Source organism: Choloepus didactylus, chromosome 12, assembly GCF_015220235.1.
Source record: "Choloepus didactylus isolate mChoDid1 chromosome 12, mChoDid1.pri, whole genome shotgun sequence".
NCBI lineage: Eukaryota > Metazoa > Chordata > Mammalia > Pilosa > Megalonychidae > Choloepus > Choloepus didactylus.
The window spans coordinates 33,600,074-34,599,274 of record NC_051318.1 but is presented as its reverse complement, the minus strand read 5'-3'; the positions used below and the strand labels follow the sequence as shown (position 1 = coordinate 34,599,274).

At 36.2% G+C, this 999,201-nt stretch overlaps 2 protein-coding genes and 1 non-coding gene across 4 annotated transcripts; 2 read left to right on the top strand and 1 right to left on the bottom strand.

Moving 5' to 3' along the window:
- The first annotated feature begins 32,747 nt into the window (after positions 1-32,747).
- Positions 32,748-285,540, top strand: ITGBL1 (integrin subunit beta like 1). The gene is made up of 11 exons (XM_037800214.1): positions 32,748-32,874; positions 33,864-34,081; positions 151,314-151,460; positions 159,216-159,338; positions 163,034-163,174; positions 170,074-170,214; positions 179,864-180,010; positions 254,567-254,683; positions 275,418-275,564; positions 282,913-283,026; positions 284,092-285,540. Exons 1-11 carry the CDS (start codon positions 32,777-32,779, stop codon positions 284,181-284,183), a joined length of 1,485 nt encoding a protein of 494 aa, XP_037656142.1. The 5' UTR covers positions 32,748-32,776; the 3' UTR covers positions 284,184-285,540.
- Positions 285,541-290,282: 4,742 nt separating this feature from the next.
- Positions 290,283-977,121, bottom strand: FGF14 (fibroblast growth factor 14). Of its 2 annotated transcripts, none has more exons than XM_037800215.1 (5): positions 976,142-977,121; positions 436,660-436,770; positions 430,705-430,808; positions 294,767-294,965; positions 290,283-291,420 (listed from the first exon to the last, which is right to left on the bottom strand). In XM_037800215.1, exons 1-5 carry the CDS (start codon positions 976,347-976,349, stop codon positions 291,284-291,286), a joined length of 759 nt encoding a protein of 252 aa, XP_037656143.1. In that variant the 5' UTR covers positions 976,350-977,121; the 3' UTR covers positions 290,283-291,283. The 2 variants fall into 2 exon arrangements, with proteins under 2 accessions (XP_037656143.1, XP_037656144.1); XM_037800216.1 differs by lacking the exon at positions 976,142-977,121 and adding an exon at positions 482,290-482,723.
- Positions 977,122-992,411: 15,290 nt separating this feature from the next.
- On the top strand, positions 992,412-992,517 carry LOC119507504. The gene has a single exon (XR_005211262.1). It is a non-coding gene; the product is annotated as a U6 spliceosomal RNA (small nuclear RNA).
- The last annotated feature ends 6,684 nt before the right edge of the window (positions 992,518-999,201 follow it).

Genomic DNA, 999,201 nt, shown 5'->3' with positions numbered 1-999,201 from the left:
AAATATTTTTAAAATACCCTTCTGTTTTTCAATACTGTCACACAGAACTGTGCTTCTTCATTTCCAAATACAAGATGATTTTTTTCTTTTAGCATTTTGTTATTTATTGCTAGCTTAATTTTACTGGTGCCAGAGAACATGCTCTAGAGGATTTCAGTCCTTTGAAATTTATTGAGACATGCTTTATGGTCCAGGATAGGATCAATTTATAAACTGTTTCATGTAATCTAAGAAGAATGTGTACGGTTCACTGTTCAGATTTTTCAGTGCAGTATCCTATATATAGCAATTAGGTTAATATTATTAAGCATATAGTTTTATATTCTACAACTTTACTCAATTTTTGTTTGCTTGATCTATTGGTATCTGAAAGAGTTGTGTTAAAATCCCCCAGTATAATTGAGGGTTTGTTTATTTTTCTTTGTAGTTCTGCCAAATTTGCCTTATATAAACTGAGGCTATGCTATACAGTGCATACAGATTTAAAATTGGTATATTTCCTAGTGAAATTAAACTCTTTTAATTCTAAAGGGACTTTATATCTAGTCCTACTCTTTGCTTCAAAGTGATGTTAATGTAGCTATACCAGTTCTATTCTGCTATATATTTTTCATTATTTTACTTTCTTTTCTTTTATTTTATAAAAGTACTCAACTTTATACTTTTTTTTTACTTTCAACCTGTCTGTATCTTTTTTTAAAATTAGAGGAGTTGTAGGTTTACAGAAAAATTGTGCAGAAAATAGAATTCCTATAGAGATCCCCTCACCCCTTCTCTATTATTAACTCTTTACATTAGTGTGATACCTTTGTTATGAATGATGAAACCATATTATTAAATTATACTATTAACTATAGTCCATAGTTTACACTAGAATTCACTGTGTTGTACAGTCCTATGGTTTTTTTTTTAATTAAATTCAGTTTTATTAAGATATATTCACATACCATACAATCATCCATGGTGTACAATCAACTGTTCACAGTACCATCATATAGTTATGCATTTATCGCCCCAATCTATTTTGAACATTTTCCTTACACCAGAAAGAATCAGAATAAGAACAAAAAATAAAAATAAAAAAGAACACCCAAATCATCCCCCTCATCTAACCCTATTTTTCATTTAGTTTTTGTCCCCATTTTTCTACTCATCCATCCATACACTGGATAAAGGGAGTGTGATCCACAACGTTTTCACCATCACACTGCCACCCCTTGTAAGCTACACTGTTTTACAATCATCTTCAAGAGTCAAGGCTAGTAGGTTGTAGTTTGATAATTTCAGGTATTTACTTCTAGCTATTCCAATACATTAAAACCTAAAAAGTGTTATCTATATAGTGCATAAGAGTGTCCACCAGAGTGACCTCTTGACTCCATTTGAAATCTCTCAGCCACTGAAGCTTCACTTCGTTTCATCTCACATCTCCCTTTAGGTCAAGAATATGTTCTCAATCCCATGATACTGGGTTCAGACTCATCCCTGGGAGTCATAGCCTGCATTGCCAGGGAGATTTCCACCCCTGGGAGTCAGGTCCCACGTTGGGGGAGGGCAGTGAGTTCACCTGCCGCAGTGGTTTAGCTAGAGAGAGAAGGCCACCTCTGAGCAACAGAGGTACTCAGGGGGAGACCCTTAGGCACAATTTTAAGCAGGTTTAGCCTTTTCTTTGCAGTAATGAGCTTCATAAGGGCAGGCCCCAAGATAGAGGGCTTGGCATACCAAACTGTCAGTCCTCAATGTTTGTGAGAACATCAGCAACAATCCAGGTGAGGAAACCCAACACCTCTGCATTTTCCCCCAGCTCCTCAGGGGGGCCCTGTATATATATTTTTATTCTCTGTCCAAATTACTTTGGGATGTGTTGCTATTTCACTCTAACCTATACAAACCTACCATGTCTCACTTCCTATTCAAAGTTCCATGTAATTGTGGTGTTTGAACAAACTAACTGTAAAAGTTATATTGTTTAGAAAACATAGATCCCACACCAAATAAACGTCTTTTCCCTTGGTCTCACATGGAAGTTGAAGTTTTAACACACAGTCAGTTTCGGCCTTTACCCTTTGGCCCTATTTGCCCTAGTCTTAACCAGGTCTACTTCATTCATATCTCTAATTAAAGTCTGGGCTCTTTTTCAGCCTTTTTTTTTTTTTTTTTTTTTTTTTAACAGTTGCTGTATGCATTAATTCTGACATTCATATCTGCCAAGCTCTAGCTCTGAGTTTCAGATGTCACCCAGATGTTCCAGAGACAAATCAGGTTATACACAAAGGGATCCGCATCTCAGAGTTTGGACATAGCAATTACAATTCAGGAATAGATTTGACTGCTATAAGAGCTTACAATCTAGGGACCATTACAATAATTGTTTCCCTGTTAGACTGTGCTCTAAGATTCAATTCTGAGTTTACACATTGTAGTTAGTCCATATTGGTGAGGCATTATAGTGTTTGCCTTTGTTTCTGGTGTACTTCACTCAGAATGCTTTCTGCAGGATCCATTCATCTATTTGTGTGTCTCACAGCTTCACTCCTTCTCGTAGTTGTTCAATATTCCATTGTATGCATACACCATAGTTCACCATTGTGTTCCTCAGCTGATGTACCCTTAGGCCACCTCTACCCATTGCAAAATATGAATAGTCCATAGTTTACACTAGAATTCACTAGTATGCAAAGGTCCATTCATGTCTGTGCTCTAGGATCTTCCAAGTACATACCCCATAATAAGGTTGCAGGACCTTATGGCTCCCATATACTTAGCTTCTTGTAGAAACCCACGCTGACCTCCAGAAAGGCTACACCATTCTGCCTCCTCATCAACATAATTAGGTATATCCCTCTCCATGTTATCTCCAGCACTTTTATCCCTATTTATATTTTTTCTTACAATTTTGTAGAGATATATCCTCATACCATACAATTATCCACAGTATACAGTCAGTTGTTCATGGTATATAGTTGAACATTTATCACCACCGTCAGCACTTGAACATGTTGATTACTACAAAAATTTTTTTTAGCAAATATTAAAGATAATAAAAAGAAAAATAAAATGTCATGCAATACAATATAATAGTAAGGACAGAAAACACCACCACTACCAAGAATCCCATATCCTTCCCTTATATCCCCCTCTCACATACAATTAGCTTTGGTATATTGCCTTTGTTACATTTAATGGAAGCACATTACAATGTTACTGTTGACCATAGACTCCAGTTTGCTTTGATTATGTTTTTTCCCAAATACCATCTCTTTTTCAACACTCTGCATGGTTGACATTCGTTTGTTCTCCCACATGTAAAAACATTTTTATATTTGCACATTTAGTAACAGTCATTGGCCACTCAAGTTTTTGCAAAGTTATACAGTCCAAGTCTTTATCATCTATCTTTATCTCTGATGTCATACATTGCCCTATCCCACCTCTTTCAGCTTTAATCACAGACATCTTTGTTCAGTGTACTTACAATATTGTGCTACCATCACACAGTATTATGCTATCTGTTTCTGGATGTATACAATCAATCCTGCTGAACATTCTGTAGTCCTTCAGCATCAAATGCCTGATCTCTACCCCCTTTCTATCGCCTGGTAGGCTGTGTTATCAGCTTTTAACTCTCAAAGTTTGCTCATTAATGTTAGTTCATATTAGTGGGGCCATACAGTATTTGTCCTTTTGTTTCTGGCTAACTTCACTCAATATAATGTCCTCAAGGTTCATCCACGTTATTATAGGCTCCATGTCTTTGTTCTGTCTTACAGCTGCATAATATTCCATCATGTGTATATACCACAGTTTGTTTATCCACTCCTCCATGGATGGACATTTGGGCTGTTTCCATCTCTTGGCAATTGTGAATAACGCCGCAGTAAACATCAGTTTACAAATGTCTGTTTGTGTCTTAACTTTCAGTTCCTTTGAGTATATATATATATACTTAGCAATGGAATAGCTGGGCCATATGGCAATTCTGTACTTAGCTTCCTGAGGAAACTTCACACTGTCTTCCAGAGTGGTTGCACCATTCCACATTCCCACCAACAATGAATAAGTGTGCCTCTTTCTTCACATCCTCTTCATCACTTGTAATTTTCTGTATTTTGGATAGTGGCCATTCTGGTAGGTATGAGATGATATCTCATTGTGGTTTTGATTTGCATTTCCCTAATAACCAGTGGAGTTGAGCATTTTTACATATTTTTTTGAGCCTTTTGTATTTCCTCTTCAGAATGGTGTCTGTCAATGTCTTTTGCCCATTTTTAAATTGGGTTGTTTGTCTTTCTGTTGTTGAGTTGTAGGATTGCTTTATGGTTGGGATATTAAACCTTTATTTGTATGTGTTTTCAAATATTGTCTCCCATTGTGTCAGCTGCCTTTTTACTTTTCTAGCAAAGCACTTTGATGTACAAAAGTGTTTGATTTTGAGGAGATCCCATTTGTCTATTTGTTCTTTGGTTGCTCGTGCTTTGGGTGTAAGGTCCAGGAAACCACCTCCTATCACAAGATCTTTAACAAATTGCCCTACATTTTCTTCTAAGAGTCTTATGGTCTTAGCACTAATGTTTAGGTCTTTGAACCATTTTGAGTTAATTTTTGTATAAGGTGTGAGAGAGGGGTGCTCTTTCATTCTTTTGGAAATGGATATCCAGTTCTCCAAATACCATTTATTGAAGAGGCTGCACTGTCCCAGTTGCTTTGACTTGACTGCCTTATCAAAGATCAATTGTTTGTAGATGTGAGAGTCTATTTCTAAACACTCAATTTGATTCCATTGGTCGGTATCTCTATCTTTATGCCAGTACCATGCTGTTTTGAGCACTGTAGCTTTGTAATGTGCTTCAAAGTCAGGTAGTTTGAGACCTCCCACTTTATTCCTCTTTCTCAAGATATTTTTTGGCACCTTGCCCTTCCAAATAAATTTGGTTATTGGTTTTTCTATTTCTGCAAAGTAAGTTGTTGGGATTTTAATTGGTATTGCATTGAATCTATAAGTCAGTTTAGGTAGAGTTGACATCTTAATTATATTTAGTCTTCCAACCCATGAACATGGTATGTTCTTCCATTTTTTCAGGTCCTGTTTGATTTCTTTCAGCAGTTTCTTGTAGTTTTCTTTGTATAGGTCTTTTGTGGCCTTCATTAAGTTTATTCCTAAATACTTGAATCTTTTCATTGCTATTGTAAATGGAATTTTTTTTTATTTCTTCCTCTTGTTGCACATTGCTCGTGTATAAGAACACTACAGGTTTTTGCATGTTAATCTTGTAGCCTGCCACTTTGCTGTATTCATTGATTAGCTCTAATAGCTTTGCTATAGATTTTTTCTGGATTTTCTACATATAGAATCATGTCATCTGCAAACAGTGAAAGTTTTACTTCTTCCTTTCCAATTTGGATGCCTTTTATTTCTTTTTCTTGCCTAATTGCTCTAGTTAGAACTTCCAGCACAATGTTGAATAACAATGGTGACAGTGGGCATCCCTGTCTTGCTCCTGATCTTAGAGGGAAAGTTTTCAGTCTCTCCCCATTGAGTACGATGTTAGCTGTGGGTTTTTCATATTTTGCCTATATCACACAGAGAAAATTCCCTTCTGTCCTATCCTTTGAAGTGTTTTCATCAAGAAAGGATGCTGAATTTTGTCAAATGCCTTTTCTGCATCGATTGAGATGATCATGGGGTTCTTCTGCTTTGATTTATTGATGTGGTGTATTACCTTAATTGTTTTTCTTGTGTTGAACCAGCCTTGCATACCTGGAATAAACCCCACCTGGTCATGGTGTATAATTCTTTTAATGTGCTGCTGGATTTGATTTGCAAGTATTTTGTTGGGAATTTTTGCACCTCTATTCATTAAAAAGATTGGTCTATAATTTTCTTTTTTGTAGTATCTTTGTCTGATTTTGGTATTAGGGTGATGTTGGCTTCATAGAATGAGTTGGGTAGCTTTCCCTTGTCTTCAATTTTTTTGAAGAGTTTGAGCAGGATTGGTATTAATTCTTTTTTTGAATGCTTGGTAGAATTCACATGTGAAGCCATCTGGTCCTGGGGTTTTCTTTTTTGAGAGCTTTTTGATGACTGACTCTATCTCTTTACTTGTGATTGATTTGTTGAGGTCATCTATTTCTTCTCTGGTCAATGTTGGTTGTTTATGCTTTTCTAGGAAGTTGTCCATTTTGTGTAAGTTACCCAGTTTATCAGAGTATAGTTGCTCATAGTATCTTCTCATTATCTCTTTTATTTCTGCAGGGTCAGTAGTTATGTTTCCTTCCCTGTTTCTGATTGCATTTATTTGCATCCTTGTTCTCTCTCTCTCTCTCTCTCATTAGCCTAGCTAGAAGTACATCAATTTTGTTGATTTTCTCAAAGAATCAGCTTCTGCTTTTGTTGATTCTCTCTATTGTTTTCTTGTTCTCAGTTTCATTTATTTCTGCTCTAATCTTTGTTATTTCTTTCCTTCTGTTTGCTTTGGGATTAGTTTTCTATTCTTTCTCTAGTTCCTCCAGATAGACAGTTAATTCCTCAATTTTTGCTCTCTCTTCTCTTTTAATATAGGCATTTGTGGCAATAAATTTCCCCCTCAGCACCACCTTTGCTGCATCCCGTAAGTTTTGATATATTGTGTTTTCATTGTCATTTGCCTTGAGGTATTTACTAATTTCTCTTTTAATTTCTTCCTTTACCCATTGGTTTCCTAAGAAGTGTGTTGTTTAGTCTCCATATACTTGTGAATTTTACAATTTTCTGCTGGGTATTTATTTCCAACTTCATTCTGTTATGATCTGAGAAAGTGTTTTTTATAATATCAATGTTTTTAAATTTGTTGAGGCTTGCTTTGTGACCCATCATGTGGTCTATCCTAGAGATGTTCCATGAGCACTTGAGAAAAATGTGTATCCTGCTGTTGTGTAGTGTTCTATAAATGTCTGTCAAGTCTAGTTCATTTATCATACGATTCAACATCTCTGCTTCCTTATCAGTCTTCCTCTGTCTGGATGTTCTATCCATTGATGAGAGCAGTGTATTGAAGTCTCCAACTATTATTGTAGAGTTATCTACTTCTCCTTTCAGTGTTCTCAGTGTTTACCTCATGAATTTTGGGGCACCCTGGCTTGGTGCATAAATACTTATGATTTTTGTGTTTTCTTGATGAATTGACACTTTTATTAATATATAGTGTCTTTCTTTGTCTCTTTTAATTGTTTTACTTTTGAAGTCTAATTTGTCTGATATTGATACAGCTACTCCCACTTTTTTCTGGTTGCTGCTCGCATGAAGTATCTTTTTCCAACATTTCACTTTCAGCCTATTTTTGTCCTGTTGTCTAAAGTGGGTTTTTTGTAGACAGGATATAGATGGGTCCTGTTTTTTTAATCCGTTCTGTTAGTCTGTGTCTTTTTATTAGGAGTTTAATCCGTTAACATTTAATGTTATTACTGTAAGGGCAGTACTTTTTTCTACCATTTTGTCTTTTGGATTTTATATGTCATGTCTTATTTTTTCCTCTCTCTTTTTACCCTTCCTGATAATCTTCATTCCTACACTCTTCTCCAAACCTCTTTCTCCTGTATTTTCCTATCAGCCTTTAGCACTCCCTTTAGTATTTCTTGTAGCACTGGTCTCTTATTCACGAACTGTCTCAGTGTCTGTTTGTCTGGAAATATTTTAATCTCTCCCTCATTTTTGAAGGACAGTTTTGCCGGATATAGAATTCTTGGTTAGCAGTTCTTCTCTTTCAGTGTCTTAAATATATCATACCACTGTCTTCTTGCCTCCATGGTTTCTGTGGAGAAATTTGAATATAGTCTTATCGAGCTTCCCTTGTATGTGATGGATTCTTCTTCTCTTACTGCTTTCAGAATTCTCGCTTTGTCTTTGACATTGGACAATCTGATCAATAAGTGAGGGTCTGTTCTGTTTGGGGTGTGCTGTACTTCTTGAATCTGTAATTTTCTGTCTTTCATAAGAGTTGGGAAATTTTCAGTGATTATTTCTTCTGTTATTCTTTCTGCCCCCTTTCCCCTCTCTTCTCCCTCTGGGACACCCGTAACATGTATATTTGTGTGCTTCCTGTTCTCACTCAGCTCCCTAAGACCCTGCTCATATTTTTCCATTCTTCTCACTCTCTGTTCTTTTGTGTGTATGAATGCAAATGTCTGGTCTTCCAATTCACTGCTCCTTTCTTCTGCCTGTTCAAATCTACTGTTGTATCCCTCCATTGTCTTTTTCATCTCTTCCATTATGCCCTTCATTCCCATAAGTTCTGCCATTTGTTTTTTCAAGTTTATTACTTCTTTATGTTTATCCAGTGTCTTCATTATATCCTTCATCTCTTTGCTATATCTTTCCTCCGTTCATTGACTTGATTTTTATTTCATTTAGATTTGTTTGAACATCTTTAATTAGTTCTTTCTTTAGTTTATTGAATTGGTTTGGTATTAGTTGCCTCAACTCCTGTATCTTGGTTGAACTATTAGTTTGTTCCTTTGGCTGTCCATATTTTCAGGTCCCCTGGTATGGCTCATTATCTTAAGCTGTTTAGGCATCTGACTTTCTTGATTAGTTTATTCTGGGGCTTTTTTTTCTCTCTTACCTAGGTTTTTCTTGTTGGTTGGCTTTGTTCTCTAACCTTTGGTGTTTAATTCAGTTTATTCTAGGCCTCCAACTTAGGTTCTATTTAGTTGAACAGAGTTTTTCACCTCTGTTTTTCTGTTTCTTTCCCTGCCTCTATGTAGCATTTTTTGTGTGACAGTCCCCTCAGGTATGGTCAACCCCAGTCAGCTTTTCCCAGTTCAGAGAGGCCCAGGTCTCAGGATGAGGATATGGAGTTTCCTTGAGAATAAGACCCTCCTTTGAGGCCTTTAGACTCTGTGCATTTCCTATGCTGTCCAGCAGGTGGTGCTTGCCAACCTGCAGCTCCCCCACCAGTGTGAGGAGGCTGGGAGCCTTTGGTTTTCCCTGTGACCCTGACCCTGTTGGGTCGTGGCTGACTGAAGCTGGTTTCTGAGTTCCCCCAAGGTGGGCTGCCACTGGAGCTGGGCCACACCCCCTTTTTCTTGGGAAGTTATGGTCTTTAACAAATTTTCTCTGCCACTAGACTTACTGCTTTGTCTCTCAGAGCTATCTTAGCTCTGTTCTTGCTGGGGCCCAAATTGCAAATCTTTGAGGCTTTCTGTAATGGGCTTCTTAGATTCTTAGAATAGTTATTTAAAAAAAGAAGAGAAAAAGATTAAAAGACAAAGAGAGAGAGAGAGAGAGAGAGAGAGAGAGAGAGAGAGAGAGAGAGAGAGAGAGAAAGAGACCCAGTGTAGACTATTTGCAGTCCTTGCAGTTCTGATGGGCTATTGAGATGCAAAAAGACACAGAAAAAGGGCTAATAATGAACAATCAAGAAAACAGAAAAAAAAGCTTTTCAAAGAAGGGCCCTGGCCCCCTGGGTTTGCACATGTGCCTGATTCTTTTTGAGCCCGACCTTTCTCCATATTATGTTTACCCCAACTCCAGAAGTCTCTTTATTGATTGATTGATTGATTGATTGATTGATTGCTGTTTTTGCTAGTCCTATCTCCTCTCTGTTGAGCTAAGTGCTCCCAGATTTTCCGGTGTCTGGTCTCAGTTTATCTATGGTTGGGGTTTTTGTTCTGGAGTCTGAGTTTGTTAATCAGTGCTGCAACTGCAGTTCTTCCTCCTGGTTTCCAGCACTGACGGCCCCTCCTCCCACGGGACTGTGCTGGCAGGGAGGGGCACAGGTCCCCTGGCTGTGAGAACTTACAGATTTTGCTGATCTCAGCTGGTCCACACGTCCATGACTGTTGTATGAAGTATGTCCAATCTCAAATTCCTCTGTGGTGTCTGGTCCACGCAGTTCCTGGTTATCTACCAACTGCCCCAGACGAGTAACTAAAACACATACCTCACTACTCCACCATCTTGACCTGCCCCGCAGTTCTATGGTTTGTTTTTTTGTTTTTATTCTACTAATATTCATACAACCTAAAATTTCCCCTTTCAATCACATTCAAATATATAATCAGCAGTGTTAAACACATTCACAATGTTGTTACCATTACCACTATCCAGTACCAAAACTTTTCCACCACCCCAAGCAGAAACTCTATTGTTTGTAAATAAATTTGTCTTTTAACTAGAGTTATTTTAACCATTTATAGTCTGCCTGAATTCCCTTTAGTGACAGTCTGCTGATAGTAAACAATCTCATATTTTGTTTGCTTGAAAATGTCATTAATTACTAACTCTTCAAAGTTATTGCTATGCTTATATACTGAATTCTAGATTAGACATCTCCTTTATCTCAGCACACTGAATAGTCCATTATCTTAACACCTTTTTTCTTCAAAGTTAAATCTTCTGATTAGGTAATTAATAGTCATTATCAGATAGGGTTGTTTCAGCAGTCATCCGAAACAAAGCATTTTTCAGGGAAAACAAAGTAGTTTAGGGTTCTCAGAAAACATTAAAAAATATGTAGTTTTGTTATGTAGCACTTTCAGGCCACCCTATATAATATAGCTTAAAAGCTGTGACTTCAAAAAGCCCTGAAAACATCATCACAGAACTTGAAATCAGGACATCTGGCTTCTGCTCTTGACTCTGAAGTACTAATTATTCTGATTTTGTGATTAGGAAAGCATGTGTGTTTTTGCACATTAGTGTCTTAAGGTTGAAATCATCTTCTAATTAAAAGTGTTGATTCCTTTCAAACCTAGTTTATCATTTGCAGCCAAATATGTGTTCAAATGATTTACTATACTTCCCTGCACAGTCAGTGAGGAGCTGGCACGAGGACAATGCCTCTCATGCACCAAGTACTGCGTTAGCAGTTTCATTAGGGCACCAGAGAGAGTGCTCTGATCCCTGCTTTCAAAGGTCTTCTAAACTCTACTCTGGTGACCTCAAAAGGGTTGGTCATTGACATAGTGCCTTGTTGTTGTTGTTGTTTTGTTTCTGTAAAGATAATTTTTTAAAGAAATGTGGAAACAAATGACAGGTGATAAATTATGAAAATAATCACTAGGGCTGCAAAATAGAGGATAAATAGGAATGATTTTAATAAGCCTTGTTATACTCCTTGTTTTACTCTACAGGAATATCAGTTACTGCTGTTACTGATCAAGGACTACTTACTTAACAAAATGATGGCTGTGCCATTCAATTATATGTTTTAAATGCAATGTAATTTTAAACATGATTTCTTAGTTGTACAGGCTACTTTGGGTAACCAAATCTTTTGGGAAAATGAATTGAATTTCTCTATAAGCCAATTTTTTACATTTTCTTATTGCTAAAGCAAATACCATGCAATGGATTGACTTAAACAATGAGAATTTCTTGGCTCATGATTTTGAGGTGAGGAGAAAGCCATACCAAGGCATCATCAAGATTATGCTTCCTTCTTGAAGACTGGCATTCTGGAGCTGGTTGCCAGTGATCCTTGGTCCTTGGCTCTGCAAGACACACGGTGGCCTCTCCTGGCCTCTCCCTTCTCTTCCTGGTTCTGTCAACCTTCAGCTTCTTGCTTCCCATGGCTTTCTCTCTATCTGTCTGAATTTCATTCTGCTTATAAAGGATTCCAGTAATAGGATTAAGATCCATCCTGATTGAGAAAGATAAAGACAGGGACTGTGTAACTTGGTGAAATCTAGCTTGTTGAACAACTGTGATAAAATGTACAAATATGTTCTTTTGTGAGGGAGAACAAGCAAATATCAACCTTGCAAGGTGTTAAAAATGGGGAGGCATTGGGGGAGGGATGCAATCAGCATAAACTAGAGACTGTAACTAACAGAATCATTGTATTATGCTTCATTTAATGTAACAAATGCAATATAACAAGATAAATGCAGATAAGAGGGTGGGATAGAGGAGGCATGTTAGACAACTTGACATTGGTAGTGTTGTCTGACTCTTTACTCTACTTTGATTTAAGGTTATTTTTCCTTTTGCTACTTCCTAGCTGTCATTTTTTTTCCTCTTTCTTTTGCCTCTCTACCTTCTTTGACTCTCCCTCCTGCCTTGTGGAAGAAATGTAGATGCCGTTATATAGTGATGAAGGTGGTGAACACATAAAGATGTGACCATACAGAGAACCATCAATTGTTTATTTAGAATTGAATGTATGCTGTGTGAACAAAACGATCTTAAAAAGAAAAAACGGGTTGATGACAAAACCTCGAGGGCAATATACTGAGTGAAATATGCCAGACACACAATGACAAATATTGCAGGGTCCCACTGATAGGAACTAATTATAATATGTAAACTCATAGACATGAAATATAAGGTACCAAGATATAGGACAAGGCTTAAGAATGGGGAGCGGTTGCTTAGTATGAGACAATGTTCAACTAGGATGAACTTAAATGTTTGGAAATGAGCAGAGGTGTCAGTAGCAAGATGTGAGAATAACTAACAGCGCTGAATGGTGTGTGAATGAGGTGGAAAGGGGAAGCTCAGAGTCATATATGTCACCAGAAGGAAAGTTGGAGGTCAAAATATGGGAATGTAAAAAACTGAATCTTATGGTGGGCAATGTCCATGATTAACTGTACAAATATTAGAAATCTCTTTCATGAACCAGAACAAATGTATGACAATACAATTAGAAGTTAATAATAGAGGGGCATATAGGGAAGAAATATATACCTATTGCAAACTATATACTACAGTTAGTAGTATTTCAACGTTGTTTCATAAACAGTAACAAATGTACTATACCAACACTACTAGTCAACAATTGAGGGAGGTTGGTTAGGGATATGGGAGGATTCGAGTTTCCTTTTCTTTTTTTCTTTTCATCTTTCACTTTATTTCCTGTCTGGAGTAATGAAAAGTTTCTAAAAATTGAACAAAAATTAAGTGTGGTGATGGATGCACAGCTGTAAGAGGGTATCAGGGGCAACTGATTGTACACTTGGGATCTTTGGATGATTGTATGGTATCTGAACAGGCCCAATAAAAATTAAAAAGGAAAAAAAAAGATCCGTCCTGATTGAGTTGGATCACACCTTAATTGAAGTAACCTCATCAAATGGTCCTACTTACAAAGGGTTCACACCCAGAGGAATGGATTAAGTTTAAGAACATGTTTTTCTAGGGTTCATAGCTTCAAATCACCACACCAATGAATTGGAAAAGAATGAACTACTGTTACATACAACACATGGATAAATCTCACAAATACACTGAGTAACAGAAGCCTTATATAAAAGAGTAAATACTGTATGATTTCATTATATAAATTTTTAGATTAGGAAGATGTAATATATGGTGGAAAAATCAGAGTAATTCTTACTTCTGGGAGTAGAAGGAATTGATTGGGAAAGAGCCTGAGGGTAGTTTTGGGGATGACAGTGTTTGGGTTGACTGTTCTACGTTTTTAAAAGGTCCATTATTTTGTGCAAATTTTATATAGAAAGAAAAGACCCTAAAATAAATTGAACCCTAGTTGCTATACATGCTGAATTATTTAGGGGGAAGTGTATGGATGTCATGATTGATTTTGAAATACATCAAAAAATAAGATAGATTGGTGCATGGATGAAGGAAAGGTGAGATGAATAGGCACATGATAGAAAAAATAGAATAAACTGTTAATGGTAGCATTAAGGTGGTGGGTTTACAGGAGTACACTGTAAAATTCTATCAATTTTTAGGTTTGAAAATTTTCAGAATAAGTTCTTGGGAAAAATATAACTAGAGTTTGAATACTTTTTTCCATCTGAATTTTACCAGCTCTTGCCAGGATTATTTCTATAGCTTCTTAACTGGTCTCCTACTTCTGCTCCCCTCTACTCCCAGTATCTAGTCCAGAACAGCCACTAGAACAATAAAGAAATTTGATCATGGCAAACCTCCTCTCAAAACGCTGGGAGAGCTTTCCCATCACACACATGGTAAAATTCAATGTCCTCACTCCTACTTGCGATGACTTAATGATGTTGCTCACCTCCTATCCCCATTACTTCTCTGACCTCACCTCCCACTGCTCTCCCCTTCATTAATTCTACTCCAGCACACTCACCTACGTCTCTTTCTTGACCACACTAGACATGCTCCCTGCTCAGGGACTCTGCACTTGCCATTTCCTCTGTCTGGAATACTCTTCTCTCAGAAATCTGCTTGGCTTACTCAGTCCTTCAGTTCAAATGTATCATCTTTTCAGTGAGACCTTACTAATCTACCTTATCTAAAATGTTATTCACCCCAATCTTTTTTATTGACCTTTTTTTTTGTTACGCTTTATTCTTTTACATACATGTTGAATATTTAACTTATTTATCTTACTCACTGTCTGCACCAATGGGATGTAAGCTCCATAACAGCAGGGATTTTGTCTGTTTTTATTAACATATCCCCAGCACCTAGATCAGCATTTAGCACATACTAGTCACACAATAAATATCTGTTAAAGAAATAAAAGAATGTATGCAGTCTTGCATCCTTTTTATGAGAAATAAAATAGCACAGTTGATTATAGAAATACACATGATTGATTCAGTAAAACTGAACAATTATGAAAATTTTGGAATAGAAAATTTGAATTAGAATTAAAGACTAATGCTTTGCTAAGTTTGGGGTCTGGTAATTATAAGCTTTTGTGTTGGCAACCAACCAGGTCAGTTGGAGGAGAGATTGTAACTTGCATCAGAGGAATGAAATATAAATGGCATGCAATGTGTTATTTCCAAGGACTACTCCTACAGCCTTACTTTTAAAATCTAAAACCCTCCTTGAAGAAAGCGTTTACTGTTGGTTTAGTTGCTTACTTTATCTCCAACCTCAAGAAGAGCTTGATATGGTAAATGCTCAATATTTATTTGTTGAATAAATGAAATTATGCATATTTATATTACTGTGATATAGTTCTTGAATAGGCTTTTCACATGGCTTACTGAGCAAATGCTTTTCTGAAATGGTCAGGAGAAGGCCATGCTTTAGCTATGTATCAAGATGAGCAACCTGGAATTATATCTTCAAAGAGCAATATGTACAGAGAAGGGTATCAGTGCAAAAAATGCTGCTGAAATAAATATCCTTATGGATATGTGTCTCTGACTAACTCCCAGGACAATTCAGAATAATTCCCTATAAGTCACTTATTGTCATAAAAGGTATAGACTGTGCATATTTTAGACGGAGCCACCAGTAGTCCATATGATACTTTTGTGCAAAGAAAAAGGCACCCCTTTTGATGGGTTGACTCAAGCATATCAGGGATCACAACTTGGTGCAAAATTCAGAGAGTTATGAATTTCAGTCTCTACTCTTCTGTTTGACCAGGCACAGCCTGCACAATCAGATGTGGTGGCCTTATGTGCAGATTGTTTCCAGGAATATGTCAGGTTACATACCCACCAGCAGTGCACGGAAGCCTGCCCTCCCCGGCATTATTGTTTACAAAGCCTTATCCAAACCAAATGGTGGAAAGTCATATCTCATTGTTTTACTGTTTTTGCATTTCTTGGTTCACTTATGAACTTGAACTTTTAAACTACATTTTTATTTATTTCTTATTTTTATGACTTGTTTTTTCCTATTATTTGCTTATTTTTATTGAGGATTTAATATTTTTCTGACCAATTTGTATGAGTTTCTTTTAAAATGAGGATTATTAATTTTTTGCATAAATTTAAAAAATATCTCCCCAGTTTTGTATGATTTTTACTTTGTTTTTTGATGTATACAAAGTGCAATAAACTTTACCGGCTTTTTCTTTGTGATTTTATTTTTATTTTTTTCCTTACGATTTTTATCTTAACCTAGCTCCAGAAACAGTAGTATTACTAAATGTGGTCCTTTGGAATGAAGGCTACATGTTGTCTAAATATATATCTGTCTTTATCCCACCTAAAATTCAGTTAGTGTTTGGTATCAGGTAGCCCTATGTAGTTTTGTTTTATTTTGAAATATGGTTGGCTAATTATTCCATTACCACCTTTAAAATTTATTGAATTTAGAATATTAGGCCTGATTTTGAGCTACCAAGTCTGTGGTATGATGTAAATGTCTACTCTTGCACAAAATCTATTCCATTGTAAGTATTTTACCTGTGAAACATACTTAATTAGTTGGAAGGAAAGTCCACTTTCCACTCTCATTATTGCAGTTCTTTTCTATTTTCTCTTAGCTATACTATAATTATTTCTGCAAATTAATTTCAGAATCATTTTATGCTGTCCAAAAAGTAATACATTAAGACTTTGAGTGACATTCCATTAAGCATTAAGTTACTTTGAAAATAGCTGACATTTTAGTAGTACTCAATCATTCCATCCAGAAAGATAGCACAGCTCTTTTCACTGATGTCCCTGAATTTCCCTAGTCTAGTATTTTTTGCCAAATAAGGTGCTCAATCATTATTTATTAAATGAATTAACTAAATACCGATTAGTTCACATAATTGTTCCAGACTTAAATACTTTATTTGAATAATTCTCCCATTGATACAATGGCATTCTTACTGAGACAAAGATGTTTATATTAAGAGTTGAAGAATTTCCATTCTCAGACCAGAAATCAATCTCAATCACAGCCGTGATAACGTCTAATTATTAAACCACCAGGGAACTGAAGCTTCCTATTTTAGTGTGAAAGTAAAATAGAAGATGATGCTAAGAAATAGGACTAGAAAATGCCTTAAGAACCATCATCCACTTTTGGTAGGGTGAGAACTAATTTTTTTCAGAAGCATTATTGCTTTTCTTCTGTAAAAATCTTCAGTGAACTGGGTTTTTATACACCGCAGATGGAGGGGGCCCTACCACTGAGCAAAAAAGAGGGATCAAGCAAACTGTGCAGATTTCCCACGCTGATAAGAAGCTCTGACTACTTATTCTAGGTTTTGGGTTCAAGGTATGGTCAGGCCGTTTCATTTTTGGGTAGCTTGTTTTTCATGGGTGAGATCTAATGTCAACCCCAGGCTGAAATGGAAACATACTGGAGCATCTGCCTAGGGACTAGAGGAAACTGAACAGGCCTGTGGAAGGCCTCAAACTAAAGTAGGTCTTTACAAATGTGGAAGATTTAATTGTGTGGCAGAGAAGAGAAAGAGCATTTCAAGTGGGCTAATATGCAAGATGTGTACAGAAGGTTTATTAGGAGTAAACACCTGTGAAAGCAAAAGAGAGGAAGCAAGATTGGGCAGGATGGGGGATGGAGGAGGGGGGATAGGTGGTGGGGGTGAGGAGCCATCAGAACTACTATGTGGACCTGACTTAATCACTGTGCCAACAGGCCTGCCATCATTTGGGGTATTTTCACTTGCATCTCAAACTTGGTGTGATTCTTGAGAGCACTTAATAGATGACAACAATTTTTTTTTAGTAAGTAACTGAGTGATTCTGGCAGTTGCTTATTGCTAAAGGAAGTGTATGGAGATAATCCAATGCTTTGAGCGGAATCAAAGAAAGCTGGGTTACCCGAGAACAAGGGACAGGAAAGAAGTAACTGAAATGGAAGGTGGAGGAATGCAGGAATTTTTGCTTTCTTCACCATTTAACCTTTTTCTGTTCCAAAAGAAGAAATTGACTTTGTATACAAATCCCTCACTGTAATTGACTAACAGTCTTAGCTTGTTTTATTTGCCTGGATTTTGTGAGCAATATATTTCCAACTTGTGAAGTTCTTTGAAGAACTAAATAAGGTAGAATATCACATATTGCTGATTCTAAGAGGCAAATATTTTGCACACATTTTTGATGAATCTGAGCTCTGACCAATAACAATTCATGGAATTTTGCAGTCTTTGTTGGCCACAGCAGTCATGATGATGCTGAAACAACCAAAGTTCCAACCTTGAAATGTGCAAAAGTGCTGTCGACAGCATGGAAGAAAATCTCAGAGATGGTAGCAGAGCAATCTTGGAACCAAATGGGTGTGGTTGAGTGGATGTGAATGATAGTGAATCCAATGATGTACCAGTTTGTATATATTACATCCCCCAGAAAAAGCCATGTTCTTTGGTGCGATCTTGTGGGGGCAGACATATTAGTGGGGATTAAGTTGGAACATTTGGATTACGTTTCCATGGAAATGCATCCCACCCAACTGTGGGTGATAACGCTGATTGGATAGTTTCCATGGAGGTGTGGCCTCACCCATTCAGCATGGACCTTGATTAGTTTACTAGAGCACTATATAAGCTCAGACAGAGGGGGTGAGCTTGCTACAGCCAAGAGGGACGCTTTGAAGAATGCACAGGAGCTGAGAGAGACGCTGCAGATGAGAAACAGTTTGAAGACAGCTGTTGAAAGCAGACTTTTGCTCCGAAAGCTAAGAGAGAACAAACACCTCAAGAGCAACTGAGAGTGACATTTTGGAGAGAAGCTGAAGCCTAGAGAGGAACATCCTGGGAGAAAGCCATTTTGAAACCAGGACTCCGGAGCAGTCACCAGCCTCATGCCTTCCCAGCTAACAGAGGTTTTCCAGATGCCATTGGCCATCCTGCAGTGAAGGTACCCCCTAATCTTGGACACTTTATGGCCTTAAGACTGTAACTTTGTAACCAAATAAACCCCCTTTATAAAAGCCAATGCATTTCTGGTGTTTTGCATTCTGGCAGCATTAGCAAACTAGAACAGACGAGTTTAGTAAAATTCTAGATATTGGAATCAAAAGCTTTACAAATATGCAAAGAACTCGGCACCAAAGAGGTTTTGCTTTTTGTTTTTCCCCTAAATAGGTTGTTTAAATAAAACTGCTTCATCAACACTTAATGACACGGAGGTTGATATTGTATGAAAAACACAGACACATCATTCTGAGTTGAAATATAAACAGTCGGACTCTGAAAAGAAGTTTTAGTAATATATTAACCAATTTACTTCATTTATTTTCCCTTTTATTTATATAACACAGATATGAAAAATACATACTTCTAAGTAAACCCATAAGATTTTTCAATAAATGTAAAATAGAAACTCTAGTAGGAACAGTTGTCAGTTTAGCTGGCACATTTTTTTTCTTTCTCAGAGGTATATAAAATAATAAATCATACAATGAATGGTGTCCTGTATTTGATGAAATATAGTATGGAAACTTACTGACACATTGAAGACTCAGAATGAAAGTGAATGAGCCTGATTTGGAATTTCTGGCATTTAAGTCATTGAAAACAATGCTTTGGAAGAATGAAGACAATGAAAATAAAACCTATACAAATTAAATTATTTAATTAATATCTCATTCCATTTTACAATTTTATGTTTAATGAAAAGGTTATCTTCTTATACCAATCAATTACAAATAATCCCAGGGAGAGAGTTATTTAAAATTATGATGACAATTAAAAAACAATGGACTGGATTTTCTCTGTGTGTTAAATAGCTTTTCAGTATACCAGGACAGTGCTAAGAATATTTACGTTTTCAAGCTTAATTTGACTGTAGAATGCCAAAGTGACTTATATGGGAACTGAAACAAGTTGTTTGACCATTTCAACCTGAGCTTGAAAGGCAAGTGTGATTTATGCTGTTGCAGGGGTCAAAAGGAAAGGAAAAAGTGAAAAGAAAAGTGGTCATTAACTGAGCTACCCAGAGATGAGATAATGAGCTGCAGTCTCTTCAAGAACTGGTATTGTCATTGCAGTTCTCACTCAGTTACACAGGTTTTCCTCTTTCTGGTTATTGGCCCATTCCCTCACTTACTTCCTCTCCCTTTCTTTAAGGCGATTTAACTTATATCACATCCTTAGTAAGTTATTCAGCTTGGTTACTAGACTTCCATCAAATAAAATTTTCTGTGGTATTAAATTTCTTCACTGTTTATGAAAATAAAAAGTCTTGCTGGCAACTTGCATTACAATAAAAAATGTTTATGGCAAGTTGCCTAGTGGAACAATTACATCAAACCGTATAATTTCTATTATATCTGTAATTTTATTTTTATAAGTTGCTTATTATTATGGGAAAATGTTCAGCACTGATGTGGGCTCTTATACTGTTATTACTAGTCCCATTAGGCTCATCAGTTGCTCAGATGATGCTTGAGGACAAGGCCTGTTGACCCAGTCATTAGCACACCACTTGCCAAATGTCTCTTTGCCTAGATAACCTCTCTTCTGACTGTTTCTTCTGAGTTATGGAGAATGAATCCTACTCATAGTTGGAATAATATTAAATGTAGTGGAAATAGTACCAAACAGACTTTTTAAAACAGCAGTCTATGGTACACACTGCACAAAAACAAAAAATCTGAGAACTGCTGCAACAGGGAGGAAGCTGAGTGGTCCCTGGTTCCTTGAGTGCAGCTTTAGGAGACCAGGCTGTGTAATAAAAAAACACCTGATGCAGAGGTCAAATAAAAAAGTACTTGAATGAAATATGTTTTTAACTTTCATAAATGTTTGCTACATAAAATTGCTTTCTATATAAATGCCTGTTAGCAAGAGACTGAATGTGAGATTCCAGCATTTCCGTCTCTAATAAATATACTTATATAGGTTTAAAAATATATATTATATGTACATATTCCCTTTATTACTTCAGGTAGATATCCAAAAAATATATAATGATAGAAATTAAGAATTGGAAGGAACCAATGCTCATTTCAGGCATGCCATTTTGGAAACTGAAATTCAGCAGGTTAAGTGACACCAGCCAAGATCATGCAGCTATTGGATGGTAGAGTCAGCACCAGAACCCACCTCTGAACAAACAGTTCAGTGTTCTGTCCTCCAAGTTCACTTGTCTACTCCTGATTGTGTCCTCCCTGTTGTTATTAATTGATTAACAGCTGAGCACCACTTTAAGGATTAAAAGTCTATCGAGTGGGATTAAATAATATTGAAGTAATCAATTTCTTTTCCTCTGAAGTCAGTGAAAATGACTTCTAGACTTTTTCCCTGAAATATCCCTTCGGCATCAACCAGAACTGCAAAAATATTCAGGCAAGTGAAAGAATATTTCTCGTCCTAGAGACTCCTAATATTTCCAGGTGTTCTTACTATGTGGGAGGGAAAAAAATGCCCTCTGGTTCTGTGCTAATGTCTGGAAAAGATGTTAACTAGACACCTTTTTCATTCCATGGCTATGGCCCAGCTGAATAGTTCTTCTTTTTCTTGGAAATGTAAACTTATTTTTATTGCTGCCTGGGAATATGTAGCCTTCCTGAAAGCCTTGGTGTACCTTTTTCTAATTGAAAACTTGGACAGTGCCTTAAGTTGAAAATATTATCCAAATGAGTGTTGAGTGAAACTGACATTATTTTCTTACTTCAGACTTGATTCCAAGTGATTGAAACAACTAGATTCAGTGTCACACATATACAGATGGTTCAGTAAGTGCTGTTGATTATCTGACCTAAGGTTAGCCTTATTTTCATGACAAATATAAATCATTTTATTACTGTTTTTTTTATATTTTAGTTCCCCGAGTCCATCTCATTACTGTTTGTTAGTGCTTTCTTTACATTAAACTTGAAATGATTTTGTCCTTTTGTTCAAATTGCTGAACTCATCCAGGAGTAGCAAACATAAAAAAAGTCGCCCATTCATTTATTCATACATTCTTCTTCTCAGCCAATGCTTGTTGAGATCCTTTTCTGTGTCAGGCACTATTTTAGGCACTGGAATTACAGCAAAGAACAAGCAAGAAAACATCTTGCTCTCATTGAACTTACAGCTGAATGTGGAGTGGTAGATTGTTCGTAAGTAAATAACTAAATGGAAAAAGTAATTTTAGATCCTGGTAAGTGCTACAAGAAAATAAAACAAGGTAATGGGATAAAGAGTACTAGGGGTTCAGGTGGGTGTGTGGCTCTAGACTGCTGGTCAAGGATGGCTTCTCTGAGGAGGTGACATTCCGGGAGAATCCAGTCAGGCCATGATCTGAGGGAAGCAGGATCCTGGCACAAAGAGCACAGATGCAAAGACCTTGAATTGGGTGCAAACTAGAAATAGAAAGGAGAGTGATGGTTGGAGGGCAGTGAGTGAGGAGAAAGTGATGTGAGGTGAGGTTAGAGAGGCAGACAGAATCCAGGTCGTGCTGGGCTTTGTATCACTTAGGATGTAAACAATCAACAGGAATTTGAAGAAAAGGAAAAGTAGGAATAAAGATGGATGAGAAGGAGGGAGGCAGGGAAGAAGGGAAACCTGTGAAGATATGGCCCTTAATTCTGCAGAGAAACCACAAGGCAATAACTGGAACTGAATTGCCTTTTCTAAGGCTAGTTCTAGCCAGAGCAGAGTGTATCCAGGCTGGAGGAGATGTTGGTAATAAAATAGGTGAGGGGGCGTTTGGAAAACAGAAACAACTGCACAAAAGGGGAAATATATATGTTTGAAACTGCTTTAAACCATAGTACATTGTATTTGCGGTGATTTATTTTGAATTGCTTCAGTGTGTATAGTGTATGTGTGTGAACACATTAATCTTTACTGGCATCATAATTTAGAGGTGCTTTCTTAGCAGAATGAAAAATACAAGTTATTTAAAATTGGGTGGAATTTGTGGTGTTTAAGGTAAGCAGTTGGATGGCAGTGATGCTTTTATGTGAATAAAGTGTAAACACCATTCAGCCCAGCAGGTAAGCCTCAAGTTCACAGGTTCTGAGTCTCATCACTAAGGACCGTAACCTGAAGAGAAGATTTGGCAATCTTTTGGGTGGTAAGATGCCACTGAATATGCTTCAGAGGATTCATGGGGAAGCTTATACACAAAGCTCAGGTTTGCGTACCTGAGGGCAGAGAGAGAGAGAGAGAAGAGGGAGGACACATTTCCAAATAGACAGATTATAGGACCATTCTTGTGTACTTGTTGATAAATTCCCACACTTCTGGCTCTATGAGGTCTGAGGGTTGCTTTCATTGGGTCAAAGCACTGGACAGCAGGTTTACAGAACACAGACTCACAGCCTTCCCTTTCCCCTTTGTATGAAACCATCAGATGCTGCTGCTATCACCAAAACATCCTTGTGAATGATCAAATTCGTTTGAGGTGGTCAGCTAAGCCAGTGTTAAAAAATTAAGAGAAGGATTATGTATGATTATTTAAGATCTTTTCCGAGGCCTGGGGAAATCTTTATCCACACCCACTTTTGGGTGGACAATGAGAACTGCTGTCAGTTTTGTTGACATTTGCCTTACTATGACCTCAGAATAGTTCTTGGAGAAGGCCAGAAAGAGGCCACCTGCCACATTCTCCTAGAGAATTAACACAATAAATCTCAATATATTGTCATGACAACACCAACACTCACAATCGAACGTATCTCCAAAGCTTGGCAGTAAAGAAAAGAAAGGGGAGATTAAGGCTAAATAAGTCATCATTAGAGAAAGAGTTTAGCCTAGAGTTTTGATCTATTATGATGATGAACAGAAACACATGACTGCAGAAGTGAAGAAACAGAGAGGGGATTTAGAAATCTAGAATTGTAATGATTGCCTGTCCAAATCTTGGAGAAACTTGCCACCTTCTGCATAAATGTCAGTCCCTATAAAACGGGGATATTTGAACAGTGAGTCCATTAATTGCTGTCTACTGATGAGAGACCTTTAGGTGGTATAAAAAGAAGAGTCAACCTAGAGCAAAGGCAGGGTTGTGGTCCTGCCCCACGCAATGCTGACGTTAGTGAATTGAAGCTACTTGACCTAAGAAATGGTTCGCTGATCACACTGTGGCCTTGGGGCACATGTTATTCATTGCTTTTTAAGCGTGTTTAATGAGTAGGATCTTTGCAAATAGTTTTAAAAGCCAAATGGCGCATGACCTAAGCCAAACTGTTCTTATGTTGAATCCCCTATCTTATACCACAGAATCCCCAGCATGGCTACCCTGAGGCAAGAGCTTTCAATTCTATAAGCTCTTTTTTCTGGCACTTACAGTCATGTTTCTAAATTTGTGTTTGTACTGCTTGTAATCAATTTATGGCAGGGAAGGATATAAATCTCTTGCATTACCAACCCACTTCCCCTATTCCCCAGGTTCCCAGTTCATTTATATTACAAATTTTAGCTAAATCATATTAATATATAATTATTTTGGCAACGTAAATATTATTAATGATTAGCCCAAGATGTGCTATGATCATAGTTCAACTTTTTGTGTTTTCTAGATTTTTTTTTCCATTTGCTTTGTTTTCTATGAACATATGGCTAAATTTTCCTATTATCCCAATGCTTTTACTAGGTCAAATATGTTCAGTCCCTTTTTTTCTTCAAAACCTGCTTCCTAAAGCCCTCTTTCCACAGTAATCTGGACAGGTTGTTCTGCAACTTAGCTCCTACATTAGGCTTTCCTCTTGCCATTTTCCTTTGGATGTATTTTTACCTCTCTCCTAATTGTCTCCTGTGTCCTGGATCCAATATTTTCTTTTCCTTGGTTTCCAACCTCATTATGGTAAACCACATCAACTTCCCAAGGAAGGGGACCTGTGATGGATTTTTTTTTTTTTTTTGCAAACCAACATATCTGAAATTGTTTGTTTCACACATAAGTTGGAAATAGAATTCTGGGTTGAAAAGTATTCAGAATTTTTAAAAAATGCTTCCAATGTTGCTGTTAAAACATCTAATACCATTCATGTTTTGGGTTCATATACGTGATCATTTTCCCCTCATTCTGGAAGCTTTTAGGAATTTCTCTATCTTAGTTTTCTGAAAATTTACCAGAATTTTTATTCAGTTTCTTTGGCATTAAGTGGTACTTTTCAATATGGTGCCTCATGTCCCTTCGTTCTGGGAAGTTTCCTTGATTTTTTTTTTTTTTTTTTAAATAATTCTGCCTCCTTCATTTGTTTCTTTCTTATTCCCTTTCCAGAACTCCTATTGGTCAGACGTTGTTAGAACAGCATCTAATTATCTAATTTCTTATCTTTATTCATCCCTCTTTTTTTCCACCTTAATTTTTAGGAGACTTCCCCTCAACTTTATTTTTCAACCTTTTTACTTATTTTTTTCCAGTGATCATATGTTGAATTTTTAAGGGCAGTTTATTTCTTTTTGTTTTTTCTATTTTTAGAGCAGCATATTTTTGCAGAAGGAGATCTTCTTAAATCTCTGAGGAGAGGGATTGTAATTTTTTTCAAGATTTCTCTGTTGTCTTCATTGCCTATTTCCTCTCAGTCCCCTTATCCATGTGCTTGTTTGTTTAGCTGCTCATTTGTTTTGGTTTCTGCCATTTATTTTGGATATCTGTCTAGTGATCCTTAGTCATCTTTAGATTAGTGAGGTGCTGAAATTCTGTGTGTAAATTCAGAGTATATTAACAGGACCTGGTGTGGGTGGAATTTAATATAATTGGGGTTTTCTTTATGGGGTCTTCAAATATCCACATCTAAAAAAACTAATCATTTAATTAACAGCCTGAGGGGAATAAAACTAGCATAGGCCAGGCAGAGGAGATGCTAATTGTCACTGTTCAAAGGGTCTGTTTCACCTCATCCCTGTTTTCTTCCATGATGGCCTACTGCTGTGTCCAGAGTCTTTCTAATTAATTTACCCAGTGGGGATGGGAGAGAGGTAGCTCCTAGCTGAATAGGGTATAGGCAGAGACCTGAAGGTCAAAGTGCTCTTGTAGAATTTTTAAGCAATCTTCTTGTTTCACCTCTGAACCTCACTCATCTTGTTGCTCTCAGTTTTTCAGTCATTCCTGTATTAATGACATGCAACACAATGATGGCCTGGTCCAGCTCTACAATATCCATATAGGAGGGAATTGAGGATGCACTACTGCTGGAAGAAAGGATTAGGGGAATGTCTTGAATCTGAGGGATCAGCCTTGTGTGTGTGTGTGTGTGTGGGGGGGTGTCTGTTTCCTAATGCATTGGCCAATTCCCAGTGAGGAGTGCAGCCATGAAGCATCAGCAGTCAATATTCCCAGCAGCTAGGGAATGGGTACATGGGCTCTGAAGAGTGGACCACAGTGTCCACTATGGAGACAATCAGAGTGCAAACAAAAAACACCTTGTAGGAAATAACAGAGTATTTGAGCTTTATTCAATAAGCAATGGTGTGCTCTTAAACTATTTTTAAGCAAGGAATGGATGTGATTAAATTTGTGTGTTCAAAACATCTCTAGGGAATGAGATAAGGTAGACACAAAAGTATGAGTCTGGATGCAGTGAGACTGGTTGGGAGGCTCCTGCAATGGTGTAATAAGTGAAAGGTATATATCTGAAGTAAATAACTTGTAGTGGGAGGTTAGATTATTAGAAGATGGAATCAGTGAGATCAAGAATATAGTGGATAATCCAGGCAAGTTTTAGAGAGGAACTAAAGATAATTCTCAAATTATAGCTATAGAAATTAGGAAAAAATGATGTAATTAATTAAAAATATAGGAGAAGATTTGAATCTATGGTGAGGTCAGGAGGATACTAAACCTCACAAATGTCATCTGACAAATGTTCCAGAATCCACTATATCACCTGTGTCCTTTTACTGCCAAGTTTATTATTCATATGCATAATTTTAAATTAATTTAATCATGACATGAATATGTATGAGTCCATAATATAGAGTGGGCACTGTTTTAGGTGCTGTCAGAAAAGGTGTGATTAGTAAGGAAGGCAACCAAAGGAATCTTTCATAATATTCTTGTGAACAAAATGAAGAAATAAGCTGATCCTGGAAACTCAGTACACTTGTAACCGGTTTAATTATCTCTTCAATACATATTGATTAAGCATCTGCTACTATCTTGAAGCAAGGTCTCATCTAAGCTGGGCCCTTAGCTTAATTTATTTTGACTGAATTATCAGTTGCTTGGATAAAAATACAGAAGGGTGCTCACCATTTTATTCACGGAAGCCGGAAGGGTCAGAGAAAAAAAATAAGAAAGCAGGAGCCATAACGATTTTAACTCTCTGGATAAAAGTGCCGAGTGTAGATGAAATTTGTGCCAGTTTGAATGTATTGTGTCCCCCCAATCGCCGTTATCTCTGATGCAATCTTGTGTGGGCAGACCTATCAGTGTTAATTACATTGTAGTTCTTTGAGTGTTTCCCTGGAGATGCGCCCCACCCAACTGTAGGTGATGACTCTGATTGGATAATTTCCATGGAGGTGTTGGCCCACCCATTGGGTAGGTCTGAATTAAATTACTGGCCCACTATAGAAGATCAGACAGAAGGAGCAAGCTTGCTACAGCCAAGAAGGACACTTTGAAGAAAGCACAGGAGCTGCAGATGAGAGACAGTTTGAAGATGGCCATTGAAAGCAGACTCTTGCTCCAGAGAAGCTGAGAGAGGACAAATATCCCAAGTGCAACTAAGAGTGACATTTTTGAGGAACCGCAGCCTAGAGAGGAACGTCCTGGGAGAAAGCCATTTTGAAACCAGAACTTTGGAGGAGACACCAGCCACATGCCTTCCCAGCTAACGGAGGTTTCCCGGACACCATTGGCCATCCTCCAGTGAAGGTACCTGATTGCTGATGCGTTACGTTGGACACTTTATGGCTTTAAGACTGTAACTGTGTAACCAAATAAACCCCCTTCTATAAAAGCCAATCCATCTCTGGTGTTTTGCATTCTGGCAGCATTAGCAAACTAGGACAGATTTTAGTACCAGAAAAGTGGGGTGCTTTTGCTGTTGCATTTGCAAATACCAAACATGTTGGAATGGCTTTTTAAATGGCTAAAAAGGGGAAGATTCTGGAAGAATTGTGAGGAGCTTGATAGAAAAGGCCTAAACTGCTTTGAAGAGACTGTTTGTGGAAATATGGACTCTAAAGATACTTCTGATGAGGCTTGAACAGAAATGATGAATGTGTTCTTGTGAACTGGAAGAAAGGTGATCCTTGTTTTAAAGTGGCAGAGAATTTGGAAAAATTGAGTCCTGGTGTCAGATGGAGGGAAGAATTTGAAAGCAACAACCTGGAGTACTTAGCTGAGGAGATCTCCTGACTACGTGTGGAGGGTGTATCCTGGCTTCTCATTGCAGCTTACAGTAAAATGCGAGCAGAGGGAGATAAACTTAGAACTGAACTCTTGGGTTCAAAGAAACCAGAAGCTGATTGCTTGGAAAATTACAGGCTTCCAGGGGGTGGAATCCCAGAAGCTACAGCCCAACATGAGGATGTAACCAAACATGGAACCCAGCCACCATTTCAGTACAAGCCAAGATTGGAAAAGGAGTTAAGCAGAAAGGATTTGTGGAAAGTCCTATTGTCTGATGGCTTTGACCCCTGTGTGCTTCATCTAAAACCAACAGAAGTTTTGTGAGATCTTTATAGACAGAGCTGTTGCCGGTCTGGACTGGAGGAGACAGACAAGGAACAAATTGAAGGAAAAATTTCTTCAAAGACAGAACCATGGAGGTTGAGGCCTGGAGTCAAGAGGCTTTGGGCTGGGAGAGCAGAGTGGCCCACAAGCATGGAAAGGGTGAGTTTGCTCTGGAGGTCGAGGGTTGGCATTCTGCCTTGATGCTCTGGAAGAGTTTTGCCACCCCAGGTCCCAAAGAGGGTGGAGCGCATTCCCAGGGAATTGGGGGAGCCTGGCTGCCACCCCACTGTTCAGAAGGGGTTGAGTGTGTGCCCTGGAGATGGAAGGGAATCTGGGTGCTGCCCTGATGATTGAGGAGAGTGGAGTTGAGAAGGTGGTCTCCCCAGTGTGTGGATATGTTGGAGCACTCAACCCAGTGTTTGGAGAGGAAAAGGCTGCTGAAAAGGCCCTTAGAAGGGTTAGACTCCTGCTCTCTCAAGCCCCACGATGCAAAGTCATTCTGTTAATGACTCTCAGACTTTGAAATCTAATGGAGTTTGCCCTGCAGGTTTTAGGAACTGTTTTGGTCCTGTTAACCCTGTTTGCCTTACTGTTTCCCCTTATGGCAATGGGAATGTTCATCCTATGAATGTCCCTCCTTTGTATATTGGATGCATATAACTTGTTCTAAGTTCACAGATCCACAGTTAAAGGAAAATTATGCCTTAGGACTGACCATGCCTATAATTTGATTATGATGGAATTTTGTACTTAGCTATTGTAACTGAAATGATTTAAGTTTCTGTGATATTGTGGGATGAATGTATTTTGTATATGGAAAGATAATGTCATTTTGGGGTCTAGGGGGTGGAATGTGCCAGTTTGACTGTATTGTGTCCCCCCCAAACGCCATTATCTTTGATGAAATCTTGTGTGGGCAGACCTATCAGTGTTAATTACATTGTAGTTCTTTGCGTGTTTCCATGGAGATGCGCCCCATCCAACTGTGGGTGATGACTCTGATTGGATAATTTCCATGGAGGTGTTGGCCCGCCCATTGGGTGGGTCTGAATTAAATTACTGGCCCACTATATAAGATCAGACAGAAGGAGCGAGCTTGCTACAGCCAAGAGGGACACTTTGAAGAAAGCACAGGAGCTGCAGATGAGAGACAGTTTGAAAACAGCTGTTGAAAGCAGACTCTTGCTCCAGAGAAGCTGAGAGGACAAAGATCCCAGATGCAACTAAGAGTGACATTTTTGAGGAACTGTAGCCTAGAGAGGAACGTCCTGGGAGAAAGCCATTTTGAAACCAGAAATTTGGAGCAGATGCCAGCCACGTGCCTTCCCAACTAACAGAGGTTTTCCGGACAGTATTGGCCGTCCTCCAGTGAAGGTACCTGATTGTTGATGTGTTACCTTGGACACTTTATGGCCTTAAGACTGTAACTGTGTAACCAAATAAACCCCTTTTTATAAAAGCCAATCCATCTCTGGTGTTTTGCATTCCAGCAGCATTAGCAAACTAGAACAAAATTCAAAAAAGATAAATATCAAGCTTGTGTTTGAGGAAAAACTACAGTGGTAGAAGAACACAATTGGTATGTGACATTCAAAGAAGCTAATGTGATCTTCAGTTTTATTAGCAGAAGCACAGTATATAAGACAAGAATGATGAAAGTATTGAATTGTTCTACACGTTAGAACACACCTACTTTAACGGTCTCATTTGTGTATGTTTCATGTTACAGAAGGCCTCCAACCCAGACAAAGGAAAAAGACTGACGAAATCAGGGTTAGTCTTGAAGGCTTGAGCTTATAATAGTAGGGAGAGAGGTAAAGGAAATGATTATGCTTATCTTGAAGAAGTGTAGAATTATTTGGGGAGGGGGGATGTATGTGGACAGGTAATGGGACCAGGGAATACACACACTGTATTTTCAAATATTTGAAGCAAGGCTAGTTGTCAGGATATAATTTTAAATGATCCAGTGGAGTAGACCTGGCAGCAAGAGGAGAAAAATTTAAAGCAGCTCTCAGAAAGGAGGATTTAAAATTAGATCCAGACATCTGTGGCCACAGCCTTAGGCCCTGTGCTTTGAAGGCTATGGTAGCTTGAATTATGTACCCCCTAAAACATGTCCTAGGTCTCAGCCTATGTTCCTGTGGGTATGAGCCCATTGTAAATGGGATCACTTTAAGATGTTGTTTTTGTTAGGGTGTGGTCCAACTGAGTGAGACTGAGCCTTAATCTGATTACTGCTTGCTAAGCAGAAGAAACTCAGACATAGTGAGAGAAAACCTTGAGAAGAGTCAGAAGCTGGAAGTCAATGGAAACTGGAAGAGAAAGAAGAAGACATTGTCACATGATGGGAAAGCCAAAGAACACAAGGAATGCTGTCCAGCCAGAATGCTACTGACCATGAGAGGAAGCAAGCTTTCTAGCTTATGAAACTGTAAGCCAATACATTCTTGTTGTTTAAGCCAAAACCAGTTTGTGGTAGGTGATCACAGGCTGGAAAAACTAAGACAACAGGCTTCTTAAACTATGATGTCCCAGTAGATCACCTGGGATCTTGTTAAAATGCACACTCGGATTTGTAGTTAGTGTTGGGATCTGAGAACTAGCATTTCTGACAAGTCCCTAGGAGGTGCTAATGTTACTGGTCTAAGAACCACACTTTGAGAACCACTAGTTTAGTGACATTCTTTCTGGACTTCCTCCAGCCCCATCCCTTTCCACAGGATGAGAAGTTCGTGGGACCCAGGGTAACTGCCAACACAGAGCTTATGTCCGTCCTTCTAAAACATACTCTGGGTACCCAAGATCCCAGAATTCTCTGCCTAGACATCCTGCAACAGCCCTCCCAGGCCTATGCATTCCCCTCCCCAGTCTCTTTTCCATGGCCATCTGGGTTCTAGGGTTGACAAAGGGTCAACCATTTGAGTAAGCTTATCTGTATCAGGTGGGATTGCCACACAGATGTACTCCACATAAAACCCCTCCTAGTACAGATGGAGACTAGTGTGGGAAGTGAAAAGTGTTAAAATATGTTCGGAAGACCTTCATTTGCCCTCTTGTCCAACAGGCAAATGGTTGGGGTGGTCTTCCCTTATACATGTTCTTGTAAATGGTGGGGAGAAATTCCATTCTGTTAGAACTCATCCTTGATTTTAAGGCCACAGAATCTCTGGACTATACACATCTGATCACAGTTTGGGTGCTGTATTTCATGAGGAACCAATTCACCTAAAGTGTTCCGTAAACTCTCCATATACTTGTCCCAGATGAACACACAATGTAGTGTGTGGTCTTGGAATTGCATGAATTTAAGCTGAAATCCCACTTTGACCTCCTGTATAAATTTGAGCAATCAGTTGACCTCTCTGACCCTAGTTTGTTTATCTTTAAAATGGGAATAAGAATGCTTCTCCCTGTCTTCCACCTCACCCTCCCCATTTCCACCTAATTCTCTTCTATTCATCCTTCAGCTGTTAACTCAAATGCCATGTCTCTATCTGATCTGGAAGTAATTGCAGTCCCTTTTCATTGTATTTATAATAGTTTTTCCTTTTATGTTGGTGTATTTATTTTGATTAATGTCTTCCTAGCCCACCGGACTCTGAGAAGGCAGGAATCATGTCTTCTCAGCTCCCTATGTATCTCCTCTCTCTGACACAGAGCCTGGCACCTGGTGGACACTCAACCCACATTTGTTAAATGAATAAATGAACATGTGGTCAATTAGAGGCAAAATATACTAAGTATCTAGTGGATACTGGGTACTTATTAATGACACTAATTATTTTTCACTGCAATTTGCACGGTAAACAGACATCTGATTTTAATATAAAATCCTACCTCTTTCTTCATATTTGATACATGGGAGAGAGTGGCTGAATTTGGGACAACTACAATTTAAACTGTCCAAGTCAAGAAAAATGTGGTATGATAAGCTACTGGCCCAGACAACTAGAAGCTTGACAAACTTTTTAAAGACTTAAGAAAGGAATGACCCACAGTTTAAAGCAAAGGATAAAAAGTACAAGAAAAAGTTTGCATTTTCTAGTTTTGCCTGCCCTCCACAACTCATACCCTATATAGTGCAACTTCTTAAAAAGCATGTGGTGAAACTGATTCCCTACTTAATATCTTCTCTGGCCGCGATGGCCGGCCCCCTTCCCTTTCACATTTTAGGGATTATTTAATGGTCCCTTTAGTATCAGCCAGCATAAATATTCTCTTGTCGAATACTGGGGCCTATACTTGAAGAAAGGAATGATTTTTTCAAATCTGTGAACAGGACACTTTTTTTTTTTAATGTCAAAATAAACCATCTGCTTGTACAACTGTTTCTAATTACTTCTCTGCCTAGACTCTACACTTGAGGGGTTTGGCACCAGCACCCCGCCCAGAGCGGTGCCGCTGCCCAAATCCTCGCAGGCAGCTCTTCAAAGCATTTGCAGCTCCTAGGAAAGCTCCGGACCTGCAAGCCTGGGCATCCGTCGGTCTGTCTGCCTGGCCATCTGCTGGTGCACCCCTCCTCCCGCAGCCTCTCTCATCCAGCCCCACCCTGCAGAAGCGCAGCTCGCCCTCCACAGCCCAAGAGCTCAGCATGCATCCCCCAGGCTTCAGGAACTTCTTGCTGCTGGCATCCTCCCTTCTCTTCGCGGGGCTGTCAGCTGTTCCTCAAAGTTTCTCGCCATCTCTGAGGTAAGCTGGGGTTGTTATTCTTTAAGACAGACCTGCCGGAGTGTTGCTTTGTGTGGTAGGGCTCAAGCTTGCAGGATGGCTGCCGTAAGCCAAAAGCAGTTAGGAAGTTGGACGCGGGATAAAGTGTTTTCAACCTGTTCCTCTTCCCTTTCTATCCTCATTATGGGTTGCTTAACCTCTGTCCTTTTACTTTTTTTTGTGTGTGTCAGGTAAATACAATCATTGAAAAAATATGTAATGTCTTCTCATGCACTTGTGAGGAGTAATTTCTGCATGAGTTATGGGTAGTCCTAACGGTATAACTGTAAGTTGTTATAGCCTGTATGACAGTATTATTTCTGTTTTCCACCAGCATCAACATAGGGTCTGTATTATGTTTTGAAAGAGAACTTGAGGGGCTTCGCAATAGCTACACTTTATAAAAGAAAGGTTTGTAAGGAATTCTTCATGCAGATTTTTAAAAATGCCCTATGCTACTAAGATATGTATAGGTATTTCATACATTCATCGCTCTCTCTCTCTCTTTTTTTTTTTTTTTTTTTTTTTTAATAATATATCTGCACCCTAGCTAGCAAGTAGGAAACTGAAAAGAAAAATCAGCCAAGTGTCACACTTTGGATGTATTTGTGTTTAATCTAACTGCGCATATAAGATTCAGTGACAAACTGCCAAGGGGCCGGGATGGATCACCTTCGCCCACTTAAGAGACGGTCTTATTCGCTGGCAGGCAGGTCGCTGCTCAGGCATTTTGGATCATGGTCATTTCTCAGGTGTCAGCTGCTGAGTGGTACCTGCTTGCCTGGGAAAACACAGTCTTCTCCAGGGAAGAGCTTGGACCCCGGAGAAATGTGGGGCCTCGGCTTCCTTTCCGTGGGGTTGTAAGCCTCCAGTTGGGGTGGACATTAAGGAGGAGTGGTGGGCTCCGAGCTGGGAGGGCAGCGCCTATGCCTCCACCAAGGCCTGAGTGTGGTGTTTGTCGCCCCGCGCAGGAGCTGGTCTGGCGCCGCCTGCAGGCTGTCCCGGGCCGAGTCGGAGCGCCGGTGCCGCGCACCTGGGCAGCCCACGGGGGGCGCTTTGTGTCACGGCCATGGCCAGTGTGACTGTGGAGTCTGCATCTGTCACGTGACGGAGCCAGGCATGTTCTTCGGGCCCCTGTGTGAGTGCCACGAGTGGGTGTGCGAGGCCTACGACGGGAAGACCTGTGCAGGTAAGGGGAGCCACCTCCCTTCCCGTAGCACAGGCGGACAGGTATAAACCAGCACCTATGGGAATGAGGCAAGCACTCAGTTTCCAGGATTCCTGCCATTTCACTGGGAGTGGACGGTGGGGACGGACCTCTCTGTAGCTGGTTATCAACTAAGTTATTGCCATCGGTGGAACGTCTTACTTTCCCCAGTCAATCCTGGAGTACTGTATTATAGTACTTCTCTTTTTCCTAGGGTCTAAACATAAGTGGATACTATTTGTAGGATTATTTTTTCACTTAATTATAAATCTTTCTTGCCTCTAATTTCCTTCTTATAGACTAAATTTCCCAAGTTCCTCACAAATGGCATTACTTTGCTGGGCTCTCATACCCAGATCAAGAATGTTAGTCATAATATTTGCAGATCATAAGCCTGTATTTTATTTCTACTTAGGAAACACAGGGGATATTATTTTCCTAAATTTCAGGGTGGCTGGTTGTGTCTTTGAATTCTGATTTTCCCTCTCATACTTAGGACATGGTTGACAGATAGGCGCCCGTATCAGAGAAATGTAACAAGGACAAAATACACGAGCATGTATTTACTTAGAAAGCGATTGTTTTTGTATTGTTTTAGCTGAATTTTTGAGCTGCAGTGAAACTTGGTATTTTGTTAGCAGTTGGGGTGGAGTGAAAATAAATTCATTTCCCTTGCACATTTTTAAGGAGTGATTTGGGCTCTGATATTGGAAAGGGCCACACTATTTCTTCCTAGGGAACATCCCTGATCTCTTTACCAATTTCACATAAACATGTCATTTACTTGAGGCCAAGAGCTTCAATTAGTTCATTGTGAACCATACAGGAACTCCATGAGTAAAAGGATAACACATGCATTCGAATCAGGGTTTGGCAAATTCGTAGGAAAAAAAATAGCAACTTCTTTTACCCAGGATGTAACTAGAATAAGACATCCAACACTAATACAAGAGAGATCAAGAATGAGTTTTACAAAAAATGTTTTTTCCTTGGCAACTAGGACCAAGGAGTGCCCAGTGAGAGTACCTAAGATGCAGGCTCAATATTGGAAAAAATAGCCGTAGACATAAACTGGAGAAGCACAGGTGCTTTTATGTGGTTTGTTAACCCTGTGAAAGCTGCAGCTCAACCCTTTAAAATTCCTGAGTACCACAATTGTTATTTTAACTTAGCTCCAGAAACTGTAGTATTACTAAGTGTGGTCCTTTGGAATGAAAGCTACATGTTGTCTAATATTTCATTCCAAATCCAACTGTTATCTGGCTTCTCTGGCTTTTATTGCCTCTGGCAAGGCCTCTTCACTGTCACGAGGCCTTTTCCAAGATTTTTTGTATTGTCATTTCATTGGAAATGTAAGAGCTGAGAAGCAGTCTTCAACCGGCGAAACTAATTGTGAGTGCCATCAGATAAATCTCCCCTATTGAAAAATGGTAGCTGGTTCCTTTCTCTAGAACAGCAATGCTATGACATATGTTGATTTTTTTTTCCTCCCATAGAAAGAGTTTGTTGTTTACTCATAACATCCTAGTCTCTACATTCTTTCCTCCTTGATACACAGTGCAGCACTGACTCAGTCTGGGTTTTATTTGGTTATGCGTGCATTTCTATAGAAAAATGAAATGTTACTCTTTATTTTGAGGCTGGATGAAATAATTATGCTCATTCTCCATTCTCATACTGCCAAACTCTGCCTTTTGGGGCCCATTCTATGGGGCCTTGTGCAGAACTCTGCCCTGCGAATGCTCTGACCATGCCGTCTGCCACACCAACGAGGAAATCCATCACACACAGCATGAGGCACTGCACTGCCAGCTTGTCTGCATGGCTCTGCTTCAAGTTTAGCTTCTCAGTTCCATTTTCAAGAAATAGTTCCAATTTCATAGCAACTAAGATGTGATATAATAGGTTGTCTTATTTTTACATCCATGAAGGAAAATACCTGAGTCTTCTCTTGTATGATAAGCCTCTGTAGGTCCTTTACTGGAGAGTAACTTCCACAGACATCCCCCTGTAAAGAAAACAAAATCATGCTCTGCTAGAGTGGGTAAGAGCATGATCTCTGGTAGAAAATTTCCAGGGTTCAAATTCCAGCCCCACTACTTAATAGCTGTGAGAAATTGGGTAGTTACTTAAACAGTCTGAGCCTTGATTTCTTCATCTGTAAAATGGGAATAAAAACAGAACCTACCTTACAGAGTTGTTATATGCACCATATTATTATTATAGTGGTCCATAAGTGATTATATATATATATGGATAGATGGATGGATAGATGGATGGATATATAGATAGATGAGAGAGAGAGAGAGAGAGAGAGTACCTGGCTTTGAATTTGTTGGGCATTTGATGCAGTAAAAGTTTAGTTTCCTTAATATAGCGTGGGCTTGTTATTGATTCAGGACCCAAAAGGTCAAACAAGGACAGTTATTTTGGCCCAGCCTTAGAGCAGCTGTATTAGACACTCTATGCCTTTGTAAAATCCATTGGAATTCTTGTACTGTGAATCATAAGAAACATTCTTATTTTACTTTGAAATGGTTGAAAGTAATTATGTTCACACTATCAAGTGGTCTAATTCTTCCAGTATCTGCTTGGTTACGGCACATGAATCTTCCTCAGACTTTTATAGCATAAAGTTCTGGCCTGGTTATTGTTCCTAAGGGTGTGATGTTCTAACAAGGAGTAAGCTAAAACTTTAAACATTTTATTTTGAAATGCTTTCAAATTTACAGGACAGGGCAAAAATAGTACAAATCCCATATAGAGAACTCCAACATACCACTATCCCCCAGATATCCAGATCTACCAATGTTAACATTTTGCCACATTTACTGATCATCCCATCTATCGATATTTCATCTATCATTCCATTTTCTGGACACTTGAGTGTAGATTGTATGCATCATGCTTCTTGAACACTTGATAATGCTTGGATATTCACTTATTTATCTACTTTAAGTGTAGTTATCAAGTTCAAGAAACTTAACATTGATATGAAGTTTACAGTCTATACTCTAATTTTCAAATGTGCCAATAATGTTCCTTTGAGTTTCTTCTCATCCCTTGCTATATCCCAACCAAGGTCATGTATTGCAATTAATTGTCATTGTCTCTTTAATTGCTCTTTTTTTTAAAAAAATTTTTTGACAACATATAAACAACCTAAACTTTCTCGTCGCAACCACTCCCAAGCTTACCATTCAGTGGATTAATCACATTCACAAAATTGTGGTATCTTTACTTCTTTCCATTACTAAAACTTTCCCATCTCCTCAAACAGAAACTCTTTACCCATTATGCATTAACTTCTCATTCCCCCTCCTCTCTGATCCCTGGCAACCTGCACTCTAATTTTTGATGCTATGAGCTTGCATATACTGTGATATTTTCTTTGTAGTTTCCATGGGGCTTAAATTTAGCATCCTAAATCTTTAAAAATCTCGTTTGCTTTGATACCAACTTAACTGCAATACAATATACAAACTATCTTCCTATACCCATCTGTCCCCCCACCTTTATGTAGCTCTTGTCACAGATTACACATTTATATATTGTAAGTCCCAAACCAATGATTTCTCATTAAATTTTATGCATTTGCCCTTTAGATCCGGCAGGAAGTAAAACATGGATTTACAAAAAAACAAATACAAAAATATAGCTTTGGTTTTTATATTTACCCATACTGTTACCCTCACCAGAGAGCTTTATTTCTTCATGTGGCTTTGATCTATTTTCTATTGTCCTTTCCTTTCAATCTACAGAAACTTTTTTAGCATCTCTTATAGGGCCAATCTAGTGGTGATTAATTCCCTCAGCTTTTGTTTACCCCAGAATGTCTTAATCTATCCCTCAGTTTTGAAAGACAGTTTTGCTGGATATAGAATCCTTGGTTGGCAATTTTTTGTATTCAACATTTTAAAAATGTCATCCCACTGCCTTCTTTCTTGCCTCCATGATTTCTGATGGGAAATCAACACCTAATCTTATTCAGGCTCCCTTGTATGTAACATACTGCTTCTTTCTTCCAGCTTTCAGAATTCTCTTTATCTTTGGCATTGACAGTTTGTTTATAATATGCCATGGTGTGAGTGTATTTGGGTTTATTCTGTTTGGAATTCTTTGAGCATCTTGTATGTGTATGTTCATGTCTTTCATTAATTTGGGAAGCTTTCAGCCATTATTTCTTTGAATGTCCTCTTTGCCCTCTTCTCTCTTCTTCTGTGATTTCAACATTATGTACATTGGTATGCTTGATGGTTTTCCACAGGTTCCTCAGTTTCTGCTCATATTTTTTTCATTCTTTCTTCTTTCTGCTCAGCAGACTGGATGATTTCAATTGTCTTTTCTCAAAGTTCACTGATTTTTTTTTCTGCCAACTCCAATCTTCTGTTGAACCCTTCTAGGGAATTTTTAGTATCTGTTACTGTGGTCTTCAGCTCTGCTTGGCTCCTTTTCATAACTTCCATCTCTCTATTGATATTTTCTTTGTGGTCATCTATTGTTATTCTGATTTCCTTTAGTTCATTGTCCATGTTTTCCTTTAACTGTTTAGGACCATTTAAAAAAATATCTTTGTCTGGTGTGTCCCAGTTCTGGCCCTCCTCATTGATGGTTTCTAATGCTTTAATCTTCTCATTGCCCATTCCATCATTTCTTGTTTCTCTGTGTGTTTCATAATCTTTTGTTGAAACCTGGACATTTTGATATTTTCATGTGTTATTCATGGAATTGAGACTCTGAGGCATAGGTTCTTTAAGCTTGTATACAGCTAGTACTATGACAGAGAGTTCCTTGATTGCTAGGAGCTAACAAAAAAGTGAAGACAAAAGAAAAAAGAAAATACATTTCCTGCTCTTTACAGAATGATCTGTACAAGTGCTGTCCTTCAGGGCTTATCCATACAATCAGGTTAAGGAATAGCTCCAGGTCAAAGCTTAGGAGCCTCCCTGATACTTCCAGCTTATGTGTTGGGCATGTGCATGTGGCCCTTGGAATTCCCATGTTTTCATGATTCTGAAAGTTCCCTCTTCCCTAGGAAGCAGTTTCTTCAGGGTCCTGGGCATGGTACTGTATATCCTACAGATGGCAATACCTTGCCCCACGCAGCAGAACTTGACTTCTCTCCGATGGAGTCCTGTAAGAGAGTTCTGTGAGCTGTTTTCTACACTCTGGGCAAGTTCTGGGATGGAGAGTCCCTCAGGTCACTGCCAGACAGATTGGGCCAGACATACATGCTCCCGGTATGTGCAGGAGGCTTCCTCTGGACCTGGAATTAGGGATCCACCCTTGGAGCATAAACCAACTCCCTGCTGACCCAGTGAGGCATTGGGGGGTGGGGGGGAGCCAGCCAGGGCTCTAGGAGATCCTACTGCATTTGAGTTGGCTCTTGCCTGGTTACTGCACTCTATGACTTTTCTGGAGATTTGAGAAAGATGCTTCTGCTAGTTCTTGTTGGTTGTTCAAAGCTTCTGTGGGGGAACAGAGCCCTAAAGCATCTCACTCCACCATATTGGGTTGCATGGAAACAAATTTTCAGTTACTATTTCCAAGGCATCCCTGGATAACCTCTTAAACAGCTACGACTGCACTAAGTAAAACATTTCCTAAAAATCTTTTCTAATTATTTTTGAAATATATCACTCAAAGAGATTCTGTTTTGGTAATTGGGAAGAGTTAATTGAATTCAAGAGTTAATTGACCTTAGCAAACACTTATAAGGTATGGTTTATTTGGTAGACTCTCAGCCTGCTGTTGAGGGATGTGTGAAAATAAGAAAAATACGGCAACTCAGAATTGAGTAGGTAGGTTAAGAAAATAATTTTCACAAATTCTCACTAATTTCTACAATGGTTCTATTGATGCAGGAATTAAATATCATGATTAAAAGTTCTTGATGAAGAGGTAGCATTTGACATTAGTCTTTGTGTATAGGGTTTTTTTTTTAATCCAAAGTGGATTGTTGGAATTCTGAGTGATGAAAAACTCAAGCAAAGATTTAGAGGCAGAAAAGGTTTAGAGGCAGAAAAGCATGTGAGTGTGTTTGGGGAACATTGAGGGATACAGGAATTGGCTTGGCTGGATCTTAGGGCTGTTGGAAAGTAGAAGATATGCTGAGATTATAGTTGGGCATACTGTGGAATCTGAATGGGAGGTTTGTGCTCAGTTACACCATGTGTAGGAGCCATGAAGCATTTTGAACATGGGATGGATGGTTATTACTCTGATTCATCAACAGTAATGCGGTGCCTGAGGGCATGGTGGGTTGGAGTAGTCAGATTCGTTGGGGAGGAACTAGTTTAGAGAGGAGAGTTAAGAAGGACAGAATGATGTTGAATGTTAGAAGTAAAATTATGAGGAATTTTAAATGTTAAACCACTATGATTTACATTTACATCATACTCAAAGCATGAATACAATGATAAATTGAAACTGATGCTGAGTTTATAAGTTTGGGTAATTGGGAGCAAGATAGAATTGCTGAAGGAATACGGAAGTCAGGTCAAAAAAGTCCAGATAACTCCTAATCAATGATGTAAAGTCATTACTAAATTAAAACAATTATTTTTATCAAAAAATGCTGTAAAATGAAAAATATTAGTTGAAGAATGAGAGTCTATACTTACTGGAGGACAGATTTGGGACTGGGTGGGCATCTCATATGTATTTTTGACTTGAGGTGAGATCTTGATCCAGTCATTTACTTTTTCTGAAACTTAGTGTCTTTTCCTGGAACAATTCCCTTATGAATGTCAAGAGCCTGGCAGAGAGACTGGGATTATTCTGAATAATTTATATAAAATATGTTTAATGTTCATAAAAGTTAAATACTTGTATATTTTATAATTTATATATTTTTCAGAATATATATAATGTTTTATAAACATTTGCACATATATATAAATACAAACAATACAAAACAATTAAAATACATTAAAATGTCCCTAATATATAAATCATGATAATTTGTTTCTTGAAAATATTTCTGACATTTACACTAAGTTGAAGGTATTGCCATTAAATACAATTTTTCATGAGAACTCGACTTTCTGGTTCTTTGTACTCTGTCTTAGGACTGTTTGTTCTGATTTTTCTCCACCTTTGCATTTTTCTTAGTTGAATAATTTCCCTCCAACCATATTTCGTGGAATTACTCTCTATTTTTTTTCCTTTCTTAGTCATTTTCTAATTTCCCCCTCCGTTTCCTTCCCTAAAATCTTATCCTCCTCTTATTATTTACCATCCTTTTTTTTTTTTTTTTTTTTTAACGTTCTCTTTGTGCCCTTGAATCAGGGGCACAAAGAACATAAGAACATTTCTGTTCTTGAATCCCTTTCTCAGTAAACTATTGCATCAGACAGACAGATTCTTGTTTCCACGTTGCTTCCTTGAATGTGATTTCCTCATAGGCTTAACATCTGTTGCTGTTTTGGACATCTCTACTACCAGCTCACCCACTTCACGTGGGCATCTTTTTTGAACTCTAAATTCTATGGTTTCTTAAATTCATCCACTTTGGGCAAATGCATCTTACCTCAAATTACACATAAAGCTAAAGGTTTCTCGTCCTCCAAAATGAATGTCAGACCCAGGCATCATTTTCCCTCAAATTTTCTGTGTCATTTTGACACAGCTCTGCAGCTCTACCTTAGAGACTGAAATACCTTGGCCTTGGGCCATGTCATCTTAGCACCTTGATAAGCCAGAAGAGCGTATTTATAACATTACAGTGTTTAGATCAAATATTGTAAGTGTGACAAATTCAGCAGTTATATTTTGAATAAAATTTCCCCAGAAAGAGAAGGGAACTGTTCCAACTTGCTAGTGCTGCCTTAAGCAAAATACCAGAAATGAGTTGGCTTTTATAAAGGGGGTTTATTAGGTTACAAATTTACAGTTCTAAGGCCATAAAAGTTTCCAAATTAAGGCATCAACAAGAAAATACCTTCACTGAAGAATGGCCGATGGTGTCCGGAAAACCTGTTAGCTGGGAAGGCCTGTGGCTGGTGTCCCCTCCAGGGTTCTGGTTTCAAAATGGCTTTCTCCATAGTGTTTCTGGGTTTGTCTCTCTTAGCTTCTCCAGAGCAAACTCTCGGCTAGCAACTCCAAAGTGTCAGCATCAGCCTGGGCCTGTGATGGCTCTTTTTAAAGGGCTCCAGTAAACTAATCAAGAACCATGCCAAATGGCCACACCTCCATGGAAATAATCTACTCAAAAGTATCACCTACAGTTGGGGGAGTCACATCTCCATGGAAACATTCTAATCCAAATATCCCACAAGTTTGGATTAAAAGATTGTGGCTTTGTGGGGGACATAATATATTCCAACCAGCACAGGAACATTTGGGAAATTTTTGTGTCCCAAGTTTTAAATTTGTAAATCCTAAACCTCCTCCATTGGATTGTTAAAAAACAATATATTTTGAGGCATCGAGCTAAAAGTTGATGTATCATGTCTCTTGGTATCAGAATCCTCAAAGAAGCTGTTGTATTCTCTGAGCCTCAGACACAGACTGTTAAACCTGACCTTGTGATCCACGATTTTCAGGGCCTTGAGCTGGGTGAGCAGATTCCCCAGTGTGGCTCTTTTTCTGAGGAGTTCCCTGTCTGAGGAGTTACGAAGTAAGGCAAAGCATTGTCCTAAGTTTTATATCCTGCATTGTATTTTGACTTTGCCTTTTCTGCTTAAACAGCACAAAGGTATTATCTTACAGTTCTGTAGGCTGGAAGTATGATGCCGGGCTCCTTGGGCTAAGATGCCGGCAGGCTCTGCTCCTTTCTGGAAGTTCTAAGAGAGAATCCCTTTCCTGCTCATTTATTATTGACTGAATTCAGTTGCATGCAGTTGTAGGACAGAGGCCCCTGTTTCCTTGCTGACAGTCAGCTGTGGGCCTTACTTAGCTCCTGAGGTACCTCTTCAGTCCTTGCATATAGTTTCCTTCATCTCAGAACCAGCAATAGGATGCCAGATCTTTCTCATGCTGCCGTCTCTCTGACTTTCTTCTGTCATCACATTTCTCTCACCACAACCTGGAAAGAGGCTCACTTTTAAGAACTCATATGAATAGAGTGGACCCACCAAGATAATCCAGGATAATCTCATCTCAGTGTCCCTTACCTTTATCATACCTGCAAGTCTCTTTTGCCGTGTGAGGTAACATATTTACTAGTTCCAGGGAATAAGGACATTTTGGGGGGGGGGGGGCATTATTCTGACTACCTTGCCACCTGCCTATAAAGTGCCAGAGGAGTGCCATGATGTGTGAATGGGGAGGGAGTGAGGATTCAACTCCATTATACATACTTATTCTATCCAGAATGCAGAGGCTGAGTCCTTTCCTTCTTTTCAAAGGTTATCTACATGATCTAATTCCATTAAGCCCAGTCTTTTCCACCTCATTCCTGATTAGGAGTATCGGGTTTCTATTCCAGATCATGAGTTGAGTTATTTACAGCCCAGCAATTGAATTGCCTGGGTCCAACTCCTGACATCATTACTTGGCAACTGTGAAGCTAAGGGCAAGTTACTCAAACACTTGCAACTTCTGTTTCTTTATCTGCAAAATGGGAACAATAATAGTACTACATGGGGATAAAAATAATGTCAAACACAAATACATGCTTAATAAATCATTATAATTACTATGTGTACTTATGCCAGAAATCCCTCTCCTAGCCTTTACTTCTGAAAGAGACTTTTCATTCCAAGTTATATTTTCTTCTGGGATCAAATCCCATGTCTCATATTTCCTCCTTTGATGTTCAGAGTGTCTTTTGAACTACTTCCTTCAGATAAGATGTCTCTCCATAATGTCAAGGCTGGTTGAGTTTTCATCCCTGGCCAGCTTGAGGAGACTGAGTGACCATGTGCCAATTCAATGGACATCTGAGTCTCTGGCTCTGGTTTCATCTTTGTCTTAGGAGCCCGACTTTTGTGTTCCTGTCCCTGCGATCTTCACCCTGATTTACACCATAATAATTGGTTGGATGGTACCGGGGTCTTTCCTTCAATATTGTTTGATTAGTCTTAATCTGGAATTTCAGTTCTTTTCCCACTGGAAATCCCAAGATTTCAGTGAATTCCCTGGACTTACCTCCACTGACATGGCTGTATTTCTAAGTTGTTTTTTTATCTCCTCCAAAGCGCTGATCTCAATGTATAATACAATCCACTTTCTCAATTTACAAAAGTTCAAAAAGGAGCACAATACAAAAACAAAAAACTAGAATAACTTTCACAGAGTTTTTAAGCATAAAGAATATTTTACTGAATGTTTTGGGAGACGTTGGCTGTGAGGATATTTAATCACAGGGATGCAAACAACTTAAGATTGAATAGCTATTCTTGGTCTTAAAACTTGCAGTTTCCCTACAAAGCGCTTCCTCTCCCCCCTCTTATCTTTGAATCCCTCTTTCTTGTCACTATTCCTCTCTTTTATTTCATTCCTGAATTCTGTTCAGTTTTGTCAGAAAAGTTTAACTATTGTTTCTGTCATCTTGTCTCTTGCCAATATATGATTTCTGAAGTCTTGTCTTCTGCTCCAAGGGCTGATTTCCTCAAGCTGTTAATGATATAAAATAACATATATATATATATATATATACACACACATACATATGTATACTTTCACACCCAGCTTCATGATTTGTATGTACACATAAATAATAAGTGCTGAGGAGGTTCTCTTTATACATATATATTCTTATTGTCTATACAGGCACACATATGTATGTACATCTACACATATATACCCATATCTATAAAGCATATACACATATGCATATGTTTCCTGCCTTAATATTTTACATGCATAGCAAATATATGAATACATAATGTGTGCCTTCATATATGTATATGACATAAATGTTATACCCAGAGACACATATAATCTAACTTTTCTGGAATCACCTGCTGTCTACTTTATCTGCAGAGGGAAGTCCAGCCTACTTTCAAATCTTTATAATAATAATCTTGATATAATAGGCTCATGGGAATGTTGCTGTATGTGTCAACCCTCTACAAATCAGGATCTCACTGCGTAATTCTGTGACTGTCTCTTCAATAAATACCCTCAAGTTGGTGAGAAATTATTCAGGTGACTTCTAATTCGCTTGTCTTACTCTTATTCATTGTTCAATCAATAAATATCATTAGGTGCTGAAAGTCACATTTGAACCACAGTTAAAATTTGGGGAAGAGATTTTCTTTTTATAAGGCAAAAACTGTTCAAAGACTGAAAAAGAGGAACAGCTTCTTTTCTGATTCTTTACAAATAATACAGCTATTGTCACTAACATTTTTATGCTACAAACATTTCATGGAGAATTTGTAAACTCCTCAAAACCCAATGTTGCATACTAAATCCTTGATTCTAGAGCTGGAGGCAAAATCACTCCCAGTTTTCTTATAGCTAGTCTCTGGAGACATGGTCTTACAAATAAAGAACTTATGATAAATTGTCTATATCCTCAAGGCTATAATCTCTTCTCATATTGTTTTGCACATGGCAATAAATTCTACTGAAATTTTATTCTTTCCTAAGCTTCTCTGAATCATCTAGTAACACCTCAGCAGGAATTATAAAAGGAACTGAATAAGGTATTGCGATAAATCCGCTTTAGATCTGTCAGGATTTCAGAACTTCTAAATTAAGGAGCAGCTTTCATTAATGGAAAGACAACTGGATTAGGAGACAGAGGAAATAGGCCCTATTATCCTATTATACACTTTTCCACTTACCTATTATATGAATTTGGCCAAAAAAAACCCACAAAAAACAAAAAAAAAAACCCAAAATATCCATCTAAGCCTCCATTTTCCAGTTTAATTTTGCATAATAATTATTACCCTGATTTTTCCAAAGGAATTCAGGAATGTAAAAGAGTAATTGGCATATTTAGGGACTCAGTAAATATTTGTTGAGTGGATTAATAAGATTCAGCTTACCTAAATTACTATTATTTTCCCAGCAGCATGCTTATGGCATAAATGTTTATGTAAAGGAATCTGTACAAATTAATATTCAAGGATGGCGGTGATGGTGTAGAGGGTAGGTGGTGAAGACCATCATATTTTAAGAGAAGGAATAGAGATGTTGCTGGCAAACATTTAACACACTGAAAAGATGAAAATATGGTCAAAAAGTCTAAGAATATTTGGAGGAGTTCGCATTCATCTATTCATCTATTGAAACCACAGTCAAGGTTGACTTGTCCTTTGTATTCAGTCTCATATCCTGATAATGTTTTCGTTTGATTTTCTGTTAAATCAAATTCTATTGCCACTATCCTAACCCAGCCTTCATCTCCCCCAACTTGCGTATTACCACTTGGTAGATCCTACATTAATGACATTTTGCCAAGTATCAACATTTTTACAGATCTCCTCAAAGATGATTTTGTTCTTCATTTTAAATTCACTTCACTAACATATATTGAGGGCATATACTATGGATATTGAATCTAAACTTTGGCCTAAAATCTACTTGATTGTAAGAGCCTCTGGATTCTAGATCTTTAAGATCATGCCCTTTCTTGGCAGGCTCACCTGATTTTGCACTCCTGCCCCACACCCTCCTCTCTGGTCTGACCTTAGTCTCAGGATCACTTAATATAATTTATGCCACACAAGTTGTCACTCTGTTTCATGTGTTGCTTGCTCACAAGTACCTTGAAACCTCTTTGAATGCTGGCACGGTATCATATATTTCACTGGAAATTTTGAAAGTATTTAGCACAGTGCTGAGCAAATAGTAGAAAACAAGTTTATTGATGGGTTGAGGCTCTATATGAAATCTATGGCTGGTCAATTTCTCTGGTACCTTTAAGATAACCCTGGTTCGGGGTTATACTAAGCCTAGAAGAAGGATTGCATATAGTGGCAGCTAAAAAAGTGTTTGCTGAATGGATGAATATAGTTGTTGAATAAGATTTTTCTTATCTTTTCAGTTACACATCTATGACAGAATACAACTGTTCTGGTTATAGCACTTGGGAAATTTTATAACAGAAGTTGGGAGTAAGTTTACTAAATGGCAGTTAAAGCACAACAATAGCTTATTCTACTAGTTCCTTATCAGATATATGATTCACAAGTATTTTCTCCCATTCTATGGATTGTTTTTTCACTTTTTTGGTAATGTCATTTAAGGATAATATTCTTTTGTATATTTATGAACTCCAATCTATCTATGTTTTATTCTGTTGCTTGTGCATTAGCAATCATATCTAAGAAAACATTGCTTAATCCAAGTATAGGAAGATTTACAACTATGATTTCTTCTAAGGGGTTTTATGCTTTACAACTTACATTTAGGTCCCTGATTTTGAGCTTTTTTCTGTATATGGTATAGGTAGGATCCAACTTCATTCTTTTGCATGTGGATATCCAGTTTTCCCTGTACCATTTATTGAAAGACTATTCTTTACTCATTGAATGGTCTTGGCACCCTTGTCAAAAACTCAATTGACCATGGATTAATAGGCTTATTTCTGGACTCTCAATTCTGTTCCATTGATCTATTTGCTATCTTTGTGCCAGTGCCACACTGACTTTATTACTCTGGCTTTGTGGTAAGTTTTGAATTAGGAAGAATGAGTCCCTGAGTTTGTTCTTTTTTAAATTTGTTTTGGCTATTTTGGGTCCCTTATGTTTCATATGAATTTTAAAATCAGATTTTCTGATTTCTGAACAAAATGCCAAATGGGATATTATGAGGATTGTATAGAATCTGTACAACAATTTGGGTAATAGTACCATTTTAACAATATGAAGTCATCTAATCCTTGAACATGAAATATCTTTCTATTTATTAAAAGCTTCTTTAATTTTTTCAACAAAGTTTTATAGTTTCAGTGTGCAAGTCTTACACATCTTTATTCCTAAGTATTTAATGCTATTGTAAATAGAATTTTCTCTTAAATTCATTTTCAGACTCTTCATTGCTTTATCTAGAAATAATCTGGTTTTTATATATTTGACTGGTATCCTACAACCTTGCTGAACTCATTTATTATTCTATTTTTTTCCTGTGGATTCCTTAGGGTTTTCTATATACAATATCATGGCATCTTCAAATAGGTATACTTTTAGTTCTTCCTTTCCAGTTTAGATGCCTTCTATTTCATTTTATTGCCTAATTGCCCTGGTGCCTCCAGGTAACAGTAACAACATACTGGTACCTCCATCATGAGGTTGAATAATGACAGTGAGAGAAAACATCCTTGCTTTTTTCCTGATTATAGGAAAGATTATAGGGAGAAATCTTTCAGACTTTCACCATCAGGCATGATGTTGGATGTTGGATGTGGGATTTTGTATATGACCTTTTTCAGATTGAAGAAATTCCTTTCTATTCCTAGTTTTTTAAGTGGTTTTATCATGAAAGTTGTTAGAGTTTGCCAAATATTTTTTCCGTGTTTATTGAGGTGATCATCTTGTTTTTGTCCTTCATTCTATTAATATGGTGTTACATTTATTGATTTTCCTATGCTGAACCACTCTTTCATTCCTGGGATAAATCCCACTTTCTCATAATATATAATTCTTTTATATGGTGTTGGATAGAGCTTGCAGAATTTTGTTGAAGAGTTGTGAATCTATATTCATAAGTAATAACAGTTGGTAGTTTTTTGTTTCTTATGATGTCTTTGATTTTGGTATCAGAGTAATACTGGCATCATAGAACAAGTTAGGAAATGTTCCCTCCTTTTCTGGTTTTTGGAACTATTTTTTAAGGGGATTGCTGTAATTTTTCTTTAAACATTTGATAGAAATCACCAATGATGCATCTGGTCCTGGGCTTTAAAAAAATGCTACCTCAATCTCCATACTTGTCATGGATCTCTTCAGATGTTTTGTCTTGAAACAGTTTGGTAGTTTGTAGTCTCTCTTGGAAGTTCTCCATTTCATCCAGGTTATCTAATTCATTGGCATACAGCAGTCATAGTACTCTTTTGTATTTCTTGTTTTTGAAAAGTCAGTAGTATAGCAATTTGAGTCTTCTTGCTTTTTTTCTTGGTCAGTCCTGCTAAAAACTGTTTTTGTTTTTTTAAATTTTGTTGATCTTTTCAAAAAACCAACTTTTGGTTTCATTGATTTCTCTATTGTTTAACTATTATTTATTTCATTTTCTGCTCTAATCTTTATTAATTCTTTCATTCTGCTTGCTGTAATTTTAATTGCTCTTTATTTCTCTAACTTCTTTAACTGAAAGATTAGGTTATTTATTTGTGATCTTTCTTCTCTTTTAATATAGACATTTACAGCTATAGATTTTCCACTATGCACTGCTTTTGCTGAATCCTGTAAGTTTTTGTATGCTGCATTTTCACTTTCATTCACCTCAAAGTACTTTATAATTTCCATATTGATTTCTTATTTGATCAATTCATTATTTAAAATTGCGTTGTTTAATAGCCCCATATTTGTGAATTTCTCAAATTTCTATTTGTTATTGATTTCTAATTTCATTTCATTTTGGTCAAAGAACAAACTTGGTATTTCAATCCTTTTAAGTTTATTGACACCTATTTAAATCCTAACATATGGTCTACCCTGAAAAATGCTCCATGTGCACTCAAGAAGAATGTGTATTCTGCTGTTGTGGGGTAGAGTGTTCTATGCATGTCTATTATGTCTAATTGGTTTACAGTTTTCTTCAAATCTTTTGTTTTCTTCTTGATCTTTTGCCTAAATTTTTCCATCCATTATTAAAATGGATTATTGAAGTCTCTAATTATTATTGTTGAATTATCTATTTTTCCCTTCAGTACTTCAATTCTGCCAGTATTTGCTCTAAGTATTTTTAGACTATGTTGTTAGATGTATATGCTTCAAGTATTTTTAGACTATGTTGTTAGATGCATGTATGTTTATAATTATTATATATTCTTCATAAGCTAACCCTTTTGTCACTATAAATATGTCCTTTCTGTTTAGTAACATTTTAATTTAAAGTCTATTTTGTTTGCTATTATTCTAGCCACACCAGCTCTCCTTTGGTTACTGTTTGTATGATATATATTTTTTCCTTACTTTACTTTCAATCCATTTGTGTCTTTGATTCTAAATTTGGCCCCTTATAGACAGCATACAGTTGGATCGTGCTTTTCTTTCCACTCTGCCAATCTCTGCATTTCAATTGGGAAGTTAAATCCATTTACATTTAGTGTGATTACTGATGAGTTAGAATGCATGCCTGCCATTTTGCTATTTATTTGCTATATGTCTTATGTATTTTTGTTCCTCATTTTTTTCATTATTACCTTCTTTTGTGTTAAATGGATATTACCTAGTGTAACATTTTAATTCCCTTATTGCTTTTTTTGCTATTTATTTTTGAATTGTAGTGGTTGCTTTGGGTTTGAAAGGTAACATCTTAAATTATTACAATCCAAATTGGATTAATACAAACTTAATTTCTGTAGTATACAAAAAATGTTCTCTTATATACCTCTTTAACCTTCTTGTGCTATTGTCATACAGATTACGTCTTTTTACCTTGCGTAATTAATGCAGATCTAACACTATTGTTTTATGCAGTTGTATTTTAAATCTCATAGGAGAAAAGAAAAATTACAAAAATACAATTATACTGTCCTTTATATTTATCTATGTAGTTACTTTTATTAGTGCTTTTATTTATTCATATGAACTTGAGTTACTCTCTAGTATCATTTTATGTTGCCTGGAGGACTCCCTTTAGTATTTCTTGTAGGAAAGGTCTACAAGTGTTGAGTTCTTTTAGATCTGTTTATCTTCTTAATTTCTACTTTCTTTTTGAAGAATAGTTTTGCTGCACATAGAAGTTTTGGTACTCAGAGCACCTGCAACCCAGCACTTTGAATATGTTAACCCCTTGCCTTCTGGTCACCATGGCTTCTCATGAGAAATCAGCTGTTAATCTTTTTGAGGCTTCTTTGTATGTTGTGATCTCTTTTGCCACATCCAGGATTTTTCTTTGTCTTTGTCTTTTGACAGTTTGATTGCAATATGCTAGATATGGTTCCCTTTGCCTTTTTCCTGCTTGAAAGTTTATTGAGCTTGAAGTTCATTGAGCTTCTTGGATGTGTAGATTAAGTTTTTTTTTTTTCATCCAATTTGGTGTGATTATGGCCATTATTTCTGCATTTATTGTTTCTGCCCCCTTTCTGTTTCTCCTCTCCTTCTGGGACTCCTGTTACATATAAGTTGATACATTTGATAGTGTTCCACAGGTCTCAGATGCTCTGTTCATTTTTCTTCATCCTTTTATAATTTCTGCTCCTCAGATTGAACAACCTCTAATGACCTAAATTTTCTCATTCTTTCTTCTGCTTGCTCAAACCTGTCGTTTTGTTCCTGTAATGGACTTTTCATTCCAGTTCTGTATTTCCAACTGCAGAATTTCTATTTGGTTTTGTTTTTTTTTTTTAAAAAAATAGTTTCTAAATATTTATTGATAATTTGGTGAGGCATTGTTCCCATACGTTTTCTTCAGGCATGGTTTCTTTTAGTTCTTTAAATGCAGTTTAAATAGCTGATTAAGTCTTAGTCTAGTCAGTTCAACATCTGAGCTTCCTCAGTAAAAGTTTATTTCAGTTGCTCTTTTTATAGTATAATAGCCATCCTTTCTTGTTTCTTTCCATGTCATCATTTTTTGTTATAATGTGGCAATTCTGGAACTCAGTTTCTGTCCCTCCCCAGTGTTTATTGTTGTTACTACTTTTTGTAGCATTTATTTATTGTTTGTTTGTTTAGTGAATATTCTGAGCTAAGTCTGAAAAGTCTGTACTCTTTGTCATGTGTGGCCACTGAAATCTTTGTCTGGTTACCTTAGTAGCTTAGTTAACTTAGTAACTTAGCTAATTAATGGAAAGAGTTTTCCTTAAATGCACAGAACCAGTAAGTCTTCCAGCCTTTGCCTAGGAGCTTTCTGTGGGTATAGAGGCATGCCTTCAACCTTAGGCTAGGATGTTTCAACTCTGGCTTAAGCTTGAAGCCTCAATGTGAGGCTTAAGCTGCCTCAATGTGAGGGAGAGCTGAGAGCTTATGACTTATTTTTTTTTCCCTGAGAATTCTCAGAGCACTAGGACATAAACACCAGAAACCTCAGCCCACTGAGGTAACATCCCTTTCACTTCCCCCAAGTCACACCCATGTAGAAATGACAGAATTTCTACACTATTAAAATTATTATTTCTCCTTTCTTTCTGCCAGATATATGCCTTATGTGCATAAACATAGATAATTGAATTAAAATAAGTTAAATATGTGTGCTTTGACTCCTTTATAGTTTTGTTGTTAATCAAAGCCTCTGGAGTTAGTCAATATTAAATTTAGGATGTATAACTTTGTATTTTCACATGCTCATATAAATATAAGCATTATTTATATAATCATGTTAAAAACCAAGCATACACACATACAGAGGTCTCTATTTTTTTTCTATTGCTTGTTTTTTTTCATTAAGAATATATAATACTAGTTTAACAATATATGAGACTAATTAGAATGTTCTGTAGTATAGATGTATTACTTTATTAAATTGTTTGCCTATTAGCAGGCATTGCAGTTGTTTCCAGTTTTGTTATTGTGTGTTTTGTTTTCTCAGTATAGGAGAAATTTAAACAGTTTTCCAAACACCTTTTTAAAATTTACATACACATATGAACACACATTCACATCACATCTTTACATGTAACTCTCTAGCATACCGGCTCTTGCAAGTGCATGTAGAAATTTCCACATAGTGAGTTAAGTTCCAAAGGACAGTAGAGGGAGTCATTAGCCACACAGAGGTATTAATAACAATGTCTTCATACATTGCTGATCTTGGCAAAGGGAAACTTCAAATCAGCTGGAACTGGGAGATCCAAAGCATTTGTCCTTTGGGAAATTGCTATTCCAAGCCTGGTCTGGAATTCAAGGACAAGAATCTTGTCTGAGAAGGTGGAAAAATCTACTACTACTGGAACTGAGGGTACTGGGGGATTTACCAGAACATTTTTTAGTCCCCTGTGTGGGTAAATCCTTAGGCTATTTTCCATTAACTCTTAAATTGATAAAGACAGAGAGCTGCAAGAAAGTTGCAAATGTCATTTTCTTTGTTTCAAGAATAACATTTCTTGGCAAATAGGAAACTATATTTTGTAATAGAACTCATTCTTCTGTCTACTCTAAATCATGTTACTTAAGGCTGGGTGGAAGAATGATGGCTTTATAAAGAGAAAGGAAAAATAAGTTCTTTCCAGGGGTGCTGACTGACTTGACCCTGTATCACCCCAGTTCTAGGTTATGCCGTTTAACAAGTTCCTATGTCAACAGTCCTATCATCCTAATTGCTAGCACACAGTCACTAGTTCAAACACTAAATTATTCCAACTGAAGTTTCCTACCCTAGTTTCATGTTCTATTATTTTATCTGGATATTTTCTAGAGGAAAGGCAGGGTAATTTTTTGTGTTTAATGAGGTTAATGTATTTTTGGTATTGCTTAGAAACTTCTCTTATGGAAAGGCACTTATTGTAAGTTTGTGATTTAGTCAATGGTAGAAGAGTAAGGAGCCAAAATCAGAAAATCAAAACCTTGTAAATGTATTTCCTAATTGGTCATTACTGCTCTTTCCAAGATATCATTTTCTGCTGTGCAAAATAGTTAGAAAAAGCTAGTTATTTTCCTAAACAAAATGCCTTGGCCATTTAAGCCTTTTCCTCTCCAAAATACAAAAGACAATTTACAGACTATTTTTTCCCCCTTTCTTGGGCAACACTGTAAGTTATATAAGCTCCAAGAACACTGGTGAAATGAAGATAACCCACTTGTTTTAAGAAAGAAAATATTTGATTTGTTAGCTATGTACTGGACAGATTTCTCTCAGTTGCCTTCTTGGATAGATTTGAATCTTAAAATTAATGCTGCATTAGTAATACAAAGGAATAATGTAAAAATATCTACTACTGGTATTTGTGATTTGCTGGAAAATGTTTTCATAAATATGAATTCATTGAATTCTCATAATAATTTTAAGAGGTGGGCAAAATTATATTCTCCAACTACCATATTAAGTATCTGTAAAAATCTGCCCCCAAATCAATAGGAGGCTTCTCTTCAAGCATAATATTAAAGTTGTCCTCAACTGTGTATTTAGAGAAAATATTTTCATGAATTTGGAGTAAAGAAATGAGAACATAATTTTCAGGAACTGCATTTTTACATTTTAAAATAGAATATCTGTTGATTTTATCTTAAGAAAATCAACTTTTGAGTCTAATTTCTGTCTTCTTTCCGAGTTAGTGCACATGAAAGCCCAAATCCTGGGCAAAATAACCCCATACTCATTTATTGTCAAAAGAAGTCCAGTTAGGAGCAATTACTGGGGAAAAATTACTAGTCATACCAAGAAAGAGTGGTTTGCTCAGTACTAATTGATGTTAGAGCAATCACAATCTTACCATCAACTGGTATCCAAATAAGAAGAGTCATCTTGAATCACAGAAAACTTCCTATTTTCCTTATCTGTAAAAGTGAAAAGAAAGGTGGGTAGGAGAGTTAAATTTGCATAATTGTTATTTTCATGGACATTAACAATGCTGTTTTGTGTTTTATATATTTTGCCTACTGTGAATAAGTCACATTAGAAGTTCTTTTTTGCTCTTATATATAATTAAAGTATTTAAATGATGAAATCCAGAAATTCAAATATATGTAATTTTTAAAATATAGCTGTTTTTAGATCAAAGCAATGAGTACCAACAGAAACACATAGTGAGGGAAGAAAGACATTTATAGAAAATTGAAAAATCTTCTATTGGAACATCGCAAGGTTAACTTTATGCCTTGGAAATGCATGTGTTACCTTTGGATTATGGTATGAAGGCTTCTGGGGAGATCCTGTACATGTCACTCATCAATTTGCCAGGGATGTCTGAAATTCTACTCCTTCTATATTTCAAATATCCCTGCTGAGGTACTGGATGTAGAGTTTTAAGACCTATGAGAAGTAACACATTGACCTAATGTTAATATAATGTTTATTGAATTTAGTAATCTTTCTCTTAGGAAAGCTAAGTGAGCAGATTTGGAAAAGATTGAAATGTTCAAGCAGACTTATCTGGAAATTGTTTGGTAATTAGAATAAAAAAACCCAACATTTTGCTTTTTCTCCACTATTGTCATTTACTATGTGACCTGACCTTGGGCAAATCACTTAACTTCTTTGAGCCCCCAATTATGTTAAATTCACAAGTATTTATTAGACATCTCCAGAAGGATGTCTAAAAGAGGACAGGGTCTTATGACTGGGTCTGAGCTTGAGCAGGGAAACTTGAGTCATCAGAAGGCAGCAGGACTAAATTCAGTGACTGCAAGATTAAGAAGTGGGTGGAAAGAATTTGCTTTTCTATGGGAGACCACTGAAGAGAAAAGTCCTGTTACCTTCAGGTTACTCTGAAAGCTTACTTTCTTTGAGTATTTTAAGAATTATTATTAATTGTGTGCTGAATGTTTGCATGGTATTATAATATAGGTATTAATATTCTAAAATAGACTTGGCATTTGTCCTTAATTTCTAAATTATCTGTACACTAGCCTATTAAAGTCTAGTAAAATAATTTTTGTGTGCACTTCAAAATTCATCCCGAGTGTGTAGTTAACAAAAATATAATTGTCTCTGCTGCCCTCTATATGGAAGAATCACCTAATTGACCTAGCAAGAGAACCACGAGTTTACAGGACAACTGAGATATTATGTAAGCAGTAGTACTTGGAGGAGAATAGCAATAGTCTAGGAAACAAATTCGTTTACTATGAAGTGCTCTAGACCTTCAAGAAACATGTAGTAAGTGCTCAATAGCAGCTACTCATTAATGTTATCAATAGTATTATTATTATGAGGCCATTCCCATAACACTCCATTTATATTCTTCAGGGGCAGAAATGATATCTATTTTCTTTAATATTCTCTCTTAGGGCATTTTTGTGATTGCTGTAAGAATGCTGCATTATGCTCCATCCCCAAATTCAGTGGCTTAAAACAAACAAAACAAATATTTATTCCTTACTCATGGGTGTGCAGTTCAGCTACAACTCAGCAGTGCAAGGCTGGATTTCACTTTATCCTTATGCCAGCGGCTACCTGGGATTTGCTTTTGTCATGGCAGATCAAAGGAGAACAAGATGATGAGAGGAAACACTTACTATCTCTTAAGACTTTGACTCAGAACTAGTAATTTGTACTTTATGTCCACATATCATTGCCCAAAGGAGTCACTTTAGCCAAACCTGGTAACAGTGCCGTGGAAAAATATTCTCTCCTCTCCGTGTATCCTACAGGATGGCATGGCAGGAGTGAGTGAAGAGCTAACAGTGGTATTCCATCCACCACAGGATTGAGAATAGGTATTTGAATATTATGGATCATCTGTGAAATTAGTTGATTGATGTGTTGTAAACATCTAACTGATATTTACATATAAATTGGAAGTAAATATGTTTCATTTTTGTTTTGTTTAGTTTACCTATATTAACTACATAGTAAAGAATATTGGCATCTTAAGAATTTTTATGAAGGGTTAAGGAATTTTTTTAAAAGCAAGAATATATCCAGAAGCTAATATACAATGAGGGCATTCATATCAATCTCATAAAATATATTTCCATAATATAGAACTAATTATCAGTAAGTCAAAAGGGAAATGCACTTTTTCATGACACTTAACATCCACTATATGCATCATTTTATAGCATCTTCAACTGATCTTAGTGCGAATGCATGCTACAAATCCCATAAAGCATGGTGATTAAAGTAAAACTATAGATACATGTCATGAGACAAGTCCAATAGTTATCTGTTTCCTTGTGCATATTCAGTACACCATTTATCTATCTTTTATTAAGTTACTCTGTTTAGTGTTCATACTTTTCCTACCTTAAAAGAATATTTTGTGTAGTATGATATTTTGGCTTCTTGAATAATCTATTTTTGGAATTTCTTTTACCTTTTGAGAACTTCAAAAAAGTCTCAGTATAAGTCAACATATTTAGTATTCTTCAGATTTTTTTTTCAGGTTTTTTTGACAATAGAATTCAATTTGCTTAAGGGGAAAGAAAAATGTAAGTAGTTTTAAATTGCATTAGCTGTTGACAAAACCACTGGTTGGCCAGTCAACCATTGCAAATTAATTGACAACACTGTTCTGCTGTTCATTAATCTAATGCAGAATATGGTTTTCTGTCTTTAATTAGGAACTGTAGGTCTTTTAGGGACTAGTTTTTCCATACAGTTTGATTGATATTGAAAATCAAAATACTTATAGTTTGATCAGAAGTGCACAAGTATAAATATTGTTGCCAAAAATATATTTGTAATTATGAGAAAGGTTATCCTTACAAAATAGTCACTGTGTTTAAGAGTTGAAATTCTGAACATGGAATGGTTCCTCATTTACAAAGAGCCAAGGATTTATATATAGATATAAAGGAAGTGTTGTATATGAAAATGATGCATGTATATAATTATTATGTTGTTTGTTCAATTAATAGTTATTTATTGTTATTAATTTACTAATAACTTATACTATGGATAAAACCCTGTGTTGGCAACTGTAGGAGTAATAAAGATTAAGATATGATACTTGCCCTTGAGAAATGTAGTAGTACAAACATTTCTCATACATACTATGTGCTACTACTACATAGTATATAGTAGTCAAAGGGTACAAAGTGCCTTATAAATGAGGAGTTTAAGCTCAGTTTTGAAGATGAGTGTGATATTAACCAGTGAGTTTGGGAGGAATGGCATTCCAGCAAGAGGGAGAAAATGAGCAGAGTTCCAACGTAGAATAGCCTGGATACTAGTCTTGTTTATTTATGTCAGTGGGCTCTTTCATTGGGGTTATCAGAGAGAAACTTGCAGAAATAAGTAGGAATAGCCCATAGGGAGACTTTCAATGCCAAACAGTGTCTGTGGACTTGCTTCTGGTCAACAAAGATGGCAGTTTAAGACACTCTAGAATGCTAATCCCTCACAAAATCTTAGAACTAGCAAAATCTGGCAGAACAATTTTCCTCAGAAGTTCAGAAAATAGTAAAAAGGTCACAGTAACTGGGTAAGTGCCAAATTGAGAAAATGTAGCTTTATAAAATAGTAGGAGAAGCTATATGGTTCACTTGCTGAGCCCTGCCTCAGACCCACAAAAATGCAGTGCAGAGCCAGCCTATGCTACTGTTGTGTGTCCCTGGCCCTGTTCTGAAGGGTGCAGAGTAAATGCTGTGTGCATACAGCAGTGCCTGTATGTTGGTGTCAGTCTTTCTGGTGGATGCCTGAAAGCCTGAACCAGAAAACTCCTCTCTGGCTATGATTCCAGAATGTGCCCTGCTGATAAAAGCAGTTTGCTGTGTAAAGAACAATTAAGTCAAAGTAGTCTGGGACAAAGAGTTACTAGCATTAAGTCATATAATTGGCAACTGGAAGGGGTAGAAAATCTATTATATAGGGCACAGAGAGGGGCATTCTAATTCCTGTAAATAAGGTCATGAGGAATTACAAGTCTGTAACAAGACCCAGGCTCAGAAAGGATAGAGGAGCCTGTATTTCACTTTTGCCTCCAGTCGACTTTCTTGACAAGAGGGCTAAGCTCTGAGGGACCTTACCAGCCAACTCAGAGCCAATTTACAGAAGAGAGTGAAAGGTGTATTTACAAAAGAGAGTGAAATTTGTGTGCAGGTGTGTTTGTTTTTGTTAACTCCAGGCACTCAGGGATAGCTCTGCATATCACTAGCTGGATAAAAATTTAAGGGACAGACAGTTTAGACACTAAATCCTAGAGTTAGCACTTCTGAATATTAAATGTACAGTGTATAACAAAAGATTAAAAGACAAACAAAGAAGCAGGAAATGATGGCCCATCCAAAGGAACAAGATAATCCAGGAACCATCAGTGGAGAAGACCAGACTTTGGACATGCCAGGCAAAGAGTTATAAAAAATGATCTTTAATATGCTCAAGGATATAAGGAAAACATGGAGAAGGAACTAAAGGATGTCAGGAAAATGATGAATGAAACTACATGAGAATCTCAATAAGAGATAGAAATTTCAAAAAATACTGAACAGAAATATTGGAGTTGAAGACCACAATAACTGAAATAAAAAATTCCCTAGAGGGTTTCAACAGCATATTGGAGCTCACAGAAGAAACAATTGGTGAATTTGAAGACAAGATAATTGAAATGATTCAGGCTTAGGAGCAGAAAGAAAAATGAATGAAAAAATTTGAACAGGGCCTAAGAGACTGGGGGATACCATCATGTGCATTATGGGAGTTCTAGGAGAAGAGAGAAAGGGGCAGAAAAAATACTCAAAGAAGTAATGGAAGCAAACCCCCCACATTTAAGACATAAATATGCACAAGCAAGAATCCCAATGAACCCCAAACAGGATAAATTCAAAGAGAAGTGTGCCCACACTCATGGTAGTCAAACCTGTCTAATGTCAGGGTCAAGGGCAGACTTCTGAAAGCTGCAAGAGAAAAGCAACGTGCAATATACAATAAGATTAAATGCTGATTTCTCATCAGAATCCATGGAGTCAAGAAGGCAAATTATTTAAAGTTCTTAAGGAAAACAATTTCCAACCAAGAATTTTATGTCTGGCAGGACTCTCTTTCAAAAATGAAGGTGAGATTAAGACATTGCCAGATAAACAAAAGCTGGGGGAGTGAGTCTCCACTAGACCTGTCCTGCGAACGTTGATAGAGGGAGTACTTTGGACTGAAAGGAAAGGCCACCAGAGTGGATCCAAGTGGCATAAAGAAATAAATAGAGACCTCTGTTAAAGGTAACCATATGGGTAATTGTAAATGCCAGTACTATTTTATTATAGTTTTTGATATGTAACACCACTTTTTAGTTCTTACAGTTTCTAAGATGAAGATGCATTAAAAAAGAGTAAATAGATCTAGGGTGTTTGAATACAATGTATAAAGATATAATTTGTAGCAATTACAGCAAAAAAGTAGAGGAACAGAGGGGTATAGAAACAGTGTATGTGTATGGTATCTAAGTTTAGTTGGTACCAAATCAAATATGATTCATAGATTTAGTATGTTAACTTTAAGTCCTCATAACCACAAAGAAAATATATTAAGAATATACATGGAAAGAAAAGAGATGAGATTCAAAATAGTACACTACAAAAAAAAAAAAAACAAAAAAAAAAACACAAATAGGAATATAGGCACTAATGGGGGAATTGAGGGACAAAAATATTTAAGACTTACAAAGTCACAATAGTAAAATGGTAGAATATCTTGCATTATCAGTAGTTACTTTAAATGTAAAGGGATTAAACTATCCAGTCAAAAGGCAGAGAATGGCTGAATGGACAAGAAAGCTGACCCAAATATTAGCTGTTTACAAGAGACTTACTTTAAATTTAAATATATAAGTAAGTTGAATGTGAAAGTGTGGAAAAATATATATGCGATGTAAATAGTAACCAAACGAAAGCTGGGGTAGCTGCATTAATATCAGATAAAATAGACTTTAAGTTGAAAAGTGTTATAAGGGACAGAGAAGGTCACTGTATACTGAATACGGTATCAATTCAACAAGAAAAAATAACAACTATAAATACATATATGCACTTAACAGCAGAGCCTCTGAATATATATAGCAAATATTGACAGATATTTTTAAGACAGCAGTATTTCTATACACTAGTAATGAACAATCTGAAGAGGAAATTAAGAAAACTACAAAATATTCCTAAAATAAATTAAGGAAGTTCTAAATAAATAGGAGGGCATTCCATGTTCATGTTGGAAGACTGAATATTGTTAAGATGTCAGTTCTACCCAAGATGACATATAGACGCAACAAAATTACAATCAAAATTCCAACTTCCTTCATCGCAGAAATTGAAAAGCTAATCATGAAATTTATATGGAAGTGTAAGTATAGCCAAAACCATCTTGAAAAGGAAGAATGAAGTTGGAGGACTCTCACTTCCCAATTTTAAAACTTATTATGAAGCTACAATAATCAAAACACCATGGTACTGGCACAAGGGCAGACAGTATCGACCAGTGAAATTGAATGGAGAGTTTAGAAATAAATCCTCTTATCAATGGCCAATTAATTCTTGAGAGGTTGCCAAGTCTACTCATTGTGGGAAAAATAGTCTCTTCTACAAATGGTGGCGGGAAAACTGTGTATCCACATGCAAAAGAATGAGGGAGGATCACCATCTCACATCATATATAAAAATTAACTCAAAATATATCAAAGACCTTAAATATAAGAAAACAGGATTATAAAACTCTTAGAAGAAAACATAGGGAAGCATCTTCAGGACCTTGCGGTAGGCAATAGTTGCTTAAACTTTATACCAAAGGCACGTGCAGCAAAAGGAAAAATAGATAAATGGGACTTCATCAAAATGAAAATCTCTTGTGCATCATCATGAAAGTAAAAAACAACCTAGATAATAGGAGAAAATATTTGGAGCCCACATATTGGATAGGAGTTCATGACCAGAATGTATAAAGAAATCCTATAACTCAAGAACAAAAAGACAAACAACCCAGTCAAAAAAAATGGGCAAGAGACTTGAACAGACATTTCCCCAAAGAAGATATACGAATGGACAAAAAGCCCATGAGAAGATGGGAAATGCAAATCCAATTTAAAACCACAATAAGACATGATTTCACACCCACTAGAATTGTCACTATTAAAAAAAAACAAAAACTAACAAGTATTGAAGGAGCTGAACAAACAGGAATAATCTCTCATTGTTGGTGGAAATGTATAATTGTGCAGCCACTGTGGAAAACACTGACAGTTCTTCAGAAAATCAAATATAGAATTACCATATGACCTGCAATACCACTTCTAGTTATGTACCTCAAATAATTGAAAGCAGGAACTTGATATATTTTGTGTGTTGATGTTCATAGCAGCATTATTCACAATAGCCAAAAGATGGAAGCAACCCGTATGTCCATCAACAACTGGGTAACCAATATGTGATATATACACATAATGGAATGTTATTCAGCCATGAAAATGAAGTTCTGATACATGCAATAAGAGTGAACCCTGAAGACATCATGTTGATTGAAATAAGCCAGGATAAAAGGACAAATGTATAATCTCACTAATATGAAATAATTAGCAAATTCATTGAGTCAGAAACTAGAATACAGGAGCTGGGGAGAGGTTAGAGAGTGGGGAGTTAATGCTTAATTGGTTCAGAATTTCTGTTTGAGGTGATGGAAAAATTTCTGTAATGAAAGATAGTGATAGTAGCACAACATCGTGAATGTAATTAAACCTGGTGAGTTACATATGTGAATGCAGTTAAATGGGGGAAATTATAAGTTTTTTTATATGTTACTAGAATAAAAATTAAAAAAAAAACTAACATAGGCTTATACAACACAAATAGGCAACCCTAATGTAAACTATGGACTATAGTTAATAGTACTATTATTATAACATTCTTTCATCAATTGTAACAAAGGTGACACACTAATGGAGTGTTAAGAAAGGAGGCGGGTAGATGGGAACTCTGTACTTTCTGCGTGATTTGTTTGTAAACCTGCAACTTCTCTACAAAAAAAAAAAAATCTAAGCCCCTTCCAGCTTAGATGCTATTTAAATGTCATATTTAGTATTGCAAAATAAGGCTAATTTTAATCACTAATGCCAATTGCCATTGTCTATGGCTATATTACTATTCATTTATTCACTCAATGAATATTTGTTTAGCAGTGTAAGGGACATAAGCACACATCCAATATCCACAAGAAATTATTACACCTAAAAAAATGACTGTACTGTAGATTTCAAATGTTACCTTTTTTTTTAATGCTTTCTAAATAGCATCAGCCAAATGGGGAAACAAATAAGAATATGTAAAGAACTACCTAATAGGTTCTTAAGGTCACTTTTTTATAATAATAAAATGTCCTTTATAACATTTCTACATAAACCTTGAATTTCTTTTATTGCTTTTACATACTCAGAGTGATGACTGATAACATCTTATTTATTCTTACTAGATCTTTATTAGGTAAAAATGCCCAGGTTTAGCATATTCCCCAAGCATATTAAATTTCATACGAGAGTTGTGTGGTCATGGCTTGAAGGCAGGTGGTGTGATCCTGTCAAATTGCGTAAGCTAATTTTAAGCCATATCAGGTCTGTTGCCGGGAGACATTTGAGGAGCACAGGAAATTATATGGAGCTGTTGATAACATCTTGTCCTTGTACTGTGACCTAAAATAACATTGTACCTTCTCCAACCATGCTACATTGTAAACCCTCAAAATATAAGGCCTATTTTGGAGGCTTGCAGCAGTCAATAAAGAAAATTACAATGATTTAAAAATATGGTTGTGATTGTTGAAAGGCCAGTAGTGAACACTTAGATAAAATTGGCAATTTTAATCATGTTTGAAAGAATAATTCTTTCAATATAAATATATTTGATGTTAAATTCATAGTTAAATTATTTTAAGCATAGAATTGTCATCTGATGGCCAAAAGCAGTAGCAGTGTTTTCCAAATCATAAAGAATAACCTGTGGTTTTTTTTTGAAAAACCATTTCCTAAGGCCCTTCTCTGGAGAAGTTGATTCCACAAATGTGTATATTTAACAAGTATCCCAGGTGGTTCTCATGCTTAGCCTTATTGCTACAGCACTACCATAAAGTAAGTAATTCTTATTTTTTTCAAGGACCTGAATGTGAGGAACTTATAGGAATATATCCCATCTCTGCTTATATTTTTTCATTTTCTTTTCTCTTTATAGTTCATTAGGGTCAGAAGGAAGGGTTAACCTTTCTAGCTCAAATGGTACCTAAGAAGACAGGAAGGGTCAACTAGGTTTATGCTTGGTATGAAGCTGGCACAGAAAGAATGGCTGCAAAAAGGTTGAGGTCGAGGGGGTGGAGATAATAAAAACCTGTGGTCAGAAGAGGTGCTCCAGTGGGCCTCGGTTGTGATGGGAGAGTGGATGCAGGAGATGTAATTGATTGGAACCTGCGATAGAGATACCATATTTGTATTTCCCTAAATATATGTGAATTTCACAATCCTTATATTTCAAACCAAGGAGGCAGCCTCAGCATTTACATTTGGGGGAATGCACAAATCCAAATGAGGCTGGAGTCAAATGAACAATATATATTTAGCATTTGAAAGCATGAACTTTTCAGAGCAATCTGTTCTTTATTGTCATTTTAAAGGGAGTATAGTTTTTAGCTTGACCTATCCATTCAACTAACTCTATAACCTGACATGAAAGAGAAGATGGCATTTCAGAGTCCATTCCTTTACTTTTAAGTAGTTAAGGACACATGCCCTTCAGTTTTCCAATGACCATTGTTTTAAGGGGAATGAAATTAGAATGCCCTGAGGAATTGATGCTGAAAGAGTTTGGGGGCCACAGGCTTTCTAACCAGCCCCCTAAGCTGTGTTTTAGCTCCGTCTGGTGTGGGCTGTGTCAGGTGTAAAAGTTATTTAACCTGCTTGAGCCTCAGTTTCCCTGTCTGCAATGAAGAATGGGCTTTTGAATTGAAATTGCTAAGTATTGATCACGTACTACATGTCCAGACATGGTGCTAGGTGCCAGGATACATTATTCATGCGTCTGCACTTTGGAGATGAATGTTACTTTGTTCTCAACAATAGCAATAACAATGCATGTTCCTCCTGGAATTTATTTATGAGCAACCCTGAGATTAGTGACATTAAATGCCATGCTAATATTAGGCCTAAAAGAAAGTGATTTGCATTCTTTTCCTCTGACTCGTGATTTTCTTTTACATCTTTTGGTGTTTTAAGGAAGTCATTTTGCCAGAACCCCCTAAGGTGGCCCAGCTGCAGGTGCTAATGGCTGTTTTTTAAAAGGAGATAATATGCAGTGCATTAAAGAAACTGGGACTGTGGTTATGTCCTCTGTGAGAGATATCCCTCAGGGCTAACATCTCAAAAGCCCGAATGCTGATTCGTCACCTCTGAACTTGTTTTTGAGTAGAGAACCCATCATGACAGGCTATAGCACTACTCCCATTTAAAAATGTGTCACAAGAAAATGTTTGACTTGTAGGATGAAAGATCCCATACATTTAATAAGAACAGATGAGATGTTGAGGGTAATCTTAGTGATATGGGAATGCTCAGGGATGACTATGGTTCGTTAATTTTGGGGGGATAAGGTAGGGGCATATTGGAAGCAATGTTGTTATTTTAGGATATTTGTTTTTCTTATTCCTTTGTTTTGTTTTGTTTGAAATTTTTTTTTAATTTTTCAATAAATGAAGTTTAAAAATAAAAGATCCCATATTTAAAAGAAAGGTTGCTGAAATTGTGGACAGGGGAACTCTTATACATGAAAATCTAAATTTGCACAATACATCGACAGGAAGTAGAAGAAGAGATTAGTGCTTTACCAAAACCAAAAACCAAAACAGAACAAAAATGATGTGCACATCTTCCTTAATGTTTTTATATATATTCTCATTTGATTAAAAGCAACAAAAACTGGTGTATATATTGTACTGGAGGGAGTATCATGTAATGGGTAAGAATGTGACATTGGGAACCAGAAGACTGGGTTAGAATTGTGACTCTTCATCTTTTAGCTTAGAGACTTTGAGCAAGTATGTAACCCTATATACCTTGCAGGTTTATTATAAACATTCAATTATTTAGTATTTGTTGTATTTTTGCATACTAAGTGATAAATAAGTGTTTGTTGAATAATTGTAAGTTTACTGGGGCCCAGAATACATTTTAACTGTGGGCTTATATTTACTATTGATATTTGTAGGTATTAGTAATAACTTGTATTGCCTTGATTTTCTATCACTTATTTTTTTTTTTAATATTTGGATAGCACACTTATAAAACATACTCTAGAATGTTAGTCTGCTTTGAAAGTCCCCACTTCCTGTCTTATTCTTTACTTTTTCCTTGGGTGATATAAACTTTCACATTCTTCAGGTTATGAAGTTATGGTGTCACCCCCTGATGCAAACACAGTAATCCAACATAATACATTTTCCAAGGTCTTAGTTATTAAGTCTTAAATAATAACCTTTGCAGGTCAACAGTAGCGCAATCCAGGTAGAGGTTTCATGCTCTGTTGTAGTTTTATTTCATTTTGTAATAGTTGTTGCTCAGGTACATACTGAAGATTAAGTCTCCTCTTTTTTTCTTCATTTTAATTTTTTCAGAAATCCATGCCTTCAGTTAATGCTCAAATGCATGTCCACTAGAAAAGCAATAGTTTGCAGCCTATTCCATATAAAGAAAAAAAAGATTTTTCTGACAAACTCAACCAGTGAACCAAACACATAAATACAAAGAAAAACAGCATGTTACATACCAGCTTGTATTTAACTGCATACAGTGACTTAACAAAGAGAACGCTTACCTTCTGTTATATTCCAAGAAAATAAATAAATAAAGTAAAGTATAGATGGATGGATGAACACAGAGATAGATGGAGAGATGGCTGGTACATGGCTAAAGCAGAAATCAAATTCCATTTTGAGACATAAACTTTCTACAGCTTTGAAATTATAGCTTTTTTTCCAACTCCCACTGATTAAATCTATGGAACTCCTTCATCTATTGACACATGTCATATAGAAGGTGCTCAATATATTTTACTTCCCCTTCAAAGCTTTGGCATGGGATTTGGAAAGACCAAATATTTGGAATATATATGGGATTCAAGTTTAGACATATATATTGGATAGATAGAATTCTGTCTGCTTGGGATTGAATGATATTAAACAAATTATTTATCCTTTTCTCACTGGAAAAATGGGAATGACCTCATATTACCCCTATGAAGATTAAGTGAAATAAGGTAATGTGACCTATCATAGGGAATGACAAAAATTGGATATTTTAAATGAAATATTAATTGAATGACAATGTGCAAAATAATTATTTTGTAAATGCAAGCCTATATCATAGCATTTATAGCCAAAAAAAATTAGTTTTCTGCAAAGTATGAATGCAAATGACATCAGAGCATCATGTTTTGAGTAACGTTTGATAAGATATTCTAAAAGAAGGAAGTTAGTAAACTTTGTTTTATTTATTTTCACACTAGTGGCAAAATTCCGAATGTCCTCCTAGCGATGAGGTCACTGACATGAAAGGACACTGAGATACTGATGAAAATTGATAAAATAGCATTCACTTTGTCTGACTCATTGGAGAAAAAATAGAAAGCATAGAGAGGTGGACTAAAGGTCCTTGTGTGTGAATTACTAGGTTTTAAAAGTGAAAAACAAAATGTTATTTTAGACTGCTTCAAGATCTTACATGCAGTGATGGGAACATTCAATATGGATAAACAGTGTTTTTCATCCAATTAAGTTAACACTTCATGAGCAGCTACCTTGTACAGAGTCCTCTTAAGCAATAACGCACAGTCTAACCCTGAGGCAATGAAGGCAAAACTGATTAAAATAATGCTAAACAGAGGTGTGAGCCAGAGGCTGTCCATACACAAGGAGAGAAGCCATTCATTTTGCCTGAGATTAGCATGGGGGAAGTGCCTTTTGAGCTGGGTCTTGAAGAATGAGAGGGATTTTATAGCTTCAAAGGGGAAATGGGTACAGCAAAGAGGCTAAAATATAAATGAATGTGTTAACAAAATATGCCAAGCCTAAAAAATATAGGCAAAGCCAAATGCAATAGCTCTGACTGTTTATCTCCTTGCTTCAGATTTTAGTCTAACAGATTTATAGAGAGAGAGAGAGAGAGAAAGAGAGAGCACACCAGCAAACAGAGTTTCTTGGTCATTAGAGAAATCATCATTGCAAAATAGGTTTTTCTGTTGATGAGCTTGGAATCTCCTAGTGTATCAGTGTTGGCCAAAAGCCAAAGACATTTATTGACATTTACTAAGGAATATCTAAAATATCTTCTTCATACTTGCTCCATTGTTAATAAGTGGCATGCTAGCCTATTGCATGTGTAAGATATCTCTAAATTTCTGGTGGATTACTTGGTTGAAGAGTCTATAGGAATGATTCCTTTAAAGGTTCTAATGACTTTTATGCTACAATTTGTAGGTCTTTACATATATCTGTGGTAGTTTGAATTATGTACCCCAACAAACACATCTTAATCTTAATCCATGCTCCTGTGGTTGTGAACACATAGATAGGACCTCTTGAAGATGCTATTTTTAAAGTGTGGCCCAGCTGAATGAGGGTGGGTCTTGATCTGGATTCCTGGAGGCCTTATGAAGATAAAGCCATAGGAAGGAGCTGGAAGCCAAAAGTCTGCAGGAACCTGGAAGAGAAAGGAGAGAGAACATTGCCATGTGATGGGAAAGCAAAAGAATCCTGAGGATTACAGGAAGCTAGCACCCGAACGCTGCAGTCTTTGGGAAGAAAGCCAGCCGTGGCTGATATCTAGATATTGTACTTCTTCTAGCCTCAAAACAATCAGCCAAAAAAATTCTCATTGTTTAAGCAAACCAATTGTATGGTGTTTGTGATAGCAGCTCTGGCAAACTAAGACAGTCTCCAATTTATAACTGTAATTTACGGTGAGTTGTTTGGTCATTAATGAAACTTGTTCCCTGTTTCTGATTAAAGATTGTGAATAATGTGTTGGGTTCCTTTGAAGCCTCATTTTCTTATTTCACATCATTGGGTGGAGTTCATCAGGACCAAGTTCTACATCTTCTACTTCAGACTCTCTCCTTAGAACATTTCACCAATGCCTGTCTCTGCAACCACCTACCTTACAAAGCTTCTGAATTAACCCACTTTTTTGCTTTCCAATCATGAGAAAGTTTACATAGCAGGGATAAGCAATGAATATTTTTACAGTTGAAGGTATCTTAACATTAGACCAATTGTGGTAGATTCTCAGCACTAATTCTAACAACTGTTCCCATTTTCTTATATCCCACATTCCTTTGATGACTTTAAATATTTCATTTTGTTTTAAAGTGATTTATAAGATGCCAAATCTGAGTCACCTTTATGAATAGTGTTTTCTTACAGGAGAATCTGGAATGTATGCAGCTCCTTCCTTTTGAAATTCAAATACTTCAAATATATGGCTCTATTTGTGTCCATGCCTCAGTAGTTACTCATTTAGGAGGCAATTTGCTATTTTTGAAGAAAAGGGAAATGGAATATATATGTAGTGGATTTTAGAGCCCAGAAATCCATTTAGTTCAATGGAACTGACATTTTCTATTGCAGTTTTTGAAGGTCTCTTTGTAATTTCCAGTGGATACTAATTTATTGTTCAGTTTTCCTCTGGCAGCTCCTACTGAGTCAGGAAGGAGGCGAGACTGGGCAGTGTTATGTGGAACAAAGCCTGGAGGGGTGATCAGGATTCACTTCAGCAGATCTATCTCCTCTGCCTTTCCATCTCTGTTTCCCCCTTCCTTTGCATTTCTTTTCCAGAATTGCTCAGAACTTGACACAATGAGATTTTATTTTACTTCTCCATCCTGGCTTCCTGGGAATTCCATTTTGTAGAACACTATGATTTAATTATCCAATCTTAGCTGTTGATATATTAAGTGGTATCCACGAAAGGAAGATATGTGGTAGAGTCTGACTTCAAGGATATTGCCGTGCTGTACAATCCTCTTTTGGCTATCAGAAGCTGAATTTTAACTCTTTCTCTTTGCATTGCTTCTTTAATAATCCTGAACTTCCTCCCTCCATCTCACCCTTCACGCTCTAACGGAGAAGCCCCCAGCTGCCTAAGGGTAAAGAAGACAAGGACCTCTTTACACAGGCATTTTCTGGTAATAAATCAGAACGTTGTCCTTTGCTAAACACATAGAGATGTTTCATAAAGTTTATTGTGTGAGTAAATAAATGAATTAATAGATGAAGAAAGAAATTGCAGATTTATTGGAACAAGCATATTTCAAACCATTCTTAGAATTTTCAAAGTTTTACCCATCAGAGTTGATATTTAGAGCTAAGAAACCATGTTGTAGTTTATAAGGGGTCAGCTGAAGTCTCTGGTCTCCCCTGCAAGTGGAAACAGAGCGCTTGTCATTTTATCTTTTATCCTCCATCCCAAAGATTTGTTAAAGGATGATGAATCTAAAGAAGGATGAGAAATCTTTAAGAAGTTACCTACAGTTTCACTTACTTTTTGGGGAACAAAAGCTATTTCCCTTTAAATAATTCTAATATTTTTATATCTGTTATGTAATGTACTCTTTATTATGATTCTGAATATTGCAGTCAATTTCTGTTTTTAGATTCTTTGACTAAAACTTACTTTTTGCAATTGCTTTACATGGTCTGGAGTGATTTTGATCTATGGTGGGGAAACAACATTGGCATCAAGATCTGCTTTGTCTAGGAAAGGTTTCTGAGCTCACCACAACTCTCCTCTCCAGTGATATGTGACTTCACCTCCTATCACCTGTTCATCTTGCCAATATATTTTCTACTTCTCTCCTCCCATTTGCCTGAAGATTTATTCTACATGCCTGATGGCAAAATGTCCTTGTGCCTGGGGGACCAAATCCTGAAGAACATCCATCTCATTTTCTTTCATTTGACACAAGTCCATTAGCTTCATCTGTTCTAAGGACAATCCCAGCTCAGAGCCTATCTGATTTGTCCTCTTTTGGGACCTTTCAGAATTTCAAGGTTATAGAAAAATTGGCTTTGTACAAAGCATGTTGCCATCTGTTGCTAGTTTCTGATTTCAGATCCATTTAAGGGATTTGCCAGACTAGATTTATATACACATTTTAACTAATTATATTTCTTTGTACTTAACCCAAGAGCACATATTTAGATTTGTCCTTTCAATATCATTTACCTAAATACATTTACCTAAATAACTACAACCATTTGGGGAGGCTCATTATTTGCTTGTCATCTATAAAAATAAGACAATAGTGTGCATCTATTTTGGTAGTCTTAAAATAATAATGCATACCAAAGGTTTGCCTTAAAGCAAAAAATAGGGGATTTAGAGATTCCCTGTTTTTTTCTTTTTTTAATGAGAAAACTGAAACCCAGAAAGATAATGTGTCTTCCTTAATACCTCAAAATTTGTTCATATTTCAGATGAAATTTGCTTTCAAGTTCTATATCAACTATAATACTGAAGTTCTGGTGAACATACATTCTTTCTTCACATTTCGTTTATAATTCCATGATTAATAAACTATCCCTTTGAAAAGTTATGAAAATCATTTTATAGTAGAAATTTGGAAGCAGCTAAATATATAACACTCCAGTAAGAACAAAGAAGTAAACAACACTCTCTCTTTCTATATCTATATATAGATAGATAAATAGACACATACATACATATACATACATACTGCTATAAAAATAATTATAATATTACATATTATATATAACACTATGTTTTGTATTAATATATTACATATGTTTCATATTCATTTTTCCACATACAAAGTTCTAACCTTAGTGCCCATAAGACCTCTCCTATAAATGTATCCTAAGGAAATAATCCTGAAGAAGGAAAACATTATACACATGAAGATGTTGCATGTTATATAAAAATGTTGTAGGCAATTTTTACCCAATAGTATAAAATAAATTATGTCACATTAACTTAGTGTGATAACTTAGTCATTAAAATAAGTATAAAGATTTAGTGTATGAAATATGATATAAAATCAAGTTTAAAAAGTAACAAACACTATTGTATGTCAGCTTTAATTTCAGTTATGGAAAAGTATGTATGCATGTAGACAAAATTATAATGTTAAGATGTTGAAATTATAAGTGCTTTTTCTACTTCTGAAACTTTCTGTAATTTAATTTTGTTTTTATAATACAACACAGGAATGGTATGTTACATAATAACAGAAAATAGGAATATACATTAGTTATAAAGGGATAACAATCACTTCATTCTAGTGCTACAGCTCTCTTCTCTTTCACTCATTAATGATATTCCTAACCTATCAGGGAGGGGTTTTGAGTCCTTCTCAATAGAGCCTTTGAGTTCATAAGGGGACCAGTGACAGCACTGAAGTTGCCAACTATTTTCAGTTCCTACAGTGAAGCTAACTATACACTCCAAATAAATATATATAATTTTTAAGGAGGACCTTCAATTTTAGAGGGGCTCCACAATATATAAATAGCAGGGATGATGACTGAGCCAAAAACCTCCAGTATCCTATTACTTTGAAGTGATGGAAATGTTAGGAATTAAGTAGCCTTGGCATAACTATGAAATAACCTACATTTTCCCAGCCCCCACACAAAATGCTGTAGCTCTATCCCAAGAGACAAAAAAATTGTCACCTCTTTGCCAGGCATTCTTCATACTCTCTGGCATCAGAACTCCCCGCTAGGATAAAGGATGGGGGATGCTAGAGTGGAGGAATTTTCTATTCCTGTCCTATCCTCTTTGTTTCTGTCATTGAACATCCCTGCCTAGGTCCCATCCTTTCAAGGTTTGGCTTTCTACCTCACTAACAGTCAGGACGTAGTCCAGGTAAGAGGTGCTGTCCTTCAACAAAGATATGGCTCTTTGTGTAGAAATCCTCTGAGTAGAGGCTTTTTTGACCAAAGAGGTAACTGGAAGAGGGAAGATTTTTCAAGCTAATGGTTTTCAGTATTTCTCAAATCATATTGTATAAAGGGCCTACCTCACAGAAGCATAGGCCTGTGTAGGGAAGGTAGAAGAGGATTGCAAAGAGCTCTTGACTTGGAGTTATAGGGCACTGTGTGAGATTACATAATGCCTGCCCAGGACATGATTAGGAATAAACCTGACAATTTGGGTAGGTAAATTTATACAATTTAGATAACTAGCTTTGCATTCCTTTACCTCAAGACAGGAAAATGAATGATTCTAAGAAAAATCAATTCATTGATAGTTTTAAAAAGATAAAAATTAGTATCTTATAACTTCTATTGCTTTTTCATATAGACATTTGCAAAAGCTTTGTCTCTTATCAATTTTCTTAATACTCTTTAAAAATCTCCCACCAGCTTCCAGATCTGTATTTTTCAGTGTGTATTACTCCACAGTTATTATTTCTCACAGAATATTGCCATCTGAATGATTTGTTAATGCAGTATCTGAAAATTAACATTTTTAAATTAGGGTTCAAAACCCATTTCTGTTGCACAGCAGATAGTTCTCAGTTTAGAATTTCACACTCAATCAAATCCAGTTTTCCACAAAGGTAGGTAAGCTCCTTGGCACACTGGTTGCCAGCAGGGACTGAGATCTGGGCTGGAAATTCGGAGACCTAGGTTGTAGTTCATTCTGCCACTGCACAGCAATGCGATCCAGTAAAACATTTAACTTCTTGTGTTTCAAACTCTTTCTATAAAAGGAGTGGTTTCTACTAGATGATCTCCGAAGCCTCTTTAAGCTTGAATATTCTGATTCCATGATTTTAATATTTAACAATGCATATAATTGTGCTTATGCTACTTGATAATTAGGCATGTGTGGTAAGTGGCTGACAATAAATGGCTGCAATTAGTTTCCCTCCTACAGAGAACAAATCTATTTTTAAGTCTTTCCTCTTCTTTTATGGGTTTTTCAATATTGATAATCCCTTGAAACCTTGAATCCTTTTATCATTCCCATCCTCACTTTTCTTCTCTCCAAAATTCTCATATTGTGATAGTTGTCATAATCACAGATAGACACATCTGCTAAAGACTATTTTGTTAAATATTAATTCTCACACAACTGAATTCTACAGTCTTCTGACTCCGAGGTGGGGTGCTATTCTCCAGTATGCTCTACCCTGTCCGATGAAGATACTTGAGCAGCAAGTTTCCTGCCCTGTCCTGACCAAGGATGTTCTTAAAAACCCACAGATGGGCATGGAGGGATTAAGAAAGCAGGATCTGTGAAACAGGAGCCTGCGGATGCCTGGGGTTTTGAGTATAAGCATCTGGATAACCATGGGGCAGGAGAGGTGTCGAGAGAGGCGGGGTAGCCCTGGTAGCATGGCAGAGGGGCCAGCGCACAGTGAGAATGGCTCCAGAGCTCGCCTTCCCAATGGGGAGTTCTGATGCCAGAGAGTAAAAAGAGGGCGATGTGGCATTAAAGGATGGGATTCACCAGACTGGAGGCCGTCTAAAGTAGACTTCTGGCTCTGTAAGTAAATTTCTCTGCCAACTAAGTGGTAATATTCATTACTAAGGCATTGACTCTCTGAAAAGTTCTATGTAACTGAAAGAAACACTTTGATTCAGTGTGGTGTGCTTTAATTTAAATTGGACTCATATAAGTCCTGAGCCAAGAGGCTTCTGCCCCTGCCCAGCCTGGTGCTCGTCCTCCTGAGCTGGAACCCAGTGCTGCTCCACTCCCCTTGTAACCGTGAAGCATTCCTTAAGGGCAGCCTTTCTGGATTGTGTCCAAGCGGTCTCTCGAAAAGATCACCTTGAAATGCAGTCAGATACTCAGGAGTCTTTGATTGTAATGTTATTCATCTCTTTTTTTTCTAAGTAATTCGGCTGATATAATTTTTTCTTTCAGACAGGTTCAAAGTTCCCTATTGTAGGGTTCAAAGATATGTGTTCCTTATGTAGTGTTTAATATAGCCACAGTTTGGTAGAGGTGAGGGATCTTAATGCCAATTTGTGTTTGGAATGTTTTCCTAATAGCACTGTCTGCTTCTGTGGTAAGATTTCAGTCAGTCATGCTTTCCGTTCAGTCATTAGATTTAGTTGGATTCCTGGTATCCACATCTTAATTTAATATATTTGACCCTTCACTTAAAAATTTTTGTAAGAGTATTTCTCTTTTAATTGGGTGAGGAATAATATGTTCTCTACCTGATATCTCATGTGGCTTACATTGGGAGCTGTCTCTACTTGCATCTTTCATTTCATTTGAAATTCTGCTTCTCACCTTTAGTTTCCACATGAGCTGAGAAGGCTCTAGTATAAAATGCTTGGGTCATTATATTACCTTTGCAGATGTGAACAGGCTTTTTACTTGTTAACTTCTCAAATATGATGCATGTCCAAGACTGTTAAAGTAATCTGTAATGGTATGTCTTAGGGTAGAAATTCATGACTTTTTTTTATATAAAGATACATATTACAATTATTCTTCTGCATATTATTTAATATATGTCAGATACCTTTATAAATTGTTTTGGTTGCCCAGGACATTTTGCAAGGGGCACTATTACCTAGAGACCCACAGTGAAGGATTCAGTGGAATTCATTCAGCAATTTTGGTTCAAGAACTTTTCTTAAGATTTTAGAAAAATAAAGATTATTTGAGAAGAGGTGTAACATCATTCAGTTTGAGAAGTGTGCAGAAGACCTAAATAATGTATTTAATTGGATACATGTATTCCTGAGTATAATATATGGGTCAGTTTATTAAACCACCAATCCCACATTCCTGAGCCTAGTAGCATGAATGGCTCCAGCTCTGAATCTCACCGTGGTCCTGAATGTCCTCTACAAACACAGTCTGGCTTTGCTTGTCTGTCTTTAACTTCATGCTGGTCATTCCTTACCTGCAAAAGGAACTTCAGTCTACTTCTGCATATTGCTGCTTTGGTTTCTACTTTTCTTTTAACTCTGAAATCCCTAGCCCATGTCTTCACATTTGAAAATAGACAGAGGCATTTGATGCAAAAGATATTGGAAAGATGACATAGATCACTGCAGTAGTGATGGCTTAACAGAGAAAGGCACTATAGTTTTTGCTTTTTGTCTTTTTTTCTTTTAAGTGGCTTTATATGGGGAAAGAAAGAAAACTGCTTACTAGCACTCAAATATCCTTTTCTTTTTTAATTTCCCTTCTGATTTCTACTGTAAAATGCTCCAAATCAATTTTGGAACTAGATCAATGAGAACAAGAGGAGTGGTCTAGAGTTGCCACTTCTGCCTTGGACAATATATTTTTCTTGTTTTTCCCATCCTCTAATATGGGTCACATATAATGAATAGACTTTGGCAGTTGTCCCCAATTGCCCCTAATTTTAATCAAGTTCCCCCTTAGTGATCATGAATGGATAACCCTGACTTTAAAAAAGAAAAAGATTTATGTATGTTTAGAAAATTTTCATAACAGTAATTGGGAAAAAGAGAAAAAGAAATGGGAAGTGGCTCAGGGCTTGGATGCCCATGTCTCCTAATTTGCTCCTCAGATGGGATTGTGTATCTGAAATGCTATCCAACCTTCTACTGTTCCAGCTTTCCTCCATTGGCTCTTAAGCTTCTGTGATGCTTGGGTTCATGTGTCAACTTGGCCAGGTGATGGTGCCTAGTTGTCTGGTCAAGCAAGCACTGGCTGAACCATTACTGCAAAGACATTTTGTGGCTAGTTAATAAACAAGAACACAGGTTTATTAAATCATCAGTCAACTATTGCCATCTGTGGCTGATTACATCTACAATCAACTATGGGAGTGTCTTCCACAATGAGAGAATCAGTTGGATTTAATCCAATCAGCTGAAGACTTTTAAGGGAGAAGAGAGAACTTTCATTTCTTCTTCAGCCAGCCAGCCTCTCCTGAGGAGTTCATCAAGGACCTTCATCAGAGTTGCCTGCTTGGCAGCCTACCCTAAGGAATTTGTACTCATATATCCTGTCCCACAGAATTTGTACTCTTGCATCTCCACAGCTGTGTGAGACACTTTTATAAATCTCATATTTACATATGTGTCCTGTTGGTTCTGTTTCCCTAGAGAACCCTGACTAATACAGCCTCCTTCCCTTTGGTTTAGTTTTCCTGGTGTGGCCACTGGCTGACCTGTCACTTTCCCCTCCTTAGATGCCATCTCCTACTGCCTCTGTAGATTAAGGGTTAATCCCAGTTTTTAAAAGGTTTATGCCCAGTTTGGTAAACAGCACCAGTACTGCTTACCAAAAATGGCTCCCAAGGCACTTGCATTCTCTGTGGTCTCTCAGGCTACAGCAATACAAATAAAGACAGTAAATTCAAAATAGTCTTTATCTGATTCATCAGTTGGGATAATTTTCAAACATTGCCCACAAGCTTTAACTAGCTAGTATAAAGTCTGATAAAATGAATTATACAGTATCTCTTTATACATTGTTTTTTTGAATAAACAGAGTCCATTGGATTCCTACTTATAACAGTGAGTTTAGTGTAGTGTAATTTCTGCTGACCAATATTGGAAATGAAAGTTTCATTTACAGGGACCAAGTTCAAGTATTGTCACATTAAAATATGTTGCTCTTTGTCGGTGAGTTTCATTATGTTATATTATTATATTTCTATGACTCTTTTCTTTAAAGGAACTTAATGTTCTCTCTAAATATTAACCAACTGCCACAAAATCCTTGTGAGATTATTATTCTTACAATTTACATAGAATTTTAAAATAATTTATTAATTAATCCTCCTGAAACTCTTAGAAGTGTGTAGAACACAAACAGCTTCATCCATTGGAAAAGGGAGCCTCCCTTTTCCCGGTTTAGGGTCAGTTCATAGTCACCAGTTGTGTTTTCCCCATAACTTACCTTTTATGTAAATCAGTGGGAAGAATCAAGAGAGCATCTTGGTAGGGGATAACATTTTACAGCCTTAAAATGGGTCATTTTCCAAACAAATAATAATCAAAATTACTTGGGTTCAAGTGTATGTCCTCTGTCAATCTTGCATCTATCAGAGGGTCATAATCCATTCTAATACCCAGGCTGGCAGTGCCCTGGACTCTTTCAGGACAGAAGACAAATAAAGCTTGGAATCCTAACCCAACTCCCTTAGCCAGTTGAAATCACACACAATTTATCTAATTGAATTGCTCTTCTAGCTTCCTCTTGGCAGTAAATAAAATAAACGAAAAGTTATTTCTAGATAGCAAAGTGATCTATATCTTAATGGTTATTATTGAGGGTGTCCTGCTCTGTCTCTCGGGGGTTACAAAATTTGGCTTGACTTGGGGCTTACCTCTTGCCTCCTGCTCTTTGGCTTGCTGCTTTAGCCCTCTTCAGTCCCCTGCAGTCAGGATTCTGGAGACGAGATTGCCAATTGCTCAGCTTGTTCAGCTGTGTTAGTTTCCTAGAGACCCTGTAACAAATTATCATAAACTTGGTGGCTTAAAACAATAGAACTTTATTCTGTCTCAGTTGTGGAGGATAGAAGTCCAAAATCAAGGTGTTGGCAGGCCCATGCTTCCTCTGAAACCTGTTTAGGCAGGAACCCTTCCTTGCCATGTCCTCACTTCTGGCAGTTTGCAGGCAATCCTTGGCGTTCCTTGGCTGGCAGCTGCAGCACTTCAATCTCTGCCTCCGTCCCCACATGACGTTCACCAGTCATGTGTCTATATCTTCTCTCCTTCTTATAAGGACACCAGTCATATTGGATTAAGGGCCCCCATACTCCAGTATGACCTCATCTTAACTTATTAACTTAATTTATAACTTAACTAATTCCATATGCAACAACTCTGTTTCCAAATAAAGTCACATTCTGAGGTACTGGCAATAGAGGTGGGATTAAGAGTTAAGAATATCTTTATGGCAGACATAGGTCAACCCATTACACCAACATAACTGCCCATGGACTGTGTGGCCTATGTTGTGGGTCCTAGAAACTGTTCTAGGAAGAATTCAAATACCCTAGATTAGACTGCTCTTTAGAATTACTCTTCTGGGGAGGTGGTGGAAAGCCCTTCTATAATTCCTAGTCTTTCTGTGGCAGCTGAGCCTTCTGGGGACTCCTGAATCATACTTCTCTACTGAACACTCACAGTAAGAGTTGACAGTGGCGTGATGACTTGTCAGGCTAGCCTTCCCATCTGCTGCTAGTGCTGCCAGCCTTACTTTGCCAGCTTATCCTTTAGTTCTCAGCATCCTGATGGCCCGTGAAACTCTTCTTGTGATTCAGTTTCTAGGCAAACTGGGGAAGAGCTTTCCTGTTGAGAGTCCAACTGTCTGACACTAGCATCCTCACTTGAAATACATTGATTGCATTAGAACAAAATGAAATCATATGAAAAGAAAAATGGCTGTTAGATATTACCCAGCCAGAAAACCAGTGTTCCAGAGAGTCTTAATGCCTAACAATATCCCTTCAAGTCCCTCACCCCTTACAATTTCTAGTGGAAAGATCTATAAAGGCCGTTTGATCTTAGGTTCCAGTGGGGTCAGTTTCTTCTACAAAACACATTGCAGCATTCACTGCTGTGAGTTGTTTCATGACTCGAGATTTCATCCAAGGGCTGTCCTGTTGAGAAGCTTTTGGACAAGTTATGAGCAAGCAGTGGGACACATGCTGCCTGACCAGCTTCCTGTTGCAGCCTAGGATCTGATTTTTGGAAATTCCTTATCATATAAACAGGAAAGCTGACGACAAGAGGGTTAAATGAAAGCCAGTTACATTCAACTTACTCTGTACGTATCCCTCACCCCAAGGACTTCAGTGATCTGCAACACCTGAAAGGCTAATTGGGTTTACCTCTAAATGACTTGCAAAAACAAATGGGATATAGACAAAACCAAATGAGAATATGCACTAGACCCTAAGGAGACACCCTATCTGAATTGAACAGATTCATAGATGTAAGTAAACATTTTTGGTAGCCAATGCTTTTTGACAGCTTAAACTGTTAACATTCTTTTATTCTTTTGGAAAATTAATATTTTTATAATCAAATTAAAAGATTTAGCTCCATGTTATAAAATAAAACATGGATTAAGAAAATCATATAAAACCCCATGTGGCATTTTGAGTGATTTGGTTAAACACTTGTACTCATCACTCAGGCCAAGAAATAGAACACTGTGAGCCATGCTGGAGGGCATCCCATGTAAACTTTCCCTATTTTGAGCCCTCTCCCCCTTCAACAGTGACCATTATTTTGGTGCCCATTTACGTATTCACTTATTTGACATACATTTATGGGGTGCCTGGTATATACAAGCCTTTTCTCTTCCATCTGAAACATTTAGATTGGCATCTCCGGTATCCAGAACATAGTCCTAAATAACTTTGACTCTCTTGGGTTCCAAATGCATTCTCATAAAAATGCTGTTTGTTATGGCTGTTTTGGTTACTTGGGTATAGTCTGGGATACATTTACTATTAAATAAATTTTTATTGATGACTTTTAATATTCAATGCTTTGTGTTAGCAATTATGAGAGAGACAAATATGAATAAATCACAGTCTTTGTTTCTACAGTGTTCATACTCTGGTATGGGCAGCAGAAATAATGAGGAAATGTTACTAGTGAAATGTCACAGGCTCTTTTTCCCCTAAAATCTTAAATGCCTGGTTAAAGACTATGTATGTGTGAGGTAGAAGAAAAAAATGACTGGGGAGATTTCTTTTTTCCACCAGCCATTTCCCTGGAGAGTAGAGAGAAAGGGGTAAGATGAATTAGATTGTTCTTCAGTCTTTTTCCATTATACCTCTCCATCTACAGATTGTGTCCTCTAACAATTCCCTCCCACTAATTCATATGCAGTGCTCCTGGGAATTTATTTTATGTGTACACAATGAAACAGCATAATGTGATAGTAGATTGTTCAAACTGGCAAGAAATTTGACATGAGTGCTATTTTCAACCAACCAGATGTCATATTTTATAAAAGAAATATGGGACAATCAATTTTAAAATCTCCTGGGTTTTACTATACCATGAAATTCAGGAAGGTAAGAATCAGGATTCAGGAAGAGGGATACAGAAAACCAGAAGAAATATCATCATGCACCCAGCCACTTGCAATTTTCTAAATATATGAACCTACTTTTAAAAAAAGACAATTTGTTATCAGGGTTTGGGTTGAGTCTATCATCTGCATGACCACTTCAGATGCTCTGGGATACAATAGAGGTTCACCATGTGTCTACTTCCTGGAAGGGGCTCCTGGACATTATGGAAGAAATGGTGACAAGAATTTGAGCTGATAGTCAAGCTTCAGGGAACAGGAAATCTCATTTGGAAATCAGGAAGGAAAACACACCATATTCCTGCCTTGGGGTCTGGGATCTAGGAAGGACTTCCAGATGGGTCAGGAACCCACCTTTCTGCAGGATCAGTGCAATAATGTTTGTTAGTAGAGAGTTTGCCTTTGAATGTGACACAGATGCCATCTCTGAAATAGCCCTCAATATGGCCTCCAGGGGATGCACCTCAAATTTCTCAAGAAATGTGGGACCCTTAAAAACTGAGAGAACTGGTTTACTGAAGGGCTTAGCTCTTGGTAGGAAAAATTCTCCCTTAGCCTCAACAGCTAAAGCCATTGGGAAGTGATAAATGTCTAGGATGGGTGCAGAAACTGTCCTCTTTTTGCTGTTAAAGGTGAAAGAATAGACTCTTTGGGTATCAGAACAACCAATAACTGAACAGCAGCACATTATCTACAGGAGTGGGCAGTCACTGGGGAAAAGGGGGCTATTCAAGTATGGGTATCCATAAATGCTCCTGAAATTATTACTCTAGCCTTGCTGATCATTTTAGGCTAATGTGACCTGGTAAAGCAAGGCTTGTATGATAAATTCAGATGGTGACTGAAACATTATGTTCTACAATCTGCAAAAGATAAAGGTAATTTTCTTAAACTGACCTTAAAAGAAAACATATCTTTGCTAGATGTTGGAACAATTATTAAAAATATTTTGCTTTATAGAGATATATTACCAGGAGGGCTGTCAAAAGCTTTGTCATTCAGATGATCCATTTTTTAATATAAAAAGATCTATTTTTGTTATAAAACTGCTCATCCCTTCAGTGTTTTCACTGTGTTGTTGGAGACACAAAAATGGATAGAAAGGAGTTCTGCACTCTCATAGAGACACATTCCAGTAAGGTCTTCACAAATGGCAAGCTCTTAAGTATTATTCTACATCTCAGTTTTGTTTTGAAGATTAAGTAAGATACTAAGAATTCACTGTAACATTATACACAAGTAAAATACCATTAGCTAATAAATCAAAGGTGCTATGCATTCCCTAAAATATCTGTGTCAAAGTTTTCATCAAGACTATCAAAATGCTATTATCCTTACATCATTACTGTTAACAATCAACATGTTCATATTCATTTTATAAATATATAAATTTGAACACACCCTGTTATATGTATTTTGAGTTACCAAAGTAATACTAAAATAACTACTGAAATCAGAAATGTTGCATGAGCATTCTACATTGGCCAGAGCCTTTTGTACCTATTTTACAGAAAGACAATTTAAAGAAGCCAAAATACTCATGGCACATGATAGCAGGCTAGCTGACTCATTGATTTAACTTGCTTTGGTAGTTGCTTCCTCTGTCTTATCTATGTTTAAGGGTAAAATATACCTGGAAATTTTCTCTCATGTGCATTGTACTATACTTGGAAAAAATGACATCGTCACATAATGTCAAAGGAAAATGGAATCACACAGCTTTTTGTGCAAATTAGGGATAATTCTCCCTAAGTGGAAGAAGGTGAGGGCAAAATAGAATGTTCAGCAAGTCATCTCTCCATGAAGTGTTTAATACTGAGGCATTTTGTGTGTCCATGCTGTGATTTAAGCTGTTACCAACTTTCAAGCTGGCCTACTTATTTATTATAAACATTTAAACCTGAGACCTTCACAAAAGGCCAACATTAACACGGAGTACATTCACACAAAGAAAATTTATTTGAATGAGATTTCTCTACTGTTAAATGGATTGTCAATAGAATTGTCTAAAAGGATATTTGTGCTTCTCTCCAAGTCATTTGGCATTGACAAGAACACAAATATTCCTGTAGTAGAAGTGTGCACGTAATTGACATTTTTAGCAGTTTCATTAACACTTTTTGAGTGCCTACTATGTACTAGGTGCTATACTTTGAAAAGTTCAGGGTCTAGCATAAGATATAAGTAAGCAAATAAAGATTTACAGTGCGATCAAATAGTTAAGAAAAGTAGTCCTGTGGGCCCTGGATACACTAAATAGATTGTGGCTTAATGTGCCTGGAGAGGATTTACTGAAGAATTCACATAGCATCCAAAGAATTCATTATTTCATTCAGTCTTTATTGAGTGCCTTAATATGTCAGGCACTTATCTGGTGCTGGGAATACAGTGGTGACAAAACTTAGTATCAGTAACTGTGAAGGTCTGGGATTTTTATCTACCCTGTAAACTGACAAATTAGCCTGCCAGTTTCCTGGATACTGACAGAAGACATGATATTCCTGGGTCAGAAAAAAGGGACTTTATTACTGATGCCATAGCAAGCAGCATAAACGTCATCTCATATTAATTCTTTTTGCTCCCCAAGTCCTATGGGGACATTGCACCCAGGTGGCCCAGATGGATGCTGTACACACAGTGAAGAACACTGAGTTTAGGAAACCCCTATATTATGAGAGGGCTGCTAGCAAACCTGTTTGAACTTTCCCCTGGACAGAGATATTATCTTTATTATCTTGGGCAAAAAACAAATGTCCCCTCTATCTTCCAACGCTATACAAACATTCCTAAAAAAACAGTCCAGAATAAAAGCTGACACAGATGCGCAAAATGCCATGAAAATTATCCCCCAAAGGTCACAGTCCTTTCTCTCATGAAGTTTAAAACTCTAATGGGAAAGATGAGTAATAATCAATACATCATCCCAATAAATACAAAATTGTAATTGGGTTAAATGTTAACAAATGTGTCCTATTAAAACATTTGATAGGAAAAATTGACTGAAGCAGGAAGGCCAGAGGAAACTTATTTCCAATAGAGCCAGAGAGATTTGAGCTGATAGGTGAAAGTAGAGTAAGAGTATGTGGGTGAATGATAGAGGTAGAATTGGGAGGGCATTCAAGGGGAAGGAAAGCAGAGGAAAACACCCTGTGCAGACCGCAGAGTCTGCTGAATTCCTTGACTAGCAGGTAGGGCTAGATAAGAAAAAGGAAGCATGAGTTTAGGTTAAGAAGATAGGCAGGGGCCAGACCACGCAGAGCCTTTAAGCTATTGGAGAAATATAGGTCTTTAAGACCAAAGCTATGGGAAGCAGGGAAATAGCATAGTCAGCTTTTAGTTGAGCTCTCCTGCTTCCCTGGGGGTGGGAAATGGAAAGAGGCAGATATGGGGAGATGTAGGGATACGGAGAGATGAGATAGTGCATTGTTGCAATAGTCCAGGTTGGAGATTTGTAGAGTCTAGATTAGGATGGGAACAGTGGAAGTGGAGAGAGGTAGACATTCTATATGTCAAGAGGGACAGCTGTTGATGGACTGGATTAGAGGATGAGGGAGAAGGAGGTATCGGGATAAATTCTGGGTTTTGTAAGTGTTATCTTGAAAAATGAGAAGTAGAATCGAGGAAAACAAGGCAGAGGCCTGAAAAAGAGCATGATGCAATCCAGAAGTCATGAAGATTTTGGATTGCTGTGGCATGCCTGGCTCTGTGGTCAGAAATGAGATGAGACAGAGCAAGACCACATTGAGAAGGGTTTTGTGTACTACACCAGGACTTAGTTTATTCAGTTCTGTTTTATTGTATTAATTTCCATGTTGATTTGTCTGTCTGATTTCTAATAATAGGTTTCCTGGCTTTCTTTGTTTTGCCTTGGTGACTCTTTGAAGGGAGAAATGTGGATATAAGAAATAAGTCTTGCTTTGCTGGTCTTTTGCTCCAGATTGCCATTTTCCTTTAATCCTCAAACAACGAGAAAATCATCTCATCAATTAATTCCTAAGTGGATGTTCTATAGATGTCCTTTTTACCTTGTCTCCTATTTAATCCTGATTCCTATGTACCTATGTACGTGTGTATGTTATGAACAGATAGCTCTGCACCCTGCTTTTTTACACAATAATTGTGGAGTGAGTTGCTCTATGGTGCATCTTGGGAACACAGGCTCAAGCACAGCAGAAACATTCAGCAAATGACTGCTTTATTACTTACAACACAGAGGGTCCAAAAGAGCAGGTCCCTTCCAAGAACCTAAGCAGACTGCTATGCCATTAGAGACGACCCATAAGTCAGTAAACAGGTACATGGTGGCGCTTGGTTTGAGTGTTTCAGAGCTAAGAGGACTGCTCACAGTTCAACCCATTGGGAACTTTTTCCAGTGCCAGATGTGGTATATAGTCTGTCTGAGGCCAGAGAAACAGTGGTTGCTGCCCAGTGGATGCCAAATGGCTTCAGCTTGGCCGGTTCATCAGTGAACTGGCACTGAGCATCTGGTGGGCATCCCTGAGCTGTGGCCCTCAGGATGCCAAGGCAGGGAGGGAAGGGCCTTCTTGTGGTATTGCAACAAGATCATTGCTGAGGGGGCCTCCTCATGCAGGTGTGTCACTCCCTAGGGGCCTGGATGAGCATGGTTTTAAGATATCATCTCCATTTGATGGTATTCTGTTGCTGGGCATTGGCTGGGTGGGGGTTCTGATTACCCAGGACCCAGGATGTCACGGGGATTTCTGGCCTCAGGATGACCTGAGAGCTCTCCGTGATCCTTTCCATTTCCACCAAGGCCCAATACACACCAGAGTTGCCTCTTGAAAGGGGAGTAGCTCCGGGGTGCATCTGGGAACATCTTGGCCCAAACGTCCTGGGGTCTATGAATTCCTAGTTGCTCCTTCCTTCTGCCAGAAGGGACAGTTGACATGAGTCCAGGTGGTAGAAACCTGTTGCCTGAATGGAGATCCAGGCTGTAAAGATCCCTTGAGGCAGGACGGTGGCTGGTCTGCCGAAGTAGCCACTTTTGCCTCCTGTAAGGCTTGTTCCTCCTCCATTATCCGGTGGAAAGTATCTGCTTTCAGTGTCACCCAACACAGGGGATCAAGGTGGACACCGAGATGAGGAATATGCTGGCATCATATGCAAATAGCACAATGTCTGGGACCCGTGAGTGCCACAGAGGCACACTCCTGCATTCAATCCCAGTAGTCTGTACTCAGCCATCATGTTCCATTTGCCTTTTTCCCTGGCCACGCCGGGCTATTATAAGCAGAGGTAGTGGAGTGGAGGGCACCCGCAGACAGAAGGTTCAGTAATGTTCAGTAATGTTCTTTTCTTTAGCAGGGAGATGGTATTGCTTCTGCTGGACAATGTGGCAGAGATGGGAGCACTAGGGGTGTCTGGTCTGTCACTTGCCATAGAATTCACTTTAGTGGGAGAGTGTATTCTCAGTTGCTGCTGCAAACTGGTATCAATTCCTATAATGCATTCCCCATTGATAAACACAACAACAGGGGTGGCTAAAGGGTCATGGGGACCAACCCACAGGTTAGTGGTAGTCTCCCATCCTATTTGCCACTGCCTCCCCTCTGTGTCTCCTGGAATGAAGGTGAACTAGGTGCCTTTCCCCAAAGTGCCATAAAAGTTTGCTCAGTGCCCCCAAATTGTACATGCACTGAGGCATGTGGCCTTCAGTCCCCAGGGGGTAGTTAGGGCCCTGGGCTCCACCCCTAGTCCATTTTCAATCTAGTCAAGTCAGGGTATAAACGTCCCTCCCAGGGGCCAGACTCCTCAGTTGGGGATGAAGGGAGAGGTGGGAGATCTTCAGGATCCCCCTCCTCCTCTACCTCTGGGGATTGTGGGAAGGAGGTCGGGCAGGGGCAGCTCCTCATACCCTACTTCACGTCAGAGAGGAGAGAACAAATCTGGGATGCCTGAGAATGGGGTATTTATACAATCCAGACAGACGGGACCCTGCCACTGAGATTTCCCGCCCTGATAAGCAGCTAAGGCTGCTTGTCTCCAGTTTCTGTGTTTAAGGTATGGTCAGGCTGTTTCATTAGATCTGACATCTCCCCTGGGCTGTGGAACAGAAACATCTGCTCACAGTAGAAAAGGAGGCAGGTGAGGGAAGGAAGGTGAGGGCTGGGAGATGGCTGCTAAGTGTGTTTGTGACTTCCACAGCAATGATATATTATTTTCATGTTCATTTTCCATGATCGTTTATATTATGGCTGTGTTATAATTTGGTATTTGTGCTGTTTTCTTTCTTTTCTTAAATTATAAATGACTATATGATGAAAATCTTGCATGTCTTTTTTTTGGGGGTCCACATTTTTAAAGCTTTCCTTATGATATAGAGTTAAAAGTTTTATTACTGGATATAATGTATAATCAATGGTAAGACTCTACATTAGTGGTTTTAAACCTTAACATTAAAATCACCTGGGGTGATTTAAAAATCCAAAGGCCTAGCCCATACCCCAGATGAATGAGTATTTCTGGGGGTGGATCATAGGAATTTGGATTTTTTAAATATCTCCAAGTGATTTCAGTGTGAATCCAAGGCTGAGAACCATTGCTCTAGATGCATTATCAACTTCCCTTCCATGGAGCTTGCATGAGCTTGCTTTCACTCTCAGCAGCACTGAGTATTACAGTTTGCTTTACCCTTTCTTAATGTGCTAGGTGAAGAAGGACATCTAATATTTTACTTTAATTTTCAGTTTTTTGCTTAATTGGGAGGTTGAATATTTTCCACATGCTGGTTTTTAATGGCCCCATAATTTTTAAATTTTCAGTTTTATAAACTAAAGTTCATATTTTAAACTTAGCTATAAAGTTTTCATATAGGTCAAGCCCCTTGTTATTTTCCTCTGCTTAATTTCTAGTGTATTGTTTTGAATGCCATGGTGTTTAAATTTCTGTTCTGCATCTGTTGTGATGACTGCACATACACACATCTTATTGGATCTAATAGAGTCATTTATTTTTTTAAACATTGCATTCTGGAGATAAAACATTTTTAAATAAATATCCTGGAGTTTTAATTTTTCTTTTGTTAGATTTCAAAAATTGTATTATTGAATTTATTAATCAATTTTATTAATTTTAGGCAATCTATTTCTTGTCTATGTATTTTCTATGATTTCATAGCTTTGTTTTTTTTTCTTGTTCTATTGTATGTCACAAGGTATTTATGAAATATCCAGCACACATTTATATACCCAAAGAGAGAAGCTTTGTCCTTTGTGTGATTAAGATGACATTTCCATCCTGCTCTTTGCCCTAATAACTAGACTTTGGTGATCAGGGAAAAATGATACTACTTCTTTGCCGAGAGAGGAGATTTTCAGTAAAAGATGGTGACATATTTTACTTATGTAGTACACAAGTACATAATTTGCTTATGTAGTCAATTAAAAAAATCTAATGCATAAAATATCTTATTCATATATTTTATTTTAAATATACAACAAATGAATAATTCTTATAAAATAAAATATAATAGTATTCAAAGGAAAAAAAGTGCCCCTGTGTCCTCAGACTCAGAGTGGTAACCAATGTTGACAATACTCTTAATTCCCCATTACCTACCGTGACAGTGTTTGATGCCAACAAAAGTTATGACCATGGGCCTTTCTCTCAGCCTAAAGAACCATCAAGTGCTGAGTTTACCATTCTATTCCGGCTTAACACTCACAGAAGAAATGATCACACTGTCTACCCCAACCATGGAATGAGTAGACAAGGCAATTTCTGGTGGCAGCTTAATCATTCTTCAGAAACTATTAAAGTGACAACAGAAAGGGAACTAGAATTGCTGGGACGAAGACTATAGATTTGAAGGTTGCTTTAGGAGCAGAGCATTAGCGTCTGAGTTCCCTTTTCTGGCTGCTTGTCAGTTCCAGGGTGACAGTGCAGTAGTGAAATGAGAGGGGGCTCTATTAGCAAGAGACTCCACTACTTCCAAAGAGGTAGGTTTTCCCACCAAGTGAATATTCTTTGATGATAGGCCTACTGCAATGAGCACAACATGGAACTAACCTAAGGACATGGGAGAATACTTCAGATGTCCTAAAATTTGATAACATGCTGCTAAGCTAAACAAGACATTCCTGACGTTTTGAATTTCAGTCCTTGGTTTGATTTCAACAAAATTACCAGGAGGCATATCTTTTCACTTTTGTAGCATCTGTGACATTGAAGTTACAGTAAAATGTTAAACTTGTTTGGTGGTTAAAGACAAAATAAAAATATGTCAATGACAATGCCATCTTTTCTTCATTTTTTTCACTCTGAAATACATTTCTAGAATCATATGTATATAAGAATAGTAAGGGGGTTTTGATGGCATTTTCCCCCTAGAAACTATGAATGATCATATGCAGCAAGGCACTGAAATACTGAGAAGAGTTGCCACATGCTCCAGTGTAGTTGCAGGCTCACAAATGGGCAAGAAGGGCAGGTTCAGATAGGCAGGGTTAGGATGTGCCCCTCCTCTGCCTCCATGCCTTCTAACACCCGCTCCCTGCGGGCTCCACAAGACCTCTCTAACTGGAATGGCTCCTGACTCCCCAGCAAACATAAAAGGGATCTTATGACTGAGAAGCCATTTGCCTCAGTTTCATGGTCTCCCTCCCGTCCCTGCCCCTCTTCCTCCTTCCTCCTCGTCCTCTTCTTTTTCTTCTTCTCCCTCTTCCTCTTCTTCTTCTTACCTCTGATTTGCATTTGCTTTCTGCTTCCCCTTGAATTATGTGATGTGTAAGATCCTCATCTCCTGAGATCGCTCTTGACTCTGCATTGATAGTGATTTTCCAGTGTGACGTGGAACAACAATTTGCCTCTGGATTCTAAGGATTGGGGATTTTAAAGAGTCGTTTGTTCAGTAGAGGTAATGGGTCTGAAGATGTAGTTGGAAGAGCTAAGCTTCTTTGCATAAGGAAGAGATATATAGGACACTGGGAAAGATTTGGAGAGGGAGGAGACTTCTGAGCTGGGGAGGAGGAAACGAAGGAAGCCTGTTTGCTGGGCTAAAGAGGACATCTGAGGAAAGAAGGGAGAGTTAAGCAGGTGCTCCCCCCTTCACACCCCTCCACACCCCAGTAATGTCTTCCCACATAAGGCAAAATGTTAACCCTTTTGCTTATAACTTCATGAAATCTTATGAAGATACTGGTTTCTCATGAAGTCAGAGGTATCTTGGGATATTTTTATTTTATGCTTTTTCCACCAAAAGTTTTATCCCAAAGGAGCATGACCTGTTTCATTCTCTGCTTTAACCCTAACACCAAAGACAGCTTGGCACAGAGTGGACACCCAGAAAATGCTTATTTAACAAATAAATGAGTCTTTCCTTACTATATCATCCCACCTCAAATAGCATTTTCATTTTCCCAATAATAAAAACCAGAAAATATAATTCGGTATTTTAAAAATACAGAAAAATGTTAGGTAGAGAAATTGCCTGCAATTTCATCTACCTTAGAAAACTATCAGTTCTTTTGCATACTTCTTTCTAGTCTTCTTTATATAAGGTTTTATATAGCAGTTATATTGTACCATCATTCCTACAATTTAGTGTAGCTAACATTTTAAGAAAAAAATGGGAATAAATGGTTGTGGAACCACTGGCAGAACTGAAGGAAGAGATTCTGGAATGAGGTTTTGGAAATAACTTCACATTGATCCTATTTTGCTTGGTTAAACAGGTCATCTGTAGAGGTCATATTGGTTGGAAGTTGTATTAGTTAGGGTTCTCTAGGGAAACAGAACCAATGAGAGATATCTATGAATATAAGATTTATACAAGTGGCTCACGCAACTGTTGGTATGCACAAGTCCAAATTCCACAGGGCAGTCAGCAAACTGGCAACTCCAATGAAGATGTTTGATGAACTCAGGAAACGAACTGGCAACTTCAAGGAACTCCTCAGGAAACGCTTCACTGGGCAGCTGAAGAAGAAGTGAAGGTCCTCTATCTGTATTGCTTAAAAGTCTTCAACTGATTGATTGGATTAAATCCAGCCAACTGCATTCTTTCATTGTGGAAGACATGCCCTTCGTTGAGTCATCAGTCACAGCTGCAGCCAATTGACTGATGATTTAATAAACCAGCCTGTTGGTTTATCAACCAGCCACAAACATCCTCACAGCAATGGTTAGGCAAGTGCTTGCCTGACCAGACAGCTGGGTACTATCACCTGGCCAAGTTGACAAACAAACCTAGCCATCACACAAGGGAATCTGGGAAATGTAGTTTTTTTTATTTGTTTTATTTTTTAATTCAATTTTATTGAGATATATTCACATACCATACGATCATCCAAAGTGTACAGTTGTTCACATTACCATCATACAGTTGTACATTCATCACCCCAATCTATTTTTGAACATTTTCCTTATACCAGAAAAAGTAAAAATAATAATAAAAAGTAAAAAAAAAAAAACACCCAAATCACCCCCCCACCCTATTTTTCATTTAGTTTTTTGTCCCCATTTTTCTACTCATCCATCCATACACTGGATAAAGGTGTGATCCATAAGACTTTCATAATCACACTGTCACCCCTTGTAAGCTACATTGTTATGCAATTGTCTTTAAAAGTCAAGGCTACTGGGTTGGAGTTTGATAGTTTCAGGTATTTACTTCTAGCTATCCCAATACATTAAAACCTAAAAACGGTTATCTATATAGTGCATAAGAATGCCCACCAGAGTGACCTCTCGGCTCCATTTGGAATCTCCCAGCCACTAAAACGTCATTTCGTTTCATTTAACATCCCCCTTTTGGTCAAGAAGATATTCTCAATTCCATGATATTGGGTCCAGATTCATCCCTGGGAGTCATATCCCACGTTGCCAGGGAGATTTACATCTCTGGGAGTCAGATCCCATGGAGGGGGTAGGGCACTGAGTTCACCTACCAAGTTGGCTTAGCTAGAGAGAGAGGGCCACATCTGAGCAGCAAAGAGGTACTCAGGGGGAGACTCTTAGGCACAATTATAAGCAGGTTTAGCCTCTCCTTTGCAGTAATGAGCTTCATAAGGGCAAGTCCCATTATAGAGGGCTTGGCACATCAAAATGCCAGTCCTCAATATTTGTGAGAACATCAGCAGCAATCCAGGTGAGGAAGCCCAGTACCTCTACATTTTCCCCCAGGTCCTCAGGGGGGCCCTGCCTATATATTTTTACTCTCTGTCCAAATTACTTTGGGATGTGTCGCTATGGGAAATGTAGCTTTAACATCTCAAACTCTTTTCTGACTATTGCTCTTTGTACTTTTCATTTTCTGTTGTCTGGAATGCTTTTCCTGCAGCTTTTCACACAACTGACTTATTCAGTTCAAAAGTCACCTATGTAAAGAGGCTTTGCCTGATTGCTGACTCAGACGTGGCTTTCTTCAGTTACTGTATCCCAACATCAGTTTATTTGTAGCGTTGCTGACAATCTCTATTTGTTTATGCCTCTTGGTTGTCTTTGTCACTAGAATGTAAGCTCCATGAGGACAAGAAGTTTGTTTCATTCATGACTGTATCCATAATACCTAGCTTGGTGCCAGGATTTTACATATTTTACACATATTTGTTATGTGATTAATTCCTCAAAAGTTCTACATTTAATCTCTTTCTGATTTGTCAGTATAAGAACTTCAATGAGCCCCAAAATCTTTGTCAACATAACTGATCATTTCCTTGAGACAGATTAATAAAAGAGGGTATGGAACATCTTACATATTGCCAAACTGCTTTATAAGAATACTGTTCTAGGTTCTTCTCCTGACAGCAATGTGTAGGACTTCCATCTTACAACATCATCACTGGAAATGAATATTTTCATGTCAAGATCTTTGCTAATCTTATCCCATTATGAATATTTGTCTAGTTTTAATCTTAGTATGTTATGGCTATTCCTTCTTGGTCTTATTTTTTGAAAAATAATGAAATCATTGCATTCTCTTTTAAATTTTTATGGAGTAAAATCTATTGATTCTTTCCTTTGTGGTTTATTTCATTGTCAAAGAAGTCTTTCTCCAGAGGTCAAATGAGTTTCTATTTTTAATACTCTGGTTTTTTCCAATATTTAAATTCGAGACACAATCTTTATCAAATTTATTTTAATAAGCTGTGTTTTTAAGGGTTTTTAAAAAATTTATTCTCTTCTTTATCAAATTTGAAACTGGGCCATATTAGTAGGTAATAGAAACTGGCTAAAGAACCAAACATCAATCACAGGCAACAAAAGAAAGAACATAAAACTAAAGCTTTTATACCTTACCTTATCTGTCTATCCCTTCACCAGCATTATCAAGTCATAAAATCCCATTCAAACACTCAGCTCTCATTTTAGTTGTATTCACAAACATAAATGCATACGGTACCCATGTTTTAAATGGAATGATGCCATCAGCCTTGGTTTGCCAAGCATAATGTGGTTCCTTCAACATTAATTATTATTAGATGTATTATTATTATTAGATGGTTGGGTTTGTAGCAAGGACCTAATTGGAGGTTTGACAATGATCACAGTAACTGTTGATTGCCAAGGATGCAGGAGGGAAATTTGGGTTTAGTTATGTATAAAACCTATCACCCTCAGCCTATGATTCTAGAGTGAATGAAAATAACACACACCCCTGTAAGCTGTTTTAAGTGCTAACCAATCAACTGAAGCCTTTCAAGTTAATCCCTTTGAAAACACTTATCTTCAAATTTCATGTTAACTTCAGGCCAAAATTCAAATCAGCAATGTTTTATAACTGTGATTTGTTACTCTAAAAATTAATTTAGTTAAACAATGTGCCTGCCTAGGCACAGATTATGCAGTGACCTTGGGAAAATAAAAAATCATAGAACAATTAAATCAGCCCTAGGCTGATTTCTTAGTTTTCTTCATTTATTGGTCTTTTGTTAGAATAATCATTCTCTTATTTTTTGAAAAAAATTATAGAAATATAATAAGAGATGATACTAATTTTCAGAAATAATGGGTCCATCTCTTTGGCATTATAATTGAGAACTCCAGAAAGAAAAATAATTGACTGAAGACTGGTATGGTAGGCACACCCTACCCTTTGAGTGGAACCTGGGACTTGCCTCTAACCAATATAATATGGCAAAGGTGATGGATGTCATTACAGTGATTTTAACTTACCTGGCAAAAGTGAAGGGATTTTGAAGATATAATTAGTCCCTAGTCAGCTGTGTTGGAGCTAATAAAAAGGGACAGTTTCCTGGGCCGACCTGACCTCCTCAGAATGAACCCTTTAATGGAGGGTCCAGCCTCCTCTCTCTCCCTCCTCTGCTGGCTTTGAAGAGAAAGATGCCATAAATTCCTCACCTGCAAGGAAACGGATGATGCCAACAATCTAAGGGAGCTTGGAAGTGGAGCTTTCTTTATTCCAGCATCCAGATGAGAATGCTCAAACATACATACACCTTGGCGTCAGCCCTGTGATACCCTGAGCGGAGAACCCAACTAACATTTGTCTGGATGTCTGACCTGCAGAACCTGAGATAATAAATGGGTGCTGTTTTAAGCCTCTAAGCCTGTGGTAACTTCTATGCCACAATAGAAAACTAATACAAGTGGTCTCCTTGATGGCAGCAAGTAAGGGAACTGGACTTCCTTCTCTCAGACACATCAAAATGTGAAATTCCTCTCTCAGTTTGAGGATTATTTTTAATGTTGTCATTCTAATTTGAAATTATGTTCATGCAACTGGTGTGGTACCCCTACTTCTTTCTTTTTGGACTATTTTTGTTAAAGGACATTGATTAAAAAAAAAGCCAGAGGGACATTTCTTGAAATAATACCCTCTTCTGACTAATAAGACTTATTCTTGTGAGCTTCTCTGAAATTCTACCACTCTTCTTATTTTGTTTATTCTCATTTAAGTCCTTTTAGTTCCAAGTCAACATGGACACTCCTCTTCCATTTGCCACTGCATTTGTTTATCTGATCTCTTCTTCCACATGTTCAGTGTACCTTGCCTTGGCTCAGGAGAATCTGTACTTCTCGCCTCACTTCTGTGTTATCAGGGTTGCTTCTTCCAGTTTACATTTCCTTTCCATTCCCATGCTGCCCCTGCATCTCTGTGTCCTTCCCCTTGCCGCACGGCATTCAAGAAATCCCGGTCTCTCCTCTTTCTCCTAAAGATATGCTTTCACTGAAAAAATTTCCATGTTAAACTTGTACAGTTTCAAATTTAGAGATGTGGAGATTAGTCCTATTCTTTTGTGAGATTCGTGTTTCATGTTTATTTTCCTTGAGAAGAAGTCGGCAAATTGATACGAAACTTTGAGCATGGGGTTTTTACAAATCACTGGATACAGATCATATATAAAACATTTCCTCTGAGCTCTTGGATTGTGGGAGTATTACTCCTAGATCATGAGTATTCATGAGAACCGCCCCAGTGGCTATACCAGCCTTTAGTTTGAGAGCCAGAGACATGTTCCTCTGACAGAGGGCCTCTTCTCTGCTCGGAGTGCTACAGCATTCCTGGTTTCTCATCTGGGATCTCCTGCCGAGGCCTCCCCCAGGTTCTGCCTCTGTGCCTCATTTCCGAAGCTGGCTTTCAGAATATATTAGAAAGATTGCTTTGGTGTTTGCTGCACCAGGACATAGCGGTGGCTTGGTGTCATGCCTATTTGTGTGGCAGGAAATACTTTTGTTTTATGGCAATGAATTGGTTTTGTCTGGGATTTTCTTCACCAAAAATCATGCATTCTTACATTTAACAAGCACTTTGGATACATTTAACAAGATACTTTGGAGTATCTGGTAATAGCTAGAAAATAATTCTGTAATTGAGTTTTGTACTACGTATGAATCATTCCTCATCTATAATGTGCCCCCAACTCAGCTTCATTTTCCAAGACCTTTATGCAGAATAAAGGTTTTCATTGTTAGGTGCAGATTTGTGCATGGTATGTTTTATTTTTTGATTTTTCAAATGAATGTTCTGAATTTAAACTTTGAACGTAAATGGGGAAAAGCAAACAAACAAAACAAGCACTTAGTGAATGTTTATGATACTCCAAGGAGTAGAGGGCTGTGGAGAGTATAGGGATGAAAAAGAGTTGCTTTCTCCTCCCAATATAACTAATGTAAATTATACTGTGAGGGTAACACTGTTGAGTTTGATGGATAAACGAGCATTAGTGGGATAAGATAGGTACATGGCAAGACTTAGTAAATCAAAATTTTTGGGTATAGAGCCTGGGGATCCAATAAGCTTCCCAGATGATTCTTGTGTATGCTAGAGTTTGAGAACACTATTACCTGGTACCAAAACTGTGATTGTTCCCCCCAATTTCTTATTATATCTTTAAGATAACATTGCAATTTTAAAAGATAAATCACATACTCCTCAAAATTACTTTCATTAATTGGAAGTAGCATTTGGATTATGGTTAGAATTCCTGTGCCTTTATAATACTCTTGTAAATTGAAAGCTTTGAATATGGTCATTCATAATTATACTTCAGATTGATGGAGAACCGTTGACCCTGTGAAATCAATTCTGAAATTGACCTACAAGTAATGAATTCTTAATAAAGATTTATTATTCACACCTGCAGTAATTATTTTGGACTAATAATATTCTAGATTAAAATGGATTTGGAAAATATCCTACATGTAAGACTTCCTGATCTCAAAGCACAACTTAAGAATGAGCAGTGCGAAATCACTTTTCTTTTTTTTTCAGTAACTGGGAAGGAGGGACTGCCTTATACATATATAGCTATGCATTCATTTGCCTTATATAGTTTGAAGTCAGTAACATGAAATTAATACCCTGAATTGCAATACTTTCTGCATTATTAATTACTGCTTTGTATTGTGATATTAAAAATGTATAACATTTTGCACATGTACTGTGCTTTCATGCGATAATATATAAATGAGGACACATTTGAAAACTAGAGGTAAAATAGCCTATATCTAAGTATTCCATCCTATGCATCCCAATCTTCTTGCATTGTGTGAGGAAGAGGGTTGATTGGCTTTTGCAAACAATAAATAAGTATACATTTATTGCTGGCTTGAAGATAAAGGGAAACCTATACCAAAAGTCAAACTGTTGGCTTTTGTTAAAAACTTGCTACGTTTTATCATTTAAATTACCATGACTTGTAATCCTCCAGTGAATACGTCTCCCTTGGAAATACCTAATCTCTTTAAGAAGTGCTTTAAATCTCACAGGCCACCACGGTGTTATTTAATAATCTATTACAGCTATAATTTTTTAATTAGAAATCATTTTTAGGTGTTAATTTATTTCCTAATCTCTCATTTCTTAGTCTGACATCATTTGTGTAGTGAGAGATATTAAGAAATTAAATATTTATAAATTGTAAGTATAAAAATAATTTAGTTATATTTGTTAATAATTATGTTTCTTAATATTATGAAATTCAATGTTCTACTGTTGTCAAAATCACCCCCATTTTTATATCTGAATTACAGTAGCTTCAGTGTACCTTTGATACAGAAGTTTAACCTTGAGCCTGAAATGGCCACTGAAAATATTTGCTTTAAAAACTGGAAGACATGTGAGTGTGGTATGTGCACCCACTCATTTTTCTGAATTCCAACAACTTCAGTTTTTTCCATCCACCTTTGCTATTGATGCCCCTAGGTGAGGGGAATTTGGGTTGCACGAAAGAGCGCTATAATATTGACCACCAGAGGGCTCCCATATTCCTTCCATCTTAGTATTAAAATACAATGTGCAACTAACAAAAAGTTCACCATCAAATAAAAAGTATTGTAGGAATTTATGATATAGTACCTATAGGAGAAAAATGTTCCAAACCCACTTGTGTCCCCATACAAAATTCTTTGGACTAGTAAACTAGAGAAATTAAACACTTGCATTAAAACCAAGAAATATAGATTATGTGGTTGATTTTGTCTTTGTTTCTGAAGGTTATGGTGCAGATTCATAAAATTTAAATTTATAAAATATTGACTTTAGCTAAGTTGAATATGCATCCATTATCTATTTATGATTGATGTAAAATATAACTGATTCTAGTCCTTTTAGTGCAGTTTTTGATCACAAGCTTGCTATAAAGATAATCCTGGAATAAAATCCTGGGTGGTTCTGCTAGCCCAGCTTTTGATATTACACAAAACTTCATAGAACAAGATGATAAGGTTTCTTTAGGTGGGTGTGGTGGTAGGAAGGATAAGGCCATAAGCTGTGGATAGTTCCACTGGTGAGGAATGGAAGAGTTTTATCCTTTGTGACTCTTTCCATCAGTTCTTATGGAGTTAAGTTAGCTGAAAACCAATCTCAGGAGTTGAGGCAAGCCAGAGTCACTCTAAGGGTTTCTAGAAGCAGTACAGGTATCCACCATTTTCCTCTTTACTATCATTGATGGTAATTTGCTTTGACAACCCAGGTGATGTCCACATGGTTTATGTATGCAATCATTTTTCTGTCATTAGATAGAGGGTAGGGTCAGCAGTTAATGGAAATCTGATCATTTTAAGCAGAATGAGCTTTGAAAACAAGTATCTTTGGGAACTCTTTGAATCCAGACAAAACACTTCAAATGAGTCATCAGTTGATCTTCTCTGGGATTTGCTTTAAACCACGATTCATTTATTATCAGTAACTGAAAATGATATTTAACTATTACACCTTTTTTCTAGAATACATTACTTATTATTTCTGCACTTAAATGTGCATCAAAGAGAATAACAACATGGAGGGACTGATTAACTCAATTATACCACCCACACCCAGAAGCTGTCTTTTTGACTGTAAGACCGAAATATTGTGTTACAGAAGAAAATAAAACAATCTGTTCCCTCTTTTATTCATTATGTTCTTCTGGTCTGAGAATTACTGTGCTTTCACTTTAGAGAAAGGGAGTAAAAATAGAACTAATTTTTGTGTATCTTGTAATTATTGAAATAGTTTTAAAGCAATATTATGGATTCTGTTTTAATCTGTGCTTTTAAAATGATATTTCTCGATGCAGGTTCCCTCCTCTTTTGAATCCTATTCTAACCCAACCATTACTTTCTCTCCATAAAATAGTGGTGGTTAACAAAACACTCTAATCTGTAGCCCTGGAATACCATGTCTAAAGTGAAATTTCATATGAAATTATCAGAATTTAAAATCTATTTTGGCAGTTCAGTGAGATTTGGGTTGGGGGGAGGGTGAGGGGTTGAATGATCAGACTTAACCCTGATGTTGACCAAATATGACTTCAAGTGGCCACTACAACTTGTGTGGAATCTGTACAGTTCCTGGTTCTGGTATTTTCAGCAAATATCTATTAGATACCTACCATGTGCCAGACGATCTTCTAAATTTCTCTATATTCAGAACAAAATAGTAACTCATCTCGTTCAGCTATCACCCATGATTCACTGGGAGTTAGATTTGACAATGTTCATTAGGCATTTGCAATCCATTTCTGCTCGAGGAAATCCACAGGTGTTGCAACCATAATTAACTGTGTTTTAGCACCATCTCTAACCTCTAGTTCAAGATATGTGTAAGCAAAAGAAAATATTAAAAAAAAAAATTGATAGTGTCTGGTTATCACCATAGTCTGCAAGCTAACTGCAATATGTTTTATGTTCTCCATGGAGGTTTTTGAATTAAAAATCAAGGAACATTTTCTGGGTTAGATAGATTTCATTTGGGAAGGTCTCTGCTAATTGTCATAGTATTTTTCAGTTTATATCATTTAGGAATAAAAATATCCATAATTATTTTAATTAATATGTTCAAACAATTCAATGTAAAGTTATTTGGCCTCCCAGGATTCCTAAATAATTACTTCAATCCTGAAATTCAGTATTTTTAGATACTTTTCCAGTTGTATGTATTTACCATTTAGAAAGAAAGTTTGTTCCTATCTAGTCCATGGAAATCAAATTGAACTTTGGCTCAAAAGCTTTTTCTGACATTTATTTGCAAGGTTTCTATGGCCAATATTCCTGAAGCTGCGGAGACATTAAGCCTTTTTGGTCATTGGGGAGAAATGTAGCTTTCTCTTCACTCATTCTGAGTGTGAGAAAAACGGAACTACTTGAGGATATGCCAACCTTGCTTTGCCTCTTTTTGCCCCTAGACATACATGATATTTACATTTCAGGCAAAAGACCCAAACTGAATTTCCAGTATAGTGAGTCAGTGATCAGGGAGAGAGCTTACATCACCCAGCTGTTAAAAACTGTAAAACTGTAAGTACCAATTCCTAAAGACACTGGTACTTTCCAAAGAACTTGCTTTTTCAAGTTGTTGTTCCATATCAAGTTTTTACTTTTATTTTCAGGATTTTAGGACCTCTTTAGTCATTAACAAAAATAATATATATGTATATATAATATAATATAATAATAATATAATATACAAACTTTATTTTAGAATACTGGTTCTCTATCTTGGCTGCATGTTACCAGTCATCTGAGGTAGGTGCTTTTAAATTCCTAATGCTCAGGTTTCATCACAGACCAGTTAAGTCAGAATCTCTGGGAACCCTGCATCAGTAGTTTTTAAAGCTCCCCAGATGACTATAATGTGGAACCAAGTTCGAGAACCAGTGTCTTTGTAAACAACATTGCCAAATGATATCAAAAGCACCCATATCTTCTTAATATATATGGTGGATGAGAATCTTAGTCCACAGATCCAAATATACAAGAAACACAGGCTATTTTTTTTTTTATATAACCTAACTGAATTTGATTATGAGTCCCCCACTCCAACTTCCCTAATTTAGCCAGTTGGAGAGTTCACCTTAGCCAGTTCAGGGTTCCTTCTTTCCCTATGATTGCATGTGCTTCCCAACAAGCTTACATAGTACCAAAGTGTTTGGGGTGGGGCTGGAGGAGGCTTTCTGGCCGAGGGTGCTATTTATCTTTGGCATCTGTACCGTGGCTGGTCAGGGGTCCACTTGGGTCCCCGCTGCCCTCCATCCCACCGGCAGGGCCCTTTTCCTACTTCCATGCCACATCTTGGTGTGCAGCACTGAGATGGGAAGGCATGCGTCTGTCTTGCAGTACCTCTCAACATTTTCCCCTCTCTGGTCTTTCCCACATTTGGACAAATGACTATACATTTGCTGTTTCTAAGAGATTTAGTGTGATGTGTAAGAAAAATGTTAAGAAAGAAATTGATCCAACTGAGGCTTCTGGTCAGCAAAACCCATCTCTCTTTTTAGGCCCAAGTCAGTAAATTCCTTTTTGATTTATGATGCAACAAAATTATCTCTCTTGTCCTGAAGTAACTTTTTGAGCATGAGAGCATTTGGGTGAAAATTAACATTATAAAGTATATTAACAAATACTTAACTCCAAATTGTTTCAGTGGATAAATCTAATTTGTCTCTGTCTCCCTCAGGTACTTTTGTCATCTCTCTCAACAGTATGAGTCACATTTAAAAATTGGGTCAGCTGGTAACACTTCTACTGTGACAGGGTAGACTTTTATCAATTCTGTTAGTGCTGCCTCCCTTGTCATTCAGAACCACTTCTCAATTATTGATTTGGATTAATTACTTCATTTTAGAGAACATTTGAGGCCAGTTCAAGGGGAGAAGAACAGTTTATTGATTAATAACATAACTGAATAAATTTGCTCAGCTTCTCTAACTCACACAGGGATCCTCCAGATCTGTGTGAAGTGGGCTTAAAAAATATGATTCTAACTTACAAAATCAGAATAGTTGTTTCCTATTGTAGTATATATTACTATATTAGCATTATTAATAATTATATTAGTAGTAATTATAGCATTGATATTTATAATACTATATGACCATTATAACTATTGCTGTTATTAATTATAACAATTTAAATTAATTGTGTGCTTATTATGTGCCAGACACTTCATTAGTAGTGTACAAGCATTGCCTTATTAATTCTCTAAACCTGTGGGGTATTTACTATTGTATCTCCATTTTACAGATGAGGAAATTGCTCAAATCACTTGTCCACGTTCACTCAGCTAGTTAGTGGCAATTAGGACTCGCACCATGCTCTCCACCATTACACTTCGTCATGCAATTTAAGGGAGTGCTTGATGGTGAAACCAATTGTTGGAAGCATACACACACATACCACACACAATAAAATACTCCTTTTCTTAATAGTTAGTAAAGTTAGGAAGTAAAATTAGGGGTATGCACTAAAAAAGAAATATGTTCGTCATAATGGAATATTAAAAGAAGCTTGAAAATATTTTGGAAATCAACCTTTTGAGTTAATTGTGATAGCTGGCACCTAGGACTCCCCAAAATTCTTCTTGACACCCATGTCTGATACAGGGTACTGTGCTAAGGGGACCATGGTCTAACCCTGTGCTGCCCGATAGGACTAGATTTGGTGATGGAAATGCTCTTTAACTGTGCTGTCCAATATGGACTCTATTGGACACCTTTAATCCCTTAAAATAAGGCTGATGCAAATGAGGAACTGAATTTTAAATTTTATTTAAATTTTATTAATTTAAATTTAAATAAGCACATGTGGTAGTGGCTTTGGTAATGGATGGTGCAGGCTAATCTGCCCTGTGCTGGTGAGGCTAACTCAGAAAAAGTGAGTTTTTCTTTCCTGAAGGGAAACTGTAGCTAATAACACCTACTTACTTGGTTATTCTGCAGATCAATGAAATGACTTAGGTAAGATATCTGGTAGAGTTTCTGGTTTAAATGACAAGTGGTTGTTAATGATTATGATGATGATGATGATGATAGCAGTTTGTCTATTCAGTAAATAAGGTGAAAGGAGGCCCTCCTTTCTTTGTCACAATGTCTCCTGTGTTAAGTCATGTATTTATTCACTAACGTAGCAATATTTCACGTGCTGTTAATCATGCCACATGCACATGTAGTAGTTTATGATGAAGGATCAATTTCTCACTCATGGGCACATGCATATACTTTTTGAGGGTTGAAATATTAGGCTCATATTACTAGTGATAAAGCAAAACCTAGAGAGAGAAAGGGATTTGCTGCAAATAACACAGAATTTCCATTCACATTCATGTCTCCTGTTTCTGTCTCTTCTTTCTGCAATATCATATTGCTTTCCAAAAAATATGAAAGGGCCCTAGGATTCTATTAAAAATATAAATATTTGTGGTATTTCATTAAAACTTTTTAATATGAAATAAAGAAATAATATATTAGAATCGGTTGGATAGTGGTTTAGTATGCCAGATGAAATTACTTTTCAGTGACTTACTTTTCAGTAACATGCTTTCTTTTTTAATAGGCCATTAACAGTACTTTTTAGAGGGCAGCAATTTATTTTGCTTGATCTTGCAATTAGAAAACTTTAACTCGAGGCCCTAAAATGGTAATAGTAGCAGCACATGATAGAGGAAATCCAATCTAGTATTCTTAGGGGATAAAAATTAAAGAAGTATTCTTTTTTGCCAGGAAGCATGCCAAACCATGTGTCGACTTCCATCTTTCACCATTTTCATGGCTCAGTGAAGGAGATGGCATCTTATCCTGTTATTAAAAGATAACCGCTGTTCTATTCAGGGCTTACGGCTGACTCCATGGGGAATGCTAGCAGGGTGTGAGAGACAGCACATGGCTGACCGGTTGGAATCAAGGGATTTAGCAAATGGCAGGGGAGGAGAGAAAGTTTCAGATGAGAATGCAAGTGATTTGCTGGGATGCCTAAGGAAGAGTGAACCTAAAGGATGGCTGGGAACAAAACAAGTCCATGGGGATGAGGGAGGGAATGTAACACATTACAGGCCAAACTATGCTCCCAACCAAACCCATTTGTAGCCAGGGCATGAGAGGGAAGTGCTCAACTCAGTTTTTTCAGACCGCTAGGGCATAATCCTTTTGTGGCTAACTCCTGTCTTAAATCAAAATGCCACTTGAGAGACAGAAAGAAAATAAGAAAGGGTTATCCAATGGAGGGATGATCAAAGCTTCCTCCAAGGTACTGCGATGGAAAAATATGCGGCACTTTTACAAATTTGGGTGGACACATAAAAGGAAAATTTTGCAAATGTAGGAGCTGTGTTTGGTAACATATAGTTTGAAATAATATTGGAAAGATAGCTCTCATTCTTTCATTCTCTCATTCATTCTATAATTTGTTCATTCATCTCCAGGCACTGTGCTAGAATCCGGGGATAAAGCAGCAAATAAAATTGGTAAATATCTCTGCTGTCATGCAGCTTTCATTCTAATAAGGGAACTAGACACCAAATAAGAAAATAAACAAAAAATGAAATATGTTAGATGGTGATAAATACTACAGAAAATTAGATGGAGAATGGGTTGAGAAGGGCTGCAATTTTAAATAGAGTGGCCAGGAAAGGCACCACTGAGAAGATCGCATTTGAGTGATATGTTATATTTCATAAGAAATAATAAGGAAATAACTGAAACTGTGGGACTGAAACTCATAATACTTGTTAAATTGCACCTGGAAAGTTATCACTTCTAAGTATACATTTTATATTCTACAATACAAAAAGTATAAAAAATTAAAAAAAGATGGATGACCAGTAGAGGAACTTTCATGTAGAAGAAACTGTAAATGCAAAGGACCTTGCCTTTGTCTGAAGGAAAAGAATGGAGACCAGTGTGGTTGGAATGGAGGGAGTGAGGGGGAGAGTAGTAGGATATGAAGTCAGGGAAGTAATGGATGGAATGGGGGAGCAGATGATGTAGTCGAGTCTCATAGAAACAATCAGAAGGCCCAGAAAGAAGATGCTTGCTCCTCCAACCATGGCAGCAGAGAGCACAGAAGAGCAGACCCGTCACTTTTCTTGACATTATCCATCCATGATGATCTCCAGTGAAATCACAACCAAAACATTGCTCTGACTACATCATCCCTTCTAGACTAGTTTTGCTTACTTTTCAGGCAGCAAAACTATACTAAAAAAGGGGAAAACCCCACCCCAATATTTTTAGTATTCCATCCCAGCCTTGAAGGTCATGGTTTCTGTTATTTCTAACATGTATCATGGAACTTGAGTTCAACAGTGAGGAACCACTGGAGCCTTGTGAGCCACGATACGGCTTGATCAGTCCATGATTTAGGAAGATAAACAGACAATTGCTTTGTGAAAGACAGGCAGAGATTAGGAGTGAGGACAATAGTCAACTGGTTTTTAGGGTGCTCAATGAAAAAAGGTGATGTGGTTCTTAAGAGGGTCGCATACAAATGTTTATTGAATCAGCAAATATTTATTGAGTATCTACAATGTGCTAGTATCTACTATGTCCATCTGCACAGTTCTAAGTGTCTGGAATAAGCCTGGACTCCTCTCACATAATATTTAATGAAAATAGTGAAAACCAGATATGATTGACTTTAAACCTGGACACAGGAAGATGTTTTTCGATCTAGGAAGACAGGTGACAGACAGCAAGAGTAAAGAGTAGAAATGGCATAGAGAAGGTCTTAGAGTTGGAAAGTTAGCAAGGTCTTAAAAGGGAAGAGAGTGATTGGTTATCCAGCTACAGTCAAAATAGTGCTATTGTACAGCTATCCCTACATACTCCCTTCTCATCCAGAGGTTTCACCTCGGATCATTCTGAGATGCTTTCTCTTTTTGTGTAAATTCGAAATGTACACTGCATGGAAATAATGCTACTTTATGAAAATTCACTCTTTATCCACTTTTCCCAGAATATATCTGTTCTATGAAACAAAAGTTGTTACCCATTCTAGCTCCTTTGTCCTTGAAATAAAGAATTGGTCCTGGATCTGAGATTTCTTAGGAAGTTGATTTTATTGCTGGAAGGGTTTCAGTAATCAGAGAATGACCCCAAACTACCTGTTTCTAAGAGGAGAAAGGCCAGGCTGCATGGCAAACAATGTAGACTTTCATTCTCTCCAAGGTTTCCTCTCCTTGGCAAAACACCCCCCAGCTCTCTGTCTCTTTGGCCAATGAAGTTGGCTTAAAAGATGTCCTGGAGTGTGCAACTTACCACCCACTACATTGGGAGCTGAAAGTGTTTTTGTTAGCTGAATGACAAATTAATGAGGTTTTACTATCCAGATATCATATTTTGACAAAAATACTATGTATCTTTATTGACAGTGAAAACTTCTGGTTTTTATTAAAGCCAATCCTATCCTGCATGTTTTTCGTGTTAGAAAACCATAGACTTGTTATCAATGCAGGTGACATCCAAAATGTCAAAACCAAATACTTGGCTTATTTACAAGAGGCACACATTTTGTTCACATTTAGGGTCGTTTACTTTTATTCTTTTGAAAACACTTTGTGCTTAAAATTGATGCACACCAGACAGTTTTTAGAATGTCTGTGACTGTAAAAATAAAGAAAAGAATGTGCTCATGTGTTGCTCCATCATAGTAATCCTGAATTCTGTCCCAGAACAAGTGTGGGTCACTTCTTATGATTCAGGACGAGCTTGTGGGAGGGACAGTCATTTCACATTGTCATGAGCAGTTGGTGCATGGACCTTGGTGAACTTTCCCAAAAGCTTTACTCATTGCTCTTCAGACCAAGTCAGTTGTGGTAGAGGCAAAACGTGATGGCCCAGAGAATTATGGGCAGTGGCCAAATGAGTTCTCACTCCTGGGTCTAATGTGGGCGAGAGAGAAGTAGGGACAGAACAATTTTTACTGTATTTAAATGTGATTAATCTATGCTTTCTTAATGAGACTAAGGGAAAAAACACAACCATCTTCCTTTTTTTATTCCAGCTCTGTTCTACACTGTAAGATAAACAACATGTTCTGTGGAAGTTTTATAGATGGGAACAATTGCTCCCTTGATGGAAATTCTTTTAATTAAAAGCATAGCCTGCCTTCCAAAAACAATTAATCTCTTTGATGATATGCCTAGGAGTATATATAATGAATTCATATTGCTTCTATCATGATTTACTTTATAAAGCAAAGAATGCAATTTTTATTTTGGTGAGAGTTAGATTGTAGAACTCAATGTATTTTCACTCTCCCTTTTTGCAGTTGTCCTTGGGGGAAAAAAAGGCTTAAAATTGTCCTTGGGGAAAAAAAAAGGCTTAAACTATGACACCAGAGTTTGATACCTACAGTAGAGATTGTCCAAAACAATGAACCTGCCCCATATTTGGAAAGGATATTGATGGTCAGTTGTCTTATTTAAATAGCTATACCCACTGATGTAATGTTAAATTTGTTTGTGTGATGACATGATTAATATCTGTCTCCTCTACCAGAGCATAAGGTGTATGAAGATAGAGGTCACAAATTGTTGAGTTCATCACTCCTTTTGTAGTACCTAATACAAACTGTGGCACGGAGTAGGCTTTATGTTTGAGCATCTGCTGAGTTTAAGAATGAATGAATGAATGAACCACCTACAACTAGAGTTTTGCTACAATTTATTTTTAAAGTGGTTGTCCAATATTTTTGAACACCTTTGACAACAGAGAAAATCTTTCTCTGTTGGTGCCCAATGCATTTCTAAAAATTTTGACTATTAAGAAAGTTTTTCCTTTTATGGAGCTGAAATATGTCCATGTATGAACTTTACTATATAGGAAATATATTCAAATATAAGAACGTTATATAGTTTAGAGCAAAATGACTGATACTAAGAGACAATCTTCTTTATGTAAGTAATGTCCTAATCAATAGATTTTTATTGTTTGGTGCTCACCTTTCATTCAAGTACAGTTCCCAGTGCTTAACTAGTTATTAATTACAGTTGGCTAAAGCTGTGTATATGTGTGTGTGTGTACTTCAAATGTGGTAATTTACACTTTGAAAAATATATTCCTTAATTTGATTGCTTCATATAAGGTATTCTTCTTCACTCTTTTCTTTGAATTGTTCTTCTTCCAACCGTAATAATTTTATTGGAAATTCTGGTGGCAAGTACTCTGGGGCCAAAGGATTGTTTCTGAGGCTCTTTTGATTTTGAAATATGGAAAATCAGCAATGGTGTCATATATATATTTGAAAGCCTGAATGCAAGGGATTATCAAAATTACTCCCGGTCTTTTTTGATACACTGGAGTAGGTTCATGATGTCGTGAAGGGTTGAGAATCTATGACCAAAGATAAAAAGGGCTACAGAAATTGCCATGCTTGGCCAACAGGGAAGCCAAGAGAAATGTGACATCATGAACTCAACCCACACTTACAGATCACAGGGAAAGATCAAATCAAATATAACTCACAGATGATATCACTTTCCCTGAAGTTTCCTAATTGTTGCTTTGTTGGATACATTTTTTCTGCTTCAGGAGGGTTTAGGATTCTCCTTGATCCTTTGTTTCCTTTATTCTTGTGTTACACTTTTCCTACACTTTATTTCCTTGAATATTTTATACATACTGTTCCACTGTTTTCTAACATTGAATGTTGCTGTTAAGAAGTTGAGTACTACTCAATTTTCTTTTCATCAGAAGTGAATTTGTCTTTTTGTCTGTATTCCTAAAGAATCCTATGATTATTTTTAATTCCAATACTTTTTTGAAGATATATCTTAGTGTTGACCAGTATGGGTCTGTTTAAGTCATAATTCAAACATTTTCTGAAATTATATTTTAAGTATTTGTTCACTTCCATTGTTGTGGCTTTCCTCTTTACTATCTTCAAGTGTCCTTCTAGCATTTTCCCTTTGACTTTTTTTCATTTTCTCTTTTGAAAATTTCTGTTTCATTTCATTTCATTTCTGTTTTCTATGACTGTGCCCCTTGTTATTTTTTCAACATTTTAGAACATTTTAAATATATACAGAATAATTAAAAGAGAAGTATGATAAACCCTCATTTATTTAGCTCTAGAATTCAACAATTGCTAGCATTCTCCTGCATGTGGCTATGTATCTGTTTATCTGTATTTCATCAATCTATGTATTTTCTGAATCATTTGAAATTAAGCTGCAGACATTATGCCACTCTGCCTAAATACATTAGTTTGTATCTATTAAAATCTAGAACCATTCCTGTACATAATCACACCTGTGCCGGTTTGGATATATTACATCCCCCAAAACACCATGTTCTTCAGTGCAATCTTGTGTGGGCAGACATATTAGTATTGATTAGGTTGGAACCTTTTGATTTAGTGTTTCCATGGAGATATGAACCACCCAACTGTGAGTGACACCTTTGATTAGGGTGTGACCTCTTGATTGAATGGTTCCATGGAAATATGGACCCTGCCCATTCAGGGTGGGTCTTGATTTAATCACTGGAGTCCTATAAAAAGAGCTCACAAACAGAAGGACCAGAGAGTAGCTGAGAGAGATATTTTGGAGACAGCCCTTGAAAGCAGAATTTTGCTAGCCCAGAGTTTGCCTGGGAGAATCTAAGAGAGGACCCCCAGATGCCTAGAGAGGGATGTCCTGGGAGAAGGCCATTTTGAAACCAGAATCCCAGAGCAGACACCAGCCACGTGCCTGTGCCTTCCCAGCTGACAAGGGTTTTTCAGACACTGTCGGTGTGCTTCAGTGAAGGTAGCCTATTGTTGATGCCTTTGTTTGGACACTTTCATGGCCTTAGGACTATAACTTTGTAATCAGATAAACCCCTTTTATAAAAGCCAATTCATTTCTGGTATTTTGCATAATGGCAGCATTAGCAAACTAGAACAAAACCTAAGAAAAATAACAATAATTCCCTAATGTCATTTATTGTGCCTTCTAAATTAAAATTTCCCCATTGTTCCTAAAATGTTTTAAACCTAGTTCCTTTTTTGAGCTGATGTCAATGGTGATACACACACTGCATTGAGTGATGTCTCTTTATTTCTTAAAAATCAGTTTTATTGAGACAATTTGCATTCATTAAATTGCACCTACTGAATTTACACACTTCCACAAATTTTGATGAAGTATGCACTATGAAGCCACAATCACAATCAAGATACAAAACAATTGCATTGTCCCCAAATGTTTCCTCACACCCCTTTGCTATCAATATCTCCTTCTACCATTAGGCCACAAGGGACCACAGAGCTACTTCTGTCACTAAAGAGAGTTTGAATTTTCTAGAATTTTTATAAACAAAATCATGTAATTTGTTCTCTATTGTGTGCGACTTTTATTTTACTGTGTATGTTTTCGAGATTCATCCATGTTGTTCACATATTATTATGTTATGGAATTGTCACTATTTGTTTCTCCAGTCGACAATAAAGTTTTGATATACAATCATATATGTGCCAGTTTGAATGTATTATGTCCCCCCAAATACCATTATCTTTGATTTAATCTCATGTGGACAGACTTATCAGTGTTAATTAGATTGTAATTCTTTGAGTGTTTCCATGGAGATGTGCCCCACCCAACTGTGAGTGAAGACTCTGATTGTATAATTTCCATGGAGGTGTTGGCCTGCTCATTCAGGGTGGGTCTAAATTAAATTACTGGAGCACTATATAAGATCAGACAGAAGGAGCAAGCAGCTACAGCCAAGAAGGACACTTTGAAGGAAGCACAGGAGCTGCAGATGAGAGACAGTTTGAAGATGGCCGTTGAAAGCAGACTCTTGCTCCGGAGAAGCTAAGAGAGGACAAATATCCCAAGTGCAACTAAGAGTGACATTTTTGAGGAACTGCAGCCTAGAGAGGAACGTCCTGGGAGAAGGCCATTTTGAAACCAGAACTTTGGAGCAGACACCAGCCACTTGCCTTCCCAGCTAACAGAGGTTTTCCGGATACCATTGGCCATCCTTCGGTGAAGGTACCTGATTGCTGATATGTTACCTTGGACACTTTATGGCCTTAAGACTATAACTGTATGACCAAATAAACCCCCTTTTATAAAAGTCAATTCATGTCTCATGTTTTGCATTCCGGCAGCATTAGGAAACTAGAACAATATACAAGTCTGCATCTGGGCATATGTTTTTATTTCTTGAGTAAATGGTTAGGTATATGTCTAACTTTATAGGAAAGTGCCAGTTTTCCAAAGTGGTTGGATCATTTTATGTGCCCACCAACAGTGTATGAAAGTTCCAGTTACTCTACATCTTTCTCAACACTTGGTTTGTCAGACTTTTTAATTTTAGCCATTCTAATGATGTGTAGTGGTATCAAATTTCACTAATAACTATATTACTAAGCATTTTATGTACTTTTTAATGTACTTACTTCATGTTTGTATCTATTCATTTGGAAAGTGAATGTCTGAATATTTTTCTTTTTAATTAGAGTTTTGTCTCCACATTCAGTTTTTCTTAATGCAATTTTGTTGAGATATATTCACATACCATACAATCATCCAAAGTGAGCAATCGTTGTTCATAGTATCATCACACAGTATCATCAGGTAGTTGTGCATTCATCACCAGAATCATTTTTTTTGCACATTTTCATTACTCCAAAAAATAAGAATAAGGATTAAAAAAAAAAAGTAAAAAAGAACACCCAAAACATCTCATACTCTTTTTTTCCTCCCTATTATTCATTACCTTTTTGTCCCCCCTTTTTCTATTCATTTGTCCATATACTGGATAAAGGGAGTGTGACCCACAAGGTTTTCACAATCACACAGTCACGCCATATGAGCTATATAGTTATATGATTGTCTTCAAGAATCAAGGATGTTGGATTGCTGTTCAACAGTTTCAAGTATTTCCTTCTAGTTATTCTAGCACACTAAAAACTAAAAAGGATATCTATATGATGCATAAGAATAATCTTCAAAATGACCTCTCAACTCCATTTGAGATCTCTCAGCCACTGAAACTTAATTTTGTTTCATTTCTCTTCCCCATTTTGGTCAAGAAGGCTTTCTCAGTTCCTTGATGCCAGGTACAGGTTCATCCCTGGGAGTCATGTCCCATGTAGTTGGGGAGGGCAGTGATTTTACCTGCCAAGTGGGCTTAGAGAGAGGCCACATCTGAACAACAAAAAAGTTTCTCTGGGGTGACTCTTAGGCACCATTATAAGTAGATTTAGCCTCTCCTTTGCAGTAACAAGCTTCATAAAGGCAAGCCCCAAGATAAAGGACTCGGCCTACTACAATGGTAGTCTCCAATACTTGCAAGAATATCAGGAATTCCTCAGGTGGGGAAGTTTAATGCTTCCACATTTTTCCCCAGGCCCTCAAGGGGGCTCTGCAACTACTCCTTACAATCTGCCCAAATTACTCTGGGATGTATTGGGGTTTCACACTAACCTGTACAAACCAACCAGTTTTCACCCCCTATTCAAGGTTCCATGTAATTATGGTGTTTGGTTATTATATAGTGTGCTACAGAAAATACAGATTTTGCACCAAATGAACATCTCTTCCTTTGGTCTTACAAAGAAGTTAAGGTTTAAAAGCACAGTCAGTATCATCCTTTACCCTTTAGTCTGGTTTACCTTAGTTCTAATCAAGTCCATTTCGTTCACATATCTAATTGAAGTCTGATCTCTTTTTCAGCTTGTTTAACATTTGCTGTATGGGGTAATGCTGACATTCACAGCTGCTGAACTGTGGCTCTGAGTCTCAGGTGTCATGCAGATACCCGAAGTTAGGGGAACCGAACAGGTTATACAGAAAACAGCTCAGCATCTCAGAATTTAGAGATAACCACTACAACTCATGAATAGATGTGATTACTGTAAGAGCTTACAATCTAGGAAACTTTACCATAAGCCTTCCCTGATAACCTGTGATTTCAGATTCAATTCTCAGAGTTTGCGCTTTATAATTAATCCATGTTAGTGAGACATTATAATGTCTGTCTTTTTGATTCTGGCTTATTTCACTCAACATACTGACCTCAAGTTCCATTCACCTAGGTGTATACCTCACAACTTCATTTCTTCTCACTGCCACTCGGTATTCCATTGTATGTATACACCACAGTTTACCATTCTGTTTATCAGCTGATATACCCTTAGGCCACCTCCATCCATTGTGAATTACGAATGTGGTTGCTATAAACACTAGTGCGCAATGTCCACTCATGTCCCTGCTCTCAGTTCTTCCAAGTACATACCCAATAACGGGGTTGCAGGACTGTATGGCAACCCCATAGTTAGCTTCCTGTGGAACCACTACACTGCCCTCCAGCTGGGTTGGCCATTCTACTTCCCTACCAAAAGGGAATAGGTACATCCCTCTCTTTACATTTTCTCCAGCATTTGTATCCCTCTGTCCATTTTTTAAGTTTTATTTACATGCCATACAATCCACTGTAAGTAAACAATCATGATGCATAGTATAATCACATAATTATGCATTCAACACCACAATCTAAAGAGGACTTTTCCATCTGCTCCCTAAAGAAAGAGGAAACGGAGGAAAAAAATGAAGAATAAAAATACAAACAGTTGAAGAAAAATATAAATAAAAAGCAATGAAGAGGTCAGACAACATCACCACCACTAAGAATCCCATATCACTCCCTTATATCCCCCTCTTATATACATTTAGCTTTGGTATATTGCCTTTGTTACAACTAATGGGAGCATCTTAAAATATTACCATTAACTATAGACTCTAGTTTGCATTGATTGTATTTTTCTGCTATACCATCTAATTTTCAGCACCTTGCAATGCTGACATTCATTTGTTTTCCCTCATTTAAAAACATTCTTTTATTTCTACATTTAGTCACCCTCATTGACCACTCTAGGTTTCTCTAAGTTTTACAATTCCCAACTTTATCTTCTATCTTTCCTTCTGATGTCATATATGCCCTCAGCCTTCCTCTTTCAACTGTATGCATACTCATCTTTGTTCAGAGTACTTACAATATTGTGTTACCATCACATGTATTATGCTATCCATTCCATTTCTGGATCTATACAAAAACAGAATGTTTAACTTTCTGTACTCCTTCAGCATCAAATGCCTAGTCTCCAACCTCTTTCTATCTCCTGATAACCTGTGTTGTCAACTCTCAAATTTTGCCATCATTGTTAGTCCATATTAGTGAGACCATATACTATCTGTTCTTTTGTTTCTGGCTAATTTCAGTTAATGAAATGTCTACTGTCTACAATTTTGTCTTTTCAATTTTATATGTCATATCTTCTTTTATTTTTATTTTTTCCTTTTCTCTCCCTTTTTACCCTTACTGATACTCTTCATTTTTACACTCTTCTTCAAACCTCTCTCTTGTCTTTTCCTATCTGCCTGTAGTGCTCCCTTTAGTATTTCTTGAAGAGCAGGTATCTTGTTCACAAATTCTCTCGGTGTCTGTTTGTCTAAAAATATTTTAAACTCTCCCTCATTTTTTGTAGGACAGTTTTGCCAGGTGTAGAATTCCTGGTTGGCAGTTTTTATTTGCAGTATCTTAAATATATCATACCACTGCCTTCTCACCTCCATGGTTTCTACTGAGAAATCTGCACAGAGTGTTATCGAGCTTCCTTTGAATGTGATGGATCACTTTTCTCTTGTTGCTTTCAGAATTCTCTCTGTGTCTTTGACATTTGATAATCTGATTATTAAGTGTCTTGGAGTCAATATACTCAGAACTATTCTGTTTGGGGTATGCTGCACTTGTTGGATCTGTAATTTTATGTGTTTCATAACAGATGGGAAATCTTCAGTGATTATTTCCTCCATTATTCTTTCTGCCCCTTTCCCATTCTCTTCTCCTTCCGGGACAATTATGACACATATATTCATGTGTTTCATGTTGTTCAGTTCCCTGAGACCCTGTTCATATTTTTCCATTATTTTCCCTATCTGTTTTTTTGTTTGTAGGATTTCAGATGTAATTTTCTCCAGTCCTTGAATTCTTTCTTCTGCCTCCTCAAATCTGCTGTTGAATGTCTCCTTTGGGTTTTTCATTTCTTCTTTTGTGCCTTTCATTCCCATAAGTTCTGCCAATTGTTTTTTCAAACTTTCAAGTTCTTCCTTATGTTTGCCCAACATCTTCTTTATATCCTTCATATCTTTTGTCATATCTTCCCTCAACTTATTGATTTGATTTCTGAATTGATTTAGGAGATTTGTTTGGTTAACGATCAGCAGTTTCAGTTCCTGTATCTCAGCTGAAGTGCAAGTTTGTTCCTTTGACAAAGGAACAAAGAGCAAAGGCTCTTCCTAGTGTGATCTGTAATTTTTTGTTGTCTAGGCATCTGGCTTCCTTGATTAACCCAATCAGATTTTCCCAAACCAGATGGGCCAGGTCTCAGGAGGAGGCTGTATTCAGTATCAGGTTTCCCTGATGGTGAGACTAGCAGATGGCTGGACTTTCCTGTGAGGCCTCTAGACTCTGTACTTTTCCTATCCTGCCCTGCAGGTGGTGCTTGTCAGCACAGAGCTCTCCACCAGTGTAAAGAAATGCAGTGTATTTGATTCCTAGTGGATCCTGTTCTGGCCAGAGACTGAGGATGTCAGAAGCTTAAGCTATTTCTGTTTGCTTTATTTTTTCTTCCCCTGCAGGCCTTGGGGTCAGAGTTTTATGAGGGAGGACCAGCACTTAACCTGGCCCCTGCCCCCCTTTTCTTAGGGAAAATAAGGCCTTTAGGGAATTGTCTTCTACACTTGAGTTTTTCTTTGACTCTCTATCTTAACTCCACGCTTGCCTGGATCAGTGCTGACAATTGAAAATGCCTGAGGCTTTCTCTAATGAACTACTCATAATGAAAGAGAGAGAAAAATGGAGAAAAGCAAGAAGTCCACTTTTCAGAGCCAGTCCCCAGCCAGGAGTTGGTACCTGGTTCTGCGTGCCTGTTTTCTTGGCACACAGCCCTCAGTGGACTCCAAAAGCCTCTGTATTTATTTATTTATGCTTTTTTTTCATCAGCCCTGCCTCCTCTCTGTCAGGATAAATCTCTGGGTTCATTCCCTGCTTGCTTCAGGTTTATCTGTGCTCATAGCATGTATCCAGTAGCCTAATTTTGTTAATTAAAGCTGCAATTGGAGCTTGGTTGTGCTACATTCCCTTTCTCCTGGCAGGGACTCCTTTCTCTCACAGCAAAGTTTTACAACTCAACCTACCATGCCAGATGGGGAGGGGCACCAGCTCCGCAGGTTGGGGAGCTTTACTTACAGTTCTATGCTGAATTCTCAGCTGTTCCACCCATTCCTGACTGCTGTACGATGATGTCTGGTAATTGATGTCCCCCATCAGTTATTCAGACTATTTTCTACTTGTTCCTGGCTATATACTGGTTGCTCTAAGGGGGCTAAATAAATTCCACACCTCCCTATGCTGCCATCTTACCCTGTCTCCTTCCTCATTCAGTTTTAAGAGCATTTATACAGTTTGTGTAAAAGTCCTTTGTCAGAGATACATATAAATTATTTCTTCCATTCTATGGTTTACCTTTTAGATTTCTTATTGTAAGATCAAAAGTTTTTTGGTTTGATGAAATCCAATTTATAATTTTTTCTGTAATGGTTAATGTTTTTTGTGTGCTATCTTAGAAATCTTTGCCTGGTCCAAATTCTTAGTGATTTTCTCCTATGTTTTCTTTCAGAAGTCACTTAGTTTTAGCTCATAAATTTAGTTTTTTATACAGCTCAATTTAATTTTTGCATATGGTATAAATTAAAGGTCAATGTTCATGTTTATCTTCCAAGTGAATATGCAATTGTCCAGGCACCATTTGTTGAAAATACTTCACTTTCCCCATTGAACTGCCCTGGCACCTTTGTCCAAAATCAATTGACCATATTTGTTAGGATCTTTTCTGGAATTTATTTTTCTTCATTGACCTATATATATTTTTTTCCTTTCACCATTTCCTTTTCCATTGATTTATGTTTCTTTCATTTCATACTGTTTCTTTAATATAGCTTTATCATAAATACTGAAATTCTGTAATTTCATTTATTCTGACAATATTTTGTAGCTTTCAGCTTCCAGGTATTTAGTATTTCATGGTTTTGGATAATTTTATGAATAGAATAATATTAGTGATTTTATTTCCAATATGTTTTGGTAGTACAGAAACATATCTGATTTTTGTGCATTGACCATATATCCTGCAAACATTCTCAACTTACTAACAGTTCTAGCTTTTTTTTTTTAAATTGAAAATTTCTTAGGATGTACTACATAAACATTCATGTTATCTGCAAAATAAAAAATTCATTTTTATTTTCCCATCTAAGTGTTTTTTATTTCCTTTTTGTGTCTTATTGTACTAGCTAGGACCCACAGTAAAATGATGAACTAAAGTAGTGAGGGGAAATCCTTGACTTGTTCCTGATCTTAGATGAAAAACATTCACCATTCACCATCATGCATTATGGTACCTGCAGGTTTCTGTAGATGGCCTTTATCAGGTTGAGGAAGAAGAAGTTCCCTCTGTTCCTATTTTCTTGATAATTTTTATCATGAGTATGTGTTGCATTTTGTCAAATGATCATATTGAGATGATCATCCATTTTTTCCTTTATTCTGTTATATGGAAAATTACCTATTTTTTAATATTAAATTACATTGCATTCCTTTGATAAACCTCAGTTGGTCTTGATATATTACCCTCTTAAAATGTTTATGTATTTATTTGCTAACATTTTCTTGTGAAAGATATTAGTTTGTTGGTTTTTTTTTCTTGTAGTATAATTGGTATTGATTTCAGTGTTATTAGCCTTGTAAAATGAGTTCGTAAGTGCTTCTTCTCTATATTCTGAAAGAATTTTTGAAGAATTCTTATTTCTTTCATACATCCTTCTCAGAATTCACCAATGAAGCCATTGAGTCCTTTTGGAGATTTTTAATTAAAAATGTAATGTCTTTAACATATGAGAGGTTTATTTTATTTCTTTTGTCAGTTTTTGAAATTATTGTCTTTCAAAAAACTGCCCATTTCATTTAAGTTTTCAAATTATTGGCATAGAATTGTTCATAATATTGCCTTATTGTCCTCTTAATAAATGAGGACCCTGTAATGGTGCTCACTCTAATTCCTGATGCTGGTAATCTGCATATTTTCTTTGTCATTCCTTATCAGCATACATTGTTGTTTATCAATTTCACTGATGTTTCCAAAGGATCAGCTTTTGGTTTTATTGATGTTTCTCTATGATTTGTTTCTTTTTTCTTCAATTTTTTTTTGGCTCTTATTTTTATTAATTTCTTTGTGCTAGTTATTTTGTGCTTTTGTTTTTCTTGCTTCGTAAGGGATACTCTTAGATCATTGATTTTAGAACTTTCTCCTTTGTGTTTTTATTATGATTCAGTTCAAAATATTTACTAATTTCTTTATGAATTCTCACACCATGAACATTTCCAATACCATTAGCAGTTCTTGAAATGAAAGCAACTGAAGAGGGAGCTCTGTGAAAGTAGAAAAAATACCTTGAACCTATATGTTCTGGAAAAACTGATTTTCTGTAAAACTAAGCGGTAGGAAAATATTGAGCCTAAATCCAAAAGTAGGACAACAGAGAATGAAAGAGGCAAATAACATCCTTAGCGATGATATAAACAGGCCAAAAAGAACAAATCAGAATTGAAACCTTCTGTTTCAAAATAATGCCAGACCTGGAATAATGTCATAACAAAGAATTAGAATAACTTAAAAATTAGGTGCCAGAACATAGGGAAGGAATAGAAATGAAAGAAAAAATCATTTAAAAATATGAAGACCAAAATTGAAATATCACAAGAGCAAATAAGCATGTGGATACTGCCTTAAGGTGAAAGGTGGGATAATTATGAAATTGAGAAAGAAATGAAAAAAATAGGTAAAGGGGAATTGAGAGAAAGTGACATACTGAAGATGGGCAAAGAAGTTCTGACCTACAAATAATGAGCCCCTGAAGAAGAAAATCAAAGCCAGGGCAGAACATTGACTAACAACTATAATTCAAGGAAACATCTTTGCAGATGTAATTAAGGTAAGGATTGAGATGAGATATGGTAATTAGGGTGCACCATAACCTATGAGAGTGTCTTTCTAAGAGACATGAAAGGACACACAGAGATGAAGCAGGGAAGACCATGTGAAGAGAGAGCAGAGGTGAATGATGCATTAGTAAGCCAAGGGACACCAAAGGTTGCTGACGGCCACCAGAAACTAGGAGAGAGACGTGGGGCAGATTCTCCCTCACAGCATCCAGAGAAACCCACCGCTGTTGACACCTTGGTTTCAGACTTCTGGCCCACTGTCCTGTGAGAGAATGAATTTCTGTTGTTTTAAGCCACTGAATTTGTGGTAATTTGTTATGATAGCCCTAGGAGATTAATACAAAGTACCTGATAATGTTGACCTAGAACCAACTAAGACCAAGATGAGTTTTAGTAAAACTACTGAACTCTCAGGAATTAAAAAAAATCCTTTGGGCATCTAAGAAAAACAGTAAGTGATATATAATTCAAAGAAAATTAGATTATCATCAGAATTTTTGGCAACATTGCTTTATTCCAGAAGAAAATAAAGCAACATCGTTAAAACAATCAAGGATAGAAAATGCTGGATAATAATTTTATATCCAATAAAACTGACTTTTCAATGTAAAAGACACAGAGCAATGATTATCTGCATGCAAGACTCAGGGAATATTGTTCTCATGAAAACTTCTTGAGGAATCATGTAAACAATAAGCCTCAGACAACCAAAAGGACTAGAGAGAAATTTGACATCAGTACTGACATGAGCATTATACATAGAGTTACTTGTATCCGACTAGTCTTATTGTAGAACTAAGTCTAGACTAAACAAGTCTTAGCATAGAACTATGACTAAATGAAGGTCAAAAGGAAAGAGTATGGTATGTACTGGCTATATATTTAGACAATATATGTCTAAAGAATCAAATGGCACTTACAATTATTTTGCAGAATATAATATAGTAATGACTACTAGTACCTCTTATGCTTAATAGCAATTGCAAGGATATTAGTAATTGTTTGTCTTTCTGCTTAAGTGCTAAGCATAGTTAAGCTTAGGGATGACCCTTCTCCCTATGCCTCTGTTTCCACACAGAGTTGTACGTGAATAGGCTCCTAAAATTGCCTCTGCCACTGTTTCTTAGTTTCCTGACTGTCCCTTATTTTTTTTCCTTAAGAAATAGTTCTGAGTGTGTTGAGCAAAAGGAATCATCAGTGCAATTTATTACAGTACAATCATTTTTAATGCCTCTTCTCTTTTTATGGAGGATATATGGAATCAGGACTGAAGGTAAAATTCGTTAATACTACTGTGTACTATTTTCCTGTAATAGAAATTAGTATTATCTTGATTCCTATCCTGATTTTTAAATTTTATTTACAATTGTCTGAATATGTTTTTGTAATTTCCATATATATCTCTCAGTCTACAAAAATTTTACACAGCGCTGGCATCTAGTATAGCCTCTAAATTTAGTCTACATATTAGCATACATGATGAATATTCAAGATGAGTTGCTTGATTTCACTAAGATTTTGGGGAAATTCTTTGGAAAGTTAAGTATGGGTCAATGGATTCTGCTGATGTGATTCTGACTCCTTAGGATTGTCATAGACCTGAAGCCACATTTTTGGAATTTGTTGTGTCTGAGCAGTAATTATTCTCTGTTAACTCATCTTGAACCAATCATTGACTTGAACTTCTTGAAGGGGAAACTACACAGCAGCTTGGTGTCATGTTGGGCCTGGGATAATGTCAAAAATGACCAAGAAAAGTGCAGTCACATGTTTGAAAGTGTCTTGGCAATTTTTTTTTTTTTTTTCTGTTTAAAAGGAGTTACAACTCATTTTAGGAAGACACATTACAGGAAAGTTCTGCTGATTTGTCAAAATGTTTGGAGACATACGGGATATGCGAAGTTCATTAAATTCATCAGAAAATTGCAAATTATATACCTAGCTTTAATTGTTGGTTTTTAAATCTTATACTAGTTGGTTCAAATCAGAGTTCTTCAATATTACTTTATATTGTTTTATATTTTCCTGAAGAGGAAAAACATACAACAACTTATGTGGTATGATTTCAGGGCTCTGATATTTCTGCTCCTCCACGGTTGGTTTGAGATTTCTTCTTGCACCTTAATGTTTTGGTTTATGCTTTTGATGGTTATTAATATTCATTTGCTAATTTAGTCTTTAAGTATTTATACAGGTACTCCTACTTTTCGTAGATAAGATATCGTGCTATTTTAAAGAAAGACTGTGTGAGAGATTAAAATTAGCCATTAACAATATAATGTGAAATCAGGAGCAGTGAGCAAGTTTTCTCAGACTCAAAAGATGCATATGCAGTGAAAAGTGGGAACTGATATTGTCTGGAAATTGTCATATCCATTTACTTCATAATTATTGAGAATATATCTTATCTATTAAGTTAAGAATTTGCTAGACATTTGGACATTTCTGGAAAGTTTCTTAAATTTAAATTTTCTCTCAAACATTCAAGACAAATAAGGTGTATGTTTTAAAATAAGGTGTACATCTCTATTTAAAGAACTAAATTATTTCCAAATTATTCCCAGAGAGTAGGTTGTTTATTTGACGAGGCACTATTTTTTTTTAATGATTTGGGTACAGCTGAGTGCATTTTTAGCAACAAAAAGTAAATAGGTACAAAAAAATTATTTGCAGTATTTCTCTACTTATCTAAGAAGATAATTCCTATTTTAAGAACATGTGGAGCGCAAATATTCAGTACATTATCTGACAATCAGTTTGTTCACTGAAAATTAAAAATCAACAAGTTCACAATTGTTCTTCTTAATAAGTGCTTAAATGTTTCTTAGAGGATTCTAAATATATGTTAAAGTATATTTTTGGAATTCAGTATCAGCACGTTCAGATGCTAATCGCATATTAATCTTTCTTTCTCCCTGAATTCATACTCCATATAAACAGCATCACTATTGAAGAATTTCTACAGAACATTTCTCCTGGTGAAGTCCTCTCCATTCACTGGCACTGAATATAAGAAACAGGAAAAGATAGCAGTTGAACAAATGACATCCTTCTCTGAACATGAGGATATAAAGTGAGGGTGTATAAATGCAAAACAATTTTAAACCATTACCTTGCAAAATAGTTTGTTTACCATAACGTTACTTTGATAAAGTGAAAAGATTCAGTAAAGTAATGAATCTAGATAATAGCATTTCACTATCATAGAGTTGATTATAATTATCTGTGGAATCCTAGAAGCAGAACTCCTAATATTAAGTACAATTTTTATTGCATGGTTATTCAAAGACATACAATTAAGCTGCCCTAGGATTATTTGGAATAGGAAATAAAAAAAGATGAGAGTTTATTTCAATACTAGTGTGATTCAACCTATAATACATTTATTTATGCATTGTGGGATTTCTCTTAACTTCTGTTAAAAGTAAAATTAACTATACATAATTGAGGTACTATATACCCAATGACTGGGTGTTAAAATCAATATTCAGCGAGACTGAGGCCAAAGCCATATACCTTCTAGGACACGAGAATAAATCTGAAAATTTACCAAAAGTTTAATTATATTATTTTTACCATTAAAAAGTTTAGCGGTCAAATTTCAAAAGCTTGGCATCATATGCAGAAACATTAATTTCTTAACACTGTCATCTGATTGCTTCGGCAGTGACCTTGCCACACATTGTCCTTGCTGAAGTGGCACTGACTTCCAGATGAGGCCAGTGTGAGGGCACAGACCCAGCTCAGCCAGTATAGGTTACTGCTGATAGTGATGTGGCCAGGACATTACTGAGCTTCCCTTCTTCTGTCAAAGCAACTGATTTAAGTAACATTTAATCACTTAATATCCTTTACCACCTTGGATCCCAAAATAAAACTCTGTGCAGGGTTTGTAGAAGATTCTTTCTGATCTTTTTTAGAAGTAGATTTAAGATTGCTGCATGAGTTCTGACAGTTTCTGTACATGTGCTTACTGTTTTACTCGCTTGAGAAACTGTTCATAAGGCATGGAATTTTGCCTTTACGTAATGGTAAACAAATTGTTAAGTGTTTATTTGGCAGCAAAGTGATGGCTGCCAAAGCCAAACTGTAGTCAGGAAAGGAGAGCATGAGACTGCACAAAAAGTTACACAACAGGTGTAAAACAGCTCTTTCAAAAAGCTTGTCCAGTTTGTTGAGGTTTGCATTAGAAAGAGGTTCTCACTCAGACTCATCGGACCACAGAGGTATGGCATTTGAGGTAAGACGAGAATGATAAGAAGGAAACAGACGAGTAAGAATCTCAGACAGAAGGAGAGCAAGTGTAAAGGCCCAAGGTGGGAATGCCTCCAGCACGTGTGAGGAAGGCCACCATGGGAAGGTGAGTGAGGGAAGGGAATGAGGTCATCAGAGAGGAGGTGGGGACACCTCTTGTAGAACCCTGCAGGCTGCAGTTAGGTGTTTGGATTTTGGATTCTGTTCTAATTAAAATAGAAAGATGACTGCAGCTGCTGGGCACAAAAGGGACCATAGGGGCAAACTGGAGGCAGGGACGCCAGTAAGGAGGCTGTGGCTCTATCTAGACAAGACAATATGTGGCAGAAGAGATGGTGGGAAGTGAAAAAAAAAAAAAAAGAAAAGGAAAAGAAAAAAAATTAAATTAGATGTTAAAAGTAAATCTAGACAGCAAGTCAAGTCTTTTTCAAACTTCTAATGTTCTCATGCAGATTGTGGACAATATTAATCTTAGGCATAACAGGATCAATATTCAGGGATGCCAGAAACAATACTGCAGCAGGAATTTGGATATCCTGAAGCCAAGGTGCAATAAGAGTTTGGCTAAGCACCTTGGCTAAGGCCTAATGTCAGTACATTCCTAAAATGATTTATAAAACATTCTTTTCTTGTAACAAACATTCTATTTGACTTCTACTTTGGACAACTTGAAACCACAAAGATTAAAGATTCCATGAATAACCATAAGATGAGTGAATTAGGAAAGGGTCAATTGTTCAAATATTTGTTTATTTTTTAAGTTGAAAATGACAAGCTAGTAAAGCCACAAAGAAATAATTAGAGGCAGGAAAGTATTCAGGAGATTGTAGTGACAGGTAAGACAAAGATAGATACTCAAAGGAAAAAAAATTTGCCCAATGGCATAATTTTAGCAGAGTCATCATAAAAGTGCAGATTATTATCCTTTTATCTGCAACAAGATGTCACTGTACACATTGGAAAGAGAATATTCAATGCAGTAATGGGAGTAAAAGTTAGGGTAGCTTACTAATAGCTTACTAACTCTATGGATGGGGAGAAAGGAAACAAAGCAGGCATGAGCTACCCTTTTAAGAATCTTGGCCCGGAAGGGAAGGTATAAAAAGAGAATCAGGTACTTGAATCTCAGGGTTCAAAAAAGTTGTTGTTTTGCTTTGTTTTCTTTTAATTTTTGCTTTTGTCCTTTTAGAAGAGGAAATAATTGGTTATGTTTTTGAGTTGTTGGCAAAACACCAAAAGATAGGGCAGTTTGACAGTGTAGGAGAAAGATGGATCCAAATCCAGGAGGGGATGGAGGAAAATGGAATCCAAGATTCCCCGTGCACCAGTAAGCGTCAACAGGCAGCTCTCGTATCTTCTGAAGATGGAAAGGCTGTGGATTCAATCAGTACAGAGGAGGATGGTCATAAATATCATAACTAAGAAATGTTAGTTCTCAGTGGCCTCAATCCTCTTAATGAGGTCGAAAGCAAAGCAATCTATCAGGACTGAGTAGGATCAAGATTAGGAAGAGGGTGGAAAAAGTTCATAAAGGTCACAAAGGTGACAGAAGATTTTGAAGTTAAAAAATAGACAATAAAAAGTTTATTAAACAGTGATGACCTAGCAGTTTGGAGAACATGGTTTTATATCATACCAATATGTATGTATATGTGATTTTGCCAACAGTAATTATTACTCCAGGTGGAGCGGATATATTGTGAAATTGATTGAGGGTGAAATAAAGTAATCTAATGAACATCATTCTGGGGGTATTACAGCAAGGACAGATGGAGCATGTGTCAAAGATTATCGTCACCACCATGATCCATCCTGTCACTTGTCTTTATCCGGTAGCTTTGTTTATAATATTCTTCTTGCCTGTAGCAGTCTCTTTGTCCAGAAGCATCATCTTGTTTTACATCACCTAGGATTGATTTTCCTTTTCTTTTTTTTTTTTTTTTGTGCACCCCTGGGAATATACTCCTTGGATTGTGGCCAGGTGTTACTTTGCCTGCCTCCCCAAAATGATGACTTGCATTTGAGGGGTGGTCATAAGAGACTTGCAAGTGTTTTAAGGAAATATCACCACTAAATCATATAATCCTAGATGCTGGGGAGATCTCTCCAAAATGAGGCTACCCTTAGTTATCTGGGATTTTCCTGACTGTATCTTGGATGAAGCTAGACCTGTCTTTTCTTTCTCTGGTGTCATTAGGACTTAGCTGTATTGAGGGCAATCTTCTATATAATTGGTTATTGACACTAAATTAAAGTTATATCCTCATAGGAGATAATTTTTAAAATTCTAATAATTTTTTTTTCACTAATCCAAAGGAGTAAAAGCTCATTTAGTCCAGCAGAACAATAGGGAATGTATACCTTGATTATACTTAAACTTTTCCTCAAGATAATTCCCCACTCACTCTTTCAGAACTCCAGGAGGCAATTCTCTAATGGGGATGCATGGAGTTAATGATGTACCTTAGTTGCCAAATATAATGTTATTTCCCAAAGACCTTCTGGTCAAATTAGCTTAGCTTGGACTCTAAACTTCTTTCAAAACATAATTGAAGTCCTATGAAAGACATGACTGAAGAAATTTTTCTAAACTATCTTTGATTGACTAGAATCTAGAATGACTCAGCTTGTCTTCTGTGGAAACTTTATCTAAACTTTGTCTGTGTCCAGACTCCATAAAGAGAAGTTGAGAGTTCTCCAGAGCATCTAAGATCCATCCAGAACTGAAAACATGGCAACTGGAGTTGTCATAGTATTCACAAGCAGCAAAATCAACAGCAAACATGTTCCAGCCTGTCTTTTAATCTATTTGAAGACAATTGATTCCTCAAAACTCTGATACCAAAGAACTACAAAAATATTTTTCTTGCGAGATTACATTTTAATTGCCCAATTCAAAGCCCTTCTTAATAATCATACCACAAAAGTGAAACCTGAATATTTTTATATGGCTTTTTGGAACTATAAATCAAACCTGAACAATAGACTTAATTTGTGTTAGGATAGAATTTCTAAATTATATTCCTCTGGGTTAAGTCTGTATTTTAGCTTCTTCAAGATTTTCCATTTGGGCTCCGGTTTATTCCCTTGTCCTTAAACACGGATATCTTGGTAAAAGTGATGATCCTATGTTTAAAAGGACTGTGCTTGACAAATAAGCACAAAGTCAGGCTATAGTTATTTTCTTTAAGAGAATATTAAACCCCTAATATTAGGAAACCCCTAAGTTGGGTTTACTACTAGAAAAATGTTGCATATGTATGTATAATTTTTACTTCCAGAAATAAATGCAGAAAATGTCCTTTTTTTTTTTCTCTCTACCCTAAATAATCTTGGAAAGATTATTTAATATAATTTCTAAATGTACTTACTTCTAAAATATAACTAATCATGAAGGCATGTACTTTCCTGGAAATTAAGTTGGACAGGTGCAAAATTGAATCATTGTTGAAATTGAGCAGAATGTTAAAAAAGACAATATCATGGATATTGGATTTAAATCCAACTTTCTGATTTGAGACAAGTCAGTTGGTCTCTCTCAACATAAATATTGGCTTTATCCTTCCCAGCTCATGAGGTTGTAGTAAATAATTCAACATAAATATTGGCTTTATCCTTCTCAACTTATGAGGTTGTAGTAAATAATTCATTGTGCTAATGAATGTGAAAGATAGGGCCTGTCATATAATAGGTACTCAATAAATGTTTGTTTCCTCCTTTCTTATCCCTCCCCCCCTTTTTTTTTGCCTTAACTGCCTTATGAAAACTTCTGAGTAAATTGATGCAAACCCTCCATTATTCTCTTATGGTCATCTCACTAGAGAAGATAGCCTTAAACACAGAGAACAATTTCTGGTCAAATTAACTTCTCATAATCTCACATGAATTATTGTTCCCTGGAAAATATCTAGTACAGATGATATTTGTCCATATTCAAGAAATCAATAACATTAAAATTTTAATATCTAGCCTTTCTTTGCTTATGTCCTTATTGAGGTAGACATTTCCTTCTATGATGAAAATTATGTACATTTTAAAATAAATTTTTTTTCTGAACCACTTCTGGCACCTAATGGTTCTCTCCCTGCTTGTGATGACACACATTACTTGGATGGTGAATTTATACAGGTGACAATTATTAAAGTAGTACCTCCTATCACATTCCATGATCAGTCTCCTGAGATGTGTGAAATTCGTAATATTCTAATCAAGTTGAATATTGTCAGCCTTGACACAGAAAACTTATCAGCCCTGACTGCCCCAGCACCCGTCTTGACAGTCAGATGATGGCTCTTTGGGCTTTTCTTTCTCTTTATTTAGTAAAGAAGACTAAGAACAAATTCTAGGCAAGTAACTCAGGAAAAATTTAAAATAGAATACATATCTCAAGTGACAGGAATAGATTAGATGAAAATAATTTTATATGCAACTTAATCTTTAGAAAAACATGACATTTCAAAGGAAGGCTTTGAGCTCAGCTGTTAAGACTGATAATACCTAGCAATTTGGGGCTGCTATTGCTCGCAGTGTAGCTTTGGCAAAAATCAAGTTGAAATTGAAGTATAAACCTTGACCGTTAGGTGAGTCATTTCACTCAATCTATAATATGATGATAATCTCACTGAATTTTCTAGATTTGAGGTTGGTTCATTATCCTAATTAAACAAAACTATTAATTTAAAATATATTTCATAAAATTTTCCTCTCCTTACCTAGAAAATTAAAATTGTCATGGAGATCACAAACTATCCAAATGAAAATAATCAACTTGCAGGGTTTTTTTTACCTTAGAATGGACTGTAAATGTAGTCTATATCTTCATTAAAAAAGAAACTGAGCATTATATAAAATTGCATGAGGAGCAATTGAGGGTTAGTCATAATTATCTACAGTTCGTTTGTTGCAGCTTAATCAAAAAAATAATTATTCAATACTTTTATAAGGGTTTATTAATCCTATGTCAAACTTTGGTTATATACATAGAAACTATATTTGGACCAAGCTTTAAAATCTTATGTGAATTAAGACTTATTATTAATGTCTGTGCAAACTGTACAACATAATTTTGCCAGTATTAGAATGAACAGTCATTTGTAAGAGCCATTTGAAGGATAATTATAATTTTAAGAATTTAAAATGGGTTTTTGACCTAGAATTGACTCATTTAATTTATATTGATATAACTGAGGAAAGCTGTAGTGAAAAAAATAATGATTTGTAGAAAGGAGAACTAGATTCATGTTCTGCTTTTACTACTTACCAATGGTGTTCCCATGGACAAGTGATTTTTCAGTTGTATTCCTTTTATATATATTTCTTTAGCATAAAATTTTTGGCAATTACTATGTGCCAAAAAACTGGATAGGAGCCAAGGATATAAAATTAAGATAGCACAATCCCAGTCCTAAAAAAGGTAAGGGTTTAGTGGGTGAGAGCCATATAAAGAGATACTTATGGATTAGTGCAGTAATAGATATGCAAATTGTATAATGGGAGCCTGGAAGCGGTTCCTCTCCCAGTTGGGGTGGGGGTGGGGGCATTTGAAGCAGAGGGGAAAGCATAAAGAAAAGCAAGTCAGGAACATACATTGACTTACAATGTTGGTGGAAATGAAAGTTCTTATAGCCATTTTTAAGAATATTATGGCTGAATCCATTAAGTTTAGAAATTAATACTAAAATAATTGCATGGGTGTGCAATTGAATATTCACAAGAAGGCTCACTTCTCTGGCTCCCTCTCCATATTATCCTTTCAAAATCAAGTGGTCCAGGAAAAATCCCTCTCATCCAGTGATGAATAATAATTAAGAAACCAGCATGAGACCTGTGGAAATAAAATGAGAAAAAACATAGAACATGAACATAACAAACAAAACTCAACTAAAGAATCCACACCTGTAAGATCTTACTATTGAGCTGATAAAAATTATGAAGATATTTTTCATCCTATGACATTATGATGAAAGAATTATATATATATGCAAATATAAAGAAAATGAACATATTCCTTCAAGAAATAGGAGCTCAAAGGAGAGATTCAAGTACTCAAGGAGAAAATTACAAGAAAACAGGGAAATTGTTTTCTCTTTTTTTCTAAAGGATTTAACAACATTACGTATTTTTTTTTACAAGAGGCATCATTATTTTTTTAACTTTCAAAGTATGATTTAATAAGTAGTTATATAGGAAATTTCCAAAAATGTTATGGGTTACAGTACCATGGTTTCAGCTATTTCTTTATTGTGAAATATATATACAAAAGGGTTATAACTTTCAAATTACATTTTAACAAGTAGCTATAGAGCAAATTTCAAAGATTGCTATGGGTTACAGTTCCACCATTTCAATTCTTTCCTTCAAGCTATTCTAATACCCCAGCAACTAAGAAAAAGAAAATTATATAGAGATTCAGTATTCATCATCCTTTGTTAAATTCCATCTTGTCTGCAGTTACCTCTTCCTCCAGTTTAATCACTTTCCCAATCTTCAGGGATGTCTAGGCAGTGACCACCCTAATATGTTCATGTTGATAAGGGGTGTCAACTTTATGAGAAAAGGGGGCACATCTGGTTGATGTTACTGAAGAGGCTATTCCCTCTGGGTTTTGGGACTTAGAGGGCATAGAAGTTCTCTGAAGGATTTATGTTTCTGAAGAATAAACTTAGTGAGTGAAATTTTTCTGGAGTCTCAGATAGGGATCTGGGTATTCCTTAGGGTTTTGGGGATTACTGTTGACTTGGGCTTATACTGTGACCATTTGGCATATCTAGGTGAAGCTTACATACGTGTGTGTATATATATGTATACACACACATATACATATACATATACATATACGTACACATACACACATATACAATGGAATACTATGCAGCAGTAAGAAGGTACAGGGTCCTGAAACATATGGCAACATGGATGAACCCTGAAGACAGAATGCTGAGTGAAATAACTCAATGTGGTTATGATTTGCATTTCCCTAATATCTAGTGAAGATGAACATTTTTTCAAGTTTTTTTGCCATTTGTATTTCTTCTTTGGAAAAATGTCTTTTTATATCTTTTGCTCATTTTATAAATGGGCTGTTTGTACTATTGTCGTAGAGTTGTAGGATTTCTTTATATATGCATGATATCAATCTCTTCAGCTATATGGTTTCCAAATATTTTCTCTCATTGAGTTGGTTGCCTCTTCACCTTTTTGACAAAGCCTTTGAGGCACAGAAGGTTTTGATTTTGTGGAGTTCCCATTTATCAATTTTTTTTCTTTTGTTGCTTGTGCTTTAGGTGTAAGGTCTAAGAAGCAACCTCCTATTACTAGGTCTTGAAGGTGTTTGTCTATATTATCCTCTAAGAGCTTTGTTGTGCTGCCTCTTGTATTGAGGTCTTTGATCCACTTTGAGTTAATGTTTGTATAGGGTGTGAAGTATGGGTCCTCTTTCATTCTTTTGGTTATGGATATCCAGTTCTCCCAGCCCCATTTGTTGAAGAGACTGTTCTGTTCCAGTTCAGTGTATTTGAAGGCCTTATCAAAAATCAGTCTACCATAGATCTGGGGGTCTCTTTCTGAACTCTCAATTTGATTCCATTGATCAATATGCCTATCTTTGTGCCAATATCATGCTGTTTGAACCACCGTGGCTTCATAGTAGGCTTTGAAGTCTGGAAATGTAAGTCCTTTCACTTCATTCTGCTTTTTTTTAGGATGTTTTTGGCAATTTGAGGCCCTTTCACCTTCCAAATAAATTTGATAACTAGCTTTTCCAAGTCTGCAAAGTAGGTTTTTGGAATTTTGATTGGAATTGCATTGAATCTGTAGATCTGTTTGGGTAGAATTAACATCTTAATGATGTTTAGCCTTCCTATCCATGAACACAGAATATCTTTCCATCTATTTAGGTCCTTTTTTATTTCTTTTAGTCCTAGGTACTTGGATATTTTTAGTTGCTATTGTGAATGGATTTTTTTTTTTTTTTTTGAATGCCTCTAGTGTATAGGACATTACTGATATATGTGCAATAATCTTGTATCCTGCCATGCTGTTGAATTTGTTTTTTAGCTCCGGTAGTTTTGTTGTCAGTTTCTCAGGATTTTCCAAATATAAGGTCATATCATCTGCAAATGACAACAGTTTCAATTCTTCCTTTCCAATTTGGATACCTTTTATTTCTTTGTCTTGGTGAATTGCTCTTAAAACTTCTAGCACAAAGTCGAATAATAGAGGTGGCAGTCGGCATCCTTGTCTCATTCCCAATCTTAGGGGGAAGGCTTTCAGAAAGCCTCTCAACCATTGAGTGCTATGCTGGCTGTGGGTTTTTCATATATGCCCTTTATCATATTGAGGAAATTTCCTTAAATTCCTAACTTCTGAAGTGTTTTTATCAAAAAGGGATGTTGAATTTTTCAAATGCTTTTCCAATCTATTGACATGATCATTTGATTTTTCCCTTTCAGTTTGTTAATGTGTTGTATTACATTGATTGACTTCCTTATGTTGAACCACCCTTGCATGCCAGGAATGGATCCCACTTGGTCGTGGTGTATAATTCTTTTAATGTGCATTTGGATTCGATTTGCAAGTATTTTATTGAGAATTCTTGCATCTATATTCATTAGGGATATTGGCTTATGGTTTTCCTTTTTGTAGTATCTTTATCTGGTTTTGGTATCAGGATGACATTAGCTTCATAAAATGAGTTGGGTAGTGTTCCTTTTTCTTCAATTTTTTGAAAGAATTTGAGCAGAAATGGTGTCAATTCTTTTTGGAAAGTTTGACAAAATTCCCTGTGAAGCCATCTGGCCCTGGGATTTTATTTGGAGGTAGATTTTTGATGGCTGATTGGATCTCTTTGCTTGTGATTGGTTTGTTGAGGTCTTCTATTTCTTGGGTCAGTCTAGGTTGTTCATGTGTTTCCAGGAAATTGTCCATTTCCTCTAAATTGTCTAGTTGTTGGCATACAGTTGTTCATAGTATCCTCTTATGATTTTTTTTTAAATTTCTTCAGATCCATAGTAATTATTCCACTCTCATTTCTGATACTATTTATTTGAGTCTTGTCTCTTTTGACTTTGTCAGTTTAGATAAGGGTCTGCCAATGTTGTTGATCTTCTTGAAGAACTAATTTTTGGTTTTATTTATTCTCTCTATTGTTTTTTTATTCTCCAGCTCATTTATTTATGTTTTTTTCATTGTTATTTCTTTTCTTCTACTTGCTTTAGGGTTAGTTTGCTGATCATTCTTTAGCCTCTTCAGTTGTTCATTTAGGTCTTTGATCTTAGGTCTTTCTTGCTTTTTAATATATGCATTTAAAGCTATAAATTTCCCTCTTCAGCACCACATTAGCCTCATCCCATAGGTTTTGATACATTGTGTTCTCATATTCATTCATCACTAGGTATTTACCTATTTCTCTTGCAATTTCTTATTTGACCCATTGGTTGTTTAGGAGTGTGCTGTTTAACCTCCATATATTTGTGAAACATCTTGTTCTTTGGGGGTTATTGATTTCTAGTTGCATTCCATTATGCTCAGAGAATGTGCATTGAATAATTTCAATCTTTTTAAATGTGTTAAGACTTATTTTGTGCCCCAGCATATGATCTATCCTGGAGAATTTTCCATGGGTGCTAGAGAAGAATGTATATCCTGGTATTTTGGGATATAATGATCTATATATGTCTGTTAAGTCTAATTCATTTATCATATGGTTTAAGTTCTCAGTTTCCTTATTGGTCCTCTGTCTAGTTGTTCTATGTATAAAAGAGAGTGGTGTATTGAAGTCTTCCACTATTATTGTAGACATGTCTATTGCTCCCTTTAGCCAGTTTGTTGCATGTACTTTGGAGCTCCTTAATTTGGTGCATAAACATTTATGATTGTTATTTCTTCTCGGTGAATTGTCCCTTTTATTAATATATAGTTTCCTTTTTGTCTCTTATGACATCTTTGCTTTTAAATTCCATTTTGCCCGATATTAGTATAGCTACCCCTGCTTTCTTTTGGTTGCAGCCTGTGTAGAGTATTTTTTTCCATCCTTTCATTTTCAGTCTCTTTTTGTCACAGGGTCTAAGATGAGTCTCTGGTTAACAGCATATTGGTGGGTCTTAACTTTTTAATCCATTCTGCCAGTCTGTATCTTTTACTTGGAGAGTTTAATCCATTCACATTCAAAGTTATTCCTGTGAAGGGAGTACTTGAACCAGCCATCTTATCCTCTGGTTTTCAGTTGTCAGACCTATTTTCTCCCTCTCTCTCCTTTTTTCCTTTAAGTTACCCTTACTAATACTCTTCAGTTATGTGCCCTTCTCCAAACCTCTCTCTCCTTTCTTTTTCTCTCAGCTAGTAGAGCTCCCTTTAGTATTTCTTGCAGGGCAGCTGTCATGTTAGCAAATTCTCTCAACATCTGTTTGTCTGTGAAAATTTTAAACTCTCCCTCAATTTTGAAGGAGAGCTTTGCTGGGTAAAGAATTCTTGGCTGGCAATTTTTCTCTTTTAGAATTGTAAAAATGTCCTACGACTTCCTTCTCACCTCCATGGTGCCCACTGAGTAGTCGGTACTTAGTCTTAATGTTGTTTCCCTTGTATGTGGTGGATCACTTCTCTCTTGCTGCCTTCAGAACTTTCTTCTCTTCAGCATTTGACAATCTGGTCAGAATATGTGTCGGAGTGGGTTTATTTGGATTTATTCTATTTGGAGTTCATTGGGCATTTTTGATTTGCATATTTATGTCACTCAGAAGTGTTGGAAAGTTTTCCCAAACTATGTCTTGAATCACTCTTCCTAGTCCTTTACTCTTTTCTTCTTCTAGGACACCAGTGATTCTTATATTTGTTTGCTTCATGTTATCCATTATTTCCCTGAGATCCGTTTCAATCTTTTTTAATTTTTTTCACCATTTGTTCTTGTGCGTATTCGCATTCTGTTGGTCTGTCCTACAGTTCACTTATTCTTTCTTCTGCCTGTTCAAATCTTCTGTTGTGTCTCAAGTCTATTTTTAATTTGATCCACAGTGACTTTTATTTCCATAAGATCTTCTGTTTTTAAATTTACTCTTTCAAATTCTTCTTTATGCTCTTCTAGAGTCTTCTTGATGTCTTTTATGTCTTTTGCCATCTCGTTGAAATTGTTTTGGAGATTTGTGTGTCCTTCTTTCATTAATTGCTCCAAATTTTGTGTCTCTTCTGGTTTTTTAATTTGTCCATTTGGCTTCCCCATATGTTCTAGATGTTTCAAATGCTTTATGATTTTCTGTTGGTTTGGGGGCTTTTTCTTGTCTTGATAAGGTTATTCTGGGTAATGCTGGATTATTTGAGCATTTATATATAATTTGGCAGAGCTACAGTTTACTGAAGAGCAGTTTCCCCGTCCTACCTACAGGTGGTGGTCTTGAGCCATCTCTTACTTCAAGCCAGCCTTCCCCAAACTTCTCCTATGTGCTGGGTGGAGTCCAAACTGGGTGTGGATCCAATCAGTGCACCAATTCTTTGTGCACTGGGGACTGTCTGCCCTGGGAGTGCAATGTGGGTCTTGTGCAGTTTGACAGGGATTCTGTTCAAGGGCACCCTCTTCCTCAAACATGCCCTGCTTCCTGCCTGCCATGTACCCACAAGCCTCTGGGGTGTGGGAGGTGCTCCTGATGCCTCCGTGTGGTACCCTCTCCTATTCCTACTTCTTGTTGGTGCACACCCCAGACTTCCATGTGGGGAGAGCAAATGCTGCCTCCTGGGTTCTGTCACAGGAGCTCCCAGATGAAGGGCTATGGAGCATCACCTCCCAAGCTAACTGCCAAGATGGGTGCATGGGAGTGGAGACCACTGCTCGCTCCCTTTCCTGGTGGCTGTCTTGCCAAATAAACTCACCCTGTCCTTCGAGGCACCATCTTTCTGCATTTTTTCCCACATCCCCACCATGTACTGTAGGGGTCCCTCTATGGCCAGTCACACCCTGAAACCACCGTCTGTGGCATTCTCTGGCCCTGCTCTAGTTTCTTTCATGGAAGAGAAGCCTGCTCTGCCTTGACCCTGCCATCTTCCCAGAAGTCCTGGAGGCATCATTTTAAGCACATTATGATTGTCATCTGATTTAATCCTCATAAAAATACTAGAATACAAACACTATTATTATTCTCATTTTACAGATGAGTATTCTGAGATATAAAGAGGGATTAAATAGCTTGCTCAAGTTTACAAAGCAAAGTGGCATAGTGGGGATTTGTTCATCAGCAGTATGATGCCAGTCTGTGCCTTTAAGATTTATGCTGTGCTGCCTCTAAAAGGAGGATGAAATAACAGTGTTTGGTTGGGAAATATAAGATAAAAATTTAAAATATCATAAGAATGAATGTAGAAGCCTTCAAATTTTGTGGAGGATTGAGTCTCTAGGCATTTGAGATGCATTTTCTCTTGAGGCAGCCAGGGAGCGTGCTACGTTCCTGCTGCTTTAAATCATAAATTGCTTTGCTACATTATTTGGAGACTCTGGCCAATATGAAGGGCTTGAGAAATTACTTGTATCTCAACACGCAAAGAGTGCATTTTTGTTATTTTGAAGTCTTCTTTTAAAGTTCAAAAAGAGTTTCAGGTATGTGTCAGAGAAGAAAACCTTTTTAAAGTCTTGCTATTTTAGTTTTAGAATGAATATAGTTGATAATCCTTTCATTTAAATTAACACTGAGGTACGTTTACCTCCCATTATGTGATTTCTATAAGCACTCTACTGAGTTGCACCCAGTTTTACTCTCTAAGAAATGAGGTAGGAGTATCCAAACTAGTAACAGTATTCTATTCTTATATATATATATATATATATTTATATGTATATATGTATTTATATATATATATGTATTTATATATATATATATATGTATTTATATATATATTGCTTGCTCTGTGGCATTATTATCAATTTGATTTTTCACTTCTGTCCAATATCTAGATTTTTTTATTTTTTTAAAAGAATCAAAAGCCATTACTTTAAAAATATATATTTATATATTTTCACCTTGCCCATGAATTACTTTTCGAATTTTAGAAAATACTTCATTAGTTACTAAAAAGTTTTTAAAATGAGCAGTAATGAGCTCAATTTAGTCTCCATGCCAACTGATGATTTATGTTTTTTCCATGACTGATTTTTATGTTGTAGAAAAAGTCATAACTTAAAGTCCTTCTACCTGCTTGAAAGAGAATGATTTCATGTTTTTCAATCAAGTAAACCAAACTGTCAACAGTGTTTATTAAATTGCCCACTTTATAACAGCTTACAGCACAGGTACCTTCAGGTAGTTAATGAGCTGGTAGAAAAAAAGAAAGTCATTGCAATTAAAGGATTTACAATAAAGTTAACTCAAAATATAAATGTTTGTTAATTTTGAACTGAGAAGGAAAGAAAAAACAAATTGTTGCCATCTGCTCCTCTTTAGTTGGGTAAGAAGAAAATAACATTTCAAAGAACTACTTGATCCTGAAATTTGTAGATCATACGGTGAGCATAGATAAATCTTTCGGTTAGCCATTGCACAGATGTATTTAAGGGACAATAAAGAAATTCTCTCTGTCTATAAAAAAGCCTACTTCTTGGGCATATTTTGCAAGCACTGTTTACAGGAGTCCTTCCACAGCCCATAGGAATTTAGTAATGCAACAAAATTAACTGAGGAGGCCTGGCATTGTTTTCAGTCAAATAATAGTTGTCTTATTTTCTAGAAACACTTTCTGGGGATGGAGGAATTGTAAGTGGAATGATTAGAAAGATATGTCATACAATCTTTTGGCCTGTTTCTCTGTGATTCTTAAGCAGTATTCTGTTATGTGTGCAATTATTACCAAGTTATTTTTATGTTTTCCTATTGAATTTAGACACAAGTAACAAAGAAAAGTATATATTTTTGTTCAGAGATTTTTGCTTCAGGATGGCCCTGTGTATACTATGTTCAACATTCAGATTTAATTATTTCCCACAAAATGCAGAGAAACTTCAGCCATCCTTTATGGAGTCATCTCCTTAACCTATGGGTTAAAATGTGTTGAATATGTCAGTAGATAGGTAGATGACGATTACTTTTTCACATCACAAATTCAGAAATGCAAAATAATATCCCTCCATTTGTCCGTAATTCCCTTTACACTGTTCACTGCTCATTGTTCAGCCAAGGCTTGCTGCTGGCTCCTAATTCCTGCTCATCTCTCATTTCTTAGACGTTGTCTTCTATCCCTGCTGCCATTTACTACGGCATCTGTATTCTCCATTCGGGCTGTGGCCAGCAGTCCTTGTACATCAAACTACTCATCCTAACCACAAGTCCTAGTCAGGTAGTGATTTTCTCTCTGCAAAAGTCCTGGATTATTCTAGTGTGTGTTGCTGGTCCTACACACTTGGTAGGCTGTGTCAGGTCATTGAAGCCTTAACAGCCATTTCTGTTCTATTGAAAGTGTTCCAGGCTGGTCCAGAGAACGTCTGCAAAGCTTCTCCAGCTTTGTGCAGGTGAATCTCCATTCTAAGCTTTCTGTCTGTTCTCCACCCTCACTGGAGGCAGAGGAAACAGGCCCTTTTGCAGAGACCCACAAAATCCACAGCCCTTCTCTGTTGCATTCATACTGGCTCAGCATATCAGCTGAATAACAGTGTCCTCCTCATTCAAATATTCTTTAACTATATTCTACCCAGCTCTTCATAGGACCTCAAGTTGTGAGGATTTACATGACCAAGTCTCTTCCCAACCCTATGTCTCCCTTGCTCATACAAGACCTTTATATGTGTGCATTATTGTATGACTATGTCAGGGCACTTTAGGTTGTAAAATCTCCTGTAACTGAAATCCCCAAACAACACCCTCTATCATTACCCCTTATAGGAATATTGCTTCTAACATACCTGTTTTTTTTTCTTTAAACAGTTTTTGAGTGAAATATTATCATAAAATGTAAAGAATAACAAAAAATGGATGTTGTATATCTACCACATAGCTTCAGAAATAGAATCTTATAACTTTATAAATCTATTGCTTAAATCATTTCCCTCAAAACTCTTTTGATTATGCATCAAAAATTGAATATAACCATATACATGCACATCATTTATAATTTATATGCATGTGTCTCATATTAATGTTGTGAACATAAAACATACAAAATAAACTTTTTAAGATAAAATAAAATAAGTAAAAATATTAATTGTAGTGTTTTTTTCTTGTGTCCCAAATATCTTCCTGTGTGCTCCCTAAGGAATGAGCACCAGAAAACTGCCAGTTTATCTCAAGACCTTTGCTTCAAAGCTGAAAAGCAAGGAGACAATAACTCCTTTACTACTTTTGTGTTCTTATTGCTTTTCCAAAGGCAGCAGATGCCAAGGTCTAATATGAATGTGAGGGGATTTTAGAGAGTCTAAAAAGAAAAATACACAAATATACACATACAAATATACATCCAAATATATACTTGTTAGCATACTGGTTATCACTTTAAAATCTTTAAACTGTTACTCTATTTGTTTGTATGTTTCCTTATCTCTTTTGGGGTTTGTAGACCTTCTCCAGGAAAATTTCATATTTCCATAACCCAGACACGCTATTAGTACTATAAGGAATTTTTCTGTGCACTAGGAGAGAGGGAGAAAGATGACTCAGAATTTGCACTTGATAACTTTTTTTCATTCTGCAAAAGTACCTCTTCACTTAGGTTTAGAATTTTGATTGACAGAGTGGCCATGTTAGAGCAACCTGTTCTCCAAATTCTTTCAATCTAGATGGCCATCGTTAACATTTATTGTGAGGCATGGTTCTAAGTGCTTTACAAGTACTAACTCATTCCATACCCATAACAACCCATTGAGATAGGCTTTATTATTGTCTGCATTGCACAGATGAAGAAGCTGAGATAATGAGACGTTAAATATGGGCACAATGCTACCCAGCCAGCAAATCAAGGAGGCAGGATTTGAACCAAGGCAATCTGTTTCTGGAAGCTACACAACAAAGCCTTGAATTATGCTGTCTCACAGAGGAGACAGAGCAGCGCCATGTTGATTCCCACTTCCTTATTGGTAGAATAGTATTAATAATATTTGTCAAATACGCACGTACAAAACATTTTGAAAATGATTTCAATACCTGGAGGGTGCTAAATACCACTGTGTCATCCACTGCTATCATTTTAGGTAACCATATTAAAAGACAAAGTTTAGAGTCTTGCTGAAATTCATATATGCATATAGTTACATAAATGAACACACATGCATTCATAAACATACATAAATATATATGCAGTTATATACACATACACATTTATTCACACATATACACACACAAGCACACATCTCCCTTTACCCAGATTTCTTGGCATGTGTTCTTATAAGTGGAGAGAAGTGGTAAGGGTGAGTGAGAAGCTTCATTTCTTCTTCAGTATAACTTAGGACATCTGACAAGATGATCTCAGCCCTTCTATACTGGTTACAATGGTCTTAGATTCTTTGATTCCAGTTGGATTTAAGTTCATTTCTACTGACAAAAGAAATATTATTTGTGGATGATAGATTTCCACAGTTTGATATCTGAAGTGGTGCCTGTCATTTGTTGCTTTGGATACCAAAAGAAATTTTTTTTAATAAAATACCCCAACAGAAGACAAAAGGAAGAAACTAAAAGGAAGTGAGGGATCTTTTTACTTCAAAAAAGAAATGAAAACATCTGTTATCAAATCCAGTGGTCTTCCCTGTCTCTTTCCTTTCTCAAGACACCCAAGGGATATAGCACCCCTCCTATTGTCATGGATTCTCAGGGAAGGGGTCACTGGCCTTTTGGGAGTTATGTGGATGAAACCGGGTGGGGATGTTAGTTCTAATAATACCTGCACTCCTTGAGAAACATCCCACATCCCTTCAGATATATTCTGTATCTCTTAAGAAATACTGAGCCCTTGTACATTTTTAATTACCATATGAAAAAAATGTGGCCAGTACAGTTAAATGATTAACAACCTGCTGATGTTCCCAAAGCTAGCTATGGCAGAATCTATATTAATACTGAACATCACTAAATACCCAAAATAGTATTTTTCTGTGTGCATATGCATGTGGGTATAAAAATATGTGTGTATGTGCGTACATATAATTATTTCACGAATTTGATATATCATTACATGTTTGATTTATGAAATCTATCACCTGAGATTCAGCCAAAATATTATGTCTTACTTTGCCCTATTTTATCCCTCAATCTCAGGTTACCAGAATTTCAAATTTTAATTTTAAATTTTAGCAATATTCAATCCTAACCTACTCAAAAATAAATATATCAAGATTATCTGGAGTATTTTAACACATACTTTAAATAACAAAGAACATTTTCACTGTTTCATGATTTTCTTTAGTAGCAAAAAGGCTTGCTATCAATTTATAATTGATGTCCCTATTTTAATATGTCAGCCATCCAGTTTGAAGAAACTATCTTGCTTTTTTATGACAAAAAAGAAAACAGGCTATGTGCTGCTTTGAATGTATTATGTCCCCCAGAAAAACCCATATTCTTTGATGCAATCTTGTGGGGGCAGACATATTAGTGGGGACTAAGTTGGAATGTTTGGATTAGGTTGTTTGCATGGAAATGCACCCCACCCAATTGTAGGTGATAACTCTGATGAGATATTTCCATGGAGGTGTGGCCCCACCCATTGAGGGTGGGCCTTGATCAGTGGAGCCATATAAATGAGCTGGCAAACAGGAACTCAGTGCAGCTGAGAGTGACATTTTGAAGAGGAGCTACAGCCAAGACGGACACCGTGAAGAATGCACAGAATCTGAGAGAGTAGCTGCAGGTGAGAGACAGTTGAAGATGGCCATTGAAGCCAGACTCTTGCTCTGGAGAAGCTAAGAGAGGACAAACACCCCAAGAGCAACTAAGAGTGACATTTTTGAGGAACTGCAGCCTAGAGAGAAACGTCCTGGGAGAAAACCATTTTGAAATCAGAATTTTGGAGGAGACACCAGCCATGTGCCTTCCCAGCTAACTGGCCATCCTCCAGTGAAGGTACCCAATTGTTGATGCCTCACCTTGGATACTTTATGGCCTTAAGACTGTAACTGTATAAGCAAATAAACCCCTTTTATAAAAGCCAATCCATCTCTGGTGTTTTGCATTCCAGCAGCATTAGCAAACTAGAACAGTCTATATCATGGAATTTTTGAAGATGAATGGAAACTTGGGGTTATTCATTCCAATCTCTTAATTGTGCAGATCAATAAACTGAAGTCCAGAGAAAGTAGGTGACCAAATTCCTGAATTCCTTCATTACCAGCTTCAGAATTATTTACTTTAAACAGTAAATTATAATCAGTTTGCTGTTAAGAGTTCCTTCACCAAGAATATGATTAATCTAATTTTGGGCATGTATGGTCCAAAAGGAAACAACAGAAAAAAAAGAACAAAAAACCTGTGCCTTCAAGCCAGAAATCCATGGACTCCATTAGAGAAATCACAAAAATATACCTGAAAAATCCCTGAATATTTGAAATTGAAACCACCCACTTCAATATAACCATAGGTCAAAGAAGAAGTCTCAGCTGATACTAAAAAAAAAATAAAATAAAATGTAACATATCAAAATGTTTGGGGGTCAGCAAAAGTAGAAGTTAGAGAGGAATTTAAAGCATTAAGTGTTTATATTACAAAAGAAGGAAGCCTTTAAATCATTAACCCATGCGTCTATCTTAAGAAACTAGGGGTGGAGGGAATTAATCTTGAAGTAAGTAGAAGGAAGAAAAATAAAAGGCTAGAACATAATAAATTAGTGAAATTGAAAAGAGAAACACAACAGAGAAAATTCATAAAACTAAAACTGAAAGCTGATTTGAAAATATCAATAAAATTGACATGTCTTCATCCAGACTGAAAACAATAGGTAAGACAAAAATTACCAATATTAGTATGAAATATTATGCATAACTGCCAACACTATAGACTTTAAAATGCTCGTAAAATTATGCTATGAGAAACTTGGTGCCCTTAAAGTCAACAACTTCAATGAAATGGACCAATTTCTTGAAAGACACTGTACCAGTTTGCAAATACTGCAGTTTCACAAAACACCAGAAATGGATTGACTTTTATAAATGGGGTTTATTTGGTTACAAAGTTACAGTCTTAAGGTCATAAGGTTTCCAAAGTAAGGCATCAGCCACAGGGTACCTTTACTGAAGGATGGCCATTGGGTGTCTGGAAAACCTCAGTTAGCTCGGAAGACACGTGGCTGGGGTCTGCTCTTGGGGCATTTTGTCCTCTTTTAGCTGCAGCTCCTCTTCAAAATGTCACTCTCAGTTGCTCTCTGGTCCTTCTGTCTGTAAATTCTTTTATATGACTCCAGTGATCCAATTAACACCCACCCTGAATGGGTGGGGTAACACCTCCTTGGAAATTATCCAAACATTTCACTCACAGTTGATTGAGTCACATCTCCATGGAAACACTCAATCAAAGAATTCCAGTCTAATCAACACCAGTAATGTCTGCCCACACAAGATTGCATCAAAGAACATGGTGTTTTGGGGGACATAATACATCCAAACTGGCACAGACACAAAGTACCAAATCATCCAAAAAAAAAAAAAAATAGATAACCAGAGTAGTACTATATTGACTAAATAAATCAAACCATATTTAAAAACTTCCAACAAAGAAAATTCCAACCTCAGATGGTTTCGTTTGCAAATTCTAACAAATATTTAAAGAAGAAATAATATGGATTCCAAACATTCTTTTCCAGAAAATTGAAAATGAGGGAACACATCCCAAATCACTTTATTAAATCAGTATTATCCTCATATTGAAATTAGACAAAAACATTACAGCAAAGAAAATGCATAACAATATCACTAAAAATGAAGATACAAAAATTATCAACAAAGTATCAGCAAATGGAATTCAGCAAAGTATTTAAAAAAAGGATAGTACTTCACAAACAAATGGGGCAAAGCACAAAATGCAAGGCTGGTACAACATTCAAAAATCAACCAATGTGTTCCAACATATTCACAGACTAAACCTAAAGAAAAAACATATGATAATCTCAAAAAATACAGAAAAAGCTTTTCATAAAATTTAACATCAGTTAATGAAAAACTCACAGCAAGAACTTCCTTAACTTGATAATGGGTTCCTACAAAAATCCTACAATTAACATCATACTTAATGGTGAAAAATGGGATGCATTTTCTCTCAGGTCAGGAAAAAGCAAAGAATGTTCTCAGGTTCTCACTCAGTACTCCTAATCAACATTATTCTGGAAGCTCTGGTCAGTGCAGTAAGACAAGGAAAAAAAAAGTCATACAGATTGAAAGGAAGAAATAAAGCTGTTTCTGCTTGTAAATGGCATGACTATCTACGTAGAAAATCCCAAAGAATCTACCAAAAAGTTCATGGAATTAATCAGTGAGTTTAGCAATGTTGTAGAATAAAAGGTCAATATACAAAAATCACTTGTATTTTTATATATAGTGTCAATGAAAAAAATGGAATTTAAAATGAAAAATATCGTCTATAATAATACCAAAACAAACAGAATACTTGGGCTTAAATCTAACGTAATATGTACAGAATTTATATGCTGAAAACTATCTGACCCTGATGAACAAAGTCAAAGAAGACATAAATGGAGAGATAAGCCAAATACATGATTGGACAAGCCAATACTTTCAGGATGGCAGTTCTCTCCAATTTCAGCTATAAATTCAATGTAATCCAAATCAATTTTATTTAAAACTTTTGTAGATGTCAATATGCTGTTTCCAAAAGCAACCAAACTGCACCAGCCAAAACAATTTTTAAAAATAAGAACAAAGTTGGAGGTCTTATATGACCTGATTTTCATGCTTACTAGAAATTGCAGTAATAAAGACAGTGTGGTATTCACAAAAAAGTAGAGCTGGAGGTAAGCAAAGTTTTTTTAGACAAGATACCAAAAGAAACATTTATATGATCTGGCAATCCTACTTCTAGGCATTTACTCAAGAGAAATGAAAACATAAAAGCTAAACTGAAATGTTTATAGCAGCTTTAATCATAATTATCAAAAACTGTGAACAACCCCCATGTCCTTCAATTTGTAATGGATAAATAAACTTACTATGTCCTCAAATGGAATACTAATTAATAATAAAAAATAATTAACAATTGATTGACTCAACATGGATGAATGTTAAATGCATTTCACTAAATGAAAGAGGTCAGATCCAAAAGGACATTAGTGGGAAAACTGGTGAAATCTGCACAAAGCCTACAATTTAGTTGACAATGTTGAACCTAGGTCAATTTTTTAGTTTTGATAATTGTAGCATGTTATGTAGGATGTTAACATTAGGGGAAGTTGGGTGAAGAATATACAAGAAGTCTGTACGATTTTTGCAACTCTTCTATAAGTATAAAATTAACTCATATTAAACTTTTAAAAGATGTGAATAACCTGTTTGTATTGGAGCCTGCTATGTAACTGGCAGTTCTTTGAATTAACTTCCAGTAAAATACAATGGACTGCCTACTTGTAGGAGACAGTGGCATAGAAAGGAGTGTAAGTTAATTAGTACCCCCAGAGCAACTAATAAACAACCAGGAACAACTAGTAAATGATCTAGAATAACCACTGAGGGACAATCGTGACTGTGCACACATCATGCAGCAACCTGGATTGGGAGGAATGCCTGAGATCGCAACATGGAATCAGTGAGTAGAAACTGCAGATGTGAGCTGGGAGCCCCCTTCCCCCATGGCAATACAAACTGCAAAGCCTCACTGTGATAGAGAGCAGCACTCTCTGAACAAGCAAATATTTCTCAGTCCAGCTCCAACTGGGATTTTAATTGGGAAGCATGGACTGCTCAATGCAAGCTGCAAATCCCCAGCAAGCAGACAGAAGCTTTCAATGATGACTCACCTTGAAGAGCTGGGGAATGTCTCTAAAACAGGAGGGGGAGCCCAGAGGACTGGGTACTATCTCAGGCTGATGGATGAAATTGGGGGCATGGACTAACCCTGAAAGGGGGCTTTCTGTCCCTTTTTCTCTCTCTCAACCTGAGCGGCTTAGTGGAGAAAGCCTCAGCCATTTTCAGCTTACAGCACTCTGACCCAGACAAGGGTGGAGCTAGCAGAGTTAGAGAGACAAAGAACCTATTTATACACAAATGAAAACTCCCTAGGGGGTGTATCTTCCCTAAGAGGAAAGAGACAGTGCCCAGATCTACTACTCTCCTTCCATTAAGAACAAGACCCCAAAGCCTGGGGCAAAACAGCCACGGGCCACACCTCCTTATACCAGTCTGGAGCTACAGGCTGACAGGCACCATCTGCTGGGTAGCTGGAGCTACAGGCTGACAGGCACCATCTGCTGGGCTGGTTAGGAAAAGCATAGCAGCTTGAGGCTTCACAGGTGCATCAGTTCTCTAGGATACACCCTCAGGGAAACTGGATACTGAATATTTCTTCCTTTTGGGACCTGAGCCTGTTCTGGTCTGGGAAAACCTGATTGGGGTGACCAAGGAAACCAGATGCCTAGACAACAGAAAACTGCAACTTACACTAAGAAAAATGAAGTTATGGCTCAAAGGAACAAATTTACACTTCAACTGAGATACAGGAAGTTAAACAACTAATGCTAAATCAATTCAAAAAATTTTGGGAAGATATGGCAAAAGAGATGAAGGCTATAAAAAAAACACTGGGTGTACATAAGGCAGAAATCAAAAGTTCCAAAAAACAACTGGCAGATTCTATGGAAATGAAAGGCACAATACAAGAGATGAAAGACACAATGGAAACATACAACAGCAGATCTCAAGAGGCAGAAGAAAACATTCAGGAACTGGAGAACAAGGCACCTGAAAGCCTACACACAAAAGAACAGATAGAGAAAAGAATGGAAAAATATGAGCAATGTCTCAGAGAATTGAATGACAACATGAAATTCAGGAACGTATGTGTCATTGGTGTCCCAGAAGGAGAAGAGAAGGGAAAGGGGGCAGAAGTTATAATAGAGGAAATAATCAATGAAAATTTCCCATCTCTTATGAAAGACATAAAATTACAGATCCAAGAAGGTCAGCATACTCCAAACAGAATAGCTCTGAATAGGCCTACACCAAGACACTTAATAATCAGATTATCAAATGTCAAAGACAAAGAGAGAATCCTGAAAGCAGCGAGAGAAAGGTGATCCATCACATACAAAAGAAGCTTGATGAGACTATGTGTGGATTTATCAGTAGCAACTATGGACACAAGAAGGAAGTGATGTGATATATTTAAGGTACTGAAAGAGAAAAACCGCCAACCAAGAGTCCTATATCCAGCAAAACTGTCCTTCAAATGTGAGGGAGAGTTCAAAATATTCTCTGACAAACAGACAATGAGAGACTTTGTGAACAAGATACCTGTTCCACAGGAAATACTAAAGGGAGCACTACAGACAGACAGGAAAAGACAGGAGTGAGAGGTAGCACAGCAATGTAAGTACACTGAACAAAGATAACTATGAATATGGTTGAAAGAGGAAGGTTAAGATCATGTGGGACAACAGAAGGAAAGAGGAAAGATAAAGACTGGGACTGTATAACTTGGAAATCTAGAGTGTTCAATTGTGATAAAATGTACAAGTATGTTTTTTCATGAGGAAGAACAGGTGAATGTAAACCTTTCCAGGTGTTAAAAATAGGGAGGTATTGGGGGAAGAACACAATCAATGTAAACTAGAGACTATAATTAACAGAAACATTGTATTATGCTTTCTTTAATGTAACAAAAGCAATATACCAAGGCTAAATGCATATGGGGGGGGAAATGGGGGAGGGGTGTGAGACTCTTGGCATTGGTGATCTTGTCTGACTCTTTATTCTACTTTAGTTTTGATGCTATCTTTCCTTTTGTTGCTTCCTAGCTGTCATGTTTTTTTTTTTTTTCTTTTTCCTTTTCCTTTTGTCTCTCTACCTTCTTTGACTCTTCTTCCTGCTTTGTGGAAGAAATGGAGATGTCCTTATATAGATAGTGGTAAGGGTGGTGAATACACTAACTATGTGACCATACAGGGAACCATCAATTGTTTACTTAGGACGGAATGTATGGTGTATGAACAAACCCATCTAAAAAAAAAATGGGTTGAGGAAGAAACCTTGGGGGCACTATATTGAGTGAAATAAGTCAGGCACATAGGGACAAATATTGCAGGGAATCACTGATATGAACAAATTATAATTTGTAAACTCAGGGATATGAAATATAAGTTACCAGGATATAGAACGAGGCTAAAGATCTTGGGATAATTGTATGATGTGTGAACAATCTCAGTAAAAAAAATACAATGGACTAAATATAGAAACATTCTCATTTGAAGCTTATTTATACAAAAGCTCAATAGTTACTGCAATAATTATTTAGATTTACCAACAAAGATTTTTTTTTCAGGAAGAAGTATTTTCACTAACATTTAAAATTACTTGTGCATGTTAACAATGAAAAACAAGTGCCTTTAATCAGTTTTATCATTGTTTTAAAATTTTTACAGGCAGTGCCCCTCCTTATTGTCTGCATCTGGTTTATTCAGGTATCACTGCCATGCCCTTGGCATGCCAAAGAAAATGTATCTGTAGCTGCTGGAATCTTGGGAGCTGTTTATTAATAAACAAGATGTCAATGGGTGTCTCCGTCTCACTTACTTTCTCTGTCTCTGATTTGTAATCTATCTGCATCTATATCTACATCTATCATCTATCTACATATATGAATTACTTTTCATCTTTTTAGGACTTCAAGAGAACTTGAAGCCACAGAAGTATAGTTAATGTAATAGGCACATTAGTTTTGACAGTTTATTTCTATGAAAAGTATCTATAGACTGGGAGGAGAGGGGTAAGTGCTGTCTCCCTCATCTTTATTTGTTCTTTTTCATATTTGGCAGGGAAAAGTACAATTAGTTTTTATTAGTATATGTGAATGTCTACTGATTTTTAAAAGTTCTTCAGTACTGATAAAGTCTTTATTTCCAATTGGAAGCAGTTTGTTTCAATTTGAAAAAAATTAAAAGCATCAAATGTTCCTCCATTGTGCACTAATGAATTTCAATTGGAGCTTATTGTCACTGACTGGGGTAGATTAGTTCCCAGGAAAGGAAAGTTATGAATTAATGGTAAATCTGCTGTTGTGTTGTTTATTTAAGAAACACAAATACCATTTTATTCTGTCTTTGTTGGCATGCCTTATTATTGGAGAGCTAGGTATTAGCCCATCTGGGAAATGCTGGAGACAGCAGTCCCAGCCTCCAAAAAAAGAGAGAATAGAATATTGGGTTTTTGCCTCCACTATGGCTTGTTTTCACCCTCCAGTGAATAGATGTGCAACTGATAACCCTGGAAAGAGTTAAAGTAGCCTTTTACTTTTTCACCCCCATTATTTTAGCTGGAGAGTTAGTTTTACTTTTCTTTGACTTTCCTTCTGTTTGTTTTCCCTTGACTCCTTGGGAACTTATTTGAAGGTCAACAGATTTATTCGTAAGCATGTTGGATTGCTTATTTTAAGACCCCATTTCCTGGTTGTGACAATTGAGTTACCTGGAGAAGAATCACAAACTAGAATGGTCTGGACAGCTAGGAATTAAAAATCCATTACTGGCTAGGATTTTGCCACACCGAGTCTGGGAAATATGGCCCTTGTCTGGGCCTCATGACTTAATGGTCCTTCACTGGCCCTTCTCTGCCATCCATTGCCACAGTGGGGAGAAAGGGTATCTGAGAAGCCAAGGAGATAGGCTTACGTGGAGCCCTGGAAACTGACACTTTGCCTCTACCAAATGCGGGTGCCTGGGACCGAGGGTTTTCCACCCTAAATGCCTCAAACTTGCTTCCAGGGCCTCCTGTGCACTCTTGCCCCGGACTCTTTGACAGCGCACACATCTCTAGGCTAGAGTGTATTATTGTGGAGGATCCAAGAGAGGCTGGAGGGGGAACCACAAAGCTGCAGAACCAAATGGGAACCTGTGCCTGGCTGTCTGCTAGAACTCTCAGGCCCCTCTCAGTGTAGGATAGAAGTGAGAAGGAGGACAGGCTTGCTGCCAGCACTAGCTGGTTTGTTTTAATATTTGTGAGAAAAAAATGCCCTCATCTTTTAAAAGAATTTGAGTTAGGAGAAAGAATAGTCAGAATCTCTTACCTACATTTGATAAATTATTTGGAAAATTGGGGTGTTTTATCAAGCCATGCTATAGACAATGCAATGGAGTTCACCCTATCAGAAATTAGCAGCCTAGTTCCTTGAGGTTTGCCAAATCTCTTTCAATATTCTGTTGGAAAATATAAAAGAGGAGTAAAAATACTCTGAGAACTATTTTCATTTTTTAAAACATAAAATAAATATTTATCTCCAAATAATGTTGCATAGGCCATTACTTAATAATTCTTGATAGTCAAAAATATATTTCTATTTACTTTCTTAGATGTGCATGCTAAATGTATCCTTAGTATTTTAATATAGATTATGAGGAAAAGGGATCCCCTAGTACGAAAATTGTATAACTTGGTCTAAATAAAGTTAAATAGTTTTATCTGAAGGTTTTATTGCGCTGATGTGTATTGTAATGCACTAAAAGCAGAATATTCTTTCTTGTGTTTATTTTACCATAAGACTCTTTATAGAGGGAGTTTCATTAAACTGGGTCTCCATAGACTCATTTTGAGGAACAGCACCCTAGAATATTCCTTCCACTGATGCATCATTAGGTTAGATTGGGTGGATGAGGCCCCCTATGTCTTCTATACATTTCCCAAGTTTTTCCCCATTTTAATTTTAAAAATCTGTGATCTTTGACAAACAAAATGTTACTCATTTGTGCTCTATGCATCTTAATTAGAGTGTAAATAGTAGTCTTGTATTCTAGATCCAGAAAATCATTACTACTCTCATTTTTTATCTTCTAAATCATTTGTGGTTTTGTTTGTTTGTTTTTGCTGATGATCTGGAACTTTTATCTCAGATTTACCCATAAGGAATAGCTTATACTCACCTTATAAAAGTGGCAATTTCATGTGGTTCAATCTAATACACTAAGGTTAATAAAGAATCAATGTAATTTCCAAGATACTTAATTTGCTGAGAGAGGCTTAGTGATTTCAAGAATTTGGCTTAATATTTTTATAAACAGACTGGATGGTTGATAGAGAGACCACTTATGCTTGTAAATGAGACCAACTTGACCGAGATGGACAATATTGTGTAGAGTCAGACAGGAATGCAAAAATGATACAATCAATTTGACAGAGTAATATGCACTGAATAAAATGAATTTCAACTAGAGCACATGCAAGGTTTTGTTTGTAAAATATAATAATTTGATAAATGCAACATGAGTAGAAGAAATGAAGAGGAGCTTTTAAAGTGTCAGCGAATCACAGGTTCATGCTCTGCCAAACAGGGTCTTATGGGCAGTCTCCAAGCCACGTAGTTTGACCCACCATCTGACCCCAGTCACGAGGAATTTGACTGCCATATTGAATGACTGTTAGCACCAAATCAATGATTCTATTCCATTGTGGTCTATGAATTTCAGGTATTAATACATAGTGTTATTTTCTTGAGGAATATAAGAGTAATTACACTTCCTGCAACCATTTTAAACTCTGCTCTACTCTCAAGGCCCACTGAAAGGTCAAGGCAGACCAGAAAGTTTGCCTTAGCCACAATTGCACTATTGGTCTCTCCCCTCTAATTTCTATAGGCCACTGACTATATTGACCAATTTAACACAAGGTCCAACAAACATTTCTGGCTGAAGGTGATAACTCCAGCTTCTTTGCGTATTAGCCTTACCTTCAAAAGTTTTAAGTTCCTTGAGGACAAGGGCCAAGTGAAAAGTGCTGTACTTCTGTCAGACTAATATGCAGTCAATGAAAACATAACCAGACTTCATCAGACAGGGTATAATAAAATTATATGATCACACACATGCCAAAAAACAAAACAGTATTGTCTAAAAGCAAAATGTTAACTTGAGAACATGAAAGAGAAATTTCTGTGGAGGTAGACACATATGGCTGTCATCCTTCTGATTCTTGAACCTAATTTCCTCAATAAGAAACAAAATAAAATACATACTTATTTTTAAATGTAATAGTCTACTAATGTGGTATTTAATATATCCATAAAATTTCATTACTTGTTTAATTCAAATGTTTGCAAGACCAATGTTTAGTTTAGTGGAATACCATGTAAGATCCCTTACTCCAGGTTTATGGTTTTATGTTGTGAAAATGGTTAAACAGATTTACTTCTACAGGGCATTTGTCTCTTAAATGCTGAAGTGCTAGGTAGATTTTTTTTAAGTGGTTTATTGGACTTCTGGTTTCTTATCTATACCAATGTCTCTATAAATTAATTTAAATTTTTAGAATGATATATCAAAAAATGATTATTGAAATAAAAGTCTCATACATTATACTGTACATAATGACATTATCTCTCAGCCATTGTAACATACAAGAGTTGAGAATTTATTATAGCTGAGTCTAGAACCAATGTCACCCTTAATAGTTGTAGTTACAATAATGGTTTCCTTTGTACATGAGTTTAACTGATTTTTGTTAAATCCTCAGGCCATGGCAAGTGTGACTGTGGCAAGTGTAAATGTGATGAAGGATGGTCTGGGGAAGCTTGCCAGTACCCAGCCAACTGTGACCTGACAAAGAAAAAAAGTAACCAAATGTGCAAGAATTCTCAAGATATCATCTGCTCTAACGCAGGTAAAAATTCTCTCTTTATATGAAAATCATTAAGAGCAATATTCAAATTTTGTTTTTCATGGAATTGTGTCAGCCTGGAGAAATGTCGAACCTCTGCGGGTACAGTTGTTAGAAATGAAATTCAGATAAATCAATAGAAAAAAATGTCTTCTTCTGAGAGTGGCAAGTCTAATACTCTCCAGCTGCTCCAAATGTCTCCTTCAAGCAGGATATTCGCTGGGAACAACACCCTGGCAAAATTTTATGTAAATTGTGAGACATGATTTTGAATGCTAGATTAAATCTTTCAAAATGGATTTATATAAACTGACTCAATTATTTTCTGTTACAGATCAAGGGTGCTTTGAATTTAAACCTTTCCATCAAACACAGCTAAAGCATTTTAATTTGTTAGAAGTTTCAGTTTCACTGGATGTGAAACTCATTGAAGAATATAGTGACAGCAAGATTTTTATTCGATCAAAATATTTTTATATTTCAAAGAAGTCATTTAAAAATATTTCTTAGAAATGTACAGAAAAGCTATTAAGATTGATTACCAAAATCATAAAGAAAACAGCAACTGAGGTTTTTTGTTTCAATGATAGTTAGCCAGTGTTACTACAATAAATCATTTCTTAACATATGGGTACATTGGGTCTCAAAATCAGTTTTTCTCAATGCTGGTTGAACACAAGACTCCCAAGGGGAGATTAATAAAATGTGAATGCTCATGCACCACATCAGAGGTTCTGATTCAATTGTTTTGGGGATGTGACCTGGAATTTAGTGTGTTTTTAAAGCTCTCTGGGTGACGCTAATGTTGAGCCACAGTTGTGAGCCATTACTCTAAATGTTGAAGGTGAGGATTTGACTATATCAATGAATATATTGCCTCCTGATTGTTGCATTATTGGTAAGGTCCTCTGCAATCATAGCTAGGACCTTTCCACAGCATCTTTGATTGCGACGAATTGTTCAGTACAGATGGAGCCCAGTAAGAACCATTCTCAAACCTAGTTGTGAGTGGATCAGTAAAGGACCATGACAAATTGTCTTAATCAGCAGTCAGGTTACTTTCCATTTCAGTGACATTTTCCTTGATTTTCTCTAGTGCTTTGGTCTTTTCTTTCCTCTCCCTGGAATTTCTCCACCTATGATTCCTATCACTCACCCTGGCAAACACACACACATACACACACACACATGCACACATACACCATCTAGCTCTTCCATCTTGAAATTTTCATTCTTTTCAAACTTCTTTCAGTAATAAGACTTGAGTTCTGTTTTGTTTATTTCTTTGTTTCCTGTTTTAGGGGGATTGGTTGATAGGTTGATTTGCAAATCAATACAGGTATTTTTTAAAAGAATGATAAATTATAACCAAAAAAGGGTTTAGTCTAGGAATCCAAACGTTTCAACATTAAGGGATTTAAACATGCAATTCATCATGTTAACGTGCTTTAAAGGAGAAATTTTACTGAATTATTTCAATAGATGATTAAAATTTGATGAAATATAAAACCCATTTCTAAGATATCTATACTTCTAGATTTTGTTTAACACTGATACTTTTATGGACTCTACCATCTGTATTCCAGTCTTTTCAATTGATCCAATAATATCCTTTAAAGCGTTTTCTTTTTTCTCTGTAAATGATCCAGTCTGGGGCCAGTGCTATGTTTACTTGTCTTGTCTCTTTAGCCTCCTTTAATTTGGACCAGTTCCATAGACTTTGTCTTTGTAATATTGACACTTCTGAGAAAATAGTCCCTAAACTTTTTTTAATTATAGTATTCCTCATTTTTGGGTTTGTCTGATATCTCCTCATGATTAGATTCATTTTATACATTTTTAGCTGAAATACTAGATAGATGATGCTGTAACCATCTGTTTTTCATTGGTAAAGTTCATTTTAATCACATGGTTCTTTTTCTCAATACTATAATTACTGATTTTACCCTTTTCACAAATGAGCAGTCTGTAAGGTAACACTTTAAAACCATATGTATATCCTGTTCCTCATCAAAATGTCCTGTAGATTTACCATCAATTGATGATGGTCGCCAGATAGAGTGTTTAAAATGATGATTGGAAAAGGATGATTTCCAAACCCCAACATTCCTTCCATACATACTTATCGGTTGGCACTCGACATTTTACCAAAAGCAAGAGTCCTCTCTCATATCCCATTTATTTAAATTTCATTTGTTTAGAGATTTATTGTCAGAATGGAATCACAGTTTCATTTCTTTGATGGTCTATTCTTCCTTATTGTACTTAATTATTCTGGTGCTCAGATTGTCCCAGATGTAGCCAATGGAGCCCCTTCAATTGGGCTTCTATGTTTTTGTGACATGTGTCCATCAGTTTTTTTGGGCAATTCTTTACTTTCAGACATAACAAGATATTCTAGGGTCATATTGTTCCTGACGTTTCCCAATTTTGGAATCAGCCATTTCTCCAAAGAGCTCTGGTTCTTCTTGTGAAGAATGATAGAATAAAAATTGTGATTCTTAGTGATACTTCCCCCCCCGCCCCTCGCCAGGTTGTATTTGCTTCTTAGCTCTTTTTGTGAACAGGCTAGCAAATATGTCCATGCATATATATTGTGTACATGGATATTCATACATGTACATGTATGCACATACACACACATGTATATATGCTTATATATGCCCATGCTTATACTTGCATATTCTTAGAAATCATGAATTCACACCAATACATACAATTCTAGTTCATCCTCACAGGGTTTTTCCTTGCTTTGCTCATTCTATATTTGTATATACCACTTTTCATAGTGAGAACCCAGGCTTCAACAACACACCCATATTTACTCATTTGCTCAATCCTTTATTTCATCTAAAATTGTTTATAGAATTTCTCCATACACCAGTTCAGGATTTGTTGATAATCTCCCCTTACCTTCACATCACTTCAATCATGTCCAAGATTGGGGTATATAGTCAAATATAGTATTCATAAATCCCTTGAATGTCTTTTTCCCCTTTTAGTGTGTTTTAGTTTCTTGGTTGGTCAAACAAATACCATGCAATGTGTTGGTTTCAGCAATGGGAATGTATTAGCTCACAGTTTTGAGACTGGAAAAAGTCCAAATTAAGGCATCATAAAGGTGATATTTTCTTTACGGAGACTGGTGTTCTGGCTCTGGTGCCAGCACCCCTTGGTCTTCAGCATCTTTGTCACTGATAACATACATGGCAGCCTTTCCTGGCCTCTCAGTTCTCTTCTGAGCCCTGTTGAATTTCACCTTCTTGCTTTCTGTGGCTTTCTTTCTCTGTGTCTGTCTGAATTTCCTTTCACTTATAAAGGACTCCAGTAATAGGATTAAAACTCATCCTGATTGAGATGGGCCACAAATATCTTAACGAGGGTAACTTCATCAAAAGGTCCTATTTACAATGGGTTCACACCCACAGGAATGGATTAAGTTAAAGAACATGTTTTTCATGGTTACATACAGCAACAAATCACCACATAGTGGTACTCGTCTCAAATACAGTTGAGCTTCTTTGTTTCAGATTGCTTTCAGGTTTAGGGTCTTTTTTTTTTCCTTCTTCCAATTCTCACTTAATTTTATTTATAGTATGTAGAATATTAACATGCTTTTGAAAGTTAGAACTATGCAAAAAATACTCAGAGAATTAATACTCTCTTCCTTGGACCTTCTGTCCTACTTCCCCTGACACTATTCAGGTAAACAACTTTACTGCTTTTTGCTTTATCTATGTATATATTTCCTTTTGTAAACATAATTAGATATATGCATAATTTACTATTTTTTATTTTTTTCCTTCACAAAAGGCAGCATGCCATATTTACTATTTTTAATTCTGCTTTTGTTCCTCAACAATATTTCCTGGAATTCACCCCATAAAAGTTCCTAGAAATTTCATCATTATTTTTTTTTTTTTTTGGATGCCTATTTGTCAGTTGTGTACATGTAACATAGCTTATTCACTTATTGCCTATGCTTAGACATTTAGGCAATTTCCAAAATTTTTAAATTAAAAATAACGATGCCATGAATGGACTGGTGTATAGATATTTTCATATTGTTGGTGGTATGTATCTTCAGGGTAAAATTACTAGAAGTGAGATTGATGGGCCAAAAGGTCAATTCATACTGTGTTACATTTAATACTTTCTTGCTCTTTTATTCTCTCCTCAATATTTAAACCTTTCAATTTTACTTTGACAATATATTTCTCATGTGTTTTCCTTTTAAATTCTACTAACCTAGTTCAAGCCCACCCCCCAATATCACATTAGCCCATGAGTTCTCTCTACTAACCTTTCTCATTTTTATCACCACATGACCTGCTGGAAGCAGCTTGGAGCAGAAGGGGATGAGGAGGTAAATGGGTTGGGGCATAAGACTGAAGAGCAGGAGGACATGGAACTGGGGACGATAGGATTCCAGAAGTTGGCCCTGTAGGGGACCCAGGAAGGCAATGCACATTGTGCAGAGCAAAGTGAGACTCAGTCACCACTGTGCAGGGGTGTGGGCTGGTGTTCAAGACAGGGAAATCATCCTAGAGAAAGACAGCTATATTAGGCAGTATAAAAGGTCAGAGCTAAAAACATTAGAGGAAAGAAGGAGACCAATCCCAGAATCTGAGTTAACTGGCAACCAAGAGAGAGAAGCACTCTGACTCAGTATGAACACCACACTGGAGTCTGGCACTTTTGCCTGGGCTTCCATATGCCATAGCTGGGAGACTCAGTTGTGAATTCTACTTGATGAGTGAAACAGGAAGTCTCTTAGCTGTTGATAAACTTCCGTCATCAGCCAGGAATGGTTCAGATGTGTGGATGAGAATAAGCCTGCCTACAGTAGATGTTAGTGAGAAGTTGTAGAATTCAGAGACAGAAGCTGTTCCTTCCCATCTTTCCTGAAAACGACTACCACATACCCAGCCTTAGCCACATTACACCCTGCTCCTGGGATTATAATAGGCAGAATCTAAAATCCTTAACCAATATTCTTGAACCCCTATTATCTATCCTCAACTTACTCTTTTTTCCCAATTAAAGCCAACTTCTTCACAGTTCTTCAATTTTCCATCCTTATTCTTTAGCCCAAAATCTTTCTTTGACACCAAAAGCCTTTTCCATATCTCTTCTTGCTGGAATCCTATCCATACATCAAGTGCCAACTAAAGAGTTTACTCCTTCTCTATGCCTTCCCTCTTCCTAGAGATAGAATGAGGTTTCTACTTTCTATATAGCATTTGTCACAAACGCGTTGCAAATGTTTTTGTGTCATCTGGTATTTTATATATACACACACACACACATTTATACACACATAAACACATTTATATATTTAAATTATATCTATCTAAATTATCTATATCTTTTGTAAATTATGCATCTTCTAACCCTTTCTTCTTTTTCCTCCTGGGCTTGTTATTTACTTAATTTTATTTAGTTTATTATCTCCTATAGCATCTAGTAATTTGTCAACAACCATATCCATATGTGGACATGTGGGTAATTAGAAGGGAGAATAAATATATATATAAAATGGAGAAAGTGTGATGATTAGAGAAAAAAATAAAATGAGAATATCACAGATTATAGCGCTAGATTTCAAATAAACTTTTATAAATTAGGATAGTTTTCAGGATAAAAAGTCCAAGATAATGAAGTTTAATGAAAGTAAAATTCATGTGAGTATTTTCATGATAGAAAAATAAATTCATATCCCAAAAATATCACCATTTTTTATGGACAGTGAGAGAGAACAGCAAATTGCAAATGGCCTGGGTAACAGATTAATGCAGAGAATATGAAACCAAGGACATTGTCAGGAGCCATAAATATGAAGTGAGTTTGGAGATGTTATTTGGGAATATGATGGATATATTCAGTATCTTAATAGGAAAAGAGGAAGAACCAAATATATTCTGAAAGTCTACAATGTACTAGATGCAGTCATTTTCAGAAAGATAACTGGGTGATATATTTATCACTTGGTCCTCACCCCAGCTCTGTGAGGTAGATATTATTTGTTGATAAGGAATCTGAGAATTAGAGATGTAAGTTATTAGCTCAAAACTCTATAGCTAGTGAGGATTAAAGCCTGGATTCAACTACAAATTTATCTTAGTTCAAAGTCCATGCTCTTTCCAGCACACCACATACAGAATTGCCAATATCCAGCAACTGAAGTCAAAGCTTGATACCATCTTTGGTTTCTCCCCATCCTTTACACTCCATACCCAATCAGCCATCCAGTACTGTCTATTTTATCTCTGGAAAATATTCTCCAAATGTATTTTCTCTTTCTAAACTGACTGCTGTCACATTGGTTCAGCCTCTATGTTCATTCCTGCAGACAAATGTAATAGCTTCTTAACTCATTTCCCCATCTTCACTTTTGCCTCATTGCAATTCATTGTCCATTTGGCAGCCAAAATACTCCTACAAAAATGCATGTCTGGTCATGTGATTTCCTTGCTAAAACATTTCTGTGATTTCTCATTATTCTTAGGTCAAAGTTGGAAATCTTTAACAGGACCTATAAGGCCTGCGTGAACTGCAGTTTTAATTGCCTTATGTAACCTCATTTCATGTCCCTTTCCATGACACTTTCTATAATCCAACCCTGCTACATTATTTTCTCTTTCACCACAGCCTTTGCTGTGGCCGTCTTACTTCACTTAACTTTTTTTTTCCTCTTTGGCTTTCAGTTCTAAGCTAAAAAAGTAACTTCCTCAGGGACTTACTGTTTGACCTCCAGATCTCAGCTAAATCCCCTTGCTGTATGATTCTGCAACACATTACACTTCTCCATTTGTTTTATCACCTTGGTTTTACTCATATAAAACCCTGAGAGCAGGAGAAAGGCTTATTTGATTCCCTGTTGGATTTCTAGAGTCTAGCGGGTTGTTTGACAAGTGGTAAAGTCTCAATTAATGTATGTTGGTTGCTGTGATGATTGTTTAAAAGTTAAAAAATAAGTGTAAAGAAGAAGTTCTTCAGGTGGAAATTCTATCTTTCAATATTATTTGGATGCTATTTTACTGTCAATGAAATCACTCTAGGAGGCTGTAGTCAAATCCTTGGACTTGCCTAGGTATGTGGCGTGTGGTAGATCAGATGACTCCGGTGCTTTTGTAGCATTTCAGGCTGCCCTGAGCTTCTGATGAGGTCCCGGGAATCTGTGCCTAAGGAAACCTCCACTCTGGTTTCACTCTTCTATGAATACGTGCCCCCGGTTAACATTGGGCATATGAAATTTGCAGGGAGCATCTAAGTTTTTCACTCATGCATTGGCTAGTGAATTAATTCCACGGATGTTTATTATATAAATAATATGCTCCAATATTGTGTAAATCATCAAATAAATACCTTTCAGGAAGGTAAGCAAGTTTGCTGCCCTTGCCAAATGCAGAATTTTCTACCGTAGTTCACTTCAGACCCAAGTGTTATCAGAAGATATTCATTCATGCATTGGATGAATAGACATGTAAAAAGTAGCTCTGCATTTAAGGAGGTCAAATTTACATTCATAAAACTATTCAAGGTAAATAACAATAGCTCTGTGCTATAAAACATAATTATAATAAACTCAAGAAAGAATATACTGTTCTCTAATCATACCCATAGACATACATAATTGGAATATTAAATTTATTGATTTTGAATTATGTACCCTCTTGAAAGAGGTAGGATAAAAATTCATTAATTATAAGTTATCTACATGTAACCAACAATCTTTCCCTTGTTTTAATGATTTAGGTACATGTCACTGTGGCAGGTGTAAGTGTGATAATTCAGATGGAAATGGACTCATTTATGGTAAATTTTGTGAGTGTGATGACAGAGAATGCATAGATGATGAAACAGAAGAAATATGTGGAGGTAGGTATATTAACTCTTCAGACATTCATAAGATGACCTGGTCTTTCACCTGGTCCATTGTGCTTTTATCACTACACAGATTTCTGCACTAGGTTTATTATATTAGTCTGGACCTATGTTTACTTGGAAAACAATTATGAGCAGTGTTAAGGCATTCAGAGGAGACTGGTACTTTTCAAATGCAAAATCAGATTGTCCCCAGAAGAGAATCAGATCATCTCGGTAATGGGCCAACCACACAGCTCTGATGTGGTCCTAGTGGCATTCCATCTTCCCTGCTCAATTTAGCTGCTTAAATTTTATCTCTTTTCTCTTAATCCCTCAATTCCTTGCTCTAATTTCATTCTCTTTCCATTTCTAAACTTTAAACATTTAGCTTGTGCCCAATCTCGTGTCCTATTTCAAACATCCAAGGCCAATAAGGATTGTTAGCCTAGAATTTGTTCCCACACTTAGATACGATTTTTCATCATCTTTTCAGTGTATCACCATTGCTCAACACATTTTTCCATTGCACCAGTTATTGCATGCTTATTAGTGCAAGTGCTGCAACAAGTACTTCACTTTCATTATGTTAAGTCTCACAACATCTCTCTAGGGTAAGAATTAATTTTTATCCACTGGACAAATGTGAAAACTGGGGCTTGAATAAATCAGATAACTCACCCAAGGATCGTTCTACAAGTTACAGATGAAGCTGATGTTTGTCTGACTCAAAAGACTGCTCCTGACCCCTCACCATTCAGAAGAACATCAGCACCCTATAGTTTACAGAGCTCCCCCAAGAGGAGACCCTCTTCACCCAGTGATTTCCTTCTCTGTAAGCCTCTTCCCAGGGTTTCACTGGGGAGGCTTGACAGACACAGAGAAAGGAAATTGGAGAGGGAAGACAATCACTTTAGTAATTGAGGTCAATTCTTCTCCATTACTGATGAACATGTAATGTCACCTTTGTCCTCTTCTCTCCCAAGCAACAATTGCTTATTTCACTTCCTCTTTGACAAAACTCCAGTTCATGGGATCCTGCCCTGCATTGGAATGGGCAATTCCAGAAGAGTATTTTCCCTGGAAAGATTGGGGACAAATGGGATCAGGAGGAACAAGAAAACCCTAGACAAAGCGTCACTAACATAAGACAAGCTTGTCTCTGTTTACATATTTCTATAGGTTTGATTCCTATGGTCACCCAGATACTCTCATTTCAGGCCTGTTTTTTTGTTGTTGTTGTTTTTTCCCCTTTCTCCGTGGTTTTCTTTCTATAGCTCAACACACAAGCAAACAAACAAACAAATGCAAAAGATTCTTCTATTCATTTTCAAGTCAGTGACCTAAGCAAGCTGCTGCTGCCCAGACAACTTTCTTAAAAGGCTCATTCCAAAAATAATTAAAACAATTAGATAAATCCACATCAAAAATTATGTTTGTCCTTTTGATATTTCACTTACAATTATTACAGATAAAAAAAGAGATGGGGAGTGCTTTAGGACCAACACACAACCAAAGCAAAGTCTACTCACATGTGTGAATATAAAAACTTAACTTGAAAGAACATAATAGGAAATGTTTAACTCTCGACCTTTCCACTTGTTATTTGCATTTGTTAGTGGCTTAGGCAATTTCATGGTGCAAAGCACTCAGTAAACATCCTCAGGGGGTGACATTGCCTAGACTGTAGATCTTTATATGTGTCATTAACATGAAACACATGTGTTGAGAGATTATTCTACGGTCCATCAGTGAAGCAACACAAAAGGAGATTGCCTTGTCTATTCATTTACACAAAGCAAAGAATTATGTTTACTGTCTGGAATATGCACTGTCCCAAAGCTTATACTTTATCTCAGTTATCCAGATGTGTCCTGTTACAATATTTTCATTTGAGTTATTTGAATATCTGTTTAATTTTCAATATCTGCATATAAATAGAGCTTTATGTAATTTTTATTTCCTTATTCACCTCTATCTCAATGACTACTTAGTAAAATCCCTTTTCCAATACCATTTCATAAACATATAAGTACTTTGGGTGTGAGGAATATAAACTTATGATCATTTGTTAATATAATCCTTACATATGTAGCACTTTAGGTATAAATTCCCTGAAATTACAGAGGAACTATATTCCACAGTTTAAGCAATTGGTCAAGTATTCCAAAACCTGATTCCTAGGAAGAGCTTTTAGCATATAGCTGTCTTTAGCTTTTTTCAAGTGTAATCCTCAAGGTCCTGAGGCTTGGGGTATGACACTGGAATATAGTTTTGCTCTGTGTGCCTGTAGAAATATCTTTAATATCATAAATAAAATGTATAGATAAAGTATTTCTATTATTGACTAAATCATTTGATAGCCTTTAACATGCTCAAGTGAACAAGTTAAAATTTCAATTTTGTTGTAGAAATGTTCATTATCTATTAAGTTAAGGAGGGTTTTTCTGTGGGTATCCTGATTATGGTTCATTTAGAAAGAAAACGTGGCATCATTTGCCTAGTCCCTAACTCTTTCTCTGTCTCTGTCTCTGGCTCTGTCTGATCTATATCTGCTTGAAGAAAGTCTCATCTGACAGACAAGAACAGCAGAGGAGACCAGAATATTCTATTTTATTCCCTGCTTCCTCTGTGACTTTCACAGGCCCTACTGATACTGTTGCCATTGGCCAGAGTTGCCACAGTGTTTGAAATGAAACCTAGTTTCACGATCAGTTTCCTATGAGTCCTCCCTAAGAGAAGAGAAGGGGAAGAACAAAGATTTAGCCATAGACTACTATGAAACACAAACAATAGAATAAAATCAAAATTCAGTGTGACCTTAGCTTTCACTATATTTTTAAAAACAGGGGCACACATTCATGCTGGGTGGCATAATTACCAATGAGAAAGGGCAGGAGGAGTGAATTTTGAGGTAAATAGAACTATTATCCTTTGGGAATTTGTAGGTTTACTAGACACAGATGCAGGAAGCAATGAAGTGACAATTCATTACAGATTGCTTGGACTGAAACTGAAAGAACATGGTAACAGTTATACAGAGTTACGAGCTGAAAGGTTGTGGTGGGATCTGGAAACAAAATGATCAGGGCCCCTTGACAAACAGAATGGGAACTTGATTGTGAGACCGAAGGTCCACACGGTGACTACCAAGTATTGATACTGGCTGAAAACCTCTTTTGCATGTGGTGGTGGGGGAACAACTTGTGGGACACAGTTGAATGAAAAAACAAAATACTTCTTCTGGTTTCAGAATTGGTTCAGTCATTAATAATGTGCATCAAAGTAAATACACATCATTGGTTTCTCAACAGTTGATTTCAAACAAAATGTTTTAATAACTGATTCAAGAAATGCCCTTACAATGTAAGCCTTGCTTACATTTGAATTTGATGCAAACATTTGAGATTGCAAAGTAATACACGTTCATGGTCATTCATGTCATTTCTTTTATTCAAATCAATTGTGTGGCTAGGACAAGTTAAAGGACACTTTTGTCTTGCTTTATTTGTATACTTATGTAGGTAAAGACACAACCATGGTGTTTTGGTGGGGGGGGGGCAAATTATGTACTGTGATTGTTTTAAGCAAGAATGTGGAGCAGTTATGTTATTTTAAAAAGAAGAAATGATCATAAAGAGGTAGAAAGTTAATTTTGCTTTTAAAAGTTGTTTTTTTCCCTCACTGTATAAAATTCATTTTGGGTAAAGGCCATGGAAAGTGTTACTGTGGAAACTGTTACTGCGAGGCTGGTTGGCATGGAGATAAATGCGAATTCCAGTGCGACATCACCCCCTGGGAAAGCAAGCGAAGATGCACATCTCCAGATGGCAAAATTTGCAGTAACAGAGGTGTGTCATTCATACTTGTTACTGTGCAATTGGGAGGAAAACAAAGTTCTTAATTGTTAGCACTCCTTTTCTCTTTTTTTTTTCCGTGTTTCCTCTAATGTGGGAGGAAGTCATCTTTTAAAATCATTTGCTTTCATGTAAACCAACATTTACTATACAAACACTATTCTCTTGTGTTATTGAGTAGAAAACACAAAGATAAGAAAGTTGCTGTAGTTCTTTTAGCTTCACTAAACAAGTAGTTAACAGAGGGACTGTAATTTCTTTGGCAGCCATCCAGAAATTGTACAATGCAGCTAAAAGGCAATTCTTGTAGATACTTCTGTTAAATGTCTCTTGACTAACAGAATCATCTACAGCATGAGCATCTAATTATCCAGAGAGCATTCAGAAAAACCCTCTTGTCTTAATTATGGGTAAACTGAAGACCTGGTTGAAATACAGTATTGATGTAGGCTCATTTGACTTCTATATTCAATCATAAAAATGTAATATTGGACACAATAAATATAGAAACTGTGTATAGAATTTAATATTTTTGCTCAATGAAGATGGCAACACAGAGTCCTATAAAATTAAGACTGACCTCAGAAAGGAGTTTAAAAATATATTAGGATTGCTAAAATATTATTTAAATCAAGTTAACTAACCATTGAGATCAAATCCAACCCTTTTAAACACACTTTTTTTCTTTTCTAATTCAGTTTTATTGAGATATATTCACATACCCTACAATCATATACAGTATACAATCATTTGTTCACAGGACCATCATATAGTTGTGCATTCATCACCAAAATCAGTTTTGAACATTTCGTTACTCCAAGAAAAAAAATAAAAACTGGAAAAAAATGCAAGTAAAGAAGAACACCCAAAGCATCTTATCCCCCCTATTGTTCATTGAATTTTTGTTCCTATTTTTCTACCCATATATCCATACACTGGATAAAGGGAGTGTGAGCCACAAGCTTATACCATGTAAGCTGCATAGTTATACAATCATTTTCAAAAATCAAGGCTACTGGGTTGCAGTTCAACAGTTTCAGGTATTTCTTTCTAGCTATTCCAATATACTAAAAACTAAAAAGGCTTATCTATATAACACATAAGAATAACCTCCAGAATGACCTCTCAACTCCATTTGAAATCTCTCAGTCACCGCAACTTCACTTTGTTTCATTTCTCTTCCTCTTTTTGGTAAAGAAGACTCTCTCAAACCCATGATGCTGGGTTCAGTCTCATCCCTGGGAGTCATGTCCCACGTTGCCAGGGAGATTTAGACCCCAGGGAGTCATGTCCCATGTGGGCGGGGGGGGGGGTGGGAGGCTGGGCAGTGAGTTTACCTGCGGAGTGGGCTCAGAGAGAGAGAGGCCACGTTTGAGAAACAAACTAAGTTCTCTGGGGAAGACTCTTTGGCACAATTGTAAGTAGTCTTAGCCTTTCCTTTGCAGTAATAAGCTTCATAAGGGCAAGCCCCAGGATTGAGGGCTTGGTCTTCTAAATTGGCAGTTCCCAATGCTTGTGAGACTATCACTAATTCCCCAGGTGGAAAAGTTTAATATTTCCACATTTTCCCCCAGTACCTCAGTGGGGCTATGCAAATACATTTTTATTCTCTGCCCAAATTACTTTGGGATGTATCAGTGTTTCACACTAATCTGTCTAAACCAGCCAGATCTCACTCCCTATTCAACGTTTCATGTAATTATGGTGTTTGAATAAACTGACTGCACAGGTTAAATTATTTAGTATGCTTCAGAAAATGTTTTGCACCAAATAAACATCTCTTCCTTTGATCTCACACAGAAGTTGTAGTTTTAAAAAACAGTCAATATTATTCTTTACCCTTTAGTCTGATTTGCCTTATTCCTAACCAGATCTGCTTCATTCATATCTCTAACTGAAGTCTGATCTCTTTAGCAGCATTTTTAACAGTTGCAGTATTAATACTGACATTCATAGCTGCCAAACTCTAGCTTTGAGTCTCAGGTGTCACACAGCTACTCAAAGTTCCAGGGACCGACCGGGTTATACACAAAGAGCTCAGCATCTCAGAATTTAGAGATAACCATTACAACTCAGGAATAGATGTGACTGCTGTAAGAACTTACAATCTAGGGGCCTTTACAATAAGCCTTCCCCTGATATCTATGCTCTAAGATTCAATTCTCAGAGTTTGCATATTATAGTTAGTCCGTATTGGTGAAGTATTATAATGTTTGTCTTCTCATTTCTGGCTTATTTCACTCAAAATGCTGTCCTCAAGATCCAATCACCTAGTTGCCTGCCTGACAACTTCTTCCTTCTTGCAGCTGCTCAGTATTCTATTGTATGCATACACCACAGTTCACCATTCTGTTCATCAGTCAATGTACCCTCAGGCCACCTTCATTTGTTATAAATTGTGAATACTGCCTCCATAAACACCAGTGTGCAAATGTCCATTCATATCCTTGCTCTCAGTTCTTCAAGTATATACCCAATAATGAGGTTGCAGGATCTTATGGCAATCCCATACTTCCTTCCAGACAAGCTGTTCCATTCTACTTCCCCATCAACAGTGATTAGGTACATCCCTCTTTCCACATTTTCTCCAGCATGTGGATCCCTGTTTATTTTTCCCCTGCAATTTTACAGAAACATATTCACATACCATACAATCATCCACAGTGTACTATCAATTGTTCACTGTCTCATCATATAGTTGTGAATTCACCACCACAATCAGCGCTTGAACACATTCATTCAAACACTTTTTAAAAATCTTGGAAAATACATGTTTTCAACATCTCCTCCTACCATTTTTCTGCTATACTGATAGATGCAGAACTTTTCTTTGCCTGTCTGGTGGCATGAGTTGTTGGCCATATTTCCTTCTATAAAATTATAAAAATCTAGATAGCTATAAAGTTGATTTTTCATTTCTATAAATGAATGATGCATTTTAGTACATAATGCTCACATGGAAAGCCTTAACATGCAAACTACTTTTATCCATTTTTAAAATTAACGTAGAAGAGTAAAAAATGCCACATTTTGGTGTATACAGAAAGGAAAGCCAAAGGCCTAAACTTGGAACAAAAATCATAGGAAAAAAGTCTTTACTTTAATGTATGCAGAGTAGATTTGACTATGTAACATAACAATTAACCTTATATTTTCCTTTAGTATATAAGTATATGTCTTCTGTTTGAGTCCTTTTTATCCATATGGTCAGTAGTCACCAGTATGATGTCAGTGTATGAAGCATGAACTGTATTACTGTGGAAAATAACCATTCAGATGCCACTGAAAAGAGAGAAGAGTGATTGGGTTATGGTTTAGGGACAAATTCTGCCCCAGAGATATGTGGGTTCAGAGAGAATGTTCTTCAGAAAGCACACTACTTGCCACTTGTCCACACTCCTGCCTTCTCCTGTCCCCACCCCTATGCTTTCCTCATGCCTCGTGCTCTCTGGGTTGCAGACTGACCAAGACAGAATAGGAAGAAGCTTGCCTAAAGGAGTCTCCTGGGTAGTAAGATTGCAGAATGTGTAAAGGCAGGTCAGGAATGGGCACCAAAATGATTCCTTTCTTTCTCAGAAGGTACCACATGTATTTACCCCCAAACTATTTATAGCTCTCCTGTAAAGGACAGAGACCCAGTCCCTGCACATGGCTACTCCAGTTTTTCAAAGCCCATCTTCAGAGACCAAGAGAACAAGGTTTCAGACTGAGCTAATCCACAGAATGCATTCCCCCATTACCCACATAGTTTATTCAAAGTTTCATATTGGGTTCACTTTCATACATGAGTTAGAAGCTATTAATCAAATCAGCATGATAGGTCACTTCCCTCTCCCCCTTTATTAATACTATTTTAAAAGCAATGTATATCCATTTTTTAACATCTGCATATGCTGAAAATTCCCTGATGCTTGGGTTTCCCAGATCTAATCTGCTCTTGAAACTCTCGGGAATTTTTCATTTCAATTATTGTGGTCTTCAACTACAGTATTTCTGTTTGTATTTTTTTTACAATTTCAGTCTCTTTATTGAAGTTTTCATATTGTCATTCATTGTTTTTCTGATATCCTTTAATTCTTTCTCTGTGTTTATCTTTATCTCTGTAAGCATGTCATGGATCATTTTTTTAAAAGTCTTCATCTATATGTCCACTGATGGTTTCTGGATTTTTATCTTGTTCCTTTGGATGGGCCATAATTTCCTATTTCTTTGTTGGTATTGTAATCTTTTGTTACAAAGCATACATTTTAATATTTGACAGTGTTCTCTGGAATTTAGTCCCAGAGCTGCGTGTTCCTTAATTTGTGTCCAGGTAGTGATATGACAGATTTCCTTGAGTGCCTGGGGCTAAGAGAAACAAACCAACTCAAAATCCCTTTCACAGCCTTTGCAAATTGGCTGTATGTTGGCTGGTGCTCTTCTGCAGAGTGTATCCCTCCTGGCAAGATAAGCCACAGGTGAATGTGAAGTACAGGGTCCTCTCTGACTTTTCTGAGCCTGTGTTTTGTCTTGGACTTTTTTGCTTTCTTGTGTCCTTAGCAATTCCCCCTCTTTGCAGGAATTTAAATGTCCTCTGTACTCTCTGTGAAATAGACTTTCTCTTTCTCTTGGGTGTTCTACCATATGACTTAAAGCAGGTAATCCTTTGCCCCAGGCTGCTTCAACTTGATTGTTTCTTATACTGCTTTAGGTGTCTGAAAGCTGTTTCTGCCTACAGGGCAAGTTCTCTGAGGCGGAGTTAGAGGGGAGTCTCTTGATTCACTCTTTCAGGCTGCCACCAGATAGATTGGCACCGATATACGGGCACCGCAGTGTGCACATAGGGGGTTCTCTGCTTCCTCTGGAACAAGGCTAGCGACCCGCAGTGTTAGTTCAGGCTGGCTCCACACCTCGCTGGGAGGGCTTGTTGGAAGGGACAGCAAGTGCACACAAGCTTGTCCTACCATTTTTAAAGCTTTGTTTTTTTGATTGGACACTCATCCATTTACTACAACCCTTTACCTATTTTCCAGAATTCTAAGGAAAATGAATCTTCCAATTTTGGTTATTTGTTAAAGACCTTGTGGTGGTACAGCACTCTTGAGCATCTTACACAACCATCTTGGTCAACCAGAGGCCCCCAAGAATTAATATTTCTTTTTTAGTACAAAATTGATTTGTACTAAACATACTGATTTTCCATTTGTTGTTTAAAAAATTTAATAATATACTTAGAATATCTTTCCATGTTTACAAAGCTAAAACTTAATTATTATTTAGCTTGGTATTGATTCCATGCATGTTCTAATTTCAGCACTAATTCCCCGTTGATTGATATTTAGGATAGTTTTAGTTTTTCAAAAACATAAATACAACCACACTTATTATTCTTGAGCATTACTTTGGAATATTTTTATCTTCCTTTGGATAAGTCATTGAAGTAGATTGGTATGGTAAATAATAACGTCCATGTAAAAAAACAAAAAATAAAAAATAAAAGAAACTAAAAAAAAAAAAAAGTACATGTAAAAAAAGTACTTATTGTGAAATTGCTACCCAGAGAGTTGTACCATTTTATACCAGACTTACAGTGTGGGAGGATACCCATTGTCTAACACCTAAATGAACTATGCATGCCAGCAATCTTTTTCACCTCCACCAATCTGACATCCAAAATAAGTCTAATTCCATATTGCTTTAAATATCCACATCCCCTCTGCTAGTAATAGTATCTTAAGTGGTGAATATTTTTCACATTTACTTGTCATCATTACTTCTCTATGGAATATCCTATTTGTGTTCTTTGCCTTTATTTGCTTTAGACATATTTATTCTATATTTATATATTGATTTGTAAATACTCTTTATATATTGTGAAAGTAGCTCTTTGTCTTTTACATATACAAGAACCAGTTGTTCCATATTTTTTGTCTTTTAATTTATGATTTTTTTTTCCTGCAAAAATTTTAGAGTTTTACATTGTTTAATCTCTTTCTTTCTTTCCTTTTAGTAATTCTTTTTTGGGGGTTTTGAATAAAAAGAATTTTTTTAAATATAATATGGTTTTATTTTAAACATGTAAATGTTTAATCTGACCGGAATTTATTTTTATATAAGAGATGAGAAAGGGATTTAATTTTGTTTTCCATCCAAACAATAAGTAGGTTGCCCTAAAAACAATTACTGATAACCCACACAAATTAAATATGATTTACAACTGGACACTCGCTACACTGACAACCAAGGTTATATCTCCCAGTCTGATCTCCAGCATTCTCTGTAACTTGGACTCATCAGCTCTAGCATACCTTTAGTTCTGAGTCTTCCTTAACACGTATCTTCTGCTGCAATTATAAGGGCTCTTTAGGATCCCACACCCTTATCCTTATTTAATTTCCTTGAGTTGTTCTACCTCCAAACTCTGCTATAACATTTCCCCCCCATATCTACATGTCCAGCCTGTGTATCCCTAATTACTCTACTGCTGATCGTCAGCCCTTCCCAAAGCTCTGACAGCATTTATGCCCTAATTTACAAAATATTAGTACTCATATTTTTATCATTTACTAATTTTTCTTTTAATAGCTTTCTTTATGTCAAATAGTTTGTAATATTGTTGAGGCTAGGATTATATCATATATTATATTTTTAAAATTATCTCTGACAGAAACCAACATGGTGCAAATGCCACATCCTATAGTCTCACATAATTATAGACACAGATAACTTTATTTATTTAGGCACCTCTACTATCAATTTTAGGTGGAGATTTTCCTTTGTAGAATAATTTTTATTTGAATATGTGTAATTTTCAAATACAAAGTGAGTAACAGAAAAGACAAAGCAACATTTAAGATGTTTTCTTTCATGATTTTTCTTGACCAGACCCATATGAAATTATTTTTCTCATTTAGGGACTTGTGTGTGTGGCGAATGTTCTTGCCACGATGTTGACCCGACTGGGGACTGGGGAGATATTCATGGGGACACCTGTGAGTGTGATGAAAGGGACTGCAGAGCTGTCTATGACAGATATTCTGACGACTTCTGTTCAGGTATGTGCTCTCCTAATGTCTGTTGTTAAATAAAATGCTCCATTCCCTTATTTGCAAGGCATTCTTATTTTCACAGAAACTGTAGAAATAACTAAATATGCATTCCAAAGCATTAAATATTTGCTATGTTCCTACTGGTACCTTGGAAAACCTTCAGAGAATTCACACATAGGGCAAAGACTAGATATGAAAGTGTACCTTCTCCCTAAAATTAGTTGAATCCCTCACTGGGGAAAACCAATAGTTCCAGGTATCTGTTGCTCAACTCTGAGAATACAAAACTAGCAGACTTTATGACAATGGACAGTGTAGCTACTAGTATGACATTTATATTAATATATTAAAAATAGGATAATTCAATACTCATGGATATTTTTCTGCATTGATTGTTTGATGGAATTTGTACTAAAATTATCCTGAAATATAGTCCAGAATTCACTATATATTAGTGGATTAAAAAACTTTATTCCATAAATATTTATGGAGCAGATACTAATTACTAGAGTCTAGTCTTCCCCTGAGTACTGGCTCCCGCAGTGAAGGAGAGAAACACAATGCTTGACTTTTGGAGCTCACGATTTAAATGCAAAGGGGAAAATACATCTACCAGAATATGAGTCAAAGGTAAAAACAAGTAGTCAGATTTATATGAAAAAGTGTCATTTAGTAAAGTTGGAGTTATGGTGTTTCAGTACAGTTATATTTGACAATACAGAAGGCAGAAACATATACACATACATCTCTTTAAGCTTGACTACTTAATTGATTGGCATATGTGACTAGATAGGAAACTCTGCTGAGCCCCTGAAAGTTTGCCAGCTAAGGGAGATAAAAGAACTGCTTTATTATTAAGACTCTGCAGCTTCAAAGGCTTCTTTGGCCTGGCACAGGGGAGCATGCTGCTAAAAGTCCACATTGCAGATGGGCTTCCCTCTTCTGATTATCCCTCGTGTTTGGGAGGATTTCCTAAATATTTTGTGAACACTACTTTCTTGACGGAATTCCCTTTTCAGATTTTCCTATTTGTTACATATCTGAGTGTTCTTCATTATCGTCATCATTAACGCAATGATAATAAAATAGCTAACGCCTATTGAGTGGGTTCTATATGCTAACCCTGTACTAAGTACTTTCAAGATTGTTGCATTTATTTATTACTTTGATGCAGGGGAAATTTTTATTCTCATTTTATGATTAAGAATATGGAAGCTACACAACTTGCTCAAGTTCCCACAGCTAAGAGATAGAAACAAAATGTTTACAAAGTCTATGAATCTGAAGACATTTGGAAGCTCTTACTTTACTGAATAAATGTCTGTTTAAAATGCAATTTAGTACAACAAACATGTATTGAGAGCCAACTAGGCCAGAGGTTCTGTGTGAGATACCAGGGTATAAAAGTGCAAGAAAAGTGTTGGCTGTGCCCTCAACAAATTTACTGTTTAATAAAGAAAACTGCTCATAGATACAAAATATTAATATAACATGATAGGAAAGATTTGCATATTTGTGCCCTTCTTTACTTATCTGATCTAGGTACTGGGTACATAGTAATGAGCACAACACAGAAAATCTGTGACCTCATGTGCCATGATGAGAGTGTAGGGCTTTTTAAATTCCAGTGGAAATCTCTGGATGGATTAGTCTAAGTTGACTTTTAATTGACATTCTAACTTTATCCATTCCTTCCATTCCATCCATTTAGCCATTTAATATGCATTAAAATGGAAATATTTTGTGCCTTCTACATTATGGGCATGGGGGATATACATAGTTTAAAACTTGATTCCTGCCCCCAAATAAATCAGTTTTGCTTCTTTCACTCTTCTTTCTTGTTCATCATCTACATGGTATGTGTGTGTGTTGTGTGGATGAGTGTGAATGTGTGTGTGTGTGAATGGGGTGTCTGTGCGCATATGTGGACTCATCCATACACAAACATGACTCATATGCATTTACACAGATACACAAATGCACATGCATGTGGCAAAGAAGATACTATTGACAAAATTAGTGTGATTAAACTGATCAGGACATGGACAGCCATCCAAAGTGTATTGCCTGCTCTCAGTATTTTACTTCAGTTCTATGAGCCGATCCACTGAATTTACTTCTTTATTTTGAAATAACTCCTTTACTCTTGATGACTGCTTATCACTCTGGTCTATTGTTGCAAATTCCATAATTGGAAAAATATAATTCAGTATGACCCTAATTTCTTTCAGCTTGTCCTGCCCTGCCTACCAAACATGATGAAGATATATATTTGGTCCTCATTTAGAATTGCATTAGTTTGGCATATTGAATCATTTGATACAACCATATTACATGGGGCAATTTGTCATTGTGGATTATCAAAGCATCAAGGGAAGAAACAAAAGGAAATTATTATATTTACTTACCATGCATTGTCTTGAAAGGAAAATCTATATAGGAATGGATTTACTTTAAAATAAAAAGTGCTAGTTAGATCCAATTAATTCCCAAAAGCTCTTCCCTATTGAAAAGATTTATTTTGGTCTTTGCATTAAGTCATGAGCTGTTACTTATATACATCCACTTGGATTCTTAAGCAGTTTTGATCATTTTAAAAGGAAAAAATATCCTCTACAGAGGAAGAGTATTTGTCTGGAATGGATGCAACTATGTTCATCCTGGATTGATGATATTTCTAGAGTTTAGAAAGCTTAACTCAAAGAAGACAATGATTAAAAAGAAAAAATAAGTTTCGGTGTCAACACCCTCTCCTATGTTGGCTTGAGAGCCTTTTTGACTCCTGCCCATGCTAAGCTGTGGGGCCACTGGCTGCCTGGTCTTGCTGTAAACCTCCCTGTCCATATGATGCAGGTTGGGCTGTGTGCCGGTTTGAATGTATTATGTCCCCCAGAAAAAGCCATATTCTTTGAAGCAGTCTTGTGGGACAGACGTTTTGGTGCTGGTTAGATTTGCTTGGAATGTGCCCCACCCAGCTGTGGGTGGTGACTTTGCTGGGATACTCCCATGGAGGCGTGACCCCACCCATTCAGGGTGGGCCTTGATCAGTGGAGCCATATAAAACATGCTGACTCAAAGAGACTGGACAGAGCGCAGCTGTGAGTGACGTTTTGAAGAGGAGCAAGCTTGCTAGAGAGGAACGTCCTGGGAGAAAGCCATTTTGAAACCAGAACTTTGGAGCAGACACCAGCCACGTGCCTTCCCAGCTAACAGAGGTTTTCCGGATGCCATTTGCCATCCTCCAGTGAAAGTACCTGATTACTGATGTGTTACCTTGGACACTTTATGGCCTTAAGACTGTAACTGTATAGCCAAATAAACCCCCTTTTTATAAAAGCCAATCCATCTCTGGTGTTTTGCATTCTGCAGCATTAGCAAACTAGGACAGATTTTGGTACCAGAGAAGTGGGGTGCTTTTGCTGCTGAGTTTGCAAATACCAACATGTTGGAACAGCTCTTCAAATGGATAAGGGGAAGATTCTGGAAGAATTGTGAGGAGCTTGATAGAAAAGGCCAAAACTGCTTTAAAGAGACTGTTTATGGAAATATGGAGTCTAAAGATAATTCTGATGAGGACTTGAGCAGAAATGATGAATGTGTTGTTGCAAACTGGAAGAAAGGCGATCCTTGTTTTAAAGTGGCAGAGAATTTGGCAAAATTGACTTCTGGTGTCAGATGGAAGGAGGAATTTGAAAGCAACAACCTGGAATACTTAGCTGAGGAGATCTCCCGACTATTGTGGAAGATGTATCCTGGCTTCTCCTTGCAGCTTATAGTAAAATGCGAGCAGAGAGAGATAAACTTAGAACTGAACTCTTGGGTTCAAAGAAACCAGAAGCTGATGGCTTGGAAAATTATGAGCTTCCAGGGGGTGGAATCCCAGAAGCTACAGCCCAACATGAGGATATAACCAAACACAGAACCCAGCCACCATTTCAGTACAAGCCAAGATTGGAGATGGAATTATCCAGAAAGGATTTGTTGAAAGTCCTATTGTCTAATGGCTTTGACCCCTGTGTGCTTCATGCAAAGCCAACAGAATTTTCGCGAGATCTTTATAGACAGAGCCATTGCCGGTCTGGACTGGAGGAGACAGACAAGGAAAAAATTAAAGGAAAAATCTCTTCAAAGACAGAGCCATGGAGGCTGAGGTCTGGAGTCAAGAGGTCTCAGGCTGGGAGAGCGGAGCAGCCCACATGCATGGAAAGGGTGAGTTTGCCCTGGAGGTCGAGGGCGGGCTTTCTGCCTCAATGCTCTGGAAGAGTTTTGCCACTCGAGGTCCCAAAGAGGGTGGAGCACATTCCCAGGTAATTGGGGAGAGCCTGGCTGCCACCACACTGTTCTGAAGGGGTTGAGCATGTGCCCCAGAGATGGAAGGGAATCCAGGAGCTGCCCCGATGTTTGAGGAGAGTGGGGCCGAGAAGGTGGTCTCCCCAATGTGTGGGTATGTTGGAGCACTCACCTAAGCATTTGGAGAGGAAATGGCTGCCGAAAAGGCCCTTAGGAAGGGTTAGGCTTCCACTCTCTCAAGCCCCAAGGATGTAACATTGTTCTGTTAATGACTCTCAGACTTTGAAATCTAATGGAGTTTGTCCTGTGGGTTTTAGGAACTGTTTTGGTCCTGTTAACCCTGTTTTCCTTACTCTTTCTCCTTATGGCAATGGAAATGTTTATCCTATGAATGTCCCTCCTTTGTATATTGGGAGCACATAACTTGTTCTAAGTCCACAGATCCAAAGCTAAAGGCAAAGTATGCCTTAGGACTGACCATGCCTATATTTGATTTTGATGGGGTCTTGTACTTAACTATTGTTACTGAAATGATTTAAGTTTTTGTGGTATTGTGGGATGAATGTATTTTGTATTTGGAAAGAATATGTTTTTCTGGGGTCCAGGGGGTGGAATGTGCCGGTTTGAATGTATTATGTACCCCAGAAAAAGCCATATTCTTTGATGCAGTCTTGTGGGACAGATGTTTTGGTGCTGGTTAGATTTGCTTGGAATGTGCCCCACCCAGGTGTGGGTGGTGACTTTGCTGGGATACTCCCATGGAGGCGTGACTCCACCCATTCAGGGTGGGCCTTGATCAGTGGAGCCATATAAAACATGCTGACTCAAAGAGACTGGACCGAGTGCAGCTGTGAGTGACGTTTTGAAGAGGAGCAAGCTTGCTAGAGAGGAACGTCCTGGGAGAAAGCCATTTTGAAACCAGAACTTTGGAGCAGATGCCAGCCACGTGCCTTCCCAGCTAACAGAGGTTTTCTGGACGCCATTTGCCATCCTCCAGAGAAGGTACCTGATTACTGATATGTTACCTTGGACACTTTATGGCCTTAAGACTGTAACTATATAGCCAAATAAACCCCCTTTTTATAAAAACCAATCCATCTCTGGTGTTTTGCATTCTGCAGCATTAGCAAACTAGGACAGGCTGCAATCACATTTACTGGTGGATGGCTCATATTGAAACTAAATGCCAAGAATTTAAGAGTATCGTTCTTCAATTTTTATGGGAGTAATTTTTAAAACTGTACCCTTCTAGGTCTCTTGAGAGCATTTCCCTTATTTGGATTATTCTGATGGTTGATATGAGGGATAAACAGTAACATTCTGCATCTTGCATCTCTACTTTGTTGATACTCTGTTTACCCAGTTTAAAATAATACTTGGTAGAGGCAGTGAAATTAACTCTTGCAGGCTTAAAATAGACATAGATTTGACAAATCAATACTGAAGCATTACATTTAAGGTAAACATGATAAGATTCATGACATCTAGTACTCTCATATTATAGATAAAGTAAATTGAGATGGTGTCTAGAAAGGTGAAATAGTGGCACATGTAGATCAAGGACACAGGTCTTTAAATTTCTTATTCTATGCCCTTTTCACTTTTAGTTTATAAAGACGTTGGTATAAGATGCTATGGCAGTCTAAAGGGTGTTTATGCTAAATTGATCTTAGTGTTTCTAAGCTATTCTTTATATATTAAAACCAAGCATTTTCATGTTCTTGATTCTATCTTTACAAATTAATTCTTCTCTCCCTCTTTGGCATAAATTTTATATTGACTTTGAGAAACTAGTGACTCCAGAAGAGAAATAACAATTTTATTGTATGATTTCTTGTCATCTCTGAAAGGCTCAACACCTGCTTAAGAATCAGGTATCAATACTTTGGATTTCTAAAGATTTTCTAAATTCACTGATTAAATATCATACAGGATTTTATAGTAAAGATTTAGTTTCCTATAAAATGGGTCTCTAGCATTCCTAAATATATTTTGACAGCCTGCAACTTCATGTTATTGAAAGATGTAAGATAAAATTTTTCATTGTAAGCAAGCAAGTTATGTTTATGTTTTGCATTCTGTCAATTAATCCCTAAAAAACTTTTAAATGAAGCCACACCTCTGTGAATAGTATTGTTCTTTGTTTTAGAATAGATGTATAAAAAACCTTTTTTCTATTACTATTATATTTACTTCTTCTGTGTAATCATTGGGATATTTGTTTGGGCATTTATACTTTCCCAAAACAATGAAACCTTCAACAAAAACATCCTATATGCCACTATTTTATCATGTAAAACTGTATATTCACTGACCTTCAGAAATTGCATTCTTTATGGGTAATTTAATTATGTCACACGTATTTTAACAACTCTTTCCTCAGCTTGAACTTTTCCAGTTGATTCTGAATCTTGATGGCATAGCATAGAAACAGATAAATGGAAATTTGAGGAAGAGACGTGGCCAACCTGAACTGGCCAAAGTCTCCCACTTTGATACTTTCCCATTTAGGGGCAGAGTTTCTTCTCACAGCTGATGACAGCAATCCCACTATCTCATAAATCCACACCAATGTGTAAGCAACTGGCTGCAGAGGTGCTGTTGAGAGGATGTTTGGGTTAGGTAAAGCAGGGGCCAGGGTACAAGGCTCAGGCAGAAAGCTCAGGAAGTTAGTTATCATCACAGACAAGACACAAGTGAGGACACACAGTTTATGTCCTTCCCAACTCTGCTTAGTAATAGCAATGCCTGCAGGTCCAGCATGAATTTATAAGAGTAATCTTTGAGAATGTTTATGATGCTGCATTAAGTGCAGAGGAAATTGGACTTTAAGATCTTATAGGTTGTAATTTTCCCCTAGTGTTTGTAAAAAAAAAAAAAAAAAATCAAAGGGATAGAAAAATAAAGCTGCAATAATAACATGATGTTGGAGAAAAGAAACTTAGAGAATAAAAAACAGAAAATGAATGGGGCCACAAAGGTTGTTCTAGTTCTAGAGCATCTGCATTTTTGTCTAAATTTATTAAGGTCTCCACAATTCATCTGACTCCCTTTGATATTAATTGGATCAGATTTTAACTCTAAACATTTCTTTAATAACTTCTGATAGGCTTCATGGATTTGTTTTATTCCACCACAAATTCTTTTAAAAATGTCGGCATGTGAATAAACCTCAGATAGACGGTGATGGCTGGGATGATCAGGTATTCCAGCTACACAACCTGAGACCCTTTCTCCCTCAGCCACTGGTATCCTTCAGGACCTACCTTTGTCCCTCTGGTTTCTGCTCCATTCCATGTCCCCAGGCACATGCTGCTGCAGGTGAATTCAGGAGCCCCCAGCCGCAGGTGGCATTCACCTTGATGGTTAGGGATTTCCTGGGACCCTTGCCTGCTGGAAGGTTTACTCGAAATTTACAGTCATTTTAAACTTTCAAGTGTAAAGCTTCTTTTTCCCTTCAATCCAACTCTGGTTTTTGTTTTGTTTTGTTCTGTTTTTTCAAATTTTGTTGTGAAAGTGTCAACCTGTCTTCCACAAATAGCAGCACATCCAGTATTTTGTCCAGTCTCCTCGTGGCAGATCTAAATGCCCCTGAAATGAAACCTCTTGTCCCCAAGGATTTCATATCTACTGTTTCCTATAAAACAGCAGAATTAAATGTGCTTTAAAAGTTAATGTTTATCTTTTTTACAACTCTTTATTTATGTATGCGTTTGCAACATAGCTCTATTTGAAAATTTTGCCCTAAATCAGATGAGGGTAGGGAAAAAGTACAGGAACTTCTTAAGCTGGAAAAATGGCAAAAAAAAAAAAAAAACACAGACACAAAACCACAGAACTGAACAATCTCTGAGTTATAATTGCCAGTAAGTATGAATTACTATAATACTCTGGCATTTCAAACCTATTTATGAATAATCATGGTTTTCTTTCCCTCTAAAACTGATGAGCAATAAGGCAGAGGGTGAATGATGACAGCTGTTTGCTGCTTTATAGACTCTGCTACATGGAAGTTACTCAATAAATGCTTGTTGAATCAAATGTAATGTTGAATGAGTGATTTGGATCAAATTATCTTGAATATCTCACCCCACTTTGACCTGCTGTGATTTTATGATTTGCTCCATAAAGAAAACACTTCAGGTTTTTCTTAACTCAGAAGATACACATCTGCCCACAGAATCCCATGGAATATTAGGACTGGATTTCACTGAAGATCGACTTTTGTAATGCAAGATGTATGTTAATGTTAGATTCCAAAGAAAAAGTAGTATGGATGTTCATCCATTAGCATTATAGTTGATTTACTTTGTAAAAAATGTAGTTCCATCTCCTTTAAAATTCTTCGTGCATTTCTCTAGCAATTGTAGAAATTCACTTTATTCTGAATCTGTAATGATAAGTATCTATATGCATGTTTAATGGATATTAAGAAAATTTCAGCTTAAATTACCATGCTTTCCTTTATATTCCTGTTTGGTTACATATGTGGGGTCAAATGACATTCATGTAGCGTTTTAAGGTATATAATTCACTTTATGATACATATGGATAGATCAAGTGTTGATGCTTTGTTTAAAAATTAGGAAACTGAACCTCAAAGAGATTATCATTTGACCAGCCTCATTTTGTAAGTAGCAGAACTAGGATTTGAATCCACTTATTTGATTGACGATCTAGGCTTTTTTTTTTTTTTTTTTTTTTTTTTTGCTATACCATACCAGTGCTCATCATATTTCTTCCAGGCTCTGTGTTCATGTGTAAAGAAATTTAATTTCTTTCATTCACAACCTCTTTTGTAGATACTAAAAGGGTCTTCTGTGATTGAGAACTCCACAAATGATACTGATTTTAGGCTATGTCTCTAGGCTAAGCATGTGATATGTAGATAAAAGCCAATGAAAATAAAGTGCAGAGAACTCTAGAAGATAAGGACCTTGCTTCTAAAACAAATTGTTTTGCATTTTCTGTGGCTCCCTTCTTTATGAATTAATTGCCAAATCCATGAAATGCCAAATGCTCCTTTTAGGCCCCAGGACACCAATAAAATGGCATGCATTGAGATTTTTAATAAGATAAGTTTATGGCCTGTATCAGTTAGGATTCTCCAATAAAACCAAAGTGATCTCTCTCTCTCTCCTTCTCTTAAAATTTTTTTTTCTTATGTGTACCTGTGGATTTTTTTTACCTGTCATTATCAATTAAAACTAAAGGTATTTAAGAATTTGAGGAAAATGTAGTTTTTGCCTTGATGTTTCATATTGTGTTAAGATCCTGACTAATTTGTGACATTCAATATTAGAATAAAAAATAATTCTGATATAGTTTTATATGTATAAATGTATTTACTACTCTCCTTGTAAAGGTCATGGACAGTGTAATTGTGGAAGATGTGACTGCAAAGTAGGCTGGTATGGGAAAAAGTGTGAGCACCCCTACTCCTGCCCTCTGTCGGCCGAGGACAGCATCAAGAAATGTCAAGGAAGCTCTAATCTGCCTTGCTCTGGAAGGGGTAAGTGAGGTCTCACGTCTCCTAATCCTGATTCAAATTAACTCAATTCACATGTATTTTATTTAAAAGAAAGAGGAAAGAGTGGCCTTTTCAGAAATAATAAATTTAATTTTTATGAGTGAAAGTAAATGGAAAAATGTAACCTCACTCTCTCTCTCTCTCTCTCTCTCTCTCTCTCACACACACACACACACACACACACACTCATGCACTCTCTCAGTCTAACTTTGAGGTCTGTTAAAATTCACTCAGTTCAATGCTATTTTTTTTTTCTTTTTTTTCCATAAAAAACAGTTTAGGTGTTTGCGCAAAGCTGTCTGAATGAGACTGTCAAATTGTCCACTGACATTTCTGAAACCTAATAACATAGTTTTGAGGAGATTGTCGGCATTTGATAAAGTGTTATATAAACAGTATGAATATGCTTTTGTTGTTTTAGAAGACATGCAGGCTCAGGTGTGCTCTTGGTACAAGACTGGTACAAATTGGAGGAAAAAGAAGAATTCACCTAGTGGAAAACTGGTTCAATTCTTTTTGATTTATCAAAATGAGAAGTACAATTTCACCTCTCAGATGAATAGAGAGAAATTAATGCAAAATATGCTTTCGGTGGAACTTGTAATTTAACTTATTACTAAAGGGGAAAGTCTAAGTTTTCCACTAAAGAGGAAAAGGAGAAAGACTTCTATGCTGGTTTGGATGTATTATGTCCCCCAAAATGCCATGTTCTTTGAGGCAATCTTGTGGGGGCAGGCGTGTTAGTGTTGATTAAGTTGGAACCTATTGATTGAGTGTTTCCATGGAGATATGACTCAATCAACTGTGGGCAACACCTTTGATTGGATAATTTCCATGGAGATGTTACCCCATTCATTCAGGATGGGTCTTAATTAAATAACTGGAGCCATATAAAAGAGCTGGCTTTGCTCAGAGATGCTTAGAGTTGTGGACCCCTGACATTGGCTACAGCCAAGAGAAATATTTTGAAGATGGCTGTTGAAAGCTGACGCTGAAATTTTGGAGAACACCATTTTTAAATACAACCTGGGAGCAAGCAGACTCCAGCCGTGTGCCTGCCCAGCTAACAGGTTTTCCAGATGCCAATGGCCTTTCTACCAGTGAAAGTACCCAATTGTTGATGCCTTACCTTAGACACTTTATGGCCTTAAGAGTGTAACTTGTAACCACATAAACCCCCTTTATAAAAGCCAATCCATTTCTTGTGTTGTGCATAATGGCTGCATTAGCAACCCGGAACAACTTTCTTTACCTGAATGTTAGGTCAGAAAATTAACTTTATATTGTAGTTTTCCTTTATAACAATTTATTATTTATTTTTTCATTGGGTTATGATTTACATATCCTAATATTCACCATTTTAAAGGGTACAATCAGTGGTTTTCAGAATAGTCACAGAATTGTACAACCATCACCACTATCTAATTCTGAAATATTTTTGTCATCACAAAAAGAAACCCCACACCCCTTAGCAGTCACTTCCCCCATGCCCTTGGCAACTACCAATCTATTTTCTGTTTCTGTTAAGTTGCCTATTCTGGACATTTCATATAAATGTAATCATATACTACGTGGTCTTCTTTTTCTGCCTTCTTTCACTTAACATAATGTTTTCAAGGTTTATCCATATTGTAGCATGTACCAGTACTTCATTCCTTTTTATGGCTTCATTCCTTTATCTGGCTTCTTTCACTTAACGTAATGTTTTCAAGGTTTATCCATATTGTAGCAGGTACCAGTACTTCATTCCTTTTTATGGGGCTATTTCGAACAATGCTGCTATGAACATTCATGTACAGTTTTTTTGTGTTTGGACATATGTTTTAATTTCTTGTGGGTATATTCCCGTGGGTAGAATATCTAGGTCATATGGTAAATCTGTGTTTAACATTTTGAGGAAGTGCACCATTTTACATGTGGCTGCACCATTTTACATCCCAACCAGCAGGTACGTATGAGGGTTCCAATTTCTAACCGTCCTTGCCATCATATGTCATTGCCTGTCTTTTTTATTATTTAACCTTCTCTTCATGTTGAAATCTCCAAGTCTCCAAAAATATTCAATTATTTTTCTCTAGTAATTCTAAATAGAAAGGTAAGATAAGGGTAGATGGAATGTTTGTCTTCTGAACTTTTTTCTGATGTGCCCCATCTCTCACCAATAGCCTAAGACAGAAAACAGTGTTCTACCTGCATTAATAAAATATTGCCATAATAGTGGTTGAGTAAACCTCACATGCTTTTAAAATAGCAAAGATTAAAAATCAGTATCCCGAAGACTATTGTATATACCCATCTTTACATCTAATGTAAAAAATAAATTATTTTATACCTATAATTTTACACTTACAAAAGGCTTTATATATATTGTTCCAGCCATGTGGGTAAAAATGGGCATAGGAAAGCTAATTAGTGTCTCTTTTTAAAAATTTACAATAGTACTGGGAAAATTCCATTCTAAATTGAAAACCTCAGGAAAGGAAGATAATTATGTTATCTCAAGATAGATTTTGGTTCTTGAGAATATATTTCCAGTTATATTTGCTTTTGGAAAGTTTAGGTATAGTGCTTTTTGCTGTTATCATAACAATGTGGTAAAATGAAGGGCAGAATGATATTAAGGAACTAACATTTTGTAAAATTATTAAAACCTCAGATGGTGATATCACCAGTAGAAATAAAAAGATTAGAACCCGACAGGGATATTGGTTATATACTTGGTATTTCAAACTGAAAACATTTGGCTAAATTTGTACTTCTTTTACAAATGCCTGTATTTTATGGGATTAAAAATAACAAATCATATAATGGAAAAAAAATAAGAAAAGAATATAAATTATATCCCAAATGTAGAAAACCAGTTTAACTGTATTGTATTTTCCACTGATTTTCTGTTTGTCTGTAAATTTTTTAATATGTAGAATAAGTACAAGAATATTATTGTTTATTTTATATGTCAGAGTTAATAAACTGTGCTTATTTTCTCTTCTTCAAATGCATATTGGTTTCTTACTATTCTAAATGTTCACTAACATATTTAGCTAGTATTTTTAAGCAATTAGGTGTATTTAGTTTATTTTATTAAAATGATGTTGAATCCAGTGTGCTATTTTATTATTTTTTTTTTTTTTAAATAATTCTTTAAGCCTCTTAAAGTACTTGACAAATAAATAAGCTTTTCTATTTTCCTGGCAGTGACATGGGAAGTATAGAGAAGTAAAGTGATTTTCCAAGGAACCATAATAAAATATAACAAATCTGAAAATGAAAACCAAAGATTTTTGACAGCCAGTCCAGTGCTTGGATCAATGATCAAATACCCTCCTGTCTCAAAATGCTACATCTGCAAACTCATTGGCACTGGATGTTTTTGAAGCAAATGCCCAATATGAAAAATTTTTAAGGATTAGTTTTGCAATTTATGAATGAAAACTGCAGCTGTGGTTACATAAGTGAGGAAAGCAATTACAAGGCCCATCAGTTCTCAAGCCTGAGAGCCTCATCAACTCACCAGCTGGTGTAAAGAAACAAAAATTTTCCTGGTGGAATAGATGAAGTTACTCAGGGGCTAGGTAAAGGCATTATTTTTCCCCCACCAAAATTTAATTAGATTATTTGTTTCTGCTAGTGATGACTAAGTGTGATCATTATGTCTTGAAGGTAGGGAATAATTCACATGATGTCTTAAATTCTCTATTAATCCTATGATTCCTTGGTTCGTATTCCTTATTCCCTAATAATATCTCTTCATTTAACTGGACACATTCTTCATAGCCAAGTTAGATGCAAAGTTATTCATCCTGATTTGTGCTTCCTGAAAAAAAATTTCTATTTTTTCATATCAATGTTCTGCTCAAAAATTTATAATGGCTTATGAGAGATTACACAACAGTGCAAACTCTTCTTGAATTAAAAATTTATTTTATTATTACAGTAGCAATATATACTGAGATTCCCCTCCTTAGCACATGGACAAAATTGGTTATACACCTTCGTTTCTGGCTTTGGCCAATTAAATGTGAGCCAAATGATAAGGGTAATTTTTTAACAGAAGCATTCAGAGGCAGTGAGAGATTTACCATTCTCTTTCCCTCTGACATGGAAATTTACAGTGTTTGAGATGGGGGCTGCTCAAGGATGATAGACAGAAACCTCCGCTGTTTCCTCAAGGGCCTAGAATATAAGTGAGAAATAAACTTTTGTTATTTTAAGCAACAGAGATTTTGAGGTTGTTTGCTATTGCAGCAGAATTCCTGACTGATATACCCTCCCTTGTACAGAATTTAGGGAAACACAAGTATGCCAAAACAAACAAAACCAAATTCACTTTTAAACCCAGAGATCAGCATATAAACAGTAGAAGGTTATAGTTACATGTGTATTTTATCAGAACCAATATCTACATCAAAATAAATATGCACATTTACATTTTACAAATGAAGTATTTATGCTACTCTGTCATTTATGAACACTAAGTTCAACAGGTAAAATGCTAACATTAATAATTTTCCAAACATACAATGAGGTAAGAAGAAGTATAATTTAACATGACAATTTGCTAAACAATAAAAAATGAACGTATTTCCTTGTTCTACAAAATTATTGAAATGGCCTCTTGGTATTCCATTATATGGTTGTAGTAAAACAATTTAACCAGGCCTCTTTTATTAGACATATATATATTGTGTCTTGTTTTCTTAAAGTTCTAAATGTCATAATTTATGTTCTTGTAACAGAATTCTTACACAAATCCTTAGCATTAATTTTAGGATGTGGAATGCATATATCTAAATGTATATAATACGTTAAAGCTTTTGTAAAAGAAATTGCCTAAACAAATTCCCTTTTCTAGAAAGATTGTATCATGAAACTCTCCTACCAGGAACATTAGAAGGTATTCCGTTCACCCATCAGTAGTGGCAACTGAAATAATTAGTCAGCTTTTCTTGATATTTTTTGTTCTTAGTGTCATAAAGTTTTACTATTTCTCAAACTCCTTTCATTGACTTCTATAATCATTAAAGCTAATGATTTATCTGAGGCATTATTATTCAGAGGTTTATGTTTACAGTGTTTGCCTTCTTTGATCCTCATCTGCCCATGAATCTAAGTCATCTTTTTGTTTGGTACTGCCAATCCCATGTACTTTTGTTGTCTTCCCTCTGTGCCCACTGGTTTTCTTTCATCAGACTTGTCTATGTGGTAATGAGATATTTTATTTCCTTAAACACATATAATCATACATGCTGACCAGAGAAGGTGTGAAACGGAGGAAAAATGATAAATTGATATTAATTATCTAATATTGAGCTTCTAGAAAATAAAAATCATGTCCTCAATTAGTCTGCTCTCATTAATGAATTAAGCAAGTTGTTTCAATTCCCTTACCCAGGAGTATACATTGAAAGAATATAGCATGCCAAATTCCCAACATCTGGAGATTTTTTTTCAATATGCCATGATTTATATGTGCCTTTTATAGGAAAAGACATCTTTAAAGTTTTTTGATTTATTGATCAGAATATTTTCCCATGATGCATATAAATTTTTACCTATGTGTTTTGTATTTTATATAAATTGACCACTAAATCATTACTTTTCTTATTCATGTTTATAGAGATGTTATTTATTTGGAATAGAGAAAAATTTTAAAAATTGGAAAGTCCTCCAAACATTTTAAATCAAGCACCACACCACATATTGTGATTTTGATTATGTTTTTTAAATCCCCTGTGGCCTAATTAAATATCTTATTTTAACTTAACTGCAGTGGAAAATCAACGAGTTTTCAGCTGGCAAGGGAACCTCAGTGTGTTTTTCCAGTAATACTTTAAGAAAGCAAGTAGGATTCAGATTTACTCTATTCTCTGTGGCCTATATTGATTCAGTGCCAGTGCTTGGGGAACCCTGGAATAGTCATGCACTAAATTATGGTATTCTAAACCTGGGTTTTATGGACCATAGCCAGAGATAAAGAAAAAACCCTGCAATATCAACTTCTTTACTTCTCCTTCTCCAGAAGGAATGGTCCTGCTTTAAGTGATGCACCAAATGGGGGAAATATAGGTGAGTTGGTAAATAATGCCAGATGCAAAAGTCTGAACTTTGTCCTAATATAGAGATTAAATGACAAGAAAGCAGCCTGTTGACTCTCAGAGAGGGCTGCATGGATCCTTGAGCACATTTTAAACCCAGGAAATTCAATATAATGACTTTATTATGCTCTTATGAATCATGGAATGATAGGAAATAGTAGGATGTTATCTAGGTAAACAGGAGCCCATTTAATATTTGCTTTCTTTGTACCCAGAAAAACTGATTTGAATATCTTTAACTGTATGTACATCCTACATATCACAAAAGCCCATGATATATAAATGTCACTTATCATGACTTCACTAAAGGTAGTGCTGAGACAGAGTGAGATATTGTGTCATCAAAGGAGAACTAAATATGATGCTTCCATCATTCTTTCTCTATGTCTTGGTGTGTTTGGACTTGATCTCTGTGTTTGGGATGTTTATGTCCATCTCATAAAGATGGGCAAGTGTTCTTGGTGCCCAGAACTGATCGCCCTGATGGTCCTGATTAAATCCAGTATTGAATCTCTCAGTCTTATGATGAAGCAATATTTAATAAACAAAGGCATAATTTGTATATATTGAAGAGAATTGCTAAAAATAAATGAAAAGAGCCATATTAAATAGAAGAGACTGTTTCATACAAGGTGATTATTTAGGATCTCCTTCTCCAGTGGGGAAATAATTATCTATGTTATTTTCCCCTCCTTTATTTTATCTTGCCATTCTTCTTGCTATTTTTTATATTAAACAGAAGAATAGAGAGGAAAGCAGGAATTCAGATGTAGAATTCTGTAATTTCTATCTTTTTGAAAAGATGGTAGAAAATAATTCAATGGAAAAAATAGCCATGTAGTATTTTTTTGAATGACCCGAGGTTTTCTAATCCATATTTCAGAAAAGTTTATCACTTCCAAGTAAGACAAAGTATTTTCACATGTTTTAGTCAATGATCTTGTTTAAATATTTTACCTATGGCAATAGAAGACTTTGGTATCAACAATAGGAATCAATCCAAGTAAATAAACACTTTTGATTGTATTTTGCATAATTGTTATGTGGTTAATTGAAAACCAGTAAATTCTTTGGCTGAGAAAACTTCCTAGTAAAAGCTGTGACAAATATTGTCAAAATCTATTTGAAACAAAAATAAGAATTTGGATGTGAATTCAATCCCAATTTCTTTAAACAAGCTTATAATAAAATATGTGACAACTATGACAACTTTGTCACTATAATTTTATATTTATTTCTATTAAGAGAGTGTAAGATGAAGGGTAGGTTGCTAGCAATTGTTTATTGGATTTTATTCAATATAAATAGGCAAACCAGATATTTTTGTAAGAAACAACCTGATCTGGCTATCAGTCACAATCCCCATGGAATCATGCATTCTATAAACTTTCTTTTTTAACAGATTATGCAAAAAAAAAAAAAAGGGAAGTCAATAAGAGTGCCGAGTTTTTGTCTAGGCTTTAGTATCATATTGTTTATTGGAATGCCATGATTCCCCTCTTCTATTCACAGATGTTATCAAAAAAATTGATAATGCTAGTCATTGTGCCTTATTTACATAATTTATTTAAATTGCATAATTTATTTACACAGTTTACATTGTACTTCATTCAATATATAATCACAGTATAGCATGTCAACTTACGCATTGTTTTTCGTTAGTGATGTTGTTTATCAAATTTAATCAGTCTGCTATTTACTGACTACCTTGCTGTATATCTCTATGCTAGGCTAGGAGTCAGAAAACTAGGACCAGCAGATTCTCATTCTTTTTTTGTAAATAAAGTTTTATTGGAAAACAGCCATGCTTGTTCTAAACAAACGTATCGTCCATGGCTGTTTTCTTGCTATAATTGAAAAGTTGAGCAGTTGCCACAGAGACTGTTTTTCCCACAGAGTCTAAAATATTTATTATCTGGCCCTTGACAGAAAAAAGTTTGCTGACTTCTGTGCTAAGCATTTGTGATACATGTGGCGAATGTGGTAGGAGAAGAGATTGAGTCTTAAGTTTCCGAGGTGGGAGATCTTAGCTGTATTTGGGTGCAGAGATGGTGTCATAAAATAAGTGAAGCTTGAATCGAGTGTATAGGGATGGGTAGCATTAGATGATAATGATTTAGAAAAGGGGCATTCCAGGTAGAGGGGGCAGAATGGGCAGAAACATCGAGTTAAGAAGTTAACAACTCGTGCAAGGAACAGGAAGAAAATTCACTTTTCATGATGCACAGAGAATAAAAAAATGATGAGGGACAACTTGGGGACAAATATTATCTCCTGCCCTTTCACCCCTCCAATGTTATGGTAAGTTTGACAGAAGAAGAAATTTCTTTGGCGAGCTCTTTTTCTCATAATTGTCTTCCAAAGTTAACTGCCAGTAAGAAGAACACACATTGTAAATCAGGATGGTAATTGGACTAAAAAATTAGGTATGACAGGTTAACTCTGCTTGATGCTCACTGCATAGCATTATTGCTAAAATAACATTTAATGCAATTCAAGTTACTAAGATCCAAATATTTCCATGAACAAGACAAATACTCTAGTGTCCTCTCATGTGCCTTTCTTCCTTCTTCTTGTACCGCAAATCATGTTTATTTATCTACTGACAGACTATGAGAAAACAAGCACAAACTTGTTTTAGTAAATAGACTATTTAGTATTGTTTTAGTAAAAAGTCATTCGCATCTTTACTGGGTATGCATGTCCCAACATGTTTTCAATGACAAAGGGACATCTTGCAATGTAGTGGGGTTAATAATTTAGAGGTGAGAAGACCTTGATTTAGTCTGGACTGAGCCACTAGCTAGGTGTGTAACCTAGCAAATCATGGGTTAACATGACATTAAAATCTTTCTCTGCGACTTGGAATTTAGCTCCCTAAACCTGCTTTCCCAATCCGTCATTCCTCCCTGGAATAGATGAACTTGACTCTGCATTCTGACTTATTTGGACCTTTAGGTTTTATATTTGCTCTCATGCCTCTCATTTCTGACTCATGTTCATTCCAGACTTCATCTGGTTTTGCAAAGCTAATGGACAGACTGAGAGCTGACGTTCTCCCATGAGAATCATGGGACTAATTGGGCCGTTCTTCTAGAGTCTGCTTTCTACCAATTTTCTGTTTGGGGTAAGGAGTAATATATGCTCCAATTATAGCATCCTTTCATTTGGAATATCACAGTTAAGATAGATGAGATTTGGGCTCTCCATAAATATTTATTTCTTATGTGATGCTTTTTATTCAGGCAAAGGAGGGAAAGCAGGATTCTTTGGCTTCTTATTTAAGTTTTTAAAGAATTTTGGCCTCTTTGCTGCTCAAGTATTCATGCCATGTGGATGCTTGTAAATAATATCATATGGTTTGGCATAGTACAGCTGTGAGTCATTTAAGCTTTGTGTGGTTCCAGGGATGAAACAGCAAATATTTTGAGGTCATGGATAAAGTCCTTTACAAGGACATTAACTCTTTTGTGGTTGTTTCTTTCTCTGGATTTCTTCCTAAGGCCTTGCATTGCACAATAGTTAACTGAAGGAGTTTAGAAGGAGTGTAAAAAATGCAAGCAAATATAGTGTATGGTGCATGGAAAGGTCTCTCACATGGCTTCACTTAATTAATTTGTTGAAATCTGGGTATGTTTAATGTTAGTGTTGAATTTTAATGGGAATGATGAGACAGATCACAGAATTTATACTTTTTTGGGGTAGTTTATTTATTGTAATTATAAAAGAGGCAGTAGCAAACCCCAAGTCCCGGTGTAATTCACGTAATCTTCTAAAGAAATCTACCATATAAAAAGATAAATTCGGAGGGATGGCAGCCTTCAGGTGGATGCTTATTATTGAATCCATATTGGATGTGCTAGGCCTGAAGTCTAGTGACTGCACAAGGAAGTGACAGGTTAGTACATGTTGACATTTTCCAACCCTGTTCATAAGTCTAACCCCCATCCCTCACTTGTATCGTCCCTGGAAAAACTATTTACAGACATCAATTTCCTGTTTGGCTGGAGGGATTCATACATGCTGCTAAAACTGTGCTTCTCCCTCAGTGTCTCCAGCCTTCTCCAGTCAGCCAATTTCTAATTGTGAGGTCATGTTCCTCTGAGGGGACAGGAATTAAAGAGGTGGCCACATGGCCTTGTGACGCCCTCATGGGTCAGAAGTCAGAATGCCTTAGTTCAGATTCTCACATCACTTTGTTTGTGTGATCCTGAAAAATATATTTTTTTAAACTTTCTGGACCCTCAGTTTTGTCATCAGAGAAGTACTATCACTGTTCTACTTCCTTTAAGACGTTATTGTGAGGATCCATTAAGAGATTATTTATGAAATTGCTTTTTTAGCTTTAAGCTAATATACAAATATAAGGGATTCCAAGGGTTAAGTATAGACGGTGACCTCAAGGACACAGAATTCAATGAAGAAAGATTAATCTCTGTTCACTCACTGATCCAGTTATCCATTCAAATATATTTACTTGGATCCTTCTATGGATCAAATATATTTATTTGGATTTTTCTTTGTGCCTACAATCCTTTTAGGTGCTGAGGATGGAATAAAAAAAAAAAGGCAACCAATGTCAGAGCTCTCACGGATCCTACATTTTAGTGGGGTGGTGGATAGAAAAGTTAAATCACAAAACAAATAATTTCATTTAGTTATAAGTGCTATGAGAAGGAAATGAAGGTCATATGGTACAGTGACTCAGTTGGAGTTTGGGGCCTGCTCCAGATACGGTGGTCAGGGAACATCTCAGAAGAGGCCATATTTGGCCAGATCAGAGTATTGAAAAAGGGTCAAATAAGAAATGAGAGAAAGTGCCTGGAAGAAACAGAAAAATGGTTTCTACACAATTTCAGATTTAAGAGATGAAGGTTTCCAGGAAAGATCAAGCCAGACAGCCTTTGTCTTTTAAAGAATTCAGAGAGGAGGTGATGACTCTTTTAGTATGTAGAAGAAGTATTTTAAAAATACGGATGCCTAATTCCCACCTGATTTAAGTTGACTGTGGTATGGCCTGGGCATAGGGAGTTTTAAAAGCTCCTTGGGTGATTTTCTGTGCACTTAAGTTAGGCACCATTGTTCTGCAGGGTTATGTAATAGGGATAGACCTGCCCGTGAAGAGTGGACACTTTTAGTTTTTGGTTTACTTCCCAGAGAGCAAAAAGGGCTTTAGGAAGAACTTAAAAATGGATGAAAATTACTCTCTCCTAGGGTCTTTTCATACTGCTCTGTTGAATACATGGGAAAGCAGTAAGGCAAGGGAGAAAGAGAGAGAGAAGCAGAAGCTAAAAACATCTCAGGCCCATTCTAACACTGACAACAAGCAAAAAAATGATTCTTGGTACTATATGGAAGACAGTTGGACTGAAATAGATTGCAATAAGAGGTCACTAAAGGGGTTGTCTCAGAAATTTATGTTGGTTTTTGACGATGAATAGGTTTTGTATTGAAGGATAACATGGAGGAATACATTTAGACATTCCGTTTTTGAACTAACCATGATAGTATTTAATAATAAAATACTGTTTGGTTCTGCCCTACTTTGTGTTGTCTTTATTTCTATACACATTATCTTATGTTTTGAAGAGGTGCTTTCCATAAGACTAGTTTTTCCTTGTTAATAAAACTAAGATTTTGTGGATTCCACTCAGTAAGACCAGTTTGGACACATCTCATAATTTCCCCTTATTTAATCAAATAATTGACCAACTGATTTGTACTAGCTGTCTGGGATCCTTTAGCTGGTCAGACTTTCCATTTGATTGGCTGTTCGGCTAACTACTTGCCTGGTTCAAAACCATGGTTTTAGTTGGGCTTTTGTAGACTCCATAGATGGGAAAATATTTAGAGGCATACACATGTTCAGGGATCATTTAGCCAGTTTGAAGTTGGCAGTAAAATAATTGCACATTGTCTAGGAAATATTGTAGAAAAAGTCTTGCTTGTCCTCAGATGCCCTCCCAGAAATGCTTTTCATGCTTCCATCTCTTTTTAAAGAGCCTCTGTCTCCCAAGTGCTCATCCCCACTCTCCTTTCTCTTATAGACACCCATCACTGGATTTAGGGCCCACCCTAAAACCAGGATGATTTTATCTCAAGATCCTTACCTCTTTACATGTGCAAAGACCCTATCTCTAAACAAGGTGACATTCTGAGGAGCCAGGTGGACATGAAATTTTGGGGACACTGTTAACCCACTATTGGGTTATCAAGCCTGCTCCCACACTGGACATTCACTCAGAAAACGAGTTTCAAATGTACTATGTGCTGGGATTTATGCTGGCTGACGGGCACTGAAGATGAATTGGACACCACATAGAAGGGAAAAGAAATAATCATTGATAATTACAATGGAATGTACTGATGAAGATTAGACTCCTGAGCTCTGGGGGTGAGGAGAAGAGAGTGACCCCTGTCTGGGGAATTTGAGGGGGTAGGAGAAGGAGGTTTTGCAGAGTGAGAGGTTTGCTCATTGGAGGTAGGGGAAATACAATTTCCAAAACAGGAAATTGTATCAGGAGGCCCAGAAATATGGAAGAATATTGTGTATTTGTTCAGGAAACTGTTTCATATCCATTCATGTTTATCTGAGGTAGGAACTGGGAACCATAATTTTTAATAGATTCCCATATGATTATGAAGCATTTGGGTAGGAATAGTAAGGATATATCTCCTTCAAAATTGTCCTTTCATGGTCCTCAATTCCTCAGAACCTGTGACCTGCTTTCACCCTTCATTACTAATTTTCTCAGATCTAATTTGTGATATATGTCCTTGACAAGAATATTTTGTATTGAATGCGGATCTTTGGAATTCTATATCCAAGGATTCTTTACCTGGAATTCATGCAAATCTGGAGGTTTATGGTTGGGTGTCAGGGAAATGTAAATCTCTTAAAATGGCACAAATATGTTGTATGTCCCTCTTTATATTTTTATAAAGAAAGGGTCTGTAGCTTCCTTTATCAGATTCTAAAGGACTCCATATTAACAACAAAAGGCAGCTGTGATTTAGGAACCACTGAATGAAATGAAACAATGTTTTTTAGATGCCACAGATTTTTTAAAAACCTATTTTGAGCTAGCTGTTCTTTAGTGACATGCTATATAGTTTAAAAAATAAATTATTAAATTATGTAAATTATAATTAAATATGGAAATATCTTTTGATATTTAGTTATTTATGTAGCTTTTGATTCTGCTTATTAAAAAAAAAAAAGCTTTTGTTCACAGGATTCAGTTTGGAATGAGAAGATTGAACCAAACCCAAAACCATTTTATTCTAAGTCTTGGGAATTTGTCACTAAAGTTTCTTATTAGGATACTTGGAAACACAAGCAAAAGTTCAAACAGGGGGAAAAAATTCCATTCCTGTTTTACTCTCAGAAGAAAATGACCTTTATTTTATAGTGCATTAGGTTTTTAGTCTTTATCTTGAGGGGTTGTTCAGATTAATGAATGCTGAAATACTGGATTCTCTTAAGAGTTCAACCTGGCATTCTAGAAATAATAGGCATATAGGAATAAAAACAGAGGATATTTAATGTGTGTGCTAATGAAGTTTCATTTGGAACTTTCTTAAAGAGACCCATCTCATTATGTAAAAATAAAGTCTTTTATTAATAATTGTAGAAATTTAACAAAGAAATACAATTTTTTTATTTTTTATTTTTTGCAATTCCTACATTCCTCTAAATTAAGATTTAACCAGTCTATAAACTTACTCCCAGTCAATATTCAGACATATTATTATTGTTGTAGTTTTGATCTGTTAATGTCCATACAAATCTTGGGAATGTGTGGGAAAGAGCTAACTTATCAAAGAAAATTGCAAGCAATGTGGCAGAGCACATAATCTGAGAAAGCAGTAGACTAAGTAGACTAGCCAGTCATTAAGCAGCAATAGCTTGGTTATTGACATATTGAATGATTCAGGGCTTTCCTCCTGGCCTTATAACTATTTTTCACCATATATTCACTCATCAATTACATTGGCAATAAAAGATGACCACGAGGATTTCCCTAATTGTTTACTTTCATGGAATAATTTGTGTAGCTGTTATTTTACCTCTATGCATATGTTGCTTATAGCTTCTCGAGAAATTCAGTGGCTTTATTTCTATTCTATAAACCAGATACACTAAGGGAAATGATGTTGAGTGATAATATTTGCTATCATTTGTTTAATGTAGGCAATAGATCTTGAAAGTGATCTATGGTTGATGCCTACCATAGATGAAAAATTCTCAGTAGCAAAAAGGTATGTCATTGCCACTATCAGGTCACACTTAGCAATTCCCACTTTGGTTCATGTAAAGAGCTTCCCTTAGTTTTCTAAGTCCTGAAGGAATTCTAGTTTTCCTGATTATGTTTTTATTCCTTTGCCATTAATGACAGTGCTGGGCATATAGCAAAATTACACAGCATCTATTTTAGATAAGGGTCTTTTGGATGCAAATGGAAGAAAACCAATTCAAACAATCTGAAACAAACACAATTGGGGCTCATAACCAAGAATAACTGGGGTAAAAAAATGACCTTTAGGATGAATGGAAGCAGGGACTTGGACAATCTCATATCATTCTCTTACTCTTTTTCTCTTTCTGTCTCACACACAGACACACATCATTCACACACACATATTTAACTGCCCTCAACACAAAAATTTCTGCTTCTTTCAGCAGTTTGGTCTTAATCTTGCCTTCTGCAGTCAGATTTTTCTCCATGAAACTTAGATTTTACCATCATCTGAGGTGATAATTTTACCATGACCTGACCAAGGAACTAGAGATTCTTCCCTTCATGGAATATATAGATATCCCAGGAAAGAACTCTCATTGGTTTAGCTGGGGAAAAAATGATGAGTTTTGAACTAATCACTGTGTCCAAGCTAAGGGGTGGTTGATGGGTCAATGCGGGGTGGTGAGTTGTAAGATTGTAAAACCTCAAAGAACCCTTCTTGGGTTGACAAAATAATTTTTAATGGACATGACTGCACTCTGATTGGTATTGCTCTTAAAAATCTGTGATTTAATGTAGAGGCTTCTTGGTATAGCAAGGATGATCTAAAGCTGATTTTCAGATTTATAGCTAAAGGACAAGGCAATCGATTAATGATTGCAGTAGGCAGAATATTGTCCCCAAAGATGTCCACTTCCTAGTCTCTAGAACTTGTGAAAATGTTAGGTTTACATAACAAAGGGGAATTAACGCTGCAGATGGAATTAAGTTCGTTAATCAGGAGATTATCTGGATTATCTGGGTGAGCACAGTATAATTACAAGGGCCCTTATAATGGGAAAAAAGAGTCAGGAAGAGGAGTCAGAACCAGTGATCCCATGTGAGGACTCTACTGCTTTCCATTGCTGATCTTGAAGATGAAGTGAGGAATGTTGCAGCTTCTAGAAGCTGATAAAGGCAAGGACACAGATTCTTCTCCAAAGCATCCAGAAGGCAGCCCTGCTGACATCTGGATTTTAGCCGGTGAAACCCATTTCCAATTTCTGGCTTCCAGAACTGTATGATAATAAATTTGTACTCTTTTAAGACATCAAATTCGTGGTAATTTGTCACAGCAGCAATAGAGACCTAATACAGTGATCTTTGAAATATTCTTTGGCATAGTCAGCAGCATATACATCAGAATCTGTTTCCGAGTGAATTATGTATTTGTGTACATTTTTAAAAAAGAAATTTAAAAAGAAATTTAACAGACAATCTGAAAAAGAGTAATGGTAAAAATGTTACTTCTTGTGCTGAGAGTCTAAGCATAGGTGTAGAGAGATTAACCAAGATATAATTAACTTGTTAACTTTTCTCCCCTTGCATTATTTTAAAATAATGGCAACCAGTTTTTAAACTCAAATTTATGCCCTACTTTTTGCACTTACATGAGATCATACAATTTATCCTACTTTGTAACATAATTTAGGAACATTGTTTTAATTTGGCTGAATATGATATAAGGTATTTTGAACAACCATAATATATACCTTAATTCCATCATTTAATGCATTATTCTATTTAGATGGCCCATGAACACACGTACAAGATTTTAACATTCTGGTCTGCATTTTTTCCCTGTTTCTTTGTTGTAATTCCATAGTATAGTTCTGAGTGGACACTTGTCTTAGTTTCCTAAGGCCACTATAACAAAGTACCCCAAACTCGGTGGCCTGAAACAAAGGAAGTTTATTGCCTCAGAGTCCTGAAGGATAGAATTCTGAAATCTAGATGTTGGAAGGGATCATGCTCCTTCTAAACCCTGGAGGAGAAAATGCTTCCTTACCTGTTCCAGCTGCTAGTGGTTTTCTGGAAATACTTGCCATTCCCTGGCTTGCAGACACAACACTTCAATTTCTGCTTCTGCTCTCACATGGCATTCTTCCTTGTGTCTTTCTGTGTTCAGATTTCCTTCTTCTTATAAGAACACCAGTCATATTGGATTAGAGCCCACCCTCCTCCAATTTGGCCACATCTTAAATAATCATACCTTCAAAGGCCCTATTTCCAAATAAGGTCACATTGATGGACTGGGGGTTAGGACTCATAACATTTCTTTTTTGGGAACACAACTTAATCTATAACAACATCATTATCTAGGGTAGATAAGGAGATCCTGGTTTTTGCAGCACCTAAATTTGGGGAGTCTTCTTTACCAAAATGAATTAAAAAATCCAGTATACAAGTAGTTAAGAAGGTTGAGGATAAGAAAAGAAATCAATATTTATTTAGGATGAGAAAAGAAATCAACACAAATTAAAAATTTTTTTAAGTAGGCAAATATCACAAACATCTCAAAATCCAGAATATGTGCTAATTACAATTTTACACATCTGTTGAGAATGGCTCTGTATATTTTAAAACTTGTTTCTTCTCAACTTCCCAAATATAAGCTGGGCATTATAGAACATATTCAATATTACTACATGATCTCTGGTCCTACACCGTCATGACCCAGATTCTTTGAAGCCATTCCTACATCTGAAAAGTCAGGAAATCTTAACTATACGTGGAAGTGACTGTATTCCACTAAGCACACAGTAAATTTTTCTCAATTCAACTTTCTTTTATCTGAAACCCCAAAGTGCCTGGAGCCATTTCTATTTCAGATGAGGAGAAGTGTGATGGAGTGCAAGTCAAGTTGAAATAGAGAGTGTTTGTACTCAATTCAGTTAAGAGTTCTTATTTTTGAAAAATTTCAATAATATTTGTGATAGATTGCCAGGGTCCTTCCCAGGGTTGTGGAAGAGAGCCCCCTACAAGTGATGAAATCTAATGATTTGTTTTCATTAGCTACGTGGTAAAGTGTCTCTGTCTCTTGACACTGAAGAACCACACTTGGAGCTGTACCCAAAGAAGTGTCAAAAGAAACTGATCAATAGTGATCAATAATCAATAATGCAGATTTATTGAAAGAGAAACTTGTCTAACAGGAAGATCTTAAACCGAAGTTAAGAGTCTCAAATGGCTATTAATTTACATTGGCTTATAAAGGCAATTAGGAGATTTCCAAGGGGAAAGTTACAGTAATTGTTTGACATTTAGGTTTCTTATTATAAAGGAGAGTTTTACAAAGCAAGGAATGATCATAGATTGGTTATTATAACATACTTGTTTATTTCTGATAGGTTATCTCCTTTGGACCAAAACCAGCTTATTTCCAATTGTTGCTTAAATTCCAGCTTTTGCAGGGTACTTTCTGGTTTTTTGGAAAACCCCACTTTTATTTTCAACTTTTGGAAAAAGTCCCTGTCACTTCTCAGAAAGGGGGTCACTACCAGCATTGCTAAGGCAGGAAGACTTCCTTTTTCTTAGGAAGAGAACAGTGAGTTTCTACATCTTGAATGTCATTGACTTTCTAAGTTTTCCTCTCAAAAAAGAACGAGTGAACCATCTGCAAAGGTGGGACAGTTACTGTGACTTCAGATCTTTATATCACTATGAATATGAAGCTCATCTGTACTTGTTTATTACGCTCCTCCAAAGTACTGTTGATACCTTTATAGCCTGGCAGCTTTCTGTTTCACAATATTAATATTGTAAACTATCTTCTGAACTATTAACAGGAAAGTATCAATTTAGATAAAGAGTTTTACACGTTAGTGCCTCTATCCTAGGCACCCTTCCATTCCTTGAGCATGTTTGAAAGTAGAAATAATTGTTACATTATCAGCTTTCAGATATATTTTTTGACCTGGAAGTATGTAGCCTATGGCCTCAGAGTTGCCTGTTTGTTGTTGTTTGTGTGTTTATTTGTTATGCACAAAGTCACTTCTCACATGAACCCTTGCTTTATCAAACCCTTAGCAAAATTTAATTATGACCTTGATTGAGCCTTAGTCTAACAGTCCATAAAAAGCTAAACTTTTGGTGATAGAAATTCAGAGGTAGAGCCTGTCTTTTATTTTTTCTTACTTAAAAAGGAATAAGGAAGATGATCCATCCCAGATTGATTTCAAGCCTAAAATGAGCTTTGCATACTCATTGAAAAGGTTTCCCACAATCTAGAGTCTTTATTCTACCCTTTAAAATGCTCTTGGCCATGTCTTTACAAGACTTTGGGGACAGGAGATTTTTAGTCTTAATGCCTTGATATGAAGGTAACACACAAAGAAAGTATTTTCTTTATTTTAACTTTCTAGACTTCTGTCAGGAAAAGACAGATCTTTTTCTTAGTCTAAAGGAAATGAGATTGGTGGCAATGACAAATTAAGGCTTGAGGGGATAATTGAAATAAGGAAGTGGAAAACTTTGTGGATTATTCCAAAAGCCCAAATCAGACAGGGAAATAAACCAGAGGTGGCACAGATTTGAGTGGAGATGGGTTCCCTCAGGTCAAGAGCTGGTGGGGCCCAGAGAAAAGAGATATAAGAGAACAAAAAGAAATGGGAGGACGTTTTTTAATACATTTAAAATAATGGTTTATATGTAAGCAGTGCCTTCACAGACAGAGGTTTTGTTTTCTATTTCTTTTGTTTCCTTTGCATGCACAGTGCCTAGGGTATGTAAGTATTTGCATGTACATGTCTAGGGTATGTAATCAATGCTTAAACATTGATAGAATTAACCTTTTCCCATGTGCAAAAATCCATCTTTATGAATAAACTTGTTTTAATATTAGATTGAAGATTTAATGAGTGATATTAGTTAACATGTAATGAGTGCTTATTATGTACTTGACATGATGCTAAATATTGATGTATCTCATTTAATTCTCTTGGCTCTCTCATGATGGTGTTATCAAGATTGTCCCAACACAGCTAATAAAACCCTCCTCTACTTCTTTAAGTAAATTCTGTTCCATTTCATTGATACTAATCTAATCAGGTTCTTCAGTGTGTCCTTCTCTGCCTGGAATATCCATTTATACCTTGTTGCCCAGGAGTGGGGGCATCAAACCTCACATGTACTGAGGTTTCCAGGGAGAGGTAATTATCTCTTTTGGATATACAATATTTTACTCTAAGTATTTGTTTATGTCAGTCCCTTTTACTGTTGGCTCCATGAATGGTGGTATTTTTCTAGTATTTCTGGAATCTAGAATCTAGTAAGTGCTTGGCACAGAATAGAGAGCAATGGTTTATCATGAAATAGATAAATACGTGAATGCATAGATGAATCTAGTGCTTCCGCTTTTGAATAAATGATCACTTCCAAGTAATTAAATAGCTGATCCTAAGCATGGGTTCCTACATGGTTGGAGATAATTTTACATATCCGTGAAAGTAATATCTTTATTTCCATTTATTCAGAGCCTCTATTCTCATGGGTTTAGTTCCAGTTTCTTAGCAGCTATCTGGAACGGAAAAAGACAGTTGAATTTGGAATGAGATTGGAGTGTGAGTGTGTGTGTATGAGTGCTTTCCTGTAGTAGTGATCTAATCCCAAAGTCAATTAGAGCTAATATGGGACTTTTCCATTATTTACGCTTCTTTTCAATAATTGAGAATATATTGTATTTACATTCTGAAGACAAACAAAATTTTTAATTCATTAATAATACATAATTTATACAAATCACTGAACACTTGTCACCATTTTTAAGATGGATTCTATCCCCCATTTGAATGGTATGTTTTAACCTTTCCTATTAAAAAATAATTCACCACAGGTATCAAGAAAACTGAAAATGAATGCAAAAATGCAATCTGTTGTTTATTAATTTAGTTTGGTCCTGTGAGAGAATGATGTAGTTTTGAGTATAGATCAACAATCTGTAAGAAATTTTCAGAGGTTACCTCTTAAGTTGTTCTAGAATAATAACTACTGTTTCCTCTAGAAGTCCAAAAAGATTATAAAATAGAGTCTCATGTTTTCATTGTACTGAAATTATTTTCTTGTTTCTACCCAAACATCTATCCTACAATTCTCTTTTATTCTCATTCCACATAGAGGAACATTATATTATTATTTTAATAAAAAGTGTATACATAATTACTCCTTCATGTATGGTTCCTACATAGTTTCCTGAAAATATGATACTACACAATTTAAAACCAAGGTCTCCTGTTGACTTTTCAATCTGAGGACCGGTAATGGATTCACCTGTGATCCATTCCAAAGATATAAAGAAATATCTTGCAATCACACTTAACCTTTACATAGCATGGATTTAAAGAGAAATGCTTGGTTTAAAAAAAGGACAATTAACATATGTTTTTTCTCATTCACATTGGATGAGATCATAAAACAATGTAGTGAGTAGTCTGATTATAGAACATTTTAAAGGAATGAAATATTATTTTTTGAGCACACACTCTAGCCTTCTGGACCCATTTTAAATCTCATTTTTAAATGTTCCATTGCATAAAACTATTAAAGGCTAATTTTTAAAAAGCATTCTTTTAGGCTGTCTTCCTGAAAATATATCTCCTGCAATCTATTAAATATCGCAATACATGCAGCCTCTTGAATTCATTTGGAATAGTGATTTGTACATGGTAACCCAGAGCCCCTCAGGATTCCTTGAGATATGCAGAGGTCGCTTTGGAGAGTGAGAAGAAAACTGTGTCAGTTGCCCACCTCCACCCTCTGCTTCAACGAGGTAAATTTCACTTAAGTGTAGTTTTTTTAGCAGAGGCCTATTGATGATTTCATTTGGGACAAAATGTCTCTTTGGGTTTCTTCTTATTGTGATTGTTGTCCAAATATGAAAATCTTTGCTTCAAAAATAGCAAACACCATTTCTTCCTAAATCACATCTCCCTGCTAGCCATGCCAGTCTACATAAACATTTATAGTCTATGCTCCAATAACTAGAATTCTTTTAATTTTCCCTGCATTGAGCCCTTAAGTGTTCACCTGCAAACATTTCAAAGTAGCCTGTAACTCCAGAAAGAAATTAAGTGTCCATGGATTGAGGTGGGGAGAGGGGGAGTGGGTGGAGTTGTACTCAGGATTACATATTTAACCTGGGGTTAGTCTTGCATTGAGAAGAAAAGATGAGCAGAGTTAGAATAAAATAAAAGGGAGAAATATTCAGTGAGCATTTGTGCTTTTTCTTCCCAAGACACCACTCTCAGCCCCTCTTCATTTTATCCCTGTGTAATCAGTGCCTTTATTGAGAGACAAGTGGGAGAACCCAACATCAAAGGTTACTCCTACCTTCAAATCCTGGTTGGAGGCAGCCTCCCTCCTGAAGCCAGCTGGAACCACCCACAGATTCCCTCTGTGGATCTGTGGTTCAGGAACGTAAGGGAAAACCTGGGTCAGTAAGCTGCAAACCAACTGAACCACGGTACAGTCCACCATGTGGCTAACATTTGCTGTCACTTTTGTAGGGGTTGGGAGAAGGTATTTTTTATAGTATTAAGGTACAATCTGTGAGTCCTGGCATCTATCAAATTAAAAGAGCTTCTGCAAGTAAAGCAGTCCATGGTGAGAAAAGACAGGTAATTATTCAGAGATAATGTTTCTGGAACAGAATGTTGTCACCACATAATAGTCCCCTGCTATTAGATAAATGCGGCAGCAAAGGCAGTATATTTATTTTTTAAAGCAAGAGACTTTTCTCTGTGACACAGTTTCAGCTATTGTGATTATTTTTCCAGTCTTACCAAATGAAATGCTACAGACTTCTTCATTGTGCCTGATGGATAGCTGGTGCCACAAAGTGTCGGAAGTTAGCCCAGTGACAATTGCCCTGCTGTGCGCAGATTGACTTAGTAAACAGTCTTGGCACATATTTTGGCCATTGAAGAACTACTTAGTTATAAATGGGTAGGTTCTTGATTACATACATTTAATAATTTTAAATCTGTTGTATTCCTACCAGTTAACATTTATGATGTCTTTATTTTGTCAGTGAAAAAATCAGCTAGACAGTAACATATGTGATGACAGATTTAATATGACTTCAGAGATGACATTGCTTCATCTATAGGTTGAAGATGACATGTGGTGTGAGATAGTTCTAGAACTGCACTGTACTGCAAAAGCAGTATATCCAACTCTGTGTGTATATTAAATAACAGTACCAGCTAACTTTATTGAGTACTTACAATGTGTTAAGACACTCTGCTAAGGACTTCACATAAATATTTTATTACTACTATAACATTTTTTTAAAATATGAGCCAGATATTCTCATTTTACCTGTGAAGAAATTAGAACTAGGGGAAATGAGTTGTGCAAGAGTACAGAGCTAAAAAATGATGGGACTTTGATTCGAGTTGGTCACCAAAACTGGTCCTCCTAACCTTTATACTTTTGCTACTCAAAGTGTGGTCCTTGGACCAGCCGTGTCAGCATCATCTAGGAGCTCCATAAAAATGCAGAATCTCAGACCCACTACAAACTACTTAATGGGACTCTGCCTCTTAACAAGATTCCCACGTGATTTGTATTCACTGTAAGTTTTCAAAAAGATGGCACTATTCCTTTGCTACCAGTTTGCCAACATATTTTGCTTCTATCTATGCAACATATGAGTAGGAGTTTTGCGTGCCTCGGTCGGTGATGATCACTCCTTTGGAAGATGGGTGGAAAATGACAGCAGTGCCCAGAGGCTGAGCCTTTTCTCTTAGCATGGTGTGGAACAGGTTTCCAGTTTCAGTGACAAGGGGGACAACAGTGGGCCCCAGGAAGTGCCTCTGTGAAATCCTTAAAGAAAATCATAAAAATACAGAAGGAAATGTTGGGGTGCTCAAGCATTCTTTAAAATAAAAATTATTTCCACTTATGGTACCACGTGAGGGCTTTTGAGTCTCTTGATCACTGCTACTTCCTGCCCAGCCTTATGCTGTATGCCTTTTGGAAACACATTTTTAAGATCATAATGAGGGCTTTACATTTAGGTATGAAGAAGCCAAATTACTGACTAAAGTGTGTGGCCCCTAAACAGTAACATTTTTACAGGAAATTGAAATCTGTAACTTAAATACATTAATGATGTACTTAACCTTTACAGTTTTGAAATGCTTTCTCAACATGAGACAAACAAAGCAAGGTTGATTTTTAAGTGTTGGACAAATTAACATTCAAAAAGGAATTTTTTTTTTTTTAATTTGAAAGGTTGCATTTATCATCAGAGAGGGAATGTACTTTGAATTGTTTGCCATCATTAGTTCATATTTCAATACAAAGTTTTAAACCAACCCTTGAAGAAACAGAAGATGGATTTAAATATTAGAGACTAAAAGCAGTGAATGCAAATCTTGAAAAATAAGGTTAATGTTTTTATGACGTTCCATAATATTACTTTTGTTAACTTGAGATATTTGAACACACAACAGAAATGAAACTGGTTTCTCAGATTCTGTGATGGATGGCAACTTTAACATCACCTTCTTAATTAAATAAATTTGATATGGTGTGTTCAATGAAATAACCACAAAGAGAAACTTTGGAAACGTTTAGAAGTGGATTGATACCAATTGCTTTACAGATGACAGTTGTCTAGAAAGGCACTGTGGTGTTCTGGAAGAGGTGCTGTAGCGTCCCAAAAAACCTAACATCTCTATTTCCTAGATTTAATTCATTCAGTTGTAAAGCCTACTGATAATTGGCAAAACTCGAATTACAAGGAGGGATAGGAAAAGGGACACTATATACAATGTTCACATTAAGAAATAAAAAATTGCATATATTTATCTGTTTTATTATCGACAACAAAATAAAAATTTAGTCTAAATCTTCTTCATGGAGAGGGTCTACACATTCTTCTGAAATTTGTTTGCTGTGTTCAAATATGTATCACTATTCTCATAGATTTTTATAGATTTTCATAATCCTTAATCCATTAGGCGCTTTGGAAATGACACTATAATTTCAAGGCACAGGAAAGAATAACAGAGTTTTGTAAGTATTTCAAGTTTTAAAAAATATATTTGTAAGTGAATAAAAATTTTCTCCAAGGTAAGCAGCTTACCTGGAAAGTTAGTTTGGGACTGATAGGTTTTAGCACTTGAGTGAAACTCCTTTTGAAAAATCAGATCACTTCTATCTCCTAGCTTTAAAATGCTATTATCTACTCCAGGAAATCGGTACTTTCTACTGCCTTTAAATGCATTGTTTTACCTTTTGCGTGTACAATAACGTTTGTGTTTCAATGCTTTGTGAAAATATTTTAAATACAAATAGGGGATTTGAATTTAAATTGAAATCCAACCTCACATATACTTATTAAAGGTAATAATTCAATTGAGGAGAAAATCTAATTTACTATATTAGACTTTCTAATAAATTTTTATTCATGTCTATTTGCATGTTTTCAGATGATGAGGGCACATCATTTTTTTAAAAGATCATTTAAAGATTCATCCTAAATTCAGAAACTTCAAAATTTGAAAAATTAATTTAGTATCAAGGAAGTGGTTAATTAAATGCTTTCCAATCTTACTTCATTCAACAGAGACGATGGGGTAATTTGAAAATAGCCCTGGAATAGGAGGCCAAAGATGTGGGTTAAAATCCTGTTTCTGCCACTTACAGGCTGTGATTTTGCACAGATTATTTAAGTTTTCTCAACTTCGTTTCTTTTGTCTGCACGTAAAGAACAATACTTTTCCGATGAAGTGAAGATTCAATCATGGAGTGTTCTATTCTGTTTCATTAATCTCTGTATCAGCTTTTTGCTTTACTTTCATTTTCACTGCTTCTCAAAGTAGAGTGTGAGTTGTAGAGTCTCTCATTTATTGGTTTGTTATTTCTTTCTAATTTTATGGTATATGATCACAGAATATAGCTGTTAGAAACCATGCTTTGGAATGTTTCAGTGCTTTTTATGTGAGCTAGTGTATAATGTATATAATCAGTTTTCATAAATGTTCTATGGATAATTTAAATAAGAGTAGGGAGCAAAGTTGACATTTAATAAATTATCTCTGTTGATTATTTTGTTCATATCCTGTGGTACCTGCTTAGATTTACTCTTTCAAAGATGGAAAGAAGGGTACTAAGTTTTCCCATAACAATAACCAATTTCTTACTTTGTTCCTAAGGTTATTTTACATCATTTGTATTGATAATGCATGATATAGACAAAAAATCATGACTTCACATAATCATTAACGTTCACATTACAAAAGAACAAAATCAAAATGGACCCTCTTGTTTAGTTTAGTTTTTGGTGTTGAAATATACTAGGTCTAAAATTTATGTTACCATCTGTGTTTTCTATTTGCTTGTTAAATCTTTGCCAATGATTTTATTCTTATTCTTTTGACTCACATTTGTCTCGTATGAGTGTCACATACTTGAATTTATGATTTTGTTTACCTTTTCATAATCTGTGAGTCATTGTTGTGAAAGGTCAGGGATTAAACTGTTTGAGTTTATCATAACTGATGTGTTTGATTTTATTCCAAATTGATAAGTTTTCCAAATATTTATTATGCCAAATTGCTTTATCCTTTCTTTGCGCCACTTTTATTTTCCATGTATTCTTTCAGTTCCTGTTTGAAATGCATATTATAGGTTTAATCGCCTGTGGTTTGCATAGATCTGTTTTTATTTATTGCTGTCTTATAATATTTTAAAACCATCATCACTATTTATTTTTATGGTTATCAAGTTCTGAAATTAAATGTTGTCATTGGCTCTCTGTCTATTTAAAATGAAAGATTTAGCATCTTTTAAATTTTCTCTCATGTCCTACTCCCTGGTAACTATTAATGCAACTGTGAATTTTTAGAACTAGATTAATCAAATTATATTAGGACTGTTTTATATTACTTCTGTTTCAAGCATTATTTTTGACAATTTCATTGAGTTGTGTAACCATATTTATAATCATCTGTTACAAATATCTACTTTAGGTTATGATTATAGTGCTTACAACCAGTTCCATTTTCCTGTTCACCCATACTTATGAAATCTTCTATTACATATTTCCCATATGCATTTTGAAGTAAATTTTTAAACATTTTATTTGGGCAATTTATTTTTCAAAACCTCAACCTGAGACTACTTTTTCTATTGCCACCAAGCATGAACACCAGTTTATTCTTGGGAATGATTAAGTTGAATGACAATATTTTATCTCTAAATGCTCCATTTTCTATTGGTTGCTCTATTATAATAAATCTGATTCTTTGTATTTATATAATTTGTATTTATTTCCAACTGCACCTATGTGTTTGTACATATAGGTATAATGTACATGCACATGCACATACATATACGTCATGTGGATCATTTGAATCACTCTCAATTGAACTTTCCATGGAACATGGAAGTTGTTTTTATCTTTGTACTGAGATCTAGTTTTAGATATAAAATATATTCTTTAAAGATTGCCTCGATATCAATTTCTACACGGTTGTGCTGGGTTCTCCTGGGAAAATCCATAATGGTTAGATTGGATAGCTATATGTGTTTAACTCTGTATCATCTTCCAATAATTTGCCTTTATTCATTTCCTCTGCATTTTTTCAAAGATTGTCAAGTTTGTATTGTGAGTCACTAATTGGATCCCCTTGTTAATTCTGTATTTTACTGTCTTTGGGAATTTAATTTTACAAATCAACTTTTGATTTCTTTGGTGTTCTCCCTTTCTTACCCTGCTTGCTTTTAACCTTATAGGGCTTTCTCTATATGGATATCTTTTTTAATAGAACTTCACCTTTTATTGCAGTCAATAAAGTCTACAAAATATTCTTTTGATGCTTCTGCTAAATAGTTTCAGAAGCATGTTTTTCCCTAATTTGACATGCTGCTTTGCTTGTTCTGTAGTTACTCTTACCCTCTAATAAGACTATCCTCCATTAAAGATATGCAAAGCCTATTAGCTTCTTAAAAGTTCTAATGCATTATGCAGTAAGGAAACCCTGTCACTCTGTCCAATCAATATCTTTTAAAGTTATTTTGATCTCAAGAATTTTCTGCCCATGAAACACCTCACAAAGCTAGTGTTTCATTAAACCATTTTTGACCATGAATAAGCCAAATATGTAACTGTAAAATCTGTGAATATCATGAGAAACCCTTTGACTACTATAATTAATCCACTAGTATTCATTTTTACCTTTTAAGTCCAATTTATTAAGATTTCATATTTAGTTACTGCTTCTTTACAAATGAAACATAATAGTGCTGTGGAGTTTCCCAATGTTTAATCTTAAGTAAAAGTAATCTGTAGATCTTATACTTATACCTTATAATTCTTTAAATGAGGAGGAAAAATTAAATGAGGTTTTTAGAGGCACATTTTCAGATACCGTTACAGATAAACTTTAGAAGAAAAAGTAAAAACACATTTGTCATACATGTACCACTATTATAGAGCACACTGAAATATTGCAAAGAGTGCTAAAAGTTGTCAAAGTGAATAGTTACAGGATTTGAAATCATATTTTTGCTAAATTTTGCTCACTGAAGAACTATGTGTATGGAAAAGGGGATACTGCAAAGTGTCAGTTACTTATTTTTGAGTATCAGAAATATTATGCTCCATTATTTGTTGATTACATAAAATATAGACAAATGTTTCCAAAAGGTAGATGAGGAAACAAAAGTGAAAGGGGCTTCTACAGCTATAGCTAGTCACAAAGGCAATGTTTTCAGCAAATGATGCTGGAACAATGGAATAAATGTATGAAAAAGAATAAATGGAAGCCTACCTAAAACCATACACAAATAAATGTAAAAGCTAAAACTACGAAGTTTCTGGAAGAAAACAGGGGACAATACTTTCGTGAAGTTGGGTTAGGCCAAGAAGCCTAAATCACCAATAAAAGAAATATTTGTAAGTTTTACTTCATCCAAATCAATTTTTATTAAAATTCATTATCAAAAGTCATTATTAAGAAAATGAAAAGGAAAGTCACAGAAGGAATAAAATATTCTCAATACATATAACTGATAGCTTGTATGAAAATATAAAAGCAAACCTTTATTAATCAACAATAAAAAGATAACTCAATTAAATAGGAAAAAGACTTGATATGACATCACAAAAGAAGACTTAATGGTTGGCCAATATCACTTGGAAAGGTACTTAATATCATTATCAGAGAAATGCAAATTAAAACCACAATATGATATGCCTGCACAGTCACTGGAAAGGCTAAAATTAGAGACTGGACACACCATGTGTTGGTGAGTATGTGAAGCAACTGGATTGTTCATAAATTGCTGTTGGGAGTATAAAATGGAACATCTGCTTTGGAAAACATATACTTATTCTGTGACCCAGAAATGACACTTAGCTATTAACCCAAGAGAAATGAATGCATATCCAGCAAAAATTACTTATGAATAAGTAAATTGTGGTATATTAATAACATGAAGTATTACTCAACCATGAAAAGGATAGATATGTGTGTATGTGTATGATATTGTGATATATATGACAATATGGATGAAATATAAAACTTTGTATTGAGTGAAAGAAGCCAGCCACAAAAGTATACATTCTGTATTATTCCATTTATATAATGTTTAAGAACAGTAAAAACTAATTTCTGGTTTAGAAATGAAAGATTTAGTATCTTTTATTAATCCTAAATGCAAATTAAATAGTAATTAATGATGCTTGAGAATACTGGGGCTGCCATTGATTGGAAGAAGGCATGAGGGTATTTCCTGGGGTGAGGAAATGTTCTCTATCTTGATTGGTTACAAGGATGTAATTGCTTATCAAACATTATTATACTTAAGATCGGTGTATTTCAGTTAATGTAAATTCTATCTCAAGACAAAAAAAAAAACGAAGGAGAAGAAAATGATGACTATTTGAGAACCTTCCATAGGGCAGTTACTACTTAGTTTACACAACCTACGTACACTCTGGTCTATGTATTATTTTCCAAAGGAGAAGTTGAGATTTAGAGAGGTACCTGACTAGATAAAAGTTATAAATCTTGAGCATCAAAATACATGGAATTCAAACTTACGTCTATCCCAACTCCAATAGACCTCTTGCAGTGTTTACTTGCTGCAAGACTAGGAACATGTACAGTTTTTCCTAGGTAAGTGTTCAGCTAGGTATGTTATCATAATTAATGCACTCAACAAATATTTCTGAGCAGTGACTCACTATGTGCCAAAGGTTATAGCATATATAACGGAGGCCAACAGAATCCTACCTTTAAGGGACTTATCTTCAAAAGTGTTTCATAATTGTTGGCTTATTTACACATTTAAAAAATTTTACCTCCATTCATCAAAATATTAACTAATATTTTGGAAGATATTATTTTCTTTCTTCACCTAAGTTTTTCCTAGTGGAGACTAACAGTTTCCAAGTTAAGAAGCAAGAACACTGCTGTTGTAAAACATTGATTCAGGAGAGAACTCTTAGTCACAAAATTTAGCCGTCTGTTTAATTTCCTCTGGTAATGTTGCTTTTATATGTTAATTGCCATCATTGCTAAAGCAGTGTTTCTTCAACCTTTGTGTACATCAGAATCACCTGTAGTTTCAGATTTAGTAGGTCTGGAGCAAATCCCAAGAATTTTCATTTCTAGTAAGCTCCTAGGTGATACTGAGGCTGCTGGTTAGGAACAGGTGAATACCTCTGGATAAGGGTCCTTCATGGGTCTGCTTCTGGTGAGTGGGAAGAGCTGAGATGAATGGCTAACTTTACAATGTATATTCCAAAGAGCACATGAATATTATAGGATGGTGAGAGTACCTGCTGAGCTCTGCCCTATTGTATCACTATCAGACTACCATTTTGAGTTCTTATTAGCCACTTCGCCTTCTTCATAATAAATGTGCAGATCTTTGGTCAAAATTTACTGTTTTCAAATATTTTTCACCTGAGGAAAAGCAATTATAAAATAGTGGAAAATGTCAGGGAGGGAGGGTTCATGTTTGTTCTGTTTTGACCTCTTAAATGATCTGGCATTAAGCTTTCCAAAAAGTGTGTATGTTATATTTATTGAAGGAAGTGGGATGATGGGGGAGATTTTATTACTGTCCCCAATTATTCCTTCAATGCATGTTGCCCTGTGACTTATAATGTAATGCTATAGGAGGAAAGGGGTTGGAAAGGTATATTTCCTCATCTGACAACAAACTTGTCTTGGCCCAGGAAAGATGCGTGGATTGTGGGTGATCTGGTTCTGAGCAGAAGATTTGAGAGCTACCCCGTGGTTTCCCAACTCCCTGGTTGTTTCCCTTCTGCCGTAAGAACAGCCAGTCACGGACACGGCTTGCTCCTTCGGCTGGAATGAGAAAACCATGTGGGAAAGAGTTGCAGCCAAATATGGAATATGAGCACAGAACAAATATTGGTTTTTGTAAGTCAATGAGATTTGAGGGCTATTATTGTAGCAAAATCTAGAGAAAATTGGTGAACACTCCATACTGCCTACTTGATGCCAGGTACTGTTTTAGGCTTATTATGTGTATTATTTTGTTTTAGTCATCACAATAATCCCATTAGTCAGATATTCTTTCTTAAATTATAGAGAAGAAAATAGGTTTAAAGAGAGTCAGCCGTACTAATTCTGGTAAGAGATTCCATCCAAATGTACCATGGTGTGGTAATGCATAAAATGATGAAATGTCAGTAAATGAGAATATGTACAATAAGAATAGTGTTTATTAAGAAATATTATTACTTTAATTCTTTTGATCTAGATATGTTAATCAATGGACAGAGTTAATGCAGCTATGGAAAATAGCAGAACTTTGAGCTCCTTCCTCACCAGAACTGGTTTTTCCATTCAAAGTCAGATATATTTATAACCACCCCAAACAAAATCTTACAGTTAAAGGTCTAATTCTGCAAAACTCCAAAAACAGTTTGATTAGATTTTTGAAGTAGATTTTGATATTTGAATGTTGAAGATGATAGACTCCAATACGGGAAGTGAATGGGAAGACAACCTCAGCCTGCCTAAGAAGTGTTTAGTCGAGTAAATCAACATCAGGGCTTGTTAGATCACTGGCAGATTGGTTATTAGTTGGGCAGTAAATAAAGTCATAAGAGAGATAATATAGGCTTTCACATCCAAGGTTTGTGCTTAGCCGGGCTTGTGTGAATAAAGCATCTAAGCTTAGGGATATGCAAATTAAGGTACTTTCCCTTTATGATCAGAAAAATTGAAATAAAGAAGTTTTATGAGGAAATATTAGAATCCACTCGATTAGTCATTTGGGATTACCTTTCTCAAATGCTTCATTCTTTAATTAATTCATCCATCCATCCATCCATACACCCATTCATCCATCATTCATTCATTCTTTAAACAAGTATATATAGTGCAGTTACTCTGTGCCGGGCACTATTCTCACGTGGATTACATGTGATGAACAGGAAATAAACCTGTTCTCAGAGATCTCTTACACTACAGTGGGTGATACAAACAATAAAAAAGGAACAACCTTTGGAAATCATAAATGCAATGCAGAAAATATAAAGGACAAGGGGATTGTGTCTATTTGTGTAATGGAGCGATATTTGCATGGGGGAAAAGGAGAGCATGGGGTGAGCAGGAAAGGGCCCTTGAAGAGTTGATGTTTAAGCTGAGCGCTGAATGAAATAAGGGAGCAAACTATGAAAAGATTTGGAGGAAGAGTGATCAAGTAGTAGTAGCAACAAATTTCCTTTGGAAATGTTTTGAAGCAGGAACAAGATGCTCATGCTCCATAATATCACCAAGGCCAATGTTTCTTACAATCAAAAGGAGGTATATAATGTTTTGTTTTCCATTGTGGGGCTCCTTTCAAACAATTAGTTCTATAGGAAAGTATGTTCAGTTTCAATTTATTTTTAAATTTTTTTTTAAATTTATGTCCTAACTGTAACAGCCTTATTAGGAATATGTTAAATTGTATCCTATATAGTCAAAATAAAATGGGAATGCTCAGTTACTTAGGAATATCATTTACACAGACTTTTTGAAAAATAATTTTGGTTGCCTAAATTATCTGGGCTGCCTCTGCAAACAAGTTTTTCAAGCTTTTGTGACACAAAATAATCTGTGGAGTCAAAGATTTAGTCACTGGGCTATTCCCACTCCCACCCTCCCACTCCCAAAAAAATCCCAACAAAAGAAAATAAAATATATTAAAAAGCTGAATAAATAAAACCAACCAAACTACAACAAAAATCCCCAAATAGCATCCATTTTAGTAGAATGAATAAGAATATGATCTCCTTGAAATAACCTCCAATTAAGTCATAAGCAAATTACTCACACTAGTCATAAAAATATTATTCCATGCCACATAAATGTATGAGGTTAAAAAAAGTCAGTCTCAAGACTTATTACAGGGAGTATACTTGTGATATTTGCTCAAAGGGTTAGAAATATATAAAAAGTGGCCCCATTTCAATTAGTACTGTTGTATAAATACATTACCAATGTCCATATTGGGAATTGAAGTCACATCCCTTAATCTGAAAGCACTCAGAGAAAAAATCAAATGTGCAGCTGTTTTTGAATTAGTCCAATAATTAATGTAAACCTGTATCATAGAGAAGGTAGTGTTTATATACGCATAGAGATGGGCATAAAAAGCCTTCAACACCATAAAGACTCCTTAGAGTAAGTTTCCACTCTCATATTGAACTAAAGAAAAATGCAGACCATAAGAAAATGCTTCACAGTTTTACATCAATTCCTTTTAGCTTAATCTGGCATAATTCAGTCAGTATCTAATAGAAGCAATTATAGTTTACCTAAGCACCCACACCAACTAACAAAATTATTTCTATTTAAAATAACATATTTTCCAACAAACTATTAGAAAATATAGAGCAGACAAAACTCTAAGAATTAACAGCTTACTCAGTGATGAGATTGAAAATGGCTTTTTCAATGGGTCAAAGACCACATTTTTAAAATTTTCCATTTTATTCTTTTATGCAAAAACACATTTCAGGATGTGTTTCTCCTTTCAGTGTGTCCCTAATGTTAGCTAAGATTCCCAATTAATTCTAGAATTATAATTTTGGGCACCATCAATCTTTTCTAGAAACTTCTTTTCAGGGAGAAAAGCAACTTTCTGATCAGGCAGTGGCAAGGATCCAGGGAGCCCATCTGCTGGTTAATCATCCAACATAGCTGTTTAGTAGAAATGTTACCTTAATTTATTATCAATTATTCTTATAATTCATTTTCAAGCTGAATGAATCAGAAACTTAGGAGACATGTTCTTTAATCAAGGATTGATAGGAGTAACTAGTATATAGCACTCTCAATAAATACAGATTCTCTGTATTTTATTGGAAGACTAGCCAAATATTTATAGGTGATCAGCTTGTATATATTACTTAGATTTCTTCAGTATTTTATAAATGGAAACCATTTCAAAAATTAATTGGAACCTTTTTAATTGACTTTCTTTAGGGATACCGAGTTCTAGTCCCAGGTTAACAGAGTATTTTTAAGTGCTTAAAATAGCTTCAGCTTGTGCTTGGCAGAGGTGGAAAGGAGAAGCTATACAAGATAATTGTTCTTCTCTTTCATTGTGTAATAAGCTGGTCACAGTGATTTTTAATGCAGCAATGTGTTCAGCATCTCTGAATTTCTAGTTTTGATATTGCTAATTTTGTGCTGGAAATATCGCATCATGGTATTTGTTTGAATGCCAAAAATTTAGTCTACTGCTTTGATAAATTTCATCCTAGTTCATCACATCCAATATGTTTTATGAAGGAATTTAATTAGATTTAATTTTATAATTGTATAATGAAATAATTACTCCACTTAGCTATGAAAGTAATTCCTCTATGAGACTAAAGATTGAATCTGATAGGTTCTAGATAATTCCATGGATATTATTTAGAAAATTTCCTTTTCATAGTCATGAAAAGTTTTATGTATTTACCAATAAAAATAACAAAATGGAAAGATGCATGAGAAGTTATTTAGAGGCATCTACAGATCAAGATGGCAGACTCAGATTCTTCAGGACTTCATCCCATGAATGAAAACTTGGAACAAACAGAAAAAACTGGGAGAAACAGCTTTCTAAAAGCTCCACAAAATGATTAAATGATTGAGTAACAGGGCGAGTGCCAAATCAAGATAAAAGGCACTTAGAAGTTGTAGAAACTCCTGGCTCCCTGGCTACCCCACTCCCACCCCCTCACCAGCCCAGCAAGGAGCAGCCCCATGCTCCCAATGTGGATAGCTGGTCCCAGTTCCGCAGGGAGCAGAGGAAGCCTCGTGCACATATTGGGAGCATATGCATCTGGCCCAATCTGGTGGTTGCCTGAGGGACTTGCTATCCCAAAACTTGTCGTGCATGTAAAAGGCAGGTCACCAAGCTCTCCTACAGGAAGTTGTGGAAAAGTTGTCACATGGCTGCCTGGAATAAGGGATTTCTGGCTGTAGGACTTAGAGTACAATGCCCAGGACCTTGAGGAAACTGTTTCCTAGAGAGCAGGGGCACATTCTTTGTGAATGGAGGAATGCCTAAGGCTGCATGCATGGGACCCAAGACAAGAGGTGCGGGAAGTCCCTATGATTTGGCCTGGAGCTGTTCTCCAAACTTGTTGTATGGATAAGCACTGAAGGAGAGCCCTCCCTCAGATCAATTGCAAAGACTGAGAAAGGTATTTTCTTTCTTCTTCTCCTCCTCTTGCTCCTCCCTTTCTCCTTCTTCCTCCTCTTCCTTCTCCTTCTCCTTTTCTCCTTCTCCTTCTCCTTCTCCTTCTCCTCCTTCTTGTTAGTTCCTGGCATTAAAGGAAGGCTCTGCGAAACACTAGCTGGTAAAAACTTAAAGAACAGACTCCTCAGAGTCAAAATTCCAGCAATAGTACACCAGAATATCAAAATGTCCAGGATTCAACAAAAGATTTCAAAACATACAATGAAACAGGAAATGATGGCTCAGGCAAAGGAGAAGATTAAAGCATTAGAAACTATCAGTGTGGAGGATCAAACCTGGGATATTCCAGACAAAGGCTTTTAAAAAATGGTATTAAATATGCTCAAAGAGCTAAAGGAAAACATGGACAAAGAACTAAAGTAAATCAGGAAAACAATTGATTAACACTGAGAGAATATCAGTTAAGAGATGGAAATTATGTAAAAGAAAACCAATGAGAGCTGAAGGCCACAGTAACAAAAATAAAAAATGTCCTATAGGGGTTCAATAGCAAATAGGAACTGGCAGAAGAAAGAATCAGCCAACTTGAAGATAAAACAATTAAAATCATCCAACCTGGAGAGCAGAAAGAGGAAAGAATGAACTAAAGTGAACAGAGATGAGGAAACTGTGGGGCACCATCAAGTGTACCAATATATGCATTGTGGGAATTCCAGAAGTAGAAGCAAGAGATAAAGGAGAAGAGAGAATATTCAAAGAAATGATGGCTGAATACTTCCCAGATTTAATGGAAGATATGAATATACACATCCAAGATGCTCAAGAAATGCCAAACAAGAAAAGCAAATAGATTCATGCAGCATCATGTTATAATCAAACTGTCAAATGCTAAAGATAGAATTCTGAAAGCTGCAAGAAAGAAGCAAGGTGTCACGTATTTAATCTCAATAAGATTAAATGTCAATTTCTCATCAGAAACCTTGGAGGCAAGAAGGTAGTGGGAAGACATAAAGTGCTGAAAGCAAAAAATTGCCAACCAAGAATTCTGTATCTGGCAATGATGTCTTTCAAACATGATGTAGGAATTAAGACATTCCCAGATAAACAAAAGCTGACGGACTTAGCACCCTTAGACCTGCCTATGAGAAATGCCAAAGGGAGTTCTGCAGGTTCAAAGGAAAGGCCACTAAATAATTGACTGAAGCCTTAAAAAATAAAGATCTCCAGTAAAGATAATGACATGGGTAGATATAAATACCAGTACTACTGTATTTCCGTTTATAACTCCACTTTTTACTTTCTACAGGATCTAGAAATATAATGATAAGTCAGTGGTTTTGGACTCATAATAATACATAATTTGTGACAAGAACTACATAAAGGTGGGGTTACAGAGGTATAGGAACATATTTTACGTATGCTATTGAAGTTAAGCTGGCGTCAAAACAAATGAGATTATTATAGATTGAGAATCTTAAATTAAGTCCCGTGGTAATCACAAGAAAATATCAGAGAATATGCAAACTCATAATGACAGAAAGTAGAGTCAGGTTACCAGGGATGGGAGGACAATTGGAAGCTAATCCAAAATGAGTCCAGGGTTTCTGTTTGGGGTGAAGAGAAAGTTATGGATGATGGTGAGGGTAATGTAACATTATGAATGTAATTAATCCCACTAAATGTATGCTTGGCAGTGGTTAGTATGGGAAGATTTATGTTGTATACATATTTCCACAAATTTTAAAAAAGAGAAACTAAAGAGATGACAATAAAATGCAATACAGAAAACAGGTTGGGATCCAAGGATGGAGGGGAGAAAGCTCAAAAGGACATTATTGGAACATGAGAAAAATTGGAATATAGACTATAAGCTTTATATCAAAGTTAAATTTCTTGAACTTGACTCTACTTAAGGTGATTCCATAATTGAATATCTTTGTTTGTAGGAAATGTACATGGAAGTATTATATGTTCAAGGAGTATGATTAGTGCAACCTGCCCTCAAATGTTCAGAAAATAGAATAGAATAGGTATATAGATTAGATAGATAGATAGATAGGTAGGTAGGTAGGTAGGTAGATAGATAGATAGATAGATAGATAGATAGATAGATAGAAGATATAGACAGATAGATGGTTGCACAGGTAGAATGATACTGCAAAGATGGCAAAATGTTAATATTGGTGGATCTCGGTATCTGGAGGGAGGGGGTATGTTGGAGTTCTTGCATGGGGTTTGTGTTGTTTTTGCAGATTTTCTCTGGGTTTGGAATTGTATCAAAATAAAGAGATGTTTTAAAAAGTTATTTAGCTATAGCAGTTAGTAAGCATGAGGAACATCAAAGGGTACTGAAAAAATGTCCAAAAAAAAGGGTAAGATGAAAAACAGCATATATAATATGATTCTACTAAAAATTAAAAAATATGCTCATTTAAACATAGAAAAAATCTATATTGAATAAATTGTTCCCAGAGGGTACGGAAATGGAAGCATGATGAAAGGAACTTTCACAAAGTTAGATTGTAATGTTCGAAATTCGTCACTTTGGATTTAATAAATGCCAACAAATTGTCATTAAAAAAAAAAGTTATTTAAAGCAGGGCTTGCTAACCTGAATTTATAATACACATAGGCATTTTCAATGACTTATAGGTGATGATATTCTCAAATAAAATAATTCAAAATTCATTTCAATTCAATGTGTAGTGTACACATACATAAAGATACTATGTAAGTATAAGTGTGCATGTTTATGGATTTGCTATGAAATCACGTCTATAGTGAGAGCTTCAAAGTAAAAATTATTGGAACTTAAGACCACAAACTATTGTTATATTTGTTGTATCACACAGACAGAAATGCTGCCATTACTGCCTACCAAATATCTCTTTTTCCTTTGTTACATGGAAATTCCATATCTGACTATAGAAAAATATATTTTCTAGAATCAGTGGTATACCTTCCCATTGTGCAATGGTGTTAGCACTTGAATTAACCTGAGGTCATTTAGCGACTCATGACTGAGTTGAGTTGATTTTATGCAACAATCCTTATATGACAACAAAAACAAAAGCTTCCTTTATTTGTGTATCATCATGTAATTATTTACTGAAAATAAATGATTATAAACTTTTACTAAAATAAAATAAAGCTCCATTTAAAGGGAACATTCCTAGCACACCACAAAATACATTACCAAATCTTAATGCAAAAACAGAAGAAATGTCTGTAATGAGAAATATATCAAATAAAGTGACATGTCGTTATACACAACTTCAGGGATGTTTTGAGAGGTTCCTGTGAAAGTGTAGTACTAATGCTTTGGAAACTCGACTCTCCCTCTTGAAAGAAATCAGTGACACTATTTCATAGAAGATTTGGTAGGAATGGAACATGTAAAACCAAAAGCATCACATTTGTAAGTGTTACATAATGTGTGTATTACAAGTCATTGCTGTCATTAAGGGACAGTATTGAAGTACAAAGGGAAGAGAATACCCTGTGACCCTTCAGCATGATTTGAGGAATGAATGAACCAGCAAGCTGTTTGGCATATATTAGGCTTCCATTATTTGTTTATATTCTTTCTCCAAAAAAAAAAAAAAAAAAAAAAAATCAGCCATGTTTGGAATAATTGCTATGAACTATGCAAGTGAGATAGAAATGAATATCTTTCATGAATTTGTTTTGAAGTAATTTTGCCTTTCACTAATGGATCGTCATGGTGTTGCATGTGTTACTTAACTGACTGCATTTATTACTAATTTCTTGAAACGTTAATAAAAGATAACAACAGACTAGGACAAAAGAGAAGGGACCTGAATGCAGTAGATGATCTGGTTTCCCACATATGGTTTGCTTTCATCTGAGCTCCCACCACCAGGAGCCCAAATCTAAATATCAACCCCTCCTGAAGTCAAGACCTAAAGTAACTTCTCTAATACAAAATTTGGTTCAAGAGCTTGAAAATGTGATATTTAAAGGTACTGATATGTGATTCACAGGAAGAATGAATACACATTTTCATTGTCACTGGGAGTTAGGTGAGCCATCTCCAAATGCTTTCATATGACATACCATCAAGTCAATTATTTAAATTACTGCCCACAGATATTCCTGAAATTGTTATTCTTTTAAACATATTTAAGATAAAGAGTTAAATGATAAAACTTTCCTTTAAGATTTATCTTAAAACAAAGTACCTTACTATATTGAATAAAGTCAAGATTTCAGCTTGGAATTTCAGGCATAAGAAGGGCTTTTCACCATTGTTTTAAGTTTGCCTTTATTTCTCTGTATTTCTTGCATAATCTTGATGCATTTCTAATTACAAGACATCGTTTTATTTGATTCTTTCAGCCATTTACAGCATTTCATCTTTGAAATATTTTGTGGTTGCCTCCTCTCTAAAGTGCACTAATGCAATTTTATTTAAACTTCAGATCATCCAATTATCAGAATAGCACTATGTAGACAACACATGAAGAAATGAGTCATTCACCCATTTTCCATCTTTTGTTTCCTCTGCTGATTGAAGGGTTCAATAAATTACTATGGTTCATAATGACTGTGAAAGTTAAACACTATTTTTATCCATTCAGCTGGGTTTTAAATGCAGCTTGTGGACCCATCTTTCTGTCATGAGCAAAAGCTCTGGGAATTCTTGACAGCTTATAATCTTTCCTGCTCATATTCTCAAGTGAAAATGACTATACTTACAAGCAGGAACTTTACACACTAATTTTTGAATCAACTTCCAGAAAGACAACAACCCCATGAAAATCAGTGCATTTCATTGCTTTTGAGAAAATTTCTTATTTCAGTGAAAAACACATTTGGTTTTTAAGGATTAAACTGATTACTTGTTTGTCATAGTTTTAAGAATAAAATACATAAAATCTAATAATTTAAGATAGAAATTTTGATTTAATTATTATTTAAATTTTCTCAGATTAAAGTTGAACCAAAGTATTAGGGAGTCCATTAGGTGGAAAATATTATTTTCACTTTAGAAGAACAGTGCAAGTTCCGGTATGAACTACACAATCTAAAGCACACCAACCCCTCTACTTTTTATTTCTTACCCTAGTATATATTTTTTCATAGGATTTTTCACTGCCTAAACTAATATCATATATTCATTTATTTACTTGGGAAGTCTTTTTCACCTGGTAGAATAGAAATTACAGATGGGTGCAGACTTTTCTTTTTACCTCTGTTGTCTCAGGCCCTAGAGTAGTACATGGCTCATCAGTTAGTTATGGTGTCCCAATAGGTATCTGATAACTGAATGAATAAAGGAATGGAAAAAAAATCCACTGTGACTTAGTTTATTTAATATTAGTGTACATTTTGCCATCAAATTCTTTTCATACCTGGGGGCTATGACTAAAAGTTTTGCAATCAGTATTGCAGAACTTCACCATGGATCTTTTTTGTCAGTCAATACATTATCTTATTCCTGTTTTCTCTGTATAATCATTCCTCAGTTGTTTCATATGTATGTATGAATCGTTTCGATTAGAATGTAAACATGCTGATGGCAAGAACTTGAAATATCTCTTTTTTATTTCTGTGATATCTGACGTAGATTAGAAGGGTATCTGTGTGCAACAAAGAAGTGTCTAACATATATATATAGGTCCATAGTAAGTGTCAAATAAGGTTGTTGAATAAATGCTTTAATTTAATAATTACCTGCCAGTTCACTAGTTAACGAACCAACTAAAACTATATATATATGCATAAAATATATATACATAATATATATATAAAATATAAATCTATATATATAACATATCTTTTTGAACATTTTCTGTGGTGAGGAGAGCACATAAACATCAAAAGGACAACAGGAAACACGAATCTTGGTGACTTGTCTGCCATAAATTGCTTTTGAGATTTTGGCAATTTCTAAGCTCCCTGTATATCACCTTCCTTGTATGTACGATAAAAGGGTTAAATTGATGATTTCTAAAGTCTCTTCAATTTGTCCATTGTCTACGTATGTCGTTTTTATTCTCAGTTCCACCACAGAGCTCCTACATAGCTTTCTTTTATGTGTATTCCTTTGTCATATTATTTAAAATCCAGTACTTTATTTTCATACATATAATTTTTAGTCACCAGAGGGAATGAGCTGCTTTCATTCCCCCAAGTTCCTGGTACAGTATAAAGGGTAGCATTTGAGAGCCAGATAGGTCTATTGTATGGACTTGGGAAAGTCACTTAACCCCCATAACTCTGTAAAACAGAGTCTTCTCACCTGAAAACAGACATTGGTGGGTAAGATGTAGGTGCAGTGAGCTTCACGAACCTTTGCAGTCACCTATGGCCCCTCACTCAGAACTGAGTTAGGTTTGATTTAATGTTCTGCTGTCACCGATTTGAAATTCTTAATAATTTTTGAACAAAGGACCTCACATTTTCCTTTCAACTGGGTCAGGCAAATTATGCATCCAGTCCTTTTGGCAGGATGCTGGAAAGATTAAATTATAAAATACTTAGAACACCATCTCATTATTCCCACTTCTTTCCATTTCCTTCTTTCTTTCCTAAAATGTACAGATATGAGCAATATTCAATAGTCCAGTGGCCAGGAGTTATGTAAACTAATAGTCATGGGATTTATATCATAATTGATTCAGTGAATTAGATAGTTTTTAAGACAGCATTCTTTTACAGTTCAGTGGAGTTCCTAGAGTTTGCAAAGGGCCACTTTTTGTCTATTGTGCAGTTTTAAAAGCCATAAGGAAGACACTAATCAGCCTTCCTTTCTTAGGATAAGAACAAGTCTTAACTATTCTCAGTTGACCATTTCTTTTAATGAGTGCTCAGAGGGAAGAACAGAACTGCTGGTTACTGCCTTCAACTATCCAATCAATTGATGTGTTTCCATTGGCTTTTACCCTGCTCGGCTTCCTTATATCCAAAATATTGTGAGCGTTAAGCACCATATTGAAGACAATATGCCCTTTGCTTCAGTGTACCAATTTCACATACATTCTACCACTCCATTAAGTTTCTCTATGAACGAAGCTCTGTTATGGTAATTGGTGCTCCCTGTATAAAGCTACTAGACATAATTTTTTCCCTTGCTGTATTTCAGTAGAAAAAAGCTTATATTGTTCTTAATATGAAAAGGCCTGAAATTGTATGACTGAGAATAAACAGCATAAAAGAATGTTTAATGAACTAAAATGAACAACTTATCCAAAGGAAAAATGTATAATCAAAATGCATGTATAAGAGTTACATTAAATTGGAAATTTAAACTTTTTCTACATATTAAATTGAAAAATGTTTCTTTATAATAATTACTATTGGTAAGGATTCACTATTAACAATATGCTTTGGTTTAAATCTTCTGTAGAGTACTTTGACAATGTGAGTTAAAGATCCTTAAAAATCTATACTCTTTGGTCCAATAGTTTTATTTCAAAGAATTTACCCAAGCAAACAATCAGAAATGCAAAGATTTGTATATCTAGAGATAGTCTTTGCAATTTGATTCATAATATTGGAGAAAAGAAAACAGCCTACTATCTAATAATAGGACTAAATGATTAAATGCATTAAAAAAAGATTCAAGGGACATTGAAAGACATGGGAAATGCTCATGGTATAATAAGTAAAATAAACAAGATTCAAAATGCTTTCCTAAGTTTTATAATATTATAAATTGTATATAATCTGTTTAAAAGAAAGAATAGAAATAAATAGGCCAAAAATGTAAAAGTGATAGACTGAGTGGTGCAACTACAAATTGCTTTTTGTCCCCAAGTTTATGCAGTGAAAATATATATTTATACAGTTATTAAAACTATAATTAATTGATCTTGCTTAGGATAATGCTTACTATTTACTGAAGTATTTGAAGCCATTTTCTAGGACAAGTGATAGCAAATATGCCACATGATCAAGAGAATAGTTCTTAGACCTGTATTTGCCATAATTAAGGAAATTGATTAGCCTTGAGCAAGTGATTCAGCAGTGATAAAAATAAGGTTACCTGAATTGATATTTTCCATTTTCAAAATCTTCTCTGATGAAAAACATAACATTTGTCTATAATTTACTTTTAATCCAGTATAAGTTTAACAAGGTAAAAAATTCACTATGAACACATTTTAAAAATTAATAAATGATTCTGTTTCTGGCTATGATTAAATAGTTTTGGTAGGCCAATGCTACTGCCAGGAACAACTAGAAAAGCTGAATAAAACATCTGAAAACAATCTATTTGAAGGCATTGGAATGCTATTCCAATGCAGTTATGGACTGAGGGCCAAGATCTCACAGAGAAGAGAAACTAATTTAGATGTGAACCTGAGATTCTGTCAAGACATTTGCTGATTTTTACCTTGTGTAGGAAAAGATGTTAAGAAGACAGCAGAAGGTTTGTATGTAAGAAGAGAGGCCATTGGGGTTTTTGGCTATGTTATAAGAATGGAGACAAAATATAGAAGGTTGAGTCTGCCAAGGATGCCAGGACTTCAAGAGTCATGAAAATGAGTCCAATATTTTGTTCTAGTTTTCTCCCTAAGTCATTTGTCACTTTGTTAACTGTATACGATTAGAAACTAATAAGGCATTAAGAAAGTGAGTGACAAACTGATTAGAACTTTGGGAAGTCTTGTGGCACTTGGGAGACAAAAATGAGTTTCAGGAGAAGCATAAATCCCACATTCTCATAGAAACCTGGAGAAGTGCTCATGAATCAGTAATAGAGCAAACTTAGTAAAGACTGCAACCTAACTGCAGTCAGCTCAGTTCCTGTTGGATTGGGGACATCTATCCCTGTTTTTGATGCCTTTTCAGAGAATAAGGTAAATTATTTCAGGAGAAATATTACACCATACAGAGTTTCTAAAATGTCCTGCATTCAATTAAATTCCAGGCAAGCAAAAAACAAAAGCAAACCAAAAAAAAAAAAAAAAAAAAAAAAAAATTTGGAATGGCTAGATAACACAGGCAATAGAAACAGAGCAACAGGTGATATAGGCATTGGAATTAAGAGATATTATTAATCTATGTTTAAGAAAGGGATAGCAAGATGGAGAAATTTAACAGAGATTTAGAATCAGTATTAAAATACAATAACTAATATTGAGAAATCAAATGGCAGGATTAACAGCAAATTGGCATAATATAAGAAAGGATTAGTCAAAAAAGATGAAAAATATTTTCTAAGAAGAAAGAGAGAGAAAAGACCCTATAGCAAGCATTATATTTAATGGTGAAGTAGTTAAAGCTTTTCCCCTGAGATCAGGTATAAGAAAAGAATGCTTGATAGTACCACTTATATTCATCATTGTATTTGCAAACCTATACACTGCAAAAAAGGCAAGAAAATTATAAAAACACAAAAGGATTAAAGAAGAAAGAAAAAAAGATATCAGTATTCACCCATGATATGGTTGTATATATAAAAATGATCCATCATCGCAGGCAAAGCATTAAAATTATTAGATAAATTGAGAAAGTTTCTAAAACACAAGACTATTTTTTAATCAGTTGTTTAACTATAATCTCAGCAACAATACTAAACAGAAAATAATACATTTACATAAATTTCAGAAAAGGTAAAACTGGTCTTTACTAGTAGAAGTCAGATTAGTGGTTACTTTTAGGGGTTGTTAGGCGGTGGTACAGGGGAGCTTCTGGAGGTGCTGGCAATGTTATATATGTTATATTTCTTCATTTGGTGTTACATGGGTCTGTTCACTTTATGAAAATCCATTGAACTATACTCTCATGATTTATTTACTTTTCTTATGTATATTATAAACAAATTACTTTAAATTTATTGCACTACAAATGAGATACCTACATAAGAATTTAAAGGTTGAAAAGAGGAATCATAATTAAAATTATGATTAACACAATTTTTTCTTAATGAAAAAGAATAATGCATATGAATCAAGAAATGGATGGCTTTAGTTTTAGAATCTCGTTGGCTTTTGAACATCTGCTCACTTTTTTTGTTCACACATTTTTAATTTTTGTTGCAATTCAAATTTGAAAACGTCTGTTTCTCTGAGGAATTTTTTTTGGTGAACTCTGAAATGAGACAATTGTTGTGAACTGATAAATCACTCAAAACACAAAGAAGCCTTCGTATGATTTATGGGGAGGAAATAAACAATAAGGTCTTGCAATCAGCAACTTGTTTTCATGGCTTGTGTACACAAGAAATTGTATTAAATATTTACTTTTTGCCTGTTTATTTCTGCTTTCACCATTAGATTATAAAATCAATATAAGTTAAGGACCCCAAGCAAATTACTGAACAATTAATGGATGAGTGGACGGGTTTCTTTTGAATTAGCAATAGATTTTTAAAAAATATTTTAACATAGTAGACCTATGGGTGATAATATTTCTTAAGGAAATTTTATACTTTTTAGATATTTTTCTTTCCAATCAAATAAGGAAATGTCTGATTCCCCAGATGCCTCTTGCATAACATTAACACAGATCATCATCTCTCACTTGTGTTAACCTAAACCTCTCACTTGGTCCACTACTCTTTTAAGCACTCCGATACATGTATTCTGCACACTGGCTGCCAGGGTAATATTGCAGAATTAGAGGGTGATTTCCTCATTCTCTAACTTAGAGTTTATCAAGTCTTTCGTACCTGTCTGAACTCCTTTCTCCTCCCACACTCACTTAGGCAAACTTCGAAGCTCACTGCCAGGGCTGGGACGGAGAGGCTGCTTTCCACAGTTACTTTTCTCATGTGCTTATCAACATATGTTGGAAGGTGCAGGCTTATTTGTGTACACTACACAGTAAAGTGTAGATATCTGGAGAGTGAGAGCAAGAGCAAGAAGGAAAGCAAGTGGCAGGCTGAAAGAAAGTGGTCTGTTTCTCTGAAAAGGCGTTTTTGTGTTCCAGTCGTGCTGCTGTCGGGTCCCCAGTGGCTCATCATACCCTTATATGCCCCAAAACTTTTTGACTAAGGTGAATGTATCTGATGCTCCATTAATGCTTTTCCGTTTTGTCAGATATACATTAATAGCAGGAGGAGATGTGCTTTATTTTCTTTTCTTTAAGAAACATTAGACTTGTTTGTTTTAAAAATGAACAAACTCATGTGCACAAATGTGTCAGCAAACAGATGATCTGGAGCTTTTTCCTGTACTCGATAGCAGACACTTGGATGTTTGTACTAGACATTTCCCCAGTAACCCGCCCAACTTGCATTGAGTGCAAGTTTTATATCACAATCCTTACTTCATTTTGAAAGGCTAAGAATAAAGTTAGGCTAACTGATAATCTTAATTACTTATCTTTGAAATTTTCCAAAATTAGGAATAAGTATAATCTAGGAATTTAGATCAATCCTGGCTCCACCATTTGCTTACTGCGTGACTTCAAGTAAGTTACTTGAATCCTCTTGTGCATGTGCTTCATCCACAGAACAAGGATAAAAACTGAACCTTCTTCATAGGGTTGTGGTGCAGAGGAAATCAAACAATGGACAGGGATCGTTTGGCACAATGCTTGGCACTTAGGAATGCTCAATAAATGAGCACAGTTCTGGAACATAATGAGTGGTCAGGAAACACTTGTTGAATTAGTGTATGAATGAATGAATTTGTTGAATAATTAATAAAGCTACTGAAACTGTCCTTTAAAAACTTCTCTAAAGCATTTTAAAAGCCGTATTTATTTCAGAAAGGAAAGAAGAATCTACCCATTTTCTCCTTTCCTTTTAGGAAAGTCTTTTATCTATTTGGGAACCTACAAGCAGAGCCATGCTAGTGCATGCAGTGATCTGGCTGTCACTAGCTCTCCTCTTTTATAGAGGATCACAAGGAAGGAAATGGGTGGAAAGGGCACACTCAGGGCAGAAAGTAGACCTGCGGTCACAGGGTATCTTCAGGAATTCCAGTCTCAGAGCACATAGGTGGAAAATCCAAATTTTGGGGGGCATGCTGGAGACGAGCAAGGTCTCAGTGCATGTCACCATGTCAGGACTTTATTACAATTATTCAAACATATTGAGTTTTATATGGGGAAAAATGGAAGAAGTTTCCGGAAGTATTCCCTCAGAAACACACAGCATGCATGAGAAGGAAATGAATATAGCAAAATTACGTCAATATACTGACCATAAAAGAATAAGGGAAATTGAGTTATTAAATAACTAAAGCCAATATCATGACAAAAAAAAAACACTATTACTATTGTAAAGACTGGAAAGTTTAACCATATGAGAGACTTCTGAATTTTTCTAGGTGGATGTCATTGACTTTCTCATTTTTTTTAGAGTAAGGAAGAAGTAAATCAGAATTCTGGAATCCAAAAAAAAAAAGAGTTGAAAAATAAATAGAAATAGTAAATATAGCACCTAAAACATTACCAAAATGAATCAATGAAAGTCAATTAGATGATTTATATTAAGCATGTACGACGTGCCAGGCACTGTCACAGACAGAGAGGCACATGCAGTGTTCAAGAGAATCTTTGACTTTAAGAAGCAAACATTTTAACTGGGGAAGGGGAGAGTGCCACAAACAAGTAAATAGGTATCAAGACAATACATAATATTGGCAACTGCTATGAAGATGGCATATGGAAGGAAATGACTATGTGGTAGAGAAGTTCTCTCAGTGATATTTGATTTAAGGAGTATGTGAGAAGGAGGGGGAAAGCATTAAAAGCAGAAGTAATATGAAACAAAAAGACTCTGAGGTTTCAGGCTAAGGAACAAAAAAGCCCATTGTGGTCAGATCATAATGCTTGAGGGTGAGGAATGGAGAAAGTTGACATCAGAGCTGGTTTGGGAAAAGACCATGGAGGATTTTGAAGTCCAAGGAAATAAGTTGGGATGTTATTCTACACTAATGAAGGCCACTGGAAGGATTGAAGAAGAGGGAAATGACATGATGTGTTGTTTGCTTTAGAAAGATCACTCTGGCTACCATGGGGTAGATAACCTCTAAGGATCCAAAACTGGCAAAAAGGGAACAACTTAAGAAGTGGAGCAATAATTCAGGTAGAGGATGATAGTAGCTTAGACTGGGGGCAGTAGGAATTGTAGAATTATTCACATTTGAGATCTAATTTACCACAAATTTGGATTTGAGATATGAGCAAAAGGAATCAAGGATGATTTTGGCCAGAACAACTGGGTGTATAGTCATGTCATTTCCAGAGGAAGGGAAGGCTCCAAAGAACAGATTAGATGGCAAAGTTAGTAAATATAGTTCTCTCTTGGTCATGTTAAATTTTATCTGCTCATTTGATATTCACTTGGCAAGTTGGATACACAAGTCAAGACGTAAGAAGGGAAGGCTGAGTTAGGTATATGAATATGGTGGTCTTCAGAATGCAGATGGGATAAGAAGCCCTGGACCTAGGTGAGATCACCCAGAGAGACAGGGTACACCACTAAAGGCAGAATGTGGGCTAAGCAATATTTATAAATCTGGTAGGAGAGCTCACAAAATAAACCAAGAAGAAATTATCAGAGTCGTCCTTAGGGGAACAGGCAGATTTCAGTTAGAGCAAGAAGATAAAAGCCACACTCAGAGAAAACTTTATAGCTACAGATGAACATGCTCATGACAGATTAAGTTCCATAGATGTTATAGCTAAGCGCAGCAGAAAGTAGGGACACAAGGGATGAGGAATGGAGCAGAATTGTGATGCATTTCCTTTAAATAGTATACGATCTGTGAGGTTTGGATTTCTGAAGATGACTGAGCTGAAAGTGATGCAAGGAGTGATGAATTTGGCTAAAAGCAAATGGTGCTTGTGGAGTGGGGATCTTGGCCAAAATGGGGAGATCATCACTTGAATCAACCTGCCATTGAAATTTTAGTCCACTGCTCTTGGGGCATGGAATAGCTGTTTGATTTATCCTATCTTTTTATTTTATTATGTGGGAGGAGTGGACATATAGCAAAAAGCACTTGCTAGACATGCATATTTAAATGTAGTGAAAAGCAAAGTGGTAGACAAGACAAATTTAGTCAAATTATTGCACTAATAATTTATCCTCAGAAAATGCAAATCCCTGCTGTAGTTTGTTTCCTATTCCTGCAAATGTAATTTAGAGCATTGATAACGCGGGGAAACCCCTGGACAGGAATTGATTGCAACCTCCTATAAAAAGAAAGAGACATTGACATTTTCATTTTCCGTTACTCTCTCCTCTGCTTCTTAATTAATGTTTCTATGTCTGCAAACCCCTCCTTTCCCTAAAGGAAATTGCTAGATATTGTATCTTTAACTTTAACTGCATTTTAAACATCCACTATTAACTCTAACATTCCTTAATTTGTTCCTCAATTGTTAAACTCACTGAGGTGCCGAGTTATGGTGCAGAGTGTCTAGTGATGGGGGGTGGTTCTTGTTATGGTGGCCATGCCTTTTCCCACCACTTGCCCCAAGTGAGAATTGCAGTTCCCTGAAGATATGCAGGGAGGCTTAATATCAAGAGAATATGATGCATTTTCATAGAGATACGTAAGGGTCACCAACTTAACACCTCTTTTCAAAATCCACTCGTGTTGTAATTTTTTGTAATAAGTGACAATATGTTCCTTTCCTCTATGGATAACTAATCCTTACCCTTCATTGAAAATTTTCTTTCAGAGTAGTTAAATATCCATCTTGCAGTTCCAAGTCTTCTAGACTTGAAATCTTGAAATCTGTTTTCATGTCATTCTTATTTACTTTTTCTTTTGGTTCAATAAAATGTATCATATGTATCAAAAAATATTTTGAGGTGGGTTTTCTTTCTGTTGATATTGGGATTCATGTTAAAGGGTAAGTTTCTCTCCCTGGGGTCATCTGTCTTCATTAACTGAACTGCTTGATTTAGATTTTAGACACTCTTCCTCTGCATTCTGTACAATACCTAGAATGCTGTCTGCAAAAAAAATTAGGAGTTGTATAACTCTTGTTTAGCTTAAATATTTGTTACTTGGACTATGTTCCAGCCTTGCTTCTAATAGAAGACCAGCCCAAATGTAAAAGGAAAGTGGCTTGACTTAGCCTTCAACATACTAAAGCTGATATAATGGGTAGTGTGTTTAAAAGTACATATAATTGCTACATTTTATTATTTTAAATCAGTGAGCTTTATTATTATGTTTAACCCAGTAGGTCTTTGGTTATTAATTCAAGTTGCATGAAATTCATTACTTTGTTTCTTAATAAAATTATTTATTGTTAATATTTCATTTATCCTCATTATTTTAAGCCTTTATTATACATCCCCTATCTGCTGATCAGATGATGTGCGCACCCCCTTTAATCATAGCACATGCACAAAGTTTATAATTCCATCTGCTTCCTCATTGCTCTTCAAACAAAAGTAAAATAAATAAAATTAAAATTAAAAAACATTCTTTTATTTTCTAACTTTCAAAGTACGATTTAACAAGTGGAAATTTCCAAGAATGTTATGGGTTACAGTACCATAGTTTCAGTTATTTCCTTATTGTGAAATAGAACATACGTACAAAAAGATGATAACATTCAAATTATAATTTAACAGTTAACTATATAGCAAATTTCAAAGAATGTTATAGGTTACAATTCTACCATTTCAATTCTTTCCTTCTAGCTATTCTAATAGCCTAGCAACTAAGAAAAAGAGAATTATATAGAGATTCAATATTCATAATCCTTTCTTAAATTCTATCTTGTCTGTTGCTACCCCTTCCTCTGGTTTCATCACTTTCTTGATCTTCAGGGATGTCTAGGCAGTGACCACCCTAACTTGTTCTTGTTGAAAAAGGGTGTTGACAATATGGGAAAAGGGGACACAGCTGGTTGATATTCTTGAAGAGGCTGTTACCTCTGGGTTTTGGGACTTTGCTGGCATAGGAGCTCTCTGGAGGACTTAAGTTTCTGAAGAAAAAACTTAGTGAGTGAAACTTTAATAAAGTCTCAGATAGGGATCCAGGTATTCCTTAGGGTATTTGGGACTGCTGTTGACTTTGGCTTATCACACTGTGGCCATTTGGCATATCTAGGTGAAGCTTGCATAGGAGTAACCCCCATGACAGCCTGACTCTATTTGAATTCTCTTAGCCACTGAAACCTTATTTTGTTGCCTTTCTTTCCCCACTTTTGATCAAAGGGCATTATTACCCCCTCGATGCCAGGGTCAGTCTCATTTCCAGAATCTGTGTCTCATGTCACCAGGGAGACTTACTCATCTTGGCGGGACCTGTCCCACATCAGGGGAAGGGTGATGAATTTATTTGCAGAGTTGGGTTTAGAGAGAGAAAGTCCACATTTGAGCAATAAAAGAAGTTCTCTGGAGGTGACTTCTAGGCATAATTACAGGTGGGCTTTGCCTCCCCTTTACAACCATATGTTTCACAGGAGCAAGCCTCAAGATCAAGGGCTTGACTTATAAAGTAGGGGGTTCCTAATTTCACATAGCATATGTTCTGTCCACGATAATCAATCAGTATCTCACATTATCATCCCTTAGTCATACAATCCTCATCACTCTCCATTTTAAACAACTCTCATGACCCAAAACAACTCATAGCTCTTTTTGGCCCTTAATTATTTGTCTGTAGTATTTGTGTGGTACTAGTAAAGTATTCCTATTAATTGTAGTCCCTAGTATGCATTAGGTAGATTTTTCCCATATACCTCTCTTTTGTCAACTGTCTGTACCTGTTTCATACCTTAGAAGTATATCATGCAAGCACCTATCTATATTTGTAGTGCTGACCTGTGGGATACATGCCTTTAAACAACACCTTTCAATCCAGCTTTCAATGCAGCGCTGATAAAATAAAAAAGCATTCTTAACCCCATTCTGCAAATTACTATTGGTCCCTTTCTTTCAGTTTGACTTCTTTGTTTTGTTATTTATGACTACCCTTACAATTGAGCTAAAGGAACCCAAACCATAATAGTGGTTATCTTTCTAGTTGCAAAATATTTTGAGGTGGGTTTTCTTTCTGTTGAAATTGGGATTCATGCTAGAGGGTAAGTTTCTCTCCCTTGAGGTCATCTGTCATCATTAGATTCAACTGCTTGATTTAGATTTTAGACACTCTTCCTCTGCATTCTGTACAATACCTAGAATGCTGTCTGCATAGATGAATATTAATGATTGTCCCTGCAAATAATAAAGCAAAGAACAAATGGTTCTCTATTAAACAATCTAGAATTAGAACAATCCTGAATGAAGGAGAACAAAGTAGAGTGTCCCTGATACTTCAACCATGCTTATCTCTTGAATAGCACACAGGACAAAGAAGTACATTTGTGAAAGTTCATGTACAATTTTTAAAAACTAGTACTGAAATACAAATTTGTTCTCCAAGAGATGGTTTACTAAGTGACTAAATCAGCAATTTCCCTCCCCAGAAGACAGTGGCCAATTAGTCCAACTTTAGGTACTTGAAATTCTGTCAACAGGAGGAATTCAACTGCATACAGCAGAAGTTTGGGCTGGCTTCAGATATATATGCTCCTTATAAGAAATAATACAAATTTGGATTAAGACCAAGCACAGTTTAGGTCATGAAATAGATTACTAGAAGAATAAGCTGAATTAAAATGATTATTTTCAAAGTGATCATAATTAAAATATTTGTTATTATTTTAGATAAAATTATATTCCAGTGTTTATCCATATATATAATAGGTGTAGAGATAAAAAACCAAAAGGAAATTCATTTGAATGTTAATAGCAATTGTCTGTGGAAAATTTAATGATGAATTTTCTGTCTTATACTTCTATATTTTCTATTTACATTGAACCTGTATTGCTTTGTGATTATTTCTGTATTGCTTTGATAATATTTTTTATCAGTTAAATCATAATTTAAAAAGTAAAAGGCAATCACCATAATTGGAGTGCATATAAACACACACATATGTATGATATAAAAGACTTCACTTTATAATCAGGGAAGTGATTTTTAAATAAGGATAAAGGGAGTATACCTTAAAAATTAAATAGTTAATCGGAGTACCAGATAATGGCATAAAAGTGCTAATGACTTGCAGAAACACTGAATGCAAGATGCAAATGACTACCCTTGACTAAAAAATTATTAAAAAAAGGGACACACTGTGAAGCACATTTTAGATTCATAAGTATTTGATAGAATAGAGTGCTGCCAGGGTTCTATCTTAAATGCCATAGTCGCCATTGAGTATGGGGGTTAAAGGGGAAACAGGCAATGCTTCTTTGAGGAAGTAAAATGATCAGTCCTAAAGATGGAGAGTAGAACTCGGCGCAATAATATTCATGGAGCTTATGTATGTGCCGAGATGTTGCTGCATGTGCATGAGTGCATATGCCATTATGTTTGGAATCAGAGGGAGGAGAAAAAACATTAGGCAACTGAGAGTCAGAGTATAAAGTTCCAGCATAATTAAATGTATCTTTATGGTTTACTTCAGTAGTTACCAGGTTTTAAAGGAAAAACATCCTCATGGATATTCAAAAACGTCTTTAAGGCTCAGGTTGATGACCTCACTATGGGAAAAGGAGCATTAACAAGTTATATGTTAACATTTTAGAGGATCAACCAGCAACAAAAATGGGTCACTTCGTATTGATGGTGATATAAATCAGACACAGTGGAGGTGATTCTGCTTCCAGCTAAAATATTTGTTATTATTTTAGATAAAATTATATTCCATTGGAGCAAATAAAAAAAAAATATGTTTGAAAGCATTTGAGAACTGGCAAGGCAATGAGGACTTAAGGGTCTAAGACCCATGAGAATGGAAGGATAGAAAGGTGAGCCTGCCTATTGCTAGTCTCTTTTTCCCCTTGGAATTTTTGCCAGTGTTCGATGCAGTATATACAGGCAGAGGCTGTAGCTAAGACATAGGGAAGCAGGTAGAATGGCAATCTCAAGCTGTTGAAGCAATTTAAGATTTCATTCCAGGAAGGATTAGAGAGCCTAAGATCACAGAGATAAGGGAAATAGAGAAAAGTGAGCTCAGCACACAGTGGTTTTTCCCACCAGGCATTTTTAAAATTCTTACACTGCTCAGGGTAGTCAGTGAAGAACTAACATAAAGCTGCTGAAAGGGAGAGCCTAGTTTTTTGGCAGTATTACAAGGTGACAAAAATTAGATTTCAGGATCTTCCAAAAAGATCCCCTCACTGAAGAAGGATCCTGGTAATCACTGCAGGCAGAAAGGGGCCAATAAGAGAAAAGTACAACACAGCCTCAGGTGAGTTCAATCACTGATTGGGCTCCGGACTTAGTGGCAGCACTGTTAACATTTTGGTCCAGACAATTCTTTGTTGTAGAGGCTGTCCTGTGCATTGTAGGATGTTTAGCAGCATCCCTGGTCTCTACCTACTAGAAGTCATAGTGCTCTCTCCTTGCGATAACCAAAAATGTCTCTAGACATTGTCTACTGTCCCTGGGAGACAAAATTGCTCCAGGTTGAGAAATACTTCTATCTACTAAGAAGAGATGGATAATTTCTGGAGAAACTATCACCCAGAGGGTCTATAATCTTTTCTTATACAAATCTGACATTCAGTCAAAGAAAAGGAACAGGACAAGAAAACAAAAATCCAACCATGGGAACTGATGCATAAAAGATCCAGTCATTGGGTGTGTGGTAAGGAATTTGAATTTCCCTCCAAAAGAGGTCTGGTCTTTGTCTTTAGCTCTTGGACATTTTCCAAGTGATTGGAGTGTCTTTGTTATTCATGGTGGACCCCCAGACCACACCTGATAGTCTAAGCTAACAAGATGACTCAGGTGAGGCTGGGCCACACAGGTAGTAAGGGGGAGACTGGCTAAGACAGAAAGACCAACCATGGGATTAGAGGGTTGGGGCTTTGGGCCACATAATATCAGCCCAACTTCGAGGGAGCAGGGGGTTCTGAAGATTGGGTTCAACTTCGTGAGCACTGAATACATTAATTATGCCTGCTGAAAGTAGCCTCAATAAAACTCTGGACACCAAGACTCAAGTGAGCTTCCCTGGTTGCAATAATCAGTGCATATTGTTACACACAGGCTGAAAAATAGTAACACCATCATGAGTATAATAAATTTCAGTGAGTTCTGTGAGCTTTTTTTTAGTGAATTATCAAACCTGAAGATGGTTTGGAGAAGCCCCTGAATTTGCAAGTGGTGTCAGAAATGAGAGTGGTCTTGTGTGGACTCTTTCTTCTAACTTATTTGGACCTAACTCCTGGCAGTTGGGGCCAGAAGTTCTTGGGACGACATAACAGTCTGGAGGATTGTGCCAGACTCTGGGTGTTGGGATCATTAGCTATAAATATTAGGATAAATACAACAAATATATTCAAGAAATAAGATGACAAGTTAGGTAGACAATATCCAGTCTGAAGCACAGAGAGTTCAAAGGATGTTTCAACTGATTTTCACTCATGGTGGTTTGTTTATTTGTACTTGTTGGTCTTTGAGTATAAGCTCATATATATTTGATCCTAAACTTTGGAAAATCTTGGAGTCAGTATTGAAGACACTTTCCTTCAGTGAAAATTTGCATTCATTTCTGACAGCATTTACTGATCTGGAACTACTTTAATTCTCTTTCCAGGGTCCCAGCATATTCAAGGATACTCAGGTTCGGTTATTCCAACTTCATAACTTAAAGTGATGATAAAGGCTTTTACCCTCATGACAACTTTAATGTGAGCTTTTGACTTACTGCTGTTGTTCTAACTCATAGGTTTTGTTTTTGTTTTTGATATCGTGGGGAATTCCCTTACCTCCTATAAGTACAGTAATGGAATGAATAAACAATTAATTTTAGGCAGAATATAATAACTAGTTGACAGTCTGCTGAATCTGCAGCTCATAAACTATATTTTACTGTATATGGTGGCTTGGAGTTATATTCCCCAGAAAAAACTTGTTCTTAAACTTGACCCATCCCTATGTGTGTGAACCCTTGTAAGTAGAACTTTTTGATGAGGTTGTTTCAGTTAAGGTGTGGTCCAGCTGAATCAGGGTAGGTCTTAACCCTGTTAATGAAGGCCTTAGGGGAAAGCCACAAAGAGAAAAAGCCTTAGAGAGCAACCTTAGGCTCTGCTGTCCACAGGTCTCAGTTCCAAGAGGAGGAGTGCTTCCACCAGGAAACTGAAACAATTTTTGGCACCAGGAGAGTGAGAGGCTATTGCAAATACTAAGAAATGTTCAGATGGCTTTGGGGTTTGGCAATGTGTTGAGGAACTTGATGGAAAATGCCTAGATTGCTTTGAATAGATTGTTAGTAGAAGTATGAACGCTAAAGGTACTTTCAGTGAGGTCTTAGAAGGAAATGATGAATGTGTTTTTGGAAACTGGAGTAAAGCTGATCTTTGCTTTAATGTGGCAGAGAACCTGGCAAAATTGAGTTCTATTGTCAGATGGAAGGCAGAACTTGAAAGCAAGGAACTTGGATATTTAGCTGAGGAGATTACCAAGCTAAGGATGGAAAATGCAGTCTGGTTTTTCCTTGGAGCATATAGTAAAATGCAAGAGGAAAGAGATAAGCTGAGAAATAAACACTTAAGCACAAAGAAACCAGAAAGTGACTGTAGAATTCTGAGCCCATCCAGATAGTACTCTTTGAGACCAGGGCCAGATGGCTCCATCAGAGATCTCCATGAGCTTCTGGAAAGCAATTCCCCAGAGAACAGGTCTCCATGTGAGGTTTTAACTGAACATGAATCGAGTCAGTCATTTTAGTAAAGTCAATACTGGAAATGCAGTTATGAAGGATCTGTGTAAAGTTCTATTGTCTGAATGTTTGGACCTCTGCTAACTGCACACAGAGCTGGCAAGTTTTCTGTGAAATTTGTGTGAACAGAGCCACTGCCAGCCTGGACTGAAAGGGGCAAGGAAGGGATGAATTGAAGGAAGAATTGCTTCAAAGGCAGAACCACAGAAATCAAGGTCTGAACCAAAGGGATCTCCAAGATAGCAGGCCCACCCAAGTGTGTGGAAAGGGCAGGATCACCCCTTCATTTGAAGGGGGCAAGCCATCTGCCCCATCCTTTGAAGGGGCAGCCTTTGTGTCCCCTTGTTCAGGGAGAGTGCTGCCACCCCAGTGCTTAGAGAGGGTGGGGCCTGTACCCAGTGTTTGAAGAGAGCCTGGTCACCATCCCGATTTTTGCCAAGGGTAAGGCCTACCCCCAGTATTCTGTGAAAACATGGCCACTGTACAAGCATCTGGAAGGAGTGGGGCTGCAGCTCCATCAGGGCTGGAGGGTAAAACCACCATTCATAGATTTCTCTTAGATCTAGAAATCTAATGGCATTTGATCTGCTGGGTTTCGGAATTATTTGTGATCCATGACCACTGTTTTCCTTCCAATTTGTCTCTTCTGGAATGGGAAAGTTTATCCTGTTCCTGTCCCTCCATTGTATATTGGAAGCTGATAACTTGTTTTCTAGGTTTCACAGGTCAACAGACAGAGGGGAATTGTGCCCCAGAATAGACCGCACCATAACCGATTTTGATGAGACTTTATGCTTAGCTTTGTTACTGAAATGACTTAAGGCTTTTGGGATGTTGTTATGGAAAGACTTGATTTTGTATGTGGGAGAAACATGTGTTTTGGAGTCCAGAGGGCAGACTGTGGTAGTTTTAAGCTACGTATTCCAAAAAAACATGTTCTTAAAATTAATCTATTCCTGTGAGTTTGAACCCATGGTAAAAAGGACCTTTTGAGGAGGGTACTTCAGTTAAGGTGTGGCCCAACTGAATGAAGATGAGTCTTAATCCTATTACTGGGGGCTTTTACAAGCAGAATGAAATTCAGACACAGAGAGAGAATGCAAGAGGAAGCAGCCAGAAGCTGGAAGTCAACGGGACCAGGAAGAGAAAAGAGAAGCCAGGAGAGGCCACCATGTGCATTGCCATGTGACAAAAAAGCCAAGGATCAGAAATCACTAGCAGCCAGGGACAGAACACTGGTCTCCTGGAAGGAAGCATCACCTTGTTGATGCCTCGATTTTGGACTTCTCCTGGCCTCAAAACTGTGAACCAATAAATTCCATTGTTTAAGCCAACCCATTGCATGCTATTTGTTTTGGCAACTAGGACACGAAAACACTATTATAAATCCTTTAAAGTGTTTAATGCTATTTCAAAATGCCAAAATTACTTAAAATTCCATTTAAAATCACATCTTCCCACCAAACAAACAAACAAACAAACAAACAAATTGAAAATTGTGTGGAGGATAAACAAAAATCTTAGACTTGGAATAGTAAGGGTTTAAAATGTTTATTAACTCAACTTCCCATAAAGCAGTTGATATTTTCTAGAAGAAAGAAAATGAAAAAGAATCTGAACATTGAAATTCCCAGTGGAATTAATGCAATGACTCATTTCATAACAGAACATGGACAAGCAGTCCATCCTTTGTGTGTGCAGACAACCAGATATATTTTAGCCAAAGATGACTCAAGACAAAAACAATCATACTTCCTCCAATATTGCTTTTGGAATGATATAAAACTTATCATTGTTTAAAACACCTAATCACTTTGCCTTTCTTTATTCTCTTTTATTACCTTCAATTCATTGCCTGAAAAGCTCTTTCAGTAGTGATGTTAACTGTTATTGTTTGGATTGATTGAATCTTCTATTTCTTTTGATAACCATCAGGTTAAAGCAAAAGTCATTTCACTTCAGAGTTGATATGGCAATTTCCTGTTACTGTAAAGAAGACAGTGCTTTTTGAACAATGGCAAACATGCTTTTGACAATTAGCATTTGCTTGTAGTTTTTAAAATTATTATTCTACATTCACTCCTTGGAATTTACTGAAAATTTGAATGAGAGAGACACATGGCACAGTTTAACTCATAATGTGAAGGGAACCAAAGTAAACTCAGGTTCTGTTTCAAGCAAATGAGACTATTTATCCTACATTTCTATAGTAAGGGAGATGTGAGGGTTTGCTTGGAGGACTTGCAATTTGAATGCCTTTAATGTCTTCCATTTTTGCATTGCTGATATAGAGACAGATAATCACATTCTTTTGTGTGCTATTTCTCTTTCAATCCCCTCCCCTTCTTCTTCTTCCCTTAATTAGAAGCAGAGTTCCCTCTTTTCCTCCATTTCCACCATGATCCCTTTGTTTTTGTTATCAAAATGGCATGTTTCTTCTTATTTGATGGAATCTGAGGAATCCACCCTTATTTACACAACCATCACTCAGGTTTTCTTTCTCAGCAATGTCTTGGCTATTTTTGTCCCTTTTTATTTCATTATACATTCTTGAATAGACTTGCAAATTTTCTCAAAATCAAAACCTGTTGCAATTTTGAGGGAGATATATATAATCTATAAGTCAATTGTTGGAGAATTGAAACCTTCACAATATCAAGTTTTCCAATTGATAAACATGGTATATCTTTCTTCCTTCCTTCTATTTGCATATTCTTTAATGTCACCTCATATTTTATAATTTTCTATATACAGGTCTTGAACATCTTTCATTAGAAGTATTCCTAACTATTTTATGCTTTTTAAAATGTTAATATAAAAGATATCATATTAAAATTTTATGTCTTAAATGTTTATTGATGTTATGTAAAAATGCAACTAAATATTTATGTTAACCACTTGTATCCAGCAACCTTGTAAAATGTACTTATTAATTTTAATACTTTAAATGTAGACTTTTCTAAGTTTTTTACATACATAAGCATGCCATGTGAATATTGAAGTGTTCTTTCTTTCTCTCTTAACACCTTTCATTTACTTTCCTTGCCTTAGGACTTTTGTGTGGTGTTAATTAGAAATGGTGACAGTGAGCATTCTTGTCTTGTTCTCAATCTTGGGAAAAAAGCTTTCAATATTTTAACTTTAAATGGGATTTTTTTTTGCTGTAGATTTATTTTAGATTCCCTTCTTGGAAATAAGGAGGTTCCCTTTATTCTTTATTTTTTCTCATGAATGATTTTGAATATTACCAAATAAATACTGTACATCTATTGATCATAAAGTTTTTTCTGTTAATATGATGTTAATAATTATTTTGGTTGATTTTAAATGTTAATCAAACCCTCCATTCTATGACAAAACCCACTTCAGTATGATGTAATATTATTTTTGCATATTGACTTTTGGAACCTCCTTGTAATTTTTAGTTTTTTTGATCAGGAAGAGAAGAGACGAAAACTTGATCAAAGGAGCTTTATTGTCCAGCCATGTGCAGGTGGGCTGAAGCCTAAGATGATGACAGCCCCAAGCAGGGGGAACAGTAGGGTTTGTATGGGGTGGTTGGTGGGAAGTTCTTTGTCCAGGGACAGGGGCTAGCAGGTCTAGCTTGGCAGTTTCTTAGTGGCTGCTTTGAGGAAGGGGGTAGCTGGCAATTTTCCATTGGCTGGTTTGAGAGTGGGAACTTGGGAGTGGAAAAGTTAAAAATTTTAAATGTTGTTGCAAACTTGCAGGATTCCTAAGGCAGGAGGAGGTGAGGGCCCAAAGCCAAAACCTAACAGTAATGTCCTTGCATGATTTTCATGTCAGATAATTCTAGCATAATAGAATTTAAATTCTATATTTACTTTAAATTTTATAAGACATTATTTTATTTCTATATTTTTTTTCCATTTATATTTACCCATGTTTTTTACTTTTTGTTTTCCTCATTGCTTTCTGCTTTGCCCTGTCTCTGTTTAGATCATTTTCATTCTATTTGAAGAACCCCTTTTCTCTAATATTTCTTTCGGTAAGGCTCTGCTGGATGCAAATTCTGTTAGTTCAAATTGCAAAGAATTTTTTTTTTTTTTTTTTTTTTTTTTGTCTAGGCATAGAATTCTAATTTGATATGGTATTTTAGAGCTCTAATTCCATTATAATCTGGATTAGAGTTTTTGTTTGAGAAGTCAATTGCCAGACCTATTGGTTTTTTGTTTTTTGTTTTGTTTTGCTTTCTTCCTTTGATGATAATGCATCTTTTTACCTCTGGCTGCTTTTAAGATTTTCTCTTTGTGTTTGGCTTTCAGCAATATGTCTATGATGTATTACAGTGTAGTTTTATTTTTATTTATTATCCTTAAGGTTCTCAGAACTACTTCAATCTGTGGCTTGAATTTCTTTGGTGCTATTGCCAATGTCTTGTCTATTCTAATATTGCTCTGTCCATTCTATATCCTCTCCTTTTGGGAACTCAATAAGATATATAAGATGCCAGTTTAGGTCAAATGTGTTTTATATGCACTCTCTTTCTCTTTATCTCTCTCTCTCTCTTTTTTAATGATTTATCTTCCAGTTTATTAATCGTCTCTTCTGTGTCTAATCTACCACCAGAACTGCTTATTGAGCTTTTTATTTCAGTTATTTTATTTTCAAGTTCAGAATTTCCATTTGATTTGTTTATAGATGTAATTTCTCCATTTAGTAGTTTAGTTTCTTGAACATATTAATCATAGGTATTTAAAATCCATGATTGATCATTCCAGTTAGCTCACCTATATCACTTTTGCATCTTTTTCTATTGTACATTTTTTCTCTTTTAGTTTTTGGTCATTTTGCCTTGTCTCTTGACTTGCCTGCTCCTGTTTTGCTTGAGTATAAACATTGTTTATAAAAAATTGCAGAATTCTGTAGGAATATTTCCAAATTGTTGTCTGGGGTATTAATCAGCACTCTCCTTCAGAAAGGTTCTTGAATTCCAACTTTTTTCTTTCCAGTAGGGGGAAAAGTCAAAAGCTTTTCTTAGTTTATTCATCTTTTAGATATTGCTTTCTGCTTGGCTTTTCAACATCTTGCCCCAAATAGTTTATGACTTGGAAAATGCCTCAAAGGAATTATTTACAGGGAAGGTAGAGCTCATTATTCTATGCTTTCCTTTTCTCTAGGATCTTGGCTGCTGAAATACTAGTTGCCTTAGGAGCCATTTATTTAATTTTATGTATCTGAGTTTGCTCATCTAACAATTATTTCTAAGGTAGAGACAAATGTAAATTGGATTTTCATGAACATGGCTGAGAAATGTCAGTATAATTTTTTTTTTAAGGAATAGCATTACTTAATGTAGAAATCATAAATTATTTGAAACATTGTTAATGGAATGGGGTGGGAAGAAAGCAGAAGTTCCTATTAGAGTGAGACATTTATTAGGTGGGAAAAATAGTATACTAATTCCAATTATGTCAAAATACCAAATTATAATATATGCGGCTACATGTAGAAGACCTTTAATCTTCAAATTAAACATTTCTTTAATTTTGTTTAATGTTTTATATACTCTGCCATAAACAAACATCATGTTGGTAATCTGGAAGCCCAAACAGTAATGCTTAAAAAGAAAAAAAAAGCAAAACTAAATTCCTACTTCAGCTGCTTTTAAGGTACTGATTAAGAATGTACTCCCAATTTTAAAATTTTAAAATAGGAATAGAGAGCTTTAGTTCTTAGATCTTTCTGACTCCAGAGCTCAAACTCTTAATCCTTATGAAAGACTCCCTCCTTGGTTTAAATAATTCTTTTTGTGATGGGGAACCTACTCTATACCACAGCAGTATATTTATTTTGGACTGATTTGACTGGTAGAATTGACTGTTATTTATTACAGTATATTAAACTCTGCTTCCCTGTAACTGTTACCTATTGATACTGATTTTGCTCCTGAGCTGTAAAATGGCAAAGTTAAAGCAAGTTTAAAGTTTGCTATGTCAGTAAACTTAAGACTTATCCACACAATTCCCTGCATATGTTTGAATAGCTTCTCCCCCCCTGCCCCCCCCCCCCGACAATATGGCTTAAATCATGAATATAATGCTAAGGAATGTTTTATAAAATTGTGTGTGCAGAATGTGGATAGGTATATGCATATTATCAATAAAACCTTATTTTTATAAAATAACATCTTGGCTATATACACAAAATTATGTTTAGAGTTTTACTTGGGTATTGATAAATTATAAATTATTTTTATTTTGACATACTTTCAAACTTAGAAGGCACAAGAATACTACAAAGAGGTGTTTTTCCCTGTAACATTTAAGAGTAATGCTCACATGATTTCTAATGATTACTAAATTCACTTGTATATATACACATCCATTCTCATGCACATGTGCACTCATATTATGCAATATTCTTTTTGATGTCTGATGATTTTGGGAAATAAATGTTGGTAGAGTCTGAGATAAAGAAAAATAAAAAATGTTGGTGGAAAATAGTACTTTACAGTGCATTTTTCCTTAGATTTTTAAGATTAACCAGTTTATGATGGAAACTAGATTATGTATTTTTCTATTGATTTCATGGCTCAATTTGTAAAATAAATTATCTAATCATCCCTTGTTTGAGAAGATAGTCCACATTTTTTTAACAAAAGTTTAATTCACACTACTGAAATGTGTATTAAAGAAGTGATACAGTTACTTGAATTTCTTAATTTTTTTCAAAGTGTTAAAAAATCAAGAATTTAAAACTAATTAGGGCCTGATTGCACCCTATCCTGTCTTTGCACAGATAATTCCTATTCACCTTTAAGCAACAGTTTCCACAACATTCTTTTCCATGGGTGAATATCGTTTGTTACTGATGATTTCCCTTTGATATTTATCCCACAGAATTGTATACAGTAAATTACAGTTTCTTGTGTTTTTATGCCCCCAAATGAAATCGAAATCACCAATACCAAGGATATGCCATGTTTTGATAGGATTTCTGTTTGCAGAAATGTGGAAATGTAAAACCTTGTTTCTGAAATAGGACACTGGCTGCTGCCCAGTCGATGGTCGATACAAACTAGAAGAAGGAGTGTCTTATTCTAATTGATGTACTTGCAGAGAGTGCCTTTATTAGAATTCTTTTTCCATGAAAAGGCACCTTTTACTACTTCTCACAAAGGCTTTTTGTAGGCTACCTGCCCATGCTCAGAAGCCCCGGCATGAGAAAGGAGTGCAGATATTTGCTGTGGAAGGTGATGGTTAAAAGAAAATTTAAAAAGAGCAGTAAGAAGCTAGGGCACATACCCAGATGGCTGTCGGTCACCATATCATTGATTTTAAATGTTCCTATCTCTCCCAACTCTTGGTCTTAAGGCCCTGCCTTCCCAGATTGGTGTCCAAAACACGCCTAAAGATTCTGCCTCTGCTATGGTATATGGTTCTTGAGAAAAGAGATCATATTGTTCTTTATATTCTTTAAATGGGTTTCATGGAGGGTTACATTGCTTCATCATCACTTAAGCTCTACCTTTCCTACATGAGTCATTCATTAGCTATTTAATATTGAACCTGTTAATTTATAAGTTACATTTGTAAGTGAGTGTGATATTACCACATATTTTATAAGAATTTTGTTAGAAAAAAATGAAGCTTTTTTGAATAATTTTAAGTGTTATTTTAGAAACTATTTTAAAGGTTGAAATAATGAGATAAACTAATTTAGAGGTCTAAATAACCTCCTTGGTGATTGTGAGTGTAATTAACAACACTGTATTATATATATAAATTTGGTTAAAAGGGGAAATTTTAGGTCATATATATGTTACTAGACTCAAAATTAAAAGATAAAGCAGAGGGCAGTACGACACAGTGAACCCTATTGTAAACGATGAAATATTTAGAGTTAGTACAATAATAAAAATATTTTTTTCATGAACTGTAACAAATGTACCACATTAGTTCAGGGTGTTAGTGGTAAAGTGATGTGGTGGTTTGAAGCCATATGCACCCCAGAAAAATATGTTCTTAAATCTAATCCATTCCTGTGGGTGTAAACCCATTGTAAGTAGTCTTTCATTGAGGCTACTTCAGTTAAGGTGTGACCCACCTCATTCAGGATGGGACTTAATCCTATTACTGGAGTCCTTTACAAATGAATGAATACAGAGAGAGAGAGGAAAAAAAAAGTCATGGAGACAAGAGGTTGAAATCAATGGAACCTGGAAGAGAAGGGAGAGACCAGCAGATGCCGCTACGCACCTTGCCAGGTGGCATAGGAGCCAAGGATCACCAGCAGTCAGTGTTTGGAGAGAATGCATCACCCTGATCATGCCTGGATTTGGACATCCTAACAGCCTCAAAACTGTAAACTAATAAATTCTCATTGTTTAAAGCCAACCCATTTCACAGTATCTGCTTTAAGCAATCTAGCAAACTAAAACACGTGGTATATTGGAAAAAAATGTGCACCCTAATGTAAGCTATGGACTGTAGTTAATAGTATAATTATAATATGCTTTCATCAGTTGTAACAAGCTACCACACTAACACAGAGTGTTGATAATTGGTGAGTGGGGTATGTGGGAATGCTGTATTTTTTGCATAGCTTTTCTGTAAATCTACAACTTTTTGAATTATAAATAAATAAATTTATAAAAAAAAGAGTTATGCCTGGCACCCCCATTTTCCATTTTCACTTTACGACATCCTGTGGCAGACAGCAGAATACTGTAATTGTACAGACTTGATTTAAATGTCTAATTTCCTCACGTCATCAATGACTGATTACTTTAGTGCCTGTGTACTCAGACAGCATAAACAGAGGGCTGACATTTATCCTTATTTTTAAAAGTCATGGACATCTCTTCTTTGGCAGCAATTGATCTGCAATGTCAATGTGTCTTGAATTATAAGAAGTTCCACTGCCCATTTTTGAGATGGAAGGTGAAAGGCACCTCTTAAGTTGCAAATATCTGAAGGAAGATTGCTTTATCTTCACAAAAAATATTTGTACTTAGATGAAATGGTGCAGAATATTATACTTCTCAAGTGCTCAATTCCTTCTCATAGAAATTTCAAAGGAACTTAAGATGCATTTGGCAGGAGCTTTTTCTAGTGCAATCAGGTTGCTATGGTAAACCTATTATTTTAAGCAAAGGAGGACTATGTTAGTAAAGTGCTAATCTTTTTTCTGTTTTATGTGAACCTCTAATTACTCTCCGACTATTGAGCATGTACTGCAAGTATGTCTTTTACCATTGTAAAACGTGAAAGAAAATAAGGTCGTAGAAAGTGTGTCTGCTGTTACCATGCTGACAGGTGCATTTGATGATACAGTGCCCTTCTTAAATAATCTCATTTTGGATCAGGAAATACACTTTTTTTTAGAGAGAGATGAAGGGATGAGGATGGCAGGGAACAAATATTATGAGAGTAATTGAAATCCCAAGCCTCCCCACATTTGTTTATCATAAAAATATAAAAAATTATAATATATAATATTTACTGATCACTGGCTATGTACCAGGCTCTGTATTATGTACTTTATATGCGTTATAACATTTGGGTGTTAAAGTAATCCAATGTTATAGGTACGATTATAATTTCTATAGTGCAACCATGATAAATGAGGTTTAATTTATCTTCCAAGGAATAAACTTTAATCACAGGTGTGCCAAGATTATAAGCTACATCTATTTGATGTCAGAGCCTATGCTTTTAGCGTGTCTGTGCCGTAAACATTGTTTCCCCTCTTCTTTACCTGACTGATATTTAAGAAATATTTTAAGACTCATCCCCGGTCGCCATTGTCAGGAAACTTCTCTGACCCTGCAGGCTGTTTATGCTCATGTCACCCTGTGCTTATTTCTGTCTTTGCATTCTTACATGCTGTATCAAAATTGTATTATATACATTTTATATTTATTTCCTCCACTATTAGAAGCTTTTAAATATCTTCATTGGCTTTGTATCTTCAATATATATCACAACGTTTAACCCATAATTCAAGTTGTCTGATGAGCCCAGTCAAACCTATTTTAAGCAAGAACAAATGTTCTCTCCAAAATGTTGCTCTTGGGGCATTTTGTCCTCTCTTAGCTGAGCTCCTCTTCAAAATGTCACTCCCAGTTGCTCTGAGATCCCTCCATTTGTGAGATCTCTTCATAGGACTCCAGTGAACTACTTGAGACCCACCATGAATGGGGGGGCCACACCTCCATGGAAACATTCAATCAAGAGGTCACACCCTAATCAAAGGTCTCACTCACAGTTGGGTGGGTCACATCTCCATGGACACACTCAATCAGAAGGTTCCAATCTAATCAACACTAATCTGTCTGCCCCCACAAGATTGCATTAAAGAATATGGCTTTTTCTGGGGGACATAATACATACAAACCAGCACATCTCCCATCTCCTTGCTCACTGAATGACGTTGAGAGACGATGTATCCATCCCCTTACCCACTGTGTGACCCTGAACAAGTCACATCTAATCTTGCTCCCAGAGCTTAATTTTCCTCATCTGTAAATCGGGGGGCTGGATGGACTTCATCGTTGTTCCTGAATTCTCCAGCTCTAACAGTCTCCAATTTTGTGAAAGAATTAAATGATTATAACTGCACTCCAGCATTGTTAGTAAGAATGAAAACTAATGAAATTACTGTATAAAGTTTTGATCTTCCAGTTTCTAAAAATACAAACTAGGTGATCTATTTTATAAATGTCTCAATGAACTCCAAGCTACTTTTTAAAATTTCATTTTATAAACTAGCTGTACTGAGTTATCCTGCAAGTAGGATGAAAGGAAGGTTCACTGAGAGGGATTTCTCTTACTATTATTGAAATAATGATACTTTGTTTATATATACCTTGCAGCAACATGAGTGGGGAAAATACTAAAAGTCATGAATGAAGGTTTCTTCCAGGTTATATCAAGTAGAATTTTAGTATCATAAAGATTTCAAGAATTTTAACTATTTTAATGAACCTAGTGACTTCCCAACAAAGTATAATTATTTCACATTTGCAGTTGATCATCGTGGAATTTACTGACATATAATTAATTTACTATTGATAATATTATTGAATATTCTGTTGTGAATGACCCATTTTTGTCTTTGGTCAATTTTTCTTTTGAGTGGTGATCATTGGTTATTTATATATGAGTTATCTATTCAGTTTGTAATGTTTACTTGTTGTCTACCTTAGTTGTGAAAATATTCCAGTTTATTGTACATATAAATTTTATTGTATATATTTCTTATTTATGTTTTTTGTTGCTTTAAATAAATTGAATATTTTATATTCAAATTTATCAATGTTTTCTTTTACATTTCTGGTTTGGTATAAGGTTTAGAATAGTCTTTTCCACCCAAGGATTATGAAGACCTCCACTCATATTTGTGTCCAGGATTTTATGTTTTAAATCTTTAAATTTAAATTTTAAAACTGTTTGAAACATATTTAATTGCAAGGAGTTAAATAAAGAGACAGGTTAATTATCTTTGTCAACATGGCTCCCCAGTTATCCCAACCTCATTTTGTGAAAAATTTATTATGCCCAGATAAATGTATAACGTAAGATAAAATGTATAGCATTATGAATTACTCTAAAGTAATCACACCTGAAACCATCACCCATGCCTAGAAATAGAATAATGCCAGTTCCTGCCTCATCCTTTCTCAATCATAGCATACTCTCTTCCTGTAAAGGTAACTATTATCCTGACTTTCGTGGTTATCAACTCTATGCCTTTCTTTGTAGTTTTTCAGCTAAGTATATATCCCCAAAGACTATGGTGTTAACACTTGCCTGTTTTGGAATTATACCATCAAACAACATGCATTGTCTGTAGCAGCTTTTTTCACTCTACATTATGTTTTTAAGATACAAGCATGATGTGGCATATACTTGTGCTTCCTACATATTCAGTGATAAACAGCATTTGATCTAAGAATATACCTGGCATATATGTAGTCTATTATTGATGAATATTTGGGACATTTCTTCTTTGAGGCTTTTAGGGATGGTACTGCTATGATTATTCTGGAACATCTCCTGGTACAAATGTGTGCACTTTTCTCTGGGGAATCTAACTGAGAGTTAAACTGCCAGTTCATAGATTATGCATGTCAACTTTACTAGATAATACCAGTCTCCCAAAATATTCTACCAGTTTACTCTTGCATCAGCTTTATAAGACATGTCCTATATTTCCAAGCCATTTCCAACATTTGTTATGGTCAGATTTGAATGTTCACTACTCTGACTGGTTTGGGGTAGAATTTCCATGTGGTTTTAGTTTCCATTTTCCATATAGTTAAATGAGGGGAAGCATCGTTTCATGTATTTACTAGCCATTTGAATTTCCAGTTTGTTGAAGTACCTGTTCAGGATTCTTGCTTGTGTTTGTAATGCACTGTGTGTATTTGTTGTTGCTGTTGTTGGAGTCCTTTATATATTCTGGATATTAGTCCATTGCCAGAAAACAGCATTGCTGGTTTTGTCACCCATTCTATAGCTCGCCTGTGCACTCTCTCTTTTTTTAATGAACCAAAGTTCCTGATTATTATTTACAAAATGTTAATGTTTACCCCAGCACCAGTTATGTGAAGGGTTATCGTTATTTTTCTGAAGTGCCCCTTGTCATACATCAAGTGTTCACATATACTTGGGTCTGTTTCTGAATTCCTTGTTCTGCTTCACTTGGTCTCACCTGCCACCAAAACTCTACTTCCTTAGTTATTATTATAACCCCACACCTAATCAAGTGCTTCACATGAAACAAATGCTTAACAAATATTTACTGAATTTCATGTAAGAAATATTTTGGAAAAAGTGAACCTGAATTTTTAAATTTAATATAGTTTTGCAGGAAATTTTACTATAAGAAAAACATATGCATATCTTTCAAAGAAGGTGTTTAGTTATCTGACTAATTTAATGAAATTTAAATTTTAAATTTAAATGATTTCAATTAATTTAAATGATTTAAATTAAGTGAGATATATTTTGTTTGTTAAAATGATTAACTCTGCATATCATTTTATACACTGTGCTATAAACTGTGCTGTCTTGTCAGTGTTTTTTAGAGTTTTTCTGTATTTTACACAAGTGTCAAATTCTAAAAGTTAATGTAAAATCTACTTTGATCAGAACATCTAGATTTTTGCTTTAATTCCTTACTTATCTTTTCTAATATAACTACCCTTAAAATGTAATTCATGGGGATTGTAATCCCCTATAAAATATCATTTGGATAGCATTTTTGCATGAGCTTAAAAATTATCTACTTTGTAAGAATGAAATAGGAGTGGACAGAGTTGTTGGAGAGTGAATTTCAGATGTTTTGCTTGGATGATATTGATGGTGTTGCCTTAATTAATTTCTTCCCACACAGTTATTTCTATCCTCTCTTTAATTGTTGCTGAATTGTCTTCTCCTTTAAAAATTACTTGGGTTATTTTTATTTCTTTGGAGATCTCTTGCATTATATTTTTCTCTTAATTTGTTATGTAAAATAGCACATAGTGGTAGATATGCAGATTTCCACTATCCTCAGTTCTTATTTATGAGAATACTAATTTGATAGTCATTTGAGTATCTACAGTTTTATATCCATAGCATTAAAACAATCATTGAAATAACAATGCCATTTAATAAATAAAGGAAGGATTGACTCAATTTCTTCTTAAAAATAAAAACAAAGTCTATAAATCTGTATGTTAGTGCCATCCTACTACATTAATGTAGTACATAATTTAATAATAATGTAGTATATAAATTAACTTTGCCGACTGCTAAGAGTATACAAATCTCACTGTCAGTGTGGATCATAACGGGTTCTCACTGTCAGTGAGGTTCTCACTGTCACTCACAGTTGAGTGTCACTCACAGTGAGGTTCTCACTGTCACTGTCAGTGTGGATCATAACAGGGTTCAGGCACGTACTTACCTAGCACAGAATTGGTGTTCTGTGCTCTACCAGTAGTGTGAACAAAGTTTTACGGGATTAGAGACAGGGAGCAATTCTGCTAGGCAAGCAAATAGGGGTGACAAGGAAGGCTTCATAAAGAAGAATAGATTTGAACTGGCATTGAACACTGGGTAAGATTTTACCAGACAGAGAAAATGGTACAGAACAAAGAAAAGAAATAGAGCACCTAAGCAAACTCACTGAAACATGAGTACGCAATGAGCACTGGGAATCTGTTTGGAAAGGCAAATTGAACCAAGTGTGGAGAATTCTGTGGAGGACTTTGATCTCTGCCTTGAAGGAAGTGTGAGGGCATCAGAAGGATTTATGCAAGGAAATTACATAATTATATGTATGTTATAAGAAAGTTGGCTTTGTGAAATTTCAATTTGAAAGGGGAAGAATAGTTAAGTAAAAGAAGAAAAAAATCAAATATGACTTGATATTTTTTAGATTTGGTGATAAAGGACGCAAGAAGAGTAGTTTTGTGACGGAAGATGATAAATTTGTTGTAGGACACATTTAATTAATGTAACTCTTGGAAATGCAAATGAAGACACTCAGGCAAATGGAAATATATTGTAACCCAAATGAGACATCCTATTCCAAATTCAGGTTCTACTATTAAAACTCATATGTGGATGTGCTAAACTATTTACATGATTATATGAATGTCATACTTTTTAATGCATTAATTCAATAAATATTAATTCAAAACCTTATAAGGATACATAAGTACAGTTAATTCTGCTATTTTTGTGAAGATAAAGAAGAAAGGTGCAAAAATCAAAGATTTACTGAAATTTACCTTGCACCTTAAAGAATGAGTGAGAATTTACTTGGCAGGCATATGTTTTAGTAGTAACTGAACTAAGTTGTGCACTGAAAGAGAAAAAAAAATGTGCTTTTTAATGGGATTGCATGCAGAATTTCCTCTTCTTTGTCTGTCTGCAATAAATTAGCCTTTCCTGCTGTAATATATTTTGCCTTTTCATCAAAAACCACTGTATCCTATAAAATACATTAAGGTTCTATCCATAAAGAGAATTCAGCTAACAGTTGCTTTAATAAGTCATCTTATTAAAAAAAATCTAATACATACATGGCCAGAAATAATAAAAATTGCTAATGGTTAATTAAAAATTTGATATTTGAAGAGGATAAGTTACAATCTATTGGGAAACAAAATATTCCTAGAACAAAACATTATCACTTTGCTATCCAAGTTTACAGGAGAATATGAGACAGAAACTGTCCACAATGAAAACAATAAAATGTAGATACCTGAACACATATGCCAATATTCAATTCATCTTTTCCAAGGAGGGACAAAAGCTGCTAATGTTTATTAAAGAAATGTGCTATCTAATAAATTTGTCACTATTAATAAATGTATGTGACTTCAAACATAAATGTTGATTTTGTCTTTGTAACCGAATGCCATATCTCTCAAGAATAATATGATTGATGTTAGTGGTTTCTCATCTCAGTCCATGAAGGATTAATTAACTGTACTGGGCCATACTGGTCCTAGATTTGGCCTCTTTTTCTTTTTTCTTCACAGCCTTCATTATTGGAAGCATTCACTCATGATGAGAGAGAGTTTTTATACACATCCAAAGGCGGCGGGCTCAGAAAATCTACCACCAACACTGCTAATGTCTGTTAGCTGACCTCAGACAAATCACTTAGCCTCAGTATGCTTGTTTCCTCATTTATTAAATAAATTGAGGGGAGTCATGGATCCTCCTGACATTTGATAAAATGTAAATGTGTGTTGGAATATTTTTCCAGGGAGAGATCTGGGGTGTACTAGTTAGGGTTTTGGATTGCAAACAACAGAAACCAATTTGACTGACTGGGGCAGAAAAGGAATTTTTTAGGGAGGTGGGTGTTAAGTTCAGAATACAAGCTTGGGCAATCCAGCTCATTTAGGAATCCAGGAAAGCAAAGCATGGCCTGGAACCAGTCCCTGCTTCCACTGCTTCTGCCACTGTGTTCTGGGCTTCACGGTGGACACTCCCTTCACGCTATCGTACTTGCCACACTGCCACAGACCTCATGACTTAGCTTTTCACCCTCAAGAATCAAAATCTTAGCTGAGAGCATCGGGTGTATCCCATTCTAGCTGCCAGGATGTGGGAAGAGGGTTAAGTGAGGGTGTGGGTGGTTTGGACCCCTGCCTCCTGCTGAACTTGGGACTACCTCCAAGTAGGAGGGGAACATTGTTGAAAGGCAAACAGAACAACCCCCTCTTTTGCCACAGCTTCTACCCGATTCTCGAAGGGACCATGACCCCACCACTTCCACCAAAAGAGATTATGAATCACTGCGTTAGATAATCTTTAATTACGGCTCTGAAATTATATGATTCTAAATACTAATTTTTCTTTCCTCTATCATCTACCAACTCAGAATTTCTTTAACAAGATACAAGTGCAGCAAATGAATGACTAACAGCATGGCAGGGTCAGCCCTGAAGCATCTGATGATCGTCTCAGTGGGTTGTGTAATTACGATGGTTGGACTAATGACAGGGAGTAACAGATGTCTCTGAGCGCTGTCATCCAGCTGAATCTCTGGCAACCTAGTACCAATCCCTCAGACGAAGGAAACTTCTTTACTTTTTCATAGAACCTCCTGATGTTTTGTTATGAAAATATTAAAATGCTGTATGGCTTAATGGTTGGGTGTACAGACTTTGAGGTTAGTGGGCATGGATATCAATTTTGAAGCTGTCCCTCACTAGTTGGGTCAGCACAGAAAGTTACTTGGCCTCACTAAGTCTCAGTTTCCTGTTCAATAATGTGGTAATCATGCTAGCCAAAGCATATATCTTAGTTTCCCAGGGTTGCCACAATAAATTACCACAAACTAGGTGGCTTAAAACAACAGAAATTTATTGTTTCACAGTTCTGGAGGCTACAAGTGTGAAATCTGTAGGACATTATCCTTCCTTGCATGTTTCTAGCTTCTGGTGGTTTGCCAGCCATCCTTGGGCATCCATCTCTGTCTCAGTTGTCACACGGCATTCTACCCTGGGTTTCCGTCTTCACATGATGTTCTCCTCTCTGTGTCTTGGTGCCAGATTTTTTTCTTCTTGGAAGGACAATAGTTGTATTGGAATAGGATCCACCCTAATCCTGTTTGGCCTCATTTTAACTTTAATTCCATCTGAAATGAAAACAAAATGATATATTGCGAGGAATTACAGTGTTTGACACATAGTTACAGCTCAAGAAATAATGATGAAAGTCACCATAATGATAATTAAGAGATTTCCAACTATGGCTCAAACTCATTCCAGAAAATGTTTACTTTTGTACTTTTAAATTTTAAGTCAATAATAATAGTCACTACTTTGACACGTCCCATGTTAATATGAGATCTAGGAATGTAAAATAGACTCTAAACAATCACAAAAATATATAACTTGAAATGTTTCAGCAAACACTTTCTCTCATGTGGCAGAGACAAGATCAAAATAATAAAAAGACCACATCATGCCAATTTATGTAAAAATACATGAAACTGAATCAGTTATGTTAACTAGTGTCATCAAAATAAGTTGAATATGAAATACCCAGAGAGTTTAATCTATGAATTTTTCTTCAAAGACAAATGAAACAAAAAATAGAGAGCTGTAAATGTGAATGACTTCTGAGGCAGCAATTGTCACTTTGATTCTTGACCTCCCTGGCATTTGTGGTTTAACTTCAGCCTACCTTAGGGAGTTAAGAAAAGTTATTTGCCCAACTATTATCAAGCACAGACTAGAACTGGTCTGGAAGCTTTGGGGTTGCTGTACACTTGTTTCCTTTGAAAGCCTCACGGATTCTGTGAATCTCATAATGAGTGTGCTCTCTCTTTATATTTTTCAGGTAAATGTGAATGTGGCAAATGCACTTGCTATCCTCCAGGAGACCGGAGGGTGTACGGCAAGATGTGTGAGTGTGATGATCGTCTCTGTGAAGATCTGGACAGCTTGGTCTGTGGAGGTAGAAACAATTTTCACAGCCTCGTGCCACTTGCATGCAACATGCTTCACCTTCCGTTCTTATTGTACTTATCCTCCTTCTTAATTTTCTGTTACAAAGAACATAAACAAAAAGCAACACACAATTAGACCTAAAAGCAATATACAATTAGGTTTGTAATGACCTTTATTTTCCTGAACTCTTGAATTAAGGGTATGTCCAAATACATAGTACAGTACTGATAAAAGATGGGTGAGTCTGAACTAAGTACTATGAAGACAGTGAAAGACTTGGCTGCATCTCAGCAGTGTAACATGATTTTTATTGTTGTGCGTATAAACATTGATGGGGAGAAAGTAAGTACCACCCAAAAATTTGAAATAAAGCAGTAAGACTGCACTCTTTTTTTTAAATTCATATTTATTGAGATATATTCACATACCATGTAGTCATACAAAACGAAGTGTACATTCAAATGTTTACTACCATTATAGAGTTGTGCATTCATCACCAAAATTAATTTTTGACATTTTCATTACCACAAACACAAAAATAATAAGGATAAAAATTAAAGTGAAAAAGAACAATTAAAGTAAAAAAGAACACCGGGTGCCTTTTTTTTTTCCTTCTTCCTCCATTTTTCTACTCATCCATCCATAAACGAGACAAAGGGGAGTGTGGTCCATATGGCTTTCCCAATCACATTGTCACCCCTCTTAAGCTACATTTTTATACAATAGTCTTCTATTGGGTTCTGGGTTGTAGTTTGATAGTTTCAGGTATTTACTGCTAGCTCTTCCAATTCATTAGAACCTAAAAAGCGTTGTTTATATTGTGCGTAAGAGTGCCCAACAGAGTGACCTCTCAGCTTCTTTTGGAATCTCTTTGCCACTGAATCTTATTTCATTTCCTTTAACATCCCCCTTTTGGTCAAGAAGATGTTCTCCATCCCATGATGCTGGGTCTACATTCCTCCCCAGGAGTCATAGTCCATGTTGCCAGGGGGAGTCACTCCTGTGGGTGTCAGATCCCAAGTAGTGGGGAGGGCAGTGATTTCACCTGCCAAGTTGGCTTAGCTAGAGAGAGAGGGCCACATCTGAGCAACAAAGAGGCATTTGGGAGGAGGTTCTTAGGCAGAATTATAGGGAGGCCTAGCCTCTCCTTTGCAGCAACAGTCTTCCAAAGGGCAAGTCCCGTGGTAGAGGGCTCAGCCCATCAAACCACCAGTCCCCTATGACTGTGAGCACATCAGCAACCATCGAGGTGGGGGAGCCCAATACCCCTGCATTCTCCACCAGCTCTTCAAGGAGGCTCTGCATACTTTTAAAATTTTTTTTTAAATAACTTTTTTTAAAATCAACTGTATCAAAAAAAAATTAAAAAAAAAACCATACAATAAAAAAAACATTTCAAACATACGAGAACAAGGCAGTCCAACATGTTCCTACTCTACCCCAAGAAAATAACCTAATATAGCAACATTTCTGTGAACTTGTTCCTACCATACTCATCAGCAATTAACAAACCATATGGGCATTCCCAGAATGTTAAATTTACCCACGATAGCTTATCTGTTCATACTGGGTTATCGTTCCCCCTTCATTAATTGCTCTCTATCGCTAGTTCCCCTGCATTCTACATTATAAACCATTTATTTTAGGACTGTGTTGTTTAACCTCCAGGTGTTTGTGAATTTTCTAAGTCTCTGATGGTTATTGACTTCTAATTGTATTCCACTGTGATCAGAGAATGTGTTTTGAATAATTTCAATTTTTTTAAATTTATTGAGGCTCATTTTATGTCCCAGCTTATGGTCTATTCTGGAGAAAGTTCCATGATCACTAGAGAAGAATGTGTATCCTGGTGATTTGGGATGTAATGTTCTATATATGTCTGTTAAATCAAATTCATCTATCCAATTGTTTAGGTTTTCAATTTCCTTAACAGTCTTCTGTCTGGTTGATCTATCTATAGGAGAGAGTGATGTGTTGAAGTCCACCACAATTATTGTGGAATGATCCATTGCTTCCTTTAGTTTTGCCAGTGTTTGTCTCATGTATTTTGCGGCACCATGATTGGGGGCATAAAGATTTATGGTTGTTATTTCTTCTTGCTGAATTGCCCCTTTTATTAGTATGTAGTGGCCTTCTTTGTCTCTCCTAACATTCTTGCATTTGAAGTCTATTTTATCTGAGATTAATATTGCTACTCTTGCTTTCTTTTGGCTGTAGCTTGCATGAAATATTTCTTCCATCCTTTCACTTTCAATTTCTTTGTGTCCCTGTGCCTAAGATGAGTCTCTTGTATGCAACATATTGATGGTTCATATTTTTTGATCCATTCTGCCAATCTATATCTTTTAATTGGGGAGTTTAATCCATTTACATTCAACGTTATTACTGTGAAGGTGTTTCTTGAATCAGCCATCCTATCCTTTGGTTTATGTTTGTCATATATATTTTTTCCCTCTCTCTCTTATTGTCCCTTAATGAACTAATATTGAATCTCTTTAGTTCTGAACTTTTCTTCATATCTCTCTCACCTTTCTTTGTTTCTCTGTTGGTAGGGCTCTCTTTAGTATCTGAAGTAGGGCAGGTCTTTTATTAGCAAAATCTCTCAGCATTTGTTTGTCTGTGAAAAATTTAAGCTCTCCCTCAAATTTGAAGGAGAGCTTTTCTGGATAAAGTATTCTTGGTTGGAAATTTTTCTCTCTCAGAATTTTAAATATGTCATGCCACTGCCTTCTTGCCTCCATGGTGGCCACTGAGTAGTCACTACTTAGTCTTATGTTGTTTCCTTTGTATGTGGTGAATTGCTTTTCTCTTGCTCCTTCTCCTTAGTATTTGACAGTCTGATCAGAATATGTCTTGGAGTGGGTTTATTTGGATTTATTCTATTTGGAGATCACTGGGCATTTATGCTTTGTGTATTATATTGTGTAGAAGGTTGGGGAAGTTTTCCCCAACAATTTCTTTGAATACTCTTTCTAGACCTTTACCCTTTTCTTCACCTTCTGGGACACCGATGAGTCTTAAATTTGGGCGTTTTATTTTATCTTTCATATCCCTGAGGTCCATTTCAATTTTTTCTATTTTTTTCCCTATTCTTTCTTTTGTTCTTTCATTTTCCATTCTGTGGCCCTCGAGGTCACTGATTTGTTGTTCAGCTTCCTCTAGTCTTGTACTATGAGTACCCAGAATCTTTTTAATTTGGTCAATAGTTTCTTTTATTTCCATAAGATCATCTATTTTTTAATTTACTCTTGTAATTTCTTCTTTATGCTCTTCTAGAGTCTTCTTCATGTCCTTTATATCCTGTGCCATGCTCTCATTGTTTATCTTTAGTTCTTTGATTAATTGCTCCAGGTACTGTGTCTCCTCTGATCTTTTGATTTGGGTGTTTGGGTTTGGGTTATCCATATCGTCTGTTTTTTTCATACGCTTTAAAATTTTCTGTTGTTTTTGGCCTCTTGGCATTTGCTTTACTTGATAGGGTTCTTTTAGGATACGTAGGATTATTCAAAGATGAATCTCTAATTTGTCAGATCTACAGCTTGGTGGAGTACACTTTCTCTAACTAACCAGCAGATGGCATCTGTGAGTCACCTAATCCCCTCAAGTCAGTTCCCCCCAACTTTATCTTTGTGGTGTGTGGGGGTCTGATTCTTGTGGGGTCCAATTGGTGCACCAAGTTTGTCTGTGTTGTTGGTGCTGTCCGCCCTGAATGTGGGGCATGTGTCTGAGTGAGAGAGAGGGAGGGCAGCTTTAATAATCAAACCTCCCAGGTGTTCCTGGAGATTTAAGGCTGTTGCAAGAGTTTAAACCTTCATTTCAGTCTCATCACAAATTATCTCTGCCACTGACCCACAAGTCTTTGGTATTGGCATATGGTCCCTGGGATTTCCAAGTGGGTCCCTCTTCCAAGCCATGCCCTTCTAGGGGCTCTGCTGAGGGAAGGTTGTGCTACATCACAAGTGCACACTGCCCCTCAAGGGAAGTTCTGGGCTGCCGGTCCATGTAGGTGCATTCCAAGCCTGCTGTAAGGATGGCTGTATGGGGCATGTTAATGTCCCCCTTTTTGCACAGCTCCACCTTCCCAGCTCTGGGACAACTAGCTGTGGGTGTGTGAAAGGCTATTGTCCATGCCTGATATTGTGGCATGTGCTTGTGTTGCTGGAAACACTTTCTGTCGCACTGGGTTTTTTGGTGCATCTCTGGGCTGTGGCTCCAGCACTGGGTAGGAGCGTTCCCAGCCTGCCGGGAAGATGGCTGCAAGGGTAGTGGTTATTTTCCCCTTTTGACTCACCTCTGCCTGCCTCGCTCCAAAACAATTAGCAGCGAGTGCACGAAAGGCTATCTTCCATGCCGGATATTGAGGGGTTTGCACAGCCCATTCCTGCCACGCTTCACTGTGTGGTTCTTGCTGCTGTATCTGTAGCCGCTTTTGGGTTTTTTTTAAAAGAACTAGTCCACCTCCAAACACCAACCCATGGTTTCCCCACACCACAGCGTGGCTGCTGGACATTCAGCAAGCTTATTCACTTGTTTCAGAATGTAGACTCTCGGTTTCACCAAGTGCACGGTCCCTGTGGATTTAGCAGACCTTGTCCAGCTGGTGCATGGCTGGAACTGGTGTTCTGGGTCACTTTCTGGCTTTTATCTAGTATTTTGCACAGAGGTGTTTTTTTACCCTGTCTCTCCTAGCCACCATCTTATGTTCTCCAAGACTGCACTCTTAAGTTTAACTACAAAATCACAGGAGATATACCCTCAGTTTCCATGATGTAACTCAGACCCAAACAAGCTCTTACTGAAACTCATAAACTGTCCAACAAAAGAGTGAGAGAGTTAAGAGATAGTCAACAAAAGTAACAGAAAATTGAGGTCCCAGGGGTTGAATGTGCCGGCAATAGACAGGAGAAGGATCTCAGTCTTGGAAAGACTTCTTATTGTAGAGACTGATGCATGCTGATCACAGCTCTTTCCAGGTTTCCAGTACAATTGAGGTGAATTGGGCATGGAATCATATTAAAAGAATGTAATTATGCCACTTCAAGAAAATTTTTATAATGCAGTTGAGTACTCTTGTTGGACAAACCAAAATGCATATACTACTTGGAAGGTTGGAGCTCCATCTCTTTCTATCATCTATCTAATACATAAGTATGTCTATCTATCTATTCTCTCTCTAACCAACTATAACACACTTTCAATTTAACCAAAAATATTTTCTCCTTTCTTTTTCCTGTGAGCCAAATTTAAAAGCCCTTTGAAATAATTCTTTGACCAAGTGCTTTATCTCAAGCAGTCTTCACAAAAGCTACCCTAAAATATTGTCCCTGTTCTCTTCATTTTATAAACAGAAAGTTTTGCAAAATTTGATGGATTTAAATAATTCATAAAATGCCTCATAGTTAAGAAGTGGAAGACCCAGGACTTGAACTGTGACTTTTAGTTCACATATGTTTCCCTGTACCACAGTTGTCTCGAGTGACATCTAAATGTCTTCATGTTATGTCAATATTGTTTTTAGTTTAGATCCCTCCTTTGCTGGTATCAGTTACCTGAAATATCTAAGCTGGCTGTAAGTCTTTTTTTGTTTGTTTGTTTGTTAAGGATATTACATTTATTAACCCATTTACTTTTCACAACAATATATAGAAAAGCCTGCTTGGCACCAAGAAATTTCCCTATATATGTCTCTGCTCTTATCATCATCATTTTCTCTCTAACATGCAGTGTTTTCCTCACATGGATCTCCTTGCCCAACTGCTTTAGTGACTTTGTTGAAATTGTTGATAATGTGTAAACCTGTTAGATCTGTATATGACCTCTTATGATGAATGCCATCCCCTTCCCCCCATCACGAATCTCTCTTTCTCTCCAGCTTTGGAGAGAAAATCAAAGATGAAACAAAATTTATGTACCTTCCTGTTAGATAATATCAAATATTAACTGGGTAGTGACCATCTCACCAAGCAACATGTTTTAGGCTAATTCTCAGTTCTGCATGTCCAGTCTCTATTTTGTCCTTCTACCCAGTGTTGTCTTCTCCTGGGAGGACTCACTTCTATTAACTAGTAAAAGGCCAATATATAATCCAGAATACCAAGTACTTGATTTATAATGAGAAATATAGCTGCCCCAGAGATCAGAACTTTTTGTAGGAAAACTTTATGGGAAATCAGATTCTGAGACAAGGATTTGGATGCAAGTAATTTATTTGAAAGTTGAAAGAAACACTGGTAAAGGAATAGAAAAGTATGCTGAGAAAGAGAAGGCAGCCAATAAAGATTGTGTTTTAAATCCAGTTACTACTAGCGTCAACTGAAGCTTCATCCCACTGGGACCACTCTGGGAGTCCATGTAAAACACACAGCTCTTACATACCGGTCAGTCACTAGTTGAGATGTTAATTCCCCTGCAACAGCCAGCATGCCTCACAGGGCAGGTGTCAGTGGCTGGAGAACACCTTTGGGCAGAGAAATCCAGGTGCTGCCAGAAGAGAGTCACCAAAATGTTAACCATGAGGGATGTTTGCAGCGCATAATGACAGCTGCTATGGCATATCTGCCAGTGGAACATGGTTTTCACTTCAGGGGATCTGGGTATCTTCTCTGGTCACTGCAGCAGACACACTGGTACATTCTTATTTTTTCAATGCTATCTAGATTTTGTAGAACCTCTAATCTAATCTTTCTTTAGAAAAAAGTAACACAGTAGATTAGACAAGATCTTTAGAAAAGCAAATACACCCTTACCTTTGTGATATAACCTTAATTATAATTTAGGAGCTCCTTAATCTCACATTTAGAAATTATTTCTTAGGTGAATCTTCTCCAATATATGTGACATCATGGAACTTCATCAGTGAGAGGATGAATGTATTTTCAAATTTAGGGAAAGCAACATTCTCAAGGAAGAGGACCATCCTGCCAGCAACAGACAAATAACAGACATATAGCTATTTGATCACTATAATTGGATTACTTCTCTCAAAGTCTACTTTTTCTTAAATGTTGATCACTAGCTCTAACAAATAATCTGTGCATATAATTTCATATTTTACATTTTGTTAAACATTTTATTGGTTCAATCTCTAAATGTTTTTCATGTATGCAAAGGAAACAGGTCTTGGAAATTTTCTTTGGAAACATTTTATATCATTATTCTTAAAATTCACTTTGATATTCAATAATGTCTTTAGCAGATATGGGGTTAGGATGGCACCACAGTTTTGAAAGACTCCTCTAGGTAACAGCATTTGTTTCATTTACATTCTCTCGTTGCCCATGAGCCTCGTGAGCTAGTCAGCCCAGATAATGGCATGGGGCCTTATGTTTTGCCACAAGTTATTCTGTGAAGGTCTATGCACACGTCTTTACACATGCCACTGACTACTTTTTTAAACAAAAATTTTTGCTTTCCTTGTCCTTCACTTCATATGAATCTTCACTTGCGATGGACAGGCTTATTGTTTGAAGACGGATAGTTCTAGGAGGAAGAGATGTCTCCAAACAATGCCCTGGTCATGTTTATCCTAAGTAATATATAGCTAGAAAAGTTACATGTAATTTACCAACCCACATAGACACTGTCTTTAAAATTCCTCAATGAGAGGAGCCCAAGATAATCAAAATATCACTGGAAAACATCACCTGCAGTCCTAAATGGCTCTACTTTGTCTTTGTACTTAGCCTCCAATTGTGATTTCTTTATTAAGACTGTTAGTAAAGGTATAGTGGTTTTAATTCCTCTGTCTTCTGATCAGTGCTTTCGTGAAAGGCATTATATGAACTTGGCTAGGATGGTCTTGAATTTCATTTATGTCTCACCTGTTCTCTATAAACACAAGAGGCATTCCATTAACCAACATTTTTGAAACCAAAGTAAATTTAGTACAAAAATATACAACATAGGAAACTAATTAACAAGGAGATCATGCATTTCCCTGCCTTTCATAAACATTTAAATGATAAATGGCAGTGTAGTACAATAGTTAAGACCAGAGATTAAAGCCAGGTTTTCCTGGTTCTGCCGCTACACCACTTACCACCTGTACCCTTCATCCATAAAATGATGATAATTTACAACTGTCTTGTAGGGTTTCTGTGATACTAAATGAGTTAACAAGTATAAAGCACTTAGGGCAGCACCTAGCTCATAAGTGCCATTCATACCTTAGATATTTTTATCATAATTATGACATACACATACAGAAAGTGACAGATACAGGCAGAACTTTCCACTGAGGACTACTGCAGTAAATTCTATTGGATATATAACAGAGCCCCATGTTTGTTTGTTAATCAATAAATTACTTTATTATAGCAGATTAATTATGTAGAATTATGGCTGTCTGTTCTCTTATTGTGGACAGAATGGATAGTTCTCTCCTCATTTCTTTCCACATGAAGCTGTCTCTTCAGAATAGAAACTGAGCTACCAAATCAAAGTGGCTGAAACCACCTTTCTCAGAAGTATTTTTAGGAACTCTTACTCAGCCATGCCTTCCATGGAGAAGCTTTCCATGGATATGCCTAAGTATGGATGAGAAAGGCACTTGCCACTAGGATTTTCTCTAACCCTTGTCACAGTTTGGGTATTTTTCAGTCTATCTAAAACTATTCATGATCATCAAAAATTCTTTCTCTCATTAATTAATATATATCAAATTATGTATGTAACATGTTATAATAACCAAATCAGCAATTATTCGTTGCATACTTACCATGTAAGGCATTTCACTGCCCCCTGGACACATGCGCCTTTAAGTATTTTGAACTCTGATGCTACTACCTCTGACTTGTGTGCTTCCATGCCTCTTTGTTCAGTCTTAAACCAATGGAAACTTGCTCTATCCCCAACCATTTCATATAATTGGCTCTCACTGAGGTTACTAATAATTTCTAGCTGCCCAAGTCATGGGTGATTTCAGTTCTCATTTACTTGGCCACTTTTTAGTATATAGTTGTAGATACTCCTCACTGCAACCCCCATAAAATTCTCTCCCTCCTGGGCTTTGGACATACCTTTTCCACTTGTTTCCTCTCTTACTTCTCCCATAATCACTTAATTTCTTTTTCTTGCTCATCTCCCAGAGTTTACCGTCAAACTTTACTATTTTTTTGGAAGTAACTTTTGGGTGTCTGTGTTACCCTCAACTCATCTCAGCCTCTTCCACTTTCATCTTTAGGTCAATGTCTCCCAAGATAATCCCAAGATAATTTCTTATCTTGGCTTTGGACTCATCTTTTCAATTTCTAATTGAATATTTCAATATGGAAATCCTTTCAAATTCTGCATGTTTGAATCTGAAGCCATCATGTATCCCTTTGTCAATTCAAAAACTATTTTTGAGCACCTACTATTTGCCAGTACTTGAGATTTTGTGGTGAGCAGGACAGGCAGAGTACCTGCTCTCTTGGATCTTACAATTCAGCTTGAAAGGCAGATCTTGACAGTGGGCTGTCAATGAGGTGAATGATTGGAAAGGAGAAGCTATGGTTCAATGGGAACATGAATAATGGGGCATTTTAACATGGGGAGGTGGGGCAAGGAAGGCTTCCCTAACATTATGCCCTTTAAATTCATATCTGTATAACAACTATACTTAATACTTAAAATTCATGCTATGTACTTTACATGTATTAACTCAGTTAAGCATCACAACAGCCATGCTTGTTAGTAATCGGATGCATAGCATTCAGGCAAGTGAAGGGGGGTGGGGATGTGGCACAGCAATTAGAGGGAACAGTGTGTGCTGAGGCCTTTGGGGGAAAGGAAGAGTGAGACGCATTCAAAGATAATTTTAGAACCTGTGAGAAACCCTCTGTGATGGGAGATTAGAAAGCAAAGGGGAGAAATGTGTGTCATGCTTTGTAAGCCATGTTCATGATTTGGGATTAGATTCAAAGGGCAATCATGAGCAACAGAAGGGGTTTAAACAAGGTGATAACACGTTCACATGTTATTTTAAAAAGGTTGACATGTGGATTGTTGGGAGGAGTATACCTTTTCGTGGGGTTAGCAGGTGAATTTGGATGTGGGAAATGACTACTGGTGAGAGATGAAGATGGTTTAGCTAAATGGAGTGCAGGAGAGATGGAGAAACTTGAATTTATTAGAAAGAATATTAGAAGCAGTGTGGGTAACAGGCTAACAAAATCCTCCATCCTGCCAGAAGAGACTCTGATCTTCTGGTAATCTCCCAGCTCCCGTTTCCTAGAAACAGATGAAGATTGTGTGTGCCAATGTTACCAGGCAATACTGCTCATGGTAAATTGACCTATTACTAATACATTCCAACAGAATCAGGAGGAATTTAAGTGAATTATAACTGGCTGATGGAGATGCCATGCTTTTGGCCTCCATGGGTGCTATGACTCTTCCAACCTTTGCAAGGTCCCTCAAAGTAAGACTTAAGGAATCATTAGAGAGATATTTGCTCCTGTGGGACTTGAGGCTCCTTTTAGCCAGAGAAGCTCCACCATCTGTGCAATATGGATCTCATCTGCATGCATCCAGGCTGTGCTACCTGGAGAGAAGATAGTCCCCAGACAATTGTATTAGTTGTTGCCCTCATGAATTGTTACAAGGACTCCTGTGGAGAGGAACACCTGATGCTGTCTTGCTGGCAGGATTTGGTTCCTGTCCCATATCCTTCTGAGGAGACTAGTGTCAGCGGACAATCTGAAAGTCTAATTGAACCTAAGTAGGTTGTCCCTGGGAATGTTAAAAGCAGCATTTAGAGAAATTCATGATCCAGTGATGTGAGTGAGGAACAGGGGCAGGATCAAGGATGGGTCCCAGGTTTCTGGTTTGGCCAATAGGATGGGTGCAGGAGATTTTACTGCACCAACTGTCTGCATTCATTGAAAAGAGAATTTTTTCTTGAGGACAATAGAGACAGAGAAGTTTGATGTATTGTAATTTTGTTCCTTTTACCTGACATTCTATTCCTTTTCTTTTCTTCTCCTTCAAAATAACCCCTCATCATTCTTCCAGATGCAACTCCAGTTAATCTCCTTTAGGAAGCCTTTCTGAAATTATTTTATACTTCCTCCAGACTGCAGCACTTTCATTATAGCATCATGACATCATACTGTAAGTGTTCTCCTGTCTCTTTTCTTCAAGTCTGTACAGTTGTCAAGAATATAAGCTATCTTTCTTTCTTTCCCTCTCTTCTTTCCTCTCTTAAATTATTGTATCCCCAAACCTAGTAAAAAGACTGATGGGATGATGCTCAAGAACTGTCTTTGAGTACATTTTAAATTAAGAGAATCACAAATAAGTTCTGAAGAGAGAGCACAATTCTATTTTTGTATTAGAGATTTCTTCAAGTTGGAGTTAGCTTTTGACTTGGGTCTTGAACAGCTAATATTTGGAAACATGGAAATTGGATATAAAGAACATTTCAGGCTTGTAAAGACTGAAAAAGGCCCAGAAGTAGAAAATATTGGACATGTTTAAGGCATATGTTCATTGCATGTGGAGTTCTTTCTCAGCTGCTCTTGAACTCATTTTCAGAAGGATTTTTTGAGTTCTCAGACTATTTACTCATCATTTATAATATATAGATTTCACCTCCATTTATTTTACTTTGCTCCACTTTATATATTAGGGCTTCATAAAATATTTTTAATTATTGTTTTCCTATTCACATAAAAATTTTTTTAAAAATATAGTATAAATCATCAAATTAAATCCATCCTCAAACAATAGTATCTGATGACATTTTATTGTATTGATTTCTAGTTTTTTTTTTAATTTTAAGAGGTAAAACTTTTTAAAACTAGATTTATGAAACTTCTTTGGCCATTTAAATAACTTATTTAGAGCAATTCCAAATTCTCTGGTATGCTCAGTTGATTTAGTGTCTGTGTGTGTTTTCCTGCATTTGTTCATACGAGATTTAAATAAATGAGAAAAAGTAGCCACTTTCTTTTGAGCTAAGTGAAGCAATGCCATGTAGCAAGATGAATGCAAATCTCAGAGACAGACAGATTGGGATTTGAATCCTGGCTCTATTTCCTACTATTTGTAGTAACTTGGATGGTTATTTGGTCGGCCCACCTTGGCTTATGTGTGTGTATAGTAAGGATATAAAGTCCACCTTTCAGCGAAGGGGTGAGAATGAGACGTAATGAATGCACTATGACTGGTACTCTATACCAGGACGGTCAATGAATGCCCTTTGTGTGGAATGGGAAATAAAAGATTGGTGCAGCCACCTCTGTAGCAGGACATCTTGAAACACTATTTACATAAAGTGTTAAGAGGGGAGTTAGAATCATGCCAATCAGCAGTTCTGCACCTAAGGAGAGGAATTGCAGATGGTTTGCTCAAAGCTTTCAGTCTCACCGTCATACAGCAGCCAGTGGTGAACTCATCATACTAACATCAGTATGTCGAACACGTTAACAACATACCTCCTGAGTGGCTTGAGAGTAGAACTAAATTGAGAATCATTAGTTAGATAATTTTCTTAGTTTACCACCAGACACTGAGCCATAGTTTCTGTGGCCTTTCACCTGGAGGGTGATGAACTGGAACTCTGTGTATCCAACATGTGGCCTGAAAGCTTAAATGTGGTCCCTAACTTCAGTGTGAGGAGTGCCTGAGAATTTTAGCAAGCAGACAAATCAGTAAACCTAAAACATCCAGAAACCTACCTAATCAGCAGACACATGTGAACTAACAGCCAATGATGTTTATCAACCTTCCTAGCAATAGAACTCAAGACAATTAAACCAATTCTGGTGGGTTGGTATAAATTAACAATTGTAGCTGAAGGTGACTGTAACTAATTGCATAATTTTAAGTAACTCAGTTTTGATTATACCAAAATTACAACTTGATAATGAGAGTCATGAAAATGACTGGAAAAAGCAAATCTGTCTGAAGCAAGGCCATTCTTCATTTAATTAACTTATTTGTGAGTCATGTTCAACAGTTACAGACCTTGTTAACAATAAAAAATTTATGTGACCTATAAATGCTTGAAATGCTTATCAAATAAGGGTTATATGACTTTAAGATTCTACATAGAACATATATTTACATTTTGACTCATGTATATTTAGTTGTTTTAGCCTAATACAAACTTAATCAGAGACATCCACCTTGTACTCCATACAGCAGTCAAGATGAGAATAAGAAACTGACTTCTTATTGCTTTTCTTCTTTCTTTTATGCTCTTAAAATAGCTGCCAATGAGTCCAATTTAAGAAACAAGAAGGGATAATGAAGAGGCACCTCTTAATTGCACAGTCAGTATACATGTATATTCAGGGAGTTCTTTAATTCATAGCTGCAATCTGAAGGAAATCATATAGCCTAAGAGTATGAATTCAATGACTCTCAGGCATTGCTGGATTTCTAATGATGAAGAAGAGTTTCAGACAACTAACCCAAGCTAAGTCTTTCTTATGGACAAATAGAGGCAGCTATTGTCCCCAAATTACCTTTTAAAATCACAGACTTCATTCCTGAGGTCTTAAGTGTACCTGTTAGGACTGTGTTTGGTGGAGCTACTGGGCACTTAAATACCAAGTCTGTAGGTTGTTGCTCCAGAGATGGATGGCAAGGTGACAACCTGGGTGTTATCAGTGTCCCAGACTCCTTTTATCTTTCATTCTGCTCTGTTCTTATGGTTGGACTTGCCAGCATTATCTTAGTTTGCCAGGGCTGCTGTATCAAAGTACCATAGACTAACTGACTTAAAAATACAAGAATGTATTGTCTCACTATTTTGAAGGATAGAAGTCCAAAACCAGGCGTTGACAGGCCATGCTTTCTCTGAAGTTGCTGGTGTTCTGGGGGTGGCTTGCCAGCGATCCGTAACTCAATCTCGGCCCCCATCACCTGGCCACCCCTCTCTGTCTCCTACTACTGTACAAATTTCTCCTGCTGATTAAGGACTCCAGGCACACTGGCCCAATCAGACCCACTCTGATTCAGTCTGGACTCATCTGAACTAACAGGATCTTTTGAAGATCCTATTTACAAGTGAGTTCACATTCACAGGACTGGGGTTTGGGACTTGAACATGTTTTCATGGGGGACATGACTCAATCCATAGCAGTCATGCTCATAGTCAACCTCTAATTGTGTCCATCTTCCGGGGAAGAAGAATGGGAAAAGAAAAGGGTAAAGGGCAAAGGATATGTGCTAGCTGAATCTATCCCATTTCCTTAAGAAAAATAATAGCTTCCCTGAAAACCCCAAACAGGAGACTTTCTCCTACATCTCATTCATTAGAGCTATGTCATATTGGCACTTCTAGATCAAAAGGAGTCTGGAAATCAAACATTTTTCTGATGGGAATATTATCATATCATATCATATTAACAGAAAAGAGGGTTCTGTTAATAAGTAGGAAGGGGAAAAGGATATCGAGTAGGCAATAAGTAGTGCGTGATACAATTAGCATCCATTCATGGGTCGGTTTACTAATTGAGGACTATGACTGAAGTGTTTAAAGGAAATGTGTCTTGGGGCCAATTAATTTACTGAAAGAGGTTATTTTCCAGGGCAACTTTAGATGTCCAGCAGAGCTTTCTGAGATGATGGGAATGCTCTATATCTACATTATTCATCACAGTAGCCACTGACCACATGTAGCTATTGAGCACAAGAAATGTGGCTAGTGTGACTAAGAAAATGAATTATTAATTTTATTTAATTTTAATAAATTTAAATTCAAATAATCATGTGGCTAGTGACTACTATATTGAACTAGAACATTCTTGTTAAATATGTTTGTGTGTGGAAGAAAGGAAGGGAACGAGAAGAAAATCACTGATGTGGAAATAGAGGCAAAAAGGTAAGATCTGGGAGAGAATGAATGGCTTGTACACCTGGAAAATTACCCAAATGTGTGAAGACTTGGGAATTCAAGTGAAGTCAAGATTTAGCATTTTTCAAATGGTTCATTTGCTGGGTCTCTATAGATGCATTCTAGAATTATCTATTGTGCACATTATATAAAGATGAGCTATTGCTGACTGTTCTAACACCAAGGAGAAAAGTTGTTCTCATCAAACGGTAAATATAGATGATTCTCCAACATTTCTGCTACCACTCAGTAGTGACAACACAGTAGGTTTAATCAGATAAAAGCTGACTGAAACCTCCCTTATTATTAATGTTTTTTTAACTCAAATTTTTAGGAATATTCCGTTCAGTGTATTTACTTTATGGAATAATTTCCTTTCTTATCTTATGGACAACACCTTTTTCTTTCTTTTCTTTTTTTCTTTCATCATTACTCTATGGTCCTACTCATCTGTCTTCTCCTCCTCTGCCCTAGCCCTAAATATTGGAATTTCCCAAGACTTATTTTTCATTCCTAAACTTCCTCCCTAGGTGGGTTCATTCAATTCCAAAGTTTTAAATGACATCTACTTTTGGAAACTCCAACATTGATAAGCCCAGCCCTAACCTGTCTTTTGAGCATCAGGCTTAAATCCAACTGCTGGCTTGATCTTTCTACTTAGTTGTCTTGAAAGTATCTTAAATGCAGGAGGCTGATTTTTCTGCCACAACCTCTCAAATCCCAGCCTCCAGAGTCAATTAAATCACGTTACTAGTCACACTTTTTATCTAGCTAGGAATCTAGTCTTTGGCTTGTTTCTTTCCTTCACTTGTCACTCCAATCCAGCACCAACTCCCAAAGACTGTCTCCAAAATATATCTCCATCCACTTCTCTCCCACTCCACTGCCACCCCATCTTCCTGGCGACTCTCGCCTTGTACATGGAACACTGCAACAGCTCTCACTTTCCCCATATCCATTTTCTCCCAACACACCTTCATCCATTCCTATCCAATTACCAAAGTGAATTTTCACATTGTAAATTATGTCACATCACTCTCTTGCTTAAATTCCTTGCCGTTTCCCATTTATACTCCTTACCAAAAGTAGTTTGCTATATTATGGTCCCTGAACAGCTCTCCAACTTTATGGTATTCTACTACTTATGCACTATGCTTCAAGCACACGAGCCTTCTCTCAGTGCCTGCAACATGCCAGCTCTTTCCTGTCTCAAGGACTTTTCATTAGCTGTTCTAGAGCTCTCTTCCTGGAGCATTGGCTATCTTCTATCCCTTGGGTACCATGGGGCCCTTCCCTGACCACTTTAGTTAACTCTTCAATCTTCCATAGTCCAAGTTTATTTTTTGGCTTGTTGCTGTTTCCTCCCCCACTAGATTGCATCATAAGTGTAAGGTTGATACATATTTCATTCACTGTTATTTCACAAGCTGCTAGAAAAGTGCCTGGCAGATAAAAGGTATTCAATAAATATTTCTTGAATGGGTGACTAAACTGTTAGAGTTTATAAAGAACAGAATATTGAAAGTTTTTTCTTAATTATTATTATAAGTAAAGAGAAGTTAGATAATTGGCACATCAAAACATTTAAATATCAATGCATTTTGGTAAGAGTCTGGGCTAGAGGCCAATTTAACTTTATGGAAGGAGGTGATAAATTAGCCAATAAATGAAAAACAATCTCCTCTGTCCTTGCATATAAATGTTGTATTAAATTACTTGCTATTGAGGAGCCAGTTATTCTCAATGACATTTGTTTTAGTTTCCTTGGCTGCTCAAGCAAATACCATGGAATGAGCTGGCTTAAACAATGGGTATTTAATGGCTCATGGTTTTGAGGTTAGGAAAAAGTCCAAATCAAGGCATCATTGAGGCAATGAGTTCTCTCCAAAGACTGGCTTTCTGGAGCTGGCTGCTGCCAATCCTTGGTCCTCAGCTTATCACATGGTAAGGCACATGGCAGCGTCTCCTAGTCTTTCCCTTCTCTTCCGGGTTCCACTGATGTTCAGCTTCTGGCTGCTCTCCTTGTGGCTTTTTTCAATCTGAATTTCCTTCTGCTCATAAAGGGCTACAGTAATAGGATTAAGAACCATCCTGACTGAGCTGGGCCACACCTTAAATGAAGTAACCTTATCAAAAGTTCCTGTTTCCAATGGGTTCACACCCACAAGAATGGAAAACTTTAAGAACATGTTTTTCTGGGGTAAATACAGTTCCAGACAGCCACAATATTATAAGTCAAAGGCAGCACTCCTTTCTCTGCATAGAGATTGCATGATTCCACATAATTTTCTTTAATTTCATTTATGTCAAATTGATTATAATTATTACTAACCCAGGATCAGTAAGAAACACAAACATTTGAAAAGTCCACAGCTTAATGCAACTGATACTAGAATAGAAGCTCTGTTTCTTTATGATTTTTGTACCCCTGCCTCCAAAATTGGCTTTTTATTGAACTCCTTGAAGAAAGCCACACTTAAATTGGGCTTTCATTTTTTTGGAGGAATTCAAAAAATGAGGCATTAAATGAGGAATTCAAAAAATGAAGTATTAAATGAGTTATAACTCATTTAATAACTATTCATTGAGTAGAAAGCTCTTGAGAGGCACCAGTTCTCTAGCTTCAATCTATCTACAGAAATAGAAATAAAACAGAGCATTCAAAACTGTCCACCATCTTTGGGCAACAAACCCTTAATCAGATGACCTATAAATGTGCCCTGCATTTATTTTTTCCCCATAACCTAGCTAATACAATTTTAGGGCTCCCACTTGGTATTTTGTAAATAAAATGGGAGGGAGATTTTGTTAAAAACAACCTTAATCTGCGATTTTTTTTTTTTTTTGGATGTACTATTTATAAGGCAGTGCGCTTGGCATTCTAGACTACCATGATGAATCATAAATGATTCCTATTCTCAAGGAATTCATAGTTAAGCAATTAATTTACTTGATAACCACATAACAGAGGGAGAAGACAAAAAGTTATACGGTAGAGATGAAAAATACAGTCGTATAGAAACTCAGAGGAGGTAAAGATGAAATCTACTTGGTGATAATAGGTCATTCTTCTCATGGGTGTATTCCTTCTCCTTGAGCTTTAAAAATTAAGCAGGACTTGGGTGTGCAAGAGTAGGTGGAGGAAATTCCTACCTTAGCAAAGGCATGAAGTCAGAAAACCATGGGAAATGTGCAGGGAATAATGAGTAGGTCCATTTGGTTAGAACAGGAAGTGTGCAAAGGGGGGAAGGATGATATCGTAGTTTCCTAGGGTTACTGTAACAAAGTGCCACAAATTGGGTGGCTTAAAACAACAGAAATGTATTGTCTCACAGTTCTGAAATCAAGGTGTCAGAAGGCCCACGCTCCTTCTGAAGTGTGTGAGAGTCTGTTCCATGTCTCCCTCCTGACTTCTGTCAGTGGCAATTTTTGGCATTCCTTGGATTGTGGTATAACTTAATCTCTGCCTTTGGTGTCACATTGTCATTTTCTCTGTCTCTGTGTGCCCCCTCCCCTTCTTATAAGGACACCAGTCACATGGGATTAAAGGTCCACTGTATTCTAGCATAGCCTCATTTTAAATTGCTTAATTCCATCTGTAATGAGTCTATTTCCTAATAAGGTAACATTTTGAGGCACTGTGGATTAGAACTTCAACATATCTTTTTGGGGTACACAGTTCAACCCATAACAGGGGAAGAGAGAATAAGGTTGGAAAAGTAGTTTAGGACTCTATTTTTTTCAGGAATCTAAAACATAAGAAGGGCTAAAATAAAACAGTTGAACCTCATCTCATAAGCATTAAGAAACCATAAAGGAATAGAGAGCAGGGTTGTTAATTGAGCTATAGGGAACTGTGAGCAAGAACGTGGGAGAAGGTTTTCAAAAGTTTAGGATGGTGATATAAGTAGATATTATAGAGGTAGCTTCAGTAAGATTTGGCAACTCTTTGAATGAGGAGACTAGAGAATTCAAATATAATTCAAAACATTTGGAACTGATTGTGTCTTTAAAAGAAATGGGTAATAAAGAAGAGTTGGTTTTAGAAAGAAAATTACCTGTAGTACTGGAAGTATTAATTTAGGGTGCTAGTAGAATAAAAACTATGGAATCACAGAAGGGAAACCTGGGAGAGATTTAGGAGCTAGAGATACAGCCTTTTGGTCATTGTGATTATATGAAATTGAGATTTGATGAATTTTTCAAGGGAGAAATTAAAAAGCTATCTTAAGAGAAGATAAGGATAAACAACAGAGGATTACTATATTTATCAGCTCAAAAAAAAAAAAAAAGGTAAAAGAATAGATAAAAAGGCAAAGGAGAAGTTTAAAATGTAAGAAGAGTCCAGTGTCATGAAAACCAATAGAGGAAAGGTTTTGAGTATTTGAGGAGAATACGCATGAATGTCAATGTGTAACTTCACATATTGCAGCAGCCGAAAAGATGGGAATTCAGACAAGGCTTCTGGTTGTTTCAAATCAATAATTATTGTTTATTTTCCAAAGTAAACTACAGAGGCAAGGTGACAGAATGGAAAAAGTGCGGCATTGAAATCAGAGGTACTGGACTCAAACCCTAATCTTTTGTGGTTGAATTATGTGATTTGGAGAAAAATCACATACGCTCTCTGACTCAAAGGGCTTTAGTGGAATTAAACACAATAAATCAGCCTATGATTGAAAAAAGCCCATTGGAAATAGATCTGTTAATATAGTCTCCTCTTGAGTTTGCCTCCCATTGGTTTTCCATTAACTCCCAGATGATCATGTGTGATGGAGAATCATTGCCTGGATTCAGGGGTGGTTGAATTAAATTAATCATAGCATTGAATTTCAGACAAACATTGGTCACTAATCCCTCCTTGTGCAGAGCTGAGTGAAGGAGGGGACTAATAGAAACGAGGTTTATTCTTGAAAGTCCCACCACAGCAAATGGTTGAGACAGAATGGTGCCAACATATGCAGAGAGGCTGCATGGTCTAAATGAAGTTTATATGTGCTCCGAGGAGAAGGGTCCGGACCACCACACCCATCATGCTTGGTTTTGTATCCCCCTGTGCCTAGAAAGATGCTGTTCATAATAGCACATATGCTGTTCATAATTACTTGCCATAAAGCTGATTTGGAGAGACCTGGCTGTATGTTATTGCACATACTAGGAAATAGAATAAAGTGTTGAGTAGAAGTAAGAAATTTAAAAAAAGGATGATGCAATGGGGTATCAGTGGCAAGTGACTAAAAAGGTTTATATGCCGATGTATAAAAATACAATGTTGTACATATACCAAAGCTGTTTTTAAGTTCTATACAGTAATAATCGAGACAATGTTGCTTATGTTTATATCTGTACTTATTAGTAAGTAGAGAAGTGCATAGGTAAAGGAATACACTCCTAGATGCCATTGGTTTAGAAGTTAACCTTTTGTTTTTATTAGGAAGTGATAGGAGCACAATCAGTAAATGCTGCAAGCAATGGTGATGTGACTGCCTTGCAAAATGTGTCTGGATGTCATGGTGCCTGTGATGAATAATGACACTAAGACTCCATATTGATAAAAATACAAATGAAGGAAAATTTTGTATCCAGAAAGGATGGTAGAATTCCACTGAAAATTATTTCAGGATTTCTTTCTCCCTTGAGTACATTTCTTATGCTAGCTTCATTCAAATTTATTAAGCTAAAGCTCTGTTTTGAAGTTCATTAAAAAAAAATTGGATGCCAAACAGACTATGCATAAAGAAGTGTGTTTGTTTGCTAGGAAATGGAATCCTGCAGTCTATCTATCTATCTATCTATCTATCCATCCATCCATCATCTATCTTTGTCTGTCTGTCTATCTTCTTAAAACAGATTCAACTGTTATTTACCCATTTCCTTACCCTGTGCCTCCTTCCCCAACTTCATTGTTGCTTCACAGGCCATGGAACCTGTTCATGTGGTCGTTGTGTTTGTGAGAGAGGATGGTTTGGAAAACTCTGTCAGCATCCACGGAAGTGTAACTTGACGGAAGAACAAAGCAACAGTTTGTGCGAATCAGCAGATGGCACACTGTGCTCAGGAAAGGGTGAGTATCTCTCCGGGAGCTTGGACTGGATACCTGCTCTGACACATGGTTTGTGTCACTGCAAGTAACAACCATCTTTTCCAGACTACACATGGCATGTACAAAAACCACTATGTCCTCTGCCTGCACCATACCTTAAGCTGGAAAATTAACCACGTAAAGTTTAGGATCTTAGAAAAAGAAATGTGTGAGATAGGTTTCATGCAAAAAGATTCTTAGCCTCTTACTGTGAGTAACATCATTATTGAATGAAATGGAATTAATGATTGTGATGGTTAGGTTCATGTGTCAACTTGGCCAGGTGACCCAGCTGTCTGGTCAAGCAAACACTGGCCTAACAATTGCTGTGAGGACATTTGAGGCTGGTTGATAAACCAACAGGCTGGTTTATTGGATCATCAGTCAATTGACTGCAGCTGTGACTGATGACTCATCAAAGGGCGTGCCTTCCACAATGAGAGAATGCAATTGGCTGGATTTGATCCAATTAATCAGTTGAAGATTTATAAGCAAGACAGATAGAGGACCTTCACTTCTTCTTCGGCTGCCCAGTGAAGCATTTCCTGAGGAGTTGGTCGAAGTTGCCGGTTCGTTTTCTGAGGAGTTCATCGAACACATTCGTTGAAGATCCCAGTTCATTTCCTGAGGAGTTCGTCGAAGTTGCCAGTTCGTTTCCTGAGGAGTTCATCGGACATCTTCCTTGGAGTTGACAGTTTGTTGACGGCTCTACAGAATTTGGACTCGTGCATACCCACAGTTGCATGAGTCATTTTTACAATTTGATAATCAGAGACACCTCTCATTGATTCTGTTTCTCTAGAGAACCCTAACTAATACAATGATTTTTAAAAAAAATTGAGAAAGGACAGCAAAATATATGGGACACCGAATGGACAAAAACCAACTGACCAAACCGAAAGGACAATTGCTGGGTTCACTTCTGAGATAACACAGCCCAGAACTGCAGAAAAGTAATCACAAGTAATAGAACTGCAACAACTATGGTGTTTGGAACTGCTAAGAAGGGGTTGGGGGACGTAAGAAAGACATAAAAGGAAGCTAAATAAATAATTTCATTTAAAAAAAAAAAAAAGGAAAGAGAAATCTTACGGCTCCCAAAATTCTGATACAATTTTCTTTGACCTAAAAATCACCTGTTGTTCCAAGCAAACATAACATGTGTAACCCAATATAAGAAAATAGACAAGAATTTAAAACAAAAAAGTATGCAAAATGGTTATAACTACAAGTTGCTTAAATAGAAGACCCCAACCCAAACATTTACCATGGAAACAGATTCAAGAAAAAACACAACCCCTCCCAATACCCTTCCCACACCCACACCTGTACCTTCAAAAAAGAAACCTTAGAGCATATTTTTCTGAGTAAAGAATCCTAATAGATTAAATTTTGGACAACTTGATTTTGATGTTTCTGTATGATATTCTTGAAGGGACTTTTAAAATCATGCTATTATGGTACATATGACATCATGTAGGATGGTGTCATGTTTCTCTTTGCTAGTGCCTAGAATAATACCAGGAGTGCATGGCATTCTCGCTAGATCACTGGGAACTGATTTGCGTGGAAGTAGATGCTATGAGACCTTCCAAATCTCCTCTTCAGCTCAGTAGCCTCCGTGCCTCCCTGCAGCATGGATTTAGCGGTGTATTCACACTGAAACACCTACCCTGGTTCAGGATTTGCATTTAAATACCTTTCTGAAAAAGACCCAGTAAGCAAAACGGAAGCAGATCCTCTGAAGAGTGTTACCAAAGAAGCTCCCATGCCACACACACGAATGGGGGGGGGGGGGCGGGGAGCAGGGAGTGTCATGGGTAATGTGCCCCTACATGGTCCCCGTCAGGGCCAACTCTATCAAACTGAGAGGAGCTTTGTGACAGAACTTCAAAGATAAAAGGAGATGAATGCTGGGGCCACTATGGAGCAAGGAGGAGGCTTTACAATCTCTCCAAATGTGCCTATTTCAATAGAAAGCCATGCCCTTAGTTTCCAGGAATTTTGTGTTTGGGACTTGTGTTTCAGTGCTCGGGAAAGAATTCTATGTCATCCTTTTATGCTCTTACAGCAATCAGGTGGTACTCAAATGAGTTTAAAGCAATCTTTTTTTTTTTTTCCGTGTTTGTTCCCTCATTATAGTAAAGCTAATTCCAAGCCCTAAACAAAACTTGCACCAATTCTATCTTCAGGGGGGCTTCAGCTCCTGGAAACACCTGCTTCTGGTTTAAGCTGTGTTGGCAGAACCCAAAAAGAGGAAGAAAGGATGAAAGGGAGATACAAAGGGTGTCAGGGATAGGAGCTGGGGAAAAAAAGATTAATGAAGAAAAGCAGGAAAGGAGGTAGGCATGGAATTAATTTGCGAGGGGGAAGTAGGAGAGAACAGGGGTAGTGCTAGAGGAGAGTGTACTGAGTGTGAAAATATGACACTGATTAGTTTTTCTGAATTAGACTGCTTTTTTTTCTAAGCAGAGATCCAAACACAGAGATTGAAAGTTGATGTCTTTTGATTGGTGTTCCCTAATGGCATTGTCATTGGAATAAGGATATAAACTTGCACAGAAACGCCACAGAATGTGAAAACCCATTCACATTAAAACATTATATTTGATTATTTTTAAAATGAGCCATTTTGTTTGCATGCTTCTATTTATGAGGCACACCATCAAACCACCAAAATTGTCCATAAGCTGGTCTTCACTAAGCCATGTTCAGTTGCCAGCCCAGGAAAAGCACAAAGCCCTGCTTACCCGTGCTGTAAATGGCAATCTGTCATTTCCTGAACTGAATTTCATACAAAAGAGGAATAGTTCTTGTGTCAAGAAATAAACATTCTTATTAAATTCATTGTATTCTGGGGAGAAATTTTCAATTTTTGGCATCATTAATGTTGAAATGCCAAAAAAAAAAAAAAAAATGGTGACTAAATATTGGCTCAAAGCCATTTCCTGGAAATAAAACAAAACCAAACAAAAATTCTCTCTACTTAATGCCTGCTCAGGTAGTTTGCTTTGGGTGGTGGAAATATATCCAGAGATCAAGGAAGGGTTGGAAAGCATATTTTTCTTAAAATATCTGTTTATCCTTCAATGAGCAGAGAGTTTTAGAGTCTTTCAACTCCAAAGGGAATGCAAAAGCTGCTTGAAGGCTGCATTATTAAGGCTGGTGTTCGTGATAGGTGTCCATAATGCTGGCAGCAGCTGGCTGTGACGACTTCCATTCTATTCTGGAGATATCAGTACCGGGTTATAGATGAAGAAAGGGACTTAGAGTGAGATCATGGAACTGTGGTCTATTGTAGGCACAGAGGGTAGCGCGGATAGCTCAGTTATTCCTGGTCCCTTTGAGGCACCACCTTCCACCTCACCCTGAGAACCACAGAGCTCATGAAATAAAGAATCATCAACATGGTGGCAGAAGAAAGACATGTTCCAAATTATTTGACTGTGGTCATGTATTTTTTTTTTTTTTTTTTTTTTGACAGATCTCATGGTCTCATTAGAATTCCCTATAAATTTTCCTAAACTTTTCAGTGAAAGCTCCCTCACCCTGATTATCACAAAGAAAATCTAGAGGGTTTTTTTTTTTTCTTTCTGATTAGGAAGTAAATACAAGCAGTGGGACTTGAAGTAACCATGGCACACATTTAGCAGATAGTACACGGCTAAGTGCGTCCACACAAAATGACATGTCTGAAATGTGCACTGCCCATGAGCTGTGAATAAAACCATCACCTCAGGAGACGATGAAGAAATAGCATTTTATTTCTTTACAAATTTTAGCCAAGACATTAAATCACTCCATAGAAAAATTTAAAACAAGATACATAGTTGTGACCTTCATAACAGATGGAGTAGTTAGTACAATAGTGAAAACTGCCTGCTGGGATGTCAGGTTGCAGCATTTTGCCAGGCTTGATGAATGAAAAAGAAATTCCAACATTATTAATAGGGCAACTAACAAAGGCGCCTTGCCCTTAGACTCAATTTTTTTCATGAATAACCAAGAGAGATGAGTCGAATGGCCAAGTCTCCCCTAAATTTAGCTCCCTTTGCTGAATATATGATCAAATACATAGGATTTTTGCTTGACTGTTTGGTGATTTATTTATGTGGCTCAAAGAGTATGCAATAACCTTTTTACCTTGATCACCTCCACCCATATCGAGATGATCACCTCCAGTACTCTTAAAGATGCTGTTGTGTGACAATGGCTATAAACATATATCATTAAAGATCTCGCCTTAGACCCTCACAATGATACTTTCTGGGTCAAACATCATCCAAATAAATCCACAGTATAACCCACCACCACCCTGGAGAAGAGAAAGGGCAAAAGTTATGCCTTGCAAGACCAGCCTTAGCCCAGTGTTCTCATTGCCTCACCCAGTGTGGCTGACTGATCTCATCTACAGGAAAAAAGCAACTCATTTGTAAAACTATATGAAAGCTTTAACTCTGAGAGGCACCCCAGATAGGTAGATACAAGAAATTGGATTGAAAGGTTACCTCTGTCGTTGTTGCCCATGTGGCTCTGGCTTATCCTCTCTGTACTTCCATTTTCTCATCTTTGAAAGCAGAAGAATTTCATTTCCCCCCTTCTTAAGAAATAAAGATGCTCTGAAGACAATGAGAAAATGTAGCTGATTCTCCAGGAATGGAAGCCAATAAAATCACAGAATGGGGCTCAATGCATTCTTAAGGGTCCTTATATTGAGGAAAAAAGTAAAAGACTAGTGGTGATGTGGTTATGGATTTACTGTCCTAGAGCTGCTGCCAGCCTTGGCCAGTGGCTTCCCAGGGCTGGACTGGGTCTAGAGGTGTGAATGGGTCCCGGCCTGCTGAGCTGAACCTCTTCGCAGTCAGGCAGCCTATGCATGTCTGACAGAATCATCTCTCTGAGCTTTCTCCTCTTCCAAGAAGGGGCTGTTTGACCCCAGTTATTGATGGAAACCGCCAGAAGTCTCTATAGGAAAGGTGGTCTCATAGATCCTAACGACTATCTCATTGTGCTGTTATTATATCCCATGCCATTCCTAGTATCACAAGCAGTAGAAGAATTTCCTGTCTCTAAGATGCACTGAGCATTGACAAACAGGAAAGAAAAAACAACACAAATGGGGGAAAAATGCTCACTGAGAAGAGTTAGTATTTCAATCCCCATTTTTCATTCCAAATATTTGTTACTTTGATTTTGGAACTGGAATTGACTTGTCAAATGATCTATCAATATATACCCTTTTAACTTTAGCTGAGCTTAATTAACAGTTTTAGGGAAATGCCAGTTTTAGGAAAACGGCTTGAAGCTAAGCATTCTAAAAGAAAGGGCAGTGATTAAAACAGTTCCAGGAACAGGAATTAAGTTTAAAGATGAAATATAAGATCTGTTCATGAATTGTGACACAATTATTAAAAAAGGATATCCTAAGTGTAATGATACATGAACAGCATGAAGTACACTAACATATAAAATCATTTACTTCTGTTGTAGAGATAATTTTTCAGAGTAATGGAGATACTATTTTAGAAACAATTTAGATCAGTCAAATTATTCTTTCTCAATCATGGAAATAAACCAGTATGGTGCCTTCTAAGGAAAGCTCTTTGATAGTGAAATGTCACAAGGTTTCTTTGTTGGTAGATATATCTGCCAACCATTTGTTAAAAAAGCAGCTAAGTGATGAAATTTTCCATGCCTAGAAATTTGTAAGAAAGTCTTTAAACTAGGATAAACAAACTTGTAAAATAAGGAACTGCTATGCCAGATGAGGCAAACCTTGCAGACTGACCTGGGAGAATAAGTTCACTTGGTCCTGGGCAACTACAAGGCTCTCTGTCACTCATCAGAGACAGTAGTTTTCTAGATTTTGCCCCAAAGCATATGCAAATTAGTCTAGACTCGAAGGAAAGTCAAGTGAAATCACGCTGTAGTTAAGCAAGAAGTCAAAAATAAATGGAAACAATTCTCAGGATATAACGTATTCTCTCTGGCTAACCTTTCTTACCTTAAGAAGTGTGGCAAGGAATGATGGATGTTTAATTTGTCCACTAGGGATTCTTGCAGCTAAAAGGCACCTACCATTTTCTATGATGTGCAATACCACATAGTGTGTAAAGCTTGGGACGTATGAACATGACTTGTTTCATGACATCCCTGATAAGTATAACTCCCTTTCTGTAATCACTTTAAGCACTCAGGTTGTTAATCAGTTTTTTATGTACTATGCTTCATACAGGCATTAATGATTGATTCTGGTCCTCCCCCACACTGTATTTTTTATTTACCAAGTCTGGAATTTTGTTAAAGACAAGGAAATATTTTTTTCTACTTCCAGTTCTCTTAGAACAATTTTGACCTGGAAGATTTAATGATAATCATATTTTAATAGAAGGAAAAAGCATTTGGAAGGTATAGCCAAACCAAGGAAACACAAGGAAAGGAAGTGTTTTTCATGCATGTGTATGTGTTCAGTTTTAACATACCAGCTTTCCTACTAGTCTGCTGCTGCAGTAGAAGTAATTTGCCATGTGAAGGTTTATAGCCTGTCATGTAAAGGATATTTAGACTGAGAGAACTTTCTTCTCTTTGTGAGACCATTTAATTCATGTATGTGCTTTGCTTTTAAAGATGTCATCAATAAAGTTGGCGAAATGGGCAAAGCCATGGGAAAGGTGGTTCAACCTGAGCCTGATAGAGAATGAGGCATTTTAGGGGGTTAGAGCTACCCTTCCTTATGGCAGGGAACCCTGAGGATGAAGTCGGATAAGTCAAATATACGTGAGTGATTGTGTGTGCATTCTTAGCCCTTCAGTTCTTCATTTAGCCACCCATTATGCAGGTATGTCCCTACTTTAAGAAAATCATACAAACACCCCTGCCCCCAATTCTAAGTACAATAATTTAGTGGGTTATTTTAATTATTAAAAGCATCCTCATTTAATAGAATTTACTATTAGATTCTGTTAAATAGCAGACACTTTTAAAACATGTTTCAATTTAAGAAAAAAGAAATCTATTTTTGAACACCTTTTTGAAAGGCTATCTGTAAGAATCAGCCACATTCTGCCCTCATTGACATTTCAACCAGACTAGGCCATGGAACATTTTCTCAAGTCTAATTGCAACTGTCTAGATCCATAATGAAGCCTTTCCTGGATAACCTTTATGAATTACAGTAAGTAAAGCTCCCCTCTGAGCCACCGGCTATTCAATAAGCTTTTACCTTGGGAAGAGAGGTTATTAGAGGCCTATTGTCAGTGCATGTTCTTTTCTAGACTGAAACTTTTAGTTATACAGTGACTGTGAGTGATTCTTTTTTTTGTGATTTCAGGTTCTTGTCACTGTGGAAAGTGCATCTGTTCCACCCAGGAATGGTATATTTCAGGGGAACTCTGTGACTGTGATGACAGGGACTGCGACAAACATGACGGGCTCATTTGTACAGGTGCAGTACAGACCCATCTCTAACCATTCTAGGCCACAGTTTGCAATAAAGCTGAACTACACCTGCCACACAATGCTTGGGATTGAAGGACAGGAGAGCTTCCATGTAATCAAGGGCCATCTGTCAATACTGTGTACGGGGAGGTGGGCATTAGGGAAGAAGCACTAAAATTCTTCCCAGGCACAGAAGGATACAAAAGAATGAAGCCAAATTCTAGGATTGTTGGGAAACTTCCACAAAGTTATCTTTCCCCCAAACTCACACCTATGCATCTATATAGTGAAAAGAGGAAAGAATTATCTGGACAACCACTTTACTTTGAGCAAGGTGTAGGGAATAGACTACCTTTAAACAGGACCTAGGTGCCAGTAATTCAGAGATGGTTGAAGTGTTGGTTGTTTTCAGGGAATGGTGTGTATGTGTGTGTGTGTGTGTGTGTCAGGAATGGGGGGAATGTTATGAAAAGACTTAGCAGTATAAATAACTACTGGTATCCTAAGTTATTGAATCCTAATAACTGGTTGTAAAATACATTCACCTGAAAAGTTATAGGGGAAGTAGAGAAATGTGTATTTGTTCTTCCTCGGTTTCTAGCTGAAGATAAAGAGGAACTTCCGTGTGGGTTACTAAGCTAGACATTCACTTTATGAACCTCCTTAATATACAATGCTTTTCTTCTAGCTGTTTACTTGGTCTGCTTCATATTATGTCAAGCAGCCTTAATGTTTTTGTTTGTTTTTTTTTTAGTATTTATTCATGTCACAAATTGCTTGCTCTCTAAGGGAAAAAAGACAATATGCCTGGAAGCCCAGCTGGAGCTATACAGGAAAGTTACTTATTGATCAATACTGTTTAGAGGGTGGTACCAAATAGATGCCATTCATTGTTTGAAAGATCATATTTCTCTTGGTTGTTTAATAAAATGTAAAGAATGCTGTACAATGAAGAAATCTGTGGAAGATGAATGAAATGGTTTTTCTTATGAACAGTTATTGTTTATAATATATTTTAACTCAGTAAACTTTGATCATAATAATGACTTTCCGGTATATACTTTTTTTTCAGGGAATGGAATATGTAGCTGTGGAAACTGTGAATGCTGGGATGGATGGAATGGAAACGCTTGTGAAATCTGGCTTGGCACAGAATACCCTTAACAAATTCATGAGATAGGACTGGATTCTGATTTCTTTTTAGGCCATTAGAACATATAAATGAAATGAAAGCCATGTATAATCACCACTAGGGCAGGTCAAAGAGACTGTTGTATGTTTTTCTATTTTTGAATGCCTGAATGAAATCTGGGTACCCATTAGAAATGAGTTAAAGCAAACTGTGATGCAAATAACACCATGAAAAAATTTTTCTCTATAATTTCTATCAGTGGTTTCCAACTAGGGCAATTTTGCTCCTCAGAGGGCATTTTGGTAATGTCTGCAGACAATTTTGACTGTCACAACTTGAGGGATGGGGGAAAGGTGTGCTGCTGGCATCTAGGAGGTAGAGGCCAGGGATGCTGCTAAACATGTTATGATGCACAGGACAGCCCCACACAATGATAAATGATCTGACTTCAGATGTCAATAGTGATGAATTTGAGAAACCCTGAATTATATGGTCGTTAGAAATGCACATCCTTACACAAAAAATAGGAAAAGATATGTCCCTATGTAACATTACTGTTCATAACTTTCCATAATTTAATATCCCTCAAACTTTCCATATAAGGGCAATGAAGGCAAATACACAGGATGTGCAATTTAGGGGCGGGGGGCGAGGCAGAAGCCAGACCATTGGTGCTTTACAAGGGAAGACTGGTTATTTTTAGCCATTAAAACATTTGTCTAGTTTCACTTTAATCTCACAAAAGACAACTCTCTTAAGATGAAGAAGTTATGAAAAATGTACAATTTAACATTTTTAATAAATAGTGACATAAGCTGTTCACACTCTGTGTCAATATATATTTACCTACTGATAATTAACAAACAGAGAAAGAAATGGATTATTATTCAGGAATATCAATTTCAGGTAACTAAAGCTAAGGGATCACAATTGTAAAATTGGGCAGGGGTTACATGTACAAGAAATCTTATTTTTCACTATTTAAATAATTCCACAGTAACCTGGCCTTTTAGAAAAGACAATACCTAATTGGGTGTATGATGGACCTGAAATATGCGTTCATTTCCCTTATAAGACTCTTTTTCTAAGCATTATTTCTTATTGGAAAAGTAGGGTGATGCAAAGATGTCAAGCAAAGATATTGTGATAAAATGGCACCAATCTCAAAATCTCACTGATACGGCTTAAATAGTAATACAAATATTCAATCAGTGGTAGAAACCAAATATTTATTTTATTAATGGTGAATTTTGCTCTGTATGAAGTTCACATTGAATTATGAAAATGTACAATAATTGGGACTTTTAGTATGTATTTACAGTTAGATCTACTTACATATATTAGTTTAGGCAACCTTTAGAGTTTTTTAAAAACCCACTTTGTTTTCTAAATGTGAATTACATTTTGTAAAATCCTAGAATAATGTAGCAAATCATTTCCATATTGTGTATGATGAAAATTTTACTTGGAAATTTTATTTTAATGTTGTAAATATTCTAGTGTCATGGCTTGATGTTATAAATCAAATCACGAAAATAAGGGAAAAAATGCATCCACTGAGTTACTTAAAAATTTAATATTGAAAATCATTTTAAGAAAAAATTTAGCTGATCTTAAATTTTATAGTACTAATAATGTTCTCATACTTTAATAGATTTATAAAATTGTATCTCTATCCTGAGATTAAGGAATGCAACCATATTAGCTTTATCTCTATTACTGAGTATTTCAGTTGATAAATTGACACATCATTTTTGTAGAATGAGGGAAATATAAGTAGTCAAGAAATAACATAGATTATATTCTTTCCTCTTCTCTATCTAAACATTTTAAACCTCAAAAAACTTACTGAAATTGTTCAGTAGCAATTATGATGACCTATTGTTGATGCACAAACATTGGATTTCATTACATTATCTAGTTGTCATAAAACAAATGACATTCAAGTTCCTCCTTTGCAGGGCTCAGCTATTAACTATAAGATACTAAATATTTTAGACTTTGTGGACCATGTTCTCTCTGTAGCAAAGTCTTCTTTGTGCATTTGATTGTTTGTTTAATACTTTAAAAATGTTAAAAAAAAAAACTCATTCTGAGTTGCCAGGCCATATAACAACTTATTGGTGACTGAATTTGGCCTGCTGTTCGACAGCTGCTTGCTAACCTCTGGCCCACTGAAACTGCCCTTATTAATATCCTAGGCCTTTTCACATAACCTCAGGGATATCTTATTTTTCTTATAATTCTCTAAGTGTTCTCATTCTTGTCATTAACAGCAACAACAAAAATGGTGCTCTTTTTATATTTTCATATAAGAAAAATGTCAAAGTTCAAAAAGAGCTTTATCCAAATTTTTGACAAAATTGAAAATCCATTACAGTCAGCTACATTCTGGGGTTTATTTTATTACAAATCATAGAACCAAAACTGGATCATAGCCTATGTCACATGGTACCTAACCCCCAATGAAGGCTTTTCCTTTTAAAACAACAGAAATTTTTCTTTTCACTTCTTCCTATAAAATTTGTGTATGTCTGTATGTGATTTTTGACTCTAGCAATGCAAGCATCAATAGATCTATTAAGAAGTGACTTAATTTACACATTTAAATTAGAAAAATAAAATAAACATAGTTACATGTAAAGACATAAATTCCATCCTTCTTAAATGTGACTTTGACTTTTGATTCCATTACTAAGGCAGAAACCCACGGTAAAAAAAAAAAAAAAAAAAAAAAGAAAAGAAACTGCAGGGCAAGAACAAGGTTGAAAGGGATGGGGGAAAAACATGCTGATGAAATTGTCATGTTAGTGTTTTTATTAAGTTACAGTGGGATTATGTCAATTGGGAAGGATGTAACAAGTTTCAGGTGCTGTTAATACTAATCCTGCTAGTTTGGCATACCATCATAGAGAAATCCTTCCACAAGGACCTCTGAATAAATTTAACTAAGGCCTCAAAGCATAGGAGGGAAGCCACATCATTATACCCCATTGTCTTTCTGGCCTTGTTGAGCTCATCTAGATTCCAGAAGCACAGTGGAAGGAATAGTCTCCGACACCTCAAATGCAAACACAATCTCTGCCAGTAGACATCAGAATTAGAACAAATAATAAAGACAACAAAGGAAAAAAAAAATCATAACTAAAATATAACTCAGCTTTGATTCAACTATCAAAACTTCTTTGGAATCCTGTTCGGTGTTCAAGAGAGTAAACAAGTCCAGTGTATCACCTTGTAAACTAAGAAACCTAAATTATGAAATGTATTTTACGCTTAAGTACCACAATTTACATCCTCAATTTTATACTTTGCATTTTGGAAAACAATTGAGCGCTTAGCTCAATAGCTTTCCCTGGATATAGCCTTATTCTGAAATAAAATTGAAAATCATTCTCAATTATTTTCTCTTTAAAACTGGATTTCTTAGTCTAGTCTCTCCTTCTTGGGGAGGTATTAATGATATTTGTGATATTAGGGAGAAAACTTTAAATGAATTGGTACATGTCTAACTTAAAGAACATGCAAACAAGAAGTTTTTTCATTTTCATTTTCATTTTTCTTTTAAGAATACCAAATCTGATACTGGTTACCCTTAAAAACAGACTACTGCTTTGGGCCTTAATTAAGCACATGGCTAAGTGTGAGAAAGAAACTGCTTACTGTCCAAGAGGCAAACACCCAGAAGGACAGGAGCAGGAGTCATTTGGGCCCATTGTGGATCTCTTTAAGCCATCCCCACAGTAAAACTCTGGATGAGGAAACAATTCACTACTGCATCTCTAAATTGTCCAGGATTTGAAATGACATGATGCTCAGTTCCATTTTACTCTTTTAAGGAAGGTAGACCATTTGCATCTCTTCTACAATTTTTTCAAATCAAGTTTTAGCAAAACGTTTTCAAAAGCAAACTAATTAGAAAACAAAAATGGGGCCATGAGATACATCAGAACAATTAATATTTCTGAGCATTGTTGAGGGACTGGGCAAAGCAATCAGCTACCAAAGGGAATCAGTAGAACTGATCCTCCCACACTAGACATGCATGCAAAAGGAAAGGGATATTATAGAGACTCAATACAATTGATGACACATGTACATGGAGGTACAAAACACATAGTCTGTAAATACAAATGAATTCCATCAGATTTACTATACAGAACATCAATAGTGACGGATTGCACTTAATAACAATAAGCTTAATTTTTGACGGAAAACAATGGTGAAGTCTTATCCCGGAAAAAAAGCGAGAGAGGTATCATCAAATAGCTAAAATTTTCTTTGGCATGGAAAAGGGGGAATTGAGTTTGCCAACTTATTTACATAACATTTCTCTATATTCGTGGGTGTTGCAATGCCATTTTGTTACATAAAATTGATTGATGTTTTTAAATATGCCTTCATATAAATATTTTATTCAATATGTTGTATTTGTGAATACAAGTGATATTAAACACAGAAACTGTACAATGCAGACAAACTCTTCACATATATGTATGTAAATTTAGTAATACATACCAACAGTTCTTGATACACAGGTTCTACTACATGCAGTTCATCAGTGTTGTCTTCTTCCCATGCAACAGATGAGACCAGACACAAAATAAATGATCTAATTAAATTACAAATAACAAGGACCCCTCTGCAATATGTCTAAACACATATTAGAAGAAAGTATTTTGACATCCGTTCGTAGGGATAAATGCCTTTTAGACGACCTATATAAAAAAACAAAACAGAGGTGCACATTTACATAAATCTCAGCCATTTACAAAAATAAATCTTAACTTAATTTTAACAAACAAAACAGACTTGCAAGGGAAAATGGAACCAGCAAGAAGACTGATTATTGCAAACAAAGAGACGGGATCATTTGATAGGGCTGTGTGTCTCTGTTTGTGTATGTGTGTGTGCATGTGCAGTATAAGCCCATCTATTTAGAATTTCAAGTTAAATTGTTCATATTTGGCCACATATTATGGGAGATATGTCTTCCCTAAATAATTGGTTAATGAAATCCATCTCATGTATTTTGACGTACCCTGCTTAAAACAATAGGCTTTAAAATGGAGTAACAAGAAATCAAGAATTGTCAAAGGAATCATTTTGTGTATTTGTCATTAAGCATTATCAATAATAAATCTACTCAAACATTATGCTAACTTTTTATTTATTAAAATGGAATCCAATATGAAAATGAAATAAGCATAAACAGTTAAGTATATACTAAATCTTTAATCAGCTAAGCAGGCCAAAATTTGTAAATGCTGGGCAAGGGCTGTCATGGAGATTTATGAAAGCAGTGACAAAATAATTTCCTGGTAAATACAGTGCAGGTGGGGAAAAGTGATGACTGGGTCATCCTTCTACATGAAAATAATAACAAGAGGCCAGTACATTGATCCCACATATAGTTTTCCATAAATGAGGTTCAGTTTGGTCTTAATTTACTCTTCTGAGAAGAAAACATTGAATTTTATTAAGTATACACAGAATTAACAAATATATTTCCCAGCAGTTTAGTATTAAATATTTTGAAACTCTTTATCTCCAAAAGTGAACATTCTGCATGGTATCTTCACTGTGTAGTCAACTATTCACGGCCTTTCTTAGTTGTCTTCACTAAGCTCAGAGGTCGGCAGTATTAAAGAGAAAATTAAGAAAGTAAATTAAAACAAAAGGAAATAAATTGAATGGACCAAATACCTGATGTTTGAATATGTTGATTTGCCTTTAAAATTTTTTTTTTAATCTATAGTAATTCAACAGACTGTTTTCTGAGATCATGGCAAGGCACCTCTAACCCAGTCACTGGGCAACAGGGGCCCCAAAGGGCTGAGTTAGCGGTATGTACTGGTGAAATACACAGTACCGGACTCAGCATGCTGAGCTAAAAAAAATACTTTTTTCCTAATATGCCCAGTTTAAAAACTTGTCATTAAACACCAAAAATATTAAAGTCTAATTTATAACTAACGTTTGCATTGCTGCTGCAGAAAAGAACACAACAGCCGCCTTGCCCATGCGCTGCTGAGTATGAGTGGAACGCAGCCAAACCAGGGATGGCATTGAGTTCAGTTCGTTAAAAACAGGAAGGAGTATGTCTGAAATGGATTTAGGTAGCACAATTCTTGTAGGTTGTGATTATTGGGTTTTCTGTCTTTTTTTTTTTTTTTTTTTTTCTCCCAAATGAGGATTAGTTGATGAAAAATGAACCTTAATCAGGCCTACAAGGCCTACAGAGTTCTTTGGACCCACTTTCCCAAAAACCAGTGGGTCTTGCTCGCTGGGCAAGGCAAATGTTACCATTACCAGTAAGCTTGTGATATGTATAAAACACACACACACAAAGAAACTTTAGGGGATGCCAAACACGTATCAGAGAGAGAGCTTCCCATGGATTGTGTTTGACCCATTTCCCACCCCAGCCATGCCAACCTTGGGCACATTATCTGCTACTGGATAAGCGTATATGTGTGTTTAATCGATAGTGTGAGCCAGAGACAACAATATTAATCTTTATAGGTGTGACTTGTAATAATAGGTTTAGAAGGCTTCCTGATTCCCTGATTGCTCTCCAACCTAAGCCAACTGCAACATTTAAGATTTAGAGGACACAATCCCTGCAAAAGGTCACAGACAGGGGAGCGAGCAGCCCTGTAAAAATGGGAAAAAGAGAAATCCATAATAGCACAGGTTTACAGCGTCTAACTAGAAATTACTCAATATTAGTTGTATGCTACAAAACTGAACTTAAACACATGGATTTCGCTGAAACAGGACTCAAAAATGATTATGGGCAACTGTCAGCAGGCAAGGTATCAAGTGTACTTGTGAAGTATGTCATTCACATGAAGTGTCACAGTCACAGAAAAGATATTAAAAAGGCATTCCATATCTGGTAGGGCATTCCATGGTCTGAGTTTAGCTGGTTATCCAGGTGTCTTCTTGTTGTGGGGGGTGCAACAGGTTGAGATTTATCCACTTGCAACAAGGAAGTTCTGAGACAGCAAAGAGCAAGCATTTGCTTACTTCCAGCTGCTCCTCAGCCACAGGAGCAGGAATGTCTGGTAAGGATAAATCACTCAACTGTGCTCAGGACGAATAAGTCACAACACCTGTGAAGATCTGGCTATGTTGTCTTACTCTTGCTCACTGGTTTGCCTCCATTCATTATTGCAGACGCACTTGTGCTTTTACTTGGGGTCACCCCAGGCTTCGGGACTGTTTCTCCAACATCGTGCAAAGATGGTTCTCGGTACATGGCAACTAGTTACAGGAAGGAAGGCGTGAAGAAAGAAGGAAAAGGAAACATTATTTGGTTAGATTCAAGAATGGCCTATCAGTACACACAGAAACATCCATAGTGTGACCATTCCTGTTTTATCTGAAATAAAGAAATTCTGTTGAGAGGGAATTCCTGTTTTAAAGCAGTAATTTCTAGCCCACAAGCAGAAAACATTACTTCCTCCACGTTCTTTGGCATATCAAGCTGATAGATTTACAAGGCTGTGCAAGATTTTGTCTAGAAGAGAGGGTTTAAATAGGAGCCATGGCCTCTCTGTGGGCTTATGATATCTAACACACAAAGACCCACCGAAGCTATATCAGAATGGCAAGTGTTTAACCAATTCCTCCTTGCACTGCAGTGAAAACTCAGACTTCCCTTCTGCTGCACACTAATATTGACACTTGAGCCACTGATTCCAATTAAACTTTTTGACTAGGTGTTCACACTGTAGATCATTAAATTATTTTTCTCTAAAGAGGTTCAAAGGCAACATGGTGACATTAGTAACAACTTCAAGGCTATCCAAAGCATACCAAAGAACTCGCTTTCCTTCAGCCAGGCCTTCTGCTGGTCACTGTTTAGATTTCCTCTCCCATAATCACGGAAAGAGACCCTTAACCCACTGAAAGCAACTGTGTGGCATTTTATATTTTTTATGCTTCGTTTTTTAATAAATCCATACAATTCTAAGAATTGATGCCATATAAGACATAAGCACAGTATAGCAAGAGGGCATCTGAGACTGATGTCTGAGTAAGCACTGAGGAGTTGTCTGAATAATACCTGGTGACATAATTAATCACAATTGTTCATGTGGCTTTTTAGAAAATGATTCTAGGAAACCCTAGGAAAGGACATTCAAGAGTGACCGATGCTTGAGGAAAACTAGCTGAGTTAAAGTCATCTGCCATATGGAATATGCATGAATTAGAGCTGCCCAACTTGCTTTTTAGGTTTTGAAAACTTAAAGATATTTTACGAAGAACCCTTATATTTAGTTAAGATGGATTATTATAAGCATTCTCTCTGATCAAAGCAATAGAATTTTACCTTTTGCATCAATGCATCCTGTGATTTTTCAGCAGTACACGTATTTGAAAATAAATATTGAAAGTGAATATGTACACAGGGCTATATTAAATTACTTAGCAAGGTAGTAAAAGGGAATAATCGATATCTATGAAGGCTATTCCAATATTGCACTCCCACTATTCATTAAATTAGAAGGAAATAGAATCAAATAACTGACCTGGATTGTCTACACTGTGAAGTTGTTTAAGAGATATGGATGCCTTAGAGCATCAATAATTAATCAATTACCTAATTTGTTGTATCATTTCCAATGATATAATTTATATTCTTTGTGAGTAGTGAAAGTTTGAAATTAAATGTCTTCTGTCAAGTATTCTATGTGCTAATCACTGTCATTAGAGTACACTTAATTGTGTTTAGAGTACTTCTATCTGCTAATTATTTGAAAACACAGTGAAAATATTGTTTCCGTCTCCTCATGCATACATACACATACATATACTACAGCTCAACGTATGACTAAAATACAAGTGATATCCTTGTACCACACCTTTAGAGTCTGAAATATACAAAATATACAGGATATCCTGTCTGCAGGATATGGAAAATAGTTGATTTCTAAACTTTGTTTCAGTCGTGTGATATAAGGTCCTGATGGTACTTTTGGTTTTCATTATTTTCATGCAGCTAAGAGTAAGGTTTTAGAAACATAGCCAATTCTTAACTGCCAATGTTCAAAATGAAAATAGAAAGTGGCAAAGAGAGTTGGCAAATAAACCAAGATCTTTGTAGAACCGCTATGTACCAAGTTTTCTTTTCAATTTTCATTTGCGTTTCAATATTGGTGGACTGTGGTCTCAAAATTTATTTATGAAGTCAAATCATGGATGTGTTATTTAGGAAGAACAAAGAAACCCTCTAATTTCTTCCTACTCTAATTTTCCTTATGACCTACCATATAATGATAATTAATCCACTCATATTTCAAACTCTGGCATAATCTATCTATTCCTACATGGATCTTGCTGGCTAATTGTTTCAATGAATTTAGCTAGAGGCAAATTTAATTAAAGTGTAAATCAACGTCATCGACATTATATAGATGGGATTAACCAACTAGTGTGGTTTTCCAAATAGACAAAGCAAGAAAAATATACACTCAGGAATAAGAATTAACTGTCCAAAACTTAACATTATCTTATTCCTATATGGAAGAATAAATAAATAATCTTATTTTAAAATAGATAACATAGATAAAATTTAAAATAAATAAAATAGATAAAATTATTTTATTCCTATATAGAAGAATATGGATGATAAAAACCAATATGTATTTTCTCTTAATGACCAAAATTTTCTTGCAGAAACAAACAAAAAAATGAAAATAGAACTGTCTGAGCTAGTTTAGATAAAAAGTTTATTCAGTTATTGTGGATTTCACTTTCTGCAACAAAGTAAACAAAAGTATTAGAATAGAAAACACTCTTGAAAGCCTCAAAATCAATTCTTTATAGTTCTCAAACAAATGTTACATAGATAAAAGTACATTACACTTCTTGAAGAATCATTGATGAGAAAGTTTTGTTTTTAATTAACAAAACTTTTCTAAACCACTCTCCAATAATCTGATCAACGTAAATGTAAACCTCCCGTGTCTACATGTGAATGCATATAAATTATTTTTAGCATAAGCAGGTAGTGCCACAACTGAATATGGCAAACAAATATGTAGGTTGGAAGGGAGGTGTGTAACATCAATAAGTTCCTTAACGGTCAAGTTATTATTCCTTCATTTCTACAGTTTTAATAATTCACAAGTATGTGAGTTATTTTCACCTGGCTAACATCAAAATAGGCAAATACTTTCAATTTTGTAATACTGAAAACTTTTTCTGATATGTCTATCATCACAGATTTGTAAATATTACCACAGGTTTTAAAAAATTTAAATTAATTACAATTATTTCAGAGCTACAGTGGTTGGGACAATGAGGATTTGAGAGCAGAGAGGAAGTTTTTTCTGTATTTAAAATCTTTTATTATATTTCATATTTAAATTTTTTAGTTTGGTCTATTTTTATTTAATCAAAACTTAATTTTAAGATATTAGACAGTAAAGTGCATAAACTGTACAAATTTTAAATGCACAGCTTAAGGAGACGCTTATGCAACCAGCACCAATCATGATAAAGGACATTTTCAGCATTCCGTGATGGTCCCTGACAAAGTTGTCTGTGTGAAAGATAAAACTTATAATAAATATGATAAATATAGAGGGCACATAACACTCACCTTCCAATGGCTTGGGTAGAAAATGAGCTGCTGGTTTTGTTTTCTTTACTCTGTTTCCTTTCATAACTTGCCCTTCCTTATTCAATCCCAAAAACCAGGCTCTACCAGATTCCTGTTGTCTGTACAGCATGGATGAGTAGATAACATAATAGTTTTCAAAAACAGATTCTTTAAACTTGCATTCAGGGGTAAAAAGTTCCTGTCAGGAGAAAAGAATGAAAAGAAAGTTAGAGGAAGGCATTAGTCTAGAAACTCATCCACTGTTGGTGAATGAACCAGGACTTTGAAAGGGATGGTCAGACATACCTCTTTCTACACACAGTGATTGTGGGTACCTTTTTTTTCATATACAGTGAACAGAGAAGAATTTGTTACTTTGGGACATATATATAGGCAAAATGTATGAATGTCCTTTAATAAGAAAATAGAGTAAATGACAAATTTTTAATAGTATTCACTTGAGTGGAATGCAATCAACTGAACTATAAAGTGTGCATTAAAGTGCTCTCTATTCGAGTTTAAAACTTTCCATAGGAATAAGTGCATGACATATTGACATTTGATACTTGTTAACTAAATCACTGATATTATAGATAAATCATTTTACCCATGAAGAACCAAACAGAAACCTCAAAGTAAAACCATGATAATCAGCGGGCTTACAGACTAGCCACTCAGAGCTACTATTGTAGAATCAGCTGAGGCCAGGCGTCATGTTAGCTGGTTGTGACAGGAACTAAAAATAATTACCTAATGCCAAGGTTGAGGGCTTATTGACAACCTGACTGTAAAGCACACAGCATTTTGGAAACAGTAAAATGTATTAGATATCATCAGACTCAATGCAGTGATCTTCATTGATTGATGAATAGCACAAAGCTTACTATTTTATGATTATTTAATAATAACGTAAGTGATCATAGATGACTTTCATGTACTTCTAAAAATTCATATTTTGGGATGGATAATACCAGGATTATTAATAAGGATAAATTCATAAGGTGCAACCTACATATGCATTTCTGTTAGCTCCTTATGAAAAAAAATCATTAGAAAACCCAACCTTCCCAGTTATAGACCATGGAAGCCCTTTAACTAGTTTTTGTGACTGTGTTAAATAAGGTCAAAACTATTCTATTCTATAGGCTTTCTATATGGATGCAAAGAGAGTTTTGTCATTGATCTTTAAAAATTCATCACTGTGCTTGCCAAAATATACCCAAATTTTCTTTTCACCTGAATAGATTTTATGACTGGAGAAAACAATTGCTTTTCTTTTTCTTGTCAGACAATTACTTACTACACACATTCTGAAAAACACGGACTCCTTAGGAGTTAAAAATTAAAATCTCTGAGAGTTGAAGTTGTGCTAACTGTAGTACGGAATGTGACATTATTGTGTGTAGAAACTTTTTTAAATATATTTTCCATATTGTGTGTTATCAAATGGTGTCTATTGTAAGACACAATTATTTATTTACTTATTTATTTAATTTTTTATAGGTTTGTAGGTTTTTAGAAAGATCATGCTGAAAACACAGAGTTCCCATATACCCACCCCTGTTTTTGCCATTTTGCTTCCCTGTGGGACTTTTGTTACAATTAATGAGGGAATACTACTATAATAGTACTATTAACTATACTCCAGAGTTTACATTAGAGTTCATTGCTTGTGTTTTACAGCCCTGTGGAATTTTTTTTAATTAATTTTTATTCTAGCAACATAAATACTACCTAAAATTTCCCCTTTTAACCACATTCAGATATATAATTCAGTGGTGTTGATTACATTCACAATATTGTGTTACCATCACACAATTTATTCAGCATGCCCCAGAAACTCTAATTCACTGAGAATTAATAGCTTTGCAAAAGGAACATGTTTTATTAGTGAGAAAGATGACAGAGATACTAGTAGGTAGTAGCTCTGAGTGGCTCGTTTCTGGGCAAGCTGATTGTCTTTACTTTGAGGTTTCAGTTTGTTTCTTCATGGGTAAAATGTATCATCTATAATATCAGTGATTAATCTGTTGAGATTAAAATAACCCCCCATGCCCCACCTTAAACTCCATGCCTCACCCTCCGCACCAAGGAATTTATTTAGAGCTGAATTTCATTTAGATGATGCTACCTCAGGTTTGCATAAGATCTCACCCAAATAAGTGCTCTGGCCTTCCTCTGTGTTTTATTTCTCCAAATGCCCCCTATTAGCTCTCCGACTAATAAATGACAGTTCTGCTAAGTCAATCTCCAGGTCATGGCTCAGAGGAAAGACTGATAAAATGGTACAGGTTCACAAATTTTTGGTGAAGATAAGGAAATGGAATTCTATCATATGACTTATCTCCAAAAAGTTTAATAAATTTAACATACTGGTTGAAACTACACCTTCTAGGACAAAGAGATAAGACGTTGGTTACTCATTATGGAGCACAGTGTAATATAAACCATAACTGAGACTTGTTGGTACACTTTCAGTCTTCTTTATTCCTGGCCAAAAATCTTAAACACCACACACACCATATACACCCACTATATTCAAAAGTGCTGTTGTCTAATACAGTTTTTTAGATTTCTCTAGACATTTCAATATCTTAATCTGCTCCTCAAATATTGGAGCCCAAAATAATCTCAGTTGTTTTAGGAGAGCAGATAGTACTAATGAGAGTTGAGGTTAATTACCACTCCTTTGGTGTCATAGTGATAACTATACTTTCGGAGTTTAAATGAAAGGCAGTGGGGCAGTGATTAAGAACCACTATCTGTGGAGCCAGACTGCTTGGGTTCAAACCCTAGTCCCATTCTTTTCTTGATGTACAACATCAGGAAAATTACTTAATCTCTCTCGGTTTCAGTTTACTCATCTCTAAAATGGGGATAAAAATAATAGGATAATGGGGCACTTGTGAGGTTTAGTGAATTAACACATGTTACAGGTGTACTAAGAGCTCTATAATCACCCTTAAAAATCCCCATTATTTATAGGGAAAAATATACCTGTGCCAGTTATTTCAGTTCTATCAAGGTTTTAACAAACCCAAATCCAGTTAAATGATATGGTCAGTGAGCATGGTTTTATATCAGATATTGGGCTAAACACAAGGTACTTAATAAGATTCACTAGAAGAATTTTGCATGTCAAAAACAATGATAGTACAATGTAATATTTATAGTAGACTTACCCTCCACATACTACAGGGATTACAAGTAGAATAAATGGCATTGTGAAGGACAAGAGGTAAGAAATGTCATGGTGCATCTGGAAAATTAGGATTAGTCTATAACTGAGATGTAGGATTTGTACGGCAGAAGTGGGGAATAAATGTGGATGGAAGGTAGGTTAAAGAAAGGTGATAAAGGGTCTTATCCACAATACTAGGGAAGTTAGACCCCTTGTAAGCAAGGGAAGATGTGGAATTCTTGAATAAGCAAGGAGATAGTGATGTAGTTTGATGTGTATTTTACAAATACAAATTTGTTGTCAATATAGAGGATGAATTTGAGAAGTTAAAACATAGACTAAATTATTTAAGCCTAATCTATTGTGAAATGGACTTGAATATTTTTATATAACATGTGAATCTGTAAACTTTAGTAATCAGTATTAATATAATAAATAGGGAATCAAGAGCACAAAAATGATTAATTTTTAAATGGGGTTCTGAACTTCCTGGCAGCCAAGACAAGAAAAGAAAGACTATATGTCACATAAATATCACTCAAGAAAGAATAGCTTTTCTTTTCCCTGGCACTAACTTCTAAAAGGCATTTTTCTTCCAAGGGATCTATTAAGCTGACATTGACCAACATAAACAAAATGTTATTAGTTGTACAATTAATAGCCATAGTTTTGTGTTTGAGCCCTATGACATACTATAAGGAGACAGATTGGATTAAAACGTCATTATCATATAATTGGAACTTGAAATAATTGGAATTAATGAGATCTCCAGGAATCATGTGTACAGCAGGGGCCACAAACTCAAATGCCTATAATGACCGGGCAGATGCAGGAGTGAAGCAGGCTGGCATAATGGTGGCACACTGAGAATACATGGTCCTTGAAAATCAGGCTCAGTGTTGGGGACAAAGACAAAAAGTGTTGGGAAATGATGGGAAAATGAGTAGCTGTTCACCACATGGTTCTTGATATAAAAGCATATCTTTATATTTGTACAATTAACCTTCGTCATCATCTACTCTAGGACTTGCTAAGGTATACAGTCCCAGTTTTTATCCTTTAGCTTTCCTTCTGGTATACATGCTCCTAGTCTCCCTCTTTCAACCATACTCACTCTCAGCTTTGTTCATTATTCTTACAATATTGTACTACTATAACATAGTATTATGTGATCCATTTCTGAACTTTTATAATCAACCTTGTTAAACATTCTGTACACCTTTTTTTAACATGAATGAGAACAAATGTATGTCACTATGACAAGGTGTTAAAATGGGATGGTATATGGGAAAAATACACATAATGCAAACTAAGGTCTATAGTTAACAGTAACACTGTAATATTCTTTTATTAGTTGCAACAAAGGCACTACACCAAAACTAAATATCAATAATAGGGAGATGTAAGGAAGGGGTATGGATTTTTCTGTTTGTTTATTTCTTTTCAGAAGAAATGGGAATGTTCTCATATAGTTTACAGTGATGAATTCATAACTATGTGATTATACCAGGAGCCACTGACTGTACACTTTGGGTGGATTGTATGGTGTGTGAATAAAACTGTTAAAAAAATAACCAGAAAACTACAAGTGCTGGAGAAAGGAAGTAGAATTGTGCAGCCCTCTGGAGGACAGTCTGGTGTTCCCCAGGAAGCTAAGTATAAAATTGCCATATGATCCAGCAATACTAGATATGTATTTGAAAGAACTGAAAGCAAGAATACAAATAGACATTTGCACAATGATGTTTATGGTGGCATTATTCACCATTGCCAATGGATGGAGGCAGCCCACTCCATTGACTAAGGGCAAACTATGGTGTATACGTACAATGGAGTATTGTGCAGCTGCAGGAAGGAAAGAAGTTGTGATGCATGAAACTATGTGAATTAACCTTGAGGACATTATGTTGAGTGAAGAAGCTGGAAACAAAAGGACAAATATTGTATGGTGTGCTGGTTTGTATCTATTATGTCCCCCACAAAAGCCATGTTCTTTAATGCAATCTTGTGGGGGAAACCTTATTAGTCTTTTGATTAGGGTGGAACCTTTGGATTGAGTTTTTCCATGGAGACGTGACTCACCCAACTATGGGTGAGACCTTGATTAAATTATTTCCATGGAAATGTGACTCCACCCATTCCAGGTGGGTCTCAGTTGGGTCACTGGAGCTTATGGAACCAAGGAGCTTAGAGAAGCTGAAAGAGACATTTGAAGAGAAGCTAAAATTTGTAATCCAGAGTTTGGCCCCGGGAGAAACTAAGAGCCAACACAGACCCAGACACTTGCATACACTGGGAGATGCAGGCAGAAGGATGTTTGGAGATGGTAAGCTAAGCAAAGAAGCCCAGAGTTCTCCCTAGAGAAGCTTAGAGGACCCCCAGATGCTTAGAGAGAAACACCCTGGGAGAACAAGCAAGGATGCACAAAGGCTGAGAGAGAGAAGCTAAGACAGACAGAAGCCCAGAGACACTTTGGAGAAAGCCACTTTGCAAAGCAACCCAGGAGCAAAGGAGCAGCAGACGCCAGCCACGTGACTTCCCAGCTGACAAAGGTGTGTGTATGCCATCGGCCTCTCTTTAGTGAAGTATTCTCTTGTTGATGCCTTAGTTTGGACACTTTCATGGCCTTAGAACTGTAACTTGTAACCTAATAAATCCCCTTTATAAATGCCAATCCATTTCTGGTATTTTGCATAATGGCAGCTCTAGCAAAACAGAATATCTGGTCTCACTATGAACTAACTATAATGAGCGAACTCTGAGAGTTAAATTTGAGAACATAGGCTATCAGGAGATAGTGAGGGCAGAGATTGGGTAATCGATGCTTAAGGTGTACAGAACATTTAATAAGGTTGATTGTAAATGTTCAGAAATGGATAGCACAATATTGTGTGATTGTAGCATAATACTGTAAGTGTAATTAACAAAGCTGAGTGTGAGTATGGTTGAAAGAAGGCGGCTAGAGGAGTGTATGTCACCAGAAGAAAAGCTAGAGGATAAAAACTGGGACTGCTTAACTTAGCAAAACCTAGCATGAACAATGATGGTCGTTAATTGTACAAATATAAGAAAGTTGTTACATTAACTAGAACAAACATACATCACTATTGCAAGGTGTCAATAATAGGGTGGTATATGGGAAAAAATACAATTAATGCAAACTAAGGTCTATTGTTAACAGTAACACTACAATATTCTTTCATCAATTGTAACAAAGGCACTTTATCAAAACTAAATGTCAGTAATAGGGGAATGTAAAACATGTGGGATTTTTTTCTTTGGAAGAAATGAAAATGTTCTCATTTTAACTGTAGTGATGAATGTATAACAATGTGATTATACCAGGAGCCATTGATTGTACACTTAGGATGGATTGAGGTGTGAGAATAAAACTGTTTTAAAAAAACAACACATATCTTTTAGATCTGATTTTTCAATGGAAATAGGAAATCTGGGTTTGTACATAGACTCTGCCTTTAATGGTAGCAACTACCTCCTGGTTGTTGTTCTTTGTTTTTGACATTTTGTAGGCCAAGGAGCCAGGATGAGACCTGTGAGCCTCTGGTTTGAGATCTCCAACATGGAGTGGCAAGAGGAGAATTTGCCCTTGGGAAGACTGTTACTGCAAAGGAGAGGCTAGGCCTGCTTATAATTGTGCCTAAGTGTCTCCTCCTGAATGCCTCTTTGTTGCTCATATGTGGCCCTCTCTCTCTAGCTAAGCCAACTTGGCAGATGAAATTACTGCCCTCCCTCCTATGTGAGATTTGACACCCAGGGGTATAAATACCCCTGGCAACGTGGAATATGACTCCTGGGGAGGAATCTGGACCCAGCATCGTGGGATGGAGAACATCTTCTTGACCAAAAGGGGGATGTGAAAGGAAATGATATAAGTTTCAGTGACTGAGAGATTCCAAAAGGAGCCAAGAGGTCACTCTGGTGGGCACCCTTACACACAATATAGATAACCTTTTTAGGTTCCAATGAACAGGAATAGCTAGCAGTAAATACCTGAAACTATGAAACTACAACCCAGAACCCTTGAATCTTGAAGACAATTGTATAAAAATGTAGCTTCTGAGGGGTGACAATGTGGGAAAGCCATGTGGATCACACTCTTTTTCCAGTGTATGCATGGATGAATAGAAAAACGGAGGCAAAAAAAAACAAAACAAAAACAAAAAAACACCCAGTGTTCTTTTTTACTTTAATTGTTCTTTTTCACTTTAATTTTTATTTGTATTACTTTTGTGTGTGTGGTAACAAAAATGTTCAAAAATTAATTTTGGTGATGAACGCAAAACTATATGGTGGTACTGTGAACAACTGATTGTATGGCTTTGTATGACTTCATGGTATGTGAATATATCTCAATAAAATTGAATTATTAAAAAAAAAAAAGAGAAGAACTAAAGAATGAACCCCAGGGAACTTCTCATTGTAGACCTAACCCAACTTGTGGATCTTATACCATTGATTACTAAGATGATTGTGGCAGTGAAACTCTCTAAAACTGGCAGTGAGAATAGGAGAATGCTTATTTAAATTTACTCTTATATAAAACTTCCCTAGAACTGCCAAAATGAAGTAGATAAGGAGTTTGAAGTGTTTTGCTCTCATCTTGTGTGTCTGTATTTAAAACCACCACCACCACCGTCACAAAATCAACAATAGTTGAATTCCAGCACAAGCTTAAATATTGGTTTGCATAAATGCAAACCTGAATCATCAAATTATAAGTAAGAAAAACTCAACAATTAAACAAAAAATTTGTATCTTCTTTTATGCTGTGGTGGTTTTTGAAATGAAAGCACCATCTGTGGTGTAGGCATTATCTTAACAGTAGCAGAATCCTTTGTTCAGGAAAATACTCTGATGGGCCATTTGCATGTACAAAGGTAGGTTTCTGGGCTCAGGATGAAAGGAGAGAGTGGAGGGAAGTGAGAACCATCGTTGCTCTGTAACTTATAACTTATGAATTAGCCATGGACCCAGATAATTCAGCAGAATCGTAAGCCAACATCTAGAAGCGACCTTGAGAATCAAGTCCATAGCAAACCATGAATGGTGGGTCACACACAGTTGCTGCTTATTTTTGTAAATAAGTTTTTATCGGCAAACAGTCTCATTCATTTATTTAAATATTATCCATATCTGCTTTCACACTACAAAGGAAGAGGTGTATAGTTGGAGATAAAGTTTACCCCACAAAGCATAAAACGTTTACCCTACTGTCCTTCACTAAAAGAAGTTTTATCCATGACCTAATCTCAATTTTGAGGGCTTTCCAACATTGATAATTGAGGGAATCGATTGGTAGCCTAATATCAAATTCTTAAGGAGCTGTGTTCCTAAGCTAACCTCAGATTGTACATATTTTCTTGTATGCAGATGTATATAATTTCCATCAGAATTTTAATCTTGGAAAGGTCTTTATGTTCTGTTTTGAGCCTGAGCTTCTGGTAAGAATATGTAAGTAGTAGCCCATAAATTCCATTTAGTTGCCAAGTCACCTTGACGTTCTCTATGACGAAATGAAAATCATGTTTGATTAATGTCTCGAGCTTTGTCACCACCACCACTACCACCACCACCACATTTCAAGGAGAAAACATACAAAGGAATATTTCAGTCAAATTTATAGCATTTCTTAGAATATAAGGCAATTTCAAAATATATTAAAAAGAGAGAATAGAGAAATGATGTTAGATATAGTAGTGAGTAGCACATAAAATATGATAAATAACTATTAATATATTATTAATCACTATATTCCAAAGTCATCAATAAACACAGTCCCTTACTCCAACAGCCTAATGAGGACTCTGACACTGGATTCAGTGAGAATTATTTCTCCTCAAGTTTAAACCGAGAGAAGGAGGACGTCCTTATTTTGAGAATAATAACAAATCCCAAAGGTTTCTTGCAAATATCAAATAAGATAATAGTCACATGAAAAATAATTTGTAAGCTATAAATTGAATTGTGAGCTAAATTTATAAACTACAAATTGAATAGAAATGTGCAACTCAAATATTAATTGCTATCATAAGGTAGTTATTTATTTATTTTTAAAAAGTTTTATATTTAAATAGACATACATTTACTGGGAATCCCAATTATCCATTTAATTTGAGTTCTTGATTAGCTTTTTCTTGCCATTTTCTATCTTTTGGAGATGCAGCCTACTAGAGAGTTTATCTTGAAGTCAGTGGATTTATCTTAACTCCTTTATCTTCTACAGTTTTAAAATCAATTGTATCCTTTAATGAGCCTGTTAACTACCCAAATCTTTAAAAAGGAATGTGCAGTACGCTGAAGAGTATACTTATAAAGGAAATAATATTCAGTACTTTTAGAAAAATTTTGCAGTTATGAAGTTTGAAAGAGAAAAGATGTGTAGTTAACACTCAAAAGCAGAAAATTAAGTTGACTAATGCATTTTATTTATCTGAAATTCTATGTAATCAGATATTTATAATATTGGACTGTGTCTAACATCCCTAGGGAGGGGAAAAACTTAGTTAATTGTTTCTGCATATACATATATGTGTAAGTGACAGCTTTTGATTTGATTATAGGACCCAGTGAAGTTATATATTTTCCCACCAACAAAGCAGTCTCTACACTTACATAGGGACAGGGCTGATACTTAAGTAGTTTCCCGGGGAATGAAATTGAAAATGAAAGCATAGATATATGTTCCCATTATGATACCAAACTAATTAATACAAAATCACAAAATTTTAGGAAATAGCAATTAAATTGGCAAAATTCGTGAAGCTTGCTACCATTTCTTAATACTAATACATTTATTAAAGTGAGAAAATAGAATAAAAAAACCTGTATAGCACATCTGTCAGAATTTTAAGATTATAAATAAAAATATGTCACAACTGGTTCTAAAATGTTAAATCTATTTTCTCTAGACTATATTCATGTGTAAATTCATAAAATAATAATGCTTGTAACATGAACAGATGGTACCAGTGTTGTAAATATTAGCAAAAAAATCACAAAAAAATACATTTAAGAAAGTATTGATATAACCATATATCATCCTCATGCATTTGTCAGCATTCAACAGTGACTGCTTCTAAATAATAATAATAATAATAATGTTAATAAATATAGGCAATACTTAAATTACAAGTACCTCTGTACCAGGCACTGTTCTAAGTACTTTAATCAACTCATTTAATCCCCACTACAATCCTATGACGATGGTACTTTTATTATTCTTTTTTAGAAATGAAGAAACTGAGACACAGAAGGGTTAAGTGACTTGTCCAAGTATGTTTATTTTTATCAATGAATACAATTATTTAGCTATTCCTACTCATTTACCATATTATTCAATTTAAAGGATTTACTTTAAATCCTGGATCTATATCCTTTACGTGTAATTTGCTGTGTCTTCCTGCTTTGAGCCCAGGTGAAAAAAGTAGGGGCTTCATAAGCACTTGTGCAATTGGATTTTCCCTCTTGCACCTCCTCCACAGCCATGAGAACATGCTTGAGCTAGTTTGCTAGAGGACAGAGACACATGGAACAGAGTGAACTTGCCCTCACTGAAGCAAGTCTAGCCCCAGTCTTGTGATTAAGTCCTGCCAAGAGCTGTAGAGCCACCTGACCAAGCTCCACTTCACCCTAGATGCACAGGCAATAAACAATGATTGCTTATCCATCATCAGGAGCTTTGGCTATTTGTCAAACAGTATCATTAAGGCAACTGATAACTAATACAGAAATTACTAATTCAACCCAACTAATTACTCAACTTATTCATTTGAAATGCAGAAAATCTGCACCTCATTTTGTTGATCTTTATCCATCTATCTATCTACCTATCTAACTATCTAGCTAATCATCTATCTAGATGGAAGATAGTAAGAAATGAAATATACTACCTGCTCTAGTTTGCCAAGGCTGCCAAAATGCAAAACACCAGAGATAGATTGGCTTTTATAAAGGGGGTTATTTGGTTACAAAGTTACAGTCTTAAGGCCATAAAGCATTCAAGGTAAGTCATCAACAATCGGGTACCTTCACTGGAGGATGGCCAATGGTGTCTGGAAAACCTCTATTAGCTGGGAAGGCAAGAGGCTGGTGTCTGCTCTGTAGTTTCTGGTTTCAGAATGGCTTTCTCCCAGGACATTCCTTTTTAGGCTGCAGTTCCTTCAAAATGTCACTCTTAGTTGCTCTTGGGGTGTTTGTCCTCTCTTAGCTTCTCCAGAGCAAGAGTCTGCTTTCAACAGCCATCTTCAAAATGTCTCTCATCTGCAGCTACTCTCTCAGCTTCTGTGTGTTCTTCAAAGTGTCCCTCTTGGCTGTAGCAAGCCCGCTTTTTCTGTCTGAGCTTACATAGTGCTCCAGTAAACTAATCAAGGCCCATGCTGAATGGGTGGGGCCACACCTCCACGGAAATTATCCAGAGTTATCACCTACAGTTGGGTGGGGCACATTTCCATGGAAACAACCTAATCCAAATGTTCCAACTTAATCTTCACTAATATGTCTGCCCCCACAAGATTGCATCAAAGAACATGGCTTTTTCTGGGGGATATAATATATACAAACCAGTACACTACCTTATTGGTGTAAGTGACACATCCCTTAGAAGAAACAAAAATAACTGTAAAGAAAAATGTAAAGAAAAAAAGGACATTCTTATAGGAGTTAATAAAAGAAACAGGAAAACATATGGGTACTCAAAATGCATCTCTCTTCCCCTTCACCCAACCTGTATACACCTTTTAATCCCCACCAATCAATTAAAAAAAAAACACTGAACAAAACAGAAATTGAGCCGGCATCCATCTGTTCCCAATTATCCCTCCAGAAAAACATGACTTGTTGCCTTCATAAATCCCCAAGGGAGGGGCTGGGATGGAACAAGGATGTCACGGTGGGTGGTATAAATTGTGAATAAAAACTGAGCTCTCAGATCAAATGTGTTCTGTTATTCCATCACACATTATACTTCCCAACAGTATATTCCTCCAACATATGTTTGGTCATATATTAACTATATAGAACTTTGCCTAAAAAGAAAATCTAGAACTGATAGTGCTTTATGTGAACAGAATCAAGAAAAAGTGCTGGCATGAGTTACTAATTTTTTTCCTGTTTCATATGAGTGAATAATATCACCAGGTAATAGATGCACACAGTGATAGGGAAAGAGTTTGTCTGACAAATACTCAGAGGCTGCATCAAAGCAGAGAAATTAGTGATGCTTCCAAATGAGATTGTCAGCATTGCCTCATCTCCATTTTAAGGATTTTTTCAGACTCAGTTAGTGATTTATACTTTTATTATAGTCACATTAAGCCAAATTATATATATATATAATATTTATAAAATTTTATAAAATATGTATTTTACCATGACAGTGTCAATGAACAATTGAACATTTTATAAATATGATTATTTACAAAATAGCAAAATAATACAATATATAATAGTAGTACTTGAAATATGGCCCCTGGACATCTGCTTGTCTGCAAATTATTTCTGATCTGCAATGAAGCAGTTACAGAAATTGAGTGTGAATGTTTATAAACTTTGATAATTAAACAAAGTATTTTTATGTCTGTTGAATCTCAAAATAAATCTCTGGGCTTGAATTTTATTACATTTTTCTAGTAATTTAATTTTATATTTTGTGAAGTATCTCTGCAAAAGTTTGAAAATTAAAAAAAAAGTCTGAGAAACAAACACTCTGTATTATACACATCAGATGCAAATATAAATCTAATTAAAAGAGAAAGAAGTGAGAATTAGTAATAATTAATAATTATTTATTTACTTATCAACATAAGCCAGCCACAATGTTAAATGTTTTTATTTCATTTTATTCATTTTAGCAGACTATGATGCTATAGTTAAGTATATTGATGAGAGTATATTATACAAGTGGCAGAGCAAGTTTTGAGCCCAGGCTGTTGAGTTGATGGCCTAAGGTCTAAATTACTAGCTATATACCACCTCTCAACCCAATGTAGTTCTAAAAGGAAATCAGGGAAAGCAATGTGGCCTAACAGCAAGGACAACCACATGGGAGAGTTAAAATAGTTCCAGAAAAAAAAAAAAGATATGGCTCCTTTAGTTAATGACCATCAAGAAAAGAGAAAGGGAAAAGTTTTCCATTTGGACATATTATTTCAAAAAGTTTATTCTTTATCCTTACTTTATTATTTTACCTAATGTCTCATGAGCATTGAGTTTGGAATAGGACTTGACCTGGTAGGGTGGTCTACCTGGTCTAGCTGTTGGACTTTACATATACAAGAAATGGAAGAATAAAAAAGGGAGATATAATTAAGAATTAAGAGTGCATAATTAAGGGATTCCAAGTCATTTGAGAAAAAAACAACCACAAAACCTGTGCTCTCGGTGATCACATAGCCAATGGGGGTGAGGGTGGGATTGAGGTATAACAAAGATATTTCTGCATAGAACATATGCTGCAGAAAATATTCAGTTCTTGCACATCCAACTAGATGAAGATATTATGACTTAGTGTGATGGTTTGAAGCTGTATGTACCTCAGAAAAACATGCTCTCAGATGTAATCCATTCCTGTGGGTGTAAACCTATTATAAGTAGGACCTTTTGATGAGGTTAGTTCAGTTAAGGTATGGCCCAGCCCAATCAGGATGGGTCTTAATCCTGTTACTGGAGTTCTTTATAAGCAGGGTGAAATTCAGACAGAGAGAAAGCCACAGGAAGTAAGTAGCTGAAATCAATGAAAGCCAGAAGAGAACAGAGAGGCGAGGAGAGGCCACCATGTATATTGCCATATGACAAGCTAAGGACCAAGTAATTGCCAGAAGCCAGCCTCCGAACACCACAAAACCGTAAGCAAATAAATCTCCATTGTTTAAGCTAGCTGATAGCATGGTACTTGCTTGAGCAGCGTAGGAAACTAAAACACTTAGAGTAGCAAATATTTTCAAGTCATGGCAGTAGAATTTTTTGTTAGCCAAAACAAGAACAGAATTTGCTGTGCAAAAGAGTTATTATTTTTAGTTAATATAGTTTGAATATATCAATTCAGTATTTAGCCGTGCCCTACCCAAACCTAGTCTGGCTGCATTATCTTTCTTTATCAATGATTTTTCGAGTACAGCTCTTTGTACTTCTCAGCCTATTCCATCTTGAATAAATGAATACAAAGTGACAAATATTTAGCTGTGACTTATACTCTGTTAGCCTCCGTGAACATGTGCTTGTTTTTATCAATCTTTGCCTCTGCATAACTCTTTGAACCATATTTCAATAAATTCCTACAAATCTATATACTTCCCTCCTCAGGACTATTTTTATATGGTTCTACAAACTTTTTCTACTTTTCTTTCTTTAAACCCCATTTTAAATTAGATCTTTCCGTAACATTTTTTTTTTTTTGTATGGTTGTGGACTTTTCCTTATAAAACATACTCAGCCAAAACCCAAAACCATTCACTTAAAGAAATGAAAAGTCAAACCAAACAAAACAAATAAATCCAAAGTACCTACTTTTCCAACTTTTAAAATACAAGCTTCCATCAAAAAATGAACTATATGCCACTTCCATGGTACTCCTAGAATACCCTATTCATTCAATAATAATTTGTACTGAGCTTTATGATTTTCAAAGACTTTTCACATATATTATTTTGTTTGATCCAACAATGCTGTTAGAAATGATTTAAGAAGACAAATAGCATTATCCCATATTTTAGATGATTTTTGAGTCTTAGAGGGCACAAATTCTAATAAGCAATGGATTAAGATTATTTTTATTTCTATCTATGCAATATTTCATTTCTTCTTTCATGCTTTACTTCTTGTTGCTACTTAGTAAATATTTATTGATAATAATAATGTTGAAAATATTAACCAAATGAAAGGGGTTAATTTCCATCCCTCACCCTCAGAGTATAAAATAAATCCTTTTATTGGGATGAGAGAAGTATGTATCTGATAAGAATTGTTAACACTCAATTGTGGAAGTAAACAGAGGAAACCCATGCCATACTAAAATCCAACCCTGAGGATTGTTTTCTCCTGATTTTTTCTTTATTATCTAGAAACATAATGGCCATGCTACCCCATATTCTGGTAACAACTTGTTCAATAATTCTAAAGGTTAAAAAAAAAGGACAAACATTGAACACTGAAGAGAGAGGCCTGGAAAACAAAAAAAGAGGTAATACCTTCCAGGGAGAAAGAGCAACTGAGAAGAGGAAAATGTCAACCTATTGGCCAAATAACTCTTAACCAGATGAAGCTGAAGCTATTAAAGTTCACTTCTGCTATGGATTTACTTGTCTCTAAATTAGCACTTTATTTTTTATTGTTATATTTGAAATTTTACAGGCATTAATGAATTATACTTTCTAGATTGTTGGTGGAGAGTGTGACAAATGGGATGAATTACATTCTTTAAAATTAGTTTTAAAAATGCATTAGAAATACTAAACTTTCTGTCCTAGATATTAGATAGTAAACTGGAAAATTTAAACATTGGGAACACATGGAAACAAGTTTCCATTTATTCTACACTTATGATGTCAAAAATTCATGCATTCATTTATCCGATAAATATTTAGTCAAGTCCTAGTATTTGCCAATCACCATTCTTGATCTGGAAATAAAACAGTGAGCAAAAAATGTATATAATCTGGCTTCTCTTAGAATATACAGTGTAACTGGAGAAAAGAGATATTTACATGACTGATCATATCATTACAAAATAAATTCTCACAAGAAACAGAATGATGTCTATGAGATCATCTAACAAACAGATCTGACCTAGCCTGGGTGAGTAAGGAACAACATTAAACCTGAGCTAAGGCCTGAAACATCGGTATGAGTTAACTAGTCTAAGAGCAGGGAGAAGAATATTCCTGCAAAAGGGGAAGTCATGTGCAAAGTCCCTGGAACAGGAGCAGGGGCAGGACATTTGAAGAACAAGAAGGGAACAGAGTGGAATGCGAGTGTAGAGGACAGGGTGATAGGAGTTGAGATTTGGGTGCTAGGCATGAGCCAAACCAGGTGATGGTGTTAAGACTTTTGGTCTTTCCCTAAAAGCAGGAGCATGTCACAATCAGATATGTACTTGGAACCGTTCTGGCCACAGTGTGAAGAATGGATTAGAAGGGAGCCAGCTGGGATATCAGAATGCTGGTTTGTCTTGCAGTACCCGGCAAGGACATCAGCAATGGAGATGAAGAGAAAAGGGCAGATTGGAGAAATATTTAGGAGGTCAGATAGTCAGTAACATGCGATTGTATACGGCAGCTAAGGGAGAAGGAGTGTCAAGCATAATGTCTAGGTTTGTGGCTTGTGAAACTAGATGACATTTGGTATGTGTTCACTGCTGCTTCTGAAAGGTCAAATATTGCAGTTTTTATTCTTGAGCAAAATAAAGCTAAAGTGTATAATGTAAGCTTATATTGTGCTTTCCTTCTTTTTTTTAGAATATTATTTCAAATATGTATAGGATACTTCTCTCTAATGTTACATGTTTAATTTTTTCCTGAAGTAGACTGCATTATTTTGTTTTGTTTTCTTCAATTCAAGATTACTTTTTTTTTCCAGATTACTTTTCAAAACTTTATATATCTCCAGAACAAAGACAAATCACAGGTGAGGACATATTGTTAGTTTGCAGAGCAAATGAAGTTGGAAGAAGAAGGACTGGAATTTTGGTGAAACTGTCTTAAATTTCTTACAGATTTTTCAGGAAAAAGTCCTCCTTGGTAAAGGAAGGGGTTGCAAGATCACCACCAAAACACAAAAGGATGGTGACCACTGCAGACTTCTGATTTGAGGGTGGAGTAATTTTTAAAAGGTTACTCTCATAAGCTTATTATGGTGTAAAATTATTCTATTCCCTGTCAGTGGATCAGTTATGTATGTAACAACATGAACCAAAAAGTTGCTAAAGGGAGTAAAATTTGTGACATGTTAAAAATTCGATTTCAGAAACACTGTGATTCTTACTGACCTCAAGAGCAAAGGGTTAGCGGTAGACTCCAAGACCCGTTTCCTTAATAGCTGTTACCCATCACTCACTAATTCATCTCTTTTAAAAATGATTTTCATTTTCACACTTTGTTATACTAAGGAAAAGGAGCCCCATCAGTGTAGTCCTCCCACTTTTCATTTATCTATAGAATTTGATCCAATACTTGCCAAATTTATATTTCCCAATTGAACTTTCAGATCTGGTTTCATAGATTACTTCTTCCATTTATTTGATCAATCCAATTTGTTGTTGTAACTTTAAAATAGCCACCTAAATGGTAGAACTTCTGAGCAGGAAAGTTGAAATAAATTTTCAAGAATTACTACATTTTGTTCAGTCTCTGTGAGACTGCATCAGGGAAACTAGGTTTTCTCCATGTTGCTACACTTTAAAGAGTGATATAAACACAAAGATAAAGAACTAAATCAATTAAGGGAACAGCAAGTGATTGGTGTTCAGAGATCAATATACATGAACATAGTTTTAATAATTCATCAAGAGAGGAAGAACAAGAGAGAAAATTACAGAGGAAATCCCAGTGATCAATGAGTATAGCAGATCTTAAGTACAGGGCAGTGGTTAAAAGTAAGGATTTGGAAAACTAGTCCTGCATTTGTTTTCATCTTGACCTCTTACTAACAATGACGTCGGGAAAAAATCAGTTAACCTCCTCTGTTAAATGCCTCCCTGGAATTGTTGAAATGTAAGAAAATGATCACAGTTTTTGGTGAAAGTGTGCACTCAACAAATGTTAGCTGTTATTATTTTTAAAAGACTAAAGATGAAGAAAATTATAATAATGTCTAGCAGAACTCCTATAATTATAAAGGCAATGGGTAGAGTGAATTCAGATCTAGTTATCAATCATGAAATTTTACAATTGGGAACAGTAAGCCTGTTGTTTAAAAAGGTAAATTTAAAGCATTTCCATTGGCTCTCCTAGAAGGCGCTACAAATGGAACATGTAAAAACCATCAAAACATTTTTATTTGTGGTTGTGTAATTCATAGTGGATTACTAAGGGAACACCAAATAAGGATGAGTCTATTCATTTGAGGATGTGGCAAAGAAGGTAACTCTCATTACTCAGTATTTTTTCTTTCCTTCACACTGGAATGTTCAAATGAAAGAAACATGGATATGATACAACAGAGCAACTTTTATTCTCTGCCTGTATTTTGGAGTTTGCTGTACTTTTTAAGAGAAAAATACTGAACATAACCAAACTGTAGATATTTTAATCACAAGCTTATAACAAGGATTTAAAGTATTCATGCTAATTTCTGAAAACTGAACCATTTTTAAATAGTATTTCCAAATCATGTATACATACATATATAACTTCATTAAACCCTTAATTATTTAAATTTAGAGCACTCTATTTTAAATATAGTATTAGCCTTAATAGAGTTTATAAATATACAGCATATGCTTCAGAAAATTAGAAAGAAAATCAGCTTTTATCTTTGCAAAGTATAAGGTGAAGGACTCTAAGGAAATGCAGCATTGCAAAGTTGGAATGATTCTGTGAATGACCAGTGCCACAAAGTTCAGTGGCTATTGAACTGCATGAGAAATAGATGATATTTGTCAACAATTCATATTTTATTAACATATTAAAAATTCACTGGAAGAATATAACCTTCTATCATTCTTTGATTAGGTGATTATGCATGATTACATGGTATACATGTTGAGAGCAGCACACTAGAACCTGGCAATAAATCCTTAAAGAATATCCTACAGATCTGATTCCAACAAGGGGCTCACCTAATTCAAGCCCGCTGTGTCACACAACTCCTGGGGGTACCCAATTCCTGACCACCCCAGTGTATGTGACATTCCACCCCTACTCCCAACTCCCTGCCCCACCTTCCAGAAATCTCTGCTAATCCTGTTTTTTTTTTTCTTTTTAGCATATTACTGTATGAAATTATCTCATTTACTCATGGTTATATGTTTCTTATTTTGGTCTCTTACTAGAATGTTTAGCTTCAGTAGTGTGTGGGACTTTGTCAGTTAGCTTCACCAGTGGCCTAGAATAATGCTTAGTAGGTGGTCAGTAATGTTTGTCAAATGAATGACTAAGCAGTTTTTAAAAAATGTTCTCTGTGAATGTCCAGGCATTTATTTGGGGAATCCAATCTAAAAGAAATAGTTTTTCAATCAAAGAGCTCATGAGTATCAGTAACATTCCTGTTTAACACATTTAAGACCTAGAACCAAAAATTACTTCGTTATGGACATTCATGCTGCTGGTGTGTCATTTTTACTGAGAACTAACACTTTACATATTTCATTTCATTGTACTATTAACCTGTGCTTCTGTATTCATTCAGTCAACAAACATTTGTTGAGTAGACACAAGATGTTTAGGATTCATCAATGATCAAAATAAGCCAGGGTCCCTGCCCTCAATGAGTTTATATTCTAGTACAGAGGAAAGTTAAGATGCCATCAACATCAAATCAACATTTGAACACTACTATGTGTACTGCACTATTACTGGAAGAGTAGAAACTACCAAAAATACAGTGTACAGGCTCAATTTATTTTTAGGGGAAATTGATATACAAAAAGTTAAAGAATTAAGAATTAAGAATTATTGATCACTCATGTCTTCTTTTGTTCATAGTATAAATTACATAGAAAAACATTTCTATGGAGGCTTTATTAAGGAGATATTGTTTTAGTTGTATACAGTTTGCAAAGACTTTGAAGAAGGTCAGATTTGGCCAGTTCATGGAATGTAAAAGCTTATGTGGAGAGAAAGGGGGAGTATATTCTGGGTGGTTCCACTGTGAGAACACAAGTATGGATGTAGATCATTGAGGACACAGTTAGGGGAAATGTGACTAAAACAGTTTGCCCAGCAGAATGTTCACAAAGTTTGCAAAGGTGAAGGTAAAGGTGGAAAAGCAGGTAGGGCCTGGACTGATTCATTGACAGCGTCCTACAAAGAAAGTGTTATTAATAAAGGGAAGATCAGGTGGAGGTGTGCAGGGTAAATGAAGGCAGAAAAGAAAGTCAAGGCATCACGTGTGGCATTTGAATGTTATAAAAATAAATTTCTTTTTAAAAACATGTTTAACAGTATTGCACTGGAGTCCTCTGGGCCCAATTCCCTCTGTGAGCACTTGATGCGTACTCTCTTCAGAATATAAGAAGAATGCCCAAATGTAGTTGGAAATTATCTGGAAAATTAATAGGTGATTTTTGTGCTATTTCTTAATTTTTCAAGTTTAGGCACTAATTCATTACCATTCATTTCAGGGACTGTGTTGTGGTAAGGGGGATATTGAGTTAAGATGGAAGCTTCTCCAAAGTAATGATTCACAAGTTAGGTAAAAGCTAAAACCTATGTCGCAGGTCACCAGGCAATATTCTCTGAATATCTACTATTTACAAGTCATAGTAGTTGCTGGAGTGTCAAAATAGATGCTATAGTCCCTGTCCTCCAAAAGTTTCACTTCCATTTTAGTGGAAGGGATCAAGCATTATATTAGCAATTACAATAAAGTGCCTTACATGCTATGCTGGAGACACTAGAGAGGGAGTCTAGAGAAGGGAACAGATATTCCTGCTTAGGAGAAAAGCAGAAGCTTTTTAAAGTGCTGCTATTTGAATTAGGTGTTGAAGGATGAATAGGAGTTTGTCAGGTGAAGAGGAAAGAGAATCATTCCATTTAGAAGGAAAAGAATTTCATTCTGGAAATTTCAAGAAGCTCTCCAAGGCTGGAGCCCTGGACAAGCGTGGTGGTGGTTGAGGTCTGTGTAGTCAGCTGTGTAGAATGCAGAAGGTGTTGGCCATTCTGTAGAGTGGTGATTTTCTAATAAGCTAAGATGAGCTCCAGGGATTTTTGGGCAAAGGGATGATATGGAAGCACATTTCTAATAAAATCTGTTATTAAAGAAGTATCAATCATTAAAGAGAAAAATAAAAATCTGTTTTTGTCTAACTAGAAAAAACATTTTTAAAAAAAGTAGGTTTATCCTTTTAATGACTGCATACAAAATGTTGACCAGAGAAATAAAAATGAAATAGAATTTGATATAAATAAAATTTTAAAATATTCAATCCAAATTTTAATCAGCTGTATAAGCTTCAAAAGGAAGATAATCATTTATATGTATAAAATATCAAATTTGTGAATATTATAGATGATAAAGAAATGATCACTGATATGAAAAACTAAAATTATTTGGTGAAGTCAGTCTCTGCATCATTTCAGAATGCTTTCCATTACAAGGAATGGTCTATCCAAATAGGGAAAGTGGCTTTAATAATAGAGATTTTATTTCACTCATATAAAAATCTCTCTGAGGTTAGTGCTTCCAGCTTTAGAGTGGTGCCTCTGATTTCAACAATGACTCATCAAACTTTCTCTGTCTTTCCCCTGTCACTCTCAGTGCGTTGTGATGTCGTCTCACACAATAGTTTCTGTAGCTTCTACCATCATATTTTCATAGAACAGCATCCCAAGTAGTTCAGAAGAGCTCAAGGGCAAAATAACACTGTCTTTGTTTTTTGAGGGAGGAAAAATTTTTCCAGAAACTGCCCAGAAAGACTTACAATTTATTTTATTGGTCAGAACTAAGATCACATACCCACACCTAGACTTATGGCTGACTAAGTAGAATAGGGTAACTATGATTGAAATAAAGCTTAAGTCTTAAAACCAAGCATTATTAAGTTCCTGAAGCATCTGGCCCACCCAAGAAAAAGTGGGATTCTGTTAGTGAGGATGAAGTGATTATTTTGGCATTGATGTAACAAGAATAATTAAACTATATTTTATCTTTCCCTTTTAAAAATGTAAATATATATGAGCAACAATATTTAATGTGATGATTTCCTTACACCTGACCCAATTTTAAACATAACTACACACAAAAGGAACTTAGTTATACCACATATTATATATATGCCAACATCCAGTCTGTAACTTGAACTGCACAAAAAGGTTGCCTTCATTCCAATGTATTTCTGCCTTCTCATTTAAAAATCTTAAAATGTTTTATTTCTACATATTGCTTTTGTTTCCTAAGATTTGGGGGCTTGCAAATTTTTATTTCTGTTGTTGAACATTTAATTTTAAAAATTTGCTTATTGGCATCTTAAAGGATGACAATTCCTGAGAAATTCTGTATAATTTGACCATATTCATCTCTTATTTGGTTACAATTCTTAGTTCTAGTCACATAAAAAAACACGAACAGGAAGGATTTTTATTTTTAAATTAAAATCAGAACCACTTGTACATTTTCAAGAAGTTTATAACAAATATTGCCCACTGCCAGAAATGAAATATATTTTCATGGTTCAAACTTATGGCCACGTACTTACTATTTTAGAAGTCTTTCCAAATAAATGGATCCTGATAGTGTATGTTATATATTACCTCAAGTGTTACATAGATCAGTAGAGGTTGATGGAGTGGAGCTCATTTAACAATAGAGATACTCATTTACTCTCATTTTCAACCAGTTCCTAGGTACACAATTTCAAAATAAACAATTTGATTAGTGCACTGGTATTAAATCGATTTTCCTCTTTCCAATATTTATTGAAAGATAATGCCATTGCGCGATACACAGAGCTCATGAGGAAAGTAGATGTTAATAGACTAAGAGATTAAAGATCTAGAACAAAAATTAGGAAAGGTCATCCAGATTAGAGTTTGGCCAATTTTTTCTGTAAAGAACCAGATAGTAAATAATTTAGGCTTCATGAACCTTCTGATCTCTGCAGGAAGGACTCAACTCTGTTGTTGCAGTGCAAAAGCAGCCATAGGCAATATGCAAATGAAGGGTGTGGCTGTATTCCAACAAAACTTTATTTATGGACATGGAATCTTACAAAATTTTCATGTGCCATAAGATATTTTTCTTCTTTAGACTTTATCCATAATTAAAAAATTTTAAAACTGTTCTTAGCTCGCAGGCTGTACAAAAATAGGAAGCAGGCCATTGTTCATACCCCACACCCTTTTTTCCAGGTATTCCATATCAAGAGAACCTTACTTTGTCAGTAATTTTGGTTTGGAATGTATGTGAGAGTCCACACATATATACAACCATCTAATGCAGAGGGAATGCTTACTGACCCCTCTCTTCACTCCTCCCACCTCCAGTATTATCTGGAGACTGTTCAGGAAAAACAAATTATTTCACTATCAATCTGAGCAAGCACAACCAGTAAATATGACCCTACCCCCTTTGTGCAGGTGATGAGTAGACATTCCAAAGCCAAATATACAAAATACATTAAGATTATTTATTGATATAATTTTCTTGTCTACATTTTTTCCTCTGCGAATCAGGAGTTGAGTGCAGATCATTAGCCCCGCAAAGGAGAATGCGAGTTCTGTTCCTGTACACAATTTAGAAAATGCAAAAGGTAGCTTACAGGAGTTGATGTAGAGGGTAAATAAGATGTATAACATCATTCTGTAGCAAAAAAACAAAGTTAAAATTTAAAAATGTTTAATGTGAATGGCAAATTTGTGGTCAAATCAAACTTGTGTTAATGGAGGGGGAAAAAAAGGAAACAACCAAGGACAATGCAGTGAGGTTTCTCCTACAGCATTCTACTTGGACATCATAATTAGTGAACAATAGTTTCATTCTCAGCTTTGTTTATGCAGACACAGAGCAAGCTAAAATGGCTTCCACTGCGCTCAAAGAAAAAGCCAAAATCCTTGCAGTGGCTTATAGGCTCTACATGATCTGGTCACCTTTCCTTGCCTTTCAGACCTCAATTCTTCCTACTCTCTTCCAGTCACACTGGCTTCAAACGCATCAGACAATGCCACACATTGGGGTACTGGCTCTAGCTGTTCCCTGCCTGGAATGTTCTTCCCCCAGGTATCTGGATGGCTTACCTGCTTTTTATGGACTGATTCATGCCCCCCACAAGGACATGTTCAAGTCCTAACCCTCATACTGCACATGTGAACCCCTTTTCAAATAAGGACCTTTGAAGATATTTAGTTAGGTGAGGCCGAGCAGAATCAGATGGGCCTTTATCCAAAATGACTGGCATCCTCAGAAGGAGAGGAGATGTGGAAACAGTAAGCAGGATACAGAAAAGACAGACAGGGAAAGAAATGACCAAGTGACAGAGGCAGAGATTGAGTTATGATTGCTGGCAAGCAACCCCAGGACACTGCCAACTTCCAAGAAAGCACGATCCTGCTGACACCTCGATTTTGGACATCTAGCCTCCAAAACTGGGAGACAATAAATTCTTGTTATCTAAGCCAACCAGTCTGTGATATTTAGTTATAGAAGTCCTGGAAAATTAAGATATTCCCTTACCTCCTTCATGTTCTTGATCACATTTCACCCCAAGTAGACCTAACTTGACCACCCTATTTAGTATCCCCACCTGCCCCTCGCTTTCCCAACATACCCCAAACCCCTTACTCTGCTCTTCTTTTTCTTTTTTCTCTCTTACAAAGTATGATTTAATTATTTTTATTATGTATTGCTTGTTTTCCCCTAGAAGGTAACCTCCATGATGGCTAGGATCTTTGTTTTACTTACTGACACACCCCAAGTCTGTAGAAAAGTTCCTGGAACATAGTAAGGGCTCAGTAAACCTCCCTCCAGATGCCAGGCAGAGAGTGTAGCAGGGAAACCTACGTTTGGAGAACATAACAAGGTAAGAGTGTGGTACCCAAATATGCCCGTATGCCTGGAATAGTCCTGAATTTGCCTTTTTCCCTAGCTAGATTACTTTTACTCTCAAGTATGTCCCAGTTTGAAGACAAATGATCACCTGATCTTAGAGATGGGTTATCATCTTCCTAGGCAGAAGCACCTCAGATGGCCAGGACCTCAGCTGGCTGCTGGGCTCACAGGCTGGTCAGGGGGCTGTCATCCGGAGGGTCAGAGTTCAGGGCAGTGCTGGGGCCCCAGGACCATCCACAGTTGTACCTCCTCCTACCTCACAGAAACAGAGAAATCCCTGCTTCTTCACTGCTCTTGATAATCATCACGGAGTTCTGCTTGGATGGTATCTTTGCTACCTTCTTTTTTAGAGTTTCTAATGCTTTTAAGCCACACAGTTAGAAGGCATCTTCAGTCTAACAATAAAAAGTAAGTTTTTGCTTTTTTTTTTTTCTTTTACAAATATAATCTGACATTGCCTGTGATTTCCATTCTGTAAATGGATAAAATGAAAATCCAAAACATTACCAATAATGAGGAGGAGGATGGTAGTTCTTCAACCTAGAGAAAACAAGTAACCTATTTTCTTTACTTAACTATTAATTTGACTAAAAATGTTAAGTGGAATAGACTTACCCGGAGAAACTGAGGCTAAGTGAAATGATACTTTCGTACATAAGTAGAGTACATAGGTAGAAATATATAAGACACAGCAATGTTGTTTAAAGAAAAACAGGTAGAAATAGTTAACTATGAATATATAAACTTACAAAAATGAGTACTACAGAAACATTATTACTTATAAGATAGAAATTATAAAAATATCTGAAAACAAATGGGTAAAATCATTTGTGTTTGAATTTGGCTCATAAAGAATTCAAAGAAGACACTCTAGTAATCTTTGGAATAGCCAAAGTTATCTACATTTTCTCACAAAGATGAATAAGATTAGAATAAAATGAGACTTGACAATTCTCACCTCACACTTCACATCCCCTTAACCCTTGTATATTTTCCCCTAGCTTCCTTTATGTATTACAATTTTCTCTTAAACTTTATTAAAAAGAAATAATCAAATGATTGACTAAAATAAATGAGTGAAGACTTAAACTCTCAAGGATCAGGAAAATTGGGGTTATTTACTTATTAAGCTGGAGAGAGAATTAGTTGAATATATGCCTGATTAACAGCTCTCTGTATGCACAGGAACTGTCATATTTCAGCAGCTGATAGACAATGAGGCATATTAGTCATATGATTAGTTTACACTTGGAGGGAAAGTCTGCCTGGCATCTTCAAGTAATTAAATTGCATATTCCTCTTCTAATTCTAAGTTGCTAAGGAGTTTACTTCCATATCATTCTTGGGCTGGGAAAGTTATTAAGAATATGTGCTTATATATAACCCATAGATAATTTTCAAGAATATCTTTCTATAGTTTTAAATTGGGAGTCACTTAATTGATGGGAAAAATACCTAATTTTAAACATAGGAATAAAGGCCCTAAGATAAATAATGCGTGGAAAAGAGAATTGTAAAAATTATAGAGTAGTTCTCACTAATCCTATATAAAAACATAATGTAATGGTACATAGACATTATTTTATTTGAGGAAACAGCAGGCTTTTTTTCTGGAAGGGAGATTTCAATTCAGCTGTGATCTGTTCCTTCAAGAATATAATGATGAGAAAACCACCCATCCTTCACAAAAAGACCTACATCCTTCTCTCCTTGTGAATTTAGATGCCAGTTAAAAACTACTTTATACTAATTCATGCCATACAAAGACTTTCTTTGTGTTTTAAAAGGCATACATTTCATTAGATAATAATATTCTTATTTATGGAAGTGGATAAAAATGAAAATTGTTTCTGAGAATCCAAGTTTAATTACTGTAGTCTCGTTTTGCATAAGGTTAACTGATTTTCGTCTTGGTAGGACAGCTATTCTGTGTTCTAGAAACACTTTTTAAAATATTCTGATAAAAGAAGAAAATATCAATACAATCTACATATGCGTCAACAGAGTGGCACTATTCTAAGTTAAGATTTTCTTTGCTGTTAAAAAATTCATTCAAAATCAAATTAGAAAAAAATCAAGTCAGCATGTAAAGCACCCAGAATAGACAAATATTACTTGCAGTATTAGTGTTGCAAAATGTCAGGATAATTTTAAATACTACAAAAGGATATTTATTGAGATGGTTTTAAAATAACATTGAGCTCTGATGTCTGAGAGAATTTAGCAGAATTCTTCTTATAACATTTACAAATATTTTACTTCTTAAATCGAAACTGTGAAAGGGAAATCAAGTCTGTTGCTCAGTATTAATTTCTTAGGATTTGATCTAAACTGAGCTGTCTGATCACAGTCTAAACATCTTGACTCTTGACTGTGTCCCTGTTCTTTGGTATCTAGAGAATCTGTTTGTCTTATTTTTAAATCACAAAATGGAACTTAACAAAATCCTACAGTTTTTCTTTCTTTTTTAAAAAAAGACAAAGACATGGTTCTGTTTTCTCACATTTTCAGTTGGTATGTTTTTTCTTTTTTTAACATTTGAGAAGAAATGGATAAATAATGGTAAAATTCAGACCTCGCATTTATTAATACAGAATTTTACTCTAAAATGCAAATGTAAATATGCCACAGCTCGGTGTTAAATGCCCCCACCAGACTGCTGGACTATTTAGAAACAGGAAATTATTCAGGTATAAATCTCCTTTCAGGCTCTTCCTCAATTTGAACAAATAACAATGATCTAAACTTGAGATGGCCGCAGAGGAAGCACTTCCATGATCTGCACTCGGGCTCAGATAAAGGTCACCCTCTAGTGGGGTTGCCACGTATTTCAATCTCAGTTCTCCCTCTCTTGGAAAAGAGATATCATTTACCATGAATTTGAGTAGCAAAAAGATTGATTCAGGAAACCAAATGCAAGTGCACGTTTTAGGGATTTTAATTGAGATGTTGAAGAGGAAGAGGTTCAGATTATTATATTTAGCTTCAAGAAATTGGCCCCCATCTGGGATTAAGAAATTTAAAGCCCCCTACTAAGCTTATTAATGCCATATTAAAGTCACTGTGAATAAGAAAAAAAATATGTTTAAATGACAGGTTTTTTTTAAAAAAAAGATAGACTGGTCCTAGTTTTTAGAATGAGGGAATAAAAAGAAACTCTCATTTCACTTGAGTACCACAATTTTACACCATCTGGATCCCTTCTATAACCTTTTTATTTAACTTTTAACATGGCTGTTTACATTATAGGCAATCTGTGGATTTGCTTGAAATTAGGCAATTACAAAATTAGAGCAGCCACAAAAAATAAATTAAGACCCAATGTTATTCTTACTGTTTATTGAAAACCTACTTTGAACTAAGCACTTAAAAAATAACTTATTTTTATGACAATAGAAAAATAATAGATAAGATAACTATGATGTGTAAATTATTATTAATTTTATATTACAGACAAGGAAACTGCAGCTTAGTGTAGTGATGTGTACTTAGTGTACTATGTGATTATGGTACATGCTCAAACTTCAGCATGTAGCAAAATCACACACAAAACTAGTTATAAGTACAGGGGAGGGCTGGTGGGGGGCAGGTGAGAATTTGCATTTCTAACAAGTTCCAAAATGATGCTGATGCTGCTTCCCTGGAGACCACACTTTGAAAAGCAAAGGACCAAGTTAGAATGCATATATGACTTTCACAATGGCAATCTCTTCAGCACAGTTGTGATGAGTGCATAATAGGAGCTTAATATGTTTCAGTTTCCTGCCCCCACTCCCATTCCCTGAGAATAAAGGCACAGTAACTAAAAAGTGCAGGGGCTTTGCACCTGGTAATCTAAAGTTAACACTTCCCCACTTCTGGAGCTAACTTTCTAGTTCTCTACCTGGTTGGCAACAAGTCAGAGGAGTTAGTGAAAAGATGTAAAACCCTGCAGGAACACTGATGTTTGGCCCTGAGTTCTCAAAATTCAGTTTGCATCTATCTCAGCCACATGGATTTTGATTTAGCAGGTTTGGTTGGGGGATGAGGTATCTGCTTTTAATAAGTGCCCTAGATGATTCTGATGGAGGTGGTATTCCAACTTGCTTTGAGAAACTCTGAATTAAAGTTTCAACAAGATGTTTGGTTGTTTTGGGCATGAGGAACCACAACAACAACAACAACACAACTGCTTTTCTATGAGTGCTCCTATTTGGAGCCAAATCTTGGTCCACTCTGCCTGAGCATACACCATCCAGGCCCTGGGACTACTTTCTTGCAATTCAGTGGTATTAACTACATTCACAATGCTGTGCTACCATCACCCTCTCCATCACCAAAATTCTGTCATCTCCCAAACAGAAACTTTGTACCCCTTAAGCAATAACTCCTCACTCCCTTCTACCCCAACATCTCATAACCTAATCTATTTTTTGTCTCTATGACTTTTCTTAATTTAGATATTTCATATAAATGGAATAGTACAATATTTATATGGTCCATTTGTGTTCATTTTGAGGTTCACCCATGTTGTAGCATGAATCAGGACTTCATTCTTTTTTATGGCTGAATAATATTCCATTGTATGTATATACCACATTTTATTTATCCATTCATCTGTCAAGGGACACTTGGGTTGTTTCCATGTTTTGGCTATTGTGAATAATACCATTATGAACATCAGTGTGCACATATATTTTTGAGTCCTTGCTTCCAATTCTTTTGGGTATATACCCAGGAGTGGAATTGCCAGTCATATGGTGTGCCAGTTTGAATGTATTGTGTCCCCCAAAACACCATGATCTTTGATGCAATCTTGATGTGGGCAGACATATTGGTGTTGATTACATTGTAGTTCTTTAATTGAGAGCTTCCGTGGAGATGCGACCCACCCAACTGTAGGTGATAACTCTGATTGGATAATTTCCATGGAGGTGCGGCCCTGATCATTCAGCATGGGCCTTGATTAGTTTACTGGAGCCCTATATAAGCTCACACAGAAGGAGAGAGCTTGCTACAGCCAAGAGGAACATTTTGAAGAATGCGCAGGAGCTGAGCGAGGAGCTACAGATGAGAGACAGTTTGAAGACAACGGTTGAAAGCAGACTTTTGCTCCAGAGAAGCCAAGAGAGGAAAAATGCCCCAAGAGCAACTAAGAGTGACATTTTTGAGGAACTGCAGCCTAGAGAGGAGCGTCCTGGGAGAAAGCCATTTTGAAACCAGAACTCTGGAGCAGACGCCAGCCATGTGCCTTCTCAGCTAACAGGTTTTCTGGACACCATTGGCCATCCTCCAGTGAAGGTACCTGATTGTTGATGACTTACCTTGGACACTTTATGGCCTTAAGACTGTAACTTTGTAACCAAATAAACCCCCTTATAAAAGCTGATCCATTTCTGGTGTTTTGCGAAAAGGTAGCATTAGCAAACTAGAACATATGGTAATTCTATATTTAATTTTTGAGGCACCCTCAACCTAACAAACACACTTTTGATGTGGGGAGAATGTGAACACAGGTGAGGTGGGGCCCCACCTCCTACCTCCATGCCCGTTCCTCCAATCGTAGAGTTAGGAATTCACACATGAAATAAGCTGGTCATCAGATGCCCTTACCTGGCATGAGGCACAAACTCAATGTTAGTGAAGCCTGGGATGGAGTAGAGATCACAATAGTGGTCCAGAGAGTGGTCACAGTGGCCAAGTCTTACTGCTTGGGGGTGAGGGACCATAATGGCATCAGTGGGAAGTGAGTGTACAGTAGAAATGCTGCCCATGGGGACATTACATGCAGACTGCTCTTGTGGCAAGCTCATGGCTGGGCTGGGTTTCTCTTGGTTCCTGGCAAAGTTTGGTCATCCAGCATTAGTATAGATTCTCTGAGCACCCAGTATCCTGCCAATACATCTCTATAATTCTTAATCTGTGATCCAGTAGCTGGAGAAGCAGGTTCACATCATTCAATGAACAGTTGTCTCACCCATTTCAATTTTAACATAGTTCCTTTCTACTGGAGTTACTTCCAGGAATATCATTTAATCTTTCAGGCCTCAGTTTGCGCAGCTATAAAATTAAGAGGGAAGACCCGATGAGCTCTAAGGCACTCCCCAGTCCTCAAGACTCTATCCTGTTTAGTCCTATAATAAATGTCATTTTGTAGGAGCTATTACTGTAAAGGAAAGAGGATCGGATTTATTATCTACCCCTTTTCTGCAGAAGTAGAAATGGAATGTAGATAAATGAGAGGATCAGCGTGGAAGTTTCAGAGGCTGCTTCCATCTCTTTTTATAAGCTAAACTGAGTGGCAGATAAATAACCTATTACACTGTAAGAGGAAAAAGGATTTCCCAACTGACAGGGAAATCTCAAACCTCTTCATCTAACACAACTCCTGAGCCTACCCGAAATAGAGGTGACTCCAATTGTTCTTTCTGCTCAGAATACAGCACTCGCAACTAAAAAGAAAATCTACTTTTTTAGACAAGATAGGGTAACTAAGTGCCCTTAGATGGAACTGTTTTTAACAGAAACAAGCCTGAATGAAGTATGAATCAGTACCTGAGAATGAAAGGCAAGACTATTATTCCTACTAAATTCTTTGGAACAGTCTCCATTCCTGGAGTATGGGAAATAAAATGTGTCTATTTAGGATTTTATGTTCACTGCCTCTTGTCTAGCTTTTACCTTCTGTTGAAAAGGCATTCATTTACTATTTCAGGTTGTTGGTCACTTATATTCAGCTTGCTTTCACCTATTGTCAAATGTTGCTTATTTGCACAATAATTTTCAGTCACAAACAGTGCCATTGGGAGAGTTAAAGTAGCAGCAAAAATCAATGAAAAGTAGGAATAAAGTGCAATTTTAAAATGGCTTTCAAATGTTTCAGCTGCTCAAAGCACTGCTCGTGCTGTTCCCGTGATCAAAAGCCATCAGTGGCTCCCTGCCACTTAATCTGCAAAATCTAAACTTCTTCTGACATGTGATTTGCTGAAATTGCCTTAAACAGCAATTGCATCCATCCATTTATTCTTTTAAATACATATTAAACAGGTAGTTGTTGGAGCATCTATTGGGTGCTAATATCCTGGCACTATTACTTTCCTCTAATTCCCTCTAACATACTTCACACTCCAACCACAGCCCATGGAACATTCCCATCACCATGCTTCCCACCACGTGAAATGCTCCCTCATCTTTTTATCCTCAACAGTTAGAATCCTTCAAGCTTCAGATCAACTGCCACCTGCTCCATGAATCCTTCCAGCATGAATAATTTTCTGTGTTTTCCCAAAAAATGGTGCTTACAATTATATTATAAGAATATGGGCCATGTTCTGAGTCAACTCATATTTACTATCACATGTTTTACCTCTGAATCTGGATTATAAACTTGTGGTTTCCAGAGAGAATATCTAGGCTTAACACAGAGTGCAAATGGTAGCTTGCGTGATCTGTTTCCTCACTAGGTATCTGGAAAAACTATTTCCATTGAGAATAAGGCAAAAACTATGTAAGCTGTAGCCCTAGAACCAATCTTGTAATTTCTCTGATTCTTATATCTCTTAAATGCACAAAATATACCTGTATCTTCTGATTTTTCTGTATCTTCAACTAAAATAAGAGTGATGGTAGAATTATAAACACAATTCCTAAAAATTCATTCAAGAAAAGTTATGACTGTTATTCATGAAAATAAAGTTAGCACATTATACTCATTGTTGAAAATAAAAACTAAAAATCTTGGTCAAGTGAAGTCAAGACTTTATTGCTTCATTTTTATTTCAAAGCAATTGTCTAAATGAACTTTAGACCCTCCCTAAAAAATTCCACTAACAATAAAGAACAAGTGACAGTAGTATGTAGAACTATTTTCTTTATATTATATTTAAATTTAATATTCTAATAATACAATTCCTAGTTTCCATACTAATAAATTCTTTGAATGTTTACTTGCTCAAAAATTTAAGATCCAGCAAATACAAGTATTTAAGTATTAATATTTTTTCTATTTTACCAGAGGGACAATTTAAACACACAATGATCTTTGTGGATCTATGGAAATCAATAGTACCATTGGAAAATTGAGATGGTTCTACATTTCAAAATAAGGGAAAATATATACTAGTGGTTTAATGTACTTTCTGAGCAAGAAAATAGAGTGGATTATTTAGGGGAATTATTTGCAAGTAAATGAAAAAAGATTCAATATTCCTAAAACCCAAAATGCCCTTACTCTAAGAAATTATTCTAGACCTTCCTAATTTCTTTTACGCAGTTTACCAGATCGTGGATAAGAATCATCAGGTAGATACAGCATATGAGACATCTGACTACCACCTAGAAATTAACAATTGCTTTCATTATCATATTTAAATAATGAATTTTCATCAACTTTGGTGGGATTTATGGGGGCCTGCCCTAAGCTTTCATCTTTGATTCAGTCTCCTTCAATGGTTTTCTTAGTGAGTATTCTCACATTTAGTAAATTGAAGATATTATGAAACTAAGAGGAATAGCACATATATTGGATAAAAGAATTAAAATCTAAAAAGACTGTTAGAGTGATAGAATAGATGTAATAAAATGAGACTCAAAGAGGATCCAAATTCACCATTCACAAGTTCCTGATGGGACACAAATGGAACAGCAGGTTTGAAAAACACTTGGAGTTCCTTTGTTGACAGAAGGCTCAGTGACTCAACAGATGTGACCGCCAATTCAAAATCATTCAGTCTTGGGTTCTACCTATGACAAGTGCTGTGGTGAGCACATTACTAAATGCTCACCAGATGACCCACTTGTGAAATAGATCCGTCACTGCAACGGTGCTGAGTCGGTCTGGCTCGCAAGTCTCAACAATACCCAAAACTATTCCTAACTCATGACTTCACAAGGCTATGATAGAGTTAAATGAGAAGAATGAAATATATATTTGCAATTAATGATGTTTGGTTTTCTAATGGGTAATTTAATTACATGTATCTTGTCAAGCTTTAGGCATATGTGAAAACGATAGTCATGTTAAATTCTTTACAAAGCAGTCTAGCCCACAACTATAGTGTTGCTTTTGATTCTTGGTTCCTCACTCTAAGAAGACTATAGATAATGTGGAATTGACATGGGTATAAGATAGAAGAGAATATTCTCAATTCAAATGGTTGCATACAGCTTCAATGACATGTGCCAATGAATAAAGCTTATCATTTATCAAATTTTGGCCTAATGCAAAGAACTTTCTGTCAGTGACAGCTGTCCAAAATAGAGCATGTATTCATGGAAGGTATGAGTTTTTCATCATTAAAAGCTATCATAGAAGTGAGAAAAATATCATGTGTCATTAATGTGCTAGAAAAGAGAAATCAAACACTGGATGGATGGTTGTTTTAGGTGATCTTTAGGCTCCCTTTTGATGATTATCATTTTAGTATAAACAGAGGCAAAAACATCCCTGATTTAACAAAAAGTAACTTTAATTTCTTTTTTTTCCACCTATATATATTTTACTTTCTTTCAAATGAATTATAATAATCCATCTTTGTGGAAACTATTATATAAGCTTGATTTTATTTCATTGCCAAAAAAAAAAAAAAATCACTCAATTCCATTTTGCCAATGATTAGTACAAGGTTATAGATGATCTGGAGCCCTGCTAATTCTCTGATCACCCTGTACCAAGTCTTCTCCTCCAGCCACATTAGCCTCCTGAGCACAAAGTTCTCCTTGATGTTCTCCCTCCATTCCATGGACTTTCCCGCTACAGGACTTTTGCATTTGCTATTTCCTCTGCCTGGAATAAACTTCCCCTAATGTCCGCAAGCCTTGCTCTTCTTCCTCACTTTATTCATGTCTCTGTTCAAATGTCCTCTTATTAAAAAGGATCTACAGAATCACCCTTTATAAAAGACATCCTTCTCTTACCCACAACTTGCCTTATTTCAGTAACATTGCTTTATTTTTCCCTTGTCAATAGGCAATGCATTATATGTGTGTGTGTGTGTGTGTGTGTGTGTGTGTATTTGTTTATTATCCGTCTCCTCCCATTATAATTTACGCTTCAAGAGGGCAGTGATTTTGTTTTATTCACTGTGGTATCTTCAGCACCTAGAACACTGCTCAGCACACAAAGGTATTCAATGAACATTTGTTGAATAAATTAACAAATATCTTCAAAAATTTTCAAAGTCAGATTATTGTCATGAAGGATAAAAAAAATATGCACTACTTCAATCAAGCCTTCAAACTCCCTAAGAATTTAGGCCTTGGATAAAATTCTAATACAGTAGTTTTACTTTGTGGACCAAAATATACATTAGGCACACAATGCATTTCCTTCTTCAATTCTATTTATTAATAAAGGTTATAAAGCCAAAGGCCTTAAGATTAGGGTCATTCATCATATAAAAATATAAAATATTGCTTTGTGCCTCTGTCTTTAATTTACATTAAAATTAACTTTTGATTTAAAAAATACATTTTCTGAGTAATCAAATAAATCACAGAACATGCAAGAGAAAACAGAAACCAATCTCCCCACTCTATATAAAAGTTAAGCATGAAGAAAAAATAAGTAATGATGTAGAGATTTTCTAGTTAGTAGGAAAATTCGAAAGAGAAAATCATACCACAATCTATGTTGTATTTGAGGGCATTTTAAAGACCTGTAGTGGATTCAATAACGCACCCCAACAAAAGACAACTTCTTAATGTTAATCCACATTCCTATGGGTGTGAATACAATTGTAAATAGGACCCTCTGAAGATGTATAATCAGTTTAAGTGTGGACTCATTTGTGCATAGGACCCTCTAAGATCCTATTTAAGTGTGGTCCAACTGAATAAGAGTGGGCCTTAATCCATACTACTAGAGTCCTTTATTAACAGAAGAAATTCAGATGCACTCAATCAGGGAAGGCCATGGGAAGATGCCAGATTTCACTGGAAACTGGAAGAGCAACACAAGGAGAGAGAGCGTGCCGTATGAAGAAGGCAGCAATGCAAGCCAAGGGACCCCAAGGATAGTGGCAAGCCAGCCCCAGAATGCTACAGACTTTGGTGAGAAGGCATGGCTTTGCGAGCACCTTGATTTTAGATTTCTGGCTTTTGAAACCTTGAGCTAGTGAATGTTTGTTGTTTAAGCCAATTCATTGTGTGGCATTTGTAACAGCTCTGGCAAAGTAAGCCAAGATCCAAGTGACTAAATTTCTATCAGTTGTTCTGCCAGAGGAGAGAGCAAACCTTGAAATCTACTTGACCATGCTACCTACCTACAAAAGGGATCTTTCTTAATGTTTTGAGTTATGCAGGAAGACAGATTGCAGACCAATGCTTATCTAGGTTTCTTGGTCATGTTCACAGGAATGAAACCCCCTCCAAATTTCCCACTGGCAGCCAAGGGGTGGGAATTCTCTGTAAGTATTCAGTTCACAATCCAGTGGCCTGAAATCACAATCAAGATTCACTGACAGAGAGAGTTCCAAGGTGTTCAAACTGGGGAGAAACCTGTTAAATCCATTCCTTCTTGATCCTGCAATTCCAGTTGACTTTATTTTGAATATGAGCTAGTACGTATTGATGACTCAATGTGGGGAGCAATACAAGGTACTGAGAATGTTACATAGCTAGAATACTATGTATACAGGGCCATTTTGTTTGATTCCTAAAAACACTCTTAAACATGATTCAAAAAAGCTTGTAGTAGGCCTACTTGGAAGGTGATTAAGTTACAGAGTAACTTAAATCTCTGCATAAATCTCTACCAGTAACGCAATATTTTGAAATAGTATACCTCAAATACCAAATTGGTGATATTTGCCTTAAGCAGGATAAATTTTTCAATGAATTCTTTAACCCAATTGTGGAAAATCCAAACATTCAGATTGAGTTTGAGATACCAAAAAATAAACTCACTAAATTCTTATACCAAAATAGTTTCATTATGGGCATTATATTCAAATAAAGCAAGCATGGGTAATGTTGTCCTTTTCACTTCATCTGTTTTAAGCTATCCAATGAAAGACTAACAGGAAATATAACCTTAGGTAATGCAGATAAATAAAATGCCAATTCAATCAGCTGTTGTTCTCATGAGTGATTATGTAACATGGATGGAGAAACAAAAATATATATATAGAAAACTAAAACATCTGGTCCTTAAGGCCTGATGTTGTAAATTTTTCCCTAGTTGAATGGATATCACCATAGTGCTGTCAACATAATTTTAAGTTTAACACCTTTCTTTACACTTCAATATTAAAAACCCTGTTGGGAACCCAAAATGTGCCAGTTTTCATTGAACTGCATGGTATTAGCAATTGTCACATTTCATTTTACCAAATCTGTATCATGTCAAATCCTACCTCCTGCCTTGTCATATTTTTTCCTCTTGCCCTAAGGAATATTTTCATGCTAGTTGGTGAGTCCTATTTTGGCAGGCTGCTGACACAGCCACAGGGAATATCCTTTCGTGCTGTGCAAAATACACACCCTGACTCCAGCCTCTAGCCTTCAGCTCCATCAAGAAAAGGTCAGGGGCTATCTTTCAGACTACCAACTGCCATTTCTCTTTCTCATCACAAGGAAAGTCAAATATAGGATATTGGATATGTTGGAAGTTTGTAAAAAGCATAGAAGTGGGAAACATTTCGACCTAATGAATGTGATAGGGCTGTACTGAAGGGCTAGAAAAACAGAGGAAATGGGACGCCCAGAATGATTGCAGCTGTTCATCCTGCGGCAAAATAAAAGACCTATCAAATTCCCTGGCCAATCACCCTTAGCAGCGGTAAAGACCAGCAGGAGGGCAGGAAGAGCTTTCTATGTCATTGATTGGTACAAACATTTGCTTAAATCTGCTGGATCCAACTCCCCACTGTGAATATTTAATCTCCTCAACCTATTGGATTTGACAATATTTTGAGGATTTAAAAAAGTATAAACTTCAGTTATAAGATTTAGAATGAGATGGAGAAAGAGCTTTGAGTGTAGAGACTTCAGATGTGGAATTCAGCTCCATATCTATTCCATACCTAATTTCAATTTGTGGTAAGGAACTTATTCTCCCAAAGCACTGGCAGACCAAGATGGGAGAGGCATTGCTAGGGTTCATCTCTATGGGGCATGGTGTTTTATCACAGTATTGCTTAGAATTGTCGGCTCAGGATGGCAAAAAAAAAAAAAAGGGGGGGGGGGCAGTGTAAATTTAGTCAGTTTTGTTATTATTTTTTAAATTCTCTACAGGCAATGCACCACTTGTTGCCTGAACCCAGGGGCTGTTCCCACTGCAGCTCCCCACTCCATCCCCTGCCTTGGCAGGACTAAGTCAAAGCTTCAGTTCTGTAATTTGCATATGCCATTCTGGTACCTGCCCCTACTACCTCACTGAATTGTGAAGATCAAAAGTGATAATGGTGAGAAAACATTTTGTAATTGTCAAGCAAATTGCAGCAGTTAAGATCTTGATCAACTGAGGTGTGGAGCAGAGTGAATGTGATAGAAAATTGAAAATCACTGGTCACCATCTAACCCCATTTTTGCTCCTATTTTAGAAGAGTTCTCCAACATATCCATTAGAGAAATGAGTGAATGACAATGAAGAAACATTGATTAGCTTTAAAGCCAGCTACTTCATTCTCCCTCCTAAAGCAGTTTGGGAACCTTGGCACTACCAACATTTTGGAATAGATAATTTTCTTTGTTGGGGGGAGGGGGGAGCAGTCCTGTGCATTGCAGGATGTTTAGCAGCATCCCTGGCCTCTACCTACTGGATGGCAGTAGGAATCCTCCCCTCTTCAGTTGTGACAACCCAAAGTATCTCCTGACATTGAGAAATCTTCCCTGTGGGGCAAAACCACACAAGTTTGAAAAAGACTGCTCTATATAAAATATGTCACTATTTAGGAACAAGATGGGCAAAAGGTAGAAGTCCTGGGAAAAAAAAGCCCCAAAGATTATTTCAAAGATTTTAATTGTTTCCAAACAATCTCTAATTTATTTGATTTCTTTAGGCAGAGAATTCTGAATTTTTAAAACTCCTGATGTGCAGTTAAACCTGAGCTTGAATGAGAATTTGTGTTCCATAACACTGAGTGATGGTGATGTGACTGGGTTCTCTGTGAAAAACCCTCAAAGGCGGTAGTTTCTCCTATCCAATTTCTCCATGTATCTGTCATAAAGTAATGCTAGGTGCACACAATAGAAAAGTGGCATTTTGTGAGCCAGTTGTTCTGCTTTGTGACTTGGGTCACATATTCTTCAACCTCTACATGAAGAGCGACAGGAAAGAGCTTAGATCAGTGTGAGTCAACTGTGGACTGCATGGTATTACGATGCTTCTGACATGTGCTTCTGGGACCATCTTCCTTGTAGTTCTTCTCTTGATTCTATTTTTTTCCTTCCTGCTTTATATTTCAGTTGTTAGAAATTTGAGTTGATATGGCAGACTACCAAAAATTCACACAAAGGGAAATAAAAAAAAAAGAAAGAATTCAAAAATGTCCTGTATATGCCAATCAAATCAGAACTTTACTTGGCCAGACCTGTAAGCCCAGGAAACTTCTAAATGACATGACCCAACAACTGAAAATATTGGTCCCTGGGACTAATGCCATAAATTAGGATAATGGTAGTAATCAGATGTTTGCTGTCACTCTTAAATTGTGCTAGAGGAAATGGATAGTTCCAGTTAAGAAATCCAGGTAAACTGCTTGGTCAGGTAGAAGTGTCAAAATTGGCTTGAGTTATACCTTCCCACTCTACCCCTGATAGAATCTTTATTCATCCAGGATAGTATTTCGCTCTACAGAGTTATAAGTTGTGAAACTAAAGATCATATAGGTGGATAGGTACATAAAACGTATCCTCTGATGCATGTAAGGAAGCCTCCTATTTCTTGAATAAATATACAGAGATTACACTTCCAAAAATAATGTGGCTCAATAATTTGAAAAGCAGGACTCAAGAGCCATTGATCCTGATCTATAGTTTTATAACTAGACACTGTACTAGCTGGCATGGTACCTTTCATGTGCAAGATATTATATATGGATAAGAAATGCCAATATTTATAAAAAGATATCTTTAAGAGGTCTACCAAGGTTATGAGAGCAAAGAGGGATTCATTTGATTTTCTCTTTCATTTTCCTGTAAAAAGATGTTATTAATAAAAAGAAGAATTTCCCTGTTTTATATACAACAGTCCTTAGTTTACTAAGCTATGAATACAATTTATCACTGTCTTGGATTTTTTTATCTGTTTATCTTCTCAATTCGTATTGACAGGAGATAAAATTATAGTAGTCCTCAAATAGCCTAAATAAACATAGGTCTTTACTTATCCTTCTTGCTCTTAAATTTTTCTAGCCACCTATATGAAGCTGAATTAATGTGGATGGAATTAATATACACTATTTATATGAGTGAATTATGAATGAATTAATATACACTATTTATAAGGGAGCAGTCTATTCTAGTGTATAGAGTGGTGGTTTGCCACTCTGTCTACATCTAAGAATCATCTGGGGATGTGTTTTAATACTGATGTCAGAATTCCAGCACCCAGACATTCTGATTTAATTGGTTTGGTGTGATATTAGGTCTTAAGTATTTTTTTTAAATTTCCCCAGGGTTTTAGCCAGGGTTGAAAACTACTGACACAGAGCAAGGTTTTATTAAAAGGAGATATGCTGAAGCAAAGAATGCTAAATGACTCCTCAGAGGCACTAAACTGATAATCCAAATAAAATCCAAGATGATCCTCTAAATTTGTGCTTATGCTTTACCGGATGTCTGTTATAAACTCATACAATTTCCCCCCCAATATGACTGCAATAGAAACTGGGAAAGTAAAAGATAATGGAACATGATCTGCATCAGAGAGAAAGCAGAATTTCATAGCTTTGAGGATAGGGCAGACTAAGGGTTGGGAATTGGGAGTGATGAATTTAAAGACAACAATAAGGGGGTGAGAATTTAAAGACAACAATAAAGCATTTTCATCATGCTACACTGTTGGGGCAACTCTCTCCAGAGTAAGCAGTCAATAGGAGAAAAAAGTAGTCATTTACGTTAACACGTGTAATCTGTCAGAAATGATTCTACTGCTTTTTTTTTTTTTAATTTTAAAACGTGGCTTTGAATTTAGTTCCTTTTTATACAAATGAAGTACTTTTGAATACACAGTTGAGAACATATTCTTAGCAGCTTGAAATAACTTCTTCATTTTCTTCTTTGATACATTTGTATTTTATTGTTTACATAATTTAGAGGAAAGTAGTTGTTGCTAAATTTGGCATTAAAGGAAACCATAATAAATTAACAACTTATAGATATTTTGTTCTCAAAAAGAAAGTCTCTACACATAAGATAAAAGGTTATTTTTAGAGCCACAAATCCATAAAAAAATTATACCCCAAAAGACTGAGTCAAGCATGAAAAATGGTGAGTATCCTCATAAAATATTAGGAAGAAAATTTTCTTAAAAGTACATTTATATTGAGGTTTTTATTTCTGTGAATTTTCCTATTTTCATTAGGGCAGAAATATTTATGAATGGTTTGGGTCTTACCATAACTTACGTTCAAACCATTAGCTGTGGACTAATGTGTGTTGATTAAAATGAGTGACATTGTTAATTTCCTCATCTTTGAGGTATATCTGTATGCTCATTGCATCACAGTGCACATTAGTAAATGTTAATATAAAGGCACTTGAATATTATAACTACAATTTTAAATATTGTTCTACAAGTGGGACTTATCAAAACAAAGATTTAGATAATACATAACAAGTTAACTTTTATTTAATTATTAATAAACTAAGTATTAGATGTTTTAAAGAGTTTCCCTGAAATGCTTATGTTAGTCCTATTAGCTAACCTCAGAGCTAAGATTACTTAAATCTTTAATCAGATAAAATACATTCCTCTAATTATTTTCTTATAAGAAGTTTCTGTAACTATAGAACAAGAAAGAAATGTAAATCATATATTGACAAGTAATTATTATTAAATTGTGTAGTCTAAAATATCAAAGTAAGAAGCTAAAATAACTAATATGGCTTGATGTAATGCTTAGATATTTAACCTGATCCTTTAAAAATATCTGTTGATTTGGAGAACATGGATAGAAAATACTGCAGTTCCAAAGAGCCTAATTAATCGTACTCAAAGATACATTGCAGTGTTCGCTATCAAATCGATGACCTAGAACTATCAAGGGACTTATTAGTGAAACGGTACAACAAACAGTAAGAGATAGACATGGATTTAAAATTACATGACAATTAAGGTAAAAGAGCACATCAATAGTATTTTCAAGCTGCCAATATAATATAATTTAATTTAATTATTTAATATAAGGAATTTTGAGGATGCTTAGATGTGCATAAGTATCATATTTATAGTGCAGAAGGATGATTTGGTGCAAATAATCAGGGATCTTCAGTCTTAACTTTTCCACATTGAAAGACTCAATTGATAAACTATCAATTGCTAGAGAAAATCTGATTTACACTTAAGTCTCTGTGGGATAAGCCTCAGTTGGTAATGTATTTCATTAAAGGTGCTTTAGCGTTCTATCTGTAAATGCACAGAGGGTTTAAGAAAGCCTCTGCAAATACACTGAGGACAGACAAATGATAAAAGGTTAATTTAGCATGCTGCAAAGCTTTAGTTCTTTAAGGTGAGAAATAATTTTCTTTTCAAGTATTGTTGAGAGAAGATTTCTTCTCATTTTGGCTAAGCTAAAAATCAGGATAAAAGCATTAGTAGATTATTATCATTGATGTAGACCAATTTTACTAAGTAGTAAGTCTATCATGCCACCAAAATGAAAACTTTGAACATGATATAGAAAGAGCTTCAGTGAAATCATATTTATTAAGAATTTGGGAATTTAGACAAATAAATATCTTGGTTTTTACTTAATCAGGGTTGTTGTCTTGAATATTTATTTGGTCCTCAATACGTAACATATAGCTTGATTCTCTGATCTGTGTATTTCGGGAATGGGCTGACATAACATCTTCAGGTAAAACACTAAAGGTTTTTAAAACTTGTGTTTAGTGGGACTCCAGGAATTCCACAAATTTGGTTGTAACTTCCATGTTGAAAATACATTTTAATAGTTTTCAAAATAAAAATATACAAAACTTAATGGGCACTGTCTTAGTTTCCTAGGGCTGGTGTAACAAAGTATCGCAAACCAGGTGGCTTAAAACAACAGATATTTTTTGTCTCAGGATTCTGGGAGACAGAGTCTGAAATTAAGGTGACTGCAGAGCCAGGCTCTCTCTGAAGTGTGTGAGGAAGAATCTGTTCCATACCTCTTCTTGCTCCTGCTCTTTTGCTGGCAATCCACAACATTCCCTCCTCTGCCTCTCTCCTACTGACTTTGTCTAAATCTCTTCTTCTTGTTAAGGACACCAGCCATTTTGGATTAGGGTAGGTCCTAATTCGGTTTGGCCTCATCTTAACTAATGGCATCTTCAAAGATCCTATTTCCCAATACGATCACATTCACTGGGATAGGGTTTAGGACTTGAACATAACTTTTGGGGAGGAGGGTACAGTTCAATCCATAACAGGAACCAACTTCAAAAAACTTCTCAAATTCTTATTACTTTTGCACATACACTTAAAAAAACAATAATGTTCTCCAACGGATGCTATTTGCTGCCTGCCTTTGATACACTTCAATAAAATACAATAAATAATCTTTTCAAATACAGCAGCTGTTCAAATTCACAAGAAAGAAAAGGCAATCGTTGAAATAGGGTGTGGTACTTATGTCATGATAAGAAAACTGGGAAAATTTCCTAGGCTAGAGGCAAACAGTCTGGCTATAGTTATGAGAAGACTAAGTTATGAGAAGAACTAAGAAATGGAAAAGTGCCAGAAGAATTTTTTGACTGAAAATTCTAAAAGCCAGTTCATTTTTTGTTAAGCCACAATTGTTTCATCTAGTTAATTCTCCAAGTCATCTTTGGAGAAATAAAATATTTCTGAAATTGCTCTACACAGACACGTGTTCTGAATAGTCCACCATTAAACCACATTATCAGTACAAAATTTTCCATATAGAAGAAATTATTCCCTACATTTGGGGTGGGTGTTCTCTTTATTTTCTCTTCCCTCAGAGGTTATAAAAGCCTTGGTTTCTATAATCACTCCCATTTTTCCCTAGTTGAAAGTGGGTAAGATTTTCTATTAATGAAATTTGAATTCTCTCTAATTGGTAACTTTAAGGCAATGACATGAATAAATTGTAGCATATATTTCAACCAAAATAGGCCTCATGAAACAGATACATTATATGACTTAATGAAGCAAGATTGGGAAAATGAACCCACAAATCACTCAAGTTCAAAGCCAAAATAATTGCAGCATTAGTTAAAGTTAGAAAATTAAGGATTCCCTTTTATTAGGGAAAATTTTGAAAGAAGACTGTGAGGGGTAACACTTGTAGAATCAAAGATAATTTTTTCAAATAGAGTAGTATTTGAAGTCCCCAAAGTATATACTAGCTCTAAAGAACTAATTTGGTTTAGTTACTTATGACTGTTTCTAAATATTAGACAAAATTAGGTAGCAGAAGAGATGAATGGAGACCTCGTGGAGTCATTGTCTTTGATGAAGGCAAGTTTTGATACACTATCATATTTCAGCTGGCCATTCTGTATGATTTTTGGACCAGTGCATGCTGATTTACTTCCTTCCACTGTTGAAGAGTGGAGATGAGGCCCATCAGCTCATATCAGTGTATGTTCTTCATTCCCTTCTTATGGCACCCAGAAGAAAAGGACTTTAAAACTCAGCATAACACTTTAAAATATATTGAATCATATAAATATTAATGCATGGAAATCCCTTAGAAATTTTCCAGCCCAGTTCCTTCATACCACAGATGAATGAGATGAATGCTATGGGAGAAGATGTTATCTGCCCAAGGAAATCCATTTTGTGACTAATACCTACATGTGTATTCTGTCTTTTACACCAAACACTTGTGAGCATTTTTGCCAGTGATATTGGTGAACACAATTTCACAGAACTTACAGTTAAACAGAAACTGAAGAAAGAGCTGGTCAACTTAAAGAGATAGTAAAATAAGAGTTGAAAGGGATATTGGCAAGTTAGAATGATGAGAAAAAAGCTGGTAAAATAAAATTTGTTAGGAATCAATGTAAAGTTTTTTTTTCTAAGGTAACTGTAGACCTTACCCAACTCTAAGGAAACATGATAGAAAAGGTGTATCTTAAGAAGGGCTCAGGCCCAAAAGCCCATCTGTCAAATAACTACTTAATTGGAACCTCATTAACACAAGTGGAGTGGTCCAGTTAAATGAAGGTAACAATCCCACCAAACTTGGTTTGGAAACAAAATTTGTGCAAAAGTTACAAATTTGGCACAGTTGTGAATCTTATCTGATTAACTTCTGTAATGATTTTTTTTCTTTTTTCAGTATATATCTTCCCTGCTAGATTATAAGAGCTACAAGGGCAGGGACCATACTTGTTTCATGTCCTCTTATATCTCAGGATTTTGTACCAGGGATGGCAGGCAGTAGGCACTCAATAAGGACTTGCTGAATAAAATATTAAGGCATGTGACTTATCCTTTCTGAGCCTTGGTTTCCACATTTATAAAATGTCGGGCTATGGGTGTAACAAGAAAGTGAATGAAGGTGCTTTGGAAACTCTAAAGTGCTATTATGAAGAACTACTATGATTACTGATAAATATTACCAGTAATGCTTAAAGGAACTGAAGCAGTTTAGCCTGGAAAAGTTGAGATTAGTGGAATACAATAGCTGTTTCCAAATATTTGAAGAAGTATTGTGTTAAAAATAGATTAGGCCCACTTTTTTTTTTTTTTTTACTTTTTTTTTTTTTTTTCATTTTTATTGAGATTGTTCAGATACCATACAATTATCCAAAGTGTACAATCACTTGCCCCGGGTACCCTCATACAGCTGTGCATCCATCACACTTAATTTTTGTTCAATTTTTAGAAACTTTTCATTACTCCAGACAAGAAATAAAGTGAAAGATGAAAACAAAACAAAACAAAACAAAACAAAAGGAAACTCTAATCCTCCCCTATTCCTAACCAAACCCCCTCAATTGTTGACTCCTAGTATTGATACAGTACATTTGTTACTGTTTATGAAAAAATGTTGAAATACTACTAACTGTAGTATATAGTTTGTAATAGGTATATAGTTCTTCCCTATATGCCCCTCTATTATTAACTTCTAATTGTATTGTCATACATTTGTTCTGGTTCATGGAAGTGATTTCTAGTATTTGTACAGTTGATCATGGACATTGCCCACCATAGGATTCAGTTTTATACATTCACATCTTTTGACCTCCAACTTTCCTTCTGGTAACATATATGACTCTGAGCTTCCCCTTTCCACCTCATTCACACACCATTCGGCGCTGTTAGTTATTCTCACATCTTGCTACCAACACCCCTGTTCATTTCCAAACATTCAAGTTCATCCTAATTGAACATTCTGCTCATACTAAGCAACCACTCCCCATTCTTAAGCCTCGTTCTATATCTTGGTACCTTATATTTCATGTCTATGAGTTTACATATTGTAATTAGTTCCTATCAGTGAGACCCTGCAATAATTATCCTAATGTGTCTGGCTTATTTCACTTCGTATATTGCCCTCGAGGTTTTGTCATCAACCCATTTTTTTTTTAATATGGTTTTGTTCACTCACCATACATTCCATCCCAAGTAAATAATCGATGGTTTTCTGCATGGTCATACATTTATGTGTTCACCACCTTCACCATTATCTATAGAAGAGCATCTACATTTCTTCCACAAGGCAGGAGGGAGAGTCAAAGAAGGTAGAGAGGCAAAAGAAAGAGGGGAAAAAAAAAAAAAAGACAGCTAGGAAGCAGCAAAAGGAAAAATAACCTTAAATCAAAGTAGAATAAAGAATCAGACACTACCACCAATGTCAAGTGTCTAACATGCCTCCCCTATTCCCCCCTCTTATCTGCATTCACCTTGGTATATCACCTTTGTTACATTAAAGGAAGCATAATACAATGATTCTATTAGTTACAGTCTCTAGTTTATGCTGATTGCATCCCTCCCCCAGTGCCTCTCCATTTTTAACACCTTGCAAAGTACACATTTGCTTGTTCTCCCTCGTAAAAGAACATATTTGTACATTTTATCACAATTGTTGAATACTCTAGATTTCACCAAGTTACACAGTCCCAGTCTTTATCTTTCCTCCTTTCTTCTGGTGTCTCACATGCTCCCCACCTTCCTTTCTCAACCGTATTCATAGTTACCTTTGTTCAGTGTACTTACATTGCTGTGCTACCATCTCCCCAAATTGTGTTCCAAACCCCTGTCTTCTATCACCGTGTAGTGCTCCCTTTAGTATTTCCTGTAGGACAGGTGTCTTGTTCACAAAGTCTCTCATTGTCTGTCAGAAAATATTTTGAGCTCTCCCTCATATTCGAAGGACAGCTTTGCTGGATACATGATTCTTGGTTGGCGGTTTTTCTCTTTCAGTATCTTAAATATATCACACCACTTCCTTCTTGCCTCCATGGTTTCTGCTGAGAGATCTGCACATAGTCTTATTAAGCTTCCTTTGTGTGTAATGGATTGCTTTTCTCTTGCTGCTTTCAGGATTCTCTCTTTGTCTTTGACATTTGATAATCTGATTATTAAGTGTCTTGGCGTAGGCCTATTCATATCTCTTCTGTTTGGAGTACGCTGTGCTTCTTGGATCTGTAATTTTATGTCTTTCATAAGAGATGGGAAATTTTCATTAATTATTTCCTCTATTATTGCTTCTGCCCCCTTTCCCTTCTCTTCTCCTTCTGGGACACCAATGATACGTACATTATTGTACTTTGTTTCATCCTTGAGTTTCCGGAGATGTTGCTCATATTTTTTCATTCTTTTCTCCATCTGCTCCTTTGCGTGTAGGCTTTCAGGTGTTTTGTTCTCCAGTTCCTTAGTGTCTTCTTCTGCCTCTTGAGATCTGCTGTTGTATGTTGCCATTGTGTCTTTCATCTCTTGTGTTGTGTCTTTCATTTCCATAGATTCTACTAGTTGTTTTTTTGAACTTTTGATTTCTGCTGTATACATGCCCAGTGCTTCCTTTACAGCCTCTATCTCTTTTGCAATATCTTCTCTAAACTTTTTGATTTGATTTAGCATTAGTCGTTTAAATTCCTGTATCTCAGTTGAAGTGTACATTTGTTCCTTTGACTGGGCCACAACTTTGTTTTTCTTAGTGTAGGTTGTAATTTTCTGTTGTCTAGGCATGGTTTCCTTGGTTATCCAAATCAGGTTTTCCCAGACCAGAACAGGCTCAGGTCCCAGAGGGAAGAAATATTCAGTATCTGGTTTCCCTGAGGGTGTGTCTTAGAAAATTGCTCCACCCTTTGATGCCTCGGGTCACTGTGCTTTTCTGCCCAGCAGGTGACACCTGTTAGCCTATAATTCTTGACTGGTGTGAGGAGGTATGGCTGTGTTCCCCCAGGCTCTGGTGTCTGGTTCTGAATGGAAAGGGCCCTACACCTTTCCTCCTAGAGAAGACAGACCCCTCAGGTGGAGGTCATTAGCATTTCAATGGTCTCTCTCTCTGCTTGTGCTGTCTCCACCCTTCTCTGCTTCACAGCCCTGAAAACTGAAAATGACTGGGGCTTTCTCCACTGAGCCAAAAAAGAAACAGATAGTCCCCCTCAGACCCAGTCCAAGGCGACCCTCCGGCTCTCCCAGGTCAGTCGTCTCCCAAAGCCTCTGGTCTGTTTTTTGGGGATGCGTACCTGTAGTGAGCAGTTCACACTCGCTACTTAAAACCCCAGTTGGAGCTCAGCTGAGCTATATTCACTTGCTGGGAGAGAGCTTCTCTCTGGCACCACGAGGCTTTGCAGCTCAGGCTATGGGGGAGGGGGTCCCACGACTTGGATCCACAGGTTTTACTTACAGATTTTATGCTGTGTTCTCGGGCATTCCTCCCAATTCAGGTTGGTGTATGATGAGTGGATGGTCTCGTTTGTCCCCCTGCAGTTATTCTGGATTATTTACTAGTTGTTTCTGGTTTTTTGTAGTTGTTCCAGGGGGACTACTTAGCTTCCACTCTTCTCTATGCCCCATCTTAAAATTATATTCTAGGCCCACTTTTGTACATTGGTCTAGAGGGGCAGCTAAGGGCTACTTGTCCAGGCAAATGTGTCTCGGTGTAAGTACAACATTGGTAATAATTAGAATATGTTCTATAATCATCTCTGTGTCACTGGAAACCAGTTGAGACTCCAGAGTTTCTACCTGGAGGTGCTTAAATGGTAGAGCACCCTGGTGGAAGAATGGGGTGGAGAGCTAAGGGATTCATCTTGAAGCTGTTTGCAGAGCAAGCTCAATGTTTTACTTAGCTTTTACATGTACTTGATGTGATCAAAGGGGCTGATGGAAATTACATTGGTTCTGAAGCCCTGTTTACCCCAAACTATCCCACCCTCCACCCCCATCCCCAGCTACCCTTTGATATCATCCTTGTTAGGAATGTTTAAACAGAGGTTGATAAGAATAAAACATTTCCCTTCTCAGAAGTAGAGAAAACAGAGTGTAAACAACAATGTATATTGGTTATTTCTACATTTCTAAAAGTCACTATATAAAATTCCACATAGGAAATAAATATAATTGTGGATTAATATATGAACATTTCAGTTTGCATTTATAATGTCTATGTATTTGCATACATTCACAAGGCACACACACATATATCTAATGCATTTACTTAGGGCATTTCTCTATTTCACATATTTTCATTTTTGCACTTTTGTGAACTTAGTTGTCAAATGCACAGAAAACTCTTAGTGATTTGATGAATCCTGAATCCATTTAGAATCCATCTCCTCTGCTAGAAAATACAGAATGTATGTTTTTAGAAAAACACTTGGCCAGAAGATGATATAAGAAAAAGCTTTTCCCATTTAAATAGCTGCTATTTTTATAAATGGAACCATATCAAAGTCTCCATAAGGAGAAAACACTCTTGTGAAGAGTTGAGAAATTCTGAGAGGCAAGGGCGGAGGAGAAGTCAGAGTTGCCAAGTAGCTTTCTCTTACATTTAAGCAACATATTTTAGGAAAGAAAACAGATGCAATTAGAGTTGTTTCCCTGTGCCTGTGTTGATTACTATAGCAAAGAGTGGAAGTCTCAAGGCAGGATGAGGGAAAAATTGCAATCATGCCCCAAAGGATTTCCTGGAAGTCAACAGGGAATATTAAATGGCATTGGAGAGGCAAAGAGCTGTTTCCCCCTCAAAGTCAGTATGTGATCTCATTTGATATTAATAGTTACTGAGCCAAGAGGGAAAAACATCTTTTCCCTTTAAAATTATTCATTGACACGAATTATAATCATGAGCTAGAATGCCCTGGCCACATGCACTGGCCTCTCAATTAGAAACGATGTACTTCCAAGAGTTGTTATAAAATATATTCATGGTAATATTTTTCCAAGAGGAAAGAAAATACATGAAAGTGTTATACAACTTTCTGAAATTAGAAACCAGCTCAGTCAATAGAGAGTACCTCATGCAGTTCCATTTCCTTATTCCCATGACACATTTATCAATTCCATTAATATAGATGAAAATTACACACAGTCATCCAGAAAAGGCGTCTCAGGTCTTCAACTGTTCCCATTACTAGGAGTGGGAATGGCAGACAGCAATTTTCTTTCTGCATCTCTCTCCAAATGGAAGCTTGTTATTTAACTGCATTTGTTGGTTAATCAGCCAGAACGTAAAAATATTAAAATTTAGAAATGTGCTCTGGAACAGTAGTTGTTCTGTGAAATGCCAAAATGAAAACTGCTTAGTGTTATTACGGCCATCTTAACTTGAAGCCATAATTATTAGGATGCATTTCTCAAGGGCAGTGTACAGGAAGCACAGATAACAATCAGATTATTTTCTTTGGAAGATTGCCATTCAAAGAGTAGGTTTTCAGTTCAGAGATAATACACTAAATCCCCTCCCAATTTATACAGATCAGTGTCAGATCTCAGCTGGTAAAAGGCAGCTTTCAAGCTGACCCTTTCAAAATGTAGAATGCAACAGCTCCAGATTCAATCATTGAGAGTGAAGAAGAACAGAAGAAAATCTCAGCCCACTGAACAAAACTAACTCTTACTCAAAAGCACATCCCTGAGTTGAAATCTGGTCACACACAACATGTTATAAAGCTATGCTTCTGGCTCCTGCTGGTAATTCCTGTACTATAAAAAGCAGCAAAGGACACGCCACCCCTATTATTGAAATATTTGTAATGAGAGACCAAATAACAAAAGCTACTAACAAAAAAGCATGCTCCAAGATCTTCCCCAATAGATCTCAATGCCCAGCTCATTGCAAATCTTTATAACCATTAAGATGAATCTAAAGGCTGCTGAGAGCAAACGTAAGAATATGCACTGTCCTTCCTCTCTGCAGAATGATGTGGAAAGTTCACCAAGCTTGGAGAAAAGGGCGGTAGAGAGAGTGAAAACAAAGTATATATTAGTTCGTGAGTCACCATATTCCACAATAATCTTAAAGCTAAGCAACAAGCTGAACAGATGATAATGCTATGGATCTCAAACACATTCAACGAATATGTTTATTCTTAAAAGGGAAGTACTTAACACAGTGTCCACTCCATTCATCTGATACTTAGAACAACCCAGCACTTCAAGCTCTCTTTTCATGGTATTTGTCTTATCTCGTCACCTAACTTTTAATTTCATTGTGAGAAGCATTATTTTTTTGCATCTTCTACCACAAATTCCTACTGATATTTCTCTGGATGGAAGTCATTGGAAACCTGCTTTATTATCAAAGGGACCTCTTCTGTTGCTGGAGTATAAAATCATTAAGAGTGGTCATTTGTTAAGATGCCCGTCTTCATTAGGCAGTCTTTGTAATATCATAATTGGCAAAATTCAGAAATTGATGTGAGACAGCATAACCATGTTATACTTCAGGGCTCGCAACAGTCAGGTTTGACATCTGAATTTAACTGACACAGTGTGCTGCCTTTGAGGCTGCCTTTCCACTGTGTATCTAACTGCAATGAGAAAGACTCCCTGAGGGAAGCCTTTGAGATCACAATTGCATAAACATCTGGGATTCAAATCTCTTTCAATTATATTAATTATTTGCTATGTGCAGGAGAGAGTTTGGAATCCGAAATAACATTAATTTAATATCAAGGTTAGAGAGTGAGATTTTAGGCTTCCTCTGAGCCCAAAAGGCACTTTAACACCCCAGAGAGGGAAAATCTATATGCATACTTTAATGAAATTGTGATTCAACATGTGCAGGGAAGCATCACCTTGAGCCACTTGGTAAAAGTAGCTGATAAATCAAATAGCTATGATTCTTGTCTAGGTAAATCAGGCAAAGGAATTTTCAGGCTGCCAAATTATTTTCTTAAGAAGTGGTTGTAATATATTATTTCACCCAATGGAAATAATCTGCTTAATTAACTCAGTGCTCAAATACAGTTAAATTCTTTTGGCCCTTCCTTTGAAATTTCACTCCTATTCTTCTAATCTCAGGATGCCCATTGCCATCAGCGAAGCCAGTCTGTTATCCACCTCCTGTCAGTACTATGCATACCATGGGAATATGATGACAACATTTCCATCATGGTTCTCCCCTATATAAACAATTCATCTATTAAAGCAAGCCTAAACTTTCATCAACTTGCCTCACCTTGTAGCCAACATTCTTTCAAACCATCCCCAGAGGCAGCCTCTTCCTAGCAGTCAGGCCAGCCTCCTTGCTGACTTGCACATACAATATGCTCATTGGCTCTGGTGTCTTTGCTTTCAACTATGCTATTTTCACTGATTGCAATGTTCTCCCCTGCTCCCCGTTATCAAATGCTACTCATCCTCAAGGCCCTGTTCTAGTTCTACACCATCTATGAGGCATTACTCTTCTGGCCCACACAAATTTCCCCCTTCTCTATAAAGTGTTTATAGAATATACAAGGAGTATTGAATATGGATGTGTATATCTGTGTCCATGTATGAATGCACGTGTATCTACATATAGATAGATAGATATACTGCGATTTCTTAAAGAAAGTGGCTTCTACTTAGCTTGTTTCTTTGAAAATAGCTGAGACCAATTTTTGAATTCCTCTGACCTGGTAAAATATGCCCAAATACCAAATTCTACATCATCTTTAATGAGGTCTTTCTATTAACAGGAATAAATGACTAAACAAAGTCATTGAAGATGTCAAAGAATCATCTTCTCTCATTTGCTTTACCTCCTTAATCTGGTGTGCCTACATTAGTTATTCAATCCTCCTTCATTTTACGTGGTATTAAAGAATCCTTCAAAAGAAATGACAGCAGATGGGACCATAAGTCAGATAGACAAAGCTGTCATTTGGACATATCAACACTAATAAAAGTCCCTTTCCAATTTATAAATGGAAACATGGTTTTACTGCAATCAAAACACAATAGCAGAGAATTTATCAAAACTAACCACTTTGTATATCAAAGGATTTTATCATGAAAATATAAAGGCAGCCTACAGATGGGAGACAATATCTGGAAACAATAAATCTGATAAGGGTTTAACCTCCACAATATAAAAGAAATCCTATAACTGAACAACAAAAAGACAAACAACCCAATTATAAAATAGGCAAAGGACTTGAATATACATTTCTCCCAAGATATACAAATGTCAAAAAATAAATAAGTAAACCCACATGAAAAGATGATCAACATCATTAACCATTAGGAAAATGCAAATCAAAACCTCAATGAAATACCATTCCACCCCCCACCAGAATGGCTACTATCTTTAAAAAAGGAAAAATAACAAGTGTTGGAGAGGATGTGGAGAAATAGGAACACTTGCTCATTGTTGGTGGGAATGTAAAATGGTGTAGCCACTGTGGAAAACAGCTTGGCAGTTCCTCAGAAAGTTACGTATAGAAGTACCATTTGACCTGGTAATCCCACTTCTAGGTATGTACCCAAAAGAACCAAAAGTGGGGACTTGAACAGATATCTGCATACTGATGTTCATGGCGGTGTTGTTCACAAGCTGGAAGCTGGAAGAAGTCCAGGTGCCCTTCAATGGATGAATGGACGAAGGAAGTGTGGTCTATACACACATGGAATATCATTCAGCCTTGGAAAGGAGTGAAGTTCTGGTATATGCTACAGCGTGGATGAACTGCAAGGACATCACGTTCAATGAAGTAGACCAGACGTGAAAGGGCAAATATTGTATGAGCTCACTAATATGGAATAATTAGAATGCACCAATTTTGGAGTTAGAAACTAGACTACAGTTAAATAGGGGCTAGATTGGGGCTAGGGAATGTGTCCTTGGTGATTGATTGGTGCAGAGTTTCTATTCGGGGTGGAGGAAAACTTGTGACAATGGAATCTGTTGACAGTAGCACAATATCACAAATATAAATAACAGCACTGAATTGCATATTTGAAAGTGGTTAAAATGGGAAATTTTAGGTTGTGTATATAGTAACAGAATAAAAATTAAAACAAAAAACCCCATAGAAATGTACAACACAGTGAACCCTAATGTAAACTATGAACTGTTGTTACTAGTATAATTATAACAATTTTGTTTGATCAATTATAACAAAGGTACCACACTAATGAAAAATGTTAATAATAGGGAAAACTGTGTGTGGAGGGGGTCAATATATAGGAGCTCTGTACTTTCTGTATGCTTTTTCTATAAACCTACAAATGCTCTAATAAAAAATTTTTTTAAAATATCACAATTGCAAATCTAATACTCAAAATCTTAAAGAGGTTCAGGTCTCTCACTGTTTTAATTAACTGTAGTGACTAACAGACCATCCAAAAAATAGTAATTGAGAGAAAAATGTGCCACAATATTATATAGGTAAAATATCTGTGTTTAAATTAATTTTAATCCCATTTTGAAATATTTCTGAAGGGGTTCTCATAAATGTAAAAAACCCCGAAAGTAATCAATGAATTTGCATGTATCTAATCTGAAGTTATAAATATTTGGGGTTTAATTTGTTGCTCTGAAGACTCCACTGAAAACTCTTCTGTCATTATTATTATCTTAATACACTCATTTAATGTCCAATGGTAATTTGGCTTCTTTAATGTATTTTAATGGTGATTTGATTTGACTGCTATACTTACAATAGGAGAAATTAACACCTTCTTTTCTCTCAAATTATGTTATGGAAGAGCAATAAGATAAACTACATGAGCTACGCATTTCTCTAATAAAATTGTTTGGGGCAAAAATTAATACTTTTTTATTTTCAATAAATCTCGTGCCCTGAAAAATCTCCCTACTCTGCCCTTCTATGGTAAGTTATTAAGAATATAGACTTTGGAGCCTGATGGACCTGAGTTCAGGTCTTGGCCCAGCTACTTATTAACTGAATGGCATTGAGTAATTCACTTAATATCCCTGAGCATCATTTTTCATATCTGAGAGGGTATGGGCAGGGATAGTAAATACCTACTATTCAAGGTTAAGATAGAGCTAAAGGAAATGATCATTAATAAACTGCTCTAATACTTTGACTGCTAGACTTACTAGTACTAGCTAAAGGGAAACAACTTGCAAAAAACTACAAACTACATGGAATTATAGAGCCGTCTTTGGTTTCACTGTTATCTTCAGTCTCTTGGAGGTAGCTGTGGTCCATGGTATCTTGGCAAGCAGGAATATTGCTACTGATTTTGTAGTTTTCCAGCAGACAGTTGTGAAGCAACATATGCTCAAATTTTCTAAGAGATTCTTGCCACATTTTTGTTGAATGGATTCATTATGTGGATGCCAATCCACAACTTAAAGTCTTTGCTACTTTTGTTCTTAAACATAAAGTCAAAGTCTCTGTCACTGACTTGTAATGACCAACATCTTTGTTGAAATAATAACTGTATATAAAGACACATGGTGGGATGCTGTTTTTATTTGCTTTTTAAAAATCTGTTCGAAGTGGGGGAGGGGAAGGTATAGAGCACTAGAAATTTGTTTTCTCCTTCTTTAAAAAACACAAACAAACAAAACTCCCCAAGCCCTTTAAAATAGTGGGGTTTTTTTTTTCCTCTTTAGACTTTGAAATACCTTTGCTGCAAAATTCACCTAGAACAGAGCTGATACACAGAACTGATATACAGATTATGGGATGGGGGAGGAAAAGGGAAGCAGAGGAAAGTACAAACAGGTTTAGCAAGCATTTCTTTAACCAAAGTTAGGTACTTTCACTTTCTCCAAAAGAGATGATGCTACCACCTTGTTCTAAAATGGTCAAGGGCTTCTAACACCCTTTGGGCAAAAAAGAAAAAAAGGTGAACCCTTTTCTACAGCTCAAAGGACTTATGTGACCTTAACCCTGCTGACAAGTCTAACTACTAACTAAACTCACACCAGTCCAGCCACATGGCCTGCCTTCTTGCTTTCTTCACATTTGCCAAACTCATCGCCACTTCAAGGACTTCTCTCATTTTGTGGACTCCTCAGGCTTCCTCCCTCCAATCTTCTCACAGCTCTCTCTTTCCTTCCCATTTCAGTTAGATCTTGTACCCGTTGAGTGTCACATCTCACATAGAACCATCCACACACAAATCTTATCATTCTCTTATCCTGCTTTATTTTTTCTTAACAGATCTTAATCGCCATCTAAAATTATATTATATTTATATTTTCAGTTTCCTTGTTTATTTTCTCCTTCTCCCACCAGTCTATAAGCTTCAAGAAGACTAGACTTCATCTTTTTTTTCTACTATAATCTCAGCATCTGGAAAAGTACTTGATCACAACAAAAGCCCAAAAGATTAAATGAATAAATGAATGGATTAGTGATATATATAAATACTGAATTTTAATGTTGCATTTTCTAATAAGGCAGGGAAGAACAGGTAACTAACATTTGCTAAATATGCCAGAGGGCTGGTGCAGTCCCTTTATCTGCATTATCACATTTAATTATCAAAAAGCATTGCAGAGTATCTATCACCCTCGCTGTATAGCTGAGGTCTCAGGCTTTCCAGTTTAAGGAACTTACCCAAGGACATACACCTGGCAGATGACTGTCAGGATTTGAAGCCTGGTGTTTCAGATTCCAAATGTGATAATTTTGTATCTACATGATTCAGGTGTAAAATAATTTTTAAAGATGCTTAGCAAGCTAGACAGACTTTATTAATTTTTAGTTAATTGACTAATATTACAAGGTAACCCTAAGTGATTCAGACTCTGGGATAGGAGAGAAGTAAATGAAAGTTTATATAAGCAGATCACCAAACCAGCAGGCAAGGGAATCAATAAAATCCATATTTTCTCATAATCTCTGACTCTTCTTTTCAACTCCTTAGAATTGGGTATCTGGTATGTGTCCTATTCATGCTATAGTTTTTCCTTTAGAGAACTCATTCTTTTTTGCAGCCTCACAACCTTAATTCTTCATTTTTATGAGTGACCTTCCAGTTGAATGCCAGTTCTCTGTCTCTTAAGGCCTACTGAACATTCTCATTTTGGGTTTTTGCCATCATGTCTCCAAGCAAGGCTCCTGTCTCCAACTGGCTCCTTGTCCTGAATTTTTTCTACCAATGGTATTATGGTAAAGGCATAAAAGATTGGTCATATTTAACAACTTTACCAAAGAATCAGCATGCCCTATTCATTCTTACTGAAATTATATCTATGCCTTGCATTCATCTCATCTCTACAATTGTCACTGCCAATATCATATTTCAAATCCATGTGGACTCACACCTGGATTATTACAATAACTTTTTAATGGAACTCTCTGTTTCCTGTGCCTCCAAGTTATAAATCATTCTTCACAGCATTGCCAAATTAAGATTCCTTAAAGTTTTCTCCAAAGGAAAATCTTTCAAATTTCAAACACTGTAGCTTGGAAATAGCTATCTACAATGCAATCCCAATATATCTTTTCACCCTAATTCCTACTATACCTTTAGTATCTTCCAGTTCAGGGAAGTCTCATGAATGTGCCCTACTCATTTTTGCTGCCAGGGCTTTGTCCATACTTTGCCCATTTTCGGGCAGGGGGCAGGGGGGATGCAATCCCTCCTTCTCTCAATTTATTTATATTCAAGTCTCAGCTTCCTGAAGCCATTTTTGACTGGGTTGCCACATTGCCCAACTCCACTAACATATTTGTGCTCTGAGGAGTATGTTTCTTGTTTACTCTTTGACATTACTCTTTCTTCTTTTAGGCTTTAATCATACTTCATTTTTAATTGATGTTGTTCTGAAGATTTTTTAATAATTTCAGTGTTTGAATTGTACCACATCCTGACATCCCATTTGTAATCTTCCCATTTCCTGTGGATTTGTCCATTCCTATGTAATCATTCCCTTTTCCCACTTGTGGTTTTCCCTGGCTTTTTTGGATCATCATGCATTTATTTAACATCCGTTGTCTGTGAAAGGAAGAGGGTTACAGTGTTGAACAAATCAGAACTTGATCTTTGCTTTGTTGTGAAATAAAGGCTCTGCTCACATTGTTGTACATTAGTATATACAATCTATGGGATGAAGTGCTGCAAGAGAGGGGCCCAAGGTAGGCTTTAACAGTGGTCTGGTTTTGGCTGGGGCTTGGACATCTATTTTTTGAACAGCTCTCAGCTTTATTCATACCATTCCCATAAAAAGAGAACATCAGACCCCACATCTGCCAAATTACATCGATTTTCCCTCACCGCCACCTGAGTCCTCTTTCTATTTATGCAGAAGGAGAAGTATGGTCATTACGTATTCCACATGAAAATACACCTCTCTCCAGAAAAAAATGTATGTGACATTGATATGTCTTTAGCTTAATTTTTTCTTTTCCTTTTTGCTATCAGTATGCTCCTAATGTTCTAATATCAACTCCATGAGAACTTGGCATTTACCATGCTTGGTAACACTAGGCTTAAGGACATAGAGCAATCACAATTTTTGCTCAAGTTTCACTCCCACATACTAGATAATTGAGCAGTGATCCTAAGGAACCTTCACCATCTGGCAAATTCCCTACGTCTATGTCCAGGAGCCTGGCTGAAACAACCAGCCACTGGATGTCACTCTTACTCTACATCAACCGAGCAGGCCTGGCTGTTAATAACCACCATCAGTGTGCGCACCACTTGTCTGACATGCTGGTAGCAAGGCATCAACTCATGGCTCAGACCATGCCTTTTACCCCATTTTATAGAATTATAAGAGCACTTGTACTAAGTGCATTTTGTATATAGTAATTAAACGGTCCTCATGAGCTGTCTATTTCTACCTTGTTACCCATTTATCTACAAGAACAGGAAGTGGACATAGGCAGAGACTTGTTTTATTTGCAATTAGAACTCTATTGATTCACAACTACAGAAAGAAAATAGTTTTCCCAATTTGTCGGATTCTTGGTTTACTCCTATTATTGCTAACTATTAAACTAAATAGCATTTTTTAATGTAATTTATTGAGATACATTCACACACCATACAATCCATCTGAAGTATACAATCAAAGTATACAATCAATGGAATCATACCCCTTATTCCTCCCTTATTGGCCCCTAGTATTGCATTCTACCCAGTTTTAAGATTTTTTACAATAAAGGTAGGTTAACTAAGACAGTTTAATATTGTCAGAGACAGATATATAGATCAGTGGAATAGAATAAACTATCCAGAAATAAATCCATACAAACACGGATGTGCCGATTTGAATGTATTGGGTCCCCCAAATGCCATTGTCTTTGTAGTTTTGTGGGACAGACGTTTTTGGTGCTGGTTGGATTTGCTTGGAATGTGCCCCACCCAGCTGTGGGAGATGATTCTGATGAGATATTCCCATGGAGGCATGGCCCCGCCCATTCAGGGTGGGCCTTGATCAGTGGAGCTATGTAAATGAGCTAACTCGGGGGGAGAAAACTGAGTGCAGCTGGGAGTGATGTTTTGAAGAGGAGTAAGCTTGCTAGAGAGGAACGTCCTGGGAGAAAGCTGTTTTGAGGCCGGAGCTTTGGAGCAGACACCAGCTGCCTTCCCAGCTAACAGAGGTTTTCTGGACACCATTGGCCATCCTCCAGTGAAGGTACCTGATTGCTAAGGTGTTACCTTGGATGCTTTGTGGCCTTAAGACTGTAACTGTGTAGTGAAATAAACCCCCGTTTTATAAAAGCCTATCCATCTCTGGTGTTTTGCATTCTACAGCATTAGCAAACTAAAACAACGGACAACTGACTTTTTTTTTTTTTTTTTTTTTTTTTTGCTACGTAGCTATACAATCATTATCAAAGATCAGGGCTACTGGATTACAGCTCAACAGTTTTCTGGTATTTCCTTTTAGCTCTTCTAATACACGAGAAACTAAAAAGAAATATCTATATAATGAGTCAGTAGTCATGATTATTTGTTAAATCCTAATTTCTCAGTTACATGTCTAATCATTCTCTCAATGTTCAGGGATATTTGGACAATGACCGTTTTAACTTTTTCGTGCTGGAAAGGGGTACTGACTGGAGGGGTAGAGGAATGAAACTGGTGGTTGTTCTGGGAGAGACTAGTACCTCTGGGTTTCAGGGCTTATCTGGCATAGGAACAATGTGGAGGGGTTAAGTTTCTGAAAAAATAAACTTACTAGGTAAAACATTTATAGAGTCTTAGGCAGAATCCAGGGTATTCTTCAGGTTTTTCAAGAATACTGTTGGATAGGGCATGGCATACTGTGGTGATTTGCAGTATCTGGCTGAAGCTTGCATAAAAGTAACCTCCCAGAATGACCTCTCAACTTCATTTGAAATCTCTTAGTCACTGAAACTTTGTTTTGTTCCATTTCTTTCCCCCCTTTTGATTAAGATGGTATTCTCAATCCCATGATGCCAGATCCAGGCTCATCCCTGGGAGTCATGTCCCATGTAGCCAGGGAGATTTACACCACTGGGAGTCATGTCCCGCATAGTGGTAGGGGAGTGAGTTTCTAAATAGCATTTTCATAGGCTGCTGGAAGGCTGATGTTGAGACTTTTAAGAAACTAAAAAAATATATTGACTATCTCCATGCTGGCCATTAAATTTTATGAAAACACAAGGAGGTCAACATTTCTGGTAACTCAAATCATGTTATTATTTGATCTTGTTCCATTTTCCAATATGCAATCTGTTTTGTGTCTCCAATCATATTGTATTATATACTGTTCAAAAAGCAGATTCCCAGGCTAATTCCACTCTTTATCCCTCAAATGATTAAGAAAAAAAAAAGCACAAAATAAGCAGTGTAGGAGTCTTGCATTACAATTCTGAAAATGTAGTATCACCCATGTTTACTAATTAATGGTGTTTCCTTTAATATATTGCCCAAGTGTATATTATAAAACTAGTTCTATAATACTTTCCCTAACTTTCTTACACTTGTACAACAAAGAAGGAATCCATATGAATGTGTTTTGAAAACCATAAAGTACTATTCAATATACTGGATAGCTGATATTACCCATTTTTGTGATTATTATTGTAGCAGTGAATGGATGACTCTATTTTTGTGGATCAAACTAATTAGTTGCCCCCCAAAACTCTCTCCACTTACATTTATTATAGTGTTTTTCATATTGTATTTTCTTTATTTTCTAATTATTTATTATTTTTTCCAAATCATCCTGTCCACCTATATTGTATTTTAATTGTAAGTTAACTCATCTGTTTTCCCACTGCGTTATAAAGTCCTGAAGGAAATGACCATGTCTTCAGCAGCTCCATTTCCTCCATGTGTAACCTACATGGCTCTCAGTAGAAACTCACTGTGCTTTCTGATTACTGGCTGTATCTCCCCGGAGCATGTCAGCCTGATTTTCATTCTAGGTAGGCAACATCTCCCTCTAATCCATCATCCTTTACAGGCAGCTCCCAGCCTCCAACCATCAGCAGTGATTGTCCAAGCACACAGTGCTCTTACATCATTACCCTATGGCGTGTGGGATTGTAATTGGGCTTGGTGTGTGTTTTTTTCCCATTGATCACCTCTGTCCACTAAGAAATTTAAGTCACACAGAAATGCCTGGCTTTTTCCAATTACCTTTTTTAATTTTTTCTAAAATCGCCAGGGCAGTTCAGCTAGCATGGCACAGACATGTAAACACACTACTGCTGGGTGTCTCTACGATTTGGAAAAACCACGCAGCTAATTGGAGGTTGCTGAAATGCCTGCCTTCTGATTTACTCCTCTAGGCTGCTGCTGTCAGACTAGAGCAATTAACTGGTAATTAGGACTCTGAATGGGAAAATTAATTTGGGGGACTGTAATCACCATCCTCCCTCCAGGAAATCTACACATGTACATAAGCACTGAAGAAAATTCTGAAATATATGCTAGTTTAATAAAAAAGCAGCAATCTTGTTACTGACTACTACATTAATTATGAACCCAAAGCAGGTTGCTGTCAGAGAGACCTAATCAATTCTTTTAATGTGATGTGGACATTACATGCTTGCCTTCCTTGCTTACTTTGAATGTGATCAAGTTCAAAACCAAGTACAAGGGAGAGGACATGTCGACATTTAATTCAATTTTTTAGAGTGCATTTCCTACATAATTCCTTATATTTTGTTTGTAATATCAACTAGCAGAATTTACTTTCCAATTCAGGAAGCATCAACAGTCCCACCTCTCTAGAATTTTGAATGTTTCTTCATCTTTTTTCCTCCTGGATACTCTCTGACTTAAAGGAAATCTTATTCTTTCATTACTCTTTGTGCTTTTTGACTACACATATTCTGACTCTATATATTCATCATAAGATCCTCTTCTTTCCTCTCACAGAAGATACCATGATTAGTATCTTCTACTAATCATTAGTACATGATTAGGTTTGTCTTCTCCCCTTATACACACCTTTCTGTTAGGGTTTATTCACTAACACAGTTTTAACCAACATGATTAACAAATAACTGTGTCCAGACTTTCCTGATTCTTTTCAACTGTGGTGTACTTGAGCATGTCCAAGAGTTTTTCCATTCTGTTTCAATAGCTGGAATTAAGTCTGGAATGGTGTGTTCTTCCTTAAGAAACCATTTCTCCTATATTTTATGCTTCCTGTCATCCACATTGGTCTTCTGAATCTCCAAGCTTGTAATTTGGGAGTTCTTTCTTTCTCCTTGCTCCTGATGTTCACAGGTCACTAAGTACCAAATACTATTTTCTTTTAATTTCTAGCATTATCAGCTTTTCAGAGTTTCACATGTTTTCATGCCCCAGTTTCTGATCTCTATTAGCTTTGTGAGACTTTTCTGTCATTTCCCACCTCATATCATAACTTGTGACTCATCTGGAAAACCACTTTCTTTACTGTCCATCAACTCAGATTCTCTCTTCCTAAAATCTTTCACAAACTCCTGTGCCATTATGAAGTTTATTCATGCAAGTATGCTAAACTTTTCTTGAGTCATTTGGATTGCTTCAAAAATTAAAGCACCACCTATCATTTACCTGATTTTCATGTGTTTTCTGATTGTAAGATTCTACTAAAATTCAAGGAATCGCAGGAACTTAAGATCCCATAGAAAACCACAATGGCCCTTGCTATAATTTTTTGATTTACTGCAAACAATATACACTGTAAGAGCTTCTTTCTCCCTGCTTTTGGTCTTCAAACAGATGTTCCATACCATTCATATTTTATGACCCTTGCACTTGGCTTCTTAGGCCCCATCTCTATCATCTCCTCAGTTTGTTCCTTTGATTAAGATCTAATTCTAACCTTTTTTCCTGTATTTTATTTTAATTGTCCCCAAATCCATTTTTACAAAGCCTTTTTTTAAAATAATAAACTCCTTTCACTCTCTGCTTATCAACCATACCTTTCTTTTCTTTTGTTTTCTCTATTTGTCCAATCAGGAGTTCCCTCATTTTTCTGATTTATACCCAGTAGGAGTTACTAGTAAATGTGCAAGAACTAAACTGCTCCTGATTGCTGCAAAGTCAACTGCACCTGAGTACAGAAAACTAGATTGGTAAGGCTATTGGCTTACCTTATTCATTTTCTTTTAAATATCCATGTCTGCTCCAAAACTAAGTATAAGTTTATAAAATATATAGATCAGCTACACCTGAATCACCTAAATTCCTAAGGTCACAAGTGAGATGAAGCATCTAACTCATTGATTTGGAGAACCCACTTGAACCTGGCTGTCTAATGACAAGCTGGATGTGTTTATATATTGGCACTTAAAAAATAAATTAACATAGTATTGACTTGTCATAGGGAATGAGTGCACTTAGTTATGGCACCCAATAAAGGTAACTAAAAATGTTATCGAAGCTTTATTTTGCCTCTTGATGAAAGAAAAAATAAACTGTAAATCAAAATGCTTAGAGTAAAAAGATCTGCAATTGTCACAAAGAGTAATATTAAAATAAAAAACAATTTTACTTACAGTGCAGAGTTTAAGAGGAATTCAGGTAGAATAAGCAAAAAAGAAAAACAGTTGGTGGGAGTGATCTAAGGGTTAACAATTACAGTGAACTGTAAGCTATTTTCCTATTGTTAGATTAAATCCTTAGACAGGAGGTAAAAAACCCTGATCCATGCCCAGACACCACTATCACTTTGTACTGCTGAGACAACAGGAGATAAAACAAAGAGGTTTCTGGTAGAAAATGACAGCTTTTCGTTTTAGTGTCATTCAGGTTGACAACTGATGCACGGGATATGTCACAACTCATCCCCGCTTATCTTGAGAATGTGAGTCTTGGAAGTTTCCAGCAAAAAATGAAAAATCTGGGCAATACAGTGTTCATCCCATTTCATGAGATAAGCTGTGATCAAGGTCATTTTGTGGAGGAAAGAAATCATAGAAAATATTTATTGATTTATGTTGAAAACACACTACCATTGCAAAAGGGCTTTAAAGATAAAACAGGCTTGTTGTTAGGTGTAAGCACAACATCATAAAACAAACATGGCTAACAAAGTTTCTTTGCCCTCATACTGTTTTTAAACCAATTGAACCAACATTTAAAAATTCTAACTCACATAAAATTGAGATTTCCAGCTTCTCTCAAAAAATCTAAAGATTTAGCAAAAGAGGCCCTGTATACTTATGACACAAAAACCAGTTGGAGCTAGGTAGAAACTGCCTCCTCCTGTTCTCCAGTACTGCCTACATTTCTGCACCCAGACTGCTTAGCTCAACCTCTGAGCCTAATCTGTGTTGCCATTTGAATTTGAAATCTGTTGCTAAATTATAAATCAAGCTGTTTTGTAATTCACTGCCTCCACAAACTACGATGAAAATGCTCAATTAACTATACATATTAGTGGGGGTCTCTGATGTTTGTTGCTCTGTTGACTTTAGGTGATGAGGTTCATGACAAAATGCATGGTGATGTATGGGAGAAAGGTAAATACACTCAGAGAGAATCGGAATGTCTCTAAAAAACTCTGGTAACACCCCAGCAACTTGAGCAGCTCGTCGTCTTGATGTTCTCTGTCTGTGGTCTTTTTTACCACTTTGCAGCCTGTCCTTGTTTTCTCTAGTTCTTCACTCTTCCGGTAAACATCTGATTAGGTGAACAGCGGGGTACCACTCAATACTAAATTTTCCTATTGGCTGATGCTTGGCCTGAAGATGGCTGCCATTGGCTTCAACATCAACTTCTTTCCAATCACAAACGGCTAAAATAAATGCTCACTTGTAAACATGGCAGTCTGTGCACAAGGAATTGCTAGCAGTTTCTTTTGCCTGGTACCAGATAGCAAGCATTTTGATATATGGGCTGATAAGTGGTAATTGACAGGGTTTCTATGTTTTTTAAGTAGGTCAAAGCCCGGAATTTCTTTTCTGCTGCACATATTTGAGCCTCTGGGGAATAGAGCCACCTAGCACCCCATTTATCTTGGTGCTCATTTTCTTTCTGGTCCTGCAGCTACTCTGCTCCAGCTAGTTTGAGAATGAGCTGTAGGTCTTGCACACTTACACTGGTTCCTTTGGGTTTCTACCATCACTGCCATTCCCCTCATACACAGACATTCCAAGCTACTGCTCCACCTTCCACATCCAGCTTAAATGGCATCTGTTCTGTTAAGTCTTCCCAAATCCTGCCCCCACCAGGCAAACTTTCTCCTCTGTAGTGCTGGACATCAGCCTTGAGTCAGAAAAACTGAATTCACCTCCCAGTTCTGCCCTTTACCATCCTTGTGACCTTTGGGTAATAGCTATCCTCATTAAATCTTAATTTTCTCATCTCTAAAATTAGAATAAAATGTCCACACCATGGTGTGAAATAGCACGTGTGAAAACACAGTTGCTCATTCTTTGCAGGTAAACCTATGATTTTCTTGATTTACACCATACTCCATGATACATATTTAACTGCCTATGGTTCTGCCTTTCCCTATATATAAGTAAAATATGGGATTTGGTAGATGTGTGTGTGTGTGTGCGCTAAACCAACGACTATGTGGAGTCAGCAGGGAGAAATTCAGTATCATCAATGACCTTAGCAAACATATAAAAAATTTTGAGCTAATTACAATTGTGGGAGTATTATTTCTTAAAATTATTTACAGTATTTTGTTATTAGACAGATGTATCATTAAGCAGGGCATAGATCACTTGACACTGAATTGTTCTGAGGCAAAGATTGCCTTGCATATATATAATAAGCATATGGAAGATATTCAGGTGAACTTTCAGTACAATGTTAGTGTACATAACCGGAATACATGTACTCAAATCTCAGTGTTATTTCAACTTTTTCTTTTACCCTAGTCTGTTGGTGGGGTTGGAGAAGTTTTTTTCCCTGTCTGCTCTTTCTTATTCAAATTCATGCTGTTCCCTCTGATATCCCTTTTGTCTTTCAAATGTGACGTTTCATAAGATATAAGAGCCCAAAGGACAGAGAAGTCACATCAGTGCCTTTGTATGACATTGATGTGATGTCTCCTAAGCCTTCTTTCTCTTCTTTTCAGACTCAGCTGTTGTTTTCTTAATAAGCTAAGTGATGCCTGCCAGTGGTGAAGTAAAATACACTGTTGAGGGAGCTCTTTTCCTGTTTTTTTGTCCCCCAAACATCCCCTCCCCCTCCAAAAAAAAAACAAAACAAAACAGATTTAAGGCCGAGAAACATGCCTTTATGTCACTTTGAATGAGCAGAAGAAACACTGAGCAGACAATTGTTTGTGGGAAAAATACTAAATATATAGTGTGTATGTATTATTCTGCAATAGTTGTTAGTTTTTCTTACTGTTCTGATTTAAGAGTTTTGGTTCTGTTCTCCCTGGTAGACCACTTTCTAGTCCCTTCCCAAAATGAACTATTCTTGGGATAATAGGAAGACTCAAAAAGCAAGAAGATTCTGGATTATCATCTTAGATTGTCATGACAGGGCAATTTGAAAACATGCAGTTCAGTTTTATCACCTGTAAGTTTCCACCTCCTCCTATAGAGATTTTGATACAGAGTCATCAGCTTGGTAGGGCATCTCTTACAACTGTAAGCAAAAGACTGAACATCCTGACCCTTCACAAATATTTACTTAATGATAAGACTCCTTGAGGACTGATAAGCTGTTTTAGAAAACCTGACATAATATCACGGTGTTCCCTTAAAGGAATTCAAAATTCTTGGTACCTGTAAATGAGTGTTTGAGTGAGGAACAGGTTGACAGAAGCTGGCTTTCAAAGAGCACACACTTGAAAGCTAGTTTAAATAACTCTATTTTTTTGTGCTCTGTTTTCATTGATGCTAAACAGAATTCTTTCCCTCACATGGCTCCTCATGACATGGTTAAAGTCTGTACAGAACACAAAGTCTGAGCTGAATACAGATCTCTGTCTACAAGGAAAATTATTAAAAGCCATGTAGAACAATGCAGCAAGGAGAACTCTGCTGTATTTGGAGCACACAATATAAAACAAATTCATTAGGTATCTATCGCATATTTAATGTTCACTTACTACTCACAACAATTTTTGTGTGAGATAGTAAATATTTTAGTCTTTGCACAACATAGTCTCTATTTTAGTCTCTGCAGCCATGCAGATTTGCTGCTCTAATGCAAAAGCAGCCATAGGGAATACATAAACAAATGAATGTGGCTATGTTCCAGTGAAACTTTATTTTACAAGAAAAGGACCATCCGTATTTGGCTTGTGGGTCATTTATTGTGTATTCCTGCTCTAATGTATTAAAGAAACAGAAAAGGGGTGGTATGATTAGAGTTGGATATTTTTGAAAGCTTGCTCTGGCTGACCTGTTCTGGGGGGTGGTAATTAGAAGAGGTGTTCTCTTCTAACCTGAGAAGGCAGATTAATGACATATTGGCAACAGAAGTCTCAGCAAGAAGAGGCGGCAACTTTAACAGATTACTGGCTGATGGCAATAGATGATAGATTTAAGAGCTATTTGGGTGGTAGAATATACAGAACTTGGAAACAGATTGACTATGTGATCTGGTAGAGGTGCCATGGATGGCACCTAGGCTTCTGGCACGAGGAACTGGGCAGATGTTGCTGCATTTATTGAGCCAGGAAACACTGGAGAAAGACCAGGTTTAGGGTAGAAGAACATGAATTCAGTTTTAGAAATACTGCATTTTGAATGCATGTTGAGACATTGATGAGGAACTTTTGAGTAGGCAGTTGAATTAATATACAAGTTTGCAGCTCAGAAGGGAGACCTAAGCTAGAAAAATAAAAGCATAAAAGCCATTGGCATTTAGATGGAAATTTCAATCATGGGAACAAATAAGTAGGATTAGAAAGGGCCTAGGACAAAGCCCTCAGGATACACAATATTTAAAATTTAATTAGAAGAGGAGACATAAAAAAAAAAAAAAAAAAAAAAAAAGTAAAAGAGCAGCCAGAAAGGGGGAGAAACAGCAAAAGTATAATACCACAGAGGTTTCAGTGGTGTTTCAGTGGGAATGAATGAACTATGCTTCAGTGCCTATTGCATTTAGCAACTTAGGGACCTTGGTGAGAACACGGTTTCTTGAGGTTGGGATGGGTAGTGAGGAGATTGTAGAAGCCCGATCAAAGTGGGCTAAGTAGACAGAAAGTGACAAAATGAATTAGAGTAAGAAAATATCTATATCAGTGATAATTAACAGGGATATCAATGTATCCTAAAGGCATTTTAGAATTTTGTAGGGGTACAGAGGGAATTGCTACTGGTATTTAGTGTGCAGGAGTCACAGATGCTGTGCTCCACAGTGGGCAAGGTAGTCTCACATAAGAAGAAGAAATTGTTATGCATTTTAAAAAATTTCTGTATGTCCCATATGACATTCATGTAGATTAAAACCTATTTATAAGTACCAACACTTAAATTACAACTCCATATCACACACACACAAACATTCAGGTGGATGAAAAACAAATTATAGTTATCTAGACTTAAACGGTAAATCCATTTCATAGATGGCTAGATAGAATGTTAGATAAATATAAATTGATAGTTTTTTGCAAGGTTTTAATCTTCCAAAATATGCAACTGCCATGTAATTAAAGGAAAGACTATCTTTTATTTTTCTCAGAATATTACCAATAGTTTAGCATTTTAGAAAATCATATTTCTGATAGTAATGTCATAAATAGTATCTGAGCACCTACTACAATATGCCTATATCAATCTGCATTTGTAATTGCATTCACAGTAATCCTACCTATGGTTGAAGCATATGTCAACACCATACTGTCTTCTTGTGTAGATGTGCTTGAGATTTCATAAGTTTAACTACATATATTTAAATTAAAAAAGCTCTCCTTTTATAGTTTCTCTATAATACAGTAAATATTAGAGATAATTTTATTATGACTATAAACAGGCTACATTGTTTAAGAATTTTATGTTAAGATAGCAAAGGGGCAATGGCAACCCAAATCCAATTCTAAAAAAATTATTGTTAAAAGGGTACATTTATCAGTTTTTATTAGTGTGTATCATATATGCATATGTATGATATATAGAATACATGTACCACTTGTGTATATAGGATATAATATATGCATGAATTAGTATGGAATATATGTATATGTAATATATATAGATGTATATTCAGAAAAAAACTCTTTAAATATATCATTTATACAGTTATTCATGGTCAGTACACAGCAATGAACAAGGTATTGCTTTTCTAACATATAAAAGCTTCATTATAGGCATTAAATCATATGGGTTATCTACATGTAATTGTGAGTAAAACTTGGACACAAATATATTTTCAAATAAGTGTATATCTGCATATATCATGATACTGGCCCTTTGTAAGATATTTTATGTAACACTTATATGCTTTCATTTAACCCCATGTGTATATACCTGCACACATAGACACACATATATTAATCTATAAATAACCCTTTTCATTCTCAGTTCAAATATGAAAAAAAATTATGGATATATTATTATTGATAATAATATTTTAGCATTAAAATATTTGATAAATGCAAGAATCAATGATGGATCATATTTTGTGAAAAAGGGACACAATTTTAAACTAATCTAGTTAAGCAGTATCGTTTGCTTGCTAAAATGTGGTAAGTAACAAAATTGTACCTTAACATCTTGAAAATGTTATTTACATTGCATATGCCAAAGTATTAAAAATAAAACCAGTCTGGACTCCTCCTTCTAACAATAAAGCACCACTAACGATACCCAAAGATAAGGACAGAAGCAAGGAGACACTCCTATGGAAAGACAGAGAAATGAATATTAGAAGATGGGTGTCATACTTTTCCAATTACAGTCCAGGATTCAAACTACTGTCAGTTAGCCTCCTGAAACCCAAAGTTAACCCACATCACTTTGGTTTAAAATCTCCAAAGGTTTCTCAGTGCTCAGAGAATGTGGATTTTACCCAACAGGCTTTGGGGAGCACCAATTGCTTTTCCTGAAATGTATCCTAAGGTTCTGTGACAGTGCAACATCTCCCCGAATTTAGTATATACAGATTTCAAACCTGCTTAGGCTAATTTTTATGCATTCTTTGGAACAAAATGCCAATTTTAGATTTCTGTGTGAGCTTATATCCAACTCAACATAGCCCACTGAATTCCAAAAGAGAAGAGGCAGAAAAAGTTGTAGAAGAAAGAAAAAGAATGGTGCCTGAAAAAGAAGAGAAGAATAAAAAGAAGAGAATGCTCCATAATCTTAATTCTGAATTCACTCCAGACAACACATCATTTTAGTGAACTAGCCATTAATGTACATAAAATCATATATTGTATCAGTTCCTAGGACATAATCACTACTCATTCCCATTCCCATTATTTAGGGGTAAAATTGTATCAATATTTTAACTTATTTCTTGAGCAAGCTCATAAACTGCCCCCCAGCTGCTAATCCTATGGAAACAGAATAATTTTCTATGTTAGTAAAAAAGTAGATTCCATGGCCTCATAACATTGTGATTTTTCCTAGAATTGGATGACAATTACTCACTTTAAATGTTCTCTCTGAAAAGCTAAGAGCTAACAAAGCAATATGATCCACATATTCATTTACTACCTCCTAGTAAGCAGTCTTATTCTTTTGTATTTCAGAATCCTCTTGATAACAGGATAAGAGGAAACAGGTCTAGATCAGAAAAATAATTATAAGAAGGTAACAGTTGAGAAAGTTGAGTTAATAGCTCTGAATAAAGTTGACCTCAGTCCTGCATTTATACATATTTAGATGACTACTGGGCTATATAAATGTTATGAAATGACTGTTATCACTGTCATTCATTTAAATATCTTCATATGTGCATTTCATTGTGCTGTGCTCTGAATGAAAGCATAATTTTTCTCCTCTAGTATTTTATAATTTGGAAAGAAAGAAAAGAAGAATGTGCTCTGGGTAAATACACAGCATTTTTAGGCCAGGTGAAATATTGCTGACTATAAAATATTTTCAAACAATAAAGATTTACTTTAAGGTATACTACATCACTTGCAAGCTAAGGAGTGAATAGAAAGGAAGTGACTGGAATTACAGATCTAAATAGGGAGTGGTTGGGAAAGATTGTTACTTGCAGCCAAGTCAGAGAGAGAATTCAATTATTTTGAACTTACAGTCTGTTTATTAATAACTCCCAACCCTCTGCTGGGTTTTACCTAGTCTAGAAATGATATTATCCTGCACAATGATGGTATAGCCCAGAAATAATCTGTGTCTTTTATCCCATTCTGAATGGAGAATGTAGTGGTCTACAAGTTTGGGAAAATAGCTGTGAATAATGGCTAATGAACAAGAAATATGTTTTATATTGTTATTCTCAACATAGTTTAATACTGTGCCTTGTATTTAGCAGGTACAATACAAATTTATAGAATGAGTTAAATAAATTAATAAAGATTTCAAATGCAACTTTCTGATATTTATAGCTCAAATAATTTGCATTATATTATAACTAATTAAATAAGCCCATGCCATTTATTATTACTAACATGAACAGGTGAGACTACTGAACATCTTTCCTTCACTGTTTCTCTTCCTTTTGTCCCTATACCCTCAGTTATCCTTTTATTTTCTTTCTTTCATCTTCCTCATTGTGACTTCTCTACCCACAATGTTTCTCCACTGATTGTTTATCATTTGGAAATTGAATAATGCGCTTATCATCTTTAATCTACTACAAAATATTGTAGTCCCATGCTTAATTTTAAAAAGCCACTAGTTTTATGTTTTCTTTATTTTTAAAAACTAAAATATGATGTTCATCTAAGATGCCTTAATGCATTATAAAAATATTGTCTCCACCCTAAATTCAGAAAAGATTAAAGCGTTTACGCCAAGAAAACCAGAAGCATAATTAGTAATGAAAATATGCTTGGGAGGGATAATTTGACATCGTGTCCTTGTTAGGATAGACATGATTCTATGGTTCTACAATACACCTACTATATTTTTGTTTTGTTTTTGTTTTCTCTCACTTTCATTTTTTTTCCCAACTCTTTCTACCAGGTAACATTAGGTTTTTGTATTGTATGACTAATAACAACAATATTGATCTATCTTTTGTGATGTCTTGTGTTATAGAAACAGATTTTTTTTCTTTTAGTTTGTTTTTTAAATGCAATTTCATTGAGATATATCCACATACCATTTAATCTATCCAAAGTATTCAAGCAATGGCTCACAGTATCATCAAATAATTGTGCATTCATCACTACAATCAATTTTAGAGCATTTTCATTACTCCCTTCCAAAATAAAAATTTTAAAAATAAAATAAAATAAAAACACCCCAAACCATCCCATACTTCTTCTTCCCCCCTATTATTTATATAGTTTTTGTCTATATTTTATTACTCATCTGCCCATATACTCTTTCCAGGGAGCAACATACCCACTATTAATTGAAAATACCTACTGAGTGGTTGGCATCCAAACAGACACTGATTGAGCTAATCTACTACTTTAGAATTTTTTCCAGGTAAAGATTTTGAGCATATCCTAAATGAGATTGGTGATGTGTGGATATGAAACAGAAAAATTTTAAGCTTGTTACTTTTTAATACTTCATTATTAATATAGAAAAAACATACTCATAAAATACTGCAGTTTAGCACATGGCCTGATTCACAATTTCTTCTTTTCATATCTCACATGAAAAATATATTTGGGTCCATGTAGACAATTAGTAGACACTCTGCTCTTCTTATTCTCTTCCATTCTAGTTATTTACCAGAATGGGTGAAGATAATGTCCGCAGAAATGCTTTAAAACACCTTGAAGTTCTTGACTTTCAATAAATTAAGAAACAGATTCAGTGCTATTTCATTTGAGTATATGTCTTATATTAAAAGGATTAGAGTGACACCAATTTTTACAGACTAAGCAAATCTTTTCACCTACTTTGTGTTTATTTAAATATTGTGAAATTTATGTCAAGATGAATTCATAAAAATGTAAATATTTAGGAAAATACTTCATGTAGAAAAAAGAACCTAATTCCAGGATTTTATTGTTGTTTCAGAAAGCATTTTAAAAATCTTTAGCTATGAGACTTTTTATTAATGACCAATAACCACTGTGGCAGTCAATAGCCTCATATCCCACCCGTAGACGTCATCGCATGACATGGATGTCCCAGGGGTAGGCTTGTTATAAAGAGCTTATAATGAACTCTAAAGGCAGCAAAATTAATGGTAGTTAAATGGGACTTTGTTTTTCTACTTTAATTCACAGGTATAGCAATTATCCTACAAATGCACACAGAAAGCTGTTACAATTGAGATGACCCAAACTAGAAGAGTTAGACAGAGGAAAAGACTGACAGGAAAGCAGTTACAAGGCAAATGTTAGCACTCTAGATTTGGGGCAAAACAAGCTGCAAGGTAAGCTAAAGGATTTAAATATAATAGAGCATGAAATGCTGATCCAAACAGATTCATCTAGAATTCTCAAGCTTTGCAGTTCCTGATGACTCTGTAGATTTTCCCATGGCTAAATGAACCAGAAAATTGATTGACAGCTGGCATCTTATAATCACGACCCAGCAACCCGAAACAGTTCTGTGGTGTTTCAGAAGAGTACCTGTCTATTCATGTAGAAAATGATTTAAAGCAGCTTCCTTGGCCTGTGGAGAATGCAGGGGTATTGGCCTGCCCCACCTCGATGGTTGCTAACATGACCACAGACATAGGGGACTGGTGGTTTGATGGGTTGAGCCGTCTACCACAGGATTTACCCTTGGGAAGACTGTTGCTGCAAAGGAGAGGCTAGGCCTCCCTATAATTGTGCCTAAGAGCCTCCTCCCGAATACCTCTTTGTTGCTCAGATGTGGCCCTGTCTCTCTAGCTAAGCCAACTTGAAAGGTGAAATCACTGCCCTCCCCACTACGTGGGATCAGACACCCAGGGGAGTGAATCTCCCTGGCAACTTGGAATATGACTCCCGGGGAGGAATGTAGACCCGGCATCATGGGATGGAGAACATCTTCTTGACCAAAAGGGGGATGTGAAAGGAAATGAAATAAGCTTCAGTGGCAGAGAGAATCCAAAAGGAGCTGAGAGGTCACTCTGGTGGGCACTCTTACGCACAATTTAGACAACCCTTTTTAGGTTCTAAAGAATTGGGGTAGCTGGTGGTAGATACCTGAAACTATCAAACTACAACCCAGAACCCATGAATCTCGAAGACATTTGTATAAAAATGTAGCTTATGAGGGGTGACAATGGGATTGGGAAAGCCATAAGGACCACACTCCCCTTTGTCTAGTTTATGGATGGATGAGTAGAAAAATAGGGGAAGGAAACAAACAAACAAACAAACAGACAAAGGCACCCAGTGTTCTTTTTTACTTTAATTGCTCTTTTTCACTTTAATTATTATTCTTGTTATTTTTGTGTGTGTGCTAATGAAGGTGTCAGGGATTCATTTAGGTGATGAATGTACAACTATGTAATGGTACTGTGAACAACTGAATGTACTATTTGTTTTGTATGACTGCGAGGTATGTGAATATATCTCAATAAAATGAAGATAAAAAAATAAATAAAGTAGCTTCCTTGATAAACAATATAGTGGTTACTTGTTCAGTGGACATTGGCTAAATTAATTTGTCTTAAGAAAATGAGTAAATTAGGGATTTTTTTGAAATGTAAATCAATCCACTGTTTAAGACGTAGTTTCAAAGATATTTTTTAAAGACTTTTTTTTTTTTTGGTCTTTCGGAACACCTTAAGAATATCTTAATTACAGGTTTTTGCCAAGACCTTGGCCAATGAGAAAGGACTGGGTAGTTTTGAAGGACTTCATCTAAAGCAGAGCCATGTGTTTAGCTGACCTTCAGGGTGTAAGCCTTGTGTGGTCAGTCCAATTTTGGCAGCTCAGCAACTCCCCTTATCATAATTGTTGGGTAAGCTAATCACCTGGTTACTTAGCTCATTTTCACTAAACTATCCAGAAATGAAGAAGCATCCTCTACTAGAAAATTCTACTTAATTAATTCTGAATCTATTGACTATTGCCCATATTCTCCCATGAAGCTAGAGGATTCCTAGAGGTGTGTTTTTCCCTCTTCTTAAATACCAAAACCAGATATAAGTCATACTGAGTCAGAATTTAGTCCTTTCTCTTGTGTCCCACATTTAGTTAGTAAGTACCTCCTAACAGACTATTTCTAGATTCAATATTAACACCCAAATTCCAACCATTATTTCTAGTCAGCCAGGCTTCTGATGGCATTGTAACTTGTTTGCCTATTTACAGACTGTTTCATTCAAATCTAGCATCCATTCTGCAGATTCTAATGCCTCCTCTATGGAATGGAGATAATAATAGCTACATTAATAAGGTCATTGTAAGGATTAAAATCAAATAACATATGTAAAGTCAATTATCACATTTTTTGGGATAAAGAAAAAACAAAATCAATGATAAGTATCAATATTACAATTCATATTATTGACCACAAAATTAAAAGTGATCTTCTAAATTGTATATAAATTTATACCAAATATTTGTATAATTGTATACCAAATTTGGGTATGTATCAAACAATGTATATGCATATTATAACATTAATTTATCAGTTAATTATGTATATTCTTTCTCTGTATAATTAAAAATAGCAATAATAGTTTATCCTTATATGATACTTGCCATGCATCATAAATTCTTCTAAAATTTTATACATAAAGATATACATTATATATAATGTATAAATGCATGTAAGTGTATATATAATTATTTAATTTGCACAACACTATAAGGTGTTTTAATTATAGCCTGTATTTTATAGGTGAAGAGACCCATAAGGTCAAAGAGCTAGTGAATCATGAATTGGTAGTTTGGATTTGACCCAGAGTTTGATCTCTGAACTACTACAGATGGTACGCTTCTTGAAAAAAGAAGTCACATTGTGTTCATTTTTGTATTCCTATAGTATTTACAAATCATAAATCCTCTGATCATTGTACACAATTGTACAAAGCCACAATTTCAAACATCCCACTTCCTCATCGTTTCCTAAGTGTCCATATTAACAGTCATAATCCATCTTTCCCAAAATTAATCTCTAGTGAATAACTGCATAATTCACAATCTTTTCAAAATCACATGCTGTTCTTTGAATTAGATGAACATGCTTACTGGGCAACCCAACACTGACGCACGCACTGTCATTCCTGGGTGATCAGGTTTAGAAATTTCCTACTTAGCTGACATCACAGGCCTGACTGCCTCTCCTTAGTGGACTTTCACATCACCTCAGCCCTCTCTCATCCTGACTCTTTTCATAGCTGAATTACAGTGTGGTTGCTTAAAGCTATAGGTACCCCAGAAAAACATGCTCTTAAATTTAACCATTCCTGTAGGTGTAGACCCATTGAAAAGCAGGAATTTTTGATGAGGCTACTTCAGTCAAGGTGTGACCCACCTCATTTAGGATGGGTCTTAGTCCTCTAACTGGAGTCCTTTATAAGAGAATGAAATTAAGACAGAGAGAGAAAGCCAGAGAAGCAAGAAGCTAAAAACAACAAAACCCAGAAGAGAAGGGAGAGACCAGCAGACACCACCATGCATCTTGCGATGTGGCACAGGAGCCAAGGATCACCGGTAGCCGGTCTTTGGGAAGAAAGCATCACCTTAATGATGCATTGATTTGGAAATTTTCCCAGACTCTAACCATAACCAAAAAAATTTACATTGTTTAAGCTGAAACATTTCATGGTATTTGCTTGAGGCAGCCTAGGAAACTAAAACATACAGCCTCTTTTCTCACATAACAAACTTGCTCAGACATTAATGAAATCACTAAACAATGCTCCAGGGAATTGTTTCTTTAAGCTAAATCACAATCCCTTCCAACAGACATGGAAGCTTATTTTACAGTCTCCAAAATATCCTGTTCTCAAATACTGCTGACCTTCTGGGATTTTCAGAAAAATCTCTAAATCCTGTCCTTTTTGCAGTGAGGTGCTTCAGGACAAAATTGGAAAAGTGTGGGCCATGTGCTAGCTCCCTGGCCTTGACCATGACACTTGATTTCTTGAAGCCTTAGTTTAACATGTGTAAAATGAAAGGATTTGCCTAAATATTTAAGTTCTGTTTTAGCACTAAAGTTTGAAGGTCCCTAATAAGTATTTATATTTATGTTTGAATTATATAGTGCAAGATGAACAAGCAAATTCCAGTTACTTAATTTCCTAAATCAAAACATGATATGGAACAAGGTTCCAGAGACTGTCAGACCTGGTTTCAGAGAATTTATCCCTAAACAGTTACATGATTTCTACTAAGCCACTTTAACTTTCTCTAAATTCTTTCATCTACTATAAAAGAGATTAGATGTCACTCATCTAAGATGGTGGCATAGAGAGGAGCGGAAGGTAGTTAGTCCCCCTGGAACAACTAATAAACAACCAGGAACAACTAGTAAATAATCTAGAATAACTGTGGGGGGACAAACGTGACTGTCCACTCATCATACATCATAATGGTATGAATGACTGAGATCATAGCATAGAACCTGTAAGTAAAAACTGCAGACCCAAGCCAGGAGCCCCTCGCCCCACGGCCCAAGCTGCAAAGCCTTGTGGTGCTAGAGACCAGCTCTCTCTGAGCAAGTGAATGCAGCTCAGCTGAGCTCCAACTGGGGTTTTAATTAATAAACATGAACTGCTCGATACAAGCTATGATACCAACAAGCAGACAGAGGCTTTGGGTGACAACTGACCTTGGAGAGCTGGAGGGTGGCTGCAGACTGGCCCTGAAGAGGGCTTTCTGTCCCTGTTTTGGCTCAGTGGAGAAAAGCCTCAGCCATTTTCAGTTCCCAGCACTCTGCCCCAGACAAGGGTGGAGACAGCACAGGCAGAGAGAGACCATTCAAATGCTAGTCACCTCTTGCTAGGGGGTCTATCTTCCCTAACAGCAAAAAGGTGGGGCCCAGCTCTACCATCCCCCTTCCAGTCAGAACCAGATCCCAGAGCCTGGGCGAAAACAGCCACGGGCCACACCTCCTTACACCAGTTTGGAGTTACAGGCTGACAGGCGCCACCTGCTGAGCAGAAAAGCACAGTCACCTGAGGCCTCACAAGCTGTACCAATTTTCTAAGACACACCCTCAGGGAAACCGGATACTGAATAGTTCTTCTTTCTGGGACTGGAGCCAACTTTGGTCTGGGAAAACCTGATTGGGGTAACCAAAGAAACCATGCCTAGACAACAGAAAACTATAACCTACACTAAGGAAAATGAGGTTATGTCCCAGTCAAAGGAACAAACTTACACTTCATCATAGATACAGGAATTGAAACAACTAATACTAAGTCAATTCAAAAAGTTTAGGGAAGATATGGCAAACAAAAATGAACTGTATAATGAAAACACTGGGGGTACATAAGGTAGAAATTGAAAGTTTGAAAAACCGACCGGCAGAAACTATGGAAATGAAAGGCACAACACAAGAGACGAAAGACACAATGGAAACATACAACAGCAGATCTCAAGAAGCAGAAGAAAACACTCAGGAACTGGAGAACAAGGGACCTGAAAGCCTACACACAAAAGAACAGATAGACAAAAGAATGGAAAAATATGAGCAATGTCTCCAGGGACTTAAGGACAAAACAAAAAGCAGGAACTTACATGTTATTGGTGTCCCAGAAGGAGAAGAAAAGAGAAAAGGGGCAAAAGCAATCATAGAGGAAATAATCAATGAAAATTTCCCATCTCTTATGAAAGACATAAAAATATGGATCAAAGAAGCGCAGCGTACCCCCAACAGAATAGATCTGAATAGGCCTATGCCAAGACACTTAATAATCAGATTATCAAACATCGAAGACAAAGAGAGAATCCTGAAAGCAGCAAGAGAAAAGCAATCCATCACATACAAAGGAAGCTTGATAAGACTATGTGTGGATTTCTCAGTAGAAACCATGGAGGCAAGAAGGAAGTAGGGTGATATATTTAAGATACTGAAAGAGAAAAACCACCAACCAAGAATCCTATATCCAGCAAAACTGTGCTTCAAATATGAGGGAGAGCGTAAAATATTCTCAGACAAACAGACAATGACAGATTTAGTGAACAAGATACCTGCTCTACAGGAAACACTAAAGAAAGCACTGCAGACAGAAAGGAAAAGACAGGAGTGAGAGGTTTGGAAAACAATTTTGTTCAATAGTAGCACAGAAATGTAAGTACACTGAACAAAGATGACTGTGAGTATGGTTGAAAGAGGAAGGTTGGGACCATGTGGGACACCAGAAGAAAAGATGAAGGATAAAGACTGGGACTATGTAACTCAGGGAAACCTAGGATGCTCAATGATTGTAATAAAAGGTATAAATATGTTTTTACATGAGGTAGAACAAATGAATGTCAACATTGCAAGGTTTTAAAAATAGGGTGGGATTGGGGGGAAAATACAGTCAATGCAAGCTAGAGACTATAATTTACAGAAACATTGTATTATGCTTCCTTTAATATAACAAAGGCAATATACCAAAGCTAAATGCATATGGGGGTGAGTGGGGAATAGGGGAAGGGTCTGGGACTCCTGGCATTGGTGATGTTGTCTGATTCTTTATTCTACTTTAGATTAATGCTATCTTTCCTTTTGTTGCTTTCTAGCTGTCATGGTTCTCTCTCTCTCTCTCTCTTTCTCTCTTTTTGTCTTTTTCTTTTTTCTCTCTCCCTTCTTTGACTCTTCCACCTTCTTTGTGGAAGAAATGGAGATGTCCTAATAGATAGTGGCAATGGTGTTGAATAAATAATTACAAGACTGTACAGGCAACCATTGATTGTTTACTTAGGATGGAATGTATGGTGTGTACAAAGTCATCTTAAAAAAAAACGGGTTGATGAAGAAACCTTGAGGGCACTATATTGAGTGAAATAAGAGCAATACATAAAGGCAAATACTGCAGGGTCTCACTGATATGAACTAATTATAATATGTAAACTCATAGACATGAAATATAAGTTACCAAGATACAGAATGAGGCTAAAGGATGGGGAGCGGTTGCTTGTTATGAGCAGAATGTTCAACTAGAATGAACTTAAACATTTGTAAATGGACAGGGGTGATGGTGGCACGTTGTGAGAATAACTAACAGTGCTGAAAAGTGAATGTGGTGGAAAGGGGAAGCTCAGAGTCACTTATGTCACCAGAAGGAAAGGTGGAGGTTAAAAGATGGGAATGTATAAAACAGTGAATCTTGTGGTGAACAATGTCCACAATTAACTATACAAATATTAGAAATCTCTCTCATGAACTAGAACAAATGTATGACACTATAACTAGAAGTTAATAATAGAGAAGCATATAGGAAAAAATTGCAAACTATATACTACAGTTAGTAATGTTTTAACATTCTTTCATCAACAGTAACAAATGTACTATACCAGAACTATGCATCAATAGTGGAGGGGGGCGTGGTTAGGGGTATGGGAGGATTTGAGGCTCCTTTTTTGTCTTTATTTCTTTTCTGGAGTAATGAAAATGTTTTAAAAATTGAAAAAAAAATTAATTGTGGTGATGGATGCACAGCTATATGATGGTACCAATGGGCAATTGATTGTATACTTTGGATCTTTGGATAGTTGTATGGTATGTGAACAATCTCAATAAAAAATACATATATATGTGTGTGTGTGTATATATATATATATATATATATATATGAGACCTTTATAGAAAAAAAAGAGATTAGATATCCTCCTCCCCAGTGGGCTGTTCTCAGGAAAATAAAAATGAAACAATATATGTGGTAAAATTCTAAATTATTTAAAGATGCTACGGGATTGAAATTTCTTCAAATTATTATTCTAATAATCAGTTAACTGCTAAACTTTAGATCTTGGAGACATTCTAGTCTAGGGGTTCTTAATCTGAGAACACAAATTCTTAAGCTGTCAGTGACTAAGATCCAAAGGATCTGCAAGCTTAAATGGGAAATAATGCATCTTTATTTTCATTAGCCTGTTACTGAACTTATACAATTCCTTCAATTATGACCATAAGCATCAATCCACCTTGGTATTATTAATACCTAAGGCTTTGTTATCAATAGAAATTATAGGTGTTTTCATATTGTATTTAGTTGTTGCAGAGATCTCAATATTTTTATGCTCATCACCACTTAGATTTGCAACTAGATATTATTTAAGGTGTAAATTTGAAAAAAAAATTATCACAACATTTTTTCTATTTTGGAAATGGGAGAGGTCCATGGCAAAAACATTTCTAGTCTACTGATGAAGAGGGTTACTGTAACATCTCCACAGTCATATATACAGGCAGCAACCAAACCTCTACCTACACCCAGATCACCTGAATTTCAGTTCAGTGTCCTTTCTACCATGTCATGCCTTCTCTCTAAGTCAACATTCACAATGTCCTTGGCCTTTGAACCTAAAACATTATTTGAGCAGGAAAAAAAGAATTTCAAATTGCATGAACATAAAGGCTTCCAGAAATAGACATATATAAAATTATAATAAAGGTTTCAGGTATTTGGAAACATCATGGGAAAGTTTATGTAGGTAAGCAGTAGGTAAGCTGCTCCTTCAGAACTGTTTGTTCTCCAAGATGTTTGTTCCTAAGATAATCTTGATACCAAGCAATCACAGAACAATGCAGCAACAAATATTTTAAAAGACAAACAACCTAGCACTAACAGAGCAAAAAAAATTATTCATTAAATATGTTCTTTCTGTATCATAAGCAGTGAGATGTATCTATGAATGTTTCAACTTACAATGGAAATCAAGTAGCCCTAAGAGGCCATGCAAATGAGACGACTAAACACTTTCTACAAAGTGTGGTCCTCCAACCAGCAGAGACGTTACCTGAGAGCTGGTAGAAATGCAGAGTCTTGGGCCCTGTGGTGGTTTGAAGCTGTAGGTACCCCAGCAAAACGTGTTCTTAAATCTGATCTATTCCTGTGGGTGTGGACCCATTGTAAATAGGACTTTTTGAAGAGGCTATTTCAGTTAAGGTGTGACCCATTTCATTCAGGATAGTTCTTAATACTCTTCCTGGAGTCCTTTATAAGAGAATGAAATTAAGACAAAGAGAGAGAAAGCCATGGAAGCAAGAAGTTGAAAGCAAAGAAACCCAGAAGAGAAGGGAGAGAGCAGCAGATGCTGCCATGTGCCTTCCCCTGTGACAGGAGTCCAGGATCACCAGCAGCCAGTCTTCAGGAAGAAAGCACCAACTTGATGATGCCTTGATTTGGGCATTTTCATGGCCTCAAAACCGTAAGCTTGTAAGCTAATAAATTCCCATTGTTTAAGCCAAACCATTTCATGGTATCTGCTTTGAGCAGACTAGGAAACTAAAACAGGCCTCAACCCAGAACTAGTGAATCAGAATTGCATTTTAACAAGATCCCCAGGTGATACATGTACACATCAGAGTCAGAGAAACAATGTCCAAAGAACAATGGAAAAGTTAGGGGGAAGGTATTTAACTGAAAAAAATTAACTGGAAATATGCAAAAACATAGTTTGTGTGACTTAATCTGCATATTTTAACAGCTTTATTGAGGCATAATTTACATACCATAAAATTTACCCTTTTAAGTGTAAAACTCAATGAGATTTAGTAGATTTATATGATCATCCAGTCATAACCACAATTCAGTTTTACATACTTCCATCATCCCTAAAATTTCCCTCATGCCTCTTTGCAGTCAATCTTCACTCCCAGCACTGCACCCTGGGAACTACTGAATTGTTTTCTGCTTGTGTTTTTTAGAAATTTCATGTAAATGGAATCATAAGATATTTAGTCTTTAGTATCTGACTTCTTTCACATGGCGTGATGCTTCTGAGGCTCATGTATGTGAATTAGTGTGTTCCTTTTCATTGCTGAGTAACAGCACTGTATGGATATACTACATTTTATTTATCTATTCACTAGTTTGTGGCTACTACGAATTATGCTGCTATGAACATGTGCATGCAAGTCTTTGTGCCTCCACAGGGGTATTGATAACTCTGATCAGTAATCTGATTTACAAGTAAGTGTGCAAATAAACTAAAATGACAACAATAAAAAAATGAAACAGATTTATCAGCCTTCTGGCATTATGTATATGTGTGTCAGAGAAGTAGGTATCATTTAATAAACAGGGACAGACCCCATGCTGTCAAGAAGAGAAAAAGAGAAAATTGTTGTGTAACTGTATAAGATGGTTAAAGGAAGACTGACTTTGCCACTAGATCTGGGTACTGATATTTGGGCTGGTAAAAAAGGAGGAAAAAATGGGAGTCAACATCAAATATCCATGTTTGTGAGAAATTCTCAAAATGGGGTGTGTTGTAGAGGAAAGCAATAGAAAGGTGGAGTGAATTATATGTCTGGTAAATACATAACAGATATTTACAAAGGACAGAGGAGGGAAGGCACTCAGGAAGTAGTTTTAAGATGAAAGGAAGGTGTAGTGAGAGTGCCCAAGTCTTAGGTCTATTAAATAAGTTAATCGATAGAACAATAGAGGACTCCCAAGGAATAATCACAGGGAACCACTAACAACTCATCAGTGCCCATCTGGAATTTTTTTTCACGAAGCTGCAGCTCCAGGGATGTGACTCTAGCTACTTGAAGTTGTCTTTAAACTTACCTGTTAAGAAGCACTAGAGGTAAGATAACAGATTGGAGATGTGTTGGCAAAAGTAATATCAATGAACTTCATTCACATTGCACGGTGATCACCTCCACTCACCAACTTAAAGGGATGTGTTTATCTGCAAATCAGCTCACCCATGAAACTAACCAGTTGAAGATGGAGGAAGAAGATAGCATAGCCCTTGAGGTAAAACTCCTTCGTGTAGATTTCCCCTATGCATTTTTCCAAGATACTAGTTGTGAGCTGGGATGAAAAAGTTCCTAATGCCTGAGTGTGCAAAAGTCAAGGACGACAGGTGGACAAACTAAGGAAGTTAAGCAAGCAAGTGGTGTTGGGTTATTAGGAAGAGAGGGATATGATCTTAGCCACTGACCACAGCAGTCGCATCTTGTTTGACACAGCTGAATTCAAACTCTTAATATTCTGACATTATTGTGAATACTATATAAAGGCATGAAGTCTAAAGAGAGATTTGAGTTTTAAAATTTTTATTATGCATTATTTACCTCTTTGACACTTAGTATTTTCTCCTCCCTTATCCCCACCATCTAACATGGTGAAAGAGAGGGATAAAACATTAACTTAAATGTGAAATGATACAATTCATTGAGAAATAATACTAATTTATTCCCTGAAATGCAATTGCATGATTCACTGTTTTAATGTCATATATCTATAGATAGACAGATGTAGAACTCTGCATCTAGATAGATCTGAAAAAAGTACAAAGCATAAATGTATTTTATTTTAAGTGGATAAAAAAATCAGTTCATCTCAGCATGATTTTTGCATATTTTAATAAAGAAAATATTCTATTTTTATACTTCATTAACCTTCTTATACCCTCAGGCATAGGTGTAATTCTATTGCATGGATGTCTGATTACAATATTCTACATTACAGCATAGGGAAATCCAACGTATTGTTTGAAACATTTATTTTCATCAGATAATAAAAGGGCATTTTCTCATATGGGAAGTGTATTTTAAAATCACCCTCATTCCTAACACACAAAGACAATCACCATTAACAATGGGGAGATTTTCTCTATTGTAATGTTAAACATAATTGTTAGTTGCTGAACTCAACTTTACAAATTTTGATGAAATGAACAGGTTTTTTAAAACATTGTAAGGAAATGTTGTCTTCTTTCAAAAGAAACCTATTTAAGGCCACATCTCATTTGCCTCTTCCTCTCATCTTCAAAGAATTCTTTCAGAGTTCTAACAGCCTTCTTTTTAGATTGTTCTGAGAATTTAAGTGGCTATTTCCAAACAGGTACATGGGTTAATGCTCTATGGTTATACTCTTTCAGGTTTATGGGGCCTGGTTTCTCAATGAGCATCTGGAATACTGACATTGTTCAGGCTGCACCCACTTCACTTTTTTACAGTCAAGTTTCTTTAGAAAGCCTCTCCCCCACTTTTTTTCTTGTTCTTCCCTTTAATAAATAAACGTGAAGTTTTTCTTCTAATTCATTAACAGAAGTGACTGAAACCGAAAGAAAAATTATAAAGCTTAACTATAAAATTTGCATTAACATGTAGACATAGGTTACTTAATTGGGACCTCCCTTCACATAAAAAATGAATCGCTATTCAGAAGAGTAACGCACAAAAGGTCAAACTATTCTTTCCTTCTGTCCATTATGTCTTCAGGGAGATGATTTCATCATTACTAATGTCAATACTAATACTAAAGTCAATATTGGTTTTGCATTATCTTCTTTGATGAGAAACTTGAATTCATCTTTCCCTTTTCATACTAATGCACCTCCTCTTTTACTGATAAGAACCTGGAGAAATAACGGGGTTATGTGAAATCTCTGAAGTTCTGGGTAAGGATGCACGCCTTTCTTTCTGTAAAAGTATTCAGCATCCTGGAAGCCAACAGGATCCACCACCACATGAGCATGAGTTAACATAAAACAGAGAAAATGATTAAAAGCTGCCTAGCAAAAGTAACAGTATGAGAAACATCTTTAGCCTTTGGTCTCACAGAAGAGTGGCAAGTATAGTCTTAGTGATTAGAGAAATTGTAAGGGTATGAGTTTCCATGCACGACTGTATGGAATTCGGGTGTTCTAAACAAACTGTAGGTCATCCTCATCATCCTTCACTCATTTGCTCATTCATTCACTCAGTTAATTTGAATATATTGAGCCTTTGCTATATACCAGGAACTGCATGCAAGGCTCTGGGGAAGCGCAATGACTAAGACACGGACCATGACTTTAAGATGCTCTGGGTTTCAGCTCCTGATGAAGGCTCTTGTCTTGGGGAAATTTTTCTCTGATACATGAAACCTTCAAATTCTCAATGAAGCCCAAATCTACCAAGAATATTGTGTATCAGAAAAACAGGAGTGAAAGATTAGTTTTTACATCTTTGTTATTTTTAAAAACTTCTTTAGATGGAAATATTCCTGGACCAAACCCAAACAACAATTCTGATAAAGAAATCATTTCCAACCACACTATACATTTTTGCTGTCAGCTCTGGTTCTTCCAAGGACTTGGCTTGGATGCCTGCCAGAGAAGATCCTCCCTCTGCTATACAGGATATTTTGGTAAATACACATGATGCTAGCTTCCGCTAATCCTCCAGGTTGCATAACAGTGAAATGCAACTGAAAAAGAAATATACATGTGTCCTACAGTCAACCCAAGCAAGCCTGAAATCCAATGGTGAGTCCCTGTTTCAACCTAATATGAGTCCGGAATCCTTTTGGTTTCTTTTGAGTATCGCAGCTATACTTTTACATGTTTGGATGGCTTTGAGTGTTTTATTAATACATATTAATTGCAATCCTGTAAGAATTTCCCAATAATTTATATTTCTAACCTTTCCAAAATGTTTTTATAGGCTTTCAGAGAGTAACACAACATAATTTAGGAAGAACAAGAGTCTGTTTTACCAAAGGAAGCACAACATGGACCTATAAAATGAAATGATACTGTTTTAGTTTCCTAGGCTGCTCAAGCAAATAACATGAAATGGGTTGGCTTAAATCATGAGAATTTATTAGGTCACAATTTTGATAGTGGGAAAAAGTCCAAATCAAGGCATCATCAAGGCAAGGCTCTCTCCCTGAAAGACTGTGGCTTTCAGGGGCTGGCTGCCACAATCCTCGGCTCCTCTGTGGCTAGCCAAGTGACAGATCAGGCATCTCCTGATCTCTCCCTTCTCTTCCCGGTTCCATGGAATCTCAGCTTCTTGCTATTGTGGCTTTTTCTCCCTCTGTCTCAATTTCATTCTGCTTGTAAAAGGACTCCAGGGATAGGATTAAGACCAATCCTGATGAAGGTGGGTGACAATATAACTGAAGTAACCTCATCAAAGTTCCTACTTACAATGGGTTCACAGCCACAGGGATGGATTAGATTTAAGAGCATGTTTTTCTAGGGTACATACAGAAAAACCATCACGGATACTTATTTAAAGCTAAGCCCATCTGATTTGGTCTTCTTCATAGGACTTCCAATCCCCTTGTCTTTTTTCCCCTCCTTCAGCTACTCTAGGCATTAGTCATCTGTTATTGCAGGTCAGAATTATTTACCCATTTCTTCAGCTCCCTTCCTGTGAAACTTAACCCCCCTCCCCAACCAGGTTATAAGCTGGTAGTCCTGAGCATTAAAAAAATGATAGCAACCATTTGTTGAGAACTTTGTATATGCGGATTATTCTCCCAAATTTAGAGAAGAGAAAATCAAAGCTTAAAGAGTTTAAGAAACTCACCTAGTTTTTACAGAGCTCTTAAAATGAGCTTTTAAATTAATTGGTGTTAAATTGTTTAGAGAAGGGCAGCATAAAAAGGAAAAAAAAAAAAAGATGAGAACAGAGAAAAGCAACCAAGATCCTTTCCTTTAGAAGACAGCTGCTTTTATTATGAAAAATCCAAATAGACTCAAAAGAAAGACCCAGAAAGTCACATAGACTAATCTAGAGGTCCATGCTATAAGAGCCATGCATAGAGGTGAGAAGTCTTGCATCTAAATTGGGTCTAAGGACACAGTGTTAAATGGAGAGAAATCTGTGTTTTAGTAATGAAATAACTATCTTTCTTTTACTATTTTCTACCTATCAATAAATTAAAAGTAAAAATAAACTGCAGATGAATAGAAAAGGAATAATATAGTATAATTTCAGTACTTAAAACAAGGAATTGAAATTGAAACTTTCACCTGCTTAATTTTATTCCTGGTATAGAAAAAGAAGGTTTCTCCTCTTTTCTAGTATAGCCCTCCAATTCTTCCCAAAGCTTTCATAACGTGGATTTTTAGAGTTTTTGTGAAGGCACATAATCGATCAACTACAGATATTATGATGTGATAGAAACATGCCTTTACATCTTCTGTCTTGGGATTTTAAATCCTCACTTTCATTCTGATGTTGAGAGTCATCTTTGATGCATGTGACTGACAATTGTTCCAGGGCATAGGAAAAAAAGAAAATAGAAAACAGAATAGTACTTGAGCCTCAACTTTACACTCATCATTTTTGTCATCTAAGATCCACAGGCTTTTGGCAAATGAGCTTTTCCTAGCTATTTCTTGGCTGACAGTAAGTGAAAAGATTTAAGATGAGAATTAATTACACTGATACACAAGCTACCAAGGGACATGCCTAGGGAGAATTGCTCATTGGCCCCATGGAATATAATATGTCAGAGATTCAGCAGCAGCAATATATCAATGAACCTAATGTTTCTGATGTTTGACAGAACACATTATAGCAATAAATTTGTTGTGTTCTGAAATGGGACCATACAAGAAGAGAAATAAAACAGTGCTACTTCTCAGCACATGCATTATTTAAAAGAATGTTTCTTCACATATAACACTGATGGCGACTAGATCAGTCCTGAATAAATTACACCATTTCAATATTTTTGCTAGTAAAAATGAGGGCAAATAGTGTAAAACAATGTAAGTATGGTTTATGAATAAAATTAAAATTGTGAAATAGGATGGAAATTAACATATCTGAGAGGAGGGTTTAAGACTTCATATTCAGTTTCTGCTTCTGAGTTGAACTATTATAGTGAAATCATAGCTAACACATAAGAAGAAAAGTTAAATTTGACAGTCATGTCTATGTGCATATAAATGTTGAAAGAATCTACAGCAATGAAAAGGGGATTATGAAAAGGGGCATTGAAAGTTCTTTTCAGGCCACATTTATTACAACCTTTTTTTTCTGTTCTATTGTGGTATAATATATCTTTACATACAGTAAAGTCTTCAAATAGTAAATGTACAACATTATCTATATTGTACATATATACAATATATGCTGAGAGAATATTATCTATCCATCTATTATTTATATCGATCTTTCTATCATCCCATCTGTCTATCAACAGGTATAGAATATTTCTAGTATGTCAGTAGACTCACTTTTGCTTCCTTCCAGTCAATAATCTTTCCCCAAAGGCACCTGCCATTCTGACTTCTATTACCATAGATTTGATTTTACTTTTTTTGAATTTCTTATATATTGAATCATTCAGCATGTACTCGTTAGTGTTTGGCTTCTTTTCTTCCCTATGTATGTCTGTGAAATCCTTCCATCATCTTGTGTGTGTCAACAGACCACTCAATTTCAATACTGTGTAATATTTTACATTACAATATATTTATTGTATGAATACATTACAATTTATGAATACATTACAATTTATTTATCCATCCCATTATTAATGGGCATTACGCTGTTTTGAATCTATTATGCACCCCACAAAAGCCATGTTCTTTTAATCCAATCACGTGGGTGCAGGCTTATTGTGGGTAGGATCTTTTGATTAGGTTGTTTCCATAGAGATGTGACCCTGTCCATTCAAAGTGGGTCTTAATTATTTTACTAGAGCTCTTAAGAGAGCTCCAGGAGGGAGAGAGAGCTCAGAGCCAACACAGACCCAGATGCTTGGAAAGGTTGAGAGAGACATTTTGGAGAGAAGCTAAGATATGTAATACAGAGTTTGCCCCCAGAAGAAGCTAACAGAGTTGCTGAGAAGAAGCCTAGAGAAATTTTGGAGAAGGCCACTGAAACCAGAAGCTAAACCTGGGAAAGAAGGTTCAGGAGAGCCAGCCATGTGCCTTCTGATGTGACAGAGGTGTTCAGGACGCCATCGGCCTTTTCCTCAGAGAAGGTATGTACCTCCTTTTGCCTTAATTTGAATATTTTCATGGCCTGAGAATTGTAAATTTGTGAACTAATAAACCCCTATTGTAAAGGTCAATCCATTTCTGGTATATGGCATTTCTGGCAGCTTTAGCAAACCAGAAGAGTCATAAATAACCAGTTTGGGGTTACTATTAATAATGCTGCTATTAAAATTCTTGTACATGTCTTTTAGTGGAAATAAGCATTCATTTCTCTTGGGCATATACCCAGGATGGAATTGCTATGCTTTAAGCAATATGCATGCTTAACATTAATAGATCTTACCAAGAGATTTTCCTAAATGGTTGCACCAGTTGAGATCCCATCAGCAATACAGGAGAGTTCTCTTTCCTCCACATCCTCCCCAACTCTAGGTATTCTCCATCAGTTTCATTTTAGTTATTATGATTGGAGTCTATCATAGGTCATAAAAAGTACTATCACTTTTTAACTCTAATTTACATTATTTTGTTGAGTAAGGATGTTGAGCACATTTTTATAAGATTATTGGCTATTTGGATATCCTTTTTTTGTAAAATGCTGTTTCATTTCATTTGCTCATTTTAAGTTCATTTGCCAGTCTTTTCCCCATTGCTTCATAGGAGTTCTTTATATATTCTGGGCATGAATACTTTGTAATATATAAATATGGCAAATATCTTCTCCTAATCTTTGTGGCTTGCTTGTCAATTTCTACAAAAACCTGCTGGGATTTTGATTTGGCTCATATTAATCTTTAGGTCAATTTGGGGAGATGTGACATCCTAACAATAAGAATTCTTCAACTTCATGAAAATAACCTATCTTTCTATTTATTTGAGTGTCCTTTAATTTCTTTCAGCAATGTTTTGTAGTTTTCATTAAAGAAGTCTAGCATATTTTGGTTACATCAATTTATAGGTATTTGATAATTTTGGTGATATTATAAATGGAATTTTCTAAAAAATTCATTATCTACTTGTTTGATGCTTTTATGTAACAAATGGAGATTACGTTTAAATGGTCACCTTGTATCTAGCAACTTTCCTAAATTTACTTATTAATTACAATAGAGTGTTTTTAGAATCTTTTGATTTTTCTGGTCACAATATCATCTGCAAAGAGTGAAAGTTTTACTTCTGCTACTAATCTTCAGGTCTTTAATTTGTCTTTCTTGCCTTTATGCATTGACTGAAACTATAAGTACAATGTTAAGTAAAAGTGGTAGTATTATATAGACTTTTCCTTTTCCAACCTCAGTGGAAATTATTGAATAGGATGTTAACTGTAGTTTTTTTTTTCTAAAATCCTTTATTGTAAGAAGAAAGTTTTCCTTTAATCCTTATGTACAGATTTGGGTTTTGTTGTTATTTTCTATTGTGTGCCTGCCTTCTCTTTCATTGATTTCTTCTCTTTATATTTTGTTTTATATTTTGCAGTTAAATAGCCATTGTAATATCTTAGGATTTTTTATAAAAGGAGCTACCTAATTTTGAAATATTTGGTTATTTAGTTATCCTTCTGTGATTGATTTTTTAATCTAATTCCACTTTGGTCCAAAAATATACTCTGATAATTTTAATCCTTTGAAATTTGTTGAGACTTATCATATGACAAACATTAACTTTTCCATATTGTGCCAATTTGAATGTATTATGGCCCACAAAATGCCATTATCTTTGATGCAGTCTTGTGTGGGCAGACCCATTAGTGTTGATTCGATTGTAATTCTTTGATTGAGTGCTTCCATGGAGATGTGACCCACCCAGTCGTAGGTGATAACTCTGATTAGATAATTTCCTTGGAGGCGTGTCCTCGCCCACTCAGCCTGGGCCTTGATTAGTTCACTGGAGCCCTATAAAAGCTCAGACAGAAGCAGCAAGCTTGCTACAGCCAAGGGGGACACTTTGAAGAATGTACCAGAGCTGAGAGAGGAGTTGCAAATGAGAGACAGTTTGAAGACAGCTGTTGAAAGCAAAAGTCTGTTGCAAGCAGACTTTTGCTCTGGAGAAGATAAGAAAGGACAAATGCCCCAAAAGCAACATTTTGGAGAATGCCATTTTGAAACACAACCTGGGAGCAAGCAGATGCCAGCCATGTGCCTTCTGAGCTAACAGAGGTTTTCCGGATGCCATTGGCCATCCTCCACTGAAGGTACCCAATTGTTGATGTGTTACCTTGGATACTTTATGGCCTGAAGACTGTAACTGTGTAACCAAATAAATCCCCTTTTATAAAAGCCAATCCATTTCTGGTGTTTTGCATTCTGGCAGCATTAGCAAAACAGAACACATGTGTACTTGCAAAAAAGGAAATACAATGAAATACATGCACACACACATACATACACACACCACAGTTCTATTCACATTAATCATGATAGGCTGGTTAATAATGCACTTCAAGAAGTCTGCGTTCTTTAATTTTTGTCTGCTTGCTCTATATGTTACAGTGAAAAGTGTGTAAAATCTCTACTTATGATTTTGAGTGTATACATATCTCCTTTTACATTTACCAAATTTTTCTTTATATATTTTAATCTGTGTTATTGGTTGCATACAGATTAAGGATTACTATATCTTTCTGTTAATTCGAATCTTTATAATTGTGAAATATCTCACTTTATCTCTAGAAATATTTCTTGCCTTAAAGCTACTTTGCTTTTAATTAAATTTACTTCACTTTGTGTAGAGTGTCTCCAATACATATCTTTTTTCCATCCTTTAAATTTCTACTTTTCCATGACCTTATATTTAAAATATTTTATTTGTAGAAAAGACATAGTTGTTTCTTATAGTATAATCTTTGCTTGCTAATCAAATTTTTTTAGTCCATTACATTTAATATAATTTCTAATGTAATTGGTATAATTGAATTTGTACCTTCTATCATGCTGTTTATTTTCTATTTGTTTCATCTGTTCTTTGTCATTTATTTGTACTTTCTTGCTTTTTCTTGGATGAATAAAGTATTTTTCATTATTTCATTTTCCTAATCTATTAGCATTTTAAATGTTATTTTATAATTATTTAGTTTTACACTAAATTTTACAATATTAACTGTTGACTCATTAGCATATATCTTAAATACATCTAGCAGCTCCTGAATGAGGCAAGAAATTTATAACAGTTTAACTGTATTTATCTTCCCCTACAATTTATGCTATAGTTGTCATATATATATATAATGCATTATTACTATTATTGTTTTTAAATAATCAATGTTCTATTATATTTATGTACACATTTACGATATTTGGTGTTCTTCATAATACTCTAGTGTTCTTCATACCTCTCTGCTGTTCTGTGCTTCCATTTGGTGATAATTTTCTTTCATATAATTTCATATAATATACCTTGTAGTATGAGTTTGCTGGTGAAGAATTCAGTGATTTATTATTTGTTTAAAAATATTTAACACATTCCATTTTTCAGGATATTTTTCCTTATTATAGAATACTAGATTGAATTTATTTTCTGTCAGCACTTTTAAGATGTCTTTCCATTTTCTTCTGGTTTTCACATTTTATTGGAAAGTCAGCCTAAGTTTAACACTGATCCTTTGTCTTTTTTTTTTTTTTTTTTCTGGCTGCTTTTAGAACATCTTTTTTGCTTTTGGTTTTTACCAGTTTGAATATGATGGGGTTATGTGTGATTTTTTTTGTACATATCTTTCGTGAAGTTACATGAGCTTCTTGTATCAAACTTCTTATATCTCATATTAAGTTTTTACATTAATCTTAGAAAATGTTCACCAATTATCTCTATAGTTATTATTTCTCCATAACATAATTGATCCTTTCTTGATATTGTTCACTAATTATTTCTGTTTGATTTTTAATTATTATGCCAACTGCCTCTATAATAAATGAATACTTTTATATTAAAATCTTAAAATAATTTTAAGATTTTAACTTAATCAGAGAATCTATAAATTTTACCAAATTTTTATGGTTACAATAGAGTCTCCTTAAATGTGCTAATAATTTTGTCTCTACCTTTCAATTTTTGATTACTATTTACAAAACTAAAATCGGTAGAGTTAACTCCTAACTCAATGAGATACTATGATATAATCCCCATCATATAATCCCCATCACTATTGTTAACTCTGCAGGCAAATTCACTCAGACCTATAGTATGTATCCTGAATCAGATTTTGAGGTGTACTTATAATCACAATGTGTTGTTTATATACTGAACCTATAGTATACAGAACAGATACTATTAAAGTACTTTGAGAAGATACGATGCAAGTTTCATGTCTATTTGTAAACTGGTCATGCACTTAACTTGAGATAGTGACATCCAAGAAATACATCACATTAGAGGTAACTCCCTGAGGACTGTAAAGAGATTGAAGTTTACAACTCCTATAATGAAGATATAATTCCAAAAATAAGGATAAGATCACATATATCCCTAAAAGGCAATACAAGGAGTCATTTGATAGTTGGTTTACGAGCATATGCCATTCAATTATTTGCAATGTCTTTATCATATATTTGTAGGAAACATCATATTTTGCAAGCCATAGTCACCAGTTTATATATATATATGCTCCCTCAATTACCTTTTGAAAGAAAGTAGAATAGAACTTATTATTTTAAAAATTAGAAATGAATTGCCTTTTCCACAATTAAAACATGTTATCCATGGATATTTGCATCTTTCAGCCTTTTCCTTTCTACTATTCTTCTCAATATTTTCAATAATTTAATACTTTTTATAACTAAATTATCCCTCTCTCACACAAGAACATCTAGTAATAAAGTTTTATCCTAAGGTGCATTCTACAGAAGTCTACTAAGCAGTATCTAATTTGATTTATTTGCCCCATCCTACTGCTAAAGATCTACACTGACATGAATTAAACCTGGAGCAGTGAGATCATAACCAGATAATTAATTAAATGTTTCTCCTATTTAAATCTCAAGTTTCTATTGGTCAACTGATATTTACTTAGGAGAATTCATCAGGTCAAACTTCCCACATCCCAACTACAAGTCTCCCAACATTTTTTCAAAAACTGTAGTCTGTGGAATGGAAATAACACAGAACGATATTATCTTTGTTTTAAATTAAAATAAAGAGAAATTTGATTTTCATATATAGTAAAATTTATTAATTGGTAGTTTTAACTCAAATGTTCCACATAATTTGATGTCAGAGACATAGGCCTGATAATTAGAGTAACTAATAATTTTTAATTATTCTAATTTAGTCTATTTTAAAATTAATTATGAAATTTTTAGGTAAGAGTCATCTGCAATTTTTTTGTAGATCTGTAACTTTAGCTTAGTGAGATTTTTATTGGCTAATTCAGAGTAGTTCTCACTGTTGAACTTTTCTGATATGTAGCACTTCAAGTTATTTAGCTTATTAAACAACCAATTGCTTCACCATTCATAGCAATAAATACTACTTAAATAAGCTCTATATATAGAAATAGCTTAATTTTGTGAAAATTTATTAAAACAATAAATCATACTTGTAAGAAAATATTTATAGGAAACGAATATTTATATGGCAATTTAAATTCTTAAGAAAATAAAAGTTTGTACTTAGAAGAAACAAGTCATTATATCCTTCTATTTTTCTGTCAATATATAAGTGAATAATATATGTGCATTTCTAAACGTTAGATGTTAACTTTTAGGGAGGTAATGTTTAGAGATGGTGGCTGGTAGATGCCATATTTTTATAAATTGGCTTTGTATAGCTCCAGAAAAAGTCCTTCTTTACATTTATAAATGCACATGGGTTGGAATATGCTGTTACAGTAATTTGACAATTAGAAATAAATCAGAATTTTCATATTTATATTTTTAAATATGTTGCATAGTTTTTATTTAAAGCCATTTAATACTTGTTTTCTATAAACTCTGTTATAAGTGCTCTCCACAACTTTTATCTTAAAAAATAATGTCTACTTATAAGACATATATATGAAAATACCTATGAAAGCATGAACTGATACTCATTATTCAAATTATTTTTGTTTGGATTATTTAGTAAGAAAAGTTGGACAATTAAAACAGTATTTTTTTAAACCTAGGCTTTTTTATAACCTAAAATGTCTATGAGTTTAAGAACAGTCACGGAAAATAAAATTATGGAATATGAAATGAATCCTCACTGCTCACTTAATTGGAGTAAAACAAAGGCACAAGTTTCACTTTACTTTCCTTGAATCAATCGTATAGATATAGGTCTTTACTACTACAAGATTTCTTCAACAACGTAAAGACATAAATGGACTAATTATAAATTAATTCAGGCAAAATATCTGCAAATTGGCCAATTATGTTTAAAACATTACATGTGGCACTATGATGTACTCACTCAAGGAATGCCAAGATGCAGATTTCAGCATCATCTGAATTATTATGAAATCTACTCTTTTCTCCCATCCCGGGTATAACTCATAAATTATGTAAACATTACAAATAAAATGCACACATATGTGATGCATATCATATATATCTATTATTCTGAATGTTTTATTCAGCATAATAGCAATGATGAGATGTTTAGCAATAGTTTCAATGCTGTAGTGGCACTACTGTCTACACATTAATTCATAAACCTCATACGTCCCAAATGACTATAATGTACTATTGCTTCTACATGACTGATTCAAACAGTACAGTAAATCATTTCCGTAAAAGCAACTTGGAAACCTTGCTCACTGAAAGTTTAATATGCTCGTTGGATCCTGCCTCTAAGCTATTTAATATGCACACACTCATCCCTGGTAAGGGTTTCTGTTGCCATATGACACTCATTATCTGTTCAACAATTCCTGGAGCCATTTCAAGAAATTTAAAAATAAATCAGACCCCCTGTGCTGGTTTAGATATATTATGTCCCCAAAAGCCATGTTCTTTAATGCAATCTTGTGAGGGCAGACATTAATCTTTGGATTGAGTGTTTCCATGGAGATGTGACTCAATCAACTGTGGATGAGACCTTTGATTTAATTATTTCCATGGAGATATGGACCCTGTCCATTTAGGATGGGTCTTAGTTAAATCACTGGAGACCTATAAGAGAGCTCACAGATAGAAGGAGCTCAGAGCAGCTGAGAGAGACATTTTGGAGAAAGCCATTTTGAAACACAACCTGGGAGCAAAGGACAGCAGACACCAGTCATGTGCCATCCCAGCTAACAGAGGTGTTCTGGATGCCATCTGTCATTCTTCAGTGAAGGTATCCTCCTGTTGATGCCTTAGTTTGGACACTTTTATGGCCTTATCACTGTAAATTTGTAACGTAATAGATACCTTTTATAGAAGACCATCCATTTCTAGTATTTTGCATAACAGCAGCTCTAGTAAACAGGAACACCCCCTTTTTGGCAAGAGGATGAGGGAAAGAATCCTCTGACTTCACCTGGTAATCAGTATGATTACACAGTTTCCAGTTGAGCACTGAAAGGATGTTTCCATCTCCTCAGTATTCAGCACAGTGCACTGAGTTCTCTGCATCCACAGGCAAACACTGAGTGTAAGTGTTGATTAGCTGAGACTAGCTCCACAATAACCCATGCTACCACTGACTGGATGGGGTTAATTCGTGGATTAATTCAATTCCTTACATTCTCTGATTTTATTCCGATTATGCTTGCTGGGTTGAGATAAAAATAACTCTGGCTTGAAACAAAGAAGCAATACATTTTAGAGAACTCTCTACTGATTTGCTTTTGTTGCATTTATTTTTACATATGAGCTCAGGAGGGGAAAGCAAAAAAAACTATCTAGCTCCACCCTACTTCTCTCATGCCTTTCCTGTCTTCTCATTAGAAACTCATTAACAGTGTCATATGGGCAATAGAAACTCCTCTCCAAAAACTAAGTCAAGGTCAGGGAAACTCATTTCATCTGTGGTTGTCATCCTTCAGGGTGTGTGAACACTGTAATAGTTCTTGATGCTTCTGAATTCAAACCTCTTGTTATTTATGGAGAGAAAGATATAATTGCCTGTGTGCAAATCGCACCCAGGAAAAAGCAGAATCAAGGAACAATACTATTCTCAACCAAAAGTCTTCACAGAAAGTAAAAATAAAGTAAGTTGGCAATAGAACCAGCTAGCTCAAAACCAGTCTGGTTATTATACATCCCTGAGGGGGAAGCACCTTTAAAATGCAAGTGTGGGAGCGGGAAGATAACAACTTTGACTGAACCTGTGTGAAATCAATTCTATGCGATGTCATAAGGTGTTATCACAGGGTTCTACTGTGTTTAATTTACAAAGAAATGCCACCCGCAATGTGATAGAGAATAGAAATTATACAATTACAAACAGTGGAAATCTGCAAATGATACTCTTAATAGTGGTTTTAAAAACTAGTGAATTATATTTCTCTTGTACCAACCGAGAGTACATAGGCCAGTCGTCATCGTCAAACACTCTTCATAGGATTGTTTCAGAATATTGGGAATAAATAAGAATACACTCTATTTAAAATCTATTTACAGCATCATACAAGAAGAAATCATGGTCTTTTAGGGAAAACAATGACCCAGGGCTAAAGTAAGCACTAGGATCCTTTTGGGTTGGCAGAATTTCAGAAATAACTGCCTTGGCTGAATAATCATATTGCCAATCCATAGTAGATTCTAGATTCTTCAGAGAATGAGATTACAAAATACATTAACAATCAGTTAATCTACACAATGAAGTAAACTTTTTAGCACATTATCCCATTTAATCCTCATAACAAATATATGAGATAGGATGATTATCTCCATTTTACATTTTCTTTAAATGAGACTCAAATTAGCTAAGTAACTTTTCCATGATCTTTCAGCTAATGAGCACTAGGGCTTAAAATCAAACCAAGACTAGAGACTTCAAAACTTTTGTTCTTTTCATTTAGCACAGGACAGTGGGTGAGTATAGTAGGTTGGTTCCACTGTTCACTCCCTGGGGAGAGATTCAGGCAAACTACTGGATTTTTTTTACATCAGTCCTCCTACCCGCAAAATTTTTATAATTATGACTATTCCTACCTACTACATAAAGTTGTGGTGTTTGAAATAAAATAATGGTTGTAACAGAAGCTAAGAAAGTAAAAATTAGCTATGGAGAAGTATAGCAGTGTCTTAGTTTCCCGGCTGTTAAATCAAATACCATACCATGGGTTGGCTTAAACGACAGGAATTTATTGGCTCATAGATTGAAGGCTAGGAGAAGTCCAAAACCAAGGCATCAGCAAGGCCATGTTTTCTCCCAGAAGACGGTAGCACTCTGAAGTTGGCTGGGTCCTTGGCTTTTCTGTCATGTGGCAATGCACATGGCAATAGCTTCTTTTTCTTCCAGGTCACATTGATTTCCATCCTCTTCTCCCCCTGTTTTTTTTCTTCCCAAAGTCTCCAGTAATAGGATTGAGGCCCAGCCTCATTCAGTTGGGCCACACCTTAACTAAAAATAACATATTCAAAGGGTCCTATTTATGATGGGTTCACACCCACAGAAATGGATTAAAATTCAGAATATGGTTTTTTCTGGGGTATGTAATTCAGTCCACCAAAAGTATCATCATTATATTTTTCCTCCACAATATCATCATCTTGGAAGAGGCTTGTGTAGGTACCTAGGGATGGGAAGGAGGCAGCAGTAGTTAAAGAAACTGTAGTGATGGCAAACAGAAGGGAAAGAGGAGTAGAAATACTATATCAGCAGCACCAAGCAGAAGTACATGGTCTATCATTTACCAAATACCTTGGTAAGTGCAGGTCTCTGGTGGTCCAGAATTTTAATGCTGTAGTAAATGGTTCCATAATGAAACAAGGGGGCCAAAATTCAGGGCATGGATTCAATCCTTGATTGTAGACAGGTAAAGTAGCAAATTTTTTTCAATTCTTGATTGTAGACAGGTCAAGAGGCAAATTTTAGGAAGTTAAAAGCATTGTCTCCAGAACCAGACAACCTGTGCTTGAATTCCAACTCCACCACTTCTTAGCTGTTTGACCCTAGGGAAGTCACTAAAATTTCTGTTTCCTAATTAGTAAAGTAGAGACAAAACAGTAGCCATCTGTATTAATTTCCTATTGCTGTTGTAACAAATTACCATCAAGTTAGTGGCTTGAAACAATAAGAATGTAGTATCTGATGGTTTTGCAAGTTAGAAGTCTGAATAAGGGTCTCACTGCCTAAAATCAAGGTATTGGCTGGGCTGTGTTCTTCTCTGGAGGCTCTACTAGAGAGTCTGTTTTCTTGCTTTTTCCAACTCCTAGAGACTGTCCTAAGGCTGTGGTGGGTCGAGTCCTTCTCACATTGCATCACTCTGAACTCCCCTTCTGCCTCCCCTTTCCACTTTTTTTTTTTTTTTCCTTTTTAATTTTTATTGGGATTGTTCAGATACCATACAATTATCCAAAGATCCAAAGTGTACAATCAGTTGCCCCTGGTACCCTCTTACAGCTGTGCATCCATCACCACACTTGATTTTTGTTCAATTTTTAGAAACTTTTCATTATTCCAGACAAGAAATAAAGCGAAAGATGAAAAAAGAAAAAGAAAAAGAAAAAAAAGAAAAGGAAACTCAAATCCTCCCATATCCCTAACTAGCCCCCCTCAATTGTTGACTCATAGTGTTGGTATAGTACATTTGTTACTGTTTATGAAAGAATGTTGAAATAATACTAACTATAGTATATAGTTTGCAATACGTATATATTTCTTCCCTATATGCCCCTCTATTATTAACTTCTAGTTGTATTGTCATACATTGGTTCATGGAAGAGATTTCTAATATTTATACAGTTAATCATGGGCATTGCCCACCATAGGATTCAGTTTTATACATTCCCATCTTTTGACCTCCAACTTTCCTTCTGTTGACATATATGACTCTGAGCTTCCCCTTTCCACCTCATTCACACACCATTCAGCACTATTAGTTATTCTCACATCTTGCTACTGACACCTCTGTTCATTTCCAAACATTTAAATTCATCCTAGTTGAACATTCTGCTCATACTAAGCAACCACTCCTCATTCTTAAGCCTTGTCCTATATCTTGGTACCTTATATTTCATGTCTATGAGTTTACATATTATAATTAGTTCTTATCAGTGAGACCCTGCAGTATTTGTCCTTGTGTGTCTGGCTCATTTCACTCAGTATATTGCCCTCAAGATTTTGTCATCAACCCATTTTTTTTTCTTTTAAGATGGTTTTGTTCACACACCATACATTCCATCCTAAGTAAACAATCAATGGTTCTCTGTATGGTCACATATTTATGTGTTCACCACCTTCACCACTATCTACATTTCTTCCACAAGGCAGGAGGGAGAGTCAAAGAAGGTAGAAAGGCAAAAGAAAGAGGAAAAAAAATGACAGCTAGGAAGCAGCAAAAGGAAAAATAACCTTAAATCAAAGTAAAGAGTCAGACAATACCACCAATGTCAAGTGTCTAACATGCCTCCCCTATCGCCCCCTCTTATCTGCATTTACCTTAGTATATTGCCTTTGTTACATTAAAGGAAGCATAATACAATGATTCTGTTAGTTACATTCTCTAGTTTATGTCAATTGCATCCCTCCCCCAATGCCTCCCCATTTTTAACACCTTGCAAGGTTGACATTTGCTTGTTCCCCCTTGTAAAAGAACATATTTGTACATTTTATCACAATTGTTGAACACTCCAGATTTCACCAAATTACACAGTCCCAGTCTTTATCTTTCCTCCTTTCTTGTGGTGTCTCACATGCTCCCAACCTTCCTCTCTCAGCCGTATTCATAGTTATCTTTGTTCAGTGTACTTACATTGTTGTGCTACCATCTCCCAAAATTGTTTTCCAAACCACGCACTCCTGTCTTCTCCTATCACTCTGTAGTGCTCCCTTTAGTATTTCCTGTAGGAAGGGTGTCTTGTTCACAAACTCTCATTGTCTGTTTGTCAGAAAATATTTTGAGCTCTCCCTCATATTTGAAGGACAGCTTTGCTGGATATAGGATTCTTGGTTTGTGGTTTTTCTCTTTCAGTATCTTAAATATATCACACCACTTCCTTCTTGCCTCCGTGGTTTCTGCTGAGAGATCTGCACATAGTCTTATTAAGCTTCCTTTGTATGTGATGGATTGCTTTTCTCTTGCTGCTTTCAGGATTCTCTCTCTGTCTTTGACATTTGATAATCTGATTATTAAGTTTCTCATCATAGGCCTATTCAGATCTATTCTGTTTGGAGTATGCTGTGCTTCTTGGTTCTGTAATTTTATGTCTTTCATAAGAGATGGGAAATTTTCATTGATTATTTCCTCTATTATTGCCTCTGTCCCTTTTCCCTTCTCTTCTCCTTCTGGGACACCAATGATATGTACATTCTTGTACTTTGTTTCATCCTTAAGTTCCCGGAGACATTGCTCATATTTTTTCATTCTTTTCTCCATCTGCTCCTTTGCGTGTAGGCTTTCAGGTGTTTTGTTCTCCAGTTCCTGAGTGTTTTCTTCTGCCTCTTGAGATTTGCTGTTGTATGTTTCCATTATGTCATTCATCTCTTGTGTTGTGTCTTTCATTTCCATAAATTCTACTAGTTGTTTTTTTTAACTTTCGGTTTCTGCCTTATGTATGCTCAGTGTTTTCTTTACAGCCTCTATCTCTTCTGTGAAACCTTCTCTAAACTTTTTGAATTGATTTAGCATTAGTTGTTTAAATTCCTGTATCTCAGTAGAAGTGTACGTTTGTCCCTTTGACTGGGCCATAACTTTGTTTTTCTTAGTGTAGGTTGTAGTTTTCTGTGGTCCAGGCCACCCCAATCAGGTTTTCCCAGATGAGAACAGGCTCAGGTCACAGAAGGAGGAAATATTCAGTATCCGGTTTCCCTAATGGTTTTTCTTAGAGGGCTGACACACTTGTGATTTCTGCCCAGCAGGTGCACCTGTCAGCCTGTCACTGGCTGGTGTAAGAGGGTGTGGCCTGTGGCTCTCCTCCCCCAGGCTTTGAGGTCTGGTTCAGGTAAGGCAGGCAGTAGAGCTGGGCCCCTCCCTTTCCTCTTGGGAAGCTATGCCCCCTCCGGAGAGGTCATCTGCATATCAATAAGTTCTTTGTTTCTCTGACTCTGCTGATCAGTGTTTTGATTTTAAAATGGCTGAGTCTTTCTTTACTGCAAAGTGCTGCATGCTGAAAATGGCTGAGGATTTCTCCACAGAAAGAGAAGGGACAGAAAGCTCCCAGATTCACCCATCAGCCAGAGATAGCACTGGATCCTTTGGGATCCCTGTCCCAAGAAAGATATGTCCCCTGACTCTCCCAAGGTCAGTTGTCACCAAAAGCTTCTGCCTGCTTGTTGGGGATTCGCTGTTTGTATTGAACAGTTAATATTAAAACCCCAGTTGGAGCTGGGCTGAGGTACACTAGCTTGTTTGGAGAGTGCTGCTCTCTAGCACCGCGAGGCTTCAGTGAGGGAGGGGCTCTCGGCTCTCAGTGTGGGTCCACAGTTTTTACTTACAGATTTTATGCTGCGATCTCGGGCATTCCTCCCAATTCAGATTGGTGGATGATGAGTCGTCAGTCATGTTTGTCTCCCCACAGTTATTCCAGGTTATTTACTAGTTTTTTGGTCATTTATGAATTGTTCCAGGGGGACTAACAGTCTTCCACTCCTCTCTATGCTGCCATCTTCTCCCCCTTCCACTTTTAAGGACCCTTGTGATTATTCTGGATCCTACAGATAATCCAGAATAACATCCTCCCCTCAAAGTCCTTAACATAACCAAATCCAAAAAGTTCCTTTGGCCATGTAAAGTAACATATTCACAGGTTCTGGGTGTTACAACATGGACATCTTGGGGGGCCATTATTCTGCCTATGTCATGTGATTTTATGAGAATTAAGTGAGATAATAGGTCAGGCATTCAGTATGAAGTCATGCTACCCAACCCCGTTTTTCATGCTTGACATGTAGGAAGCACTAGATATGTTAGCTATTATTGAATCCTCACCAGAGAGAGTTCTAGGGTATCTATTTGATTGGATCTTCCACAGAATGTTACATGAATACTTTCTGTTTTAGAAAACCCAGGCTCTGTAAAGGAAAGTCCTGGCTTCAGTTTCACCTGTGTACACATGGAGATTCTTCAGGTCCAAAACCATCTGGGGTTCTAGGCCACTGAACAGTGGATATTCCTAGAAGACATGAAATGGCTTTTGTGTCCCAGGAATTTTCCAGTCTGGGGAATTCATTCAATCTTGTACTTCTTTGGTAAGCATTTCCATATTCACTATTTCAAGCCTCCTACAAAGGAGGGTCTAGGAATCAATAATTCTAGGAATAAGAGGGTTGAGTTAGTAATAAGATATTTTAGAGATCAGCTAGACTTGGTGGAGGAACAGAGAAAACTGAGTAAACTATGGATGAGTTGACACTTTTTAACAGAAATTGAGGGCACCCAACAACCCAATGGAAGCGAGAGGAAGTAGATTTAAGGGAGTCAAGCAGCTGAGTCTGAAGTCATAGTACCCAACCGCATTTTCTGTGAACCCTAAAAATGGAACCACTCCTTCAGCCCCATGATAACGACATTATGAAGAGAAAAGTGTGTGCGATCTAAATAAACAGTACTTAGATATAGAGTTCCTCAGGGAAGGTTTTAGTTGTCGTGTGGAATGAGTTTATGCCAACAAAAACAAGATAATGAAGAAAGCTTTGAGTTGTTCATAAAAGGGGTTTGAATACATGCTTGTCAGGGACTGCCACATGTTGCTGTCCACCTGTGGTTTTTCCACAAATCCTGGTCAAGTCTCTGTAATTAAATGAACCATTATTTTTCCTATTCTCCTTTGTACCACTGCCTGAAAGGAACCATACACCAAGAAAGGCAGCAACGAATTGTTCTGGGATCACAGACCAAGCCACACAGGGATGAGTTTGTTTTCCCACCCTTGTTACGGCTGAGGATCGCTGGTCAAGGCCAGTGTGGGTTGTCAGTGGAATCCTTTCACACAGTACACAAATCTGTTTCTCACACTTTCCAAATAGCTTTGGTATTGAAACCTTATTTATTTTTAAAAGTACAAATGTAGCTATGATTCTAAATTACTCCAATACAAAAATACTTGTCAGAATGGACTTTTTTTTCTGCTATAAATGCCTATAAAGAGATACTTCACAAGACCCTTATTTTTGTGTGCATTTATTTTTAATTTTTGAGGGAAAAGAAGTAGATACATAAAAATTATTTAAGAAATATTTTCAACTGTAAAAATTGAATAGTTACTCTGGGCATGAGCAGAAGCTAGTTAATTTTGGGGGGACAGATGAAGAAATAGAGTTCCTTTTCTCCAGAAAAAAAAAATAGAGAAACTTAGTTGCTCTATAACTAGAAGACTGGAAGGCAATCTCTTGCAAACTGTTCAAGGACATGGAATGCCTGCATTTTTAATGGAATTTATAGAAATACTGCTTGAGATACACACACATGTTGTACATACATATATATATCAATATATAAGTATAAATATACACATATAAATATCTAAATGGAGATATATATATATATATATCAACGGAGGAAATCACAGACTATTTGCTGTATGTTGGTTAGTCTGCACACAGTTTAAACTGTAATTCATCTCCACTGGTTTAATTATAATTCAGCATCTTGCCAATTGCCATTAAAATTCAAAGCCTGTTGTTGTGTCTTGTTGCTTAATTGTAGACTTAGGGTAACTAAACTTGTGTGGCATGCAGAAGTTAGCAAACCTTCCAAGCTGATGAATGCACTTTGTTGTATCCTGACATAATGCAAGGAAGTTAATGGAATGTTCTACCCAAACAAGACCATAGCCCTAATTCACACATAGTGCTATTCACAAGAGAATACCACAGCTGCTTGATTTCTCAAATCAACAATATTACATTCCTCTAGAGATCATACAATTACCTCCAGGTGAGAGTACGACACAGGTTGAAAAATGTGAAACAGAATAGAACTTTAAAACGCTGAAGTGTTCCTAGAAGATATTGACCTGTAAATAGCATCTTCATTTGATAACTCTCAGATTTCACAAAATTCATTCATTCTATTTACCAATGGCATATTATCATATCATAGTGTTGCTCCCTGGGTACTTTCTACATGGGCGTCGAAGCATTAGAGTATTCTTATAATCCAAATACTGGGTAATGTATGTAACTTGAAAATGTCTCCTTTAACCAAAAGAAATGAGACATTCCAAATCAAGTAATAAATAAATCTATGGCAAATATGTAGTGACCCACCACTATAGATAAGCACAACCTGGAAGAAAAATAAGTGTTTCATTAATTCACTATTGTTTCATTAAATGAAATTCAAAGATTTCTCCAAATAGCCACTTGCATGTGCTTAGTACCAGGTAGTACATGTTATTATTTTCAGCACAAAAATAAGAAGGCTAAGTATAATTAGGTATCAAGTAGGACTTCAGTGGAAGAGCTGAAAAAAGAACTGAGTGCTTTTAAATCTCCATTCTCAACAGATCATATGGTATATAATTCTTCCTTTTCATTACAAGCAATTCAAGAGAAAAGAGGACTGGAAACATATTGAGGGCATTTAATCACTCAAAACCTCCTAGATGTCAATGATGATAAGCCATAACTAAATCAATATTAACGAGAGTCCATGGTTTAACCAGCACAGGAGTTGTATCTGTGGAATGTGTTAGGATTCTAGAATGAAACGTTTCTTACTGATCTCCATCAGACCAAAGTGAATATGCAACATTCCTGTAAATAGTACTGATTTTTATGAGCCACACATGGACTAGACGGGATATTTGTTACTTGTCTTTAAAGGGTGAGACAAAATTTAACTATGATGACAGAAATTTGGAAGCAAGAGAAAGAATTTTGTAAACATTGACAAAGAAAATGTATTGCACTTGAAATCATTACTATTAAATGTATATTCAACTTGTCTTGTTGCTTCAAAATAAGAAGCTTCAAACCTGTCCTTTAGATTAACACTTTTCTGAAGATAAGCAAACAGTGTTGCTTCCACTCACATCCCTAAGTTTTGAGTGTGTATGTGTTTATGTGTGCATTTCTCTTTTCCATATTCTCAATATTTAAACAAAGTACTTCTAAATTAACCCAGGCAGATGATTGAAATAACAAAATTTTGAACCCAAGGGAATCATAAAGCACTGAAAAACCCAACATATTAAAGCCTTCCAAGCTTATAAAAGAAAGAATCAAGATAACTATATGAAAGAAGTAAACGAAGTGTACAGCATTATTCCAGCATGTCATAAACCAGCTGCTATGGTGTTAAACTTTACAACTTTAGTTCAAATTTTCCTTTGGATTGGTATGCACCCCACACATTCAACTCTCCCACTAGATTGTAAGGGCCATGGTGTCAGTGACGTATGCCCATTCTGGTCACTGCTGTATCCTCAGCACTAAGAACAGTGTCTGGCACATTGTAGGTGCTCAATAAATATTGGATGAATTAGTGAACGAATGTGTTTCTCTGTATAAATACACCAGTTTGAACATATCAACTGAGCATTTTAATCTTCAGAAATATGTTTCAGAGGTGTTGACTCAATAAAAAAGGCAAGAACTTATTTTGACTTAACTTGCTATAATCAAGCAGATCTCTGGAAGTTTGCTTTTTTAGTTTTTTGGTATATAGATAATAGAATCGTTTTATAAAACTGTATGCAAATAAGTCTTGCCCATCCAAGTAGTCATTTATGAAGACAGTGCATTAATTCTAATCACACCATCAGTTACCTTCCCTCCCCTCCTATCACTTCCCCTTTTCCCTTCTCTTGCTCTTGTTCTCTCATATTAACACGGTCAATCCTATAATCAGTCATCCAGAGTTGACCTCTGACTGACCTTCCATTTCACATTCTCTCTGTATACAGGAGGAGATACTACTGCATTCTAAGCAGAAACATTGCCAAAATAAAACATATTTTGCAAATCCTGTGGATATGATGGTTGCCTAAATACAGGTTGATCATGATCTTGACTGTCTTAATTATCAATTAAGTTAAACATTTCTATGACAGGGAAGCAGGTCCCCAAAATAGGTATACAAAATAGCTCTTATGTAAAATATTGACAGGTTGCATTTATGGAGACTGTATGAATTTTTATGTGTTTTATAACAAATGATTGCTATATTTGAATACTATCCCATAAAACTCCAACAAACCTTATATTGTTGATCCATCATTTTCTTTATGTTAAAGATAAAATATCTGAGCCCTTCTCCTTTATCAATAAAAATGTCACACTGTATATCAAGAAATATGCAGTAAAAGTCAATACAGGTCTCTATGAGTATACTCACAGACCTTAGGAATCTTAGGAATACTCGCCAGGTATTGCCAACTGGGACCAATAAAATCTTCTAGTTTTCAAACACACATCAGCCTCACATTTCAGAAAAGTTTGGAGCAAAATGTTCAGCTCTATCCTGTCAGTGTCCTTTGTGAAAATCAAAAGTCTTGCTCTTTACCATATTTTAAAAGAAATTCATAAGATTTATTTCATCAGTATATGCCTCACAATAAATATGAACAGAAATATTATATCACTTAATCAAAATTATCATACTTAACCAACTCTCCATTTTCTTCTATATTATGTATATTAATGGGAATTGTTTAAAACACAAGGTGCTATCTAAATATTCTAATTATTTTTCTAATTCTAATAATCAGAAAGATGACCTAATTTTCAGAAAGGGGAACAAGAAAGAATAATATGCCTCCTTCACTTACCCCTCCTCTAAAAACAAAAACAAAAACTAAAAACAAGGTACATGGAAGGAAATACAAATTTTCTAATGCTGAATCAGGGATCCACATGAAATCATTCTCTTGAATTCCAAATTTCTTTATTTTGCCGAATTGTTTAAGTCACTCTCAACTATAGAATTAATCAAAAACACATTTTGAACACCTTTTATGTATAAATAGCTTTGGAGAATGCAAATATGAATTGGGCATATCTAAGTGAAAAATCACAGATTTTTGAAATGAAAATGATCTGCCACATTAAATTTCCTAATTTGGCAAGCATATAAATAGCCATATTTGAGATTTGCATAACACTCAGATTAAAGAAACTTTACACATCTCATTGCCTTATCCAAAATACAATCCCAAAACTTAGGTATTAAAAACTACCATGTTATCTATGAAGAAAGCTGAAAATGAAGACAAATAAGTCATAGAAAGAAGAAACTTGCTTTGCTAAACAATTTAGGATATTTAATCAAACTAGGAAGGCCAGATACAGAGCAAAATCAGTGTAATCAGTGATTTTTAACATTACATCACCCATACATAGACTCACTGTCCCAAAGCACTGTGTTCACTGTACTCTCAAACTGATTCAGAGACATTCATCAAAACTGGAACTTGAAAACCTTATATGAAAACATTACCTGTCATAGAAACTCTTTTGCTTTGGAGTCTTGGAGAATAAAGGTACATATTTAAAGTCCATTTTTTCATACTAGCCACGTATTTACAGGCTCTAAGCATTTTATTAGCCACATTTCATAGTTCTCTTCTCTTCCAGTATGGCTGAGTTAAATTTGTTTTTTATCCTTTGCACTATGGCAGAACAGAATCACCAATTTTATATTATATGGCACTCTGTTTCAGCGTAAGTCACACAGTTATGCTTCTCCCATTTTATAATTCCCAAACATTAAGTGATAAAATTTAATCATTACATACATTTTCAATGCATTTTCCCACAGGCTTTTGTTTTGGGAAGAATATAATTTCCCTAAATCATGTGTAGCTATTTGCTTGAGAGATATTTCCATGGAGCTTCATGTGTATACTTAGATACACCATGGCAAACCTGAAACAATTAACTGGGGGCACGGAGTTATCTCATGGGAAGTCTGGAAACTGCACTGCAAGCACCAAAGATGAACATTCTCACATCCCCTAACAATGAAGAAATTTTCAGGGTTGAATTTAAATCCAGAAAATCTTGTATTTCGTTTGATTCTCTCTAATATTTAGTAGAACAATGGTAAATCCTTATCATCTCCTTGAAATGTGAACTCCCAGCCAGCAAGAACTTGCCCTATGGGGTATTTGTCATGGCACCAGACATCTGCTAGTAGCTCATAAATGTCATGTGATGGCTGCAATAGGGAAACCACTCAGAAAATCAAAAAACAATTTATTTACCAATAAAATCCTTACACAATATTAAATATGACATTTTAGGATTTAGGGATATTTTTAAATGTCTGGGCCAAGAAAAATGATTCCGGCACTTGCAACTAATACCTTATGCCTTCATTGGTGAAAGCCATGTCTCTTTAAAAATTTAATTTTAGTTGAAATTTAGATATTTGTTTGATTTTTCAAGAATCACAACAGCTTTCACTGTCTAAGTTTGCCCTGTTAGAAACATATCCAATCCTAGACCATAAATACTTTGCTTAATAAGTAATTACACGTATAGCTCTTGCAAGGCAAAGATAACAGCTCTAATCTGATATGAAAACCTGAGAAGCAATTTCTCCAGATATAACAGCTGGATAGTGAGAATTTCCCCTGGCATGGAAAAGAACAGACTTTTAAAAGTAGCCATCTATAAAGATAAATGTAAATGTGAATGATTAACTTGAAAATTTCCAGTGGCAGAAAGAAATTATGACTTGGGGATAATGGTAAGGGGGGAAATACAGAGAGGCCACAGGGAAGAGATGCTTTGAGATACAGAAAATAAATCAAGGATAAGAGAGCAAGAGTAGGTGATGATAAAGGGTAACTTAAGAAAGAATCTGTGACTCAGTAAAAATGTCTGTGAGCAAAGAAAGAATAGGATCAGAGCCTTTAGTGAGGTACAAATAACATGCTATGTATGTTTAAAGAAGTGAAAGGATTACTCATGATGTTGGGATGTGGTGGAGGTGGTAACAAGAAATCAGGAAAGGCTCCTAGGTTAGGTTGGCGGAAAGTTTTGAGTTCCAGGGAAAGGAGTCTTCACTATTCCTTGCAGGAGTGACAGTGGTGGTAGAAGTCAGCATATAATGTTAATAAATCTGGGTAGTGAAACTATGTAGTCAAATCACCAACATTTGGGTCAGTTTACAACTATGTGGGTATTTCCAACATTTCCCCACACTGCTCTGTGTAGTTCACTTGAAATCCTGTGGACAGCAACTTTATCTAACAGGAGTTGTGTCTGATTTATATGCCAAGGGTACGCAATTCATTAATAGTGCTATAATGATACTTAACACTGAAGTGAAAATAAAAAAAAAAAAGAAAGAAAAATATACTAAAGGTAAACTATATGGTCCAGCAAGAATGAGATTTTAAAAAATGTAATCCAAAGCAGTGACTTTTTTCTCCTGTGAATTTATGATTTTTCTCCTGTGAACGCTGACATTTGCAGAAAGATCAAATATATGATAAGTGACCTCATAAAAGGTTTAGCCAGAAGGAAAATGAAAATGGGTTAAGATATCATTTTCTGTTGTTTTGCACTATTCCCCAAACTTTAAAATTTGTAGGGATTTGAGCTGAACTAAGGATATGTTTCTCCCCTTATTTTTACCCAAGACCATTTACAAAGTAAACATTAACATTACATTCAGTTTGGCAATCTGGATATCCAGAAATTTCCCTGATTTTTACACATAAATTAAAATAGGATGAAAAGAATTAAATATTCCTCTACTATGGAAAAATTATAACATTAAATGGAAAAAATACCAAAACCACTTTCACAGCTAAATATGGATGAAACATTTTTCTCATAACACATATAAATTAGCAACTTAAGTATGAGTATTTTCCTTGCAACGTCAGAAATATAATAACTTTTTAATAGATGATCACCATCAACAAGTGCCAGAAATGTACTAAAATTAAATAAATTATATTTTCAAAATCACTAATGTGCCAAAAAAAAAATATGTATTATTCCCAAGGGAGGTGATGAAATGGCATCTTAAAGATATGACATAGGGTACATATTACTCCAAGTTCAAATAAAAGTGTGACACAGTGAAGTCATTGTATCTCTTCAAAATCTTAAAAACTATAGATCTAATAAATTTACTTAATTTTCAGGTAAAAATAAAGCTATAGCAGGTTCCCCTTGGAATCATGCATAAAGTTTTTAGTTTTCTTATACTTTTATTTATACCACACGTACATTGATATAAAGCTTCAGGATATTAAAAGACCACATGAAAATTTTATCCTATGGGATCTACTCTCAGTGGACTGTTCTCAAAATCATTTTAATGACACAGTGAAAGCAATGACACTGACCAAAAGATAGTAATAACAATTTCAGGAATGAGATACAGAAACCTTGCAGCTACCAATGAAGTGAACTAAGTTGGAGACATGAAACATAAACAAAAAAGAAACAAAAGAATTTGAGCAAAAAGACCCAGATGTTCTTTTTTATGGGTTTGTTGCTTTAATAACTGTAATACTACATGAGAAAGATTATTTCATCTCTTTAAAAGTCATCAGATTTTATGAAACTTAGAAAAACTAGTAAACTATTCAATAGCATGTCAGTATATTAACAGCTACTAAAAATGCAGACATTTTCCACCTACAAAAAAATGACTCATTCTTCAGAGTAGAATGCATGCAGTTTACATTGACTGGAACCTTATCTCATTGCCTTTTTACCTACTTTTACTTAAATATCTTCCTCTTCCCCATTGGAATTTGATCTAACGGATTTCTTCTGTGAAGCTGGGGCTGAGCTGGGAATGAAAAGAGATAGCACACAGGAAGGCCTCAGTGTTCCTGATATTGATCTTATAATTCAGATTTCTCCATGACATAAATAATATTTACATAACAAGATAGAAGGGTGACTTTTTCTGAATTTGTCTTATCAAAGTCTTTAACCTTAGCTAAATCCTCTCCAATGGGATCCAGTTCAGTGTAAATTCAATGACTTCAAAGGTGTATGGGAAACACAGAGTTTCTTCAGTGGAGAATCAAAACCAGCATTAGGAGAGAATTATGTGGGAAGACTGAAGGGTTTGGAGATGTAGTCTGGAAGGCAGATTTTCTGTTTACCAACTAATTGAGGAAGAAGCTATGCAGTATACTGGAGACCTGTCTACGCCACTGAATCTCTTTTGAGAAATTCCTCAATCTTCTTAAACCTTAGAATTTTTCATCTTTGAATTGAAGAAGTTGAAACCTGTGAAGTATGATTTACCTCTCAGTTCTAAAATTCAACTCTTCTACTTTGCCAACTTTAAGACAGAAGGAAAGAAAATGGCATCCCTAAAACAGCGATACTAGAATTTTGGTTAGAATTCATGAAAAAGAAACACATGCTGGTTAATAAATTTGGTAAAACTATTCTTGTCTCCGAAGATTCTTAAAAACCTAGAGTAGTTTCATATGCTTGAGATAATTGCTTGTGATCTCTGTTATAAAGGCAGACGAATGTCCATTAAAATCTTTTCAGAAACCTTTTATTCAGACCCCTAAGTTTGTTTGTGCTAACTCTATCTTCCTCTCCAAACTGAATGATAGGACCATTTTAGATGTTAAAATAAAAGCTAAGCCCCACCGCATGAAGAAAGTGGAGTGAGACGCTTTAGCCATCCCCACACTCTACCTCAAAGCTTTAAACAACCATCAAGAACTGGCAGAAACATCTTTCTCAAAGCTCCAGAAAACAGTTAAAGGACAGTAGTAGGTGAGTGACCACTGAACCAAGAAAAAGGCCACTTAAAAGTGGCAAGATCTCCTGGTGCCCTTGATGAACCTTCTCCTACTCCCAGTGCAGATTCCTGGTCCTGGTTCCAGAGAGAGAGCAGAGAAACCCTCCTTCACATACTGGGAGCAAGTAGGTCTGGTGGTGGCCTGAGGAATTTGCCCTGTGTGTAGAAGGCGACTAACTGAGCTCTCCTACAGAACGTACTGGTAGAGTAGTCAAGTCATCTGCCTCGGGTAAGGACAGGTGGCTGTAGAACATACTTGGCAGTGCCCAGGGCTGTCAAGAATCTGTTTCCTAGGGAAGAGGGGACTTTCAGAAATGTGTGTGTGTGTGTGTGTGTGTGTGTTGAGGGTGGAATTCCTAGGGCCACAGGTGCATGCTCAAGACAAGATGCATGCACAGAAAGGATCAGGGTGGCCCCTATGAGCTATTCTCTAAATTCACTGTATAGATAAGCCCTGAAAAAAAGCACTTGCACAGGTCAATTTGCAAAAACTAAGAAAGGTGTTTTCTTTTTCCCTTCTTCTTTGTTAGTTCCTGGCAATCAAAACAAGCTCTGTCATAACACTAGCTGGATACAAGCTTAAGGAATAGAAGACTCAGAGTCTAAATTCCAGCAACAACATATCATTTAAATATCAAAACATCCAGGTTTCAAAAAAATATTACAAAACATACAAAGAAACAGGGAGTGATGGTCCAGGCAAAGGAGAAAACCTAAGCACTAGAAACCATCAATGAGGAAGACAAGACTTGGGCATACCAGACAAAGACTTTTTTTTTAAATTCTCTTACACAAGCTCAAAGAGCTAAGGGAAAAGACTGACAAAGATCTAAAGGAAATCAGGAAAATGACAGATGGACACAAAGAGAATATCAATACAGAGATGGATATTATGAAAAGAAACCGGAGCTGAAGACCACAGGAACAGAAAATTAAAAATTTCTTATTGGTGTTTAACAGCAGATTGGGGCTGCCAGAAGAAAGAATCAGAGTACTTGAAGATAATACTATTGAAATCATCCAGTCTGAGAAGCAGAAGGAAGAAAGAATGTAGAAAAGTCAACAGAGCCTGAGGAACCTATGGGACATATCAAGTGTGCCACTATTTGTATTTTGGGGGTCCCAGAAAGAGAAGATAGACAGAATGGGACAGAGAGACTATTCAAAGAAATAATGGCTGAAAACTTCCAAAATTTAATGAGATGCATGAATATAAACATCCAAGACACTCAACAAACTCCAAACAAGATAAACCCAAATAGACCTATGCTACGGTATTTTACAAACAGTCAAATGCCAAAGATAAAGAGAGAATTCTGAAAGCCACAAAAGAGAAGCAACATGTCACATTTAAGGGAGTCTTAATAAGATTAATTCCCAATTTTTCATAGTAAACTATGCAGGCAACAAGGCAGTAGGAAGAAAAATTGAAAGTGCTGAAAGCAAAAAACTGTCCACAAAGAATTCTGTATCTGGAAAAACTGTATATAGCAAAAATAAGGGAGAGATTAAGACATTCCCAGATAAACAAAAGCTGAGGGAGTTTAGACCAGTTGTGCAAGAGATGCTAAATAGAGTTCTGCAAGTTGAAAGGAAATGACAGTAGTCCACATTGTGTAAATCAAAGCTATATGAATAAATAAAAATTTCCACTAAGGACAGACACAGGGGTACATATAAATGCCTGTACTATTGTATTTTTGGTTTTAACTCAACTTTTTACTTCCTACCAGGTCTAAAAGGCAAATGCATTAAATGTAATGATAAATCAGTTTTGTTCTGTACTCATAATTGATGAACATAATTATTGTCAAGAACTACATAAAGGTGGGGGAACGAGAGGTATAGGAACAGTTTCTGTACACTATTGAAGTTAAGCTGCTATCAAAGCAAATAGGATTGTTATAGATCAAGGATATTCTATTTAAGCCCCAAGGTAACTATGAAGAAAATACTGGAGAACAATACTGGATAATATACAAGCTCATAGAGACAGAAATTAGAGTACAGGTTGCCACTGAGGGGAGAGAGGTGGCAGCTGGAATGGGGAGTTAAGGCAAAATGGGCATAAGGCTTCTGTTTGAGGAGATAGGAAAGGTTTAGTAATGGAAGATGGTGAAGGTCCAACAACATAGTGAATGTGATTAATCCCATTGAACATATGTTTCAGAGTGGTTGAAATGGGAAAGTTTATGTTGTATATATGTTTCCACAATTTAAAAAAAAAAAAGAGCAATTAAGAAGGCAATGACAGTTAAAGGAAATATGTGATCCTGAACAGGCTCTAACAAGGGAAGAGAGAAGGCTCAAAAGGGCCTTAATGGCACATGGAAAAATTGGTATATAGACTGTAAGCTTTATATCAATATTACAGTTCTTGAACTTCATAACTAAACTTAGGATGGATACATAAGTGAACATTCTTGTTTCTGTAAATGTAAATAGCAGTATTAAGTATTCAAGGAGTGTCACCTAAAAACCCACACTCAAGTGTTCAGAAAATAGATTGATGAAAATATAGACTAGATAGATAGACAGATAGACAGATAGATAGATAGAAATAGATAAGTGGATGGATTAATGGATAGATACAATGATACAGAAAAAGTAGCAAAATGTTAAAATTTGTGGATCTGGGTATTTAAAGGAAAAGGGATATGTTGGACTTTTCTGTCTGAGGTTTGTATTATTTTTGTAATTGTCCTGTAAATTTCAAAGTATTTCAAATTAAAAAGTGTATATATAAGCAAAACTGACTATTTCCTTTTCTCTGAAAGAATCAGAAATATTGTCAGTGATGGGAACAAATGTACTGTTTCAGTAAATTACTACATTTAAAAATAATACAACTGAATTTACATTTCTTTTTGCTACTAGCATGGTCATGTGTGTGTTTGTGATTAAGTGTGCCTGTGAAAACAGAAAACATGATAATTAGCCCAGTATGTCTGGGTTGAGAGATGGCAACCACGTTTTTGTTGAAAACTAAATATCCTACCTGGTGAGACAAATAAATATAAATTGCCTCCATTTCATATAAAACATCAATTCTTGTCAAAAAGTCCCCAAATTTATAAAGTTACTGAAAAACATGGCTGGCTTCACTTTAGAAGTATCTCTGCTTTAAAGAATTCCACATAGTAAAAAGCGAGATTCAATCTGACTATCTCAGACGGAATAAAACCAGGGAAGTTTAATGCCTAAATAGCATAAAGATATCTTCTAGTCACACACACACACACACTCACACACACATTGAAACGTGTAATGTTTTAAGGAAAATATTCAAGGAAATTAAATATTCAGGGATATTTAATACATATTAATTTATATTGCATCATTTGATCTTTCCAGCAACCCAGTGAATTAGACATTTTATCTCTAATACTACTCAGGAAATTGGAGTTCAGAGAAACTCAGAAATTTACAAAAAAGGGAGAAATAAAGAGTAACTAGAATTAGAATGTAACTCCATAGATTCCTATTTCAACTTTGTTTCCACTGTACTTTTATTTAACAAAATGTCAACTTCCAAAAACCAAGAAAAGTGTTATTTAATAATTATATGATGATAAGAGAGGAAGAAGGAATCTAAAGAGACTGATTCCAAAGGTAGAGATGCATTCCTTCAGTCAGAATGAGATTGTATATTTGTTGTGATGTTTTGCAATTGGAATATGGTTTGATGAATCCTGGAATTATGGATGATTTCTCTGGCAGTTGGATACAGAAAAAAGAGAGTCTACAACCAGACAGGCTGCTAGGGGCTGTAACTGTAACCAGGATAGGAAGATATAGAAATCTGGACACTATGGCACAGGTGGGAAGAAGGAGAAAATAATGGAAATGATAGAGCATCAGAGACGGTTAAATATGGACATCACCTTCTACACATCTCAAACAAAACACTCAACATAATTTTATATATGACTGGGCGTAAGAAATCAGAAAGGAGAGTAAAAAATGCCTAGGTATTAAGCTAACGTTTAGAGAAATTTAGTGGTACCAATACCAGGGACAAAAGTGTTGGGATAAGTTGAATCTAAAATAATAGTGAGACGTCCAGGCAGCCATGTCTGCTAGAATATTAAAGTGGATAGTAGCCTGGAATCCAAATGAGGAGGCAGAATTAGAGGTAATGTAGGTGATTACCAGTATGAAGGTAACAAATTAATCCCAAATAATGGATTAGGTCTCGATGGAAGAGAGAAAATTAAAGAAGGCTAGAGGTTGAGGACTAAGCTAGAACATGGAAACAGAAGGAGGAATTCAATCCAGCTGAGGAATGTTGGGAATCGAGCAGAAAAGCAGAGTGGTATCATGTTGTGGAAGCAAAGTGAAAAGTTTTAAGTAAAGAAACTTGCTATGTCAATTCTCCCTTAATTCCATTCCTCTATTTTACATACAATATATACTGAATGTGTGAATCACAAGTCTCTTTCTCTATCGTTTAAAAGTGCAAAGCCAACATCCATATATCTGGCATTTGTTAATCAAAAATTAAAATTTATCAATCAAACATGTTATTTTATTAATGCTTTCATAGTTGCTAGTGAGTTTATTTATAAACTGTGTAATTATAAGCCAGTATTTTCTGCTTTGGGAGAAAGAACCTAGCTATCAGTATTCAATAAAATGTTCTGTACTTCAGTAAAACTATAATTTATAGTATAATATAAGACCAAATATTTCATTGGGAGCTAGAGCTACCCTAGAGTCCCTTCTTAAATTGTTGAAACTTATCCTCCATATTTTTAATATCAGTTAATGTAGTTAAAACATTTTGAAAGAAAAAAGAGAAGAATCATAAATGTAAGTATCCATGAACCACTTTCTCTTCATGAGGAATACATTAAGCTAAAAATATTTTATAAATCAGGTATTTCCTTGTAAATTACCAAAAGGAAAGGAAAGAAGAGTCTTAAAATCAAAGTTAGGCCCCAAAGAAATGGAAGATCTATATGGTAGAATGTATGTAGTCACAATTTTAGACAAGAAGATTGTGAAAGATTCATCTTTGCAAAAGATATGAATTTAAGTCAGTTATGCACAATTTGAGATCGTTTCACAGGATAAACATATATGATCAATTTGTAAAACATAATTTATTGGATTCTGGATCAGGGAAAATGTCATAAAAGACATTATTGGAACAACTGGTAACAAGTGATTATTGAGTGTATATTAGATGATAGTAGTGTATCAATATTAAATTTACTAAATTTTATCATTGTAACATGGAGAATGTCCTTGAATCTAAGGAAATAGATGCTGACACATATAGGTATAAAGAGACAATATTTACACTAATTTTTAAATGGTTCTGGAAAATAATAATATAAATATATACACAGAGAAAGAGAGAGAAGAGAGAGAGAAAGAAAGAGAAGAAAAGGAGAGAGAGAGAGAAGCACTTATGAATATGGCAAAAGGTTAACAACTGTTGAACTTGAACTTGGGTAAAGGGTACACTCAAGTTCTTTGTACTACTCTTACAATTCTTTATGTTGAAAATATTTAAATATAAAAGTTAATGAATAAAGGAACATTAGTTTGACATTTAAATAAAAGGAACCCATACAGATGTTCTGCTGAATTTCAGTCTCTTTTAGTTTACACATTAACCTGTAAAAAGAAATATATTTCAGTATAGTTACACAGAATAGAATTTGTTTAATTTGCATTTTTCCTTTCACCTCCTTTCTCTCTTTTTTCTTTCTTCTGTTCCTTCCTCCCTTCATCTTTTCCTCCCTATTTCTTCAGTCCTTTTTCTAGGATTTTTCTGAAGTAATAATTATTAGATTAGAATCTGACAAAGGATACTAGTTCTGACTTTTTTCTATCCCTGTGTATATATACTCACATACTATACTTTTGAAAACTTGCAAACTTGGAGTGTTTTTCATTTGCTCCTGACATATGTCCAATCTTCTGAATGGGAAAAAGGAGCTTTTTTGAGATTAATTTTAAGGGAAGCAAAATCACCATGAATAACCTGAAATCCCAATGATTACAAATAGTGTCAAGTATTTGTATTTGAAATAATTTTTTCTTTTTAATTGGGAACTTTTTTTTTACACTACATTAATTCCCTAATTATCTCCCACTGTTTTTCAGAAAATACATTCAGACACTTAACGCATACAAATTAATCACATGCTACCTTGCACACATGAGATAGCAGCACACAGAGAGTCTGTGTTCAGTAAGAACTGATAAAAATGGTAGTCTGGCTTCTTTCACCAAGGAGAAGGGCCCTGTTATATAAGATGACACAATGTTTATGCTTAGGCAGAATCCTCATTATCTTTTAACACAAAATTTCTGAATTCATTGTGAGACATAGAGACAGGAAAAGGGATTACAAAATAATAACAAATCTGAAGCTAGAAAAAATGGTTAAGATAGATTCATTGCAGAGTGTAGTTCAGGTGGATTCTGGACAAGGTTTCCTTTTAGGGATGGTATAGCACTCTGTGTTGTGGCTGGGAGGCAATTCTGGTTTCTGGAAATATAACCAAGAGTCTCCAGTGTATTTCCAGCTCTGCCACTAATTAGCAGTATGAACTTGGGGAAATCATTCAGCTTCTCTGGGACATGACATCCTGATTCAAGACTGAAGGATGTTGGATTATGTGACCACTGAAAGCTCTGATGATCTGTGCAATATTTGAAATTAAATATATTAGTCAGAATTCTATTAATTTGGTTCACAAGCAGAGAAGGGAAACAAACCAATCTTGAGGTTCATGGGTAACGAGTATGGAAGAGGTAGAAAAGGGCCAGGCAGAAGAAAGGGTAAATCCTTTATCCAGATGCAATAAGAGCAAAATAAATTTTAATTCAAATAGACATCATTTTTTAAATGATCAAAATCTGAGATTATGGCTTGAAATATTTTAGCTCAACTTCAATGGTAAAAAAGCATTCTAATAGTTTTTCTCTTCATAATATTATACATGAAGCTTTCTAACAAAAACAGAGTTTCGTTTATTCAGTCATTTTGTTAAGCATGGCTTTGAGCCCCTGTTGTGCATAAGGTGCTGTATTTCATTTGTTAGGGTTTGGGAAGTCAAATAAGTCACCGGAACTTGAATTTAAGCAGTTTACAGTCTAGCCAAAGAACTAAGAAAAACTTGAAAATTGTATCAAGAGACATTAAATATTAACTGCTTTAGGAGAGGTTAAAATATGACAATTAAAGAGTGGGAGAGGTCAATGTAGACTTCTGCGTGAATGGAGAGGGAGGTGGCATTGTCTTCTCCTCCACCTCCTCCTCATCTTCATCACAACTAACATTTAATTCTCTCTTGCTAAGTGTCAGGCTTGGTTCTAAATACTTCACATGTTTTAACCCACACAATATTCACAACACTAATATCCTCATTTAAAACAAAAGACAACTGAAGCATAGAAAATGTAAGTAACTTCCCATGGTCACAGAGTTTCACAATGGTGGAGTCAAGACTCAGGCCAGGTAGCCAGGTAATCTGACTGTAGAGTGGCCCTCTAAAGCACCACACTCTGATTTCTCTAAGTATTCTGCTAGGATAGGAAAGACTTTCCCAAAGAGGGAATATTCAAGAGATAAGAAGCAAAATAAAATAACATTTGAAATGACATTTAAGCTACTGAAGTGTTTTTATTTTACCAAAATAATTACATCACAGGCTAGCTGCTGTATATATCAATACCACTGCAATGATAAAATACCTGGCCCTGAAAAATGTATTCAAATAAAAGCTGAAGTTAAGAAAACTTGGGTTTGTTTATGTTGACCTTATCCATAATCCTCTATTTGCCAGTTAGGGGGAGACACAAGCACTCCATCCTTTCAATAGGACATTCATAGATACCTTAATCCTAAATTACATACAAGCATGACAGTTTTTCCAGTGGTAGTATCTTCAACCAAATTTTTGGTACTGAGGAATCTGGCTTTTCTTCTTGAGCCTACTGCCAGTTTACTTATTCTTTGTGTTGAAGGTAAAAAGAGCAACCCCAAATTACTTATTGATTTGGAGTAAAAATACCTCAGACAAAAGTAAATCAAAAGACAGTGTCAACCAAGGGAGTGAATCTCCCTGGCAATGTGGAATATGACTCCTGGGGAGGAATGTAGACCCAGCATCGTGGGATGGAGAACACCTTCTTGACCAAAAGGGGGATGTGAAAGGAAATGAAATAAGCTACAGTGGCAGAGAGATTCCAAAAGGAGCCGAGAGATCACTCTGGTGGACACTCTTATGCACAATATAGACAACCCTTTTTAGGTTCTAGTGAATTGGAGTAGCTAGCAGTAAATACCTGAAACTATCAAACTACAACCCAGAACCCATGAATCCTGAAGATGATTGTATAAATATGTAGCTTATGAGGGGTGACAATGTGATTGGGAAAGCCATATGGACCACACTCCCCTTTGTCCAGTTTATGGATGAATGAGTAGAAAAATGGGGGAAAGGAAAAACCAACCAACCAACAAACAAAGGCACCCAGTGTTCTTTTTTACTTTAATTGCTCTTTCTCACTTTAATTATTATTCTTTTTATTTTTGTGTGTGTGGTAATGAAGGTGTCAGGGATTGATTTTGGTGATGAATGCACAACTATGTAATGGTACTGTGAACAATTGAACGTACGATTTGTTTTGTATGACTGCGTGGTATGTGAATATATCTCAATAAAATAAATTTAAAAAAAAGTGTCAAACAGCCACACATCATAGCCATCAGTCTTCATAGTCATAATCCATTAGCTGGATTATAGGGCAAACACTTTATATACATCATTTTTTTTTTTTTAATTTTTAGGGCAATCTCATGAAGTAGATGTGTCGAAAGGACAGGAAATCAGGGCCCAGAGAGCCCCAACAGACCTACTGTCACACAGGTGGACCCAGAATCCTTGATGCCAAAACCCTTAGTTCTTTCTACTTGCTGTACCTACTGCTCATATGGAAAGGAACCATGGTAATAAACACCTTTTTCCAACACCTCATGTAAATAGAAGCTTTGTTTAATAAATAATAATTTATATATCTTAAATCCCAGAGAGCTAAGTGCAGAGCACATCCAGGCTCTTGATTATATTCAGATGAAACTGATATTTTCATTTAGGTCACTATTTAAATAAAAGTGACTAAACAAAATCTACACAGAATAAATACCTATCGAATTCATGACTTTGGGTTAAGGAAATTAATGATTCCTTTAATGGTGTCCTACAGAATTGGGATGATATGTGGAAATGGTATATATTTTGAACATTCAGTATTCAGTGATACCTGGGTCCTGGTGTGCAAGTAATGCAATAAAAGGGATGCCTACCTTTATAGGTAGTCTCTTAGGAGTGTGTAGAAGGCAGACAGCATGGGGCACTGAGATCAAAATAGTTGTGGGAGGTTTGTTGACTACCCAGCCTTGGTGCTCTACCCTGTTTCTCCTGCTCTATTCCCAAGATGACTTTTCTGTCACCCCACTTGTATTCTCCTGATTCCTGGGGAAATGTCTGTTTTTTTCACCAGAAGAAGGCAGACAGGGTGATATCTACCTAGAGAAAACACTTTGACCAAAGCCTATAACCAGCAAAGATGCTTACCTAGTACAGGCACTGATGACAAATATATCTGATAAATGTTATATATACATTTTTAATGTGACCCCTACTACTACATACTTGGGGGAATTAAAAAATACAACTGATAATCAGATATCCATCCTGTGTATTTTAAACTTCTGTCAAAAGAAAAGCATCTAGATTAACTTTATTCCAACCTCATTGTGTGATCTCAAATTGGTTAAATTCATTGATCGCTCTATTTTGAATTCAATTTCAAACATCTCTGCACTTGCATGATAAGTGCTATTTCCTAAGAATAATTTGAATGCCAGTTATATAAGACACATTCCATCATTTAAACTGTCTACTCTCAATCACACTACTGCTGTGTTCTGGTTTGCTAATGCTGCCATTATGCAAAATACCAGAAGTGGATTGGCTTTTATAAAGGGGGTTTTTTGGTTACAAACTTACAGTTCTGTAGCCATGAAAGTGTCCAAACTAAGGCATCAACAAGAGGATACCTTCACTGAAGAAAGGCCGATAGTGTCCAGAACACCTCTGTTAGCTGGGAAGGCACATGGCTAGCATCTGCTGATCCTTTACTCCTGGGTTCTGGTTTCAAAATGGCTTTCTCCAAAATGGCTCTTGTATCTCTCTTAGCTTCTTTAGCTTCTGTGCATCTAAACATTTGTGGTCGGTCTTTTAGCTTCTCTCTCTCAGCTCCTGTGCATTCTTGCTAGTTCTCCCAGGGCATCTCTCTCTAAGCATCTGGGGGTCCTCTCTTAACATCTCTGGGGCAAACTCTTGGTTAGCATCTCCAAACATCTCCAAGAATCTCCAAGCATCAGCAAACATCTGGGTCTGTGTCAGCTCTTAGCTTCTCTCTTAAATACTCCAGTGAACTAATCAAGACCCACCCTGAATGGGTGCGGGCACACCTCCATGGTAATAACTCAAACAGAGATTCCATACTAATCAACAGACTAATCTGTCTGCCCTCAGAAGAGTGCATTAAAGAATATGGCTTTTCTGGGGGACATAATATATCCAAACCGGCACATACTGAGATACACCTCTAATGCAAACTCACACAATGTTAGAAATTATTAATTTAGCCCCCTTTACAGTTCATCTACAAATACTCAAATTATGTGAGCACTATTTTGAAAAATAATGTACTTGTATGTAATCGGTACTCTATTTAAAATTATAACAAGTGTATATATGCATAAATACACACACACACGTATACAAGCAAGTGTACACACTGATGTACGAATATAAATGTCCTTTCCAGGTATCATAATTTTAGTCTTCCCCAATTTTCTGAGTGATCCTAAAGTAGATAAAATAAAAAGAAGACTAGCACCCACACATCCCCCCTCCACCAGTGTTTCATAACTCCCCACTGCTCCTGGCACTGAGCCCACCAGGCTAACCATACAGCTCATAAAACTCTGTCTTGTTCCTAATGCGTCTACACGAGGCATGGCAATGTTTGCTGACCTAATGTAATTAATTGCCACCATTCTGTCAGACCATAACCACAATATTAAAGAAAACGTAATTGGGTATTTCATCCATTTCTTGGAAAGCATTTCAAATATCATCATATTATAAAAAGTCATTCAAAATTTCTCAAGGTTATTAAGAAGGTCCAAATGCTTAAATCAGTGCTGGTAGCATTGCCAGTTCTTGTTTAGTCTTCTGAGCTGGGTATTTTTTCCCTTTCATCGTACCTGTCTACCTATCAACCCACCCTGTAATATGCCTAAGAAATGAATTACATATCATATTCCTGAGAGGAATTAAAAAATAACAGGAGTTATGAATTATAGGTCCTGCACAATATCACTAAAGATGTATTCTATTTTCAGAGTACTTCACAAATGAGTATGCAGAAAAACACCCGATAGCTAAAAGAAAAATGCCTTCATGTATATATCACAATACAACTTCTATGTGTGTGCCCTGTACATTGTGTGAGAAAGCTTATGTCTTATTACCTTATTATCAGAGAATATTATATACATATACACACAAAGAACATACATGTTAAAATAATTCTACTTTACTCCAGTGGTAACATACCCAGGGACTCTGCTTTCACCCTTTTAGGTTGTTGCACTACCTTTAACAAACTCTCCTTGAAGTGGAATTACAGAATTATTCATTAATACATTAAAAACACTCTGGGTTTTTGGTTCCCTACATTTGCAAAACTTTGGCATTATGTTTCTTCATCTTTAACTTGTTCCTGTTACCATCACCCTCCTCAAATGTAAAATGACCTCAAGTAACCAGCACTGAAATCTACCACATTTTCCAGAGTCAAAAATTATTTTGAAGCACCAAATGCTTCTAGGTAGAACACTGGTATCAATAGAATATACGGGTAGGTATTGAATTAGGAAAAGTTAGGTCACTTTAACATTCTGCCATTGTATCAATTATTACACATGACTCATCTGAGATATGTAAAGTTTCAGAAGATCCCTCGGCAAGTCTCTTGTTAAGGAAACAACCAGAATTTTTAATCCTTGAAATTAAGTGCTACAATGTACCATATTCCATAGAAGTCTTCCCTAATCATTATTAGAAACACAAGGTCTAATGGAGTTATCATCCATAGTTTTCTTAAGTAACATGATATTTTGGTCCTGATGGTGAATGGTTTAGCATGTATGAGGAATTTCTAACTGGCCCTGAAGACCGACCATCAGGGATGAAATGGATCAAATCAGGATCATCTCTTGTGGCTCAGAGAACAAAAGCAGCTACTGAACATCCTGTGCATACTATACAATCATGTATTGCTGAATTGTTGATTTGGTTTTCTTTTCTTTTCCAGTTTTTTTATGTTGTTGTTCTTGCATGAATGATACATAAAAATTAATAAGAACTTTGCCTGCATTCAGATTCCTACAAGGTATTGTTTGATTTCTTTAGATAAACACAGGGGAACTACTGTCCAAGGTAAACCTTCTATCTACTGATTTCAATGTGCAAGTCTTCTCTTGAAATGTAATTTTAAATTAAATAAGGGCTCAGTGCTATTTTGCCTGGGTATGCATTTATCTTTGCTAAGTCTATAAGACAGTATTTCAAAAACTTCAAACTGTGTTAGGAAAATAGCTAAACCATTTATGGCACTTGTGGTACAATTTCTTAATAATTTCTTCTATTTTAATATGACATTTCACATTAGATTTTATTTCCCCATGGACAGTAAGAGGATACCTCTTACAACATCTCATGGTAAAAGTTCTCTACAGGACTTTTGAAAATTTTAAAAGTTGATTTTTCTGTTTTTGATATTGTTAGAATTGTAGAATTATAATTGATATTAGAAGAAAAACCATTCAGGGGTTAGGGATTATGGCCACCATTAAATGGTATATACAGTTATCTAAATTGCACTATATATTCATACCATATGCCAAGATGGAGAAATTTATTTAATAATGACAAGTGATTATTCTTAATAAATACACAAATTTTCATTTCTTATATTGATTATATTAATTAATGTTTGCAGGATAGTAAGCATCTTGATAAATGGCAATGTTTAAATAATTAATATAGTTGGTAGATGCCACTAATTCTTCCAAAGTTACATAATTTTTGAACCTTCATTTTACCATTTGATTTAGCAAAAATAATATGAGCCTAAGCTCTGATTACAGAGGAGGTGATTGCAAATGAATTTGCATCTTTGCAATGAGGGTTTCATATGGCTTCTATTAAAAAGTTATTTCTCATACCACAATAAATATGCAACTTTCAAAGTAATATATCCTTATGCCTCATTACCTACAAGCAAAGAAAGACACTGATTTTTTTCAGAGCTGTTTCTGCAGTCCAGCCCATGAAACCAATTGTCTTAATCATAACAAAGCATCGCTCACTATAGATATTCATTTGCTACCACAAGGTATAGATAGCAAAAACAACGCTAAAAAATGCCTGTAATTGAAAGACAGATGAGTTAATTTGGACACGTTTACTTAATAGGGAGTCACTGAGGATCAATCCTTCATCATCTACCCTCAAGTAGAGCATATGCAATTAATTGATTGCATAATACTAGGAAATGCTTCTCTTCCCATTACAAAAACCAATGGTCACCACTTTCCAGGGTAAGCTGACTCATTAGGTATTTGTTGTGCCAGCTAAAGAGTAAAGGAGAATATTTCCCATGCAACTATTTCTGAGAAATAATGTCCTGGAGCCAGGATTAATGACCAGATAAGGTATGTCCACCTTGTCAAGAGGATGAAATGTAGCTATCCTAAAACCTCACAATGACATATTGCTCTCATTCAGTCTCCACCTCTATTGGAATAGTGAAAAGCAACCTATTATAATCCCTTATAGGCTGAAACATGCCTATAAACAGGTGATTCATCTCTCATCATGTAATACAGTGATCAGATCTTAAAACCAATATTTCACTCCAAGTAAAACTCTTGGGATATGTCCTTTGCTAGGAAGTACATTGTGTACCTTTCCAAGAACTTGCATTTCAAACTGAATGAAAATTCAGTACAATCTTAAGTAGCTCAGAGCATAATAGGCCCTTCCATAATGGAGAGAAATCATTCAAAGTTAATAAGTAAGGTGCATGGAACTCACTTCTATAAAACTGTGAATTCCACGAGACCAGGGCTGTGCCTGTCTCTTTCACCATCATTTCTATAGGCTCTAGCATGTGCTGTATGGCATGCAGTAGGTAAAATTAGTATAGAAATGTGGCTAATATTTTCAGCCAAATAAATGGTCATTGTTCTTTCAATAATACTATAGATTTAAAATCAGTGGAAACAGATCATAAAGAAGAGGGCACACTAAAAATGATCATCGGAGGAAAAATTTTGCCAATTATTAGTATACAAGGTATGAAGAAGAACAGCCAATTTGTCTTTTCAGTAAATATTTTTGTTCTTTCTCTGGAACAATGGAAAACAGAGTAGATTTTCATATTTGTTCATGAGATTTTTACAAATTTTTTTTTATTATTACCCCCAAGTGGCTCTAAGAAATGGGAAGTAAATCTTTGCAACTGCTTGAGGACACTGAAAGTAACATCCCTGAACTCATGGTTCAAGGGACGCTATGCATTGTAGGTCTGTGTGATTCATGGGATTATCAGGGTCCCTAGCAGTAATTCCCACACAATCTCACTCTCAGAAGTAGGAAGAAGGTAATTCTCTAGAATTAAAATAATCAGAAAGAGAACCCATCAAGTCTTCAAGAATATAGATGGTTAGAAGAAAAAAAGGAAAAAAAAATTATGAAATACAGATATATTTATTTTATTATTGTTTTTTAATCTAAAAAGCATTTATTCTCAAACAGCCCAGATTTGTTGACATTGAAAACCTGTTCATACAGCACACCCTTGTCCTGGCTCATGCTCCTCATGCCCCATGTTGATCGGCTCAGGCAGCTTTCTCGAGTTTTACCTGATGCAGCATCAGACTACATCTCCTTTTCAGGATTTAGAACTCGCATATTGTTTGAAAACTTAATGTCTTACTTGGGTTACATTTTCCCTTTTTTCATTTTCTCAAGTCTCAGCAAAATTCTTCCCTATATTATCTTGGTGCTGAAAGGCACGTCTTTTTTATCCTGTTCGTTCACAGAGTGAGAAGAGGGCTCTAGAAATTTTCTTCATGCACTTCCTCAAAGTCCAACCCATTGGTCAAGGGGAAAGGTTAGAACCAATTTTGGACATGTCCTTTTGCTTCCTTCATAGGGCTTAAACTGAGCCACAAATTTGTAAACAATAGCAATAATAATAATAAACAAGAGTAAACAAATATAAGAGAATGCCATCACAAAGTCATGATTTCTGAGAGACTGATGTAGACCTGTGTTAATGCATGTGTGCTCCTTTAGTCACCTGCACTAGACACGCTTGGAGCACATATTCAGAATTTGGATTCTTGAAGCATACCAGACTCACCAAATTGGAATCTTGAAATCTGTTTGTGCAATGTTCTAAAATCTGGATATTCGTCATGCTTTCTGAAAGAAGTCTTATGTATCTTTAGGTTTGTGGACCATCATGAGAGAATTGGAAGGCCTATTAGTCCCTTTCCCATATTATTAGCATCATTTATGTAAAGAGATAAGTTCTGAATTTAACTCAGCTAGTTTTCTGCTTTATGTCCAGAACTCCCTCTATTGTCTGTATATACCTAAGGATCATGGAAAATATATTAGAAAGTTTTCTCAAGAAATCATGCTATTTTATATAGTTCCTTCTAATATCTAACTTCATTTCTACTGATGTATTGACCCATTTCTTTGTCTTTTTGCCCCACATTCAGAAGGGAAGTGAAAACCATCACCTTGTGTCAGAGAACAATTCTTTCTGTATCTGCACACCATTCTTAAAACAGCCCTTAGTCTGGTTTCTTCCAGGATAAATGAGCTTCCATATCCATTAGTCATTCAGTAGGATTACAATCCACCTCAGCATTGTGTGGCAAACTCAGCAAGTCCAAAGCCAAGCGCAGCCTCTTCCTCCCCTCCAGCCCTTTCTTCCTGCATTTTGCTTTCTCAAAGGAAAAAATATCACATCTTACTCAGTGAGTGCGCAAGACATCCCAATGCAAGCTGTGACTCTCACTTTTATACCCAGATAGCCAGGGTATTCTTTCACCTCTTCCTCAGAAAACACTTTCAAAAATCTCATATCCTTTCCTGTCCTTAATTCTGGGGTTGCAAACACAAAGGTCTCTAGGACCAGAAACAAAGTTAGTATTTACAAAAATAACAATTGCTTGTTACTGTGGATAAACCAGAGAGTGAATGATCCATCTAAAGGCATCACACACACACACACACACACACACACACACACACGCACGCTTGCACGCGCACACAAACACAAACACACACACTTTCTAAACAAACCAAATGTCTTGTAATTTGTAAGCCCTATTTAGTTTGCTTTCCTAATTAATTTAGGCCTTAGCATCCCTCATCTGGACTATTGCAATGGTGTTTAGACTGCCACCAGTCTCTTTTCACCAATTTTCACTGCCACAAGGTGTAATCCTTTGGAAGTTAAATGTGATCATATTGTTTCCTTGCTTAGGGAGCAACATTGGCCACATATAGTCATTATTCTGGAATTGGAGGTTAGGGGAAGGGGAAAATAGGTAAAAATGACCAAGGGGCTAGAGCACATGAAGAATTTTTGGTGTGGTCAGAAATTCTGGAATGGACTTGCAAGAGAGAGGATTTTGTTTTTTTCTGTCTATTAGTGGAAGGCTGGAGGCCGGTGCAGGGTAGATTTCCAGATAATGTGGCAGAATGAGAGGAAGACATGGCTGTTTCTCTCTGTTCTCCTTGTGGTGTTCTTTTCTTACTTTCTCTTCACTGCTGCATCCTCCCATTCTTACTCCTTTCCCTTACTTTTCTCTCTTTCCCCCGTGCTGCCTACTTTCATCTTCCTACTGATTTATTAACTCCTCTCTATTTCTCCTTCTCCTCTTCTTCCTCTCAAACATTCAGTATCTTTTCCACTCTCTACCCCAATTCCTTCTTTTATACTCCACCAAATGACACTGTGATTCTAATAGCCACAAACATAGCATTTATTTCTCTTTATTACCTGATATTAACATAAAAATAGAAAAATGAAATGTTTCATATTTTCCTTTTGCCCAAAGGCTACTTAAAATTCATTTTATATAATTTTAACATTTGCATTTGTTTCTCAATTGCTTTGTCATAGTCAATTACTTCCTATGCATTGATGTTCAGTGACCAGGGAATTATATGAATGTTGAAATAATTATTAGGAAAAAAATTAGATAAATAAGCATGCTTGCTTCCTTTTAACTATAAATGATGTTAACCAAAATACCCAGAAAGGTTAAAAACCATTTTAACATGGATGTTATATCCAATTGAGTCATAATGTGGGAGAAAACACAGGAAAATTTAATGGAAAAGATGCATGTTTAAGTATAACAAATAAAACTTTAAAGTAATATATAAATTTGTAAATTTTCATTTAACATTTCATAAATAGAAACAGAAACACCCTGACCTGAAATATAGCCAAATGAATGAAACTGTGTATAATTCAGGTACAATTCATAATTTCAATAAAACACACACAAGCACACAAATAAATACATGTTACAGATATATTCTCAAAGTGGATCAGATATTGTGGATGCAGGAAAACATGTATATAATGTCACAGATAGTTAAAATAATCATAGACCATAATATCCATCTCAAATTTAATACACTTTTTAGATAAAGAAACTGACCCACGCAGAGATGAAGGATGGGAGAATTGCCCAACTTAAAGGTAATCTCTGTGTAATCAGATGAATTTGGAATCCTTAGTTAGTTTTCTAACAAAAGGGTACTCTCCAAGCTGAGCAGTCTTCAAATGAGGAGACTGAGACTGTGAGAGATTTGGGAAACTAGCACACAGTTATTGGATGGTATATCTAAGACCCATCTGTTCTATTCCCAACCATGACTTTATCCATTGTATCATCAGACTTTTCTTCTTCCTTCCCTGCCTTCACCTCTTTCTTTTCTTATACCAAAAACCACATTTTGACTTTAACTATCCATCTCTGCCCAAATGATCAGTGATATTTTCCTTTTGTTCCAATTTTCTCTTCAATGTTCAGAATGTACATTCAAAATCTCAGCTTTCTATAAAGGATTTTCTTGGTATTTCAAAGTCACAAGTTGTTTGGGGGAAAACTTTGATGATTCCTCTCAGCAATATAATTATATTTAGTTGGTTAAAATAATTTTCTGCCTTAACCATCATTTTAAACTCTAATTCTTTAACAAAAACATTTCTTTGTCAGTCTATTTTGTGACCTTGCAACCTGCACTCTACCTTCACCCAAACAGTTTATATCTGACATGAAATCTCTTGAGATGCATCATCGAGTAACATATTACAATCATTATGACCACAAAAGAAATAACTATTGTCATACTGGAGAAAAGATTCCACTGGGAACAAGAATCTTCACCGCTGGAAGTATGATTATTTTACATCTCAATCTAGCACCTTTTGTGTCCCCATGAGTTGGAATTATCTGACACACTGAATATCTTTATTTGGATGGCAAGGGATTAAGAGATGTTTCCTGAAATACAAATGGAGGGATATGCACTTTGAATCAAATCACTGGAGGGATTTTCATTTAAAGGAATTCCTTTTGAATGATCTGATTTTTATATTGCCTACATTCTGAATTTACAGATATCAATAGTCCCTTATTAGACACTAGAATACATTGTGCAAATATTAAGCTGATTTTTTTTTTTACAGTGGAGATAAGTGTTAAACAGATTACTTCATCTCCAGAATTAAATCTTTATTAAAAGTATTCTTTACACCTGAGCTTAACTGGGGTTTTCTTTTAAAAAAAAAAATCAATTTAGTTCAAAACTTCTTAGGTTAACAATGATCATCAGGGCTTTTAAAATTTAAAACTTAAATACTAAATGTAATAATTTTCAAGAATATTATACACTCAGTATATAATGTCAAACATTTCCATGACAAATATTTTCTATCATTTTTTCCTCTTTATTCTAAGCTCTCCAAAAGAAGCATGTTTAAAAACTATGCTTCTTAATACTTGCCCTGAAATTGATTTTATTCTCTCCGTAACAATTTCCTAAAGGTTTTCATTACATCATCATGTGTTTATAACTTCTTGTTATAATAGTTACCAGACCATACTAATGCGACCATACTAATGCTTGGCATGTGGAAGCAGTACAGTGAAAGGGTTAAAAATGTAAGCTAATGAGTCAGGCTAACTACTCTCAAGCCCTACTATTTCCATCTACTAAGTGGTTGATCTTGGGAAGATTCTTAAACTCTCTATACACACATCTCCTCATTTTAATAGTATTTACTTACTATACTAGAGTTGTTATAATCAATAATAGTATTTACTTATTAAAGCTTAAAGTTGATTAAAAGAGTTAATATATGTAAAGTGCTTAGAACAGTGCCAGCAGGGTGTATAATATAAATATTAACTATTATAATTATGTAAGTATATAAGTATAGCTGATTATTATATATAGTATAATAATTTCTATATTGTGTTACACTATAGTAGTAGTATTATACCAGGCTCTCAGTAACTACCTATAGAATAAATAATTGAATGTGGAAAAACATATTTTGTACTGAAATATTTGTTTAAATTTCATTATATTGAAATAAACAGAGCCCTTTACAGAGTATTACTAAAATAACTTTTTTGAAATAGCTTTTGAATATGATCTTTCTAAGTCCCATTCCTGCAGTATGGCTGAGGATATAAAGATGTAGTCTGGGCAGAAGGAAAATAAGTGTCTCTTACCGGACCCTGGGATCAGAGCAAAAAGAAAAAAAGCAAAGACGGAAAAGGGGTAAAAATCAAGATCTTTAAATCAGAGAATCAAGCCACCAAAGGGGAGGCCCAGAAGCCACGTTACTGGAACATCAGAGAAGTAGAAAACAAAGGGTCAAATAAGCCCAAAACTGGAACTGGGACAAATCCTGGAACAACTGCTGTTGTCCACAGCTGGCTTCATGAGATGTGATGCCTGAGGGAGAAGTCACATAGGACATGCAGGGACTGGACTAGATAGTCAGTCCATTACTTATTTCTATTTGGTGCTTAGAATTCACCAAACATAACCAGTACTTTTATTGTAGGCTAAGATACGTTCTCAAGATGCAAACAACAGATATTACATTAAATTTTTAGGCCTTTCTCAAAGATTACTTGGGGAAAAAGAAACAAAAGGAATAGAACAAATGTCAAATCAATAAAATGGGCCTTGAATCTGAAATGTCATCTCTAGAAAATAATCTGTACCCATATCAGATATTTCCTAAAGGCGGGATGGGGAATTCTAGTTTGATCTTGTCCACAATATGTTGAATATTCATCAAGTGTAACACAACAGAATCTGCATAATGTAGAAACCCGTTCTAGTGCAGGGATACCCTTCAGGGAACTCAGATGACAGTTTAAGAATAAAAAGAGCCTGCATCTTTGAGCTCACTGTGAAGGGAATTCACAGCTTACATTTCATCTTTCTTTGACAGTATTTCCCATATTTGCTGAAGAAACTGTATCACATTTCATGAATCTTTCTGCCCAGGGTTTTTATGATATATATATATAGAGAGAGAGAGAGAGATACAGATACAGATATATAAACATGTGTAGTTTGCATATACTTTCTCTGATGATGATATTTAACAAAAGAGTTTAAGTAACCTGATGAAGACAACATGTAAAACCAAATAAGAGCATTTCTCTCTAAGGCATCACGAGTCTAATTGATCCAATTTTGCCCAAGGGCGAGTGGAAAGAAGCATTTTCATATAAGTCTCCATTGCTTGCACATGTGGCAGAAATGAATTCTGACCATATTGTAATATATGGATACAGCACATATGAAGGCATATTATTTGGAAATACTTAGCACATATTCCATATTATGCCATAAGGATGGAAAAGTGCTCAAATTCTAATAAATATTAACACAAAACAGAGACCCTTCCTTAGATTTCTGTGAAATACATATTTTGATATTAGAAAGTTTATTTTTTCAGTGAAATATTTACACAGTTTGAATTCTTATTTAAAATATACTCTCTTTCCTTTCCTTTTTTAATAGAATTCACATGGATTCTGTTTTTTTTCTTATAAGCATTTATAAGCAACACTCTAAGACAAATACAAAGATTATGTTAATGTCAACTCTTTCAAAATTGCTCAATTTTCTCTGAACTGAGTCATTTTCCTTAATATGGCAAATGCAAAATTTCAAAAGACAGTAATATTATTCCACCACTAGATTTACTCAAATAACCAAACACTGGTGAATCAACAGCTCCCGCTGCATTCTGGTAAAGATCAAATACTAAAGCAAAAATGGCGGACCAGATAGACACAGAACTTTGGTTTTCCCTGCTGCTATTGTTATTTCGCAAACATTGGACAAACAATCACTGCCTTTGGCATGTCACTTACTGAAGGGTAGAGGTAACCTTCTCCATTCATAGCTATATACAACCCTGTCTTCACTCCCTGGATGGCAACAACGCGCAGTCCCACCGGTATGAGGTTGAACAATGCTGCAAAGACAAAACATGGTCTGTCAAAGATGGGCGGAGCGAAGCCAAACATTGCCATAAATTATCTCCCTCATTTCTTTTAAGAAGCAACACCTTTGTTGCTACCTTCCCAGAAACTCCAACTAAGTAACTTTTATTTCTCTTGATAATTAAGAAGTTTCTATTATGGGTAAAATTAGCACCTCAGCTTCAGTTTGTAAATCTTATCAATCTTGCCTCCAGCATTTTGAAGAATTGGTGAGACAATAAACAGAATCAAGCCTCCACAATCATGATTCTAGTACCACAGTCTCTGACACATTTGGTACCCAAAGAAATCAACTCTGAAGATTCTCAAGGAACAGAATTTTAAAAATCCAAGTTGAATGTTTATTCTGGTCTTTCAAGCAGAAGGTGTGATTTATCACCACAATGTTGTATAGGCTGGTAGTTAAAAAGGTAATTTCAAAACTAAATTACTCTTGCAGAACAGCACGATATACCAACATAGGCCAGAAAAGATGTATATCTGCCAATTTGCTAAATTTAGAAAGAACTAATCAAATTGAATGGCATATAAATTTCAAAGAGGCAGTTTTCTTTATTAATATTTCATAAAACTGTGAATGAAAATTGAAATAGAAGGGGAAATGTGTTTAATTGTACCAACCTATGAGATAAAAACTCATTTGTTTCCATGTTTCATTTATTCCCTTGCTGATAAATTTTTAACTGAGTATTTTTATATATTTTTTGTATAGTGCAGAGAGCAATGCTGTATTAGATTTTTTCTGAAAAGTCTTAACATCTTTTTCATGCATTTTCATGCCAGGGTTCATAGGTTGACAGCATATTTTGTCTTCTAATACCATTCTTAGTGAAAAATTTTCAGATTTTATTATAGATACATTTTTAAGAAAACAATTAATTATCTACCATGAGGTGATTTGCTCCCACTCAAGTTCCTTCTTGACTCAAGTCTAAATCTAAACATTAAGACTACACTAGAACAGGCATCAAAAGCACTAAAATATTCATGTCAATATAAGTCAAATATCTTGAGTTTAGGCTCTCACCTGAATTCCACAAAAGGTAAATAAATCTGCTGAAAAATGTGAGCAATTTTGACTTGAGTCCATGGGTTTACTCAGTTCATATCTTTACATGAACTTTATATATTTTGTTCTACTTAATTCTAGGGACATGTTTTTTTTTCTGAACAGAGCAGAGAAATTTATGTACTTTATTCCAACTATTACAAGTTACTGTTCCCAAGATCTCAAGATGTCTGTACTACACAAATGATGACAGCAAAATGTCAGTCTATGACCACAGATAATTATCCCTGGGATGGATGTGGTTATTTGGATATTGTGCTTTCATCTGAAGCAAATTTACTTTGGCTTGTCTTCAGTAGGATTTTTGGGTCTTGTCTCAGATACACTGGTGGAGGAATGAGGTTTATTTTGCTTATTTCTATTATTTAATATTAAATTTGTGTGTGAAGGAGGTGTTGAGTACTGTGAGGTACTTGGGCTACTGTAACTTTTAGTATTTCTTTTACATGGGAAAAGGCCATCTTCACTCTTGCCTGGACATCTGAACTGCCTCATCTGCCTTATATTTGAAAGGACAGGCACCATAGGCTAATTCCCAGATTATATGCTAAAGTTTTGGGATGAAAACCCATAATTGTATGCCTGTTCATGCAAACTAGTCTAACCTAACCTATTCTAAACTATTTATTCTAATCTTTACAGTGTCATAACGGTATTTGTAGGGGCCATATACTTGATTTAGGAGTGATTCTAGAAGGTGTCATGAACTCACTAAAATTTGTGGTATGGGAAACAGAAAACATGTAGAAATAGTCTAACATGACCATACTAATCTTTTCCAGTATTTTGGTTGAAATCTGAGTTATACAATACAAGTTATAATTTACAGAATGATTACAGAAAGTGCATCCTTATAGTCACAGTAATGTAGAAACCTTTGAGAGTTGACCATGTTGGATTTGAAGTGCAAATTAAAAATCACAGAGAGCCACATTAAATGGTACATCATTATATATATTTCTGCAATAGACAAATAAATCTGTTTACATAATTATAAAGCAAGGTCACAAAGCCTAGGGGAGTAAGAACAATGAAGATGTTTATGTTTCCCAGTTTATTTTGTGGAACATTCTAGTTCTCAATATAGCAGTAAATCTCAACCCTGGCTGCATGTTAAAACTATCTGTATTCATAAAATAGGGTAGCCAGGTCCAAACCTAGACCAATTAAATCAGAATCTCTAGGGGTGAGTTTAGAGCAAAGCAATTTGTTTTTGAAGTGACCATAATAGCCAAGGAGAGAACTGCCATCCTAAAACCTGAAGGGCAGTGGTCACTGGAAGTGATTTGCAATTTTTACTCATTGAGTTACCAGGTAGGGAATTTTTTAAATGATAGGAATTTGTTTTGTGAATTCTTAACACTGCTCAAGTTATTACCATGTTGATAACTGCATAGTTCTACTCTGCTTGCAGTATCTGTTAAGTTTGGTAATGGAAACAACAAAGCTTAAGAACACAGAACCTACTCATAGCTTCCCCACAACAAAATGGAGGAAGTCACTCTCCAACAAGTTACCATAGTTTTTGGAATCCTGACATTTAACAGATGGAATGAATGCTATGGGAACTTAAAAGGAATAGACCTCTGAAAATGAGGGTGCTGGTGAAGTAAACTGTGGTGCCCACTACCTTTAGGGAAAAGATTTTTCTGGGGCATAAAGTGGCCAATGATAAACAGTCAAGTTGCCACAGTATTTTCTATACTAGGACAATTTTCTTACCATTTTTCCTTCCCAGTGATCCTTAGATCCCGGCAGATTCTTGGAGTACACACATTAGGTTTCCCTGCCTCCTGGGCCTTTTTACTTCCTCCCAACTCACCTAAGCTTAGCAGGGTGGTTGTGACTTTACCTAGTTCTAAATAATCCTGTTTTTAGTAGTAGAATAAGTGTTGAACTCACATCATGAAGATTTGAGGGTTCAAGCCTCAGTTTTGCCATTCATTTGCTGGATGACTTTTGGGTTATTCCTCATTTTTCTTATTTATGGATGACTAATGCTGGTTTTGTGTTCAGGGGATTATCAAAAAACTGAAACACCTTTATGAATTATTACATTACCCTCCCTTCCCAAACCAGAAGGGCTGTACTCTAATTAGGATCTACATGTCAGCATTTCTAATGCACATCCCCATTTTCAAAGAATACTTTTGAGTGCTAACAGTTTTCCTAAGGTTCATAAAACTACTGTAATGAACCAGAGAAAAGAAAATATATTAAAATTTGTCCTACAAAAGCTGTGGTTTTCAATTAAAGTCTGATAGTACCCAAAAGTGGAGTAATTTCCATTGCTTTTATAAATCAGCTATAATCCTGCCAAATATTATTAAAATAGTACACTTTTTATAGCCTTTGAGGGGAGAACTTTTATATCACCCTGTTTTATTCTATTCTGCTATAAATGTTCAAAGGGTAACAAAATTAACCTAACTGGGTACTCTGCACATAAAATGCAATATAACATGTAAGAAAAGAAGCTGCAGGCCAAACAGAACTTTGCTTTAGAATTTAAGTCCCTGAAATATGGGTCCTGTATTTAATTCTGGTTTGCTTTTAGCCAGGGGCTCCGGCTTCTGTTTCTTTCCCAGAACTGTTCCTCATTTAGGGAGGTCGGAAGGGATTTCAAGAGTTACCCAGAGATTCTTGCTCCTTCTGATGCAGCTACGCTAGAGGAATAAAGAAGCCCTACATAATTAGAGAATAGAAGGCTGAATATCTTTTAGTTTCTCAGCTTTCCATCTCTAGTCCTGAATATCATTCAGATAATCAGACCTAAGTTTGTGTGTGTATGTATATAATGAATGCTGACATCTGCACTTTCATGATTTAGAAAATGGTGTGCTATTTAATTCTGAAGTAATATGCTTGTCTTCCTGACACCTCTCGCTTTATATTGATTCCCATCATTAAAAATAACTAATTTGTTTGACATTATAAAAATCAGAGAAGAAGGTAGAGAAATTTTCATAAAATCTTCATTTGAAGTACATTACTCAATTTTTTTCAAATGGGTCAGCTAGGCAGCATTTGCATAGAGTTACAATTTATTTCCCATCTGGAAAACTTTTGTCATAATATAGATGGCATCCACCTAAATCTGGTAAATTCTTCAGAGTTTCATGGTTCATATAGTGATCAGAGTTATGGACACTAATTCTCATCCTTTATTAGACTCTGGCCCAAAAAATGAGAGAGCATTGAAAGATATTAGAAGTTATGAATCTCTAAACAAAATCACCCCACAACTATAAGGCATAAGAAAAAGAGAATGACTTGTCAAAGAATGGGTAAGGAGCTAGAGATACGGGGGAAAGAAAACATATATATGTATTAGCTTGAACCACAAGAAATCAGAATTTTGGTAGGTCAAAGATGGTCAAATACTGATAATATTAAAGGGTCAATAACTCAACAAGAAAACAATGTTTGAAGTAGTTCTTATGAATAAAACTACTTCTCTTTCCTCCCTGTGTCTGAATCATTTTATTTTTTTCTTTTCTAAATCAAAAGAATAAAGAAAAATAAACCAATGAACAAATATAATAGGGAAAAGTTTAAAAGTCCAAAAGGAGATATAATGGATACAAGGAGAGAAAAAAAGATTAGAAATTGAAAAGGAAAATGAAGACAAACAAATGAAAAAAGAAACTGAAAGAAAAGTTAAAATGTCCAATGTCTAAAAAATAAGTACAATGGCTAGCAGGATATGGTTATTTCACATGGCAGCATCAGATGCAAAAATAATCTATTTTATAACATTAGCTGCCCTCAGAATCAATTTTACTGACAATTTGAGTACTATAATTTAATGTAAGAAATGCTTGTATATTGACTAAGTGTATTCAAACCCTCCCTTCATTTCATGGAATGAAGTAATATACCTGAAGAATAAAAGATAACTGGATGAAAGGAATCATATCTGCTCCTGATACATTAGTAATATTTCCTGTGATTATATATTTCTAATAAAATCAGATTTTGCTTCTCACCAACTCTTCTGATCAGAAAAACTATGTTTATTTTAGAACTAATATGCTAAACAAGAATCAGATCCCAGTGTAAAATGAAAAATGGAAGAAAAACACAACATATGATAAAGAGACAGAGACAACAGAATGAGAAAACAGAAAAGTTATATGTAATAAATATTAAATTGAAGACAGACATTTATACAATGGAAGATGTATTGCTTTTTAATTAAAAAACAGACTCAATTCTATAAAGTTGTTGAACATCTTGTAAAATGTATTTAGAGGCACATAGCCTTCACGTCCTCTCTATAGAAGAAAGATGTTATATTTGCAAGAAGCAGAGAATTTGAAAAATTACATTTCTATTAATTGAAACAACTAATCCTAGCTCTTGAATTTCCACAAGAATAATTATGGACTTACAGGCCTCGGAAATTAATACATTCAAAGAAAACATGTAATCAGTTTTCATCTAAATATCTAGATTTTATGATAATGAAACTAAAAGTAATAATCATCTGCTGGATGTGATTTGTTTGAAGAAAAGGAAATAACATTAATATTTAATAAAACTTATCTTAAAATCATAGGATTCTTTTGTTGCTCAATTAATACTTTCACTCAAATAACTTAAGTAAAATTGTAAATGGCATTCTAGTGTATAACATTTATAAAAATGAACTAACATAAGCAAACATTTAAAAGTATATTTTTTAAAGTCATTTAAGTAGCACTATGTCTTCTACAGACTGTGTTAACTGATGACCTGGGGTTGTCACTTACTAGAATTAGTGCTGTCATCCTTGGTTCCATCGAGAGCTCCATCGGGCTGCATTTGCAAGTAGTAGCCTTGCCTGCAATATAACCTGGTCACTATACCCTTGAGCTGGGGATCTGAAAGGCAAACATAGTTATCATAAGCCTCACAATGTGTCACAACATAGTTTCTTTATTCTTTTGTGTTTCTTTTCTTTCTTTTTGATCAGTAAGAAGGTATCATATAGAAGTAGCATGTTTGATATTGTCTCCTTGATTCTTCTGTATTTCATCAAACTGATGCACTAATCATAGAAAGTAAAGAAAATACGAAACGGGCTATTTTGGGAACTAATGTTAAACTATTAGTTTAATATTAAACTATTAAATGTTTTTTAGTTGATTTTTCTTTTTTTCTTAATTTGACAAGTAACTCCAAATGTGAAAAACCTGTGTCTTTTAAAATTCCTTCTAATATTTTATACAAATTCTTAGAAAAAGCTCTGATGTGCAGAATGTCCCCTGGATACCTGAAGGATCAACTTAACTCGCATGGAGGCATCTGCAGAAAAAAATTTACTTCTGAACTCAGGGTGGAGCACAATAACAAACCTATGAGACAAAATCTGGATAAATTGGAAAAATTAAGTAGGGAATCCTGTTCATTATATCATTGAAAAGGAGAATAAAATTATACAATATGGTATTTGAGCCTCTGCCAACAGGGGTGAAGGGACAATGCAGCGGAAGTTTATTAAAACAAAATGGGAAATTATATGGTAAGAGACTTCTCATTTGATTATTCACTGGAAAAAAAACACTATTAATCTATTGTTTCACATAGAGTTAGTTGGACTTTTGAAAATATTTGCATGTGGCTTTTCAAAGGCCATCTCCATCACATGAATAGATTTTGATGTGGTACATCACAATCCTCACCAAGGCAACAGACATCTTTCCACAATAGCAGAATGCAGCATGCAAATTTGATCATGCTGTCAAAATAGTAGGGCAGTACAAAATGGTGAAACCTAGCAGCTTGTAGTTTATAGAAAAAATACGGACTTGCAAACAGGCAAACACAAAAATACATGTATAAAAAATTAAAGACGTCCAAAAACAGAATAACTTTAGACCTACTATGTTTAGTTCCCAAGAACTTAAAAAGAAAGATAAAATGTTTCTATGCACATATTATATAACCAATAATTTGAAAAGTGACTCCATTGGACACAAACTTTTTTCAATGATAGTATGATGTTAAGAAAAAAAAAACTTCTGGAAAATAATGCATGAACATCACAGCATCACACCATCAGTGTGATTAAACATATATATACTATATATGTTTTTTGTAAAAAAGAAACATACCTAAGTGATTATTAGGATTGTACTACATATATTCATTATTCCATAGTATGTAACTTTTAAAAGCATATAATTCTAAGAAGTCTATTGGTGAAAAAAAAAACAGAATTACTGTTGCGTCTCAGTCTGTCAATCATCCAGAAAGGCTAGACCAGGCTATCAACCCTATAACTATTGAAGACTTCTTTTTCTTGGTTTTGCTGTGTCATAGTTGTGCTACTTACTGAATAATTATCAACAAATAAGAAGAGAACAAAAGAAAAAAGGAAGGAAAGATTTCTTCATTGCCATGAAAACAGAGAATTGTACAAACTGACAATTTTTCTGCAAAACATTTATGTTCTGACTTTACCTATTTCCAAGTAATCCTTTATATTAGCTACTTTAACTTCTGAGTTTCCAGCCAAGACAGTAAAAAGATACATACACCCTTGCAGGTTTCCTCACACTTACACAAATAAAGCCCTCTTTAACCACACTCCTACACCTGGTAATGATATTGCATACTCTGAGATCTAGATAAATTTCAAGGAAACAAAACCAAGTTGAGTTTTGATTTATCTGGTTTCATATTTTTTTGGTAATTCTCTTTTTTAGAAATAATAAGAACATTGATTTCAAAATCTTCCAAGGTGCCAGGCACTGTTCTCAGTACCTTATAGACTGAATCATTGAATCTTCACCACAGTCCTACTTAATAGGAATCTCATTTTGAAGATAAGGAGTCACAGAGCAGTTAAGTAATTTGACAAAGAACACATATCAGTAAGTGCAGAGTTTGGGTTTAAACATTAATACTCAGCTCTCTGCAGCCTGCTCACTTAAAAACTATACTATGCTGCCTTTATAAATTGAACAATTAATCTAAAACATCTTAAACATCTAAAATAAATGCAAACCAATCTGGTTTTTTAAACTAGCATTTCAAAGATTAACCACAACTGCATCTAAAGCCAAACCCTGCACACTAAGAGCTGAATCTATGATATACAGCAATAGCACAAAGACTATAAAGGATCAGAATTCTTAAAAATGTCCTAAATTCCACTCCACTTTCCACAGGCTACATTCCCAATCAATCTCTGCTCCAGGAAAGTCTCACCAAAATCATAAGTTTAGTACCATATATATAAAACTTCTTCCAGTATTATTTTCAGCTCAATGAAATCATTTCTATTTAGCTCACCCCTTCAGCCAATCCTTTCCTGACTTGACTATTTATGTTAACATTATCTGCCCACTAAGATTGACACCACACTTGCCTTATTAGTCCATCTAATGAGTTGCCCAATTGGTAGAGATGCTGTCTTCATAATGTCCCTCCTTTTCCCCCCTTTCATATTTTCACTTCCAACAGCAAGTTCAGCTTCTCATTATCTCTCTTAGGCGGTCTCCCCACTCTCAGTTATCCTGTTCCAATCTATCAGACCCAGGAATATGTGCCAACTCTTCACCTCCCACTAAATCATGTACACACCCTACTGCAGTAGGCACCCTCCTGTCCACTGGCCTTGTTTACTCCTGTTCAACCCCACCACTTGGACTTAGCTTAACCAGGGTTACTGTGAGTTGCTAACAATTATTCATAATTCCCTATATTGATCCTGTTCCTTTAACCTTAGCCTGTCTGTAATATGACCTGTGTGAGGATGCCCTCTTACACATCTGCCCACACACACGCATGCACATACACAAACACATATGAACACTTCTTTGCACAGTTAATTCTTTTGCCTCCTTTCCAGTTCAGCTCCATCAGCACTTCCTCAGGATCACTTTCCTTAACACCCTCAGAAGAAATCACATTCCTCTGTTGAACTCTTTTACGGCAGTGTTCATCATAGGTTTAGTTTATTTTTTAAATGTTAAGCTTATTTAATACTGAAACTTCTAAATACAAAAAATTTACAGAAAACAATGCAACTTACAGCCAGGTACTCACAACAAGACTAAACCAGTGTTCATATTATGCCATATTTTTCTTTATAACTCATGATTAGAATTTCACATTTACTTGTGGAATTGTATTATTGACACATACCTTCAAAATTGATTTGTAAGCTTCATGAAGACAGTTGAAATATGGATATTGCTCACCATTAAATCTTTAGGGTCTAGAAGGGTCTGTTGCACAGGAAGCTGTGCAACAAATATTTGTTGCATGAATACTGACCAGGATGTAGTAAAGTAACCCATCATTTCCTATATTGCTAGAAAGACTTAAAACTGGAATAACAATATGAAAACTCAAGATGGCAATTTCATTAAAGCCTTAAAATGATCAGGTAATTGTAATTTCTGGAACTCTAACTTTCAAAAGAACCCAATAATATAAGTGCATGTAACATGAGCATGACAAGGCTTCCTAGGGAGAAAAAAAAAAAATACATGAAGGAGAATACACCAAAATGTTATATATGGCAGTCTTTTGATGTTGGTTATCAGAATATTTGTTTCCAACATTTTGTTATTTCCAAAATTGTCTATAATTATGACATGCTCATTTTAGAACAAAAAGCAGAGAGTTTGTTAAATTACTATATTAATTACTTTTGGTGAAGGATGAGCAAAAACAACATTGCATACATACATATAAATAGTATCACATGATGTTGCATACTTGCATGTAAATAAATTAAAACACATATCCCTATTGTATATTACACTGCTCACTCCAAAATTTGCCAGAATTTCATTCATTGGTTTCCTTTTTTACAAAGTCACATACCCATAAAACCTTTGCTCTGGTTCTTTACTACTTCTCATAAAATCTGTCAACATGAAATGTGGCCATTACCACATAAGGTAATTTTTTCAAATAATTTTAAACACAAAAAAAGAAACACACATACACACACACACACACGCACACACACACACATAGACACATGTAAAACCTTTCCTCAAAGGCCAAAAGTATGGAACTCAATGAATAAAGAATGAAGTTGGAAGACCCACACTTCCTAATTTTGATACTTATTTCAGAGCTACCATAATCAAAACAGCCTGGTACTGGGAAAAGGAGAGACATATAGACAAATGGAATGTATTTAAGAGTTCAGAAATCAACCCTCACATTTAAGACCAACTCATTTTTGACAAGGGTGCCAAGCCCACTCAATCAGGAAAGAACAGTCTCTTCAACACATGGTGCTAAGTAAACTGGATATCCATACGCAAAGAATGAAGGTGGACTACCTCACACCATATATGAAAATTAACTCAAAATGGATTAAACACCAAATATAAGAACCAAAACTATAAAACTCCTTGAAGAAAACATAAGGAAGCATCTTCAGGAACTTGAGTTAGGCAATGATTTCTTAGAATTTACACCAAAAGCACATGTAAAAAAGGAAAAAAGTAGACAAATGGGACTTTGTCAAAATTAAATACTTTTGTGCACCTTAGGACTTCACCATGAAAGTAAAATGATAACCTACAGAAGGAGAAAATATTTGGAAACCAGATATTCAATAAGGGGTTTAGAATCCAGAATACAAAAAAAAAAAAAAAAAAAAATCCTACAACTCAACAAAAAGATAAACATAAACAGCCCAATTAAAAATGGGCAAAAGACTTGAATAGACATTTCCCCAAAGAAGAGATATATATGCCCAAAAAAGCACATGAAAATTGTTTGACATCATTAACATTAGGGAAATGCAAATAAATACCACCATGAGATATCATTTTGCATCTACTAGAATGACTACTACTTAAAAAGTGGAAAAATAAGTGTTGGAGAAGATATGGAGAAATAAGAATACTTGTTCTTTATTGGCGGGTATGTAAAATGGCGCATCCTCTGTGGAAAACAGCTTGGTAGTTCCTCAGAAAATTAAGAACTACCATATGACCCAGGAAACCCACTTCTTGGTACGTGCCCAAAAGAATTGAAAACAGGGACTTGAACATATATCTGCGCACTGATGTTCATAGTGGCATTATTCACAATTTCCAAAAGAAGCAACCCAAGTGTCCACCAACTATTGAATGGATAAACAAAATCAGGTACATATTTACAATGGAACATTATTCAGCCATAAAAAGGAATGAAGTTCTTATGTATGTGACAAAATGGGTGAACTTGAAGACCTCATGTTGAGTGAAATATGACAGGCACAAAAGAACAAATATTGTATGATCTCACTGATATAACATAATTAGAATAAGCAAATTCATAGACTCAGATACTAAATTACAGGTTACTAGGAGCCGGGGTAAGGGTAAGAAATGGGGAATTAATGCTTAGTTGGTACAGAATTTGTCTTTGGGATGATGGAAAAGTTTTGGTCAGGGATGGTGTTGATGGTAGCACAACATATGAATGTAATTAACACCACTGAAGTAAGTATTTGAATGTGGTTAAAAAGGGAAATTTTAGGTTGTACATATATATATTAATAGAATAAAAATTTAAAACAAAAAAACAGGACTGTACAATTCAAACAGTGAACTCTAATGTAAATTGTGACTACAGATAACATGAAATTATAATTTTTTTATCAATTGTAACAACATTACCACACTAATGTAAAGTGTTAAGAGTACGGGGCATATATAGGAACTCTGCATTTTTGGCAATTTCTCAAACAACAAACAAACAAATATATAACCAACCTAATGAGAAATGACCATATATGCTTAGCAAATTAGTGTTACCAATGTGTTTTCATGGTATCTTGCTTTCAAATTTCAATATTTTTCTTCATTTCTTAGAGGTCTTTGTCCTAAAACATAAAAAGTCTTAAAAAGCATGGGGGTAAAACATTTTATTTAAAATGTTTTGAGGGTTTTCCTTATGTGGAATTCTGTACTAACTATACTCTTTGATATTAATTAAAATAGAAAATAATGAAAGCTAATGGGTATGTATATTGAGAAAAAAAGAATGTTTCATAATATATTACCCTGAGCAGGCAGAACTGAAAGAAATGCAAATCAAGCCCACTGCCTTCAGATACAGGGGAATACATACCTAACACTTTTAATTAAAACAATCACTCTCTCATAAGTGGGTCCAATGAAAGCAATCACTGTCACAAATTGTTTTCATGCAATGTGCAGACTGACAAAAGAGAAATCAGGATAATCCATCAAATAATGCATACATTTTTAATCATTATTTAAATTTAAAAATGTATAAAATGATTTAAATATTTTATAAGGTAAATATATTAATGTATATGCATCATATGTGCATGTTTTATGTACACATAAATCTGCATATCAATTGGTTATCAGTGTAGGCTCTTAAATGCCACTTTTCTGTTAGCTATGAAAAATCACACTTTTTTACAGGGTAAAAACAACTTTTGGAATATACATTTATGTGGGAAACATGTGACAGAGCTAATCAGATTTTGGCACTCCTAGTAGCAGAAAATAGTACTGTGAATAATTTACCCAACACTATAAATTATCATAAAAGTCAACCATAAAAATAAACCACACCCAAGAACTCTTCCCAAATGGCTGAGTAAAACAAAAATGGTGGAATAGGTGCACTAAGAAAAATGATAAAAGAATGAAGAGAACTGAAAATTTGCTCTATTTTTCTGTTTGTTCATTCACCAGATTGAATATCATTAGGGTGATATTCAATTTCCTCCGTGGGCTGACCCCATACTACTTCTAGAGCCCCATCCCTTATGAAAACTTGTTCCAGACATTTCAGAGTAGTTGTTGCACCCACTATTACAGCTTTTAAATTTTAACTGCTGTTTCCACAGCCTAGAATACCCTTCTCCACCACTTCTATGCCTGCTAGAATACTATGCCTGTCAGCACTAGGGATACTGTCTTGAATAAAAAACAGTTCTTGCCCTCAAAGAGCTTACAAAGAGCTTGAAGTCTATTGAAGGAAGATAGGGAGAACCCATAATATGGCTTTATATAAACTGACCACGTATTGTTAGTGGGTTTACAGGTCTTTCTTCCTTGCAAGTACATTAAAAATTCCTTGATAATTTGTATCATGCATTACTCAAAATAGGCTATTACTGTGCTTTGTACAGAGCAGGTGCTCAAATATTTATTGAGCTTAGTCACTATCTGTTTGCTTTGAAAGAATCTATGTATACGTCTGTTTTATTTTCTAATGTGCTAAAACAAAGACCATACAATGGCTTGGCTTAGCAAAAAGAATTTATTGGCTCACAGTTTCAAAAACTAGAAGACTTGCTTCCTCCCCCAGGTCACTTTCTTTTGGCTGGCCATCCACCTTTGTGGTTTCTTGGCTTTTCTGTCACAAGATGTCTTCTACCTTCCCTTCCAGGTTCCATTGACTTCCAGCTTCTGGATTCTCTCCATGTCCAATTTCTGTGCCCGATTTCTTTTGCTTATAAGGACTTCAACCATATTGGATTAACTAATAACGTCTTCAAAGGTCTTATTTATCAATGGTTTTATACCCAAAGAACTAGGTTTTGGGACCTGAACATGCCTTTTGTGGAGGCCATGGTTCAACTCCCAAGAAAGCCCTACATGGCTTTCTAGGCAAAACACATTGCGCTATGTCTTATTTAAGAGTTAGAGGAGCAGAGCATGCTTGAGATAAAGGTAAATGGAGATTTTTGAAGTGGGAACCACTAATGATTTTCAACTTCTTTCCCAAATGATTTTAGCAAAGAATTCCCTCTAGATAAAATATATTAAGAAAATGACTGTAGAAAGCCCTACTTCTCAGGGAAAATGTTAGAGGAGTTCATTAAAGGGAAAGCAAGAAGTTAGGATTCTACTTAATAGTTGACCCTAAGCACCAGGGAAGAGCCCTAACAGTGGTATCTTTAGAACCTTAATACAGGGTTTTTCATATCCAGTGTCTTGGAATATTCAATTTCTACAAGCTCCAGAAGAAAGCAAGTCTTTGGATCCGTCAGAATAGCACTACCTTCCAATATTATTTTCCAATGCGATTCTCTAATTGCAACATCCTAACATACTAGAGACACAAATAGAACCCCAATACTTCAACATAATCCAGAATTGGGTGCCATAATGGCCAAAACATTGGATCTTTTTTTCACATTACATATTCATCACAAAGGTGAATAATTGCAAGGTGAATAATTGCTTAATACAGCATTTCATCCTTTGTCCCACCAATTCATTCCTTCTAAATTGTAATTACATATATTTAAATTTTAAGTATAAATGTTAATTATATAATTGTAAAAGACAATGTTATACAAATTTCCTGTGCATGTTTAAGTAAGAAAAAATCCAACTTGTCCTTTAGTTAGTGACTAAATTCAGGATCCAAATCAACATATTATTTTTACACCGAGGGTAAGTTTTCCTGATCATAAACAGTGCCAGAGTCCCTAATTTGTGAATGACTTAATTTGCTCCTTGCCATGAGTGCATGCTTAAAGAAGTGGTCATGTTCTGTCTCATTTAATGTGCTGATGAGTCACTCTGTGTGGCATCTACAGTATTTACAGTTAAGAGCATATTATTCATGATCAGATTCTTTGTTAAGATGTCAGTGACACTAAATACTGAAAGAAACAATATAACTGAGGAACTTTTATATCTTCTTTATATAAGCATAAATATTAGGAGGAACTAGGCTGTCGGATGATTGAGAGCATAAATATTTCCTAGCTTGCAAAGCAAATCACTAGGCATTTGACTTAATTTTTCTAATTCTATTATTATGGAAAGAGTGGGACCTAAGAGATACTTTCATTTAGTTGCTATCTAAATACTATGTATTTTTAGTTCTAGATATTTATTTTGGTATTTGTGTTCTTTATTGTCATTTTCAGATAAGAACTTCCAAGGGTGTTCAAGCTGTTGGCAATATCTTGGCAATGACCATATGTTACTAAATATTCCCGGCTAAATTAACAGAATATCCCATATTTATGTAGCCAATCTCTAAGTATTTAATAACATCTTTCAATTTCCTCATTACTGGTTATTGTATTAAGAAAACCACTGTGGCAATAACTGCTGCAGACCCCTGTTAGAATGACTAATTCTAAAAGAAAACCATGCCTTCTAGAAATCCTCACAAGTTCTATGCTTAAATAGTGAAAACTTGCCACAATAGCCACAGACAGACAGACAGACAGACACAGACACATATAAAAAACAGACAAAGAGTAGGGGAAAAATAGGTTTGTCTTGCCATGTGAGTGGCCCAAACCACATACTTTAATTTTAATAGACAATCATTTCACTGTATGCTGCTCAACACAAAAGCCATTTTATACTTATTCCAATACAAATAGAACAGCATATTGTAATATTAATCATGGCTCCCATTATGTTCTTCATAAAGTTTGAAACTAATCAAATATCACCAAATGACTTCAGGAACAAAAGTTCATGGGTATTATTAACATTTTCTAATATTCTAATATTCTACAGTTGAATGTCATAACAAATTCAACACTGGAAATATGATAGGAAAAATGTGAATGTTTGTCATATATTTATATCATCTGTATGCCACAATCTGAGAGAGCTTAATCATTGTGCAGACTTTCTTTAAAAGTCTAGGAGACTTCTACTCTGGCCGCAATGGAGTTATAGGAACCAGAAGTATGCTCTTACAATTAACAAAAAAAAAATAGAGAAAATGATTTTGCAAGACACTGTACATCAATGATCCCTGAGAGATGGGAAACATGTGAGGTGATCCCTATGATTGTCTGAGTTTAAAGCCTTAAAAGAGAGTCTAGGCATGGTCCAGGGAGGGGAAACCCAGGAGGAACATGGTGGATTCTCTCTAAGTTGAGGTGATGGAGCTGAGAGGCCAGGGAAGCCAAGGCAGATAGTTTGCAAAGTACTGGAGAGGAGAGAGCTGCCAAGATAAGGAACTCTGGATATCAACAGAGGGTCCCTTCAAGTACTGATCATTATATGCATATGAGGAAATGACTCGAGGCTGGGAAAAGAACCCTCTGAAAGTAATAATGGTAACAGTGCCTGGCACATACAGGAATGAGAACATCCCTGTTCCTATTAGTCAGACTGAAAAACTTCATAATTCATGGGGAATTCAGCAGAGTACAACAAAGGGTCTTGCTTCAGTAGTGGGGAAAATTTAGACCCAGACTGAACACTACTTCAGTCTCAATCTTAAAAAGCAAAATCTAAAAAGATTATACTGTTTCTAAGTAACTTAAATGAATCCCAGTTAACATTTATAGCAATACAAAAATATCCAATATGCAACCAGGTAAAATTCAAAACACCTGGAATCTAATATAAAATTATCAAGCAGGCAAAGAAGCAAGAAAATGTAGCTCTTAGGAGGAAATAAGAAACAAATCAAAACTGACCAAGAACTGAACCAGATGTTAGAATTAGCAGACAAAAACATTAAAACATTCATTATAAATATATGTCATACATTCAAAAAGTTAAATACAGACATAGAAGATAATAATGAACTTCTAGTGACAAAAATATACAATTTAGAATATTAAAAAAATACATTGGATGGGATTAATGTCAAATGGGACACTGCAGAAGAAGAGTGTTGAACTTGAAAGCATAACAATAAGAAATATAAAAACTGAAATGCAGTGTGAAAAGTGGAGAGTAGAGAGAAGGCAAGAAAGAAAAAATACTTGAATAAATAATAACCGAAACTTTTCCAAATTAATGAAAACTATAAAACATCAGATCCAAACCATCAACAAACAAAACACAAGAATTGTGAAGAAAATTATACCAAGATACATCATAATCAATGTGCTCAAACCAATAGTAAAGAGATAATCTCTTAAAAGACATGATACAGAAGAACAAAGATAAGAAAGACAGCAGATTTCTTGTTTGAAACAACTCAAGCAAGAAGATAGTGGAGCAACATCTTAAACTTATTGAAAGAAAAAAGCAGTCACACTAAAATTCTAAACCCAGTGAAAGTATTTTTCAAAGACAAATGTAAACTAAAGATGTTTTCAGAAATAATTCATCAGCAGCAGACCTGCACTATGAGAAATATTAAAAGATGTCATTTAAGGAGAAGGAAATAATACCACACAGAAATATGAATCTAAATGAAACAAAGATCACTGGAGATGGAAACTACACATATCAATACATAAGGTTTTTTTTTGTTATTTACACTCTTTAAAAGATGATTAACTGTTTAAGCAAACATAATAATATAGCATGGGGGTTTATCATACATGTTAAAGTAAAATATATGACAAGAATAGTACAAATATTGGGAGGGAGAAATGGAAATACACTATATATATTTAAATATATACTACATATTCTATTGAAAAGGCCCCACACTTGGTTTAGTGCCCTGCTGTCACTGTCAAAATCCTTAATACTTTTGAATAAGAGCTTCTGCATTTTCATTTTGCTCTGGGCTCCTTGAACTATATGCCTTGTCCTATTCTTAGATATGGCTCTAAAGCATGATCCATTGAAGGAAACATTGGTAAGCTGCACTTCATAAAAATTGAAAGCTTCTTCTCTTCAAAGGAAACTGGTAAGAGAATATACAAACAATCTATAGACTGGGAGAAAATATTTGCATGTTTTCTATGTAACAAATGCTTGAATTCAGAAAAATATAGGTTCCTTAAAACTCAATGATAAGGAAACAAACATCCAAAAATTTTAGCATACACTTCACCTGAAAACACCAAAGAATATATAATGGAGATAAAGAAGCACATTAAAAGATGCCCAAGATCATTAATCATTAGAGAAATGAAAATTAAAACCACAATGGGATGCAAGTACATGCATGTTAGAATATCTAAAATTAAAACTAATAACAAGGATGTGGATGAACTAGAACTCTCATTGCTGGTGGGACTGTAAAATGGCATAAACACTTTGGAAAACAGTTCGGCAGTTTTTTAAAAAAATTCAACATAAACCTACCATATAATTCAGACTTGTCACTCCTAAGTATTTATCCAATAGAAATAAAAGCCTATGTCTATACAAAGACATGTACATGAATGTTCATAGCAGCTTTACTTGTAACAGCCAGAAAATGAAACAATCCAAATGCCCATTCAACCGATAAACGTATAAGCAATCTGAGGTATATACATGCAACAGAACACTACTCAGCAAAACAATGAATGAATGAATGATAGATGCAACAGAATGGATGAATTCCAAAATAATGGTGCTGAATAAAAGAAGTCAGGCAAAAAGAGAACCTAATGTATGATTCCATTTATATAATAATCTATAAAATGCAAAGTAATGTATAATGACAAGAAGACTTGGGACAGTTTGGCAATTAAGGAAGGGACAAGAGGTTGGGAGTACAAAGGGACCTAAGGAAACTTTTGGAGTGATGGGCATATTCAGAATCTTGAGTGTGGTAATGGCTCCATGGGTGCACATATGTCAAAATTTCTGAAATTGGGCATTTTAAAATGTGGAGGCTATTTATGTCAATTATACCTCAACAGAGCTGTTAGAAATAATAGTAAAAAGACAGAAAACAATACTCCATATTAACAATAATTAAACAATATTAATATTTGACAAAATGGATTTCAGAGCAAAGAATGTTACCATGGATAAAGGAAGTCATTTCTCAATGACAAAGGAGTCAATTCATCGAGAGTACACAACAATCCTAACAACAGGGCTTCAAAACCAAACAAAAAAAAAGAAGCAGCAAAAATTCATAGAACTTCAAGGAGAGAGGAAAATCCAAAATTATCATCAGAAATTTCAACTCCATTTTCAAATATCGATATAACAAGTAGACAGAAAATCAGTCATAATGATACAGGAAAAAAGTTTAACAAAGTATTGTATGTTAAATGTAACATAGTTAAATCACTATAAAGTATGATTCACTTTTTTCACAAATTAGAAATGGGATTCTCTAAATTTAAGGAATCTGAAAAACAACTACTATTTGACTCATTAACAGAATTTTCACAGCCAGTCAAACCTATAGCAAGCCATAGTAATTTGTACTCCAACTGTCATTATATTATCTGAAATTAAGGGTTAGCATGAGAAAAAGTGTATGCTGTGAACGATTCAAGGGCATCTGTTGAAATTATTGTTTAATAAAATTCAGCATCAAAAGCCTTTCAGTGAAAAGTTATATTGCAATCAGGATATATCATAAAGCATTAAAATAGAAACAATAATTGCAGTTTTATTAGCTTTCTTTAGAGAAAGTGCAGCAGAGTAAAATGGGAATTTTGCAAGAAAAAATTGCTTTTAGTTTTTAACACACAAGTGCCTAAAGGCTAGGATGCCTTTACCTAATGTATTATGCCAAGAAAATAAGCAGTATGGTAGGTGAACCTAAGAAAATAATTTCACATGACAAGGACTGATAAATACATTCCAGAGGAGAGGCACATATGTTTAAGCAAATAGTATTTCTGAGCAAGTATAAAACTCATTTTGCCTGATGATATCCTGGAACTATTCGGAGACCTCCACCTAATTGGTAGAGTTGGATGTATGAATAGCTGCAAGTGGTACCGATAAATACTTCAAGGCTGCTCCACTTCAGGAAGGGGCAGACATCTGAGGGCTGCTCTCTTTTAAGTTTGTCTCCCGGACATTTGTCTTCCAGCTACTTCTCGAAGGAGACTGAATGATAGAAAACTTTTCCTTTTCTCTCGTTTTTTTTTTCTTAAACAACATCATTCCCTAAGAACTTCCAGAACAGCAGGGTAAGGAGCGGGAGGAAAAAGTATTCAGGGGAACCTAACCATCCAAATAGACATTGACACCTTCAGCTAGAAAGCAGAAACATTCATGCAAGAGGTTACGAAAACGATAAAAAAAAAAATTCTGAAAATCATGGTGAAAGATCCATGAAGGACAACATAGAATGTGACCTTGAATTAGAATTAAGATGTGAACAGGTATATGTATATTGAAAGCAAATGTTTCCTTAGCATTTTCCAGTAGGAAGTAGTGTTTTTCCATCATTTTTAGTTTTCAGGCTTAAAATGAATCTCAGTTCATAACAATTTCCTCAAATTATCCCTAATAGCACATCAACACTAAAATTCTACCATACAACTGCAGGAATAGACCATTTCACATTGGAAAATAAGCTCAAGCCCTTTGGAGGAAGAATCCTTGCCATGTCCTGTTTAAGTGTATGTTGAAAAGCCAAGATATTAAGCTTGCTCACTGGGCAGGCATTTATTGAGCATCTCCTTCAGCCCATTCTCTTTGCTGGGAGTGGGAGGAATTTATAGCCGACATAGGTTATGTCCATTGCTCCCAGCATCAGTAATCCAATAGTAAGATGTGGCTCTTAAAATAACTAAGCTCTGCAAACAGAAAAGAAATGTAAAACTAATTATATAACAATAGTATGAATAATAGCTATTGTTTCCTAAGCATGTTCTCTGGACCAGGAACTTTAAGTGCTTTGTTTATATTGACCCATTTAATCCTCATAGCAGCTGTGTGAGGCATGTTGTATTATTAATCTTACTTTACAGAGGAAGAACCTGAGGCACAGAGAGGCTATGTGATTTGCACAAGAGTGACACAGTAAGGAAATGATGTAGCTGGTATTAGAGCCCCCGTAGTCTCGCCTCATGGCCTGTCCACACACCACTCAGCCATGCTTGGGTGATCCCCATGTGCTCAGACCACACAGGTCCAATGAAAGGACCCCGACAGACTGAGAGTGGTTAATGCTGTGGGCCGTGGGGAAACTGTATTAGAGAATGTTTAACCTGAAGAAGGTAAAAGTCAATTGTTTTAAAGTATTTGTGGGCCTTTCATGAAAAAAAGAAATTGGAATTATTTAGCTTTGCTTCAGAAGATAGAATTAGGATAACTAAGTAGACTGATATCAAGAATGAACATATATAGGAGCAGTGATTGTTATCTATTTTGTTCACTGCCTTTCAGGTAGTAGGTGATCAAAAAATAATTGCTTAATTTATTGTGGTAGATTGAATCATGTACCTCAACAACAACAACAGGAAACATATTCTTAATCTTAATCCATGTTCCTTTGGGTATGAACTCATTTGTAAATGGGACCCTTTGAAGATATATTATCAGTTCAGGTGTAGACTCATTTGTGAATAGGATCTTCAAAGAATCCATTTTGGTGAAGCCAAACCGAATTAGTTATTAAGAGGAAATCAGTGGAAACCAGAAGAGCAGATAAAAGGAAAGGGGAATCACCATGTGGCTGGAGGCAGAGATGCAAGCCAGGGAACCCAAGGATAGCTACAAGCCAGCACCTGAATGCTACAGATTTGGGAGAGAAAGCCTGGGCTTGCTTGCCCACGCCTTAACTCTGGACCTCCAGCCAATAAATGCCTGTCGTTAAGCCAACCCACTGTATGGTATTCGTCAGAGCAGCCCTGGCACACTAAAAACAATAAAAATAAATTAATCAATAAAGGAGGGAAAAATTTGCAACAATCGTAGCTGTCCAATGAAAAAACCAATTCTCCTACAAAGTAACACATGCCCTGGGTATGAAAGTGTTCTAGAAGACATTGGATGGTTTTTCTATCAAGATAATTGGGGAGAGAATTTCTACCTTTTGTACTTCAATTTTAGTCTCGTTTTAGGCTTGCTTTGAAAAAAAAAAAAAAAAAATACACCTGCAAATGCAAACCAAATATCATGAAGAAAAGCAGAAGTTAAAAAAAAGTCAAGTGGAACTCCATTATCATTTGAAAAAGACCAGTTCAGGACCTCTGCACAGCGTGGAGTATGGAAACTGCTGACCCTTTCCTCTTCTTACAGGTTGGGCTATGAAGAATTAAGAAGAGAAGAAGAGTGGAAATGGGTGAGGGAGTGAGGAGAATAAAAGGAACTATTTCTTACTAAGTTGTTAAGGGAAAACAAACAGACTCTGCTTATTAGAGTAAAGGTTTAACAATGGAAAACAACCAATGGTCAAAAGGTTGAGAATATTTTAAAAAGGTATAAAGCAAACTGTGGGGTTTGGAGCTTACATAAGCCAGGAGTATTTTAAAGAGAATTAGATCTACTCAAGTCCAGAAGAAAATTTGCATTTTATTATGCATTCAATTGTCATTCTTTGTATTTCAATTTTCCTTAGATATTACTTTAACTACATTGTACAAATATAGTCTCATAGTCAGAGTGTGCTAATTTAATAAGCAATCTAGCTGTTTGGACATGTTTTCTGGGTGCAGAGTGGGTGGGAGGAAAAGTGGGGGAGATGATTCAGAATCAGATCCTCTTTCCGTCTTCCCTCACCTCTTCCAAATGTACATTCAAGTCCTAACTCTTGATTTCCTTTGTTTAAATTAAGTTATAGTCTGGGTTTGTGGCTTTAGTATTAGATCCATACTTTTAGTTTCTGGAAAAAACCTTTCTGGGAAAGGCCATACTCAGAGAATACATTTCAACACACCCCTTTAGAAATTGCAAAACTTAACTACTTATACTTTATCCACATTTGCAATTTGTCCTCACATCCATGGCCTGCTTTGTCCAGTGAAGGAATTTGCTCTTTACCCAAAGACTTTCTGACCTATAAATGGTCTGGCATAGGCCCTAGAAAAAAAATCACAGTGCTCTGGAGAAGAAGCAAAGAAGCCAGGAAAGCCTGGAATTGCAAAGAAGGGCAAGAGCTGGGAGGTGTGCTCTCCGAACTCAGTGAACCTTGTCTCAAATGACAATGAAAGACACTAGAAAAATGAAAATCAAAACTCAGAATACACTACACTCAGAAATACATCTTTACTGCATGTATGTCAAGGCCTGCTTTACCTTTTATAATATATGCATAATACATAATTTTATATAATATATTATAATTATAATATATAACATATAATTATATATATTTTACTATAATTTTGTAGGGATTAGGAATTTTAACATTTTTACCAGTTTCAAAGTCCTAGTTCAGTTCTTTAGCATCCATATATGAAAACAAATGAAAAGCTATTCATGTAATTTGCACTCTATGCAAAACTGTGTTAAGACCAAAGTATTTTCTTTCTTATGGAGTTTACAGTCTTATGTGGACATCAAGTTGTGTTATATAGAAAACAAGTCAATACAAATAAAAGACTTAAATATTACTGTATATCAACACCACTGGCCAAAGAAGACAGCCATCCTTTATGACAAAAATACATAGTACAGACATTAACACTAACAGCAGGTCATTCTAATCCAGGTTAAAGTAGGCTTCAGAGAAAATGTGGGATTTCAGCTGAGCCTGAGAATATGGCCAGGATGTGGATGATGGAAAGAGATGAGGAGCTTTCCAAATAAAGGGGATGTCCTCAAGGAAGGGAAGTCCGGAGTGTTTTCTGAAAACCTTTAGACTGAAGGGATAATGGAAGTTAAGGCTGACAGCAGCCTGCAGGTACCTCTGGATATGCTTGAAACTGAACCTAAGGAGTGTTCTCATTAAACAATGGGGAGACAGTGTGTCCTGTTTTGTTTTGTTTTTTTCTATTAAGAAGTGACCTGACAATGGTGACATTTTAGAGCACATTATCAACTACAGATACAAGCAAACTCTTATTCTTCACATACAGAATGCTTGGTAAAATAAATTTTTAAATTTTATCCTAAAAATAAAATGTACTTAATTGTGGTTCCAAATTTCCAAGCTCTTCTATAGAGAATGTTAGCACTGGGGGTGGCGGGTGAGGGGAGTCTGGTCAAGTCTAGTTCTAAAAAATATTTTATGCTATGACATTGACTTCAAGATCACTCCTACTGAAATTTCCACAGGGTATTAATTTCAATAATATTTTAATCAAGCTTACTCTGTTGCTTCATGATGGGAAGATATTTAACAAGATGATTAATAGAAAACAACAAAGCTTTAAATCCCTACCAGCATTTTTCTGAAATGTGCTCATGAAGTTAAACAAAACAGCATCTCTCTGATCAACTCAAAGATGGATAACTTGAAGACTACTTCTTTTCAAGATTACCTTCTGATGAACAAAACAACAATGAAATTTAGAAAAAAAGTTTCTTGAAATACGTGTTTCCACTAACTTATGTATATTGGTGTGAAGATGTCAAGGGAGAATAAATTAAGAAAATTTACCTAACATGGTCAATGATTTAGAGACCACTGTGGCCTCATTTAAAAGAGTGACTGTGTAGGTATAGAAGAAAGTATTCTGAGCTAAAATTCTTCCCTCGCTACAGAACTGTTTTTTTTCATGTACTAACATGATTGGAGAAATTAATTTGACCTAAATTTTCTCTTTCAAGGTAAGCAATGTATTTTTCAGATTTTAGAGTTTAAAGTAATTACAGAACTGTTTTTATGTCCCCAAATTTTAATCATGTGATGTAGAAATAAATAGAAAGGACACAACTGAACATGTGTATAAAACCACACTTGAAGAAATCCATCCATTTTTAAATTGGAAAACAAATTGTAAACCACTGATCAAAAGCAAATTATCAAATTGATGTTTCATCAAATAAAAGAAAGGGGAAGGAGCTTTACTATATGTTTATCTGACCTAGGGACTTTCAATGGGCATTGTTTCTTTCTGTCTTTAGTACAACCTATGCAATAGATGAAGAATACTTGGATCTGAGAACATAAATAATTCGCCTATTCTTGCCCAATTAGTGAGAAATGAAGTTGACTCTCAATCCTAGATGAAAGTTGTCTTTCTTTCATGATGCTTTTGGTCTACACATAGTGTCTCGTTTTTTTTATGTTTTATACACATCTTTATTCAGACTATTTCCTCTCTTTCTCCACCTCTCCAAGGTTTGCCTTCAGTGTTCCCCTTTTTGTGAAGTGGCCCCTTATCCTCCTTGTGATAATTCATGTTCCTGGATTTGGATAATTTACCAACCCAGCTTTGTTGAGTTCTAAAACTCAGTTTAAAAAAATCAAAATACATACTGTGCCAGTTTGAATATATTGTGTCCCCCAAACGCCATTATCTTTGATGTAACCTTGTGTGGGCAGATGTTATCAGTGTTGATTAGATTGTAGTTCTTTGAGTGTTTCTTTGGAATGTGCCCCACCCAGCTGTAGGTGATGACTCTGATTGGATAATTTCCATGGAGGTGTTGCTCCACCCATTCAGGGTGGGTCTAAGTTGATCAGTGGAGTCATATGAATGAGCTGATATAACAGAAGGAACTCATTGCAGCTGTGAGTGATGTTTTGAAGAGGAGCTACAGCCAAGAGGGACACTTTGAAGAAAGCACAGGAGCTGCAGATGAGAGACAGTTTGAAGACGGCTGTTGAAAGCAGACTCTTGCTCCGGAGAAGCTGAGAGAGGACAAATATCCCAAGTGCAACTAAGAGTGACATTTTTGAGGAACTGCAGCCTAGAGAGGAACATCCTGGGAGAAAGCCATTTTGAAATGAGAACTTTGGAGCAGACACCAGTCACGTGCCTTCCCAGCTAACAGAGGTTTTCCGGACACCATTGGCCATCCTCCAGTGAAGGTAACCCAATGTGTTACCTTGGACACTTTATGGCCTTAAGACTGTAACTGTGTAACCAAATAAGCCCCCTTTTATAAAATCCAATCCATTTCTGGTGTTTTGCATTCCGGCAGCATTAGCAAACTAGAACAGACTTTGGTACCAGAGAAGTGGGGTGCTTTTGCTGCTGAGTTTGCAAGTACCAAACCTGCTGGAGTGGCTTTTTAAATGGATAAGGGGAAGATTCTGGAAGAATTGTGAAAAGCTTGATAGAAAAGGCCTAAACTTCTTCAAAGAGACTGTTTGCAGAAATACGGACTCTAAAGATACTTCTGACGAGGACTTTAACAGAGATGATGATGTGTTGTTGCGAACTGGAAGAAAGGCGATCCTTGTTTTAAAGTGGCAGAGAATTTGGCAAAATTGTGCCCTTGTGTCAGATGGAAGGAAAAATTTGAAAGCAACAACCTGGAATACTTAGCTGAGGAGATCTCCAGACTATGTGTAGAGGATGTACCCTGGCTTCTCCTTGCAGCTTATAGTAAAATGCAACAAGACAGAGATAAACTTAGAACTGAACTCTTGGGTTCAAAGAAACCAGAAACTGATGGCTTGGAAAATCCCAGGCTTCCAGGGGGTGGATCCCCAGAAGCTACAGCCCAATATGAGGATTTAACCAAACATGGAAACCAGCTGCCATTTTAGTAGAAGCCAAGACTGGAAATGGAGTTATTGAGAAAGGATTTGTGCAAAGTCCTATTGTCTGATGGCTTTGACCCCTGTGTGCTTCATGCAAAGCCAACAGAATTTTTGCAAGATCTTTATAGACACAGCCATTGCCAGTCTGGACTGGAGGAGACAGACAAGGAACAAATTGAAGGAAGAATTTCTTCAAAGACAGAGCCATGGAGGTTGAGGTCTGGAGTCAAGAGATCTCGGGCTGGGAGAGCAGAGCAGCCCACACACATGTAAAGACTGAGTTTGCCCTGGAGGTTGAGGGAGGACCTTCCGCCTCGATGCTCAGAAAATGTTCTGCCACCCCAAGCCCCAAAGAGGGTGGAGCACATTTCCAGGGATTTGGGGAGAGCCTGGCCGCCACCCCATTGTTCTGAAGGGGTTGAGCGTATACCCCAGAGATGGAAGGGAATCTGGGAGCTGCCCCGATGTTTGAGGAGGGTGGGGCCGAGAAGGTGGTCTCCCCAATGTGTGGATATGTTGGAACACTCACCCAAGCGTTGGGAGAGGAAAGGGCTGCCACAAAGGCCCTTAGGAAGTGTTAGACTCGCACTCTGTCAAGGCCCAAGGATGCAGTGTCATTCTGTAAATGCCTCTCAGACTTTGAAATCTAATGGAGTTTGTCCTGTGGGTTTTAGGAACTGTTCTGGTCCTGTTAACCCTGTTTTCCTTTCAGTTTCTCCTATGGCAATGAGAATGTTTGTCCTACGAATGTCCCTCCTTTGTATATTGGAAGCACATAAGTTGTTCTAAGTTCACAGATCCACAGCAAAAGGAAAATTATGCCTTAGGACTGACCATGCCTATAATTTTGATGGAATCTTGTACTTAACTATTGTTACTGAAATAATTTAAGTTTCTGTGATATTGTGGGATGAACGTGTTTTGTATATGGAAAGATAATGCCATTTTGGGGTGCAGGGGGTGGAATGTGCCAGTTTGAATATACTGTGTCCCCTAAATGCCATTATCTTTGATGTAATCTTGTGTGGGCAGATGGTATCAGTGTTGATTAGATTGTAATTCTTTGAGTGTTTCTTTGGAATGTGCCCCACCCACCTGTGGGTGATGACTCTGATTGAATAATTTCCATGGAAGTGTTGCTCTGCCCATTCGGGGTGGGTCTAAGTTGATCAGTGGAGCCATATAAATGAGCTAACATAACAGAAGGAACTCAGTGCATGTGAGTGATGTTTTGAAGAGGAGCCACAGCCAAGAGGGACACTTTGAAGAAAGCACAGGAGCTGCAGATGAGAGACAGTTTGAAGATGGCCATTGAAAGCAGACTCTTGCTCCGGAGAAGCTGAGAGAGGACAAATATCCCAAGTGCAACTAAGAGTGACATTTTTGAGGAACTGCAGCCTAGAGAGGAATGTCCCGGGAGAAAGTCATTTTGAAATGAGAACTTTGGAGCAGACACCGGCCACGTGCCTTCCCAGCCAACATAGAGGTTTTCTGGACACCACTGGCCATCCTCCAGTGAAGGTACTCAATTGCTGATGTGTTACCTCGGACACTTTATGGCCTTAAGAATGTAACTGTGTAACCAAATAAACCTCTTTTTATAAAAGCCAATCCATCTCTGGTGTTTTGCATTCCAGCAGCATTAGCAAACTATAACACATATATAACATGCTAGTTAAATTTCTGACATAAATTTTGACTTATGAAAAGGCCTATGCATAAGGTAAGAAATGCTAATGTGCAGGTTTCAGGGCCTTCCTTAAGAAGACATTTGGGGCATTCTTATCATAAAGGGTTTGTTTCTGTCCTCAGCAGCCCACAATTGTGGAATACCAACAAGTTGCATTTGTAAAAAGCATTTCCTGGCTCACCTGAGAAAATATTTTGCTTATGAAATGGCCTAACGATGACTGCCCCAGACTCTTATGAAAACCTTTATGTCTGCTTTGCACTACAATGTGCCAGAGAGAACCATTCATTGACTGCTATTCATCAAAGTCCCTCCATTTAAAGGAGACCTGTATTTCATATGGTCATCTCAGAAAGTCAAAACTTTAAATAAAATTGGAACTAAGAACTTTCAAATCTCTGAGAGGACACCATAAAATAGGTTACAACACCACCATGGGTTGTAGCAACAATGCTATACTCCCATACAGCCTCAAAGTTGGAAATGTTTCCCAGTGAGAAAACAGAATTTATTACTTCTGGGCATTCATGAAAGCAGACTAGATCTAAAGAGGCTCTGAGTGCTACCCTGGTGATGCCACACACAGCAAAAATTCCAAGCCCAGAGACTCACAAACTCCTGCCAGCTTTCTGCTCAACATCTGCAGGAACTGCTCTTGCCACGATGGGGTCTAGGGGAGGGAAGGCAGCAGGGTAAAAGGAAAAGAGACTGAATTTGAAGCAAAGATGGAGTCCATTTCTCCTTTTGTCAGTTCTGTGAAATGGATTAGATGCCTCACCTTTCGGGATAATGTTTCCTCATCTATGAAAAGACAAGGGGGAATAATGTCTATCCCCTAAAGGTGAGATCACTAAAGATCAGGTATACACTGGTTTGAGAGGCTAAGGAGAAGTGCATATTTTTGCCTCCTCTTTTGCCAATAATTTTCATTGCTCCCCCTATAGGAATTTAAAGCATAATTATCTCTCTCCAAATCTTTTGTGAAATTGGACACATTTATACTGTGAGGTGGGTACTTTTTCTGGGGAGACACACTACCCTCTGCCTTGTGCCACTTCCTCAACTTGTCCCCTCCAGTCACCACTCTGCAGGCACATGGCTTCTCACCTGGTACCCTCTGTGTGGGAAATAACCCAGACTCAAATGCTCCCCATCTGAAATGGGGCCCTTTGTCTCCCAGAGTTCAGATTTTAGCATCGTGGGGAAACATTTCATAAGCGTCTCCTAAAAAGCACCTGCTTGCCTAGAAATAATACCCAATGCATTCTCCTCTCTTTCCACTTTTCTGTGCAGTCCACGCAGAGAATGGCCTTCATGTTGTGTTCCTTATCTTCCAATAGGCAATGATAATGATAATTGTAATAACAATAAAAGCCATCATTTAATCATTGTTCACCATGTGGCAAGCATAATGCAAAGAACTTTATAGACATTACCTAACATCACCCTTAGAAAATCATATTAATCAATTATTACTTTAATTTTATTTATTTAAATATATATGTATAATTTGAGACTTAACCAAATAAAGAATTTGACAATGGTCACATTGTTACTAAGTGCTGAATCTGGTTTGATCCCTATTTTCAAGGGTGCTAGATGGAACTGTAAACAATTACTAAGTTTTATTTTACTTCCCAAGCCACAGATCCATGCTTCTGATGGGGTATATAAGAAATAGAGGAAGAAGATGAGGGATGAGAGTTACATTATTTGTAAGTGCAGAGAGTGTGAGTGTATATGTGTGTGTGGGAGAGACAGAGATTGGGGGAGATTGAGATACAGACGAAAGAAAAACTATCCAATGATGTGTTGGGATTTGGTCACAGAATAATTGACGCATACCATTGGCTCAGAGGCTCAGATTTAAGATATCTAGAGTTTGCACAGCAGGGAAAGAAAATAATAAGGAAATGGACAGCCTAGGCAATGTGAAGATGTAAAAGGAACAGTTTCTTTCACATGGTTCTTTTCTCTTTTTTTAATGTGTCCTTATACAAACTCTTAATTTTCCCCTAAGGCAAGTGTGTGCACCAGGTATTATATAAAGACTTTTGATACAAAATTTCCACATAAGTTCCCTTTGAAAATTCTTCAAAAAGTTTTTAGAAACAAGGGAAACTGGCTTCACCCTTACTGTTTTCCATTCGGCCACATACATTATTTGGGCATCAGGAAAAGCTTAATAAAAGCTAATTAAGATCAAGACATTCTTAGCTTGATAATTTCCTTTACAGCAGAGAGGAAGTTCTGAGGCTTTGCAACTATGTAGGCCATTGAACATGTGAAATGAAAGGAATTAAACTTGTCATGAGTCACTACTATGACCCCCAAATATCCTAAACCCAGTGTCATTTGGCTTAAGGCAAAATGAATTTGTAGAGAACAATGAGGTAATTTGTCTCTTAATCCATTCTGAAATCTCCAGGAACAAAATCTAAAGTTTGACAGTGGCCTGACTTCAGTACAGTGTGGTGGGAAAACACTGAGGTTCAGCCATTTCTAGCTGTGTGATCTTGGTAAATCACAGACTCCAAAATTTCTCTGTAAAACGGACATAAAAATACTTGGACAGAGAATGTCACATATAAATCTCATATATTATTTTAAAGGAGTGAGGAGTCATCAAGAAATGAGGCTGAAAAGGTGGGTAGATGTCCAAATCTTGGGATTTCTGTTAAATATATTAAACATTGAATTTTATCCTGAGAACCTAATAGATTATTAAATTAAAGCATGCAAGTGACAAGATCATATGCAGATGCTTAAAGTATTGCTCTGTTTGCTCAACTGGTGGGTATGATGCATGCAGTTAAAATACTGTTCTGGTGACCAGGCTACAGATGGCAGAGCCTTTCTCTGAAGTGGGAGCAGTGACAGTGACAAATACATAGCTGTGAGGACCATGTAGGAGGTAGAACTGGTAGGATGGGTTTTAATAGAGGTTTGCTCTCTGCATCGGCTGCCTGCTATGTTTAAAGCCGGCCTTTGCCTCTTTCTAAATAGCTATTTCCTATTCATCCTGTCCATTCATCACCTCACCTGTCCAGTACTTCCTCTGGTAGGGCTTTCCCGGCTCCTGCCCTTAAAGCTGCATAAGCTAAGCCTGCATTATGTTCTCACAGTACCTTATGGCAAAGTTCTGCGGTTGCATTGAAGGTGTTGTATTGTGATTATGTATCTGTTCATGAGATTGCCTTGGCACAATAATGCCCCTCCCACCCCACCCAAGATTTTCAAGCCCTAATCCCCGAAAATGTTACTTTATGTGACACAAGGAATTTTCCATATATGATTAAATTAGGGATCCTTAAATGGGAAAATTATTCTGGATAATTTGGGTGTGTCCAATATAATCACAGAGGTCTTTAAAACGCAAGTGAGAGAGAAAGAGAGTTGTCAGATGCAGCATTGCCGGCTTTGAAGATGGAGGAAGGGGCCATGGCCCAAGGACTGTGGGAAGCATTCAGAGCTGGGAAAGACAAAGAAACAGATCCTCCCCTAGAATCTCCAAAAAGAAACACAGCCCTGCCAACACCTTGATATAAGCCCAGTGAGACCCATGTCAGATTTCTCACCTATAGAACTCTAAAATAAAAATTGGTGTTGTTTTAAGGCACTAAATTTATGGTAACTTGTTACAGCATCAATAGGAAACAAATACACTTGCATTAGACCGTGAGCATTTCAAGGGCTGGGATTGTATCTTCTTTAACTCTCTACGGCAAGCAGGGAGCAGGCACTCTGTGTTTGTGAAAGGGCTTTCACTGAATTTAACACCCACTCTCAAACTTTCCTGTCCTTGTTCTAGTACCACCTCCCCTACCGTTGTAGGAATATGGAGAGATAGTTAAGAAATTATTAGTAATAACAGGCTTCTTTGCATTTGGAATAGCACTCTATAATTTTTGAGATGATTTCCTATACCTTAACTCAGTTACCTAACTCCTGTTAAGATTAGATTATTCTACATTATGATTTTATGATTAAAATAATGTCCAAAATGTACACATATGGAAGAGGATGTGGGAAAATGAAAACAGTTGTGTGAGAGTACTAGAACTTTAAAGCTGCTTTGTATGGTTGTTGCAATGATAGTTTGTATTGTACACTGGTGCTTCTAATTAAAGAAACATCACCTACATGGGTCATAGACTAACAAAATATTAGTAGCAGGTTGTATTTTAGGGATTATCTGTTACTCCAAAAAACCCCACAATTTGCAGGGAAAGTAACTAGGACTTATCCTTGTCCAAAGTTCAAGGAAGTAGGATCTGAAATACAAAGTCTTGTTTCCACACTGAGGGCTAGCATTGATAATTTGACAAAGAAATTTCCACTCTTATTTCAACCTATTACCTATGTCATGATGCTCTTTATAATACATTATATTGCTTAATGCACACCCTGTTGATAACCCTGTTATTAATCAATTCAGTATGGATATTCAGTTGTGAAATTGTGCTTCTAAAACTACCTATAGTGATTTTGGATATTTAATAAGTTGTTCTTCATGTTAAGATTTAAAAAATAAAAGAAGGAAATTGGGAGGAAGATTCTACTCAATTAGTAACAATGGTATCAATAATTGAGGTTGTCAAATATATTTACATATCTTTACTTTTGCACTAGTCACCTTTCAATTTTGCATTTCTAACAGAAAGTTTTGCAACACTGAGAATCCAGCATGGAAAGAAAAAAAACATACTCTACTGCAACTTGGGACAACAAAGTAAAACAGATGATAAAACTTTTTCTGCCCATTTAAGGACAATATAAAGAATATTAAATATAGTATAGAAATTTATTTCAAACCATTAAATCCAGGGATATGAAAACAAATTATTTCCTTAATCTTCTATAATTCAACTTTTGACACTCAGTTAATACTAATATCTGTCTTTGAATTTTCTCAAATCAAGGCATAAATGTACTTCCTTTTGCCATAATTTTGATGTAGGAATATGCGTCAGAGACCTTCACACACTATTACTCTTCTAATGACTGCTAGGGGAGGATCATTTTACTTTTTCCAAATTATGTTGTCATTTTTTAAAGAAGCTATTGAATCTTCAACAATTTGTAAAGTCTGATAATTTAATTTCCTTTCAAACCAAATGCTTTGAGATCTTTACAATGTAAAATAAGGTCATCAGTTTCATTACAGAATTCCATCAGGAAGGACTTGATGCATTTTTTATTCCCCTTTGTCTCTTCATGTTCATTCATTCGAAGTTAGTTTTGCACTATAGAAATGCTTCTATTCTCATCCTGGACATGAACACAACATGTTCTCTCAAGTTAAGCACAGAATCATTCAAAATTGTGAAGCCTTTTAAAGCTAGATGAAAAATAATTATTCTCATTAGAAAGGGCACTGAGGTACAACACAACTGTCCCAGAGAAGTAACTTTAGCAATTAAAACAAGAAGGCAAAATGGCATCAATTTGTAAAGAATTAACTTTTTATACTTTGCATCAGGAACTAGAAAGGGCAACATCTGATGTTTGATATTCAGAAGACTGAATATTGGAGAGAGGAATTTGTATATACACAAACATGGGGTGCCTAGGCTATATTCTACAGCACGATGCTCCAGTAACTCTCAAAGATTTTTATGTAAGCACTTTCAGTGGTAGAGGAAAGTAAGTGGTCATGTTCACTGATGACTCTGGGAGATGTAGCTTCAAACAGCACCAAAGAAGCAGGAATTTTCTTTGGGATATTTCATTCTACTCAATTTCGTAATTTGTATTCTTCTCAATAAAATATTTCATGTGATATAAAATATTTAAAATCATTACAATACTTAAAATCGATGCTGCAAAACACATATGTTTACCCTATGGGTTCTTATTTCTCTATTCCTCAAAGGCACCCACTTGCAAAGCATGCAGAAAAGATTTTCATCTACTTTTGAGGTGGATCAATAATGGTCTCTGATCATTCTTATCATTTTGTGTCTGTCACCAAATCAATCCTCATCTAAATATTTTGCCTATTTTCCCAATCTATCCCTTCTCCCATCCTCCTTCTGCCAGAGTACGCAGTTTAAGATGATCACTACTCACACTAAGGTGTTGGTTTTTTTAATTACCTAAATTGCTGAATTGCCAAAAGTTCAAAGTTCGGTTTTCTATTTTCACTCTATTCCACATTTCCCCTGGCTCATCTAGCACTGCTTTCCAGTCATCACACCTTTCCTCAACAATTTTGTGGATCATATTCACAGACTTTGGGTTCTAATATTCAAATCTTCTCACAGTATGAATCCACAGTGGAGAAAACCTACACTAGCTGAGAAGCAGCAAAAGATGCCAAGAAGATGATAGTGCTTTAACAGAGGGGTGTCTTAGTGGAAAGGAAGTCCATTTTTTCCTGTCACTCTGAGATGGAAGAAGAGATGAGAAATGAAGTCAGATCCTTTCTCACAGCCTGAGAATAGATGTGCTTTTCTCTATATGCATATGTGCATGTACACAGGCAGACACACATGTATATCTGAGTATGCTTTTTATCTGGAATGTTGCAATGTTCTATCATACAGCACATCAACAAAATGAAATTAGGAGAATTCTTTTTTATCTGGCTCTGACAATGACTGAGCATGGGACTATAAATAGGAGATTTCACCTATTTATTTATAAGGAAACCCCTATATTTAGTTTGGGGTTTCCTTATTTATAAAATAAGATGATTGAACTAGATGATTTTTAAAATGCCTAGGCAACCCTTGCATCATGGATTGAGAAAACTTCTTGGGCCAAAAGGGGAAGAGAAATGAAACAAAATAGTTTTGGTGGCTGAGAGATTTCAAATAGAGTCAAGAGGTCAATCTGGAGGTTAATCTTATACCTTATACATATACCCCTTTTTAATTTTTAGTGTATTAGAATAGATAGAAGGAAATACCTGAAATTGTTGAATGGTAATCCACTAGCCTTGATTCTTGAAGATGATTTTATAACTATATGGCTTTTACGGTGTGACCATGGGATTGTGAAAACCTTGAGACTGATGCTCCCTTTATCCAGTGTATAGATAAATGAGTAAGAAAATACAGACAAAAAAAATTAATAATAGGGGTGAATAACGGGTATGGGGTGTTTTGTGTGTTCTTTTTTATTTTTATTTTTATTCTTATTTTAATTTTTTATTTTGGAGCAATGAAAATGTTCAAAAATTGATTGTGGTGATAAATGCACAACTATATGATCATACTGTGAACCACTGATTGTACACTTTGTATGATTATCTGGTATGTGAATATATCTCAAAATTGCGTTTAAAAAATGCCTAGGCAAGAAATTGTAAAATATACTGTAGCCCAAATAAAGATAAGAACCAAGGGCCTATTCTCCATCCCTCCCCCCCAGCCTAGATTTCCAAACTGATTTATATTAATAGCACTAGAAATGAGATTAGAAACATAATATGCTGGGAGATGTATAGTTGTGGATGTGGGGGAGAAGGAAGTCGCTGATCAATAGATAAATGGACACATTTTGCCCAGGTCCAGGGTTTGCACCCACTTGTTATATATACCCAGAAGCTGACAATTTACAAAGCATTCTCATGTGCATTATCTCATTTGAGTCTTACTTGTGAAGAGCTAAAACAGATGCAATTATATTGACTTATTTGACCCATACGGATACTCAGGATTAGAGCAACTGAGTCACTTATTCAAAAGCAAACACTCGTAATCTGACAGAGCTCTGCAAGATGAAGACAGTCCAGGGCAGGGCCAAGGAAACACCACGATCAAAATGTACCATAGTTTTCAATTAGGAGCACTCTGATTTCTTGTCAAGACTACTCCAGTCTCTCCAGGGTGTTTTTGATTAACAATAAACCTGTTGCCCAGTGTTACAGCAGCCTGGGGAATGGGGTCTGCCATTTCATCTTTCTTGTAAACTTCAAGAGCTAAGCCAAAATTAGACCATTATATTGCTCTTATTCAGGTAAGCCCACTGCTGTTTCACATTCTGGAAGATCATGTGATAATTTACAACTTTGTTGCGTTAGCAACTGCCAGGGAATGAATTTGGAAGATTAGAAAATAACCCAATTTTTAAAACAGAACACAAAAGACTTAAAATAATTCCAGCTGGCAGTATTAGCAGTATAATAGCACAGCACATACAATATACAAAAGATGTCTATTCAGAAACAATTATTGACAAAATTATCTATCTTAGCCCAGATTTTATTAGAAATTAGAAGGGAAAATGAACTTAGTCAGTGGATAATGGTCCAAAAGATCAAAAAAAATGAAAAGCTGGCCAAAATGTTTCTTCCAATAAATCCAAATGACTTATAAGAAAATTTGGAGCTGAGAACTTGATACAAATTGTATATCATTTTGTGATATCATAACTTGTGTATCACAAAACCCCTCTCAATTCTTGTCACTATACTTGTTTTATTTTATATCCATGGAATAGTGACGAAGAAAAGGAAATGATACTTCATAACAGCCAAAAACTAAAGCAAAACTAAACAAACCCAGGTGCTTTGCAAGAAGTTCACCTTAAGCATAAGCATGCAGAAAGTGTAAAAGTAAAAGTATGAAGAAATAATTGGCATGCAAATACTTAAGCAAAGAAAGCTGGTGTAGTTATATTAATAGCTAAGACAGTAAACATTAAAGCAAAAAGCATGAAAGTATGACAAAGGAGTTACTCTACCAAGAAGATAAAGTAATAGTACATTAGCTTAAAAAAAATGAAGACAAAAATTGACAGACCTAAAAGAGATATAGACAAATTCACAGTCATAGTGGGACATTTGGAATAGAGCTCTCTCAGTAACAAATGAAAGTAGCTACAAATAAAAAAATCAATTTTATAAAAAATACAAAACTTGAACTAAATAATTAACAAACTTTATGTGATTGACCTACATAAAATGCCATCCTGGAAACTGAAAAAAATAAACTTCTTTTTCCTATTTACATGTTTCATTTCCAAAATTTTACCAGAATTATACAGAATTTGTTCTCTGATTATAGTGGATTTAACCTACAAAATTAGTGATTGTCTCTTACAAAACTATAACTAGAAAAATCCCTAAGTATTTGAAAATTAAGTCAGCACTTCTAAATAATAATGATAAAAAGAAGAAATCACAATGGAAATTAGGAAGTATTTTACTGCATGAAAAGTAAAATGTAACAGAGCTGAAGGGAACTTCATAGCCTCATATGCATGTTTAAGTTCCTTAAAGGCTGAAAATCAATGAGTTTACTATTTATCTCTCAAGAAGTTGAAAAAAAATAGCAAATTTAACCTAAAGAAAGCAGAAATAACAAATTTAAGAATAGAAATTAATAAAATGCAAAAATATACAATCGGAAAATTCAGATAAGCAAAAGTTTTTAAAAAGACAAATAAAAATTGAAAACACCATAGCAAAAGAGTTCAAGGAAAAAGAAAAAGAGAAAGTTGTTAACATCAGGGAAAGGGGGGCAACACTACAGATCCAAACATAATGTTAAGTAAAAGAAGCCAGGTACAGAAAGTACAGACTTAATGATTTCATTTACATAAAGTTTTGAAACAGGCAAAACTAACAAACACATTGTGTTAGAAGTCAGGAGAGTTTCTACCTTTAAGATTTATTGATTAGAAAAGCATAAAAGTGAGGCTTCTGGGGTTCTGGTAGTGTTCTAATTTTAATCTGGCTGGGTTTCACACAAGTGTGTTTACTTTATGAAAATTCATTGAGTTGTATATGATTTGTGTACTTTTCAATGTCCATGTTATACTTCCATAAAATATTTATTTTTAAAATTGAGATAGCATTTTGAATGTAAAACTGCTATAAAATTATTAAGTAGAATTAGACATCATACATGTCATCTTCAATATATAGTCATTTTGTAAATTCTCTGATGTGTTACATTCTAGGAATTTTGTACATCCTCAAGTGTAGTCTTACATGAAAAACATTGAGAGGACTTTCTAATCAACAGAAAACAAATGTCTTTTTTTAAAAAAAGAAAGTTAGGAACGGATAAACAAAAAGAAACATCATAACTTTTCCCAAATTAAATAGAAACATGAATGAAAAAGAAAAGGTGGTGAAAGATGAACTAAAGCCACAATTCTTAGCACTGTCCTTCCACTTCCCAAGTGGTGACCTCCAACCTGGATTACAAAGAATGTTCTTGTAACTAGCCCTGGGCATATTTTTCTTATTCATTATCAAGGTAGACTCCAGAAGAGGCAATCACATCATAATGGAGCAGCCCCTGTACTTGAAATCCAAAAAACAGGGTCTTAATCCTACTACTACTCTAATGCTCACTATATGATCAGAAAACAAATTACTTAACATCCATGAGGTTCAGTTTTTTCACTTGAAACATAAGGACAATAATGTCTACTTTAAAGGAATTGCATAAGCCTCAAAACAAATAATGATCAAGTTTAAAGAAGTAAGAAATTGGTTAGCATGTGTACTTGGAACATGTGTATCTCAGCTGCATTAGTTTATCAACACCCTTAAATTATTCAAGGCAAGAAATACTTAAAAGATGATCAGATACATGCAGCCACTCTGCCAGGGGAATAAAACAAGTGTATACAAGGTCCCAACCTCAAGAATTCTGGTTGTGGACAGCATCTTCCACATTTCTGAGGTTTCTCTCTCCCTTTATACATTATTTTTTTCCATTCTCCTATTCTGTTCTATTTTTAAATTCCTGATGTTAAATGTGTCAGTTTTAAGGTTTGTTATGGTGTCCAGAGGTAGATGAATGAAAGGAACTCATATTTCTTAAAATTAGACCCTTTTTTATTATGCAGTTTCACAACTGCAACTCAAAACGCCATTATCAGAATATGTAGTATACCGCACACTGACGTTTTCTTCTCATGAAACAAGACGCTAGCAGCCAATATTGGTACAGCCACAATTAAATCAGTATGTTTAATCAAACCACCTCTGTATAATGCACTCTTTAAATGGAATCACCTTGGATACAAATGCTAATAACCACAGAACAACCAACTCCCTGAAGCCATAAAAGAATCCTCTTGATTTATAATTATTTTCTTCACTAGGAAAATTACTATTTGCTGAGATTTTTACCAAAGGTTATTTTTCCTACTCCAAATCCCGTCACGATTTTTGAGAATCTGAAGTTTCACTGACTGACTGCTAATCAGAAGCACATTAGCCTATCATTCTTTCAAAAGCAGTACTTTTAATACAAACCAAATACCTTTTGTTCTATGTTTGACTAATTTAACTTGTTAAAATTGAGACCCTTACTTATTTCGAGGCTCTCCCTGTCTTCCAAAGAAAGCTTGCTGCCACCATGATTCTGATTATTTAATATCCAGTGGTTTTATTCATCAGGCCCATCCAATGAGGCTATCTAGATTACTTTTTTTAACAAATTTTCTGTTTGATCTTATTTTTTTTCTGTCTCTCTTGAAATGCATTCTAATTGACATAAACTAGTGAATTTAGGAACATGGTGTGCTGTTCTTGCGGAATGGTATCAGGTAGCAGGACTTCAAACTGCAGAAGCAAAATACCCAAGACGCACTTTGCCATTCATTTATGTTGCAGATGGTGGCTATGGTGTACGTGTATGTGTGCCTGTGTGCGTCCAGGTGTATGTGTGTGTGTGTATGATCATTCATTTTAGTTATACTTTTCCCAGGCTTGTCATTTTTTCCATATTTCCTCATTGAAGATTTATTTCCTTCAAATGGGTTTTACCTTGATTCTTATTATCACTGGGTCTCAAGTACCCAAACTATAAGATGAAAGAAAAAATCCTCTGCAGATGCCAACCCCAGGAGAATGTTATGACACTTGTTGGGTAAAACAAGAATCTGGTGTTTGGAAGAACTGAGTTCTATAAATACTGAGAAGCATTAAGCTGACTTTAAGTAGAGACTTTATTAGGCATCTTAATTTTTCCACCTCAATATTCACTCTATGAATAAAGGAATATTGTGGATATTATGTGCCCAAAGATGGAGGGAAGTAACTGGGACATGGACACACACACACACAAACACACACACATGCACACAGATAAGAACACCATTAGCTGCAATTGTTTAAAACCTGAGTAACAGACACAGATGGTGGGTGTTTGGATTATAAATCATAAAAGGTAGAATAACAATTAACCAAATATCTTCAGGCCATATTTAGTGAGCAGCCAAAGGAAGCTTGGAGTCAAAGTAAATCTGAAAGTGCTGGAGACAGGGAGGCAGACACTGAGAATAGACCACTGAGAGGGCAATTCTAGCTGTGGGTGGTCTTTTCATGTAGAACATAAGCCTGGTGGCAAAGAAACTTAGCTCTGTCTCTATTTTCTAAGTCCAAGCCCATGAGAGATTCTAAACAAGTGAGCTAGGGAGGAATTTAGAGTTGTTATGTGTCTTCCAAATCTTATTGTCCAACTTTCTCATTGCACAGACATTTCCACATATTGACAGAGTTTGCCCAGCTCATTAGTGGCAGAGTGAAACCCAGAGCCAGAGTCTCCTTGGCCTGAGTCCGGTGCTCTTGCCGTTATCCTAGAGTGGCGTGGGGAGTTGCTAGTTTTGTGCTGGAGCAGTGAGCAGTGTAGGGATAGCAGCAAATAACAAGAAGGCAAGTGTGTGAGGAAGCTTTGGGACTGAGATTTTACGTATTTCATATATTCACTTTTTAAAAAAATAACAATTGGCTTACCTCAAAAGACAACAATGGGCATTTCATGCGAAATTTTTTAAAAAAGCAACAGCAGTGTGAAGCCAGGCAATTATGAGGACACCTTGGTTAGTGTTAAAAAACTGTGATGTTGCAAAGTGCTGTGTTACCTTTTTAAAAAGCGTAAGGGGAAGTTTGAGTTGTATACCTGTTACTAAAAAAATTCTGTACAACACAAACAGTAAACACTAATGTAAAACTATGTACAATAGTTAATACTACAACTACAATAATAGTTTTTCATTGGGTGGAATAAAGTTACCTCCTAATGCAGGATGATAATAATGGGGGGTATGGGAGAACTCTTTTTTCTGCTTGATTTTTCTGTAAACCTAAAACTTTTCTAATAAAAAAATTTACATTAAATACAAAGAAAAGCAAATACATAGGAATACTTAAACTAGCCTACTTAGGGAAAATGTGCTGAAATAATCCCTTCGTACTAACTAACATAGGTCAAAAGAAAACCCCACACAGATAAGAAAATTTTACCTTTAGGATGATTTGTTGGTGTAGAGGTTGCCAAAAGTGCTTAATATTGTACTATGGGTCTCAGTTTCACTTGACTGTACAAAAATACCATCCAGAAAGTAAAAATGGTAACAGTTATGGGAATGTTTAGGCACCAGGGACATTTCTAATGATAAAATTTGCATCAGTTTAGCAGCAGTAGCACGAGAACATGAAACCTTTGCTCATTAATGTCATATACTCCAACACTCAACAACTTTTATAACTTTATATTTCCAAAAAGTAAAGAACATGGGCTGAAAAAATAAAAGTTGAACAATTCTGAAATACTCCAAACCTTATAAAAAATTTTCAAAATTGCCACATTGACTTTTACTCCAAAAGAAAAATATCTGAGAGATTATGAAAGGAATGCATCTGGGCTCTGCTAGTCTGTACAGCATATTGGCTTGGTGTCCCCACCATTAGACAAAAATGAAAAAGTGTAGACAGAGCTGTAACACCACTTGTATGTGAAACAGTGATCATGTCTGCATTGCCACTAATCAAAGTGACTACAGCTGCTTCCACATTCTTCTCATATGGAACTTTCAGAATAAACAGAGGCAAACCTTGTGGCCAACAGTCTTGTTCATCCCAGCAATGAATCCAGAAAGACGCTCAGTGTCACGTTGAATTTTATTATTAGTAGTATCCTATTACTTAGGATTGAGTTTATTCTAAATATGAACAACCTGCATCATCCAGACCTGGATTCAAATACTATCTCTGCCAAGTATGCATACTTGGAAAGATTACTTCACTTCCCATCATCAAAGCAAATTGGAATAATACCACCTACTTTCCTGGAGAAGTAAGAAAGATGGGGTATATAAAGGCACAAATCCTAGCAGCTGCAAGGAGCATGTTTGGTTACTTTCCCTACACTTTCCTTTAATTTGCCAGGCACAAAGTCAAGTCAGTTACTTCTGCCTTGCATAAACTCGCCTCTTCCCTCCTCCCTCCATTTTCCTCTTGCCTCCATTCAGGCCAGACCCCACCTCCAGAGGGAAGGGAGACAGCAGACGCATTAAGTTTTCTCTACATCAAGTTTGGCCTCAGCATGAAATTCTCTTCATGAAAACAGAAATCATTTCATTTGCTGGAATAAAGATGAGGCAATTATTGAACAATCTAAGCCACAGAAATGATTGAGGACCTGGTGGCATTTACTTATGCAGAAAGATTTAAAAAGTTAAACAATTGTAACTCGACCAAATGGTAAGGAGGATACAAACGCCATGAACAAATATTTGAAGGGCATAAAGTATCCAAGGCTAGGTAAGAATTATTTGCAGAAATTTAAAGACATAAAATGAGGCATGCAGTGGAATAAAAATATGTTAAGCAATGAGATTCTGAATATACTTTTCAAAATGGAGAGAACTGTTAGATTCTGAAGAAAACACACAAACGATTACCCATACAGAATTCAAGAGTTTCCTGAGAAAAGATACTATCTTTATGTAGTAGCTACTGAATCCAGTGGTTGCTTATTACCCAGGGAGAATCTAACAAGAGGAGATAATAGAACTCTATGAATCTACTCCTGTGAGCCAATTAATTGCCAACCCTTCACCGTTTCCAAAACCAACCAGAAGTTCTTTGTCATTCTAACATGAAATTTTTAAAAAAGCAAAATAACATGAATGTAAAAAGTTACTTTGACTTTGCCACCAGAGCTCATAATTTTGTATCTATATATGTCGATACAGAATATAACAGCATCACTTGAAACCCTCAGACATAATAATAAAAAGCAAATAGATCAGCCAAAAACTTGTCACACAAAGAAAGTAACCAATGTTAAAATGCCCTTACTAAGTTTATTACTCTTTCTATCTATATCCTGCTTGAATTTGAATAGTTTGGCATTTGGAAAATTAACCAATATTTTAATTCATCAATTATTATTGGCTATGCTAGCAATTAAGAAGTTTGAAAACTGGTAACTGCTTACCTACAAATCTATTTTATTTGAATATAAAGCCAAAAATTAAAAATTTGACACCCAGAAAAACAATCCTTTCAATTTTTTGCGTGGAGACAAGTCACTCAGATTCAAGACATATAGATGTGATGAAAAGAATAGTCCTCCCAAGTAAGGAAAGCGAGTATTGCCTTCTAATTATACCTGAGTCATAGCACTTGGCAGCAACCAAACATGTAACATAATGGCAACAGTTAACTAATTAACACTACTCAATTAGAAACACAGATATATCATAACTGTGAAAAGATGATCACTTGAAGGATTTGGATGGAGGAATCGATATGTTAAAAGTATTTTACCCACATCATAGTAAAATACTAGAAGTTTATTGTGAAAATTTGAGTGCAAAATGATTTTCAAGTAGGATAAGGACTGATAATATATGCTTGAGTTTGACAACTTGCAGGTCATTGGTGATTTTGACAAGAGCAGTTTTTTAGTGGGGACAAAAACCTGATTGGAAAGGGTTTAAGGGAGAATGGATGGAGAGGAATTGGAGATCTCTTTCAAGGAGTTCCGTTGTAAAAAGACAATTGGTTCCATAGCTAAAGAGGAATGGATGACCAAGAGTGGGTTCCTTTTATAAGATGACATATTTATGTGCTGACGAGACTAACACAGTAGAATGTGGAAATTTTATGATGCAGAAGAGAGAGGAGAATCACTTGATAGATGTCCCTGAGAAGAAGAGAGATCTATTGCTCAATCTCAGGAGGTCTTGACTTAAGACAGGAGCAATAACATCCACAAGTCCAATAGGAAAAGAGGATTATGTGGATAGATCTGTATATAGACTGGTAAAAGCAATTGTGAGGTATGTGAAAATTTCTTTCTGCTTATCTAGTTTCTCAGAGGAATAGAAAGTAAGAACATAGCTGAGAGTGAAGATGGGAGAGTAGATGTAAGAGGTTTGAAGAGAATGAAGGTAAGAAATATTATCTAGTTAAGTGGAATTTTTTTTTTAATGTACTAAGTGCCCACTTAAGGTTATTGACCATGAATTTAAATTATGACTAGTCCATGGGGCTGTATGTTTTCCTCCAGCTCAAATCAGCTACATAGGTGCAGGCACAAAGTGGATGGTTTTCTTAATCAGTCAGTTTTACCATAAAAATAAAGTAGTGAGAAAAGAAGAGCCAGATAATATAATTCAATAAAATATCTCCAAATAACATATAACTAGATTCTAAGACAGTACCAGACTCAAATATTAATCTGTGTGCAAGCTCAATAAAGTGCATAATGCAATTTACAAACAAGTTAGATTTGACTACATTCTGTTTCTCTAGTATCAGTTTTAAGAAAAATGTTTAAGAACTCATTAGAAAGAGCTATGAATCCAGAAGCAGCAAATACAACAGACACAGTGTCTAGATTTCTAACAGTCTGTGATTTTCATGATTAATCTGTGATCCTATAACCTTGCAGGTTTGTATCAGTATATCATCTACAATAAGGCCAGTAAGGAAAGTAATCAAAAACATCTTGTTAGAAATAAGAAATGCCTAAATATATAGTCTAGGAAAATTAATGAAAAATTAATGAAGGATTAATATGAAAATTCATTACATACTAATCAAAACACTCCAAATCAATCCTTTTCAGAATTTCAGGTCAAAGTTGCAATTCATTAAGGAGATAACACCAACATATGCCACATCCACAAAATGTTGAAAACAAAAGTTACATTCCTATGTAAAAAAAATAGCTCTGTAAAATATGGTACTTATTTTTTCTGTTACTTCCCTCTATGTCAGAGCAAACCTAACATCTGCAAGTTTAAAAAGTTAATAATACTCCGTTATGCTCATCTAATCAGCAGATTTGTCTGTTGAGCATCTACTATATGTCCTGAAGTAGCAGGACTTCCATTAATGAGGAGTTTACAATGTCATAAGGAACCAAAACAATATAGAGTAGTGGGGGAAGATAGAGGCTTTCAGGGCAGACAGACTTGTTTTTGAATTCTGGCTGCACTACTTGCTAGGTGCAAACCTTTTGGTGAAACACAAATTCTCTGAGCTTCGGTTTCCTATGCTGTCTGTAATGGTGATGAACCTAATCAACTGAGATAAGGAATATAAAATATGTGGCAATTGAAAATTATCATTGGTTCAGAGCAGGGAGTCTGGGGACAGACTAGCAACCTGGGTTTAATCCCAGCTACATTATTTTTAAGTTTTGTGAACTTGGGCAATTTACTTAAGCTGTATGTGTTTCGGATCCCTCATTTGTAAATAGATAATATTAGTGTGCCTACCATATAGGGTTGTTGTGAGGATTAAATAGTAATCAATAGTACAATGCCTAACAGAAAGTGTGTCATGTAGGTAGTTGTTAAACACAGTGTAGTCACAGCCATGTGAATTGACCTCAGCTGTCACTCTATGTCACTGCAGCTTGTTTTTTCATATATTCAACAAATACTTGCTGAGTATCAGTTATATCAGGCACTGGTGAGACCCTGACTTTTAAGTGGCTTCCCCCCATGGTCATACCATGTGGATCACTATTAAACCCAATATCAAAGAACTATAAAGCACATAGTGAAACATATTTTACAACTACTATTACTAACAATAATAGTTGTACTAAAAGAGGATTTCTCCCTGAATGACAAAGTGGTAACTATCATAAAATGGTTAGAATGAACATGTCTAGATTCCTACTACCACTCCCTATTGCTATCCTCTCATCCCCAGTAAACAGTGACGTTCATGTAGTGTGAGCTTCTTAAAATGAACGCTGGAATGATTATAAATAAAATTACTAAACTGAATGTTTTCTAGTCATGCCAACATAGTAGGATTGGCTCTAAATTTCATTAAATCCTCCTAAAATAGTCTTTTACATCTTTAAATTTAACATTATGGTGTTTTTTTACTTTTTAGCCCCTGGGTACTACAATTACAATCCTTACAAAATCATATTCACTTTGTATTATCTAAATATCATAGTCCTTTTCGGCTAAGATTTCTCACCATTTGGGAGAAATTATTATGGAGTATAGCTAGAAAGAAACCTAGAATTTCAGAACTAAATGTACAAATTAGATTGAAAACTTTTTCAAAAATGGATTGAAAAATATTTCATGTACTTCCCTTTTTTAAATTTCTGCCATATTTTAAATTAAGCAATACAATTTAGAAAACAATTTTCCTTTGAAGAGAGGGGATATTCGTGTACAGTTTGAAAATAATTATTCTAAAAATAACACTATGTATAAAGGCATTATTATCAGAATGAAAGAAATTTGGGATTACATGTGGAAGAACTATAGAACTGTAAATAATATAATATATAGAACTAACATAACATGAAATTTGTACTTGGTAATGGTAACTCCAATTGAGGGAAGTGGGAGAAATATTGTTGCCTCTGAAATCTTATATTAGGACTTGTTGAAAGAGTTTTTTCACTGGGTAGTTGACAATGTAGCATTGACTATTCTCAGTATATGAAAACTCAACTAATCTATGTATGTATCTCAACCCAAAGCAAATCATCTTACTTAATCTTACTTCCATCCTATTTAACCTACTATGCTATTTTACACTTTGCTTATTGCCTCATGAGGAGTTAGCCATTTTCAAGAATCTACAGCAAATGAAAATGTTGAAATCATAAAATTAAGCCACAGGAAAAATACATAGATAAACAAGGTATAGATGATTTTTGTCTCAACAGTTACCAATTCAGTAATATTTCCATAAGATCTCTCACCTAGAAAGTGCAATTTACAAAAATATTCCTCATTAAAAAATTAGACATTTCAATTTAGAAACTATAATTTTTATCTAATCTTAATGCAACTAACAAATATTAAAATTTTTCTCTGTTTATCAGAAAGTTAGCAACAGGTATTATCAGAAGATATTTAGGAAACTTCCAACAGTTGTGGCCTTAGGAAACTAAAAATATCAACTTGCAAAAGAAAGTATGATATTTTGGGGGGAAATGTTTTCTGGTTTTATTTTGATCTAAACAGCCAAAATAAGGATGTGGTCTTTTTAATTTTTACATGGTAGTGTCACTGAAACAGCAGCCTAGCAGCACAGAGAATGGTAGTCTTTTTTAATTACTATTTATTGTAGATTATGGTCTGAGAGGGTAGATAATTCTTTCTTTACATAGTACCTTGTAAGAGAAATGGTGAATTTTCTTTTCTCAGTATAACTGATGGTTATAATCACACAGAGAAAAGCAGTTTTGTTTATATATGTGTGTACATAATTTCTGCTTTTTATATTAGAGTGCAAGCTGAGAACAAATTTTAAGTAGCTAATTTTTCATCTCCTGTTTTCTATGTCATCCTGTAATTTATTCTAGATATTATGTGTTAGTAAGAAACCCGCCCATCTAATGATTAAACACACATGAAACATAATACCATGGCCTGTGACAGTGGATAAAAAAGTAAATTTTAAGAAACAATTGCATTAGCCATAACAAAGATTTTGAGAGGTTGTTACCTTACAAGTAATCAGGTTTTTTTTGGATTTAAAATTCATAATAATAATGTAACACCTTTAGGATAAAGTATTTATTATATATCATTGCATATTTTTTCCACTTTAGTTTTCATATTTTTTGTTAAAATTTTTCAAAAACTAAAACTATTTGCAAACTGCTTATTTCCCTTTGTTTTCCTCTTTCTTTAGTTAAATTAACAGACATTTAACTCTTATTTTTACAAATTAATTTAGCCCTAAAGTGAGGTTGGTTATACTCTTTAATTCTTATGAGTAACTTGAAATATGTAATGACCCTCTTATATCTTTAAAAGGGGATAAATTAAATGTAAGTATTTACAGAAAGTAAAAAGATATAAAAAATTGAGAAGAACCTGTACTTCTAGAATGGTTTAGGTAGAGCATGTAGTTCAAGGACACTTTTTAATCTTTGGGCCTACTGACCTTCTTTATTCCACTTCAATTCAGTGGCAGTGACTGATTGCCCAGGGCCTGGCAAACACTATCTAATTTGGAGGGTCTATGACGGTGCAGAAAACACAGACTTTGCTCCTAACCACAATCTGTTGAAAATGTGTACCCACTTAATTATCAGATATAAATAGCATAATGAGGTATAAAATCCCACAGGAGGATTACTTTTAAATTCTAAGCAATGAGGCAGGACTTCTCAGAGGAGAAGCATTTTTTTCCCACCTCTAAAAAGTGAGGATAATTTCAACAGGTAAAGATGGAAATAGGGAGAAGATTCTAGATCGAGTGTAAAACACAAAGAAAAGCACACAATTTGAAAGTTTGTGGCTAACTGGGAGAATATTGAATGATGGCCAGAGTTTAGTGTGTGAGATGGGGTAGGGTAGAAGGAGATGAGTCTGGGAAGGTGGGATAGAGTCATAAGTCACCCACCACCACCACCACTAATTGCAATGTTGCAAATTTCTATCCTTCACAAGAATGATTGAACTGCTATAAAAAAAAAAAAAAACAAAAAACAAAAAACATGCTTCTATGGAGATGGGGAAAGGAGAGGGTAGGGGTTAGGGCTCCAACTCCAAGTTCATAGGTAAATATCATTCATACTCTTTGAATTACATAAGTGACAACTTCAAAGAGTATTAAAAAGGAAAGAAAAACAACTTTTTAAGTAAATGTATATAATGTACCCTTCTCCAAAACACAAAAAGTGGAGCTGTGCTTTATTCGGTTTGCAAATATGTCAAAATGTATTCTACTTGACAGTGTACTTAAAGTTTCCACAATGATTTCACTTCTTCCAATAGGCTAAGGTTTTACCCAGGGGACCTTTTCACACACACTGTGATTGCTCCTTCAAAGTGCTCTTCAAACCTCAGCATCTTTTTCGGATGTCAGCCCTCAACCTAAAGATCTCAAGATGGGCCATCCTGACTGCTTGATGCAATGAGGTCCCTCTCTTCATCACCCTAAGCCCCTAATTCTTTATTTTAGCCATTTCCTCACTTGCTTTAGAGGATCTGAATTTTGTAATTTCTTATTATGTGTTCCTTTACAAACCTAATGGCTTTCAACCCCATGTTTGTTAGCTTCATGATGGAAGGGATTTAATTTGTTCTATTCACCACTCTGTTTAATACCTGGAACAGGGACTGACATAAGAATGCAATAAGTATTTGTCAAAGTAACAGTTTTCAAATATAAGGATATATAAAACTGTCACACTTAAAATTTATATTTTTAAATTAATAAATACAATTGTAAAAATTTACCAGGGGCACTCCTATACAAAATGTAAGTATTTGAGGAATAGGTAAATATGCTGAAAAACATTTCCTAAAAGAGTATTTAAATAATCAAATAATTACAGGTATATATTTATATTATACTAATATAGAGTCATAATTACATATATCATAATATAATTTACATGTAATAAAGTGTTAATGTTTGTTTTGCTTAAAATCAGTAATTCTAATAAATTATTTTCTGTTTGATATTCAAGAGATATATCTATAGTTTGTTCTCAATAAGGAATATATTTCTGAAATGGAGTATATAAGAAAAGACTCTGATGAAATTTCCTTTTAACCTATTTTCTTCCATTCTCCTACCAAAAAATAAGGTAATGAAAGTGACCTTAATTATATTTTTTTCTTTCAGAGAGGCATAAGTATCATTTTGAACTCACCACTACTAAGAGAGCAGTCAGGATTAAAAATGGAGAAATGGACTATTTCAATTTAGAGAGCTCAGATATCTTTCTATATCTGGAGAAAAGTATACACCCATCTTAAAATTCAGAAGTATAGAGCAAACCCTTTTTCATCACCCAATATGGCATAAATAGTCATTGTCCATATTTATAAGATAATCTATTGGTGATATATTTAAAGAATACACAGAACAAGTTTTAATCACTACTTACATTACAATAAGCTTATTTAGAAGAGAATATATTCATTAATCTACATATAAGATAAATTTGGGACATTACCTGGTGAAAACTGTATTCTTAAAGATAACCTATTTGAAGAAATAAGAGGAGATGCAAACAATTTAAGTGAATTTAAGCTTGATTCTGAGAGTAAGTACTCTCCAATTTCTCATTGTGATGTGTTCTTTTTTTATTTAGCTTTAGCCTTTTTCAAAAACAAGTATTAAAAGTTTGGTTATAAATTTGTAAATATGTCCACACACACATTCACATATATATACATGTGTAGCATATGCTCCTCTTCCTGTCTTTGAAACAACAGAGCATTTAAAACAAACACAGCTGGGTACCGAGATATAATGTGCTGGGCAAACATATACCCTTATTAACGTAAATATATTCTTTGATGTTTCCTGCCAAATCTGCTTGGTTATGAAAAGCAAGCAATACCCATTTCTAGCACAGAACACCCCACATGCTCCCAAAACAACCACCCTTAGCAACTGGATGTGGAAAGAAGCAGAGAGAAACAAAAGCTCCTGGGCTCTTTCTGCTGTGGGTGTTTTCTTCTCAGACTCTGACATTTTAAAAGCAGCAAAAGGTCATGCTGGGCACTAGTTGTTTCTCCAAAAATGCACATAGTAAGGTAACTATTCTCATCATCTTTATGTGGTAACTGCTTGTTTTGCCTCACATAATTTGCTAAGTCTTTGGATTACATTTGACACACATTGGGAATTCATACTTCACCAACCCCCCAATCAGGTAGATCTTATTCTTCTTTACTCACTGACCCTTCTCCCTCTCCAATCACAAGATTTTGACTGAGGGGCTTCAGAGCTCTCAATGCTGCTGACTAACCTGCTTTCTGGAAAATCTCATACACACCCTTCTGCTTACTTGGGCTTATACCATCCCAGGGTGGGGATCAAGCCACCTCGCCAAGGTCTAGGAGCTAAGGAGGTTTCCAGGAGACCCGGAAAGCCAAGTTAGGCCAAAGACATTCCTGACAGCTGGAAACCAGACAGGCCCAGCGAAGGAGAAGGAAGAGCCCCTGTCAGGTTTTAGGGTCAGACAGCCACCTGGTCTAAGGCTATTCACAGGGAAGCCAAGACCCTCAGAGTAGAAACAGACATTCTAGGACCCAGCCCACATGAGACTCAGAGAGCAAGAGACAGGCAGCAAGGACAGGCCAACTTGCTAGCTCCTGGCAGGGTTGAGTTTTCAGTGGCCACAGGTTGCCTGAGAGCAGGACCCAGCTCCCTGAAGAAGGCGCTCGGAGCGCTCTGAAGGGAGACTTGGAAGGGAAGAGGGAGGGGGCGGAGAAAAGACGGAGGGAGGGAAGGAAGCCCGAAGAGGCCCCAAGCAGGAATATGGGAGTGATCCGAGGGGGCACCTCCCAAACAGTTATCCCCACAGACCTTGGCGCCGCAACCTGCGCTTCTTGAGGCCGAAGATGCGCACTTTGGAGAAGATATCCACCAGGTTGCCGTTGCAGAGCCCGCGGTTCTTGCTGGGGCTGCTCCGCCTCCTGCTGGCAGACGGCCGGTCCCAGTGCTGCTCCCGCGCCTGCCGCTTCTGGCGGATCAAGCCGCTGGCGATGGCCGCAGCCATGGTGGCCCGGGGTTAGGAAGTGGGGACAGAGGGAAGGGGCGCTGGGTGACAGGAAAGGGACGGGCACAGACCGCGGCTCGCCCTCGGGGAAGCAGAGAGGGAAAAGGCAGGAGCGGTTAGGGAGAGGGGTAGGGCCGTTTAGTCCCGACTAGGACCCATCGCCCTGTCCCTGGAGCGCGAAGCCAGGCGCGCAAAGGCGCCCGGGGCGAGCCTGGGGAGCCCGAGGTCGTGTCCACCGCCACCAGTCGCGTCGGGAGCCTCCAGTCACCACGCGCCGCTGGAGCCCTCCCGGGGGGTGCGCCACCGCCACTCGTGCTGCCTTCTTGCCCGGCCCGCCTCCGGGACGACAAGTAGAGCCGGCAGCCTTCTATCCTGGGCTCGGGATGGAGGGGGAGGTCCCGTCAGTGTCTCTGCGCTTCCGCTGGCCTCTAAGTGCCCAACGGCGGGTTTCACCGCCGCGGTCGCCGCCTGCTCTCGGCTTCTGCCAGTGATTGTCAAGTGCTTGGGAAATCAGCGTCTGGAGAGAGCAATCTTCTTTCCGGAGATCTCTAATCAAAGCCCTCCATCATTCCCACTCACTATTATCCCCCCACCTAGTCCCTTTCTCATGTCTTTCTTCAGGAAAAAAAAAAAAATATATATATATATATATATATAATAATGATTTTAAAATTAAAAAAAAAAAAAAAAAAAGCTAAATGGATTGCTGGGGGCTGGGGTTGCAAAGAGGCCAAGCCAAAGAGGGTGGAACTGAATATCTGTGCGTTTTTTCTTAGAGGAAACGCGCTGGTTTCGAAGGCTTGGGTGGCTTGGCTGGAGCTTCTGGATTTTAACGTGGCTCCAGCTCCACAAAAACTCTCGGCTGCGGTTGGCGGGCGAGGTGGTTTCCGCCCTCCCCGCTAATCTCTTCAGTGCCCAAGTCCCCCCACCCCGAGAAAGAGAAGGGGGAGGAAGGGAGCCTGGGAGGGAGGAGAGTGTGTCCGGAGGAGGGAGGCGCCTCTGCTCCTCACCTAGCCCACCCAAACTTGCTGGACTCTCCCTCTGATGCCGGGAAGATTAGGTTTGTCGTTTTGAAACGGTGACAGGGAGAAAAAAGGAGGGAAGGGGGGGAAGGAGAGAAGATGTGCTAAGGTGGTATGGAATGACCCTCTCTCTAGCAGTTGGAGGAGGAGATGACAGCAGCTGTAGCTTCTGCAACAACAGCAGCTGGATAGGATGTAATGCCCAAAAGAATATTGAAAAAGTCACCATAGAAATATTAAGCGTGGAGGGTCACCGCATTCCAACGACAGAATCTTTTGGCATCCCTAAGTCTTTCTGTTTCTCTTGGAGAGAAGCTTTGCCAGGGAGCAAAGCCGTATGAACTGTGTCTGAAATTCAAATTCAACAGTCACTACCTCCCTGCCTTGATTTCCTGTCTGTGTCCCTACACTGCTTTGCTCAGATAGCTGAAAATATGAAGGTCCAAGATGAAGAGAGGGCGTACAGCACACCCGAGAAAAGGAGATTGGGAGAGAAACACTTCATGCTTGGATGAATGCAGAGCTGGTTTCTAGGATACCCTGAGTGACAGAACCAAGTGCAGCTCCTGCTTGTGCCTTCTTACTTTTTCCACTCTTTTTACACTGTTTTGGTTATCATCGCAGGTAGGTAAAGACAAAGAAATGCAAAAATTAGACTTTTCACAATCCAGAGTGAAGGACAGGAGGAAAAAGACTCATTTGGTAATCAAAAGACTTGTAAAAATCACTTCTCCAGCTACTGCTTTAGATCCGCAAAGAGGAGAGGCACTTCTACACATGCAGTCCTGGGAGCAGTTCTGAACCACCACAAACTTTCTCTCTGTCTCAGGAATAGGCACTTGTAAAGTACTACAAAGACTAACAACCAGGCAAATGGGAGAAGTGGAGCAAAGGGCTGATTACAGGGAGGCTTTCTGCTCAAAGAATTTATCACAACCTCTTTGTGTAAGCAATTACTACTCTACTGCTATTTGCTGTATTTACTCCATACTTACCAACAAGTCTCCTTTTGGGAAGAGAATTTAATCTAAAGGAGTGTCTAGATTTGTGTCCAGTGTAGAAACCATGGGCCTTAGGATCACATATATCATTTAATAGTAAATAATGTACTCTGTAAGTTCATTTCCCTTACCTTGCTATTTATCCGTATCTTCAAAATACCACAAATATTAAAAGGAATATGCAAATGTATTTTCCCCAGAAATTTGTAATCCTGAACTACCAATGATACAGGAAAAATGAGGAAAATGTGCATGCTAATTATATTTCTGAACCTTCATCACTTTATTTTCTACTTCATATGTCTTTTTCTTTCCAGTTAGTGAGCATGTATTTATGCTGTGTTGCCATGTCTCTGCTTAAAAAGAGGAGGCCAACTAGAGAGATGGATATATCTAATAGAATGACAATTAAAGTGCATCTGATTTTTTTAAATTCATTGAACTGATCCCACTGACTATGAAGAGTTGTTATATTGAAGACAGGCCTTTTAAGCATCTCAGAAATTCTAGACTGGAATTTCCAAATGATTTTAAAATTAAAGCAAGCAGTTTTACCTAAAAATTTTGTAGTGTTTTTTCCAAGAAACAAAATTTTAAGTGTAGTGATTAAATCTAGTACAATTTTCTCAACTAAAATGCCTAGTTTGCTTTTAAAGGGGTTTGTTTTTAAGCTTTATTATTTCTCAGCTACATTAATTTGAAAAGAGTGAAATCAAGCCTCTTGTTACTATAGCTGTGTTAATTATTTTCTTTCTAGACAATTTCTTATACTGCAGTCGTTTCTCCATTTCTTGAATAATTAGAAATGTCTGGTTTTGGCTTTTTCAAACTCCTCTCTTCATTGTTTAACAACCTCAGAATGAGTCTGTGTTTCAGCACCGCGGACAGGGATCCCGCCCGAGCCGTAGCTCTGCAAGCCATAGCAAGTTCCTCTGAATGTGGGGAGCGCTGGCTGGGAGGATCTGATACACTCTCTCCTTAAAAGCAGTTTTCCACCTTATTTTTTTTTTTCCAAGGTGCAAAGGAAATTAATCCTCACAGCTTCCATTGACATTAATAACATACCTGGAACACAAAGCCTTTCAGCTTTTTGATAACCGAGAAATACTCTCTACTTTTCATTCTTGATGCATTCCGATCCCAGACGCAGTGCACAGAACAGCAGACCTGTCGGTCTCAGGCTGTCTATTCAGATTGTGAATTTTACAAGCCTTAAGCGGTCGTTTCTAGGCTATGTGTCTTCCTCTTTTCAGGGTGCATGTTGTGGAGGGGGAGGGGACAGCATGGAAATAATTACGATCTTTTAGCTTAATCCCTGTGATTTTCCTTTTACCTCTCAAAAACGCTATTTGGTTGTTTACAGATAGAGGTAAGAGAAAGAAAACTCAAGAGAGCCATCTGCTGTCTTCAACTGTGATAAAAGCATGTGCAAAGCTAGGGTGAAAACCGTTGCTGCAGAGCACCAATCCATATGTTGTTAAAACTCAGAAAATAATTTCTCACTCAGAATATTCTCAGAGCTGTCAATTTCATCTTCGAATGTACTAAACTGTATTCTAAAAATCAAAAAAAAGTGAAGTACTGCCCAGGTAGTATAGCTCATGACTCAGCTGCTAGAAGTGTGAACTCTGATTTCTGTGTTGGGTCATTCCTTGACTTTTCAACTTTCTAGCTGTATGATTATCCCCAGTAAGTTGCTTTGGTTTCTCTTGGCCTCAGTTCCTTGTCTCTAAAATTGAGATAATAAAATCTCCTTTTCAACTGCTGTGAGATTAAATTTAGTAAATCAATGTCAAGATACCAACAGTATCTGGCATGTCCTAAGTGCTCAGTGAGGGACAGTTATTATTATAATCTTCTAGAATACTCATTTCTATCTTGTAAATTATTTTCCAAATCCCATGTTTTTTCAATATCAAAATATATGTATTCCAATGTATATTGCCTCACCTCATAAATGGATACACCACATGATTCAACATAATCAGAAACTTTTTAAAAATGATTTTAAGTTTTGGTGAATGACATCTGAGTTCAAGCCCCAGTTCACTTTGACTAGCTTTGTGAATTTAAACTTTTAAGCCTATTTCCTTACCAGTTGAATACTGATGATAAAAACATTTCCCTACCTCATTGGGATTATTATGAGTGCCTATGATAAAATACTTTTAAAAGTATAAAGCACTATTCAAATACTGGTTCACCGAATGATAATCATTCTGCTTTTTTGGTCCCCCAACTTTGCACATGCTTTTCTCTCTGCCTAGAACTATTTTGTTCCCTCTTTCCCATTTCCTCCCCTGATAATATAAAACAGTGGCGAAAACCACAATTGGAGTAAAGCAAACATAGGTTTGATTATGTGTCCTTGAATAATTCATTTAATCTCTCTAAGCCCACTTTCCTCTTTAATATGGTTGCTCTGAGAATCAAACTGGTATTCACTTAAGTCCTCATCAATCAGGTCTTCATAGATTCAGTAGCCAAGTATTTATTGAGTGTATATTATGTATACACCAACCCTGTAGTAGGTAAGGAAAAAGAATTTTAAATAAAAGTTAAAAATAAAGAGGGTCTTTTGCCCTGCCCTCTTGATCTTACCATCTAGTTTAGGTCTCAGCCTAGGTATCTTCTCTGGGAGAAGTTGTCAACCCCCTATTACCAGCTAAGACTGAATACGGTGCCCCTTTAAATGCCTCTTAATGCCTATACTAACACATAGCATTTGTTAAGTGAAAAGAAATCTAAATAGACATCTCTATAAGGATGTCTAATGGCATCTCAAACTTATCATGTCCAAAACTAAGCCCCTGCTCTTTCTTCCTAAGTCTGTTATTGCAATCTTCCCCAACTCTGGAATGGCAACTCCATTCTTGTTGTTTCCTAGGTCAAAAACTTTGTCATCACATTAATCTTATTTCTTTCTTTAATATCCCACATATAATTTCTCAGAAAAATCTATTCACTCTATCTTCAAAATATATACAGAATATGATTGCTTCTCACCATCTCCACTGTTATCTCCCTAGACCAAGCCGTTATCATCTTTTGTCTATATTATTGTAATAGCAACCTAATTATTCTCTTAGGATCCACAGTCACTTTTTTTTTTTTTTTTTGATATATCCACAACACTGTGGCCAGAGTGTTGAAATTATAAGTCAGATTATATCACATTCCCAGCTCAAAATCCTATACCTCAATAGAAAACAAAGTACTCACAATGACCTGTAATATCCAGTATGTCAGTGTTCCACATTGGCCTTTGTTTTCTCTCTGACATCTCTACTTTTCACTCACTTCACTTGCCCTTCCTCAAACCCCTGGCCTGCTCCTACACAGGATCGTTATACTTCCACTACTGCTAACACTCTCACCTCCTTCATACTTTTTCTCAACTTTACCTTCTCACTTGAGGTCTTTTCTTACAAATCTATAAAAACTGCAACTTCCACGTGCAGTTGATCACTTCTCCCTCCCATGTTTTGTAGATCTGCAGAGACTTACAACTTTTATTTATTAGAGACATTGTATGTTTACAGAAAAATTTTGCAGAAAATACAGAATTCCCATATACCATCTTCAGACACAATTTGCATTAGTTCAGTAACTTTCTCACAACTGAGGAAACAATATTATTATAATTGCAATATTAACCATGGTTTCCATAGTTTCCACTATTAGGGTCCACTGTGTTGTACAGGCCTAAGGATTTTATTTTAAATTTTTATTCTAGTAACATATATACAACCAAAATTTCCCCCTTTTCGCCACACTAAAATACATAACTCACTGGTATTAATCACATTCACAATGCTGTTTTACAATCACCACCATCCATTACCAAAACTCTTCCATCACCCCAAACAGAAATTCTGTACCAATTAAACATTAACTCCCAGTCCCTGCCCCTAGCCCAGCCCTCACTAGCCCATATTCTAGTTGCTGACTCTATAAATGTGCTTATACAAACAATTTGTATCAGTGAGATCATACAGTATTTTAAATTTTGATTTCTGGCTTATTTCACTCAATATGATATCGTCAAGGTTAATCCACGTTATCACATGTATCAGAACTTCATTATTTTTTATGGCTGAGTAATATTCCATTTTTAGTATATACCACATTTTGTTTATCCATTTGATGGCCTCAGGTTGTCTTCATCTTTTGGCAATTGTGAATAATGCCATGGTGAACATCAGTGTGCAGATATCTGTTTACTTCCCTGCTTTCAATTACTTGGGGTATGTACCTAGAAGTCCAATTGCCTTGTCATATGGTAAATCTGTACTTAACTTTCTGAGGAGCTGCCAAACTGTTTTCTACAGCAGGTGCACCATTTTCCATCCCTACCAGTAATGAATAAGTATTACTATTTCTCCGCATTCTCTCCAACACTTGTTACTTTCTGTTTTCCTTTAATAGTCGCTATTATAGTATGTGTGAAATGGTATCTCAATTTGGTTTTTATTTGCATTTTTCACTAATAGTTAATTATGTTGATCATCATTTCATGTCCTTATCTGCCATTTGTAAATCTACTTTTGTGAAATGTCTATTCAAGTATTTTACCCATTTTAAAATTGGGTTGTTTGTCTTTTTGTCTTTATTTTTTCTGGATATTAAACCCTTATCAGATGTGAGGTTTCCAAATATTTTCTCCCATTCTATAAATTGGCTTTTTACTTTCATTTATTAGTTTTAGTAACATTGTTACAGAATTTTTTCAAGATTTTCTATATATAAGAAATGTCATTTGCTAATAAGGAAAGATTTATTTCTTCCTTTCCAATTTGGATGCCTTTTATTTCTCTCTTTCCTGATTGCAATGGCTCTAAGCTCCAGTACAGTGTTGAATAACAGTGGTGACAGTAGTATTCTTGTCTTGTTTTTTATATTAGAGGGAAAGATTCCAGGCTATCACCATTGAGTATGATATTGGCTGTGGATTTTTCATATATGCCCTTTATCATGTTGAAGGAGTTTCTTTCCATTCTTAGTTTTTCAAGTGTATGCATCAGGAAGGGGTGTTCAATTTTGCCAAATGCATTTTTTGCATCAATTGAGATTCTTCATTCTGTTAATGTGTTGCCTTACATTAATTGATTTTCTTATGTTGAACCACCTTTGTATTACTGGGATAAATACCACCACTTGATCATGTTGTATAATTCATTTAATATGTTGTTTCTTTTGGTTTGCTAGTATTTTGTTGAGGATTTTTGCTTCTATATAAATAAGATATATTGGTCTGTAATTTTCTTTTCTTGAGGTATGTTTATCTGGCTTTGGTATTAGGGTGATGCTGAGTTAGGAAGTGTTTCTTCCTCTTCAATTTTTTGGGTGATTTGAGCAGGATTGGTAAGTGAGGATTGTTTAATTTCCATGTTTGTGAATTTTCCAGTTCTCCCTCTGTTGTAGATTTCTAGCATCATTCCATTGTGGTCGGAGAAGATACTTTGTATGATTTCAGTATTTTGGAATTTATTGGGACTGTTTTGTGACCTAATATATTATATACACCAGAGAATGATCCATATGCACTTGAGAAGAATGTGTATTCTGCTGCTTTTTGGTGAAGTGTTCCATATTTGTCTATTCCATCTAGTTGGTTTATAGTATCTCTCAAGTTTTCTATTTCCTTATTGATATTCTGTCTAGATGTTCTATCCATTATTGAAAGTGGTGTATTGAAGTCACCTATTATTTAAGTTTATTTCTTGCTTAAAATCTGTCAGTATTGCTTCATATTGTTATGTTTTCTTGTTAAAGTGACCCTTTTGTCAGTCTATAGTGTCTTTATTTATCCCTTGCAACAGTTTTTGACTTAAAGTCTATTTTATCTGATATTAGCATAGCTACCACAGGTCACTTTTCATTGTTATTTAGATGGTATATTTATTGCACACTTTCACTTTCAAACTACTTGTGTCTTTGAATTTAAGGTGAGTCCCTTGTAAACAGCATATAGTTGGTTCGTGCTTTTCAATCCATTTTCCAAATCTCTGAGTTTTAATTAGAGAATTTAATCCATTTACATTTAAAGTAACAACTGGTAATGCAGAACTTTCTACTGTCATTTTGCTATTTGGTCTTTGTAAGTTGTATACCTTTTTTTGTCCCTTAATTCTTCTATTAGCACCTACTTTCATATGTGTTGGATTTTTTTGTAGCATAACAACGTGAGTCCCTTCTCATTTCTTTCTGCATTTATTTTTCATATTTTCTCTTTGTGCTTACCATGGGGCTTACATTTAATATCCAAAGTCTATTACAATCACATTTGATCTGATTCCAACTGAACTTCCGTAGCATACACATAAACTGTTCCTATAACCCTCCATCCCCCTAACCCCTACTGTTTTGCTGTACTTGTTATAAATTATATCTTTATACATTGTCTAAAGCCATGAACTTATCATTACTTTTATGAAATTGCATTTTAGAACCTATTTGAAGTAAAAAGTGGAGTTCCATACCAAAAATACAATACAATGTTACTAATATTTATAATTACCCCTATGGTTGTTTCTTTATGCTGCCCCAATCCACTGTGTAGTGTCCTTTCCTTTTAGTCTGAAGAATTCCCTTTAGTACTGCTTATAGGGCCGGTCTATGGGGATGAAATTCATCAGGTTTTGTGTTTCCTAATCTCTTCCTTATTTTTAAAATATAGTCTTGCTGGATATGAAATTCTTAGTTGGCAATTGTTTTCTCTCAGCACTTTAAATTGTTTTCTCACAGCACTGTCTTGCATGAATGTTTTTTTATGAGAAATCAGTCCTTAATCTTATTGGAACTCCCTTGTTCTTAACACGTTTGCTTTCCTCTTGAAGCTTTCAGAACCATCTCCTCATTCTTGGCATTCAACAGTTTGAATACTACATTCCTGAGCATGGTTCTTTTTGAGGATAACCTTTTGGTAGATAACTGGGCTTCTTGTTTGTATATACTCATGTCTTTCATTAAATTTGGGGAGTTTTCTGCCATTATTTTAAAACTATTCCTTCTGCCCCTTTTGTTCTTTCTTTTCCTTCTGAGACTCCCATAATGCATTTATTGGTATGCTTCATGGTGTCCTACAGGTCTGTTAGGCTCTGATCACTTTTTTTTCACTCTTTTTTCTTTCTGTTCCTCAGACTGAAACGTTTCAATGGTCTTGTCTTTGAATTCACTGATTCTTTCTTCTGCCAGCTGCAATCTGTTGTTGAAACCCTCCTGGGAATTTTTCATTTTAGTTATTATTGTCTTCAACTCCAGTATTTCTGTCTAGTTCCTTTCTAAACTTTCTATCTCCTTATTGAGTTTCTCATATTGTTCATTCATTGTTTTCCTGATATCTTTCAGTTCTTTCTTTTTGTTTTTGTTTATCTCCTCGAGCATTTGGGGGATCATTTTTAAAAATATTTTTGGGTTGTCAATGTCTTTTCTTCTTGATTAATAGTTTCTAGATTTTTATCTTGTTCATTTGGATGGGCCATCATTTCTGTTTCTTTGTTTCTCTTGTAATCTTTTGTTGCACACTGTACATTTTAATATCTTAAAATGTTAGCACTGTAATTTGGTCCCAGAGCTGTCTGTTCTTAAGTTTATATCCTGCTATTGATATATGACAGAGATTTCCTTGAGTTCTAGGATCTAATAAAAATAAGCAATCAAATGCATAAAACTCCTTTCACAGGGTTTTCAAATTGACTCTGCCTTGGCTGGTGTTCTCCTTCAGAGTTTACCCTTCCTGTCAAAAAAATCAGCCCCCAAGCAAATGTGAAATGCATGGTCTTCTCTGTCTTTTCTGAGTCTGCATCTTGTCCTGGGCTTGGGCTTGCTCATGGCCTTAGGGATCCCCCCATTTATAGGAATTCAAATACTACCTCTACTCCCTATGAAATAGTTTTTCTCCCATTCCTGGGTGCTCAATTTTATGACTTACAGCAATTAATCCTGTACCCCATGCTACTTTGACTTAATCATTTCTTACACTGCTTTAGCTGGCTACAAGCTGCTTCTGTCTGCAAGGAAATTTCTGGGAGTGCAAGCCAGAGAAGAGTTGTTTGGTTCAGTCTTTCAGCCTGACATCTGGTAGACTGGTATCAACATAGAGGAACCCCAGTAATGTGCATAGGGCATACTATGCTCCCTCTGGAATGTGGCCAGGGACCCACAGTGAGAGTGCAGGATGGCTGCACAATGAACCAAGGAAGGAAGGTAGAGGGGCCAGCCAGAGTACCATGAACTCCTCCTACCTGTTTTTAAAAGCTGTTCTTTCTTGATTCAGCACCCACCCAGTTACTGCAACTCTTTAATTGTTTTCCAGATTTCTGAGGAAGATGGTTCTGCCAGTTTTTGCCAGTTGTCCAAAAGATTCCAGGGGAAATGGCACCCCCAAAGCACCTTATGCTGCCGTCTTGGTCACACTGCAGTGCTTACAACTTTTTAAAATTCTATATATTTTCTTTATTTATTTGGGCTCTTTTCCTCTTTGAAAATATAAACCCATGATAGTACAGATTTTGTCTGATTTGTTTATTGCTACATTCCAATGCATAAAATAGTGCTAGGGACAGAATAAGTGCTAAATAAATATTTGTTCTTTGAACAAAAGAATTGAGAAGTTAGATATAGAGACAGACAAATAGTCAATACCAAATAAGAGGAACAGGAAAATCTTGCTAATCTCAGTTTGTCCGTGATGCTTCATCTCCTTATGCACCAAAACATTTAACATTCTCTCTTTTTGGACTATACACAATCTTACTTCAATAAACAGTATATAGTGGGTACACTTCAGCCTTTGCTTGATGGTTTAAGCTCAATATAACAGAAATGCAGTTTGAGTTCTGTATTCCAACAGTGTTACCCTTGGTGCATACTGAAAGATGTGAAACTAATTCCTCTTGAATTGGAGAGGACTATAACTACTAATCTTCATGTCTCCTTCCACCCCTCACCACTTTCTTCCTTGCTTTCTGACTTCCAATTGACAAATTGACAGTTGTCCCTTTTAATATTTCCTTTATCTATTCCATAATATAATTGGAAACCAGATAAACATATTTGTTAGAATTATCTATAAATATAAATTTAAATGAATTCTGAGGGAGGAGAGATTATACAAACATGAAACAGCCCTATTGGTATTGATTTGATTACTAAAGGAGCTTTTTGCCCCTTGCCTTCTGAGTTTTTATTATGTTCTAGATCATTCTGTGACCAAGATTGAGTTCCATGGTTTTTGCATGGTTTATTAAAGCTTTTGCTTGATTTCCTAAAAAAAGTACATAGATTTTTTTCATTTCTACTTCAAATAAATACAAACATCCAAAGAGCATATTTTGTAACCTAATGCTTATATTAAATTCTACCACTTCTTAGTTTCTACCAAGTAACAGTCTATTTTTCTTTCACTTGTGACAATTTCTGACTTTCCCTTATTAATCAAATCTAAGAAACCATTGATTGTGGGGTGTACCATTATTTTAGGTACCACCTGAAGCAAAAATCAAACCATCTTAAATTATAGTATGCTGTTGATTATAAGATGCATACCAATTTCAAAGATGATTATACATAAAAAGAATATGCATTTCAGAACTGATGAAATATGGTATAATAGTACTATGTAAGTCTACAAATGGCAGTTGTACTCTTGTTAACCCTGTTACAGTCATATTTTGCTTAGACACCTCACTTTCTTTAGGTCAGAAGAAGATTTTAAGTGCTTCTGAGGCATCTGTATTCTGAATGTCTTTTTTTAATTTTTTTAATTTCCTTCCTCTCCCAGTTGCTCTGAATTGGAGAAGTGCATGGGGGCAGAAACAAATAGTACCCAATTAATCCTTGTTCACTATTTGCTCATCTCTATACAGTGAATTACTCATTCCATTTTGGTCCATGGTTTCCTTTGTGAACCCATCGCTTTTGAATATTTAAACAGTTCCTAAATTAACAATAAGTCATATGGGGCCAACATTATTTTTTCACAAACAGATTAATATAAACTAATTTAGGGTGAGCTTGAGTAGCATTAAGAAGGATATATTGAGGTTTATCCTCTCTTCTATCTTGGTTCTACTTGAAAATGCATGAGATACTTCTGGAAATGCAGTCAATATTGATGTTTCTTTTCATTTTTTAATCATTTGGAAGGACATCAGAAAATAATGATGTTAATATGCAATCGGGACAAATTCTTAACTAGTTAATTAAAATTGGATGCCTATGCACTCATTAAAGTTCAAGCTCAAAAGCATATTTTATTTTTTCTGTGATAGTATTATTGACCTTTACTATAAATTCAAGGAATAATACAAATGAAAATTAAATTGCATCAAATCAGAGTTTAAAGAAGCAATTACATCACTTTTATGACAGTCTTGTTGATTAATTTTGCTGGATATATTTACTGCTAGTAGGCAACAGATTTCCACCTATTAAAAAACCTGGAAGGAATATTATTGTGATTTAATATTTTGATTCAATAAGGAAAAAAGGGAGATATTTGTACCCAAAACTTGTGAACATTCTTCCCTATATAAGCAATACCAGATTGATACCATCAGATGGCTTGGTTTTACAAATCTAGTATGCTTTTTAAATCTGGCTAATATGATACAAAAATATTCTGTGGCTTCCAGCTTTCTATGTTAAAATGAATACAAAATGTATGTAGTATTCATTTCTGAGCTGTGAATAGTCACATCTTTCCTTATCTAAATCAGTAGTGAGAGACTATAATACCATCAAGTTTGATGATAGATAAGTGGATTGTTTTTGAAAGACCACGGAATGTCTCTATGGAAAAAATGTATGACTTGATTTAAAAAAATTAGGAAAAACCTTCATTTATAATCTCAATACAAAGACTTTTTGTGCATAAATCCTAGCTATATTTAACATCATAACCAATTTCTAGTCAGTGATTACTAGAATAGCTACTTTCATAGGAATTAAGTGTCTCGATTGATATTATGTTCTTTATATTTAGCTTAATTGGATTAAACACATATATAAGTATGTGCATCTACACACATATGTACACACATACACACAAATACACAAACACATGCCTAAATTCCTGACTCTGGCATAGATAATTATGAAGCATTGGTGATTTCTGAAGAAAAGTCACTTGCAAACTCCCTAATTCAAGACTTCTACTAAGTTGTTTGTATTACTAACTTAAAAGCATAAGCAATATCTCTCTAAATTCCCTTTTGACATCTTTCTGGATAATGGTTAAGAGGAAATTAGAAATACAGTATTGACTTAAGTCATAATTATTTCCCTATGGATAAAAAATATATCTCTCTTAATCTATAAAGCATTGGAATTATATTTGTGTAATAGTTTGGAAGACCTTTTACATGAGGGATCTCATTAAGTGTAGTGAGTGTCATGATCTCCATTAATAGAAGAGGGAATGAAGCCCCAGGGATGTTGAATGGTCCCTAAGGTTACACTAATAGGAAGTGGAAGAACTAGGCCTGAGCCATACTTTTTCTATCACCCATCTGTCACCCAGCCATCAGCTATGTGAAACAGAACTATATGTAGAAGCATCAGGTCTAGGGACTCCTTCAAGAAATCCATAGACTCCCAACAGCTTCATGGATGGATGTAGGAGTATTTGTGATCTCCCTAAAATTTAAACAAAAAGTGTTGTACAAAAGCATTTTTCTGGCAGCAGGGCTCATAGTTTTCTCCCATGTCTTAAGGAGATCTGTGACCCAGGCACAGACAGGAGCCACAGTTGTAGAGGGAGCAAAAGAAGGAATAAGAGCAGAATGTTCAATACTACATTTTCTGATTATAAAAGTAATACATGCTAATTGAAAACAAAATGGAATATAAAAGATAAAGGATAAATAAAAATCACCTCTAATTCCACCATTAAAACTTTTTGGTGTATTTTCTCTACTTTGAAAAATGATTTTATGTGAAAATTTGCTATCATAGTTTTGGCACCATTTAGTGACTAAGATGATACAACTGAAATAATTATATCACTTGGAAGTGTATATGGAACGTTATATTCTACACTCCTCCAAAACTTCTCTCTAAAGCTCCGAGATTATTTTCTAAGTCATGCTTTGCCTGGATCCAAACTATGGAACCAACCCTACCCTGATGTACCAGATTTCAGAAAGCCTAACTAAACACTAGAAGCTTTAGAGTTCTCGTAAAGTTGCTATTAATCTGCCTCCGATCTTGTAGTCTACTTCTAAAAGTTGCATGAAGTGCAATAAACTTATGAAAAGTTATCATAAATTCCTGCCATATATCTGAACCTGGTCTCTGCTTTGTTCTTAAATACTGAAAGAAAAAAGAAAGAAAAGAAAAAAAAATCTAGATCCTTAAATTATTCCACTGAATCTTTCTAAGTATGCTTCTGTGTTAGTTTCCTATTGCTGGTGTAATAAATTAGTACAAACATAGTACCTTAAAACAACACAAAATGATTCTCCTATAATTCTGGAGATCAAAAATCCAAAACCAATCTCACTGGATTTAAATCAAGGTGTTGAGGTGTTGGCTGGGCTGGTTCCTTCTGTAGGCTTTGAGGGAGAATCCATTTCCTTGCCTTTTTCAACTTCTAAAGGTCACCAGCATTTCTTGGCTCATAGCCCACTCCTCACATCACTCCAACCTCTGGCTTCCATCCCACATCTCCTAGCACTGACTCTGATCTTCCTGCTTCCCTCTTATAAGGACTCTGGCAACTGCATTTAGGGTCCTCCTTGATAATCCAGAATAATCTCTCCATCTCAGAATCCTTAATTTAAACATGTATGCAAAGTGCTTTTTACCACATAATGTAACAAATTCATTGGTTGCGAGGATTAGGATGTAGCCTTTTTTTGGCGGCAGAGTTGGGGGGTGATGGAGTTCTTTAATTCAGTCCCCCACACCTACTTTATACTTGAAAATAGAGTGTCCCAGTGTTTGGCAATTGCCCACCAAACATCACTACCATGGATAGGATAACTGCTCCAGAATGCCAGTTTTAGATTAGAGTCCTATTTACTACAAATATAATTTTTTAACACCAGCTGTTTATTTGATTGAATCTCTGACTACTGACTGCTCCTGTATGTCCCATTAGTTTACTTCCTGCTCAGAATTACATGTAATCATTTGGTGGACCTCTCTGATACCACCTGCTTACCTGAATTTCTTATAACTTTAGTGCATTTCTTAGGAAAAAATATCTAGCAATTCTCAGCTATTGTGGAAACTGTGCCATTATGTTCCCCTGTGGATCATGAGAATGCAGTTTCTCAGTCCAACATAAAACCATGAAGAATTTAATTTCTTGAGTTTATAACACACCTTTCATGATTTAGGGTCATACAATTTCGCTGAATAAAACTAAAGCTAGACTTGTGATGCTCTAAAGATGAGATTTGTGGCCTGAGGCTATCACCAAATGAAGGAAATAGATTCTGAAAGTCTTTTTTTCCCCTATTACATTTTCATTTTTATGTGGCTGTAGGGGTAGGAAATAATTGGGCTTTCCATTTAGAAATTTAGGCTAACTTCTTAGGTAAGAATTTGCCTTAACCATCTAGTTTGATACCGATTACAAATGAAAGGTATCATTTAAATCAAGAGTTTTTAAAAGAATCAGAAATATTTTTCTGAGTTTGACGTGGTCAGAGGAGTGGGAAACTCAGAAAAAGGAATAATTTCAGGCAGAACATCATGGAGATTTTTACATAAATAGATTTGAGGGTCCCAGGAGAAGCCTGATTTCTTAAATTTCTCTTTGCTAACTCTTTTGCCCCTTTTACCTATTTTAGGTTGTCACTCACCTTACCTTCTTCTGAGTCCCCACAGATATTTGGGATTGGCTTCCAGAGCTGAGAATACCGTGGGTGAAAGAAGTCTTTGACTATGAGTCAAGCACAGCAGCTATTCCACAGCAAAGGTTTTCTTTATATGTGTGTATTTAATATTTTAATGCACAAAGACACATCAGTAAATGGGTCTTTCCCCCATGAGCAGGGATTAACTGCCAAAACAGAATGTTTCCCCAAGATACCTAACTGATGCAGTCAGCTATGGAAGAAGTCAACACCCCTACCCATACCCACAACCAGTGTTCAACTCTCCATGGAATGGACTTAGTGATCCTCTTAAGAGATCTATGTCTAGCAAGAGAAGTCTCATATTAATTTATGAGAGGGATGTCATACTATGAACAAACAGGAGACAGAAATTTAACATTTTTATACTAAAAATTTACACTTTAGCCCTTAGTGCTACATTATGAGAGTCAGGGCAGATACTCAGATGCTGCTTTCTACTTTTCAAATCCAATTTTGCAGAGATAAACTAGGTTTCCTGATACCGAGCTTTGAGGGTTTTGAATTGTATCCCCCAAAACGTATGTTGAAGTCCAAATCCCCAGTTCCTTAGAATGTGACCTTATATGGAATAGGGTAAATATAGATTTAAGCAACTTAAAATGAGGTCATACTATAACAGAGTGGCCCATTATTCCAATATGACTGATGTGCTTCTAAGAACGAGAGACTCAGACAGACAGACAGACCCAGGGGAGAAGGTCATGTGAAATGAGGCAGAGATTGAAGTCCAAAGATTACCAGCAAACCTCCTGAAGCTAGGAAGAGGCAAGAAAGAATTCTCCTACGCAAATTTTGGACTTCTAACTGCCAGAGCTGTGAGGCAATACATTTCAGTCGTTTTAAGCCATCTACTTTGTGGTACTTTGATCTGGCAGCCCTGGAAAACTAAGACACAGTCCTTTGTCATAACTTCAATTTTCATGACTGAAGTTTCCCTTTATTTCCCCTTTGATGGGTTGCTCAGTCGACCTCAGTAAATCATGCCCACCAGGTTCCAGCTTCTCAGGCTCTCTGGGGATCTTCTCTTCAACCCCCAAACCCTCCCAGCATCCTGAATGCAGAGCTTAACAAAGGGGCTCCTCCTTCTCAGGGCCTCCCACAGTCCCTGGCACACAATAGATACTCAGCAATGTTTGTTGAAGGGAAGAAAGGGATAAGAGAGGAACAACCTGGTGTGCCGAACTTCTGATCTTTATAATTCTCTACTCAAGGGTAAAACGAACTGGTCCTTGGTCCCATTCCACTCTCTCATTCCACATAACACTGTAACTTTTCAAAGGGCCTAAAAACTAAAGCCTTCTCTAAAAGAAGCTTCTGTTCCTCTAAAAGCACTAAAAGCAGTCTGAAGGGTTGGGGCTTGTGGAGGTTCTCAGACCATGAGTTGGGGGGCTCTGTGTGTATGGAAGGAAGTGGAGACAATGCTGCCTAATGGATTTTCCTAACATTTTCATAAAGGGGGAGGATATTCATAAAAAGGAAAAAGTAATGCTAAATTCAAGCTCACTCCTTCATTGATAATAAGGGAATCAAAAAAAAATCATATTTTAGTACTTATTTATTAACATAATAATCTAGGGCCATTTCATTCCATTTAAATTACAGAAAACTAATAAAATTTGCAAATGTTAGTATCATAATTAAAACATTCTAAAATTGCTTGTGTGTGCATACATACGTATATACACATGTACACACATTATATATTCACATCTGTTTCTATTTATCTTATTTTCGATCATTCTAATAAACAGGGTTAATCACTAATATGTGCACCAGAATCATACTTTCTATCTCATTTCTAATAACTTATTCATCTGAACTGAAATCTTAATAATATAATCTTACATTATATTATTATTCCTTACCTTAAAAATTTAGAACAAGAACTAACCTTAGAGAGAATCTAATCCAATAACTCCAATTTACTGATAATAAACTCACGCCCAAGGAGGTTAATTAATTTCCTAAGGTCACACAGCTAACCAGAAGCAGCTCCAGGCTTGGACTCCCTCCACGTCTGATGTTGTGTGCCTGTCTCTCCATTATACCTCTTGGCTTGTTAGAAGATCTTGGCGACACTGGAGAAAAGTGGCCATTATATTTTCTCAAGAGCATTTCTGGGGCCCCACCATCCTCTGTCTTGTTAATCATAGCCCATTATTTTTTCTATACAGATATACATAATGTTTTTAAATACCATTATGAGGTGCCTATGAATTACTGAGTCTGACATTTTGCAAAATAGGCCCCCCTTGGTCAATAAATTCATGAAAATACAATTTCATAAAAGTATATATCCTTGATTACATTCAGTCATTCATCAAATTTATTGATTCACTCGATTAATACATATCTATTCAGCATTATCTGTCTGTCACCATGTTTGACCCAGTATTCAGACATTAATAGTGTCTCTACCCTCAAGCAGCTCAGAGTGTAATAGGGGAGACAGATGCATAAGTATGTGTGGCTAAATGTTATAGATGCTGTGTGTAAAACACATGCATAGAACAATGGAAGGAGGAATCAGATTTATCTCGTATGGGTCAGGAGAGGTCTCATGGAAATGTAACACTCTGATTTAAAAGTGGGAGGTAGACAAGATGGCCATGGGCTGGAATGGCAGAGGAGAGAAAACCTAAGGATAGACATAGCTTAATGTGTGAACGTAAGTGGAAGTGGTTCAGTACTCCTAGAGCACCCAATCCAAGCTGGGGAGGAATGGGTTACAAAGAGCCTTGGCTGGTGGCAAAATCAGAAGTCATGTGTCATTCAGAAGAACTTGCACGAGCTGAAGAAACTGTTAAGCAAATAAATATTATATAATAATTCATGACAAAATATGTTTTTCCATATATCAGTTTGCAATATGAACCAATTGCTTAATTAGATATTTTCCCCCATCATCTTACTATTCTCATGCTGTCCTTTCCCCATATTTTTCTGTTAAGATCATAGATATGATCACTGGATTTAAAATATACATGAGATATGATATGTGTGTGTTTGTATATATGCTATGTATCATTAAATATATATACACACATAAAAAGAGACTGAAGGGAAATATAAATAGCTGTTGTAAGTGGGTGATGGGTTATACCTATATATTTTTATTCTTTGCACTTTTTCCCTGATTTTTCCCAGTGAGCATTTATGATCTGCTTAATCATAAAAGATTGATTTTTTTTAACAGAGATGATGACCTAGAAGAAGTAGAAGGAGGGCAACTGGTATATAAAGAGGGAGAAAGTCTTTATGTCTAACTGAGGAGCTAGCTGTGGATACCCATTAGCTGATTAGACTGCTTTTTCCTCCTCATTTTATGTAATCCTATGACAGCTTTTAATGTGACAGTATATTCTATTTTCATGGTATCAAAAACCTTGCATTTATAATTCTTAGGCATCAAAATCTTTCCCTTGTTCTTTCTGCTTCTAAGTATTTAAAATAATGCTATTCCAATAAGATCATACTATTAAAAAAAAAAAAAAACATACAATAAATCCAACAACAAAAAAGTCATTTTCTTTGAAAAAGGGTTGCAAACTTTAAGGTAACATTCAATACACACACACACATATACACACAGAGTTAAACCAATATTGCTAAACCCTCTGGGACTGTTAAAGAAAAGATAAAACACCTGCTTCCACATGAAGTTCAAGAGACTAGTTTGTTAAATTCACATTTACTCTTCTCAGAATCTCAATAAGAAGGTACCTTATAAATCATCAATTCCTGCTTTGATCTAACAACCCTGTTAAGAGATTGGTTTTTTCCACTTAAACAATCAGTGATTTAGGACTGACCAACTAAGAGTTGGTCTCCTTTTACACTGGCTTGACTTTTACAATGTCCTTCCTAGCATTGGGTCCAAAGCCTAATTTTTAAAATGTCCAGCCATGGCTCAGCTTGTTTTGCCACTGGAAAACCAAATATTTTCCCTCTTCCACATGGAACTCCTTTAAATATTTGATTACAACATGTGCTGTCTCTGTAGTTTCAGAACATTTCAGTGACTCTGAGCCACCCACGAGCCAATGTTGAGGTCACACAAAACCCCATAGGCATTTTCTATTTGCCTCTAGAACTCACATGGACACTTTCACTCTTGTCTTCTTTGTTCCTCCTTGTCCTTGGCTTCCTAGATCTTTACATGCCGCCCCGACACTGTCTCAGTTCAAAGTCTTAATGCCTATTTTGTATCTAGGTCTTTTGCAATTTTATTCATAATTTACACTTACTTTCCTTGACACTCCTTCAAAACACACATTTTTAATATGCTGCTTGGGCCAGAACACTGGGAGACTTCAAAATGAGCTGCACTTTTTTTTTAATTCTCTTAAGATCTTTGGACTTATTACTCCACGCTCTCATTCTCCACCACATTTGACAGATGGGGGAGATTTTCAGCTTCACTACTTCAGGGACATTTTATTTTTTCTTCTCTGCTCTTATAAGACACACCCAGAATGTAGTCCACAGAACTGATTTAATGAATATTTGTTGAATAATGTTGACAGGTTTCCTCTGGGGGAGATGGGTAGGATATTGACGGCCAAGTTAAAGCCTCATACCGTAATTGAACACTGCAGAGACAAATAGGACTCTTCCCTCATGGGAAGTGGCTAAAGAACACTGTTAATTCACCTTGACCTTGACCCATTGCATTCTTAAGTCTTCTTCACATCCTTTCCTATTATAAATGAATTATGTGTATGTGTGTGTGGTGTGTGTGTTTTACAAGGATACCATAGAGCAGAAAGCAAAATTTAATTTAAAAATTAATGTCTTTTGGATTGTGCTTGTCCACAGAGCATGAAACTATAAACTCTCATACCTAACTTGGGTTAATATTCTCTAGTGACCACTTTTCTAATAACAAAGAAATAATGAAAATAAGAAACATTTTAAAGTACTTGCTACTTTTAGACTTTTGATTTGATGCATAACCAAGGCAAAGGAGAAGACCTTATGAATAAGTCAGTAATCCACAGAGTGTGAGCCTTGATTTGGTAAATAAATGTGGTTGTTGGAAAATATAAAAACACTCACTAAGCTTCAATGGTATATGATGGCAGCTCTTTCTTCAAAGCACAGCAAAAGAAAACACCCCAAATATCCATCAACAGGCAGAAGAAAAAGTGAGCTGTGATATATTCATACATTGTAATACTTCTTGGAGTAAAAAAGACAAAATCACTGGTAGACACAATAACAAGAAGATACCTCAAAAACACTTTCTGAGCAGTGAAAGAAGCCAGACACAAAAGAGCAAACTTAAGATTCCATTTAAAATTTTTTAAATTCCATTTAAAAAATGGAATTTTATGTCTCTTAGACATCTTAAGAGTCTTTGCATCTGAGGTGGGGTAATTGACTGGAAAGGACAAAAGGAACTTTCCAGGATGCTGGAAATATTATACCGTGATCTGGGTAACATTTACAAGGATGTATACATTTGCCAAAATTCATCTAGCTGTGAACCTAAGTTTTGTGCATATTTATGTCTGTAATTTATACTTCAATAAAGTACTACTGAAAACAAATAACAGTAGGAAAAGCATCAACTCAATTGATTAGTAGCCCTGAGCACAACTGCAGCAAATGGAGATTCTCTGGAAATCTGTACTGCTCAACACTACACACTGCCAATTCCACTATCTTTACACAATGACCCTCTGAGTGTTGGTGGAGTTGGGGAGAATATAATGTTTTCTTGCCACAGACTATTGGGTGGTTGGGTAGTTCCAATGTCCAAACTGCTAGAGAAAGAAATTCAATTCAAGTTTTTGTGTTAGGTCCACAGAAACAGAAAAGGAGATTATGGAGCTATAGAAACACTATGTTGAAGTCAAAGGAAAGAAAAGAAAAGGCAAGTATTACCAATAATACATTCTAATAAAATATTTCCTACTAAAGTTGAAATAATATAGGGAAGCTCATCACATTCTAAAACTAGGCTTGGGGGACAAATTGTGATCGCGTTGATGTGAGACCAGCACCCTCCCTTCTACCCGTCCAGGGCTGTGTCAAGCAGCATCTGTAGCCCCTCAGCCCCACTGTTGGATGTACACTGACCGGGCGGGGCCTTTGATTCCAGTCTCCCAGATACAAAGCTCACATTCTACCAACAGACCTGCCAAGTGCTTCTTGTTTCTGATTCTCAGGCTGACTCATTCCCCTAACCACAACACCCGACACCCACATACACAGGAAACAAAACCCATACACATTCTGCCCGGACAATTGTCTCTTTTCCCCACAGGACTTTGTAGTTGTCATCTGGTTACTGTGACCAATTAATCACACAACTTATTAAAGGTTTTCATACTTTTTTTCTACTCAAGTAAGATGCTTTAATTCTTAATAAGACATTTTTTACATAGTGTATAATCTCAAAAGAATAAGTTATTGGTGGTCCCGTGGCAGGTCACTGGAGGGGGCAGTTTGGAAGACTGGGTGGTGGGCAATGGAAGGGTCGTCCCAGGCTCTCAAACATCATGAATACACGAATGTTTATCTAATTCCAGGTATAGTAGCAGGCTCTTAACATGTATTATCTCATTTAATCCCTGAAACAACCTTGTTAAGAAGATATTCTCCTTTCCATTCCCCAGATAAGGAAAGTGGGTATGTTACAGGGTCATTGAATTTATAGTTCCCTGAGGTCAGATCACAGCAGTTTTTAAGGTATCCAGCTAAACCCATGCAAGTTGCAGGCATTTATGTGGCAAAGAAATGAAAACATCACCGTGCATTTGTTCGGGAGGATATTTTTAGCAGTGATATACTGAGAAGAGTTGAGTTTTAAGGGAAGCACAAATCCTGACATTTGCCTCAAAAGCCCCTGAAGGCCATGCTTCAGGCCATGCCCAATCCTCTTACACAATGTTGAATTACAGTCACGATGATTTCCAGAGCCCACGTCAGGGACACCAGTCCTCAGCATCACACTTCTAAATGTGAAAGGCAGGCTATTTTGTATAGTAAAATACTGACATTTCTGGGAAAGTTCAATAGTATGAGTGGTTAATTGCATAAAATATTTTAATTAGTGTCTGACCCAAAAGATCCAGAATGTAGAGCCATCATGCCAAATATGCTATAGAAATATATCCACCTGTAGTTGTCCTGTTGTATTTCCCCTGTCTTCCAGAGAAAAATGACTTATGTTGTTTGTTCTCCACTGTCTTCCCAATACTTAGCACATGCAGTATATAATGAATCATATTTGCTGGAGCAATAAATGTATGGTTGAACAAATGAAAGCCTATGTGCAGAACACAAGATTTAATCAGTTGCTACAAAGTCTTGATTTATCCTACAAAAGAGTGTTTGCAAATTTATGTTTGTTTTCTAGATAGGAAGATTAGTGAGCATATAGGAGCAAATCAGCTCAAATGGTCAGATAAAAGGGTCAAGGATAGGGGTTCCTGAAGTACTAGCAGAGCAAAGACAGTGCTTCACATGACCTGCATAGCTTTGAAATACTCATAAACTCCATTTTTAATTTGTCACAGCACCTCCAAGCCTGCCTCATCTCTGAAAGACATGGTGAAGATTTGAAAACCGCTCTCACTGTGGATAAAATTCTCTTTGCATCTATCTCCAGTATGGATTCAAGGAACTAATTGAGGATAATGCATTTACTGGAACAATTCATTTTTACAACATTAAGATGCAAACTGATTTAAAAGTAATTCACTCTTCTGTTAAAAAAAGAAAACAAAACACTGACATCTACAAGCCCAGCCTTCACACTGTGACACTGCTTAGACAAGAGATTGCTGTATACAGACTTTCAGACGAGGTGTCACAAAGGCCAGATTGTTAAATAGTTCTGCCAGCAATGCATTGCTGTGTTGACATAAATGGATGTATGAACAGCAACTCATCAAGCTTTCCTTTGTTACTTTGCAGCCTGGTTTGAAATCTGAATCCATTTGTGAATATAAAGCACCATCTCCTTGCAGGCAGAGATCATTTTCAGCCATTTGCTTAATACCCAACATTGACATAGAGAGAAATTCATTGACATACATAGAAGCTCGTCATGTGTATTTGCTAGGAATGATTTCCCTTAATCAAACACTGTTAAAATTAATTATGATGACATCCGGTGAAGAATATCTTCACGAAATTAATGTTACAGTTATTCCCTCTGCTTTTATCACCTGGATTAATATTAAATATGAACAAGGGATGAGGATTTATTTAGTTCCTAATAAAAACTGCCATTAAAATACCATCATAGCTCATGTCTCTCAAGAAAGTTTGAGTCAAAAAGAAAATTTCACTCATATAAAATTGTTATTTTTCTTTTAAGCAGTATCACTTATTTTATTTAAATTGGCCCATCAGAATCTCAACGCTAAATGTATTCTTAAAATGTAATTGCCATCCTCAGCCTAAATTTCTGATATGTTTCTTTCTTTCATCACTATATTCCATTTAATCTTCAGTCTGTAAATTAACAAATGTACCAAACCATGCCTGCCGTAAGCTTCCTCAAATCCTTTTCTAGAATTACTAGGGCATAAATAATAAACAAGGATTATCTTCCTGAAAAAAAGGATTACCTTCACCATAGAGCAGTGGTTCTCTACTGGGGAATAATTTTGCTCTCCCAGGACTATTTGGCAAGTCTGGAGACATTTTTAATTGTCACAACTGGGGGTGAGGGTTACTTCTGGCGGCTAGTGTCTGACATCCTAAAATGCACAAGACAGCCCCCAGAACACAGAATTAACTTCCTGAAAATGTCAGTAGTGCCAAGGTCAAGCAACCCCTTGATAGAGCAAGCACATTTACACCATTACAGCAGTTTGTTAAGGCCAGGGCTGGACATTGAATGTTTGATGAATGAATAAATCCTGAAGTGTTGTATGTTCTATATAGCATTCAATATCATTCTATGCCTTTCACAAGTGTTCTGGCCTTGGCCTCTTTTTCTTTGAGTATCAGTGGCATGGCTTTTCCAGTCCTCCTGAAATGCTTTAGTTATTAATAGCATCTTGCACATATTCATTTGAATGATGATTGGAATATAGCTTGAAGCTGTAGCCAGTTTACTAAATAATCTCACTCCATTCCCTCTACTTTTGTCTGAAGGGTGAGATCCCAAGAGTGAAAGCTCTTCCTTTCTGTACATTATTCCTGAGTGTAAGCCCAATATCCACCTTGAGTAAGGCAGGGTGAAGTAGTTAGATGCGGGCCAGCAAGGCCCCAGGGAGTTGTCTGATGCAGGACCCTAAAATGCATCACGGCCATAGTTAAATTTGCATCTTGGGTAATAAAGCTTTGTAAAAATCTCCTCAATATGCATTGGTGATACACATTCTTCTTCCTTCTCCCTTGCTCCTGATTCATAGACTGTAAATGCCAATCTGTTCTGTATAACTGCATTGTCTATTTGAAATGGTCTCAGCATTAGGATTCAATGCATGTGAAACCTGCTTTTATTTAACCTTGTCTATATAAATTTTAAAAAAACAAACTATTGGAACTAAAGACACCAAAAACTTCTGCTAAATGGCGATGGGGCAAAGAAGTGGCATCCTTTGGAAGGACATGGTATGAATGGAAGGGTCAGAAAGTGAAATAACCATGAGATTCAAGAAAAAAAAATGAAATAAAGCTGATTCAGGGAGAGAAATAGAAGTTTGCAGAAAGATATATTTTAGCATAAAAACAACGTAATACAAAAAGTTCTGGAATGGGATGAAGAATTCCCGTGTTCCTTTCATCCTTAAATTGGCAAAATGACCTTAGCCAAGTCACTTAACTTCTCTAGGCTTGTAAAACAGAGCACTTATGCTAAATGATCTTGGTTAAAGTTCTAAGCAGCATGCATCTAGCTCTGCCTATGGCTTGGATTGGCTGGCAAGAAACTCAGAGCTCAGGGTGACTCACTAGGCAGGGTTTCAAACATCAAATAAAGTGAAGAAGAGTGATTTAAAAGAGGAATTGGACAAACTAGGTCACCTCTTCTCACCTTTCTGGAAATATGGAGGGAGACAGTGGTTAAGGAAAGGGCATGAGAGGCACAGGCATTCAATGGAGCCATAATTACTTATTGAAAGATGAGAAAAATATTCCCTGTGTTCACCTGTCCTTTGCAAGGTGAAATGGAAAACAGTACAGAGAGATACAGTGGCCTAATTTCTATTCCTCAAACATGCAAAGCTTGTGCTTGCCTTGAGGCTTCTGAACAAACTTTTTTTTCCACCTGAAATGCTTGGCATGACTGGCTTTTTCCTATGATTCAGTTTTCACTCAAATTTCGCCTCCTCATAGAGGCCTTACCTGCCCATCCAGTCTAAAGTAACTACCTGCACTCTTTAGACTTCATGTTATTTCCTTTCTCTGTTCTTCTCGATATGGTATCTTTTCTTGACTTTTGTCTTTATTTGTGTGTTGATTTTTCTCCGCCCATTAGAATGTAAGCTCCATGACAGCACGCACCTCACAGGTCTTATTCACTGCTTTGTTCCCTGTGACAAATAAATATTTGTTGAATGAATGCATAAGAAAATTTGCAAATAAAATTTGCATGTGGAAAGACCTGGAAGAGAGAAAATGGGAACCGAATATGGTAAGAACAGCCAAAGTCATCAGGAAGATAAGACTCCCACTAAGTGACACGTCCGAGACTTAGCAAGGGAACAAAACCGGATCATGCAGGTCAAGGGAAGAGCTGAAGAGTCTTTATCTGAATTGAACTGAACTGAACTGAAAGCAGTGAAAAGATGGAGAGATTTATGTTGTCAGTCTACCCTGTCCTGGTGCCTAGGGACCTACGGCTCCAAATCTCTGATAATCAGATTCATCAAAAAGCAAGCACAACCAGGGCAGAAATAGGATGGCAACATTTTCATATAATGTAATAATCTTCATCAGTATGTCTTCAAGTATGGTGTATGCTCCCTCTCATAACTGTAGTTACCCAATAAAGCTAACAAATACTGAAATTCTATAGAAGCTACTTACCTAGTCACAGTAGATTTCTAAACTTAAAATAATTGCTGTTTGTTGATTTTCATAAAATAAACCAAGTTATGATCATTTTATCCATACATCTTAATGCTCTTTTTTCCTATAGCAAAGAAACTATAGCTCTTACCAATTACAAATACAAATTTTAAGGAGAAATTTAGAAGAGAAGCAAACTGTTCTCAGCTTCAGCGAATCTCCTGACAGTTAAAAGTTGTTGGGCCCTCTGCTGCCTATTTCAGGAACCGAAATTCAAGAAGCCTTTGTCAAGTACATAGGAATCTTGGAAAAGAAGTCATTTCTAGTGAGGTTTTTGCTCAACTTGAATAAATTAAATTTTTGGATTACAAAAATGTGATCCAAACATTTAACAAACTGAAATATCCTTAAATATTTTGAATAAAGAAAAAAATCATGTTCCAATAGTCTTACCCTTCCTCTTTAAATCTATAATGAATGTATTGAAAAGACTAAACACAAGTAAAGTTTCAGTGAAGTATTTTTTTAAATAATCAAAAAAATTCAGTTGCATCCATGCAAAATGATTATTGATTTTGCTTACTTGACAAAAGTGATACAAACTTCTTTGTGTAAAATTTAATTTTCTATCTCTTTACACCTCAATTATTTTAAAATAGTAATTTTAAAATAAAAATATTTTTATTATGCTGTATTCTTAGATTTATAGAGACAAATTGATTGTTTATAAAGTACTAGCTGATTACTACACAAACATAAAACTAATTTTTTTAAAATCAAAATGATGTCCTTTGAGGGTATATGCTTTCAAAACCCTTACCTGACATTGTACCTGGTGAAAGTAAAATGTTTTTTCTAACATAGAATAACTGTGAAAAATATGGTGCAATTATCTGATTTGCCAGCAGTGGACACTGTTACTCTAGTTATCACCATAGAGTGACTAGGAAAAAGCCTGCCTAATATCTCAGAAAATGCCTGCTCTTTTTTCCTTAACTAGAGCAAGAATCAGTAACGTAGGGGACTATTCTGGGAAAATAATAAAGTGAATCTTAGAAAAATTTTCAGCACTATTCTTGTTCACCCAAAGATTATCAAGAAATAAATATTTACATTTAATATATAGTACTTAGTTGATTTTGTTTTTTAATTTGTGGAAAATATGTATTAGCTGCAGAATGTCCAATCATCATCACTCTCCAGTGTATTTTATGCATCTATAAAAGATGTCAATCCTAGAACATGTTGGCAATTGGTTTTAGAAATGCACAGAACTGACAGTCAGGTGACCTGGGGCTCCGTCCTGACCTCCACAAATCAGCTCCGCAGCCCTGGGCAGGTCATCAGTCTTCCCTGGGTCTTGGTCATCTCCTGTCTGGAAAGGAGCTAGACCATCACCAAGATGTGTGATCCTCCACTATGCCTGCATTTCTGTGACTCTGTCAGGATAGACTAGTGTTAAAAGCCTTTGCCAGACTTGTATAATCAGGTAAGGTGTTGTTTACTCTTCATCCGGAAAATATCCATATTAAACAGCCATTCTATCCTTAATGAGGACAGAACTGTAAGTTTCAGTCCTCAGGGCAGGCATAATGGAAATCAACCTGCAGAGCTAATGAAAATCAAGTCACAGGCTCAAAATAGAAAGCTTCTTCCTCTCCACTTCTACATTGCACAGCAGGAGAACTCAGCTTGCCACGGTCAGAGTAGGAAACAAAGCAGGTGTTCACTTTGTGTCAAGTAGGTATTATTATGATTCCCATTTGATAAATGAGAAAACTGAGGTAGAGAAAATTAATAACTGGACCATGGATAATAGCTAGTAATTGCTGAATCCAAATCTTCAGTCTAGGCAATCTTGCTGGAGAGCCTAAGCTCTTAAGACTGCTAGGTTTTACTCTTTTGGATTCCATATTGACTGATAATACAATATTTTACTATTTTAAATGTAATTATGCATATCTGCTGCTATCTACTAGATTGTGAATTACCTGAAGGCAGAAAATTCAAGTATAATAGTGGAAAAGGCATGGGTATAGACTGAACTGAGGGTGACACCCCCTCTTCCCCCACCAGGGGACATTTGGCCAAGTCTTGAAACATTGTTGATTGTCACAACTGGGTCGGGGGGTGGAGATAGGGTCCTGCTAATGCCATCTAGTGTGCAGAGGCCAGGGATTCTGCTAAACCTCCTGTAATGCACAATATAGTTCTCCATAATAAATTATCCAGCTCAAAATGCCAACAGCGCCAAGAAAGAGCAGAGGCTTTGGAGTCAAAGGAGCTTGAGTTCTTAAACTCTCCAAGACCAGTTTTCTTCATCAGTAAGAAATGGGAATTTTTACCCTATACGGTTTTCCTCAGAATTAAATGAGGTACTGCAAAGATCTGCTCACAGTGTCTGGTATATGGCACTTTATAAAAAGGATTATTCCCAATTTGCAGGAAGGAAAAAACCCTGAAAAAGTCTAAGAGCGCTTGTGTTCTAGGCATATGACAGGTCAGGTGTGCAGTAAGGCAAATGGAGGTTTGTGGGAGGGCACAGTGGGGGGCCCCGGGTGGGTGCTTGCTAAGCTGAACCAAGGTGGTTCCTCTAGAGCCAGCGGGAGGCCCCAGTCTGCTCTCCGGAGAACGGGCTTCCTGCTCGAGGACATCACTTAATTACAAGGAATAAAATAAAAAAAGTACAGTATACAGGGTAATACCATAAGGAGGGAATTTAGATTACACTGACACCATTTAGCATCTTGCTATAAAAAGTTACTTAAAACTATCTTTTGCATATAAATGGAGAACGATTAGGATATTTGGTCAACTGGAAACATTGCTAGGCACGTGTCTGCACAGCGCCGGGGCGGGCAGGGCAGGTGGGCCAGGCCCTGATGCGGGGGGAGTGGCAGGGACGACGGGCCCTATCTTTTATCTACCTAGCATGCAAACCCCACGTTCCACAAACTACATTCCTTCCTTTCCAAGCAAACTCCAGTTTTGTTCAGTTACACACCCTTAGCTCAGTGCCTTGAAATAGCCCCACCTCTCAGCCAAAGGCAAGTGCCTTGAAATAGCCCCACCCTCTCAGCCAGAGGCAAGACTCCATTGAATTGATTGAGGTCAATCTAACGCCCTTGCAAGTCACAAAATTAGAATCAGAGAGGTGAAGTAGCCAATAAACACAGGAGACTTCTGAGAATAGGGAGTTATTTCCAAGACAGAATCCTAAGAAGAGATGATCTTATTTTTCCTCTGGATGGTGCTGCTAATGTAAATGGTAACTGGAACTGCCATAGTAATTTTGCTTCTAGCCTGAGGAGGAAACAAACTCCACAGATGGCAGAACAGGAAATGAGAAGATCTGAAGGATGATGTTTGAGAACATAGTTGAATTAATTAATCATGGAGACTGTATTCCATAGGACTTATTGCAATGTTCAGTAATAAATTTTCTTATGGGTAAGCAACTTTGAATCAGGGTTTCTGTTATATGCAGTTAAAAACAACAACAATAAAACAACTTTGAAACTGATACTAGTGGAGCCAGGGATTCTGCCTCTGTGTCCCAATCTACCGGCATCACTGCCAAGGTATAAGCTTCCCTGGTCTCCTGCAAAAATTCTGTGTGCCTAACAGTCAAATAAAATAGATCTGGAGTACAGCAATAGCTAGTTTTAACATGACAATCAAGTTTATAATCATTAATTTTTTCCATATTTAATTGTCTAAACCAAGGGTGAGCACACTATGGCCCTCAGGTCAAATTTGGCCTGCCATCTGTTTATATAAATAAAGTTTTATTGGAACACAGTCTTGCCCATTTGTTTATACATTGTCTAAGTCTGCTCTCACATCACAACGGCAGATTTGAGTAGTTGTGACAGATATTTACTCCCTGGTCTTTTACACAAAATTTTGTGAATCCCAATCTAAGTGATATTTGATCGACAAGATTGAAAGAGTTCATTTTTTTAAAATGCAAATCTTCCTCTATCAATCTGCTTTATAAACTTCAATAGTTTCCAATCACCTACAAAGATGAAGCCAAAGTTCCTTGGAATTCCATTTATTAACATTCATGACCTCGTCCCTAGCTGCCTCTCCCCCTGTCATTCCAAGCAACACCAATGGTCCTTTACTCAATCTCGAGGTCATTACTGCCTCAAGAGAAGCTTTCCATAACTCCCAATGTCATGCTTACCCCAAACTAGTTGTAGAGTCAATGTTTACTGAATAAATTAAAGAATTAATATACTTTTTACCATACCACAGCTGCCTCTTGGAGAGCGGACAGGATTTTTGTTTTGTTTTTTGGGTATTTTTATTTTTTATTTTTTTACCTTTTCACTCCTTTGGTCTGTGAATGATTGTCTATGACTATTGAGGGTGCCAAATGGAAAGTGTATTAATATGATTAGGAATTGCTGACGGATTTGCTCATTCTTAGAGTCTCTCAAATTCAAAAGACTTAAAATGAGTTTTTTAGAGACTGTCAGAATACGTACTTTTGATAATTAGTTGACATTTTAATTTATGTATTTTAAAGTCATATGTTCTCAATATAAGTAATTAGCATCATACAGAGTTCTTGCTCTATTTTGAATTCCATTCATTGCCCTGAAAAGCAAACTGCTGCACAATGTTAGAAATAGGACTTGATAGCATATCATGACAACATAGCGTGATTGCAATATATTTAAATTTTTTCAACATAATTTAACTTTGGAAAATGAAACACTGTCATATTCATATGAAATAGAGTTCTGATAAGAAGCTTTTTTATGTATCACATTCAGTAAACCACAGGATATCATTTATGGTTCTTAATACTACTATATTAGCTAGGGAGTTAAATTTTATAAGTAAACTTCTATATTAAATCTAGTGAGATAATAGAATATAGTATATTTAGAGGAAGAACTCTAGTGTCCAGATTTTTTTTTAATTCACTTAATGCTGAGATTCTCTGATAAAGCAGCTCTAGAGATAAATCTTCCCTTAAAATGATTGTTTCCAAAAGTAAATAGTATGTAAAAGGGAATAATCTGGTAATTTGACAATGGAGTAAAGACCTTTTAAAATGGGGCTTCTTCCAGGGATATTAAAGATTATTCATTCAAATAAAATTTTAAATCTTCATTTTTTAAAGAAAGGATATCTTTGTTGGGACACAACAGGTGTCTAAGTAAATCATTTGCATGCAATTCCAACATCAATTGCTCTTTAGCCAACTCAGACTTGCATTCATGAGGTCCTTTATGTATGCTAACATTTAGCAGTGATGTATAGTAAAAGTCGAGACGAAGCAAAGACATCATATCTTTGAAACAGGCATATTAATATAGTACTATTGAGGTTCACTTTTTAAAATTGGTAGTTAATTTACTTATCATCATAATGAATTTTAAAATATCTTGGGTTTCAGTGCTAAATATATAGCAGTCACATTGTGAATTTGTTGTGAAATAATTCTATAGGAACTACTGAGAGACACAGAGGGAAGGGAGAACAGATGTGCTTGATATAGCTTCATAACATTTCCACTATCAAAGGGCAAACTTCTAGACTTCCCTAACAAAGTCAGCTCAATCATAAACACAGATACTAAAATAAGCTTATTAGCAATAATATTAAATGAGTTCCCAATGCTCAAGTCTCGTTAAGAATGACAAGTAGAGTTAGTGGGGTTTTATATTCTTTTTAAAGAAATTCTGGCAAAGTATTTTCACATTGCACAAGTTTTTAAAGCCCATATAATCATCAAACACTAGATTAAATTACATCCCAACTCTAGTTTGCCTTAAATTTGAAATAGAAACATGATTTTACTTCAATTTTACAATAACTTCTTTTGACCTCAGTGTTCAGTATATTACATCCAATTCCAGTGTTGGTCTCATTTGCAGGAATTTGAGGACATGTACAAGAGAGGAGACTGATTTCCTCTCCTTTCCATTTGTGTATGGGGTGAGGGGAAGACCCGAATTATATGATGAATTTCAGGACAGTGGCATCTATTTTCACTAGTGGTTTTGCTAGTTACATTTAGATTAGTATTTCTTGCCTCAGTTTCTCCTCTATGAAATGATGTGGATATTTCTCCCCAGAAACCTTGATGAAATAATCTGCATATTTAATAAGACAAAACCTGTGTTGAGGAGAATGAATTCTGGCCATAAATTGATAAGATGGACCAACATTTTTCTCTTCCAGGAAACTTTCCTAGTAATAATCCAAAACTCTGCCTTACTCCCTACTGCAATCACTGCCCAGTGAGTCTGATGGTGCACTTCTGATGATTGCTGATTGGCAGTCCTATCTGTCTACAAAGTTTCTTTCCTATTCTTCCCAAGTGCTGGTACAGCTGCTCATCCTGTGGGCTTCCAGAAACCTGAGGGACTGAGCTAATAGCTCTTTTGGGCCACCAGGGTACTATTTAGCAAATGAATGCCACTTACAGATACTATTAATTCGGCAAGTGCTGAAAAGTCACCAGAAAAGAAATTCAGTAAAGGCACAATGGAACTTAGAAATGCATGCCTGTTAGTTATTGGACAATCAGAATTTAAAAGAGCTCATACATTTCCCCAAATGTCTAAATTTCCCCCCAGAAAGATGTTAACTCATCTAAATGATCTAAAGGAGAGTTAGTAAAGGATTTTGAATTGTTTCATGTAAGAGATACTAAGTTTTCACGGAATAGCATTCCACCCATTTTTTCCTAAAGAACCCTGATTTTGTTCACTACAGCACAGGCTCAATCCCAGGGAATGAAACACAGTTGCTAGTTATGGCTAGCACACATTCCTTTTCTAGAAAGTCATTTTCCCACTTTTCTTTACAGATATGTGCAGCCATGGGACTCAGTTTTTGGCCAAAGTGACATGAAGGGAAATCTAGGGGGAGACAGGGATCTTGGGGTATTTTTCTTCTTCCTCCTTGATAAAATGACAATCTATTTCTCCCCAGCCCTTCTTTTCTGATTGGGACATTGGTATAAGTAAGAGATGCTTGGAGCTTTGGAAGTCATCTTGTGGCAGTGATGGTGGCCAATAAGAATGGGAAAAGCATGAATTTCTAAATCAGTAATGAGTCAGTGAACAAATCTGTAATCACTTCCCCCCAGACATTCCAAAATTTAAAAATACATATATTTATGAATCATGTTACTACTAGTTGGGTATTCAGTTGCTTGCAGGTAAATGCATGCTAGCTAATAAACTTAGGGATTTTCTAGGTGCAAATAAAAATGTAAGGTAGCAACATTAGTTACCCTTAAAGCAGCTTAATTCAGGACCTCAAGAGACAGGAGTGCTGTACTTACTTGTGTTGATTTGTGTCATTTTATTCTTTTCCATTAGTCAGTGAAGTCTTTAGTGGCAGAAAGCAATGTCTTTTGCAATCTTAAAATCTCCTGTCTCTTAACAACTCAAGTACAGTGAGTGCCTTGAGAAACGTGCAATTAAAATTTGAGTGACTGTCAACTCAATAATCCCAAACAATTTAGGAACACTGAATCTATACTTTCATAGCTATTTTTTATGCAGTTACAACTTCAAAATATCTTTTAGTTCAAAACGAAAATTAGTTAAGCAATGTCTTTGCTATCAGCAGATTTCGCTTTTAATTGTCTGATTTAATTTAAAAAACATGATCAATTATTATATTAACTAGATAGAGTTCTTGCCTGTAAGGAGTTTTCAAGTTAATGGAAGAACATGTCTGTATAGCTAGAAAGAAAATGGTGGGCTAAATAGCCAACTCCCCCACTCCCACCCCCCCAAAATAATGGCATGATAGTAGAAGGAGAAAGGGATTATTCCTACAGGAATGTTCACATAGTCTTTAAAGAAGAGAAAAGGGTTGAGCTATGCTTTGAAGGTTAAGTAGGTTTTCAAGATATAAAACATATGCACTGAGCTAAAAGTGGGAATGAAGAACAAGGATTCTAAATTAAGAGAACAGCTAGAGCAAGAGTGGAGATATGAATATGTACGTGGATTTTTGAGAAATGCATGCTGCAAAGGTAGTGTAACACAATAAAGAGCTATCTGAGGTTATATCACAGAAGATCTTATAGCTCAAGCTAAGAAAATTGTTCTTCATTATGAAAAAACTTCAAAATCATTTAAGACTTGTGGCCAAAGAAGTATGTTAATCTGACCTGATGAATGTTTTACAATATATTTATACTAGTAAAAGAGACATTATTAGCAATATGGGGTGGAAGTTAAGAGGCTTTACAATATAAGAGGACAGTGAAAAAAGACTAAACATGGGCTAGGTCAGTGGAAATAGGAAAAGGAAGAACTTAATTCCATTTTCTCAATTTTCCCAGTACCCAATTAAAATCTGTAAACTGGACCATCTTAGAAATTACATTAATAAGAAAATCACTATTTTCATGTATTAAATGGATTCTACAAGCTTGAAAATTTTAGAAAACAGGGTAGAAGCATTAGAATCGTTGACATATTTCCCAAGAAGATTAATATCTCTCATTTCTTTAAAAGAGATGTGTCGGAATATTTACTCATCTTTTTATGAATATTCAGGCTCGTTGGTCCTCAAACTAGTCAAACTTCAAGGCTTCACATTTTATCATTATACAATTTGACATCCTCTTCAAATAAGAAGGGATTTAAGAAGAATTCTAAATTGTCATTCAGCTGATAATTATGTGGCCATGTCTTCATAGCAACATAGTAAGTGCATCATCGTTATTATTATTATCATTATTCTTTTGATAACATTAATAACCCAGACTATTCTAGACCTTTTCAATCTTTCTTAAAATTTTTCAATATTTCAAGAAAAAATGTCAGATTAAATTACTTGGAATCCCCTATAAAATATTTGACAATGGCGAATATATCAAGCCTACTGCTTACATAATAGACTTTTCCAATTAATATGAATAAAACTACTGTGTTTTGTTTGATAACTTGTACTTCACAAATTTGATACAATTTATTTAATTAAATCCAGTCAACATTTATTAGATGTTGTCACAGCCCAAGGGGCTTTTGCAGCCAAAGGATAAAGAAAGCACTGGACACGTTCTGAGACAGGAGCTTTTGTTTTGGGTCTTACCTACAGGGTGAGAATTCAGTCACTCTGCCCTGAATTCAGGAGCTGCTCTGAATGACAGCAGGTTCAGAGCTCAATGTGAAGATACTCTGCAGAAGCAGTGGGTGCCAGGGAGTGATTTATAAGGGTTAAGACAAAGACATTCCAATGAGTATGAGAGTATAAGTGTGGGAGTGGGGGTCTTGTGACAAAGGGAGGGATTGATTGTAGTCAGCAGGGAAGAGGGGAGGATTATAGGTTATCTTGCAGATAATAGTATCTCAGGGAGTTTCAGGGAGGAGGCAAGCTATAGATTATATTTAGTGCTGGAGGACTGATCCTACAAGGAGAGTACGTCAAATCTTAACTGTTCGAGGTCAAACAAGCTTCTGTGTGAATTGGCTTCAAGGCCCTTGTGGAAGGCCCTGGGCCTGGGGCTCCCACAGATGTCTACAATGTTAAATGCTGGAGAAAATTTTATGCATCTTCTCTCATTTTATCCTTCAAATAAGCATCTGATTTATGTGTTATTTTTACATTTAATAAATGAGAAAATTAAGGATGAGAGTATAACTTATGCACAATCTTACAGTAGTAAGTACTAGAGTAGAGACAGGTTCTCAAGTTTTTCACTATAAATTCAATGATCATTTGTTTGTTTGATTTTTTGTCTGCCATGCCATATGATCATCAGACGTTTCCCTTTGTTTTACATTCTAAAGTTAGATTTTAAAGGCAGGGTCTTTCTCCATCCTTCTTGAATACAACTCTTTTCCTGTTCTCATAACTCATCTCCTGTCTTCTTTTGTTACTCTCCTTTCTTTTCTGCCAGCATCATCTGAAAGAATAAAAGCACCAAGCAAAACAATGATGTTTACCCTAGATAAGTTAGTCTGTGGTATAAAAATAACAAATTGGAATGATGAGTTGGCACAATTGCCAAAAGATAACTTTTCCACGGCTGTTTCCATAGATAGTTAAGGGTGTCGTGTGGAGCTCCTGCCTGCAGGAAGCTCTCAGTGTTTTTATTTATTTTTTACCGTTGTGTCAAAAAACATCCAGGCTTCTTGCAATGGACAGAAATCACATGGTGTCTTACAGAATTTAGTCCCTGAGATTATGAGAATGCAGACAAACATAAAGTTCACATTGGAGTAGATTGAAATATCTTAATTAACACATGCAACAGAACCACTATAAAGCTGTTTGGTTGATAAAAGTTTAGAATTCACCAAAACAGCACTTTTATCTCACTATTTGTATGTTTTATAACAGTGACCCTTTAAAATTTCATTGAAATCTATCTTTTATAATGAATGGGTAACTGTTTTTTGCTTTTAATTAAATGAAGAATAAAGCATAGTTTTATAGAAAACCATGCCTGAGTATAGGAGTATGCTTACACCCTCTCAGCTGCCAAACCTGGGGTAGAGACTAATCAGGGAGCCCTCCTGTCTCCACCAGGCATCAGTGCTCAAAGGGAATAAGAGCCTCCAAGTAAATTCAATCTTATTACATGATACAAATGATGCCTGTAAAAGAATCCTGGGAAAAAAAAATAAATGTTACCTAGGCTATTCGTAAACCCTTTCTAATGAGTGAGTCAAAATAAAACAAGAAGTATATCTTGGGATGCTGTGTGGTTAACTCACTTTGCAACCACCCTGTATTTCCTTGCCAGTGTTGCTTTATTATTTAACAATCTATAAAGTGTCAATAGCATTCTGTGTCATTTTGAGATGTTAGTCATCATCTCAGATCCCCCTTTCCTACTTTCACCTGTTATGTGTCCAAAGATTGAAAACCATCTTTTTTTTCAGATTCATCTGTGCACAAGCACTTTCATAATCTCCTGGGGTTTTTTTTTCCATTTATCTTTTTGATTCATCCTACCATCTACATACAGTTGTCAACTTTCTCTGCTTGGGCAGGATGATCAACCAAGCACCCCTGAGTGTCTGTTTGACAGCAGGAAATCTGAGTTCTGTCCTGGTCAAACAGGGATGAATGAACATGACAGCAAAGTAGCAAGTGATTCTTGACTCCTGAACTCATCAGTGATGTCACACTCAGTCCTGGATCCCTCTAAAGGCTCTATCCACTGCTCTAGATGTCATGAGATGTTGCTTGGCTAACAGCTATATTACTAGATGTTTACCCGCCTATTACTATATGTTTTAGATCAAGGCATTCATCAATGTCTGCCTATGTCTTGACCCAAAAAGACTATCAGAGTTTGAGTGAGTAACTGGAGATTAATGTGGTAATTTCTTGAGTCTAAATTTCTTTTTACTCTAGTACAATGGACGTGTTAGAAGATAGGCCCTCTTCTAGCTTCTTGAAGAAGCAAGTGAGAGCAATGCTGAATTAGGTTTTGCTGCTCAATTTTCAGTGCTGAGAGCATCCCCATAGAACTGAATGTTTCACTCTATTCATTAGGGAGACAGATGATGTCAGACCTAATCTCTCTGTAACAAGGAAAAACCTAGCCAGGCCTGGGCTTGACTTGTTCTTCTTAGTAAAGTTAAATACAAAGCACTAACAATGGATAAGGCACTGGGGAGGGGTTGGTGTAGAAAAATGCTTGTGTTACAATTTCTCCTTACAAGAAACTAAAAATGAGGAAATGAGATGCATCAATGGTTTTCATACTTTTATTAGCTATAGAATATTTCCTTCAAATAAAAGGTTATGTGGGAATCTAATATATTAAACAGAGATAGACTGATTTGTGGCCCTACAGCCCCTGAGGGGACTCAGTAAAGCAAGGTTTAAAATTCACTGAGAGTATACATAGGTGTGTGTATGTGTGTGTGCAAAGCACGTGTTTGCACATGCATAGCCTATAAGACAAGCGGGCATATTAGAGGTAACCAAACAGTGGTATAAATTACAACTGCTATGGAAGTTTGGAGGTTGGAGGGAATTGGTATTAGAAGGGGCAACTAGGCTTCTCAGCTATGTTGGATTTGGCCTGAGTATGAAAAAACACACAGGATTCAGATCGATTTAGACCTGGAGGAAAGAGGCGTAGGTAGTCAGGAAGATTAGAGTCAGGTAACCTGGTCTCTATTTGCTAATCAACGCCCCCCCCCCCACCACACACACACACACACACACACACACACACACACACGCAACCACACTCCCTAAGTTATATGTGAAGGAAGGACTGTTTCCAAAGTAAAATTAGAGAGACACTCTTGCTATGGCTTTCACCAAGCATTGGATTAACATTTCTTGGTTCCTTCATTTGAACAGAACTGCTACTTGTCCTGAGGCCTCTTACTTTTAGGTAGTGCTAATTGAGGCATCCTCAGTTTGAGGATGTAGGTAGATCTACCAAACCAGAATTAGCAATCACAGTGCTTTCTGCATCCTGATCAATTTCATTTTAGGTGTCTGAAAATTACAGCAATGCTACAAAGCTGCTGTCTACATGGAACTCACATTTCAGGCATGTCCTTGAACCGGTAGGCAACTGTGTAGAAACCATTTTAAACTGCAATTGAGTTTAGCTTCAAAAATGCTAATCAAACGTGGCTTCAATTATCTTCACAGTCAGTGGGCCCACGACCTTCTTGGTGACTGTGACTGCTTTGTGGCTTTACCCTCTCAGCCATGGAGAAGCATGTTCTTGCTAAACTTCAAAGGGATATAATTCTTGAGGCCAGGGAACAAATTTATTAAGACATGAAAATTAGCTTTCAAAGTGATTCATTCTACTGCTTCGTATCAACAAAATGGGGAAAAGTTATACAAAATGTATATGTACTTAAGCATCACATTTCTGTGTCTTAATCCTAGATGGTATTGGATGTGCATCACACACTGCCTTGTAGTTCCAGACTCCTGAGGAGAAGGGTGAGACATAAGTGTCTAACATAAACAGAATCTATGTGAAGAACTCATTTCATATTATAGACTTTAGTAAAAATTACTTTAATGGCAATTTCTGAAGTGATTGCCGCAGATTCAATGTCTTTTGCCAAAAAAATAATTGGCACAGATTTGAGTAAGAAATACTTGCACAGATATGAGATTGAGCAATTTGCCCTCAAAGTCAACTTTAATTCATTAACTGAATCTTTGCAGAAAAATAAACCTCAGATTAGCATTTAAACCCAGGATGGCTGCTGCCTGCATCTAACTTTACGAACCACATGGGGCTGAGAAGAAAGTCTCGTGTTTTTGTTTTTGCTTTTGATTTTCATTTGAGTGTGTGGCAAACAAGTTCATAAAGAATTAGACTGCCATCAGTGAAGACCTGGAGGGAAATACAAGGAAGAAATTGAGTAGTCTGAAAAGATATTGTAACTTTATCTCAAACTGCTTCATCTCCCCCATGCAGCCACTACAACTCCCCGGAGGAACAAATCAATTCCACCAGTTTCCCAGACATACTGGAAAGGCCACATGAAAAATCTCTACCCAGGTAAAGCAAATGTCCTTCTGGTTCACAAATCTACATGATAAATGTTACTGTGTTAATATGAATGTTGAACCTCAGCTGTATACACACACACACATACATACTTTAAGGTATTATTTACCTTAAGGTGCATATTAAGATGGATATATGTGTCTGTATGTGTATATATATTATCTAATAGCTATATTATAAAGCAACATTCTGAGATGTGGAATGCACAAGGCCTGGGATTTATTGGGAGACTGGCAGGTTATTGCTGACTTCTCCACTCAGCAACTATATTCCCCTGAAGAATTCACCTTGGCACTGTGCTTCAATTTTTTTATAAAATACAAACCACAATAAGGCCTAACCTATATTTCTGCTAGAATTGATGAGGTGAAATGTATAATGTCCCCAAGAGCTATTTAAATAGGAAAACACCATATAAAGTAACCATTATTTGATTTGCAAAAGGAGCCACAGAGGGTAGTCTTTAAACGCAAAGATTCTTGACACACTTCACATATTACTCAGTTTACAAAGCAACACAAAAACAAAACTTCAACACCAAACTTCAAGTCTGTAAAGAAACATGCTGCTGAGATACTCCCAGAAAAGCAGATGGTATGTTCCTCCTTAGTTCTTTCTTTCTCTCTCTTTCTCTCATAGATTTCATTATTTCATCTTGGAGGTACAAAATTAAACTCTTGCCATAATGACTCATTTAATTGGGTGAATCATGAGGCTATAGCTAAATGTAATCAATATAATCAAGTTAATCAAGATATATGTAGCAATATAATCAAGAATCTGATTCATGAATGTGCATGGTTTCCAGGCTTAAGAAGATAATAGCCCCCAAAGAGCGTCCATATGTTCTGTGTTTCCTTTTCAGGTACTCTAAATCGCATTTAGATATGAGAAGTATAATGCAAAACAAATATAAACAAGAGAGAAACAAATCAATATTCCTTGGATGCTACACCTACTTGTCTCTTAAAACTAGGCTTGTTTTAAATGAAGTATAAAAGTAAATGAATTTACTAAGACTATTCTGTTTGAGCCAAGAAAGCAGAGGTAAGCATGAAAGAAAGGAACAAAGAGAGACCATATATGTTAGATGAAGGTAGGGCAAATGAGAAAAAAAAAAAAAGAAGAAGAAATTACTGAACCTTAGGGGAAATTGATTGAGATGTCACAGAATATTAGTCAACAAAGTGTTGACTTAGTCTTACTATGCAAAGTGAAATTTTCAGACCAGCAGTGACAGCATCACTTAGCAACTTGTTAGAAAAGCAAAACCTCAGCACTGTCTGACCTTCCAAATCAGAATCGACATTTTAACAAGATTTCCAGGTGATTCATATGTACATAAATATTTAAGAATCACTAGACCAGAGCCATGATTTTGGCCTGTTATGATTTAGAGCTCAGACTTTCCCTCCATCCCATTTTCTCATAACCGGATAAGCATTCTACATAGGCAATCTTTAACCATTACACAGGCCAAATATTTATTTATATGCAAGCACATATGAAAGTCACCTACAGAGTAGGACATGCAACATGGTTTAAAGAAACCACTCTCTCTCTCTTAACCCATACCAAGTATGACCACATGTGTGTTCCAGAGGGGTTATTTCTTCTCCATCCAACTGACCAGGGGGAGAAATAAAAGGCAAATGACATGGAATTAAAGTGCTGAAAGGGCCAAAAACTGTAAATTAAAATATAATAAATAAAACTCTGTTTATGGTAAACCTGTTAACATACAAAAACAACTATCACTGAAAACCCACTATGAGAAAAAATGCCTTCATTCTATTCAGCTCTCAGGAAAACTGAGGATATTAGAGTTTCCCCCAAGCATATTCTGCTTCTGTAAGGTTGGCAGTATGTAAAACAAGGTATTTCTATTGCTTCAAAAGTGATTCTCTGAACGAACATAGCTTACAGAGGTGAATTTAAAAGGACCCATAATTGGGAGCTCCTAATGTTGGCAGGAAATTGTAAGAGGCTAAGTGCTGAGGAGTGCCAGCTCCTGGCAAAATTGGGAAGTCATATCCCTCACCCTCTTTTCTGATTCCAAGACCCTTGTACATCCTGCTGAACTCCAAGAATCTGTTGTACACTCAGTCTAGTTCAGGCCTCCTTACTTCTTGCTGAGACTATTGCAACTGGTCTCCCTGCCCTAATTCTCTTCATTCTTAACTTTCTGCTCTGCATGGCCCGATATGGTGGGAGTAATAAATCCTTAGCTCAAAAGTCTTCTGTAACTCCTGCTACCTATAGAATGTTATTATAAGTCTTGAGAAAGAAAAAAAGAGTGCCCCTGGCATTCGTCAACCAGCCTAGAACTCACACCTAGACCATCATATTCCTATTATGCATAAACAATTGCACAGAATCCAATCTCAGACAAGGTTACTTTAACAGCATAATAAAATGAGATAAGCAAAAGAACTTCATAATTTTGCCTAAGTACAGGCAAAAACAAAGTCACCATCCCACCCAAAAAACACTGAACACCCCCTCTTATGATCAAAATGAATGATTGCTACTGCTTTGCCAATGACAGCCTTATCCTCCTTCTAGTCAGCCCATGATTCTCCACGGTGTGTGCTCTTCTTCATTGCAACAAGGAATAACCCAACTTGTTCAATGACAGGTGTGCCCTGGTGGCCTGTGGCTGGAGGTCATTGACAGCTGTAGTGTGGGATTGAATGCCTACTCTGACCTGGTTTTATAGTATATTTCCAGTCTCACATCCATCTCATTAGATTACTTGCTTGTCCCTGAACATGCACTATATTTTCACATTTCTGTATATGCTGAACTGTTACAACAACTTGGTGTTTCCTTCCTCTAACTCCAGACTACAGAAACTCTAGTTATCTTTCAAAGCTCCCGTTAAATTCTACAAGCAAGTTTATCTGATTCCTTCAGTCAAAATCAATCACTTTCTTCTCAGTGTTTTGTTTACACTTCATTTTGACATTTACTCTATTTTACCTTGCACTATACTTATTTATGTAATTCTCCTCTTTTCCACTAGATTTGGAAGCTCCTTGAGCATTCCAATTATGTCCCATCCATCTCCTTTTTTCCTTTGTGACTGCCCATCTATTTGCCTGGTGTATAATAACATTTTAATAAGTATTTGTTGAATTGGATTTGTGATTCAAGTTTATGAGTTAAAGCTGAAAGTTCTGAGAGGTATATTTAGATCAACTTAAGATTCTCAGTTTACCTGTTTGTACCTTTTAATCTGTTATAGCAACTAACTAAAATAGTGATGAAAACCAAAGTAATTGTATGATAAATCAGAAAAAGAAGTGACTACTGTAAGATAGGAAGACAGGAAAAATTGATCATAAATCAATTCAGGAAAAAAATGAGGCCCATTTTTTCTTAAAAGAGGAAAATAAGTCATGCAGACTTTTCAAATAACTTTTCAAATAACTTCAGAAAATTTTCCATATTTTGAATATAAAATGTGTGATGACTTCATGATCAAAATTGTATGTAACAGATATGTTTGTTTCCTAATGTATTGTTTGTCCTTCTGCAATTTTCTGGAGAGGCTGTATAGCATAGTAGTTTGGAGGACTAGACCCAGACTCCTGGGTTTGAATTAGACTGTGTAAGCTTGGGCAAGATATTTAATATCTCTTTGCGTCAGTTTCCTTATCTGAAAATTGGTGATAACAACAATACCTGTTTCATTTACTATGAGGATTAAAGTAATATAGGTAAATCATTTGCAATAGTGCCTAGGAAGTATAATATTATTCTTAGCTGTTACTATACCTCATCTTCCTTGGCACTGCCATAATTTCCTTCCTGACTTGATTACTTCAGATATGATCATGTTTCTCCATGTTTAAAACTGTTTGAAGTTTCTCTATTACCAGCTAGATCAAATCCAATGGCATTCTCATGTCATGCAACCCCATTTACCATTTGGATTCTGTCAACTGTTCTCCCCCAACTCCTGACACTTTTGTATGAACAACCCATGCTCAAGCCAATCTAGATCCTTTGACAATAGTTTTATACCCCCATGTCTTTGCACTTATGATTCCTCTCTCTGAAGAGAGAGAAATCCCTTCTTTGTTCAAATTTCAGTTGTTCTTAACTGTATTTTCTGGCCCCACCAGATACAGTAGATTACCCTATTTCCTTCATTCTCCACCCTCTTCAGCTCTGCAAATCTTCCCTCTGATTCTCACCTCTTCAGGTTACTCATCTCCTGTTTTCTTTTTCTGTCTCCAGCTTTAATGCTCATTTCCATCTTGTAACTGGTTTCTCCTCTGCCTTAAGTTTCTTTATTTTTGTATGAAGATACAATAAAAAATATTCAATCTCTCCATCTTCTGCACAAAATGCACTAGCTCCTTACCATGGCATTCAAGGACATCCACAGTATGGATATATTTATTTCCCTTCACCCTCCTATATGAAGAAACTTGTTTTTAGCCATGTTAATTTCTATAGAGTTATCAAAATCCATTCTGTGCTCATAATTAAGTACATCATCGCTATCCAACAAAGCTTTAAATAATATCTTCTACATTCCATACACTGTGAAAGTCACTGGAAATAGAAACTTCCAATTATAAGAAATTGGAGATTATAAGGGATCTTATGGTTAGCGCATAAAACCAAGGTCTTTGGAATCTGAGAGGCATATATCAAAATCCTTGCCCTGATTTTTACCTGCTATTTTCCTTAGGCAGTAATTTTGCCTTTCCGTATGGTAATACAGGGATGATATTTCTTACCTCGGATTATAGATGTGAGGCCTAACTGGGATAATGGGACGTAATGAGATTATGCTAATAAAGACTGTATAACCATGCCTGGAGCATAAATGAGATATCTATATCTGTATCATCTACTTCTATAATTATAACTTCATCTATATAACTTTCTAGTCCAACCCTCAACTTTGACAAAGAAATTGAGATTCATTTATGAATACGAGTGGTAAGCAAAATTCTAAGATGACCCCTGTTCTAGTTTGCTAATGCTTCCAGAATGCAAAACACCAGAGAAGGATTGGCTTTTATAAAAGGGGGTCTATTTGATTACACAGTTACAGTCTTAAGGCCATAAAGTGTCCAAGGTTACATATCAGCAATCGAGTACCTTCACTGGAGGATGGCCAATGGTGTCTGGAAAACCTCTGTTAGCTGGGAAGGTACATGGCTGGGGTCTGCTCCAAAGTTCTGGTTTTAAAATGGCTTTCTCCTAGGACATTCCTTGCTAGGCTGCAGTTCCTCAAAAATGTCACTCTTAGTTGCACTTGGGGTATCTGTCCTCTCTTACCTTCTCTGGAGCAAGAGTTTGCTTTCAAAGGCTATCTTCAAAATGTCTCTCATCTGCAGCTCCTGTGCTTTCTTCAAAGTGTCCCTCTTGGCTGTAGCTCCTCTTCAAAACATCACTCACAGCTGCACTCCGTTCCCTCTGTCTGTCAGCTCATTTAAATGGCTCCAGTGACTCAACTTAGACCCATCCCAAATGGGTGGCCAACACCTCCATGGAAATTATCCAATCAGAGTCATCACCCACAGCTGGGTGGGACACATTCCAAAGAAACACTCAAAGAATTGCAATCTAATCAACACTGATAATGTCTGCCCATGCAAGATTACATCAAAGATAATGGTGTTTGGGGGGACATAATACATTCAAACTGGCACAACCCCCAAAGACCCATGCCCTTGAATAATCTTCTGCTGTGTGTGTGTAGAATCCATGACTATGTTGAGATAACACTCTCATGATTATGTTACATTATCTGTCAAATAAAAAAAAAAAATTATTCCTGGGTGGCCCTGATCTAATCAAGTGAACCCTTTAAAAGCAAAGTGTTTTCTCCAGCTGATCAAAGAAGTGGAGGTCAGAGAGACATGCTCTAGCCCAGAAGAAAGCAAACAACCATGTTGTAAACTGCCTATGGAAGTCATGTAGAAAGGATTGGAGGGTGTCCTCTAGGAAGTAAGAATCTCCCATGGTGACAGTAAGCATGGAAATGGGGACTTCACCCCACATTGTTGTGGTCCTACAACCACAAGGAGCTGGATTCTTCCAACAAAAAATGAGCTTGAATATGGGTTTTTCTGCAGAGCCTCCAGATGCAAACTCAGCCTCTGTGAGGCCCTGAGCAGAAACTCCCATAGGCCATGCCAGACTTCTGGCCTTTGGAACAGTGAGATAACAAATAGTCACTATTTTAAGGTACTAAGTTTGTTGCACTTTGCTATACAGCAATAGAAAAGCAATACAAGAAGTGAACTGTCCCAAGTCATAGTTATTTAGTTAAAGAAAAAGAATTTAAATCTTCTCACTCCTTGCCCATAGTCTGAAACGCCTTTCTACTCCTCAGTCCCTACCTTAGAAAAGGTGGTTCCTTTGTAGCCCTGCCGTCAGCTGACGATTATGAAAGTTTCTGGTGAGTCCTCAGTGGCCTAGACCAGACCTGGTTCCTGGATCACCCCAGCTGCAGGAGACCACTCGGGCCTAAACAGCTCACAGCTGTTAGTCACACCCATCGTAGGGGTTTCCAGGCAGGCTGTCCTGCCTCTTCCTCACGCATTGGCAACACCTCCCCTGCAGGGCAGTACCCCTGCCACAGATTGGCTATGTGTGCCTGAATGTGCCTATGAGGCTGAGTTTCCTTGCACATAGATGTTGTGAAACCACACTTTGCTCATAGGGCTCTGATAAGAGTCTATGAATTTTTAAATTGCAAAGCATCACACAGTTTGACTGATGGGGGAAAGAGATGTCTCCCACATATTTTTGAATATCTGACTGCTTTCTACTAAGCCAGTATAAAGTTATTATCAATTGAATAAATTATTTAATACATGTGTAGTTAGTGGAACCCTTCTTAAGAAATAGAGGCATTGTTCTTGGCAGCAAGTATCACACCTAAGTAGGTAACATTTAGCATCTTGGGATTTTTAAGTACTTGGTAAACACATCAATCAGATATTTGAGGTAAATTTTTGAGGCAGGAGTGTCATAAATGCCATTTTTCAGTAGACCAGTGTAATGTACTGAGAAAAGAATTGCAACACTGTATAGGAGAGTAAAAACACAAAATAATACAATGTTGTAACAATAAAAGCTGAAGATACATTCAAATATGTTTTTTAAGATTTATAAAATGATTTATTTTATGATGAACAAGGAACCTGGGTTATAGAGTTTGCAAAAGTCACTTCTCTTCACCTTACTGAAACATGTCTTACAATTTGAAATGAATGATTCCTTACCCATCTTCATTTCTGCAAGGTTAGTAGTAACGTCCCCACTTTTATTCTGATTTCAGTTATTTGTATCCTCTTTCTTTTTTCTTTGTCAGTATAGCAAAGGTTTGTCAATTTTATTGATCTTTTCAAAGAACCAAGTTTTTATTTTCCTGATGCTCTTCTCTATTATTTTTCTATGCTCCATTCCATTTATCTCTGCTCTAATCTTCAGTATTTCCTCCCTTCTGCTCATTTGGGGTCTAGTTTGCTTTTCTTTTCCTAGTTCCTCCAAGTGTGTGGTTAGGTTACTGATTTGAGATCTTTCTCTTTTTTTAATGTAAGTGTGCACAGCCATAAATTTCTCTCTTTGCTCTACCTTTTCTGCATCCCGTAAGTTTTGGTATGTTGTGTTTTCATTTTCATTTATCTCAAGGTATTTTCTAATTTCTAATGTGATTTCTTCTTTGACTCATTGGCTGTTTAAGAGTGCATTGTTTTAATTTCCAAATATTTGTGAATTTTCCAATTCTCCCTCTGTTATTGATGTCTAGCTTCATTCCATTGTGGATGGAGAAGACACTTTGTTATGATTTCAGTATTTCAGAATTTACTGAGACTTTTTTGTGACCTAACATATATTCTGTCCTGGAGAATAATCCATACATACTTGAGAAGAATGTGTAGTCTCCTGCTGTCAGGTGAAGTGTTCCATGTATACCTGTTAGGTCTAGCTGGTTTATGGTATCTTTCAAGTATTCTATTTCCTTATAGATCTATTGTCCAGATGTTCTATCTATAATTGAAATTAGTGTATTGAATCTCCTATTATTAATGTAGAGCCATCTATTTCTCCCTTCAATCCCATCAATGTTTGCTTCATATATGTTGGGACTCTGTTGTTAGGTTCTTATGTGTTTATAATTTTTATGTCTTCTTGTTTAGTTGAACTTTGTGCAATGTATAATATCTATTTTGTCCCTTGAAACACTTTTTTCACTTAAAGTCTATTTTATATGGTATTAGGATAGCCACCTCAGCTCTCTTTTGGTTACTATCTGCACGCAGTATGCTTTTCATCCTTTAACTTTCAACCAATTTATGTCTTTTAAGGAGCCTCTCATAAACAGAGTATAGTTGGGTCATGCTTTTTTATCCATTCTTCCAATTTCTGTCTTTTCATTGGAAAGTTTAATCAATTTACATTTAAATTAATTACTGATAATGCAGGACTTCTGCAATTCTGCTGTTGGGTTTTTGTAAGTCTTATAGATTTTCTGTCCCTTATTTTTTCCATTACTGCCTCTTTTGTTGTAAGCCATTTACAATCCCTTCTCATTTCCTTTTGCATATATTTTTTGGATATTTTCTTTGAGGTTATTATGGAGCTTAAATTTAGCATTCTAAATCTGTAGCAATCTCATTTTATTTGATACCAACTTAACTTCAATACCATACACAATCCATGTTCCAATACTCCTCCTCTTCCCTTGCTTTATGTTGTTCTCATCACAAGTAAAATCTTTGTACATTGTGTGCCTATCATAGATTTATAACTTTTATGAATTTGTATTTCAGATCACATAAGAAGTAAAAAGTGGACTTAGAATCCAAAAGTACAATAACACAGACATTTGTAATTGTCTATGTAGTTACCTTTATGGGAGGTCTTTATTTCTTCAAAAGGCTTTGAGCTTACTATCTAGGGCCCTTTTTTTTCAACCTGGAGAGCTCCTTTTAGCATCCTTGCAGGGCATATCTAGTGGTGATAAATTCGTCAGCTTTTATTTACCTAGGAATGTCTTAATCCTCCCTCATTTTTGAAGTTTGGCCAGATACAGAATTCTTTGCTGACAATTTTCTTCTTTCAGCACTTTAAATATGTCATTCCACTTCCTTCTCATCTCCATGGTTTCTGATGAGAAATTGACATTAATCCTGTTGAGACTCCCTTGTACATGATGTGTTGGTTCTTAATTGCTGCTTTCAGGATTCTTTGAAAGTTTGATTATATTGTCTTGGTGTGAATATCTCTGAGGTTATCCTTTTTGGAGTTTGTTGAGCTTCTTTGATGTGTATAATCACACCTTTGGGTAAACTTGGGAAGTTTCAGCCATTATTTCTTCAAATATTCTTTCTGCCTCTTTCTCCCTTTCTTCTCCTTCAGGACTTCCATAATGTGTTTATTGGTATGCGTGATGGTGTCCCACAGGTCTCATAGGTGCTGATCACTTTTATTCATTCTTTTTCCTTTCTGTTCCTCAGACTGGATAATTCCAATTGTCCTATCTTCAAGTTCACTGATTCTTTCTTCTTCCAGCTCCAATCTGCTGTTGAACCCATCTAAGGAAATTTTTAATTTTGGTTGCTGTACTTTTCAACTTTAATACTTCTGTTTGTTTTCTTTTTATAATTTCTCTTTATTTAAATTCTCATTTTGTTCATATATCATTTTTCTAGTTACCCTTAGTTATTTGTCCATGCTTTCATTTAGTTCTTTGAACACTTAAAGACTGTTTTTAAAAAAAATGTCTTTGGTATGTTCAATGTTTGGTCTTAATGGTTTCTGTAACTTTATTTTGTTCCTTTGAACGAGCCATTTTTTCCTGTTTCTTAGTATGCCTTGTGTTTTATTTATTTATTTTTTTTGTTTAAATCTGGACATTTGAATATTTTAATGTGTTAACTCTGAAAATCAGATTCTCTTCTTTCACCAGCAAAGGATTTTTTTCTTATTATTTGTTTTGTGATTTTTCCAAACTATTTATGTGAGGAATTAATCACTTGACATAAATAATTACTTTGGTCTCTGTTTCTTGCACTTCTATTCAGCTAGTGTTATGACAGATATTGCCTTGAATGCCTAGGGCTAACAATAGCAACAACAAGCAAACAAAGGAGCAAACAAAAGGAAATATCTTCCCACTCTTTTCAGATTGGCTCACTGTTTGTGCTCTCCTTTAGACTCAGCCATTCTTATAGTGGACCTAAAGAGCAGCCCAAAGCAAAAACATAGGGTCCTCTCAGATCTTTTTTGAGCTTGTGTCCTGTTCTGGGTATCCATGCATTACCTTATCAGTTCCCTTGTATAAATAGATACTTTGGTGTGCACTAAACTTCCCCCAGGAAATTCACTGCTTTTCCTACAAGTCAGGGAAATATTGTATATGTCAACTAGTAACGCTATGCCCCAACAGCTGTGGTTTGATTGTTTTCAAAAGGTGCTTTTGTGTCTCCATCAGCTGCTGCTATGTCCAGGGGAAGTTCTCAGACTGGCAAACCAGAGACAAGTGTCCTGGGTTACTCTTTCAGGCTGCCACACAATGAACTGGTAGAGACATGCTTGTGTCCAATATGCACATGAGGGTTGTTCTGCTCCCTCTGAAATCCAGGACCAGACAGTCACACTAAGAATGCATGCTGGCATTGCAACAAGCCATGGAGCGAAGGGAGAAGGGCCAATAAAGGCACCATGAGGATTTCCTACTGTTTTTTAAGTTGCCTTTTTCTTGATTTGGCACCCTCCCAGTTACTGCAGACTTTTAACTCTTTTCTCAAGCTTTGAGAAATTTGGTTCTGGTAGTTTCTGTGGTTTAATCATGTTGCTGTGCGGTCAAAACCTAGGAGTATCTCACTCTGCCTTCTTGCTCACATCACTTCCAAATGTGCCTTATTTTTAAGTCACAAAGTATAAGGAAATTTGTCATGAAATATGACCATCCTGGAAGCACAGATCTATCAGGAAAATAATTGGGAGTAATAATTAGACATCTGGTTTTACAAACTTATAATATTTAATAATTAGGAAAGAAGTATTAATTTATTTTAATTTATTTAAAATAACTTAAATTACTATAAATTTTCCCTTTTTTGACAGTGTAATCTCAAATATTTGTTTTAGAGACTTTTTCTGAGGTATTTAAGAGTTTTCATGTCTCTGCCAACAATACATGTCATTTATACTCATAAATGTATGTTCCCACCACTAGATATAAAATGTGAATATGTTCCTCAGAACGATGTTTAACATAAATTGCTAAATAGGTTTCTGATGCATGAATCAGAAGGTCAGATCCTTTAATCTCATGAAGAACAGCCTGCTTTGTAAAGGACTGAGGACTTCAACCCTGTCTTGCAGCAGTGCCACCTGTTCTTCAGAACAAAAAATAAATAGAGCACATCCTCATTATTATGCTTGCAGCACACAACATGAACAAAGAAAGATGATGAAGTAAGCTATAATTCAGAGACTATCTCTGAGCCCAGAAAAATAATTGTGCATGTTTCATGTGCTATTGGTCCCCAAAGTACTAAACTAATAATAAAATTAATTACCCTTTAGATGGCATCTTCTCCTCTGTAATTCTCCTTCTTTCTCTTCCAGAAATTAAAGAGCATTATTCCCTTTCCTTTCTTACTTTAATGCTTTTCTTTCTTCTCAATGGCAAATTTCATAAAACGTGTTTCTCCTTTTTCAGCATACAATTAGTTGCATATTTTTCACTGATATAGAAACTCCCAATAGATATTTTTGTTTCTATTTTTTTTTAGCATGTTCTCATTCCAGCTCTCATTCTGGTTTTCAGGGTTATCACACTGTTCTAAATCTCTCGTCTACACAGTGAAGTTATTACAAACCCTGCAGATGCCATAACAGGATGACAAATCCCATAAAGATCGCCACAACCCAATGCTACTTGAAGAATTACATAATGGCATTTCTTCACCATGTTCTCATTTACCTTATGATGCTAGGAGCAATTTGTTATCAAACTTGATGAAAAGACAAATATGAAAACAAAATTATCCTTCTTAATTTTCAGAAGTGGATATGACTGAAAAAACTTTTAATGACCCAAGAGATTAAGAATTGATAGAAACTTCTAAGGCTCTTCTTTTAAGATTTTATCATATGGCAAATTTAATTTTAATTCAAACATGTAAGGAGCAAATTAAATATGGCTTTATAGCATCTAATGTTAGAATTAACATGAGATATTAAAAAGGAAGGCATGTTGGGTTTTCTAAGTAAAATGTCAGCAAAAAAAAAAAAAACACCTAGAGATAAAAAGATGGAGAGGAGGAAGTAAGTCTGTTCTAAGGGGAAAGAAGAATGGTCAAAATATAAGGCAATCAAATTTAAGGACTGATTTAGCCCCAGCAGTGATATTTAACAATTTTCCTTCATATTTTGCAGCCCAGTCCTAATGCTTTTCAAGGACGTGATTGCCATCCCAAGAACAAAAAAAGTTAATAACTTTATATTTTATAAGAAGACAAGCAGAAGTATACACATCACTGTCGGTGGAACCACAACTAAATCTCTCTGTTATTTCTAGTTAACTTTTTTTCTGAGTGCTTAAAAATATCTGCAACAAAATTAAGAGGTAGGAAGGAGTATGAGACAATTGGTTATTGTTTGGCAAATTGCAGCAGGAATACAGATTAGAGAAGAAAAAGGCCTGAAAGAAGACCTAGGAAAATTACTCTAGGAATATGAGAATTTCGTTAGTCAGTCTAAACTCACATCAATAGCTAATTAACTCAGGGTTTTGAATAAGAACCCCAAGCATTGATACAATGCTGTAATGCTTAGCTACTTGAATAATAGCACCAAGCTAACATCACTATGGCAGTCATTAAGTTCTTTTGTAGAAGGACATGTCAAGAGTGTGGCCATGGGTCTCTGTATCAGTGTCACCTAATGAACCTTAAAACACAAGATTTCCACAGCCAATCCCAGGCCTACTAAATCAGATGGAATGTCCGAGGGTGGAGTAGCTTATTCTATTGAAAATGAATGCCTGAGGGTGGGGTACTCTCTTTTGAACCAGAATGTCTAAATTTATTTTTAACTACTCTCAGATAATGCAAGTACAATAAGTCTGAGAATCACTGTTTTATATTTTCCATGACTGTTTCCATAATGTTTTCCTTCTGAGTGCAGTAAAGTTAAAATTGTTGTACTAAATGTATGCCAATAGCAGTTTCTGCAGTACAGGCAAAGCATTATCATTTCAAGGTCATGTACTGAGAACTTTAAAGTTGTGTGGGAGGAACCTCTCAATCTTTCTCATGAATAACTCAAACAAACCACAAGAAAAACAATTGAAACACTAGAAATCATAAAAAAAAAAAAAAAAAAAAAAAAAAAAAAAAGTTATCCTTACACAGCCTCCTTCAAATTAAGGCTGTTTCTTTGGAGACTCTGCATGTTGAATTTTTTATGCCCCTCCCTGTGCTTTACACTTCCATGATATTGAAAAATCTTTGGGGACAGGGATTATGTCCTTGTTTGTGATCTCTTTGTATCTCCTTTGAATCATACCTTAGACATATTAAGAGCTCAAAAATATCTCCTGCCTAATTAGATGGAGGGAAATCTGATAAATTAATACCCCAAGGATAAAGTGGGTTGATCACTTTGGTTGCAATGGTTACAGGAGACAACATTTTCTCTTTCTAAATTTGAAGCTCACCTATGATGCTAATGAGGATGAGTCACTGGTTCAAGGTCAAAGGTCATATTGTGAATTTGTAGCTCTCTGCCAACACTTTAAGACAATTTTCAAAATGGGTGACTCATTTTAGTAGCTAAGATTGATGATTTGGAGGGAAAACTATAATTGGTTACATTCAACAAACAATCTCTATTACTCAAACAAGTGAAAGTGCAGGGATAAGTAGATAAATATTGTCTCAGAAATGAAGATAACTTAACATAAATGAAGAAAGGAAAAATTCTGATATAAGGGTTATGGTTAATTTATGAGTGTCATCCTAAACTTGACAAGAAGTCTGAAAAATATTTCTTTGAATTTTTTATAACTAACATAACAATCTGACTACTGATTGTGAAGAATCCTGTTTTCATATAATAGCTTCTGGACACTTTTTTTTTTTTTTAAGATCAATAAAGAGCACAAATAGAAGGGCTCCACAGACCAAGATTTCAATTAACTTATGTTCAAGAATATCTCAGAAACAAGAGTAAAATATACAGTTACTAACACAGTTTTTTTTGTGTGTTCTAGTGCACAAAAAGTCCCACATTCTGACAAAGAATGTCATCAAGGGGTCAAAAATAGAGTGTTCATTATTTTTGTTATTCATGAATGTAGCATGTGTTGATTGTTTATGGGCAGTACACTTTGGATGCCTCTTCTTACAGTTTTATTGTCGTTTGCACATAACAATTTCTTAACCTCTTTTGACTGCCTTTTATTCCATTTGAAATGAGTAACAGTGTAACAATTTTTCCAACTAGCTCCTTTAGCTGCAATTTCTTAACCTCTTTTGACTGCCTTTTATTCCATTTGAAATGAGTAACAGTGTAACAATTTTTCTAACTAGCTCCTTTAGCTGTCAAATCTGGGGACCCCAGTTGGGTCTCGTATTTTGCACACCTGGAAACTGAGGCTCATAGAGGCTGCATAATTGGTAACTCTTACAGAGAAAGTACATGGGAGATACAGACCTTGAACTCAAATCTTTTGTTTCCTATTTTTACTCTTTGCATCTGATATAAACATTTCTGAAATTCTTTTTTAATTTGTTCTGTCTAGAGCACTCTCTCTGGGTGACATTGAAGAGCCTCAACTTAAGCAAAATGCAGATCCTGGGAACATAAATGAGAAAATCACAAACATTGATTTTATCGTTTTCTACAGTGATATCTCCAGTTATCTAATGCAGTGTGCAGACATTCTTTATGCAAAATTAAATTTTAAATCCATTCCATGTTTTTAAAACTATATAGCACTTTTAGGCTTGGAGGAGAGGGAGACTTTATCAGAGAAAAGGGAGAGTGGCATTTATTGAATGCACACTAAGTATCAGGTACATATATTATCTCTCCAGGTCCTCAGCACAAAACTTTGAGGTAGTTATTATCACCCCATTTCACAGATGAGGGAAATAGGGTCCAGAGAAATTAACCATCTAGAAAGCATCAGAGTTGGTATTTGAATCCAAAACTGTCTAACACAAAAGTCATTTTTCATTTTAAGTAGCCTTCTCTTACGAAATCAGGTCAGTGATAATATAGTCTGACAAATACAAAAAAGTTTAAAATACAGGTATATATATTTTATAGAGCAGGACAAAGTTCATGTTTCATACATCTGCATTTTCCATGGAGATATGGATAAAAAATGGTAGTTCAACATGGAGGAACACAAGGGGTAAAGCAGCAGGGTCTACTTCTCTAGCTATGTTATTTTAAGCTTCCAGTAAACTTCCCTAATTAATCAGATGTGATACAATAACAGGTGCATAAAAGACTATATGCTTCAAATAAAAACAAGCATGCTTTAGATGGTGATCTGTTTGTAAGAATAGCATGTAGATTTCTTCCAACTTGTCTCACCTGTGATCCCCATGTGAACACAGTACTGGTACACAGTAGATATTCAATAAACATTTGTTATACTTGCTTATTATCCCTGTAAGACTCAGTGATTCAGAGAATTTTCCAAATTTCCAAGTAATTAGGCACCTTAATCTGAGACTCTCATGAGATACCGTGAATATCTGATGTTGGCTGTTCCAAAGCAACCAATTGAGAATATCAAAACAAATTCAAAGGACTTGCTGTTTAGTTATGTGAGGACTGGCAACTGAATTCATAGACACTTTTGCCTGTAGATATAATATTCTGACATTAGGAAGTTAGAGCTTGGAATATACAGTGTAATTTACCCATCTACAGAAATAACTCTCTTCTGATTTTTCTATAATTTCAAAATGTTTCTAAGTGAAAGTGCACTGAGAGGCAATTGAATCTAGCCTTCTCTTTTCACACTTCTGTAGGAAACAAAATTGCCTTCCACCCTCATCACCTATTTCAATATTATTAATAAAGTCTTTTTTTTTTCCTCAGGTACAATTTTCCCTTATACCATTCTATTGTCAACTCTCTGCACCAGCATCATACCTTAGAAGTGTATCATGCAAGCACCTATCTGTATTTGTAGTGCTGATCTGTGGGATATATGCCTTTAAATAGCCCTTTCAATCCTATATGCCTTCAATATAGCTCTGATACTTTTTATCCCATTAACAATCATAACTCCTATCCATCACCCTCATTATCATATCTGAACATATTAGATTATCATTCCCCCTTCACTAGCCTCTTCTATCACTAGGTCCCCAATATTCTACATTGTAAGACATTGATTTTACATGGTTCAGGAGTTCATATTAGTGGTAACATACAATATCTCTCCTTTTGTGTCTGACTTATTTCACTCGGCATTATATCTTCAAGGTTCATCCACATTGCCATATGTTTCAGAATCTTGTTCCTTCTTACTGCTACATAGTATTCCATCATATGAATATACCACATTTTGTTTATCCACTCATCTGTTGAAGGACACTTGGATTGTTTCCATCTCTTGGCAATTGTGAACAATGCTGCTGTGAGCATCAGTGTACAGATATCTGTTTGTGTCACTGCTTTCAGATATTCTGGGTATATACTGAGAAGTGGAATTGCCAGATCAGGGGTAATTTAATATCAAGTTTTCTGAGAAACCGCCAAACTGTTTTCCACAGCAGCTGTACAATTACACGTTCCCACCAGCAATAAATAAGAGTTCCAATTCCTCCACAACCTCTCCAGCATTTATTGTTTCCTGTTTGTTTAATGGCAGCCATTCTTACTGGTGTGAGATGGTATCTTATTGTGGTTTTGATTTGCATTTCCAAAATAGGTAGTGAAGATGAACATTTTTTCGCGTGTTTTTTAGCCATTTATATTTCCTTTTCAGAAAAATGCCTTTTCATATCTTTTGCCCATTTTATAACTGAACTGTTTAACTATTGCTGTTGAATTGTAGAATTTTTTATATACACAGGATATCAGTCTCTTACCAGATACATGGTTTCCAAATATGTTCTCCCATTGAACTGGCTGCCTCTTCACTTTTTTGAGAAGTCTTTTGAGGCATAGAAGCTTTTGATTTTGAGGATTTCCCATTAATCTTTTTTTCTTTTGTTGCTTGTGCTTTGGTGTAAGCTCTAAGAAGCTACCTTCTACTACTAGGTCTTGAAGATGTTTCCCTATATTATCCTCTAAGAGTTTTATTGTGCTGTCTCATATTAGGTCTTTGATCCACTTTGAGTTAATTTTTGTATAGGGTGTTAGCCAGGGTTCCTCTTTCATTCTTTTGGATATGGATACCCAATTCTCCCAGCCCCATTGGTTGAAGAGACTGTTCTGTTCCAGTTCAGTGGATTTGGGGGCCTTATCAAAAATCAGTCAACCATAGATCTGGGGTTCTATTTCTGAACTCTCAATTCAATTCCATTGATCAATATGTCTATATTTGTGCCAATACCATGTTGTTTTGACCACTGTGTTTATAGTAGGCTTTAAAGTCTGGTAGTGTAAGTCTTTTATTAAAGCCTTTCCATATATGACAAGCCCAAGAATAATTGCAAACGAATTCCTTTGCTTGAGGAGAAGTTCAGTTGATTGAGAAAGAGCAGATTGTATAGAACAAGATAAGCTTTGATAAAGAAAATGTTGAGGTTTTTTTTGAGAAATATTGGTGCCTTGCTATGTAGTTTGGACAAAAAACTCATTACCACTGTAGTTTCCCTACATGAAAAATGGGAAAACTATCTCTAGCTCACTGAACACATCAGAGAAATGTACTTTTATTTTTACTTTCTTTATTTCTGTTTTTAAAGTTCTTGAGAAAGCTTTAACCAGCTGGTTTGGTACATAATGTGAACTGAATAATCCACATGCATGTTTAAAAAAAGTTATCCCCTTCCTCCAGAGGTCGTAGTCATGGAAACTTTCTAGTATCTTTAAATAAAATATATTCAGTCTTTCAAAGGAAATCTTTAACATCATGTTTAAAGATACATACTTTATGAAATAATGCAAGATGGTTTGGAGGCATTTTTCTGGCCACTCTATTTTAATTTCCCTTTTGATCTTGATAAGGAAGTCCCATTTGTCTGTCATTTGTTCAGTTGCTAATTACTATTCATTGTAATTGCTTCTTTATATACTCTTTTAAATATGTGAATTTTTGTTTTTACTTATTAGAATTTAAAAAAATTGCATTCTGTCATTCATTACAATCATTGAATGTCATGTTAATTGTCTAATTAACTGATCACATATGTTTATGAATCCATTTTGAGTTGAATCATCTAATACTCAGCCAAGCAGTATACTAGACATACATAATACAGAAATAAGCAACGTAGTCCTTGTCAAGTTCTCAAGGTAGTAGAATAGATACCATTTGAACTTTATCAGCTCATTCAGGATCATAAGTGGTTCCCAGTCCTCATGAGAACTCTCAGAAGTTAAGTATTATTTTTTCTATTTTGCAGATGAGGATTCTGGAGCTTTGAGAGCTTAAGTGACTTGTTCAAGGTCATACAGGTAACAGTGGCAGAGATGGAAACCCCCCCAGGACTGTCTGACTCTAACGTTTACTATGCAGCAGTCCTCTTCTATTAGATTGCAATGAAATAAATCAAGCACTTAAACTATATTAATATAAGCTGGTTTTAATGATGGAAGAGTCCCTATAAAAACTGTAATGCTGCATAACAATATTTTGAATATTGATTATTCAAATACAATGTTCCTCAGCTCTCTGAAGCAGAGCTGCCACACTGCATAACTTCAGGGAGTGTCAATCCCGTCATATTCTATATGGATGATCCCTTTTGGAGTAATGCACTCCAGAACCCTCACAGCCATCCACGGAGGCCCTAATGATAAGCCTTCCTGACTAATCTGTCAATAAACAATCTCATGGGCAGTGAGAAAATATAGTGAGTAGGAAGCAATATCAAAAAAAAAAAAAAGAGATAAGACAAAAGCCAAAGACTTAAATATTGTACCCTACAGATTTTCTTACTGAATGAATTAGAGTCTATGACCATTTGTTGACCAGAAATAAGAGATTTTTCACTGACTAGTGATAGACAAATAAGCCAAGCTTCATAAAGTAAAAACTGAGAAAAAATAGGATGTCAAGTAAAAACTGAGAAATATAGGATGTGCCAAAGGAACAAGCCTAAATAGAGAGAAAATACTAAGAGAGGGAGGGAGGGCGGGAGGGAGAGACGGGGTGGGTGGGTGGGAGAAGATAGTAAGAATAAAGAATGAGAAAGGACATAGTGACAAGTTTTTTTAGGCACCTGGCTTCCTAGCTGCCCTTTCTGAGCACTCCCTTCAACACAACTGCCTTCCCTGGCTTTGCTCAAACTCCTCAACTACAGAATTAAGTACAACCTCCAGAGAATCGTACCCCAGTCTCCATTTCCATACTCATCTCAAGCTACTCTTGTCCACCTTCCTACCCCCTGCACTGACATGCTACATACACCAGATGCTTCGGCTACGTTGGTCTGGCCTGCTTTTCCCACCTGTTCTCTCTCAGCTGCGGGCCATTGTTAACCCTCTTCCTTCCATCTCCCATGTCTTTGACTCCACCTTTACCTGATGAAATCCACTCATGCTTCAGACCCCACTATGGATGCCATCTCCTCCAACAAGTGTTCTCCGTTCCCCTCAGTCAGAAAGAATTCTTTGTTCTGCTGTGTTCTCATTAGACTTAAAACCTCCATTATACCAACCTCTGCTTCCTGCCTGGATATTTAACTACATCCCTACTTTCACCATTACTGGTTTTACCTTTTAAAGGCAGGGCTGTGTCTTAATCATGGTTTCAGCCTCCACAGTATTGAACATAGATCATATGCATAGTAGGTATGTTACAAATATTTGCACTGGTGGTTTCTTAAATGTCTATTCTATGCCAGGCTTTGCACAAGGCCTTTTCATCAAAGTGTAGGCCTTTTTTTTTTTTTTTTTTTTTTTTTGCCTCATTTAACATGTAAATATGCTGAACTTCAGACAGGTAACGTTAAAATAAAAAAACTTTGTGTCAGAACCACAATCGTAGCTGAAGTCTATATAAAGCTAATGAGCCTTCCATTCCTTTATCCTGTCTTTCTGACACCGGGCAATAAAAAAGTTGAAGAAAATAGAAAACTCCTAACATTAACTTAAAGTATATATAGCTCAATAGTCCCTGAAAGCCACATGCGGGCCATAATGTCTACCAACTACAGCTTGGCCCTGCGGTGAAGCACCCTTAGGCCTGTGTTAGAATCTAGAGTGGTGAATGGTGTTCAGAATGACCAATGTGGGTATTATAAAGCTGTTGCATCTACTAAATATGCTCTGCTTTAGAAAGTAGAGAATTGTACAATACATCATTCATATTTTTTAGTTCATTCATTTGCTGACATAAGTGTACAGTAGTCAAACAGCGGAGCCAATCTGTCAGGCCCCAGATAGTAAAATCCAGTAATTCCCAATCTTTCTCACTTCACAGCACTCTGTCTCTGGCCAAGAGGAATATCTAGCAGTTACACTTACTAAGTAATTAGGTCACCCAAAATTAATAAACATTTTTGTTCTTACAACTTAGCAGCCAATTGAAAAAATACTAACGCAATAAATTGGAAGAAAAAAATAATATTTCTATTTCATTCTCAAATAGCCACAATTACTTACTAATGGGATATATGCTATTGGGCACTGCACAACTTTTCAAACCTGAAATCAGATTGGACACTGTGCCACCCTTGTTTCCTGTTCCATACTGTTTTCTTCATAGAACACTTGCTTTTTATCACAGTAACTGCCCAAATCCTGGTTTGCAAAGATTTGACATCATCAACATAGCATGATCTAATGTTGAAACTTTGAACTACCTTGAGCTAATAGTTCATGCAGTGTTCACAGATGTTGTGTATCACTGCATTTCCTTCAAAATTTTAAAATAGCTCATGGTGCCCCTCTGGAGTTGCTGTGGCCTCAGTGCATAGTCTGGGAGCCTTGGGTATAATTATTAAACTCTGCACATGTTATTTTAGATAAACAACTAATAATATTTTATTTGCATTATGATTTATATTAAATTTATTTATTGAAACATAATTAATACAGAAAAAATATAGATCATGACTATATTGATGAATTTTCAGAAATTGAGCACAGCTGCATAACCAGCTCCCAGATCAACACTGCATGGGAACCCCTCATACCCCTTCCCAGGCACTACTCCTCTCCTTCCACACTGACTTCTAACACCATCCATGAGATTTGCCTGTTTATGAATATAGAGTACTTTTTTTAAAAAACATTGTCATCAATTATTTTTGAATTGCAGTGAACATTATGGTTGTTTCACAGTCAACTTTTCCAACTCTTCCCTATTGTGAAGCAGCTATGAAGATTTAAAGATGGATCCCAAATTAATCTAAAGGTTCAAGGATGGACTTAGCTCAGCCTGAGCCAGTCACTCCATGGCAGTCTCCTGGCCAGGGTGGGCCAAGGACCTAAGATGACCCTATCAGAGAAAAGTCAGGAAATTTTCTTCCCTCTCACCCTCCCTCCATTCCCTTCTTCTCTTTCTTCCTTACCATTATTTTTTAATGTAACACTCTCCCTGTTTGAGCTGAACAAGAAAACTTGGTGACCCAAGGAACTTTGGGAAGCAATCTTGCAAATGAAAACTGCTAGCTTGGGGACAAAGCTGACATCACAGAGGCAGATTGGAGAAAGGAAAAACAAGCAAACAAATAAAAGCAAAATATGTCCTCTGAGATCATGTTAGAGTCACTAAGTCACACCAGATTTCTGTTAGCCAATAGATTCTCTTTTTGTATAAGTTAATTTGAGTTTGGGTTTTCTTTTACTTACATACTTACCAAATTGTTATAACATCAGCTAGATATCAGCTGATGGGAAAATTCAATAATGTAAGTCATCCCAGTTTCTAATGTGGAATAATTAGAATATAATTTTCCCAACAGGAAAGAAAATGTTAGTCAATTTAAATTTGCATTTGAGAGAAAAACCAGATAAGTCAGCTTTTGCTATAATAATTATTTTACCAGGGCTCAATGATTAACCCTGTACTCATACATCCTGCATAAACAGTGAGCTTTAAACAAGTTAATATAAATTGGGGTGCCTTGATGGGTTTAAATCATTCTGTTTAGTGCAAACTTCCAGCTGCAATAGATAAAACTCCTCTTTTAATAAAGTTTCATTTTCAAAGCAAAAATCTTTTGCTGTCCTGGTCTGGCTAATGAAACTTTCCACTTACCTACAATCTATGTATAACGGGAATATTTGATGTGGCATTTTCCTGACATTTCCATCCTACCATAATCACTCTCTTTAATTGTCTCTGCCTCATCTGCATAGCAGAGCTATCATCTCATCCTAGTTTCTGATTTTAATCAGAACTCCATGAGCCAGAAGTTCCACTTAACCCGGCATTCAGAAAACACTATTATTAAGGACATTTTACCAATGCCTCAAATGGTGAAAGCAGCCTATATTTTCTTTTAAAAATGAGGTCATTTCATTCATAACAAAAATTAAAGGGGTGACTTTTAATTTTATGCATTAAATAGGTTTTGTAAGCCTCAAAATAAGATAAGTACAAAACCATACTAGGAATGTGTCTCTTACGTTACTGGGTTGATAACATCATCAGAATTCATGAGACATTCATGGAAAAAACATTAATTCTAGTACATACTTGATCTACTTTCAGAGTGTCTTCATTGAAATGAAATTACCTCTGTCAGGCCACTAAAGGGTACTGTAGTCCTAGAAGCATGGCAGTCCCTCTAATGTGTGTGTCCTCCTTTGAGAATAATTTATTCTCCCTAGCTCGTCAAAGGCCACCTCTTGTTTCCTATCACACCACACATCACACAAAGTGATGTGAAGACTTTCCTGGTAAAATGGCCAATGGTTGATGAAGTTCTAAAAGGAAGAAGCAGAGCAGAAAGCCAAAGAACAGGCCTAGCAGGGAAGGGAGCAGTCATGGGCAGGTTTACACATGAGTGAACTTTAAACCCTGGTTTCTCACTCAGGGAATAAAAGGAAGGTTTGTAAGGCAGGGAGATTTGGTGTCAACATTAGGAGCAAGATTTCTATAGACAGACCTGCTGGTTGAAATCCCACCCCAGACAATTGCTGTTTGGCCTTCAAAATATTAGTGTGCTTAGAACAATATGAAGTATTACATACATTCTGGTAAAGGAATAAATAAGAAAGTAGAGTTAATATTTACTCTGGCTGTTCACTAGTTTTACCATTTAAATCCACAAAGGAAAAACCCAAAAGGAAAGAATGAAAATGTGTTGAATTCATTTGGTGGGACAGGTATTTTACTTGCCTTCTCTCATTTAATTTTCCTTAACAAACTTCAAAATAGGCATTATTATCCCCATTTTACAGATAAGAAAACTGAGGAACAGTCTTTATGTAACTTTTCTAAGGGCATTATGATTTGAATCCACGTCTCCATTGCTGCAAAACCTGATGATGATGATGATGATGATGATTTTACATTGCACAAGCAGTAATCCTCATATTAGAAGCTGGAGTAGGATGGTGAGGGCTTAGAATTGAAGTAGAAAAAGGGTAAACAAAAAGAAACAGACAATGAAAAATACAAAATAAGCTGAAGGCAAAAGGGGATGGTCTCTTTTTAACTTCTGTTGTCACAAAGTTACTACACCCAATGAAATAACAAAGACTACAGCTTTTCATGGAACTGATTACTGATGAAAAGAAGATGACAGAAAGAAAACTAGGCAAGAACCATGTGGAAATCCACTTTGATGATAATGCAGTCATTTACTATCAGCAAAGGGTAAAGAGTTACCAGAAAATGTGTCTAAATTGCAGAGACTTCCAGATTTCCATCTGAACACTCAGTCAACATTTAATTGCTGGCTGCAGTGAAAGTGGCTACCCACTATCAGTAGCAAGTCAACCAATGCCATTTTAAAGGACTCTCTACTACCTAGGAGTGCCAAGACACATGGTCTTATTGCTGCTATTTATAAAGAATGAAAGGATTAATTACCTCCAAGTAATGCCAGCTCATTACTTCTGGCATTCTGTAGGGGAAAAAACACCCTGTGATTTTTGTAAGCAGATAAATGTGCAATGGAGTCTGATTTAATTAAGTAAAATTGCATAAAGAGAAGGTAGGAAGGGAGCTATTTCTAAGACTTTAAGTTACCTAAACAAAAAGCATAGATAGAATTAAGTCTAGTATAGTATATTTATTCTGATCTATATGGATTTAGGCATTAGTTTTGCAATGTTATTCATTAGAACAAAAAAAATGACAAGATAACCGAGCTAGGAAACATTAGATTTTCCATCATAGGAGTATTTTTAAAGGTCTTTGCATACATGAAAATGTAAAGGTCTAACTGGAAAATATGATAAATGTAAACTAAAACATCATAATAATTTTGATGTTTTCTATTGGAAAATGGTAGGTAAGAGAATAGTTTCCATATATGGATTTATAATTGATTTGCAAATAATTTCAGGGGCTTTAGAAAAATAAACTACCTTCTAAAAAATATCTTTTATGGGCTCTAAAATATTTAAATATATGAGTTACAATCAATCAAAACTTTGTCGATAGAAGATTTCTCACCCCTATCAAAGGCCAACATGCCTTTGGGGAGAGTCAACACATTAAAGTATAATCCCTAACATCATATCTAAGTTTCACAGACTAGGGCAGGAGTCAGAAGCAATGGGTTTAAATGCAAAGATGTGTTCGGAACAAAACTGTTCAGGACATAATGGCAAGATGGAAAATTCAGGCAGGGCATAGACACTCCGGTAAAGCAAAAAAGCAATGTAAGTTTTATAGGTTTAAGAAAGATCAGAAGATAAAAACTACAGGAAAGGAAGTTGCCATGATGAAAAAGATAAACTCAAAATTTTATATCAGGTGGGAGTGGGGGGCAGAAACGTAAACCACCGATTCACATGCTTAGTTCAAATTAGTGTCTTCAGGGTCCATTGAAGATTGGAAAGTTTCCTGAAAAGAAACACACACTCCTCAAAGTCTTGGCCAAACAGGAGCTAAGTGCAGAGATGGGGAATAAATTAGCCCAGCATTAGTCACAGTAGCAAGAACATTCCTGGTGAAAGGCCTTAGGCCAAGTCAACCAAGCCAACCTCAGTGAACCCACTTTGAGATCCTCAGACTTAACTGCCACAATCATGTATTGCAATGACTCTCAGAGAAGAAATAATGGTTGGGAAAGAGACAGAGTGGCCTTAGTGATGGAAGAGCCTCATTAGTGTCCAGGGCAGTCACTGAAGGAAAGATGAGTGGGAAGTACTGAATTCCTGTAACTAATTTTACCACTTAGTAGAGTGACCATAAATTTGACACTCTAAAAGAATACGCTTGAGAAGTATTGCTATTAATAATTAGGGTGGGATAACATGTAAAAACAGACTAGAATAACACTTCTAATACTAATACGTATTTTATATAATTTTGCTCCATAATAATTAAATACATGAAACACATATTTTGCATTAATATATAGTTTTTAAATTATGTCCTTCTATCTTACTCAATAGGCTTGGAGCTGAAAGTGTTGAATTGTTTTCAAAATTAAATGTGTTCTCAAAATATTAAAGTTTGGCACTATGAAATGCTTTCTGAAATGAACTACAGCATAAGCTGAAATTTAAAGAGAATTTCCAACAGTGTTTTAAACAGCACAACTGACTGAAATAAGGGTGTTCACTCCTGCCCCTGCAAGGCAACATATTAACTGACAACGTTTGTTTGGATATCTAACTTATAGAATATTCTCTAAAAAATAGATCACTTATAGAATTGTCTCTAAAAAAGAGTGCAATTTTCCTTCTAAATATGTTTTGAATCTGACACACTGAATCTCAGAGAAGCCCAAGGAAATATGTTATAGAGACAAAAAGCCCTATACTCTTTTGCTGGGAAGACACAATGAATATAGTTGGCCTTCTCTATCTTGGAGAACAGAAAGAAAAACTAGACAAAATCAAACTTTAATTATTGTCTGATATAAATATCCAATCTTGAAAAAATATGCAGAAAGCTCCATTAACTTATTTTTACCCACGTCGAGTTTCCAGCAGGTAGATGGAGAAACTGGAAATAATGATTTTCTGTACAAACCCTTATTGCTTAAGAGACATGAATCGCTCAGAGGCAAAAAAGCTCTATAAATGCTTCCCTATGTATGAATTTTCTACTTAAAAGTTATGGATACAATCATCCCAGATGCCTGAACAAAACTATCAACTGATTTCTACCAACAGGAGATATGGATGGTTGTTTGTGGAGTGTCTCTTTGGAGTTACAAATAAATGAATCGGTAAAGAGCCTTTCAGAATTAACTTTTTAATGATATGAATCAACTTCTGAGCAACTACTTATTACCCAGTATCATTTTTACCACCATATCCCTCCTATGCGGCACCATCATTCAGTATTCCTGACAAAGGAATTAACCTCCAGTACGAGGGTAAATTCTATATCTTTATATTATAAAAGATTTCATAAAAAATTTATCTAGCTTTGGGGTATGCTCCATTCTTTTACTATTAAAAGATCTCCAATGTGGTATAATTGACATTCAAGCATTTGGTCAGTTCTCAAACACTAATTGAAAGCTAATTTTAAATTCTTAAAGTAAATATGATACTTAATAGAAATAGGATAATATAATCAATAGCGAATACAAACCATAAAAATGAAGAAAACACATGCATGTCTTGGATTATTAGCTCTGGACCCACCCGCTAAGGTAGAAATATTTGGCTCAGTTGCTGTCATTTTGCATGGACAATTCACACTGTTTTCCTGGCCTTAGTTCCCTCAATGGAATATATTATCTCCATGATCCTAAGAGCTGACCCTCTTTTTAACCCCAGGTGGCAGTACTGACAGAGAAATATTTCAAAAGACCAAACCCAGAGCTATGCTAGGCAATTTCTAGGCAGACAAAAACTACCTGAAAAAGACAAGGACTTGGACTTGGAAAAGGGTTGGCCCTGCCAGTAACCAAGTGTCCCACCCCCATGTGGAATCATCTTGCCAGCCGGTTTTCACACAAAATGCAAGTTTGACGGCACGTGGCCACATAAGTGACGACATTTCCTGAAGTGCTTGGCTCACTGCTTGGTCACAGGGGCCCGTCTTTGTTTGGAGCCAGAGAAATCTGAATTCCAAACCCAGATTTGCCACTCATTCCTGTGAACTTGGATAAATTATTTAGCCTCTCTCTTAGCTTGTTTATCCACCAATGTAATAGCAACGAATTTGTAGCAGGTCCTCAAAAATAGGACCATCTTTTATGCTGATTTCATAAGAGGCCTGGTAAATAAATCTTCAGATTGGCATTATGATGCTTTTCAGTTTTGATTTTTCCCATAAGTATTCCAGGAAATGTTTCCCTAATTTCAATGTATCAGCTACTGCCACCAAGAACACAAAAATAAAATAAAATAAAATAAAAATAAAATAGATAAACCACATTTTTTAAAACTCTTTTTTTCTTTTTTTCATTTTATCAGGACCTGATTTTCAGTCTGTTACACATGACCGGGGCCTCTGAGTCACTCTGAGAAGAGCAATTCCTACTCTTCTCTGTAATAATTCAAATATAAATGCGTAAAATACATTTTACTAAAACTCATTTCCAAATTCCACTTTTATGAATACCTTGAGGAAGAGTTTATTCAGTGCTACAGTATTTCATTAATATTTAGCCAGTGCTCACCAAGATTATTTTCTAAGTCCTTCAGAATCACCAGCTCCTAAATAAGGTACTTTTCTTGCAAGTGGCATGGGCCTATTTCATTAGATAGTCAGGACATAATTTCCCAAAGATATATGTATATGTATATGTATATGTATATGTGTATATATATATATGTATATGTATATCTATATCTATATAAATTGAAAAACAAATCATGACAACTAAATTGCATTGAAGACACATTAATAAAAATTCAAGGAAAGTGATATCTTTTTGGAAACAGACTAAGTTGTGAAAATATTAAAATCATACCATGCAGGCAGCATCAGAGACTCTAGGTAATGTATAGCAACAGAAAAACAACAAATATTCTCAAAATCTAAGTTTTTATAAAACTCTGTTTAGCTATCTATGCTTTAAACCCCATGATTTTATAGTAATAAGAAAGACAAATACCCAAAATGTGAAAAAAATTACTAAGCCATTTCAGTAATCATGGGTTTACTAAGAACTGAACATGAATTCAAGGTTTTCAGCACAAGAACAATAACAACATTATCTCAGAAATTTGCTTTAGAAAACAGTTTTTCCTGTTGCTGTGTAAGCAGACCGCCTGGTTACTTTTGTCACCTTCTAAAAGGACTTTAACCTTGTATGGATGCTTAAGCTGTGAAGGGAGTTTCCGGTCTACTGTTACTTGTCAAGTTAGTTGAATTAAATAAATTGGTTGAATTCCCATGTGTGCATGTGACTTCCATTTAGCAAAAGAGGAGTTATATATATATGTATTTTATTATTTTCACAGAATTCATTGTATTATCATGTTAAATAACTTCTAGAAATAAAAAAAATCAATGCTTACACATAAAAATATCTCATGGAGCATGTGTTAAGATGACTGCATTTCTAAAATGCAGAAAAATCCCATTATTTCAGTATCTCGCCATGTTTCACTGAATCATCAGCATTAATCATAGATGACATATTCCTAATGCATTACTGCTGTCCTTCATGGTGTAAGAGCATCTACCAGGGAAATAGCTTTTTCTTTGTTGAAAAAAAAATCTATAGTTCAGATGAAGAAACTCAAAAAAAGTGTGTTTTCCTCTTTATCTCCGGCTTTTTTTTACAGCACCAAATGACATCCTGCAAAATGCTATGTATAGATTTGTGAAGTTATTACTACTCAATTCATAATAATAATTACTCAAATATAAGATGAATAAACTTAGAACCTTTGATGAGGCTTAAATCTTAAAAAAAGAAATAAAATGGTATGTAAGTTCCCATTTTCTTCATCCTTTTGTTACAATAGATACTTATTAAGCTCTGGCATTTTCACCATTCCTGTCAAGTCTGTGAGGGTTCAGAAAACATTCAATTTGTACCAAGGCTTAGGATTTACATTCATGCTTTTAATGACTAATTTATTTGCACACAGAAGACAGATGAAAGAGAAAAATACAATTTCAAGGTTAATAAATTAATTTTGTCTGTAGAAAGAAAAGCTAAAATCCAATTTGATCTCTAAGGATTCCTGTTTGTTTCTTTGTTTTAATATCAAGTTGAGTATCACTTAGATATATTGTAAGATTAATTAGTCACTCTTACCTGGGGAAAGTACAATAATAATTAGTCATCAGTGATAGTTTCTAGGTTCCCATTACAATTTTCCTTTTACCATCAGAATTAAGTTTTGCAGGTCAAGCTTCTTTTGCTTCCTTCTCTTGAAGGAGAAAGATGTTTTCTCTGGTTTTCTGTTGGTCCATCTACTTCTTGGCAAAACCTGCTGAAGAACTATGAACTAATAATATTTCAATACCTTTCTTTTTACTGAACTTACAGCAATCTGACACTGCAATTGTTGATGTTGTTCCATTATTCTAAATCAACACATCTCAAACTGTGTTTCATGGAATGCTAGTGTTTGTTGAGATACTTATAGATACACAAAAGAAAACAAAGTGTTCTAGGTCAAATAAGAATGGGAAACAATGATTTAAACCAAGTTAAACACTATTATTTTTATTGTTGGATTTCTAAGAAATTGTAAGATGGAGTTTGGAAAATATTTTTATGAGTAGGCCAAGCTCACAGTTCATAAGCAAGTAGCATCTTTGAGATAATTTCATAGAACACACTGTATACCCATCTGTGTACCCCCAAATCTCCACGTCAATGTCTAACAGATATTTCAAAATCATGTTCCAAACTAAAATCTTTATTTCCTCTCTGAAATTGGTCCATGTTTAATATTTCCCTTTATCACTAGATGCCAATACCATCTTTTCAGTTCCTCAGCCAAGAAATTTTGGAGACATCCTTGTCTCTTTCTGCCCTGCCCCCCAATCCAATCTATTAGGAAAGTCTGTCAGCTAAACTTTGAAATATATGTAGAACTTAATCACCTCTCACCACCTTAACTATGACTGCCCTGGTCCAAACCATCATCAGTTCTGGTTTGGATTATTGTAAAAGAGTCCTAGCAGTCCACTCTTGTCCCCACATAATTAAACGTGATTCAGCTTGTATCATTTGTATCAAAAGTCCTCCAATCATTTGTTTTTGCCATGACTACCTTTGTGAGGTCCTTTCTTCATCTCCAAAGAGTCTACCACTTCCAACTCTGCTCCTGCTATACTGGTCTCTTTGTTCTTCCTGGAGCACACCAAGTGTGCTCCTGCCTCAGGACACTGTCTCCCCAGATACCTGAATTTCTTGCTCCCTCACTTCATTTCCTTTAGGTCTCTGTTCATAAGTCACCTTATCAGACAGGCTGGTCCTGTCCACCATAGATTTAAAAATGTCTTTGTTTCATCACTCTCATTTCTCCTTCCCTGCTTTAATCCTTTTGATAAGTTTTAGCATGCATATTTTACGAATTTACCTTTTTATTAATTTATTGTCATTTTCCCTCTACTAGAATATAAACTCCATGAAAGCAGGATTTCCTCTGCTTTTATGTTCCCAGTTATCCTCAATACCTAGAACTGTGCTTTCTTTGTGTGCAGACATTCAACAAATATTTGCTGAAGTAACCAATGTGGACACAATATTTGGTATATTTTCGGAAATAAATATCTAGCAAGAGTTTCAACCTGTTTTCATCGGTATCATTTTTCAAGGTGCATCATTTTTTGATTAAAGCAAATTCGCACAGACATCACCTGAGTCATTGGTCAAATGATTGTCTCCCTTTAATAGAATGTAAGGCCTGAAATGTATTTTATCCTGTTCTTTGGTATATTGTCGGTACCCAAAACTTACTGTGACACAATGTTTAAATCTTGAGTTAGTAACTGTGATTTATTTGCATTCTCACTCAAGAACCACAAATGAAATATATAGAGAAAACAATATTTCTTACATAAGAGGCCATAAGTATAACTTTTAGTTAGAGACTCTTAAGCTTAGATGGGAAACACAACAATTAAGATTTAGAAAGGTGAGAAGGATCCTCAGTTATTAACAAGGACAGATGAATGAGGGTCTTAGATGGATGCAGCACAGATAAGGGTGATCCAATCAGTAGAAGTTAGCCCTGGCATTTATTACAAATTAATTATTAGGATGAGCATAATTGGCAGATATGGTGACCATACCCAGGAAGTAGACATCAAAGAGCAGGCAAATGAAATAATGGCAGGTCAGTCAAAAGAGCCCAGAAAAAAGAGCGAAGAAAAGGAAACTGATTAGTAGTACCTTGATGGTACTAAATGAATTGACATTTTATAAGCTTAATGAATCCTTTTTGCACCCAGAGAAACAACTTGTACCTGAAGATGGCAACCCCTGAAATAAAACTTCATTGCTTTTAAAGGAACAGGATGTGTCACTTTGGATCTGATTGCCCAATGTCAGGCAAAGTCTGAATCTTCACTGATTGCTTGAGAAGTGCCTTGCTTAAGAAATAACTCTTACCAGCTTTCCTTGGTCCTTTAGACCTTTCAGTGCTACAAGGATTTATAAAGAATCTTCTGACCATCACACTTTGGTTCAGAAGGACTTTTCCTGAAGAGCTTTATATGCTTGAGAAAATTTATAGGCTTTAAAATATCAAATATTTTACTGTCCTCTTTATTTGGGATATAACACGCTTTACAAATTCCTCCTTATAAAATACATAAAAAGTTGAAATTTATAATTTATAATTATTAAAATCTCCAGTTCATAAATAAAATTTTCAAGTGGATTTTTATGGTTTTCATATTCACCTTCTACCTACAGAACAACTATCCCATGTTTTTTTTTCTTTTCTGGAAAATTATAGGAAATTCTATGTTGGTTGTAAAGAAAGGTCATGGACATTTGTTTACTTACATCATAATATATTTTCTTCTCTTTAATAAATACTGGAATCTCATAGTGACTATTTTCTAAATCCATTAGACTATTTTCTAAATCCATGTAAATTAAATGATTGACAAAATTCTACAGCTATCCCTTTATTAATAAAGCTTTTATAGGCCAGCCATATATATATATGCACACATTTTTCCATATATATATATAGAAAATTGTTGATTTTAAGCCTACCAAAAAATTAATTTGGTTCACTTTTCATAGGAATAGTGCTATTATTTAATAAATAAGTATGTTTTAGGTTTAAAGTACCTGGTAAACAGGTAAGCAAGCCATATGTTTTTCCATATAATAGCATTTATGAGCTTTAACTGGGTTTCCTCCTTGGTACTTTCTGTAAGAGTTAACTAGATATCTCACTGCACCTATTGTTTTTCATCCTTTTGAACATCATTCTGAAGTTATTTCACTGAGAAATTCTAACTATAAATCCTGCCAAGATCTCTCTATTACTCATCCCAAACTGAAGCCAGATTTATCATAAGATTAATAAATTAGCCCCTAAGAGAGCTCTCTCTCTGTCTCACAATTTCTTCCAAATATTTCTGCAGACTTTTTATTTGAGAATAACTTTTCAAAATCATATAAGCTGTAGTGCTCATAAAATGTTATGAGTTAAAACTCAGAACACAAACAAGAAGCATCAAATTGAGCCTACATCTGTGTTCCATTTCACAATCGGTGGCCTCACTCTGATCAGACCTGGTGCTCTCTGTCCCCACACATGGCAGACAAAGTTCATCAATCATAGAACTCCTTTTGCCCACAATCATTCTTCTCACAGAACCAATGACAGCCACTACAGATTGATCAGATTGGTTTGCCCTCCAGATGGATTCTACTTGCTACCACTCTACTAGAACCTTGATTCACAACTTAATGGTCCTGGCTCATGTAATTAAGAAAAGGCACCCTTTTCCACAATTTTAAATATTTTAGAATGAGTGGGTATCAAAACTCCATCATATGTTTACTCTAGTTTTCGTTCTTCTTAAAAGCCCAATCATATTTATGTCAAATTATATTTACAGCTCCGTTTACTGCCTCCCTCAAAGTTTCTTGACTTTGTAGGGGGAACTTTCGCGGGTGATTGTTCTTCTGAGGTGACATTACCATGAGACCAAAAGGCACTCTCCTTGGCCCCTCATTAGTGTGGAGCCCTGGGGGGTCTGTAGAGGACTGGCTGGGCATCGGCCTTGTGGGGGTGCTAACTTAGATAACTTGGATAGTAGGAGTAGAGATGGGTGACATCATAAATTAACTTCAAAGAGCATTATAACCAGAGAAAATGGTTAGACTCTCTCCCAGCTCCTTTGGAACCACATGATCATAATTATATCATTCTTAGAATCTCAGTTTATCACATACAGCATAAGGATAAGAAAAGAGACTACAAAGTTCTTATGACAATCAGGAAAGGTAACTTAAGTAAAATCAAAAGAGTAACTAACACAATTGGATCTGAATTTAGGGGGAAAGAAGCAATCATACACTCATATATGTATGCAAGGCCCAATCCCTTAAACCTGCAACAGAAAAACTTTGTTTTGCATCTTTCACAGAAGTTTAATTTCTAGGGATTAGCCATATACCCAATATATTCATTTTAAACAGTTTTATTGAGATATAATTCACATATCATAAAAGTCATCCATTTAAAGTGTACAGTTCAATGGTTTTTGGTATATTGATGGATATATGCAATCATCACCTGATATCTAATATATTCTTGCATTTCTTTTCCAATTTCACCAAAACATACTCCCTAGCCCTTGCAATGAGGAAACAATCTAACAAAATCATAACATAAACTTCTATGAGTCAATTGGCAATGCCATGCTTTTAGAAGTTGGAGTTTAGTTGGACTGCCTCTAGATTAAGAATACTACTGAGACACAAGAATCAAGTGAAGTGTGTGATCCTTAACTGACTCTTGCGTCAAAAAAAGAAACACTATGAAAGATATGTTTGGAATAGTGGGGGAAATTTAAACATGGGATGTATATTCGATGATTTTAAGAATTATTTCATTTTAATACATGTGATAATGGTAATGTAGTTACATAGGAATAAGATCTCATTCTAAGAAGATGCATAGTTAAATATTTAGTAATTAAATGTCATCATGTCTGCCACTTACTCTCAAATGATTCAGGAAATCTATGTGTGTGTGTGTGTGTGTGTGTGTGTTTATGTACAGAGAAAGTCACATGTGTGTGTTCATGAAGCAAATAGAAAATGCGAACCACTGTTGAATCCAGGTGATGGTTATATTGTATTTAGTTTACTGTTCTTTCGATTTTTCTGTATGTTCAAAAACCATTCAAATAAAATGTTGGAAAAAATAAATGAGCAGATTAAGTAACATCATTATATGCTTCTCATATTTCTTTTAGAACAGACTTTGTGGCAAAGATCTTGATAAAAATACACATTTCAACTTTTAGTGTGCCCTTTGAAGAATCTCAGGCAGAGGACTTACTGACAATGAGCTTCATGATTTCTGTTCTTTAAAGTTACAAATAACAAGAACTTTTATGTGTACTGCTGCTGCTTATTTTTAACCCAATTTTCAGAGAATGTTGTTATAAATTGGTTTTTGCCAGAAGAGATTTCTGAATCACTAGCTATAAATCCATAAATCACTTAAACCCCTAAATCACAAGTTGCACAATTTTCATTTTACTTCCCAGGTAATATAATATAATTGCATTATGAGAAGTAATCTAAGGTTTGTAGGAACTGCAGGAAATAAAATTAGTAGCATGTGAAATTAAAACTGTGCTAACAAACATGTTTTGCTAAACTGACAATTATATCTCATGCTATTCCTTATTGAAAAACTAAGCCCCCTGAGTCAACTTCCTAGCTTTCTGAAATATGCTTGGCATTCTACCTTGCCTTCTCACTATGATTAAAAGAACAGTTAATGGCACAATCATGAATTATGTTAGGTAATTAGGTATGACATATTAATATATAGATAATTAAAATGCAAGGTTACTGTAAATACTTCTTCTACTTTACATCTTCTACTTTAAATCCTTTGTATTGGTGTCTTAACCACAAGAAATAAAACAATTATAGCAATTTGAATAGAACATCTGCTAGGTAAAATAAGGACCATAATATGTATTATCAACTGTCATATGTGAGTGGTCATAAAAATATCTGAAGTGCAGTAATTATCTAAAATTCACTGAAAGCCTTAATTAGTTTTATGATTTTCCATTATCTTTTGAAAAAAATATATTTGTATGTGTATTTTACAGATGTGAGTTACTCAATATCAGATGGACATACGAGGAATTTCTCTAAATAGCCTGGCCCCAAACCAAAAAGGATCATGTTGTAAGGGAAAGAAAAGTTATCAGTTAGTAAAAATTCAGAAATATGAATGGTTCAGGAAAAAGAAATAATTGTTTTCCATCTTTAATGAAACAACAGTGTGGCAGTGAATCAAATATTCTCATTAAGAAAGCTAAACCCATGTATGCATTTAAAAATGTTTACTGTGCCAATTTCCAACACTTAATTAAACTCAATTTACGATGTCTTTATGTGCAAGATATTGTCCCAGTAACTAGGGTGATATAAAAATGACTAAAACTGGTTCCTCATTACAAGATATTTCATAATCTAATGAGGATCGTCAGACAAGTCAAATACCTAACTAGTAAAAGACTAAGTACTAAATAGAAGTAAAAGTACATTTGAGAGAAGAACAACCATCTTTGATAGGAAAATGAGGGAATCCTGCTTGGAGAAGATGGTGTCTGGGCTTGGCCTTGAAGTGTGAAAGGAATTTTGAAAATTGGATTAGAAAGGACAACTTACCTGATTGTTGAACTGGTGTGAATTGTAGACTACATGGGAAATGAAAGTAAAAACATAGTTTGAAACAGATTGTAAAGGACCTTGATTTAGGGGCTGATTACATTGAACTTGAACATTATGTCCACTGAGAAACTTTCTGAGGATGGTTGTGACTAATGCCCATGTTTTTCTGAATCCAACTCTAATAGCAAAACAGATGATGAATTAGAGGGGGCAGAGACTGAATGCAGGGATACTCCTTAGCAGGCTGTTAGAGTAATTCAGGTGAAAGATGACAAAGATTAAAAAAAAAAAAAAAAGGGAAGAGGTATTCATGGAAACATCTAAGAGATATAACCAACAAACCTGGATTAGATGGAGATGGTTAAAATCTTGACCATGAAATGCAACATAGAGAACAACAGATCTGATAATAAAGAGCTGAGCTTTATGAATTCACGTTGTAGCTACTCCTCAAATCTTGTCTGTAACTAGTTCAGAATCAGTGGTGAATAAATAAAGGGCACTTTTGGCTCACATACTGCTCAAGCTCCAGGGTCTCTTCTCTTACGGTTCCTTAGCTCTTCTTTCCATGACTTACAAGTGACAAAAAGGAAGCTGGTCTACAAAATTATTTGTGCATGGAACAATTTCTTCCACATATAGAGAGGGAGTAATACAAACCTACAGAACTCATAAGCATCTTGATTATAAAACAAGTGTGGTAAGGATGTTTTCTGATGCCAATATTCTGGCCCCGAGACATTTATTTGCACTAGCGGTTTGCTCTGCCTAGAACAGTCAGGTGTCTGCTTGGCTCATCCCCTCACTTCATTTGAATGCCTGCTGATCAGAGGAGCTGCTGCAGGCAGCTTCACCACTCCTGCCCTCTTCCTCCTTTAATAAGCTTCACAGTACTTCATAGCACAGCTCACCACTAGTCCTGACATTATATACCACTCAGTATGCATTTAATCTTTGCTTTGTCTGTCTTCCTCTGGTAGGAAAAAAATGTTCCATGAGGGCAGTGCTTTGTTTTGCACACAGCTATACGCTCAGCTTCTAGAACAATACCAAGTATATAGTAAGTCCTAAATAAAAATTGAATGAATAAAAGAACGAATGAACGCTGCATTTATCTCGGCCTTGGAGCTATCCGGCATCCTAGTTTTATGAGAACTCAAGTTGAATCAGTACTATATGTATAACTTTCAAGAAATGGTAACTCTCAAGAAATCATATGGATCATAAGGCAACCATATACTTCTCATTTCTTAAATTTAAATAAAATTATTTCATACCTATAATACTAAGACTCACGGAGACAGCTGGTTTGACAGTAACTTGGCATTACATCAGTGGTTCTCAAAGCTGGATATGCATTAGAATTGCCTCGGGTGCCTGTTAAAACACAGCTGAACCACAGCCCTAGGGTTTCCGATTCAGTAGGTCAGGGATGGGCTCATGAAGTTACTTTCCTAACAAGCTCCAAGGTGATGCTGCTGTCGTTGGTCCGGAGTCAGCACTTGGAGAACTGTTGCATAACCTGCTATAACATCACTGCAGCAGCAGCAGAATAAACATGGCAGAGGTCGGGGAGTTTAGATGTTTCAATATTTTGGTGCTGGAAGAGCAGGCCCCAAGGGGAACTGATCCCTGCTCCTCTGTCCCCAAGCCAGATTAAATCCCCAGGCTTGCAATTTTCTAACCTATTTTTAAAATACCTAGAAACACTTTTTTGCTTTCCCAAGGATTATAACCTTACTGTTGGTTCCTTTCAGTTATATTATACTGTTCAAAAGAAGTGAATTCATGTAAAAGGACACTGAAGATGTAGCAGAAAATGATGAAAGATGTTAGAAAGAGAATGCATATCATTTGACTTCTATTTACTATCAAGACAACATGAGACTTGCAACAAATAATGTCAGAACACTTCTTAATGCAATTATGCCTATAAGATTCTGGGGATTTCCTATTTAGGGTGATCTCTTGTTTCTTTATTGATTTCTCACCTAAGACCATACAGATTTTAACGACTAAAGAGAAATATAAATAGCATGATCACATTATTTATCATTCAACCTACAACACTTTTGAGAGAGAATGAAGAGTGATTAATTACACTGGGTTAAAGAAATCAAACAGGATTGTCCCCTGTACCTGGGGGTACAATCATCCTAGATATCTGAGGATCATATTTAAATCACATCTTGATAGTTCATTTATTATTTATTGGTTGTTTTTCATTTTATCTTTCTGAAGGATTTGTGGATTTTATTTACAGTTGTTCTGTATTGGCCTTCAGAATGTCTTTCTCTCCACATTCAAGCACTGCAAATCTTTGTATATACAGTGGAGGTTCCCATTTGTTGCATGTCTATGATCTTGATATAACAGAAAGAACTTTGGAATTGGAGTGTGGCAAATATGATTTGAATCCCAGCTCTATTATGTGGATTTGGACCTCTCTGCACCCATGTTTCCTTAGGGGTCAGTGATGGACAGTAATACCTAACCCATAGAATCACACACATTGATGGCCAGGTGCCTTCTAGAGTGGACCTCTCATGTAGTACTTGCCTATTACATGCTAATTCCTCTTTTTCTTTTCCCAAATTATAAAATAATTTGGGAAAAGAATTTTATTTTATTTTTTATTTTATAATTTGAAATTTTATTAAAGGAGAATGTATTTTTTTAGTCTTCCTAAAGGTGACCTGTGTTTATACTGTCACAAGGTTTAAAGGTTTAAAGTGATGAGGAACACTGACAGAAATCAATACAAAATTGTTGCATTTCTGGATATATTTCAAAGAAAATGGAAAAAAAATCTTGCAAAGTGTAGAGGGTGATTTAGGAAGCAGGGGAGCCACGGTGTGGTAGGCAGATTAACCACACAGGTCACCCAATCTAAGCTGTTTCTGCTTTTTATAGCTTCTTTATTTCATTCTCTTCTTAACACACAGATTCTCAAGAAAACCTCCAAACAGTTTTTCAAAGCATGGCTCTTTTTGTTGGAAGCATGTCTACTGGAGAAAGCAGTGAGGGATTTGGGGGGGACAGCAGTATCCATGGTAAGAATGTGTGGTGCTTTGTAAAAATGGGACAACAAGCTCTATTTTCTTTCCAGGAGCTTTGCTCTAAGTTCCTGTTTTCTGGGCTTTTATCAGAATCCCACCATCACCCAATTAACTCTTCTTAATCATTATACTCAGTCACCTAGAAATTTAAAATGGCAGAGCTGAAAAGACATGAGAGATAAACTAAGTCAAGACCCTAATTTTATAGACGAAGAAAAGAGGCCCAGAGAACTGAAGTAATTCATCCAAGCTTATATAGATGATAAGTGGAGGAGCAGGCCTAGCCCCCCTTGACTTCTAACCCCTGGAGCTGTTTCCTTGTTAGCGCATCACTCTGTCTCTCCATCACCTTTGCAACTGAAGATTGAACCAAACTATGTTTCTCCATAGGTCATTCACATGGCTCCTAAATTTGTAAAAGTCACTCTTAAATGACCTAAACACACAATAATTTTATACTAAATAAATTATGTAAAACCTATATGATGGAACACAGTACAACCACTTTACAGCATGTGAAAGTGTTTATGATATATTGTTTAAATGCAGGTTACAAAAGGTGGTTACATTATGGGCCAAATATTTGCAAATGTCACAGGGAGGAGGGGTGTATGGAAGGCTACACACCAAAATATTAACAACCATTAACTCTGGGTGTTGAGATTGGCAGTGAATTATATGTAGTTGTTTTAGTTTCCTAGATTGCTCAAAGCAGATACCATGAAATGTGTTGGCTTTAACAATGGGAATTTATTAACTTACAAGGTTACAGTTTTGAGGCTGAGAAAAATGCCCAAATCAAGGCACCATCAAGGCAATGCTTTCTTCCTGAAGACTGGCTGCAGAGAACCTCAGCTCCTCTGCCACATGGCAAGGCACATGGCAGCAGCTGCTGGTCTCTCCCATCTCTTCCAGGATTCATTGATTTCAGCTTCTTGCTTCCTTGCTGCATTTTCTCTCTCTCTCATTCTCTCTCTTTCTCATTTTCTCTTTCTCTCTCTCTTTCTCTCTCCCTCCCTCTCTCTCTCTTTCTCTTCCCCCCTCTCCCCTTTCCCCCCACCCCATCTTCATACCATTTATAAAGGACTCAAGTAAGAGGATTAAGACCCATCCTGAATGAGGTGGGTCACACCTTAATTGAAGTAGCCTACTCAAAAGGTCCTATTTACAATGGGTCCATACCACCCATAGTTTTCAAACCACCACAGATAGTTTTCTGTGATTAATAAAAGTTTTTCAAAAATATGTATTTTTTTTAACTCAAAAAGAAAAACAAAAACCTAGCTGAATTGCAAGTAAATATTTCTGCAAGCAAATATTCTGAGCCAGCCTTTTCTGATCCACTGCTTTGGTCTTTGTCTCTTTTACTCTGACTCAGTTTTCCCCCAGATTTCCATCTCTGATTCTTCCTATAACTGCCCTCGGTGTTCCAAGTACAAATAAATACTCATTCTGATCCACTGTTTACTCAGAGCACTATGCCTCTGACCTCAGAGAAGCCCATGGCTCCATTACATAGTCTTATAATTTGGCTGTGATAGAACATTCCAATAGAGATGTCCTCTAATCAACTGAAACTATGAGTGAGAGGCAAGAGCTGGAGGTAAAGGTTGGAAATCATCCACTCAGGGAAACTAGAAAAGGCCAAGAAGGCAGGAATTCTTTGAGGGCAAAGAGATTAGAACAGAAGGTCAAGGCCAGAGCTTAGGGAGAAAGTCAATGTTTGGGATTGGGATGAAGAAAAGAGGAAACAAGAATCAATAAACAGCAATGTCATAGAAACTAAGAAGTAAGATCAAGGGTGTTAAATGCTCCTGATTTCCACATAGAAGCAAAGTCAGGACAATTAAATAATAAATATAAAAGCATTTAAAAGAACCAATGACCAAAACAATATTTTGATCCTTTAAGAACACAGAAGAGGACTCTGGGAAAAGGACATTATAAAAAAATAAACTCCATACATTATTTCTTATTATTAGAACTGAGAGAAAACATCCTAAACATGACACCTGGTCTCAGAGGAGGAATAAAGTTCCAGGAAAGGAGTTTGTACATGATGTTGTCCACCAAGGAGACCCTATGACAGAACAGCCAGCAATCATTAGGCTTGAAAAGACATTTGGAAACCATAGGCTAGACCATGGAGCTTCTAACTGCAGATACTTTGTCATAAAGAGTGGTCTTAAGGGGAATAGAAGCCTGTCCCCAGCTCCTCTAAGCCTCATTGGAGGGCTACAGAATTGTTGAAATTGTTACTCGTGCAATGGTATCAACTTGTCATTGTTGATTGTTAACGTGACTCCCTTCTAGTCTCTGTAGTGCATGAGAATAAGCTAGTACTTTTTCTTTTTTGTGTTTGGGTCTCCTTTCTCCCCTGTGGGATATCTTACCTTGTCTGACAATGGAACCTTTTCTTTTTTTAAGGCTGAGGTACTTTTTTAAAGAGAACATAATTTAAAATAAGTTGGTAATTTGTTGAGATTTTTATCTTATAATCACACTATAGCTTGGTGCATGTAGAAGCAGTATATCTTCAAGATAGTCATGCAAAGATTACTCTTTGGCCAATGTTATTACAGATCTCTAAGTTCTCACAGAAATTGTCTGGAGCATAAGTCTATGAAAACCAACTTTTATATTACAACCATGACAAAACCATATGAACATTTACTGAGTGCTTCCTATGTGTCAAGCACAGTTTTAAATACTTTCTGTACATTTAATTCTCACACAACTCTGTGAGGTAGGTGCTACTATTGTCTTTTTTTTTTTTTTTTTTTTTAGTAAAACCTGAGGGAGAAAAAGTTTAAACAACCTTTTCAGGGTCATGGAGCTGGTAACATTGGAACTATGAGTCTTTGTAGGTAGTTGGGCTTCAAAGCTTGTGTTCTTAGCCATTACCTTCCAGCTACCTCAGCAACAGTAGTTCTTCTCCATCATTCATGTACAAGTAGATTGAAACTATGAATTAATGTTTATTCATAGAGTCATAAAAATCTTTCCCAAAATATCAGACTAGTTAAACTTTTTATTATCACTTAGCTGTTGTTTCTTCAACCTTCTATTTTCTTATTCACAGCATATGAAATGAATTTATGATGCTGTATACTGTCATGAATATATACAATATGTCTATAAAGAACAATTTTTTTTCCATTGGAAAAAGTATTTATCAGGTGCCTATTATATGTCAAGCACTGTACCTGGTACTGGGGGTGGGGGGGAGGGAGGGGGAGTGTTAAAAAAAAAAACAAAACAGACAGGAATCCTGGCCTTACATAGCTTACGGTCTAATAACATAGTGCTTCCCAAATATTTTCACATCAGTGCATCCAGAGAAAATAATATTTCTGCAGCACAGTGAAATACAAAGATGCAACTGTGTAGAGCAGCAGTTGACCCGTTCTGCTACCCTAAACCCTGCCAAGCACCTCTGAGGCCAAGGGGATCAAATTATCTGCGCATCAGTTACCCATTTCAAGCATTTAAGAATATAGGTTGGCTCACTCCCTAACTGGAGCAGGGATACAAACAAATAGATAAACTCTACATCAGAGGGAGATAAATCCTAGCTGGAGAACTCACAAGGGATTCAAGAACCACTTCAAAGGGAGACCTAATTCAGTCTGGGGTAGGTCAGGAAATGATTCCCAAGGAAATGGCATCTAAGATAAAAACCATAGAATGAGTTCACCAAGCGAATAAAAAGTACAGGAAGAGTGCTCCAAGAAAACAAAAGAAGGGAAGCAATAAAACTAACTTTGACTGATTGAAATAAATTTGGTGAGACTGGCTAGATATAGACTTGTGCATATAATGGTGAGCAGGTAAGTGTAGGAGATAAGCTGACTCAGAAAACTCTAGCCACCTCATGTCTAGTTCTGTGGAAATACAATGCTAAACCTAGAACATTCACATTTTGAAAACTATAGGCCATAATGTAAGCTTGTGTACTTACATCAAAGATGTCATAACCAAGTAACTGTTATTTTTGTTGCAAAGAATTGGCTTTTAAAATAAAAATGTGGGTATGGGAGCAATCTACCCAGAAAAAACACATGTAATGCTGAGAAATAACTGAAGGAACAAAGCATGACTTTTCCTTTGCCAGCTTTCTCCTGGGTTCATGAATGGCATCCTCTACTGGGGCTGAAGGACTTCATAAATGCTTCTAATACCTCTGTGCAGAGCCAAAAAAGGCATTAAAGTTACCAGGAAACTGCAACCAGAGACACTGACCATGCAGTTAGTGACCGAATGAGACTAGACTCCAGCTTTCCAACACACTGACTGGGTACTTTTTTGTTGAGCCAAATGTCCCCACTGCTTTTTCATTCCTCTCCCTAGAGAGTTGACTCTGTGTTATCCCTGCTGGCAGAAGAGCTGCCAAGTTGAATCAAATGCAATTGAGTTCCAGATTTCATCAGGAAACTTGTGGCCCTGGGTTTTGCATTGACTAGCATTATTCAAGCAAAATAATAATAATGATAGAGAAGATTTTCTTCTTAAGTTGCCTTCAGCAAAGAGAGACAAAAATAAGATATTTTTTAACAGCTTGTATTTGAAAAAGTACTAGAAATTTATCTAGGCATTTTATATCAGTTAGTTAAGTTTAGGGAAAATAAAGGAAATGGGACATTTCAGAATGTTATGTTTATATGATTCCACACAGGAATGGAAAATAGTTTTTTTTTTTTTTTTCAGACCACACCCAAATGTGTCAGGTTTACCAAAATATAGATCTAGAACTGACATATGCAGATGTTTGATCTGTAGCCTCCTTTTGAACCTTCAGCCAAATTTTCCCCTGTGGGCAGCAAAACATCATAAGCTTCACTAGAATGTCTGCCAGACTTTGGTGATGCTCTCCCTGCATAACAACGAACATATTTCTCGTTGTGGCTCGTCAGTGCATTGGCCTGTACCTGATTAACTCCTGGATGTGAGTTTATGTCCTCCCTCAGGAGTCACCTTGCCAATTTGCCTTTGGAAAAATAGATACATATGACAGCTGTATCAATTCCTTATTCCAAAGAAGAAATTGTGTTAGGAATGCCAGGCAATGGGATGACATTTTGGAAAATGGAATTAAACTATTTCTGGGGATTTATTCTAGGACCATAATCCAATGTTTAATACAAATTACACAGGTTTTGCTTTACTTTTTTCCACAGAAGAGGTCCTCTTTTTCTCACTCCTATATCCATTTAGTGATGCTGTTATAAAAATCTCTACATGGATACATAAGTAATGCAAATAAGCTCGCCAAATGCCTACTTTTCTCTTGAATTACAACATTCTTTATGCAAATAGTAGCTTTTAAACCTGCACAGAGCATTCTCTGTTCAATGCCAGCACCATAAAAAACACCTCGATGCAACCTCAGCTTCAAGGTTTTATTGCTTTTCATCTTTTTCCTTACACACAGCAAAAACAGTGTTAGTCCACTGATCTTTCCAGTATGCTCTGTGTGTTTTCCTAATTGGTTTTTGAAGGGCAGTGCACATCGACATATGCCCTATCTAGCTCACTTGGGCAAAAATGATATTTACAAAGATAACCCCTAACTAAAAGCCATCTGAAAAAAGACATTAGGTAACACACCTTTGGATTGTTTTTCATCACAAAGAAACTTGAGAAACTTCAGTAATGAATTAGTCTTATAAAACTAGTTTGTAAAATATATCTATTTGATATAATACATGAAATAAATGCCAATCTGTCTTGAGATATTATTCCCATCATAATTTGTAATCAATTTGGAGAAAAGGACCAAAACTACCTCTCAAGCATTCCTAATTTAAATTAGGTAAAACTTTTGCATAACTTAAGCCATTATATCACCTAGAAAAGTAATTAGAAAATTCAAAACACAGACAGCCATTTCCTGAACTTGCAATTATTACTGGGTATTTGTATCATATTTGTAATAAACACAACTACATTTATTTGTCTATAAAATAAAACTAAGCTAACATGTTCCTCTCCATTTTCTATCTACCACCAGACAAGTTCCTGTGCTATGAGGGGCTCAAGACAAATGGGGCATATTCTCTGTCATCAAGGAGTTTAAACTCTAATTGAGAAAATGTTAACTTGGGGGAAATTGGACAAGAGGTATAGAGGAACTCTTGAACTATCTTTGCAACTCTTCTGTAACTCTGAACTTATTCCCAAATAAAAGAGTTTATTAAAAAGCATATTGGAGAAATAAAATATATTCACATGCAATTGTAAAGAGAGATGACATAAACAAAGAGTTGTGGAAGATTTCTCAGAAAGTGATTGATTTTAATTGTCAAATGAATAGTACTGATGGTATTAAAGAAGAGCAAACAGGACAGTAAGCCACATAGTGTATTTGGTAAAGTTTCTCCTCAATGAAAAACCACCTTTTTGCAACCCATTATGTAGTGAAACCCTGGAAACAAACTGGTTTTACAACAGTATGAGATATCATTGAAATTTCATCAAAATTCCCCACCTCTGATAAAAGGTACCTGCTTTTGTTCTACTCAAACACAGAAAAATAAACAAAGCAAAACCAGCCAAGCTGAATTTTGAAATCCATAGACCTTTTAAAATTTGAAATAAGCAAAAATAAGCAAACAAAAGACTTGGGAAATACAAAGGTGTGAAACAGTTGCAAAATTACTTCTAAGAGTATGGACAGGTACTAACAGGTCAGCAAGGGGTCAATTTCCTAGAAATCAAAGGATATGAGACTTAAAAAAAAATTCTAAGTTTAACTACAATTCCCAGTGCAGTTAGTTTAGTAAGGACACTTTGATTTTTTTTTTTTTTTTTTTTAGAGGAAAAGAAATAGGAGCTCTCATGTTTAATAATGATCTCGTGTGTTACTCCCTCTGAATCACAAGATGGTCTAAACTGGATACAAGGTACAGTGATAGTGTTTAAATAAATCTAAGGCATTATTAAGAAAAGTTTCACTTTGAGGCAAATGTATCCTATAATTAAAGACCATAAAATGCATTTATGATATAGAGGTGAGAAATAGGAAAAAATGAACATGGGCAGACTGTAGAAATATGAGCACATCTGTGAACTCACAGAAGCTGCACATCAAGGCTGGGTGGGAGGTGAGTCCCATCACTGCTCTGTCACTATTCAGCATGTAGTGACATTCAGTAGCTCTGGGACACCATTTCTTCATCTATCAAACAGTGTTAATTAAACTCTTCCTATCCATCAAATTGTGCTGCAGTAAAATGTCAATGGATTAATCTGTGCAAGAGCACACTGTGAAGAGAGAGAAGCTGTGAAAATGCAGTGATTTTTGTCCAAATAATGGCAAGCAATTATTGATCTTTCACTCTATATTGATGTGTCAAGGGCATGATTTTCCTGGTGATGTATTTGAGTTTATATAATAATAAGAATGCTACAATGAGAGGTTCTACAGTACTTCTACAACATTTCATCATTCCTTAGAATAAACTGGAACTGATGAGGATTAAAGAAATCAGAGAATTGGGGTATGTAAATGACTAATCTCAGAGCCCACTGAGGATCAAGGTGGAGAGTCTACCAGTCTGGAGGGCATAAATGAGTAAGCCTATCTCACTGTGTCAGTATTCCATGTAGAATGATTCATGTAGAAATTTATGCAAAAACAAGTAAAATCAGTTTTGTAGAAATTTAGAAATCCTATAATACCATCTTATTAGAGAACCCTGTTACAACTATCTAGAGAATATGAAGAGAAAGCCAGGTTACCAATTGTTATCTAACTGGTGTGTACCTACCTACTACCTAATTGGTTTTTATGCATCAGCTGCTGATGACTCTGTACTTGAAAACTAGGAAACATGGAATGGTCTTCCAGATCTGTATTGATTCATTGTTCATTGCTCACAGTTACTGAATTTCTTATTTCCCAGGTGAGAAAAGGCCTCTCCAAGGCACTCTATTGTTATTAAACTCATTTCTCTTGAATGTCCTTTTGATGAAAAGGCCCCAGTACTGAATTGTGCTATTCTGCACTTTCTGTAGCATTTTTTGATATTTGGATTACATAAGGTTTGTCATTCATTAAACTGTGTGTATTATTGGCCAAGCAGAAAAAAGACCTGACATCTTACACTGGCAAAGTACAATGACTTTAACTTTCAATCACGGAAGTGTACCGTTGCCTTTAGGTCATACGTGAGGATAATTGACTGCCTTTAAATAACAAGATGACTGGCATTCTTCTTGGTCCTTTCCATGTGAGGGTGTGATTGCACTTTTGAACTAAAGAAGTATGAATATGAATATGGATGTAAATGTTAATGTCTTCTAGCATGTGAGCAGATGTTCTCTTGAGCTTGTTATGGGCGCTAATCCATTTGATATAAATCAAACCCATTTTTTAGTGGGAAAATTTAAGACCAGTGAAATTGACACACAATCTGTTGTGTAATGAAATGATATTAATGGTCTTAAATCCCCAAAATATTGTAAACATGCTGAGCACAATCAGAATATAAAGAGATCGAAAAAAAAAACGTTTTTTGTAAGAAGTGATAACCAGACATTTATATGAGGACATGACATGGACTGGCTTGATGCCCACCAGAGGGACTCCCTCAATCGGAATATTGAGGCATAAAGTCCCTATGCAAACACCACTTCAGTGAGCAGCAGGTAGAGGCTTATTAACATGTGGTCACTCTGACTCCTGGCTCCAGTGCCCATGCTACAACTGCCGCCTCCCTCACCACCACACCACAGTCAATACCTACCGCTGATGGCTTCAGACCCTCAGCCGAGCTCCCTCTTGTAAGACACCTGCCTACATTGTGTCAGCCCTCAGGCTAACAGGCTTCAGAGACTCTGGTATATTTCAGAGCTGCATCCCCTCGACCTGGTTGTTGCATATCGGTTGTGTTGGCAGGCAAATCAATTGCATTGAGCATCCAAACTATTGCCGTGCCGAATCTGCTTTCTACCTGTCATCGTTACTCAGGTCATTTTATGACAATTTTATGACAATTACACAACTCAGTCATTACCCAATTTAATTGTTGGGTGGAAAAAAAATGTTATGGAGAAAGAATTATATGTCAATAACCGTTATTCCAGGGTCTGATTTACAAATTCTAAATCTATAATGTATAATCAACAAGGATCAAATATGCCCAACCTGATTTACAGAAAACTAACTGAAAATTTAGGCCAATTTGCATATCTGATTGTGAGGAAGGAATTACAAAAAAAGTTTTCTACCTCTTTACAAAAGCCATACATGTTCTTTGAAGAAAAAAATGGAAAATACAGATTTAAAAAATGAGAAAAACCTACAGTTCTACATATATTCCATTCTTGCTGTATATTATTTAAAACCTTTATCATGGATATGTCTGTATGTCTGTATGTGCATGTGTAAGATCATACTGGACAGTCTATTTTGTAACCCTCTGTTTATTTAATAATTTATCATGAATGTCTTTCCATGTAAATAGATTAGATAGATTAGATAAATAGATGGGTAGAGGGATGGGGAGATAGATAGATAGATGGATAGATAGATAGATAGATTCTTAGATAGATAGTTACAACATAGTTTTATTGGTTAAATAATATTCCACTCTACTGGTAAATTTTCTAACCAATCCTTTATTAGGAACTGGCTATCGTTTGTTATTTATGAGTTTGTCGCTCATAAATTAGTTGGCTTCACCATGCATAGCAATCAAAATCTTCAAGTTATATTTATACATATTCTGCAAGTTATTTTACTAGGATCAATTTTAGAAACAGAAATTTGGGGTCAAAATATGTTTTTTTTAATATTTGTATAGAGATTTAAAAATTTTCCTTCAAGAAATATTTACCAATTTAGACATCTACATCCAGAATATGAGTTTGACAATTTCTGGACACCTACACAATTATTGGTAATTAACTTGGAAAAAACTCATATCATGTTTTCACTTTTCAATGTATTCATTGGCTCAGTAAAAGATTCGACTAGTTTATAATTAGGTAAACTATGAACTGATTGCCATATTCCTGAAAGAAATAATCAAAAGAAGTAAGCACCTTATATTCTCTTTTCCTCTCCTTCTCCAATACACACACTTTAGTAAAATAGAGCTGATTAGTCAAACTTTCCAAAGCCAAATAGTAATGGTGCAAAGAATATTGATCGTCTCCAATTCTTATAGAAACCCAGCCCAGGTTGACAACAAAATGTCAAAATCCAAAAGTTTCAGATTTTTGAATGGTGAAAATCATATACCTGGACTTCAATGGAAAAAAAAAAAATGTGTTTCTAAAATTAAGCAGCAGATTAGATTTCAAAAAGAAGATGGTAATGTTGCTGCCTCAGGGCCCTATTTAGTTACTTTCACACTTTAAATGAACCATTCTCTTTTTACTAAGCACATGGTGAAATAGCATAACTCCTCACTTGAGTTCAGAAACAGAACATTCTCTCACACTGGATTTATATAACGGGTTTGAAACAGAAAATAAACTTGATGTGTAGCCATTAAACCAGACAGTTAAGGTGGCTGCAGATGGCACCAGTAGCACGAAGGAAGGGGCCATTCTTGCAAAAGGAAGGAGGCTTGAAGACAACAGTAGCCGGGTTTGAGCCACATTTTCAGAAGACAGAGATGTGCACATTCCACAACAACTGGCCGAGTCAGCAGGTGTTCTGCCCAGAGCAGACCTCCTGTTCTTAGGTGTAATCAGAAGAAAAGGAAAGTGAGTTTACCTTTTCTAAAGACAAGTTTCATTCATTTATTTATAATTTACCCAGCAATCATTTATTAAGAACTTCTTATTTCTCCAGTGTTAAACAAGATCTTGTAGAAGCAATCGTAGATGGGGGAAGAAAAGTCTAGGTTTCAGAGTCAAGGAGATCCTAAACTCCAAAACCTGCTTCATCACCTACCAGGTGCATAACTTGGTATGCTAACTTCTCTCAACTTCAGTTTTTCCTTCTATAAAGATGAGGATAATGCTCTCCTTTGCAGGGATACTGAATTGTAGATAATGCACCCAATGCAGGGTAGGATGATGAAAGGTGGGAAATAATGGACCAGCATATCAGAGTGACAACCACTGCTCAATTTCAAGCTTCTGTGGGTAGATAAGATGACAAGAGAATATGGAGAAAAATGTGCTTATGAAACTCAAGAGTGGGTTTTTTGTTCTCTTACCATGGCATAGATAAATTAGAATATGCTAAATTTAATAAGTGAATATACTTAGACTAGGTTTTCTATTTTTATAAAAATGCCATTGTTCATTTTAGTGTTTTATTTTAGCAATGAACCCTTTTAAGAGAAGCTGAGAGTCCCATCTCCATGGGAACACAATTTAAAAACCTGAAGACATATACTTCATACTGTATACATTTATGAATCATTTAGGATGGTGTTATTAAAAAAAAACATTTTATTAACTGCTTAATTGTTCCTGATATTTTCCTAAACACTATATGGAGGGAATTACTATGGTAACAAACCTTGATTCTTCTCTCAAAGAACTTAACAATAAAATTTCACACAAAACATTATAAAAACCCTTGCCCACAATCCACACTCTTTTCCTTTTCTTAACCTTTCAATACTCAGGAGAGAGACAAGAGTTAGATGTATAGTTTTCTAAACACATCCTTAAATGGCAGCTCAAACTAACATGGACAGGATTACATCAGGAGGCTTATTAAAAAATGTTTTACCATCTAGAGAGTGGCAACCCATGAATAGTGTTTCTGGAATGACCACAGAAGTTCAAAGTCCCTGCATTCTCTGCAGTGATGTGACTGGATGCAATCATTTGATAAATATTCACCTTGGGGTCCCCCATCTGCCAAGGGAATATTTTTCTCACACCTGTGTTAAGTGAAGAACTACTTAATCAAGATAGAGAGAGCAAATCATTCATCTTCAGCTGCCACTAGTGACTTTGTTCTTGAATGATAATTAGTGGTAAAGTATCTCTTTATTCTTGCCACCAAAAATGAATATTGTTGATTGAAATTTGTCTGGGTTTAGCTCAGAAACACACCCAGGGATAGGAGTAAAATAGTCATGACACCCTATGTTTCCACTAGAAGTATCTATCATCTTAAGCCTTGACCAGGTCCTAACTCTTTAATGTAAATAATTAATCAGTTTGTCTATCCAGTGACTTGGCAATGACCAGCAGAAGCAGAGAGAAGTCAACACTGGGGATGAGGGGGAGAAAAAAAGAGCAGGGACTCAGCCACACAGTGCCACAAATATTGTAAAAATTAAAAATTTACTATGATTGTAATACCTCTCACTCTGTGCTTAAAAACAGTTACTCTCTGCTAATTATTTACTTGTCTTCACAGTTTTGTTTCTAGGCACTTGGAGGCTTTTCTCTAGGTTATATGTCTAGTGTGGTAAGTTCTTGCCAAGGCTAGTGATCTTGAGATGTAATTTTAGTCACTGGTAGGATATATAAATATAAAGCAGTTGGTAAAAGAAAGACAGAATATAAAATCAGGGGGTTTATAGTTAACTGCTTTTTACAATGTAAATAAAATAGTCTTTACATTAGGTGGGCTCTGAAGAAAAAAAATAAGTTAATATGGTAACATATTATCTTCGATTTTCAGAACTTGGCAACATGTGGATGGTAGGAAAAAGAGGTGGAAGGAGTTCCCCTGCTGCACCCCCTCCCTCCTTGTTTCCAGCCTCTCTGCCCCCGGCCACGACTCCGGCCCTAGGTGTTCGAGACTCCTCGGTGCTGAGGCAGCCCGAGCGAAGCCATCTCTGCCCATTCCCAGGTGACGCCAGATGATCAGCTACTGACTTGAAATATGCCAAAAAGCTGAGGTATTAATGACTGATTGTGATGTGATAAATCACCCCTTCAAAGTGTCCTAACATCCCTTTCAGACGAAGAACATAAAGAACATAAATATTAACACAGGGAAAAGAAGTAGGGGGAGAAGGGGAAGGAGAAGAGGAAGGAGGAGAAGATGAAAAAATTAAAAGCACTATTAGCCCTCCTCATCTAGAATTTCCTACTTAGATATGTCAAAGATATGTAAAAGAAAACCTTGGCTAATCATAAAGAGTATGGATTTCTGGGACAACCATGGGAACAAATGCCAAAAATACAGAGATTTGAAGAAATATTGCTGATTACACATATTACAGTTTTTCCAAGGACCATTTTCTTGGAAGGAAACACACTGAATGGAATTGGAAGATTCTGTCACAAATTTTGAGATGTTTACCATCTCTGCTCTACTGCTATGGGGCTGCTTGAAATTTTCTACCAAAACCTGAATTTATAAATAATATTAAGTTTTAACTAACTGAAGACATTTTGCAAGGCATTATGGCAAAATGTTTAGCTTTGTAAAGAGCCAATCTGATACAATGATGACAATTTGGAGAATATGGCTAGTTAATCACATATCCTAATCCACCCACCTGTTCACCTTGACTTCTAAGTGAGCTGGAGGACACCCCACCCTTCCTGGAAAGAGAATGTCACTACTTTTTGTCTACCAACCAGAAGGGCTTATGAGTCATTTTCTGTTGCTCTGTCAACCTGAAGAATCTGGTTCTGCCGACCTTCTTTCCAGGCATGACCGCCATATCCCATATGCCTAACTACCTGCCTTTCTCTACCAGCTAAGGTTTTCAGGTTCCTGGGTTCCCCATTCCATAGAATCTCTGGTACCTCTGTGTGTGTCTTCCCTGCTTCCCATGACAAAGAAATATTCCTTTTTTCCCTGGATAAGTCTGCATTGAGACTAATGGTCTAGCTTCTCCCTTGAAGAAATTATAACTCATAAGTTCATAAAACTAGTAAGTCATGAAGCAAGTATTCAAGTTCAGGTCTCTAATTTTTACTTTTATAACCTAGCAGTTAGGTATTTCTCTAAAAACTTAGATGTCTTAATCAAGCCTGCATGTGGCAGGTGCTGAATCCTAGGCCATTCATAACTAAATTCTCCTTAAGTTGTACTTGTACCGAAGATATGTTCTGTTTGTTTATGTAAGAACATCATACTTTAGATACCTGTGTTGGAAAGAGCAGAATTGTCCTTCTGGTATGAAAGGATATAAGAGGTGGACTTGCGATCTTGCCGAGAAGGGAGGTCATCCCTCTCCAACACAGCTGTGAACGTTAGGGATGCTTTCAGTTAGAGATATTTACTTCAAAAGGAAAGAATAATTTTATTTTTGTAAAGTACTTGCCTAGAGAAGAACAAATAAAACAATAAAAAATTGGATTATGCAAAACAACATTTAGAGAAAACATGCAAACTATCTCATTAATTTATAGAAAGCCATCATCTGATGATCATGATGATGATGATGAATAGTGAAGCATAATAGTACAATTTTCTTGAGAAAAAGGAGGGAATCTGATGGAAATGTGGACAGAATGGGCTTTTTGGAGAGGGGTATGTAAGAATGGGAGCAGATATAGTTAGGCTTGTAGCTGTGGTAGCAGAAAGTTGAAGGCATTTTCTTTTTTAATCATCTCTGGGAAGTAGAAGATGACAGGCAGCACTGGAAAGATCAGATATTTGAAGAGTGGAAAAGTAGTATGGCTAGAGAAATGGAATAGGATTTGGGATACTGCTGAGGGCACAGGTGAGGTTACTCATCATGTATTTATATTCTCCCAGTTTTTGTGACTTCCCCCAGCAGCATTTAGCAACCTTGTGTCAAGGAACACTGAAAATAGATAATTGAGTCCCTCCACAGTTAGGGTATTGCATGACAGGTACAATGAGTTTGTCAGGCGAGTTTAGGCCATTAGCATAAGGATCATTGAATTGGAGCATAAGAAGAAAATGAATATCATTGAACAAGAGGATCCAAAGGAGGTCAGAGAATGGTCCCAGAGGGAGAAGATAAACAAGAAAACTTGAGGGAAATTATGTTGGTCAGAGAACAAGCCATTTGAATTAGTGATTTTGCAATGGGTTCACTATGATGATGATAATATTCAGGGCATGACCATTATGTGGTTTTTGTGGAGCAGAGAAGGAAATCAGAGATGAGGAGTTTAAAAGACTGAAGGCAATGAGTAAGATGGATTATACATCACTAAAGATGAGGTAGGGCACAGAGTAAAGAAGAAGACTGAGTGCTGGTGCTAAACTCTCAGGTAAACGAGGAGCTGCAAATGGATAGTCTATAGATCTGGGAATAGAAAGGCAAGACAATGATACACTTAAATGGCACCACTCTTGAAGGAGCATACATTTTTAAAAGGGGGTAGAGTAATAATGGTTGGTGGTCATGGGGTTCAAGGTGAACATCAAATCACCTCCTGATCTTGAGGAAATATAGTGGTGAGAGAAGAGTGGGAGAACTGCAGAGGAACTCAGCTTGTCTAATCCCCAATATGCTGCTTTTCATTCAACAGTTGCCTTGAGTCATGCAACAAAAATGGCTGATATTCTGGCAAAGTTGAATTTAAGGGAAGAGCAATGGACAGAAGAGGTAGGAAAATTCATTTGCTCTGCACCAAGCAGGGAAAACTGCTGATCAATTCAATTTAATAGATATTTACTGAGAACTTGCTTTGACTAAGAATTCACAGATGAGATAGTTTTCATCCACTTCCAGACATGCCAAACTCTTTCCCTCAGATTATCTTTCTCAGAGTTGAATACACTTTTCTAATACATTTGGCGGCATAGTCTCTTTGGCAAGCATAAAGAGAGGAATCAGGAGATAGGACTTCTATCTTTGGTTCCACTATTAATTGTCAGATCATGAGCAACCACTTAATCCCTGAACCCCAGTTTCCTCGTCTGTAAAATGAGTGAGACTTAGCTAGAAGATCATTAATTACCTTTTCACCTCCATGATCCATGACACCATGATTCACTGGGGATCTGGAGAAAAAACAGCCACATTTGTTCAGCTTCTATTTTGGCAACTATCTTGGCTGAGTCCTCCTCCACTTCTTGGGTCCCAACCCACAAAATTTCAGAGTCCTATGGGGTGAGGTCCTCCTCATTCAATGGTCTTTGTAATCAGTGAAATAGAGAGACTGCTTTTTACTACTGGCAAGGGAAAGCCTTCTATTTTTTAAAGGACAGAGGAGGTTACCTTTCTCAGTACACTCTAAAGAATGATAAATAGGCATCACACTTCCCAGTGCTAGAAATCATCTCTTTAAATGAAAGGGAGAAGAGATGGGGCAAAGTGAGAGCAGTGGATTATTATTTTCTAATAATAAACCTTTAAAAAAAAGTCCTTTGAGATAAGTATTCTCCTGGGACCGTAAGAGCATAAAATCCCAGCAAACTGATAAGAGAAACTAGATTTCACTCTCAAGGAGAGGTTAATATCAACCTCTCTATTTTGTTGCTGATTTTTGCCTTGCTCCATCTGTTCAGAGGAACCAAATCCTCTTCCAGGATTGTCTTGAAGACTCCTGGAGAATTAAAAATTAATGGGATGAAAATCAGAGAAGATACATAGCTGGATGACATAGTCTCAAATAGCCAACTTTTTTAGCATTTACTAAGTTAAATATCCAAATGAAAGGCAAAGAAGCCTTTCTACTAAAGCACTGTAATGGCACAAAATGCTAAGAATTATGGTATAATATTACTCAAAAAGTACATTATAAATTCTATTTTAAATTTGAAAATCTATCTTAATTTTGAATTCCATGTAAGGCTTTACATGCCAGCTTTCACAGGCACACTCAAAATGAAAAGCATTTTAAGCAAATTTCCTAATCTAAAAACAAATATGAGCAACCATCATGTGTGAAGCCTTATCTAGGCACCCTGGTGACTAGAGAAAAAGTATAAGGCAGGATCTCTGATATAAAGAAACTTACAGTGTAGTGGGGAAATTATAAACAGTAAAATATTTTCAAATACATGAGCATACACACCCCCACACAAAATAAGTGATTATCATTGCCAAGTAGTGCATAATTGATTTCCAGATGACTGGTAAAGAAAATAAGTGTTATGGTTTCAAGATGGGAGAGAGAGATGAAATTGGTGGGCAAAATTCTTAGAGAAAGATTTAAAATAATTATATTGATTAATATTTTTTTATTTAGTAGCCACTATATGTATCAGGAATTTTACATCCATTTTCCATTTTAATCCTAATATCAGTTTGGCAAAACTCATTTGATTATATAAGTAAATTGATTCAAAGCAACTTGTCCAGGTTATATACCTAGTAAGAAGCAAATGAGTATTTGAACTTATTTAAATACAAATTTTATCCTCCTTCCACTGCGCTGTGCTACCCGCCTAACTGCCACAGATTTTTAATAATTAATTGGTAAAAGAATAAGATTAGGGTGGGGGGGTTCTTAAATACATTATTTGTATAATTTTATAACAGTTTGATTGAGATTTAATTCACAAGCCATAAAATTCACCCTCTTAAAGTATATTCACCATGTTTTCCAACTATCACCATTATCTAATTTTAAGAACGTTTTATCATCCCAAAAAGGAATCCCATGCCCCTTAGCAGTCACTCCCGTGCCCCCATTCCCCCAGCCCCTGACAACCATTAGTCTGCTTTCTGTGTCCTTGAATTTGCCTATTCTAGACATTTGATATAAATAAAATCATACAATATGAGGCTTGTTTTCCCTGGCTTCTTTCACTTAGCGTAATTTTCCCAGTATTTTGTTGAGTATTTTTTGTCTAGATTCAGAAGAGCTATTGATCTATACATTTCTTCCCTTATGATATCTTTGCTTTTGATATCAGGGTAATACTAGCTTCATGGAATGAGTCGGGACATGTTCCTTTCTCTTCTATTTCTTGGAAGAATCTTAAATGTATTATTACATTTAGTCATTTTTAAAATAGATCTTTTTTTAAAATTTGCTATCAGTCCGTTTACTTTTCAGAGAACTATTGAGTTCAGTGTTCTATATTAATATAGATTAATATAGATTAAATCTATATTCTATACACAAATTTTGTTGTCCTTAATAAAATTAATCTGTTCAATTTAGTAAGGAGTAATGAGAGTGCTTAATAACTAGAAATAAGACTAGCTAGTTTTCATTCTATTGTCTCAGGGAAGACTAGCACATATAAAACTTTGGAGTTTAGATCTACCTTTTTTGTGTTTTTTTTTTCTTACTCTGAGTCATTAATTATAAGAAATAGTTTTCAAAGTGAATTTTGAGTCAGAAAATAAGGTACTCACTATACAACATAACCAGATTTCATGTAGCATTGAACCCAATGAAATACTTATACAGTACGTCCTTCTTCTTTCAGAATGAAAAGATTAAATCAGGTGCAAAGAAGAGATGTAAACAAATGTCATATACAAAATAGTAAATGGAAAAGATAATCCTAAGGATAATTTGCATACTCATTTTTTTCAAAGGGGTCTCAACTATCCTGATTTCCTGAAATTTTCCCATTCCACACACACACACACAAATAATAAAAAATGGAAAATAATTTTCCTAAATCAGTGAAAAATGCCAAATCTATACTAGATTTTTAGCAACTCACAGCTATCTCATTATTTAAACAACCACCCATTCTTTTCTTCACTTAATATAATCTTATTTGCCAACTGTATCCTTTTAGAGACAAGACTAGTTTGAAAAGAGTGGTTTAGATATAGATAGAATTTAGGTGTGTGTGTGTGTGTGTGTGTGTGTGTGTATGTACATGTATGCCTGTGTGTTTTCATGTTTGACCTGGGCTATTGTTTCATGCCCCTCTAGACTTAGATGTATTTATTATAGGGCAGGATATAAATAGCTTTTTAGCAGCAGCTCCCAATGGCTATTATTATTGTGTCACAAAGGAAGTGAAAATCTTATGAACACTTTGTCTTTCAACATAGAACCGAATAGAACCAGTTATGTTCTCTGATTATTCATAACCCTTTATATGGCAAGCAGTGTGGCCAGCTCTGGGTTTTGATTTGGTGTCACTTGACCCCAGGAACATCCAAATTCCTCTCCTACTTATTCTCCATGGTACAAACTAACTCTGTTGTCTGTCACTATTAGGTCACCTCAAAAGAAGGGAGGAAGGAAAGAGTACTTTTCAAAATTCAGCTGTGCCAATGCCTTTTCTCTCTCCTACCCTCCTTCAAGTGTTTATCAAATGCTTACTATGTAAAAGCAAATGGCTACATGTCCCGACTCATTCCATGAAGCTAGTATTACCCTGATATCAAAAGCAAAGATATCATAAGGGAAGAAATATATAGATCCATGCATTGGGATGACAGAAAGCTAGCCATTTCCCTGGTCCTTGAGTCTTCACAGTCCAGTGGCAGATTTTCTTTCCCTCTTAGAAGCTTCCAATCACAATATTCTTTCAGAATAAATGAAGACTGAATGAGGAGAAAAAGGGAGGTATAAACATATTTCAACTAATGATCCCTTTTACCTACAGCCCTTCCTTGACTGTTAATCCTGTTTCACAACGTGTGGGTCTCCTGGGCTTTGCAAGTCTTTGGCTCCATCGGCTCCAGGTTCCAGGAGGTAGGAAAGTGCCTTTTCTTCCCACAGGGGAAGGGCACTCAGCTGGAGACAAGGCTCAGCAGAATGCACTCAGCGCACGCTACAAATCCACAGTTCATCAGTGCAGAAATTCTAGCATGCCTGATTTATATACAAACAATGGAGACATGATTGTCACAGCACACATGGTGACTTCACTGGCTTTGGAAATTATCCAAAAATCAACTAATAAGCACTCCAAAGCTGAGGGCAGAATAGGATTTTCATGTTGCCTTGTGTGCATGTCTTTCTTCAAAGTCAAGTGGCCAGATGCACTTAGAGAATATCTTCTTTTGTCTGAAAAAAGCTCATTTTATTAATTCACTGTTATGCATAATGTCAGACATTTTTTCTTTTATAATAGAAAAAAAAATTAAGATGCAAACTCTCTCCATCTCATCCTCATTAACTAAATCCCCATATCTACAAACTATCCTCCTTAGAGGTTCCCTCTGACCATGCTCAATGATTCTTTTCTATTTTGTAAAATGATGAAGCATTCATTCTGAAGTCTTGTAGGGCTCAACTAATTGCTGAAACATTTAAAGCCAGCAGATAAAGCACTTGGCTAACTATGTGTGTTGTAAAGAGCTCAGGAGTAGGGGAGTGGTGACAGTAGAAATGGCAGATAGTTTTAAACATTCATTCCTCATGTGGTCTTAAGGTCATTATGAATTTCAGGAAATACTATGTTTTAATATTTATTTTGAAAACTAAAGTGAGGAAGAAGCAATAGAAATCAGACATTCTTCTACTGATCAAATAGTTACATTATGGCTATTTTATAGTATATTAGATCTAATGAAATGAACAAACTATGTCAAAATAAATGGATTTGAGATCTGAAACAAGTTAAGCCATTATAATATCATGTATGCATATTGACCTGAATTGTGTTGTTATAAATAATCCAAAGCTTAAGCAGAATTATGCTGGAAGAGCTCTAATGCTCATTCTAGCTGTTTCATTCTATGATTTTAAAGATCCTAGCCCACTGCTGGAACTACAGAAACATTAGACTTTGAGATTTTATAAGAGAAAAAAAAGGAAATATTTGAAATAATATGATTTATGAACCAAAATTATTTTTTCTCATCCTCCACTATCATCCCATTTAACCATACAGAACAATGGCCCATGGAAATAGGACTGAGATTTTCTTTGGAAGTCTTGAGCAACTCCTTGACAATGACAGGAAAAGGCTTTGAATTGTTCAGTTCATTAGATTATATTACCTATATTAAGCTTCTGTTATGTCTTAGAGTCAGTGCTAAGTACTAGGAATATAGGAGTAAAAAAGAAATTATTTTTTTCTTATCTTCATAGAGCTTATGAGCTTGTGTAGGATATGGTTGATTGAAAAGTTAACAAATATATAAATTATGGACTCCTCTTGTTAGGAGGAGAAAAAGAAGTACTATGTATCATATATGAAATTGAATTTTTAGCATGAATAGATCAACTGCATGGGAGATTTTCATTCATACTACCATTTTATTTTTGTGCCCCTAAATTCCAAAGAAATATAATATACTTTAATAAAAGGAATAAATTTTTGCCCATGAATAATTTGTTTTCAGTCAAACTTATTGGAAGCCAAAGGGAAAAAATGCACCTTGACTTTGTGAAGTCTGCTGGGTGGTAAAAATTAATGGATGCTACTCTAATCAGTCTGCTCCAGGTTCCAGAAAACAATGTCCCAGAGAGGACACATCACCACGTGCCTTCAAAGATATGGCAAGGATACTAAGGGAGGGAGGGGCAATTTGTGTAGACATAGCTCGGAGCATCATCATTGTGAAATATCTGCCACCAACAAGTGACCAATGCTCAGCAGAAAGGGTTGTCAGGTGCACAGGGGAGGGCAGTTAGCTAGTGAAAGAAACCAGCAATGAGAGAAGACTCAGAGAATGTATTCAGGGGAAAGACTAACGTGAACCTCTTGGTTCCAGCCCAGAAAGGACCCTTAAGAGAGTTTCTGATCCTCGCCTTCAACAGCAAGAGTCCATTTCAATGAGTGCTCTGGTATCTTCCTTCACTGATGTCTTTGGTTGACCCCTATCTTGCCAACATCACGGTCAGTCTGACTCTTGGCAGGACTTTGAGGAAGCCTGGAGGAAAGATGACGTTGGTGGTTGCAGATACAAAATTCCCTTCAGATCCTACTCATTTCTGCCTCCAAATAGTAAACATTTTACCTTTGTTCCCATAATAATCCAGACTATTGAGGTTATTTTCAACTAAAAATATGGTTTCAGTGAACACTGTGCATAAATTTCAATGAGATCACATTGCAATGTTGAACTCGCATGGAAAAATTAAGATCCATGTTATAAAGAAATGCATCGAGCATTGCTATCTCCACATGAACCATGATTTAAGCATGGGGTGTGTGGCAACAGCTTTATAACAGAAGTCAAAATAAAATTAGTTTCCGTGCCTCTCCTATAGTTACATAAAAATCATAAGTAACAAAAATATCTATGCTTTACACTTTGGACTTACGTTTGTTCATTGTCTATTATGTAACCACCCACAAAGACTATATAAATTGTTTTAATTTTTCCCTTCTCCCATATACTCATTTACATCTTTTATAATCTGAGGCCTGATTATGAAAAAGATCCAAGCACAGATTTCCTGTATTAAAAAAAAAAAAAGAAATTTAAACTGCTATATTAGAAAGAAGTGGATATGGTTGAACTTAGCTACACATAGCACATCATTTACTATTCAAAAGGAGAAAGGTATCCTGATGCACTTTTGCTACTTAAAGAAACTAAAGCCTGAAAATGCTAGGTAATTTTCCCACATTTGTACAGCTAGCCCTGGGATTAGAACGCAGATCTGAGTTACTATGAAGTCCACACTCTCTTCACTAATAATTCTTCCTCTTATTCCCAGTTTGGCAGTTTGGTAAATTTTGACAGTTAACTCTTGTTATGAATTTAGAAATGTAAATATTCTTCCTGAGAAAAATAAAAGACTGAAAGTTTATATTTTTATTTGCTTGAACTGTGCCTAAAATTCCAATAAAATGCAATGAAAGCGAACAAAAAGTATATCAGTGTTGGTACTCATCATTTTGGAACTTTGGGTACCTTTGAATCAATAAATGGTTCTCAAATGACCTTGAGAAATTTATTTTTGTAAGGCCAAAAGAGTCTGAACAACCCACAACAAAAATCTATAATTGAAGCTATTTATATGAATATTTAAAAATCATTTTATAAAGAAGTGAAATGTTAATTTAAAGAACAATAATCATGAAGTTTCTATTTCTTTTATTCATCAAAGTTTTTTAAAAGGTAACAATGAAATTAACAATCTGCTGTACATTTCTAAAATTACAGATCTGTTAATTAGCTTCCTGACAGCAAAATCATGAAAAATGGAAAAAATAGAAAAAATAGCTTGAATTCATAACATCAAAAGAAAGGTTAAAACTTTACTACTCTTGGTATTCTAAGAGAAGATGAAGAATGCCTGATTCCAAAATTCCTGCTGGTGGTCCACAGCTTCATAGTCCCTTCAGACCAGGTAGCTGGCATGGCACGGACCCTGCCCTCTGGAAGCTTATATTTATGACTGAATAAAGATTACTGAGATGCAACTGTTCTCAGATTTTCCTCTCTCTTGCCCACCAAATATGATTTGTTTGACTTTCTTCAGCCTCTTCCAAGGAGGGTCCTTATTTATCTAACTAGTTTCTGTGCTAATCAGAAATAAATATGAAGACAAAGAAAACAAGACAGACCAAAGAATGAGAAGGATGAATTCTGGGGGAACAAAAGCAATTTAGAAGAAAGGTGAGACAGCAGCCACAGTGTGTAAAGGCAGAGGATGGGTGAAAAAACTGATAAGACTTTAATATACTTTAAGGAACTATGTATGTAATTCCTTTCATGGTATTCATGAGATTCCAGTATAAATCTTGAGTTTTTTTGAAATACATTTCAGTTGCATGGACTGTGTTCTTTAATATTCATGCCCCCCTAGGACTGCATTATGTGGGTCACCAATTTATAATCTGGGGAGTCAGGCATGGGGACAGACACTGCTCCTGACACTCTGCTTTGCTCCATAAACAGCTCTCTCCCTTGGAGGTGCATCATCACATCCATAGCAGGATGGTACCAAACTGAGTGGAGACTCAGGAAGAAAAATGCCAAGGAACGATATCAGTAATCTGAAATACGTCCTACTCATCCACTCTGGGATTCTCACCTCTAACCAGCCAGGAGTTCATTCCCTCACACTTTTCTTTATGAAATCTACCTGAGACGGGACACTGTCTAGCAGCTGATGGAGGCCACTTTTGGTCCAAGACTCTCCAGAAGAATAAATGTGAATGACAAGACCTTACTCAACACACACAATTTGCTTTCTGGAATTTCCTCTTACACTAGAAAATTGTTTTGCAATAAGAAAATCCTTTCATATTCTACTCATAGACTTTAAAGTTGGAACCTCTTTCTATGAATACACACATTAGTATTCATTGTATTTTATGATCATTCTTACTTTTTCATTGCATTTCCACCATTTTCTGATTTATGGAATATTTTGAATCATATATGACTGTACCTTAACCATATAAAACCACAAATATGCCAAATAGAAGCAAGGTTATACAAAGCAGAACATAAATGAAACTAAGTAGTTTTAAAATAGGACAACCAGAAAGGAGAGAATGGTGGGATGCTTGAGGAGAGAAGGTTATGGCTCAACCAAAATCTTGTGAGAAAAAGAGGCATTCTATATCTTAGCAGAACACTCAGTTTCCTGGACTCATCTTGATCAATATGCCAGCCAAAACACACACGTACACACATACACACACACACACTATGGGCACCCACACATGTACACAGGCTTGTGCCCACATATACAGTGCCACCATAAAATTCAGAGCAGATGTGAGATACTTATGCATTAGACTTATCACCTCAGCCTTCCTTTCCCTTGATATGTGAAGCACCTTTCAGAATATGATCTGAGCTACCCAAATTGAAATACAAGCTCAATAAAGGAGAAGAAAGCCTGGCATCTAGGATGTATAGGATGCAATGTCTCCTGAGCAAGAACTCTCACTGTTTCCACGCATATGTGCCAATTTTAAGACTTACATGCAAAGAATCAGTTGGATGCAGCAAAACACAGTGATTGAAATAATTTCACAATTGCAATTCAATATACTTGAAGCTCACATGTCCTATCCACTCCGCTCACCAGAGTGGAGATGTACAGTGTGGGGAAATGGGGTATCCTGTATATTGTATGGAGTCAGCATGCTGTCTGCCTGCAAATCCATTCATAGCAAGATGCTGCATCTCCAGAGAATGAGCCTAGAAATTGAAGCCCATAATCACAGGAAAATGCAAGCTTTGTTTTTGCCCTGATTTCAACAGCCGTGCCTCTCTTCTTTCTGGAATCAGTGCACTATTTTATCTTAACAGCAGGAAAGTAAAAGATAATGTAATGCAGCAAGTATAAAAGAAGAGAATGTTAATGTGGAGACTGCATCTCAATTTCCCTAGAGACCATCCCCTCCAGGTACCCAGGACTCCAGTGTACAACATAATGAGACAGAGCTGACTCAATCGAGTGTGACAAGTCATCACATTACAAGTCAGCTGGAACATCTGATGGAGTTACTGTGTTTTCTGGTTGCTGTGGAGAAGGCTCTTAAGAGTTAGAAGTTTAGCCATGAGGCAGATAATTTGTACAGATAACTGCTTGATAATACCGGCTGTTTACGCAAACAGAAGATGGTAGTAGCAGCATTAGTCACTGCATCTAGAATTGCCATCTACAAAATAGGGAAAAAAGATCCTTTATCATGTCTACCCCATCCTAGGGCCAGAATGAAGATGAGGCAAGGCAGATGAGGAACTCGTCTCAAGCACAAAATTTAAGGGATGTCACAAGAGATGCAGTAATCAGAATCATGTTCCAACAAGATATTTTTTAAATGAAAAGTAATGCAAAAATGTCAATGATGAACAAAATGTCATTTTTAAATAAAAAAAGAGGATCTTCCCCTGCACTTACACCATTCTACTCACTCTTCTCACTCTAGTCCCAGACCTGCCCCTCTCAAGTCTGTTGAGAGCATGAAACGACAGGACAGAGGTGTCAGGAAGCACTACAAAGAAAGGACACTATTATCATTGAGAACCTATGTTTCAGGTATATGCAGGATTCCTTATAAATAGTATCCCATTTAATCTTTGCAACCTTTTGAGGTCACATTACTAGTGCCATTTTAAGATGATGAAATAAAAGTTCTCATAGGTCAATTCTCAGGGCCAGGAATGAACCCCTGGATATTTAATTCTAATTCCTATACTTTTTCCACCCCATCATGTCATTATCCATGAATAATAAAACTCATACTGAAACTTGTTTGATGCATTCAAAGGATTTGAAATAATATACAGAGTCCAACTGGGGCTCTTGGAAGCCTCAGGTGATGATATAGCAATCGAGTAACCACCCCCCAAAGTACCCAGTGTCCCAGCATGTGAACCTGTCATCAAAGTCCATGCCTGAAAGGAGGTTCCAAAGATACTCAAGGGTGAGAAACTAGAACCAAGATGGCAGGGTAAGAGTTAACACTTTAATATATTAAGATGTCCAGTGTGCAACAAAAGTTAATAAAACAAAGAAACAGGAAATTATGGCCCATCCAAAAAAGAGCAAGACAAAAATCCAGAAACCATCAACAAAAACAGTTTTGTACATACTGGACAAAGATATTAAAAATCTTTGATATCTCAAAGATATAAAGGAAAACATGGAGAAAGAAATAAATGATATCAGGAAAATAATTGATGAGCAACATGAGAATCTCAATAAAGAGAAAAAATTTATAATAAAGCCAAATAAAACTGCAGTTGAAGACTACAATAACTGAAATGAAAAATTCCTTAGAGGGTTTCAACAACAGACTGGAGCAGGCTGAAGAAAGAATCAGTGAACTTAAACATAAGACAACCTAAATGATTCAGGCTAAGGAGAAGAAAGAAAACAAAATGAAAAAAGTGAACAGAGCCTAAGAGATCTGTGGGACACCATCAAACATACCAATATATGCATTTTGGAGGTCACAAGAGGAGGAGAAAGAGAGAAAGGGACAGAAGGAATATTTGAAGAAATAATGGCAGAAATAATGGTCTTTAATAATTTTTTTAAAAAAGATACTCAAGGGTGAAATCTGAGCTAAGCATAGGAAGAGGAGGTAGAAGTGGCCATATGGCCCTATTTTTGCATTTGTTAATTGCTTCATTTTTATTTTGCTTTAATGCTTTTGGATGAGAGTTGGTACAAAGAAACCAGGTAACCCTATTTAAATGTAAGCTTGCTTGGAAGAGTCTCACATCTTTGCCCGTCTGTCCTGAAACCCTTGCCAACACATCAGCAATTTCAGATCTAGTTCTCCACTATAGTTGCTCTTGGGTTCAGCTCTGTGTTTTGCTGAAGAGGCCCACATGCCCTGTAACAGATACGAGTACTGCTAACCTAGAGACTGCTAATTTTACTATCACTGTATGGAGGCCACTGCTGCAGGCACAGTGGGTGACCTGTGACATTCAGTAAATCAAATATTTACCCCTAAATCTGTGGCTAACATTTTTGCATGTATTATATTGCTAACTTTCATTTCTTCCTACTAGGGCTATTCTTAATTTCTTTCCTTGGTTTCATAGAAAAGCAGCTACTTTCATATCTTTCACTTCCATATCTTTCTTCTGAGAAGATCAGTTGCACATCAACAGTGTTGCTGACCGATATCCAAATGATTTGAGGTTAGTTATGTATTCATGTTCTCAGTGTTTGAGTCACATGCCTACTTATCCACTGCATAGCAAGCCAACTTATTTAAGTAACTCCATAGGAAGTGTAAAGATCCCTTCTTTTATATCAAAACATTTAATTCCTCCATTTCATACCTCCAGTGTAAAACAGAGAACAATTAAGCCATGAAGAAAAGACAAAACATACAAGGCAGAAACATGAGTAATAAACTGATTCTTTGCACCAATATAAGAAGAGGTGAGGTATAAAAGGAGATAATCTAGATAGAGGGACAACTATGAAGCCAACTAAAAACTTCTACACTGGGATCTGCAGCAAGCTATTATCATTTTGTATGAAATGCCATAAGTTCCAAGTTCAGAAATGCCCATATTGAACAATGTGTTTACAAATTCATTCAAAAGCTAACTACCAATAGGTTTGCAATCAACCACCACTGAAAGTTCCCTCACTTCTTTTATTCCCAAATGGAGATGGAATAACATTACTCAGTGTAACAATTTGTTTTGGAACATATGTTATTATGAACACAGACATCCCGGGAAATCTATAAATTGCTCTACACTAGAAATATCCATAGAAAATACAGCTGATTGACTGAGGCCCATCTCCTAGGGCATACAAAACTGGATAAATCAATATGAAAGGCATTGGCAAGTGAGCAGTTAAGAACAGTTATATTAGCCATTTTCCTATTTCTAATTTCCTGATTATTACAAGGCAAACTATAAAGTTAGTTTTCATTCATCATGGAAAAGTTGTATTCAACAAATCTATTGAGTAGGGAATTGGGGTGCTCCCAGACTCAGCATGCAAATGATTTTTTTTCTTAATTAAATTTATTCTTTATCCTACCAGATTTTAGTTTACTACGTTTAGTCTGTGTACTGGTTTATTACCCTTCCATCAGAATGACTGAAATACAGGCAGCTAAAGCAAAGAGGACCAAGGCAATATATTTTAATCCAATGTGAAATTTTTAATATTATAAACCAAATAATTAAGTGAAGTGCACATTTTATTATATTATAATTTTATTTAATACTTGTCCCTTAAAAACAAAGTAATTTTTAAAAAATATTACATTAGCAAAGATCTGATTTATAACGTCTAGCTTCAGATTTGCAATGTCCATTTCCATCAATATACTCTGATGTATTTTTTCACACAATTTTATATGAATTTATTGTAAACTCTTTCCTACTGGTAATGGCAGCATTAAAAACCAAACAAACAAGGATAGAGTAAATAGGGACTAACTATCCTTCTCAAAGTATAATCACCAGAGGTGTGGGAACATGTGAGAATGCACATTTTTTGGCCCCACACCAGCCTTAATTAATCAGGATTTCTAGGGAGGTGAGTCCCAGCAATCTCTATTTTAACAAAACCTCCAGGTGCTTCTAATGCTACCTCAAGTTCAAGAATCACTGACAATACGCTAATGCTGGAAAAAAAAGATAAGTTAGCCCAAAAGTGTAAATAAATTAAGGAAATACGCTCAGTGTGTACAGTTGGCTTCCCTCTTCTACGTCCTCCCCACTTCTTCTCATTGAAGAATCCAGCACCATGATGCATTCACTATTATATTATCACTGTGATTTTGAAAGTTGCTTTAGAAGTTGCAGTTCACACTTACTGCCATTGTTTGGCAACCATTTATGCTAGCACTCAGATTTTAACCCTAAAGGCAGAAACCACTGAGAAGCTGAAGTTAACAAGGTTTTCTACCTCTTTCCAGAAATGAAAATGATTCTGTTTCACTTTCCCTAAAAGAAACCCTCCAGCCACAGAAAAGCTGTGGTCACAAGTCCCTTAATGTAACCAAGTAAAAAGTAAGGTTCTTAGAGGTGACTGATCCCGCAAAATTAACTAGTTTGCACACACCAAGAAAAGCTCAGTTGTCCAGCACAAGTTGGGGGAAACCCACCATAGGTAGAAGGACAGAACTCCAGAGTTATTTTGCCCAGAAGCATGGTTTTACCAGAAGTGTCTGGAGTTCCTGATAAACAACACCACTTAAAGAGTTATTTGTCCCCAAACTGCCACTCTATGCTTGAAAAAATACACCCGGAAAAGGAGATGTTTCAGCACACAAAAGCAAACTTCTCTGCTGGGCATCAATCAGGGGCTACTGTGCACAAGGTTGAGGCACATGAGTTCAGGCTTCTGAGGCCTGAGGAGGCAACTGAGAAGTTAAGCTCTAACCCAACTACTTAAACCATGCACAAGTCTTTCACTCTTGGCCATAATAAAAAATGTATCCAAACTCTCCTCTAAAAGCATATTTCATATGTGAAATACTAAGATTGGGCCCTGATAGGTTGAAGCAGGTCAGACAGGAAGGAGTGATTAGGAAGGGATGGGGGCCCACAGGAAGAGGGACGATAGATGGAGAATTTGATCAGACTCGAAAAGGTGGTCATAGGTAGAATGAATCTAGGAATAATAGGGAAGTTCAAGTCTAGAATATAAATCTAGGCTAGAACTCCGTAGAAGAGACTCTTAGAAATAATGAAAAGTCCCAGGAGTTCGTTGCCAGCTCCTGCCGAGGCCAGAATGACAATCAGCGGTGGTAACAGATCAGAGCAGGAAACAGGATGGGAGTTGCAGGTGGTTCCCAGCAACAAGAGTATTCTTCATTCTTGAATTTAAGCTTGAAATCAAACCAACCAGTTTTGTATGTCAGTCTTCTAGCTACTTTGTTTGAGGCTCTGTAGCTTTTATCTCAGCTTCTAGGAAAACTTTTCTGTCTTATAAATCTCACTTATGCTGTGCATAAATGCTCCCACAAACACTGCTAGCTAACAATTGTTGCATATATACTATGTCAGGCACTGTGCTAAGTATTTGCATGGATTACCTCGCTTAATTCTCACAGCAGCAAATTGAAATAGGTTGTTATGGTCCATATTTAATGGAGGGAAGAGCTGAGACTTGGGTACAAGACACAAGCAGGTCACTTAGGCAGAAAAGCAGCAAAGCTAGAACTTGAATCCAAGCCTGTCAGATTTCAAATTCCATCCTCAACCCACACATTATAATAATTTCACTCTCTTTTGGTTGCTCTTAACTAATTAAAGGAAAGTTTCCTGATCCACTTGTATTTTTACTCTAGGTCTCCTGTTTCAAGACAACCTTCTTTTCCTTTCACAAGGCAGTAAAAAAGAAATTGCATCCATGGAGTGGTATCTTATCCTGGTAGGGGAGAAAATACCCACAGTCCCTGGAAAGAGAGTGAGGTACTTTTCAGATTTACTCCTTTTAGTGGATTCCATCCTCCACATGAGATCCTGAGTTCTTTTGCTATAATACAGCACTGATGTTCATTAATTTGCCACTCAAAATCTTTCCCTGGTGATTCTCTCCCTCTTCTTGCATTCCAGGTTTCCAAAGTCAAAGTGAACTACTGGCCTCTCCAAAATATCACCTGTAATGTGCTGTCTCTGTCTTGTCAAAAATCCTGTCCTTCTTTAAGCCCTTTGAATATTGTTATCTTCTCTGTGAAACTCGTCTGTTACCCTAAAAATCTCTCTTGTTCCTCTTCCTCCATGCATGCTGCTTCCCCTATGCCATTTTATGTTTTATGTTCTGCCTTATCATTTCCATGACAATGTCTTTATTCTATATTTTACTACTTGTGGGATAGGAATAATCACGTTTGTCTTTGTATCTCTTATATTTCCTAGTATACAATACCCTTTACATGGAGGGTACTCGTTAAATGTTTGACAAATTGACAGATACACTGTCAAGACAACCAGAAAATTTTGCATTTCTACAATTATAGTTGATATAGAAATAGTACCAGAGAATCTCATGTCACTTTGTATCTTTGAGCTCTGATTTCCAAATTTGTAAAATGTAGAGAACAAAAACTACTCCATCCTGATGTCATACTAATCAAGTGAAACACTGGCCAAATTTCTTAGCTGAACAGACTACACATGGCATATATCAAATAAATATTTGTTGAATATATGTTAATATATATTTGTTGAATAAATGTTGAATATATGTTAAATTCCTGATTCCATTACAATTGTTAGTAATTTTTTTAAAAACCCATAACATGCTTGCCTTTTGACCTAGCCATCACAATAAAAATCTACAGCATGTATTTTGGTTATTTTTTTGTCTGTATCTTCTTTCCAGATGTACCTGGGAAAATTTTATTTCTGGTCTTCTGTTTCTGTGTGATTCGGTGGCCCCTCATGTTGTTAACTTACACTCTCCCATTAAGAGCTAAGTACCACCGCCATATTGACATCTCTCTAGTATACTGTACTTGACTCGTTCTGTCAAATAGATTGTGGTTTCAGGGCAGAGACAGCATTTACTTAACCATACTACAGTGCTCAGTGGAATGAAATTAGAGGCCTCTAATCTATTTAGAGAATCAATGTGACTATGACAATTACAAATGTAAATTGATACAGATGTGTTTTATTTGTGTTGCCATTGGTGATAAGATTTTCAAAAATGGGGATCAAATGTTGGTAATGTTCTGAAAAAAAAGAGTATAATTTTCTTCCCATTTACATGGTAGTTGTGAACCTGTAAAAATCAGCATGTGTTAAAAACATGCAAAAATTTTCTTTGTGTTTACATGTAAAACAGATTTAATTTTTTAAAAAATTATTATTATAACAGGTATTTCACCTAAATGAAGTCTAACAGAAATTGTGAAAGACACACAGTAGGCAGAACAATTAATTCTTCAATGTGCAGGATTCTCCTCCACTTAAAGAATACTTAGGATCTTCAACCTCCCTAAAGAGAGAAGTGCCTCCCAGTTTCCTCAACAAATTTTCATATCTCCTAGGGGCTGGTAGTATCCCCATAGAAAACCACTAATCTATTTGAAAGTTCCTTCAGGTTCCTGCACCTGATTTCCTAATCTTTCATCAGCATCCACCACGAAAGTCTCTAATATCCTTCCCATTTCTACTAAAACCCTATTACTTTAGGATACAGATCTTAATATACAGAACTTATCTGGATACCCAACAAAGCAAAATTTATGATAGAAAATGAACATACCCAAAGAAGAGAAAGTTTAAAATAAATTTCTAAAATTCAGAATCAATTTTCATATGTATTTCTGGTTTGTAGACTACCTAGCACATGGTAGGAGCCCATATCCAAATAGAATATTGTAATAAGGCAGCTCACATCCATAAGAAAGCTAACAAGGAATGCTAATAAAATATGATATCTTTTAGTAAAACAGGAGCTTCCATGCATGACACTAAATTGTGAAATGTGTGCTAATTCATCTTATTACCAATGAATTAATGCAATTTGCTCATCTCTTTCTCACTTGTTAGTCACTGCAGTCTAGCTCTGAATTTAGAAGGTCATAATCATGGCTCTCTGTGACCCTGTCTATTCCTGTATGTATTATTAATTCTAATAGGCAGGCTTCATGATAAGAACTCTTCCCACTAGAATCTAAATTCCAAAAGGATAGGAATTTTTGTCAGTTTTATTCATGATGTATCCCCAGCACCAAGAACAGGGCTTGGCATACAGTAGATGCTCAAAAATAGATACATTTGGAATGAATGAATGAATGAATGAGTACCATGTTCAATATGTATTTGGTACCTAGTGTGTGTGAATAAAGAAGACACCAAGGTAAAAAACCCAAACTCCCTGCCCTCAAAGAGCTAACAGTCAGCCAGGGCAGATGAACTCATATATTAGGAATGTGAAAGATAAAACATGTTTGTGGATATTCCTAGAAGAGTATCAAAAGAAGAGAACTAGTAGTTCCTTTGGGTCAGGAGAAGCTTCATAAAATTTTATTCAAACTAAAGCAGGGTGTCTCAACCTCAGGATAGAGACATCTGGGCTGGACAATTCTTTGTTGTGAAGGGCTGTTCTAGGTATTACGGAATGTTTAGCGTCATCCTTGGCCTCTACCCACCAGATGCCACTTGCAACATCCAGTCATGACAACCAAAAATGTCTCCAGACATTGCCAAATGTCCCCTCAGAAGAGAAGGAGTGGTCAAAATGTTCCCCTTCCCCTGGTTGAGAACCTCTGGACCAAAGAATAACAGTTTGCCAAACAGAGGAAAGGAAGAGGAAAAAACCATGAGCTTTCGGATGGCAGAATCTGGACTGAAATTATCTTAGCATTCTAGCACATAGCTTAGTGCTAATAATAAAAGAAATAGTAAGTACCTTATACATTGTTCTTTATAACCTATTAAGTCCATTCATGTGGCCCTTACAACAATCTCGTGGGGGAAACAGAGTTTATATTTACTTCTTCCTTTATAAAATGAGAATAATAACCAGGTAAGTAAAATGATTTGGCCAAGGTCAACCTTGGATTTTAATGCTCTTTGCTCTTTTTGGGACTTTCTCTCTCTATATATATTGCATTTTGAGTCACTCTAACCACTCAGATTACTTCTTATCCAATAAAGATCAGGCTAATTAAAGAGCAATTGTTTAATAAGTTTCAGATACCTTGCTAAACAATAAAGTCAAAACTGAGCAATGTTTCTTTTTAGAAAGCAAATATTTCATAGTGTGGTAAAAGTGGGGTGTTTTTCCCCTAAAGAAATAACACTGTGTAGGGGAGACAAAAATCTTATAATTCTGAAGCAGGCTTGGGGGAGAAATTAAAAAGAGAAAGAATGAAGTCTGGCTTATGGAAACAGGATACTCAAATGAGTCCAGAGAAAGTCAAAGCAGGATAAAAGCTGGTATCTGACCAAAAAAAAGCAACTCAGAGGGAAAATGTGAAACTTGATTAGGAACTAGGAGACCTGACTTCCACCTTCCAGCTATTCCACTGTTTAACTTGATGACCTTGAGAAAGTCATATAACCTGGGTGGGCCTCACTTCAGAATATCTCAGACTCTAAGAGCAGCTTAACTGACATGCATGTCAAACATCAGTGCATTCACAACCATATTTTACCACATTTGCCACTGCTGCTGTACTGTTCTTATACAAGCCCGGCAGTAAGAAGGGATCGCTGAGCTCACTGCTAAACTTTGACTCATGGATATTACAAATGGGGTTGCATAGAAGTGACACTGCAATGACTCAGTCCAAGGCTGAGTGGATCCAGCCAGCTGTGCTAATTGAACTTGAAAACTTCATCTGCACAGGGGATGCTTCCAGACCAACTGTGCTTCCCCCACTGAGTCTCACCTGGGGTCAGGATTTCTGGCCAGCAGACTGACATCCCCTGTGACTCCACAGGAAGCTGAAATTGAAGGCACTTTCTAATTGGATTCTACTGCTTACACTGGTACTATCCTTTTCTTGGCAGACTGTGTCGTAATTGCTAATTATCCAAGAAAAGATAATTGTGTTTCATTTTTTTTCTCCTTCCTACAAGTATAAAAGGAGAATGGAATGATGAAAGCTGATTTTATTAAATAAATTATCTTAACTCTCTATATTTGTAAATAAAGAAGTTGGTATTGGTGCATAAAAATATATGCAATATTTTCATCCTAGATTGGCAATTGTTTTTCAGGTCATTCATTGATCCCTTTGAGAAAGAAATAAAAAGCACCTCCTCTTCCTAAATAACAAAATGCATATGCACCAAATTTTGCATAACTTTCAGGCAGCACAGGAATACTCTGAATCCTTGACTTGAATCCAGTTTAATAAGTATTGCCTTAAAGTGACTATAACAATTATTTCCAAAACCATGAATCCCTAAAGTCATTTCACTGGTGCATAAGTCACTTTGGAGAGTAAAATGTAATCTCAAATCACCCTCCACCACTCAAGGAAAAGAGGAAAAGACATTTTTGATCCCCTACAATTTTTCCAAACCAAATATTAAACACATTATATTTCCAATTTAATGACAATATTGATGAAATATGCAAATCAAAATATTTGAGAAATGCCACTGATGGACCCTGACTCCCCACCATGGTCTGCAAATAGAGATGGCTTTTTATTGTCATGCCTGTACAAGAAAAGAACTGCAGTAGTGATGAAAACACATGGCTATAATCTCACTGATATTCCACATTCATATCAGTTAAGCAGTCCTCAGAGTTTGAGATTAACTATAGGCTTTTGATATTCAGATTGGGTAGTTAAAAGATACAATGGGGGATGAAGTTCCAAGAATTGTCTCAGTTCCATTCAAGCACCTGGGTGAGCACAGAGATAGATTTGAGAATGTCACATCAGCTAAATACACATCCTTTAGGAAGATTCAAGGGGAAATTGATGTGCAGATGAAAGAAAGGTCTGCAACCACAGAAGTTTCAATTCTCACAGAATGCCTGGAACATGAATGCTTGATTTCCTCCACAAACATTAAGTTTTTAGAATTCCATAATAGATGATTGTGCCAGTTTGGATATATTACGTCCCCCAGAAAAGTCATATTCTTTAATGCAATCTTATGGGGGCAGACTGATAGGTCTGTTGATTAGGATGGAACCTCTGATTAAATTATTTCCATGGAGGTGTGGGCCCCACCCATTCAGGGTAGGTCTTGATTAGTTCAGTGGAGTATTTAAGAGAGCAGCTAAGAGCCAACACAGGCCCAGATCTTGCTGACTGAGAGATAGTTGGAGATGTGGACAGACAGATATTTGGAGATGCTAAGCTAAGAGATGAAGCCCAGAGTTTGCCCCCAGAAAAGCTAAGAGAGACCCAGAGACATTTTGGAGAATACCATTTTGAAACACAACTTGGTAGCAAAGGACCAGCATATGCCAGCCACGTGCCTTCCCAGCTGACAGAGGTATTCTGGACACCATCGGCCATTCTTCAGTAAAGGTATCCTCTTGTTGATTCCTTAGTTTGGGCACTTTTGTGGCCTTAGAACTCTAAATTTGTAAGCAAATAAACCCCATTTATAAAAGCCAATCCATTTCTTGTATTTTGCATAACGACATCAGCAAACCTGAGCAATTATGAAAATCAGAAACATGGCACAAAAGACTGGGATAGGAAGAATCATCACTCATGTTGATTACTCCTCAGCACTGTGATTTCTATTCATGAAAATTTCTTAACAAGCTAAAAAAAAAAAAAAAGATTAAAAGAGAGCATGCAGGGGAAGTATAATGTGGTTGTAGGACAATTATATGGTACATAGGACCCCCTAAAAGGAAGAACCACAAACTTTATGGGTGTCATAGATATCAGTCTTAATCCCAGAAACAATTTAGGTGGATACATGAAATATGTACACTATCTCTTTCCCATTGCTTCTCATGTATGTTTTAAACTGAGCAAATAAACTGTGTGATTCAAGCATCTTGATGAGAACCTTTTGCTCCTAAACCTCTAGGACAGCCTGCCAGGTTGCTAGTTGGAGACCACTCTCACATCAAGATAGCTTTTCATGACAAAGGGCGTAGAGACTAATGATCATGTTGGGTGTGATCCGGAAGAATTGCTGAATAATTTCAAATTAATCCTCACAAGAGTGATCATTTACGAATCATGAAGTAATCACAGAGTCTTTTCCCTTCCCACCAAGTATCCCTGTTAAAGTCAGGATTCACCATCTTTCTAACCCCCACCCCATGTACAAGAAAAAATAAATGTCTTCTATCCTTGCCCCAATCAGGAGACCCTGGTTGCCCAGTTACCCACCCCCCAAACTCCTGCTTCCTAATCCTCTCTCTAGCCACTGCCTAGGGGGTGATTTCTGGAAAGATATTCAGAATAAAATGATTAATATGAAAAAAAAAGATACTTCAATATAACAAGAATACAAGTAGATTGTGTTTAGCAGCACTCAAACAAAAAGTAAGCTTTATTAACATTTAAGTTTGTCTCTGATCACTGGGTTAATGCATATTGACAGGAATTATGTTTGAGTTTTATTAGTATAAAGAACACTAATTTTAAAAAGCTCTCTCATATTACTATTACTATTTTATGGGAACATGAGTATGATAATGCAGCAAATAGGAAAAGTGAGCATGAAGGATAAGGCTTAAATTTTAGGCCTTGTTTTTCAAACAGTATTTGAGAATTTAACCCAGTGTTAAGTTGAATACAATTTTGCTTTTGTTGTTTCTCCCTCAAGCGTCACAATTAACAAATTGTGAGTGCTGTTTGTGACATCCAAAAAGATGTAGAATATTCTGAAAAGATTTATTAAAATTACTTTATCTCATTTTCAGACATTTGTTGAAAAGTACAGGGTGATGTATTGAAAGCCTTAATTTATTTTGTACCATCAGCAAGTGAGGATATTTTTAGAAAATGAAAATGCAATGCATGTATTTGCTGGACTTGAAGCATGACTTCCATATCAATAAATTAGTTCTGTGTAAAAGTTTCCACCCACTAATTCATATCTCTCCAGGGCTCATGGGGGAAAAATATCAATTGGGCCACCAAACCATCTTATCAGATGGCCCTCCCCAGAAAGTCTCAGGTTAGTGTTACATTTTAACATAAAACAATTAACTATATGTTACTTTGTAGCAGTTAGAGAACCAAGCACATGCATTCCTGAATATGAACTAGAGAACTATGTTCAGAATGCAAAACTCACATATCAAAATAAATAAATATTAAATTTCCTTTCTTTTTTATAGGCTAGATAAGAAGAGAATGAGACATTTAAATGAGAAATCTTAGAAATGAAATAGAGCTAGAGTGCATAAAAGTTCATCCACAAAGGTTATTTTTGCTTATTAAAACAAAATTAAACATTCCTCTCTCTTTTTCACTCTTGTTCTCACTCTTTCTTTCACTTTCTCCCATCTCATCCTGGCAGTTTCAAACTCTTAGATTATTTTAGGAATAATTCAGATGATAATGCAAAATGAAACAATTCTGATTGTAATGATATCTGCTCTTGTGATATATTTAGAGATTCTCATTTTTTTTTTAATCACTGGCCAATTCAAGATAAGATAAGGATTGAAATGTTTTAAATGTCTTTAACTTTATAAGGGATTTTTTTTTTTTTTCAGCACTAAATAAGAAAATTTAAATCCATGCTTTTCTTGGCTTCTATATAGAAGAAACAAGTATATATTTCTATAAGAAAAGAGAAAGGGTTTCTTCTGTTGGTATGGTGCCACATTCAATTAAAATGAGACTTTCTTAAGCCTGATTTGTTGTATTGGCTATTAAAAGCAGCAGCAACTGAAAAAATATTTTTTTTTCCTTTTAACCAAACTTCACCCTGAATACCTTAAGAGAGTCTCTAGTCCATGAGATGACTTACTCTAGGCTTACATAATCAAAATTTTTGTTTTTTTGTGTGTGCACAATACCCTAGTACAAGTCGCCTAATTGCTTAATGATGTGGCAGAGTGGGGGACAAGTATGATTCTTATGTCGTACCCTGACTCTGCCACTTACAAGCTGTTGTGATCTTAGGAAAAGTATTTTGTCTTTTTTTTTTTCCTTCTGAAAAATGGGATAATAATGAATACCTATACTGCATGGTTGCTGTGAAGATCTTAGGGGATCATATATGTGTGAAAAATAATAGCAAAGTGTCTGTATCATGGTAGATTAGTATATGGTACCTATAATTGTTTGTTATAGCTTCTGTCACAGTTTCCTAGGGCTGTGAATATAATCTCATATAATCTCCAATGAGGACTCATCTTGACTCACTGTATAATAACTTTGCACCAAGAAGGTGTTAGCTAGAGAAAATGATGGTGCTGAAAGGAGACTGGCTCATGTTATTTAACTAACTATCCTAGTCAGAAGCTGTCACCAGGTGTGTCATTGGCTGTTGGGAGCCCACAGTAACCAGAACTTAGACTCAGTTCCAGAAATGAGGCTGCCCACATGTGAGACACATTCATGAAGCCAAATGGTCTTTGCTTCAGTGGCTCTCAAGAATAAGCAGCTTTTTCCTATTCATTACTCAGGATTCCAACTCTAATTTCTCAGATCCTATCAGGCTAATTATTTAAAGCTGAATAACTTCCTTCCAAAAACAGCAGAGTCTTTGACATTGCTGTGTTTCACCTCATGACAGCAGAAAGAAGTTGGATCCAAAGAAAAGGCAAAAATTATTCCACAAAATAAAAAAGTAAAACTTACATCTCTTGAGAAAACAATGTAAATCAAGGGTTAAGCAACCCTAGTCAACCACATGAAAGAAAAAATTTTAAAAGTAAAACAATCAAAATAAATATGAGAAAATATTACTCTAGAACACACCAGAATATCCTTTTGCCCATATGTAATATATAATAATAAAAGCCATAAATTTTCATTTGCACAATTCAATGCCCTTTCCTTTCCCTCTACATTCTTGAGTTTAATGAATCAATCAACTTGCTCTTTCTCCACCTAAATGAATCTGAAAACCTAATATCTTATTGATGTTAAAATCAATGTTCCAGGACAAATCACCTAGTCTAGACAGATTGTCATAGGGCTTCAGTGTCATTGCAAAGCCCCTCTTTCTGCTTTCGATGGGCTTAGTAATTCTGAGTTCTAATAATGTGTTAGGCTTCAAAAAAAAAGTAATTAGGAGACCCAAAGAATTTTTTTAAAGGCCAAATCATCTCCCATATGCATTGTTTGCCTGCCTGAAGTTGCATCAGAAATGTGCTGCTGAGGCTGGTGTTCTATTTAAGTTACAAAAAAAAGCCATAAAAATATGTGGAAATACTGAGGGGAAGTCCAAGGTAGTTTATCTCCTTTCAAGGCTACCTGGATGATCCAAAGTTGTCAAGAAGAAAATTAATGAGGGATTTCTAGGACTGACTCATTGTTCCTTCTGTGCCAGGAGGTTTAAACCAATAGATTAATACATTAACAAAATGAAATGCTTTCTGTGCCCTATAAATCAAACCTTGGGAGTTGGGAAGAAGCTCTCATAAACAAAGAAACAAAACTATGTAGATTTGGAATCACACCTCATGGTCATCATATCCTCAATCACCGTAACCACTGACTTTTATATATCACTGTAGAACTTGTAGAAATTATAACTAAAGTTAGCATACCACAGGCATTCAACAACTGATAACCATTAAGATATACTTACCTATCCTAGAAATAAATTGACTCTGACCGACAATGAGGATTGGGAAATAAAATTAGTTGATAATTCCACCTATTCCTTAATTTAAGAGGCAATTAGATCATAAATTTAAATGGTAATGAATTAATTTAATTAGTAAACAGTGTGTCATTATGGCACCATTTCTGAAATATATTGTGCTAAATGCTTCTCTTACAGTTTAATTTCAAATTTGAAAACTTTCTGAGCAAAGCATGGTTCAAATCTTTTATTAATACATACCTGGCTCTCTTAAAAGTGAATGATAAGATTAAAATTAAATGTAATTAGTAAAAAATGAAGCCACAATTGTGGATTTCACAGTAATATTTTACATGTTCACAAATCATTCCACGATCTGTGAAACTGTGTTTTAATAAACCTCTATTTTGATTGGCAATACTTTTGAGGAAATCCAGCATTTGACTGCTTCCTTTTTTACTTTCTGTTAAGCTATTTGAATGGATGGACTCCAGTCTCATTTTAGGAATCTTAACCTCTATTTGCTTTTGTATAAAAGGAAACTAAACAACCCAAAACACCTTTCCAAATTGATTTGTTTGCAGAAGCTTGATGTGGGACACAGATAGGATTCAAGTGTTCTAGTCACTTGAATTTTTTATCATCTCCAAAACATGCTGAGTATTTCTTTGTTCTACATTTGCACATGCTACTCTCTGTGCCTGAAATACCTTTCTCCACCTCAATGCCTGGCAAAATCTAACTTTTGTCACCGAGTTCAAATGTCGTTTACTGGAGGACATGAGGCAAGATGGCAGTATAGGGAGGTATGGAATTTCATTTGTCCTCTAGGGGAGCTAGTAAATAGGCAGGAACTGTCTGGAACAATGGTTTAGGGGTCCTCTGTGGCCAGACAAACATCGTACACCAGTCTGGAATGGATGGAAGGGCCGAGATCACAGAGCAGAACTGTAAGATCTTCCAATCTGTGGAGACTATGCCCCTCCCTCTCTAGCACGGCAGGCTGTTTTGGATCATTTCCCTATGGGAAAAAGAAGCAGTCCCTACTAGGAGCAAGGGAAGGTAGTTCAACCAAGCTCCAAGTGTGAATTTAATTAACAAATTTGGACTGCTGAATGCAAGCACCAAGCACACATATACCTGGAGAAAGTACAAAAGGAACATGGAGATATTTCTGTGGCAGACAGAAGGCAGGGCTGATGGAAGAAAGAAACCAAAAAAACAGAGGCTCTTGGGTTGTCTGAGTGCAGAATACTATTAAAGAGCTGTGCCCTAAGAAGAGGGGCACGTAGAACCTGGCACCAACTCCAGTTCTTCATTGACAAACTAAGGGACCAGAGACCAGTACTGAAAAGGAATTTTTTTTTTTTTTTAATTTTTAGCATAAAGAAAGCAGCAGACTTTTTCAGTTGTCAGCATTGCCCCAGGCAAGGGCAGAGTTAAGGAATAAATAGCTGAGAGGCAAAGTAATTAGTCAGATGAAAGAGATAATTCCCTGAAGGGCATATCATCCCCAAGAAAGGAGGGGTGGGGCAGTGCCCAGCAAAAGTGGCAGCTCTCATTCAGATAATTCAGAACCCAGAGTCTGGAAAACAGAAACAGTTAAAGTACACCCTCTGCATCAGCCTCTGTCTCAACCATGCCCCTGGAAGAAACAGGGTCTGCTGACAATTAAAGACACCATGCCACTTTACACTGGTGGCAAGCTGCAGGCTGAAAAGCACCACCTGCCGGGCAGGATAAAAAAAGCACAGAATCAAGAGGTTTCACAGGGAGCCATGCAACTAGATGATTAAATCTTGAGGGTAGTATGTTGAGTGAAATAAACCAGAAATAAAAAGACTAGTATTATAACACTTCACTAATATGGAGCAAATACAATGTGCAAACTCTGAGAATTGAATTCAAGAACATAGGTTATCAGGGGAAGGCTTATTGCAAAGGTTTCTAGATTATAAGCTATTGCAGCAGCCAAATTCATTCTTGAATTGTTAAGGTTATTTCTAAATTCTGAGATGATGGGCTCTTTGTGTACAACCTGGTTGTTACTCGGAATTTTGGGTATCTGTGTGATACCTGAGACTCAGAGCTAGAGTTCTGCAGCTAGGAAAGTCAGTATTACCCCATATAGCAACTGTTTAAAAAAAAAGTAAAAAAATAGATCAGATATGAATGAAGCTGATCTAGTTAGGACTAAGGCAAATAAGACTAAAGTGTAAAGAATGATATTGATGCTGTTTTAAAACTTCAACTTATGTGTGAGACCATAGGAAGAGATGTTTATTTGGTGCAATATCTATATTTTCTATAGCACACTATATAATTTAACTTGTATGGTCAGTTTATTTAAACACCATAAGTACATGGAAACTTGAATGGGGAGTGAGATCTTTGTTTGTACATATTAGTGTGATGCCCCAATTCCTCCAAGTAATTTGGCAGAGAGTAAAAAAGTATTTGCAAAGCCCTCTTGAGGGACTGAGGGAAAATGGGAAATATTAAACTTCCCCACCTGGGGAATTCCTGATATTCTCACAAGCATTGGGGACTACCAATTTAATAGGCTAAGCCTTTGATCTTGGGGTTTACACTTATGAAGTTTATTCCTGCAAAGGAAAGCTAAGCCTACTTATAATTATGCCTAAAAGTCACACCCATAGAACCTTTCTTGTTGCTCAGATGTGGACTCTCTAAGCCCACTCGGCAGGTAAACTCACCGCCCTCCCCCCTACATGAGGCATGACTCCCAGGGGTGTAAGCCTCCCTGGCAACATAAGACATTACTCCTGGGGATTATCCTGGCCCTGGCATCATGGGATTGAGAAAGATTTCTTGGACCAAAAAGGGGGAAGAGAAATGAAACAAAATAGAGTTTCAGTGGCTGAGAGATTTCACATAGAGTCAAGAAGTCATTCTAGAGGTTATTCTTATGCATTATATAGATATGCCTTTGTAGTTTTTAGTGTATTAGGATAGTTAGAAGGAAATACCTAAAACTGTTGAACTGTAATCCAGTAGCCTTGATTCTTGAAAATGATTGTATAACTATATAGCTCTTAAGCTGTGACTATGTAACTGTGAAAACCTTGTTCCTGAAACTTCCTTTATCCAGTGTATGGACAGATGAATAAGAAAACAAAGATAAAAAATTAAATAGTTTTTTTGGAATGGAATGTTTTGGGTGTTCTTTTTATTATTATTATTAATTTTTTTGGAGTAGTGAAAATGCTCAAAAATTGATTGTGGTGATGAATGCACAACTATATGATTATACTGTTGACCATTGATTATACACTTTGAATGATTATCAGGCATATGAATATATCTCAGTAAAATTTCATTAAGAGAAAAAAGAGGCTTCACAAGAAAGACTGGCATCCTGTTGGATCTCATCCCCAGGGAGCCCTCTTCCTGAGTCCTGGGCCAGTCTAATCTGGGAAATTCTTAATAGGTTTGCTCCTATCTTGGGAGACCTCCTCAAAACAACCTTCATATAGGCAGGGCAAGAACTGGAAAAACAAGAGCTGAAAGATCCTGATCAGTTATACAGAAGCTATGCTAAAGGTCTAGAGTAAGTTGAACTGAATGTCAAAGAACAAATAAAGAACAAAGTCAGCCAACAAGAAGCCCTAGGTAAGAGAGAAAATGACCTCTAGAATAAACAACTCAAGGAAATCAGATGCCCAGACACAAGCAAAAAAATCACAAGTCATAACAGGAAGCATGAACATATGGCTTAGTCAAAGGAACAAACTGACACTCCAAATGAGATATAGGAGTTGAAACAACTAATTAAAGATGTTCAAACAAGTCTTCTAAATAAAATCAAGGAGTTGAAGAAAAATGTGGCAAAGGAGATGAAGGATATAAAGAAGACACTGACTGACCATACAGAACAACTTGAAACCTTGAAAAAAATAAATGGCAGAACTAAGGGGAATGAAAGGCACAATAGAAGAGATAAAAAACACAGTGGAGACTTACAAAAGCAGATTTGAAGAGGCATAAGAAAGGATTAGTGATCTAGAGGATGCTAGTTCTGAAATCCTTCACACAAAAGAACAAATAGGGAAAAGAATGGAAAAATGTGAACAGGGTTTCAGGGAAATGAATGGCAACATGAAGTGCACAATATACATGTTATCAGTATCCCAGAAGAAGAGAAGGGAAAAGAGGCAGAAAGAATAATGGAGGAAATAACCACTGAAAATGTCTCAACTCTTATGAAAGATATAAAATTACAGATCCAAGAAGTGCAGCATACCCAAACGGAACAGTTCTAATAGACTTACTCCAAGCACTTACTAATCAGACTGTGAAATGTCAAAGACAGAGAATTCTGAAAGCAGTAAGAGAAAAGCAATCCATACATACAAGGGAATCTCAATGAGACCATGTGCATATTTCTCAACAGCAAACATGGAGGCAAGAAGGCAGTGGTATGACATATTTAAGATAAGAAAAGAAAAAAATTGCCAACCAAGAATTCTATATCTGGCAAAACTGTCCTTGACAAATGAGGCAAAGTTTAAAATATTTTCAGACAAACGGACACAGAGAATTTTTGAACAAGACACTGGCTCTACAAGAAATTCGAAAGGGAGTACTACAGGTAGATAGGAAAAGACAAGAGAAAGAGGTTTGGACAAGAGTGTAGAAATGAAAATTATCAATAAGGATAAAAAAGAGGAAAAAAAGAGTATGACAAAAAAATCCAAAAGACAAAATGATAGAAGAAAGTACTGCCTTTACAGTAATAATATTAAATATTAATGGATTAAATTCCCCAATCAAAAGACATAGACTGGCAGAATGGATTTAAAAACAGGACCCATCTATATGTTGTCTAAAAGAAACACACTTTACACCCAAGGACAAAAATAGATTGAAAGTGAAATGCTGGTAAAAGATATTTCATGAAAACAACAACCAGAAAAGGCCAGCAGTAGCTATACTAATATCAGAAAAATTGGACTTCAAATGTAAAGCAATTGAAAAAGACAAAGAAGGACACTATTCATTAAAAAAAGGGACAATTCTTTCAAGAAGATGTAACTGTCATAAATATTTATGCATCAAGCCAGAGTGCCCAAAAGTGTATGAGGCAAACACTGACAACACTGAAGGGAGAAGTAGACACTTCTACAATAATAGTTGGAGACTTTAATACAGCACTTTCATCAATATATAGAACACTTAAACAGAGGATTAATAAGGAAATGGAGATTTTTTAATAGAGTTATAAATGAACTAGACTTAACAGACATTTACAGAACATTGTACCCCCAAACAGCAGATACACATTTTTCTCAATTGCTCATGGATCATTCTCAAGGATCAACCACATGTTGAGTCAAAAAGCAATTCTCAATCAATTTAAAAAGATCAAAATTATACAAAACACTTGAATCATAATGGAATGAAGTTGGAAATCAATAAAATGTGGAAGACTGGAAAATTCACAAATATATGGAAACTAGACAACACACTCTTAAACAACCAGTGGGTCAAGAAAGAAATTACAAGATAAATCAGTAAATATCTTTAGGCAAGTGAAAATGGTAACACAACATATCAACATATCAAACCTTATGGGATGCAACAAAGGCAGTGCTGACCGGGAAATTTATTGTCCTAACTGACTATATTAACAAAGAAGAAAGAGCAAAAATAGAGGACTTAAGTGCTCACCTGGAGGACTAGAGAAAGAATAGCTAACTAACCCCAAAGCAAACAGAAGGAAAGAAATAATAAAGATTAGGGAAGAAATAAATGAAATTGAGAACATGAAAACACTAGAGAGAATCAACAAAATCAGAAGTTGGTTATTTGAGAAAATCAATAAAATCAATGGACCCTTAGCTAGGCTGACAAAGAAAAAAAATCAGAAACAGGAGGAGGAACATAACTACTGACCCCAAAGAGCTAAAGGAAATAATGAGAGGATACTATGAGCAATTATATGCTAACAAACTAGACAACTTAGATGAAATGGACAACTTCCTAAAAAGCATGGACAACTTCCTTAAAAGCATGAACAACCAATATTGACTTGAGAAGAAATAAAAGACCTAAACAAATCAATCACAAGTAAAAAGATTGAATCAGTCATCAGAAAACTCCCCAAAAAGAAAAGTACAGGACCCAATGGCTTCATATATAAACTCTAACAAGCATTTGAGACAGAATTAGTATCAATCCTGCTCAAACTCTTCAAGAAAATTGAAGAGGAGGGAAATCTACCTAACATTCTATGAAGCCAACATCACCCTAATACCAAAGCCAGGCAAAGACACTACAAGAAAAAAAAAATAATACAGACCAATCTCTTTAATATAGATGCTAAAATCCTCAACAAAACACTTGCATATTGAATCCAGCACCACATTAAAGGAATTATACACCAGGACCAAGTGGGTTTTATGCCAAATATGAAAGAGTGGATCAACACAAGAAAATCTATTAATGTAATACACCACATCAGTAAATCAAAGGGTAAAAACCACATGATCATCTTGATTGGTGCAGAAAAGGCATTTGACAAAAATCAACATCCTTTCTTGATGAAAATACTTCAAAGGCTAGAACTAGAAGGAAACTTCCTCAACATGATAAAGGAAATATATGAAAAACCCACAGCTAACATCACACTCAAGGGGGAAAGACTGAAAGCATTCCTCCTAAGATCAGGAATAAGACAAGGATGCCCACTGTCAACATTGTTATTCAACAATGTGCTGGAAGTTCTAGCTAGAGCAATTAGGCAAGAAAAAGAAACAAAAGGCATCCAAATTGGAAAGGAAGAAGTAGAACTTTAAGTGTTCACAGATGACATGATCCTATATGTAGAAAATCCCAAAAAATCAACAGTAAAGCTACTAGATCTAATGCATGAGTACAGTATAGTGGCAGGATACAAGATCAACATGCAATTATAAGTAGTGCTTCTCTACACTAATAAGGAGCAATCTGAGGAGGAAATCAAGAAAAAATTCCATTTACCATAGCAACCAAAAAATCAAATATTTAGGAATAAATTTAGCCAAGGACATACAAGACCTATACACAGAAAACTACAAAAAATTACTAAAAGAAATCAAGGGAGAACTAAACAAATGGAAGGACATACCATGTTCATGGATTGGAAGATTTAATATAGTTAAGATGTCAATTCTCCCAAATTGATTTATAGAGTCAATGAAATGCCAATTAAATCCCCAAAACTTTGCAGAAATAGAAAAACCAATAATCAAATTTATTTGGAAGGGCAGTGTGCCCCTGAATAGTTAAAATATCTTGAGAAAGAAGAATGAAGTGGGAAGTCTCACATTACCTGACTTCAAAGCATATTATAAAGCTACAGTGGTCAAAACAGCATGGTACTTGCATAAAGATAGATATACTGATCAATGGAATCAAACTGAGTGTTCAGAAATAGACCCTCTCATCCATAGACAATTGGTTTTTGATAAGGCAGTCGAGCCGACTTAACTGGGACAAAAAATGGTGCTTGGAGAACTGGATATCCATATCCAACAGAATGAAGGAGGACCCCTATCTCACACTTGATACAAAAATTAACTGAAAATGGATCAAAGACCTAAACAGTAGAGCTAAGACCATAAAACTTTCTGAAGAAAATATAGGAAAATATCTTAAAGATCATGTGATAGGAGGTGGTTTCCTAGACCTAACACCCAAAGCATGAGCAATGAAAGAAGAAATAGATAAATAGAATCTCCTCAAAATTGAAAAATTTTGCACATCAAAGGACTTTGTCAGGAAAGTAAAAAGGCAGCCTATGCAATGGAAGACAATATTTGGAAACCATATATCAGATAAGAGCTTAATATCCAGAATATAGAAAGAGATCCCACAACTCAGTAACAAAAAGACAAACAACCCAATTAAAAATGAGCAAAAGACATGGACAGACACTTTCCTGAAAAGCCATACAAATGGCTCAAAAACATATGAAAAGATATTCTATTACTCTAGATTTTAGGAAAATGCAAATCAAAACCACAATGAGATATCATCTCATACTTACTAGAATAGTAATTATCAAAACAAACCCAGAAGACCACAAGTGTTGGAGAGGATGTGGTGAAAAAGGTACACTTATTTACTGTTGGTGGGAATGCAGAATGAGGTGACTTCTCTGGAAGTCAGTCTGGTGGTTCCTCAGGAAGCTAAGGATAGAATTGCCATATGATACAGCAATCCCATTACTAGGTATATACTTGGAGGAACTGAAGGCTAGAACATGAATAGACATTTGTACACCAATGTTTGTAGATGCATTATTCATGATCGCGAAGAGATGGAAACAGCCCAAATGTCCATCAGTGGATAAGTGGATAAACAAACTGATATATACATATGATGGAATATCATGCAGTTGTAAGGCAGAATAAAGTCATGACACATTCAACAATGTGGATGAACCTTGAGAACATTATGTTGTGCGAAATCAGCCAGAAACAAAATGACAAATACCATATGGTCTCACTAATATGAACTAACTATAATGAGCAAACTCTGAGAGTTAAAGTTATGAACACAGGTTATCCGGAGGTAGGAAGGGTAGCAATTGGGCATTTAATGCTGAAGTTGTACAGAATGTTGAACAGGACTGATTGTAAAGATCCAGATATGGATAGCAAAATAATATCTGATGGTAGCATGGTATTTTTTTTTTTTAATCATCATTTTATTGAGATATATTCACATACCACGCAGTCATACAAAACAAATTGTACTTTCGATTGTTTACAGTACCATTACATAGTTGTACATTCATCACCTAAATCAATCCCTGACACCTTCATTAGCACACACACAAAAATAACAAGAATAATAATTAGAGTGAAAAAGAGCAATTGAAGTAAAAAAGAACACTAGGTACCTTTGTCTGTTTGTTTGCTTCCCCTACTTTTCTACACATCCATCCATAAACTAGACAAAGTGGAGTTTGGTCCTTATGGCATTCCCAATCCCACTGTCACCCCTCATAAGCTACATTTTTATACAACTGTCTTCGAGATTCATGGGTTCTGGGTTGTAGTTTAATAGTTTCAGGTATCCACCACCAGCTACCCCAATTCTTTAGAACCTAAAAAAGGTTGTCTAAAGTGTGCGTAAGAGTACCCACCAGAGTGATCTCTCGGCTCGTTTTGGAATCTCTCTGCCACTGAAGCTTATTTCATTTCCTTTCACATCCCCCTTTTGGTCAAGAAGATGTTCTCCATCCCACGATGCCGGGTCTACATTCCTCCCCGGGAGTCATATTCCACGTTGCCAGGGAGATTCACTTCCCTGGGTGTCTGATCCCACGTAGGGGGGAGGGCAGTGATTTCACCTTTCAAGTTGGCTTAGCCAGAGAGAGAGGGCCACATCTGAGCAACAAAGAGGCATTCAGGAGGAGACTCTTAGGCACAAATACAGGGAGGCCTAGCCTCTCCTTTGCAGCAACCGTCTTCCCAAGGGTAAAACTTATGGTAGAGGGCTGAACCCATCAAACCAACAGTCCCCTATGTCTGTGGTCATGTTAGCAACCATGGAGGTGGGGTAGGCGAATACCCCTGCATTCTCCACAGGCTCCTCAAGGGGGCACTACATCTTTTTTCTTTTTTTTTTCCTTGTTTGTCTTTTTTCTTTTTTTTTTTTTTTTAACTTTCCCTTCTTTTTTCAAATCAACTGTATGAAAAAAAAGTTAAAAAGAAAACAAACATACAATAAAAAAACATTTCAAAGAGACCATAGCAAGGGAGTAAGAAAAAGACAACTAACCTAAGATAACTGCTTAACTTCCAACATGTTCCTACTTTACCCCAAGAAAGTTACATAATATAGCAACATTTCAGTGAACTTGTTCCTACTACATCCGTCAGAAATTAACAGACCATAGTCATTTCTGGGCATCCCCAGAACGTTAAATAGCTTATCTGTTCTTCTTGGATTATTGTTCCCCCTTCCTTAATTGCTCTCTACTGCTAGTTCCCCTACATTCTACATTATAAACCATTTGTTTTACATTTTTGAAAGTTCACATTAGTGGTAGCATATAATATTTCTCTTTTTGTGTCTGGCTTATTTCGCTCAGCATTATCTCTTCAAGGTTCATCCACGTTGTCATATGTTTCACCAGATCGTTCCTTCTTACTGCCGCGTAGTATTCCATCGTGTGTATATACCACATTTTATTTATCCACTCATCTGTTGAAGGACATTTGGGTTGTTTCCATCTCTTGGCAATTGTGAATAATGCTGCTATGAACATTGGCGTGCAGATATCTGTTCGAGTCACTGCTTTCCGATCTTCCGGGTATATACCGAGAAGTGCAATCGCTGGATCGAATGGTAGCTCTATATCTAGTTTTCTAAGGAACTGCCAGACTGACTTCCAGAGTGGCTGAACCATTATACAGTCCCACCAACAATGAATAAGAGTTCCAATTTCTCCACATCCCCTCCAGCATTTGTAGTTTCCTGTTTGTTTAATGGCAGCCATTCTAACCGGTGTTAGATGGTATCTCATTGTGGTCTTAATTTGCATCTCTCTAATAGCTAGTGAAGCTGAACATTTTTTCATGTGTTTCTTGGCCATTTGTATTTCCTCTTCAGAGAACTGTCTTTTCATATCTTTTGCCCATTTTATAATTGGGCTGGCTGTACTATTGTCATTGAGTTGTAGGATTTCTTTGTATATGCAAGATATCAGTCTTTTGTCAGATACATGGTTTCCAAAAATTTTTTCCCATGGAGTTGGCTGCCTCTTTACCTTTTTGAGAAATTCCTTTGAGGTGCAGAAACTTCTAAGCTTGAGGAGTTCCCATTTATCTATTTTCTCTTTTGTTGCTTGTGCTTTGGGTGTAAAGTCTAGGAAGTGGCCTCCTAATACAAGGTCTTGAAGATGTTTCCCTACATTATCTTCTAGGAGTTTTATGGTACTTTCTTTTATATTGAGATCTTTGGTCCATTTTGAGTTAATTTTTGTGTAGGGGGTGAGGTAGGGGTCCTCTTTCATTCTTTTGGATATGGATATCCAACTCTCCCAGCCCCATTTGTTGAAAAGACCATTATAGCTCAGTTCGGTGACTTTGGGGGCCTTATCAAAGATCAGTCGGCCATAGATCTGAGGGTCTATCTCTGAATTCTCAATTCGATTCCATTGATCTATATGTCTGTCTTTGTGCCAGTACCATGCTGTTTTGGCAACTGTGGCTTTATAATAAGCTTCAAAGTCAGGGAGTGTAAGTCCTCCCACTTCGTTTTTCTTTTTTAGAGTGTCTTTAGCAATTCGAGGCATCTTCCCTTTCCAAATAAATTTGATAACTAGCTTTTCCAAGTCTGCAAAGTAGGTTGTTGGAATTTTGATTGGGATTGCATTGAATCTGTAGATGAGTTTGGGTAGAATTGACATCTTAATGACATTTAGCCTTCCTATCCATGAACATGGAATATTTTTCCATCTTTTAAGGTCCCCTTCTATTTCTTTTAGTAGAGTTATGTAGTTTTCTTTGTATAGGTCTTTTACATCTTTGGTTAAGTTTATTCCTAGGTACTTGATTTTTTTAGTTGCTATTGAAAATGGTATCTTTTTCTTGAGTGTCTCTTCAGTTTGTTCATTTCTAGCATATAGAAACATTACTGACTTATGTGCATTAATCTTGTATCCTGCTACTTTGCTAAATTTGTTTATTAGCTCTAGTAGCTGTATCGTTGATTTCTCAGGGTTTTCTAGATATAAGATCATATCATCTGCAAACAATGACAGTTTTACTTCTTCTTTTCCAATTTGGATGCCTTTTATTTCTTTGTCTTGCCGGATTGCCCTGTCTAGCACTTCCAGCACAATGTTGAATAACAGTGGTGACAGCGGGCATCCTTGTCTTGTTCCTGATCTTAGAGGGAAGGCTTTCAGTCTCTCACCATTGAGTACTATGCTGGCTGTGGGTTTTTCATATATGCTCTTTCTCATGTTGAGGAAGTTTCCTTCAATTCCTACCTTTTGAAGTGTTTTTATCAAAAAGGGATGTTGGATTTTGTCAAATGCTTTTTCAGCATCTATTGAGATGATCAATTGATTTTTCCCTTTCGAGTTTTTAATGTGTTGTAATACATTGATTGTTTTTCTTATGTTGAACCATCCTTGCATGCCTGGAATGAACCCCACTTGGTCATGGTGTATGATTTTTTTAATGTGTCTTTGGATTCTATTTGCAGGTATTTTGTTGAGGATTTTTGCATCTATATTCATTAGGGAGATTGGCCGGTAGTTTTCCTTTTTTGTAGCATCTTTGCCTGGTTTTGGTATTAGATTGATGTTAGCTTCATAAAATGAGTTAGGTAGTGTTCCATTTTTTTCAATGTTTTGAAAGAGTTTGAGTAAGATTGGTGTCAGTTCTTTCTGGAAAGTTTGGTAGAATTCCCCTGTGAAGCCATCTGGCCCTGGGCATTTATTTGTGGGAAGATTTTTGATGACTGATTGGATCTCTTTGCTTGTGATGGGTTGGTTGAGGTCTTCTATTTCTTCTCTGGTCAGTGTAGGTTGTTCATATGTTTCCAGGAAATTGTCCATTTCTTCTACATTATCCAGTTTGTTGCCATACAGTTGTTCATAATATCCTCTTATAATTTTTTTTAATTTCTTCAGGATCTGCAGTTATGTCACCTTTTTCATTCATTATTTTGTTTATATGGGTTTTCTCTCTTTTTGATTTTGTCAGTCTAGCTAGGGGCTTGTCAATCTTGTTGATCTTCTCAAAGAACCAACTTTTGGTGATATTTATCTTCTCTATTGTTTTTTTGTTCTCTATGTCATTTATTTCTGCTTTAATCCTTGTTATTTCTTTTCTTGTACTTGGTTTAGGATTGGTTTGCTGTTCATTTTCTAGCTTCTTCAGTTGATCCATTAGTTCTTTGATTTTGGCTCTTTCTTCCTTTTTAATATATGCGTTTAGTGCTATAAATTTCCCCCTTAGCACTGCTTTTGCTGCATCCCATAGGTTTTGGTATGTTGTGTTCTCATTTTCATTCGTCTCTATATATTTAGCAATTTCTCTTGCTATTTCTTCTTTAACCCACTGATTGTTTAGGAGTGTGTTGTTTAACCTCCAGGTATTTGTGAATTTTCTAAGTCTCTGATGGTTATTGACTTCTAATTGTATTCCATTGTGGTCAGAGAATGTGCTTTGAATAATTTCAATCTTTTTAAATTTATTGAGGCTTGTTTTATGTCCCAGCATATGATCTATTCTGGAGAAAGTTCCGTGAGCACTAGAAAAGTATGTGTATCCTGGTGATTTGGGATGTAATGTCCTGTAGATGTCTGTTAAATCTAATTCATTTATCAGATTGTTTAGGTTTTCAATTTCCTTATTGGTCTTCTGTCTGGTTGATCTATCTATAGGAGAGAGTGATGTGTTGAAGTCTCCCACAATTATTGTGGAAACATCAATTGCTTCCTTTAGTTTTGCCAATGTTTCTCTCATGTATTTTGTGGCACCTTGATTGGGTGCATAGACATTTACGATTGTTATTTCTTCTTGCTGAATTGCCCCTTTTATTAGTATGTAGTGGCCTTCTTTGTCTCTCAAAACATCCCTGCATTTGAAGTCTATTTTATCTGAGATTAATATTGCTACACCTGCTTTCTTTTGGCTGTAGCTTGCATGAAATATTTTTTTCCATCCTTTCACTTTCAGTTTCTTTGTGTCCCTGTGTCTAAGATGAGTCTCTTGTATGCAACATATTGATGGTTCATTTTTTTTGATCCATTCTGAGAATCTATATCTTTTAATTGGGGAGTTTAATCCATTTACATTCAACGTTAAAACCGTGAAGGCATTTCTTGAATTGGCCATCTTATCCTTTGGATTATGTTTGCCATATTTTTCCCTCTCTCTATTAATATCCTTTATTGTACCCATACCGAATTTCTTTAGTACTGAACCTTTCTCCAAGTCTCTCTGTCCTGTCTTTGTTTCTCTGTCTGTAGGGCTCCCTTTAGTATCTCCAGTAGGGCAGGTCTGTTGTTAACAAATTCTCTCAGCATTTCTTTGTCTGTGAAAAATTTAAGCTCTCCCTCAAATTTGAAGGAGAGCTTTGCTGGATAAAGTATTCTTGGCTGGAAATTCCTCTCACTCAGAATTTTAAATATATCGTGCCACTGCCTTCTCGCCTCCATGGTGGCTGCTGAGTAGTCACTACTTAGCCTTATGCTGTTTCCTTTGTATGTGGTGAATTGCTTTTCTCTTGCTGCTTTCAGAACTTGCTCCTTCTCTTCTGTGTTTGACAGTGTGATCAGTATATGTCTCGGAGTGGGTTTTTTTGGATTTATTCTATTTGGAGTTCGCTGAGCATTTATGATTTGTGTATTTATGTTGTTTAGAAGATTTGGGAAGTTTTCCCCAACAATTTCTTTGAATACTCTTCCTAGACCTTTACCCTTTTCTTCCCCTTCTGGGACACCAATGAGTCTTATATTCGGACGTTTCATATTATCTATCATATCCCTGAGGTCCATTTCGAGTTTTTCAATTTTTTTCCCCATTCTTTCTTTTATGCTTTCATTTTCCATTCTGTCATCTTCCAGGTCACTGATTCGTTGTTCAACTTCCTCTAGTCTTGTACTATGAGTGTCCAGAATCTTTTTAATTTGGTCAACAGTTTCTTTAATTTCCATAAGATCATCCATTTTTTTATTTAGTCTTGCAATGTCTTCTTTATGCTCTTCTAGGGTCTTCTTGATTTCCTTCATATCCCGTACTATGGTCTCATTGTTCATCTTTAGTTCTTTGAGTAGCTGCTCTAGGTGTGTCTCTTCTGGTCTTTTGATTTGGGTGCTTGGGCTTGGGTTATCCATATCGTCTGGTTTTTTCATATGCTTTATAATTTTCTGTTGTTTTTGGCCTCGTGGCATTTGCTGAACTTGATAGGGTTCTTTTAGGGTTTGTAGACCAGTTGAAGTCCTTATCTCTAATTTATCAGATCTACAGCTTCGTGGAGTACACTTTCTCTAACTAACCAGCAGGTGGCGTCCACGAGCCACCTGTTCTCCACAAGCCAGATCTCCCCTGCTTAGCCTTTTTGGTGAGTGGGGGGAGTGAGTCTTGTGGGGCCCAATTGGTGTCCCAAGCTTGCGTGTGTAGTTGGTGTTGCCTGCCCTGTATGTGGGGCGTGTTTCTGGGCAGTCGGGGAGGGGGGGTGGCCCTAACAATCAAATCTCCCTGATGATCCTAGAGTTTTAAAGCTACTGCAATAGTCTAATCCTTCAGTTCAGTCCTGCCACAGTTTTTCTCTGCCACTGACCCACAAGTCTTTGGTATTGGCGTATGGCTCCTGAGACTTGCAAGTGGGCCCCTCTTCCAGGCTGTGCACCCCGGGTCCTCTGTTGAGGGATGACTGTGCTATGTCACAGGTGAGTGCCGTCCCCCCAGGGCAGTTCTGGGCTGCTGGGCTGTGTTGGGAGGCTCCCAGTCTGCTCAAATGATGGCTGAATGGGGCTCTGTTAATTCACACTGCTCCCCCTTCCCAGCTCTGGGACATTCAGCTGAGGTTGCAGGGAAGGCTAATGTCCACGCCCAGTTTTGTGGTGTGTGCCTGTTATTTGAAGCACTTCCGTCACACTGGGTTGTCTGGGGCAGCTCTGGGCTATGGGGCTGGCGATGGGCAGGAGTGTTTCCTGTCCACCAGGATGGTGGCTGTGAGCGGACACCCCCCTTTTCTTGGGAAGTTGTGTTGTTTAGTGAATTTTCTCAGCCACTGGATTATTGCCTTTTGTCTCAGAGCTCTCTTAGTTCTGCTCTTGACTTGACGTGCCCAAATTTCAATTCTTTGAAGCTTTCTGTATTGAGCTTCTTAGAGTAATTGTTTTAGAAAAAGCAAAAAGGATTTAAAAAAAAAAAAAAAAAAAAAAAAAAAACGGCCCTCCTCAGAGATCTAATGGGTTATTGAAATGCTAATAGACAAAGCAACCAGGGCCATTAAGGAAAGGTGCACAGGGCAGAGAGATCAGCCTTGCTTCGGGATTTGCATATGCGCCTCAAGGCCTGATCTCCGCCCTTCCCCTTTCTGTGTTCACCAGAACTCCAAAAATCCTCTGTTTTTATTTTGGAGTTTTTCGTGTTGTTTTTTTTCTATGCCTGTCTCCTCTCTGCTGGGCTGGCTGCTCTCAGAGTCTCTGATGTCTGGTCTCAGTCTATCTATGGTTGGAGTCTGGATCAGTAGAATGAGTTTCCGATAAGAGCAGCCACTGCAATTCTCCCTTCTCCTTCCTGGAGCTGACAGCCCCTCCTCCCCCGGGACTGAGCCTGGCAGGGAGGGGCGCGGGTCCCCTGGCCGCAAAAACTTACAGATTTCGCTGATCTCAGCAGTTCCACGTTTTCATGAGTGTTGTATGAAGTATGCCCAAAGACAGATTGCTCTGTGGTGTCCAGTCCACGCAGTTCCTGGCTTTTTACCTACTTTCCTGGAGGAGTAACTAAAACATACAGCTCACCAGTCTGCCATCTTGCCCCGCCTCCGGTAGCATGGTATTTTAAGTACAATGAGGGAGAACAAGTGACTATCAGCATTGCAAGGTGTTGAAAATGGAATGGCATACAATCAAATAAAATCAATACAAACTAGGATGTATAGTTAACAGTAACATTGTAATATTGTTTTATTAATTATAACAAAGGCAATATAACAAAGCTAAATGTCAATAGAGGAGGCTATAAGGGAGGGGTATGGGGTTCTTGTTGTTTCTCCTTAATTTTTTTTTCCTTTTCTTCTTTCTTTGCAGAAGAAATGGAAATGTTCTCATACAGATTGTAATGGTGAATGCATAACTATGTGATTATACTGGGAGCCATTGATTGTTCACTTAGGGTGGGTTGTATAGTGTGTGAATAAAACTGTTTAAAAATAACAGAAAGATACAAGTGCTGAAGAAGATGTAGAGTGAGATAAACCTATTCACTGTTGTTAGGGAAGTAGAATGGTGCGTCCCCTCTGGAGGGCAGTGTCATGGTTCCACAGGAAGCTAAGGATAGGTTGCCATATGACCCTGCAGCCCCATTATTTGGTTTATACTTGGATGAAATGAAAGCAGGGACATGAATAGGCATTAGTACATTGGTGTTTACGGTGGCAGTATTCACGATTTTCAATGGATGGAGTTGACCTAGGGTAGATCGATGGGTGAACTGAAGTGCAAAGAGCTGTTGTGTATGCATACAATGGAATATTGAGCAGCTGCAAGAAGGAATGAAGTTGTGAGGCATGCAACTAGGTGAATGAACTTGAGGACATTATGTTGAGTGAAATAAGCCAGCAATAAAAGGACAAATATTGTAAGGCCTCACTAATATAAACTAAACTATAATGAGCAAATGCTGAGAATTAAATTCAAGAACATGTTATCAGGGGATAGAAATGTGGGCAGAAATTGGGCAATCAATGATGCAGGAGTACAGAATGTTCAATAAGGCTCTTACATCAGTCACATCTGTTCTTGAGATTTAAACATTATTTAAGAGAAGTTCATTTTGTACAAAATTTGTACTCTCTGTAGCACAGTATCTAATTTAAACTGTATGATCAGTTTATTTAAACAACATGCTTACATGGGATCTAGAATAGGGAATGAGATCTTGTTGTTCTGCACAGGTTCTTGTGGTGTCCTGTTACATGCTAGAATACTTTGGAGAGAATGGAAAGGTATTTGTGGGGTTCCCCTGAGGGACTGGGGAGGAACGTGAAATATTCCCCTGGGGAATTCCTGATATTCTTGCAAGCATTGGAAACTCTCAATTTGACGGGTCAAGCCCTCAATCTTGGGGCTTGCCCTTGTGAAACTTATTCTTGCAAAGGAGAAGCTAAGCCTACTAATAATTATGCCTAAGAGTCACCCCCAGAGAACCTCTTTTATTGCTCAGATGTGGCCTCTCTTTTTCTAAGCCCACTCAGCAGGTAAACTCACTGCCCTCCCCACTATGTGGGACATGACTCCCAGGGGTGTAAATCTCCCTGGCAACATGGGTCATGACTCCCAGGGATGAGCCTGGTGCTGGCATGGTGGGATTGAGAAAGCCCTCTTGACCAAAAGGGGGAAGAGAAATGAAACAAAATAAAGTTTCAGTGACTAAGAGATTTCAAATAGAGTTGAGAGGACATTTTGGAGGTTATTCTTATGCATTATATAGATATTCCTTTTTAGTTTCCAGTGTACTATAATAGCTAGTAGGTAATACCTGAATCTGTTGAACTGTAATCCAATAGACTTGCTTCTTGATGATGATTGTATAACCATACAGCATTTATCATGTGACTGTGTTATTCTGAAAACCTTGTTACTTATACTACCTTGATCCAGTGCATGGGCAGATGAGTAATAAAATAAAGACAAAATATATAGATATAAATAATAGAGGGTGATAAGGGGCATGGGATGTTTTGGGTGTTCTTTAATATTTTTATTTTGGAGTAATGAAAATGTTCTAAAATTGATTGTGGTGATGAAAGTAGAACTTTATGTTGATACTGTGAACCACTGATTGTAAATTTTGGATGGATTATATGGTGCATGAATATATCTCAATAAAACTTCATTTTAAAAAATATCATTTACCCTATGAAAGTTTTATTGATTTGCCCTGGAAGTCCTAATCTATATCTTTTTTTTTTTTTTTTTTTTTTTGTGCTTTCACAATATTTTGTGCCTTCTCCAGATAGCAAAGTGTTCTTTCTTTAAAACACACACACACACACACATCAGACTTTATCATATTCCTATTGGGCACACTCCAGTGACTCTTCATCTTACTTGGAATAAAACCAATATTCCTGGTTTTAGCAGCACCTCCCTTAGAACTAGGCAAGTGGCACCTCTGCCCTGGACCCCACACTTCAGCATATCAAAAGTAAATGCACACTGATAATAAATTTATTAAAGAACACATGGATGCCTCTGTCACTTGGGAGCCAGAGTTCTGTGATGGCACAGTGCAACCCAGGAGATTGCAAACTACAATCCGCAGGCCAAATCTAGCCACACCTATTTTTACATATAAAGTTTTACTGGAAACAGTCATGCCCATTTATTTACATATAGTCTATGGCTACAAAAACAGAGTTGAGTAGTTGCTACAGATCTTATGGTCTGCAAAGCCTAAATTATTTGCTTTCTGGTTCTTAACAGAAGTTTTCAATACCTGGCACATACTAAATATTTGCTCTTGTTAACTACCACCTTTCAAGCTGAGAGAAACACTTTTCCACATTTGTTTCCCTTTGTCCTCAAAACAAAAAGCTACTTTTTATCCAAGTGACACAAAAATGTGTAGTCTGTGCCACTACCAACATCAGAGATTGACACTTTGTTGGAGGCCAGGGAGGATTTGAATGCTTTCATATAAGAAAAGACACATTAATTAGCTTGTCAAATCCTTCCTATCAGAGAGCACGGATGCAGTAGATTCTTATGTATTGAAACATTATTTCTCCAAAGTGCTAAGTACCTACTTTCTAGCTTCTCCTTCATGTTCTTATTCTGGTTTCAGAGGTACTCACAATTTAGCATATTATTAGCAACAGTAGTACATGGAAGCTAAGAAACATGTAATATTGAAAAACTCATTGTAGTCTTAGATTTATACATATATGTAGGTCCAGATATAGCAGGCATGAAGCATGATCAAATTTTTTACCCTGACAATCAGATGAACACTGAATACCAGAATTGTGTTATATTTATTAAAAAATATATAGATATATTATAAAACTTATCGGTTTGATATTTATATAAAAAGTAACTAAATTCATAAAATAAAAATTTTATATGTAGGTATTTTAAGGATTTTCCCTTTTTTGTAATAAGCAATTTTAGTATTTTAGAATAACAGCTGTTTTTAAAAAATATCTAAAAAGTTTCAATTTTTCAACTTTTAAAATTTACTTGATTTACATTTTTATGATGTTTAAATTTTGTACACTTTAAATACATTTACATTTTTATTCCTTTACTTCTTTGCTGTCAATAAAACATAATTTACATGACTATTTTCATTATATAAGCATATTTGCAATTTTGTAAAATGAAAGCAAGAAAAATGAACTTCAAGGAGTAAATATACAATTATTTATGTTATGTATGTTTTTATTATATTATGAATAGAATGTCACTGGTCCATTAACATAACATCCAAAAATATGCAATAACAACTAAATTCAGTGCTCCTTAATATTTTTCTAACTTTCACTCATACAAATCTTACAGTTTTATATACTTTTTTTTACTCTTGTCACTGTGAAGGTATATTTATCCAGTTGAAGGAGAAAGCACATTTCAGCCAAGAGTTTGAATTCATAACTAAAGCGTTTTAAATGGATGGCACATGGGTCTCCAATTGTACTCCTGCCCGAGGCCCTGCAACTGATAGGGCTCAGCCTGCCTACAAGGGAGGTCTGGTCTCTGATTATCTTTTCTCCTGCTCCCATGATCCTGAGGAACTGGCCTTATTTTGGTTCCTGCAAAATTTCTAGCAAGCTTCCCCCTCCCCTGGAGCATTTGCACTACAGTTCTCCCTGTCAAGATGGTAGATATTCTTGAGGCTGGCCTCTTTTGACTTTCACATTAAGAGTCTCAGCTTCTGATTTCTGGACCAACCAATCTAAAAAGGATCCTCAGATTCTCTGTCACATCAACCTGTTTTATTTTCCTTATAGAACCCATGGCAACATGATATTATCTTATTAATTTACTAACATATACTGGCTCCCCTCTAGAATATAATTGATGTAAGACTATGGATCTTATCTATTTTTAACACTGTATTCTCAGTAACCAGTACAGTACCTGAAATATAGGAGACATGTAATAAATATTGATTGAATACATGAATAAATACCTATACTATAACATCATACACCTTGTATCATAATTATCTATGGCCATGAATTTCCCTTGGTTGACAATAAGATCTTAATGCATAGTTCAGTGCAGACTCAAACATACTTATTAAATGAATGAATGAATGAATGAACAAATTTATTCACTGTAATGATTATATTCTCAGTTCAATTAATGGACTATTTCAGACTTTGGGCTAATCCTTTCAGTGCCTTAGATTCCTTATCTGCTAAATCTTGGGATCACCATCTTCTCTAACTCCAAACATATATTTAAGTTAATTTGTGCAAGCCCCTGAAGCTCCTCCACTGATAATCACATTACATTTACTATTGTTGTGTCTCAGCCACCAGCACAGAACATATAATTTGCCAAGAACATGTTCAAAATAGATGGACATGAAATCTGTGAAGCTTTTATTATTTTTATTAGCACTTGTTATAAAGGATATGAGCTACTATAATTTAAAATGGCTACAAAGAAACTGAAGTCCCTAGACAGCCACAGCCACATAAATTTTGGTTTACATGGATTTGGTTAATAACAAAAGAAAAGATTTTAGTCAAGGGTAAAAAAAAGGACTTTTTTATTAATAATGTTCTGACTTTTTAAGAACTTCTTTGACATACATATGGAAGTTGAATAACATGAAAATAAAATTTAGATATCCCCTCCTTATTTGTAAGATATCTCTATTAATTTTCACAGTAACACCAACTCATTTTTTATCCATCTTCCTTCTTAGAAGGAAATCAGCTGCTTACCTTTTCATTAAGGAGCTTTATGTTCACCCAAGGAGTTAACAACATATATGATTCTCTCTTTAAAAAAATAGTTATTTTTATTATTTAAAAAGCTGTATATGTGCATTGTAGAAAGCAGACAGATATAGAAAGAGTAGAAAATAAAGCCATCATATTCTCACAATTTAGGGATTGTCACTATTATATCCTAGTTATCATTTCCAAAATTATATGCACAGGTACATATGCATTTTTTACAAAAAGGAGTCATAAAATACATAGATGCTATAATCTCTTTTGTTAGTGAAGGATACCCATATCTCAATTTCAATAAATTCTTATGTCCTCTAATGTCCAGTCCTATTCAAATGTGTAATTTGTCTCAAAATTTCCATGAGAGCTGCTTTGTTTGAATTATGATCCAATGTGGGATTACACATTGTTTCTAGTTGCCATGCCTCTTAAGTTCTTTTTAATCTAAAATAGTCACATTTTTATGATCTTTACTTGCTAAAGAAACCAAGCCAGGAATTATTTCATTGTTAAGAGGAAAAAAGAGGCTTATGAAGAAAGATTACTATGTCACCACAAGTATGTAGTTCCATCCTATCAAATCCCCAACAAAATAACAAACAGGATTAACCAAACACAAGTGGGGAGGCAGCTGTGTATGTTCTAGAAACGAAATGATGGAGGCTACTTCACATGTCAGAACCAATAAAAATTTTCTTCCAGCTATAGGGTAGTTTGAAGGAGATCAAAGGAAGGTAATACCCTTCTTTTAAAGACAAGAATGACTAGGAGGAAAATCTCTATCCGAGGCTAGAGATTTCTCGAATGCTTCTTCCCTCATATGTCTGGAGGATGATGCTGGCTACTGCCTGGAACTCAGTGTGGCCTCGGCCACCACCTGACTTTAACCTCATGAACATCCAGAGCAAGAACCACCTAGCTGAGCCCAATCAATTCTGAATAATGTGAAACATAATAGTAATGAATCATTTTTGTTTTACTCCAGGATGTTGAGGGTGGTCTGGCATGCTGCAAGAGATAACTGGATAATGCTAACAGAGTCTGTGCATAATAGAAGAATAGATAAGTAGCTGAGAATCTAAACTGCAGAAAGCATTAAAAAAGATAAATCAATCAGCCATAAAAGTGAATGAAGTATTGATCCAAGCTACAACACGGATGAACTGCAAAAACATTACATTAAATGAAAGAACCATGGGACAAAGGTCACATATTGCATGAATTCCATTTATATGGAATATCTAGAATAGGTGTCTCCAAAGAGACAGAAAGCAGATTGGTGATTGCCAGAGGCTGGAGGGGAGGAGAAGAATGGGGAGTAAATGCTTAATGGTAAAGGATTTTATCTGAGGATGTTTAAATATTTGGAACTAGATAAGGGGTGATGGTTGTAAAACATTATGAATGTACTAAATGCCACTGAACTGTTCTCTTCAAAATGGTTAATTTTATATTAGTGAATTCTACCTCAATTTTAAAAAAGCAAGTAGTAGAGTTGTGGCAGTAAGTCCAAATGTTTCCTATCAAATGAAAATGATAGTGAGATTGAACTAAATCAGGAAATCCACTTATATGCTGATGATAAATGTCCAAAGAAGTAATTAAAGTATACAATAAATATATTTTTGGCCTACTATTCACTAAATTTAAGAAATAAGCAAAAAGAACAATGAAACAAACCTAAGGAAGAAATGAGGAAAAAAATAATGAAGATAATGGCAGAAAATAATGAATAACAATAAGAAAACTAATCAAGTTGATACATACATCTAAAAGCTGTTCTCTATTCTCTCACACAGAATAAACATTCTTTTAAGAATCTAATCATGAAAAAAATTAGAAAGAAGCAAAGATAATATTAAAATAAAGCATAAAAACATTAACAAATATACAGAGGCTATTTTCAAAATTATTATAACATGTCAAACATAATGTAAAAATTTGAATGAAATAAATAAATGAAACAAATTTTATTTCTCAAATTGATTCAAGAAGTAGGAAACCTTAAGAGAAGAAATGTAAAATACTTTAGCAAGTTATCTTATAAAAAAATTCCATTATCAGGATTAAAAAAAAAACCTGTACATTCTTTCAAACATTTATGGAATAAAATTCCTAAGACAAATATTGGCAGGAATAAATATTTGGAAATTAAGAAACAGAAACAAATAAATAAATATTCAGAAATATTAATAGGGTAGAAAACCATCAACTGTTTTATGTGAAAGTGCTATAACTTTCATTCAAAAATCTAACCAAGATATTGTTTAAAACCAACAGTATTACCTAAGATTTGATAAAAACACTTATTTTTATATAATAATTTTATTTATTTGTTCTGCATAAAATAAAAATATTCCCTGCTCAAAAGAGTTTGGGAAATCATGGTTTTAAAGGTTTTTGCTGTTGCTGTTCAGTTGCAGAACTTCTGCATCTAAAACAAAATAATATGATATATATTACGAGCCTGCAAAAGAATATGGTATTTTCCAAAACTTCTTTAGTATAAAATGCTTTTGTTCACAGGACAAAACGTGCTGTTAAACACCGGAATGACTATAGGACACAGTTTAGCAAATGCTGCTATAAAGCGATTTTACTTTTTAATAGAGATGTAAAATATGTCAAATGAGGAAATTAACATTGATATATTCCTATTCTTAATGTTTAAACCATTATACCAGAAACATACACTTGTGTTATAAACTGGAAACATCATTCTTAGTGCCAAAACACAAAAGTGCTAAAACACAAAAGGCAATAGCATAAAAATCACAAACAAGAGAAGAATGCCTATTATCACTAGTGTTTTATATTTCTGTAAGGATCAAAGCAAGGTAATGCGACATGAAACATAAATACGGTGTGTAAATATTAGAAGAGGATAAACTTGTCACAATTTGCAGCCAGTATGCTTATGTACTTAGCCCAAAACAAGAGAATCAACTGAAAAATAGAATAAAAGACATCAACAATGCCACTAGCATACCCATGTGATGGTCTGTTATGCAATCATTGGTAATTAGCTTCTCAAAGAATGTTTAAACACATTCTCATTTAAGTGAATAATAAAAACAGATGAGTAAACTATTGGGAACAAAATATAAAACAGAAATAAAAGGTAATCTTAAAAATCAAGATAATCATGTAGTATACCACTGAATACATACTGTTATTTTAACAAGATACAACATGGAAAAAGACTTGAATGCTATTTTCTACCATATATACTAGAGAAGTGATGTTATAAATGCCACACTCTTTTCAAAATTAAAATGCTTCTGTGAAAAACAATTCTTAAAGTTTAAGCACTGGTTTTGCTTCCAAATAACATTAAAATTTTAATAATCGGTTTCAAATGAACTTCCAGATTCATCATAATCTATTGTTCCTGGAAGGACTTCACGCAAAGGAAAAGGGAGATTTGACTTCTATAAATTTCCAGCATGGAAATATTCCTTTCTTCAGGGATATGTATCACCATTGGAAGGGTTTACAATTTCTGACTGGTGTTTCAAGACAAATTGTGCTCTGGTCCTGGGAACGGAAGTTAAATGGCATCTGTAACTGTTCGCTCTTCTGATCCTAATACTTATTTCAATCCACAGCCATGCCCAGAATATTCAGTAACACAGTGTAAAACACCCCTACATTTCTCCTGCATTTGCTTCTCTACAATTATCAGAAATATAAGAAAGACAACATAGCTTATTTTAAAATAAATTAAAAAACAATAAATAAAACATACTTTGAATAAAAATGAATATATAAATTTATAAGTATGTACAATAAAGAAGCTACTGTGCTTTGAATAGGGATTTACTAAATCATAAAGCAACTTAATGAAGAATAAGCCATCAAGCATTAATTTTTAAATCATTACCTATAACTGATCTAATAAAAGAATATTCAGGCAGTTCTGTTTTCAACATATTAAAAGTCATTTTTATGATGCAGATTTTGATTAGAGGAATGTAGCTCTTGGCTCTATTTAACTATATTTCTGATGTAACTAGTTAAGGATGTCAGAGAACAGGAATACACTTAAGCAATACATTAATAATAACATTTGGTTTAAAATATACCCTGATTTTGAACAGGGGGTTATTACTCTATTATGAATCCATACTAATTATCATGGTAGAATGCCCAGAATTTTAAATAGGAAGCTAATTCATTGCAGCAATTTTTATTTTAAAAAATTAATCTTAGTTCGGTGTCTAATAAGTGCCTTACCAAATCCTTTATCTTTGTTATTATAGTACATGATTTGAGAACACCTATTGCTTTTTCTGACATCAGAAAGATGTCAAGAATTTGCATCAGATTCTTAATTTTCAACTGGAAACCAATTAGGCACTCAAAAAATAGAAGAACCAGTGAAATTACCTTATAAACAATAATGTTATTTTACCAAAGACAGTGACAGTAAAGACACTGAAAACCACAAGTTTTTACCATCAAGTATAATTTACACATTTACATTCATGTTTACAAAACTCCCATCAGAAAAGCTTATGGGTCAAAATAAATAGTACAATGCTTATTCCCTCCAATATGCTTCTGAATTTCCAGGTACTACATTCATATTGTGTTTCCAAAGTTTCTAGAAGCAAATATTCCTTTTCACACAAGTTTCTTTTCTTCTTACCAGTCCTAAGTCTGAGTGTCTTTCTCTAATTATGATATAATTATTATTGAATCAATTAAATCTCTCTTGAATCTACAGAATCCCTGCCTCCACTTAGACCAAATGTTGATCACTTTGTATCACTCTGCATTGATCACTATTGTAGGAAACTCCAGGTCTCTCTTCCTTTCTCAAGGTCCTTCCTATCCACACCACCTGCTTTAATCATAAAATATGCCTGCTCAAAAGCTTGGTTCCCCATGGTTTACAAGAGGGGCAGGAAAATATATATACGCATGTATATATTCAAAGCTCTCCACAGTCTGACATTAACCTACCTTCTCACCCTATCTCCTTACTGCTTCCCAACAAAAGCTCTTGTCTCCAACCTCACTCCCTCAAACTATATCTCCAAGGCACACTTGGCTCACCTGAGGTCACACTTTTCCTTATGTCTCTCACAGCACCTTGCACAAAATAAGCAATATGTATGTGAAGTTTTAGATTTATTCCAAGTCATGGATCATCACAATTTCATGCTGAAAAGGATATTGGAAATTATCTAGTTCAATTCTCTCATTTTATAAATATGGGTTACTGAATTGCTGGGTAAGCTAATTAAGTAACATGCACATAGCTAGATATTGGCAAATCAGAATGAGAATTCTGCCTTCCAGATAAATTCCTTTATTTTCTTATTTCATATCATATAAGTAATTTAGAAGCATTAACAATGGTGATGTGTTAGATATAATGGAATGCTCTCATTGCCCAGTGAAAATCTGTTAAGACTGTTCTCTCAACTCCCAAAACTTATATTTGAGCAATAGCATAAGAAATGTTTCTATTTACACTGTAAGATCACTATTTTAACAAGAAAATTGAATTATTCTTATGAGTGTTCATGGAAAATAAGACAAATATAAGATATTCATGTTAAATAAAACATGTTTTTAAACAGGATTTAATTTTTCCTCTATGTTAAATGATATAATGATCTATTTTCATTTCCTGTCCTCATGAATAATGTCATGAAGTCAAAACCACATATAAATATTAACTCTGGTTGTTCGCTGGTTCCCCAAGGAGTACAACTTTGTTGGCCAGAAAAGAAAAATGACCAATGAAAACTTCTCTAAGCTAATCTGAGGGAAAAGGCGTATGTGATCAAAGAACTTACCACTTTAGAATTAAAATAAATAAAAGCTTACACCAAACAGCAAAATCAGCCAACCTAGTTCCTCTCTAAATCATAGCTAAACATTGCAGTAAGAGAAAAAGAAATCAAAAGCCAAGAGTTATTTACTTCCCTTGGAAGCACTGTGTGTAGACAGTGGGTAGCAAAATGAGCAGCAAAACAAGTAAGAGAGAACCAGATCATGTCTGTAGGGGAGGCTTAAAAATAGTGTCTTTTAGTTAAGCAAAGAGAAAATCACCACAGGAATTTCTCCGTTACATGCACAAATGATAGTAAATGTGTTTCAGAGCCATTTGGGATTGATGATCTGACATGCCAGCTATCTTCAGGGGATATTCAGTTCTAAATAAATGACATGTTCTCTATCTGATATATCACTTGCCTTCTTTTAGCTTTCTACTGCTCTCCCTCTGTTTCTTTTTGTCCCATTTTTTCTTCTTCTTCTTGATATTTTTTATGATTTTCATATAAAGACTCAATAAAAGAGTACAACCTTCTTCCCCAAAAGCAACAGTAAACTGAGATTTTTCACTGTCTTTCTTATGTACATGTGTAGGAGCAATTTTTTTCGGATGTAATAGAAAAGGGTCAATTTATTTTCCTCCTACTGCATTGCATTTTCATGATACATCAATGATAAATAACTAGATACAGACACATTCTGTCCCTATTTTTCATCTCTTCTTAGAAGCTATCTACTGCATAATAATATTAGAGGCAATATTTCTATTTTTCATCATTCAAGATGAAACTATAGAGAGATCTGGGGTATAGGATAGGAGGAAGTCCAACTTTATTTCTGGAAAAAATAACAATAGATGAAAGCCTATTATGTATGTTGTGAGAATTGCACTTTCATAGACAAACTTTCTAATGGAAAATGTAAATGTGGCTAGAACCACCCCCCCCAAAGTAAGTGGAAAATAAAAATATCATGGACTCCATGTAAAGTACTGCAAAATAAGAGGAAAAATCATGAAAATTCAAAGGCAGAGCTTACTGCTGTGATAGAGCCATCTCATAAGGATAAGGGTAAATATGGTCTTTCTGACAAAAGAACAGAAAACCGTAAAGCAGAATAAGACAAAGATTAAAGAGCAATATATAATAAGATGCAGAGAGATGGGAGAGAGAAAGCAGAATTTCAAAGACTTAGAATTGCAATCTGCATTGTAGGCAGCAAAGCGTAGCATTCTGTCTTGGGGCAAGATGAATAACAGGTGTAGAAGACAACATTCAACACTTCCCAGAATTTATAGAAGAAGATAAATAGATTTGAAAACAATAAAGTAGGAGGGGGTAAAAAAGAAAGGATGAAGAACAAAATATCACTGTCAGAATTATAGTGTCAATGAGGAATCATCAAGAAACCAAAGCAATAATTAAAAGCCTAATGCAATGTTTCCTGACTAAAGAAGTCATTAATATACAAGGCTCCACGAATTCTAGACAAAATTATTTATGCCTCATCCCCATAATCCTACCAGCATTTTAAATCAACTAATACAGGACAATGAAGTGAAATGCATAGAGATTTGAAGAAAATTTTTTGTCTCACTTTATTGCACATTGCTTTAATGTGTGAGAGAAACAAAGACATTTTTAGATTAGCAAGGAGTCGAACAACATATTACTCATTTACACTTCTTGAAAAAATTACCTGAAACCTCACTCAGATGATGAAAAAATAAAAACAAAGAAGTTAGGGAATAAGGAAATACAAGTTGAAAATTGAAGACTCAAAATCAAATTTCTTCTTGGAGCAAAACTAGTAATATAAATGTGTAAATTGACTGATGCAAGGCATGGAAGCTGGTGAGATCTGAGGAAAACTGGAGAGTTCATGCCCCACATAAAGGGATTGAGATTCAAATGCCAAAAATACATTTGCGGCCTCCTTTTAGCCATTTTGAGAAGTCTGATATGAAAACACACCATGTGCTTTCCCTTCCTCCGTTCACATCCAAACTCAGTGGCCCACTTGGCTAAGCAGGAGATTTTATAGGCAACGCTGGGTCTTGCAGTATTTCCCTGACTGTCCCTCTTCAGCATCCTGCATGTTTCTCATGCCACATCCTGTTCCATCAAATTCACATGGAATTTTGATGACCATGTTTGACGACCTCTTAAAAGTAATCACAGATTTTGTTCTATCCAGTACTAGCTAATAATGACTAACATTCACATGATTGGAAAACTGCTAAGAAACTTGAATTTGCCCAATAAAACATATTTCCCCTCATTTTTATGTTATATAGGGAAATATTACTGCCACTTATACTGCAAGGAATTTTTATAATCCATTTGAACTTATTGATTTATTGATTCTTTAAACTTTATATTAATTGACTCAGTTCAGTCACATATGCTAATTGGAAGAAGCAGTTAACTATCAAGTGGAGAAGTAGAAAATATTTCTGGTCCTGTAATTTGTTTTATCTGTGGCCTAGGATTATCCCGGCATTACTCGTTTAAATCCAAATTTACAGTTTGAATTGAACTAAGTAACTATTAATGGCAAAAGGAAGACCAAGGAAATAAAATATCTGCAAAATTCTGGATTATTTTCTGGGTTAATATTTCTGTATTCAAAAATTTTCTGTACGTCCCATTTTATTATGTAAAAGCAAATTAATATTTTAAAGTATTGTCCTAAAGTTCTGGTGATGAGATGGACTCTATTACAATGAGAAATCATCTTTTAAATTATTTATACTGATTTACTATAAAAATATAATAAAATAATTTTTCTAATCTGGTAATTCGATGTGCAGATACATTATTTACCTCAGAATATGTTGATTTGATTTAATACATAAATGTTTAAGCCATTTAAATATCCCAAAGCATGATTAGCAGTCAAAAGGGTAAAACACATTTGCTCAAGATTATTTTCTAAAAGGCCACCAATGGAAAAGAATATTAAGGTTAGACCTGGCCTCAAGACTTTTTCAAAAATAAAAGTCTAAATCATTAAAAAGGTAAATGTTAAAATAAATTAATGTAAGAAAATACATATTGGTAAATATATGTGTGACACAATGGTATATTCTAATTGTAAAGCAGAAGAAGAAGCTAGGGCAAATGCCAGTAGATTAAACTACAAATATGAGAGTTGCTGTCATTGTTAGAGAAAAGTCTTTGAAAAATCAGTAAGATATCACAATAGAAAATAATCATGAACATTGTACTGGTTTGGATGTATTATGTCCTCCAAAATGCCATGTTCTTTAATGCAATCTTGTGGGGGCAGAATATTAGTGTTGATTAGGTTGAAATCTTTTGATTAGGTTGTTTCCAGGGAGATGTGACCCACCCAACTGTGGGTAATACCTTTGATTAGATTATTTCCATGGGGTTGTGGCCCTGCCCATTCAGCGTGGTTCTTTATTAAATCACTGGAGCCCTATATAAGTTCAGACAGAAAGAGCTCAGTGCAGCTGCAGCTTAGAGAGACATTTTGAAGGCAGCCATTGAAAGCTGATGCTGACATTTTGGAGAATGCCATTTCGAAACACAACCTGGGAGCAAGCAGACACCAGCCACATTCCTTCCCAGCTAACAGAGGTTTTCTGGATGCCAATGGCCTTTTTCCAGTGAAGTACCCTATTGCTGATGCCTTATCTTGGACACTTCATGGCCTTAAGACTGTAACTTTGTAACCAAATAAACCCCCTTTATAAAAGCCAATCCATTTCTGGTGTTTTACAAAATGGCAGTATTAGCAAACTGGAACAGACATAAATACAAATTCAAATATACACCAACCAGAAACTCAAATTAAATATCAATATAATGTCATCTTTTTTGGCCTAGAAAATCAGCAAAGAAGTTTTAAAAGTATAATACTTAATTTTTGGTAAGTATGCAGGGAGAATGATCAATTTATACTCTTCTGATATATAGTAAATTGTTATTTTTATGAAAGCAATTTGGCATTAAGAGTCTCAGATTTTTTTCTTAATATTTGACTTAGTAATTGCACATCAAGGAATCCATACTAGGAAATAATGAGAACCATGAATAAATATATATAAGCACATGGATGCTCATTGTGGTCATATACAAAATTTTAAAGAACTAAAAATCACCTACAATGTCATAGTAATTACATTAATTTTGGTAATCCATATGCTAAATTAGTACACAGCCATTAAATGCCTGTTTTCAAAAATATTTTAATAATTTGTAAATCCTCATTAAAAATGTCAAGTATGAGTTTAAATACAGAAAAATCTCCATAATAGTTATCAGTGGGTGGTGATTTGCAAGGAAATTATTTTTCTTATAAATATTTTTTGTGTTCTTCAATATTTTGTGAGCTCATATCCAACTTTCATTATTATACGCTACCTTTCTTTGGTAAGGTAGATCTTTTTGTTCATTCATCTATTCATTCATTCACTCATAAATATTCCCTGAGTGTGCTAACATGGATAGGACATAAAACTGTTTTCTAAGTTAGCCCAAATTAACAAAAAAAAATTGCACCAAAAATTGCACAATTAATTGTAGCATATTCATACAATAGAACACCATTCAATGATTAAAAGAGAGCAAGCGAGTGGGAGAATGAACCACTGAATCATGCAACATGTATGAATACAGCTCTGTGTGTTTTTAATTATTTTATAGAAAGTAAATCAAAATTATTTTATAGACAGTAAAATTGACACCATGAAAAAAAAAATACATTGTTTTGAAGGAGTTAATTTATTTTAAATAATTGGTTGCTGCAACTCTGATTTTAAGTGGTTTTTTGCCCTTTTTAAAATCTGTCCTTGGCTATGGATGATGCTTACTAATAGAACTTCCAGATGACCAAGAAACAACACGTTTAGGAAATATGGAAATAGATGAATCACAACTTGACAGACTGGTCTTCTCTTCCCATAGTGTAAACTATTGCAAAATATATGAAATACTGAAGCAAGGTGAGAAAAACCTTGCCAAATGCAATTTTGTTAGTTCTGCCAGGGTGAACTCTCAGAAGGGGTACGAGCACTTTGGGCCACCTGTGCTCTTCTTTGGTCTAGGTATTTTTGAATCAGGTCAGAGTTTATACATAAAACAGCCATTGGCTGGCCATATGGGAAGCCAGAGGGAAAACTTTGAGGACAGAGTGTGAATTTTACTCACTTAAAAATAATTTCAGATATTTTATAGTCATGCCAATATGGATATATTATAAAGTATAATTCAAAATGTTTTTAAATTAGAATATGAATTTCCAGGTACTTTATACTCACAGCAACCAGCATAGACCCTCTATCCTAGTCCCTGAAAAGGTTTTTCTTTCCCTGTCCTCTGCCACTGGGGACCTTCAGAGAGGCAAAAGTGTCATATGTGATATGAGGGAACCAAGTCTTACAAACCACATTCACTCCTCTGAATGGCCTATGGGGCCACTGCAGAGCAACTCATGGTGCTGGCATAGCCCTGTCCATACCCACAGGTGCTCAAGCCAGCCTCAGGTGACCTTGGATGTCTGCATGTGTGTATAAGTGTCTGTGTGTGTGTGTGTGTGTCTGTGTGTGTTGCATTGCTGCCACATAGAGGCATCACAACAGAGAACTTCTGATCATTGTACATTGGAGACTGCCAAGTCCTCAGATTGGATAAATTCCCAGAGAACAAACTTCCCTGCCCCTTGATACGCAGGCTTTCAACAACAAAAAGGTCTATCTGAGGCACATGAATGTAACATGACTAAAACTGGTTTTGTGTTCTGTCCAATTTCTTAGAACTGGTGGCATAAGATTTTCAATGGCTTTATTTTATCTTTTGAGGACAAATTATGTTTTTTACACTGTCAGAGAAAATGTAGAAATGTGACTTATGATTCACAATTTATGTAGTTGATTTCATGTAATTTTGAGAATTCTTTCACATCTCTGACAATTACAAACTTCTTCCTGGAATTTTGCCTATTAGGAAATTATAATTAGGCATGGAGGGGAAGGGCAAAGATCTGAGCCCTTCCTTGTACACCCTGGCATTGAGTGATAGAAAGTTTGAAGCACTGCAAAAGTGTTACAGAAAGAGCCTGCTGTGACTTTCATTCTGGGTCTCTCCTGGCTGGTCCAAGCCACAAGAGCCTTAGTGTAATCATATTATATGTTATGTCCACCCAACTAGGGTGGCCAGCCAGATAAAGTACAGGATGCCCAGTAAAACTGAATTTCAGATAAGCAATGATTTTTTTTTATTTTAAGCATGTCCCATATGGCATCCTGTATTTTTATATGTTAAATGTGGCAACCCTATCAAGGTGACATTTCCAAGACTTGAAAAAGGCCTTGATGATGAGAATTGTTGGTCCTTAACCAAAAACTGAAGCTCAAATCTTATTTCCACAAAGTTTTTTAAATCAAAGTTTCCCCAGAGATGAAGCACTTGGTGCTTCAGGAAATAATAGTGGGTAGGGGATCCAGTATTGTTTCAATTATTTGGTCATCTCCAGACCCTGCAAAAATATTAAGTGGCCTAGAGGGTGAGCTAAGGAGCAGTCTCTGCGGGCCTGATTCTCAAAAAGGCAGAACCAGCCTTTTTTTTTGTAAATCAGCTGTTGCCTGCCAGAAGAGCTGGACCACGATACATTATGGGGAATTGGGACGGTGCTTAAGTCCTGGCTCTTGGGAGGGATGGGTGGATATTGAGAGTGGGGAGAGGGGATATGCTAAAGTCCCTTAGATCTGGAAGTTCGGAAAGTGACGCTCAAGTTCTTCTCTTAGACAAGTCGGAATGTGAGGTGCCTCATCAGGCTTGGGACCCTCCCTTGGGGCTGCAGAGCATGGAGTTAAGGGTGATACAGTAGAAAGAGTCCTAAAAAAAAGTCAAATGATTGTCTGTGCCTGTTATTCTCCATGTGCCTACTTCCCAGCCAGTCACTATCTATCTCTGCTTTTATTGTTCTTTAGCCAAAATGGGGTGTGCAGAGATCTCTATGGGTTGCAGCACCAGTGCTTCCTTGCTCTGTGACTTCTACTGGGAGTTGGCCAATGGGAACAGATGAAGGAAGAAGAGTGAAGTAGGAAGGAGAGAGCAGGGTATTTCTTCCCTTATTCCCTCTCTGCTTTCCTCTAAGCCTACTGCCTCTACAATGTAGGCCCTCTCCAATGCTCCAGCTCTCACTAGACTCTGGTAATCCCATTTTTCAGATCCAAGGTGTAGAGACTTCATTTCTCATTTTTGCTGGTCCCTAGGTGTTTTCATCCCTTGCTATGTGCCTTTGCAATGCCCACAGCTCTGTACAGGCTCTTCTTTAATTATCTTCAAAATCCCACCTGATTGGGCTTCTGTTCCCTGCTTAGAGCATGACTGTTACACCAACCTCACTGAAGTCTTTATCTGAAGGACCTGGGGATATTCTTGTGTGAAGGGAAGAATCTGGTGGGAGTTGTCTCCAAAGACATGGCAATTATTTGTATCTCTCTCCCATCCTTTCTTTCTCTCTGCCCCTCAGAAGATCTAAGAAAAAGTTTTATCAAAGAAGAAATGACCATTATTTTTGTGCCACAGGCCCAAAAGAAGTATTCTTTCACCTACCCAATACTTGTAATCTGAAAGACAAAACCATTCATTAAACAAGTCCTGAGTACCAAACATGTGGCAGGCATTGTATTAGGCACTGAGAATACAACCATGAACAATGCAGATTTAGACCTCATCTTCAAGAAATTTATATTCTAGAAGGAACATTAATGAGTAAACATGCAATTATAATACCCTGCTATAGGACCCTTTTAAACAAATTTAACCCAATTAAGAGGGTATTAGGGAAGGCTTCTCATGAGAGCTGAGATAAAAAATTTAAATAGAAATGATCCAGATAAACAGGGAGATAAGATTTGGGGCTCAGGAGAAGGTTACACAGAGCGATAAACATGTGGGAAAGCCCAGAGGTCTGAGAGAATGTGATACCACCAAAGACTGTTAAAAGCTGGGGAGGCAGAAGACTTCAGCCCCAAGAATGACTTCTGGTGGACCAAGATGGCTTAAGACACTCCAGGGTTCCATTCCCCAACAGATTCTCTGAACAAATAGCAGAGTTAACAGAGCCATCTTCCTCAGAATTCTGGAAAGCAGTTAAATGGTTGCAGTAACTGGGTGGGAGGCAAGTCAAGAAAACACATTTTTAAAACGTCAGGAGAAACTTGTGTGCCCTTGGCACCTCTCCCAACTCTTCCATGGCATGGTGTGCCACTAGCTTTGTGCTCCTTGTTGGTGCCTGGCCCTGTTCTGGAGGAAGCAGTGTAAACCCTGTGTACCTACTGGGATCCTGTATGTCCATGCCGGAAATCATCACTAAAGAGGACTAGATTTCGGATATACTAGACAAAGACTTCAAACAACAACAACAAAAAAGATCCTCAATGTGCTCAAAGATATAAAGGAAAATATGGAGAAAGAAATAAAGAGTAGGAGGAAAACTATGAGTGAACAATGCGAGACACTCACTAGAGAGATAGGAATTTATAAAAGTAACAAAACATAATAGCTAGAATTGAAGTCCACAATAACTGAAATGAAAACTTCCCTAGAGGGTTTCAACAGCAAATTGGGATTGGCAGAAGAAAGAATCAGTGATGTCAATACAAGATAATTAAAATGATTCAGGCTAAAGAGCAGGAAAAAAAGAGTGAAAAAAAGTGACCAGAGCATAAGAGACTTGTGGGATATCATCATGCATTCCAATATAAGAATTAAGGAAGTCCTAGTAGGAGAAGACACAGAGAAAGGGCAGAAGGAATTGCAAAGAATAATAGCAGAAAATTTCACAAATTTGACAAAAGACATGAAAATGCACATTTAAGAAGCCCAACATACACCAAACAGGATAAAGTTGAAGAGAACCAGGCATAAATACATAGTAATCCAGCTGTCAAATTCCAAGGATAAAGGGAGAGTTCTGAAAGCTGCAAGAGGAAAGCAATGTGTAAAGTGCAAGGCAGTCACAATAAGATTAAGATATGATTTCTCATCAAAAACCATGGAGACAAGAATGCAGGGGGACGAAATATGTAAAGGGCTGAAATAGAACAATTGTTAACCAAAAATTTTATAGCCAGCAAGACTCTCCTTGAAAAGTGAGGAAGAGATTAAGACATTCCCAGAAAAACAAAAGCTGAGGGAGTTTATCCCCACTAGACCTGCCTTATAAGCAATGCTAACAGGAGTTCTTCATACTGAAAGGAAAGGATACTAGATAGTGGATTGAAGAAGCAGAAAGAAATAAAGATCTCTGGTAAAGATAACAATATGGATAAGTAAAGACAACAGTATCATTTTATTGGATATTTGGTATATAAATCCACTTTTAACTTCCTACAGGTTCTCAAATGCAAATGCATGAAAAGTAATGATAAATCTATGGTTTTGAACATATGATGTATAAAGATATGATTTGTAACAAGTTCAAAAGATGGAGAGACAGAAGGATATAGAAAGAACATTTGTTTATGCTATTGAAGTCAAGTTTATAGCAAATCAAATGTGATTGTTATACATTTAGGATGTTACATTATGAACCATGGTAACCACAAAGAGAATGGCTGAAAAATATATACAGAGGTAAATAAGAAGGGACTCAAATTGGTACACCACCAAAAACTAAAGTAAATATTAAAATAAGCATTAACAGAACAATTGATGGGAAAAAGTATGACTTACAAACCAAACAGCAAAATGGGGATAAAAAGCCCTGCATTATCAGAAGTTCCTTTAAATGTAAATGGATTAACTTTTCACCTTTCCTGGGCCCGTGCCCTTCCCTGAGAGGGAGCCCAGGTGATGGCAGCCATGCCTCTGACAACCTGGCACAAGGATACTCTGTTCCCAAACCTACCCTGATCTCACTTCTGGAAGGAGGAGATTTGCCTTGGGGCCTAGAGGCACAGGATGTTACACTTGCACAGAGGACCAATGATGTCTGTAAAGATGCTGAAACCAGCACTGGCACTGAGTCCACATCAACACAGGGAATTTCCGAAGAGACATGATGATGATATGTGAGCTGCAAAGAAGTGTTCCTCAGAGAACCAACTTGCCAAAACCATGTGAACTTGAGAAACACCAGAAAATCTCCACAGTGAAAAATGTGAGAGAGAATCTATTGTGCAAGCAAACCCTTCAGATGTGAGGAGTGAAGGAAATGCTTCAGCTATTTTTCTAACTTTGTCAGGCACCAGAGAATTCACACTGGAAAGAAACCCTTTAAGTGTAATCAGTGTGGAAAAGCCTTTAATGTTAATTCTTCATTAATTCAGCATCAGAGATTCCACACTGGAGAGAAGCCCTATCAGTGTGAGTAGTGTGCAAAAGCCTTTAATGATAATGCAAATCTGATCAGCACTAGAGAATCCACAGTGGGGATAGACCCTATCACTATAAGGAGTGTGGAAATAGTTTCACAAATAGTTTTGAGTTTGTTATACATCAGAGAATCCACATTGTGGAGAAACCCTATGAGTATAATGAATGTGGAAAAGCTTTTTTTTTTTGGTAATTCATACTAATTTGGCATCAGAAAATCCACACTGGAAGATTCCAACCTAATCAACACTAATACATCTGCCCCCACAAGATTGCATTAAAGAACATGTCTTTTTCTGGGGGGCATAATATATCCAAACTGGCACACACTGTTTTTCAACAACCCTACTTCACACCATAACAAAAAATTAACTCAAAATGGATCAAAGACCTAAATATAAGAACCAAAACTATAAAATTTCCAGAAGAAAACTTGGTAAAACATCTTTAGGACCTTGTGTTAGGCATGGTTTTTAGACTTTCAAAAGCAGAGCAACACAGGAAACTATAGATAAATGTGACTTCATCAAATTAAAAACTTTTGTGTATCAAAGGACTTTATCAAGAAAATAAAAATACAATCTACAGAATGGGAGAAAATGTTTGGAAAACATGTTCCCAAGAAGGGTTTAATATCCAGTTCATATAAAGAAATCTCACATCTAACAACAAAAAAACATACAACCCAATTTAAAAATGGGCAAAAAGCTTGAATAGACATTTCTCCAAAGAAGATATTCAAAATGCCAAAAAAGCACATGAAAAGATGCTCAACATCATTAGCCTTTAGGGAAATGCAAAATCAAAACCACAATGAGATACCATTTGTCCTAGTTTGCTAATGCTGCCAAAATGCAAAACACCAGAGATGGATGGGCTTTTATAAAAGGGAGTTTATTTGGTTACACAGTTACAATCTTAAGGCCATAAAGTGTCCAAGGTAACACATCAACAATCGGGTACCTTCGCTGGAGGATGGCCAGTGGTGTCCAGAAAACCTCTGTTAGCTGGGAAGGCATGTGGCTGGCGTCTGCTCCAAAGTTCTGGTTTCAAAATGGCTTTCTCCCAAGATGTTCCTCTCTAGGCTGCAGTTCCTCAAAAATGTCACTCTTATTTGCACTTAGGGTATTTGTCCTCTCTCAGCTTCTCTGGAGCAAGGGTCTGCTTTCAATGGCCGTCGTCAAATTGCAGTTCCTCTCTCAGCTTCTGGGCGTTCTTCAGAGTGTCCCTCTTGGCTGTAGCTCCTCTTCAAAATGTTACCCACAGCTGCACTGAGTTCCCTCTGCCCATCAGCTCATTTATATGGCTCCACTGATCAAGGCCCACCCTGAATGGGTGGGGCCAAGCCTCCACAGAGATATCTCATCAGAGTTATCACTTACAGTTGGATGGGGCACATTTCCATGAAAATCTAATCAGCACCAAAACATCTGCCCCACAAGGCTGCATCAAAGAATATGGCTTTTTCTGGGGGACATCATACATTCAAACCAGCACACCATTTCATCCCCAAGAATGGATATTATTTGAAAAAATGGAAAATAAGTGTTAGGATGTGGAGCAATTGGAACACTAGTTCATTGTTGGTGAGAAAGTAAAATGGTGCCACTGTTTTGGAACAGTTTTGTGGTTCCTCGGAAAGTTAAGTATAGTATTACCATATGATCAGGTAATTGCATGCTTAGGTATATGCCCAAAAGAATTGAAAGCAGGGACTTGAACATATACTTGCACAGTACATTTATAGAGGCGTTACTCACAATTTCCAAAAGACAGAAGCATCCCAAGTGTCCATCAACAGATGAAAGGATAAACTAAGTGGTATATACACACAATGAACTATTATTCAGTTGTAAAAAGGAATAAAGTTCTGATGCATGCTACAACATGATAAGCCTTGAGGACATTATGTTGAGTGAAATAAACCTGATAGAAAAGAAGTAATACTGAATGATCTCACTTAAATAAAATAATTAGAATATGCAAATTCATAGCCAGAAACTGTAACACAGGTTACCAGGGGCTGGGGTTGGGGCAGGGAATGGGGGAGTTAATGCTTAATTGGTACAGAGCCTCTGTTTGTGGTGATGGAAAAATTTTGCTAATGGATGGTGGTGATAGTGGTTCAACATTTTGAAAGTAATGAATGCCACCGAATTGTATATTTGAAAGTGGTTAAAATAGGAAATTTTAGGTTTTCTATATGCTATCAGAATAAAATTTTTTAAAAAAACAACATAGAACTGTACAACACAAAGAGAGAACCCTAAGGTAAATATGCACTATAGTTAATAGTATAATTATTATAATATTGTTTCCTCAACTGTAACAAAATAATGCAAAACATTAAACATAGGGAAAACTGTGTGAAGGGGTGTATATAGAAACTCTACTTTCTGCATGATTTTTCTGTAAATCTACAACTTCTATAATTTAAAAAATGAGCAAAAATGCTGGTGGAATAAGGAGTCATGAATTTGGAACCCCTTGTGAAAGGTAGTAAGTGCTTGTACTTTATTCTCAGAGCAATGGGCATCTTTAAAAGGGTTTTAAGCATGGACATGGCATGATCATTTACAACTTTTAGAAAGCATTCTCTAGAAAATGTTTGGAGAAAGAAGAGTCAAAATTGAAGTCCAGGAAACCTGGTGGTTATAATTCAGGCAAAAGAGCATGTGAACAGTGGGAAGTTCCAGTGACGATGGAGAGGATAGAAGAGGCTACACAGATATTTAGGAAGAAAACGTAACAGATTTGGTGGTTCTCTAGATGCCACTGGATCTGGGTAGTTGTCACAGCTGTCTCTGTCCTTTTCCTGCTCTTCATAGTTGAAGTTTTTGCTGACAGCACTCTGAGAGCCCTTGTGTAGTTCATCTTAGTATCCAGTTTTCTTTTCACCGTCTGTACCTTCCCCAGAGACACACAGGGCCTCCACCACTAGCTCCTGTCTTACCATGCTCTCTTTCCTGTTAAATTCTTCCCTACTTAGCACTTACTTAGTGTCTTTCAAAAGCCAACATTTATAATTTCTGCTTTTCCTATAGACAAAATGAAATGCAAGTCACTCTGAACATTTAAGGAGCCATAGAAAAGGGAAGTAGCATGTTTTCCCCTCAGAGGAAATCATATTCAAGGAAAAATTAAGCCACTCATTGATCCATTCTGTAAGTGTTTACTGATGGTCTGTAATGTGCCAAACACTGTTGTTGGTGCTGAAGGCACAACAGTGAACAAAATTGGTAAAGTTGTTGTCCCCATAAAGCTTATGTTCTTCAGGGGGAAGAACAGACAATAAGCACATAAACACATCAATACATAAAATGCTGGATGATGATAAGATGGAGAGCATTGCTATAGAGTTTCAGGGAAGACCTCATGGGAAGGGTGACATTTTAGCAGAAACCTGAGGAAAGTAATGGAGGAAACATCTATGAGGAAAATAGTTCTGGAAGAAGTGGTAACAATAGTCATAACTTGTGCAGCATGTGTAGATGACAAAAATACTATTATACCTAGAGAATACTGAGCAAGAGGGAGAAGGCTGGGAAATGAATTTAGTGAAGCAGTGGGCAGGTGTAGAGTAGGGAGGGGGAGTTCATAAGGTCTTTGACTTTTACCCTCACTGACTTGGGAAGCCATTGGCGTGTTCTGAGCAGAGGATTGACATGATCTGACTTGGGTTTTAATGGGCTCACTCTGGTTGTCAGATGTAGAATAGATTGTAGAGGGGTAAAGATGAAGCAGAAAGACCACTTAGGAAGCCTTTGCAATAATCCAGGAGAGGATGGTGGCTTGAGTATAGTTATAGCAGTGAGGTAGTGAGAAATTGTCACTTTCCGGATATATTTTGAAGAAGAGTCCAAAGAATTTTCTGAAAGAACCAAGGTGGGGTAAGCAAGACAGAGAGGAGTCAAGGATGACTCCCATAGTTCCCTTAGACAAACTTTCTAGATAAATCTATTAGGGCCATCCTCAGTTTTTCCAAATGTGCTTTCTTACCTTCTGACTGGGCTCCCCTACAAGTCATTTTCTTCTTTTTAAGCAAGCAAATTTAAGAATTGTTCCTTCCATTCTCTACTCCACCTCCTTCCAAAATTCAAACATCTATATTCCAAATGTGTACAATGTTTGAGAAGACTAAATTACTTTTAAAATAATATAAGGGATTAAAAACTAAAAGGATGAACTTTGATGTTCTGTCTGGAAAGTTTCTTACTCAATCCAGAACCAACTCTCAATATAGAGACAGTAGAATAAAGAATTAATTTGGCTCCAGAAGGATTTATCATATACTACAGGTAATGATTTAATTTACCTACATTGTTGAAAAGTGCATTTAGTAGATATCTCATATGGTGCTGCTGAATCAAAGACCAAATAAAACTTTCCTCTCAGCAGGAAGCTCCATCAGGAGACCATTCAGGGGAAGCTACTAGGCAACCAAGATAGAAGAGGCTTATCCTTTCAACCCTAGCCCTTTGGACTAGGGATGCACTGATGAATTTATTCTACCTGAAACCTTCTCACTTTCCAGGACCATTAAGATATTTTAAAGAGAAGAATAAAATAGTAGGAGGGAAAATGTTACATCATCTATAAAACAAACCATTAAAAAAAAAAGATTTAATACACATTAGGATGAAGTGATGTTAAAGCCAAATTTTTGCTTCTATTTCCATCACCCAGCCAAATTACAGACTCTTAAACCTTGTTCTCTTTGGAGGTCCAGGGATTCCTCAATGCTCTGAGTGGAGACCTGGCATGTTTAAGTTTCTATCAAAGACTTCAGGGAAAGCAATAAAACTCTGATTAAGGAATTAAAGCTTCACCCAGTGAGGGAAGAACTTTAGGGGAGAATTAGGAACCTCCAGGACATTCTACATTTTACTTTGCCTTCACTAAGGTGATATTTTGGTCATCTTCTACTCATCATTCTTCAGCTCCATGTAATTACACATCTTAAGAATCCCACGGACATTTGTTACCCCAACCATATTTTCCACCAATCTTTCACCTGAATGCAACTTTACATCCTAGCTCCTTTTTCATCATAACCTAATTATCAATTTGAACAGAATATGGAAGGATAATATCTGATCAAAAAATGTGCCAAAACTCTTAGGTAGTGTTATACAGACACACATATTAATTGAAACTGTAAATGGTGAAGTTTGTGAAAGCAAAACCAGGATGAGTTTCCAAGTATAAAATGTTTAATCTTTCAGATTTAGTTTCTATAAATGGAATCACACTAATATAGCATTACCTTGTTTCAACTGAACTCTCTAAAAATTATGTTTCTAAAATTAGTTGTAATTATTCAAGCACTCAAAACAAAAAGAGAAAACAAAAATTCCATATCAGGATATTATTTATTTACCCATTCTGCTATTACCATATAGTGATTAAAGTTAAAATTGCCACAACAGACTTATGGTGTGATTCTAAAATAGAAAAGGAAAACAATTTAAGACCATAACGTTTTGTCAACAGTACTCTACAGCGGTCGTGATACAGATAAATGTGAAAAATTGTCATGAAATGCTATTTTCTCATAGAAGGGGCTTGAAAGGTAAACAATGTTACAATGTACTTTATTTTAGTTAATAACTGAATTCAGCAATGCAGCTACTCTTTAGCATTATAAAAAACCTGAAGTGATGTCTTCTCTTGTTAGCTTGTGCTCATTATAGAAGAGAAAGCTGTGATAAGAAACAAAATAGAACTGGCATTTGCCAAATGACTCTAATCCATCTTCCCAAAGACTAGTTTTCATTAATTTCAGGGACTAGAATCACAACAAAAAAATCAACAACAGCAACAAAAATGGATAAATGACAATTTGAATGATGGGCTCTGATCCCTGATCATCCAGTTCTGAGAGAGATGAGTGAAAAAAAAAAGAGAAAAAATTTTAATGGGGTCAACATTCAACATGAAAATAGATGCATAAATTCATGCAAAATATTACAAACTCAAATTACTGGATCATCACTTGGAATACACACTGCAACTGATTTAATAATTTGAATGAACTGATTTTCCTACAAAGCCACTTAACTTGGTTCCTTTATCCAGTTTTCATAACCTTGCATATATGAAACCAAGAAACTTGGAGTCATCCTTGATCTCTTTCAACCTCTGGATACCACACCTAAATCATGAACAAATTTTGTCTGAGCTACATTCAAATATATTTATTATCTGGCCCCTTATCCCTATTCCCCATTGCTGTATCTCTGGTCCAAGCATCCAACATCTTTTATGTAGATTACTGAAAATCATCCTGGACTGATCTCCCTGCTTTTGTCCTTGATGCTCTTTAGTTTATTCTCAACCTGGCAGCCTTTTAAAAGCTAAGGCAGATTATATCATCCCCTTGTTCAAAACTATGAAATAGATGAAATAGTTTCCCCTTTCACTCAGGGTAAGAGCCAAAGTCCTTGTAATGGCCAAAAAGGGCCAATAAAATTAGTCTTCCTTACCTCTCTTAGCTCACCTCCTACTCTCTACCCCTCTCTCTACTTCAGGAAATGATCTCCTTTATCAAGCAAATAACTTCCCCTCTTGGAGCCTTTGCTTAGACCCTTCTCTCAACTTGGAATGTTCTTCCCTCCTATCCACAAGGTGAACTCCCTCACAACCTCCAATCAAATATCATCTTACCAATGAGACCTACCCTATTTAAAATTACAACTTTCACACATATTCCCCAAACCCTTAGCCTGCTCCATTTTTCCCTTGTACTCATCGTATTTTAATATACGCCATGTGTTTTTAACTTATTGTGTTTATTTTTGCCCCACTAAAATACAAGCTCCACATTGGTAGGAAGTTTTCGCCTGTTTTGTTTCTCTGATGTATCCCAAGGACCGAGACCTAGATCTCAGTAAATATGTGTTGAAAAAAAAAAAAAAAAAAATCAATGAGGGAATGGATTATTTCCTTTCCATTCTTCCATTTTACTTTCCTACTAACACATTTTGAGTTCCATTTTCTTCTTTCATTTTTTAATAGAGATTCAAGGAGAAAACTTTTATAGACTGATAATTACAATGACTTGTGTTACCTCCTATCGTTACAGGATTGGGCATAAAAATAATGGCCAGCTCTGACCCAGAGAAGTAAGTAACTCATAAATAATGGTGCTAGTTTAGTCAAGGGAAACAGAAAGTTCTTTGAAAAAAAACAGAAAAGAAAGGCAACAGAAAGGGTTTTGAAGACACAGTCCCCAGATACCTCATAATCAAAATCAGCACAGGAATATTGCATTTTTAACAAGTGCCTCCTTGCCCAGGTGTGAATTTCCTCCTTAACATGCTAGACGGATTGCTTTGTTAAGATAAATTATTGTAATAGTCCTTACTACAGAGAGCTAAACTGGCAGAAATGGCTCTCCCAAACTCCTGTTAATATTGATTTCCATTATCACAATTTCTGGTCTTTATTCTTTAAATGTAGAGTTCCCATGGATCTTCAATAGTTATTCTGTGACTGGACTTGAAATTCTCATAGGAAATCTGAAACAAAGTGAAGTCAAACAAAGGAAGCTAAAAAAAGCAAGATCATTACCACCTTTCCCCTGTACAATTTTCATAACCCTCGATACGTTTATTGATTGAATTTAACTCTACATAAAATAAAGCTGTTTCTCTCTTGCTCCCTGTGGGAACCCTGGGCCCAGGGCCTTCCCCAAGTGGGCCTTGAAGACTGCACACAGCAGTTTGCTTGACCTAGGACAGTTAATGTTTGACCTACTCTCCTTGTAAAATCAGGCCTCCTGTGCTAAATGTAATCTATAACTACCTCCTCCCTGAGACTCCCTGAGATACTGTTATCTACAAGATAATCTATAATCCTCCCCTCCTCCCTGTTGATTACAATCAATCCCTCCCTAAGTTGTAAGACCCCTACCTCCGCCTTATGCTCTTCTACCCATTGGAATGTCGAGCCCTTACAACCAGCCTATTCAGCCCCCACAAAGTGCAGAGTATCTTCATGTTGAGCTCTGAACCTGCTGCCATTCAGAGCAGCTCCTGAGTCCATTCAGAGAAGCTTCTAAATTCAGGGAACGTGACCAACTCCCCAACCTGTGGGTAAGCCCCATAATAAAAGCTCATGTCTCAGAATGTGTCTGGTGCTTTCTTCAGTCCTTTGGTTACAAAAGCCCTCTTGGGCCATGACATCCCCCCACTCCCACCATGTGTGTGTGTGTGTGTGCATGCACATTTGTGCTGAGGAGGAAAAGCTGAGCTACCATTTTATCATGTTCCTGGTACATGCCAGGCACTGTACTCAATCCAACTTCATTTAATCTGAACACAATCCCATAATGGAAGTTCCTTTGCCCAGCTGCCAAAAACTAGAGAAAGGAGTTGGTCTAAGGTTGGCAATTTGCAACTTTATGCTATTTTTCTAAACCACCTTATTTTTTTCCTTAGAAGCAAAAGGGGTGATATCAGTATATTTTCTGATTAGTAAAATAAGAACCCTGATGGAATAAATGATGACTCTAACAAAATTTGGCAAAAGAAACCATAGATAATTTCCTAATATGTTACCCACTACAGTAAAAGGGAGTTCACTAGTTTCTCTGACAATTTATAATCCTGGGGAATTAACAATTTATTTTTATTAAGATTATAGCAATTGTTTTCAGCTGAGATGAAAAGCTTCTGTACCCAGAGAACAGTGCAATGAAACCAACCATCAAACTTCTTCAATATTTTGAGAGCAGAGTCGCTAAAACAGAATTTTCTCAACTGAACCTTAAGTTGGATATAGGCTGAAAATCTTGAAAGCAAAATCATTCTACGTCATTTATGGAAAAAAAGCTGAAGACAAGGTAAAAACAAAGACAAGAAGGCATTTTCTATTTCTACTCCTGGTATTCTGGATTAGTAGCTTTCCTGAAAGTCAGCCTCTGATCTTTTGGCAACTCTATTAAATTGTACCTAAAAATAAATGGTAGTTTAACATGTGTTTACTATCTCAGATCCCTAAAGCATACAAAAGGACAGGATATGGTTTTGAAAATCCATATGAAGATTAATCAACAGTTAGAAGGCCTCTGGCTAGTGAGTTGTGCAAAATGACAAATCTTGATTAAAAGCTAAAGGCAATGTTTTTCTTCAACAGAAGTTTCATGGGCTGTGCTGATCTTAATTTTAAATGTAATTTGCTGGTTAATTTCAACACAGATTAGATAGACTCCAAGTTGAGAGGTATCTTGGTCCTTAGTTAATCAAATCTCATTTACAGATGAGAATTTAAGTAACTTTCTCAAAAAAGATATAAAAACAACACACAACCAAAAAAACCAAATCAAACAGATCTAAAATAAATGCAAGCCAAGATTGTTTACCTGCATTACTATATGAAAACTGGCATTGAAACATTTTGTCATAGTCCACTCTCTAAGTTTCCAAAGATACTTTTCTTATTAATAAATAGAGTGGAATATGATACAATACGAACAGTAGCAAGTTTGGGTTTAAGTTTGTGTGAATGGCTTGTTTTTGCAATGGAAATTTAATTAAAATATTTTAGTAGTCAAATGCTTTGTAGCATTTTATCTCACACAAAATTTTGGTGGTACAGTCCCTGGATTAATAAACTATTCAGATTATAACTCAAGTTTCCTACTAGTATACACCTTTGTTTAAGGATGATACAAACATGTTTTGGGTGTAATTGATGAATATTTTGACCCCTATTTTGGGGGATTTTTTTAAATCTCAGACTTTGAAGATCACGTACACTAGAACTGCTGCATATTAGATAAAGAATTTCTTCTTCTTTTTTTTTCTTCTATTCTCTATTCTGGGCCCAAAATAATCTAACCCATTTGGAAGGGGGAAGCAATTTTTCCTGATGACTGTTGAAATTCATCATGTATAATTGTGAATATGTTTGAAGATAGGGAGAAACACATGAAGCATTGCATTTTTTTTTTTTTTTTAAACTTGCAGAATTACATAGGCTGAGAAAAGGCAGTTTAGATTCAATGTGCGGCAATGATGTGTGGTGGCTTGGGAATCACAGCACTCCCCAAAGACTTCCTCTGCTGACCTTCTCTGTTACCTGGAAGTGCCTCTGCTAGCCTGACGTGCAGGATTTGAGGCAGAAGAAACCAGTCTTTAGAAGGCAACTGTGCCATTTGGCATGAGGAGTGCACAGATCTAAAAATAGCCCAGCCATACTTTAGTTCATCAGATTAGTCACCTCAGGAGATAAGACATAGGACTGGGACAAGGGATGGGACTGGAGTTGAAAAGGGCATGGGGCATTTCAGATGATGGGCCCTAAAGTGGGGAGATCTGAAGAGCTGGGGGTGGCATGAAGTTCTGGATAGGTAGAGCATTGAGGAAGGAGGAGAAGGGAAGAACTAATAATGCAGCTTATCCGCTTCCTAGCAGTGTGACCCAGGCAAGTTTCCTCATGTCAACCTTGCTGGAAATAGTGAGAATTAGATAGAACGCTTAACACAGGGCCTGGCACAAAGCAAGTAGTATACCAAAATAGTATTCGAAGTCATTTTTGCTGTACCTAGTCAGTGCTTTCTCTGTCCAGTTGCCACACTGGGCATTTTATATAAATCAATTTAACACTCACAATAACCATTTTATATATGAAAATGTAAATTTCAGAAATAAGTAGAGATGATATTCATACAGATGTTAATCTGATTTCAAAGCTCATATCTTTTCTACTTCACTATGGCAATAGGCTTGAGAAATAACTTACATGGAGTACTTATTTTGTACTAAGACCTTTGTCCTCCATTATCTCATTTAATATCCATTATCTCATTTAATGCTCACATCAAATCTATGAATGTGAAACTTCTTACAGAAGAAGAACTAAGGCACAGAGAGGTTGGCTCATTTGCCCAAAGTCATACTTCAGTAAGTGGGTTACTTTTCTGTTCTTGCTTGGGTTAATTTCTTTATGGTATGCAACTGATACATAGGTACTAAAATGTCATTCAGACTGAGGATAAGTTCCTCAGATATTTTGTAAAATTTTAGAAATGCTATAATTTAATAAAGCCTATTGTAAAAACAATTCCTACAAGTTGGAAGAAGTAATAAAATCAGAGTGAATTATTTATTTCATGTTATTGAAAATGGATATCAAAGGGTGGTACATATTTGTACCATACAGTAAAAAGCAAATGAAAATTAAAATGTATAATTGCACAACTTATAAACTCAAAAAAAGTACTTATACCCAATGGAATGTTCTTTTATTTCTCAAGGTATTTAATATTGCATAGATCATAAAAATTCATACATTTTCAAGCTTTATACCAAAGATAATTCATTGCAATGTTTCCTACTTGAGAAATCAACGTTGGGCCTTAAGATATTTGACATAAATAATTGGAAAATAATATATATATACATTTTAATCAGATAAATGTATGGAATTTGAAATTCTACAATCTACTTTTAGAAATTTATATCCTAATTCAAATTATTATTTAAAATCTGGACACTATATTAAAAGAGACATGTTTATGTCAAAATGTTATCATGGCAGCTGTTGTAGAAAATGCTTACTTTGGCCAAGTATGACAGTGAGTGCTTCATGCATAAACTCATTTAATCCTCACTATATCTTATAAAGTAGGAACAATTTTTAATCCACATTTTCTAGCAGAGGAAACTGAGGCAAAAAGCCAGAGTTTGGAGCCAAATAATGCCAAAAAATTGTGTCTCTGTAAAAGTCTCATGGTCAAACCCTTTTTGTTTCAACTCTAACAGTTGAAAATATTTCTGAAATTGATTTCCCTGCCTTCACAGATACAAGCAATCAGAATATTATCTAAATGTTGGAGTTAAATTTTCCAGACCAGAAGGGTAAAATAATTACTTACTCAGTTAATGCAGTCTAAATATTTGTGCATATTCATTTGAGTATATCATTTATGGTCACACAAAAAAAAAACAAATTGTATTCTGTTATCAATTGTGTCGATTCTCTGAGGTCAAGGAGAAAATATGTAGCCCCATTATTATACTCTGCCCAGAAGAGGGCACTGGCAGACATTAAACCCAACATCTGATATTATGGACTGAGGAAAGCAAAGCTCAAATGGTAAGTGCGTATTTCAGCAAGATGCATCTCCTTTCATGCACTGCAATGTGATGATAAGAAACACTAACAAATCTGGATAAAATAATGTTTCAAAAAATGACAAGTATTTTTAGCGGCTAGCTAAGTTTAACAGCCAGCATGAAAGTACCTTTCTAGTCAGAAATACTGCATGGGGGTCCAACATTTTGCCCAAGTTTTACTTTCAAGGAAATTTACATTCAGCATTTAGTTATAAAAGTTCTATCAACACAGATACAGTATTATGTAAGGTGGCTATGAACAGAATGTTCATCACATTATCAAGTCTTCAAAAATGTTTCTGCTTCACAGAAGCTTAAAGGAGGTGGAAATAGAAAACAATGGTAGTTTTAATAAGTCTGATTTCCTGAGTGGCTGAGAAGAGTGATTTATCAATCCCATAGTTGCTTTAGCTCATTTTAACACTGACTTTGTCTTCTCAGTAGTTCTTGTGTTTTCTGTACTGTATAGATATGGAAGTGCTCTTCATTTTGTATCCAAGGTTTATACTTGGAAACTCAGGAAAGAGTTGTCATTCTTTGGACCTTGTCTCTTTTCTCTTGTGTTATGAAATTCCATTTGTCATACCTAAAGTTCAAATGTCAGGAGGCCCTATTGAAGAATTGTCTTCAAAAGTTGGGTGTTTAGCTTTACTATATACAGCATAGTTTTTTGGAAAAACTAGATAGATAATGCACTCAAGGTCAAAATAGATCAACTTGTAAATTTTCCTTACAAAAAACAGTTTTTGTCAAGAAACTCATATTCAATATGTATTTACTGAGATTCTAATATGTATTAGGCTTTTATCTTATAGATTTATTGAATCTTTCAATTAATTACTGTCAATCTGTCAATTAGTTGCAAAATTAAAAAAAAAAAAAAAACCTGACAAATAATGAGTTTGTTTCTGGTTAGGATTGGTGGGCAGTTACAGTGGAAAGGAGTCATAAGTTATAGGAAATGGGCAAAACAAAAGCTGGGTTCTCTTGCTTACTAGCTGTATAATCTTAAGCAAATCTTAAGATCTTTGCAATCAATTACCACATCTATAAAAATGGGGCTAATATTTACCACCTAGAAATTGTTGTGGAAAAAATATATTGTGTTTATAGCCCCTAGCAGAGTGCCCAACTCTTGTAAAAGCAAAACAATTGGTAATTATTGTTCTTTAATATAATTTTCATAAGAAGCCAAGGCCCTGACTATAATGGTCACTCAGAGTGGCAGCACTGATATGCCATAGATGGCAACAATCCATATTTCACTTCACCCCTGTGCCTTCATAGCACTCAGAAGTAGGGCAAAGAAAGCTGGGGAGAACTGGAAAGAAGGCTAGGATTCATGTTTCCATTAACATGCCTACTTGAAAAGAGATCAATTTATGCCAACTGTGAGATGTGTGTCCTCAATGCATCCAGAATCTAATAACACTTGAGGTCCTTTTTGTGTACTCATAACTGAGTTCAGATAGCCCTCTGAGTTGGAGAAGAGCCAATAGCCTAAAGTCTAAGTACTTATTATTACACCATTTGAACCAAGTCAATAGCTCTCCATCCTATCAGATTCAATACCTCCACTTTACTGTAAATATATCATAATGTCTCTTTTGCTATACTAAAATGAAATTATTAACTACCTATAACCATAATTTAAAATCAATATAATGTATTAATCATAATATAAAAGAGAATAATAGAAGGAGGGGCAAGATGGCAGCATGGGGGAGTGGAATTTAGTTAATCCCCTGGAGCAACAAATAAACAACAAGGAACATCTAGTAAATAATCTGGAACAACTGCTGAGGGACAACCGTGACTGTCCACACATCATAAACCAACCTGGATTGAGTGGAATGGCTGAGATTGCAGCATAAAATCTGTAAGTAAAAACTGTGGAACTGCACCAAGACACCCCTCCCCCCACAGCAGGCTGAGCTACAAGACCTTGCTGTAGGAGAAAGCAGCAGTCCCAGAGCAAGTGAATATAGCTCAGCCCAGCTCCAGCTGGGGTTTTAATTAACAAAAGTGGACTGCTAAATACAAGCTACAAACATAGACAAATCTGTAACAAGCAGACAGAGGCTTTTAGAGATGACTGACCATAAAGGAAGAGAAACCTTCTGTGTCCCAGGAAAGGGAGCCCAGAAGACCAGGTGTTCTCTCTGACTGATGGGTGAAACTGGGGGGCCATGGACTGGCTCTGAAAGGGGGCTTTCTTTCTCCTTTTCCCTCTCCCAACCTGAGTGACTCAGTGGAGACAGCCTCAGCCATTTTCAGTTCTCAGCACACTAACCCAGACAGGGTAGGAGATAAACAGTCAGAGAGACAAAGGAGCTATTCAAATGCAGAAGATAACTCCCTAGAGGGTGTATCTTCCCTAAGACAAAGGAGTTGGGGCCCAGCTCTAGTGCCTGCCTTCCCTTCAGAACTCAGACCCCAGAACCTGGGGGAAAACAGTCAAAACAGAAAGTAGAGGGGCCACACCTCCATACACCAGTTGGGAGTGACAGGCTGACAGTCACCACCTTCTAGGCAGATTAGGAAAAGCACAGTGGTTCCTTATTATGAACAGAACGTTCAACTAGGTTGAACTTAAGTGTTTGGAAATGGACAGAGGTGATGGTAGCACGTTATTGTGAGAATAACTAACAGTGCTGAACAGTGTGTGAATGTAGTTGAAAGGGGAAGATTAGAGTCACATATATCATCGGAAGAAAAGTTGGAGTTTAAAAGATAGGAATGTATAAAACAGCGAATTTTATGGTCGACAATGTCCATGATTAACTGTACAAATATTAGAAATCTCTTTCATGAACTAGAACAAATGTATGACACTATAACTAGAAGTTAATACTAGAGGGGTATATAGGGAAAAAAGATACCTATTGCAAACTATGTACTAGAGTTAGTAATATTTTAACATTCTTTCATCAACAGTAACAAATGTACTATGCCAATACTATGAGTCAATAATGGAGGGGGTGTCCTTAAGGGTATGGGAGAATGCGGGTTTGCTTTTTCATCTTTATTTCTTTTCTGGAGTAATGAAGATGTTCTAAAAATTGAAAAAAAATTTATTGTGGTGATGGATGCACAGCTGTATGATGGTACCCTGGGCAATTGATTGTGCATTTTGGATCTTTGGATGATTGTATGATATGTGAACAATCTCAATAAAACTTTTTAAAAAAAGAGAATAATAACAGGAAGCTAATACATAATAATATAGTATGTATTGTAATATATAGATGCCTAGGCAAAGCTACTTTAGATACTAAGAGTGAATATGATTATCAATTTAGTTATCCTGTGGGACCCTGACACAGGATACCAGAAAGGCAATTATTATTTGAGAAGAGAAAGTGAAAAGAAAGGCAATACTGGTTCAAACTGTTAGCAAAGATGTTATACAACAAAGGTTTTATGAATAAGGGGCAGCAAGATGGAATAAAATTAGGATTAGGGAACCCTAAAAATGCAAGTAGAGTTGGATGAGAGCACACACATGCATACACATGTGTAATATACATATGTATTTTCACTCTGGAAGTTTTTGGTGCAGACATAGAACTAAACATATTTGAGCACAAATCACACCCTTATCTTTACTTCAACAGCATAAATAGGAGCTTGTATTTTTTGTATCTTTTTCTAAATTATTAGAATTAGGATAAAATTCTTTGTATATCCAATTTATCAAAGAGGAGTCGTTAAGTTAATGCAGAAATAGCAATGGATTTTAGCAAGATGAGGTTAGCAGCTCAATAAATATCTGTAAGATCAGGAATGAATGACAGTAAGTTACAGAGCAGGGGTGGTCAAATGAAAAGAAACAAAATTGTAAATACTGACAGTTAGGTTAAATTGCTGTCCACAGGATCAGCAGAGATAACTAACGGTGAAAATGTAACCTCATGAAAACATTAGAATTGGGGATTAACCTCCTTGAAGAGGTGATCAAGCTCTGATTCACCATCTATTCCTATTGTCCTGGTGTTTACCAATAGTACTCTCTTCATTCTCAAAAAATGGCTTTGATGATGATCATCTAGCTTGAAAACTTACAAGGATTAAGTTTGATAAGAACAAATAACATTCATTGAAAACCTAATATGAGCCAGGGATTGTACTTCCAGGTTTCCATACATGATTTTATTTAATCCTTGGAACAGCCGAGCAAGAGGTATATTCACTCCTGTTTCATATCTGAGAATTCTGAGGAGAAGTTGAGTGACTTTCCCAAGGACATACCAATTTCAGATGCCTGGGGCAGGATTCCTCCAACTCACAACTAGGTATTGGACTTTAAACCACTGCTTAACATGCCTGGACTATTATTATTTCTGAGTGAAAGGTAGATATGAAAGACAACTAACCAAAAAATACAGATTTAGGCAGCTAGGAAGGGAAAACACATAGGTCAAGAATAAGCCAGGACCTGTTCAAATGATGGAAAATTGAAAAAAAAAAATCATCTAAAATATATGCTTTAAGCCAGGCTAATTTACTTCTACTGCCAGCACCTATAATTGCCTACCTGTATATAGTCCATACTCATGTAAACCTGCAAAATGGATTTTGTCTGCTCAAGCAAATGAGTGGACAGCATAATTTTTTCATTGACTATGGGGTTTAGCCATAAAAACAAAAAACTGTGTTATAGAAAAGATTCCTCCCAGGTGGAACTCCAAAATCCTGGGTGATTGCAACAAAATGCCTAAGACAAATTTTCCTTATTTTGTAATTTTGACTATGTCAAATCTGTGGATGGGCAGCATTTCCTTTCAAAATATATTCATGCACTTCTTGTTCCAAAATGACTAAGGCTTTTAGAGCAATAATATTCAGATTTCAACATTTTTCCAAAATTTCAAAGATGGTTCTTATTAGAGCATTTGGTCAGAGATAGTGTGAGAAATCTACTATCACTTGGGGGAATCCATCTAAAATGAATAGCTTCTTCATATCTTCTAGACAAATTTATGGTGAGTTTAATGAGTGCCATGTCTACTTGATAACAGTGCCAAATCAGATATATTTATCATGTTCTCAATTCTTGCTCCCAGAAAGACTTGGCTGACACTTTGTCATAATCGTTATGATCCAAGTTATTTAAGAAGCCAAAACTTAGACCTACCCGATAGCACCCTGATGCACAAAAGTAACTTCGGAGCTGAGAGCCAAAATGTTGATGTCAAAATCTCCCATTGGGATTTAAATGATTGAAAGGTTTGCCATTTTCCCATTTCCAAATTACCAACCATGCTGCCTTCACAAGAAGACTGTTTTCGTACTCGAGCACATCTGTCAAACAATACTCCAAGGAGTGTTTGAAGCCATTCTGTGTGAACAGAGCAGAAGTGATCAGAGAACAACAGCTACGTGTGTAAAAGCTCACTACTGAAGTCTGTTGGTGTGCAGGGAGCGTCCAAACCATGAGCTAAGAACCCCACTCCAATTTGTCACAATGACCTGTCAATCAAAAGGAAAATGCAGAGCATGAGCCCAAGTCTAGGAGACTAGACTAGGAATGCAGTGCAGCTCACAGTGCAGCCTGAATTGCATCTTTCAAGTCATGTTTTGCCCTCCACCTCCTCACAGTAAGAAATGACTTCCCTCTTCAGCATTACCTGTGATCCTGTAATTGGACCTGCCCTAATTCCACACATTTGATGAGACTGCCTTAAAACCTCACTAGCTAGCTCCGGGAACCACTGTCAGTAACAAACAAGAGCTTCTTTTCTGCCTCCTGCACCCTGAGTCTCTATGCAGAAAACAAATAGTCTGTCACCAATCTTTCTTCTTTTTTTAAACCTGTTTCTAGAAAGTCATGTCCCTGGCAATCACACATCAAATGATAATATGACCGATATACCCAGATGTAATGCCAGATGAGCTCTTAAGATTTGTTTCTTACAAAGGACCCATCGTTTTCTTCACAGTGATTTCTGCAGAATTACGTGTATATTTTTTTGAGCAATTCATATACAAGTTTCATGTTTTTATACTAAGGTGCTATGTGACCATTCAGAAAGATGTTACTTTTACAGCAATTAATAATTCACTCTGCTACATTCTATTGAAATACTTATACAAATACACTTGTGCATGATAATTAGCTTAATTAGATTTAGATAGCGAACTGTGAAACAAGCAAGAGTTTCTTCAGAAAGTGGGAGATGTTAAAAACATTTTTGTTATCAAAAATGACTAAGACTAGAGGAGGTTAGACACAGCATGGGCGAAATCCTGAAGTCTGCAAGCTCTGGCTGTGCCCCACCCCCACCTCATTTTGGAGCTGACCTATCACAGGACAGAAGAGGCTACCCTGCTGCCTAGGTTATGTCCACTGGGCCTGATGCCTAAAATTATTCTAACAAGGGACAAAGCCTTTTAAACCAAAATTAAACCTCAAACTGTATATATCCCCAGGAGGGAGAACAGACTGACTTGAATCCATATTAAGTTGTACACACTGATAGCTATGTTCTCTCAATTTGGTTACAAGTGGGGGGGGGGGCAGATCATAGGCTACAATACTGTATATAAATAACATCCAAAGGGGAAAGGACTGCAACACTGAGTCGCAAGGCTCACAGTTTGCCAAGGAATAAGGCAATTCTCCCTCTCCACCTACCTGTTCGCAGCTAAGGGTCTTCTCAAATTATCATACACCATATTTAAAAAGCCCTAAAAGTCATATTTTAGCAGGCAGGATAAGAATGGAGACAGAGGAAAGATGAATGGTTGATGAAGAAAAGGACTGCATGATATTTTCTAAGCCACAATTAGGGGAAAAAAGGCAGATATAACAGAGTACTTGCAAAACCGGTATTTACATGATGAGAAACAGTGTGAGCTTTTTACCATTAACCACTGTTCTCTAAATGTCTCTCTATATCCCACTTTCTCAAATCCTTAACACCTGCCTCTTATACTGCAAATGATTTCTTAGAATTAGACTGTTGATAACTAAAAATAAGTATAATTTATTAAGTGTCTATTATAGATAAGACTGTGCTAGGAACTCTGCAGTTATCTCACCTTATTATTACAACAATCGTATCAGCCACATTTTTCCAATTCAAAACCTATAACTTACTTACAGATATAAAATTAGCAAGTAGCAAGTACAGATTTAAACCCAGCTTTCCCTGGCTCCAAAGCCAAAGTCTTTCCCAATCACTACAAATATTTCAACAATACAATCTCTTATTTGTTAATCAAATTTACTATTTGTTACTAAATTACTTGTCAATAAATAAATGTGTTTAATATATTATTTGTTAATAAAATTATTACAAAATACATGTCAACAAATTATTAATAAAATGATGATGATAATGCATAACTTATTCTTTATAATTGCCCTTGCCCAGGGCAATTCCTCTGCCTAAGAGGTTTATTCACAGCTGCTGATTTATATAGGGGCTGAGGAGCCTTCTGAAGAAAGTAAAAGTTTGACTCATATCTTAAATTGAGGCTCAGACATATATAGACATGCTTGATGAATGAGATGAACTTAGGAGGAGGCAATAAAAGCTAGGTTTTATTAAACTCCTGAAAAAGAATTCATCATAAGGGAAAGGTGCAGCTTGATGAGCCAAATCCAGCACCAGGGCCTAAGAATCAAATGAAGCGGTGAGTTCAAGTGGAAGATGGCAGATGACTTGAACTCATGTTGTAGCTATGCTGCCAGAATATTTATCCTGAGTCAAAGAAGGGTTATATATGTGAACTGAAAAAAAGCTGTCTTTCCAAAATCTACAGATTGGGTCCCAGAAAAGCTACTGCAGACTCTCCCTGTAACAGTATAACACAGGGGTGAGCCATTCCTTTCCCAATGTTCAGCAGATTGTTGAGTTATCTGGCAGTGTGAGGAAGGAGACTGACTACTCTAAGCCAGCAGATTCTTGGCTGTGCAGAACTGATGGTGGTGCTTCCCAAGCATCTGTCCAGACAGCATTGTCAAGTGCAGGGATAAGACTTGTAACAGTGACATCAGTGACTGAAGATCAGAACTAAATTTCTGAGCACTAGTAACACGCTCACTTAGGGAATCCCAGAAATACTTCAGTGAGAATCAGCAAGAGACTGGAGGTCCATAAAAGCAGGTTGGGTCTTGCAGCCAGAATGATTTGGCTTCCAATATATTGTAACCTTATTTTGTACATGCACTACATGAGAGACACTATACTGCACAGCTTATATACATTAGCTCATTAAACCCTGCAACAATGTCTTAAGGACAGGGTATTAACCACATCTTAAAGATGAGTAACCCAAAGCTTAGAAAAGTAAAGTGACTTGCTCCAAGTCACACAGCTTGATCTTCCTGACACTTTGTAGTATACTATGTAAACTTCCACATTCCTTTGTCCTAACTTCTCATAACCCTTCTACATAACTCTTCATATCCCATCTGCCTAACCCCTGACCTACTAGCAATGACTTTTTTATTTTTTATTAGGAACGTGATAAAAAAATGAGGTATTTATTGTATATCCTCATATTTCAGTAAATGTAACTATAGTTGGTCCTTTCCTCTTTTTAATCAATGGAGTATGAAATAGTAAACAGAGAATTTCCTCTGAACGTAGGGAAACGTGAAGGTAAAGATGAATTATGGACATACATGACAAAAAGAGATGTCAATTTACTATTCAAGTCCTTTTTAATTATCCACCAAACATAAAAATTATGGTGCCTTTAAAAAGGAGATAGAGTGTGAGCATTCTTAATTTCAAAATATGCTTAAGCAAAATGCATTTCCAAAAAGCCTAAAATTTTGCAGATGAGTAAGAATCAGTAACAATACGTATCCCTTAGAAATGGTAACTCAACTTTCTACCAATGCTTCCTTAATGAAAGACAACCTCCATCAGAAAAAAAGTGACCAAATATGGTATTAAGCATCCTTCTAGGAACAAAAGATACTTTACTGAAAACTAGTCCAACAAACATGGCATAAATCATTTATTTTCATAAATTAAAATGTATATATCAGCTATTTTGTAAATGCTCATAGTTAAACCATTTTGTGGGAGCTCTAAACCAGTACTAGCAAGAACAAGTATAAGAAGAAGTAGCAGTGAAAGACATTTCCTTACTAAAAGTCACAGAGATAATTAATGGTGTTAGAAATGGGTTCCTTACCATTCTAATGGCCACTGATTTGACGCTTGACAAACTACTTGTGCTATTTTAACAAGCAATGGTAATAGAAGCCAGAAAAATGAAGGTGTTCTTTATGGAGAACTGTATTGTCAGCCTCATAAAGAAAGTGAGAAAACTTCATGCTTATTTTTTCTAAGCAGCCAAGTCAGGGGTTGGGGTGCTATTCTCCAGCTCCAATGACACTTCCTCTTCTCAACAGGAAGAACTTTGAGGGGCAGGAGACCACTGATTTGCCAATGACTTGATCAGCCTTGGAGAGCAATCAGTTATTGGCTACATGGAGACTGTCCTTCCATTGAAATTCAAAATAATTCAGACAAGCCAGTGAATTATAGACTCCCATGAAACTCAAATACTACTAATACTTAATTTGTATACATATCAATGAAGTATTTTTACATGCATTTTTCATACGAAGGGTTATTTTTCCAATTCTCTGTATAAGTGAAGCAGGGTTATTACCCTGTTTCAAAGATGGGGTAACTGATGCTCAGAGAGTCACAGAGTAGCCCAGGAAGAACTCATACCTGGGTCTCCTAAAACCCCCAAATCATCACCTACTGCTCTTCTCAGAACACTGTCTATCTGGAATTTCAAACAAGTGAAAGCTTCTCCTGGCATTGTACTAAGGGAAGGGGATATGAGCCAGCTCATACACTTGCAAGTCTCATTCAATAGCCAAGAGGAAAGAACCATGAGAAAAGATCTAAATCACAAGGGGATCATTGTGAAATCTGCCCAGAAAAAATATTGTTTCTGTAAAACTTCCATTTTTCTAAGTAACTACTCACCATCCTTAAAAATCTGATGAGGAATGGGGCAAGATGGCGGCATAGAGAGGAGTCAAATTTAGTTACTCCCCTGGAATAACTAATAAACAAACAGGAACAACTAGTAAATAATTTGGAATAACTGCTGGGGGAAAACTGTGACTGTCCACACATCGTACACCAACCTGGATTCGGTGGAATGCCTAAGATCGCAGCATAAAATCTGTAAGTAAAAACTGTGGACCTGCACCGGGAACCCCCTGCCCCCTCAGTAGGCTGAACTGCAAAATCTCTCTGTGGTAGAAAGCAGCACTGTCTCAGAAAGTGATTATAGCTCAGCCCAGCTCCAACTGGGGTTTTAATTAACGAATGTGGACTGCAGGATACAAGCTACAAACTCCCAACAAGCAGACAGATGCTTTTAGTGATGGCTGACCTTAAAGAACCAGAAAACTCATCTGTCCCGGGAGGGGGAGCCCAGAAGACCAGGTGTTACCTCTGGCCAACAAGTGAAACTGGGAGGCTGTATACTGGCTCTAAAAGGGGTTTTTCTGCCCCTTTCTCTCTCTCTCTCAAGTGGAGGGACTCAGTGGAGAGAGCCTCAGCCATTTTCAGTTCACAGCACTCTGACCCAGACAGGAGTGGAGATAACAGAGTCAGAGAGACAATAATTCAAATGCAGATGATAAGTCCCTAGTGGGTGTATCTTCCCTAAGAGGAAGGAGGTGGGGCCCAGCTCTACTACCTGCCTTCCCTTCAGAACCAGACCCCAGAGCCTGGGGGGAAATAGCCAAAACAGAAACTAAAGGGGCCACACCTTCTTACACCAGTCGGGAGTAACAGGCTGACAGGCACCACCTGCTGGGCAGGTTAGGAAAAGCACAGCAGCTAGACACCTCACAGGAAAGTCTGTCCATCTCTGAGACACACTTGCAGAGAGACTTGAAACTGACTATAACATCACTCGAGATCTGAACCCATTCTGATCTGGGAAAATCTGATTGGGGTAACCAAGGAAACCAGATGCCCAGACAACAGAAAACTACAATCCATACTAGGAAGAACAAGGATATGGCCCAGTCAAAGGAACAAACTTACACTTCATTCAAGTTACAAGTGAGATATTGTTTCACTTTAATGAAACAATCTATAAAAGATTTTCAAAGAAATATGCTAAATCAAATCAAAAACCAAATCAACAAGTTCAGAGAAGATATGGCAAAAGAGATGAAGGCTATAAGGAAAACACTGGGTGAACATAAGGTAGAAATTGTAAGTTTGAAAAAACAACTGGCAGAATCTACAGAAATGAAAGGCACAACACAAGAGATGAAAGACACAGTAGAGACATACAACAGCAGATCTCAAAAGGCAGGAAAAAACACTCAGAAACTGGAGAACAAGACACCTGAAATCCTACACACAAAAGAACAAATAGAGAAAAGAATGGAAAAATATGAGCAACATCTCCAGGAACTTAAGGACAAAATGAAATGCAGGAATGTACATGTCATGGGTGTCCCAGAAAGAGAAGAGAAGGGAAAAGGGGCAAAAACAATAATAGAGGAAATAATCAATGAAAATTTCCCATCTCTTATGAAAGACATAAAATTACAGTTCCAAGAAGCACAGCGTACCCCAAACAGAATAGATCTGAATAGGCCTACGCCAAGACACTTAATAATCAGATTATCAAATGTCAAAGATAAAGGGAGAATCCTAAAAGCAGCAAGAGAAAAGTGATCCATCTGGATTTCTTAGCAGAAACCACGGAGGCAAGAAGGAAGTGGTGTCATATATTTAAGATACTGGAAGAGAAAAACCACTAACCAAGAATCCTATATCCAGCAACACTGTCCTTCAAACATGAGGGAGAGTTTAAAATATTCTCTGACAAACAGACACTGAGAGAGTTTGTGAACAAGATACCTGCTCTACAGGAAATACTAAAGGGAGCACTACAGACAGGAAAATACAGGAATGAGAGGTTTGGAACACAATTTTGGGTGATGGTAGCACAGCCATGTAAGTACACTGAACAAAGATAACTATGAATATGGTTGAGAGAGAAAGGTTGGGAGAATTGGGACACCTGAAGGAAAGAGGAAAGATAAAGATGGACTGTATAACTCAGTGAAACCTAGAATATTCAAAAATTGTGAAAAAATGTAGAAAAATGTCTTTACATGAGGGAGAACAAATGAATGTCAACCTTGCAAGGTGTTAAAAATAGGGCACTATTGGGGAAAAAATACAATCAATGCAAACTAGAGACTATAGTTAACAGAAACATTGTATTAACTTTAGTTTAATTCTATCTTTCTTTTTGTTACTTTTTAGCTGTCATCATTTTCTTTCTTTCGTTTTCTTTTTCTTTTGTCTCTCTACCTTCTTTGACTCTTCCTCTTTCTTTGTGGAAGAAATGGAGATGTCCTTATTAGATAGTGGTGATGGTGCTGAATAATTAAATATGTGACTATACAGGGAACCATCAATCGTTTACTTAGGATTGAAAGTGTGGTGGTTTAACAAAACTGTCTTTAAAAAAAAACGGGTTGATGAAGAAACCTTGAGGGAACTATATTGAGTGAAATAAGTCAGACACATAAGGACAAATACTGCATGGTGTCACTGATATGAACTAATTATAATATGTAAACTCATGACACAAAATATATAGTTACCAGGATATAGAACACGGCCAAAGAATGGGGAGTGGTTGCTTATTATGAGCAGAATGTTCAACTAAGTTGAACTTAAACATTTGGAAATGGACAGAGGTGACATTAACACATTGCAAGAATAACTAACAGTGCTGAATGGTGTGTGAATGCGGTGGAAAGGGGAAGCTCAGAGTCATGTATGTCACCAGAAGGAAAGCTGGAGGTTAAAAGGTGGGAATGTATAAAACAGTTAACCTTGTGTTGGACAATGTCCATGATTAACTGTACAAACATTAGAAATCTCTTTCATGAACTAGAACAAATGTATGACACTATAATTAGAAGTTAATAATAGAGGGGCATATAGGGAAAAAATATACCTATTGCAAACTATATACAGTTAGTAGTATTTTAACATTCTTTCATCAACAGTAACAAATGTACTATACCAACTCTATGAGCCAATAATGGAGGGGGGTTGGTTAGGGGTATGGGAGGATTTGAGTTTTCTTTTTTTGTCTTTATTTCTTTTCTGGAGTGGTGAAAATGTTCTAAAAATTAAAAAAAAAACTTAATTGTGATGATGGGTATACAGCTGAATGGTGGTGCCATGGGCAATTGATTGTGCACTTTGGATCTTGGGATGATTGTATGGTGTGTGAACAATCTCAGTAAAATTAAATTTTAAAAATTTGATGAAATTTATTGAGCAGGAGATGGTAAGATTACAAGATGACAAGACTAATAACTAAAGACTCCTGATGATTAAACTGTCTGTAAAGCAACCAAGCAAGAGAATGAATACCAGCGCTAAATCATGGGCTCATAGTTCAGAAGCTGCTAACAATATCTCTGCTCTGGAAGAAAATGAGAGTACTAGAAGCAAAGAAACCTCAACTTTCTTTTGGGATAATGAAAATAACCTATTAGTTTTAGGTCCCAAGCCTATAAGAGCAGAGTGAAAAAACCTACTCTAAGATGTACTCTTAAATATTGAGATTATTTTTTCAGTGAGACTGAGACTCTGGTATTCTGATACTCTGGGAGGCCATTAATAAGATGTTTATTATTAATGAAATCCATGCTCTTTTTCTCTAAGGGTTCAGTGAAACCCAGGTTATAAGTAAAATCATATTTCTATTCCTTTCCAGAGTTCCTTCACTTTGGCCAACAAGTGATCCATGTTTTTCGGCATTGACACTCAAAATGGTCCTCACATGTGGCAGCATCAGCATTACTTGGGAAACTGTTAGAGATACAAATTATTGAACTCCAACCAGACTAAGCCAATGAGAATCTGCATTTTAACAAGTTCATGTGGTCTCTAGACACATTAAGTTTAAGAAGTACTGTTTTAGAAGTCCTTTATCAGAGTAGGCAGACCCTTAGGTCCTTGCGTTGCCTGCTTAGTCTCTTTCTCCAATTCTCTGCCGTGGGACAAAGCAGAAGTCACCCACCATCTTGGAATCAAGGACTATTAGCATTACAAATATCTTCTGCATTATCAAGGTCCATGGACATTTGCCATATCCATTAGCAAGTTAGTGATGGAGTCTAAGTGCCAATCTCATTTCTCCAGATCCTTGCTTCAGGGATCTTCCCATTCTACCACTTTATTTTTAATATTTGCCATCCCTCTGACATCCTTCCTTCACCATCCCCACTCCCACAAAAATATTACCAAGCAGGGATGACAAAGGCAAAACTAAAGAATATGTATATCTTCGGTATCCCCAAGGATTGAGGATCTTTCTGGTACCTTTCTTTCCCCTAAATTTATCATCAAGCAGTACCACTATCACTGTCATACTCACCACCACCAAGATTTTCCTACAACCTAAGCTTTGGGCTTGTACTGAAGTTTCAGTAACAATGAAACTATTAGTAACAGACAGATATTAAACAGGCATTACTTGTCAGGCACTGAATTAAGCACTTTATTCATTTCATCTCCACAATAACTCCATAAAAACAATTCAGAAAAATAAATACTGCTATATTTCTCCCAATTTACATTTAAGGAAACTGAAGGTAGAGAACTGCAGTAACTTGCCCTAGGTTACACTGTAAGTGGCATTTATACATTTATCCCTAGGTATAAATGACTGAAGATTTAAAGTACTCTCTTTTCCAAAGGCTTTTTGCATCCTAGCAACATTAAAAACCTTGAAAGAAAGACTAACTGGTGAAATTTCAGCAGCATGAGGGCCTTCCCTTTTCCCCTGAAATCACAAGTTCTGTGACAGTGCCCTATTTTCAAACATTCTGGGATAATTTATGGATTAAATCAAGAATAAGCATGTTTCCAGAATCCAAATTAGGTTACAGCAAGGGTTGTTTGCAAAATACAAGTCCAGGCAAGCAGTAAGATATAACTTACACAGGGAAATATCAATGTTCTAATGTCAGGAGATCCTACTTGAGTGAGCTATTGACACGCTGCTTCGATGGAAAAGACTTTTTGCTAAAGAATTTAGTTGGCTATTTTCTTAATGTCAGTAAACTAATGGCTGTGTCCCTAAGGCAGCACATTATGATCTGCTGCTGGAGGTTAGAATTCCACATTTTGATGGAAAATGACGTGTTTTGTTTTGTTTTTTTCCTGCAGTAGAAAAGAAGAAAATTTCTGCCAGTATTAAGCAGGTCTAGAGGAGTTATTAGGTATCTTCCCCTGATCATTTAGTTGTTCATGGGTGATGTCTACTGGAGACAATTAAATTTTTTTCATGAAGATCACTGACCTATTTTATTCCATTTCACAGTTCACAACAACAACAAAAACTACTTTGATCATAAATGTTTATGAATCCCTAACTGCTAAAAATTCTAAGGCATCTCAAGTCATTTTTTATCAATGTTTATCAGTATCTATAATGGAGAGTTTTTCTGCATTATTGGAGAGACTTCTAAAAGCATGAAATATTACATTATGCTAAATGGGACATGAAGCCTGTTTCTTTTATTTTGTTTTTCCAACATGGCTTGGCTGACACATTGTTTTTACTTTACACTCAGAGATTCAGAATCACTGGTTTCTTAAGTGGGAAAAAAATTAATGGAAACTACCTATCATTTTGTAGACTCAATTTTCAGAGCATCTCAATGCACTCAAAGAATGAGTTAGGTAGTCAGGATCTCATGAGATTGGATTAAATACAGAATATGTTTCTTTTTAAAAGATCAATGCCATCATCTATTAATATTTGTCAAGTATAACTCATATTGCCACATATTGCAATCAAAATTTTGCCTGTTCAACAAACTTTCTTTGAAGATGATGATGGATTCCAGGCTGCAGTTACTTTGTCATTGATTACAAAGTCTCTATCTAAAGCATTTTACATTCAAACAGATCAACAGATTTTACATTGGATCACAGGATTACCACTGGGAAGCAGTTCAAACATCTGGTTCAGCCTAAAATATTTTTCCAAGATAACTATAATTTCCTTCATAAAAATGACATTTAGCTTGAATATTTTTATGCTCAGTAAACCCATATAGTGCAGAGTGAATGACAGCAACTTGCATGTACCACTAAGAATATAGTTGATCTAACAATAAATCACCACTGAAAAAGTTAAAGATACACAACTGTACACAAACATTTCTATTTGTGTTGATAAATAATTGTTTCTCATATTTCTAATAGGGCTGGTTTAAAAGAAAATATGCTTATGTGCTTTCTTTAAGACATTAGTGCTTTTAGTTAATAAATACAATAGTTGACTATACACTTTTTTCATCATTCTTTAAACTAAAATCATGTTCTGCTAAAATAAATGTTATTAGTGACAGAGGAAGCTGAATCAGTTTGCCAACAGCTGTACAGCTCATAGAACTATTTTAAGGAGCTCATGTGAAGTGTGAACTTCCAGAATGTAAGCAACACTCACTAAAGTCCTGTTGATATTCTTCCTTGATTAAGTTCAAACATCAAGCTTTGAACTTAGGCAGATTTCCTCACATTTGAACTTTGGTTTGGAAAATACTAGTGGTGTTTTATCTGAGACACTGTTTAGGTCCAACTTTCATGAAAATTAGTCTGAAACAGGGAGGGTATAGGACTCTTGCAAACTGCCCTAGTTGCTAGCCCTTTTGAAATCTAATTCTATGCTACTGTTGACAAGTTTGCATGGAGTTTAAATGAATGGTGCAATATTTAAAACTCAGGTCAGAAATGAAAAAAAAAAAAAACATATAAAAAAGCAGGCTTGAATTCTAAGGAAAGAGCTGAAAACTTGGCAAGTCTCTTTTGGTTTGATTTACCCAATCACACCTTCAAAGTTACATGTTTATAGTGAGTAAAATTCCATTCAATACACATTTTGAGCACTGTGGGATATTCAAAGATGAGAAGGATAAGACCTCTGAAGAGGTGGAAAAATGTAAATAAAGTAAATGCTGCAATTAATGAGTGTTTACTATACCCTAGGCACTGTTCCAAGCACTTTCCATGATATAGTACATAAAGAGAAATGTAGGTAGAGTGCTGTTGACATGTGTTTGTGTGTAGTTGGTGCAGATAAGAGGAGCTGTAACATCTTAATGGAGAAAGTGGCATTCGGATTTACTTTCTAGATGGGTATGATTAGAAGTTTGAGAAGAAGAGGATGGCATTCCAGATGGATAGAACTGCATGAACTGAGGCACATACTCTGCAGAAGTTATAGGACATATTCAGAAAACAGAAAGTCTTATGGTTTGACTATATTATAGGCATGTTGGGGAGAAGTGAATTTTTGCCTTTTTCATAGCACTAAAAATAGCACTACCTTGTGTAGTTATCACATTTAATTTAATTTGATAATTCAATATATTATAATATTCTCAATGATTTTAATGTATTATACAAATATCTTCTTTTATAGCATTTCTTTAGGACATTTACAAATTCTTTAGACTAAATAATGGCATTAAATTGAATTACATTAAATATGAATCATTAAATATTCATTAAATATGAACACCATATTTGTGTGGCAGTTTACCTTTGAAAATAATCAAAATTATCTTGTGATCTAGAATGATTTTTGAATTTATCTATTGTATCAATTTTTGGGAAAACCAGGATCATTTCCCTTATTTTTCTTTCCGTGTCATGAGACCTGTGATACACATATAACTTTCTTCTCTATGAATGTTCTCCCTGTCAATTTTCATGCTTATCACAATAGGAGGTGTGGTTAGGTACCCTAGTTTGGTTGTCATCTGTCTCCCTGTCAGCGATTACCCCAGAAGATTGTGTCTTATACATATTTGTATTCCCAACACTAATTCCAGAAGAAGCAGAACCATGTGGTAGCACATATTGGTCAAAACAAGCAAAGGATTGGCCATATTTGTTAAGAAGAATTTTGTGCTCAAAAAGTCAAATCTGTAATCAGATCAGATGTCTTTGAACTATGGTAAGATACTGTGTCAGCTCTTTGTAAACACAATTCTTTGTAAAGACTATTAGTCCTTAAAGACAGGTTCTATGCCTTAATCTCTCCTATGGCTAAGTTTATATTTATACATGTATGTATATAAAAGTGCATAGGTGTGTAAGGGGGTATGTATGTGTAAGTTTATGTACAGATACATATGTGTTTGTTTCCCTCTTTGTTGTATTTGTTGTTGTATTTAATTAAGTATCCCTTGTTGGTAGATTTGAAATTCTTTCATTCTTCAAAGGGTGATTTAATTTTTATTATGGTCTGCCTGGTGTGCCAAAAAACAAACGCAACCAGAGGATTTTAAATAAGAGCCCCTTGCAGGCTTTATGATAATTACCTGACTCATGACACATGACACAGTAAGGTATTGCAACTTAACAAAATACTGTTTTGCATTGTTTTAACTCCTTTTTATGGTTGTAATGTCAAAACCTTGCAAGTTTACTCAAATTTTGGATTACTGACAGGGAAAAAATTTAAAACAGAGGCTTTTTACCTGTACTCGTGGATAGTCATGAATCCCATGAAACAGGATGTATGTACATAAGTGGGAATTTATGCATGAAAAAGTGTGTGTGCATGCACATGCATATATTTTTCTAGAGAGAAGCTCCTAACTTTCATCACAAAACATCAGAGCCCTGAAATATTAACCATTGTGTGTAACTCCAATATCTTAGGCTCACATTCAATTATAATTAAAGTTAAAACCATAAGATTTTTGGTAACTTTTTAAGCAGAAATTTTAAGAAACTTTAACAAACAGACTTTTCAGAATGCAAAACACTGTATTATCATTAGTGTAAGAGAAAGATGAATAAATATTTACATACCAGAATCCATAAAATTTTAACTTAAAGTTTTGGTTATTCTGTACTTTGTCATTGTAAAGTTAAGGCTTTCTATTAAATTTCTTTACTAAGAAAGGCAAAGGCATTTCCTAATAATATTATATACTGGTTTAATAGTTCCAAAGGACTTTTGTTGTATAGCCTTTAAATATTTGTTATGGGACTTCTGGGAAGATGGTGGATTAAGAAAGGCAGAGAAAAATTCTCCTCCATGAAAAAACACTAGACAAAGGACAGAAAGCACTCAAGAACAGCAGTTCCAGGGTGCCACTGTCCAGGCAGGGACTTCTAAACCACATAGTGAGGATGTAGCTGGAGAGGCAGAAAGACTGCATTTAGGATGGGTGAGTGTTGAGCAGAAAGACTGCGTTTAGGATGGGTGAGTGTTCAGCCTGGAACTGCACCGGGGATGAGTAGTTGGAGCTGTCTGATGAGCACAGAAGAGAGCAGCCTTCCACACCCCATGCACCCTTCTGAGCAGTTGGCTGGGGTGATAACCCTTCACAGCCCCGCGGCTGAGAGCTCCCCTGCTGGGGACTGGCAGTTGGAGCCAGCAGACAAGCAAGGAAGTGAGCAGCTTTCCAAGCCCTGTGCACCCATTTCAGCAGTTGGCTGGGAGATAACCCCTCACAGCCCTGTGACCAAGAGCTCCCGTGAGGGAACTCAGGATTCAGCAGACTTGTGGCCACAACCACTCTTCCCCCATGGAAGCCCATGGGGTGCATAGCCAAGAAGCAAGGGTACCACATAGAAATGCCACAAGTGCCTCCCCAACCCCAGGGACCTGGGGGTGCATGGTAGACAGGGACTGTGGTGCATTTGAGATGGAAGATGAGACATGCAGCTTCACAGCTGCAGAGTGCAGCCCCAGGAATTGCCAGGACCACTGTGCCCTGGAACAGACTCACTGCTGAACTGCACAGGACTCACTCCCCTCCCACAGGGATGGCAGTCCCCAGTGCACATGGAAAATTGGTGTGCTGATTGGATTTTCACCTGCTTTGGACCCCACCCAGTGCATAGACAAAGTTGAGGGAGAGCTGGCTTGAGGGTAAGAGGTGGCTTAAGAGCCCCATCTGCTGGTAGGACAGGGAAAGTGCACCCTACCAAGCTGCAGCTCTGCCAAATTATAGATAAATATTCAAATAATCCTGCATATCCTAAAATAAGCTTATCAATATAAGCAAATGCCACGAGGCCAACAACAGATAATCATAAAGCATATGAAGAAACCATAAGATATGGACAACCCAAATGACCAAATTAAAAAGCTGAAGGAGACACAGAACTCAGAGCAATTAATCAAAGAAGTACACACAAATCTCCAAAACAACTGCAATGAGATGGCTAATGACATAAACGACATCAAGAAGACCCTAGAAGAGCATAAAGAAGAACTTGAAAGAGTAAAAAATAGCAGATCTTATGGAAATAAAAGATAATGTTGATCAAATAAAAAATATACTTGAGACACATAATGGCAGCTATGAAGAGTTAGAGGAAAGCATAAGTGAATTAGAGGCCAGGTTGAAGGAATGTAAAACTGCAAATGAACAAATGGTGAAAAAAATTGAAACTCTGAAATGGATCTCAGGGAAATGATGGACAACATGAAGTGCACAAATATAAGAATCATTGGTGTTTCAGGTGAAGAGTAAAGGGCTAGGAAGATTACTCAAAGACGTTGTTGGGGAAAACTTCCCAACCCTTCTAAATTACATAAATATGCAAATCAAAGAAGCCCAATGAACTCCAAATAGAATAAATCCATATAAACACACTCCAAGACATATTCTGACCTGATTGTCAAATGCTGAAGAGAAGGAGAACATTCTGAAAGCAGCAAGAGGAAGTGGTTCACCACATACAAGGAAAACAACATAAGACTAAATACTGACTACTCAGTGGGCACCATGGAGGTGAGGAGGCAGTGGTATGACATATTTAAAACTCTGAAAAAGAAAAATTGCCAGCCAAGAATTCTTTATCCAGAAAAGCTCTCCTTAAAAATTGAGGTAGAGTTTAAAATTTTCAAAAATGCTTGAGAATTTGTTAACAAAAGACCTTCCCTGCAAGAAAAACTAAAGGGAGCTCTACTGGCTGAGAAAAAAAAAAAAAAAGAAAGGAGAGAGAGGCCTGGAGAAGGGCACAGTAAGCCTTAGTAAGGGTAACTTAAAGGAAATAAATAGAGAGAATGAAAAAATAGATCTGACAACCAAAAACCAAAGGATAAGATGGCTGATTCAAGAATGGCCTTCTCAGTAACAACATTAAATGTGAATGGAATAAATTCCCCACTAAAAGATATAAACTGGCAGAATGGATTGAAAAGTATGAACCATCAATATGCTGTCTACAAGAGCCTCATCTTAGACCCAGTGACACAAAGAGATTGAAAGTGAAAGGATGGAAAAAAAATACCCCTGCAAGCTACAGCCAAAAGAAAGCAGGGGTAGCAATACTAGTATCAGATTAAATAGACTTTAAATGCAAAGATATCATAGAGACAAAGAAGGATCCTATAGACTAATAAAAGGGACAATTCACCAAGAAGAAATAACAATCATAAATGTATATGCTCCCAATCAAGGTGCTCCAAGGAAGCAATAGACATTTATACAATAGTCATGCAAAACTTCAATACACCACTCTCTTCTATAGATAGAACAACAAGACAGAGGGCAAATAAGGAAACTGAGGACCTAAACAATGTGATAAATGAATTAGACTTAACAGACATATATAGAACATTACATCCCAAATTACCAGGATATACATTCTTCTGTAGTGCTCATGGAACATTCTTCAGATAGATCATATATTGGGGCATAAAACAAGCCTCAATACAAATATTAAAATTATTCAAAGCATATTCTCTGACCACAGTGGAATGCAAACTAGAAGTCAATAAGCATCAAAGAACCACAACATGCACAAATATGTGGAAGTTAAACAAGACACTCCTAAATGATCAGTGGGTCAAAGAAGAAATTGCAAGAGAAATTGCTAAATATTTAGAGACAAATGAAAATGAGAACACAACATGTGAAGGTGATGCTGAGGGGGGAAATTTACAGATCTAAATGCATACATTAGAAAGGAAGAAAGAGCTAAAATCAAAGAAGTAATGGAACAGCTGAAGAAGTTAGAGAATGATCACAAACTAACCCTAAAGAAAGTAGAAGAAAATAAATATCAAGGATTCAAGCAGAAATAAATGATATGGAGAACAACAACAACAAAAAAATAGAGACAATAAATATAACCAAAAGTTGGTTATTTGAGAAGATCAACAAGATTGACAAATCCTTAGCTAGACTGACAAAGTAAAAAAGAGAGTAGTCACAAATAAACAAAATCATAAATGAGAGGGGGGACATTACTGCAGAGCCTGAAGAAATTAAAAAAATCTTAAGAGGATAATATGAACTGTACAGCAAGAAACTAGTCAATTTAGAGGAAATGGATAATTTCCTGGAAATTTATGAACAGCCTAAACTGACCCAAGAAGAAACAGAAGACCTCACCATACCAATCACAAGTAAAAAGATCCAATCAGTCATCAAAAAGCTTCCTACAAATAAAAACCCAGGGCCAGATGGCTTCACAGGGGAATTTTACCAAACTTTCCAAAAAGAACTGACACCATTACTGCTCAAACTCTTTTAAAAAAATTGAAGAAATGGAACACTACCTAACTCATTTTATGAAGCTACCATCACTCTAATACCAAAACCAGATAAAGATGCTGCAAGAAAGGAAAACTACAGGCCAATCTCCCTAATGAATACAGATGTAAAAATTCTCAACAAAATACTTGAAAATCAAATCCAAAAACACATTAAAAAATCATATACCACGACCAAGTGGGGATCATCCCAGGTATGCAAGGGAGGTTCAACATAACAAAATCAATCTATGTAATACAGCACATTAACAAATTGAAAGAGAAAAAATCAAACGATCATCTCAATAGATGCTGAAAAAGCATTTGACAAAATTCAGCATCCTTTTTTTTGGATAAAATCACTTTGAAAGGTAGGAATTGAAAGAAACTTCCTCAATATGATAAAGGGCATATATGAAAAACCCACAGCCAGCACAGTCCTCAACAGTGAGACTGAAAGCCTTCCCTGTAAGATCGGGAATGAGACAAGCATGCCCACTTGTCACCACTATTATTTAACATTGTGCTAGAAGTTCTAGTCAGAGCAATCTGGCAAGACAAAGAAATAAAAGGCATCCAAATTGGAAAAGAAGACATAAAACTGTCATTATTTGCAGATAATATGATTGTATATTTGGAAAATACTGAGAAGATGACAAAGCTACTTGAGCTAATAAACAAATTCAGCAAAGTGACAAAAGTCGGTAATGTTCCTAAACCCTAGAAATGACCTAACTGAAGAGATGCTCGGGAAAGAAACTCCATTCACCATAGCAACTAAAAATGTCAAGTACCTAGGAATAAACTTAATCAAGGATGTAAAAGTCTTCTACACAGAAAATTACTAAAACTTTACTAAACTTCACTTAACTTTACTAAAATAAATAAAAGGGGACCTAAAGAGATGGAAAGATATTCTATATTCTTGGATAGGTAGGCTAAACATTGTTAAGATGTCAATCTTACCCAAACTGATCTACAGATTCAAGGCATTTCCAATGAAAATTCCAACAATCTACTTTGAAGACTTAGAGAAGCTAGTTATCAAAGTTATTTGGGAAGGAAAGGGGCCTCTAATTGCTAAAAACATTCTAAAAACAGAAAAAATGAAGCAGGAGGACTTACACTTCCTGAATTTGAAGCCTACTATAAAGCCACAGTAGTTAAAACAGCATGGTATTGACAAAAAAAAAAAAAAAAAAAAAAAGACATATTGATCAATGGAATCTAATTGAGAATGTGGAAATAGACCCCCAGAATTATGGTCGACTGATTTTTGATAATGCCCACAAATCCACTGAACTGGGACAGAACAATCTCTTCCATAAATGGGGCTGGAAGAACTGGATATCCATATTCAAAATAATGAAAAAGGACCCCTACCTCATACCCTATTCAAAAAATTAACTCAAAATGGATCAAAGACCTCAATATAAGAAACAGTAAAATGTAACTCCTAGAAGATAATGTAGGGAAACTTCTTCAAGGCCTAGCATTAGGAGGTAGCTTCTTAGACCTTACACCCAAAGCACAAGCAATGAAGGAAAAAATAGATAAATGGGATCTCCACAAAATAAAAAGCTTCTGTACCTCAAAGGAATTTGTCAAAAAGGTGAAGAGAGGGAGAAAATATTTGGAAAATGTACTTGATGAGAGACTGATTTCTTTCATATATAAAGAAATCCTACAACTTAACAACAATAGTACAAACAGTCCAATTACAAAATGGGCAAAACATATGAAAAGACATGTCTATGAAGAGGAAATACAAATGGCTAAAAATTACATGAAAAATGTTCATGTTCACTACCTATTAGAGAGAGGCAAATTAAGACCACAATGAGATATTATCTCACATCAATAAGAATGGCTGCCTTTAAACAAACAAGAAACTACAAATGCTGGAGAGAATGTGGAGAAATTGGAACTCGTATTTATTGCTGGTGGGGCACATAATGGTACAGCTGCTGTGGAAACAGTTTGGCAGTTCCTCAGAAAACTAGACATCAAGTTACCTTACAATCCAGCAATTTCACTTCTCGGTATGTATCCAGAAGATCTCAAAGCAGTGACATGAACAGACATTTGCACACCATTGTTCATAGTGGCATTGTTCACAGTTGCCAAAAGATGGAAACAATCCAAGTGTCCTTCAACAGATGAGTGGATAAACAAAATGTGTTATATACATATGATGGACTAGTATGCAGCAGTAAGAAGGAATGAAGTTTTGAAATATTTGGCAACATGGATGAACCTTGAAGACATAATGTTAAGTGAAATAAGCCAGAAACAAAAGGAGAGATACTGTATGCTACCACTAATGTAAACTCTATGAACAATGTAAAATAAGTGTCTTATAATGTAGAATATAGGGGACCTAGGGACAGACAGAAGCTAGTGAAGGGGGAATGATAATCTAATATGTATAGACATGATAATGAGGGTGAACTTAATCGTATGGGAATGGTCAGGTGTGATTATGGTTCATTAATGGGATTATAAGTATCAGTGCCTCATTGAAGGCGAACATGTTCGAAAGTGGTCGTTTAAAGACATGTAACCCACAGAGTGACACTGCAAATATAAATAAGTGTTAGCATGGTATACTTTGGCACTGGAACAAAGAGTTAACAACAGAGTGGTATATGGAAAAACTACCCATTACATATGACAGACTATATTTAATAGGAATATCTTACCAGCACTACATGAAAACTAGAGATGAATAATTAGCATTTAATAAGAGCTCTGGAAAGTTTTATGTTATGATAATTTTTAAAAATCGATGATGATTAGACAACCAATTGAAGATAACATGAGAAACTGTTTATCTTGGGGCAAAATATATGTTATGTGAAATTAGGAATCCCCTACTTAATAAATCAGGCTCTCAATCCTGAGGCTTGCTCTTGTGAAACTCAGGGCTGTAAATGGGATGCTAAGCCCTCCTATAATTATGTGTAAAACGCACCTCCAGAGAACTGCTTTTGTTGCTCAGATGTGGCCTTTCTCTCTCTAAGCTCAACTTGGGAAATAAATTCATTAACCTTCTCCCCCCCAACATGGGACATGACTCTCAGAAATGAGCCTGGCCCTCTCATCAAGAGATTGAAAATGCCTCCTTGACCAAAAGGGGGAAAAGAAAGTTAACAAAATAAGGTTACAGTGGCTAAGAGATCTCAAATGGAGCTAAGAGGCTATCTTGGAAGTTTCTCTTATGCAAGCTCCAGCTAGACATCCCAAATGGCCACAGTATGCCATGTCCTTACCAACAGTAGTCCTGAAAACATAGATCCCTATCTGAGATTCTATAAAAGATTCAGTCACTAAGTTTTATCTCTCAGAAACTTAAATCCATCAGAGTGTTCCTATGTCAGACAAGTCCTAAAACCCAGAGGCAACAGTGTCTTTAAGAACAACAATCAGATACAGCCCCCTTCCCCATAATGTTGACACCTCCTTTCAATATGAACAAGTTAGGGTGGTTACTGCCTAGACACCCCTGAAGATCGAGAAAGTGATTAAACTAGAGAAAAGGGCAGCAACAGACAAGATAGGATTTAACAAAGGTAATGAATACTGAGACTTTATAGAAATAAATATATATATATTAGATGCTAGGCTATTAGAATAGCTAGAAGGAAATAACTGAATTGGTGGAACTGTAACCTATAACATTCTTTGAAATTTGCTCTATTGGCTCTTCAGCTATTTGTTGAATTGTGCTTTGAAGGAGTTCACCTTTCTGGATATATCCTGTATTTCACAATAAGGAAAGAACTGAATCTGTGGAACTGTAACCCATAACATTTTTTGAAATTACCTATATAACTGCTTGTTGAACTGTACTTTGAAAGTTCTGTATATATGTTATATTTCACAATAATGGAAATAATGGAGATTGTGGAGCTGTGATCCACAACATTCTTTGAAATTTGCTCTCCAACTTCTTGCTAAACTGTCCTTTGAAAGTTAACACTGTTACGTATATATGCTAAAGTTCACAATAAAAAATGCATTAAAAATTAAAAAAAAAAAAAAAGATTGGGAAAGGCAGGGGCGAAAGAGTAAGAGAAATCCAGGAAGAGCAAAACTGAGCCATGAGGTACCAGCTGGGGATGCCTGCCCCTTCATGTTATCCACAAATATTCTCATCTCTGATCTTGAAATCTGTGTTGCTTCCCTTCAGACTCTCTCAGTCCCTGACGTCATTTTCTGCCTTATGAACAACTAAGTGGCTCAGAACTTGGGTATCACCCTTGCCCAGCCTTGCAGGCTCTCCTGCTCTTGGAATTCCGAGTTTGAAATATGAGTGTGTTTTCTATTGCATCTTGGTTAGATAGCCTAGTACTCTTTTAGAGTACTATAATCCAGATATATTTTTAACTAAGTAGGCATTTTAGGGCCCTATCACAAGTAACATTATTCTATGGAAAAGCAAGTTTTGATTCTAGACAAGCTTTGGAAACAGAATTATTGATGCCCTGAGGATGTCTGCGTAGTATCCAATTACCTGTTGTTCTCAATAAATTTTATACTACTGCTTCAAAAAATATATGCTATAAGAAATGACATTTGATAGAGCGTTTGTGGCAGAAACTGTTTTTCACATAAAATTGTGCATTGTGTTTGCCATCAGATATTGCTCTTCCTCAACACATTTGTTATAATTAATCCACTGACAATTACTTTATTGATCTAGTTACAATAAACCCAATGACTACAGAAACAATGAACAGTTACGTTTATAACAAGGAACTCATTTGCAGTATCTCCAGGGTTCCCATTCTTCCTCTTTCACTAGATTTAAGTCCATCACAGCAGAAAAAACGTGTCTCATGCCCCTTGATACCCTCAAAACTTAGCACAGTGCCTTTAGCAAAGTTAAGTATAAAAAATTCTTATTTGTGGTGAATAATAATGATAATAATAGCAAGTATTGAATGTTTACTCTGAACTCAGATTATCATTGGCAAAGTATTTCATGATCCCAACAAAAAATATAAAACAAAACAAAACAAAATACATCTCAGTCCTCCAGGAGCTTACAGTCAACAAATTTGGGACATGAAAATAATCACAAGTGAAACAAAAATGAAACCAATACAGAGAAATTTATTACCAATCCCAAAATGCTTAAGGTTTTGGGTGTTGAGTAGAAAGAATCAGATTAAAGTGTGATAAATTTAGTCAACAAAAACTTTAGTAGAAGAAGTTAGTTGAATCAGTATTGGAAAGGGTAATTAACATGGATTTGGAAGAAATGCAGTGAAAGAGCATTCTTAGTGGAAAGGAAGGAAAAACAAAGTTAATGTCAATACAAGGAGGCGGTGTTCCACAGCAAACTAATTGTCTTAGGATGTTCTTATGAATACCTCAACTCTACTTACACCAAAACTCTTAATTATAATGTATTAAATTGATAATATTTTTCACCGTAGTTTAAACCTGGATGCAATCTTAGAGATGCTTCTATTGTTCTTATTCTTAGGATTATTTATAAGCTCCTCAGTTATTCTTGAAAATTTTATAGTCCTCTTACGGTATAAAGGGAATCCTTTTCAAATAACAAAACTAATTCTTACCTTTTCTACTTTGCTTTATAATACAAATTTATTTTTCCTTGGTGTGTTCTAAAATTCCCTGGATTGAGTAAGGTGGACTATTCATGAGAAAGCTCCCACATCATTTCTATCCAAATAAAGAGTCTTTATTTAATGTTTCAGGCTCAGATCTACAATATAGAAGCTGTAGACAAATCCTCCATAGTAGAACTTGCGCTTGATTACAAGCTACCCAATCAATTCAAGAACTTCCATAATCTCATTTGTAAAATATCATCTTATAATTGGAAATGGGTTTTAAAATATGACTCTAGAACTCTTTGAAAAATATTTGTTATATATTTTATTACTTTTCTAGTGAAAGTATTTTTCGCCTTCTTATGCATTTGTGACTATTACCCACTGAATACTTTACCACAACTCCAGATTTTCTATCAGAAATCTCTTTCTCTGCACTGAAGTAACTGTTTTCCTGAATTGATCTAATATTGCACTTTTAGTTTCTGCTTTCATTCTTTGTATAGGTTATCAATTCCTCCTCCTCTTCCCCCCAGTTTCATATCAACAAATAAGTACCTCATAACTAATATCTTTCTCTCAGTTTGTTGTGATAAAATGAACTAAAGCAGGTGTTTGGTTTTGATAATTTATGCCTAGAAAACATAAAGATTCCAGGTGTACTTCACCTATATGATTTTTGTTATCAATAGCAATATTTTTAAAACTCTATGCATTTATAATATATGCTAATGATTACTGAAGAAGAGCTTTTTATATAATCATATGGACTTTGACCTTTTACGATATGGTTATACTTTTTGGAAACACTGGATATTAAATATTTTCTCTTTGCTTTTGCCAAATGTTTGAACATTTTCTACAAATTTTTATCTACCCTAACTGAGCATAGCTAGCTCAGAAAGAAGGAAGCACATTTTAAGAATTTATATTTACATTTATGGAAAATACAATTTTCAAATACAATGTCAATGTTTTAGCTTATTCATTATTTTAAATAGAATGAACTTGGTACAGCAAGAGTAGTTTGGTCTGTGGAGGTTAAGTTACTGTTATTTTACTAATACTGTGTATCAGTGTTTACTAACACTATGCAATTTCTCTGAACTTCTATATTTTCTTCTCTTATTTGGGGATGATAATTCCTACTTTGTAGCTTACTTCAGGGATTAAATGAGACAATATATGATTAAGTATATAATTACAGCCTATTTTATTCTTACCAGTTTTACAATTTATTTACTTTGTGTCATGCAAGAACTAAAATTCCCTTTAGAAATATTCCCTACAACTTTTAATATTAAATTTAAATTTCCTCTATTTAATTCTCACATTATGCTGTAGGATAGTCCTGTAAGCTAGTCAATGTATCTAGTTCCATAGCACAAATATAACTCAACATGTGGAAACCCAATTTGAAAAAATAATTACTAACTTTTATTGAGCACTTACTATGCATCCAGTGTTGTTTTTATCATTTTATATTTATTATTTCATTTAATTCCCCATAACCCTGAGGTAGATATGATTATTAATATTCCACTTTTAGAGAAGCAGAAACTGAGATACAGAGAGGTTTCTTAAAGTGACTTAACCCGGACACTAGGTGGAGGGGCCAGTTATCAAGCCCAGGTTTTCAGAGTCATAAGCTTAGGCTGGCAACCCTTATGCTGTGCCACAGCAGGCAGAAGTGAATCAGGTGGAACAGCATTGAGAAGCTGTGGGTCCCTCTTTCTCTCCTCCCATCCTACAACCATTAGGGCTCTCCAACCAGCTCAGGTTTAAATATCTGGAGACCAGTCTGGAGTCACACCTCGTGCATGGAATTCTTACCCATCCCCCACAAGTTTTGTTTTGATTTTTTTCTGAGAAGGAAAAAATATATTTGAAGTTTTGGAAAGTATATTTACTCTATTTTAAAATCCATGTTTTGAAATAGCCATTCATTCATTTATTCCTTCATTCAACATCTACTGAAATATTAATGTGCTCCAGGCACTTGGAATAAGTGAATCAGTTGCTTAAACTCTCTAGGGGATGGTGTGATTAAATAGTACTCCTTCTTTACCATAGCAGGCAAGAGGAAGCTAATCACTAAAGAAAAAGTGGCGCTCCCAACCCAAGTATGTGGGAAACAGTAAGGAGGTCTGAGATTGACTATCTCTATCAACTTGGCCTGGGTGATCAAGAGTCACACCTGTTCTTTAGGTAGAGGAGCCTGATTGGGTTCAGAACCCTATGTTTATCCTGAAAGTTACTTATATAAAAGTGTGTAATATTAATGGTGTGTAGCTCTTATAGTATGTGAGTTCAGTCATTTTCAGAAATTACTTGTCAGCTTCATAGTCCAGTGTTAAAGAATTCCTAAGAATTGTTACACATGAGAGCTGGGCACGTTGGGCCCAGGTGACTAGTATAAGAATGATTCAGATGCCAAAATTTGGCAAAACAGCTAAGCAGCACCCCATCAGAATTATTTCTGAACCAGTTAAATATTCTTTCTAATTATATCATGATTACAAATGCATTTTATAAACCACAAAGCATTTGCTGTGAAACTTAGAAAACTTACTTGTCCTTTAAGTTAAATCTGATGGCTTATAGTATCTTATTTCCTAAATACTTACTGTTTACTAAATACAAATTCAATTCATATCCATCTTAATAGGCATTTTACTTTTCTAAATTGACTAATCCTTGCCTGTGATCATGTGATTTTAGTTATGGACACTCCTGTGGCAATACCCAGTGTTCTAGTTTGCTAATGCTGCCGGAATGCAAAACACCAGAGATGGATTGGCTTTTATAAAAGGGGGTTTACTGGGTTACACAGTTACAGTCTTAAGGCCTTAAATTGTCCAAGGTAACACATCAGCAATCAGGTACCTTCACTGGAGGATGGCCAATGGTGTCTGGAAAACTTGTTAGCTGGGAAGGCACGTGGCTGGCGTCTGCTCCAAAGTTCTGGTTTCAAAATGGCTTTCTCCCAGGACGTTCCTCTCTAGGCTGCAGTTCCTCAAAAATGTCACTCTTAGTTGCTCTTGGGGCATTTGTCCTCTCTTAGCTTCTATGGAGCAAGAATCTGCTTTCAACTGCCATCTTCAAACTGTCTCTCATCTGCAGCTCCTGTGCTTTCTTCAAAGTGTCCCTCTTGGCTGTAGCAAGCTGGCGTCTTCTGTCTGAGCTTATATACTGCTCCAGTAATCAAGGCTCATGCTGAATGGGTGGGGCCACACCTCCATGGAAATTATCTCATTAGAGTTATCACCTACAGTTGGGTGGGGCACATCTCCATGGAAACACTGAAAGAATTCCAATCTAATCAGCAGTAAAATGTCTGCCTCACAAGATTGCATCAAAGAATATGGCTTTTTCTGGGGAACATAATACATTCAAACCGGCACACCCAGCATTCATTAATTAATGGTGCCAAGTTAGTGCCAATATAGTGCCCATTGTTCTATATTGATTTATCCCAAGCACTGATGTTGCTGAAAATGATGATGATGATATATCATTGAATTAAAAAAGGACCAACTTGTTTTCTGGTTAAATGTCCAAATTTATTTCTTAATTTCTTCTTAAGCAATAAGCTTATCAATTTTTCCAGTAAAAGATATGGCACACACTTAATGTGGATCCCATCTCATAAATATATGGCAATATTTAGCATTTGTTTGATGTTATGGACTGTTTATTACTACTTGTATGAAATGATCCAAAGTACAGAGATTTTGTCTGTTGAGGGATTTTGTCTTTTGAATTTTTTGTTCTAAGTTAATTCAGATACATGGCAAATTAGCTTGATGTAGATGGTATATGACTCTTCAGAAATATTTAGATCTCAAAAAGTGGATCACATTATTTTCAGCACACATGTTTAGTGTTTAATAACATATTTAACACTAATAAATTAATTTGCCAAATCATTTTATTTTTAAACCCATGCAGCACTTTATAGTTTACAAAACACTCTCATTTTTGATCCCTGTAATAACCCTGCAGGGTAAGCATAACATATTCCTTACTGACAGATGACAAAACAGATATATCAAGCTTGAGTGATTTGCTCATGATCCACTCTCTGAGGTCTTCCAAGTGCAAGTCCAATATTCTAGGGCATGGGGATACAAAGCACTATAAGATGTAGTTCTTGCACTCTTGTAAAAGTACCTTATAGTTCTAAAGGAAAGGTCAGAACGTTAGCTTCACTCTTTACTGCTCACTATTTTGATCAGGAGCTGACAACCAATGCACTCTACAAAAGCACATATTTTGATGGATTTCACCGTTAATTCAATTATCAGCATAAGCAGACCTAAAGATAAATGTTGTCATTTACTTATTACAAGAAACTGTTACATTAATAAGCCATGCCTCTCAGTTGAAGTCATCTGAATTGGATTTGCTGGTGTAACAATGGAAAGGATCAGGATCTACTTGAGAGAGGAACAGTCTTCCCGTTTGCCTTGAATATTGTGTTCATGAGGATCCAAGACCAGAGCTTCTCTTTACTCCTTTCTTCATCTCCTACCCTGCCCCTCTGTGGCATGTACATATCCCTGAAGTAAAGGAAATTGAACGAACACTGCAGTAGTCCTGAGGGGAATGGGCACAACAGAATACAAAACCCTTCCTCAAACCACAAAGTTCCCTGGAGATTATTTACTATCAAATATAGCTATTTCTAGAGTATCTTATTATAATTCAATCATGGATATATCAGTATTCTACATTGATGCTACCTAAAGTTTTGAATCATAATTACTTGAGGACCATTTTTCAAAATACATTCAAGTCCATCCCCAGACATACTGATTCAGAATATTCTTGCTGTGTTTTTTAAAATGCAAGGATGAATGCTGTGCAAACCCATTTGAAAAGTACTGATCAAGGACACTCACAACCCCAGTGACCCAGGGGGGCAGGTATGGAAGACGTTGATGCTGAAGTTAAAATTTGTTTACATGGATGAAAACTGTTTTAGGTCACATGTCTCCAAAGTTCAACAAGTAATGAGGGCAATAAAATTATGGGGAAAACAGTTACTGCTTAGGCTACCACACTCCAAGAATTTCAAGAAAGGACATCCCCCCCTTGGCATAGAGGCCACTGGGTTATGGCTCACCTAACAGTTTAACCTTAAGCTGAGGGGGTCGCCTGGTCCAGGCCAAGTAGAATCTTGATCTTTCAACCATCAAGGGCCTCAAGAAAATATTACAATTTTGGACTGGAAATTAAATTATACTGGAAAGGAGGGAGAGTGATACACATAACCCAGTCAAAGGGTGAAAAAAATAACTAGATGGTTGTGTCTTTCTTTGGGTTCTACCAGAAGTTGACCTTGGGACAATGCTTCAAGTTAGAGTAGTTTATTTGAGAGATGAAAGAAACAGTAAGTGTGGAAAACAGAAATGAGAGAGGGAAGGGAAGTCTGCTGATAAAGACTGTGTTCTCAAGCCAGCTCCCGCTGTATGTGGCTGGACCGTCATTCCTATCCTATGGTAGTCCTGGGAAATGGCATACAGCAGCGCTTCTCAAACTCTGCCATGTTTATGGATCACCGGAGAGTCTGTTCAAACAGATTCCTGGGCTCCACCCCCAGAAATTCTGATTTATTAGGACTGAGGTGAGACCTGTGATGCAATATGTAACAGTCTCCCAGGTGAGGATGATGCTGCTGGTCCACAGCCCGTATTTTGGGTAGCACTGATATAAAGCACACACATGCTCCAGAGCCACCCCACCTAAGGAGTGAGGGAGCTTGAGTATTAGTACACCAAAGAAGACCCTCGGAGGGGTGATGGTGGTGTTAGTTCCCTGGCACTCAGGGCCTGTGGCATGTAGTGGGCATCCTCAGGCAAAGAGATACAGATACCGGTTTTTGGAAATCAGCCCTGAAGTGATAAAGGTAAAGAGATGTGAGAGAGGCACTGACAGTGTGTGTTAGAGCATGGAAGGAGATGGACAGTTTCAGCTGATTAGTCTGATTATAAAACAAGAGATTATGTACCAACATTTAAAATTTATAAATTGAGCTTTACTCAAACTTGTTTCATTCATTCATTCATGCTCACATTTATTTGGTTACTATAAATTAATGAAATGGTCACTACTAGGGAAACAGGAATGAGGTAGATTAGATAGAGAAAAAAATAATTCTCTGTGTGGATCTTTCTGTATAATTCTGAATATTGAACCAGGTAAATATTTAACATACTTAAAATATAAATTTAGTGAACTGTATACCAAATTGGTAACATAATCACAATAGAAAAAAATTCTTTAAGTGACACAGGAGTTTATTTCAAAGGACAACAGAAAACCTAGGAGGAAATATTAACAGTTTTATTGTTAGTAATAATGTATGAAATTCCAATTTTGAAATTATTGTATGTATGTTAGAGAATAAATGTCTTCCACAGTGGCTACACTGTTTTACATTTCCACCAACAATGGGCATCTGAATTATTCTTGTAACAGTCAAGCGGGGCTCAATTTACCCAGATCTTATATGTAACAATTCTGAGGAATTCTTTAACCCTGGACTATATGAAGCTGACAAGTAATTTCTGAAAATGACTGAACTCACACTCCGTAAAGAAAACTACACACCAAAAATAGTACATATTTTTATACAAGTAACTATAAGTATAAACATAGGGTTCTAAAACCAATCAGACCCCTCCAACTAAAGAGCAGGTGTTGACCCTTGCTCACCCTTGATAAAGGTGGCCCAATCTCAGAATTCTATTTCCCACATGCCTGGGTTGTGATGGCCACTTCTTCTTTTGTGATTAGCTTCCTCTTGCCTGCTATGGTGAAAAAGGAGTACTATTTAGTCACACTATCCCCAAGATAATTTGAGCAGCTGCTTTATTTAGTCAAAGAAACTAGAACACAGTAGAATTTCAACAGATGTTGAAAGAATAAATAAATAATTATTTCAAAACATGGATTTTGAAATATAGTAAATATAGTTTTCAAATCTTCAAATCTTTCTGAGAAGGAAACAAAACAAAACAAAACAAAACTTAGAGTTGATGTGTAAGAATTCCATGCATGAGGTGTGACTCCAGGCTGGTCTTCCAACTTTTAATACTGAGCTAGTTGGACAGCCCTAAGAGCCATACACTGCAAGAAGTGAAAGAGGGACAGCGAACTCAACACTCCCACCAACAATGAATGGGTGCTCCTATTTCTCCACATCCTCTCCAACCCTTGTTATTTCCCATTTATTTAATAGTAGTCATTCTTGTGAGTATGAAATGGTATCTTGTGGTTGTGACTGCATTTTCCTAACTACTAAAGGTGTTGAGCATCTTCTTGTGTGCTTATTAGTTATTTGTATATCTTCTTAGGAGAAATGTCTATTAAAGTCTTTAGCCCATTTTTTTAACTAGTCTGCCTTTTTGTTGGTGAGTTGTGGGATTTCTTTAGATATACTGGATATTAAACCCTTCTCAGACACGTGGTTTCCAAATATTTTCTCCCATTCTGTAGGATGTTTTTTTTTTCTTTCATGATGAAGTCCTTTGATGCACAAAAGTTTCTTATTTTGGTGAATTCCCATTTATCTATTTTTCCTTTTGTTTCTCATTCTTTTGGTGTAAAGTCTATGAAACCATTGCCTAACACAAGGTCCTGTAGATGTTTCCCTGTTTTCTTCTATAAGTTTTATAGTTTGGGTTCTTATATTTAGGACTTTACTCCATTTTGAGTTGATTTTTGTGTATGGTGTGAGGAAGCGGTGCACCTTCATTCTTTACATATGGCTATCCAGCTTTCCCGGCACCATTTTTCAAAGACTATTCTTTTACCACTGAGTGGACATGGCACCGTTTTTGAAAATCAATTGGCCACAGATGTGATGGTTTACTTCTGAACTCTCAATTCAATTCCATTGTTCTATATGTCTGATTTTGCGCCAGTACCATGCTGTTCTGATTGTTGCAGCTTTGTAATAAATTTTAAAATCAGGAAGTGTGATTCCTCCAACTTTGTTCTTCTTTTTCAAGATGATTTTGGCTATCCAGGGCCCCTCACCCTTCCTTACAAATTTGATGATTTGCTTTTCTGTTTCTGCAAAGAAGGCTGTTGGAATTTTGATTTGAATTGCATTGAATCTGTAAAGTGTTTGGGGTAGAATTGATATTTTAACAATATTTAGTCTTCTAATCCAAGAACACAGAATTTCCTCCCATTTATTTAGGTCTTCTTTGATTTCTTTTAGGAATCTTTTGTAGTTTTCCAGGTATAAGCCCTTTACATCCTTGGTTAAATTTATTCTTCAATATTTGATTCTTCAGTTGTTACAGTAAATTGAACTTTTTCTTCCTTTCTTGTTAAATTGTTCATGACTAACGTATAGAAACACTACTGATTTTTAGTTTTGATCTCGTACCCTGCTACTTTGCCAAGTTTGGTTATTAGCTTTAGTAGTTTTGTTGTGGATTTTTGAGGATTTTCTATATATAGGATCATGTCATCTGCCAATAGGGAAAGTTTTACTTCTTCCTTTCCAATTTGGATGCCTTTTCTTTCTTTATCTTGCCTATTTGATGAAAGTGGGCATCCTTGTCTTAGGTGGAAAGCTTTCAGTCTTTCAGCATTGCATCTGATGTTAGCCGTGGATTTTTCATATATGCCCTTTATCATGTTCAGGAAGTTTCCTTCTATTCCTGGTTTTCTAAGTGTTTTTATCAAGAGGAAGTGCACTAGGTCTTATCTAATGTCTTGTCTGCATCAATTAAGATGATCAACTGATTCTTTCTTTTAGTTCTATAATGTGATAAATTACATTAATCGATCTTCTTAAGTTGAACCATCCTTGCATACCTGGGATAAATCCTACTTTATAATGGGATATAATTCTTTTAATGTGCTTTATAAATTTTGGTTTGTTAGTATTTTGTTGATGATTTTTGCATCTCCATTCATAAGGGATATTGGTCTGTAATTTTCTATTTTTGTGATATCTTTATCTGGCTTTTGTGTCAGGGTGATGCTGGCCTCAAAGAGTGAGCATCCCCTAATTTTGAATTTTTTGGAAGAGTTTGAGCAAGACTGGTGTTAATTCTTTTCAGGATGTTTGGCAAAATTCACCAGTGAAGCCATCTAATCCTGGACTTTTTTTCTTAGGAGATTTTTGATTACTGACTCAAGCTCTTTACTTTCTATTGGTCTGTTGAGATCTTCTATTTATTCTTCAGTAAGTGTAGGTAATTTTTGCATTTTTAAGAATTTGTTCATTTCATCTCAGTTATCTAATTTGTTGGTAATACAGTAGTTCATAGTATCCTCTTATAATCCCGTTTATTTCTGTGTGGTTGGTAGTAATAGCCCCCTTTCATTTCTTATTTTAGTTATTTGTGTCCTCTCTCTTTTTTCTTTGTTCATCTACTTAAAAGTTTGCCAACTTTATTGAGCTTTTCAGAGAACTGACTTTTGGTTTTGTTGATTATATCCATTGTTTTATTATTCTGTAATTTATCATCTCTGCTCTAATCTTTATTTCTTTCCCCTACCCACTTTGGGTTTAGTTCGCTCTTCTTTTTCTGCATCCTGCAGTTTTGAGGTTAGTTCTCTAATCTGAGATAACTCCTCTTTTTTAATGTAAGTATTTAGAGCTATTCATTTCCTTCACAGAACAGCATTGTGCATCCCATAAGTTTTGGTATTATATATTTTCATTTTAATTTGCCTCAACTTATTTCCTAATTTCCTTTGTGATTTCTTCTTTGACCCTATGGTTGCTTAATAGCGTGTTGTTTAATTTCCATGTTTGTGAATGTTCAAGTTCTCCATCTGGTGTTGATTTCTAGCTTCATTTCATTGTGATCAGAGAAGATACATTGCATGCATTCAATATTTTAAAGTTTATTGACACTTTTTTGGTCTAACATATGGTCTATCCTAGAGAATGCTCCATACGCACTAGAGAAGAATATGTATTCTCCTGCTGATAGGTGGAGTACTCTATATAGTCTGTTAGGTCTAGTTGGTTTATGGAGTTGTTCAAACCTTCTATTTCCTTGTTGATCTTCTCTGAACATCTTCTATCTATTTATAAGGGTACTGTATTTAAAGTCTCTTATTATTAATTGCAACCATCTATTTCTCCCTTCAAATCTGTCAGCATTTTCTTCATATATTTTGGGGTTCTGCCATTAGGTTTATATATATTCAAAATTTTTATGCCTCCTTATTGAATTGATCCCTTTATCAGAATATAGTGACCTTCTTTGTCCCTGTTAACTGTTTTTTACTTAAAGTCAATTTTATCCGATATTAATATAGCTAATCCATCTCTCATTTAGTTACTATTTGCATGGTACAATTTTTTCCCATTACCTCACTTTCAATCTACTTGTGTCATTAAATTTGAAGTGAGACTATTGTGTAAAAAAAAAGCATAAAGTGGGGCCATGCTTTTTAATCCATTCTGTCAATCTCTGACTCTTGAATGGAGAGTTTAATGCACTTACATTTAACGTAACTACTGATAATGTAGCACTTTCTTCTGACATTTTGCTATTTGGTCTTTGTATGTCTCATACTTTTTTTTGCTCCTCAATTCTTCCATGAATGCCTACCTTTATATTTATTTGATTATCTTGTGGATATCATTTTAAGTCCCTTCTCATTTCCTTCTGTGTATATTTTCAAATATTTTCTTTGTGGTTATAAGGGGCTCGAATTTAACATACTAAACCAATAACAAACATGCTTGATTTGAGAACAACCTAACTTCAAGGGCCTACTCATTCATTGTCCCTTATACCCTTCCAACCGCCTTTTTTCATACTTGTTATAAATTACATGTTTACATATTTTACATCCCAAACTAAAGATCTTTCATTAGTTCTTATGCATTTGAATTTTAGAACATGTAAGAAATAAAAAGTGGGTGTAATACCAAAAAATATGTATATAATACATAGTCCTGTATTTATAATTGCCCATATGGTTACCTTTACTGGACATACTTATTTCTATATGCTGCTTTGATTTACTGTCTGGTGTCCTTTCCTTTTACTCTGAAGGACTCCCTATAGTATTACTTATAGGGTAGGTCTAGTGATGGATGAACTCCCTCAGTTTTGTTTATCTGGAAATGTCTTAATCTGCCCCTCATTTTTGAAAACAATCTCAGTCTCACTGGATATAAAATCTTGTTTGGCAATTCTTTTAGCATTCTAAGTATTTTGTCCTACTGCCTTCTCATCTCCATGATTCTGATGTGAAACAAGACCTGATATCATTGAGACTCTCTTGTACTTAACATGTTGCTTTTTCTCTTTCAGAATTCTCTCCTTGTCTTGGCATTTCACAATTTGACAACTAAGTGTCTGGGCATGGTTCTATTTGAGTTTAACCTGTTTGGGGTTTGATGAGATTCTTGAATGTTTACCTACATGTCTTTCTTTAAATTTAAGAAGTCTTCTGCCATTATTTCTTTGAATATTCGTTCTGCCCCTTTCTCTTTTCCTTCTCCTTCTGGGACTCCCATAATTAGTATGCCCGATGGCATTCCACAGGTCTCTTAGGCCCTGTTCACTGTTTTTCATTCATTTTTTTCTTCTGCATCTCAGCCTTAATCATCTCAATTGTCTTGTCTTTAAATTCACTGATTCTTTCTTCTTCCAGCTCCAATTTGCTGTTGAAACTCAGTAGGGAATTCTTCTTTTGCTTCGGTCTTTAACTCCAGTATTTGTGTTTGGTTTCTTTAATTTCCACCTCTTTATTGAAATTCTTATATTGTTCATTTATTGTTTTCCTAATATCTTTTAATTAATTCCCTGTGTTTTCTCTTATCTCCTAGACACACTGAAGATCCTTTTTTTAAAAGTGTTCTGCATGTCCACAATCTGGTCTTCTTCAGTGATTGTTTCTGATTTTCTTCTTGTTCCTTTGGATGGCCCATCATTTTTTATCTATTTGTTTGTCTTATAATTTTTCATTGCATCTGGGTTATAGTCCCTGAGCTTTCTGTTTCTTAAGTTTGTATAGAGCTAGTGATATGACAGAGATTTCCTTGAGTTACAGGAACTAACAAAGAAAAAAAATGCAAAAGTAAAATCACCTTTCACAGTCTTTGCAAATTTGCTGTGTATTCACTAGTACTCTCTTTCAAAGTTAGCCCTCCTATCAAAAGGTTCAACCTGAGATAAAAGTGAAATGCAGGACCCTCTCAATCTTTTCTGAGCAAAGACTGGTCTTTTCCTATGCTCATGGCCTTTAGTATTCTCCCATTTTTAGGAATTCAAATGCTCCCTCTACTCTCCATTAAATAGAATCTCTCCCCTTCCTGGGTGCTCTATCATAAGCCCTAAATGTCATCCTTTGTCCTAAGTGGTTTTGAGTTAATAGTTTCTTGCACTGTTTTAGCTGTCCTCAAACTGCTTCTGCTGGCAGGGCAAGTTTTGGAAGTTTGAGCTAGAGACAAGTTGCCTGGTTCAGTCTTTCAGGCAGCCACCCGATATCATGGTACAGACATGGGCACTGCAGTACGTGCACAGGGGTTACTCTGCTCTCTCCAGAACAGGGCCAAGGACTCACAACGGGAGTGCAGGTTGGCTCCACATTTTGCAGCTATGTGCCAGGGATGAGATAGGGAAGGGGTCAGCAAGAGTGCCACAAGATTCTCCTAATGTTTTAAAAGCTTTGTTTTCTTCATTTTGTTGTCTCCCAGTTACTGCTACCCTTTAATTGTTTTCCAGAGTTCTGAGGAAAATGGCTCTCCCTGTTTCAGTTTTTGCTTGCTGTTCAAAGATTCTGTGTGGGAACAGCAGTCTGGAATGTCTTACACTGCCATCTTGTTTGATCAGAAAGGCATTAGTACTTAAGATACTTCCCATAGGATAGAATCTATTGTGCAGTCAGTGTTAAAAATCACTGCCTTGCCCTCTCCTCCCACTCCTCCCTCCTTCTGCACAACCTTGTTTGATTCCAGTGTTCCCAGTCCCTACAACATCTCTGCATATCTTCTAGTATCTTGTTTGAGTCAAATTTTCAGGCTGCTCTCCCAGGAGAGCCACTTCTTTAATTCACCATATTGCAGCTTTTTGTGTTGCCAAGCAAAATTCCTCCAGCAAGAGCGATGTCAACAGAGGTGCTGAAGAAAACTGAAGAAAACACTTGGGTATAAAATGTAGGTAAAGATATGGGCTAGAATAAGGAGGTGGAGTAATAATATTAAGCACAACAGAAAAAACTGAATAAAAATAACTTAGGGAAAGCATCAGAGAAACCAGAAAACTAGTATAGCATGAGCTCTAAAAGTATGGCTAAGCTGATCAGGATTGTGATTTCAGCATGTCAGGACCACAAGTAGCTTTAAAAGGGGGAGAGCTAAAGGAGTTCTATTTGTTTGCGTGAATCAGAAGCAGGAATCCAGGGGAACAGGGTATAAAGGTGGATATACTTGATCCAGTATAGTGCTCTCACCAGAAAAGGAACAACAAGTTTGGAGACAGCATAGGTGTGTGTTCCCAGATAGTATTCTGCTTCACCCACCTCCCAAAAAAGACTTCCTCTGGAACCCTGGTAAAATGAGGCTTTAAAAAAATTTTAGCAGTCTGGAATCTCTAAGAGATATGATAGTACTACATGGCATTGCCTGAGGCTTATCTGCAATAGATAAATGAACTTCAAATTATGGGATGTGTATCCCAGAACATACACTAACAATTTCCAAGGTATGCAGAGCATGGGCAGTTTAAAGGAATCAGATTTCAGATCCCGTTAGATTCCATGTGAATTAATCTGCTTGAAATTGCATCTGCCATGGAGGTCTCATGCCCGTTCCGGATCTCCTTGCCCACGACCCCTTTCACAAATGGGCTTCTCCCATTTCACAGAGAAAAGCATGCCTCTCACTGATTAAGAATCTTACTGTAGTGCATTGCCTAGAGATGGAAAATCCCCCTCAAGGGGCAATTCAAACAATTTGGTGTTGGTAAAGCCTCCTTGGCCCAAGGGACGAAATCCTTCAAAATTCCCCACCCCATGTATCTCAGGAAGGGAGTCCTACCTCAAAAATATTTAGTTCTTATATTTAAAAATTGCCAAAATGCTTGCAAAGTGATCCTATTTTGATTGCTTACCAATTATACTTGTAATGAGAACTTATTGCAGAAGAAAATTTTAAAGCTTAGAACCTTATTTTCCAAGAGATTTTTAAATTTAATTTAAGTTTATAATCATAGTTTGCTAGAGAACTATGTGCTACAGACTCTCAACTATTCATGTAGAAACATTTGCTTATATTAATCTATATACCCTTGTATTTTTCTCTGAAAGCATTCTTAAGAGTACAAGTTGTATGTACTCAATGCTCCTATAAGACTTGGGAGCATGTCTTTGAATTGAGGGTCAGAATGTAATGAAATCTCTTTTGTTCTATGAAGTAATGTGTCAGAAGACAGCTAATGGAGAGTAAATGTCATCAAGCTCCTAATCAAATGTTTGCCTTTCTAACTTAAAGGCAATTAAACACCAAATTTAAGATTTCTATGATAAGTGAAAACAACAGTAGAGCCTGTCTTTAGGGACATATAAAAACTTCTTTCTGCCAAAGGAAACATATTTTGGCATTTAAAAATTATGTTTCAAATGAATGAAATCAAAGATAAATTGACCAAGACAAAACGAGAAGCCATTAATGACTGAAATACTATTTGTAATTGCATCAAATCCACAGGATATATTAGAGCATGCATTTTGTTCTCCTGGGATGTTGTCAAATTTAAAAGCAACAGATTAAAAAAAAAAGCAAATTACTTTATTCACAAGTTCAGCCAGGCAAAATGCCACTCAATACACTGAGAACTTCTATTTATTCTGGAACTTCCTAATTTCCCTGGAGTATTTCAGGGTGGTATTTTTCAGACTCCACCCACTCATTAATTGCCAACACTGATTGAGGATTTCATAGTCCCAAGTTTTATTTTAGAATTTTAGCATACATGAACACACTTAATCCCCAAAGAACTCTATGAGGTAGGTATTAGTATTTTCTCCATTTTACAGAAGTGGCAGAAATAGTTTAACTAAATTGTTGAAGATCCACAAAGATGGCAAGAGTTTGAACTCAGGCTTCCTGGCTCCCATCTGCCCTTTTACCTGACAAATGATGCTGAGTCATTTTAAAATTGACTTTACCAGAATGCCTCATTCCTCAAACAATCAGAAGAATTGGTATTTGGCTCTAAGACTTATAAGCATTTACAAAGAATGGATATATAGGTGATAGGTAATAGATTAAATAGAAAGCTAGATAGAGATACAAAATAGAGAAAATAGCTAGATAGCTAGATATAGAAAGATAGATAGAGATGAAAGAAAGAAAACAAAAGAAATAAAGGAAGAGAGAGAGGGGGGAGGGGAGGGAGAGAGAGAGAGAGAGAGAGAGAGAGAGAGAGAGAGAGAGAGAGAGAGAGAGAGAGAGAGATGAGGGAGGGAAAAAAAGAAGAAAAGGAGGAAGGGAAGGAAGACAGACAGAATGACACAGAAAGACAGAAAGAGCCTGGCAAGAATGAACTAATTAATACCCTTCTCCCTATGTGATGTAGCTTATTGGTATGTATATTAAAATCAAACACAAAGATTAAAGAACTATTGGAGGTCATAAAGGCATCCTGGGACAGAGTTTTCTAGGTCATATGCAGCAGACCATGCCTGTTACTAGATTGAGAAGAAGCAACACTTCTTTTTAAACAACTTGCTAAGTAAAATTACAAAGATGGCTGAAGAAGAATGCAAGATTAATTGACAACTAAATTAATGTAGAAATGTTTTTTTACTTAAGAATAAGACATTAGAGAAAAGCATTAGAACAACTAGTTAAAATACATCTAATGCTACTGCTATAGGAAATTAGTCCAGAAAGGAAAAATTAAGTAAAAACTGATTTTTCTTGAGAAATTCTAACATTCAGAATATTGAGAGATGGACAGAAAGGAAATGATAATAAATGAATTTTTGAAAACCCTAAGGATTAAAGCATTGCTTAATTTTGCCAACTCAAATATGAAGCTTTCAAAGACCTTCATATGACCCTTCTATTTTCCTAGTGTTCCCATTACTCACCCACTTTCATGTTGTTCTACATCTTTAAAGGAGTTTTATGCATTAGATACTGCTAATGTCACAAATGGCTTAAGTGCTTTTTTTAGTAAGTCCCATTCCACCAGATTTTAAGCTCCTTAAATGCTGGATTCACATTGTACTTATTTTTAAAGAGCTATTAGAGGACTTGCACGTAATAGTCATGAAAAAAAAGTCATTTATATGAATTAAAATGTTTTTAAATGGAAGGGTTTTGGACCTAGAAATGGAAATATTGCCATGCTCGAGATCATTTAGCACTTCTCTAGAATGCAAACTGCATCCAGAGTAGACACAGATACACCGGTGGATAAAAGATACTCACCAGTCTATTCTCTAACATTTAGGGAGTAGCAGCATGGCCAGGATAAGAAAGAAGGATGAGGATGTGAAAAGCATTTGAGGGTTAAAAGCAAGAATGAGAACTTTTCATATCAGGTAAATTCTAGAGAACAAGGTATGTGCTAATTAACAATTACTAAAAATTAAAAAGCTGTCCCATTTGAAAGTATTAACTGGGTTACTAAGAGAAAATGTAGAATTACTGTGAACTGTGATGTGTGGATCTGGGACAAAAGATGATATAGGAGACTGTAATTTCTAGAATGGAAAATTATATGGACTCTTTAAAATAGCATACATTTGACCACAAAGTTTGAAATCACTATATGCTCAGAAGAAAGAAATGTTGAGGTGTAGCCAGAGTAGGGTTCTGTTATAGCAAAAACAGAAGAAAATTGAGCTATTCAGCTATTAAATTAGAAAAAAAAAAAGGCCAATTTTTGATATTTACTGTAATTGAAGCAATTTAAAACAAAAGGAAAATCATTCTCCTCTTGCCCTTTAGAATACTTCAGCATGGAATCAGAGCTAGAGACATTCTGTAGTGGTCATCTGTTCAAGTCCTCTGACAGGCATGGCAGATTTTTGTCTCATCTCATCCAAGAGGAGAGCTAGTACATTCCTTGCTTTTATCATTCGGACATCCCCAACATATTCCTTGTGTTGTTCTCTATCATTCCCAGCTTTCTCTTCAGCCCATTTGTCTTTGTTCCATCTTCCTGTGTTCATATGTGTTTAGAGCAAAAAACTCTTTAGCATCTATTTTAGGAATAAATGATTATGATAGTAAAATAATAATGTCATCTTTAGTCTCCTCTCTACATTGGAAAATAATTCCTTCACCCTTTATGCTGAGAAATATTATTTTATTACTTTAGTTCTCAAAGCACACCTCAGTTTTTCCAGGTTATTGTTGAAGTTCAGTGAACTACATTTCAATGCCAATAATTCAAAGTAGAATATAAGAAACCATATATTTCCATACCATGCTTTGCTATTGCTGTCTGTTTAGCATCTTTTTTTTTAATTTTATAAGCTGCTGACTGCTTCATCTTTTGGTAAATTAAGATCCTCACATAATATTCCTCGATATATACCACTTGATAAAATTTCCCCTGTACTACATTTCTATTGATACATTATTTTGCTAAGGTTGTCAATCTAGTCCTCTAATTCATTAGATTTGATTAGATTTTTATATTTTGCCAAATTGGAAAGCTTCCATTGATTTTTCTTATTGTGTATGTATACATGCTATAAAATAATGCATAATCAGTAAAAGAAAACATAGAAAAGCACAAAAATGTCACTCACAATACCTACCCATATTGATGGTTATTGTTAACATTCTGCCATGCATCATCATTTAGAACTGTAGCACTACTTCAAAGAGTAATAGACAAACACTTCACTTACTAATATATGAAAACTAGTCCCTGACTTAATATAGGTAGAAACAAAAAGTTGGTTCATGATACCTGTTGATTTATGCATGCATCCAGAAACCATTAAATACAAGCTATTCTTCTGGTTCTGGAAGCATATAATGCTGGATGGCAGGACAAGAAAGCCATTTTCCAGTCAGGCTTGGTCCCATAAAACAGTAAGCACTTAAAAAACTATTTGTTTGTTGCCTTACTTTCTATAATAGAATTCAACAGATTTGAACTATTTCTTTTTAGAATATGTTTTGCATAGTGTAGCATGGTGTAATGAACACCACAATATTTCAACAAAGTACATATTGTCTCATTTTCCTTTTGGCAACTGATGATGTGGATACGAAAGATGAAACAGGTTAATAAAAGTGCTGTATCTTATTATGAACTCTGAAGTTATGAAATTTTATGTTTCTTCTCAGATCTCTAGGGTAACTTGTATGGGAATTTAATTGTTTGCTTCTCACCCAAACCTGCTCTTAACTCCTTGTCTGTGTACCATTATTCACTCAGTATCCCAAACCAGAGGCTTTGACTCTTCCCTTATCCTTCACCCTGATATCTCTCACTTGTACCCTCTTCTTATCTTTAGATCATATCCACTTCTTTTGGTACCACTGTTTGGACTCCGTGTTTGGGCCACAACCATTTCTCACCTATATGCTCATCGCTGCAGTCTGCCTCATTCCATGCATTCTCTACAAAGTAGCCAGAAACAGCTTTTACAACCTGTACCTCTTAATATGTCACTGTGGCTTTAAATCCCTCAGTCATTATCTCATTCATTATTCTGTTCCAGATAAAATCAAAATTTCTTTGCAAGTTACCAAAGGCCCTTTACCACCTGGTCTCCATTTACTTCTCCACATTTTCTCTTTTCACCCTGTCAGCTGGCATCCTATGTTCCAGTCTTACTGAACAACTTGCAGTCCCCAGAATGCACTATACTCTCTGGCTTCCTGGCTTCTGTGCAATCTGTTGTTCCATCTTGAGCACCTTCCCTTTCTCCATGTTCCATCCTTCCACTCCCTGATTCATTCTGCTAATTCTCTATCATCTCAAGGTCTTTATTTAGATATCATTTCCTCTGGAAAAGCTTCTCTGATCCCCATTGCTGGGTTAAAGGCCCCCACTGTGTGCTCCGGTAGCACCATGACCCCATCCCTCCTGATGCTTACATGAAGGTCTTCTCCCCAGAATGAGGTTCCTTGAGAAGTGGATTGAGATTTTGCACCATTGGGTCCTTTCACGTAGCACAGTGTCAGGCCCATAGTACAAGCTTAATAAATATTTCTGGAATAAATTAACACATTTCCATCAAATATAACTTTCATTATTAATCAGGATCACAATCCCTAATTTATCAAGGAGGTATTTCAGTGGAATGCAAAAGAGATGGGCTTTGTGGTCAAAGACACTTGTGTCTGAATCCCAGCTTTTTTGCCACAGAGATGTGTGATCAATGGCTCATTACTCAACCTCTCCAAATCGCATTTCCTATAAAACTGGAGGAAATAATACCTACCTATAGAATCATTTGGAGAATCAAATGAGATGATGAAGTAAACATCTATATCTTGTCTGGCTTATTATAGCTGTCTTGTCAGTGTTAGCTGCCTCACCCATTACTCTAGAGAAAGTATAAGAAGGAAAACCAAGGAAACTCACCTGTTTTGCATGCAAACTAAACTGTCTGCAATCCATCCAAAGCACATTTATACATTTGGATGAAATTAAATAACTGCCAAAATCTGTTGTGCCTGAGTGGTCGATAATTGTCATTATTCTATGCTCTATAGCTTTCTACGTTTGAAGCATTCAACAATTAAAAATAAATAATTTGCAAAATCCAAAAATCGGGCTCAACAGAATAAAGGAATTCTAGAGACATCCCAATTTACTGAGACAAAATGCAAAGGAGAGTTGTATGAAATACTAACAATTCCTTGCTCCCATCGACAAAATTGAAAATAAATCCACAAATATTGAACAGTTTAAGTCAAAACAAATCATTGAAATCTCTATACTATCATATTAAATATACTATATGCAGCTTCCACAAACATATTTCATTTGATATTGATAATTTAATAGTAATAATAATAGCAATAATAATCATGCTAATAAATATACCTAATTCTTATTGAGCACTTGCTGTATGCTAGGCTAGTGCTAAACAGTATGCATGTAACTGCTCATCTAATTTTCTTGACAACTTTATGCAGGAGTTACTTTCATGAACCTCATTTTACCAGTGAGGAAACTAAGGTTAGCAAAGATTAAGTCATTTGCCCATGAGGTGGTAGAGTTGGAATGCAAGTCCTTGTTTCTATGAAATACTTAAAGAAGATTTAATTGTCATCATTTTATAGGGAAAATCAGAAGCCCAAATTACTAGAATGACTTGCTCATGGTAATAAAATGAGTAATTATGGGGTTTACAGTAGAACTTACTGGTAACTTGTTCAGTAATTTCCATTTCACCAAGACACCTGCCCGATCACTCCCTCAATATATATAATATTTATATTTATAAATTTATACTCACTCAAGTGAAAGACTGCTTGTCTCATAAGGAGAAAGAGAGAGAAATAAAAATGGGGACACAGATGAATAAAATAATATAAACAACCTATCATTTGTTGAACAATGTATTTGTGTACATATATACCAAGTGTGTTCCACACATTATCTTATTTTAATGTCACAACAAATCTATGAGCTAAGTACTCTTATTATTGCAAATTTCCTGATGGGGTGTAAACTAAGTCTCAAAAAAGTCAAATGACTTGCCCAAGGTCACACAGCTGAAAGACAAGGCTTCAACTCCCAGTTTGCCCAAATTCAAAGTACATGATGTTAACTCTTATTCTGTAATACCTCTCCATAATCAGGAAGAAAAACAGCCAATTTATATCTCAAAGAATTATGAGTAAGAATTTATATTATTCTCAGAACCACAAGAAACCATGAATCAGAGAACCATGAGTGTTTATGGTTTTATTTTAAAGAAATACCAGTTACCTTCTTAAAGTTCTACTTTTTTATCACAAGTGTCAAATTCATGAAATGTTGGTTAATCTTAGATTCCTTCCAGGAAAGGTAAAATGTGAGATATTTCCATACCCTTGAGTAGTGCCAATGACTAGATTGAAGAAGAGTGTAGATTAAAGCAGAAAAATAAATAAATGATGTGTCAAGATTGCTAACACAGTTATAAATAAAAAAATAATTAAAATAATTATTTTTCTGTCCCATTATATTACGTGGTCTCAGTTTTCAGCTGTATGTGCATCTAACAGAAAATGAGGGGACAAGCAAGTATGGTTAACTTATGTTTGCCCTTCTAGTGCTTATTCCTCCATCCCCATCTTTCAGAAGAAGAGGAGTGCTTTGTGAACACTGCTGGCCTGAGCCTCTCTGGGAGACGAGGTTGCAAAGAGGCAGTCACTGTAGTGGTTAATAGTGCCATCTTTACTCCACACCACCCAATATCAAATCTGAATCCACCATTACTAACGAGGGGATCTTGGGCAAGGTACTTGACTTTTCTGTGCCTCGGTTTCTTCATCTATAAAAAGGATGATTATAGGAGCACTTAACTCACCAGGTTATGGGGATTCCATGAAGAAGGACACGTAAAGCCCTTGAATAGCAGCACCTAATAAGAGCTCAGTCCTTCAGTGTCACTGCTAACAGAGTTAAGGCTGAATCTGAAATCCCCATTTGACTCTGATCTCAGGTTCCAGCTAAAGGAAGTCTGAATTAGTTCTAGTAAATAAAACTTACTGGGCTATTTAACAATGATGAACCATTCGGCTCACCCGAATGTGAGTGCTGATTTTGGAAAACCCCACCCTTACTCTCTCATGAACCCTTTAACACTCCAGATTCATAGCAACCAAGATCTAAAGAGAAGCACAGAAAGCTTGAAGCTGGTTCTCAGAAATCACTAGTGGAATGTGTAAAAGCAACAGGTGCTCTCTTCTAAAAAAGAAGCGATTTATGTTGGAAGAGGCTTATGGCATTTTCTCTGGCAAAGTCACATTCTCATTAAGACTGAGTTCTCTTAAAATTTCAAAATTATACTACCCCCCCCCCATTAAGGATGCTGTTCACCCCATCTTGAACTGATTTCTGTGGACAATGACTGAACTTTGAAGCAGACAGTTTTATTAATAATTACTGTGTGATATAGGTTTACATTTGTTTAGAATCACATAGCTGGAGGAGCACTTAACTGACATAAATTGTCTCCATTAACCAAAATGTGGTGAGATTATTGATACTAGAATCCTATCATCATTAGAAGAGAAGTCTGCATCTATTTGACATCAATAAAGAAATACGATTTTATAAATATTTCCATTCCTCAATTCCTTACAATGTATAAAGGCCAGTTTTCCCTTTGGGAAGATATAAGCACAATGTGTATAATAAAGTATTCATACTGATGAAAAATTAAGGGACAACCTGGTAAATTGAAGCTCCCCTCAGACCCTATGGCATGTCTTCATTTAGAAGTTATAAGTAGTTTTCTGTCTCCTAAGACCAGTAAGTTTGGATTTATTTTGACTAAAGATAACATTACTATAAAGCAGATATTCTTAACCATTATTTAGATCTAAAAGTGGCCAAACAAACATATTATAGAACTGTTAAAAACACTTTCAGGTGCTTTGTTGACCTGAATATATTTCCTTTTGAGTATTTGCATTTATCCCTGAAAACATAGCCGCAGGGAGCTTTGAAACATCTGCTATCAAAACCATCAAAACCGGAGGTCTTTCTATTCCATCTCCTGCAATTACACTGAAATTGATTGCAGACCATTATTTTCCACTCTCAACACATTGATATTTCATCAACAATTTTTCACAGGAAAAGCACTATAATGTTTTAATGGAAGAGTTATTTTTAAATAATTATTTTAATTATTCTGATTCAATGTCTGCATTGCTTTTTATCTGAAAAACTAATACAAATAGCTTTTTGGGTATAGTTATTAAATAAAATTTAGAATAACATGACCAGGTTGGAATGGCTTTCCCTAATTAAACAACTGTGTATATAAAAGGTATATACAAAAGATTGTTTACACTTTAAGTAAGAAAAGAGCACCAGACTTACAAAAGCTTTATGAAAATAGACAAATTATTTAAGCCATACCAAATCAGTTCTCATGCTATACATAGTGTGTCTTCTATAGCAGATTAAATACAGCCAAAGACTTTTACAGCAAACATATAAGGTAAGAGAAATATAGAAATGGAAATTGAGGAGGCAGCATTTCCCAAGGAAAGAGAAAAAACATCATTCTAATTCAACACATCAATCATGAAAATCTAATTAAAATCTAGTTAAAAATCTAGTTGACAATCTAGTTAAAAGAGTCCCCACATTTTTTGAAAAATTGTTAACTGAACGTTTACTTAAATGAGGCAGGATTAATTAGTTAACAATTTCTTTGGGGCTTATTAAAAATATCTTTTTAACCTCTGCTTGTCATGCAACCAGATGACCATGCACTGGCTTGTTTCTAACTCCCTGGTTTCTGCATAAGGAAGTGTGGTGGCTGGGAGCTATGCACCCCAGAAAAACATGTTCTTCAACTTAATCCATTCCTCCGGATATGAACCTTTGTAATGAGGACCTTTCGATGAGGTAACTTCAGTTAAGTTGTGGCCCAGTTGATTCAGGATGGGTCTTAATCCTATCACTGAAGGTTTTATAGAGAAGGCCTCAAAGGGAGAAAAAGACATAGGGAACAGCCACCAGCTAGAAATCAATGGACCTGAGAAGCCAGGAGAGGCCACCATGCACATTGCCTTGCAACAGAAAAGCAAAGGACTAAGGATGGCTGGCGGCCAGCCCCAGATGCTACAGTATTCTGGGAGAAAGCATTGCCTTGATGGCATCTTGATTCGGGGCTTCTCCTAGCCTCAAAACCATGACCCAGTAAATTCCCATTGGTTAAGCTGATCCACTGCATGTATTTGCTTTAGAAGCCAGGAAGCTAAAACAGGAAGTAAGTGTTAAGATCAAGAAACAGCCTGATCAGTGTGCACAGGATGTGGACCATTCACACTTCTTTACTGTCTATTCTGGGAAAACTGACATATATTTTCACTTTCCTGGATTTCTTTCTGAAAAAGGGCACCCTAAAGCAAATGTCTGAAACTTCAAAAAACAAAAGCAATAAAACAAACAAAAACCCCACAACAATCTTCAGTTTACTTTGCCATTTCTCTTTCCCTTCTGCAGTGTTTATTACATTAAATCACATATGTTGCCTTTATGCCTTGAACAAGGCACTGGGCTAGACAGTGAATACCAAATGCAGACGATTAAGATATAGATCCTGCCGGCAAAAAGGTTAACCGTTCATCAGTAAAATGCAGGTGCAATGCATTCTACTGAGGGACACTGCAGGAAAGAGGCTGAGAGAGAGAATGGGCATTTAGACAGGCTCTAAGTTGTTTCAGTCGTGTCACACAAGTCTTCTTAGTCTTTCCTGCCATTAGAAGATCCCCAAAGAAGCATGACTTTACCAGATCCGTGAATTTTTCCTGAATGTGTTCAAGAGCATGATGCAGGCCTTTTGCTTTTCTGTCCACCATGAGATAATCAAGTATAGTGGATGGAAATGCAGTGTCTATGATTAGAATCACCACAGAGCCTGACATATATATTCTAATGAAAGTCAGTAATAAAAATAAGTATGAACATCAGACATTCTTTAGCCTGCATTATGACTTGTGCCTTTATACACAACAGAATAAATAATCTTAATCACCTTGGTTAGAAATTGTAAGAACCAGCTCACATGGGAAAAAAATTTCCTCTCAAGTGACAAGCTTGACTAATTGATCATGGCTATTTGGTGCACAATGTTGAAACTCAACAATATAAAATATAAAAGGCTTAAATGGAATTTGAAATGGAGAAACTTGAAATAAATAAACAAATTAGTTTGGGTTATCTTTTTTTTCTTTTCTTTTTTTTCTTTTTTTTTTTTACAAATTAGCTAAAATTAAAGATTTTTAAAATGAAATGAAAAAAATCTCTGTTGGTACAAATATTTCCTGTACATATCTAGATACTTAAATTCAAACCCCTTTCAATGTATTCTCAGGCCAAGTTTCTTTGAATTAACAAATCACACAAGAATATTCCTAGAAACACTTTCTACCCATACCAGAAAAATCTGACAACTCCTTTGATGAACAAGGTATTGTCTCTGATTAGAATTCTTGCTTCCATCTCACCCAGCTGATATCTGGTATCAAATCACTCATCTAAAACTAAATCCACTTGCATTTAGTTTCTATATGTAATGCTGACAATTACCACAGTTGCAGAAAAGCAATTATACTAACATTTTATCTCAGCTAACTTCTGAATTTTCATTAAAATTCCTTTAATTAGTTGGTTTTATCACAAGTTGCATAAAGGGAGTTAAAATTAGTAAAATACTAGGACTTTGGATGACAGCTTCAAAATGGAGTTTATGAAATTTGGAAAATCTCCTATAAACGGTATTTTTCTACATGTGAAATTTGAGGCTCAATCCCAGTAGAATTTTAAATAAGAATTTAGCTATAAATCTTTTCCCCTACTCTACATGTCCCAATGCATTTGATGTACAAGCTGTGATTACTGAAAGGAGTAATATCTGCAAAAGTAAAATATATCACATTATGACCTAATGATTTATTTTAATTCCATGCTCTAATCTATGTCATTTTACACCTTGACAATAAAATATTATCTAGATCTGAAATGTAAATAATGATAGCTGATATTTTCTTATTGGACTACCAGGCATTTGTCTAAGCATTACAAATGCTTAGATCATGCAATCCTCATAGCAAGCAACCCTATGAAGTAGGCACTTCTGTTATTATTTTTATCCCTATTTCATAGATGAGGAAACTGAAGCACAGAAGGTGTAAGAGACGTGTCCAAAGTCACACAATAAGTGGCAGAGCTGATGGCTTAATCAAGGTAGTCTCATTATGAGTTTGTATTTGTATCCACTGCAGTATCAACCAAACCCCCCCCCACAAAATCCCCATAAAATAATCAGCTCCAACATGCCCATAGCATCGTTTTGAAAATAGGCTCCCTTATTTGAAAAGTTTTCATTGCAAAGAGGACTACAGCAACCAGAATGGTCCTCTTGGAAGAATTTGTTCTCCTAGGATCAACATAGGCAACAAGCCCAGTCATAAAGCAGCCCACAGATTAAATAAATACATTCTAAGAAAAAAAGCTGAGATTGATAAAGTGAGTCCATAGATCTGAACACATGAAATAAACCAAAGTAAGGATGGCTGATATTAATATGAAAATATGGTTTCCCGTTAGCATAAAAACAAAAAAGTAACATGCCTGTCTCCCTGTTTACCTTAACTGGATATTACATATTTGGTTTATTTCAGATAAAAAGAAATAAAATAATTATCCAAAACCATTTCCTTCTTGCCTCCCATACTTGGCTAATGAACCAGCCATGAGTTTTTATCAAGACGGTCATAAAAGCTGGGATATTAGATTATTTAGTTGAACATCATTTTAAAAATTTGTGACAATGATAAAAAATTTGAAACTAGGCCACTCTGCCCATTATATTTTAGAAACAGCAATGAGGTCACTTCTAAACTATATTAAATTGTGCATGCTAATGTGAGGCTGTTGTTTCACTGTGCAGCAATACAGCCATGCAATCATTCCTTCATCATCTGCTGTGTATCAGGCACTCTTTTCATAAATGTGGATTTTTAATTGTTTTTCTAATTGTCATAATGAATTAATGCTGAACCAACCTCATCTCAGACATCTATCCCTCTTGGCAACCAAATCAAGATAATCAACAAAAGTTAAAAGTCAAAATTTATGAACAAATAGTGTTTGTCTTCGCAAAATCAACTTCAACCTTACTCTCTGGAGCCATACTTTGGGTAAACAAAACTATTTGAGCAAGAAAATGTTGAGACTGCAAATAGGTCTAAACCCTATATTATTTCATCATAACAGCATGCAACCAAGATATCTGGTCATATGTTTGATGTATGACGAAACTCACAAAGTTTTTGAACACTGGATGAGGAATCCCGCTAAAGAAATGGAGTTAAACTTGATGCAACCCTACTCGTTCTGAACTGTTGATGTCTCATATTTGTAGGGTGAACATACAACCCAGTTTTTGTTTATTGTCCTAACATAATTATTAATTGCTCCTCATTTCACCCTCAAAGTGTTTTGGTTTGGTAGATGAATTGTAAAATCATCATACACATGTACCCTTCAAGTCTGAAAATGCAAACCTCTGAAAATGTACAGATGTTGTCCCGTTGTGTTATTACCTTATTAGGGCCATAGAGTCAGGTCACATACTTTGGGTGGAAAGAGGTTGTCTGAAAGGAATGGATGATCTCACTGTCATCAATGAAAGCTGTGAGTCCTGGGATATTATAGGATAACACAGGAGGTGGTCCTTAGGCTAAGGTGATGGGGAAGAAAAGTACTTGGCCCAATTTGATTTCAGGTTGACCCAGTCACTGAAGTATCAAGAATTTCCCATGGTGAAAAGTGGATTGTTCCTTAGCAGGTGGTGGCAAGTCTCAAAGTAAGAAAGGAAGCCTGATAAGACTAAGGCTAAAAGTTATTCTTTCTGTTATCCTCCTCTTTCCATTATCAGCAAACATCCCATTATTTCTCATTGTTGGTTGTGCTATGGGAATTAAGGAAAATTAAGCATACATGTTTACATGGAAAAAGCAGTGGCGAGTTGGATCCTTGCCATCCCAGGCCAGGACAACCACAGCAGGAATGTTCACAGTGGAGCACTGTACACACAGTGGGGACTCAATCTCTCCAGGGTCTTGTTCACTGAGGCAGCCCTGTGGTGGCCTGAGCAGGCCACAGTAGAAGGATGTGGGACACTCGTTCCTGAATAGAAGTAGCTGGGCATACTTCAAAGGGAGCAAATTTCCAGCCTTAAAGTCAGGGATGGCTTGTGCCAGTATATGAAGCATGGTTTTTGCGTTACATGGGGATTGTTCAAAGCAGCTTACAATGATGGCTGTAATTCGTATTGTTTTTGTATAGCTAAACCACATTTTAGGTGTTCAGTTCTTCCTCTGTAATTGTTCAGGGTCTATGATCAAATTTAAAACTTACAATATTCCCAAGAACATTGCGCTCTTTAATCATTCGTTGTGATACAGAAGTCATGGTTCTTATTCCCCAATATGTGGAATCCCCTTTGACAGTCTGGTTCTGAACTCCATCTCGGCAATCCATTCATATCTCCCCAGGGGACTTTTTTGAAGCAGAGGTGGTTACTGGTGTCAAGAGAACATAGTCCTTGTGATAAAACAGACCTGAGCAGAAATCTTGGCTCTTCCACATTGGAGCTTGGTGGAGTCTGAAATTTCATAACTTATCTGAGTCTCAGTTTCCGCATTTCTGAAATGGGATATACTGTCTACCTTGTAGGGTTGGTGCAAAGAGTTGAGATAAAATATGTAAATACTTAGCAAAGTCATTAGCAATTTTAAGATTATCATTGTTATTCCAAGAAGCTGTCCCCTGCCATCACCTGATATGTTGTAGGAGCTAGAAACTTAACAAAGCTCAAGGACTGCCTGATCCAAAGTTGACTGCTATATTATTATGAAGGAAGGAAAAAAGGGAAGAGATTATTTCAGTTAAGAACTGAGGCACAGGGCAAGAGAGGGGCCCAGAATAGGGTCTTAATTCCCAAAGTCGGAGGACAATAGGGCAATGGAGGGAAAGAATTAAACAGTAGTTATGTGAGGAGACAAGGAAAGACTGGAGAATTTCTCTCCCAGCAAGCTCACTACACCAGGTTCATCCTCAGAACTCACAAGCCATTGTAAATTATTCATTCATTCAACCTCTGAGCTGATAGCTTGCTACAAACCAAGCCATGGATAAACATGGAATACCTTCCAAGAGTGTCTGATATACATAATGGTTTAATTTTATTGTTATCATCTTGTATTAAACAGTGGAGTGAAAATTTCACATAAATTATATTATATGCAAGTCTTAAAGCAACATTAAGCTCATGGTGGCAGCTATAGGTCAAACTCCTAGAGACTTCCTAGAACTAAGCACTCATCCATGTTTGATGCTTTGGTGGAAAACTGCTAACAGTAGTGGAAATGTTTGGTGATAGCACAGCCCTTTATTAGCTGTGTGATCTTTGGCAAGCTTTCCAACTTGGCTCATTTATAATGGTGATAATAATGGAAATCTTGAAAAGTTGTAAAAATTGAAATACTATAAATGACTACCTAATATCTGACATATAGTAGATATTCAATAAAAAACTAGTCTTGCTATTTTATCCCACTAAAACTTATTAAATGCCTTCTGTGTATTAGACATAACATTAGATGTTGGATCATTTCAGAGGCAAAAGAAGGATGCCCCCAACCCATTTAGAGATTGTTATATTCTCTCCCACTGACTTTCCAAAATTACTTCAAATAAGACACATTTTATCATTTCATAATTTTAGAGAATTAGAAAGGCAACACATTTCTATGAATGAATTCCAATGTGATTGCAAGTTAGGGGTAACTAGTTTGGTAAGGAAGAATAAGAAAGTAGAAAGAACAAAGGTATTTAAAGAAGGAGGTAGGATGCTTCTAATTGGGGCAGAAGTAGCAGAAACTGGACTCTATAAAACCCCATAATGAATATAAAAGGGGAGTAGTCACAATTTTGTTAGAGATACTGCCTGCCACTCTGCCTTGAACTTGTCAATGCTCAGACTAGAAATTGGGTTCTGAGAAAATTCAAAAAGAAAACTCACAGCATACCCTGTAGCATTATTGTATTCATCTGGTGAAAACAAATAGGAACCAAGCTCAAACTCAAATTAACCTACTCAAAAATAAGAATGCATTGCATTATAAAAGTCAAAGGTGTATTAAACACTAAACAACAGAAAGGCAGGGATTTGGGAAAGGTAGACAGCTGTTATCTTAGCAAAAGTCTGAACCAGGGGCATGAAAGCCACCGAGACTTTCTTTCCCATCTTGGACTCACCGTCTTTTACAAACATCTGGCAGTATAGATGGCCATGAACAGTTCCCCCAAAATATATTATAGGAATTCCTGTACTAGAAATGGACATATTCTCTTTCTCACTTCTAATTTGACAAAAAAAGGAGGATTCTAACTGTCCTGGTTTAGATAAGAAATCCATTTCTGGACTAATCAGCTGGAGCCGTAGAAGAAAATAACTGCTTCATCTGAAGACAAAGACAGTTCCATAAGAGGAAAGAGGACTGAACATCAGTACAGTAGATGTCTAGTAGGAAGCCAGGATCCACTTCAGTTTGGGTGTGATTTTCTATCAGAACATTTTTTGCTGTGTTAAATTAGATAGTTTTCTTTCTTCATGTAGCTCTTACAGGAAATCCATGAATATAAAAATAAGATGAAAGCTATGAGCAAAATAGAAGAGTTTTCATAAAGCCAATTCCAAGGAGAGAAAATTCTTTTATAAAAAATTTGATTACTCATCCACTTAGAATTAAAGCATTTTGCTTGACAAATGGACTGTTAAAATTGTGAGGAGAGATGGTTTTGTGACCTAAGAACTTTTTCTAGCCTGATAGGTTTTAGGCTAATTTTTCAATATATCATTTTAATGCATATGGAAAATATATAAAGCGCAATCATATAGCATTGTTTAAGTATATGTAAAGATTAGCATTGCTATTCAGTTATTTGGATGCTGAATCATAGTGCAATGAAAGCTAAAAATTAAAAAAAAAAAAGGTCTTTCTCAAGCTTGTTGCACAAATTTATGCATTTACCACTAGAGGGCATGAATGAAGCTGATTTCTGGGAAAAGGTTTTGAAAATGACAAAATCCCATATTTTGAATGGTGACTGAGTTAAGATATGTAGCTATTGCATATTTTCATTAAATCTGAGAAGAAAAATCAAAGCATGCTCACATTTACCCATGGACCATTTTGTTCTGTTCCCTCTCTCAAAAAAAAAGCATGTGTGTGTAAGGGGAATAAGAAATAGTAATGGTTTGTAAGAATCCAGATATACATAAAATAATTGAGTTAAATGGCTATCAAAGGATAGACTATCATATAAAAATAATTCTGTAGCAACATGGCAATCTGCCACAAATCGGCAAAGGCATTCATATTTGCCTAGACCACACTTAGAATCTTTGGAGTAATTTTCTTCTAAATTCATCAAGCACAATACAGTTCAAAACCTGATTCTCAGTCTTATAAATACCAGGTATCCATTGCTTCCCTTCTTAGCAAATGTAACACTGTGGTAAAAATAGGATATGATCTGGCTGCGATCTTCACACAATAATGTGCTTTGAGTCATGCTTACAGAATACCTCAATCTTCAACAGCTGTTTTACTCCTTTAAAAAATAAAATAAAAAACACTTCTCCAGAAAGCAAACATGCTCTAATGTTGTCACCCTGGATGTCTAACAAGTACTAATAACTGTGGTTAGGTTTTATATCTCCCCTGATTTGTTTTCAGAAACTTTACACGGAAGAAGGCCTTTCTAGAGCCAATGATTCTACTGGAAATAAAAACAAAACTGAGGGCAAAGTTTGCTGAGAAGCCTTTAAGGTAGGGAAATGGTAAGAGAGGTGGACAGCATAATGATTTAATTTCAATGATGAATGTGAAAATGCCATAGGAATTGGATAAAAGTGATTTGTAGGCAATATTTCTGTGCTTCATACATCTTGATTCCCACCCCCCATGATTTTGCCAATCACTAATTCACAAGTAGCATTAAGAATGTATCAAAATATAGATTACCTCCATTTTATTGAGATTCCTCTAAAACTCAAAATTTAAAGGTTATAAGCAAGGACATAGATTTTCATATGATCACTCAGCTTAGTCCTTTCTAATGCTTCATTTAAAAAATGCATATTCTTTTATTCTGTTCTTTTTCAATGCTACATTCCACAAGCAACAAATCTAATATTTTCTGCACATGTTTTCCTCCAGTCAAGTCCTATTTCTATTGCTGTTATAGATTTTGTCATTCTCCTCCTAATGCCAACTTAAGATTCTCCCATGGTTCATCCCCATACCTGACAGGTCCTCAAGAAATAGCAATCATAAACACACAAACCCATTTATTCTCCCACTGACAGACATTCAATTAGCAGTAAGTATCCTTTTTCAGAAACAACTTGTCTCCAAATCAGAACCTGGGGGTAGCGTTTCCTCCACCAAAATGCTTTGTCCTATAGGATTTCTTTAATATTAATATTAAATATTAATATTTCTTTAATAGTAATGATTTTCAGAGATATGAGATGGGGCCACAAGCTACATGCTTCCATGTAGCAAAAAGAACTATTATCCCTTCTATACAGCCTTTTTTACTTGCCAGCATATATATATAGAGATAGATTGTTCAATAAATAGATATAAAAATATACATACATATATATCATAAATATAGGTTAATATATATTAGCAAGTTACATATCAGTAGGTTTATATATAATCTATATCTGTATCTTATTTCCTCAACATCAACAAAATCTTCAAGAGAAACAGTGAGGGGTATGGTGATCACTTTGAAACTAATCATGACCTACTAATATGCTGTCAATTCTCCCTCTACCAGGAAAAAAAAAACATTTGTTTTCCATTTTACACATTAATATTAAAAAAAACTGACCCATTGAATGGAAACCAAAGGAGTTTGTATACCCAGTGGTTCCTGGATTTGAGAATCAGTCTTAAACAAGTAAGCTTTAGCCCACGGTTTTGCTATTTTATATGGTTGAACTGACTTCATAATTATTTTTTGAACCCCCAAAATGCTAAGTTTAACAACTCTGCCAAAAAAAAAAAAAAAAAGGCAAGTTAAAAACTGCATATCTGTTGGGGTGGAATGGGGAGAACTCATGCAGAGTCTAAGGATACATGCAGTAGGAGAGTTTAGGATGTCTCTAGAAAAACAATGGGAGGCAGAATTTAGTATACAATTTCTCTGCCAAATCCCATAACAAGGAGAAGAATGAGACATGAAGTCTGTATAGCCAGTAGAGATGCCTTAGTCTGAGAACGCTCAGGGAGGGTTCAGCCAATAGGGGGCAGCACAATTCCTTCCGGATGCTTGAGTATCTAGCTTAGAGGATGCACATCCTCTGTGGTGGCTTTTCCACCTGGAACATCCAAGTTTCTGGATTCCACAAATATCCCCTAGATTTTCTAAGATATAGAAAGCAAGGTTTATTACTTAATAGTTTCCTATAAAGCGGAAGTGGCCCAGAGTATCATGAGAAATACACTCAAGTCTTAAAAGCAAAACGTTAGGCATCATGCATTTCATGATTAAGTACCAAAACAAAACATACTAATGATATGTAACCACCCAGTTTCTGAGGAACTATATTATACCCATCATTCGCCAAAATTTTCTTTCTAAAATACTCGATTACATCAGAATCCTTTTTAAGTTGGACTGTTTACTCAGCAGAACTTACAAATGGAAGCCCAGTACATAAAATGATTAAAACAATATTTTATTAGCATGAATATATTAGAATGATATTTTATTAAAAATATATTCATGCCTATGGTCGATATTTATAAAATAAATAAATGAGAAAAGTCCATAAATTACACAAACATTTGAAATAGCTACACTCTTGCTCTGTCTGTTCTTCCAGTTTATTTCTGTATTGTGTATTAGTTATAGGGTTATTGGAAAAATCTTGAATCGTGATTTTGTAGTTGTAAATGGAAGTTTTTTTTTTTGACAGTTTTCCTTGCAATCGGAGCACACTTCAATTACACTAATCCAAGAACCTAAATCATGTTAACAATGAATACACATATGTATACATGAGATAATTTGTTTTTAAGCAAAACAAATATATGAGGATGACCAAGTAATTCTCCTGTAATGTTTGACAGAAAAATCCCAAAATAAACTTTCATGGATTTTGTGATATTACTTGACTAGTATGACAGATGATCTTGGCTACCAACAACTATTCTAACAGAATGATTCTAACAGAACCTCAATTTTCTTCAAAGCATTGTGGTCAGGGTAAATATCAGGCCATTTGGAGGAGGTTGAACACTATTTAGTGCTAGCTTGTGAATCTGGATTAAGACAAGACAATCATGACAGTTGTTTTTCCTTACCAATGATTGATTGGGGAATGGATAGAGGAACCAAATTCTGGTCAACAAGCTGTGTGAGAAGTTCTACTAAGGATGGGGAGAGCTTTGGGCATTGTTGGGTGAAGACATGACAATTGAATCTGCTGTAGCTGTCTTGCAATCATGAGGGCAGAAGCCAACAGTGGCTAAGTAGAAAGATGGAAAAAAAAAAATAGATCCTAGATGAATGTCATTAAGCTGTTGAGTTAACCACCTCTAGAGCTTCACTACTTCCAGACTTCTTATTTACCATTTCAGGCAATTTTAGTTGGATTTTCTGATTTTCTATATTGAAAGTACCTTAAATAATGTGACCTGTGTCTATTCTAAATATGCAGTTTGCTTCAATGGACCCATTAACATCCATTAATAACATAGTTTGTTTACTCCCAAGTTACTGTAGTTCTCATGCTACTCATGAATAAAAACCACTTCAGGAATTATCAGTACACTAATAAAATTAAGTGTATTTGGTTATCTCAATACATTTGAAGGAGGAAGTTCTGCCAAAAGGGATAAAGGGTATTTAGAGAAGTATATAAACATTATTTACTTTGAGTGCAAGAGATATTAGATCCATTTACTTTAAAAGAAAGAAAGCAGAAAACATCCTTGCAAAATCATTCCTATTTATTTTTCTATAATTTCCCACTTAGACTCCAAAGACTGTACATCAAAGGAAAACAGTGAGCACGTCACAAAAGAGGAAGTCCAACTTATTAGCACTCTGACAAGCAAAGCAAATTACTGATGACAATTACTCAAGAAATTTAACATTCTGCAGATATTGTTCTTGTGACTCATAAAACACCTCCCGGCTATTTCTTCTAATAGCTGCTTGGAAAATATAAGAATTCTCCATAAGACTGCCTATGTTCAACTACATGAGTCTCAAATAAAAAGAATCAAATGTCTTCTAAAATCAGGCCTAATGATCTAACTCCTTCATAAAGAGCATTAATGAAAATGAATTCCAAAAACAGTGAAAACCATCCTATAAAAATAAGAGTGACCATGACGGCAAAGAACATAGTCCAATGTGCTGACAAAAAACTTAGTTGTCAACTGTTGGTTCCATATTAGTTTCTGCCTGTGGGTTGTGGCTTACACACTGACATGAAAAGAGTGTCATGTGCACATTGATCCACAATAATGCACATTGATCAAAGCTGAGATGATAAATAAATAACATCCACTAGAGACCCCCTAGAAAGAATTACAGATAATTTAGTAGTTATAAATAATTTTCTTGAATTACTTCAGACCATACTTAAACAAATATATATGGAAAAGAATTTTGTGCATGTCTCTGCTAGCAGATGGGGAAAATCAGAATCAGAATGAAACAAATGTCCCAAGATGAGCCAGTAACAACAGGGTTAGAATTCAGGTTTTCTGAAACCTAGGTCTGGTCTTCTTCTGTCCCATATTTAACCAGGTAAGGATCATGGGCTTGCTGTGAAGGTAGTCCAGACATTATGAATATTCAGTTGTATAAATTTATAGTCCAAGCCATTTGTTTGGAACGTCCATGTGCCAGACACTGAGTTTGGGTGTGTGATATTAAGATGAATACGATAGTATCTACTTTCAGAGACATGTTACAAAAAGGAAGACAGACACAGAAACAGATAATTTATTTTCATGTGGTAAATACTCCAACAGTGGAGTGATTTGAAAGATTACTCTAGGGGTATCTTTTAAAAACCATCTCTGTTCATATCAAAAATATCATCAAAGATGTCATTTTTTGCACTAATCATTGGTCTACCTGTTTAGACTTTTAAAATGCAAAATATTCCAACATAGAGCACAAATTCCTAGGGGACGAGGGTGGGAGATGTGCAGGGGTCACTGAAAGGGGAGGGATAGAAAACAGGCTGGCAGGGCTAAAGAAGTCAAACTTTAATTTGCCTTTCTGTCAGTGATCTTGCGCTCTCCCTGTAAGAAGGTATAGCATGTCAAAAATGATCCTCTTGTTGAATTTTAACAGGGAAAAATGTGTGCAAGTGTTAATCTATTCTGTACGCCAGGCTGTGTATCAGAGAATTGTTTATGTGCACACACAATATTAGTAATAATTACTCTCCAAAATTTGGCGAATGCCGAAAATGCAGCAATTTTCCTATACCTGGAAGATATGTGATTTTTAGCTAAATCTTTATTTAACAAATCTGAATTAAAATGTTTTGCCAAGCATAGAGCCCCCAAGGTTCTAATGGATAATATATCAATGATACCTGCATGGAAAATAAAAGTTTTACCACACATAAAATGCTCATTTTTCTTCTGTCTAGTTACTTTCTAAAATCTTATATTTAAGTTTGACATAATTTTGAATAAAATAAGTCTTTTTAAAACTTCAAACTGAGACTTTGGTTCAAGCAATTAAGAACTACTTTCACACACAAAAAAATTATAAAATCACTTCAATTATCATACTTGACTATAAACAAGAAGAATTTTTGAATCTGATTTTTATATTACCCTTTCATGTGGTTTTTTTTTACTATTTTTTTAATATTCATTTTATTGCGATATATTCACATACCACGCAGTCATGCAAAACAAACCGTACATTCGATTGCTCACAGTACCATTCAATAGTTGTACATTCATCACCAAAATCAATCCCTGACACCTTCATTACCACACACACAAAAATAACAAGAATAATAATTAAAGTGAAAAAGAGCAATTAAAGTAAAAAAGAACACTAGGTACCTTTGTCTGTTTGTTTGTTTGTTTCCTTCCCCTATTTTTCTACTCATCCAACAATAAACTAGACAAAGGGGAGTGTGGTCCTTATGGCTTTCCCAATCCCATTGTCACCCCTCATAAGCTACATTTTTATACAATTGTCTTCAAGGTTCATGGGTTCTGGGTTGTAGTTTGATAGGTTCAGGTATCTACCACCAGCTACCCCAATTCATTAGAACCTAAAATGGGTTGTCTATATTGTGCATAAGAGTGCCCACCAGAGTGACCTCTTGGCTCCTTTTGGAATCTCTCTGCCACTGAAGTTTATTTCATGTCCATTCACATCCCCCTTTCGGTCAAGAAGATGTTCTCCGTCCCACGATGCCAGGTCTACATTCCTCCCTGGGAGTCATATTCCACATTGCCAGGGAGATTCACTCCCCTGGGTGTCTGATCCCACATAGGGAGGAGGGCAGTGGTTTCACATTTCAAGTTGGCTTAGCTAGAGAGAGAGGGCCACATCTGAGCAACAAAGAGGCATTCGGGAGGAGGCTCTTAGATGCAATTATAGGGAGGCCTAGCCTCTCCTTTGCAGCAACAGTCTTCCCAAGGGCAAATCCTGTGGTAGAGGGCTCAACCCATGAGACCACCAGTCCCCTATGTCTGTGGGCATGTTAGCAACCCTTGCGGTGGGGGAGGCCAATACCCCTGCATTCTCCACCAGCTCCTCAAGGGGGCTCTGCAAATTTTTTCCTTGTTTTGTTTTTTTTTTAACTTTTTTTTTTTAAATCAACTGTATGAAAAATAAAAAAAAATTTTAAAAATACAATAAAAAAACATTTCAAAGAGACCATGACAAGGAAGTAAGAAAAAGACAACTAACCTAAGATAACTACTTTACTTCCAACATGTTCCTTCTCTACTCCAAGAAAGTAACCTAATATAGCAACATTTCTGTGAACTTGGTCCTACTATATCCATCAGAAATTAACAGACCATAGTCATTCCTGGGCATCCCCAGAACGTTAAATTTACCCACGATAGCTTATCTGTTCTTATTGGATTATTGTTCCCCTTCCTTAATTACTCTCTATCGCTAGTTCCCCTACATTCTACATTATAAACCATTTGTTTTACATTTTTCAAAGTTCACATTAGTGGTAGCATATAGTATTTCTCTTTTTGTGCCTGGCTTATTTCGCTCAGCATTATGTCTTCAAGGTTCATCCATGTTGTCATATGTTTCATGACATCGTTCCTTCTTACTGCCGTGTAGTATTCCATCGTGTGTATATACCACATTTTCTTTATCAACTCATCTGTTGAAGGACATTTGGGTTGTTTCCATCTCTTGGCAATTGTGAATAATGCTGCTAGGAACATTGGTGTGCAGATATCTGTTCATGTCACTGCTTTCCAATCTTCCGGGTATATACCGAGAAGTGCAATTGCTGGATAGAACGGTAACTCTATAACCAGTTTTCTAAGGAACTGCCAGACTGACTTCCAGAGTAGCTGAACCATTATACACTCCCACCAACAATGAATAAGAGTTCCAATTTCTCCACATCCCCTCCAGCATTTGTAGTTTCCTGTTTGTTTAATGGCAGCCATTCTAATTGGTGTGAGATGGTATCTCATTGTGGTCTTAATTTGCATCTCTCTAATAGCTAGTGAAGCTGAACATTTTTTCATGTGTTTCTTGGCCATTTGTATTTCCTCTTCAGAGAAGTGTCTTTTCATATCTTTTGCCCATTTTATAATTGGGCTGTCTGAACTATCGTCATTGAGTTGTAGGATTTCTTTATATATGCAAGATATCAGTCTTTTGTCAGATACATGGTTTCCAAAATTTTTTTCCCATTGAGTTGGCTGCCTCTTTACCTTTTTGAGAAATTCCTTTGAGATACAGAAACTTCTAAGCTTGAGGAGATCCCATTGATCTATTTTTTCTTTTGTTGCTTGTGCTTTGGGTGTAAAGTCTAGGAAGTGGCCGCCTAATACAAGGTCTTGAAGATGTTTTCCTACATTATCTTCTAGGAATTTTATGGTACTTTCTTTTATATTGAGATCTTTCATCCATTGTGAGTTAATTTTTGTGTAGGGTGTGAGGTAGGGGTCCTCTTTCATTCTTTTGAATATGGATATCCAACTCTCCCAGCCCCATTTGTTGAAAAGACCATTATGACCCAGTTCAGTGACTTTGGGGACCTTATCAAAGATCAGTCAGCCATAGATCTGGGGGTCTATCTCCGAATTCTCAATTCGATTCCATTGATCTATATGTCTATCTTTGTTCCAGAACCATGCTGTTTTGACAACTGTGGCTTTATAATAAGCTTCAAAGTCAGGGAGTGTAAGTCCTCCCACTTCGTTTTTCTTTTTTAGAGTGTCTTTAGCAATTTGAGGCATCTTCCCTTTCCAAATAAATTTGATAACTAGCTTTTCCAAGTCTGCAAAGTAGGTTGTTGGAATTTTGATTGGGATTGCATTGAATCTGTAGGTGAGTTTGGGTAGAATTGACATCTTAATGACATTTAGCCTTCCTATCCATGAACATGGAATATTTTTCCATCTTTTAAGTTCCCCTTCTGTTTCTTTTAGTAGAGTTATGTAGTTTTCTTTGTATAGGTCTTTTATATCTTTGGTTAAGTTTATTCCTAGGTACTTGATTTTTTTAGTTGCTATTGAAAGTGGTATCTTTTTCTTGAGTGTCTCTTCAGTTTGTTCATTTCTAGCATATAGAAACATTACTGACTTATGTGCATTAATCTTGTATCCCGCTACTTTGCTAAATTTGTTTATTAGCTCTAGTAGCTGTATCATCGATTTCTTGGGGTTTTCCAGGCATAAAATCATATCATCTGCAAACAATGACAGTTTTACTTCTTCCTTTCCAATTTGGATGCCTTTTATTTCTTTGTCTTGCCAGATTGCCCTGGCTAGCACTTCCAGCACAATGTTGAATAACAGTGGTGACAGCGGGCACCCTTGTCTTGTTCTTGATCTTAGAGGGAAGGCTTTCAGTCTCTCACCATTGAGTACTATGCTGGCTGTGGGTTTTTCATATATGCTCTTTATCATATTGAGGAAGTTTCCTTCGATTCCTACCTTTTGAAGTGTTTTTATCAAAAAGGGATGTTGGATTTTGTCAAATGCTTTTTCAGCATCTATTGAGATGATCATTTGATTTTTCCGTTTTGATTTGTTAATGTGTTGTAATACATTGATTGATTTTCTTATGTTGAACCATCCTTGCATGCCTAGAATGAACCCCACTTGGTCATGGTGTATGATTTTTTAAATGTGTCTTTGGATTCAATTTGCTAGTATTTTGTTGAGGATTCCTGCATCCATATTCATTAGGGAGATTGGCCGGTAGTTTTCCTTTTTTGTAGCATCTTTGCCTGGTTTTGGTATTAGATTGATGTTAGCGTCATAAAATGAGTTAGGTAGTGTTCCATTTGCTTCAATGTTTTGAAAGAGTTTAAGTAAGATTGGTGTCAGTTCTTTCTGGAAAGTTTGGTAGAATTCCCCTGTGAAGCCATCTGGCCCTGGGCATTTATTTGTGGGAAGATTTTTGATGACTGATTGGATCTCTTTGCTTGTGACTGGTTGGTTGAGGTCTTCTGTTTCTTCTCTGGTCAGTCTAGGTTGTTCATATGTTTCCAGGAAATTGTCCATTTCTTCTACATTATCCAGTTTGTTGCCATACAGTTGTTCATAGTATCCTCTTATAATTTTTTTAATTTCTTCGGGATCTGCAGTAATGTCACCTTTCTCATTCATTATTTTGTTTATATGGGTCTTCTCTCATTTTGATTTTGTCAGTCTAGCTAGGGGCTTGTCAATCTTGTTGATCTTCTCAAAGAACCAACTTTTGGTTATATTTATCCTCTCCATTGTTTTTTTGTTCTCTATGTCATTTATTTCTGCTTTAATCCTTGTTATTTCTTTTCTTCTACTTGGTTTAGGATTGGTTTGCTGTTCATTTTCTAGCTTCTTCAGTTGATCCATTAGTTCTTTGATTTTGGCTCTTTCTTCCTTTTTAATATATGTGTTTAGTGCTATAAATTTCCCCCTCAGTACCGCTTTTGCTGCATCCCATAGGTTTTGCTATGTTGTGTTCTCATTTTCATTCGTCTCTATATATTTAGCAATTTCTCTTGCTATTTCTTCTTTAACCCACTGATTGTTTAGGAGTGTGTTGTTTAACCTCCAGGTATTTGTGAATTTTCTAAGTCTCTGATGGTTATTGACTTCTAATTGTATTCCATTGTGGTCAGAGAATGTGCTTTGAATAATTTCAATCTTTTTAAATTTATTGAGCCTTGTTTTATGTCCCAGCATATGATCTATTCTGGAGAAAGTTCCATGAGCACTAGAGAAGAATGTGTATCCTGGTGATTTGGGATGTAATGTTCTATATACGTCTGTTAAATCCAATTCATTTATCAGATTGTTTAGGTTTTCATTTTCCTTATTGGTCTTCTGTCTGGTTGATCTAGCTATAGGAGAGAGTGATGCATTGAAGTCTCCCACAATTATTGTGGAAACATCAATTGCTTCCGTTAGTTTTGCCAGTATTTCTCTCATGTATTTTGTGGTACCTTGATTGGGTTCATAAACATTTATGATTGTTATTGCTTTTTGTTGAATTTCCCCTTTTATTAGTATGTAGTGGCCTTCTTTGTCCCTCAAAACATCCCTGCATTTGAAGTCTATTTTATCTGAGATTAATATTGCTACACCTGCTTTCTTTTGGCTGTAGCTTGCATGAAATATTTTTTTCATCCTTTCACTTTCAATTTCTTTGTGCCCCTGTGTCTAAGATGAGTCTCTTGTATGCAACATATTGATGGTTCATTTTTTTTATCCATTCTGTGAATCTATATCTTTTAATTGGGGAGTTTAATCCATTTACATTCAACGTTATAACCATGAAGGCATTTCTTGAATCAGCCATCTTATCCTTTGGTTTATGTTTGTCATATATATTTTTCCCTCTCTCTATTAATATCCTTTAATGTACCCATACCGAATCTCTTTAGTACTGAACCTTTCTCCATGTCTTTCTCTCCTTTCTTTGTTTCTCTGTCTGTAGGGCTCCCTTTAGTATCTGAAGTCGGGCAGGTCTCTTTAGCAAATTCTCTCAGCATTTGTCAGTCATTGAAAAATTTAAGCTCTCCCTCAAATTTGAAGGAGAGCTTTGCTGGATAAAGTATTCTTGGTTGGAAACTTTTCTCACTCAGAATTTTAAATATGTCATGCCACTAACTTCTTGCCTCCATGGTGGCTGCTGAGTTGTCACTACTTAGTCTTATGCTGTTTCCTTTGTATGTGTTGAATTGCTTTTCTCTTGCTGCTTTCAGAACTTGCTCCTTCTCTTCCGTATTTGACAGTGTGATCAGAATATGTCTCAGAGTGGGTTTATTTGGATTTATTCTATTCGGAGTTCGCTGGTGTGCCAGTTTGAATGTATTGTGTCCCCCAAACGCCATGATCTTTGATGTAGTCTTGTGGGGCAGACGTTTTGGTGATTAGATTTGCTTGGAATGTGCCCCACCCAGCTGTGGGTGATGACTCTGATGAGATATTCCCATGGAGGCATGGCTCCACCCATTCAGGGTGGGCCTTGATCAGTGAAGCCATATAAATGAGCTGACTCAAAGAGAAGGAACTTAGTGCAGCTGTGAGTGACGTTTTGAAGAGGAGCAAGCTTGCTAGAGAGGAACGTCCTGGGAGAAAGCCATTTTGAAACCAGAACTTTGGAGCAGACACCAGCCATGTGCCTTCCCAACTAACAGAAGTTTTCCAGACACCATTGGCCATCCTCCAGTGAAGGTACCCGATTGCTGATGTGTTACCTTGGACATTTTATGGCCTTAAGACTGTAACTGTGTAAGCAAATAAACCCCCTTTTATAAAAGCCAATCCATCCCTGGTGTTTTGCATTCTGGCAGCATTAGCAAACTAGAACAGCTGGGCATTTATGATTTGTGTATTTATGGTGTTTAGAAGATTTGGGAAGTTTTCCCCAACAATTTCTTTGAATACTCTTCCTAGACCTTTATGCTTTTCTTCCCCTTCTGGAACACCAACGAGTCTTATATTTGGACATTTTATATTATCTATCATATCCCTGAGGTCCATTTCAATTTTTTCGATTTTTTTCCCCATTCTTTCTTTTATGCTTTCATTTTCTGTTCTGTCATCTTCTAGGTCACTGATTTGTTGTGCAACTTCCTCTAGTCTTGTACTATGAGTATCCAGAATCTTTTTCATTTGGTCAACAGTTTCTTTAATTTTCATAAGATCATCTATTTTTTTATTTAGCCTTGCAATGTCTTCTTTATGCTCTTCTAGGGTCTTCTTGATGTCCTTTATATCCTGTGCCATGCTCTTCTTCATGTCCTTTATATTCCGTGCCATGGTCTTGTCGTTCATCTTCAGTTCTTTGATTAGTTGCTCTAGGTACTGTGTCTCCTCTGATATTTTGATTTGGGTGCTTGGGTTTGGGTTATCCATATCATCTGGTTTGGTCATATGCTTTAAAATTTTCTGTTGTTTTTGGCCTCTTGGCATTTGCTTAACTTGATAGGGTTCCTTTAGGATTTGTAGACCAATAGAAATCCTTATCTCTAATTTGTCCGATCTACAGCTTCATGGAGTACACTTTCTCTAACTAACCAGTAGGTGGCATCCATGAGCCACCTGTTCCCCTCAGGCCAGTTGTCCCCCGCTTTGCCTTTGTGGTAAGTGGGGGAGTGAGTCTTGTGGGGTTCAATTGGTGTACCAAGTTTGCGTGTGTAGTTGGTGTTGCCTGCCCTGTATACGGGGCGTATGTCTGGGCGGTCAGAGAAGGGGGGCGGCTCTAACAATCAAATCTCCCTGGTGTTCCTGGAGTTTTAAAGCTGCTGCAATAGTCTAATCCTTCAGTTCAGTCCTGCCACAGTTTGTCTCTGCCACTGATCCACAAGTCCTTGGTATGGCCCCTGAGACTTGGGAGTGGATCCCTCTTCCAGGCCTTGAACCCCATGGTCCTCTGTTGAGGGATGACTGTGCTATGTCACAGGTGAGTGCCATCCCCCTAGGGTGGTTCTGGGCTGCAGGGCTGTGTAGGGAGGCTCCTAGTCTGCTGAGCAGATGCCCCCCTTTTCTTGGGAAGTTGTGGTGTTTAGTGAATTTTCTCAGCCACTGGATTATTGCCTTTTGTCTCAGAGCTCTCTTAGTTCTACTCTTGTCTTGACCTGCCCAAATTGCAAGTCTTTGAGGCTTTCTGTTTTGGGCTTCTTAGAGTAATTGTTTTAGAAAAAGAAAAAAAAAAAAAGATAAAAAAGGCCCTCCTCGCAGATCTAATGGGTTATTGAAATGCTAAGAGACAAAGCAATTAGGGCCATTAAGGAAAGGTCCACAGGGCAGAGAGATCAGTTTTTTCTTCAGGATTTGCATATGAGTCTCAAGGCCTGAGTTCTGCCCTTCCCCTTTCTATGTTCACCAGAACTCCAAAAAGCCTCTGCTTTTCTTTTTGCGCTTTTCTTGCTGTTTCTTGCTATCCCTATCTCCTCTCTGCTGGGCTGGCTGCTCTCAGATTCTCTGGTGTCTAGTCTCAGTCCATCTATGATTGGAGTTTGGATCAGTAGAATGAGTTTCCGATAAGAGCCGCCACTGCAGTTCTCCCTTCTCGTTCCCAGCGCTGATGGCCCCTCCTCCCATGGGACTGAGCCTGGCAGGGAGAGGCATGGGTCCCCTGGCCACAAAAACTTACAGATTTTGCTGATCTCAGCAGTTCCACATGTTCATGAGTGTTGTATGAAGTATGCATAAAGTCAAATTGCTCTGCGGTGTCCCGTCCACGCAGTTCCGGGCTTTCTGCCTACTTTCCTGGAGGAGAAACTAAAACATACACCTCACCAATCCGCCATCTTGCCCTGCCCCCTCATGTGTTTTTAATCCCTTTGTAATCTGGATCAATTTTTTTTAATAGAAAAATCATAATGCATATAGAACAGGGGCTCAAATTTGTATCAGGAAAAGAGTATTAAACCAAAGTCTCATAAGGCTCAGTTGGCTCTGTAAGATATACACCCCATTTATTGTGATAATATTTTAAAGAAATAAATATTTATTGGTTATCTTGATTACCTTGAATATACATTTTGTACTGTAGTGCCACATGCACTTTTATATGTATTAGGATGTTGATAAATTGATTGTGGAGATATAGAAACCTACAGTGCATTATTGCTCACATTTATTAAGCACCTACTTGTGCCAGGCTATATACCAAGTGCTTTACCTGGATTAATTCACTAGTTAGAAACAAAGTAATTCATTCAAAATAGAAAATAAGACAGCATGTCATTAATTAAAATAATTGATTTCCAAATAAATGTTTGGAGCGCTCATTAATATAAAACTGTGTTTCCTACAATGGATTCTAAGAGGCACTAGTTTCTTTCACTACTACAAGGTATTATTTTTTAAAAAGTGAAATAAGTTTAAGAAAGGATAAGGTAAAACATGTTAAACACATTTCTGTACCATAGCATTTCTCCTATTAAACTATATATGGTCACTCTGTAAGGGAGAGAGATTTCAGGCCATGACATCCATGCTCACGCCAAGTCACACACTGCATCATAGGGCAGCTCTCCAAGCTATTGTGCCACAGAGCACACTTTGGAACATTAGTAGGAACCTCAAACTGCAACACTATGTCAGTATCAGGAAGCATTCCAGAAGGAGATTAGGTTTGAAATTTGTTCAAAAGGACAGATTCAATCTGACTGATAGAGAGAGAGGGAAAGGGTGGGGTTGGTGGAATGACAAGGACAAATGCACAAAGGTTGGGCAAGGTGAACAGATGGAAATAAGACCACAAAAGATGACATGTCAGATATTAGGAATCCTTGTAAATCAGGCTCCCTTCAAACAAGTCCTTCTTTTCCTTAATGTGGATAAGAACAATTGCAGGCCCCTTTTCAACAGCCTCTACTTGCCGTGATAAAGAGCTCAAAGGCAAAAGTTATGATTTATTCACTTGCAGAAGAACGAGTCTCATTAACATGTCTACGCAGACGTGTTAGAATGTGATTTGAGGGGGAAATGCTGCCCCGGTTTAAGCAGCAGGAGACAATGGGAAAAGCACTGACCAGGGAATTGGGGCTTTTTTTCTGGACCAGGTTCAACCAGCTGGGTGACTGAAGGCAGGTCACTTAGCATTGCTGAACCTCAGCATCCTTCCCTTGGTAGAGTACAATGGTTCTCGACGGCAGGTGATTTTGCCCTCCAGTGGGCATCTGGCATTATCTGGAGACCTTTTTGGTTGTTACCACTGGGGCAGGTGCCACTGGCATCTTGTAAATAGAGACCAGGCATACTGCTAAAGGCCCTACAATGCACAGGACAGTGCCCTCACAACAAAGAATTATCCAGCCATAAATGTCAATAGTGCTGAGGTTGAGAAACTCTGACCTAGTTGAAGTTGGCAATTCATCAAAGGAAAGACTTTGCATTGAGAAGGCATAGAAAAAGGACACACTACAGAATGGTAGTAGTAGGTAACAGAATTATAGGGGTCATACACATTTTTTTCTTATTTATTTGAGCTCTTTTGCCTGTTAAAAGGCTTTTTTCGATGAACCAATGTTGCATTTAATTTTCTTTTCTACTACATGGTATAGCAGAGGAAAGAGATGCTATCAGAAAACTCCTTTCTTTTTGAGATTTTACTGTGATTGAGCATCAAGGGACATGTAACCATGAGGCTATTTTCCAAGCTCTTTGATCCTTTTACACTGTAATGAGCTATAGGTCGTAGAAGAATCTCTAAATCCAAACAGGAGTAGCAGCTGCAGACCATGTTGATTACATGATGCTGGGGAGCCCAGAGCAGCACTCCAGCAATCAAGGCTGCGAACCCTATTTTCTCTCACTTTTGCTGGGAACTCTTATTTTAAAAGTCAGAAAAAAGGGAGTTTAACATCCGTACTAATCGTAAACCACATGCTGAAGACAGCTCAGCTTCAAATGCCTCCAGTTCTACATTTACCTTAAGCAAAGGGTCCACATGAAATAATGACTCACATTATTATGTAACATTTATATAACATTTTCATTTATATAACTTTATAGCTTACATGGTGCCATTTTTCATAGGCAATAGCTAATTTATTTCTTACAACAATGTTACAGTATATTAACAACCCATTTTATGAATGAGAAAACTGCCAATAGTTTAAGGTCAGAAAACTCAGGGGATCTTGAAGGAAATCCTTACTCCCAGGTGGCTATTATTTTCACCCCACTCACCATAAAGCATGAAGTGCTGTGATTCATATTTGATCATATCCCATACTCGTGGGCATAAATGCTGTTTTTCTAAACCCTGAAAAGGAAAATGGTAGTCTTTTTCACTAAGACTAGTTAGGTGGTACTGAGGATGGCTTCTCTTGGTCATTTCATTAAAAATTTAAGACCTGGCAAAGCTTCCTAAACACCAAAACCAAGGCTTCCAGTCACTGTTACCAGGGAATTTGTTAGAGCTCAGATCTAGGTCTCATCAATAACTACATCCTCAATTCCAAAATAGAAAAGATCTGTTCTGCTTCTACATATAATTTTTTATCTGTTAAAAAAATACCTAAACAGCGCATTTTATTCTTAGAGCCTACCTTTGTTCAGTGATGTGGAAAATGTATTGGCATGCTAATCTGCTAATGTTTCAAGTTATGCTGAACACTTAATTGCAAAAGACGTGAGGGGGTTGCTCAAGAGTTCTGTTTTTGGCTGCTAGGGACTTTGTGACTCTCTAATGACTTCATTCTCCCTCCCACACTGTGGCAGCCCCAAATTCCTGCTAAAGTCAGGCGGAGGGTATCGGTGGGAGCTGTTGGCAGCAGAGAGATCCCTGCTCTCCTTTATTCCAGGTACATGAACCTGAGTTCTATAATGAACTGGTTAACTGAATTCAGAATTATTTCAAACCAAACAGAGCTTTTTGAGACGTACTTGACAGTTTCTCAAACTTTGAGAGATCCGGAAGAACAAGGAATAACATCATAGGCAAAGGAACTGTCAGGGTTAAGTGCTGCTCTGTTGGTGGAGAATAAGAACCAGGAATTCATATGTAGATTTCCCCTGATGCATATATGTATTTTCCTCTGAAATAATGACCTTGGCTACTGATGTATAAAATAACAGTATGTTATAGAAGTAGAAGGGACTCATTCTTTGGTCATAAAGCCTGGATTATATCCCCAAGTCTTCCATTTGCTTCTTGAATGCCCTTGCGCAAATGGCTCACTCTCTTTATGGTTTGTTTTTTCACATGCAATAGAGTAGGAATCTCAGTACCGTCTGTTTTACAGGTTTTGTATAGATCAAGTGAGGTATAGTATACAAAATGCTAGTGTAAACTACTACAGTTTTGAGACTATCAGTTAGCAATATATTTCTAGAAAGATTAAATTCATTTTCTACACTTACTTCTCATTTTCTTGAAGACATAATTCAGTCTTAAGGAGTCAAGCATATACTTCAAGATTTCAACCATTAGCCCAACTTCAAATTTAGGCTGAAGTTTCAATGAAGCTTGTGCTTTCAAACTAGGATGTCAAGAGTATTTGGCATCCTTTACCACTAGGTAGATAAGGATTTTCAATATTCTTGTAATAGGTTCCATTTTCCTCCTCCATTCAGGGCACTGGGACAGGGGGTGGGGTGGGGGTGGGGTAGGAAGGATGGGCATTAAAACAAGTTCACACACCAAAAGCACACTGATAAACCTATTTCTCCTTCCTCTAGTTGGAAGTCTATGTAATCTCAGCGAATGACAGATAGAGGAATCACAAATAATCATAAAAGCAATTAAAATAACTAATATTTTATAACCTCTTACTATATTCAGGCATTGTATTAAACAATTTATAAACATTGCCTTATTTTAATCATCACCAAAATCCTGTGAGGTGGGTATTGCTCTTTTTCCTATTTTAGCTATATAGAAAAGTATGTTTTAAAGAGGTAAAGTCGAAGGCAGGATTTGACGCATGGCTGTCTGACTTCAGCATCTCTTATCAGCTTTTAACTGCTAGCTATATGGTGCCCATGGAGCAGAATTGGAATATAAATATAGCTAAATCTTTGAGATCAACCAGAGGCTCCACTCTGAGGATTCCAAAAATAGATTTGGGGATCTACAAATTAATTTGTAACTTTTGTATTGTGAAGTCAGAGTGACTAGATTGGGAAACTACTATAAATTATATAATATCAATAAAAATTGTATTTTTCCCATTATTAATACAATTAAATTTTGTCCCTTTGATGTATCAAAGTTCTATAGAAAAAGAGATGATTTAATATCGTGAACAAAGACATGGATGGCCTTGGACACACTGAAAACTCAGTAATATTTCTGATGGTAGGAATGGAGGCAGTGGCAGATATTGATAAATTAGCTAATATAGTGGTGGTGGTAGAAACAAAAGTGAAGAGACCATAAGCTTTGCATTCAAGGAGTTTACACATATGAAAAAATAACCATAATAAACTATGGTAAATGAAATAATTACTGATATGAACAAAATATTAGGCTCAAAAAGGAGGCATTAATTTAATCTGACACAATCAGGGAAAACTCCATGGTGATGGCATTTTATCTGGGCCTCAAAGGATAAACAGGTTTTCCCCAACTAGAGAGATGGGGTAGGAGAAAGAACATGACCTCATCACAGAATACAGACTGAGAGATGGGCTGTATTATACCTTATTGATTATAGCCTTAAAGAGTTCCTACAGAAAATAACAACTCTTCTCTACTATTTTTAATTGGGTGGGCAGCAAATCATATGTACAATGGAAGTTTAGACCTCCAGAATAGATACCAGCAATAAAATAAGATGTATAGCTCATTGTTTACTCTTGTTTATAGCACCTATCAAATTGCAAAATTATTTGCTTTTTGCTTTAGGAGATCCTAGCTTATGTATCACTGTATGCCAAGCACCCAGCATGGTGCCTGACCCATAGTGGAATTTAATACATTTGATTAATTAAATGATAAACTGTAGTATACAGTCATTATTGGCTGAATTTCTATTAAGGCTATATTCCCTCTTTTAAATCTGCACTATCAGAAATCTAACAGTTGAAAGTCAGATGCTAAGAAAATTGGCATTTATAACCAGTGTAAGTGCCTCATCACAGTAACATAACTCTGAAAACAGTTTAATTTTTTTTCTAATCAATACTCCTACATGTAATATGTTACATCTTCCTTTTCTGCTGGGTAGAATATCTGGTTAAAAAATTTAGGTCAGGCCATTTAAAAAACTCTATTATATCTGATTCAAATTCCCTCTCCCTACAAAGCATGGTCTGCTCTTGAAACACCCTCTTCCTCCTCACTCTTCTAGGCACCAATACTGAAGCTCCGGAGGGAGAAGTGTGCACATTTTTGGTCCTTTCCTTGTCAGGCCTTTACCATAAAGAGGCAGGCAGTCAAAGGCAGCATATGTGAGAGCTCTTCTGAGAGATTTTCTGTGCATAGTTCCCTGATGTGCGAGATCTGATCTTTCACTTTTATCAGATTCTGTCACATATGGTCCACCTAAATGTTTCTTGCTGCTCTGGTCTCTTTTCCCAGGAAGAACTTTCTCCCAAATTCAGCTCTTTCCCCCACCCCAGCTCAGGAAGACTTAGGTGTACATAAAAAAGTCTTTTGCTTTAGCAGATGTCCAACTAGGGAATGAGACATCATTTACCCTTGTTTATGCAGATGTCCTATACTTGACAGGGACTTCTCTTAGCACCCATCTCACCTGGCTTTGCAAAGACAAAAACATGCCAGGCAGGAAGGGAAGAAATAACCCTTCCATTAGGAGCGCTGCAATCCCCTCAAGATCAACAACTCCAGAGTCACTAGAATAGGAGAGAAGAGAATTCAAAATACAGCAGGGCTTGGAGAAGGGGCAGTAGTGGCAGCAAAGTGGCCTTGTTTGGCATGGTGAAGATGTGATTAGGGATGTATGAAAACTATAGAGCATATCTATTTTTGGTGGCAAAAAAATGACTGTATGATGGTAAAACAACTGGCAAAGATCTTCCAATCTTTACATACAGTTTTAGCTAAAAGTGTGTTGTTGTATTATGACTCAACAGAGGAACTTAAAACAAAACTTCAATGCTTCAGTTAGCCAATCTTTAAAACCACTTCAAATCTTGCATATATTTGGAGATTTGGGGGAATATGGAAGGACCAAGGAATACTGATGGTTAATATCAACATAAGATAAATGGGAGAGGGCAATAAATTGAAGAAAGAAAAATTGACAGAAATAAAATAAAGAAGGTAGACAGAGTATAAAGGAAATACAGTTTCTCAGGAAATTCAAATGGATAATTAATACAAAATTTCTTTTACAGCTAAGTATATTAGGCATTATGTAAATGCTTTGAATGAATGAATGAATAAGTCACAGGAAGATGAAAAATAAGGGAAGAAGGAAGATAGAAGGAAAGGAAGGTCAGTTGTCAGAATTCCAAGTCTATCTTGTATGGAAGAGTCTCCTCACTCTAAAACAGAAATTATTAACATTCTTAAGGGGAAAAGGAGCCTGGTGTTCTAATTTCCACCAGTATAACAATGACTGTCTTTTCTCCACTATATTCTTCATGTCTTGCTGGCTAAAAGATTAAGAGCAGCAAAGTGTATTTCCAGAGAGCAAATGACTTCTCATGACAGACAACTGTCAGTATAAGCTTGTCTTTGCTAATGGAAGTAAACCATCATATGAAAACTTTTTAGGAATTCTTTTTATTTACTAATATTTTAGTTGTAAGTATTAATATGTCTTTATGCAACCAACTTTTTGCTAGTCATATTATCCCATGAAAAAGAATATGGGAAATAGTAATTTGTTCAAGAATTCTTCAATAAAACTTAAGTTCTCTGAAGATAGGGACTGTGTATGTTTAATTCATCACTGTATTTCTAGCATAGTGCAACTAGAAAATACTAAAAAATTATTTGGAGAATGAATGAATGATATTGCTCACTCTGAACATTCATTTTAATCTTCTTATCAAGAAGAATCATAATCTTGTCTTTTGTCCCTCATCATGAAGACAAATCTTAGTGACTCAAGAAATGCCTCCGTGAGCATTTCTGATTTACTAATACTACCCTGTATTTCAGAATCTAAACATAAAATCTAGATGAAACAATAAAAATCCACCACAGGTGAAACATGTTATCAGTTACCAACCATTTTTAGGTATGTTATCTCACTTGGTTTTTAAGAAATGCAAAGAGAAAGGACTAGAATTCAATCTCAGACTTTCTAACTTGAAGCTAAGTGGGAGCTATTTAGCAGCAGAAATCAGCTTCAAATAAGTACTCTTTTAAATGGCAATTGAGGTTATAGCACACTCAGAATCTCTTGGTCGAAGGCAGAACAAAGCCTGCTATTTTAGGCATTTTGTGATAAATTATAAGAATGGATCATAGGAATACATTTACTGGAAAGCAGTTGAAGAGAAAGCTTTTAGAAAAACAGATTTTTGGCTAAAGCAGCCATGAGCTATTCTGGTCTTTGGCATTGAGAAGCCCATAGAGCAAATTTCCAAAGCAATTAGTTTAAATGAATGTAACATTTAAAAAATCAATTCTTTTATATGGAATGCAAGGAGATAGACACTAATATCCAGGCTTATAAACGAGCATTTCACATCTCTAAAATTAACACAAAGGCTTGAACTGAAAGAGCCTACAAGTACCAAGTTTATAATGCTAATAATATTGCATGCATTACTGGACAGATGCCCCGATCTTTAAAAAATAATCAGCAATGTTTCTGGCACCTCCCAAAGCAACAAAAGACTATGCTATGTGTTAATTGGGAGTGAACTTTGACTTAAAAGTGGAAAAACTAGAGACAGCAATTATCTCTATTATTTGTAGCAGGTAAAATGTTGTCAAAAAATTGCACTTCCGTACCCCAGCCTTATGTGGGAGAAGCTTCTCAGTTTCTTTTTAATGCATATTCAGTAAAGACTTTTTAGGGTGGGTAAGTCTAGGAAATTTTCCTCTGGTCAACAGAAGTGGTTGGTAGTTTCCCTCTCATTTGTATGTAGTTTAGTGGTAAAGACTATAAAGGTGAAGATGAAGATGAATTCTCTCAATTCTTGGAGAAATATATCAGCTTTGAAAATGCCTTTAAATAAATAGATGGATTTATTTATTTAAATACATCCCTTTTTCATACGGAATGAGTCAACAATTTCCTTAAATATGTGATACATTGACTTTCATTTTAAAAAAGTTTATCAAAGGCCAAATATATAGCCAAGACTTCCAATAAATGGAAGTGCTTTTTAAAGTTTTCTGTCCAATTCCATTAATGACCTTTCGCAGCTAAATTATATCTGTGGTAACAAATAAGAGCTTAATGGATAGTTTATGGATCTTACATTAATTCTGCTTTCATTTCATAAATTATCCTCTATCAAAGAGTTATTACACACCAACTGCAAAATTTTGTGTAATATGCCATGCTTTACCAGATGAGGAATTTTGCTCTACAAAGGATTTATTGCTGTGACAGGCACCAAGGTTAGAAGGAAAGTAAGGCAGTGTCAAGTCTCTCCCAGTAAGGAACTTTTGAGCAAGTGGGAGGAAATCTACTTAAATCTACAAATACTATCAGTTCTAGAATACGGTATAAGTAGAGGTAGGTTTTGTGTTCCATGGAAGCACCATGAAGGTGTGAATCCCTCATCCAGGTTGGTTGCTAACAGTAATTCTTAAAGATCCTTTTGGTCTGGGTATCTATTTGATGGTTATCAGGGGAAGAGAATTTAAGTAGGTGAACTAGTTGGTTTCAAAGACAATGCAGAGGAGGCAAAAGCATAATATAACTAGGATAAAGTGACCAAGAAGAAGGGTGGATCTTAAAGATTGACGAGTGTCGGGCTTAGGAGCTTAGACTTTTCATAAACGAAATGGGGAGTTCAAGACTTCTGTTCAGGATGATGAAATGATCAGATTTGCAGCACTGGAAAACCTTCTGGAGGCTACTGAAACAATAATGTGGAGCAGGGAGAGATGGAGAGATGGGTTAGTGAAGCTATTCCAGAAGTAGAAAGGAAAATGATGAAAGCCAAACTTAAAAATCTGATTCCTTTTGTAGATTATATTACTTTTCACCAAATATTCAGATTCCTTTCTATGCAAGAGGATCATACCTTGCCTCCTTGTTGACCACAACAGTGGCCCAGTAACTAACAGACTTTGGTCAATAAAATGTCATGTGTTACTTAGAGGCAGAATTTTAAGAGGCTGATTAGTCAAGGAAGATCTTGGAATAGAGCCACAGTCAAGCATAATGAACATAACACATGAGCAAGAAATAAACCTGTGTCCTTGTATCCTGCTGATATTTGGGGGTCATTTGTTTCCAGCCTATCTTAGCTCTACAATCCCCAAAGAGCATCCATTTTATTTTTCTTATTTCCTCATGCTGAAGAGCACTGCTATTGAACATCTATTTAAACATTAGACACTGTGTTTACCACTAACTAGTTTTCACCCTTAACATGGTAGAAAGAGAAGACATTAACACAAAGCACCTTTGGGAATTCAGAAAGCACAGAAATCCCTTCAACCTGGATGGGATGGATCAGGGATGGTTTCTGCAGGGTGGACTGTGAATAGGGAAAAACGAGAAGAATAGGCAATAAATGAGGGGGTTAGGGAGAGGGTGAAATTACATGAACAAAGGCAAGAAGGAGGAACTTTATGAATAATATGTGGGACAGAATAAGCAGACTATTCTTAATAGGTGGTTAATGTGCAGCCCAATACATTAGCTGATTTCTCAGTCTTGAATAGCCACAATACTTTTGCAATTCCTCAGTCATACTAGACACATTCCAAACACTCAACAAGTGGCAATAGCTACTGCATAATTCAGTGCAGATGCAGAATATTTCCATCATCCCAGAAACTTCTCTTTGGCAGCACTGATGTAAAAGAAAGAAAATGAAAAAAAAAAAATGTAGGACCATATAGTCTTTGAACGCAAGGATTTTTTTTTATAATTTTTTTAAAAGTTTAAGATTTGCGAAGGGTAGTTACAATATAAAAGTGGTTGAAAAAGACTAAATTAGTGATAGCAAGAAGGAAGAATAAGTAAAGACAAGGCTAGAAAGAGAGAATAGTGCAGGTTTATCACAGCAACCCAGAAATGGAATGACTGGGGCCTGGATCAGAATGGTGATGGTGGGGGAAAAAAAAGAGCATGTGAGAAAGGCATCACACATGGAGACATGACAGAAGCTGAGCATTAGGAGGTTGATAAAGATAGACAAACTAATGGTTACATGAGGTTATGCCTACTGAAACAAGACGATACCATGTCTCAAGGAGAATTTTCCTTTAATTAAAGTGTTTTTTCACAGTCACCGAAAGAAGCCACCGATGATGGGATTTTCTGGTATGCACACTCAGACTATTTTCTTTAAATCCACTATCACTAAAAATTCAAGCAGCACTTTTAATAGGTTATCTTAAAAAATTAAAAGACAGTGGGTCCAGGAGTTCTAGTATCTGTGTCTCTATTTGAATCATTCAACTTGGATTAATTTTTACTCTATTTCTCTATCTAAACAGTTAGCAACTAGGAAGTCTGGAAAGTAAATGATACACTGGACCCATTGAGTTAACAACTAAATTCATGTGAGTTTTAGTTCCAGAAATCCTTGAGCTTTGAAAAATTCTTTATTAAGATATTTGAAACTTGCATTCCAGAACTTCTTGTCAAAATCTGGTTTGGAAGAAGCCGAGCATATTTAAGGAGGAATCAATTCATAAGAGAACAGAGGTCATGGCTTGTAATCCTTCAGGTGACAAATCACTAAAACTAAAGAGCCAGGTTATTGCTCAAAAAAAAATCTGTTAGTTTAACTTTCTTGCGTCTTATGGCGTAGTCTTTTAATGTATATAACCAAAGAATTCCTTTCAATAGAATTATAGCTTCAAAAACCCCAAACCATTTATTTGGGCAAATATATGAAGCAAATCATGGCAGCCAATTCTTAAATCTGCCACTACTTTTTTTTTGTTTGTTTGTTTTTTGTTTTTTGTGTTTTTTTTGTTTTGGGTTTTTTGTTTGTTTGTTTGTTTGTTTTTTTCCCCCATTTTTATTGAGATTGTTCAGATACCATACAATTATCCAAAGATCCAAACTGTACAATCACTTGCCCCTGGGTACCCTCATACAGCTGTGCATCCATCACACTTAATTTTTGTTCAATTTTTAGAAACACTTCATTACTCCAGACAAGAAATAAAGTGAAAGATGAAAAAAGAAAAAAAGAAAAGGAAACTCTAATCCTCCCCTATCCCTAACCAACCCCCCTCAATTGTTGACTCCTAGTATTGATATAGTACGTTTGTTACTGTTTATGAAAAAATGTTGAAATACTACAAACTGTAGTATATAGTTTGTAAAAGGTATGTAGTTCTTTCCTATATGCCCCTCTATTATTAACTTCTAATTGTATTGTCAGACATTTGTTCTGGTTCATGGAAGCGATTTCTAGTATTTGTACAGTTGATCATGGACATTGCCCACCATAGGATTCAGTTTTATACATTTCCATCTTTTGACCTCCAACTTTCCTTCTGGTGACATATATGACTCTGAGCTTCCCCTTTCCACCTCATTCACACACCATTCACGCTGTTAGTTATTCTCATGTCTTGCTACCAACACCCCTGTTCATTTCCAAACATTTAAGTTCATCCTAATTGAACATTCTGCTCATACTAAGCAACCACTCCCATTCTTAAGCCTCGTCCTATATCCTGGTACCTTATATTTCATGTCTATGAGTTTACATATTGTAATTAGTTCCTATCAGTGAGACCCTGCAATAACTGTCCTAATGTGTCTGGCTTATTTCACTCAGTATATTGCCCTTGAGGTTTTGTCATCAACCCATTTTTTTTTAATATGGTTTTGTTCACGCACTATACATTCCATCCCAAGTAAATAATCGATGGTTTTCTGCATGGTCATACATTTATGTGTTCACCACCTTCACCACTATCTATATAAGAGCATCTACATTACTTCCACAAGGCAGGAGGGAGAGTCAAAGAAGGTAGAGAGGCAAAAGAAAGAGGAAACCAAAAAAATGACAGCTAGGAAGCAGCAAAAGGAAAAATAACCTTAAATCAAAGTAGAATAAAGAATTAGACAATACCACCAATGTCAAGTGTCTAACATGACTCCCCTATCCCCCCCTCTTATCTGCATTCACCTTGGTATATCACCTTTGTTACATTAAAGGAAGCATAATACAATGATTCTATTAGTTACAGTCTCTAGTTTATGCTGATTACATCCCTCCCCCAATGCCTCCCCATTTTTAACACCTTGCAAGGTTGACATTTGCTTGTTCTCCCTCGTAAAAGAACATATTTGTACATTTTATCACAATTGTTGAATACTCTAGATTTCACCAAGTTACACAGTCCCAGTCTTTATCTTTCCTCCTTTCTTCTGGTGTCTCACATGCTCCCCACCTTCCTTTCTCAACCGTATTCATAGTTACCTTTGTTCAGTGTACTTACATTGCTGTGCTACCATCTCCCCAAATTGTGTTCCAAACCCCTGTCTTCTATCACCGTGTAGTGCTCCCTTTAGTATTTCCTGTAGGACAGGTGCCTTGTTCACAAAGTCTCTCATTGTCTGTTTGTCAGAAAATATTTTGAGCTCTCCCTCATATTTGAAGGACAGCTTTGCTGGATACAGGATTCTTGGTTGGTGGTTTTTCTCTTTCAGTATCTTAAATATATCACACCACTTCCTTCTTGCCTCCATGGTTTCTGCTGAGAGATCCGCCCATAGTCTTATTAAGTTTCCTTTTTATGTAATGGATTGCTTTTCTCTTGCTGCTTTCAGGATTCTCTCTTTGTCTTTGACATTTGATAATCTGATTATTAAGTGTCTTGGCGTAGGCCTGTTCATATCTCTTCTGTTTGGAGTACGCTGCGCTTCTTGGATCTGTAATTTTATGTCTTTCATAAGAGATGGGAAATTTTCATTAATTATTTCCTCTATTATTGCTTCTGCCCCCTTTCCTTTCTCTTCTCCTTCTGGGACACCAATGATACGTACATTATTGTACTTTGTTTCATCCTTGAGTTTCCGGAGACGTTGCTCATATTTTTTCATTCTTTTCTCCATCTGCTCCTTTGCGTGTAGGCTTTCAGGTGTTTTGTTCTCCAGTTCCTGAGTGTTTTCTTCTGCCTCTTGAGATCTGCTGTTGTGTGTTTCCATTGTGTCTTTCATCTCTTGTGTTGTGCCTTTCATTTCCATAGATTCTACTAGTAGGTTTTTTGAACTTTTGATTTCTGCCGCATACATGTCCAGTGCTTCCTTTACAGCCTCTATCTCTTTTGCAATAACTTCTCTAAACTTTTTGAATTGATTTAGCATTAGTTGTTTAAATTCCTGTATCTCAGTTGAAGTGTACGTTTGTTCCTTTGACTGGGCCATAACTTTGTTTTTCTTAGTGTAGGTTGTAATTTTCTGTTGTCTAGGCATGGTTTCCTTGGTTATCCAAATCAGGTTTTCCCAGACCAGAACAGGCTCAGGTCCCAGAGGGAAGAAATATTCAGTATCTGGTTTCCCTGCGGGTGTGTCTTAAAAAATTGCTCCACCCTTTGATGCCTTGGGTCACTGTGCTTTTCTGCCCAGCACGTGACGCCGGTTAGCCTATAATTCTTGACTGGTGTGAGGAGGTATGGCCATGTTCCCCCAGGCTCTGGGGTCTGGTTCTGAATGGAAAGGGCCCCACCCCTTTCCTCCTAGAGAAGACAGACCCCCCAGGTGGAGGTTATTAGCATTTCAATGGTCTCGCTCTCTGCTTGTGCTGTCTCCGCCCTTCCCCGAGTCACAGCCCTGGAAACTTGAAATGACTGGGGCTTTCTCCAGTGAGCCAAAAAAGAAACAGATAGTCCCCTTCAGACCCAGTCAAGGCAACCCTCCAGCTCTCTCAGGTCAGTCGTCACCCAAAGCCTCTGTCTGCTTTTTGGGGCTGCGTACCTGTAGTGAGCAGTTCACACTCGCTACTTAAAACCCCAGTTGGAGCTCAGCTGAACTGTATTCGCTTGCTGGGAGAGAGCTTCTCTCTGGCACCACGAGGCTCCGCAGCTCGGGCTATTGGGGAGGGGGTCTCCCGACCTGGTTCTGCAGGTTTTACTTACAGATTTTATGCTGTGTTCTCGGGCATTCCTCCCAATTCAGGTTGCTGTATGATGAATGGATGGTCTCGTTTGTGCCCCCGCAGTTATTCTGGATTATTTACTAGTTATTTCTGGTTTTTTGTAGTTGTTCCAGGGGGACTGCTTAGCTTCCACTCCTCTCTATGTCGCCATCTTGCCCCTCCTCTGCCACTACTTTTTATTAAACATAGAAAGTTAGTGTTTTCATAGTTTTACAGACCATAGTATAAATAGTAAATAGAAGCTTCTACAAAGTAACAATGCTTAGAGAATGAGAAAAAAAAAAAAATGTACAGGGGGGCGTGCGGGAGGTGCTCAAGAATTTCAAATTCCTTCTGTCTCATCAAATTCCACTCATTCAATGTCAGCAGCATGTCAGCTGGTCTGTCACACATATATTCATAGCTCCTGGGCCTTCTCTTCAAGGCACACACAATGATTTAAAATTTAACAGTTGTACAGCTATTTAATTAATGTCTCTCCCCCATTAGACTGTAAGTGCCAAGGAGTCTGTTTTGTTCACCATTGCATTCTAAATGGTTAGCATAGTGTTTGCACATAGTAGGTGCTTGCTCAAGAAAATAACTGTTAAATGAGTGAATGAGTCAGTGAATGAATGAATCTCTGGACTTTTACAAAGTTCAATGCCTGCACCTCTTACTTAGCTGCTTGAACAGGAAACAAAGCAACACATGAGCATAGAACATGTGTCATACAACCAGACTTGCAAATTCTAAAAGCAGGGATTGGACCTTACACTTCCTTTGGTGGTTACTTCTCCCCAGCTCAATGCTAAGTTCACAGTAAGGTCTCAGTAAACCATGTGGACATTTGGTATTTATAATATCTATCTCCTGGAACCTTGATGAACCCCACATTCACGAATGCTGTAACATTTTAGTCATCTGGGCTCCATGCCCTGCACCAAGAATATGCCTTATAGTTGAACCCAACTTTTTTTTTTTGTCCTTAAAAGAAAATAGGGTTTTTAATTACCAGGGAGGCTTAGGCTCACCAGTGTAGCAAAACAACAAAACGCAATTGACAGGATGAAGCTCGGTAGTCACTTATAGCTAAAATACTTCTTCCTATGCACTAGGCTGGAAATATTCAAGATCCAAATTTGGGTCTCAGCAAAAATGCAAATTACTATGTATCATGGAACTTTGAGGTCACACTCAAAATGCACCACAGTAGCCCCAAATTTAATTTCTCAAATGCCTAGGGTCTTCTATATGCACCCAAAAGGATAACAATGCATCTCTTTTTCTAAAAATGGTCAGATTTTAATGAAATATACCATATCTTCCAGTGTATGGGACCTAAGAATTTAGGATATAATAATATTGACCTCTTACTCAGCTATTAACATTTATAATGAAGATTATGTGAGTCCTCTTCACCCTCAATCACAATTCCTAGGAAACTGCTGTTCGTGCATCCTTACCTTTGACATTATTGCCAATTCCAACACAGTTTGAATACGCTGTGAGCTAAGGTTTTTCCTTTTTTTTTAAGTGACCCAATTTTCCACAGCAGAATATCTTTCCTTTTGTGGAAACCATCCCTTTAAATCTTGAATTTGAGGTTTTAGCTCTAATAATCAATATTCTCTCCTATGAAAATGATGATGCTAAAGAAGGGACTTGCACCCAAAGGAAATTGTGCAAAACATGTTCTGAAAATCTGACTGTTTAATCTGGCAACAGAAATAACACAACTGAAAATCAGCCTGAATAATAAGCAGTTATCATCCTACTGCTGAACTATGGCCAGATGAATGACAGAAAAGAGGAAAATGGGATATATGTGCATTCTTGGAAAGAGCAGCTGCCTTCTTTATCATACACAAAAACAAGAAAGAAGGAAAAAAGGAAAACTGTGTAAAACGGAGCCAGAAACTGCTTTCATTTCATTATTTTTAAAGGCAATGAGCACATTTCTGATAAGCCCTCCAAAGTGTAGGGGAAAATACGGCATCAATGCAATTAAGTCTTTCCTTGGGGCTGCATCAATACACAAGTCTACCAAGACCAAACCATAGGTTTGAGAACACAGCTACTCTTTATTAAATGCGGGGAAGCAGTTTCCACAGGAATGGAAAATATACTTTAAGAAATATCCTTGTATGAAATCCAATGCATGTGGTACAATGATTGTTGGGTTTCTTATTTCTCCTTATAAACCATGGGGTCCAATTTCATTTCTTTAAAATATATTAACATTTTATTCCTAAACTTTACCTTAAAATTGATTTAGGCCCAAACTTACCACCACATGTCTATTTTTCTCAAACCATGCCAATGCTCTTCAGAGGTATAATTAGTATGGCAATTTTTTAAAAAGAACTCAGGGAGCAGGGGATAAGGATCTGGAGCTATTTTCCCTACTACCTAAGGCTCTAAGGACACCCTCTCTTGACCTTGGTTTATGACTGGGCCATCAGCAAAATCAAACGCTTGCTTAAGGCAGACCCTCACTGTCCACAGCTGAGCCAGGGTAACTGGCATTTCTAGATGAGCAAAGGGAGGCCAATCCCAGCAAACATGACTGCAGAGAGCCTCAGGAAAGAATAACCCCTGAACAAATGTCTACCCCCTCCCTGCACTGTTTCAATCAGTCAACAAACACACACCGAAGATCCATCCTGTGGTAAGGAAAATGCAGTGGGCTATAAAATGCTGATCCTATGGCTTAAGATATTAGAATGTAGTTGGGAAAATAGCATGGAGAATTAAAGAACAATCAGAGGCTGAATTGTATCCAGAGCAATAGAGAGAGAAAACACACACACACACACACACACACACACTCTTGCGTACTATTTTCTCCTCTGAGACAGAGAATACTGACCCTGTCATTGATCCCAGGTCCTATCTTTGGATTTATGAAATGTAAAGATTTGTTATCTTTAGACAACTAGATTACGCCTTTAACTCAGCAAGCCTGCCTTCATGCCACCACATCCTTGGCTCATTCACAACCTCACTTGTGGAACTATTTTGCCCTTACTTTTGCTTCTCTGCATTTTCCTAATATCTCAGTCCAAGAGCTCCTGCTTCGTACTATTTCCAATCTCCCACTAGTCCTTTATGTTTAACACCTGGCAACCTCTCCATCCTCCCACAAGTGCCTCTAGTTGGTTTGGCAGTCAATTTTTTCTTAGGACCTGCAGATCAGATTATCAAACCACATTTTTCATTTGTTTCTTAACTGAACCAAATGCAAAAGGAAATAATATTCACAAAGTGGGAAATTATAAAAGGACAGGCTATAATCATTGAATATCATCATATAAGTAAGGCATTCAAGAAGCAAAAGTAAAAGCAAAAGCCTCTCTGCAGGGAGAAGAAATAATTCAATTTTAAAGTTATGTGATCAAATTTGCAAATTCACACTGCTGCACTAAGATGTCCAAATAAAAATGTCTCCTTACTTCCTATTAACTTATCTAAACTTGCTTAAAAGTCCACACCCCAATCAAAAATCTAATTGGGTAAGCTTAATTCCAGCCAATAAAAAGTCTTTTCGGGAAGTGTGTCCACATGGATGCTTTAGACTAGTACTGTCCAATAAAACTTTCTGCTGTGATGGAAATGTTCTAAAGCAGCACCATCCAATACTGTAGCCACTAGCTTCATGTGGCTATTGAGCATTTGAAGAGTGGCTAGTGGGACTAAGGAATTGAATTTTTTCTTTGTTTATTTTAATTAATCTAAACTTAAATTTAAATAGCCACATGTGGCTATTGGCTGCCCAATTGAACAGCATGGCTTTAGAACATAAATGCTTCTTGGAGTCTGTGGCCTTATACAATGTCATGGAAGCAATGGAGAGAAAGGCCCTCATCTCTAACCTATCACAGTGTGCTGGGCTGGAAGCAGGAGGTGTGGGCTTTTCATCCCTTCTTTGACATATCCTCCTTATCACTGCTTATACAGTATGATATAGTTGGCTCCCAGCATGTTAAAGGAGGAGGTAAGGGTATTTAGAGAATAGTTTTCTCTTTTGATAAATCCTGGCTTTTAAGTCTATCATCCTGATGACACAAAATTCATGTTTTATGGAATATCAACTCTTACTTCTTTTTCTTTTCCTTCTTCTTCCTTTCTTTCTTGACTCCTCTTGCTTCTCCCCCTCTTTCTCCTCCTTGTCTTCTTCTTTCTCCTCTTTCATTTCCTCCTTCATTTATAGCAATGCTACTACTCCTACCCTATACTCAAGCAGAGGGTTGTCCTGGTCTACCTTAGAAAGTCATTTATGGACAAATGCAACGGAAGCAGTACTGTGAGATATTTCTAAACACAATTTCCATTACATAGCATTTATTTTAAATCAGGTCTTGATTAAAGACTTACAATGACTAAGAACATAAGACAGCTTTATTATCACAAAATTATAGGTGGGCCAAAATGCTCTTGAGCAATTGTTTTAAAAAATAAAGTAAAAATTCTTCAAAGAAATTCAGTTATCAAGCATCATATTTTCCTAGAACACTTAAACCAAAGTAACGCTTTCAATGGCATAAAGAACAGACTATTTTTCACTCCTCTATCTTCTATGATCAAGGTCAATCCATGACTGTGTCTTATAACACTATTTTTTGCTTTAAATTCTGGATTACTTGCATCTACATCTTTGTAACCACTGCTCCTGAAAAAGACTTCATATGGATAACTCACAAAATACAGTGAATTACAAAAATAAAAGAAAAAATTATTTAATAATCATTAACAATGGATGTTTAAAAACATGAACAGTGATTTTAGAAGTGATTGGTTTTGTTAAAGTTATTTCAGCAAAAATGAAAATATAGGATATCATCCATTTAAGGCATCCTGTAGCTCAAAAAATAAACATAAGCTGTGAATAAAAACTCATAGTTTGAGGCAATGTAAGCATGGAAATATTTCAAAGTACTTTCACAAAGATGTAACATATGAAACTTCCCATAATCTGTATACTTATGTTTACCACATGCTGTTCCTAGGTCACTCAAAGAGGAAGTCAGTTATAACAAAAACACTACTTTTGTAAGAACAGCAATCAAACAATGCTGAGGTTAGCAATGGATGATTGCATGGTGAAGCATTCATAATTTGCTAATAATGTCTGCCAGAAGCACTTACGCACTTAAATTCATCAGAAATGACAAATGACATGTAGCTTTTAACATTAGACTCTTCATCTAGGTATAAAAGCAATAGTCTCTTCTTTGAGTTAACTTTTCCTTTTGTGAGAAATCTTTTGGGAAGAGGCAAAAAAGCTCTTGTCTGTCTTTTAAGTATATGATTAAACAGAAAAAAGTAACAAGTGAGCTTAATGCCTTTCATTTCTCATTTTAATCTTGCTGAAAAGTATACATTTGTAAAAAAAATTAAAATTGCAAACAACAAGTAATTTTTCAAAAGACAGTTCATTCTCTTATTCTGAAAATAATTAAATGTGTTGTTGAATAAAAAATCCATTATGGAAAAGATATGTGTTGTCAGTAAAATATTTTTAATGTCAGATTTTGATGAGTTGTTATCCCATCTTCAGAAGCACCACAAAATAACCCATCTATTCATGAAATGGATATTCCTCACCATCCAATCATTCTGTAGTAAATAAAAACACAAAATCTTTCCACTTTCTCTTTCTCTGCATTGCATATTTTTAAAAAGATTTCAAAATAAATTTTGCAAAAAAAGTAAAATGGAATATTTACCTTCTAAATTTAAACCTATATTTCTCTAAGACCTTATCATAAAAGACTTATGTCAGACTTCAGAAAGAAGCAAAGATAAACAATAAATCAATTCTTACTAGTGATTTGAAACAAATCTATTCTACTGAAATAGCTTGTTGTAGCTTGGAATTATCTTCCTTCAAAACTATTTTATTAGCATACTCATGGTTACAAAGCTTGAGAAGGCTGCATGGGTAGAGTTGGGGACACATATAAGTAGGCAGGATTTAAGAGCTACATTTGGGGAGTTTTGATGGAGAAGGGCAGGGGATTGAGGGTAGCTTACAGTCTATTCTGGTAACATGGTGATGTACATTTATACTCCTCTATCACCTGTATCTGAATAGGCTAGAGAATTTTGATCAACCATTCTGGAAAAATGCTTAATTTCAGAAGCCTTCTAATATGATTTTGCTTGGTCTTTTGAACACTCTTCTCATAAATTACCTAATCTCTTAACAATTTGAATCTCTGTGGATGCCACAATACCAGCTCAGCATTCTCTTCACACCACTTTCAAATGTATTTAGCCCACAATTGAAGAGTCTTAAGGAGTTTGATGTGAATCTTTGGCCCCTGTTTGTCCACACAAGATAGACATTTTCCCCATAAATACTATTTGTATGTTTCACCTAGAACAGAGATCACCTTGCTAATTTGGGGCAAGATTAGAGAGCCTCTGAAATCCACACAAACACCTTTATAACCTAGCATGTAATCTCTAAATATCATTGGGCAAGTTTCTTGGTCCCTTGTTAGGCCAGTTATCAAGCATGGATGATATTCATTATTTTTAACAACAGGTAGACATGGAAACCAGTTAGATCTTTGGCTGGCTATAAAATAGCAGTACAGCCATTCTAGGGGGTATCAGCTATACACCAGTCCTGGGCAATACTGATGTACTCAACTCAAATCCAAAACACATTTATTGACTCTTACTAAGGGTCTGGTCCAGTGGAAAATATAAGTCTTTATGGAGCTTAAAGTTCAATAATGAAGCAAATTTCTTTGGAAGACTCCAATTCTCTAGAAAATAAATGTCTTTCCATTCATTTATAGGGTCAAGAAGATAGCCGGACTTTCAAGCTAGGTATCCATATCCCTCTGGAGGCCATGAAGTGTCTGATAGGAACCAAGTTAAAATCAAATGGAGTCATATGGTCTCAGCCTTAGTGTGCTTTCTACTGTCTCCTCATGTGCCTGTCATTTCTCTAGATTACAGACTCTTCGTTTTACTGAAAGGAAAATTATTGGTGCTCCTTTCTTTTTCTTCAAGGAAAAGCACTGGCTTTTTCAGTTAATAGGCATCATAATATCTACTACTTTTCAGAAACACCGTTCCTTGTCTGCATTGGTTCTTATTTCTGATTTTACATCTGCTGATGTCTGTGCACCAAATATATCCTAAACTGTTTTCTCAGCAAGCTGTTCATAGAAAAAAATATAATACAAAACTTTCAAAACCTACTTGAGTAATTTCTGGGAAACTGATGGCTCATCAAAATCCTGCATTCATGCAAAGGGGAAGTCTATTACTAAGGTCCATTCCAAAGTGAATGTGACAAAGAAAGAGAAAATTACAATGAAAAAAAATTCCCATCTCAGAAAAAGTATCCTTCATTTCATGATAATCTACATAAAATTTGATAACACTATACTCTTCTAAATCTGCTGTTAAAGAAAATATGTAAATCCTTAATTATATCCCCAATAAGCATATACGAAAATAATACAAGCCATAATCTCAGCCCATCACTTCCAACACTCTGCACCTGGCTCTCGGCTCACACCTGCTCTCAAACCAGCACTCACAGCACTTCACATGGACATCCTAAATCAGTAATCTCCCAATGATCCCCTATCATCTGCAGCACGTTCATAGGGTCAACGCGCCTTCAACATTTTCCCCAGCTTCATTGGCATATTGTCTAACCCATCTAGTTCCTCAGCCCAGAGTCTTCATTTATGTGCATTGCCCACCACAGTTCTCAATTTTCACTACTCATCCAACACTTACCTCAGAAGGGACTAGTCTAGCTGTCATAATGTCTGTGGGGGTTAGGTTCATGTGTCAGTCGGGCCAGGTGATGGTGCCCAGCGTCTGGTCAAGCACACACTGGCCTATCTGTTGCTGCGAGGACACTTTACTTAGACTTAAATCATCAGTACGTTGTTATTGCATCTGTGGCTAATTACATCTGCAGTTGGCCAAGGGGAGTGTCTTCCACAGTGAGAAACATTTAATCTAATTAATGGAAGGCTTTTAAAGGGGAGGTGATAGCTTCAGCGAACAGAAAACTTATATCTCCTTCGGCCAGCTGCAAGCCTCTCCTGGGAAATTCTTCAAAGAACTTCATTGGAGTGCCAGCTCACAGCCTGCCCCATGGAATTTGGACTCATGTATCCCCACAGTTGTGAGACACCTTTATAAAATCTCATACTATTTACAGATAGCTCCAGTTGGTTCTGTTTCCCTAGAGAACCCTGACTAATGCAATGCCATAATCCTATTCCAGGATTATGAATCCATATAGGCCCATAAGGTTAGGAATCATGATTAATAATATAATAAAAGCAATGACAATTTATTTAATACCTATTGCATTGTAGTCTCCATAGGAGGTGCTTTTCATGCATGTTCTTATTTAATCCCATAAAAGAAAAAAAATAAAAGCCTGTAAGACTTAGCAGAGCGCTGGGCACATAGGAAATGTTTCTTGGTGCACAGAGAATTATCTTTTCTCCTTAGTAGGGGAAATGGGCTCTTTGGAGGACAGAAGGCCAAGCACAAGTAGGATCTCTGCCCAAATCTCTAGCCCATGAGAGGAATAAAAAATGTCAATATTTTGGTTTAACATGGGGAGTGGGATCATGAATGATTTTTAGTTCCTTATTTGGACCTCCATACTCTGATTTCCCTAAAAGAGTTTAAGAAAATATATTTAAGTGAAGGGGGTAGAATGTATGGCCTGGTTGGAAGAGTGAAAACTTCAACATCATCTAATTTGGCCCAGTTTCCTCTAACAATTCCAGTCCCTATAATCTATAATAGCAGCAGAGTAGGACAAAGCAGAAGTAGAAGATAGCTACAGTTCTTTGTGACTCTCCAGACCCTAGAAAAGAGAGAAGAAAGAAAAAGAGGAGAAAGAGGAGGCTTATGTGCTATTTCCCAAGTTCTTCTGTTTGTCCACCTTCCTCTAGTGAAAAGAGAGCACAATAGCAATAGAACACAATTCATAATAGAAAATAAAGTATTGCAATCAAGAGTATGAGAATTACCAGCGCTGGACATAATTCTACAAGGAAAATAGAGATCAACATTTCTCAAAGCAAATGCTGAGGGCAAGGCCAGATTTAAGTCATTACATGTTCCTACTCCTAGAAATGTATCATGCCCAGTATATATTGCTAAACCTCACACCATACCTGCAAGGTAGATATTATTAACCCATGGTACCTCTTGGAAGGCAGAAACTCAGGGAAGTTAGCATCATGTTCAGCTAAGTTGTGCAACTGAAATCACCTTCTTCCACCATATTTGCACCAGGCCATGATGAAAAGTATACAGGTAGGCACTCAGCAAATGCCAGGTCCCCAGATACATGTCAGTCTATGTGTGTAGTGTCTCCTGAGCTCGCAGGCCCCTGCCTGCATGGCCTACTGTGGCGGTCCTGATGACATGCTAGACTCTCTATTAAAAGTATCTGGGGAGTGAAGAGATCTTTTAAGAAAAGCCACTTTTTCTATTAGTGATTAGAATAGGTATTGTAACTATATTGTGAAAAGAATGTTTATTTTCTAATAGTATTACCAATAGTGTATCTGGGCGAATACGTTTGAAACTAAATACGGTTTTTCTAAATTTATAAAGGGAAGCTTTTAATTGCATACGCTTCAAAAGATTAAAACACAAGGGTAACACATTTAAATTTAGCAGTAAATGTTTTTTATTTTTGTCAGCATTTCAAGAGGAAGTGTCTGCCCTCAAGTATGACCCCCAATGGAAAAAATGTTTGAGGAAACCACACAGTCTCCAAAGCAAGAAAGACTGAAAATAGAACATTTTACTAGCTACGGGGTGACTGGGGGAAAAGAGAAAATAAATCCACATGCCAGAAACATTACTTTGTATTACAAACATAAATACCTAAATGGTCTACAGCCTGACTTTATTAAATCTTCCTTATCTACAAAAATAAAGAAAAAGTGAATGGAAAGAACAATGCAATATTGCAACTCTTTACCTCTTGCTGTGCTTCTGTCATTAAGCATCATCAATAACTTGATTAAAAGTCTAAATTGGCTTCTTTTGTCTATAAATGATAATATTAGTGATCTTTTATTTTCATTTGTACAACTAAATAGACACTTTATTTTGGGTATAAGAATTTAGGGTCTGCAGGCCCTAATAATTCCAAGTGAAATTTTGACACAACATTTACTGATTTTTCCATTTTCTGTAGTATTTGCTGAAAGAGCTGTCATTTATTAGAGTGATCCAAAATGAAGATTTACTCAAGAGGAAAAAAAAATGACCTCTTTTAAAGTGATCTCTGAACTTTAAAAGGAACACTACTTTTAAAAAAAGAAGTCACTTTCTGGCTAGAATGCCCAAAGCCCAGTGTCCGCATTCTGCTTCAGTAGCTTGAAAAGAGAATAAAGTGAGGAGTGAGGTTAGGATGGAGACACAAGCAACTGCCAATGGGGATTAAAGACACCACCATAATGGCTCAGGAGGTTGGTGTTTCTTTTATTGAAGAGTAGAAGACAGAGAAGACAAATGTGGTCAATAGTGCAAAAGAGGAAAGTAAAGTGGAAAAGCAAAACTTTCCAATCCAAATCATAATCCTCTCATCTTCTAAACTATTGCCCCAATGGCTACTAAAATCTGACTTTGCTAACTGAAGTCACCAATTTCATGGTAAACCCCTAGCTCTCCATTATAACTACTGAATACTCACCCATTAGTTACTTTAATTTTAAATTTCATTTCCTATTATACTTTATACTCAAATACAAAGATTTAATTTAATCTAATTTTTTGTAATCATGGAGCTATGTATCCCTTGGGGAACTTGACATTGTAGAAAACATAAGCAGTGATGAGGAAACAGATGCAAAGGAAATTATGTTAGGAAAGGGGGTCTTTAAAAATTAAAAAAAAGAAAATCAGAAGAAATGAAAACTAAAAAAAACCCCAAATGCAGCCTGTAGAATGGAATTCGGTAGTATACCCTATGGCAATGGTATAGCCACACACCAAAGGCATACAAGTGGGTTTGTAACATGAATTCACCTCTCTCTCTCTCAAGTTTCCTATGGCAGATGGAAAAGAAATAGGTGAGTACCTTGGAAAGATACTCAGTTTGCCATAAGAAACAGCACTATCCCAGTAACTGCAAATGAGGTCCTGATCCCTGCTGCCTCCATCACCCAGCATGCTTCTGATCCCAGTAATGGTCCCAGATGATGGCCTGACCTCTCTTTCCAGAATGCATCATTTAGCCCTGGTTCAAGTGTTTCCATGAGCAGCTGTGGTCTCTCAAGCTACCTAACTGCATGCTTAAAGGTACCTAACTGCAACTTAAGCTTACCCTAGGTCTCCATGTTCTTTAACAGATATGTTCATTAATATAGGACATCTTACTACTACTACTACTACTACTACTAATAATAATAATAATAATAAATGTACAAATAAATAAATAGAACTTATATAATGCTTATTATGTGCCAGACACTCTCCTAAATACTTCATACTTAGGACTAACTTTCTATCCATTTCACAGAGACACAAGGAGACATGAACTGAGATATAAAGAGATTAAATGACTCACGAGGAAGTAGCAGAGCTGGGCTTGAAATCCATGCAGTCTGGCTCCAAAGCCTATGTTGTTTATTGCTATTCCATGCAACCACTCAAGAGTGAAAATTTAACAATAAATTTGGAGGATTCCAAATGCACAACTAAAATTTCAAGTACTGTAATTCTTCCCTTAAGAAACCCTGATGAATAAGAAGATAACTCTACTGTTTCCTTTCAAAATACATTTATGGTTGGCTAGTTTCTTTATATCATGTGGATCCTAAAATGTACGTGCCAGTGAAATCTGAGCAGATGTATAAGTATGATCGCTCTTTGTTTTGGTTTGCTAAAGCTGCTGAAATGCAATATACCAGAAATGGATTGGCTTTTATAAAGGGGATTTATTGGGTTACAAATTTACGGGTCTAAGGCCATAAAAGTATCCAAACTAAGGAATCAACAAGAGGATACCTTCACTGAAGAAAGGCTGGTGCTGTTCAGAACACCTTTGTCACCTGGGAAGGCACATGGCTAGCATATGCTGGTCCTTTGCTCCCAGGTTGCATTGCTTTCAGCTTCTGACTCCAGTGGCTTTCTCTTTAAGTATCTGTGGGTTCTCACTTAGCTACTCCTGGGCAAACTCTGGGCTTCATCTCTTAGCTTAGCATCTCCAAACGTCTTTCTGTCTGCATCTCCAAGCATCTGGGTCTGTGTCAGCTCTGAGCTCTCTCTCTCTCCCTGAGCTCTCTTAAGGACTCCAGTAAACTAATTAAGGCCCACCTTGAATGGGCAGGGTCACATTTCCATGGAAATAATCTAATCAAAAGGTCCCACCCACAGTAGGCCTGGCCCACAAGAGTGGATTAAAAGAATGTAGTCTTTTGGGGGTACATAAGATTCAAACCAGCACACTCCTCATCCCTACTTAGCCCCTTCCCATCCATCCCAATTAAATCCCCTATCCTCTATTTTATTACTAACACAGAGAAAAACTAAATGTCTTTCAGGCAAAGGGTTATAGAGTTCCCATGGAAGTCAACTGAAGAAAGGATATTTGACATTGACTTCCAAGGCTAGCCAGTTAAATGTCAATAGATATAATTTCCTTATTTGAAAGGCAAACTATTTGTAATTGATGATGGTTTTCTGTCAACAGCATGTAAATGAATCATTAGGATTGTTTATCATCATTTCCATTTTTTATTTCTGTTTAAATATTGAAATTTTTCGATACCAATTGGGGGTATGCTATTATAGACAGAAGAAATATGCTTTTACCAATTAAGTAGTGTTCTTCCTAAGTGAGAAGCCCGGTTATATTATCCTGGTTATTAGTAATTGCTTAGGAAAAATATGAAGTTCTATTGCTAGATTATACATATTAATCTAGAAAAATAGACACGCAGGTAGTAGTATTCCTTTGAAATAAATTAATGACAAATATTGATTCCTACATGTTTAAATTATACCCAAGTGTCAATTTTACCATGTGACTCACTCCATGTATATTCCAGCCTGAATGAGAGTATAGTTTCCAATATATTTTTTAAATCATGTCTAACAACATGCTAAATAGTAATTTTACTAACACTAAATAGGATTGTGTTTAGAACAAGTGTCAGCAAACTATAGCCTGCAGTCCAAATTCAACTCTCCACTTGTCTTTACATAACCTGCCAGCTAAGAGTGGTTTCTACAGATTTGTAATCAGTTCAGTGATAGGGAACATGAATTTTGAACACCAACTAAACAAAATTTTACCTAAAAAAAATTTTAAAAACACCATTGTTCTTATTAGCAGGTATAGAGTATACAGAAAAATAGACCCTCGAGATGTCCATGTCCTCATCCCTGGAGCCTGTGAATATTTTGCATTCCACAGCAAAAGGGACTTTGCGTATGTGATTAAGGCTAACGATGGTGAGATGGAAGATTTGGATTATCCGGGTAGGCTCAGTCTAATCACACTGATCCCTAAAAGTGGAGCACTTTTCCAGGGTGAGTTCAGGGGAAGAGATGATGGAGGCAGGGTTAGAGAGATGCTATGTTGCTGATCTTGAAGATGGAAGAAAGGGCCCATGAGCTAAGGAATGCAGGCAGCCTCTAAAAGATGGAAAAGACAAGGAAACAAATTCTACCCAAGAGCATCCAGAAAAGAACACAGCCCTGCTGGCACCCTAATTATAGCCCAGTGAGACCTGAATTTGATTTCCCAAAACTGTGAGATGATAGATTTGTTATTGTTTAATACACCAAGTGTGTGACAATTTGTTAAGGTAGAAATAGAAACTAATGCAATATGCCTTATTTTAAAAAACTACTCAATTATCAATATTATTTGAATTTCATCAAATTTTATGGAAATTTGTTTTCTCCCTTGTTATGTAGATACTTACACCATATCTCCAATTTTGCATCTCATTGCACAAAGCCTAAAATATTTACTATCTGGCTCTGTACAGACACAGTTTTTAGACCCCTGGTTTTGAGTGTTAGCAAGTTTTAACTATAAAAGGAAAATACTTAAAATAGGATCTTTCATTTCTAAGTATTTATTGTCAAATGATTTTATTGAAAGTCAGATTAGAGAAGTAGATCCATTGTAAAGAGTTTTATTATTGTGCTCTCAGAAAGAATTAAAAGAAACATACTCTTACTATGATTATATTTATTCATTTTTTCATTCACTTGTGTATTTCTTGTGATGTGCCTTTTTAGTGCAGGTGGACAGTAAGCACATGTAAGTCAAGAGTCAGAATAACATATTAGACAACCTGGAACAAAGGCAGGCATTGACTTGCATTTCCAGAGACACAGGTAAGCCCATTAATCTCAGAGAGCTGGATAAGACACCTTCTTTGCCTTCCCCCTCAAGGAGCTTTATAGCACTGACACTAGGCTAACTCCATATAAAAGTCATGTGTTTGATAAAAATATGCAAGACTTGGAAAATAATGACTATTTTCTTCTTTGAAAATTGACAGTCACGTATAATATGTTCAGAAGTTAGTTCCTTAAAGATTTCTTTAGAAATCATAAATTCTGAATTTAATAATCAGTTAAGGTAAATAAAACACTGTTCTTATTAATTATCTATCTGCTCAAACAGCTCAAAACTTATTCATCTTGATCATACCTTTGGAGCTTGGCAGCCTCGCTGTAGAAGAACCGGAAGTTAAGAAGGTATAGATGAATTCCTAAAGACAGGGTGAGTCATTCAGAAAGGGGATAAGTACTGCCAGATTGTCCTCCACTGTACAGAGTTGTTAACCCTGCTTTAATTTTAGAAAACATGGTAGCTTATGAAAAGCATCTTTCATTCGGGGATAACAAATAGTTATTAAGTGTCTGCCACACGCTGGAAACTGGGCTTACCCCTGCTCCTCAGTGAACTCAGTCAGTTTCCTTCAGAATAGAAAGTGCATTTAACATTTGCCTCCCACCCCTACCACATTGCTCCCCACCCTCCCCATAGGAGTTGATGGATGTGTTAAGTAGAGAACATGCACAGCCTAGTTTTCTCCACCCATTGCCAAGTACACAAAGAAATGTAGCAGAGACACCATGCATGTACTTTAGAATCAGACAGATTTAGATTCAAATCCAAGTCATCTTATTGGCCATGAGACATTGGGAAAACAGTTTAATATGTGGGCCAGTTTTCCACAGCTCAGATGTATAATGAGGATCATGGCATCTTCTCCACGATGTTGTGAGGATTGACTGAGAAAGAACAAAGAAGCCCACCCAGTTGGCTGCTCATAGAAGGTGCTCACTAAATTTTAACCAGCGTGAACACTTTTGAGGAGCTGAAGTAGATGAAAGCAATACAATGAAAAGAAAGACCACTTAGCCTTCTTAGCACAGTTCTGTGTGTCTCTAACTAGGTTTCTGACCCAAAGAGGACTCACTAAGGAAGCTTTTGCTATACTGGTAGGAGCATAGCATTGCGACAGCAAAAGCATGTAAGTTAAGGCTTAGAATGGCATGTCAGACAACCAGAAACAAAGGCAAATATTGACTTCTATTTCTAGAGGCACAGGCGAGCCTACTAATCTCAGTACACTACGAGGATATCACAAATTTTAAATGGAGGAAAGGACAAAATTTTGAGGAAAGATCTGTATTAGTTTCCTAGGGCAGAATCCTTCCTTGCCTCCACCCAGCTTCTCTGGGCTCCAGGCGTTCCTTGGTGTACCAGTCTCTGCACCTATCTTCACATGGTCTCCTTCCCTGTATGGCTGTGTGCATATTCACATGGCTTCCTTATTAGGATGCCAGTCATTGGATTCAGGGCCCTCACTAATTAGTATGACTTCATCTTAATTTAACCAACTATATCTCCAGTGACCCTATCTCCAGATAAGGTCACATTCTGAAGTTTCCTGTAGACATGAAATTTGGGGAGACACTATTCAACCCAGTACAGCTGAATGGAAGAAAATGGGAAGGAAAAAGTGAAAGGAAGGATCAAAGAGGCAACAAAGAGAGGCAGGAAGCAGAGAGGCATGTGTCACTGGTTAGTCAAGAGATCGTGATCTGGTCCCTTAATTTATGTAGAGTCACGTGTCATGGGAGAGATTAGAGCGCTCTCCTTCCAGATCTAAAATTCTATGTCAGAAATAATTCCATTTTTTCCTGAAATATAGTGCTGATAAATGATAATGGAGAGGTAAGCAGATGATTTTGACAATTTTTTTAAAAAGATAAATAGCATTAAATATAAACAAAAAGTCTAAACTTTTTAATATGCAAATTAAATCAATTTGATACAATGTTTTCCTATTAAATTAGCCAAGAGTTAAAAAGGAGAATGAACCCAACATAGATGAGCACTTCATAAAATGAAACACTCAGACACTGCTGTAGGAAGTGTAAATTGGTGTGTATTTGGAAAGTAGTTTGGCAATACTTGTCAAAATAATTTAGAATGTTTATATCTTTTGACCTATTAATTCTTCTTAGAAGCTACTGTAAGGAGACAAGCCAAAATGCCAACAAAAATTATATACAGATGTGCAGTAATGGGGGGGATTGGAAATCACATAAGTGGTGAATATTGAGAGGGTGCTTTAATAAAGCCAGGGTATATTCATATGGTGGAATACTTTGTAGTCATTAAAAAAAAATGAAGGTTTTTAAATAACATGGGGAAATTTAGTAACATCAAAAATGTCAAGTAAAAAAAAGGTGTATTTTCTCATGTAACCTATACATTTATTTTAAAATGTGGAATAAATACAAGAAATTTCAATTGCTGGAATTATGAGCACACATTTTCTGATTTTTTATATTTTTCCAAAGTTTCTACAAAGCACATGCATTATGTTTTATCTTAGAAGGAACTTGAAGCTAAAATAATAACCACAATAAGAAAAACAAAAGATAAAAGGGAAGTGTTCTCATCTGTCTTCTTTCATAGTTCTCAGGCCTTATGTCCTTGAGAAAAAAGATAAGAAAATATGCATTGGAAGATAATGATTTTAATTTTATTTATACCTTATTGACATCCTGAAAGAATATGAGACAGTGTGAAGAGAAGCTAAGAGTTGGTGAAATAAACGATTGAAGAGGGAGTCTGTGCCGGTTTGAATGTATTATGTCCCCCAAACGCCATTATCTTTGATGTAATCTTGTGTGGGCAGATGTTATCAGTGTTGATTAGATTGCAATTCTTTGAGTGTTTCTTTGGAATGCGCCCCACCCAGCTGTGGGTGATGACTCTGATTGGATAATATCCATGGAATTGTGGATATCCATTTGGGGTGGGTCTACGTTGAGTCACTGGAGCCATATAAATGAGCTGACAGACAGAGGGAACTCAGTACAGCTGTGAGTGATGTTTTGAAGAGGAGCTACAGCCAAGAGGGACACTTCGAAGAATGCACAGGAACTGAGAGAGGAGCTGCAGATGATGAGAGACATTTTGAAGACAGCCATTGAAAGCAGACTTTTGCTCCGGAGAAGCTGAGAGAGGAAAAATGCCCAAAGAACAACTGAGACTGACATTCTTGAGGAACTGCAGCCTAGAGAGGAACATCCTGGGAGAAAGCCATTTTGAAACCAGAACTTTGGAGCAGATGCCAGCCACGTGCCTTCCCAGCTAACACAGGTTTTCTGGACACCACTGGCCATCCTCCAGTGAAGGCACCCAATTGCTGATGTGTTACCTTGACACTTTATGGCCTTAAGACTGTAACTGTGTAACCAAATAAACCCCCTTTTATAAAAGCCATCCATCTCTGGTGTTTTGCATTCTGGCAGCATTAGCAAACTAGAACAGAGTCACTTCTAGGAGATGAAATTTTCTAAACCTTTTCTCAAAATACTTGCCACATGGTGTCATATTTCATACTTGTTTTAATTAAATAGTTATACAATAGGGTTAAAGATTTTAGAATATATCTAGGTTATCCTCTCTTCAATGGTAAGTCCTTTCATCCCTAATGAATTTCTTGTCAATTAGGGATAGAAAAAGCATTCTCTCTCCAAAAGTCTTAAAAGTTCCATTTCATTAGACTATAAAATTTCTGGGAAGAAGTTAAGAGCAAAATTATATGCTGAGGTTCTATAACTTTTTCAGCCAATATTTTTAAAAAATTATTTTCTCCCTTATCTTTTTTCTCTGTAACTTGACTTTTGTATTTTAATATGGAAGTCACTTGGAATACATTTATTTACAAATAAAATTATAATAAACCATATTAGGTATACAGTAAGAAATTGAATTTAAAGATTTCCATGTGAATTAACATTATACCTTCCCAAGCTAATCTAATTGTTATCAAGAAATTAGGTTAAATTTAATTTTGAGAAGCCAAATGATATAGTGAAAGGAGCCCAAAGTTTGGAGATGGAACACCTGTATCTGAAGCTAAACACACCAGATTTATGATCAGGATAACATACTCAACCCCTCTGATTTGCATGTTCTTCCTCTGTTGAATTGGGATGACACAATCCTCAGAGCATTACTGATAGGAGATAATATATGAAGAAGTGAGTGTAAGGTTTTAAAGTTATTATTGTAACTCTTTCACACCAAGGGAGAAAAAAAGATTTTGATGGGGCCTCTTCACTCCATTAATGTGCTACATTTATTCAATGAAGAACAGCTTAAAAGTAAACTTTGGTGGCTCACTATAGTAAAGATTCTTAGCCTTGATAAACTACCTTGAATACAGCCTCAAGAATTTACCAGTATTAACATGACATAATTTTTTTCCAGATAGAGAAAAATATGATTCATTAAGTAAGGCTGACAGTTTGTAAAACAGAGAGGTAACAGCTACTTTAATAATAAATGAATAAGCTTAATATTTCCCTGGGTAACATGGAAACTTATTCTCCATAAAATACTGCATTGGGATCAACAGATTAGGACTTAAGTGGACTTCAAAGTAGAATGATAAAGTATTTTTTAAATCTAAGTAATGTGTCAGCCTCTTTTAAAAGAAAAGGATCTCACTAACTTCTTTCTCACTAACTGTATAGGGCATGCCCCTCACCCGTAGGACTGACAGTCCCCACTGCACATGGAAAATTGGTACACTGATTGGACCTCCATAAGGTTTGAACTCCCACTTAGTACGTGAAAGAAGTTGAGAACTGGCTTAAGGATAAAAGGTGACTCAGGAGCGCCATCTTATGGTAGGTCAGGAAAGTGCACTCCACCAAGTTGTAGCTCTGTCAAACTAACTTTCAATGTTGACAAAGTATTTTTATAGCAATTTTAATATGTAAAACTAGGAATAAACACCTTCCCTATCCTTATAGCTCTTTTAAACTATAAAGCTAAAAGTTTTTTTACAAACTAAATGCAAATGAAGCCATAAAATAATATTAAAATCAATACCATTAATGTAAAGGACTATATTCTTTTGCTGAAACTAAATCATTATTCTGAAAGTACATATGATAGGACACATGCACATTTCAAGCTTTACATGTCTATAAATACAATTTTCTCAACATATTTTTCTATTCAATCTTCAATGAAATGGTCAACATTCTGGCACATGCCTGAGTTACATATGAGAAGTGTAGTGATAAAATCAGAGGCATGATTTGGAAAGATAAATGACAGTGGTCTGATAAGCTGAAGTGGAAAAGGTATTTTATCAAAATTATTTTAGTCAAAGACATAAGAGGTGAAATGGAGAGAAGTGATATGAAAAGGGGTGATTGGATTTGAGAGAGACAATATGAAAGTAGCATCCCTTACAATTTTTAATTTCAGAGGGTTTGGCTAAAATAGGTTCATATGAAGAGCAAAGGTCATGTATAGGCTCAATCTGTGTTACAATAGTAACTCTAAATGTCTACTGAATGCCAGGCATAAGTTATGCACTATTTTAGCTTCATCTTTAAGGTGGCTCCCAATGGGTTTCACATCCTCACACAATCCAACCCAGAAGGATAAAGAAGGCTGGCTTCCAGTAGAACTTCAAGAAGCCCAGGGAATCTTTTCCTCCAGCTGTTTCAAGCAACCTTCCCTCATATCTCCTTGGCTTGAATTGGTTACATCTCTATTCCTGAACCAATATCTGTGATACAGGGACTGTCATTTGCTGCAGGATGCAAGCCTTGCTTGTCTGAATCAATCATTGTATCTAGGAAAATTAAACTATATATGTGTTTACACCAGTTATTCTAAACCGGGGACAAATTTTTTTCCCACAGGGGATATTTGGTAATGTCTGGACGACTTTTTGGTTTTCACAAATGGGAGAGTGTTACTGGTATCCAGTGTAAAATGCCCAGGGATAATGCTAAATATCCTATAGTGCACAAGAGATCACACAGAACAAAGCATTATAAAGCCCAGAATCTCAGTAGTGCTGAGGTTAAAAACTCTGGTTATACAATCAGGGGTCACCCTTGGATTTTAGACTGGGAGCCCCAAGCCCAACCTCACACTTATGGAGAAGTTAGATAAAATAGATGTTAGAATCACAGCCACAATGTCCATTAAATTCATATACTTTTCAAAAATTAATTGAGTGGGAGAGCACTGCCAAAATGGTGGAATAAAGACCTCCATAAATATTTTCCTCCATAGAGGAGCAATAAGAACAAAAGGAAAATTGTGAAAACCAACTTTTATAGAACTCTGGAAATTAATCAAAGTCTATATGTAATGTCTATTGAAGATAAATGGCTGAATCTCAGTAGGAAGAGTTAATATTGTGGCTTTTTAACTTGCCCCTTTTCCCATCCCCCTCCCCTGAGCTTTGAAAACCAACAGTTTGCAAACATGCTAGCCATGAAAAATAGCAGCCACCAGCCACTGAAGAGGGCAGAATGGCTGGGAAGCTCCTCCAAAGCACCATCCTCCAGAAAGGTTATATTATTTAATCTGTCTGGCAGTTTTCTGGATAATTCCACTAACAGAGACTGTCTTTATTTGCCCTGACTCAGAGCTCACTTACTGCAAATAGCCTTTTCCCCAAGCCATTTGTTGAAAACAATCACTGATTGTTTACCATTAAAGCTGACTGATGCAGCAATAATAATTGGGGAAAATAAGAAACTGATCAAAAACCCTAAAAGGAAAAACCAGGAAATGAGATGTCCATAAAGATCTAACATATTTCTGGGAAAATAGAAGGCCATACACATGTGTTAGGTTGTAGAAAGACCTGAAATTGTCCTATTTTCTCACCTCTGTATGACCTGAAGGCTCTGTGAAAGGAGGAAGTGAAAATTATGGTAGAGTTATCTGCCTGACAGAGAACTGAAGGCATGCCCTGAAATACACAGAGTCCACATAGGAAAAGAGGGAGACATAAGTTTAAAGAAATCTTTGTCAAATTATTACCTAACCAGTGGCCACACACAACACAGTGTAGAAACCTTATGGATTTAGTTCATGAAAGTCAATAAACAAACAAACAAACAGCGAAAACAATATCTACAGGAAAAACAACCATTTCTGGGAAGGGGAATCTGATTTCATTAGGTTATTTAAAACATTATTTAAAATATCCAGTTTTTAACAAAAAATCATGAGGCATGCAAACAAACAACTGGAGAGCATAGCCCATAAATGGGAAAAAAAAAATCACTCAATAGTAACTGTCTCTAACAAACCCAACATGTTGTACTTACTAGACAAAAACTTTAAATCAGCTACTATAATTGTGTTCAAAGAAAGAAAAGAAACCATGTATAAAAATCTAAAGGAAATTATGAGAACAATGTATCAGCAAATAGATACTATCAATAAAAAGACAAAAATATTTGTCAAAACAATAGAAAGTTGGAGCCTAAAAGTACAATAATAGAAAGGAAAAGTTCACCAGAGGGAGTTGACAGGAGATTTGAGTTGCCAGAAGAAAGAATCAGTGAACTTGAAGATTGTCTGAGATTATCTAGTCTGAAGAACAAGAATCAAAAAGAACGAAGAAAAATGAACAAAACTCAGAGACCTGTGTAACACCATCAAGCATACTAACACACAAATAATGAGAGTCCTAAAAGGAAAGGTAAGAGAAAAAGAGGTAGAAAGAATATTTGGATAAATAATAGCCAAAAAATCCCAAATTTGATGAAAATCATTAAACTACACAGTCAAGAAGATCAAAGAACTTAAATACGATAAACTACAAAGGATTCACAACTGGACACAATATAATAAAATTACTGAAAGCCAAAAATAGACAATCTTGAAATCACCAGCAAGAAAGAAGTGACCCATCACATACAAGGGATCCTCAATTACATTACAGCTGATTTCTCAACAGAAACTTTGGAGGCAAGGAGGCAGTGAGATGATACACTCAAAGTGCTGAAAGAAAAAACTATTGACCAAGAATTCTATATCCAGTAAAACTATCTTACAAAAATGAAAGTGTGACAACTTCCAGGGAAGATGTCAAAATAGAAAGACCCAAGACTCAGTACTCCTCCAAAAACAGTTGGTGGACAGGTAGGAACTGTCTGAGGCAGGGAATGTCTGAACCAACACTCCAGGGGCTCTGGAGACCAGGGAGCACTGTATAGCACCCAGGAAAGAGTAGGATGCAGAAGCTGAGAAACTGTGGAAAAGAACTGTGAGTAGAAAGCTCCACAGTAGCTGCCGGTACCCATCCCTACTCTAAGGCAGGCTGCCTTGGGTCCAGTCCCTGACTGGCTGGTGTGGATAAGAGGGATATGGAAGTCCTCTTCCCCAAGAATGAGGGGGATGGGGTGGCTGAGCACTGATAACAGCTTTTGATTGGTGAATTTGGATCAATGGGTCCCAGCTCTGCACTGCTGTTTTAGCTCATCCCAGACAAGTATCACCATGGCCACAGTCACAACCCTGCCCCTGAAAGGGATGAAGGGGTGGAGCCAGTGTAGGTTGAAAGACACAGTGCCTTAGAGTTGTGGGGAACAGTTCACTGAAAGGCACCATCTGCTGAGCAAACCAGGAAAGCACAGCTTTGGGAGAGCAGTCAAAAAGACTTTTCGGTGTCCTTCCTTTCTCCCCAGGGCTCTTTGAAGCCGGTCTGAAATACCTTTGTGGGTCCCTAGCCCTGTGTTTTTTTTTCTGGGAAATCCTCTCAGAATTGCCCTCCCCCCCCCCCCAAGCAAAAGCAGCAAGAGGTAGTAAAAGGAATGTATAAAAAAAACTATAGAGGCAAAACAAAAACAAACAGAATAGATCAAGATTCCCAGAGAAGGAACAGAGAAAAGGAAGCTTTCTCTTGAGGTGACACAATTGCACAAATAGTGCAATCTTAAAAACTATCTGCATATCCAGGGCAAGAATCAGATGAAGAGCTATAAAATCTGATCAGTTAAACACAGGCAATCCTGAAGGTCTAGAGTAAGTAGAACCGAGTGACAAGAAGAGTCTTAACACAAAGCCAACCAACAATAAAACCCAAGGCAAGAGAGAGAAACGAGCCTTCAGAGTAAACTCGTCAAGATAATCAGATATCTAGACATTAGCAAAAAATTACAAGCCATACTAAGAAAGAGGAAAATATGGCCCAGTAAAAGGAACAAATTAAAACTTTGGAGGACACACAAAATTTGGAACAACCAATCAAAGATGTTCAAACAATTTCCTACATCAAGGAGATGAAGGATAATATGGATAAAGAGATGAAGAATATTAAGAAGACACTGGGTGAGCATAAAGAACAGTTTGAAAGAATAAAAGGAAACATAACAGAAATTATGGGAATGAAAGGCACAAAAGAAGAGTTAAAAATACACTAGAGGCATACAACCACAGACTTGAATAGGTAGAAGAAAGAGTCAGAGAATTAGAAGACAGGACAAATGAAATCTTACAGACAGAAGTACATACAGAGAAAAGAATGGAAAAATTGAGCATGGTCTCAGGGATTTGAATGACAGCATGACACACACAAACATACATCCCAAGGGTGTTCCAGAAGGAGAAGGGAAGGGAAAAGGAGCAGAAAGAATATTTGAGAAAATAATGGCTGAAATTTTCCCCACACTTATGAAAGACATAAGTATACATGTCTAAGAAGTGCAACATACTCCAAACAGAATAAGTCCTAATATAACTACTCTGAGACACATACTAATCAGAATGCCAAATGCCAAAGATAAAGACAGAATCCTGAAAGCAGGAGAAAAGTGATTTGTCACGTAAAAGGGGACTGCTATAAGACTAAGCACTAATTTCTCATTAGAAACCATGGAAGTGAGAAGGCAGTGGTATGATATATTTAAGGCACAGAAAGAGAAAAACTGCCAGACAAGAATTCTTTAGCCAGCAAAACAGTCCCTCAAAAATGAGATAGAGTTCTAAATATTCACCAGATAAACCGAAAATGAGAGACTCCATCAAAAGGAGATCTTCCCTACAAGAAATACTAAAGGGAGGTCAGCAGGCTGAAAGGAAAAGACAGGAGAGAGAGGCTTGGAGGAGAGCATAGAAATTAAGATTGTCAGTCAGAATAAAAACTAAGATGGTAAAATCAAAAAGGGTTAAAAGAGAAACAAAAATAAGATATGATATAAAAATCAAAAGATAAAAAGTTTGAAGTAAGTTCTGCTTTTACAATAATAACATTGACTGTTAGTTGATTAAATTCCCAATCAAAAGACATAAACTGGCATGATGAATAAAAAAGTGTGATCCAACTATGTACTGCCTACAAGAGACTCACCTTTGACCCAAAGCCACAAATAGGTTGAATGTGAAAGGTTGGAAAAAGATATTCCACACAAACAGAATCAAAAAAAACAAGCTGGAGTAGCAAAATTCACTCAGAAAAAATGACTTTAAATGCAAAACTGTTATGAGATTAAGGACACTATATATTAATAAAAGGCCAATCAAAGAAATAACAATTATAAATATTTATGTACCTAACTAGGGTGCTCCAAAATACATAAGGCAAACACTGACAAAACTGAAGGAAAAACAGATATCTCTACAATATAGACTTCAATACACCACTTTCATCATTACATAGAACTTCTATACAGAGGATCAATAAGGAAACATAGAACTTAAATAATATGATAAATAAACTAGATCTAAAAGACATATACAGAACATTGCACCCCAAAACAGCAAGATAAACATTCTTCTCATGTGCTCTTGGATCATTCTTCAGGATAGACCATAGGTTAGGTCACAAAACAAGTCTCAATAAATATAAAAAAGATTGGAATTATAAAAAACACCTTTCTCTCACCATAATGGAATGAAGCTGCAAATGAAGGTGGAGAACTGGAAAATTCACAAATATATGGAAGTTAAACAACACACTCTTAAACAATAAGGGTCAAAAGTTGGTTCTTTGAGAAAATCAATAAATTTGCAAACCCTTGCCTAGACTGTTAAAGGCAAAAAGAGAGAAGAGGCAAATAAACAAAGTCATAAATGGGAGGGCAGTACTACTGACCTCACAGAAATTAAAAGGATCATAGAAGATACTATGAACTGTATTCCAACAAATTAGACAACTTAGATGAAATGGACAAATATATAGAAACAGATGAACAACCTACACTGACTCTAGAAGTAATAGAAGATATCAAAAGACCAATTACAAGTAGAAATTGAATCCGTCATCAAAAACCTCCCAATAAAGGAAAGCCGGGGAACACATGGCTTCATAGGTGAAGTCTACCAATCATCCCAAGAGGAATTAATATGAATTCTACTCAAACTCTTCCAAAAAACTAGAGAAGAAAACACTATGTAAATCATTATATGAAGCCAACATTACACTAACACCAAACCCAGATAAACATACTACAAGAAAAGAAAATTCAGACCAACTTCTCTAATAAATACAGATGCAAAACTCAACAGAATTCTTGCAAATTGAATCCAGCAGCCCATGAAAAGAAATATATATCATGAGCAAGTGGTTTTATCCCAGTTATGCAAGGGTCATTCAACACAAGAAAATCAATTAATGTGACATACCACATTAACAAATTAAAGGGGAAAAACCACATAATCATCTCCATTGACACAGAAAAGGCATTTGGCAATATTCAGCATCATTTCTTGATTAAAAAAAAAAAAACACTTCAAAAGTTAGGAATAGAAGGAAACTTCCTTAACATAATGAAGAGTACATACGAAAATCCACAGCTAACATTGTACTCAATAGTGATAGACTGAAAGCTTTCCCTACAAGATCTGGAACAAGACAAGGATGTCCGCTGTTAACACTGTAATTCACCATTGTGCTAGAAGTCCTAGCTAGAGCAGTTAGGCAAGGAAAAAAAATAAAAGGCATCCAAATTGGAAAGGAAGAAGTGAAACATTCACTATTGGCAGATGACATGATCCTATTTAGAGAAGGCCCAAAAAAATATTCAACAAAGCTCTAGAGCTAATAAAAGAGTTCAACAAATTGGTGGGATACAAGTTAAACATAGTAAAGTCAGTAGTATTTCTATACAGGAGCAATGAGCAATCTGAGGAGGCAATTAAGAAAAAAATTCCATTTACAATAACAACTAAGAGAATCAAATACCTAGGAATAAATTTAACCATGAATGTAAAGAACTTGTACACAGAAAGCTATAAAATACTGCTAAAAAAAATCAAAGAAGACCTAAATAAGTGGAAGGACATTCCATGTTCATGGATTGGGAGACTAAATATCATTGAGATGTCAAAGCTACCAAAATTGATTTACATATTTAACACAATCCCAATAAAAAAATCTAACAGCCTGTTTTACAGAAAAGGAAAATACAGTTATTAAATTTATTTGGAAGAGTAAAGGGTCCTGAAAAGCCAAAAACATCTTGAAAAAGAAGAATGAAGTTGGAGGATTCACATTTCCTGACTTTAAAGTATATTACAGCATGGTATTGGCATAAATATATAAATATAGCTATATTGACAAATGGAATCAAGTTGGGAGCTCAGAAATAGTCTTTCACATCTATGGCCAATTGATTTTGACAGGCTGCCAACTCCAGTCCACTGGGTCAGAATAACCTCTTCAACAAATAGTGCTGGGAGAACTAGATATCCACATGCAAAAGAATGAAAGAGGAGCCCTACCCCCACATCTTATACAAAAATTAACTCAAAATAGATCAAAGACCTAAATATATGAGCCAGGACCATAAAACTCCTAGAAGAAAATGTAGGGAAACATTTTCAAGACTTTATATCCAAAGCGCAAACAATGAAAGAAAAACAGATAAATGGTATCTCCTCGGAATTAAAAATTTGTGCTTCAAAGGGCTTTGTCAAGAAAGTGAAAAGGCAACCTTCTCAATGGGAGAAAATATTTGTAAACCTCATATTTGTTAAGGATTCAATATCCAGAATATAAAAAGAAATGCTACAACTCAACACTAAAGAGGCAAACAAGCCAATCAAACAATGGACAAAAGTCTTGAATAGATATTTTTCCAAAGAGGAAATACACATGGCTAAAAAGCACATGCAAATATGCTCAGCCCCACTAGACATTAGGGGAATCAAAACCCCAATGAGATATCTTTTCGCATCTACTAGAAGGGTCACTATTTTTTAAATATACAAGTGTTGGAGAGGATGTGGAGAAATAGGAACACTCATTCACTGCTGGTGGGAATGTAAAATGGTGCATTTGCTGTGGAAGACAGTTTGGCAGTTCCTCGGGAAGTTAAATATAAAATTGCCATATGAGCTGACAATTCTGCTATGAGGTATGTACCCAGAAGCACTGAAAGCAGGGACTTGAACAGACATTTGAACACCGATGTTCATAGCAGCATTATTCACAATTGCCAGAAGATGGAAGCAACCCAAGTGCCCATCAAACAATGAATGGCTAAACAAAATTTGGTATATACATATGATTGAATATTATTCAGCTGTAAGAAGGAATGAAGTCTTGATGCATGCAACAACATGGATGAATCTTGAGGTCATTATGTTGAGTGAAATAAACCAGATGCAAAAGGACAAATATTGTATGATCTCACTGATATGCCGTAATTATAGTAAGCAAACTCATAGAATTAAAATCTAGAATATAGGTTACCAGGGGATAGACTGGGGGTAGAGAATGGGGAGCTGATGCTCAATTTTGTGCAGAATTTCTATTTAGGTTGATCGTAAATGTTTGGAAAGGGATGGTGGGGATGGTAGCATGTTACTGTCAGTGAAATTAACAGCACTGAATTATGTTTGTGAATGTGGTTGAAAGACTAGGTTTTGGGTCATGTATGTCACTAGAAGGAAACTTAGAAGATAAAACATGGGACTGTATAAAACAGTGAACCCTGTTGTGGATGATGACTGTGGTTACAAATATATAGTAGAAATATAAGAATGGTCTTTCATCAATTATAGTAAATATATGTCAGTATTACAATGTGTTAATAATATGGCTGTATATGGGAAAGAATACACCTAATACAAGCTGTAAACTATATACTACAATTAACAGTAATATTTTTTTGAAAATAAGTCCCTTTTGTTTCCTACTTATAATAATATCAAGTAACAGCATCTATTCCTAGCCTTGTGTTTTCAGCATTGTGCTGGAAATGTTTTGCTCTTTTGTTTCAAATGTCTAAAAAGATAAGATTTCCAGACTCTGGGGGACAGAGAGGAAAAAAATAGCTCCTCTACACGACTTGTTAAATAGTAATATTTTAATTATTTCATCAATTGTAACAAAGATATCACAGCAATGCAAAGTGTCAACAGTAAGGTGGTATACAGGATCATTTTATTTTTTACATGACTTTTGTTTAAATCTACAACTTCTCTAATTAAAAAAAAAAATTAACAAAAAACATGATGCTAAGTAAAAGAAACCAGACACAAAGTCCTACAAATTTTATGATTCCATTTACATCAAATGTAAATATAAATTAATGTGTTGAGATAGAATTAGATTAGAGGTTATGTAGGGCTGGGGAAGGATAGAGAGATTGAGAGGTGACTGCTAAGGAGTATGGGTTTTTTCTTTTTGGAGTAATCAAACTGCTCTAAAATTAATTGTGGTGATGAATACACATCTCTGTGATTTTACTAAAAGCCATTGGTTCTACACTTTGGATAGATTGTATGTATTTGTATATTTCTCAATAAAGCTGCTTTAAAAATGAAGGCATAATTAAGGCATTCCCAAATAAACAAACCTGAGATAACTTGTCACTCACAGACCTTCCCTACAATAAATGCTAAACCCCTCCTTCAGGTTGACATAAAAGGACACTAGAGAGTAAATCAAATGCACATGAAGAAATAAAGAGCACCAGTAAAGGTAACTATATGGGCAAATATAAAAGACACTGTAAGTGGACTCTGTTTTTTTCCTATTTTATTTAAACAACAATTACATAAAATGACAAACATATACTATATGTGTGATCTATTTTCAAGTTCTCTGATTCTTTCTTCTGCCAACTCAAATTTTCTGTCAATCCCCTTAGGTGAATTTTTCATTTCAGTTATTGTACTTTTTAACTCCAAATTTCTATGGGTGTAATTTGTATGACAATAAGAATGCAAAGGAGAAGGAAAGGAATGGAGTTATATAAGAACAAAGTTTTGCATGCTAAGTAGGTACTGATTGAAACTAGATTGCTATAAATTAAGACCTTCATTACAATCCCAAGGGAAACCATTAAAAAATAACTTTAAAACTATAATAAAAGAAACAATAAGATAATTAAAATGGTATACTATAAACTAATCTCTTAAACACAAAAGAAGGCAGTAATTAAGGAATAAAAAAACAAAAAGACATAAGGCATATGGAAAACAATTAGCAAAATTGCAAGTGTAAACCCTACTTTATCAACAATTGCATCAAATGTAAAAAGAATAAACACTCCAATCAAAATGCAGCTATTTTGCAGAATGGACAGAAAAACACGATCCAACTGTATGTTGTCTACAAGAGATACATTTTAGATTCAAGATATACATAGGTTAAAATAAAATTATGAAAAAAGACAAGTAATAAGAAGAGAGTTATTTTAATTCAGAAAAATTATCTGACATCAGATAAAATAAAATTCAAGTCAACAACGCTTACCAAGTCAAAGAAGGAAATTTTATAATGATAAAAGTGTCAATTCATCAAGAAGACCCAGTAATTACAGGCATATAGGCATCTAAACATGGATCCTCAAAACACACAAGAAAACTGAAAGAAAGAAGGGAGAAATAGACAATTCAACAAGAGTAGTTAGAGGTTTCAATATTCTAGGCTCAATAATAGACAGATCAACAAGGAAGTAGGAGACTCAAATACCACTATAAAACAGCTAAATCTAAAAGACTTACATAGAACACTCCTCCCAAAATCAACAGAAAATAAATTCTTTTCAAGTGCATATGAATATTCTCCACAATAGGTCATAAACAAGTCTCAACAAATTTAAAAGGATTGAAACCATCTGAAATATGTTCTGTGACCACAATGAAATGAAATTATAAATCATTAATAGGAAGAATTTGGGAATATCACAAAAATGTAGAAATTAAGCAATCTAAATAACCAATGCATCACAGAATAAATTACTATGGAAATTAGAAAATCATTTGAGATGAATTAAAATGGAAATACAACATATTGAAACTCATGGTATGTGTCTATATAAATACTCAGATTGAAAGCATATTAAAAAGATGAAAGATCTCAAATCAATAACCTATCCTTCAACCTTAAACAAGAAAAAGAACAAACTAAACCCAAGGAAAGCAAATAGTAAGAAAAACTTAATAAAGAGTGGAGATGAAATAGAGAATAGAAATAATATAAAAATAATGAAACCAAATATTGCTTCTTCAAAAAGATCAACCAAACTGGCAAACCACTAGATTGACGAAGAAAAAAGTGAGAGAAGACTCAAATTACTAAAAGCAGGAATTAAAGAAGGGACATTACTACCAACCTTACTGAAATAAAATGGATTATAAAGGAATACTATGAAAATTATATACCAAAAAAATAGACTAACCTATATGAAATTAACAAATTCCTAGAAATACACAACTAATGAAACTGAATCAATAAGAAATTAAAAATCTGAATGAGATTGAGTTTGAATAAAGAGATTGTTTATAATTAAAAAGCAAAAAACAAAAAAAACAAAGAAAAAACTTCCATAAAGTAAATCCCAGGACTAGATGGCTTCACTGGTTTATTCTACCAAATGTTTGAAAAATAATTAACACCAATCTTACAAAAACTTTTCCAAAAGGACAAAATAGGATGAAACACTTCCCAACTCATTTTGTGAGGCCAATGCTACCCCATTACCAAAACCAGACAAAGACATCATGAGAAAAGAAAACTACAGACTGATATCCTTTATGAATACAAATGTAATTATCCTTAATGAAATATTAGCAAGCTGAATCCAGCAACTAATGAGTTGAACCAGTTCATAAACAGAACTATATGTTATGAACAATTGGGATTTATCCCAGTACTAATGTTAGTTCACAAGTGTTTTAGTTGGCTAAAACTGACAAAATGCAATATACCAGAAATGGGTGGCTGTTACAAGGGAGATTTATTAGTATACAAGCTTACAGTTTTAAGTTGTCAAAATGAGGCTGTGAAAGGTCCAAATCTGGCATCATTAAGACATGCTTTCTTCCTGAAGACAGGCTGCAGGTGATCCCAGACTTCTCTGTCACAAGACAAGGCACATGGAGGTGTCTACTAGTCCTCCTCTCCTGGGATTCATTGCTTTCAGCTTCTGGCTGCTCCATCTATGGCTTTCTTGCTGAGTTTCTGTGTGTGTCTTTCTTTCTCAGCTTCTGTGTTTCTCTCTGTTTCTTGTCCTCTTACATACCCCCTGGGGTATGCCTTAACCAAAATAACCTAATCAAAAGGTCTCACCACAATAATTCTACATCCAAGGGAATGTATTAGCTTTAAGAGTATGATCTTATCTGGAGTCCATAAAACCTCCAAAACATCACAATAGGAAAATTAATTCAATGTAATAAAACATATTAATAGAATAAAGGACCAAAAAACACATGATAATCTTAGGCACAGAAAAACATTTGATAAAATCCAACATTTTTTTTCAAGATATAAACACTGAACAAATTAAGAATAGAAATTAATTTCCTCAGTCTGATTAAGGGCATATATGAAAAACCCACAGCTGATATCATAGTTAATGGTGAAAGACTGAAAACTTTCCTGCTAAGGAACATAAGAAGGATGTCTACTCTTGTCACATTTATTCAGCATTGTACTGAAGGTTCTAGCCAGGACAATTAGGTAAGAAAAAGAAGTAAAATGTATCCAGATTGGGAAGTAAGAAGTAAAACTGTCTCTATACACAGATGAAATGATCTTGTATATAGAAAATTCTAAGAAATCCACTAAAAAATTACAAGAATAAATAAGTTCAGTAAGGTTGCAGGATGTAAGACCTATATATAAATAACCATTGTGTTTCTATACATCAACAATGGAAAATCTGAAATGGAAATTAAAAAAACAATTCCATTTAAAACAGCATCAAAAAGAATAAAATACTTAGGAATAAAGTTAAAAAAGAAGTGTTAAGATGTACACTGAAATTTACAATAAGTAGTTGAATTATATTTGTCTTCTTATTGTTGAGTTGTATGAGTTCTTTATTAAAGTAAAGACTTAAATAATTGTAAATATACTACATGTTCATGGATTAGAAGACAATATTGTTAAGATGGCAATACTTCCAAATTGATCTACAGATCCCACACAACACCTAAAAACTTCCACCTTGTTTTTTGCAGAAATTGACAACAGATCCTATCATTCCTCTAGAAATGCAAGGGGACCCAAAATAGTCCAAATCATCTTGAAAAAGAAGAATAAAGTTGTAGGATTCCCACTTTCTGATTCCAAAATTTACATCATAGTCAAAGTAATCATGACTGTATGGCACTGACATAAAGATAGACTTATTGATCAATGAAACAGAATTGAGGGTCGAGAAATAAACCCTTAAAATATGGTCAATTGTTTTTTGACAAAGTTTCCAAGACAATTCAATGGGGGAAAGAATAGTCTTTCTAATATATGGTGATAGGACAACTGGATATCCCCATGCAAAATAATGAAATTGGACCCCTACCTCACACCATATACAAAAATTAACTCAAAAGTGGATCAAAGACCTAAATGTAAGAACTAAAACTATAAAACTCTTAGAAGAAAATATAGGGGAAATTTGTCATGACCTTGGATTAGACAATGACTTCTCAAATATGACAACAAAAACACAATCAACAAGAGAAAAATAGGTAAATTGTACTTTATCAAAATTAAAAATATTTGTGCTTCAAAGGGCACCATCAAGAAAGTGAGAAAACATTCCTCCTACAGAATGGAGAAAATATTTTCAAATCCTAAGTCTGCTAAGTGTCATATATCAAGAATATATAAACAACTCATACAACTCAACAATAAGAAGACAAATATAATTCAACAGTAAGAAGACAAATAATCCAACTTAAAAAATTGTCAAAGACATTTCTCCAAAGAAGACATACAAATGGCCAATAAGCACATGGAAAGATGTTCAATATCATTGTTCATTAGGGAAATGCAAATCAAAATCACAAGAGATATCACTTCATACCACTAGGACAGCAATAAACAAAAAGACAAGTGTTGACAAGGATGTGGAGAAATAGGAATACATATACATTGCTAGTGGGAATGTAAAACAGGCAACCAGTTTGAAAAATAAAATTTGGCAGTTCCTCTAAAAGTCAAACCTAGAGTTATAGTATGACCCAGCAATTCTACTCCTAAGCATATACCCAAGATACCTGCAAACATTTGTCTAAGCAAAAACTTGAATATGAATGTCCACAGCAGTTTTTCATAATACCCAAAAGGTAGGAATAAAAATAGCTATCAATTGATGAGTGGCTAAACAAAATGTTGCATATCCAAACAATGGGATACAATCCAGCCATAAAGAGCTATGAAGTATTTGTACATGCTACAACACAGATGAATTTTGAAAACATTATGCTAAGTGAAAAAAGCCAGACACCAAAGGCCACATATACTATTCCAGTTATATGAAATGTACACTACCGGTAAATGCAGACAGAAATTAGATTAGTGGTTTCCAGGGGCTGGGAGAGGAAGGGAATAAAGAGTGACTGCTAATGGGTACAGTTTCTTTTCAGGTTGGTGAAAATATTCTGGAATTACATACTTGTGATATTTGCATCACTTTTTGAATACATTGAAAACCACTGAATTGCACATTTTTAAAGGGTGAATTTTATGGCATGTGAGTTATATCTCAATAAAAACACATTGAGATATAAAATAAAAAGAATTTGTTCTGTTGGATAAAATCAACTTTGTGCTTTATGATGGCAAAACAACATGAATATGAATATGATGACGACAATGAGATGATGATGGTGATGATGATGATAGCTAATATTTATATAATATTCTAGGATCAGCTAACTCTTACAACAGTCCTATGAAGCAGGTACTATTATTATCTCTGGTTTTCAGATGAATAATGCTTAGAGAGAGGCAAAGAAACCTGCTGAAAATTATACAGCTACAAAAAAAAATGTAGCAAAAAAGAATTCCAACCCAGGTCCTTTGATTCCTTAGCCAGTACCAGTGATACTGTTTGTACTCTTGAGATCACATTGTACTGATAGAAATAGACAAGTCCACAAAGAATATTCATCAAGTAAAAGATGTTTGTAATGAAGAGAGCAGTGTGCAATGTGCTTTGGTAAAAGAAAGGGGCACAACTCAAAAGAATGATTACCAGTTCCCCAAGCAGAAAAGGCAAGAGCATTCCTTGCAGATTAGTATGAGAAACTAAAGTCCTACACCATGATTTCAGATATTTTCTTGATAAGGCATCTGCTCCCCCCCCCACCTTCCCACTACCTAAGCCTACCCCCCAACCCCCAACTCAGCCACACACAAGAGCATAGGATATGTAGTTTAGATAGTAGATGGGTTTATAACTAAATAATTAGCCTGTCCCACAATTATAATGTGAACTGGTTTCTTATTTAGAATGGTTTGAAGGCTGTGATTATATATACTTTGCAGACAAGCCCATTTCTGAAGATTTCGAACTCTTCAAGTCATGTTTGAAGGGAGTTTATTCTAAATTTGATGCATACAACTATTAGTAACTTATTCAATGTACTACCACCCTAGCCTGAACAAAATATATATAAACTGCTGTTAATCACATAAAAGGATCAATACCAAGAATCTACAGAGGCAATAGTAGCCACTGTCTCAGAAAGAAGAACATCACATTTAGATAATGATTTTTCTGATTAAATTTGTTGCAGACAGTCGGAAGACAGAATTAAATCAGTGGAGAGCTTACAGAATGGCATTAGTAAGGAGACAGAAATTGAATCCACAAATGTAACTTTGGATAGAGGAAGCAAGATATATACGTCCTCTCCTAACAGAGTAATTAGTATAAACTGAACTGCATGTTCAGAAGTTTATAGGATTGGCAAATAATGTTTTTGGTAAAGTCATTAGAAACCATTCAGTGGCTATTATGATGGTAATTTACAGCCATGACAATTGTCTAGACAAAGGAATTAAGATATTACTGATTCAAATTTTAATTTGAAACAAAGTTAACTGTATCATATTAAGCTAAGTGTCCTGGTCTTGATTTGGCCTCCAGCCACTGGCTGCAAATGTTAAACTCATTTGCTGCTTTCCTGAAACAGCTAACAGGAGTGGGCAGGGTCAGGAGAAAGCAATGAGTCAATTGTAAAGATATTTGGATTCAAGCAAAAAGACTAAAGGAAGAAAAAAAAAAATCCTTCCTGCACAGCAATGCCATCCAAACCACAAGATTCTCAGTTTGCCAGGTAGTGAAAGACATCAGATAAACAGCCTCTGGAGGAGGAAGGAAGGGCTGATGATTTATCTTTGAAAAACAGTCCAGAGCTGAGCACAGACTTTGCTTCATTTATAACATGACCTAAACATAGCCTTAACCAACATAAACTTACAACATAACTTTAAAACAAGGCAGAGACCAGTGGTCTCAATGAACAGAGAAAACAGAAGGGAAAGTTCTGTATGTGTAAGCAGCACCCAGCAAGAGGGTTTCTCAGGTTCACAGTTATGGGTATACAATTGTGAGATCATGTATTCATTTACATTTGGTGGCAAATTAACTTCATTTCATTTTCCTATAAAAATGTCATTACACTTTTAAAGCTAATTACCTCTTAACATTTCTCTATTTGGTCCTTCTGCAATGGATATCTAGTTGGAGTGAGGGGTGGAATATTTCAGAGTCACTCTTAAAGTATATTTTCAACCCACCGATCCAGGAGCCACCATGCTACGTTTAAGGTTGTAATCAAGGGCATCCTGGCCTGGGAAGAGTTTTAGGGGGTCTCTGCCTTTTTGTGAGACCTTGGTCAAGTCTCTCTACCTTCCTGGTCCTCAGTTTTTAACTGTAAAAGAAGGAAGGTAAAATAGTTGAGCCTCCTTGCATCTTTAAAATTCTATGGTTTTGATGTTCCTCCTCCAAAATTTGATGATTTTGAAATAAACCCCTCAGTCCCTTTAAAATAAATAAATGGGCATATAATATAAATATATACTTATTTATAATAAATACATTGACACAAAATTATACATACATGGTCATAATGCACACACACATAGACATACATATACCATGTAAACAAAATATATTTTCATAAGGCATTTTGACAATCTCTGAACAGCCTATCCAAAGTAGTTTTAGAATATAGTGCAAAATTATTTTAGGGTTCTCAGAAAAAGACAGAAAAGTCTCACTGTATACCACAGCCCACAAATCGAGGTGGAATTTATCAATGTGCAACCTCTAAATGGGTAGGAACTAGCATTTTGAAACATGCTGTGCTAGTAGAAATGGCCTCAGACATCATCATGACATAAGCGAAGTTTTCTTCTCCACTTCTCTAGCCATAGCCGTTGGGCACAAACTGCTTCCTCTTCCCCCAGCTTTCTCCTGCATCCACCTACCTTGACTCGGAGTTGATGTCTTATTCTGAAACTCAATCAAATTCTCTTCCACTGAATAAGGTTTTTCTGTGCCTCGGCCAGTTAAGGGAGATCGTTTCTTCATTAGCAACAGAAACAACAAAGCTTTCTTTAGACACCACCAAGAGCCAAGGCGCAGTGCTAGGTCAGAGTCAGAGAAATAAATCCACTCTCTCCGAGACTAAGGGTCTGTTGGCCCAACTGGAAGGGGAAGTTAGCCTACATGGTATGTAAGGATTCTTCCAGTTATACAATTCTAGGACAAACCAATCCACACTAATGCAAAATATAACACATATGAATTTTAATCATTGCCTTCTAGGGAGGATGACCCAGCCACGATTCACGATTCAAAATGTGGGGATTTCAGGCATATGGACCCTTCTGCTTCCACCAAAGTTATATTCTATCACCAGCTGCCTGTTCCTAAAATTGCCTTTAAGCAGCCATCAGAGACTGAATGGCAAAATGCAGGCAGGCTATTCATGCTGAAATTGAACAGGGCATACTTCTGATTAGGGAAATAGGGGTATAGTAATTTCAGTTCCTTCTTCTGAGGCCCAGAGATTTTTTACTCTACCCAACAGATTCTATATCCTTTAGGCTTTTTAAATATTGCTTTTGAAATTGTTGTCATTTAAATATTGAGAGGAAAATCTGCCAGAATGATTTGATTATTCAAATGCTTTAAAGAATCATTAAAATACCCCTATCACTTCTTTCTGTGGAATGCCTGGGGCCTCCCCATCCTCATTTGATACTCTCCTCATGCAGTATATGACACAGCTAATAGTCATTTTCAGTCTTTTGATAGGGTTTAAATGTGTAAGCAAATTGAGCAGATGGAAAGAGCTTATTCCTGACTCTTCGCCAAACTCTAAAACTAAGGTTACCCTCTGTGAAGCCCCAAATCATCCCATGTCTAAATGTAGCAACATCCATAAAGGTCATGAAATATAGAAAGAACTTGCTTGAACAGGTATAAGGAACACGAAACACCATTTGACTATCACACGTCTTTTGCAAAGAATTTTAAAAGATGTGTAGGTGGTTTCTTAATTTTATCATCTTCATCATGAGTCACTAATATACTGCATCTGTGTCAGAACCTGTCCAGCTCAAAGTAAAATAAATCTTGTCCACAAGGAAGGCATGTTATTAGTTTATTATTCATTAAAATAGTCCTAGTGCCTTTGATTAATCGAGCATTTTTTCCTTCAAGGATTTAAACTCTCTAATGTAAATTATCATCTTTTTAACTCTTTTTACCTCTAACAATAGTAACAACAGATAGCTAACATTTAATGAGTGTGTACCAAATGCCAGGTACTGGTTTAAGATTAACTTCATATGGAATATTTCACTTATCTTCAAAATAACTCAATGAACGAGGCACTATTATGATTTAGAATACTCGTCCAGTTAACAAAGTTGGTGTAGCTATAATCCTAACCTTTAAAACTAAACTAGATGAATCAATTACCAAGTCCTTCAAAAGTTTCCTTTTATCCAAACTTTTTTTCACCTTCTCCCGCTAGCATTTCATGCCTAGGAGGCTGTAATTTACCTCTGTGACCCCATGCTATAACCCGTTCCACAGACAGTCTTCACCCTAATCTTCCTCAAGTGTTGATTTCATCGTGCACTATATTATATTCATTCACGTAATCCACTCCTTTAGAAAATTTCCACACTCACACACCCTCCATACTCAGAACCCATGTACCAAAACAATATCTTACTATTTCCCTTGATAGGCCCTGAGAAAGGTGTTTTCTTTTCTTCATTCTCAATATGTAACATTCTAAACTTCAGGGCATGCTCCTTTTCCTATATGAGATTTCCTTTTCTTTCTCCGGTATCATCCAAATTATCCTCATCCTTCCAGGTTTCTCTCAAGCCCCACCTCCTCCAAACAAGCCTTCCACAGCATTTACCATTTATATTAGACTTTGAGACTCACCCTTATGCTGGTTTAAGAAAAGAATTATGATGTAACAGGAAGACCAAAGAGACCTGGCTGAAATCCAGTCTCATGTAATTTTACATAATATCATATAGCTTTGGGATTTTCATCTGTGATATGGAGTCACATTGCTTTCTGTCTCATAGGGTTGTTGTGAAGATTAAATGAAATTATACAAACACATAAACACACACATGTATATTACACATATATGCACATAAATATGCGGATATGTTTATATACATATAATTTCCTATATGTATAATTTCATTTAATCCTTATACAATATTTACACATAAAATTATGTATATATTTATAATACATATAATTCCATACACACATATATAATAGCTTTAAAAACTATAAAATGCTCTAAGAAGGCAAAGAATCATTACTGTTACGTACCAGGGTTACATAAATGTGTATCTTGCTTCTTTATCTAGAACTTGGATTCCATGTCTATTGAAATCTGTTTTAGTTTCCTCATGGCTAAAGCAAATATCATGCAATGGGTTAGCTTAAACAATGGGAATTAATTGGCTCACAGTTTTGAGGATTGGAGAAGTCCAAATCAAGGCATTATCAAGGTGACGCTTTCTTCCCAAAGACTGGCATTCTGGAGCTGGCTGCCAGCAATCCTTGGTCTTGGCTTTTCTATCACATGGCAATGCACATGGTGGCCTCTTCTGGCCTGTCCCTTCTCTTCCAGTTCAGGTAACTTTTAACTTCTGGCTGCTCCATTAGGCTTTCATGTTTTACTTTCATTTTGCTTGTAAAAGACTACAATAATCCAGATTAAAGCCCAATCTGATTCATTTTGGCATACCTAACTGAAGTACTATCTTGAAGAGATCTTATTTTAAAATGGGTCCACACCCACAGGAATGGATTAAGTTTAAGAACACGTTTTTCTGGGGTACGTAAGCTCCAAATCGCCACAATATCTTTCTCATATTCTCGCACAGTGCTATATACAATGAAGGATGCTCAGCAAATATTTGAATAAATGAATCAGATTTAATTCGAGATCCCTAGGGTTAAAAAAAAATCATTATTCCTGTATTATACATCAGAAAAATGTAAAGGCTAGAGAAATACATCAGTGGCCAACCTACCAGTCACTGGCAAATGTAGATCTCCTTATTCTAATTTGAGAATTTTCTTTCCAGTCAGGTTGTTCTGTCAACTTTCTCCCTGATGAATCGGACTTGATTTTATTAATGACATTCAGTGAATGTACTCACTGTGGTTAACACCGAGTGGGTGGAGTGTCAACTACATTTGGAGGGTGTCATTGTAACTCAAAACAACCCTGACAACCTGAAGATGTAGGCAGATATAAACAGCATTGAGCAGACCACACATTAAAAACAAACAAACAAAAAACAAAATAAAAACCCTAATCTTAATGTCTTCTTTGTCAAGATTTCCTCAGAAAAGTTTAAGAGGGAATGCTTAAATTTCAGATCTGGTAGATAATCTCTCCATCCTATGAAACACTACTTAGATGCCTTTGAATCCGTCTCAAATTTAAGTTCCCCCAACTTGAGAAGCATAGAGAATATGGAGAGGGTAGGAAGAGACTAATACATGTGCCTAAGGGGTTAGTAAAATAACTCATTGAAATTTTACAGTTCACAGTAAAAGAGAAGATGGGGGAAATGACCTAATTGTACAAAAGGAAGAAACTACCATCTTTCTTACATCCCTCTAAAATAGTTAACAATTCCTTAGGAATAGGGCTTGGCTGAAAATTCCCTGAACTGTAATATAGCACAACCTTAATTCTTCTGTAGTATCACTAAAAACCTTTTCCAAATCGGAAAACAAAATCTCTTTTTGAACACATTCAGACTATTTAGCAAGAGTTTAAAAGATGTGAAATCTCAGATGGTCCAGAGGTTGAAGGATGGGCAATTGAACATTATCAGAGAAAATGGAGAAGATAGTGGAGAAAATACATTTGAGAAAAACAATAAATTGATATGCTTATGATCCCGACTTATGAAGCTGAAGAGAATACCAAGAAACAAATATCCAGAGAGAGATGAGGACTTAAAATAGAGCATCACTTCCCTAGATCTGTTATTAGTGACAGACATTATGACCAGCTATGCTGCCTATGAGGCAGTTCTCCAGAAACAGTTATAATAGCTACTGGAACAGTCCAAAGCACCTGGGAGTGTGCAAACATTGATCACTTTGCAGTGATGGTGCAAAAGTTGTTCTTAGTTCATCTGCAATGAAATGAGTCCTACTAGCAAGAAACAAGGTTACATAAAGGGTTCTGGGATTGGGATGCACAAGAGGGAAGGTCAGAGAACAAAAGAATGATTTGTAGAACTTCTTGAATCACTGCTAGCCTATTGTTAATATTACAAGGAAAACATTATTTTTATGCAGATCACACTCTACTGTGGTAGGGAAAACAATCCTTCGTAGCTTTTCACAGGATAAAACTTTATCATTTTAGCAGTTTGGCTGTTGCTAACTTTGCAAGCTTCTAAGTTACTCATCTTAGAAAAGCATACTCATCTTAGAAAAGATCTGACCTCGGTGCTTTTAGAGCTATTGTTTTTGCTTTTAATTTGAGATCTTCAAAAACATTTGCAGAGAAGTTCTATCCTTCAGTAGTAGAAAATTTGGCAAAATCTTCATTTCTATAATCTGTGGCATTACTCTGACCACCAACAACAAAAAGGCTCTGAGTCGGAATATTGCAATGCCAGTGTTTTTCCATGCCCGATCCAAAGGGTATGAGAGGTAGAGAACAGATAAAGGAACTGATGGGGCTCTTTCTAGGTGCTTTGAAGGCAATGCTAATCCAAACATTATCACTGGGCCTCCCTATAATCCCCTCAATCTCAGTATAGATACCTAATAACCAGATGAGAATTTACCTAAACTCAGGCAAGATGGAGATATAACATGTAAGATAGGAGGGCCCTATTTCTATATGGTTTAGAAAGAGCTGTGAACAAAATAACCCGAATCAGTGGGCAAATTCTAGTTAAAATTTGAAATTGTAAAGCAATGTCTTAATTTTTCCTGAGCCATGCAAATACCACATACACAATGACAAATACCACATACTAGTTTTGGCTTAAACAACAGGAATTTATTGGCTCGTGGTTTAGAGGCTAGAAGGCTTGCTTCCTCCAAGGGTCACACCCTTCTGGCTGACCCATAAACCTTGGGATCCTTGACTTTCCCATCACATGGCTGGCAGTGTCTTCTCCTTTCTCTTCCGTATTCCCACTGACTTCCAGTTTCCAGCTGGAAAAATAACTTCTTCAAGGGATCCTATTTATGATGGGTTTATATCCCACAGGAATGTGAATTAAGATTAAGGACATGTCTAAATAGGGTAAATACTTTCAATCTGATAAAAGTATGTGTTTCCTTGTTTTGATAAACGTACCTTGCCTTCTTAATTATGTTTTGCTTAAGCAAACACTGTCATAATTATTTTAACATTTCCCTTGTACATATCAACAATTTGATATGTACAAGTAAGTGAGGCAGCCCTGAAAGTGCTGGGTGGTGATAAAATAATCTATTTTTTAAATACATACTTCAAAATCTCAGATTTGGTGGTACATATGCAGATTTTTGGTACAAATTTAAATAAGAAAAATTAAATCTTGAATAACTCTGGGGAGATATTATAGCTGCTTCTAGGGGGAAGCCCTGGATGGCTCAGGAATAAGCAAACACAGGAGAATCTCTTTTCACCATAGATTCTCGTTAAAATTTAGTAATGTGCATTTATTACCTCTTTGAAAGCAACTGAATAATGTGACTTTAATAAAGAATAAGACCAATAATAGGATATTAGTAGAATTAAATTATACTTACTATATTTGAAATCTAGAAGTCTCAAGTCAGGAATGTAATATTTTAAAAAATTAAAATTCTACTGAGAGTTAATTTTAAACATTTTTCCACTTTGCTTTTAAGTATACTTCATGAAGTCTAATTTTTTTCTTGTGGAATTAGGTTGCAATCTCTAATTTTGTTCTCCAAATTAATACACATTTTGACGGAAATTTGCATCAGGACAAATATAATTTAACTCAATGAAACCCTTCACCCCTCCCTGCATTAAAGTTTGTACTATTGGAAAACTTCTAATTAAGCTTAATTGTTACCTACTGTGAACTTTTCATTTAATTAGATAAGTGGCTTCTGTCTGAACAAATAGTTCACTATGCTCAGCGGGAAAGACTATATATCAGGAACTATAGATGAGTGAGGTTCTAGTCCTCGTAGAACAATATGAATTTCGATTCTGTGTGCCAAGAAAACTTTTCAATTAGAACAGGGCAAAATTTGAACTGAATCCATGGCAACAAAATCCCAAATTTTGATTTTACTCAGCTTTCAAATTCCATCAGGTCTCATAGGATCTAGGTGAAGTTGGGAGGTAGGTAGCATTTGCATTTTATAAATGGTTTTCAGAAGAAGAGAGAGAAAAAAATCAGTGGAAGGGTTGAGGCATAAGGATATATCTCACAGGCCTCAGCCTGCCCAGGGACCTGAAAGCAGAAGGCCACTCTGCCTCGAGTCAAGATTTCAGACACACAAAGAAACGTTCATGAATAATGGTTTAAACTTCCACTGGGGCACAGAATTGAAGAAACTTTTGAAAGTGGGAAGCAGGTGGTGTGACTACTCGGTTATCTAACAAGGCAGTGGCAGCAGTGGGCATTACCATCCACTAGACTGTCCCACAGGAGAGTGGGGGACCAGTCCCCTCAGCATTGTCTCTCCCCATCTCCCAGAAAGTAGCTGAAGGTCCTATCTGTAGTGAAAAAGTGAGAGGGATTGCTGCTTCAGGGACTCCAGGATAAACTCATTTAGATGTTGGAATAAGAGTAAGCATCTGCCTTTTCAAAGAGGATGTTGCTAGGCAAAAAAGAATTTGCATTCTTGTAATTTCAGGTAGTATAGGAGAAATAATTGGGGAATTGTCTCATCTTAAGTCTGTCACCGACTCTACCTAAATGCCAGTAATTCATGACAAGCTATAGTTTATAAAATGGTCATAAACCAATCTTCCCCTTCAATAGCTTGGATATAACATTTCTCAATTCATTAATGTGAAAGACTTCTAAGAAGCCCTCTTATACCTCTAAAATCTCCAAACCCAGGAAAACTGTCCAAAGACAGTCATCAAAGAAAGCCAGATTTGGAAACAAGCAAATCAACCTCTTTCCAGACTACAAAAAGATATTTTTAATAACCTTTTACGTAAAAAAGAACTGAAATACCTGATAATTATTTGGGGTAGGGAAAATAACACTAAACATTTTAACAATTTTTGTAACATTTGTTCTTAAAATCGAGAGGAGGGTCAATGTGTGGGTTGAACTGTGTCCCTCAAAAGGAGATGTTCAATAGTTAGGACTAGGGCAAATTGGGCCAAAGGGTAAAGGACGATACGTGTTTTAAACTCCAACTTCCATGTGAGACCAAGGGAAGAGATGTTTATTTGGTGCAAGATCTATATTTCCTAAACAATTTAACTCATACAGTATGTTCAAATACCATAATTACATGGAACTTTGAATAGGAAGTGAAACCTGGTAGGTTTGTACAGGTTAGTGTGAAATAGCTATACACCCCAAAGTAATTTGGACAGAGAATAAAAATATATATGCAGGGCTCCCCTGAGGAGCCAGGGGAAAATTCAGAAGTATTGAACTTCCTCACCTGGATTGCTGCTGATGTTCTCACAAACACTGAGTACTGGTGGTTTGGTATACCGAGCCCTCTGTCTTGGTGCTTGCCCTTATGGAACATGTTACTGCAAAGGAGAGACTAAAACTGCTTATACTTGTGCCTAAGAGTCTCCCCCAGAGTACCTCTTTGTTGCTCAGATGTGGTCCTCTGTCTCTCTCTAGCTAAGCTAACTTGGCAGGTGAACTTACTGCCCTCCCCACTACATGGCACCTGAATACAGGGGTGTAAATCTCCTGGCAACACAGGATATGACTCCCAAGGATGAATCTGGACCTGACGTCATGGGATTGAGAACACCTTCTTGACCAAAAGGGGGATGTGAAATGAAACATAATAAAGTTTCAGTGACTGAGAGATTCTAAATGGAGTTGAGAGGTCACTCTGGTGGGCAGTCTCATGCACTATATAGATATCCCATTTTACGTTTTAAGCTATTGGAATAGCTAGAAGTAAATACCTGAAACTATCAAACTGCAACCCAGTAACCTTGACTCTTAAAGACGATTATATAATAATGTAGCTTACAAGGGGTAACAGTGTCATTGTGAAAGCCTTGTGGATCACACTCCCTTTATCCAGTGTATGGATGGATGAGTAGAAAAATAGGGATAAAAACTAAATGAAAAATGGGGGGGGGGGGGTAGATTATTTGGATGTTCTTTTTTACTTTATTTTTTATTCTTATTTTTACTTTTTCTGGTATAAGGAAAATGTTCAAAAAATAGATTGGGGTGATGAATGCACAACTGTATGATGGTACCATGAACAGTTGATTGTATACCATGGATGACTGTATGGTATGTGAATATATGTCAATAAAACTGACTTTAAAAAAAAATAGGACATGTTCAAGTCCTAACCCCTGGTCCCATGAATGTGAACTAATTGGAAGTAGGATCTTTGAAGAAGTGATTAGTTAAAATGAGGCCAAAATGGATTAGGTTCCACCCAAATCCAATATGACTGTTGTCCTTATAAAAAGAGGGAAGTACAGACACACAGCAAACAGACACAAGAGAAGACAGCCCCATGACGAAAGAGGCAGAGATTGAATTGCTGCGGCTACAAGCCAAGGAATGCCAACGATTTTGGCAGCAAATCAGCATAAGCTAGGAAGAGGCGAGGAAAGAACCTCCCTTACAGGTTTTAGAAGGAGCATGGCCCTGCTGACAACTTGATATTGGACTGCTAGCCTCCAGAACTGGCAGACAATAAATGTGTGTTGTTTTAAACCACTTAGTTTGTAGTACTTGGTTACAGAAGCCCTGGGCATTTAAGGCTGTCAGTTTTTATAAAACTTAGTGTTCATGGACCTAGAAGTTCTCTCCAAGATAATAACTCATAATGAACGATTTTAAGGAAAAAAAAATCAAGTATATACAGTATATGATTGTTAACAATGTCTGGGCTGAAAGAATGTTTGAAAGAACCAAGTCCAAACCTTGTATTTTTCTAATTACCACAGTGACGTTTAAAGAGGTTTAATGACCTGTTCGTAGCCACACAGTAAATTGGTGATTTTTCCTAGGTAGAAGAAGGTTCTTCGGCCTAGAATACTTTCTTCTAAACCACACCAACTCAGATAATCTATAGATTAAAGAAAGAGTTAACAAAATTTTCTTTGGTAAGGTTGTGCCTTTGATTTATGAAAAGAAAAGTGTGTTTTTCTGTTATTTTCTCTAGGGACACTCATTACCTCAAAACTTGAATTTGCCAAGATTTATATAGCATTGACAGATGTAAAAGTAATTCATCCTCATTCAACTGAGTCAACACAGCAATTGAGAAGTGGTGCTGGTGGAAGATCATCAAGGGAAGGATAAAACACTGTACTTAAATCTGCTCTTCTTTGCAGCGTGACGGAAATGGAAACCAAGGCTGGCAACCACTTTGAGATCCTGGAATGTAGTAAGACACAAATCAAGTACCACTCATCTAAAAATAAAAAAATCTAGGTTTCAAAAGTGTCTATGTTGTCTGTATTGCTCTTTTATTTTCTAATCCTCATATCTCCCAAGTCAGAGTACATGGCATCATTCTTCCACAGAAACAGTAATTAAAGCTTTTAAAAATATACATATTAGCAGATCAACACTTCTATCAGTTTATCTTGTGACTATCATAAATATCATGCACACAACAGATGGAAATGGCATAAACAGCAAAATTCTGCATTATTCATGAACTGTGGTTAGCTTTTCCCTAGGCTCCATGCTATTAAGGAAAATGTGTATTTGTATATATGTTCCCTGTTAGAAACCAAATCTTTACCTACAACATTGCTTTATTGAGTCATTTTACATTTTAGAATTATTAAATTATTACATTTAAGTACATTGCACACTCAAATTTATTCTACATCTCATACAAGCATAAAAAAAGATAATCCAAGGCAAAATCAAAATAATTTCAGCTCATTAGAAAAAAATCAAGGAGAGCATTTATTAAAGCTGGGTTCTATTTTCAACTGCTGTCCTTTTGAATACAGATATTCCATACTATACACACCACACACAAAAGATACCATCAAAAATAAAAAATAAACACCACAAGTAAAATTAGCCTACTGCTTGATTTCTACCCAAAATAGAGTGATTTTTCACTCCTTTAGTAGTCATACTCTGGGAATCTACACCAATGAATGGGTGTTTTATGATGGGTTTCCAAGGAAAAGATTCTGAGATGGAGAATGGCATGTGGAACATGAAATAATGCTCTTAGGAGATAAATCTGCAAGGGTGTGATAAGGTAGAATGGGGTGGGTGGGTGGTGGTAGAGAGAAAAGCCAGCTCGTGGTTGCTACTGAAGCCTCAATTCAATTCAACAGGGAGTTTTGCAGCTGGCAAGGCCCTGCAGATTTGTCCCCAGTTGAAGCCAGGCTTTGAACCTCTGCATCAGCTGGACATTGACTACAGGCCTGGGAGGAGGCTTAATCTTGGGCTAGGCAGTTCCCTGAGTCAGAGGGCAATTCCCAAGTAGAGCTGTGAGCCATCATTGTCCCATATTCCCAGAAGCGGGGGTTAGTGCTTCTGCCCTGCAGAAAGGATGTAAAAGAGCACCACAGTCTCCCCTGCAAAGGATTAATTTTATTATTATTATTATTATTATTATTATTATTATTATTATTATTATACCAAGCACCCCCACATCACAATTTGAAACCATAGCAATTTTGAACCAAACTTCTAAGATTTATGGTGCCTAGCCAATTTAAAGCAAGCATCTATTGAACAAAAGAGACAGAACGAACAACTTTTTCAAAAAAATTAAATACAAGGAAGAAAGGAAGGGCAGATAACAAATCTGTTTTTATCAACTCACTTATGTGAACAGTATTCTCAGCACTTAAAATTATAAAGCTGAAAAGTAAAAATTCTAGTTATAAGTAATATTTACCCCAAATATATAAGTAAATGAGATTTTTTAAATCCTATTTATCTTATTAAGAGATGCATTTATTACAATTTTAGTTCCTATGTTTATTGGTCATAAAAATCTATAATTTTGTTTTTATCAATGATTCTAATAACCCAAATCAGAAAAAAATATTTTTTAAGTTACATAAATATTTTAATTATGGAGGGGATGAAATGATGATCAGTAAAAGACTTTCAAGCATAAATATATTACCTTAAATTCTACATGGGAAGTGGAATGGAACTATGAGTTCAGGGAGGAAAGGAAATAATGGAAAATTGTCAAATGTTAAAAAAGAGTTTGTTCCTGTATTTTTTTAAATGGCTAAGGGTGAGCATCAAATCTCTGTAGTTTCTAGATATGGTTAGATCCCCTTAAAAGAAACATGTAATACTTTTATTTTTAAATGGAATGTTTAAAATTACTGAAAATAATATACTTTGCAGCTATAGTGTTTAAATTTATGAATTATTTGGGGGTGGGCAATATCAGAGCAGAAGATTTTAAAGAACATTTAAAGTCCATCCCAACTCTTAGCTACCCATAATTACAAACTGTGTATTTCCCCCATGGGCCTGAAACTACTGCCTACCTAGCGCCTTAGACCTACCTACAAAAACATGTTTAATTAAACGTCAAGGAAGCACAATATAGGGGTAAAAATAGATCACATTCAAAACAATCTAGGAGAGCGATTGCCACTGGAAAATGAGGGCTTTGAAAGGTAGAGAAAAATCCAAGTAGTCGAAATCAACGAGGCCAAAATAGTGCATTGTACTGAGTCAAAACAATAATAATCAACTTCTCAGGAAGGGAAGGGAAGGGGAGGGGAGGGGAGGGGAGGAAGGCAAAAATGAACAACATGAAAATCCCTCCTCATTTTGCCAAGACAACAGATAGATTGGTTAAGACACCACCAGAGTAGAAGAAGAGTGGGAAATTAACAACACACCCTGATGAGTCTCGTGGATCAGAGCTCTGTTCCAGCCTTATCAATTAAACGATTTTAAAGAATGCCTTGTTCTGTTGTAAACCTGCTTGCTCCCCTCATTCTAATCAGAATTTATAATTTAACATTACCCCTTTAAATTATTTTCCAAGATTATTTTTGCATCTGCCTTTTTATCTTGAAATTAATCACATTTTTTGTTCAAATTACATCCAAAACTTTTTAAAGTTAGAATTATGAAAAAGCAATGTAAGCAAATATGCCCTGCTTAGTATCTATTTTGCCACTTGAATGCAACAAACCCATGCACTGGGCACCACTGTTCCAGGCACCTGGGCTGGCTCTTTAAATCTGCTTTAAATTTTAATTTTGTTCCATAGTTTTTCTCTCAAAATTGCTCTTTTGAACTCTAATGCAAACAAAGTTCAAGATCAGTGATGTTACTCAAGACTGTCTTTACTGGCAGAGAATTTACCAAATACAATGAGCTGGAAGAGAAGTGTCTTAAGGGGCCACCAGCTGGGGGTACACATTAGATTGATTTTCATTAACAAGACTTTCTCCTCCTTCCTCCTCTTCTTCTTCTTTTTCTTCTTCTTCTTCTTCTTGTTTTGTTTTTTGATATTTACTTTTGCAATTAATGCTTATTCAATTTGATGTACGTATGATTTTGTCTAACTTTTCCCATTTCAATCCTAAATTCCTGTGTTAAGTCAAGCTATCTGATTTTGCTTAAATTCCCTTTCACAGCGGCTCAGATGTTTTCTCATGCCGCATTTAGGGCTCCTTCATTTACAGGCTTTCTCTTATTAAAGGATGTCAAAGAGTGAACAGATGGCCCCAATTCCAATCCCCTAAGCAGTTCCACAAGGTGACTTCCCAGAGCCAGCCTTTTTGCATTGCATTCCACACCAGTTCCAATTGACTTCTTTCTCTGCAGTCTCACGCCTCCTCCACAACTTTTTTTGGGTATACTTAATATCGCTTTTTTTCTTAAACCACTAATGCAGTTCAAAATGTTTCCCAAGCCAGCAGCAAATGGAGAGAGAGTCTTAACCTAGGGCATCACACAAATTCATTGAACACAGTCAAGTTCAAAGTGTAGTAGCCCCAGAAATTTACTCAAAGCACCAGTGAACCTGGATCCACCCACCTCTCAGAACTATCATGGCCTTGCTCCCACTCAACAGCACTTCCCACCAGATAGTATGGTTCTTTCAGCATGTGCCTTTTTCTACTGCCAGACTTCTAAGCCTCTTGAAGGCCAGGGCCATATCATAACTTCCTTCTTCTCTTGACTACTTTACGGCTACCAGGAATATACTCATACCCAGCTTTGAAAATACATATTGAATGGAGAAAACAGGGAATTAGGATTCTAACATTATCAGATTAACGAGAATTAATTAGAAGAGAAATCATGGGGGCAGGGAGAGGAACTACCTTCCTCTTCAAAATAAACAATTGCCCTGAAAAGTGTAGGTATCTCAACATAGATTAGGGTAGTTGAAGAAAGATGGGCATATCCCAGTACACTAAGCAAAGATTGCAAAAGCCTTCCCTTGGCAGGAGCCTTTATGCTAACCAGGCTCTATGCTGTGAGTAAATCCAAATACAATCTGAAACTCCACTTCCCCCCACAGTGCAAAACACCTCAGCTTTGAATGAAAAGGACAGAACAGTAAGCTGAATGCTGCCAGCTGTCAGCTTCTTTTTTTTTTTTACATATTGTTGCAAATGCCACTTTTAAAATTATTCAACACCTTGAAAAAAATGATGACAAAGATGGAGATTTCTTAGAAAAGAGCTCTAAAGCAGCCTGCTAAGCAGTCGATTCCTGCCTGCAACCAGTATTCATCCAGCCTGCTTTTCAATTTAAGGCTCCATTAACATTAAATGAAGTGAACGGCCCAGGGAATTCTACCACTACCTTTTACAAACAGCATAAATATTAACAGGGCTTTACTTCTTTCCCATTAAGCTGTACTATATGCTAATACAGTAATTCACATTGGGAAAAATACTAATGAATGAGTTAAGAACCCTGTACTCTGAAAATAACATCATTCTTCCTAGAACGTGCCTTTCACTTGTGGATCTCAAAGCACTTTGCATTCCCCAGCTGGTGGCAGGGCTAGTAACAGAATCAAATCATCATTTAAATGGTAGGTGAAAGACATGTCATGGAGCATATATGTCAAATTGATAGTCCATGAGTATGTGAACAGATTCATAAAGTGATTTTAAAGTTAAGAATCTGTTGGAATAACTACCAATAAATCAAGGACACCAACAGAGGAAGTTCTTTGAAATCCCTGACACATTGTACATATTTAGATTATTGTAGCTGTCAGTGTTAATGAAAAAAGCAATAAATCAGAAGGATGGCATCGATGAGTGAAAACAAGCAGACTTAACCATTTAAATGGAATCATTCTTTATCTTCCTTCCCCAAAAAGCAAATTCAAAAGCATCTCCCTCTGCCTGCTAGACAGCCAAGCCAGCCAAGTCAGCTTGGAAAACCCTCCTCTCTATATACCCAGACACCAAATTAAGTTTGTAGGGAGTGGGCCCTCCATAGACTGTACCAAGAAAGAATAGCCAGTAACTCTTTCCATCTAATTAGAAGGCATTTCATGGTACTAAGGTACTAACAGGCATCATTCAGAATGCCCCGGCTTCAGAAAGGAGAGAAAACCTGCAGTGTCGTTTCCTGAGAAACCCTTCAGGTGAGAATTACTATCATTACCCAGGAGCCAAGTCCTATAGACCAGGTAGCTTCTCTCCTGAAATGATTTTGAGCTGGAAAACAAGCATTGAGTCCATCCATTGCAGAATATTATTTCATCTTGACGAACACTTCCCTTTAATCTATCAAAGTGCATTAACTTCTAAAATTTGAGTAGTTGCCTCTCAGTAAGATTAACAATATTACTTTATTGTTCTGTCCATGGGAAGACCCTTCCACTTTCCTGACTTGATCATTAATTCCTCTTCTTTGCCATAAATTATTTGCAATCAAATTATGAAATATGTCATTAGAAAAGGTTATGTTTATTTTGAAGCAATTATTAAGAGTCATTTCACTGCTTCTGCCATTCCTATCCTTCTTTTATTTGTTCTTAATTTGAAGACCTGAATGACCATTTAGGATCCAGAAGTGTAAAAAAAAAAGTAGACTATGGACCATACTTAATAGGACTACCTTACACCAGTACCACACCAATACTAGGGGTAAATAATTGGGGTGGGAGATAAGAGTTATGGGGTGTTCTGGGTTATGGTAATTGTTTAAAATTGAGAGTGATGATTGCACAACTAAGTAAGGATAATGTCAGACATTGATTATTTATTTTGGACAGAATATATGCTATGTGAAATTAGGGACCCCCTACTTAATAAGTAAAGCCCTCAATCTTGAGGCTTGCACTTATCAAACTTACTGCTGTAAAGGGCCTACCTATAATTATGCCTAAGAGTCACTTTCAGAGAACCTCTTTTGTTGCTCAGATGTGGACCTTCTCTCTCTAAGCCCAACTCTGCAAATAAATTCATTACCCTCCCCACTATGAGGCACTTGACTCCCAGGGGTGTGAGTCCCCCTGGCAACATGAGACATGACTCCCAGGAATAAGCCTGGCCCTAGCATCATGAGATTGAGAATGCCTTCTTGAACAAAAGGGGGAAAGAAATGTAACAAAATAAGGTTTCAGGGGCTAAGAGATTTCAAATAAAGTCAAGAGGCTATTCTGGAGGTTACTTTTATGCAAGCTTCAGCTAGATATTGCAAATGGCCACAGTAAGCCAAGCCCAAACCAACAGTGTTCTAGTTTGCTAATGCTGTGGAATGCAAAACACCAGAGATGGATTGGCTTTTATAAAAAGGGGGTTTATTTGGCTACACAGTTACAGTCTTAAGGCCATAAAGTGTCCAAGGTAACACATCAGTAATCGGGTACCTTCACTGGAGGACAGCCAATGGCATCCAGAAAACCTCTGTTAGCTGGGAAGACACGTGGCTGGCATCTGCTCCAAAGTTCTGGTTTCAAAATGGCTTTCTCCCAGGACGTTCCTCTCTAGCAAGCTTGCTCCTCTTCAAAACATCACTCACAGCTGCACTGAGTTCCTTCTCTTTGAGTCAGCTCATTTATATGGCTCTGCTGATCAAGGCCCACCCTGAGTGGGTGGGGCCACGGCTCCATGGGAATATCTCATCAGAGTCATCACCCACAGCTGGGTGGGGCACATTCCAAGCAAATCTAATCAGCACCAAAACATCTGCCCCACAAGACTACATCAAAGATAATGGTGTTTGGGGGACACAATACATTCAAACTGACACAAACAGTATTCTTCAAAATTCTAAAGAATACCCATGTTCCTATCTGAGACTCTCTAAAAGTTTCACTACTAAGTTTATTTTTCAGAAACTTAAAACCTCCATTGTTCCTATTCCAGAGAAGTCCCAAAGCCCAGAGGCTCCAGTTTATTCAAGAATATCAACCATCTGCAGCCCCCTTCCACATAATGTTGACACCCCTTTTCAATATGATCAAGTTAGAGTGGTCATTGCCCAGATATCCCTGAAGATTGAGACAGTGATCAAATGAGAGGGAGGAGTAGCAACAGACAAGATAGGATTTAACAAAGGATTGTGACTACTGAATTATTATATAGATTTTTTTTTATCTCTAGTGTATTAGAACAGCTAGAAGGAAATAACTGAAATTGTGGAACTGTCACCCATACAATACTTTAAAATTTGCTCTATAACACTTGTTAACCCATACCTTGAAAGTTATCACTTTTCTGTGTATCTGTTATATTTCAAAAAAAAATTGTTTAAAAAAAAAAGTAGATCTTCTTTCCTAGGGATAGGTTATTAGGACAGCCCCAAGATGGGTCCATGGTCATCTACAAAACTGGGTAAGCCAATTGGTCATCAAACAATAAACACGACCAAAATACCCATTAAGTTCACTAAGTTCTTCCTTCAGGGTTATGCTCCCTGGAATACTATTTACTGCCTCATCATTCCTGTAGAAGACAGTTAACCATCTGGAATGGTCTCTGACTCATTTGATATTTAGTTCATTGTTTGCAATTTTATTTCTAGATCAGTGGTTCTTGATTGGGTGCAATTTTGCCCTCCTAAACTCACCCCTCACCTCCATGAGACATCTGGCAATGTCTGGAGACATTTTTGATGTTCAAAACTTGGGAGCCGCTACTGGCACCTAGGGGTAGAGGCCATGGAGGCTCCTAAAAATCCTGTAATGCTGCATAGGACAACCCCCCAGAACAAAGACCAGTCAGGTGCAAAACATCAATAGTTTCAAGGTTGAGAAATCCTGTGCTAGATGTTCTTTCTAGCCAGACGTGTTCATATTTGGTATGTAAACCCCATATTATTTATTAACCTGAAGAGGTGCTGTAAATTCTGAAAGAAAAACTCAGCTATAAGTAAAGGAGTAGGGAAAAGATCCTCTTTTTTATGGAAAATGAATGTCACCATCCATATTCTGTAAAGGATAGGTGTATATATCACTACTCACTATTCTAGGAAAATTAAGTTTAAAATTTCACAATTTTCTCTTTTTTTGGTTATTGTTCATCTGAAATTAAGAGGGACTTAAAACAAGAATTGAACAGGATAATTGTGCCCACTCCTCTGGTCCAAATGTACAGAACCAATACTGAGGAATCAGAAAGAAGGAATTTAGCCTCTGAGAAGGTCAGCCTGCTCTGTGGGGCTGGACACATTAGCATCCCCTGGATTTTGAGTTAGAGAACGATTGCTAATATAACACATGTACTTAACATTCACTGATTTAATTACAGCTTTTTAAAAATAGTCTCTGAAGAAGAAGCTGGTGCTTTCATTTTTTCCCTGTACTTCTTAAAAATAAAATATAAACGAGACATATGTTTCAGGCAAATTGTCTCAGTATTCAGAAAAGGTAGAAAGAACTCTCTTAGACAGCCAATGCATCCAAATAAAAATCATTTCCCATCCCCTTGTCTGCATCAAACCATTCTAATTAAGTGATATTTGGTCCCAACATCTAGATTAAACTACTACACATTTATCTTAGCCCTGAGTCCCTTCTCCATGGCCAGCAAAATATTTATCATCTATGCTACTGCGTATGTATGTTTAGGCTATTTATACAATTCTGATTAGAACATTCTGTATCCTTTTTGAGATGAAAAGCTTTTCAAAAGCAGACTGTGAGTTTTTTGAATCATCTCTCAGCTTTTTAAGGATAGGGTTATATATACAATACACAACAAATGTTGGTTGATAATTTTTATTTCTGACTGAAACGGGAAAATGATGCTACGTGCATAATTTTAGGCACATGCCTCTGCTTCTTAAAGCAACGGTTCTTATTTATTGTTCAGTTTGAGGTGCCATTGTAATGTTCAAGTGCCTAGAGCAGTTGGAAAGAGAGAAGTAAAAGTGACAGACAGAGGTCAAGTTTCCAGATAGACCTAGAGATGTGAACTGAAGCCACAAGAGAAGACGAGCTGAATGAGTAGAAGGATATTTGCAAAGAGGAGCCAAGAGACTAACTAAGTGGAGAATAAAGCTAAAGGGTAAGAAAAAGAAAAACCATAAAAACTATGCAAGCATGGCAGAAGAAAGGGGTATTCACATTGCTAGGAAATACACAGTATTCTCAGGTGCTATGCAGTCTCTCAATATGGAGCCCCATTCTAGGCTCTCAGAGTGCTCCGTAGGAAAGCAGGAAAAGTTGAGGAAAGGGATACCCATCGAACCAGACAGAACTAGCTGCACCTGGCTTCATCACCTACTAGTCAGGGCGAATCTTGGGCAACTCACTTACCTCCCCTCAAACTCCATTTCCTCATCTTTAAAATGGGAAGAATCACTTATACATAACGGGTTTGACGTAACATACATAAAGAATCACGTACATTAGCGATCACTATGTGGAGAGTTTTATCATCACATCACACAGAATGAGCAGGAAAATATTTTAGAAAAATAAACTGCAAATTTAATAACAATTTAGTAACAGGAAAAGCAAAATTTTATTATGAACATTCTTAATCTAATGGCAATTTAAAACTTCATGGTCTCACCACTAATTCCCAGTAAATGCATGGTCCTACTGGCAAAGTTGAGATAGGCCCATGATGAACTGTTGCAGGTGATGGCCTACAGTTGTGAGATGGAGAGCCATGCTCATGAGAGGGAGTTATGGAAGCCAGGAGGACTGAAAACAAAGGTCAGGGCCAGCCCAACCCAATCATGGTTGTGAAGGACAAGCCAATACTGCAGAGAAAAAAATAATGTTTAAAATTAACAATTAAAATGGTTTAGAAAATTCCACTTAAAAACAAAAATCTGATCCTGTTTCAAGAGAATGCTCTAACATCCATGTGTTCCATTTTTTAGTAGCACAATCTGCTTTTGGACCCTCACCAACTCCAGCTTTCCCCAACCATGCAAACGCAGTATTGATTCTTGGAAGAAATCAATCCCAGCTTGAAGTCGGATCTTTCATCAAATCTCCATTTTTCTCCTCAATGCCAAAGATCTTTTTGAATAAATATACTTACCATGAAGCAGCAAATATTATGGAAAGCTAGAGCTTTGACCACATCAGAATGGCCCCCCACCAAGGGAACAGGCCCACAGATCCCATACCTGGTCTGCAGGGTTTGGTAGAGAATATTCAGGCATGGAAAATCTGAATTAGAAATTAGAGAGTATTTTTTTGGTTTGGAAATTGCAACTGGAATATGTAGAATGCCTAGTTCAATTTCATAGAGCTTAGTATTTCCAGGGTGGTACAAATGAATTTTTAGGAAAGGAAATATTATACAATCAGGGGAAAAATTGATCACTTGGAGCTTACTTTTATTTCTATGTTAAAGAGGCATCTAATTAAGCTAGAGTACTAATTTATCTTTATCTTTTTCTTCTCAGCTGCACACATAGTACCCACCACCTCCTCTCACCCCATCCAATGCTATCATCTTGGTATGTTTTCAAACACATCTTTATGTTTGCTCATATAATAATATGCTGACATTTATATACATACACAAAATATAAACATATAGAATGTTTTTTCTCTTTGTTTTGTGAACATGAGATTATAAATTGCCATTTTCACTTAGGAGCAAATTCACATTTTTTTTTTTGTTGTTCCTGCATAATATTCCAGTTACACTTCTTTTGTAACATTCTCCCTTGTTTCGCAGGTACTCTACCGGTTTGATAAGAGACACTTTCTCTCTACTCTACTTGTCCTGGGGTGTTGCTTTATAGACTGTCCATTCAAGGAGTTTTTCCATTGCCTATCTACATATGGGGCATATTCCCTCTCAGTACCTCCTGGGGGCTGCTCCCCCATGTAGTGGATATTCCAGAGACAGAAGGAATTGTTAAATTAGGACCCGATACCAATCTGTGCTCTCCCAGATTTCTACTGTCAAATGAAATTCTTCATTTCAGATCTCTGGTTGTGGAGTTGAACCTTCTGAACTTGTTGTGGAAATTTGTTTGGAACTTGGATACGTGATGCTCCCAATAATGCAAGAAAATTAGTATGTTTCAGGTATGAATTTAAAACGTTTATCTTTAAACTTCATCCTGGAATTGGAAGGCTGGATTACCATTTTGGTAGCTTTGGAAAACATTGTCAAAATATCCTTAGCTTATACATCTCAAGCTTAAGGTTATGGTAGCATCAACATTCATTATGTTACAATGAGAGCAGACACAGCAGATTCTTATAAGAAAAACCTTCCATGTCCAACTAACTCCAGATACTCTAGATACAGTGTCAATAATTAAATAACAGAATTTTTATAAACATCCATATGATGTTAAGCCAATTGCATTATGGAGGCAATTATTATCAGAAGAAAATTAGATTTGAGGATAAAATGGTATTTTGAGATGGAACTCTTTATCAAATAAATCAGAACACAAGCACCTAATAAACCTATACCCATCAATAACAAAGGAAGAAGGATAAATTTGGGAAAATGTAATTCTTTCAAGAATGCTGAGTAAAATAAGAAGAAAATTTGATTAGATGTTAACTTGAAACCATTGCCTGGTACCATTCTGAACATCGAAAGGGAGCCCAAAGAAACAAATTGCCACTTTTGTCCTCAAGGAGCTGAGAACCTAAAGAGGAGAGGTACAAAATACGTTTGAATAAAAAGGAGAATATACATCACAGAAATATATATATACAACCATTTCAGTCTTTCAGAATATATGTTTGAGCACCAGGTTGAAGGAGATATCTCACAGAGAAAATGGATTATAAATGAAAATGTGACCACAAGTTCTTTGAACCAACAGATACTTTGCAAAGAGATGAGATGAAAGTCAAACATGTCGTGGTGGAGGGTCAACTGCTAATGTAGAATCATGCTGTGATAAACAATTGTTCAATTATTTAATTATTATTAAACATTCCATATCATTGCTTACTCTCCTAACTAGACTCCTTGAGAGCAGAATGCTTGTCTTTTGTATTTATATCCCCTAAATAGAAGGTGTTTGGCATCTAATAAATAACTGCTAGCTGATAGCCTGTTCTAATTCATTTAATTTTAGAGACACTAGGGATTTTTATCACTGATTAGGAGACGATTAAGAGCTAAAGAAGGTTTGTCTTTATCTATGTCAATATCACGTCTTGACACCCACAAACAACTGGTCCAATTATAGCATTATTATATATTTCCAAGCCCTCCCCATGACATATTGACAGTCTTCAGGGACCAGGGAGCTCAGTCACCCTGAGCACAGCACACAGTACAATGCCTGTCAGCAACCTGATAGATGCATAATAAACATTTGTTGAATTCATTAGCTGCTACTCCCCCTGTGTTCTCCTACTACTTTGTTTACACTTTTATACCACTTTCACTGTATTATATTTAGTTTTATACATGTCATTTCCCTTAATTCAATTGTTAGACCTACTGGGAGGGTCCATTTTATACTCAGCTAGCTCTGTATTTACAGCACAAGTACAGCATCTGGCAAATATATAGTCAACAAATATTTATTCAGCAAAGCATACAATTTTGAAAAATGAAAACATTATTAAAGACATGTATTACAGCTTTCCACCCAGTTAAGAAATTCTGACCAACAGTTTGCCAGCCCCAGTTTAAATATCTCTGGTAACCACGACCTCATAAGATAGCCCTGTTTGTTATAATGAGGGGCAGCCCTGCTTGTTAGAGGATTCTTTTTTGAGCTAAAATCATTCTCCTTGTGTCTCCTGCCTACTGGTTCTAACTCTTTAAGGCAGAATAGCATGCTCTACTACTTCTAGAGTGTGTTCTTTTGAGACATAGGTCAGCAGTTCTGTCTCATTCAGGACATTTCTTTCCCAGGGTAGGCATCCCATCCTACCCGAGCTGTCCTTGTAGTACGTGGTCTCTGGATCAATGAGCACCCTAGTCATTCTTCATGAACACGCCTCTAATCAATGTGCTGTTTGAAATACAGCAAAGAGAAATGAACATGGCCCTCTGGGGACAGTCCAACCAGCGGGGATGTGATAACATACCAAAATCCAGGTGCAATTCTTCCATTAAAGCAAGCCAAGACCCTACTTAAGAGAAAATGGAAGAAACATATTCAAACTATGTTTTACGGGGCTAGTTAGAAATCAGCTTTCAATAGAATTCTTTCATCATCCATCAGGATGCTATCTAGGTCAGAGAAACTATCCTGGAATATGATCGCTTTCGCTTTGTTTAAAACCTCATTTTCTACAGATCCAAAAATAGGCTTCAAATTATCTAGAGAAAAACCACCCTAGAAAAATGCTAAAGCCACAAATTCATACTCTTGCCAGAAGGTCGGTATGGGTAGGAATGTGGGCACGTCAGAGACCACTTTACCAAAGGACGTAGTCGGTGACTCAATGGAAGCAATATTGTGACTAGATACAGACAGGTATTTACTTGGCTGGGAGCAGAAGGTAATGCATAGAGACTGAGAACTGGTCAACTCAAGAGAGAAAACTGTCATAGCTACTAGAGCTACAAAAGGGACCAAAATAATTCAAAACAACTACCTCAGAGAGTCTTAGTACAAAGTTTTCAATGTTAATCACAGGAGGCAAAAGATTACATTACAAATTGATTTCAATGCTGTCCCTATAACAACAGCAAGCACACTTGTCAGTTTTGTGTTTTAGCTACTACTTAAGAAGGACAAGAATTTTGGTAGGGACCCTCTTATCTAAATTTTATATAATAATTTTACTGTTTCTACCTACTATATGGTGGAGGTCATCTAGCATGTTCTATGGCTCTCAGAAGAGCCATCGATTTAAAACCTTTTAAGACATTTTTGAATCACCAGGGCCTTGTCCTATCTTTACATTCCACTGTGAAAATTCACATGCATCCTATCTGCTTCAAGCGCTATCAAAATCTAGCCTAAATTTAGCTTCTATAGTTCACCCAACAAAAAATAGAATGTATCATATTAAGATTTTTTTTATTTTTCTTTCTGTTGTAAATGATAGACTAAAATAATGGTAATGAGAACTTGAATTGGGCTACAGATTATCCCATGACAGTGAGAGGTGAGGCTCCACAGCCTTTGAAAGGGCACTTGGATTTTATCACCTGGCTTCTCTTTTCATATGCAAGCATACTGAAACTAATAAAGATATTTTGTTACAAAATATTATCAAATTGATTTTTATCCTAGGATGTTTCTCTATCATTATTAAAAGAATAAAATTTAGAATATAGAAAACTTATCTCCAGAAATGTTCTCATGCATTAGTGCACATTCAAACAGCCCTTGCACTGAAAAGCATTCTCTCCCATGTCATGTTGACAGGCTCTAGACTGCTTGCAAGGAAACTCCAGAATGAGGGTTTTTGATATTATGGATATTTAATATTTTGCTTATTTTGCATTATGAATAGTATTTCAGAAACTCCTATGGTGGTACTTTTATTGAAGAGAATATTTTTCTAAATAAGAAAATATTTTAATTGAACTGATTTACGGAAGTGTCAACCCTTTCATGTACCATTATATGATTGTTGATTATTGCTATAGTGAATTAATAGATTCTATTTATCATTTCCACATATAGTCCTATGAAAAAGAGAAACCAACATTCATGGTTCTTTCCAACCGAAACTGAGCAAAAAAAAAAAAAAAAAAAATCATTTTGCAAAGTACCTAAGAATTCCTAAAGGAAGTATTTCTAGATGAAATCTGTGTTATAAATACCAAATAGATTTTAAACTATTAGATAGACTGTTTTAAAAGTATCCTCAATTCTCTAAGACCAACCAAACTGTACCACGTAATATTTTCCATCAGATCAAAGATATGATACAATTACTCAAACATTATAGGTTTATCCCTTGAGTAAATACCTTGATGATCAATAATTATGGCTTCTTCTTATTTCTGTGAGGAGAAGTTCTGATGTTTACATTCCCAGCTATCCTCTTCAATAGCACAGTCTTCCCAGTACCTCCTATGACTTCCCTCTTGACTCAGAAGGCCCTCCTTCTCCTCAAGGATAACCCTCTTCCTATGAAAATCCTACTCCACTTCTTTCCAGCTCTGAAAGCTGCTCCGTTGGTTGCACTCAATCTTTTACTTTCCCTCTTCACTGGCACTTTCCGTCAGCCCATGGACAGGGCCTTCAACCTTCCTTCAACACTGCCTTCCCTCTAAATTCCTACTAGCTCAATATCCATCTCTTCAATGTTCTATTTCCGGATGCAATAGTTATTGCCTTCATCTTTTAACAATCAGGGCTAGACCAGATGTGTGGGTGCCCTGGACAGACTAATGCTTTTATGCCCCTTCAAACCATTTTTTTTCCTTTCTTTTATGATTCACCAGAGGAGGCAATTTTCTATTCATGCAAACTGCATGGCTTTCTGTCAGTTCAAAATAAGAGATTTATTATATGCACTAAAACTATGAAGTTGTTAACTGATTTGGAATTGCCATTCATTTCACACTTTTCAAACACCTGTAACAAGACAGTATTAGTTTCTTTGAGTATATGCTAAGGAGAGAGGCAAATCATGAGTTAAAAGACTATTTCAAAAATGTTTATAATTTTTTGACTTTCAGGTCAAAATATGTCTTCCTTTTAGTTTTCTTTTGCTGTTTTAAAACCAGACTACTCTTGTGAAGGCATATTAAAGAAATTAATACTTAGATAATAAAACAATCATATTTTCCTTGAAAACAACATTCTGCCATGCATTTTTGGTTACATAATTTACGAGTTATGACTAACAACTTGAAGCAACTGTCATTGGGATAGTCCCTGAGTTGGGGCTGTAGCCCCATATTCTTACTTTCAGCTTGGAGTAGCATCCTGGAAAACAGTGCTTTTACATGTCCACTGAAGTCCCTGTCTACTTCTAAGATTCTATCCTATTAACATTGTGTTGATTATGCAAGGGCTTGCATGTCTTTTAATTTCCCCCAATCAGGAGGCTGCCTAATTGGCACAACTTTTGTCATTTATTACCATTATGATCTTGAGGATGTTATTTGACTTCTCCATGCCTCAGCTTCCTCAAATGTAATAATGGGGTATCTCATCATGGTTTTGTGAGGATTGGCATTAATATACCAGGCACAGAAAAAGGGCTCAATAAATAAGTTACACTACTTTTAAAAATTATTATCCTGTTTATCTACTAAAACTATTTTTGCTATTGTCTGTTTAATGCCCAATCCAATACTCGCTTATTTCTTATCCTGTTAAATTTTTTGACAACATGAAATATTCTAGAATGTAATTGTTTTGAAATATTCTTCAATATTTCAGTTTCAATACTTCAGCAACAATACTTCCTCCTAGTTTTCTTCTTGTTTCTCTGAACATGACTCTGTCTCCTGTAATAAATTCTCCCCTCATCTTTGAAAATGTACTTATTCCTTAAGTTTTTGTTCTTAGTGTTTTTTCTTCTAACTGTACCTGATTTCCTTAGGCAAAATCCTCTTGTTCTCAAGCTTATAATTACCGCTTTGATTCAGGTGATTCTCAAATCTATGCCTGCCATCCCGCTTAAACCAAACCTTAAACACTTTCAGTGCACGTCTCATGAATATTCACCAGAATTAAATTTATAGTTTTAACCATACATCTTACCTTCACTCTCCCACCCCCTTCTCAAATCTCTCCTCTTTCCACATTCACTATTTAGTTAATGGTAACAACTTTCATTCTAGGCATCCAAGCCAGGAACCATAGGAACATATGAAACTCCCAATTATCATATTGTTATTTATATTCCCTCCCCTAATATACATTTAAAAGCCAATTCTCCTATATTCTACCATTTCAAATTCCTCAGCTGATTTTCAAGTCTGACTGCCTCAGTCTTTCCTAAAGTCCAGCTCTGGTCATTTTTATTCCTCAGCTTAATAATATTTAATAGTTTCCCATTTTTCTTAAAGTCTACATTATTAGGATAACACTAAAAGTCTGTTGCTATTTCTTTCTAGTTACCTTGCGAGGCTTTCTCCACCTCCAGTTCTACCCAGCCAGGCATCCTACACTAGTGTTCCTCCAAGCCCCTCCTTCAAGTGTGTACACACACAACGACCTCACGGGATTTTTCTTCTCAGCCTAGAATATCCTGATGCATCTGCCTGCTAGGGCATATCTATCTATTCATTCTCCTGTGCACTGCTCAAATGTCTAATCTTCAGAAAACCTCTCTGCCAGCCAAAATTACTCACACAAATTTTGGGAGCTTGCCTTTTATTGTGTTTTTTTTTTTTTTTTAATACCGTGTTTTCCTTCACTACCATGTAGTCTCTTTGAGGACAAAAACAATACCACACACATTTCTGTCTTCCCCTGTCCAATATTTATCACAAATCCTGGACTGTAGAAGGTATTATGTTTGGTGAATACAGTCATGAATTCATACCACCATGATTACCAGTGCACATCACATAAATCTATCTAATGTCAGTCATATGTCTGCTTTGGAATCAAAAGTTTTACTAATACTCATTTACTTATAAGCATTTATTATTATATTCTGTCTATTTCACAGAAGGTCTTGCTGAAACCGAGAATTAGAAATACAGGTAGAATAGAAATTTTAAGTATAGAAGAACAAGAGCCATCAATAAATGGGGTGTGAAAAGATAAAATTCTTCCCATTGTGTTCTCAGAGTAACAGTGGGTGCTTTCTCACTTTGGGTGTCATTCAGTCAAGCATACATGCCATCCAGTGTCTTGTCTGCTGAGTTACATGAACTATCTGCCTTTGTTTTACATAATTCATTCATGCACATTTTTAACTCCTCACATACACTTCCAGATTACTTTATTTGAAATATGCTCACAAAGGCAAACTTTGCACATGACACTGCATTGCTTACTGAGTAACAGCCAACTTCTCTTATTGAGTATTTATGGTGACAAACATTCTCTTTCATGTTTACTAGCTATAAAATAAAATGGAAACATGCTTTTTTATTTCTTTCTCATGGCAATTTTTCCTTTGTCAAGGACCTGTTTTCATCAAAACTGACTGATATTGTGTGTGAATATATGTGTCAACAAAATTTGCATTTAAAAATGAATGATGGAGACGGAAGAAGATGGCAGAGAGGAATGGAAGCTAGTTTGTCCCCCTGGAACAACTAATAAACAACCAGGAACAAGTAAATAATCTGGAATAACTACGGGGGGACAAATGTGACTGCATACACCAACCTGAATTGGGAGAAATGACTGAGATCACAGCATAAAAGCTGTAAGTAAAAACTGCGGATCCAAGCTGGGAGCCCCCTCCCCCCACAGTCTGAACTGCAAAGCCTCGTGGTGCTAGAGAGATGCTCTCTCTGAGCAAGTGAATACAGCTCAGCTGAGCTCCAACTGGGGTTTTTAATTAACAAGCACAGACTGCTCAATACAAACCACCGATCTTCAACAAGCAGACAGAGGCTTCTGGTGATGACTGACCTTGGAGAGCTGGAGGGTAGACCCAGACTGGCCCTGAAGGGAGCTTTCTGTCCCTTTTTTGGCTCAGTGGAGAAAGCCTCAGACATTTTCAGTTCCCAGAACTCTGACCCAGACAAGGGTAGAGATAGCACAGGCAGATGTCTATTCAAATGCTAATGAACTCTCCCTAGGGGGGTATCTTCCCTAAGAGGAAAGAGGCAGGGCCCAGCTCTACTACCCACCTTCCATTCAGAACCAGAGCCTGGGGGAAAACAGTCATGGGCCACACCTCTATACACAAGTCTAGAGCTACAGGCTGACAGGCACCACCTGCTGGGTGAAAAAGCAGTGATTTGAGGCCTCACAGGGTGCACCAATCTTCTAAGACACACCCTCAGGGAGATGTGATACTATTGCCTTCTTCCAGGACCTGAGCCCGTTCTGGTGTGGGAAAACCTGATTGGGGTAACCAAGGAAACCAGATGCCTAGACAACAGAAAATTACAACCTACACTAAGAAAAATGAAGTTATGGCCCAGTCAAAGGAACAAACTTACTCTTCAACTGAGATACAGGAATTGAAACAACTAATACTAAATCAATTCAAAAAGTTTAGGGAAGATATGGCAAAAGAGATGAAGCACATAATGAAAACACTGGGTGTATATAAGGTAGAAATCAAAAGTTCGATAAAACAACTGGCAGAATCTATGGAAATGAAAGGCACAACACAAGAGATGAAAGACACAATGGAAACATACAACAGCAGATCTCAAGAGGTAGAAGAAAATACTCAGAAACTAGAGAACAAGGCACCTGAAAGCCTACACACAAAAGAACAGATAGAGAAAAGAATGGAAAAATATGAGCAACATCTCCGGGAACTTAAGGACAAAATGAAATGCAGGAATGTACATGTCATTGGTGTTCCAGCAGGAGAAGAGAAGGGAAAAGGGGCAGAAACAATAATAGAGGAAATAATCAATGAAAATTTCCCACCTCTTATGAAAGACATAAAATTACAGATCCAAGAAGCACAGCACAGCCCAAACAGAATAGATCTGAATAGGCCTAGGCCAAGACACTTAATAATCAGATTATCAAATGTCAAAGATAAAGAGAGAATCCTGAAAGCAGCAAGAGAAAAGCAATCCATCACATACAAAGGAAGCTTGATAAGTCTATGTGCGGATTTCTCAATAGAAACCATGGAGGCAAGAAGGAATTGGTGTGATGTATTTAAGATCCTGAAAGAGAAAAACCACCAACCAAGAATCCTATATCTGGCAAAACTGTCCTTCAAATATGAGGGAGAGCTTAAAATATTCTCAGACAAACAGACAATGACAGAGTTTGTAAACAAGATACCTGCTTTACAGGAAACACTAAAGGAAGCACTGCAGATAGAAAGGAAAAAAAGGAGTGAGAGTTTGGAACACAAATTTTGGGAGATAGTAGCACAACAACGTAAGTACACTGAACAGAGATGACTGTGAGCATGGTTGAAAGAGGAAGGTTAGGACCATGTGGGACACCAGAACACAAGAGGAAAGATAAAGACTGGGACTGTATAACTCAGGGAAACCTAGGGTGAGCAACGATTGTAATAAAAGGTACAAATATGTTTTTACATGAAGTAGAACAAATGAATGTCAACATTGCAAAGTGTTAAAAATAGGGTAGGATTGGGGGGAAAATACAATCCATGAAAACTAGAGACTATAGTTGGAAAACATTGTATTATGCTTCCTTTAACATAACAAAGGCAATATACCAAAGCTAAATACATTTGGGGGAGAGGGGGGGCATAGGAGAAGGGTCTGGGACTCCTGGCTTTGGTGATATTGTTTGACTCTTTATTATACTTTAGTTTAATGCTATCTTTCCTGTTGTTGCTTTCTAGCTGTCATGTTCTCTCCCTCTCTCTCTCTCTCTTTTCGTTTTCTTTTGTCCTGCTACCTTCTTTGATTCTTTCTCCTTTGTGGAAGAAATGGAGATGTCCTTATATAGATAGTGGCAATGGTGCTGAATACATAAATACAGGGAACCATCAATTGTTTACTTAGGATGGAATGTATGGTGTGTGAACAAAACTGTCTTAAAAAAAATGGGTTGATGAAGAAAGCTTGAGGGCACTATATTGAGTGAAATAAGACAGACCCATAAGGACAAATACTGCAGAGTCTCACTGATATAAACTAATTATAATGTATAAACTCATAGACATGAAATGTAAGTTATCAGGATATAGAATGAGGCTAAAGAATGGGGAGCAGTTGATTATTATGAGCAGAATGTTCAACTAGGGTGAACTTAAACATTTGAAAATGGACAGAGGTGATGGTAGAACGTTGTGAGAATAACTAACAGTGCTGAATGGTGGGTGAAGGTGGTGGAAAGGGTAAGCTCAGAGTCACGTATGTCACCAGAAGGAAAGTCGGTGGTTAAAAGATGGGAAGGTATAAAACAGTCAATCTTGTGGTGGACAATGTCCCTGAATAACTATACAAATCTTAGATCTCTCTCATGAACTAGAACAAATGTATGACACTATAACTAGAAGTTAATAATAGAGGGGCATATAGGAAAAAAGATATATACCTATTGCAAACTATATACTACAGTTAGTTTATTTTAACATTCTTTCATCAACAGTAACAAATGTACTATACCAAAACTATGAATCAATAATGAAGGGGGGATGGTTAGGAGTATGGGAGGATTTGAGTTTCCTTTTCTTGTCTTGATTTCTTTTCTGGAGTAATGAAAATGTTATAAAAATTGGAAAAAAAATTGCAGTGACAGATGCACAGCTGTATGATGGTGCCATGGGCAATTGATTGTACACTTTGGATCTTTGGATAGTTATATGGTTTGTAAACAATCTCAATAAAAAAATGAATGAATAAAAAGAAATGAATGATATTAACTTTATCCTACCATATTTATCCTCAGGTATTTTGGACCATTTTGCTTCTTACCAACACAAATGTATTTTCGAGTTATTCATTAAGCTTCATTACGACATGGCAGGGGGCACCATTTAGGAAATGGTGAAGTTTAAAATTGGAATTCTAAGTCACTAGAAGTCTCAGTATCTTTCTCTTCAGTATTACAATGGAGGTGGCCCATGCCCCTTACATTTACTCAGAAATACTAATCAAATGACATATGTGATTAAGTAAGAGTAAGACTAGAATTAACTAATTAATACTTGTAGGGGTTGTATGTGTTGTGTCCCCCAGAAAAAGCCATGTTCTTTGATGCAGTCTTGTGGGGGCAGACATATTAGTGGGGATTAAGTTGGAACATTTGGATTGTGTTGTTTCCATGGAGATGCACCCTACCCAACTGTAAGTGATAACTCTGATTGGATAATTTCCATGAAGGAGTGGCCCCGCCCATTTAGCATGGGCTTTGATTCTGTTTTAGTTTGCTAATGCTGCAGAATGCAAAACACCAGAGATGGATGGGCTTTTATAAAACGGGGCTTTATTTCTCTACACAGTTACAGTCTTAAGGCCACAAAGCATCCAAGGTAACACATCAGCAATCGGGTACCTTCACCGGAAGATGGCCAACGGCGTCCAGAAAACCTCTGTTAGCTGGGAAGGCAGCTGGCGTCTGCTCCAAAGCTCCAGCCTCAAAACAGCTTTCTCCCAGGACGTTCCTCTCTAGCAAGCTGGCTCCTCTTCAAAACATCACTCCCAGCTGCACTCAGTTCCCTCTCTTTGAGTCAGCTCATTTATATAGCTCCACTGACCAAGGCCCACCCTGAATGGGCGGGGCCACACCTCCATGGGAACATCTCATCAGAATCCTCTCCCACAGCTGGGTGGGGCACATTCCAAGCACCGTCTGCCCCACAAGATTACAAAGACAATGGCATTTGGGGGACACAATACATTCAAACCGGCACAGATTCATTCACTGGAGCTCTATAAAAGCTCAGACAGAAGGAACAAGCTTGCTGCAGCCAAGAGGGACACTTTGAAGAATGCACAGAAGCTGAGAGAGGAACTGCAGTTTACAGGGATATTTTGAAGATAGCTGTTGAAAGCAGATTCTTGCTCCAGAGAAGCTAAAAGAGGACAAACACCCCAAGAGCAACTATGAGTGACATTTTTGAGGAACTGCAGCCTGGAGAGGAACGTCCTGAGAGAAAGCCATTTTGAAACCAAACTTTGGAGCAGATGCCAGCCAGGTGCCTTCCCAGCTAACAGAGGTTTTCCGGACACCACTGGCCATCCTCCAGTGAAGGTACCCTTTGTTGATGGACACTTTATGTCCTTAAGACTGTATCTTTATAACCAAATAACCCCCCTTTTATAAAAGCCAATCCATTTCTGGTGTTTTGCATTCTGGCAGCATTAGCAAACTAGAATAATACTTAATATCTATTTCTCTGGAATTGAAAATAATGTCGGTCTACCTATTTATCCATCCATTCATCTGTCATATTCTATCCTGCTAACAATATCTACACTTATTAACCACTTCTTGTGCACCAGGCCCTCTGCTACATCCTTTGCAAATATTACCCAATTTTACCCCAAAAACAGTCCAGAGAGAGCTGTTATAACCCCCAGTTTACAGATAAGAAAATAGAGGCTTAGACAGTGTCCTAGTTTCCCTGAGCTGCCATCACAAATATCACACAATGGGTTGGCTTAAACAACAGGAATTTATCAGCTCACAGTTTCAATGCTAAGAGAAGTCCAAAATCAAGACATCAGCAAGGTGATGCTATCTTCCCAAAGTGTGTAACATAATGGTGCTGGCTAGCACTGATCCTCGGCCTGTATCCCTGCCTCACATCACATGGCAAGTCCTCTCCTTTCTCCTTCAGTTTCTGTTGACTCCCAGCTTCTGACTCCTCCTTGTGGCTTTCTCTATGCCCAGATTTCTTCTGTTTATAAGACACCAGTAATCTGGATGAAGACCCAATCTCATTCAGTTGGGCCACACCTTAACTAAAAATAACACCTTCAAGAGATCATATTTCCAATGGATTCACATCTAAAGGAATGTGGAGTAAGATTAAGAACATGTCTAAATTGGGGTACATAATTCAATTTACCACAGATAGTCCAAGAAACCTCCCCAGGATCACACAGTAAGTAAGTGCTAGTGCTAGGATTTTTGCCACAGGTTTTACTGATTTAAAAAGTTTGCTCTCAGTAGCTCTGTTATATTGAAGTCTAAACATAGCACATGTCTATCTTATAAAAGCTGAATATTAAAATATAACCTCCTCCTCAGTTGTTAAGTATATTTTTAAGCACAGTTTCAAATATATTTGGGGTTGATTTAAAAATGATATCCTCAGGACTCTCTTGAATTTGATCTTCTCTTCTTCCTTCACTCCCTTCTAATATTTCTTTATTTCCTACCCTTACTTCCTTTTATTTTGAGGGAAGAAAAAAATATTTCTCTTGGTCCCACCTTGGATTGTTATACATCTCAGTGAGGTTTGAAAGTACAACCTTGCCCTGAAACCTACACTACCAGGAAGTCAGTGCTGCTGGAGACATCTCCTCACTCACAAAGACCTTTATGGACTTTGTGAGTGTCTTTATATTGCTAGAGACAGAAAGCTTACAAGATAAAACAAGTTCTGTTTTTCTTATTTCTTTGAATCATGCAACCAACAACAGTATTAAAAACTAATGTCATTATTTATGTCACTTACAATGTGCAAGTCTTCATGAAGGGAATTTCACAGCCTTTACAACTTCATCCCCATGATGAGCTTGTAGCTTAGGAATGACAATATCCCCAAGTCACAAATGAAGTGAGCCTAAGAGAAGTATGATGTAAAGAGGATATGAAATTAAATTTTGTGGTTCCTGTCCAGTATTCCTTTCTTCCATTACCTCTTGCAACTGGTAGGTGTAAAAGATTCTAAACTTGTAATTAATCATTATTCACTGACAGACAGTTGTCTTTTTTTCTGAAAACTCATTTTTGTTTTGTTTTGTTTTGTTTTGTTTTTTGGCTTCTAAGATACAAATATCCTGGTCTTCCTCCCCTCCCTCTAGTTGCTCCTTCTCAGCCTACTTTTCTGGATTTTCTTTCTTTGTCAACCTCCAGGCTTCTCAGGGCTTTGTCACACTATAACAAAACAGGTTTTGTTCTTTCATCAGGTAAAAGTGTGGTTTCTGATGACCATGATAGGAGATTTAGGATTAAAAAAGGAATAGTTTTAATTCCAAATTTCTCAAATGAGTTTTGGGTTGATGGTGGACATGATCAGAGAAGAACTTGGGGTGAATTGTTTTAGTATGCTGGGTAAGCCTTTATCACAGAAAAATATTGAAGAGTCCTTCATTTATTCAATAAGTACTTACTGAATTCCTACTCTATTCTTACTGAACTAATCACTGATATACCAAGATTAATAAGATATAATCTTTGTCCTTAAGGAGCTCACTCACAGTCTAACAGAGGATATCAACAAGTAAACAAATAATTACAAACCAAAATAGAAAGTATTCTACATTAGAGCTCTATAAAAGGTATACCAGGGGCATGAAGCAAAGAGTGGTTAATGTATCCAGGCTCCCCTATCCCAGCCCAATTCCAGTATTGGGGAGTAGGTAGAGAAAGGCCTCATGGAAACGGAGACTCGAGTGGATCTTGTAGGCAGTAGCAGATGGAAGGAGTGAAGGGCATTCCAGAAAAAGGGAATTGTGCAAGCATTTTGTTAATATATCTATTATTGTGCTAGTTATTGCAGAAAGAACTTGTGTTGATTATTCCTGAACGTCTCCACCTTTATTATTAAGTTATGAGTGATGGAAGAAATCAGAGCATTTACTCGCAATCCCCTTGTAAATAACACTTGTACAGAGTTTTGGAAAAAAAAGAATATGCAATTATACTGGCAGAAATATACTAAATAAATGTATAGTCAGAGATTGATAAAGTCAGATTTTAAAAAATCTCATTAATATTCAAACCAATGTGGAAAAGGATGATATCCCTACAAACCTGGTGAAGAAACAGCCTGAAAAAATTAAAGTGACAGAGGTAGTAATGGTGAAGCTGGAATCTGACCTTGGGCATCTTGATTCAAAATATAGTCTTTCCACTAAATTATTTCCCTTTTTCTTTTCTTCTGTAATATCGAATTTTTATGTCTGCCAATATGACAAGTCAAATTGCAACTACAAGTATCTGTCTCATTCTCGCTCTCTCAGATAAATATTTAATACATTGTGGAAGATATGGATCATTCTTTAAAAGTCCTGGATTTCAAATTCATGGTAAAAGAACTGTTTACATGGTATGGCAGACTGCAAATGAACAGCTTATCAAAACAGCATTTTTATCTGTTTATTTCTTTAAAAAGTAATCTCTCTGGCTTTTTCGCACCCTGGAAACCTGCAAAAATATCCTTCATAAGCAGCAGTGTCAAGAGGTGAGCTGGCTGTTAAGAATGAACAAGAGATGTTTAGAAATGAGAAAAAAGAATTTAAAGCCAGGGCAGCAAGCAGAGTTCAGAGGAAGCATCTCCACATTCAGAGGTAAAGAAATGTAAGGCATAATGCTAGAGATTTATAACATAAATTGCCTAATAATACTGCTTTAGAATTATGTTACCTCTTAAGTATTCAATAACTGATAGTCCAACCAAAGATAGCATATATTATATCCTTCTCTCTCCTATGATCAGTTCAGTAGCTATTTTATTTCTCATGAGAATCTGCTAAAGAGAGAGCATGGAGGAGGAAGATCTCACCAATCCAGTTATGTTGAGAGGACAGGCTTTGAATTCAAACACCTGACTCAATCTTTTTCTGTCTGGAAGACATTGGGCAGTTTACTTCAGCTCTCCAAAACTCCGACTATAAGGTAGTAAGGATGACAGTGGCTCCTATCTCACAGGGCAACTGTGATGACTAAATGAAAGAATGCACTTTAAAAACCTGGCACATTTTATTACCCTATTGAGATATCACAAGGATTCTAAAAATAAAATAGTACCAGGCAAAAACTTAGTGACAATTATACCTTATTAGACTTTTCATTTAATTAAACTAAAAACTATCTTATCCACAATGTGCTATTTTCAGAGAAGGCTTGCAAATAACAATCTGAACCCTTATCTTTTATTTTGATGTATAGAAATAAAACATAAAATTATGACTAATTAACAAGTTGATTTTCATGCAAAAAATATTAGAAGTCCTAACTCCTAGTCATGAAAGCAATTTTTATCTACTAGTGATTCTTTAATGTGTTCAACCCACATTTTAACATATGTTTAGACAAAAAATTTAATATGATGTGACATCCTTTTAACTTCTTTAGTAAATCATGGTTTTCTCTGCAGCTAATTTAAACACTGTATGACACATATTAAATGGGAAAAAGTTGAAAATTTTTTTATATATGAAAATGAAGAAAAACTGAATGAAAAATGTTTATGATATACTTTATTTTCAAATACCTATTTTATTTTAAAACATGTTTATCATATTCTAAGTGAAAGGGGTGAGACTTTAACAAATCATGTGTTCTTTTAGAAGGGGTTACTGAGTCACAAAAGCTTCAGAGACTTGATGAGCTCTTCAGGAGAAGTACCTGGTTAGGTGGAATCCTCTGTCTGCCTCTGTGAATAAGAGATGCCATGCACAGGACTTGTCATCACATTTTCCTGAAGGTACCAAGTAGAACTGAGCAAAGCTTATATCTAGAATGAACCTGAAGCATCCTCTTCACTTGGCTTCTAGAAGACCACATACTCCTCATTCTCCTGCCCCACTGCCACCTCTGTCTCATTTGCTTCATCAACACCCTCTCCGCCACCACCTCATCAAATCAAAGTACTCCAGGGTTCAATTCTTGGACAACTTCTCTTTTCTGTCTATAATTACACCCATCCTAGTGAGCTCACCTAGGCTTGTGGATTCAAATACCAACTATAAGCTTTGACTCAGATTTACCTCCAGTCTGACCTCTCCTGTAAACACCAGAGTCATTACTAAGTGCCTCCCCCTCATCTCAACCTGGATATCTAACAGGCTTATCAATTTTAACAAAACAGAACTCTCAGGATCTTCTCTCTTCTTTCTCACATCTTCTCCTCCGTAGGCCAAAAACTGCAGATTTAGCTTTCTGATCTGTAGACAGATCCTGTTGTCTCTACCTTCAAACCACTGTTCACTACCTCTATTGATTCTGTCGTAGTCCACGCCACTGAATATTTATCAACTGAATTTCTGCAGCAATCTCCCAACCGTAATCCCTACTTCTCTTTCCCCCTTTAGCAGCTAGTGTGATTCTTTAAAAATACAAGTCAGATCAAGTCACTGCTCTGCTAAAAACCCTTTGGAGGCTCCCCATCTCATTTCCAATAATAATCAAAGTCTTTATAATTGACCACATGATCCTACCTGCCCTAACTCTCTGTTATCTCCCTGACTTCATCACTTCCCACTGTCTCCGCTTTGGCCACTGCATTGTCCTGGAGGTGCCAGGCATTCCCCCGCCTCGAGCTTTCACACATGTGGTTCCCTCTGCGTGGAAGACTTTAACTGTAGACACCCACATTGCTCACTCCCTCATCTCTGTCAAGTCTTTACCACTGTCCCCTTCTCAGGGCAGCCTTCCCAGGTCACAACTCGCACCATCCCTGTCCCCCTTTCCTGCTTTATTTTTCAACAAAGCATTCCTCACCATCTAATATATGATATCTTTCTAAAATTTATCTTGTTTTTGGTTTACCTTCCCCACGAGAATTAAAGTTTCCTGAGGGCATAAATTTTATCTGTTTTGTTCACAGCCTATAACAAAGCCTGGCACTGGGAAGAACTCAAATTAAATCACTAAAAGAATGAATGAACTTGAAAAATCTTTTCTAATTATTATCCCCTAATTTCATAGAAATAGCTGAGCTCCCCTTTGTTGAAAAGACAGCTAAATGTGAGCGTCTTCGATGGAATCACACTGCTGCATGATTTAGCAGAAAACCTAGCAACTTCAGCACTACACTCCATGTCAACATACAAAAGAATGAAGACCCTGAAAATCTGGATTTCACATACTTGCATTTACATCATGCTGTCTTTTAATGTACTTCTAACTGGTTTCTTGTCAAGCTTTAAAAAATCGATTACCAACTGCTAAATAAACTATGCTCTTCCATATCTGAATACTAAGTAGTATGCAATTTTTGACATATTTTTCTAAAATGCTCAGATATATGTCTTCCAAGAGTTCAGAATTATTCTTTCAAGTTCTGTACATGTTTTATTGATATGTACTGCACATATTTTATTGATATATAAATAAATGTATGCATGGCAGGCACACTTAGTGCAGGTTATTTATTATTATATCTCAGTATATAAAAGTTAAAGGTTTGATATCTTCCCAGTGGTGTAAATGCGGCTATAGTAAATTGGAATCACATTTACTTTCTGTACATAGTGAAATAGTTGGTAGAAATGACTTTCTAAGAGTTAGTGAAGCTTCAAAATACTGTTTGAGTAGAATAAGTAAAATCTTTTGATTATCACAGAAATGCAAATTCTGTCCCATGTGTATCTACGTCTAACATTTGCACATAGAATATACTGCCCATATTCATATGTAAAGAAGAACCCCAAAGAGTGAGATCTCTATTGTCTGGTCAAATCAATGCATCATTTAAGAATTATCTTATACATAAATTGAGTTTATTCACAAATTCTACTACATATATACCCAGTGAATTTCAGAAATAGAAAACACAAATTCATTTGAAAGCATCTATTCCTTTGGAAATTATATTTTGGAGTTCACTTATATTTTTCTATACTGCTTAATCATGCCAAATAATAAAATGTATTAAACATGTAGGGTATTATTAACAGTCCAGGATGTCATTAAAATTTCACAAATGAATAAATTAAAAACCATGAATAATACATAAATATAATCTCTATTCAGACAGTGATATAACTACATAAAATTATTCACTGAAAATTGTCTAGGTCATTGCTCTTGAAGTTTGGTCTGCGGACCAGGAGCATTCAGGTCCCTTGGGAATCTGTTAGACTAGAGGAATCTCAGACTCTACCCAGACATATTTTATCCATATCCCCAGATGATTTATGCACATTAAAGCTTGAGATGGGCTGCCCTAGGCATATATAAAGATATATAATAAAATTTTGATTTTATATTCATCTCCTTTCCAAGTTCATGCTCAAAAGGGATCAGAATCAAGGAGGAATGTTTATTTTTCTGATCTCTTGATCCCTTATTTCTTAACCGGTAAAACATGCCTTCTAGAGAAAACAGCATCCTCTTAGACAACTAGATATTTTGACACAGAAACTATGTCTTTGAGCTTTGGGATCATTAACTTAGGAATGAGAATTGATAAAAGTAATTAGGCATGGCCTGAAATTATAGGCTTCCCCACAATGAAAATCCTTCAACAGCAACCACAGGAAGAATTATGCATACTGTAACTAATCCATCAATATTTGCTGACCAATTGGCAGTTAGACTGAGAACTCATAGTTAACTAACTTCTTTTCCTATCCCTGTGATTATATACAAAAAGTCTGGCATTCCTAGAAGAGTAAAATTTAGTAGCGAGAATATAATAGTGCATTGCCCTGGAAGCCAATCAGTACCCTGAGAAATTTACAATAAAGTTTTTCAAGGAGTGTGGAAAGAATAGCCTCATTTTTGGATAAGGCCTGGTGTCCCCCAGCAGGCACCTCATGGCTTCCTTAACACAGGAAATGCCACATGCTTAATCCAGGACTGTGCACTGTTCACCCTCCAAGCAAGAAACTGTGGAGTAAGAGATAGAAGTATGACTGAGCACAAAGAACTTAGGTTGAGCCAAAAGAACGAAAAGGTAAAGAATATGAGCATTTTCTTTCAGTCTGTAGATTTCAGTCTGTAGAGGATATTTAATAAGTAAACATGGAAATAGGATACAGAACCCTTATTTGCAGTTAAGAGCAGGTACAGTGAGATTTCCTTCACTCATGATGAGCTTAGTCAAAGAGGAACTAAGAGCAGACTGGGCTGCTGGGAGCTGAGGGTCTTCCCTCACTGTTGAAGGAAGGCAGGGAGGGGGTGAGGGGCACAGGTGCACAAAGCAGGTTGCACACAAGTACCAGGGGTATAGAGGGGTGGCCTGTGCTCCATTCTCCTGTGTTGATCATCTACTCTGACCTAGCTTCATGGGTTCTCTTCCCAAATCTGGCCAGGTCACAGCTTCCCTGTTGTTTGCTCACCCATCTGGCAATTTTCCCCACGAATCCAAGGGAGACTCTTAGACAGAGCTTCATCTCTCACTCAGTCGGCTCACCTGACACCTCATGCACACATTTACCCCTTCTTAGGAACCCTAGAGACTAACATTGTCTCTCTCTGAGTCATTCTCTCCCTGAGCACTTCTGGAAAAGAACAAAAAATGGATGGAGTCCCTTCATCCAGGCCACTAAAACATGGTCCAGGTGCAGGCACTCTGAACAGGAGAGGGAACTGGGAATTGGGCTTGGCATGGGAAAACCCTGGACAGGCTCTAGACGAGAATAGGTCCAAGGGAATAGTGCCCATTACTTCTCTGTGCAAGCAGGCCACGTCCATCTCCTTGAGAAGCAGTGAGCATTGCAATTTAACTTATGATGGAAGGAAGGGGAAACCAGCTGGTGTAAACTACCTTTCAGCAGAACAAGTATTTGTGCCTGGCTTCTAAACTGTCTGGATTTTTAATTTTCCTCAGAAAGTAAGGATTCCAAACCTGGCTCAAATTGAATTAAAACAATTTTTTTAAAATATTTACCAAAGATTTTTCAGTCATGAAAGCCATAAATTAAATATATTTTTAAAATTGCCTTCATGCTTTCAAGGAAAAGTAGAAGTGTAAAAACAACACCTGAACATTCTAATCTTCTGCAAATTAACAAATAGCAATTATGAATCTAAAATAACAAATCTGAAACACCTCTTAAAAGTAAAGTGTTACTCAATAAGGAAGTATTTGGTTTACAATTATAGATTTATATACAAAACATCTAAAACGGAAACATCTATTGTGCAAATCTGTGTGCTGGCACCCACTCTGAACTGTTACAGATACACATTACCTCCAATATTAGGTGTGCCAGTTTGAATGTATTATGTCCCCCAAAATGCCATTGGCTTTGAAACAATCTTGTGTGGGCAGACTATTAGTGTGGATTAGATTGTAATTCTCTGATTGAGGGTTTCCATCGATATGGACCCACCCAACTGTAGGCGATAACTCTGATTGGATGGTTTCCATGGAGGTGTGGCCCCGCCCATTCAGCATGGGCCTTCATTAGTTTACTAGAGCACTGTAAAGCTCAGACAGAAGGAATGAGCTTGCTAGAGCCAAGAGGGACACTTTGAAGAATGCACAGGAGCTGAGAGAGGAACTGCAGTTTACAGAGACATTTTGGAGATGGCCTCTGAAAGCAGACTTTTGCTCTGGAGAAGCCAAGAGAGGACAAACGCCCCAAGAGCAGCTAAGAGTGACATTATGGAGAGAAGCTGAAGCCTAGAGAGGAATGTCCTGGGAAAAAGCCATTTTGAAACCAGAACTCCGGAGGAGACACCAGCCATGTGCCTTCCCAGCTAACAGAGGTTTTCCGGACACCATTGGCCATCCTCCAGTGAAGGTACCCAATTGCTGATGTGTTACCTTGGACACTTTACGGCCTTAAGACTGTAACTGTGTAACCAATTAAACCCCCTTTTATAAAAGCCAATCCATTTCTGGTGTTTTGCATTCCGGCAGCATTAGCAAACCGGAACATTGGGTTTTTAATATCTACTTGTTTTATTTATGCAGGTATTTATATCCCCCCAAATCTGTTAGTTGCCATATATGTACACAGTTTATGCACAAAGGATATTTTGTTTATCATCATTACATTTTTCTTTTGGCTAACTTGACATGCTTAATGAATGAAATAATTAGGACATAACAAATTTTATTGTAAAGGCTATACCAAGTCAAAATATTCTGAAATACGCTGAAATTATTTGACAAGAAAAGTGGGTGACAGCTTTTAAGAGAATGAGACAAAGCTTAAACCACAGAATGAATGTCATAATTCAAGATTAAACAGGATGCCAGTACTTTTCCAGAGATGTTTAAAAATGTATAGACTATAAAGAATTTTTCCATCTCCTGTACTATCTTGTCTCTCTTCCTCCACCTTTGTTACAGAGATTTTTTTCTGAGAAGTTACTCTAAATTACAAAAGATACACACTTCTTTGACATACTTCACATTAAATCTTTTCAAGTAAAAGTCATTTATATTTATCACATCTCAGTCATATAGTATTTCAAAGAAAGTTGCACTTTCCTTTGAAGGAAGTTCTTTAAGATGTACTTACGGGCATATTTCACAATAATGTAAATATTTAAAATTTGTCAGTGTGTCAGAGCACCGTGTCTTTACCAGAAGTGTCCCCATATCATTACAGCCAACAAGTCAGGCCAAAAGTATACATGGGTGATACGGCTGACAGACAGAGGCATTGATTCTTTTTTGGTGAAAATTAATAGGATATTAGTTGGAGACTCATTAGTATAATTTAAACTATTAAAATATCAGTGCTTTTACACAGGTTTCTCTAATTTTCCCTTCCCCATAGCTCATTTATGTGTTTGTGTGTCTAGTTTGAGTATTTGCCCTTAGAAAGACAGTAAGTATAGAACAAAATATAAATAACTGAAAAAATAGCATCGCTGAATATGATGCATTATATCCATGAACTTTTTTACTTTTCACCTCTGTGGAAAGCACAATGGAGTCAAAAGAACACAGAACTTAGAGTCAGAATTCCTAATATCAGATGAGGTAGAGGATATTAGATAACTTGCTGGTAATAAAACGTAAATGGCAAGAACAGGATTCCAGCTCAGATCTGCCAGACTCCAAAGCCCTGAACCAGCAATACCAATGAATAAATTTCCATTACCTGGTTACTGTAGAAATGTTTCACTTTCATTATACCTTGGCCTAGCTTGTTTCTCTCCCCCTTCTTTTCTTTTCAAAGAAATAACTGGTGTACTATTTATCAGATGAGCTTAAGATAATAGAAGTTAAGATCCAAGTTACATTTGCTCTGTTGGTGTTGTGGAAAAGTGCTCCTCAACATTAATCTTGTTAAAAAAAATACAGATTCAGATTCACTGGTGGGAAGAGCATTTCTAACAAGCTCGCATGTGATGCTGATGCTGCCAGTCCAAAGACTACACTGAGTAGCAAATCTAATGGAAGACCATGACCAATTTTCTGCTTTGAGACTTGAATGAGGTTGGTTAAACTGCAAATTGGGCATATGAATTTATAGCATTAGGTAGACATCTGACTAATACAGTGATCACTTGTAAACTGAAAAAAGTAGATGGAGATGATGAAATAAGACACTCATCCAAAAGAGGTTCCTTTAACTTCTGGAACTACTCCAAAGGAATGCAGCCACTTCATGACCGAGAAAATATAGGCACAGTTTTACTGGGTTTTACACCTTAGCATTTTTCTTGCAGCAAACTCTCCAATATTTTTTTTATTATATTTTATTCTTTTCCAACTTGGCATAAGCTATCTTCCAAAAAAAGGAACAGAAACTCCTTTCCTCCAAAACAAAGTTTAAAGAAATAAACCTTAAAAAATGTCAGTGGAAACAGGAAAATCATCCAAAAGTGTGCCATTAGGATTGAAAAGTCCAGAATATAATATTGCAAAGGAAATATGGAGGATATATAAGTATTTTATTCTGATTACAAAAGTATTCCTTCTTTTAAAGTAACCCCCAAAATGTGCTATTTCACAATTGAAACTTTACACAGCACAGCCTATCTCAAGGATATTACCAGAAACACAGGCCCATCTCCTTGTACCTGCATGATTATTTTTTATAAACACCCTATGAAGAAAATCCTTCCCAACATTACATACAAAACTGTCAGCAAGATTGTGAAGAGGAGCTCAGAGGGTACAGATAAAATATCTCTATGTATAGCGATCTTAATCTAGACAGAACATACAGCATATGGCCAACCAAATGTAGTCTGCCAACCCTGCTACTCCCTACTCTATAAAATAAGGCTTTCCCCAGCTCTCTCATTATATAATAGGGACTTGGCTTCACTCTGAAAGCACACTTTCCCTCCTTACCTCTCTTGTAATACTGCCCAACAAAAAATAAATCTGTTCCAGCAAATTTGAGAAATGATATTTGCATCTTTTAAAAACAATAGACCAATTTTCTGTGTTTCCCACTACACCTGGTTCCTAGTCTCCCATCTTTCCAGAAAAGCATCATGGAAAACACACAGCTTTTAAGTCCAGCAACCTCAGACCCAGATCTCCCTGCCTATGGGCCATTCAAAAAGTGCTGCTGGGGCAAATGGCTGTGCTGGAGGCAGAGGAGGAGAGAAGGTAGATCCCTACTACAGAATAACACATGAAATATTGAAGATCCAAGCACAATGGAAAAAATAAATAAAATTAGGAGAACCAATACAAGAGAATCAGTTTTACTCTCATATTGGGGAAAACATTGTCAAGATACATAGTGAAAGGTTTATGCTCCATAATATGAAAAGCATGTCCACAAATCATTATGATAAAGGACAACAACCTAATATAAAAATTGAGGAATTCTGAAAAGATAATCCCCAGGGAAAAAAGAAATGTAAATGTACAATAAACATGAGTAAAGATGTTCAACCTTACCAGTAATCAAAGAAAATTAAAATTAAAAGAATTAGGGTCTATATATCCTAACAGAATGATAATAACCCATATTTGTAAGGTTGTAGAGAAAGGGGCACATTTGCATGTTTGCCCATCTCTATTTCACTGACAATCCAATGTCTGCTTTCTCTTTGGCATAGAAAAAAGACTACATGCATATGTGAGCCTCCCTGAAAAAAAAATTGAGCATAATTCCAAATTCCATCTCCCTTTGCCCTAGTAAACAAAAAATTACAGGGGTCATTTGTTACCTTCACTTTCCCAGGGTTGTTTTGGAATTGTGCCCTATACAATCCATGCAGCCAAACATAGCAGTCCTGTTCTTTCCCCACTGTGAAAGGACTCTTTAGAAGAAACAACTAAAAAGTTAAAAGATGCAGATTTCTTTGTTGAGTATAGGTCAAAAGGAACTGGGACAACTAATAATGACAGTTCAGAATCCCCCTGGAGTTATGCTATAGAGAAAATCTGATCTGTCCACCTGCTTTGCTAATTTGGGCTCAAGAACTTAGATATCTAAGATAGCCTATTTTTTCCCATTATTAAAAAATCCTTCCATGAGTGGCAGTCAACCTGTCCTTCCATTACCTACAGGACAATCTACTTAATGAAGAAGGAAAGTGTTTGCTTAGAGAACAGTGACAATAGATGAACCACTGAAGACAGGGTACTGCCAATGAGAAGGCCTAAAGCTCTGATTCAGCAAATAATTCCTGCCAGGAACTCTTATTTTTAGTTAGGAAATAATTTTCTACAAGCCATGCAAGTTTTGCTTGCTTTGTATTTAAGATTTAAGGAATCTTTGTTCCTGGCAACATGGAAATGGAAAATAAACTAAATGCTTCCTTCAGGCTCTAAAGCCCCAAAGTGGGGTGATAAAAGGCACTGTGGCTTTTGATATGGAAACCTAAACCCCTGCTCCCTCCACTCAGTGGCCTGAATTTCAATATAGAGCATTTCTAAAATGAGCATAATCAGAATAAACTGGTTTGCAAGGCTGAAAAAGAAAAAAATACATGTAAAATGATTTGCAAACTGCAAAAATGTTATCTGCTCACAGAGGTCCTACCCAGTCCTACTCCAACCTCCTATTTCTCTAGTATGTCTCAGGTAATAGGGGAAAATATTACATTTAATTGCACTTAACTTTGTAAATATGACAAAAAGAATCAACAGACAGAAAGAGCTGAACCCTGGCAGTACCATGAAGTACCATGGTGGTATCTCCTTTACATTTCATATTCACTTTACATACTTAGCCTTTGTCTATCTTTTTCCCAATATTTTGCTTAGAAATCCATTTGTTCAACCAACCCTATCTTTTTAGAGTCTTACTCCTTCCACCTTGTGGCAGACTGCTTGCTTTTCTTCAAAATCTTGAAGAATGCTGTACAGCTAGAGACTACAATTCCCAGACTCCTTTACTGTTAGACATGGCCTTGTGACTAAGCTTTAATGGAAATGAATGGAAATAATGTATGCCACTTCCACATTGTGGACATAAAGCATTGGACATGTGCTCAACCATTCTTTTTTTTTTTTTTTTTTAACCATTCCTCAGAAGTTAGAACAGAAATAGAATGGTGACCCAACTGTGACAATGGAGATGAGAACAAAGCCCTAAGGGAGAGCAGAGCAACAATAGGAAAAGATCTTAGGTCTCTGAATGTCTTCAGAAAGCATAGATACTTTACCAGAACAGATTGGTTGGACTATTACATAAAAGAAAAACAAATATCTATTTTCTCTAAGTGACTATCATCTATGGTCTCTTTGTCACAGCATCTTAGCCTTTAGCCTAACAAATGCAAAGAAATCAATTTGTTCAATCTAATTCTGCTGTTTAGAATGATACCTTTTCCATCAATAAGTATTTGAATACAGACTTTTGGCAGCTCAAAACTTTTGAAAGTCCAAAATAGATTATCTAATCTTATGACCCCAAACCATCATGCCATTGTTGTGTTGGGATGGGAGACTATTGGTCATTTGAGCATCCTTATAAACTGTGCCATATAGTTGGCCTCTTACTTTGCCTGTTCCTATAACCAGTCATGCTCCCAGATAAGCTTGAGCTACAGTTACATGTCAGATTTCTGAAGCTCTTTATCCTCCTTCCTTTTGTCAAAGGTAATCGTCAGTGTCAGTGTAAATATAAACACACTCAACAGAAAATAAGGCCTGGTTCATGCAATACTCTGGAAAGGAAACTTACCAGGCTCCAGGCTCTTAAAGGCAATAAGTCATTGGTGATAAATAAATGTCTAGGCCTGCCATCTGTTTACAACAACACCTGACTGAATACTCAACTAAAACTATTAAAGGAGAAAAGGATCATGTTCCATACAGATTTCACTTCGGGGGTTGTTTAGACTGAGCTGAGGCTCTTCAGTTTCTTTTGATAGTTTCATCCCATACTGTTCTGTACCAGGATGTTTTCCTCCCCATAGAAGCCTCTCATATTTTTTGTAGAGAATGCTAATTCCTTATCTGTAATAGCTTCAAAGTTTGTCCTAAATTCTAAGTGTTTAACAAAAGTACTGCTAAGGAGGTTTGTATCTTCCAGGTGTAAAATCCAAACTGGTACCTATAATTCTGAGATTGGATTTTCTAGGAATTTGGGAAGTGTAGTAGCTTGGCTCAAGGTCTGAATTATTTTGCATTTGGGTTCTGTATTTGGTCCTGAGTTAATATTTTCCTCACTATATTAAAATCAGATGCAATAGATCTGTCCTGCACATGACTTGTTCCTGTATATTGAACAAAAATTAAAATTGTGGACATCAAATGACATTTAAATCCATATATCATTTTTCGTATTTGCTTTTGGAGGATAATAATAGTCCCAAATACATGAAGCTGTGAGTATCAAATAAGATAATGCTGTCAGTCCTTTATTTAGTCCAATGGATAGGGCATGTCCAACAAACATTAGCTATTATTATTGTATTATAAAAATTATTTTTCATGGGGTTCCCATTGGGAGTAAAAAAACTGTAAGAAATTTTGTCAAAATGTTAAATAATGTTATGAACTTCCATCCAGTAACTTGGCCAAGATATCTAGCAGACTAAAGGGACATTTACCCACAGAATCCTCCTTTCAATTTCTAAGCTATTACTTTCTTTCCATGCTCTCTCAGATAAATTAATAATGATTATACTAAATGTGAGAATTGATAAAGCAAATGACCACACAAGTGAAAGTTGTACACCACATTGACAGTAATGATAATGTTGTAAAGATTTTCAAATTTCCAATTAGTCCTCAAATGAGGAACTAACAAAGGAAAGCAAACAATGCTTCACAAAGTTATCTATGTCAACTTTAAAATGTCACCAGTAAAAGGGGAGTTGATTTGAAGGTATAATGGAAGATATTCAATTTATGTCTAGGAGGGTAAAGCTGGTGTCGTTTGATCTAAGTGACTGTGAGGAGATGCTGAGATCCATTTCACAGAAAATCACACACACACAGAGAAAACACATAAAAGAGATCGAGTTAGCACCAGTAGCGAAGACAAAGAAAACCTGGATATGGAGAAACACAAACAAATCTCAGTTATCTTTGAGGGAAAAAGAGGAAATTTCATATCCAGGTTTGTTAGACAACTAATGGAACTGGATCTATTCTGTTTCGATCACTCAACATTAAATGAGTATGTACTCTATTTTCACAACACTGTATTTAGCATTTTAGAATATATAAAGAAGTAGAAAACACTGTCCTTATCTTCTTGACTCTTTGAAATTATTAATTTGTACTTCTTCATCAACTAAAATAAAAAGGAAACATGCTGCAGGCATGCATTGTAATAGAAGTTTAGAGCATGTATACCTTCTTCGAGATATTCAGGATTCAAGTAAGTGAAAAGGAGTGGGAAATGCACTTGATGTGTCCCATGGAGCTAGTCTGGTTCAAGCGTAGCATCTGTGTAAAGGAATTAGTGGTGTACAGCATTGGAGGGGAAGACGGGGCCAGATTACCTAAAGCTTTGGATTCCAGGCTAGTTCAGGACAGAATTTTCAGGAAATTGTGAGTTATCTGTTTTAAACTGGAATTGGTAGAATCAAAGCTGTGTTTTAGGATGGCTTTAGGAGAAACATGCAAAACATTTGCATACAGAAAGAAAAAATGAGCACAGAGAAACATTTTGAGACTAGTTTCTTGTAAAATAAAGAATGACTGAAAAAGACAGGTAGTGGAAAGAAAAGGAAGAAAGTGTGAAGAAGAAAGAACCCTTGAGACCTGATGACTGATCACATATAAAGCAAAGGAGCAGGAATTGCCAAATAACAAAATTCAAGTGTAGATGATCAGGAGAATGATGGTGCCATTGAAAGACTAAGGAATTCCAGAAAGGAATGACCTGGGAAAGAAACAATTTAGTTTTATATATATGGAGTTTTAGTGGCAGGGCATCTACATAAAAACCAGTAGGTACTGGTAATTGGGGACATGTAAATGGAGGCCCAAATAGAAATCAAGGCCTGAGGATGAAGCCTTAGAAGCACCTGTTATGAAAGATGAAATTTCCCAGGAGGGTAGAAAGGCTAGCAAAGATCTGAGGATTTACTCTTATGTTATTTCCTTACTTGGGAGCAAGGAAAAGAAGAAACAGATGAGAAGAACTGGTCATAAAAATAGAAAGAACTTTAATATATAATGCTAACATCAAAAAGGAAGATTTTGAGATGGTCAGGAAGGTTGAGTATGGAAAACATGTAAATGGATTACACACTCAGGAATAACCTGGTGACCTTGAAGATAGCAAATTCGTAAAATGATGGTAGCAGTTGTTGAGGACCAAGGGCAGAGAAGACAATGAGGAACGGAGGCTAAGGGTGAAAATCACCAACAATTCCAAGAATTATAGTACTGAAAACAATGATCTGTGTGTGTTTGTGCACAGATGTACCTGTAAGGTGGGATTTGGATGTAGATTTGTCAAGGCCATGATATTTGATCACTCTCAGTGATCAACAGAAGACCTTCGTTTTGAGCCCATTGTTAAGGGACATTTAACATCTGATTAGAGCTGTTAGTGTAGCTCAGGATTTCTCAACAGCATCACTATTGACATTATGGGTCAGTTGTACGGTACTGTCTTGTATGTTGTAGGATGGTTACTACATCCCTGGCCTCTACCCATTAGATGCCAGTAGCATCTCACCCCCTCCCCACTCCCAATTCTGAAAAGCAAAACTGTCTCCAATTCCTCTTTCTATGGAAACGAACTTAATTCAGAAAGTATATATGCAATGTACTGTGTAATAATTAAAATTTCAAACTAGTATGGTACTAAATCTTGGACTTCCCCAGGTTGGAGTTGCTTCAAGTTGGAAGTCTGTGGCCCAGGAACAAGGCGGTATAGCTCTTCTGCCCTCTCCTTGCTCACTGTCTTGCTTCCTAGTGGCTGACATTTAAGTCCCTGACAGGGAAGGGGTACAGGTAAGAGGAGAGATAAGAAAGTTCTTACCTAGCTCAGTTGCTTTTTTCTCTTCTTGGTGACATTTAAGCTTTCTTCTGCTCTATTGATAGTGCTTTCATAGACTTCCTCTCCCACAGTTCCACTGACATAGGACACACGCTTCTCTGTATTTGAGGGTTGTCTCCTTCTCAACCCTGGTTCAGAATGTCCTGCCTCTTTCTGTCAAGATCTCCTTTTCCACCAGGTGGCTTCCTTGGATGCAACCAAGGCTGCTCTTTCACCTGCATGGCTCAGATCTGGCACGCAGAGGAGCACTCATGCATCCCTTCCCCAATGCTCTCTGGAAGGGCAGGCTCACCTGACTCTGCCTTCAAAGAGGATTCCACCCACCAAGTGTGTAAAGAGACAGGGTAGGCAAAGTGGATTGCGTTTTAATCGACTCGTTACATAAGTTGAGCATACACTGCATATTACATTCCTCTCTGGGGAGTCATGATGCAATCAGTATATTAAAATCCCTAACAAATCCTGCAATAATGAAGCCTATTTACTCTGTTAATCCTATTCTTTCCCAAATGTATTTATCTAAGGAATATTTTTTCAGAGAACACTAATATCCTAAAGATCTTGTATTTCATTGAACAGAGTTTAAAAAAATTGTTTTAGACATTTAGCATATTACTAAATCTCTAGCCCCAAAATATATTTTTGAATACTTAATTAGCTAATGGTTCATTCTAAAAAATGAGCTATACAGTACAGTGATTTTTTTATTTGAAAATTTTATAACAAAATAGCTACAATACTTTATTCTGCAATTCTTTGTTCAGCAAACCTCATCAAGAAATTAAATATCCTACATAGGTGAATTTTCTATCTGGAAAATATATGTAATTTGCTCCTATCAATTGCAAGACCTATAAAAATGTCAACCATTGAAAACAAAACCTCTGAACATAATTCAGCATTTTTATTACCCAGGGTTGTCATTATAAACATGAATAATCTTACATACAAGTATTACCCATTGCTATAGTATCTCTGCCCTTGGGGGCAATGGGGATAGAAGTATAGAGTTGCCTCCAGGCTACTGAATTTTTATCACTTGGGTGTCTGTTTTTAATTTTCTTTTATTTCCTCTCTTGCCTGTCTGTTGTTACTCCAAGTCAGCAGGCTCTGGGTGAAGACCACAGGCCTTTGTGCACTCTAAAGTCTGGACTCTGTGGAAGCTATGTTGGTTATTCAAGAACTTTTTCGTTGGCTGGTTGAATTTTGCTTTCACTCATTTCAAGATTCAAGTCTCTTAAGCCATCAGGAAGTAGGATTTAGTGATGAAAGGGTATTTCTCTAGACCTCAGGACCACTGCCTATGGCAGACAGTTTGGGCACTGCATAAATGACTTAGTCCAGGAGGTGATGGTGCTAAAATCCAGTGGATATTCCATGGTCAAGTCCTGAATCTGCTGGAATTTCTCTATGACTGGTTAACCTCTGCATTCACAGGACTGCACTACTAGAGAGCATGCCTTTCTCAAATTCACCCAGGGGCACCATATAGTCTGGTGGCAGGGGTGCCAGGTATACTGGTGGCAATCCCAATTGTCCTAGTGCCTTAACAGATATTAAATGCTGCCACCTTTACATGATTCTTTTTAGACGTCTCTTCCTGCATCCTCCGAATAATGTTACCAAATTTGTCCTTCTAACAAGCTTAATTTAACCCCCAAACAATGTTCCTTTTATTGACAAAGCATACCAATTATAAGATATCACTGATAAATTTGAAATGAAATCTACCCACCCACAAAACTCATTGTCCTTATTCTTCTGCACCTCAGCCTACACAGGCTATGACCCATAAACAGATAAAATTAATTAAGTCAATGTAATTCTATACTGGCCCATTCACAACTTTTTACTGACCCCAGACACCTGAATGTCTACAAAGCTAACCCAGTCTATGTGGACCATGTTAGAAAAGAAGGGAGCTGAAAAAGGCATTAAGCACATTTACAACTAAATAAAAAAGATGAGCTGCCTGCCAAATGCAGGTCACATAGAGAAGAGCTAAAGCAGAACACAATCTAAGGGCTAAAACAGATTTATGTGGCTGAGGTAGCCATGGTTAAGATCTAGTTGTAGTAGGAAACAAGCTAGTTTCAGAAAAAGAAAAAAAAAACAATATTTAGATTCTGATCCTGTCACTTAACTACTATACAACTTTGCTAAGCCTCAGTGTCCTCATCAATGAAATGAGGATTATAAAAATAATACTTGCTTTACAGAATGAAGTTACCTGAAATAATAGAGGTGAAAACTTTGTAAACTCTATGAATAAATAAAATGTAAGTATCATGCATGCCTCTCAAATCTGGAAACCTGGTGATTGAAAGTAACCTGGCACAGAAAATTCTCCATTTCATCAAGAGGGGTCTCTGCCCTTCCAAGTAAATAAGGTGCGTTTCCAAGGCTTACTCACACCTCATGTAGCTCAAGTAAAGGCAGGCAGTAAAACCAACACACATCAGTAAGAATTTGTACCTCCAGTGTTGGAGAGCCATGTTGGCCATGTTGATGATGGTGATTTTCTGCATTATGTTGAGAAAATGCTGATTAAACTAATGACTTTAAAACCATCCAAGAACTGCCAAAAATATATAAAGGATATTTTCTTTAAAAAAAAATTAATCTAGTTAAGTTTTTGTTAATTATTCTGATGCTGAGTGCCCCTGGTACAAAACCATGGTCTAAGGTGTTGGGGGGGAGGGCTCTAGAACTATCCTGAAAAGCAAGAGGAAGGCACAATCAGCCTGGGAGGAATTCACCAAAGCTCTGTATTGGTCTTTCAGGTGACAGTTGAATATTAGTTTCAGGTGGAGCCCCAGTTGACAGGAGCTTCTGGGGGAGCCTGGGAACCCCTTTGTTACACAAATAACCCTGGTCCTGGAGGAAATTTGGGCTCACAGCAGACCCTCAGAAGGAGTCTATACTTTATTAAAATTCCTGTGAATTCTAACAGTCATAAAGTCTCCAGAAGACCTCAGTTTTGAGCCTATTATTAAGAGACATGTAACATCTGATCAGAGCTGTTAGTGTAGCTCAGGATTTCTCAACAGCATCACTATTGACATTTAGGTCCAGTTGTGGGGTGCTGTCTTGTACGTTATAGGATGTTTAGTACATCCCTGGCCTCTACCCACTACATGCCAGTAGCATCTCACCCTCTCCCCACCCCCAATTCTGACAAGGAAAACTGTCTCCAGACATTGCCAAAAGTCCCCTGGAAAGCAAAATCTTTCCCCTCCTCCAGTTGAAAATCCCTAATGTAGCTGAATTCTGGAGAAAATAAAGTAGAGATTGCATGCTATTGACTCTTCTCACCAACTTGCTTTATTTTTAACTGTCAATAGACCATTTCCAGAAGTAGTTAGGTAACACCTCTAAATCACTGATCATCTGAGTAGTTCCCATTTAAATTTACCAAAATGACTCCTGCTTTGGACAAGTTTGTATCCTAAATCACTTTTACTCTGGTCATTATTCTCAGTGCTCTGTTTCCATCAGTTAAAACTAAATCATTTAGTCATTGTTAATCAGAAATATAGTATAGGCCACCTCAGAATTTCTCTTTCATCCCTGCCTTCCTGAGATTTTCTCCCATAATCTGTCATGTTTTTGGCCATTTACCCTGATTAAATATGAGCAGATTTTGAGTTTGAAAGACATTGAATGGACAACAAGGATCAAAAACAAATCCAAATGTTCCAACTGTCTTCCAGTGTTAAATAAATACAGTGGTAGAAAAGCTTTACTGTGCTACCTCCAGTCAATTAAAAAAATCACAACAAAGAGAAGGGAAATAAAGCAGTGGATGAGAAGAAATATATTTAAGAAAATAAATTAGAATTATAAACAGGAAAGAAAACACAGCCAGTTGCCTTCTAACCCAGAGGCAGAGACCAGCCACAGGGGTCCTGTGAAGGAAGATTTACTCTTGCTTGTAAATGGGGCTAGATTATAAAGCAATATAATTTCCTGATAAGTTTTCAGTAAGTAATTATCTCATCAAGGAATTCTGTTTCTGGGTGGCAATTAGATGAAGAGACACAGCCTTTCCTCTGTCCCAGAAACTTCTGCTTGGAGACTAAGGGCTACTATCTCCTGGTTTAGTACATGTCTACTCAGGTTAAGACCATATATCTGCAGAGAGAAAAACACCATCCATCATCAGCTAATTTCTAAAGGGCTAATCTTGTGATGGATTAAGCTCATTTAAGACTGTATCCATGGCACATCAATTCATTGCTTCCTAAATTTTCCCACATCTGGACACCCTTAAAAGGCATACTTGATTGTATAACACATTCTGGTAGAGAAAGTAGGTTCTTGAAATAAAATTTGACATCGACAATGAAAAGAAAATATACTCCGTGATGAGAAAAGTATCCAAGACCACTCAGTTACCACCTGGGAACTCGTGTTGGACACAGCAATAACCCAAACTCAAAATTAGTACGGGAGAGTATTTTGATTTGGAAATATGAAAGGATGATATGAGTTACTAGAAGGGAGGAAAACAAGAAAAGAAGATTGAGAACCCAGATCACACACGTCCAAGAATAGCTAAAGTAGAGGCATTCAGTAACTGGTCAAATTTTGTTTGTGTGTTTCACAAGCTTCTTTTTGGAACCACTGAATTAGACACTCTAAAGAGTTAACACATCTGAAAGTTCCCACATCTTAAGCAGAACGTACTTCCTCCACAAGATCTAACCTAAATTATTATATAACTTACTAGAGAATGCTAATACATAACAATTGGCATAATAAAGGCAATAAGATTATGGCAAAATTAAGCAACAGTTGGCTTGTAATTGACATTTCTCATGACCATAGCATCAGAGTAAATGATAATGGATATATAAAGCTTACCTACTAGAAAAAACACCACTTGATAAAAATGCATTACAGTGAAGAATATATTAAATAAGTCTTCAGAATGACAATATTTTCAGTAGTGCTCTAGAGGTATATTCTTTCAGTATTTGCCTGGTTGTTTTAACATCACTTTGTTTTGTTGTTAGTTTATTTCACTATTTTTCCTTTTCACATGAATGCACACTTCTAATCAAGAGTCTCCAACTATCTATTTTCTGCCAATATGTATTTTTCCATCTATATTCTATTTTTCATAATTGTTTTCCACTAGGGCTTCATGCAAGAAATAAAGGATTTTGACAAGGCTGCCAGTTGGCAATGTTTCTGGAGGGATCACTTTCAGTCATCTTGTTTCTTTTCTTCCTCCCAGGTCTTCAAGCTGGGTTAGCCGATTGATGTTCCTCCTTTGCCTAATTCCTTAGCCAGCTAGGCTGAAAGTTGGAGTACAGCAGCCACCTAAGCCCATGAACGAGGGGTTTATAAATGTCACCTTGTACCCTGACCAGAGGTGGGATCAGGAAGCTATGAATCATGCTTGCCTTTCACTCCTCCTGCTTGCCCAATCTATTGCTTCCTTTCCTCGTGCCACATTCAGTTCAGTTACTCTGTCTTAGCTCCTTTTCAGGACTGCCCCCTTGCCCCATACAATGGCCTACTCGCCCAAGGGCCTACTTTAAGGCCATCTCTTATTCCCTTGCACCTTTAGACTGAGGAAGATCTCTTAAAACTCTGGAGGCAGATTGATATCTCCCAGCATGTCCTGGGCCTGAGCTTTCTAGAGTGACAGCTGTCTCAGTGAATTATTTATTCCTCCTATTTATGCTGTGGGTAATGTCAGAGGGACTACCCATAAGCTCAAGAGAGAGGTATTCTTGGTTTCATTAGTGACACACATAAATGACAAAGTAAAAGTTTCAGGATCAGTTAATCATGTTTGAGACAAATACCACTGAAGTAAAACTACTTTAAAAACTGAGCATAGGATGTTAAAGCTGAGAGTTGAGTGATCTATGATCCATGGATGACTTCAGGGGCATATCTATGAACCCTGAAATTTTAGGTATAGTTTTAACTATATATGCATTTTTTTCTGAAGAGAGTTTTCATATTTTCAAAAGAGAACATGGGTCATCTGGGAAAGTCACCATCTTCTCTGCCCAGAAGGAGCTAGAGAGTGGCAAGCAGACATTTAAAAGTATAGAGTTGGGGAGTTGGGCAAGATGGCAGCATAGAGAGGAGTGGAAGCTAAGTAGTCCCCCTGGAACAACTACAAAAAAACAGAAACAACTAGTAAATAATCCAGAATAACTACGGGGGGACAAATGAGACCATCCACTCATCATACACCAACCTGAATTGGGAGGAATGCCAGAGAACACAGCATAAAATCTGTAAGTAAAACCTGTGGATCCAAGTCACGAGACCCCCTCCCCCATAGCCCGAGCTGCAAAGCCTCGGGGTGCCAGAGAGAAGCTCTCTCCCAGCAAGCGAATATAGCTCAGCTGAGCTGCAACTGGGGTTTTAAGTAGCGAGTGTGAACTGCTCACTACAAATACAAATCCCCAAAAGACAGACAGAGGCTTTGGGTGATGACTGACCTTGGAGAACTGGAGGGTTGCCTTGGACTGGGTCTGAAGGGGACTATCTGTTTCTTTTTCAGCTCAGTGGAGAAAGCCCCAGTCATTTTCAGTTTCCAGGGCTGTGACTTGGGGAAGGGTGGAGACAGCACAAGCAGAGAGAGAGACCATTGAAATGCTAATGCCCTCCACCCAGAGTGTCTGTCTTCTCTAGGAGTAAAGGGGTGGGGCCCTTTCCATTCAGAACCAGACCCCAGAGCCTGGGGGAACACGGCCACACCTCCTCACACCAGTCAAGAATTATAGGCTAACAGGCATCACCTGCTGGGCAGAAAAGCACAGTGACCTGAGGCATCACAGGGTGGAGCAATTTTCTAAGACACACCCGCAGGGAAACCAGATACTGAATATTTCTTCCCTCTGGGACCTAAGCCTGTTCTGGTCTGGGAAAACCTACTTGGATAACCAAGGAAACCATTCCTAGACAACAGAAAATTACAACCTACACTAAGAAAAACAAAGTTATGGCCCAGTCAAAGGAACAAACGTACACTTCAACTGAGACACAGGAATTTAAACAACTAATGCTAAATCAATTCAAAAAGTTTAGAGAAGATATTGCAAAAGAGATAGAGGCTGTAAAGGAAACACTAGGCATATATAAGGCAGAAATCAAAAGTTCAAAAAAACAACTAATAGAATCTAAGGAAATGAAAGGCACAACACAAGAGATGAAAGACACAATGGAAACATACAACAGCAGATCTCAAGAGGCAGAAGAAAACACTCAGGAACTGGAGAACAAAACACCTGAAAGCCTACACGCAAAGGAGCAGATGGAGAAAAGAATGAAAAAATATGAGCAATGTCTCTGGAAACTCAAGGATGAAACAAAGTACAATAACGTACATATCATTGGTGTCCCAGAAGGAGAAGAGAAGGGAAAAGGGGCAGAAGCAATAATAGAGGAAATAATTAATGAAAATTTCCCATCTCTTATGAAAGACATAAAATTACAGATCCAAGAAGCGCAGCATACTCCAAACAGAAGAGATATGAATAGGCCTACGCCAAGACACTTAATAATCAGATTATCAAATGTCAAAGACAAAGAGAGAATCCTGAAAGCAGCAAGAGAAAAGCGATCCATCACATACAAAGGAAGCTTAATAAGACTATGTGCGGATCTCTCAGCAGAAACCATGGAGGCAAGAAGGAAGTGGTGTGATATATTTAAGATACTGAAAGAGAAAAACCACCAACCAAGAATCTTATATCCAGCAAAGCTGTATTTCAAATATGAGGGAGAGCTCAAAATATTTTCTGACAAACAGACAATGAGAGACTTTGTGAACAAGACACCTGCCCTACAGGAAATACTAAAGGGAGCACTACAGAGTGATAGAAGACAGGAGTGCGTGGTTTGGAACACAATTTTGGGAGATGGTAACACAACAATGTAAGTACACTGAACAAAGATAACTATGAATACGGTTGAGACAGGAAGGTGGGGAGCATGTGAGACACCACAAGAAAGGAGGAAAGATAAAGACTGGGACTGTGTAACTTGGTGAAATCTAGAGTATTCAACAATTGTGATAAAATGTACAAATATGTTCTTTTACGAGGGAGAACAAGCAAATGTCAACCTTGCAAGGTGTTAAAAATGGGGAGGCATTGGGGGAGGGATGCAATCAGCATAAAATAGAGACTGTAACTAATAGAATCATTGTATTATGCTCCCTTTAATGTAACAAAGGTGATATACCAAGGTAAATGCAGATAAGAGGGGGGGTTAGGGGAGGCATGTTAGACACTTGACATTGGTGATATTGTCTGATTCTTTATTCTAGTTTGATTTAAGGTTATTTTTCCTTTTGCTACTTCCTAGCTGTCATTTTTTTTTCCCCTTTCTTTTGCCTCTCTACCTTCTTTGACTCTCCCTCCTGCCATGTAGAAGAAATGTAGATGACCTCATATAGATAGTGGTGAAGGTGGTGAACACATAAACATATGACCATGCAGAGAACCATCAATTATTTACTTGGGATGGAATGTATGGTGAGTGAACAAAACCATATTAAAAAAAAAAAAAAAATGGGTTGATGACAAAACCTCGAGGGCAATATACTGAGTGAAATAAGCCAGACACATAAGGACAATTATTGCAGGGTCTCACTGATAGGAACTAATTACAATATGTAAACTCATAGACATGAAATATAAGGTACCAAAATATAGGACGAGGCTTAAGAATGGGGAGTGGTTGCTTAGTATGAGCAGAATGTTCAATTAGGATGAACTTAAATGTTTGGAAATGAACAGGGGTGCTGGTAGCAAGATGTGAGAATAACTAACAGCGCCAAATGGTGTGTGAATGAGGTGGAAAGGGGAAGCTCAGAGTCATATATGTCACCAGAAGGAAAGTTGGAGGTCAAAAGATGGGAATGTATAAAACTGAATCCTATGGTGGGCAATGTCCATGATCAACTGTACAAATACTAGAAATCACTTCCATGAACCAGAACAAATGTATGACAATACAATTAGAAGTTAATAATAGAGGGGCATATAGGGAAGAAATATATACCTACTGCAAACTATATACTACAGTTAGTAGTATTTCAACATTTTTTCATAAATAGTAACAAATGTACTATACCAATACTATGAGTCAACAGTTGAGGGGGGTTGGTTAGGGATAGGGGAGGATTCGAGTTTCCTTTTCTTTTTTTCTTTTTTCATCTTTCACTTTATTTCTTGTCTGGAGTAATGAAAAGTTTCCAAAAATTGAACAAAAATTAAGTGTGATGGTATGAGGGTACCCAGGGGCAAGTGATTGTACACTTTGGATCTTTGGATAATTGTATGGTATCTGAACAATCTCAATAAAAATGGAAAAAAAAAAAAAGAGAGAACATGACTTGAAAAGTTAAGAACTATCTTCCTCATTTATCACATTTTATGGATGTTATTACTGAGGCATAAGGAGGTCGTCCTCCCTGAAATGCAATTATAACCATCCCACTCCCCTATTTAAAAGACTTTAATGCCCCCACATCACTCTCCAGATAAAATCCAAAGCATGACATCTTAGGCCTGAATAGGGGTCTGGCCTCAGCACACCTCTCCAGTGTTACTGCCCACCACTTATCAGCATACAGAACCTATGTAGATAGACTGAATGTACCTGCTCACCGTTCCTGAACATACCTGCACATTTCTCCCACCTCTCCACCTAGATAACTTTACTGAATCATTGTAGGCTCATCTTAGCATCCCTTCCTTTGTAAAAACCTCCCTGACCACTGCCTCAATGCTCCAGTTTCTACTAGGTAACACATATCCTTGTTTTTGTTTTCACAAACAAAAACCTGTGTATGCCTCTCTCAAAGCACATATCCTACCCCACTATCATTGTCTGTTTGCTCATCTCTGAATCTATCACTGCTGTGGAGGCCACTTCCACTCTACCTCCCTACCCCACCCCCACAGCTCTTCAAAGGTAGGACTTTTCTGCCTTCACACTTCAAAATGTTTGTTATATGAACGGATGAATGAATGAATGGATGGATGCACAAACCTAGATTTATAGAACATTAAAGATGAAAACACTGCACATTTCATACAGTCCATTTTTCTTATTTTATAGATAAAACAATTCACTCAAGATGCCACATAGCTAGTTTCTGGCAGAGCCGAAACTATGAACCTGCCTCTGATTCCAGTGCAATTTCTTTTACGCCTTGTTGCATTATGACTTTGCTCTGAAAAATAAAAAAATCAAGAACATTTTTTCTGCACCTTTTAAAAACATAAATGTAATGGCTGACTCCACAGACCTCTCAGGGCAGAGGGAGCTGTTCCTCGCCTTCTTTACAGAGGTTACACTCTACCTGACCCCCTTTCAGGGGATCCATAATTTGCAAATTGGTTAAGAGTGAGTGATCTCCAGAGAAGCTCCTGACCTTCAATGAAAGTAAGGGGGAGAGGCAGGGAGGTAGGGGAGGAGGGGAGGGAAGGAGAGGAGAGAATAAATGTAGGTAAATTTTCTTTAAGACACCAGTTGCAGCCTTGTGAATGGGTAACTGACACTCAAAACCTCAGTTACTATCGCAAGAAAAAACTACCCAAAATAAATCAGGTCATCATTGATTTTGGTTACCCAACCCTACTTACTAAAAAGAAGGAAGTTTGTTTCAGTAACAAATGAAGACTGAGCAAGTATAGAGCAATGTGATACCTACAGATACTGAGATGGCCAAAGGCCAGTTTGCTGGGCTCTCCTGAGCCTCTCTGCACTGAGTTTTAACGGTAATTCCAAAGGGAGTATCAGCAAGTCTACTGTTTGGATTCCACAAACCTTCAGCTGCTTCTCTTCTCCATTTAATACTACCTCCCTTTATACTACATACAAATAGGACAAGTAAAGATACAATCTTTTCCCTCCTCTATCATATTGACTGCTGTTCATTGCAGTAAAAGATGCCAAGAAGCAAAACGGATACCAGAATTGAAAGGAATATAACTGGGTACATTTTTAAACATTCTGTAAATGGGCTGGATTAGTCATTGTACCTTTCTTCATATCCAGAAACTTGTGGTATCTCCAAAGCAACCTGTTCACCTCTTCAGCCATGCTGCTCCTGCTGCTTAAAGTGCTCTCCCTTGCCTTACTTCCTTTCACTGAACAGTGCCCATTTCCCATCATGTCTCAGCATAGAACCTCCTGAGAGGTTAGGGACCCCTCCTGAGTGCTCCCAGGGTGCCAGTGTTGTAACTGTCTTTTAAACTATCTCTCTTGTAATGCACTGTCATATTTGTAGGGTATAGACTGTATTCATAGGAGGCACTCAGAATATCAACAAAATGAATAATTTAGATTGTTTTTACAAACAAAATTGATTTAATTTTATTTTAGATCAACATCTGAAGAAAGTGATACCATCTTTCAGTGAAAAGCAGAATGGATCCTAGTGAGATCCATTCAGACTATCTTATAATAGGACAAATCTAGGCACACACACACACGCTCACACACACACACACAAATTTTTACAAGGAACAATTAGAGGATTTTGCAAAAATTTAAGGAGCTTTACAATTAGCTTCTTGGCTGGTACAAGTTTTAATTCAGATTGGCTGCATGTTGTAGAGAAAAATCTTTGAAATATTTAAACCAATAACAATGCTTCTAGTCATAAAGGAATAGGAAAAAAATGAAAGTAAATGAAAATCAATGTGAATGTAGCATCTTTAAAGTAATAATAAATTAGCTGGAAACCACATTGGATAGCAGTTTCCAAGACACCACTACGTAATTACAGCTCATCAGTGTATGTCTTGCGTATTCTAAAATAACCTGTAACAGCACCCTCCTCCAAAACTAGGGGGAAAGCTGACAGCAGGCCTCAAAAACAATAACTAAATGGTTCCTTACTAAAACGAATAGCTATCAACTTTGAATGTCCAATATTTTCTATAAATATATCATGCATACAGAAATCTGAAAGCATATTCCTAGAATTCAAATTACCCTTAGTCTATTTTCAAAGATTTTCATATTGCTTTAGAGACAAAATGATTTTCCCTGTTGAATTTCAAATAAAGAAGAAATTAATACCCTAAATACAGAAGGTAATGAAAAGGTTTTGTTGAGTTGGGCAGATGTAGGAATGTTATTTTTTAATGGCCTCCTTGGTATGATTGTCCAAAATGGTTCACAGATGCACTGGATAGCTTCATCAGCTAGTGGTACTGGGAGTCATGGAGCGATTATGTCCATGTCTGTTCCCAGGAGCTTAGTTACATGATTATACCTAGAAGCAGTCGGCTCATGTATTCATTCATCATCAGGTCTGTCTGAGGCCTGGGCAAATTCCACTGGACAAACAGATTTGATGCTGATCTTCAGTATTTTTAATTGTTTAGATAAACTTTTCTTCATAGCTATTGCAAAAAAATACTTGCACTATTTTCAGACACAATCACTATCTAAACATCTAAACCATCTAAACCATTTAAAATAGAAGCAAATTCAAAATCATTATTTTCTGCTTATTATTGATTGCCCCTTCCTTACAATTGATGGATATCAAAAATGTTTCACTGTATTCTGTGCTCATTCAATACAAGAAAGACCCTGTGAGGAGCTATAAAGGAAACAAAGACATGAATAAGTTGAAAGCGAAAGGTTGGAAGAAGATATTCCATGCAAACAGTAACTAAAAATTAGCTGGGGTAACTACATTAATATTGGACAAAATAGACTTTAAATACAAAACTGATATAAGGGACAAAGAAGGACACTATATATTAATACAAGGGACAATCAACCAAGAAGAAATAACAATCATAAATACTTATGAACCTAACCAGGGTGCCCCAAAATACATTAGATAAACACTGGCAAAACTAAAGGGAGAAATAGATGTCTCTATGATACTGGTTGGAGACGTCAATACACCACTATCACCAATAGACAGAACATCTGGACAGAAGATCAATAAGGAAACAGAGAACTTGAATAATATGATAAATCAATTAGACCTAAAAGACGTATTCAGAATATTGCACCCTGAAACACCAGGATAATACATTCTTCTCAAGTGCTCATGGATCATTCTCCAGGAAAGACCACATGTTGGGTACACAACAAGCCTCAATAAATTTAAAGAGATTTAAATTATACAAAGCACTTTCTCTGACCATAATGGGGAATGAAGCTGGAAATCAATAACAGGTGGAGAACTGGAAAATTCACAAATATATGGAAGCTAAACAACACACTCTTAAACAATCAATGGGTCAGGAAGAAATTGCAAGAGAAAACAGTAAATATCTCAAAACAAATGAAAACAAGAACACAGCATATCAAAACTTATGGGATGCAGCAAAGACAGTGATGAGAGGGAAATTTATAGCCCTAAATGCCTACAATAAAAAAAAGAAAAAACTAAAATCAAAGATCTAATTTCACACTGGGAGGAACTAGAGAAAGGACATCAAACTAATACCAAATCAAGCAGAAGGAAAGAAACAACAAAGATTAGAGCAAAACTAAATAAAAATGAGAATAAAAAAGCAATAGGGAGAATTAACAAAATCAAAAGTTGGTTCTTTGAAAAGATCAATAAAATTGACAAACCCTTGTCTAAACTGACAGAGACAAAAAGAAAGATGCAAATAAAATCATCAATGAAAGGGGGGACAGTACTACTGATGCCACAGAAATAAAAAGGATATTAAGAGGATATTATGAATAACTGCATGTCAACAAATGAGACAACTTAAATGAAATGGACAAATTCATAGAAACACATTAACACCCTACACTGACTCTATAAGAAATAGATGATATCAACAGACCAATTACAAGAAAAGAGATAGAATCAATCATCAAAAACCTCCCAACAAAGGAAAGCCCAGGACCAGATGGCTTCACAGGTGAATTCTACCAATCATTCCAAGAATTAATACCAATCCTGCTCAAACTCTTCCGAAACATTGAAGAGGAAGGAACACTACCTAACTCATTCTATGAAACCAGTATCACCATAATACCCAAACCCAGATAAAGATAATACAAGAAAAAAATTATGGACCAATTTCTCTAATGAATATAGACGCAAAAATTCTCAACAAAATACTTGTAAATCGAATCAGCAGCAAATGAAAAGAATTATACTACAATGAAGTGAGTTAAACTGCAGATATGCAAGTGTGGTTCAACCCAAGAAAATCAATCGATGTAGTACACCACATAAATAAATTGAAGGGGAAAAACCACATGATCATCTCCATTGACACAGAAAAGGCATTTCAAGCATCCTTTCTTCACTAAAAACACTTCAAAAGATAGGAATAGAAGGAAACATTCTCAACAAGATAAAGGGCATATATGAAAAACTGACAGCTAACCTCAGACTCAATGGTGAAAGACTGAAAGTTTTCCTTCTAAGATCTGGAATAAGACAAGGGTACCCACTGTCACCACTGTTATTCAACAGTGTGCTCAAAGTTCTAGCTAGAACAGTTAGGCAAGAAAAAGAAATAAAAGGCATCCACATTGGAAAGGAAGAAGTGAAACATTCACTATTGGCAGATGACATGATCCAATATAGAGAAAGTCCCAAAAAATCTACAATATAGCTAATAGAGCTAATAAACTGAGTTCGTCAAAGTGGCGGGATACAAGATCAACATACTAAAATCAGTAGAGTTTCTATACACTAGTAATGAGCAATCTGGGGAGGAAATCGAGAAGAACTCCATTTACAATAACAACTAAAAGAATCAAATATCCAGGAATAAATTTAACCAAGGATGTAGAGGACTTGTACACAGAAAACTACAAAACATTGCTAAAAGAAATCAAAGAAGACCTAAATCAATGGAAGGACATTCTGTGTTCACGGACTGGAAGACTAAATATTGTTAAGATGTCAATTATACCCAAATTGATTTATGTATTCAATGCAATCCCAATCAAAATTCCAAAGCCTAAGTTGCAGAAATGGAAAAGCCAATTATCAAATTTATTTGGAAGGGTAAAGGACACTGAATAGCCAGAACATCTTGAAAAAGAAGAACAAAGTTGGAGGACTCACTCTTCTCAATCTTAAAACTTATTATAAAACCACAGTAATCAGAACAGTATGATACTGACATATATACCAATGGAATTGAATTGAGAGTTTAGAAATAGACCCTCACATCTATGGCCAACTGATATTTGACAAGGCTGTTCCAAGTTCACTCAGCTAGGACAGAATAGTCTCTTCAACAAATGGTGCTTGGAGAACTGGAGAACTGGATATCTATATGCAAAAGAAACAAACAGGATTCTTATCTCACACCTTGTATAAAATTAACTCAAAATGGATCAAAGATCTAAATATAAGAATCAGGACGATATAGCCCTTAGAAGAAAATGTAAGGAAGTATCTTCAAGCTCTTTTGGTAGGCAATGATTTCTTAGATTTTACACCCCAAGCACAAGCAACGAAAGAAAAAAAATAATAAATGGCACTTCCTCAAAATTAAAAATTTTATGCTTCAAAGGGCTTTGTCAAGGAAGTGAAAAGGCAACCTACTCAATGGGAGAAAGTATTTGGAAACTACATATCCCATAAGGGTTTAATATCCAGAATATATAAAGAAATGCTACAACTAACCAATAAAAAGACAAACAAACCAATTTAAAAATGGGCAAACAACTTTAAATAGATATTCTTCCAAAGAGGAAATACAAATGGCTAAAAAAGCACATGAAAAGATACTCAATATAACTAGCTATTAGAGAAATACAATCATAACAATTAGATATCATTTCATATCCACTAGATTGTTCACCATTAAAAAAACAGAAAACCACAAATGTTAGAGAGGATGTGGAGAAATAGGAACACTCATTCACTGTTGCTGGGAATGTAAAATGGTGCAGTCACCATAGAAGACAGTTCGGCAGTTCCTCAGGAAGCTAAGTATAGAACTGCAATGTGATCTGACAATCCTGCCACTAGGTATATACCCAGAAGCACTGAAAGCAGGGATGCGAACAGACATTTGCATACCGACATTCACAGCGGCATTATTCACAATTGCCAGAAGGTGGAAGCAACCTAAGTGTCCATCAACCAATGAATGGATAAACAAAATGTGATATATACATATGATGGAATATTATTCAGCTGTAATAATGAATGAAATCCTGATGCATTCAGCAACATGGATGAACCTTGAGGACATTATGTTGAGTGAAATAAGCCAGACACAAAAGGACAAATACCGTATGAGCTCACTTATTTGACACAACTGGAGGAAGCAAACTCAAAGAGTTAGAATCTGGAATATAGGTTACCAGGGGATAAAATGAGGGTAGAGAATGGGAAGCTGATGCTCAATTTGTGCAGAATTTCTATTTAACTTGATAGTAAATTTTGGAAATGGATAGCGGTGATGGTAGCACATTATTGTGGGTGTAACTAACAGCACTGAATTAGGTTTGTGAATGTGGTTGAAAGGGTAAGTTTGGGGCCATGTATGGTACTAGAAGGAATATTAGAAGATAAAACATGGGACTGTATAATACAGTGAACCCTGTTGTGGATAATGGACTGGATAACAGTACAAATATAAAAATGTTATTTCATGAATTATAACAAATGTACAACACTACTACAAAGTGTTAATAATAGGGTGGTATATGGGGGGAAAACGCACCTAATGTAAACAATGGACTATAGTTAACAGTAACATTTTAATACTACTTCATCAATTGAAACAAAGGTACCACACTAATGCAAAGTATCAACAATAGGGGGTATATGGGAACATTGTATTTTTTACATGACTTTTCTGTAAAAGTACAGAATTAAAAAATAATAATTTTCTAAAAAAACATTATGCTAAATGAAAGAAACCAGACACAAAGTACTATATATTGGAGTCCATTTATATAAAATGTAAATATAAATAAACCTAATGAGACGGAATTAGATTAGTGGTTATGTGGGGCTGGGGAAGGATAAAGGTATTGAGAGGTGACTGCTAAGGGGTGTGGGGTTTTTCTTTCTGGAGTAAGAAAATGTCTTAAAATTGATTGTGGTGATGAATACACAACTCTGCGATTATACTAAAAGCTGTTGATTGTATACTTTGGATGGGTTGTATAGTATGTGAATATATCTCAATAAAACTGCTTAGAAATGGTGATCAATTTTTGATTATCTCTTATGAAGAAGAAAAATTTGTTTAAACTCCATGGTAAAAATTTTGCTTAGACATAAGTTAGGGAGGTGGTGAGTTTCTTAGGTAAATCAAATCACAACCCTAGCAATCTTTAAAATGGATGGATACCATCCTTTTAGAAGTCCTTGGTTATAATGACGTTCATAAGCTAGTGGCTGACCAGGAGCTTTGTATCTGACCATGTTCAAATGTGAGAGCGCCTCAGAGAAAGGGGACAGGTGTTTTCCATTCTTATGACCACAGGGCCTAGGAGTATTGAAAAAAAAATGTATAACTTTCAGAAAATACATATCTGCTGTTAAATTCTTACATATGTAATAGAGAAGTAGTCTTTCATCTGACAAAATCGTTGTAAAATTAATACTTTCACAAACTAGCTGCATAGTAAATATTCCTAAATAAATGCACAGTAAGAATAGTGGCAGTGTTAGTAACAATAGATAATATTTATTGAATGGATACTACATACAAAGTACTGTTCTACATACTTTATATGTGCTGACCCATTTATTTTGCACACAAATACACACACTAAGCAGTAGAAAAGGTAGTCATTATTATTTTCCCAATTTTAGAGATGTGTAAACTGAGGAACAGAGATGTTAAATAATTAGCCCAAAGTCACACAGATATTGAAAGATAGAGACAGATTTTGAATTATGTCAGACTGACAAGGTACCCCATTCTCTTAACCAAATTGCATCTGATGAATCCAAAGAACATTGAGAGAGAGAGAGAGAGAGAGCGAGCACGCACGCGCACAAATCAGTTTGTCATTGTTGAAATCATATCCCAGCATCTGCCATGAGAAAAATTCAGATCAGTGACATGAGAGCTAAATTCAATGTCTGTCCTTAGAAAATGGCAAAGACTGACTTTTCCCTTAACTAATGGAAACACATGGGACTTTGCTGCATTGCGTTATCCTGACAAAAATGTAGCAATTGCTGGACATATGGTATCGTTCAAACTCATGCAGCTTAACTTTTGGACAGGGACACTAAAAAAATATACCTAATTTGGTTAATAATAGCAAACCACTGATCCATCAACTAATGGTGTTTATAGGAAATAGAATTCACAAGAAAAAGAAATAGCAGCATGAGACAGATTTAATCCACAACATGTAATTTCCTTCCCTGTGCAGAGCCTTCACCAAGAGGAAATCTGAAGAGTCACCACCTGTTCAGATGTGCCCTTCATTAAATTTAGAATGGCCTACTGCCAAAATGGCTAAAGGCATTCATTTATAACACATGATGAAAATATATTGTGTTTGCTGAACAGTAGATTTCTGATATAAAGGAGAAAGAAGTAAAAAATTGTTACATTCGCAAACTTAATTTTAGTAACAGATAGTGTGTGTGTACTAATCTAGAACACCTTAAATTTAATATGCAGCAAATAGGGATTTTAATGCTTTGTGATAAAGCTGTATTCCCAATTCACAGTAAATGCTTTCTCTTCTTAAATATCTTCAACTTTCTTTTCTTTTCACACAGACCCAGTTTAACATCTCCTTCATTTAAATGTTTTTTCTCTGCTTTTCTCCTCCCTCTTGGTTTTCCCATTTCTTCTTAGTAACTCTCCAGTGTGCATAATACTCAATTCAGTCAAGAGGCAGTGTATATTGGGTCAAACAAGCTTAGTTCCAAATCTAGTTAGTTACCAGCATGTTCCAACCACATAGCTTTGAACAAATTACCCAATTTCTCAGCATTTATTCTCTCATATGAGAAATAGAATAATACTTACCTCATGGGATTTAGTAAGAATTATAAACATTTTTTTGAAAGCATCTGGCACAAAATGAACACTCGATAGCATGTAGCCCATACCTGTCTGCATAGTGGAGAGTCCACTTGATGCTACAATTCCCTTTATCATATACTCTGTTCAAACATTCATTTTGGATACTTCGAAGTGGAACTTCTAAAGTCCCATCCTTTTAGCAGAGTGAGTCCAAATTCTGGACCCTTGAAGTTAATTTCCCTTTCCATTTTCCATCTCTGTCAAGTCCAATAGACTACCCTGCCTCCAATTTTAAACCCTCCAAAATCTCCCCAAGAGTGGTAAAAAGGAAGAATCATTTAAAACAAAATATAGATAACATGAAAGAATGAGACCTCTGATTGGTCATAGACTAATTTAACCTAATTTTAAATTGAATAAATTGAATTTAAGAGCAATAAATAGTAAAATGCAAACAAAACTTGTATCATGCGTACCTACTGAGTTAGTATCTTATCCCTGTGCAAGGATTAAAGTGGAATATACTATTATTAAGAAATACTTTGGAATATGAAATGACAACAAACTTTGGAGACAGACTACATGGAATGGTTTTCAGCAAATTATTCAATCTGAGACTTAGTTTCTTCATTAGTTCTAAGGATTATATGGGATAATGTACGTGAACACCACTGCACACACTTGGTCTCAATAATTGTGCTTTTACCTTTATCAAGTAATACCAACTGGGGCTTGCTGGAAATTTCTATTGGCCTAGCTTGAAAATTAATTATATATACTGTTGGATCATCTGCTGAAATCAAAAGCACTTCAGCAAAGGTCTCTCAGAATCTTCTCCAAACTACTGACATATTTAGAATACGGAGCCTTTCTTATACTTTATTACATCTGCTGCAGACCATCAAATGAAAATTTCTGCCACTCTGAAAAGACTGTTCATTGTCAGTTCAAAGAATTCTTTGTCCTTTCAAGAAGAATTTCAAAGCCTTTGGTGCAATATTCAGGTTGCCTAAGAATACATAATTGTCATGGCATACATGATCTTATTTCTAAAGCACCACAAAGGGAAGTATGTATTTGGGCCTTAATGTTTTTAAGGAATTTTTTATTTAAGCAATATCCTTTATAAGCAACTAGAAGCAACATGAATGATGTGTTTGGTTAGAAACATGACAATTTAAAGTTGACAGTAAATGATGCAAAGAATTAAAGGTTGCAAGGTCTTAGGGTTGCCATTAATAATAGAAGAACATGACTTTGACTAATTTGTTAGTGTATTCAGCAGGTATCTGTGCTGATGGCCAGTCTTGTAAAATTGATGGAGGCCAAGAACTATATATTATCAAGTCAAGAATGCTTCCTAAAGGCAGATAAAACTAGAAAGATGGCACAAGGGTTAACATTTTACCTGATCCTTTTTCATTTTTCATTTCAATTATTTTATCTGTTCAGGTATTTTGTAGATGAATTTTATCAAATGCCACATTACCAGAATATGGCCAAATTTACCAATCCTGTTTTTAAACAGATACTAGACAAGGAGAGATTGTGGTTGATGAATATCTATTTTAGAAATCATTATTGACTTTATCTTCCTATTTTAAACAACTGCCACATCTCTTTGCCTTAAATTTATATATTCCTATTTAATTCTAAAGTTGTGCTTATGCTGAAAGTTATTTAAAACTTGTAAAAGCCACCACTCATTGTGCAAGAGGAAAGAATGTCCCACTATCAACTTTCTATATCAAACGATCCTCCTTCCTCTGAGAAATTCCAGTGGACTTGATGCCCTCTGTCATTTGTAGGAGCAAGATGTTGGCCCTGTGCTGTACTCACTGGCTAGTTAGAGTATTCCTCATAAGCTTAACTTATCAGTCTAATTTGTAGCTTCCAGATTTAACCTTCCATTTCCCAGAGGGAGTGACCTGGAAGAGGTCCAAGCTGTATCAGAAGGCCAGCCCCAGGCTCTGTCCTGCAGCTTTCCATTATCCTGCTGGAAAGCATCTGATGCAGGGAAGGATCCCAGGAGAGAAAAGACCTTTCATATCCTCAATCATTTATTGGATCTAACTGAGAGAAAAAGGGACAAAAGCTGAATGCTGAACCATCCTTTTTTCTCTAATTTTTTATAGCTGCTCCAACCCTTCTCTGACACATGTTCACATCTGCTACAGTGAACCCACAGAAGTGATCCTGCACCTAGTGAGGTCTTAGCCAACTCATGTAATTAATCTAACTTAATGCTTGTATTTCTTCTACACCCTTAATCTCCCTGTCCAGGTCATTATTAGCTGTATTAGACTGCAAATTATATACAGCTGGGATCATGTCTACTCAATTCACTTTGTAAAGTGATTGGCCCAGAATCAAATATGATCCTCAGAGTAAAAGCTTCTCTTGGGTTGACCATGGCCTTTGATGAGCCCTATTAAGAACTGCAGTCAAGGTTAGGAGCCCACCCATTTAGCTTAAATGACTCTGCTACCAGGTTCCATAATTGAATTCTAATGAAATAATACAAAATACAGCCGAAGACTAATCTACAGCCTATTGAAAGAGCCATCCTGGGTGACAGGCTAAGATCTTTTTTTTGCAAATGGAGAAACAGAGACCTGGGAAGGTAAAATCATTTGCCCTGAAATGAATAGCTAATTCTCAGCAGTCTTCTGAGGCTGAAGGTTTGCCCATCAGAGAATGAGAAGTAGACAAATTAAAAATTCTAGACAGGCAATTTCAAAGAAAAAAGTAAAGAAAATGGCAATATATATAGATGTCATTACACAGCATTTCTTTAAGTTATTATTTAATAAGCTAATGTACTTAACCAGCTGACTGGTTAGATTAAGTAAATGAGCATAGATTTAAAATGCATATTTCCTCCAAAAAATAAAACCAAGTTTCTCTAAAATTTTATTATTGTAAATAATCTTTATAATATATACATTTTTGGTAAGAAAAAAATGTTTCATTAATTCCAATATATGTATTATGCTGCAAAATTCCTCTCTGCTGCTATCATAATGTTCATTTATTAGTTTTTAAGCTAAAAGATTGAAAGCCAACAGCAACCATGAAAGAGGGAATCAAATTCCACCAAATACAAAAGGGTCTGGTGCCATCTGTGATGATGAAACATGTAGTTAACCCACATATAGAAAATGCATGGTACGTCTTTAGTCTCCTGCAGGTGCTTTGCAATGCAAGTATCTATGATGGGTAGATGATGGGACAATATATATTTTGGCTTATATACTGACTGAATTAATGCTTTTTATTTCTATGGTATTTTATGACTATAAAAGTATTCAGAATATATGGTAGAAAATTTGGAAATTTTTCAAAAAATAATTAAATTACCCCAATCACTTTACCCAGAGGTTAGTATTAATATTAACACGCAGCTGTATTTCTTTATATATATACACGCATATATACACACACACATACATATATACATACACATATATGTATGTATATGTGTATGTGTGTATATACACATATATAGGCCATGGTCAACCCAAGAGAAGCTTTTACTCTGAGGATCATATTTGATTCTGGGCCAATCACTTTACAAAGTGAATTGAGTAGACATGATCCCAGTTGTATATAATTTGCAGTCTAATACAGCTAATAATGACCTGGACAGGGAGATTAAGGGTGTAGAAGAAATACAAGCTGATCAGTAGATAGATACATGCATAGATAGATTTATTGAGAGTATACAACATTTTAACCCTTTTTCCACATATTGCATTTATGTGGAAACATGTCATATGGAAAACAAACTTTTAGTGGCCACCATCATATATAAGTTTCTCTGTTTTACTGTTTCTCTTCTGTTGAACTTTCAGGTCAGTTCCAACTTTTGCCTATTAAAAATAATTCTACAAATAGCAATATTTTAACAAAATGTACATGTTATGCTTAATCAGTTCAGTTGCCAGAGTTTTCTTGTTAAGGTTCCAACTGCAACTTATGAGTGCCATTATTAATATTGCCTGTTTATCATAAAATTCTAATATTAATAAACTTATTGAGCCCTTATTATATATCAGGCATTTTTCTAAGCATTTTCCTTATATTTACACATTTAATTTTCACAATAACCTTATGAGATACTACTATAATTATCTTTTGTCATCTTACGGATGACAAAACACTCTATCTTGCCTAAGGACATACAGCTTATACGGGATGGATCAGGAATCTGAACTCAAGAGTCTGGCTCCAAGAGTCCTGCTCTGAGCCATTTAAGGTATACTGTCTTTCTAAAGAACAAGATCATGTGCTTATTAAGCAACCTATCTGAATATAATTCCCAGTTTTAAAAATGGCACTTACAAACAAGAATACTGATGTATTTGGATAACAAACAGTTTAAGAAGAAAAAAAACAAAAACATACAAAGGAAAATAGTCATTGAAACGACTTTATTCTCCCTGCAAGTGACATCTGTCTTATTCCTCATGTTGTGGAATTACAAAGCACTGTGCTCATGTTTTTCAAGAGAAAGACAGGAAATACAAAGTCATAACTTCAGGGAGTGAATAATAGAGAATTTTGACTTCCATATTCTGAACAAACATGATGACTATAGTTGGTGAGTTGAATTCCTAACTTTACCACTTTCTAGATGTGACCAAAGGACTCTCTTAGTCCCACATTTCTAATCTGAGAATAGGGCTGTTTGCCTATCTCCTCAAGTTATGGTGAGGATTAAATAAAATACCACGTGTAAAGTCCCTGGCACAGTGCCGAAAATGTGCTAAGTTATTTTCTTTCTCTCCTCTGCTTTGCCCCCACTCAAAAAAAGTAAATAAATAAAATAAAATCCTTCTTGGAAACAACACAGACTAAAAAGCTAAACTTTTATAATATAACTATGAACATCTTGTTCAGAATTTTAAAAATATTTTGGGAACTCTACTTGAAATGCACTGAGTCTCCCACAAAAAAAATGTCCAGCCATCTCCTCTCCCTGCTGAATGCACAGGATGCCATCAGAGTGTTCTCCCAAATTTTATGTTGATTCTTTCCAGTGTTTACATCTTATTGAAAATAGACCTGTCTCAGGGATACACTGCTCAGGAATCAGGCCTTGAATTGTACTCTATGCATGATTTAACATATCAGAGAGGAAGCTCTATACTTGTTAAATAATAATTAAAAGTACCATTTAAGTGTATTGTGCATGCAGCTCTGTATATATCAAATAATAACAATTTCCTCTATTCACTCTGCTTAAATAACAGTCCCTATTCACACCACCTTCTGCAGAAAAAAAAAATTACTTCAGCATTATCCAGATACATCAGCAGGTGAAGAATAAATAATGCATTTATCTTTCAAAAATTATGTAGTGGGTTAAAAAAAATGTCATTTTAACAGCTGGCACCTGAGTTCCCCTAGGGGACAAAACTGTCTTTGTTTAGGAAAATACCTGGATAGGCTGTTTTAAGCAGGTAGGGATGACCTGAGGGAATTCTTTTTGTGAGAATAGTAAAACCAAGTGATAGATTGACTGCTCCATGAGAGATTAACAGAATCTGGAGGTTGCAGTAGGTATGAAGAGAGGAGAAAGAACAAATGATTGGTGACAGTCAAAGGATCAGTGGACAGCAAAATAACCGGAGGCTTGATCCTGAAAAAGGAAGTCAGTAAAAAAGTTCCAAGCAACAGAGAAGCCAAAACGTTCAATTATTAACTGACTCAGTGCTTGGTTCTGCAACGTAAACTTCCTCACTCACCATAAACTTCAGTAAAACCACTATATGCACCACTGCCTTTGGGTCTGCCAGGGACAGAGAGATGAGAACAGTTTGAGGTATTGAGATAAAAGGAAAGATTAGAGCTTTGTGAGAGTATGAAATAAGATGTTGGTGATCAGGGGATAGTGAGCTCCTAGAAACTTGCAGAAATGGTGGTATGAACATTGAGCTTCCCACAGGACATGTAACAGAGTGTTTGAGTCAACTTGATGTAAATTTCAAAGAGACCAGCAACAGAGTTACATGAATGAACGGAAGCAATTCCCATTTTACATGCATAAAAGGAACACGGCAAAGAGGTACTTTCCAGGATGCCTGGGGAACTGGATCTTCATTTCATCCATTCCTGTTACCATTTTCCATTCCTTTTCCAAATGCTTGAGCACTGAGCAATAGTATTTTCACAAAAGTAAATATAAAATAAGGTTAAAAGCATTGAAAATGAAGTTAGCCACTGTTTTGATGAAAAGGAAGAAATTTCTTTTACTGGTTATAAAATAAAGTAGCATCATCAAAACTGAGTTTCTGGATGCAGGTGTGTGTCTCAGAAGACAGTAAAGTGCCTGCAATTGTTCTTTGAACACTTCCAAGGGTTTAGAGATGCCCAGAGAAGAGGAGGCAAGAGTAACCCTTTTCCAAAACTCTTCCTGAAAACCCTATACAGCCGCCCAGCATAGTGAGCATGTCATGGTTTACTTTGTACCATGTTCTGGCCCTTACTCATCTCCCTCTTCAAACCAGAGCAACAAAATTACACACACACTGTGTTGGTTTGGATGTATTATGTCCCCTCCAATGCCATTATCTTTGATGCAGTCTTGTGTGGGCAGGAAACATATTGGTGTTGATTGGGTTGGAGACTTTTGATTGGATGTTACCGTGGAGATGTAATCACTCAACTGTGGGCAAGATCTTTCATTGGATAATTTCCATGAAGATGTGGCCCCGCCCATTCAGTATGGGCCTTGATTAGTTTACTGGAGCACTATATAAGCTCAGACAGAAGGAGCAAGCTTTGCTAAAGCCAAGAGGGACACTTTGAAGAACACAGAGAAACTGAGAGAGTAGCCACAGATGCAAGACAGTTTGAAGACAGCTGTTGAAAGCAGACTTTTGTTCCAGAGAAGTTAAGAGAGGAAAAACGCCCCAAGAGCAACTAAGAGTGACATTTTTGAGGAACTGCAGCCTAGAGAGGAACATCCTGGGAGAAAGCCATTTGAAACCAGAACTCTGGAGCAGACACAAGCCACATGCCTTCCCAGCTAACAGAGGTTTTTCCGGACGCCATTGGCCATCCTCCAGTGAAGGTACCCGATTGTTGATGACTTACCTTGGAGGCTTTGTGGCCTTAAGACTGTAACTTTGTAACCAAATAAGCCCCCTTTATAAAAATCAAACCATTTCTGGTGTTTTGCATTCCGGAAGCATTAGCAAACTAGAACACACACAAACATTCACTCTAAGTCACTCTCCTGACCTGAATCTGCTCCAGCCATGGTGACCAACGGCCTCCAAATTATTAAAATTGACTATCTTCTTTAGTTCCTGGCCCTTTTCTCCATCCCTCAGCACCTGACTGTGGACCATAGCTCTATCATAAAATTATTCACCCCACCTTGGACTTCTCGACTCTGTTTTTCCTATTTATCCCAATATTACACTGAAACCAACTTCACAGGCATTATATAGCTACTCCTTCCACAAATGCCTTAAAGGAGTATGTCTTCCACGTTTCATATTTTGACAATCAAAGAAAATGACTCTCAAACCTACTTGTCCAAATCTCTCATCTTTCCCAGCTCCAAACCTCTACTTCCAAAAACATGCTGCACATGTCTAGCTAGGTATTTCATCAAATAATTCAGTATCTATAGGTCCCAACCAGTAGTATCAACAAAGAATTTGACCTCGTCAGTATTTAGCCTTCTTCTATCAGCCAACCCCTCCTCCTATCCCCAACTATACCAAATTTTAACAATCCAAGTAAAAATAGGTGCTCACACTGTAAATGCAACACCTTCTAGATACATGGTTACCAATAAGCCACAATGATAGATAAATTCAGAAGCCAATCACTGATCCCTACCCCTACAACTCATAGGTATCACTAAGAAACCTGAATTGACTTTTGCTTAGAAATTATTTCTTCTGGATTGTATCATAGTTAGTTGAGTATTTCTAACAATAATTGGTTTCCTTTTGCTTCTAAAGAAGCACTGTGCTCCATGACAATGTGTTGAATGACCCTCTAGATCAAAACGTCCTGGTACCCACACCTACCCTCACTGTACCATCCTAAACATTATCTTAAGCTCTGCCACTAAAGTTCCGTCCTGTGCTTCCTCTTAAGGCACAATTCTCAAGACGCATTCCATGTACAAACATCCACAGGATTCTCTATTGTAAAAATGATCCTCATGACCAAATAAATATTAGAAATCCTGCATACTTCCTCTAGGAGATTCACCCCCAAACACTTATATATTAAGAGCTTTGGAAACTCCTACAATTAAAAAGACCTATTTAGCTTTGTTTATATAATTTTTTTCAAACATCCTTGTTTACAGATTCTTTTTCTCATATTTATATAGAAAGATGACGATGCAACTTGTCTGATGTAACAAAGTGGTGATGGCTTCAACCAACATATAAGTTTATCTTTTTTGCTGAAAGAACATAAGTAGCCCAAAGCATCCAGGCATGGTGGCTCTAAGATATGAAAGACTAGGCTCCTTCTATCTTGTTGCTCTGTGATCCTCAACAGACAACTTCCATTCCGTGTTCTAAAATGACTCCTCCAGGTCCTGCCATCACGTTCACATCCTATTCAGTAGAGAGAAGAGGATGACGTGCTATGCCTTCTGGTTTAAGCAAATGCCCTGAAAATTGTTCATACTGTTTTCACTCATATTCCATTGGTCGTGGTTTAATCACATGACCATATCTAGCTGCAAGGGAAACTGGAAAATGCAGTCTTTAGAGATATGGTCATGTGCTCAACTAAAACTAATATAAAAGAAGAAGATAGTAGATAGCAGAGAAAATTAGTAGTTTCTGCTACAATAGCTATAGGACACATTTTAGGAAATGTTGGCTTAAAGACTTGATGAATGTGAATAAAATTTTGGAAGACTCATATTAAGTGAACTAGAAGGAAGTCCTTTAGCAACGCTATAAAATGCCTCCAAAAGTTCACAGTTAAAAACAATGCTTTGCCACAAGTTTGATTTTTTCCCAAATTTTTCAGATTTGGTGAAGATTCCAACCATTCCAGGAAAATGTTTTATTAAAGTAGTTTTAACTAAGTATTTCAAAGGTTTACATTAAAATACTTCCTTGAACTCATTATCCACTTCAACCCTTCTACATTGAAAATTACTTTTCTCTAATATATGTATTCATAAGGGGGAAATTAAATAACATTAAGTAATTTATTGCATTCCCTCATCCTGAAATGCAAATCTGCCAAACACTAGCTACGTTAACTTAGGCAGGTCAGCTAATCTTCTCAAGACTTGGTTTTTCCTCTTTAAAATGAAGATAATATAGGCACATCGCAATATTGTTGTTTGGCTTAAATATAAATCTAAAGTGTCAGCATGCAGTAGGTAGTCAATAATTGTTGGCACTTACTTTCACCTGAAAAACGTGGGTATTATAACTGGATTGTCTTTAATATTTTATGAATCCATGATAAAAAAAAATGAAGGGTGGAGAGGTGTTGCAAAACAGTACTGGCACTGCTGCTTCAGGAGACACTGTGGTAAATGAGTGCTTTTAGTTCTCTTCCAAGGTGAGAGCAGTTCTCTGGCATAAGGTGATATGTTTGGTAACATCTCAAAGTCTAAAACACAGGTCTTACGTGCATCTCAGCCTTGCTACTCCTATCACTATTTCAGACAGCACACTTAGAGAGTCTCCAAAGCTGGACTCTTTTGAGTGTTTTTTAGAAAAAAAAATCATAAAAGCTTATGATCGACTTTATCTATTCACCACCACACAAGAAGGACTCTATACTAAGTCCTCATTAAAATGTGTTGCCCAAGGAAGTTGATTGAGGGTTGCTGGATATATAAGGCAGAAATTAATGAAGATAAATATGGCAAAGTCCCAAGAAAAATCTCATAGTAAACTGTACTTTGTTTCATAATATGAAGAATAGGAGATAAACAATGCAACAGCATCTCACTACAATTTCCTCATTACAAAAAATAACAGAATTGGACCATATGCCCTACAAGATTTTTTTTATTAGAGAGTTGTTGGTTTAGAGAATAATCATGCATAAAATAGAGGATTCCCATATACCACCCTGTTATCAACACCTTGCATTCGTGTCTAACATTTGTTACAACTGATGAAAACACTTTTTAAAAATTGTACTATTAGCTATAGTCCATGGTTTAACTTGGGGTTCACTGTTTGTGTTGTGCAGTTCCACGGGTGTTTTTTTAATTTTTTATTCTAGTAACATATATACAATCTAAAATTTCTCCTTTTAATCACATTCAAATATATAACTCAGTGCTCTTAATTATCTTCACAATGTTGTACTACCATTACCACCATTCATTACCAGAACTTTCCATCAACCCAAATAGAAACACTGCATTTTAAGCCTTGACTCCCTATTCCCTATACCACCCTGTCCCCTGGTAATCTATATTCTAGATTTTGACTCTATGAGTTTGCTTATTCTAATTACTTCATATTAGTCAGATCATACAATATTTGTCCTTTTTTACTCTAAATTTTTAAGAAATTAAGTTTCTATATTAATTTCAGAGTGACTTATTTTTAGTTTAAATACGATTATATAAATTGATTACAAGTACAGGAACCGATCTGAGTTTGTGAGTTTGCTATAAAATAATGGAAACAAAATTAGAGCATTTCAGTAGGCATTTCAACCACAAATGCTTACATGATTTTAATGAAAATAATCCTACTTAAATTTTTAATGATATTTATTGCTTATTAACTGATGAGTACAGAGGAGACTAAATAATATAATCATTGTTTCTTATTGCAAACTCATTGGTTAGGTCTTTAGCACATTCTGACTCTCTCTCACCACTTTGTTTAAGCTGAATATATCACATATTTTGAAAAACAGTAGGGATCAGAGTCACCAAAAGTATGAAAAAAAGAATAAAGAACAAATGAATCCTGGAAAAGCATGTAATTGAACATGTTTTTTCATTCAGAAAGTAGAGTTACAAAAAACCATTTACTTATAACTTCTTAATGTCAGAGGAAATTTTTCTTAGAACAAATGATAATATTTATGACTCCATAATGATCCCTTTCACGATTTAATGAATGTTCTTGGTATCAGATTAATACTATTCTTTAGGCTATATTCACTGCTTCAAGAGGGACTTCATTGCTTCATTAAAAAGAATTTCTGGATTCTGTCTGTATGTTATATAGAATAGATTTTTGGTAACTATTTTTCTAGAGATAATAAAAAGTGTAGAAAAAAACTGTCTTGGAATGGTTTACATGCACACTTTTCCAGAAGTAAGAAAAACCAGGAAGTTTACACTAGCAAAAAAGTAACACAATCTTTACCCTGAATTTTTCTCTATTACGTTAGTAAACTGTTTGAAAGCCCTCTGTATTCCAACATTTTTCATTATTCTCCCTCACAGACTCTTCACTCTTTTAGACCTGGGTTTAGTCAGTGAATGAATAAGCCAGATTTTTGAGAACTAGCCAAAATATTAATGAAGCTAACATTTTTATGACACTAAGATCCAGGCACTGTTCTAACTGCTCTGAACACTTAACAAATTCCTAGGAGATAGGCATTATTGGTTATTCACATTTTACAAAAGAAAAATTTGAGGCAAAGAGTGGGTAAGTAATTTGCCCTAGGTTACTACAGTTCGTAAAGCACAGCATGTGAAGCCAAGGCAGACAGTTCAAAGTAAATTGTGTCATAGTTGCAGGAATTGTAACACAAGGTAGGAGGTTGGTAACAAGGACTGGGGAAAGGGTACCTTCCATTGAACAGGGTTCAACAGCAAAACAGAATCTGAAAGGGAAAAATAACCTGATTCCATGCCCCTGAGCCATTAGCCTGAGATTCCTGGCTGAAGACAAAACTTGGTCTCATTGTTTAGGGCAGGCTAAACCTTATAAATAGAGTTAAATAACTCATCAATGGAGGTTTTTAACTTAAGGGACCATGGATGCTAGACAATCAAGGCATATTCTCACCAGGGGTGTACACACCCTCTCCCCTGAATGTATTATGAGCATTTACTCCTCAATATCACATTGGCTTACTCCATCCTCCCAACCACCACTCAACTGCCTTGCCTTGAAAGAAGTCCCAAGTTCCCCAAGTTTCCCCATCACACAGGAACTCTTCCATAAAATCCCTCTTTCCTTTAAAGACTTAAATAGCCACAGAATTTACTATCTGTACCCTGTTACTGCACTCAGTCACATATTTCACTGAACTGTTTTTGTTTTTCTGTGTATCTCACCCGGGAATTCCTTGAGGCAAGGACCATATAGTATTACTTCTATCACTCATGGTGCTCATAATGTTGTTTAACTCTTACAAAGTGCCTAATGAATATTTATTAAATTAATGCATCAATGAATGTAATAATTTTTGTTATACTACTTTATACACCAACCCATTTGTGGTCCACAAAAATGTGCTCAATAAATCTTTATCGATTGATTAATTACTTCATTGTTGAGCCAGAAATTGATCATGTACTTGCTATCAAAAATGAATAATATTTGACAATATGCATCTAAGACACCTTGTGTAATTTCACAGAAGCCACACTAGGAACACAATTTCTGGGATTCATTTCTAAAGAAAATAAGCATTTCCTTCCTTCCCTGGGGCCTGATAAGGACACCTATATACCTTTTGCCCCTTGTCAGTCCTCCCTCTCTCTGACACACAGTTGAAAATAGTTGAGAAATTTTATGTTTAATAGTCATAGCAATTGAGAAGAAGGCTTGTAACTCACAAAATATGTTTTGGTTTTGCATTGACCTTTCTGGAAATGTTATACATGCACAAAGCATGTTTGCATGATTTTTGTCTGGGTTAGAGACTAAAAGTGTGATATCCAAGCCACCTTAGTTTATGATATTATATAGGATATAACATTAGATTCATAAGAACTGTTTAAAAGGTAGACATGTCCAATTTTTTCTGTAATTTTTTTGTGATGCCACATCTTTTTATCCTTCTCCTCCCCAAAATGTTTTCTACTTGTGTTTCATTTAAATTTCAGGTCAGAAGGACAGTAGGGCATATCACATAAGATTTTAAATCACCATAATGAGAAAATACCTATTGATCAAATTTTTAGTACTAAATGTTTAATTTTTAAAAGTCTTGCTTTTAAAATGCAAGATGCAGTGAAAATACATCAAATGAAAATTTAAAAATCAGAGGCTTGAAAATTTGAAAATCAGAGGCTTGAAAATTTACTGTTATTCTGCAAAAAAATATATTACTCCCTTTACTTTCCTATTAAACCACTCATCCCATTTACAAAAACTTTTCTATGGGAAAACAATTCTTTGGCAACAGAAGTCCCAATTTTTACCTTTGTCTTTCCACAACTTGAGCACTATAAGATCTCCTTTTAAGCATCTTGTTATTCCAAGCATCAGACTCAGGACCTGACACACATTAGGCACTCAATAATTGTTTGATCAATGAATAAACAAGAATCTTTTGAAGTTACGTAAATGAACTAAAATATTTTGAGGATGGTGACAAAAAGTTTGCATCTGAGAATATAGTAGTTTTTGAAGTTAAATCTAATAATCTAAAAATTCAAAGTCTCATACACATTACCCTGATATTTTATTTTATATCAATACCACTTAGAAACAAGGATATTATTTTATTTAGCTTTTTTATTTCTCACAATTATAAACATGTAAGACGGCAACTTAAAGCCTATTACAAACTCATGAAAACAATTTCCACTATGACTAAGTGGACAGCCTTATTCTCACAAACTCTTAGCCTCAATAATTAAGAGGAAAACTGGTTCAGAGGTTTCAGCTATGAATTAATTTGAAATGCAGAGTAAGGGCTTTTTTTTTTTTTTTTTTTACTATTCCATAACAATATTTAGAGAATTGAAATTAAACAAAAGTTAGTTCTTTGAATCCTTCACAAGAAAAGTATTTTTCTCATAAATTTAGTCACCTAATAACAGAAAAATAAGCACATTTTGCTTATTTACAAAGCAAAATAAAGCTCTTGCATTTCATGTATCTGTAGAAGTATCGTCTTCTCTGATTTTTAAAAGTTTGTATCCTTCTACCCACAACTTCTCTAATTAAAAAAAAAAAGAGTTTGTATCTTTCTACACGTCTCTCTATACTCTGTGAATTTGTCAGTTTTCGTTTTTTTATTTGCTTGTCTGTTTCATTTGCAGTACTGGTGAGGGCCAAGGTTAGCCCGTGGGAGCTTAAACATCACACTATCTTATTGAACTTATTTCTGGCCCCTTTGCCTCACAAAACTTTCAACACCGGAAAGACAGGGATTCAGTCAGGGACTCCTCAACATTTAGTGTTACTAGAATTACATTTCATCACTCCTTAAGTGTGATTTCTTGCATGCACTGTAAACAACTAAACAAAAAGTGATGAAGATATTAACACCACTCTTGGTCTGTCTACCATTATTACATCTCTAGCTCCCACTGATCACATTCACATATCTATATACCACTCTTTCTCTGCACTTGCAACATATGTAATTTTAATAGTGTGAGAATCTGATTAATGTCTTTCTAACCCAGTAGTAAACCCATTAGCAAACTTTTTTGGTAAAGGGCCAGATATAAAATATTTTAGCCTTTACGGGCCATGTGCTCTCTGATGCAACTTCTCAATTTACTCTGCCCTTGTAGCCTGAAACTAGCCCTAAAATAATTCATAAACAAATGTGTCTGGCTTTGCTCCAATAAAACTTTCAGTGCCCATATACCTAAATTTGAATTGCAAATAATTTTCACATGTCCCAAAATATTAGTCTTCTTTTGATTTTTTTCAATCTTCATTTGTGAGCCATACAATAACAGGCAGTGGGTAGACTTGGCCCACCAGCCATGGTTTGCTGACCCCTCTGTTAGACTATAAACCCCATGAGAACAGGGCCTGTTTCATTTGCCAGAATAGGCTCAGGCCTTTCATGGTGCTCTGTACATTGTAGGTGTTAATACATATTATAGGATGAATCACTGTCAAAGAATTTATGGTTCTCAACACCATAGTTAGCTTATTTTTGTGGGGGTGAATTTGTTGGTATCTTTTTTTTTTTCCTCTCTCTCTCTATTTTTCTAAGACTCTAGTGAAGCCAAAATGTGCTAGCCTGAAAGGCGGTAAGACATTTCTATTAAGTTCAAGATATTTAGAAACTGACTAAATTGCCAACAAGAAACTCAGTTAATAGGTAGAATAGTAACAACCCACACAGCACATTACTAAAATTGTCACTGCCACTACTGTCCCAACCCAGCCCCTGAAGTCAACAAGTATTAAGGACAAAGATGAGGAACAGTCTCATATTGGTTCTCTGGAATTGTTCTACTTTGTTCTGGTGCTAACTAACAATTTCTCCATTAAATTCTAGTGCTGTACCTAAGCCCAGGCCTCAATGTAGCATCGTGTCCCCTTGCATATTCAAGACTTGGCTGTGGTCTTGAACTTATGTCCGGTAATATGGTAACTCTGAACTAGATCCAAAGCCACAGTCACGTCTGCCAGAGGAACCAATAGTTTATCACCTTGTATCTCCACAATCCTTCCTTTAAATCACATAGTCATTTTCACTTGGCAGAACTGCCACCAGCCCTTGCCACAGTTACTGGGCCTGTGCCCTAGAGATGATGTATCAGCAGCAAAGAATAACCCTGTCTTTATTAGACATGCACAGTAGACTTATGCAAACTCTAAAGTTTGAAAATGTCTTTAGTGGAACATATAATGTTGCGGAAATCAAATATAAGTTATATAGCCAGTAACGCTTTGGGAAAGAATGCTATTCTTTTTCACTTTGTATCATATTCATATAAAAAGAAAAAAAAAATCAAAGCAGAGAGAGCACTAAAATTGAACAATAGTATTTTATAAGCAGTAAGCTGCATATTTTCATGTGTGTAACTATAAAAACATTAAGATGCTTTTGTTCAAAAGCATTATTGATATAAGTTCTCTAACTTTCCAGGTACAAACTTTTCAGATTATTTAACTACTAACTAACTCCAAAGAACTTTATGATTTATGTTCATTCCTATATGAATCATCACTTCAAAGTCAAAACTAAGCATTTTCTTCTTTTGAAATTTTCTATACACCCTGGTCATTTTATACACTTGGCTTGATCCTATCTTCAAAGTACAGAAAGTGTATTTAGAGTTCTTGTAGGAACCCAAATAAAGGAACATGCTAGCATGTTGGAAGGTTGAGAGGAGAATAAATAAAACATTTTAGGACCAGATAATCACCATCTAGCAAGCTGAGAGCCATCAAGCTATATTGGGAAAACTCTATGGGAAGAATTTCAAGGACTTAGTCTGAATAAAATGGGATCCAGGAATGAGGGTGGCAAAGAAGACTGAGCACGGAAACCAGCATCTACTGTGACCCTGGAAGGATTCAGCAGGTCTGCAGGAAGGTGTCTGAAGGTCAACCTGGACTCCCCTGAGGCTCTGGTTTCAGCCACCATGAATGGGACTGGAGAACCTCAGGAGGCTGCTCCTGCTTGCCCCACATGATAATGCACACGGCCTTCTTCATATACAAAATCTTGGAATCATTTTGAAAAGGACAGAAATACTTCTGAGTTGCTGCAATGAGTCAGCACACTACTGCTGACTCTACAAATATCTGTCTCAGAGCTGACTTTGACTGTGACACCCGCTCCTCCTCACCCAATCCCCAAGGCCCTGGGGCGGCCAGCTGACCAGCACACATTCATTTCTCTGGCTTAAATTTAATCACGTAATGTGAATCAATGGTAAATACTAAACTAGCCTTCCCAATCTCTTGTCTTTCATGACACCAAAAATTTGCTAATAGATTTTTGAAAATGGCTTGATAGTAGTCCATCAATAAAAGTCTAAGTTTTGTGGGACTTTGCTGCTGTTGTTAATAAAAGGACTGCTTTTGAATTGTCAAAAATAACTGGGAGAGTTTAGAGTCAGATTTTATGAGCCTAACATTTCCAAATATGTGCTCTAGAGCAAAATAAACATGGAAATTCCAAAGCATTATCAAAACAGGGGATTTAAATGAACTGTTCTTCATGAGGGTAAGTCTTTTAGGATATTCAGTGTAACAGGAAAATGTGACAGCAGTATCCTAATCACAGGTAAAACTAGGTCACTATTTTTTAACGACATTTTACAGGCACATCAGTGTGTTCTTCGCCTTCATTTATAAAGCATTTACTACAGTGTCAGACACCTACTGTCAAATAAACATGAATTCTTAGCTTTTCCTTTAAGGCTTTGATAAGACTTTGTGATTTCTAAAGTCTAAAGTTAGCAAAACATACCCAAGACAAAAGAAATCACTTCCACCTCCAACAATAGGCTTGAAGCTCAGCACAATGAGAAACATCTCCATTTGAAAATGTTTTCTAATAATATGGAGCCTGCCCAGAGAAACAGGAGGGTAAAAGGAGAAGACAGCAATGAGACTCAACTGGTGTTTTGAATGCAGTGGATCACAGTATGGCCCTGATTTCTTTCTAGCTGGCATATGTGGTATACAGACCTCTCAGTTAGACTGACGTCACACTTCATGCAGGATCCACAGGTATAAGCAACACTTGGTATGTATTCATAAAGCTGAGGCAAAAATTAACTACCCACCTCCAGCCCTTTGCTCACAGTCTGTCCAGGGGTCAGAAAGAAGTGAACTCCCAGTTCTTCAGGGAGTAGGAAAAAAATCAGCAAAGTACAACCCCCTCACAAACCCCACTTTCCAACCTTTGATGGATACTCTCCCCCCCCAGTCAAAGGGCTCTGTGTTTCTTCTCAGAAAAGGTGGCGAAAGTGAGAGGTCAGGTTTCCAAAATTGCCACTGAAGGCTCTCTTTTCCTTACCATGGTATTTTCTGGCATCTTGTCAGTTGACTTCCAAGTCTCAGCATTCACTTTGTAAAATGAATTAATTTATAGGAAAGTCACTCACTGATAGTTGCAGGCCCAGCACTCTCAGTATTAGAAAATGGCAAACCTTCCTTATTGATTTGCCTTTTAATCATCTGCTTTTAGAGAATAAAGTCTTTCGTTTTCCCTGTTGCTACCATGGGTACCATATTTGTCCTGAACAGCCTATTAACATGAAAGGGCTGTATCTTGAAGCATCTGTAGACAGTACATTTATTTTTATGGTTCTCTGCTGAGAGTATTATTCATTTCAGATGTGCAAATAATCACCACCTTAATGTAATCAGATACCGAAAAAGAAAGATGCCACTTGAGAAACATTTGGGTAGAAGAGAAAAGAAGGGGGTAAAAGGGCCTCTGAGATATTATCTATAATGCAGTACTTAATTTCACAGGACTTTCACAAACAATGACTCATGGTGTTCTGCAACATTTTACCAAGGCATTATTTTCTAATAAATCCCCTTTTGTTTTGCTGGAAATTCTGTCTCTGTGGTTTGAAGTACTCTCGCTTGCATGCTAAGAAGTATTATAATGAATATTTTGGCATCAGCTGCTGCTAACAGCTTGGTACTAGCAGCACTTGATTCAAAATGTCATATGATACAATACACAAATTGAGTGCACAGAGGGCGAAAAATCATGCAACCTGTCATAGGTACAGCAATTATTCATGAGTTATCAGGAAGAGAAATGTAGAAATAGAAACAGTAAATATTTTTTAAAACCACTCACAAACATGGGAAAAAAAATATTAACTCATGGAACATAGTAATTTTTATTCAACCCTAACACAAGTGGGTTCTTTATTTAAAATTTTATGGCATAAATCTATGAATGATCTGATAAAGTGTTTAAGTCAATGAGAAAACATATTTACTAAGATATGCTCAACTGTCTTTTCTATTCATTTTTTATAATTAATTTTCTGAAAATAATAGCCTTTTCTTCATTGTTTAATCTTTGTTTTCCATTGATCTTTTCCCAAAACCAGGGTTTAAAAACAAAACAAAACAAAAATCTCCTGAATATGATCAGGATATCTATTGGAATTGCCTTATTTAAAATAATAATAATAAAAAGTTTAAAAAGTAACAGTGAATTATCTAATACTAACTTTAAAAATAAATAAATTCCAACTATTACTTCCAAGGACAGTCCTTGAATTCCTGGGCCTTCCCTTGTCTTGTACTTTGTCATTTATGTTTGGATAGTAGAATATTTAGTAGTATGTTAATTTGTGTGTTTGTCCCCCCTCCTTTTTTATTTCCACTGATTTTCCAATTGCCATAACAGCTAATGGAATGCTGATTCTATTAGTGACATCTTCCTGATATAGATATTTATTTTTTAATTTTTAAAATATGACTGTGTTTGTCTAAATCCTGGCTCCCAAAACTAGTTGTATGACCTTGATCAAATCATTTCTTCACTCTGTGCCTTGGTTCCCTTGTCTATTTCATAAGCTTGTTATGAGGATAAAATGAGTTAGCATAATCACGTAGAATAATATCTGGCACAGAGTAAGCTCTGTGCAAGTGTTCTCATGTTTAAAGTTGAAATGATTTAAATGTGAACACATTATTTCTCAAAATATTTTAAAATATTTATTTTTATTTGTTTTGTTTTCCCCTTAGTCTATGGATTGCTTTCATTCAAGTAATTGATTTAACTACATTCAGTTGGCTACCCATAGGAGTTTAGAACAAGAAAGAACCCTAAAAATCATGTTGTTCAACTTCCACATTTCTATAGTGGCCTCTTAATCATCGTGATTATTGTCATCAGGCATTTGATAAACAGCTAATTGTACTTCTCATGGATTCCACTGTCACTGAAGTGTATTTGTGGTCTAAGCTTTGGGAATGAAGATATTCTCAACAGCATGGACAAATTCACTCATCCTCTGTCCCTTGTATCCACTTTCTGGGAACAATGCAGATCTTCACCACACCCCGCACCATGATAACTGCAATGTGTGGTGTAGATAAAAAGGATTGCAGTAGACTTCTCCTTGCCCCATGACAACTTTCAATTCCTTTCCTTTCGCTTGTACAGTACTTTGTGACTTATAATACATTCACACAACAGTTATGCACTGGATCTAAATCCACCTTTCCAGAGGTAGGTGAGGCAGTTATAATTCCCCTGCAGGAAATTGACAGGCAAAGGTTAGAATCTTGCCCATGGTTCTGGACTAAGAAGTGACAAAGCCCAAATCTTAGGATTTCCCCTCCAAAATGTTTTAACATTGCCATGCTGCTTTTCTCCAGAATGTGCTGCTTCATACTATCTAATCATGCAAGGCAAATACCCTCACGACAGGTAGAGAAGCAGGACAAAAATGTAAGAACAATGAAATAATGTCAGAATCGTCAGTGAGCTATTTGTATCATTCAGCGGGTCAAAGTTCAGTTCTGAGGCTACCTATGTAATGGAGATATTGGGGAAATAAATGGATGAGGTCTATAATCAGATGAGATGGAACTGAAAAATCAAGTTCTTTTGGGCTACAGAAGAGACAATCTTGAAAATAATTAGAATCATTGCCATCTTGTATTCTTTTCATATTGATACTGTAAAATTAAGTTTAAACTGTCTGGGCCAATATTTCTGTTCTAAGGGTTAGAAAACCCCTGTTACTTAAGTTAGGTACATGAATTTCAATTTTAAAATGAACAGCTGTCACATCCCCTTCACAGTAATTTAGGTAAAGAGAAGTTTCTGTAACATTCCCATGGTGTCTCTTAGGCCTGCAAAGACAACAGATGGTCTCTGAATTATAGAGATCTCTTTATGTTCTATATTAAAATGTTTTTGATAGATTGACATGGTGTAGGAGTCTGGTTCTTTATTAAAAGATTGTTTCTTGGGTTGTGTGCAACTTCTTCTGGAAAGTATAAAATTATGAGCTATTGCGGGTTCGTTATGGAATATTCTTACGTAAATGACACAAAACATCTCCTTACACCATAGAGGAATCACTTTCAGTCTTAAAGATGGTCTGCAGTAGAAAGCAATGGACTTAATGCTTAATTGGCTTTGATTATCCACTGATATGCTTCAAGGCAATTATTAAGTAAAAATTTTGCTAAGTGCACTCCAGAGTAGTAAGAAAAATTTTTAATTGCCATCAAAATGCTAACCACAGATTCAAATAAAATTTAACCAAGGCATATTTAATGTGCAACAGTAGAAGCATAACTGGGCAACCATAGTGCTCTGCTCTCCTTCTAAACCACTGCCCCCAAAAAAGTTTTGGAGCATGCCTTTCCTTCAGTTAGATATTAAAGCTCAAAAGACATGAAACAAGACAGAAAAACTAGATCAGTAGTGGTGCTAAGATAACATTAAATGCACTTCTTTCAGCTATTCACAAAGTCCTCATAAAGAGGCCAAACTACCTAATTCTATCTTGTAGAGAGCCTAGTTGACAGAATTTGGTATTTTGCACATGTTCCCATTTCACTGTAGTAAACCATCCTAGGTATAAAAATCACACAAATACTGCAGAAGTTCTCTTACTTGCAGTCTATCTACCAGAATCATTTAATTAACCAAAAATGTTTTTTTGGTTTGTTTTGCTTTTAGGGTAACTCTAGAGAACCTGACTACAGTACTCAAACAGGTGATCAAGGTCAACATTAACATTGATAAGTCACACTGATAATATGTCCCCTTGATATGATGTGATAAGAAAGGCACTTCTTATGCATCGCAGGTCTAAACATGAGGAAAACATCAACAAACCCAAACTGAGGGACATTCTACAAAATATTGAGCAGTACACCTAAAAACTGTCAAGGTCATAGAAAACAAGTCTAAAAAACCGTCCCAGCCTAGAGGGAGCCTAAGGAAATATGACTCTGAAAGTAATGCAGTACCCTGGATGGTATGCTGGGGCATAAAAGGGACATTGGGTATAAACTAATGAAATCCAAATAAAGCATGGGCATCAGTTAACAATATATCAGTAACGATTCATTATTTGTGACAGAAATGTACCATACTAATTTAAGAGGCCGGGTATATAGGAACTCTTTACTATCTTTGCAACTTTTACGTGGAGCTAAAACTATCCGAAAGCTAAAAGTTTTATTTAAAAATATTTTTTAAATCATCCCTTTTTAAATCATCCCTTTTAAAACATCCCTATAAACATAGGGATGTTTATATATTCTATATATATATATATATATAGAATATATGTATTCTATATAATAGAATATATATTCTATATAACAGAATAATTTAATTAACCAAAACCATTTTTGAATTCTATTTTTACAGAAAGAATGTGACTGATGCCCACGGAAAGTTGGCCATAGTGGCCAGTAGGCCACTTTGCGGGATGCCCTCATATGCCTGTCCATGCCAGTTGAGTTCTATCCCTACCAAGATATACCTCCAATCCCGTCTATACAAGTGGTAATTTTTATTTTAATTATGTAACTTTATTATTTTTGAAATCACAAGTACAATTGCAAAGAGAGGGTTGTTCCTATAAAAAAAAAATAGGCTGAATGATTTGGCGAGATCTGATAGAGGCAAATGGCCTAAAAAAAAATTCTTTGAATTATATGTGTGCTCTTGTAACATAAAAGACTGGGAGAAAAATGTCATAAAAATCAAGAAGGATTCTGCACTTAGATTGTTCAAACCCTTCAAGTTCTGTTCCACTTAAAGAAACCAAGATTAGAAATCATAGATCATCTGTATGATTTGTGATTTCTGCAGGAACTCAAATCAGTTCACAAATAATCAAAGAAAACACCATGGATCTGTAACAAAGTACTGGTGAATGAGCATTCATATATTTAATATAAAATAAAGTGTTTAAAGTATGTACCTATTATTTTTAATGATTGTTCTGTTTTACCAAGTTTTATCTTTTACCAATCTTTTCAATTGACCAACTATTATGATTCCAAGTGACTAACCAAGACATTCGATTGAAGGCGATTTGTACCTCCATCTTTCATGTGTTAATATTTTACAGTAAGGTTTTTGCTGTCTTCTCTTTAATTGCTAAGTTCAAGCTTTTATTTTGCTCTATTTTATAATGAACCCATTGTGCAATTCTGTCACCTTTTCCCTGGTGGCCTCTAGACACAAGGGTGATTGCCTAATTATACTTTGCTGCTTGTAAGAAGCAAATTAAAGTGACTTCTTAGATGAAAAATGTAAAGTACTATGTGAAACCTGGAGGAAAAAATCCTCAAGAACAAAAGAGCCTAAAAATGTTTTTTTTTTTTAAAATCAGTGTGTGAGAAAACAATATAATTTCCTCAAAATTAAGTAACTATTTTCAAAGAACCTAAGTAGGAGTGAAGATGAGATCTGAATAAACGTGCTGTGCTTCTAGGTAATAAATTCTGCACCAGATGGATTATACTAGATGGGAATCTGTTTCTTATTTCAGGATGAAAGTAAGATCATGAAGACATTCTTTACCTTTTCCAACAGAATCTATCTTTCTCAATAATGGTGACAAAGCTGTTTCTCTCTACATCAGTGGAAAACTCATCCTAATCAAAGCTGAATAGAATTTTCTAAGCAAATGAACAGCAACATGCTCTAAGGTTACAACAAATGAAAATAAATGATTATTTTAAAATTCAGCTGTTTGCTGAAAAACGGTCCTTTAAAAATTAGTATGGTTTAGTCTGAAATATGCTTTGGAGGAGTGATTTTAAAAATAGGGCATTTATAAAAATATACTTGAGAAGCAAAATCTAGGGGAGTCAAAATGGATGCTAACAACTCTTAGAACTGAGTATAAAACAGTAAAGTAGAGCCACACTTCTTAGGATCATTCAATGTGCTTGTTTAAAGGTTAGAAGAATTTTCAGTATGCACATGGGTTTAGCTGGGCTTTTTATATTTCCATTACGAGCACTAATACCAGAAATAAGAGCTGGCAAGTACACAAGAGATCAAGAGGAAAAATCAAACAAAAAAAGAATTTCTGGGACTTGCTGGATTTTTACCTATGACTTCAGCATTTACCATCTTTCCCAATTTAGGAAAGGGATCTGACTGACATGGTATGAAGACGGGAAGGAAGTCAGATGGTGGGTGAGTGAAGTGGGAGGCCCCATGATGCTAAGTCTTAAGCAAAGGTTCTTTATTTCTTTCCCCTTCTCTGCTTCCTACAAGCATTAACCTTGAGACAAGAAGCACGAGGAATGAAGAAAGCAGATGAGTTGGGCAGCACAGCAAAAATTCCCTAGGCCCTAGGAGAGTGAGATTTTAAAAATACATCAATTTGGGTAACACAAAATGTGAGCATTCCTCAGTAATATTTTAGGAACCTAAGGTAGAAAACCAGATACATAAACCAAAGACACAATCAAATTAAAGCTTTAAAAACATGTTGGTCTCATCCCTAAATAGACTTTTGTTTGTATATGTGTTTCAGCTTTCAAGTATTTGAAATTAAATTTCATTTTACTGATTTTTAAAGCTTCCTATTTTACCATTGAAATCACAATTTTAGAGCAGATTTTTAATTCCTGCTACATTCTAAGGTATTTTCAGACCTACTGTGTGAAGAACATGCAAACTTCATATTCAGAAATGAAAATTAACTATATACATAAAATATACCAGCACTGATTGCTTTATAAATGAAGCCACAATGAGAATTCTTCTCTTTAGACCCTGTTCATAACTCATCATCTCTCCCACCAACCTTCTGGTTGCTACCCCAACTCAGCATTGCCTCAAATTTTCCCTTCTCTCCACCTGAAGACTGAGTATCATCATATATACTTTCTGCCTTCTTCTCATGCAAAATGTTGCCTTCCCCTGGTAATCTTGCCTAGTTCCTGCTGGACATTTCCACACAAATGTGCATATAAGCCCTCAGACAAGTTATTCAACATATCGATCAATGCCTTTCCCCAGATGTTAGAGTTGTCCTGTATTCCTTATATAAGTGCATGTCACTGTGTAAGTTACTGACAGACTGATCATCCTCTCACTCACTCAGGATCACAACTTCCACATCATCTTCCATAACCCTCTTCCTCACTTCTCACGTTTAACTGGTTACCAAAAGTCTGCCTATTCTATCTCCACCATAATTAGAGTTTACAACCTCATAGGATTTTAAACACCATGATAGGATGCATGTTTGTTTGTTTGCTTGTTTGTTTGTTAATTACTGTAGACCTAGCACATGACACTAGTAGATATCCAATACATATTTGTTGACAGAAGCTACAATTATTATACCTCAATAAAATAGTTTTTTTAAAGTAAGGTATAATCACACCCAGGAAATATTTTTAGTGACTATTTTCCAATCACTTATCTCTGACCTAACTTTTTTTATATTCCATGTTCTTTCTCTGACCCCACCAAACCCCTACCAGCACACACACACATGCACACACACACACATACACACTCATGCAATTTAATAAGTTTTCAAATTAATAATCACTTTCAAAAAAATTGTTTTCAAAGTGAATAGGCAATTGCCTTTTTCTTCTTCTTCTAGACTTTCCTCAAAATAAAATGGAAAATTGGCAAGCGTTAGGTCAATTTGATCAAATGTACACAATCAAATCAAATAGCTCAGGCCAAATACTTCACTGAAATATTTAGTTTCATCTATCTACTTAATTGACAAAATTTATCATACTGCTAAAAGTTTAATTTAGCTCAACTTTGCTGATACATCCATAATCAAAAGTAGCATTTTGGAGCAGAATATTTCCTTACTCATAATTATATGGAGATGACATTACTAAAAGAGCTTTCAATAAAAGTTCACATACTATAACTGATGTATAATGACTAAGAAAAATATGAAAACTCAGTTCAATTAACAGTTGATTTCCTCCTTTGGAGAAAAAAAAACTGCTACAGAATATGCTGGAAACATCAAAAAATAAGACGTGCTTACAAGCAAATGGGGAATGTGGAGATAAATATAAACTAATATGTGAGGTATGCTATGATAAATGATAAAATAGAAAAACAGAAGGCTTTGATTTGAAGTTCCTCTCATCTTCCCCTTGTCCTCTTGCTTTCCCCAACTTAGATAACATGTTACATCATCATCATATTTCCTTCTGTACCTTACCCTTGTCTCCTTTTGACTGACTTAACTGTCAAAGCCTACCCCACACCTGCACGCATGCATATGAACGTAATTAGAGGAAAACATGCAGCTTCCCGGGCAGACTGCTCTTAAAATTCACGACTGCTACCCTCAAGTGAGCCTTTAGGGCTGGAAGACAATCTTACAACATTCCTTGGAGAGTATTTTATACCTTCTTTATTCTCAAAACTCTAGTGCTATTCCCAACCACTTTACTTTCCCTCCTCCAATTAGCATCAATTTTTCCAAATCTACCAAATAAGTCCCACTAGCATTAGAACATGCAGTAATATATTATCTTAGAAACAAACCCTCCTTTCAAATATACCTCTCCTCAGCTCCCATTTCTCTGTGACATTTACAGCAAAAGTCTTTGAAAAAAGATGTTACTGCTCAGTCTTCAATTCCTCTCTGCTCTTCTCCCTTTAAGCAATTTCAATCATACTTCATTGCAAAATCCAGTGATCTTTTATATGTGAAATATAACACGCAAATAAAAAACATTTTTATTTTAAAAACAAATGCACATTTTGAAGAACACTAATAAAAATAATACCTGGGAACACATCATCCAGGATCCCTTCAGGATCATATCCTGCTCCCTTCTCCAGAGGAGAGCACCATCTTTTTTACTTTTTACAACCTACCTACGTATCTCTAAACAATACATTGTTTGATGTTGCAGATTGTGCATACATGGAATCATAACACCTTTGGGACTTGATTTTTTTCTCTTCCCATTATATTTTGAAATTGACCCATATTAATAAGTATAGATATAATTTATTCATTTTCACTATGAAATCATTTTCTATTGTAAAATGACACCACAACTTATTCATCCATTCTATTCTTGTTGAACATTTAGGTGTTTCAAGATTTTTGCTATAATGAGAAATCATATTGTAACCATTCTTGTACCTGTACCCTGTGGGACATGTGCACCTAGTGTGTATGCCTAGTGGTAGAAAGGCTGAGTTATGCTGAGAGCACACATTCAACTTTAGTGGGTGGTGCCAAACTTCTCCAAGGTGGTTAAAGTAATTTACTTCCACCACCAAAGTATGAGAGTGCCTGTTGATTTACATTCACTTGGTATCATCTGGAGATTTTAATTTTAGCCTATCAGCAGGCTGAGAAATGATCTTATTGTGGATAAATCTTCATAACCATAATTGCAAATAAGGTGGAATATCTTTTCAAATGTTTATAGGTCATTTTTGCTCCCTTTTCTATGAGATTCCTATTCATTTCTCTTGCTCATTTTTAAAGCTGGATTGTTTGCTTCCTTCTTACTAATTTCTGAAAGTTATTAATAGATTCTATAAACTAATTTTCATCAAATTATTGTCTTGCAATTATTTTCTGCCACTTTTATTGCTTGTCTTTTCACTCTTTCAGGTGTCTTTTGGTAAAGGGAAATTTTTTATTTTAATGTCAGCTACTTTCCTGATCTTTTCTGCTTTGGTTTACAAGCTTTGAGCCTCATTGGGTTATCTAGGATCTCCCATAAAATATAGACTAAAAGCAACAGTAATAGGTACCCCATCATGTGTCCTATCATAAGGGGATGTTTTCAATATTCCAGTAGCAAGTTTGAGTTTGCTAGATTCTTGCTAGATAATCTTTATTCAGCTAAGGAAATTTCCTTCTAAACCTAGTTAAGTATTTTTATTATGAAAAGAAGTTGCTTTTTATCAAATACTTTTATGCAGCTATAAAATGCTTTTTTCCCTATAATTATTTTAGAAATGTACCTTATAAATATAATTTTTATATAGTCTGCCAATCTTTGTGTTTTTACTAGAGCATTTATTGCAATAATTACATTTTTGGCTATTTTTCTATCATTTAATTTTATGCTTTATATGTGTCCTGTCTTTCTTTGGCCCTCCTTTCTGTTTTAGTTTTGGATTGATTGATTATTTTTATTATCCTATATTATTATTGATTATTTTTATTATCCTATATTTCTCATGTACTAAATTATAGTTACACAAACCATTCTCTTAATTGGCAAATACCTTAGAAATTTTACTATGAATACTTAATGAGTCTAAGTTCTGACTTATGTACTACTCTGACATGGATATTAATTCCTTTATTTTTTAATCCCGGAAAAATACTATTTTATTTATATGGTCAAATTATATTTATATCTTCCATATATTTACTACTTTCTTTATTTTTGTTAATTCTTTTGTCTCAGACTTTCCATCTGGTATCAATTTCCTTCCACCTCATGTGTCCTTTAGAATTAGAATTTTTAGTCAATGTCTGCTGAATGCAAACTTTCTGTTTTCATTTGTTTTAAAATATTTTTATCTTGCCCTCTTTTTTGAATGATATTTTCACTGGATATAAAATTCTAGATTGAGAGTTATTTTCTCCCAGCATGCTGAAAATATCGTTCCATTGACTTCTGACTGCCATTTTGCTATTGAGAAATCAACCATTAGTTCAGTTGCCATTCTTTTAAAGATAATCTTCTTTTCTCTCTCACTGCTTTTAGGATCATCTTTTTGCCTTTGATGTTCTATTTTTTAATTATGCCATGTATAGGTGTAGATTTATATTTATCTTGGGTGTCCTTAGCCTTCTAGAATATGTGCCTTATTGTCCTTCATCAGTTGCGGAAAGTTCTTGGTCTTTATCTCATAAAATATTATCTCTGTCTCATTCACTTTCTTCTCTGTTTCAAAAAGCCAATAAGATGTGTGTTATAACTTTCAACTCTATTTTCCATGTCCTTTTTTTCCCTCCCATGTCTCTTAATCTCTCTTTCAAATATCCCATTTCTTTTTATCTCTAAATGATGCATTCTTGATATTTTCTTTAGTTTGTATCTTACCAGTTCTCTCTATGGCTATGTCTTATCTACCACTAATCTTCAACAATGGGCTTTAAATTTCTAGCATTTTATCTTTCAAGTATAGGAATTATGTTTGGTTTGACTATGTTAGCTTTTTACTTGTGTTGCCAAGCCTCACATTTATTTCTTTAAACATTAATCACACTTAATTTAGATTCTGGGCCTCATTATTCTAGTATCTTAAGTTATGCCAGTCTAATTCTATCTTTTGGTTCTCTCATATAGTACCTTGTTCTTTTTAGTATTTAGTGTATTTTTTTCCAGTCAGATAATTTTATTCAACACCAGAGTTTGAGAAAGCAGATTTCATTTCCATTTCCTTGCAGTTGAGGAGAGGAGATGAGGTTAAAATGTATGGGAAGGGTTAATTCTATTTTACTCTACTCCTAAGGATTGAGATCTTTTGGGTTCCATCTTCATAGAGAACTTCTTAAAAGAGCCCCTATCCAGGGAAGTTCTAGGATTTTTCTTTTAGCCAAAAGAGATTACTGCTCAAGTACACTTGTCTTGACAAATGTCCTCAAAGCAAAAGCCAGCTTCAGTGGTCTGCATAATGCTCTGAGTTATAGCCTTCACTTAGTCCCTGGCCTATTCTTTGCTTTTTTTTTGCCAGTTCATGGGAATGAAACAAAGTTTTAAAAATATTATATCCAGTATTTTTACTTGTTTTCTGCAAGGGTTGGATGGGGCACCTAGTTCACCAGATTGCAGATACACTAAAAGTTAATTCTTAGTCACCCTTTCACTTGCTATATCAGCAGCACTGAACATAATTGATCTCTCTTTCTCTTTCTTAAAATATTTTTTTCATGTGGTTTCAGGAATCATGCTTTCTTAGTCGTCCTATCAGAGTCCTTTCCAGGTTCCTCGATAAATCCCTTCACCTTAAACATTGGCATAACCAGTGGTTCATCCTCAAACCACCCCACTTATCTATCTAGACTGATTTCCAAGGTGAACTCAATCAGTTGTGTGGCTCTGAATTCAGTAGATTATAAACATCTCACAGTTGTAAGTCTCCAACCTCAAACCCATCCCCTGAGTTCCAGACTCATACTCACCCACTTCACTTGGATGTCTCTAAAATGCTTCTCAAATGTAGTATGTCTGAAACCAGACTTTTGATGCCCATCCACAAATGTCCCCATCCTATTAATAAATAACCATATTTACAGTTGCTCATGTCAAAAAAGTTGGAGTTATTCTTGAAAGCTGTCAATTCTATCTACAATATATGTCCAGAATCTGACCTCTTTTCTACCTCCACCAATACCACCCAGTTCGATCCACCATTATTTGTGCCTGGACAATTTCAATAGTATAATATTTTAACTCTGGCCCCTGCAGTCCATTCCAGCACAGTAGTCAGAGATCATTATAAAATATAAGTTAAATCATGTCACCCCTTTGCTAAAAACCCTCAAATGTCTTCCTACCTCCCTAGGAGTTAAAGACAAAGTATTCACTATGATCTGCAAAACCGTAAATGAGCCACCTCTCTGACAATATCCCCTACCACTTTCCCCTCACTCACTCTGCTCATCCAGGTGTACTCCTTGATGTTTATCAAACCTGTCAAGTATATTCCCACCTCAGGACCTTGTCACTCTCTGCTCCCTTTGCCTAGAATGCCTTCCCCCAAACACAAGCATAAGTCTTTCTCTCGCTTATTTCAATTCTCTAGCAAATGTCACCTTGTCAATGAGGCTTCCCTTGATCATAGACAAAAGAGTATTTACTACCACCTCCCAACCACAGCACTTGCTTTCCTCCTTCTCTGTTCTATTTTTCTTTATAGAATTTATCACCATCTTACATACTTTATGTGCTTACTTATTACCTAAAAACAACATGAGGACAGGGATTTTTTACTTTTTTTACACTTCTATTTCCCAGAACCCAAAAAGGTACCTGGCACACAAAAGGAAATCAATAAATAATTGTTGAAAAAATGAATGAATTGATTTAAAAACAAAGGTATTTATATCAATAATATTAATAGCTAACTTTTACTGATGGTTACCATCAATCAGGCACACTAAGTTTTATACATGTATTGTCCTATTAAACCCTCAGAACAATCTTTGAGGTAGGTTGATTTAATCCCCAATTTTACATATGAGGAAACTAGGATTAGAGAGGCCAAATAATTTACCAAAATTCCATAGCCAGAGCTAGTAAGTGGTAGATTTGAGGCTGACATTCAAGTCTATTTCATTCCACAGTCCATTGTTTTTCTAAATTAACTCTGCATGTCTCATAGTTGTGTTGTTGGGATGAACCTAAATAATAGCCCTGGTGTAAATTAAACATCAAAAAAAAAAAAAAAAAAAAGAAGAAAAGAAAAGAAAAAAATATATATATAATGTTAATATAACATTAACAGTGCTATTAGTAATTGAACTCCACACTGTAAGAAAAACACTAAATAATAACCTAACAGATTCAAAAGCTATGTAGATTGTTAGGTGCTACATTTACCAAAAGACACTTTGGACATTTAGTATAATTCTGTTCATTGCCTTGCTAAATGGAGGGAAACCACTGCTTTAACTATGGAATTAGCATATCTTCACCTTAGCTCCAAAAAGCTGTTTGCTGTTGTCAATTTTGACATAAATGTTCAAGTTGTTGTCGTTGAAATCTATTTGCCTATCCACTACTGAACCCAATTCATCATCACCATACACGCAAACCGTAAAAACCCATTAGATTATGGTTCAGCCACTCTGGAAGTCAGTCTGGAAGTTCCTTAGAAAACTAGATATAGAGATACCCTTCGATCCAGCGATTGCACTTCTTGGTATATACCCGGAAGATCGGAAAGCAGTGACACAAACAGATATCTACACGCCAATGTTCATAGCAGCAATATTCACAATTGCCAAGAGATGGAAACAACCCAAATGTCCTTCAACAGATGAGTGGATAAATAAAATGTGGTATATACACACAATGGAATACTACACGGCAGTAAGAAGGAACGATGTTGTGAAACATATGACAACATGGATGAACCCTGAAGACATAATGCTGAGTGAAATAAGCCAGGCACAAAGAGAGAAATATTATATGCTACCACTAATGTGAACTTTGAAAAATGTAAAACAAATGGTTTATAATGTAGAATGTAGGGGAACTAGCAATAGAGAGCAATTAAGGAAGGGGGAACAAAAATCCAATAAGAACAGATAAGCTATCATGGGTAAATTTAATGTTCTGGGAATGCCCAGGAATGACCATGGTCTGTTAATTTATGATGGGTATAGTAGGACCAAGTTCACAGAAATGTTGCTATATTAGGTTACCTTCTTGGGGTAGAGTGAGAACACATTGGAAGTAAAGTAGTTATCTTAGGTTAGTTGTCTTTTTCTTACTCCCTTGTTATGGTCTCTTTGAAATGTTCTTTTATTGTATTTTTTTTTATTCTTTTTTAATTTTTTTTATTTTTCATACAGTTGATTTAGAAAAGAAAAAAAAGTTTAAAAAAAAACAAGGAAAACATATGCAGAGCCCCCTTGAGGAGCTGGTGGAGAATGCAGGGGTATTGGCCTACCCCACCTCGATGGTTGCTAACATGCCCACAGACATAGGGGATTGGTGGTTTGATGGATTGAGCCCTCTACCACGGAATTTGCCCTTGGGAAGACTGTTGCTGCAAAGGAGACGCTAGGCCTCCCTATAATTGTGCCTAAGAGCCTCCTCTCAAATGCCTCTTTGTTGCTCAGATGTGGCCCTCTCTCTCTAGCTAAGCCAACTTGAAAGGTGAAATCACTGCCCTCCCCCCTACATGGGATCAGACACCCAGGGGAGTGAATCTCCCTGGCAATGTGGAATATGACTCCTGGGGAGGAATGTAGACCCAGCATCGTGGGATGGAGAACATCTTCTTGACCAAAAGGGGGATGTGAAAGGAAATGAAATAAGCTTCAGTGGCAGAGAGATTCCAAAAGGAACCGAGAGGTCACTCTGGTGGGCACCCTTATGCACAATATAGACAACCCTTTTTAGGTTCTAATGAATTGGGGTGGCTTGTGGTGGATACCTGAAACTATCAAACTACAACCCAGAACCCATGAATCTTGAAGACAATTGTATAAAAATGTGGCTTATGAGAGGGGACAGTGGGATTGGGGGGGCCATAAGGATCACACTCCTGTTTGTCTAGCTTGTGGATGGATGAGTGGAAAGGTGGGGGAAGGAAACAAACAAACAAACAAACAGACAAGGGCGCCCAGTGTTCTTTTTTACTTTAGTTGCTCTTTTCCACTTTAATTATTATTCTGGTTATTTGTGTGTGTGTGGTAATGAGGGTGTCGGGGATTGATTTTGGTAATGAATGTACAACTATGTAATGGTACTGTGAACAATCAAATGTACAATTTGTTTTGTATGACTGCGTGGTATGTGAATATATCTCAATAAAATGAATAAAAACAAAAAAACAAAAAAAAAATCCATTAGATTAAATACTTCTTTGAGGGTAAATAGCAAGGTGTGTTTCTTACCCTCTTCTCTGGACCCTGTTTCCTAGAACCCTTTTCTCTAACCTCACTAATTCTCTTGATCAAAGGAGGCAGCTGATCTGATATACTGCTTTGTTCAATACCTATTCTTTTCTGACTTGTCTTCCTGACCTAGATTCCTGCTGCTATTCTGATTCTGAATCCAGCCCTACTATTTCCAATACTCTTAACCCTGTATCCTACTAGCTCCTGCTGCTTGCCTGACATGATTCTCTATTCAGGCCTAAATACACTTAAATTATATTTTTTAAGTATGCAGAACCAGTAGTTAATCAGTCAGATAGGTTTACAACAGTAATATTTTGTATGACAGCCAGACTTCAAGAGGGATCCCAATGATTCTCTCCTCTTGGCATTCAAATTCTTTTATAGTCCCCTCTCATACTGAATAGAGTGGAGCTGTGTAGCCAGTAGGGTGTTGCAGAAATGACAGCGTGTGATTTCTGAGACTGTCATAAAAGATCCCGTGGTATCTTCCTTGCATTCTTAGATCATTACCTCTGAAGGAAGCCAGTGATCATGTTGGGAGGACACTAAAGCATCCCTATGGAGAAGTCCATATAACAAGGAACTGCCTCCTGCCAATGCCCAGGACTGACTTTCTATCCATCTGAATGCACCATCTTGGACCAGGATCCTCCAGCCCCAATCGGGTTTCAGATGACTGCATATTCAGCCAATATTTTAATTGCTGCAACCTTATAAAAGACCCTGAGCCATAACTACCCAGCTAAGACACTCCTGAATTCTTGACCCACATAAATTGTGTGAAATGATAAATGTTTATATTTTGAAGGCACTAAGTTCTAGGGTAATTTATTATACAGGAATAGATAACTAAAACAAGATGCATACAAAATCCAGTTGCAAGTAAAGTAACCCCTAGGAAGTCATGAGCCCCATTACAGGAAAATTGTATAAAACTTCAAACCAGCATTGGAAATATACTTCGTATAATACCAATAAAATAAGAAATTGTGTTTTTACAAAGTAGAGTTTGAATATGGGTTAAAACAAAGTCTATTAAATGAGTTTTTTCTGACCTTGTGCAAAGCCCTAAATGTCAGCATCTCAAAAATTTGTATAATAGCACAAAGAGCTTAAACCATAGAAAACAGAGCTCCAAAGACTCTGAACTTCAAACTCTGACCTCTGAGAAACTTTAAGAAACATAATTTCCTACTTTTAACACAAAAACTCTGATTTAAAATATAATAATAATAAATCTAATATGATTGCCTAGAACAGAAACAGGGGCCCCAAACAGAAGGTTAAAGACAATGCCACACCATGTCTATGAAAGACCATAAATGAAGATAAGGAACGAAGCAGAAACATTTTCCTTAAGGTTGAAATTTGGAGTTAATATGAGAATGGCAATGTAATTTTATCTGTATATTTACTGTACTTTCTTTTATAAATGTAAATTTTCTTTTGGTAACTAATTCAAAATCTGAACAAAAAGTCATTCCATATGAGTTCAGTCATTCTCAACTAATCCTTCTGTTGCCTGAGTTATAAGATTCTCCTTGGAGTGGTGTTAAGGAAAGATAACTGAACTGAGTGAACCCAAATTGTCAATTGCAGCCAAAATTCTGATATTCAGATAAACAGATGAAATGATTTACATCCAAGTCACCTAATATTGCAAATATTTATAATTGTTCTGATATATTACACATTACAAGAAAATAGTATTATAAATCTAAAATTGAAGTCAGAAGACCTGAAAATAATATTTGACTTTGGAAACTCTGGGTAAGCATTTAGGAGATAAAAGTTAAATAATTTCAATGGCCTTCCCTGCCCTCAATTGCATTTACCTCCTCATGAGGGATGTACAACTCATTCTGTCAGAGATTTATCACATTGATGCTTCCCTAGAAATTAGGCCACAAACCCCTAGGGTGGCAGAAATGTTTCTATTTATGGCTCTGCCTCTGGTCCCAAGTTTTATATCCTGTGTTTGGTCAGTAGATAACTGTTGAGTGACTGATGAACAAATATTCAACTATTAATCAGCACACCAGAATACAAACAACATGCACTGCATGCTTATCTTCTGTCAGGTACTGTATTAGGCACCAAAGATACAAGTGGTTTTAAGGTTGTTAAGAAACAATCATTGCTGTGAGGGAGCTCACAGTGCAGCAGGAGACCCAGGCACGTACATAAACAACCACAGGGTAGGGAAGGCATGTCATGATTCAGTGAAGACACGATGGAGAGATAAAACAAAGAAATGAATCACAAATTCTGGAAAGAAGAAGGGGTTAGACAGACTGAACAGAACACTAAAAAAAGGACATGATGAAAATGATGACCTTTGACCTTGGTCTTTAAGTAAAAGTTCACCTGGTGGAGAATTGGCTTTTGAAAAGAGTGGATACTAAGTCACAAACCTGAAGCTTCCACAAAACATGACTTTGTGCAAGAAATAACCCCTAAAAGAGTAATCATAAAAATAGGTTTGTCTCAAAAGGCCCATGGACCAAAATATTAATTTTTATTCTTATTATTTCTGTGTGTGTGGTAATGAAAATGTCAAAAAGTAATTTTGGTGATGAACGCACAACTATATAATGGTACTGTAAACAATTTAATGTACGCTTTGGTTTGTATGACTGCATGGTATGTGAATATATCTCAATAATAATGAATTTTAAAAAAAATTAACATTACGGACCTCAAGTCAGGGAGATTGTTCTGGATTAACCAGGTGGGCCCAATCTAATCTCATGAATCCACACAGGAAGAGAACCTTTTCTGGTCAGACTGAGATGGCAGAGTCAGAAGGATTTGAGGCACTTTTGCTGGTTCTGAGATGGAAGGAGCTATGTGCAAGGACTTGAGAAAGGCCTCTGGGAGCCAAGGGTAGCCCCCAGCTGATGGCCAGTAAGGGAATGGAGCATTCAGTCCTACAATCAAATGGAACTGAAATCTACCAATATCTAAATGATCAGGAAACAGATTGTCCCCTAGAGCCTCCAGGAAGGAATGCAGCCTGCTGATGCCTTGATTTTAGCCAAGACTCGTATTGGATTTCTGACCTACAGAACCATAATATAATTAACATATGCTGTTTTAAGCCACTAAATTTATGGCAAATTGTTACGTGAATAATACAAAACTATTACACCAACATATTCTATTTTTAACTTAAGGATGGAGCTACAAGAGCAAGCGTTTAATTTGGTCTTATAAAACAAAATGCCATAAAAGATCCTGATACATTTGGTACAGAGATACCACTTATTTTTATAGATCAATTCTTCTAAATGGGAAGAGAAAGTAAGTAATCATAACAACAAAAGTTACTAATGAGCAGTTACCACATAGCAGTTACCATATAGTAGTTAGTGCAAAGTGGTTTATATAACAGTAATAATCACTAATATTTGTTGAGCCCTCAGTTATGACAGGCACTCTTCTAAGCACTGTACATGTATGAATTCATTTAATCTTCACAGCAACCTTATGAGGTAACTTCTATTGTCATCCCCATTTTACAGATGAAGGAATTGAAAAACAGAAAGTAAGTAATTTGCTCAAGGTCACATATAGTAATTGCCTAATCTTCAGAACAGCTCTCTAATAAAAACAAGAAATTACTGGAAGCCCGCCGTATTCCCAGTACTAGGCCAAGTACATACTACCCCCAGTAGCACCCTAAATTAGCTACTATTACTATCCTCATTTTGCTGTAGAGGAATCCGGGGTTTAAAAAGGCTAAATAATTTACTCAATGTCCCACAACAAACAAACAGTGCAGCTGAGGTTGGAACTGACTCCAAAGCAGGCCCTGTTAACCATCCTGTGTGTTCTAGAGAAGCTCAGTAAGCTTGGAGTCAGGTGCATAGGCAGCTACATCAGGTTGCTCTTTTCTAAGCAATCCTCAGAGAAATATTTTAGTTAAAAGCTTTCCAAAAAACTGGATCAAGCCGGACTGCTCCCAAAGGATATTCAAGATCCTCTCCATTGACAGAGGGCGGGCTTCCCATGTGCCAGGCAGACTACACAGAATATTTGCATTTAACAAGAATGACAAGCTTCATCTATCTTACACTTTTCTTTCAGTTCTGATTACAAAATTGATTCAACAAACATTTATTGGGTGCCTACTATGTGCAAATCAATATGAAGAGTATTAATAAAGTACAATTTATCTAAGTGTATTGATTTATTCTTTAAAACTTTCAAGAGAAGTAAAATGCATTAAAAGAGCTTCAGTGAGCTATTAAATAACAATCATGGCCCTGAAGAAAATTACAGTATATATCGGGGGAAACTCAATTCATCTCTCACAGTGTTCTAGAAAAATTCAATACAATTAGGTCAGAAAAAGTATTGGGCTAAAAGTCAGCAGGCCCAGGTTCTAGCCCAGCTTTAACTAACTGATTTTGAACAAGTTCTTTCACCTACATGCCTCCATTTCCTCATTTGTAAAATGAAAAGATTGGTCTAAAAAATATCAGTACTCCTCTTAGTTCTAATTTCTGTGATTCTGCCCTTTGAAACTTGTCAATCTGTCCTTTCATAAGAAGCATGTCTAGATTCAAGTAAAGTGCTGGCAAAGCAGGACTGGAGTGGATACCAGGGGCAGAAGTGGTAAATATCCAAAATTCAGAGTGCCTCATATGTAAACCAGAAAAGGGTCTTATTTAAAAAAAAATAAAATAAATAAATAAATAAAAATAAAACAGACTCTGGAAAAAAGAGCATTCCAAAGTGTTAGCAAAAATGAAGTGAATTTTCTAAGATTTGAATAAAATGGGACACCAGAAATAGTTACCTTGTTAAGGAAGATAATGGCAGATGTACTTGACACTTGGTTAATAGAATTTAAAGAATAAACATGCACCCACACAAATGCATACATGCATATAATACACACACACACACACAAACACACACACACACAAACCCTTGCACAGAAATTAGTGAGTACTTCCCACTCCTGCAAGTAGAGCAATGAGCCAATCCAAGCATCAACATGGGGCTATTATACAAGCTTGCTGCACTGCACCAAACTCACTGAACACACAGCACACTGGAAATGCGACCACGTTTTCCTACAAGCTTAAAGGAGGCTCTGGAACTCTTCCAAAGCCTGAAGCTTTTATCAGCTAGGTAGAGACATTCACTTAACCAGATGAAATAACCAGACAATCATCCTGCACTGGCCAGCCTGGGAAATGCAGTTTTTAGCCCACTCTGCAGTACACTAAAATTAGTGTTGTTTATTACAAACTGACAAAGGATGCAGCAACTACACAGTCATCGATTAAAGGGATTATACTAATGAAAATTCTATAGACTTAAACAATAGCAATCTTCTCAGGGCCTACACTATAGATATCATGATTCATCCCTGCACACATATCTGATAGCAAGATCTTCTCCAAATCTTTATCTTGCATTTGGTTATTTGGTTTTGACTTTGAACCTCAGTAATTCTTGAACAGTTAAATTTGAGTCTAGTAAACTCAGCTGGATAAAAACCATCGACGATGTTCCATGACCTTTAATTTTTCACCCATGTGGATCTCTCTCACAAAAGGTACAAATCCGCTTACAGTCTAAAAACGTCTCCATGTGACCCTAAGCTGTCATTTCAATCTTTTACCCTATAAAATGAGAAGGTTTGTTTCCTTCTAGCTCCATGATTCTGGATCAGTTTACCTTTCAATGGCACAGCCTTGAATTGGGAAAATCTTGACAGGGCTTTAACTCTAACAAGCCCAGAAGAAGGTATGAAGGGAAAAACAGGAGTATGGTTTTATCCTTACCCTATTTGGTCTTGGTTACAGTGAAATAGGAACACAAATCCCTGCCAATTTCTTACAGCCTTTTTGTTTGGTTCACTTCTTTTCTTTATTTGGGTTATCAGCTATTTAAAGTGAGGAATCCTAACAGACAGAATCCCAGAATTTGAAGCGACCTTGAGGAGCACAAGGAATAAATGTGGCTGATAAATATTAAAGAGGAAGAAAACTCACTTTTTGAAATTAGAGTGTAGTCTTTTCTCTTTGAATATAAGCTGCACTTTCATATGTATCTTTGTGCAACTATCCTCAGATTTTGTGCCCACATGGGTCTGAAAAGTGATGTTCAAGGCCAGGAGAAAAAGAAAGGCCAGACTGCCCCTGTTCTCTGTCTATGATGTTACAAGCACCAAGGTCCTGGCAAAGCAAGCCTTGCCTCCACCAGGTCTGATGTGCCTGGTCTCAAGAGTTAACAATAATTTGGGGCCAGAAGCCAGACCAGATTGTTCCCCCTTGGGGGTGGGGAAGTGCCTGCCAGGTCTCATCTTCTGGTGCCCAGAACTGCACCCAGGGCATGACCTAATTCAAGCCCGTGTCCTTCTACTATGCCAGCATTACCTCTGTGGATATTGCCAGCTGTGTTCCATATGGTCCACCTCCGTTCAAATCTATACTCCTTCAGGTAGTGTACACACAAGTATTGCGCCCGCACACACACACGCGCGCACATAAACCGTTTGAAAAATATTTGGTCAGTGATTTAACTAGGCTAGCTACACTGATTGCCTTCCCATTCAGTGTTCTTCTCATTCATTATGTTCAGTATGATCCAAGGGAAGAAGTGAGGAAAAGATGCACTTGAAAATGCATTTCTTAAAGAGTATGAGGGAAGGTGCATTTGAAAATGCATTCCTTAGGGAGAAATGAGATGTTCTTTTCTAAGAAGGTCATGAACAGATCACACTGCATTAGGAGTTGCTCTTGTCCTGGTTTCTAGGCCCTGGAGAGTTGAGCTTTATGATCTACTAGGTGCAGTTATTTCATTAGTGCTAAAGAAAACATCTTTCCTGTGTGAACTCTTTAAAGCAAAACTAAGTTTTGTCAATGATTCTCCCCAAGCTACTTTAATTTGAGCTGGATGCCCCTGCTGGCAAGTATCCATACTTTCCCACAGCTGAATCTGCCCGATTTAAAAGTCACCTCATGCATTTGGAACAGTTTGGAGGTGTGGAAAAACACTACCACTAAAATTTAAAAATTTTGTCATACTGTCAATAACCAAATATTAAGCTTTTGAAAGGAGGATAAGGATAAAGGTAAAGAGATGAGATTAAGGAATAGTGCATGAAATAGGACAGTGACATTTAAAATGAACAAAGAACTGAACCATTCCAAGGCTCAACTACAAACACTTCTCAAATATCTGTGATCAAGAATGAGGGCAGAACAAATTATACTCCTTTATATTTCTCAGAAATACAAATGCTATATCACCACATTTACTAATTAAAACATAAGAATAAGTAAAGAAAACTTATTGATGTGCTGGAAACTCCCTTTCATATATTGAGGTAAAATAAACAGAAATGAGGTTTGAAAATTATTAGAATCTCATATTTTCCAACATCTGCTTAATATAGCTCACACAAGGCAGCTTTCACAAAAAAAAAAAAAAAAGGAGGTAAGGGGAAATTTTCGCTCCTATTTTCCAAATTATTAATTACAATTTACTATTTCATATTTATGGGTTATATTACTAATTAATAATTTAGCTATATTACTAAAAACTGTTCAGCGTTTGATAAGTTACATATTCTAAGTTTCTGTTCCCCATCTGCTAAATAAAGGAGTCCATTCTCTTTAAGGTCATCTATGATTTACAGGAACCATATTGTCCTCTCTTTTGTACTCTCCACATTTCTATTATATTACATAATGAACAATGTACCAGACCTAGACAAAGATAAGCACAGCTTGGTCATTTAAAAGAAAGTAAGAAAGAAACTATCTTAAGTGGGAGGGATTTTATAATAAGAATTTATATCTGAACAATATTAATATTTTGTTTCAAAGAGGTTTCATTTACTTGGTCTCATTCGATTGTTACAGCAAATTTTGGAAGCTATTATCCATCGCTGTTTTACCAATGGAAAATTCAGTGCTATTCCAAGGTCACCAAAAATCTCTTATTTAAAAGAATAAATAGGACTGAAATTCATGCAAATGGTTTTAAGTATCTGTAATTCTATAACAGATTCTATAAAATCCACAAGAAATTATATTTCCCACAATAACTATTAATGGCATTATGCCATTTCACTATTAAATCCCAGCACTGTTAGGTTTTCCAACTCCCTCTGGATAGCTTAGACTAACAAAGACACTTAGTGTTAGCCGTTGCAAAAATATATGAGTGATTATTTATACTCAAAAAAGATTTATTTTTCTTTTCAGGGCACAGGTTTGAAAGCTTTCTACAGCAGGAAGCTATTGCTTATTATTTTTTGTATCAACAATGTCCTCAGAAACACAAAGCAAACAGAGAAACTAGCCCTTACATTAAAGGCACTGGTTAGCCCTATGTATCCCTTTCAGTGAAGAGCTCCCTCCGAAGTGATTCAGAAGCTGTGTGAAAAGAAGGTAGGTGGGGTAAAGAGGAGATGAAAACTTGAGAAAGACAAGGGAGTTCCTCTCCTTTGCAGGATGACAGCTTGTGTTCACCAACCTGCCTCTTCGTGAGCCACAGCCACAAGAACAAATTTAGTTCAGGGACAATCGGGCACTTTCAGAACACTGATAGACTTACAGTTTCTCCAAGAAGAAAGGAAGTACCATGCAAGGCCCCTTAGCAAAGATCTCATTCATCTCTCCAACAATAAATTCAACAATGTGTTAAACTTCATCTGTGAACTGAGCACCATTCCTTGAAGGTACAACAGAGCATAAAGCACAATCCTGAGCCAGAAAGAACTCACAGGTACATGAGGCAGGCAGAAAGAGTTAAATTACACTGACGTGCCTGGTCTCTATTAGAGGATTTGAAAACACAACTGAAGCATAGAACTCAAGAGACTGAAGGAATCTTAGAAGGGAACATTTGAGCTTTATCTTGAAAGATGTACTGCAGTTCATCATAAGCGCTGGGGGAAGGGCTTTCCAGTCACAGACAAATGGAAGTACATATGAAAGTGGTATGAAAGAGCCTAGATTTTATGGGAAATAGTGAAAAGTTTAGTGTGGGACTTGTAATCAGTGCCCCAAATGAGATTCTTCAGGAGCTTTCTCAGAAATGTAACAGTTACATCTAAAAGGAGACAAGTCCAAACAATTCCAATTTTAATTACTAATTTTTAAAATTAATAACATAACGGCATTGAAAATGTCTATTTCCATCTCCAATTTAAAGAGTATTACTTTTTCTTTTAATTAAAAAGGACATTAAACCAAAATCCTTAAATTCCATGGAAAATCATTCCTAGTTGTCAATCCTTATTATTTCTCCTACAGTCCAAATAGAAGAATAGCAGTATGGATCAAACACTTCCCAATCCCTCTGCAATATAATACATGCCTGTTCAAGCCAGAACTAGAATAACCTTAGAAAGACAATAAGGTAAACAAGTATTTACTGATTACCAAGTCTTTTCTCTGAAACCACCAAACATGTAAATTTGCCATCTCTCAGACACAAAATGCAACAATTATGTAACAATTTTGCCAGATTGAGTCACGAAGACACAGCCAACATACAAACTACCAAAATATTTATTCCATTTAAAAAATGCACTTAAAACATTCCATGTACCATGCAAACCATCTTCATGAAGTTATTATATATTGAAGATAAATTACTCATTTTCTGAGAGGTAAGTTGGGAACCAAGAGGATGAAAGTTGCTTGTCGTACAATAACAGAAAATCTATCTTGAACCAAAATCAATTAGCAACATTGTGTTTTTCCTGACATGGTAATCCTACAAATTGAAGCCATCAATAAAGAATGTGACATCTCCATTTGTGTATCATCATGTTTCACTCAGCTGGAACATATTTCCACAGATTTTCCCAAACACTATATATTTATTGTGCACAAATAAACAGCACATGCCCTATACTGACCACTTACCAGTTACTTCTGAATATGTCTTCAATTGTGTTATATATACTTTCTGGAACAAAAATTTCATTTCCCATACACCCTCACAGTATAGGTCATGTTAACCCACCAAACATATATTGAATGTCTACATTTGTCAGGTACTGTGCTGGGTACAAAGATCCAACAATTAATAAGAAACTAATCCTGCACTCAGGGAGCTGACAGCCTAGATTTATTATCACAGTCCCTCACAAAGGCATTATACGTAGTAAACACTCAAGAAATACTTGATAAATAGGTGAATGGATATGCAAATAAATGCCAGCTGCTATTTTAAAAATGCTTATAACAGCATAGGCACTGTTTATATTCTGGAAGTTCATTTTTACCATCAGAAAAAATCCTCCCTACCTCTTAGGGATTTCCTATTTAGGCTCTGAAAGTAAACATTTGCTCATGCCTGCCAATAGGACCAAGTGTTTGCTGGCATGAAAGCAAGTTAAATTTTGGTAAGAGTATTTTTATGCACCTCTATTAGCTTCAGCTACAAATTTATATATAATGTATACATTAATATATAATTAATATATTATATAACATATATACATACATACAAACATATTCATGTGCCTTCCCCAACATAAGTCAAAGGAAATGAGTGGTAAAGAGAAAATATTATGAGACATGCTATTCCCTACTTCTACAAACTTTCAGGACTTTTTGAAAAAGAAATACAGATTGCTGCAGAATTCAGTCACACATACAGACATAAAAGACCACCTGCAAAATTCCTCCCAGCCTGCATCTGGGAAGAAACATTGCCATCTGACTGATCAGAGAAGTCATCCTCTGAAGTCCTACTTCAAGTTCAAGAACTATCACTTCCATGAATCCTCCCCTATAAGCAGTACCTATAACATTTTATTACATTTTTAGCAGATCTGTTTTACTTGACTAAGCTCCCTGAGGGTTGGCACTATGAATCATTTGTCTTTAAATGCCTGGTACCTAGCACAGTCCAGGTCATACCTACCACTGAAGAAAAGGTAGCTCAATGATAGGCATTAATTAATTAAATTAAGTTAAATTAAAAATGCATTTTCTTTTGAGTTATTTTGTAATCCTCCTTGAAACAGTTGAGGATCCCCTAGCATATCACAATACAAGAGTTGGAAATTTCTGTCCCAAATATCATTACCTCTAAAATATAATAGCTCGGGTTCCAAGTACCTTAGGGAGAACACCAGGCCTGAAATAAACTAGTTAAGACCTCAAATACAGCAAGGCAGTGAGCTTAACACAGATTTATTGAAGCCTTAATTCCCTCTTCTTACCTTTCTAGCAAATCACTCCCTTCTACAATATTCCAAGATACTGAAAAAAAAAAAACAAGCTGTTGTATATTACATTACATTTTCACGAATATACCAGGACTGTGAAAGAGCAGAAACTAGGACATAACACTGATGCATAATAAGTAACATGCAATTCCATAGCTACATTGTTAAGAGAAGAATAAAGCATTTGGCCACTGCAATCTAATTAGGGAAAAATACACCCTGCCAAGAGGCAAGGGTATAAACTAGAAGACCCCTTGGAGACCAGTTGAATAAACCCAGGGGATTAATTTGGCAGAAGGGTAAACTTTGTGCCTGGAGAAAAATTCAAGTTTCTAAAATCCTAAACTCCTGCCACTTCAGCCACAGTAGTCAACCAAGTTTTCATGACATACTATTATGTTATAATCAGTCACAGGATATGTCACAAGAAATATTACCAATCAAAGTTAAAGTAAATTAAAGTTTGCAAATATATTTTAATAACTTAAAGCAGATTCAAGATTAGCTTTCCAACCTCATTACTGTTACTTGTATTCCAATATGTTTTCTTGAGTGTAAGAGATGAGATTATACTTCCAATACGGACATCAAGGATTGAAGGATTGGACATTCAAAAGGGAAAATCTTGCACATCTGAATGTCATGCATCATGTAAATTCACTATGAAATTAAAAACATTAAAACATTGACAGCCACTGAAAAATTAAACAAAATGCATTTTTGAGTTGTCTGAAATAGCTCTATGTGTATATATATATATGCATATATGTATACACAAAATACTACAAATGTTGATACTTCATCTTTTAACCATGATACTGTAGAACTTGACTCTTGTTTTCAGATCCCTCAGAATCAGAAATTCTTGAAAAACTTTACTACTTTCTAAGACTGATCATACAACTTCTGAGACATCTGAAAGATTAAAATAAAAATGATTTAATCATTTTGACCATATATATTACATACTGACATTTTTAGGGATGATCAAAATGTAAAGGAGCAGATCCTATATGAAGTGGTTCTAAAACATTATACTTATTTAAATCATATGGCTGCTTTTCACTGTTTCTGTGGGTCATTCAACATTCATTAATTCAATTCATGCAATCATTTACCTTTTCAGAAATGCAATCTAGAGAGCACATCTTTCTGATGTCAATATGCCTGCCTCTAGCAGGGATGCCCTTTTCCCACCCTTTACCACTTGGTACTTATAATCCGCAAAAAATAAGGAATTACATAATAAGGTCATTAACTTTGTAACTAAAGTAGGAGTAAATAGGGTTTGAGTAAGGGTGCTATAATCTTTTCTATAAGAAAAAAGTGTAAACAAAGTAAAAAATTGCAATATCAGTTTAAGCAATTTATATTTCTTTGTTATTTCTTTATTCTTACCTGTTTTCTGAACAGTGGAAACAGTTTTCAGAAAAATGACCTCCAAATAGAAGAGGGAATAAAAATTTGTATATGTATATATGAATCAATCGACATGTTCCTTGTTCATCTGTACACATTTAAGAAGGATTTAGAATGTCTGGTCCTTTCTACCTGCTATAAAATATTATATCACCTCAATAGGAAAGATATTTTTCTCTACAGCTTTGAGATGTGCTGACTCCTAACCCTCATTTGTTTCTTCTATTCACTTCTCAAAATGTAGGACTGAACTCTCATCATGCTTGCGCGACTTGGGCAGATTATTCCCCAGCAGAGCCTGCTCCACGTCTATGTGACTTATACCAAACGTAACCACTTGGCTGACTGGACTTCACCCAGCCTCCAATTTCTAGTTCCACTCCCACACTCCGCCAGGGTGGCGGCCAGTCTCCAAATTTAGGTTTGGTCAAGTGGAAACTGTTGCTTAGTTCCTGCCAGCTCCTTCGATAAATTGATCCTATATACAGTATCTTTCATCAACTCAGGTAAATCCTTCCCACCTGGCCTCCCCCAATCTTGCCTTCTACCGCTCTTCAAGAATGCAAACCACTGCTTTGTAAAAGCCCGAGACTATCATGTACCCTTCCCCTCATTCAAGGGCCTTGGAAATCAAAATTGGCTCCAATCATACTTGATTTTTTTTTTTTATTATTTAGACTGATGTTCTCAATTATTTTACCATCAAGTGGTAACAGTATATAGTGTTCTCAGTCAATGGAGGAGTCTGGAGGCTCTAGTGACCTTGGGTCCCTCCCAGTCCTCAGCACTCCTGTAAACCATGCAAGACACATAAGTTGGGAAGATTAAAACCAAGGAGCAAGAATTCAGCTTGCATTCTTTATCCACAGAGGGAGCACTCTGGGAGATACGTGAGCTGCCAGCAAGGGAGGATCCTTGTTCTTAAATCCTCACCCTTAGAGTTCCCTACCCAAACTGGGTACCTAGAGACAACTCCAAGAGACAGGACCTGACACACAGAGGATTCATACTCAATAAAAGTGTGTTCAGTCAATGAATACGTAAATGAATAATCCTATGTGGGTGCCAGTGAAGAAGTATCTGGTTTGGGATGATCTGGTTTTCATGATCACTATTAAACACTGAATGCTACTGAAGAGACAAAGTGCTGCTGTGAAAAACTTACTGAGATAGTTTCCAGAAAGACTAAAGCTGTGTCATCTCAACAGAAGGCTCTGAATTTGAAGTGAGAGTGCTATAAACAGCTCTTGGTTCTAGCCTTCAAAATGTGATACCTACTTTTTAAAAAGATCTTCATATTAGATCAGAGTTCCTGAGTAATTTGATTTATAGGAAAGGGAGGCTAGAGAGAACCTAATGATATTATAATTAATTACATATGCAAATGACAGACTAAATTTAGTTGCACAATTACATGTCTAATCATAGCTGGCAAAGGTTGGAAATCTGCTTGGACTGAAAATCATGCCTCACACTCTGCTTAGATACTCAGGTGCCATGAGTAACCTCACTCAAGACCATTACGACTCTGAAGGCTGAAGAAAAAACTCAGAAACATGGTCCTGTAAGTGCTGAGCCTTCCTACTTTAGAAAGCATGGTAAAGTCACTCAGCCTCTCTGGGACTCGATTTCCTTAGCAATTGCTACTTAAATGTAAGCAACATCAGGAAAGTTTTTCTGGATGTATGGGAGCTTTCCAACTACTAGAGTCAAATGATAGGTTGGCTGTGTTCTTCCATTAACTCTAAAACAATTAGCTCTATGGGTTTATGCTGATGGCCGCCTGTGCATTTTTGGAGGACACTCAGGGCACTAGCTTAGGATAGTAATATGTATATGTATTTACATATCCATCACTGATGGAATCCACTATGCTGATATCCCCAAAATGCCACTGAACTGCAGCTTCTTAGTTTAGGAAGCATAGTAGATGTGCTGTTTTTGAGAATACCTAAGTACAAAAGCTATGGCCAGATACATACCTGATTTGCTCCCATTTTTCAATGTATACATGTGCCTGTCTTTATGTGTGTATGTGTGTGCCTCCATAGCAGCTGTAGGGCACCGCAAAGAATAATGGCTTGGGAGTTAATCAGGAATTATGAGTTGAGTTCCAGTTCTGCCACTAATGAAAAATGGAAACAACTTCTACTACTTTAAGTGTGAGCATGAAATGAAAGAGATTATATGAAAACACCTTGTAAACTACAAAAAATAAAACAACTCATGAGCCTCACAGGTCAGCAAAGATAATGTTCACTGTGGTGGAAGATGCAGGTAGCCATGGATTTATCCAGTGGAAGAAATGGTCGACCCCTTCTGACCCTGTATATAACTCCTCACACATCCTCATCACATGTTCAGTTGATGCAGTCTGGAGTTTCCAACTAATATCATCCTGAGTCTTTGCTGTAAGACTGGAGTTATCCTAAAGAAAATTGCAAATATGCCAAGCTTCTCTTCAGTGTTCCACACTTAGCCTTTTCACACCTGTTTCCTCTTTTCTAGAGACTCATTCTCCATGCAATCTGAGAGGAAAGGAGTCTGATTTGCTTGCTCACAATTAGAGGGTAAGAGAACAGGATGGTGCCCTCTCTTAGATGCATGTGCTCTTTGAAAAGGGAGCTGTAAGGACAAACCTGGAAAACAATGAGGAATAGTCAACCAGCATCAATCTACTCACCTAGATGCCCACATCTATGTAACCAAGTCCCCTTGAATGGGGCAGAAGATGATACATGTTATGCTGAAATCTGGAAAACACCAACACAAGATATGGGGAAGGAATGGTGTCTGTTATGAACCCCTTAAGGAGCAAGACCTCATTTCCTATTCCCTTTGTTCCTTGTGTTCACCTTTAACACCAAATTCTCAATAGACTTACATTAAAAAGACTTCCTATGAAACCAGGATAGTTGCCCTCTAAATAGCCTTTATCGCATGTGGACTAAACTTTCTATCTGGTAGTTGATGCAGTATAAATGCAGAGAAGCTTCAGGCCATTCCGAAGTACTATAATTTCTGATTCCTGCTTGACATGCTATAGAGGTAAGGGCACCAATTTGCAAGTTAGAAGGCCAGACTAGAGTCTCTTCTTGACTGACAAACAGCTCTATGACCTTGTAAAAACCCCTTTACGGTTTGTTTTGGATCTGTTTTTCATCAATAATTTTTTATAGATAGATTTTCAACAGATGGATAGATGGACAGATATATGATAGACAAATAGATTTTCCTTTAAAAACCCATTTATAAAGTTTTGGGAGTCTGAGGTTCTCACCAAGCTACCAAATTCTGTAATTCATCGTTAGAAAATGAGGCTGCCTGGTTTATCAGCCACAGCATCATCTCACATAACAGAAGGATGAAGCCACAGCACAGCTAAGAGCTAGAACAAGAAACATTTTTAAAGGCTCACCAACACACACATTTATAAACAAGTGTAGGTGAGAGAAGAGATGAAAGAAGATTGGAAAAATGACAATAATTATTGAAGCTGGGTTATATGTATATAAGAGATTACTATACTATTCTTTATGTTTTGGCGTAGGTGGAAAATTACTGACTTGAAGTCATAGTTGCCTCCAAGACCAGACACCAAAGACCTTAACTCACGAAGCAATCACTCAGGTTCCCACTCAAAACCTATTTGTCCTTATCTTGAACCAAACTCAAACAAACAACTAATTTTATATCCCAGTGTCCTAATAATTAAAAGCAGCAAAGGAAGAGAAAATAAGAAAATGCAGGCTTTTAGTGTCAAATGCATAAAATAGCTAAGAATCCTATTGAAGCTATATATATAGATTTATAGACATATAAATATATAGACATATACATACACATATATATATATACATTCAGAGACACTATATATAATTTTTCAGTCTTTATTATGGTAATATATTCAACAAATTATAAAAACTATAACAAAAACAAAAGAACACCAAAAACAGTAGAAGAGGCCAAATAATTCCTGGAGTCACCATTGCCTTAAAGGAAAATACCATCATTATCATTCAGCATCATGACTTGTTACCATGAAAAAATCAAAGTGAATCTAGAATACTTCATTTTAAATACAGAGAAGTTTGTAATCTATTTTAGAAATTTTTCTACCAAAACATTTTTAAAAATTCCATCCCAAATGGATCTAGCTTTAATTAGCTGGAAATTCAAGTATATGGACTTCTTTATTTTTCCATAGTATTAAATAAATGAGATGGTACAGTATTATGGTTAACTTGGAGTTGTCATATAAGAATCATCAATTATCAAGTAAGCATAATGCAAAAAATAATTTAATAATATAACTACACAAAATATAATTTTTGAAATGTATCAGGAAAACTTTTTAGTACATCCCAGGGCCATTCTTATAAACATAAATCTTCATTTACTAATAAATCTCAAAGTGCTAGTCAATGGAAATTTGGGGTAAATTTTTGTTATTAGACTTTTTAATACTTTATTTTTAATTATGCATGTATGTGTGTTTGAGATAATTACAAGTGAAGGAAACTGAACATTTGGACTTCTGCCAAAATGTGCTTACATTTCACTGATTCTGAATAGCCCTTAACACATTTTCTAAATTTGGGTAGGGCATACCAAATACAACAGAATTAGATTCCACATCTGGCTCATAACCAGTAACACAAAATGTACAATTACTCTACAAATTCTCAGCTGTTTGTGATTCTATAACTAATAAAGAATCACGGTTCATCTTGATTAATTGGTCCAGATTAATTTACCTCCTCCTTCTTGCAACCTTCCATTTTAATTGTCTTCAAACCCAAAGGTTCAAACTGACCTTTTAAAATTGCCAACCCAGACTGTACCAGGAACATACCAAATTTCTTAAGGCAGATTCAGGCAAGAGTAGTCTGACCCAGACAGGCTCAGAAACTGCAGGATTGGAGAGAGGTCACCAAACACAAGAACACAACTGCATGGCTCACCAAGCACTTTTCCTTCCAGTAGTCACTGGGATGAAAAGTTGATGTTTGGAGATCTGCCTTCTACTTAGAGCTTAAACATTACTTTACTAAACAACCTACAAATTGCTTTCTAAATGTCATGCTCAGATATGTAGAGCAGTCAACTCAGTGTATTAATACTTGTAACTTTAAACTGTAATTGACTGAAACAATCCTTTGCTGCCAAGATGCAGGACATACCATGGTATAGAAAGGAAGTCAAGAAAATAAACCCTAGAATGGAATATAGAAACACATTTATTGCAAGAGAGAAAGACCTATTAACCTTTCAATCATAATGTCAGGGTATAATTTATCCCTGTGGCTTTTGGGAATCCCACAACTGCCATAATTTTAGTGGCTGGTGGTGAGTCAACGGCATTTATGAAGATTAACAGTACTTCAGAAACTATCAATTGGACTCTTGAGATGCACAGAATCTTTAATAAAAATGACATTACCAAAAACTTGGGCTAAGATTTGAAGTCTTCTAATATTTATAAATAAAGATTTAGCTCAATATCTCCTTCTCTTTCCCTACCCCTCCCCACGCCCCTCCCCCCCCCACACACACATGCTATTCTTTTGGTAAAACTGTCATTAACTTTGCAAAAATAATGTAAAACAGAAGCCCACATGAGACTTTTATAATTTCATAAGAATAATACATTTCTGTTATATATTAAAATCATTCCTAAAACATACATTATTATGTGTTCTAATTCCACATTCTTACTAAAGAACCAAATACACATGCATCTCATTCTTTCTAATCTCTACCTCTTCTTCCGAGTTTATCTTCAAACCAAAACTATTAATTAATTAACTTTAAAAGTCACCATGTGACATTAAAACAAAAAAGAGAGAGAGAGAGACAAATGTTCTACTTTAACCTCTTTGGCCCATGTTTTTCTAACAAATTGATCCTTATGTTAACATAAGGGTGAAACTGATGCCCTATGTTTTCTGCCTACAACATTAACTTGATTAGGATTGACTCCAATGATTTTTCCTTTTTTTCCCCATGTATAAGATTTAAACATTTATTGCAGTGTCAACTTGTAAATTATTCTTAATACTGTGTCAGCATTTGACACATTTCATATTTTACATATAAATAAACACTGAGAAAAACTGCTACACGTCAATTCAAGACCTTTTAAATGCATTAGTCACAGATTTCTCTAAGACTACCTGGAATTCTGAGTCTTCAAATTAAGGCAGGATTATATGCAGTTACAGAGGATTCGTAAGATCAGATTTTCAATAGCTCATTAACCCTCTTCTATTTTCTTTTCTGTCTTTATTACTGATAAAGTAAGCTAACCCTAACTGAGTGCCATTAAAAAGTCTGTTTCATGCTGAAATCATGCTATAAGGATCTTGAAATGTTAACGGATTGTTCCTTTTTTGGGTGTAGTTTTCAAAATTTCTTTCCAAATGTTTCCATGAGAAAAGATTACCTTTCATGAGAATAATCCTTGAGTAGTTTCCTCTTTTAATAGCCTAAATCAGTGTTTCTCACTTGTTTGAGTGGGACACCGTATCAGAATAACTGAGGGGCTTATTTTAAAAGTACAGATTCTAGAGACCATCCTCCAGTAATTCTTAGTCAGTACTTGTGGAATAAGTCCTAGGTGATGTGTATGCACAGAAGAGTTTAAGAATCTCTGTCGAGAATTTTGTTCTTCTTGCCATGAATGACTTAGAATATATAAACAATTAGGCCAGTGTAATATGAGTAGTAATAAGTGGTAAGGTCAATGTAATATAAGTATTCTTTTCTAAGAATATTTTACTTTCTGTTATTAGGCTTTTGACTAGTTTTAATAGCTACTATCTTACATCCAGAAAAGTGCTCTGTGGGGTGGGGAGGAATTTGTGAGGAAAATTTATAATCCTGCTTTCTAAATTTTACAGTATTATGTTGACAGGACAATTTGTGAACATTTCCACAGTTTGTTTTACTAGGAAAAACATAGTACTTCACCTAAGAATGAATATAGGGGGCTATTTACGACACTCTGTCCGTAGTTAGGAAAGTCACAGCAATAAATGATCTGGTGACAGTAAGCATGTCTTAAAACCTTTTTTTCTAGTTTCATTACAACACTGCATATCTGGCATATGTAGGGAAAGACCCTTGCTGGTCTTTGATTGTGATCCTCTGATTATTTTCACAAGTTTCTGTATTGTTTGACTTTGTAAGTTAGGTTCTCATTAAAACTAGTTATACTTACAGCATCCAAATATATTTCATTAGGAAATGAAAAAAAGTTTCTTTCATAATTTTATATGTATAGCTAATAAGTAAATACATAAAAGCAGGTTTCACCATTCAAAAGATATTGATATAACATTGTTAAGTACAGAAACCTTACCTCAGAACCAAATTGAAATCGTATTTTTTCTACAGTAATCCAGATTAAATTTATCAAGAACTATCTCTTAAAACACTTTATTGGCTCCTTTGTGAATATAAGCAGTAAGGCATTATCAGACTTTTCTCTGTTTTTTTTTTACTCTTTAAGCATTGAAAAAGATAAATGAATTACAATAACTAATATTGGTTGTGCCTATTCTTGTTCCCAAGACACACAAGGTAGCAACTTGCTCCATACTATCCCTTCCCACAACTGAATATAAACTCAATGATGGCACAAAATACTTTTCCGCCCATCTGTTCATTGATGCACCCTAGGTGTATATAAACAGTGCCTGGTGTATATAAACAATAAGTGTTTGTGCAATAAATTCAAAATGCCAGTTTTTTTTCACACTTGCTCCAGAGAATACAGATGATACTTAAAAGCAAAAAGCAAACAAACAAAATGGCCCTTTTGCTTCTGCTTGGGCATTCTTGAGAGTAAGGTAAAATTTATAGTTTCTATTATTTATGGGATTGAAATGTGAGATAAATCACAATCATTACAAGTACTTCTCAGTTCAGGTTTTGAAGCATAATCTCAAAAAATAACTAAATACAAAAGTGTAAAGAATAAGCCCAGAGGTCCAGAAACAATAATCAAAAGATCAAATACAAGAGACTAGAGAATAAGAAATTTCTTCACTGAAAATATGGCAACCAAAATATTTTTTCAAGTATGCCATTAAATACTGAAAGACACAAACTGCACAATGCCAAATGAAATTATCACCATAATTAATCCAAACAGTGGAGTATTATTCCATAAGCCAAGTTAAATTTAAATAAATCAAAACCAAAAGAAGAATACTTATTCCCTTCCTAGGCTTTCCATGGCCTTGTGAATTATTTTCTTGCAACAAATTAATTGGTAAATAGTAAATAACATAAATATTTAGCACCACTTCCTCATCACTGAAGGACTAAAAAATTACTCATCTTTTATCAAGTTGTTTACAAAACAGGGTTTGCCTGAGGGGAGGAACACAGACACAAAATGGCTAAAAATGATTATAAATCACTTTAAATGCTACATAAATTCTATATTACAAAATAAATAAATAAAAAGAGAAAGGAAAAAAAGAAAAGGAAAAAAATTTTTGAGGAAATGACTGTTCCAGGGTCCTAGAGGTTGTTATACATGAAAAAGAACTATGAAAAAATATATATAGATACATAAACCATATGTCAGTAGAGTACGAATGGAATAGTAAAGCCAAATACTAACCTGAATTATTTACCCACAGAAGGCAGACTTGAAGTTTCTACTCAGCTCATGTGTTAAACCAGAATAATAGTTCAGCCTAGCATAAGATAAGCACAGAAAAAACCCAAAAGATCAAACTGAATAAAGGAAAATAGATAAGTTGCTTTCTTGCATTGATGTTCACTATTCAATGTATCTTCATCAAAATAAAATTCTAGAATGCCAGGCATGACATGCCAGCGTAGGAATGGCTTTCTGATCCTTCAAAATTTGCATGAATTATTCCAGGATCTATTTCTTTGTTTTCAGTACCATTGATGTTAATACAAAATCATATATATTACTCTTCATATTGCTGCTGCTTTGTGATGTACCTATGTAGTTCTAAACGTTCAGACTATTGAGGGGGCTGGGTGGGTTATCACAGAACAACACAGAACTTCCTAAAACTCAACGCTAATAATTATGGTTATCTCAAATAAGCTTTTATGACCATTTATAGTGCAAGAAAAAGTATTCACAAATTTCTAAGTGACATCTCCAACTCAAATAATTCTTTTATTTCAAATCAAAAGGTTCAGATGGCTAAAACACTTCTATAAATCTTTATCTATAACAGAAAACTGTACTACTATCCTGAAAATCAGAGATCCAGAATGGGCTCATTTTCAAAAAAAAATTAAAATACCTTAACAGCAAAAAGCAGCGAACAGGGAATTGAAGAATCAATGAAATGATTTATAACAATAATCTGGGGGAGCTCCTCTTCACTACCATGAAAATAAAAATTAAAAAAGAGAACCAAAATGCATGAGTCTCCTCCCTGATATCTCAAATCACAGCCCAAATGATCTCCTCTCCTCCATTCTCCTTTGTAGAGTTAATCACAGTGAAGTCCAAGTGTGTCATTTGTACTCTAATTTTAAAAGAAACAGAAAATATTTGCAACTTATGTAAATTATGAACATTAAAGGTTGAAATCTCAACTTAAGCAAATTTGTTATTCATCCATCCATCCATTCATTTATTGATCAAAGAAATTTCAAACATGTAATATATATATATATAAACATTGTGTTAAGTACTATATGATTTCCTAAAAATCAAATTATTTGCAGATACTTGTAAAATTATGTTAATGGTCCGGCTAAAATGGCCAAAATTTGTCCTGTAGAAAGGATCTTCCATATTTCTAGGAAAATTGACATCTAAACCTGTTCTACCACCTCTGTCCTCCCAGATTGATCACAGATTACTATTCTCTTTACAGTTAGTTCACAGTATATTTGTTTGCCCCACTAGACTGTAAACTCCTCAAAGCAAGGACTCTATCCATCCATCTGGCTCCTTTCTACTCCCTCACTTCAAGCACTTAATGCAGTTGCTGGTACACTGTAGATGCTTAGAAGAGCATACCAGATATCCTGGTGCTCCAGGTGAAACTGACCCTCTACAAGCCTCTGCACCATCATTTGCAAGAATAGGAGAATCCCAGAACTCTTTTATACATTTGACAAGCCTCCCACTCTCCTCTCCTCTGATCACACCAAGTCTCACCAACACTATTTGCCTAGAGACCATTGGGGTGAACTTTATTTTCCACTTTTTTACTATCAGTCAACACAAGAAGCCCAGAAGCCCCAGATGACTATTTCTCTCTCAGACTCTCATATCATATGGCTCTGGACATCCTCTTTTCTGGTCCCATTCTCCTCCTCAACTCCTGAATTTTTCCCACTGGAGCTCACAGTCATCAGTAAAACCTCTGATTTCCTCAACCTGTTTTCTGACTCTCCACTTTACCTTTTTGCTCCAATTGAGACCTGGCTGCCATCTGTCCCTAGCCCTGTGCATGAAGGCTACTTTCCTTTCCATCCCACTACCACATCAATTGTGTTCACTCTGAACACAAGACCACTAACTCCAAGCGGATCTTAATTCTGCCAGGCCCTGAAACTGCATGGATCCTGTCCAGTCACTCTACCACTCTTCTTGATGACAATTTTGCATCTGTTCTCTCTTCATTTTTAACATAGCCTTCTTCATCTTCACTCTCAGCTCAAGATCTGATTTTCCTTTCTCAATGAGAAAACAGGAGAAATCAAAAGAGAATGCCCTCAAGCTACCACAACCTCATCTATTCACCTGCCAGCATCTGTGCTCATACCCTCTGCCTTCCATCCTATTACAAACCAATTTTCTACGCTCCTTTCTAAGACCAAGCCCTCAACTTTTGTACTGGGTCCCATCCCATTTCAGCTATTCAAGAACATTGATCTAGCAATTCTCATCTCTCTCTCTGGCATCATCAATCAATTTTCTTTCTCTACTAGACCACTATCATTTAGCAATTAATCATGCTGTGATTTCTCAAATCCTGAAATAAATAAATGATCTCACACTTTCTCATACAGTAATAATATTTTTTATCCCTTTCAGCCAAACTCCAAAGAATTTTTCTTCCTTGCTCCATTCCTCTCCTCCCAGTTTCTCTTTAACCCTTTACAATAGGGTTTCAACCCTTCTCCCCGCCCACCCCACGACCCCCCCCCCCCCCACTTCAATTAAACTCATGCTTTGCTCCAATGGGACCTTCTCAACAAGACCTTCCTGATCATCTAACCTCCACTGCAAGCTCAACACCCATGCTCCTCATTCCCTATTCCTTCTCTGCTTTTTCTCCATGGCTCCCTTTACCATGTGACATCCTATACATTTTTCCCATTTCTTTTTTTTACTGTCTTCCCCATGAGAATGAAAGCTTTAGGAGACTGAGCTGTCTATTTTATTCTCTGCTCTTTTCCTAGCCTCTAAAACATCAATATGCCAATAGATGTTGATTAAATAAAAGAATCTGGGAGAATTCTAGCACAGTGATCAAGCCTAAGGCTTTAGAATCAAACAGTTTTCAATTTGAATAGCAACTTTGAGTCTTTGGGTTTGTCATTTAACCTGTCTGCAACTCAGACTCCTGTTTTTTTATTCTTCCAAAACAGTTTAATTAAAAAGGGGGGGAAGAATCTGAAAAAACTGGGGGGAAACCCAAAAGAGCATACCATATGCAGACTCCTTTTTAAATTGTGGGTAATAAACCATGCTATAGGACTACTGAAATAATTAAACAAAATGCTATATTTAACCAGTCAGCAAAATCCTCAGAACACAGCAAACAACCAACAAGTAAATGGCTACTTTTACATTATCTTAGTTCAAAAGGTAAAAAGCAGTTTTAATAGTTACATTACGAACTGTTCCATTTTCTAATTTTTCAATATTCCGAGGCCCCAGAAGATATAGTTCCAGCTTATGCAATTTAACATAGATATTGGAATTATCCCAATTTTTGAACCAATATTGAAAAAGTTTTTCTCCTCCATCACATACGTGCATCATTCTGCTTACATGTATTAGCTAATCTTTTGCCTCATTATTATACATACACATTTTGTTACGCCTTGAGGGCAACAAGAGCTCACAATGCTGCTAATGCGTGCATGCACATGCACCGACAAGGCACCAAAAAGCACTCCAGTGATTCAAACCCTGGATTGTTCCCAACATGGGACCTAAAGCAAAATGTAATCATCTGGTTAAAATAAGTGAAAGTTGTGTTTGTGCAGTGCATCACCAAGGGCTTTTATCACATTACTTCTCATGCCATTTTTATCAACAAGAGAAAACCAAAAAAAAGTAAAACACAGACAGCATGATGACCCCAGCTACATGAAATACCCAATAAATGATTTTCAGAATTCAAATACATTTATAATTTATAAATAATGATGGAATTATGAAGGTTTAGAATTGGTAGTATAGCGTCCTGATTTTATAAATAAGGAGGAAACTGAGGAGGTCCACATATTTACAGGAATTGCCCAAGAACACACCAAATGCTAATGGCAGAAATGTGAGAGAATGGGCCTTAGGAAGATGCATCCCCATGGAAAGAAAGGTAACTTGCATAGAGCAATACCTCAATAGCAGAGACCAACAGACAGCATAATGGGAAAGAAAAGATACAGAAAGAGAACCCAGCAAAGTCACTGGCAAGATAAATATTTGTGAAAAAAAAAACAAGCAGGAGTAAAATGACCTAGATTCTGGCCATGGCTCTGCCTAAACTAACTGCATGAACTTCAACAAGTCACTTCACTTCTTTGATCTCATTTTCCTCATCTTTGTACTTACCTCAGAGTCAGTAGGTTCTATCAATGTAAGGGCATGTTAGACGGCTGATGGTAATTTGCAGGAGTGGGAAACAGGAGAAGAGAAACTTGTTTAAAAATTTAGTGCTAAGACTCTGGGAGCTACCCTGAGACATAAAGGCTGAAAGGTCACATTTTATTTCAATAAATAGAAAATAAACATTTGAGAAAAGGGTAAATATGAGCAAATAGTTGATTTTCCATTTCCCCAAAGAAAATGCATAAATGAAGCAGCAGAAATAAAACACAGCCATTTTTCTGAGATGCTATTTCATGTTAATATCTTAAAAGATACATCTTAAATCTAAGATAGCACTTTTAGTTATCACAGATTTTACTGACTTTGTGTGCATGTGTATGTATGAAAAATTAATGAGAATCCAAAAATGCAAAATAGTAAGAATCTCTTTTGCCACATATATGAAACTGAGGGAAAATTCCAGTTTCCCAGAATTTAAGGCTACAATCCATTATTCCTCCAAAAAGAGTTTTACCAACATTTTTTAAAATAAATTCAACTGCTCTACATCATGTCCTCAAATACATCATCCACAGATGATGACTAACTCACAGCAGACCTGCCTCATCTTGAGGGCTGGTTGAAACATTACCACATTTCTCGACAGTTCTAAGTATTTCAGTCATTAATAATAATTTTCACATAAACTTCCTTACATTATAAAGGATGTCTCCCAAAAGCTTCATAGGCTAGACAACTTTATTTTGCAGACATATTTTTAAGAATCACTGAAAATATATGTGATGTTTCTCAAGAAATAGCTCAGTTATTACCAAATCAGAAATGAGAGAAGTCTCACTTTTAATTCCCTGACCTGACTGTCCCATAATGCTTCTAGCTAACTAATAAGATACAACTTAAAACAGATCACAACATAAAACTCTTATGAAGATATTTCCATACATGGTATTTCTAGAAACATTACCAATTCTGTGTGTCAAACTATGTAAAATCTGGGAACTAGATTATCATACTGCACTACGTAAGTCTTGGGGTAAATAACATGCCACCCACAGGCCATATGAAACTTCCAAATTTGAAAAGCCTCTTGCTTATATTCCAAAAATTAAAACTTACTTTCTAGCTTAACCCAACATAATTCTCACATATGTGAAATGTTTAGTGTTTGAAAACACATCAAATATCCATGATTTATAGCTAGAAAATCAGTTTGTGTCTGTGAGAATGACTCAGATTTGTAAGCAAGGTGGCGGAAGGGGCGGTATTTATTCCAATTAAAAAGAACTGAAATCATAAAGCAGTCTAGCTCAGGGTCAACTTGTTATTTAAAGATTAAACAAGGGTTAAAGTTTATGTCCTTGGTCTTAAGTTGGCTATACAGTTCCATACAGACTCAATGAGGAGTGAAAAATATGGGTGTTAACCAAGAATGAGGCCCCTTGGCTTTTGGTACAGTAGGAACCAAAAGGCACTGCCAGAGGTATTCAGCACGATTCCTGCTTATAATTTCTTGTGCTCTGATGATGGGAGATATAAACAGTTACCAAAAATACTAAGCCCAGTCACAAAGGACACAAAGCGTCTGGGAGTGAATAAACAATGATCCCTCTAAATCTGCTGCTTCCCATTCAATGCCAACATTTAGTTCCTGACAAAAAAAAAAAATGACCTTTCTAAGGCACTACTTGGCCATTTGTTATGTTAATCTTCAGTGTGTGAAAGGTTCTCCCTATCAAAGAAATCACCCAACAACCACCACAGGATGTTTCCTATTTTGATGACTGAAAGGTACATGCTGGGTCTGGAGGAGGGAGTCATTGATTTTCGCCACTTTTCCCTGGCTGACAGCAATTTAAAAGAGAAGGAACACGCCAGATCACTCATCTGCCTGCTTGGCATGCCTGGTAGTCATGGGAGCCCATATCGAGGCCATCTGTTCACGTCCCATTCTCTTCAAACACACAGAAAGATGATGTCAAAAGTAGTGTACTCCAGTCCTGCTAAAGAGCCACCTAAGGTAAACCAGAAGACCACCAGGACTGAGCAGTGCACCCACTCAGCTTCTCTCTCTTAGCAGCTAAGCCAAATTAAGTCATAAATCTGTGCTGGCACCATTGTTTCTAAGTTGATTTGCCTAGACAAAAGGTAAGTTTATTTGAACATCTCTGGCTTAGTCCTATTTCTGATAAACATGTAGATATATACATCCACTTAATGACTAGAAATGCACCTTGCACACAACCTACTAAAATGAAACCCACCTTAGAAGATATAATGCTTAACGCTTGCCTGATGGTGCATTAGTATAGTTTCAGACTCAGCTTTGAGAGGCCCCTAAATTATCGCAGCCAAAAGGGTAGTCCGCAAAGCATGCAGACAAATGTCACTTTTCAGAAACAGCAGTGTCATGTAGCTGTAGTCAGTGACATAAAATCAAGATGGGATATTCTCTCTCACCTCAACATCACCCTGTTGCCCAAAGAGTCATGCTCTATTACAAAGAACTGTCAATCACTACAGATTAGGTTGAGAGAAAAGAATGTATTAATTTAAGGTTTCTGTGATCAGAATTCTAACTTCATGTTGCACATCCTTTATTTATGAACTCAACTGGAAATAATTTGGAAAGATATCTTGAAGTTTGCTTTTTTCTTTTTGCTTTTACTTATCTTGAGAAGACCATGTGAAAGATGATCTAGGTCTTTCAAAATCACCCATCATGGTAACAAGAGAACTTCTGGGATTTAGTGCCATTTTGGTAAGTCTATTGGTGGCATCCCAGCATCGCTTAGAAACACCTGTTTTCAATTCACACTGACAACAGGAAGCACTCTAACTAGAAGCTATAATGTTAAAACCACTACCATATCTTCAGCCTTTTTCCTCACCACATCCCCTTCCATCTAAACCTACTTTCCCATCAATACACCTAGCTAGATCCCAATCCTTCAGGGGCTTTCCTGAATAGATGAGTTGTTAATACTTCATGTATCTCCATTTACATGTTTGCATTTTCAGTTAGGCTCCCTGTTTTATGTGGTCCAATCTCTGAAGCTACTAGAGAGAGAATGAATACAAGGTAATATTAGCCTTCATCGACTTCCAGATGAGGTATATCTATTTATCTATATCTTCTATATCTAAAGCTAGATTTATGTCTATTCCACATATAATAATGTGTTTTCAATGACAGATTTTTTTTTTTGTTAAAATCATGTAATTTGGTAGACATCACCCCCACCAAAAAATGAGATACAGCCAAAATACTTAGAAGGAAAGAGTAAGACAAAACCCAAGTATCTGCTTAAAGATACCAGTAAGATAAACTCCCATTTGACCTGCAGAAGCTTAGAAGCTCAGGAATTGAAGCATCAGGTAATGAAAGAGTATACTGGAATGAGAAGGTTGAAAGGAAAATATGTTGGAAGTCTCTACAAGATACATTTATTTTACTGCATCCTCACCTCCAACACATCCTATTACATGATTACTCTTATCTCATTCACATGACTATTGAGAAAATATTCCATGGAGAAATAGAACCTGAGAACCTCAGGACTCAGGGACATCAGGGACAGTGAAGAGTAGGAGTACGAAACTCTTGAGACATCCATGCCCTTCGTGCCCAGCTCTAGAACATCAACAGCCAGGTTTATCTTTCCTTAAAAAGAGATTGGAGGATCTTCCCCTAGACAAACTGGGGAAAGATCTACACATAGGCATTTGGGGGTTCCAACCAAAAACAATCTGGTCACAGAAAAGCTGATCCCATAAACAAACCCAACATTTTCACAAACCTACCTATTAATGTTTAAATATGGATAAGAGTAGACAAGCAAGAATTACCAAACATTTGAGAAAAGCCTCCAATTTAAGACAGAGAATAAAATAGGACACAAAAAGAAAAGAAACAAAAATGAAAATTTCAAATAATCTATGCGATACCATCAAAGATTCAAGATATTGCATACACGAATTAAGAATAAGGTGGCATAAAAAGGAATAAGAGAACAAGAGCGAGCTCTTTGAAGTTAAATATGAAAGCAGAAATTTTTAAAAATTCATTAAAAGGATTACAAGATAAAACCAAGGAAATCTGCCCCAAAGAAAAGGCATATAAACAAAATAAGAGTAATTTAGGAAATCAAAGAGGTCCAAAATCTAACCAACAATTGTTTCAGCAGGGAAGATCAAACAGAACACTGTATGGAAATCATTGTCAGAACTGAAACATGTGAGTCTCTAAACCGAAAATTTTGAAAATGTCTAGTAAGATCAATAAAGATCCACATAACATATTTAAAAACTAGAGTGTGGGGCCAAGAGACTGTTCACTGTCCCTGATGTCCCTGAGTCCTGAGGTTCTCAGTTTCAATTTTCCATAGAAATGGTAAAGAATATCCTTTGTTAGTAAAAGTGACATACAAATTCTCAACATTAGCACTGAAATCTTAAAAACAACAGAGTGATGCCTTCAAAATTCTAAGGAAAAATAATTTTCATTCTATAATATTACACGTGGCAAAATGATCAATTCAGCACGAGGGTAGAATAAAAGCATTTTAGACATGCAATGTTGTGACATTTTAGACACGTAAGTTGCAACATTTTTCCTTTCTCAAGAAGTCATCATAGTGAGGGCTAATACAAGATCTAGAAGCATAGAGTGTAAAAAGAAGTTAAGGAGATGTCCAATATGATAGCATAGCCTACATAACTCATAGTAAACAAGAATAAACAAGGAACATACCATATAAGAAGTGTGTTGAACATCTATCACAAGCCATTTTCCATTTTTACTCATTTGGTATGAGGAAACTGGAGGTCAAGAGCCTTATGGGATGAAAATAAGGGTTAATGGATACACTCTGAATAAGGAAGGCATCTACTTGGGTTGGGATAAGAGGTTAATAATATTTCAAAGGCACTTTTACTGAAAAAAAAAAACCAATAATTACATCCTCAGATACCTAGTAAAAAATTCAACAGAATTCAGTTCATTTGCAATCCTGTCCAACAGGATCCAAAATTGCATTGTTTTCATATTCAAATTGCCCACCCTTTTTGCATTTTGGCAAATCATATAGAGGGGAGCCACATAATTTGGAATTGAAAGCAATTGGATTTCATATTAAAAATTATTTTTCTTTGAGGGAAATTAAGAGAAGAAGGCATAACAATAATAGTTATAACCTTGCTTCTCTTTCGAGTTACATCTAGGTTATTAGCAATCTCCTACCATCACATCGTTGCCCCAATACATGTACACATGTGCATACACACTCACAAATACACCTCAAGGAAGAATGTTTTTCAGTCCAGAGGGTTCACAAAATATGTAAACCTTTTACCCTGAATTCTTGTTATGCATCCTAAAATATCTTTTAGTTTACAGATCTCCTTTACCTAGGTAGTCTTTTTGTCTAATGATCATGTTTCCTGATTCTGAAATAATAACTCATAATAGGATGACCTTTTATACATGAAAGGGAATACAGTGAAGTGTCCACAAAAAAAAAAAAAAAAAGTAAAATCAATATATGGATCAAGAAGGCAGTAATAAAGATGCAAAGGGCTTCTTTTCTAATAGCTAAAGCTTCTGCAAGAAGAAAAAGTAATCAATTAAATTACCATGATGAATGTACTTTTGTGGGCATTCAGAAAGTCTGTAATAATACAGCAATCAGATTTACACAAAAGAATAAGAATCTCCATACATCTATGATAGTTTAATTAATCAGTAAGTATTTATTATTTACCTACTATGTGTTCTGCATGAAATTAGATGTAAATGTAAATATGTACAATTACATTGCCTCATTTAATTGTGGTAAGAAAACTAAATTAGTGTCAAATAGAAACTAGAGTAAATTAGAATAATCAACGGAGGCTACATGAAGGAGGTGTTACTTGACTGTACCTTGCAGGCAAAATTAAAAAAATGAAAGAGGAAAATGAAAGGCTCCCAGCGCCTGTGAGAAGTAAGAGTATTCTTGGTGAGAAGAACGGCCAACCAAAAATAATCATAATTACAGCAACCACAATAAGCTAATATTTAAGATCACACAGCCAGAGGAGTCTTATTTTTATCTGTTTTACACATGGGGATATGATCCTCAAAGAGTTGAGCCAGGTCTTAGAGGGAGGGAAAGCAGTAGGTATCTATCACATCTTTAAGGAACAGAGCATCAAATGGGAGGAGGGAGCATAATTGTATAGCAGAGAGTAGGCCCTTTTGAAGGAGCAGACATAGGGAAAGCCAGAGAAAATTAAAGGCCTGGTTTCCAAAGAAATTAGGATGGAACGTAATCCAGAATAAAGGTAGATAGCATTACAGAGAAGTTTTTTTCACATGATTCTAGAGAAGGATAAGGGGACAGTTCTTTTATTTATGCAAATAAAAAAAGAAAGAAAAAGTGTCCCACTTTAGGGAAAAAAGTTTACTTTGGATCCTGTGTCATTTAAAAGGACACAAAACAGATGTGCAATATCCATCCATTTATCCATTCCTCATCCATCCTCCACCAATTCATTCATTTATTTAGCAAATTCCTTAAATGGGGATTGTGTGTTTAGCACTACAGGAAGGCTTTGAAGTATACAAAAATGCATAGCTCCTTCCCTTGAAATGTTCCTGACATATAATTAAAGGCTGGTCCTCCCCCCCATCCCACCCCCCCCCCCCCCGCCCCAAGGCCACCTACTGTTCCTATTATAAGCGCAAAGCAAAAAGGCTGACAAAACTGTTATTTGAAATATTTTCATAATTGAAAAGGCTACCATCCTGCAAGGTTTCCGACATAAGGCACTTTTCAAGAAATTCATATGTCATTCTTATTATGAATAAAAGGCAGGAAGCTGACATAAAGCTATGGCATTACATTTTTCTTACTTGAAATTGCAAAATGATTAAAGCCATCTAGCAACAATGGTTGACCTATTGAGGAAAAATGCAGGCTAGGTGCCATGTGGAGATTGGTGTGAGGATATATTTAAAAAGAATTCTCAAGATTATTTGTATTTCTCTCTGAGGCTTTTTCTCCATCTTGTCTTTGTTAGCTGATCCATAGTCCATGTTACTACCCAAGCTGAATCTGCTCAACATGAAGTCTCCCAAACTGTAGGGAAGAAATAAGCCCACTTATTAACGGAAGTAATTATATATTGAGCATCTTCACTCACCTAGTCAAAGTTTCTGATCATTCAAATAGAAAAACAAATGTTTTCAGATAATTTTAAGGCACCACCTAAAAGTGCATTGAAATAAAACAGCATCTTTGGCAAAGCCCGAAATTACAGTGCAGCTTTGTGCCTCAATCTCTTAGTTCATTGAGGACTGATTATTCATGTGGCACTCTTCTGCATGGGGATAATAAAAAAAATCAATGGAAATCAAGCTATAGTATAACTCCCAGCTCCTGCATTGCAGTGGGGCTGGAATGTTTTTCAATACAAGAGGTAAGAGAGGCATTTTAGAAATGCTTTGCAAGGGGCTCAGTGCTTCTCTCTGAACTTGCCATGAAATTCTATATAAGTCACTTAAGATTCTGAGTGTCAGATTTCTCAACTTTAAAAAATAAATGAAGATGGACAAAATTAACTTAGTATTCTATGATTCTACCTATACCCCAGTGCTGTTGTTGTCTTCAGTACTTAACGTTTAAGCCTGCAGACAATGGTGATGTCTAATTATACAGCTACATAAGAAATACCTAACATGCTAATAAAAATGACTCTATATGACTCATATAAATAATATGGACATAATAATGCAGTAATCAAAATTATTGATGGCTCAAGGGAAAACATAACATAGAATCATTCTAAATAGTCACAGGAAACTGACCTTTCGAAGCTAGGTAAGAATGATTGGCTCCTTCCCTGTATTGTGCTCCCCACAAAATCCTAAACCCATAAAAGCACACCAGTGGAGGGCAAAACGGGCCAATGGGCACATTTTGGAAGACACATTTCCATGGATAACAAACAATTAAAATTGAGAATTTTGCTGACTATGCTGGTTTTCTTAGCCTAAAGTATTCTGTTATGTAGGAAAGTATTTGAATAGGAGTTGAAATCATAAATCAAAGCTACTGACTTCCAATGTTTTCAACTACATCAGTATAAACTCAGTAAGATTAATGAAAGCTCAGGGAAACATCTCAAGCTATTGATGACTTATTTTGAAATTATTGGCAAAATTTCCAAGAAGGATATGATTTTTGAGAGTAGGCATATTCAGTGTATGTCTCAGGTATCAGTAAATCCATTCTTACATCTATTGAACCAAGTGCCACGCATGACCTGACCTTAGGTGAAAGCCACGCAGAAAGAATAAGAGTTTAATGTCTAAGAGGGAAGGGTAATGAATACACAAATAAAGTGTTAATAGTTGCTTGATAGAACAGAGTAGAGGGAGATCATAAGTGCAAAGGAGAGAGCTGTCGATTCTCCTGGGGGAATGGGCAAGAGACCACGCATTCCAGGCAGACAAATTGTTATTGAAAAGCAAGCAGTAGCAGAATGACTGAGGCATTCTGCATACTGCAAGTTGTTTCTTATACCTCAAGCATGGATTTTAAGGGGGGCTGTTGCAAGTCCAGCTTAATGAGGGCCTAGTCTGCCAGGCTAAGGCATCTAGATTTCACCACCAAAGGGCTTTAAACAAATGAATCACATAATCAGATTTGCCTTTAGGAAAATAACTGTACCACCTGCATGGTGAATGGATTGGAGGGGTGTGATTTTAGAGACAGCCATATGTAAGAGTGTTGGCTTTCAAACTAAATTTAACTCACCCCCTTCTACAAATTCTATGGGTCAATCCTTCTACTAAACATAGCTTTCGTATTCTCATATTGCCTCTTTAGAAGCATAGAAGAATCTAAATATATTCTGAAGATTAATATGTTTTTTAATATCCTGTTACATTTCCTTAGCAGGGAAAAGAAAAGCTACTCAAGTCTGACATTTAGACACATCCCTAGAGTGGCTGTTTTGATCATTCTAACCCAACCTTTCTCCAACTATACTATTAAATATAATGTAGTTAAACTTTAGCAAAGGAGAAAAATCCTCATAACTATATTCTCTGCCTTTGTGATTTTCATACTCTGTCTCAGAAAGAATATGGAGTACTTTTAAAGCTGATTGTATAATTCACAGCAAGATTTGTTCCATTCTTGGTTACCAGTGAAATTAGTTAAATCAGCCATGGCAATCCACACACTTTTTTACTTCCACCAGAAAAGAAAGAATAAAATTCATCACTTAAAAAATGATTCTCCATGAATAAATTATCCTATGGGTATAATATTTTAAAATTTCCTCATACCTAATAAAAAACTAAATTAAGTTGTTTGGATGTCCCTATTTTTAAAAAAATAGATACTGTCAAAAAGCTACAATTTTCTGGTAAAGATTCCCCCAGTCTGTTAGGGATCTGAATTAAAATAGAATTGCTTCCCTAAAGAACCCTACTAAGCTCAATAGCCAGTGAGAATGTAACACATTTGCTCCTGGGTAAAGAATACCTATGTTTGCCCATTTGGGCAAACATCAGTTTGATGCGTAGCAACACAAACAGTGGCTATGACTAGAATAATCATTTGAAAACTTTATTTTCAAAAATCATGCTGAATTTTCTTCTAAAGAGAACATGGTCCAAAAGTATTTCTTCTGGGTTTAGATTTACTTTCATATCCTATTTGATACAAACAACCTGTCAGCCCACTTTAACAAAATTTGAGCACTCATTACTTGTTATTGTCTGGATGTTCAAAGAATTTATAGTAAAGTAGGGGAGAGGCATATAAAGAGATAGTCGCAATGTAGTATGTCAAGTGCTAGGACTGACATGTATATGAGTCCTCCCGGGGGTTTAAAGAAGGCTTCCCAGAGGAGAGGAGTTAAAGTTCCTTATGTGAGTAAGGATTTTCCAGGTAAAGGAGGATGTAAAGGACATTCTATCTAAATGGACCTATATTTTATGAGTTGAATTGTATCCCCCCAAAAGACATGTTCAAGTCCTGACCCTTGGTCCTGTGAATGTGAACTTTTTTGGAAATAGGATGTTTGAAGATGTGATTATGAGACCAAACTGGATAGGGGTAGGCCCCAAACCATATGACTGATGTCCTAAGAAGAAAGAGAATTTCGGACACAGACATGGACAGACACCAGGCCATGTGAAGATGGAGGAGGCAGAGATTGGGGGATATATCCACATGGTAAGAAATGCTCTTTGGTAATCTTTGCTGCTGGCAAACATCAGAAGCTACAAGAGGAAAGGAAGACTTCTCTTGTACAGTTTTAGAGGGAGCATGGCCCTGCCCACACCTTGATATTGGACTTTAGCCTCCAGAACTGTGAGAGAATAAACGTCTGCTGTTTTAAGCCATGCAGTTTGTGGTACTTTGTCGTGGCAGCCCTAGGAAACTAAGACACGGTATGACCCAAGGTATGAAGGCATGAAGCAGTGCTGGTGTGAGGTAAAACTATTGTTAGCTTGATGACCCGGGAAGATGAGATATGGAACGATGAGCTGTAGGAGAGGAGGCTGTAGAAGTAGGTAGGGACTGGGACTGGGGTGTTCTAGAACCAACTACTTGAGCCTGGCTCACTCTCTGAGGATAGGATGTTGGGAAAAATTGCTGAATTTCAGGTGAAGATCCTTATAAAATAATGCCTTGTTTATGGTCTTCATTCCACCAGTAATTTCCTATAAAACTCTGGGGAAAAATCACTTGCTCTTTCTGTGTCTCTTTTCTCTTCAAAGAGATACCCTATCAACCTAGTGGGGTGTATCAAAGACCTAAAATGATAATAAATTAGAGTTACTTTGGAGAAAACATGTTGTTTACAAGTATTATTTAATTCTTATTTAATAATTAACTAAGCAATTAAGTAATAATTAAGTAATAAATAAGTAATTAAGTATTCTTTGATTTTATTAAAAATTATTTGTATTAACAGAATGATACACCCCAGGGCACTGAAGAACAAGAAATAGTACACATTTTATAATAGGTGTTGGCAACATTTATTTATATGTATCTCATGATATAAATACTTCATTAAGCATGGCACTTCTTTGGTATGTCCTTTGATTCTTTTTTTAATATCCACTGCTGATCCAAGGAAAAAATACTGAGGCAAACAGAAATTCTTTCCATCCATTCAAACAACCTTTTTTCTCTTTTCTTTCCTTTTTCCCTCCAAAGCATAACTTTTCTGCCATCCCTTTCTAAAGTAAAAAGCTGGAATGGATTTATCTCATATTTTTATGTTCATATGGATTTGTTAGTATGGATTTTCCTTTTCTAAAGGCATTAACATTTTAAGTTATAGACCCATAGTACCTATATTAAGAAAAATGTCAAAATTTCAAGAAGCTAGCATGAGTTCACTAAAATTTAATCATACTAATCAAATGTTATTTACTTTCGTGATATTCTTACTGGAAAGGTATATAAAGAGAATGCTAAAATAACATATTTTTATCCCATCAGGGCCTCATGGCAGGATTTCTCTTGCTCTTCCTTGGGACTAGAAAGAGAAATTGGTAAGTATACCAGTAAATTGGGTAGATTCAATACTCAGTTAACAACCACAACCAAAGTGAGTTTATAATAGGATCAACATCCCTAGGGCAATGGTGGGGGAGTGGGGAGGAGAGGAACTATAGTGGTAACAATGGTGAAACACATGATTCACTACTAAATTTACTTACTTAACACTTTTATCTATAATTTGGTTTAAATGACTGATTATCAAATTTATATACGACACAGATTCAAAAGATAAAGACTGAAAGTATTTTTTGTAAATATACCAAAAGCCTGAAACATTGGGTTGAAATCAACAAGACAAAATTTAACCAGTACAAAAATATAAAATCCAACTTCAGAATTCAAAAATTAAAATGTAGGGTGAGGAATACCTAATTTAAAGATGCTACAAATTGGTATATCTATAAAATATAATACTATACAGCTTTTATTTATATAATAACCATAAAAACTAATATTAAGTGTATAATTTTATATGACACAAACTGTGCTAACCCCTTTACAAATATTATATCTCATTCTTCCAACCGTATGAATAGTCACTATCGCTATTCCTTATTTTATAAATGAGGAAACTGAAATGTAGAAAGTTAAATAACACACCCAAGGTCACCGAGCTAGTAAGTGGTACAATCTAGAGGCCAGATCTGTCTGAATTCAGACCTGGACTCTTAATCACTATGTTATATTGCTTTCCAAGGCAGAATAGAGCTATATTTCAGAACTATATTTACTGACATGGAGACATTATGATATATGAGAGAGTATTTTATATATATATATATATATATATATATATATATATATATATATATTAGATACACACACACAACACACACACACAAGATGAACATATGAGTTCATGATACATATACATAATATACATCTATTATACATATATGCATTTATATCAATATAGATAGCTCATAGGAAAAGTCCCTAGAGGAGATATACGGACTAGTCAAAATTTGAAAGTTTAGAAGCAGGGATTTATTATAATAATATTATAATTATTATATATAATACATTTAATATTATTCCAGACAGCAGACAGGATAAATACATCTACCATCATTAAATATCAAAGCCCTCTTAGGCACCAGGCCCTATGCTGGACACCAGGGATTTATAGTTACCCAAGAAATGACTCAGAAAACTCACAGACTAGTGAGTTGTTCATTGTAGTATTACAAATAATTAAATAAGTACACTGTGCAAAATGTCATGAAGGAGAAGTACAGGGTGCTACAGGAGCATATATATGACAGAGTGGCTTGGCCCATGTTCTGGTTAGCTAATACTGCCCATTAGGCAAAATAACAGAAATGGATTGGCTTTTATAAAAGGGGTTTATTTGCTTGCAAGGTTACAGTCTTAAGGCCATGAAGTGTCCAAAGTAATGCATCAACAATCGGGTACCTTCGCTGAAGGATGGCCAATGGTGTCCAAAAAACCTCTCTTAGCTGGAAAGCCACAAGGCTGGCATCTGTTCCAGAGTTCCGGTTTCAAAATGGCTTTCTCCCAGAACGTCCCACTCTCAGCTCTGGTGCGTTCTTCAAAGTGTCCCTCTTGGCTGTAGCAAGCTCGCTCCTTCTGCCTGAGCTTATATAGGGCTCCAGTGAACTAATCAAGGCCCCACGCTGAATGGGTGGGGCCACGCCTCCATGGAAATTATCTAATCAGACTTATCACCTACAGTTGGGTGGGTCACATCTCCATGAAAACACACAATCAAACAATTACAATCTAATCAACACTAAAAGGTCTGCCCACACAAGACTGCCTCAAAGATAATGGCGTTTGGGGGGACATAATACATTCAAACTAGCACAGCCCAGGCATCATGGAAGACTCTTCTGAGGTAGTGAGGTAGTCATGTGTAAGTTAATACCTTAAGGATAACCAGGAATTGGCTTGGTTAGAAGGGGCTGAGCTTTGTAATCATAGAAAGCAGCTTTAGAGAATGCCTAGAAGTGGGAAGGTAAAAGGTCTGTTGCCAGAATCAGATGAAGTCCTCTCTCACTTGTTGCATTAGGAGCAATAGTTTCTAAATCCAAACTGCCAGGCCACTAAGCACACCTAAAATGAGCACATGGCAAGATACAGATTGAATGAACTGGTAGCTTTATGCTAACTCTAGTGATCAGAAAACTAGGTGGTTCTAGAGAGGAAATAGTTTCTACTTTCCACCAAAACCTAAAATGGGATCAGATGATTCTGTTTTGCAATGGATAGGGAATTCTTTAGCGACATGCAACTAAGAATGGACACATAAAAATATAAACAGTGGTGGTCTTCCAAGGGCCTACCTCTATCTATTTTTTTTAATTTTCAAAATGGCTAAAGGATAGGATAAAGTGATAGCTCTAAGAATGCATGTGACTCTAAATAAGCTTCTCTGGGTAATAACATGTCAGTCAATCTGACAGGAATAACTGATGAGGATGTGTGAGTGGGCAGGAAATTCACAGATAAACTTTGATATGGGCAAGTGTAAACTTATATATTAATGTGAGCTAATCCAAATGCCCCTGTGAAAAGATGAGCTCCAAGAAACGAGTTACAACTCAGAAAATTATTTAAAAGTCAACGTCAAGATATTCAGCAAAAATGTGTTACTATAGCTGAAAGAGCATATCACATGCTAAGTAACTCCAGATTGTTGACAACTGTGGTGTGTGTCTGTAACCTCCACTCCCCTAAAGAAGCAGGGTCCACAAAGATGGCAGCCTTGGGAGATGCTGCAGGATGCAGCATGAGGGAAGGTCTCTTATGATTTGATGCAAAGAAAGAATGTGCAAAAAGGTACTTCTTACTTTTACTCAGTAATCTCCTCTTACTGCAACTTCAAATGCAGGTTTCTACACTGATATAATACTTTCTACAGGCTTTATCTAAACCAGTGGTTCTCAACTGAGGTGATTTTGCCCTCAGTAGTGGCAAAAATGTGGGAGACATTTTTGGTTGTCACAACTTGGGCAAAAGGGGTGGGGTGGAGGAGTACTACTGGCATCATTGGGTAGAAGCAGGATGCTGCTAAACATCCTACAATGCACAGAATAGTACCACCACCCCCACCACCACCCTGCCACCAACAACAAAGAATTATTCAGACAAAAATGTCAATAGTGTAGCTACCAAGAATCCCTGATCTAGACAACTTACCCTGAGAACTAAATTCACACCAGACTTCATCTCTTTGCTCCTCCAGTTCTATTCCATCCCTCCAACCCAAACTGTTTCTACTAAACTGTGAAATCCTGGTCCCATTCCCCTCTATACTCAAACTTTTCCATATCTGCCTTCCATCTATCCATCTTAACTACATTTGGCTTTTCTTAGGTGACACAACTCTCTCGGCTGTACTCTCCATGGGTATCCTATATTCTCCTCTACCTCCCACTCCTCATGCTCTACCCACTCAGTGAAGGATGAAAAGGGACCAGGTCACCTTTAGTGATACTTGCAGACTAATCTTCCATTACTTTCATCCTGAAATGATATGGTCTCTGCTTCTTTTAAACTCCACAATACTTTGTACCCTGCTATAACTCTTATTCATTCTGTCTTGCATTACATTTGCATACAGAGTTTATTTGTCTCTGATTATAGTCTGAAAATGTCATAGCATCTTTGTATGACAAAGTAAAGTAAGACTGAGTAAAAGTAAGAAGTACCTTTTTTTCTATACCTCCATAAATCCTACTACAATGTTTGGTACACAGTGGATGCTCAGGAACTATCTTTTGAATGAATCCAATCTAATCCGATCAAACTGACATCATAGGCTACCCCTTTGAACCACTCTCTTCACAATCTAATAGCAGTTGTCTATTGATCCCAAAAATAAAATTTCACTTTCCTCAATGACTTTATCACCTTATTTTTCTCTCTTTCCTATTCTCTTTTATTCTTCTCAATTACATATATAATATGACCTTCATTCCAACTCATTTTAAAATGTTTATTTCAGTACTTACTATGTGCCAAGCACTCTGATAGGTTATGGAAATGCAACAGTGGTGGTAGTCACAACCAGGCCCTTATCCTTCAGGAGCTTTCAGTTTATTGGAAAAAATATATAAACAATAATATTAATAATAATAGCAACAGCTTGTGATAAATGCTAAGAAAAAAACTAACCTATGCTTAGGAGGAACATTTAAGCAGAAATTTAAGGACAAGAAGAAACCAGCTGAGATCTCAGAGCTTCCAGACTGCTTTGAATCCACTGTCCATCATCTCTATGCCACATTAGTCACTCACCAAGTATCTCCAAGAATCCAATATTTGCTTTCCCCCTTTTCTTCTTCTTTTTTTACCTCTCCCTAAACACATCACCCTTACTGAACAAGTTCTTTTACTCCTCATGACTTCAAGTCATTCCATTTCCCATTTTATATCAGTTATTTACTTACTTCTGGCTTTTCTTGATTCTTAAACGGACCACATTGATTAACTAATTAATGCTTCTCAGTCATTCCTTCACTCACTCTCTCAAGAAACATTTATGCAGGGTCTACCAGGTGCCAGGCACTATGCTACTAGGCTTATTTTCACCAACACTCTAGAATACTCTTGTTGATAGCTATTCAAATCTTCTAAATGCTCTTCCATTACCAATCCTGCTAGCTCCTCCACATATAAATATTATTGAAAAATGGCCTTACTTCCCAATTTTATAAAAAACAAAACAAGACAGAAGATGTAAACCATCCAACATGAGTTATCTCACCTATCATCCTCTGTATATCAATATATTCATTCCGACCTACCTCCTCACCTTTCCCTACTGTCTTAGAGGAAAACATGTTCCTCCTTTATTCTATTACCAAACATTTTAAGAGAGAAGCCTACACCCAACTCAGATTAGCAGGAAACAGAAAATTCTATTTGAGAAAGAGGAGATAAAAATATCTGATTCCATCATTTCTTTCTTCTCCCTACTTTCTTGTTGTGGTTTAAAATTGTATTCATCCCAGAAAATCAGGCTCTTAAAATTAATCCATTCCTGTGGGTCTAAACCTATTGTAAGCAGAATCTCTTGATTAGGTCACTTCAGTTAAGGCATGGCCCAGAGTGGGTCTTAATCTTCTCATTGGAGTTCTTTATTAACTGGATGAATACAAAGAAAAAGAGAGAAAACCACAGAAGACAGAAGCTGAAAGCAAGGAAACTGGGACAAGAAGGCAGAGACCAGCAGAAGCTGTTATATGACTTGCCATGTGACAGAGGAGTCCAGGATCGCCTACCGTTGGGAAGAAAGCATTGCCTTGATGATGCCCTGATTTGGACAATTTCATGGCTTCAAAACTGTAAGCTGTAAGCTAGTAAATTCCCACATTTAAAGCCAACACGTTTCATGGTATCTGTTTTGAGCAGCTTAGCAAACTAAAACACTACCCAAATAGTTTCAGGAAGATGAAATGTGTGTAGCAGTTTCTTTTTTATTCTTTTTAATTTTTCATGAGCATGAAGTGGAGAGAATTAGGGAGGCAGTCCTTTCCCTAGGGACACTGTACAGCCCTAGCTTTGAATGGGGATACTTTTTCACTCAAATGCCTTTTACTTGGGAAAGGCCTTTGATTATGGAGGCAAAGACTGTCCCAATGTGACAGAGAAGAGAGACTTGAAGGTTTAGATTTTCCCTATAGAGAGTCACACAGATTTCCTTCTACATTATTGGGCTCACGCTAATAACCAGGAAAAAACAAGAACAGATATTTAGGTTAGAAACCCTCTCCAGGAAGAAATAATATATACTTCACTAGAAATATCAATTTTCATAACTCTTGAGAACAAGAAAAAGAAAGCCCAGAACAGAGCATGAACAATAGAACTGATCGTAATAAGAAAGAGAGAAGAGTAATCTCTAATTCATACGTGTGTGTGTGTGTGTATCCCAGATCCTCACTTCTCTGCTTCCATTGTGCAATACTGATATAAGGCTTGGTACCTATTGTCAAGGAATTAATCACTAGTTACCAGAGATTTGGTTTCCAAGACAACTTATTTTCAGGTCAATGGATTAGAGAAGAGGTTATCAGCATGTATGCAAATAGTCATCAATAAATATCCATTCTGAAAGGAAGCTAGAGAAGATAATAGAAATCAACAAGAGAAGAGACAGGTCCAGCCCTTCTAACACTATCTACATAGTTTTTAAGGGCAAGATCCATGGAGCCAGACAAATCAGAGTTCAAACACCTTTCTGCACAGGTTACCAATTTTCTCTGAAAATCTCTTCCTTCATCTTTAAATAAATAATAACTATCTCATAGGGTAATTGTGAGACTTAATCATCATCATGTAAAGAAAGCAAAGAACTTAGCACAGAGCCTGGCACATAGCAAATGCACAACAAATGACAGAAATGGGACAGAGATACAGGTAAAAATACCTTTTATGAAGGGAAGAGAGGTGAAAACAGGAAAAAAAAGTACGGAGGGAGCAAAAAATGAAGTAAAAGAAGGAGAAAAAAGGGACAAGCAAGAAATGAATAATGGAACTTTTACACTATAATTACAACTCTAGTATCACCCTTCATTATATCACTTAAAAATTCCAAAAGAGAATCGGTCACATTATTAGTTCAGCTTTTCTGACTTGAACGTGTTGTATAAACATACTAAGGTAGTTTCCATAATACTACTACTCAATGGGGGGCAGAAAAATCTGCAAATTGTAGTTCCACAAAGATAATATAAAATCTCTATAAAGGAACAGTTTTCACTTCTTTTCTTTTTATTGACAGAAACTTCCCAGCCAGGAATTTGAGAGTTGAATTTTTCTAGGATATGACAGAGGAGTCCAGGAAGAAGTCCTAGAATTTTTTTCTAGGAAGAAAGTTAAAGACCCTAGACATGTTCGGTTTACTTGGTTTTTATAATATATTATGAATCCGAGAGTTTGGACTAAAGCAGAACAAATTCTGGGTACACTATAGGAAATGGTGGTACAACAAAATAAAGCATATTTTAGAAAGTACTTTTCCCCATCAGTGTAATAGAATTGATGGACCCTATTCTTCTTCTGATGGACCCTATGTTTCACCTTCAGAGTGAAAACAGATAACTAGGGAAACATACATATAAGAAATTATGACCTGCTGTTTTCAGATAAAAACTTGAGAAGAGAATGGAAACAAAATAGTATGGACTATAGTGACCTATTAAAAGCACATGCTTGTGAAAACATTCATTAGCAATGAATTAATTCCGTATTTACCAAAACCTCTATGTGATAGCACACAGCAGGTAATTTAACTTGTCAGCAATCATTTTCATCTAAGCACAAAGGCTGCCCCAAAATGCTACCAGAGCCATCTGTAAAATTCACCTCTACAAGGGGTATAAAGAGAGAAGCTATTGGCATTGCAAAAAATTATTTTTTTAGTTCTCTTGGAGCAAAGGTAGGTAGATTTGTCTCTACATTGCCAGCCTGGATGGAATTCTAATGTTTCTCATTTTCAGCCAACTGTATTTTATGTCTTATGTAGCTATCTTACATGTCTTTCTTGGCAAATTGTAGAATTTATGAGGACAAGAAAGTCCTCTTTGTACTTCGCAAAACCAAACTGTCTGCCATGGCCTTTAAACAGAGCACATGAAAAGAGGTGATCTAGTCAGCTGACAAATATTGACAACCCTCCAAGTATTTGCATATGAAACAGCAATATGATGTGTAGATAGATGGGAATAACAAAGTTTACACTGAAGTAAGGAATGGCATGAGGTCAGCCGTAGTTCATACAATAGTTAACCGCAAATGTATAGACATCCAACTCATGTAAGCTTTCCACATTTGGATGGTCAATGACCACTGCCTTCTTCTCAGGTTATTCCATCCCTACTTGCCTTAGGGACCAGATTCTCTTCCTGATCACAGTGGAAGCATCTACATCAGCATTGCCTTTGTTACTTTTCAGATGAAAATGAGTGCACTGTGTGCGCCACTCTTCTGCTTTTCATCACTGGCTACTAAGTTGTCTCCACTTCTTTCTCACTCTTCTCTTTAACTCCCTTCTTCCTTCCCACTTCTCTTCAAACCCTCTCCTCAGGAAAACTATTCTTCCTTTCTTATTCCCCAATCCCTCATCATATTTTTTAACAGGTGGCTCAAAGAAGACCCTGAGTGTATAAAAATAGTCAACTATAATAAAATTATAACCAATTTAAACTCTGAATTGTGAATGTAATTAACATCACTGAATTTTATATTTACAAGGGGACAAAATGGGAAATTTTAAGTTGGATATTTATTTACTACCAGAATAAAATTTTTTTAAAATCCATATAACTGGACAACACAGAGTGAACCCTAAAGTAAACTATGTACTACAGTATAGTTATAATTATATTGTTTCATCAATTATAACAAAGGTATCACACTAATGCAAAATGTTAATAATAGGAAAAATGTGTGTATAAGAGGGGTGGTATATGGGAACTTGTACATTGTGCATAATTTTTCTATAAACCTACAACTGCTCTAATTTTTTAAAGGTGGGAAAAAAATCTGAAAGACTCACTGAAAGCCCCCAGAATTCTCCTTCTGAATCTTTAAAAGAAAAAAAAAAGTTCCATTTCTTATTCAACATTCTCTAATTGGATGTACTTTTTTTTCTCAAAGTATTTAAATCATATTCTTTATTTGATTCCACAATGTCTACTTTGCTTGACATATTTTTAAATAATTTTTCATTGGAAATTTTCAGAGAGTATATTAAATAGGTTTTGATGGGTATGTTAGTTATAGGGAACAAATTACCACAATATTTAGTGGCTGAAAATAACAAACATTTATTATCTCACAGTCCCTGTGGGTTAGGAATTCAGGAATGACTTAGTTGAGTGCTTCTGGCTGAGGCTCTCTCATGAGGTTGCAGCTGAGTTATCCATCAGGATTCAGTCATCTGATGGCCAGTGCTACAATGGCTTAACTCACAAAGCTGTCGGCAGGTGGCCTCAGTCCCTCACTGCCTAAATGCCCTCACAACATGGCAGCTGGCTTCCCCCAATGTGAGTAATCAAGGAGAAAGAAAGAAAGCCAAGGTGCCTTTTCTAATCTAGTCTCTGAAGACAAATTCAGTCACTTCCACTTTTGTTTTCATTAAAAGTGAGTCACTAAATCAAGCTCCACTTTCAAAGGAAGTGTCAAAGAATGTCTGAAAATACTTTAACACTACATTGGACAAGGCTAGAATTCAAGTCCCACTTGGAACATTATTTCATGAGGAAAAAGTGCTCTGGTCTACCTGCAAGCAAATGTTTAAAACAGCTTTTTCAAAAGAGGAATACAACCACATTGTGTGAATATAGCTGAAGGTGCCAAACATTATAATGTTACTGAGCCTTTTAAACTTCTTACAAGCAACAAGCATTGAATACTACCACTTAAAATACCAAACAATCAGAATATCTGTATCTATTTAAAGCTATATCTGTATACACACATTAAAATATTATATCTATAGAAAATTAAAATAACTATAGAATATCTATAGGGTTCTATATAAAACAACAGGATTAGATAGCTCATTGATGATAATATGGAGTAAATTTTAACTACTAAGCAGACAAGTTGTTTTAATAGCTCATAAATCTAATCTACATTTACTCATACACTAGAACAAGTCCATTGTTAGCCATCAGTGTTCATATAATCTAGACTTCTTTTAAGAAGTCAGTGGGTAAGAGAATGTGAAAAGACTGTGTCTCTAGTAGATAAACGTTTACTCTCAATCTATCTATTCATAATGCATTCCTCTAGTTCCTGCCCCCATTCCCATTCCCTTTTTGTATGTCTCTTTCCCTGGAAGAAATAAAAGAATCTTGAACCAAAAGTGTTTAGATTTACTTGCCTTTTCTATATATCCCACATGAAAGTATAGCCCAAATTCTAAAGTGTCTTGTCAAGTAATTGGAGTTTGGTATCTGGTTCACAAGGAAATAAAAACCATTACATCTAAAAATAAAAGTAGTATAGCTGGTATAAAGGCATATTTGACTCATGAAAACAAATACCAAACACAGCATAGGTAAGCAGAGATGAGTGATAAATAATATATTTAATTTGCTTCCTTTCTCTGTATTCTTTCAAAGTCTCTTTTGCTGTTTCCCCTTCACCATCCATATCTTAAATATTGGTGTTACTCAAAGTTCTTTATAGGGATCCCCTCTCTATTCACCTAAAATGCTCTTCTGGATGGTCTCATCTACTTCTATGGCTTCAATAACAACTAAATGCAGATCACTCCCAAAGCTGTATCTCTTCCCCTAAGCTTCGGCACACATATGCAACTGCCTACCAAAAATCTCCCCCTAAAACTCCTGGAGGTCGTTCAAACTTAAAATGTTCTAAACCCAACACAATTGTCTCCTCCACAATAAGTACTCCTCCTCTGGTATTCCCTGGTATAGTTACCCTGAATTCAAGCCTCCCCTTCTCCATCTCCCCATAATGAATCAATCACCAATGCTCACCCACTCTAGTTTCTAAATATCTCTTCAATCCATTTCTGCTTTCAAACCCTCATTATCTCCCACTTGAACTACTGATTGCAACAGTCTCTTAACTGGTCCCTTCCTATACTTTTGACTCCTTGAATCCATTCTTAACATTGCTACTAGAGTACTTTCCCTAGATACAAAACTAATTTTATTACTATCCTATTTAAATCCTTCTATGACTGCCACTTCCACCACCTGATAGAGTCTATATTCATTTTCATAGTGTGCAAGGACTCATACTATGGCCTCATAATTTGACCCCATTTTAACTTCTTCTCTAGGTTCCTCTCCAGCAGATTCCTCCCTCAGCCCTACAGCCCAGTCATGTTTAATGCATAAACTCAATCAATATTGTTGAATCACTGGCAGTTTCCCCTACATAACATGTTGTTTCTCTTTGGAAAGAAAGCCTTTTCCTTCTCATTCATTTGGTAAAATCTGCTTATCCTTCAAGACCTTAGAGTTATTTGTAAAAACTTCCTTGACCTTTCCACAAACCCAAGCCATGGCAATCACACTCTTTGTACCATCACCAATTTCTATCCATACGTATATTACAGCCTTTTTCTCACCATAATGTAACTCTTTGATTTTGTGATAGCCTTAAGGAAAGGAGTTATGGTTTTTTTCCACCTCTTTATTCCCAGTATGTAAGATCTACTACTTAGAAGTTACCCAGAATTAGCACAATCTGAACATCTCTCCTGAGACAAACATAAGCATTCTATAGAAGGAATATAAGTTTGAGTATTCTACTCTCCAATGTTAAAAAATTATAATTTCCTGACAGTATATTCTCCACTTTAGTTTACGCCTTCAGTATCTGAAAGCCTGTGTGGTATACTTCAAATACTATGTATGTGAGTATGTTTATAATATTTCTTTCCTAAAATTAATTTTTATAAAAATTATAGAAAATGCTCATACTTATTCAGCAAAATGCAATAATAAATAATCTTAGGACAAATTCAGTTAGAACAAGATTTTTGTTCCACCCCAGGTAACAATCTATACTATTAAAGCCTCATGCCACTTTGTACAAAGAAAGCAGGTAACAGCTGACTTAGCACAATGCCCCCATCCCTCCTGGACATCAATTATATTGCCACTTAGAAGTCACTTGCTCAGGATTATTATTTTTAGAACTTTCCACAAAATTGTTTTAACACCTGACATTAATTCATACCAGATTTATGAGATGAGAAATGAAAATAAAAGAAAGGAAGTGATGAACATTTGAATGAAGGTCAGAGGAAGGAGGTTTTGAGTCCTTACTGAGAAGCAACTGAAATGTCTCAACCATTTCAGCTGAGATCAGAAAATATCACCTTTTCCTTAATACAACTCTTAGCTACTTACTAAAGCCAGACCCCCAAAAATATCACCTTTTCCTTAATACAACTTTTTGTTACTCACTAAAAATGATATTTTTAGGCACAACCATGCAACTTTCAATAGGACTGGGGAGTCTTATAAGGTAATAATAACTCTTAAGCAATTAGACATAAACCTAGAACTTCGGATTTGAAATCCATGTACTTGCCTGATCTTTACAGAGTATTCAGAAAGCTAATTCCTACCTCCTGCCTGACCAAAGTATAATGAGGATTAATAAGTCAAGCAACCATGTAGAGTACCTTAAGCTTCCCCAACAAAAAAAAAATTGTATTATATAATACCTGTCATTATTAATGGGAAACCTTAAAAATTTTCAAGACAGCTAAATTCTGACCATCCAAGAAGCAAGAAAGCTCAATACTTGAGGATAAGATTATGCCTCTTTATACTAAATGTCCCAAGTCCCACCTTCCACTGCCCCAGGATTAGTTAAATAAATCATTTTATTTTAAATAATGTTTATTATGCATATTTAAAACCCATGAAACGGAATACTCAGCAACAATTGAAAAGGATAAATTAATTCTCAATATACTGACAAGGACTTCTGAAATGTAAAAATAGTTTATTAAGTGAAAAAAGCAAGGGGCAGAACAATGTGAAGAATGATTTCACTTTATAAAATGTTTATGTGTATATGTATATACAGACAGTCAATCCTAATTATTCATGGATTCCATATTTTCAAAATCACCTATTCACTAAACTTTACTTGTAACCCCAAAATTCAATACTCACGGCATTTTCAGATCATTAATAGACATGCAGATGCGCAAAAAATTGGAGCCATCCAACGCTGACATTCCCAGCTGAGGCTGAACAAAGCGATGCTCTGCCCTCGTTTCAGCTCTCACAATGTAAACAAATGTCCTTTTCTTGACATATTTAGTGCCACATTTTTTTCACATTTTTGTGCCTTTTGTTGGTGATTTCCCTGTTTAAAATGGCCAGCAAGCCTATTGCTGAAGTGCTGTCTATCATTCCTAGGTGCAAGAGAGCTGTGGTGTGCCTTACAGAGAAAATACATGTATTCGATAAGTTTCATTCAGGTATGAGTTATAGTGCTGTTGGTTGACAGTTCAGTGTTAATGAATCAACAGTATATATTAAATAAGGTGTCTTTAACATACATAAAACTAACCTATGTATTGATCAATTGACAAAAATATGACCAGAGTCTTTCAAGAGCCTAACTCTGTATTTCCCCTAGGAGCAGTGGTTCAGTATTTGCTAATTCAGTGTCTGCAATGACTTTATAGAACATAATTACCATGAATAACAAGAATCAATACATATATATACACAGACACAAACTTATATAGTACTGTAATAGTACTTATATAGACAGAGATTCATAACTGTAGCTGCTTATTAAATATCTTCAAGTTTAATTTCAAATTGTTAAAAGAGAGTACCTTAAACGGGTGGTATAGGGCAAGGACCAGTGTACATTTTATTTTACAAAGCCTGAGTTGTTTGATTTTTAACGTGTACTACTTCCATTATGTTATTTTCAAAATTGAAAGTATTATAACTATAAATCATGGCAAATTGTGTCACATATCATTAAGGCCACCACATTACACAACTCCAGAGGGAACCACATACATCATGTTTATGTACCACTTGGTCATTTGCTATGTACTATGTAACATCTCCTCCAGGAAGGAAGGAGATATACCTGCACACAAACTTGATGGCCTTCTGAAGTGGGGACCCAGAGATTTATTCTTAGAGCCATCTACCCCATAGGAGGGCACCATGTCTTTCAAGCCACAGACAAGACAAGCAGACAGCAATAGCCAAAGTCCAGAAATAAAAGAATATCCCGCTTAATTCTGGAATTCTTATCCTCCCTATAAAGAAGGCAATTCAATGCAGTAGTTAAAGCAGCATATTCTGCAGTCAGACTGCCTAAAAGTGAATCCTGAGTTCACCAGATTAGCTAGGGGACTTTGAACAAATTACTTAACTTTTGTGCCTCAGTTTCATAGTCTATAAAATGTGGACAGTAAAATGGACACTGTGGGGTTTAATGAATTAGCACAGATAAAGCACTTAGGACAGAGCTGTAAACATAATACGTGCTCGATAAAGATGTCACTTTTTGCTGCTGTTATTGTTGTCTCTACGTCAATAGGCATGTGAAGTATAATTGAGAATGATGCTCACAGTTTGGATACACTTTATAAATGTCTCAGTCTAACCAAGAACAGAGAAAAACATGCACACAAACCCTCAAAGTCTGGCTTATCATCCTCTATAGCAAGAAGTATACATTAAACACATCATATCAGCTATTACATGCCAAACAATTGTATAAACAGAGATATTAAAATGGAAAGCTTTTTCACCAACAGCAACCCTAGTATTTCTATTTGGATAGGAATATATCACATGGGGAAATTTTTATTTCTAAAGGGCAAAACTTGAACTTTATACAAGGAATATTAAAGAATGGTTATATAGCTTGGATATGATCATTCAACCTAATTTTAAAAACCTTTGAGTTTTATTTATTTATTTTTATTTTTTATTTTTTTCTCCCATTAAGCCCCCTTGAGGGACTGGGGGAAAATGTGAAAATATTAATCTTCCCCACCTGGGGAATTCCTGATATTCTTGCAGGCATTAGTGACTACCAATTTAATAGGCCAAGCCTTCAATCTTGGGGTGGGCTTGCCCATATGAAACTTACTCCTGCAAAGGAGAAGTTAAGCCTACTTATAATTATGCCTAAGAGTCACACCCAAAGAACCTCTTTTGTTGCTCAGATGTGGCCTCTCTCTCTAAGCCAACTCTGCAAGTAAACTCACTGCCCTCCCCACTAGATGGGACATGACTCCCAGGGGTGCAAATCTCCCTGGCAATGTGGGACATGATTCCTGGAGATGAGCCTGGCCCTGGCATCATGGGATTGAGAATGTCTTCTTGGAGAAAAATGGGGAAGAGAAATGAAACAAAACAAAGTTTCAGTTGCTGAAAGATTTCAAATAGAGCTGAGAGGTCAATCTGGAGGTTATTCTTATGCATTTATAGATATCCCTTTTTAGTTTTTAATGTATTAGAATAGCTAGAAGGAAATAGCTGAAACTGTTGATCGGTAATTCAGTAGCCTTGATACTTGAAGATGACTATATAACTATACAGCTTTTATGGTGTGACTGTGTAATGGTGAAGACCTTGTAACTGAAACTCCCTTTATCCAGTGTATGGACAGATGAGTAAGAAAATAAAGACAAAAAATAAATAAATAATGGAGGTGGGGGTAAAGGGAATGGGATATTTGGGGTGTTCTTTTTTTATTTTTATTCTTGTTACTTTTTTTGGAGTAATGAAAATGATCAAAAATTGATTGTGGTGATGAATGCACAACTTTATGATGATACTGTGAACCACTGACTGTACACCTTGGATGATTATCTGGTATGTGAATATATCTCAATAAAACTGCATTAAAAATAATTTAAAAAAAAGGAATATCCTAACATCAAAAAAAATTCTGTTTGCATTCCCTCCCCCTTCTCTCCCCACACCCCAGCCCCTAGTAACCTGTATTGTAGTTTCTAACTCTATGAATCTGCTTATTCTAATCATTTTATATCAGTGAGATCATACTATATTTGTCCTTTTCTGTCTGGCTTATTTCACGTAACATAAAGTCTTTAACATTCATCCATGTTCTCTTAATAGTGAACACCCATAAAAAAGTTAAAACATGAATCATTAGCAAAATTTGATTCAGGTATTTATTTTTAGGAATACACTGATTATATGAAACCAAGAGTTATCCTATCATGACTGACTCTCTATGACCTTAACTGAGGACCATTTTAAATTAGTCTCTAGTACTTAGTCATTGACACATCATAATTACAAGAATTTTATAATACCAGGTTATTTCCCAGTGAATTTATGGGATTTTCTAATGTATAGGCTTCTAACTACATACTGTTTTGCCAGGAGGCTTGAATAGCCTGATGCTAACAAAGGTAGAGGGGCTTAGGGGGGATTGTACACAAGCTGTCAGGGCCCATTTCAGTTTATGATCTGAGGTTGTCAGCCTATCAACATCTTGGGATTGTATGTGCACCCATGTACATCTGTGTGTGAGTTTACTTCTCCTCTACCTGAAAACCTAATAGGTGTGCTTTGCGCATGTTGGTCTTTACTTCCCCTGTCACAAAACATTCCCTGCACATGCACAAAAATAATTTCTTAATACAAATTCAGACTACATGAAGGTATCAAAAAAGAAGGATACAGATAATAAAATTTCCTTTTCCAAATGTTAGAAATGATTATCTGAAATATAACTATAACAAATTCTGATTGAACCCTAAAATAATCTTTGTTAGCTTCAGATAAGATTTATAACCATCTAATACGTAATACACATAATGCAAAAAGAAGTACTTTCACAATAAGCAGGAAAGCATATAAACTATTGTTGTGCCTTAATATTCCTCTTCATATTTTCATAATTTTAAGATACAAAATTGCTTCTAGATTTTGGTGATTTAATCAAAATACCATGGAAATCTGAATTCCTCTATATCCTGTAAGTCTTCCCTTTTGCTTTCCTTCTGTCTGATGCCAGCTAAAAGGCAGCTCTTCATGGTTCAGTTTCCTTAAGGCAAAATAATACTATGAATTTGGAAGTTAGTAAGAATGCATCTGAAAATATACAGTGGTTTAGGTAAAGCTACAAGCTGCTGTTTCAAATAAAAGCTTCATTTTTCATCCTTCCTATCTCAGTGGAATTCTTCTTGTAAATGAAACTTTTGTAGTAGATATAATAGAAAAAAGAAAATCCATTTCCTTAATATGTTAACCTTCTGAAAATCTAAACAATTCCATTGAGAAAATGCTATAATGGTTTAAAAAAGGAATAAACCAAAATTAATGTTAAAAATAAGCAGTCCAAGAGGGATAATTTGCTTTTCCACATTTACAATTTTTTCTGGGCCTTAAAATATAGTGGAAAAAATTATAGTATGCAGAATAGACACAGTTTAAGTAGACTGGATTTTGAATTAAACCAAAGAGCTACAAAGATCAGCAGCAGCTATAAATTTTAAAGGAATTGACTGATTATCCATTATTTATACCTTCAGCCATTCTAATCTTACTGATACTCAGCAATGATTAACACTATCTAAAGCAAATGCTTACTGTTCACCCCAAAAAAGTGATAAGCTGTATGTAAAACTCCGGTTTGAAGAAGGATCAAGAACATCATGCTTTTCATCAGCTTATGGTTATTTTAAAACCATGGTATATTATGTTCTTTATATCATCTTCAAGAACTACATAGGCATACAATTTTAAAAAGACCTTGTTAGGAGCAGTCTACAGATCTGAAAACTTACCTGCAACATAATTTAACTACTTGCCCCAAAATGCCCTCTTGCATCTACTCTGAGGCAAATAAACCAAAATATTTTGGCCTAGATGGCAGTATCTTCATTGAAATTTTTTACCAGTTATGAATGAGGTAAAATAGGGTAAAAGGAACAACAGAGCTTGAACACATCCCTGAAAAATGAAGGAGATAATGTTAAGACAAAAGAATATGGTACTTCCTGCTAGTTACATAGTAAACTTACTATCGCAAGAAGTAGTACAAGATGGAAATATAAACACTCAATTAGAGTTTACATAAATCATCAGTAATACCAAAGTTGAGAAAAATTAGAGATAGTAAAAGTGCAAACATCTTTTGAAGCCAATATTTAGCCACCTGGCTAAACATTCACACCTATCTAAGAAGATTCCTGCTTTAGCGGACTTCTGTTCACACTTAAAATGTAATTCTTCAGGTTCTCGTGTCTTAGTCAAGCATGTATTCTCCATTCTAAATGTTTTGGGCATTATCACACACACACACACAATTACAAAATTAGCAAGTATGTTTATTCTGACTGTAAGCGGTGCAAAAAATTGGCCATGAACACCAGGACATAACTTATAATCTTTCTACACCTAGGCCTTAAATGCAAAACAAAGAGGTTGCTACATTGCTGCTGCACTCAAAGGTAATATTAAAAAATTTCCAGGTTAAATTACATCATTGTCTGATTTAGAGAACTTATAAAGGCAAAAATTACTAAATAAATATTATCTCAGTGTCTTAACAATACTTGTAATAAATTATACTGCGATATTAATTTATGTGCTCTTTTCAGGGCACCTCAGATAGACTCTGTCAAATTAGAGCAATCCCAAAGAAGAGAAAATATCATAGGCATGTCAAATACTCAGCACATTCCTCCTGCAATCATAAGTGGTCCAGGAGAGGAGGTAAGTCAAGAACAGGTAGAACACAGTTTATCTACGTGACACAGAGTTGCGGAAGGCAGAATGGAGAAAGCAGGAAATTAACCTGGCTTCAAAGGCTGATACCAAAATGTCCAAAGCATACAGGATGCCCAAAGCAACATGGTTTAGGAAATGGTGCTAGAAGACACAGCCAGCAACAAAAATTGTAGGCCTCATACTCAAGCAGAGCTGTGTATTGATTATGGATTCTCGTTTATGGCACACCTACAGACAAGTACTACAGGGATACTTCCTGTACCACTTCTAGAAAAAAGGGAACTGGCAAGATTTGAGCAGAAAATTAAGGTATGAGCAAAATAGGCTGGGTTCAGAATGAGGCATCCATCTTAAAGGGTTTTAGTCAAACTAGAAGATGGGGATCAAGACAAAAAGTCCCAAAGGGTTAAGGGGAGAGTAGGATGAGAAGGGGAAACAGAGAGCGCTGAGACTCAGGATTACATGATCCTTCTGAACATACTGGATTTTGGGTTTTACTGGCAGCACAACTAGAAGGCGAGGCTGATAGGCCTGGGCTCAATGATGAGATCCATAGCAGACAGCTTCAGGAGCTAGAAAAAGAAAAGGCTAGGAAAATGAGGTAAGGATAGATTAGAGACAGATGACCTCTAAGGTTTGTACCCACTGTTAAGATTTTATTGTTTAAAATCATTTCCTCAAGTAAATACAAAAGCTCCATTCTAGATAGTGGAAAAGAGCACTGGGATCAGATTGACTTAAATTTGACTTTGAACTCTGCTCTGGGACTTGAAGTAACATTACTTGTTTGAGCTTCTGGTCCCTCATCTCCAGGGACAACAAAATAAAAATAAAATACAGAGGTCAATAGAAAGGGGATATTTAACTTCGGTTATGATTTGTGCATGTTATAGAAACCCTTTGAAAAATTCTCCAAAAAGTTAAGTGCACCCTAGAAATTATAAAAATTACAAGATAACTGCCTGACAAGACTTGATTTCTTTTCCTAACAATGTATCTTACTTATCGAAAGTAACTTGAAGCACTGAAAGCCAATGGTATTTAGCTCATTAGAATGCTTTTAAATGTTAGCCAGCTAAGTCACATTTCCACTGCTTACAGAGAACTTTTGAGTGCACTCACGGCATACTCCAACTTTTTTTTAATCCTTTTTTTTAAATTCCGAAGCCTTTTAAAGTAAGTTACAGACATCAGGATATTCTACTCCTAAATTCTTTGGTTATGAATTTTTAATGTTATTTTCTACATATCCAAATTAATATTATTAATACCTAAAAACAAATAATTCTTTGTATCTTCTAATACCTAGTCCATATTGTAATTTCTCCCAATTGTCCTCAGAATGTCTCTTATTGATGGCTGGTCCAAGCCAGGATCCAATCCTAGACCATACGTTCCATCTGATCGCTATGTCCCTGAATTTCCCCTTAATCTACACACTGCAATGTTAAAACACTTTACCTTCACAGTAAAACTTACATTAAAAAATAGTTAATAGTCTTACTTTATATTGACTCTGCCACAACTCATTATGATCTAGTGTCTACCACATTCCACTGAAGTTGCTGCTTCCCTAAATCAGTCAAGTAGTCCTCCTTCTAGTTGAATACTCTGCAGCATGTGACCACTGGCCACACACTCCTTGAAATTCTGCTCCCTTTGCTTCCCTGACACTTGACTGTTCTTTCTCTGTATCTTCTGCTGCTCCCTCTTTATTTGCTTTCCCAGTAAATGCTGATGCTCCTCATCATTTGGTTCTCTCCCCTTGTAACCCTAATGCTTTATTCCTGGGCAATCTCACTCTCATGGCTTCAACTATGAATTTATGTGGCCTGGATTTCCAAAGTTTTGTCTGTAGCTTTTAATGCTATTTTGAGCTCCAGATCCTTAAAACAACTTCAGATTCCACATTTCCCAAACTGAGCTCACTGGCTTTCTTCCTTGTGTTAGGATATAATTTCATCTGATATAACAGAGAACCCAAATAACATTAGCTTAAGCAAGATAGAAAATTTTTCTCTCTTAAATAACAGTTCAAGCATAAGTAGTCTGGGGCTGATATGACAACCTCATAGGGTCAGGAACCAAAGCTCCTGTAGGCGTCATTATCTCTTGAAATTGTACCCTCTTCTCCATTCTCATGGCCATTACCTTCGTTTGGGACTTCAACTTCTGTTATTTGTACTTTTAACATGACCTTCTTTCTGGTTTCAGTGCTTCTGGCAGCTTCCTCAGTATTGCCAGAAACTTATCTAATCAAAGGCATGGTTTGGTTGCTTTCAGAAGAGTCTAAAATATCATTAGCATGATAGTCAAGCCCTTCCAATTACACCCTGAGTTTACTATTTCATCTCCATTTCCTGCTTCTCCTAACCATCCATGCAACCACTGCTTTAATCATACTAGATCACTATTTTCCAAATGTGTCACAAACTTTTGTTCCTGACTTAACTCATTCAGTTCCCTGGGCCTGAACTTCCCTCCTCACTTCCATCCTATCCTTTGTCTTCCTCATCATTCTTCAAGGTCCCTGTTAAATATTATCTCCTTTGCTAAAAGTCATCTTCTCTATGAGCTTTTCTAATCCCTGTCCACAAAATGAATTCAATAAATACTTAATAAGCATCTGCTAAGTGCCAAGCAAGGTAAGGACTACAGATACTGAGATAAATAAGAGTGCTTCTGCCCTAAGAGTTTAAATATTTAGCAGATGAGATGGAAACTTTAATCATTATAATACAACATTATTAACAGGATAATTTCATTATAAGGGAATTATATGGGGACATTTAGTCTTGCCTCCAAGCAAAATCAACTGTTCCTGCTTCTATATATAATAGTCCTTTATTAATGTAGCACTTGTATTTTCAACAAATGTATTTACATCTCTCTTCTCCACCAGATTGCAAGTTTGTTGAGAACAGAAACCATGTTACCACATCACTATTTTTTTCATTGCCTGAAGAAGGAGGTGGAAGAAGAGAAAAAACTGCACTTCTATTTGACATTCACTTGTAAAGTCCAAGCAAATGTAGGAAAAACATCATATTTTAAATGACTATATGTCAGAGTAAAATTTTAGAAACCAGATTAAAATAATATGGAGTTATCATTCTCCAGCAATATTATGAAGTAAAAAAAAACTTACATGTTAATTAAATCCAAGTAGAAAGGATTACTTTTTTGAAGTATTAAAAAAGAAAACTACTTACTTTCCATAGGAAAAAAAATAATTAAAAATAATGAGGATGTTAAGAAAACTAAATCCTCAAGGCAGAATGCTTTTTAATCTACAGATTTATTTAAATTAATAATACTTTATTGTGATCATTTGTGATCATATGAAATACAATAAAAGTTGGTCTTTTAAGGGATATATATAAGTGAAAGAAAAATATTTAAATATCAGAGAAAACTGAAATGCAATTTTGCACCAAATTCTTCTACTCATAGGCAAAAATTAACATACTCCAAAACTCAAATTAAATGGTTAGCATTTAGATTAGTTGATTGTAACTTTAAGTTATTGTGGCTGCTAATTTGTTTATAGACAAAACATATTCTTATGCACTACCACTGCCACCACCACCACCACCACCCACCAAAAAGGTGGGCAAAAAAAACTTGTTTGGAATGACATTGATTTCCTCATTTTGCAAGAAAAAGAAACTGATTTTGAGACTTGACAATTTTCTGAATTTTACATGGTAGGTCAAGTAGAAACTCAGAAACAGGACTCCAGCCTATTTGGATGTGATCACGTTAAAATAGCTTTGTAAACTGTAAAGAGCTATAAAACGGTAGTTCCATATATGCTCGATTAGAACACTTTGTGTTCAAATATACCTCAACTAAATTCTCTTATAAAGGACTCTTTTTCCCAATGGTAGATGATACTGCCATTCAGATTGACATTTATTTTTATTCAGAAAATAAAGGACTCTCCTGAACTGAAGAAAATACATTATACATTAATTTTCTTAATGTGATGTCTCCATCATCTGCTCGTGACAGCTATTGGAGCTCTTAATTTGTCCTACTGCCATTTTGAATAGTTTGATTGATTTTCTCTTACCCACCCTCACAAATTTGTAGCCAAGAGTCTTTACTCTCATATTTAATGTTAAGCTGAGAACTGTTTCTACTTTTCAGAGGAACTGAACTCAATGCTCTGCAGCACTATGACAAGAGTTTCTCAGGAGATTTTTTTTTTTTTTTGAAGAAAGGTCTTAGTTGTGAGTTAGTTGCATTTGAATATCCAAAATACATTTACAACTTCCAAAATACACAACTTTCTTTTCTCCATCTGAAACTGAGGCAGAGCTAAACAAATAGTTTTAGATCATTAGGATACCTCATTCAATAGTACAAGGATTTTGAAACAGATACTAAGGAAATGTTGAACAGAAAAGAAATAGAAATCTGTTGCTTTATACTAGGATTCAAGGACTAGTGTAAAACCCTCTGCAAGGGATGACTTATACCCAATCATCCCCATTCTGGTATCCTGGGGGAAATGGGAGTCTTCAACTTAGAGCCCATTTCCAAAAGACCGTGCAATATTAGTAAACTATGAGTGAATTAAAAAACTATATATATAATAATATGTATGGTACTGGTGTACAGGATGCTGAATCAGTATTTCTGAAAATCATTATACTTGTAAATATAATATGCACTTTGATTAATAGTCTGGGTATCAACCATACACCATCACATAAAATCTGTAGTGGCATGGCATTTAGGATGTAATTAAATCTGTGATCCACATTTTGGTTCATCAGTGGTGCCAGTAATGAGGTACAGATTGTAGCCATCTGCCCTCCACTGCAACTTCTCTTTTATATATCCTAGTCTCCTGCCTCAGTAATATAGCAATGGCTTAAACATTGAAAACACTTCTTCTTGCCAAAAAGCAAGGAGTTCTATATTGTCTTCCTCCCAATAATAAACTGTTAATAAAAACATCCTTAGCTGCTGCTTTCTCAGAAGTTCACAATATGATTTAAAACATACTCTCAAACAGGTAATATTTTAAAGCAGAAAAATACACACACACTTGGAAAATAAATTGCACAAATTCTCTCTTCTGAATTAGTAGTGTATACAGTTTTTTAACGATCTTCACACAGAGTTTGCCAAGAACTACTAGATTAAAGTAAATAATAAGACTAAAATTTCATAACATACTATTATGTGACAATCACTGGGAAATTACTAGTTTACAATTCAGCTAATTAAAAACTCACTGCTGGACTTCCAGGAAGATGGTGGATTAGGTGAGACAGACCAAACTTCTCCTCCATGAAAAAACTAGAGAGAAGGCAGAAAACATCTGGGACAGAAGTTACAGGATACAACTGCCAAAGAAGGATCTCTACAGTACATACTGGGGACTTCGATGAAAAAGCGGAGAAAGTACGTCTGAAAGGATGGGGTGAATTTATTCAACAAGGACCGTATCTGGGGGGCTTGCAGAAAGCAAGGGAGGGAGTAGCTCTCCACTCCCACACACCCATCTCAGCAATTAGTTGGAGAGATCATCCTCCTCAGTCCCATGGCCAGGAGCTGCCATGAAGGAACTAGGAAACAGTGGACCTGTGTTGACAGCGTTTATTCTTCCTCCACAGAAGCCCATGATGTACATGGGCAAGAGGCCGGAATAGGTGAGTGAGCCATGTGGAAGCACCAGAAGCCCATCCCCTACCCCAGAGGCTCACAGGGCAGGGGATGGGCATGTTTGAACTGGAGGATGAGATATACAGCCCCACAGCCTGAGAGTGATCCAGTTAGAGGCCCGGGAATTGCCAGGCCCATTGTGCCCTTAAGCAGATTCCCTGCTGAACTGCACAGGGCCCACCACCCACCCCCTAGGATGGCAGTCCCCAGTGCACACAGAGAACTGGTGTACTGATTGGATTTCCACCAGGTTTAGACCCTGCCCAGCACACAGGTGCAGTTGGGTAAAAGTTCAAGAGGGGCTCAAGAGTACCATCTGCTAGGAAGACATGGAAAGTGCACTCCAGCAAGCTGTGGCGCTGCCAAATTCTACATAAATCTTCAAATAATCCTACATTTCCCAAAATAAACAAATGCCCCCAAGTCAACAGAAAATCACAAAGCACATGAAGAACTGAGAAGATATGGACAAGCCAAATGACCAAATTGAAAAGCTGGAGGAGTCACAGAACTTGGAGCAATTAATCAAAAAAGTACATACAACTCTCCAAAACAACTTCAATGGGTTGACTAAAGATATAACCCTTAAAACAATATAAATATTCAAATCAAAGAAGCCCAATGAACTCCAAAATAGAATAAATCCAAACAGATCCACTCCAAGACATATACTAATCAGATTGTCAAATCCTGAAAAGGAGAAAGTCCTGAAAGCAGCCAGAGAGAGACAATTCACCACATACAAGGGAAATCATACAAGCTAAGTACTGACTACTCAGTGGGCACCATGGGGATGAGAAGGCAGTGGTATGACATATTTAAGATTCTGAAAGAGAAAAATTGCCAACTGTGCCGGACTGAATGTATTATATCCCCCAAAATGTCATTATCTTTGATGCAATCTTTTGTGGGCAGACATATTAGTGTTGATTAGATTGTAATTCTTTGATTGAGTGTTTCCATGGAGATGCAACCCACCCAACTGTGGGTGATGACTCTGACTGGATAATTTCCATGGAGGTGTGGCACCGCCCATTCAGTGTGGGCCTTGATTGGTTCACTGGAGCTCTATATAAGCTCAGACAGAAGCAGTGAACTTGCTACAGCCAACAAGAACACTTTGAAGAATGCACAGGAACTGAGAGAAGAGCTGCAGATAAAAGACAGTTTGAAGATGGTCATTGAAAACAGACTTTTGTTCCAGAGAAGCTAAACACCTCAAGAGCAACTGAGAGTGACATTTTGGAGAGAAGCTGAAGCCTAGAGAGGAACATCCTGGGAAAAAGCCATTTTAAAACCAGAACTATGGAGCAGACACCAGCCACGTGCTTTCCAGACACCATTGGCCATCCTTCAGTGAAGGTACCCGATTGTTCATGTGTTACCTTGGACACTTTATGGCCTTAAGACTGTAACTGTGTAACCAAATAAACCCCCTTTTATAAAAGCCTATCCATTTCTTGTGTTTTGCATCCTGGCAGCATTAACAAACCAGAACACCAGCCAAGAATTCCTTATCCAGAAAAGCTCTCCTTCAAAATTGAGAGAGAGCTTAAAATTTTCACAGACAAACAAATGCTGAGAGAATTTGTTAAAAGAGACCTGCCCTGCAAGAAATACTAAAAAGAGTTCTACTGGCTGAGAAAAAAAGAAACGAGAGAGAGGTCTGGAGAAGGGTACAGAACTGAAGAGTATTAGTAAGGATAACTTGAGGGAAAAAAACAGATCTGACAAATAAAAACCAAAGGATAAGATAATTGATTCAAGAACTGCCTTCACAGTAATAACTTTGACTGTGAATGGATGAAACTCCCCAATTAAAAGATACAGACTGTCAGAGTGGATTAAAAAGTATGCTCCGTCAATACGCTATTTACAAGAGATTCATCTTAGATGCAGTGACATAGAGATTGAAAGTGAAAGGATAGGAAAAAAATATTCTTAAGCTGCAGCCAAAAGAAAGCAAAGGTAACTCTACTAATATCAGAAAAAAGTGGACTTTAAATGCAAAGATGTCATAAGAGACAAAGAAGGACACTATATATTAATAAAAGTGACAATTCACCAAGAAGAAATAACAATCATAAATGTTTATGCACCCAATCAAGGTACTCCAAAGTACATGAGACAAACAGTGGCAAAACTGAAGGGAGCAATAGACATTTCTATAATAATAATGGGAGACTTCAATACACCACTCTCTTCTATAGATTGAACAACCAGACATAGGACCAATAAAGAAACTGAGAACCTAAACAATGTGATAAATGAATTAGACTTAACAGATACATATTGATGATTACATCAATATTACCAAGATATACCTTCTTCTCTAGCACTCATGAAACATTCTCCAGGGTAGAATATGCAGGGACACAAAACAAGTCTCAATAGATTTTAAAATATTGAAATTATTCAAAGCACATTCTCTGACCATAATGGAATGAAACTAGAAAATAATAACCACCAAAGAACTAGAACATTCACAAATATATGGAGGTTAAGCAACACCCTCCTAAACAATCAGTGCATCAAAGAAGAAATTGCAAGAGAAATTGGTAAATATCTAGAGACGAATGAAAATGAGAACACAAAATATCAAAACCTATAGGATGCAGTGGAGGTGAAGCTGAGAAGGAAATTTATAGCTCTAAATACATACATTTAAAAGGAAGAAAGAGCTAAAACCAAAGACCTAACCGAACAACTGAAGAGGCTAGAGAACGATCAGCAAACTAACCCTAAAGAAAGTAGAAGCAAAGAAATAACAAAGATTAGAGCAGAAATAAATTCTCTGGAGGAAAAAAAACAATGGACAGAATAAATAAAACCAAAAGTTGATTCTTTGAGATCAAAAACAAGATTGACAAACCCTTAGCTAGACTGACAAAGTCAAAAAGAGAGAAGACCCAAATAAACAAAATTAGAAATGAGAGGGGGGACATTACTGTGGATCTCAAAGAAATTTTTTAAAAAAATCTTAAGAAGGTACTATGAACAACTGTACACCAACAAACTAGACAATTCAGAGGAAATGGATAATTTCCTGGAAACTCATGAACAGCCTAGACTGACCTGAGAAGAAACAGAAGACCTAAACAAACCAATCACAAGTAGAGATTCAGTCATCAAAAAGCTTCCTACAAATAAAAGCCCAGGGTCAGATGGCTTTACATGGGAATTTTACCAAACTTTCCAGAAAGAACTGACACCATTCCTGCTCAAACTCTTTCAAAAAATTGAAGAAAATGGAACACTACCTAACTCATTTTATGAAGCTAACATCATTCTAATACCAAAACCAGAGAAAGATACTACAAGAATAGAAAACTACAGGCCAATCTCCCTAATGAATATAGATGCAAAAATTCTCAACAAAATACTTGCAAATTGAATCCAAAGACACATTAAAAGAATCATACACCATGACTAAGTGGGGTTCATTCCAGGCATGCAAGGGTGGCTCAACATAATAAAATCAATTACTGTAATACAACACATTAACAAATCAAAAGGGAAAAACCAAATGATCATCTGGAAAGATGCTGAAAAAGCATTTAACAAAATTCAGCATCCTTTTTTGATAAAAAGCACTTCAAAAGGTAGGAATTGAAGGAAAATTCCTCAATATGATAAAAGGCATCTATGAAAAACCCACAGCCAGCATAGTTCTCAATGGTGAGAGACTGAAAGCCTTTCCCCTAAGATCGAGAATGAGACAAGGATGCCAGGTGTCACCACTATTACTCAAAATTGTGCTAGAAGTTCTAGCCAGAGTAAATCGGGAAGACAGAGAAACAAAAGGCATCCAAATTGAAAAGGGAGAAGTAAAACTGTCATTATTTGCAGATGAAATGATCTTATATTTGCAACATTCTGAGAAATCGACAACAAAGCTACTTGAGCTAATAAACAATTTCAGCAAAGTTGTGGGATATAGTAATAATGCACAAAAGTCAGTAATGTTCCTATACAGTAGTAATGACCTAACTAAAGAGGCAATCAAGAAAAAAATTCCATTCACAATAGCAACTAAAAAAATCAAGTACTTAGGAATAAAGCTAACCAAGGGATGTAAAAGACCTCTACACAGAAAATTACAAACCTCTACTAAAAAAAAATCAAAAGGACCTAAATAGGTGGAAAGATATTCCATTTTCATGGATAGGAAGGCTAAATGTCGTTAAGATGTCAACACCCAACTGATCTACAGATTCAATGCAATTCCAATCAAAATTCCAACAACCTACTTTGCAGACTTGGAAAAGCTAGTTATCAAATTTATTTGGAAGAAGAAAGGGCCTCAAATTGCCAAAAATATTCTAAAAATGAAGAATAAAGTGGGAGGACTTACACTTCCTGATGTTGAAGCCTACTATAAAGCCACAATGGTCAAAACAGCATGGTACTGGCACAAAGATAGACATATTGATCAATGGAATCAAATTGAGAGTTCAGAAGTAGACCCCCAGATTCACAATTAACTGATTTTTGATAAGCCTCCCAAATCCACTGAACTGTGACAGAACAGTCTCTTCAACAAATAGGACTAGGAGAACTGGATATCCATATCCAAAAGAATGAAAGAGGACCCCTAACTCACATGCTATACCAAAATTAACTCAAAATGGATCTAAGACCTCAATATAAGAGACTGTACCATAAAACTCCTAGAAGATAATGTAGGGAAACATCTTCAAGACCTAGTAAAAGCAGATAGTTTCATAGACTTTATACTCAAAGCACAAGCAATGAAAGAAAAAACAGATAAATGAGAATTCCTCAAAATCAAAAGCTTCTGTACCTCAAAGGAATTTGTCAAAATGGTGAAGAGGCAGCCAACTCAATTGGAGGAAATATTTGGAAATCATGTATCTGATAAGAGACTGATATCCAGCATATATAAGGAAATCTCACAACTCAATGACAATGGTACAAACAGCCCAATTACAAAATAGGCAGAAGATATTAAAAGACATTTTTCCAAAGAGGAAATATAAATGGCTAAAAAAAAAAAAAAAAAAAAAAAACACACATCAAAAAAAACCTGTTCATCTTCACTAGCTATTAGGGAAATGCAAATCAAAACCACAATGAGATTTCATCTCACACCAATAAAAATGGCTGCCATTAAACAAACAGGTAGAGAGATGTGAAGAAATTAGAACTCCTATTCATTGTTGGTGGGAGTGTATAATGGTATAGCCACTATGGAAGACAATTTGGTGGTTCCTCAGGAAACTAGATATCGAGTTACCCTACAATCTAGCAATTTCACTTCTCAGTATATACCCAGAAGATCTAAATGCAGTAACATGAACAGACATTTGCACACCAATGTTCACAGCAGCATTGTTGATAATTGCCAATAGATGGAAACAATCCAAGTGTCCTTCAACAGATGAGTGGATAAACAAATGAGGTATATACAGAATACTATGCAGCACTAAGAAGGAATGAGGTCCTGAAACATATGACAACATGGATGAATCTTGAAGGCATAATGCTGAGTGAAATAAGTCAGACATAAAAGGAGAGATATTGTATGTTACACTAATATGAACTCCCTGAAAAATGTAAAATCAGTGTCTTCTAATGTATAATATAGTGGACCTAGAGATAGACAGAAGCTAGTGAAGGGGGAATAATTACCTAATATATACAAAAATGTTAATGAGGGTGAACGTAAAGGTATGAGAATGGACAGGCAGGATGACAGTTCATTAGTGGGATTATAAGTATCAATGCCACACTGAAAATGAAAATGATTGAAAGGGGTTGTTCAAAGGCATGTATCCCACAGATTAGCACTACAAATATAAATAATTGCTTGCAAGATCTACTTCTAAGGTATGTCACTGGTACAAAGAGTTATCAACAGAGTGGTATATGGTAAAAACTACCTATTGCATATTATAGACAATATTTAATAGGAATACCTTACCAGAACCACAGTAATACTAGGGATAAATAATTAAGGGCTGAGAAGACCTTTGGGATGTTTGGGTTATGATAATTGTTTAAAATAGTGATGATGATCGTACAACTAAAGTGAAGATAACGTGAAACACTGATTATCTTGAATGGAACATATGCTTTGTGAAATTAGGAACCCCCTACTTAATAAGTCAAGCCCTCGATCTTGAGACTTGCTCTTGTAAAACTTATGGCTGTAAAGAGAGGCTAAGCCTACCTATAATTATTCCTAAGAGTCACCTCCAGGGAACCTCTCTTGTTGCTCAGATGTGGCCTTTCTCTAAGCCCAACTCTGCAAATAAATTCATTACCCTACCCCCTATGTGGGACATGACTCCCAGGGGAGTGAGTCTTCCTGGCGATGTGGGACATGATTCCCAGGAATGAGCCTGGCCCTGGCATCAAGAGATTGAGACTGCCTTCATGACCAAAAGTGAGAAAAGAAAGGTAACAAAATAAGGTTTCAGTGGCTAAGAGATTTCAAATAGAGTTGAGAGGCTATTCTGGAGGTTACTCTTATACAAGCTCCAGCTAGATATTCCAAATGGCCACAGTATACCAAGCCCAAATCAACAGTAGTCCTGAAAATCCTAAAGAATACCAAGGTCCCTATCTGAGCCTCTATAAAAATTTCACTAAGTTTCTTTTTCAGAAACTTAAATCCTCCAGAGTGTTCCTAGTCCTGATAAGTCCCAAAACCCAGAGGCAATAACCTCTTCAAGAACATCAACCAATGCTTCCCCCCTTCCTCATAATGTCGACACTCCTTTTCAATATGAACAAGTTAGAGTGGTCACTGCCCAGATATCCCTGAAGACTGGGAAAGTGGCCAAACAAGAGAGACAGGTAGCAATAGACAAGGTAGGATTTAACAAAGGTTTACAAATACTGAATGATTATATAAATATTTTTTTTAGTTTCTAGGGTACTAGAATAGCTAAAAGGAAATAACTGAAATGATGGAACTGTAACCCATAATATACTTTGAAATTTGCTCTATAGCTACTTATTAAATTGTACTTCGAAAGTTATCATATATATATGTTATGTTTTACAATAAAAAATGAAAAAAAAATAAATATTAGGTTTTCCCCTTCCTTCCTCTGAATTTTGAGCTTAGGTGGTTTAGAAGGTCTTTTTCCTGCCATCAGAACTCCTCTTCCTCTACATTTGAAGCTTCAGAGTCCCTGAAAAACTAATGTACTGAGCTTATTTGATAGTTTCAGCAAAAATATCATTTTTCTAATATGCAGCTATGTAACAGAAATAGTTTAATAAGATTTATCATAAAAATAATGCAATGACCATTTCAGAATTAATCTAAATTGTCATTACTTCTTACGTACAAAGAAAATACAATTTGCCTTCTTTGTATTATCGATATGAAAGGTCCATAAATGCCATCATATGTCAGATGTTTTCCACAAAGAGAACTTTGTACGATGTGACTTGACCTGTGTCATGTCTAAATTCAGTAAAAGTCAAATTGGATCCTCCTAACCTAAATGCATATAAATAAGGGATAATATGAAGAACTGTTTTCTTTAAGAGAATTCAATCATTTGTGGACCAATAGTCATATACTATTTCACAGGACTTATTCCAGAGAGATTTCATCAAGAAGATATTATGAGCTCTCAATCAGCAGACCAATACATCTCATTTGCTTCCTCACTGAAAAACTAGTCATGTATGCCTTTTTGATGTAAGCCACAGAATAGCTGGTCCATCTGTTACATGCTCAGGTCACACAGCCTCACACTAGAATACAGGTACCCATGGAATGTGGTCTTTTTAGCCACATGAGGGTTCCTGACACTTTGGTTCTCCTGTTACTGTCATTCAATGAAAAGTACCCAGAAATGGCCAACATACCCACTGCAACACAGGAAAAGCAGAACAGCATGCATTCTGCTGCTCTCCCTCTCCTCAGCAGAAGTGAGAAAATAAATTGACCAGATCCATTCTGCTCTCCAATGCTACAGTCAAAGATCAAGGGAAATGAGAAAGATGCACTACTCAGAATACAGGCACAGAGTCTCAGATTAATCAAGATCTGACAGTCCAGTTTTGCTCTCCTGTGTGTTGATCAGTTTTGTTCTCCTGTGCATTCCCTGTGCTGCAGAATCAGTATGTGAGTGGTGCTGAGTCATGGTGACACAGTGTCTTGCTGCAGACATTACCAAGCGTGATGTTACAATGTTACACTCTTCCCAGACTCTGTGGCCATGTGGCTCTTTACATGTTCAAGGTTAAGCATTGCTGCCTTAGAGTATGAGTATATTTGGCAACATCACACAAAACACCATCAACTGGTGTGCCCTCCCATAACACTTACATGTAAAACTAAACTTACAATAAAATAGCATTTTAAGTTGCCAAAAAATGTCATAAAAGTAAAAAAAAAAAAAAATTACATAGAAAAATAACATATAAGAATATATATGTCATAATATTTAAATAGTACACTAATTGTGTTGTGTTTAAACTAATACACTTCTTGAACATGAAAGCCCTACTATTAACATATCTGCTTGTCACTTCCTTGTCCAAAGAGTCATGATTTAAGCACCGAGCAACAAGGCTACACCATGAATTCAAAGTCCGTAATTTGGTCTGTCTCAGACTTCCCTAGCATTGAATTATTTTAACTGTAAAATGGGAAGAATAATTATATTGAAACACTTTAAAAGTCCTTTAAGAAAGGACTAGAGACAATAACACTTTTAAGCAAACTGTAACAATCACAAGGCAGAAGTTATTAATAATGGGTTAATTTTGATAAAACCACTGGATCAGACATCTAGATTATTTTATTTACCCAAATGGGATGAAGAATGGATTTGCCACTCATAACTCCATATGAAATGTCCTGCATGAGCTCATCTTACCTGTCTTTAAACTTCCATGTTTTACCCTGTTTCCAAAGTATGCCCCCACTAACATCTTCTTACTATTTCCAGACTCTTCCAAGTTCTTTCTTGGGCTAGGTTGTTCTCTCTCTTTCACTCCCTAAAATGGCCTTACCTTTCTTTTTGCCCAACAAACTTCTATTCATCAATGAAGACCACATTTAAATTTCACCTCCCCAGTGAAGCTTCCCTCAGGCTACTTTTTCTGGATATAGAAGCAATTCATTTCACTGTCACAGCACTTGTCACATTGCCTTATAATGTTGGTATCTCTCTTTCCAGAGCTATATTGTGAGCTCCACATGGGCAAAGATTCTGTTTCATATATTTGTATATGCCCAGCAGTATGCATAATTCTTGGCATATAGAAGATGCTTAGTTAATGTTACATGAATGGTTGAATGAATGAATAGCAAAGTGAATGCTTTAAGAGTTTATAGAAGGGAACGTTCAATGCATTCTGGAGTGATCAGGAATTGCTACATTAAAAGATATGTAAATAAAATGTTTAAATGCACTAATTTCATTCATTCAGAAACATGAATAATCACACTCCAACTCTTTTTAACATGAGAGTTTCTTAAAATAAGATACAATTATACTCTAGCTTTCCTATTACACCAGAGGGAATTCTAAAGAAACCTACAGTCCTCAACTATTCTATACTCTATGGCCTTTAAGAGGCACACACTTATCCATGTGCTGTGGTAGTAGAGCTCTCAACAGGAAACTCAGTTTGGTGAAGGCACAATCCAAGGTCACTGGAGGTAGTTATTTATAAAGGAGAGTAGCCATGATGACCTTTACAGAACTAGTCTCAAAATTAGTCCTGCTACTGTCTTAAAAGAGCTTATTTTACAACCACTGTATCAGCCTAATAATACTGATTATATATAACAGTTCATGAGCACTTACTATAACAAGGGGCTATTATGAGACATTGTATGCATTACCAATAATCCTATTTAAATCCCCTCAAGATATGTACCATTATCTTAACTTTATAAATGGGGAAACTGAGGGCAGGTATGTTAATAAATTGTCCAAGGCCACACAATGAGGAAGGATGGAGATAGCATGCATCCCCAGGTCTGTCTGACCCCAGAACTTGTGTATTTAACAATGATGTTATAAACTTTTAATAGCCAAATCCTACTGAAGGACTTAAAAGGAATACAAAAGAGCTTAAAACAGTTGACATATGGATAGGTGGTCTCATGATAGTTAAGTTTCTAAGCAGGAGATACCTGTTATGTTTGTGCATGGGTAGCGGGGGGAGCTGGGTTACATTCCAGATTCTCTAATAATCATTCACTAAAATCAGAGAGCTTCACAAACCCAACCTTTCACTATTCCTTTATATTATTTCAGTATTTTGAAAATTCTTATATGGCACATTGCTGTACTAAGAAGTTAGCATATTTCCAAAAGGGCATAACTAATTTTTAACTATAAATACTATGTGTTAAATCAGTAAGTTATAAGTAAATATAAAAATAATTTGACTACCACTTTCCTGTTCACCAAGGTCTCAGAAAATGAAATGATCATAATACTCCAAAACAGAGCAGAATGTTCATCTGAGTCACACCAAGTAATTTGATTATTGTTAAAGTAAAAGTTGAAAATGATTGAAGGGATATTTATGATCGCTTTTAGAAATCATTCAAAAGTGCTGAAATACTACTTCAAAGAAGATCATTCAAATTTAAATGTCACTTTCTCTTCCATATTGTTTACCAACAATTGAGTATTAAATTGGTGAACCTGACTTATGTAATTTAAGCAAAACATACTTTATCTGCTCTTATAATTAAGTCAATATTTTTTGAATAAATGGAATAAACACAAGAAAAAGTGTGCTTGTGAGGTTCTCATCACCAAAGGAATTCAATCAGACTGGAAAAATATTTAGTAGATATTTTATAGAATATTGGCTCTCAACCTTAACATTAGAATCATCTAAGGAGGTTTAAAAACTACTGATGCCAAGGTCCCAAACCTTAGAGATTCTAATGTAACTGAACTGGGATAAGGCCTGGGCTGTGGGATTTTTAAAGCTACCTAAGTGATTCTAATACGTGACTAAGGTTGAGAACCACTGCTCTAGAAGGAACTCAAGCACTGTGTGGAAAGTTGTGACGGATGACATTTAAGAATCCTTCCCAACCTGAGTAGCTGAGTTTGGCTGTTGAAGTGACCCATGCTGTAACAGTGTACAAGACCAGACCTGCAAATTAGGAATAAATTATTGCAGTCATATTTTGTTTCCCTAGGAGTAGCTTCAAAGTACTAAAAGGATGCTGTTACTATTTACATCTCCTTTTAGCAGTCTATCTTCTCTGGGTTCTAATTAGATATTGGCAAAATATTAAAAATGAATCAGTTTAATTATTAAACATACACTGAGAATCTACTGCCTGCAAGACACTTCTCTAGGTACTGAACGTCTCAAATCTTATTGAAACTTACAATTTAATAGGTACACCTGACTATAACACAAAAATAAGGTGAGTTTTTTCTGTTAAGAGACTGCATCCAGTTGTAAAGAAGGAGTAATGCAGGCAGAAGTATGTTTTATCAGAGTAAAAGTATTTTTATCAGAGTAAAGCCTTGCGTATCTGTTTGAAGGAAATAAATACAATAGTAAAAATAAAAAGCTATACATCAGATTTTTAGGATATCAATAAGTAGATGTATCAGGCTGTCTACCCTCAGTAAATACTGTACACACTAAAAAGAATTTTGTCATGCAAAAACAACCCAATCTCTTCTAAAGGTTTTTCAATGAGGGTTAAGTGAAATTTTCTGAAGTGACTCAACACACTTAGTAGTTTATGCAATTTCAACTAATTTCCAATACCTTGAAACAATCTTATAAAAATACAAGCTTGCTAGTGCATTATGCTTATTCTTCAGTATAAAAAAATATTTGAGGTATGAGAGAACGTCAATTGATAAACACAAATTTGCTAAATTCTGTTTTAGACAACTAAGCTTATGCAAACCAAAGTTCAGGAAGATGGATTGATAAGTCAGAGCTAAAGAAAAAGGATAATTTTGGCTAAATTAGCTATATAACATCTGGTCAGTCATTTAAACTGACCATACCCAATGGAACTGGAAATATGCAGAGTTATATAGGAAAGGTCACTTTCAGTCTGGTTAAAAAAAATAGCACCCTTGCTGCCATAGTTACACCCCACAAAAGAAATCAATATTTGTTTTGGCTTAGTTAATCTTCACTACAAGATGCAGGATCGATCTAGGGGCAGGTGTTCAGCTGGAGCCAGGATTAAGTTTGTTGTCCTCCTTGTTCCCTATTCTAGCACAATGTATAAATCACAGCTGTGATGAAATCAGAGCCAGCCCATAGTGTGATACAAACAATAAAATTATTTTAGTTAAAGGTATAAGACTTGAGAGTGTATTAATTAAATAGGAAGTCAACTCTTTGACACAAATCATAATTCATTAATTATAATGATGTATGAAACTAAACAAGCCTTTATCAATTAAAAAAAAGCACTAAATGTATCACATAAAAAAACTCCTTCTAAATGAAGTAAAATAAATACTTGAATTTTAGAAAATCAGACTGCTTATATGGAATGCTACATTATGTCTTCCACATCTCGGTAACAAAAAATTTTCACCTTTCTTTCTATACAAAGATAATCAATTCTAAGCCTTATGAGAACACAACCTCAACTCAGTCAATAAAATGTGAATATAAGCCATCTGCCTTGTTTTACTTTTTGTCAGTTCTCCTTAAAAAGATCAACAAAATAAAAACTAGACACATAAAACCAAAAAAAAACAAAAACATAAGGACACTGTATACTAATGTATCTTCTTTCTTAAGTTCACCCCTGGTTGAAAGAAAAAATCTACTATTAATTTGGACACTGTAGTATCTGGAGTCCATTTCTCACATCGACATTCAAATTTTAAAGATTAAATCAGCTATTTCTGCTATCAATAAAAATGCCTGGCTCAGCCTCCAGTTAAATTTGGGAGTCTTTACAAGATGCTGTTCTAGGCTGTGTTCTCTTTTCACTTTCTCTCTCCTCTGTGCCCTCATCCCTTCCTAAGTTTTCAGTGGTCAGCCAAATACTGATGATGTGCCCATGTATTTTTGTAGCCAAGACCTCTCCTCTGAGTGGTATAAACTGCCTAGTCTACAACTCTAAAAGCCTCTCCTGGAAATAACCCCTACTACATATAATTCTACATAAATAAAGTAAATAAATATTAAATGAAGTATGAAGTAACTTCATTATTCCTGATTTGATATTAAATACTCAGAAAGGAATCAATTATTATATGAACCAGATCATCATCAGTGGTTAGGTTCTCGAAACCACGTTTTCTCAGCGTGCTGGAATTGTGTGTTTTCCAATGGTATTCCCCAGCAAAAAATGTAGCCTGTTATTTACTGCCATTCCCAAGTAATAAGTACCCATCACAAGCCCAGCGGTGCCAGCCATTAGAAAGAGCCCTAGTCAACCAAATCCTGGAGTGGGAAGTGTCATGCTCATTGAGTCCAAACTGCCTCCCTCCCAAGATGGTACTCCCATTCATATGGCAGAGCATTTCCTAAAGGGCCTTTGATAAAGGCAAATTAAAGCCAGACTTTAAATACCTAGGTTACTTTTCTTTCCTAAAGAAAAGAAATTAATGACGGAGCCCAAACTATTCAGGTAGGAAAAAAGAAACGGGTTACAATCTGCATGAATAATAAAAAATGGACAGGGCAGGCTACATATAGTGAGTGTTTGGGTGTAAGCAGGATAACCAACAGCAAAACCAAGACTTAAATATACAACAAGAGGGAAAAGTGATAAAAAGAAATAAAAGCCTAGAAGCAAAATAAAGAGTTAAAAGCAATAAATGAGATATTTTAAATCCAAAGAAGTAAAGGAATAGTTGGCCAGTGAATTTCTTAAATAGCAGAACAATGATGTGAAAAAGATCCTTTAAAATGTGCCTCATTCATTCATAATTAGGGTAAAAAGTACCACAGAATGGGAATGACCCATAAAATTAATCTCAAAATTTTTGAGGTAGTGATCATAAGATATAAACAATTAAGAAAGACGATAATAAAAATGAAGTGAAATATGCACATTATAAAAGCCTAGAAAATATTTTTAAATATTCATTTTTGTACATACAGAGATAACTCTGTATCTCTGTACAGATGACTCTGTATTGTTGAGACTCAACAATATTCACAGGAAAGGTACTAAAATATTCTAATAGAAAAGTGACAATGTTCTTTAGCTGAAGAACAATATAAAGATTTCAAAACTGTATGTTGGCAGCCAGTCCCACTCTGGGCAAAATACAAAATGCCCTAGGCTCTATTAGACGGTAAAGGCTTAAGAGTACAAAAAGGAGGTTCAAAGAGAACAAGGCTTCCACTAGGCTTCTTGGAGACTGTAATTTTTAAAATTTATTAATATACCTTACAGCATTAACAAAGATAAAAGCTCTTATATTACCTAATAAAAAAAAATAACTTTAGCATAGGTCACTCACTGGAGAATGCTGGAAAGAAACTAATAATGTTTCTAACCAGGAAATGGGGAGGAAGGAACTAACAAAAAATGTCTATGTCCTGGGTATTGTATCAGATGCTTTACATATATATTCTCTTTTAATTATTACATATATACAAAGGAGGTATTCTTCTATTATGAAAAAGACAGTAGTAAGCAAGCAAATAAGCCAAAAAACCCACAATGCTAAGTCGCAGAGAAATTACACCCAGGATTCTAATCTTTAACTCCAAAATTCATAGTCTTACACTTTTATTAGTAAGAAAAATAACAATAACAAAACTAATTTTTTAAATACACAACTATTTAACAGTAATTTTCAATGGAAGACAGTAAGAACAAAGAAGCATTAAGTGGCCTTCAAACAGGGTCACACAGAACTAGCCCATCTACATCAAAAGGACCAGGACATTTGTCCAGCAAAAGCCTAAAGAAGATACAATCATTGGACCTGGAATTGTATCAGAATTTCCATGTATATTATGGAGGAGAACAAAAAAGATTAAGATTTTCTAGGCTCCCTGGAGTACATTTTCCATTAAAGGGAAACCCCGAGGCAAATCAAAATTTGGATTTTTAAATATTTTATTTTTTAACATGATAATAACATCATCAAAAACCACTATTAAAGTGATTTATTTGTACTTAGAGCAATATCCCAAGTTTAGGTTGGAGATGTCTAAATGCAGAATGTTTAAAAATATATCACCATTATTTTCAAGGGACTCAAACTTATTATAACTCTAGTCATTCAACAAATCCACTAAATATCAGGCAGCATGTTTGACACTGGAGATAAATAGAAAGGAGATAAGTCTATGTTTGTTCTTTTGTGTATCTCTTGTACACTTGGGTAATGTGTGCATGTATACACATACACATGCACATATATATACACAGGCACATGTATTTATATATATATGTACATACAAATATTCACATTCATGCACATATAGTTTATATATACACATTTATATAGAGATAAAGATAAAGATAAACACACACACAAACAGTAAACAGAGGGTTCAACGGGAAAAACATTTCCTGTATTTTTCTGCTTGTTAAATGTGAGGATAGATTCAAGGCAAAAAGAGCTACAGTCTACTACGCTCATGTTAATATTACCTGTTCTGAAGTTTGGGGGCCCAAGAAAACAAGTCAGAAAGGTGAAGCAAAAGTCATCTCACATAGCTGTACTCTTCCCTGGCAATGTAATTGAAATGAACAGTTTTTTGAAACCATAAAATTAAAAGTTTACCTATGGGGGAAAAAATCATCATATTCATTAATGAAATAAAACAAAGATGCTTCAAGTTTTTAACAGAAAGCCAACTGGACCTCTTGTAGCCTGAGATTCATCTTCCTTGTTGGGTCCCTCATTAATGATCACTTCAAAAAGAGAATAAAGGCACTGCTCCAAATTTAACACTCTGACTTAAGAAAATGGCCCTTCTCTTAATTGCAAGATAAGGGAGAAATACTGATATACAGATTGAGTATTTGGATATAACAGAAAGGAAATCAACACAAAGTGTCATGGAACTAGATAACCTAGCAATAGTTTATCTGTTTTCAATTTAAAGTTCAGTACCTGGGTGCTTCCCTACTCAGCTCCCAACCTGGCCAAAATCTCTAACTATATCCAGAAACCTAAAAAATCCAAACCCAAGAGAAGTCTGAGAGAGAGTAAGAAGCTTCTTCTCCTACCTGATTAACTCCCTCTTTCAAGGTTCAAATTCATAGCTGAACTTTTCCTCAGATGATTGATCCTAAGAATGTCTACCTGCTTTAGGGGAGGCGCTACCTATTTACAATGACATGTCTTTACTGGATAATAGGGTGATTTTTTAAATACAAAGCACAGTAAGCCATAGCAGGAGGGGTTGTTCTCTTACATCGTTAGATGACATTCATACCAAGGAATGTTTTACATGAGATATTAAAGAAGTGAACCAGGGGAATGCTTATTTTAATGGTCCCTAGATTGTAAGCTCTTACAGCAGTCACATCTATTCCTAAATTGTAATGGCTATCTCCAGATTCCGAGATGCTGATCCCTTTGCACATAACCTGATTGATCCCGGGAAATTTGGGTATCTGTGTGACACCTGAAACTCAGAGCTAGAACTCGTCAGATATGAATGTCAGTATCAACACATATAGCAACTGTTAAAAAAGTGGAAAAAGAATCCAGACTTCAACTAGAGATATGAATGAAGCAGATGTGGTTAGGACTAGGGCAAATTGGGCCAAAGGGTAAAGGACGATACTGACTGCATTTTAAAACTTCAAATTCCATGTGAGACCAAGGGAGGAGATGTTTAGTTGGTGCAAGATCTGTATTTCCTAAACAGTTTAATTTGCACAGTTTGTTCAAATACCATAATTACATAGAACTTTCAATGCGAAGTAAGACCTGGTAGGTTTGCATAGGTTAGTGTGAAATAGTGACATAACCCAATTTGAACAGAGAATAAAAACATATATGCAGGGCCTACCTGAGGAGCTGGGGAAAATGTAGAGGTGTTGGGCTTCCTCACCTGGATTGTTGCTGATGTTCTCACAAACATTCAGGACAAGCAGTCTGATGTGCCAAGCCCTCTATCACAGGACTTGCCCTCAGGAAGCTCTTCACTGCAAAGGAAAGGCTAAACCTGCTTATAATTGTGCCTAAGAGTCTCCCCCTGAGTACCTCTTTGTTGCTCATATGTGCCCCTCTCTCTCCAGCTAAGCCAACTTGGCAGGTGAACTCACTGCCTCCAGGGGTATAAATCTCCCTGGCAACGCGGGACATGACTCCAGGGGATAAATCTGGACCTGACACCTGGGACTGAGAACATCTTCTTGACCAAAAGGGGGATGCGAAATGAAACGAAATAAAGTTTCAGTGGCTGAGAGATTCCAAACGGAGTCAACAGGTCACTATGGTGGGCATTCTTATGCACTATTATAGATAGCCCTTTTTAGGTTTTAATGCATTGGAATAGATAGAAGTAAATACCTGAAACTATCCAACTGCAACCCAGTAGCCTTGAGTCTTGAAGATGATTCTATAGCAACGTAGCTTACAAGAGGTGACAGTGTGATTGTGAAAGCCTTATGAATCGCATGCCCTTTATCCAGTGTATGGATGGATGAGTAGCATAATGGGGACAAAAAACTAAATGAAAAATAAGATGGGGGATGTTTTGGGTGTTCTTCTTTACTTTTATTTTTATTCTTATTTTCACTTTTTCTGGTATGAGGAAAATGTTCAAAAAATAGATTGGAGTGATGAATGCACAACTATATGATGGTACTGTGAACAATTGATTGTTCACTTTGGATGACTGTATGGTATGCAAATATATCTCCATAAAATTGAATTTAAAAAAAGTGAATCAGAATAAATTTAAATAAAAGAAGTACAATTTATATTTCACAGTGAATTCTGATCTTAACTTTAGAACTAAGTAGTCAAATTAAATGTAAATATAGTATCATATTGTCAATATATTAATGAAATTCCTGTGCTTTGAAAATAAACATAGATTAAAAAGTCAGAGCAATTTTTTAGTCAAAGATAAATACATAGCAATTGTTCACTCAGTATATCTACAAATAGTGTAAGTGTTCTATTTTCACTAGGGTATTAATTTCCTTTAAAATGCTTATATGTTAAGAGCTACAGTAAAAGCAGTCATTCATTGTTACTAAAATTTTTCATAGTACCCTACTATAATTTCATGTAGTATACAATATAATTTATTTCTTTGAAATGCCAAGGCATTTTTAGATTGTTGTCTGGTAAAACAGATTAAGAAAGGTGAAAGTGTCTTTTGGATTCCAAGCGATGTTTACAAATCTCATGAGATTTTTAACAAATGGTGCTAGGACAATTGGATATCCACATGCAAAAGCATGAAGTTGGACTCTTGCCTCACACCATATAGAAAACAACTCAAAATGGATCAGAGAACTAAATGTAAGAGCTAAAACTATTAACTCTGAGAAGAAAACATAGGAGTAAATCTTCATGACTTTGGGTTAGGCAATTAAACATGCAAGTGACAAAAGGAAAAAGATAGATAAATCGGACTTCATCAAAATAAAAACTTCATGCTTCAAAGAACACTATCAAGAAAATGAAAAAACAACCTGAAGAATGGGAAAATATTTGCAAATGATGTACTTGATAAGGGACTTGTATCCAGAATACACAAAGAACTCTTACAATTCAATAATAAAAAGATAAACTAATTAAAAAGTGGGCCAAAGGATTTAATTAAATATTTCTCCAAAGATAAGCAAATGGCCAATAAGCACATGTAAAGTTGCTCAACATCATTAATGATTAGTGAAATGCAAATCAAAAACACAATGACATACCACTTCACAGAGTATTCAGAAAGGCCCAGTAAGAAGTGTTGGTGACAAGTGGAGAAACTGGAACCCTCATACACTACTGAAGGGAATGTAAAATAGTGCAGCCACTTTGGTAAACAGTTTGGCAGTCCCTCAAAATGTTAAACATAGAGTTACCATCTGACCCAGCAATTCCACTCCTCTGTACATACTTAAGAAAACTGAAAATATATGTCCACACAAAAATTTATGCAAGAATGTTCAGAACAGCATTATTTATCATAGCCAAAAAGTGGAAACATCCCATATGCCCATCAACTAAACAAAATATGGTATGTTCAAAGAATGGAATATTATTGAGTAATAAAACAGAACTAAATATTGATACATGCTACAACCTGGATGAACCCTGAAAACAAATATACTAAGTGAAAGAAGGGCATTATATGAAATGTCCAGAATAAGGAAATCCATACACACACAAAGCATATTAGTAGTTGCTTGGGGGTTCAGGGGAAGGGGAAATTAGTAGTGATTGCTAAGAGATTTGAGGTTTCTTTTTAGGGTGATGAAAATGTTGCCAAATTAGACAGTGGTGATGGCTGTACAACTCTATGAATATACTAAATACTACTGAAATGTACACTTTCATAAAGTGAATTTTATGGTAGGTGAATTAAGATCTCAATAAAGCTGTTATCCTAAAATGAGATTTATAACTCATAATCTGGGTTTGAAGAATAGAATGACACCTATATTTTAATTTTACCACAAATTATTTTATATTTCTGTTATTTCAGAAAATGTTCTTTAAACTTTTCATATTATTCTTTAGATAAATATAGTTTATTGGTAGTCAAGCAAGCATATTTAAAAGAACAAAAAATGCACAAAGACCCCAAGGTCATTGTGAGTCAGCTTCATGGACAATAAACCAATTTCCAATCATGATTTTACAGTTATTACTATCTTCGTTGTACAAGATGCTTTTCAACTTAAATACATCCAACTTATTATGAAATGCTAGCTAAGGACAGCCATGGACTCTTCATTCTGTTTTGAAGACCCCAGTTCCAATCCAAGCCTAATTTGATGCAGAGTGGAATCTCATGACAAGGCTAGCGGTGACAAGGGGAAGAAGGGAAGAGGATGGATCAGTTCATTTCTCCATCTCTATCAATTTTGTTTCCTTAGCTCCAGGACTGACTATTCCCAGCCACCTGTCTATTTCTAACCCTCAAGTATCCACTATTCCCCTCTACTGACTAGAATTCTGTCTTATTCATGTATTCCAAGGGGCCAAGCACACTGTAGTTCATGCACAAAGAATTCCGTAAATGTCAGGTATAGAATCAACTATTTGAAATGGGAAATTATGCACCAAAATGTGACAACAATTTTTAATGGCTTTTTTAAAAAGGAGACAGTCTTAGTTTTCCAGGGCTTCTGTGAACAGATAACATGTAACAGACTGGCTTAAACAATGGAATTTATTGTGTCACAGTTTTGGAAGCCAGAAGCCCAGCAATGAGGTATTGGCAGGGCCTGCTTTCTCCCAGAGTCTGTAGTGTTTCAACAATCCTCCGTCACATGGCCATCTCTCTCTCCTTGTATCTGCTCCTCTGATATCTGCTGAACTTCTACCTTCTACTGACTTCTGACTGGCCTCTTCTGACAGACTGCACCAGAATTTCCTTTGCTTATGAATACACCAGTCAAATGGATTAAGGCCCAGCCTGATTCAATTTGGCCTCATTTAAATAGAATTTTCAAAGATCTATTTACAAATGAGTGCACTTTAACTAATAATAACATCTTCAAATACCCTTTTTGCAAATGGATTCACACCCACAGGAACATGGAATAAGACTTGAACATGTCTTTTGTGGGGCACATGATTCAATCCTCAACAGAGACCAACCCTTAAATGTTAAAATCTAAAATATTAATTCTCAATCATTGTCCTATTGCTAGTATGCCATGATCAGTGAGATATGTCTCTCAAGTAATTTGTTTCTACTAATAAAGTATCAATGGTTGTGAATGATTGACTTTTCTTATATAATTAAAATATTCAGAGCTATTCTTCTAATATCTTTCTTACTCTACTTCTAATATTTTTTTCTTAAGAAATAGAGAAAGGAGGAAGTAACAACTAGTGGGAAGGGAAAATTATTCATAAAAGTGTGTTGGACTCTTCTTTTACTGCAAGTGTGTATGTACCAAATGGTCTTTGACCAAAGGGAATTGATATATTTTATCTTTCATACTCAAATATGAAAACAATTCCTCTTCAAAATCCCTTTTCCTTTATACAGTTGTTCCTCAATACTATATTTATCAAAATAGATGTTAGATGTTAAAATAAGAGCTGTCAAAACTAAAGCTAAAATTATCACAAACTTTTTTGGGGTGTGAAAATTGCTGTCACCATTTCCATACTTTCAAATATAAATGTGATTGATTTTTGCATCAGTGATACAAAAACTCAATGCTAACATAAAGATTACAAGTAAAAATATAAGGCTATTCTCTAAAATATGACCTAAAATAAAATTCCTTCAGAAGTCAAAAGAAAAAGTGTTCCCGACATATGAATATTATCCATCATGTGTGACAAATAAGACAAAAATGGCCGAGAAATTCTCTTTTGAATGACATTCAGGAAGGACTGCTAAAGTATTATATTTGGGAGGTAGACAGGTAACTTTTTATAGAAAATTGATATGCTCAGATTGCAGATATTATTATGGCTACAGAAAGACAAATAGCTCATATGTCCCCTCTTAGCAGAGTCAAGGAAATTTTAAAAATCACTCTGAAATTATTGCATTCCTCCAATATTAATCCCTCCACTATGTATCCTGCAAATACACATCATAATTCTACATATTTTGTTTGTTTTATTAAACCACTACTTCCAAACAAATTGGGAATCAGGCCCCAATGTGATCACAAGGTGATTAATTTTCCGTGTGTTTTAGAATCAAGACTGCTATCTCCTCCCTCTTTGTCAGTGAAGTATCTAAAGGAAAACCAACCAACAAATAAACAAAATAAACCAAAAATAATGCGTGACAGCCATCCAAAATCAAATAACCAGGGATACTCCCCCTTTGTTCCTTTAGATAAGAGGTTTATAAGGAGGTATAGAACAGTCATAGCAATCTTTAGATTATAAAGTAAAAAAAAAATACTGTTGGTAACTATTACCAAGCATGTCTAACCACATGCAATGGGAATAGGTGATACAGGATATCTTAAAACTTCTGCAATGACCATATGGAGACAAAAGCTATAGAAGTTGTCTATACAGATGACTAGAAAAATGGGGACAAAAATTAAATGAATAATAAAGAGGGGACAGGGAGTACGAGATGTTTGGGGTGTTCAATTTTACTTTTACTTTCATTCTTTTTTTTTTTTGGAGTAATGAAAATGCTCCAAAATTAATTGTGGTGATGAATGCACAACTATATATGATTATACTGTGAAAACTGACTGTACACTTTATTTGACTGTATGGTATGTAAACATATCTCAATTAAATTGAATTTAAAAAAAATTGTCCAGAGTATTTTTCATTTCCTCCCAGTGAATTTCTAAAGAACCTATTTTTCTATTGCCGATATATTTTAGTTCATGTCTTATTTTCTGCTTTTCATCTAATAGATCTGTCACTATACAGAGAAATCATAACAGACAATACTGAAACCTGGAGAAGAACCCTACTTCCTAGCTATTCTTCCTGCTTTCAAATTATTACTGACTCTAACTCTCAAAAGCTCTCTTGGGCAAAAGATTTAATAGCCTACAGACTGGATAATGGTACAAATGTCCAGTATGTAGCTAATCAACTAGATGTCTAGCACTTATCCATACCCACCAATACAAACATTCAACATGTTTTGTGTTTGCTCTTAAAATTGGAAAAACTCAAACCACAATTTGGTTAAAGCAGGATTTCAGTAGTTAGCAGCTCCAAATAAGAACATTTTGCCATAATGTCATAGAACAATCAGGGCATAAATATAACAAGTATTACCTGAAAATCACTTTCATGCAACTTTTGAAGTTCCTTGCACCTATACTGGCATATTTATTAAAAGTACCAACTTCCATCATTTTCCTTAATTTTATTATAATTCTAAAGTGGGGAGAGATAAGAAAAGCCCTTAGAAATATATACAATAATATTTAATAGTATTTTTACCAATTATGAATTTTAAAAGCTGCAAGAGAAAAAACATCAAAGATCCATCTTACATTAAGACTGCAAAAGAGAAAGAAAAAGCATACTTAGACAAAAAACTGTTGTCAAGATGCAAATGGATTCACACCCACAGGAACATGGAATAAGACTTGAACATGTCTTTTGTGGGGCACATGATTCAGGAGATAATGCCTCCTTTTGTTTTGGGTAACAAAAATAAGAGATCAAGGTCTTGATTCACAGAGTTGAATGATCCTAATTTTATTTCGTCAAGGCTCTCACAAATACAGGTTAGTAAGCATCAGAGAGCTTGAGGAACAAAGTATCAACTTGTCTATGCCAATCCATATTAGAGAGCTTGGATAGTGATTCTGAAATGGAATATTTATACACAAAAGATTTTAATTTTTATTCAAAGCTATGCTAATGCAACAACATTCACACCCTTCACTTAAGTCTCTAGTATTCCGACTTTTAAGCACTGCAACGCTGTCTATTGCCTTTACCCTAATTTTCGAAATGTTTGATTAAATTACTTACTCACTCACCCACTGAAATAACAGAGGTCAGAAGAATCACGCTGCCAATTTACTCCCAGCAGAGTAAGTCTACTAATGCTATCACCACCTAAAATGTATCCCTTTTCCTTCTCATATGAATTATGCTTGTGGCCCTAAAAATATTGGTTGTATAAACTGTGATCTCTAATAGGGATCCTATCACTAAGTCAAAGAAATTGCAACTTCTGTGGATAAGGCATTACTAGTTATATTTTTGTAAAGTTTGAATAGCCATTAACAAATAAATTTGTGCTTGTTTCAACAAAAGTTACCTTCCAAAAAATATCATTTTGTAAGTTCTGTGGCATTCTTAAGTGTAAGACATCCTGGAGACAGATACTGATCCTATAAAACACAATTCAAATTTTATAACAGGGAAGAACACCAAAATTCACTTAAAAAAACTGTGCTTTCAGCAGATTGTTCCTTAATGTAACTCTTCAGTGAGAAATGGTCATCAAAGGTTACTAAAACACTAACAGAGCCAGAGCAGCTTATTAGAATTTTTGTACACAAAACGTGGTCCAAGCTGCTGCAAAGTTCCTTGTATCCAAACAGCCTGTGGCATTTTTCGTCCTTCCCAGTTGTGGTATTTCACTAGAAAAACATCACCTTGCAAGGAAATAAATCGCTGCTACGAATACGTAAGTACTACAAACAGAGCTTGCAATATTATATCTTGAAAAGTCATTTTTTAATTATTTAAAGTCATTTTCTCTTATTTATAAAGCAAAGCTTTCTCGACAAACCTATGGCTTCATTTTCTCATGAGCTTCCAGAATGACTGCCACAAATGCTGACTCTCCACATCATCTTTCCATCCTTCAGAGGAAGCAGAGCCCTCCCTGATCTGTTACTTCTCAACCCTTAGATTTATCCCTTCCCAATTGCTGGGCAATTTTCTCCTGTCTATATTACATACCCAGAACCATCCTTTCATCCAAGTTCCTATTTCCCATCCCCAACTGACTGAAAGACATTTTCACTTGATTGCTTTCTTATTACAGAAGCCCGCCTTCCTCCCAGTATACCTCCCCACAATCAGTTACACCAGTTACACTTTCCAACTGTAATACAGCAATCCTCAATCATTTCACTCCCATTTTCAAGAAAGTAATTTTTACCACATTCAGTCTAACTCCTCTGCCAAGCTCTCAGACTCCAAAATATACTTCCACTAATCCTCCAAATTATGATTCCATTAATTTTACCACAGATCCCCAATTATGTACCTTTCACTCTACCCATAAATAAGCCCAGCCTTTGACTTTTCATTCATTTTACTCCCTTTGCCAAGAATATACTTCTCTTTCCTGCCAACTGAAAAATGCATTCAATAATCACCTCAGGTCACACTACTCTAAAAGATTTCCCTTTCTTCCTCTTTCATCATAGATGGGACTCAAACAGCACTCCAGTTGGGACTTAGGTTGGCCAGAACTTTCTCATATTTAATATTCTCTCTACTTTTAGCTTATGTACTTTTGATCAAAAACCAAATTCTCATAAAATGTTTTAAATCTCTTCCAGTAACAAACATGAAATTTAGCACGTGTTGGCTATTTAACATATGCTATTAAGCTTATCCATGTAGGATTATATATTGCCTATCTTCTCAAAACCTCAGGATCATATTTTTAGATAATTTCCAAATAACAGATATTTTTCTAAAGACTAAATCCATCACTGGAGCAACAAGAATGTCAGTACTGAGAAAAATTTAAAAACAGAATGAATTGCTTGACAAAAACAGATTTATATGACAACTTCTGTTAGGGGGCAATTTTCCATGGTATTTCTGCATGTCTTGTGACAGCTTTTGTCCTGGACTATATTATCAAGGATGTTTGCATAGCAAACCACCCTGGGATCCAGGGATGCCTTCCTCCAGGATGGAGGATAGATCTGTTTTCTAAACAAGATAATTAAGACAATGTCTCTCAGCAGGGCAAAGGTTGGGCAGCTTTGCTAGAATCCCCTTAAAAGATTGGGGCCTTCCTAAGCTCAGAGTTCCTCAGCTGTGACACAAACCCACTGTATGCACAGCATGTTTCTGGGCCACTCTGCATAACCCCTGTGGCATTATGGGACTTGGGAGGCAAAAAGAACCGATGCGAACATGACGCTCATGCTGACCGCTCCTGCTGTACCCTGAGTAATAAAGTCATTTATCTCTAACCCAGGAGTCTCCTGTTTTCTATCATCATTTATGAAACCGTGGCAGGCTAATTTGTTAGCTTGCAAGCTGATTAAACTTTCACACCCTTTGTAGTTCCTGACAATTTCGGGATGTTAACTGAAAGTGAGTTTGTTCAATAGTAGTTTCTAGTTTACAAAATAGTACAGAAGCTGCCACAACAGTTTCTATACATCTAACATACAATGACATGGATGAAACAAAAACAGTACATTGAAAGAAAGAAGTGAGACTCAAAAGAGTAAGGACTCGACGATTTCATGAGATGAGGTTCCAGTACAGGCTAAACCAAAGTGAGAGAAATCAGAATGGTGATCGCTTCTTGGAGGGGGTTTGAGTGGGAATTGAATGGAAAGGGGAGGAAACGTTCTTGGGTGACAGAAATGTTCTGTATCTTGTTCTGGGAGTGGTTACAAGGATGTAAAAATTTATCAAAAGTTATCAAACCATACAATTAAGATCTGTACATTTTAGTGTATGTAAATTATGCTTCAATTGAAAGCATTAAAAACACTATCTAAACACTGAATATGTTACAGCCCCTTTTAATTTCAGGATATAATAATTCAAAGAAACATTAAGACAAATACCAATGAGTGTCAGGTACATTCTATTGAACATTCTCTTTAGTGAGGCAGCTGCAATACAGTGGTGTCCCATCACTAAAATGTTGGGGTAGAATGATGGTTAACTACTGAGTGTTTAATTAGGAAACTGACTCAGGCCTCCTAGAAAACAGTGCCTTTTCTTTGCCTAAGAATTACAACACCTGGTGTACAACAGTAATACAACTAAAGAAGATGAGTTTCAGGCTTTGAAATAAGTGGTTGTTTTTTAAAAACCTACAATTAAGGGATATTATTTTTGTTTTAGTCCTTAAGGCCTCTTATTTTCACATTTCTTATTTTTTAAACTACAACAATATTATACCATGTGCTCTACACAGGAAGTGAAAAGAATAGAGGTTACGATTCCTCCCAAACTACACTTTCTAGGAGGCAGCATCTCAGAAGAGGTTACCACACACTTCAGTGATCCACTGTAATTGTGAAGACAACAAAATGTTACAAGGGAAAAAAAGAGGGCATTTTAATTACAACTACATTCATTTCTATCTAAAAAGCAGGTGCACACACTTGCATGCATAAATTCAATAAAGCTCACACTTCCTTCTTTTTTTCTTGCCAGAACTGAACAGTTAATCTGAAAACCTGGTTTTTAATTGTACTACTTGGCTCCTCAAACTGAATAAAGTATTGTGTACAGAATGTCTTTTGACTTCTCTTTGTTTGAAAGTATTTTCCCTACTAAATATTTTAGTTTGAAGTCAAGAAAATGAACTTCTAAAACTACGCATTTAAATTCTGATCTAGAAAGAGAAACTTGTCAAAGTTTTCTACTTGCTGTTACAGCTACTCCATCCCCTCAAATACGAAAAGTCTGAAGAAATCCATATTTTACGGGGGAGGGAGAGTGTTCTAATGGCAAAAGGTCAGAAGATCAGGAACAATAGTGGTTGTACAAGTCAAAAACCTGTAGACAGAAAATTCTAGACTCCTCCCTTTCCTTTCTTACCAAATTCAAACTGGCCACTGAGATAGATGGCCTCCAATCCCTCTCCAGCATCTCAATGCCTTACTTTGCATCACACCACTTCTCACCACTTCAGTTGCTTCCTCTGTGACATTCCTACCTTCAGTTTTGCTCAAAGTTATTTTCCAAACTCTAGCAAACAGATGCCTAAAGGATAAATCTAATCATGTCACAGAACAGAACTCAGTTAAAGTTTTATTTCCTCCAGAAAGCCTTTCATGGTTTCTTCTTTGGTTCTATATTACCTTTGTCCACCTACAAATCAAAGCACTTATCGCCTTCTCAAAACTGGTTCCATTTTTTTTTTAATCTCCTGAAAATTCCTTAAGGGAAGAACTCTTCTTCACCCTTGTATCTCTAGCATCAAAAATTGGAACACAGAAGCATTTTATGTGCTCACTGAATTAGTACATCCAAAAAAGGAGTGAGAAGTATAATTGCTCAAACAAGATTAGTTACTACACTGATGGCAAAGAGCAAGTGAACCTACAAAGAATCATAAATTTCAGAGTTGGAACAGACTCTCAAAATAATCTTTTTCAACTTCTCAATTTTACAAATAAGGCTGGGTAAAATAAATGATTCAAAATGTTTAAGTGACTTTCCCGATAGCCCAAAGATGATAGAAAGAAAAACAAGCCAGTGCATATGGACCAAAAAAAGAAAAAGAAAAAAATGCTTAGAGACTGTAGAAATAGACAATCTGGATATATAGACAATCTGGAATATAATAGATATAACAGAACGCCATCTGTTTCAGCAACAACCACGCAACTCTATAAAATGCATAAAGAACTCTTGGTAGTGTCACCAATAAAATACGTGTTCCTTCTTTCAATGCTCAAAGCTGCTACCTGCGTTTGTGTCTACAATTCCAAAATCAGATCTTGGAAGTCACTTCCTCCACTGTGAGGGAGTTGCCACACCTGTAAAAGGAGGAGGTTGTTCATGATCCCTTAGTTCACCCTCTCTCTCTGATATACTCTAATTTTAGGATACAATTTAAATATGGCCAACATATTCCAGGATAGAGGGGAGAGAAAAAAGTTCACTTAGAATCAGGATTCTAAGTGAAAGTTCCAGAAGCTTAGATTATTAGCGCTGACTGAGATTATTCTAACCAAAACCCTTACTACATCCGAGGAAACTGAGGCCCAGATATTTTCAGCGACCAGTCTCGGCTCTCGCAGTAGCTAGTGGAGAAACTGAGACCAGTCAGTCCTCGGGTTATCCTCTCCCGGTCCTAAACTTGGGCACAAGCACCTTCCTTCCTCCCCATTCCTTTTTCGTGGATCCCATGCCACAGCTGGCGCCTGGGAGCGTGTTAGGAGGAGACGGGCGAGTGGAGACAGCCACCTGTAGGCTGAAACCAAACTTCTTTCACAGCCCTTAGGCCTGGCACGCACCGGGGCGGTCTCTACGATTACTCCTGCTGAGCGACCCGGCAAACACCCGCCAGTCCGAGGAAGAGCCCCCACATTCCCCGTCCTGCCCCCACATTCCCCGTCCGGGATGGGGATCTCCCGCCCTGGAAAAGAGCCACAGGCACACAGGCCGACCCCGACGCCGACCCCGACCCCTAGCGGCAGCAGCCCGGGCGGGCGCGCACAGCCGCTCCTGCGCTGCTGCGTGGCTCCCCCGCTATATCCTGACATCGTAGTTTCCATAGCAACGGTTGCACCAGCTGCCGGGCCCCCAGAGTCTCCTCTGGGGTCAGAGATCATCTCTGTGGCAACGGAAGCTTCCCGCGCTACGGAGGCTCCAAGAGGCCGCTTCCGCCGCATTGCGTGGCGGAGACTGGGGTTCCCCGAGGCGAGGACCGCGTCTGGTCGCCGGTACTCGCGAGCGGATGTCCGGGTACCGGGACTCGGATCGCCTTGTTACACTAGGAGGAAGGACCCCACCTTGCCTTCTTGCCCTGAACCCCTTCCCCTCAGTTAAGAGTCCGAACCCTGTTTCAGCCAGGTGACAGAGAGGCTAGACACCTGGAAGCTCTGCGGAGTTGGCTGACTCGTGGCTTTGCAGAAAACAAATGATCCACTTTCCCGGAAACCCACGGCCACTGCCGAAAGCCGTGGTTTCTGCCAAACTTTCTTGTTCCTGACACAAACTCCATTCCTCTCATCAGCTCCAGGCCGCAGCGAACCACCATCCTCCACCCTTTAAAGTGGCTCCAGAAGGGAGGGAATAAAATAGATCAATATGGTGGTTAGAAGTGCAGGGTGCTGCAAAGTTTGAAGGTGACTATTTTAAAAACTGCGAAGAAAAAAATATGGGGAGAGGGGGCTGCGTTCAAAACAACTGAAACTAGGAGCTATTTAGGTGCTGTTCCCCTGGGAACAGCATGCCACAAGGGAGAATCCCCGTTACCATCTTCAGAGAAAGAAATTCAAAAGAGAAAAAAACAATTCACTCAACTGTTTTGGAAAATGCCTTACTTTTTAAAGGGAAGAAAATTAAAAATTGGAAAAGACCCTGAAGGGGCCTGTGACAAATGTGAACCTAATGGTGCCCTAATTCTGGATATTTAAAGGCCAAGTGTGGAAGAAGGGGATAATTCGAGAGTGCAGTTGGCTCTTGAGCTTTTATTTTTGAGAAAGGCCTCAAATATAAGGAATACAGGCCTCAGATTTCAAGGTTTAGAATGAAGGGTGTTATAAAAGGTAGGCTAGGGGAATGTTTGCAAATTGTGTTTCAGGGTGTCTTATATGAGGGATGAAGAGCAAGAAGTTAAAGCCACTAATAGTGTTTTTCTTTCATTTTTGTTTAATCAGAGACCAAAATATTGGTTGACACTATTGGGAAAGGGTGAGCATTAAGTGAACTTGAAAAACAAAATTTATAATACTGCCAGTTATAGTCCTGTGGTTAAAATATTTAGAGAAACCTATTTTTCCCTATTGATTATTTTAGTAGAAATTTATTCATCATCTACTATGTGTAATAAATCAGAGTTTCTGTCAGAGGGGCAATGATAAACGCAATAGTGCCCAGCAATTGTATGACTTTCTTGGATGATGTTGGTAGATTAGACGAGCAAAAACTTCATTCAGTGTTTCCTATAAAACATGTCTGCTTTATGCCTCCTTTTGGCTCTAATGTTTAGGAAGGCCCCAGGAATTCCTCCTTTGAATTTCCCATCATTGTCCTATCTTTTACTTTGAGAATTAGTTTGTAGCAACTAGAGAAATACGCAGGAAAAACATCAGGGCGTTTGCTGGTCCTTCCAAAGCAGAAGAGCGAAAACACTAGTGTGTATCTAAAGGTATATGGAGGGACTGGAAAGTCTATCTCAGAAAATACCCTGTTCTTCAGTGCCCATGTTCCACTCTTAAAACTAAATCTGGTACATTATGCACAAACTAAAACCCTATGAGACACCACAAAATCTTTTGCACTGGGCACAAGTGGATGTTTCAGTAGGTATTTCCCTGACCCCACGGTCCTTCCTGGAGGTGGTACTAAGTTGAGCTCAAAGGTTTCACTAAGAATCTGGGTACAATGCCATGAAGCATTCAAAACTTAATAGAGGAGCTTCTGATTTCACTGTTCCAGTGTCCCAATTGTTTCCCCTAAATGCATAAGAAACTATTTTAAATAGATGCTTCCATTTTGAGACATCTGTATGGTATTTATGGCAAGCTTATGAGTCAGTTTGAGAGGTATATTGCCAAAATATGCAATGAAGTGAAAACATGGTTGTTGTCCTTGTTACCATATGTATAAAAACACAACAAAAGTATCCAATGTTTGTGTTGCTAAAATATGGAAGACTTGGTTTGAACATTTTTAAAGAAATGGTTCAGAGCGGAAAATATGAAATACAGTGTAGAAATAGCTTTAGCACCTTCTGAAAGCAATGCATCTTTTGAAAGAATGTTCTCAGTTATAGTTATTGTCTAAGGTGAGAACAGGCTGGATATGGGTACAGCCAAAATCATCTTCATTGTTTAAACTAAGTTTAGCTCATCATGCATTGAAATTCACACTTAGCTTGAATATAAATTTCAAAAAAAGAAAAACCCACTCTCCCAACAAGTACTTGGAAGCCTGTCTAAAATGCCATTCTTTGGTTCATGATACAAGTAACTTTGTTACTTTAGTAACTAAAGCTTCCTGGATTCCAAGTCCAGCTCATTACATTGAATTCCACTCAAAAGTCAGGCATGTTAAAGGAAAACCTTACACCTGTTCAGTGTTCTGGTCATGCAGTCTGAATTCGATGTCTTCATATGATGTATACTCGGTGTTCAGAAGTACAGAGGCTGTGGCCCATTTGTGGCTCATTCAGCTCTAAAGGAAACCTGGATGAGTTGGCAGGCTAAGAACGTGAAGGAGTAAAAAATGCTTACTCTCTTTTTTCTTCCCTCAGTCCCTGTTCTCTCACTTCAAAGTGCTATGACATACCTGGATGAAAGCAAATTGCTTTTAAGAATAATATATATTTAAATGAATAACAGTGGCATACTAGGTGTTTGGGTTACCTAAAATTGCTTAATCAAAGACAAAAGTAGAGCTGAAAGGTACTGAAACAAGTAGGAAACAGAAAGTGATAATGGTCACTCCCTACAAGTTCCTGCTGTTCACCTCAAAGTTATATGGCAGAGAAGGAGACTGAGTTCAGAAAGGCAACTCTCAGGACAAGAAGTTTATGGAATTTTATAAATGTGCTCTTTAGAACTGGTTCTAGAGCATCTCCTTCATATCCTCCTTGCCACTAATGCCCTTATTCAGTAAAATCTCTTCAATTACAAATGTCCAAAATCCTATCAAGCCAGATTTGGAGAGTATCGTTCACGTGTGGTTGAGTGTGTGTGTGTATTTGGGGGTCGGTAGCTTCCTTTGCTTGTTTACATTATGTATCTGAAGAGATATTTAATGACATGACCTTAGTGTTTATCTTTTTCAACCACATTTCTTTCCTTAGCAACTTTTCTCAAAAGTTGGGTGACCTAGATTATGTCCCAAACTGGTGTACACATTGGTCAGTCCACACTATCTTTACTGGTTTAAAGAAACATATCAAGCCCTTCACTAGACAAAATAAATACCTTGGAGTTAGTATTCCCTGCTTCATGATTTGCCTAAAGTACAGTCATCTTGCCTGACTCACGCAGTGAAAGTTGAAGCAGATAACATGCTAAATGCATAGCTATTGCTCTGCTAGGAAAGTAGGGCATTAAAGTGTGTGTGTGTATGTAAATATTTGGATAGATATTCTCTGATAATTGTTTTAACTGGGATATCAGATGTTTTTATGAAGATAGTAAATTTATATCCAGTGATTTCAAACTACTGCAATTTATTTTAAAATGGATATGTTGTGCAAATATATTCTTCATGTTTGTTTCCAGATAAGTTTTACATGAAAACAACAAAAACAATTACAAAAAAAACTAATTAATATCTCTTATTTAAGTAGTTTCGAGATAACTAATAACTTGGGGTAGATGAATAACTTTGCTCATAAATTCATGACTGTTATCTGATTTCTTTTCACACATATCTGTTTATATAGCAGTGCTCTGAAATTCCTCCCAAGAACCCTTGACCTAACTATCCACAATTATTGCTAATTTAATTTAAACAATTGAGAATAATCTTTCACATCTTGCAAAGATTGGGTAGAAAAATTAATCTAACATTTATCTCTGAAATAATGAATGGTGGTTTACATGAAATTCATGATCAGACTACTGATGGTACTCAACAGTATTCAGCCAAGCTTCTTCGTTTGTAACCAGTTAATTGTCCTTTCTTTAGATTTAAGATAACATATTAGGTAGTAGTCAATCTGTTGTTTTTGGTTTTAACAGTTAAGAAGATTTTCATCTTTGTTTTATTTTAATTACTCAATTAACTTCTTAGTTGTACTGCTATCTTGGAATCACCCCCCCCCCCCACCGATGTATTTTAGCGTTTATTTGAATAGCGTGAGAATGGAATTCACCAAGTACAATACTGAAAGGAAAGGACTAGGCACGGGTTTGAGCCAAGCTTGAAAGGCTAAAACTTTTGGAAAGTGAGATTAAAAAGCACAACACAGTAATGTTCCATTTAAGATATTTACTAAATGCTTCAAGTTGGAATTCAAATTTCTGGCAATCTAAAACTATACTATCCTGTTGCAATAGTTGGTGATGTTGTTAGACACACTTTGAGTTACCCCATCAATTCACACCCAAGTACTTTAACATTCATAAGCTTCAAAATAAATTGCTCTAAAAATAGTCTGTCATTTGTTTGACACCTTCCAAAATGCCTTGGAAGGGGGAAAAAAAAACTACTTTATTCCAGAGAGATGAAAGTGGGTGGGATGGGGGAGGTGTAATAAAAAGATCTGGAATCATATGTAGAGGGAAATTAGTGTTTCCAGTAAAATTGTTTCCAAAAAATTATAAAAGCCAGCAAAGAAACTTACTCTTCCATGCTGAATTATTTCCTTCTATCCAAGATTATGGAAGAATTGACTTCAAGGTCCCTAGACAAATGCCCAAGTCTAAAAATAAAATGTTTTTCAGTATTTCTTTCTCATAAGGGTAGAGCTCTTCACAGAAAGGCACAAGAAAGCCTCAAAAACTAATACTTGTACCCTGTGAAGGAGTACCCCTCCCTTTCCAACTGCAGCCCTTGGCTTGTCCCATTTAGGGAAGTCTTGCAAAAAGGGTCTCCAAGTTAAGTTGTGAGATAGTGTTGCAGATGCATAAAGGTTTTGTATGACCCGTGCATCAGCAAGTTTTAGGTTTGATGTGGGTGTTAGGGTACACCTCAGCTGATTTAGAAAGGTGGATGATAAGGTGACAACATTGCTTTCTCCTTGGGTAGTTCTCAGAATGGTGGTATCATTTCAGAGTTGCTCACTGCTGAAGAGTTCAGAGAGAAGGGTAAAATGACAGGGGAGTGAGGAGTAAGGAACAGAAGAGGGTGATTAGGAGATAGAGAGGAAAGCTAGAACACAAGGATGAGAAATTCAGGACAAGCAAAGAGCCCATTGCAGCACCAAGACCCGGTGCAGACAGAGGCTACTTCCAGAAGCCGCAATAGCCACCCCAAAGTCCCAGCTCCGGGCAGCTGCCCAGGCCGCGGCCAGGCGTCCTCTGCCCGAGCACGCGAGCATCTACCCTTTCGGTTGGTCTGAAAACTCGCAGCTTCCCTTTTGCTGCAGAAGTGTAGCCGCAAAGAATGCTCAGCCTCCACACCCACCGCCTCCATCCCCGCCCACCCACACCTCCTCCTCTCTCTCTCTCTTTCGCTGCACCCGAAGGCGGCAGCCACCTCTGAGCGCACTACCCCAGCTATGTTCCATTTGCAAGGTTCGTTGGCTGAGAGGCAGCAGCCACTTGCTGCCCAGCCTGGTGTTCCGAGTGCAGCGAGGCCCCCGGCTGAATTCCGGGTGTCAGGGAGCCAGCGGAGAGCCATGATCTACTACACTGCAGTGCCAGCGTCAGGAGCCTCCAGCACCCCAACAGCCACTGCAGGACGGCGGGTCCCCCGCCCCCTCTCCCAACAAAGCCCCAGACACAAACACCAGGTTCTGGGTCCCTCCGCTGAACGGAGCGGGGGGGGATCCACTGCCAGTGGATGCTCTCCGCCAGTGTGTGCGGGTTCCCGGAAAGTCTGCGTCCAGCCTCCTTGCCTACGCCTCCACCACACAGCCCTCCTGCCTTCCCTCTCTCAGGTTACTGGCTCGCACCTCCGCGGCCGCTCCAAAAAGTCTCAGAGTGCGATAACTGGAAAGTAAGCCCTTTGGATCCGACTCCGCGAGTCACTGACATTTGCATTTCTTACGTAATGTACTGCAAGTTTCCCTGTTGGAGCCCTTTGGAATCGGGGCACATGATCGCTGGCACGTTAAAGCAGGGACCCACTGCGCGGCTCATCCCACCCGTGGGACCCGGACTCAGGGTTTCCATGCTTTTTAAAAAGAGGATTTAAATTACATATATTAGATGGGCCTGGCTTGGAAACCTTATCTAGGTTTCCCTCCAGGCATAAACCCTGTTCAAGTATTCCCAGTGGCAGGATGTGTCAGAAGCAGACGGGGGAGTGAGTTAATACTGGGGCACAGAGAGCTAGACGGGGGAGGGAGGCGGGGGCTGACGGAGGAGCGGGGACGCGAGGGAGGGGGGATCTTTTACTTTGGTAAAGGTGATCGGGATGGCGAATATTGTGCAAGCTAACCAGAAAGTCTAGAGGCGGTTCTCAGCACCGAGCTATGTCCCCGAACCTGCAGCAAAGTAAGAAGTGCTCGGAATCTTCTTCCTAGCAACTACCAAAAGCTTCAGCTGCCTCGGGCAAAAACCTTAAGCCATAGTCCTTCGATATTCCACCAAACACAGGTAACCAAATCCGTTTTAAAAAAAAAAAAAGTTTCCTCCTCCCTCCTAGTGATGGATTGTGTCACAGCCGAGAGATGCTGATAATGATTTTCGGGTTCACAGACACCGATCCAGCTGTTACTTATTTATTCATGCAACACCTCTATATGCAACACTGTCCTGGTTCCTTTCATGTTTCCCCTGTCTTCCTGCATAGCAGAACTGCAGATCTAGCTCAATGAGCAACAAACAGGTTATTATGAGGAAAAACATAACAGGATGCATGTTTTGCTTACCAGTTGGGTTCTTGTTTTTCTTAAGACTCTTGCCACAAAGACACTGCAGCATATGCGTTCCTTTGCTGAAAATGTTCCAAAGAAACCACATTGATTTGGGCGAAAAGCAATCCAGCAGCTTAGACACCCTGAGAAAGAAGAGATCCTTGTGGTTGCATAATAATAATTTGAAATCAGTTCTCCTGAAGAGGGGCACCGGTTTTACCATAGGAAAAACGATAATATTCCGGATCTTCTCCCAGTTTTTTCCCCTCACGTGGTGTATTTCTTTGAGACTTCTCAGTGATTGTTTTTTTTCGGCCAGGTTGAACGATTTATCCCCCTTGATCACAACTGTATTATTACCAAAGGGCTGGAAAGAAAATCCTTTTTCAGCATGAAGCCAAACAAAAAAGCAAAGAAATCCCAACTGAGGCCAGAACTAATCAGGGAGAACAGTAATGCACAAAAGATCCCCAAAGAGAAAACCATAGCCTTTTACTTGGTCGCTATGAGGATGGGTGGATCTGCAGATGCCAAAGCAGGATTCATCTTAATGAGAGAGGATTGTCATTGTGTAGCCCCTAGGAGAGAAGGAAAGAAAAAAAGAAGAAGAAGAAGAAAGCAAGAAAGAAAGAAGAACGAAAGAAAGAAAGACAGGGGAAGGAAAAAAAAAAAAAAACAGCACCACACACACGCCAATACCACCTCCGAGATTGAGTCTGACAGCGGAAGGCAGAGACTCCCTTCTTCAAGTGTCGATTTTTTTTTGAAAATAATCGCCAGTGATCAGTGGGATCGGATTGAACCTGCAGTTCTCAATCACCACGAAGAAAAGATGCAAATCTAGGTGCCCCCTCCCCTTGTCAGGTTTGTAGTAGGTAGAGAGCGCCACAGATCCCCTTCCTCCTTCCTCTCGCTCTCCCAGTTTCCAACAACGGTGAGCATGAGGAAAATCTCTTCTCCGGATTTCTCGCCCAGCCTCGGATGTGAGTTAGAGGCATTAGAGAGAAGAGGAGGAGGAGTTGAAGTTTGCATTGAAAGGACTGGCTTTCCATGACGTAGCCACGTGCTTTCAAACCCGTCACCAGTGAGCTGCTTCAACCAGCCCGGGGAGGGCAGTGTCACTGCAGTCTCTCCGCTAGTGCCTCTCTCCAAGTCTCCCCACCCTCCAGCACCCAGCTCCAGCCCCAGCCCCAACATTCGACCCTCTCCCCTCCTCTGCAAGCGAGAATCTGCTTGCTGCTTGCTCTTGGAGCCAATCAAACTGATCATTCTGTAAAAAGTGAATTTTGAAAGGAAAATTCACAATTATAATTAGTAAACCTTAAAAAACAAACATTTAGGGAGAAAATATAGAGAAACTGGAGTTTAATACCACTCCACATGGCCAAAATTAGTTTCACCTTTGTATTTTCAAAAGCAGCATCTCAAAAACATTAAGGGAAATCCTTTCAAGTCCCTTTAATTCTTACTATTTGAATCCTACTTCACTGTGCTGTTTGAAAAATGTACACTAGATATATGGCAAATAGGTATTTTCAGAAACCACTTGTTAAAAGGGTGACTACTAAAATCTAGGTGTAAACTTTATTTTGGTGGGGAGGGTGAGATGCACATGAGAAAATGTATGCCTTATCTAGACTACTAACCATCATCTCCAAATAATATTTTGAACAGAAAGCACCCTGCTTAAGTTACATCTTAACTCATTGCTTATTTCCATGCCCATTAATTGAGCTAATATTAAATCTACCCTGATATACTTCTCATCTACATTAATATACAATCTTGTCACCTACATTAATCTAACAACATTTTCATCAAAATATAACCAGCTTCCTACTTTTCCAGACAATCAAAGGATTTGAATTTAGGGAAGAGTTACTGATTTACTTTATTTTATTTGGAAGAAAAATTACAATGTACAAAGTGTACAAACTATTAGAATAATATAATAAAGAATATTATTTTTTAAACTCATTGTACTCACTACTCAAAATTTATAAATATTGACATTAGCATTTCATCATTAGCATTTCTGTGAGCTGAGGATTTTAGAGAAGCAAAATTGACTAATCTCACTCTCTCTAGGTAAAATAAATTAAAGTTAGACCAGCTTCCTTCCATTTTTAAAGAAAAATTGACATTTTAACTCTGATTTAAAAATATATTTTAGAAGCCCCATCTTAACTTCAAAAAAATCAAAAACAATACCCCTACTGCATGGTATATCCAGCTATCTTACAAATAATAGATGTAGTTTTAGATTTATGTTGTTGGTATTGACAGAATAATTTTAGAGAAAATTAACTCCTTGATTAATATTCATCAAAAAATGAAAATATAATTTAAAAATTTTCCACAGCTAGAGTTTTCTAATAGTTAAGAGGCATTCTGAGATCCTAAAATTTTATCCAATATCCTGAAACCTTTGGGAAACATTAGTCAATTTTAGGTAGCATAGGAAAAGAATTTAAAACAAACAAATTCTACTAAAGGTTAGAAATTAGGATGCTAAATAGTCATGGCCTTGATGTACCTAAAGACGCATGTCATAGAGCTTAAAGAAATTGCTAAGATTAACTGCAGTCTAAGGTTTGAAAAGTAAAGAAAGAAGGAATAATAAGAGTACATGAGTTTAATGACAAATGACTTATTAATATGAAGCAGACTGAAAAAAATGGAAAGCAGAATTCTTTTCTGAAGGAGGAAAAATGGGATATTATTTCCAAATAATTAGGGAAATTTTTTTTATATATAAATCAATCAGTTGCTGCTTCTACAACATTTTGGTGTCCTGTAGGGGGTTCCAGAATATCCCAATATATTGTTTCTGAGCATATGCTGAGAAACAGCTGGATAAAAAACATTCTCCATCAAGGTTTTCTAAACTGTTTCCCACCCAGCTCTGGGATTCTGTAAAACCTTGCTGAGTTCCCTCGGGTATTTCGTAAGTAGAGTAAAATTTTAGGTGATGTTCTGTAATCATTGGATCTTTTTATATGCTAAGCTTATGTAAAGAACAGTATTTCTTAATCCAGTTCTTCTTGCATTTCCAAATTCAACTCTCATATCTACATGTGACAATGAATTTGTAGCCTATTAAAATAAAGAATGAGTGCCAGAAAGCTATGGTTTGTTTTGCAATAGATTGGTGGGAAAACTTGTTACTTCTTTGTTCTGTGACCAGGGACCAAGATAAAATGTAATTAACTGTGACTACTACTTACTGAGAATCTATTATGCCAGGCACCGTGTTAGTTGTTTCTCATCTTTTATCTTATGTAAAGGAAGGAGAAAACTTTTTATGGGTTCTGAGTGGCCCAATTCAATTATTCAACCAATATTTATTGAGCATCTACCCTGTGAAAGTAGCTGTACAAGATTCCATGTTGAATACTAAGGTGTATCAGTCATGGGCAGTCCTTGAGCCAACCCAGATTTCTGGGGTCTCCAAATGAGGATGATCCAAAGATATATTTGAGTTTCAGGGCATTATTTAGGTTTTGTTTTGGAAGATTTCAAAATGTTTGCTTACTCTTTGCCATGCCACATTCCATCAATATTAGATGAAAAAATAAAAATTATTAGGAAGTAAATGCAAGTTTTAGATTGCGTGTAACTAAAGGCAGGATAAGGAAAACCTCATGGTAACTGTATATATTGGCAGTAAAATCTATAGTGCATATAGGTAGAAAAAATCTAAAAGACTGTGTTTTCTTGGCTAAAATAAAATAAACCTAATACTCATAATCAAGTTCATTAAAAATCAAACTTACCTTCAGCATATCACAGTAGACAAAACTGAAAGTAAGTGTAATGACCAGAATTTCATGAAAGAATGAGATACGCGTTTTATTTCATGTAGAAAATAAGAGCATAAATATAAACATATAACCTATGGCTTTTTCCACAGTTTGTCACTCTCCTTTCCATTCAGTGTAGCAACTACTTATCTCTTAGCTGCCGCTTAGAAACCACCCTTACTTATATCCTCACCACTAGAACAAACATCCCATTGCAGACCTCTCTCTGTTCCCTGCTCCTTGCCCATCAAATGTAATTTGTGGCAATTTGGAGCTTATGGCCATGACAACAAAGCTTGATCACTGAAAGAAGAAAAGGAACATACAGGAAAGTTAATGAAAGAAAGAGTTGCTCACAACAGGACTAGAGATAGAGAAAGAAGACCAACTTTTATACAGGGGCTTCAGTGTCTATTTACTTTGTAAGCCTCTTTTGAAGAAATGGAGTTTTTTGTTCTTTGCACACTTATTCCTTCTCTATAATAGATGTTAACAATTGTTATCACTTTTTTGAGGACCAAATCTAAATTTCACATCAATGGTCTACTCGGTAGTATCATTTTCTTTCTTTCCCCATGCTCCTATGTTGATTATAGCGTAGAAAACCTCTGCTCCTCTCTCCTGGAGGGAGTAATCTAAGAAAGTAACAAGTCCTCTCTGGCCCTTCCCGACTTCTCTAGGCAGGAAGGGTGACTGAAGTTGCCCAGACCCTTCTTGTGTCTCTCTCTTTGTGGTCTGTCTGCCTCCAAGAAGCACTGACTCCTCTGCTTCTGCTCCTCTAAGCAGGAAGTATTCAGCCAGGCTCAGAGCCCAAGATCTGTCTTCGAGAAACAGGTCTAGAAACCAATCTCTCTCTGAACCCTTTTTGGGGGGCTTATAGCAGATATCATCAATGGGCTTCCCTCCCAAGGTCCCTCTGTCCAGGAATTCAGAGAAGGCCAGAAAGGTCTGGGAATTAACACTCCCTAGGAGAATTACTCAATGACTAAATACCCCAGCTCCCTTGCCCCTTAGGAGGGATAATTATGAGGGATGTGTTTTACATCCTTTTCCAGGATTTTCCCTGTGGGGTTAAGATACGGTATTCCACTGGGGAACTTGTCTTAACAACATACTCGTTATTGACTCTCTCCCCTTCCCTATATCAATTCCCCACTCACCTGCCTATATTCACCCTCAAATATACCTACTTGCACTGGAGTCTTTCTCTTCTAGGGGAACTCAAACAAACACAAGAAATGCAGAGGTTTGGGGCAAATGTGCCTACTCCCCATATCTAAACTTTTCCTGGGTAGGGGGTGGGGGTGGGGGTCATTGCAATTCCTAGATGTGGGGGAAGTATTTAAGAAGACCGATTTTGTCCACAGGTCAAATTTCATTCCCCAAACAGCTTTAACAATAGCAAAACTAGTATTTTTATTTTCATCTTTCTAACTCATGTGGCCAATTTTCTTAATTAAATCTGAACTCAGAAGTGGGAGTAGGGAAAGAGACAGATTATGTATCACCTGATAAAACCCCCACAATGCTCTTTGTTCCTATTATGCTCAGAGAATATAACAATATAACAGTGATAAAGCTGCCAAAAGATGCAGACAAAAGCAGGTGAACTCCCTTGAATCCTCAGAAATTTGAGCTTCTCTTGGTAAAATGCCACCAAGTTTCCCATCTAAATGAACTTTATCTCAGCCTATGTAGATAAGCCTGACAGTAAAGCACCAAGTCCCTGCCCAGCTCCAATAAGAATGCAGAGGACCCCTCTTTGCATACCCTGAGTTATGCAAGTAAGAGTTAACCTATGCCTCTTGTTAATAAATATATTAGACCTTCTTTATAACCTATGCCTCCTGTTAATAAATATATTAGACCTTCTTTAACATCATTTAAACGTCAATATGAATTAAATATCATGACTAAAATCGAAGCAAAGCAATGATAATATTACTTCAAACTGCACTCTACTTTTTCCCAATAACCCAAAATTTTGTTATGCCTTATTTTAGGGAATAGAGTTGAAAACCATTATTGTGTAAGATCTGAGGTATTCTGAGGGAAGACTATATTTTATGCACATAGATTCCATTTCCTTAATTTCTCTAACTATTGAATAGGACTCTGGATATATCATTTTAAATTTATAGGAAAAATTTGTTCATTGACCTTTCTCGATTTTGAGGAGAGATTTATATACTCCAAAATTCAGATTATTTACTCTTGTCAATAGTTTGCTTTATAAAATTTGAAAAACTGGAGAATAAAAATATCATTATTGAATATGTGCCTAAAGAGCAGATATATCCCCGTGGATGCTGGATTGTCTGTGGTCAGCTCAGTACCACCGGGTCCCAAGCTCACTGGGGAAGTCGGGAATACATTTCCCAGAATACTCTTCCTGTGTGGTTTCAGGTTTGGTTTGGAAGACAGAAGAGAAGAGACCATTATTCTCTGAGGCAGTTACCAACCAATGTGCATAAGATCCATAGTGGATTCCTGGTGCATCCCAACCACCTGCTTTGCTGCTGCAGACTGACATTGCTCACAATTGTTGTGCCTTTCCAATCAACTCTTGGGAGCCACCCAGTTTCAATATTTCAGTCTGAGATCATCGATGACAACGTCCCTGACTCACTTCTCAGCTTTTCCAACAGTTCTAAATCCCTAATTCCTATGTTAAAATGCTTTGAAACAGAATATGTCAAATAGCTTTTGTTTTTCTGACTGATCCCAGACAGATACACTGTTTTTTCTACCTAGCTCCCAAGCCATTACAGATATCTGGTGCCTTGTTGGGAAAGAATTCTCTTTCAGTCTGTGGCTGTTTGCATGAAACCTAAACATCTAGTATGACATAGTATCCACATGTTTTATCATGTAAACATGTAAACAGATTATTTCCTGCCATGTGTTTACTGAGCACCCCAAAACAGCTTCCAGCAAACCATTTTGAGAAGAGAATCAGGTTGAATCTATTCCATTTTTTACTTTTAAATGAATGAAAATGGATTGGTTGGTCTTATTACTTATATTTCCTCAATAAAGTAGTTTATAAAATCTAGACTAATTCTCATGGAAGAAAATACATGGAATTATTTTATTTGCAAATGGGAATTTCCACTCATTAAAGTGTGTCATTTATAAAGCAATTTATGAAAATTGATGTCAAAATTGCAACTCAAAAAAAAAAATGTCATATATTCTAAACTTTAGGTTACAAACTAAATAAAGAACAATACAAACTCTTAGAATTGACATTCCAAAAAATAAATGGCACAACCCATAATAATTTTTGAAATTACCTATATAACTACTTGTTGAGCTGTACATCAAAAATTAATACCTTTTTGTATGTATCTTATATTTTACAATAATGGAAATAACTGAAGTTGTGGAACTGTGACCCATTATATTCTTTGAAATTTGCTCTCTAACTACTTCTTAAATTGTACTTTGAAAGTTATCACTGTTATATATATATGTTAAAGTTCTCAATAAAAAACACATTTTAAAAAAAAGAAAGAAAAAAAATGTTACAGTGTTTGCTGGACTGTAGGTTTCCAGTGGGCCAAATTTAAGGTTCTTAACTTGCTTAATACAGCCCCCTGATAATCTCAGATTGATAAATGTTTAGTTATTCATGACTCAAGTATTTAATTTCTATATAAATTCAGATTCTAAGGATTACACTATGAGAAAATATTGACATTTCTTTGTTCATTTCAACAGATATCCTGATGAACATTTACAAATTGTATATTTAAGTGCACATAATTTAATTTCTATCCAAGTAGGTGTGAAAAATGTTTAAAATATTGTGTATGAACATTGATTTGGGTTAGTGTATTATTGGCACCTTGATAATATGGACCGTTATTATTTTTCTGAATGAGATACATAATAGAATTCACACATTTGTATAATGGCTCAAAATAATGACTACTAGCATTAACTTAGCTTTATTTTGTTAAATATGACAATAAACAATACATAAGTAATTAATCAAGCATATCAACATTAACATTTTTAGGTCATATTTGAGGAATTATAATTTGGATAAAATTGCAATAAAAGTCCACAAAAATCATATTTTAACCTCAATACCAACCACTTTCTGTTAATCAATACCTATTTCTCAAACTCTGACACACATTAAAATATATTGTTTGTTTTTATCTTACTTTTAAAATAAGCACGTTATATATCTATATATAAAGGCATTCCCAAATTTTTGAAAATGCTTGCTCTAAAGGTTCATTAGTAAATTGTTTGGGTCTGATCTATTCCATTAAAACAGTATTTTAAAGTAAGGTTTTCAAATATATTCAGGTAATACAAGGTGGGAAATCATGGTGCTCAATGCAGAGCCATATGAAATATTGTTATAGAAAACCTAAAGTAACTAAACATACCATTTTGTCATGAAAGTTATACCTTTTTCATTCGATTATGGTTATGAACATTAGCAGCAACAGGCACCAAAATGTCAAGTACAGTATAGGAGGGAAAAAAATTGAAAAAGAAATTTAATCAATAACGTTTTGCTTTCATTTCCTACCATATGGGAGAAAATACCACAATTTGCAGCAGAACACTACGGTAACACTTGAACACTGCAATTTTAAAGGCAGCCAACCAAGAGAGTGTGAGTCAGGACTAAAAGGCTGTCTAAAGCCAGTGCCCTGTCACAGAATGGCATCAACCTAATCTAGGAAGGCCATCTCTTTTTAATAGTTCAACCAGCGGGGATTCCTTTTTCTAATTGGTTCTCCAGAGGTGCCTTTTTCTAATTGGTCGCCCAAGAGGATATGCTTTTTCCGACTGGTCAAGCCAGAATGGTTGCCTTTTTTCTAATTGGTCCGTATAGGATATATCCTCTGCTTTAATCCCCATGGTTTTCAAGCCTACATTACCAAATTAGGTAGCAGTTGTTGATATTTGTTAAGCATTTGCTACGTGCTGGGCACTCTTCTGAGTGCCTTTGAACCTTTAATGATAACTCTTTAAAATGGAAGGCTACTGACTGTACAACTGAGGAAAACGAGTCTCAAAGAGATTGAAGGATTTACTCACAGAATCCCAACCAGTAGGCCGTGCTGCCAGAATCTCTCACAGGTGCTCCCAGTCCATCTCCCTCTGTGATATCCTGTTCTGAGTCTTTGAGCTATGTGTTCTGTAAGCCGATGGAGGATCTGAGCTGGCTGAGCTGAGCTGGACTTCCAGTAACACTGGGGCAAGCTCCATAATGAAGAAGATGAGGAAATTGAATGAGCAGGTAATGACAGAAGAATTCTGTGACGTAAGGAATCCACATTTGGAAGGGGCACAGAAGGAGAAGAGCTGGGCCAACAAGGGCCATTTGCTTATAAAGCTAACTGGGTTTACGGAGCATGGTAAGTAGGGAGTGAATATTAAAATTGGAAATGCCATACTGGAATCTCTCTGTAAATGGCACAGTCTGGGGGTATAAATGCCTGATAAGCATTAACTGAGTTATGACATACATGCAGCAAAGTGTATAATCTTAAATATATGCTCAATGAGTTTTTAATGTGTTTACACTCAGGGAAGCACCACATATATAATGATATAGAACATTTGAGTAACCCACAGGGTCTCTTGTGTACAGTCCCAGTAAATTTGCCTCCACACTCACCACAGGAAACCACTATTGTGATTTCTTTCAACATGAATTGCACTTTCTTGAAATATACAAATACAATCATAAAAGTACTCTTTGAATATGGCATATGTTGCTCAACATTATATCCATGAGAACCATTCACGTTGTCATATACAGTAGCTCAATCTTTTTATTCCTGAGTTCTATTCCACTGTTGAAATAGCACAATTTGTTTATCCATTCTATTATTGATGGACTTTAGGGTTGTTTCCAGTTTGGGATTATGACATCCTCATACATGTCTTTGGTGAACATAGTAACCCCTTTTTCTTGGATAAATACCTGGTTTATAAAGTAGTCATATGTTCAGCTTTAATGAATACTACCAAACAGTGTTTCGAAATGCTTGTGAAAGTTTACACTCCCACTAGAAGCGTATCTTTGCCAATGCTTGGTATTTTTTGTCTTTTTATTTTAGGCATTCTGGTGAATGTGTAGTGGCATCTCATTGTGGCTTTATTTTTGTGTTTCCCTGATGAGTAATTATATTCATCACTTTATCATATGCTTATTTGCCAGTTGGATATCTTCTTCTGCATGGTGCCTATTCAAGACTTTTGACTATTTTTCTACTGGGCTTTCTATCTTTTTACCACTGATTGGTGGGAGTCCTTTAGGTTATGGAGGCACAACTTTTGTTTGGTATATATATTGCAAATATTTTCTTCCACTCTGTGATTTGCCTTTTAAGTTTCCTAAGGGTGTATTTTAATTATCAGAAATTCTTAATTTTAATGAAATACAACTTTTCAATCTTTAATTTTATTGTATCAGGTTGTGCTGGTCTCATAAAGTGAATTGAAAAGTGAGCCCTATTTTTAAATTCTCTGGATGAGTTTATGTAAGATTGGCATTTATTCTTTTCTTTTTTAATGTTTGGAAAAATTCACCACAAAAGCCATCTGAACCTGCAATTTTCTTTATGGAAGGGTTTTAATTAAGAATTCAATTTCTTTAACATATATAGCATTTCAGATTTTTTCCATTTCTTCTTATGTCAGTTTTAAGTTGTGTTTTTCAAGGAATTTTCCTTATCTAAATGAATTTCCATGTTATCTAAATAAAGTTCAAAATATTCTCTTTTTCTTATATTATGGTTTTAATATCTGTAGGATCTGTAATGATATGCCTTTTTTATTCTTAATAATTGTCATTTGAGTATTAACTTTTTAAAAAAATCACTCTTGCTTCAGGTTTATCAATTTTTTAATATTTAAAAAATGAACTTTAGGCTTTCGTGGCTATTCTATTGTTAGTCTACTTCTGTTTTCATTCATTGTTTTTCTCTTACCTTTATCAGAATTGTTTGATCTATGTTGATTTCATATTATTTACACTGAAAAAAGTTTCAGGACCAGAGGGCTTCACAAGATCACTTCTACCAATCATTCCAAGAAGAATTAACACCAATCTGACCCAAACTCTTCTGAAAAACTGAAAAAGGAACACTTCCTAACTCTTTCCATGAAGGAAACATCACCCTAATAGGAAAGCCAAATAAAATACCACAAGAAAACAAAATTACAGACCAACATCCTATATGAATGTAGATACAAGAATCCTCAATAAAATATTAGCAAATTGAATACAATAGCATATTAAAAGAATTAAATACCATGATCAATAAATTCCAATAAATACCTTGAATTTATCCAAGGTAGGCAAGGGTGGTTCAACATAAGAAAATCAATTCATATAATACACCACATTGGCAGAGTGAAGAGAAAAAACACATGAACATCTTAATTGACCCAGAAAAGGCTTTTGACAAAATTCAACACCCTTTTAAAAATCCACAATGAGATATTTCCACCCACACCCCGCTGGAATGCTGGCACTGTGTGATTCTCAAGCCACAAGGTACCAAGGGAGGGGAGGGGTCTGGGCTGGCAGGTTCAAGTTGCAGATCACTTACCTCCTGTTTTTCTGGGTTTTATTTTCCTTGAATTCAGTGTTTGTGGAGTCCTTCTGCAGTCTCTAACATCCTTCAGAGTTCCAAGCAAGTGATATTTGTACTGTTATTGGTTGTTTCTGAAGGGAGACTTTTCCAGGGGATGTCGTACGTCACCATCTTGATGACATCACCCATTCCTTGTATTTTTTATTAGATGCCATGCTATGTGTGAAAACCTGGAGAGTCTCTGAATGCTACTGTTTTCCTCCAGAGAGGGTTTAGTGTTCTTCTGTGAGGCAGATAGAATACAATCAGAATGAACATTTTAATCCTTTCAATGCTTTGGCTTTTCTGGGGTCTCACCTAAAACCCTGAGTTGTTTTACAAGCCTCTCAAAATTGGTGGTGCTTAAACTCCAATCTCTGCTTCTACAGCACCAGGAAGATGCTAAAATTTCTTCTCAGCCATTTAGCCTTTCAGTGGATGTACTCCATTGGCTTTCTTGTGTTCATGTCCTGTATGCAAGAAACTTTGAAGTTATCCAAGAGTACAAGAAAATTTGTATGCAGATTTTGTGGCTCATTCCTCTGTGACTCTCTTCAATCAGACTTTTTTCCCTCTCAGTTCCTGGCTGCCCTGACTGCGCTACACTATTTCTGTCTCCTCAGTCAGAAAAACTGTTACTTTCCACTTGGGCTCTACTCACCTATAGCACAGGAAAGTAGGAAGTGCCATCAGGGAAAATCTGTGTAAATGAGGATCTCATTCTTTCAATTATGTACTCCCTCCAGTTCCTGCCTGCTCTGACGGTTGTCCAATGCATTCATTGCTTTGTTTGTTTGCCTGAATTTTGTCCAGCTCTTATAATTGTTATCAGAAGAAGGGTTTATCCAATAAAACCTCTTCTGGCATGTCTGCACCAGACTTCACAGTCCTTATCCTTGACAAGAACTACCCAGTGCTGTCTTGCACCTCCTTTTGTCTGAGGATGTTTTTCTTTCATCTTTCTCCTAGGTTGTCAACTCAGGATTTATTAAGTTTGGTTTACATTTTATCTATTAATTGCAGATTAATAGATCCAGGGCAGAACCCAAACAATATCATTGGTAATAATAAATCTGGAGACCCTTGCAGTACCTGGAGATTTTTTAGTAGTTGTGAGCATGTGCTATACATAAAACAAAACAAAACAAAACAAAAAAAATTACCATCTAGAAAAAGAATGCATTTCTTGGATTTGGGGCAGCAATGCCATTATTAAGTTTTCCTCCTCTATTTTCTGGCAGTGCACCTGCTGTGTTTCACTGTGTGGGTTGTCATGGTGTATGGAAGAGAATAGAGCCAGCTTGGGGCTTATGGAATATGGAAAGAGGCTTAACTTATGTAAAAAAATTACAAAGAAGAAAAAAAACACCCTTACTTTCAGAGAACATATTTGTGTATATAGAATATTCATCAGAATCTATAAAGATATTAAAATTAATAGTGATTTTAGCAAGGACCCCGAAATTATGGTAAATACACAAAAAATGAAAATTAAATTTAAGAAATGATACTCTTTATAATAGTACTAAAAACATAATTTATCTAGGAATAAATCTAATATAAGTTGTGAAAAACTTACACACACAATATTATTTAAGTTTGTGAGAAATTAAAGATCTAAATAAATGAAGAGATTCACTGTATTCCTGGATTTGAAGATTCAACTTTACAAGTTTTTCATTCTCCACAAAATTTAATGACAATCCCAAACAAAATTCCAGCATGCTTTCTAAAGTGAAATTATCAAATCACTCTAAAATGTGTATAGAAATGTGAAGGGCAAGTATAAACAAAGCAATTCTGAAGAATAAAACTGGTGGACTTACACTACCAGGAAATCCAAATCAGTTAAAACAAGGTGGTATTGATGCAATGATGAAACAATCGAGACCAGATGAAACAATCGAGAGAGCAGAGAAACAGACACACAATCATACTATTACCTGATTTGTGATGAAAGTGACAATGATGTAGTAGAGAAAGGTGAACTTTTCAATAAATTGTTCTGGGTCAGCTCTATCTACGTGTTGAAAAAATATGGATAGACCCGAATCTCACATCATACACAAAAATCATTTCCAGATGGACTGCAAACCTCAATATGAAAGGTAAAATAATAAATTTTCTGAGGAAAACATGAGAAAACATCATTATGGACTTTGAGTAGACAAAAATTTCTTAAACAGGAGAGGAAAAACATGAAGGAAAAATAAACTATAACAAAATTAAGAAATTTTGTTCAACTCACCATAAAGAAGCGTGGATAAACTACAGAGCAAGAGAAGTTAGACGCAATGCATATATGTGACAAGTTATATACATGTATCTAGAATACATAAATAATTCTTACAAATCAATCTTAAAACCATGGATATTCCCAGTAGAAAAATGGGCAAAAGACTTGAACAGGCACTCCACAAAAGAGTATATCCAAACAACCAATAAACATTTGAAAAAGGTGCTCAAAGTTATTACTCATCAGAAAAATGCAAATGAAAACCAAGTTGAGCTATCATACACATCTAACAAAACAGTAAAAATGATTATGTGTGACTGTGAAAATGAAAGACAAATAATATCGATAAAATACCAGTTGGAACATTCATACATTGAATACAACTAGTGGGAGCGTAAACTGGAATAACTTCTTTGGAAAACTGTTTAGCAGTATCAGCTAAAGTGGAACCACAGCATACCTATCATCCAGCTATTCCACTCCTATACATACCTAGAAGGAATGTGCTCAAATAGTCATCAAAAGACATGCACAAGAAAATTATTAACAACGTTAATTGTAATAGAACAAAACCAGAAACCATCCAAATACCATCAAAAGGAGAATGGATAAATAAAATTTTGCTATGTTCACATAGTGGACTAGCATATACCAGACCAATGACAAAGAAAACCCACAACTACACATGAACTTATGTACTGTATTAAATTCACAAACATAATACTGTTTAAAAAGACATGAAATAGATACAAATAGTAATACTGATATGATCCCATTTATATAAAGGTCAAAAACATGCAAAACTTAATTATGTTTTTAGAAGACAAGATAATTTACTTTTGGGAAGTAGTGATTAGAGAAGTTGGTAATGTTCTGTTTCTGGGTGCTGATTATATGAGTAGACACATGTTTTGAAAATTCATTTTGAACACTTTGATCAGCACTTTTCTAGATTTATGTTGTACTTCAACTAAAAAAGTAAGAAAAAAAAACAAAACACAACCAAAAAGACAAAACCCTTGCAAACCTAGCCACAGAGCATAATGTCCTCTGAGCTGCATCCTGCACCGTTGTTGGAATCTTGGTTCTGAAGCCATTGAAATTAAATGCACTGTCAGACAGAAGGGACCATTCTAGCCATATTCTGCTTCTGAAACACAGCTGCCCTTAGGAGTCAGCTTTGGGGACACAGCTTTGAGAGTCAGCATGGGGGCAAACAGAGCCCCCCGAAAGAACCATGATCCAGGATAGTTATTTTCTTCTAAGGAATCTTTGGTAGGTACAATTATCTGGTAATTATCTGGCATCCCTTAAGAGAGTTCATGCTGGAGGGTCAATGGAGGCCTTCTGGAGGAGGTCATTCCTGAGACAAAAAGATATATTTCATAAATTCAATTCAGTAAAATCACTTTAAAAGATAAGATGTCTTTTAAAGGATGGATCATTTTCATAAGCTAATTTAGTCTTGAGAAAATTTTATACTTAAGGTATTTTATACTTAAATGTGACTATATCTGTGTGTAATGGTTTGGAAATGTATTTTAAACAACTCACTCACACAGGAGAATTTACAACAAACTCAGATTTTTTCTATTTTGATGATGATGATGATGCAAGGTAACTCTTTTTTAGCATTTTCTAAGGGCCAGGAGGCACAGTGCTAAGTGGGTCATATGCTTCATCTCATTTAAAATTTCAACAATACTATGAAACAAATATTACTTTTCTCACTTACTGAGAAGAAAACTGAAGCTTTTGGTGAGGTATCACAGTTTCCCCAACATCACACATCTTAGAGCAGAGACTACCCAAGTCGAAACTCCAAAGGTGGTACGCTTTACTATACTCTGAAAATAAGTAAATGTTTGGCTTTCAAAGGGTTTCTCTGCACATAAACGTACTCAGGTGTGAACAAAGCAATGACTTAAAGTAAGTATTTCCAATTAATTTGCAAAAATCTGTCCTATAGATAAGCCACAAAATTCAAGTAAAGTGCCTGATATAATAAAAAAAAAAAAATTGTCAGTGTTTAAAAACAGAATGATCACTGAACAAATTAAAATTCCTTGTACCAGAGTCTATTGTCAAGCAGCATATTTTTCCAGCCTATTGTATGTCATCTTCTGCACATGAAGAGTATTTATCCCAAACATTTAAAAGTCAGCACTGAATGGTATTCAATCAAAAGCAGAGACAGCTGGTCTGTAACTAATGTATTTGAGGATTAATAGTTCTATTTATTTAAAAAATATTTGCAAGTCTATATCATGAATGCCTGCAGATTTTGTCTGTGGCATTTAGCCAGTCAATTCATTAGAATTTGGCCAGTCTCTGAGAGTGTTAGAAAATCTGTTTCTGAGCCTCCATACTCTTAAGCTTTGCCTGCATGAGACCAACCAGTGAGTTTAAAACTTCAGACCATCTCTGTTAATTCTTTCAATCTCTTTTTCTCTCCTTCTGTCTCTAACATGTAATTTGCATAAGGAGAAACATAAACACAACTATTTGAGCTTAATTTTCCCTAACTAAATTGGCCATTCATTTTTGTCATTTTTAAAAAATTAATCTAACGGATATGGTGCTGCCTGCAGAAAGAGCTTTGTGGATCTTTCTTTAAAACAATGGCTTAAGTGCTTGCTTTGGCAGCACATATACTAAAATTGGAACGATACAGAGAAGATTAGCATGGCCCTGCGCAAGGATGACATGCAAATTCATGAAGCGTTCCATATTTTTATAAATTTAAAAAAATTGAATTTATTCAAAGCACATTCTCTGACCACAATGGAATACAAATAGAAGTCAATAACCATCAGAGACTTAGAAAATTCACAAACACCTGGAGGTTAAAAATGAGGGGGAGATGAAAACATTCCTGGATAATCAAAAGCTGAGGGACTTCATCACCAGTAGATTAGTCCCATAAGAAATGCTAAAGGGAATTGTGTAGGCTGAAAGGAAGGGACACTAAACAATTGACTGAAACCACATGAAGAAATAAGGATTTCCAGTAAAGATCACATGGTAAACATAAATACCAATACTACTATATTTTTGATTTGTAACTCCACTATTTACTTCATACAGGATCTAAAAGACATAAAGTATAATGATAAATCAGTGGTTTTGGACTCAATGTAAAATATGTAATTTTTGACAAGAACTACATAAAAGTGGGGGAATGGAGGAGTATAGGAACATAGTGTGTGTGTCCTATTGAAGTTAAGTTGGTATCAAAAAAAACAAGATTGTTATAGGTTTAAGATGTTAAATTTAAGCCCCATGGTAAACACAAAGAAAGTAACAGAGAATATCATCATGGAGATGAAAAGTAGAGTATGGGATACAAGAAGTAGGGGAAGGGGCAATGGGGAGTTAATAAGAAATGAGTGTAGGGTTTCTGTTTGGGGTGAGGGGAATTTTCTAGTAATGGATGGTGGAAGGTGATGGCATTGCAACATTGTGAATGTGATTAATCCCACTAATGGAATGCTTGGGAGGGGTTGGAATGGGAAGATTTAGGCTGTATATATGTTTCCACAATTGAAAAAAAAAGACAGTCTAAATAGATAATGACAATTAAAGGCCAAGGATGATCCTGGATGGGATCTGAGGATGGAAGAGAAGAGGCTCAAAGGGACACAGCTGGTACATAAGAAAAGAATGAAATATAGAATGTAAGCTTTGTTGAATTTCTTGAACTCCTTAGCTGCGTTTAATGTGATTGCATAAATGAATGTTCTTGTTCATGGGAAATGTATATGTGAATTATATTATTTGTTCAAGGATGTGTGCAGCTAGCTCTCATATGTTCAGAAGACAGAGCAATAGATGATGGATGATAGGGAGGGAGGGAGGGAGGGAAAGAAAGAAATGGTGGAGTGACAGGATGCTAAAGTTGGTGGATCTGGGTATCGGTGGAGGGGAGTTGGGTGGGGTATGCTGGAGTTCTGTGTGTGGGGTTTGTGTTGTTTCTGCAACTGTTCCTGTAAGTTTGAATTTATTTCAAAATAAAATTTAAAAAAAAAATCTATATGGGCACCGTCAGTGTTCCACTCACATGGGAAAAAAAAAAAACAATGGCTTTAGAGACTTAGTAGAGGTTTGGACCATTTCCGCAAAATGGGGTTAAGGCAAACTCCAATGAAGTTTGGCTTTTAAATAGTGTTTCTAAGACCAACAAATCATAGCTGTTTCCTCCTCCCCCCACCTCCATCTGCATTACAAGTGTAGAAAATGAGCAAGTTAACCAAGTCATGAGTAAAATGTGTCATTAATCCTTTGTACTCTCCAGTGTTACTGTGTATCTCTAAAATTAGACTAATTTGTGAAAAAAAAATCAGAGTATTTTCTGTTTCAACTCTTCTTCATAATAATTATAAGTTCTCTTTTAATTATCTTTCTATCCTTTATAATTTCTATCATATTAGTATCTTTCTATCTTTGATTATTGTATTATTTTCTTTTTATTATTATTCTCATTTAAATATGTTACACTCAGAGAATATGGCATGATGAGACTTCTAGTGGATTTTGTTACATGGTTAGTATTCTTTAAGTATATTTCTCATTGAAGCATAACAAAACATATAGAAAAATGTACAAATCATAATGTAAAGTTCAGGGAATTTTCACAACTGCACCTGCATCAAGAAACAGAGCATTAACTTCACCCAGTGTTTTTGTTCGCTAAAGCTGCTGAAATGCAATATACAAGAAATGGACTGACTTTTAACAATGGGGATTTATTAGCTTACAAGCTTACAGTTCTGAGGCTGTGAAAATGTCCAAATTAAGGCGTCATCAGATGATACCTGGACTCCTCTGTCAGATGGCAAGTCACCACTCTGTCAACTGGCCTCCTCTCTGTTTCTGTCTTTCTCTCTCAGCTTCTGTTCTTCCTTTTTATTTCATCCTCCTAGAAAGGACTCCAGTAAACAGATTAAGACCCACCTGGGGTACACCTGAACTGAAATAACCTAATCAAAAGGTCCACCCACAATGGGTTTACACCCACAGGGATGGATGTGCTTTAAGAACATGAACTTTTCTGGGATTCTTACAGCTTCTAACCATCATACCCAGGAATCCTCACCAAACCCCCTCCACTCACTACCCACCCTCAATGATAACCAGTATTCTGATTTCCATCATTTTATAAGTTTTGCTTGTTTCTTAACTCTACATAAATGGACTAACTCAATACAAACTCTTTTAATGGCTTCTTTCATTCAACATTATCTGTGATATTCCACCACATGGATGTATGAATCAATAGTAGTTCATTATTTCTTCTTACTGTTTAGCATTCCATTATAAAAAGATGAAGTTAGTTTTTGTAAAGATCCTATGTGTACTTGAAAACAGTGCATTCTTCCTTCTTATTAAATATATTTTAGATCAAGCTTCAACATATATTACATTAAACATGATAATTTAGGTATGTACAGGTTCATGATTTTTATAGCTTCTTCTTGGATTGTACTTTTATAATTATATAGTGTCCTAATTCATCCTTTTTAAGGCTTTTTGCTTTCAATGTTATTTTTTCTATATTACTATGGCTACACTGTATACTCAACTTTTTAACCTAATTTTCCTTATTTATGTAGTCCCTCTGTGATATTCTTTTAAGTGCATCTACCTTGTATATAGCAGGATTTTTTAATTGAATATGATTATCTCTGTTTTTTAATTATGTGAATTTATTTATTCACAAATATTGAGATACTGATTTATTTAGAATTATTTCTACTATGTTATACTATGTTATTTTTGTTTCTATTTACTAGTCTTTTTATATCTTTTTTTTTTTTTTTTTTTTTTTTTTTACTGCCTACTATTAGATTTGCAGTGTCTACATTGTTTTTTCTTTTTTTCCTACTGGCTTAGAAGCCATAGATTTTGATTTTTTTGTTTTAAAAAGTTTATTTTATTTACTTTTAACATCTATACTTGTATCAGTCAGGATCTCAGCACACTCAAATTGAGTAATCTGAGGAGATTTTAATAAAGGGATTATTCAGAAATTTGTGGGCAACAGCATGTGAAGAAACCATGGGCGATAGTACTATGTCCCAACACAAGCAGCAGGAGGGGCATTATCAGCTTCTAGGTCTGGAGAGGCAAGGGAGGAAAAGGTACTGGAACCTGAACAAGTCTGGAGACAGAGAAGCATGTACCTGGCCTCGCTGTCCCACCTCCCTCTGATCTCCTGATGAGGTCACCACTGACCAAACCACCCAGAAGCCAGAAAGTTCACTTTCTAAGGTGCAGCATGGCAGAGAAGGGAAAAATTGGAAGGTGGAGAGGAAAGGCTGTGGGGGCATGGAAGGCATCCAGCACAATACTCAACTTGAAGATTTTCTAACAAATTTCATGGTTTTTCAATGTTTCTGTCCTTTTCCTTATCAAAAGAGCCTCAACATAGTTTAAGGACTCATTGGAAAATACCTTCCCCCTTCCCAATCTTCTTACTGTTTGAAGAGTTCTAGCTTAACAAAAATTGTGATTATTTTGATGGTCAATACTTACTTGCTGATATACTTTATCAATCTCTATGCTCAGCATTATTTTTTGTAACTCACATCTTCCCTCTGGGTTCATTCAATCTTTCTGAAGTGCTGATGTACCAAAGTATACCCTGCCTCTAATAATTATTTCAGTAAATGATAGTGAACGACAAATCCTCTTTGTATTTGCTTTGTTCTCACTCTTGAATGATTGTTTGGCTAGATATAAAATTTTAGATTGACCCATTTTTTACTCCAAATACTTTGAAAACATTACCCCATTGTTTTCTATTCCTATTGTTGCTGATGAAAAGCCTGCTAACAAAGAATTTTCTCAACAGACACACAGAGAAAATACCAATAAGCAGGTAAAAGATTTGAACAGCATAATTAACATTAACTAATGGATATGGATATGTAAATACATCATTTCTTCATCCAAAAATTGAAGAATATACCTTCTATTCAAGCAAGAATGAAAAACATTTATTAAATTTTACACTATACTGGGATGCAAAGCAAGTCTTAAATTTTAAAGATATTAAATATTACAGAGTATGTTCTCTAATCACAGCCCAATTAATCTAAAAATAAATTGCAATAAAAAGAAGTAGAATCCCATAAATAGAACTAAGAAATACACATGCACATTTAAATCACCCATGGTAGAAATCAACAATGGAAATTGAAAGTATGCAAGTGAATGATAATAAAAATGCTATCTATTAAAGCCAATGAGATGGATGTAAAGGAATAATTTGAGAGAAATTTATAATCTAAAATGTTTATATTAGAAGTGTCTTAATTTGCCTGAGCTGCTATCACAAATACCACACAATGGGTTGGCTTAAACAATGAGAATGTACCGATTTGTGATTTTGAGGCTAGAAGTCCAGACTCTAGATGTTGGCAATGCTTGTTTTCTCCCCAAGGACTAGCATTCTGCTGCTGTCTGCAGGTGTTCTAGTTTGCTAATGCTGCTGGAATGCAAAACACCAGATGGATTGGCTTTTATAAAAGGGTGTTTACTTGGTTACACAGTTACAGGTTTAAGGCCATAAAGTGTCCAATGTAACACATCAGCAATCAAGTACCTGCACCATGGCCAATGGTGTCTGGAAAACCTGTTAGGTGGGAAGGCACATGGCTGGCGTCTGCTCCAAAGTTCTGGTTTCAAAATGGTTTTCTCCCAGGACGTTCCTCTCTAGGCTGCAGTCTCTCAAAAATGTCACTCTTAGTTGCTCGTGGGGTGTTTGTCATCTCTTAGCTTCTCCGGAGCAAGAGTCTGCTTTCAACAGCCATCTGCAAACTGTCTCTCATCTGCAGCTACTCTCTCAGCTTCTGTGCATTCTTCAAAGTGTTCCTCTTGGCTGTAAGAAGCCTGCTCCTTCTGTCTGAGCTTATATAGTGCTCCAGTAATTTAATTCAGACCCACCCTGAATGGGTGGGGCAACACCTTCATGGAAATTATCCAATTAGAGTCATCACCCACAGTTGGGTGGGTCACATCTCCATGGAAACACTCAAAGAATTACAATCTAATCAACACTGATACATCTGCCCACACAAGATTACATCAAAGATAATGGCATTTTGGGGAACATAATACATTCAAACTGGCACAGCAGGCAATCTTTGGGACTTCTTGGGTTTCCCATCGCATGTGAAGTTCTCTCCTTTCTCTTCTGGGTTCCCAGTGACTTATGGGTTCTCCCTGTGGACTTTGCTCCTAAAGCCCTCCAGTAATCCAGATTAGGACCCATCCTGATTCAATTTGCCACACCTTAATAACATCTTTGGAAGGTCCTATTTACAATTGGTTCACACTCACAGGGAAATGAATTAATATTAAGAACACATCTAAACTGGGGTACATAATTCAATCCAGCACAAGAAGGAAATCTGAAAATCTAATGAGCTAAACATTAACCACCAAAATTTAGTAAAAGAATATAAAATTTAATTCAAATAATTTGGGAGGTAATAGAGAAGAAATAAGTAAAATGGAATACAAACATACACTAAAGAGGATCAACAAAGCTTTAGAATAACTAACAAAACCAATTACTGTCCTAATCCTCCCACCCTACCTCCAAATAAATGGAGAGAGCATGCAAGCACACACATGCACACGCACACATACACCCTTAGGAATGAAGAAGGGACGATCACCACAGATCTTGCAGATATTGGAAGGATAAAAAGAGAAAATTATGAGCAAGTTTATGAAAATAAATTTTTAATGTTACTCACTTATTAATTGCCATAGCTTTGTGAATTATCGTGAGGTCAACACCCTTATAACTACTTCACAGATCAAGATAAAAATGATACCAGCCACCCCAGAAGTCCTCCAGTGTGCCCTCCCTCCAAAAATAACCACTGTCCTGGCTTTTACAGTTTTCACTCCCTTTCCTTATTTCTTTATTGTTTTATCATCCTAGTGTGCACTCTTTGGTCCTATAGTTTAGCCTTCCCATTTTTAAAAATTGATATCATTTAAATTTCATTTATCTTTTTCCTTTCTTTATAATTCATCTGTTTAAAGAACCTAATCCTTCTGAGCTATGGTTTCCCATAGTCTGGATTTTACAAAGTGCATGCTAATGCTTCAGTTCAACATGTTCCTCTGTACTTCCTGCAAACTGGCAGCTGGATCGAGTCTTGATCAGACTTAAATTTGACCCCTTTGGCAAGATTATAGTGGTGGTGTGTTCATACCTCAAGAGGTACATTATGTCTGGTTTTCTTTTTTTTTTTGATGCTCAATGCCTAGATCCTTTAACTCACTGGAGTTTGCCAAGTGGTGATATTTTAATTCTATCATTTTGTTTTCACTTATTAGCTGGAATAATTTTATAAGAAGACACATTGCCTTATCTACTATTTGGTTACTGAGGAGTAGAAG

Excerpts from the sequence above, each read along its gene's own strand:
- ITGBL1 (XM_037800214.1), top strand. The coding sequence starts at position 32,777 with ATGCATCCCCCAGGCTTCAGGAACTTCTTGCTGCTGGCATCCTCCCTT. Across the intron at positions 180,011-254,566 it reads TCTGCCTTGCTCTGGAAGGG|GTAAATGTGAATGTGGCAAA; the intron begins GTAAGTGAGGTC and ends TATATTTTTCAG. Across the intron at positions 275,565-282,912 it reads CACACTGTGCTCAGGAAAGG|GTTCTTGTCACTGTGGAAAG; the intron begins GTGAGTATCTCT and ends TTGTGATTTCAG.
- FGF14 (XM_037800215.1), bottom strand. The coding sequence starts at position 976,349 with ATGGTAAAACCGGTGCCCCTCTTCAGGAGAACTGATTTCAAATTATTA. Across the intron at positions 436,771-976,141 it reads GAAAAACAAGAACCCAACTG|ATCCCCAGCTCAAGGGTATA; the intron begins GTAAGCAAAACA and ends TTTGCCTTTCAG. Across the intron at positions 430,809-436,659 it reads GGATGACAGCACTAATTCTA|CATTGTTCAACCTCATACCG; the intron begins GTAAGTGACAAC and ends TTGTCTTTGCAG.